General features: G+C 46.3%; 3 protein-coding genes across 4 annotated transcripts; 2 read left to right on the top strand and 1 right to left on the bottom strand.

Moving 5' to 3' along the window:
* Window positions 1-158,437: 158,437 nt before the first annotated feature.
* Window positions 158,438-654,957, bottom strand: IFT74 (intraflagellar transport 74). Its single transcript, XM_086962124.1, has 20 exons — window positions 654,821-654,957; window positions 637,126-637,263; window positions 634,296-634,431; window positions 606,970-607,018; window positions 526,082-526,180; window positions 518,573-518,633; window positions 517,037-517,096; window positions 510,506-510,567; window positions 418,514-418,652; window positions 362,442-362,504; window positions 348,171-348,314; window positions 348,025-348,065; window positions 286,612-286,691; window positions 264,900-264,953; window positions 256,296-256,393; window positions 255,451-255,577; window positions 231,342-231,505; window positions 220,051-220,176; window positions 175,264-175,324; window positions 158,438-158,942 (listed from the first exon to the last, which is right to left on the bottom strand). Exons 2-20 carry the CDS (start codon window positions 637,240-637,242, stop codon window positions 158,827-158,829), a joined length of 1,797 nt encoding a protein of 598 aa, XP_086818250.1. The 5' UTR covers window positions 637,243-637,263; window positions 654,821-654,957; the 3' UTR covers window positions 158,438-158,826.
* On the top strand, window positions 447,462-502,486 carry LRRC19 (leucine rich repeat containing 19). Its single transcript, XM_086962125.1, has 4 exons — window positions 447,462-447,641; window positions 465,680-465,793; window positions 471,115-471,238; window positions 501,736-502,486. Exons 2-4 carry the CDS (start codon window positions 465,689-465,691, stop codon window positions 502,068-502,070), a joined length of 564 nt encoding a protein of 187 aa, XP_086818251.1. The 5' UTR covers window positions 447,462-447,641; window positions 465,680-465,688; the 3' UTR covers window positions 502,071-502,486.
* Window positions 654,958-655,025: 68 nt separating the features above from the next.
* On the top strand, window positions 655,026-839,850 carry PLAA (phospholipase A2 activating protein). Of its 2 annotated transcripts, XM_086962123.1 has the most exons (15): window positions 655,070-655,303; window positions 668,540-668,598; window positions 696,164-696,357; window positions 718,295-718,395; window positions 718,486-718,606; window positions 724,865-725,032; window positions 740,983-741,118; window positions 757,169-757,338; window positions 763,057-763,214; window positions 779,669-779,888; window positions 789,826-789,888; window positions 815,235-815,306; window positions 819,011-819,112; window positions 836,856-837,020; window positions 839,133-839,850. In XM_086962123.1, the coding sequence occupies exons 3-15, from the start codon at window positions 696,195-696,197 to the stop codon at window positions 839,696-839,698; spliced, it is 2,205 nt and encodes a 734-aa protein (XP_086818249.1). In that variant the 5' UTR covers window positions 655,070-655,303; window positions 668,540-668,598; window positions 696,164-696,194; the 3' UTR covers window positions 839,699-839,850. The 2 variants fall into 2 exon arrangements, with proteins under 2 accessions (XP_086818248.1, XP_086818249.1); XM_086962122.1 differs by lacking the exon at window positions 668,540-668,598 and having other exon boundaries at window positions 655,026-655,303.
* Window positions 839,851-972,264: the final 132,414 nt, after the last annotated feature.

Genomic DNA, 972,264 nt, shown 5'->3' with positions numbered 1-972,264 from the left:
GTTTCAAAAAGAGAAGGGAAATCAGGGAGAACATGGCTCTGTAAAGTATTTCCCTTCCCCTACTACGCTCACCTGGCATGACGTCATGCCACAAATTCTCCACTACCGAGAAGTGAGTAGTGTGAGCACGCTACATCGATGTGCCTGCTGTCCCTGCAGTCCGGAAAAAAATGGACCGCCTTTGCCAGGGCACAAAACAGAGCCCGATAGAGACCTGTTTTGAGGCCCCATTTAAACAAGAATTTACAATGCAATAGGTCTTGTATTAGGAAAGTGTGAGCTATTTATATTGTAAATGACACATTTTTTTAATATGTGTTGGCTTTGAAAATATATTAATTAATAGCATTGTTATTCACAAAGCCAATAGCTTACACTTTCCTAATGCGAGTCCTATTGGCTATGGCTGTGGTTCCCAAACTGTGCGCCGCGGCATCCCAGTGCGCCATAATGAGGTGCCAGGGGCGCTGCGCACACTAGGGTGACCAACCGTCCGTAAATTCCACGGACCTTCCCTACGCCTTTTATCTATCATTTTGGCCATCACAGGGAGCAGCGCTGCTCCCCTGTGAGAGGCCTCACCCCCGCTGCTGGAGCCGCCTCGCACTCCTCCAGGAGCACAAGAGCAGCCCCTCCCATCCATTGAAATTCTGTATGGGGCTGATTGCCACTTACTGAATGACAAGGGGGCTGTCAGGGGTGTTGGCGGCCTCCCGCCTCAGTGTACAGAAGGGCCTGTTAGATAAAAACTAAAACGGCCCATGCTGCAATGTTAGAGAACACTACATTTAAAGAAGCCTGTGAAATAAGTTTAAAAGGACAGGTTATCGTTCTTTCACTGTCTCATCATTTTTGAAGGGAAGTATTTTCAATATTATATTCAACAAAGCCATGGTTGCTGCTTTTTTATTTTAAGGACCTAGCAACCATTGACAAAGCCAATAGTCCTGGCTTGTTGTTGGTGCAATGATACTTGCTGTATTATATATCTGCATGCAATGACATAAACAACATAATACCAGTTGCGCGGAACACTATGCTAAGCGCAGATTTTTAGCCTAGGTGTTTTAAACTGCGCTCTTAATTACATCCAACACCCCCTTTGAAGAGACCCCCCAGTTTTTTTACACCGCTTAAAGCCCTGGAAACAACACCATGTTACAGTAACCTCACATCCTGGCACTGTGCATCATGTATGACTTCTACGTTTTCAGTCTGCCTATGTGCAGGGGCATAGTGAACTCTCCCCCACCGCACCCCACCCCTTGCTGTAGTTCGTTCTTGATAGGCCTCTTCTGCCTGCAACTCTGCAGACAAAGGCTCAGCTCTTAATGTGGAAAGGTGGGTGAGTAAATAAGTGAACGAATGTCTGAATGGCTGAATGGATTACTGAAAGGATGAATGCATGACTGAAAGGGGGAATGGATAGATAATGAAAGAAAGGATGGATGGATGAGTGAATGAGTGGAAGTATGGATGAGAGAAAAGGTAAATAGATGGATGTATGGGTGGAAAGGTAGATGGTGAAGGAATGTCTGAATGGCTGGATGGATTACTGAAAGGATGAATGCATGAATGAAAGGGGGAATGGATAGATAATGAAAGAAAGGATGGATGGATGAGTGAATGGGTGGAAGTATAGATGAGAGAAAAGGTAAATAGATGGATGTATGGGTGGAAAGGTAGATGGATGGGTAAAAGTGTGGATGGGTGTGTGAAAGTATGGATGGATGAGTGAAAGGGCAGCTGATGGGTAAATGTAAATGTAAATGTATAGGCATTTATATAGCGCACTACTTACCCGTAGGGTCCCAAGGCGCTTCGACCGCTGCGAAACCCTTCCTGGCTTCCCTGAGAGATGGTCCCTTAATGGGTATCTCCAGGGTGAGACCATGCATCCCCAGCGGTCTGGTGGGGCCGTTAGTGAGGATGAGGCAAGCTAATGCCCAGAGTTGCCGAGTGTGATCGCTGATCAGAGTGGGCACCGAGGCGAGAGAATTATCGAGTCCGCTGACCCTGGTCCAGAAACCTGCCGCGCCGGGATTCGAACCCTGGTCCCGGGCCGTCCTCTGCTCTCGGGTCTGCCGCCTCTAACCAGTGAGCCACACTACCTCACTCATGGGTGAGTGAATTGGTGGATGGGTGTGTGAAAGGATGGATGGATGAATGAATGAAAGGGTAGATGATGGGCAAGTGAATGGGTGGATGGATGAATTGATAAGTGAAATGGTGAATGGATGGATGAGTGAAAGGGTGGATGTAAGGATTGATGAGTTAGTGAAAGGGGGTAGATGGACAAAAGGATGGATAGATGAGTGAAGTGAAAGGGTGGATGGATGACAGAACGGATGGCTGGATGAGTGAACGGATGGTTGGATGAGTGAAAGAATGCGTCCCAATTACTTTAAGGAAGATAATAGGAAGTACATACCACCCACCCACCGGCAAAAAAAAATGGTGGGGAGCCACGGCCAACAGCCGATTAGGTCAAAGGACACACAGGTCAAAAAAGTTTGGGAACCACTGGGCTATGGCAATGCTTATTGGTAGCAAGCAAGGACAGTGCTGTTGTGGTGCTCAGTGATGATGTGGTTGGGCTGAGTGATGTGGTGGTGTATTAGAATGATGTGGCGGTGTATTAAAGTGATGTGGTGGTGTCCCAGAGTGATGTGGTGGTGTCCCAGAGTGATGTGGTGGTGTCCCCGAGTGATGTGGTGGTGTCCCTGAGTGATGTGGTGGTGTCCCGAGTGATGTGGTGGCGTCCCTGAGTGATGTGGTGGTGTCCCCGAGTGATGTGGTGGTGTCCCCGAGCGATGTGGTGGTGTTCCCGAACGATCTGGTGGTGTCCCCGAGTGATGTGGTGCTGTCCCGGAGTGATGTGGTGGTGTCCCTGAGTGATGTGGTGGTGTCCCTGAGTGATGGGGTGGTGCCCCTGAGTGATGTGGTGGTGTCCCTGAGTGATGTGGTGCTGTTCCTGAGTGATGTGGTGGTGCCTCTGAGTGATGTGGTGGTGTCCCTGAGTGATGTGGTGGTGTTCCTGAGTGATGTGGTGGTGTTTCTGAGTGATGTGGGGTGTCCCTGAGTGATGTGGTGGTGCCCTTGAGTGATGTGGTGGTGTTCCTGAGTGATGTGGTGGTGCCCCTGAGTGATGTGGTGGTGTTCCTGAGTGATGTGGTGGTGTCCCTGAGTGATGTGGTGGTGCCCCTGAGTGATGTGGTGGTGTTCCTGAGTGATGTGGTTCTGTCCCTGAGTGATGTGGTGGTGCCCCTGAGTGATGTTTCTGACTCCTGGTGTAATTCCTTGGCGGCTTTCTTCAAGGATAAAATAGCCAGTATCCAAGCTTCGCTCTCCATCTTTCCAGGGCTCCATGATACGGGGTCTTTTCCATCTATCAGCAGGGCAGAGCCTCTCTTCACCTTTTCGGACTTTGGCCTACTGGATTCGGCCAGCTCTCTTAAAATCTTGAAAGCTCTTAAGTCCGGCTCTCCCAATGATCCCTGTGCTGCTAGGCTACTGTCTGACCTGGCTGACACCGTTAATCCAGAGGTGAACTTCTTGATCAATAAGTCACTCTGTACAGCCTCCGAGCCTAGAGCCTGGAAACATGCCCTGATTCTTCCGTTGCTCAAGAAGCCGTCTTTGGACCCTTTAGTGCCTGAGAACTATTGTCCTATTTCGCTACTGCCTAGCTTGGTGAAAGTTTGTGAGAAGGCCGTCACCTTCCAACTCACCAAGTTCATCGAGGAGTCTAAGGGGCTTCATCCGGCCCAGTCGGGCTTCCGTGCTGCTCGCAGCACGGAATCGGCCTTGCTGGAGGTTGCAGAGGCAATTCGGGAGTGTCTGGATGCCGGCGGGAGGGCAGCGTTGGTTATGCTGGATCTCTCGGCGGCATTCGACGCGGTCCCCCACGCCATGCTCCTCAACCGCCTCTCTGCTATCGGCATTGTTGGCAAGGCTTGGCACTGGATTAGCTCCTTTCTTGAGGGCCGGCAGCAGCAAGTTTGGCTCCCCCGAGTGTTTCTGCGCCTCTGCCGGTGTCAACAGGGGTGCCACAGGGTTCATCACTTAGCCCCCTCCTTTTTAACATCTATGTGACTCCGCTTGTGTATCTTGCGGAATCACTGGTGGCTAAGGTGATGGCTTACGCCGATGACGCCCAGCTGCTGTTCACCTGGCCCAAGGAAGCTGACTCGGTCGGGCTGGCCCAAAACTGCCTTTCTTCTGTTTTTCACTGGCTATCCAACGCTCAGTTGAAATGTAATGAAGGGAAGTCGGAGGTGCTGTTGATTGGCTCCTTTCCTTTAGATTTCAGAGAGAGGCTCTGGCCTCCGGGTTTTCCTCGGCCCTCCGATAGAACTGGCGCAGTAAAAAATCTTGGCGTTTGGTTCTACCAAAATCTGCACTTTGTGATGCATATAAAGAAATTGGCCGGTACTTGTTTCGGCATACTCAAGAGCCTGAGGAAGATTCTTCCCCTCTTGCCGAGTACCTCCAGAGAAACTGTGGTCCGTGCTTTGATTCTTTCTCGTTTGGACTACACCAATGTAGATGGCAAGCTCACTTTCTTGAGGCGGAAAGCCGGGAAAGATAGGACAGATTGCTTTTAACTATATTTTTAACTGTGTACTGCACTTCTTGCTTATTTGCACTTAGCCCACATTGCTACCATACCGTGCTCGAACCCTGGTCCCCGCAGTCGATTAGGTGCTGCCGGGGGACGCAGTGGGCGGAGCGGCCATATTGGAAGGAATTTGAGCTGTGCACTAGTTGTTCTGTAAACCCCGCCCTCACTGGGCATAAATGACAGTACTTACCCGACCGCGCCGGCGGCGTGCCAAAGGCAAGCCCGTCTGCGCCCGTCCGCGCCGGGACCGGGCCCAGGGCCACGCTTCCTGTCCAAATTCTACAAGCACAGGTGAGGACCATTTATTCTGGACAATTGCTACGCTCACTTAGAACCCAGGCCAGCTGCCCTGTTATGGAGATGCATTTAGAAATCAAAAACTGTCCAGTATGCTCTCACACCTTCTTCTTTTCCCCCATCGCTGAACTGGCCACTCCCAACATACAAGCCATTAGGACAGAATTCAACTCCATACCGTCAACGCTGGATTAATTAACGCTAGATCATTAGTTAAACATAACATCCATACGGCGGAGCTAATTGAGAGCCAAAACCTAGATCTGCTGTTTATTACCGAAACCTGGGCTGATGAGGCCTTGGATATTGACTTAGCTATGGCTTTTCCAGAGGGGTTTTCCATCTGCAGAGTAGATAGGAAAGAGAAACGAGGAGGTGGTTTGGCAATCATTTCTAAAGATAGGTTTAAGGTTAAAAGCTCGGAGAAAGGTAGTATACAGAATTGTGAGACACTATCTTTTCAGATCAAAATCACTAATAACTATACTTTTAACGGCCTTTTAATCTACAGGCCTCCTAGAGCCAAAACACCTCTGATCGATTCACTTAGTCCTTTCCTTGAGTCAAGTGTGAAAGGCCCCGACTACACCATTTTGGGGGATTTTAATTTACATCTAGAGAAAAGTTTGGACTCTACGGTATCGCCACTTAAAGACTCGCTGGCCAATTTTGCTTTGGAACAAAGAGTCTTTCAAGACACGCAACGTGCAGGACACTCCCTTGATTGAATTTTCACTTCCTGTCAGGGTCTAAATAATGTGGCCACGCTTCAAGTTCCTTGGTCTGATCATAAGGTGATCGCGTTTTCATTGGAAGTTAAAGAAGATACAGGTAGGCCCATTGATTCACTTAGGAAGATTTCCTATTGGGACTGGTCAAAAACCGACTCACAGGGACTGGTAGACAAGTTACAATCATCCTGCCCAGTCCTCACCCCAGATAGCAACGTAGCTTACGATCAACTCAGGGAGTGGATTAATGCTGCAGTCCATGTCGCCGTCCCACTAAGACAGGCTATCTTTAAGCGGAAATCCCCTTCTCAGCCATGGTTCTCAGAGGCCCTTAGGGCGCAAAAGCAGTAATGCAGAAGAGCCGAGAAAAAGTGGAGAACCAACCATGACGCAGGGCTAAAAGAAGACTACAAAGCTGCACTGGCCATGTATAAAAATCTGATTATGGCGGAAAAAAGTAGCTTTTTCACTAAAATAATTTCCGAGACTAAAAATTCTAGCAAAGCTCTTTTTGCCACAGTGAAAAGATTAACACAATTGGAGAACAAGAGCACAGCTGCAATTACCTCAGATTTCTGTAATTTGCTCGGCGAATTCTTCGTTAACAAAGTCTCATTAGTATATGATTCTTTTAAAAGCCTCCACTCAGGCACACCTAAGCAGACATCTTCAGAACCTATTAAAGAAGTTGAGGGGCTGCTACAGAGTCCAGGTTTCAGATTTGTACCACCAACTGTAGACCAGATTATGCAAGAGGTGAAGTCCACCAGATCAGGCAGCCCAACGGACCCCTGTCCGCCTAAAGTGATGCAGCTCTTTCCGGAATTGCTAAGCTCTCAATTGGAGAAACTGTTCTCTCAAATATTAAAATCTGAGATGTTCCCAGACGCCTGGAAAACCACCTCGGTGATGCCTCTCCTGAAAAAATCTAACTTAGACTGCGAGGAGCCGGGCAATTACAGGCCCATTGCCAGGATACCCTTCGCTGCGAAAATTTTGGAAAAACTGCTGAATAAACAGCTGGCACTTTTCCTCGTGGAGGGAAGCATTCTCGATCACTCACAATTCGGTTTCCGAGAGGGACATGGGACAGAAACGGCTCTGTTAACGGCGGTGGAAGAACTCAGGAGTGTCTTGGATGGAGGAGGGAAGGCCGCGTTGGTACTACTGGACCTATCGGCGGCCTTCAATACGGTCAACCACGAGACACTCCTGACCAGTCTGGCCGAGGTCAGAGTTCATAGCTCGGCATGTGCTCTTCTGGTCTCGTATCTGTGTAACAGAACTTTTTCAGTTGAGTTGGGGGATGTAAGATCCAAAATTTTCAGTTCCCCGTGTGGAGTGCCCCAGGGGTCCTCTTTAAGCCCGACCCTTTTTAATTTGTATGTAGCCCCACTAGCTGAAATCATAAGGGAAAGCGGCTTCACCCCGGTATCTTACACCGACGACACCCAGATAGTGGTGTCTATTAGCAAGGACGTGAAAGAGACAGCGGAGAAATTCAGATCCTGTATGTCTCGAGTCAGACAATGGATGCTTACTAACTGTCTGAAGTTAAATGGGGAAAAAAGTGAAGTACTGGTGCTGGGGGGTGATCCAAACATCTGGTCCTCGGAGTGGCGGCCTGACAGCCTGGGCAATTGTCCGGACCCAGCAGAAAAGGTGAAAAATTTAGGTATGACTTTAGACAACTAACCCAAGCAAGATGAAATTCATTTAAATCAATAGAAATCATGCTATTACAAACCTGTGTATGCAACGTCTTCAATACATCGCTTATGGCCAGGTCTCGTGGCTCAATAGAGTCATGCATCCTCTCCAATAGTCATGTTTGACCTCATGCTCTTAGGTTCAAATCCAAGTGGGCGTTCATACTTACAGGGTTCATAAAACGAGTACCATCGAGTTGGGAAAATATGCATTTGTTATTCAGCTCCAAGGGGTGAATCAGGGCTCTAAGTGGGATGAAAAAACTAGGGGGGGGGGGCTCTCAAAGGAGCGTGGCCAGTATAATTAAGAGCATGGCTTAAAACATCTAAGCTAAAAATCCGTGCTTAGTATAGTGTGCTGCCCAACTTCTATGTTGCTCTTTCTATCATTGCATCCAGATATATGATACAACAAGTAACATCATCACTACTACAAGTCAGGACTATTGGTTTTGTCAATGATTGTTAGTTGCATAAGAAAAATAAGCAGCAACTATGGCTTGTATATAATACTGAAAAAGCTTCCACTCAAAGCTCTGGTGACACCACAACGATATTGCTGCTTCTGTGTTTCAAAAAGAGAAGGGAAATCAGGGAGAACATGGCTCTGTAAAGTATTTCCCTTCCCCTACTACGCTCACCTGGCATGACGTCATGCCACAAATTCTCCACTACCGAGAAGTGAGTAGTGTGAGCACGCTACATCGATGTGCCTGCTGTCCCTGCAGTCCGGAAAAAAATGGACCGCCTTTGCCAGGGCACAAAACAGAGCCCGATAGAGACCTGTTTCGAGGCCCCATTTAAACAAGAATTTACAATGCAATAGGTCTTGTATTAGGAAAGTGTGAGCTATTTATATTGTAAATGACACATTTTTTTAATATGTGTTGGCTTTGAAAATATATTAATTAATAGCATTGTTATTCACCAAGCCAATAGCTTACACTTTCCTAATGCGAGTCCTATTGGCTATGGCTGTGGTTCCCAAACTGTGCGCCGCGGCACCCCAGTGCGCCATAATGAGGTGCCAGGGGCGCTGCCCACACTAGGGTGACCAACCGTCCGTAAATTCCACGGACCTTCCCTACGCCTTTTATCTATCATTTTGGCCATCACAGGGAGCAGCGCTGCTCCCCTGTGAGAGGCCTCACCCCCGCTGCTGGAGCCGCCTCGCACTCCTCCAGGAGCACAAGAGCAGCCCCTCCCATCCATTGAAATTCTGTATGGGGCTGATTGCCACTTACTGAATGACAAGGGGGCTGTCAGGGGTGTTGGCGGCCTCCAGCCTCAGTGTACAGAAGGGCCTGTTAGATAAAAACTAAAACGGCCCATGCTGCAATGTTAGAGAACACTACATTTAAAGAAGCCTGTGAAATAAGTTTAAAAGGACAGGTTATCGTTCTTTCACTGTCTCATCATTTTTGAAGGGAAGTATTTTCAATATTATATTCAACAAAGCCATGGTTGCTGCTTTTTTATTTTAAGGAACTAGCAACCATTGACAAAGCCAATAGTCCTGGCTTGTTGTTGGTGCAATGATACTTGCTGTATTATATATCTGCATGCAATGACATAAACAACATAATACCAGTTGCGCGGAACACTATGCTAAGCGCAGATTTTTAGCCTAGGTGTTTTAAACTGCGCTCTTAATTACATCCAACACCCCCTTTGAAGAGACCCCCCAGTTTTTTTACACCGCTTAAAGCCCTGGAAACAACACCATGTTACAGTAACCTCACATCCTGGCACTGTGCATCATGTATGACTTCTACGTTTTCAGTCTGCCTATGTGCAGGGGCATAGTGAACTCTCCCCCACCGCACCCCACCCCTTGCTGTAGTTCGTTCTTGATAGGCCTCTTCTGCCTGCAACTCTGCAGACAAAGGCTCAGCTCTTAATGTGGAAAGGTGGGTGAGTAAATAAGTGAACGAATGTCTGAATGGCTGAATGGATTACTGAAAGGATGAATGCATGACTGAAAGGGGGAATGGATAGATAATGAAAGAAAGGATGGATGGATGAGTGAATGAGTGGAAGTATGGATGAGAGAAAAGGTAAATAGATGGATGTATGGGTGGAAAGGTAGATGGTGAAGGAATGTCTGAATGGCTGGATGGATTACTGAAAGGATGAATGCATGAATGAAAGGGGGAATGGATAGATAATGAAAGAAAGGATGGATGGATGAGTGAATGAGTGGAAGTATAGATGAGAGAAAAGGTAAATAGATGGATGTATGGGTGGAAAGGTAGATGGATGGGTAAAAGTGTGGATGGGTGTGTGAAAGTATGGATGGATGAGTGAAAGGGCAGCTGATGGGTAAATGTAAATGTAAATGTATAGGCATTTATATAGCGCACTACTTACCCGTAGGGTCCCAAGGCGCTTCGACCGCTGCGAAACCCTTCCTGGCTTCCCTGAGAGATGGTCCCTTAATGGGTATCTCCAGGGTGAGACCAGGCATCCCCGGCGGTCTGGTGGGGCCGTTAGTGAGGATGAGGCAAGCTAATGCCCAGAGTTGCCGAGTGTGATCGCCGATCAGAGTGGGCACCGAGGCGAGAGAATTATCGAGTCCGCTGACCCTGGTCCAGAAACCTGCCGCGCCGGGATTCGAACCCTGGTCCCGGGCCGTCCTCTGCTCTCGGGTCTGCCTCCTCTAACCAGTGAGCCACACTACCTCACTCATGGGTGAGTGAATTGGTGGATGGGTGTGTGAAAGGATGGATGGATGAATGAATGAAAGGGTAGATGATGGGCAAGTGAATGGGTGGATGGATGAATTGATAAGTGAAATGGTGAATGGATGGATGAGTGAAAGGGTGGATGTAAGGATTGATGAGTTAGTGAAAGGGGGTAGATGGACAAAAGGATGGATAGATGAGTGAAGTGAAAGGGTGGATGGATGACAGAACGGATGGCTGGATGAGTGAACGGATGGTTGGATGAGTGAAAGAATGCGTCCCAATTACTTTAAGGAAGATAATAGGAAGTACATACCACCCACCCACCGGCAAAAAAAAATGGTGGGGAGCCACGGCCAACAGCCGATTAGGTCAAAGGAGCCACAGGTCAAAAAAGTTTGGGAACCACTGGGCTATGGCAATGCTTATTGGTAGCAAGCAAGGACAGTGCTGTTGTGGTGCTCAGTGATGATGTGGTTGGGCTGAGTGATGTGGTGGTGTATTAGAATGATGTGGCGGTGTATTAAAGTGATGTGGTGGTGTCCCAGAGTGATGTGGTGGTGTCCCAGAGTGATGTGGTGGTGTCCCCGAGTGATGTGGTGGTGTCCCTGAGTGATGTGGTGGTGTCCCGAGTGATGTGGTGGCGTCCCTGAGTGATGTGGTGGTGTCCCCGAGTGATGTGGTGGTGTCCCCGAGCGATGTGGTGGTGTTCCCGAACGATCTGGTGGTGTCCCCGAGTGATGTGGTGCTGTCCGGGAGTGATGTGGTGGTGTCCCTGAGTGATGTGGTGGTGTCCCTGAGTGATGGGGTGGTGCCCCTGAGTGATGTGGTGGTGTCCCTGAGTGATGTGGTGCTGTTCCTGAGTGATGTGGTGGTGCCTCTGAGTGATGTGGTGGTGTCCCTGAGTGATGTGGTGGTGTTCCTGAGTGATGTGGTGGTGTTTCTGAGTGATGTGGGGTGTCCCTGAGTCATGTGGTGGTGCCCCTGAGTGATGTGGTGGTGTTCCTGAGTGATGTGGTGGTGCCCCTGAGTGATGTGGTGGTGTTCCTGAGTGATGTGGTGGTGTCCCTGAGTGATGTGGTGGTGCCCCTGAGTGATGTGGTGGTGTTCCTGAGTGATGTGGTTCTGTCCCTGAGTGATGTGGTGGTGCCCCTGAGTGATGTTTCTGACTCCTGGTGTAATTCCTTGGCGGCTTTCTTCAAGGATAAAATAGCCAGTATCCAAGCTTCGCTCTCCATCTTTCCAGGGCTCCATGATACGGGGTCTTTTCCATCTATCAGCAGGGCAGAGCCTCTCTTCACCTTTTCGGACTTTGGCCTACTGGATTCAGCCAGCTCTCTTAAAATCTTGAAAGCTCTTAAGTCCGGCTCTCCCAATGATCCCTGTGCTGCTAGGCTACTGTCTGACCTGGCTGACACCGTTAATCCAGAGGTGAACTTCTTGATCAATAAGTCACTCTGTACAGCCTCCGAGCCTAGAGCCTGGAAACATGCCCTGATTCTTCCGTTGCTCAAGAAGCCGTCTTTGGACCCTTTAGTGCCTGAGAACTATTGTCCTATTTCGCTACTGCCTAGCTTGGTGAAAGTTTGTGAGAAGGCCGTCACCTTCCAACTCACCAAGTTCATCGAGGAGTCTAAGGGGCTTCATCCGGCCCAGTCGGGCTTCCGTGCTGCTCACAGCACGGAATCGGCCTTGCTGGAGGTTGCAGAGGCAATTCGGGAGTATCTGGATGCCGGCTCGAGGGCAGCGTTGGTTATGCTGGATCTCTCGGCGGCATTCGACGCGGTCCCCCACGCCATGCTCCTCAACCGCCTCTCTGCTATCGGCATTGTTGGCAAGGCTTGGCACTGGATTAGCTCCTTTCTTGAGGGCCGGCAGCAGCAAGTTTGGCTCCCCCCGAGTGTTTCTGCGCCTCTGCCGGTGTCAACAGGGGTGCCACAGGGTTCATCACTTAGCCCCCTCCTTTTTAACATCTATGTGACTCCGCTTGTGTATCTTGCGGAATCACTGGGGGCTAAGGTGATGGCTTACGCCGATGACGCCCAGCTGCTGTTCACCTGGCCCAAGGAAGCTGACTCGGTCGGGCTGGCCCAAAACTGCCTTTCCTCTGTTTTTCACTGGCTATCCAACGCTCAGTTGAAATGTAATGAAGGGAAGTCGGAGGTGCTGTTGATTGGCTCCTTTCCTTTAGATTTCAGAGAGAGGCTCTGGCCTCCGGGTTTTCCTCGGCCCTCCGATAGAACTGGCGCAGTAAAAAATCTTGGCGTTTGGTTCTACCAAAATCTGCACTTTGTGATGCATATGAAGAAATTGGCCGGTACTTGTTTCGGCATACTCAAGAGCCTGAGGAAGATTCTTCCCCTCTTGCCGAGCACCTCCAGAGAAACTGTGGTCCGTGCTTTGATTCTTTCTCGTTTGGACTACACCAATGTAGATGGCAAGCTCACTTTCTTGAGGCGGAAAGCCGGGAAAGATAGGACAGATTGCTTTTAACTATATTTTTAACTGTGTACTGCACTTCTTGCTTATTTGCACTTAGCCCACATTGCTACCATACCGTGCTCGAACCCTGGTCCCCGCAGTCGATTAGGTGCTGCCGGGGGACGCAGTGGGCGGAGCGGCCATATTGGAAGGAATTTGCGCTGTGCACTAGTTGTTCTGTAAACCCCGCCCTCACTGGGCATAAATGACAGTACTTACCCGACCGCGCCGGCGGCGTGCCAAAGGCAAGCCCGTCTGCGCCCGTCCGCGCCGGGACCGGGCCCAGGGCCACGCTTCCTGTCCAAATTCTACAAGCACAGGTGAGGACCATTTATTCTGGACAATTGCTACGCTCACTTAGAACCCAGGCCAGCTGCCCTGTTATGGAGATGCATTTAGAAATCAAAAACTGTCCAGTATGCTCTCACACCTTCTTCTTTTCCCCCATCGCTGAACTGGCCACTCCCAACATACAAGCCATTAGGACAGAATTCAACTCCATACCGTCAACGCTGGATTAATTAACGCTAGATCATTAGTTAAACATAACATCCATACGGCGGAGCTAATTGAGAGCCAAAACCTAGATCTGCTGTTTATTACCGAAACCTGGGATGATGAGGCCTTGGATATTGACTTAGCTATGGCTTTTCCAGAGGGGTTTTCCATCTGCAGAGTAGATAGGAAAGAGAAACGAGGAGGTGGTTTGGCAATCATTTCTAAAGATAGGTTTAAGGTTAAAAGCTCGGAGAAAGGTAGTATTCAGAATTGTGAGACACTATCTTTTCAGATCAAAATCACTAATAACTATACTTTTAACGGCCTTTTAATCTACAGACCTCCTAGAGCCAAAACACCTCTGATCGACTCACTTAGTCCTTTCCTTGAGTCAAGTGTGAAAGGCCCCGACTACACCATTTTGGGGGATTTTAATTTACATCTAGAGAAAAGTTTGGACTCTACGGTATCGCCACTTAAAGACTCGCTGGCCAATTTTGCTTTGGAACAAAGAGTCTTTCAAGACACGCACCGTGCAGGACACTCCCTCGATTGAATTTTCACTTCCTGTCAGGGTCTAAATAATGTGGCCACGCTTCAAGTTCCTTGGTCTGATCATAAGGTGATCGCGTTTTCATTGGAAGTTAAAGAAGATACAGGTAGGCCCATTGATTCACTTAGGAAGATTTCCTATTGGGACTGGTCAAAAACCGACTCACAGGGACTGGTAGACAAGTTACAATCATCCTGCCCAGTCCTCACCCCAGATAGCAACGTAGCTTACGATCAACTCAGGGAGTGGATTAATGCTGCAGTCCATGTCGCCGTCCCACTAAGACAGGCTATCTTTAAGCGGAAATCCCCTTCTCAGCCATGGTTCTCAGAGGCCCTTCAGGCGCAAAAGCAGTAATGCAGAAGAGCCGAGAAAAAGTGGAGAACCAACCATGACGCAGGGCTAAAAGAAGACTACAAAGCTGCACTGGCCATGTATAAAAATCTGATTATGGCGGAAAAAAGTAGCTTTTTCACTAAAATAATTTCCGAGACTAAAAATTCTAGCAAAGCTCTTTTTGCCACAGTGAAAAGATTAACACAATTGGAGAACAAGAGCACAGCTGCAATTACCTCAGATTTCTGTAATTTGCTCGGCGAATTCTTCGTTAACAAAGTCTCATTAGTATATGATTCTTTTAAAAGCCTCCACTCAGGCACACCTAAGCAGACATCTTCAGAACCTATTAAAGAAGTTGAGGGGCTGCTACAGAGTCCAGGTTTCAGATTTGTACCACCAACTGTAGACCAGATTATGCAAGAGGTGAAGTCCACCAGATCAGGCAGCCCAGCGGACCCCTGTCCGCCTAAAGTGATGCAGCTCTTTCCGGAATTGCTAAGCTCTCAATTGGAGAAACTGTTCTCTCAAATATTAAAATCTGAGATGTTCCCAGACGCCTGGAAAACCACCTCGGTGATGCCTCTCCTGAAAAAATCTAACTTAGACTGCGAGGAGCCGGGCAATTACAGGCCCATTGCCAGGATAGCCTTCGCTGCGAAAATTTTGGAAAAACTGCTGAATAAACAGCTGGCACTTTTCCTCGTGGAGGGAAGCATTCTCGATCACTCACAATTCGGTTTCCGAGAGGGACATGGGACAGAAACGGCTCTGTTAACGGCGGTGGAAGAACTCAGGAGTGTCTTGGATGGAGGAGGGAAGGCCGCGTTGGTACTACTGGACCTATCGGCGGCCTTCAATACGGTCAACCACGAGACACTCCTGACCAGTCTGGCCGAGGTCAGAGTTCATAGCTCGGCATGTGCTCTTCTGGTCTCGTATCTGTGTAACAGAACTTTTTCAGTTGAGTTGGGGGATGTAAGATCCAAAATTTTCAGTTCCCCGTGTGGAGTGCCCCAGGGGTCCTCTTTAAGCCCGACCCTTTTTAATTTGTATGTAGCCCCACTAGCTGAAATCATAAGGGAAAGCGGCTTCACCCCGGTATCTTACACCGACGACACCCAGATAGTGGTGTCTATTAGCAAGGACGTGAAAGAGACGGCGGAGAAATTCAGATCCTGTATGTCTCGAGTCAGACAATGGATGCTTACTAACTGTCTGAAGTTAAATGGGGAAAAAAGTGAAGTACTGGTGCTGGGGGGTGATCCAAACATCTGGTCCTCGGAGTGGCGGCCTGACAGCCTGGGCAATTGTCCGGACCCAGCAGAAAAGGTGAAAAATGTAGGTATGACTTTAGACAACTAACCCAAGCAAGATGAAATTCATTTAAATCAATAGAAATCATGCTATCACAAACCTGTGTATGCAACGTCTTCAATACATCGCTTATGGCCAGGTCTCATGGCTCAATAGAGTCATGCATCCTCTCCAATAGTCATGTTTGACCTCATGCTCTTAGGTTCAAATCCAAGTGGGCGTTCATACTTACAGGGTTCATAAAACGAGTACCATCAAGTTGGGAAAATATGCATTTGTTATTCAGCTCCAAGGGGTGAATCAGGGCTCTAAGTGGGATGAAAAAACTAGGGGGGGGGGCCTCTCAAAGGAGCGTGGCCAGTATAATTAAGAGCATGGCTTAAAACATCTAAGCTAAAAATCCGTGCTTAGTATAGTGTGCTGCCCAACTTCTATGTTGCTCTTTCTATCATTGCATCCAGATATATGATACAACAAGTAACATCATCACTACTACAAGTCAGGACTATTGGTTTTGTCAATGATTGTTAGTTGCATAAGAAAAATAAGCAGCAACTATGGCTTGTATATAATACTGAAAAAGCTTCCACTCAAAGCTCTGGTGACACCACAACGATATTGCTGCTTCTGTGTTTCAAAAAGAGAAGGGAAATCAGGGAGAACATGGCTCTGTAAAGTATTTCCCTTCCCCTACTACGCTCACCTGGCATGACGTCATGCCACAAATTCTCCACTACCGAGAAGTGAGTAGTGTGAGCACGCTACATCGATGTGCCTGCTGTCCCTGCAGTCCGGAAAAAAATGGACCGCCTTTGCCAGGGCACAAAACAGAGCCCGATAGAGACCTGTTTCGAGGCCCCATTTAAACAAGAATTTACAATGCAATAGGTCTTGTATTAGGAAAGTGTGAGCTATTTCTATTGTAAATTACACATTTTTTTAATATGTGTTGGCTTTGAAAATATATTAATTAATAGCATTGTTATTCACAAAGCCAATAGCTTACACTTTCCTAATGCGAGTCCTATTGGCTATGGCTGTGGTTCCCAAACTGTGCGCCGCGGCACCCCAGTGCGCGATAATGAGGTGCCAGGGGCGCTGCGCACACTAGGGTGACCAACCGTCCGTAAATTCCACGGACCTTCCCTACGCCTTTTATCTATCATTTTGGCCATCACAGGGAGCAGCGCTGCTCCCCTGTGAAAGGCCTCACCCCCGCTGCTGGAGCCGCCTCGCACTCCTCCAGGAGCACAAGAGCAGCCCCTCCCATCCATTGAAATTCTGTATGGGGCTGATTGCCACTTACTGAATGACAAGGGAGCTGTCAGGGGTGTTGGCGGCCTCCCGCCTCAGTGTACAGAAGGGCCTGTTAGATAAAAACTAAAACGGCCCATGCTGCAATGTTAGAGAACACTACATTTAAAGAAGCCTGTGAAATAAGTTTAAAAGGACAGGTTATCGTTCTTTCACTGTCTCATCATTTTTGAAGGGAAGTATTTTCAATATTATATTCAACAAAGCCATGGTTGCTGCTTTTTTATTTTAAGGAACTAGCAACCATTGACAAAGCCAATAGTCCTGGCTTGTTGTTGGTGCAATGATACTTGCTGTATTATATATCTGCATGCAATGACATAAACAACATAATACCAGTTGCGCGGAACACTATGCTAAGCGCAGATTTTTAGCCTAGGTGTTTTAAACTGCGCTCTTAATTACATCCAACACCCCCTTTGAAGAGACCCCCCAGTTTTTTTACACCGCTTAAAGCCCTGGAAACAACACCATGTTACAGTAACCTCACATCCTGGCACTGTGCATCATGTATGACTTCTACGTTTTCAGTCTGCCTATGTGCAGGGGCATAGTGAACTCTCCCCCACCGCACCCCACCCCTTGCTGTAGTTCGTTCTTGATAGGCCTCTTCTGCCTGCAACTCTGCAGACAAAGGCTCAGCTCTTAATGTGGAAAGGTGGGTGAGTAAATAAGTGAACGAATGTCTGAATGGCTGAATGGATTACTGAAAGGATGAATGCATGACTGAAAGGGGGAATGGATAGATAATGAAAGAAAGGATGGATGGATGAGTGAATGAGTGGAAGTATGGATGAGAGAAAAAGTAAATAGATGGATGTATGGGTGGAAAGGTAGATGGTGAAGGAATGTCTGAATGGCTGGATGGATTACTGAAAGGATGAATGCATGAATGAAAGGGGGAATGGATAGATAATGAAAGAAAGGATGGATGGATGAGTGAATGAGTGGAAGTATAGATGAGAGAAAAGGTAAATAGATGGATGTATGGGTGGAAAGGTAGGTGGATGGGTAAAAGTGTGGATGGGTGTGTGAAAGTATGGATGGATGAGTGAAAGGGCAGCTGATGGGTAAATGTAAATGTATAGGCATTTATATAGCGCACTACTTACCCGTAGGGTCCCAAGGCGCTTCGACCGCTGCGAAACCCTTCCTGGCTTCCCTGAGAGATGGTCCCTTAATGGGTATCTCCAGGGTGAGACCAGGCATCCCCGGCGGTCTGGTGGGGCCGTTAGTGAGGATGAGGCAAGCTAATGCCCAGAGTTGCCGAGTGTGATCGCTGATCAGAGTGGGCACCGAGGCGAGAGAATTATCGAGTCCGCTGACCCTGGTCCAGAAACCTGCCGCGCCGGGATTCGAACCCTGGTCCCGGGCCGTCCTCTGCTCTCGGGTCTGCCGCCTCTAACCAGTGAGCCACACTACCTCACTCATGGGTGAGTGAATTAGTGGTTGGGTGTGTGAAAGGATGGATGGATGAATGAATGAAAGGGTAGATGATGGGCAAGTGAATGGGTGGATGGATGAATTGATAAGTGAAATGGTGAATGGATGGATGAGTGAAAGGGTGGATGTAAGGATTGATGAGTTAGTGAAAGGGGGTAGATGGACAAAAGGATGGATAGATGAGTGAAGTGAAAGGGTGGATGGATGACAGAACGGATGGCTGGATGAGTGAACGGATGGTTGGATGAGTGAAAGAATGCGTCCCAATTACTTTAAGGAAGATAATAGGAAGTACATACCACCCACCCACCGGCAAAAAAAAATGGTGGGGAGCCACGGCCAACAGCCGATTAGGTCAAAGGAGCCACAGGTCAAAAAAGTTTGGGAACCACTGGGCTATGGCAATGCTTATTGGTAGCAAGCAAGGACAGTGCTGTTGTGGTGCTGAGTGATGATGTGGTTGGGCTGAGTGATGTGGTGGTGTATTAGAATGATGTGGCGGTGTATTAAAGTGATGTGGTGGTGTCCCAGAGTGATGTGGTGGTGTCCCAGAGTGATGTGGTGGTGTCCCCGAGTGATGTGGTGGTGTCCCTGAGTGATGTGGTGGTGTCCCGAGTGATGTGGTGGCGTCCCTGAGTGATGTGGTGGTGTCCCCGAGTGATGTGGTGGTGTCCCCGAGCGATGTGGTGGTGTTCCCGAACGATCTGGTGGTGTCCCCGAGTGATGTGGTGCTGTCCCTGAGTGATGTGGTGGTGTCCCTGAGTGATGTGGTGGTGTCCCTGAGTGATGGGGTGGTGCCCCTGAGTGATGTGGTGGTGTCCCTGAGTGATGTGGTGCTGTTCCTGAGTGATGTGGTGGTGCCTCTGAGTGATGTGGTGGTGTCCCTGAGTGATGTGGTGGTGTTCCTGAGAGATGTGGTGGTGTTTCTGAGTGATGTGGGGTGTCCCTGAGTGATGTGGTGGTGCCCCTGAGTGATGTGGTGGTGTTCCTGAGTGATGTGGTGGTGCCCCTGAGTGATGTGGTGGTGTTCCTGAGTGATGTGGTGGTGTCCCTGAGTGATGTGGTGGTGCCCCTGAGTGATGTGGTGGTGTTCCTGAGTGATGTGGTTCTGTCCCTGAGTGATGTGGTGGTGCCCCTGAGTGATGTTTCTGACTCCTGGTGTAATTCCTTGGCGGCTTTCTTCAAGGATAAAATAGCCAGTATCCAAGCTTCGCTCTCCATCTTTCCAGGGCTCCATGATACGGGGTCTTTTCCATCTATCAGCAGGGCAGAGCCTCTCTTCACCTTTTTGGACTTTGGCCTACTGGATTCGGCCAGCTCTCTTAAAATCTTGAAAGCTCTTAAGTCCGGCTCTCCCAATGATCCCTGTGCTGCTAGGCTACTGTCTGACCTGGCTGACACCGTTAATCCAGAGGTGAACTTCTTGATCAATAAGTCACTCTGTACAGCCTCCGAGCCTAGAGCCTGGAAACATGCCCTGATTCTTCCGTTGCTCAAGAAGCCGTCTTTGGACCCTTTAGTGCCTGAGAACTATTGTCCTATTTCGCTACTGCCTAGCTTGGTGAAAGTTTGTGAGAAGGCCGTCACCTTCCAACTCACCAAGTTCATCGAGGAGTCTAAGGGGCTTCATCCGGCCCAGTCGGGCTTCCGTGCTGCTCACAGCATGGAATCGGCCTTGCTGGAGGTTGCAGAGGCAATTCGGGAGTGTCTGGATGCCGGCGGGAGGGCAGCGTTGGTTATGCTGGATCTCTCGGCGGCATTCGACGCGGTCCCCCACGCCATGCTCCTCAACCGCCTCTCTGCTATCGGCATTGTTGGCAAGGCTTGGCACTGGATTAGCTCCTTCCTTGAGGGCCGGCAGCAGCAAGTTTGGCTCCCCCTGAGTGTTTCTGCGCCTCTGCCGGTGTCAACAGTGGTGCCACAGGGTTCATCACTTAGCCCCCTCCTTTTTAACATCTATGTGACTCCGCTTGTGTATCTTGCGGAATCACTGGGGGCTAAGGTGATGGCTTACGCCGATGACGCCCAGCTGCTGTTCACCTGGCCCAAGGAAGCTGACTCGGTCGGGCTGGCCCAAAACTGCCTTTCCTCTGTTTTTCACTGGCTATCCAACGCTCAGTTGAAATGTAATGAAGGGAAGTCGGAGGTGCTGTTGATTGGCTCCTTTCCTTTAGATTTCAGAGAGAGGCTCTGGCCTCCGGGTTTTCCTCGGCCCTCCGATAGAACTGGCGCAGTAAAAAATCTTGGCGTTTGGTTCGACCAAAATCTGCACTTTGTGACGCATATGAAGAAATTGGCCGGTACTTGTTTCGGCATACTCAAGAGCCTGAGGAAGATTCTTCCCCTCTTGCCGAGTACCTCCAGAGAAACTGTGGTCCGTGCTTTGATTCTTTCTCATTTGGACTACACCAATGTAGATGGCAAGCTCACTTTCCTGAGGCGGAAAGCCGGGAAAGATAGGACAGATTGCTTTTAACTATATTTTTAACTGTGTACTGCATTTCTTGCTTATTTGCACTTAGCCCACATTGCTACCATACCGTGCTCGAACCCTGGTCCCCGCAGTCGATTAGGTGCTGCCGGGGGACGCAGTGGGCGGAGCGGCCATATTGGAAGGAATTTGCGCTGTGCACTAGTTGTTCTGTAAACCCCGCCCTCACTGGGCATAAATGACAGTACTTACCCGACCGCGCCGGCGGCGTGCCAAAGGCAAGCCCGTCTGCGCCCGTCCGCGCCGGGACCGGGCCCAGGGCCACGCTTCCTGTCCAAATTCTACAAGCACAGGTGAGGACCATTTATTCTGGACAATTGCTACGCTCACTTAGAACCCAGGCCAGCTGCCCTGTTATGGAGATGCATTTAGAAATCAAAAACTGTCCAGTATGCTCTCACACCTTCTTCTTTTCCCCCATCGCTGAACGGGCCACTCCCAACATACAAGCCATTAGGACAGAATTCAACTCCATACCGTCAACGCTGGATTAATTAACGCTAGATCATTAGTTAAACATAACATCCATACGGCGGAGCTAATTGAGAGCCAAAACCTAGATCTGCTGTTTATTACCGAAACCTGGGCTGATGAGGCCTTGGATATTGACTTAGCTATGGCTTTTCCAGAGGGGTTTTCCATCTGCAGAGTAGATAGGAAAGAGAAACGAGGATTTGGTTTGGCAATCATTTCTAAAGATAGGTTTAAGGTTAAAAGCTCAGAGAAAGGTAGTATTCAGAATTGTGAGACACTATCTTTTCAGATCAAAATCACTAATAACTATACTTTTAACGGCCTTTTAATCTACAGGCCTCCTAGAGCCAAAACACCTCTGATCGATTCACTTAGTCCTTTCCTTGAGTCAAGGGTGAAAGGCCCCGACTACACCATTTTGGGGGATTTTAATTTACATCTAGAGAAAAGTTTGGACTCTACGGTATCGACACTTAAAGACTCACTGGCCAATTTTGCTTTGGAACAAAGAGTCTTTCAAGACACGCACCATGCAGGACACTCCCTCGATTGAATTTTCACTTCCTGTCAGGGTCTAAATAATGTGGCCACGCTTCAAGTTCCTTGGTCTGATCATAAGGTGATCGCGTTTTCATTGGAAGTTAAAGAAGATACAGGTAGGCCCATTGATTCACTTAGGAAGATTTCCTATTGGGACTGGTCAAAAACCGACTCACAGGGACTGGTAGACAAGTTACAATCATCCTGCCCAGTCCTCACCCCAGATAGCAACGTAGCTTACGATCAACTCAGGGAGTGGATTAATGCTGCAGTCCATGTCGCCGTCCCACTAAGACAGGCTATCTTTAAGCGGAAATCCCCTTCTCAGCCATGGTTCTCAGAGGCCCTTAGGGCGCAAAAGCAGAAATGCAGAAGAGCCGAGAAAAAGTGGAGAACCAACCATGACGCAGGGCTAAAAGAAGACTACAAAGCTGCACTGGCCATGTATAAAAATCTGATTATGGCGGAAAAAAGTAGCTTTTTCACTAAAAAAATTTACGAGACTAAAAATTCTAGCAAAGCTCTTTTTGACCCACTTGTGGGACACCCCCGCGCCGCACGGCCACCAGCTGCTGCGTGTGCCCCTTGCCTGCCCCTGCCTCGCTGCTGCCTCGTTTGCCGGCTGCCGCCGCTGCAAGTGTTTTTGCCATTTGTTTTGACGGTTTTTTGTGCTTGTTAAGGTTTAACTGTCTTTTTTCCCCTGTTTTTTCGTTTCTTTGTGCCTGTTCCACTGTTTTTGCATTTTCCCCGTGTTTGGCTCTCCTTCCTTGTTGTCCGCCTACCTCGCCGCCCCCCGCCCTCCCTTCCCGCCACCGCCGCTTGTCCCCGCCCCTTTTTTGCCTTCTGTAACCCTCCCCGCTCCCGCCTCCCAGCTGCTCCGCCCACCCGCGCACTTCGCCTTAAATGGCGACCGTGCGAACGCGCAGCGGTTACGCGCAGCGGGCGCGCCGATTGTGCGCCGAAGGCGCGCCAAAGGTAAGCCCGTCTGCGCCCGTCCGCGACCGGACCGCGCCCAGCGCCAGGACCCCTGGACCTCGAGTACCTCGACCCACCCGCCTGACGTACTCAGCCGCCACCCTCATCGCTCTCAACACCGGCCGACCCCCAGAATGCCACCAAGCCACTCCAAGACGCACCCACGGACCTTTCAGCTGCCACGCCTGCAAATTCTCCTGCATCCGGACCAGCCCCGCACCAGCACCCGCCAAGTCGAACACCAACAGCTCCCACCTCAAGTGCATCCTGCTCAACACCCGCTCCGTCCACAGACACGCCATCGAACTCTGGAACCTCCTAGACGCCACAGCCCCTGACGTTGCCTTCCTCACGGAGACCTGGATGAACGCCTCTTCAGCTCCCGACATCGCCATCGCTATCCCAGAGGGCTACAAGATCGTCCGGAGGGACCGAAACGCCAACCAGATGGGAGGAGGCATCGCCATCATCCACAGGAACACCATCCGTCTCACGACCAGCACCGACAACACCCTGACCAGCGCCGAACACCTGCATTTCCAGATCCACACCAACCCGAACACCACCCTCAGAGGCACCCTGATCTACCGACCCCCTGGACCACGCACGCAATTCAGCGAGGACATCGCCGACTTCGTCAGCCCGCACGCCCTCCCCTCCGCTGACTACATCCTCCTGGGGGACCTCAACTTCCATCTGGAGAACAACAACGACCGCAACACCAGCACCCTGCTCGACAACCTCGCCAACCTGGGACTCAAGCAGCTGGTGTCCACCCCCACCCACCTCGCCGGACACACACTCGACGCCGTCTTCTCATCCAGCACAGACATCGACTTCAGCCACGCCACAGAGCTTCAATGGACGGACCACAGCTGCGTCCACTTCACCTTCAAGAGAACGACGACCCACCAACACCAGCAACAGACCGCCCGCAGAAGCTGGAACAAGATCACAGCAGACCAGCTCGCCACCTCCCTGAGCCAACACCCTCCTGCCAGCTCAGCGAACCCCAGCCAGGCCGCCGACAACCTCACGAAGTGGATCAGCAACTGCGCGGACGAACTCGCCCCGCTGAGGACCCCGCCCAGCAGACCCGGCAGCAAGAAGGCCCCATGGTTCACCGACGAACTCAAAAGCTCCAAGAAGAACTGCCGAGCCCTCGAGAAAGTCTGGAAAAGGGAACCGACACCGGACAACAGAACCTCCTACAAACTTGCCACCCGGAAACACCACCAGCTGATCCGCGCCGCCAAGAAAACTGCATTCAAGGACCGGTTGGACAACAACGCACACAACTGCAAGGAACTCTTCAACATCGTGAAAGAGCTTTCCAACCCCAGCGCAGGAAACAACGACATCACCCCATCGCAAGACCTCTGCAACTCCCTCGCCTCATACTTCCATAACAAGATCACGGACATACACAGCAGTTTCAACAACCAACCAACGCACACCACGACCGACCAGCCAACCCCCCCACCACCACCCTCCACGCCTGGACCCCGATCAGCACCGAAGACACCATCCGCACGATGAACTCCATCCACTCCGGATCACCGACCGACCCCTGCCCTCACCACGTCTTCAACAAGGCCGACGCTGTCATCGCACCCCACCTGCGAGACATCATCAACACCTCCTTCGACACCGCCATCTTCCCTGAAAGCTGGAAACACGCCGAACTCAGCGCTCTACTCAAGAAACCAACAGCGGACCCCACCGACCTCAAGAATTACCGCCCCATCTCGCTTCTCCCGTTTCCAGCCAAAGTCATCGAGAAGACCGTCAACAAGCAGATGGCCGCCTTCCTCGAGACGAACGGATCCCTCGACCCCTCACAGTCCGGCTTCCGAGCCAAACACAGCACCGAGACCGCCCTCATCGCCGCCACCGATGACATCCGAGCCCTGATGGACAATGGAGAAACAGCGGCCCTCATCCTCCTAGACCTCTCCGCGGCATTCGACACGGTCTGCCACCGCACCCTAGTACGGCGCCTCAGCAACATCGGAATCCAGGACAAGGCGCTGGAATGGATCATCTCCTTCCTGGACGGAAGAACACAGAGAGTCCGCCTACCACCGTACAAGTCAGAGGCCTCCAAAGTCATCTGCGGCGTCCCCCAAGGATCATCCCTGAGCCCCACCCTCTTCAACGTCTACATGAGCCCCCTCGCGGCCATCGTACGCAAACACCACCTCAGCATAATCTCCTACGCCGACGACACCCAGCTGATCCTCTCCCTGACCAACAACCCCGCCGCCGCCAGAGCCAACCTGCACGAAGGGATGAAAGAGGTAGCCGAGTGGATGACGACCAGCCGCCTGAAACTGAACTCGGACAAGACGGAGGTCCTCATCCTGGGCTCCTCACCCTCCGCCTGGGACGACTCCTGGTGGCCTCCCGCCCTGGGCACCGCACCCAAACCGACAGACCATGCACGAAACCTGGGCTTCACTCTGGACTCCTCCCTCTCCATGACCAGGCAAGTCAACAGCGTCTCCTCGGCGTGCTTCAACATCCTACGCATGCTACGGAAGATCTTCTGGTGGATCCCCACAGAGACCAGGAAGACCGTCACCCAGGCCCTCGTCACCAGCCGACTGGACTACGGCAACGCCCTCTACGCCGGGACCACCGTCAAGCTCCAGAAGAGACTCCAGCGGATCCAAAACGCCTCAGCCAGACTCATCCTCGACATCCCACGTTCCAGCCACATCTCCGGACATCTGAGAGACCTTCACTGGCTCCCCGTCAACAAAAGAATCACCTTCCGCCTCCTCACCCACGCACACAAAGCCCTACACGACCAAGGCCCGAGCTACCTCAACAGCCGAGTCAACTTCTACGCTCCCAAACGCCACCTCCGATCAGCCAACCACGCCCTCGCCGCCGTCCCCCGCATCCGAAGAGCGACTACAGGAGGAAGGTCCTTCTCCTACCTGGCCGCCAAGACCTGGAACTCCCTCCCGTCCGACCTGCGCCTGACCCAAGACCACCTCTCCTTCAGGAAGAAGCTGAAGACCTGGCTGTTCGAGCAGTAGCGACACCCCCCCCCCCCAGCGCCTTGAGACCCTACGGGTATGTAGCGCGCTTTATAAGTGTATCTGATTGATATCTGATTGATTTGCCACAGTGAAAAGATTAACACAATTGGAGAACAAGAGCACAGCTGCAATTACCTCAGATTTCTGTAATTTGCTCGGCGAATTCTTCGTTAACAAAGTCTCATTAGTATATGATTCTTTTAAAAGCCTCCACTCAGGCACACCTAAGCAGACATCTTCAGAACCTATTAAAGAAGTTGAGGGGCTGCTACAGAGTCCAGGTTTCAGATTTGTACCACCAACTGTAGACCAGATTATGCAAGAGGTGAAGTCCACCAGATCAGGCAGCCCAACGGACCCCTGTCCGCCTAAAGTGATGCAGCTCTTTCCGGAATTGCTAAGCTCTCAATTGGAGAAACTGTTCTCTCAAATATTAAAATCTGAGATGTTCCCAGACGCCTGGAAAACCACCTCGGTGATGCCTCTCCTGAAAAAATCTAACTTAGACTGCGAGGAGCCGGGCAATTACAGGCCCATTGCCAGGATACCCTTCGCTGCGAAAATTTTGGAAAAACTGCTGAATAAACAGCTGGCACTTATCCTCGTGGAGGGAAGCATTCTCGATCACTCACAATTCGGTTTCCGAGAGGGACATGGGACAGAAACGGCTCTGTTAACGGCGGTGGAAGAACTCAGGAGTGTCTTGGATGGAGGAGGGAAGGCCGCGTTGGTACTACTGGACCTATCGGCGGCCTTCAATACGGTCAACCACGAGACACTCCTGACCAGTCTGGCCGAGGTCAGAGTTCATAGCTCGGCATGTGCTCTTCTGGTCTCGTATCTGTGTAACAGAACTTTTTCAGTTGAGTTGGGGGATGTAAGATCCAAAATTTTCAGTTCCCCGTGTGGAGTGCCCCAGGGGTCCTCTTTAAGCCCGACCCTTTTTAATTTGTATGTAGCCCCACTAGCTGAAATCATAAGGGAAAGCGGCTTCACCCCGGTATCTTACACCGACGACACCCAGATAGTGGTGTCTATTAGCAAGGACGTGAAAGAGACGGCGGAGAAATTCAGATCCTGTATGTCTCGAGTCAGACAATGGATGCTTACTAACTGTCTGAAGTTAAATGGGGAAAAAAGTGAAGTACTGGTGCTGGGGGGTGATCCAAACATCTGGTCCCCGGAGTGGCGGCCTGACAGCCTGGGCAATTGTCCAGACCCAGCAGAAAAGGTGAAAAATTTAGGTATGACTTTAGACAACAACCTCTCATTCGACGCCCAGGTCAGTAAATTGGCTTCATCAGTTTGGTTCATATTGAAAATGATCAAAAAACTATTGCCCTTCATTCCAATGGATGCTAGGAAAACAGTTGTAACCGCCCTTGCCTTGTCTAGATTAGACTACGGGAATGCCCTGTATGCCGGAGCTAAGGTGCAAATTCTATCAAAACTACAGCGCTTGCAGAACGCGTCAGCAAGGCTGGTGCTTGACATTCCTAAATATGAGCCAATCACCCACAAACTAAAAACCTTGCATTGGCTCCCTATCGCCAAAAGAATTCAGTGTAAATCATTGTGTCTGGCCTACAAGGCACTTCATGGGTCAGGTGCTCAGATCTTAAAAACTCGTCTGAAACAGTACGAACCCACTAGGCTTCTTAGATCTAGTCAAGCCAAACTGATCCTGGTGCCGAAATTCAAAAGAGCCAGATGGGGAGGCAGAAGTTTCCTACTACATACAGCAAAAGTATGGAACCTGCTCCCAACCTCTATAAAAAACAGTTCATCCTTACTTTCATTTAGAAAAGCAGTGAAAACCTGGCTCTTTACTGCCGCCTGCTAGACGTTTTGGTCAGTCCTGAACACCATCTACTGTCATAGCGACAAGACGCCCATGGGCATTCGCGCGCTCTATAAAATAATAAATCAAATCAAATCAAATCAATGCTCTCCTGGTGAGCTGCTCTGGGTCCCTGGTCAAAAAATTGCAGGTTGTGCAGAACTCGGCGGTCAGACTCCTTATGGGGCTTTCTCCCAGAGATAGTGTACGGACACACTTGCGTGCCCTGCACTGGCTGCCAGTTGAGTCACGCCTGAAATTCAAAATGCTGAATATTGCTCACCGGGCCCTGTTTGACACCGGCCCTTTATACCTACAAAGGAAATTTGCCTTCTATGTTCCAGGTCGAGTGCTTCGGTCTTCTGCCCAATGGCTGATGCAGATTCCGAAGTTCAAGCGCCAGCGACTTGGCGGCAACTCCTTTGTGCGCCGGGCCATTTTGGCCTGGAACCTGCTGGCCTTAGCCCTGAGGACCACCCAAGACCCAGTGCTTTTTAAAAAGAAACTCAAGACTTTGCTGTTTTAATCTGATACACAGACATTCTTTCTCTCAGGAGCTAGTGCCGGGACACTTTGAGTAGGTGCACGCTTTATAAGCTCAATATAACATAACCAGACCATCCAGGATTTCGGGATTTCGGGATTTTCAGTGAAATCGGCACTTTTGTAAAAATGACACGATTTTTACAAAAGTGCTCGCGAAATCGGCACTTTTGTAGAAATCACGGCATTTTTACAAAAACCGCTATATCCTGGGGGGTCTGCCTAACCGGAGGCCTGAAAGGAAATGGCAGAGTAGCGGAATGGCCATTTTGGCCCTAGAGGTGGTCACACGGTTGATACAGCAATAGCACCAGACAAATGCTCAGAGGAGACTGATGCGTGGACGCCATGTCTCTGACTCCAAAGATAGGTGCATTCAGGAGATTGGTATAGAGATGAAAAGTGTGTCACTTCAAGGGCTAAAACACGTAGGATTAGTTAATTAGAATCAGACGTGCATTTGGCAACAACCACAATCACTGAAGACACTAATTGGCATCTTTGTGCGGCTACACATTGACACAGTGACCGGAAAATCAGGCCATGGATTAAATGCACATTGAAACTGGCTGCCGAGGTCGGGGTGACCCCTGGTGAGTAATGCTCAATGACTAAGTGACATGCACTGCTTTGTCTGCTCTGTTCATCTGAGCCGATGCCGAAAGTACGGCTTCCCCTAATGTAAGCCGTAGGAGTGCTTGCACTCCTGCCGCCACATGCTGTGTGACTGGTACAAACATGCTTTCAAATCTGCTGCCCCTGTTTTGTGCCCCAGAAACATTTGCACCACTGCTGATGAAACTGAGACTGAGAGAGGCTTGCACTGCTGCCTTCTATACTCCTTGTGTGAGGGAAGGTTTCACTTCTGTTGCCCATGCATGCTTTTTCTCAGGGGGAACTACACACTGCTTCTGCCCTCTGTGTGCCTGGGTGAAGCTTGCACTACTACTGCTTGCTCCACGACTCAGAGTGAAGCTTGCTCTACCACTGCTTAGCAGATAAGTGTCCTGCCTTCATTTACCTTCACTATATACGTCCTTCTTTAGAAATAATGCCAGATTAACCTGTTATCTGTATTTATTTAACTATTCATCTGACGCAGTTGTACAAAAACACAGACCTCTGGTTTCAAAGGGGATTGAGAAAAATAAATGAATTTAGTCAGTGACATAATTGCACTATATGTGACCAGGAAACGTAGGTTAACATCCCAAATTCCAAGCATAACTAAATTGTGTAATCTAAGTCAAATAAATTTACTTCATGTGTCTAATTTACTTGACATTATCATTTGAGAGCACTTTCAAGTAAATCAGTACAAGATGGATCCTGTACCAAAACCTCACCTGTATTTATATGCTTTAATAGCCTGTAATGAATGATTATGAGTAAAATAAAGTGCCGAAAAATGCCGCAAAATTTCCATATTTGTGCCGCTAAATTTCCACATTTGTGCCGCTAAATTTGCTAATCCATGCCCCTATATCCTGGGGGGTCTGTAACATAACATAACATGTGGTGGTGTTCCTGAGTAATGTGGTGGTGTTCCTGAGTGATGTGGTGGTGTTCCTGAGTGATGTGGTGGTGTCCCCGAGTGATGTGGTGGTGTCCCTGAGTGATGTGGTGGTGTCCCTGAGTGATGTGGTGGAGCCCCTGAGTGATGTGGTGGTGCCCCTGATGGTGCCCCTGAGTGATGTGGTGGTGCCCCTGAGTGATGTGGTGGTGCCCCCGAGTGATGTGGTGTCCCGAGTGATGTGGTGGTGTCCCCGAGTGATGTGGTGGTGTCCCTGAGTGATGTGGTGGTGTCCCTGAGTGATGTGGTGGTGCCCCTGAGTGGTGCCTCTGAGTGATGTGGTGGTGCCCCTGCGTGATGTGGTGGTGTCCCTGAGTGATCTGGTGGTGTTCCTGAGTGATGTGGTGGTGTCTCTGAGTGATATGGTGGTGTCCCTGAGTGATGTGGTGGTGTTCCTGAGTGGTGTGGTGGTGTCCCAGAGTGATGTGGTGGTGTCCCTGAGTGATGTGGTGGTGCCCCTGAGTGATGTGGTGGTGTCCCTGAGTGATGTGGTGGTGTCCCTGAGTGATGTGGTGGTGTCCCTGAGTGATGTGGGGGTGTCCCTGAGTGATGTGGTGGTGTTCCTGAGTGATGTGGTGGTGTCCCTGAGTGATGTGGTGGTGTTCCTGAGTGATGTGGTGGTGTCCCTGAGTGATGTGGTGGTGTCCCTGAGTGATGTGGTGGTGTTCCTAAATGATGTGGAGGTGTCCCTGAGTGATGTGGTGGTGTCCCTGAGTGATGTGGTGGTGTTCCTGAGAGATGTGGTGGTGTCCCTGAGTGATGTGGTGGTATCCCTGAGTGATGTGGTGGTGCCCGTGAGTGGTTCCCCTGAGTGATGTGGTGGTGCCCCTGAGTGATGTGTTTGTGTCCCTGAGTGATGTGGTGGTGCCCCTGAGTGATGTGGTGGTGTCCCTGAGTGATGTGGTGGTGTCCCTGAGTGATGTGGTGGTGCCCGTGAGTGGTGCCCCTGAGTGATGTGGTGGTGCCCCTGAGTGATGTGTTGGTGTCCCTGAGTGATGTGGTGGTGCCCCTGAGTGATGTGGTGGTGTCCCTGAGTGATGTGGTGGTGTCCCTGAGTGATGTGGTTGCGTTCCTGAGTGATGTGGTGGTGTCCCTGAGTGATGTGGTGGTGTCCCTGAGTGATGTGGTGGTGTTCCTGAGTGATGTGGTGGTGTCCCTGAGTGATGTGGTGGTGTTCCTAAATGATGTGGAGGTGTCCCTGAGTGATGTGGTGGTGTCCCTGAGTGATGTGGTGGTGTTCCTGAGTGATGTGGTGGTGTCCCTGAGTGATGTGGTGGTGTCCCTGAGTGATGTGGTGGTGCCCGTGAGTGGTGCCCCTGAGTGATGTGGTGGTGTTCCTGAGTGATGTGGTGGTGTCCCCGAGTGATGTGGTGGTGTCCCCGAGTGATGTGGTGGTGTCCCTGAGTGATGTGGTGGTGCCCCTGAGTGATGTGGTGGTGCCCCTGATGGTGCCCCTGAGTGATGTGGTGGTGCCCCCGAGTGATGTGGTGGTGCCCCCGAGTGATGTGGTGGTGCCCCCGAGTGATGTGGTGTCCCGAGTGATGTGGTGGTGTCCCCGAGTGATGTGGTGGTGTCCCTGAGTGATGTGGTGGTGTCCCTGAGTGATGTGGTGGTGCCCCTGAGTGCTGCCTCTGAGTGATGTGGTGGTGCCCCTGAGTGATGTGGTGGTGTCCCTGAGTGATGTGGTGGTGCCCGTGAGTGGTGCCCCTGAGTGATGTGGTAGTGCCCCTGAGTGATGTGTTTGTGTCCCTGAGTGATGTGGTGGTGTCCCTGAGTGATGTGGTGGTGTCTGTGAGTGATGTGGTGGTGTTCCTGAGTAATGTGGTGGTGTCCCTGAGTGTTGTGGTGGTGTCCCTGAGTCATGTGGTGGTGCCCGTGAGTGGTGCCCCTGAGTGATGTGGTGGTGTCCCTGAGTCATTTGGTGGTGCCCCTGAGTGATGTGGTGATGTCCCTGAGTGATGTGGTGCAGCAGCACAGAGACTGAAGCTGAGAACAGGCAGGGTTGAGTGCTACAAAGCGCGTTCAGTTTATCAAAGCACAGAATGATGGAGCCGGGAAAAAGCAAGGGGAAACAGGAAAACACAGGGAGAGTGTCTAATGATAGAGGCAGCGAGGGCTGGGGCTTGGACAGCAATCAAGTACGGGGTCGAGAAGGCACTGAATGGGAAAACACGGAAAACACCCAGGGCCATGGAAGGAAGATGCAAGCACACGGGAGAGCAGGCGGATGGGGCTTGGACAGCAATCAAGTACGGGGTCGAGAAGGCAATGAATGGGAGAACACGGAAAACACCCAGGGCCAAGGAAGGAAGATGCAAGCACACGGGCTAGCAGGCGGATGGGGCTTGGACAGCAATCAAGCACAGGGTCGAGGAGGCACTGAATGGGAGAACACGGAAAACACCCAGGGCCAAGGAAGGAAGATGCAAGCACACGGGAGAGCAGGCAGAGACAAGCTCTCGGCATTGCTGTGAGGGGGGGGGGGAGCTGGAGCGGGAGCGCATTCATTTGAAGTCTGATGCGGGGGCGGGGGAGCGGCAGCCTTTGAAGTCTGATTGGGGGGAGCGGTAGCCTTTGAAGTCTGATGCTAGGCACAGACAAATGGTGGTGTGTGAAGTGGCTGGCGTTGTGCACGCGCATAGATCACATGAACTGTGTCTAATCCGCCATTTTGGTAGACTGTTCTTTTCCCCTTACTATAATCTCGCCGGAGCAATGCGCAAGCGCATTGGCTCAGGCGAGACCTAAAAATTGCCGATGCTCAGCACAGATGAGACCCGGCCCACTTAAAGCCCTGGGGTGAATGTTTGCTTTAAAATACACATGTTGTGTTAAACAATACTGTTTGTGTGGTATCGCCCCCACCATATTAGTATTACTCAGTAAAATGATATTTAATGTATTGACCCTGAAATCTAGGTGCCAGATTTACAAGAAAGTGACACATCTGTAGAGATGTGTCACCTTCCCTGCCCCATCCTGAGAACACCTTGTGCCACCATAGATGTGCCGTATTTACATTACTCAATGGTTAAGTCCTGATTGGTAAATAACCTTTGAAAAATCGAAAACATCGATTCACTAATTTACAACATACTTAATATATAATTGTTAGACCCGGGATCCCTGGTTGGCTGAGGTAGGTCCCTTAGGCCAAGTAGGGACCCGCGTTCCAACATCAGGGAAAGGAAGGTCACCTTCTTAGATAGCCCCCTCTCACTCCCTCGGTAGCTTGGCACGAGCAGCCAGACTTATCTTCAAGGCAAATGTGTAAAGTATTCGCAACCACGCTCACAATAATCCAATGATGACACCACAAATAGACTCCACATGAGTTTTATAAAACGGGTATAATCTTTTTGTAAAAAGATATACGATAAGACCACATGATATAAAATCAGCATATGAGGTTGTGTAATATTTCTACTGGACGGTTGTTAGGCCAGCCAGCCCTTCTAAGTTCTGGCGATGTCAATGAGCACTTCTAAACATTCTCCTGTACTCCTAATATCATGTGATACAGTTTGTAATGCTAGAATCAGGCACTTTTGCAATGTAAAAATACTGTAATGCGTAACGTAGCAATCAGACACTATGCAATAAAAAGAATGCAATGCGTAACGCAACAATCAGGCACTTTGCAAGGTAAAATAATGTAATGCGTAATACACCCACCAGATATGTTGTTCTGCAAAAATAAGGCAATGCGTGTACACTAATCAGGTAATTCTTTGTGCAGGAATAATGCAATGCGCAATATGGTAATCAGGTAGTTGGTTATGCAGAAACAAGGCAATGCGTCATACAGCAATAAGGTAGTTCGTTATACAAAATTATGCAATGTGTAATACGTCAGTCAGGTACTCGGTTTTGCATAAATGGAATACTACGTAGTACACTCTGGCACCGATCACCGGGCCTTAGGCGGTCTCTCCGCCTCTTCTTCTGACTTGCAGTCAGCCTCTCACAGTTGCCCCCAACCCAGTACGACGTAATCCCAAACTGCAGCTTCACACTCCGGCCCCTGTACCGCCACTCCTTTGGCAATACGGGCCGTGGTACGAGCCAAAGCAGAGGCTCGCGCTGCCAACACGAAAGAGAGGCAGAGAGCGTCTCCTTCCGAGCCGGCGTCCTACCCCAGAAGTCAACACACGTTATCTGGGGGGCGCAAACTCACTCTCCTCTCTTTGTCCAGTGGCTGGGCCTCCAATGTAGCTTTGTGAAATGGCAACGGTGACTCGGGCCGGCAACTCAGCTCCTCCGGGACTGCCGGTCCGGAACGCTTCACTTACGAAGATCTCAGGCTGCCACAAATCACACGCACACAGCGTCGCTGAGTCTTTCTTCACTCCGGGTGCACGATCACTGGGCACTCCACACACAGTTCTCAGACTGCACAAAGATCACGAGCACAGCGTCGCTGAGACTCACTTTACTCCGGTGCACACGATAACACTGCAAATCCTCACAAAAGTCTCCCTGTGCACAACGCACCTGCACACAGCGGCGATGAGACTCAATTGGATTTCAGTGCACACGACAACAAGGCAAATACTCACGAAGGTCTCACAGTGCACAACGCACACGCTTGCAGCGTCCATGAGACTCACTTGGATTCTGGTGCACATGAACAATGGACAATCCTCACAAAGGGGTTTAGGCTGCACAAAGCACACACACACAGCGACCCTGATCCTTGCTTGGATTCCAGGGGCCCACGACCACAGGCCGATCCTCAGGAAGGTCTCAGGCTGCACAAAGCACACGCACACAGCGTCGCTGAGACCCACTTGGACTCCAGTCGCCCACGATCACAGGACAATTCTTACGAGGGTCTCAGACTGCAACAGGCACACTCACACAGCGCCGCTGAGACTCTCCTGGAAAAATTTGTGTTTCTGTGTTTCCGAACAGGGAGCCAGCTCACCTCAGGCCCTTGGGAATAAGTTACTTCAGGACACAGCACACAGCAAAGTCCTTCATGCAGGGGGACACAGTACACCGCAATGTCCCTTTAGCCTTTCCTTGGTTGAAACAGCAAACTGCAGGCCAGCCCCAGATCACACAGCAAGGGTCAAACCTATCCTTCAGTCTATTCAGTTGTTTCTTCCTTAGCAAAGGTCCTCTTTACCACGAAGTAGCTCCAGTCTTGTTCACACTTGATCAAGCCATTCTCCAAAGTTCAGGAGCTTCAGCTCTCATAGTTATACCCCTCAATGGCTCTGAAGTGTTTGTGTTTTAGGGGGCACTGACCCCTGTTAAAACCAGTTCTGGGTGCCTCCCTGTCAGTGACACCTCTCTTCCTTTGATTAGTGGGGGTCGGGATTCTCAATCACTCAGCAGGAGACGAGCCAATTGTTTTATAGCAGCAACCAGGCCTCTTCAACCCCTAGGGGCTTCTCCTCCCCCTACACTCCAGATGCAGGTCAGCCTCCCCGCCTGGGTCAAGACATTCCCCAGATCCTATCACTTTCAAATCCTGACAGTCAACCCACAGCCAGGCAGAGACACACAGAAATGTCAGAGCACAAAAACGCAGCCACTTCTAAAAGAGTGGCCTCTGAACACACAATGCAAAAACCACCTACATAAAAAGATGTATTACATTGTGAGTTCAGGCATTCTAAACTTTACCTTTCCATCTTAAGCCGTTGAGAATATAGGCTGGAAAATATAATACACAGCCTACCCATTCTGTCCTATGGGCAAGATGGCCTTTCAACAGTGAAAAACTAAATGGAGATTATTTCACTGTCAGGACATGGCACACACTTTAGTACATGTCCTACCTTTCATATGCACTGCACCCTGTCCAGGGGGTACCCTAGACCTACCATAGCGAAGTCTGATGTGCCTAGAAAGGGAAGGGTAAGGTCTGGCAAGTAAATGCACTTGACAGAACAAGATGACAGTTTAACAAACTGGGCGCAGGCCCTGCAATGTCAGGCCTGAGTTCCATTTTTAAGGCTACTGGTGTGGGTGGCACAAATAGTGCTGCAGGCCCACAAGTAGCAATTGCATTACCAGCCCTGGCACACATAGTGTACTTTACTTAGTAAGGCAAACATACCAATCATGGACAACCAATCACCATTACTTTATACAGGGAACACTTACACGTTGACACTGTTTAGCAGTGACAAAGTGTCAAAAGCATCTAAGTTGGCAACATCAAGTCAGAAAAAGGTCTAGGGAGAAAGTAAAATGTTTAGGGACTTTAGTAAAAAAAAAGGGCCAAGTCCTACAATAACGAACAATTTTAGACATGGGTGTAGATTTCTGAATTTCTTGTTCATTTAATATGGCTAAACAAAGAGGGGGATACAAAATGTGATAACAAAAACACAATGACAGAGGCAGACAAATCCTATACAAAAAGTGTAACCTTCAAATCATTTTTGTTACCATCTATTTCAAACTTATAAAGACAGAAATAGAATCTGACAAAACAGAAAACAATTCTTGTCAGACTAAATCATTGAAGAAAATAGATGAACTTGTCGACGTTTCGGTCTTAATGGCATGTGAGTCCGTTAGACCATCTTTCCTGATGAAAGGAGAATTACAATTGACCCATAGAGCTGGTCAAGCTTATGTCAAGAAACAGACACTTCAATCGAGCGGCATGTACATGGCAATGCTCCTCTTGGACATTCACCAAGCATACTAAATAAATCATGGTTCCAGTGTCTGCGACCTGGAATTTTTAATAAATATAGTGAAGCATCTGGTTCTTGAGATATGCTTGACCGGCTCTATGGATCAATTGTAATTCTCCTTTCACCATCCTGAAGATGGTCTAACGGACTCACATGCCATCAAGACCGAAACGTCGACAAGCTCATTTATTTTCTTTAATGATTTAGTCTGGCAGGAATTGTTTTCTGTTTTGTCAGATTCTATTTCTGTCTTTATAAGTTTGAAATAGATGGTAACACAAATGGTTTGAAGGTTACAATTTTTGTATATGATTTGTCTGCCTGTCATTGTGTTTTTGTTATCACATTTTGTACCCCCTCTTTGTTTAGCCACATTAAATGAACAAGAAATTCGGAAATCTACACCCGTGTCTAAAATTGTTCATTATATATTAAATATGTTGTAAATAAGTGAATTGATGTTTTCGATTTTTCAAAGGTTAGTTACCAATCGGGACTTAACCATAGAGTAATCTACATAATTAGTTCCACTGAGACTCTAAATAAATTCCCTTGTAGGCACAGTTATCTTTTATAATTTGCAATTCCCAAGCCTCCAACGGTATATTGGGTTTCCGGCTGTTTGTCCTATTGTATTTACAATACAGCGCACCATGGCGCAAGGATTGACAGATGCGTCAGAAATTCTGACGCATCTGTTGGCGCAAAGGTCAGGCATTGCTGGAGTCGTGTCGCAAGCACGACGCAACTCCAGCAATGCATGGGGAGGCCTAATCCCACTACACTGCATCCCTCCTTACGCTTGCTTCAAGCAGGCGTAAGGCTTTGATGCAGTCTCGTTTCTAGAAGTGACGCAGTGAAATCTTGTAGATTTCACTGCGTTACTTTTACGAGGCTTTCCTGCGTGGGAACGCCCACCCTGCATGCATTATACCTGACACAGGTATAATGTGATGCAGGGCTTTACAACGTGACCCATCTCCCTAGATGCATCACATTGTAGATTGGCCGCATTTTTTACGCCGCGGCTGCGTCACAAAAGAGACGCAATGGCGGGGCATGAAGGAGCATGGTGCTTGTAAATCTGCGCCAGACTTTCTGAACACACCAACGCAGGACAAACAGAAGACTTCTGGACGATTAACACTCAAGGTTGTATATTTACTAATGCTTGCACAGGAGCGAATGAGCAGAACACTATTTTACACTGCACTCGCAGGCATTTTGAAAGAATAATAAATAGGCATTTTTGTATTGCGTTACATTGCGCCAAGCTAGCGTTGCTCAAAACTTTAATAAGTATACACCACTGAGCCCCCTTAAGTGGCCAAAACCCACCCTAGAAAATGACAGCTGGAAACGAGATCTCCAGGTGCATCTAGAGGCCCAGAATATGGTGCCCTCTGAGCTAAACGAAAAAACACGAGAAGCATAGCAGACGTTTCTAAAAAGAAATTGCTCGACTTTTACATAATTATTTGCAAGCACACTGTCAATGGCAACTTTTTTGCTTTTTCTAGACTATGAAGTGAAACCTACCTACCTTAACCATCAAGTGGTTCTATTGCAACATCTTTTGTGATGTATAACAAAACCCTGTTTAGATATTGAACATGGGCCTAATTTTTGTTCATCTTAGATTTCAAACTATAAATATTCCACCTAAGAAGGGATAGATCTTTGCAAGATATGTACTTGAGTTTTATCTCTCTATTTCCACTTTCCAAGACATTCTCCATGCGCCTATAGCTTTAAATTCTTTATCTGATTTACTGTCAACAGTCTGTTCCTTCGTGCTCATTTTATTTGATGTCATTATAGGCTGCGGCCTGTAACCTGGTCATACTGACTCCCAATGAGGTGTGGGGGTTCCAGCGGAAATGTATTTACACCGAGTATCCCTTGTCCCTTCACAGTATTTACTGCACCACCCGTCCCCTCAGGCCAGGCACCCTTTGCAGTGACCAATGGGCCTCTATAGTTCCATCCCCTGCCATAGGGAAACAAGCCACACACCTTTCATCCTACAAAGACCTGTATCCTATCTCGACAGGCTACGCACAGAGTACCTCAGGGCAGGTTGGCACAACAGCGAGGATAATAAATGCCCCTTTCCATCTGCCCTCCAGTACAAATAACTGCTGCAAAAATCATCAAGCATTGAGTAATGAGCCAAGCCAGAGCAACCTTCCACTGACCGCTGAATGGAAACGTCTGAGGCGGAGGTTGGGAGGGAGGGAACAGGGAACACAGCAACTACATGACATCCAAGCGATCAGCAGCCACCAGCCATGGGTACCTGTTAATGTGAAGCGCCATGGTTTCAATGAAGAACGCCATCATGGTGGTCCAAACAACTTGCAGATTAAATAGCGGTAGATTAGATTGAGAGATCCAGCACAGTTCATCCTTACCTGCTCAAGGGGTGTCTGCACACCGACGGGGGGGGGGGGGAGGGGGGGGGGGGCGCAGGGCCGGACTGGCCGTAGCGGGCATCGGGCATTTCCTCTCAGGAGAATAGAAGGGTGGGGCCCTGTTTTGCAGCAGTGGGGGTCAGTTTTGTTACTGTTGGCAGCAATGTTCCCTCTAATTTCCCCCCCCTGTGTGCAGAAGTTCAAGATATGTGTGCACTGTAACCAAGCTATGTGCACCAAGCAACTGATCATTCATTTGAGTGCTTTGCTCAGAAATATAAATCTGTGGCGATCACCACTCCAAATAATTGGTTAGGAGTGCGAAACAGGTGCATTACACAAATATTTAGTGCTATTTTATAAGATCTTGAGACAGTTTTGCAATGTAGATACACACCCTTGTGACATGAATTGCTTACTCCTAGAGCACCTGCAGTCCAGGTTTAGAAAGGGACAGGACACAGAAAGTGCTACCATTACAAGTATTTACTGAACAGCAGGGCTGATGCAAGCAGTCAGAAGAAAGAGGCAGTTATTATTGAGCTTTAACTGGGATCTGGGGTGGACCAAGTGAAATATGCTAAGAATGTTCCCAATGTAATTTGCCAACACTGGAACACATAGAGGAGAGACCACAGAATGTCTGCTTTTGGTTCTGAGCAGGAATCTGCAGGCAGTGAAGGGGCTTTCTTATTTACAATTTAAGTTAACCCAAAACAAAATCTTCATTTAAAGGGCCAACAGCCCTACTTTTGTTTAAGCATGATCCTGGCTGGAGGCCACCTGGAGCCTAATACTAGATGCCAACACAATGGAGGCTAAACAAAAGTACACATGTATCACTTTACAAGAAGAGTACTTAAAATAAATATTTGAGGCAGGTTTTTGACTTTGTTTACCATTGCTATATAAGCTACATACATGTACTCTAAGGAGGTAGGTATATGTTAAGAATGCATATCTGGGAGAAACAAAAAGTATGGATTTAAAATGTAATGGTGCTGGGGCTGTCCGTATTTATAAAAATGTATTACTACGCATAGGAATCCTTTTTAACAGCATTACACAACAAACTGAGAAAGAAAACAAGAAGGTTCTAAACCAATGCATTGCAGCTTGCAAGAAGCTTGTTGATACTGGTTCATGTCTCACTCTGCTACATTAGGATTACAATTTATCTACTGAAAGTAATAAAGGACATGTGTGAAAATTAGTGACCCACTGACCTATCTACAAAACAATGACAATATGTGATTGGCAGCGACGGCTCGTGGAGGGAGTTACGGTGGGACAGGAGGGTGGGGAGGGGGAGGGGCAGCGCGGAGGTTGCTAAAAACCGGCATATGGGTAATTGCAGGTAAGTAAACAATTTAATTAATAAAACGAATTTCGTAGTGCGCCTTGCATCGCAAAATGCAATGCAGTGCGAGCCACGAAATTCGTTTTATTAATTAAATTGTTTACTTACCTGCAATTATCCATATGCCGGTTTTTAGCAACCTCCGCCCTGCCCCTCCCCCTCCCCGCCCTCCTGCCCCACCGTAACTCCCTCCACGAGCCGTCGCTGGTGATTGGCATGTTACACGATGTGCTTTACAGGAGAAGTATTAACCCTCTATGCAGCATAATGAGTCTTAAACTGGAACTAGATAAAACACAGACCTCTCCAGCAACTGCATTAACCAGCAGAGTTATCTGACCATTACTATTATCCCCTAAGATTTCCAGGGTACACACTGATCTCTGCAGAGGGTGCCTTAACCCCATAACATATTTTAAAATGCAGCCATTGAAATCAATTAAGCCAGGAGAGATTTACTATCACATGTGTCCTTGTTGACAAGTTCCTTGCTGCAGTGTTTACAAAAAAGTGTAAGTTGACAGCCAGACTCTGTTTTGCATGACTCCGTGACTGCACCCATTTTTTGTTGTCACCAATTTGTGAGTTTTCACATCAATGAGGTCTCTAGTGGTTTCACTGTGCATTGGCAAAAAAGTGCATGTGATTCTAAGATCAGTACCCACTGGATAAAAGCCAAACAGAGCCATTTATTCCCCTAACTCCCCAGATTCAAAGCACCGTATGTAAAGGGCTGCACTCTTATATGTACGAGCTGACCCGTAAAAATATTTGAAATGTAAAACATTCAACAAACATCATGTTAGAATAGAAGGTTGCATTCAATATTCAAAAAAGTGTATTTCTTTACTATGTGTGTGTTTCTCTTTAATACTTCTAACTATTTGTAAAGTATTTATTAAAAACGAGTGGTTTTAAGCATGAACTGAGAAACAGTCTCTCACATAGCAGGGGCAGCTACACTTTTGTGTATGAAATGCAGGCCAGTTCAACTACAATAAATAAATATATGCTATGTACAAAATCTTCATTCCTGCATTGTGCCCCCAAACGTTGCTAGTATTTTCAGTTTTATATAGCGAGAACATGGCCCGAGGGCACTGGAGCACTTTGCATGAGCACCAGTTGCATTACACACAGCCTCATTATTAAGATTTATTTTTAAGATTTGGGGAGATTAAGTGATTTGCCCTGGAGTCAGTATGTTGAAGAGGCACAGCTTAGAAACATTTTCCCTGGGGGTTAACACTGCCGCTCCTCCCCCTGAGTCTCAATGAGAGAGCAGGGAAAATTGTGTGTGCAGATCGCAGTTTGGGTTATCTATATATATAAAAACGAAAGTATGTCTGTCTGTCTGTTTGTCCTTTATGCATTACTACACCATTCATCCGATCGCCATGAAACTTTTGGAAGTTGTTGAGTACACTCCCGCAAAGGTTTCTGTCAAAGCATTTTTTTAAAATCAGCCTCCCAGGGGCCTCATAATCTTTTGAATACTGAAATAGGCAGCGAATTTGCGAGCATCGTCGACAGTTATGACCCCCAAACGGAAATGGATTGGTCAATCTACATCAGAAGCATGAAAGAAAAAGGCATTACAAGATTCAGAAACAGACGAGCAACAGGAAGCAAGATTAGAAGCTGTTCGAATACAAACTGCTCAAGCCCGTAATTCTCAAACAAACGAGCAACGAGAATCAAGATTGGAAGCCGATCGAGTACGCACTGCTCAAGCCTGTTCTTCTCAAACGAACAAGCATCGAGAATCAAGATTGGAAATAAATCGATTACGCACTGCTCAAGCCCGCTCGAATGAAACAGGAGAGCAACGAGAATCAAGATTGGAAAACGATCAATTACGCACTGCTCAAGCCTGCTCGAATGAAACAGGAGAGCAACCAGAATCAAGATTGGAAGCCAATCGAGGACGCACTGCTCAAGCCACACTTATAAATGTTTTAAAAAATAAAATGAATAAGTTTCAATAACAATGACACAATGTAAATTTAAGGTTATCTTAACGAGTTTCCTTGAATTTCCTTTCTTCTGAGATCGCAGCAACACGCGACGGGTAAGCTAGTATATAATATAATACAATTCTTTCAATAGGATCAGAGAACCCTGGGCTTACACTTCTGATGACCCTCAAATTGGAGCATGATCACAGCCTCTCACCCAGAGCCATTATGTTAAATGCTGAATCGCAGGCTGAAAATCACTGTAAATTGTGACACCATTTCAAAAGCTTTTCTAGGGGCCGAACAAGAAAGAACTATATTTATGCTTGCTTGGATTGGAACCCGGCTCCTCCTTTCCAAAGTTGGCAGCCTTGCCATTGCACCACATCGCGTCTACAATACATTACAGGCTCCTGACATTTACAGAGCAAGCAGCAAGTTTACAAGCTTTGAGATCTGTAACCTGCAGCATACCCAGTGTACCTATTGCAGAATAGCTGCTCTTCCATCTGGCCTTTTAAAAGTGTCGCCCGCCACTGCTCATCACACTTTGCTGCGAAATTGACAGTTTTTACACTGCTCATCTGCATATGTTGAAGTATGAGGTTGAGGAATAGACTCTTGGTGTTGTGGGCGCTTTGCAAGTGTGTGTGCGCACTGTAGAAAGGCCTTGTGCGCGCGTATGCACTCGCACATTTTAGAGGGAACTATGGTTGGCAGGTTTTACATCTATTACATCTATCCTGCAAAATAGACCTCCAGTAATAAAAGCAGATGTGCTTCAAATTGCACTTCCCCTGAAAACCCCCTCCAGCCCCCACGCCCGGGGGAGCTAGTCTGACAACATTTCCAGGGCTGCTTTGAGTTCCTAGGGCAGCCCTGTGGGGGTACACCTAATACGTACAGTCAACTACCCAAAATACCAGAGACATCTCATTTAAATATTTTTACCTATACACATACTTTGGGATGACTTTGCCAGATAATTACAGTAATAGCCAAGCTGAAGACATCGGATGACTTCTGAATGACTCCAGGAAGATCTTTCTTTTTGACTTGGGAGGGTCCGCTGAATGCCTTTCCCTCCACTATCCAGAAACAGCTAGACTGAAGCCTTACAGAGAAAGAAGTAAGATTAGAACAAGGGATGCATGTGCTCATGCAATACAGCCCAAAAGGGAACTGCATCAGAAGGGTAGAGTACACCAGAATCTGAGGCTCCCAATGCAAGCTCACTTGGAAACTTATTCCACAAAGGTTATACTTTCATTCACTTTTTAACATAGTTAGCTTTCTATAAGGATCAGCATACGTGAAGATCCTAGTTGTGTTACCACCGGCTTCGCTTTAGCTGAAAATACAGAGGGCAAAGTAAGACCACTGTGCTTTGTATCGCCTGGAACAAAAGGCACTCACAGACCGGGCTGGCATGGGTAGACTCTTTCCTAAAGTTGCTGTTGTGTTTTTACCATATCTTCAATATTGTCCTTGCTCTCTGCATCTAATTGGCGCAAAACATTTATTATTGTAGGCATTGAAATAAGTGAATTGTTGCTGCCTCTAGCTCACAGGTATTCTGTACACTGACCTCGTCGAATTCAGACACACCGTGTCACAGCCTGCAATCAGGGTATCTCAAGAAAAGAAAGGATGCATCTCCGGTGCCACCAGAATTTGAGCCGGGACTGTGCACCTCATAGAAGAAAATGGGGGTGGAGACATGAGCCATCCTTACCCTACAATAGGTTACTCCAACCCCAAGACAGGAATAGATGAATAATGATGGGAATTGGAACCTACCGAGGCCAGGGATGCCCAAAATGGCAGGCTCAATAAAAAAACAGGGTGTGGCTAGATCAAGTCCACCCTTTAAAAGGTCATACAGGCAGGCATGGCCTCTGGAGGAAATGAACCTTAATTTTGTTTTTTATAGGATTTAGGAAACTTCGCAAAGAGTGCCTATTTGGAATGGATGGGAGGTGATCCTTACAGAGTTACATGGGGGCATATTACCAAGGGGGACGATAGGCAATTATCGCCGGTTTAGCGGCCGTTTTCGGCCACTAAGCAGCGATATTTCTATCGCTATATTAGCAAGCTGTCGCTAACTGATGTTAGCGAGAGCTTTTAGGTGATAGCGAGCGGTTTGGGGCCCGCTTTGCATGTCAGCGATATTTATCGCTATTAACATGCAAAGTGAGCGTACCCAACCTGTTAGCGACTGAAAGCAGTCGCTAACGTCGCTATCGCCTATTAGTAAGGCGGGTGTAGCGATGGAAATATTCCCGCTATCTCCAAAAGCTAACGCCTGCTCAGACCAGTTCTTAGCCATGTTATCCAATGGGAGGTGGATAACATGGCTAAGAGCATTTCGTCGCTAATGCGCGAATATCGCTGTATTCTCAGCGATATTCACGCTATCGCCGGAAAAATTATCGCTTTGGAGATAAACGTTGCTAATAGCACGTTATCTCAGCGATACGATAATTTCCGGCGATGCTTAGCCATAAAAAAATCCTTGCTAAGCCTAGTTAGCGATAAATATCGCTACTCGTTGGTAATATGCCCCATGGTTCCTCAGGAGCAGTACCCTCAATATGCCCACCGTCCAGCAGGTCCAACTCTGTAATTTGACCCACGAGAGCTTCACAGAGGCCAGATGAGGGGAAGGTATTTCAGGGAGGGCACTGCGGGGAGGAAGATAAGAAGCAAGAAGGTTTGTTCTGCTACTCGTTTCGTGCTAAAATATTCTTCAATAGTTAACATCAAATGATAAGGCTGATGAAATAAACAGTCAATAGTATTACCTCTATGAGCTATGAATCACTTCTCAAAGGATATGTTCTCATTAGTGAAATCCTGACAGTAGACGGTTAAATGACCGTTATTGCATAATACAGTACTTCAAGAATACTAAGCCTCATACTAGAGTTCAAAGTACTGTGATTCCGTGAGTTTATGCTCGGGTTATGCACTGTTAACCAGGGTATTCCGAGGATTATCCCGAAGTGACGGACATTAATTATGTCAAAGTGAAGGAGCTCTTTATGTGTTGTATCTTATTGTAGACAGATCATCACCACAGTGACTGTGTGATGAGTGATCAATCTCAACGTTAACTAGGTGCCGTCAACATCTCTGACTGTTTCTGGCTTTTCTTTTCCATGGGTTTTTTAAAACTTTGAACAAAAGGTAGAGTCTATAAAATCCCCTTTAGGACTAAAGTCAATCAGTACCACCACCTTTTCAATGACCGAACCTATTAATATCTGAGCATTTAACGAAGGGTGAGGAGCTATTTGCAATGTATTGGAGAAGGATTGTTCAGGAGACTCTTGATTTACACTCAGGGAATTCTCCTACTTGTTCCTCGAGCTGCTTAGTTTCCCTGTTTTCTTATCATCAGTATTGAGTGAAGTGGTCTTTCCAAATCCTTCTGTGCAAATAGGACATTCTTTAACAAAGTGTAATTTGTTACCTCAATAGAGGCTTTGCCCACTTTTTTGACATTATTTTTTTTCTTAGGTAAGTGGTTTTTCTACTCCACGTATTTCCATAGATTCACCAGTTTCACTTGTGGAGTTACTGGATCTTTCTTTTAGACGTACACGTGTTCGTAAATCCACCCTTTACCTATAGCACTTTATATCAGAAAGGTGATGATCGAATCGTAATGTAAGAGCAATAAACTTGCCACAAGTTTTAGGCTGGGGATCGATTTGTGCAAAATGGTCTGCAATATAATCTTTCAATCCGTGCAGCTCTTTTATCCTCTAGCCACACACTTACCTGGCTGTGTTATACAAACGCACACAGAGATGACAGGTAGACATCTTGCACTGCGTATTCCCATTCACACATACAAATTTACAATAGCCATGCCGTATGCCCCCAATGATAATCAATAACCCTCACTCCTGGAAGCCTTGGGTAGGGTAATGATGTCCCCGGACACTGACATCTTGATAAGCGGGGACTTCAACCTTGTACCAGACACCGTCATGGATAGGTCAGCGCAGAGAACGGGGCAAACTGGGACTTTTTCTATGGCGGGTAGACCATAGACCGTCATGCCCTGCCTATGAGGATGATTAATCAGTTCTAAATGTGTGTGATGTGGGTACCTCTGTTGTGGTCAGAGGCCTTCATCGACTCTATGATGAGCAGTTAAGAGTGAGTTGTCGGGGGGGTGGGGTGGGGAAACAAGGAGACCAACAAAACAATGGTGGTCCCACTCCTGGGAACCAACAATTCCAAATGACTGGGGACTATGTCCCAGGCGATCTGGCATCTCTGCAGCTAGACGTGGAAGAGAGGGGGGAACTCCACTGCATTCTTAGTTCACGATTATCCTACTACAGTTGCACCACTAGGACTAGCTAGTGGTCAGTGTTCAGCGCCATGTCATCAGGTGGGCGACGGCAGACACTAACTGAAGCACTGGTCAGAGGATCAGTCATTTTGTGGCTCTGATGTACTCCCATGCTGATTAAGTTATTGCAGAAGCCCTGCTTGCTTCTTATGACTTTCAGATGCGGAAGGCTTCGCCGCTGATACTTTACAGCCCTTGACTGCCGTTTCAATTTAACGGTGGAGCTGGATGAGGACCAGGCCTTAGGGTGGTGAGCCTCATCCTCCAAGGCAAGCTCAAGGCCCAGGTCAGAGTGTGCCTCTTTCAGGTTAAAAACTGTGTAAGTCTCCTTTTTCCAGACAAAAATAAGTCATAAAATAAGTCTGTATCGATCCCTTCCTCTAGCAGGAAGGCTGTGGCTGATCTCAGTGTTCTACTGCGCTAAAGGTTGAGTGGAGAAAGATCTTGGAATATCCAGACTTTTGTGCCTTCAAAGTTGATGGTGGACGTGTCCTGGACAGTTGCCTTGATTAGTTCATTCTGCTTGTAGGAGCGGAGGCAAAATAGGATGTCTTAAGGTGTGCCAGGGTCTTTACTGGTCTGCTCTCCCTGTGAATGCCATCCAGTGTGATGTCTTTGTCCACCAGTTCCGGCGCTACATGTCGAAAGAGTCGCACCACATACTCTTCTAAACTCCCCCCCATTCCCCTGTAATGGTACCTCCCTGATGCAGTTGTTGGAGCGGCGAGACCAATTTTCAAGGTTTTCCAGGCAGTATTGTAAGGTGTAGTTTCTATCCCGCTGCTCCAGCAATTCCCTTCAGTGTTTGTTTAATTCTTCCTCACTTCAGGCCCCAAATCACTCAATTTTGTCTAACCTTTTCCCCATCTCTTCTAGGTCTTTCTTAAGTCCTTTGTCATCTTCTTATACGTTACGTCTGAGGGTCACAATATCATCCTAAAGAGCCCCAAAGAGATGCTCCAGGATGGCAGAGCTTCAGTTTCAGGTGCTGCTTCTTGAGAGGAGAGTGGGTTTGGTGCCAGGGCGATGCTCAGATTTTTTGGTGAGGGGTTTGCTCATTATCTCTTTTATGGTGTTGTCTTTTTTGGAGAAGTTTACAGCCATGCTCGGAAGCGAGGCACAGGGGCTTGCTAACCATGAGGTATGTTAGTGAACGCTAGCCTCCTATCACCGAGAGGCTGAGCCATCTGACTGTAGGTTCCATAATGGGGTTGAGGTTTCTGCTTGTAGGCCCTTAAACAGGTGCAGGGGCTCCTCTTTCACTGCATGCCCCCGGTCCAGCTCCGCGACGGGGAGCTATGCGCATTCACAATATGGCAGTATCCACCCCAGAGCATGTAGTATGGATCTCAAGCCTCACTCAGCCGAGTTGCAATGGGGAGGTACTGGGTGGCTGTACCCCGCATGCTTTCTTGGTGGTCTGTTTTTTGGTCGGGCGTCTGAGTCCCCAGGCGCACGCAGCACACCACAAAGCCCTCTGGCCCAAACCGCCTGAGGGGGCACTTTCCGTTACAGGCCCAGCCATCAGTGGTTAACAACAGGCCGGCCACATCCCCTCCAGCCCCAGGCACAGCAATCCCATCCACTCCTGCTGCATCCACGTGGGGGATGTGGAGCAGTAGTTTCAGGAGGGCCTAATAGGGCACTGTCTCCTCTGTGTCGCGTGGGTACCACGGCACTGTAGCGGTGCTCACCTTTTCAGCTTTTTGATGAGATCACACTTGGTGGCCCGGTCCTTGCTGGCTGTCATCCGCTGGGTCCCGGCATTTCGTAGGAGCTTGTGCGGGGGTCCCATGCACTGTCTGGGTCGCTCTGGGTTAGGTTATAGACTGGCCGCTATTTTGAAGCATCGGCAATCGGCACCGCAGATCGGCGAGCTGCATCTTCTCCAGTTCCGCTGAGGGTCCCCTGTCAACTATCAGTGCCTCCGATGTTCTCCAGGATACTGGAGACATCTCATTTCTATTACTTCCTCGGTAATGCCACCACCAGAGTTTTTGTCCTTGTAATTGGCGGAGCTTCACAAGAGCACTGCTACTCGTCCACCATCTTGGCCATACCCCTTCATATTACCTTTAAACAAAATAAAAATGCAGCTTTGGAACCAAAATTGGTCCCTCACAAAGATTGCCAGTAGGTCCTGAAGTTCCAACCAATTATACACACAAAAGATTTTGGGAGGTATGCTTGCAATAAGTCTAACCACTAGCAATCTCTCATGGTAGCATCCCAACCCATTGTTCTTTTGCTCACCATGCCACTTCAGATTAGTCCGGACCATATACAAACCAGGGCCGGATGTAGGTAAATCTCATTTCCGACTCTAGAATACCGAATTTTACCGATTCGGTATTCTAGATTCGGTAAATGAGATGTAGGAAATAATTCGGTAATTTTTACTGAATCGGTATGATTCGGTAATTACCGAATCGGTATTTACCGATTCGGTAATTGGCATTGATTCCTATGGGCCTTGAGGCCCATAGGAATCAATGTCAATTACCGAATTGGTAAATACCAATTCGGTAAAATTACCGAATTGTCAAGGGGGACAGGGTGTCACTTTGACACCCTGTTGTACCCCTGATTCTGGATAGTGTGCCATGTGACACACATACATGCCCTTAGGGCATGTATGTGTGCCACATGGCACAGGTGTACATGCACAGATGGGCATGTTACTGGAATTCGTTATTTACGACAAAATATTATTTCGTTGTAAATAACAAATTCTTAAGGGCCTGTGGCACTGTTTTCAGTGTCACCTACATCTAGATTTACCGAATCGGTAAATTTACAGAATCGGTAAATTTACCGATTCTGTAAAATTTAAGGCCCCTACATATCAAAAACCAAATACCGGTCGGTAACGGCCGAAATCGGCCGTTACCGACCGGTATTTGGTGTCCTACATCGGGCCCACAGTCTTGGTCCTCCTACAATCAAAACATTCCAGCCCAAACTGCCAGGCCAGGTCTTTTATGAACCGGAACCCAAGTAACCTAGTATCGGCACAATTGAGCCTTTTCAGTTGGGTGTAGCTTGGTTCCAGTGGCACAGTGAGCAGGGCAGCCATGTCTGGGAATACCCAAGGCCACCTATGGCCTACATAAAATACAAAAAAGGGTATGGTAGGAATGCGTGCAATAAGTGTAACCAATAGCAATCAATCAGGGTAGATTGCAAACTATCACTCTTTTGCCCACCATGCCGCCTCAGTTTAAACCCTGCCATATGCAATTCAGTCTTGGCCCTGGTCCTGTACGAATAGACCAGGCCAAACTGCCAAGTAAGGTCCTCTCCGAACCAGAACACCAATAACTCAAGACCAGTTTCTGCCTGATTGAGCCTCTTCAGTCGGGTGTAGCTTGGTTTCTGTGGCACAGTGAGCAAGGGAGCCACATCTGGGCATACTCTTGACTACTTAGGGTGTTACATCAAACACACAATAGTTGACAGAGGAATGCTTGCAATAAGTCTAATCAAATGCAATCACTAGGGGTAGGATGCCAACCCATCATTCTTTAGCCCACCGTGGCACCTCAGATTAGACCCAGCCATATGCAAATCAGTCTCGGTCTGAATCCAATAGGAACAGTCCAGCCCAAACTGCAAAGCCAGATCCTCTCTGAACCAAAACACAAGCAACCCAAGGCCAAAAACGGCCTGCCTAGGCCTCTTCAGTCGGGTGAAGCTTGGTTCCAGTGGTACAGTGAGCAAAAGTCCCATGTTTGGGCATGCCCCCAGCCGCTTGAGGTATTACATCAAACATACAAAAGGTGATGGAAAGGATATTTTAAAAAGAATAACCACTGGCAATTGCTTGAGGTAGGGTTCTGGCCCATCACGCTTTTGCTCATCATGCCATCTCTGATTAGACCCAGCAATATTCCAATCAGTAGTGATCCTGCTCCAATAGGAACAGTCCAGCCTTACATGCCAAGCAGATCCTCTCCAAACTGTTACACAAGCAACACAAGTCCTGTTTCAATCAGGTTGGGACTCGGCAGTCAGGTGAATATTGATTTCAGTGGTGAAGTGGGCAAGGAACCCACGTCTGGGCATACCCCTGGCTGCCTAAGGGGTTACATCAAACACACAAAACATGATGAGAGGAATGCTTGTAGTCTAAGTTCCCTCTAAGCTGCATGCTTGGGCGGTCGCACACATTGTTATTTTCACCACGCTGGGGGCCTTAAGGAGCACGCAAAAATTAAGAAATCTCCTGCTGACACGAGAAGCACTCTCGATGGCTTGTTAATAAATGTTGATTAATGGGTGATATATTGGTTCCTGACTCTGGATTGTTCAAGGTGCGACTTCCCCGCCCCAATACCACCATTCTCAGAAGAAAACAAAGTAACTAACTGTATTTGAAACTGCGATAGCAACCACAAGATTTACACATTTTGCAAAAGCACCTTTAGTCTACTCTGAAAGGGCTTCTTATTTATCGCAAGTTAAGAATTTGTAGTTTATAAAACACCCGAACAAATAAAAACAAAAATAGGCACCTACTCCATAATTCTACTTAGTATTGTGCTGTGCACTGCTAATTATTGTTGCGAGGTTGTTCTTAAATTGCTGAGCTAGTTTTCTAGGTTTTCTTCTAATTACCTGCTTGCCTCACTGATGTTGTCCTCCATTACTGCCTATAATATTAAAGATTCTCTATATTTTCATTTACTTAAAAAGGTTTGTATTTTGTTTTCTAATTCCAAGTCACCTGCACCCATCTAAGTTTAACAAGGATGGGGGAAGGGGTGAGACTAAATTCTTCTTGACAGTTCTCCTCCTACTCCTACAGGTTGGGCTTTGCAGGAGCTGTTCTGTGTCTAGTCCTTATTTATTTAAAAGGTTATATATAGTGCTGGCTAGACCCAAGGGTATCAGAGGGCTTTACAGGAGTTTTGGGGAGGAGGACGGAAATAAAAACATGTGTTCAATGAAAAAGCATTCAGAACCATTAGAACTAAAAGCATGGATAATTACTACCAGGCCTAATTACTTAAAGATTGTCTTAAGCTACGGCAAGCCGTGAGTGGATTAGGCTATGTTAGGAGGGTAAGGATAGATAAGGGAAGGGGAGTAAGTATAGGTGGAGGGAGACTGAGGAAGGGGATGGATAAGGAAATACCTAGAAAGTGTAGGCAGAGACAACGAGGGGAAATTCGAGGGGAGGGAAGAGAATAGCATAAGGGAAATAATAAGAGGGGGAGAATAGAGAGACAGGAGGACAGTATGGGAGATCTTAAAAGTGGGAAGCAGAGTTGGGGTCAGGGTTAAGGGTTAAGGACCCCAGTATCTGTTTAGGAGGTGCAGTTTAAGGTCTTTTTTGAAGCTGTAGTAGGGGGGGTTACAATGCAGGTCTTTAGGGAGGGAATTCCAGATGGTTGGCGGATTTTCGGAGAAGGGGCGAGATTGAGTGGATTTCTTATTTAACAGAGGAGGGACTAGAACAAGAGCGTTGGTGCTCCTCATCGGTCTGGCGCAGCCCACTTTGTGGAGTTTATCTGAGAGGCACAGTGGGGTGTTTTGACTTTTGATTAAGGGTTTTGTGCGTAACGCACGCAGTCTTGTAGGTGGATCTGTCTCAGATGGGAAGCCATTTGAGGAATTTGAGAGTAGGGGAGATATGATCAAAACGTTTGCAGTCAGTGATAAGCCTAGTAGCAAGGTTGAGCACAGATCTGATAGGTGCTACGAGGACTTTAGGTGTTCCATAGAGAATGGCGTTACCATAGTCGATTCTTGAATGGACCAGTGATTGGACCACTGATTTAAAGTCATCAGCAGGAATGAAGAGTTTAATTTTCTTGAGGTGACGGAGCATGAAGAGAGCTCCTTTAGCCACATTTTTATGTGGTAAATAAGACTTAGGTTATGGACAAGGGTAATACGGAGCGATTTAACTGAGTTGGATATGGTGAGCGAACAGTTAAGAGCTTTAAGGTTGGAGATCCAGGTTTGAATGTGGAACGGGTTGTTTTTTGGAGAGAAGAGAATGATTTTAGTTTTTTTAGGGTTGAGTTTGAGGTGATTTCAGTGGAACCAGGATTGGATCTTAGTCAGAGTGTCGTTGAGGTGCAGAACATCAGAGTGGGATTTAATCTTATAGTAAAGTTGGATGTCGTCTGCATAGAGGTGGTAATTGATTCCAACTTGCTTAAGAATGAGGGTGAGGGGTTCCATGAAGAGTTTGAATAGAGAGGGGAGAGAATAGATCCCTGGGGGACACCAAGGGAGACAGGCCTAGGTTTAGAAAGGCAGTCATGTATTTTGATTTGTTGAGTTCTGTGTTAGAAAAAGGAGGTGAACCATTTGAGGACTGAACCATTGAGGCCAAAGCGATCCTTAAGTGTGTTAAGTAAGGCAGGATGGTTAACAGTATCAAAAGCAGCAGAGAGGTTGAGGAGAATGAGAAGGGAAGACTTAACCTTGTCGAGGGAGTAATGGGTGTCGTCAATTATATTAAGCATGGCAGTTTCAGTACTGCAGCCTTTTCTGAAGCCTGATTGCAATGAGTCCAGGAGATTGAATGTGTCAATGTGTTTATCCAGTTGGAGCAGGGCTCATTTTTAAAGGGCTTTGGAGAGAAGAGGAAGGGTAGAGATAGGACGAAGATTATATGGGTCATTAGGGTCAGCTTTAGGATTTTTGAGGATGGGAGTGATTTGTCCAAGTTGAAGGGAGACAGGGACACATCCAGCTGCCAAGAAGGAGTTGATGATTGTGGTCCAATATGGGGCAATGATATGTTTTATATCTTGGACAAGATTAGAAGGGAGAGGGTCTTTGGTGTGAGAGGATGGTTTAAGTCTAGTAGTGAAGTAAAGACTTCATGTTCGGTAACGGGGTGGAAATTATGCCAGGAGGCATTCTTTTTTTGCTGTGGGTTGCTGTGGTTTGGTTCAAGAGGGGAAGCAATGAGAGGGAGATGTGACGCGTCAGGAAGTAGAGTTGATAGGGGAGATTTGGAGAAAAAGTCATAGGGAATTAATGGGCTGGGTGGGAGGGGAGTTAAGAGGAAGGATTGATCAATTTTGGTGATTTTTCCGAGAGAAGTTTGTAATTTCTTCACATTTCTTGATTGTGGTCATCGACTTGGGGGGCAGAGGATGTCTGTTTTTTAACAATGCTGAACAATTCCCTGGGTCTATTTTTGGCCTGGTCAAGTTGTGAACAGAAGAAGGAAGCCTTTTCATTGAGAATGTGTGTTTTATAGTTGAGCCTAGCGGATCTAAGGAGGGCGAGGTGGGAGTGGAATGGGTGCTGTCCCCAAGTTCTTTCAATCAATCTAAGAGAGCGTCTCGCGTTGTCGAGATCAGCGTTGAACCAGGAAGGATGTTTTTTTTTGTTTTAAATTTGGGTAGGGCGATTTGGTCTAGGACCTCGTTGACAGATTTATTAAAATGTTCAGTGAGGTTGTTAGCATTTTGGTAGAGAGGAGTGAGTAAAAGTTGTGCTCTGAATTTGGTATCCAGTTCGCCAGGAGGAATAGGATAAGGTTTCTGGTCAATGTCCTATGTTTGATGCTTTTAGTGGGGGTGGGACCATGTTAGTGATCGTGAAGTGGATGAGATGATGGTCAGACCAGTCGGGGGACGATGTTGGAAAGGGAGACCAGATCATTGCTTGTGATGATCGCGTCTAGAGTGCCACTTTGGAGTGGGTAGGGGAATGTCAGAGATGTTTCAGGGCACTAATATCAAGTAGATCAGTGAGGAGGTTAATAGAGGGGTCCTCCGCATTGTTTCAGTGGAGGTTAAACTCTCTGAGGAAGAGATTTTTGGAGTTCGTAAAGCGAGGATTGGGTAAGAAGGGTGGAAAGTTCCTCTACAAAGGGAAGATGGTCACCAGAAGGATGGTAGATATTGTGTAGAGGAATTTGGGTGGAACCCTGAGTTCTAAGTTCCACTCCGAGGTATTCAAAGGTAGTGTTGTGTCTCAATTTAGATGCTGGTACATAGGTTTACTGAATCAGGTCCTTATATAGGCACAATTCGCATCACCCTTATTTAGGCATAGAATCCCAGTCCTTATTTAGGCATTGGCCATGCAATCCAAATACAGGCATGGTCACCTACATCCGTCCATCCCACGTCAAAACGAGTTCTTAGAAACCAGACCCGTAAGCCATCGGGACATCCCTGCTTGGATTATTGATTTCTCCAACAACTCATTTATTATGCATGAAAAACAATTCCTTAGGGGTTCATTCATGGTGTCTTCCTCTGCCCGACTTTACGTCAACGCTAGCAATCCTAAGTACCCTCCAGGTATAAATATACCTTCACTTACCATGGCAAACCACTATTGCAGTTACATGCTTTCTCGGCTCGCCACTGCAAGTTCGGAAGGAATTTGAGTCCCTGCCTGACGCACTGACCAGAGGCTGTCCTCCCTGCTCGCAGAGATTCCAGCTTCCAGTGTTCTGACTCCCTTCGCGGGGTGATGGAGTTGGAGATCCGGAAAGAGATTCTCACCTCTCTCATTCTAAGGTATGGAGCTGACTACAACCTAGAGGGACTCTTGGCATTTACTAACTAAACTTAACATCTTAAACTTAGTATTTACCATACTACAGAAAACAGAACCTATTTTTTACCTCGTACTACACTTCGGTTAGGTACACTGGTGTAGAACTATTTAGAAGCACCAGATGAGTATCCACTTTTAGCCTGTGTTATTTACGTGTATGTATATGAATATAGGTCATAGCTAAAAGACAATGCTATTACAGTATTATTTCTTCTCACTGCTCACGCTGTACATTTTATATCTTGCATACTGTCTAACGATCTTAACAGCTCATATCTCTTGCACGAGAAATAAGACTGTTCAATAAATCGTTTTATCGAAACGCGCGTCGATTCTTTCTGTGTAACTCTGCAAAAACGAAGCATGCACGATTGACTGAGTGAAACTGTTATCTATTGTTTCCACGATTATGAGACGTGTTCCTATTCTAAGGGAAACAAAGTTTTCATGTTTATGCGGTTGTCAGAAACTAATCCCTTCTTGTTTATTCAAGAAGTTTCTAGTAACCTCTGAGTTAGCTGGCACATAAATTAATTATGTTTAATGTACTCGATAGGAGCATACTGACCTCAGTCCTATGCTAAAACTATAGTGTATATTATTCCAATGCGCAGAGCCTATAAGGGAAACAGAAACTACAATACATTAGAGCGATCAGAGTTCTTAACAAGCAAAAGTTGAAGTTCATTTTTAAAGATTATAGCTCGTCCCCCCCCCCCCCCCTTTTCTGAGAGATCTGTCTTTTCTGAGGATGGAGTAACCGGGGGGAGGGGGCGAGCAAGTCAAGGATAGATGAAGAGTGGTCAATGAGCCAAGTTTCTGTTAGGAAGGCAATGTCAATGGCTTAGCTAAGGATGGTTTCCACTATTTCTGTCGCATGCCAGGCAGCCGATCAGCAGTTAACCAGCAGAGGTTTGGGGTTGTTTTTTTGGGGGGCGGGTGGGGCGAGAATGGATAGTGGGAAGTTGAGAGGGGGTCTTGGTGACACAGGGGAGGATGGGATTCTGCTAGTCCCAAGTAAAACGGGTATGGTTGAGTGGGGGACAGGAGGATCGGTAAATGGGGAGTTGGGGGGGTAAGAGTTACATAGGTCAAGGAGGTCTGAGGAAGAGAGATTGCTCGAAGCAAGGGGGGTCTATGTGTACAGTTGCAGAGGGGGGAGGTATTCCACTGATGGGAGACTTCCCAATGTCCTTCCCAATGTCTATTACTTACTTACTTACTTCCCAGTGTCTCTGACTGGATGCAATGTGAGTTGTGTGCCTCTGTTAGTCAGGGATATGGGTATGTCTGTGTTAGTGCAGGGTGAGAGTTTTTCCTTTGCACTATTGAGCAATGTGCATGTTTGAGGGCAATGTGAACAGTGTACCTGTTTGAGTGTAGGGTGAAGGATGGAACTTTGTGAATTTACAGTGAGTGCAGGGTTAGTAATGTGTATAGTGCATGCTGGAAGGGGCGAGAGTCATCAGAAGTGCATAATGAGGTGATTTACTGGATAAGTGCAGGGTGAATTATGTGAATGTAGTGTTCCTGTGTGAGATTGAGGAAGTGTTCAGTCTGTGCAGACCGAGCAAAGTGAATTTTGAGTTTAGGTTGAATAGGGTGTATTTTGAATGCAGTGTTGGGGTGTACCTTTATGACTATACAATGAGTAGTTTGTCTGAATGAGTGCAGCGTGAATAATGTGAGTGCAGGGTGAGTGCTGTGCACCGGGAGATCAAGGTGAGAAGATTGCTGACAGGGTATAGACTTAGTGATGTGCCGGTGTGAGTGTATGTTAATTTATCGTTTACAGCTTACGAGGGAGTGTTCCAGGAATAATGGTTACTTTTGACCATTTCTAAAACCAAAGGAAGTAATTACCCTAAAGTTGTGTGAACATGGTTAATTGTTTTTCTTACACAGAAATATTAAATGCATCTGTTTCATGTACCAAGGCAACTTCTTCAGGGGACATTTGCATTCATGGAGATGGACTTGAGAAGCCACGGAAGAGTAAAACCTAGTCAATGTTTCAGAAAAACTAAAATGCAAATAATTTTCTCTGAAATCCAAAACAAGTACATCTTCCTCATAAGTATTCCTTGTGGGTGTTCTGAAATGCCGCCTGGATTTTGCAATTTGTCTGGTTGTTGAATCCTGCCCTTAACCACTGGCCACTTTATCTATCTGCTCCGGAAAGGGAAGGAATTTGGCAAAATTCCAGTGTCTAGCAATGTCCCAACAAGCGTCTGCTACACACAACACATATGACTCATTACCTTTACATTTTATTAACAGGAAAATAACCCACTTATTAATCGTTCTATGTTTCACGCTCCAGCAGTGCACAGCCTACCATAAAACCACTAAGACAGGGCAGACTCAACATGAACTCAGACAAGCAAATCACCCTTCCGCGATTAGGCAGACATACATTCTATTAAATGAGTTGTTTTTAGTAATTCATTTATTTATTTGGCACTATTTATTTTGCACTAGGCATCAGCTGGATCACTTCACAGCGCTGCAACGTAAAGACGAATATATAAAGAGAAAGTAGGGCTTATTAATGAGAGGCCACGTCACGCAAGGCTCTCGTAAAGATCTATGAAGCCACGCAAAGCCATGCTGAGTGACGTTCAGTAGCCTTATAAATCATGAGTAAGGCGATGCAGCATAAATCACTGCGTCACCTTACTCTGCACCCGGGAGAAGTTCCATGGACGTTGTGGTGGGTTTTCCTACGCAACACCCATGGAATTTTACGCTGCCCCTGAATTACAAAGTGATGTAAACCTCGGGAGGCGTATGGATTTGGCGCGGAGAATTATGTTAATTTCTCCTAGTTTTTCCTCTTTCCATGTGTGTTGCATTCTGCAGGATACATAGAAAGAGGGTAACTACCTTGTAGGATTGGTTTTGTGCTGGAAGGTACCCCTTCCTGCACAAAAACAATACTGCCTGCAATGGAGGCACCCTTGCACAGTGGTGCAAGGGTGCCTACCAGTGGCAGCTCCTCCGCTAAGGCGAAGGAGCGTCGCCCCACTGCCAGGAAGCAGCAAAAGAAAGGAAAAAATAAAATGATAATAACGTAACGTTATTATCATTTTATTTTGTCCTCCTGCTGCAGCAACATGCGTGAGGGGGCCGGGCGGGGCCGGGCTTCAGAGCAGGGGACGAGTGGTACAACCCTCCTAAGTGCGCATGACTGTTTGGTCGGCCATCCCGGGCCGCCCAAAACAGTAATGCGCACTTTCCCTGTCCTCCATGCAGGCTGCATTACAGCCTGCATGGAGGACATGCTCACCTCTCCAGCCCCTGGCTGAGCGCCATATCATGGCGCTCAGACCAATCATAACGCTGCATTGTAGCGTTGTGATTGGATGCGTGGAGTGTGTTGCTCCCTGCTTTCTGTTACTCACAAGAAGCAAGGAAGAGGAAGGGTTGGGACAGAAGAGAGGTGGCGGCCGGCCAGCCAGGAGGTAAGGGATTTAAAAAAAAATACAATTTACCACCACCCCGCCTCTTTACACCCACCCGCCGCACTGCCGCTTTTTTAGGCAGCAGCCGCCACTAGAGCGAACGTTGGCGCTAGGCTGTCAAACTGCTTCAGCGCAGGCAGAAAGGATAGAAATATACCTTATTGCTTAATACAGTGCATTCCTGCCTTTTCACTTTGTCGTTGGGAAGCGCAGAAATGTGTCTTGCTGCACTGCCCTATGCCAAAATGCCACTTACAGTCCCCTTACAAGTTTTCTGTTAACTTAGGAGGGAAATATCAGGGCTGATATTATCAAATCCATCCTGTATCCCTCCCTCCCCCCAGTTTAACAAGGATCACTGGATAAACTTTCCATAATAGGGAATAACCTGGATAACCTGTAAATTACCAGGCCTCTTTGCCCAAGTTTTGTTTGATTCTTTGGAGTTAATGCATTTGCAACCTGCTCCGAGATGGTGATAAATTGATAAATTGGAGTGTGGGGGCACAGGGGCACAGCATGGTGCTGTGAGGGGGGGGTGTGGGAGGGAGGGTGTCAAGTCAAGTCAAGTCAGATAATTTATATAGCGCGCTACATACCCAGAGGGTCTCAAGGCGCTTGAAGAAGGGTGGGGAATTACATGTCAAATATCCAGGTTTTAAGTTGCTTTCTGAATGCTAGGTGGTTGTGAGTGAGGCGAAGGTGAATGGGAAGTGAGTTCCAGGTTTTAGCCGCCAGGTAGGAGAAGGATCTTCCTCCCATGGTGGTTTTGTTGATGCGAGGTACAGCAGCAAGGGCTTGGTTGGAAGAGCGTAGCTGGCGGGGGGGAGTATAGAAGGAAAGTCGTGTGTTGAGGCATTCGGGTCCAAGTTCGTAAAGTGCTTTGTGTGCGTGGGTTAGGAGGAGGAATGTTATCCTCTTATTGACGGGGAGCCAGTGGAGGTTTTTCAGGTGACCAGAAATGTGGTCTTTACGCGGGATGTCTAGTATGAGTCTGGCTGATGCGTTCTGGATGCGTTGGAGTTTTTTCTGAAGATTTGCGGTGGTACCGGCGTATAGAGTCTTTCCGTAGTCCAGGCGACTTGTAACCAGTGCGTGGGTGACCGTTTTCCTAATTTCGGTGGGGATCCAGCGAAATGTTTTTTTGAGCATGCGAAGAATGTTGAAGCAAGATGATGAAACGGCGTTGACTTGTCTGGTCTCGAGAGTGAGGAGTCCAGGATGACGCCCAGGTTCCGTGCGTGGTCCGTCGGGATGGGTGCTTTTCCAAGGGCCTCTGGCCACCAAGAGTCGTCCCAGGCGGAGGGGGAGGTACCTAAGATAAGGACTTCTGTTTTGTCTGAATTCAGTTTCAGACGGCTGTACTTCATCCACTCGGCTACTTCTTTCATTCCTTCATGTAGGTTGGTTTTGGCGGTGTTATGGTCTTTGGTGAGTGAGAGGATCAGTTGAGTGTCATCAGCGTAGGAGATGATGTTGAGGTTGTGTTGGCGTGCGATGGCCGCGAGGGGGCTCATGTATACGTTGAAGAGGGTGGGGCTGAGTGAAGATCCTTGTGGCACGCCGCAAATGACTTCAGTGGCCTCTGACTTGAATGGTGGGAGGCGGACTCTCTGAGTTCTTCCGGCAAGGAATGAGGTGATCCATTCCAGTGCTTTTCCTTGGATTCCGATGTTTCTGAGGCGTTGTAACAGGGTGCTATGACAGACTGTGTTGAAGGCTGCGGAGAGGTCGAGGAGGATGAGGGCGACTGTGTCTCCATTGTCCAGTAGAGTTCGAATGTCGTCTGTTGCTGCGATGAGTGCGGTCTCAGTGCTGTGTTTGGCTCGGAAGCCGGACTGTGAGGAGTCGAGGGATTTGTTGGTTTCGAGGAAGGCGGCGAGCTGGTTGTTGACAGCTTTCTCGATGACTTTGGCCGGGAATGGAAAGAGCGAGATGGGGCGGTAGTTTTTGAGTTCGGTGGGGTCAGCTGTGGGTTTTTTCAGAAGGGCGCTGAGTTCGGCGTGTTTCCAGCTTTCCGGGAAGGTGGCGGAGTTGAGGGAGCAGTTGATGACGTCTCGGAGGTGTGGTGCTATGATGGAGTCTGCTTTGTTGAAGATGTGGTGAGGGCATGGGTCTGTGGGGGATCCTGAGTGGATGGAGTTCATCAGGCGGATAGTGTCCTCAGTGGAGGTTGGATTCCAGTCAATAAGGGTGTTCAAGGGGGGTGAAGGTCCGGCAGAAGGTTGGGAGGGTTGGTGTCCAGGTTGGTTTTCGAAGCTGTTGTGGATGTCTGCGATTTTGTCGTGGAAGAACGAGGCTAGGGAGTCGCAGAGGGTTTGAGAGGGAGTGATGTCGTTGGAGTTGGCAGTAGGGTTGGTAAACTCTTTGATGATGTTGAATAATTCCTTGCTGTTGTGGGCGTTGTTGTCTAGTCGGTCTTTGAATGCGGCTTTCTTGGCAGTCCGGATCAGTTGGTGGTGTATGCGGGTGGCGTTTTTGAAGGCGTCCCTGTTGCTGGTGTTTGGGTCTTTTTTCCAGGCCTTCTCAAGGGAGCGACAGAGTTTCTTGGATTTCTTAAGATCATCGTTGAACACGGGGGCGTTTTTGCTGCCTAGTTTGATTTGACGTTTTTTCAGAGGTGCTAGGTTGTCGGCGCTGTTGGTTAGCCATTGAGTGAGGTTACTGGCTGCTTGGTTGGGGTTCAAAGAGTGGGCAGGGGCGTTTTGAAGAAGCGATGAGGAGATCTGGTCGATGGTGATTGTGTTCCAGTTTCTTCGCAGAGTAGGTTGAGGATGGTTGTGGTCTTTTTGTAGACAAAGTGAACGCAGCTGTGGTCCGTCCAATGGAGAACTGTGGTGTGGCTGAAGGAGATATGTTTGCTGAAGGTGAAGATAGGGTCGAGTGTGTGACCTGCGTAGTGAGTGGGGGTATTAACAAGTTGTTTGAGTCCGAGGTTGGCGAGATTGTCCAGAAGGGTGGTGGTGTTGCTGTCGTTGCTCTTTTCCAGATGAAAATTGAGGTCTCCCAGTAGAATGTAGTCCTCGGAAGGGAGAGCGTGTGGGGTGATAAAGTCAGTGATGTCTTCACTGAATTGTGCACGGGGTCCAGGTGGCCTGTAGAGGAGGGTGCCTCTAATATGTGGTATTGGGGTCGGTGTGGATCTGGAAGTGAAGGTGTTCGGCGCTAGCGAGGTTGACGTCTGAGCTGGTTGAGATGCGGATGGAATTCTTATGGACGATAGCGATGCCTCCTCCTGTTTGGATGGTGCGGTCCTTACGGATGATCTTGTAGCCTTCCGGGATGGCAATGGTGATGGGATGAGGGACAGGGGAGGATCCTGGTTTAACTGAGGGCAGAATTGCATGTTTCTCTGCTGCTCAAAGTGGGGACCAGCCTGAGCCTCTTCTCACCACGGGCCCTTAACCCACCGTGCTTTTACTGGGCGCTGATCTACACCTGGTAAATCTGGGCCTGTGTCCCTGCACCCACTTGGAACTGGCTGGAGCAGTAACACCCCCTGAGTATTTCGTTACAGCCAACACATAATGGAGCCCTTAGAGACCAATTACGGGTTTCACGTCAACTTCATGTTAAAATACCAGGGATAAGATTACCGATTCCAGTCAGTATCTCGCTATGAGTAAGCAAGGATCATGAGTCACACTCCCCGGAATAGAGAGTAACTTGCCAGATCTGTATTTACTGGGCCCTTCAGCATAGATTTTGCTTAATTCTGTCAAGTTTCTTATTAACATTACATGTGGAAATTGAGACCAGTGGTGGGCGCAGCATGCTGTTGTGCGGATCCATGGGACAGGGAGGGTGGTGTGGCCAGGCTCCTGGACTCCTGCTGGTAAAATTGGGGGTGAGGTGTGGACTAACCTGAGTCTTAATGGGAACCCCAAAACCCTGCAGGTTTTACTGGGTGCCTACCCGCATCTTGTAAAGCTGGACTTGGGTCAGGTTTTGCAAGTGTTCTCTGACAACTTCTGATGACAGTTGGCCACACTCCCTAGAGTGCGTCCCTATCCCTAAAATGAAGCTGCACCAGGCAGAGGAGTAGGGGAATGGATGAGAGGGACAGAGATAAACAACACACCCAAATCTTCTGTAATGTCAGCATAACAGGTCAGAGAATCAGAGTTGTACAGGTAAATTGACAATAAAGCGCCAGAGCCAAAAATGAAGCAAAGGAGCAAGGTCAAAGTAAACATGCCAAGGGTCAAAGAGCTGCAAAGGGGAAGAGGCCAGAGCAGCACCCTAGAGCCAAAACAGAATCCAAGACGCAATGCCAGAGTATACAGAAAAGGAGGTCAAGGAACAGAACAGAGGAACTGTAAAGAGTGATAATAGCAAAGGTTAGGGATGCTATTGGTGGACAAACTAGCCACAGCCAAGGGGCAGTGCAACTTAAAGTCTCCAGACACCTTCCCAATGCCTTCCTGCAGCTTAAATACAGCAGCTGCCTGTTCAGGCCCAGAAAGCCCACTCTTGTCCCTGACTAGCTAACTATTCATGGTGCCCAACCTGTCATAGGTCGGCACACCATAGCCTTAGAAGGATGCACCTCACTGGTGGGCGTGTAGTCCTTCCAAAACCTCAGACACTGCTGATTCCTGACAACCTGCTGTTTCTATTCCCAGTAATCCTAAGTGTGGGAGCAGAGGGCTACTGAGTATTGACAGGAAAGGCAACCCTCAGCTGCAGCCAACTCATAATGTGGCCCCTAGAGCCCAGCTGGATGCACTGGGTGGGCTAGATCTCTGGGGTTCTTTAGTAGGTCCCTCGCATGTGGATACAACTCTGTTTTCATCTTCATGGTTTCGGGTAAACTGAAGGAAAGGTCTTGATAATGAACTAACAGAGCACCAAGAGTGTTTATCATTTATTCTCTAAAGGTAGCACACAGGAGCTTTTCTAGCTGTATTTAGAAACTGGAAATATGAGAACTGGAATAGAAATTGTAGTTGTAACCATATTTTAGACCTTTCTATACACAGGGGAGGCTCCTCCGCAATGGCGGAGGAGCATTACCTCCCTGGCTCAGAGCCAGCAAAGGAAAAATAAAACGATGCTATATCATCATTTTATTTTTCATTTACCTGCTCTGAGCAAGCATGTGCAGGGAGGGGTGGGGCCGGGGAATGGGAGAGGGTAGGAGTGCTATGTGCACTTCTAAGTGTGCATGTTTGTTTGGCAGGCCATCTCAGCCTGGCCAAACACACATGCACAGTTAGGTTTCTCCAACCCAGCTGTATTGTACAGTCGGGCTGCAGAAACTGCACAGACTACCTGTCCTGAGCGGAGCATCTTTTCACCCCGCTCAGGCCAATCCCCACGCTGCTCTCAAAGCATGTGAACAGCACGAGATTGCACAGGTAATCTGTCCCAGTGTTTGCTGGGAGCCCGGGACCAGGAAGAGCACACAGAGGTTCAACGGGATGCAGGAGGCAGCCAGCAGCTTAAGATAAGTTCAATTATTATTAACCCCCGCGCTCCCCCTCCCCTGCTCCCTCCACCTGCCCACCACCCTTTGTTTGTGGCGGCAGCTACTGGTTACACAAAGTTTTAGCTGTCTGTTGGCCAGACTAAGCTGTCTGTTGGCCAGACCTATTGTTTCCTATATACATGGAATAGGCTTTGAGTCAGCCCCTTGCACATAATTGGATGGCTTTGTTGTCTATTTTGCACCACTGTTCCGATTTGAAGGCTTTCCTCCCTGTTCATGAGTTTATCCTTCCCAGAAGCAGTTTGGATTCACAGTATTCTGATGACTTGTATCCTTCCACATCTACCCTTACATTGAAGGTACTACTTTTTTATTTTGGTTTAGGCACTGCATGGGTGTGCATGTGTTTTTTGCTCTCTTTCCCCATATGCTGCTATTCCTATACATTCCTCACCTCCGCAGCTTGTCCTTTGCTTCCCCTGCCTGCCCCATCTGACACATTTTATTTTTTATTATTTCTTACAGCTTCCTCTATCACTTCCCTTTCCCTCCCCACTTAGCACCCCCTTCTATATATATATACTAGCAGCCCGTCCCGACGTTGTCAGGGTATAAATTGCTGCCGGCCAGTAGTATATTGTTTTGTAGGATTTCGTTTTGATAGCATTTCTTATCTATGACAGGCCTGTAAAACGCTCCTATTCACAGTTCACTGCTGATGCACTTAAGAGTGCGCGTTCAGTAGTGTGTGAACTCGAGTTTCCCTACTTTATCTTTCCTTGCAATATTATATAGCGCGAACTCAACAACATGGCATGAGCACAATTTACAATACAGAAGAACACATTCATTTGTGGTAGGCACGGAGAGACAACGCGATTTGCTCCTAAAGTTAGGAGTCCTAACTTTACTACTCCTAAACTGAGAAACATCCTAACTTTAAGACTTTCGGTATACACAGAAGTCATTTAGGAGTCCTAAAGTTAGGACTACTAACTTCTGTGAATACCCAAATGAGTAAGTGCCTTCTGTGAATACCAAAATGAGTAAGTGCCTTCTGTGAATACCAAAATGGTAGTAAGTTTAGGATTTTGTCTTAAGTTAGTTCTATGAATCGGGCCCCTAGTTTTTAAGCATGCTTTCCTGCTTTTTTATATTGTTAAAGTTGACTTCGTAACTTTTGTTTCTGGGCAAATCACTTAATCCTGGAGCGTTTGTTTAATTTGCCAAGCACCACGTAGCCGCTCCTACAGCAGTGTGCTACGTGCTGTTCAAGTGAATGCGATGTAGTTTTTCTTGTGTAAATAGTGCATCACGTGCCCCATGCATTGCAAAAGTAATGTTTTCGGCAATAGTGTATTTTAGCACGGTTTCCAGCTCTTATACCTCAAATATTTTGCCTTAGTAGGCGATGTTTCTGGGCAAATCACTTAATCCTGCAGCCTTTCATTTTTAAGTAGTGCGCCACGTGCTGCGTCCTTCCCCATACACTGCACATGAAATCGATTGGTCAAAGTTGTATTTTAGCACAATCTCCATATTTTTTAATACCGTTAAACTTGGTTTGCTATCCTTTGTTCTGTGCAAATCACTTAATCCTGCTGCGTTTGTTTAATTTACCAAGCGCCACGTGGCCGCTCCCGCAGCAGTGTGCCACGTGCTGTTCAAGTTAATGCGATGTAGTTTTTCTCGTGTAAGCAGTGGGTCACGTGCCCCATGCATTGCAAAAGTAATGTTTCCGGCAAAAGTGTATTTTAGCACGGTTTCCAGCTCTTATAACTCAAATATCTTGCCTTGGTAGGCGATGTTTCTGGGAAAATCACTTAATCCTGCCGCATATAATTTTTTAAATAGTGCAACACATGCTGCTTCCTCCCCATGCACTGCACATGTAATCGATTGGTCAATGTTGTATTTTAGCACGCTCTCCATGTTTTTTAATAACCTTAAACTTCATTTGCCCCCTGTTCTATCTCATTATACAGATATCTCAACCATGAGACGTACTGGTCGCCACAAGCTGTCCTGCCCGTACACTATACCACGTGGTGGTGAACAACTCGACACACCAGATCCACTGACTGCCCTCCATATGTTATCAGTCGAAAATTGCAATGGACCTAATGGAGTTATCAGGTTTGACTTCAATATTTCATGATAGAAAACCATTCTGAGATAAGCATATGTGTATTTCATGTGTTTGCAGACAGATAACTTTGTTATTGTCATGTTTTACTAGAATTAGTAGGCATTCTGAAATCAACCAAACGTAAAACAAGCATGTCCTCCCGATTTTATTGCCCAAATATGTGATTTAAAATTGAACAATGTAAGTGTTATAATTTTTCTTGCTTCTATAAATATTTTATAAAATATAAATCTGCATTGTGATAGTCTTATAGGCGTTTCTTTCTGAAACCCATTTCTCATTTAAATGCTCGTTACACGTTTTCAGCCTGTACTTCAGATACAAAGTAAAAATGTTTAAAATTATTTTTTTTGAAAACTTGTCTTTTAATTTTCCTTGATATTTATTTCTCAATTTCTAGATCATAGAAGTCCAAAAAGGGTTCTATCAGATCAAGCCCAGGAGTTTGTGAATGAAGTGAGTGACCAATCTTGGCCTAACATTTGTATAATGCAATACTATTTCTTATTTTGCTGTCCAAATATAACCTCTGATGATTACTTTTCATCCCCAATCCTATTGAGAACAATTGTTCTCCAGTATTAGGGGTGTCTTTCATAGATTGACATGCTTGAATATTCCCCGTCGTCGAAGTGGGAGTCCCACGGTACATAAAATAGCAATAATGCTAAATATATATATATGTGAAAACATAATACATAATAAAAGAAGAGGTAAATACAACTGAAAACCTCCAGAACAATTCCTACATAGGAGTGCATGGTAAAGAGAAAAAAACACTTGTAACACATTAGTCTCATTATGTTAGTCCAAACTACAGCCAATCAGGCGCAAGCACCCTCTAGAACCTTCTCCTCAGAAGCTCCAGTCCTCAGATTTTCTACCGCACGTCGTGTGAAGGGAGTCTCCCTGAGCCCTGCTCAGTTCTTTGCCTCAAATCTTCTAATTCCAGTCTTCTCAACATGTCAAGTAAGAAGTCTTTATTCAGACCTTGCTCTTCTTGTGGGAAGCTGCGTCTTTTTGATAAGGACCCCCACCAGAAGTGTATTTATTGTCTATACCCTGAGCATGAAGTTGGCAGCTGCAAGTTCTATAGAACTTTTTCTACAAAGACTCTGAAGGACAGAGAAGGCCGACTTCTCCTTTGGCTCCAACGTCTAAAAGACAAGGATTCTGCTCTGTCAGACGCAGAAAGTTTTCAATCTGGTCCTTCTACAGCAGCCTCTAAGCGTGGTAGTGTACAGGATATTCCTTTTCCTTTCCTCAAAAGGTAGAAACTGGCCCTGCCTCTGGCCTCTGTGGTGTTTCCTATCACTCCTACTACCACTACGCCCACGAGACCTGGCTCTCAGGCGTCTTCTGCTGCCTCTAGGAGTGTTTCCACGCCTCTTAGGGTTCCGTCGTCGACGGAACCCTCTACGAGCGTTCCGACGACGAGATCCGCAGTGTCTTCATCGTCGACGACGACGCTTACGACGACATCAGCTTCTGCTTCGTCGACGACGGTCTCGTCGTCAGCCTTCACATCGACGAGTTTCTTTGCCTTCCCAGCCTGCCTCGCCGACGATTCCCATCACCACGTCGGTGAAGAAGCCCCGTCGACGAGGGCTCCGTCTATGGAGGTTCTGCCTACGTCGACGACTCCGTAGACGACTGCACCGTCGACGACTGCACCGTCGACGACTGTACCGTCGATGACTACGTCTACGATGGATCGCCCGTCGACGGTAACTCTGACGGCGACTCCGTCGACGGCCACACCGTCAACGATGGATTCTTCCAAATTGTCTGCCAAATCAACACCGTTGACAATAGCGTCGACGGCATCGTCGACGGCGGCACCTGCTTCCTTTGCCTCTTTGCCTTTAGTGCCTTTGAAGACTTCAGGATCCTCTGGCACTGCTGTTCTTTCCCAACGTCGCAGTAAGGCGCCGTGCCACCAGTTATCTGCTCCAGAGCTGCAACCACCTTCTCCAATGTTTGCCTCTACCTCTGAGCATGACACTGATTCTGAGAATGAAGGTGACACGCTTGGGGCAGCCCATAGTCCCTCTGATTTGATCATCAAATGTCAGGAGTCTGATTCGGACGAAGATGGCAGAGACCAGGAGTCTCAACCTGAGGAACAGTTTGTCCAAGTCCCTATGGCTACGTTACTATTGTCCTTGATCTCCAATCTCCAGCATATGCTGGATGACTACAACCGTCATTTCCCAGCAACGCCGCAAGGTACTCCTGTGCAATCTCCTGCTGCCGTTGCATTGCCTCCACCGTCTCTTCCACCGACTTTGCCGCCCACAACTTCGACCCAGGTTCAGACGTCCATCAGAATTCAAACGACTGTGTATCCGCAGGATGCGGATGATGAGGCGGTTCCAGAACGAGAGGACGGAGAGGTCCCTGAGGATTCGGACGAGGATGCATGTGAACCCGGTACGGCGGAGTGGGACGAATACTGAACGCAGACGCCCTCTCCTAAGCCAGGAGACTCTGGTGATTCACCTCCAGTAGATATCGCCAGTTTTCATCTACTAATGGATAAAGCGGCTCAGCGTTTCAAATTACCTAGAACGCATCGTGAGGAGGACTGTTTCCTCTACGATTTTAAAAATAAGCCTTACAAACAGGTCAACACAATTCCAATAATCAATTTTATCTGGAAGGAAGGACTTAAACTCATGCAGGCTCCAAACACGTTACCTGCTCAAGTACCGTGCCTTGAGAAGAAATACAAGGCCCCAACCGGTTCCCCGGCATGCTTGATCTCTCACCCTAAGCCGGACTCAGTAGTAACTCAAGCTGCACAGCGTAGAGCCCGGAATCCAGCGTCTCCAATCACCGTGCCCCCGATAGAGAGGGTCGGCGCCTAGACGCTATTGGCCGCAAGTTTTCTACCATGGCTTCCACTTCTGTTCGAGCAGCCAATGCCTTAGCCATTTTGGGACGCTATGACCGGCAGATGTGGTCGGACATATCTGCATTAGTGGATCTAATACCGGAGGCCTCCAAGGCGGACGCTCAGCAGATTCTTCAGGATGGGAAGAGAGCATCGGAAGAAATGATCAACTGTGCAGTCGATATTGCTGGTACAGGTTTCCGTCTGCTTGCAAGTGCAGCTGCTCTCCGACGCCAGGGTTGGCTAAAATCCACCTCCTTCCGGCAGGAAGTCCAATCCAGGATCCTTGATATGCCGTATGATGGTGAGTCGCTATTCGGGTCTCACATAGATGACGCTCTGGAGTCCATTAAGAAGGACACCGATACTGCTAAGTCATTGGGCACGTTGCAATTCCGGAAGCAGCCCTTTCGAGGTGCGCACGGACGCGGCACTTCTTCCACTTTTCGAGGAGGACAACAGTACCGCTCCTACAATCAGGGCAACCAGCGTTACGCATCCAATCAGCAGCAGTCCAATCGTCAGCAGTCCTCCAAACCCTATAGGGGAAAGTCCTCCTATCGCGGCTCCACTCCTAAGCGCCAATGACTTTTATCATCCCCAAAGTGTTGGAGGCCGAATCTCTCTGTTTTATTCTCAGTGGTCCTCCATCACCTCGGACCGCTGGGTTTTAGACATTGTACGAAGGGGTCATACCTTAGAGTTCGTCAAGATTCCTCCTCGTACTCCACCATCTGGCCCGCCTCCTCCACACCTCAAGGAGCTTTACCATCAAGTCCGTCTTCTTGTTCAAAAAGGTGCAGTCGAAGTGGTCCCAGTGCATCAAAGAGGAGAGGGGTTTTACTCTTGATTCTTCCTCATACTCAAGAAGACCGGAGATTGGCGATCCATTCTGGATTTGAGGGCTCTCAACCAATTCCTCAAGAGCCAACCTTTCCGCATGCTGACACTACTAGAGATCCTGCGTCTTCTATCCAGCGGGGATTTCATGACCACCATAGACCTTCAAGACTCGTACTTTCATGTCCCGATTCTCCAACAGCATCGCCAGTACCCGCGTTTCAAGGTGGGGCAAACGTATTATCAGTTCAAAGTCTTGCCCTTCGGACTTCGATCAGCTCCTCGTGTGTTCACGAAGGTACTGGCTCCTGTGGTGGCTCACCTGCATCTCCTAGGTGTTCAAATCTTTCCATACTTGGACGATTGCCTCCTCAAATCTCAATCCCACCATCAACTATGTCAGGACACTCGTCTTTGTCAGCAGGTATTTCAGTCCCTGGGGTTGGCCATCAACATCGAAAAGTCACAGTTGCGCCACTGCAAACCAGAAATTTCTTGGGAGCTAACCAAGACACGAGACTATCAAAAGCGTTTGTCTCGCACGAGCGGCAACCGTTTCTGTTCGGACGTTAAAATCATTTTTGTGGATGGCATCATCTTGTATCGCACTGATCCCAAATTGCAGGTTGTGAACTCGTCCCATTCAAGAGGAAGTGGACGTACAGTGGCGTCAGGTCTCCGGGTCCTTCAACGACCTAGTTGCTGTCACAGCCCGCATGAGAAAAAGTTTACATTGGTGGGTGCAGCCAACCAACCTGGAGATGGGGACGTCGTTCCTCGTTCACTCACCAGATCTCACGCTCACGACGGGCGCCTCTCTGGAGGTCTGGGGTGCTCATCTCCAAGGCCTATCCATTAAAGGCAAGTGGACTCCGCCCCAACGCACGTGGCATATCAACAGGCTAGAGTTGATGGCAATCTTCCTAGCGCTCAAGTCATTCCTACCTGTAGTTCACGGGGAGTCAGTGCTTATCCAAACGGACAATACCACCAGCATGCACTACGTGAACAAGCAGGGAGGAACCAAGTCTTCACACCTGTCTCGCTCGGGCCAGTCAATCTGGGATTGGGCTCTCCGTCATCAGATCACCTTGACGGCTGTCCATCTGCCGGGCGTGTTCAACATCCTAGCGGACTCTCTAAGCAGGTCCACATCATCGACACACGATTGGGAACTGCACCAGCCGACTCTGTTCCACCGATGGGGTCGCCCAGCTCTAGACCTCTTTGCAACGCCAGAGAATCGAAAATGCCCATCCTACGCAAGTTGGCATCCCCACCCCGGTTCGTGCGGGAATGCCCTTTTGATCGATTGATGCGATCTATTCGCTTACGGTTTTACGCCAATTCCGTTAGTACTGCGGGTGCTGTGGAAGATGCGGAGGCAGCCCTGTCACATCCTATTGATCGCACCTCGTTGGCCCAGACAGGCATGGTTTTCGGAATTGCTTCTGCTGTCCCAGTGCGAGCCCATTCCTCTGCGTCCTCGTCCAGCCCTCCTAACGATGGACAGGGGCCAAGTGTGTCACCCGGATCCCTCCACGCTACAATTGTCAGCATGGAACCTGAGCACCTTGAATTCGCAGACTTAAACATATCTCAGGAATGCAGGGACATCCTTGCTCATGCTAGGGCTCCGTCTACCATCAAAACCTATAAACTCAAGTGGAAGAGATTCTGTCATTGGTGCGTGGCAGCTAATGTCCATCCAATCCATTCTACTCCGGAGCAACTTCTTCCGTTCTTCTTAAGTCTCGCTCAGTCCGGACTTTCACATGCTACCTTGAGAGTTATCCTAGCTGCAATCTCTCGCTTCCGACACGATGGCTCTTCCTCCCTCTGCTCATCCAGAATCATACGCCAGTTCTTCAAAGGGCTCTTCCAAAAGTTCCCACCTGTTCGGCGCCCTCCTCCACCATGGCACCTCAATGATGTACTATCTCAACTTATGAAGTCACCATTTGAACCTATCCATAGGGCTGATATCAAGTTCCTCACCTGGAAGGTTGCGCTGCTTTTGGCTTTGATTTCATCTCGTCGCGTAAGCGACCTTCACGCTTTCACTATCAAGCCACCTTATTTACAGTTCAAACCTGACGGCGTGGTGCTTCGCACCAACCCTTCTTTCCTACCTAAAGTGCCTACGGATTTTCATCTGAATGAGCCTGTGTTCCTAAAAACTTTCTTTCCGGACCCAAGGTCTCCGGTGGAGCAGCGCTTGCATTCTTTGGACATCAAACGATGCCTTAAATTTTACATTGCCAGAACTGCCTCCTTCCGCAACTCCGACCAACTGTTCATTGCTTATGGGCGACTGCGTAAGGGGCATCCAGTTACCAAACCAACAATTGCCCGTTGGCTTTCTTCAGCCATTACCTTCTGCCATCAACAAGCAGGCAAACCATTGCAGTCTTCAGTGAAGGCTCATTCTACGAGGGCGATGTCTTCATCCACCGCCTTGTTTGCCGGTGTGCCACTTCCTCAGATTTGCCGTGCAGCGACATGGTCCAGCAGGCACACCTTCACCAAGCATTACTGCTTGGATGCCATCAATGAGGCGGATACCGCAGTGGGACAGGCAGTGCTTCGTCATCTTTTCAAATAAGGAGAGCCTCTGTTCCATCCTCCTTTGTGTTTTCCTGTGATTGCTATGAATGTTTACATGACTGTATTATTACTGTCTTTGGCTTTTTCCATATGTGCCTAGCAATCTCAGCTCTACGGAGGTTACTGTTCTCTATTCTATTCAAGCATGTGAATCTATGAAAGACACCCCTAATACTGGAGAAGAACAATTGTTACTTACCTGTAAACAGGTGGTTCTCCAGTATAGGTGTCTTTCATAGATTCACATGCGACCCACCCTTTCCTCCCCTCAGAGGCTCTCTTCTCCTCATGCACTCTAGGTCTCTTTGGTGCTACGAAAATCTGAGGACTGGAGCTTCTGAGGAGAAGGTTCTAGAGGGTGCTTGCGCCTGATTGGCTGTAGTTTGGACTAACATAATGACACTAATGTGTTACAAGTGTTTTTTTCTCTTTACCATGCATTCCTATGTAGGAATTGTTCTGGAGGTTTTCAATTGTATTTACCTCTTCTTTTATTATGTATTATGTTTTCACATATATATATATTTACCATTATTGCTATTTTATGTACCGTGGGACTCCCACTTCGACGACGGGGAATATTCAAGCATGTGAATCTATGAAAGACACCAATACTGGAGAACCACCTACAGGTAAGTAACAATTGTTCTTTTTATGAACATTAAAATGAAGCTTGGGGGGCGTGGCCAAGATGGCGTCGGAGTAAGACGCACTTTCGAGTCTCTCCGGCGCCCGACCAGCTTAGCATTGTATAGCATCGCCCACGGGGTGCTAACTGGCCTTCAGATACCCGCAGAGGCCACTGACATCGAGTGGAGCGGTCCGGAGCTGCCGGCGGGGCAGCAGGAGACCGGAGAACGCCATTGGGGGAGAGTCGACATCCGGCCTCGTAAGCACCGGGCTTGCGTAAAGAGGTGGCCGACCCGTGAGTGCGGAGGCGCCGACGCCGGCTGGGCGTGGCATCGCGGAGCCGCGGGTCTCTCCTGCCCTCCTTATCGCACGCCAGTACTGTGGCACACCATCGAGGCACTGAGGCGGTATAGGACGCTCTGTTGCAGCTGACCAGGGGGACTTGGTGGCCGACCAGCCACGTGGAGAGTGCAACTCGGGCTATCGGCGGAGCTGTGAGAGGCCGGGAGCGGCCATTAGTGGAATGCACCGAGGAAGCTAATTGCAGCCGCTGGTGGAGAGGGACGTCCCTACCGCAACTGCGAGCGACTTAGCACTCTGATGTACTGACCGTAGCGTGAAGCGGCTAAGGGCCGAAGGAACTATCCCTGCACTGTGGACCCCGATCCGCGAGAGGGTGGATCTAGACCTTGAGGACGCCGCAAGGCTCCACGATAAGACGACTGCCACGACCACGGGGCCTTCTGGTCGGATTACAAGCCATCTGGGGCCGAGGTACGGCCTGTGGTTCCCTGGGGGAGCCGGGAGACAGGAGATGGTGGGTCCGGAGACCAGGGACACGACGACATTAGCGGTGGTGGTGCGGCCTATTTCGCCTTGCGAACTGACAGGCTAGCCTGCTCTGTTCCTTTGATGGCTACTGAGACATAGCCTTGAGAGGAGTGCGGGGAGCGTTGCTGGAGCCGGGGGTCCGGACTAGTGGCCCCGATCTACAGTGGCGGAGAACCCGGGATCGGGTTACCGGACGAAAATGTCCTTGCATTGACTTTGGAGGGCGCCTTCTGGCGGGAAGCTTTTGTGACGCCATCTTGGCCGGGCGGACATTGACTGTGGCGCAGATACACGGAGGCCGAGACTGAATACCTGGTGAGGTCTTACGCTGCGCCTGAGCACTCCTTGTCCCTGGAGAGGGTACGATAGCCCTGGTCCCGCGCCATAGCCGGACCTCCATGATGTCCACCACGCTTCGCAAGGGAAGGCCGGGTAAGGACGGTGCCTCCAAGTCCTCGCAGCAGCCATCTTCCCCCGGGGCCAGTGGTTCGTCCAGGCAATCGGACGATGAAGCACCCGCCACCAAGGCCTTCATGACGGAGCTGTTCACCTCTATTAAGGAGGACATTTCTGAGCTTCGCGCCCAGTTGGCGTCAGATCTCCGGGAGGTGCGGAGAGATGTAGATGGAATTGGTGAACGGGTGGCGACCCTGGAAGATCACGACTTGAGTGTGGCAAATGATGTGCACCAACTACAACAGGACATTATTCGTCTTACGGAACAGAATTTGGATCTGCAGGCCCACACGGAGGACTTGGAGAATCGTTCCCGAACAACATTCGCATTAGGGCGGTCCCATGGGACGGAGAAGCTGGAGACCTGCGAGGGTATGTCCAGGCCCTGTTCTTACAGATCTTAGACGAAGAGGACGTGCAGGAAATTAAAATGGACAGGGTGCACAGAGTCGGTCTGCCTAGAAGAGGGGGGGGGGGCCCCCTCCGGACATCCTTGTTTGTGTGCATGACTTTCAGGTGAAGGAGCGTATCCTGCGGAAGGCTAGAGCCTTCTCCTCCTTGAAATTCAGGGACCACCATCCGCAGCTCTACCAGGACTTGGCGGCATCGACACTCCAGAAGAGGAGAGAATTCCGCCCGGTAACTGCCTTCTTGCGGGAACGCAACATCTCGTACTCCTGGGGGTACCCCTTCCGTATCATATTTTGATGGAAAATAGGCTGGCGCAAATCCGCTCCCTGCAGGTTGCGAAGGATCTTCTGGGCCTAGAGGACGTTACTCCCTCCCAAGCCGCACATTCCTCCCCATCGAGGAGACGACACCGATCTTCCTCATGGCATAGAATTGGTTCTTCCCCGAACCGGAGGCGTCCGGACCGCACTGCTAGCTTGCAAGAAAGGGGTGCTGCGGTGGCGTCGGTGGCCTCGGCCACAGTAGCAGATTCTCAACAGAGCTCTGGAGCAGCGTGATCCCCGATTCCGTGATGGTTGGGCGCCGGAGGGTCTCTGGCTCTAATGTCCCGGGGTACTATGGTACTTTTGGAGAAGACACCCCGGACCGTGGCCCTGGGGGTCCCTGAATTGGTGCCCCCACCCCGATCCCAGTCTGGTGAGGACCTTGTGAACCGTGGCCCATTGGAACTGCTGAGTACTTTGTTCAGGTTTAGTGCCTTGAGTTATGTCTTCTTGACTCTTTGTTTGCAGGGGGGATTGGGAGGTGGGGAGTTCTGGGGGTTGGGGATGCAGGGGGAGTGTTGGGGTTGGGGTCGGGGGGAGGGGGGAGAGTGGTGGTGACCGAAGACGGTATGTGTGGGGTATTGTTGGCGATAGTGGTGTTCTCCATTGCAATCGTTATCTGGTGCTGTGCTGAGGATTATACAATTTCTGCTGTTTGCATGGGGGAGACCTGTTTGGAACGCTGGGGAGGGGTGTGTGCGGTTCCCCATGGACGGAGGGTGCTTGGGACATTGCACTTGGTGTTTCTATCCAGTTGTTCTCAGTATAAAGTGCTCAGCGTGTTATCTTGTCTAAGGGGCTTTGGGAGGTCCGGTGAAGTGGAGTTGCTGGAGGGGGGGGGGGTGGACTAGAGTTTGGAGGAGGTTGTTGGGAGATGGGCCTGATCCAGGGGTGTGTAGACTGGTGGTTGGCGGGGGCCGGGGTATGGGCTCTGAGTATCTTAGCAAACACACAGAATGGAGTCTCACGCCATCATTATGCCTGTTAGTATAGGTACCTGGCATGTGAAGGGTCTCAATTCCCCACAGAAACGCCAGAAGCTCTGGAAGTATCTATCAGATCACCATCTGGATGTGGTTGCCCTCCAGGAGACCCACTTGGCTAGGAGAGATGAACTGAGACTCCGGCATAGACATTTCCCCCTTATCTATAGGGCGTCAGCATCCACCAAGCATAGAGGGGTGGCCCTCCTGTTCTGGGCCTCTCTCCACTTTCTGCCCCTGGGGGTGAGTGGTGATAAGGAGGGTCATTGGCTAATGGTGAAGGGGTCATTATTTGGCCGCCAATGTACGTTTGTGGTGGTTTATGCTCAGAATGCTGGCCAGAATGGTTTTTTACAATGCTTGATGGACAAGATGGGGGACTTTGTGGAAGGGTACTTGATACTGTTGGGGGACTTCAACATGGTGTGGGACAGGGATTTGGATAGCTCGGGGCGCGCAGAGCAGATACTGGGGTCTTTTCGGAAGAAACGCAGCGACAAATAGGCGAATTGGGGTTGGTGGATAGCTGGCGCTTCTTGCACCCTCAGACCAAGGATTATACATTCTTTTCTCATGTCCATCGCTCGTACTCTCATATAGATCACATTTTTATTAGCCAGGCCCTCAGGGGAGATGTCCGAATGGCTAGTATTTTTCCACTCTCAGTATCTGATCATAGCCTATTGGTGCTTGGGTTGCATTGGTCCGTGGGATGGGACGGCTGGCGGAAGTGGTACTTCCCAGCAGCGTTGGTACGGGATGAGGTGTCTTGTAAGGAGCTGCGAAGGGCTATAGGAGCGTTTTTCGCTCTTAACCCACCTTCTGATACATCAGTATATCCCACGTGGGATGCGTGCAAGGCCTCAATACGAGGTACATGCCTCGCCCTCAATGCGAATCTTAACAAGCTTCGATGGAAGGAAAGGGAGGCTCTGGAGACGAAGCTTGCTACACTGGAGCAAGCGCACAAGTCGAACCCCTCTAGGGTGACCCTCCGTCTGCTTACAGCGGTAAGAGGGAAATTGAGAGCCCACTACAACAACCGGGCTGAGTTTACCCTCCTGCGTCTCAGACGCGTCTCCCACTCCCAGGGGAAGAAGGTGGGGCGTCACCTGGTCCGGCAGCTTCGAGATAAACATGAGAGGGATTACATTGGGGGCATACAGGACCATACGGGTTCTGTCCGGCATAAGGATGCAGACAAGGCGGCTCTTTTTGGCCGCTTTTACGCAGATCTTTATTCGAGCGACGCCCTGGATCCAGAGGCCCAGTCTGCGTTCTTGGGTGGTCTTCCTATCCCACAGGTCTCCAGGGAATGGAACGATTTGCTGTCTTCCCCCATCTCTAGGGAGGAGGTATTGGACGCCATTAAGGCTCTGAAGCTCCACAAGGCCCCGGGTCCTGACGGTTACACGGCCCTGTTTTATAAGACGTTCGCGTCGGACATCTGCGATTACCTGGTTTCCCTTTTTAACACAGTGGCGTCTGAGGGAAGAACCTCTGACACTATGGCTGAGGCTCTGATTACCATCCTCCCCAAACCAGGGAAGGATCTTACAATAATAATAATAATAGCGCTCCTCAACCTGGACGCTAAGTTGTACTCATCTATACTTGCTGGCAGGTTACAGGATTTGATGCCGGCTCTGGTCCACCCGGACCAGTCCAGGTTTATAAAAGGTCGACAGACTCACGACAACCTGCGGCGCGTAATCCATCTGATTGAGAAGGCTGAGCGATTTCGCATACCGGCGGTATTAGTAGGGCTCGATGCGGAAAAAGCCTTTGATCGCGTTGATTGGGGCTTTTTACATCGCACACTGGAAGCCTTCGGGTTTTCACCCCAATTCATAAGAATGCTTGAGGCTAATTACAACAACCCCACCTCCCGGGTACTGATTAACGGACATAGGTCCGGGAGTTTCCACCATTCCCGCGGAACGCGTCAGGGTTGCCCGCTCTCGCCACTTCTCTTTGCGTTAAGCATAGAACCGTTGGCCCTAGCGATTCGGGAGAACGAGCAGATCTTGGGCCTCCCCTTTTCGGGTGAACAACATAAGATTTCGCTCTTCGCGGACGACGTGTTACTTTCGGTTTGGGATCCGGCGCTATCGTTACCCCATGTCCATACAGTGCTCCCTGATTTTGAAACGGTGGCAGGATTCAGAGTCAACTTCGATAAATCGTATATTCTGAACCTGACTCTACCGCCCGAAGAGGTGCACCGGATTCGATCGCTTACTCCACTCTCATGGTCGACCTCATTCCTGTTATATCTGGGTGTGAGGCTGACCTCTACCCTGGGCGCACTGTTTCCGGCCAACTTCCCTCCGATGCTGGCGGCGATACGTGCGGAGCTGGAGAGATGGAAACCGAAATATATCTTGTGGTTGGGTAGGATTCATGCGCTTAAAATGGTCCTCCTACCCAAACTCCTATATCTCTTCCAGGCACTGCCCATTCCGATAGAGGTGGACTATTTCCGTCGGCTTAAGACCTTGATGTTGAAATTTGTATGGCAAGGCGGTCGGGCGCGACTTTCTTATGCGGTTCTTCGACGTCCGCAGGTGGAAGGGGGGGTGGGGTACCCGGACATGCACTTGTATTATAAGGCTGCCCAATTAAGAGTACTGGTGGAATGGTTCCAACAGCTTTCAGAGAAGCACTGGCTCCATATGGATCGGAGTGTGGCCGGAAGATCCACCTGGGACCTAGCCTGGAAACCTAAGGTGGACCGGCCCAGAAACGTGTATATTAGCACCCCAACCAGCACGGTGTTGAAAATCTGGGACACGGTCAGTGGCGACGATCGATGGACCACCTTCCCGTCCCCATTTACTCCTATCCATTTCAACCCGGCCTTTCCTCCGGCACTGACGGATGGACCCTTTGGTGTCTGGAGAGAGGGTGGTTGTAGGGCCCTCACCCACCTGTTTCACGGTACAACGCCTCTTACCTTCCATAATTGTATGCAGGACTATGGTGTTATGCCTACTGAGCGCTTTCGTCACCTTCAGCTCCTCCACTGGGCGAGGTCACCTGGGGTGGTGGATGCCGCTACTAGACCATTGACGAAGTTTGAAACCTTTATTCTTCGCACGTCCACCATGAAGGGGACGATCTCCATCCTTTATGCGTTGCTACTAGACACCGCGGTGTCCCCCCGACCTCGATATATGGACCACTGGGAGACTACATTAGGGAGGGACATTTCTGACAACGAATGGAGGAGCCTCTGGCGAGATGTGGGGGCACATAATCATTCCACAGATCTTAGAGAGGCTCATATGAAGCTTATATTTGATTGGTATCTGTATCCATCCAAGTTACATTGGATATTTCCAACGACCTCGGATAAGTGCTGGCGAGGCTGCAGGATGTTGGGTGACTTCAGCCACATCTGGTGGGATTGCCCCACCATCCGGCCATTCTGGTCCGAGATCCTCTCCCACATCAAGGATGTGATGGGTTACCCAATCCCGGATTAAATGGAATTTGTCCTGTTGGGATTTAGAGATCCGCAGCTTGAACATCAAACGAGAGCTGATAAACGCATTATATGGCTATGCCTGGGGGCGGCCAAATTGACTTTGGCGGCCGCTTGGAAAAGCCCGACAGCTCCGGCCATTTCTTTATGGCATGCACGGCTGTGGCGACTACTGAGTATGGAGAGACTTTCAGATATCTTTATGGGGAAATTTAAAAACTTCATGTTCAACTGGGGACCCTTGGTTAGGTTTTTATCTCGAGGTTTGCCTTCTGCAGTTTGCCCCTCAGCTCTTCGTGCGCTACACCTCTTCCAAATTTAATCGCCTGCCTGTATGATGATGTTCTGAATGCATGATGGTCGCCACCACTAGGGACAGGGCGGGGGGTGGGGGTGGGAGTGGGGTGGGTGGGGTGTTGAGTTGGGATTGTTGATCTTCTTTTGGTTGCGACACAAATCACATATGAAGACGGACTGCACGGCCTTCCTCTATGATTGTGATCATGATTGGGACACCCTTTACTTCTGAGAACCTTGAACTAGCTGCTGAGACGTGGGTGCATCTCCCGATCGATGGAGATTGGCGAACAAGAACACTTGCATTGCTTTTGACAACGCTAGTTGCCGTCCCTTCTGCTGTAATTTTGGTCTTTTTCTTTGCAGTAATGTTCTCCAGCACCCCCTGTGTGGGGATTTATGGTGGAATGTCGCCTGTTCCTTTATTCTCATTCTCCTTCTTTTTCTTGCCTTTTTTTCCTCCCTTTCTTCTACTTAAAACCTTGCAAAATAAAAATTTTATAAAATGAAGCTTGGACATATGTACAACATATACATTTTTAACTCTTTTTTCAGTTACCACAATGTTACATAAGTGAGCAGCAAGTTTCCAACATTGAAGAAAGTATATCCTCCTGTTCCAGTTCATTTCACCGATGTCTCAAATATGGCATGAACAAGTTGTGTGAAGCCAGAGAGATTCACAAATTTTTAACGGACAACTTTAAGGTAAATACTCACAATACGACTACTCAACGAAGTTAAAAAGTAACGGATATAAGTACTTGAGGGGTTTTCGGTGGCAGATAATCTCCAATTCACACTTGTATGGATGGGTCTGATACAGGGTAGATCTCTGTATAACTAATGGCTGATTTGGTATTAGGATGGCATACAGAGCTCCCAACCTTCTTACTTTTTCTCCTAAAGGGTTCCAAATTGGGGAAAAATATTAGGCTGTGCAGTAGAGGTTGACGGTGTTGCTCCACTGGTACTTGGGCCTCCTCATGAAGCAGGAGGAGGCCTCTCAATCTCCGTAACTCTTCCCTTGCAAAGTTGACCGGATTCTTAGTCTGCAAGTGCTTCCGCATACTTGCAGTTCCACACCAGTCCTCTTTATTGGGGTCTCCTCTTGAAAGTAGTCTTGCATATGAGGCAAGTAACTTTTCTTGCATTCACCTTTTTTAAGACTTGTGAAAATTAATTTCAAAACATTCAATAAATACGGTGTCACTATGTATTGTGTCAAATGCTTTATTAAAAATATGCAGAAATGTTCCCTTTAATTGGTGATAAAGTCTTTACAAAAGAATTTGAAAGGAGAAAGTAGGAGATGAATAACAGAGGTAGGACGTTATATCTCAAACTGCAAAAATTGATAAAAAAGGGTGGACCATAGTCTGCATGTACAATGCCAGTGGAAGCGTTTCAGGCACACTGCAAACATTTAAAAAAATATAAATATCGTCAAGTGTTACTTTGACTTGTAATGTTTGACCTCATTTAGTCACATCAATCTAATTTTAAGCACTAATTTTCTTTTTTGTTTTGCAGATTAACTACAGTACTTCTTTTGGAGCCCATATTATATGTTGTTTATTATATTGTTTTGTTAGTTATGGTTCTAGTTATTTATTTTATTGTTATCTTTTAGTTATAGTTCCAGTTATTGTTTTAATAAAAGTTAATTAAAAAAGTACATACGTCTGTTTTTTTTTGTGGGGGTAGCAGTCATCAATAGAAATCTATACTACTATTATAAAGAGAGAACACACACGTTTGAGCCAGGTAAACTCGGGAACCACAGTGCCAATCCACACACCCGATGCATTGTAGAAATTGTCAGGGTGTGCAGATGGACATAGGCGATAAAAAAAAAAACGTAAATTTTAAAAAAATAACTTTAAAAAAAAGTAGTGCCCTGAAAGTAGCACCGGCCGCGACGTAGCGCTGGCCGTGACGTGCGTGATGACGAGCGGTGGACATGGAGCTGCGGTGAAGTGAGCAGTGCTGGAAGGAAGCGGCAGCTCAGGTAAGGTAAATGCACATTGGAGTCAGGGCGGGAGGGAGTCAGGGAGGGAGGGAGTCGGGTCGGGAGGGGGCGGGAGGGAGTCGGGCGGGAGAGGTTCGGAGCGGGTGTGCACAGAGGGACGGGCGGGAGGAGTCGGGGTGGGAGGGAGTCGAGGAGGGAGGGGGTCGGGAGCAGGTGTGCACAGAGGGGCGGGCACGCAAGCATCAAATGCTGCCCCCAGTCCCTTTCTGCCCCAGGCAACGCTGGGGCGGGCTGCTAGTTATATTTATAATTTGAAGTATAATTCTGAGTATTGCAGTGCAGCCGCACAGGGCGGCTGCACTGCAATACTCACAAGGGTTGATGGGGGGGGGGGGGGTAGAGCTGGGTCAGGAGCTGACAGATCTGGTTTTGTGAATGTTTATAAAGCTTTGGTGGGCAGAGAGGCGGAGAATGCACTATTAAATACGGTAGATTATACCTACTTCAAGCACACTAGGTTCAAGACCCTAAGAGCAATATTTAAAATCTGGAAGGACGTTACAAAAAAATTGGGAATAGGCAGATACAATAGATATATAAGATTGTACACAAATCACTCACTTACAGGAGAGATTTTTAGGGATGCAATCATGAAAGAATGGGATAGGAAGGGAATCAGGAAACTAGGGGACTCAATGGATTTGGATGGAGTATTTCTACAATTCCAGGAGGTTCTAAGTAAATTTGAGATACCAAGAAGTAACTTTTTTAAGTATTTGCAAGTAAGGAGCTATTTTTATAACAAACAGGGTGGCCAACTAGGGTTTAGCCACATTAGGCTATTGGATTATGTAGAACGAGGTAATCATTGTAAAACCAGATAGATATATGCAGAACTCTGTGCACTAAAAGGGGATGACAGGGGTAAATATGCCAATAAATGGGTAGAAAAAGTGGGCTTGTGTCCAGATGGCCTACAGGCTTCTTTAAACTTAGGCCGGTCAGTGCTGTGCTCGGCGACACTACAAGCGCAGCACTATAAAAAAGTATACTTATTATACCACACCCCCGCTAGAATCGCACAGTGGGGAGGGACTACCGGAACAACCTGCCCGCGCTGCAACTCGGAAAATGCTGATGTTGTACATATGTTTGCGCAATGCCCGCAATTGCATACATTAAAATTGGCAATAGAGGAATTCTTTGAGGGTTCCCTTGGGATTAAGACCAAAATGACGGACAAACTAATAATGTTAGGGGTAATTACCACAGCAGAAGGCCTCCCCACAGAATCTTTGTTCATGGTAATGGCAGTATATAGGATTGGCATCGCAAGAACTTGGCTTGATAGAACAACTCCTACATTTCAGACATGGATGGCAAGGCTACTATCGACGTATAATATGGAGAAAGCTATATATAACAGGAAGGGTAGAAGGGCAAGAGCATTAGGTGAAAGGATTTGGATGCCCATTGAACAATGGAAGAACAGGGTGGGCCAGGGGTGAGCAATCCTTCACTGAAAAGGGGAGGGTAGTATATATATATAGGCCAAGTAAAGGGTAATATGTATATATATTAACTACAGGGAAGTCGTATGGGAAGCTGTTTGCTTTTTGCCATTGCTTGCTTCTACAAATGTGTATTTTGAAATATGTGTAATGTAACATGTATTGGAATTTTTTTTTTTAGGGGAAAAAAGGTGTGAAAAACGTTGAAGTATAATTCTGAGGCTAACTCATTAGCAACATAGTGTGGTGAAGTTCTAACTTCTGTGCTCACGTAAGTGCTCCATGAACTATTACCATGGTAACAGGCAGAAAGCCGTTTGGGGGTAGGGTTAAAAGTTACTGGCTGTACAAAAACCATTATATATTTCCTGAGGATCTTCTACATCACAATAAGGAAAGCAAAGTAAAACAAAACAAAACACTGTGTACCAGATTTACAACCCCCTTGCACCACTTTCGCATCCAATCCCCCCTACAACATTACAAGTATGTGGGCTTCAACGACCCCCCTCAAGCCCCGGGAACTACCACCCCCTGAAATTTGTGTATTACGGGAGGCAAACTGAGTGGCCTATGTTTACATTTATTCACATGCCACCTTGCGTGATGAACCAGTAGGATGCAGGAGGCCTTCAGCCCCAGAAGCCGCAGCGTCAACCTGACCGAGACCCGGGATAAAAACTGAAAGATCAGAATCAGAGCCTGAATATCCCGAACCCGCTGTTCGGAGGGAAAAACCCGAAACTGTGCCGAGTCCAGAACCGCTCCGATGAAGAGGAGCTTCTGAGAGGGGCACAGGTGCGACTTCGGCATGTTGATGGACAACCGCAGCATGTGCAGGAGGTCGGCCGTAGTCTGGAGGTGGGAGACGACTGTCTGGGGCGAGCCCGCCTTCAACAACCAGTCGTCGATATAGGGGAAGACTGGAACACCTGATCTGCGCAGATAAGTGAATAAACATGTGAATAAATCTTTCTACTTTCTACGAGACTATAGAATAGTGCCCATATACCACAACAATCTATGTTTCAATATGCATGGCATCTACTGAAACACCTGATCTGTGCAGATAAGTGAATAAACATGTGAATAAATCTTTCTACTTTTCCACAAGACTATAGAATATTGTCCATATACCACAACAATCTGCGTTTCAATATGCATGGCATCTATTAAAGAGATAGTGTACATTTTACAGATGAAGGAAACTGAGTCTTCCTCATGAACTTTAGACTCTGCATCAGTACTTACTTGTAAGTACTAAAATCTCTCAATAAACACAAGGGCTCTTTGTAGAGCCAGTAACACAAGAAGGGTACAAAGTTCCCCGATGGGACTGTGAAATTAGGAGTGTGCGTGTAGCGTAGAGGACAGTAAAAAGGGAGGGGGAATTCCGTTTTTGGAACTAAAACCCTCACACACCCAGCAAGCTAGGTGTCATGCTTCATCATATGGGTTCAGCTCCTCGTCAGACTGGCGCTGCAATGTCTGAAGGGCACCCGTGAAGGGGCTCTTTATCGGAGATCTTTTGTTCCAGCCATATGGTGCATGTGTGTGAGAGGGCAAGTGAAAGTGTAGTCGTGAATCACCCCCAAACTTTCAGGGAAGGAGCAGAACTGAGTTGGCCAAAAGTTTGGAAAATTTCAAGAAGATTCATCAATCGACGCCAAAGTTATTGGCAATAGAATGTTGCGGTTTTCCTATGCATAATAGGTCCTAACTATAACTACCTACATATATACACACACATATATATATATATATATATATATATATATATATATATATATATATATATATATATATAGTTCTTTGTAAGAACGAAACATGCCAGGATGCTGAAGGAATTAAAAGAATGAATGCAAGCTCAGTTGCGGTGTGCGGCTAATTCCTTTTCTGCAAGGAGGAGGTTTGGAGAAATACTTAACGGTTTGGTTCTACCGTAAGCTACGCACCTCCAGCAAGTGCGCCAGTGTTCACCCACCAGGAACCGTCTTTTTGTGCCGTGAAAGCGATTAAGGGTGGACAGGTGATGCCAGAGACCTGCTCTGGCATGGATCACAGCAAGCCTGAAAAGTGGGCTTCGCAAGTAGAACAACTGACTTTGCATCATTAACAACGCAAACAGAACATACCCACTGGAGGGTTAAAAAAGAAAACTTGAAAAATTACCAACACCACAATGCTTGGCGGCTCATCGGGGGCGATGAAATAAAAAACATGCACACCTGTGTGAGGTTAAAATCAGAAGCAGCATTGGTGATCTCCGTAAAGCACAATCCTTTGAAAAAGTTCTTTGTAAGAACGAAACATGTCAGGATGCTGAAGGAATTAAAAGAATGAATGCAAGCTCAGTTGCGGTGTGCGGCTAATTCCTTTTTTGTAAGGAGGAGGTTTGGAGAAATATATATATATATATATATATATATATATATATATATATATATATATATATATATATATATATATATATATATATATATATATATATAAAGGATTTGCTGTGTTTCACTCCTCAGTCCATACCATCATACAGTCCCAGAAGATCACAGACAAGGTAGCACTCTTCCTCAGCAAAGTTTCAGGCAAGTTTAAGTTGTTGTGGCATTCACCATTTTTATTTTTTTCAGGTATTTTTTCTTCATTTGGTTTCAAAAGTGCAAAGTGCAAGATATCCAGTGCATCAGAAAACAAACAAAATGACCTTTGCGTTTCGGCCAGAGGCCTTCGTCTGGGTTATGTGATCAAAGGTGCAGGGTGTTTAAAAAGAGGTTGGTTGACCCGCCCTCCCTTGCAAAAAAATGTCCCATCTAACTTTCAGCTTTTTAAAGGAACAGTAGTTTAAGGCACGTAACAGATTGCATACTTACAGAGATGTTTCACTGTGCTCACTAGTCCATAGTGTACTACATGGTCAATGGTCTTATAACAAATTCATGGTAGATGTAATTAAAATGCTGGTTAAGTACCCGCAAAATTTTATGATTCACTAAACATAGGTGTCTGTTTTACCGTTTTCGTGATAAAGTATCAGGAAGAGTTAATCAACCAGGCAGTGTTGTAATACATAATCATGTTTTTACATCCCACCAGCTAATTCATATCCCACCATGTAGTATAATTCGGATATCACAACTCCAAACAGTGTTTTTATAAAGGAGATATATATATATATATATATATATATATATATATATATATATATATATATATATATATATATATATATATGAGAATAATCATCTTATTATTTAAATTTATATAATTTAAATGTAAGTTTTTGGTGCCTACCGTGCTATTAATCTACATCAATCTTAGAATAGTTTTGTGGTGATTTCATGATAGTCTCCCGCAAGTGAACATACACACCGGCACAGCGGAAAATATTAAAGTTTTTGCATTTTTGTAAGAAACTAATTCAAAGATGATTGCTTAGGAGGGAGCGGTTCCAAGATGGCAGCCATATGGGCACAGTTTAGCAAGCTCTGTCACCAACCTGCTAAACATCCTGCCCACCCAGCTCAGCTTGATGCCTAGGGGGGCAGGCGAGAGATGATGACAACAACATCCTGGACCCTTCCCAATCCGGCTTTCGCAGCAACCACAGCACGAGACCGCCCTCATCGCCGCCACTGACGATGGACAAAGGAGAAACAGCCGCCCTCATCCTCCTGGACCTATCAGCAGCCTTTGACACAGTCTGCTACCGCACCCTATCAGCACGCCTCCATGACGCCGGAATTCAAGAGAAGACCCTGGCCCGAACCACATCCTTCCTCTCCGGCAGAACCCTTAGTGTCCGCCTCCCACCCTTCCGCTCAAAAACCCCCAAGATCATCTGCGGCGTCCCACAGGGATCCTCCCTCAGCCCGACGCTGTTCAATATCTACATGGCACCGCTCGCCCACGTCGCACGACAACATAACCTCAACATCATTTCCTACGCTGACGACGCTGACGACACCCAGCTGATCATATCCCTCACCGAAGACCCCCCCACCGCCAAAGCCAACCTCCACAGAGGAATGAAGGCCGTAGCCGACTGGATGAAGGACAGCAGACTGAAGCTGAATTCAGACAAGACAGAGGTCCTCATTCTCTGACCCACCCCATCAGCCTGGGACGATTCTTGGTGGCCCACATCGCTATGCACAGCCCCGGAACCCACAGACCACGCACGCAACCTGGGGATCATCCTCGACTCCACCCTCTCCATGACCAGGCAAGTCAACGCCGTCTCCGCGTCCTGCTTCAACACCCTGCGTATGCTCCGCAGGATCTTCAAATGGATCCCTCCCGACACGAGAAAGACCGTCACCCAGGCCCTCATCACCAGCAGACTCAACTACGAGAACACCCTCTACTCAGGCACAACAACCAAGCTCCTGAGACGACTACAACAAATCCAGAACGCCTCGGCACGACTGATCCACAACGTCCCCTGACGCAACCACATCACACCCCACCTGAGAGGCCTGCACTGGCTCCCAGTCAACAAGAGAATCACCTTCAAACTCCTCATACACGCACACAAAGCACTATACAACACCGGACCTACATACCTCAACAACCGACTCAGCTTCCACACCACCACCCGAAGCCTTAGCTCAGCCCACCTCGCCCTCGCCACAGTTCCTCGTATCCGAAAAGCCACCGCCGGCGGCAGATCCTTCTCCTACCTCGCCACCAAGACCTGGAACGCTCTCCCTACCAGCCTACGACAGACTCAGGACCTGCTGGCCTTCAAAAGACTCCTCAAGACCTGGCTCTTCGATCAGTAGCGCCCCCACCCCCCCCAGTGCCTTGAGACCCTCACGGGTATGTACCGCGCTTTAGAAATGCAGTGATTGATTGATTGATTGATTAATGTTTACCCTGGAGCTTTGGGGAATCATTGCAGCCCCTGACTCCCTGGAACAATGGCAGACTGGCGGCTAGCAGGCCTTTGATGGCACGGGCGGCCTTGGGCTGATGCCAAATACTGGAGGTGCTGGGGCAGACTCTGAGCCGGGAAGCCCTGCACCAACTTGCAAACCTGACACTGGACTCCTGTTGGGGAGCCCCAAGAAGACCCCTTAATTCTGCAACAGCAGGCACCCTTACCCCGCTTGGCTTTGGGAAGAGCCCAGCCCCACGGGGAGCCGCTAAGCAGCTCAGTCGTTCCCTGCTTGCTGCCCTGGACACGGGATTGTGAAAGAGGCATGGCATACCTCTGGTCTCACTGTCACAGCCTTTGCTGGTGCAGGACTACGAGGGTATCGCTGTGAACACTGTTCCGGTAAGCCCCGTGGCGGTAGACACACTCGACCCTGGTTGCCCTCATTGAGGAGGCAGGAAATCACAAAGACTTTTGCTCCCTGTGCCCACAGGCCCCTTCTCTTTGTTTGGCCCTGAGAGTGGTGTGGCACTGCTAAGCTGCACAGCCGCTTCCTTCCTGCCACCCCATATGCAGGAGTACCGACGCACCAGAGCAGACAGGGGCATCAAGGGCCCTGCACACATGGACCCCTCCCTCAACATTGGCCCAGAACGCGTCCTACTGGACCCCAGGACTCCAGGACTTACCCACAGGCCCTGCCTCACACCGACCTGCAGGAACTGGCATCCCCCCTCTCCAAAGAGACCTGAGGTGAGAGCCCCTTTGCTTGTGCGCATAACTGTGGCCTGCATTGAGGACACCTACCCTGTTTGTGTCAAGAACTGCCTAAACCCCCTGTGCTGCCAACAGACCCCTGCATTGCCAGCCAGCTACCAATGAGCATACCCCTTTGCCCTCTGGGAGATTGCTCCATCTACTTCAACTACAGGGTCTGCCACAATCTCCTGGGACCCTGGAACGTGACCTCACAAATTGGTGACATGCCGCCGGACCTCATACAATAGAGGTGTCCCTGCCGAGCATTACCTAGTCACAGAGCAGACTCATGGGGATGGGGCACACTACAACACTGGTCCCAAGACAGACGGTAACGGGAATAACATAAATAGCAAATGCACCCTTACCACATAGTCGGTCACATCTGGCAGGGCAACATCCTACGTTGGGGACTTGTGACACTGATTCCTCTTGTAGTGATGGCAAGGGACAGCAGCGATAACGCCCGTGCCCACTGACAATCGAGCCACCCTACCTGCATAGACCGTTGAATTGACTGTAGCCCGTAACCTGACAGTCTTTCCCTATACTGCAGGCCTACAGTAACAACCACCTGGGGCGCTTGTTCTTACGCATCACATTGCTGGTCTGCTGATACTACATTTCAACTACCTGCAAGCCATGTTGAGCCTACCGGACATCTACAACCTACTTATTTCAACACCCGCACTCACATCTTCATCTCCTGCGACACAGTAAAGAGCAACTGGCCACTCCAGGAACCCATGGTAGTTATTTGTATACTGGATCACTAGCTTCATCCCTTTAGGCACACATCTTCCTCGTCTTTTTGCTAGAAAAAGGCTTCCACACAGTTTTCAATTAGTTCATAGTGTTTGTTTTATTCGTTTGTATTAGGTTTCCTTTTGTTTGTTTTCAAACACAGTTTTAGGTTTTAAGCATATCTTTAACTTCAGACAATGTCTTATGACCAAATCCAATGCATTTCGGGCATTTAATGGGTGCCCTTCGTCAGGGAACAGACACTACAAGAATGTATATAAACATAATATTAGGATACTGTTTCATTGTTGTACTTTAAACAGCATGCATTTAACGTAAATGGAAACGATGTTCAAACCAATTGTTGCATGAATCTCAAAACATCCTATGTATTAGTTGCTATTTCATCGCTTACACTAATATCTAAATCCGTGAGGTCCCTAAATAAACTTGTGATTATGTAAAAAAGCGTTGTTTCACTTACAAGTCTTTCATCTTGGTGTAGGAACGAATCTATAAAAAAGAAAAACGAGCAGGAAGGTTCGATGTGAGTGTGTTGCATGTTCGGTATCGTTAGGGTACAAGTTGAGAGGGAAGAATGGTTAACTGACCTTAGGGCGAAAATCGTAGCGTTTTCGTGGTGTTCTGGCTTCCTTACTGACGCCAGCATAGAGCGAATCTAGCCGCGTATTTGAGATTCAAAAAAGTTACGATCACGTGGTCATCGATATGGGCAACAGACTCAGTGTCGTGGAGGGTTGCATAGGAGTACGCTGATGCGTTTCTCTGTGGTTCACTTGCACGTTTAGGAATACCATTAAGGTGCATTCTGCTGAAAGTGGAATGCGTGAGATCATTAAAAAATAGTCATGTGTTTAAAGAATAGTGGTGTGTTAAAAAAATTGTGAAAATAGAAGCACGCGCTGTGGGGACAAGAACCCGTGGGTCATAATTAATGCTGTGTCTATACTTAGCTGGAGTACTATGGGTCTGATTAAAAAATGAGGGGAATTATTGTGTGTATAATAGGATGAGGTTGTTATGGATGCATATCAACATAGGCTGATAATAAGTCAACAGTTTCACATTATGATGTATCTATGTGAGCAGTCACAGTAATTACAATTTGGTCCTTGGAGCAATCCTACAGGTAACATGACAGTTAGATCCTATCATTTAAGCCAAAAGACTTTTGGGTGGAAAGTTTTTGGATCCAGAAGTTTTCTCTTCTTAGTAGGTGTTTTGTGTTGTCTCTTCCTTCTGTCTTCTGTGCCGTTTCTAGAATGGTGAATTTTAGTTGGGAAATGTTATGTAGTTCGTCCACAAAGTGGGCCGATAATGATGATTTAGTGTTTTTTAGGCGAATGTTCGATTTATGTTCAGTCAATCGTACTTTCATGCGTCGTTCCGTTTTTCCCACGTACAGTTTTCCACATTGGCATTTTATCGCGTATATCAAGTTGCTCGAATCACATGTGGCGTTGACTTTGAGCTTGATTTCATTTCCCTTCATAGGGTGATTTATCTTGTTTCCTTTGATTACACTGTTGCAATTGCCACAGTTTAAACATGGTTTAGTTCCTGAATATTCTGTTGTTGGTGCAGGTTTGTTATGGAGAATTTCTCCCAGATTGCGTGCTCTTGTAAATGCGAATATTGGTGGGAGGTTGAAAATTTGTTTGAAGTCCGGTTCCATGTTTAATAGTGTCCAATGTTTTATGATTATTATTTTGTATTTCTTGCTGGAGGTTGAAAATTTCGAAACCACCGCAGTACGTGTTTGTTCTGTCCAATCTCAAAAGGAACTTACCATTTTCACAGATGGCAAGAGTTAAACGAATCACCTCAAACCCGAATATGTTGGATCAAAGAATCAATGAAACAGCAGAAAAATTTATCAATAGAGGGTACCCTCAAAGCATAATAGAAAAATCCAAAGAAAGGGTTGAAAACCTAACAAGAACCAAACTCTTATCAACCAAAGCTAAGACAGAACAAACACGTACTGTGGTGGTTTCGAAATTTTCAATCTCCAGCAAGAAATACAAAAAAAAATCATGAAACATTGGACACTATTAAACATGGAACCGGACTTCAAACAAATTTTCAACCTCCCACCAATATTCGCATTTACAAGAGCACGCAATCTGGAAGAAATTCTCCATAACAAACCTGTACCAACAACAGAATATTCAGGAACTAAACCATGTTTAAACTGTGGCAATTGCAACAGTGTAATCAAAGGAAACAAGATAAATCACCCTATGAAGGGAAATGAAATCAAGCTCAAAGTCAACGCCACATGTGATTCAAGCAACTTGATATACGCGATAAAATGCCCATGTGGAAAACTGTACGTGGGAAAAACGGAACAACGCATGAAAGTACGATTGACTGAACATAAATCGAACATTCGCCTAAAAAACACTAAATCATCATTATCGGCCCACTTTGTGGAAGAACTACATAACATTTCCCAACTTAAATTCACCATTCTAGAAACGGCACAGAAGATAGAAGGAAGAGACAACACAAAACACCTACTAAGAAGAGAAAACTTCTGGATCCAAAAACTTTCCACCCAAAAGCCTTTTGGCTTAAATGATAGGATCGAACTGTCATGTTACCTGTAGGATTGCTCCAAGGACCAAATTGTAATTACTGTGACTGCTCACATAGATACATCATAATGTGAAACTGTTGACTTATTATCAGCCTATGTTGATATGCATCCATAACAACCTCATCCTATTATACACACAATAATTCCCCTCATTTTTTAATCAGACCAATAGTACTCCAGCTAAGTATAGACACAGCATTAATTATGACCCACTGGTTCTTGTCCCCACAGCGCGCGCTTCTATTTTCACAATTTTTTTAACACACCACTATTCTTTAAGCACATGACTATTTTTTAATGATCTCACGCATTCCACTTTCAGCAGAATGCACCTTAATGGTATTCCTAAACGTGCAAGTGAACCACAGAGAAACGAATCAGCGTACTCCTATGCAACCCTCCACGACACTGAGTCTGTTGCCCATATCGATGACCACTTGATCGTAACTTTTTTGAATCTCAAATACGCGGCTAGATTCACTCTATGCTGGCGTCAGTAAGGAAGCCAGAACAACACGAAAACGCTACGATTTTCGCCCTAAGGTCAGTTAACCATTCTTCCCTCTCAACCTCAACTTGTACCCTAACGATACCGAACATGCAACACACTCACATCGAACCTTCCTGCTCGTTTTAAAAAAAAAAATGTATAGATTCGTTCCTACACCAAGACGAAAGACTTGTAAGTGAAACGACGCTTTTTTACATAATCACAAGTTTATTTAGGGACCTCACGGATTTAGATATTAGTGTAAGCGATGAAATAGCAACTAATACATAGGATGTTTTGAGATACATGCAACAATTGGTTTGAACATTGTTTCCATTTACGTTAAATGCATGCTGTTTAAAGTACAACAATGAAACAGTATCCTAATATTATGTTTATATACATTCTTGTAGTGTCTGTTCCCTGACGAAGGGCACCCATTAAATGCCCGAAATGCATTGGATTTGGTCATAAGACATTGTCTGAAGTTAAAGATATGCTTAAAACCTAAAACTGTGTTTGAAAACAAACAAAAGGAAACCTAATACAAACGAATAAAACAAACACTATGAACTAATTGAAAACTGTGTGGAAGCCTTTTTCTAGCAAAAAGACGAGGAAGATGTGTGCCTAAAGGGATGAAGCTAGTGATCCACTAGCCTCACTTCTAAATCCATGTAATTCTGACGTCGTGGGACTCTCGACGCCACCTTTGGAGCACCAATAAACACAACTTATCTGTTCAACTAACAAGGACAACAACAGCTGTGCATTTGCCCTACCAATCAATACTTGTTATTTGTTTACTACCCCAGGAGCACCGAAGGCCTACCTTTTTGCTCCTGTGAACCCGCACACTCCAAACTCATGGGGAAACCAAAGGCTAAGACCGCTGGCACCCAGCCTGGCTCGGAGGGGCCCACTCAGCCCCTGGCTGCAGACATTGAGGGGGCGGACCCAGTGTTGAGATCCGTCTATCTCCACCTTGCCAAAATAGTGGCTGCCATAGTGGACACTAAAAATACTCTCCAACAGGATATCATCACAGAGTCAGTGGGACTGGGGCTCCTGGGAGCCACACACCACAAGTTGGATGATCGAGTCAAAGAAGTAAAAACTACCATGGGGGAACTGCAACCCGGACCTAAATCGTAATCCAACACCTTGACGGAACTGGCTGACAGGGTACGAATCCTGGAACATCGAGCTGAGGGCGCAAAAGGGTGCAACCGCCTAACAACATTTGGGTGGTTGGTCTTCTGGTGGATGCTGAAGGAAACAATATAGTGACTTCCTTGAACAATGGCTCCAGACGGAGGTCTCCCTGAACCCCTTACTTCAGTCTTCATCCTAGAACGATCCCACACATTTCCAGATCATCTGTCTGTATCAGGCCGCCCACCTGCCCAGTGATGGCACAATTACTTCACTTCAGAGACAGGGACATTTTATTACAGAGGGAACGAACCGGGCCCTTTTTACAGTGGACAATAGCAAAGTATAAGGAGTACCTGACTTCTTGGCTGCAGTGCAGATTAAGCTGGCCTCTTTCCTTGCAGTAAAGAAGGCACTCAGGGCGAAGAGTTTGCACTATTCCTTGATGTTCCCCTCAAAACTCAGAATTGTGCAAGATGGAACCACACACTTCTGTGATGATCCCGACAAGGGCTGGGAATGGTTAGAAGCCTACAAAGCTGGGACCTCCTTGCTGAAGACCCAACCCACCTTGGCTGCCCCTGGATGTTGACACCGAAGGCGCACATAAAGGAAACCAAGAACCAATTGTGGAAGAAACTTTCCCCCACCCAGACTGAACAAGAGCATAATGCTGCGCTCCAGGCGGTGGCGGAACTCGGAACGTTGTGAAAATCAGGCTCAGACACTGGCTCACCATCCGCTAGGAGATCAGTGGTTTTGAAGTCCGTAACATTAATGGTGGACGACGTTACACTACCTGTAGTGATATTCCTCAATAAGTGTACGTTTTGAGCTAAACCACTGAGTTGTTGCTGAGGGGACTGCCTGGTTCTGGAAGGCCATGATGTACTGTTTCTACTTTGCCAGATTGGTGCATACAGTATACCTAGGGATGCAATTGTGTTTCCTGAGGAGATCTTACAGCTCTTTCGGAGGCTTGGGTGAGAGGTCCTGCAACCTGATAATGGATCAGGATGCATACCTGTGAGAGGCATGGGGGACGGGCTGCCTTGGAGCTGGCCTCTGCTTTCCTGCCTGGCATACCCCTCCTAGATTCTCTCCTCCCAGGCCACTGAAGGCGGTTTTTGACTAACCATGTTCTTATTTTCTAGGTTTGGGTGGCCGACTGCTGCTGGGCTACTCTTGGGTTGAGAAGTTTAAAGTTGGGGTTTTTATGACTTATCTTGGGGTTTGCTATACACATTTTTAGTGAGGGACAGTTAGACACTGGAGGGGGCCAGAGAATCCGGCGGGAGACTTTTTTGTAACCAGCCTAGTTGCAAGAAAAACACCATGCATTAACCATCCTGACCATCAGCGGACGTCCTCGATGCTGGAGAACTGGGTTTGAATCACGGCAGGGACGATTCAACATCCTGTGATTCTGAGCAAATCACTTAATCTCCCTATGCCTAACAAAAATTAATGTGTCGGTCTGCAACACAACTGGTGCTCATGTAAAACACTCTGATACCTTCGGGTCGTGTTTGCGCTATATAAAACTCCCCAAAAAAAGACATCCACCCATGTATAGGCAGGCAGAGGTGCAGATAGCCATGCTTCAAGAAGTCCATTTTCTAGGGAATGTGGTAGAGAGTCTGAGGCAGAGGTGGCAATGGCCAACTACATGCTACCTCCTATTTCACCTATGCTCATGGGACATTGCTTTGGATTAGAGCAGGGGCACCATTCAAGCTCATACACTCCACTGTCGACGAGAAGGTCATTACGCCCTATTAAAGGGCTGGCTGTTGGGCCGAGCCTTAACACTGTGGAGTAATTAAGCCCCAAATCAGGACCAGGTGGCTTTTCTACAATCACTCTCCACCCCTCTGGCGTCTCTGGCGATGAATCACTTATTGTTAGGTGGGGAATTTAATTGTGTGACTGATGTGCACATGGATCGCTCCACCCCCATTCCCTTGGGCATTGACACACAGGGCTTTAGTGACTGGCTCGACTAATGGGTATTGACAGACCCCTGGAGACTGCAACATAGCCAGATGCAAAAGTATTCCTACTACTCTCATATTTATCAACTCCACACTAGGCTGGATATATGCGCTTGCTCCAACCAACTCAACCAATACGTGACACACACAGAGTATTTGGGCCATAGCTCCCTTTTGCTAGGATTCTGGCCAGTACTGAAATGCCCACCAGCCCCCACATAGTGACCTAATGCTTTGTCACTAGAGGATGCTTTCTTCCAGTACTCACTGGGGGAACTCATTACTAATTACTTTGAGTCTAACTATGGCACTGCTTCTTCAAGTCTAGTTGAGTGAGAAGCCTTTAAGGATGTAGTTCAGGTTCACGGCCAATTGGTCGGGGTTAAGAGGGCGTTGGATAGGGAGCTGCGTATGCAAGATGCAAAGCTACATGAAATGGACAATGCTCTGGGTCATGATGCCGTGCAGCGACTCAGGGAAACCCAAGAAGAGTATAATGCAGTGTTAGAATGTCTATGCTGCCATACTTATAAGAGCTACATTGCCAGAGCACACAATAAGGAGGGACGGCCGAGCAGATTGCTGGCCTGGCTTATTCGCCCACAACACCACAGAGACCCAATTGCACAACTCTTAATAGAAGATGAAACACTGCTATATTCTCCCAGGACCATTAATTCAGTGTTTCTGGAATATTATGAGCAGCTATATAGGAGCCCAGAAGCTCAACCACTAGAGACGCAGGCATCCTTCCTGCGCAGACTGCTGCTGAGAGAGTTAACCCCAGAATCACAGGAGTCCTTGGGGGTCCCGGTGACAGTGCAGGCAATTGGATTCACCTTCAGGTAATTGGCTACAGGGAAGACCGTGGGCCTTGATGGCCTACCTATGGATTTAATTCCTCCTTGTCAGTGGCCTCGAAGCTGGAGCTGCTCTACGACAACTCCTTAAAGTTTGGAGCACTGCCGGCATCCACCTGTGATGCAGTAATAGTCCTGCTCCCCAAAACTAAGACCCAGGATGCCTAACCCACAGAACTTCACCCTGTATTCATACTCAACATGGACTTTAACATTTTTGCAAGGTGCTAGCCCTCTGGTTGCTCCATCACCTGCCTGCACTGATCCATGAGGACCAAAATGGCTTCATTCCCTACAGCAGCATGATCCTAACCCTCAGTAGACTGTACCATATCCTGTATCACCGAGAGCTGTAGTCTCAGCCTCTCAATGCTGATGACCTCTGCTCTTTATCTAGCTGACGGCTAGAAATGCTTTGAGTCTCTTGGGGGAATTTGCAACAAAGTTAAGACCTGTTTATTCCCCATGCCGCTGAATATCCAGGGGCCGCTGGCAGCTCTGTCAGAGTTGACTTGGGCCCTGTCCACCTTTAAATACCTGGGTATTCAAATATTCTACTCCCTGGAGGATTTATGGGAGGGCAACTTGGGGAGAGTACTCTGATCACTTAACACCTGCGTTCCCTTCTGGAGGTCCCTTAAATTACCCATAATTTCCAGGATCTTGCTGTCTAAGTTGCTCATGCTCCGACAACTGTTGTATTTCTTTCTTAACCTTGCAGTTAGTCTACCCCTCTCGCGATTCGGATAGGTAGACTCACTGCTCCGAGAATTGGTTTGGTATGGGGCTCGCCATAGAGTCTCCTTGGAGGTCTTGAGATGCCCAACCAATGAAGGAGGCCTGGGCATGCCTGACGTTGAGATGTACTACTTAGCTTGCCAGCTCCAGTGTATCACCCCTAGACTCGGTGGGACTAGCTTACAACCAGACTCTACAACTGGCTCGGTTGCTCTGCCCAGCAACAGCATTCCCCAAACCTGGGGTTTTGCTGGTGACTGCCCTGCTGGAACCGTTGCATATGGAGGACTACGGGGGTGCCACTTTACATGCCTGCCCTGCCACTTGTCGGTCTACCCCATAGCAACCCACTTACCTTTTCACAACTGTGCAACTATCCACATGGACAGATGCCGGATTGATAGCGGCTGGAGACTGCCTCCAATTGGGAGCACTACTTCCAACGGAGGGACTGGTGAACTAATATGAACTCCCACTGGGACATTTCCTGGCATATGAGGCACTGACACAGACCCTCGAGGACTTGTGGGCCTGTGGTCAGGACGAACCATCGACACACGAAGTACTGCACAACGCTGGTGTCAATGGGTTTGGCACGCCACTTAGTGAAGTAGTTCTATAAATCAGTGACTGCCATGGTTCGGAAGCCCTTGTTGACACCTAGACGTAAGTGGGAGGAGGTACTGGGTCAGGGCCCTACTGATACAGAGTGTACTTAAAGTCCGGTATACCTGAAGAAGGTCTCCACAAACATGAGATTGAAGTACACTCAGTTTAACTATATTTACGACTTACCTAACAACCCTATAGATTACAAGTCATTTATGGAGGCGAACCACGCAGCTGCCCCAGGTGTACACCTTCAGATGCAGATGTCTGCATTATGATTTGTGAAACTTTACAAGGACCCCCTGATAAGGATCAATTTCCTGGGTCAGGGAAAACAATTTATGTGAATACAACACCCAGGCAAATTTCCAAATACCACTAACACATGAATACTGGCATTTGCCAGACAAGAATAATGATGATCAACAACTGTTTTTACACAAAGATTTACAGTTTAATTCCTTTTACATAACATACTAATCGATAAAAATTGATACATGATATAAACAAATGATAAAATATTTTAGCATTGTAGCATATGCATAATTTCATACATTCATCAATTAAAATATAAAAAAGCTAATAGATGGTTTCCTGTCTACGCGTTTCGACACAGGTGTGTCTTCCTCAGGACTATACCATCGTACTTCTGTAAGAAATGTTTTAAAAAATATTTTTACAAAATTGTATTTACAGTGGGAAAACAGTTTGGATTTTGACTACAATATCATGTGTTAGATACTAGTGGTTAACCTATATTGATGATACCGCTCACAGACATATACTGATATTCAAATTGACAAAAAACATCATTATCATATCTATACATTCATTTCCATCATATCTATCAAACGTGTATTTACATATTAACAGCATCATTCAAAGTCTAATTTGTTCATTTTGTACAGTTTCCTACATTTTACTATTTCCCTCAGAAAGTTTTATTCTATTTACACAGCCTAACGCTAAAGATAAGAAATGAGGGGTATAAGAGGGCAAGAGGAAACAAAGAAGAAAATAAGAAATTTCCAGTATTTCTATCAGATGATATTGGGTATAGAAAGAAAAAACGCTTTAAACTATTTATCATGAGTTACAGTAATGGCTTTATAGTGATATACATTATTGACATCTGTTTACCCACCCTCTTTTAAGTTTCATCAATTTGATGTTCTAAGATTATCTTGCTAATTTAGTTTCCTGTCAGAGTACATTGTTTGATAACCTCTTAGGAGCAAGGGGGTACTTCTTTATTCATGGCGGTCTTATACAGAGATAGATGTTATACACATTCCGTCAATTTAATGTCAGTTTGGGCTTACCTATATGATGGTCAAATTATGTGGCTGATATCAGATGCTTGGATAAAATAAGGTATGTGGATATAGCGGTGGAAGCAGAAAGATTGTTCCTCTGTAAATAGATAATAATCCATCAGCAATAAAATCACCTTCCATTTGAATCGAGCATATTTTATTATCAGCTTTATGTTGTATATACTGTTTGCTCATACGCTCTATCAGAATTGGTCTACGATATAAGGATGGTCTATTTCTGCTAGTATTCGGTGAGCTACGTTATCCTTTTATCTTAGTTAAAGGTGAATAGACATACCTGATATACCATAAGTGACAGATGCTATTAGTACACGGTTTAATTTATACTGTGAGACATCACGCTTACCCTGTTTCTTTAACATTTAAATCAAAAAGCGACGTGCGATGTTGATTGGAATATATTACGTCGAGTTAACCGTTTGTGTTTCCATCTGTAAGAAGCGGTACAGCTCGCATTATGTAATTATCTAGTTTGTGCATGTCTTCTTTCTAACTTTCTGAAAAGTAATAGATGTCTTACCAAATATAACAATTTATATAGTAATAGTTTCTGTAGGGTAACGTGTGACACTGGTTCAATCAGGCGTCTCCGATTTGTTAATCTTTTATCTAAATGGAAAAGAAGGCAGCGCACATTACGTAACTTTGATTAGACAGTTAGTTCTTCCAACTCTATTAAAAGGGGCAACTCGCATTTCATGGTTGTCTAGTTGGTGCAAGCCCTTTTGTTAATTTACTAAAAAATGATGGACTTCTTACCGAAATATCACGTACTGTGATTTTTGTGGGGCGCCGTATAACATTGATTCAGTCGAACGTCCCAGGTTTTGTGATTTTTTTTATAAATAACAAAGGAACGAAAACGCGCATTTCGTTACGATATGGGCACCTAATTTGGAAAGTGATAAACGTATGCAGCGTTTTACAACGGACCATTTTATTACCTGTGTTTATGTAGATTTAGACGAACCGGCTGCCAAAGGTTCCCGGCGTCTTTTATCTAATAGGAGACAGGAACGCGACTTGCGTTATATTTTGGATAACATATGTTAAATTTAAATTTAAATATACACGCGCCTACAGCGTTCTTGTGTGGGATAGAGCTTACCTTAAGTTTGAGCAGATTCAGCGGACCGGATACAAAAAGATCCCGGCGGTTACTGTATTTTCAGCCAAGAGTTTGACAAATGGATTTTCAGTGGTTTATATAACGCCCCAGTTTATTGGCTTATCGCGTATCACGTGCACCTTAAAGGGAAATGGTCCCTTATTAGTGGTTGCGATATATCCAGGGCTTTCACGATAAATTCCATGGAATTGGTTCATGGAAAGTATATTTGTTACTCATTTTTTCCTTAAAACGTTTGCTTACTGAGGTTTATTAGGTACTGAAGGGGACCTGAGTTTTTTATATGTAGACATTAGTATTGACACAGTGTATTAAGTATTGAGGGAGTCCTAAGTTTTTTACATAAACATTGGCAGTGACTCGTTTATATGTTATATTATTTATAGTATCGTATTGATCCATGGTAAATCATTATTTAATCCATTGGTAAACGTGTTCAAAGAAAAGATCCAATAGACCTCTCTATTTTTCCTTATTTTGTCTCCACCATTATTGTTAGATATGTGGATCTTTTCTAAAATCCGCCATCAAATCTGTGATGGAGAGTGATGAAATTCAGAAAAATGGGACGCCAAGGGTGCTGTCAGCTTACATGTTTTAATAGCTGACCTGTGTTCTGTAAGTCGGAGTTTCATTTTCATTCTTCTTGAGGTTTCTCCGATATAACCTAAATTACAGGGGCATAATAGAAGGTAAACGATATTGCTTGTATTGCAAGTCCATAACTCCTTGGCTTCTATTTTTACCTGGTTAAATGTGAATGTCTCACCTGTTATAATGCCATCACATGATTGGCATGTTCCACATCTAGAGGTACCTCTGATGGCATTTCCGCCATTAAATGATTTCCGCATAAAGGGGATTTTGTTATTAGATCCCTCGAAGAGTGATCTCACCACTAGAACTTTTAGGTTTTTATTGCGGCGATGCGCAAACATTGGTTTTGGTAATTTGGATTGTGTGGGTTCCACATTCCATAGGTGCCAGTTTGAATTGATGATTTGTCTAACTGTGGCATTTAGGGGGGAATGCTTTGTAATACAAACTAATTTTTGTTCTTTTTGTTGTTTATTGGAGTTGAGTAGAGTGTCTCGATCAAAGTATCGGGCTCGTTTATATGCTTCGCGTACTAGTCTGTGTGGGTACCCACGTGCAAGAAATCTTTGCTTCATTTGCTCGGACTGAATATCATAGTCTTTGATATTTGTACAGTTTCTGCGCACCCTGAGAAACTGAGAGAAGGGTATGCCATCCTTTTGTTTTCTAGGGTGGTAGCTTCTAAAATGAAGCAAAGTGTTTCTTGCCGTGGACTTAGTGTGCAAGTCAACCTCCAATCTGTTGGATTCGTTTTTTATATATATATCAAGAAATTCCACTTTGTTTATATCCTTGTGTGCAGTGAAGCGAAGGTTGCTATCTGCTAGATTTATCCATTCCAAGAATTCCTGTAGAGTCTGTTCCCCATTGGTCCAGATGAAAAATATATCATCTATAAACCGGTACCAATGGGAAACAGACTCATAGAATGGTGCCATCTCATTGTATATATTTTGAGATTCAAATTTTGCCATGTAAATATTGGCTATCGATGGGGCCATAGCTGCCCCCATACTAACGCCTCTAGTTTGTTGGTACATGTGTTCACCGAAATGTCTGCATTATGACCTGGAGCTGCCCCTGTTTACAACCATACTGGGAAGCAGGGATCAGTGCCCTGAACACCACCCTGAACAGAAAGCTCACTTGCACACTGGAAGTCTGCCTATTGGGACTGTTTCCTAGGCCACGAAAATGTAGGGTTGGTTCCTTCCTGATTCTTGAATTTGGCTCTAGTATTCGGTAGGAGATGGACAGCGATGGCTTGGAAATCGACATTGGGACCAGTGGTGGGCAGTTAGACAAAAGATGTCACTGTGTCGGCTAGGGCTAAGGAGAAGGCCCTGATTCGTGAGGATGGTAGGGGGATACGGCAGATTCGATAGCAGCATTGTGGGCTGAAATACTAGAGACCTGAGAACACTCGAAGATGAAACAGCAAGGGAGACTCGGGATAGATAGATGGACTACCTGGGGAAGCCGAGAGAGACCCCTCTAGAGACTCGGAGGATGAAAGAACTAACCCCGGGGAGATGACATTGCAGAACCTCTGTTGTTCTCCACCCCCCTCCCCCTTATGACTATATAATTCACCATGCTGACTGACCCTCCTCCCCTCTCCCTTTACAGAGACTCACACTACTTGCTCCTGAAGTTCAGGAACCTCGCATGGAGTGTCCTTCCTCTTCTCCTCATTCTGGAGGAGGATCCCATACCCCACCCCCCATCTGTTCTGTCCTCCTTTTTCCCCATTGGACTGTACAAGCCCAAAAACACTTTTTTCTTCTCTTTATCTTTTTTGGTTATGAGTCTTATGTATGAGAGCATTTAAAATTCTCCTTTCCATTTAGAATCCAAGACTTAATCTGCGTATTGCTGGATTTTTATCAAAAACAGAAGATTTGTTTTAGTTCATGTTTATAAGCTCTTTGGATACTAAGACATACCTATTGTGACAGGTAGATGAGTAATCTTTTATACACTGTCTTTAATTGCTGTTATTGTTAAATTATTAGACTATAACCCCTCTGGGTCACTTGGGGAGAGTGTATGTACCTATATCTATGTTTCCCATTGTGCAAAACATGTTTGCTTTTTTGAATGTTATCTCCTACATTGAACTGCTTCTATATCAATGCAAAGAATGCTTTAAATGAGAATAAACATATGTTTAAAACAAAATGGTTGCCTAGAATGTGTGCGCGTTCATGGCAGCTTTCTTTCAATTGGTTTCTTAAGATCACACATTCAAGGGTGGCTGCCATTCACATGCACGCATACTTAATGGTCACCTTTGAACATGGGATGTTAAAACATTACAGATGCCTTCAAAAAAGCGGCAATCTCCTAACGCATATGTCATTTTTCAATAAACCCTGTACAAAGAAGGCCACAAAGGATGTGTGCATTTTTGCAGTAGCTATGATACAACTTTCTTGGGGGCATTGGTAGCGGTGTTTGTGGAGTTTGAACACTGTTTTAGTGGAGGGGCTACTGACTACGATTCATATGTACTGGAAGACATATTTGAAGAGTGATAACACAGTAATATTGGAAAGTACCCAAAGATAGGATTGGCAAGAGTTATCAGAAGTTTTCATGGGCAATGGTACTTCCAAATATTCAAGGATGCCAAATCTCTAAAACGTTTCACCCACTTTTCCCGGCCATTTTTGTGGCAGATAGAAGGAACTATTCACCAAACAAGCAAACAGTGCTTTGGTTAATTTAGAGGAAGTACCTCTGTTTGGTAAAGATTCACCTTTTTGGCTGGAGACATGTCTTCTTTTTTTTTAGATGAAGTTGAATATGACGTCATGAATTGCTGGTAACAGAAGTTTAAGGAAGCCACATGACAGGAAATGCAGGCACAATCAATTACTGGAAACATCCACACTGGAAACATCTAACTGTAGTCTTTCATGTAGCTCTAGAGGAGATTCTGCACTTAATATTCATCCAACGAGGAAGCACTTCCTAATCAAGCAACAGAAAGGTGTGAAATTGTCTACGTTTATTTATGAAGTATATATGTAGATTTTTATTTTGGGCGAGAAGCTCAATTCACAAAAATGAAACCTCAACGGGAAGCAGTTATAAATACGAATATATCAGGTGCCCCAGATAACGCTGCACTTCAGTAAATTCTCAAATTATCTGAAATCCTAAATTAGAGTAAAGGGGTTGTTGCATTGGCATAAGGTATCTCAATAGCTCCTGTTCTGGTTGTCAGGGCAAAGACAAGTGTGTCCTTTCTACTCTTCTCCTGCTCTGAGTGCAGAGCTGAGGATTCCAACTTTTAATCACTTCTGAATATGTAAGGGTGACCAAATCACATACTAGCTCCACCCTCTTTCCTCAACATTTATGTGGCTTACAGAAGTAGAAAACGCATTGGCTTTATCAGTCTGTTTCAGGGCCAAGATCTATTGGTTTTGTCAAAGCTTGTGTGAATTTACTTTGATAACCAATAGATCTCAAAATGACATTAGAAAGATTGGCCGCCAGTGCCTCCAGCTCAATAGCATTTTTTTTATGTTTGAAAATGTTCAAAGCCCTAAATTCATATCCTGGTATTTTAACACTTGCCCTGGTACACCTGTAGTAATCTAAACATGCTTCTATCTTTATAGAAAGGGATCGATTTTATTTTGTTTTCCAGGGAGGAGAGGTTATTCTGATGCAGTCTCTGGTCTCTGTTCCGTAGATAACTTGCTCACAAAATTGAACGCCAGACACAGAGCCAGTATCACCAATGACGACATGAAGACAATTGTAGTAGCTGTTTTAGAACAGCAAGGCCTCTATATCTTTTCTCAAAGACAGTAGGTTTTTGGTTACTCTGTGTTGTAAAGGACGGGAACTTACAGAGCCTGGCCGCTTCCGCTCAGAAAGCTCTGTCACAAAAATGTACTCCAGGAGGGCTTCCACTCATGCTCTCCGTGTTAGCTCTGTCGTCCCTTTTGTCATTAGTTGCGTTAATACATCTGTGCCATTGACGTCATAACGTTTTTATTGACCACATGGTTCTAGGCGCCATTGGTGCAGCAGGTGCTGTAGCACCGGAACACTGGGACGTGATGGGCCCACTGCACCCCAATTACAGTTGTTGCCAATCAACAATGGTTCGAGGGCGGTTCATTTTCCAGCTTGCTTTAGGGGTCCCTGTGGCGTCCCCATGATAATGTTATTTGCACTTTCTGCTTCAGATAAACTGTGCATTTTGTCAAAGGAATGGCATGCGAGGGAGTATTTTACCAGGTGCATGTGGAATCGACGCACACCAGCTGCAAAACAGTAATCTTCCACACTAATTACCCACACTGAGCGGAGCGAGGAGGAAGGAAGAGATGCTGGCGAACACCTCCCTGCGGGAATCGTGGGGTTCAGTGGAATCCGGCCTGAAACCCGATAAGAAATACAACTGCGCCGACGATTCACATCCGACTTAATTCAACCTGAAAGGAATTTAAGCTGTTGAAACATATTCCACTTCAGACTCGAGGGGCTAAAGAAAATGCAGCTTCACAGTTTTGTGGTGAATGGGATTGTGTGCTCATTGAACACTTGTAGCACTCGACGTGACCTCAGTAGGGTGACCAACTGGCATGGTTGCAAATTCAGGACAGTAAGTATAAAAATTCAGGACAAAGGGTCAAAATTCAGGTCAAAAATTCAGGGCAGAAGGTCAAAATTCAGGACAAAACTTCGGGACAAAAGGTACTTATTACAGACATGTCAGAGGAAGTTGCGCGATAGTATTAAAGTAAGTAAATAGACAACCACTTAAGTACAAGTCAAAATAGGTTCATATTAGGTTGAGACAATCGTGCCCTTCACGGTTTTTTGGTATGCGCGCAGCTTTGAACAACTGTACAGGCCTTTTTGTGGTATTTCATATGATAAACTATTTATATGGTTACTGCACTGGGTTGTCCAGTCTGATATTTTGTTTACATCTCATGGTCCTGAGCAGGTATGTTTGGTGAGAGCAGTGGTCAGGAAGATCTACTCTGATAGACTTTGTCACTAGCATCTCATACCTGAGTGCCATTGTGAGATGTAAAGCAGCACGCAGAGGTGAACTAAAGGGAGGATTGCTGTGATGAACCCACTATGGAGGAATGCATTATGGGTGTTTCAGCAAGTGGAACTTAAAATATGCAATCTGACTTTGCTTATGGGGGCTTCACAGAGAGTTGCACTGGCTGACGGAAGTCACAAAGGTGCTTTTCCCTGCAGCTTTCTTAAAGAAGGCACAGTCGATACACTATTACATAGTTTATTTTTGACGCCTTACCTATTGCTACAAACAATAAAAACATCTAAAGCACAGCTCATGGCACTATGAGGCTCTCCCTAAAACCTTACACCTAAAACAAAACATGCAAACATTTACAATTACTAGTGTATCATTCAAGTAGCAGTTGGATGTCCCTCAAAATGTCATATGCATGATGTATAGATTCCACACATAAGCACACAGCAAATGCAGAATAGTAACACATAGGCAAGGGAGTAGCCAGAAAATGTAACTACCTCCCACTTTGAACTAAAGCTCGTATGACCCCAAGAAAGCAAAGTAAGACATCACAACCCTGCCCAGAAGAGCTCTCTTGTCCAAGTATCTAGCCATTCATCCTTCCATCAAACCCCTGATATCCACCATTTCAAATTTACATTCTGTCATCTATTAATTCTTTCATCTATCATTCAGTCTTTCACCATTCATTCTGTCCTTCCATCTGTGTGCCCATCCATATTCAAACCTTTTCAACCATTTGCAAACCTATCCATCATCCATACTTCCATCCTTCATTTTATTCATCCATCCCTTCATCCACCCTCTCCTCCATCCATCCACCCATCCATCCATCACTGTTCCACCCATCCATCCATTCACTCACTCATCCATCCAACCATTTACCCTTTCACCCATCCAGCATCCTTTCACTTACTCATTCATCCACCCAGTCACTCATCTGTCCACCCATTCAACTTTTCACTCATCCATCCATCCATCCTTTCTTCCAGCTCTCCACCCTCCCTTTCAATCATGTATGCATTATTTCTCTCATCCATCTTTACATTCTTCTTTTCACTCATCCAGGCACCCATTCACCCATCCATTCTGCCAATCATTCATCCATGCTTTCACTCATCCATCCAGCCATTCATCCTCTCTTTCTCTCTCCATTCCCCTTTTACTTAGCCACCTATGCTTCCATCCACCCTTAAACCATCCATTTACTCATCCACTCATGAATCTGTCCATTGACCCTGTCACTCATCCATCCATCCTTTCTCTCATCCATCTACCCTTTCCCTCACCCATCCATTCTTTCACTCATCTATCCATCCTTTTGTCAATCTAACCTCCCTTCACTCACTCATCCAACCACTCTTCCACCCATCCATCCATTCGCTCATCCATCCAACCATTTACCTTTTCACACATCCAACCATTCTTTCACTTACTCATCCATCTGCCCAATAACTCATCCGTCCACCGATTCAACTTTTCACTCATCCATCCATCCTTTCTTCCAGATCTTCACCCTCCCTTTCACTCATGTATGCATTTTATCACTCATCCATCTTTACATTCTTCTTTTCACTTATTCATGCACCCACTTGCCCATCCATTCTGCCAATCATTAATCCATGCTTTCACTCTGTCTCACCCTTTCACTTGACCACCCATCCTTTTATCCACCCTTCACCCATCCACCCACTAATCAATTTAGTCATCCACTCATAAATCCATTCATTGACCCCATCACTCATCCATCCACTCTTTCACTCATCTGTCCATCCTTTTCTCCATCCACCCTCCCATTCACTCATTTGTCCATCCTTACATCCACCCTTTCACTCATCAATCCACCCACTCATTCACCCTTTCACGTATGAATTCATCCATCATTTCTCTCATCCATCCACCCATTCACTCGCCTATCATCCACCCTTTTGATGTAAATAAATAATTTACCCTTAATTTCTATGCAGGTAAGTACTTAATCAATAATAACTCAATCGGAAATGAAAGAAAACAGAGTCCGTGGTGCTAGAGTTCTTAGGGGTATTATTCCTTAAAAAGGAATGGTCAAGACCAGGATATCATGTTCTGAACACCACACAGGGTGTCAGAAGGGATAGAGCGCTACATTTTATTAACAGTACATAGCTTATATACTTATTTTACACCATTGGAAACAGTATAGAAGGCGTAACAGCTGAGAGAAGACAAGATAACAGTATACACGTGGTACATGTGCGTAATCAAGAGGCGTGAACTAGGCGTGAACTAGAGGTGTGTGCTTGAAACGTCACAAGTAAGTGTCACAGAAAGGGTGGCACTAACAGAAAATGTTGCAATGTCAGCAGAAATCGGAAGCTTGGATGCGCGCGCAGCTGCATGACGTGTGCATGACATGGAGTCGGAGGGTGCTGGGGACTTGACATTTGAACTGACGGAAAGAGACAGAAGTCTGGCATGTCAGATCAACTTGTGCTTCTATCATATCTGATATCTGATGTTTAGGAACTAAGCTATCTGGGCGGAAAGGTCTCTGGGGCAGAAGCTATTCTATACTGACTGTAAGTGCGTGTATAAGCGCCTGAGTGTCTGCATGAGAAGCGTGGGGGCACGGGGCCTTCCAGGGAAGCATGGCAACAGAAGCTATGAATTACTTGCATGGAGACAGGTCGGCCCTTTGGCTCTGCAGCTGAAGAAGGATGTTTACTGAAGCTAGCAGGCAGGAATGTATTTTCAGGGAACGGATCAGATAATTCGAAGGTTGAAGTCAGTCTTGGCAGAAAGCAGGCTGAGCCGAGCGCGAAGGGCCGCGCTGAAAGTAAGTCAGAGTTCACGGGTACGGGGGCAGCCTGGGCTGAGGCCCTTCGAGTCAGAAGCCAGAAAAGAGGCTCGGTGGCAGAAATTCAGAGGCCTACTCAGCTAGAGCTGGAAAACGTAGAAGTACACTACAAAAAGACGTTGGCATAGCATACTTAGGAACGGACCACTCAACCCATTCATGGTGGGTCTGAAAGAGGACATGTTAACGTTGGACGCAAATGTATTTGCGTCTTCATAGCTGGTACAGGAGGGAAGTTACATGCACTTTAACTCGTACATGGAGACGGTGGGGTACTCGCTAGGGAACACAACTTGACCATAAAATTTATATTTCCTCATTCCCTCCTTGTTCCCTACGGACCCTTCATGATATATCGATCATCATAAATCTATCAGTTTGTTCTTGTAACATAATTTGTTCATCTTTCTTTCTTTGACGATTTGAGAGGCAACTGGAATGCTCAATGCAGGAAGTGGCACACAGTCCACATATCGCCGGTCCACATTGTAGACACAGGCAGCAGCTGAATACTATGACTAGGCCAATGCCTAGGAAGGATAGGATCTTCCATCCCCAAGCTGTTAACGTTGTCCAGAACCAACCGGACCAAGTCCAGGTGCCTGGATTCTGATGTATCTGATTTGCAATTTTATGCAGACGGGTAATAGCTTGATAGACAGATGGTGCATTTTGTGGAATGAAAACACAGCAACTCGACCCGATGACCTTACAGGCTCCACCTCTATCTGCCAAGATGACGTCAATAACAAGACGATTCTGAAGGACAACAACCCGCATAGCAGATTGCTCCTCTGTTAAGTTACCTAAGGCGGAGGCAGTTTCATGTACTACTGCTTCAAGTGTTCTAGTTAATCTACGAATGAGTTTACTATTCTGGACAGGACCTAGGAAGAAGAAGAATCCTTTATTAAAGTCTGTATATTGCTCCCATGCTGTTTCGGTCTGATCAACAATCGGGAGTTCTCTCTTGGGTCTGGTCTGTATGAGTCGGGAATTTCTATGGTAATCAGGGGGAGCTAGAAATACTGGTGGCAGTAGGAATGCAATATAGCAGGTACCATCCCAGTCTGGAGGCAAACGTATGTATGCGGTATGACCACAAACAAAATAAGAGTGACTGATAGCTTTGAAGGACGATTTACCCTGATCACTGAATTCGACCACAGTAGTGCATTTACTATGACCTAAGTGTACTGAACCTTTCTTTCGGACACATAATTCACCAGCGACTGGTAACACTGACATATGGGGCAGGACTGGTGCGGCTTCGGATTCTACAGTAAGGATCATAAGGCTAATGGTGTAGTTACCTAATCCATATACTTCATTTTCTAGATCAGTTCCTGTTCGAGTGGGGAGTCCCTCCTTGTCAGGGTAACAGACATCTAGCAGGATTAGGTTCAGATTTCCCCAAACCCAGCCTCCATCGAAAACAGCAATATCAGGATCTAAGGAATTAATTATTTTAAACCATGCACCACAGGAGCCATTGTGAGTGAACGGGTACGGAAAGAGAGGAAGGGCTCCCTTGTAATTCTGGTAGGGAGGGAGTCGGCCACATATCCAGCAGTCTGTAGCATTATTAGTCTGATGAGAATGGTGTAACATACTAATGAATGTGTTGTTGCGCAGCGCAAGTCTGTAAGAGAGTTCGTGTGCAGGTAGTTCACTAAAAGTGTGTTCAGCAGAAACATTGTAAACAGATTGTTCACGTTTGAAGATAGGCCAGTAGATAGGTAGCAGGAAGCTGGCAACAATAACAAAAATACTTAGAATAAACATTATTAATAGGGTCACTATACAGTGACTACGAAGTGATTTACAGTATGTACGTTTCTTGACTTCTCTCTCTCTATCTCGATCTAGGGGATACATGTCAGAAACTATTTAACCGATTCACCTAGGGGAGGACTTAAACAATTAAACTGTCTGACTTGCTAGATCGGAGTTTCATGCGATAACTTTCTTGAGGAGTTTTTTCTCGTTCAGATTCTGTAAAGTCTTTTTGTTCGACACAGTCTTTGGTGGGGGTGGACGAGTCTCGGTCAGGTTTCAGTCCAGAGAATTTTTTCACATGACTCGTGTGAACCCACCCCTTTCTCCCTTCGATTTTCACTGCCGTCCTTGTGGTGAGAAGAACGGTCTTCGGGGACTTCCAGCGGGGCTCCAGCGGACTCTTTCTGTCGAAGTTGCGCACGAGAACCAGATCGCCAGGACGGACGTCGTGCGGCTTTACATCAGTGTTGTCCGGGAAGGCTGCGGCAACCTGTGAACGACATGATTGGAGTGCAGACATCAAGGAGGCAAGGTAATCTGTCAACATATTACAATCAACATCAGTGATTTTCTTCGGAATGGGCGTCCCCCACATATTCGGTGGTCTGCCAAAGACCACTTCGTACGGGGATAGCCCTGATCTCGAATGGGCGACCATCCTCATGTAGAATAGTGCCACTGGTAGGGCGACTATCCAGTCGACCCCTTTCTCCTGACATATTTTGGCAAGGCGGATCTTTAGTGTCTGGTTATGCCTTTCTACAAGGCCTGCTGCTTCGGGATGTCGGACACAATGGAACTTCCACTGGTATCCTAGCAGTAAAGAAACTTCTTTCATTAATGCAGATGAGAATGGCTGACCGTTATCTGAGTACACGACACGAGGCAAGCCGTATCGTGGGAAGAATTCACGAACCAGCTGCTTGGCAGTGGTCGGAGCAGTGTAGTCTGGAACTGGGTATGCTTCGGTCCAGCGGGACAGAGCACAGACAACTACAAGGACATATTTAAATCCTCGACAACGGTCCATCTGGATATAATCCATCTGGAGGACTTCAAAAGGGTGATCGGGAGGATGAAATCCACCTTGCTCTACAGGGACGCTTTTACCTGGATTGAACTGACAACAGATCATGCAAGTACGCACTTTCTGTTTTGCTGCTGCTCGTAAGTGTTTGTTGCTCCAGAGATTCTGTAAACTGTCTAACATCGCTTTCTCTCCCAGATGTGCCGGGCTATGTGCTGTATTTATCATGACTTGAACCATAGAGTCAGGGAGAAACCATATAGATTTTCCCTTCGTCATCCAACCTTGATCTGTCTGGATCCCTCCTAGTTCAATCCATTTCTTTATTTCCTCTGGAGTAGCATGTGTCTGAATATCAATTACGTCTAGGGCGGGATCTTTGACTGTCATACACTGTGTCGGTACTGTTGGCTTTGTCATATCAGTTGTCTGGATGTGAGTCAATGCTGTATGTTTTGCTGTCTGATCTGCCAGGTCGTTACCCTGGGAAACAGAATCTGTAACCTTAGTATGTGCTTTACACTTCATGACTGATATGCCCGAGGGCAAATGTATTGCTTCTAACAGTGCTTGAATGAGGGGACCGTGCTGTATCTTGGCACCATGAGAGGTCAAGAAACCTCGTTCTTGCCAGAGGACTCCGAAGTCGTGTACAACTCCGAATGCATAACGGGAATCTGTGTATATGTTAACATTTCTGTTCTTGGCTAGTATACAAGCTCGGGTCAGAGCGATGAGCTCTGCTGCTTGAGCAGACAGTGTGTCAATATGGTGTGTTTCTTTAACTTCAGTTTCAGTGGTCACTGCATACGCAGCCACTAATTCTCCTGTACTTGTTCTCATGCATGAACCGTCCACATAAAGTGTCAGGTCTGGATTTGTCAATGGAACATCTGTTAAATCTCGTCTAGGCTTTGTTACTGCATTAATGATTTCTATACAATCATGTGGGGCTGGATCTGTCATAACTGTGGGTAACAGTGTTGCGGGGTTCAGGATACTGCAGCGCCTGATTTCTATGTGTGGCTGGAATAGCGTTAATTCATAACCTGTTAGTCGTGCTATAGTCAAGTGTTGAGTCTGGGTTCTGTTTAACAGAACCTCTACAGAGTGTGGAACTTGTACGGTTAACTGATGGCCTAAAACTATTGAATCGCTCTGTCTGATGGCTAACGCTGTTGCTGCTACTGACTTCAAGCACGCAGGGAGTGCCTGAAATACGGAATCCAACGTACTAGAAAAATAAGCGCAAGGCTTATGTGAACCTGCTTGATCTTGAGTGAGGACAGACAACGCTGTACCATCACGTTCTGTCACAAAAAGTGTAAACGGTTTGCTGTAACATGGTGTTGCTAAAACTGGTGCTTGACATAAGGCTTTCTTTAATTCTTCAAAAGCTTGTGTGTGTTCCTGAGTCCAAGGGAGGGCAGTCGAAGTCGCTGCCTCCTGTGTTGTTAACTGGATGAGTGGTTTAGCTAGAAATGCATATTGAGGAATCCATTGTCTGCAGTACGAGGTGAGGCCTATGAAGGCCCGCACTTCCTTTTGTGTCTGGGGTTGCGGCATATTTACAATTAACTGGATGCGATCGGGAGTGAGCTGTCTCCCCACTTTGGACAGCAAGTGACCCAAGTACACAACTTGCTGAACACAGAATTGTAGCTTTGAAGGAGACACCTTGTGTCCCTTGTCGGCCAGAAAATGTAAAACTGTCAGTGATGCTTGCTCACATTCGGGCTCACTTCGTGCGGTGATCAGTAGATCATCGACGTATTGCAGTAAAGCGGTGTTAACTGGCATTTGAATACAATCTAGTTGTCTTTTCAGTGCTTGACTATAGATGCTGGGGCTTTCTGTGAATCCTTGAGGTGCGCGTGAAAATTTGAAGCTGCGTCCATTTAAACTGAATCCGAAGAGATATTGGCTCTCTGGATCAATAGGTACGCTGAAGAAGGCGTTCTTGAGGTCAATTACAGTAAAGAACGTTGCTTCTGAATCAATAGCAGTCAATAGGGAAGAGATATCAGGAACCACAGGGTACTGTGGTACAATGCATTTATTCAGTTCTCGAAGATCAATCACCAGCCGATATACTGGCGGTGCATTGGGGTCTGTACGTTTAAGAATCGGAATGATAGGTGAATTACATACATTGGAGTCGGTCTCTACGACCACTCCTTGGGCAATAAGCTCTTCAATGATTTTCAGTAAAGCCACTACAGCATCGGGTGGTAACTTGTATTGTCTGATTCTGGGTAAAACAACTCCTGTCTTGAGTGTAACACGGTATGGAGTGATGTGCATACAACCTACATCAGTTGGGCCCTTTGCCCACAAGTAATCTGGTACATTTTTCAATCTGACATCGAATTCTCGCAAAACATAATGACCCTTGAAATCCCGTAGAAAGAGTCTAACCCCCTCCGGGGAACAGCATATTATAGCTCCTAGAGCCTTCAATGTTTTAATTCCTAACAGATTTTCTGGACATGATTTCGTGAGTAACAGGTCTGTAACACGTGATAATGGACCTACAGCCAGGGGAACTGGTTGCGATACTTCATTTACAATAGGCTGTCCTGAAAAACCAAGGGAAACATTCTGTGAGCCTGAGAGGGGTGCCCCTGGAACTTCATCATGGCTGATTGTTGTGCGACTTGCCCCTGTGTCAATTAAAAACTTTCTGTCTTTTCCCAATACTTGACTGTGTACATAAGGACCTTCTTGATCTACAGGAATCTCAATAAGAGGCAAGTCACCTTCCCTCCCTAGGCTGTTTCATGTGTATTGTGAATATTCGGGGTAAGCGGACTGGGCATACTGGTACATCTGTTGTGAAACTTGCTGAGTTGCGGCAATGGGCTGTGGCTGTGATACCGCTACTCAGCAAGTTTCACAACAGATGTACCAGTATGCCCAGTCCGCTTACCCCGAATATTCACGATACACATGAAACAGCCTAGGGAGGGAAGGTGACTTTACCCTTAATTTCTATGCAGGTAAGTACTTAATCAATAATAACTCAATCGGAAATGAAAGAAAACAGAGTCCGTGGTGCTAGAGTTCTTAGGGGTTTTATTCCTTAAAAAGGAATGGTCAAGACCAGGATATCATGTTCTGAACACCACACAGGGTGTCAGAAGGGATAGAGCGCTACATTTTATTAACAGTACATAGCTTATATACTTATTTTACACCATTGGAAACAGTATAGAAGGCGTAACAGCTGAGAGAAGACAAGATAACAGTATACACGTGGTACATGTGCGTAATCAAGAGGCGTGAACTAGGCGTGAACTAGAGGTGTGTGCTTGAAACGTCACAAGTAAGTGTCACAGAAAGGGTGGCACTAACAGAAAATGTTGCAATGTCAGCAGAAATCGGAAGCTTGGATGCGCGCGCAGCTGCATGTCGTGTGCATGACATGGAGTCGGAGGGTGCTGGGGACTTGACATTTGAACTGACGGAAAGAGACAGAAGTCTGGCATGTCAGATCAACTTGTGCTTCTATCATATCTGATATCTGATGTTTAGGAACTAAGCTATCTGGGCGGAAGGGTCTCTGGGGCAGAAGCTATTCTATACTGACTGTAAGTGCGTGTATAAGCGCCTGAGTGTCTGCATGAGAAGCGTGGGGGCACGGGGCCTTCCAGGGAAGCATGGCAACAGAAGCTATGAATTACTTGCATGGAGACAGGTCGGCCCTTTGGCTCTGCAGCTGAAGAAGGATGTTTACTGAAGCTAGCAGGCAGGAATGTATTTTCAGGGAACGGATCAGATAATTCGAAGGTTGAAGTCAGTCTTGGCAGAAAGCAGGCTGAGCCGAGCGCGAAGGGCCGCGCTGAAAGTAAGTCAGAGTTCACGGGTACGGGGGCAGCCTGGGCTGAGGCCCTTCGAGTCAGAAGCCAGAAAAGAGGCTCGGTGGCAGAAATTCAGAGGCCTACTCAGCTAGAGCTGGAAAACGTAGAAGTACACTACAAAAAGACGTTGGCATAGCATACTTAGGAACGGACCACTCAACCCATTCATGGTGGGTCTGAAAGAGGACATGTTAACGTTGGACGCAAATGTATTTGCGTCTTCATAGCTGGTACAGGAGGGAAGTTACATGCACTTTAACTCGTACATGGAGACGGTGGGGTACTCGCTAGGGAACACAACTTGACCATAACATTTATATTTCCTCACTTTTACCCATCCATCTACCCTTCCACCCATACATCCACCTATTTACCCTCATCCATCCTTCCAATCACACATCCATCCATCCTTCCCCTTTCACTTATCCATTCACCCTTTCTCTTATCAATCCAGCCATTTACTTTCACTTATTCACTCACCCACCTTTTCACAATAATTATGAGCTGAGCCTTTGACTACTGAGTTGCAGACAGAAAAGGCCCATAAAAAACTTCACCCTCACTGTAGCAAGGGGTGTGGCGTGGGGAAGGGGTTCTCTATGCCCCAGCACATAGGCAATCTGAAAACTTGAAAGTCATGAGTCATGCATGATGCACAGTGCCAGGACATGAGGCGACTGTGACATGGTGTTGTTTCCAGGGCTTTAAGTGGGACGAAAAAACTGGTGGTTTGTCCAAGGGGCGTGTCTGATGTTATTAAAGACGCGGCTTAAAACACCTAAGCTAAAAATATGTGCCGAGCATAATGTGCCACCTAACTGGTATCTTGCGGTTTCTATCATTGCATCCAGTAAAATTAAACCTACAACAAATCTTGAATATTGGCTTTGTCAATGGATGTTGGTTGCATGAATTAAATAAAAAAGCAGCAACTATGGCTTTGTAGTATATCATATTAAAAATGCTTCAGCGATGAAATGATGAGACTGTGCAAGAACTATAACCTCTTCTTTTAACTTCTTTCACCAGCTCCTTTTTATGAACTGGCACATAGCAGAATTGGCGTTTTTGTACATTTGTTTTGTACATTTTTTCCACCTAAGCCTAACAGAATGCCCTGCCCTAAACCGAGGCAGGAGGAGGCCACCACATTCTGTAACAGCTTAAACTGGCCCATTATCATTCTGTATGTGACAATCAGCCACCATACATAATGACAATGGGCGGGGTGGGGCTGCTCTTGTGTTCCGAGGATGAGTGCGAGGCGGCCCCATCAGGGAGCCGAGGCCTCTCGCAGGGGAACAGCTCTGCTCCCTGCAAGGCCCAACATTACGGACTAAAGGCGTCCATAAGAGGGATCTTCACAGACAACGGACATGAGGTCCAAATTACTGACGATCCGTGAAATTTACGGATTGTTGGTCACCCTAGACCTCAGAGATTTGCAAAGACATTCACAGGATGGCCAAAGCCATAGTAGTTGCATCGGTACACCTCGCCCCACAACCCTCGCCACCCAAAAGATACACAGACAAGTAAGTTTGGGAATAAGAAGTTGCAGGTTTATTTGTGATACAAATAACAGAGCGGGTAAACTGACAGGCGACCCCCCTAAGCCCCGCAACCCCTTGATGCAGGGCGCCTGAAGTTGAGCCAATGACGCGGACACCATGGCCCTGGCCAGGTGTCGGTTCTGGGAGGCACCAGCCTCCCACCGGTGGACCTATCGTCCACCTGCCCCACCCTCCAGACAAGGGAGAGTCAACTCACACCTTGCCCATCCAGGTGGGGCGTTTATTAGCAAACCCCCGGTTGTTCAGGCTTACAACCGCCCTAAGGACTAACGGGGTGCCGTTGAACCAAATCCCCGAGAAGGGCCCCTCGGCTTACATATGACTCAGCTGTGCCTTTGCACTGGGGCTTCAGGTCCTGTTCCTGCGCCTGTTCTGCATGGGGGGGGTCGCCTTGTAACACCTCCTGCAACCTAGAAAACATAAATACAACATTAATATTCCCCCTCACCACTTCCCCCCTTTCAGCGGGTGAGCGGTAGGGAGGGGAGCTGAAAATTGCGGGCCTCGCATCCGGAGTCGTGGGGGTGAGGGAGAGGGCCTAGGGGGGCTAACGGGCCTAAGGCTGGCGAGGGGCAGCCTAGCGACCGCAGTGGTAGGGGGGCAGCAGCAAAGAGGACGCCGGGAGGGAGGAGCTCCCTTATAACCTCCCAGAAAAAAGGGGGGGTGTGGCCTGACCTAGCGTGACCCGCCTCCCCCGCCCCCTCTCTCCCACGGGCTGGCCTCTGTTCCCTGCGCCCTACTACAGGGTTTGCCCTCCCATTGGGGTCCCTTGCAGGGACCTCGGGCATCCTTCATAGTAGTTGCATTGGTACACCTCGCCCCACAACCCTCGCCACCCAAAAGATACACAGACAAGTAAGTTTGGGAATAAGAAGTTGCAGGTTTATTTGTGATACAAATAACAGAGCGGTTTAACTGACAGGCGACCCCCCTAAGCCCCGCAACCCCTTATTGCAGGGCGCCTGAAGTTGAGCCAATGACGCGGACACCATGGCCCTGGCCAGGTGTCGGTTCTGGGAGGCACCAGCCTCCCACCGGTGGACCTATCGTCCACCTGCCCCACCCTCCAGACAAGGGAGAGTCAACTCACACCTTGCCCATCCAGGTGGGGCGTTTATTAGCAAACCCCCGGTTGTTCAGGCTTACAACCGCCCTAAGGACTAACGGGGTGCCGTTGAACCAAGTCCCCGAGAAGGGCCCCTCGGCTTACATATGACTCAGCTGTGCCTTTACACTGGGGCTTCAGGTCCTGTTCCTGCGCCTGTTCTGCATGGGGGGGGTCGCCTTGCACTTTATCCACAGCCTTGGGCGTGGCACCCGCTGCACCCAGGGCCCCCACTACCTAGCCGTAGTCCTCCTTTATCTACACCCTGCTGATTCTAGCGCCTCACCCAGGTCTAATAGGAAGATCGCCATACCCACTTTGGACAGATGCACCCCATCAGATTCCCAGCACCCAATGGACTTGGCGTGCAGCAAGCCATGCCTAATGAAACCTACCCCTCTTTGTTCGCTGAATTTCCGCATTGCTGCGTTGACTCGCCTGCGCGTGACTTCGAAAGCCCCTTGTGATAATGCCCCATGCCAGATAGGCCTGGGCGATATTTCTGACCAGTATAAGCTGCACTGTCCTATTTTGCCGCTCAAGGTGCTCAGGTCCTTCCTCATTGTGTCCAATAAACGCCTCTTGCCTAAGGCCACCAGATCGTTCCCCCCAAGGTGCACCACCAAGATGTTTGGCTTCTGCCTGTGTTCCTTCAAGATTCCACGCAGCGTCCCTAACAGTGCTGCCCAGCGCATCCCAGGGAAACCGAACCATGATATGTTTGTGTTGTTAAAACCATGTTTCCAGGTGTTGGCCCTCACCCATCTCGCCAGTCTGGTGACATAAGAGTGCCCCATCACCCACACCTCTGCCCCTGCAATAAAACACAGTATGTTGAAATTGTTGTTTATTACAAACTTAAAGCACAGCAATCAAACACACACTATTTAACAGCTAATTATGGACCATAATATCACCTCTTGTCCCGGTTCGCGGGTTACATACAATATTTACAAGTCATTGACCACAGGTCTGCTCACAGGGCGGATCACGCTCAATGGTCTAACATACCTCCTGTAACAGTTGGAATCCCAAAGTCCTACTTTTTTTATTGCTTCGGCCGGGAGGCCCACCCTAAAGGCTGTGGTGGCTGCTCCTATCCTGAAGGAATGTGAGCTAAACTTGGCACCATTTGTGGTGTACCCTGCCCTGAACAAGCACCCTTGCATCACATGGTCCACCTGGTACTTTGTTACTGGTGAACAGTCAGCGTGGATGAGCAGTAGCCCATCTGCATGCGGGCGGCTGGGCAGGAACGAGGCCAGCAGGGCCACCGGGCAGTAATTGTCGTTACCCAAGCGCTGTAATGTAATTGTCCTACCTTTGCCTGACTGGTCTGTTTTGGATGTTTGTAAAAAGATCTCTGCTGACTCAGCTGTTGATCGTACGTCCCTTATCGAGATGGCCCTGGGGCAGGACTCTTTTTTGGACCGTGCCACTAGCTCGCTGATCCTGAATGCTCCAAAGAAAGCAAGGCTAAATGTAACTGCAAAGAGGGCTTTTTCATAAGCGGAATGGGTGACTGTGGGCAAGGCGTCTACCATGTTCTTCAAAGTGTCATAATCTATGGGAGTCCTCTGATCTACCACTTTCGGCATCACTCTGGCCCACCCTTTGAGTGCCGCCCTAGTTGGAAAAGACGAGGTCGGGTCCCTCTGACCTAACAGGCGAGCATGATGTCCTATGGCCGCCAAGTACCCCGCCATCCAAGAGTGACTCTTACCCTCATCCTTTGCCCAAACCATGAATGCCTGCACTTGGTCCCCTAGTCTTGAAGCGTCCTGCTCCCACGGGCCCATAATTCCACAGAATGTTCTAACACAGGTCTGGTATCTTCTCATCGTTCTAGGTGCCAATGACAACTCTCCTAATTCTCTGATGCGCTGCGCCACCGCAGCAGGTGCCAAAGTCGCACCGGGAAAGGCGTCATCTCCTCCCTCGCTCGCGGCCACGCCTCTCGGAACCGCTGCCAATGGAAACGTGAGAGAGCGTCAGCAGCCGTGTTTTGAACCCCTGGGATGTGTTTAGCTTTGCATTCCACGTTATTATAAAGACAGACCTTGACCAGCTCCCTGAGCAGACATAACACAAGTGCGCAGGAAGCTGACTGGGTGTTGATGGCTTGGACCACGGCCATATTATCTGACCATAGCACCACTCTTTTCGCAGACAGTAAGGCAGGCCAGAGGTGAAAAGCAACAACTACTGGGAATAGTTCCAACACTGTTATGTTGGAGGTGATCTTTTTCTTCCTCCAAGCATTGGGCCACCCCGCTGCGCACCACTCATTGTCAAGAATTGCCCCAAACCCATCCCTACCTGACGCGTCAGTAAACAACGTCAGCTCCTGGCTGCTGGTCCATGGTTCCCTCCATATCACTGATCCGTTAAAGTGCTCAAGGAAGTCCCCCCACACCTTAAGATCCTCCTTGACCCCAAAACTCAACCTCACCTGGTGATGCTTGCGCTTAATCTTTGCTGCTGTCCTGGCCAACCTGCGCGCAAATGCCCTACCTGCAGGAATAACTTTCGTGGCGAAACTTAATCTCCCATGCAAGCTCTGAATGTCCTCTAATGTCACCTTGTCCTGCCCTAGCACCTGTTTTATCTGTGCTGCTAGCTCAAGGACCTTGTCTGCCGGGAGCCTGGCCTCACCTGCTGATGTGTCAATTTCGATGCCCAAGAAAACTAACGCCTGCGCAGGTTCCACTGTCTTCCCAGGGGCCAGTGGCACTCCAAGATGCTTAGTCATTCTTTGAAATTTCGCCAGTGCCTCCGCACATTCAGCTGTCTCTGGCCTGCCCACAAACAGGAAGTCATCCAGGTAATGTGTTACGCCCTGTACCCCTTCAATGTCCTGAAGAACCCATTGCAAGAAGGTGCTGAATGCTTCGAAAAATGCGCAGGAGATGGAGCAGCCCATGGGCATGCATCTATCGTAGTAGTATTCATTGCCCAGCCTGAAGCCCAATAAGTTCTGGCAGAGCGGGTGAACTGGCAGAAGGCGGAAGGCAGACTCGATATCCGCTTTTGCCAGCCATGCCCCTTTCCCAGCTCTTCGCACGAGGTCCATGGCCACGTCAAATGAACAATACGAGACAGAGCAAACCCCTTCCTCTAGATTGTCATTTACTGATTCTCCTTCAGGATAGGACAGGTGGTGAATCAACCTAAAGGCCCCTGGCTCCTTCTTTGGTACTATCCCCAGTGGTGATACCACAAAGTTGTCTAGCGGTGGGTGAGGGAAAGGACCAGCCACCCTCCCCAGCTCGAGTTCCTTGCCTACCTTGGCTCTCACTACCTCTGGATTATCCCTTGCGGATTTCAAATTATCTGCATCCCTGGCGACCGGCACACCTACGAATGGTATGACAAATCCCTCCGCAAAACCCCCCAGGAGCAATGTCCCGTCAATTCTGTTTGGGTATTTGTTTAGTAGTGGCACCATTCGCTCAAGGACTATAGGCGAGGGGCCTTTCTTTGCGCCTTGCTCATGTGAAACTGCAGGCAACTCAAGGGTATTACCGGGGGGGCATGTCATGTTCCGGCTCAGGGTGCTGGATGGCGGGGGCAGGAGCAGGGGTGGGGGGGGGGGGTACTTGAGAGGGGCGTTGGTGGGTTACTTGTTCTGCCAGGACCCACCTCTCCCTCCCTGGTAACTACCTGGCTTTCGACCCTTGTTAGATCTACACGACCCCGCTTGGTGTTGCCCTCCACAATTGCTACATGTGTGAGTGAATTTGCAGGAGCTTCCCCAATGGCAATGGCCCCCGTTGAATAACCTGCATGACCCTGGTGAAGACTTCCCGCCTCCTTTCTTCTGACCCCTCCCTCTCTGGCCCCCTCGAAAGGGCGGCGTCCTCTGTTCATACTGGGCCCCAGGGGTGTTTTTGTCCGTGGACCCTGCCTGTGATTCTTGCGCCTTGCTGTTTGTCGCAACCCCTTGAAGTGCCCTGGACCCCATATGGTCCATCCAAAGCTGCACCTCCTTATGATCCCACTGCATATTGGGACATCTGGACATTTTTTTTCTGAATTCCCTGTCGTATTCCAACCAACCTACGCCTCCCCACTCCTTTGCTTCCTTGTGGATGAGCCTCCCATACTGCACTAACCCTGGTCCCTGGTCACTAAACTTTTCCACGATCACGGAGTGCAAGATGGCAAAGGCTTCCAACCAGTAATCAATGCTTTTCTCCGGGCAGGCCTGAAATCTCACTTTCTTTTCCTCTTCCTTGAGCCCTGCCTTGCGCACGTCCGCCCCATGTTGACCCAGCATGAGTAGCGAGAAGATGTCAATAAATTCTCTCTTCCAAATTAATTCTTTCCCTGCTTGTGGGACCTCCCAGGATAGGCAGGAGCGACCTGATAGTAAAGGGGCGTCAAATTGTACCTCCTCCTCGCTTGGCAGTACTGGAGAAGGGGCTGGCAGCGTAGGAGCAGGCACTGCTGAGTTGTGGGGGGGGGGTTGGAACAGCCGGGGACGGGGACACCGGGCTCATGGGCTGCGGTGCCGGGGGGGTGGGCACTATCGGCGAGGCAAATGGTACAGAGTGCGGTCCCGGGGGGGCTGCCTGTCGTGTTGGTCCAGGTGCCAGAGGCGCATCGGCAATGTTGGATAGGTCAGTCCCCTCCTGCCTCCCCCCAGCCGCTCCCGATGTGCCAGGAGCCGCAGCACCGTTTCCCCACACATTGGAAGGTCGAACCTCAGCATTGGGTCCAGGCATCACACTTTCCCTCATCTCTTTCATGAATATTTCTAATGTGGACATCATCTTACCCAGTTCGCTTCTGGTAGCGTACTCCATTGCTGGCTGCCCGGTAGCAGGCCAGTTTGATGGGCCAGGCAGTTCCTGGACCCTTGGCGGCAAGCCCGAAGTGTTTGATGGGCCAGGCAGTTCCTGGACCCTTGGCGGCAAGCTCGAAGTGTTCGGCACCTCATGAACCACCATTACTGTGGGGGTAACATTCCCCTTCCTCTTAGCGGGCGGCGGAAAGTCTTTGTTTGTGGGTACCTTGACCCTTTTGGACGCTCTAACGTTGCCCACACTAGTTGTGTCCTCCTCATTGACTGTCAAAATGTCATTATTCACGCAAGGGTTCGCCGGGTTGCCCTTAAGCAGATTAGTAGCCCAAGCTACTCCGTTCGTCTCGACAAGCTGTAGGAAGAGCGCTGCATGTGCTGCTTGCGCTTCTGTGACCACGAACCCTGTTCCTGCACCACCTTGTCCCATTCCTGACATCTTGTTCGGTCTCACCTCCTGCAAGGAAAAACGTCGTGACTACTGATCTGATCTCCTCATGCATCCATCACCATAATCCACCATTGCATCCCTTAGCCCTAACCCTACTTACTTTGCACTGGCCTGGTAGATGCGGATTGGGGGGGCGCTTAGTAAGCAGAGACCACACTTCCCCGCGAATGTGTAGCGGCGACGCCTGCAGAGTTCGCTCTCCTGTATGGATTGATATAAAATTTCTGGGTTAGCCCCAGCCCCATTTTTTGCCAAGCCAGGGACCTGGGAGGGCCCTCCCCCATCCTGGGTCCCCGGCCCCACCCACTGTCACCGACATTCCCCCTAGGGGGACCAGACCATGAACACTGGCCCCCCCAGGCTGCATAACCCATGCCCCTACCATGGCCCAACCCCCCCTTTTAGTTCTTACCTTCCTCTTGCAGGGGGTGGTACTGTAATATCGTCACGCTATATTGTAATCCTTAAATGCCTAGAATTAGGGAAAACGTAATTAAGAAAAGCAGCGGGGGGTGAACCTTTACTCATACACATACATCCCTGTTGTAGAAACCAGAATTCCTGCCTTGTTCCACCGCATAACCACTAAAAGAGTTACAACATTTAAAATTGATATCTCAACCTGCCCTGCTTGCTCTCTATGGCTGTTCGTCGCCCTTGGTTGCAGGGCACAGGAGGTTCTGGCTGGTCACACATCCGTCTCATAAACTGCGTAATTAACTGCAACCCCGTAAATGTGCTAACTGCTCCACGAGGCCCCAAAACCACCTCCGCCTCTCAATCCCGGCCCTCCTTACTGAGCCTATGTTGAAAGACCCAGTCATTAAACGGGTGCACCTCCGATCATGGTGGGAGTTGCATGGGGGGGGGGGGGGTCGGTAGTAAAGCGGCGCCTCAAGGTCCTACCGTGGTGTACTGAGCACCGTCTGGTAAACTGCCTCGCAGCAACGTCGAATTGCCTGTATTGTTGTAAACCCGCATTGCCGGGCACCCGCCGATTGGCACGCATTGGGCGTCTCCCACTTACTCCAGTGGTGATAGCGGTCCCCCGTGTCCCGCTCGGTCGGATTTACTCATGGCGCCGGAAGCAGCTTCACTAAGCGGGAGAGGGGGGGGGGGGTAACCGGGTGAATGGGCCCCAAGTCCCGCTCGGTCCTATTTACTAATTGCGCCCGATGTAGCTTCACTAAGCGGTAGGGGGCGGCGGGTGGCCGGGTGAATGGGCCCCGTGTCCTGCTCGGTCAGGTCTACTAATTGCGCCCAAGGTATCTTCACTAAGCGGTAGGGGGCGGCGGGTGGCCGGGTGAATGGGCCCGTGTCCCGCTCGGTCATGTCTACCAATTGCGCCCGCGGTAGCTTCACTAAGCGGTAGGGGGCGGCGGGTGGCCGGGTGAATGGGCCCTGTTTCCCGCTCGGTCAGGTTTAATACTTGCGCCCGAGGTTGCTTCACTAGGCGGTAGGGGGCGGCGGGTTGCCGGGTGAATGGGCCCTGTTTCCTGCTCAGTCAGGTTTACTACTTGCGCAGTTTTACTATGCGGGACGGGGGGGAGAGGGTGGCCGGGTGAGTGGGCACTCTGCTGCCGTGTAGGCTTAGCGGCGTTGTTAAATGCTCCCGCTGCCTGTGAAAAGGGGCATTTAATTCAAAAGGATTCGCCTTTACCCACCGCGTTGATCTGGGCCAGTCTCTCGATCCCTGCCCTTCGGCGCCATTCCAAAAGGCGGCCCTTCCCCCCGTACCCCGCTACCATCCAAACGTCCCTCCCTGAGGAGGCGCCTTCTCCCTCCTCTGTGAGCTGGGCCAGACCTACCCTTACCGGTCCCCGGCCTCCGGCCGTCGCATACCTCCCGTCGCCCGCATGCTGAGACCCACGGCGCCAAATACAAGGTCGCTCACCATGCCCCTCCAAAAAGGGGGGGGCCAGATCCGACCACCGCGAAAAACGCCCCTAGCTCACTGCACTCGTGGCGGCGGACCCACAGTATCCCCCCTCCTCCACAGAACCCCGCGCACCCCAAGACAGGATGACTGAGCACCCCCCGTGGTAGCACCACGGAGCCCTGTCGACTCAGTATTCCCGAGGACGGGGCCCGGGGGGAGGCCTGCCGATCCCTTACCTTGACCGGAGCTGAAAATTGCGGGCCTCGCGTCCGGAGTCGTGGGGGTGAGGGAGAGGGCCTAGGGGGGCTAACGGACCTAAGGCTGGCGAGGGGCAGCCTAGCGACCGCAGTGGTAGGGGGGCAGCAGCAAAGAGGACGCCGGGAGGGAGGAGCTCCCTTATAACCTCCCAGAAAAAAGGGGGGGTGGCCTGACCTAGCGTGACCCGCCTCCCCCGCCCCCTCCCTCCCACGGGCTGGCCTCGGTTCCCTGCGCCCTACTACGGGGTTTGCCCTCCCATGGGGGTCCCTTGCAGGGACCTCGGGCATCCTTCAAGACACATGCCCATTTTTAATGCATTGTACAGCAGCATTTGTATAACACTCATGTCCCTGACTAGTGCTTCTGTTCCCATTGGTACCTTGGAACCATTTCAGAGTGCATGGTTAGAAGGGCATTGGATGAAATATGACCTCTGGGAGAGATTTTGGTTGAAGTGCGTGAGTTTCAGAGACATGCTCCAACGATGGTGCGACATGCAGTGCAGAACATGAGCGTGGAGTGTTGCATAAAGTGCAACAATAGATGTAGCCGTTGTTCCAACTAATCAATTTGCATATTTCATCTTCTGGCCCTAATTCAGAGTTTGTTGGCATGGACAATGATGTTTCACTATACTCACGATGAGAGATGCACCACAAAAACACAGGACTATTGCTGGGAAGCTGGCAACTTTGCTGAAGTGGACTTGGAACAGTAATGAGATGTAGTGGACACACTCTGCTCCCCCCAGTTCCCAAATCCATTACCCCACCCCACCCCATTACCCATGTAGTCCACCTCTATTCTTTTTGAACTAACTAGTTGCTTGTAATGTAGCAGTTTAAGCATGTTTGCTGTCATTACCATTAAAAGTAGTGAACACTGTGAATGCATACTGATTATTTACAAGGAGGGCACCTCTGCGCCCTATTCTGTACTGCACACTCTGGCCCACGATGGCCCTACGGGGAGGCAAGGACCGTACTAACTGTAAAGTGTGTTCCCACATGTGTCCTGACCTGACGAGTAGTCAGAGTTACCCCCCTTGTATCTTTACTATATCTGCAGTTCTGTAATTGTACCATGGAAAAACTTAATAAACAGATCAAACAAAAAATAAAGCAAATGTCATATGTTGCACATGTACAATCAAAACTAAATGCAACACACGTTTATAAATGTAACATGTGCTCTCAGATACATCAATATATGCAAAAATAAAATGCAATGCAGTACATACACAGAAACACATATAGATTACTTTACCCATTCCCTTTTCCTTGATCCCCAGCCTTCCTTGGTATCATACTAGAGCACAGGAGCTGAAAGCATGGCACGCTCAGGTCTCTCTCTGAGACCTAAGTGAGAAAGATAATTGTCATTTTCATGAAGTAATTCACCATTAACGGGATTTTATGTCCACTGAGATCAACATTTATTCTAGGAATGAAAGGTTTATCAGGGGACAACAGCTTCTGGACCATGGTCTGCCTACTGAGGGACATAGCACACCCTACAGAATATCATCATGTTAGGATGCTGGAAAAGAGTCTATTACAATCAACAATGCGCCCACCACTGATCCTAAAGGCATGGATCACACATTATCAGATGAAGCAATGCATAGATATACTCTGAATAATAGGAAAACAAGATCATCATGGCATCTCACACAATCCCACTCAATGAATTTACACCTGTGAATGAAAAAATGTGTCTTTTTTAGAGGTGTATGGTATAGTATTTATAACATCTAGACTTTGATTTACTATGTTTGCTGCTATCGCTAATGAAAAATCTTGCACCAGGACATTTAGAGGATTACCTTATGCCTGGTACTAATGCTAAGCTTTTCCACAGGTCACACAACCACCAAAAGGGGTATGAGAGCACACGATCATGAAGACATTTATTAATTAGATCTGTTGGAGATGGGCCATTTCCCTGCTTGCTGGCATCCCTTAAGGCTCTGATGGAAGACCTATCTGCACTCTGTTACCAGAGTCACCATAGATTTAATAAATACAACCGAAATATAACTGAACTTCATTGGCTCTCACTGCACGACACAACATTCTCAATTACTTTCACTGTTATCTACAAGAAGGTAACAACCAACATGTATCCATGCCTGACAGTAAAAAACTCATCAGAAGATTAGGCCAATGGCCAACAGAGCACACAAATGCCGTGCCATTGTCATATTGGAAACTGAATAGTGAAAAAAAGGAAAATGCAGGAAGACAAACCTTATTGTTTTATACATCCTGGGTCTAGAATAACATTCTGCCACAGATAATACTGGCTTCTTCTCTGTTAAATTTTAGAAACCAGGTTAAAAAACATCTAGTTGAGGAACATTTCATCCTTTTCCGATAAGGAATCTCTCTGCACCTCTGGGCTGAACTTTCAAGAAACCCTGAAAATCTTCTTCACCATGCACCTAGAGATTGAAATAGTTTGACTGCCATTAGGCTATGTAAAGAGACAATTGCTTTTCAGGTAGATTTGTGCTATATAAACAAGTAAACCTTGACTTCCAAATCAGGAACATCCTGCCAGGTGCAAAACAAATGTACAATAGAAGTTTGGCCTTCTGATTATGGAGTCATCAACAATCCTGTTCTATGGACCAGCCCGTCCTAACTTACCTAATCACAAAGAATGTTCTGGCTTCATATCATTGCCCGCCCCCTCCGCTGTCACCCTCCATAAAAGGTTCTACCTAACATCATTCTTGAGACATGAGCCAGCTGGCCATTGCTGCTCAAACTGCAGTCTGAATCTTCAAAGGCTCAACACCTCCTCTTCACTTTCTAGCTTCAAGTAATATTCTTTTGACGAGGCTGGTCATCCGAAAGTCTGGAGTTGTTTGACAAACCCTGCACAATTTATGCTACCAGATAAATATTGTAAGTGAGTGAATGGATCCTATTCTTAGAATCCCAACTTTCCGGTTGCAAACGAAACCCAGTGTCTGCTATGCATGCTGGGTGGAAGAGAAATGAAGCCACCAAGCGATGACTTAAGGCTGCTCCCATTCATTGCAAAGTCACCACGTGGCTGAATCCACATCCGCCAGGCCTGGAGTTTCTGCGCTTCTGAGAGCAGTCCTGCTAGGTACGCCTGTGATCATGATACACTTGGGAGGCTCCCGCAGCACTCCCCGGCCTTGCTCCATGGAGTCTGGGAAACACAGCATTGGTGACTTACTAATATTTTCTAGTGGAGAGTGTCCTCTAGATTTCTTTGCCATAGAACTTTCAGGGGTATTTTCCTTTCACAACAGCTAACAGCTAGGCTTTGAATGTATATTTTGGAGTCTTGTTTCTCTGGGCATTTTAGTTGAAAAGTCTGAAAGAGCCTAATTTGATTTACAACCTAGAATGCCCTCTTCAGTTTCTACTTACAATTACACATTTATACCATTCAAAAATGACTTACTTTGGGATATCCTTTACTCTTTCCACCTTCTGAAAGATCAACAGCAACGGCCAGCTTTTTTGTGGCAAGGACACAAGCAGGACTGGCTCCACTGCTCGTGCTCCTCCTTAGTCTGTCAATCCTACCCACAAACACAGTAACAATTAGGGTGACAAGACTATTTTGCAAGTCAATAGCATCTGTAACCATGACCATCATCACTACTGGAGGGCCGATCACAGGTGGCACACTAAGTGCAAGGAATAAGTTTGCATACTGAATTACTGCAGTGGGGACCTTGCTGCCTCTATTTACGCGTGTCTTTCCCAATTATGGAGTCATATTCCTGCTGGGAATTCCACCTGTTCTTGTCCTTCATTCACCACACGCAGTATTTTCGGTTACAATGAAACCAAGGTACACGGAATCTACCAGTGTGGTATCTCCCTTTGAGGTACCACACTGTCTGCCTTATGCCCGTAGTCTGGCGAGCTCCAATGTCTGCTGTGCACATCTTGCTTTGTCACACTATGGGAAACCTTACACAAAAGCTTCCACTTCCAATTACATGTGGTCTGTTCATGTCACCACTGCAGGACCTGTGTTGCAAGCCCCTCAGCTACCTGCCACCACCTCCACTGCTGTTGCCTTTCCTACAGTATAATGCTGATTATTCACTCAGAATTAATGGCTGACAGAGCTTTGAAAGTGTTCTTCCACAACATATCACTGTAGATATTATTAGAGTTTAGTAACAGAAATTGTAGCCCAACGCCATGCTCCCAAATGACTGGTCTGAATCTTGGAATCATAGATAGTTCGCTAATTGATGGAGTGGCAGTGGTATGAGTTGCAGTGATGGCGAGCCTTTGGCTTGGGTGGCTGAAATGCTGGAGGGATGATGCTGATTGCTCCTAGTATAAGGGAAAATAGACTTTAGTATAGAAGTTGCGTGCTGCACCCTACTTCTGATGCACGTTATGCAAGTATTGTTATCGGCCTTCCTGTGAGATGTAAGCCATCACCCTTCTTCCTTCTCATCCTCTGAAATTAACCAGTAGCCACAAAGAGGATTATAGTCAAGAACTTGATGTGGGCAAGGATGGCATGGGAGTGTGCAGCTGGTGAATCGAGTTCCTACTCTCAATCTGCAGTCATGTCCAAAACCACGTCTGGCGGGAAGTAATCCGCCAAAACCACATGATTTCCCCAAGCCTTGACTCACTAATCCGCCAAAATCACGTGACTTCCCCAAGCTTTGACTCACTAAACTCCTCCCAATTTCAACATTGGAGAACCGTCCCCCCTGCAACTGTTCCCGTAGGTCCCCCGTGCCCCTGAACCACCTCTCCACCTCTGACTTCCCTGACCTCTGTAACTCTTTCCTCCCTTACTATCCAATTGACACCCCCCCACCCTACCATTCCTGTAATCCTGGGGACGAACAGAATCCCTTCCTCCCCCATCTACCCTAGACCCCCATCAAAACGTACTGCTATCCAATCATGCCCTCCCCACTCCACCATCCCTCTGATCCTGGGGACGAGCAGAATCCCTTCCCCCCGTCTCCCCTAGACCCCCATCACAACTCTTTGCCATCTAATCATGCCCACCCCCCATAAACAACCAGAAACCGTTTGAATGCATGCTAGTCAACTGCCGCTCAGCTGTCCGACATGTGACAGAACTAGCCCATTCTCAGTGATGATATTGACATTGCCTTCCTTATGGAAACTTGGCTCAACGGCCACTCTACATCTATCCTTGACCTACTCCCCCCCCCCCGGTTACTCCATACTCAGAAAAGATAGACTAGATAGAATTGGAGGTAGCCTGGCTATCATCTTTAAAAACCAACTTCAATTCACTTGTTAAGAACACTGACCCACCACAAAATCTGTCACTTTCCAACTCACTCCAAAGGGGCCACTCTTGATGCCATCATCACCAATGATGATTTGGCCTCCCTTTCCAGCAAAATCCCCATCGACTGGTCTGACCATCACCTCATCCTCTTCAAGAGCAATACTACTGCCCACCCCCATCCACACCAAAAGCATCAAACATAATAAACTGACCAGAAACCTTCATCTTATCCCACCTGGCGAACTAGAAAAGAAAATCAAAGCCCAACTCCTGCAAGCTCGCTTCTCCCAAAATGCCAACACCCTCACCGAACACTATAATAAATCAGTTACCAAGGCCCTAGACCAAGTAGTCCCCCCAAACTTAAAACCCAAAGAAACATACCTTCCAAATCCTGTTCAACCTTGATCTCAACCACGAAAGATGCTCCCTTAGATAATCTGAAAGAAGTTGGAGGCAACACCCATCCCCCTCCCTCCTACCCCTCCTCTGAATTACTAGGTCCAACTACAAAAAACACATCCTCAATGAAAAGTCCACTTTCTTCCGCACTCAGCTTGATAGGGCCAAAATAGACCTAGAACTATTTAACATCGTCAAAAATCAAACATCCTCTGCCCCCCCCAAAATTTGACGGCCTCTATTGAGAAATGCGAAGAAATTGCAAAGTTCTTCTCTGATAAAATCACCAAAATAAACCAATCCTTCATCTTAAATTTGCTTTCTCCTGACACACTACTTTCGTATGACATTTCTCCCGAATCTCCTTCCCCTTCAATTCCTCCACCTGTCCCTGCCCACCCACCTAAACCCAACCCTTCTCTCCCTCAGCAACAAAAAAACAATGCCTCCTAGCATAATTTCCACCCCGTCACCGAACACAAAGTCTACAACATCATCGCTAAGCTAAAACCATCCTCCTACACCAAAGACCCTCTGCCCCCTAACCTTGTCCAAGACCTAAAACATATCATTGCCCCTTTCTTGACCACCATTATTAACTCTTCCCTGGCCACAGGGTGTGCTCCTGCCTTCCTCCAACTGGGTCAAATCACACCCATTCCCAAAAATCCGAACAGATCCCACCGACCCAAATAACCTCCGACCCATCTATAACCTCCCTCTTCTCTCCAAAGTCCTTGGAAATGCCCTGTTCCAACTTGATATTCACATCAACACTTTTGACCTCTTTGAGTCACTACAATCTGGCTTTAGAAAAGGTTGCAGCACAGAATCTGCCATGCTCAATGTAGTTGACAACATACATCATTCACTCGACAAAAGTGAATCATGCCTTCTCATTCTCCTCGACCTATCCGCTGCCTTTGCTACTGTTAACCACTTCGCCTTACTAAACACTCCTAAAGTCCACTTTTGCCTCAATGGCCATGTCCTCAACTGGTTCACCTCCTTTCTCCAACACAGAACCCAACAAATCAAAATTGAGAACTGCCTCTCCAACCCCACTTGGTTATCTCTGTGTGTCCCTCAGGTATCCATTCTCTCTCCTGCTCTCTTCAATCTTTTCAAGCTTTTCAAGCTTATCCTCAAACAAGCAGAAATAAATTACCACCTTTATGCCGACAACACACAACTTTACTATGAGATTAAATCCCACTCCGATATCCTTCACCTAAATGACACCCTGACCTAGATCCATTCTTGGTTCAACCATAATCATCTCAAACTCAACCCTAAAAAAACTGAAATCATTCTCTTCGCGCCTAAAAACAACCCACTTCCCATACAAGACTGGGTCTCTGTGTGCATGCAAGTAGTTTGAAATGCGCCTTTTCTGCTGCATTTGTGTTTTACTGTATGTCCATTTTTCAGTGTTATGCATACGGGTATGATTTTTCTATTGTGTGTCTTCACATGGCCAGATATGTGAGTATATTTATGGTTTTATATATATATATATATATATATATATATATATATATATATATATATATATATATATATATATATATGATACATTTTAAGCAACAGTGTTATACAATAATATTTAATTCCTTTTTTTTAGCAAATGTATTTACCTTGCATCTTATTACTGCGTTGACTGTGGATGTGTGTAGATTGTTGAACCCTTTTTCCATGGCCCTTTAGCTCACTGATGGGGAAAAATATGGGGCGGTCACTAAAAATGCATTCCGGTGAGCCCCAACGGCAACCACCGGCTGAAATTAAGTCTTGTTTATTCCCTGCTGCCTCCATTGGTCTGTGTGCGATTCTTTGCAGTTCTAGTGAGTGGCCTGTGTATGACTTACAACTTACTTCAAGGCTGTTCGAGTGTAGCACTGAGCCTGCGTGTCCTGTTAAACTACTGGAGTAGTATTGCGTCAACTGTTGTGAAGTGGTCAAACTTCCACTTTTGAAGGAGTATTGGTGGATGTGCATGACCCTCTTTCTATGTCCCTATGTGGTTTTCCCCATGCCACACCAATTTTGTATGTTTTGTAAGAGGCTTTGTAAATCGCCGTTTGACTATGCTCAGCATGCTATTCCACATTTACCCAAATGTTGTTTTGAAACTGGCCCATAGTCTTTTAAAAAGCATGAACCTTTATTTATTGGTTTTTAATTGTATTATAATTCATCACATAACAGCCTTCCTGCTACCTTCCATGAGCCAGTCTTGGCCAGCGCACACAGAGCAGGAAGTTCCAGGAAGTTTCAGAATCCTGCCTGACCACTGAACGCCAAAGAAACAGTTTAGGGCAAGAATGGAGAACATTCGGGGGCATATTTACAATAAAGTGGCGAAGCGTGTCCTTAAGCCAAGAAGGCTAACAACACGCTTCTTCACTTTAGAAATGCAGGGCTGCACCATATTTAATAGAATATAAAGGGGGGCCTTCCTGCACATAAACAATAAATGGCGTTTTACTTGTTCTATGTGTGCTGCACAAGGCAGCACACATGGAAACAGCAAAAACGAGGAGAAATAAAGCATTTCTCTTCGTTTCACCGGTTTAAGACCAGGTTTTTCCTAGTCTTCATTTTGGCGCTGGCTCCGATTTACCCTGCCCTTGTAAACAGGGGGCAGCGTCAAATTTAATGGGTGTTTGGTGGAACCCCCTTTGCACTCCCCTTTAATGCTAAATATAGCTTGAAAGGGGACCTTATTTACAAGGCAGTGTAAAGCCACGTTAAGTTAAGTGGCCTAACGCTGCCTTGTGAATAAGGCAAACCTCCTATCACCATCCCAACGTCACTTAAAGTGTTGTTGTGGTGGCGATAGGGGTTTGTAAATATGCCCGTCAGTGTCACCAATGAAACTGCTGGGTGCTCACCACAAACTACGGGGTCTGGCTGATATTAAAATACAACAAACATTGAACGCACATTTCAATCCACATGAAACGCACTGCACTACTCCAAACAACTGTCAATGCGAAACAGGAAACGAACATCAGGTGTCCGCTGGCGCCAGATCTGGCACTGACTATATCAGTTGTCAGGAATGCAAGGGAGTCTCACTGATAGCTCTGGACATCTGGCTGCACATGCTGTGCGTATTCCACTACCTTCCTTGTCAGTCACCAAGACATTTTCAAGATGCTAGAATTTGTAGAGAGCATTAGAGAAAAACAAATTATGTATGCGGAATGTACAGTGCAAAAAAACTGTTTTTTCTCAAAACTGTCTTATGTCTTCGAAAGGTGACTGTATTTGATATAGTAAAAATTAAATTTTACCAAGGGTTAAACAAATTATTTTATTAATCCTAATTTACGTGTACATATAACAAATTAATGATGCAGTGAATATATTTAGAATTTAAATTTGTTGGAAATAAGGTTCCCACTGATGTTACTTCTGCTCACATCTCATTGGGACTTTATCACAGCCGTTTAATTCGTTGAGCCTGTCTAAGTTGGAAATGGTTTAAAAAATGCTCTTTTTTAATTTATGTTTTCCGAAAAAACATTTTACATCTTGTGACGTGAAACCAAGCCATTCACTATGTAATTAAAGAGGTGTATGTGTTTGTGTTGCCCAGGTAATCTACAGTGATGCAGATCCAACCTCACCAAACAAACAACACACACAAAGGGTACTTTATCACAATGCACTAAGCAGAAGAACAACCAACATTGAAAACCCTTGCATGAAAAAGGAAGGGCCCCCTTACTTCTTCCGTATCACTTGAGAAGAGAGTTAGAAGCAGGTGCTGCTACACAAGTGCACTTGATTACTTGATCATCAGGAAGCGCTTCCATCTTTATATAAAAACAACAAGCTTAAGGGTGGTGGACCAGAATGAACTCCAGGTAATGCGAGACACTGTTGAACTCATACAGGACTCTGCTCAAAAAGTGAGGCTAGAGAATCTCTAGTCTCATCCCTTGCCGGCACACATATTGTCGTCTTTTCTAGGTAACAAAAGACTTCCACTCGATGTATTTTAGTTTACGTTTCTTTATATTTCATTGCAATTTATACTCCAGTTTTTCAAAATCAAGTCTTATATCATCGAGATCTTTATGAAAAGCATTTCTTTCAGGCAATGTCTTTATGGTGTGTCCAATGCATTTCGGGCATTTACATCATGCCCTTCATCAGGGAATCGACACTAAAAACAATAAAGTAAACGGCCATTGGTATGGCTCTTGGCTATATAAACAGATATGCAAATCGAATAAACATTTAAATAAGTGTGGTCTTCTAAGTTATTGTGAAAAAACTGTGATCATGCAGTAAAAATAAATGGTGTAATGTTGCGTGGTACAAAATTATGTCCGAGATGTGTGGGGGCTGGTCGGGGTGTTTGAACACTGGTGGTGAATATAAGTGAAAACGACGTGTCACTTACATGCCTGTCTGCAAGGGTTGTATCGAATCTGTGGAGAGATTCAAAAAATGGGTCAGCGCGTGTTCGCTGAGAGCTTCGGTGAGAAATCAATGATCGCAAAATCCGGAAGTTTAAAAGGGACACCTTGGATTATAGACTAGGTGAAGTCTACACATGGGCTGACATCTATGCCCAGAAACGTAGCAATCGTCCATACAATTCCAACACTGATACTTCATCCACAGACAGCGAACCTAGCAACAAACCACGCAAACCTCAACCCACCCGGACACCACAAGAGCAAACACCAGCTTAAGAACCCACTACCAGCAAAACACCAGACATCAATTCTTTTTTAGAACAGGGCCAAGCCCAAAAAGGAGACCCAGGAGAGGGAAGGGAAAAGGACAAAGAAAGAGACCCTCCGACCACCAGGAGTACGACAGCAATAACCAAGGACAAAGAAAAGGAGAAAAGAACCAAAAAGAACCTACCACAGAACAACTAGTCATTAACATCAGGGACCAAGACTTCAGTACTTATGAAATGGGATTACTCCAAAAAGGAACCTCTTTTGTACCCACCACTTTTACGGACCACTTAGAACTCGAAGTTAGCTTTTTCAAGCTCATGCGAAAACTTCGACTCAGACACTTCTTTGACAATGTAATAGTGGAGCGCCCACAACAAGAGAAAGACCAACTGCTGGGACTACATCCCCAGAGCTCCTTCCAAGCACCAACAAGTCATAAGACACTGGATTTATTTGAAAATATAGTCAAACAAGATCTCAGCAAAATCAGACATACCAAACCCAAATCAAGGAACATGACACAAAAAGACCTTGACACACTGACCAAATTAGCAGCCAATGACCGAACGACATTCACCAAGGCGGACAAGGGTGGAGCACTTGTGATCATGAACACCACTATGTACGATACTAAAGTGATGGAACACATCAATGATACCAACACGTATTGCAAACTAGATCACAACCCCACACTAGAGTATCAGAAAATACTACGGACCATTATTGACCGAGCTCATAACCAGGGTACCATCACTGAGAGAACAAAAAACTTCCTCATAACCTCTAACCCAAGAAGCCCGTCATTGAGAATGGTACCGAAAATTCACAAAAACATCAGGGACCCACCAATGAGGCCAATCGTTTCTACACGAGGAAGCCTACATGAACCGATTGGACAGCTGATTGACAGATACCTACAACCGACAGTACAATCTATGCAAACCTACATCAAAGACACCTCACAATTTTTACTGAGACTGCAGCAAATACCATGGAATCCAGATGAGAAATTGATCCTATGTACTGCAGATGTATGCAGCTCATACACGAGCATACCCCACGACATGGGGAGTGAAGCCTTGGAAGCAGCGCTTTTGAACACGGACCTGGACCAAGATCTTCAGATGTTCCTAATGGAATTAATGTACTTCACCTTGTACCACAGCTATTTCAAAGTCAAAGAAGGTTGGTACCAACAACTCACCGGGATGGCCATGGGCAATTCAGCCGCACCCGTGTACGCAAACTTTTTTTTGCAATGGTATGAAAATCAACACATCCTATCGAAGACCACATGGACCAACAACCTAAGAATGATAATTCGATATATAGATGATTTTTTCATCATCTGGACTAACACTGAGGAAGCATTGAGAACGGAACTCACAAAATATAACGCAATAGATCAACGAATCCAACTAACTTGGGATATATCAGATACCTCAGTTAACTTCTTGGACGTGAAAATATCTGTAACCCCACAAGGCTTCATAACGGATCTATACGTCAAACCCACAGACAGAAACAATATGCTTTTACACTCGAGCTTTCATGAACCGAATTTGATAAGGAACTTACCATTCTCACAAATGGCCAGAGTTAAAAGGATTACCTCTGATGAAACCACACTCAACATAAGACTCTAAAGTGAGGATTCATAACATGGACAGAACCAAACTCCTAACTCCCAAAGTAAGATCTGACCAAACACGGACCGTGGTGGTTTCTAAATATTCAACAGCAAGCAAAAAATACAAACAAATCAGTCTAAAACATTGGTCAATATTGAACATTGAACCTGACTTCAATCAATCCTTTAGCCAACCCCCCTTATTTGCTTTCACTAGGGCAAAGAACCTGGGAGAAATGTTACAGAACAAACCCACCGTGACCACAACATACTCTGGAACCAAACCCTGCCTGAATTGTGGAAACTGCAACAGCATAATTAGAGGAAACATCATCCACCATCCTAGGCAAGGCAATCCTATCAAACTAAGAGTTAATGCAACCTGCGACACCAGCAATCTGATCTATGGGATAAAATGCCCTTGTGGTAAAATGTACGTCGGCAAGACCGAACGACGCATCAAGGTGCGTCTAACAGAACATAAATCAAACATTCGCCTCAAAAACCAGAAGTCAGCATTATCCTCACACTTCGTTGAAGAACAACACAACGTTTCACAAATCAAATTTATCGTTCTTGAAACCATTCATAAAATGGAGGGGAGAGATAACAACAAACACCTCCTAAAAAGAGAGAACTACTGGATACAGAAATTGTCGACCCAAAAACCGATGGGTTTGAACGACAGAATCGAATTTTCCTGTTACCTGTAAAGAATTGCTCTAACAGACTGTACTTGTTATCACTGTGTTTGTTCATGTCGTATCAACTGACACTGACACCACCATCCACTTGTTTTCATCCATTCTCCGCCAACACGACAGTGGCTACACTGACAGCACCAGTACACTCCCATCCCAAACACCACGAGTTCGATCCCAGACCTATCTTTTTCACGTAATTTTTTTCACCCGTTTTTGATTGCACACCGGTTCTTTTCAACCCACATTACATTGTCACTTTCTAGTTTTTATACTGTCTTCATCATTTACGTGCCGGCCCCGCCAGCCTTTCAATTAATGGCATGCTTTTTACTATTCTTCTACACGATCAGACCTAGACCCCTTTAATCTTTTTACCATTTTCCCAACACGTGACGCGTCACGTGATCGGCTAATTTCAAAACATTTAAACGCGGCAAGTATCCTATGCCGGCGTTTCAGAAGACGAACACCTGATCGGAACTCCTTTCCATCATACTCCAGGTTAGTTACATACTACCGATAGCCTTAAACCCTGTGCGCTTCACCGAAGCTCTCAGCGAACACACGCTGACCCATTTTTTGAATCTCTCCACAGATTCGATACAACCCTTGCAGACAGGCATGTAAGTGACACGTCGTTTTCACTTATATTCACCACCAGTGTTCAAACACCCCGACCAGCCCCCACACATCTCGGACATAATTTTGTACCACGCAACATTACACCATTTATTTTTACTGCATGATCGCAGTTTTTTCACAATAACTTAGAAGACCACACTTATTTAAATGTTTATTCGATTTGCATATCTGTTTATATAGCCAAGAGCCATACTAATGGCCGTTTACTTTATTGTTTTTAGTGTTGATTCCCTGATGAAGGGCATGATGTAAATGCCCGAAATGCATTGGACACACCATAAAGACATTGCCTGAAAGAAATGCTTTTCATAAAGATCTCGATGATATAAGACTTAATTTTGAAAAACTGGAGTATAAATTGCAATGAAATATAAAGAAACGTAAACTAAAATACATCGAGTGGAAGTCTTATGTTACCTAGAAAAGACGACAATATGTGTGCCGGCAAGGGATGAGACTAGAGATTCTCTAGCCTCACTTTTTGAGCATTGTGTTTGACGCCGCTGGGCCCTCGACGTCACCTTGCGGAGCACCTCGAAATCAAAATCAACATTACCCAAAACTGTGGATTTACCTTTCAAAAATTAAAGCAGTGCATCCATCCGACCTCAGAACTCATACAGGAAACATTTACTTCCACTTATGGCTATCACAGAGTGTACTAAAGCCAGATTGGCCTTTTATTCCACCAGGCACTTCACCGGTACGCTGCAGCCATTGGAGGCCAGTTTCGAAAGACCAGGGCTGCCCCTAATGCCTCTGCCACTTTCCCCAGCTCCCCAAAATTCATTGTAGCAGGCACAGGGTGGAGAAAAGAGAGAAAGAAGAAGAGAGTGGCTGGGTAGGTAGAGAGAAAGCAGTTAGAGAGGGGGAAGAGAGAAGAGGCGAGAGAATTGATGGATGGATGAAGAGAGAGAAAGTGTAAGAAGACGAAGGGTCTGGCGGGTTTGAGCATTTTTCCCATGGCTGCTTTTGGTTCCTCATTCTGGCCCTGAGTGGGTTTACTTTTTCACAAAACGTCATTGACTGTTGTCTGATTTTCCTGGTCAAAAAATATGGACAAAGCAAAATGTGCAAATGGCATTGGTCACCACCGCTCTCAGGACTTGGTGAGGACCAGAAGGAGGTCAGATATGTATCAACATGCAAAATCTTAGACTTCTAAGACATTGTGATCTGTTTATCTCAACCCTGTACACATGATTGTTTTGACAGAAAATTCCTTTCTAGAAAAACCAAAGAACATGTTGTCTTACATAGGAGTAAGAAAGTCAAGAACTCTGCAGTTTAAGTTACTTAACTGCAATGTGATTTACTTTGTATGCAATAGTTTCCCTGGTGCACCAAGTCATTGTGGAGGAGACCGCCCAGGACGATAAGTAGTCAATGTTAAACTTTACGTTTTCTGATTCTGTACATCTTTGTGAAACCCTAGGTATATCCATCCTCCCTTCAGCCAGATTGATCCTTATGCCTACCTACTGGAAATTGAACTGTTAGCTCAGGCCTTACCAATGACATCCAAATCAATCCACATAACGATTCTGCCCCATTCAAGTTGGAAAATGTCAATAAAGTAGGGGAATCCAGGAGTCCACATTTCTGCATGGAACAATAAAACGTCGATCACTGATTAGGTATTGAGGGTTCCATAACATACAAGTCAACATAGCCAGTATGTCAGTAAAGCACATGTTCATCCAGAGGTTGTCGTTTGGCACTACTGACATATCAAACACAAGGAGCTGATGGACGGAACACTGAAACTTTTCAGACACTCACTCCCAGTCACAGATCAGGGTTGAATCCATCATCATCCTTTAGCTCACTTTGCTACCCCAGTTCAGACCCAGCTATGTGCAAATCTGTCTTGACCCTGTGCCTCATGGGAACAGTTGAGCACGAACTGCCAAGCCAGGTCCTCCTTGGACCGGAAACAAGCAACCTGGGACCGGTTTCGGGGTAACATCCCTCATCAGCCAGGCCAGCTTGAATCCAGTGGCAAAGTGAGCAAGGGACCCACGTCTGGACCTACCCTGCCAACTTAGGGCAAACAAAGTAAACACAAGGAGATAATGGATGGAGCGCTGAAACTTTTCAGACACTCACCCCAGTCACAGATCTGGGTTGAATCCATCATTCTTTAGCTCACTTTGCCATCCCAGCTCAGACCTAGCTATGTGCAAATCAGTCTTGACCATGTGCCTCATGGGAACACTCCAGCCCGAACTGCCAAGCCAGGTCCTCTGGACCGGAAACAAGCATCCTGGGTCAGGTTTCAGGGTAACAGAAACACCCCTCATCAGCCAGGCTAGCTTGAACCCAGTGGCAAAGTGAGCAAGGGACCCACGTCTGGGCAGACCCTGCCAACTTAGCGTGAAAAAAGCAAACACAAGGAGATGATGGACAGAGCGCTGAAACTTTTCAGACACTCACCCCCAGTCACAGAACTCGACTGAATCCACCATCATTCTTTAGCTCACTTCACCACCCCAGTTCAGACCCAGCTTTATGTGAATCAGTCTTGACCCTGTTCCTCATGGGAACAATCCAGCCCGAACTGACTAGCCAGGTCCTCCCAGGACCGGAAACTAGCCTCCTGGCACCGGTTTTGGGTTAACACCCCCTCATCAGCTAAGCTAGCTTGAATCCATTGGCAAAGTGAGCAAGGGGCCCACGTCTGGGCATAACCTGCCAAATTAGGGCGAACAAAGCAAACACAAGGAGATGATGGACAGAGCGCTGAAACTTTTCAGACACTCACCCCCAGTCACAGATCTGGGTTGAATCCATCATCATTCTTTAACTCACTTCGCCACCTCAGTTCAGTGAGGGGGAGTAATGGCCAAAAAGACATGCAGCGTTCATCGACTACAGTCCTAAGCTGGAGGAAGAAACCATCTTCTTCCCAAGGTGGTCCAGCTTCTTTGATTCCCTATCAGGTGGTGCATTAGGGAATGCGCCCTTGGAAGTCGATGCTTGAACCACCAAGCTCTCAGGGGTGGAGTGTTGGGAGAGGAAAAGGGGGTCAACCGGGGTCGGCCGTTGGCACAGGGCAATCATCTCATCCACAGGAACCCCTGTGTTGGGCTTGGACGAGGTGCCCAAAAGGATGTCCGTGAGGGCCTCATTAAAACGCAGCAGAGGCTCCGAAGAGGCCGCTGCTGGCTGAAGCACCTCGGTCAGGAGGTTAGTCCTGACTGCCACTACAGGAAGCTCGAGGTTTAGGGCCTCGGCCACCAAGGTCTGGGGACGTATCCAGACCACTGGCCTCACCCAACTCCTCTCTCCAGTCCAGTTCTTCTAACTGGTCTGCTAGATGGTCCACAGACACCTTCCTCTCCTCCTCACCCTCCTCTGGTAGCCACTCAGGGCGATGGGGAACACCAGGGGAGAACAAAGGCACAAAAGTACTGGTCAGTACCGGTCAGCGTCGGTTCCAACGTCGTCGACATCGGTCCGGCTCTGCGTCTACATCGAGGGGGATGCCTGGGCCGATGCCGGCTGGGGACACAACCAGCGTTGGAGGCAGTGGAGGTGTCGTCACTGGATTCTGCGCCAAGGTGTCATGAGCCAAAGCCGCTGGCATCGAAGGCCTAGAGCCCCCTACCGAGTCCGTGGGGCCCGAGGGCATGCTGGCGGAGTCAGGCTGGTGGAACATGGAATGCAAGGCTTTGTAAACGTTGCAAAGCTGGGCAGGGGTTGCTCCGGCTTCGGGAAAAGGAGGGAAGGCCGGAGTCGACCCAACAGGCTCCGTGGGTGGAGCTGGACGACTACCTTCCGCTTCCCACGTCACGTCGGCCGACGGACGGGGAGAACGTGAAGAGCGACAGTGCTTCTTCACCTTCTTTTTGTGCTTCGACTTACCCGAAGACGAAGACTTGGATGAAAAATGATGGTGAAGACTCCGCGACCGGTACGCAACATCCCTCTTGACCGGGACCTCGAACAGCATGGAGCTCACTGCCGAGCCTCGAGAAGCTTTCGGGGCAGCTCCCGGGAAGACTTCGGGTTCATGGCCCGACAGTCGGAGCACGACTTCGGGTCGTGGTCGCACCCCAAGCACCGAAGGTACACAAGGTGCGGAACTGTAACTGACATCAGTTTGTGACAGGAGTCACAAGCCTTGAAGCCGGTTCGAGGACAGGACATCCCTGCGTGCACCAGGAGTCGGAGGACTCGAAAAGACGTTGACAAAAGTAAAAAAAAAAGGGGGTCAAAAAGTGACTTGAGGTACCGCTGTCTACGGATCTGCGCTGGCTGGCACGGAAAAAGAAAGAACTGACATTTGCATGTGAGGGAGCGTCCAAGTAGATACTGCAACGTCATCCTGGCGACCACGACACCAACGACGAACGAGGAGTCGACCTACGCCACCTATCGACGCGCAGGGGAACTTCTGTGAAAAAAATACTCTGGATCCAGTCTGACGCTTGGGGGTAATTCTAAGGTGAGGAATCCATAATTAATTATCTCATTCAGATTGGTATCAGTTAGGTATTATTTAAAAACGTCTTGCCATGTTAACCTATGTGGCTGAGGGATTTGCAATGGGAAATATTACTTGGGCAATTTTTCCAACACCAGGGCTACTAAAACATATTTTATAAGGACCCTGACTAAATCTACAGGACAATAAATGAAGGAACACTGTTAACTTAAGAACACTGTGCCCACTTGGCATTCCTTGGAGACGTGTCCTCACGATAGGTATGCAATTTGGATCCACGTGTAGAAATGAAGACAGTGAAAAACATTTTTCCAATTCAACTGTTCATCTTTTAATACATCAATTTCATCGTTGTTTCACAATGCTTGCAATTTATTCATGTGTTTCTTTCTTTGCTCAAATTACATTTCATTCCTGTGTGTTGTTCATATTCCGAACTTTACATCCCTATGCATTTTGGGACTAAGCCCTTCTTCAGGGGTAATGCAATCAATCTAAAAATAAAGAGAGGAATGCTATATTGTAACTAGGTATGTCTAGTCTCCCACAAACTGGTATATAACTAAGGAATATCAGACCTTCATTTAGGTGGTGACTTGTGAAAAATCGTGGACATGCACCGCTGTGCGAAAAGAAAAAGTGATGGTGAACTCAGTGCTACTGGAAAAATCGCTGATTTTGTGCTCATGTGGTATATATCAAAAAAGTATCTGAACTGTCGTATAATAAAGTTGTTCAATAGGTTGAAGCGATGTAGATGTGAACGCGGTAACAAAAAAAAGTGAGGTAAACAATACTCATTTAAAAGTGAATACTCATGGGTACGCAAGTGAACAGGCGAATCGTCATGCAAAGGCAAAAGTGGTCAGCGTTCTTTAGAAAATATTGATAAAAATACATACTCATGTCTACACGAGAAAACAATCACGTCATCGTGAGCCGCTAAAAAGTGGCAGCGTACATCGTAAAACTGTGTCAAACGCTAAACATGCATAGACAGCATGGGTTCTGGGACTCAAGCTATCGTGCTCTTACCGCTTGTGAATTTTTCTCAGAAACTGCCCTTGCTGCAGTGTTCAGAGTCATCGATGTGTGTTTCAGAATAACGGCGCGTTAAGTGCTGGTTTCCTGAATACTGGAAACCGAAGATGGACAAGAAAACCGTCGGCCATCTTTGAGTGGTGGTTTTTGCAGTTTTCCCGAATGAACTACACTATGGAGTCAGGTGTACGAGAAAGTGTATATAATAACCAATACTGTGGATCTGTGAGTGTTCAACGGAATGGTATACTTATGTTTACTGGATATTCTACATTTGTGATGGTAAAACTGGTAGACAAATAAAGGAAGGGAATAAAGCTTGTAAACAAACGCAGGAAGGAAATAACACTTGTAAACAAGAACATAAACAAACAGTGATAGTGTTATATGTGGTGTGTGTGTAAATTATAATACTCTCTCTGAGGGTCTGAGTTAGGTGGAGTAATAACATGGGTTTCCTGACATTCGAAATGAATCTACAGAAAACAACTATATTCCATCCGATCATTGAGTCCCTTTGGATGGCAAGCATCCAGTTTCTTTATCCAAAACATTTCACGTTGCAATAGTCTTTTCCTGTTGTCTGTACCCTGTTTGAGAGGGACAACCTCCAAAATCAAAAATCTTAACTGGCTGATGTTGTGTTTATAGGTTATGAAATGTGCAGCCACAGGGGACTTTGTCATTTTATTTCCAACATGGTTCCCGGCCGTGCCTGACTCCAACATGGTGCCCATGCTGCTTTTGCTTTGGACAGGACTTTTCGGCTCTCTCAAACTGGTGACCTCCTCCCTGGATCATCATGGAGTCTCCTGGTCGACCGTAATCTCTATCCAGGGGACTGGCCTGTCCTTAACAACAAGGGACTTGAACAACACTCCGTGCCTGACTCTAAAATGGCTGCCACTGATCCCACCTAGTCAAGGACAAGTCTCGTGGTTGAAACCCCCCAGCCTCAGAGTCACAGAGATCAACATCCTCGACCTACCTGGCTTAAAGAGGGCAGCCAAGCTACATATCCTCTCCTACCCCCCCACCCTCGCCATCTCCACTCACCCGCACATGGACTCTAGTCTTTTGTTCGCCTCCTGATCCTCACTCTAAGCCGGCGGAGTCCGATCCACATGGCTGATCCCCGGTGGAGCTGATCCGACAGCTATAGGGGAGACTGGCTCTGGCACACCGCTTTGGCTGTCACCTACCCAGCCGGTCTTCGGACATTTGTCTCATCTTCCCCACTGTTGTCTCCTTCCTTTGGACTCCCAACTCTCCCTGATCTGTTTGAATCCTGACTCTCGTTTTTGCTTATAACTCCTGTATTAAATATGTATTCATTCTGTTATTAATGTGAAATCTCTGTAATTTGTAACACACTGTTTACTTATGTAAACCGCTCTGATACCTCTGGGTCTAGCCAGGCTATATAAAACTCAAATACATAAATAAAATAAATAAATAAAATGTAAACATTCTACATCCAATCAGCACCCATTGGTAGACGCACTTTGAAGAAAATAGCTTTTTGACGCTAACTTCCCCGGAATAAACATGTAGGCGCATATTTATCAAGGTTTTGCACCATGCAACCTGGTGCATGCGTGACGTAAACCCTAAAATGTGATTTATCAATCCATGCAAGGCCTCTTTGCATGGCCCTGAGTGAACTGATAAATCAGAAATTCATCTAACGCAGCGCAAAGCGCTGCATTTTGCTACTTTACCCCAGGGAGGCGTTCCATGGGATTTACGTGGGTGTTCCCCCGCGATTCCCATGGATTTTGACACATTCCCAGATTTACCATTACTGGTAGACCTGGGAATCCCCCAAAATGCTACTCCTTCCCAGGGGTGGCATAACAATGAGAAATATCTTTATTTCTCCTCATTACTTCTTCTTCGTGTGCTGCTGCCTCAAGGGATTGTTTTTGTGCATGAACGGGTCCATTCCTGCACTAAAAACATAGTGCAAGGGTGCCAGCGCTGGCACTAGGCAGCACATTGTGCACCAGCACTGGGGAAAAGGCAGGAATGTGCTGTATTGTGTGAAATACGCCACATTCCTACCCTTTCCCTGTAACACAGTGCAGCAAGGTGATTTGTTGTGCTGTATTACTTTTTAATATATAAATTACATAACGGAAAACATGTTATATGGTCCAATAGTGCATCTTGGGATTCAGCAGTAGCGGCTGATGTAAGGGAAATGTGGTGATCGGGGCCTCTGTGGGCAGTGGGGCGGAGCTATCCCTGGGACTTCGGTGCCATGTACAAACCAGTTGGCCTTCAGCCTCTTAATTAATTATGTCACCAGTACCCCACCATGCAATATTTGACCATATTACGATGTTACTATGTATGAACACAAATACTCTCCCCTCCAACGACTGCGCTTTGTTTCAAAATTGTTTAATTTAAAATTTTTCACAAATATGTTCTTAAATGCAAGCTTGATCAGATTTGTTAAATTATCCAGCCTTCCTCCAAAAGTAATGAGTTGGAGCCTTACATTGATGACATCATCAAGGGACGCACTAAAAAATAAAGGGAGATTTCGTGCGATACTCTGGTTTGCGAAATGGTGCAAAAGCAAATCAGTGATGTTTAGAATGGAATTTGGATTCAAAGTAACCCTCTAGTAAAAATTCCAACACAGGGACCTCCACCCCAAAATAAGCTTTGTAAAATATGAGATTTCATGTAACCACACACTATGTGCTATACCATCTTACTAATTTGTTTGTGCCTGGTTTCTCTTGGCGCACAAGTTACTTGTGTAACGATGTATCTGTAAGAGACATTAGTTAGTGATAGATTCCTTAACATAGAATATCCCCAGGTGTCAGACTGGATCCGGAAAGTTTTTTCGTCAGCAGTACCCCTGCATGTCGGTAGGCGTGGTCGTAAGGCTCCACGTATGACGCTGGCATCGTAGTCGCCGAGATGACGTCGCTGGAGCTACTTAGACGCGCCCATGCAGCTGACGTCAGTTCCAAACACGACTTTCTGCGCCAGGAACGCAGAGCCATGCAAGATACTGACCACTGGTGCATTGAAACTAGGGCCCTGAAAGGGGTGACCTTAACCCTAGAAATCAGTTCACAGAACGGGTAGGGCGGTAAGGAATCTATCACTAACTAATGTCTCTTACAGATATATCGTTACACAAGTAAATAACTTGTGCATCTGAAAGGATCGCCCGAAGCTCCAGAAGGCTGATATGGAGCCGGGACTCCGCCGGAGACCAGAGGCCTCTGATCTCTGCCACTCCCATGTGGCCACCCCATTCCAGGGGGGACGCATCTGTCACCACTTTGTGCTCCGGTTGGGGAAGGGAGAGGGATCTGCCGCTGACCAAATGAAGGTTCGTGAGCCACCACTGCAATTGTTGTGCCTTGCCCTCCGAGATCTGGACGTAGTCGGACAGGTTCCCCTGATGCTGCGCCCACTGTAACTTCAGGTCCCACTGCAGAGCCCGCATATGCCATCTGGCAAGGTTGGTGAGCAGAATGCAGGAGGCCATGAGGCCCAGCAGCCTCAAGGTCGTCCTAATGGAAACCCGGGGTAACGGCTAAAAGCGCAGAATCATAGCCTGAATGTCCCCGACTCACTGTTCGGGAGGATAGACTCGAAACTGCACTGTGTCCAGATGTGTTTCAATGAAGAGGAGCTTCTGCACATTGATGGAGAACCCCAGCAAATGCAGGAGGTCGGCCGTAGTCTGGAGGTGGGAGATGACTGTTTGGGGCAAGCCCGCCTTCAACAACCAGTCGTCGAGATGGGGGAAGACTGAAACCCCTGATCTGCGCAGATGAGCTGCGACCACCGCCATCACTTTCGTGAACACTAGAGGGGCGCTTGTAAGGCCAAAGGGGAGCACAGTGAACTGAAAATGCTCCTGCCCTACCATGAATCGCAGGTAGCGTTGGTGGGCCGGTGTGATGGGGATATGAAAATAGGCGTCCTGCAGGTCAAACGCTACCAACCAGTCTTGCGGGTCGAGGGCAGACAAGACCTGAGCAAGTGTGAGCATCTTGAACTTCTCCTTCCAGGGGAAGCTATTGATATTCCGAAGGTCCAAGACAGGACGCAGGCCTTTGTCCTTCTTTGGAACCAAGAAGTAGTGGGAGTAACAACCAGGGCCGGACTGGGAACCACAACCGGCTCCGGCAAAGTGCTCGGCCGCCCCCCCCTCCTCACTTGTGGGGGTTGGAGGGGCCGCCAAGCACTTTGCCGGGGCCGGTTTTCGGCCGATTTTGGTACAGGGCCGATTTTGCAGCTATGCTGCAAAAGCGGCCCTGTTGCAAAAACGGCCCCCAGGGGCCCAAAACCAGCCCCCACCTGTGCGGCGCACCGGGGGATTGCCCGGTGCCGCTATGGCCAGTCCGGCCCTGGTAACAACCACAGCCAACTTCTAGCATCGGAACGCGCTCGATGGCCCCTTTGGCCAAGAGGGTCGTAACTTCCTGCTGGAGAAGTGTTGAGTGATCCCCTGACATGCGGTGGCACTGTGGTGGCTTGGCTGGAGGGGTAGACTTAAAGGGGAGGGAGTAGGCCCTTCAGACCTGTTGCAGAACTCACCTGTCTGATGTGATGGTGCGCCAGTGATGGCGGTGATGGCGAATCCTGCCTTCCACTGGCGTCTGGTGGACCTGAAACACCGGACTAGGAAGGTTTGGAGGCAGCGGCTGCAGGGGGGGTGGTGGACTAACCCACACGATGGCCCTGTGACCCGCCTCTGCGGGTCCCGCGTCCGCGGCTGTGCTGAGACTGTTGTTGCGCAGGCCTGTGGCTTTGCAACGAACGTGCTTGGGCGACCCTTACTTGGCCATGAAAGGAGCGAAAAGCAGAAGCTGAAGGAGTGTGTGTGACCGAAAGGCCCAAGGACTTGACCGCACTGTCTGCTTTAGCGCCGACCAGGCGAGTGCATTCAAAGGGCATGTCCATCAACGTGTTCAGGACATCCCCAGAAAAGCCTGTCGTTCTTAGCAAGGCGTGACGGCGTAGAGCCACTGTTGTTGAAATCGCCCTGCCCAGCGAGTCAGCAGTGTCAAGACCACAACGGATGGTGAACTTGGCTGCGTCTCTCCTCTCAACAATTGCTTGTGAAAGAATTGTCCGAGCCTCCACCGGACACTGAGGCAGCACTTGTGCAACCGTATCCCACACAGAATGGGAGTAACAGCCCAAGAGACATACAGTGTTCACAGACCGCAGATCTGAACTGGTGGAAGAGAACATCTTCTTCCCAAATTGCTCCAGTTTCTTGGATTCCCTGTCCGGAGGTGCTGAAGGGAATGCACTTGGGGACGCAGAGGCTTGGACAACCAAGCTCTCGGGGTGGGGTGTTGGGAGAGGAAAACGGGGTCGCCCGGGGCCTGGCGATGGCGTTGGGCCATGTTTTTGTCCACAGGAGCCCATGTGTTGGGCCTGGACCAGGTGCCCAAAAGAACGTCTGAGAGTGACTTGTTAAAGGGCAGCAGTGGCTCCGTAGTAGCAGAAGCTGGCCGAAGCACCTCTGTCAGGAGATTAGTCTTGACGGCCACAGTAGGGAGTTCCAGGTGGAGAGCGTCGGCTGCCCTACGCAACACCATAGAGTATGATCCACCCTCCTACGCAGCCACAGTAGAAGAAGATAGTGCGCCAGGTTCCGGAGCATTATCCTGGTCACCTGCATCCCCCGGATCCTCATCCCAGTCCTGGTCTAACTCACATTGGGCTGCTAAAGGGTCCTCAGACCTCTCCCAGTCCTCCCTGTCCTCCATAGCCTGTGGAACAGGTGGAACATACGGAGGTGGGTGGACAAAGGGAAAGAAATTCCCAAACGGCGTCGGAATCAGAGTCGGTCGACACCCTTCCGGCAACTGTCCCACGCCAGGGAGGGAGCTGGGGACGGCGTCGGCCGGGTTTGCCGCCAGCGTCGGCGATGCCGGTGGAGGTCGCACGGGGCTAACCGGCATGGACAGGGATCCAGGTCTGGATCCACGGGGGTCCCTCAGCGTCAACGCCGGAGTCATCGAAGACGTCGGGCCGGTGCCAGCAACGTCAAAGAACGAGGACCCCCAGCCGGGCCAGCCGGGCCCGAAGTCACACCGGCGGGGCCGGACGGTCCAAAGACATGTGCCATGGCTGACAGGAACTCCTGCAGCTGGACCGGAGTCGCTGATGGACCCGGAAAGGGCAGGTATGCCATTGGCAACTGCGTAGGCTCCGCCTGTGCCGCAGGGGCGGTGCCACCTGCCCCTTTAGCCGCTTTGCGTGACCGGCTAGGGGATGGCGAAGAGCAACAACGCATCTTTGACTTTTTATGCTTCGCCTTACCTGACTTCGAGTCCGAAGACTTCGAGTGATGGTGATGGCTCCGCGCCCGGTCCCTCGACCTCCCTGTGGACCGGGACCATTAACGACGCGTAACCGACTCCTGGGCCTCCAGCCACTTTCGAGACCGCTCCCACAAAGTTTTCTGAGCCGTGGCCCGGTGTGGGGGCACAACTCGGAGTCGTGGTCGTGCCCCAAGCAGTAGAGACACTCACGGTGCTGGTCCATCACCAACATTGTGTGGGGACAGGCCACGTAAGACTTAAAACCGGGAATCCCTATACACCTGTAGATTGATATAGTACTTGAAAACAGAGACAAAAGTCCCAAAAAAACTCAGTCAAAAAATGACTGGGGGTATCGCTCTCTCCGGATCTGCGCTTGCTGGAGCGGAAAAAGAAAGAACTGAAGTCAGCGCGTGTGGGCAAGTCTAAGTAGCTCCAGCGAAGTCATCTCGGCGACTACGATGCCAGCGACGTACGCGGAGCAGTACGACAAAGCCTACAGATGCGCAAGGGTACTGTTGACGAAAAACCTTTCCTGATCCAGTCTGATGCCTGGGGATATACTAAGGTAAGGAATCTATCACTAACGTGTCTCTTTCAGATATAAGAATTTGACACAAAGCCAGATCAAACTATTTTGGTTAATATGCCTTTAGTTAACCCCTTGAACGCGTCTGGAATTCCCCCGCGGTGCGGGCGAATTCCAAGTGTGCGCAGTACTGCCGTCCTCACACGCCCACCGCGATGCATGAAAAGGGTTAAATCCAAAGGGTGTTTGCCCTAGTTCACCCCAGACAGACCCTATTTGCATAAATTGATGGGAGGTTACCACTTTAGATGACGGACCAATTTTGACGCTGCCTGAGGGTCAATCTTTTTCTGAGGGTCAATCTTTGGCGATAACAACCATTAGTACGAAAAAGCTGATGATACTGCTTGATGTCACATGATCAACATGCAAACCTGGACCCAAGTTTTTTATGTCAGTGTGGCGGAGGAGCATTGCTCCACTGCTTTCAAGCAGAGTGAGAAGCAATAATATGTGAAAACACATCTTGACAATGTGAATGAATGTAGATCAGGCACGCTATGGCTAACATGTTTTCTGCTCTGGTATTTTTTGGGAAAAACAGCAGTGGTTTAATGAACCATACATACGAAAAAAAGCAACACCACAGAAAATGAATATCTAATACATTTATCAGTAAGTGATTACAGAGCTGGGAATGAGACATGGATGCAGTAGTTTACTGCAGTGACTAACACAACACTTTCCATGGCAATGGATAGCAGAGAAATTCTAAAAATATCTAAATGACCAATATGTTTGTTAGAAAGGAAGCAGTCAGTCTAATTATTTATTTATTGCCAGTTATCAACAAAGAGAACTGTAGGAGAATTAATTCAGTGAGACGCAGCGAAAGGAGGAGTAAAGTAGAAGTGGCTGCTAGAACAGGTAAGGCTGTGGGGCGGTGAGGCGGGGCAGTGAGGGGAGGCGAGGGCAGGGCAGGTGGGTTGTGGAGTTCGAAATACGACTGGATAAGTGAGAGTACATAAATAAATAAATAAAACCACTTATTTTGCGTTCGCCGCATCGCCGAGTCACTACTACATTTGCATCAGTGAGGCAGCTAAGTATTGTAAATTAAAAATGCATGTTAGTGTAACTGTAACCACCTCCGCCATGGTGTTCTTGCTCAAGCTAACTGTGTCTAAGTGGATGTGATGGTTTTTGATGATTTAAAGCCCCTCTTTCGGGTCTTTTTTTTAATTTTTATTTTTAAACTTTGTTTATTAATTGAAATCACAGTAGTACATTACATTGTTAAACAGCATATTGCATACTTTCATCAAAATATTCCAGTAAAAACATTAATCAAGAATTACTCATTACATATCTCCTACCAGTCTCTTTTGCCTGCGCATTTCCATTTCAATCGTGGGTGACACACATAGATCTCCCGTTTTTGTTCCACTGTGACCACTTCCTATCCCATTTCTTAGGGCATCCCCGAGCCTTATAGACCTCAGTCTCGGCCAGCAAATCTATCTATTTCTTTGACCCATAGGGTGACACGAGGTGGGTTTATGTCCCCCCAACCCTTAGCCGATTCTCTCTTTACCAGCGTGTAACCCAGTGTTGTGAATTGCTGTCCGACTTCCGTTAGGTCAGTGGCTTCCCAGATATTCAATAATCCGAGTTGTGGGGTTAGTGTTATAGCTTTTCCCAGGGCTGTGAACATGTGATTCGTGGCTCTCTCCCAAAGGGGGCGTACCCTTGGGCAGGACCACAATGTATGGTAGAATGTGGCCTGCTGACCACATCCCCTTACACATCTGTCATCAGGTTAGGGCCCTATCTTGGCCAAAACTATCCCTATAATATATGATCGATGGAGTATTCTAAGCTGAATCAGGTGAAATCTCTGAGTGATAGCTGCAGCACGTGGGGACATCAGTGCCGACTGTCAGTCTTCGTCCTCTTTAGGGCCTATTTCTTCTTGCCATCGCTCCCTGAGCTTCGAGAAGGTATCTGGGAGGTTGTTACTCAGCTTCTTGTAAATTAAGGATATTGCTTTTGACTTGAGAGGCCCGCCAAGCAGGCGATCTTCCAGAGGTGATGACTCCGGTACTCTCTTCCAGATCTTGGCTCTCAAGATGAGCTTTGAAGATCTCATGATCTCAGACTACTGCATCTGCATTGTTTTACAAGCTCATGCAAGCCTCATTGAAATCCTGTATTTAAAAAGTCTATAGATTTGTGTCTTGTCTTTGCTTAGGAAGCTTGCTTATTTCTTATGATTCAGGAGGACCCTCCGGCAAACTGAATCTGTGAGTCACGGATATTTATTCTTCTTTTTGTTAATAAACTTTCTCAGACTTTCATTGGTGTCTGTGCAGATCTTCTTCAACGATTCTGGGGCGTTGCTCCTGGGAAGTGCCTGTGCATGACTGGAGGTCGGGAGCAGATATGGTTTGGGTTCCACAACACCAGCAGCTAAAGTTAAGACACAACATGCCAGATGTACATAGGTCTTTTGTATTTCTTAATTGGCCGAATCGCAATATCAGCATGTTAAGAAATGCAAAACAGCTTTTACCTATGTACAAAGCCCTTTAGGGAATTGCAAAATGCATAGAAATCGCATTTTGCAATTCCCTATACAGAAAATCGCTCCTAGGGATTTCCTATTTGCGAATTCTTAGCACAAGAACAAAGCACTTACTAAATGAAAAATGAGCATTTAGGAAATGCAATTACCATCGAGTCAAAGTCGATGCTAACCATGTGCAATTTAAAAAGCATCCCAAGATGCTTTTTTTTTAAGTGCAAGGGAGCCCACACATGCTCCTAGGGCATGAGTGTGCTCTACATGTGCACCACTAGTTTTGGGATGCATTCAGGGGTGGCCTTAAGCCCATAGCCATCCTTGGTTTAGCATTTCCTAATTAGCAATTTCCTTATTGGAAATTGCTATTTAGGAAATGCAAAACCAGCCCATTGGTACGAACGGCATGTGATTTCCTAATTGCAATTTCCTAATAACTATTCTTACTGTGTAGGAATTACTATTAGAAAATCAGTCATTTCATACATATCATTTTGCATTTACTAAATAGAGATTCCTATGGAGTCGCTTTTTAGGAAATGCAAAATTGCATTTTCGTACATCTGGCCCAACATTCTCCTGGGGCAATTGGGTAGAGAAGCACTCAGTCTTTGACTCAACCAACTGGTGGACAACTCTAGTGCTTATGAAATATGCAGTCTGTTTGGGATTATTAACTGTATACATTTGAAGAATTAGGTCGGTGATGATGGGATAAACTGGTTTTTGGTAGGTACAGGTGGAGTCCTGGGCTAACACGAGTTAGCAATGTACTTGCAATCCACAGTATAGAAAAGGAATGCTTGGAACCCCTAGGACAGAACCTAATGGATTAATGTGTGAGTAAAAAAGGTGCACTGATATTGCTCCGCCGTAACCTCTGCAAGCTCTAGAAGACTTTGACTGGGCAAGTCTGAATATAAGTGGGTCAGTGTACAGACGTAAAATAATTTCCCTACCTATGAGAGGATAGGTAAGAAGTGTTGGACCCACCCTTACTTCTTTTACTCTTCTATCCATCTTTTTTCATGGCATAGGTATTTTCCAGCAGACCCATAACTGTGTAGCTGGTTGTGATTGAGAGTGCAGTAAGGAAAAGCAGACAGAAATATCTAACCCGGCAACGCCCCAGTGTGAGACTCTTGCCCATGTGATATACCACCAGTATTCGAGAAGCATCTGCAAATATTTTACTGACTAGGTCAGATGCACTAAGGGTGAGGATAAAATCACTTTCCAAAAGAAAGTATCTTTGTCCGGGAGCGCTTAAATAACCTAAAGAAATGATTGAAGGGTTCTAAGTATAAATCGAATCCAGAACAATTTGAAGCCCTCCAAAATTGGTATATAGAAACTATGAACCGCAGACAAGATTCATAGGTGCAGGTATTGAAAGACAAGAAACTGAGACATCAAATGTGTCACTTAAGGAATAGGGTCAGGACTTTTTACTGAACTATATGACACCAAAACAACACAAATCTAATCAGTAGAACCGGAGTTATGAATTTTTAAAGTTGAAAGTGAAAACTACTGCTTAAAATTACAAAGCGCCAAACGCAGACATCTAGTCATTCAAGACTGAGGCAAAGTCGAAAGCTATGGCTGACCCTGATTAAATGCTGTACGGATACCCAAGGTGGATTGGTCCGTGGCTCCCCTATTTTTTAGACTTAAAAGAAATTTCAAGGAAAAATGTCTGAGAAGGTAAAGTTCAGCGGGAAAGGTAGCTGGTGGTGTCAGAGGAGGAGTCATTGTTGACGAAGAGCCGCTCTGGGAAGTCGCGGTGAAGCTTCCTTCATTCGGACTGAGTCTCTTTTTTAGAAGTCAAAGATCTCCAGCAGGATGAAGCTGCAGGCTGTAGCCAACTAGAGCTTCATGAAGCTGGATACGCTTTCTGTGAGGAGTTGCTGAACAGGATCTGCAACTGCGGAGAAAAATGTAAGGGGAGCTGCCACAAAGTAAGGCCAACCGGCAATGCACCTTGGGCGGATCAACGAGCAGGAAGGCACTGGTCTCTTCTTGGTTCTCAGTGTATTTTGTTGCCAAAACAAGTCTCAAGTTTTGGATTTTGGCTATCTGGGTACCTTGTGCACCACTTCCAAGGGTCCAGGATTGAAGAGGCACCACTTGGAGGGTCAGGACTTACTTAGGCAGAGTTCAGGTGTGGGGTCAAGATGATTGGAGCCTTTTCGGTCACTGAGGCTCTGATCAGGAAGCCAGCCAATTAGCCCTCAGAGTCATTTCTGGAAGTCCAGGGTTCAAGGAGAAAAGCAGGACTGAAGCAGGAGGGCCGACCTCTGGGGCTTAGAGCAGGCCCCAGGCAGCAGAGCAATCCTTCTTGGTGCAGCAAAGCAGTCCCTCTGAAGTACACAGAAGGCCACTGCAGAAGGCAGTTCTCTGAGAGTCCTTCTGCAGGTCCAGGAATTAACTGACGAGTTAGGTCTAAGAGCCCCATTTTTATCCCTGGTGCCTTCTTCAAAGTGGGAGAAACTTCAGAAGGAAATCCCCACAGACGTGTCTGGAATTTTCTGCCTCCAGCCTGGCTAGGGTTAGGCTAAGGTGAAGTTATTTGTGTGACAGCAGGGCTCAGCCTATTGATGTGTAAGTGGAGCTGTGCCCAGCTCCGTCCCCATCCTGCCTGAGATGGCCCATCCAGGCTCACCTAATCATTCTATTGTGCGCCTGTCTGGGAGGAATATTCAATGGCCTACTACTACTCACACCTAGTCATGTGACCCAAGAACAGGCTTAATGCATCAAATGGTTGGGACAAGAAAATGGCAACTTTCTAAAAGTGGCATTTTCAGAATTGCAACTTAAAATTCACCTTTACCTTTGAAGAGGATTATAAATGACAATGCCTCAGTTACCAAACATGACTTTCCTACCTGCTCCCAATCAAAAGTCAGCACGTCTTAAATGTAATAATGTAACCCAATGCTACCGTATGGGAGAGGTAGAACTTACATTAATGGAAACATAATGTGTGAGTTTTTCACTACCAGGACAATTAAAACTGAAACGTACATGTCCAAATTGTTTATTACAATGCACGCTGCCATGTGAGCTGTTTAGGGCCTACCTCAGGGTGACTTAAACGTAATAAAAAGGGAGTTTTAGACTTGGCAAAGGGGGTAATATTGCTAAGTTAAATTAGCAGTTTAAAACAGCTGGCAGGCTGCAATGGCAGGACTTAGACATTTTTCTAAAGGGCATCTTAAGTGAATGGTACAATAATGCTGCAGGTCCACTAGTAGCATTTAATTTACAGTCCCTAGGTGTATGGTAAACCACATTACGAGGGACTTAAAAGTAAATTACATACATCAAACAGGTGTAAGCCAAATTTACCATGTTTTATGGAGTGAGCACACGCGCTTGAGCACTGGTAAGCAGTGTTAAAGTGCCCAAAGTCCTAAGGCAAACAAAATCAAATTAAGAAAACTAGGAGGGTGAGTGAAAAACTTTGGGAGAAGACCACCCTAAGGCTGACAGGCCTAACAGTTATGCTACTCGAAATTGCAAGGTTAATATCCACCCCATATAGCAATAACAAGTGTACACGAATGGAGAAAGTGAATATTAGTTGCCCATTGGAGTAGTTTAGGACTCATAGTGGCCTTCCTTGATATGACTAACATCCATTTAACATATGGCGGTGGCATCTGTGTAAGAAGAGGCACACAATAGCTGAGAGACACAAAGCATGTGAATGTTCAAGAGTAAAGGTGGGGAGAATGATGTTATGGAGTGCCATTGGCGAGTGGGACCACCTTGTGAAGGTCACAGTTGACATGGCCTCTTACAGTAAAGGGTCTGACTGCGGACAAACCTTGATTTGTCATACAGTGAGAGATTTTGCATCAGTAGAGTTTCATAGGAATACAAATACTGGGCATTACTCTAGTGTCCCCAATACACTACTAATTGATTGGCCTCGGTCTTCTCCCTCAGTTGTACAAATTGTCTACAGCACCGTTCTAAGGTCCAACACTTTTGTTCTTCTAGGACCATTGAGGTGCAACTGTCCAGCAAAGTTTCAAACCGACATCCAAGGATCCCAGCATTGTGCAGCTCACCTCATCTTCAACATGCACACTATTAGGCATTCAATGGCGCTAGATCAAAGAAAAATCTTAATTCAAACCTGGGACCACACATGCTATCTTCCTATGGTTTTAGATCCCTCCTACGTGATTAGACGACAAAGCCAGCATTTTAGTTTATTTCAAAGTTCAACTCTGGAACTCTTTTTCACACAAACTCATACTAACGCTTAGATACATACTGTTCCACTCGGTGGATGGGCTAGACGTACTCTTGGAAATACCACAGTTGCTTCTCTCTCCTTCAGCAAACATTTCCTACAGTGCCTTTGCAGTGATACAAGAGCTGCACAAAAACTAAATAAGGGACTAGATACAACTTCATAGATATTCGCTAGCATACGGCAATGTGCAATTCTTTTGATCTATTAAGGAACTGATCACAAAACCTTACATTAGGTAATGCTATACTTACCCCAAAACAAAAAGGTGTAGAGAAAGCATATTTTACATCATTTAATATATACGTCATAGAATCAAGTTAACAAGCCATGAAATACAAACATAAATGTGTACATGTATTGGTCAAATCCAATATCATTGTACATCATACAAAACAGAAGTATCAAAACTAACATTAAAAACTTTGGTAAAGGTGCTTGTAAGCAAAATACTTTATTACTAAGAAAGGAACATAGAAAAAAAATAACACAACAGGTGTACAGCTGCTGACATTTTAGAAAGCTGGTTATGGTCCTTTGGTAACTGTTCATATTTCGGTTAACGTAAACGGCACACGTTTTGCACAGTACATTTTCTGGCTGAATTATTATTACTTTTTTTTATTCGATCCTTTTGAGTTGTTTAGATACAGGGAAATGGTTCCTATATTAGTTCCTAGAATTCTGCAGAGCCTCAATAAGGGCTTTGTTGTAGTCTTCAATCTGGTTTGTCACGTTTTTCATCACTGGCCGGTAGTCGCTCTCTTGGCTCTTTGACGCAATGACTGATGGGTAGAGTTAAGGAAAGCCATCTGCCTATCAATACTGCTCATGTATGTCGATACAACAATGTAGAAAATGTGCATGTGCCTAATAGTATTCAGGTAAACCTTGGCTTGGAGCCCTTCTAGAGATCTGCTGCTCAATCTTTACTGCGCCTCTGCACCGGTCTAGTTTTCTCCAAATAAATTTAAATGGATACAAACTAAAGCAACTTCTGTTAGTTGTCTGACTTTCTTAAACTGCTGTACCCACAGTCTGTGTTCTTCTAGAAGAGCATAACAGATCACGTACCAGACACTGCACACGAGTCAGTAGCTTAATCACTTGAAATAAATATATCTTATGCACTGTCAACTGGCATGCACCCCTGAAAATAATCTATCCAGATGTTACATTGGACGTTTCTTTGTATGTTACAATACCTGGTAATCTGACACATTCCACTGAGTGTCTACTAAAGCAGTGACATCTCATTTGGACCCTTGACAACCAATTCCAATATGTTGTGAAGTTACCAAACCCAGGGAGTAATGGGACGCAGAAATGAAATGTTACCCTCAAGGAGTGTCTAGTAGTCACTGAACCAATTCTGCAGCCATAAACAAAATTAGAAAAGTGATGAGAGATATTCTGTTTCCCCAAATATGAGGGACCTTACCCTATTGCCTGCCTGTGTGTGCCAGTTCTCTCTCAGATATCTATGCATCAATAACTGTCACAACCTAATTCTATGGTATTTTTCAGACATGTAAGAGTTCGAGCATTGCCTATGACGAAAGTGGAAGATTAGGGTGGGTGTTGTAAGGGAGGAAGAGGTAATACTATGGCCCTCTTTTACAAGGTAGCTGAAAATCCAAAAGTGCGAATATACAGGAGTTTGCGCCTGCGTGGGGATTACGATTTTAGCATAATAAAAAAGAATTGCCAATATTTTCCCAGACAGGTTTAATTTCTATTATTATTGGTTCTTATTAAGGGCAGACATTTCACCCTATTAGAGATTCATGGCACTGCTGCGAGGGTTAAAGCAGATATTGGAAACGGAGTTGGGAGTTTTGGCAGAAAAAACTTGGAAAATTGTATTCAGAGTAAAGAGCTTGTAAGGAGGGAACATGTGCATGAATCAGGGCTCAAACGGCGGTTTATTTGGTTAGCATTCATTCCAAAATGTATAAATCTGAATTGGGTAAGAATCCCACACCCGGTTGGGTTATTTCATAGTTAATTAACAGCCAACAGTGGAGAAGTGTGGCTCACTGGTTAGAGCAGGCAGACCCTTAAGCAGAGGTCAGACCCGGGACCAGGGTTCGATTCCCGACGCGGCAGGGTGTTAAGCTCAAATGTCCACGGACTCGATAATTCTCGCTTCGGTGCCTGACCTAATCATGGGTTCACACTCTGCAACTCTGGGCATTAAGCTTGCTTAATCTCCACAACGGTCCCCCCGCAGCGGGATGCCTGGCTTTCACCTTGGGGATGCCCTGTTGGGGCTATCTCACAGGGAAAAACCAGGACGGGTTCCCAAGGCAAGCGCGGAGATACTCCTTCGGGGGTCGATTCTGGCGCTATATAAGAAATGTAATAATAATAATAATAATAATAACTCATGATGAGGCTTTGGCGTACAAGAAATAACATGATGCAAACGTTTGTTACACTCAGTCACTTTGTTCTAGTCCTATTTTGAGAATTGGCTGCAACAATAGTACACAGACAATATCATTTGAAGGAGACATCATACGCCATCCCAGCTTCAATCATAGAGGTTGCTGGCAAAATCTAGTCTAAAAGAAGCATCCTTACAGGAGGAAATATTAAGAGAAACTGTTCAAAAAACATGAGTAGTGTGGCCTAAGAGTGAGACTGGAAAACATTTAATGAGAGCACACGTTTGGAGAGACAGTACTACTGCCTTCAGAGTAGAATGAGTAGGAAGTTATGAATCAAAATAGATTAAGCAATCCTCTTAAATACAAAATAACAGACGAGCCAGAAGTCGCTCTAGCAACTTTCTTACAAATGTTGAACCCCACTAGTAATAAAAAGCTGATTTGAAGGCCTGAATGTTTTGATGCCTCTTCATAACAGACAATGGAAAAGTCAAAAGACCACTTTAAAAAGGAAAAAAGAAAGAAAAAAGCATCGCTAAAGTCAAATAGTCTGGCTTAAAACTCAAAATGCAAGCCACACTGGTCAGCTTTAATGTTGCTGGTTACAGCAGATCCCTCTAACAAGACACAATTTACTGCTGCAGCAGGCTGTAGTACCTCACTAGCGGTACCTGGAGTCAGACACAAATCCTTCCTTTAGCGGCGTCATTAGAGTGCGACAAAAGTCCCTTTCTGCAGCACGCAACAGTTGTTACACTAGAGGTCCTCAGGGTAAGTAACAAATGTTTTTTGAAAGAGGCTACTCGTATTAACACAAACTCTTTGATGAAGCAGGGGTTAGTACTTTAGGCCGTTACTCAATAACATTCTTAGCTAGTAGCAGGCACGTGTATGTAGAAACAGGCAAGAGGAGTAGCAGAGCACCTCGAGTCGGGAAGTGCAGTGGAACAACTAAACCAGCTGCCATCTACTAAAAGTATATTGGTAACAAACATGCAAAAAGAAACATATTTCTATGATGTCAGAAGTGGAAGAATAAAACTCATCCAATCAAAACAATACCCCTGGAGCTAGACACAAATCCCTTTGCCTAGCAGGATGCAGTATCTTAGGTCACTACTAGTGGTCTCTGGAGTCAGAAACAAATCTGTTTATAGACACATCTTTTCGTAGCACTTTGCAATGCCTTGGGCTGTTCTTAGAGGTCCCTAGAATCAAGACACTAAAGCTTTTCTGTACCAAGCTGTGGTACAGTAGGCCATTACCAGAGATTTGTACAGACAGACACAAATCTCCTTTCTGTAGCTAGGTGCAGGACCTATTGGTGCTTTGTAGGTCCCTGGAGACAGAAACAAATCTTATCTAAGCAGGGTGCAGTACACTAGATCATAGCTTCCTTGGAGTAATCAGACGTATGTCCTTCTAGTAATAAGGCTGCAGTATTTTATGCCATTACTTGAGGTCCCACAGGTGTCCACCACAACCCTTTCAATAGCCCATAAATTTGCATATTCACTTTTGTAAGTCTAGAATTTTTTGCTTGGTTTCTCAGTCCTAAATATATATGAAAATTCTGGGTGGTGATTATAATTATTGTCATGGCTCTAAATGCATTCCTATAGGTTCGGGAAGAAGTTATCCTAATATTTAAAATTAATAGCAGGCACTTGTACATAGAGCAAACAGATGAGGAAAATAAAGACAGCAAGAGAATAAAGCATATGGATTAAGGGAGTGAGAATGAACAATTAAGTACATTGACATCTGATGTAAGTGAACGATACAGCAATGTGCAATTAGGAAAATAACTCTGATGTTAGCAGAAGAAAGCAACTCACCAATCTAAACAGTGTCACTGGAGCCAGCCACAAATCCTCACCCATAGCAGTACCTTAAGCCATTACTAAAAGTCCCTAGAGTCAGACATATGACCCTGTTGTAATCAGACTGTAGTGCCTTTGTTACTAGAGGTTCCTGGAATTACACATATGTCCTTTCTGTAATGAGGCTGCAGTAACTTATGCATTTACTCAAAGTTCCAAAGGTGCCCACTGCTGCTCCTTCAATCTTAAAATTAAATAGAATTATTAACACAGCAGATCCAATTGAATGTCTTTTGTTGGAAGTGAAAGAAACAATGATATCAAACAAAAGGGAGGGAAGAGGATAGAGAGTCCATTCGTTTCCCCTTAACTAGTGACTGATAATCAAAAAGAACGGACACTAGTATCTGCAAAAACCATTAGTTTTTATCGGAAACCCTCATAGACATCCTGGAGTTATTATAGCGGTATATCTTTTCATCCGCCCCATCAGGAGTCTTGGCATCGTCATAGGGTCAACGATTGACGTGCAGTATGCCTGCCTCACCCGAGGCTACTTCTGGTGTATGCAGAAGTGTCCAGAAATGAAAAAAGAGTATCTAAAATATAATGACTTAGTCAGAAGAACTTGGTTTTTAATCTAAAAAATTGACTAGTCACTAATATTTAAAAGAAATTGGGATATTGAGGTAGTTGAGTTACTAAACTACCATATCGTTCTGTCACAGCCGGGGGCAGAGTCAGCACAAGGCTCACAGATTGATGCCGCATGGAGAAAATCCAGATGCGACTCTGATTCCCTGTTGGATACCTAACTTCAGAAAACACCAGCTTGGAAATTCCATTGTGTTATTTTCACCATACACACAAAGGGTGTATGAGTCATACATATATTTTTGTTTGTGTGTTTTTTTGTTCATGTCCTGACGAAAGCTCTCCTGACCCTCTGTGGGCCCCATGAGCTGAAACATGTCGACTTTTTTCAAGAACGATATGGTAGTTTAGTAACTCAACTACCTCAATATCCCAATTTCTTTTAAATATTAGTGACTAGTCAATTTTTTAGATTAAAAACCAAGTTCTTCTGACTAAGTCATTATATTTTAGATACTCTTTTTTCATTTCTGGACACTTCTGCATACACCAGAAGTAGCCTCGGGTGAGGCAGGCATACTGCACGTCAATCGTTGACCCTATGACGATGCCAAGACTCCTGATGGGGCGGATGAAAAGATATACCGCTATAATAACTCCAGGATGTCTATGAGGGTTTTCGATAAAAACTAATGGTTTTTGCAGATACTAGTGTCCGTTCTTTTTGATTATCAGTGAAAGAAACAATGACAAAAAGTTGACTGAGTGTTTGTTTTTAGCAAGCCAGATCACAGAGCGTGCGGCTTCGACATAAATTTACATATTTCCTTTTGCAAGTCTATCAAGTTTTGCTTATTTTCTATGTCCTAAATTAATATGTTTAAATGATCCCTTATCTGCACGATGGAATTTTCAGATGGTTAAATATACTTCTAAGTAAAATCCTTCATTCTGGCGCAATAGCAGGAAAATACAGATGTGTTAAAAGGTTGCGATTTTGAGGGTTTGTTTCAAGTCCAGTGTTAAGTTCTCAATTGGGATATTTCCAAATCGAAGTAAAATAATTTCTTGTTTGATGTGTGGTAAAAAATATGTTTTTAAATTTTGCAGTTGGATTGGTTCGTTATACAAGTTGATTATCATCCAGGCGTTGTGCTTTTTTGGTAATTGAGATTTATCTGGCATGTGTGAGAGTCGTTTTGCCTCTTTATTAGTTTGTTTTTTAAATATGGCTAGTGAAGACACGGTCTCCCATAGATCTTTAATATTGAGGGTGAACAACGATTGCTCAAAATACTATCCCCAAGGGTTGTGCTTTGTCAGGGTGACTATTTCTTTCCAAAACAAATAGCCCAGAGAGTTTTAATGCAAATTTCACCGTTTTTTGCAGGTTTTGACAAGAGCTGCTTGTCCTACAAAATCCTGCTTGAAAACCCCTAAATCTAATCGGATCTGTGCCTGGGATGTGGACATCTGGACGTTAAAGAGAATCCTGTATGTTTTTCTTGATGGATATCCATATGCTTGGTGTTTTTTCCTCTCAGTATTTCAAAACTGTAGCACATGCTTGGTACTAATTTGCACGGCTAATGTTAAGAATGGATTCTAAAGAAGGGGGGGCTTCAGTTACTTATTCAGCACTTTGAAAGCAAACGTTAAGACGTATCCTCGGCTTTTATAGAGTTAAGATGGGGGATAAAACTGTATATTGTTTCAAAATAACCCCCCAAGTATGTATAATAATTAGCTGTAGACAAATCCTGGTCCAATGACCACTTTAGTGTTTTTTACTTTGAATCTGGGTTATCCCCGAAGGCCACAACCTTTGTTTTTTTATCATTTATTTCCAGGTCGTGTTTTTAAGTAGAGCATGCCAAAGTTATTAATAATCTTTGTAATCCGATTGAGGTTTTACTTAATAGCACAATATAGACTGCATACTGGAGAGAAGAAACTGGATTGAAAGGCAGATATAAAGGATGAGAGTTGATTTTGTTCAGGGATCCACTCAGGTCTGCCATATGAAGGTTAAACAATTACGGAGCTAGGATCCAACCTTGTATTAGATCATCCAGGGTCAAGATTTTTTTCAGATGGTTGCATCATTGCTAGTTTTATACAGACAGAGGTGTTTGAGCACAATAAAGTATTGCACTCAGGAGGGTAGAAGTAATTTCCTCCAAGCTTTTGTTTTGCCATAATAATGATCTAAAACCCTAATGAAAGTGGATTTTAAATCAACAAAACAAGTATTTAGTTCTATATGTGCTCTCAGTTAATATTGTTAAAGCAAAAGATTTGTTATTGCTCAGCTCCAGGCGTGAAACCCGGTTTAATTAAATAGTATCAAACCTAGTTGGTTGGCCCAAGTTTCAAGGTTCTTTGATAGTAAGTTTGCAGAGAATTTTGCCGCCACGTCAGTTAAAGCAATGGGCCATTTGGGCCTGTGTTCCGTTGGTCTTTGCGTCAAAGTTGTGATTTTGTCTTCCTCGTTGGGCTTCTCTTGAGATTATTTGGAGTTGAATGGGGTACCATAAAGCTATTTTATGAGAGCAATTTAATTGGTGTCTGGGATGTTATCATTTTCTCCTAACTTATTCGTAGGTCAATGCGTTATTAATGGCTCAAAAACATTTCCTGGGCATTTGTTTTGCAATTATAGTACAGGGTTGCCCATATCCGATGTTCACTGTCGGTTTTAGCCCTCTAGGCCATTCTTTGTATTAATTTCTAAGCTTAGTGACTGTAAACATTTGAGCTTACCACAAAAACAGCCCATATGCTGACCTGTTAGAGCCGTCCATCAGACACTGCCTGATTGCCCTGTAAGGCAGTCTGATCCCACGTGTTGGAACCACTACTTGCAAAGGCACCACTGGATAGAGCTCATGTGCAGCGTGCATGTTTGATCAAAAGGATGCAAGAAGCCAGCATACCTAACAAGCATTAGACTCTCAGAATTGGAATTTGAGCTCCATCTCAAAACAACATAATCACGGAGACAGTCTTGACTCCTCTAAGCTGGTGGAAAATCTCAGAGAGATGTTGTACACAGTACTGCCCCTATGAACCTGAGACGGCTCTAAGTGAGATTCGGGCCTGTTTGTAGAAAAACCCAGGTCAAACAGCAGGGATACTGGGGGCGTGGCTTGGCGGGCGAAGATGGCGGTCGCAGCCTTGTAGAGCTCCCGCCGGCCCGGACACAATTTGCTCATTTATCCTGGCCCCCGAGCCCGCTAACGATACCACGTGAGTGGCGTCTGTTCCTGGAGGTGCCTTGACCTCTCCGGTGTGCTGACCCCGCGTTTCCAACTCTCCCGGGGCCCGGATACGCCGGCGACGGAGTGCGGCCTGGCGGTTGGCGGTGGAGCCGGGACTTCGATTTTCAGGAGGCCGGGAGGTGATCGGTGGCAGGCTGCCGGAGATCGGATCAGCCGGACGGGTCCCCATCCGGTGATTGCAGTTCCGAGAGCTGACGAGTTGCAGAGGTACCCTGGGGTCTGGTGCCGTGCATTGGAGAACCTCCCCGGGCGGCACGGCGTGGTGGAGGCCTGTTCCGCCCTTGTGAGACCGGGGCCTCGAGTTTTGCGACCTTGAGACCGGCCTGGACCTGGGCGCAGTGGTTGACGCTTATCATCCCAGAGAGACTTTCGGCCGTGCCCTGGCCCAGGGCTCGGAGCCTCCTGAGCCCAACGCTGTGGGTCCGCTCCTGAGGATTCACCGGGGCCCACTGCGGAAGGAGTTTGCCCTGTTCTCGGGGTGTGCTGCCCGGCTTGGTTGAGGACTCCGGGTACCCGAGGCGGCCGCCCAAGGTGTGGTGAAGTTGGGACTGCAAGCGGCCAAGACCAGAGGTGGTGGCGGAGGCCCGCCTAAGCAGGGTCCTATCGACAAATTTACAGGGCCCAGTGGTGGATCTGGGTCGCCCGGCGGCGGCGGGGCTGGGCCGGACAACGCGGCGCTCCTAGCGGCTATCACCCAGTCCAGAGACATGCTCGATGCTAAGATTGGGGCTGTGGGTGCGGACGCGACACTGCTGCGCCAAGACCTTCGCAATGCGGTGGAGCGGATTACGGAGACGGAATCCAGAATCTCGGTGGCGGAGACGGACATTGGCACGCTGAAGCAGAAAATGGCGGAGATGGAGCGTGTCCAAAAGACTCTCGCATCTCGAGTGGAGGATGCCGAAGGGCGCGCACGCAGGAACAACCTTCGCTTTATAGGTTTTCCGGAGAGGTGTGAGAAGGACGACATAGAGCAGTTTTTGTCCCAGTGGCTGGAGGGCTGGCTCCCGCCGGGGGCCCTGTCTTCTTGTTTTGTCATCGAGCGTGCACACAGGGCCCTGACACAGCGGCCGCCGGAGGGTGAGCGTCCTCGGCCTGTCATTGCTAGACTTTTGAATTACCATGACCGCGATGTCATACTGCGGGAAGCAAGGATCAAAGGCCCACTTTCTTATGAAAATCACACCATCATGATCTTTCCTGATTATACTAGGCTTGTGCAACAGCAAAGACAATCGTTTGTAGCCGCCAAAGCCAAGTTGCGGGGCCTGAAACTCCAGTACTCTCTGCTGTACCTGGCTCGCCTACGGGTGGTGTACCAGTCCCGGACCCATTTCTTTGATTCCCCAGAGGAGGTCTTTCGGTGGACGGACGAAGAGGTGAGGATCAGGCTGCATGCCCAGCCGGGGCTGGATCCGGGCGGGTCGAGGGGATCATCGCAGGAACGGATAAACCGCCAAGCCCGTAAAGGACGACATCGGAGGTCCAGATCACGCAAGAGATCCGCCTCCGCCAGTGCGACGCAGACTAGTGGAACAATGGACTCTGAACACTCAGATGCTGGCAGTTGAACCCTGTTGGGGCCTGGACCCTGGTCTTTCCCGGTAATGTGTTGCCCTACTTTAAAACGGATCATTTAGCGGGGCTGTTTATGTGGGGGAACCGTCGATGCCAGACTGCCAGCTTTGAGACTCTTTGTGGCTATATGTGGTGACGCTGTTGGGGCTCGGGAGGCGACTCCCAAGGGGCCTCTGACCCTCACGAGTTGTGGGAGTTGTCTGGGGGGGTGGGGGGGGGGTGTTGTGGTCGGGATGTTGGGATACTTTGGTATGGCTGGCCCTGGGTCCTCGGTTTTGGATCCGGGTCTATCCATGCCGCAACAGATACTTCAGTGTTCTATGAGGTACAGGGGTGGGGGGAGTTGGGATGGGGATGTGGGGAGAGTTGGTTTGTTGTTGGGGGGGGGTTCAGGACTGGGCGTGGGTGGGGGGGTTTTGGGGTGGGTGGGGGGAATCGCATGTGTGTATTACTGCTGGATTGGGTGAGTGGTGGGGTGTGCTGGGGTGGCGCGGGGGGCCTGGTGGGGGAAATCACCTGGACAATGGTTGATCAGACTGCTATGCTTCCCAATAAGTCCTTACGCGTTGCAACATGGAATGTGAGGGGGATGCTCGATAAAATCAAGCGTGGAGCAGTGTTGCGCTGGGGGAAAAGGGAAGCGGTAGACGTGCTTTTGCTCCAAGAAACTCATATGCTGGGCTCCAAGGTCCTTAGCCTTCAGAGGTTTGGCTTCCAGCAGGTCTACCATGCCGGCTTTACAAGGGGATCCAGAGGGGCGGCCATCTTGGTTCATCGCAGGGTGGCTTACGTTCATGAAAAGCAGTGGGTGGACCCTCAGGGCCGCTTTGTCGTTATAAAGGGAATGATGGGTGCTGAACCTGTGGTTTTCGGTAGTGTTTATGCCCCCCCCCCCCTCATGCAGTGGGCCCTGTCGGAGAGACTATTTGCGATATGGGATGAGATCCCGGATGTGTTGACGGTGGTTGGGGTCGATTGGAATGAGGTGATGGATGTGTGTTCGGACCGCCAGAGGCGATTGCCAGTGGCTGTGGATCCTTCTCCCTCTGCCCCGCATACTAGGCTGCGTGCGACAGTGGACAGTTTGGGCTGGGTGGATGTGTGGCGCCATTTGCATCCAGCTGCGCGCGAGTTCACGTATGTGTCGGCTGTACATGGCTCCTTTTCGAGACTTGATTATATCTTTATGCCTGGTGCCTGTCTGAGTCGTGTGCGAGACGCTGCTATCTTGCCCAGGGGTCTGTCCGACCACTCCCCAGTTGTGGCCACAATAGACCTTCCCACAAAACGGCAGCCGTTCCGTTGGCGGGTGTCTTCATGGCATCTACAACAACCTGACTATGTTCATCACTTGCGGGAGGCGATTGATAATTATTGGCGCGATAACCTTGTGGGGGACATTGACGCGGTGGTGGTATGGGAGGCGCTGAAGCCCACGATACGGGGGGTGGACATCGCTTGGTGCGCAGCCGCCCGCCGGAAGCATCGGGAGGCCATTACCGCTGCGGCCGCTCGGGTGGAGACCTTGGAACAGCGTGGGCGGGAGGGGGGGATGAGGCTGTGGTACGGCTGCTCCTGCAGGCGCAGCAATCCTATGCTTCAGTCCTGCATGATTGAGGCCAGGCAGGCGTGGCTCGCCACACGCAGCAGGATTTATCAGTGGGGCGACAAGTCCTGCACGATGCTCCACAGGCTGTGTCAGGCTACTTTCCAGCCGCTCACGGTGCCGGGCCTCTCGGCAGAGGACGGTTCGGTGGTAACGGACCCGGCCCGCCTAGCGGCTAGCTTTGCCCATTACTTCGAGGAACAGTATGCCCCTCGGGATTCCCTGGAGGCAGATGAGATATCCGCATTCCTGGATGATCTGTCGCCACAGGCCGTCTCCGATGACGCCAGAACTGCACTGGATGCTCCGCTCTCGGCTGAGGAACTCGGGGAGGCGCTGGGGCAACTCAACACCGGGAAGGCGCCGGGACCGAGCGGCTACCCGTGTGAGTTTTACAAGAAGTTTCACCTCCAGCTGGGGTCTCAGTACAGACGCGCGCTTGAGGCGGCACGGGTTCGGGGGGAGCTACCACCGGATTGGTGCCACGCCGAAATCGTGGTGTTTCTGAAGCCAGGCAGGGCCCCTGACAGGCATGACTCGTACCGGCCCATATCGCTATTGAACATAGAGGCCAAAATCTTGGCGAAGGCCCTGGCGAACCGCCTTCTTCCCTATATTACGGACCTGGTCCACCCCGACCAGGCCGGGTTCATGCCCCGCAGAGCCACTCGCCATAACATCCGGCGGGCACAGGCGGCGGTAGATGCCATGGGGGCCCGGGACGAGCAGGCGGCACTCCTGCTAGCGGATATGGACAGGGCCTTTGACTCTGTGAGTTGGGCATACCTGTTTGCACTTTTGCCCCGTCTTAATCTAGGCCCGGTGTTTCTGTCATACTTGAAGTTGCTATACACCAATGTCACGGCCTCGGTCCGGGTGGCCGGTGCCGCGTCCAGGCGCTTTCGGATTGGTCGGGGGACCCGACAAGGTTGCCCACTGTCCCCATACCTGTACGCCCTGGCTATGGAGCCCCTGGCATCTCGGGTGCGTACTGATGCACAGATACGCGGGTTTGTGTGGAGTGGAGAACTGGTGGATAGAATTGCATTATATGCAGACGACATCCTCTTTTTCCTCACGGACCTGCAGCACTCAGGGCCCCGAGTTCTAGAGGTCATGCGCGTCTTTGGCGAGGTCTCCGGCCTTCGGCTCAATCTACACAAGTCGACCCTATGGGTGCTGGGTGGCGGGGTTGTGGCAGACCCCTGGGCAGCAGGACTGTGCGTGGCAACGGATGGGCTGAAGTACCTCGGTGTATTTCTCTCGGAGTCGCGCACCGTCGCCTGGGACCGCAGTATCCTGCCGGTGTGGGAACGGGTCCAGGTCGATATCAAAACGTGGTCCAGGATGCCCCTCACTATTTTTGGGAGATCAGCTATCTTCAAAATGGTGGCGCTCCCACGCCTGTTGTATCAGTTACAAAACTACCCCTACCCTATTGGCCCGCAGTGGTTTCGCCAGGTTAATTCGGCAATAGGCCGTTTTCTGTGGGCTGGTGGTGCGGCCAGAGTGGCGCTGAGGACATGTTTCCTGTCTACCTATTGTGGGGGCCTGGCCACCTCTGATCTGTTATCTTACTACCAGGCTTCTCAGCTGCTTATCCTTAACGAGTGGTGGTACAGTGACAGGGGGGACCCGGCCTATGCATTGGAGCGATCGCTTATGGGTGATAACACGCTACACACCATTCTATACTCGGCCCACTTGCGACGTGCACTCCGGTGGTCACAAGAGTGGTTTTTGCGGTGTGGAGACAGGCCTTACGCCGCATGGGTTGGTGGGGCAAATTGACGGCGGAGACGCCGTTATGGCATAATGGCCTGCTCCCGGAGCTTTCGGCCCTAGACGGGTTTGAGGGATGGGAGGCAATTGGTATTTCGCTACTGGGCCAGGTAATGTCCGGCACTACCCTTAAATCGTTTCAGGAGCTCCGCATGGAGTTCCAAATGCCTCAGTCCCAGTTCTTCCGCTACTTACAATTGCGCCACGCCCTCACCCGGAGCATTGCCCATCTGGACTCTCTCCCTGAGTTTAGCCCGGTTGAGGCGAAGGTCTTTATGGGGGACCTGGGGGATAGAAAGGTCTCCCGTATTTACCAAACACTGGTCACTCACTGCTCCTCTACCCTACTCCCTCTTCGGGTGGCATGGGAAGTGGATGTGGGCCCCCTGGATGAGGACGATTGGAGGGAGGCCCTGGAATCCCCGCATGGGACCGCTATCGCTGTACGGCTCCGGCTTATCCAATTCAAATACCTACATAGAGCCTATTATACCCGCGAACGGTTGTGGAAAGCTGGATTGATTGAATCCCCAGAGTGCCTGCGCTGTGGAGCCGTGCCTGGATCCCTGTTGCATACCGTGTGGTCGTGTGCTCGATTGTCTGGCTTTTGGAGAGGTGTGTGGAGTTGCTTGTCCTGGGTTGGGATCTTACCCGCACTCACCGACTGGGGTTGCTGCATGTTATGGAGGGCATTGGTGGGAACATTTATAAACGTCACCTGCTGCTCTTGGGGCTTGTTGTTGCCAAACGGGATCTGGCCCGGGCGTGGAAGGGAGTGAGGGCCCCCCCCTTGTCTGCGTGGAAAGCAGGGTTGGACTACTATATGGGACTTGAAAAGCCGATCTTTGAGGCAAGGGGTTGCCCACGCAAACACTACAAAATCTGGAAGCGGTGGGCCGACTACAGAGGACTATCGCTGGATCCCCCAGTGGAACGGGAAGAGGACATATGATTGTACTAAAGTTGTTGGCCCGATTCTGCGACACACCTGTCACACTACACCTAAAACCTTTATTTGCTACTACTTATACACGTGCGTGGGGGGTTCTGGGAATTAGGGAGTTCTGGGAGTTGACGGGGTAGGGTGGGTTGTGGGTTTATTCATATTAGAGGCTATTTTCGGTACCTGATTGAACAATGCTACATGTCCTATACACTGTGTCTTAACTGTTGGTGGTGATCTCCGATCTGTGGGGTGCCACGATTTTATTGCCTGCTTTCCTCAATAAAATTGGTTATGAAAAAAACAGCAGGGATACTGTGGACTGCAATTGCAGAGACACCATCTCTGACAACTGAGCTTTTAGAAGGCAACTGTCTAGAATCGTCTGGGTTGAGACACTGCCCTCACCCTTGTAAAGACTCAAATAACTATAGTTAGGCTAAAGGGAAGTCCCACACATTGATAATGAGTGGACGTAGGTACTTCCTGCTCAAATGCAGGATCGTATGTAGGAAAATCCGTCCTGCAAATCCAATGACACTATTCAATCTTGTTCTTCTAAATCCAAAAGTTACTGGTCCGGGGATAACATCCTGAACTTTCCTTTATGTGAAAAAGACTCAAGATCCTGAGGTCTAGGATACAACGGAGACAGCTGTACTTTTTAGGGGTAAACAAGTACTGTGAGTAGTAACTATGCCCAATTTCCTGATATGGGACCAACACTACTGCTTTTTTATTCAATAGTAGAGCAACTTCCCACTCTACAATATATAGAGGTTGTTCTATCTGATAAATCTGGGATTGGAAATATTGGGAGAGGACTGAAGAAAAAGCAGAGTATACCTTTTTCTACTGTTTTGTAGGACCCGCCTTCCAGGTCTGGAGAAAATTGGATAATCTGCCTCCCACCAGTCGTTTGTAAACCAAACAAGACTCGGCTTGAGCTGTTTTCCTGGCCTGGTTGGTAGAAAGAGGATGAAAACAAGCTATTATGTTGTTTGGCCTCCAGATTTTCCACAACCCCTGTACTGACTTTAGAGCAGACTTTGTACTTGTTGATGTAATTAAGGAGGTTGTCTCTGCCGAAATCCAAATCCTCGAGTATATCAAAATTGACTAAAATGCGTTAATGAAGTTTGAAACCTAATGAGGGAGCTGTTGCTCTGCTGGTCTTAAATCTTTTAAGTGCAGAGATTGCCTTATCCCCAGGGAGTCTCGCACTATCAAATGGGAGGTCAATTAACATACTTTAGATGTTGGTAGAAATCCAGAGGTCCTGGGCCAAACATGACATCTCAGAGACATTGAAGATCCCATGACTCTTGCCATGAAATCAACTGTGTCAAGCCCCAACTGGATGACATATTTAGAAGCTGTTTTGACATTACAGACTAATTCTGAAAAATTATCTTGTAGGTGTTCTGGGAGATTCAGAACAATTAGATTTAGCATACCCCACATTGCACAAGTGTAGTGCCCTAACAAGTAAGTGGTATTGAGTCATTTTCATGCCAAACTTCCTACTGAGAACATCAGTTTTTCATAGCCTCTATCAGGAGGGGATGCTGGGAAGGCTCCAGGAGGGAATGTAGAAGAGTATGATGACTGGACGACAAGACTCTCCTCAGGAGAAGCGTGACTGGATAAGAAGCTGGGGTCTCCTGAGACAGGTCTACACACTCTGGCAATGTTTTTGTTTGCCACAAGGGCGATAGAGAGATTTTACCATGTAGATAGAACTAGGTCCACTTAAGCCTCGGTGAAACACAAAAGAAGTTCAGCTATATGGGAGGCAGACTGGAAAACCTGAGTTAAGATGTTTGATTTTGCCTCAATAGAAAGAACACATAATTATCCACTGCCTTTTTCACAACAGTATAATAGGACGCTACTTCAGGAGTTCAGGCACCAAATGGATTTAACATGTCTAATTCAGGTTAAGTATCAAAGTTACTTGCCTTTCAGGATCTGGAGAAGTAAAGTGTGGAAGTCCTGGCTCCCCCTCTGAAAAAGGATCCTTTATGGGAGCTTAATCTGTACCAAACAACTCATGGAGGGTTTCTGCTCACCTGTATTGACTCATCTCAAAAAAACATTTTAGAGCTTCTGTTCTAGATCTGGAGGAATAGAAAGAGGTTGAGAGCCTGCCGCCTCTTATTTCTGTGCGTCCCGGATGATTTTGAAGAGATCTTTGTCTATCCTCTTTGGCCCGGGCCTGGTCATAAACACCGCTCTTTACGGTACATTCTCTTACAGGAGTCACACGGATGTGTGATGTAGGCCAAGACTAATCCCAAAAGGTAGATCTCATGAGGGTCAGTGATAGACATCTGACCCGTATAGACTCTGCAGGGCTTAAAGCACTATTTCTTAGGGGGAGACACTTTGATATTTTTTTTATTTCCTGTTTGAACTAAAGATGACCAACCTTGGGATCCACATTGGTGGCGCTGAAAAAAAGGGGACTGCCTCTGGAATACTGACTTGGCACATTATATCTCCTGGGATGTCACCAGGAGTAGGATTCAGGAAACATGCTGGTGTGTTATGGTTACCAGTAAAATTACCTATTCTGTTGTGAACTCTAATGCAAGCGAGGGAGGCTTCAAGAAGTTGTATCACAGCTTACTTGAGTCCAAGCAAAAAGCCGAAATATTTGCAAAAATTGACTTATCAGGCTGTACTGCCACCATAACTTCTCAAACTGAAGAAAGCTTCGAGAACTATAGAAAATTATTTGACATTTTGGATTATCTACTCAGAAGCTCTAGCACTATGGTTGCCTGCCTATGTAAGTTAAAGATAGGTGATGTTATTTTTTAAATAATCGACAGGAACATAAAATCCACAGTTACATTTATATGTAGTAATCTACAGAATACAACTTGTGAAACATCGTCGTTGGACATTAGTAGTACACTTTGGCAGGTCCTCCCACATGACTAAAGCGGAGTTGAATGCTCAAACTGTGATTTCGCAAAAGAAGTCATAAAACAGTTCATTGTACACAACAGCAATGTCTGGCAAGGGTTGCAGCAACAACTACAATGGCCCAGTCCTGTATTTGTTATTCTGTACCAAGAGCTCTGTTCAAAAAGGATACATTCTTTCATCACGAAGTTATTTTGTTCGTGGTGCTGCCACTTCCTCTCTAAATTCGTAAGCTAAAAAAGAGAAAGCAAATTTTTCAGAGTCAAGTCAAAACAATCGCACACTCTTTAACAAGGCGGGAGAGGGAACCAGACTGAATGTTAAAACTTATCACGCCCTTAGACTGAATCAAGCTGATAAGGCACTGTTTTCACAACAATAAATAGCAATGCGAGTAATTTACACGACTGTAAGTTTGACAAATGTATGCTACCACAGGTTTTTGCTGAATTATAGAAGGATCACCAATACATATTGGCTGTTGTTATCGTGTTCTGTGAAACTTAAGTCTATCTTGTTTGAATATCAATACTATTGTAGTGCACAAGAGTGAAGATGAGTCCTATGAAACCAAGTACTGTAGCTGAATTCACAAAGGTTTCTATCATTGCACATTTGGGGCCATATGTACAATATGTTTTGGTGGTCACAAACAGACCGATTCGCAGATTCGACCCGTTTGAAAATGCAAAAAAACATTTTGGTATGTTGCGACGGAGTAGCCTTACAGCCAAGAATTAAATCGGGCCTTAAAGGCTTAACTAATGCAGTTAAATAGCCTAAGAAACACAGACTGTATCCAGACATATAAGTTTACTATAATTTTAAAAGAGCAAAAGGATCAACGTTTACAAATAACTCATCTAGTGGCCGTTTGTAAGTAACTCCGTATAAGAACTGTGACCCCCATAGGCATGAAAAAAAGCAGGACGTTCCTTTCCTTAATAAAAAATGTAAGTCTCCTCTAAGGAAGGCCTATCGAGCCCAATGGCAGGGAACAGTATGTTATTAAGCAAGCAGCAAAATCCTTAAAGGTTCCATTTTGCTAAGGAAAGTTAGTAACCCCATTGGCTAACACAGGGTTACCGGCTGGCATCCCAGCCTGGCTAACTTCTGAATGTGACCAACTAACTGGGTACTGAAAGGTATCAAATTAATTATGGCATTAAATTTGATGCCCAAGTCAAGCCTAATGTCACTATTAAAGTTGAGAAACTTTTAGAAAGTTAGACAGCTTTCTGCTTGGGGAGACGTGTGGAACAAGGCTAAGGAACAAAGGCAGTTGCCGCAGAGTGAGGTATGACCTCCTCTCCCAGGAAGGCCACTCGGGTGTTAGCCGTTTGTGACAACACACCCAAGCAGGATGCCTTTTGTTCCTTCGGACAGATGGAGACAGGGACAGAGAGGGCAAACCCATCCCCTAACCAGTTTTCCAAAGTGTAGCCCTTAGGTATCCACACCTCTGGGTTGGGCTACCAAGCTTCTCAAAGTCGAGGGAAAGTTTAGACATATTGAGAGTGGCAAGAATATGGCACCCTGGATTGCCAAATGCCACACATCGCTGGATCTTTGTCACCAAAAAGGAGGGGACCTATTAGCACAATGGCTAGTGACCGCATTGTCCTCTGGGAGCACTTTCCTGGAATACAATGGGCACATACACGTTGGATTTGCAGAAAGGCCCTGCTGCCTTTGAAGCTGCACGAAGATAGGCAGCACCTTCAGAAGGACTGCACCTGCTGCACTCTGGGCTAGTGAGTTTGGACTGTGCTCCTGGTTCGGGGGAAAGTTTACACCAGGCCCAGATCGAAGCAGTGACTCCAAGGGCCAGTCGGCTGGCCCCCTGGAACAGCACCAGGGACGTCAAATGTGAGGAAGCCCAAACCTGCAAAGCATTAGCCACTACTGAGGACTCACTGCTGGCTGCCGCTGGGCACACCAAGAGACAAATCCAAGACAGCCAAAAGTTTCACCCAAGTCTGCTGGACCCGGGAGTGCTAACAGAGACCAGATTTGTCACACAAGAGGGACACTAGACCCCACCAAGGATATTCGCTGTGAAAGCTGTGTCGCAAGATCGGTAGCCCAGTTGCAGCTGGTCTTCTAATGTTGCAAAGAGGGCGTTGTGGGACCCAAAGTGCCATAGTCAAAGTCACCTCACCCCACCCGGGGAATGAGGGATCAACTGCACTTTCCCCCTCTCAACCACACAGTGTCAGGAGCATCACTGAGCATCTTTTCTGCCTGCATCCCCAGCATCAGGACCACTCTATTGTCATCATGGTGGTTGTTTTCTAAAAGCTGGAACTGGACTGGAAAAGGTACCTGTCCAAATTAACCCTACTGAACTCCTAGACCTCTGCCATGTTGCATCTGGTCGCTCAAGCCGGACTGGAGTCGCATAACTGACTGTTTCAAACTATTCAAAAGTTTGACAAGTTTTTGTTGATGGTTGCTTGCTTGCGGTTGCATTTAAAAGTATTTATTTCTTCAAAAATCTGTATCTCTGGAAACCCTCCAGTGGATTTTGATGATCAAGGACTCTAAAAATCCATAAAAATATGCGCTATTGTTATAAATTGTTGTTGTGTCTCTTACAGTAAGTTCCTTTGTTTAGCCTTGCTACTTGAAGCCACTGCTACCCAGGGTTGAGCTTAAGGTTTATAAACGAGTCTGACCGGAGCCAAGACAAGTTTTGCGGGTGTATTCCACGATAAGGCCACACACCCATAACATATAATACACTAAAATCCTTACACTACTCATAACTGGGTATTAAATGTGAACTCAGAGAATATGGTGCAGAAAAAGCAAGGCTCATGTGCGGGACAGTACTGACAATATTAGTTCATGCTCGATTTTGAGAAGTGTGTACATATCTAAGAGATATGTTGAAAATGTCATATTGCTGATGCTGGGACATGTTACCGACAACTTCAGTACTCTGGGTTTGTGTTGCATCTGCAACATATATCTATTACTATGCAGCAATCACAACAAACATTCAAGCAGGGGTTCATCAGGCAGTCGCCAAAGGGGAGGAGTTATCTGGGCTTAGCCAGTACAAATATTTGCAGACCCTATTAGAGGTTTCTAAAATCAAGTTACAAGGCCAACTTTAGTTACATTAAGCATTACGTGCAGTGCAGGGAGGGTCATAAGACACAGCCCTGCATGCCCCGAGGTGCATGCTCCCCTCCAGGCTCCTAGTTGTGAGGTTTAGCAAGGAGGTGCAGGGCTGAGGCATGGTTGTGGTACCTCAGTCTGTGAATTATTTTCTTAGAATTGTTAAATACGTTTTTCATTAGTGTAAGCATTACCAGCTTCAGCTTTGTTTTTGCTCATGGTGACAAATGCCTAAAACAAGTGTCCACCTCTGACATTTAGAACCTCTAGTTTACATCTTGGCTCTCAAGACAGGAAAGTGTTGATTAGCTTCCTCAGCCGAAATATCTACAAACTTGCTGTAAATTGAAGGTCTTCTTCTTTCTTTCTCGTTTCCTCAGTCTCGTTTTCCAGATTTGTTTGAATCTATCACATGTTTCCCACTTCACACCCTTTCATGTAAAACTATAAATGTGGGCCTTGTCTCTGTTTACCAAGCATGCTCTAACTTCAGTTTACTTCGGGTTACTCTGACTGGTTGATCCTGTGAAGTGATTAATTTTCTTTTTGGTAGTAAATCCTTTTAGATTTTGATTGGCATGTGAGCAGATTGTCTTTCACAGAACATTCAGCTTCTTGATCTATTTGTGTAAGTCAAACGATTAGGTAGAGCATATTCACTTCTTTGGTATCATCATCATCATACATCATACATTTTACAAATAACCAATACCAACCCCTGGGAGGAGGCTGTACTTCAATATAAAATAATTTGGCTGTGGCCTGGTCAATTCTCCTGCACAATTCGAATATCATTTGATCACCCCCATGGCAACCAAGAGCTGTTCAGGTTGAAACACTTGAAACAAAGCTGTAGACCTGCACTCATATCTAAACTCTTAATATCTGCATTGCCCAGTCAAGTATGACTCGGGCTCTACATGAACAAATACATTCTTATCCTCTCACCACAGGTATAGTAGTAGCTCAAGATGGAATACCAGAGGTTGAGGTAATACACAGCATAAAGGACTCAACTTTCTATGCACTTAAAGTCACATAAGGAATGCTTTCCTAAGAGCTTGGCTGTAGTTTTTCTAATTATGGTTTTCGATCAGATGAGGAGTCGACTCATGCAAAAGAGTTTGGGACTGGCACCAATGGCGGACTTTGTCTGAGTCAGATTTGTAGTGTGAAGAGCAAGATTGGTTCCTGTGCTTTAAACAAGATTGCAAAGATTCCATCCGATGTGATGACAGACTGTTGGGCGTACATTTTTGAGTGAGTGAATGAGATTTGGAATTCCTTTCCTTGCCGTGGAAAGCAAAAAGTAGCTTAGTGTCTCATTTTCTCATGATTTTAGGATGATTCATGGTAATTTGTGTGACAATCTAGGCCTAACACTACATTCAGGTAGGATTTGTGCTCTTCCCACTCATCAGCTTCCTACAGGTCCCTCCTTTCTTATTCCCAAAGCTCTAATGAAGACAGCATTACGGCTGAGAGACTATATGCTGCAAAGTTTTAAGAAACGGTGAACAGCGCATAGTACATTTTTTTGAGTGCTCAGATGCATTGAAAAATAAGATGACACCTTCAATTCTGGTGCTGCCTCTAATGGAGTTATTGTGTCACTTTTAGCAGTGACAATGATGGACCCAGAACAGCCACTGAAAGGATAAAATGCTGAAAATTCTTTGGAGTCCAGTCTGCCACTTGGGGATACTTCTGAGTTCTTCGTTCATTTTTACCCTCCTATGCAGGATTTTCCTTGCAGCCCACTGAACATGTAGTCCTTTTTTTCATCTATGTACCATAATCAATTCACATTTTACTCGCCTTTCATTATTTTGGTGATCTTGTCATCTTTCACTGAATTAAATTCCGTTTTTGGCATTCGGTTTTCAAATCCATTCATTTTTTGATTAATTCTACCCTCCTCCCAATCCACTTAACTCATCCTTCAAAATGACCTTGATTTGCACTTATCTTTTTTGGTTTGTCACAAATTTAGATTTTTAGTCCATTTACAGAAGGAACTCCCTTCCTTGTGTAGTTGTTCCACATTAAGCATTCCAATTTTTAGATTTAATCTTATTAAGCATTCTTTTCCCATGACCCCCAACCTCATCTGCTGTATTTCCTCTATAACATTCAGGTGGGGAGTCACTATATTAAATCCAGTTTATCGCATTGCAATACCATTGTTGTTACGACATCCACATAAAGCTACATTGTAAAGTAAGTATATAATCACGATTTTGTAATTCCTCTTATACCTACCTCAGAAAGTAAATTTAAGTTGTGTTAAGAATATGAATTATATACTTGCCGTACAGTGAAAAAGTTGTCTGATGTAGTGGATACAAAAGTATTTTAATCAACAATGTTAACCTCTAAATAGGGACATACAACTGACATCCATTATTGTACTATTCATTCACTTTCGTACAGCACTTTAGTGACAACAGTACATACAAAATAACAAATTCAAGAGCATGGCAAAGTAGCTGTGGGCTCATATCCTTCGGCTGTCCTTGCCCATTAGACATTCCACAATGATAATTTTGATATCATCTTATAGTCAGATTCTACAGGAAGCTTGTGGCGGATTGACAGCAGATGCCTGGCAGGCAGGAGGCATAACAGTTACTGCAACTATAGGGATTACAGTAGAGGAGGAATCACACCATCGGTGTAAAGAGGCTATGCTTCCGCTGTAGAGCAGATATGCAGCGTTTGGACAACATTCGATTCCTCTGAATTGCCACAACGTGGGTTTTATTTACCTGTTTTTTTTTTTTTTTACGAAATGGGAAAGTAAATTCTCCAAATATAATGTATACACTTCTGCAATCATTTCTTTTTCTGTGTTTTGTATTGTAATTTTAAGGAAATTCTCATTTCTATGAATGATAATCCTATAATATCCCTTTGTTGACCTCAACTGAGGCCGAAATCAATATATTCTGTGATCCTGAGTTGTGTGGATTTCTATAATCTGCTGGTTCCGTTCATTTTAGGGTCCAGAGTCCTATTGTTGTCACCGGGTTTAAGATTTAGAAGTTGTGCCTTCAACTCACCGGGGGCTCATCAGATGTCCACCTATACGTTCTTGCATCCTAGAAGATATTTCCTGACAATGTCCCGGCCCTTAATCATTACAGATTCAGCTTCCTTACTTTCACAGCCGAGTTTCCTGCGGAATGCCGCAAGCTGTGATAAGAGCAGGACTGCAGTGGGAAGATTACAAAACGCGCAGGTTCAACACTGGCCCCAATACAATGCATTCAGCATCAACAGGAAGTCCGTGGGGATATCACGCTGATGGTAGCTTCCGTGCAAGACGCTTTTATTGTAAAAGCGTAACTGCTTGGTTTGTTTTATTCACCTCTAAAGATTTCCACATCCTTGCAAGTTAACTGTGTGATGAGCCAAGCATCAAGGCTGGGCGTAGTTACACGAAGCGTGCATTTTGGAACTGTTCCGGGGGAAGGCCTGCATTTTCAGTGAGGTACAGCTGCTGCAAGACACAAAACTCCGTTTCCATGACAACCTTCCTTGAAGTGAAATGACACTTGTGGGACATGCTCGGTTTGGAAAAGATATCGGATACTCGCGGGGAATGGGGGCAGATTTAAATCGGCGTGGCAATTTCGTTTATCAGTGCTGGAATCAGAGTTCGAAGAAATAGTTTGCCACAAATACTTGCACACTGCTGGCCCACACTTGACACGAACTCTGACGGAATGCCGACTGAATTAATCATTAACCCTCCTCTGACGCGAGACATTAGTGATGTGTTCATTTTGGAGTGCTACACATTACAGTGGGATGTACCACGGGGTCGGCGGTAGGGGGTGAATTTATTTTAGTTATTAGTTTCGTTTCGTTTATTGCCACCCGAATTGACTTCTTCTAGTAATGATTAGAAGCTGTGACGTGGCTTCCAGAGCTGTCCATTACACGCCACGCTTCTAGCAAAATAATAACAAAAGGGGAGAAAAAAATCACCCTAAGGTACATTATCTCCAGAATCACTCCAGAAAGAACTTGGGGAGTCTGAAAGGCCATTCTAAACAGAATGCTTGCGGCAGAGAATCTCTTTGTGCAAATTCCAGGGAAAAATAATGTGCAAGCAGCTCTTAGTCGGCACTGAATGAATGCTGCAAAATATACTAATTCTGCACAACTGCTAAACATTTTATGTACTAGACTCGGAAAGAAGCCTAGGTTCTGGAAGAGACACAATCTGTACCTGAGGTTGCTCACTTTGTCTTGTTCAACAAGCATGAATTTCACCACTTGTGGTTTCTTCAAAAAGAGTGTGGCCTTGTTCTTTAACCTGTTTCTTCAGCGGATGAAAAACCGAACTAGGTAAGGGAGAGGTGGATGCTTTCTGACGAACATTATGGAGTACCTTACTTCCTAGGGCCCAATTACAAACGAGGAAGAGTTAAGTTCAGAGAATCTGGATGGCTGAAATTTCCGTTATTGAACAAACTCGCCACACAAAATTCCACCTATTATGAGTTGAACGCTCCAGAATGGGAATTAACTGTGTGGATCTGGATCAACTAGACAGAATTTGGCATGGGATTTACAATTCAGTGGAGTTTAATGTTACAAATTTCCATATGTTCTAAGTGGGTGGTAAATGTCTGTGAGGAAGCTGGTATGGGGTAGGTGGAGGTAAAGAAGGCCGAGGTAGGGGAGAAGGGAAGGTGAGGATGCAGCCTTGCACAGGGGACCATTACATGCCCCCTGCAGGCCTTGTTAGAGGGTCGTGGAGGCCAGGGGCCAGGGCCGGTTGCGTGACAGCCTTTTCCCAAGGCAATTTTACTGGTCAGAACTTCTGGCTAATAAAATCAGGTCAGAGTTCTTGAAACCAGGCAATCACCTGCCCAATTACAATTGAGCAGAGTGGTACTGTCCACTGGAATTCTGCCCTGCTCAACTAGTAATTGGGAGGTAATCTGAAAGACCAAACTTCTATTTCATAAGGAATTTCCAACGGAAAGTGAAAGAGATGCACTGGTGGTGAATGAATATGAGCTCTGTTGTTTCCAGGCCAAAAGTAGTGCTCTAGTTGCATAAGTTGGCAGGGTTTGTTGTAATGGGAGTGCCCATGGTCCCAAAAATGTCTGTAGTGGTGATGAAACTGCCTAGCAGGCGATTCCAGCTCCAGTGAGTGGGCAGTACGCCTGCTTTTCTTAAACCTCTCCCGTGAACTGTCCTTCAAGTTGTTTCTAGTCTTGAGTTCACAAGCCCACACTTCCCATCCCTTTATCTCATTCTTGCAGATTTTTTTTTAATCCCTGCTTTCTCCCTTTGTCAATGTATGTTTTTTAATCTTTCTCTTCCTTCCTCTTTCTCCCTTTTCTGCCTTTCTAGCTCTGGAAAAATGATGCTGAAAAATAAGTCTATACAAACATTTGTCGTGCTGTTCCTAAGGGAGGAAAGAAAATGACACAGTCTATGATGCAGATAATTGGGTAACCAGGAGGTAACCCTGGGAATCCATTTTGTTGGATTTAATGCCCTCACACACCCTTTCAGGTGTCATGCTTCATCATTTGGGCCTGCTCCTCGTTGGGTCGGCGGTGCAATACCCAACGGGCAACACCTCATAGAGGGGCTCTTTGGCGGAGATCTTTTTCCAACAGCCGTATGGATGAAGTGCGGGTATGGGGCCAGAACTAAAGGGTAGACGTGATGTAGTGAGTTAAAATAAAGCTAGTGGTACTGGGAATACTTTATTCAGGAGGGCCACTGCTTTAGTTAAAAAACGATTTTTCTAGAGGAGAGTGATGGAAAATAATATTTCCAGCTATCATCTAGAATTTTTTTAGTCCGGTCAACATGTTTCTCGCTACTGTGAAGTTTGACTAGCGATTCTTCAGGACCCAGATGACTAATTAGCAAGTGTCAAATGGTGCAAGCTACTGTCTACACTGATACCCTAGAGCAGGGGTCTTCAAACTGTGGGGCGCGACCCCCAGGGGGGCCGTGGAGCGCTGCAAAGGGGGTCGCGCCTTCACAGTGTCACTTCTGCCCTGGCCTCCAGGGCTTCAGCCCCCCTCCTCCCTCATCCTGTGTCTCAGCCCTGGCTGCTGCAGTGCAGCTCGCGCTCCTGGGGCCTCGGCTGGGCAGTGTCTGGAGTCTTATCTCCGGCCAGAGTTTTTCACAGGTCTTTAAAGACCATTAGCATATTTACATGCCTTTGTTAAGTGATTACCAAAGCTTAGTTTTTTTTATGGTTCCAGTACCCCCTGGGCCCCCACTCTGCCTATTCCTTACATTTGTATTTTTACACTTACTGCTGTAGTGTGAGAATGCATTTAATGAAAAGAAATATAAAGTTGGGTAGCCAAAAGAAACATGCCTGCCATGTGTTGATTAAAGAGCCTGCAAAGACCTCTTCTGACACTAAATTGAGTTATAAATAAAAAAGTATGTATTGATTAGTTATGTGACTTTTCTGTCTTTATTCTCTTTAATTATTATTCATGGATCATTGAGGCATCCCTAGAACACAATTAAAAGTGCTTTCTATGTATATTTGCTGTTCTAAGTATTCACAGATAAGTGCAAAAAATACAGCTGTAGGTGCCTGCTTATTTCTGGGCCTTCAATATAATGAGCTGGAAACCCTAATCATTAGTCTGGACGTTTGTTGCAGGATCAGCACATTATTTATTTCCTCCACCCTCGAAACCTGATTAATGCCATTATAGCAATAGTTTAACTTATATCTGAAACCCTACGCTTCAAGTTTCTGAGAATGCACCCTGCTTTCAGAATACTCACTTCTCATTCTCGCCTTCACTTTCACGTTCACCCTGCACTCCTAGCGATCACAATGCACTCATAGCGATCACCATGCACTCATAGCGATCACCATGCACTCAGAGCAATCACCATGCACTCACAGCAATCACCATGCACTCACACTGATCACCATGCACTCACACCATTCACCCGCTCACCCTGCACTCACAGTGATCACAATGCACTCACACTGAACAGTGCACTCACACTGATCACCATGCACTTACACTGATCACCATCCACTCACACTGATCACCATGCACTCACACTGATCACCATGCACTCACACCATTCACCCGCTCACCCTGCACTCAGTGATCACAATGCACTCACACTGATCACCGTGCACTAACACTGATCACCGTGCACTCACAACATTCACCCACTCACCCTGCACCTACAGTGATCACAATGCACTCACACTGATCACCATGCACTCACACCATTCACCCGCTCACCCTGCACTCACAGTGATCACAATGCACTCACACTGATCACAATGCACTCACACTGATCACCATGCACTCACACCATTCACCCGCTCACCTTGCACTCACAGTGATCATAATGCACTCACACTGATCACAATGCACTCACACTGATCACAATGCACTCACACTGATCACCATGCACTCACATTCACCCACTCACCCTGCACTCACAGTGATCATAATGTACTCACAGTGATCACAATGCACTCACACTGATCACCATGCACTCACAACATTCACCCGCTCACCCTGCTCTCACAGTGATCACTCTGCACTAAAAATTTGCTTGCATTGTTCACTCTGAACCTCACCCTGCAGTCACACAAGCACACTTCTCACCCTGCACACATGTGGCATTTCACTCACCTGCCCCCCCCCTCTTACTGCTCAATCTGTAGCTCACTCAAACAAGGCCATCACTAACCATGCACTAATTCGTCCCACTCTGCACTTACAGACGAACCCAAATTCATATGGTCACCTCACTCACCCAGCAGTCACTCCTTTTACCCTACTCTCACACTGTTGCATTGCTCACCGTGCAGTCACATGGGCACTCTTGTCACCCACACAGTGCAGAAGGTTAAAGTGCCTGGTAGAAAGAAGATGTACCATGCACATCACAGAACTGAGTGAGAGTAAACTATGAGTAGCGCTATAAAAAAATGAAATGTTTTTCAGACAGATGCTATAGAGAGATGAGGTGTATTGTTGGTGAGTGGTAGTGAGGGAATACATGGAGAAGGTGGAAAGACTGTTGCACCGTGTGCGACCAGTGCTTGGACAAGCCCTGGCTGGGAGTGTTAACCCCCCCACCCCCGAAGTTCGGGTCTAGTGGATCCCCTGCTTCTGCCTATTATTTACATTTGTAGTGCGCTATTGTTACCAAAAGGAGTCCGGGGCTAATAACCATCTGCCTGCAATGTGAGAGAGGGATCCGGGTTGGGAGAGGAGAGAAGAGAAGAGAGAGATAAGGAAGGGGGTGAGAGGAAAGGGGCATGGGTAAACTGCTTAACTCTGCACAAGACCGCCACGGTTTGAATGCACACTTGCTGCTCCCGGCCATGGCCAGGTGAGCTTCTAATGTGGCAGCGTGTATTCCTGCGGATTAGGAGGCCCTTAACAGAGGTTGACTAGACATCTTTCTGATGTTAATTGCTGTATTTTGGTTATAAACTGGTACTGATGGGGTGAAATCTTTCCTCAGTATTACTGTGTTTAAAAACATTCTAAATAATAAAGCAATGCTACCCCAAAATACGCAGCATCACAGAACATTATTTACATTTTCTACTCACACAATTTAGTCAAGCCTGTCGCATAATTTGGTCGTCACCTTCCTCATAACCTAGAGGTTTATACATTTTTGTCAGGAGGGGGTCCTTAAGCTTGAAAATGTTGACAGGGGGGTCTCGGCATCCAAAAGTTTGAAGACCTCTGCCCTAGAGTGTGGTGTATGTATGCTCATATGGCTACCACACTAATGGGTGAAGGGAAAAGCAATACTATATTACCCTTCTTCTAGTTGTGATTGTCAGTACCTGTTGAAGGAAGAGGGAAAGCATATCACAAGCAGATTGACAACAGGTGCATCAGTGACTGTAATATTTGTGCGTTTCACATGCCAGTGAGAGTCAGGCGTGTCACAACACCATTGCACAAGTGTATCAGGCACTCTCAGATGTGGAAATTCAGTGAGAGTGGCATGTGAGAATATATAAAAACATTGGAATAAAATTAGAATACCAATTTGATATTCATAACTCGCAGTTATTCAAAACTCACCTAAAGTTAAAAACAATCAGACAATACTTGTTGTCAAAATAGAGTCTTGTAGTCTTTAGTAAACGGTAGGAATGACTAACACCCACTCTGGGGCCCCGATATGAGGGCATGCTTGTTGTCAATAATAGGGTCTTGTATGGCCTAGTCTGCTCGAATTTACTGGAGGGCCATGCTAATATGTGTATCAATAACACATTCATGGACCGAAAATGCCGGAAAAAGGATTTGTACCATCTTTAATGTGTTATACTCGGCAAGTGGAAGGTGATTAGGTAGAGGGTAGCCGTTAATAGTCCCGGTGGGGAGTATAGACTCCTTCTCTCTTTTTTTTTTTTTTTTTTTTAAAAACCTTTATTTATTACAGGCACAGTACACAGCGTCTGCCTACAACCCCTAGGGGCCGGCCGCTATGACATATAAGAGAAGGGCATATAATAACCAATAGGACAGAACGCCGTTGAAGCCATCACTGAACACAGTATTTTGTATGAAGCGTAAAACCATAACATAAGGATTGAACAAGGTTTAATTTTATAATTTTGTGGAATACAAGTTATCAGTCTACAAAAAGGGTAGAAGCTAATAGAAGACCAGGATAGACATTATCATTCAAGGAGCCCCCGGAAGGAGGCGTAATAGAGGAAGGCATGTATCAGAGAGCTATGTCACCGTCCTCAGAGAACAAGTGCCAACCGCTATGTCACATAATGTTACGATGCAATAAGCCCCTTGGTAAGACTGAACCCCGACCCCAAAGGAAACAAAGAGGTGTAACAGAAAGAGAACAGAAGAAAGAAGAAAAGAAAAGAGGGCCATAGAGACAAAGAGAAAACACAAAACACATCCCATCCCCCCACCCTGCATACCAGCGGAAGGCCACGGCCCACCCCCCCCCAATAGGCATGCCTGTCGCCCCAAGAGAACCCCCAAGTGGGAAGGAGAATAAGGAGAGCGGGAAAAACCATCCCACTCTCAAACTCTCAGAAGAGGGGGGAGGAGCCAAATGCAGCAGTCTCCCGGACTCCACCGACCCATTAAACAGCCCCAACCACAATTGTCAACAACACAGCAGTAGCGGCAATCAGAAACTGCAGGTGGGGAAGGACATTTCAAAATATACGAGTAAATCAGAAAAAGGGCAGTCCCATCCTAGTCCCAGCCCGTTAATGTGTCCATATCACCAAAGTAATCACCCAGCCCTGGCCCGATCTCGGGCGACCCCATGGATCCACCCACCGCAAGAAGTCACAACCATAGGAGAAGGGGGAAAGCAATAGAGCAAAGAAACCGCCTCATACTGGCCCAATCTCGAATATTTCCCAGGACTCACCCCTCGACGAATGCCAACCCCCTACACAGCAAAGAGACAAAGTGGAAGCGTAAAGGAAGGGGGAGACTCGTAGTCACAAAATGGACGGTGTCAAATTCCCTTCATGTGTGCCAGCGAAATACAGTGCATTGCGAACGTCATATAAAACAAGGAGAGTCACACTAGAACAAAAATGAAGGAGCGCCAAATTAAATCCACGCTAGCCAGGAATGCACAGTCCTCGAGGAGAAATCAGCTAACCCTGTCCAGTCCGCACTCGACCCTTCGGCCAAAGTCCACACAGAGCGATCCCCTCTGGCAAAACAAAGGGACAAGATGGCCGCTCCCAGCAGATAGGTGGTGTCTCAACACAAAATGGACGGGTCCGTCCTCGATCAGTGCCATTGACCCCACGAAGCAATGCCAGCCGGTTCTCCCAAAGTGGGAAAAGAAGGAAAGTCACAAGCTGAGTCAAAAGAACATGGGCAAGGAGATTAGGTGGTTGAGGGGCACTTGGCGGCAGTCCCCGAGGCGGCAAAGTCTCGGCAAATACCATGGGCTCCGGCGAAGGCGGAAACAGTGTAGCGCTGGCGAAGTTAATGGGCGCTTGCGGCAACATTGTAGCCCGGTCTGGAGTCAGGATAGACATAGCAGCATAACGAGGGAGACAGACCGGTGGTGCGTAATCCGCCGAGGGCGTAGCAGCCTCAAGTGTATCCCACAGCAAAAGAAAGCCCACACGCGCTTCTGCTCGCAGGTCACGAATAGCGTCAAGGACAGAGCCACAGGTCAGAGCGGCCGGGGGTTCCATCTTCGCACCGGTCACCAACGCGGCACTCATGGCAGGATAGCACCCGGGGCGCTGCAGCAGAATACAGTCATAATTCGAGGCAGGATTGGCATTGACTCCTTCTCTCTTAATGGGAGGAGTAAGCATTGCCATGTGGGTAAAAGCGGAATTATCCGAAACAATTAGGGTGCCAGATTTATAATGATTTGCTTTGAGTCATGTCAATCGAGGAACGGGATCCCCTCGCCAGTTGTAATTGCTGTAACTATGCCATGTATGCACTCAGTGATTTTTAAAGTATTAGCTGTAAATCATTCTAATTGTTAGCGGTAAAGTAATTTCCCTGGAAGCTTTTTGGATCAGTGCTGCGGTATAAACTACGTAGCGCGATCCAGGTTTTTCTCATCGGTTTCCGCAACAATATGTTGTCAATGATAGTAAGCACCTACCCTTCGCCGCTGGAACCGGGTGGAGGAAGTGGGAGGGGTAAGTTCCGGTTCCGGTTTTAAAGAGTAAAGAGTAAGTACCATGAACCTGATTGGTTCACCGCGTTGGGGGCCATTTTGTAGTGTCTAATGTGGTGAATAGTGTAAGGAAGAATAATCCAAGTGTCATGTATCCTCATCTGTCATATTCATGAACGCATAATGGAAGCGTGGCTCAAAACGAAATAAATTATATAGAATGGAATCTGGAGTAAATTCACCGTATTTATACCCAAATTATCTTGAAGGCCAATAATAATAATTATGGTTGTCGATGTTAGGCGCCAGCGTTTCCCTATTTGAGAAGTGGAAAACTTTGCTTGGTGATGGACCATTCGAGTAAATATTGTCACACAGAAATTACATTATGAACAGTGTTGTGCGTCGAGGACGTCATTGTTTCGGCCATCTTGACATGGTGGGTTCATTAGGTTATTGTTACTACGGCACAATGTAAGTCAAGTAGTAGGTTACTCTTGGGGGCCTCTTGAGAAGTGTTATCTCATATTATTCTTCGGGGCTTGTTAGTATACAGATTTAAGTCGGTAAAGATTCATTGAATTTGTTAAAGGCTGGTCCAAGGTATATCTTCGTTTAGACCATTGCTGTCAGAAGATAATCTATGGATCCAACGCTGTTCTTTGTAGAATAGCCCTTCCTTGGATACCTGTTGGCTTGCTTCTAGGATAAGCCATTGAAGGGAGTCTGGGGTGTGATTCATTTCCAGGAAGTGCTTACACATCTTGGTGTTGCTTTTCTTACACCTGAAATTGCTGCGGTGTTCAGATATTCTAGTTTTTATATTGCGTGTCGTCATGCCTATATAATACAGGTTGCAAGGGCATATGATCAGGTAGATACAGTTCGTGCTGTTGCAGTTTGTGTGGCCTCTCATTTCCCACTTAAATGATTCAGAAAGGGCAATACTTTTATATTTCTTAGTGAATGGGCATGCCGCACAACCACCGCATGGGTAATGTCCAGTAACGGGTGGCAAATTCCATAGTGTTACTTGGCGATTTGATTCGTTTGTGTTCTTGGGTCTGGTATGGATCAAGATATCTTTTATATTTTTTGACCTTTTAAACGCGAACCTTGGTTGGTCTATATTAAAGGAACCAGTATTGAGTATAGACCAATGATGTTTCACGATTTTTCTTATCTGGTTGGACACTGGTGTGAAGGTTGTCACACATGTCATGGGTTGGACAGCCAGGGGATTCTTTTTTTTTACAAAACTGAGTCTGTTATCTTATCTAGGAATCTAAGACAAAGAGGGTACCCAACCAGAGATTTCAAAAGAAGTATGAAGAGAGCACAGAACAATAACAGGGAGGGTCTGATAGAACCAGAAGAAAAGAATCCCCTGGATGTCCAACCCATGACATGTGTGACAACCTTCACACCAGTGTGAGCGTTTAAAAGGTCAAACTTCCTCCACCCGGTTCCAGCGGCGAAGGGTAGGTGCTTACAGCGAAGCTCAGGCATTACCAAGTAAGTGGAATATAGTTAGATAATGACACCGGTTTATCCTCTTAAACAGGGTTAGACTCAGCACGCTCTTTTGCTATAGTCTTAGCGGCATTGCACCACCTTTAATATACTTCTAAGCCCGAACACAATGGCTAATCCGAAAAAAATTCTACGCGTTGGTAACTATTAGTTTGGCTAGGCTATCCCTTCATCATACTCCATAGCCACAATACAATGTTTAACCGGGATGAAACGCCACGTTTTAACAGCGTTTGAAACTACTAAATGACTCGGCTAAACGCCGGTAATATCACTGACAACATATTGTTGCTGAAACCGATGAGAAAAAACCTGGGTCGCGCTACGTAGTTTATTCAGCAGCACTGATCCAAAGAGCTTCCAGGGAAATTACTTTACCGCTAACAATTAGAATGATTTACAGCTAATACTTTAAAAATCACCGAGTGCATACATGGCATAGTTGCAGCAATTACAACTGGCGAGGGGCTCCCGTTCCTCGATTGACACGACCCACAGCAAATCATTATAAATCTAGCACCCTAATTGTTTCGGATAATTCCGCTTTTACCCACATGGCAATGCTTACTCCTCCCATTAAGAGAGAAGGAGTCTATACTCCCCACCGGGACTATTAACTGCTACCCTCTACCTGATCACCTTCCACTTGCCGAGTATAACACATTAAAGATGGTACAAATCCTTTTTCCGGCATTTTCGGTCCATGAATGTGTTATTGGTACACATATTAGCATGGCCCTCTGGTAAATTCGAGCAGACTAGGCCATACAAGACCCTATTATTGACAACAAGCATGCCCTCATATCGGGGCCCCAGAGTGGGTGTTAGTCATTCCTACAGTTTACTAAAGACTACAAGACTCTATTTTGACTACAAGTATGCCCTCATTTCGGGACCCCAGAACGGGTATTAGTCATCCAGTAACCCTATAGTTTATTAAAACTATACCAACTGTCATTCTAGTCCTATACCTCACTTCCATAACCTCACACTTTTGGACAAGTTTAGAATAACGGGAACTTAATGTGAGGTTTAGACCTACAATCTAGTCTTAACGTTCTCTAACACTGTATTATGTGGCCTCACTATATTTTAGTAATATCAAGAAGTTTAACACTGTTGCTAGACACACCTTTGACAGTAGATTGTACTCACCACCAAGTCAATGCATATGTATACAGGTCACAAGGCACTAATGTTAATGTTAATGTTAATATGAATTTATTAAGCGCTCGTACGCCCAGGGGCTTCATGGCGCTGTAGGAAGGAACGTAGCGCAACTGTCACAGTAGAAATGAGGCAGCTCAGTAATGCGCCTGAGAGAAGAGCCAGGTTTTCAGGGAGTGTCTAAAGCTGAGGATGTTATCATTCAGTTTAAGATGAAGAGGGAGAGAGTTCCAGAAGGCAGCTGCAAGATGGTCAAAGCAGCTGCCTCCGAGACGCTTCCTCTTGTAAGAAGGGACGATCAGAAGGGATTTGTGGATGGACCGGAGGTTGCGGGAAGGGCTGTATCTTTTGAATAAATCTCTAATGAATAGAGGGCCAGAGTCATGTAAAGACTTAAATAAGATGCACCCGGCTTTAAAAGCTATGCGCTGCTCAACAGGCAGCCAGTGTAGCTGTTTCAAGCCAAGTCTAACAGACTGCCTCTTAGAGAGATTCAAAAGAAGTCTAGCTGCCTGGTTCTGAACCAGCTGGAGGCGTTTAAGCTTTCCAGTTTGAAGCCCAAAATAAAGGCTGTTGGAGAAATCTAATCTGGACAGGACCAGGGAGATAACGATCTGTGTAAGGGGAGCCGGAGAGAAGAAGCAGGCAATTTTCTTAATTTTCTTCAGCTGGAAAAAGCTAGATGACATTACTGCTCCTACCTGTTTTTTTAGGGAGAGATCCTCGCTGATGAAGATTCCCAGGCTCTTAACCGAGGATGACTTAGGTGGAGGGGCACCCATGCTAGAAGGCCAGAAACTGGGGTTCCAACTAAGTGCACTCTGTCCAGGCAAGCCCAGTTCGCTCTTGCCTGGATTAAGTTTCAAATGATTGCAGTTCATCCAACTCAGAATGTGGGACATGGTGTTTTGGAATTCTACCACTGAGTCCTTGGTGTTCAAAGGGAAGATGAGCTGCAAATCATCTGCATAGTTGAAGATGGTGACTTTCGCTTTCCTGAGGGAGTATAAAAGGGGGCGTAGGTACAAATTAAAAAGCAGAGGTGATAAAGAAGAGCCCTGAGGTACTCCGCAGATGGTGGATATAGTAGGGGCAGTGAAGGAACCCAGTCTGACCGATTGAGTACGGCCAGTGATGAATGAGCGGATCCAGCTCAACGCGGGGCCCTTGAGACCTGCCTGCTCGACACGGTCGACCAAGATGGTATAGTCGACCGTGTCGAACGCAGCAGAGAGGTCCAGTAGCACCAGAGCCTGGTGGATCCCTTCATCCGCGTTCCGCCTCAAAGTGTTCTGCACCGAAAGAATGACTGCTTCAGTAGAGTGACAAGGGCGGAAGCCAGCCTGGTTAGGTGCAAGATACTCTGATTCTTCCAAAAATTTGGAAATGCTGTCACAAACATGAGCCTCCAAAAGTTTGGCTCAGTAAGGCAGTAGGGATATGGGCCTATAATTAAGCGGGTCTAGCGGATTGGCTCCTGCCTTTTTTATAAGGGGAATAAGGAGAGCCTTTTTAAAATTATTTGGGACTTTACCCTGTGTGAGCGATCCATTCAGCATAGAAAGTATACCCACGGGGATGCTGGTTCCCACTTCTTTCAGAATGTAAGGGGGGCAGATGTCATCAGGGGAACCTGATTTAACCTTAGCGAGGAGTTTAGATAGATTGGCACTTTCAATGGGGGGAAAGAATCCAGGGTCACAGAATTGTGAGAGGTGTCCACCAGAAGGAGGGGGAACTGAGTGGTGGGAATACTTTGTTTTATAGTGTGGATTTTATCGAAAAAAAAGGAGTTTAACGAGTTGCAGAGCTCCTGAGTGGGGACCACCGGGAGAGATGTTCTGTCACTGGCGCTAAGATTTTCCACAATGTTGAACAGTTCTCTTGATTTGTTGTGAGCATTAAGAATTCTTTTCGAAAAATAGTCTGTTTTATGTTTCTGAATGAGTTTTTGATACTCCTTTCGAGCCTTGCAGTAGTTGGCTCTGTCTTGTTCTGAGTAGGCTATTCGCCACTATCGCTCCATTTGACGAACTTCAAGTTTAAGAGTTTTCAAAAGGGGTGTAAACCACCTGTGAGCGTCATTGGGGCGAGAGCGGGGAAAATTGGTGCAGGGGGCATAGGCGTCAGCTGCCTGGAGTAGTCACCCAGAAAAGGCTTCTTCCATTTCTTCAATGTCCTGGTCTAATGGGGGGAGGGAAGAGGTTAAGGAACCAATAAAAGCGGGGATGTCGACGTTCTTCCATGTTCTAGTTTTTCCTCCTATCTGGGACAGGGGCTTCCTACTTCTTTCGGTAGTCATGGTGAAGTTGATCAAAAAATGATCCGACCAAATGCAGGGCGTGCTGGAATTGATAACCAGGGAGATGTTCTGAGACCAAATTTGATCAAGGCTATGCCCTTTTTCATGGGTTGGGAGATGTATCTGTTGGGTAAGATTCATGTCTAAGAGGGTCTCTTTCAGCGCAGCTGCCTGAGTGTCTAACTCAGCAGAATCCAGCCAAAGGGTGAGATCGCCCAGCAGCACGATTTTTTTGTGAGAAATTATTAAAGGGGCAAGCTGTTCTGCTAAAGATGCCGCAAAAGTGGGCATATTTTGAGGGGGACGGTATATGAGGATCAGAAGTAATGATCCAGTATTGGTGTCCATTTTGAAAATCAAGTTATCTGATCCTATGAGGTCAAAGGACGGTAAGAGAGAGACTTTATGGGAGTTGCGAATAATCGCGGCGACCCCTCCGCCCCTTTTACCAGCCGGTCTGTCGACGTGTAGAATGTAATAGTTAGAGGGAACAGCTGCTAAAATGTCGGGCAAGGAATCTGCATTAAGCCAGGTCTCTGTGAGGAGTAAAATATCTGGTTGCTCGGCTGGAAGCAGGAGAAAAATGTCCATATGGTGTTTAACCATGGACCTAGTGTTTAAGTAAAAGCATTTAAGAGTGGTCTCTAAATAAGGAGAGGGTGAGCGAGGCGAGAAGGAACTTGGCCTGAAAGCTTTGCCAGTGATGGACTCTGGGTTCAAAATACCATAGGTGGCAGCACGCTTTAAGGCGTGAGCAGGTGGGGGGGGTCTTGCGCTGTCAGAGGGTCTAAGTGAGAACAATGCTAAGGAGGAGTATTTGTAAAAATGACCAGGGATTCCAGCCCCAGGCCCCGGTCTGCCGCGGACGGGCGCAGACAGGCTTGACTTATGCGCGACTTCGGCGCGCATTCGTCGCGCCCGCTGCGCTCGTCCGCTGCGCTCCTGAATACACATTGGTTTTATAGCCTGCCTCCTGGGAGAACTAGACCGCTAGATCCGGTCCAGCTCCAACCAAGATGGCGGCTCGCCTCACCCTCCACGCAAACGGCACCAGCCGCGATGGAACAGGGCGGGCTACACAGCTTTAATCAGTACAATCGGTAGGTGAGATTAAGGAAATTATTTTGACAATTTAAAAATGAGCATAAAACTTTCAAAAGCGCTGGCGCCTTGATCGCACCAGAGCAGCGACAATGTCTACCAATGACTGCGCTATAAGCAAAAGTAATTCGCAGGGTTCCAAGAGGGCCAGACTGCTGCCACCAGCAAAGCGTTCTCGGAAAACTCTGTACCAGGAAATGTTTTATGGCCTGCCTCCCGGGAGAACTAGACCGCTAGATCCGGTCCAGCTCCACCCAAGATGGCGGCTCGCCTCACCCTCCACGCAAACGGCACCAGCCGCGATGGAACAGGGCGGGCTACACAGCTTTAATCAGTACAATCGGTAGGTGAGATTAAGGAAATGATTTTGACAATTTAAAAATGAGCATAAAACTTTCAAAAGCGCTGGCGCCTTGATCGCGCCAGAGCAGTGACAATGTCTACCAATGACTGCGCTATAAGCAAAAGTAATTCGCAGGGTTCCAAGAGGGCCAGACTGCTGCCACCAGCCAAGCGTTCTACTAAGATTTTTCCATGAACATAGCCTTGTGGTGGAAGATCTCCCTGAAGCTTTACCCGCTGGACACTGTCGTTGTCTGATTGTTTTTAACTTTAGGTGAGTTTTGAATAACTGCGAGTTATGAATACCAAATTGGTATTCTAATTTTATTCCAATGTTTTTATATATTCTCACATGCCACTCTCACTGAATTTCCACATCTGAGAGTGCCTGATACAATTGTGCAATGGTGTTGTGACACGCCTGACTCTCACTGGCATGTGAAACGCACAAATATTACAGTCACTGATGCACCTGTTGTCAATCTGCTTGTGATATGCTCTCCCTCTTCCTTCAACAGGTACTGACAATCACAACTAGAAGAAGGGTAATATAGTATTGCTTTTCCCTTCACCCATTAGTGTGGTAGCCATATGAGCATACATACACCACACTCTAGGGTATCAGTGTAGACAGTTGCTTGCACCATTAGACACTTGCTAATTAGTCATCTGGGTCCTGAAGAATTGCTAGTCAAACTTCACAGTAGCGAGAAACATGTTGACCGGACTAAAAAAATTCTAGGATGATAGCTGGAAACATTATTTTCCATCACTCTCCGCTAGAAAAATCGTTTTTTAACTAAAGCAGTGGCCCTCCTGAATAAAGTATTCCCGGTACCACTAGCTTTATTTTAACTCAGTACATCACGTCTACCCTTTAGTTCTGGCCCCATACCCGCACTTCATCCATACGGCTGTTGGAAAAAGATCTCCGCCAAAGAGCCCCTCTATGAGGTGTTGCCCGTTGGGTATTGCACCGCCGACCCAACGAGGAGCAGGCCCAAATGATGAAGCATGACACCTGAAAGGGTGTGTGAGGGCATTAAATCCAACAAAATGGATTCCCAGGGTTACCTCCTGGTTACCCAATCATCTGCATCATAGACTGTATCATTTTCTTTCCTCCCTTAGGAACAGCACGACAAATGTTTGTATAGACATATTATTTGGGCACGTCGTGACTGGACCTTCTACTCTGTTAGAGCAGTAATAGCCCATCACTCCTCCCCTTTGATACCAAAAAGCTTAAAAAATAAGTGCCAGTCCACAAAACGAATGCCAATGCACAAAACCTAAATCCATTGACGTAAATTAAGCTCTGTGTAAGGTCAAGGCAGTATTTACACCAGTGCAAGGCGTTTTGGTTTCATGCACCTAAGCCAAATGGGAAATAGCACCACGCACATGTTCCGGGACGTTTGTGGTTCTCAATCCCTACCAGTTCTCATGGATGTTATGTTATGTTATGTTAAAAGGGGTTTTATAAAGTGCTCAGCTACTCAAATAGAGTGTCCCGGCGCTATCAGACGTAATAGGCACAGAGCAAGAGAGTTAGATGGAGTTATTGGATGTGGGAGTAACATGTCATAAAGTAGGAAGGACTAGTAGATCTGTGTGACAGGTTTTCAAAACGTCTTATGCCTACTCTCATTGTTAGAATTCTTTTCTGAGGGAACTGAAGGAAAGGATTAGGATTCCACTTGGCGGAAGAAGATTAGACGATTAACATCTCTGGTGTGACTTAAACTGAAAGAAATTAAGGTCTCAGATGACCGGACTGTCTTATGGTCTGCTAGCATATTGATTGCTTCAGCTGAGTGGGGATTTCAAAGGCCACATGAATTCTCTACTACATACATAACACAAGGAAGGATTCAATAAAAACATGATTAAAAACACATTTTAGATCACAAACCTTTCCACTGACACTCAGAACTTCTCAGATTTGGGACATGGGGTATCCAAATAGAGTTGAATGTTGCATACTGAAACTATGTTCACCTAGAATCCTTCACCGTAACAGCACCCAATTTTATGTCAACATATAATCGTCATAAAAACAATAAAGGGTGCTCGATTTATATGCTCTTACTACCCGAAGCACTATTTGGGATAGAAACCAGACCAGCTTCAAAAATAGCACTACGAACTGGAGGATTCTGAAACATAACTTTAGCAAAACGGAGTGCAAGCAAGATCATTCAAATCTAGTTAAAAAGGTAAGTTTCTTAATCACACCTAATTTGCTGACCATGTTAGGTTGCTGACTCTAACAAAGATGTCCAACTGCAGTTTCATTTGGGCAATTCGAATAGAAGAAAACCAGGCTATTATAAACGTATTGCAACACCCCAGAATATCCTGGACCTCAACCTGGAAAACTATTACCCAGAAAAACAGCAGTCTCAGAGATAGGACTGTTTAATAATCATAAAACGCAGGTATGTCCTAAGAGGGATATGAGGTAATGTTTCCCAGACCTGTAAACTTCCTTCAAAAAGTCTTCTGTAAAGTTTGTGAAAATTTCAATTTCGCAAAGTGGGGTGCCATATAAAGCGCTTGAATCTTTCTACCTTGGACTTGGTAAGTTGTCAAAGACAACCACCTCCCATAACATTCTATACAGAGCTCTGTTACGGGATGATATGCGGCTTAATAAAAACGATTGATTCTAAAATTCTATACAGTCAAAATATGGGAGGTGTTATCCAGGGTCAGTCTGCCTTTTTTTTTTTTGGGAGCTCTAATTACCCCAAACACCGACAGCACTAGAAGGATTCTTTGTGAAGAGACTAGATTTGGTTTCCACTTCAGAACAGGAGTTTTTTTCAGGCTTCAATACAGGAATGAAAGATACAAGCTCATCAGAAGAGGACAGGGTGCAGCAGGAAAACCTCCATCTCATTGTCATTGTGTAGATGTCATCTTATTAAATAGAGGAGACAAAAGATGACGTGCCTTGCTATTATGATTGCAACAAAAAAGTCAGCGGCTAGTTCCTACGAGTTCCTACGATAAAAATCTAAAGTCACTGTATTCATATAATACTAGAAAGGGAAGAGTGAAAAGTACTCTTACTCAAAAAGGAATTTCAAAGAAGAAAACACAATCAATGCTGTCAAGTTAGTTGATTCGTAATACAACAAGAAGGTCATGTTGGTATTCATATTATGTACAGACCACAGAAGATCAAGGTGCTCTTGAATATTTGTGCATAGTACAAGCACAGTGCTTGTGACAACTGAAATACAAAGGCTACAAATAACTCAGATGCACTTGAGAAATATGATGGCTGCCTAAATAATTTGTATTGTGTGTAGGTACATTGATGCTGCTAAATGCCACGTGTTTTAAATCCAAAACATGGCAGTCCAATCACAAAAAATGTCGAGGATTCAACCTCTATTTTTTGGAAACTTGTGATGGCAAGATGAAATTCATGCAGATATTTACTGGGGGTATTGTGGCTAATGCCTGAACACAGCCAGTGTCTTCTGCCTGGTTCTTGTCCTCTCGATTGGTTGCCAGTCCTGCACCTTGGCTTTAGCTTTGGGGATTCTGATGCTAGTGTTGTTCTACGCTGCTGTGGGGGATATGATTGTCTGGATGGTTGCTAGTGCACCTGCTATGGTTGCTAACGGTACTGCTAGTTACCTCTTATGTATAATGTCTGACTGCTTCCTCTTTTATCCTTGAAAGAACTGTTACCTTCTTTGTTACTGAACTCCCATTGACCCGGCCACCTGGGAAACTATTTTTATGCTGTCAAAAACAAAAAGGGGAGAGAGAGAAATTAAATCGAGATGGATTCGTTCTCCCTAGACTAATGTAAATAAACAAAAAGAATCCACTCCTCGTGTTGTAGGTGTGGTCTCCGCAGTGGGGAGCTCCCTACTGTTTTTAGGTCCCCTCACACACCAACAGGCCCCTTGGTGTCATGCTTCATCATCGGGGTCATCGTACCCCTCTCCGGGGTACGGCGTGCTACGACCTACGGGTACGTGGGAGCACTAATGGACTATGTGTGGTGTACGTGAGGGGTTGATTATGTAAGTGTGTGGTGGGGTTATTTAAAATTGAGTGAAAATTAAAAAGAACCTGGCTCGTGGGGTGACTAAAAATTATTTAATAAGCCCCCGGGCTGGTGCAATTAAAAATAAAAAGTGGGAGTTTGTGCCGCAGTCAATGTGCGTTACCTCCTTTCTGTGTGTGTCGACATGTTTCGGTGTAAAACACCTTCTTCAGGACGGGGTACACAAATCCCCACCTTACTCACGTTTCTCTAACTCGTATTTAGGATTTTTCAAATAAAAGTGAGAAAATATAGTGCAGGGGATTTGTGTACCCCTCACTTAGTCAATATAGGCTCACCTGGACAAGGATAGCCTTATCTCCTTTCATTTGTGTGTGGGGGGGGGGGTATGTAGAAGGTGGAATCTGACTACATGGTTACCCCACTTTTTTCCTGGTGTTTTGCTGGTTTTCGACTTAGTTGGACTGGGACACTGCTATTCAGGGCCCCAGTCTATCTGCTTTCCCTATAAAATGGACTCCATGTATTTTAGGTACATACCAGATTGGTTACTGAGGTCACCCATGTGAGCCCCTGTATAGTGAGGTACCCAGGTCATAGGTGCACCCTAGGCCTACCAGGAGCTGCCGCATGTATTGTGCCACCCCTGGTTTGCCTTCCAAACTTACACCACAGGGATGTTCCTACAGCCTGGGTAAGGTGGTGAATCACCCCTTACTTAGATATAGTATACCTGTATCTATATATACATATACACCTATAAGTCACTCCTATGGCAGGCCTTAACAATCCTGGAGTCAGAGTGCTTGGTTTTATGTGAGAGGGTGCCCTAGCATGAGCTGAGCCCCTCTGCAGCTTTCTGGACCATCTCTTTATAGCTGTTCTATGATATAGCCATACCATATACTCTTAAGTGCATTATAATCCTCACAATTAATGCGAACTGTGGCTTGGCTTTATCAAAACATGTTGTGTAAGGTGTCAAACACTTTGGAATACTACCCCCCCCCCTTCCCCCTAGTCCTGGCGGCGGGGGTAGCATTCCACCCTTCTAGAGGGAGAAGACATGTAGTTACTGGTTTACCCGGTTAAAGATAAACAGAGCCTCAGCACCACAAAATGGGTGCTGCTGCCACAGACACGGGTCTGACCGCCTGTTGCTGGACGAAACTCCGGCAGGGGAGGCCTGGACAATAGGTTTCCTGTCCAAGGAGGTGCTGGCACCTCCCTAGACAGGCTTTTGTGTATTGGGGTAGGGAGGGCTGCATTCAGTGAATGCTTTCCAGACACTGCATGGGGCACATAAGGTGCACAATGCATTTCCCAATTCAAACCGGTTGCTGGGGCAATCTCCCCCAGCTCTGGTGCGAAACTGGACAAAGGGAAAGAGATGTAACCATCCCCTTCCCAGGTCCACCCATAGGAGGGACCTTAAGGGTAGTCCAGCCCCTAAACTTAGTATAAGAACAAGAACCCAGTCACTAGGACTTTAGATTACTCTGGACGAAACTTTGAAACATAAATCCCGGACCACCGACATTCCATTTCGACTGGAAGATGGAAGACATCTCCCTTGTGGTCAAGGAGCGACCACCCTGTTCAAACAGACAGCAACTTTGCCGGTATGCATTTTCGAGGCTCCCGCCGGATCCCGAAGAATCTGCGACACAGGACATGGACTTTCAGACATCTCTGACCCGGACCTTCACTCACAGCAAAGCTGAGACCTGTGGCGGACAGGAGAGACGTGGGACCGGAACTCCTGGACATCCTGCATTTTGTAAGCTGCACTCACTTCACGAGGTAATTCGAAGTCGTGCATTGGGATGCTTGAAGCCCCAGAACCAAGCAACATTTGCACCGAAGCTCAGAGGCCCCCACTCCACGAGTGACCCGTGGGCCCCGCTTTTGCCTTTCAGCTCGGCGCATCTTTGCGGTTCCTAGTCCGTTGGCTAGTTAGCTCCCCGAAGACTTTCTTTTGAATCTAACTTGTATTCCTGGTTGCTCCAGGCTTGCTCCAGCTTCCCTGCAAAGGAGAAGTTTCTCAGACCTTGCAGGTCTGCACCGAAGCCAATCTCGACTTCCTGCATGGGTTGCGTTTGCCAAGGCTTGTTGGGTTCAGTCCAGATAATGACACCGCAGTCAACTATATCTTTCGTGGGACAGCTTGAATCCAGCTCCTGGTCGTCGTCGACGCCTCCTTGTCCGAGTGGCTGAAGAGCCAAACTTTTTTTATCTTTTCATATTGTGTTTATTGGCATTTATACAAGGTACATACAATTAACACAATGGTGGCACGTATACGGACACAGCCATACAGCAACTTATTGACGAAAACACATTACATGTAGACGGCAGCAGCTCCCCTGCTCCAGTCCGAGCAATCATCACCTGCAGAATATTCAACCACCCCTTTGAACACTTTGATGTCATCAATGGTCACTCCTTCCGACATGTCGCCAGTATGCTCGTCACGTTACAGTCCTCTAATGAAATGTCTCTGGCTCGTCAAGTTGTGATGCACCGTCTTGTGTGCTGTCTGACTCTATGGCCGGGGTCTCGGCTCCTATATCGGCATTGTCTCGTGCAGACCTCCTCTCCAAGTACAGCGGCCAGTAATTTTTCGGTCGGTTTCGAGGGGGGAGTAGGTCGCTGTATAGACCCGTTTGCGTACAACAATATAGCATGTCATTCTCCCATCTAGCCATCGTCGGTGCCGGCCCACGCATCCAAGTAAGTGCAACTCAGCGTTTAGCGATTAAAAAGGCCATATCTGTTAGTCTCCATGACGCTGGCGCAATGTCTTTAGAATAGCCCAAAAGGGCAAGAAGCCGTGAAGGGGTTAACGACAGACCAGTGAGTTCATTCACTTCTTTGTACACTGCCAGCCAGAAGTCCGCCACCCTCGGGCAAGTCCAGGCCAGGTGCAGGAAGTCCGCAGACTGAGCATTACACCTCTCCCAGCCAGGGCTCTCTCGTAACCCGTAACGGAACAACCGCTCAGGGGTATAGTAAACCCTGTTAAGAAAATTAAAATGTAAAAGGCGGTGTCGGCCGTTGAGCGACACCTTCCGGACACTTGCGCAGCAATACCTCCATTTTTCTTCAGGGAGGTCTTTGCTTAAATCCGCCTGCCACGCCAGTAGGGGCTTCGCATAATGCGTCGTCCGCTCCGCTAGCGTAATACGGTATAGTCGCGATATTAATTGGGTAGGTGATTTAGCAGAAGCTATAAATTCGTACGCCAGTGTAGGAGAGAAGGGTCTGCAATCCTATGATCACCCAGATTTTTTGCTTTTGTTTCACTGGTTTACGACTTTCTCTGGCTGTGGGCCTGCCAATCAGACCCACAGCCTGGCTGTTCTCTCTCTAAATTACAACATGTACCCTAGGTGCATTTACCAATTGGTACTGGGCCACCTTATCAGACCCTGTAACTCAGGGCCTAGGTGTACCCAGGGCCTACCAGGGGCTGAAGCATGTATTATGCCACCCCTGGCTGGCCTCCTAAATTTGACACAACTGGCTGCATGACAACTGGGGCAAAGTCGTGTAATCACCCTTTGCTGTAGATATAGTATACCTATATCTAACCCTAAAAATGGACACACAGATTCCTATCAGTCACTCCTATGGCAGGCCTTGACAATCCTGAAGGCAGAGTGCTTGGAATCGCGTGAGATGGTGCTCTGGCATGAGCTGAGCCCGTCTGCAGCTTGCGGAACCAAGTCCTAAAAGCTGTTCCATGATATCGCATACCATATACTCTTAAGTGCATTATAATCCTCGCGGTTAAATGCTATATTTGGTATTGCTTTATCAAAACATGTTGAGTAAGGTGTCATACAATTTGGAATACTAACCCCTCGCCAATTCTGGCGACGGGGTTAGCATTCCACCCTTCTAGAGGGACACGACATGTATGTAACTGTGAACCCCGGTTAAAGTTAAACGAAGCCTCAGCTCCACAAAATGGATGCTGCCACCACAGACATGAGTCTGACCTCCTGCTGCTGGGAGTCCTTCCAGCGAGGAGAGCTTGGACAAAGGGTTTCCTGTCCGGGGCGGTGCTAGCACCATCCCAGACAGGGTTTTGTGTATCCTGGGTAGGCAGGGCTTTACAGGAAGGTGACTGCTGAGTGGCACCCCGGTGCTCACTACGCATAGGCCGGTCAGAACCAGTTCCAGGGGCACACCAGCCCCTGGCCTGGGGGAAGTCCGGCATGGGAGAGGGGTGTAACCACCCCCCTCCTAGTCCCACCCATAGGCAGGACCTAGTCACCGGGTCAGCCCCTTTTCTTAGTATAAAGATAGGAGCGGGCCCCCTGTTCAAATTAGATCATCTTTGGAATCAAGACACGACTTTCTGCAAAAGTACTTCAAGATTTCTTCTTCAAGATTCTCCCTTGTGACTAAGGAGTAGTCACCCTGCATCCGCAGGCACCATCTTAAGAACACTGCGGTCTGCTGCAAGTCCTTCCTCAGGAATCCGACGACACAGCTCGACGAGACCCGGCTTCCCTGGCCCCTCTGACCTCTACTCACCTCTACAGCCAAGCTGAGAACCGTGAGTGCGACGAGACCTCGAGGGACCGACCATCGCCAAGACTGCACGACTTCTTTACAGCACGCCCGCCGAGCAACCCTCTGGTGAGTGCTTTGGGGTCCGAGAAGCCCCGACCCTGAGCAGCTCCAGCACCGAAGTCCAGCCTCCCAGCATCTCCACGATCTGCGTGGGGCCCTTCTGCTCACTGCGTTGTTTGGCTACTAGCCCGCTGGCTTGTGGCCTTCCTAACGACGCCCGACGACATCACTGCTGCTGGTCTGGTTGCTCCAGACTGGCTCTTGCTCCCTTCCAAGAGAGGAGCACCCCGGACCCTCCTGGTCCACTCCAGACGCCATTTTAGGTCCACCGCGTGGGCTTGAATTAGCCAAGGCTTTGTTGCCCAATCCTGGGTCCAGCGACGCCGACAGCTTCATCCATCGTGGGACAGCTCGCTCCTCCATCCTGGTCGCCGACAACGCCTCCTGGTCCGTGAGATCTGCAGAGCACAGCGTCGCCCACTCACCTAGTCGAGGGGACTACCATCTGGTGCCCTCCTGGTGCCACCTGACTACTGGCTAGTAGTCACGAACTTGGTCCCCTCTGCTTTCAGGTGTCATCTGTCTTCAAGATCCAGGCTTGGATCACTTCGAACTCTCTTCACTGGTCGCCTGCCAGCATCTTTCTTCCAGGCTCCTGGTCCGTCTACGAGGATTCCCGACGTCTTTTGAGACATATGCAGCTGCAGCCCCTGGGCTAGGTAACTTCGGCATTTCGGTGCCCCAGCATAGCCTCACTATCCAAGGGTCAGAATCCACTTTCGTTTTCCTCCTACCAGGTCGGGTTCGCCCGAGAACACTAACTTTGTCTTTACTAGCTACCATAGACTTTGTCCCGCATCACGCGTGAGAGTGCACACACTGCACCCGAGTCCCCTGGGTCTCCTAGAAGTAATCTAACGATTCTATAGTCAAGTCCTAGCGATTCCAAAGCCTATTAGTACTGTACTTACCTGCTAGTAATTTCGCATTCCACTTTCAGAGTATATGGTTTTCCGTGCCCCTCGGGCATTTGTATATACTGTGCTAACTTAAGTATTTTCGTAAGAGTTTTGTTTTGTGCTTAGTACCCTGTCCTCATAAAGAGTACAGGGCTGTTGTGATTTTAATAAATACACTGTTTATTTTCATAACACTTGTGTGGTGTCCTTTCACTTGGTATTCAAGGGGTATATGTGTGGTATAACAGCTGGCTTAACACGCCCTCTCGAGTCTTTAGCCTTAGACTGCTCGTATCCATGCTACTAGGATAGCTGGTCTATAAGGTTGACTTATAACCAATCATCAATAAGGGTTGCTGGACTGATACATAGTGTTCACTAGAATAGTGAGCACTGCATATCAGGCAACCTTCTCACAGCCAGCACCACCTGCTGCTCCTCCATATCATCCCCCAAAAGCGCTCGCAACGCTTGTTGCACCCTGTGAAACTGGAAGCGTGGGAGAAGCTGGGCACCCGAAACTCCGTCCGTGTCAATGTCCTTCCAGGTACGGGCTGAGCCGCCAGCAAAGAGGTCACCCATGGTATTGATATTCAATTTAGCAAGAGAAGATAAAACAACCTTGACCCTACAAGGGCCTAGCCATGTGCACCAAGCCAGTGGTGCGACCGGGGCGTACAACAATGAGCAAGCCTGCGCATTCATAAGGTGGAACCAGGCGAGCGTCACAGCATTTAACGAATCTAGGAGGCCCGTTTGTTGATCTCTAGGGCGGGTGAGCAAAGCCGGGAGCGGCACCGGGTCTGCCACTATTCCCTCGATCATCAAATGCAGAGCTTCCGCCTCCACATAGGGGCGAATATGTATGTTCCACACCACCCTGGGCTGCCCACCAGCCCAAACCAGACGCAGCACTAGTGCGTGCAGCTGTTGAAAAAAAGCACACAACAGGAACATCGGGATGTAAATAGCAGGCGAGGGAGGACTACTATGCGCCCCAGCAGCGACAGGGGGAGATCTATCCATTTAGCAATCGTGTCCTCCAGGTTGGAGATCGCCACTAGGTAATTCCCCCGAAGCACCACCTCCGGTCCGTATGTAACCGGATACCCAAATATCGCACCGAGTCCATAGTCCACTGTATAGGATAATCAGATTCAACCCTCTTGGTGGCAGGGGTGAGTGGGAACATGACAGTTTTGTTCCAATTCACATGGATCCCAGACAGTGAGCTGAACAAGACCACTTCCCTCAGTACTCTCGAGAGGTTTTCCTCTGGGTCCCCCACATAAAGCAGGGTGTCATCCGCATAGGTAGAAACTATCAGGTTGTATCCCGGAAAGCGGACTCCCCGGTGACCATGATATTCACGGAGTGCTAACGCCAGGGGTTCCGCGACCAAGGCATACAAGAGAGGAGAGAGGGGGTAACCTTGCCGGGTGCCCCGGCCTATTGCAAAGGGCTCTGTTATGATTGATCCTATTCGTACCTTTGCCGTTGGGGAGGTATAAAGAATTTCCAGCAATTGTATAAAGAGGTTCCCTACTCCCATTCGTCGGGGCACAAGGCAGACAAAAAGGCCTCTCGACAGAGTCGAAGGCCTTTTCCATATCCAGAAAGATGGCGACCGCCGGAACCTCCGGGCGCGTGTGCTGGAACGCCGCAAAAACTGTGCGAATGTTATATGTCAGATTTCGGTTAGGGACAAAGCCCGCTTGCTCGGGGGCCACTAATATAGGGATCAGCGGACTGAGTCAATTTGCAACTATCTTCGCAAAGATCTTTGCGTCCACGTTGATCAGAGATAGTGGTCGGTAAGAAGCGCCGTCTTCTGGGGGCTTGCCCGGCTTAAGGATAGCCACTATAATGGCCTCCCGCATCGTAGGTGGCATCTCCTCCCCTTCTGCCATCTGCTCAATCAACGTAAGCAGCCTGGGTATTATTAAATCCGAATACGTTTTATAGAACGAGGCCGGGAAGCCATCACTGCCCGGAGCGCTCCCCGCCTTCATGGAGGACAATGCCCAGATCACCTCCTCTCTCTCAAAGGGACGCACCAAAAATTCACGATGGGTGTTTGTGAGCCAGGGTAACTGAATATACGTTAAGTAATCAAGAATACGTCCCTCTGAGACCGAGCCCCTAGTGGCATAAAGGGCCGCATAATATTCCCGGAAGCGGTTTGCCACTTGATCGTTTCGTGTCAATTCCTCATCAGTGTGCGGCGATCGTAGTATCAGCGCCGTAGTACCTTGCCTACGCTGTTTGGCAAGTCTACTCAAAACCGCCCCCGGGCGTTCCCCTTCCCCGTACGATCTAGCTATGGAGTATTTCCCCAGATATTTCACCTCCGCGTCCGCCTCATCATGATACTCCCGAAGCGTTTTCGCAAGTTCCTGGGTCAGCTCCGCGCTATTATCCCTATGGCGACGCGCTTCTATATCCTTAAGTGTATTTTCTCGAAGCGCCAAACGCCCCCGGATGGACTTTAGGACGCCCGCGTGTTTCGAGATGGCCACGCCTCTCATGTATGCCTTAAAGGCCTCCCAAACGGTCAAAAAGGAATCTACCGAACCTATATTCCTGTAAAAAAATTCCTAAATAGCCGCCGCCATCTCCTCCCGAAAGGCGTCATCCAAAAGTGCGTACGGTGAGAGACGCCACGAAAAGGGAGGAGGACGATGTGCCGGGGCACGAAGAGTAACCAACACCGGGGAATGATCCGAATAGGTACGGGGTAACGTCACACAGGCCTGCACCGCAGAGAGGAGGGACGCAGACAACAGCCAATAGTCAATGCAGGTATGGATATTGTGTTGCGCTGAATAGTGTTTACATCCCCCTTGCGCCGGGTGCCTGGCCCTCCAAACATCCTGCAGTCCCAGCCTTGTCATTTCAGTTTCTAACACTCGGGCAGAGGCAGAGGGGCGTTTGTCAGGGCCGTCCGTACAATCTAGCATTGGTTGTCGCGTCATGTTGAAGTCCCCACCCCACAGTACATATCCTTCCCCTAGGTCCCTGACCCTACTAGCCAGCGTTATGTAAAAAGAGGGGCAATCGAAATTGGGGCCATACGTGTTGATAACATGAAAGGTCATGCCCATGCCAACGCATTTCGTGATGGTGTATCTACCTTCCGAGTCCGTGGCAATAGGTGTCAGAGTCAGAGAGGCCCTCGGGTTTACCCAGGTCAATACGCCCCTAGCATTAGAAGTAAAGCCTGCAGCATGTGAGTTATTGTCTAAACCCCTGTAAGTCAGTGTAGGGCTGTCTGGTCTCAGGTGGGTCTCTTGGAGCAAGGCTACATCTATCGCATGTCTCGAGAGGTATTGTAGTATCCGTCTGACCTTTCTGTGGTCATTGAGACCCCGGACATTCCACGTCAGAAAGGTGAGAGTGTCATTGTCATGAGTGCGTTGTGTCATGTCGGTGGGCGTGGCAAACACATGCAATTAATTGTGATCGAGCGCGTCACTGTCCAAAGTATCGCCGTACATGTAAGCGTGCCAACACAATTCAAAATCAAACATAAAACCATAAGCCAAACTCCCTCCCTCGAAAGCATCAAGCAGGGAAAAACATTGTACTGCACCCCAACCCCCTCCCACGCTTGCCCTACCCCAACTAGGCCGCGCCCCTCTCCATCCCCACCCTCACCTCCCTCCACTCCCCACCAATGGTCCCCAAACACTCCCCTTTTCCCCCTGCCCCCACCCACCACTCCCAAAACCAAATGGATGAAACAAAGCAATACATAACAAGAACAAGTCCCCCAGAAGAAAGAGTAGGGCAGAGAAATGTGGTTCACACACCGGGGCATAGGTAGCATGCATATAGCAAATATATAACTGTATCTAACAGTACTATCGCCATATGGCCCCGCCCCCGCCTCCACATGGAAGAAGGTAGCATAGCGTCAATCCCTCTGAAAGTACTAGGTCGTGTTCCATAGCAATGCGTGGAACAGGCTCCCAACATCAGATAGTCCCAACGTTTCGCCCCAACCCTCCAGTACACCCCCCACCTGGAATGCTCTCGCTTAGGCTATGGCAATGTAGAAGTCTAGAATCAACTCGTGAGGCAGGAAGAGAAACAACATTACTGAACACATCTCGTCAGAGAAACATCCTGCAAATACTTAGATCAAAGAAAATCAAGGATCCACCAAGCACCAAATCATACAAGGCGCAGATAGTAGCGCACCAATTCATGGAGTCCCCACGTAGAATACACGTGCACCCCATCAGGTCTGGAAACAGCATTAGCGTGCAAGTTCAGCAGTCAGCAGGGGCCCTCTATGTCCAACACCCACCAATGGCCAAACGAACAAGTTACTTACCTTCGGTAACGCTTTTTCTGGTAGATACTGTATCTGCCTGTGGATTCCTCACCTTGTGAATATCCCCCTTGCGCCAGCAACGTTCGGAAAATTCTTCTTTGTAGCACGCCGGCGTGGTCGACGTCATAGGAGCACGGCATTGCGCGCGACTCCGTCTGACGTCACCGACTCCTCATAAGGCCCACATCGGCGTGATGACGTCAGTTCCGCCCTTTTTTTCCGTGCCTTCGAGGCACCCGGACGGACCAACAAACATATACAAATATACAATGTACACAGTACACGCAATCCAAATATCCACTAAAAGAGCATAGCAAAAGCATAAAATACCAGAAAAATAAGTACATAAATACATACGTACATAAAACCAGGTATAGCAGAGTGGACAACGGGGAGGTGGGTGGGTCAGTGAGGAATCCACAGGCAGATACAGTATCTACCAGAAAAAGCGTTACCGAAGGTAAGTAACTTGTTCTTCTGATAGATACATCTGCCTTGTACACCTTGTGAATAGAGTCCCACAGCAGTCCCCACTCCCGGAGGAGGGTGTCCACTCTGCTACACCAGGAAATCTTGGAGGACAGAGCGCGCAAAGTGGCCGTCCCTCCTCACCTCAGCATCCAAGCAGTAGTGCTTCGCAAAAGTGTGGAGGGAGGCCCATGTCGCGGCCCTGCAAATGTCCTCAACAGGAACACCTCTAGACAATGCAGATGATGCAGACTTCGCTCTAGTTGAATGAACTCTAATACCCTCAGGAGGGTCCTTACCTGCCAGAGAGTAGCAAATCTTGATGCACAGGATAATCCACCTAGAAAGTGTGCGCTTGTGCACCGCTCTGCCCTTCTTGCAGCCAGCAAAACCCACGAAGAGCTGATCGTCAACACGATAGTCTTTAGTCCTATCAAGATAGAAACTAACTGCTCTTTTTGGGTCCAAACGATGAAGCCTCTCCTCCTCCTTGGAAGGGTGTGAGGGAGGATAAAAGGTAGGAAGGGTAATGGATTGACCTAGATGGAAGGGAGTTACCACCTTTGGCAGAAAAGCAGCCCTGGTCCTGAGAACCATTCTTTCAGCCTGAATGGACAAGAACGGGGGCTTGGAACTAAGAGCCTGAAGCTCACTTACCCTCCTTGCCGAGGTAATTGCAACCAAGAAGACCGTTTTAAAAGAAAGAAGCCTCATGGGACACTTGTGCAAGGGTTCAAACGGAGAACCCATCAGATAAGTTAACACAAGATTCAAGTCCCAATGAGGAACAATAAACGGAGAAAGAGGGAACTTATTAGTGAGTCCCTTCAAAAATCTTAGCACTACAGGAGACTTAAAAAGAGAGGGCTGATCCGGCAAACAAAGAAATGCCGACAAGGCCGAAATATATCCTTTGACCGTAGCAACAGCAAACCCTTGCCGTGCCAGAGAAAGAGCAAACAGCAAAATGTCAGACAAATGTGCCTTCAAAGGGTCAACATCCCTCTCCCTGCACCAAGAGACAAACTTAGACCACCTATACGAATAGATGGACTTGGTGGAGTCACGCCTGGCAGAAAGAATGACATCCACCACATCGTGAGGGAGAGAAAAGGAATTCAAGTTGCCCCGTTCAATCTCCAGGCATGAAGGTGTAATGTCTGGAGGTGGGGGTGTAGAACTTGCCCCTCCATCTGAGAGAGGAGGTCTGCCCTGAGAGGGAGATGGAGCGGCGGGTGAGAGGAGAGGTGGAGAAGGTCCGAGTACCACACCCTTCTTGGCCATTCCGGGGCGACCAATATGACCTGGGCCCGGTCCTGGCGAATCTTCCTCAGAACACGAGGAATCAAGGGTATGGGGGGGAAACGCGTAAAGGAGCTGACCTCCCCAGCTCAACTGAAATGCGTCCCCCAATGCTCCTTGCATCGGATACTGGAGACTGCAGAATGACGGGCAGTGAGCATTCTCGCAAGTGGCAAACAGGTCAACCCGAGTAGATCCCCACATCTGAAAGATGTCGTGAACAACCTCCGGGTGAAGCCTCCACTTGTGGTCGGCAGAGAACTGCCGACTGAGAACGTCTGCACGAACGTTCAGAACTCCGGCCAGATGATTTGCAAACAGACAAATCTGATGGTGCTGAACCCAGGACCAGAGACGCAGAGCCTCTTTGCAGAGACACTGCAACCCTACTCCTCCCTGCTTGTTAATGTACCACATCGCGGTCGTATTGTCCGTCAGGACTTGGATCGACCGACCGCGAAGGGAAGGGAGGAAGGCCTTGAGTGCCAGACGTATAGCCCGCAACTCTAGAAGGTTGATGTGAAGCAACCTTTCCTCTGGAGACCAAAGACCCTTGACCTCCAGATCCCCCAGATGAGCACCCCACCCTAGAGTGGCTGCATCCGTTATCACCGTGGCCACCGATGGTGGTAGCTGAAAAGGCTTTCCTTGTGACAGATTGCCTTCCACGCTCCACAAAGACAGATCCGCTGCAGTTTCTCTGGAGATCTTCACTGACTCCCTGAGATCTCTGTTGTGCTGATACCACTGCCTGCGGAGGAACCACTGGAGTGCCCTCATGTGCCAGCGTGCATGGTTGACCAACAGAATGCAAGAAGCCATCAGACCGAGCAGGCGAAGGACCTTCAGGACTGGAACAACCGCTCCATTGTAGAATAAAGGAACCATTTCCTGAATGTCGCGAATCCTTTGAGGCGGAGGGAATGCACGACATACAGTAGTGTCCAGTACCTCACCTATGAACAGGTTGCGCTGGGAGGGCACCAGGTGAGATTTGGGCACGTTTATCGAAAAACCCAATCTGTACAACAGCTGCGATGTCTCTTGCAGGTGATGAAGCACCTTCTCGGGCGACTCTACCTTGATCAGCCAGTCGGCCAGATAGGGGAACACAGGAATCCCCTGAGATGAGCAGCCACCACCGCCATCACCTTGGTGAAAACTCGAGGCGCAGTAGTAAGTCCAAAGGGAAGGACCGCAAACTGGTAGTGTTGCGATCCCACCATAAAACGGAGATACTTCCTGTGCGACTTCAGGATTGGGATGTGAAAATACGCATCCTGCAAGTCGATTGACACCATCCAGTCTTCTTCCAACAGCGCTTGAAGAACCTGCGCAAGCGTGAGCATTTTGAACTTCTCCTGTTTGAGGTAGAGATTCAAAATCCTGAGGTCCAAGATTGGTCGTAACCTGCCATCCTTCTTGGGGATCAGGAAATACCGGGAGTAGCACCCCTGACCCCTCTCCTGCTCCGGGACCACCTCTATCGCACCTTTTCTGAACAGAGCCAGGACTTCTTCCTGCAGGAGAAGCAGGTGGTCCTCCGAACAATAACCCTGGCAAGGAGGGTAATTGGGAGGGAACTCCTGGAAAGGAAGTGCATACCCATTTTCTACGAGATTGAGAACCTAAAGATCTGATGTAACCGATTCCCAATCCCGTAGAAAATGAGTAAGCCGACCCCCTACCGGACCCGCATTAACCAGAATGGCGGATCTAGGGCTGCTTTGCTGTTGAGGGAGGGGGTTGATCATTAGAGGAAGAGGAGGAGGAGGAGGCCTGGCGTCCATGAGCACGGCCCCTTTGTTTTCCTCCGTATGTCTTATACAGAGGGTTCTGTCGCTGCTGCTGCTGCTGCTGCTGACCTTGGTTATAGGAACGAAAAGTGGATCTGCCAAATCCCCTAAACTTTCTAGTTGCAGAACCCCTTGCCTGAAGGCCCAAAGACCTCGCCGTTGCCCGGCTGTCCTTGAATCTCTCCAAGGCCACATCCGCTTTCTTACCAAAGAGGCCTGTCCCGTCAAATGGCAAGTCCATTAAGGTAGATTGTACATCAGTTGAAAAATCAGAAGATTTTAGCCATGCGGCCCTTCTGGATGCAACAGTAGAGCCCATAATCCTGGCAACAGAGTCCGCTGTGTCCATGCCACTCTGTATTACCATATGGGCTGCAGCCTGAGTATCGGAGACCACTTCATTAAAGTTCTTTCTATCATCCTCTGGAAGCTTAGATGAGAGTTGTTTCACAGAGTCCATCAATGCATGAACATATCTCCCTAACAGGCAAGTAGCATTAGTAGATTTTAAAGCCATGCTACTCGAGGAGAAAATCTTTTTCGCAGACCGGTCCAATTTTTTAGAGTCCTTGTCTGCAGGCACCTGAGGGAATGAACCTGTAGACCTGTTGGAACAAGCGGCCTGCACCACCAGACTCTCCGGAGAAGGATGAGAAGAAAGAAATTCAGGGTCACCAGGTGCCACCCTGTAATGCCTTGCCACCGACCTGGAAACCGCAGGAGCAGACAAAGGCCTCTTCCAAACCTCCTTTATAGGCTCAGTCAAAGCGTCAGTGAATGGAAGAGTAGGCTCTATTATAGAAGAAGGCGAATGTTAAACCTCCGTGAGGATGTTGGGCTTGTACTCAACAGTGGGCAAAGTCAGACCGAGCAAATCCACAGCCTTCCTAATCACGACGTGATAGGGTGCAACGTCATTGGATGGTGTATCCGAAACGGATGGCAAACCCCACTCAGGAGAAAGTTCCAGGCCACTAGCGCTTTGGAGGTCCTCAAAATAATCCCCCTGTTCTTGAAGCTCTCCTTCCTCAACCTCAGAATCCATGTACTACTTTTCCTCCAAGAGGCGCTGAGCTCTGCGCCTCGACCATTCCATGCGAACCGAAGTCGACGGATCCGGCAAAGACTCCGACGGAGCCGGAGCCGGCGTCGAACGAGGAGCTGGAGGACAGGAAGCACCACGATCCGAATCACGAGGTCGATCCGGAGCCGGCAAAGCCGCATGCAAAGTCGACGACCTCGGCGGCGCCGTACCGAGCCAAGGAGCACAAGGCGTCGGCATAAACGGCATAAAGGGGGCCGGGCGTAAGCCTGAGGTACGCCTAAATTAAAAGACAATGGACCCATGGGACCAACCGGTGCGCCAGTGGGGTACATTGCCCTCGCATAAACACCAAACATGGCATTTAGAAATTGCAAGGGGTCCTGTCCCGGACCAGGAAAGGGAGGGTACGAACCCAACGGCCGCTCCGAAGGAGGCTGCTCCGGCAAAGGTTCACCCTGGCCCTCTTGACTTTCAGGCTCCACCTCCGGAGTCGGAGCCCGAGGAACCGCTTCTTCTTTATGCACCGAAGAATGGTGCGACTCCAGATCCGGTTCCTGCTCCTGATCCGGAGAACCTCCACGAGGCTGCACGGGAGAAGGAGACACGAAGTCCTTATGATGTTTACGAGACTTCTTCTTCGAATCCGAAGACTCCTTGCCAGAGTGATGTTTAGAGCGATGCTTACTCCTCTTGTGCTTCTTTCTCAAGGAGCTCGAAGCATTACCTGAAGCCGACTTGGATCCAGACCTCGACCTCTCTCTGGATCTCCACCTCGCTCTGGACCTCGATCTCGAAGCCAACCTCGACCGAGACATCTGCCTCGACTTCGAGCGCCTGGAAACCGACCTCGAAGACCTTCCAGCTTCTCTTTCTTTCACCTTCGCAAGAAGAAGCTTCGCCTCCCGTTCTCGTAAGGCCTTGGGGTTCATCTTGAAGCAGGAACGACAGTTCTTAACATCATGGTCCGACCCAAGACACCACAGACAATCGCCATGCGGATCAGTGATCGACAACATTCGGGCACACGAACCACACTGCTTGAACCCCGTCTTCCTCGACGACATCCTCGACGAAGAAGAAAATATCAAAAGAGAAACAGTTACACAAAACAGTAACAAGATACTCAAAGTATTGCAGAAGATCCCAGAAACCGTTAGCGTTGACGAAGCGGAAAAAAGGGAACGGACGTCATCACGCCGACGTGGGCCTTATGAGGAGTCGGTGACGTCAGTCGGAGTCGCGCGCAATGCCGTGCTCCTATGACGCCATATCTAGGCGCTCAGCGTGTTTATCCAACCACTCCACCATCCGGTCCACGCGGTATGTGAGAGCGTCCATTTTGGCACCTAGGGAAGTGAGACCGCCCTGCAAGTTCTTTTCCATTGCCAAGAGGATGCTGCGAATATCAGGTTCCGACGAGTCGCCATCCCCCGAACCTCCAGCTCCATTGCTCGTGTCACAAGATGGCGGGTCTGGGGCCTTAGTCTTTCTGCTATGATCAAAGTTAATTTAGGCTGCGAGCGGTCCGGGCGACCCATGTCGTCTCAGCAGGGCCTCGTCACAAAGAGTAGAGCACCCCGGCACACCCAATAGCCCCTCTGCACAAAGCAGGAACAACCAGTGACCGAACTGACCTCCTCAAACGGTGCGCCGGGAAAATGATGTCCGACGGGATGCTGTGTGGACTCCGCAGCGTGTCACTTCCAACCCCGGGGGACGGCGCTCGAGTCAGCCAGGCAAAAGGCAAGGGAACCGGGTCAGGGGTCCCTCACGCCCTCCAACACCGCCACAGGCCCAGAGAAGATGAAACACTTGCAGGTCCGACGCAAGCGGCTCACCACCGTGGGTTCAAAAGATATCCTCTCAGTTCGGCACGGGAAGCCAATGGGGCCCCGGCTCACTCAAAATGGGACCAAATGAACAGGCCAGGCTGCAGGCCGATCACCGCAGGATGCATGGAAGTTAGCCAGTCCAATATCCGATCAGCCTGTCGATGGGGACTTCACAGTGGGTAGGCCTCAAGGCCTATGAGGCTGTAGGAGGGCTAGAGGGGCATCGCCGCTGCACCGCCTTCACCCCCAATCTGCCTCACCGCCTGTCTCATGGCCGCCCGCACCTCTCATGGTCCCGGCCGCCCACGGCCGCCTTCAGCTCGCCTTCATCACAGCACATACACAGCTCTTCCCCCCCAACACAGTGGCAGGGGTCCTTCAGCGGTGGGGATCAGTAGGCGGTAAAGCGGGTACAGCCGAAGATCCGCGGCCGGGTCCGCGATGAACGGCACACAGGCCCAGCCAGAGCCTGGGGCTCGCGTAGATCTCTTCTCCCGCCAAAGGCCTCTAGCACATTGCGCACTCTCCACACGCAGCGCTCGCTCACCAGACTCCGCCGCGTCTATGATGCAGCAGTTAGTCACACCGTCACAGCAGATGGGGCACTCTCAGTGGCCACCCCGCACGCACTCAAAGTGGAGGTTCGCCCAGCCCGGGCCGCGCGCCAGCTCCAGCCCCGTATAGGCCGCACCGCTTCGTGGGTCAGCTCTCCGTAGGCCGGGTGAGGAAACGGAACTTTCCAGTATCCACAGCGCCCAAAACACGCGCCAGTTGCGCCCCCACTGCTCCGGTACTTATGGCCGGCACTCAGGCACACAAAGAGTACAGCTACCCTCAGGATATAGTGCAGGATCGTTGTCGTGGCGGAGGAGCCGACGGCTTAGGCAGCCATCTCCGTCGCAGGCTAGCTCCGCCCCCCAAGAGAAAAACTTCACATCTTCACCTGAAATCACCCGACATCTGGTGGCATCTTTCTATCGCCGCCCTGTTCCCTGGCAAGTGACCCAGACTCTGTCCCTTCTGCTTTCAGGTTCTACAGATCTTCGATCCACCCTTGGATCAACCCGGACACTTTTCCCCTGGTCGCCTGCAGCACTTCTTTGCAGCTCTCCATTGAAAACGATGACGAAACCCGACACGAAAAGACACCTATGCACCCGGCTTCCCTGGGTGAGGTAACACAAGTACTCCGGTGCTCCCGTGGGTCTTGACTCTCGAAGTGTCCTAGTTTAAAAGGGTTCCATCGTAGTCCATCCGGAAGTGTCCTTAAATTGTAAATTTGTAACTTCTTTGTTTCCCATAAAAAGTCAATGGTAACCGGCGTCTGTGGTTAGACACTGCACACGTCTCCCGTGGGCCTCCTACTTCCTAACCTTTGGTTGTTTAGAGTAGCCCCAGCGATTCCACAGACCAGCTTTCTAATTCTCTCATGGTTCTTATACCACTATTTTAGTATATGGTTTGTGAGGCCCCCAAGGCATAACGTATACTGTGCAACTTATCGTATTGTAATTGAGTAACTTGTATTGTACTTTTACCTCTGACCTCATAAAGAGTGCAGAGGGGTTGTGTTTAGAATAAATACATATATATTTGATATATACCTTGTGTGGTGTCCTTTCATTTGGTACTCAAGGGATTATAATTGGTAAAACAACTTGCCTAATACGCTTTCTGAAGTCTTAGCCTGGTGACTGCTGGTCCATGCTACCACTAGGATAGCTTTCTATAAGGTTCACTTTACAATCACCATCAATAAGGGTCGATTAGACTGGTGCAAGGTGCCCACTAGGGCTAGTGGACATCATATGCCAGGCTAACTTCTCACAATGGTTACAACCTCTTTGGCTGTCTTTAACATTGAACTACTATCATAATGCTACCATGAGACTCCCAGCTCAATGATGGGTATAATCCAATGATTGAATCTGTAAATGTCCTAGTGCTGGAGAACTATATTTAAAATATTTTGTTTGAGTGTGCCTACCTCATGATTACTTCTGGGACCAATAATTTAAAACTTACACACAAGATTGCTGTTTTCCTAGGTTGACTATGAACAGTATTGACCACCTAGAATGTAATATTATGACATATTTAATTACCTAAAAAATGTAGTGTGAGCTTTTGAGTCTGTGATATCCAAAATTCAAAGCAAACACCCTGTCCCCTGCGGCTGCTCATTCCTGCTGCGCACAGCCTTTCTTTGCCAATCAAGTAATAGTGGATATAACCTTTGAGCTCATGCTGGACACATAGCACATCTATTGTCAATAGAAGAGATGGCTTTTCTCACAGAGTGTTTGCAACAGGCTTTGGCTTTAAGTCACAATTGATTGAAGAGGTGTGGCGCAGCTGCCAGAGCGGCTGACTCCGGAGTGCGAGGATCGCGGTTTGATCCCTGGCACCGGAGGCAGCTCAGCATCATGTGACTCTGGGCAATAGCTCACCTAATTTCCCCAACGGCCCCCAGCGCCTGGATACCCTTAGGGGTGATAAGTAGCACTTTACAAATCTGGAATTATTATTATTATTTTGATACATACTTCTAAAAACTACATCCGGTCCATTCAGCGTTTACCTGGTTTAACATGGAGTACTACTCGCACCTCAAACCTTTCTGATTTGTAAATGCTGCACCATGTAACTTTCTTACATGCCCAACCACACTTGCCACTAAGGCTTAAGCAATTTTCAATCTATGTTGCCATACTTGTACACCCAGTATCTCTATACAGGATAGGACTCTGCTGCTATTAGTGATGTCATTTGAGTTGACATCAGTGGTGTCATCAATGATGTCATTTAACATATCATGAGTGCCGTATTAGGTGAGGTAATAAGCAGTGAATGACTGGGTCACAAGTTATAGTTAGCTCAGTAAACGAGTACTTGTGAATTTCAGCATTTATTTGATTTTTAAACATTCGTTTTCACCCTATTTCAAGACCTAACTATAATGTGAATATATATGCATATATAGAGCAAAACAGTTTGGGTCTCAGTATGAGTAGCCCTTCATACGGTTCTGGGATACTGGGGAAGATCTCCAATTTGAGTCAGGGAGAGGGCAATGCTCAAAGGAACATTGTCTAAGCACCCCTTTCCCGCTACAGGAGGGGACAGGCGGGACACGGCTGAACCGATGAAACTGGGTCCAATGTGTCTGGACCAAGGAGTGCCAAGGTCAGAAAAAACGATTTATGGTTGCCCAGCGTAGTGTCCCTCAGGGGATACCACTCTGGCAAAATAATTATGAGTATAAGCATAAAGAGTACAATTCAGTAATTATTGCAATACATCATTCCTAAATCAGGTTTTGAAATGGAATTATGTAGGAGACAGTGTGAGAATGGATGTTTACATAAATCTTTGTGTTACCTGAGAATGGGTCTCATTTTCCTGAAGTTGTGTTTTCATAGCCTCATATTGTGCATTCAGCTGTTCCAGTGAGATTTTGAAAGTGTCTCTACATTTTGACAACATGATTTTATCTTCTTGGAGTTTCTGAAGGAAAGAACATGCATCAATATTTTCAGGATTTATATCATGAATTAGGATCAGGTAAGGAAAAAAAGGAGGCTAGATTTCAACACTTTTTCTGTAAGCATGAACAGCACTGTTGCAACAGCAAAATATCTAGATCCCAGCAACCAAAATATTTTTTCCAGATTTTGAGAAGTCCAACACCAGTACTACAAGTCCACTAGCTTCATGCAATACCTAGGTTAACCTTCACACCGCATATAATAAAATACTTTAAAAAACTTTCAAACTTTCACTAAGGAATAAATCCGAAATGAACGAACACATTAATTACACAATATGACCTAATATCTGTACATACAGGAGTTAAAAGTGAAGGATAAACTGTCATGTCTCTCAAAAAGGTTACAAAAATGTTGAGTAATGTTAGCGTGGGATTCCCAGTTTAGAAATTAACCATTAGGCCCTATAAGTACTGGAGTCTATAGCTCTCTCAACTGTAATAATTCACTCACCAACTGGCTAACCATATAGGTATGTGTATGTATGCATGTGGCATTTCTATAGCACAAACCTAGCCAAAAGGCAGCAAATTGCTGTACAGGTTATCTACTGCCTCAGCTTGCAGCCCCTCCATGCTTGAACAAAATGCTGTCCACTATTTTTGAAAAAACAATGTCTCAACCAGTAATCATTTTTATGGCAAATGCAAAAAAATAATTAATCAGTCAGAAAGGAGAACGAAGGGGAGACCACAAGAAGTTTAGAAAAAGAACGTAGATTCTTATTTGTAAGTAGTTATGTCAGCACTACAATACAATTTAGGCATAAGTAACCCAAAAGAGGGTGTGCACATTCAATCAATCAATCAATCAATCAGGAAATTATAAGCACACTACTCACTCGTGAGGGTCTCATGGTGCTGAGGGTAGATGGGGGGTGTCCGCTGATCTGTTTAGCCAAAGAGCCAGGTCTTGAGGGTCTTCCTGAAGTTGTTCAGGGAGGGGGCACGTCTGATGTCTGCCGGTAGCTAATTCCAGGTCTTGGCTGCAATGTGAGAGAAGGATCTTCCGCCTGCTCTGGCTCTGTGGAGGAGCGGGGTTTCAGCCAGTGTGAAGTTGGAAGATCGGAGGTTTCTTTTAGGTATGTGGAAGTTGATTCTGTCGTTAAGGTATTTGGGTCCGTTGTTGTATAGGCATTTGTAGGCGTGAGTGAGAATTTTGAAAGTGCCTCTTTTCTCCACAGGGAGCCGATGGAGACTTCATAGGTGTTGACTGATGTGTTCTTGTCCGAGATGCAGAGGACGAGTCTGGAGGCAGTGTTCACTATTGTCTAGTTTGCAGAGTAGGGACTTGTTGATGCTGGCGTAGAGTGCGTTTCCATAGTCCAGTCTGCTGGTGATGAGTGCATGGTTGACTGCATTCCTCAACTATGGGGGGATCCACTTGAAGGTCTTGCGGAGGATGTTGAAGCAGCTGGAGGTGATAGTGTTAACCTGTCGGTTCATGGTGAGTAATGAGTTGAGTACGATGCTGAGGTTCTTGGCGTGGTCTGAGGGGGTAGGTGGGCTTCCGAGGGCGGTCGGCCACCAGGTGCTGTGCCATGCAGAAGGGGTGGTACGAGGATGAGGACTTCTGTCTTCTCGGTGCTGAGATTCCGGCAGCTGTTGGTCATACAGACTGCAACGTTTTGCATTCCTTTCTAGAACATGAGTTTGGCAGTGGTGGGGTCTTAGGTGAGGGAGAGGATGAGCTGGGTGTCGTCAGCGTAGGATACAATGTTGAGGCCGTGTTGTCTGACGATGGCTGCGAGGGGGGCCATGTAGATGTTGAAGAGGGTGGGGCTCAGGGATGAACCCTGTGGGACTCCACAGATGATTTTCGTGGGTTCGGAGAGGAAGGGTGGGAGTCTGACTCTTTGGCTTCTTCCTGTGAGGAATGATGGTATCCAGTACAGGGCTGTTCCTTGTATGCTTGCGTTGTGTAGTCTGGCGACTAGTGTGCAGTGGGAGACGGTGTCGAAAGCTGCTGATAGGTTGAGTAGGATGAGGGCTGTGGAGTGGCCTTGGTCCAGGAGGGTGCACATCATGTGCTCATGATACTGAATGGGGCAGTGACACAATAAAGTGAAACACAGCGTGGACGGCACAAAAAATAGAAGACTTGGTGGTCAACAATACAATAAAAAGAAATATGTACAATGCAGGTATTTTTCTTAAATTGTTTAGGTTGACCACAGTAATGCTAGAGGTTACACTGAGTGGTAGATGACTTTTTGACCTGTATAATTCCAGGTCAACATCAGGACCGGGTTACTTTAGGTCATATGGTGCTGTGATGGTAGTTGAGGGTCCAGCTGGACGAAACTCAGGATGTAAATGGTCCTAGATGGCTCTGCGGAGGGGAGAAGGCGCATAAGGGCAAAGTGGGTCCATTTGTGGTCATTATCGACTGGGTTGTGATGGAAGTCTGAAGCAGGCTCCAGAGGATTGGTTTCAATGAACTGCAACTGTAATTAGGGTTCCGAAGGCCTAAAGGAAGGGAGCGGTCCTCGGGTGTCCAAGAAAGTGAATTTGGTGTGGGAAAGGTGACAGAAACGGGAAAGTGAAGCGCCGCGTCTCAGAGCCTATGGTGTGCTGCCATAACATTTTCATTCCCTGCCTGCGCTCTCCTGGGCAGAGAACATCAGTGTCCCGCGGATGGGGTCACCGGGACATTGCTTTGATCTGACTCCCTGGGGCCAATGCATGGCTTTGTGGGCGGTCGGGGCAGATGCCCCCTCCCCATAAAAACAATGGCCCCATGGGATGGGGTTCCTGGGGCATCTCTGAGACTTGGGGAGGGGCAGGATGTCTCCTCTCCATAATTACTAAATTGGCTCCAGCAGATGGGGTCCCAGGGGCCTTAGACATGCTCGAGGATGCGGGCCATGCCCCCTTCCCAAAATATAATATTTCCTCAGGGGTAGGATATCCAGGGCCTTCTAAAGGCTTGGGGAGGGGGACACATGGCCCCTCTCCATAAATTAAGATATTGTCCCTGGGGAATGGAGTCCCTGGGGCTTCCAGAGACTCAGAGAGGGAGGCCTTATGCCCCACTCCCAATTTTTAAAAAAGACTGTGCCAGGCCAGGCCCACCACAAGAAGCTTACATTTTGAAAGCATGAGAGCCCCTTAGGGGGTTTAATCTCTTAAAAAGGTGGTAGCCTGTACTTTTTCTTTACGTTTCTTTTTTCAACAGGACAGTTTGTAGCCCTCTATATGCTTTTTAATTCTTTTTATAGGATAATTGCACCACTCCGTGGTCTCTGGGACGCGGCGCTTCACTCGTCCATTTACGTCACCTTTCCCACGCCGAATACACTTTCTTGGACTCCCGAGGACCACTCCCTGCCTTGAGGCTTCCGGATCCCGATTACAGTTGTGGTTCAATGAAACCCGAGCTCCGGACCCTGCGTCAGACTTTCAACACAACCCAGTCGATAAGGACCATAAGAAGCCCACGTTGCCCTTATCGCCTTCTCCCTCCCTGCAGAGCCAGCCTGGACCGTTTACATCCCGCATTTCGTCCAGCTGGACCCTCAACTACCAGCACAGCACTATATGTGCCCTGTCCTGATGATGACCTGGAATTATACAGGTCAAAACGTCGTCAACCACTCAGCGTAACCTCTGGCATTCCTGTGGTCAACCTAAACAATTTAAGAAACATACCTCTATTGTACGTATTTCTTTTCGTTGTATTGTTGACCACCAAGTCTTCTATTTTTTGCGTCGTCCACGCTGTTTTTCACTTTATTGTGTCACTGCGTTGTTCACTATCATGAACACATAATGTGCACACCCTCTTTTGGGTTACATATGCATAAATTGTATTGTAGTGCTGACATAACTACTTACAAATAAGAATCAATCAATCAATCAATCAATCAAAGCATTTATATAGCGCACTACTCACCCGGAGGGTCTCAAGGCGCTAGGGGAGGGGGTCCGCAACTGCTCGAACAGCCAGGTCTTGAGCTGCTTCCTGAAGGTGAGGTGGTCCTGGGTTAGGCGGAGGTGAGTCGGAAGGGAGTTCCAAGTCTTGGCGGCCAGGTAGGAGAAGGACCTTCCCCCTGTGGTGGCTCTTCGGATGCGGGGGACGGCGGCGAGGGCGTGGACGGTCGATCGAAGCTGGCATTTGGGAGCATAGAAGTTGAGGCGGCTGTTGAGGTATCCTGGGCCTTGGTTGTGTAGGGCTTTGTGTGCGTGGGTGAGGAGCCGGAAGGTGATTCTCTTGTTGACCGGGAGCCAGTGCAGGTCTCTCAGGTGTCCGGAGATGTGGCTGCGACGGGGGATGTCCAGGATGAGTCGTGCTGAGGCGTTCTGGATCCGCTGGAGTCTCTTCTGGAGTTTGGCGGTGGTTCCGGAGTAGAGGGAGTGGCCGTAGTCCAGACGGCTGGTGACGAGGGCCTGGGTGACCGTCTTCCTGGTCTCGGTGGGGATCCATCGGAAGATCTTACGTAGCATGCGCAGAATGTTGAAGCACGACGAGGAGACGGCGTTGACTTGTCTGGTCATGGAGAGGGAGGAGTCCAGGATGAAGCCCAGGTTGCGTGCATGGTCTGTTGGTTTGGGTGCGCTGCCCAGGGCGGGGGGCCACCAGGTGTCGTCCCAGGCGGAGGGTGAGGATCCCAGGATGAGGACTTCCATCTTGTCCAAGTTCAGTTTCAGGCGGCTGTTCATCATCCACTTGGCTACGTCTGTCATCCCTTCGTGCAGGTTGGCTCTGGCGGTGGCGGGGTCGTTGGTGAATCTACTTTCTTTTTCTGAACTTCTTGTGGCCTCTCCTTCTTTCTCCTCTTTGATTGATTAATTCTTTTTTTGTATTTGCCATAAAATGATTACTGGTTGTGACGTTGTTTGGTTACATACTTTGTCTGGGTCTCGACTGGGTTAACGGGTTTACTCCTGTTTTTTGATCCCCACATATTTTTGAGGCACTGCTGGAGGTGGCTAGTTTCTGGCACTATTCCTCCTTATCAGTACACATTGCCAAATCTCCTTAACAGGCACAGAAATCTGGGGGTGTGGCCTACATTCACACAGTGGCAATACATCCTTTCACCAGCTTGAGTTTGTTAAACTGTCTATTCTATTCTATTCTGGGTTTGGTAAAGCGCAACAGCTACCCCAGCAATGGGGCATCCCGGCGCTGAAAGACAACACACACCCTACCAGGAGGGGGAAAGGGGGGGGGGGGGTCTGGGGGCTACTCTAAAGGGCAGGAAATAGGAGGGTCTTGATTGCCTTACGGAAAGCCGAAAGGCAATCTATGGAACGTATGTGAAGAGGAAGAGCGTTCCACAGCTTGGGTCCCAGGACCTTGAAGGAGCGACCTCCAGTGCGACAGAGTTTTATTCGGGGTACTTTCAGAAGAAGTTGGTTGGAGGAGCGCAGCTCACGGCTAGGAACATAGGGGCAGGTCAGGTTTTGTAACAGAGGAGGGTTTCCCTGTTTGACAATTTTAAAGATCGTAATGAGAGCTTTAAATTTTACTCTGTTTTCCACGGGCAGCCAATGGAGTTTGCGGATGGTGGCTCTGGCTGAGCATCTGCGGGGAAGACCGACCAGCGTTCTAGCCGCCGCGTTTTGGACTCGTTGAAACCTAGCAGTTTCTGCTTTGTTTGCACCTAGGAGGAGGACGTTCGCGTAGTCCAGGCGTGATAAGATGGTTGCCTGGACAATCAGCTGGCGAGCCTTCGAATCGAAAAAGCCGAGTAAGGGCCTGAGATTTCTCAGAAGACCTATACAGGTGGCTGCCACCTTTTTGGTGTGTGTCTGGAAGCTGAGATTGGCATCCATCCAAACTCCCAGGTTTTTGACGCTGGATTTAGGGAGTGGGGTGGTACTAAGGGATGACGGCCACCAGTGCTCGTTCCATTGGCTGGTGTTTCTGCCAAGAAGGAGCACCTCGGTTTTCCCGGCGTTCAGTTGGAGATAATTGTCCGTCATCCATTGTGCCACTGCTGCCAGGCCATTTCTGAACCTGGACGCCGCGCTGGAGGGGCTTTCAGTGAGGGTGACGACCAACTGGGTGTCGTCGGCGTACGATACTAGCGTGAGCCCCCACTCTTTGGCCACTTCCGCAAGAGGCTGAACATATAGGTTGAAGAGGGAGGGGCTCAGCGCTGAGCCCTGGGGAACTCCCTGTGCTATCGGATAAGGTTTTGAGAGGAAAGGGGGGCTGACACCCGGAAGGATCTGTCCTTAAGAAAGGAGCGGAACCAGGTTAGAGCAAGGCCAGACACACCGGCCATCTCCAGACGCTTCAAAAGAATGTCGTGTGATACCGTATCAAAGACTGCGCTGAGATCGAGAAGAATCAACGCAGCACTTTGACCGGAGTCTAGAATCGTCCGGAGATATTTGGTGGTGGCTAATAGGGCAGATTCGGTGCTGTGGCCCGGTCTGAAGCCATTTTGGGATGGGTCCAGAATTCCATTTAGGTCCACATGTTTGGAGAGAATGCCGTTGACGTGGGCTTCTGCTATTTTGGATATCCAGGGGAAAAGGGATATGGGTCGGAAGTTTTCTGGCTTCGAAGGGTCCAGGGTGGGTTTTTTGATTATGGGTGATACCCAAGCTTGCTTCCAGGCTATAGGTACAGTGGCAGATGTGAAAGAAAGATTGAGAATATCGATCATGGGGGGTAGGAAGAAATCAAGCGAGTCCAGAAAATGGGAAGGGCTCTGTCAGGTAATACCACATACATACATAACACTGTCTAAAAAATACTACATCAAGATGAAGTACCAGTCCACCTTCATTCTTAGAACTGCAATCTCTCATCGACTATCGTAGCCTTTGACCCTTTCTGTACTCACCTGCCTTTTGGTAAGCGATTTCCCCTTTACAAATGCCACATACATACATTTACTTGTAGGGGAGATTTTAAGTCATGAGGTCAACACTACAGCACCTATGATGAATAACCTACCTAAAATTTCTCATAGCTCGCCTACTATCCATCCACAGAAGTGAAGGGTGTTGGGACAGACCCAGATTAGAAGAAAGAATGTTGTCTGCAGATCATCTTTGCTATATCTTAAAGCTACATTTGGGCCTATATCATGTAGCAAGAATAGCACTGTACAACTTCTCCTTTGCACTGTAAGTGGATTAATCTACTGTGTCCATTAAAGAACCTTCCCTCGACAAAGAGTAGGTTGTGATATTTCACCACAAGTTTCTCCTTCATTGATAATTCACTGTACAAACCCCTGGCACCTAACCTCCTCAAGTAACTATTGTAATGCAGTCACCTGACACCGGCAATCACTCTCCTATGGTAAATAGTAAAAAATGGTTGTTACCTGGGGACTCTTGGGAAAAACAGATAATCTATAAACAAAAACTGCCTTCTTGTACGTACCGAGGCACAGCCATTGTCAAATGCCACATGATGTTCACAATACCATACCTGGATGGAATCACTTCCTCCCGGAAAAGGTCACCCTACAGCTGAATCTACCATCAACCCCACCCCACAAATTTCATTTGAGTTACCACCACAGGCGAAAGGGAAGAAGAATCTCCCATTACATTCAGGGTTTTCAACCAAACTCCAGATTTACACATTTACTGAGGCTGTTTTTGCACCTTTCCACGTGTACAGGAACGTCCTTTCAAATTCGACCGGTCACGGCTTGGAGTCTTTCGCTGTTTAGCGACATACAGCTTTGTCCCATGGTCCCATATTGCCTGCGGCTTCATTTGGGCACTGTCATCACAGGCCTTAAAATCATGCTCGATCCCAGGCACCACAGACATACTGCGTGAGAGTGAGTCACAGACATTTGTTTGTGAAAATCCACACACAGCTTGAGCTTCGTTGTCTTATAAGGTGACATTTTCACTTGCACACTGGTATCATTTTCAAAAAAAGATCTTGAAAAGACATCGGATGAAGAGAGGTGTGGCTCGCTGATGGAGGGCTGTGGATCCCCCTTCCGAGGAGGAATAGAGAAAATGGCTTGACATTTGCAAGAGTACTTAAAGGCCAATTTATGAGGCTGGGGCTTCCCTAAAAAATATGTGAAAAAGTGGGAGGGTTGGGCAGAAAATCGAGGCAGTAATATCTATAAAGTAACTTTCCCAAATGTGAGGTTAGATGATGAAGTGCAAGGGTATGGGGAATTGCTGTCCAGCTCCTGGAGGCAATCCAGTTGTCATAACGGTATGGAAACATCTGGGGTATTTCGGTTCATTTTGGGGTGGGTGAGTGGGATGGCAGTGGGTGAGGAGCAGTACAATGTATTTTTTGTTTAATTTCCTTTTCCTTGTTTATAATCAGTTTATTTGTAATGATGTGGAAATATTTTTAAAACCATTACATTCTTTCATTTAAAAAATAGACCAAAGAGTAGCTCCAGATCTGCATCTGAAGGCTTGGAAAGAAAGGAACTGAAGTCAGTGTGCTTGGGTGGTGCTTATATGTAGCTTCGCTCGTCACTTCCACAGTGAATAATTTTAGCGCAGAGCTGCACAACATCACCTACCGATGCGCAGGAGTACTGAATTAAAGTCTCTGGATGTAGCTGAACGCCTGGGTAATAATCACAAGGTGAGGAATCTGTTTTTAACCCCTTCGCTGCAGCGGCAATTCCGCCGCAGCGCTAGGGGGTAGGAGGGGCCGCGCGGCGCTCTCCTGCTGGTGACGGAACCGCTCCGTCATCAGCCTCGGTAGCGCTGTGCTTATGACGGAGCGGTTCCGTCATGGCCTGCCCGCTCAAAAGAACGCCCAGCGCAGGCGCGGAATCCGCGCCACGCAGGCACGGCGAGCGGGCCATGACGGAACCGTTCCGTCATCAGCACAGCGCTACCGAGGCAGATGACGGAGCGGTTCCGTCATCAGCGCAGAACGGGTTAAAAGTACCCATTAGTGGGAAAAGAAAAAGCTTCAGTGTCTGTAAGAAGCTGTATAGATGGAGGGAAATGTATGGATGCATTTCCTCCAACAATATGGTGGAGTACATTAAGCCAGTGGATTGTACTATGTAAATCAGAGCTTCCTTCAGATATTGGAGAAATTTTAGTCACCACTAAACTCTAAATCAGGCCTTAGTCACCATAGAGCATTTCATAATTGTTTTCCATTTGTATGCATCCCTTCAATATTCGCAGATTTAGATGCTGGTAATCCTTTTGTACCAATAAGTACTACCATTCATAAATTATTCTACTTCTCCCTAGTTGACCTGGAATTCTTTAGCAAGAAGTCATTTGCTCGACTGGTCTCTGTAAGGAAACTATCTGTTGTTTGTGAGATGTATTTGTGAGGAGGTCAGCACATTTATCCTGGCTCATCCTGCAGAGTGCTATTGTTAACTGATTAAGAAAGGCACATTGGCTACAATACAGAAGTCAAGCACCTACACATTCCCCAGGAAGCACGAGTACGGAATGGCGTCAGCCTATAGGGAGGAACTACAACAGTCCAGAACATATTAATACCACAAGTCAACACAGGATGACACATCACTGGACACACTGATGAGCAGAACACCACAGAGAAAGCTAGAGCCCGAACTTGATGGACTGAAGAGATGGACATCGTGCAGGACAGGGGGACTGGGAACCATCTAGAAAAGCCAAACGAGCAAGGCACTGCCCCTTCTAAAGAAGAAAAAGACAACTTCGAAGAGAGAAAAATAGAATGTGATGCCATGGAGAGCCAACCTTTGTGTCTGTTTTTACAGCATTGTCTTTAATTAGCACAGCTTATGCCTTGGCCCATGCCTAAAAGGAAATGGTAAAAAGTATTCAAATCAGTGGCTGGAGTGGGAGAAACCTGCAGGACTGTGGATGCACCAGGTGGAAGGTAACATGGAAAACAAAGCACTAAGATATGTAACCAGGTATCACTAGAATAACCAGGTCAAGTTGTACCTTTTCCTGTCGGAGTAGTCCACAGTCAAGCATTTCCTTTCCCAACCACCCAAAACCCATGTTAAAACTACACAAACTGTGTTGATGGCAAGGTTGACCGTTCCATAGACAGCCTAATGTTCTATAAATTGCTTTCTTTTTTTGAGGGGCCCTGAAGCTGTTTTCAGGTGGCGTGAAGAGGGTAGGAGGTTACATGTGGAAGACGGGAATAGATGACTGGAGAGGGATTCCCAGCTTTAAGCTTTAATGTATCACTGAAATAAATACAATTAAAAGCCATATTTCACCCTACCTTGGTTTCTGTATTCCTACACTATGGGGGTCTATTACGATGGCGGGCGGACACCGTAACGGAATGCGGGACCGTCCGCCAGGGTTTGTCGGTCCCGCACCTGCAATCAGGATACCACCGCCACTGTGGCATCCCCCATTCCCAGCATTGTGGTGGGTGGTGCTCACAGCACCGTCCATCACAATGCTGGGAATGCACGTTGTGCACCTTGTCCATGCCAATGGTGCCCCCCAAGTGCACACCCACCCCCCACCATCCTGGGGGCTGGCTACGCATTCCTAACCGTGAACACCTCATGCCTTTCCATGGCGGCAACGCAGCTCTCCACCAGCTTGTTAATATGGATGGCGGTGTTTTCAAGACACCACCACCATATTAAGGCCGTTTCCCGCCCGGTCGACTCGTCGACAGGCGGACAAGCGAAGGACAGTCTTTCCGTCTGCCGCGGACCCCCCAGCCATCCTAATATGGCCGGGGGTCGTTCATGCGTGGATGGGGGCAGATTGCCCCCGCCTGGCCGGCAGTGGCTACCGCTGGCCCGGTGGGGGCGATCCGCCCGCCATCCAAATAGACTCCTATGTCAGTATTCCAGCCTGTTTTGAGTTTTGATTTGAGGATACCTCAGCAGACTCACAGTACTGAAGTGCTTGGAAGGGGAAGGCTAAGACACCAGCACATGTAATACATAGTAACAAATAGTGTTTCAGATCATCTAAATACCTGTGTACGATACTTTACCCATCGATAAAAAATAAAATCGATCCATTAAGGATCCAAAAATAGAAAACGTGTCAGCTAACGATTTTGGGTAAACAATGAAGTATTTATTTTAAAATAAATTAGCAACAACAGCCTCAAGATAACAAATACCGTCATTTTATTGGATAATAATATACCTCCACTACGATGGATGAAACAGTGTTTCAAACTAAGGTGCATGACGCTGCAAGTGGATGAAGCAATTACCTTTTTCTTTTCTTCTCCTGAGGCTTTCAGAGCATCCAAGTTGTTGTACTTGCCCAATTCTTCAGTCATTTGCTCTATTTTATCCTTTAGGGAACCCAGCTCAGAATTAATCTTAGTCTCCAATTGCTCCACCTTCTGTAGGTCCTGCTGCAGACGCTGACTTTCTAATAAACAAAAACATTTTTTTATGATAAGTAGAATGATTTCTTCCATTCGAGCTATATATATACATTATCCATGTTTTATCAATTAACATTTTTGCACTGGCTAGTGGAATATTGTCTATACTTTTACAACTGGGATGTGAATCCAAGCAATGCAGTCTTCTTTGTGAGAAACACATTTATATATTAATGCACGTTTTGTCCACACATCAATGGGGATTACAACATGTGCAATGTTTCTAAAAGTAAAAATTCAAATAGCCCATAGTGGGGGACTAACATGTTATGCGACTGGCTCTATCTCCCACCACCACCGATATGGTATGTGACTAGATCTTTGGTTATAAAGAGAGAGGAGGCCCCACTAACCCAAGGGACCAGGGCACTACTAATAGTGGTAAAAAAGTATCAGTCCCTTAGGAAAACCAAGTTCACACTAACTCATACGCACCACACCTTGATTGTGTATATAGCACTCCAAATCAAAAAAGGCATACACTTCAAACACAACACCTCAACTGTAACACCACCTAGCCAAAAGATGTAGTGACAAAATTCTTTAATTTAAAAAGATCTAGTACAGATAAAAACACAGTGCCTGATCAAGGTATCGCTTAGTTATTATAAATTCTTTACGCTACTTTGACACATTTCTCACCACATTGGTTTCTGATACATATTAAAAAACATTACATTATATCACATGTGCATTTAATAATAAAACATCACTAAAACAAAATGAGGCATTGCCAAAAAGGAAAAAAATATCTAATAGCGAGGCCCTATTGTACACTAAAAAAATACTGTTACAGTATCTGATCCAACCAATTACGTAGAAATCATAGGTTTTTTTGTGTCCATCATCATTTTTACAGCTTTCTTTCTCGTAAGGTGTGGTGCGTATGAGTTAGTGTGAACTTGGTTTTCCTAAGGGATTGATACTTTTTTACCACTGTGACTAGGTATATGCCATCTCTGCCAGCCTGGCAAGTGACGACTCGAACCTAGGCCTCCTAATAAACGTATTCTGACCCAGCCCCATATTGGAATTCTGTTGGCTATTCTCCAACCCCACCGAACTGATGTGTGACATGGCTCTGCTGTAACCCTGCTAACCTGTGAATTTACTGAATCTTCAACAAGCTCACTGGCCAGGCTGCTGACTCTTCCACAGCCAGACATTCCAGGCAAAAGAGAAAAGAGGAGAGAGAGAGAGACAAGCTGGAATGGGAAGGAAATGAGAGATCGAGAGCGAGAGAGAGAGATTAGATTTTGTTGTTGCTCCACCTAAGGTACGAATTTAATATCAGCCTCCCTGAGGCATGGCACAGATGACAGCACAAAGAACTGCAATAATGGAGGAAAATGGTAGCTCTTGGGTATGGACTTGCAGCTGGTAAAGTTGGAAAATGTGAATTCGGTTACATGTGAAGAAATAAAACAGCTCTATGTTTCTAGGCTTGACAAACTGGGAAAGTTTAATGCTGAAAAAGATACAGTGAGTGAAAATTGCCCCTTATATGTGTTTTTCTGAATAAATTAAAAAATCAGTTTACAGGTTGTCTCTCGTGTACACTGGGACACTTTTTAGTTTAGTGTAGAGCATATTTGAATTATTTTACCTGAAATAATTACTGCCATGGAAATTAATGTTTACAGTTAAAGTTCATTTTATTACGGAGCAAGACTGGGTATGTGCTATTTGATTCTTCAGCGTTGGTATTTTTCAGATTCACATGCTTGAATCTTGTAAAGGACACAGTCTACCACGCCATGGTCTAGGTGAAGGCATTAAATACACAGCACATGACGATCGTTCAAAAACATATTTCAATTTCGCGTCCCACAATGCTAGAAGAGTCTATTCATATATTTGTTATGTCTTTTGGCAGCTGGAATTTCTGGCAGGAGGTGACCTAACATCTCAGTAACAGATCTGAGCCCGTGAAATGCAGCAAGTGACCCGAAGGAGCTCAGCAAAAACAACATACCACACCGCATCAAAGCTGCTGGGCAAGACAACCACACTAAAACAAGCATCAGTGAAGCCAATAGGTTTGGAAAAGCTATCGCATGGTAGATAGTTTGAACAAAGGGTTAGTAGTTTTTGCAACTTTAAGTGAACTTATGTGCAAGTACGTCTTTACTTTATGTACAAAAAATGTGAATGAATGAACGCACAAGGGCAATTGGTAAATAGCACTATGTATTTACCGAAGGAAAAGTCATCCTAATAACAGGCAATTCCAAAACAAAAATGTAATAAAACCAGTTGTTCAAATGTCTTTGAGTCAGCAGAGTACATATATTAGGTGACACAATGGCTTTAGTCCAACAAAAAGATAACTTAATGCTCCAACGCCAAAACCTAAGGGGAGCACAAATGGGGCGACGCAATCATCCATCAAATGCCATTGCTGTAATTGTTATTCAACTTTTTTCTTAAGAACTGATTACATGAGGCGTAATATTTTAAAGCTATCTGTAGCTATGGTATGGAAGGTATGACCGGTATGTATGTAGTTTGATATTGGAATTACATTTTCTCTTTATTGATTGGGGGTGTGGCAGTTAATATATGTAAATTTATATGCTTAAATCATTTTTTGATATTTGTATACAAGTTCTAAATAAATAAAAGAAATTGATATTTTCCATTTTAATAAGCCTTCGTGGTATTGTATTTCATTTACGAGTCTATTTGAGAGCGTTTATTTGGATGCGGGTTGTTGTTCCCTTTTTAATTAACCCCCAATGACCACACAGCATCCAAAGCATCCTTCAGCATTCTGTATCTTCAGCTTCAGGGCCACTCCATTAAAATCTATCGGCTTTGATATAAATGGTGGTACTGGACTTGAAACTGCTTTGGTGACCATGTAACTGTCCAAATATTACTTATTGGACTCCCTGACCTTCACCCTGGTGGAATTGGTCACCCAGTCCAGAGCGGAGTAGCCGAATACAACTCTCTCAAACTTTTCCAAACTTTACGGTTACCAATGCTTATTTGCATTTTGGAATAAAAAGCGGAGATTTATGTTTTCTTTAGAAATCTATATCTCCAGAACGTTCTGGTGGATCTTACTCGTCTTGGAGCCTAAAATTTGCAAAAATATACTTAATTTTTATAAATTGGTGTTGGGTTTATTTTGTGTTGTGTGACTTTTTTTTGTTGATGCTATTAAATGCTTTACACTAGTTCCTTTTTAAGCCTTGCTGCTCGAAGGCAAAGCTACCCAAGTTTAAGCCTGACTGGACTCAAGACGGTCTTGTGAGTGTATTACACGGTGAGGTCACACAACCATGTCATATTATATATCTGAATCCTCACAGTGGACAAGCCAGAAAGACGAATTCAGGAAGGTGTGTGAAAGATGAAACACACTGGACTGGTCTTCCTCACCCTGGCGTTCTGAAAGGAAACAATGCTTTTTATTAACAAAGGGACAAGCAGAATACGACTGATCAGTCGCTATTTTCTGAAAGGAAAGAGGACTACTTGCCAGACATTTAATTTTCCTTATCAGGCAGAATGTTCTATTTAAATAAAGTACTTTCTCCAGAGAAGTGCTCGGAAGAGGATGCAGCCCACTTCCTCTGATATCCTCCAAATTGTGCGGCAGTGTGTCTACCGCAGTTCAGTCGCACACCAAAAAGAAGTGACCCCAGGGAAAAGTCTCTGAGAATCCGTGGAATCAGCACGTTTGTTTACTCTGGGATTTCCTTTCTCCTGAAACTCCCTTGATGTGTTGTTTTATCTAGGCGAATCGGATACATTTAAAAAACCCATAAACCCCTACAGTACATCCCACTCGTTGTGAAGGGTGCATTGTCTGGGTTTTTGCAGGAAACGCATGGGGGAAAGTAAAACGTTTCCATTGTTCTCTGAAAGGTGGGCGTTACTTTGGAAAAGTAACTACATCCCTTTATAAATATGTTGGGGAACTAATGAGATAAGAAAATGAAATAAAATACGCAACTGGGTAATAAATAGCTGAAAACTGACATTAGCCATAGCTGGTGGATTGCTGCACCCCCACGCATTTCTATTATTGTCATCATTATATTGCAAAGAGCGGGAACACGTTTATACCCTCCTACCGAGGTGCAGCTCACTGCAGCAGCATTGCATTTGCTTTTTAGTATGTTCAAAGTGATTTTGGATATGACTGAGGTTGGGAATTGTCAGGTGGGTAGGCAATTGGCGTTATTCTTTTGGGAGATATCCAAATTTGAGTCAGTTTGTGGCTGCTATTTTTATCCAAACGCACTAAATTAAATTGAATAAATGCAGCGAAAAAATGTGCTAAGTAATATATTTTAACTATAAGGGAAATGTACAAAGCCGCAGATTTCACATGAACGATCCAATGTATAGGTATGTGATTTCTATTCTGATGCAGTGACGAACTGCACAGAGGACCATAGCACAGCACTGTGTCAAAGTGAACATTATGCATTATGCATTTTATCCGTGTAATGCTGAGCACGTGCTTGGAAACGTTGAACACTGCAAACAACAGGTGTCAAAAGTAATGCGTTAACATATACCCTAACCCACTCAACCTTACTGATGAGGGATCTGCACAAAGCGTATTTGTATTTTATTTATTGAGTAGTTTAATATAGTGTGATATAGACGCTAATAGGTGACATAGCCCGGTATATAGGAGAGTTTCCTACTAAAGAAACACCAGGGTTTCCGCCCCCCCCCCCCCAAAAGATCAGTTTCATAACCACGTTCACAGTTTCATGTTACAAATTACCATATATATTACAATTCTGTGGTACCTTCTAGAAGCAATCGGACAAATATAGCAACACGCAATAAATCAATATTGTAGAAGACATCGAGGACAAATCTGAACACACAGGTACCTACAGCGAGGAATCCCGAAATATACAGAGATGGCTGACCATTAGTCGATGAATGCCTGATGGTGCTGTCACTCCTTCATTCATTAGCAATGGTTATGAGGCCACACCACTGGCAATGGCAACCCAAGAGACTTTATGTCATAGGTGAGAGGATCATCTAGTATATTGTATATCTGGTTCTACTCCTACGGCATCGCCTCTTGACACCTACAAATTCAGAGCTGCAGTTCAGGCTTCTAACTTCAACACAGACACCTGGCAGCCAGATGTAGGAAAAAACAATAATGTTATGACGGGTTAGGGTTTGAGGAGCATGCACCTATGGTGGTAGAAAAATAATCAAGTTCATATCACAAATAAAAGGACTGTGTCAAAACTTATGCATTGTGGGATAGGATTAAGTACTCTCTTCTGAAACATCAGTGGTGAAGGGGGGCACACCTAATATAACTTGTAAAATATCAAGATGACAAGTGAGATTTCTCTGCACAAAAGCCAGTAATATCTCGTTCTTATGATCATTTGAGTGAAAATGATGGCTGGCACCAGTGTGATCTTCATGATGATTTAAGGCTCTTTCTATTTGAGAGGATATCCTTGTGTCTGTTACCAATTCCCATTCAAACACAAAAGGAGGGAACTCCTACCATGCTTAGCCCATGACTCTGTACCCGCCCAAGAGGATCACCCTTTGGTGTTAAAAGGACTCTTACCCACTGGGATTCCAAGTGGCATGCTTCATCATAGACTCCTTATCCAGATACCTATGTTATCTGGATGGGCTCAACCATGGTAGCTAAGGAAGCTCTTTGGTTATTGTGAGTGATCCTAGATTTAAAATAGTCTTGAGTGTTCTGGGGTTTAATTTTGTTTTCAAAGGGCACCCTGACAGAGTTAAAAACAGGCGGGGATGCACTAAGGTAATTAGTATCCTCTGTATCTTTGTACAACATGTTTCAGCCAACACATCAATGCCTCACTAGGCTAGTTGGCTTTCATCAGGACCTCACAAGGATCCCGTTAGTATCCTATTTGTGTGCATTCAATTGTGAAACTTCTATTCAGAATACGCATACATGCCATGCATACTTAACCACATTGGTCCCTATTTTTGCATTTCTTTGGTAACATACTATTTTGAGCTCCATGAGGGTAAGAAGGCAGATGGACCTTGTAGTCAAACTTTCATTAAAGGTCTCTTCCGGGCTGTGAACATATTTGGTTCCTCCTTACGCTACATCTTGATGAAGATTGAAAATGCGGGGGAAGGAGGAACCAAATAGGAAATCTAGGATCGCACCAAATAACCAAAAGGGTTTCCTTGGCTACCAAAGTTGAGTCCATCAGATACCTAGATACACTAGGATGAGGCCTCTATGATGAAGAATGCATCTTGGAAACCCAGTGGGTGAAAGTCCTTTTAACACAATAGGGTGATCCCCTTTGGCGATTGCGCAGAGATAGGCTAAGCACGCCAGGGGTTCCCGTCTGTTGTTGTTGAGCGATTAGATGTTTGGGAAGGCGAGTGAATCCGGTATCACTTCTCACGCCCTCCTTCTTGGAATACAGTTCCACTGATTCCCGTGAGGGGTGAAGGGGGTGATGCTCTAGAGCCAGTTTGATGGGTGAGGGCATTCAAATATTTAGTCTAACAGACTGCTATGCTAGTGTGTCCGTTGGATGGAGATAACGACCATTGGTGTTGTACGGTTCCTGCTAATTCTGTAAGACTGCATTTGGATAACATACACATTAAAATTATGGAGACTGAGCCCACTGATACCATCAGAATATGTTTGTTTGTTTCCTGGCTAGCTCACAGTGTTCCATCTGGAGACCTAACCCTCACAGGTTATCGGATGGAGTGTGCAACCTTAATACATGAATACCCAAGAAAATCGTGGAAGATCTACCCTTTCATTGTTACCTTAGGTATGCCCAAGGGGTGACACAAGAAATACACCAACTGGCATTTCAAACATTTATTGATGCAATTGGAGTCTAGTGTAAAATACGTGCACTGCAATTATTAGCAGAAGGAAACAAAGCATTGTAACCAGCATTACAAGAATGATGATAAAGATGAATAGTTTGAGCATTATAATTATTGCAGTGATTCTATGAATACATATAATCGTACTCCCACCTTGCACTACCTAACCTAGACAGAATAGTGAAAATGTGTTTGTGCCAGGTACCTTGGAGTGGCCTAACTCCCATTTACCTGTGTGTGCGTTTTATCCGGTAGCCTGCTTTGTGCAGAATAGTCCTCTGTCCATCGCATGATAGGGATGAGAGTAAGCAGGGCTGGAAGTCAGACACGGGCAAACGACCTGGAAAATCCATGGAAATGCTCCTCTCCCGAACAATGGCTTGGGGGTAGTTTATATAATAAAAACTGGACCCATTTGCACTATGCCTGAGTTGAGATACCTATGTCATTGTTTATTCTACCTACTCAGAGCTGTCTCGTAACGGACAACAAATGCAAGAGCAGTGTGCTCAGTGTACTTGATCCTTGGACTAGATGTACGGAGTTGTAATACTATGCCTATGAAGAAATGGGTTTGTGAGCAAAACACTTTCGGAGTACATTATCAACCGCAAGCTAAAGTGCTAAAAGTCACAGTCTAACAAGCATTAGCATAGCCAATAGGTCTTGCTTTTGGGACCTTATAAGTATTTAGATATGCAGCACAATATCCTTAGTGCAACAACACCAACTGTTGCATGGCTAAACACGTAAAAGGATTCGAAGGCGAGACCTATTGGCTATGCCAATGCTTGTTTATTTTATACCGAGTTTATATAGCACAAACTTGGCCCGAATCCGGTAACAGAGCGCTTTACATAGCACCAGTTGCATTTCATGAGGACACATTCATTTTAGTTAGGTACTGGGAGATTAAGTGATTTGCCCAGAATCACAGGATGTTATGGGTCATTGCCGAGTCTCGAACCCATTTCCCCAAATTCGAGGTCGACTGCTCTAGCCGTTAGGCCAACTCCTCTCCCCACTAGTGATTTATGTTGCAGTGTGTGCCTTTACATGTAAATATACCAGCAGATTCCCAGCACAGCTACCGGGCCTCTTGTATGTAAAAAAAAAAATGTTGATGAACGAAATAAGCTTTGGCGAATGGTTGAGAGCCTGTTGGCTTTGCCAATGCTGGTTTTCAGAAGCCACTCAAAAAAATGAAAAACAGAAAGCACTCTTGTTTTGATGTCGCTAATGCGATGAATTCCTTCCTCTCGAAGGACATCCAAAAATGCTGGGTAAAAACCAAGTGACACTTTCTCTAAAAGAGATAAAATATTTTCTGGATAAAAAAGATAGACCCTGAGTTAGAATGTTTTCTTTTAATAAAAAAAAGTGGCCCAGTATTTCACAAGCTGCAACCACACACTGTATATTCTCCGCAGACATGGTTGCGAACTGCCTTGCACACTGAATGAGTTTAAATGACGTGCATTGTTTGGATGAATCTGCGGGTTTGGGCCATCTCTCACAGGAAAACCGCTTTATCTGTAGTCCTTGGAAACCCCAGCCTTTGCTTGGCTTTCTAAATGTGGAACTTCTCTGCCTGATGAACAAGTTACTTACCTTCGGTAACGCTTTTTCTGGTAGATACAATATCTGCCTGTGGATTCCTCACCTTGTGAATATCCCCCTTGCGTCAGCAACGTTCGGAAAATTCTTCGTAGCACGCCGGCGTGGACGACGTCATAGGAGCACGGCTTCGCGCGTGACTCTGTCTGACGTCACCGACTCCACATAAGGCCCACGTCGGCGTGATGACGTCAGTTCCGCCCTTTTTTCCGTGCCTTCGAGGCACCCGGACGGACCAACAAGTACATATATATATATATATATATATATATACACAATGTACACAGTACATGCAAAACAAATGCAATCAAAGTGCAAAACTATACAAAGTCAGATAAAACCATAATTACATTTGCACATAACATCAGGTATAGCAGAGTGGACAACGGGGAGGCGGGTGGGTCAGTGAGGAATCCACAGGCAGATATTGTATCTACCAGAAAAAGCGTTACCGAAGGTAAGTAACTTGTTCTTCTGATAGATACATCTGCCGTGTGGATTCCTCACCTTGTGAATAGAGTCCCACAGCAGTCCCCACTCCCGGAGGAGGGTGTCCACTCTGCTACACCAGGAAATCTTGGAGAACAGAGCGCGCAAAGTGGCCATCCCTCCTCACCTCAGCATCCAAGCAGTAGTGCTTTGCAAAAGTGTGGAGGGAGGCCCAAGTCGCGGCCCTGCAAATGTCCTCAACAGGAACACCTCTAGACAATGCAGAAGTAGCAGACTTTGCTCTAGTTGAATGAGCTCTAATACCCTCAGGAGGGTCCTTACCCGCCAGAGAGTAGCAAATCTTGATGCACAGGATAATCCATCTGGAAAGTGTGCGCTTGTGCACCGCTCTGCCCTTCTTGCAGCCAGCAAAACCCACGAAGAGCTGATCGTCTATTCGATAGTCTTTAGTCCTATCAAGATAGAAGCTAACCGCTCTCTTCGGGTCCAGGCGATGAAGCCTCTCCTCCTCATTGGAAGGGTGTGGGGGAGGATAAAAGGTATGAAGGGTAATGGATTGACCTAGGTGGAAGGGAGTAACCACCTTAGGCAAAAAAGCAGCCCTGGTCCTAAGAACCATTCTTTCAGCATGGATGGACAAAAACGGGGGCTTGGAACTAAGAGCTTGAAGCTCACTTACCCTCCTTGCCGAGTAATTGCAACTAAGAAGACCATCTTAAAAGAAAGAAGCCTCATCGGACACTTGTGTAAGGGTTCAAACGGCGAACCCATCAGATAGGTTAACACAAGATTCAAGTCCCAATGTGGAACAATAAAGGGAGAAGGAGGGAACTTATTAGTGAGCCCCTTCAAAAATCTTAAAACCACAGGTGATTTAAAAAGAGAGGGCTGATCCGGCAAGCAGAGGAATGCCGATAAGGCCGAAAGGTAACCTTTGACAGTGGCAACAGTAAACCCCTGCTGTGCCAGAGAAAGAGCAAATAACAAAATATCAGATAAATGAGCCTTTAACGGGTCAACATCCCTCTCCCTACACCAAGACACAAACTTAGTCCACCTATACGAATAAATGGACTTGGTGGAGTCACGCCTGGCAGAAAGAATGACATCCACCACATCGTTAGGGAGAGAGAAAGAGTTCAGATTGCCCCGTTCAATCTCCAGGTATGAAGGTGTAATGTCTGGAGGTGGGGGTGTAGAACCTGCCCCTCCATCTGAGAGAGGAGGTCTGCCCTGAGAGGGAGACGGAGCGGTGGGTGAGAGGAGAGGTGGAGAAGATCTGTGTACCACACCCTTCTTGGCCAATCCGGGGCGACCAATATGACTTGGGCCCGGTCTTGGCGAATCTTCCTCAGAACCCGAGGAATCAAGGGTATGGGAGGAAACGCGTAAAGGAGCTGACCTCTCCAGCTCAACTGAAACGCGTCCCCCAATGCTCCTTGCATCGGATACTGGAGACTGCAGAATGACGGGCAGTGAGCATTCTCGCAAGTGGCAAACAGGTCCACCCGAGGAGTCCCCCACATCTGAAAGATGTAACGAAAAACCTCCGGGTGAAGCCTCCACTCGTGGTCGGCAGAGAACTGACGACTGAGAATGTCTGCACGCACGTTCAGAACCCCGGCCAGATGATTTGCCATCAGACAAATCTGGTGGTCCTGAACCCAGGACCAGAGGCGCAGAGCCTCCCTGCAGAGACACTGCGACCCCACTCCTCCCTGCTTGTTGACATACCACATCGCGGTCGTGTTGTCCGTCAGGACTTGAACCGACTGACCGCGAAGGGAAGGGAGGAAGGCCTTGAGCGCCAGACGTATCGCCCGTAACTCTAGAAGGTTGATGTGAAGCAACCTTTCCTCTGGAGACCAAAGACCCTTGACCTCCAGATCCCCCAGATGAGCACCCCACCCTAGAGTGGATGCATCCGTTATCACCGTGGCCACCGATGGTGGAAGCTGAAAAGGCTTTCCTTGAGACAGATTGCCTTCCACGCCCCACCAAGACAGATCCGCTGCAGTCTCTCTGGAGATCTTCACTGACTCCCCGAGATCTCCGTTGTGTTGATACCACTGCCTGCGGAGGCACCACTGGAGTGCCCTCATGTGCCAGCGTGCATGGTTGACCAGGAGAATGCAAGAAGCCATCAGACCGAGCAGGCGAAGGACCTTCAGGACCGGAACAACCGCTCCATTGTGAAATAAAGGAATCATTTCCTGTATGTCGCGAATCCTTTGCGGAGGAGGGAATGCACGACATACAGTAGTGTCCAGTACCGCACCTATGAACAGGTTGCGCTGGGAGGGCACCAGGTGAGATTTGGGCACATTTATTGAAAAACCCAACCTGAACAACAGCTGCGATGTTTCTTGCAGGTGATGAAGCACCTTCTCGGGCGACTCCGCTTTGATCAGCCAGTCGTCCAGATACGGGAATACAGGAATCCCCACTGCCATCACCTTGGTGAAAACTCGAGGCGCAGTAGTAAGACCAAACGGAAGGACCACAAACTGGTAGTGTTGCGATCCCACCGTAAAACGGAGATACTTCCTGTGCGACTTCAGGATCGGGATGTGAAAATACGCATCCTGCAAGTCGATCGACACCATCCAGTCTTCTTCCAACAGCGCTTGAAGAACCTGCGCAAGAGTGAGCATTTTGAATTTCTCCTGCTTGAGATAGAGATTCAAAATCCTGAGGTCCAGGATTGGACGTAACCTGCCATCCTTCTTGGGGATCAGGAAATACCGGGAGTAGCATCCCTGACCCTTTCCTGCTCTGGAACTACCTCTATCGCACCTTTCTTGAACAAAGCCAGGACTTCTTCCTGCAAGCCAACAAGGTGCTCCTCCGAACAAAAACCCTGGCAAGGAGGGTAATTTGGAGGGAACTCCTGGAAAGGAAGAGCATACCCATTTTCTACGAGATTGAGAACCCAAAGATCTGATGTAACCGATTCCCAATCCCGTAGAAAATGAGTAAGCCGACCCCCCACCGGAGCCACATGATCCAGAATGGCGGATCTAGGGCTGCTTTGCTGCAGGGGGAGGGGGTTGGTTATTAGAGGAAGAGGAGGAGAAGGAGGAGACCTGGCGCCCACGACCACGGCCCCTTTGCTTTCCTCTGTAGGATTTATACAGAGGATTCTGGCGCTGCTGCTGCTGTCCTTGATTGTAGGGACGAAAATTGGGTCTGCCAAAACCCTTATAATTTCTAGTCGCAGAGCCCCTCGTCTGAAGGCCCAAAGACTTCGCCGTAGCCCGGCTGTCTTTGAATCTCTCCAGAGCTACGTCAGCCTTCTTGCCAAAGAGACCTGTCCCATCAAACGGTAAGTCCAACAGAGTAGACTGAACGTCAGAAGAAAAATCGGAGGACTTAAGCCATGCGGCCCTTCTTGTAGCAACAGTAGAGCCCATAATTCTGGCAACAGAGTCCACCGTGTCCATACCACTCTGTATAACCATACGAGCTGCAGCCTGAGTGTCAGCGACCACCTCGTTAAAGTTCTTCTTATCCTCCTCTGGAAGCTTAGAAGAAAGCTGTTTAACAGAGTCCATCAACGCGTGAACGTATCTCCCCAAGAGGCAAGTAGCATTGGTGGACTTCAAGGCCATGCTACCCGAGGAGAAAATCTTTTTAGCAGACTGGTCCAACTTTTTCGAGTCCTTGTCTGCTGGCACCTGAGGGAAAGAATCCGCAGCCCTGCTGGAACAGGCGGCCTGCACTACCAGACTCTCCGGTGCAGGATGCGAGGAAAGAAATCCAGGGTCATCAGGAGCCACCCTGTAACGCCTTGCCACTGACCTGGAAACCGCAGGAGCAGATAAAGGCCTCTTCCAGACCTCCTTTATTGGTTCAGTTAATGCATCCGTAAAAGGAAGCGTAGGCTCCACAATTGAAGAAGGCGAATGCAATACTTCCGTAAGGATGTTGGGCTTGTATTCAACTGTGGGCAAAGTCAAGCCTAGCAACTCTGCAGCCTTCTTTATGACGACATGATAGGGTGCCGAGTCCTTAGATGGAGCGTCAGAAACGGTTGGCAAACCCCATTCAGGAGAAAGTTCCAAGCCACTTGCATCCTGAAGGTCTTCAAAACAATCCCCCTCTTGCAACTCTCCTTCCTCAACCTCGGAGTCCATAAACTCCTTCTCCTCCAAGAGGCGTTGTGCCCTGCGCCTCGACCACTCCATACGGACCGAAGTCGATGGATCCGGTAACGACTCCGACGGCGCCGGAGCCGACGTCGAGCGAGGAGCCGGAGGACGGGAAGTACCACGATCCGAATCCACTCGAGGCCGATCCGGAGTCGGCGAAGCCGCATGCGAAGTCGACGACCTCGGCGGCGCCGTACCGAGCCAAGGAGTGCAAGGCGTCGGCATAAACGGCATAAAGGGGGCCGGGGCATAAGCCTGGGGCACACCCAAATTGAAAGACAAAGGACCCATGGGACCCATAGGCGCACCAGCGGGGTACATCGCCCTCGAGTAAACACCAAACATGGCGTTTAAAAACTGCGAGGGATCCTGACCTGGACCTGGAAAGGGTGGGTACGAACCCAACGGCCGCTCCGAAGGAGGCTGATCCGGCAAAGGCGCACCCTGGCCCTCTTGTTCTTCAGGCTCCACAACCGGAGTCGGTGCTCGAGGAACCTCTTCTTCATGCACCGATGAATGGTGCGACTCCAGATCCTGTTCCGGCTCATGAACTGGAGAACCAACGTGAGATTGAGCTGGAGAAGGAGACACGAAGTCCTTGTGATGTTTTCTTGACTTCTTCCTCGAATCCGAAGACTCCTTGCCAGAGTGGTGTCTGGAGTGATGTTTACTCCTCTTATGCTTCTTTCTCGAGGAGCCCGAAGCATGGCCCGAGGCCGACTTGGAACCGGACCTCGACCTCCCTCTGGACCTTGATCTCTCTCTCGACCTCGACTTGGCCCTCGAAGCCGACCTCGACTTGGCCCTCGAAGCCGACCTTGACTTCGACCGCGACCGTTGTCTCGACTTCGAGCGCCTGGACACTGACCTCGAAGACCTTCCGGCTTCCCTTTCCTTCACCTTAGCAAGCAGAAGCTTCGCCTCCCGCTCTCGCAAGGCTTTGGGGTTCATCTTGTCACAGGAACGACAGTTTTTGACATCGTGTCCCGAACCAAGACACCACAGACAGTCGGGATGCGGATCGGTAATCGACATCATCCGGGAGCAGGAACCACATTGTTTGAAACCTGTCTTCCTCGACGACATCTTCGGCGATGAAGCGAAATCCAACAGAGAAACAATAACAGCCAAACAGCGAAAAGATACAAAAGTATCGCAGAAGATCCCAGAAACCGTTAGCGTCGACGACGCGGAAAAAAGGGAACTGACGTCATCACGCCGACGTGGGCCTTATGTGGAGTCGGTGACGTCAGACGGAGTCGCGCGCGAAGCCGTGCTCCTATGACGTCGTCCACGCCGGCGTGCTACGAAGAATTTTCCGAACGTTGCTGACGCAAGGGGATATTCACAAGGTGAGGAATCCACACGGCAGATGTATCTATCAGAAACTGCCCGCCCTACATATTGTGCATTATGCCGGGCTGTCTGAGAAGGGTTCTGTGTCAGCTATCTTTGGAGCCTGCCCCTGCGAGTAATATATCTGCCTGCTGCTATATGTGAATTCCCCACACGTATCCTTTGGGGGAGGGTTAGTACTGCGGCTGGGAGTTCTGAAAGTCTAAAGGAACCGTGGGGCAGCCTGGGTTGTTATGTGGAGAGAGCTCCTGAATATCACCTATATGCCAGACCCCTGGAATTATGTGACAGGGGGAGGACCCAGTTGCGTGACAGTGTTGAGTAACTTATGCCTCAAGAAAAGACAGAGTAGTGCAGCATTTTTTGTGATAGTATTACTTCGTTATTTTTTCATATTTACATATGATAGCACTGACTGAGCAAACGTTTCGCCTCATTATTACCAGCTCAGCATGCAAAATACACTAATAAGCAACAGAAAGTTGACCAGTCAATCTATGCTAAGGTGTCCTTCCCCTTTCCTGCAGCACGTGCAGCCACTTCTTTAGACACACTCGATCTGTTTGAGTTTGATTTTTTTTGTAAAAATCTGCAAATAATGCAACAGCTTATACGGCAAATGTGGCAAATCCATATTTATGCGGAAAATGAACGGCCACAGAATTTCGTAATTGGAGTCGCTCTGCCTGACTGTACGTTATTTATTAAGCACTAGTAGTGAACTGTACATTTGGCTCACTGTAAGGTGGAACGTTGGGCACATATGTTAGTATCTGTAGGTTTAGGAACAGACCCAGAATCTGCCATGGAATGCAGATAGAGTCACGAGGATGAAGTACAGATACAATAAGTAGGACCGATGTTGTGCAGCATAGCTAAAGAAAACAAAATAAACAAGCACTTGCAATGCAATAGGTCTCGCATTATTAAAGTTTGAGCTATTGGTGTTGCATTCTTTAGCAATGCCAATAGCTCAAACATTAAGAATGCGAGACCTATTGCATTGCAAATGCTTGTTTATGTGAGGTTCATCTGACAGTAAAGAGGTGCTTGTGACTAAGGCATGCGGGTCCCTGGTCCTCCTGAGTTGACCCCTCCTGGGGAGATGACCCCTCCTGGACATGTCTGTCACCCCCCCCCGGCAGTGAGGAGAAGTGTGCACGCGCGCGCACACACACAAACAAACATAAGGTCAGTCCGACGCGCTCTGCAGCAGCGACCCCTCTTCCCGCCACTATTACGTGAACAGGTCAAGAGTGCCTGTCACACACTCTGAGGTGCCTGGGCGCTCTATGAAGCCACAGGGGAGGTGGGCCGGTTACAAAGACACACACACATAGGCGTCCCGCTAATGTCCTCGACGCGGAATGCCTGACCCTACTCCATATCATGCATTGTCTGGATAGGAGCCCATGGGATGCCACACATGAGCGCTCCCACAATCACAAATCAAAGATGTCAGGTTGGCGACCGCCCTCTCCCTCCTGCAAGCCCCAATCCGGCCAGCAACACAGTGTAGTGTCACCTGACTCTACAGCACACTGCACGGTGTCTTATGCCCTCAGTTCAGTGCCAAGAATGGTGAACACAGGCGCACATTAAAGGTGTCATGTCTACCGCCCACCACAGCACCCGTGCCAGGCCTCCGACCACAGTGCACATCACACACAGCGTCTGCTAATGCAGCGGATAATAAACACACGGGCTGTCAGTGTCCTGCCTAGAACCCTATGCACACACGTCTCCGTGCTACGCTGCACAGTGTCTGCAGCCGGCATCAGTGCCAATAAAGGTCCTCGGCCGGATCCCCACCGAGTACGCATGACAGTCAGCAGCCATCAAAGAAGCACAGGGGCAGCTGCACACAGATGCAAAGGCACACAACCTAAAACAGACACACGCCTCATGGATGGCATGTGAGACCCTCTTCTCCATCAATGCGAACTAACACCTGCTGTTGCAGTGCAGCCATGTTCTTGGGCACAGATAGATGCACACAAGGGCAGCGCGCGCCGAAGATGCAGTGTCAGCCCCCCTCCCTGGCCTCCAGTGCAGCAGGTGGGGGGGTCTGTTGATGCACGCTGCTCCTCAAGGCCCCCTCCACCACGAACAGGACTCTGCGCTGCACTGAGAAGGTAACTTTTCAGCTGGACAAACCTGATCCCTGTATACAACCCATACTCCATCTCAGTCGGCCTGAACTTGTGACTTTCTCCCAATCTTGTGACTTTCTCCCAGATGGCGCTTTGTGCTTTTTGGTGCTATTTCACTTAAATCTTTAAAATTGCATATCTTCGGTTCTACTGGTTGGATTTTTGTTCTGTCTTGATTTATTTAATACATTTTGCTCTAAGTTTCTAAATTCATGTAGGATTTTTCTTGTGTTGTGTTTTCAATTTATTACTGTTTGAAGTTCTGCAAAAATACTTTAAACATTGCCTCTGAATACAGCCTGACTGCTCTGTGCCAAGCTACCAGAGGGTTGAGTGCTGGATAACCCTACGCAGCAATAAGTATTACTTCAGTATTACTTCAGCTAGATAGGCCTTCCACAGTGAACTAACTGAGCACACTCTATTTTACCAGACCCCGGTTGCGAAATACATACTGTGGAGGGTTTACCAACAACATACAGAGGCTTATGGCCAGCAAATTGCTTAATAGTGGTAGGCTTTACAGTTGCTTTTACTAGGTTGCTTTCTATTATATGGCTTTCCTTGTTTAAGCCTGTCCATCTTATGTTTGTCCCTCTAATGGAACATAGGCTTTTTACCATCTAATTGATTGGTTGCCTTCTATGCTTCCTCAGTGTGCATTTAGTAACTCACTCCTCGAACCTGCTTATCAGTTTTCATGTTTAGGCGGGTGTATTTTTTTGTCATTCTTAACTTTGCTCCATAGTGTAGGAAGCTGAATCTGTATATAGTATACCCAAAAAAGGTATAAAATAGGTATTCTGTGCAAAACGTCCAGGTATTCCCTGATGAGTGGACAGGGGCTTGCTCTAGCAATCCCAAGGAGCTCTTCTAGGGGTTAAGAGTAATGTTGGATAGGCTGGCTGTATACAGCTGGGGAATCCGAGATGTGCACTGAACACTAGCAGGGGCAGCAGTCATCCTGCAATCTGCAAAAAGCTGCCCCGAGCCCACCCTCACGCTGGCATTTCAGCAGCTTGAGCCAGCGGCACACAGAATAATAAAATGGTAGTGACCATTTTATTATTCTGTGTTTAGAGCTGCACTTGCAGCAGGAGCAGCGATGTTCCTCCGCCCGTAAGGAGGAGCTGTGCTGCTTTAGGTAAGTAGAGGGCAAGGTCCAAAGCAGCACAAGTAGGTCACCTCGGGCGGTAATGAGGCGGCTGGGTGCTTTTCAGCATTGGATGCCCAGTTTTAGGGGGAAAAACATGTACTGCATTAGGGAACTTAACTTGACTTACAGGACCAATCTTCTGGACTTAAGGTAAATATGGGACAAGGTCCATTGCAGCACCAACAGGCCACTTCAAGCACTACAGGGGCAGGCAGGTGTATAGGTGCTTTTCCAACAATGGGTGCCCAATGTTATCCTAAGGGGAAACACATGTGCTGCAATCAGGCATTTCACAGTGACTTACGAGAACAGACTCCTGGACTTAGGGTGAGTATGGGGCAAGGTACAAGGCAACACCAACAGGTCACCTCAGGAGGCTCTGGGGCGTCCGGGTACAGAGGTGTGTTACGGTGTTGGGTGTCCCATTCACTTTAATGGGGAACTGTCCCGTTGCAAAGAGGCTGCAGGCTTGGACTAGGAAACCAGTCAGGATGAAACAACATGTGGGCTCAAGGGTCACTATGCAGGGGGATGTGGCAACACCTTTGGTCCTCTTCTCCACAGGTGACAGGTGCAGAGGTGTCTTGAGGCGTTGGGGTTTCGACACAGGGTGGCATTTAGAGGTCCCCTCCTGGTAAAACCCAAGGGCATCTTTTCTGGAGGGCTGGGAGACCACACTGGCACCATTTGTCCACTTCAACTTGGGTTTGGAGCAATGGGTGCAGTGGTGCCTAGCGATGTCGTGTTTACGAGGTCTAAGGTTCTCTAAGATATTTCCTAGATACCTGCAAGGTGCAGCTCTGCTAATCCATGGGAGTTTCAGAGTCTTTGCAGAAGTGCTTGCAGTCCTCCTAGGCTTTTAGAGGCACAGCAGCTTTGCAGGGTGACTCGACTTTGGCGCAATAGTAGGGAATAGCAGACAGGCCGGCAGGGTTGGCACCATATCACTTGCTTCTTGCTTTTAATGCCTCTTAGGTTGTTCTTCTTCCTTTGGTTGGCAGGATCTGATTTCCTGGCACCAGGGGCTTCCCTATATACTAGATTTTGGGGTGTTAGTGGAGTGTTAGGTAGTTGCTAATGGGCTATTGTTCCCTGGGGTCACTACTTCCCCTATATGACCACTTGGCAGACTCTGAAAAGTTGTATCCACTTCAGGAGGACCTTAGGAGTGGTACTAACCTGAGGGTGGGCGTGCATATCTGACAACTATTATTTTTTTACTGCCTATCCAGGTGCCAAAGGGACTCTGGACAAAGGGGGTTAGCATGCTCTCCTGTGAATGAAGCCAGATTTGCATACCGAAGGGGGTGGGAACGTTGAAGCTCTTTGCCTTGCAATGCTAATTCGCATGTCATCCTGTGGGAGCGGGTGTAAACACCCTCTGCGTGTTTACACCCGAGCAGGTTTTGTTTCTGACCTCCAGAGAGCAAAGGCCCTCACTCCTGTGTGTCAAAAACTCATCTGTGGTGGTAGGCTAGCTAAGACCAGTCAGTCAGCACAGTAGTAGTTGGTAGGTTTTCAAGGGGCACCTCTAAGGTGCCCTCGGGGAGCATGTATTAAAAAAAATCCATCACTGGAATCAGTGTGGGTTTTTTAATATGAGATTTTGATACCAAACATCCCTGGTTTCAGTGATGCCATCATGTAGCTGGGGAACTCGTTTTTACAAGTGCCCAGGACATGTTTTAAAATGGCTTCCCTGTTCACTTATACTGGCATTAATGGAACTGACCAGCCCAGGGGCATAGATATGTCCTCACATGTAATATAATGCTTAGAGCTGTAAAGCCTGCTGTAGGGGAGACTTGCAAATATTACATGCATTGTTAGGGGGCATGGCACACAGGTGTGAACTAGGTAGTGTTTTTACTTTTTAGGCCACCTTGTCACGCAGCCTGCAGTGGCAATCTGAAAGAGTATGGTGCTGGGTCCCATAGAGTGGCACAAGATATGCTTCAGCTCTTTGGGACCCTCTTTAGTACCTATGCCCTAGGTACCACTTACTAAGGTCTTACAGAGGTGAAAAAATACCTGGTCACTTGGGGATCGAGTGAACAGTTGTCTTGTTTGGGGAATGTACACTGGCACTGGGGACATGGTTAGCAGGAACCCAGTGCAATTCAAATTCAAATTCAAATTTCAAAGCTTTATTCGACATTTGTCATAAAAGCAATTCCTCCCTAACACTATACAAATAAATACTATGCCTAAAAACTCACAATAAAATACATATTAAACAATTGACAGTCGAATACAATACACAATTAAAAACATTTACTTGATTCATAAATTGGTAAAAAGAATTTTATCCTAAAAACCGTATTTTTAATCAGATACAATATCTAGTAAAGTGCGAGTGCGGATCACCCAAACCGAACCAAGAAATTTGGCTACGGCAATTGCAAAGAGCGGCAAACAATCTGTTTCTAATATTCTCAGTGCAGTCGCCTGGCTACGAGTGCCCAGATTTAAACAAACTGGTCTTAGCCATTTGCGCCTTGGGCTAGCATATAGTGGACAGCAAAACAACAAGTGGGAGATATGCTCTATTTGGTCTTTGCAATAATAACATTTCTCATCCCGTGATGGAGACCAATGTTTTTTAAAAGCATTCACTGGGAGTGTTCCGACTCAGAATTGGAAGTATAACTTCCTGTCACGCGGACTTTCAATTATGTCCCAATAAGCTTCGCAGGATGGAACCATTTTAATATCCAAAAAGCGGCCAGTTAGATTAGCTCTTGACCCAGCACAATAGATTGAGGAATACACCATCTCCCAATATATTTCTTTCAGTTTTGCTTTAGTTGGAAACTTTGTCACATCCATATTACCCCAAAGATGGTCCAGCTTTAACTTTGTCAGTAGACCCCTCAGATCTTTCAGCCAAACAATGCAGTGAAATTGATCAAACTTGACAACATCTAACAGTGCCGATGCATAGTGGGCTAGTTCCGGCGTCACCATCAGGCGCCTCCAGTACAACAATAGGCGCAATCGTGCTATGTCCTCAATGCTTCTCAGACCAAGGTCCAGTTTCAATGGGATTGTGGGTGTACTTTGCGGGACCGTTACCAGCCGACGCAAGAACCTGTTTTCCGCTGAACCCAAGTCTGCTAAATTTGAGAAACCCCAAAGTTCGGAGCCATACATACAAGCACTCTGGACTTTCATTTTGTAAATTTCGAGTGCTCAATTTATTGGCTTTGTCAGCCAGGCTCTATGTTTGAGGGCAACTGCTCCTGCAAGCTGGCTAAACTTTAATACTGCCATGTTGATGTGAGACTTCCATTTCATATTATCCTGTAATGTAATTCCTAAATAGGAAAAAGCCTCAACTCTCTCTAGAGGAGTGCCCTTATAGGTAATTACACCTTTAAATGTGGACTGGCGGTTCAAGCACATAAACTTTGTCTTAGTAGTGTTCAGCTCAAGGCCCCGGCTATCACAAAAATTGCCAAATGCATTTACAGCCTTTTGGAGACCGCTTGGGGTGCGTGACAGTATAAGTGTATCATCCGCAAACATGAGGACGGGGACATATGAGCCTGCAATTTTGGGGGCATCACTTGGAGATTTGTTCAGGTAATCCACAATACCGTTAATATAAATGGAGAATAATGTTGGGGCCAGGACACACCCTTGCCGCACTCCCCGCTCTACTAGGAATGGCTCCGTCACTTCTCCCTGCGCGCCCCCCACCTGATTTTAGCGTAATTATTTTCATGCAGACGCACAAGGAGAGTGAGAAGTTCTGGGCTTATTCCTGCTTCGGCCAAAGTTCTCCACAGGTTTTGTCTAGGCACTAGATCAAATGTGGCTCTTAGGTCCACAAAAACGGCATATAAGGTACCCCAGTGCAATTCATTCGACGTTGCATCAAATACCAGGCAAAAGGTGTGGGGTGGGGGGGGCTACTGCAACAAAAACCCAGTTTCCTACACACAGCAGCCATGATGCAGTACAGCATGCAAAAACATTGGCAAAGTCAATAAGTCTTAATGGTGGAACCTATTGCCGTTGCCAATGCTCTTTTTAATTTGAATCTGCTAATGCCATTTGTGTCCTGACTGGAGAATGACTAATTGGTAAACATTGTAAAATTCAAGGTCCCATCAAACACCACTCTAAAATACTAACATGATGTTACTTTCGGCAGTTTTGAATCAAGGATTTACCGTGCAAATGAAACCTTATGCTTACCTAGCTGCATCACCTTAGTTTTTGTTGTATTAACTATAAGCTGTTTCGTTTTACGGTATTTTTCAAAGCCTTCAACTGTCTCTGTAGCCTAATGAGTGTACGATTCAGGATTGCCAAGTCATCAGCCTGAAGTGGATCATTTACTGGTGCACCATTTAGTTTAGGGGAATTACAGTAAGCTTTCAGTAAAGTGGAAAGAATGTCGTGTATAAACAAAGAAAACAACAATGTATTCATTTTATTTATTTAGCATTGTGGCCACCCAAAGGTCGCTGCAAATCACTCAGAGGGAAGGACACGGGCCAAGGACAGGGAGGCAATAGGCGGTTATAGTTGTGACCAAGGCTAAGAGAAACCTCTGCCTTCCCCCTCATTAAACATGTCCTAAATATGTCCCCCTTGGAAATACAGTACTGCCTTCGACAGCAACAAATGTGCATGCTTTCTCAGGGAGGGGACAAACCTGTCACCGGTATGTTAACATATACATGGTGCCTCTGCCAGAAATGCCCACATTCCTACAACTTTTCCCGCACTTAAGAATGCAAAAAATTCATCATACTGGTAGATTTGCATTGTTGATAAATGCACTTTGCAAACGTAGCGTAACATTAGTTATAATTCTTTAAATCAAGATTGGCATTTTTGCACACGGACATTGAACGTAGGTGTGAATGGAAACCGCATTCAGAAGGCCTGAAACAGGCATCGGAAAATTTAGTCAAGAAAAGGTAAGAAAGAATGGTAAGATGATGCCTCCTAAAACATGGAAAAGGTGCAGATGTATATTCCTGAAGATGCCATTACAAACTAGAAAGTGTGAGTATTATAAACTAGAAAGTGTGAGTATGTGACATCTAAAGGGAGGAGCTATGTTCTGCTATAAATTTAGAATTCAAGTTGGCAATCTGCCATGGAAAGTGGAACTCAACTGAATGAAAAGTGAGAATACAGGTGTACTCGCATATCATGATATGGATGGTAAAATGATATGGGTGGTGCAGGTCTATCGCTGGTGGAGCAGTAAACCTGGTAATGTAAGGAAGAACGAGCATTTGAAAAAGCAACTCAATCTCGCTTTGCCAATGTTCAGTAAGCCACATAATTGGCTTTTCCAATCATAGACTGGCCATGTTAAAAAATATTTAATTTAAAACCATAATAAATTGCTCTATCTATACTTTCACGACGGCCATGCCGCTGTCTGACATAATATGAATTGTGTTGTTACAACCGTCATGTGCATCGGTGAGATGTGAAGATGTAGCGCACACTGTCATGCAACGCGGGAGCCATCTGGGAGATATATAAAACATTTTTTCATTGTTTTCCATACTTTTAACATGGAATATGGCTACTTTTGGCTTTGCCAATGTCAGTGGCGTTGAAAAGCCTCCGGCACTGCAAAGCCAATAGCGGCGACCAGGTTGTACGATGTTATAACGCATTCCGTTGGAACGCAAGCGATATACCGTGAATGCCTTTACCACCCATAACCTTTACCGCAAACATACCTTTACCACGCATGCCTTTACAACGATTTTCGCTGTAAGAGCATGAATGTTATAGCCTATAGGCATATTCGTAGTAAAGGTTTTGCCTGCCCTGTGTCCTAAAAACGGACCCAGCCCTTCTAAAAACAACCTCTCCCCCTGTCCTAAGCCCACCATAGACAGAGGTAGAATAGTATAAAACAGCAAGACAATATCCAGGGCATCACAGGCCGCAACATGGCACCTGTCATGCCGCAGAGGGGCATGGGGAGGGAAGGTGACAGAGGAGAAAGTGGGTGAATTTGGAGGGAAAAACAGCAAGGAAAACTGCCAAAAAATTGAGATTGACAAGAAAACCATCTAATCATGAGCAAGGGCTCACTCTGTGGAGTAATGTACACAATACATGCGGATGGAGCAGTCTATAGCACAGCCGCAAAAAAAAGAAAGAAAACAAGAAATGCAGAGGCTTTTAAAGTCATGAATCCTTACCTGTAGACAAGTTCTTTGCAGTACTCTGAGATTTGTGCATTTCTGTCTCTTTAAAATTGAGATCTTCTTGCATGATTTTCAATTCATGAGCAGTGATGTTTGAAATTTGTTTCATGCGAGTCATATTCTGCAGAGAACCGGAAAGAAAAATGTATTTGTTGAAACATCAGCAAATAGACTAATTTGTTTTAGTATTAATGCATTTATTTTGGGATTTGGCAGGATATAGCCAATAAGAACATAGAAAGCATCATTTGAGGAATACGTTTATTCTTTACCATTCTAATGTCATATAGGTAATAGCAAATAGCAAGAAGTTATAGCACATTGTCCCTAGGAAAGTAAATCAGTACAAACTATAAAAAAATGAAGTAAAATAAAATACTATTTAGAATGCACACTACTAAATTCAGTTTCAAACCGTTTTAAATTACTTATATTGAAGTAGAAGATATCAAGGAATATAAAGAATAAAGTAATTAAGCAATGGTTTTAGAGACGACTAGAAACCTTGCCCTCATTACGATGGGGGTCGGAGCACCACCAGTTATGATATATACTTGCAACCACCGCAGGAAAAAGAACAATCATTAGTGGTATTGGAATACAGTCCCAAAATTATAGTTGCAATAGTGCAAGATTCAGCAACATTAAGAGATTTCAAGAAAACTAGGGACAGTCTGCAAATGTGTGAATCCTGCCTATTTCCAAGTCACCACAACGAGGGCAACTGTTTACTGTCCGTGCTTTCTCATACCACTATTTGTCGAAATTGTTTTTGAAATGATGAAAAATTATTAAGTGCACATTTGGAAGAATGAAATACAAAAATAAATAACACTTACCCTACTTGAGTGTTCTAAAAGAGCAACAATATTCGCCTCTATTTGCGACTTACGCTCAACCTCCTGATTTTTATTCTCTTCAAAGGTCGCAAGAAAGGCTACAGAAGAGGTAAAAATAAATATGTCATGGAACATTATTTTATATATTGTAACACGTGCAACAATAAATCTGACAGACATAAAAACTTACGCCAAAAATGTACACCATAGTCAGGGGCACTGGAATTATTGTAATTGTATTTATATATTGCTTACTAACCCTGATGAGGTGTGGAAGCGCTTTTCGGCGAGTAGCACATTTCTCTGGAACCCAAAAAGGACTAGTGGTGGATTAGTATAGGGAAACATGTGTTAAAATGTGAGCAGTGGATAAGCAAATCTGTTCGCTGGATGGAAAAGGATAATGTAGGGTAGATCAGGGAAAAGTCTAGAAAGTGTTCTTTGGGAGATTATAGTAGCAAGATGAGGCTTGGGATGAGTAAAAGGAGAGATGGAGGAGGGAAGAGTCTCAAGGGAGGGATTAGGGAAGTCATAGTTGTATAAATGAGGTTTGGAATGAGTCAAAGGAAGGATACATGAGGGAAGAATTTAGAAAGGGTTACTTGGGAGATCATAACAGTAAAATGATGAAAAGAAATGATGCTGTAATCATAATGATATCACTGTTAAGTTAAAGTAGCATGACCAAGAAAAACATGTATTCTTTTTTTTCCTTCACACTATGCCTTATACTCAATTGGTTATGATCATTTCACTCCTATGATCACTCCACTCCTACTGACAAGGGCTTTGCTATTATGTGGAGCAGTTTGTATGATAAAATCAAATTTGATCCTCTAGCTGTGATTTTTTTTCTGGTTTACTACTGGGTTATTTGTGTTTATTCTAAACAAATTCCTGATTAATTTCTCTCAACTTTGGGATCACCGCCATATCAGAAATGCCCATCATGCTGACCTGATATGAGCCTACATAGTACTCTACAATACTACAGCATGTCCTACTTCTGCACTTCACTCTCCAACAAATTACAACCAGAACATAGTTACAATGACCTTTAAAAAAAAAATGTAAATACAGCCATTTCCTTAAATGCTGGTGTCCTAGCACTGCCAACATAATGGTTATTTTAACATATGGGCAATAAAAATTCTCATGCACTTGTTCCATCCAGATTGCTTGCTTGTATGCTATGTAGTTTAGTAGAATCATCTCTGTAGATGCTGGAGGCCCGAACGAATAACAACCAATGACCCCGCCATGTTTACATGCTTAACACCTTCAATGCTACAGCAATTCTCCCTGGATGCTGACCCCTCTTGAATCCCCTTGTTCATGACGAGCTCAGCTCGTCATAAGCACACGAGCAGTGTACTGCATGACGAGCTGAGTTCGTCATGAGTATGGAAGGGGTTACAGAGATGCGTAATTCTGCAAACAACCCAAAAACAAGGGTATCCCAGAACAAGTCTCATGTCGTAGAATTACATTGTTTTGCCAAATTATATCTAACCATGCTGCAAATAAAAGTATAACTTAGCCCTGCAATATTACAATATGAAAAACAAACCTTCTAGGCCTAGGGGATTTAGTTTAAGAGGTTTAGTGTAGCAACAGCACGTTATTTACCACTGGTTCCCAATCTGCATTCTTCTTCATATTTGTAGCACACTTTTTCACATAATTGTTGATTTAGATTCATTTGCTTCTTAATTCATCACCTGCTTGAGACTTTGCAGATTTTAACCAAAAGAAGTTTCTAGCTCAAACAGATCAAAAGTTACTAAAAATACAGCAACGCATGTTGCCGTGTGCAGTGGAAGGCACTTCGAAAAAGATTGATTGTTTATATTTCAGTTGCATATGGCTGTATTTGGATGTTAAATTGTACTAATCTATTGAAATACTTGTCAAAGCAGTGCTAAAATCTGTAAAATTGATAAACTAGTGAACTGATACTCTCAAAAAATGCCGAACAGTATCCTAAATAATTAGCATTTTCTTGCGGTATAATTTAGTAAACCCTTTCACCTAATTTGGTCCTCCCTTGCTGCATACTTCCACAGGCCCTGACCATGGTATTAAGGGATCACAATGGCTCTGAACAGACATTTGCTGAACATGAGCCACTTCAAGACATAAAAACTAATGCTTTTTCTTCTTGCATCCACTTGACATCTGGGTCTTCTCAAAAAAGGTTAACGGGCCACAAACATCAACCTTTCATAAGCCAAGTGCACATATATAGGCCGTTGTTGCCTGAGCTTGAAAGCAACATATTGCTCTCCTGCTGAGTAAGAAGGAACGGGGACATTGGTGGTCCCAATAAGGAAGAGGAGATCCATATATCACATAATTCTGGGACAGTTCAGAGCCATTAGAATCATTGTTATATGGAATTTCCATTGATTGAGGATTATGTTTATGATTAGTAAAAGTGGAAAGTCATACAACAGATTAAAAGATCAAGGAAAAGACATTGCATTTCCCAGAGCCCGTCTAAGGTAATCCTGCAAGAAAAACGTTGGTTGCTTAATATTCTGATGCGGGGGAAAAGCTCCTGCTGTAAATACCCACATCTTAAAAAGATCTGGAAGATCATCCAGGTGAAGGCCAGCTCCTAATGCTGCATGAAGCCTACAGTATCCACCTACCTCAACACTGAGCTTCCAAATGAGAAGCGGAATGTGCATGCCCCTCCGATTTACTTTATAGCACAACATCATTACATCTTCAATATGCCACACGCCTGCTGTTAGAAATTGGGTTACTGGTTGATTGGGGTCAAGCCCTGGTCACGCAAGAACCACAATCCTAGTCAGCATAGGAGGCCCGCAAACCTTAAATTAACCTTTGCTCACCCTCTGGCAGCTTGTCACAGAACAGTCAGGCTTAACTTTAGAGGCAAGTGTAAAGAATTTGTGCACCACTTCGGTCTGAGTTTTAGGTGGTAGCCAGGTCATGATAGTTTTAATTTTGGCCTGGAGGGGCTGCACCTTGCCCCCACCTACTAGGTGATCCAGCTACACCATAGAACCCTGCCAGATCTGGCACTTAGTTGATCATTAGGCCTGCCTGCTGCAGTGCCTGAAGAACCTTGTGGAGGTGATGAGGGTGTTCTTGCCAGCTGGAACTGTAGACAGCGATGTCACCTAAGTAGATGGCACAAAAGGCCTCCTAACCAGACAGGATCCTGTTAACCAATCTCTGGAAGATGGAAGGGGAATTTTTCAAGACAAAGGGCATTACCCAAAATTGGAAGTGGCCCTCTGGGGTTGAACATTCTGACCTCTCTTTGGCCACCTCAGTCAGAGTGATCTGTCAATACCCTGATGTCAAATCAAAGGTGCTGAGGAACCTAGCAGCGCACAGCCTGTCAATCAGGTAATCAGCACAGGGGATGGGTGTGCGTCAGTCCTGGTGACAGAATGGAGTCCTGAGTAGTCCACGCAGAACCAGAGTTCTGGTGTGGTGTCTAGTAGGGCAGCCTTTGGTACCACACCACTGGGCTGGGACAGGGACTATTGGAGTGCTCAATCTCACCTAACACCAGCATCGTGGAGACTTCCCCCTTGATGCTGCCCCTTACCATGTAAAAACATTTCCTCACAGGTTAGCTGCCTCAAGTGTCAATATTGGGGATGCACAGATGTGCTGGAGAAAAAGGCTGGAGTGGATCCCTCCGTTCTATCAAATTTTAGATCCATATCCCTGCTCCCCGCCTTCTCTAAGGTCCTGGAAAAGCATATTAACACCCAATTGACACATTATGTTGAAAAAGTTAGTTTTCTTCATCATTCCCAATCTGGGTTCAGAGCCAACTTTTCAACAGAGACTGCTTTGCTTGGGGTCACTGAGAAGTTGCGTCAACATCTGGACCAAGGGGAAACTGCGGCACTCATTTTACTAGATCTGAGTGCCGCATTCGACACTGTGTCACATAACATCTTGCTTAACTCCCTTAGGTCCCTTGGGGTGGAAGGCTCCGTCCTATCCTGGCTTGCTTCATTCCTCTGTGGTCGTACCTTTCAGGTCTTTTCCGCCAAGGCTTCATCCAAGATCTGTGTATCAGCACACGGAGTCCCACAGGGGTCTATCCTAAGCCCTTTGCTCCTCGACATTTATGTTAGACCCCTGGCAAACATCGTGGAGGACGCGGGTCTATCCCTCTATTCGTATGCGGACGATACGCAATTATTTTATCACTATCCACCACTAAGGATGTCACAACATCTGCCCTTCAGTGTGGTTTACGGCAAGTGACAGAGTGGATGCGCCTCAACTTTCTGAAGTTGAATGGGGACAAGACCGAGGGTGTCATCCTGGGCAAGCACAAGGACCTATGGGGCCCTCACCACTGGCCTCTGGAAATGGGCCCCCTTCCCCGACCGAACACTCATGTCCGTAATTTGGGCTTTATAATCGATGAAAACCTCTCCATGAGGCAACAGGTGGTGAATGTTGCTGCCATCTGTTTTACGATCTTGAGATGGCTCCACAAGATCACCTGGATGCTCCCTGTCTCAACACAACGAACGGTAGTCCAGGCACTCATCACCTCCCGCCTCGACTACGGCAATGTTCTCTACCTTGGCGGGTGTCAGACGGTCTTGAGAAAGCTACAGGTAGTCCAGAACTCTGCAGCACGTCTTCTTTGCCAAGTCCCCAGACAGGCTTCCATCTCGCCTTTCCTCCGCGATCTTCACTGGCTCCGCGTTGACCAAAGATTCAAATTCAAAACTCTTTGTTATATTTTTAAAATCAAACAAGGTGTCGCACCATCGTATCTTCAAGAGCTCATCCATCCTTATATTCCATCTCGTCTCCTGCGTTCCACAGCTCATGGGGACTTTGTGATCCCTAGATTCAAACTTGTAAGAATGGGTGGCCGATCCTTTTCCTTCCTTGGTCCTAAGATCTGGAACTCCCGTCCTGTTTCTCTGAAGAACGACTCTTTGTATCTTAGCTTCTGAAGAAACCTCTTTTTGCAGTAAATGCTTCCCTGTTCACTCTCCCTCTAGCGATTTGCTAGACGCGGGGTAATCCTTTTTGGGTAGCTGCGTGCATTACAAATTTAATTTAATAATAATAATAATGAGGATTTACCATGTCCGGCAAATGGAAGATACCCCTCTCCCCCTCTGAAGGAACCATTTGTCTTTGAGTTGTGTCAGAAGTTACGCCTACAGTAAACCATCCTGGCATTGTGACAGATTTCTGAAGATTGATCATTGTTTATATGCCAAACATCCACATATGGGTTGATAAATATTTAGTATGGCAATGGTGGGCAGAAACTTGTGCCAAGGAGAGGATTTCAGGCCAAAGGAAAGTACAGCACACTGGCATCATGAGTGACCCAGAATGAATCATTAATATCATCTGTGCATTTTTGTTACTGGAATATGCAAGTAGGCATTTTATAAATCTACACATCCAGTATCATTAACTGAGAAGAGGAAATATTTAATGTGAGCACTAACATAAAAAATATTTCCTGTTTGATCCCCTTGTTGGGCCTTTCTTCTTAATTAGGACATGTTGTGAGTGAATGTGTTTCCCCTTGTCATGCCTTCTTACTGGTTCTATTTTAATGTTATTAAAGTTACTTAATCATCTCTTTGCACAGGTCGGCTAGATGTAACTTCAAAGTTGGCTTTTGTGAACCAGAGAGCAGAGGTGCCTCTAAAGACTAAGTTCCAGCAAACCCCACAACCCTATTGTTAGAGAGCATAACTGAGGGGTAAGGAGGTTGATGAGAGGGGAAGGAAGAATGGGGTCAAATTAATCATTGTTTGTTACTTGAAGGTCATTCGGATAAGCTGGTAGTCTGGCGTTGAGATAATTATTTCTTGAACCTCACCCTTGAGGATGAGAGTATCTGTGGCCCTATTGCTGTTGTTGATGCTGTGGGTGCTGCTAGAGCCAGCGAGGAGATGGAGATTAGCACCTGCAGTACCTCTGTCAGAACTGAGATTTATATCACCTCCTCTTCTCATTCAGGCCAACAACGTAAGGATCTCAGCCTCATTCTTCATACTCCACATTTCTGCTAAAGTGCGGTGCCAAAAAGAGTGAGCTGCTCGAGGGGGAAGTTGTTGAAGATGCAGGCACATATGAAGATGACTTGTCAGAATGGGAGTATATTGATGAAGACCATCAGTGCCTATATTTAATTGAAGGGTGATTTAAATCCAGATCCATGGATGGAAGAGGCTCTCTATTGGCATTATTAAAAGAGAGTGCCAAGGGTGACTGGTCTCTTCCTTAGAGGAGACAGGCATATGTCTTGAAACTTGCATAGGGTTTGGTGCAGGATGGGGCAAGGCAAAAGGTTCTAAATTTCTTACAAACAATCTTCAGCAGGTATAATGACATGAGGAAGTCTTAAAGATTATGGAGAATGAACTCGTAATTGTGAAAGCCTTAGTCTCTTCCAGAGAGTCTCTTCAGGAGATTGGTTCACCATTGAGAATCTAGACATCGAATTATGCCTTTACCGCGAATACTATTGAGATTTGCAGTGATGTTGAGTTAACACAAGGACAGTGTGACACGGACGTTAGTGTCAATGATTCAACGTCATGGACTTGCCTAATGGAGAATGGTGCTGGCTTTGTGACATTGTTAACAATGCTGTCCTCGACGGCAAGCCAGTCGCTGCCCTTCTATTTGCCAATGTTGAGACTTCTGATGTCAAACAGGAATATTAATGATAATTTCTTTTGCCTTCTTTTCTTGATTATCTCTCCTTGGATCGCTCTTTATCAAAGTCCTTAGTGGAGGAAGGCATAGTAACAGTGAAAGCTGGGACTTTCTTGGAAGCCTTGTTGCTTTCCTTCTTATACTTAATTCTGTGTTATTCTAACTTATAATTTCACTCACAGCCATATTTAAGCACAAGTCACACTCTTTGAAAGAAATTGAGGTTGAAAAGCAGGCTACACAGGCTTATTGTGAAATAATAGGGAAAACACATATTAATGTTTTCCTACCACTGGAAATCGCTGAGTGAACGAAGTTAAGACAAAAATGCTAATTTTGAGAGAAATTTTACACAAAACAGGTGAAGAAATACCAAGAGTGTTCATAGAACCCACTCCCAGAGCTTTGGAAAAAAGAAGTGACTCTGTTTGAGTGTACTAGTGGTGAACAGCCATGACAACGCGGGGATTACCGCACACTGCCATTACAACGCAGGAATTACAAAGAAAGTCGTTACAACGACTTTCGTTGGAGGGCGCTCTTGGATAGGGAATAGATACATTTTCTATCCAAATCCTTCCCTGCTGTCAACGTGGGCTGGAGTTGGAATAGAAAATTAAACTATTCCACTATCCAGCGCCCTCTAGCGAAAGTCGTAATTCCTGCGTTGTAATGGCACGCGTGGTAATGCCACGCGTTGTCATGACATACAACCGTACTAGTACAGTGTAGAATGGGATTGATGGCTCCTGGACTCTTAAAGAGACCAGGAGTATTTTGTTTTCACTTTCCTAATGCAAAGCCTATCGAGCTGAATGTTTCCTCGTTGTTAAACTATTAAGGAAGCACATTGTCTTATTCCAATGCCCTTTTAAGAAGGATTGTGTGTTGTCTAGGCAGTTTCAAATTAAAAAAACGTTGCCTTTGATAGACTTTGAGGGTGACAAATTGCATTTGGAAATGCTGGACTTTTAACCCTCTCTCTAAATATTTATTGCGTTCGGGGTTCCCTTTATTCAGTGGGAATTTATTATAACATTTTAGACTATCAATGAAGATTCTACAATGCAGAACAGGAGCTACCGCACAATTTGGGATACTACACGGCATTTGTAATCTACTCCTTAGTCATGTCACAAAGAAACACTTCCCTTCCACACAAAATTCAGAATAAAATCAGCAACCTCCCGGTGATGACAAAGTAATGAACTGACATTTGACAGTTCGCATTTCATAGCTCAATGCCTATTCTTATCGATGGAAATTAGAATATTTCAAAATTATTTTATTAAAGAGAGTATTGGTATTCCATTCAAGTTCAAAGATACAGTTCAGTAAGGAGGCAGGAAACTGGCTAATCAGTGATATTGTCCATCAACCCCCAAACTTGCATGCCTTGCACTGAACGAATGTTAGCTGACAGTGGCAATGTGATCACCTAGCACTTAATTTAATTAATTTACAGCTGTGCCTCGTTAGCCAAGCAAAATTCACAAAAGAATCAATAATCAGCACTTCAACTGTGCCATTAAGACAATCAACCTTCCCTGGTTCTATGACACACACACACACACACACACTAGAGACCCATGCTCATACTCCCTAAAAATACGTATCACACGAAAAGCACTACAATGTGTTACCCCCATAAAATTTCCAACAGGAACTTTGGACAATGCTGCCACCAAAAAGATTCGACGGAACTACACCAAATTTGGCAGAAAGCTAGATCTTAACGTAGCGCCAGATATATAAAGGATGGAGACAAGGCTGTCAGCAAACACCTAAAACAGAAAGTGTGCAAGTGTCTGACTCCCCTGAACGTTAAAGAGATGTTCCTGAAAAACCATGTCCTGTGGGTATTTGTAGATATCTTTGAACTGAAAGTTATTAACTTACTGTCCATTCCCTCCTCTCTTTTCTTCAGCTCCTTGTACTTCTGATTCTTCTCCCCTGCAAAAAAGAAACAAAACTAATTAAGGCCAAGAAATAGCAAATGCTCCATACTGAAAGCTTTCAATCAATTGGAAATGTAGAAGTAACTTTGCAAGACCAAATGTTAGCAGTAAACATTTTGCAGGTACACAAGATAATTATGTACTATCCAAAACATGTAATATATTAACCTGAGATTGATTTATTTGCCCTGTGGTCCTGCGCTCAGTAAGATCGCTACATAATCTATTCCACACATTTAGTATATTAATGGCACTCTCAGCAGTAGGACTGAATATCAGTTTGCAAGTATCGAAGAATTAAGGTATATTCATGCTGACCAAACTTGCTACTAGTATCTCAGCAGTAGTACTGGATATTACTTTGCAAATAAACAAAGAACAAAGTTATCTTCATGCTGACCACCCTTGCACCTTCATGTGTCATATTTAGTAGACTACTAACGTTTCCCTTGGTAGTTCTCTTCTTGAAACAGGAGTCAAGCAGTTGGTGTTGGCTGATGGCTCAAGATTAGCAGGAGAGTTTTGATAATGGAAAAGAGTATTTGGCCTAAGAGTAGTCAAGGCCAATGGGTCCATTTTCAGGGATGATTTTAGGGAGAAAGCTGGAGACCTTTGGTAGTCTGCTTTAAAATGATTTGATATGAACTAGAGAACAACTGCCAGCACCACAATCATTTCTTTTCAGTTAAGGCTTGAAGTTTAGCAACACTGAGAGAGGGATACAGTGTTAAGGCCATGACAGCTGTAGGGTTTCAGGAAATAAATATATATGCTGAGAAAACAATCATCACAATTCAGCCCTAAAACCATGGAGCTGCAGCACAGACAGAGATACTAAAACTATAGGATCCTGTAATTCGTCACTAGTATCATTAACTAAAAAATAAACTAGAGCTAATCCTATTGACGTTGGCAGCGTCTTCTGGATTCAGGACCTTTGCAATCACAGAGGAACCCATTTGGCTGTCATGCTACTGAAAATTGTCACAGTTCTAACTTCTGCAGTATTTTCCTATATTCCAGCCATTTTACTGGGGATGTGTAGTGCACGGTTTGGTGCACTGAGAGAGACAGAATACAACTGCAGGAGGGTAGTATTGCGAGGTTCCTGATCCCCTGATAGCATTGTCTGTTAGGAGTGACACCTCAGCAGGAGTTAATGAGGTCGCAATAAATGTGTCCATATAGTTGGGCCAGAAAAGACCGATTTCTGAGATATGTAAGCCACAAACTAACTCTAACAATTGTCCTGATTTGGAGCAAGCTGAGCTCATCTCGTGAGGTGGATTAGCACACTATAAACACTAATTAGATCGTAATTTAACTATGGCAGATAGATGTATCTATCAGAAGCCTGGATGCCACACTTTCCCATTTTTAGCTCTAACACCCCATCATACGCCTCTTTCTGGGAATATGACCAGATATTCTTACCTCTAAATTGAACTAAAGTAGAAGAGGAATTAGAAAAAATGGTTATGTTGAAACAACATACAAGTGTAGCTTTGTGGACAACAGCAGACCACGAAAGTGGACCAAATTTGATTACAAGAGGGCAAATGAATCTGCTTATGATTAAGAATAGAGTTTTACAAATCAGACAACTACATTCCACAGTAATGAGAGACATAAAGAAATTAAAATATAATAAATTACTAACAATTACCATAAAGTAGAAATGAATATAACTAGTAAGTCAACTAAGTATCTAATCATACCTTTACTGTAGTGCTTGCTAAATCCAATGAGAGCATTTTTTTTATCATGTTATGGAATAAGCAGGCTTTTTTGTTTGCTGTTACATTTCCCATTTAAAATGGAAAATTGCAGTGCAGATTTGTAGCAAAAAAGCAGGAATCTTGAATTAATCAATAATAGTGTACACATAATGCTAAAGTTAATAGCTGATGCTAAGATAAACTACTGAGCAATACTACAGGTTTTTCTTACCTTCTACATGATTCCAATGCAAAATATAAAAAAACAACGGGAAAACAATTAAAATGCAAAACCTATCGTCAGTTTTCCTCACAAAGCACTAAAGAAAGGGGTGAAGAGTGACAAATATATGCATTTGTCCTGCATTAAATTTTTTGCAGGAAAGTTGTGCACAAATAAAGCCAAATACTTAGAGCCTAGAGGGATAGGGGAGCTAGAAACTGGAGTTAGGATACTAGGATGGATGTAAAATGCAAAAATGGTAATAATGTAAACAAAATAGAGAGCAACAAATAAATATAATAGCAAAGAATGACACACATTTGGCGCATAACAAATCATAGATAAACGTGGTGACAATCAGTGGCTCATTTTGCAATATATACGTATATATTACGTACTGGCATTCACCAGTAGGTAGTTATAGTTAGGACCATGGTTCCGAAGAAAAAGTTTTTTTTGAACATATGCGGGCAATAAACAACAAAGACCCCCATTACCCCATGAACTCTGTCATGGTTCCAATAGCAATTTGTTAAGTTTCTTTGCTTTGGAAGAAGTCCATCTGGGTCCAAGGGGTGGGAATAGAGCTCTTGCCCTTCGTAAACGTGATTCGAAGTGGATCATCAATCTCGAAACCAGACATCCAAAAGGGCACAATCTGGATGAAGAACTGGCCTATCATCTAAAAGAATAATGTTTGGTTCTGGTCATTGAAATTTTATTTTTGAACTATATATTGCCATTGTAACTGCACTTTTTCTGAAACATGGTTGTGTTTTTTCTGAACTTTATGGTAAATACAATTTATATTTTTTCACTTTTAGGAAGAAGGGACATGGTACTTGAACAGTGGATTGTTGTAATTATTCTTGACCACCTATCCCTTTCTTTCCGAGGGTCCTGTCCAATCAGATAAGAATCTGCACCTGTATCAGTATATTTTTATGTTTTTTTCTTTCTCACTTTATCTTCTCTTTATTGACACAGGTTGTGTCCTTTAGGTATTGTTCATGCAATATGACAGCCTTATATATATAATTTGTATATATATTGTGTGGTAATTTACCGATTTAGATTACAAGGACATTTCAGAGGATTTACAGCACTATGCAGAATACAGACATCTCTAGTTATAACTACCATGACAATTAGATCAAAAGTCGTGAGTTGTTTAATTCTCTGTGTATATATGTACAGTATGTATTTATGTATATATATGTAATGATAAATTAGGTATTAGGATTTAAATAATAATCGGCACTATGTCGAAAGAATACATGATCCTTACATGTAAATACCTGTATATATGTACATATGTAAAGTGGTTGCTGTACACAAAGACCTTGTATATATGTACATTGGTATTGCCCCTTACAAATACATATACCTTTCAAAGATGGCCGCCACAGTAGGACTTGGTTACCAGTTAACAAACTTTTAGTCCTTTGTTTATGTCGTATACCTATGTATGGACCTCCTGTTCCAATATGTTTATTTATTTATTTAATTTATTTTTAAAATTTCTAAAGCGCGCAAATACCTTACGGTGTCTCGGCGCTAGAAGTGTGTGAACAAGACAGCTTTGCTGTCGAAACGCGTTACTTTGCTGTAATAAAACTGCGGTGAACTTTATCCTGAGTGCGAGCTTTCCTGTGAAGGATTATTGTGTGGTATTAATTACCGAGTGATCCACTCGGTGTTGCGCTCGCCATCTGTCAATGGGCCCCGGACTTCAGTAGACGGGTCGTTTTTCTTGGTATATATATATTTATATATATATATATATATATATATATATATATATATATATATATATATATATATATATATATATATATATATATATATATATTCACTGAAAAAAACATAAGTTTCAGGCACGTTAGAGTTAGGAATTAGCATTTAAAAAACCTTACAAATTCACTGAAAAAATCATAGTTTTCAGGGGCATAATAGTTAGTTGGACATTTCACTCGTACAAAACTATTGAAATTCCCCCGTTATAGTTAGTTCAGCTAATTATAACTCGCACGCCCGCAATGCACTGCTGATGACGTCACATATTACCTCACTCATGACATTGTCAGTGATATCACTCATGACATAACAGATGACATCTCAAATGACATCACTGATTGTATAACTGACTCATTAAGTGTATCTTAGTGAATACATGGGTTAGTGAGTAATGTTTAAATATATATATATCTGTATCAGTCTCTCACTTTGTGTATAAGTGGCTGCATGGGTTGGTGAGTAGCTACATGAATGTCTATATAGATTATTAGTTGGTTTTTGAGTATCAATATGAGTGTCTGAGTGTCTGTATGGTTCAGTGGGGGTATTACGTAGTGCATAGACACATGAATGAGTGACTCACTGTTTGTATGTGTTGAAGACAGCATGTGTACAGGACTGTATGGGTGTGTTAGTGAATGAATGACTGTCTCAATAGTGTCTTTATGAGTAACTACATACGTTTCTAACTAGTATATGTGAGTATTGGTGTATGTAAGTGAGTATATGTCAGAGAGAGAGATTGGAAGAGTTCCTGTATAAATGAGTATGTGTTTCTATAAGTGATTGCTTAAGAGTAAGTATGTGTAAGGTTCTGTAGCATCAGAAGGGGGCGGAGCGGATCCCCACGAATGGGGAAGTGGCAGGACATACTAATATGGGTGTTTCCAATGTCTCCTGATTATTCTAAGGCATCTGAAGAAGGTAGATGGAACTGCTGAAATGCATTATGCCATATTCTTGTATTAAATGAGTCTTCAAGCTGTTCCCCTTGTGTGGCTTCCGCTCTTTTCCTTGGGGAGGAGTTTTGGTGGATATTTTTCACGACGCGATGAGTGACCCCTGACCTGCCTTAAGGCCAGGCAAGACTCCTCGCGCGGGCGGACCCTCCATTCTGCCCTCGTGCCCCTGACCCGGTCATTGCTGCCTCGCTGCCGCTGCTGTTGTGGTAGGAGCACCTTGCATACTCTGCTCTTGCTCTATGTTTCGTTTTTAACATATCGAAATTCGTTTAGAATTGTGATTGTATTTATTTTGTGCCATTTTTGTGCCCCATTTTAGTTTTAGCCGCTGTTCCTGCTGCCTGTTTTCCCCCCAGGATCTTGCCGGTTCCCGTCCCTGCCGCTGCGTCCCCTGCGGACCCGCCCCCCTCGCGCTCCCATTGGTCCACCCCCTCCCTCCTCCCAGCTGCTCCTACCTCCCACCTCCCCTTCTTAATGGCAGCCTCTGCGCGGGGTAAGCCCGTCCGCGCCTGGACCGCACCCAGCGCCAGTCCCCCTGGCTCTCACCGCCCGACCCCCATAGGCAACACTACTCCTCCTCTACAATCCACACCCTCAACCCAGGTCAACACCTTGCCTGCACCCAAGCCAACCCCAAGTACACACAGGGACATGCACATGTCTTGCATGGCATTTCTACTGCACCCCCACAAACACCAACCACACCAACACGCTCCAAACCAACTCTAACACACCACACACCTACCATAACACGCACCGCAGCAACTACACTAACACACTCCACAACAACACCACTGCACCCCACAACAACACCAACACGCGCCACGACAACAACAGCCCCCGCAACCACCTTAACTGCATACTGCTAAACACCCGCTCCGTACACAAGCACGCCATCGAGCTCTGGGACCTGATCACAACACGCTCCCCCGACATAACTTTCCTTACGGAAACCTGGATGAACCCATCATCCGAACCCGACATAGCCATAGCCATTCCAGAAGGCTACAAAATCTCTCGTAGGGATCGACTAAACAAACCAGGAGGAGGTATCGCCATCATACATAAAAGCACCATCTAGGTCACCACCAACACCCACGACACCCTGGATAGAGCAGAACACCTACACTTCCGAATGCCGCAAGACCGAGAAAGCTTGGCGACAAGAACCCTCCACATCAAACTTCTCCACACTCAAAACCACCATACGCAAACACCACCAACTAATCAGAACCACCAAAAGAGCGTACTACAAAGAACGCATAGATAGTAACTCACATAACAGCAAGGAACTCTTTACTATCATCAATGAGCTCACCAAACCCAAGTCCTGCAACACCGACCCCACCCACACACAAAACCTATGCAACTCCCTCTCCAACCACTTCCACCACAAAATCCTAGACATACACAACAGCTTCACACCACCGGCACCCACTCTCAACCCCACCGACACGATCTACGACACAACACCCCCCCACTCCAACCAACTGCACACTGCAAACGAAAGCAGACCCGGATGACATCACAAACTACCGCCCCATTTCTCTACTCCCTTTGACCGCCAAGGTCGCTGAGAAGCTAGTGAACGCCCGCCTGTCTCACTTCCTCGAGGAAAACAATGCACTCAACACCTCCCAGTCTGGATTTCGCAAGAACCACAGCACTGTGACCGCCCTCATCTCCTGCACTGACGACATCAGAACCAGAGTTGACAAGGGCGTCACCATCGTACTCATCCTCATGGACCTCTCCGCAGCCTTCGACACTGTCTGCCACCAAATCCTCCGAACATGCCTCTTCAACGCAGGTATCCGACACAAGACCCTGGACTGGCTCACCTCCTTCCTCGCCGAAAGAACCCAGAAAGTTCACCTCCCCCTGTTCCAGTCCCCAGCAACCAAGCTCATCTGCGGGGTCCCCCAAGGATCCCCTCTCAGCCCCACCCTCTTCAATATTTACATAGCCCCACTCGCCAACATCCTCCGCCCACACAGAATCACCATCATATCCTACGCAGACGACACCCAGCTCGTCATCTCCCTCACGAGGAACCCCACCACCGCCAAGACAAACCTCCACGCCGGACTCCTCGCCACCGCCAACTGGATGACAGCAAGCCACCTCAAACTCAACTCCAACAACACCAAAATCATCATCTTCGGACCCAACAGGACAGTATGGGACGACTCCTGGTGACCCACCGCCCTAGGAACACCCCCATCACCATCCACCGATGCACGCAACCTCAGCATCATCCCAGACTCCTCCCTCTCCATGTCCCAGCAAATCAACTCTATAACTTCCTCATGTTTAAACACCCTCTGCATGCTGCGTAGGACCTTCAAATGGATCCCCATAGAAACCAGGAAAACTGTCACCCACACACTCATCAGCAGCAGACTAGACTACAGAAACGCCCTGGCACAACAATCAAGCTCCAACAGAATCTCCAGCGGATCAAGAACGCAGCCGCCCGGCTCATCCTCAACCTCCCACGCCATGAACACATCTCTGCCCACCTCAGACTCCTTCACTGGCTACCCATCAGCAAAAGGATCTCCTTCAAAATCCGCATCCACGCCCACAAATCCCTCCACAACACTGGACCAGTCTACCTCAACGAAAGAGTGAACTTCCACACACCCACTCACCTCCTCCGTTCGGCTGACCTCGCCCTCCCCACAGTCCCCGGCATCCGTCGCACCACCTCCGGAGGGAGATCCTTCTCCTACCTTGCCTCCAAGACATTGAACTCCCTCCCCACCAAACTACGCAAGACCAAGGACCGCCTGACCTTCAGAAAACTTCTCAAGACATGGCTTTTTGAACAGTAACTCATCACATCCCCCGCACAAACCCCCCCCAACCCCCACCCTCAGCGCCTTGAAACCCTTCTGGGTGAGTAGCGCGCTTAATAAATTTGATGATTGTGTGTCTCTCACCCTCCCCTCCTCTTTCCCACCTTCATTATCTGTCTACTTCCCCTGCTCCAACCCCCCTCCCCTGAATCTCTCACCTTGCTTGCTTTTCCCCTTACGTATTTGTGCTTATTGTTTATCTCGACCTTACAAGTAACTATGTTAACATGCTCTTAGAACTGTGTAACCTTTGTAATGATGTAACCTGCAACTATGGTCTGATGCTCATGTAAAGCGCTCTGATACCTCCGGGTCTAGCCAGCGCTATATAAAACTTTTAAAATAAATAAATAAATACATACATTTATCCATTGTTTTAAAAATGTTAGTTTCTGTTTTTGAGTGTGTGTATCAAAGGTTATATTAGGGTGAGAGGAGGACTGCCACTCTATCACAAGGATGATGGCATCAGTGATGTCATTTGAGATGTCATCAGTGATGTCATGAGTGAAGTCACTGACCATGTCATAAGTGATCTAATATGTGATGTCATCAGCCGTGCATTGTGGTCGCGCAAGTTATAGTTAGCTGAACTAACTATAACGGGGAACTTCAATGGTTTTGTACGAGTGAAATGTCCAACTAACTATAACGTCCCTGAAACCTATGGTTTTTTCAGTGAATTTTAAATGTTTTTTAAATGCTAATTTCTAACTATAACGTGCCTGAAACCTATGTTTTTTTCAGTGAATTTCAAAGGTTTTTTAAATGCTAGTTTCTAACTATGCTGACAGAGGTAGGACATGTGAAGAAAAAACACACAGAAAGAAGAAATGCAGAAAAAAGCAACAGAAGCCCTCAAAGACGAAGAAAAGTGCAGGAAGAAGAAAGACGTGCAGAAAGAACAAACAGAGGAGCAGAAAGAGGCCTTGTTGCAAAATCACCCTGTACCCTCAACTTTTTGCGATGGGTACTGGTGGTAACTGACTCTGACTAACAAGTCCTAGAGCCAGTGCTATGATAAAAGACACTTAGAATACAGTTAAAACACCCACATACAGTAGGGAACACTATGCATTGGGGTACCCGTGTGATTACCATGGCCTAATATGTACACCACTGTGTAAACACGCTCTGTGGCGGTTTTAAGTTGGGAGATTAAGTCCCCTTCAATCCTGAGGGTCCCTAGGGTCCAACTAGCCCACTAGGTACCTCCAGTAACTGTTACAGAGCTGCGTTGCAGAGAGATGTAAAAAGGGGCGTGACCGCTGAACACATCTCTGCAGCGCAGCTCCCTGGCGCACACTGGAGGTACCTGATGGGCTAGTTGGCCCCCAAGGACCCTCAGTATTGAAGGGAAATGAATTCCCCAACTTACAACTCGCCAGGGGGTGCGTTTGCGAAGTGGTGAATGAAGGCGGCGGGGCCTGAGGTGACATGTGTGCAAACACGCCCTACGGCGCGTTTTAAGTTGGGGAATTAAATCCTCTTCAATCCTGAGGGTCAACTAGCCCACTAGGTACCTCAAGTATGCGCCAGGGAGCTGTGTTGCAGAGAGGTGTTCAGAGGCCACGCCCCTTTTTACAATACTTTGTGGCGCTTATTGGAGGTACCTGGTGAGCCAGTTGGCCCCCAGGGGACCTCAGTATTGAAGAGGAATTAATTCCCCAACTAACGCGCCACAGGGCGTGTTTTAAGTTGGGGGATTAGGTCCCTTTAAATCCCTAGGGTCCCTGGGGTGCAACTAGCCAACTAGGTACCTCCATTAAGCGCCACAGAGCTGCGTTGCAGACAGGTGTTAAAAGGGGGGTGGCCTCTGAACACCCCTCTGCAACACAGCTCTCTGGCGCATACTGGAGGTTCCTGGTGGGCTAGTTGGCCCCCAGGGACCCCCAGTATTCAAGGGGAATTAGTTCTCCATCTGCAAACGCGCCAGGTGGCGTGTTTGCAGAGTGCTGCAGGGAGAGGGCGGAGCCTCCGGCGCAATGCCGGTCTTTTTGTTTGTTTTTTTAAGAAAGGGGACTGTGTGGCCCCCTTCTTTTCCTTTTTTATAGACCCTGGGGACCCCATCCCCCAGGGCATGACCCCTTTTTTTTTATTACAAAATTGGGAAGAGGGCCGTGTGGCCTCCCTCCCTAGGTCATAATCGGCCCCGGGAACCCTATCCCCTGGGGCATGGCCACTTTTTTTGTCGTTATTAATTTTTGGAGGAGGGTCTGCGTGGCCTCCCTCCTCAGGCCTTTCATGACCTCGGGGGCCCCATCCCCGGGACAGGCCTTGCCGTTAAAAAAAAAATTATAATTTGGGAGGAGAGCCGCGTACGGCCCCCCTTTTGGGCCACTTATGGCCCAGGGACCCCATCCCCCAGGGAAGGCCCTATCCGTTGGGGACCGTGGGGGGGTCTCCAATTCCAACAAGTTCCCGCCGGCTCCCTGCATCCTGCGGGAGCCGGCATTGTTTTTCCACAAGGGGAGCTGCTAAGATGCAGCTCCCCGTGTGGAAAAGCAATTTCCTTTGGTATTTGGAAGAGAGAGCAGATTTCATGTTCTCTCTTCCAAATACCAAAACAGAGTTTGCTATGGCAGGGCAGGAGCCATGAGGCTCCCACCCTGCCATAGCAAACTGCAGTGTTCCGGGGTGAGCACCCTGGGACACTGCAGGAGTCCGCCCAGGGGGATGGCCGTCCCCAGGGCCATGACAGGGCTCCAGGAGGGAGGCAGCGCGCCTCCCCCGCCCAACATTATCAAAGTCCTGGGGAGGTGGTGGTCCCCGGGGCTGTGGCGTCTGTCACGGACCACCCAATTTTAATATTTAGAGCCCCGGGGGTGGCGGTCCCCAGGGCTGCTAGGGGCCATGAGACCCCCGCAAATATTTTCTTAAAGCCCTGGGGGGTGGCGGTCCCCGGCGCTGGTGAGGGCTGTGAGCCCCCCGCAAATATTGTTATAAAACTCCAGGGGGTGGCTGTCCCCGGGACTTGGGGGGGCCTTTGAATTGACCAATTTACTGTAGAAGCCCCGGTGCTGGGGGCATGGGGGGCTGTGAGCCTCCCGCATATATTTTTGAAAATCCCCCTGGGGGTGGCGCTCCCTGGGGCTGGGGGGCCCCTCTGGGGCCCCCATAACAATAAAAGTATTGCCTCTGGACTTGGCCGACCCAGGGGCTAAATAGTATCTGGGCGCTACGTTTTTTTTTGTGGCCGTATCCGCGCATCCGTTGCGCATTTTGCAGATTTTTTTTTTTTTACAAATTTCGAACATTTGGCCCTGGGGGTCCTTGTGGGACTACCTAAGCAGGCCTAGGGGGTCAGGGTGTTTCTACCCTTCCCCCTTTCCTCTTTTTTTGCGTTTGTTTGACTGATTTCTTGTGCCTCGGTTCTCAAGATGGCTGCCAACACTTCCAGCTTCGGAGTGTAGACAGCAAATTAGCATGCAGCATCGGATTGGGAGGGTGCACGGATCCTGCGCGGCCTTAGATATCGAAACTTTTTTAATTTGGATTTTCTCAGCAACTACTGAACGGATTTACACCATTTAACAAAAAGGGATCTTTCTGAACCAAAGGCTACCTTTTTGCAAAATTTGGTGTAATTCCGTTCAGCATTTCGGGCTGTAGCCGTGTCTAAAGTTTCCTATGGGAAATTGCATGGGGAAAACACGTTTTGGGACCCCCTTTTTTTCTCGGCCCATACTTGACGAATCACCCCGAAACTTTCAAGATAGGAGCCGACCGGAGCGGGCCACGAGTTTTGAAATACGTCAATCTGCACAAAAGTTATTGGGACTAGAATGTTGCGAGACATCACCCCTTAATACAGCACCAGAAAACCCACACACTTTCCACAGTGTGAGAAGCACGCCTTCCAATTGAGAGTGGGTAAAAGTAGATTTTTATTGCAACAGGTAGCCCAACAGCATAGCATGACTCTTTTCAACCCAGCCGGGTCTTAATCATATGCACAATGCAAAGAGCAGTTGCTTCTGGTTTTTAAATGTCCTGCAACTTCAAACAGTGAGGAAGGACTCATGTGCAAAGATTTTTAAAGGTGTACTGTCAATCAGTATTCTCAAGGACTTCAATGTCCATTAGGCTTTGCAATTGTAGAAAAGGCATCATTGCGTCCTTACTTGTAGTACACAATCCATCAATGCCTAGTTTCCAAATATGATAATAATAATGCCCTCTTGTTGCCTCATATGATGTAAATTCCGTGTATGGCTGAGCGGCAACATTTGTAACAAATTACACCCAAAGCACTCATCCTTGTGCACACGTGGCAAAGCTGCACATGTCAGTACCTGCTTAGGTCAGCATTCGATGTTCTCCCACTCTCGAAGTGCAAAGGTGAATACCTCTGCATATCCTCGGCTGTTTTCCCAAATGCTTCCAAAACATTCAACGGCAGGGCTCCCGCTCTAACAGTGGCATAAACCCAGGCAAATCCTCCTTAGCAGATGAAAGGCAGCCAGCGGCCATCCAATATTATATTTTCCAAAAGAGCCTTGACGTAGAAGGACGCCCAGCCAGGCGGGTCAGGGCTGTCACCGCTTAATACAGCACCAGAAAACTCACACACTTTCCACCATGTGAGAAACAAGCCCTCCAATTGAGAGTGGGTAAAAGTAGATTTTTATTGTGGCATTTAGCCCAGCAGCATAGCATGACACGTTTCGACCCAGCCTGGTCTTAATTATATGCACAATGCGAATAGCAGTTTCTTCTGGTTTTTAAATGTCCTGCAACTTCAAACAGTGAGAAAGGACTCATATTGCCAATCAGCACTTTCAAGGACTTCAATGTCCATAATGCTTTGCAATTGTAGAAAAGATTTCATTGCAGCCTTCCTTGTAGTACACAATCCATAAATGCCTTGTTTGCAAATATGATAAAACAATGCCCTCTTTTTGCCTCATATAGAGTACATTCCGTGTAGGGCTGAGAGGCATTGATGGATAGTGTACTACAAGGAAGGAAGCAATGATACCTTTTCTACGATTGCAAAGCATCCCACCATGATGGAGGTTGTTGTATGAATTATTTGGAAGGGTGTGGCATGACCCGCTTGCCTCTGGATGGATCAACACATTTTCCTGACATTTTCAATATCGGAGGTGAGAAAGGGAGACAAGCGGGTATGTACCTTGTCTTGGTCAGATCCGGATTCCCTGCATTCACAATCTAATTTTCACGGCAGCAACAATGGTATGCATTTGCTTCACGAGTCCTATTGAATTGAACATGTTATGCTTGTGCAAGTAAAATTTTGAATTGGCACTGTAGTAAAGTACTTGTGGCTTGTGAAGCTGACTTACCTGTAATCAAGGCAGCTATGTCGAATCACAACAGTGTTGAATATTGCTTGCGAGTAGCCACTATAATTTGTGAATAAAATGCTGCAGTTTACCCGGAACTAGGCTTTGGCGTCTTTCTCTTTTGTTGGATATATATGTGAATATATTTTTGCACAACAGCCTTGCACACCAAATACAAGGCTTATGACATCAATTTTAATAAAAACATATGCAATTATAAATCTTGTAAATTATCCTACAGATTACCCTTACCAGCAAATACTCCTTATTAGTGCCCACTAAAAGGCCTTCCCGAGCCAAAGACAAAATAAAGGATCCATCTTATGGACTCCACAGCAGGGTACAAATGTGTCCCAATGCCTAGCTTAAATGGACGTTGTGGGAATATACCTGGTGGCAAGGATGACGTCCCCCACTTTGGGTAGCAGATTAAATGCAGTTAATTGCTGCCAATCAGCCTCCACGCATGGAGGTGTAGATTGCACAGGGCCAGGTGAAGGACCCAGCTCTATTGCTGCTAGAGAAAAACCTTCCTAAGTGGCAGCCTGATTGGAGGGCAGATGCTCATAGCTCAGAAGTTCCAGAACCAACACTCTCCAGACCGTATCCGGAGTCCCTAGACTTGGGCCAGGGGGGTCATGAACATTTTCAGAACTCAATGAAGGAGAGTCAGGGTGGAAAGGCATATAAAGATTCTCTTGTTACACTCCAGCTGGAATGCATCTACTAGTGACTCTCTTCGTGGAAGATCCAAAATGCGAAAACTTTGGCACTGCACGTTCTAAATGCTAGTGAAAATAAATAGCCAGGGTTTTTTCCCCACTGTTGAAAAGATGCCCTGCGCCACATCGGGATGTAGATGTCATTCGTAATAAGGCAGATGCCATTGGATGAGCTGATCCCCACTCACAGTCAAGGAGCCCATTAGGTGGTTCACAAGCAGGGAAATGCCCTGACACTCCAGCCAACTTCAGAGGTGCAGAGACTCCTGGAATAGGACTGTGCTCAACCATGCTTGTTGCATATGGCGGTGTTGTTTTCTGTAAGAACTTGCACCAGCCTCTCCCTGATGGATGGCAGGAAGGCCTTCAATACCACAAGAGTGGGCGGCTACACCAATAGATTGAAATGAAGCCAGATTTCTTCCAAAGACCAGAGTAGTCTGAATCCCCATCTGTCCAGATGACCCGCCCAATGTAGCAGTGAAGCATGTGTCACCACCGTCAGTTCTGGGTGGGGAATGGAGAGGTGCTTGCCTCTGGCCCAATTGAGTTCGTGCAGCCACCACTGCTGATCATGTGCAGTCTCCTCCAAAATAAGAATGGCATCCAATAAGTTTCCATGGTACTGGGCCCACAAGAACCTCAGATTTCACTGCAGAGCCCACATATGCCACTAGGCGAGTTCACAAAGGAGAATTTAGATCAAGCATATTTTGTATGTATATCAGGTAGACGCAGCAAATTCTCAGTCAAAAATTAATTATATGACTACTGCTTACATACAAATATTATCATACCTTAACAGGCAAACCAAGTGGTGCATTATTGCACAATATTAACCCAAAACCATAAAGTGTTTTAGAAGGACCATTTATTGGAAAATTATGTTATCACCGAACAAACAAACCTATGAATTGTGTTTGCAATGTCACACACTTCCAGTAAATAACGATGAAGCAAATCCCATAGCCACATGATGTCATTCTTCATGTTAATGGTGAGGTGATATGTGGCATCTTCAATAATCTCATTGATGATGTCATCATGAAATTATGTGTGTGGTCATGAGCAGTGCATTGAGGGTGAGTTATGACTGTGTTACTCAAAATAATTTGCACTTATGTGCCCGTTTTCGCTTTTTATGTCAAAGCCAAATTATCCTTCCAGGTGAAGCTTTTTGATGGATTTTTAAATACTTTTTAAACAATGTTTTTATCTTCTATTTTATTCTATGTAGCACTTATATAGTGCATAGCTACCCTTAGGCCTCCCAGCGCTGATAGTGTGGCACAGGCAGATAGAGGAACCTAGAGTGAGCTAATCTGGAAGAGCCAGGACGTTAATGATTTGCAAAGGGGAATTCCTTATTTCACATTCAATGAGTAGGGAAGACTATTCCAAAGTTTAACCGCATTATAAACAAAGGAGCGACCACCCTAATTTGCCCTTCGAACTAAGGGCCAGTGACCAGATGTGCATTGGAAGAGTGCAGAGTTCTGCCAGGGAAGTAGGGCGATACCAAGGGATGAATGATTGAAGACCATTTACGCGGAGTGCCCTATGGATGCTACAAAGTGATTTACATTTGATTTTCTCAGCCACTGGAAGCCAACGAAGGGTGCTCAAGGCTGGTTGGGCAGACTGATGTTTTGGAAGGTTGTACAAAATCCAGGCAGCCTAATTCTGTAAAACATTTTTAAAGTTTTGAAAATGTATTTATAAAACATAGATTAATTTCTAAATCTATTTTATATCTATGGATTTGGCAAAGAACCTTGGGGACATCTGAAATGGGGGCAAGAATCCCCTCTAAGGTGGATAGCTTGGATAGCATGATACAGAGGTTTCAGCCATTGGATATGCCTTCTCTTAGAGCAATCCTTGTGGCTAATAAGTCTGGATCCCCTTTGGATCCTTGTCCCCTGACATTACTTGGAGGCTCTTCCATTCCGGCTTGAAGCAGCTTTCAAAATTAATGAATTCATCATTGTCGGAGGGTATTGTTCCTAAAGCTTGGAAAAAGGCGCTGGTCACCCCTTTGTTGAAAAAACCCTGTATGGATCCTCTTATTTGGTACAATTACAGACATATATCTTTGCTACCTGTTTTGCCAAATTGTTGGAGAAACATGTGAGCCAACACCTCACAGCTTACTCGGAACTCAATGGCCTGCTCCACTCTCGCAACCTGGGTTTCGGTCAGGCCATAGCAAAGAATCGGCTCTTCTCAGTGTAAATGAGTTCCTGAGGTTTCTTCTGGATAAGCTAGAGAGCTTGGGAGTACACGATTTGGCTTTGTCCTAGCAACAATCTCTTTTCCCGGACCACACCTTCCAGGTGTATACTAACCAACATAGGTCAAAATTCCACCCTCTAGTTTCAGGCGTGCCGCAGAGATCCACTTTGAGGCCTTAACTCTTCAACCCATATATACGTCCATTAGCTAAGATAGTGGAAAATTGTGGGCTCACACTCTTCTCTTATGCAGATGATACACAAATTCTTTGTCAGCCAAGGACAACCGGAATGTGAAGGCCCTCAACTCTTGCCACTCCCAAATTTCACAATGGATGGTAGCCAACTCACTGAAACTGAATGTAGAGAAGAGGAAGGTCTTAGTGAAGGGCAACCCCCCCAATCTTTCGGGATCCCATATGTGGCCTACAAATATGGGCAATCCCCCCAGTTCAGTGCCAGTCGTAAAGAATCTGGGAGTCTGGTTGGATGACAAACTCACCATGAGCCTTCAAATTAATAGGGTAGCTGCTGCCTGGTTTGGCATCCTGAAATGGCTCAGGAAGGTCCTTTACTGCTTCCCCACCTCTGCCCAAAGAACCGTAATTCAGGCCCGAGTCATTTCTAGGCTGGACTATGGGAACATATTGTACTCGCGTGTGGCCAAAACACTGCTTAAATGCCTCTAGATTGTACAAAACACGACTTCTGAGCCACCCTCCCAAACTTGCCTCCACTGCCAATATGCTACGGAATCTGCACTGCCTTCTCATCAAATGGCGAGTGCAATTCAAGGCGCTGTGCTACATGCACAAGTGCCTATCAAACACTGGACCTCTCAATCTCAGATCCTAGGTGTCTTGGTATACACCAGGACGCTTGTTACTTCCCAGCCATCCTAGCCCGGCCGCAATCCCAAAATTAGGAAACCCTGCCAAGGAGGCTGAGCGTTCTCTATCTTGGGACCTAAACCTTGGAACAATGTGCCTTTGCTTTTGACATTTAGAGAATGCCAGGCACTGTCTATGTTTCGCAAATCACTAAAAATGTGGCTGTTTCAACCTCCATTTTTTTCATAAATTTTACACCTCTCTCCAAGACTGGTCTGACCCTATTTTCACACTGAGCTAGCGCTGGGCAACCTTTTTTAGGTAGCCACTGGCTTTACAAAATATGTCGAATAATAATAATAAAAATAATTTGTAGCAACTCACATCTATAGCAATGAGTGAAATAAAGGATACCAAATAAACAGTTCTTTAGAGACTGGGACAACATTCTGCAGTTCTCCCATGCTTGGTTTTAATTGTAGTGCAGACTCCATAACATGAACCTCATCCTCGGGTACATCAGGGGATAATGAAGATGCACAAAGAAATGAACTCCAAGAAAATAAGAAAATGTGGAGCTTTCAGTACCACTCTGTGTTGAAAAAGGCAGCCGTAATACTGCATGGGTCACACCCACTCTCCCTACATCGTTTCGAGAACGAAGGACTCCAAGTAAGACTCTGGCATAGCATTCAAGAATCCTGGTCTGTGCACTAGGGCACTGTCCTACTAAAATTAGTCTGAAACAGGTGTGTTTGCTGGGCAGTGTTAAACGACCACAAGGGGATAAGATGCATTTGAAGTTGCTATAGTTGGACATAGTGTTGGCCAAAAGGCGGGTGGCCATAGGGTGGCTGAGCACAAGGGCCCCTTCAACCTTGCTGAGGTGTAAAGACGTCACTGAAAGGGCACTAGCGGGGGAGGCGCACATGAAACTCAATAAAAGGGATGATAAATTGCTGGATGTCTTAGAAATTTGGGCCACATAGTTAGAAGTCTTGCAGACAGAGAAAAAGGGAGGTAGTGAGCGGCGGCTGCATTTACAGGGTACTGAAAGTTCTGACACACAGAGGCAGCAGTCAGAGGATGATGGGGGAGGAAATGGCCCAACCTTGAGGGTTCTATGGGGTGAAGCTAGGTTATGAGAGGTGGGGCACAAGGGCCTACGTCACATGCACTGGGGGTTCGGATGTTTAAATGGTTGAGGATTAATGACACAAATTGTAAAGCACTAGCTGGGGGAGGGGAAGGGGTTGAGACGGGGTGGTGAGGGCCAAATCCTTGCAGCCTGCTAGAACCAGAGATGAAGTGCACACTTCGCTACTGTAACATGTGATGTATTGTTTTAGTTGGTTCTTGATGGTTGTATTGTAATTGAACTTTGTTGGTATGTATGCCATAGCTAAAACAATTAACTAATAAAAATATTTTTTTTAAATGAAAGATAGTCTGAAACCAGGAAGGGAGCGGCTGCCTGCATGAGCTATTCATCCGGGGGGAGGTTTTTATCACAGAAACCTGTCCAGAGAAGAAGTGCAGCCACCATTACTGTGAGCTTAATTGAAGTGGTTCAGAAAGAAGTCCAAAAGGAAATGTAGTAAGCTAGAAATGTCAGCCTGTCAAAGCACACCTGAAGTAAATCTGAAGGAAGAGCCAAATTAAAATGTGGAAACTGGCAGGATTCTGGAGGTCGAAGCATATTGACCAGTTCTGAAGTTTTCAAGCCTGAAGGACTCGAGCAAGAATCAGCATCTTCAATTCTTTGCATAAGAACGTATTGACATGATGCATTACAAAAATGAGATGGAGGCTCTTCTCACGCATCTCTTTTTGAAACAGAAATAGCTGGTGCAACATGAGACACCACAGTCTTGAGGTGGGACTATCTTTATCGGCCCATTCGAAAACAAGGTTTAGGCTTCCTCCAAGAACTCTTGCACAATATTCTGGAGTTCAGCCCTTTAGAAGCCAAACTCCTGATGGGCCAATTGGGGAAGCGCAGAGCCCCCCAGATTTTCAAACACTAATCTTCAGCGCTCCTGATAAATTGACACCATTTAAGCACAAATGGGAGGAGTAGGTGGGCACATTGGAAGACACAGAGTGGAGAGACGAAAGAATTGCCCCCAGCACCCTTGCCCTCTCGTTATGGCTGAGGCTGATATAAATAAATTCTCTATACACTACATGCTAAACACCCTTCCAGCTTTAGCATGCATGCAAAAATGGAATATACACCCTGAAAACCAGTTCCAGCATGCTTGTTTCCGGTCCAGGGAGGACATGGACAGGCAGTTCGGGTTGGTCTGTTCCCATGAGGAGCAGAGTCAAGACTGATTTGCATATGGCTGGGTCCAAACTGGGGTGGCATAGTGAGCAAAAGATCGATGGATTTAACCCAGATCTCTTGACTGAGGGTGAGTGGTTGAAAAGTGTCAGCACTCTGTCCATCATCTTGTTGTGTTTGCTAGATGCAATATAGCAACATACTGGCAGTCCATCGAACGGGAGCTGTCTGGGGTCCTCGAAACCCCCTCAGGTTGATGACCAGGATTGCTATTCTGGGGATCCTAGAGGATATGGTTGGCAAATCGGGCGAACACACACTAGTGCGTCTGGCCGCATGTTGGGCAAAAAGAGACATTGCACGTTGCTGGAAAAACAAACTTCCGCCTAAGCTGTCAGACTGGCGGCTGGCAACTGACTGGTGCGCCAAGAAGGAAGAACCGATATACAAGGCAAGGGGCTGCCCCCACAAACATGCAAAGATATGGGGAAGCTGGTGGGAGTACTTTGGACTGATTAGGGGAAGCAGGGACTTGTGATGTGCTCGCCGTTGTCAGTCACCCTTGTTGTCTTGCTTAAAGCTTAACATTTATACGGTGCTGGGAAACCATGTGCGTGTGGTCTTGTACTGGCATGGTTTAGATGGCACACAAAACTGAATAAAGCTTGTTATAAAAAATAGAAAAGAGATAAGGGGATGGCCAACGGATATGACACTGAGTGCCTGCTTGTTGGGCATTGGGCATGCTCCTGATAAAAAGGAAAACAAAGAAGAACAAAAGTTTATTACACTGGAGCTAATACTACTAAAGAAGTTTGTATTTACAGGCTAAGAATCAAGTATACCCAGGAAATATGCATTGTGGATGTAACATCTGTTACAATAGGCTACCGATCTACTGATGAGAAGGATCTCTGCAGAATAGAAGGGGTCACTGGCATTATGGAAAAGATTTGCCAATCAAGAAGAATACCCATCTGACTATATGTTTACATGAGTAATCAGGATTCTGTAGGGTAAGAATATGTGTAAATATCAGAGCAAGTGGTAAATGAAAAAGCAAAGCGAATCTCTAAACAATGGAATTCTGATTGATCCAGTGATAATTTTCTGGTCACAAACATCACACTATTTGGGCTATCAGTTCAGTTTTGCAAGAATCTCCAGGGTGATAAGTGCACCGTAAGAATAAGCATAATATAACATGACATAAGACCATGGAAACAAAACAGTCAAGGATAGCCTGTCTGTGAGTGGGGTGGTACAAAATCCATGCAAGGGTGGTTGGTTGTATTTAGCCAACTCTTGCATTGTAAGAACGTAGCATGGATAGATTATTCGGTTGCATGGTAACAGGCTTGTGTAATCTTGCGGGAGTGCAAGGTTGTTTTGCTTTATTTTTAATACCGAAAGTTGCAGCTGGAAATCACAAATCTAGTAATCAAGAAATTCAATCTGCTTTCAAAAAGCAACTTCTTTTATATATCTTAGCAGAAAATCAGCCTCAAGTGCTATAAGGAAAAGATGTCGAGGTGTTACCTACCTATCAAAGAAACAGGTGTGGGCTGTAAAGTTCTATGTTGGCTGTACCATTGTTTTCTGTTTGGAATGCATTGCTCGAACAGAGGAATTGGATAAAAGTGGGCTGTTATCTATTATTACTGAACTTGAGACAGATTTTCTACCATTTTGAGTGCTCTGATTTCCTTGCTTACATATTCAGTCCTTCCGTTATGGGAGACATAGTAGGGTTGTTTTGATAACCAACCCTCTTTTCCTTAGAGCACCACTTATATATAGTTGTGATTTCTAAATTCCCCATATATATTGCTGAGTGACTTCTGTTGTTCCTCGTGACCTGGCCACCATAGAATTTACAAATCTCTTATGTACGGTTATTGTCAGTACAATGCCCAAATTAAATCACAGTTTTGTATCACTACCAACCCAAACCCAAGAGCTATCTCTTAACATAATAGAGGTTATAGCGTAAAAGCCAATTCTGAACATTTGAAAGTCATAACACTTAAATAAGAATTGCTATTCCTTCCAGAAAATGATGATATGGAAACTATTGTTCAAGCCCTTGTACTCATGCACCTCAATGGTAGCAATACCATTCTCCAGGCCTCCCACACTCCATACTTGGTCCGCCTAAGGGCATCTCACTTGATGCAAAATTTCTCATTCAGGGTTAGAAGAAATATAAATAGTCATTCCTATCCTGATGGAACTCCACTGGCTCGCATGATCTTCAAAATGATCTGCATCATTTACAAAGCTAACACAACCAGTTCCACAGCATAACTTGATGACAAAGTCCCCATCTTGAGAGGCTTTTGGCACACTGCCTCACCATATTAGAGGCAAAGATGTGCAGAACTATACAACAAGCCCTTCTCATCTATGCACCCAGGAACTGGAACAGTAGTTCTATATCTATCAGGACTTCCCCAAACCCAGTTCCAATTTAGGAAATACCTAAAGACAGTCCTCTTTAAAGAACACTACATCAATTCATGATATAGTAACAGTCTACTAGCTACCTCTCCATTCACTCCTATCTTTGACTTTGACAATATACAGTGCTTTGCAGCCTTTTGGCTGGGTTTTTGCTACACAAATACAACATACATACACATACACAGTAACATTTCTATCTTAAGACATTAAAATACCTCAATCAGGTCAGCTTTTAATAAGATAATACCTTGGTGCTCCTCAAGGTCCATGTCTAGACGTCTTATTTCTTCATTAACCTGGTTAATTTTCTCTTTGATATCCGTTAACCTACAAACAAACGTAACACACGTTACACTCAGAAGATTTAGATTCAAATCCATACCTCCAATATGCCAAACAGGCTAAACTTGGAGGCAGAGGCCGACAGATTTAGGGAAACTGCTGTATATAAAGTAAGCTCTGACCAGGGAAACTTGATGGGACGACAATAAAGGTGAAAAAGGGTGCACTTAACAGTGGGTGTAAACTATCCAAATCCCCACTACGCACTTTCACATCAAATGAAAATCTTTATTACAGTAATAAAGCATTGGAATAACCCCCCCATAGCAACAGTAGGCCTCTACAAACTAGTCAAAATAATGCTTCTCCTACACTTTACGTACCTTTTAGAACATCTCATTTGCCTGCATTAAATTAAGGTAATAGGAAACTGGATTTGTGCATATGTTCATTTGTGTGTGGATAACCAGGAAGTTTGCTAAGATATATAAAGTTTCCCTTCTAAAAGGTGGCTGGCATTACTGGTCTGCTTGGAGTAGACTGCTGCTGTTATTAATTTTTCCACAAGATATAGAGAATATCTTCCTTTTAAGTCTGCTAATCCCAAAAAGGTTTGCTGTGAGCTGCTTCAAACACTATTTAGCCCCTCACGACTTATGTAACACTTGGGCACAAAGCTGGTTTGATTAGGTTTCAGCAACTATCTCAAAGCATATAATCAGGATTTAGTTATTGGGTTTCCGCAGAACTGAGCTTTTCAAAAACTTACATGCCCATGACTTTGTAGATCAGGTGATGCTGGAAGGTAAAGGAGATCTTATACCCAATTATCTTGTTCTAGAAAAAGTGAAGGGTCTGAAGGCCCCTATAAGTTTCATCGTTCTCTGGGCCCTCTCCTGCTGGCGAACAGTCCATGCTCAGAAGTGGGAGAAACAGGTTGAATGTCTTTACAAAGCATGCTATTGCCAAGAATGCCTTTTCCACATATATAATACAATGTGTTGCATTGTGGCCCTTTACCACGCATTTTTGTGGTATTATATTATTACCAGGATACTCTTGAGTAATAGAGCGCGTAATAAAAGGTTTTATAACATAACATAACATATAACATAACATATATGTGTTTGAGTGTGTGTGTGTATGTATATATATATACTTATAATATATATATACATGTGTGGGTAAACACATATATATATATATATATATACATACACACACATAATATATATATATATATATATATATATATATATATATATATATATATATATATATATGTGAAGAAATCCCCGCCTGTCAATGGATGACAGGCAGCAGCAGGGTGCAGACCTCGCAGCGCCACAGCAGACAGGCAAATGAAGCTCTCCAATAATCCAACTCGAGTGAGTAGCAGGTTTCAAAACATTTATTGAGGGGTAACGCGTTTCACTCCACTAGGGAGCTTGATCACACAAAGGCACTCATAAAAGTGGGGATATATATACAACAAGTGGGAGGGGCTTGATTGGGGAGAAAAAACGCCCAAAAATAAAAAAAACAGGAAAGTAAATAAAGCAACAGTGTCTACATTAATCCAACATGTAAAGCACACATGGGAAACAGCATGTACCACATGGAAAATTACATATTAAAAATAACACAATGCAATGCGATAAGAAAGCAAATCTGGGAAATATTCAAGCAGATCAAGAGTAAAGCAGCGCTGCATGGTTCATGAAGGTTGCGAATGAGTAGCATGTAAAATAACATGGGAAGTCACGACAAAGTGCCATAATCACTATTTACATGGAAACAAAATTTAGCAACCAAAGGGTCAAAGAGCGCGCTGAAAGCAATTACGGCATAGTGCCTGAGTCAAAAATCTGCACATTAGAGTAATTAAAACAAAGGCAATATATCAAAGAGCATATTAGTGAAAAATAAGCGTGGCATAACATAGCAAGCTGGAAGAGACATGTGAGCTCAAATAAGGGTAAGGGAGGAGAATACAAAGTGCTAGAAAATAATTATGAGAAAAGAGTGAAAAATATATTAGAGAGCCCAACCACAGATGTGAGAAGTTAAAAGTGAGAGGAGAGGGAAAGTAACAGAACAATAAAAGAGTAAGACAGCGGCAGCACGAGAAAATAGTAGAAAACATGGCAACAAATCCTATTCAAGTTACAGAAATAACAAGAGTCATGATTCTAAGGTTACGCCATGCATAGCATGTGGCAAATGAGCCAGCAGTCAAACAAAGAGCCTAAACTGAGCGAGAGAGAGGAAAAGACTGGAGCAAGGAATAGAATAATTATGACCAGACCCCCTAACTAAGGACAGAAGGAAGCATTATAAGAAGCTTTTCAAATCTTCAGTCAAGTTAAGACCATTAGGGGCTTTGGTGTCGAGGGACAAAATCAACTGGGTTTCACGCTGCCTGAGTATTTTTTCACGGTCACCTCCACGGCTGGGTGGAGGTACTGAACAGAGAACCGTGTATTGGAGGTCTTTAAGCATCTTGTTGTGGACCAACCCAAAGTGTCGAGCAACCGGATAGTTGCTATCGCTATTTACAATGGCCCTTATGTGCTGCAAAATTCTCTGATGCACTGGTAGTTTGGTGCTGCCAATGTATTCTAGGTTGCATGTGCACTTAAGTTTGTAAACCACAAACTCTGATCTGCAAGTGAGGTATTCCTTGATGGGAATAGGAGTGTCACAAAAAGCAGTCACATAATGGGTAGCGTTAGTAGCAAAATTGCAAGCACGGCAGGAGGTGCATTTATAAAAGCCCATTTTGGTGGTTTTGTTAGGTTTAGGAGGATTTTCAGGTGCAATTCTATCGAGTGCATCGCGCATGGACGGTGCACGTCGGAAGGTAATGGTAGGGGTATCATTTAATAGTGGACCGAGTACTGGGTCAGTCAAAATGATAGGCCATTCAGTGCCTATGATGCGTCTGATCTTACGCTCATGTGTGCTAAAAGTAGTTATGAGCCTGACAGTGCATTGTGAATCATCCTGGTTATCATTACTAGTGGTAGTACAATGCTCTCTGGGCTTTAGTAAGGTGGCCCTATCCAGTGATGAGGCTTTAGCCAAAGCTTGATCAAGTATGGCCCTTGAGTAGCCCCTTTGCAGGAAAAGTTGCTTAGATTCCTTAAGGCAAGTAGCAGTCGAATCAGGGTCACTGCAAACTCTGCGAATGCGAATGAATTCGCCAAAAGGGATACTGCGGATAGTATGGGCAGGATGAGAGCTTTGTGCGTGCAGGATGGAATTTCCCGCCGTACTTTTTCGATGCAGTCTGGACATGAGGGTATTGTCCCTGATGAACAGTTGTACATCCAAAAATTCAGCTTCAGTGCTGCTGAGGTTAGCAGTAAATTTCAGGTTCAGGCTATTGTTGTTGCAATCTGATACAAATGAGAGGGCTTGGTCTTGAGTGCCCTTCCAGATGATACAGATGTCGTCTATGTAGCGCCAGTAATGGGCGATACAAGGCGACCAGTGAGCATGTGTGACCCTGAGCTCGTGCTCCTCCCACCAACCAACATGCAAACATGAGTAGCTGGGAGAGAAACACGAGCCCATAGCCACACCGCGTAATTGCTGGTAAATGTTATTCCTGAAGCGGAAATAGTTGGAGGTCAGGCACAATTTGATCATAGCAATAAGCATGGAATTGTGTTCTCTGAAACAAATGGCACGTGAGTTTAAAAAATATTGACATGCATTCACACCATGCTGATGGTTTATAGAAGTGTAAAGGGATTCAATATCAAGAATCAAAAACAAATAGTCATTGCACCACACAATATCCTCAATCTTGGTCAAAAAGTCAGTGGTATCTTTGAGGAAAGAAGGAAGATTCGCCACATGGGGCTGGAGAAAGAAATCAACGTATTTGGAGATATTTTCCGTCATACTTCCAATAGCTGATATTATAGGTCGACCTGGTGTAGGGGTAAAAAGTTTGTGTACTTTGGGAAGAAAGTACAAGTGCGGAGTCACAGGATGATCCTTGGAGAGGAAGTTGCACTCATCCTTAGTTAGAAGACTCAGTCTTTTCCATGAAGTTAATTGTTTGCGTATCAGGTTATGATTCTGGACCATCGCAAACTGAGATGAGAGGGTGTAGCAAGTAATGTCAGACAGATGTCTTTCAGCTTCCAGGATGTAGTCCGAGGTTTTCCATAGAACAGTGTTGCCCCCCTTGTCAGCATTTTTTATGACGATATTGTTGTCGGACTGTAATTTGCTTATGAGTAGATTATACTGCCGGTCATTGTACTTGAGTTTTTTCCGTTGTGTCATGATGGACCTGTTGAGAGCCTTTAGTTCGATAATGACACGGTCGCTGAAAATATCCACTGCATCACGGGGCATTAAAGGAAAGAAGGTTGACTTGGGTCTGAAGGATGTAGTTGCTGACTTGTTGACATTAAACACTTGACTGACAGTGGGCGTAGTTTGTGAACTGCCTTCAAATGCGAGGTCGTACAGGTCTTGTAAACCAGCATTGTCGTTGACTTGGAGGTTGGTTTCCATGTTAGAAGGATTAGCTACAGCCCCACTTTGTTTACGTTTGGACTCTAATTTGAAATACTTGATGAGTTTGATTTTTCTGACAAATTTATACAGATCGATCCTAGTTTGATTGTAGGAGAAATTGTTGGGAGGGCAATAGGAGAGACCAAGGGACAGAAGTTGTTCCTCTGCTTTAGTGAGGATGGTGTCAGATAGGTTAATGACAGTATTATCAACAGTACCAATTATCTGCGCCAGTTCTTGTTTGTTTTTACCTGCGAGGTATTTCTTTTTGTGGTGCTTACGCCTTGAGCGCCTGCGCTGGCTGGCTGATTGCCGGCTTGGGTTGGAGGATTCCGGGAGCGCAGGGAGTAGCGCCGGTCCTCGTTTACAAAACCCAATTCCTCCACTACGGTGTAATTGATGTCTGGGTCTAGGGCTGCAGATGTAGAAGTACCTTCGTCTTCGCTGTTTGATGTTAAGGAGTTGATTGATATGGTGTCACTGTTATCTATTGGAACGCCAGAGCTTTGATTGGTTGTGGCCGTTTTGTTGCTTGGTATTTTGCCACTTTTGGATAGTGCTTTGCGCTTCAAATTGTCATATTTCCTTGAGAAGGTAAAAATCCTTCCAGTGGCGTAGTCGTTCTTATCTCTCGCAAATTTAGTTACCTTGCGCTCTATAATGCTGTCTTCCAATTTTTTAGTACGGATGTCGATCTCCGCTTTGCTTTTCGCGATGAAATCCGTTTCACCAGTGGCCTCCAACAGTGCAAGTGTTTTATCAATTTCGACTAACAGTTTGTCGCGATCTGATTCAGCATATTTTATCAGAATATTCACCATATTCATGGAGCTTTGCAAGCTGTTGTCTGCCCATTCCTGTAACATCTGAGGGTCAGGATTTTCATAAGTTGGTACTGTGAGGATTCTTAAGCCCCTGGGAACCCTATTAGCATCCCGATATTTTTCTAAGGATTTTTTCTCCCACCATTTGGCGAGTTCACTTCTCAGTAGCTTTTCCAGACTCTTCAGCAGAGTCTTAGCATCATTGTTGGCTGTAGTTGGTGTTGCCGCATTGGTTTTGGTAATATTAGTTGAGAGGCTTTCAAATCGTGCCTCAGCAGTTGCTTCCCTCGTTTTGAGTGCGTCACTCGATAGCATAGTAATTTGGTAAAATACACAGTCACGTTTTGTTGGAGGGGCTGAAATTACAGCCCGATCCTGCTTAAGGAAAATAGAGCGCACTGTCTGTTACGTTTGTGACAAATCCCACGCCCCGCATGTAATGGACAAGAGGTAATTGACAGACAAGCAGCAACACGCCAGTGACGGTCTGCAGGAATCGGCGCCTCGTGGTCCAGCCGAGAAAATCAATCAGCTGAACACACAAGCACCACGCCTGATCAGACACACTCACCTCGTAGAAGCCGACGATGTTAGCTGTCAGAGCCGTGTAGTCCAGCGGGGGGGCACAGCAGAGCTGATTCTTTGAATCCAAGGAGAAATACGTTCCAGGCGAACGCAGGCAGCCGCGCCAGAGCTGTGCCTCAGTCAGCGGGAGGGTCCACAAGCCAGAAGCAGCTAATTCCGGCAAACAGATGTGAAGAAATCCCCGCCTGTCAATGGATGACAGGCAGCAGCAGGGTGCAGACCTCGCAGCGCCACAGCAGACAGGCAAATGAAGCTCTCCAATAATCCAACTCGAGTGAGTAGCAGGTTTCAAAACATTTATTGAGGGGTAACGCGTTTCACTCCACTAGGGAGCTTGATCACACAAAGGCACTCATAAAAGTGGGGATATATATACAACAAGTGGGAGGGGCTTGATTGGGGAGAAAAAACGCCCAAAAATAAAAAAAACAGGAAAGTAAATAAAGCAACAGTGTCTACATTAATCCAACATGTAAAGCACACATGGGAAACAGCATGTACCACATGGAAAATTACATATTAAAAATAACACAATGCAATGCGATAAGAAAGCAAATCTGGGAAATATTCAAGCAGATCAAGAGTAAAGCAGCGCTGCATGGTTCATGAAGGTTGCGAATGAGTAGCATGTAAAATAACATGGGAAGTCACGACAAAGTGCCATAATCACTATTTACATGGAAACAAAATTTAGCAACCAAAGGGTCAAAGAGCGCGCTGAATATATATATATATATATATATATATATATATATATATATATATATATATATATATATATATATATATACATATATATATATATATATATATATATATATATTACCTACTGGCGTTCGCCAGTAGGTATATATAGTTAGAATTTTTTCCCTATGGGACTTTTGAAAATTCTATGTCTAATAACTTTGGCGTTTGTGGATGGAATCGGCTGAAATTTTCAGGAAAATGGCACATTTTGTTTCTGAGCAGCCCCTGAAAATTTGGTGGGGTTTCGTCAAGGGGGGGCTGAGAAAAAAGGGGGGTCCCAAAACGCGTTTTTTGCATTGAGTTTTCCATAGGGCGGTTGGACTCACTTTTAGCTCGAACGGCTGAATGGATTTGCACGAAACTTGGCAAAATTGTAGGGACTGTTAGCCCGATGTGCCTTTGCTAGGTCTCAATATATGTGCTCCAGTAGTTTTTGAGAAATTAACGTTCAAACCAAGATATATATCTGTAACAGCGCTCTGGGCAGCGATCCGTTCCGCTTACTTTTCGCTTATCGGAACTTTGCGCGCAGAAAGCTGATTGGCTCTCCGGTGTCTGTCAACATTCTAAACAGTCCGGAGCGGACGCCATCTTGTCTCTCGGTAGGATCGAGAGAGAAGAAGAGGTGGAAAACGAAGGGGGAATTTAATGAAAGGGGGCAAGGTATCCCCCTCTTGACCTCCTAGGAATGTTGTTGGGGTTATTAAAGGGTCCCGTGGGGAAAATAAAAAAAAAATGATTTTTCACGGTAGAAGCGCGGCCGCGAACTGGTAGCGAAACGGGAATTCGCCATTTTGTGCTTCGTAAATTAAATTACTAGTTATAAGTGGGTACGGGAGACGTATCCTAATCCCCTATGTTTCCTGAGGGTGGGTGAGGAGGCTGATATATGTTGATACATCTCTTCCAGCGGCTGTGCGTGAGCTTTTTTTTTTTTTTTGCTGCGTGACAGTCCGGAGCGGCCGCCATCTTGTCTCTCGGTAGGATCGAGAGAGAAGAAAAGGTGAAAAACTAAGGGGGAATTTAATGAAAGGGGGCAAGGTATCCCCCTCTTGACCCCCTAGGAATGTTGTTGGGGTTATTAAAGGGTCCCGTGGGGAAAATAAAAAAAAAAATGATTTTTCACGGTAGAAGCGCTTCACGGGCCGCGAACTGGGCCGCAAACTGGTAGCGAAACGGGAATTCGCCATTTTGTGCTTCGTTAATTAAAGTACTAGGTATAAGGGGGTGCGGGAGACATATCCTAATCCCCTATGTTTCCTGAGGGTGGCTGAGGAGGCTGATATATGTTGATATATCTCTTCCAGCGGCTGCGCCATCTTGCCTTTTTTCGAATGCCACAATTTTGTCGTGCACGGCAGCCATTTTAGATGCCAGGCTGGTCCCAGGCTATCACCTACCCCTGCGGATGTAGTTTATGGCCCCAGCTGTAGAGAATTCAGACATGCCAATTCTCCTGATTCAGGCGTGTGAGTACTGATTTCAGTGCTAGTCTCCCGCCTCCCGATTTCTGCAAGCAAAAACCCGGGGGCATATTACTAACAACTAGCGATAATTTTTGTCTATAACTTGTTTAGAGACAAAAATTATCGCCGCAGATCGGCGATTTTTATCGCAGATAAACCTTGCTATTATCGCAGAAAAGTCAGCGATATTCATGTATTATCGACCTAATGCTCTTAGCCATGTTATCCACCTCCCATTGGATAACATGGCTAAGAACTGCTCAGGGCAGGTGTTAGATTTTGGAGATATTCGCGCTTAGCGCGAATATCTCCAAAAGTTGGTAATAGAAGGTAGCGATGTTAGGGACTGTTTCCAGTCGCTAACATCTTGGCACGCCACTTTGCATGTCATTAGTGATAAGTATCACTGACATGCAAAGCCGGGCCCAAGATGGTCGCTATCTCCTTTTAGGTGTCACTAACTGGTGTTAGCGACAGCTTGATAATAGGGAAATAATTTTATCTCCGCTTTCATGGTTTTTAAAGCCAAAAAAGCGGAGATAAACCCCCTTGATAATATGCCCCACGATTCCTTGGGGGTTTCAGCTGATAGGGCTTGGTATTGTGTTACATGGTAATTTTTCCATGAAACGTCAGAGGGTCGATGTAGGGGTTCTAGAAGAGGTGATAAACCATTTAAGCCTCATGAACAAGCGCATGGTCTTTTAAAGATTTGTGAAGTACTCGGGGCGGCGGTGTGTGTGTGCCCTCTTTCAGGAGCGGGCGGGGGGGCACTGCCAGCAACTTGCCAGGTCAGGTAGTGTTCAACACGTGCATCACCCTTTCTCTGCCTGCTATTGCGCTCCATGCTTCGGAAAGGTAAGAAAAAGAACGTGCATTTGAGTTTGAAATGTCCGATCCTGCAGCAGCACACTTCCAAAGCCCACACATGACAATAACCCGATTCAAGGCCCCATTCACCCGTTTTTCAAAAAATAGATAACACTCCAACAAAGTAAGGTTATAAAACTTTATTAACTTTTAACGATAATGAACAGAACAAAAACTAAAAACATTTAAACATTTATTAACACAAAAAGCAACAATGGTTAGAAGCTGTCTTTTGTGCGAATAGTCCCAAGGCAGCACAACGTGCAGAGTTCTGGACGGCACCCAGGTGATGTCGCCTGGGTGCCGCACTGGTTTAGGGATCCTACAATGCTGCTCCGAAAATTGGCGTGGGGCGTCCCGGGTGGGGCGGGGGGAGGCCTCGTCAGTAGCGGTCTGTTGTGCGAATAGTCCCAAGGCAGCACAACGTGCAGAGTTCTGGACGGCACCCAGGTGATGTCGCCTGGGTGCCGCACTGGTTTAGGGATCCTACAATGCAGCACAGAAAAACAGCGTGGGGCGTCCCGGGTGGTGCGGGGGGAGGCCTCGTCAGTAGCGGTCTGTGTCCAGTGTCACATGGCTGACACAACATGTACGACAGGCACCCAGGTGATGTCCAGTAAACTGCCGCACTGGTTTTGGTATCCTACAATGCTGCTCCGAAAATTGGCGTGCGGCGGCCCGGGGGGGGGGGGGGAGGCGGCGTGAACGGGCCTCCCCAGGTGGCGGCCATTCAGCTGTTTACCGCCCGCTCTTGCGACTACAGCGTCTCGCTCACCATGTTGTTGAGTTGCTCCCACTCTTGCAGTGCAGCGATAGGCGGCTGCCACATGACTCTTAAAATGGCGGACGGCTCTTCGGTTTTGGGCCTGGTCCACTGAAATGGCCCTGGGACACCTTGGAAGTCGGACGCTTGCCTGCTAGGGCTTGGGCTCCATTCTCGAAAAGCGTCCCCTCAGCCGTGAAGATTGTATAAAAGTCTTGGGGGCCCCCGACTCCCGCAGGCTTTCGGTGGGGAGCGGCTGCCATGATTGCTCGCGGAATGACCACGACGGAGCCACGAGATGGTGGTGCTCTCATGCTGACGCCAGCTTCAGTCTGAATGATCCAGAAACAAGGTGGGGCTTTCATCGTTTGGGAAAAAAAAATGTTCTAAACCAATGAAAAGTGTTATTTTTAGGTCATATGACCAAGCCTTCCATCTTTAGGAAACCAAAAGTAAAATGAACCAATGAAAAGTTTTATAAACAAGTCACATGACCTGTTATGCGACATAGGGCTACAAAAAGCGTAGAAAATCCGTTGGCACGTGAGGCGGCGTCAGTAGCGGACCGATGTGCGAATAGGCCGAAGGCAGCACAACGCGCCGAGATCCGGATGGCACCGAGGTGGTGTCCAGCAAATTGCCGCACTGGTGTGGCCATCCTACAATGCTGCGCCGAAAGACGGCGTGTCCAGCTGAATTGTGGTCACTGTTGCGGTACAGTGACTCGAACGCGCCGAGATCCGGATGGCACCGAGGTGGTGTCCAGCAAATTGCCGCACTGGTGTGGCCATCCTACAATGCTGCGCCGAAAGACGGCGTGTCCAGCTGAATTGCGGTCACTGTTGCGGTACAGTGACTCGAACGCGCCGAGATCCGGATGGCACCGAGGTGGTGTCCAGCAAATTGCCGCACTGGTGTGGCCATCCTACAATGCTGCGCCGAAAGACGGCGTGTCCAGCTGAATTGCGGTCACTGTTGCGGTACAGTGACTCGAACGCGCCGAGATCCGGATGGCACCGAGGTGGTGTCCAGCAAATTGCCGCACTGGTGTGGCCATCCTACAATGCTGCGCCGAAAGACGGCGTGTCCAGCTGAATTGCGGTCACTGTTGCGGTACAGTGACTCGAACGCGCCGAGATCCGGATGGCACCGAGGTGGTGTCCAGCAAATTGCCGCACTGGTGTGGCCATCCTACAATGCTGCGCCGAAAGACGGCGTGTCCAGCTGAGTTGCGGTCACTGTTGCGGTACAGTGACTCGAACGCGCCGAGATCCGGATGGCACCGAGGTGGTGTCCAGCAAATTGCCGCACTGGTGTGGCCATCCTACAATGCTGCGCCGAAAGACGGCGTGTCCAGCTGAATTGCGGTCACTGTTGCGGTACAGTGACTCGAACGCGCCGAGATCCGGATGGCACCGAGGTGGTGTCTAGCAAATTGCCGCACTGGTGTGGCCATCCTACAATGCTGCGCCGAAAGACGGCGTGTCCAGCTGAGTTGCGGTCACTGTTGCGGTACAGTGAGTCGAACGCGCCGAGATCTGGATGGCCAAGTTTCAAGTTTCATCTGGCAGTTTTTCTCCATCCCTCCTGGATCAAAGAAGGTGAATGCTATGCTGTCCTATGGCAACATGAGCATCAACCTGATGAATACGGCATTCGAAAATCATAAATGCCCTAATGCACCCAAGAAGTAATTTTTTTTTTGCTCCAGTTGAGCCGTTTTCAATGCCTGTTTTTTGTTGTTTCCCCTCCATCAAGAACAAAACAAAAATACAAGGCGCTAAGATCCGAATGGCAAGTCCTGGATGTTGAGTGCCTCAGTTGAGAGTTCTGAGCAGTGCTTGTAAGACTATCTGAAGTTTATTATAAGAATCAGAGTAAGTTGAAGATTGTCTGAAGCTTATTTGCACCTGCTGCAGCTTCACTAGGTCCGGCGGAACTTTTTTCCTTTTCCTTTCTGCTTCTTTTCCTACAATGCGTTTCATCTGAAGACACGACCAGGTCCCTGAATGTGTGCAGGGGGACGCTATTGATTGAATGAAAATGGCGGCTTGACACAAAGCTGACTCAAGCGTTACTGTTGGTGCTATACAGACAAAAATTGGTTTTCAGTTTGTACATTCTTCAGGTTTTTTTTTCCATCCAAGTCTGATTGAGAGTTTGTAGAAAAATGGCTTCAGATTTTCCACATACTACTCTTCAACATTCTTCCTAAATGTAACAATGTGAAACTCACTAGGAGAACGGCTGTTTCTGTTTCCTTTCAAAATGCTGCCACCAATATTTTCTGAATGGAAGACATCATCTTGTAACATAAAGGGCCGAAAGGGGTTCTGGTCTGGCCGATGGTTGGTGGAGACATTTTGACTATATCTTGGACCTGCCCGGCCTCGCCCAAAATGGCGCCGGTATAAATGGGACTCGTAACTCTTTGCCCGCAAATGTATATCTAGAAAATGTTATTGTAAGTGGCCCTGTCGTATTTTAATTACAAAATGTACGTCCACCGATACCGCAACTGTTAGACACCTTTGTTCTTGTCACCTAATGGCCCGCTCGTTACGTTCTTCTACAGTGTAAATGTCTCCTCATCATATACGATTTGAGTTTGCTCCGTGGCCGGCCCACGTGGTTATAGGCCCGTATTTGTATACTGACATTTTCACAATAAAGGTTTTTAAAACAAAACACGGTAGTAGTATTTTCATTTGTAAAGTTTTTACTTTTAGTGACTGTTTTCGAATCAGTAAAAGGCAAGTGAAATAAAGCAGTCCAATTACATGACGGATAAAAGGTATAATATGTAGGAACGCAGTAAAGATAAATGGTCAAGGGCAGTTGTGTTTTTCATGTCTGCAACATAAAGTGGTCGATAAGAATCTGATAATCAGGCGTATCGGCGACTAAGACAGCAGGCCGAATCTCTTTTACTCAACGGCTCCGTCATGGAAGGAAGAAACGCCCTTTTTCTCGAAAAAGGAATATATTTTACTTGCAAGACAGTTGTAAATTTTCCGGGAAAGTACATTAGCCTGGAATATTATAACATATGTTTGAAAAAAAAATATTGTTCGAAAATAATAAAAAGCGTAATTTTTAGGTCATATGACCAAGCTTTTCATCATTAAATTAACAAAAGTAAAATGAACCAATGAAAAGTTTTATTAACAAGTCACATGACCTGTTATGCTTACGTTACGCGCTGCGCGCCGCGCCTCGGATCACTTCCGGGTGCGCTAACGCGGCGTGTCATAAAACGCATTACGCGACAACGTAGGTCAAGAATATAGTCTAAATGTCTCCACCAACCAGCGTTCAGAACACAACCCCTTTCAGCAGTCCAAAAAGTTCTGTTAAATGACAACAGAGGGGACAGGCAACAAGAACCATCAGTCAAAGAGGGGAGGGCAAGTTCTTCTCTTCCGGGTCATGTTGGGGCGCTACCGGAACTGATCGAATTGGTAGTCTACAGTGTTTCTGGATGTTTCAGACTAAAGCTGGCGTCAGCATGAGACCACTACCATCTCGTAGCTCCGTCGTGGCCATTCCACGAGCAATCATGGCAGCCGCTCCCCACCAGAAGCCTGCGGGAGTCGGAGGCCCCCAAGACTTTTGTAGAATCTTCACGGCTGAGGGGACGCTTTTCGAGAATGGGATCCAAGCCCTAGCAGACAAGCGTCCGAGTTCCAAGGTGTCCCAGGGCCATTTTAGTGGACCAGGCCCAAAACCGAAGAGCCGGCTGCCATTTTGAGAGTCCTGTGGCAGCCGCCTATCGCTGCACCGCAAGAGCGGGCGCATCTCAACTACATGGTGAGCGAGACGCTGTAGTCGCAAGAGCGGGCGGAAAACAGCTGAATGGCGGAAGAGGCACAGTGTAGCAAAAGCGGGCGGAATGGCAACTAAAACGATAAAGGGGCGCCTCACTACAGCTTGTCTTCAGGTCAAACGGATTGTGGGACAAGGTCCAGAATTGAAGAGTCATCAAAAGGCAAAAAGTACCGCCGGACCCCGGGAGCCGGCCGCCTATGTCGGGGGCGATCTCAGGCTACACCAGTGCTATAAGACTTGGGGAGGGTGTCGGAGCCAAGCGTCTTCTCCGAGTCCATGGCCATCACAGCGCCCCTCAGGGGCCTCCGTCAAGCTGTTTAGGAAGGTAACATATCATATTGTTTTCTAATGCAGTCAGGTCCACAAACGACACTCACTTACTTTGAGAATAGTGAAGCTGCAGTAGGTGGAAATAAGCTTCAGACAGTGTTACAAGCGCTGCTCAGAACTCTTAACTATGGCACCCAACATCCAGAACTTATGCTATTTGAGAATGGTAGTGACATCGAAGCATCTCAGGGACCAAAACCATTAACGTACTTTCACGTATGAAAATCTTACTTGGGGAGGGGGCAGGAGCGAAGCGCCCCCTCCCAGTCAGCGCCACCACACCGTATGTTGAAAATCTGAAGCCATCGTTCTACAAAGTCAACCAAACTTGGATTGAAAAATCTAGAAAAATGTACAAACTGAAAACCAGTTTTGGTCTGCATAGCATCAGTAACAACGCTTGAGTCAGCTTTGTGTCAAGCCGCCATTTTGATTCAACAAAGCACAGGCATTGAAAAAGGCTGAAATTCAGAACTCTAAACTATGGCACCCAACATCCAGGAGCTTGCTATCCGGATCTTGGAGCCTTGTGCTGTTTTCGATCTATTCACTCATCGGTCCACTACTGACATCATCTTATAAACCAACGTTATGTAAATAGTTTTTTAATAAAATGTTTTACCCTATTTCTTTGCTGGTGTGTTGTCTATATTTTTAATATTTGCATAGGGTTTGTCATTATTTTGTGCGGGATGGGTGATGGAGCTGAGCTGTCTTGCAGCCCTCATGGTGTGGAGCTCAGTTCATCTCACTATTTTCGTATTTCTCAAGAAGGGTTGTTCCTAATATTTCTATTTTAGCGAGGTCAAAAAGAGATCCAATTAGTGGCCTACTGATTTTGCTCGATTACTTTTATTTTTTTACACGATTTTTCACTATCTGCAAAGACTAAACAGAGTATTGCGACTTTGTGCTTGTTTGTAAATAGAGAATGATCCAAAGAGAACCAATTCTAAAACAGTAAATGCTTGGACAACAATCAATCAAATGGAGAGACAAGGAGGTACGACGGATTACAACGGGGGTAAAGGCCTGCGTTAACTACCCTTCTGTATCTGCAAAGAGAGAGTACTACTAAGGCAAAAGAGGGGAGGGGGGGGGGCAGCGTTCAAAGCACATCAGCGTGCATAAATACGAAAATGTTTTTATCTATCACGTACTTGACATTTTAAAGCTTTTCATATTTGCTATTAAAAAACCAATGAAATTCACAGAAAAAACCATAGGTTATAGTGGATATATAGTTAGGAATTTGCATTTACAAAACCTTGAAAATTCAATGAAAAAACCATAGGTTATAGGCCATATATAGTTAGGAATTAGCATTTACAAAACCTTATTTTACTCGCATAAAACCATTGAAATTCCATATATAGTTAGCTAACTATAAGCGCTAACTATATATCGCGCACCCGCAATCCACTGCTGATGATGTCACATATTACATCATTCATGACATGGTCAGTGACATCACTGATGACATCACTGATGACATCTCAAATGACATCACTGATGACAACTCAAATGATATCAATGATGACATCTCAAATGACATCACTGATGACATCACTGATGACAACTCAAATGACATCACTGATGACATCTCATTTGTCATCACTGATCACATCACTCATGTGATAATACAATGAACCTCTTCAGACTCTAATATAATCTTACATACACTCAGTATAAACAGACACTCACAGACTGTCACTCATCCATGGACTTACTCACACACCTAGTCAGTCATGCAAAGAATCAATCACACCTCCATTTCCTCAACTATACAGTTATACACATCTTACTTATTCAAACATATAATAACACATATTTACTCTCTTATATAATCCCTGATACAAGCTCACAGTGATCGATACAGCCAGTCACACATTCACTGGCTCTTATGTTCAGTTATTTATATATCTCAACTCTCACATGTATTGTGTTTTACATACGTACTTACTTGCACATGTAGCAATGAGAAATCCATTCACTCACCAACACACCCATGCACAGTCAACCGCCCATATAGCTGTTTCCACATGCACTCTTGAACTCATACTCCTAGTGAATCAACTGCTTACACATCTATGCACAGAGTCACGCACCTCCCAGCCACCCACACACACACTCAGCCTCCCATTCAAATATTTGGGCAACCAATCAATAACCCATATGGCTACTCTTATAGCTACTGATCAACACATGCAGCAGCTTACACAACAACAAACATACTGATGCACGAATTAAGACAGTTTAGTCACTAACCCATGTACTCAGTGAGACACATTTAATCACTCACTCATACAGTCAGTCATGCACCTACTAAATTCTTCATCCAGACACTTATACATCCACTCATTCTTCAATATGTGAAACATATTTAAACTTTACAGACACATACAATCACTGGATGTTGTGATCAGTGATGTCATCAGTGATGTCATTTGAGATGTCATCAGTGATGTCATCAGTGATGTCACTGACCATGTCATGAATGATGTAATATGTGACATCATCAGCAGTGGATTGCGGGTGCGCGATATATAGTTAGCGCTTATAGTTAGCTAACTATATATGGAATTTCAATGGTTTTATGCGAGTAAAATAAGGTTTTGTAAATGCTAATTCCTAACTATATATGGCCTATAACCTATGGTTTTTTCATTGAATTTTCAAGGTTTTGTAAATGCAAATTCCTAACTATATATCCACTATAACCTATGGTTTTTTCTGTGAATATATATATATATATATATTTTTAACCTTTCACTGAAAAAAACAAAGGTTACAGGAGGGACGTTGTAGTTAGACTCAGATTTCACTTGTACAAAACCTGTGCAATTCAGAAGTTATAGTTACCTGAGCTAAATATAACTTACTCCCCCGCAATGCACTGCTTATGACCTCATATATGATGACATCAGTGATGTCATTGACCATGTCATGAGTGATGCAATATGTGAGGTCATAAGGAGTGCATTGTGGGGGCATAAGTTATTGTTAACTCAGGTAACTACAACTGCTGAAATTTCACTGGTTTTGTTTGAGTAAAATCTGAGCCTAACTATAACGTCCCAGTAACCTTTTGTATTTTTCAATGAATATATTACACATATACATATACACACACACATATATATATATATATATATATATATATATATATATATATATATATATCCAACAACTTTCCAAACAGACTTCCCCACGATTCGAGGATAAGGAAAAGCAGCACAGCCAGGCATCAACAAGCTTGTAAGTCTTTCTTTTCTATATATATATCATATACCAGCTGTTTAGAAAAGAGACCAACGCGTTTCGGCCGAAGCCTTCAACAGGGTCATATATATACACAACATTTTGCATAAAACACATGGAACCAAAAGAGACTCCCCTTTATTGAAATTAGTGGTGTAGTAAAACCTATCCAACCGCTGCATCCCTGCGCTACGCCGATTTCAGGCAATAATGCTGCGTGAATATATGTACACTCGTCCAAGTCGCAACACAACAGATTTTCTCCAGAGGCACTTCCGGAAACAAAGTAGTTGAGGTGGAAACAGCCCTAGTTAAGCGCTTTGCCGCGGAGGACATCCCGCCGGGGCGTTGCCGAATCTGACGCATGTGCAGAACGGACGGCCCCCGGCCGTCCTCCGCACACGCCCGTCCAACGCATGGAAAAGTCTCTGTGCACTTTCTTTTCATTGTGAGGGGCTTACCAGCCTTTGAGTGACAGAACTGAATTGCAGCTGAAATCCATTGAGAGATGGTTGCCTTTGAGACTGGAGCACCCTTACGTGTGTGTTTATCTGAGTCCAACAGTTGGTCAGTTCTCCTGAGTTGTTTAGTGCGATGTAAGTAGAATTTTAGATAGCTCTGGGTACCTAGCGTACAAATGGACCTTTCAGCTTGAGATGTTGGATTCAGGAAGAAAGTTCGAAATATTATAGGCTCATTGAGGTGAAAATCCGAAGGAACCTTAGGAATGAATTTTGGATTGGTTCTGAGAATTGTCAAATTTTCTGTGAGGCACCAGAAACGATCTTGAGTTGAGAAAGCCTATATCTCCTTCACCCCCCTGGTCGGAGTAGGTTTTAGTAACAAGGTGACTTTCCATGTGAGAAATATGAGGTCCGCTCTGTGTATTAAGTTCAAATGAACTCTTTATGAGTTGTGATAGAATTACGTTCAGGTGCCAGTCTGGAGAAGGAGCGCTTACTGGAGGAAAAAACTCTGCATAATCCTTTCATGAACTGATTGATTCAGTTGGAGCAGAAAGAGAAAAAATGTGATAAGCATCCATATCTTGACATTGCTGCAAGTCGTACCTTAACAGGCGAATGTACCAACATAACTGAGCTAGACAGAAGGTTTAGGGTAGTTATCTGCCAGATTATGCTTGTAGAGGACGTAGGTTTGATTTCTTGTACCAAAGGCAGAAAAGTCTCCCTGGCTGTTTACATGCCTTTATCGTGGCTTCCCTACAGTCCTGAGGAATACTTTGATCCTTGAATTCACGGAATTTAGGAGCAATGCGCATAAGAGGAGAGAGGTCGGCTCAGGGTGAAGGACCTGGCCTTGGTTCATCGTCAAAGGTTTTCAGGATGTAGATAGGCGAATGTGGTTTAATTCCGATAGCAGGAGAAGCTCTGCAAACCAATGCTGCCTGGGCCACCTGAGGGCTATCAGGATGAGGCAGATTCTAACAGGAGGGGGGAGAGAGAGAGTCAGTGGATTCAGTCTCCCAGGTTATATGAATAAACAAAGTGGAATCCACTCAAAGTGATAGTGATCCCTAGAGTGATGGGGAACACACAGTGTTGTTTAAATGCCCCTCACACACCAACAGGCCCCTTGGTGTCATGCTTCATCATCGGGGCCTTCGCACCCCTCTACGGGATGCGGCGTGCTGCGACTCGCGAATACGCAGGAGCACTTAGAGGTGAACTATGTGTGGGGGTGTGTGTTGTTACAAAAGTGTGAGTGAGGTGAGGTGAAAAAAGGTGAATAGTTAAAAAATACCTGGCACGTGGGAGGAAAAAATACTTTATTTAAATCCCCGGCTGGTATTATTAAAACAAAAGTGCAGGGCGTGGTTTAGATAGATACGTGTTAGGGTATCCAGACCACTGTATTAAGGTGTCAACATGTTTCGGAGGTCACAGCCCCCTTCTTCAGGACAAGGGTTTATGCACTTACCCTCCCCTTACTCACATGTAAAATGTAAAAGTGTTATTAAAAATGATTACCACAATGTGTAATATTCCTAACAATGTTTTTATGTTAGTGAATGTCGTTGCGCCCAATTGGCGTTAGAACCTGTGGAAAGAAAATCATAGATAAACATACAGATCTATAATGCACAGGCCAATGGAGAAGAAAAAAAGCTTATCTGAATACATCAAAGTTAAACCAGAAATAATGGGACCCTGGAGAAAAAATACACAAGGACACTACACAGTACTCACAAACATACATACACAACACCAAAATTACTCTCTGCTCTGATGGAAGGAGAGCAAACATAAAGAAAGATAAGTCTTACTTAAAGTTCCCAACTACAAGACCTCATGAGCCTATGCGTATATTGGGGGATCCTTCCTTTCTGATCAGAAATGACCTATAAAACATTAATGTCAGGGGTTCAGTTGGCAAACAGGGTACTGAATGCACCAAATGCAAAGAAACGACTGCTCCTCTCTGTGATCAAAAACTCACGGTTACTGCAATGGCTAATCGCCTGCCTTCCCTCAACGCGGCTCCGATGAAGTGAGCTTAGATTGATTCAAGGCCCTTATATATACTATCCCTGTAGGTAATTAGTGGTAGTAAATTGGTTAATGCGGTCCGGGGGATGCCCAAATACGGAGATAATAATCTCCGAGCGTCCGGTGTTGCGCTAGCGGCTCACACTGCTTAACGCGCATGCGCATACTAGCTTCTCCAGTACGCATTGTTAGGAATATTACACATTGTGGTAATAATTTTTAATAACACTTTTACATTTTACATGTGAGTAAGGGGAGGGTAAGTGCATAAACCCTTGTCCTGAAGAAGGGGGCTGTGACCTCCGAAACATGTTGACACCTTAATACAGTGGTCTGGATACCCTAACACGTATCTATCTAAACCACGCCCTGCACTTTTGTTTTAATAATACCAGCCGGGGATTTAAATAAAGTATTTTTTCCTCCCATGTGCCAGGTATTTTTTAACTATTCACCTTTTTTCACCTCACCTCACTCACACTTTTGTAACAACACACACCCCCACACATAGTTCACCTCTAAGTGCTCCTGCGTATTCGCGAGTCGCAGCACGCCGCATCCCGTAGAGGGGTGCGAAGGCCCCGATGATGAAGCATGACACCAAGGGGCCTGTTGGTGTGTGAGGGGCATTTAAACAACACTGTGTGTTCCCCATCACTCTAGGGATCACTATCACTTTGGGTGGATTCCACTTTGTTTATTCATATATCAGGATGAGGCAACACCGCTCTGCTTTCATCTTGCTAAGAACCTTCGGTATAAGAGGTATTGGGGGCGTGTGGGGGGGAACACACACGTACGGTATCACGCATAAACCTGATACCGAATACCCAAACTGGATTTCGGGCCGGAATGGGCACCCTTACCAATATCTCTGCTGTAACATTACTAGCTAATCAAGCCTACGCAAAATCTCGAACCTTGTACGCATGCTTTATCGACCTTAAAGCAGCGTTCAACAAGGTTCCGAGAAAGAAGCTGTGGGCCAAAATGCAAACCTGGGGGGCACCACCCAAACTTTTGGAGGCAATAATCAATCTTTACTCAAATACGTGGGTGCAGATAAGGAAAGGAGATGGCCGCACCATAACAAACAAGATCACAACATCAAACGATCTAAAACAGGGGTGTGTGTTGGCCCCCTGTTTATTCAACATCTACACAGCTGATCTTGAGAAGTGCCTCCAACAAGTGCAAATCGACCCACCAAAATTAGGCAAAACACCGATCAGGAGCCTTCAATACGCAGATGATATTGTGCTCCTAGCACAAACACCAATAGGCCTGCAGCGCTCATTGTCACAACTAGGATCTTATATCACCTCTGCTCAACTAATAATAAACCTTAAGAAAACAAAGGTATTATGCTTCAGCAATCACCACAAAAAAGGGTCAAAAGGAAAATTAATCTGGAAACTGGAGGAAAAACCAATATCCCAGGTGGACTCATACAAATACCTAGGGTTCCAACTTGACCACTCACTTAAATACAAGCTACATTTGGACCAAGGGAATACCAAAGCAAAAGAACTCCTGTATGCCTTCAAAATTTTACAGAAGAAGCTAAAAGGTAGCCCAACAGGCCAGTTGCTTAAGATAATCGCAGCCACATTTTTACCCTCAATATCATATGGGTCGGAAAATATGAACACCAAAGATGCAGCCGCCTTAAATCTAGCCCAATCGAGTTTTTTCAAGCACCTCTTTTTAATTCCTCAACACATTTCTCAGGCACAAGTCCGATTGGAATATGGGCTGAAAAATCAGAACCCAGCAAGACAAGGGGCGATGGTAAAATATTATTGGCGGATGAGGCAAGCGGAAGACGACACTTTAGCCCACTGCTGTTGGGAAGAAATCGAAAATCAGGCAAGGCAAAAAAATTCCATTGCATCAGTCCTAAAAGAATCACTCGCTGATTAACATCTTGAAGAGGCATGGCACACAACAACGTCATATTCCGGGTTAAAAAATATGGTGAACAGCGCAATAAAACGAACTTCCCTACTAACGGACAAAATTGCCTTCGCTAAGAAAAAACACGCATGGGCAGTGATTCAATCATACCAGTTTCTGAAACCCCAACCGTACTAGTCCGAACACTTTTCGCATCACAAAAAGCACTATTTGACGCTGTTGCGGTTGGGTTCGTTCCCTATAAAGGATTTAACCCCGAAATGGAAGTTTACATGGCCAACGAGAGAATGTCGCCTGTGTGATCAAGGAGAAGAGTCGTTGTTGCGTGTTTATCTAGGTTCCTGATCGATACTGTGACCTTATGCCCCTATTCGGCTATAAACCCATTTATTCCCTATATTGGCATAACCGTTCAAGTGCGATTTTCTGAAAAGTCATCTCTGGCCTCACACGAACAGAGCCACATTCCAGCATAGTTCCCTCTGCCACTTCCTTTGCGACCAATTAGTGCAATGACAGAGCAGCAGTCACTATCTGATATTCCTAGAAAACACTCCGAGTTCTTCAACAAGATAAAAACTTAGCAAACCTGGAAATCCCCGCTTGCTATGTTTTGATTAGTAATGGAACTCTAATGAGCAACTGATAACTATCACTTCCTAGTGACATCTTTAATTGACGTCTTATGTCCAGCAAACTTGCGTCAAACCCGGCACCTGTCAGGTATAAATATTACCAACGTTGCCTTAAGCAATGCCTGTTGTACGAGCTGTAAGCTGTGAGCTGCCTGCACGACCCCGTGTTGGTAAATCTAGCACTCTGTCGCTGCAGCCTGCTATCCTGTGGTGGTGAAGCTGCTGATACCATTATCGCCGCTAAAGCGCGACCTATGGTGCAGTACGCTTAAGGAGCTGAACAGCCGTCCCTCTGCGAAGACATCCAGCAGATTCCAGCTGCCCGCGGACGCTGTCCCCCCTCCTTCCTCGACGCGCTGAAGAGAAGCCGCTGCCTTTCTCGTGCAGAGAAATCCAGTCCCGGCGCTTCCGGTTTACCCTCGCGGGTGACTGGGATATCGAGAGAGACCCCTGAAGGAGATACCAATCCTCCATCATTCTATTCAGAGGTATGGTGTTGACTAAACCCTTAGACGAGAATTCTTGAAACAAACCTTGGCAAAACCAACTTAACTTAAGCTACTTACTTACTCCCCTTTTCACGTGTTAGGCTTAGGTCAGGCACACTGGGGTAGGCTTAGTTAGAAGCACCAGTTGAGTATGTTAGCCTAATGTATATATGACTGTATATATGTTTTATTACTTTTAACCATTGTATGGCTAAGAAACCATATCAATGCTTTTACAGTTCTATTTCGCAATACTTATCTTACTGTACGTACTTTTTATAATAACAATTATTACAATTGTGGCAATACATTTCTCTTGTACGAGAAGAAAGACTGTTCAATAAATGTTAACCCTTTATTGACAAACGCCCGTCTCTCTATTCTCTACATCTCGTGAAAGTAAACTGCACTAGACTGACTGAGTGAAATACAGGTCTATTGTTTCACACGACCCTAGAGATTGACTCTTGATCTGAGGAGCAAAGTTGTCATGTTGCACGGTTGTTGGAAAACTGAATCCCTTCTTGTCTGTGCCAAGGAAGCTGATCACTTCCTATGCAGAGAAGAAAGTTTCCAGTGACCTCTGAGCTAGTTGGTAACACAACCCAATTAAGTTTAGCATAGTCAGTGGAGGCCTGGAATATCCGCAGTTCCACGTCGATACTACTGTTTATGTTATTCCAATGCGCAGGGCCTAGTGGGAAACTAGGAACTACACTACATCGTTATTACACCTTTTATGCATCTGCCCTGCGCTACTGGAACATCGTAAAACAATTCTTCGGGAGATTTTTAGGAAGCACCAATTGAGATCGTGCAGAGCTGCAGTGATACAATGCCTTGGTGGACTGTCAATCCAGCAGTCATGTCGAGCCATCACCTTTTGGAAAATAGCAGCTAAAGAACTGGACAAAAAAGACAATAGTCCACATGGCAAAGGCATATGACTGACCGGTCACTGCCTTTCTGTACAGGTATCAAGTACTGCTCTTTTCACATCGAACTGCAATGAACTTCTTATATGGTTATCGTTTAAATTGTCGCAGTGACCGAAGCTTACGAAAGGACATTGGTTTTACTCGTCTATATTTCATAGATTTTTAACCTTAGCTAATTATTATGTAATATGTGTTTTTCTCATGCTTTTACGATTTTTAATGAAATCAAATAAAAGTAATATTTACTACAGTACGTACGCATAGCTCCCGGACCATCTGATCGAAAGGCATTTCCCACGATCCTTGATGTGGATGCCAGCTTGCATAGAACTGAGATTTGTGTTTTTTGTTTGTTGCAGAAAGATCTAGAGGCAGTTTGCCCCACAATAGGAAGATCGTATTTATCACTCACTGATCAAGTTCCCATTCTTAGAGGCTATTTCCGGTTCTGCTTCACATGCCTGCTAAGAGAGGGCCAGTCCCTGGAACATGTTAGGCCCGAAGAGGTATTATGTGAGTTGTTAACTAGCTCCAGATTTCCTGAGATTCCTTGGACAACACCAGTGATCATGTGCCGCTTTGTTTATTCACGAATTGCATGCTGGCGGTACTGACCGTGCGAGCTAACATCGAAGACCCTGCTGTCTTTGGCAGGAAAGCCTGAAGACTGAGAAAAAAGGATATGAGCTCCAGGCAATTGATACATATGCTCTTTTGGAGCGGAGACCACTTTCCATGCATATGCAGGTTCTCTAGATGACAGCCCCAGCTCTCCAGGAAGGCATCCATGGTCATTACAAAGTGAAGTATTTGAGGTAAGAACGTGAGGCCCTCTGACAGGTGGGTGGTCTGGGATTACCAGGCCACAGCTTCCATCATAGCTGGTGAGATGTTCACCAGGTCCTTGAACAATCCTTCTGCAGGAATCCATTGTTTTTGTAACTGCTCCTGTAAGGCTCTCCTTTTAAGGTGTGCAAGAGGGATCAGATTGATAGCTGAGGAAATCATGCATAGAAGCAAATCAAACAGATGTACTGAAATGTTACAAAAAATTGTTTTGAGAGGCGGTCCTGGAATAGACATTCTTTGTGTTGGAAAGTATCTAGAGTTGAGGCCCAGGAACAATATCTTCTTAGATGGAGTAGTTGATGATCTTTGATAATTCACAAGGAAACCTAATTTGTGAAACAACTTTAAGCGAACCTCTTTGGCCCTGGACACTTGAAATGCTGTTGGTGCTTTTATCAACCAGTTGTTGAGGAAGGGGAATTCCTGATGAACGTCCTTCCTGAGAAAAACCGCCACAGGGCCTAGGCATTAGGTACAATGCGGAAAGCTGATTTGAAGCCAAATGGGATAACTTTAATGCGATGGTTAGGATGGATGTGGAAGTATGAGTCTCGTAAATCTAGAGCTATAATGTGGTGTCTGTGTAGGAGGTGACCACACAAAAGGATTGTTTCCAGAAATATCTGTTTAATTTCCAGAGGCAATAATGGATCGCCACTTTCCTGTTTTTGTATCTATGAGGAAAAACTGAGAATAGAAGCCTGTCGCTTTCTGGGAATAGAAGTCTTTCTCTATAGCACCTTTAGTTAGCATATCTAGCACTTCCTTCCGAAGTAGAGGGAGATGAGGTAGGCGCCCTCGTTTTGGTGGCGTAGTGGGCGGAATCTGGATGAACGCTAACGTCTGACCATATGTGATGAGATCCAGGACTTAGTTGCCCGATGCTACTTTTCGCCACAGATGACAACATTTTGGAATTTTGCTCACAGAATGGTGTGTTGTAGGGGATGTAAGTATCACTAGAACAATGTCACTTTTAGTAAGCTGGCCTAAGGGCTGCTGAGAGGGCTGATACCTCTGGTATTCTCCTTGATACTCAGAAGTGTCTCTTCAACTGGCCCCTCTAAAGGATGTTTCTTTCAAAATTGTAATGTGGCCTAAGATTCTGCAGGGTCTGAGTCCGCCTTGACTGCTTGCAAGGCGTCACAGACATGCTTGCCAAACAGAGCATCGCCATGGTAAAGTATATCTAATATTTTTATTTGCACCTCCAGGAGACCTATTTAATTTCAACTCTGTGAATTGGTTCAAAGGGATGCTTCATAAGTTGCACCAAATCTAGATAGGTCTCCATTCTGGAGGAGAAGCTCTTATAGGAGGATATGCTCTGAAAAGTCCTTTAATGAACTGCTTGACCAGTCGGTTAGAACAAAGAGATGGACCTCCAGAGGAACGCCTGTAAGTAGAAATGGTGGCCAATTGGAGCTTAACGTGCGTGAACCTAAAGCTAGATTTAGACAGTGAGAGCAGATAAGGTAAAATTTTGTCCAGAGAACACCCAAGAGGATGTACATCACTATTAAGACACCACAAATAAAAACAATCCATTTGAGAATGTAAGTCTTAATTGTGGATGGTGACCGTGCTTTAGTAAGTATGTCTACAGTCCTGAGGCAGATTTAACTCCTTGAATTCAGAGAGTTCAGAAGCCTGGCGTGCAGCTGCAACGGGGCTGGATGTGGATGGAGAATCTGGCCCCTGCTCAATGTCAACAGTGTTGGCAATACAGGAAAGCGATAGGGTCTGCATTCTGAGAGTAGCAGAAGCTCTGTGAACCAGTGCTGATACAACCAGCATGGGGCAGTGAGAATTATTCGGCATGGCTCCATTTTCAACTTCATCAGAAGTCTTGGGAACAACAGAAAGGGGAGAAATAAGTAGGTGAAGATCCCTGTCCACCTCATCAGAAAAGTGTTTCCCCAAGAGCCTTTTGTTTGGTTCCCAGCTGGCATGAATTGGCATTTCCGATTTATCTCGTAAGCGAAGAGATCCAAGTAGGGCTTGCCCCACATCTGGAACATGTATTCAAGAACTTTCTGATCCAGTTCCCATTTGTGGCAAGAATTGGAAGTTCTGCTCAAAGTATCTTCTAGACTGTTCTTTATTCCCGGCAGCTGTTCCACCTTTATAGATATGTGGTGAGAGAGAAGCCATTTCCATATCTCTTCCTGAGATAGGATGTGAGAGCGCATTCCCCAATGCTTGTTTAGGTAATGTATGCATGTGGTATTGTCTGTCCTTATGAGGACTGAGGATCCCTGAAGCCTTGGGAGGAAAGCCTGTAAGGCTAGAAAAATGGCCTGAGGGTCCAGAAAGTTGGTGTGCATTTTTGCAAGTGCTTTGGACCATTTCCCCCTTATGCGGAGAACTTGAAGGAGAGCCCCCCCCATTCTTCTAGAGAAGAATCTGTAGTGAGGACGAACTCTGGTGTTCGAGGATGGAAAGTTAACCCTGTTGAGAGATTGCTGGAGCGCTGCCTCTAAAGCAGAGCTGTTTGCATGACTCGAGTTATCCTTAATAGGTCGTCGAACGATCCGGTCACCTGAAGCCATTGATTGTTTAGTTTTTCTTGTATAGGTCTCATTCTGAGATAAGAGTAAGGTACCAATAGGATTACAGAGGACAACATTCCCAGAAGAGATTTTATTAGCCTCACAGAAGCGAACTTTCTTCCTCTTAACTTTGTTGCTAGAGAGAAATTAGGTGTGATTGTCTTTCTGTCGACAAAAATGCCTTGTCCTGGATAGTGTCCAAAACTGCCCCTAAAAATTGCGCCCTTTGAGATGGATGTAGACCTGACTTTTGAAAAATGAGAGATAGACCCAGGGATTGGAACATTTGAAGGCAAATTGACGTTGCTTTTGAGGCGTGTCGAAAAGACGGTGCTTTTATTAACCAGTCATCCAGGTAAGGGAACAGCTGCAGGCCCTGCAGCCTGAGATGAGCAGCAACTGGAGCTAGACATTTTGTAAAAACTCTTGGAGCTGACTGCAGACCAAAAGGGAGAACTCTGAATGGAAAATGAGCACCTGCCACAGTGAAACAGAGAAACTTTAGATGAATAGGGAAGTGAAAATATGCATCTTCCAGATCTAGTGAAGTCATGAAATCTGCATGATCAAGGAGCTGCAGAATCTCCTGAAGAGTGACCATACTGAAGGACTTCTTCTGCAGATATGTTTAATCTCCTTAGGTCTAGAATTGGCTTCCACTTTCCCGACATTTTCTTGCAGAAAGAAACGGGAATAAAAACCTTTTCCCACTTGGGAGTGGGGCACTCTTTCTATAGCTTCTTTCTGGAGCATAATTCTGGCTTCTTCTTTGAGAGACTGAGATGAGGTGGAGGTTTCTTTAGAAGTGGATGGGGCGGAGGAATCTTCATAAATTCTAGGGTTTGACCAAATTTGACTATGTCCAGTACCCCATCGTCTGAAGTAATTTTCTTCCATTGGTCGGAATGAAGAAAAATATTTGTAAACCTGGGATTGATGCGTGGCCGAATTGTTGCAGGTGCTGGGGAGGTGTCACTGCTTTCTAGTATTATCTCTGACCTGCTGGGGCTGTTTTCTCCTGTTTTGCTGTCTGGAGTAAGCGGCAGCAGAGGGGCTCTATATGATTGTTGCTGTTGATAGCCATATCTATATTGATACGTCTGAGGATGGTACTTTTGGTAGCTCTCACGAAAGGAGTAAGACCCTCTGCCACGGGCGCCTCAAAAGGGTGTTTTCCTGTACTGAAGCGTACCTAAGGCTTTAGCTGTGTCCGTGTCCTTTTAATTTCCTGTAAGGCATTGTCGATGTGTTTGCCAAACAGTGCATCCCCATTGAATAGCATATGTAGTATCTTGCTCTGCATCTCAGGATGAAAGGTGGTAGACTTAAGCCATCCTTGGCGATGGAGAACTGCTGCCCCAGCCAGTTGCCGAAAACCTAGAGAAGCCAAATCCATGGATATGCCAATTATCTCAGATGCTGCCCATTCCACTTCAAGGAGAATTTTTCTTGCCTCTTGTTTTTTGTCATCCGCCAAAAATTCAAGGTATGGAGCAACATCCGACCACATTTGGCGGTCGTATCTTCCCAAAATTGCCAAGGAGTTCGAAGCACCTGCCATGGTGATAAAACTTTTTCCGATATTATCCAATCTGCTTCCATCTTTATCAGGTGGTGCAGTTATTGGCACTGAAGGGTTTCTAGATCTCTGTTGCACAGCTTGGGAAATCACCGAATCGAGCCTAGGCGGTCCGCCCTCTTCACAAATATGGTCAATGATGGGAATAGTGTAGACAGATTTCCTGTTCTGCTTTTTGAAATCATATAAAAAAGAGTCAGACTGCTTAACAGGCATGGAAAGGTCTTTCCATAATGGCATGAAAACCCACAATATCCTCCTGAGGAGAATGAATTGCCTGAGGAGCCAGTGGAGACAGTGTTGGAATTAAATAATTCCCTCACTCATCGATGGTAGTAGGTGTCTTATGAAGTTCACCTTCCTCAGCAACTGTATCATCATTATCATCATCCTGCACTCTCTGATCTTGCAGCGCAGGCAAAAGATCTTCAGCTTCTATCATAGGAATTAAAGGACCTGCTGAATCCAGAGCAAATGGAGGAGAGGGTTGTCTTTGAACAGAACCTGCTGCAGTAGGAAAACGGGTATGGTAGTCCTGCAGCATAGCTGTCAAGTCCTGCACTAATGCCATAGGCTCTTGACGAGGTAGTAATACTTGAGGCCATTCCATAGGTTGATCATGCCATAAAACTAATCCTCATCTTCCTCCTCTTGTAATTTTGGGTGAAGCTGAGAGGGGCTGCGAGCTGGACTGAACAGCCCATCATCCTCAGATTCTTCCAAAAAATGACTAGGAGGCAAAGGAGGTATATATGAAGGGTCCTGGTAAAAACCTCATCTACGGGATCATGGACGAGAATCTGGATGATAATATTGGTGTTACTTGCAAAGAAGAAGGCCATCTCTGTAGCGGCGTCGACAAGATAATAGTTAACGGTGACACAGATACCCTTCGTATTGACATGACCGTTGTCAACGTTGACATTGACATAGTCGCTGTTGAGGCCGTTGACGGAAGGAACATCGTCGATGATGTTGTCATTGTCGATGCAGTAGCCTTCGTCAACGGTGGAGACGTTGATGAGGGAGGCACTGTCAGCGACGAGAGTGTCGCCGACGGGAGAGACGTCGACGGAGGAGAGACTGTCATAGTCCGTGGCACAGTTGACGGTGAAGTAGCCGCCGGCGCAGAGATTTTTGTTGACGAGGGCACCATTTTCGTCAATGATTCCGTCAACGAAGTAAGCGCCGACAAGGTCGGAGGCTGTTTTGTCATCAGCAATACTTTTTTCGACAACGAGGATGTCCTGACAGGCTTTGATTGAGACTTTGGCTGTTTGAAGGCAGCTTTTTGGGGTGTGTTTGAGGTCATTTTTTTTCACAGATTTTTCCTCAGAAGAGAATGGCAGCTTCCCTTCTTTAGAGGTAGAGTGCATAGCCTCATAATGGGACTTTTTTGATGATTTTTTAAGTCTCTCAGGAGATTCTTCAGACCTATCCCTTTTCTTAGTCAGCTGGACTGACACCCGAGAACTACCACTGTCTTCATCATCCGACACCACAGAGGTTTATGATTAAGTCTCTCCAGCCAAATAAGTTATCTGCCTTTCCTGGCCTTTAAGGTTTTGGAGGAAAAGGTCCTGCAAATCCTACCGTCCTTGACCTTATGAGCAGGGTAAAGGCAGTAAACACACTCCTTGTGGGGATCTTAAAAATGCAGCCTCTTCTTCCCACATGACCCACAAGGCTTGAATAATCATTTTCTAGAAGTATTAGACATTCTGTACTCACGAAATCCAACAGATATAGAATAAACTGTGCAGAGCTCAGGTACACTCCCTATCACACGACGTGTGGTAGAAAATCTGAGGGACTTGCCTCTCTGTGGAGTGTTCTAGAGGGTGCTGGAGTCTGACAGGCTGTTTCAACCTTGGTTCTTATTACAAAAGGAGAAGGATGGGCTACTGCACTGACTGTGCAGTCCATTATAGCCTATTATAATTTGTTATACTATACGGCAGAACTGACCATTATATTTTCTTCAAAAAAATGCCCTAAGCATTAGGGAGCCACTCGACAGTTCCGTGCCCTCCAGGCTTCTCTGTTCAACATTGCTGTTTCGCTCCACTTTTCTTAAGATTGCTGACGCGTTTCAGGGTAAGGACCCCTTCTTCCAGGGCTGCAGAGAAATGACATCTGATGCGCATGAGTTTGAAAACGGCTCCTTTCATTACAAGCCCCCTGGTGGGCGTAAGCTAAGTGCAGCGCACACTTGATTTGCTGGGACTTGAAGTCTTCTCATGCGTGAAATTCATAATCTCTCAGTGAGTTCAGGAGTTCATTTATAATTTGTGCCTCCTGTCTTTATATGCCTTAAGTAGGCCGTGTGCGATTAGGAATGCGCAATTAAAAAGGGAGACTGTGCTGACATCGCTCCATCCGTTTGGTGCTCTGGCCTCCCTAATGCTTAGGGCATTTTGTTGAAAAAATATAATGGTCAGTTCTGCCGCCCACTTATTGAAGCAGAGCGGCTCCGCCCCCAATGATGAATACACACCACCTGTTGCCGCTCACCAGATTGTGATGGACTGCAGCACCCAAAATGCAATGTTTGGATTCCAGGTGAGATGGCGTTTGTGTTTAAATGTTACACAGAATTATTTAGGTGGAATTGGAACTTGTGATGTTGAAAGCCCAATGTTAGTTCTTGTAAAGCAAACAAAGTTCTCCCTTGGGTCCCCACACCGCTTCAGCCCGCGGGTTCAGGTGCAAATTACAGTGGGGGTCGACACGACATTGCACGTCACCCACTGTAAGGTAAATACCTCACAACTGCTCCATTCTTCCCAAATGTCGTGGCGGATTCCGGAACAATCCAATACCTTGGAGCATACACGAACTGCCGAGACAGAGCCAGCGTAGTCCGGACCACATTGGGAAGCGGGGACCTCTGTATTGCGCCTCTGGCCAGCGCAAACAATATAACTCCAACCTCCTTCACATGAAAAGAGCAGAGGCAACCCCGTGGGAATTCCTTGGAAGCAACTTTATTCTCTTTCAGTTGGCAAATGCATTTCGGCGACTATAGCCTTCCTCAGCGCCCAAGATGTTAACACTGCTTCCATAGTCACATAATGGTCAGTTCTGCCGCCCACTTATTGAAGCAGAGCGGCTCCGCCCCCAATGTATGAATACACACCACCTGTTGCCGCTCACCAGATTGTGATGGACTGCAGCACCCAAAATGCAATGTTCGGATTCCAGGTGAGATGGCGTTTGTGTTTAAATGTTACACAGAATTATTTAGGCGGAATTGGAACTTATGATGTTGAAAGCCCAATGTTAGTTCTTGTAAAGCAAACAAAGTTCCCTTGGGTCCCCACACCGCTTCAGCCCGCGGGTTCGGGTGCAAATTACAGCGGGGGTCGACACGACAATGCACGTCACCCACTGTAAGGTAAATACCTCACAACCGCTCCATTCTTCCCCAAACGTTGTGGCAGATTCCGGAACAATCCAATACCTTGGAGCATACACGAACTGCCGAGACAGAGCCAGCGTGGTCCGGACCACATTAGGAAGCGGGGACCTCTGTATTGCGCCTCTGGCCAGCGCAAACAATATGACTCCAACCTCCTTCACACGAAAAGAGCAGAGGCCACACCGGGGGAATTCCTCGGAAGCAATATATATATATATATATATATATCTCCAACCTCGACGGGGAAGGGGGGATGATTCAAGCAAGTGAATCTATGAAAGTTCCAATACTGGATAACAAATATTTTTATTTGCACCTTAGGTTTAACATGTGTTGGTCTTCAACCAACCTTGCCGTATAAGGACTGCTGACCCTGCCATTTGTGGGAATCCTATTGAAGCTATAGCTATAGCACAATCTCTGATTTCTGTTGGGAACATTTCGCTCCCCTGCAGAACCTTTTCTTTTCTGCCCTTTTGGTCTCACGGCAGAAATTATATGTTATGTTTGTGGTGATGTCTAACCACACCTGGAGGTTATACATGCCACATAAGGCCAGTAATTAGCAGTCCGCACAGTTGAACAGGACATAAGTGAGAACCTTACCATAATGTTATTGAGGTGTCCACTGCCCCATATTGTCAGCTTTGCTGCTCAGGTGGGGTTATAAGTGATGGGGTTTTCCATAATTGTAATTTCTCCGGGATATATCAACAATTAGAATAGGTCTCACAGCCTTCCTATTTAAAACCATAAAGAAAAGAAACTGATTGCTTGTTCGCTATTGGAAGTTCGAAGTGTTTGGCTGCTCGTTCCCTAAGAGTATGGAAACCATCAAAATCATCTCGGGGGAATCCACCAGTTGTGGTGCAGGTGTCGGTAGAAACGATGTTAACATATGAAAGTATTGATACAGCGGTAGTGGGCTAGTGAGTACAGCCAATCCCACTATGCAATGTTTAGCAGTACAGGTATCAAGTGACCTAATACCAGTTAGGGTTTGTATCAGGGCCACAATTGCTTTCTATACAGATCAATAGAGTTTTCCACCAAGTGGAGACCTTACCGGTCTAGTGTTCCGTACCATGTGACCAGAGCGTGCCGCGTCACTCAGCCCACGCCCGGATCAAGTGATCAGGAACCAGCATCTCTCTCCCGGGCTGCATCAGTGCGGCAACATTGGGGTCTGAGGCTGCGCACAGACAGGTCTGTAGCGGGAGAGTGCCACGCTAGAAGTAAGTGTACAGGGATGTTTTGTTTTGTTTTGTTTGGCCGGTGACCAGGTACTCTTGGGTACGTGCTACCGCTCATCCCACTTGTTTCTGTTTTGATTTTAGATCCTACCGGCATCTCTAACCTCCCTCCCGGACTCATGACGTTCAGTGATTTACTACTTCACGTAAGCGCCAAGTTTTCCATGCTTTGATTTCATATTTTAAAACATGTATACTCCTAAGCGCATACACCAATAATACGCGTTTTGGAACGGGTCCGTCACTGAGCACCTAAAACGCCATGGCATACCAAAAAATCCAGAATTACGCAATAACCTTCTAATTAAGGCGCCTAAAACATTACTGGTAGTCACCCGTAACTGTGACCCCTCCGATAGCAATTAACATGGAGTGGCAGAATGTTTTGACACGAGTGCCGGAGTCAGGGGCACATGTGGTTTCACCAGTATTGGAAACCGGTTAATTCACAGCATGAGGTCGACTAGTACAATAGACCTCTAGGATGTCTGTTAGAAAGATACCACTGAATCCACTTAATATTTGTGTGTGTTTTTATGTGTGTTCTTTTTCTGTCAGAGTCCTGTGGCTTTTGGAAATCCCAGAAGGCTGTGTAGGTAAAACCGTGAGTTTTACCTTTCATATGTCTCCACAGGTTAGGATACCCCTTAGAGAGCGTATACCGCCGTGGAGCTCTGGTCCTGAAGAATGATTAGCATAATTTGCACTTTAAAGCAGAAACATGGCGACCACCTCCCACGTTTTATACTAAATCGGACAGGCCTGGTCAACCTAACCAGGCAGATTACATCCGTCTTACCTGATTTTAACGATTTCTGTTTTTCCACCATTAAAAACACTTTTGGATAAAACCAGCCATCTTTTAAACTTGCACCACTTTTGCACTGACACTACCTCACGAAAAAAACGTGCTCCACTGAAATTCAGGCGTTGTAGCACACCAGGGGGGCACTCGGCCTCTCTGGGGGAACCCAATGATGAAGCATGTCACCAACTAGGTTGGTGAGTGAGGGTTCTTTTAAATAAAGAGGTTTTTCCTTGTGCTGTTTCTGTTTCTTTTCCTTAGAATTCTTTATTCACCCTTCTGTTGTTACTGAGTCGGTATTAAATATTCATCTCATTTATAGAGAACAGATTGAGAATTATGAATGTTACCTTCTCTCTATCGTCACCCGAGTTGAACAGGTCATTCCCAGGAAGCATGGCAATATTTGACACAGGGCGCATTTTTGGAGTGGCAGGAGCATCAGAGAATGCTGACATGTTGGAAATGGGGTGACCTTGCAGGATTACTACAAAATGTTTGTAGTAATCCTGTAGCATGCTCTGTAGGTCTAGTACTAGAGCTACATAGACCTGACCTATGTTCTGAAGTTGGAGGCGGAGCAAAGTGGTGAGATTACTCCACAAATTGCATGTCCACATATTTCTGCCTGTTACAGACCTGGTAATATTAGTTCCATTTATTCTTGACATTTAATTATGCTGGACTATGTGTCTTTGGTTCTTGTTGATGGCTACAGTGCATTTGTCACTCGGTTGATGGAACAAGAGGAGTTGAAGAGCTCCGTGCGGCTCTGTACGATTGATGAGACAATCGTGGGGAAAAACAACAAGCATTTACAATGCAACGGTTTCGCCTTTGGAAAATTTAGAGCTATTGGCAATGTAAATGACAATGCCATTTATTTATCTGTTTTCAAAACCAACACAAATTTTGTCATTTACAATGCCAATAGCTCAAACTTTTCCAAAGGCGAAACCGTTGCATTGTAAATGCTTGTTTTTGTTGTTGCAGATTTATGTAGTGCCATCTCGACCCGAGGGTATTGGCGCGCTTTACATGAGCACCAGTTACGTTACACAACATTACACAAGGACACATTCATTGTTTTTTAATAGGGGGGGGGGGGTTAAGTGATTTGCCCAGAATCACAGGAAGTGGAATCAACCCAGAGGCTCGAACCTTGGTTTCCCAGCTCCAAAGTCAGCAGTCTAGCCATGAGACCACATCCTCTCCCACTCTCTTTGTAATAACTTTATTGATCAGTGTTGAATATTCCAGTACAAGATCTGTTGCTGGGAACTTAACCCACACATCACAGAGTTCAGGGGCGGCCTTAGGCATGTGCAAGCTGTGCACCTGCACAGGGCCACCAAACCCCAGGGGCCACCACGCCAATATATATCCTTAATATAATAATCCTCTGAGGATGGATACATATTTGCATGGTGGCCCCTGGCAGGGATTTAGTGGCCTCCGGCTCTGTTACACTTCCAAACACCCTGACCCCCCCCCCTCTTCACTGGCCTCCACGCTCCACCCCGCCCGGACCCCCTCTTCCTGTGCCCCCTGCCTACGCTCCCTGCCCAGGGCCACCATGAGCCTAGAGCCGCCCCTGCCGAGTTTCAGTCTAAGAGGATCATTTTCCAAAGTAAGATTGGCCATTTCCAAGTATTGACGACCATTCAAGCATGGGGTCGTTTGCATAAAGTGATTTTATCATCTTGTGGGGTTTTTTTTAAAAATGTATTTACACTTAACCAGTTACTCTCCTTAACATTTCCCGCTGCTCATTCAAATTCAATGTTTCCAGAGCAGGAAAAAAAGCGTTGCTGCTTTGGGTTTCTTTTGACATTTCTTGTGCTTTCATTTTTAGCCCATATGTGACGTTTACGGACAGGAATGGGACTTTCTTCAATGTATAGCCTAACCTGAGGATTGCCCCTTGCAGCGAGCTGGTGTTTACCTGACCAAACTCCAACCTCATCTGAGCGGGTGACCTACAAATGGGAAAGCTATTAAGCCTTCTGAAAAGACTAGACTGTCACCACCCACCCTGCGAGTTTTTTTCATTCATACTTCATCTCTTTTTTCAGGCTATTTCATCCTCTTCTGCCTTTGCAACTTGCTCGAAGAGCTTTACAAATAAGACTGCCTGTTTTCCATTTTTACAGATAAATACAGACAGCAAATGTGTTTTCCGTCAGCATTTAATTTTAAAAGTGGATTAATATAGAAAATTGTTCTTTTAAGTGACTGTGCGGTCTCTCATGAATTTTAGGCCAGCAGCCGGGCAGATGGACAGCATGGGAAATTAAAAAACAGGAAAACATTTCTTTAAATAAAGGCATATGTCAACATACATTCATGGTATAATGCGTGTATTTACCAGTGGATGTATTGGTATGTAATATTTGACAGCTTAGATAGCTAAAACATGACAGACATCAAAGTATGAGTGTGCGTCTATCAGTTAAACAGATATGGTAATGTACAGTTTTACAACTTCATTTATACGCAAAAACAAAAAACTAATACAGCTAAAATGGGCAGAAAATAAATATGGATAAATACAGATATGGCATCATACAGCGGATGGCTCAGCTGGATCACCTACCTAAGGGGAGCCAACTCCCTAGCGATAAGATACTCACCCTGGAAGACCACCTCCAGAAGCCTATGGGAATCACTGGACCACTTTCGACCCACCGTAAAAGATTAATGAATGAGCTAGTATCTAGCAAAAATGTACTCCACTGCCACAACGCTAGCTGATGGTCTCTACTCTATCCTGTAATCTCTACTTATTCACACCTTTCTCTTTCTCTTCTCCTACAATACTCCCAGCCTACCACAACTGTATAATCAGCAAAAGGGGGCCATCCGAAATACTTACCTTATACCACTTACAATGTACCGCACAGAATGGTTACCCATACAAAGTAAACCCTGTATGTGTAAATACCATAAATAAATATTCAAAAAAGAAATGGCCAACATTTTTTTACTATAAAACCAGGAGCCCTATATATAAAAGACACCCTGGCTCCCCAAAAGTAGAGTGTGTGGTGCTCACCACATACAAATAGTGACAAAAATTAAGCACAGAGTTGGAGTTAAACACTTTTGATAGATACCCAGGTTAGTCTGTCAGAATCAATTCAAGAGCACGAAAAGGGGAATGTTTATGGGGAAAAGTAAGCATGCAACTTAGTAACCACCGGACCTACGGTGGTTAACTGCAAATAGTTATTCGGCCTTTGGGAATAGTTACTCAGAGCGAAACACATGTCAGATGCTGTGCTTTCCATTTAACGAGATTTCCCATCTCCCTTCTATATTAAAAAAATTGACGATTTACCGCTGCATCCAACATGTATTTTTTTAAATAAAAATAAACGGTTATGTATATGTATCAGTGAGTCAAACACGTTCACAATCTGAGCTGGGCCTCGCGTTCTGGGTGTTACTTGGGTCCTCGGGTGGGGTGAATGACGGTCTGCTTAGTATAGTAAGCATAACGGTTGAAATAAGTAACAGTACCCGTGTTCAGAAGTAGTCGTTTTAATTAAGCGAGAGGGGAGGACACGCCACGCTAATGGAAAGGCCTGGATTTTTAAAGCTTGGCGAGATTTACGCCCTCGTGTTGGAAAACAAACGACCCCAGGGCCGAAGAAGCGTTAGTGCGGCCTCCGGTTATCAGGTGACGTTTAATCGATGTTGCCCAGTGAACTGGGCGCTATGGGCCCCTCAAACCGAGGGGCGCACAGCCCCCACCAGCCATAACAGGAATATTCAATGGGTGGCGGTTTAGTTTTCAAAGCACAGAAAGAGGCATTGGCGCGAAAACCTACATTAACCTAGGAGCGCACAGCGAGGGCTCGGAGGCCGAGGGACCTCCAATTACAATATAAACATTTATTCCCGAGGACCTTGTCGGGCCTGCTGCGGTTCACGCCGGTCCTTTACAAGTTACGTCCCTGCAGCCGCAGCGCCGACATTTCATATGTTAATAGCAAGTTCAGGTTTGTATTCGCGTTACTGAACTATTTCGTGCAAGTCACAGAGCACAAGGTGGCCGCGGGGTGCGAGCTCTGGTGGGCCTTGCACCGAGGGGGATGATGGAATAGCTCCGTACCCTTCCCTACATCAAACAGTGCTACTGACCGGATTAACAATCGTGGGCAGAAGAGAATAAATCTATGAAGCAGGGATGAAATAAAGGAATGCTTTGCCCTCAAGCGACTGTAGGCTCGGCCCGAGGCAAAGAGGAATCCGGCGCCAGAGATGTGCAGGGTCACAAGGGGTGAGGGTAGGAGAGACAAGCCGCCCTCAGAGGTGAGAAAGAGGGCGGTTGCTGCGTGGACTCTCGCAGAGTTAGGGTACAAGCAGTTTTTCCACAGCTGGGGGCTGGCAGCCAGCGCCTCGTCTCCGGTAGTAAGCACTATACAAACATAAATGGAATACAACATTATTAAGGGCCCTCTTTCTTGGCGGCGGGGAGACGGGTCTCCTCCACTGACGTGCGCTCACCAGCTCAGCTGAAGCCATTCTGCCAGAGCTAAGGTGATTCCCGCCCTCCCCGGCCTGTATTTATAACCCAGCACCCTTAAAGGGGCCCTGACCCTAATGGGCCTGACAGGATGTATCCTTCCACCAAGAAGGCCTTTGTTAAGGAACCTTCGCCTATCAGTCACGGAATGTTACGTTTCTGAAAGGACGTTGCTACTTTTGGCATCACCTTAAAGAGATAGTGATATATGTACAAGGTCTTAACATAAGCAATGCACCTGACACAGACGTTTTTTTCACCCAACATCTCCACCTGTCGTTTGGAGACACTGACCTGTTATGACCCCCACCCCGGCCATATCCATACACACCAGCCCCGCAACCCTACAAGAGTACAAAATATGTCCGAATGGGTAAGGTTGCCTGTGACTCTCATTACGACTGGTGATTCGCCAGTCCAGTGAGTCTGGTAAACTAGTCAGTGCATTCTGGGAGTTGTAGTCCTTGGACAGTTGACGGGCGCTTTTAAAGTTCCTTATAATAATAAACTGTAATGGAAACCTGGCACTGGCAAAGACGTGCAAGTGGCACAGAATGGTCGGTGCTCACAGGGCACCTTTTCAGTACACCCCCTGCCTCCTCTATAAAGAAGACAGCGCCTCGTGTCAGGAATGGTCTAGACATTAACTTAACATCGGGTAAAACCCCTCATCATCTGGTTCCTGCAATCACAATGTTGCTTGGTCGCTCGATCAGATGGACGCAATTAGTGGCAAAATTCCGACACAAGATGGAGGTAGCTACTTCTAATGTTTCTGATCTCTCTGCTGGTCAGCGTTCTAGACTTGCTAGATGACGTGCTGGAGCAGGGAAGTTGATGCGCGAGCGAGGTAACCGCTGCGCACTTCAACTGTAATCCCCTGAGAGACGGAAGCCTCGCCGTGCTCTTAGATCTCTCTTTGAACCGTGTTAGCGGTATTTTCCAGTCAGCCATTTCTGAATCCTGAGGCGTTCAGTCTCCCCGTTTAGTTTCTTCAGGAGGCAGCATTTTTTCCGTGTAGACAGCGTCAATCCTTGTCAGCTGTTAAGCGGACCTGATTATTTCTTAGCGAGCGCATACCAGTGATGACAGCGCTCGTACTCCTGTGTTGACGGCGCTGTTCTTTCTCAAGCTGACTCTGAACTTCACCGGACAACAATCTCCAGAGAGCGCATTCCAGTGTTGACAGCGCTTGCATTCCTGAGTTGACGGCGCAGTTCTTTCTCAAGCCGACTCGGAACTTCAACGGACATTATCTTCAGTGAGCGCATTCCAGTGCAGACAGCGCATTTCCTGTCACACCATGCAGAACTGCAGCAGATTAACCCGGTAAGACTGTTCCTTGAATTACCGGCTGAATCTTCGTTTGTTTCACCAATGAAGAACTCTTACATTATATGACTATGACAACATAATCATTTTGAGAGGAGTCTCCGAGCTCTTAGTCAAAGGCTAACTGTGTTTGTTTCAATATCAAAATATTCAAAAGACTTTATTTCTGAGTCAGTAATTCCAGACATTGTGTGTAGAGCAATCTTCTGAGGAAGACTTCAGTATTCATCCTCTCAAGGCACTGGGCAGCAGTTTGATCGTTCTACTAGCAGGTTCCTGAATGTAGATAGAAATATATATATATATTTTTGCTTACCAACTCAACTCTTCAATTATACATTCTTGCCTACGGAGAACAGTTAATTCTTTAAACATCATTTTCTTGCCAAGCAAACTCTGCTCCTTAGACCATAACTCCGTCCCTTCCACAGCCTAAAAGACTCAATGATTAATCTCCAGAGAATCAGCTTGTATCAATCCAGCTTTGAGTCTTTACAGAGAGAGGCTTAGGTACACACTCAGTCAGGTAACCCTAATGTTTTAGAGTAAAGTACAGTCTAGCTAAATTCTGATGTTGTGAGAATGTAGTAATGGTTTGTTAACTCTTGCAGGTGAACTACCATATTCTGAAGAAGAAGGAAGTCACCAGTGTGTCTGTCTCTCTTGTTAGTCATCCACTTCCCCTTTCCCCTTCGCTTCTGGAGTCAGAGAAATCTGGTTCAGTGGTGAGAGGGAGTTGGGAAATTAGCGTCACTCTTCAGCCAGGCGTCTCTACGGAAATCTGGAATTTCGGGTACTTGCCCCTTGACAGATTGAAGTGCCCGCAGTTGCCTTCCGTCTGGGCGTCATGGCTGAAGGTTTAGATTTGAAAGCTCTGGGCTCAATTTTGGAAGGTTTACAAAAAACAGTTGAGTGAGACAAGGGAGGAGGTTAAAAAATCTAATCAGGAGACTAGTTATCTGCGTCAGCGACTTAATGAACTTACAATTAGTCCTAGTCCAAATTTTGGTGGTCAGAGGTCCCAAACATTCAGTCCTTCTCCTTCAGCCTCTGAACTTACTACTCAGGTAGTGCATGCTATGTCCCCGACAATTCCTTTAGCTCCGCCTGAAAGATTTCTGGGAGACCCAAACAAGGCACAGGTATTTGTTACTCAATGCTCTTTGCATTATCTGTGCAAACCAATAATTTTTAAAGAAGATCAATCAAAAGTGGCTTTCATGCTGTCTTACCTGAGTGGTGATGCAGCGGCGTGGTCAATGCCGTTAGTGTCCACCAATGACCCAGTGTTATATAATTTTGAAAATTTCAAAACTGAATTTTTGCGCATTTTTGATCGACGATCAATTTCTCAGTCTACCGACAACGAGCTTCTGGATTTGAAGCAAGGAAACAGAGAGTTGGTGGCATACCTTGCTCAGTATAATAAGTTAATTGTGGAAACGAAATGGCCAGAGTCCAAAAGAGCAGCCATATTCTATCGAGGTTTGAGGGACGAATTAAAGGATGGGCTGGCTCAGATTCCTAAAAGACCTACTGATGTTTCGGAATTGATAGATTTGGTTCTTCAAATTGATCAGAGGCAATCGGAAAGACGTACCGAACGAAGAAAAGATATCCGACCGATACCTCCAAGGTTTGATCGAATGCGTGCTGAAGTTGGAAAGACAAAAGAAGAAGCAGCTCCAGAAGAACCGATGCAAATTGGTACCGTCCGAGGACCGTTGAGTAAAGAGGAAAGAGAGAAAAGACGAGTAGGGAAACTGTGTATGTATTGCGGTGGTTCTGGTCATTTTTTAAGGGAGTGCCCTAGACGACCCAAGGCTGCGTCATGGGTAAAAGACAAGCTCCACCAGTAGAAGGAGTTGCTCTGGTGGAAGCAGATTCTAAGACAACTCCCAACCTGCAAAGTTTGGCAAATACCTTGCAATTTTCTGCTCCTCATCTTATTCTCTCATGTCAAATCTCTTTTGGTAAATCCGGACTGGCCACAGTGGCTATTATGATTGACTCCGGAGCCACTGGAAATTTTTGTGATCTAGTTTTTGCCAAAAGTTTGGGCATTCAATTTTTGAAAAAAGCAAAACCTGAACCAGTACGCGCTGTGGATGGAACTCCTCTCTCCTCAGGTCCAATATCCTTTGACACAGAAGTGATTACGATTTTGGGACCAGGAGAACATAGTAGCGATATCAGTTTCAATCTGATCGATGCCCCGCAATTTCAGTTGATTTTGGGGTTACCTTGGCTAACAGAACACAATCCCAAAATTGACTGGGCCAGGAGAACAGTTGAACTAAATTCTGATTACTGTCTACAACATTGTTTTCACCCAGCTTCCAAGGAGAGAGAGCCAACAACCTCTTATTGTCTAGCTAATCAACCTCAGATCATTTGCACAGTGGAAATTCCAGAAATCCCAAGAGAATATCAAGATTTAAAGTCAGTATTCGATGAAAAAGAAGCTCTTAAACTCCCTCCTCATCGGGAATATGATTGTAAGATTGAGTTAGAGCCTGGAGCGTCATTGCCATGTAGTCGGATCTATGCTCTTTCAGAATCCGAGAATTTGCATTTAAAAGAGTACCTTGATCAGAATCTGGCCAATGGCTTTATTAGGCCTTCACAGTCCCCAGTCTCCTCTCCTCTTTTCTTCATTCCAAAGAAGGACAAAAGTTTGAGGACTTGCATCGACTATAGGGCTTTGAACCTGGTTACAAAAAAAAATCGTTACCCGCTACCACTCATTTCTGAGCTTCTGGATCAGGTGAAAGACGCCCATATTTACACCAAATTAGATCTAAGAGGGGCTTACCACTTGGTGCGGATGGCAGAAGGAGATGAGTGGAAAACGGCATTTCGAACTAGATTTGGTTTATTTGAATACCAGGTTATGCCCTTTGGGTTGTGCAATGCACCCGCAGCCTTCCAACATTTTGTGAATGATATCCTTCGGGAGTTTTTGGATAGGTTTGCGGTCGTCTACATAGACGATATCCTTATTTTTTCAAAGGATCTGGATGAACATGTTCATCATGTTCGTACCATCTTAAAATGTTTATTGGAGAATCAACTTTTTGTCAAATTGGAGAAATGTGTTTTTCATTCATCACGAGTCGAATTTTTGGGCTTTATTCTTTCTCCTCAAGGAGTTTACATGGATGATTCAAAGTTAAAGGCAATTCAAGATTGGCCCGTTCCAAGATCTGTAAAAGAAATCCAAAGTTTTTTGGGGTTTGCGAATTTCTACCGACGTTTCATTCAAAACTTCTCTGAAAAGGTGAGTCCCATCACACGATTGCTCAGGAAGAATGAAAGGTTTGTGTGGGATTCTGTTACTGAGGAAGCGTTCCAGTTCTTAAAAAAATCTTTTATCTCAGCACCCATCCTGCAGCATCCAGATCCATCTGAACCATTTTTTGTAGAAGCCGATGCCTCAAACTGGGCCATTGGAGGAGTCTTATCACAACGACACCGGAAGACTGGACAGCTCCATCCAGTAGCTTACCATTCTCGAAAGTTATCACCTGCGGAGATTAATTATTCCATTGCAGACCGTGAATTATTGGCAGTTAAAGAAGCATTTCAAGAATGGCGTCATTATTTATGGGGCGCGAGACATGTGATTACCGTGTTTACTGACCATCGAAATTTGCAGTTCTTGAAATCAGCTCGATCTTTGACCCCTCGACAACTCAGGTGGTCTCTTTTCTTCGCAGATTTTGATTTTGTTCTAACTTACAAACCTGGGTCAGAAAATGGAAAAGCTGATGCCCTTTCTCGATTGAATTCCGAAAATGATTCAGTTGATGAACCAAAGACTAAGTCGGAAGAATTCATCATTCCTAAGGAAAGAATTGTGGCAGTATCTGTGGCACTTGACTTAGAGGAACAAATCAAAGAAGAATTTCGAAAAGAAGAATATGAGAATTGGGCTTCTGAGGGTCCAAATCGATCAGTAATAGATGGAAAACCAGTAGTGCTGGGAAAGACATTCGTTCCAGGAACTGAGTTACAAGAAAAGGCAATTGGTTTGTTTCATGATCAACAACTGGCTGGACACAAAGGAGTAACTAAAACTTTGGAACTTTTGAAGCGGAATTTCGATTGGCCTGGCATGGAAGCTCAGGTGAGACAGTATGTTGCCACTTGTGAACAATGTTTAAAAGGGAAAAGTCTTAGACAGTCTCCACAAGGTCTTCTCATGCCCTTGCCCATTCCCCCTCATCCTTGGCACACCGTGTCGATGGATTTCATTGTCGAGTTGCCTTCTAGCCAGGGAAATTCAGTCATTTGGGTAGTGGTTGACCAATTTTCCAAGATGAGTCATTTTGTCCCTCTGAAAGGCCTTCCAAATGCCACTCAATTAGCTTCACTATTTGTTCAACACGTTGTAAAACTGCATGGAATTCCCCGGGTGGTCATTTCAGATCGAGGGCCACAGTTTGTGTCTCGGTTCTGGAGATCCTTTTTGAAGGGGTTAGGAATAGACTCTCGTTTGTCCTCCAGTTACCACCCGGAAACGGATGGACAGACTGAGAGAGTTAATCAAGACCTTGAACAATATCTCCGAATTTATTTGATGGAACAAGCTGGGGAGTGGCCGTCTTTACTTGTAACTGCAGAGTTTGCGTACAATAACTCAGTACACTCTGCTACCGGGTTCTCCCCTTTCTTCTTAAACTATGGCAGGCATCCCAACATGCTGGTGGGTCAAGTGGAAGTTGAGGTTCCAGCAGCTGGTGATTTAGTTCTGAAATTGCAACAGGCCTATCAGTTAGCTTCTGCGAATTTGATTAAGTCAAAGGGAGATTACAAGATGCAGGCTGATAAGAGACGTAAGGAGGGACCAGTCTTTGCACCAGGGGATCAAGTTTGGATCTCTACTCGCCATATGCGGTTGAGAGGTAATCGAAAATTTCAGCCAAAATTTGTGGGTCCTTATCCAGTGGTACGAATGATAAATCCAGTGTGTGTCAAGGTTGGTTTGCCTAAAACCTTTAAAATCCACCCAACTTTTCATGTTTCTTTAATACGCAGACATCCACCTAACTTGCGCAAGGTCCTTCCTCCTGCCCCAATCCAAGTTCAATCTGCGGAAGAATTTGAAGTAAAAAGGATTCTAGACTCTAAAATAAAAAGAGGTCAGGTCTTTTATTTGGTAGATTGGAAAGGCTATGGTCCAGAGGAAAGATCTTGGGAACCCAGTTCTAACATTCATGCCCCCAGATTGGTGAGAGAGTTTCATAAAACTTACCCACAGAAGCCTAGAGAAGGGGTTTTGGTGGGGGGTACTGTCAGGAATGGTCTAGACATTAACTTAACATCGGGTAAAACCCCTCATCATCTGGTTCCTGCAATCACAATGTTGCTTGGTCGCTCGATCAGATGGACGCAATTAGTGGCAAAATTCCGACACAAGATGGAGGTAGCTACTTCTAATGTTTCTGATCTCTCTGCTGGTCAGCGTTCTAGACTTGCTAGATGACGTGCTGGAGCAGGGAAGTTGATGCGCGAGCGAGGTAACCGCTGCGCACTTCAACTGTAATCCCCTGAGAGACGGAAGCCTCGCCGTGCTCTTAGATCTCTCTTTGAACCGTGTTAGCGGTATTTTCCAGTCAGCCATTTCTGAATCCTGAGGCGTTCAGTCTCCCCGTTTAGTTTCTTCAGGAGGCAGCATTTTTTCCGTGTAGACAGCGTCAATCCTTGTCAGCTGTTAAGCGGACCTGATTATTTCTTAGCGAGCGCATACCAGTGATGACAGCGCTCGTACTCCTGTGTTGACGGCGCTGTTCTTTCTCAAGCTGACTCTGAACTTCACCGGACAACAATCTCCAGAGAGCGCATTCCAGTGTTGACAGCGCTTGCATTCCTGAGTTGACGGCGCAGTTCTTTCTCAAGCCGACTCGGAACTTCAACGGACATTATCTTCAGTGAGCGCATTCCAGTGCAGACAGCGCATTTCCTGTCACACCATGCAGAACTGCAGCAGATTAACCCGGTAAGACTGTTCCTTGAATTACCGGCTGAATCTTCGTTTGTTTCACCAATGAAGAACTCTTACATTATATGACTATGACAACATAATCATTTTGAGAGGAGTCTCCGAGCTCTTAGTCAAAGGCTAACTGTGTTTGTTTCAATATCAAAATATTCAAAAGACTTTATTTCTGAGTCAGTAATTCCAGACATTGTGTGTAGAGCAATCTTCTGAGGAAGACTTCAGTATTCATCCTCTCAAGGCACTGGGCAGCAGTTTGATCGTTCTACTAGCAGGTTCCTGAATGTAGATAGAAATATATATATATATTTTTGCTTACCAACTCAACTCTTCAATTATACATTCTTGCCTACGGAGAACAGTTAATTCTTTAAACATCATTTTCTTGCCAAGCAAACTCTGCTCCTTAGACCATAACTCCGTCCCTTCCACAGCCTAAAAGACTCAATGATTAATCTCCAGAGAATCAGCTTGTATCAATCCAGCTTTGAGTCTTTACAGAGAGAGGCTTAGGTACACACTCAGTCAGGTAACCCTAATGTTTTAGAGTAAAGTACAGTCTAGCTAAATTCTGATGTTGTGAGAATGTAGTAATGGTTTGTTAACTCTTGCAGGTGAACTACCATATTCTGAAGAAGAAGGAAGTCACCAGTGTGTCTGTCTCTCTTGTTAGTCATCCACTTCCCCTTTCCCCTTCGCTTCTGGAGTCAGAGAAATCTGGTTCAGTGGTGAGAGGGAGTTGGGAAATTAGCGTCACTCTTCAGCCAGGCGTCTCTACGGAAATCTGGAATTTCGGGTACTTGCCCCTTGACACCTCGCTCCCCATACAGCGCCCCTCCTTTCACTAAAAGAACAACTTCCTGAATGTTCATGGTGCCGGCCGTCACATCCTAATTTTAATCTGAAGCCAGGCCCTCAAGCGGGGGTCGCCCGAGTGCTGTGAGAGAGTGAAGTGTGTGTCGATCCCGCCTTCCCCCCTGATAAAGCCCTGATTCCGAGTGCGGAGCTAAATTCCAGACATATAGGTTGTGCAGCAAACACCGCACTCTCTCCCTGTATTTTCTTCAGGTGCGTTTAAGCACAAACATGACAACATTTATAGAATAAACAAGTCAGGTCCCGGGCCAGCAGCCAATCACAGCGCGGCCCGGGAATGACGTCACGGGGGTGTCCCGGGCCGGCAGCCAATCACAGCGCGGCCCAGGACAAAGGGGCGGGGCTTAAAAAAAGTCCGAGAAACGCCCCCGAATCTCGCTTTCAGGGGAAAGCGTGATTGACAGCCTCTGTCTCCCAATGGCTAGCCTCCATTTATGGAGCTAGCCAATGGGAAACAGAGGCGGTCCGAACATCCATACTGTTGACAAAAGTTTTCGATCTGGGAGGGGCACTGCGTGCCCTCACCAGGTCGAAACCTAAAAACAAAATAAGAAGACTCACATGAGGAGTTTGTGATAGTAAAGATTCCCCTCTACAGTTGGTATGAAAAAAGTGTGCTGGCAGAGGTCATAGAGAACACAGTGTCCAATATTGGTGCGGTGACAAGGTGTCTAGCCCTGACGAATTTGCCGAAATTTTCAGAGGCAGCGAAACATGTTGACAATAGGTAATGGTATGCAAAGTTAGCTACCAGCCTTTTTAATTCAACAGATCACGCCGAATAATAAAAAATAAAGGTGTGAGGGAGGTGTGACTGTTTGATTTTAATCACTGTTTGTCACGAGTGGAGCGAAAGCTCATTGCTCCATTGCACTTTATATACTTTCTGTTTTGTTTTTCACACTTTCATTTTTGAACAAAATGACTACCTATGATGAGAAAAGGGGCCTAAGCTGGTGAGTACCTGCCAGTTACCCAGAGGGTGATGCGCCCGTGAGGGGATGATTTTGTTCTTCACACATTTTTTCACATATATTTTGATGTACGGTGCAAATCACTGGTTCACATATCGTTTGTGTTCTGTTTGACTGTCATTGGAGGTTTACAAAGTAACCTTTTTTATAAAAACATAACCGAAATTTGGATGAGGTACTGTAATACACCCTAAGAGAAATCCTAGTAAAACGGGGGTTGCAGTAGTAGAAATTGATGGTTGGCTTCCCTACTGCTATAAAGAATACTGACACACTTTTTTTCATCTAAAGAACAGGGTTTTTTGGTATTGATGGTCTGTGAGTGGAGGGCAACCCAGGTTCTTTTTCCCTCTTGGCTCCTTTTTAGGTCGAGGACCGTCGCACTGCGAAGCAGTGGGAGGAGTCCGAATAGTTTATGTTTTTAGGTTAGGGGGGCTTGAACCCACCCCTCTTCTCCATTGGCTGGCTTCCTAAACGGAGGCCAGCCATTGGAGGAGCGGGGCGTCACTTCTTTCAAGCCCCGTCTCTTTCGGATTCGGGGGCGTGTTTTTTGCGTTCTTTCGCCCTGTGACGTCATCTGTCACTCAGAACATAAAAAAGACACCCCCGATTCTGAAATTTTCGGAGCTTTGCGGCCGCCATTTTGCTGCTTGGTAAAACCAGGAGAGCAGTGTCTACCGAGGACATGAGGTAACTATCCCTTGTCTTGCCTCTGCCACCCTGTTTGTGCCGTTTTTCTTGCCTCTGTGCCCACGGCCCTCCTCCGTCCCGCTCTCGCCTCCCCTTCTCTCCGCCGCAGCTCTCCTTCGTCCCGCTCTCGCCCCCCTTTCCCTCCGCCCGCAGCTCTCCTTCGTCCCGCTCTGGCCCCCCCTTCCCTCCGCCCGCAGCTCTCCTTCGTCCCGCTCTCGCCCCCGCCTTCCCTACGCCCGCAGCTCTCCGTCTCGACTCGCCCCCCCTTCCCTCCGCCCGCAGCTCTCTTTCGTCCCGCTCTCGCCCCTCTGCCCGCAGCTCTCCTTCGTTCCAGTAATTCTTGCCTTTGAACCCCAACATCGTCACAATACTCACTTATAATTAGTTAAATTGCCGAGTGGCCGGTTTCTGAGATGAAAGTAGCAGAGGTGTGCTTTCCAGGCCTTGTGCAGCACAAGTTTCCTGTGAGCATGTGTGGGTGACTTGCCATCCACTCACCCCCTGGACGCTTACTGCTGATTCAACAAGACCCAAACGGTTGAAGGAGGGATCCTGGTTTGTGGTATTCTGCAGCTGCTCTTGACCGCTTACCTCATGCCTGCTTTGCCCATCTGGAAAACTGACAAAACCGCACGACTGCCATGAGAAAAATGCATATGTTTACTAAAATTGTTAAAAGCTCCACAGGTAGTTTGTGGCACTTTCCAGCTTTTCGTACGACAGTGTAAAAGCTGCAACCATATTACTGTGTAACAGGCCACGATTCATGACTTTCGATGGTTTTCCTGCCAGTGTGATATGCTAATGTTGGTTCAGTACTACAGGTTAATTTTGTAGAATGGTGTCTTTTCCCTTGCCTCGATCACCACACGATCCACAGGCTATTCACCTTTTACTCAGAATAAAAGCCATAGAAATGAGCCATTTCAGCTGCCCGTTTGTTCGCCCAGCGCTGTACAGCATTGAAAGTATTTAGTACATAAAGAGTGTAAAGAATGAACTGCCGGAATACCTGCTCTGACCTGGCGAGGTTATTTCCATAATTGCTTGATGGCAGCCCGGTAGCATTGTGTTGCGCTGGCCTGTAACCAGTAAATAATGTAGAATGCAGCAAATTATATGATTAGCGTCCCGAATTAGACAGTATCTTTGGTAGCCAGTTGCTGGGCAGGGCCTGCAACCTAGAAGTGGGGATAGCCTTGGAGCAGCTTCTCCTCTTTCATTTCTTCGCAGGTTTTAATCATTTGCAGAACTCCTTGGTGTGTGTTTGCTGTCTCTTTGTGTGCAGTACCCTGGAGGGGTTAATGATGGCCTGCTATACAAGCCTTCAGTTTCACTCTTTGAAATTCCATGAAATCGAAGTTGCTTGTTAAGTCATTTAATGTGTTCATTTGGCTAGCATGTTGTACTGTTATACACAGGGTCACTATAATGGGCTTTTTTCCATGTAATTTTGGATCTACTGCAATTGAAACATAATCTGCCTTCTGGTTAGTGTTATACACAGAGTCACTGTAATTGGGTTTTTCCACATAATTTTGGATCTACTGCAATTGAAACATAATCTGCCTTCTGGTGCGTAATTTGCAGATCATAACCAAAAACTTTGTTTCTTACTCACAGATTTAAAGTTACTATAAAAAAGAAAAGTGCCACACATGATGCTGCCAGTGGAATGCCACATAATTTTATTCATCCTGCCACACAAGGTGGTCGGTCCTCCGTTGCCATACATTTCTTGTGGCCTAAATTTCTGCTATGATTCATCCATTTTTTTCTCGAACTATTTTCCTCACATTCCTCTCACCCTCATTATTCAAACAGCAATCATATGAAAAAACAGCCACACACATACACGCCAAAACTCAGAGAGAGAGAGAGCTGAAGAGACTCTCTCTCTCTCATAACTCCACAAATCTTGATCTGTTTGATACTGTGCACCTTCCCTGACAAGCCAATAACAAGTTTGGCTAGCAGAAGTGTCAATCAGGAATACAATTATAACACTGTTATTCTTCTGTTTGAGTAATATTGTCTACTACGGGACATGTGCTGCTGTCCTAATACCTTGGCAACTCCAGTTTACATTAATTACGGGCAGTGTTGTGCACACAAGCTTTTGTGATTTTCCAAGTATGCTGTTTCAAGGCTTGTGGTTTTGGCATGAAGATGGGGATGGTTTATTGTTGAACAAAGTGACCAGGTTGTTGGCAGCTGGCGCTTGTGTGTCAGAGTGATCATTCTGAGATAGATAGTGTGTGATTTGTGGTTTATCCCCTTGTGTGCTCGGATTGATGATCTAAAGCAAGAACATGTTGGACCGCTTTTATGAATCTTGAGGTTCTGGGCGGATGAGTTAGCCTTAGTTGTAATACTTAGCATTGGTGCAGTTGGATGTCTGGGTAGGTTCGCTGTCGGGAAGGCAGACTTGTTGAGTTCCATGAGATCAAGAAGTAGATCTTCGGCCAGATATTAGGCCTTTCACAGAGCCAGAGCGGGAGATCTCTGGCCAAGCGAACCTCTGCTGGCAGCTGCCCCCTGGCTGTGCTTGCTCCACTGCCCCCTGGCTGTGCTTGCTCCCCTGCCCCCTGGCAGTGCTTGCTCCCCTGCCCCCTAGCTGTGCTTGCTTCCCTGCCCCCTGGCTGTGCTTGCTTCCCTGCCCCCTGGCTGTGCTTGCTCCCCTGCCCCCTGGTTCCCCTGCCCCCTCGCTGTGCTTGCTTCCCTGCCCCCTGGCTGTGCTTGCTTCCCTGCCCCCTGGCTGTGCTTGCTTCCCTGCCCCCTCGCAGTGCTTGCTTCCCTGCCCCCCTCGCTGTGCTTGCTACCCTACCCCCTCGCTGTGCTTGCTTCCCTGCCCCCTCGCTGTGCTTGCTCTACTGTGTGTGTATGTGGCTCTGGGTGTATGTGGCTCTGGGTGTATGTGGCTCTGGGTGTATGTGGCTCTGGGTGTGAGTGGCTCTGGGTGTGTGTGGCTCTGGGTGTGTGTGTGGCTCTGAGTGTGTGTGTGTGGCTCTGGGTGTGTGTGTGTGGCTCTGTGTGTGTGTGTGTGTGTGGCTCTGGGTGTGTTTGTGTGTGTGTGGCTCTGGGGGTGTGTGTATCTCTGGATGTGTGTGTGTAGCTCTGTGTGTGTGTGGCTCTGTGTGTGTGTATGTGGCTCTGTGTGTGTGGCTCTGTGTGTGTGTGTCCGGCTATGTGTGTGTGTGTGGCTCTGTGTGTGTGTCTGTGGCTCTGTGTGGGTGGCTCTGTATGTGTGGCTCTGTGTGGGTGTAAATGCAATAGGTCATGCATTTGCGAGCTATTAAGCTATTGGCATTGTAAATGACAATGCCATGTATTTAACGATTAAGCTATTGGCAATGTAAATGACAATGCCATTTATTTATGATTTAAAAAAAAAAGTCATGAGCAATGCCAATAGCTCTACCTTTAATAATGCCGAGATCATTGCATTGTAAATGCTTGTTGGAATAGTAACTAGGTTTGTCGTTGACGAGGCCTTTGTCGTAGACAAGGCCATCATTGATAAGGCTGCTGTAGATGAAGCCTCCATAGACGCGGCAACCGTAGACGAGGTTATCGTAGCCAAGATTATCATAGAAAAGGCCGTCGTAGATGACCATCATAGATGAAGCCATCATAGACGACCACTGTAGACAAGGCCATTGTAGACGACCATCGTAGACGAGGCTGCCGTAGATGACAGTCATAGACGAGGCCATCATAGGCGACCATCACAGACAACCATCAACCATCACAGATGAGGCTGTCGTAGACGACCATCATAGACGATTTTTTTTTTTTTACATTTGTTTATTGAAGTTTTGCAATACCGTACAGCGTAATGACATATCAAAACAATATAAACTAAATCAATAGTATATCAAATAAATCATGTAAAGGTACATTTAGTGATCAGAAAATACAAAAAGGGCCTGATTCTGATCCGGTTAGGAAAGCATTGCCACCTAGGGTCTTATTCTGATGCGGTTAGGAAGGCCTCCTAATGGCATTTGCTCCTTCCAAATCGGATCAGGAACGTGTCTTCCCGACCCAGGGCCCAATTATGATGCGGTTAGGAACATATGCTCCCATTGAAGTCAATGGAAGTCCAACCAAATCGTATCTGGAAGCATACAGATGCATTCTACTGCGTCGGTCGGACTCTCCCAATCTGAGTGGGTCGGAAACCCTTTTCAAACCGATTCAGTCGGGAAGCTTTCCAACCCGCATCAGAATCAGGCCCTGTGTGCATTATAACGGTCCCGCCCTGACTGCGTATTTCAAGCATTCCGGGTAATGAGGTAGCACAACATTACAGATTACCATTCAAAGTCACACAGTATCAATATGGGACTGGAGCAGCAAATACTCTCTTAGTGGAGCCCATACATCCGTAGGTCTGGATGTTACCGGCAATTCCTCAGCATAGAGTTCCAGCTGCTCACGGCAGTACACCAGGCCCTTAATCCATTCATCAATTTTCTGAGCAAATTTACTTTCCCAAGTGAACATAACCCGCCTCTTGGCGAGCAGGAGGGTCACTCTAACAAACCTACCCATGGTGGCTTTCAAGTGCAGAACATAACCCAGGAGGCATTCCAGAGGTGTGCACTGCAGAACCTGACCCGTCATAGTGTGTATACGTGTAACAACAGTCTCTCAATATTTAAGCACAGGGTCACACTGCCATGCAAGATGAATGAAATCAACAGAGACCAGTTAGTGGAGGCCGTGGATAGATGATGCCATTGTGGATGAGGCCATCGTAGATGAGGCTGTCATAGACAAGGCCGTTGTAGACGATGCCGTCGTAGACAATGCCATCGTAGATGAGACCATCACAGGTGAGAAAGTAATAGTCAACATGGCTGTAGTCATCGACATTGTCATCGTAATTGTTGTTAACAATTATTTTGACGGCAGTCTTGCTGTAGATGCCTAATTGTCAGATTATAAGGATTTTTCTGTTTTAGTGTCAGGGCTGAAGAGGGAGGTAAGTCTTTTTTATGGCTTTTCTGCATGCTTTCTGGAGACCCTTGGCGCGGCCTCTCCCTTTGGCCTCTCCTGTGAGGCGAAGGAATCCTCACTGTTCTCATCAGAAGTGACAGATTAAAATTTTTGTAGCCACAGTAATAGCCTCATCTCTCTATATGTGAGAGCTTTTGAGGAAAAGGTGACACAATTTGTAGTCCTTTAACATGTTTCTACTACTCTGACGTATTAGTGCCAGGGTCAGACAGAAGAAACATGAAATATAATCTTCGATGATCCAAAAAGAAGTCTTAGCTGAAAAAACTGAGCAGAGCTCAGGGAGACTTCCTTCACAGGATGTGCAGAACAAAACCTGAGGGGTTCAGCCTCTCTTGTGAGTATTCTACAGGGTGCAATCACCTGATTGGCAAAAGTTTGAAATGTGGTCCTTTTTTAAAAAGGACATAGATAGGGTACTAAAGTGATTATTTATTGCCCTTATTGCGTATGATAATGATACATACTGCTTTATTATGGCACCGTGGCACTCCCACTATGACGACGAGGAATGATTTACACATGTGAACCTATGAAAGATCGAGTACTGGAGAATGTGAAATGTCCTAGCTGTGGACAAACCTTTTTGCACATTTCTACAGTTCTGGGTGGGCAGTTTTCATAAAAATACATGGCTATCAGCGACAAAACCGTTTTAAAATATGTAATGTAAATGTAAATTGAATTTCTAAAGTGCGCAATTACCCGCAGGTGTCTTGGCGCTAAAAATCAGAAACATCAACTAAGACAAATAGCCGGCGGCAAGACTAAAAAGATAGTGACAGAGGAAACAACCAAGATTTGAGCTGTTTCCATAAGATAAGAAGATTTGTTTAATTAGGTTCAGTGTCACGATCAGCCAGATTCAACATAGGCCCATGAACAATAAAAAACAAATCAGTCAGAAGCGTTACTGCAAACGATTCAAAATAATGGTGACTAAACTCTTTCTGAAACAATGTTTGTCGATTTTGCAACAGTCTAACATGGCTGACACCCCCTCCACCCCCCATCAGAGTGGGAGGTCAACGTTCTAGTGTTCAAGTGTTCGCGGCAAGCCAGGTGCCAAGAGCGCGAGCTAACTACTGAATTGCGCACTTCAACCATTGAATTAACGAAGCAAGCTGCATTCGTTAATGCTCTGTCAAGAAATGTTAGAATCTTAGTAGTAGAGTTTATTTCCTGTATTCCAGAGTCGCTATGCGAACTAGTTCAAGTAATTAGAGTTGAGAGTCGTCAATGCATGTGCAACGTGGGACAAGCGGGGAACTTACTCTGCAAGGAACTTCTTCAAAGAAGACGTTGTGTCAAGATCCTAGCGCATTACTTTTGTAGTTCCAGAAGTGGCGGTGGTAAGAGGTGTCAGCAGACACCGTCTCCAGTCGTCACATTTGTTTTCAGTTCTTTTATATGGACATTATCTGAAGAAAGACAATTCCGTACTGCATTGTTACAGTTTGACAAATATTTAAGAAAAGAAAAGACTAGCAAGATTTAGGTTCAATGATTCACCCGTTGTTTTAGGGTAATTAAATACATTAAATAGCAAATTTACGAAAGGCTAGAATGATAAAACTGTGTTAGTAACTCCATGTCTCAATTTCAGGTGCATCAAATTTTCAGTAATTTCTACATACAGAGAGAAGCAATAGCCTATAGCTCTTGGGTAATTGAGCTTATTAATAGATAATACGTCAAGTAATTTACATTGGATTTTGAGGGTTGTTGTTCATAATATTTTCCTTCACTGCAGGCACCGAATTAAGAAGTGTACCAACTTGGCTGTTCTGTTCCTACTGCACAGGCGAGAACAGGAACCAGGCAGTCTCTCTCTTTTTTCCACTCCCCCCCCGCCCCTACTAGTGTACTGCCTTGAAGTTTTATCTTCGGGTGGTGCACTGGTGGTGGGGTGTAGGGACCATCGTCGGCTCCTGTGGTTCCAGTTTGGCTTCTGACGTGCAGAGGCATTTTGTTCCACAACTGACAGGTGGAATACACAAAGCTGTGGCTACCCCAAGAGGCTTTGTATATTCTAGGGACCAGAACTGAGTATGATGCAGTAGATCTAAGCTTTCTATTCGGTCAGTATCACCTAATTATGCTTGCGAGACCATTAGGTCTGGTGCCGTACAGTGTTTTGTGATTTAGACAGAGTGCTTTAAAAGCCACTCTTTTCTTCACAGGGAGCGAGTGAAGTTCCTTGAGGGTACTTGACCCTGACATGTATTTGGTAAGCTTCATTAAGACACAAGCTGCTGCATTCAGCAGTGTTTGTAGTTTTCCGAAAGCGGTTTGTCGCATGCCTATATACAGAGCACTGTATTAATCAATCCTGGTAATGACAAGGAAGACAACCACAGTTTTTTGGCGTTTGAAAGAAACAAAGGGCAGCACCTTCCTCAGAGACCTAATTAGAAAAATAACAGGAGGAGGTCACCACTTTGTTTATATGCACTCTAAAGGGGAGATCAGCATACAAAATGTCACCAAGGTTTCTCACTTTGGTCACAGGCTCCTGACCAGAACCTAATCTTTGAGGCAACCATGAATGACCACAAAATGTGGAGTCCTTTCCTAAGAACCTCCATTTTATCGGTTTATTTCAGACCGTTAGTGGTCATCCAATTGACAATAGCATTCATGCACTTATTAAATATGGCTGCCACCTCCTCCGCATTGCCAGGGACCGATACCACAATCTGGGTATCGTCTGCATATGCTACTGTCGCAAAACCATAGGAGTGGAACAGCTTAGCCAGTGGTGCTATGTAGATGTTAAAAAGAGTGGGAGTGAGCGATGACCCTTGGGGAACTCCACAAGGGAGAGAAAAAGCTTCTGAATGAAATTCCCCAAGGGCCACCATCTTCTCTCTATCACTCAAAAAAGAAGCAAAAAGATCAAACGTTCCAGCAGAACCGTATGACACACAGAATCGAAAGCAGCGGAAAGATCCAGAAGGACCACCGCCGCTCTCACACCGCTGTCCTTAATAGCTCTGATCTCTTCTGAGACAGTAATTAAAGTTGTCTCAGTACTAAAAACAATCCAGAAACCGTATTGTGCATTATCCAGTATATCAGTCACTTCTAGATAACCAGATAAGCTTGCATAAATATGCTTTTCCACGAGCTTGGCAGAAGAAGGAAGCCGCAAAATCGGTTGGTAATTTCTCTCCAAAGAGAAGGTACTGTGGGTTGTTTTTAACGAAGGTAGGATGGAAACTTTTTTCCATTCAGATGGAAATGTTCATGATGTAATTACAACATTCAACAAGGTAGTCAAAACTGGTGCAGAATTGACTACAAGGTCTTGTACTAGCTAGGGTGGACAAGGATCTGAAGGTGCTCCAGACTTTATCTGACCAATAAGTTTAGTTGTTTGATCAGTAGTCAGCAATGGAAAATTATGATTCCAAGATCATGGGGCTCACAAGGAGCAGATGCTGAGGAACAGGCAGAATCAAATTCCCTGTACACCATCTCAACCTTGTGTTTAAAGAAATCTGCCAACCTATCACAGAGATCCTAGCTAGGAGGATGACTGAGAGAAAGCGAGGGGCTTGAAAGAGATTGAACTACCCTAAAAAGTCAATTCGAGGAGTTTGATGCTAACTCAATTTTATCTGTGTAACATTTGGTCTTTTCCTCGACAATTATTTATTTATTTATTTATAGTCTTGTATCGCGCTTGAATCAGCCCCGGAGGGGTATCTCCGCGCGTGGCTTCTGAGTGAGTTAGGCAAAACTATAAGTCGGAAAAGGCAGAGGGGAGGCTAAGTTAGTCCTGTGTAAATAAGAAAGTTTTCAATTTCTTCCTAAAGTTAAGAAGGTGAGGAATTTGTCTTAGCTGGGGGGGGAGGGAGTTCCACAGCATTGGACCTTTAAGGGAGGGGGCACGGCCACCCTGTCTTGCTCTGTTTACTTTAGGTACATATAGCAACATAGTGTTGCTGGAGCGTAGGGTGCGTCCAGGAGAGTAAGGAAGAAAGATATCCTTCAGATATTTGGGCCCAGAGCCGTAGATACATTTATGCATGATGCAGCAAAGTTTAAAATGAATCCGCTGTTGCACCGGGAGCCAGTGAAGATGGGAAAGGAGGGGGCGGGAGGGGGTGCGGGGGGGAGCATTCAGGATAAGTCTTGCCGCGGTGTTCTGTACTACCTGCAGTCTGCGAAGTTGTTCCTGGTTGGCGGATATGAGTAGACTATTACAATAGTCCACCCGTCCAAGGACTAGTGCCTGAACCAGCGTCTTCCTATGGGTGTTTGGTAGGAAAGGGAAGATACGCCGTAGAAGACCAATTGTGCGGAAACACGTTCCCGCAACCTGACTGACGTGATCTTTCATGATCAGGGTTTGGTCCAGGCGTACCCCCAGGTTCTTAATGGTTTGTTTGGGCGCTGGGACAGGTCCGAGCTCAGATGGCCACCATTCCGGGGACCAGAGCAGGGAGGCCCCTCCAAACAACATGACCTCAGTTTTGGTCACGTTGCATTGGAGGAAGTTCTGGGCCATCCAACCTGCCACCGCTCTCATACCGTCTTGGAAAGATTGCATGACCGCGGGTGTAATGGTTTGAAAGGGGAAAAGCAGCTGAGTATCGTCAGCATAAGAGATTGGTGAAAACCCGTGAGATCTAATGATCTCTGCCAGGGGGGCCACATATACGTTGAATAACGTGGGGCTTAGACATGAGCCCTGTGGCACCCCCTTGGTGAGCTTCCTGCAGACAGATTTGTAGGAGCCTAATTTGACACCTTGTTGTCTGTCTTCGAGGAAGCTTTCCAGCCACGCAAGGGCGGTCCCTTCTACTCCAGCTCCCTTCAGACGGCCGAGAAGAACTTCATCCGACACCGTGTCGAAGGCAGCGGACAAATCCAATAGCACCAGAATCACTGAGCTCCCTCTGTCAAGTAACATTCTGATGTTATCTGTCACTGACAGAAGGGCTGATTCGGTGCTATGGTTGGGCCTAAAACCAGATTGTGAGTGGTCTAGGCCGCCCGCTGCCTCGATGTAGTTGGACAGGTGTGCGTTGACATGTTTCTCGGCCATCTTGCTGTAATAAGGTAGGAGGGAGATAGGACGGAGGTTGGAAAGCTCCGTCCAAGGAAGGGCCGCATTCTTGCGGATTGGGTTCACCACTGCTCTCTTCCATTCAGTTGGTACTTTTCCCTCTTTAAGAGACTGGTTGATGATATCCTGAATGTAGGGGGCTAACAGGGTACGAAGGGGGGTTAAGATTTTAGCAGGGATAAGGTCATCCGGAGATCCAGATTTGACTTGAGTCATTATTGTGTCAAGCTCTTCAATGTTTATAGGAGGGAATGTAGTTAAGGTAAGGTTTTTATTCTCATTGAGGGAGGAGGCCTTTTGGGAATCGCTATTAGGTTGGGATCCTAGGATTTTGCCATAAATGGATTCTATTTTATTTTCAAAGTAGGATGACACTTCTTCACATAGACTTTGTGAGAAGTCGTCTGGGCATATACATGCCGTAGGTTTTACAAAAGTATCAAGAATCCTATACAGTTCTCTGGGAGAGTAATCGGCTTCCATGAGCTGTTGAGCGATGTTGTTTTTGATGTTGATTAGTTGTTTCAAATCGCCAATGACTTTCCTATAAATGTTTTTATCTGACTCACTATAGTCACGTCGCCAAACTTTATCTAGTCTCCGACATTTTTGTCTCCTAGCTATAAGAGCTGGAGAAAACCAAGGGGCGGATGGCCGTTTCTTCTGGAAATTAACTATTTTTACCTGGACATGTTTTGAAAATTCTGATTTTAACCACTCATGATATTTTGCATTTGGTTCGCTGGCAAATGCAGGTATTCTCAACTCAAGGCTCTCCGCCAGGGTCGATTTATCTATCTTATTCCATAGTTGAACAGTTTTACATTGCACTACTGCTTTAAAGTCAAAAGATGGTATCTGAATATTGAAACTAAACTGGACTGCCGTATGATCAGATCAGAGGCAGTACATCATCAAAATAAAGGTTGAGATTGTTTGGAAATATTCCATCTAAAATATGACCAGCTTTATGAGTGGCACCTACTTTCCGTTCAAGCTCAAAACAATGTACAATTTCAACTAGAAAAGCAGCATCATGGTCATTCGGGTCTTGTAAGAGAAGGTTAAATTCCTCTAAAATGGTATATTTTGAATACTGGACCGTGATGTCACTATAATTGCACATATCATCTAAAAAAGTGGCTTTCGGTCCAGAGGGTCTATAGATCAAAAGCCCATGAGTGGTGTAGCTGTCTGTGATCTTACACCTAAAGGAAAAAGCTTCACAATTTGGAATAGTAAAATCACATATTAATTTCAGTTAGTCATGGTCTCCTACTGCGAAGCCACCACCACTGCTTTTACCTTGTTTATCGTGTCTGCTAATGGCATAACCTCCAGGCAGCAGTAAAGCTAAATCCGGGTTAGAGGTATCTTGTAGCCATGTTTCGGTTACAAATGCTAGATGTGGAGTATAGGACTCCAAAAACTCATAAGATTCTAGCTTGTGTTTAGCAAGAGACTGAGCATTGATTAGAAAACAATTCAAAGCATGGCTTTTAAGCCCGGCCTGCTTGTATATCCTGGTCTGCCTAGTCACATTTTCGGAATTAAACAAACAAGGAGAGAAATGACAAACCTTGCAACAGAAATAATCTGCCAAGTCTTTAAAATCTAGTAGACTGCAGTCAGGCTGCCTATCTGAAAGGTTCATCCCCATCAGTTATACCTTAGAGTAACTATGTGACACATAACGACCAGGGGTCCCGGAGCATGGTGCATTCCGAGCACTGACCGGTGCAAATGGGCTTGCCTTTGGCACGCCCGCTGGAGCTTTCATGTGTCCTAAAATAGTTTTGGGGGGAAAACAGCTAGAAAGATAGACTGCCAACTAAGCAAAAATATGGCGCCCTCTCGCTCTGATAGAAGAGTAGAAATGAAACGTGAAAAAAAGAGCTTTGTGCAATTCAATTAAAATAGAAAAGATAAAATGCCCCCACCAACTTAAGCCGCAGCATGCAAAGATTCAGCGCACTCGAGCTATCATGTGTCCTAAAATAGTAATTTTTGAAATACTACTAGAAGGGTAGACTGCCAACTAAGCAAAAAAGGCGTCATCTCGCCCTGACAGACAAGTAGGAATGCGACGAGAAAATAAAAGTGCCTTGTAAAGGCTTTATGAATATAACCCATTTTCTTGTTTGGGATGTAGTTCATTTTGGCAGAACTTTTAACTGCTCTGTACTGAAGAGTAGAGTAACGCAGAATGACGGGGCCCCACTGCAGAATCCTTAGAGGGGCCCTTTAGTCTCCTATATCACACAGATATTCAATGTTCTTAGGCTAAATTCCCCCTGCGAAGGATTTAAGGGGGCCCTGAAGGGTTAGGGTCCCCTAGACCACAGGAGGAATTACACTAGTGGATCAGTCCTGATACGTCCCCAGACCCCTTGTTGACACATATCTATTATGCGCAGAAGCAACACATAGAAAGTATATTCATTATAAACCTATGTCTATTTTGGCACCTTTCAAAATAAAAATGTCTCTACTGCATCAGGCTTTAACCAATCATGAAAAAAATAAATAGGGGTTACTGGTAAACTGGGCCAAACATTTAATAACACTATCATCCTGTACTTTCATTCCCATAATGAACAATCTAGGTGTGCAAGCCATAGTTACAACTCCAAGCTGGTAATGGATTTCTAATAAAAATCAATACATATAAAGATGGTAATGTAACACATTTTTTGTTTCATTGAATCTTACTGTCTTTCCATGCTTGCCATTTCCTGATTGTCTTCTTTAACCTATTAACACATAGAAATACAAGAACCTTTGCTGTTACAGTGAAGAGCTTAACATTTATAAACTACACACAAAAGCAATCTAAGCTTGTATGTTTTCATCCATACCTGTTTCAGCAATTTCTCTCTCTCCTCTTGTGGAGAACCCATGCTTTTGTCCTCAGCAATCATTTGATCCCGGCGGCACATAAGGTCATGGAGCTTCTCGTACAGTGCTACAGCTTCCTGTTTCACATGGGAGTGAGCAATTTCCTGTAAAAATAAAGTAAAATGATGAACATTAATAATTATAATTGGAAAATGAAATTTGCACACTTCGCATAGCAACTCTAATATTCATAGGCTTGAAGCGCTTGAGTTCGATATTTAAAGGACCAAAAGCTATGTATACAGATATAAAATCTTTTGAGGACACTTGTGGGCACACCGTCACGTCCCCCTTTCCTACAATCTTGTGAGGCCAAAGGCTAGGCAGACGTGTCCCTCATTTCTACAATCTTCTGAGGTTAGTGAACCATTATTGACCCTTCTACAGTTACAATTTCATACGTAGTGACTGTGTTGTCAGGCCACCTGTTGTAACAATAGAACCAGCCAGAAATACAGATTGCTCTGTACATAAATCTGGGATGACACATAAATCTGGTAAGATGATAAATAGGATATTAATTGCAATTGTCTACCGTAATTACATTAAGGCCACTTTTAAGCCGTTCTCTCTTCTAAGCTGTGAAGCCCTTATGTTCAAATGTAAGGTCAGCAATACTTATATCTTTAACGACGTTCTGGTCTACCGCCTGCCAAGCGCAAGGGAATATTTTACTCAAGCTCTACTGAGCCTCACTGAATCATATTTAGTCCTCCCAAACTTCGTGATTTGGGGGACTTTAACTTTCATTTAGAGCTTTTAGAAGATAATGACACGAAATACATAATTCGAAACTTTGACCTGATACAATTGGTAGAATGACCTGCCCATCAGGCAAACCATACGCTTGATGGGATTTTTACCAATAAACCAAACTTACAGGTCGAGAAGGTTGAACCCTTGCCCTGGACTGATCATAGGGCTACAAATTTCAAGCTACAAATCCCAGTGAAAAATCCTCCGATATCTAATGCACCTACAACTCTAAAATACCGGAAGTGGTATAAAAAATGACAATGTGAAATTGGAGTACCCACTGAGAGAATCCTCTCCTAGACCAGCAAGTTACGTCGACCTAGAAGCAGTTCATTTTGTTGGCAGGAGTGGAAGCGGCTGTCACACAACTTGTCCATTCAAGTACAAGGACAAATCACAGATCCCTGCCATCTGCTCCATGGTACTCCCAGGAACTTAGAATGTATAAACAGAAATGCAGAGTAAACATTCTCACCTCTCAGAGTAAACATTAGAAACGGTTTTGACACGATTCCCCTTGAAACAGTTGGCTAGAGAGCATTGTAAGGCGTTTGGAGCTCCTGTCACTGCCCAAGAAATCCACACTGTTCTTAAGGGGATGGCGACAGGTAAAACGCCATGCCCAGATGGCCTGCCAACTGAATTTTACGTGGCATATATCGGGACCCTGGCTCCATGTCTCGAACAACTATGTGCAGAATCCTGGTGAATATTTATTTTAGAAGTTTATAAAGCGCACAGCTACCCCTAACATGGGTGTCGTGGCGCTATGTCAGATGGCAGAGGTAGGTACCAGGAGCGGACTAGAGGGAAGTAAACAGCCAGGTCTTTAGAGCACGTCGGAAGATAGCTTCAGACTCAACAGAGCGAAGAGAGATTGGCAAGCCTTTCCACGCTTTGATGGTGATCCCTGCAAAGGCTCTGTCACCCATTCTAAACCAGCGAAGACAGGGAGACAGGACCACCGTAGACAGGACCACGTCCTTGGAAGGCCCTAAAAGCCAGGATGAGGGCTGTGAACTGAATAGTTTGATCACCGAAAGCCAATGGAGTTTCCTTAGATGGGAGGTGATCGAATGACGATATGGAATTTTACATATCAATCTGGCCACCGCGTTTTGAACGATCTGCAGCGCCTGATCAGATAGGTTGGTGCCCCGAGATAGAGACTATTTGCATAGTCAAGATGAGAGGTAACTAAGGCATGGATGATGGTCTAGCGTGACTTCAGGGGGAGGAAGTGAAAAAATGTATGGAGCATATGAAGCTTACAAAAGAAGGAGGATGATACCTTACTAATTTGGGATTTGCAGGACAGGTCATTGTCAAACCGGAAACCAAGGTTTCTAGCCGAGTCCACAGGCTTAGGAGGAGGATTCAACTCAGTTGGCCACCAGAGCGTCGAGGAAGGGGGGCTTTTTTGATTAAAGAAAAGAACCATGGTTTTGTCTGAGTTGAGCTTGAGAGTATTCAGTGACATCCAAGAAGAGATGTTGGACAGGCAGTGTCTGAAATTGGCGCATTCCGCTTCAGAGTCATCTTCGAAGGCGAACACCAATTGGGTGTCATCGGCGTAGATCACTCTCACCCCGCAAGATTCAACCAAAGCCGCAAGGGGGGAGAGGTAGGCGTTAAAGAAGAGAGGGCTCAGAGCAGAGCCCTGGGGGACCCCACATGTGCCTGACACTGCCCCAGCCCAAGGCAAAAATGTTATTGTCAGCATCTAATAAGTGGTTCTCTACTAGCATCGATTTATCAGTTACAAGCCTATCAATGAACCCCAGTATCTCACATATTTCAGGTAAGGACACGTAAAGATTTAGTCATGATATATCACAACATAATGCTGGTAACTCCGCCACTCATTTAAGAACGACAGCCCGACCAAAGACATAGCAAATAATATAGCCAACAACAGATGTTGATAGATGCTCCCAGAAATCCCTGAATCCTCTCCAGTCCCCCTTCCTACTAGCATCCTGTTTCCCAATATCCAGATGCTTTGTCCTAAACAAAATTATTGCAGGGATACCCTCAATTATTCAACAGGACTATCCGGAAACCAAAATAGTTAAAGATACAGTAACCAGACTAAGGGTCAACTATGACATCCCGTAGTGGTTCACCAGCCCACTCAAGAGCGAGCAGAGAACCGAACAAGGTACGTCCTTCCACATCAATTTTAATTGCACAGAAGAAATCACTAGAATCATTTGCAGAGCAACAATCCCACAAAGACACTAATACTAATAAAAAAGAGATGTATTTTCCCAGGTTTCAATGGTCAAGGGCATTTGCAGTGGTGAGTCAAAAAAAGCTGCAGTTACTCGGTCTGCAGTAAAAGAACACATTACTTAGAGTCAGAAGTTATTGCTAACAGCTCTGATAGATTTCTAACAAGAACTCAGCCCAGGCATCATACTCGGCCCTGAAAAAAGCATTTTGCCAATGACATCCAAGAGGGAGTCATGTGGATTCCTCAATTGATGTCTGCAGAGCAGATAAAGACACTGGCCAAGCCAGGAAAGCCAAAAAGGAGTACAGAAATTGGCCCTAACGACAGAGGTGGGCAATTACCAATACCATCAGTTTCATAAAAGCCCTTGGTGCCAATGACAAACAGAGGAGAGGACCTTGTCCTTAAAGTGTATATCTCCCGCACAAAATCTCAGATATTTCTGTGAAGTGCTGAGACAGGAAAATGGAAAAAAGCATTTTGAAGGTTTAAAAATACTAGCAAAATATGTATATGAAGAGTTTGGAGAGCCTGCAGCTATAGGGATATTTTGAACCTGTTCGTCCTGAGGTATGTGTTCAAACGACAAAGGTCCAAAATGTGTTGAAAACCTCCATCCTTGATTGGGATAAGGTAGTAATTGTATTGTATTGTATTGTATTGTATAACACACTTATAAAGCGCATTCTGTCACCCGACGGGCATCCTGGCGCTGAGATCAAACAGGTCCTGAAACACGATCAAAGAAGGATCATAGAGCAATTATCCTGACCTAGGAAACAAATGAGTTTTTAATAGTTTTTTAAAAGAAGGGAGGTCTCCTGAGCATCTGAGCGACAGTGGCAGATCGTTCCACAGCTTAGATGCTGTGAAACCAAACGAGCGGCCACCCATTCGCTTTCTCCGGAACTCTAGGAACAACCGCCAAATAGGCAGAGGCAGAGCGGAGAGCTCTTGCGGGGGTGTACCAAGTGAACATCTCCTGTCAGTGCAACGGTCCCGAGCCATGCAGAGCCCGGAAGACCAGACATAGCGCCTTGAATTCGATCCGTTGAGGGATAGGGAGCCAATGCAAGTCTCTAAGAGCTGCGGAAGATGAGTCAGAACGACGGCCGGAGAGTGCTAGCTTAGCCGCGAAATTCTGCACTCTTTGTAGCTTACCTATCGCCATAGCAGGTGCCCCCAGAAGTAGTGCATTGCAGTAATCCAGTCTGCTTAGAATGATACTGCGCACTACTTCTGGTCTAGCATTGACAGGGAGCAGAGGAAGAATCTTCCTGAGAGAACGCAACAGGCTCATACAGGTGGATACTGTTTTGTCAATGAAACCATCCAGTTGAAGACTCGGTTCCATTGTCACTCCCAAATTCCGAACCGAGGTAGCTGCTGCCGCCGTGCCCTGAAAGGAGGGGGGCCAGAAGTCCTGTGGTAGAGATCGAGGGACCCGGTCCACTGAGCAGTGTAACACCTCTGTCTTTGAGCTGTTAAATTGCAGCGAGTTGTTACTCAGCCATGTTGCCGTGGTGACCATGCAATGGTGGAAGGTCTCCAGGGACACCGCATTCTCCCCTTCGAAGGAGAAAATAAGCTGGGTGTCGTCAGAGTAGTTGGTGACTGAAATGCCAAATGATTTGATTAGCTTGACCAGGGGGTGGAGGTACAGAATAAAAAGGATAGGGCTGATGGCCGAGCCCTGGGATACTCCCTGACCAACCCTTTTAACGGTGGACTTAAAGGGGGGCAGGGCAACCACCTGATGTCTATTGGCCAAGTATGAAACAAGCCAATCCCGGGCCAGGCCCATCACCCCAACCTCCTCCAGTCTCCTGGTCAGGATGGCATGACTGACCGTATCAAACGCTGCTGACATGTCGAGCAGCACTAAAAAGGCTGCTCGTCCATAGTCGGCACGCGAACGAAGGTCACTCAAGACAGTCACCAAGGCTGATTCGGTTCCATGCGCTGGTCTGAAACCAAACTGCGCCGCATCCAGACATTCATTAACTTCCAAAGAGCTGGACGGGTGTCTTGTGACCAGTTTTTCCAGGATCTTAATCGGAAAGGGAAGTAATGATATGGGTCTGTAATTAGCGGGGCATAAGGGATCCAGTGATTCTTTCTTCAGTAATGGAGAAACAACTGCTAATTTCCAGCTGTCCGGGACCTGGGCGGAGCCAAGAGATTGGCAACAAATTGCGTGGAGAGGAGGGTATAACTCTTCCCTAAAGACTTTCTGAGTTTGTGCGGAAGTACATCAAGGGGGGACCCAGAGGATACACTATCCGCTAGGACACCAAACTCTGCAAAAGACGGGAGAGGGAAACTTTCCAGCCTGGCTTTCCCAGCCTTCAACTCCAATATAGGAGGATGAGCAGCCCCAGATGTCGTGGGATTTAGGTTGCTCAGGATGGTCGCGATCTTGTCTTCAAAGGCCTTGGCCAATGAATCGCATAGTAGCTGTGAGGCTGGGATAGCGGTGGTAGCACAGGCAGGTCGTGACAGCTCGTTGACAAAAAAAAGCTTGTGCTTTGTTTGAGGCTGACAGTAAAGTCTCCTCCAGAAACCTCGCTTTTGCACACTTAATCTGTGCTTTGTAAGCTGCCAGTTCCTGTTTGAAGAGAATCTTATCCGATGCCAGATAATGTCTCCTCCATCTCCGCTCCGCCTGTTTGCACTGCTGTTTAAGTTGAAGAAGTTCCCTCGAAAACCATGGCATGGCAGTTTTTGTTCTGTCTCGCGTTTTTCTTAGCGGAGCCAGCCTATCCAAGGTGGTCTTAATTTGCTGGGTGAGCACGTTATAGCTTTCATCCGCGTTGTCTGCCAGCTGAAAAGCTTCAGCAAGCAGATTTGGAAGGATTGCGCCTCTCAGAAGCCTGGACCATTGTCTCCCCGTCCTGGCCATTCCTGTGTTACTAGTTTCAGAGCAGCCCGTCTGGAGAGCTACCGAAAAGAGGACTAGGGCGTGGTCCGTCCAGCACTGCGGAAGGATATTGCTAACCTTTACCTGGCCAGCGTCAGCAAAGACCAAATCGAAAACATGTCCCATCTGATGAGTCTTAGAAAGAACCAACTGCTCTAGTTTGATATTGCGACAAGCCTGTGTGAGATATGTAAAGGCTGAGTCTGTAGGTCCATCTGGCCCATATTAAAATCCCCCAGTACCATCAGCCTGGCATGGGAGTTGGAAAGGTCGTATATTAGATCGGTAAGGTCGGACACAGCCGATGTACCGCCAGCCGGAGGTCTATAACACAGGAGACCAGTTAATAGTACCCCACCCAGTCCCTTCAGAGAGAACCCCATCAGTTCATAATCCTTGATTTGCTTGATTTCAAACTGGGAGAAGTCCAGTGAGTCCCTATAAATCAGTTCTACACCTCCTCCTCTAGCCCCAACACGAGGGTTATGTCTAATCTTGTATCCTGGGGGGCAGGCTTGTCCCAGTTCTATACCGCTATCAGTCCTCGTCCATGTTTCAGTCATGAATAAGAAGTCTAACTCATGTTGTTCTATGAGTAGCGCTATCTCTGTATGATGCCTGCATAAAGATCGCACATTTAGCAGGCCGCAGACCAGAGAATTGAGGTTTTGCGGCAGTAGTAGAAGGAAGAGTTTTTCCCGTGACAACAGGGGTCGGGACTAGTAGATCTTCTTTGGTATGAGTTAGGGGCATGAGGGAGACCGAGGCAGCATTTCCAGCCGCCAGCGCGTCCTGTGCGCGAACGGGCGCAAACGGGCTTACCTCTGGCGCGCCTACCACGCGCCCGCTGCGCGCCAACGCTGCGCGCTGGGTCCTCCATAGTTATTTATCACCGTGAAGCGCGGGAGACCGCCTATGCGATCGTCTAGCCCGCCAACCAAGATGGCGCCTAGTCACCGGCCCACTTTCCCAACCCACTCACCCAAGATGGCGGCTAGCGCCGCGATGTATGCCTCCCGAGCCTCAAAGTAGCCCCACTGACTAAATCCCACAAATGTGGGTGGGTTTTCCACAAATTATCGTGCAGGTAAGCCTCTCTAATTTTCCCCTCCAAACACAGGCGCGTCTGCGCAAATTACAGCACTAGTGCGAAGCGTGAACAAAAGCCAGGTTATTGCTATTTAAAATTAAAATAAAGATAAGGTTAAAAAGCTGACAGAAGCGGTAGCGTGCGTGCAGGTTCTATAAGATCTACCTGCTGAAGTAAGGGCTCATCTTAAATACCAAGATGCGGAAGCAGAGCGCGGGAGACTGCCTATGCGATCGTCTAGCCCGCCAACCAAGATGGCGCCTAGTCACCGGCCCACTTTCCCAACCCACTCACCCAAGATGGCGGCTAGCGCCGCGATGTATGCCTCCCGAGCCTCAAAGTAGCCACACTGACTAAATCCCACAAATGTGGGTGGGTTTTCCACAAATTATCGTGCAGGTAAGCCTCTCTAATTTTCCCCTCCAAACACAGGCGCGTCTGCGCAAATTACAGCACTAGCGCGAAGCGTGAACAAAAGCCAGGTTATGGCGATTTAAAATTAAAATAAAGATAAGGTTAAAAAGCTGACAGAAGCGGTAGCGTGCGTGCAGGTTCTATAAGATCTACCTGCTGAAGTGAGGGTTCACCTTAAATACCAAGATGCGGAAGCAGAGCGCGGGAGACCGCCTATGCGATCGTCTAGCCCGCCAACCAAGATGGCGCCTAGTCACCGGCCCACTTTCCCAACCCACTCACCCAAGATGACGGCTAGCGCCGCGATGTATGCCTCCCGAGCCTCAAAGTAGCCCCACTGACTAAATCCCACAAATTTGGGTGGGTTTTTCACAAATTATCGTGCAGGTAAGCCTCTCTAATTTTCCCCTCCAAACACAGGCGCGTCTGCGCAAATTACAGCACTAGCGCGAAGCCTGAACAAAAGCCAGGTTATGGCGATTTAAAATTAAAATAAAGATAAGGTTAAAAAGCTGACAGAAGCGGTAGCGTGCGTGCAGGTTCTATAACCTATATAGTAATAGGAGTAACATCTCTGACCTTTCTCCAATTGCCACTTTCCTTAAATGGGAGGAAATCTCTTCCCTCAAGATGGAAGGACAGGAGCACTGGAGAAGGTTCTCTTGAAAGGGCTGAGAACAATCATGATTCAAAATATGGAGGCACCACTGTTCAGAAGTTATCTCAAACAACCTTTGAAAGTAAGATGCCACCCAATATTAGACTTTATAGTCGTGGGCCAGATTCACTAAGGAGTCAGAGATGCTGCTTTTATGGCTGCTTAATCCACCTCCCCTGTTCGAAAAGTGGCAAAAGGGTTGCTGATCCTGAGACAGCAAAGGAGGTTGGGCTCTGATGTGCAAGCTGAGAACTATAGCCCTGAAATGTCTGCACTGCAGTTGAAACATTTTGCCTTTTGGAGTGAAATATAGGGCACAGGAGTTCTTCAACTTTGCTTAAATTGCTTTAGAGACGAATTAGCCTTATCTCCAAAACATTTTACTACTCAACAGGCATGTCAAACAATTGATCTTGCAGATCACCAAGAATAACAGTGGTACATATCAAAGGATGCCTTCTCAGTACAACACTTAACACCATGGACTTTTCAGAAGAATAAATCATATTAAGGCTGGTTTCTATTGCCTGCATGGAACCTCCAACACCACCTTGGATTAAAAATTGTAATGTCCATTTATAGGCCTCTGGTAATTTGGGCTTGCCAAAGCATCTAACTCCAATAATGTGTACTGTAGCCAGAAGACAGGTAGCATTTGAAGCTTTTAGAGCTAAGCTGCTCAAAGCTAAAATATGACTTTCAGGAGTTCGTTGTGCAGATAAATAGAGATGTTTGGTAGCTGAAGATCTCTGCTTCATAGAAGACACGAAAAGGAGCTGTCTGAGTCTTAACCAGTCCCCAACCAAGATATCCCTCTGAGCATCACTGAATGACAGATTAGGATCTGTTGTGTGTTTTTTGTTCAAAATCGGTTGGAGGTCGTTGGCCATTCAGTATGCAATGGAATATTTAGTCTCTCTGAGGCCTTTTCAATTCTGGCCTTTGAGAAAGGAGCATTGGAAGCATGAAATGCTGTCTTTGGAGACTTATTAAAATTGCTTACTTTTTTGCAAGCCAAGTATGAAGAATCCATACCCTCTTTAAAAAGCATGTTCTTTCCCTCAATGTCACCATTATCATCATCATTATTATCCCATTACATTTGCCTTGTAATCGTGATAGCATCCCAACTGAAACCAAAAAGGTATTCTATCTTTTGAAAGAACTCCTATATAGAAACCTGAATCTGAGGGTATTCATTTTCTTTCAAGAAGGATTTGGCTTTTCATCAGCAGTCACAACAGTGTTTTTTGTTTGCTCAGAGAAAGAGTTTGTTGGAAGTGAAACCGACACGAGAAATGATGCCACCAGCATCGAGTTATAAGCAACAAGGGGGTGAAGGAATAGAAACTGCAGCTGAAGCTGAAAGTGATTTCGAACGCAGCACCATAGCCCGTTATCTAGGGACCACTACTGTAGAATAAACTGAGTCAACAACTTTGCAAGTCTGTTGGCCAAAGCTCAAAGGTAAACAAAATACCTTAGAGGGAGGCTTCCAAGTGTGCACCAGAAGGAGAGTGGAGGGCTAAAGATTGCTACGATCGCCTTTTGAAATATTTCAATTTATTGCGCAGAGCCATAGAACAGAAACCCTTTGAAGAATTTTCCGAATTGAGAGGACTGGTTCTGAAGAGGAGAAAGATGAAGTCTGCAACGACCTTATGTGCTTCTTGTGTGAGGACATGGACAAGGAAGAGTGCTGCACAAGGGGGAACAGCTCCTACAGCACTCTCGTCCCAGAGACCTGGAAGGTTAATTTGACTTTGATTTTAATTTTTTCCATGAGAAATTTGGAGCATTGCCTCTCTTTAGCTTATGGCTTTCTGGTGCTATTAAACTCCAGCTATAACTGAATAACGTGGACCAAATAGGCCTAAACTGGTCTGGGGTTGTCTAGCTTGGCAGGATTGGGTGACCTGCTCCTATTGGAGAAGCACTATTGGGATGGAAATGTCCTCCTGTGTGGCTCAATAGAGTGGGCATCCATCCCCTGAGTTCCACTTACATTCCTGCTTTAACTCATAAATAATTTTGCCATAATAGAGGCCATATTCTAACTCTCCACGGCTTTACCAATACACTTTGGACAACTCGGACTATTACAGACTCCCAATCGCCCACCCTAGAATACATTCAAACCATATACACAATGGACAAGGATAGGCATTTAATTACATGGCTTTATTGAGCCCTGCTGAATACTAAAGACCAACTTAAGAGAAAAATGTCTGATGTAAAAATAAAATAATAATAATATCCTATATAATAGAGGATACCTTGCTCTCAATACAGTACACAAGATATACTCCAACTCTACAATGAGCTGCCCTAGATGTTGTAAAGCTAGGGATTGCTTCTGGCATATGTTTTGGGAATTACAGACATAGCCGAATCCGGGTTAGCCATAACCTGAACACTGCCACAAATCACTGGATGCATGAATATACATAAACTTGAGATATGCCTACCGGGACAGTTCCTCCGACCAGTGGCTAGAAGAGCCACCTCCAGTTTCTTAGACCTTGCTCTATTAAGTATGATCATCTTGTAGTGAAAAGCCACAATAGCTCCCCCTATTAAAAAAATGGAAACCGGAACTTCAAACATGGACAGAAGCCAAAACCAAGAAGAAATGTAAGGTCATAGGATAATCCCAGTGTCAGATTAGTGGAAAGAACTATTGATCAAAGTGGGTGAGCTTAACAAGGTGAAACCCTGCCCCTTCAGTTCACGTTATGGCATGATAAGTAGTGTTTAACTCATAACTGCAATAAGGATCTACTTACATGCATTTACCTACAGGTTCATCAGATATGTCAATTTACGATTAAGGTAACTTGGAGGTTTTGTTTTAGTTTACTTTATAATTTTTAACGTTACTCTTCTTTTTCTACTTCACCAGTGTGAGTGAATATGTAGTTATCTTCAATGTGGGCACTGAGCATATAATCCACTGTTTGAACTAAAAGTTGCATGTAAAAATAACATTACATCAATACTAAAACTACATGTTACAATATATGCACCATGTAATCCATCCCAATAACTACTTTAAAAATCTAATAGGATCTTGATTAGAAATAACAAGAAATGCATGGCTATGAAGCACTTTTCCAGACTACAGAATTACTGTTTGCCACTGTTACTGCAATACAAAATGTGAATAAATAGTATGTTAAAATAAAAAGTGCACCCTGTCTGTCATTACAACAAGAACTGGAAGTGGTGGCAGCAACAGATAATAGGATGCGGAATAGCCCTTTTTACCTATTGCCTTCAGCAGGAAAGTTACCTACTACCTTTCCTGATTTAAAAATGCTGCTTGTTCCTTTCAGTGGAGTCTTCACTTCATCCATCACTTCATCCATCCATAGGGGATATGGTTGGCACAGGCATATTTGCTCTGTCCGGAAGTGACGGAATGTGCATGGAGTATGTATGAGGTGCTTACTGTGTGCAAGCAGGAATCTGCCCTTGAAAGAGCAAATTCAATGAAAGGGTTCAAAGAAAGGAGTTGGGAGCAGGATAGAAGGAAGATAGAACTGACAATAAGAATGAACAAGGGAAACAAGGAAACAAAAGCAAAAATCTTTAATAATCACTGGAAATTCACCAGCCCTGTGATTTTTTACAGAGCGAAATAGAGTAAAGAATAATTACCATTGATTTTAAAAGTTTTTGAAAACATTGGAAAACAATGAAATAAAAACACTATAATTTGCAACAACAAAAAACTTAAAATATGAAAGCCCTAATCATCTAGCACCACTTGGCGCAGGTGATTTGTTTTGGTAGAAAATATGTTGTCTGAAGTTTGGGAAAGGTTCATAGAAGAATCTTCAGGTGCATCTATCCATTTGTAAAAGGGATTTTTTTACAAGGCCTTCTTAGTCAGAAGCATTCCAAATATCATCAAAAGAAGAATATTGTTATGCAGAATCATCCTGCAAGGAAGAATAGCAGGGGAAGATAAGGCTGACAGATTCACCATGTCAGCGGTTATTGAGGGAGAAGGCCCTAGTTCGTTTTAGAATATGCCTGCATTTTTAGGCTTCTAACACTTATGCATCTCAGTGGAAAAAAGGCTTCCATGGTGTTCCATTGCCAGTGCAGGTCTTCTATCCCACAATGTTATCAAATATAGGGATGGAGAAATGGAAGATGGCCTGTCAATTGTACAGTATATGACTACATCAGTGATCCATGTGACTAACCTTTGGGAAGCAGGAATGAAGTGCAGGTGGAGGGCAGCCCTCCAAAACCCTCAAGAAATTGGGGTCTATGTACATGCCAAAAAAAGCAAAAAATCCATGCACCATTAGTACAGCAACTATTGCTCAAGGCTTTGCAGACCACATAGCTTCATGTAGTAAGTTGCCTCCTGCTTTGCAATCCCAAACATCAAACAAATGAACTGACACCCCGGTCTACATCACAAAGTACATTGTGCGTTAACAGACAGGACTAATGCAAAATGCTCTGCATACCGTCACTTCGTGTTTCAGATCATCGGCAAGGAGAGTCAAGCAGGCAGCATTAAATCAAAATTTCACCAAACAGTAAACAATAGTGTGAAAACAGAAAAGTTCACTTATGCCTCATTCCACTTCACATTCCTGATGAAGTGACCGACTGCTCCCAATCGAGGCAATCGCCAAATAAGTTCCTACAAATACTTAGGCCTTTTTGGCGTCAGGGAACAAATGGGACTTATGTTGAAAAATGATCTTGATTTAGTGAATGGCATAATTTAAATGTCTCTGTCTTAGCGCAATGTTGACCCAGTCAAATTTCTTTCTGGCTCTTTAAAAAGGCATCTAATAACTGCCCAGCATAAATTCAGTGACATTTGTTGCACCGCGCTCAATACTGTCTATGGATTGATATTTGAGCCCCTTGGTAAATATTGGTATAGTAGTTTCAGCCCCAAAGACTGATATGCTCTTCCTGTGAGGTTTAATGTGGCCCCATTCAGAACTCTGCAAGACTCCCAGGAATCAAATATTGCTTCTCCTCTTCCTTCTGTGTTGTTCTTCGAGTCTGTAAATCGGATGAGAGAGAAGGGAAGATCAGCCAATTGCTTTCTAAGGAATTGATTGGGTCTTCAGCTGAAAATATCTTCATTCCACCTTCAGTCAATCTGCCAATCAACATCTTCAGCTGAAACTGCATCAAATCCAGTTTAACTGAAAGCATGACTCCAACAGTCTTCACTTCAGTTAGAATATTTAGCTGACACCGAGATGTCTTAAGCGGACACCGAGACGTCTTCAGTTCCGTAAGTCTGCTGTACCTGAGGCTGGGAAGAAGCAATCTCTGTGACTTCATTCTAAGGAGGAATGACCGCTCTGGATGTCCCGAACTCTAATTTATTTGATTTTCTCTTTCTCTTGTCCATTTTGCCTTTATATTAAGTGTACACAGACAACCCATTGGTAGGGAACTACATCAACCAGGCTCAGGATACCTCGATTCCTTCATCTCGAACACCCTATATGCTATAATTGAGCACACCATCACTTCTTTTGAGATAACTGAGGCAGTGGGGAACACATCCTTGCTATACTCTGTTCTACAATCTGTAGCATAGTGGAAGCAGCAACTACTTGAATCTTAGAAAAAGTCCCCTGTGGCCTCTTCAGGTAGATGATATTTTCAGTAACCTTAGCTGGATCTCCAATGTTTAAACACCTTTTTCTGCCTGTGTTGAGATGCTCCTAGTTAATACAGTCATTGGTATTCCAAAGCGTTGCATGATCTCTAGTTTGCTCACTGGTGGAACCAGGCAACTCCTTGATTATTCAGCACATATATTTGGATTACTTCAAAATTAAATTGGTTGTGGTAGTAATAATACAGTGCATTTTCAAAACAGCCACAGGAAAATAGAATTTTTGCCATTGACATTATATACTTCCCCAAGGTTTAACATCTTCCGCAGTCTAATGTTTTTCACCTGTCATTTAATGGATTTTGTAATCCTTAGAGCAATGTCTTTTGGAAGGGTATTAGGTTGTAGAGTACCTTGATTACCTCTGTGATGGGAATCATAGGGTGCATACTCCTTTTAATAAAGTCATAAGGACAACTAATTCGCTAACTAAAAATACAAAATAACAAATATGTTATTTACATTTACTGCATGAGTCATACTTACAGCTTCCAATGATTCTTTTCTTGTATTTAACAAATCCAGCTCCTGTTGGTGAACATCTAGATCCTAAGAACAAATGAAAAACACATTTACAACAATGATAGAAAGTCATGTAAACATAGGTTGAATAGTTCATGTGACAGGATGGCCTAATGATTTGCAACATGAACATCCAGAATTCCCTCAGTATGTTTGTGGCCTAATGTGGCTTAGGTCTCTAATGTTAAAGTCACTGTCATCAGAGAACAAGAAACGGTTTCACTTGTGTCATAGGTGTACTTGTCACAATTACACACAAAGTATTCGAATCTGGAAAACCCATGAATTACTTACCCCTAGTAGAGTGGCGATAATATGGGAGCATATGGAAATTCAAAAAATGGAACAGTTATATTGACATGAGTCTGTGTGACGTGAGCTACGAAATCATCCGAGACTGTAAAGATGTTATAGAAAACATGCTGGGGGATATAAGTTAATGTTTCATAAATGAAGTGCAGCCCATCTGTAGGAGGCTAGCTTAGTATACGGTGCACACTTATTTAAGTGATGGACATTGCATTAATCCAGGCAACCCTTATGGTGACTTTAGTGGTCTTCGATAACCATAGAAAACTCTCAAAGCTGTTGCTGTGGAGAGCAGTCTTCAGGCTTATCTTGGAGGAGTGTTAAGCAACCTCGTTTTTTACCAGTTTCATCAAGTAGTGCAGGTTAAGCTAAAAAGAACCACATATTGTTCATACAAAAATACTTCTACTTATTACACAACACTCACTAGCACATTGGTATATCTCCTACCCAGAGAGATCAACACAAATATACAACAATACTTCAATTGCAATATGGTAAGAAGCACAAAATACAGTGGTATCCAGGGGGAGACCAAGCCATATATTAATAAAGTGGAATGTAAACTGCAAAGGAGGAAGGGACTTAGACCACGAGTCCCAGAGGAGCCGGGGACACAAGAAATCTCCCAAAGTAAGTACCCAATAACCCCACGGAGGCTGCAGGCAGAGTGGGAAACACAGCGCATGCCCAATGGAAATCAATGGAGAAGTCATAGGTTGCAGTTTTGCAGAAGACGGACCCTTCCCAGAGGACCCCAAAGAATTCCCTTGGAGGACACAAGGTTGGACAGCCACCCCATCCATGGATGCCCCAGAGACCAAGCTACCTACATCAGGGAAGCCAGGTGCTTAGGGCTGAATTGACATCAGAAACCTCCGTAGACGACAATGGAAGACTTGGAGAAAAGTGCCTCTAGAGAAGAAGTCCGGTGGAATCCAAGGGTAGATTCTGGAAGTGAAGAACCTACAAGCAGAGGGAACAGAGTCTATGCCAATCAGGAGTGACCCGGAGGCAAGGAAGAGCAATACCCACCAATGTTGGAGGGTTCAAACGAGTTGACGGTGACCTTGTCACTGCAGCTGTGAGGACCAGGCGACACTAAGGAAGACTAGGAGATCTGCACGAGCTGCCCCATGTCAGATGCCGGTGACAAGGGGGTTGGTGTCCAGTGGGAGTACCAACAGGCCTAGGTAGCCGCAACTTGCGTGGAGAAAGAAGAAGGAGCAACATTGGGACCAGCAAGGTCCAAGGGACTCACCAACAGCAGGACAGTCAGAGCAGACCCCGAGCAAGCAGGGGAGCCCACTGAAGCATGAGAAGACCCTCAGGAGGACCCACAGGCCAAAGGCACAGAAGTCGTAAGAGGACCTTAAGCAGCTCATCAAGAAGGAGGGTCCATGGTGCAGAAGATGCGGTGAGGACGCTGTACTTGGCATGAAGAAATGCTGGAGCTTCTTTTAGCCTGAAGATCTCTAGGGTGCAGAGCCAACAAACCTTGTCAATAGCAAGTCAACGTGGTGTACAGGGGATCGGTTCCAGCGGTTCCGACTAGGGATACTCGCCTCAAAATTGCAGAGAGGACAGGCCTCGAGGGAAGTGCAGAACCATGACCTGTGTTACACAGTCTTTCGAAGTCCATGGGACATCAGGAGTTGCACACCAGTCAGCTTTGTTGCGGTGCTTGCAGATGCAGGGGCCAGACTCCTTGGGCCCGATTCACAGAACTAACTTAAGACAAAATCCTAAACTTACTACTTTTGGTATTCACAGAAGGCATTTAGTAGTAGTAAAGTTAGGATTTTGTCTTAAGTTTGACTTAAGACAAACTTAAGACAAACTTAAGACAGACCTAAGACAGACCTAAGACAGACCTAAGACAGACCTAAGACAGACCTAAGACAGACCTAAGACAGACCTAAGACAGACCTAAGACAGACCTAAGACAGACCTAAGACAGACCTAAGACAGACTTAAGACAGACTTAAGACAGACTTAAGTTAGGATTTTGTCTTAAGTCTGTCTTAAGACAAAATCCTAACGTTACTACTACTAAATGCCTTCTGTGAATACCAAAAGTAGTAAGTTTAGGATTTTGTCTTAAGTTAGTTCTGTGAATCGGCCCCATTCACTCCAAGAGAAATTACTTTGGTTGTCCTTGATGCCCACAGGTCTGGGTAAGATCCTGGAAGAAGTACAGACACAGACGACAAAGAAGGTTTGCAGGATTGCGAGACCAGAGAAGCAGGAGTCTTCCTTGGTGTAGCCTCGGTTCCAGGTGAAGTCCAGCGAAGTCCAAGTGCCCAGACGGTTGAATAGTGACGTGGTTTCAGGCTTGAGTCTTGTCCCACGACGAATCTAAGGAACCAACCACAGGTAAACATGTAAGTATCCTCGGGAAAGGGTTGAACCAACTCTGGGGTCCCAAAGGAGTGGCTGGACAGACGGTAGGATGTCCTTTGTCCAGTTTCATGCCAGAGCGGGAGCCAAGGGTTCTCTGAACTAGCTCAAACTGGAGTAGGAAAGGAGGGCACCAAATGTGCCCTTCAAAGTAGTCTGGTGGTGCTGGCAAGTGTCACCACCCCAGCCAAATACAATACGTCCTGGGTAGGAGGAGGTCAAACCTCCCTGCTACAGAAAACCTATTGATCTACCTTCCAATGCTCGAGCTTGGCTCAGAAGTAGGAGGGCAGAATTGTGTATCTAGTCGGAAGCAGCACTACTTTGCTGTCATAACTTGAAAGGCTGTTACCAGTAGTACGGGGGGTACCTCACTGGAGCTCCCCAGTACATAGGATCATACTTCCAATACCGGAACCGGTGTTGAGGTATGATTCCAACATGTTTGGTACCAAACATGACCAGGATCGGTGCAGCCACTATACAGTTAGACATCTTGTAATGACTGATGTCGAATATATGTATTAAAATGGCTGACCTCACTTATAAAGCCTGGAGAATCGTCTCCAGGGTATATAGGGGTGTCTTGCTCATGTAGGGGCAGCCTCACACTTATAACTAAGCACCCTGCCCTCAGGACTGAAGAGCCTGCTATTAGGGGTGACTTATAGGTTTTAAGTGTAGTGACCCCAGATACAAGGAAACATATCTGTATTGAGAGATGCTAGCGCCAACTCATACAGGCTGCAATGGCAGGCCTGTAATCACAGTTTAAGTGGACTCCCATCGGAGGCACAATATATGCTGCAGCCCATGGGAGCCTGCTGGTATATCTATGCCCTGGTACCTTAGTACCATATACTAGGGACTTACAAGGGCACACCAGTAGCCAATTGTGGAGGTACAACAGTACTTCCTATGGTCAATTTAGGAAGAAAGCACAGTGACTGGCGTCCTGATTAGCAGGATCCAAGTCAGACTTGGACAAAAACACAATGATACCAGGCAAAACCATGCTAGAAGGATCCTACGTTCCTACACCATCTTTGCATCCCAAAAGTCTCCAGTACCCGGGGGAATCACGGTTTACAGCTGTGCCTAGTTTGCAGCTTGAAGGGGTAGAGCCTGATGGAGCTCTGCAAGATAACACCCTTCTTTGACCCATTTGACACAACTCGGAATGACTGGTAAAAGTTATAAAAGAAATTCTTAACCATTTGCCAGTGAACCACAATTTTAAAAAAATGGCAATTATATCTACAACATTGTTTTCAAAGTTTGCGATGGGCTGAAAAACATTGCTTACATTTTTCACACTAACAAGCACTTCCTTTATTCTACAAAAAGTGAAACTCAGTTATTGAAACACTTTTATTAACAAATGTCAACTTATTTTCAAGTAAAAAAAGTTTTAAACACCCAATTAACAAATATAGTTTTCTATGTATATTATGAACAGTCCACTGCAAACCAACAGCTACTGTATATTCTTTAAAAAAAAAAACCTTTCCAAAATGTGACCAAGGGCCAGATGTAGGTAATTTTTATTTTCCGACCTCTTAAATACCGAGTCATACCGACTCGGTATTTCAGAGGTCGGAAAATAAAAATACCGAGATGTAGGTAATTGCAGATGTGCAATTACCGAATCGGAAACAGTCGGTAATTTCCGATGCGGTAAATACCGACCAGTTGATGCCCATGCATTCCTATGGGCTTTGTTGCCCATAGGAATGAACGGGCATTTACCGGTCGGTATTTACCACATCGGTAAATACCGATAGCCACAAGGGTGCAGGGGGTGTCACTTTGACACCCTCTGGCACCCCCAAAAGAGGCTCGGGTGCCATGTGGCAGGCATACCTGCCCTAAGGGCAGGTCTGCCTGTCATACGGCATAGGTGTGCATGCACACATGTGCATGCACACCTGAAACGGTATTTTACCATCAAGTATTATTTGATGGTAAAATACCGATTTTGTACTGCTTGTGGGACTCAGAAGAGTCCCACCTACATACCAATTTACCGGTATCCATGATGTTACCGACTCGGTATTTTACATACTCGGTAAATTTACCTATCGGTAAATTTACCGAGTCTGTAAATTACAGGGACCTACATGTCAAATTGCTTTTACCGGGTGGTAACGGCCGAATTCGGCCGTTACCACCCGGTAAAAGCCTACCTACATCTGGCCCCAAATGTTTTGCAGCGCAAGGATTTCAAATTATAGAGGGATGTCAGCTTAGCAAGTTGTGAAGTTCTATAAACAGTGGCAAACTCATAGTTATGATTTTCTCTTGCGTTAAAGTCATAAACTACAGCTAATGTTTACAATTTCTCACAAATTGTACCCATCTTCTTGGAAATGTCTGGTGTTGTCTGGTAAAACTCTATCTGTGCTACTTAAGAATATTTTAGGTCTTATCATTTTACCTCAGTGCTACCAATAGACAAAAATACTTTTAAATAAAATGTTTCTCCTGAAAAAGGTACACAAATCCTAAAATATGTTTTAGTTTCTCTTATTTTTCTGATACTAAAACTATAGTGATTATATTTTAAAATTAGAAAAAGCTTAGAATGTCACCCCTGTTTTTTACCCGGAAAAAAAGAAGATAGTTTAAATGATTTTCAGCGGATTATGCTTAAAAATAAAACAATCTAAACTTAATTTGAAAGATGAAGAAGAAAGCACCATTTATTTTTTGTAAATCATTTAAAGGGTTGGTATGTTTTCCTCCTAAAAAATCCTTCCTCCCCCGGACAACAAAAATTTAACTTTTAAATTCATTAACTAAAATGTTTTACTTATTTTGCTGAGAAAGTAAACATTCAAAATATTATCTGTATTTTAAAGTTGTATATCTTGTTTATAAGTCCTAATATCTGATTGGGACCCACTTAATCCCCAAGTCTGTATTCACTGCCGCTCTTTGCCACTCTTAGATATATCTGGGATATATGGTATCTTACATGTATAATATGTGCTTCTATATATGTTGATAGAATCAGTAATATACAACTCAGATTATAAGGTAGCAGATATGCTTACTTTATTCTTGTTTTTTGTGGCTTGAGAACATCAAATCATTCCATAATAAAATAACATTAACATGGTTCAGCCAACACGTTTTGCACTACCGGCCAATTAACCCAAGGCCTTCTCAAGGCTGAAAAATTAATTGTAAAAAAAGTAAAAATATATTTACATTGTATACAAAGTAGATTTTAGAATTATTTATTCTGTAATAAACCATAAAAGATCATAAAACAGCAAAAAATAAATAACACGTAAAATAACCACATACTACAATGCTTGACATAGTACATTTAAAAATGTAACCTTCTAAAAATTGTGGAGTGCCTTAAAGACAAAATGACAGTGGAACATATCTCTATTGTTTGTACCTTTGCAACAATAGCAGGGCAATAGCTAAAGCAATTTTCCTTGAGTACTAGCCTGAGAGAGAATGCTCTAACCTCTTTATAAACTTTACAATAAAACATAATGTAAATAGCTTTGGTGCAGTACTATCATACGGACATAAAGGAAGATCTCTAGACCAGACACCTATCTTAGGGAAGGCACCCTGCAAGGGCAATGTGTTCAAATGAAACGAGTTAACATAGAACTATGTTGGGCAATAATAATGACTGATTAATAAAAATGCAAACTTTCGTGTTAGGTAATGCAGAATTAGTGACATTTATTAGTTTACAGTCTTCCCTCTGTGTACGCTTTTCTTCACAATGAATCAAAAATAGATTTTTAGGATACATTTTTGTGATGGAATGCAAATAATCAGAGTTATGAAAAAAATATTCACAATTTGCTCTATAAACTAGAGCCAACCCAACAAAAGGTTTTTTTCCTAAATTACTCTCAAATCTAATTAGGGACCGCCCTTGTTACATGTTCTGTTACTCTTCATGTTAATTTATGGGACTTGGAGAGCACTCTTCTTTTTGTTGTCCTGCCTCTGCTCGTGCATGTTATCTTTACTTTGGGCAAGCTGAAAGGTTCCTGGCCAAATCATGAACCAATGCTTCCTTTTCACGGCTGATGCACATTCTGAACATTCTTTGCGCATGTTATTTATTATTTATTTAATTTAATTTTGTTTTGCTTTTGGTGCTGTTGTCACTCGTTGCCACTCTCCCTCTATGTTCACAGAGGTCCCTGTGGAGTTGCGGTAACGCGGACTGGGCGCTACACGATGAGGCCAATGGCAGGTAGGGGCGAGAAACAGAGACACCCAGCACTCAGTATTATTGTACGGGCCAAGACCTCGAACAGTCATGCGCCCCTTTATTTAACCCTTCGGGCGGGCCCGCCCTCCGGGGTGAATGCATGCTGATACATTGCAGAGTGTGGGTCGGGTGGCTCTGACACACCATCTCTCCTTTTCTTTAGCTATGAACAGCTCCTGCGCTCAGTGATTCCTCTCACGGCATACAGCACACAAAGTCTCTGAGCCTTTGGCTTGGTGCCGGGTTCGGCTGGAGACCATACATCTGGCTCCGGGAGTTGGAACTTGGCCCTGCGCTGGCGGGGCTATCACAAGAAGATGAAGGTCTCTGTCTTACGCAAATTGGGTCGTCCTACGCGATCAGTCTTCCTGCCCTTTCTGTTTGGAGTGAATCGTCGGCCATCCTCGGGGCATGGGGTGGTGACCTAGCTTTTTCTTCCACTGCGTTCTGGTCGTACTCTCCTTCCCCCATTCGTGGGGGCCCATTAAGAGCGAGAGTGAACCTCTCCTTGCGGACATCATGGTCCCTCGCACCTCTGTGACTTCTCATATGTCAGGTTTGTAGGGTGTACGGAATTTCCAGCCGGGGTGCTGATCCTTGACGATTACATGATCGCCCAAACAGATGCTGATCACTTGCGCTCTTCGCGCTCTGTTTGCTTTCACATTTGTTGTTACTCTCCTGGCCTCTGAGGCTTCACAGTCAAGCTCACCTGGACGCCATGTGGGGTCTGTGGGTATGCTGTCTCGATGACCTCGCCGGAACAGCAAGTGGGATGGTGTGTACCGAGTCGTGCAGTGAGGGGTCTGGCGATATGCATTCAGGAACCGCTGTAGGCACTCTTCTGCATCTTCATCTCTTTCCTCGCCTATCCTCAGCGCTCTGTTCAGGGTACTCATAAAGCGCTCTACCGCCCGTTGGCCTGTGGCTACTGTGGAGTGATCTTGCGATGCCTGACAGCATGGGACATCAGATAATCTTGAAAGTCCTTTCCTTGGAAGGGCGGCCCATTGTCTGACCTTAATTCCTCCGGGAACCCATCATCGCAAAGGTCCGATCTAGAGTGGCCTTTACTTGTGGGAACACTGTAGATGATACAAATTCCACCATGGGGAATTTCGAGTAAGAGTCTATTAGGACAGTGGTGATGTGCCCATCGGGGAATGACCCAAAGTCAATGCTGGCTTTTGACCATGGGTCCAGGCATGGCTCTTCCGAGAGTATAGGGTGAGGCGTTGGATCACTGCTGGTAATGAATGGCACATGAGTTGCATGCGCGGATGGTGTAGTCAACCATGGAGTCCATTACAGGGAACCATACCTTGCTGCAGAGGCGGGCCTTAGTTTTGGCTTTTCCTTGGTGGCCTACATGTCCGAGATCAACTATTCTCCGCTGTAGATCCTTTAGGACCACCATGGTGGTGCCTCTTAACAATATCCCATGGGGTCCTTCGCTCAGCTCACTGCGAGCCCTCCAAAGTTGCTGTCGTGACATGCGTTCCTCCTCACTCAATGCTCGGGCCCCTTCCAAGAAATGCTGCCACTCCCGTTGGCCAGCGTCTCCTTCACCTTGCTCAGACTCTCATTCAGGCTGGTTGCGACTCCTATCTCCTCCAATGTCAATGCTTTGGGGCATGCTTCTTGCGATATCATTCGCACAAGTTCTTCCGTGTTCTCCTCATTTGTGGATGGTGCCAACGATTCCGTTGCGACTGGGTGACGTGACAAGAAATCCGCGGGATTGTTAACTCCTGGTTGGAACACCACTTCAAAGCTATATGTCTGCAATTGCACTGCCCACTTTTCAATCCTCGGTGGGGCCAACAGTGCCGTTCCTATGAATAGAGGGATCAACGGTTTGTGATCCGTCACCACTCTAAAGTCATGTCTGTAGAGGTATAGGGGGAAGTGGCGACATGCCCACTTAATGGCGAGGGGCTCTCCCTATCTGGGCATACCATGCCTCAGTCTCCATCAGTGCTCTGCTGGCATAAGCAACTGGAATCCACTCCTTGTTGGTTCCCTCTTGAAGAAGGACGGCTCCCAATCCAAAGGGGATGGCATCCACAACTACTTTCATGTAACCATTGGTATGAAAATACGCCATTACGGTCTTGTCCATGAGGGCCCCTTGATGACTTTAAACAACGCCTCACATTTGACTGTCCAGTCCCACTGCACACCACTCTTTTTTGATAACTCGTAGGGATTCCAAAAGGGATGCCAAATTCGGTATAAATCGGGCACAGTACATGGCCATCCCCAGGAAGCTACGTACCTTCGTTGGCGATGTGGGCATTGGTGCTGCCTTTTTTGGGTCGACCTGTAGCCCTTCGCGGGAGAAGATGTACCCGAAGAACTCCACTGATTCTTGATAAAATTAACATTTTGCCCACTGAGGAGTCAAACCACTGTCTGCAAGGTGTGGTAGCTTGTTCCTTAGATGCATGTGTTGGTCCTCTGGGGTCTTGGAGAATACGAGAATGTCGTTGCTCAGGTTGATGACTCCTTGTAGTCCTGAGAGTGTTTTGCCGATGAGGTTTTGAAACACTTCGCGGATGACGACACCCCAAAGCTCAGCCTACTGTATCTCCGCAGCCCCACATGCGTGGAGAAGGTTGTTATGTATCTACTCTCCGGATCAAGTTCCAGCTGATGGTAACCAGCGTTCAAGTCGAGTTTGGAAAACCATTTAGGTCTGCCACAATATGGTCCATCGTGGGCGTTAGGTGCCGCTCTCTTTTCACAGCCTGGTTGGAGAGGCGCATGTCGATGCATAGTCGGATTGCCCATGGTTGTTTTGGCTTGGGGGGGGGGGGGGGGGGGTGCAAATGGAGACACCCATTGGGCAGGGCCGTAGAACTTTTCGATGACCACTAATTGTTCCGGCTTCTGGAGTTCTTCCTCGACGTGGAGGCACAAATAGAAAGGCACTCTTTGATGTCTCAATGCAGTCAGCTTGACAGACGAATCAATGTGCAGTTTGAACTGTTTTCCTTTGAGCGGTCCAAGACCTTCAAACAGCATGAGGAACTCCCACAGGATGGTGTCGGCGTGTAGGTCGAGGACTTGGTTTGCAAAGAAGGCCAGTTCTAGGTCCTCAGCCATGTGGCCGCTGAGGAGGGTGCCTCTCTTACCTTCGGTGACATCAAACCTTGTGGGGATGCAGTGCCCTTCGCTGGCCACATCTATCTCAATTACCCCTCTCAGGGGAAGCCGTTTGTTTCCTCTGTATGTGTAGATTTTCACTTTGGAGGGTGACAGTGGCAGCGGTGGTGAGAGACGTGCATACTGGGCACTGTCCATGACATTAACGGAAGCTCCCGTGTGTATGAGAGCTTGGACAGTGTACCCAGCCATGAGTATGGAGCACATGGGGGGAGTCTATGGTGCGGGCTGTCATGGTTCACAAACGACACTACAAACATGTCGTCGTCATCCATTCCTAAGCCGTAGCCCGGGCCCGGTGGGGTGGTGTCTGCCTGTTCCAGAGGGTCATCTAAGGATAGCTGTCTGACAGCTGTGGACACTCCTCATTGTCCCGGGTGTTTGTTCGTGCTCTTCCACTCCTGCATACCTTGGAGAAGTGAATTAGTTTACCGCACTGTGGGCAGGTTTTACCTTTTGCGAAACATGGACCAGTGTATGGGTGTTCCATGCCACTGTTACCACAGGCCCCTCTTGTGGATGTTTTCGCCGTTGCCCATGTGGCCATCTGGCGTCTTTGAATAGCGTCTACCCTCTCTTCTTTAATCGCTGGCTGTCTTGTCGGCCCTCGGGAGATCGGTGTCGATTGAGAGCTGCCTCCATTTCATCCGCCCTTGCATTTGACAGTTTGTGGGACCTTGCCAGCACTAGTATTTTATCAAGCGACATCCCCGGTTGTCTAAGTATCAGGCGGCGTAGTAAACCTGCATCCTTGTATGATCTGTGCTCTTATTTCCTCTAGTTGGTCAGGGAATGTGCACGAGCTAGCTAGTTTCCATAGTAGGGCATAAAGTATGTTGATGGACTCTGACTCTTCTTGCTTTGCCTGGCAGAGCTTGAAGCGCTCAAAATCAGGACTGATATTTGAGGGTCGAAGTGTCAGTTTAGTGCTGCTACTGCTGCATTGTAATTGTAATTGGCCCCAGTGTTCTGGAGTGTTCCGAACAGGTCATATAGCTCTCCTCCGCCACAGCACATGAGCAGTGACTATTTTACTGTGACATCTGTTTTCCTCATCACAGTAAACTTGTGATCGAGCCGGCCAATCCATGATTTCCAGCGGCGTGACGCAGCTGTGGCAGGGTCCGCCAGCTCGCTGAACGGTGGAAGGGGGGATACCGCTGCATGGCCACATGGTTGTGGAGGTTGTTGCGGGGGTTGCGGTAAAGCCGCTTGTGGGCCTGGGCCTCCTGCCTGGGCTGGGGTGCTCATATTCTTTGGTCAGTGCATGCGGCGTGGTTGCCTCCAGTGACCAGTGCTTCCTGTTGTCTTGAGCCTTCACCTGTGTTTTGTTTGCTTGTTAATGGACCGAGATTGCAGGACTGCGCTTTGTGGCAACAGGAGAATGCTTGTATGCCCAACTTGTATGTTCTAGCTGTGGTTCCCTTCTTTTTTCTTTTTGTTACCAGTGCTTGTTTTGCAGCACTCTGGAGGGGTTCACTCTGTTCTGTGTGGCAGTGTTCTAATTTGCTTTTGCAGAGCACCGTGGCAGGTTGTTGGAGTTCTTTTCCTTGATTCCCCTGCATGCGTGAGGAGACAGGCGAGGACGCGGGTTGGAGCGAGCCGAGTGATGATGAGTCACGTGGCAGCAACCCTGGCCTCCACGCTCGTGTAGACGCTGCACTAACCTCGGGGCACAGCGGGACAGGTTCCTCCGCAGGGTCCGTGTTCTTCAGATTGCAGCATTCTGTAGTTGGCTGGCCAGTCCTCCTGCAGTTCCCACGTGGCTGCCACACAGGTTGTTTCGCCGAGACGCCGCCGGGCCTGCTCCGCCAGTCGAGCGCAGTCCTGCCTTGACAGCGGCCGCTCCTCTGGGCTGTGGATGTGCCGGGGCAAAGCGGCTGGGATGAGCTGCGATCCCTTCAGGACACTTTGGAGGCAAGGGTCGGACCCGTCTCGTCGCCAATGTGGAGTTGCGGTGTCGCGGACTGGGCCCTACGCGGTGCGGCCTACAGCACGTAGGGGCTAGAAACAGAAGATACACAACACTCAGTATTATCGTACGGGCCAGGACCTCGAGCAGTCATGCGCCCCTTTATTTAACCATTCGCGCTGATACATTGTAGTGTGCGGGCCGGGTGGCTCCGACACAACAGTCCCAACTGCGCAGCTGCCACCTGCTCAGGCTGGATTTTTATTTTTTGATCGACATTCCTGCCATTGTTTTAGTGACGATCGACCTCATATATTTACATTCCGGTTTTTATTTTTAAAGGCACAGTTGTACCTAGCCGAGCAGGGCCGGCGCTAGGCATGGGCAGTGTGGGCAGCCGCCCAGGGCCTCGCGCTCGGCAAAGCACAGGGGGCCTCGCGCCCCCGTGAAAGGTCACACGTTCACAGCTCACTGCAGGGCCCCCTGCCTCACCTGATCGCGCCCCCGTGTAAGGCACACATTCACAGCTCCCTACAGGGCCCCCTACCTCACCTGATCGCGCCCCCGTGAAAGGCACACATTCACAGCTCACTACAGGGCCCCCTGCCTCACCTGATCGCGCCCCCGTGAAAGGTCACACGTTCACAGCTCACTACAGGGCCCCCTGCCTCTCCTGATCACATTACAGGTGGGGGAAGGTGCAAACAGAATGGGGGGGCGGCACAACAGCTGGGCCAGCAATTATGTTGGCTCTCAAAGTCAGGGGGGGGCAGCGCCTCGGTTAAGTACCGGCCATTCTAGGCTCTGTTTCAGCATTTTGTTTCCAGGCAACGGAGGCCCCTTTGTTTCTTTGGAGCACCAGCCGGACACAGGTAAGAGGAGGTGGGTGAGGGGAGGAGGGAGCAGCCAGATCAACTGTCTTTTGTATACTTCGAATCTTGGTAGGGCAGTGTCTCTTATCTCAATTGAGCAGAATGTTTGAGACCAGAGGGTGGGGTATCTTGTCGTGTTAAGCAAAGGTGAACTGTTTACCCAGTAGCTCCACCATCAAAACGTTTATGTTGTAGATATCAACGTTTGCATTCTGAAACGTGTGTTTTGTTTTTGTGTGTGTGCCAACAAATTCTGGCAAGCAAAAAGCTTTAATTTATAGAGAAATGTCTGGTTTAAGGAGTCCATACGGGTCGGGCAAAGCGCTTACGTTTCATAGGGCGAGACTTAAACCTCTTTCTACCCCATGAATTTGAAAAAAATGTTCCTTTATTTGTGAGGGCTTCACTTCAGAATGTGGAGATGGTCTCTGAATAGTTGCCCCTCCCCCCTCCCAAAGTTCATACACACTTTACTGCTCGCATCTGCTCGCTGTCCCACGGTTTTCCGCAAAGCCCTCAAGTTTCCCTACTCCGTGCGTTAAGTATCCCATCCACTCCAGATTCGTGCTCGGTATTACCGATTTAATGGCAAAGCCAACAGGTCTTGCATTTTGTGACTTATTTGTTATTGCCAATGGCTTTTAGCCCGGCTCTACAGTGCAGCATAGCTAAAGAATATTAATAATAAAATTCCTATGACGGCTCCGTCATTTTGAATGTAGGTGCACCATGCATTTGCACACCTACAAAATGACTCAGGAACATTTTTTTTAATACTTTTATTTTGCAATCCAAGTTGGAACAGGGAGGGCATGGGTAAGGGAAGGAGGAAAGCAAACATGCGAGAGAGGAACAGCGAGATGGGGAGAGAAGCACACGGCTGAAAAGCAACAAGGGAGGAGAAGAGCACAATTGTGAGTGCATCACAAAAGGATGAGGGAGAGAAGCAGTTGGGATTGAAAGAGCAACATCGAGCATGACAGGGGAAGAGAAGCACACTAGGGAGACTGCTTGAAAACACATGCATTCTTTTGGAGGGCTTGAGAAAAAAAAAGAAAGCAATTCCCTAAAAGTAGAAGTGGAAGGGTAAAAGTAAATTGCATATGTTCCAGGGGAGTGATAGACATAAGATGGGCAAGGCAAGCCATTCAAACGGAAGCAAGTAAACAAGAGTGATAGTAAAGCTGACCAATGGAAATTAATGGGTGGGCTGCAAGTCCTTCTATGCTCCTTGTAATCCCACAATAAGTCTTTCACAACCAGAGAGGAATCGCCCTAAAAATGTGGATCAGGAATAGCTGCTTATTGCAAATCAGGCAGTTCTTACAATACACCACATGATTGAGCAAAAAAAAGCCCCAACAGTGACAAGTGCCATAACTATTGATGTTGACCTCTTAAAGGCAAAGCTAGCTTGGCTATGCTATATAACTAAAAAAAGGAGTGGTAAGGACTGGTTTTGTGGAAGTAGGAGACCGTAAGATACTTTGTGTAGATTGGAGAAGGTACAAAGCATGCCTCTGGAACACATTCACCTCTGCCAAGTGTTTGTCATAGCAAGCTCTGTTTTTTTTACCCTCACCCTGCCTTTCCTGGTCCATTGTTCATTGGAAGGGCTGAAACTCACAGGATAACTAGGGAGTGCTAGGGAGTACAGAGTGACTAGGGAGTGCTAGGGAGTGCAGAGTGACTGCAGAGTGCTTGGGGGAGCTAGGGAGTGCTAGGTAGTGCAGAGTGACTAGGGAGTACTGGGGAGTGCAGAGTGACTAGGGAGTGCAGAGTGACTAGGGAGTGCTAGGGAGGGCAGAGTGACTGCAGAGTGACTAGGGAGTGCAGAGTGGCTAGGGAGTGCTAGGGAGTGCAGAGTGCAAGGGAGTGCAGAGTGCAAGGGAGTGCTAGGGAGTGCAGAGTGGCTAGGTAGTGCTAGGGAGTGCAGAGTGACTAGGGAGTGCAAAGTGACTAGGGAGTGTCAGGGAGTGCTAAGGTGTGCTAGGGAGTGCAGAGTGACTAGGGAGTGCAGAGTGACTAGGGAGTGCTAGGGAGTGCTAAGGTGTGCTAGGGAGTGCAGAGTGACTAGGGGGTGGAGAGTGACTAGGGAGTGCAGAGTGACTAGGGAGTACTGGGGAGTGCAGAGTGACTAGGGAGTGCAGAGTGACTAGGGAGTGCTAGGGAGGGCAGAGTGACTGCAGAGTGACTAGGGAGTGCAGAGTGGCTAGGGAGTGCTAGGGAGTGCAGAGTGCAAGGGAGTGCAGAGTGCAAGGGAGTGCTAGGGAGTGCAGAGTGGCTAGGTAGTGCTAGGGAGTGCAGAGTGACTAGGGAGCGCAAAGTGACTAGGGAGTGTCAGGGAGTGCTAAGGTGTGCTAGGGAGTGCAGAGTGACTAGGGAGTGCAGAGTGACTAGGGAGTGCTAGGGAGTGCTAAGGTGTGCTAGGGAGTGCAGAGTGACTAGGGGGTGGAGAGTGACTAGGGAGTGCAGAGTGACTAGGGAGTGCAGAGTGCAAGGCAGTGCTGCAGAGTGCAAGGCAGTGCTGCAGAGTGCAAGGGAGTGCAGAGTGCAAGGGAATGCGAGGGAGTGCAGAGTGACGAGGGAGTGCAGAGCGATGAGGGAGTGCAGAGTGACTAGGGAGTGCTAGGGAGTGCAGAGTGACTATGGAGTGCTAGGGAGTGCAGAGTGCTAGGTACGAAATGGTGTTACAAATTTGCTTTTGTTTATAAGATAATAAAAGCTCAACCAAGCAATTTATATCAGCTAATGCTGTTACTCAGTCCAAATGAACTATTCTTGGTTATTTTCAGAGGTTAAAATGGCTGATGTGGTCCTGCTGGCATTCAGATGAGTAGTGTGTAGTTACAAACAGATCACTGTAACAAGTGTTTTATGGCGGTGGGCTTTCTAACTTGTATCGGAACATGTGACCGAAAGTTTACACACAGATCTCTGCAGCAGGAACACGAACCAGGCTAGTTACCCTACAGGGGTTGTACCTGTAACCTGTATTATGTGTGGTAGAGCAAAACACACAAGATGATGGACGGAATGATGCACAATGGCAAAACATTCACCCCCAGTCACAGATCTGGGTTTAGTTCATCGTTATTTTGCTCACCAAGCCACCCCAGTTCAGACATGGCTATATGCAAATCAGTCTTGACCCTGTGCCTCATGAGAACAGTCCAGCCCGAACTGCCAAGCCATGTCTTCTCTGGACCGGAATCAAGCATCCTAGGACCGGTTTCTGGCTATCAGAGCACACCTCTGCGAGCCGTATATCAACTCCTAAGCTTTAACTGGGCATGCATGTTTGCGTTATGCATGATACACAGATGTTTGCGTTAGCACTCTCCGCACTGAACATTTTTATTGTGTGTAGGTGTTTGCACACATGCGTACCTACATGCAGCCAGTACATGAGCGCCAGGAGCACTATTATGGGTATAGTATGTTGTGACCAGTAGGTGAGACTTTAACCCCAAAGTAAACTTGCCAGGATCAAAATCGGTGAACGTCACTTAACCTCAGTTGCTCTGTAGCAGGTGCATTATCCAACCAAGACATTTTATTGGCATGAGTACGCATTGTGTGTTTATACACACACATGCATACGCATCCCTGAAGCAGGTCCAGGGTATAATCGAGGAAGCCAACGCCGTGCGCTGCGTCTACATCCTGGACCCCTAGTTTGCTGGCTCTTCCTGTTATAGCATTAAATGGTTTCTCTAGTTCTATCCATTCGCTCCAGTGGTTTGTTTAGGAAGCTTTATTGAAATAGAAAGAGAAAACGTGGTACAGAAATATAAAAAGGAGCATGAAGTACAAATCCATAGAATAACGAGGAATAAAAAGTAAGAATCAAATGGTGAAAAATCTAATACATCAGCATAATATGCGATGTCGCTTTCTGTGATGTCACTTCTCGTGACGCAATATGCAATTAGGGGGGCCTCGCATCTTCCCTTTCGCCCGGGGCCTCAGAAGGCCTAGGACCGGCCCTGTAGCCGAGACTCAACCCCAGTTACCCAGGTCTGAAATCAGCAGCTGTGGCGGTTACGCCACAGTCACTCTCTTGCTGGTTAACTTTTAATTTTGCTTGGCAAGCTCTCAATTTGTAATATCAGTTGTGTGCAGCAGGTGGCGCCGTTGTATTACTTATTTTCCTTATTATGGCAAAGCAGCCCTGAGTTGCAAAGGGCTGTCCCAGTTTTCAGGCTGGACCCTCTTTAAGACACCAATAACAGTTTCTGCGTTATCAGCGGCACAGTTATGTTAGCTGTTTACAGAAAATTACCTCCGCCTTGTGCTCAAATATATCGCACACTAATGTCAGGGACCACAGGGTGGGGAACTATTGCCAGGTTCAAATTTCATAAGTGATAACACACGTACAGACACAATCTATACAATATTATACATGCAGATGTCCACATACAAACACATGCACAAACGAAGCACCTTCACGCCACACAAAAACTCTGTCTAACCAACCCCCATCCCTCCCCCTTTCACAGCTCCCTCTCCATCTCACGGCCAAGATTTTAACACATATCGCAGGCTGGTAGGTTAAGAGCATGGGGCTTCCCGTCGCCACGCTCGGTGCATTGGGGAACATCCATGACATTGCGGTCAAAACACTGCGCTGCCATTACCACGCGTCTTTTAAAACTCAAGTCGTTACCACGACTTGCTCTGGAGGGCGCTCTAGACTAAGGAATAGTAGATTTACTATTCCAACACCTTCCCTACTGTACGTAGGCTGGTGTTGGAATAGTAAATCTAACCATTCCTAAGTCCAGCACCCTACAGCGCAAGTCGTGGTAGGGTGCATTGTAAAACCTGCATTGTGATGTACCGCGATCTAAAAGATCGCATTGTAACATCATACAACCCGGTGCATTACATCTTTTTGCTTTGGAGGTAACATCAAACACACGGCTGGAAAAGGCAGCCCGCGCTCTGAAGTTCAGCATTCACGTTAATAGCTTGACTAAGGGTTAAGCTTTATTGCTTGCGCTGGAGTAAATTGCAGCAATTTCAAACAGCATATTTCCAAAATGTACACTTGTGTTCACCGCGCACCCCAAAAAACAAACCGAAACCAGTAGTGATCTTCCCCAATTCATCAGAGTACCGTGGGTCCTATGCTCTCCATGCCACTGGAGTCAAGCTATCTTGGCTGATGAGGGCTGAATAACCGAAACCGGTCCTTGGATGCTTGTTTTCAGTCCAGGAAGGACCTGGCCTGGCAGTTCGGGCTGGACTGTTCCCATTGGGTGCAGGGTCAAGACTGATTTGCATATGGCTGGGTACAAACTGGAATGGCATGCTGAGCAAAAAAACGATGGATTTAGGCCCAGAACTCTGTACTGGGGTGAATATATGACATTGTTCTGCATTCTGTCCATCAATTGTTCTTTTTGAATTCATCAGTGTACAGCGTTGATGCAGATGGTAAATAAACGGGTGCTGTAATTGACAGTTGTAGCTGTCACATGTCAATCGACATTGATTGGGATCAAGGAAGAATTGCAGTTGATTTTTCAGTAATTTGGATTCTCTTCATGTCCTGTATGTGTTAGCCTTACGTGCTGTGAAATTTGCCGCTCTAGTACTCCCGTTGGAATAGTCGCAGCATTTCTTTGCCCTTAAACTTTTCTTTCATTTGAATGCATCCGCTGTTTTCTCCTCTGCTGATGTATTTTTCTTTTCGGCCAGGAGGCATGGCTCTCAGTGCACAAAAACGCGGGGGGGGGGGAGGGGGGGCAGGTTTGATGTGTGTGGTGTGTCTAGTGACAGGGCCACGGCTAAAAAGCAGAATGTGAGATGGGCATGAAAAGTGCTCTGTTGGTGTAAGGTATTCTCATGTGCTGGTCGAGGCAAGTTTTTATTTTCCTTTTTGATGGCTATACATGTGGGCAGACAGTTTGCATCATCTTTTCTCTTGGAGATACACAGTCAGGCACTGCTGGCATGTTTCAAAGTGTCCGCTCCTTTTTTATGTGGTGAGATTTATATAGCGCAAACTCGACCTGAAAGTATCAGAGTGCTTTACATTAACCCCCGCACTCTGCCCCACTCCCACATGTACACCGCATTTGCCCCCACTGTATTCCTGATCAGGGCAAATAAAACAGCCAACATACACGTTTGTCTTGTAGTGGTCATTTGTTGGCCGCAGTTTTATTAGGAATACAAGGAAACATGTATATACTTGCATCTCTTGCATGTTGTGTCCTGACAAACATCCTTGTTATTGTCTCTTGGCCCCTCTGGGCCGGTTTCTTTGGTGGGTTGGTTTTGCGCTCACTTTGCGCGGGGAGGGAGTAGCTTCTGTCCCGGAGTTAGGCCCCCTCGCTACCTTGTCTGACTCTTGTTGTGCCCCGCCTACCGGCGGGGACTGGGCTGCGAGCGCCGTCTCCGTTTGCTACCCTCGTCTTTGGTAGGGCGACTTCCCAGCCGTGAGGCTTCTCAGAGTGAGTGGTCCTACGCACCTGTCCTTAGGCATCTGAAGGTGAGTGGACCTATTCTGGCACACCGCCCTCCGGTGTGCCTCCGTACCAACCGATGTCAGCGTAGTTCTTCTTCACGCTTTGCCTGTTCCTCAGCCCTGCGACATTGCTGTTCCTTTGGTGTGGGTGGGTGGGACAAAAATGTGGGTTCCGACGCTGGTGCTGCTCCCCCGCTCCGATAAGATAGGAGCTTGCCTGGGGGAGCAGTGCTTATATGCTCCCCTATTAGTCTTCCAGGCCCGGTGGGCCCCATACCCATTGGGGGGTTCGTATCCCTCCTCGGCCTCCATTGGCCAGGGCGGCCAGCGCCCCTTCGTTGGCCGCTGCAGGGGAGGGCACGGCGTTTCCTTGGTTTCTGGTTGCGTTGCGCGCCAAAACCCAGCCCCCACCAGTTTGTGTCGGGGGGCATGGCGCTAGTTATGGCGCCGGCTCTCAAGTCCCCTTTGGGAGCAGCCTCTGCAAGAGCACCAGTTCAGTTACAGACGGACACATTATTTATTTTTTTGTTAGGCAGGGGGAGACTAAGTGATTTGTCCAGAATCACAGGACGTTGAGTATCCCTGCCGAGGCTCGAACCTTATTTCCAGTACATTAAGTTATCTCATTGGTTTAGGGTTTAGTTTGTTTGTTTATGCCGGTGGACACTTAAGTGGCTTCTCAAAAAAGTAAATTGGTCACTATGTTTACAATAGCAGAAACCTGTAGGATTTCAGTCCTGGAAGAGACTCTTAAAAAAGGGTTACAATTCCTACATTAAATTGATATAATGTTCAGACACAAAGATTCATTTGGGTGAAAATGAAAAACACAAAATCACATGGTGAATTTTGGTATTGCCCAAACGAGCTGTTAAATGCTAAGCATTTGTAAAGTTCGTCTGCCCCTCCCCCTCCCCCTCAAATTTACTTTCAGCAGTTTGGACCCTTTGAAATATGAAAATGCTACCTAGTAGGTACTCCTACTTATTTATGGAACACAGAATGTGGAGTTAATTGCATATTTGCATGTAAATAGGAAAAGGTCTCACAAACATGCAGAAAAGTATTCACTTTAAGCCTGGTTTTAATCGTCCCTACCTCTCTTAATGGTCCCACATTCTTGAGTTGATGTGCCCACCTGGCACTGTTGCCCTCTCATGTTGCAGTGCTTTAAAATGATTGGATCAAGGTTTGATAGTATTTACAGTATACTGCAGGCATCTAGGATTGCTCAATTCTGAACACAAACGTATCGAACACAATTTCACAACTAACAAATCCAAATCAAACCACACAATTCCACTACAAACACATCCACTCCACTACAAACAAATAAACATAAATAATAAATAAAATCATTCACTGTGCCAAAAACTCACACTTTCACAAATGTGAGACCGATTGCATTGCAAATGCTTATTATAAATATGGATGATTATTGAGTCTGCTCACGAACCTGCAGCGGCCAAACCGGCCCATAGTCTTGAGGACATTTATAAGTAAGGGACCACATAACTTTATGATATTTCTGATCATGTCCAGTTGCCCCCCGTCTGGGCCTGGAGCCTTTACACACTTACTCAATCTCAAGGCTACTAAGACTGTCATGTGTTAAAACCAGCAAAAGAGTTGATGTTATTCTTAGAGGATGGTCATTTTTTGTAAACTCCAGATCTATGCTAATCGGAGAATAGATACCTTCAAAGTAATCCACCCAATGAGTGGCAGAATATTGTTCTCTAAAGTGGAGCTAAGGACTCTTTAAAATAAAGTATGCTAATTACCTTTCAAACATGTCACGTCTTTATTGTTACTGGCTGTAATTAATGAGCCCTAAACTTCTTTTCTAATCATAGCTTTCTAGGTCTCAAAAGTATTTTTACTTTTGCCTACATCTTCAGGTCCCATCAAAACGTATATGACTTGGCCACAGTCACCTACAGATTTCTATTTTCATGGGAGCAGACCGAAACAAGCACGTAGAAGGCCAGACAGAAGAATTACCAAAGATCAAAGTTTCTGTTTTGCATTTAGCAGGCGGGAATTATCATTCATACAGCTGGCAACCTTAATCATACAACCCTTATATTGCTCCTGGGAGCAATTCTCATCTGACCGTTTCACAAGACACTAAAAAAAGCACTGGGGTCTGCCCTAATACCCCCCCTCCCCGAACCATCTGGGAAAATAAATATCAAACTATACAAAACAGTGATGTGGAGGGATAGATACATTCATATAAATAATAGGATATATCAAAATAACCCTATTCAATGGTACATAGTCCTTATTATATGTTAATAGACCACATACCAACATTTATTCCTGAATGGAACAATTAGTATCGTCTTTAATTGTTCTCAAATTATTACAAATCCAAAACAATACATAAAAGTTACACAAACACTTACATATAATCTCTTAATCAAATATTGTTTCCTACCCCCCAATTTTCAGTCTTGTGTTTGTTCTCTAACAGCAATCCACTGCGAGGTAATCCTATACACACATGAGGTCCAAGCTACACCTCTAACACCATTTTACAGTGTGTATATCAAATTTTAACAATGCCGGTGGCAATGTCAATACATCTACCAAAGCAGGAAAATACCACTATAATATTTCTTACTTAGCAAAATACACTTTGGAGCAGGGTAAATGTGAAACACACAGGAAAACAAATTAAACGGTGAAACTCAGTGAGCGGTGCTGCTAATAATATAAAACTAAAAAAGCTAAGAGTACCCTTCTTGATTGTATTTAAGGCAAAGACACATATTTTACATTATCAAAGTCTTCGGTTTTTGATAAGCTTTACTCACGTATTGTTTGCAACATAGGCGCAAGGTTTCCAAAAAGATACAGTTTTAATTGGTACAAATGTTGTTCCACCCTTATTGCATGTGTAAATGTTGTAAAGCGCTTTGATACCCATGGGTCTTGCCAGCACTATATAAAACTCTCTAAATTAAAAAAAATCACCTGGGCAGAGCTAAAGCTATTTTGAAAAATAACATAGACACCATTTATAGGCCAAAGAAACAAGTACGGATAAGATCTGAAGTGATCAACCAAATTGCACCTTCATTAATCATGAAGTCTTTCAACTATATTTTAACAGTCTCAAGTAGAACCAACCCAGGGATGAGGACATGGGCAACTTAGATGACTGTACCATTGTACAGTTTAAGAGGAAGGATGTTTCTTACTAATGACACATTTCTCTCCAGGTCCTCAGAGTAGATTCCTGTGAGCAATGCTGAGCACACCTCGTTAAAAGAAGGAGAGAAGGAAGCCCAAATCAGAATGCCCCCGCCCTTAATTGGAGGGCAAGGCCACCAACCTCCAAGACGGATTTGAAATATCCCCGCCACTGTAGGTTTTTCCATTGACCCCAAAAAGGGCAGTTGTGCCAAGACTACCTACAAGACATGATTGGTCCACTGACTTAAGCTCCCTGAGCTAGCAGAGGATGGGAAGGAGTCAAAGACTCCGACTGATGCATTGCTTCTTTCAGGTTGATGCTCTGAAGGGGAATGCAATGTTTTGTACAGCAGTCATTCCCCCTTTATTTAGATGACTCCAAGTTAGGGATTAGTGATACTGGAGCAAGGGGAGTGGCCAAGGAATATCTCTTTGGATAGCCTTTCATTAAAGAGATAGGATATTCATCACACATTGGCTGTATTAGAACATGCCCAGGTATTAATAAGGGAACTCTTTAGTCCTTACATTATTAGTGGGGCCAGTTCTGGTAAGGATGTATGTCGTTACAACGCATACTTTTACAACGCATACCTTTACAACGCATTTTATACACCGTAACATCCATTACAACGCATTCCATTACAACGCATGCCATTACAACGAATTCTTTGAAACTACCTTTACAACGCATTCCACTACAACGCATACTACAGTTACAACGCACACCATTACAACGCATACCATTACATTGCATGTATGGTAAGTATTGGATAGTGTAGGGGTTAAAATTACTATTCTAACTCCAGGGGGTGCAGCAGTAGGGTAAGTGTTGGGTAATGTAGGGGTAAAAATGACTATTCTAACTCCAGGGGGTGCAACAGTAGGGTAAGTATTGGATAGTGTAGGGGTAAAAATTACTATTCTAACTCCAGGGGGTGCAACAGTAGGGTAAGTGTTGGATAGTGTAGGTATGCGTTGTAATGGTATGCGTTGTAATGACTGCGTTGTAATGACATGCGTTGTAGTGGTATGCGTTGTAGTGACATGCGTTGTAATGGTTGCGTTGTAATGGTATCCGTTGTAATGGATGTTGCGTTGTAAAAGTTTTGTTGTAAAGGTAGTGCGTTGTAAAAGTTGCGTTGTAAGTGTTGTTTCCCTCTGGTAAGGAAGGCTTGGACAGCTGCTTCTCAACTCAAGGTTGTCAGAGAGGTAAGATGTCAAAAGAGGACAACAATTGCCAGGTCAAAGGTGCTGTGCGCCCTTTTTCCTCTCAAAGGTAGAGGTAACTGAAGCAATGGCTCCAGAACTGCATAACGAGGATTCACTGGTAGTAAGGCAGAACGATTGCAAGGTCAGCATAAGCTATTTTATCAGTGTACGACTAGGAGGCAGACTGGTGCACTTATTTCACCAATGGTGCACCCTTATGGAAGATCACGAGATGCTACGGGCAGCTATGGTTTTCCCAATAGCATTTTATTAGATATCAGTGTAGCATGCCTTTTCTTTAGTTTTTTCAGACAAGAAAAAAGGCCTTAATATGCAAGACAATAGAGGAGATGGTGAGAATATCAGCAGCAGTTCCCTCCTTACCACACTCCTGAAGGTTCAGAAGCAACTTTATCCTCAGAGATAAAAGGACACAGGCTTATATTCTGTTATAAATCTTCGGGAATTCAATGGGTGCTGTTCTAAGGACACTTCATGATAGAGGAGATCTACCTCCTAATGGAATACTCTGAAGGTAGCAACTGGATGGCTCAGTTGGATATGAAAGATGGTTAGCTCATACCGCCCATTTACACTCCCCAAACAGTTTAATCACTTTTTGTGGGAATACCAGCCTTTCAAATTTGCAGCGCTATCATTTAGACTTTTCACGGCACCATGGTTCTTCACCAAGTTGATTAAGCTCGTAGACGAGTGCCTATCATTCAGAGGTGTGAGTATGATCATCTATCTGGATAATATCTTTCTAATGACCCATAATGTGATTTCAATCTCCGCCCACTTGAGCATGACAACAAACGTTTTGAATAGGCTAGATTTGTAGTCAACTTGGACAAATCAGACCTGAAGTGCCCCCATGTATGTCTTCTTGGCTTGGTCTTAATAAACTTGAAGGCAGCAACCTTAAGTGTACACAAATCAAGGACTGCAAGAAGAGCCCAGGATTGTGCTGTGCAAGGACACATTTATTTTTCAATAACTGACAAGGATACCAGACGTTTAGCCTCTTACATACAAGGGATTGCCGAGAGCCCATGACACAACGTGGTGCTACAGAGGCTGGAAGTGTCCCAGTTGAGAATAGAGCAATTATATATGGAGAGGATTTCTCTTTCACAAGAAGCCAGAGAGGAAAGCCAGTGGTTCCACAGAAGTTGGAACAGCAGAGCAATTTTTAGGGCAGCGGACCAAGTGAACAAATCTAATTTCAGTGCTCTGGCAGGGGCACAAATTAAGGTGATTTTGCTACAGGTGAAAGGAGCTTCTTCACATAAACTGCCTGCAGCGTTTAATGGACTCGTTTGTGATGTGAAGTCTTCCCCAGGACAGGGTAGAGTGCAGCACAATTTTGAAGATGAGCAATCTGTCAGTGGTGCATTAAATGATACACTTGAGTGGCACGAGGTTGAAGATTGTAGGGGAGATGGCCACAAGATTTTGTCATCTGTTTGTTAAGAAGGAGAGATGTGTATTCTAGGTAACTTTAGAATTCTAGCACATGGAGAGGGTCTTCCAGTGAGTAAAGAGAAGATGATCTATGAAGTGCATTTGTTGTAATGAGACTGCAAACCTATTTTCCAGTATTTCAGCTACACACCAGATCCGGAAGTAGAGTTGGTGGCTGCTTTTCTGTTTAATTAATGTTAATTTAATTGGGGGAAAGAAGTGAATTATGTTTTTCCTCCGGTTAGTATGAGAATAAAAGGGATGGCTCAAATGCAGAGAGAAGGAGCAAATCTGAATTTGATCACTCCTTTTTAGAACTGCCCTGAGGGTCTCCAATACTACTGCAGGACACCCCCCACGCCGCACGGCTCGCCAGCTGTACACGCGTCTCTGCCCCGGCGCCACAGGTTCGTCCCTGACCTCGGTGCCCCCTCGCTGCTGCTCGTTCTTTCCACACTGTTGCCCTCATTTGTGTGATTTTCGTGACTGCATTTTATTCTTTCTTTCTGTTAAGATTTTCGTGACTGCATTTTATTCTTTCTTTCTGTTAAGTGGATTTGTGCTTCGTTATTATTGTACCCCTGGTGTGCCCCGCTCCCCGCTGCCTGCAGCTGCTCCCTCGCCCAAGCCGAGCACCAGCAACAACAACCTCAAGTGCATCCTGCTCAAAACCCGCTCCACCCACAGGCACGCCGTCGAACTCTGGAACCTCCTCGACACAACATCACCAGACGTCGCCTTCCTCACAGAAACCTGGATGAACGCCTCCTCAGCCCCTGACATCGCCATAGCCATCTCAGATGGCTACAAGATCACCCAGAGGGACCGCGTCAACCAAACCGAAGGAGGCATCGCCATCGTCCACAGAAAAACCATCTGCATCACGACCAACTCCGACGACACCCTCACCGCCGCCGAGCACCTTCACTTCCAGATACACACCGACCCCAAGACCACCCTCAGAGGCACCCTCATCTACAGACCCCCGGGACCACGCACACAATTCAGCGAAGCCATCGCAGTCCGCCCGCCCTAACCTCCCCAGACTACATCTTCCTAGGGGACCTCAACTTCCACCTGGAGAACAACAAGGACTGGAACACCGCCGCCCTGCTGGACAACCTCGCCAACCTCGGACTCAAGCAACTGGTGAACACCCCCACCCACTTCGCCGGCCACACGCTTGACCCCGTCTTCTCCTCCAGCAAGCACATCTCCTTCAGGCACTCCACCGAACTACACTGGGCGGATCACAGCTACGTCCACTTCAACTTCAGGAGAACCACGACCCACCACCACCCACAACAAGTTCCCCACAGAAGCTGGAGCAAGATCACCGCTGACAAGCTCGCCACCACCCTCAGCCAGAACCCGCCCACCAACACAACGGACCCCGACGAAGCAGCCCACAACCTCACACAGTGGCTCACCAACTGCGCCGACGAACTCACACCACTGAAGAATCCTCCCAGCAGACCCGGCAGCAGGACAGCCTCCTGGTTTACCAACGACCTCAAAAACTCCAAGAAAATCTGCCGCACCCTCGAGAAATACTGAAAAAAGGGGTCCCAGCAATTGCGTAACAATTATAAAAATTCAAACAATTCTTTTCAATGACTTTGCAAACATTGTTATTTAATCACAATGTTGTCATGTATAAATAAGCAAGCACATTTTTTGAGATGATTCGAAGTATGTACAGTGCCCCGAAGAGGAGGAAGGAAGTGATAAAGTGAAGGGTAGTGGGGGTAGAGGATGGTGACATGTAAAAATGTTCAAGCGGCCTCAGTATACTGTGTATTAGAAGTCAAACATAGACCTATATATCATTAAATGTAAGAAATTGCAAAACATATCATGCTCCACATAAACATAAATATTCAAATCATCAAGTAAAGCTGAAGGGTATACAGAGCTGTTGACGTTTCGACCCCTAAATTGCGACAGGTATCAATTATTTCCTTGTAGTGGGGTCTTCATCAGGACGAAATGGGCGGGGCAACGACCGATTGGTTGCTTGTCGCCGTGGAGGATGGTGAGGGCGATATTTAGGCCAGAGTGTAGAACTTCAATTCATGTACTGGAGATATTCAGATCCTTTGACTTGATGTGTATTCTTGACATTCAGAAATCCGCCGGTAGGTCGGTCTGATCGGTGGAAGAAAGGCGCTGTTATTGGCGATATTTGAAATCTGTCCACCCTCAGAGGGATGCAGGACTAAATCCTAGTGTGGCGCAGCTCGCGGTCAGCAATGGAGGTTTTCTGAATGTCATGAATATACATCAAGTCAAAGGATCTGAATATCTCCAGTACATGAATTGAAGTTCTACACTCTGGCCTAAATATCACCCTCACCATCCTCCACGGCGACAAGCAACCAATCGGTCGTTGCCCCGCCCATTTCGTCCTGATGAAGACTCCACTACAAGGAAATAATTGATACCTGTCGCTATTTATGGGTCGAAACGTCGACAGCTCTGTATACCCTTCAGCTCTACTTGATGATTTGAATATTTATGTTTATGTGGAGCATGATATGTTTTGAAATTTCTTACATTTAATGATAAGTAGGTCTATGTTTGACTTATAATACACAGTATACTGAGGCCGCTTGGCCATTTTTACATGTCACCATCCTCTACCCCCACTACCCTTCACTTTATCACTTCCTTCCTCATCTTCGGGGCACTGTACATACTTCGAATCATCTCAAAAAATGTGGTTGCTTATTTATACATGACAACATTGTGATTAAATAACAATGTTTGCAAAGTCATTGAAATTTTTTTTTTGAATTTTTATAATTGTTACGCAATTGCTGGGACCCCTTTTTTCAGTACTCCTTATACCCAGGTCCCAGTGACTTTAATTGGGTGAACCCTTCTTACATGCACCCTCGAGAAAGCCTGGCGCCACGACCAGACAGCAGAACACATGACAGCCCTCAAGAACGCCACCCGCAAAGACCACCAGCTGATCCGCACCACCAAGAAGACAGCATTCAAAGAACGACTGGACAACAACACCCACAACAGCAAGGAACTCTTCAGCATCGTTAAAGAGCTCTCCAACCCCAGCGCCTGCAACAACGACATCACACACTCGCAAGACCTCTGCGACTCTCTCGCTGCTTTCTTCCACCGCAAGATCACCGACATACACAACAGCTTCGGCGCACTAACCACGCACCCAACCACCGAACCAGCGCCCACCACCACCACCCTCTGCACCTGGACCTCGGTCAGCACCAAAGTCACCACTCGCATGATGAACACCATCCACTCCGACTCCCCAACCGACCCCTGTCCACACCACATCTTCAACAAAGCCGACTCCATCATCGCACCCCAACTCCAGGACATCATCAACAGCTCCTTTGCTTCCGCCACCTTCCCGGAGAGCTGGAAACATGCCGAGCTGAGCGCCCTCCTGACGAAACCCACAGTGGACCCCACGGACCTCAAGAACTTCCGCCCGATCTCACTCCTCCCTTTTCCTGCCAAAGTCATCGAGAAGACAGTCAACAGACAACTCTCCTCCTTCCTCGGGACCAACGGATACCTCGACCCCTCACAGTCCGGTTTCTGAGCAAACCACAGCACCGAGACCGCCCTCATCACAGCCACCGACGACATCAGGTCCCTGCTCGACAACGGGGAAACTGCTGCCCTCATCCTCCTAGACCTCTCAGCAGCCTTCGACACCGTATGCCACCGCACCCTGATACAGCGCCTCAGCAACACCGGAATCCAAGGAGCGGCACTGGAGTGGATCATCTCGTTCCTCGACGGAAGAACCCAGAGAGTCCGCCTCCCCCGTTCCGTTCCGCGGCCACCTAAGTCATCTGCGACGTTCCGCAAGGATCCTCACTCAGCCCCACCCTCTTCAACGTCTACATGAGCCCCCTCGCAGCCATCGCACGCCAACACACCCTCAACATCATCTCCTATGCCAACGACACCCAGCTGATCCTCTCCCTCACCAACGACCCCACCACCGCCAAAGCCAACCTCCAGGAAGGAATGAAAGACGTCGCAGAATGGAGGAAGATCAGCCGTCTGAAACTGAACTCAGACAAGACGGAAGTCCTCATTCTCGGAATATCTCCCTCCGCCTGGGACGACTCCTGGTGGCCCCCTGCCCTGGGCACCGCCCCCAAACCAACGGACCACGCACGCAACCTGGGCTTCATCCTGGACTCCTCCCTCACGATGACCAAGCAAGTGAACGCCGTCTCGTCATCCTGCTTCAACACCCTGCGCATGCTCCGAAAGATCTTCCGGTGGATCCCCACCGAAAGCAGGAAGACGGTCACCCAGGCCCTCGTCACCAGCCGTTTGGACTACGGAAACACCCTCTACGCTGGAACCACAGCCAAACTCCGGAAGAGTATCCAGCGCATTCAGAACGCCTCAGCACGACTCATCCTGGACATTCCTCGCCGCAGCCACATCTCGGCCCACCTGAAGGACCTGCACTGGCTCCCCGTCGACAAGATGATCACGTTCAGACTCCTCACCCACGCACACAAGGCGCTCCACAACAAGGGCCCGAAGTACCTCAACAGCCGCCTCGCATTCTACACACTCACCCGCCAGCTCCCATCCGCCAGCCTCGCCCTCGCCTCCGTCCCACGAGTCCGGAAATCCACCATCGGAGGAAGATCCTTCTCCTACCTGGCAGCCAAGACATGGAACTCCCTCCCCACTCACCTACGGCTGACCCTGGACCATCTCTCCTTCAGGAAACAACTCAAGACCTGGCTGATCGAGCAGCAGCGACCCCCCCCCCCCCCCCCCCCTCAGCGCCTTGAGAACCTTACGGATGAGTAGCGCGCTATACAAATTTTGCTGATTGATTGATTGATTGACTGCAGCAGTTTAGAGAGTTCCCAACAGACATCTCTGGAACCTCATCCTTAGGTCTTGGATGGCTTCCAGTATCTGGAGAAGATAGCAGGTCTTGGGCCTTTTCAGGACAGGCTGCCTCCCTAGTCATGTAGGCCTAGGCATCAGGAACAGTTGGGAGATACAGATCAGCACACGGTTGCTGTTTTAGTTGGTAGTTAAAATGGGTATTGATTCTATGGGCTCAGTCACAGAGCATGATTTTTTGGTAGGAGTGGGCTTGGCAGGGCTTGAAATAAAGGACAATTAATTCCTTTAGGCGTGGTATCTCCAAATGATGCCTGCCGGCAGCCAAGTACCAAAGGGAGAACCTTAGTTAGTCTGCAGATTAATGAGAGGGGTCCGACTGTAAAAGCCCTTGAATCTAAGGTATGACCCCGTTCAAGACATGAAATTTGTGTCGTGTTTACTGGAAAGGTGGCCTGACAATGAAGATCTTTTGAGGAATGATTTATCAGCAAAGCTTACAATGCTGTAGTGCCTCATTTCATGCAAGAGATTTTCTGATGTGCAGGTATTAGATTTGTCAGGATGTTAACCCCAGATTAGGAAAAGGGGGATGAAATCCAATTAGCCAATATCAATTCTGTTTCCTATTGGTCTTTGCCTTCTCCTTGTATTGTCTAATAGAAATTGAACAGGGGATAAGAGGTACTTTTTATAGACATCACGGTCCAAAGGCTTTAGACTTAAATGTTTAATTTAATAGAAATGCACATGATTTATAGCAATTAAAGGACTCAATAGTATACACTTCCATGGTACATTAACAATAGAGAACCATATTTAAATTATAATAGTTTTCCTACGTCTTGACTACTGGCACAGGCTGCATAGAGGCAACACATTTGCTTTTCTATGCACCATGGTGCTTTAGGACATGGTACTAAAAAAAATATAAGAAAACAAGTAGCACTTGACATACGGCCACAGTATAACTACAGCGTGACAAGCTATAATGGTCAATTTGTCTACTGAAAATTAGAGGAATTAAAGACCTTTGTATTCAAGCCTCCATACAACCATGAACTACCAATAGTCTGACGGGGGTTGTGGGGACTAACCAAAAACATGCAATAAAGAAATATAAAGCACAAAGGTAAGTTGTTGGAATAGTGTTACTGTATTTTCTTGTTGATGCATACAATAATCAAGACAATATATCACACATCAGATAATGAGTGTACATTAATAGCAATAGCTATCTCAATTATTATTCACAGATCCTACATATTTGAAGATTTATTTTTTGGGAGGACCAAACTCCAAACAATTCTATCATTCTAGTAGCATAATGATAAATTAACATAGCACTAAACTTGCCAACACATGTTTCGCAGAATCGCCGCTTCCTCATGGCAAGTTCAACACATAAAACAACATCCGAAAGCTCTCATGTTGTACTGAACAGAAATCAATGTCCAAACGGACATGGAATATCTTGCGTCCTGGATTCCATTTAGATTACATCCCTTTCATACAGGCAATCGACTAGCCCTATGACACAGTTCCAAGGTTGAGTAACCAATTAAGGTATCAAGACAGGTTTCGAAGAACAACCACTTCACAGGTATGGTGAATAGCAACCTGCATAAACCTCTTTATTCAACAGACTGGGTCTCTTGAATAAGGGGGATAGTTGTTCAGCCTTAGAACCTTTCTATATTGTATGTTTTTGTTTACTTCCCACAACGCCCATCACATTTACTGTAACTTTTGTCAGCCGGATAAACTGACAATTGTGGGTGAGAGCACAGGGCCATTTCTCAGTTTATCCACCTTTTATCTTTTTACTATAACAGTACCAAAAGATTTCTTCCCTAGAGCCAGAGATAATTTTCTCAGAACTGCGAAGCATACAGGACAAAAAGAACAAGTTACTTACCTTTGGTAACGAATTATCTGGTAGAGACAATATCTAGCTGCAGATTCCTTACCTTTGAATTTCCCCGGCGTCAGAATGGATCTGGAAACTTTTGCATGAGCAGTACTCCTGAGCTACATCAGGTGGCTTCGTTCGGTTCCACGCGTCGGCATGGTTGGCACCGGAAGTGATGTGCGGCCACCTATATAGGCACCATCCAGGCATGTGGACATCAGTTATTTTTCACGACATTCCAGGTCAAGAGCCATGAAGTGAAATGACTAGTGCAGCAGATTCCTTACCTTTGAATAGATACCCAGGCCATATCATCCAGGCAGTGGGCTGCAGACAAATTGAATATACTAAGAAGTCCTGTAGGACAGAACGGGCGAAATGCCCATCACTGTGGACTTGGCTGTCCAGGCAGTAGTGTTTGGCAAACGTGTGCAGGGACGCCCACGTTGCTACCTGACAGATGTGAAGGATTGGAACCCACTAGCTAATGCCTTGGTCGCAGTTTTTCCTCTGGTGAAATAGGCCCCTAAGCCCTCAGGAGGCTGCTTTTCAGCCAGGGCGTAGCAGACCTTGATACAGAGAGCGCCCCAGTGCAAAATGGTCCATTTCTAAACTGCTCGACCTTTTTTAGCTCCTACATAGCCCACAAAGAGTTGGTTGTCCACCCGGAACTCTTTTGTGCGGTCAAAGCAAACAACAACACTCTTTTTGGGTCCAGGCGGTGGAGTCACTCCTCCTCTTTAGAGGGATGTGGAGGGGCATAAAAGGTGGGCAGGGTGACAGATTGTCCCAAATGGATTGGAGTCACCATTTTAGGTAGGAAAGAGGCCTAGGTGCGAAGCACAACCTTGTCCAGAAATACCATAAGATAGGCAGGCTTGGGTAAAAAAGACTGCAGCTCACTCACCCTTCAGGCAGATGTTATTGCCACAAAAAAAGCTGTCTTGATGGTAAGCAGCCGGAAAATTGTGTAGCGGCTCATAGGGAGCACACATGAGGTAAGTGCGAACCAGGTTCAGATCCCACTGAAGCATAACGACGGGCAAAAGGGGAAACATGTGTACAAACCCTCTCAGAAACCTATGTACAATAAGGAACTTGAATAAAGAGGGTTGGTCAGTCAGCTGCAGGAACGCGGACAGAGCAGAGAGATGAATAAAGAGGGTTGGTCAGTTAGCAGCAGGAACGCAGACAGAGCAGAGAGATAACCCTTGAAAGAGTTCCCAGAGCAGAACCCTGCTGGGCTAGGGTAAGAATGAAGAAAAGAATATCAGAAAGAGTGGCAGAAAAAGGGTCAATAGACTTTTCTGTACAATATTTTTAAAACAATTCAAACAGCAGGCATATACCGTTTTGGTGGAGGGCAGCCTGGCCACCAAGATAATTTTACAGACTTCGGGAGGAAGGTCAAAAGCTATCAACTGTCGCCCCTGAATCTCCATGCAAGTAAGCGGAGAGTTGATAGGTTAGGGTGGAGGACCCTCCCCTGCTGCTGCAAGAAAAGATCCTCCCGAAGGTGGAGCCTGATTAGAGGATCAATGCTAATTTTCAGAAGTTCAGGATACCAAGCTCTCTGTGCCCAGTCCAGAGCCACAAGAATGACTTGGGCCTGGTCATTCTTGATCTTCTTGAGAACTCTGGGCTTAAGCGGTATGGGTGCAAAAATGCACAGGAGGCACCTCTGAGTGATAGCTGCCTTGATTACTGCTGACATTGCGCATTCTCTTCGATGGCAAACAGACCTAACCAAGGCTCTCCCCACTGCTGAAAGAGTCCTTGTGCCCCCTTTGAATGGAGACACCACTAGGCATCAACGGTTGAGTTTGTCTGCCCTGGCGTTCAACGAACCTGCCAGGTGTTGAACAACCAGGGTTATTACCTGCTGTTCCAGCCACGTCCAGAGACACAGGGCCTCTTGACAAAGGGTCCACAATGTCACCCAGCCCTGCTTGTTGTAGTACCACATGGCGATAGAGCTGTCCTTGAACACTTGCACTTATTTCCCCAGACAGAGGGAAGAAATGCTTTCATTGCTATTCGGATCGCCGGAGCTCCAGCAGATGGATAAGGAGTCCGGATTCTGCCAGAGACCCGAGTGCTCTGATCTCTACCTCTCCCAGATGGCTGCCCCATCTCAGGAGTGGTGCATCTGTCACTATCAGATCGGGTCGGGGATGGGAGAGGAGTCTGCATTTAACCCAATCGCAGTTCATAAGACAGCACTGCAGGTCTTTTGCAGTTCCCTCTGAGATCTGGATGAAGTCGTAGAGATTCACCATATGCTGTACCCACTGGAACTTCAGGTCCCAATGCTTAGCCGCCATATGCCATCTGGCATGATTTACTAGCAGGTTGCAGGAGGCTACGAGGCCTAGCAGATTTAGTGTCATTCTCACTGAAATCCAGGATAGAGGCTGAAACATCGGTATCATAACATGAATTTCCTGGAGTCACTGCCTGGGAGGATAAGCCCAAAACTGCACTATGTCCAGAACAACTCTGATGAAAGGGAGCGCCTGAAAAGGAGTCAAGTGTGACTTCGGCACGCTTACAGTGAACCCCAGCGAATGCAGGAGGTCCACCGTAGTCTGGGGGTGGGAGGATGTGAGGAAGCCCCCGCGAACATCTTCCCTGCTAACGTGGCGACCGTATTAAAAGACCCCTGGGTGCCTTACCGTCTACATCAGGATGAGGACTATGTAAACTTAGACCTGTCTTCCCCTGTAACCAAGGGCTTTTCCTCCAACATACAGCCAGCGAGGATAACTGGGAAGCGGTCCACCCCTGGAGGGGTGGAACGGAAATTCAGGACACCCAATCAGGAAGGACAGACGGTCCACAGGAGTGGCTGAAAAGGGAGGACGGAAGCACGTCAAGGTTGTCAGCTGCTGGGAGTCAGAGAACGCGGGAGAGCACAGGAATTGCTGGAAAACCGGAGGAAGACGCATAGGAGAAGTGTGGTCCGAAGACTGGTGGATCCCGGAGGAGGCTGAAGAGCGGCTGCAACCCAGGAGGGCTGCGGCAGAGAGCGGCACGTCATTTGGGCGGAGGGAGGGGTGGAAAGGGGTAGATTAAGGGACTGTTTCCCCACTTCCTAGACCATGTTAAGAAAAAACCCACCGGGCCGACAGCCGGAGGGAATGGTCGCTTGCTAACGCGATTCCCTACCCTTGCCCGACGATCCGCCACATTGCTCCGTTTCCAGGTCGAGGATCCTGTCTCCACCTGGGGACCCCTGACAAGAACCGACTCAGAACATCTCGGCGAAGTGCTGCCCTCGCCCGGGCCCTCTGGAGGCTGTGGTGTCCGGATTTGGTTGACCCCCGGGAGCCCCGAGCAAAATGGCGGCCGCGCCGAAATCCCGACCGGCTCTCTGACCGTTCCCGGCCTGAGCGGCTTGCCCTGAGCAGTGGCAGAGCCAACACAGCCTTCCCGCGGAGCTCCGGTCCTGTCTCCTGGCCCGCGACGACGTTGAGAGCGCCTCTCCACGGCCCCTGAGGATGTCCCTGGCTGGTAGGAGGTGACGCAGGGGAGGTCCCCTTCCGTGCCGGGGTGCCGACTACGCGACGCCCCAGCTTCAAGGCCTGCAAACCGCTTTCAAGGCCTGCAAACAGATTCCAGCAAGGGTGCAGAGGGTGTCACTTTGGCACCCTCTAGCATCCCAAATACTGGCATGTGTGCCACGTGGCACACAGACATGCCCTAAGGGCATGTCTGTCTGTCACATGGCATAGGTGTGCATGCACACATGTGCATGCACACCTGGATTCGGTATTTTACCACCCAATTGGATTGGGTGGTAAAATACCGATTCTGTAAGGCCATTGGGACTCAGAAGAGTCCCACCTACATCAGGAACTTACCGAATTGGTAAAAATACCGATTCGGTATTTTACCGATTCGGAAATTTTACCGAATCGGTAAAATAGGGCCCCTACATGCCAATTACTAAATACTGGTCGGTAACAGCCGAAATCGGCCGTTACCGACCGGTATGTCGGCTCCTACATCTGGCCCCTAGATCCCTTACCGTTCTCACGTGGAATGTCAATGGTCTAGGCCAAAAGATAAAACGAAGTGTGGTCCTCCAGTTCCTCAGACGCCACTCCCCCGACATAGTCATGTTACAGGAGACCCATTTGGTCGGTAACACCTGTCAGGCTCTACAGAAAAGGGGGGTATAAGCTCCTAGTCCATGCTGGTTTTACTTCAGGGTCCCGGGGAACGGGAATCTTGGTTAGGAAATCTCTCACGCTTACTTATTCACGCTGCCTGGCGGACCCCCTAGGCCGTTTTGCAATAGTGGAGGCCACCTAGGAGGGGCACCCCTTGAATATCATCTCCGCATACCTTCCTCCAACTTTAGTACGGGAATCCCTCAAGGAACTGGGCTCCCAAATTCTGGGTCTCCCCCCGGGTACACTCATATTAGGGGGAGACTTCAATACCACAATGTGCGATGACCTGGACCGTAATCCCTGGAGAGGGTCGCACCGTCAGACCTCGGACCTGGCTGACTTCGCTCACGCTCTGGGGCTAACTGAAATCTGGCGCCTCCATTTCCCGGACACACCATACTTCACGCATTACTCAAACGCTCACAATAGTATGTCCAGAATTGATTATTTCTTTTGCCCCATCGCAGACCTTGGGTGCTTTGTCCGTCCGAGGGGCCTTCCCCGAGGTATATCTGACCACTCGCCACTCATGGTAGACTTGACCTACAATCGCCAGATAATGCGCGGACCTATTGTCATCAATCCCTGGCTAATGCAGGTCCCCGATATCAGAGAGGCACTGCAGGAGCGAACGGAACTCTATTTTGAGGAAAACGCTGGTTCAGTAGACTCAGCAATTACGCTCTGGGAGGCCTATATAGCTGTTCTGAAGGGTGAAGCTTTAGCACTTAAGACGTCTCACTTGCGGAAGCACACCGAGCAAATTGCCGATGCGGAATCGGCTCTTATTAGCCTGGAAGTGTCCCATAACACTGCACCTTCAGTCTCTACTGCCGCTCGCCTTCGTGCCCAGCAACTAACATACAAGGTGCTGGTCCAGGAGAAAGCTCAGGCGCGGCTGCTCCATACCCGTCACCGGGTCTATGAGTTTGGAGACGCTGCAGGCAAGATGTTCGCGTGGTTGGAGCGCCACGACCAAGGCTCTCGTTGGGTTTCGTCCATAACTAGGCCAGATGGATCAGTGGTGACAGATCCACAGGACATAGCTGAGGCATTCGTAGACCACCTTGAACGGGTCCACACGGCCAGTAATGTTTACTCATCCGCCGAGTCCAGTCAATTGTTGGAGGTGATGCGTCTCCCGACCATCTCGGACGACAACTGAACTGCCCTTGATGCGGACCTCTCCGCAGACGAGCTCACTACGGCGCTCTTTGCGGTGAATTCCGGTAAGGCCATGGGCCCCGACGGAGTCCCCGTTGAGTTCCTGAAAGGGATGGTCCACGACATCGTCCCACATCTCCTGAATATGTTTACGGAGAGCCTGGAGCGCGGATTGCTCCCCCTCGATCAAAGACTGGCCTCTATCGCGGTCATTCTGAAACCAGCCAAGCCTCCCACTGCATGCAGATCCTATCGTCCGATTTCCTTGATCAGCGCTGGGGCCAAGGTCCTGGCTAAACTATTAGCTACGCGTCTCCTCCTGGTGCTCCCTTCCTTGATACACGCCGACCAGTCTGGTTTTCTACCGGGCCGGAACACGGCATTAAATCTCCGTAGGGTGCAAAACGTGCTGAGTCGTCGACCTACACTGTCTCAGGATGCGGCCATATTATCCCTAGATGCAGCAAAGGCATTCGACTCGATCGAATGATCCTACCTGTTTGAGGTCCTCCGCCGATTTGGCTTTGGGCCCGTCTTCATTGGGTGGGTGAGACTCTTATACACGGACCTCTGGGGTCAAGTCAAGGTCAATAACTACACGTCCCGGAAATTTCCACTACACCTTGGCACCAGGCAAGGCTGCCCTCTTTCCCCCCTGTTGTTTGCCCTCACTCTGGAGCCCTTGGCTTACTGGGTCCGCACTGACGCCTCTATCAGAGGCCTGCGGTGGAGCGGCGAGACAGTGGACAAGATCTCCTTATACGCCGACGACATCCTGGTATATGTGTCATCCCCACGGTCCTCCATCAATAGTCTGTTCCACATCCTCACGAACTTCGGGAAATACTCAGGGTATGCCATAAACTGGTCCAAATCGGTGCTGTACATGCTGCACGGCCCGCCACCTCGCATGCCTAGAGGATTCACAATTACAGTAGCCACAGAAGGCTTTACATACTTGGGTATCTTCATTACTCCGATCACAAACTGTTTTATGACCGCAATTTACAAGGTCCACTCCGTAGGCTCCGTAGCGACGTGGCCCACTGGCGATCACTCCCGCTCTCTCTCCCGGGCCGGGCGGCGCTGTTAGATAGCGAGCTCAGAACGCTACTCTGGGATGGCGGCGCTGCCCGAATTGCTCTCTCTAAACTGTTCCAGGGCTGGTATGATGGGGGAATCGCCCTCCCCAACCTCCGCCTTTACTATTGGGCTTCCCAGCTAGTAGTGATCAACCAGTGGATACACGGATCACCTCTCAACCCGGCATTCCTGTTGGATAGAGATCAAACGGGACGCGAGGGCTACCTTGGGGCCCTATATTGCAAACCCACTAAATCTAGATACGTGGGTCCCATGTTTCACACGGTGGACATATGGCACAGAGCCAATAGAAGGCTGGGATGGGCGGACAAACTCACCAAGGCGTCACCACTATGGTCCGCGCAACGCCTCGGCTCCCTCTGCTCCTCCCAGGGATTCGATAAGTGGGACACGATCGGGATTTCCGAGGTCGGAGACCTTGTTCATAAAGGTAAATTAATATCCTTTACTGACTTACGAACTAAATATGCCCTTGCACCCACTTAGTTTTTTAGGTACCTGCAAATCATAAATGCTCTTTGAACCGCCTTCCCGGACATTGCCTCCATACCTGCCACCTCCCCGCTGGAGGACCGGCTGCTATCAGAACCCATCCCCGAAAAGGCCATCTCCCTGACCTACCGTAAGCTCTGCAATAACCTCCCTGACCCCTTCCTGACGTTGCGGACCAAGTGGAAGTCAGATGTGGGTCCCTTAGATGAAGAGGATTGGCGGTCAGCACTAATGTCTCCGAGGGAATCGGCCATATGCCATAGGTTTCGATTGATTCAACTCAAAGTGCTGCACAGAGCATACATGTCTGCTCTTACACTGGCCAGGATTGGCCGATGGCCTGATGCTCTGTGCCTTTGAGGTTGTGGCCTCCCCGGGAACCTTCTATCATATATTATGGGATTGCCCAGTGATACAACGGTTCTGGAAGACAGCGATACACAAAATGAGTAGTTCCCTGGGAAAACCACTCCCCACATCACCTAGGGACTGTATCCTCAATATATGGGGTCCAAACGACCTAAATGCCCCAGAGTTACAGTGGGCAACGTTGGGGTTTCTATTGATCAAAAGAGCTGTGGCGATGGGCTGGGGCTCCCCAGATAAACCTTTGGTGGTAGGATGGGTGGCTGCAATGGACCAATGCATGATAGTGGATAAGACAGTGTATAAAATAAGGGGATGCCCTAAGATCTGGGACAGGAAGTGGGGCCACTGGAACTCATACCGTGGCGAACTGTGTGACTCCCCGACGACAGAGCTGGCTCTAACCCGTAGTACTTCGGGGTTGGGGGTAGGAACGGGGCGGGTTTAGACTCACATTTGTTATGATCTGCATGGGCTTTTGTGAAATGGGTGTTGATCCTAGGAGATGTTTCAACGCCGATGGGGGCCTTGGACGACACGGCCTGGTGGCCGGAACGGGACACTTGGGCTGAATTGAACGCTAATTCAAGTTACTCTGCTGGACTTCACAATTTGATTAACTGTTATAGTTTATAATAAAAAACATGTGGTATAGTGATCCTATCTGTGTCGCATGCAGGTGGTGATTTGCTTCTCTTATGGTGTTGTATTATCAAGCCGCCGTCCGACCTCTGGGTTGTGGACTAAATGGCTGTGTACTACTGATTAATCCGCCTAATGCCTAATGCCTCACCTTCTACCTGCATGTAAACAGTTGTGCTGTAACATCTATATTTGACATATCACAATAAAAAAAAGAAAAAAAAAAAAGAAAAAACCCACCGCACGTCCAACAACCTGATTACTCTCACTTATGCACGTTGCCTTAGTTCTTTGGCATCGCCCCGTTACCCGAGCTGAGATTCAGATCAGCAACCATTGTTCTGTTCTTTTCCCATGCTTCTCCTCTTTTCTCAGGGTGTTCCCTCACTACCTGCTTTAGTCCCTCACTCGTTGTGGTGGAGGCAGGAGAATCACTGTGAGCACATACACTGACCGCCATCTTTTATTTATTTTCTTGAGTGAATGTCGAGACTTCAGGACCCGACCAGCCCCACCAGAGTAAAGCAGACTCCGTGGCTTGAAAAGGACTACAACTCCTACTGGAACCTGTCACGACCAATGTTCCCTCTATTTTTTTTCTCTGTGTGCTGCAGTATGAGGTCTCTGTGCGCACCAGCCACGGCAATGTGCACCAAGAGCCCAACTGCGTGTGTGGGTGCAGCGACAGGGGTTCTGAAACTGGAGTTCCTGCATGATTGTGCAGATAAATGACCCAGGGATTTGAACGGAGGAGGCCTGTTTGATGGGGCAGGCAGGGTCGGACTGGGAATCCAAAGTAGTGCTGGCAATTTTGCTGCACTGGCTTCCACCCACCCGAGGTGGGGTGGAGGGGGCCAAGTGTCAAGCGCTACTGCTTAAACCCGGTTCCCATATTGCAGCATCGCTGCAAAACTGCCCCCAGTAAGACAACTGGCCCCCACTGCTCCAAAACTGACCCCAGCCTTCCAGGCAAACGCCTGATGCCTGCTAAGGCCAGTCCAGCCAGGGGGGTGGTCTTCGTATTGGTGACTGGCGTACAATGGTTGTGTCATGTTTGAAATGAAAAAGTGCAGTGCAGAGCATCTGCAACGACGACAAAGCTACACTAATATATATATTAGGAAAACGGGGCAACCAACCTCATTCCACAGTACCAGTGAACCTCTTCTTTCCTAACTAACTACACAGCAACGGCTCAGGGACATCTTAAGGACTTTGAGCGCCCTTGGCCAAACGTATTTTGGGGGCCTCTGTGCGGATCAGCTTTGAATTTATGATCCAGTTTCAGCTTTCGCGTGTCCTTTTGGCCAAATCGCAAACAGTGCACAGACACACTGGTTCAAATTCCAAATGTGTTTATAGTTAATATTCAGGGATAGTGTTGTATTTTTCCAATATTGTAACAGCGTAGAAACCCACTAATACTACTGCAAATAATCACTTTGACATCCTACCATTTCTCATAACTGAGATCGTGTTTGGATCTAAAATAAACATTTTGTATGGATGTTGCATGAAACAAAAACACATTTGTCAGAAAATGTCTATAATACAATCTCACACATTACCCAGATTAAAAATAAATGAAAGGAGATTGCTATTTGCAATAATCTGTTTAAGAATTATTCAAGGTCATCAGGGCAAGACTCTGCAGAACAGAGCTGGCTCTACCAAGGCAGGGGTTACTCCACTCTTTAAAACTGATAATCATGAGTTCACTTATCCGCTCTGAAGATGGTTTCTTGGATACGCAGGGGGGGGGGGGGGGGGAGAATGTACATAGAAGTCCACCATGTGTGCATTCAGAGTCACTAATATTTGTTAGTCATTCCGAAAGCACGCATGGTGCTTTTAGGCTTGCTCAGGACTTAAAGTGGCATGAAAAAAACGGGAGGGGGTCTCTCAAAGAGGCATGCCTGATGTAATTAAGGGTGTGGTGTAAAACACGTAAGCTAGAAATCTGTGCTTAGCATAGTGTGCCGCTCGACCGTTATTGTGCTGCCTCTGTCATTGCATCCAGATATATAAGACAATAAGTAACATTATACCTACAACAACCCAGGACTATTGACTTTGTCAATGATTGTTAGTTGCGTAGGATAAATAAGCAACAGCTACAGCTTCATTGAATATATTGAAAATTCCTCAGTTCTGAAATGATCAGACTGTGAAAAAACTATAGAAAGTCCTCTGAAGTTACACCAAAGGCTTTCAGCAGTTGAGATTTTTTTTACACTAAGGATGAGGGCAACATTTAATAGCCTGATTGGGACCTGTCTCAGCACCGGCTTAAAAACTCAGCATCAGCAGGACCCAGCCCACTTAAAGCCTTGGGCTTGCTCAGGGCCGGCCTTAGGCATGTGCAAGCTGTGCACCTGCACAAGGCCACCAAACCCCAGGGGCCACCACGCCCAAAAATATCCTTAATATAATAATCCTCTGAGGATGGATACACATTTGCTTGGTGGCCCATGGCAGGGATTTGGCGACCTCTGGCTCTGTTCCACTTCCAAACACCCTGACCCCCCACGTTTCAATGGCCTCCGCTCTCCCCCCAGCCCGGACCCCCTCTTCCGGGGCCCCCTACCTACTCTCACTGCCCAGGGCCGCCATGAGCCTAGAGCCGCCCCTGGCTTGCTGCATGCTTTTTGTTAATAGAGCGTGGCTGCGGGCAGATTGTGTGGATTTTTGAAAGTATACATGTTAATTGCAGCAATTGCCATGAATACTTTAAAAAATGTACACAATCTTCCCGCAGCCACGCTCTATTAACAAAAAGAATGCAGCAAGTCCAGAGCAGGACGTGTGCTTTCAGAATCACTAACATATATTAGTGATTGTAAAAACACACGTTATGTTTTTAGGCTTGCTGCATGCCTTTTGTCAATAGAGGGCGGCAGATTACGTGCCTTTTGGAAAGTGTTCATGTTAATTGCAGAGCCCGATATACTAATGCACGGGGCTGCATTTAACATGACAACTTTTACAAAAGGCTCACAATCTGCTGCGCTCTATAAACAAAAGGTGTGCAGCAGGTCTAAAAGCACCATGTGTGTGCTTTACATGTCGTTCTTTTGTGCTAGTTGCATTAATTTTCTTAATAGAGCACGGCTGAGAGCTGACTGAGGGCCATTGTGAAAATATTCCTGTTAATTGCAGCACCGTCATGCACGGCAATTAACATAAATATTTTCACAATGGCCCACAATCAGCCCGCAGCCGCGCTCCATTAAGAGAAGATATGCATCAAGCCCAAAAGAACGACGTGTGAAGCACATGTCATGCTTTGACATTTCTTATCTAAAAGGAGCGCTGCTGCGGGCTGATTGTGGGCCATTGTGAAAATATTTATGTTAATTGCAGCGCATGACGGTGCTGCAATTGACAGGAATATTTTCACAATGGTCCACAAACAGCCCCCAGTTGCGCTCCTTTAACCCCTTGGACGCTGATGACGGAACCGCTCCGTCATCAGCTGCAGGTGCGCTGTGCTGATGACGGAGCGGTTCCGTCATGGCCCACTCGGCGCGCCTGCGCGGCGCGAATTCCGCGCCTGCGCTGGACGTTCTATTGAGCGGGGCGGGCCACGACGGAACCGCTCCGTCATGAGCACAGCTCAACCGAGGCTGGTGACGGAGCGGTTCCGTCACCAGCATGCGGCCTCCGCGCGGCCGCCCCGCCCCCTTAGCACTGCGGCAGAATAGCCGCCGCAGTGAAGGGGTTAAGAAGGCAAAACAGCAGCAAGTGCAGGAGACACCGCAAGCTGGAAATTAACATTTTTCGCGCCGCTGCTGTTCTAAAAGCGGCGGAGAAAATTCTCTTCTGAGATGTGCTGTGGATGCGCGCTCCACACACGCAGCAATGCGCGCTTGGGGGATCAGACGTGCGCGCACGCGGGCGTGCACGTTCCTGGGAATACTGGTCACAATGACCGCTCCTTTCATTATTTCTGTGCCGATTCAACAGACTTTCCTTTTCTGTTTTTACATCCATCCTGTCGTTACTTTGCGTCACAACCTTAATAAACCTTACAGTTTGGATCCCATATGGCCTCCTCGATTCTGTTTCCGACCCTCCCTCTGACAGCTGGTGTCAGAAGTGGGATTGGAGGAAATGGAGGCCGTAGTGAGGAAAATGGCAGAAGGGCAGGAAAAGATGGAAAAAATCATGGCCCGGTTCCTGGAAACAGCGGAGACCGAGTGGGAGGCGCTGCACAGAACCCTTACAAGGCAGGGACAGACCCAAGAAACCTCCATTGGGGAAATTGGCTGAGGTGTTAGGGCAACCCCGCTGACTCACCGCTCCTCCCTCTGTGGTAATCCAAAAGTATGTACAAGGTGAAGGTCCTGACTTCTTCCTCTCAAACTTCGAGAGAATGGCCAGAGCCGCCCTATGGCCAGAAGACAGGTGGGGACAGTATCTGGGAACCCTTCTCACAGGGGACCTACAGTCAGCCTACAACGCCCCAAATCCTCTGGTTAAAACCCCATATCCAGACATCAAGCAATGCATCCTGGAGCGAATGGGCATTGACGACGAAACATACCGGATGAAGTTGCGGCAAATCAAGGAGGGACCACAAGAAAATCCTAGAGCCCTCTGCTACCGTATAATACGTAGCCGACTAATGGCTCAAGTCCCTCATCTCCTCCAAAGAAGATGTCCTAGAAAAAATGTTGAACAGTTCCTTACGTTCCTACATCCACCAATACAGAGGTGGGTTCATCAATACAAAGACTTATTATTAGAGAAAGCTATCGAGATCGCAGCAGCTTACTTCAGGGCACATGAATGGCAGAAAGGAAAGGACGATGGACAATGGAGACAGACCAGGAATCAAGGCCCGAGAAACCCGAAACCCCCTCATTACCCCCCAAAACCCGAGACAGTGACCATAGTGCCAAACCATATCCCCCACTACTAAGACCCTCAGCTCCTTTAGGGCCTCAATGTTTCCATTGTGGTGCGTTTGGCCACATAGCGCGAGTATGGCCCCAGAAAGACGGGCCAATGCAGGTGGGTTACAACGGAGCCTTTTACTGTCCCTCGGGGGGCGCGCAACCTTTCCACAGGCAAATATCTGTAAATGCAGAAACACGAAACGCTTTGGTGGATACGGGGAGCCACCAAACCGTTATGCGGCCACAAGTTGTCCCTCGGGGCCCACCAATCACCACAGGGACCGTCAATATTCAATGTATTCACGGGGACAACAAGGCCTATCCCTTAACCAATAGGGCAATCCAGCACCAACCTACCCAGACCCCTTTAACAATGGAAGTAGGTCTCCTCCCTCACTTACCCGATTCCAAAATCCTAGGAACAGACTACCCTCACATATACTTTTTAGTCAACGAGACATGGAAGGAGGGAACCCAGTGGAGAGAAGAGGCCCCCTTTTCCCAAATCGCTGATCCTGGGTGGCATAGAGGGAAGGAAAGAAAGAGTAGACAGCAAAAGAGAAGAGAAAAAAAAACTGGAACCCTGTTCTTTTAACTGACACTACTCCCCCTCTTTGGGAACAAGATAGGGGTTTCCGTGTGGCCCAACAAGAAGATAACACCCTACAGAAGGCCTGGAGACAACCACCAAACAGGAAGACCCATTACAAGTAGGTCTCCAATTTTTCACCAAAAAAGGGTTGCTATATAAAAAGGGGGGAGAGATCTACCCGTCCAATTGTTAGTACCTCTTCCTTTCCGACAGAAGGACTTGTACCTAGCACACAGCCATCTATTGAGTGGGCTTTTTGGTGGTGAAAAAACTGACAACACTATATTAAAACGATTTTACTGTCCGGGTATCTACCAACAAGTAAGGAAATATTATCGCGAATGTGCGATATCCCAGAAAACCAGTCTCTACACTCCTCCCCGGGCACCCCTAAAACCCCTACCAGTAATCGACGTTCCCTTCTCTAGAGTGGGAATGGATATCCTTGGCCCTTTCTAGCCCTCCCGTAGCGGTTGTCGCTACGTGTTAGTTGTAGTCGATTATGCTACACGTTTTCCCAAAGTCGTTGCGCTGAGACAGCCCAACACCACACAAGTGGCCAAAGCCATGATTACCATCTTTTCACGCGTAGGATTTCCGAAAGAAACTCTTACAGATCAGGGTACACCCCACCTCAAAACTCATGAAACCAGTGTGTCAACAATTAAATATCAAGCAGATTCGCACCGCCGCCCACCACCCCCAGACGGATGGTCTGGTGGAACGATACAATTCCACTTTGAAGACCACCTTAAAGAAACTATTAAACCTGGAAAACCGGAAATGGGAAGATATGCTTTCCTTGGCTTTGTTTGCGATTAGATGTAATCAACAAAAAAGCCTAGGCTATTCCCCTTTCGAGCTTCTCTATGGGCTGCCTTCACGTACCCCTATGGACATGGCAAGAGAAGAATGGGAAGAGGAGACAGACACAACAAAGCCTTTGTTGGAATACGTAGCCAGCCTTAAATCACACCGTAACCAGGTACGGGCCATTGTACGGACCAACCTAGAGCAAGCTCAGACCGGTCAGAAGAGGCAATATGACAAGAAAGCTAAAGATAGGTCCCTGCAGGTGTGTGACCGGGTATTACTGCTTCGACCCACCTCAGAACATGCACTATTGAGCCAGTGGCAAGGCCCCTTTGTAGTGCTAGAAAGGGCAACCCTTGTCACATATAAGCTTGAAATGGACCCTACCACTAATCATACCCAAGTCTATCACATAAACTTGTTAAAAAAAATGGGAAGGCCCCGCCCCCATCTTAACGACCGTAAAGACAGAAACCCTGGCATAACAAAGCATAGACCCTAGCTTGCCTGGTCCTCTAAGACAAGAACTGATAGAGATCCTATTTCCGGTCCATTACATATTCTCTCTGGTGCCGGGTAAAACATCCTTGGTGGAACACGAGATACATACCATTCCTGGAAGGACAGTACGCCTACGACCTTACTGTATCCCTGAGGCTTAGCAAGAAGCAATTGATAACGAGGTCCTCCAGATGCTTCAGTTATGGGTCATAGAACCCTCTAAAAGCGAGTGTTGCTCCCCTGTAGTAATCGTACCTAAACTCGATGGATCTACCCACTTTTGCATCGACTTAAGGGCAGTAAACAAAATATCCCAGTTTGATGCTTATCCGCTCCCTAGAGTCGATGAAATGATAGAAAGACTGGGTAAAGCCTGATACATCAGTACATTAGATCTTTGCAAGGGCTACTGGCAGGTGCCCTTGACAACAGAGGACAGAGAGAAGACAGCCTTTTGTACACCTAAAGGCTGGTTCCACTTCAAGGTATTACCCTTCGGGCTCCACGGGGCACCCGCTACTTTTCAGTGCCTCATGAACTTGATGTTACAACCCCACAGAGAATACTCAGCAGCATATCTAGATGACATAATCATCTACAGTAACACATGGAAGGAGCACTTCCTGCACTTAAGACAGGTTATTCACACCCTAGACAAGGGAGGACTGACCATCAACCCTGCAAGAGTCACTTGCACGCCAATACAGGGAAGTATTCAGGGTACCTGTTGGGAGATGGGGGTATCCGACCCAAGACGAGAAAGTGGAAGCGATTGCCCAAATCCCCTTTCCTAGATCCAAGAACGACTTTCGGACCTTTTTAGGACTGCTTGGATATTACAGGAGATTTATTCCTTGTTTTTCCCAAATCGTTTCACCCCTAACCGATTTGTTACAAAAAACTGTACACACAGAACAACAACTCAAGAATCCCACCCCGAGTGCCCTACAGTCCTTTCAACAACTGAAACATCATATCACCTCCAAACCTTTTTTATTAAGCCCTTCCTGCTCCAATCCGACACCTCTGACAGAGGCCTTGGAGGTGTATTATCATAGCAAGACGACAACCAACAGGAACAACCCATCCTTTTTATAGGCCACAAACTGTTTCCTAGAGAAACCAGATATGCGGTTATTGAAAAGGAAGCCCTGGCGATCAAGTGGGCTGTTGAGGCCAGTCGTTATTATCTGGATGGTCATGAAATCCATCTTTTTACTGACCATGCCCCCCTTGAATGGTTGTCCCAAAACAAAGGACACAACCAGAGAGGCTTGCGTTGGTTCTTGCCACTTCAACCCATCCGGTATACGGTACATCAACGAAAAGGGAAAATTCAGGCCAATGTGGACTATTTGTCCAGATACCTTAGAGACCCCTTTCTTGTAAACAAGAATGCTAGGGAAGGGGGATGTGAGGAAGCCCCCGCGAACACCTTCCCTGTTAACGAGGCAACCGTATTAACTCTTTCCTTGCTGCCGTCGGCCATTGGCCGATGGCAGCACTACCTCCCCAGTGCTGCCGTCGGCCAATGGCCGACGCGGCCCCGCCCGCGCACGAAAACGCCCGCACCGCGGCGGATTTACCGCCGCGGTTAACGGGTTAAAAGACCGGGTGCCTTACCGTTTACATCAGGATGAGGACTATGTAAACTTAGACTGGACTTCCCCAGTAACCAAGGGCTTTTCCTCCACCACACAGATCTGAAAGGATAACCCGGAACAGGTCCACCCCTGGAGGGGTGGAACGGAAATTCAGGACACCCAATCAGGAAGGACAGACGGTCCACAGGAGTGGCTGAAAAGGGAGGACGGAAGTGCGTCAAGGTTTTCAGCTGCTGGGAGTCGGAGAACGCAGGAGAGCAGAGGAAGCACTGGCGAATCAGAGGAAGACGCGGAGGAGAATCCCGAGATCCGAGTGAAGTGCGGAGGTGGCGACGGAGGAGACAGAGAACCGGAAAACCCAGCAGTGTGGTCCGAAGACTGGTGGATGCCGGAGGAGGCTGAAGAACGGCCGCAACAGAGCGGTACGTGATTTGGGCGGAGGGAGGGGTGGGAAAGGGGTAGATTAAGGGACTGTTTCCCCACTGCCTAGACCCCGTTAAGAAAAACCCCATTGCACGTCCAACAACCTGATTACTCTCACTTATGCATGTTGCCTTAGATCTTCGGCATCACCCCGTTACCCGAGCTGAGATTCAGATCAGCAACCGTTGTTCTGTTCTTTTCCCAGGATTCTCCTCTTTTCTCTGGGTGTTCCCTCCCTACTTCCTTTAATCCCTCACTCGGTGTGGTAGAGGCAGGAGAATCATCATGAGCACATACACTGACCGCCATCTTTTGTTTTCTTTCTTTAGTGAACGCCAAGACTTCGGGACCCGACCAGCCCCACCAGAGTAAAGAAGACTCTGTGGCTTGAAAAGGACTACAACTCCTACTGGAACCTGTCACGACGACCACTCATTTCATTTCAGTGCCGATTCAACAAACTTTTCTTTTCTGTTTTTACATCCATCCTGACGTTACTTTGCTCCACAACCTTAATAAACCTCACAGTATATATCCCATACGGCCTCCTCGCTTCTGACCCTCCCTCCGATAGGGGTGACATCTGAGGCGAGGCCCCCTTCCACGGCCAATCGTTGAGATAGGGGAATATTAAAGCCCCTAACCTGCGCAGATGAGCTGTGGCCACCATCATCACCTTGGTAAACACCTGAGGGACGCTGGTAAGTGCTCGAGACCTACCTTGAACAGCAAGTAACGCTTGTGGGCAGGCAGGATGGGGTTGTAAAAATACACATCTTGCAAGTCCAGCACTACCAGCCAGTCTCCTTGGTCTAGGGCAGACAAGACCTGGACCAAATTAATCATCTTGAATTTCTCCTTTTTGAGATTGACTGTTCAGAGGTCTAGAATAGGACGAAGACAATTGGTTTTTTTTTGGGTATCAGAAAGTAGCGGGAATAACAACCATTGCCTTCCTCTGATATCGGAACCCTTTCTATAGCCACCTTGGCCAGGAGAGCTGTAACTTCCTCTTGGAGCAAGAACAGGCGATCCTCCGCAAGCTGTGCTTGAGATGGCAGTAAAGGGGGGGGGGCTGTAGAAAGGGAGGAAGTAACCCCTCCAAATGAGCTGCAAGCCCCATTTGTCCGATGTTATGGACTGTCAGTGGAGGAGATGATGTTGGATCCTACCTCCAACTGGGCACCCATGTTCTATCAGAAACAAACTAGAATAACTTAGAAGCAGCAGCTTCCGGGGTTTGTAGTGGATGTCTTCTGGCTACCATTCCCAATGCACCGCGGCTACGTCCTCGCACAACTTGGGAAGCCTGTGCAGGAGGAGTGGCCAGGATATGGTTGGCATGGTGGCACGCCCAATCCCAGGATGCTTGTTTCCGGTCCAGGGAAGACATGGCTTGGCAGTTCGGGTTGGATTGTTCCCATGTGGCACAGGGTCAGACTGATTTGCATATGGCCATGTCTGAACTGGGGAGGCGGAGTGAGCTAAAGAATGATGATGGATTAAACCCAGATCAGTTGACTGGGGGTGAGTGCTTGCAATGTTCAACACTCCGTCCATCATCCCCTTTGGTTTTGCTTTGTACGCCCATTCCAAAGCCACGAAAGAAGCGAAAGGCAGACTGGTGGTGAGGTGTCATTGAGATGCCCAAGGACTTGACTGTAGCCCACGAGTCCTTAAAGCGCTCCAAAGACGAATCTGCTGTCTCTCCAAAGAGATGTTCTCAGCTAGGCGTGGCACCGTAAGGTTACCGTTGATGAAACTGCTCTGCGGGTCAGTCGTATGTAGACCACACCGAATGATGACATTTGCGGCATCCCTCCTGCCCTTCACAGCTTTGGAGAGGATAGCCCGGGCCTCTTTTGGGACCAGCAGCAGCACTTGTGCAACCGTCTCCCATAGAGTGTGGGACTAACGGCCAAAAAGGCATGGAATGGAATGAGGATTTGTAGAGCACGTTGGCTACCCAGGGGCGTCCCAGCGCTGTGGGGAACTTGAGCTAATCCGGAGGGGTAGGAAGAGGGAGGCTAGGTTTTGGTTTTAAACAGAGGTTTTGCTGAATAATCAGGTTTTGAGAGTTTTTCGGAAGGTGAGGAGGTTGGGTTCGGATCTGAGATTGAGAGGGAGGGAGTTCCAGATCTTGGCCAGGTTGTAGGAGAGCGAACGACCACCACATCTGGCCTTCCTGATGCGTGGTACTGAGGCGAAGTAGGAGGTCGCAGATCTGAGAGAACGAGTGGGCTGGTAGGTTTTCACAAGGGGAGAGTTAATGGGGGGGCCTGTTCCCCAGTAAGAGCGGTGTGCAATGCACATGCTCTTAAACTCGATTCTAGATCTCACCGGGAGCCAGTGAAGATCTCTCAGTCTGGCTCTTACTGACGTTCGGCGGGGGATATCCCATGTGGTGTTCACCGATTACAATGCCAGGCTGGCAGAATAAAACATCTTCCTACCAAGTGTGTCCAGCCTCTTAGATTCCCTGTCTGGGGGTGCAGCAGGGAATGCACCATGGGAAGTTGAGGCTTGGACAATAAAGCTCTCAGGGGTGGGGTGTTAGATGAAGAAACAAGGATCACCCGGGGCATGGGGATGGTGGCAGGCAATTGTCCTGTTCACAGGAGGCCCTGTGCTAGGCTTGGAACAAGTTCCTAGAAGAACAACAGTCAGTGCTTCATTAAAGGGCAATAGGGGTTTGGATGAGGAAGCCCCTCACACGAGGTTAACAAAAGGAAAATACTCAAAATTTCGACGTGACACAGTTGACTACAAGCTTGGTGAAGTCTACAGCTGGGCCGAGGTCTATGCACACAGAAGACAAAATAAACCATACTCACAACACACAGATACATCATCATCAGACAGTGACACATCTAACAGACCAAGACCGCAAAAACCTGAGCGACCACACGGATCCGTACAAACACAACCAACGGATGTAAGACCATATGTGACACCTAGAGCGTCTCAGAACGTACCAACAGTTGAAACAAGAACAACCTCAGGAGAGCCTTTTTTAGAATTAGGCCAAACAGAAAAGAACGACCCAGGAGGGGAAAAAGAAAAAGAAACACCGGCCACCAGGAGCATCACTGCCACTCTGAAAAACAAATGCAAGAAGACAACACTGAATTAAAATTAGTAATAAACATTTCAGACCAAAGGCTGGATCAAAACAAGCTGAAATCACTTCAAAAAGGCACCTCATATGTCCCTACAAAACATACCAATTTGTTGGAACTTGAAATAAGTTTTTTTAAGTTCATGAGAAAATTAAGATCAAGAATTTGTTTTGAGAAGGTGCTCCAAGAGCAGCGTACAATGGAACAAGACCAACTACTGGGGGTACAACCACATAATACGTATAGGGCTCCAGTCAGCCATAAATCGTTAGACACATTTGAAAATCTAGTAAAACTAGATCTCACGAAACTTAATTACTCTAAAAAAAAAAAAGAGACGAAATAACCTCACTCATAAAGAATTTGGCATACTCAACAAATTATCAAGCAATCCCAACATAATTTGCCAAAAGGCTGACAAAGGAGGAGCAATTGTAGTTTTAAATACTAAACATTATATCCGAAAGCCATCCTAGATCAAGCAATCCATCGTAGTCAATCGAAAACACAGGATGAACTATTTTTGAAACCCAAACCAAAAGAAAGCACATGCAATGTTTTGGTGTCCAAATTTTCAACGGTAAGTAGCGCATACAAAAAAATCATCAAAAAGCATTGGCCTATCCACACACACGAACCGGATTTCAACAACCTGTTCCATGATTTCCCGATTTTGCTTACACCAGGAGCAAAAACTCAGGCGAACTATTAAAACAACCAAGAAAATTCATGAAAGTACATACAAAGGAACCATAACATGCCATAACTGCAATAACTGCCATAACATCATCCACGGACTAACCATCACGCACCCTTGAAAAGGGTATCAAATCAAATTACAAGTGACAGCCACATGCAATACCACGAACGTGATACACCTATTAAAATGCCCTTGTGGACAAGTCTATATCGGAAAAACTGAATGCAAGATAAAAATCAGAATTAACAAACACAAATCGAACATATGCACTAAGCATACTAAGTCTGTAGTGGCCACCCACTTTCAAGAATATCACCACAACATCAGTCAACTTAAGTTCTTAATATTGGAGACAGTCCATAAGAATGAAGAATATCTTCTACAAAGAGAGAGTTATTGGATCAAAAGAATGGACTCACTTAAGCCTCACGGAATGAATGATCGTATTGAGTATCAATGTTAGCTATAACATCACTGACAAATAATGACATTGTTGATTATTGATTTAAATTTTTTCATCTAAAGCACATACCATTTTTATTAATCTTAATTTTCATTAATCTGTTAGACTTTCTTGAAGATTTTTCATTCATATAGCACGCATATCTTAGCTTTTACGTATGTATTCTTTTTAATTCACCAATGTAAGATGGCCGCCACACACTATCATCTTGGTCCGGCATTCATGTTTATACCCTAACACCTTAGCAGCTATGGAACGTCCAGCTCCAGTGCTGAACGTTCCATTGCGCAGGTGAGGTTCGAACGTCCAACGGCCGACGGCAGCACTCCTGAGGTAGTGGTGCCGTCGACCGTTGGACTAGGCGCAGCACTTATGAGGTTACACAATCACCACAGCCAACACTAACCAACACGCTAAATACACAGCGCTTTTAATCGCTCGACTAAACCAGACACGGACTAACGAAAACACTGCAGAACATGATGAACTAAATCACGTAAGTGTCATTATCCGCACCACTATTTGCTGGTAGACTTCGCTTGCGGTATACAATACTCCGATACCGCAATGAGCATTCAGTATAACAGCAGCTGGTTTATTTTGACTTTTAGTTGGGATGTATGGTTTTTTATAGTTACCGGTAAAGCAAAAAAGCGTCTCGTAAGTGCTATTCCACATTGCCACACACTTTGGCTACAAAACGCACTCAGCTATGTAACTCCACTCCATCACACTTGTACTGCTGATACTTTGAACCAATACCGCCTCTGCTGACACCATCGCGAACACACCTTTTGTGCTCACCGTCAATTGCTATAATTATTGTGAAGTTCGTATTTCACAAACCACTATGATTTGAACTGATTACGGTTGTCACAATGCCACTTTTGATGACACCCCTGTTAACACACTTTCTTGGATCGCTAAGGATTTTTTCCCGTGAAGTTCCCACTCCACAGTCCACAAACCCGTATGATTAAAAATTGACTACAGTTTTTAAACCACCGCATGATACTCACCTATTAACCCAAAAGAAATGCTTAATTCGTTCTCTCATAATATTATTGCTATTTCAGATTTTCCCTGATGAAGGGTTTTATAACCCGAAATGCATTGGAATGAAAAAATTAGACAATATTGCAACGCAAAGCAATGAATGGAAAAGTGAATACAACTTTTGCAAAGAAACAAACTACACATCAATGAACTTTATTTTTCAAAACTTTATTTTCTGAAATTTGGTTGACAAAATTGAAACCTCGGTCCAGAGGACATAGATAGTGCGCAGGGGGACACATCTACATCGTGATGTGCACCCATTGAAGCCCCAGGATTAAGCACTTTGGTCAAGAGCTTAGTCTTGATCGCCATAGAGAGAAGTTTGAGGTCAAGGACCTCCGCTGCCCTTTTCACCACCATTGCATAAGACGCTCCCTCTTCCGTAGCCACGGTAGGTGGAGAGAACATACCAGTATCCGGACAGGTTCCTGTCCTCTGGCCTCTCTGACAGTTCTTCATACCAGCCCAAAGTCTCACCAGGAATTACTAACTGGTGTCCTAAAGGGTCCAGTGACCCATCCCACTCTTTCCCAATTCCTGAATGCTCCACAAAATAATGAGGCAATGGCCAAGAGCCATTGGACTCTGTCGGTGCTGTATTCGGCATCGACTGAGCTGTTCTGACTCTGAGTCATTTGGGATAAGAATGGGTCTGGTGCCGCCGGCGGGTGCAGGGAGCATCGTCGTCGAGACCGGCAATGTAGAAGGTCCCGTTGGCATGACTGGCGCCGATCTACATCTGGGATCAGATAAAAGAGACCCCCACCGGAGCTAAGGCACGGAACCTGATGGGGCTTCCTCAGTAGGGGATGCACGCTCAAAGATTTAGCGCATGGTCTTGTAAAACTCCTTTATTTGAGCGGGTTCGCTCCAGCTTACAGAAAAGGGGGAGGCGCGGCGTCAGACCTGGCAGCAGCTCCGCAGAACCGTGCCTGGAACTTCGATGTTCTCCACTCATCTCACCAGACAGACAGACAAGGTGAAGTCGAAGACTATTTCGCCTTCTTCTTGTGCCTCTTCCCCCAGTGTCCAGAGAATCGCGAATGCGATGAAGAGGACTGGGGGCTCCTGGAGTGGTTCAGCGACCTTCTTCTCGATCAGGACCAAGACCGGCTAGGAGTCATGCTAGATGGCATTGACAGCCGGGCCGCAAGCAGCTTTAGGAACTGCTCCCTCAAAGCTTTCAACACCAGGCCCGGCATTCTGGGCACGACTTTGAGTCGTGGTCGCACTCAAGAAACCATAAGCACACAAAGTACGGGTTGATAATCGACATGGCGCTCTGATAAGTGCTTTATGGCTTGAACCCTACCTTCCTTAGAGGATGTTCTCGACACACAAGAAAAATTATTCGACAAAATGCCCCAAAAAATCTATCAAATAGAGACAGAAGAGTAGCTCTTCTCTGGATCAGCACTAACTGGCACGAAAAGAATAGACATCTGCATGCCTGGGTGGCGCCGACATAGGTGACTATGACGTGACTTCTGGTGCCAAACCCGACGCACAGAAACAAATGAAGCCACCTAATGACGTGCAGGGGTATTGCTCATGCAAAAGTTTCCGGATCCAGTCTGACAACTGGGAAAATCATAGGTAAGGATTCTGCAGCTAGACATCTCTATCAGATGTAGGAAGTAGAGATGCTGAGAGAAAAAGCTGTGCAAAAGGTGAAAGTGAGAGAACGAGTTGAATGCATTACATTATTTGGGAATTCCAGAAACATATGCTAGATCTGGAAGCACTGCAGCAAAATAACTTCAACACTGAGACAGCATGAGAATAAAAGATGAGTACAATTATTACTAGAGTAATACAAAATAAGACACTCAAGGCTAGAGATCTTACCATCAGCAGTTTCTCATTTGAAACTTTCATTTGGAAATAGGTGGCTTGCTTTTCCTGTGACATATTTCTGATGATGCCATCCGCTGCCTGTTTCTCACGCTCAATATCTTCTTCCACAGCTCTTATAAGGTCTTCTTTTCTGCATCAGAATTTAAAGATATGGGTACACTTGAGCTTTTCATAAAACAAGAAGCTTACCCTTCAATGTAAACACCAGAAACAAAGAAAACACTGATGAAATAAACAGGAAAATAACAACATCATTAGGAGTGAGGGAGGTAAACAGAAGAAGTATGGAGTCAATCAAGAGCCAGAAGAACATACAAAGCAACCTATATTCTGATACAGGTACCATTAATTCACAGCTCTGTTCCCATGATCTGCGAACATCACATTGAAAATTGGTACCACCTTGTGAGAGTGGAGGAAACCTCCCAGGCCTTAAAACCAAAGCTGCTTAAAACTAGTACCATACATGTATACCAATCCATAATTGCAATCAGAGCACCTCTTAAATGCAACCTGCATATTCATCTCAGCTTCTTTCATAAGGCAGTTAGTTGGAAGGGCATGCTTGACGAGGAGGGAATTGAAAAGAGAGATTTGTTAATAAAATAAAGGAACTAGTGGTTTGAGAGTTAACATATCAGCATACCTCTTTAGGGTCTAATTGTACCTCACTCTTATCCTCAACAAGTGACAAAAGATTACAAAGAAGGGAGTAAGGGGTAACAAAAACAGCACTGGACAGCAAAACAGGTTTCCAACAACATCCAAGCCATATTGCACACAACTTCAGAAAGATGCATCTCAAGAGTAATTCCTGAAGAACGTGTGTGAAGAAACCCATTGTTCTGTCATACTAGTGCTTTTAAACTACTAAGAGCACAGAATGCCACATATTCTACCTTGTTTCTTGAAGTGTGTCTACAAAAATTACTATTGGGAAGTGGGGAATCATAAAGCTTATAAGAATCAATCCATCCTGCTATAGTAGATTTGTATGTAAATCTGTGGGCCTACGTTCTGTGTTTAATAAGAAAGGAGCAGTAAAACACTGGCATGTGGCCACCAAGGAAGAACATAAAAGACTGATATCTAATTCATAAAGAATCTTTTGAACCAAGAAAGATTATGATCTAGTGAAAAATAATACAAGGTAACTTTACTTGTAAATGTCTAAATACCATAAGATATTAAAAATAAAGGAAAAGGGGAGGAGCCAAGATGGCGACCTGATCGGACGTGTAGTCCCTCGGCTCCGGAGACCGTCTCCTTCTTTGTGACTATCCTGCCGGTGATCCTGTTTTTAAAAGGCACGCTGTGGAAGCCGATGTGCTCAGGCGGCCCGCAGTGAAATCCTGAGGCTTGCGATTCCTTGCAAGCGGGAGCAATGTCAGACTGCAGTTTGCGGCCCGCAGCGGACCCGAGACCGGGGCCTCGAGTGGACGCTGGGGCCGGCTGCCGGGTGATCAACACCGGGCATCAGAAGCTGCTTTGACCCGGTCGGATCATTTACATTAGACGCGGCCGAATTTGGAACGTGCGCCCCTTTGGACTGCAGGTACTGTGTTGGTTGTGCCTGGTGATTTATCCGCAGAGACTACATGAGTGCAGATACCCACACTGCGACTGCAGACGAGTGCTTGAACACAGCCCCGCTAGCGGCGGGAGACTCCCGATCTTTCTACCCCCCCAATATCGGGCGGTGCTGCTTGCTTCAGGGACAATGCTCACAGCCTCTTTTCGGACCCGCTTAACGCCTTTCCCTGAGCTGTAAACCTGTGGCCCAATATCAGCAGCCCTGCCCCACTCGAGGTGTTTCCAGTGGTGATCACGAAGTGCACAATGGAGGGCAGCTTTGGAGAGCCTGTGTTATGGAGTGATGGTGGATGTGTGGTGCAAGAAGACTTGGCCGGAAGGGAGCGTGGAACTGCTCGGGGGTATGGAGATCTATTGGCGGCTATTGACTCCCTTCATTCCGAAGTGCTACACTCTGCAAGAACCCTGATCAACAAGGTGGACGTTCTAATAAGTGCTCGTGGATGCTCCAAAATGGCCGCCTCGTCAGATTGTAGTGGTGTTCTTTGTTCCACGTCTGACCGCGACAAGATGGCGGCGTTGCGTAGCGGTGCTTGCCCAGCGACCCCAGACCCCGGGGTGCCTCTTGCTACTGCTGATTATTGCCCTGACCGAAGTGGAAAGCACGGACTGCAATCACGACGGGTGTTCTCTCCCAGCACCGTATCTCCCTCTACCCGGAGATCGCTCCAGAAGGGGCCTGACATTGAGACTTTCCTCCTTGGACCGGTTTCGCTTGGTGCCACAGGTGTGGTGTACTTTTGGCCCAGCTTGTTATCATTGGCCCTGTATATACGGGACATGGTTGAGTGCTCAAGTCGACGTTCCCCGTTTGGACTATCGTGCACATCTCCCTGGACTCTCTGGGTTTCCGTGGTTAGCAGTGGTGGCGGAGAGAGGACGGGCCAGGGGTGAACATTTATTCTTATGGTCTGGGTGGTCTCCTGTTGCTGACCTGGGCGTGTGGGTGGTGTGTCGCTGCCTTTGACTGCGCTGTGTGTCGATTCTGCATCTCTAACTTATCCTGATTGTACTGCTTAATGTCACCGGGCTTTTTACTCTGTGCTCTTGCTGTACTTGCGGGACGGGGTGGGCGGGGGACTGGCGGTGGGCTCCTCCCCACCTTTCTTTATTTACTGAGAGTTTTAGATTAGGATTCTTTTCTTACTCTCTATATTTCGGGACTTCTTTTACTGGGCGACAGGCACACTGCTAGGGGGGGTTGGGCCGTAGCCAGCTGCAGGGGTGCAGGGTGGGGGGTGGACAGGGGGGGGTTTTCTGTTTTTTCCTTTTGGTTCTATGGGCCCTCTATTCTTTTTCTTTTTCTTCTTTTCTGGGTTTAGACGTTCTACATGTGTGGTAGGCTGCGAATCTGGCATTTTATTACGGTTCGTATTTGTCTATCCTGTTTCTACGAAGCCAGAACCAACTTGTTGTTCTTCGATATCCTGCTCTTGTCTATCCTACAGAAAAAATCTTTAAAAATTAGACCTCATTATTACTGTTACATATCCTTTGCGCCTTTTCTGTTGCAATATACTGTACTTGCTAGCCCTCGGGCTCATTGCTGGATTGTATGTGCGATTTTTGTCAATAAAGGTCTTCCAAAAATTAAAAATAAATAAATAAATAAAGGAAAAGTAAGTTACTTGTAGTTTCAGCTCTTCATTGAAATTATACTCACTGAATTTATGAAAGAGCAAAGAGAAACTATACGCACTTGCAGGATCATGGAACACATTCTTTAAATAGCTTTGATTAAATGTTAAAAAAATAAAAGTAAAAGTAAAACACATCACCAATTAGGAAATATGTTATGTCTTTTTCTTTGATCAGCTAATTTTAAACAAAATACTACATTTGGCCGAAAACAACGAAACTCAATTCTCTAAAAAGAAACCTCTCATTGTTTGTTCTTTTCTGAACAGCCAATGAAGAGACAGAATTACTTTGTGAGAATCATAAATTCTGGCTCTACTAATCCTCTAGGCTCTCCTGCAGAGCTCTCACAACTAAACTGACATGCCATACAGGGGAAATGCATGACATCATGGAACAATTTAAAATGAGGGTAATGTGCTGATGGAGCGAGATATTGAGTAAGATTTTGTTCAAACTCGCAAAGTTAAACTTCCATAATAAGTATAACAGTACTAATGGCATGGGTTGAAATAAATAATCAACTTAGTTTTAAAATTGCAGACACTACACGCGGGACTAATGTGCTTTTATGTTGCATTTGCAAGTACGAGGAAAAATAATAAACAAACCTTGTCTTTTGTTTTTGTCAGTATTAAATGCAGCTGTTTAATTATTGGCATGTGCTATATTATTTATGTGCAATATGTTTTGTCATGTCTTTTCTGTGGCAAAAGCTCGTGGAAAATCCTTATGGCCTGAAAGAAGAAGGTTATTAAGAAGCTGTTTTTTGTGCTTTGGCTAGATAACATAATTAACTCGGTTAATATTTAGAAGAGGGGGTGGGTAACAGAATGGTTCTCAATTCTCTAATTAATTATTGTCTTGTGTTTCTTTAAATATTAGTTTTCGAGTGGGCCTAAGAAGTGGCTGGCAGTGCTGAAAATGCGAAACTTGACCAGAGTGAAGTCATCACTCATGTGCAGAAAAAAGAGCTTTTTGCTGAACAATTGAATATTAATTCGAAAGCAGTTTTGGTCGAGTTGTACGTGTTCTTGGAGAAGAGTCCAAGGACAGGAAGCCTGTAATGCCTGCCAAGATTAGGAAGTAAAGTTTTGTGCTCGGACAAATGTTTCATTTGCAAGAAAGCTAAAAGGATGGAAAATCTAAGAACAATAAGGGCTTATGATGTGCCCCGGACTTGGTCAGGAATGAATGACATAAGGATGGTCTGACACCGCTCAGCCAATGATGTGTTCGAATTTATGGAGAAGTATGCAGGATTTAGATACTTTAGCTAGTTAGAAAGGTATAAAAACTGGCCCTACAGGCAGGAGGGGGCTCTTGCTTCCCGATTCCTGAATGACGTGCTGATGGACTTCTGGTGCACATAAGGACAGCAGTCTTTATTAGTTATTCCTTTAGGCGAAGAGAGTTTTAGACAGGGAAACAGAATTTAGGGAATGGAAACTTTATTTTGCTTTATTTCATGCGGATTGATTTACCTTTTTAAAATGTCAGACTAATGTGCCTTTCCTTGAATGATGCTTTTAAATTGCTAATAAAATAGTGATTTCTGAATAAAAATGCTCTTTCCTTGAATAAAATAAAGTTAATAAAAATTAGATTTTTGAAATGACAAGCTGGTCTTGTTTATTCATGGTCTAGTTATCATTATTAGATCCATTCGCCTTAGTGACTTAATTAAATGACGTATGATTAAAACCATGGTAAGAAGTTATAAACTGCAGTTGTGTATATCTTTGTGAATAGAATATGAATAGAGAGTTTAATTTGGTCACATGATTCAGTCGCTCAAAAATTGTCTCTTCAGTTTATGGGCCTTGGTAGTGATTCATGATTAATGGTGAGTATTGTGATGATGAGTAGTGTTTTTGAGACAGTTTTTCATTAGGAGCGCTGTATCAGTGCTAATACATAAACACTGTGGTATATCCACGCATGCATGTTGCAAACTTAACAAAATGGTCAAAAGTGTACATCTACGACAATTCCAATGTTTGAGTACAATCCTTTGTAAATCTGTATGGGCTCATCCCCAAAAGTACCCGTCCAGACCGAGCTGCTGGGCAATATGACCTCTGAATGATGATACAAGCAAAGTTGTTTACCCTATTAAACACATTACCTAGAGGTCCACCTCGAGTACTTGAGTCAGATTCAGTTTGGGACCGGGGAAAAAAATTATGAAAACTAACAGCACCAAGGAAGGACACAGATAATCCTAGTATCATTTAAAATAACAAAACAGGCTACTCAAAATAAAAATTGTACAAGAAGATCTCAATGAAGACCACAAGGTGTTTTTCTTTATGTACTAAATATTTGAATATATAATGATCATTGCAATTCTTTTATCAAATCTGTATATAGCTTTTCAAGTTAAGAACTGCACATTCTTTATTTAATTAATTATTTTTATAAAAGGGCTAAGAGATTTTTCTCTACGCAGATAACATGGTAGTCTTTCTTACAAGACCATTGCTATCTCTGCCTCCCCTACTGGAGGAAATGGAGGCGTTCAGCAAAGTCTCAGGCTTTAAAGTTAATATTAAGAAGATCCTTGCCCTCAGCATCACTTTATCTGCAGCTGATCAACAGCAACTGACCTCTCGGTTCCCATTCGCCTGAACCCATAAGGGGGTATCAAACCTAGGGCTGCAGCTTTTTCCCCACAATTGAGAAAATGTCTCAAGTAAACTATTCGTCTCTCTTGGAGGAGACATGCCAGGAGATCCTTAACTGGAAGAAGCACAGAATGTCATGGTTGAGCAGATTGGCTGCCATCAAAATGACCTTGAGGCCCCGCATTCTATATGTGCTGCAAAACTATCATTGATTCCCCCACCCCGCGTGCTAGGTCAGATGCAACGACTAATGGAAAGTTTTATGTGGGAGGGGAAGAAGGCATGCATGGCAAAACGCCTGACATACTTAAGCCAAGCAGATGGTGGTCTCGGGCTCCGCACTTGGAGAAATAGTTTCAGGGAGCGCACTGCGCTACATGACAGAATGGTACAAACTTGAATCTGAGAAGGACTGGTGCTTTATAGACCGAGGTATTGCAGGCATGCACATATGGAAAGTGCCCTTGCTCCCTAAGAGAAGCCGTCCAGTTGGGGCATATATCTCACCGGTGTTGCGTATGACCATGGGAGCTTGGGACAGGGTACCAGAGGCATGTAGCCTCTCTACACAGGTGTTGCCCTTGACGCCCTTTATAGGCAACCTGGATTTCCCCCCAGCTTTGGAAGTGAATAGCTACCTTAAGTGGCGAGAAGCCAATTGTAGAAGAATAGGGGACCTCTTTGACGAAAACGGGATTATGGACTTCTCCCAACTGGTTTTAGGCTTCTGTATCCCTAAGGAGGCATATTGGCAATACCTAGCACTACAGCACTGGGTTACCCAACCACATATGCGACCCAACGCAAGTAGCCCCCTCGCTAAATTTGAATTGTGGTTCACAACTCACAACTCGGACAAACATTTGCTTTCGGACATATATGCATACCTAAATAAACCCAAGGGGCGCGACAAGGCACCAGCGCAGCACACATGGGAATCAGAGATTGAATACGAGTTTTCCCCCAAAGAATGGCAGGACATATTCCACAAAGCGAGGGCCTCTTCTTGCTGCATGACTGGAAAGGAGATGTTTTTAAAAATTGAGCACTACTGGTACTATACTCCAGCCAGAACTGCCCGCTGGAAGCCCAGGGGGAATGACCAGTGCTGGCGCAATTGTGGGCAACGGGGTACACTTACACACATCCTTTGGCAATGCCCGAAAATACAGGCCTATTGGGACACAATCCTACACGATATTGACAACATAAATCAAACAGAAATTCCGAGGCTCCCTAGCTTCATCCTATTAGACCTCCCTAACCCTCTTACCTACCCACTTAAATCTGACCGGGGGTGGGGGTGCAATCACCTTAGCATTAGGTGCCGCCAAGCAGACACTACTAGCACGCTGGGGTGCAGCAGAAATCCCAACTAAGACAGACTGGCTACCCAAGATTTGGGAACTGGTAGGCATGGAGAAGATCACAGCAGGCCTCTCCCGCACTCTACCCAGATTCGAGAAAATGTGGGGCTCCACCGTCGCCTTTCTCTCCTCAGAGTTCATGGAACTCACCTGCCCACAATACCTCCGAGTCCTTTGACTTTCTAATAAGAACACACCACCCACTGCTCTGCCCTAGGTAACACAAATTTCTAGCACAGGAGTCCTCCCGACCCATCGAAACAAAGAACGCTCCCAGACATCTTAACTACCCCTCTTCCTCTTCTTCTATTTCCTACCTTTGTTCTCTATCAATTCTTCTTGGATATGCTTCCCCACCGGCCGGTGGATGTAGATGGTGGTTAATGTAATTGAGTATATCCATATAAAATCAATAAAAACAATTTAAACCATAAAAGGACTAAGAGATCGTAAGATTGCGTAATGGACTGCACAGACTGCTAATTGTTTATTACCATACCAACATAAGCACGCTTAAAAGCAAAATAACAAATTTAATTTGTCAATCATAAAAAACAATCTGGAAGTCAGTCCTACCTGCAATTATTTCTCTGACAAAGCCCATGTATCTCTATCATCCCTTCTCAGCACTTCAAAATGGAAAATGAAGGGTTAGTACTTTCTTGATATCTCTAACACACTTGAGGCTTTAACCTCTATGATGAGGAATTTTTAAAAGGGTCTTGTTCTCTTTGTTCTATTCAGCCTTTTATTTACAAGGTATGCATATTCCATGTAAACTAAGAGTCAGAATAGAAGCAAGAAAACGAGACCCCATTAACAACTTTCTTCAAGGTGTTCTGGGAGGGACCCTAAAATTAAGGTGTGGAAACACGTATATGACATCCATGAACTGATAATCTAACTGATATTATTATATGTTCAATTAGACATATAAGGAAGGATTGAAAAATGAACACATGTGTAAGCACACTGAGGTTATATTGTCAATATTTTAAACAATTATTTTCAATGATATGTTTTTTAATGTACATTTTCTAAACTACAACAGCTGTCATTTCAATTCTAACAGCCCTAATAAAGCAATGCCTTTTATGTGAAAATGTATAGCCTGGGTTATTGAATTAAAAGTCTGAATAAATAATAGTAAACTTCAATCACAATACAATCAAAGTGGATTGCATATGCTGCCTCAATCCAATAAACAGATGCAAGAGGTTCCAGTGTAGTCATGCTGCAAATTGTTGGTTGAAGGCCTTCAAAATCCCAATTGTAAGAAATGATTAATACAATAGGTTTTCTTCAGTACCATTAGAGAGAACTTGCATGAACTAGTGTCTTGGGGGCTGCTGGACAACTTTGATTCCAACAGAGCATGTGTCCTAAACTTGCAAGTGGATTAGCGGAGGGGTAGCATGGGCTCTGAAAGAAAGAGAAAAGGTAGCCTCTCGCCAAAAAGATGTAGAAGATACTGGTAACACTCTCTTCTTTGGATGCCAAACACAGGTAAATTTGGGGAATCATAAATGCACATGTACCAATTGTGTGCTTTTAATGAGAAGGTTGAAACCCAGAAATGGCTTCAGAATCTATTGATATTCGTTCAGTACCCAACATGTGTGCCTCACACTTGCCCTTCTGCTATCATGTGCTCTAAACAAACAGAAGAAGTTCTTCTGATTAATTTGGTGAGACCCTTAACAACCTTTGTTCATGATCTACCATCACTCACAGAGTACATACAGGTGTCAAACAAGGGGATTTGGCTGGATCATAATCAGTTTGCTTAGGTAGTTTGGATGCAGGCTGTGGAACCCCAAAGTGGCTGCAGCCTTTAAGGGAATGCCCCCTCTGACCAGAATAAATGGCATGGGGCAGGTACAGGCTTTTTAGTACATGGATACATATGTGCATGTAATCTCATGCTTTGGAATCAATAGAAGCTACACAAAAAGAAGTGTAAGCCAATGGTTTCCCTCTATTTGGCAGACACCAATAACAGGTTGATCTTATAGATCTTGATTGTATGGTGTTCCAAGGTAAATTACAACCTCTGCTGAGATATAGAGAGGGCTGAAATTCAAAGGAAGGTGTTCTTTTGTGCCACATGGGTGCCTATTCTCAAGTGTATATGGGGGGTTATAAACCAAATCATATTGCCAGAGTGAAAAAAAGGAAACATGCCCGATGCAGATGAAAAACTAAAAGCTCAAGTCAGCGTGAGTGCAGAACAGGTTTGAGTAAGCGTAGTCTACTGCCATATTCTCTGTGAGCTGTGCAAGGTTTTGTTTCGACTAGCTGAAAAAGAAGTTTCACCACAAAATGGCAACACCTTCATCCGAAATGTGAAGGGGGGAGAGGCCGATGGCTGTCAGTGTAACAAAGTGTTGCCAACAACTGGAGATCTAAGATGAAGATCACATACAATAATCAATGAACTATAAAGCTGGAGATATCATCCTGAAAGAACATATACACATGTCACTGATCTAAATCCAGAATGTCAACATATGCATCTTCCTAAGCTCTATACAAGTAGGTGTAGAACAGGAAATTGTCTGAAGAAGTGAAAAGGATACTTTGTGGATGGATAACCTACATGCTAAGAAAAAGAACATGAATAATTCTGATGCCAGGATACTGAGGGGAAGGTGCTGGAAACAGAGGAGCAAGATCAGGCTGAACAGCAGAGTTGTAAAAATGGATCTCATGGCAAAGGTGGTGGATGTTCCATTGGAGCAAGTAGCCTCAAGAAGAATGGAGTGGGAAGGCAGTAATGGTTGATGTAATAAGCACACATCCTGTGAAAACGTATGGTACCATGTTTTCGCTTTACATAAATAAACAAAGTGTAAGTTAAACATAAACAATGTTCCATGTCATTTCTGTTACGCCAAGAGCCCTCTGGCAGATGTGTGAGATCAACATGGGTTTAGTGGCTCTCTGGTCACACACACCACACACAAACCCACTCTGTTACGTCATTTGTACACAGTGTTACAAGTTGCAAAGTTTGCACCCAAGGTACTTTCTGATTTTTATTTTTCTGGGCTTCCCTGAACCTACTGCTGGTGATGGCCCGAGGTTGAGTTTCTGCCACATTAGATATTAATTTTAAGTAGACTATTGGTGCACTTAAACTGTCTTAGGATGCTGTATCTGTCATTGCCCACATTATTTGTACAGGCGAGCAATTAGAAAAGAACACCCTACCAGGGAAGATAATTTGTGGTCCTATATAGGATCCAATTCTGGTTAGGGGGGGGGGGCAATATTCAATGAATATCTAAAACCAAGACAACAAATGGACCGCAGTCAATTCATCTTTTTATAGAAAATATATATTTTTTTATTTATTGTTTGTTTTAGTGCAATTTGTCATATTTACAAAACAATCAAAGAATAACAGGTTCTAGAATTAATAAAACCATCAATATTGTTCTTCATTTCATGGGGGGAAGAATGTTCTTAGAGAAACTGCTCGGATATTCATGATTTCCTTACCCAGTCTGACATCCTAAAAGAGAAGTTACTGTATCGATGATATCCCCCCAAACTGGTCAAGGATTCTTTCAAAAGAGCAAGATACACCAACAGGGAGGACATGTTTCAACCCAAACCATCTGAAAGTACTGACCAACTAGTCTGCATCACCCGACATTCCAACTTGAACCACAAAGTGCGCCAAGCCATCAATTCCAGCTGGCATCTATTGAATTTGGAAAAGAGCAGAACCACAATACCAAGACCGATCTTCGCGTTCAAAAGGAATAAAAACCTTAGGAACCACCTCGTTCGATAGCTGAGACCCCCACCGGCACCCAAAGTGCCATAACCAGTCTGAAACCAGTCTTTGGAAACCATAGATATGGCTCGTGCCATGCATGTCCCCAGGCCATAATTGGCGACTATATAACCACCACGGAGCGAACCATCTCAGTGGCCGTAATGAGACACTTACCAATTGCAGAACCAGTAATGTGGTTTATGCTATTCTGTGCCCGTGCAACCTCCCATATGTGGGGGAAACTGGACGTGAATGCCGAGTGAGAATTGGAGAGCACAAGTCGAACATCAGGAACTTGAAGACCTCCGCCCCCATTGTCTCCCACTGGATGTAAAAAGGACACACGGAAAACGATCTCCGCTGGTTCATATTGGAGAAAATAAAAGCAAGACACTGTTAACCTGTTAACCTCCGCAAAAAAAGGGAGGTTTTCTGGATTTTCCTGACCAACTCCGTTACCAATGGTCTGAACGAAGAATGTCCATGGCAGAACACTTTCCTATAATGTCCACCTCTGGTTCACTTATTGGATCTGTGAGTCTTGTCCGATCCCTGGTTTGGGACCCACTTTTAACGCACAGCAATTTTAGCCATTTTTGAATCCTCCTGAGTATAAACTCCTTTTCTCCCCCTTCCCCTTCCCCCAGTGTCCATTCCCACTCCTAGATGGCGCCCTCCCTGGGCTATCCGAGAATGCCACATCCCTTTATGCGTTTACCATTCGATCCTGTGTTTACTTTGTTCCTTTACCCCAACCTTTGATCCCCCCACACTCAGTGAAACGCCCAACATCGCTGGAGATAACCCTCTCCTTACGATAATATCACCACTTCAAGATGACGACCCATACCCCAGCAGCTCCACTCCAAGATGGCACCCAAACTCGAAGGTCTGCGATCTTAGTCCGTCGTTCACTCGCATCACGCCGACTCTACCCAGCTGGCCGTAATCTGACCATCAGGACCAGTATTTAATCCGTCAAACTTCCTAACGCTTTTCGGTCCCGGGTTCTCCATCCTCCTGAACGGAATCCCAGACGATGTATCCCTGCGGTCTGGATACGAGTCCATTTGACGCCCTTTGAGGTTAGCCGTGAATGTACTCTAACCACTCTCGACCCCTTGGCTCTTTTCGTTGTCTCCAGATCTTTAAAACCATTCCCCCCCGCGTCTTCTCGTCATTCCCTTTGCACCATCCTACCCTCTTACATACATGCTGTGCTTTGCTCCCAGATCTCCCTGAGGGTATCGAACCTGCCTAAAGATACCTGAAGACGGCCAAAGTCTCCAGTCTCCAATTTTCCTATTATCCAGACGCAGCACTCAGCGCACCATAATCTTCAGGTGAGCTCGCCACTGTACCCTGAACGGGACCACTCCTGCCAGCCCTACTATAATTCTCCCTTACCCAGTCTTGATCACGTCGCCTATGTCTTTGTTAACATCTTATGGACGTACCATTCTGATGCTCCCTTTATTCACACGCAGCCCCACCTCAAAATAGGAAGCACTCTGATCGCAACTCCATCCCTGACCGACCGTGAGTGTTTGATGTGGACCACTTGCCTGCCATATCATTAGGTGAGTGTGCCCCCATCCTCCCTTGCCCTTGGAACTAAACAAAAAAAAAACCAACCATTCGCTCCAGCCGTCCCGGCTCCCCTTGAGCCCCTGTAAACAGTCCTTTATCCATTCGTTATTTGGACACTTCCTCTTACCAAAAAACATCCCCGCCACTCTCATTCTTGGTGACCTGAGCACTATGCCCAGGAATTTTCGGCTCAGCAGTTAGTCTGTCTATATCTCGCGCCCCTGTTTATTATTTTTTCAGCGTGATCTCTCTATTCCCTGAACCACGGATTTACGCTGACAAAATTCCTGACCTTCCAGAAGGACTTTACTATCCAGACCCTACGGCCCCTGCTAACGACAGGTAGGATTCTGCACGTTTCCCATACAGATGTCTTCCCATACTGATTAAGCATTGCTTTCTAGACATCTTCCCAAGCGATATTCTTCTGTTTCCTAAATAATGGCATAAATCTGAGTTACTGTTCTACCCAGTTATAAGAACCAGTTCACTCTATTAGACCCCCATATATGTTAGAGACGGGTTAGAATTTACTCTTCCCCCACATAGATTCTCCCCTATATCTTTTGGGGAATACACTAAAAGCCTCCCTCCTGGTGATATTAGATCCCCTTTTTTTAAAAAAAAACCGATCTAAACCTAAATACTGTACAGCCATATGTTAAAAATGTGTCCTCCCGAACAGAATTGACCACCTTTCCCATTCACTAATAGGTGTCCTTGGACTGTGACTATTGCATAGATGGATCTTGAGAATCCGAAGTATATGAGCGTGTGAACCGAAGTATGAATGAAAGAGTGTAGTCCTCAAAAAGATAAGTTCTGTGTCTTCACTTTGGCCACTTCTTCGAATTGGCCTATCCCCCAATTTGGGGGATAGTATCCTGGGAGTAATCTGAGAATATCTAAACCAAGACTATTTAGTGATGTGCCTATACTTTTGATGACAATGAAATTTTCAGAAATGGTGCATGAACTATAAATTTATATGTATGAAATCTTATGAGAATTCCGAACATACATAAGTCTCCATGATTTTAAATTGATATGTATGTAATTCTTTGAATTATCTGATATGCTAAAACACTTTGTTTTAACTTTTCAGCCAGTGTGTTCCCCTCCCCTTCATCTCTGCCAGCCCTGACGAAGGTGCCTCACACCGAAACGCGCGTTGGCGCTACTACCAAGAACGGCAACAGTATTCCACCTACTTGCCCTCCCTAAGTTGCACCCCCGTCCATGCAACTATAATTTCATCTTTTTTGTTGCAGGCAAAACGAGTTTTACCCGTGTGAAGTGATTGAACATGTTAGAGTATGAATGACCCCTGTTAGATATGAGTGTCTGTTGAGCCCGCTGAAAATCCCCCGGAGTGAGTGGAACACCTAATTTCTATAAGAACATTCTTCCCCCCATGAAATGAAGATCAATATTGATGGTTTTATTAATTCTAGAACCTGTTATTCTTTGATTGTTTTGTAAATATGACAAATTGCACTAAAACAAACAATAAATAAAAAAATATATATTTTCTATAAAAAGATGAATTGACTGCGGTCCATTTGTTGTCTTGGTTTTAGATATTCATTGGATATTGCTCCCCCCTAAACAGAATTGGATCCTATATAGGACCACGAATTATCTTCCCTGGTAGGGTGTTCTTTTCTAATTGCTCGCCTCTTTTCCCCTCCCTTCCTGCCTACATCATCTATCTGCCCTGGGGAACCCCCTTCTATTACACATTATTTGTACAGCCTTTTTCAAGAGATGCTTGTATGCATTGCACTCTCAGGATATGATCTGTTCTTGGTGTAAAATACTGCTAGTAAGATCTCTGGATGGTGAAGATTCTGCCAAGGTGGTTCACGGTTTTAAAAAGCTAGACCCTGTGAGATGGTGGGGAGATCTGGTGAGGCCTGCAAAATGGTGACTGGGTTCCAGCTCCTAGTTTAGAACTATGGACCTTTGAGAGTTAGTCAAACCATTATGATTGTAGGCCTATATATATCTTTAAGGAACTATTCTACACCACCATGCCTCCAAAGTAACATCACTCTTTAAGGGTTTACATTTCTTAGAGGTATTTAAGCCAATGTACACTTTTGGCTCACTGCATCACAACACTGTGTTTGCTTCTTTTAGCCAAAATATTCTACATTCCTGATTGCAATCACTTTTTTTCTTAGTGGTCCTGCCATGGCTCCAGATAGCTTATTGAGTAGAGTACAACTACCATTGTAGTAGATTACTGGACGTGCATTGTTAGGTTACACTGCTAGATGCCTTTATAATGCTGAGCTATTCATTATAATGCTATCATAAAAATTGGATACATGAATCTAGAATTGTACTGATGCAATGTAGTATTGACTGTCTGAAACCCTAATAAACGTTTGTTTAAAATAGAAATTACTCCAGATAGCTTGCTGACATTTGCCTTATCTAGTCTGTGAAGTACTAAAGGAATAAAGGGTGAAGCCATAGCTAATTTCTATTACCTAGCCACTTTAAACCTGAAGATCTATATACAACCTAGCTAATCCAGACCAATGTAGATGTACACAGACATGCATTAAAGAACTCTGGCCCTAAGGAGAGAATTAGCAACCAAACAGTGTTTTATGGCTTTGTGGCTAGATGCCTTTTGTTTCTGGAACACATTAACAATGCTTTCTAGACAGCATATGTAGCCCATGCCATTGTCAGAACCAAATATGCATCTCCTTGAAGAGGTTGACCTTTTTTCCAACAGATAACAGACCAGGTTGTGCATTTGACAGACAGAGTGGTTGGGCTATGTGGGGTTCTCCCTACTATCCCTGTCAGCAAGGCCACAGGGATCAGAGCAATACATGACATTTCAGTTGAGTGACAACTGCCATGAAAGGTGATGCTAAGTTAGTATTTGCAACAAAATTAAATTACGATATGGGTTTGATGGTACATAGTGAGATTGAAAGGTTGAACGTGGTACGTGAAAAATAGTGGAGGACATAGAAAAAGTTTCTGCTAGCGGGACTAAGTGAATGCAAAGGATGAAAAAGGGATTTAGTGGGTTAGACACTAGAGGCTATGTATGAACGAACCACTATAACCTAGAATATTGGGCCAAATGAAGTAGCTCAGGAGTAGTTAGTTTGAGTATGGAAGAGTCGAAAAGTAGTTGGAGAGAGAAAATATTTGCATCTTATTTCATAAGTTATCTGAAAGGACTGATACGACTATATCAGATACACACAGCCGACTTCAGTGGCTGCATATTCTGATTCAGCGACCAGTGGTGCTTTCTTTCTGCCTTAAATACTTTAATCGCATCATATTGATGAGCGTTTCTGACATAGAGAAATTCCTTTTGCACACTACTGACAAGACCCACCCAACACCCACTTATGGTACACTTAGGCATTTGAACCCAAACCTGCTAAAAAACATAAATCTGCAAAAAAGAGTTCTGAACATTTTTGCTTAAGGATAAAAAAATAATAAAAATGTCACCTCAGTTGTTCTTATGTTCTGTCCTAATGTTTTAGTTACTTACTTTTGGTAATGCCTATTCCGGTAGAGACTCTAACAAGCTTGCAGCACCCACCTGTAATCGCTGCCAGAGCGAAGAGGACCACTTCTACCATGTGACGTGGGAATGCCCCCTCATTAGGAGGTACTGGAGAAGGGTGTTTACTACACTCTCACAGGTTATTGGGGAATTTGGAAAGGTCTCCCCAAGAATAGCCTTGCTTGGCATTGTTGAAGACTTTGCAGGGTCACAGGGATATCGTAATCTCCTGGGTATTGTGACAATACTCTCCAAACAAGACATTGCTAAACACTGGCGTCCCTCCACCCCCACCACCACCCTTGGTGAGCTGGAGGGTGGTGATTGATTGGAGTGCTAAACTTGAGGAGCCAATTTACATGTCCAGCGGGTGCCTCAAAAAACATGAAGGGAATGGCTGGTGTATTATGGTCTACTGTATTGTGATTCCTGATGTTCTATGTGAATGTGATGCTTATTTTCCTTACTTGCGGTCTGTCAACTTTTTGCTACTATATAAATTGGCAACAAAAATAAAATTAGTTTATAAAAAAAAAAATTGGACTGAATGACAAATTGAGAGAAGGGCCCCTTTCATCGACTTGGTTACTATCCAGGAAGCATTGCTTCATGAACGCGTGGTGGGGCACCACGCAGCAGTGGCGAACTAGCACTGTGGTAGCAGCCTTTGCACTGGTGTGGTGAGCACACAAACCTTCTGGGAGCTGCTTTTAAACTGGCCTAGAGAAAATCTTAATTCATAAGACAATCCAGCTAGAGATGAATCTTCTTGTACCACCAGAAAAAACAGCTGGTAATCCTGTTCAAAATCTCTTGGGGAATAGGTTGTCAAGACTTGTGTGCAGGGCCCTCCCATACTGCAGCAACAGGAGGCCCTCTTGAAGGGGCAGCCAAATTGGAGGACATATGCTTATGGCCAGAAGTTCGGGTACCACACTCTCCTCGCCCAGTCGGGGACCAATAGGATGACTAGGGCCTGTTCTTTCTTGATCTATTTCAACACTATGGACAGGAGTGGCAGGAGCAAAAAACAGGTGTACAGGGGTGCCGGACCCTAATTCAGAAGGAAGGTGTCTCAAAGGGTGGACTGCCTTTGGAATTACAACCCGCAATAATTTTGAAACTGCTGTCTGTGAAAACCTGCGCTCGTTCCCCCTTGATGGTCAGGAGGAATGCCTTCAGTGCAAAGTGGATCACTAGCAACTCCAGCGTATCGATTTGGAGGCAAGCCTCCACTGAGGCCCATGATCCTCTCATCTCCACCGCTCCCATATGACTTCCCAACCCAGTAATGACGCATTCGTAATGACAGTAATTTCTGGATGGGGTAGGGAGAGAGGTCTGCTGTTGGTCCAATTGCAGTCAAGCAGCTACCACTGCAGATCTTTTGCAGTCTCATTCGACATCTGGATGGAATCTGACGGATTTCCTTTGTGCAGAGGCCCCTAGAACTTCAGATTCCATTGAAGAACCTACGTGCACCAACTGGCATGGTCCAAAAGTAGGATGCAAGAGGTGAAAAGGCTCAGAAGCCTCGCTGAAACCAGGGTTACAGGTTGAAACATTAGGATCATAGCCCAAATGTTCTGGACTTGTTGAGGCAGCGGTAAGGCTGTGAAGAGCACCATGTCCCAGACAGCTCTAATGAAGGGGAACCATTGTTAAGGAGTCAGGTGTGACTCCAGCACTTTGAAGGAAAACCCCAACAATGTCAACATTTTGGCCATCGTCTGGAGGTGGTTCACAGCTGTTTGAAGCAAGTCCACCTTCTGTAGCCAGTTATCGAAATATGGAGGGACTGGTATTCCCAAATCTCCGCAGATGGGTTGCAAACACCACTATCACCTTTGTGAATACCTGATGTGCACTGGTTAAGCCAAAGGAAGCACAGGGAATTGAAAAAGCTCTTGGCCCACCTGAAACCGCAGGTATCGCCAGTTAGATTGCATGGAAGGGAATGTGGAAATATGGGTTCCACAAGTTTAGCACTACAATCCAGTCTCCTGGATTGGGGCTGATAGAAAGTGGGCCAGAGTGAGCATCTTGAACTTGTCATTCCTTAGGATGAAGTTCAGAAGACTTTAGGATGCGATGAAGGCCTCTGTCCTTCTTCAGTATCAGAAAGTAAAGGAAGAAACAAACAGTCCATATTTCTGAAACTGACAAGAGAGCTATAACTTCAATGAGGAGTATAAACAAGTGGTCCTCTGAGAAATGTTGTGGTGTTGGTGGCATGTCTGCAGGATAGGTAAGGAAGGATAAGTAGTAACCTTGTTCCGCAATCTAGAGCACCCATTGGTCTGAAGTAATGTTCCTTCATCAGAGGAGGTAAAGGTGATACTGCCTCCAATCAGGCGATCGTGGGTAACAAAGGTCAAATTAAAGGGGTTTTGCGGCAGCTGCGGATACGGGGTCTGGGTAGAACGTCAGCCTGCTTCCTGACCTCGTCCTCAAAGGGTTGGGAAGTTTATTGTAGTTGAGGCAAATATTGTGTGTGCCTCTGCATGTAGCCCCTTCCAAAACCTCAGAAAGGGTGGTGCTGCTGGAGGAGAGGCCTAGACTGCGAAGCCAAGCCAAGAGAGCAGGCAATGGCCTTACTCTCCTTGAATCTTTCAAGGATCAAGCCAGCTTTTGCTTACACCAGCCTAGAGCGGTCAACGAGCATGTCCATAAGTGTTGGACCTTGGTGGAGAAGCCTGTGGAGCAAATCAGGCATAGTGCCTAAGCAGTATGCTGGAGCCGACTGCTCTTCCTAGATAGCTGGTAGTGCCCAAGGCCCGAGTTGATTCCGAATTCTGCAGCATTCGGACGATCAGAGAACAAACAATGCAAGATCTGATGTACTTCACCAGGGTCCACAGGCAGCACATATGACAGTTTGCGCCATAACGCATGAGAATATCCCTCCAGGACGCATGACTTTGTAAACGCTCAGAGGGTCAGACTGCTCGAAGAGAAAATCCTCTTTGGAAATATCCCCATCCTTTTAACTCCCTGCCAGGTGGGGTCGATGGCAAGGCATTTGGGTTTGTATGATTGAAAGAAGTTTGCGCAAAAAGCTCTCTAAAATTGGATGTTCGGATAAAAAAAATTTAAAATCTGGATCTCTGAGAGCAGACTTATGTCATCTTGCCACCGGTCTGTTAACCGGAGGATAAGATTGTAGCTTTGACCAGATGCCCACCAGCACATCAGCTAGGGCCTCATTAAATGGCAGGGCGGGCTCCTGAGAGGACTATGCCAGGTTCACAACCTCTGAAAGTAGAGTTGTCTTAACTTACTGAGTAGGCAGGATAAGATAAAGAATCTCTGCTATCCCCTCTTAATGACTGTAACAAAAGATGCAGCCTTCTCAGTGGCAATGGCTAGATTAGGAGAAGCTAAACAAATGTTTGAAGAGGTATGCAGGTTTTTCGCATCCCGGAGTTGATCAAAACATCACCTAGTTTCAAGGGACAATATACTCCCCCTCAAAAATTAACTCCTTTCTAGAATAGTCTAGTTCAGAATGAAGGATCACTGACAGAATATCAGAAGCAAAAATACTGTGTGGACAGAATATTGTGTCAAAAACATTGAGGACCAAAATATTGAGAAGGCAAGTGCAAATAGACATATGTAGATTTCATATTTTTAACTCCACATCTACTTCCCTAGAAGATGTATATATCATCAAGGTAAATAAATGTGAAGTTATATATAGTAAAACGTTGCTTTCCCATAGAAATTTACCTTCATGATTTTTTTGTCCTTGATGTTCTTGACATTATATTTTGTCCATACTATATTTTATCTGATATTGTGTCTACAAACCCAGAATAAGGATATATCCTAGGTCAATGCGGAGATCATGGGTTGCGGTATCTGATAAAACAATCAGCTCTTCAACTGGTGTAGACCAAGCTGTAATCAATGTCGATATCAGAGCCAGTGGTACAGGTCTTTGCAACCTTGGCTTTGAATGCGACACAGAGGATGGAGCCAGAGTTGTCAGATCCGATTAAACGGAACAGGAGCTGGAGACGGGATCGACCCTGGGACAAGATCAAGAGGCATAGCCTTTGTCGGACAATAAACCAGCCAGAGAGCTCCTTGGATCTATGCAGTAGTCCAAAGGTGTACTAGTGGCAATGGCTTAGCATAGCATGGGGAAGTCAAAGGGCAGTTTCCCCGGAGCGCAAATTTCTAAGGGGGTGCAACATTTTAAAAGAAAAAAAATTGTACTACTAATTTGTTTGTACAACTGGTATCCTGATCTCACAAATTTGAAATTGTTTTCGGACAGGAAAATCAAGAAAAAGGAATTTTGGTGAAATACAGTATTTGCCTAGGATCACAAAATTTAAGTGGGTAAGCAGTGACGTATTCAGGTTTTCTGATTTTTATTTGTACAAATCAGCCACTAAATCGTTATCTGTCTCTTCTATGTTGTAACCACTTTGTGCATTTTTCTGCAGTTTTAATACAGTGCGAACTTCACTGGAAGGTATTGGAGCACAGGAAGATTACGTGATCTGCCCAGAATCACAGGATGTTGTGCTGGTGCTGAGACACAAACCTGATTCCCCATTTCTAAAGTTTGCAGCTCTGGCCATAATGCCACATCTTGTGTAAAGTTAACAAGCCGGAGCCACTTGAATGTGCGTTGTGTACTTAAGGTTCCAACAGGAATTCGAGCTGAGACAGAACCAGGCTTCAGGATCGAGCTTGGCTCGAGCTTTCAGTTGCTTGTCCACCTCTACCTTCTTCTTTCACTTGTCGGAAGCATCGCAAATGCACTGCAAGTAACACAGATGAACAGCCCGCTGTACATGTTGTACTTCCACCCCCTGACGAGGGTATAAGAAAACACGTTCTTCACCATGAACATCCTGTGGACATTCCATTTATGGTCAGCCCAAAAAATGTAAAGTTTGCCGCAATATGACCTGAGGCTTACTTCCGTTTTAGTCTAAACATACTAAACAGAAGGCAGGGACAAAAGGTAAGGGCATGGGCAGCTATCTTGTGTCAGTGAACTCATTCAGGGTGGGTTGGAGAGGGGCATAGCTATCAATGGTGCATGCAGCAGGTGCAGTAACACTAGGGCGTAGCCGACAGAAGGCCCTGTTGAACCCCCAATTGTCGATTTATTTTACTACCCAACTAGTGGTCGCAGAACACTTGCTTTACTTGCATTAGGGCCCATGGTGGCTAAATATGCCACTGGGGTCCAGTTGCTATAGCTCCATACTAGGTTAGTTCCCTTTAGAATACTGTGTACATTAACTCTATGAATAGCGATCTGTTACAGTGTGTGTGATTTAACCAGATCTTAGCAAATCCTATCATATATCTTTAACTGAAATGCACAGGAGCCTCTTTTATTAGTGAGAACTACAAACCCAAGTGGCAATCTCAGCAGGTGTTTTGCTATATCGATTGATCACCATATGTGCAACTGGATCATTTCAATGTACTCTTAGATACCTATATGCATGTGGGTTTGAACAACGCAAACCTAGCATCAAATCAATGAAACACTGTACAATATATGGCAGGGAGAGAGAGCAACAACAGAAGATAGAGTAGGGTCTAGGCAAGAGGCGAGATATAGATGGAGAGGGGAAGGGGGGCTTTTAATGTGGGGCACTTCTAAAAGGACGAGAGACAAGTACAATCCCCAAAGAATGTTATCCAACAAACATGTTGGGTACACTTCCAGGGTCTAAAGGTCAATGCAGCTGGGTAAGTTGCACCGACAAAACAGTCAGCGCTTTCTCTAGGTTCAAGGGATCCAGCCAGTCATATGGGGGTTGACGTTTCCCTGCTAAAAGAGGAGATCTGGGAAAGTTGTCTGCTCAGAAAGCAATGCATGGATTGGTACCAATATGCATAAGACCAGACATCCATAAAGCAGTGGTTAATTTGAGCTGGTGGTTTCCATTCTCAACACGAGCACTTAATTCCCAACACTGCCCCTTATGACAGTATGTTGAATGGTGGCACTATTTGTCTAATTTGGAGACCAGCACAACATATTTTGTAATTCAAAATACATTAAAAATTACTAAAACCTACTGCCAAAGCCATTCTTATAGGTTTGGGGGCTGGAATAGTCAGAATAGTCACACTTGTATGAGTGAGATGGTTAGTAGTTTGGTTTTTACTGTAGTAGGCAGAATTTACAGCGGCAATGGTTGGTGCAAGCAGAAGTGGCCTCCTGAGGAGGGCCCTGGCACTTATTATTTTTACAAATTAACCACTGCCTAAAGACAAAGAATGGTAGGAGAAGAAGTGATGGGAGGCATGATACTCATCTGTGGGCAGCATCCACCCTCCATCTAACACCCAAGGTTTTTTAAAAAATATAAATGGTTGCAATGATCCAAGGCTAACCGTAGCAAGAGATGCTAAACTGAAACCATCAAACGATTCTGGTTAAGTGCCTCTTGCTGCTTCCAAGCTCCTGATAATTATAAAATTACAAAATTCACATAAAGAGTGTTGCAGTCCATGGTCGTCGAAAGCATAGCCCAGAAACGCGTTGCTCCTACTCAAAACACTCACACATTGATAGGCGAGATACTTCCGGCTTTGGTACTTTATTCAGGTCGACGCCGTTCTCGTGCTCTGCCCTCTAGTGCACACACTACAACCGGCTGGTCTCCCACAAAGAACGGTCAAGTGTTGTCGCGAGCCACCCTGTGCCCATCAGCTCCCAGGTTTGAAACTGGATTCTCTCCTCCCATCCTAGAGAGGCGAGTGGTGCCCATGGCAGCGGTCCGAGGGAGCAGCAATGTCGATTCTGTTTACATTCAGCCACATACAGTGACTGAGCGATGGACAGAGTCCTGCCCAGGGAGGTGGGAGCTAGCAGCGTGCAGTGAATGACAAGAGTGGTGGGTGGAAATGGCAGCAGAGAACAGACACTTAACTGCATATCCTGTTGGCAACGAAACAGCAGTGTGAATTGTGCGTGACTAACAAACACACTAAAATGGTAATGAAGCGCCATGGGCACAGAATGCACTCACGCAGGCACATGCCTGAGGCAGAAACAGTGCCATTACTGCACGTGACTGGGGCTCTTAAGAGTGTGTGTGGTAGCAAAAATGTCTAAGTATATCACGTCATATACGAACACCAGTGCTGGAAATTAAATCAAGAAGAAACACAAAAGGGGTGTTCACACATCTTCAGTCATGTTTTAAGTGCACACGATTTTAGATGTTCGAAAGACGTGAACCTGGGGCAAACACTGATCCCATGGTCTGTCACTAATTATGTCACATTTTAGCGACAAGCGTGTACCTCTGTGAAATGTCCAACTAGCTATGAACAAACAGATGGCCGTAAAAAGTATCTACACGAAATTTGACTTTTCAGCCGTTTAACTCTGTTCAGTTGTGACAGCAATTTAGGAGATATGCTATTAGAGGCTGAAACCGGACGCTGTGGCACCTAGGGAGGTGGGTGTGGAGGTGTTGTACACTTAAGTCCCAAACACACAACACTTGGCTGCTGCAAACAATAACCATGATTGTGCACGGCGAACGGGAGGGGTAAGGGGCAGGGGGGCTGTCACAAGATAATCCCACATCATCAAGAACGACATTTGAAGTCCGTATTTACTTTAACAAAATACATTCTGGGAGTGGGGGTTCTTGGTTCACTACTATTGAATGTACACAGAGGAGTTGAAAGGAAGATGGTGCCCCGGCTGCAAACTGAGTCACCTTGTAACTTTACACTGACCCAGGCCCGCTTTTGTAGTCTCCAGGAACACACTGCCATTTTCCCCCAGTCACACTTGTATTCCCGAACCCCCTAGGGTCACCCACCAGGGAACCCTGGGAATATGGTGGCTGTGAACTGACCTGGAGCTCTCCGGTGCAAAACCACCGACGGACGATGCAAGAGAACAGGCGCCTGATAAACTCAGGGTTAAACTCAGGAGACGGTGTTTGCAGGTCAGAGAGTCTTTAATGAGTGTGCGCCGCCACACAAGATGGTCAAATCAGGAGGCAAGTTACGGGGCGGAATCTCGAGACTCTGTGGAAACACAACGCTGCGCTCATTAAAAGACACCCATTTGCAAACGTGCGGCTGCGGCTCGTTGGGTAGCATTTAGCGCTAAATGAACAAGCATTGGCCGCGCGTTTGGTGATAATCGCTTGTGGTGGCACAGCAGGGCTGTCAAAAAGTCAATAACAATATATTAAATAAAGAGAAGTTTCAAACGTGGCATTCTTTGGGGTGGGACACTTCTTTTGGCTTGCGGTTTTGGTTGAAGTGTGGTTGGTGTTTTTAAAGCGACATGCAGAAGACAGAAAAACAGGCTCACTAAAAGGTATTTAAAGCCCAGAGACGCACAATTCACTTGTCATGACTCAAGATGCTGAAGAATACAGAAAGGACATAGACGACTTGCCAGGCGTGAGAACAAGACGGGACAGTAAGCAAGAAAAACAAGCAATGCCGCAGCAAAGCATCCGCAAAAGTGAAAGTGATCGCGATCAAGCACAGCGAGCAATGCGCTTAATGAGCATGACGAGGAAAGCCATATGGCGCCTCTGCTCGTAAGGGCGTGTCCGCGCACATGCACTCAAGCTCTAGGCCGGCTATGGCAGCATTTTTTGAAGCCCTCACTAAAAGTCTTGCCAGACCAGCGCATGCGCTGGATCAGACGAGACCTAAAAATGATAGCATGACAAGCTAAAAAGGAAAACTCTGAAAATACAGTTCACTGAATTAGGGATGAAAGGAATGGCACTTTGGTAGAACACAAAAATAATGTTAGCAACATTTTTCAGCTATTTTCTGAACCACTGTATATGGAAAAATTAAACCGTGTTCTTGTGTATGGAAATATTAAACCATGCCCAAGAGCATAGATGTAGATTTACATAGAATCAGTACGGCTAAAGTATACAAGATACTGGAACCAATCAGCATGGAGGAGTTAGAGGATTTAATCAAAGCCCTCCCGAATGGAAGGTCCTTATGCCCAGATCAATTCACTAGCGAGATATAGCAATACTGATTAAACATTTAGTAGAGGCATTCCATCAGATATGGCAGGCAGGAAAATGTCCAACTTCATTTAAAGGATTAATTTGCACTTTATCGACTTCCCCATTCTAGTACCCGCATTCAGAGAAGTAATCCTAGGCCGAGGAGGAGAGTTGCACCCACTCGTAAAACAGGGCCTGTTAGTTCTGATGGCCTGGACGATTTCAGGATACAGTGGCAAGTCCCAGGGCTTTCGGCAGACGCTTTCCGACTCATATCTAAGTCGTGGGCATCTGGGAGAAGGAAAGCATATCGACTGGTTCAGGAGAAATGGGTTTGTTGGAATGTTAGACAGGGTTACGATCCAGTTTCAACTGATCTAGTGCATGTGATTAACTATCTGTCAGAATTGTTCCCCTCAGATTTGTCTTACAAGACAGTTAATGTTTACAGATCAGCTACAGCAGCTGGTCACTGCTTAGTGGATGGCGTTTCTGTTGGCCAATATTTACTGACAAAGAAAATCATGAGGAGTATGAGAGTCGTGAACCTGGCTACTGCAAGATACACCTCTTTCTGGGACATTAGGGATTTCCTACAAGTCTTAACTGGTTGCGGCGAGAACCCTAACCTGTCATTAAAGTGTATATCTTACAAACTTACAGTTTTACTCTGCCTGGTTTCATTTAAGCGGACTTTGGACGTGAGAACCCCAGATATCACTAGCAAGGCCTATCAGCCTGGGGCAGTCTGTTTTTATATTAAGAGAAGAATAAAGACTCTGTCAACCTCTATTTGACTTTATGGTGAATGTATGGCTTTGCACAGTGAAATGCTTGAAAGAGTAGGAGAGAAGAACTGAGAGTTTGAGACAGAATGTGGCACAGTTGTTGATTTCACATAGGTGGCCTCATAGAGCTGTTTCCTCCTTCACCTTAGTGCAATGGATGAAGGAGGTTATGAGTGAGGCTGGAGTGGATAGCTCTCATTTTGGGGCCCACTCCCTTAGAGGGTGTGTGAGCTTCATTAGGCAGTCAATGGCTCCAGATTTTTTAACCTAAACCCTGATAAAACACCAATCACTAAGAATTTTGTAGAAAATCAACAATCTTTCTTGAGGTCTGATATTATGGTCGCTGTCCCCTTATCGGTTGACTCTGTGAAAAATCTGGGTATTTATCCATATTCAAACTAATCCTCACGCCACCAGTACATGTTATTTCAGGCATTAGCTTTTGGTATCTCAACCTTCTGAAAGAAATTCTCCATTTTATTCTGCAGATCTTTATAAGTTAGCCATTACCACTCTGATTCAGTCCAGGCTTGACTATGCTAATTCTTGCTTTGCCCAAAAATCTAGTCTGAATACTACAGTGGATTCAAAATGGAGCTACTCATATTGCGACCAAGACTCCCTCTAGGGAGCATATTACACTCATTCTGAAACAGCTTCATTGACTGTCCAATGCTAAAAGAACAATATTTAAATCTCCAGTCTTTGTCCGAAAGGTAATTTACAATATTTTTGGGATAAGAAATTTTCCATCTCCTCCCGGATATGCTATTTGTGTTGAGGAGATAAATACCACTGAGTTGTCAGCGCAGCTTTTTGCCAGACAATTATGTGAGAATCCTCAAACAAGGGGCTTCGGCTCTCTGCATGATGGGAGCAGGAGTGCATGTATTGATTGGGCAGAAGTTGTGTGCTTCTACAAAAAAAGTGCTTGCCCTCCACACCGCTGTGATCTATTTTTTACCCAGCTGCCTAACCTTGAACTTTTAGGGGCACATGCATGATATAGTAAAGCTAATAAAGTGTTTTAGACAATTTGATAGTGTATTGTGTTTTTTTCTGGCAGCAGCACAGCTGGAAGGAGTGCAGTCATTAAAGTACACAGATTTTCAGTTAGGCTTGACAATGTAACCGTCACCTAACCTTTTAAACCTCACTAATATTATTCAACAGTCAGTAACCTTCAAACTACTCACCCACGCCTACAAATCCCCCCACAACACTGGACCCAAATACCTCAACAAAAGAATTGCCTTCCATGTACCCAAAAGGAACCTCCGCTCTGCCGACCTCGGCCTAGCCCTAGCAGACACCCCTCGAATCTTCAGAACCAGAGCAGGTGGTAGAGCCTTCTCCTACGTCACAGCCAAAGCCTCAAACGAGCTCCCAGGCCATACATGCCAACATTTTATGACAGGGAAGTGGGAGATTTAAAATAAAAAATCGGGAGAATGGAAATTCCCCATCGACTTCTATTGTAGAAAATGTAATTTCAGGCGGAAGACAGCTAAAATAAAGCCATTTTTGGCTTGAAAAATCTGTAGTCTCCCGCCTGAATTGGGTCTATTGGCATGTATGTCCCAGGCAACAGCAGACGCTCCCCCACTCTGCACATCTTCAGGAAGAGCCTCAAGACCTGGCTCTTCAGCTGAATCAGAGCTGCAAACCCCAACCCCAACCCCCTGCCCCCCCCTCCCCCCCCCTCCCACCCAGCGCCTTGAGACCCTGATGGGTGAGTGGCAGTGGCGCTCTTTAAACTCCCTGATTGATTGATTGACAGTACTTTGCTTCCCCACAAACACATATCCATTCCTATGGTATAAACTTGTAATGCTTCACATTACCATACAACATTCCTTTAATGACAGACCTGTTGGCATTGCCAATGCTTGCGAACTACGTGCTTGGAAGAGAAAACACGGGTCATATTATTCTCATGGGTTAGCACATTAAAGATAGGCCTATTGGTTTTCTTATGCGTGTTTCTAAAGATCGGCAATCCAAATTACCTAATATCTAATTTGCATCCAATTTAATGGATTTTGACAATCGTGTATCTTTCCTAAGAACTTTTTTTTTTAATACAGTGTTTGCCACGGATTCTGAGTGCCTTAAATAAAAATCTCATGATACATAATGTAATGGAACGCATGATATCGAGTTCTGTAGGATGAATTGGGGGAGAAGGCCCTATGGTGTTTTGAACTTGTGAACTCCAGGTCGCAGACAGGTCAGCAGAGATGGCTTAACTCAGTGACCCCCTTTATCGGATCGTAGGGCCGTCATCCAATTACACACACCAGCCAATGCAGAAGTTCTGCTACAGGGAGGGTAAAGCAGTTTACGACTGCAGTCCTTTCCATGGCAACATGCGGCGACATTGGGAGGTAAAGATCAGCTGTGTTTTTTATGACTGAATCGAGCAAGCAAAAGGAGAGTCCGCTTTCGTGGGAGGAAAAAACATACACCTCTTTAAATTTCAAAATGTAAAATCAGTAGGGCGAGAACATTTCGACGTTATGGACGGCTTATCAAGCAAGCCAAAGTATTTATAATGTGTGTGAGCTCAGGCGGGCCTGGTGGGTGACCCTAGGGGGGGTGAAAAATATTTCGGGGGGGGGGGGGGGTGCTAATTCTTCCAACCATAGACAGAATGTCTGTAAAATGGGGTGAAAACACAACAAAAGCCTCATTTACAAGTAGATGGTCTTTTAAAGACCTGTTAAGTACTCGAGTGCGGCTGCAATTAAATTGTCGCCAGCCCCCCCGAAGCTGTCTCTGCCCGGGCTGACTCACACGACGGGGGGCGCTGAAGCCCCGTGAGCCCATTGGGTGTTGCGCGCCTGTGTGAGCTTGTCTATCGGTGCTCTCGAACTACTTACCTTGGCACTGTTCTATCTTGAATTACCATCAGAAACAGAAAGGTGTACACTATTACTAGACTTCCTTATTGGGAGCCTGCTGGGATAAGTCCAAAGTGAACTTAAGGAGTTGCTCAACTAAATCAGTCGTTTGCAAAAGGAGCACGGATCCTTTTAACCGCCTTCCCTGAGGGTACAAAGGTTGAACTAGAGGGAAGTGCAGTCCAGTACACACCATTGCTTGTTTTCATTATAAAGGACAACGCATTTAAAACTGAAGATATTACCGACGAACAAGGAAAAAATCTTTTCCACAGTAAGTACAAAATGAGTTATCAATCGCAAGGATAATGTTTTTTGTTTTAATTGTGCGTCACCAACAAAAAAAATACAACGAAGTTTAAGAGCGACGTAGTAGACTTCCGCAATCGGCAAATGAGAGCAAGAACCCAGTGTGTTGATAGTTAGCAGAGATTACTGATTGTACTGAAACGCACATTTTAAAAACACAACTCGTTTATCCAGGTGCTTAAATTTGCGTACGATTTATATGCGTATCTACCTGACCAATCACATCTACCCAAAATCGACAACCCAATGTCAAACGGAGGGGCAGGAAATGTATTTCTTAAACATGAAAAATATGGGCGTGTTTGTAGTTTTGTTCATCTTGGTTTCTTGACTAGAATAGCAGGTCCCAAATGGTCATTTGCCAAGATTTTAGTTTATTCTGATAGAAACAAGAGGTCATTTTCAATTTCTAAAACTCTTTTTTGGCTTCCTGAGAATAGGAATCTTTACTTATATTCGCTAAGAACAAAGAAAGGAATGACACATTTTTTAACGTCATACCACGGGTTTCGAGTCAGGTCCCATGGAAACACGCGTGGTATAATTGCACACTTTGTAAGGCTCTTGGAAGCCAGGTTAACAACATTATTGGCGGGGCGTGGGTCGGATAACGCAATTTTGATAACAAATTAGAAAGAATGTCACGTAGGACAGAGCGTGACGGACTTATCTACTTGACATTTGTAGGCAATTGTAAGAATACACAACTATGTTAATTTCATTGCTTTATCTCTGCTCGTGTCCTCTCGGCACCACACCAACTTATCTATCTGTTCATGCACTGCCATCTCTGTTTACTGCCACCAGATATATGCAGTTTAAAAGTTTTCAGTGAAAATAGCACCAAAAAGCCAACTAGGGTTATCTGGTCGCGCTGGACTGGAACGAAGTTACAAGTTCAAGCCGTCCATGACGGAGTGCGGGCAAGGTATAGGACTGAGTTTGGTCCACTGGACTAAAGGGTGAGGTCCCTGTGCCACGCTGCATCAGTTTATATGAGGAGCTGCGAAGGGAGGTTCTGCGTTGAGATCCGATGCTCCGTGTCAGTTCCGAACAAAACACTGATCAGGAGCGGTGAGGTGCTGTGATGCAAGGTCCTGTGTTGAGATGAGTCATGCTGCATTGGTTCCGATAAGACCACGGATCAGGAGCTGCAAGGTGCTGCCATGCGAGGTCCTGCGTTGCGCTGTTGGTTCTAAGGCAACCCATAGTTGGGCCAGGAGCACTACATTCTAATGCCAGCCAAGGGTCTTGGACCTGGGGGACACCTTTTGGGGATCAGGACTCACTCCAGCAGAGGCCAGCAGCAGTGCACAGGGAGGTTCAGTTGAGTCACTCTGTTGGTTCTGGGTTCAAGAAGCAGGTCCAGTCTTCCTTACTCAGATGGTTGCCAGTCCGAATGGCAGCAGGGCAGTCCTTTCAGCAGCAGGGCAATCCTTCTTCTAAATCTTCCACAGGTCCAGAAGTGATTTGAATTGGTAGAAACTTCTAGACTTCCCCCTACACACGGTTCTGGAATTTCCTGTTCTCCCTTGCCCTGACCCAGTATGTCTGGTGTCACAAAAGGATAGTGTGAAGTTCTTTGTGTGTGTGCAAAGGCACCTTCTTTGAAGTGCAAGTATGGTAGTTGACATTGCCGCCCCTTCCATTAGGTCAGCATGTCCTAACCTGCCAACATCTAGTCATGGGCTAGGCGGTAAACGCCACTCCTCCGGCATAGTTTATGGAGTTTTGCTCACTCAGCTTGGAGCCCAAAGTTCATCAAAAACTCTGCCAACCGCTGGGTAGCGGAGTTTTTATTGTGTGCAGTTTTCCAACGTTAAGTAGCTGAGCGAGAAAAAACAAGTGCTAGACAGCCTCCCTGCGAGATTTCTCAACACAAGTGGTCGTGGCAGGTCGGTACCGCTTGCACTGAGAAAGCTGCAGCTGGTGTTGCGAAAGTTGTCACTTGAGTAGAAAATCTACCCGAGAGGTAGAAAGAAGCAGCGTCCTCTGGCGCGCCCCATGGTGCTGTTCACACTGATGTTACAGTGGGGGACAAGCTCCCAGCGCTAAAAATAAGCGCAAGGAGCTCAATGGACCGGGATTTTTAGGCAACTCTGTGGAATTTCATGCAGTAAAATTCCACGAGATCCACCCACCCCTAACCTAGTCTCCCTTTTGTGATACTGTCTGGGAGAAATACACAAATGCCAACTACACCTAGTCATGTGATCCAGGATACAGGATGTAAGCACCAAATGGTTACAATAAGAAAATGCCAACTTTCTAATTTGTGATTTAACATTTTACTTTATCATTAAATAGGGTCTAGAATTACAACTTTGTAAAGACAAAACAGGACATTTCTGTCTTTTCCCAAGCAAATAATATCACTTATTAAACATAATAGGGTAACCTGAAATTATCCTATGGAATAGTTATGCTTGCAATAGTGAAACACAAGTAGGGTATGTAAAACTTAATAGTACATGTCCAACTTTTTAAATACAATGCATCCAGCACTAGAGGCTGTTTTGGGCCTACCCTAGGAGTGACATATGTATTAAAATAAAAGTTTAGGCCAGGCAAAAGGTTTATTTTGCCAGGTCAAAATGTCAGTTCAAAACTGAACACAGGCTACAATGGCAGCCCTGAGATACGTTTTAAAAGGTACTGTAGTGGGTGGTGCAATGAGTTCCACAAGTCCACTTGTAGTAATTAAATGTACAACTCTGTCTACATGCAGTACCAAGTACTAGGGATGTCTAAGTAAATTGCATGTACCAATCAGGTGTAATCCAATTGTACTATGTTTTAGTGGGAGCACAAGCACTTTAGCACTCGTTAGCAATGCTAAAGTGCACAGAGTCCTAAAGCCAACAAAGACAAATTCAGCAAAACATGAGGGGTGAAGGCAAACAGTTTGGGGGACCACCACCCAAGGGTGTCTGATCTGTTTGGTATGGGTTGAATGACCCAGAACGTTCCATGACCCTTCTTTCCTTAAAGCATTCCTTGGCAGAATCAGTTTTTTTGCCAAACAGACATGAGCATTTGAAAGGTATATTCATAAGGGAAGTCTGCAAATTTACAAAGAAACCTGTGGCGTGGATCCACACATGGCGACAGAGCACCACACTGGTGCCAACTGCTTGCCACTGACAATCAGCAGTAGCAAGGGCAGAATGAATCATGTATCTGGCTGCATCCTGACCATCTTGAATAGTCTAAGCCAAGAAGTCTTTAAGTTCTTCAGGGACTGCCAACGTGATCTCATTGGCCTTGTCCCAGAGAGCACGCCTATACTCACTCAATAAGCAAACAGCATTGACTGTCCTCAATTCTAAGCTAGCCGAAGAGAACATGTGTTTTTTGAATGCCTCAATCATTTCCCACTCCCTCTCCAGAAGTCTTTGGGAATGAATTGCAGATCACCTTGCTGGTGGAAGCCTAGATCACAAGATTCACTGCAGTAGGAGCTGGTCTATGGCGGTTCTCTACATGCCTACTAACCAACGGGCAATAATAGGGGTTGATTCAAGTGCCCATTAAGGTGTTACTAAGGGCTTCATTGAATGGGAGCGAGGGTTCAGATGAGGCTGGCCCAGGTCACCCAAGTTGCAAAACCTCTGTAAGGATATTTATCTTGACATTAAATGAAGACATCTTCAGGTCCAGAATCCCAGCCACTCATTGAATTACCACAGCAAAGGAAGAACTCTCTTCTGTTGGGGGTCCCACAGGCAAATTCAACTGTGTGGCTGACAGACCTTCTGTAAATACTGACATCAGCTTAATGGAGGGGTTAAATCATCCCCATCCCCATCACTGTCACCTCGGAGTGGTACAATAATCTGGGTGTCATCTGCGTATGATACCAATTCAAACCCATGGGATTTGATCATATGTGCCAGGGGAGCAACACATACATTGAAAAGGGTGGGGCTCAATGAAAAGCATCCCACAAGGAAGTCTGAAACATTTAGATTTGTAGCCTCCTATTTCGACAAATTGTTCTCGGTCAAGCAGAAAAGATCTGAGCAATGCTAGCGCTAAGTTTTCTACTCCAGCTTCCTGGAGCTGGTGTATTAGAATGCCGTGGTCCACCGTATCGAAGGTGGCTGATAAGTCCAATAGTATCAGGGCTGCCGATCCTCCTTTAGCAACCGCCCAATTGACTTCCTCCGTTGCAGTGATCAAGGCTTGTTCAGTGCTGTGTCGGGCTCTAAAGCCGTATTGAGTAGGATCCAAAATGTGCTTATTCTCAATGAAAACCGTCAGTTCCTGATTCATATGTTTCTCTAGTACTTTCGCCGGTAAGGGTAACCAGGAAATAGGGCAATAGCTTACTGCTTCTGTTTTATCCAGGTTTGATTTCTTTAACAAAGGTAAAATTGATGTTTTCTTCCACATTGTGGGAAAGGTCACTGTTTCAATGGCCAAATTGAGGGCCTCCGTAAGTGGCAAAGCAACTGACTCCACTAACAGGTGGGTCACTACCGGAGGACAGGGTTCGAGGGGGGAGCCGTATTTTGTTGCTAACAGAAGTTTTGATGTTAATTCTTGGGAGAGTGGTGTGAAATTAGAAAAGCTGAATTGGGTACATTTGATCACCGAAATAGGCTGGGCTGAGGTCGAACATGTGGTAACACATTGGACACCTTGGGGATTTACTGGTCTTAAGACAAAGGTGTCATAGATAGTGGACACTTTACTGTGGAACGAGGAGGCCAGTGTGTCACAGAACGCTTGGTCTACTGTGCTGTTATTGGTCTCTTGTACTTGACTGAGTTTCAGTACAGTTGCAAAAAGCTCCAAGTTATTTTTTGCTCCTTCAATTTTTAGGGAAAAATAGCTGATTTTAGTTTTTTTATCAGCTCTTTGTGCTGTGCCAGTCTTGACTTGTATAATTCTTTTTCTTTGGGATCATAGTGTTTGTGCCAATGTCTTTTTTGACTGCGACACAGTCTTCTTGGGATCTTTAGTTCTACAGAGAATCAAAGTTCAGTTGGTGCTGTCCTGCTGGTTTTCCCTGTTCTTTGAGGGACAGTAGTGCTAGCTGCTTCTGATATCCAGTGATGGTATTGTAATGAGGCCACCTCTGGGTCTTTTGTAACACTCGGCTTGTTCTCATTCAGCTGGGTGGAAAAATAGTTACTATCTAGCCAATGCCACTGATAGCTTGCTTTGCTGCTTACTGGGATATGCTTGGAAACCGTAGGGGATGGAGGAGTAAGATTAAACATCACAGTATGATGATCAGTCCAGTGAAGTTGTAAGGTATTATTACTTTTCAGCAATGGGCAGTCTGTGAATATGGCATCTAAAAGGTGACCCGCTGTGTGGGTTCGGACCGGTCACAATTTGCTTGAGTCCTGTTCTTGTCATAAAGTCAAAGAGGACCTTATCTAGGGAGTTGTCTACATGAAAATTAAAATCGCCCAAAATGGTAAAATTCTGAGATGTTACTTTATGTTCCAGAGTTGGCCTATAGTGTGTAAAAAGTTTGTTCTGGAACCTGGCGGCCGGTAAGGAGTAGCTTCTGTCCTGTAACTCCCGTTCTGTAGTAGGGGTATCTCTGTTATAGTCATAATCTAGTGAATAGACCCGCCCATGTGCGTGGACCCCGGAGCAATCAAAAATAATCTCTTAAATTGTCAAAAAATGCAGAACTGCAAAGACACTTAAGAGAGAATTTAAAGACAGATAATGCAGCCCATATCCACAGGCTACACTGTCCAGTACTTCAACTAGAAATTCCACCAAAACAACCACACAAACAGCACAGCTTGCCCAGTTTCCTCACAGAGAAAACTTGCCTCTACCAGCAAAAGCCTCTGGAATGATAGAGAGGAAGGTATGGACAGGCAAGCCCCATAGGCTGCCATTATGTGGCTCAAATAGGATACTGTGCCTTTAAGAAAACTTTCCAGAACTCTCTCAGTATCCCAGAATGCACAGCAGGTCCCTTGTACTTTCAGTTCTTTTTGAAGGCGTAACACGCCAGACCTGTAGCATTCCTTACATGAATATCTTACTCCACGGGGAGGAGGGCGGGCGCTTATGACTATAACAGAGATACCCCTACTACAGAACTAGAGTTACAGGACAGAAACTACTCCTTCTGTATTAGGGGATCTCTGTGTATAGTCATAATCTAGTGAATGGAATGAAAGCCCATCCCTACACCAAAGCGGCGGTGGAGAAAAAAACATAACACCCTTACTGTGCGATCAGATTTCGCAGCGAAGCCTGCCCAACCTGAGCGTCTGTCCTGGCATCAGTGTCCAGACAGTAATGCTTAGCAAAGGTATGGACCGACTTCCAAGTGGCCGCCTTGCAGATTTCTGCAATTGGAACATTACGTAGCAAAGCAGTCGTGGCAGCTTTGCCCCTGGTGGAATGAGCCTTAGGTTTACCCCCTAAGGTCTTATTAGCCTTTTGGTAACACAATTGTATACAGGACACAATCCACCTAGAGATGGACTGTTTGGCGGTAGCAAGACCGGTCCTGACTGATCCATAATTGATAAACAATTGTTCTGACCTACGAATATCTTTGGTTTTATCCAGATAACATTTCAACACCCTCCTAACATCCAGGGAATGTAAAGACCTTTCCGCTGGAGATGAAGGATTCTGAAAAAACGTAGGCAAAGTTATAGTCTGGTTGACATGAAATTCAGAAATAACCTTGGGAAGAAATTTAGGGTGAGTACGCATAACAACCTTAGCAGCATGAAATACAGTATAAGGTTCTTGGCAACACAATGCCTGAATTTCACTCACCCTGCGGGCCGATGTAATGACCACGAGGAACGCCGCCTTCCAGGACAGGTGCTGCAACGAAGCCTTATGAATAGGTTCAAAAGGCTCCTTCATCAATCTGGACAGCACCACATTCAATTCCCATGAAGGCGAAGGAAGCCGGACAGGAGGGAATACTTAATTCAAGCCTTCCAAAAAATCTTTGATCACAGGGATCTGGAAGAAGGAAGTCTGTGAAGGGCATTTCCTGTAGGCAGTCAAAGCAGCGAGATGAACCTTAATGGAATGAAAATTAAGGCCAGACTGCGCCAAATGTAGAAGATAAGGAAGGATGACATCCTCCTTACACGTCGTAGGGTCATAGTTCTTGGACTTGACCCAGATGCAGAATCTCTTCCACTTGTAAGCATAAGAAGTCCTAGTGGAAGGTCGCTTAGCCTCCTTCAGTATGTCCATACAATCTTCGGGTAGATTCAAATTGCCATATTGCACTATCTCAGGAGCCATGCTGCCAAACTCAAAGACGAGAGGTTCGGGTGCACCATCTGCCCCCGAACTTCGTGAGAAGGTCCGGTCTGCACAGCAACCGTATGTGAGGAAGGAGAGACCGGTGAAGCAGGTCCGTGAACCACCACTGTCTGGGCCATTCCGGGGCGATCAATATCATCCGCGCCCTGGACAGGGACAGCTTGATGAGCACCGCCGGAATCAGGGGAATGGGTGGAAAAGCGTACAGAAAGCTGTTCGACCAGTCGATCCATAGGGCATTCCCCAACGTCCCCTGTTGGTAATACCTGGAGGAAAAGTCTCGGCATTTGATGTTTTCGGCAGTGGATAACAGATCTACGTCTGGAGTCTCCCACCTTGCGAAGACTTCTCCTAGCACTTCGTCGTTTATGACCCATTCGTGGTTTTCCTAAATCAGTCTGCTCAGTGCGTCCGCCTGAACATTCTGCACACCTGGCAGATGGGTAGCCGTTATCGTCAGTCCTCTGGCCAGAAGCCAGTGCCAGATCGCCTGTGCCTCCTGCGACAGAGTGCGTGATCTCGAGCCCCCCTGCTTGTTGAGGTAATACATCGTGGTCGTATTGTCCGTCTGTACAAGCAGAGAGGTGGTCTGAAAAGACGGATGAAAGGCCTTCAGTGCCAAGTGAACAGCTCTGAGTTCCAGGAAATTGATGTGGTACGTGGACTCCGACAGAGACCACGTCTCTTGAATCTGTAAGTCTCCGGAGTGCGCTCCCCATCCGTGAAGAGACGCATCCGTCACGATTGTCTGTGTGGGAATGTCCTGGTGGAAAGGAATCCCTCTGAGGAGATTCTCCGCTGAACACCACCACTTCAGAGACTGAAGAGCATGCAGAGACAGTCGTATCGTGTCGTCCCAAGAACCAGTCCTCTGATCCCACTGATCCCCCAAGCACTCCTGCAGTGGTCTCATGTGCAACCGTGCGTGAGGAAGATACAAGAGGCCATCAACCCCAGTAGAGAAGACACCGTCCTCACTGTTGTAGATGGAGCGGTCATAAGAGCCTGAGCCTGAGCCTTCCGAAGGAGTGATAACCGTCGCTCCTCCGAAGGAGACACGCTTGCTGACAGTGTATTGATGGAGGCTCCCAAGTACTGTATGCATTGGACCAGTCGGGACCGACTTAGACATGTTGATGTGCAACCCCAGCTTGTTCAATAGAACGCACGTCTTCTGGAAGTGTGCTTGAGCTTCCGAGAAGGAGGAGGCCTTGATCAACCAGTCGTCCAGGTACGGATAGACAAACACCTTGTTCTTCCGCAGGTGTGCAGCTACCACTGCCATGCACTTCGAGAATGTCCTGGGCGCAGACTTCAGCCCGAATGGCAGTACTGTGTATTGATAATGATTGGCTCCAACTTGGAATCGCAGGAACTTCCTGTGTTTCTGTGCAATGGGCACATGGAAGTACGCATCCTGTAGGTCTATAGCACAAAGCCAGTCTCCCTGCTGCAGCTGAGGGTAAATCTGCTGCAACGACAGCATTCAAAATCTCTCTCTGCGAATCCACTTGTTTGCTTGCCGCAAGTCCAGAATGGGCCTGAACTCGCTCTTGTCCTTCTTGCGGACCAGAAAGCATCGTGAGTACAGACCTCTTCTCCTTTGAGGCAGAGGTACGTCTTCTATCGCCCTTTTCCTTAATAGGACGTCAGCCTCTGCTTGGAGCCCGCGCAGCTGAAACTGCGAGCTCACCGGCGGAATAGCTGGAGGTGGGTTGGTGAACCGAAGACTGTATCCATTGCAAACAATATTCAGCACCCACTTGTCCTGAGTAATTTTTCTCCACTCTGCCAGAAAAAATTGAACGCTTCCCCCCACCAGAGTGGGTAACGGATGTAGGGGAAGTAAACGCTCAGGGCCTAGACCCGGCCGGGCCTTTGGTCGCTGTTGCAGACTGTTGGCCTCCTCTACCCCTCTGGCGTTTCTGGAAGGGCTTCCGGAACTGCTGCTGTTGTTGTTGCTGCTGTCCGGAAGTCTGCCCTCGCCCTCTGTCTGAAGTTCCGAACCGTCTCTGGAACGGGCGGTAGTTGTTCTTCTTCTCAGGCTTCTCTAACCCGACAGCCGTCAGGGTTTCGGCTTCTGCTTTCATACGGGCCATTTCATCGTCCGCATGCTTGCAGAATAGGGTTTCCCCCGAGAAAGGCAGGCTGGCCACCCGCTGTTGCGCCTCCGGTTTGAGTGAGGTGAGTCGAAGCCAAGCGTGACGCCGCTGATTGATGCCGTGGTAGTGTCTGTGCGCCGCCAGAAGAGATACATCAGCAGCCGCGCTGATGATCTGGTTAGACACCATCATCCCCTCATTTAATATTTCCAGAAAATCCTCTTTCTTGTCACGAGGGAGGAGCTCAGCGTACTGCTGGAGGGACTCCCATAGGGCACGATCATATCGCCCCAGCAGAGCCCCGGCACTGGCAGCCTTCATGGTGGTAGATGCCGTCCCACAGACCTTTCTGCCCGCCGAATCCAGCCAACGGCTGTCCTTATCAGGCGGCACTGTCGAAGAAGGAGTGGTGGCATGCTGCTTCTTAGCCGCTGTCACAATAACGGAGTCTGGTGTTGGGTCCATTCGAAGGAAAGCCGGGTCAGATTCCGGAGCCCGGTATTTCTTGAGGAGCCTGGAGGGAGCTGCCTTTGTCACCGCCGGAGTGAGAAACAACTCCTTGGCGGGCTCCTCCAATCCGGGTACCAACGGCAGCAGCAGTCGAGACAAATGCTTCTTGTGAAGCGTCTCGAAGATCACGGACGTCGTAGGTGTTGGCACCGTCACCGTGATCCCTAGCTTAGCCACACCCCTCAACAGCACTTCCTGAAAGGAGACGACATCGTCAACGGGCGACACCCTCATCCCTGGAGACTCCGACAGCGTCAGTGAATAATCCCTGGTGGAAGAGCCTGTGCGGGATCTGGATCTGCGCCTCCTGTGGCGTCCTCTAGATCGAGATGACGACCGGCCACGGCTCCGCGATCTCCCTCTCCGGCCGGAGCGGGAGCGCAATCTTCTCGGCCGATCCGCAGGCCTCACAGGAGCAGGCGATGTCGGCCTGGCTGGGACCCTCGGCTGAGGGGTCCCCTTAGGAGGTGTTGGATAACGTGGCAACGAGGCCGTCCTGGGTGGAGGCACAGGTGGAGGAACGGAGGGAAGAGGCGGTGGTGGGAGCTGAGGCGGCGGTGACTGACAAGGAGCTGGCCCACAAGGCGGTGGTGGAGGTGGAGGCGGGGTGGGGTTCCGCGGAGGCGGACCCTTCGGCAGAGGAGGAGGGGTAAGCGTCCTAGGTTTAGTAGGCGTATACACCACTGAGTACACCGAGCCCTTGGCGACAATGGCAAACCAATCGGCGACCTCCTAGCGTCAGGACTCCTCCTGCACTTCCTTGGCGTCAAAGAACGCCTCCTCGGCGTCGAGGAACGTCTTCTCGACCGGTAGCGCCTCCTCGACGTCGACCGGTGGCGCCTCCTCGACGGCGAACACCTCCTCGGCGGCGAACGCCTCCTCGACGGCGAACACCTCCTCGACGGCGAGGATCCCCTCGACGCCGATCTTCTCCTCTTCGCCGACGGCAAACGAGCGCGACGCCGGGCCTTTTCTTGACGTCGATGACTCGACGATGACGTCGACGACGATGCGGTCGACGGTGGTCTGTTCAACTCCCTCGACGCCGAACGTCGACGCCGCTTCTCTCCAGAGCCCCGAGGAGACGGGGAACAGACCGTTGTCACCCCCCTCGACGCCGCAGTCGACGCAATCGACGCTGGCGGAGTATGGGGACGCTTGCTGGACTTCCTGCCCCTGGGGAGCCCCCCAGAGGCCTCAGCATGGGCAGATGAAGCATGCCCTGACCCACCTTGTGCCTTCTGACGTCTGTCCTCGAGGCCTTGGAGCCTGATCTTCATCCTCTCTCTCAGGGTCCTGGCAGAGAAGGTTTTGCAGATTTCACATTCCTCTGGGGCATGAGAAGAGGGGAGGCAGACGATGCACACTCCATGTGGGTCGGATTTGGCATTTTTTCTATCACACTCTGGGCAATTGTCAAATAAGCCAGGCATTTTGACAATACAGTGAAGAAAAAGGGCTTAGTACTTAACAACAAGCACAACACACAAGAAAAAGTAAAAAATCACCAAATAAACCCTTGAAAGGGAGAGCTCAATGCTCCAGGGTCCTGCTTGCAGGAGCCGGAAAAAAGAACTGAAAGTAAAAGGGACCTGCTGTGCATTCTGGGATACTGAGAGAGTTCTGGAAAGTTTTCTTAAAGGCACAGTATCCTATTTGAGCCACATAATGGCAGCCTATGGGGCTTGTCTGTCCATACCTTCCTCTCTATCATTTCAGAGGCTTTTGCTGGGAGAGGCAAGTTTTCTCTGTGAGGAAACTGGGCAAGCTGTGCTGTTTGTGTGGTTGTTTTGGTGGAATTTCTAGTTGAAGTACTGGACAGTGCAGCCTGTGGATATAGGCTGCATTATCTGTCTTTAAATTCTCTCTTAAGTGTCTTTGCAGTTCTGCATTTTTTGACAACTTTAGAGATTATTTTTGATTGCTCCGGGGTCCACGCACATGGGCGGGACTATTCACTAGATTAGGACTATACACAGAGGTCCCCTACTACAGAAACTAGCATCCCATTGAATGAGTATCCATGATTAGCCGATACCTTAAACAAAAGCACCTCAGCTTCCTTGTCTATTGTCATTTCTTTATGGATGAATTGTCTGATGGCATCATCTCCAAAACATATTCCACGCTCCTATGTACCATGCTGAAACACCTTGAATGTTTTAGAGAAAGCTGGTGGAGAAATCCAAGTTAGCAATAGGATGGGAACTCTCCCACAGCAGGGAGAGAGCCATTGATTCTAGTTTGAGGGTGATTCACCATATACATATAACAGAAGATGCGCTGTCACATTTTAAGCAACAGAGAGAAAGAGAGAAGATAATTTTCTTTGTCCAATACCAGCTGTGATGCAACCTGAACATTTTGAGGCAAAGCAAATTGATAGATGCTGTGGGAAATCCAGCTTTTATGCGTGGTGACCCTTGATTTTTTGATTTTGTGGAACCCTATATTTTTTATGGCTTTACAGATCTGTGTACTTTACCACTGCTAAGCAATAGGAAAGTGCCTGCGCTCCACCTTTAAACATTGTCGACTTGGCATATTTAACTTACCTATAAGTCCCTAGTACATGGTACAAAAAGTACCCATAGCCTGTAAGTTAAATGTCACTGCAGTAGGCTGCAGCATCTATTGTGCGATCCACGACAGTGACCGTGTAAAACATGGCTTTAGGCCTACATTTGAAGCATGACTAATAAGAGTAAAAACTGCAATTTAAAAAGGCAAAAAAAAACAATTTAACAGGCCAAAACCTGCCTTTTAAATATTAATAAGTCACTCCTGTAGGTCTTGTAGTCCACAATGCAGGGTGCAAAATATTTAAAAGTAAGACACGCAGAAATGTAATGTTAGCATCTCCTTATAGTGATGAGCACCCATCACTTTTTTTTTTACTGTGACAGGTACAGCTGTCCTATGTAGAAAGCCAGAGTATAAATTATAATTCAAACACCGTTTTGGGGAATGGAACTAGCTAGAAAAATAATTAAACAATTATTTTTGATAGTTAATAAAAATCGACTTCAATGGTGAAGTTAAATTGTTAATACATATTAAAGAAAAGCAACTTCAAGAAAGTTACCTTTTCCCTGCCTGAGGTTCCTGGAGGCTAAATTTGCATTTGTTCTCCCACTTATGCAAGCCAATAATTAGCATTTGAATAGATGTAAACAAGTTGGGAAGTGCTTCCTAGGAGTAAGCAATAGGCTGTTCCAATGAGCAGAGAGTACTCCACTGACCCTGAGCGTATATACAGGGTGGGGCTGTGAGCAAACCTTTTGGCATTAGTCAAATCCTGCTTGAATTTCACACCCTAGTGACATGCCTACTGGATTTTGTGTATATCACTTCGGGGAACACTTAAAATGAAGGGAAACAGGATGACAAAACAATTCTTGTGAATCCACTGTCTGCTGGCTGAAAATCCTACTTTTGTTCTACCAGCCATCTGTTTCTGGGCTTTACATACAACACTGGGGGTGCACTTGAAAGTAAGGGAAACAGTATGCCATAACAATTCTGGTGTAGCCACTGTCTGGTTGCTGGAAACCACTGCTTTTGTTCTACCAGACTTCTGTCTTTGGGTTTATTGTGGGCACAGTGACTGCCCCAAATGAGATTTTAGTGTTAGATATGGGAGGACGCTGGGATTACCAAAGTACACTTCCCATATTCACTCCCATTCCCCAGAGTCCAGGTTTAGTGTGACTGTAGTCTTTAGTCATCTTGAAAATGCCCAAAATGGGTAGGTTTGTCCTAAGGAACATTTACTGCATTGGTGCTCTCTTTTGTGCCAGGACAAAGAAGTTGAATCCAAGAGTCATAAGGCTGACCTCCTGTTAAAGCTACAGGGAGCTACTAGAGGCCTTTCCCTGAAACTGGACATGGACTGGACCCTGCTCCTGTACTCCACCTGAAACCCTAAGAGTCTCCAAGTGCCTTCCCCGGGACACTTTAGGAATGTCCTCTTGTGGATTGTGGCTTAAGGGACTAAAGTCAGAATGTAAAATCTTTAACCAAGATGACCCTGTTTGCTGTATAGGACCTGTGCTCCATCATGATTAGTGTCAAATTGTGCCTTGGTTCTGGTCTAACATATTGCCCTTATTGGATTTTTATCATTTTGGTGTAATTTTGTTTATGAAAGTTTACTCTATGTTTCTAACTCTGTTTTGGACTTTTATTGTTTTGCATTTGATCTTTATTACTGATTTGGTACTGCAGAAATACTTACACATTGCACTAAGCTAAGCATGTCTGCTCTGTGCCATTTGTAGCTGACCTATGGTTTATTTACTGACTTTATTGGTTCTCCCGGACACCTTGAGGTGAGCAATCACCAACCCAGTTAATAATCCAATTTCTTACAGTTGTTACATGACTACATTTCCTAGTGACCATCGACTTGGCACTTGCGGAATGTATAGCTATAAAAAGAATGTTTACAATCTGCACTGATGTTGGTCAGTAGAAATATTGCCAGTTAATGAGACAGTATTAGGACGATGGATTGAAAAATTTGGAGGAAGGAGATTGATTGGTGTAGGAGTACAGAGAAGTCTGCATTTTACAGTTGCAGAAGCCCTATCAAGCGGGAATACATTTGAGCCTCTTTGATGGAAGCTTAATAGTATGATGGATGAGTTTGTGTTGAAGGGGGTGTTGATAATGATGTAGGAGGGTTTGCAGGACACTAGAGGAGCACGAGTATATGTTGAGGAAATGCACTGTTCAGCCTGAAATATTAGGTCTTAGGGGCCAGCTTTCTGCTCCTATCTGCTGTCTTAGTTTGTATTTCTGTTTTTAATTAGGCTGTCATCCTTGCTAACCAGTCTGCATCTCACTGGTGGTTCTTGCGTTATACTGTTATGCTCTCCGAAATAAAATTAAAATAAAATAAGAAACCTGCCATCTGCATATGCTCCCAGGACAACTTATTGTTAACATGAACGAAGTGCTGGTGTATGTCACTTCCACTAAACTGCTTAACTGTTGAGGAATTTGATAAACATTCCAGCTTACATCGAACTGAACTAAGCATGAGTTATTTCTTCTCTTTAGCTGTGTTGTCCAAGCAAACTGTGTCTGATTTACCGTCTGTTTGGGCCTCTGCATGCTTCAGGTACCAAGGTATTCAGATCAGAAGGACATGGGATAAAATATGCAGACAAGGTTCCCCATTAGGTGACTGGGTAGGAAGACAAAATGTGGAAAGGATACCTATCTGACTAATATGAGAGAGAGGCTTAAATAAAATGATCATCAAATTTCCAATCCTGTACTGGTTTCAGAATATTTCCATGGTCTTTCCTAGAGAATGTTTTAGAATATTTCCATGGCAATCCCGAAAGACAGGTTTATGTCATTACCAGGATAGTCCTGCACTTGACCAGGCTGGTGAGGCCTCTGAGAAACAAACTCAACACTCGGATCTTCCCAACTCCGATAGAGATCCTGCCATGCTTTCCTTCGAGAGGAACTACTGGGCTGCCAATTATTTTCATCCTGGTTAAACAAAGGCAACAACCCTGCAAGCTCTAACTGCACATGCTACACTGGGTATTCACTCCCTCAGTGTCTTGCGGTATGTTTTTCTAGAAATATCTCGGTTATACCTATACGTTGAAATCCTTACACTTTTGCAAACATAAATTTGTCACTTTAGTATCACCAACTTACATTCCATGACATGCTGATATAAAAAAATCTATTGTTCTACCTTTTGTAAAAATGGTGAATGTTTTTAAATGTAGTTCTACTTCAAAATTCAGAAATTCAGGCTCTCAACTACAGCTCCAGTCTCTGTAGCAACCTCTTTCTCAACCAAACTGGGACATTTCTCCTTCATAAATTCTAAACTAGGAACACCTTGTTATGACGCAGCACTGGCGATTTTTTCTCCAACAGCATGCAAGTTGTAGCCCTTATGGATGATGGCTTGAAAAGAGCTACGGTACAAAAGGGGGTGGTGATGGACGGAGCATCTGAATCAATCAAACACTCACACCCAGTCAAAAGATCTGGGTTTAATCCATCACCGTTCTTTAGCCCACTCTGCCACCCCAGTTCAGACATGGCTATATGCAAATCAGTCTGACCCTGTGCCTCATGGGAACAGTCCAGCCCGAACTGCCAAGCCAGGTCTTCCCTGGACCGGAAACAAGCTTCCGGGGACCGGTTTCTGGCATTCCAGCCGTCTTCAGCCCGGCTTGCTTGAATCCAGTGGCAAAGTGAGCAAGGGACTCACGTCTGAGCATACCCTGCCACACTTATGGCGGCCAAAAGCGGTACAAAAGGGGGTGGTGATGGACGGAGCATCTGAATCAATCAAACACGCACACCCAGTCAAAAGATCTGGGTTTAATCCATCACCGTTCTTTAGCCCACTCTGCCACCCCAGTTCAGACATGGCTATATGCAAATCAGTCTGACCCTGTGCCTCATGGGAACAGTCCAGCCCGGACTGCCAAGCCATGTCTTCCCTGGACCGGAAACAAGCTTCCAGGGACTGGTTTCTGGCATTCCAGCCGTCTTCAGCCCGGCTTGCTTGAATCCAGTGGCAAAGTGAGCAAGGGACTCACGTCTGAGCATACCCTGCCACACTTATGGTGGCCAAAAGCGGTACAAAAAGGGGTGGTGATGGACGGAGCATCTGAATCAATCAAACACTCACACCCAGTCAAAATATCTGGGTTTAATCCATCACTGTTCTTTAGCCCACTCTGCCACCCCAGTTCAGACATGGCTATATGCAAATCAGTCTGACCCTGTGCCTCATGGGAACAGTCCAGCCCGAACTGCCAAACCATGTCTTCCCTGGACCGGAAACAAGCTTCCGGAGACCGGTTTCTGGCATTCCAGCCGTCTTCAGCCCGGCTTGCTTGAATCCAGTGGCAAAGTGAGGAAGGGACTCACGTCTGAGCATACCCTGCCACATTTATGGCAGCCAAAAGCGGTACAAAAGGGGGTGGTGATGGACGGAGCATCTGAATCAATCAAACACTCACACCCAGTCAAAAGATCTGGGTTTAATCCATCACCGTTCTTTAGCCCACTCTGCCACCCCAGTTCAGACATGGCTATATGCAAATCAGTCTGACCCTGTGCCTCATGGGAACAGTCCAGCCCGAAATGCCAAGCCAAGTCTTCCGTGGACCGGAAACAAGCTTCCGGGGACCGGTTTCTGGCATTCCAGCCGTCTTCAGCCCGGCTTGCTTGAATCCATCGGCAAAGTGAGCAAGGGACTCACGTGTGAGCATACCCTGCCACACTTATGGCGGCCAAAAGCGGTACAAAAGGGGGTGGTGATGGACTGCGGGAATTAATAGATGTAGTGGAAGTAGGAACTCACATTCGCAATTCAGTCTATTTTATTTGTGAATGGCACACCACACAATCCTAAAATAAATTAGCATTTGGGAATGTTTGTGTCTGCTTAATTGTTTGAGTGCACTGCGTCTGTATATTACCTCTCTTTGCCTATAATGTTGGCACATGTTCTTATAGGTATGTACCTTATGCATGATTGAAGCATTTCTCTGTGCACACTGTAAAAAAGGCAAATTGGCTTTGATAATGTTCCTAAACCTTTTATTTTCCGGTCTGATCACTAATGCATCTCTTTGTCCTAGTCCATTTTTCTTTTGGCAATTCAGATATTTCTCTTGTCAGAGTAACCGTGATTTATTTTTTCATTTCTGCAGCTTTCTAAATATTTGCCTAGGTATGAGCATTTTCTGTACGTGAGTTAGCTCAGTAATCATTACACCCCTGCTATGCGTCTCCCGCAGCCACTGTTTCATACCGGGACATGTTGTCATGGTTTCCCATTGCTAAGCACTGCATTGATGCCCTACACAGTGGCACTGTGGCAAGTTATAAGACTACTGTGCCCTCTATGCCATGCATTCCAATATTTCAGCAGTTAACCTTTATTATTATTTGAACTTCCTCAGTTTATTGATTGACTTTGGAAAGGCGGTCTATATACAACGTTATGTGGACAGCAACCTCATGCCCGTCTAAAACTAAATCTGGGTTCAGCAGTGTTAGAAAATACTAAACATCTTTGTGTGGTTGGTGAATAATAAGAACTATTCTCTCTTGTCAGGTTCGACCAATGGACTTCATGAGCCTGATGATCTGGATGATGATATTCTTACCATGCACCATTTGTGGGTCAACAAATACAACAAATAAAACAGACACTTCTACGTCATTGCCAGTAAGTGTAACATTATAGTACAACAGTTTTAAAACGTTTTGCTAATTGTCGATTATAAAATTAATTATATGAAGAGGTGTCATTCCAAGTATGTTGATACTGAGCAACGTTTTAACATTCAATCGTGAAACTATCTACTATAAAATAATAATATGTCAAGCTGGTAGAAGTGTTAGCCCAGATTATTAATGTGGACATTGTCAGTGGGGTATATACTTTACCAGCTCATACAACTTGTAACAATAAAAAAGGATCAATGCACTAACATAAAAAAGAATTCGAACAATTTATCAGAAAAAATAGGATACTGTGACACAATAAACATATGAGGGATCAGGTACAAAACGTTAAAAAGTCATACAAATGAGAATATTTAGCTGAAATGGGTTAAAATGAATTGGGGACACGTTGTGCGCTGTTTTACATTGGGTTCCGTAGAGCAACACTTGTCTGGTGCTCCTGATGTAAACTATGCTATCCACTGAAATAAACATGGACTACTCAACCTACAATTTTGCTGGACACATCCATGTGGAGCTGAGCATCAACTGCCACAAAGACTACTTTGTTTCCTATCTAGGCACCCATTTTGACATTACCTGTCGAAGCAGGATGTTCATTCAGGTGATACGGGAAGAAAAGTTACAGGAGGATACACATTTCTAATAGTATCACATAAGACACTGGTTTATGCACGTTAATTTTTCCAAATTCAGCCGCCTATTTTTTGGGGGGGCGTGGGGGAATCAGCTGTGGATTTGAGGTCCCACACTGAGGAAAATAGCACCAAACCTCCCAAAAAGGGTCAAAACATGTGTAACACATTGTAGATTGCTTCTGTACAAGCATATAACACAAAAGCAACAATAACAAAGAAGACTTTGCGCATCTGATGAACATAGCTCCAGCCACATATGATTACATGGGTTGCCAGGTCTCACAGATCTCTCACTATCAGAAATTAATTCCCAAAGAAAAAGTATGGGTGCCTCCTGGCTAACAAACAGAAGCTGCACAAGAGAGGTCTTTTTTTAATCAACACTAGAACTAAGACAAATTTAGGCATATTGTCCAGACAGCTACAGGCATCCCTACTGGTACATTTTGTAAATTTGGGCACCATTCATGGAATTCTAGTATATTAGTAGATCATCTCTATGTCTGTGCAAAACGAAGTGCAAGCACCGCTCGAGTCCCCCAATCACCAGGCAGCACGATTCAAATTGGGACCTGGTTCCTATTGCAAATCCTTGTAACCTATATCCAAAACCCAGCGATACTCTGTGAATCTCACCGCATATTAAGATAGATTTAAGCTGATTAGCAGTATAAACACTGAGATTCACGACACCCTGGTTTTCTAAATTTGATCAGACTTGTAAACCCTGGTTCAACATCACAGTCAAAAAGACTGCTGACTTTTTTCTCTGCTTCACCCATATGTTGGTTTGTATTGACGCTGTGCAATTTATGTCTCTGATAGTTTCCTAAAAATGGAGTAATCTCTTTTAAACGTTTGCAAGATGAAGTAATTTACTGTTCTCTTCATTCATTAATGTATGAATATTTGGTACATCAAATTTCACTTCTTGCTGCCTTGTTTTATAGTGTACCAAGTCTTTAAGTGTGTGTATACTAGGTACACATGCGAAAAAAGCCAAAAAATCTAAGCCTTTAAAATATAGTGGTTACATTCAAAGCCTGAGGGCACATTTCTATGCATATAAACGCATCTCACAAACTATATGTTGTAAAAAGGAAGACAGCATCACTGTAGATCTTCTGAATAGACTCTGTATTTACTTTATTTAAGATGTAGATGACAATAGGTACCCATCTGAACAACAGAAATGAGCCCTTATCTTAAAGAAAGAGGGGAATTATCTTCATTTTGTGTGCTGAGGATTTTTAAAAGGGCATATGGTTACAAGCTGTTTTGAAGGCAGCTCTCTGCGAATTTAGCTTTAGGTGGGCATAAGTGCTATAAGATATTTCCCTGGTTATTCTTTGGAAAATAAATTGAAAAAGATACTTGTTTGCCAAACAGTCACCAAGTTTAGCCCACTGTCCTGCCTTCTCAAATTGACATATTGTTTACAATGAAAAGATGATCTTTAATAAGGCCAACCCTCTGGATACATAAGAATGAGATCAGAAATGTAATATTGATGAAAGAATTCTCTGGGACTTATTCTCCATTTACACTCTTCTTTCTGCAGGTGTGCAGTCTCCCAAGCCCAATTCCTACTAGCCTATTTAAAACTGTTTTGTCTCTTACTGATCAGTTTAAACCCTGAACATTCATGATTATGATCAACATTAATTAGCAATAGTTTGTCATAGCTGCATTTACTGCTGCCATGCCTCGTGATTGCCCATCTGAATGGCAAAGTGCTAATTCCCATTACATCTTTCTCCTTCAACCTAACATAAACTGTGTAACCAACTACAACTGCATCCCACATTGACAAAGTGATTACATATAAAGTAAGTATCAAAATCCCCAACAGATATCTCAACAACTTCAAGTTACCCCACATTCTGAAATACCACCAGGTTAGCCTCATCTCCTTAGCTCTTCATCCTTCACAAAGTTGAAAACTTAAACTTAAGTCATAATGTGGGTAACCAACCTCCTCCCAAATTACATTTCTAAATAATCCGCCACTGTCCCACTTCATCAGGTGCATGACAAAGTCATAAGAGTTAAGCACATAAGACGATAATATGCAAAATCTTGTATGTTGCTGCTTCCTGACCATTACACAACAATGTGGAAACCCAGCAGACTATAGTACCTGGGCAAGATATGTTGCAGAACAAAATTGGTCCCAATGGATATTATTAAAATTTGAAAGTCATTTGTTCCCAAGTAAAAACAACGTATATTCAAATGGAATGAATACGCAATTTGTATTAAAATGCCATACAAATAAATTTTACAATATACTGTATAACACAGTTGCTCCAGGGTGAGAGAAAAGGCGAGTGCTTGATAGAGTGCTCGTGAGCAGATGAAGAGAGGGTAAGAATATAAAGTGTGAATATATACAATTGATGCTTGAGGATGCATTGCTCAGCTGAGGAAAAGAGTTGGGTCAGAACGACGATGCTCTTCTCAGCAGAGAAGAGAAAATAAGTTGGTACGGCTCTCAAGCACCTTAGGCCCACTTCCAAAAGTCCAGGACCGGGGTGGCACCACATGGCAGGGTAGACTCAAAGCTGCCATAGTCCAGGTGCAAGGTTGTTGGAAGCTTGGCATGTCCCTGAGGCTTCAGATCAGGAGGCTAGCCAACTGGCCCTTGGGGTTACTCTGGGTTCTGGGTTCAAGTGATACAGGTCCAGTCCTTCTCACCCAAGCAAGAAAGGCAGCAGGTCAGCACAGCAGGGTAGTAGTTCTTCCAGAGCAGTAGTCCAGCAGAGTGGCAGTCCTTCAGCAAAACATCAGTCCTTTTTCCTGGCAGAGTTTTCACAAGTCCAGAATTGTACTGACGTGGTGTTGTCTGAGGTCCACTACTTATACCCAGTAGTGCCTTAGAAGTGGGAGACCCGGGGAAACCAAACAGATAGTCATTCAGGGCCTGATCCAGTCTCGACTGGACTTTAGTAATGCCCTGTACCTAGGTGCACCTGATTATACACTGCGGAAATTGCAGATTATTCAGAACTACGCTGCACGTACGCTGCTTCAGTTGCCCTGCAGGATGTCAGTAAAACCTGGGCTCAGGAGCCTACATTGGCTCCGGGTTAGGGAAATAATCAATTTCAAAGCAATGTGTATCTCTCACCAAGCCTATTGGCAGACGGGCCCAGTGATCAGCCATGCGCTGATCACTCCGTATCACCCTAGTAAACAGCTTCGTTCAAGTCAAGTCTTTCTGGCTACAGTCCCCCGAGTCAGGTGAACTAGAGTAGGTGGCAGGTCGTTTTCGTACAGCGCGGCCAAGCTATGGAATTCGCTTCCGCCCCAACTTAGGGCTAACCCTAATTTGCTTTCTTTTCGTAGGCAACTCAAAACTTTTCTTTTTAATATACACAACTAATTGTCTGTGATGACTGTGTCGGGCAGGTAACACCATTTCTTTATAGCGCTTGGACGTCCCAGGGCAGCAATTGCGCTTTACAAATCTCCTTTTCATTTCATTTCATTTCAGAGACTTCAACGACAAGCCTTTGAAGTGTGCTAATGTCCTGCCCTGTCAGCCTATGCTCCAGACTAACCACAGGGGGCAGGCCACCCTTTGTGTAGGGACATGTCATAGCCTTTTCGGGTGTAAGTGAGGTCCAGCTCCTCCCTCCCACCCTGTCAGGATAGCCCACTCAGTCACACCTAAGCTCCCATTGTGTGTGGCTGTCTAGGTGGAATACACCAAGTGCAACTGCCAACTACACCCATTCATGTGACCAGGCTGCTGGAACCAAATGGCTATGGCTATGGCAAGAATATTCCAACTTCCTAAATGTGGCGTTTTCAGAATTGCAATTTAAAATCCACATGTATCATAAGTCAGGATTTTGAATTATCATTCCAGAGAAGCCAAACTTGAACTGGTCATATCTTATCATTTGAAAATGACACTTACAAAATATAATAAGGCAACTCCAATGTTATCCTATGGGAAAGATAGGCCATGCATTAGTGAAAAAACGAATTTTAAAGTTTTTCATTACTAGGACAAGTAAAACTTGAAAGTACATGTCGTTTTTTTAATACATTGCCCTCTACCCTGTGGGCTGTCCACGGCCTACGCTGGGTGGGTGGGGGTGGGGGTGGGGGGGCGGGGGGGGGGGGTAACTTTTATGTATTAAAAAGGAATGTTTGGGCCTGGCAAAAGCTTTATTTTTCCAGGATGAAATGGCAGTGTAACTGCACACAGAGAGTCTGTATTAGCATGCCTGAGAATTTTTCAAAGGGCTGCTTAAGTGGGTGGCACTAGTAGCATTTAATTTACAGGCCCTGGGTACATATAGTACCACTTTAGTAGGGACTTAAAAAGTAGATTAAATGTGCCAGTTGGGTATCAACCAATATTACTATATTTAGAGGAAAGAGCACATGCACTTAAGCACTGGTTTGCAGTGGTAATGTGCTCAGAGTCCTAAGGCCAGCAGAAAAAAACATCAGAAAAAATGGAGGAGGAAGGCAATAAATTGATAGGTCTAATAAACGAAAACATATGTTATGTTCAAAGTCAAAAGTTGATCTGGCTCTAATCCATATCCAGATATATAGAATATACTCCCACTGAAGTTGTTACGTGAAGATTCATATACTCCAGGTGGTGACATACCACTAAATCTAATATTCTTTTTTTAAAAAGGCACATTCGAGCACCATTCCTCCACAAACCTCTTCTGGGAAGACGTCTGCGCTTGTTATCACCAGTTTGATGTCATCACCCACAACTCCTGCAAACAGCACTGGAAACACCACAGCGGGAAATGGTACAGTTCTCATATTTGAATTACGTCTTCTATAAAACAAAGTATCTCAATTTGAGAAAAAAGTCCATGGGTTACGAATCCTGATGAGAAATGCCAATCCTTTTATCTACCTATATTTCAGCACATGTACAAGTATCAGAAACAGACAAGTAACATGTTGATATCCTTTATTTTAAATCCAAAAGCATCCTTCCTATTCACAAAAGTAATCAATGAGACCAATCCAAGGAACCGGAGTTGTGGAACCACACATAAAGTGTATCCTTTACTTTGGAAAATTCTCATTGACCCTGAAAACACTGAAAATGCACCTCCTTTTCTGGATGCATCCATACTAATAAATACAATTAAATGGTGTTTCACACATCACATTGTTCTGCCTCATGTGTGACTTACCCATGACTTACTGCCTGATTTAGATCTAGGCGGATGGATTACTCCATCGCAACAGTGACAGATTTCCCATCTGCTGAAATAAATCCCATTATTCCTATGGGATTTATATTTTGGCAGACGGGATATCCGTAATCACTGTACCGTGGTAACCCATCTGCCAAGATCTACATCAGACCATTAGTCTCTTCTTTAAAGGAAAAGATGCAAATTGTCTTTTGGGAATACTACTTGCCACTCAAGGAATAAGCCAAAGTTATTTTACTGCATGAGATCAACATTTAGGCACATGTATCCAGTCAGCATATAATACCATTTAATGAAAAAACTGTTTTATTTTTACGACAATGATGAAAAACAAAAAAAATCTCCTGGTGAATGTGGTATTTCTAATCCTAGCTACCTCTCATTCTCAATTGGGAATCAAAAGGCTAGGGCAAGATAAAAGGCAAAGAAAGGCTTAGGTTCTTATGGAAAGTGCCTTCTGGATACTAAGTACTTTTCTTTGTGACTTAAAGATCTTGCTGAGTAAACATGCAAGTCCGAACAATTTTGTGGATGGTCTTCTATTCCCAGGAAGCATGAAGGCCTCTGCTTTGAGCACCTGGTTGTCCAATATGCCTGTTAAATCTGGCATCTTTTGCGTGTTTTCCCCCTGTCTTTGTTTCCGTCACTGTGTGCTGTGTGCTGTGTTTCAGTTTTGCTGGTTCTAGATTGCTGGGGACTTTACCACTGAAGCTTAGTGCTAAAGTGCAAGTGTTCCTTTTGTAAACTACAATTATGATTGGTTATCCATGATTGGCATATTTGATTTACTGGTAAGAACCTAGTAAAGTGCACTCTGTGTGCAAAGGGCCTATAATTCAAATGCTACAAGTGGGCTGCAGCACTAATTGTGCAGGTTTCAAAACTGCCATGCCGACCTGGCAACTGCAACCACTTGTCAGACCTAGACCTTCCCTTTCACGACATGTAAGGCAGCCCTAAGGTAGGCCAAAGGCAGCCCATGGGCAAGGTGCACTGTATTTAAAAGGTAGGACATGTGCTGTTGTGTTTTACAAGTCCTGATAGTGAAATACTGCTAATTTTGTCTTACACTATTGCAAGGACTATCTCTCCCATAGGTTATCATTGGAGCTGCTTCATAACCACTTGCAAGTGTAACTTCCAATTGGGAAAAGATAGAGATTTGGAGTTTGGATCCCGGAACTCACAATTTAAAAATACATGTTTTAGTGAAGTTGTTTTTTAAATTGTGTGTTAGAAAGGGGGCATTTTCTTGCCTTACTATTCTCTGCATCTGCCTGCCTGTGGAATCCATATCTGAGGGAAGGTGACAGTTGGACTGTTTGTTTATTCACTCCAGACAGTCATACAAAGGAAGCTGAGGTGTGACCTGCATATCCTGATGGCTCATCACCAGGCTGATGGGTCTTCATGAGCTAGAGTGGTGGGAGGAGTTGTCACCGACACCTGAATAAGGCTGTGCCTGTCCTCACACAATGCTGTATCCATCCTCTGTAGTGTGTCTGGAGCCAGGTCAAGGAAAGGCAGGGTCTTGTGCACTACAACGTTTTTCCTTTGAAGTTTGCCTACTTCAAAGGCAGAAACTGGCATAAGTACTCGAGCTGTGACACCATAACTTCAGAACACATCTGGACTAAGAGGACAATCTGCCAAGAAGAAGAGTTGGAGAAACTGTCAGGAGGGACTACCTAGCTGTGTGCTTTTCGGTGTTGGCCTGCTGCTTCTGTCTTGGGCATTGAAAAGACTGACTTTGTTTTCTACATCAGGCTTGCCCAGGTTCTCCAAGGGCTTGTGTGTGCTTGCCTCCTGTTGAAAAATCTCAGGGATATCATAAACTTTATCTGCAGCCCCTGAACTCCTCTTCTGGGAGTTCTGACCTGACAAGAGGGGGCAATTCCAGTTGGGGGCCCTTGGAGGTGGTTTTGCTTATAAGGACTGAGAAAATCCACGCATCGACCTTCAGCGCCTGTTGTTCCTGACACAGCACCACAGTGCAGCTGAAAAAGCAATGCATCTTTGCGGTGCGGCTAAAGAATCAACGCAGCGCCTGCAGTGTGGCTAAAGGATCGCCGCAGCCCGAGCCATGAGCACTGTGTCTCCATCATCCGAGGCACCGGCTCTGACTCTGACGCAGACCCTGCTGTGCAGGTGAAGAAATCGACGCATCACCTGCCACATGGCTGGAAAATCGACGCAGGGCCTGTTTCGCTATCGCATCGACCTAGGGTGTCTAGATTTTTGATGCATTGCTCCTTGCAGCCAAGTTCTTTACCGATGTAGCCCACCAATAAGGAACCACGGTCGAGTGTCCAGAAATCGGCACATCACCTTCCCTCATAGTAAGGAATTGACGCATCACCTCCCCTGGTAGTAAGGAACCAACGCATCAACTCCCCTAGCAGTAAGGAATCGACACATCACCTCTCCTGGGAGGAAGGAATTAACACATAGCTTTGCTTTTCTGGCGCCTCATCTCCCCCACACCTGTTATCGAATTTGATTTTAATGCATCCCAGGTACTTTGTGACAAAAGTGATGCATCCATAGTTTCCTATGGACTGAATTATTTTAAACCTTTTGAAAGTGATTTCTTTGCTTGTGTATGTTGGATTTTTGTAATTGTGGTCTTATTTTATTTAGATAAAGATTAGTTATTTTTCTAAACTGGTGTGGTGTCCATTTGTAGTATTTTCACTGTGTTACTGTGTGAGTTGTGTACAAATGCTTTACACATTGTCTCTGAGATAAGCCTGACTGCTAGTGCCAAGCTACCTAGGGGGCGAGCAGGGTTTTTCTTAGCTGTGTAATTCCCTTGCCCTGACTAGAATAAGGGTCCCTACTTGCACAAGGTGCAAGCCACTGCCAACTAGATACCCACATTTCTTACAATGCCTGAATGAAGACAAGAAACATGCAGCCAGCATGTTCTGGATTTAGATACTAGCATGCAATGTTTTGAATGTCCTACCTTACAGGCCGGTGTTTATTAGATGCTGCTGTTGCTCAGCCTTATGTTTTGAGGCTGATTTGGCAAGGGTTGGGAGGGTGGGACTGGAGGACTCAAGGAGATTTAACTTTTCGAAATTGTCTTCTTTTAACAATGTATATATAATGTGTCATGACAAAAGGGGCATTCATTTGTCTTGGCAGTAAGGCTGTGGTCTCAGGGGCATAGCTTCAGGGGGGTGTTTGGGATGTTACACCCCCTAATAAATTAATTTTGTGATACTTTGTTGGGTACAGGTGCTTTCAGTCTGGTATGGTGAGATGTCTATCAGATTTCACCAGAAAGGTTTACACACATAGGCTAAAAACGCACACACACTGTCCCTCTCTTTGTTTGTAAAAAGATATTGGCTATTTAACAAAATAATGTGTTTTCTCACTTATTGTCCCTAGCAATCTGCATTACTCTACCTTTAAGCCCCTCGCGTGCCTCCTGCTTCTCGTCTTCTTGTCTTTTAAAATTATGGGGTACTTTTACTGTGATTTCGTGCAGTGTTTGCATCTCAAAAGTGACTCAAATCAACGCAAAATCAAATTTTCCCAATTTACTTTTCAGCACAAATTAGTTTTGTGCTGTAAATTCACTTGAAAGTAATGCAAAGCAGCACAAAGAGCTGCTTTGCATTACTTAGCACAAATCAGGCGTTCCATGGGTGGTGCCTGGGCATTTCCATGCAACCACCTATGGTTTTTGACACAAAGCACAATTTACTAAAATAAAGTATTCCGAGTTTTGTGTAAAAAAAATTATGCCCATTTTAAATGTAGAAATGCTTTTACTTCTCCTTTCTTTTCCGACTTTGCATGTGTGCTGCACTGTACAGCAGGCATACAAAGTGAAAAAAGTTTTAAAGTTAGATGTCGCATTGTATTTTGTACTGGAAGTGCATACTTCCAGTACAAAACCTATGCTAGACTCACACAGAACACCCTTACACTATGGTGCAAAGGTGAGTGCATGGCGCACGGCTACCTGATTGTGCACCAGTGCTAAGGAGAGGGAAGGAGAGTGCTGATACTCGCCTCCCCCCAAATCTTACAGACCAAGCTACGCGCAGATATCTGCTCCAAGACTGCATTAATTTAGATGACACTAAATGAAATAATTTAGGGGATGCAGAGACTGTCACAGTCTTAGAATTCATGTGCGCTCTGGATATCTTGCATTTTGGAGTAGATGGCACCACTTATGAATTCAACATTTTGACGTTTATTTGGAGACGTCTAAGGCTGCTGACGAATAGACGGCTCTCATAGAAGCGGACTTGTGTTTTTATCTCTCTGCTGCCCTGTAGGAAGGCTTCTAACAGCATGGGCTTAATTAATGAAATTGTTGTAGGTTTGGAAAACCTGTCTTTGGAGAGATAGTGCACATCTTATTCCTTGTCTGCAGACATTGGAGAAGAAGCAGAATCTTTGGCAACAGGAAGAGGTAGTAAACATAGGGATTTTAAAAACAGATCAGTGATTAAAATATTATAATGTACATTTGAAACAGCTAGCTAGGGTACCCATTATATGAATATTTGGTAAGAACACAAGTGGATTCTGTTGTGATGGCCACAGAGAAGGTACGTCCCAGATTCAAATATGAAAATAGAGAACATAAGGGTTACTTTGTTATTCTAGGTGATGCAAAATAGTCCTATCAAGGAACTGTAAAAAAAAGTGTGATGCACTGAATGTAGGACTTTTCCTAGGGTATAATATTTTTATGGAATTAGCCATAGAACGTACTGCAGTAAGATCCAAGCTCTGGTACTGTAGAAGATGCCCCTAAAACATCTGGCTCCGTAATTGACTGAGATGAAGAATCTACCAGTGCCAAACAGTGCTTACACTTTCCACTGCCATCAATCATTTTCTTATATTTACCTATTCTTTTGTTTAGGAATAGGGTAAATATAGGATTGAGCCAGGCTAAAGTAAAAGTCTAGGAACAAACTGCTTGGACAATCCGAGTAACAATCTTACACATGATCTCATTTTAGTAGCTGAGGTGAATTTGGGCTTTTTGGGGTCCAATTATGTAGCCACATCTAATCCAGAATACACAGGTATCATTTTTTGATATGCAGAGCCTACTCTAAATGTTATGAATGTTTTACTTTCATCCCTATTTTGGTATTTCTGCAAATTGCCTACACCTCATTGCAAAGACCACAACCTGTCCTTTAAAAGTCATACCCTCCCACCTTAACCATACATAATCACCCATAGATCATCTATTAACACCGCCAACCATTTTCATATATTCACACCCCCACCTCCCACTAAAGGTCACACCTAACTTCTATTAACTTTACCTACCACACTAAAATTGGAATAGATGCATGGAATTGCTTCCTTAACAGCATAAGATTAATCCCAAATCCACTGGAAAAAACGCTTACTATAGATTCCTGAGCAGAGTTCCGCCCCACATAAAGCGCTTCACTGCCTTGTCAAGGGTAGTAAGGTCTATTTAAAGGCATTTGCAATACAATAAATATATAAACCTCCTTGCCCGCACGAAAACCCTTACATTCAGTGGTTGGGGAGTCGATTGTAGTTCATGAAGGATAATAATTCCCTTATACTGCTTGACACCATCATACTTACATAAGACAGACCAGCTATGGTTTTGTCCATCACACAGTACTGTACCAGCCTATAACTCTTCCATCGCCAACTCAACAGGCATGCACTAACTGTAGAGATCTGCACATAAGACTTGACGATTGGAGGAGACATAAGACTTGTTGATCAGTGGAGTCTAATATAGTCCACAACTGTAGGTTCCAACAAACTACATACTATGACGGTTTCTTGACATCTCACAATCACAATCAGATATGTAATGATATTAATAAAGTCGATCACAGCAGATCCCTCAACTAGGTCTCCCTCCAACTTATGTCTGCTCAGGACCTTAAAATCTAAATATCTCTCATGATGGATAGCCCAGTGCAGTAACCAGTTAAGTAGATTATGATCTTAAGAAATACCATAAAGGGACCTGCAGAGCTGTTCAAAGCAGCTCACTTACTGAAAACCAAAAAATGGATCTAGCTATTACACCTCTTCATTCACCACACTGTTAAGCACTGCGTCCATGACCTGATAACCACCCCTTGGTGGGCATCACTCATAACTTGGAAATACTTCCTACATAGGATCAAATAAAAAAATAAACAGTTCCGACCAAACACCCTATACAGTGTAGCATGCTACCCATGTAGGCAAGTGCTTCAGCACCCCAAATAGGGGTAGTAAGCGCTATAAACATGTTGCAATACAGTATATTTAAATGGTAACAAGAACATTCTATATATAACAAGCATTTGCAATGCAATAGGTCTCGCATTAGGAAAGTTTGAGCTATTGGTATTGTAAATGGCAAATTTTTTATTTATATGTTGGTTTTGAAAATAGCAAAATTAATAGCTTTGTCATTTACAATGCCAATAGTTATAACTTTCGCAAATGTGACACATATAGCATTTGTAATGCAATATGTGTTGTATTTACGGGACTTAGATGTATTGATATTACAAATAACAATGGCTTTTACTTTTTAAAATAATTAATACTTCAATAAAAGTTATTTTAATTTATAATGGCAATAGCTTAAAGTTTTGTAAATAACGTTTGTGAAGATTATGTTCAGTGTATTTTATTGTGACGAAAATCCAAGAACAGAAGTGAAATATTAACATCTTTTTGGGACATTTGTATTAAAGCTTGAAACATTGAGAGAACATATTTGAACCAGTTGTTGAATGGTTGCACAGATTGATGCTGTGGTGGCGCTGAGTGATTTTGTGGTTGCAATGAGTGATGCTATGGCGTTCAGTGATGCTGGGGTAGCGCATAGTGATGTTGTGGTGCACCTGAGTGATGCTGTGGTGGTGCTGAGTGATGCTTTGGTGATGCGATAGATAGAGGGAGTGCGATAGGAAGATAGAGTGAGTGCGATCGATAGATAGAGTGAGTGTAATAGATAGATAGAGTGAGGGCGATAGATAGAGTGAGGGGGCGATAGACAGAGTGAGGGGGCGATAGACAGAGTGAGGGGGCGATAGACAGAGTGAGGGGGCGATAGACAGAGTGAGGGCGATAGATAGATAGATAGATAGATAGATAGAGTGAGGGCTATAGATGGATAGAGTGAGGGCGATAGATAGAGTGAGGGCGATAGATAGAGTGAGGGCGATAGATAGATAGATAGAGTGAGGGCGATAGATAGATAGATAGAGTGAGGGCGATAGATAGAGTGAGGGCGATAGATAGATAGATAGAGTGAGGGTGAATGATAGATAGAGTGAGGGCGATGGATAGAGTGGGGGCGATAGATAGACAGAGTGAGGGCGAGTGATAGATAGAGTCAGGGCGATCAATAGATAGACAGATAGAGTGAGGGCGATAGATAGATAGACAGATAGAGTGAGGGTGATAGAGTGAGGGCGATAGATAGATAGCTAGATAGATAGATAGATAGATAGATAGATAGATAGATAGATAGATAGATAGATAGATAGATAGATAGATAGATAGATAGATAGAGTGAGGGCGAATGATAGAGTGAGGGCGATAGATAGACAGAGTTAGGGCGATAGAAAGATAGACATATAGAGTGAGGGCGATAGATAGAGTGAGGGCGATAGATAGATAGAGTGAGGCCGATTGATAGATAGATAGATAGATAGATAGATAGATAGATAGAGTGAGGGTGATAGACAGAGTGAGGGCGATTGATAGAGTGAGGGTGATAGAAAGATAGACAGATAGAGTGAGGGCGATAGATAGAGTGAGGGCGATAGATAGAGTGAGGGAGATAGATAGATAGATAGATAGATAGAGTGCGGGCGAATGATAGATAGAGTGAGGGCGATAGATAGATAGTGAGGGCGAATGATAGATAGAGTGAGGGCGATAGATAGATAGACAGATAGAGTGAGTGAGTGAGGGCGATAGATAGATAGACAGATAGAGTGAGTGAGTGAGGGCGAATGATAGACAGAGTGAGGGTGAATGATAGATAGAGTGAGTGTAATAGATAGATAGAGTGAGGGCGATAGAGTGAAGGGGCAATAGACAGAGTGAGGGGGCGATAGACAGAGTGAGGGCGATAGATAGATAGATAGATAGATAGATAGATAGATAGATAGATAGATAGATAGATAGATAGATAGATCGATAGATAGATAGAGTGAGGGCCATAGATGGATAGAGTGAGGGTGATAGATAGAGTGAGGGCCATAGATAGAGTGAGGGCGATAGATAGATAATGTGAGGGCGATAGATAGATAGATAGATAGATAGATAGATAGAGTGAGGGCGATAGATAGACAGAGTGAGGGCGAATGATAGATAGAGTGAGGGCGATAGATAGATAGATAGATAGACAGATAGCGTGAGGGCGATAGATAAATAGACAGATAGAGGGAGTGAGTGAGGGAGAATGATAGATAGAGTGAGGGCGATAGATAGACAGAGTGAGGGCGATAGAAAGATAGACAGATAGAGTGAGGGCGATAGATAGATGGACAGATAGAGTGAGGGGGATAGATAGAGTGAGGGAGATAGATAGATAGATAGATAGATAGATAGATAGATAGATAGAGTGAGGGCGAATGATAGATAGAGTGAGGGCGATAGATAGATAGATAGATAGATAGATAGATAGATAGATAGATAGATAGATAGATAGATAGATAGATAGATAGATAGATAGAGTGAGGGCGATAGATAGACAGAGTAAGGGCGAATGATAGATAGAGTGAGGGCAATAGATAGATAGATAGATAGATAGATAGATAGATAGATAGATAGAGTGAGGGCGAATAATAGATAGAGTGAGGGCGATGGATAGAGTGGGGGCGATAGATAGACAGAGTGAGGGCGAATGATAGATAGAGTCAGGGCGATGGATAGATAGACAGATAGAGTGAGGGCGATAGATAGATAGACAGAGTGAGGGCGATAGAGTGAGGGAGATCGATAGATAGATAGATAGATAGACAGATAGAGTGAGGGCGATAGATAGATAGACAGAGTGAGGGCGATAGATAGACAGAGTGAGGGCGAATGATAGATAGATAGATAGACAGATAGAGTGAGGGCGATAGATAGATAGATAGATAGATAGACAGATAGAGTGAGGGTGATAGAGTGAAGGCGATAGATAGATAGACAGATAGAGTGAGTGAGTTAGGGAGAATGATAGATAGAGTGAGGGCGATAGATAGACAGAGTGAGGGCGATAGATAGACAGAGTGAGGGCGATAGAAAGATAGACAGATAGAGTGAGGGCGATAGATAGAGTGAGGGAGATAGATAGATAGATAGATAGATAGATAGATAGATAGATAGATAGAGTGAGGGCGAATGATAGATAGAGTGAGGGCGATAGATAGATAGATAGATAGATAGATAGATAGATAGATAGATAGATAGACAGATAGAGTGAGGGAGGGCGATAGATAGACAGAGTTAGGGCGAATGATAGATAGAGTGAGGGCGATAGATAGATAGATAGATAGATAGATAGAGTGAGCGCGATAAATAGATAGAGTAAGGGCGATAGATAGAGTGAGGGCAATAGATAGATAGAGTGAGGGCAATAGATAGATAGAGTGAGGGCAGATAGATAGATAGATAGATAGATAGATAGAGTGAGTGAGGGCGAATGATAGATAGAGTGAGGGCGATAGATAGACAGAGTGAGGGTGAATGATAGATAGAGTGAGGGCGATAGAAAGATAGACAGATAGAGTGAGGGCGATAGATAGAGTGAGGGCGATAGATAGACAGAGTGAGGGCGATAGATAGAGTGAGGGAGATAGATAGATAGATAGATCTAGATAGATAGATAGATAGATAGATAGAGTGAGGGTGAATGATAGATAGAGTGAGGGCGATAGATTGACAGAGTGAGGGCGAATGATAGATAGAGTGAGGGCGATAGATAGATAGATATATAGATAGATAGATAGAGGGAGATAGATAGAGTGAGGGCGATAGATAGAGTGAGGGAGATAGATAGATAGATAGATAGATAGATAGATAGATAGATAGATAGATAGATAGATAGATAGATAGAGTGAGGGCGAATGATAGAGTGAGGGAGATAGATAGATAGATAGATAGATAGATAGATAGATAGATAGATAGATAGATAGATAGATAGATAGATAGATAGATAGATAGATAGAGTGAGTGAGGGCGAATGATAGATAGAGTGAGGGCGATAGATAGACAGAGTGAGGGTGAATGATAGATAGAGTGAGGGCGATAGAAAGATAGACAGATAGAGTGAGGGCGATAGATAGAGTGAGGGCGATAGATAGACAGAGTGAGGGCGATAGATAGAGTGAGGGAGATAGATAGATAGATAGATCTAGATAGATAGATAGATAGATAGATAGAGTGAGGGTGAATGATAGATAGAGTGAGGGCGATAGATTGACAGAGTGAGGGCGAATGATAGATAGAGTGAGGGCGATAGATAGATAGATAGATATATAGATAGATAGATAGAGGGAGATAGATAGAGTGAGGGCGATAGATAGAGTGAGGGAGATAGATAGATAGATAGATAGATAGATAGATAGATAGATAGATAGATAGATAGATAGATAGATAGATAGATAGAGTGAGGGCGAATGATAGAGTGAGGGAGATAGATAGATAGATAGATAGATAGATAGAGATAGATAGATAGAGTGAGAGTGATAGACAGATAGAGTGATGGCGATAGATAGGGAGGGCGTTGCAGTGGCGGCTGGTGACATTTGAAAGTGGGGGGGCGCAACATTTGTGGGGGTGTGCACCATGGCGAGTGAGCATAGTGAGCGAGGCCGAACAATGTAAGGAGGGTTGGGGCACATTTACTTCCTTTTCTGTATCCAGGGCGGACATTTGGTAGCATGTACCTGCCTGCATCAGACAGGATCCTGGTGCAGGCATGTATATTCTACCAATGTCCGCGCTGGATAGATAAGTAAGTAAAGGTGACAGGTCATGAAACTCAAAGGCGCCTTCAGGTCTGACCAACAAGCCTCTGTTTTGGTGCGATCTCATCTCCCAGCAGGGAGCAGCACTGGAGGCCAGCAATGCTTGAGGCGGTCACGGACTAGCGATACTTTGATGTGTGTAGTGTAGTTCACACTTTGGCACAGGGTCATGCTGTGCAGACAGTCAAGCCCGCCAAATCCATCCTGCCACAGAGGGATTATCGCGATTAAAGTGGTGGTAATTGGTTGTGTGTGCAAACATTATTTTAGCCCAAATCCAAGGCAAGATTTTTCTTACATTACATAACACTGAAAGCAAGAAAAATCTTGCGGTGGATTTCGTCTAAAATAATGTTTGCACACACATGAGTGTTTTGGTATGCAGTATTTAATTTAGCTCCCGAGATAGACACTACTGCAAAAGAGGCTCGAAATGACTTATTTTAGAACAAGTTACAAAGGAAAGAATATACGCGGTAAATACTAAAAAGTAGTAAAGGACGGTAACAAAGCAAAGTTGCATTTGTTTTTCTTTTACTAACTAATTGGACGTACATGCACACATTGGTACAGTACAGCTTTGGCGTTCACAGTTAAACTTCCCTAAAAATAAAATATAGGTCATCTCATTCATTCGTTTCCTTATTCAAAGTCCCGACCCTTAGAACACACTCCCAACCGGGGGGAACACCAACAATTTCGGTTCCCAAAACACACAATACCACGTGGACAAGGTCAGAAAAACTAGGCCCAAAACACCCCTTCCTCTTCTTCAATTTCATGAGAGTACTGCCTTGCAAACAAAACTGCAGCTACCCAGCTAATCGAAGCCCAAAAATAAATGTGCAGACTAGTCTAGTGCAAAAAAACGATAAACCGCTTTGCCGCTCCATGAATCCCACTTCTCCTCCGGCCCCCCACTAACCTTTAACAGCCTTCATCCCTCATAAATCTAAGTGTTTATTATCGTAAATGAAATGTTCAGCTACAGAAATAAAATGAAACTATATCAAAAGGCGAAGCTCCTTGAAAGAAAATACCAGAGAGAGAAAATGTGCTAAAACGCTGGAGCACAGCAATCAGAGGGGGGAGATAATAAGTCTGTTATACTGCCCGCCCCTAGGCTAGTCAGTGCACAAAACACAACGGGGGATAATGATTGAACAAATACATTATACAAGTTTACACACCTCGTTGTGCTAACAGTCACTCTTCTACACGTCGTTAGTCGTCGTTACGTGTGTGGTCGACAGAGTGAAAGTAGTAGTAGAGTAGAGACAAGTACGCATACAGTCTTCTCGAACATTCTCTGTCCAATTGTCTGCACGTGCTCTTGTCTGTGCAGAGAGGAGGTGACTGGCCAGGCCGATTTGCCTAGCAGGCAGCAATGTCCAATCATGTAATGGCTTAACACTAAGCCATTACAGTGATTGGCCATTGCCCCACGTTGGATGCTCCCACCCCCGCGGTGCAAGTCAAGACAACTAGACTGCCAACCGCACTACATGCTGCAGAGCCAATCATGACGATGCTCTCTTCAGAGGAGAGCTGCTCTCTGAAGAGACCAGCGTCAGGATTGGATTGAGAACGAAAAAAACTCCGCTCATTTCAAAACCATTGGGATCCGTGGAGGTGCGCAAATCCCGTACCCGCCCATGCTTGCTTTTCAAATCACATAGGGTTGCTAGTTGCAGAAAGGGCAGCCAGACAAACCCCACATGCGCAATGCGCACTGTGCCAGGCCAGGCCCAGCCGTAGTACAGTAACAGAGAGTGAGTGCAGGCCTGGCTGGTCACGTGATGTTATGATGACGTGACGCTGCAGCGCGACGGAGCGCTTTAATTGATTGAAGTTGATTTGAAGGTGCGTGTGATCGTTGTAAATTGCCCAAAAATAATTAGTGGGGCAACGCCCCACCGCCCAAACGGTAAAACCGCCACTGGGGCGTTGTGTGTGTGTGGTTGTTGTGTGGTTGTGGGTGGGATTGTGTGTGGGGTTGTGTGTGTGGGGTTGTGTGTGTGCGTGGGGTTGTGTGTGTGTGGGGTTGTGTCTATGTGTGGCTGTACGTGTGTGGGGTTGTGTGTGCGGGAGGTTGTGTGAGTGTGGGCATTGTGTGTGTGTGGGGGTGTGTGTGTGGGGTTGTGTGTGTGGGGGGTTTGTGTGTGTGGGGGGTTGTGTGTGTGTGCACATTTCGTGTGTCTTGACATCTCAGATGCCTCCAGCAGCTGGTGGTCCATGTATGTTTTACAGGGGTCTGAACTCAGGGCAGATGAAATAGTAAAGCTCCTTCTTCTGCATGCTTTCCTTGTATGTGCATGGCGGGTGAGGAGCTCACAAAATTTTAGATAGCTTTGTCAGAGTGATGAAAGCTCAGAAACTGCACCTAAAAAAGATCGAAGAGGAATTAGCGGGGATAAAGATCCAAATGCCAAAGATGTTAAGCCCAATAGTTACTGCATCACCCATTAATGAAAGTGTAGAGAATGAACCGGAAGAGGCAGCTGTGGGAAACCCAGCAGGGTCTCCACAACCCATAGATCAAAGTATAACAAATGAATCTGCTGAGGTACTAGATAACGTATATATCTCCCGACGCCCAATGCTGATAAAAAGGCGTGGGGTGTATACAGTGGCCCCCTCCAAGAATAGGGTTGGAAGGAAGCAAGCCCTAAATCCAACAGCAAAGAGAAAAGGGAAGAAACTAGAGAGGGAAGCACAGTCCGGCCTAAACGCATCAGCCCCGATCTATGTACCAAATAGACCAATGCAATCGGAGCTTAATATAACTAAGACCCCGATAGACCAAAGAAAAAACTGGAGAACCAAGGTCGTAAAAGAGAAACCAATAACATCTCGTACTGTTAAGCATAAAGTAAGGATAGCTACAGGTCAACCAAATAGAGGTCATAGAGTTGAAAGCCCACAGGCCCAGGTAATATCCGGAACAGGAAGTAAAGGGTCGCAGATAGAGAGATCAAAGGTCAGACAGCAAAAATATGAAACCCCAAAGAAAGTACAAGAGAGGGAGAACAATAAATGGGTATACTTGGATCACATGCTGGTGGGGAAAAGGGGAAATACGATTAGAAAAATGAACCCCCTAAATAGGGCACAGATTCTGACCACCTTCGCCAAATGTAGTAGCCTGTGTGGGATCAGCACAAATGACCTTCGGCAAATTGGTTTTGTAAAGAATAGAAATGGTAAAGAAATAACAAAAGTGTCTCTTCACTCAGACCTGGTAAAAATGGCAATCATGAAAGCCACTAGTGAGATAAATCACCTGGGAATAAGGATAATCCCGGAGAGGGAAGTAAAAGCCCCCATAGATAATACCTTCCTAAAATACCACGCAGGTCTCGGGAGGAGACAAGTGAACCTATATAGAGATGAGGAAGGAAACCAGAGCTGCCTGAACATAGTTATAGATAACACAGGAAACAAAGCCTCATGGGATAACTGGTCTCAATGTAATAGCCTGAGGGGGGATCCAAATGAGAGTTATACGGAGGCAGAGGTAGAAGAGGATGGCATGAGTGAGGTAGAATAGGATGAGGGGGTGCCGCAAAGTCTAGGTCTCATAACATGGATTGTGAATGGGCTAGGCAACGAGCAAAAGCGAGAAAGTATAAAGGACATAGTAAATAAAGTGGACATTGCCTGCCTATAAGAGACCTGGACATGCGACGAAACCCCAATCATCGAGGGATATCTTCAATTAAGTCGCCCGGCTACGAAGAAAAGCTTCGGCCGCCCGTCGGGAGGCCTAATGACACTGGTTTCAACAAAAGTGCTTAGAGATGTAACATCGTTAAGAATGAATTGTAAATGGGTCCAGTCCAGCAGATTAGAACTATTGACAGTGGAAAAGAAATATAAAATGTTGACTGTGATGAATGTATACATGCAGTGGGATAATGGTGTAGAGTATGAGAATGAGATGAGATTTTTTAAAGAGGATATCGACATTATACTAGAAAAATATGCATCGTATATTGTGATAATAATGGGGGATTTTAATCATAAATTAAACCCAAAAAAGGCTGACCTCAGGAATAGAGAACTGTTAGAGGTGTATGGAATAAACCCCGCTAGCTTCCCGGCAGGGGAGATATCGAAACAGGAATCAGAACTCATACACTTCTTAGGAGGTAGGGGCTTCCAATGCTTGAAAGGTAGAATGAAGACAGATTGCCCAGCAGGGAAGACCTTTAAAATAGGCTCACAGAATTTCCCAATCGGCTACATGTTTATACAAGCCTGGAATTTCCCCCTAGTACGGGATTTTAAGTTAGAACAAAAAGAGATCAGTGACCATAACCTACTGCACCTAACAATACTCGGGGGAAGAAATAGGCCCAGAGATAAAGTGATCCCCCAGGAGGTCGAGTAGTACCCCAAACGTGTGACGACACGACTCACGGAGGAATATCAGGCAAAACTGACAGCTATGCAAATTAAAATTGAGCCGGAAAATCTAGAGAACAAAAACCTGAAATGGTTCATAGAAAAGCTAGAGGAAGTAGTCCGGTTTTTGAGAATAGAACTAAAAAGGGATAAAAATACTAGTGGGAAACCACCTAGCCGAGTAAAATGGTTCTCTGTCGAGTGCCAATCTAAAAAAAGGGAGATACGGGCAGCACAAAGAAGACAAAAAAAGAACTTCACCCATGAGAGACAGGATCACATAAGTAAGCTAAAAAAAAAGACTATAAAAAATGGTAAATGGTCATTTAAAGAGAAATGTTGGTCAAATCTGTTGGAAGCAATTGAAGAGAAAAACCTTAGACAATTCTGGAAATTGGTAAAGGCAGCAATTGGCCCAACAGATGGCGAACTAAAATGTGTAGTTAGTGAGGCAGAATGGGAGAAGTATATAAGGGAACTGTATGGGTTAAGAGTCCATGTAGAGACCCAAAAATGGCAAGAAATATCAGAAGATCTTAAATCTAAATTTAATGCACAGCAAGTAGAACAAACAATAAGAGAACTGACGCTAACCCGTGCGACAGGACCCGACAACCTTCCTGCAATAATATTGAAGTCAGAAGTAAAGTGGTGGGCAAGATTTTTTGCGCAGATGTTCCATATAATATTAACAGAAGGCTTAATGCCACCTAATTGGAAGGGCGCAATAATCAGGCCAATCCATAAGAAAGGAAGCATGGAGGCACCACAAAATTACCGTCTGATTAACCTCCTAGACATAGGAGAGAAAGTATTTTCAAAAATTGTATTGAATCATCTCAACGCATGGGTAAAGGAGTTCCAAATTGTCCCCATAGAACAGGGAGGATTTAGGGAGGGACACTCCACGATAGACCATGTATTTGCATTGTGGGCTATGGCAAAGAAGTCAACGGAACAAAATGGTAAGTTATGCTGTTGTTTCGTTGACTTCTGAGCAGCCTTCGATTCAGTCGATCGTGTATGCCTATGGGAAACACTATTGAAGGTAAATATCCCCAGAGATCTTCGGACTATAATAATGGAACTACACAGTGGGAATTGGGCGCAAGTTATCAAGGATACAGTGAGATCATTGACACAAAAAATACCCATAGGCAATGGTTTAAGACAGGGCTGTGTTCTAGCCCCACAGCTATTCTCAATATTCCTATCAGACCTCCCGGCCTTTTTAGAGGTTGAGGGTAGTGCAAGCCCCAGAATGGATGGAAACAAGGTGCCCTGCCTACTATATGCTGACGATCTGGTAATAGTAGACCAGACCGAGAGAGGCCTCCAAAGAAAGCTTAACGCCTTCAACGCATACTGTGCCAGCAAATTTCTAACTGTCAACCTAGACAAAACAAAAATCCTATGTTTTGGGAAAAAAATAAGCAGATTTAACTGGTACCTAGGTGAGCTTAAACTGGAGACGGTTAATGAATATCGCTACCTAGGTATATGGTTTGACAAGAGACTAAACTGGTACACGCATCTGGAAACACAAAAAGCAAAAGCACACACTTCAACATGTGGCCTAAAAATGTTTAATAGGGACTATGGAGAGATGTCACACCGTCCAATGCTAAGAGCCTTTGAGGCAATGATCCTCCCCCCAAGTCCTGTATGGAGCAGAAATCCTTTACTTGAGCGGTAAGGGAGCCTGGGACTTGGTGGAGGGGAAATGCCTTAAAGGTCTCCTTTCGCTCCCTCAATCATCTATGGTACAAGCTATAAGAAGAGAAATAGGCACAAAGTCCTGGGAGATACAAACACAAATGGCAATAATCAGACTTTGGAAACGTTTTGAAGATCCAGATGGGCAAAAAGTAGCACAATGGTGCAGGAATGAAATCCAAAAGAGTGACCTAAAATGGGCAAAAGCATGTAGGGAAAGATTGACCGAAATTTGTAAAAGACTAAAGGTAGAGGTGATCCAGGAAACCCAATAATTACTTTGTACTAGGAGTGAGCTGAAACTAAAGGGGAAGGAAACATCTGGAATGATTGGTATGGGTTACTTAGCAAAAAAGAAATCAGTAACACACATGATGAGCTCTTGGGCAAACGAAAATTGGTTTCCCTACCTAGACATCCTGCCCAACCGTGGCTTTAGGCAGGAGATTTTAAGGCTGCGGATTGGAATCAACCCATGGTTAACAAATAAAGACCTGAAAGCGAAAATGTTAGATCAGAAAGGGTGCTGCAGGTGTAACCTGGGATGCAAAGGAGACCTGTTACATATCCTACTCGACTGCTTGACACTACTGGAACAGCGGAAACGGTGGCTGCGCCCTGTGTTCCTAAAATATGATATAAGAACTAGGACGCAGGCAGCTGACCTATTAACTGAAATTCCCACTATTGATATTGCAATTGCCCTTGGGAAATACATAAAAGTGGCACTGAGTGACTTAAGAAACCAGGAATAATCTGTAGATTGTATGAATCTTAATTTAATGAAATTATTCTTAAATCAGGGAAACGATTGGGTTTTAATTGTAAATGCCAAGTTTTATTTTAAATGCAATTTTATTGGTGTTGGTACCAGCATAAGGGTATGTAAGAGTCTAAACTAATATCGGATCAATTTTATAATGTTTTATTGTTTTTATGTGAATATTTTAAACTTGTGATACTGTCCCTTGTACCTGTTTAAAGACTATGGTCATAATAAACTTACCTTTGATTACATGATTACATGTCAGATTTGATTGAGTTATTTTTCAAGCTGGATGCATAAGAGAATGTAGCAATTGAAACCAAACTAAAGCTGAATTGTAATTAGCACGTTAGTACTGTTTGCCTTTGTCCTGCTGTGTGGCACTTGGAGATTGACCAAAGCTGGGAGCAAAGGACACACTCTGATGTCTAGATTTATGCTAAATAATTAAATCATATTTATTTGTTTGTTTAAAGCATTAAGGTTTGCTGTGCAAGTCATTAGGCTAAAGTTGCTTTTGGTAATCAGAGAGTATTATGCAGGGCTCCTAAATGGGTATGAATAGGGTCTGTTGTTCGTAGAGTGGGTGAATGTATGCAGACATAGCGAACACAAATTAGGCACTTAAAATGATGGTCGTCTAAAAAAAACGTTCACTATAAGATACTTTGCCACTTTTTATGTTTATGTACTTTTGCTGTTTAATATAGTGCATACAATGTCCGAATGTGCAGCAGAGCGTTTTACATGGATATGGATAGAAATGGTAAAATTAAGGTTATGAATGTGTAATGCAGAAGTACAAGCCTGTATACATATACCAACAAGCATTATCTTGCAGCGAACACAAATGCATGTTGCAAGTCTAGGAATGAGAGCGAGCAATAGCCTCAATATACGAAGGTTCATAATGGAAAAATTAGTTTGAAGGTGCAGCCTACTTGAAGTGACGGATTGTCGTACTACTGTGTCAGCCACCGTGAATTAAAAAACCCCTGTTGGTGAAATAAACGCAGTCCTAATTGTTAAGAAAAGTGACCCGTATAGTTGGACTTCGTCTGTATGAGCAATGCATAGGGCTTTGAATTTAATCCTCTGCTCAGTAGTTGAGCACAGTTATGAAAAATAAAAATGAGAGCGAGCAATGGCCTGAGAAACAATGGTTCATATTCGAAGTGTGAGTCTGAAGGTGCAGCCTACTGGAGGAGGCAAAGTGCCCTGCTTCTATATCAGCCACCGTAAATTAAACAAGCACTGGCGTTGCCAATAGGTCTCGCAGTAGGAAAGTTGGAGCTATTGGTTTTGTAAATGAAAAAGCCCCTTATGTTTTTAAAATGAAAAAGAAATAAAAGGCATTGTTATTTGCAATTGTAATGGCTCCAACTTTCCTACTGCGAGACCTATTGGCAACGTGAGTGGTGTTGCGTGTGTGAGTGGCGTTGCGTGTGTGAGTGGCGTTGCGTGTGTGAGTGGCGTTGCGTGTGTGAGTGGCGTTGCGTGTGTGAGTGGCGTTGCGTGTGTGAGTGGCGTTGCGTGTGTGAGTGGCGTAGCGTGTGTGAGTGGCGTAGCGTGTGTGAGTGGCGTTGCGTGGGTGAGTGGCGTTGCGTGGGTGAGTGGGGTTGCGTGGATGAGTGGGGTTGCGTGGATGAGTGGGATTGCGTGGATGAGTGGGATTGCGTGGATGAGTGGGGTTGCGTGGATGAGTGGGGTTGCTTGGGTCAGTGGCGTTGCGTGGGTGAGTGTGGTGTTGCGTGGGTGATAGTGGGCTTGCATGGGTGATTTCCCTTTTAATGAATATTTATTTTTTTAATCATGGTGAGCTGGCCACAGACATGTAGCCCCTAAGCACCGACCATACACTTGTATATAACCCCCAGCAATTAAGGTTGTTGCAGGGTTAGAAACAACTCATGCAGCATAAACACAGGCAGGGCAAAACAGTGGTTTCACAGCAGAATCGGCAGTCTGAAAACCGTAGCAAGGCACAGGGTTTGGGGGACGGGCAAGCAATGAAGAGACAGGAAACAAATGAAATGGGGGAGGGGGGGCAGGAACGATTGGAAAGCTCTCAGAGGAGGAGAGATAAAAGCTGCAAATGCAGTAATAGAGTGATAGATAGCAAATACAACTTTGCTCAGGGTACTTTATCAATATGCGAGGAACATCTTTATTGTTGTAAAAATAAACCAGTATCTTAAGTCAATGTTGGGTATGTGAGACAATGGAAACAAATTCAGCTGGCACACCGAATGGTAAATTGATTATTTTTTTTATGTGGAAAATGCACAAAATAATTTAGGCAGTAGTTTGGGACGGAAAGATGTACGACAACTCCTCAGGTAACAAACCGGTAGTGAAGTGAATATTACAGGACATTTGCTTGTGATTAAATTGTCGTATGAAAATGGATTAAAAAAGGGAGATAAACGGAGACAACACTTTACATGCAACTAGCCTTTGGAGTGAAAGAAGGTCGTTTCAGCGGTACAACACAGAGAAGAAGGGCAATAAAAATGGCAATTTTAGTTTTTAATTCAAAAAAATCACTTCATATCATAAGCAACTAAAGTTCGAACATTTTTAATTAAAAGAATAGAAAAAAAGCCATAGGGAATTCAAAATATCAGCAAGGTGATTTTAACTTTTCCAACAACTGTAGTCCGTGAACATGTGAATGTAGGTAACAAAAAAAGACAAGAGGAAAATAAAACGAAGCAAATTAACATTAACAAAGCCAATATATGTGGCTTTTGTGTAGTGCACACATATAGGGGCACATATGCTGATACAAACGTACAGAGAGCATGCACACAGGCCAACTAAACACAAGTAAGCCCTTGCATGTATGCCAGCATATTATTACCACACATGCGTCAAGCACGAGGAGTGAAAGAAAAAGATAACCAAGAGCAGCACGAGGCACACAAGGCTATGGAGCGGCAGACAACAAGATGGCGTGCACCAAGGGATGCGTGGTGAAGAGCATAATAAAATGTCCATGGGGAGTACGGGGCGATGCGTGTCAGGAGTGCACTGGATTCTGCACTACTACATGTGTGGCGGATACGGGGTGTAATTTATCACTTGAGCAAGCGAGTGAAACACATATCTGTCGTAAGCTGCAGACGAAAGGTCAGATAAAGAATGGCAGGATATTTTGCCCCTTTCAGTCCTCCACTGACCCGGACCCCACTGCGCATTAAGCATTGAAGATTATAGTTCCCGATCCAATACCTTTATTTTCACACTTCGACCGCTGCCGTTTCAGGGAAAGAAAAGATCTTCTATCGATGCTCTTTTCAGTGTGCTGCTGCGTGTGTGAACGTTTTTATTTCGCGCAATGGGGCCAGGATTTCATACCAACTGTTAAGGCAACCATAGTCAAACCGATGTCAAGCAGGATTACTCTGATGAGCTAAACGTGATCGCAAATCTGCACGAAACAGAGATGCTTCTTGTTCAATCCCAAATTCAACTCACTGATTTCCCGAGCAATTTAAAAAAAAAAACGCGGTCTTCCTGGTGCCACAACCTCTGGCAGAACAAGCAAAAGCCGGATGGGGGCGGGAGAGCCTGGTGGGGAGATGCGCGGAGGGAAGACGGATGGGGGTGGGAGAGCCTGGTGGGGGGGCGGGACATCTCATTACAGCTTTGTTAATTAATGTTCTGTTGTTACTGTGAGAGCTAGACGTTCTAGTCCGATCAGTTGGCCGTGATCTGGCGAGGAGAGAGGTCACGCTCGACTATGAAGCACAATAAAGTTATCTACTTCAAAATCCATGAGTTTCAGGATAGCAATCAGGACAAAAAAGTAAAGACGAAGAGTGGCGAGAGACGGCTGACAACCACGTAAGATTTAGGAGAGTCTGTCTGCGCCTTCGTGGTATATCAAACAAAGTGCAGAGCAGTGGATAATTTAAGCTCAAAGTAATGCGAGTAATACAGCATGAGGAAGGTGAAAGGCAGCGACGCGAAAAGCAAAAGCCGGAATTGGGGCGGGAATGCTAGCGAGGGGAGGCAGGCAGATTAGGAGGGAAGCCGGATGGGGGCGGGAGAGCCTGGGAATGCGAGAGGCTGGGCTTGCGAGAGGCTGGGCTGCAATCAGGACAAAAAAGTAAAGACGAAGAGTGGCGAGAGACGGCTGACAACCACGTAAGATTTAGGAGGGAGGCAACGACGAGAAAGGAGGCATGGTTTTGACAGGGCGGAACTGAAGTGCTGGCGGGCAGAAAGGACGGCCATGCGAGGTGGGAGGAGATTGAGGCGTCCGCAGCCCTAGTGTGGCAGGCAGATGGCGGAGGGAAGCTGGATGGGGGCGGGAGAGCCTGGGGCGGGAATGCGAGCGAGGGGAGGCGGATTAGGAGGGAAGCCGGATGGGGGCGGGAGACTGGTGGGGGGGCGTGCCTGTGGGAGGGTGATTGAGAAATGTTGCGGCGGATTAGGAGGGAAGCCTGATGGGGGCGGGAGAGCCTGGTGGGGGGGCGTGCCTGTGGGAGGGTGATTGAGAAATGTTGCGGCGGATTAGGAGGGAAGCCTGGTGGGGGGGCGTGCCTGTGGGAGGGTGATTGAGAAATGTTGCCGATGCGCGTGCATGTTTAATCACGTGGTTCACGTGAACTGCATGAAAACCGCGGGGCTGAAAGCCCTTTGGTTTCATGATGTTTTCGCCACTTGAATTCTCGCTCCGCTCGATGCGCTTGCGCACATCGATAGGTCGCGAGACCTAAAAAACCCTTGTAGGTAGAAATGCAAATCTACACTGTCTTTTATTGTTTAAGAAAAACGACCCGAGTAATCGGACCTCGTTTGTATATGCATGAAGAAAGGCGCAGTGGAGTAGGGCGCATTGTGATAGGAGTTGGGCAAAAATAAAAAGGCAAGCGCTGAACATAACAACATGGCCGGTAAGCATAAATTAAGTATAGGCGTAATGAGTCATATACAGGGAAAATAAAAACAACAAAAGAGAAATACACACATGGCTAAGTCCCTGCGAGGGCAGTCAGTATCAACGAATAAAGCTTGCATGCGGGCGCTCAGCGTATGAAAGGGAGGGCCGGTAAGCAAATCATGAGTAAAAGTATTGTGAATCACATATACGGAAGACAAAATAGATTTGAAAAGCAGGCGTTTTTTGTGCGTCAATATTACTGAATAAGAGTTATATGCGGGCGCTTAGCTTGCCGAAGGGTGGCCCGGTGAGCATAACGTGAATAAAAATCTGGTGAATCACATATACGGAAGACAGAATAAGATGGCAGGGATTAAAAAGCGGGTGTTTTAAGTGTGTGGACATGGGGGTCGTTGGAGAATTCGTAATTTAAGGCAATAATGTCCTCGAAATCTATGCGCGTGGTGGTAGTGGCGTTTAGGCAAGCAGTCCTCCGGCCAGTAATATGCCGCATGAGGAGATGAAGTTAGCAGCTCTGTATGAGACAGGGTATAAGCGGGACGTACCTGGTGAGTAAGTGAAGGCAGCCATCAGCTCTATCGAGTCGTGTGGAGTGACGAGCGGACGTGAGTGGTGACGCGATGCTGATTAAGACAAGCCTGGGAGCACCGGTTATGTTACAAAAGGACACGTTCATTTTTTTGGGATGACTGTCATGATTGCAATATGAAAGTATAGAGGCACACAGTTTTTAAGTTGCAGCTTTCCCCTCCTCGTTGTGCTCTTTGAAACTTCCATTTGCATTCCATATGGCTGCATGTTATTACTCTTTTCAGACATTATCTTTACATATCGCATTCAACTTCTGTTTTCGTTTCCATTAGGGACACACCGTTTGTCTGTACTATATTTGTCATACAAGCCATCTTTTTCTCCCTCTTGCAATATATCACGTTGACTAGTCTGCCTGAGTGTAGGTGCGTATTTACTCCCTATTAAGTATTCACTGTTTTAGTGTGCCATCACTTTATTGTCTTGTACTTCCTTGTTCTTCTTTACCAGGGCACTTTTTACTGCTTCACTTGGTCGTGTCCTGTCTAAAAAGAAAACAAATAAATATTGTTGACTGACTAACTCTGAGCTCTTGTTCGCTCTCAGGTTAACACAGTGGTTACGGGCTTTAACCTACAACACTCCGCACTGGTTGACCCTATGGCAGCGCAATCGAGTAAACTGCAACACCAGCTACACAAGTCTCCTAAAAGGATTCAAAATTTACAAAATTAAGGGGCAAGGATGTGCTAGAGCCGGAGGAAGTGTGTTCACATATAAATAGCACTAAAACATTCCACCACCTTCTGCTGAAAGCAAAGTACCAAGTTCAATGTTCCCTGATCCTTGTCAAAACCTGCTGAGTTGAGAGCCACAATATCGGTAGAAACTGACATCCCACCATGTGTCAACCAGAAACCAGCAATCCACACAATCACACGTCATCAATTAAGAGAGCCTCCAACTTCCAGGAACAGGAGGAACATAATTTGGCATGCAGTACTCGAGGTCATATAATGTCTTGACCCTAAACCTGAAGGCAGACACTAGCCATGTGTGCCTTTAGAACCACCCAGAAACTGAAATGTCATAACTAACATAGGATTTACATAATTTGGCATGCAGTACTTGAGGTCATATAATGTCTTGACCCTAAACCTGAAGGCAGACACTAGCCATGTGTGCCTTTAGAACCACCCAGAAACTGAAATGTCATAACTAACATAGGATTTGGCTTACAAACAAAAAATATCAATGAGAATGTTGGCAACAAAACCAGACCTGACAAAAGTCTACTTTCCTCACAGAAAATGAAAACCACAGCACGTTGAAGCAAACTAAATGTTATAGTCACCACTCTAGGGAAACATTAAATAATAAAAATATGTATTGCCGCTGTCACAAGAACCCGAGACATTGGCTGAAAACAAATCAAATGCTGACTACCTAAATAGCGGGTGCTTGTAATGGGTGACCTGCAAACTTGACCTTAAGACCACCAAAAGAAAAGAGGTGAAACGTCATCCAGTTATTAGCCTAACGCACACGTCTTTGCAGTTCTTCTGTAATTTATTGATCTTTGCAACAGAACAGACCCTTCGAACATTTTCAACTGTATTTCAACACTTAGTTAGATTTCAGCTCATCCACGCTACATCCTTCTATTTCTTACTCTGAAAATTGACTCAAACAATATATTAAACTATCTCTTTAGTATGCGACTAAACGGCTAAAGCAAGAACCCGCAGAGTGAAAAAGCTCAGACTGAGACCAATAAGTTTGACAAAGCTTAAACACTCAGCTATCAATTTAACACCTGCTGCACAAGGCAGCAACGTATAGAGGAAGCAGATAAGGGTTGTATGCGGGCGCTTAGCTTGTCGAAGGGTGGGCCGGTGAGCATAACGTGAATAAAAACGTGGTGAATCACATATACGGAAGACAGAATAAAATGGCAGGGATTAAAAAGCGGGCGTTTTAAGTGTGTGAACATGGGGGCCGTTGGAGAATCCATAATTTAATGCAATGATGTCCTCGAAATCTATGCACGTGGTGGTGGTGGCGTTTAGGCGTGCAATCCTCCGTCCGGTAATATTCCGCATGAGGAGATGCAGTTCGCAGCTCTGTATGAGACAGGGTATAAGCGGGATGTACCTGGTAAGTGAAGGCAGCCGTCAGCTCTATCGAGTCGTGTGGAGTGACGTGCGGACGCGAGTGGTGACTCGATGCTGATTAAGACAAGCTTGGGAGTTGTGCGCACGCGTGCGTTAAAAAAAGTGCTGTGCACGTTGCGCGCGTGCTTGTGCGTGTGCAGGTAAGCTGATCGCTACTTTGAAAGCACTTCTAAAAGCGGCTTAACTAAATGTCTCGCGGACAGCGCATGCGCGCTGGTTCAGCGAGACCTAAAAATGGGAACTGCAGCCAACCGGAGTCTAAATTTTCTGAATTTCATGCACCTCCTTCCACAAAAATAAATATCCTGTTATAGTAAGTGATAAATAGCACAAACCTGTGACATAGCCATTACCTTGCAGCCCTAAACATCACAGAAACCCAATAACAGAAATGAAGGGACATTGCAGTCAGACAGGTAGAAGTCAAAGAAAAATGAAAATAGGAATATACTCATTTAAATATTTAGCAGCTTCCATGTCTCACCATGCCTATGTTGGAAGTGCTGCAGAGCTTCTAACGGAAATGTATTTGTACGAGTCCTACTGGGAAATGTGTTATCCTAATATTCAAGCTAGGGAGGAGGGTGGGTTGGTTATGATTACTAAGAAGATTCCTCTAATGAAGAACACAGATTACAAGAAAGTAGCTGTTAGACCTGTCAGCCAAAGAATGCTCTTCCCCCAAACTTTTTGCCTCACTCCTCCATATTTTACTGATCTAGTTTTTGTTGACTCTGTGCACTTTACCGCCGGTAACCTGTGCTGAAGTGTTTGTGCTACCTCCTTAAAACATGGTGACATTGGCTTGTCCCCAGTTGGCTTATTTAATTTATTTATAAGTCCCTCACAAAGTGCACCACTTATGCCCAGGGCTTGTAAATTAAATGCTACTAGTGCCCTTGCAGCACTTGTTGTGCCATCTATTTAATTAGCCTACAAAACCTGTCTCAGGCCTGCTATTGCAGCCTGTGTTTAGTTTTAAAAGGCCATTTCAACCAGACAACATAAACCTTTTGCCAAGCTCAACCCAGCCTTTTTAATACATATAAGTAACCACAGGGTAGGCTCTAAAGAGCCCTCAGTGTAGAATGCAATGTATGAAAAAAGTAGGACATGTAATTTTAAGTTTTATATGTCGTGGTAGTGAAAAACTCTTAAATTCGATTCTTCACTACTGCAAGTCCAGCTTATTCCATAGGATAACATTGGAACAACCTTCTTGCATTTAATAAACTACAACTATTAAATGGGAACAATTTCATGCATCTTTGGAAATGTATTGAAAAATCCTCTTTAATGGTGAAGTCATATTTATGATGACAATTTTAAAAATGCAGAACAAATCAGAACATTCACCCCCCAATAAAGAGATCTGGGTTAAAGCCATCATTCTTTTGCTCAGCATGCCACCCCAGTTTAGACCTGGCCGTATGCAAATCAGTCTTGACCCTGTGCCTAATGGGAACAGTCAAGCCCGAAGGACAAGCTAGGTCCTCCCTGGACTGGAAACAAGCATCCTAGGACCGGTTTCGGGGTTTAACCCCACATCAGCCAAGATAGCTTGAATCCAGTGGCACAGTGAGCCCAGAAACCATGTCTGGGCATACCCAGCGCACTTAGGGCGAGAAAGCAAAAGACACACAATTGATGGACGGAATGCAGAACAAATCCAAACATTCACCCCCAGTCAAGACATCTTTAAATCCATAATTATTTTGCTCACCATGCCACGCCAGTTTAGACCTGGCCATATGCAAATCAGTCTTGACCCTGTGCCTCGTCGGAACAGTCCGGCCCGAGCTGCCTAGAAAGTGGGAATTTTTACGCCTTAGCCATATAGTGCCTGCAGTTTGTCTCTGGGTTACATGAATAAGTGTAGTTGACAGTTGGTTGTTGTAAATTCCTCCTAGATAGCCACACACGTAAGAGAGTTTCGGTTTGCCTAGATGGACCATCACTGGCAGGATGGGAGTGTCCAGCTAGGCACAGCCCCACTTACACCTGATTAGGCTGTGTCTTGCCTTTACACAAACGATTTAAACCCCCATTCAGACTAACTGAAGCCAGGGCAGGGAAGCCAGGAATCTGAGCACTTCAAAAGGAATCCTCTAGAAGTTTCTTCCAATTCAAATAAGGCACCAGGTATAAATATTGGACCTCAGAATTGCAGAGAATTGCAGGGGGGGGGGAGTGCAAAGGGTAAAAGGTTTTCACCTGTAAATTTCAGTATAGAAGGCAGTATCGTCAAAAATAAAACATCATTATGTCCAGGGATGTGGATTTCCAATAGCCCGACGCCCAGGACATATTGTTTGGGGTCAAGGGCAACAAGTTTTAAAATGTATTCTGTCCTTGGGACTATTAGTTCCAACCCCCTACAGCACAAACCCTATGGCTGCCAGTTTACAGTAACACTTTATGGATCAGGGAAGGGCATTGTCTGCGGGTAAGGTAATATTTGTGTCAATGTGTTAATGCTATTCAAACTTTTTATTTATGGTTCATTAATGCAAAGCCTTTATTATTAGGGTGCCCGTTCCAAGTAAATGTTGTAAGCTCAGACTGCACTACTAACAGTGGTTCCAGTATAGAAATGTGTAAACAGGTTGTCATTTAGCTAAATGAACCTATGTACAATGCTCCCAAAATGCTCTCTGGTTAGATGCATAAATGTGTAGGAGCTTGAAAGCAAGATTGGTGAGTCTTTGCTTACAAAAAAAAATGTTCACAAAAAAATGCAAGTAGGACATTTCTTTTTTTTGCTAAACTACTGTCAAATTTTAGATGACATTTCTTTGCAGCATCATTTGGTAAAATGTGTTGAAGTATGCTAGTATGTTCCTAAGATATTCATGTGCGACTTGTTTTGGCATGATTTTTGTAAAACCCTACTGGTGCCGGGCCCTCACCATTATAATAAACATTGGCAAAAGCAAAAATTGTTTTTTGTCTCAAAAAGCACACACTGCTTGCCACAGTAGTTCCAGGCACTGAACAAAACTACTTGTGTGCCGATAATGCTCCTTGTGAAAGAGCAGAATGATGTCACACAGTGAAGCCAGCCAATAGACAGAGAGGGAGACAGAATTTTAATAAACACAAAAGGTCAGGGTTAACACCAGACCTAATTAGGGGCCCAATCATTAAAGAAAGTCTCAAAAGTGCACCCATGTTATATGTCCTTGCATTAAGTGCAGACATACAACTTTCGTGAATGCACAAGAATTTATGGAAGTGGGCCAAGAAATAGTACTCCTAGAAAATATTTGTGAACTACATTTTAGCATGAGCAAATATGCATGTGTTTATTTGGTCATGTGAAAATCGGAGTGTTTGCAAGTTCACTTTCCCTCCAACCACTTTTTCCCCAACCCTGGAAGAAGTTTCACATCTGCCACTGTCAGGAGTAAAGTTCCAACCTTTCTCATTATGGGAAAGGATTAGAGAAGAGCTGGTGAAAAACCTTAAAATATGCAAGTTAGTAGGTTTGCAAAGACTCAAGAGGGCATTCCAACCCTGGAACTATTGCTTACCACTACCTTCAGCCCCAGTATGTAGATCAGCGGAAACGTGGCAACATAATGGAATGGCTAGTATTCAAACCAAACTATGGTTTAGCCTTGGTATATTAGGAGGCTATTATCAGAGCTCTTCTATAATGAGACTGCTGCCATAATTGTTTGCTGCATTACATGGCACAAAAGGGACAAGTGGATTTTGTTACAGGACAAGTAGATTTATGAAGCAACCTGCCCCATGGACAAGTAGATATTTTATTAAATTCCACAGCCCTGATGTCTGACAGACTCTTCTTGTTGCAGTCTGCTGTTGTAGTTTGATCAATAGCCCATAGAGCCAGCAATCAAGCCATGCTTTACAATATTTTTTTACAGTTTCACTGTGTGCGAAACCTGCCCATTTGCAGGTTGTGCATACAAATGGATATCCAAGGGATACTGGAGGGAATAACTATGTTAAAAATCTGGCAAACGTCGTGCTCAGCATGTTATACTGACCAGCGAGTCTAGGCAAGGGAGGTGTCCTGAGCTTGATATCTATCATAAAAGGAACAGTAAAGTATAAACAGTAATTATGCGAACATTTTGTGATCTGCACTAATATTACATATTTCATTGTGAAAACTACATTACCTAGGAAAGCCCACACATACTTGGTACTGCCAGTCTCTAGGCATTCAGGGACACATTTATTTTGCTTGCCTACCAGAATTTAAGTTAAATCATTTCAGAAATGCAAGAAAAACGTGAGCAATTTTATTTTTTAAAGGCCATCTCCATATTTTTCATTATATCGTCAAACTGCAGTGAGATATTGATGCAGTGTTTGCACCAATACATAGCCATTAATGTGTCAAAAAATGGTTTGTATTGGCGCACATAAACATCATAGAATTACATGTGTTTAACCATCCTAATGCTAATTATTCACAAAAAAGTTTCAGTACAAAGGTGCATAAATACTCCAGCAGTCAACATGAATGAGCGTATAAATAACTGGTTTACGGTGATTATAAATAATACAAATGTTTTTTTTTCTCTCACATTAAGCCTCAACTACGTCTGGTAAAAGCTGGAACTTCCTTGCGGGTGTAGTGGGAGTCGTCCTGGCAACTTCTTTTTTTATTTTAGTGGCCATAAAGTTTCCAAAATGGTACAACTACCTGGCCAGCTATAATCACCATCGCCTGCAGGAATACCAGCCGGACATGTTTGACCAGGAGTTTACCAGTGATATGAGCACAGTTCCACAAACAACACCATCAATGCTAGATGAAGATGACTGCATGGTTGTGTTTGAGCAAAAGAGTGTCTTTGTGACAGATGATGATGGATTTATTGAAGACAAATATATTGATGTGCAGGAGATAACTGAAGAGAGTTAACGCGGTAACTCAGCAGATTTGGATAACCACTTCAGCAGTTGCTCCACGTGCCATATACACTTTTAGTAGTAACAGTCTTATGTTCACAGTGGTTCTTAGGAGATGTCCCATAGGATATAATATTGTAATGTTTTCAATCATACGTCTATTAACGTCTTTGCAAGCAACAGTAAAACAATTACTAGTAGTCAGGACATCTTCTGAAGCATCAACTGCCATTGTTAATTGATGTAAATTTCTGGTAAGTTAACACGAAGCACAGGGCCTGAATAGTCTTTTTTTGTTCCAATCTCCATTCACAATGTGAAGGTTTGCTTCTACAGGCGAGGTAGGAAAATAATATCCACACATGCAACAAGGCTTCCTTTTGTTGTGAGAACTGGACAGATTGGTGAAACTATAATAAAACCAAAAGATATTTTGCTTGGCCTTTAGAGTATGTAAGGATGCCAGAGGGAGCACTAAGACATCGCTCTCCATAGACTATTGAATGCGTACAATATGTAGGTGCAGCACATGTGAAAATCCTCAGACTAAGGACAGCACAGGCAATGGGAGCAACCATACAATACTCTGTCAAAGTACGTCAATCCTTGATCTAAAGACACCAGAAAAGGCAGACGTCTTTTGAGATCTAACATTTAGCAAATATTGAGCCCCTGCATTAGGACAGTGGGAAAAATATGCTAGATTCCGATAAGGATTTGTGCTTATCAAGAGGATTATTCAGTTTTCAAATTAGCATAATGATGATGTCATGACGAAATGTAGGCTTTTGCTTGTCCTCTTTTTTCAATATAGATATAGAAAAAAAACAGGAAAAACAGTCCCTGTACCTGAACATCTGTGGTCTTCTCAGCTCTCCAAAGGTAAAGGGTTTCTTGCAAAAAGACATCTAGGACTGAAGCCTGCCTAACACCTGCCTAATCTAACTTCACAGCGGACGCTATTGGCCTTCCAAAAGCACTCTATGCCAAGAAATCTGTGCACTACCCTGTAGGCCAGCCTACCATAGGGCCTGCTACATGTTTAACCCATCGGCTCTTGCTTCTCAGGACTGACATCCTAAATTTCACAGAATTTCCCCTTAAATCTGTGGCACACATGGGATTAAGGGCACACATGAGAAGGCCAAAAGCCTGTTGCAGACCCCATTGGGGCACAAGTTTCTTTCATATTCCCACTTGGCTCTCTCCAATCCTCTGGTCCTCATCTCACTGTGCAGCTCCCCTTTTTACATGGTAGGCAAGTGGCGCAATGTCGCACACCACCTTGAACCTGTTTTGCGATTTAGTCTTTCACGTTTTCATATTGCAGAGACCATGTTTACCATGTAAAGACAAAACTCCAAGTTTCAGAATGCAGCACACCTATGGCCAGAAGCCATGAGTGGAAGAACGTAGAACGCTCTGTATTTTAACATCTTACATTTATGGGCTCCGGTGGCATTTGTTTCTCACTATTATAGGTTATGCTCTTTTTTTCTCCCTTCTGCATTTAGCCCCAAGATCAGTTTGTATTCCCTCTTATCTACCTCCTGCATGCAGCTTTTCCATTCCACCTCTTTCCATCTGTGAAGGTGTGAGAGGCCCACACACCCGGTCACTGGGCTCTGGAGCCAACCTCACCATTGTGGTCTCACAAATGCTGGGCACAATGTTGCTCGCAATGCTGCCACTCCAAGTCAGCTTATTAAGCTGCATTAAAATCTTGTTATTTTACCTCTGCCTGTGGACAGGACCCTGTTCAGCCTTTGAAAAGCTGTATGGGATGGGACTCTTAAATACATACTCAGTAGGATTAGTGCACAAGCTGCAGCTTTAACGTCCAAATTGGCAAAATTGTCTTGTGTTCCAAGGGAGTGGAGTGGGTGACATCTTCCCAACAGAACCTGAATGCAACAAATGTAATTTCATATACTACACAAAACAGCTACTTCAATGGCTTCGGTTACACCTTATCTGCCCGCCTTTGACTTCAAACAAGCTGTTCAAGCCTTAGTTATTCCTCCCTTGGAATACGGAGCAGTAACCTTAAGCGGACTCCCGAGGTTTTCGACAGCCCGGCTAAGAGCCACGATCAACTCAGCAGCGAGACTCATTACAGGCTCTAAGAGAAACGCCCACATTTCCCCAGACCTGAGAGCCCTCAACTGGCTACTGTTTGAAGCAAGAATTCATTTAAAAATTGCTTGTATGACTCATAAGGCTCTCTACCACAACATCCCACAATACCTAGCTCAGAAACTGGTGCTCTCAGCGGGTAGCAGAGCTTCCAGGAGTACCAAGACTCTTCTCCTACAACCTCAGCGATTTGCCAAGAAAAAAAACGTACAACCGGTCCTTCTCCGGTATGGCTCCAAGGATTTGTAACGCTCTACCCAGTGAAACTAGAATGAACCCTTCCCCGGCCTCCTTCAAAAGAGAAGTGAAAGCTATCCTCATGGCTCTATCCACGTGAACTCTGTTCTATTCGCTGTACTTTATTACTTGCATTTCCTCGCTTATATTCTTTCTTCGATTATATCTTTGCCATTTTGCACTAGCATCGCACCGCATTGTCTTGTTCTAGATGTATCTTGTACTTAATTATTGCGTGACTCATTAAATCGTTATATATTCTGTATATATTTCTACCTGTCATGTAAAGCGCTCTGATACTCGCAAGAGTCTTGTTCGCGCTATATAAAACCTTCAAATAAATAAATAAATAAATAAACCTTGGTAGTAATTCCATTTCATATGCAAATTCTCAAGTTGTGCAGTCTTTGCTCAGGGGCTAATTGCTCATGTGCTATTTTTCCGTGGAAAAATTGCCAGCAGGTAAAACCTGGCGAGAACCTTTGCAAAAAGTGAGACATTTTGATTTCCACATTGGCACGCCAGGCTGCACAAATCGGAACACCAGTGCACGTTTCTAGGAGCACAAATTATAATGTTGCCTTATTTGCCAACGAGATTCTTTTACCTACTGACGACATGTGGGCAGATAGTATAGATGAACAATGTTCACATCTGAAATAGCACATTTGCAATTGGCTCATGGGCAAACCACCTGCCAATAGAATTTGCCCCTGAAACAGAACTGGCATTAGGGTTATAACAAAAGCCTCTACGGGATCTTAAAACCATAGCTTGAGAGGTGGAAGGTTTATAAACAAAAGACACAACTTACAAAGACATTTGAGTGTACAAGATCAACTTGAATGTGCAAACTAGCCTAATATACATGAGGGGAATTCTCAAAAGGTGAATTTGCACTAATCCATTTACCTCAGGGAAATTTTATTTTGCAATGGTGTGATACTGAGCATAAGCATATATTACCCCAGTGGCATGGGTTGGGTTTTCCAGGGCAGGACTGGCCTAGAACAGTGGTTCTTAATCGTTTGTGGACCCCCAACAGATCATTATTGGAATTCAGGGACCTCCACTGAATCATTATTGGAATCCAAGGACCCCACTGAGTTATTACTCCAAGTTGAGGATCCCGGTTTAATCAATTTGGATGATATGACCCTCAGAACAATACACACAAATTAAGAAACCAGTATTTGTCAAACAAATACACAAATATGCAGATAACTAAATATTTTTTAATTTAATTAAATTATATTTTAATTAGAAAATATTAAAATTAAAATTTTCATTGTAATGGGAAGGTGGGGATTTTCTAAATCCAACTGAGGCATTCCATTGTCCATATTATATTTTCTTTATTTCATCTGCACTGTTCCCACATACCTATCTGAGGACACCAACTGCCCTTGAAAGTTGCGGAACACCCACTAACTCTCACTACTGTTTTTATGACCCATTCCTGCACTGGAAATAATTAGAGTTTATTCCTGTCGAGGATTAGAGCAAATCAGTATCCATGGTGAAATTAGGAAAGGAACATTTTTAAAACTGGTATGGGGATAGTTTCTGCATAGTAAAAAATATTGTAGCTATGGAGAAAAATAAGAAAAATGTATAATTGCACTATGCATTTTCCTAAGTAAATGTGTACACTATGTAAAATTGTGCATTCAGACAGCGTATGCATGGGTATAATTCGTAATTCACATAGGTTTTCACGTCTGGAAACCTGCGACTGCCACGGGTTTCCCGGCATACTCTCGGGAACCTTTGTGAAGTAACTTAATTTCGCAAATCTGCACCCATGCAATGGTGCAACCCTGCTGATACAGATTTGTAGGTGACATTCATGAACCATCTTGAGGCTTCCAGTCTCCCAAATGAGCAAACTGACAAAGGGTCCACCATTGGATCACATATTCATCTCGTGTCGCTCAGTTGCTGTTTTTATGTATTACAAATTTCATGAGAAAACCAAATGTGTTCATGAAACGTTACACTGCAAGAACAAAGTAGATAGCTTGCATAATTATCATTTTAGCCAGGAGGTTGGTGGAAGAGGCAAAGCTCATTCTTATATGGTGTAGATCTGACGGGCCTTTTATGGGTGGTAGCAGTATGCTCTTTAAACTTGCCACACTCACTTTACTAATTCATATTAAATCACTACTGCAGTTAACGGAAAATGCTTTTTATTTCACCTTTTGAATTGAGGCCCATGGTGCATATTCTACGATAAAGTCTGACATTGTATGCCTTTGTCTTTCAATTGAAATGCGACTGCTTTGAAAATTCTAAATATTCTTTGTTAAATGGCCTCTCCTTACTCCAAATATTTCCAATACATATTAGTTCAGTGTTGTCTGTATTTGTTACTTGTATAAACACCTACATGTTTAGTTGCCTTGTGTCGTGGTTTAAATTAACTATTAAAATGGCTGTTAATATTTCACTTTGTAGGAACACCCTTTATCCCTTCTCCCTTCACAGTTTCAACCTCTGGATGCTTTCTCTCATTTGTGTAAATTATTTATAGGTTTACAAAACCAGGACAACCCAGGCTTTTTTTTAAGGATACTGAAGTTAAGAGTTTTATAATTAACAGCAGCGACTAAGACTACCTTCTTTGTTTTGAGCAGCACCTTAAAAAGCGCATTAACCACATATGAGACCATTTTAACATTAATTTTTAAACAAAAGTACAATAGGTTGTCACATTTAAAATATTTAATGTTATCGTTCTTTAAAATACAGCAGCATCAAAAGGCCAAGAAAAGAAATAGTTTTTTAAAACACGTAGTACAACTTTATCTGTACAGTTAGACGTCACCCTTGGTAGAGGGACAAAGAAATAGACAGGAAACATAGGGAAAGAAAGACTACGTTAAAAAAAATCCCTGGCCTAATGTTCGAATCCCTTTAACAGCCGATCTGCTAAATCAATCGGGTTTGCGAAAAGTACTATTGTATTTAATGAACACATTTATCGATTCAAAAAAGGTATTTCCGAATCAGTTAATGGGTTCAGAAATGGATTACAAGTTGCTATTGGGAAAGGGCTTCATGTGGGTTTCCCTTCCTAATTATGATGCGTACTCTGATGTAGCTTTGATTTGCAAGTGTCATTCTGATTCCTACACTCGATCAGTTACTTACTCCCAAATTGGAGTTGTAGCTGATTTGAGAAAGGGAAGGCGTCCCCTTTGGAACCCCTACCCCCCTTTGCCTTTGTGAATGCAGAATAAGGATTCGGGGAGAATAGACATTACTTCACACAGGCCCACCGCTAGCTCTCAGTGAAATGCTTTAGAATACATTTTGTTTTTTAACGCAACTGTATTTCCTTTATTTAAGCCTCATCGCAGACATCAAGATCTGATAACCGATGTAGGCTACCATTGCTGTGACTTGTGGCACTTGCAGGGGGGTGGCAGATTGCAACCTGCTTAGATAAATATTCATTAAACATGTCGTGTTGACCCCCCGAGAATTGGTATTTTGTGATTCAACGTATTTGTACATAGGTCGGTTGGAAAAATCCTTTTGCATTTGCAAGAAGTTGGTTCCCAATCTGCTACCACTTTTTGCGACTAGAATACCGGTATATCAGGCCCCACACATCACTTCTTTGTATTTTACCTCCTCAGGTGTCATCAGCGAACTACTCAACAACGTAAAGAAAGGGTCAGGAAATATTAGGGCCAACAGTCTTCATCTTCTTCTAGTGATGCGCACAACAGCACTGGAGGGAAAATGACACCATTCATAGAAAGGAGAAATTACACCATCCATAGAAAGTTCAAATAAAGGAAAGTAGGCCTCTTTAAAACTTACAACGACACACTGCAATAGGAAAAGGCAGTAATCAGACAATACTGGATTGCCTTGTTCTCAAAATACAATTTCTCCTTCTACCTTCGCACATAACAGCACTGTCTTTTCTGGAGTAGAAATTAAAACAATAGAATAAAGTTCAAGTAAAAGTTGTTGTGTTCTCAAAATTTCCAAAAGTTACATTGGCCTACTAAAATACACTGCAGTCTTTCTTCGATGTTGTGCTTGTGGTTAAAAATATTTGGCTACTACAGCATTAGGTCTACTTGCTTTTCTGCACGTAAAAACATCTGTCTTACGAGGAGGGCACTTCTGTAGTAGTGAGCAATTCAAATAGAGACAATGATCCGAGATTGGGAAGAAGCATCCTGGTTTGGGAGAGGTTTGGGCTCTGCTCTGAGTGTGTATGTGATGGGCTTTTCCTGAGTCTAGAGGCAATTTTTCATCCTTTGCACTGAATAAAACATATCCAAAGACAATATGTGTGATCGTCTGTTATAAATCTGGTTAATAATGTGAATATGAAAAAGCATGTTATCAAGGGCATTTGCATTCCATACATGCAATTACAGGCACATTTAGACTCACAGTACAGCAATGTGACACTCTTGTGTGTGTGATTCCTATTCACAGAGGACACTTTTACTTTGTCATATTCATGCAAACATTCAACTATCAGCTAAACCTACCAATAATGGTGGCAAATTAACACCTATTGGCAAACATCGTTTTTTGCACCATCCATTCTGTTTGTTGGCTAGACTTTGATTTACTCAAACTACTAAGAAAAGGCGCCGAGATACATAGCCAGAGCACATTAAAATAGTTTGGGTTTAATTTACAGTTGGGTTGTAATAAAAAAGCCTACAATTCCTGAAAAATTGTTCAACCAACTGTATGGCTGATAGTCATCTAGATTTGAGTATTTTCTATTACGACCCAACTCAACATAAGGTCCTTCAGCTTGGATAGAACAGATGTACCTGCCTCATTTTAAGAACAGGTGGACAAGAGCGAATTTCCAAAGCTGTTTCTGGGATGTGCGCCTCTCTAACTGCAAAGACGCATTGCATAAACATTTTGAGCATGTTCAATAAGTACCAAAACCGGCCTTTCCATCAACAGTCTCTCTTCATTGGCCCTTCTATAGTTGGTGAAATAAGAACCCCCACAAAAACCTTTATGTGATCAAACCCCTGAATTCCCTCCAGCACCAAAAAGATTAATACATGGTAATCCAGGGTGGCCTTGCCAAAGCTACATTGCTATGACTATATAGCGCCAATAACTAAACAATTATCCATGTGGCAGGAGGACGATGTGATCCAGAGGGAGCCCTAACAAGCTTTTGTAAAGGAATCACACTGGAGTCCAGTGTCAACTTCTAAACAAATACAAATTACAGAGAGTCACAGAACAATATGAGCAATCCAGAAAAGCTTGTCCTGCTCCTTTGATTTAGGGCACAAGTACAAATCCCTAATAACCTCGAACAACTGATTAGTCAGAATCAAAACCTTTTGTCGTTCCCCATAAGAATTCACCAAACCTTTGTCTTGAAGAGTACCCCCAAAGAAAGTGTGGGTTCGAAACGCTTAGACTGGGATCAATAGGGGATCCTAGTTCAACCAGTATCAATATGGACATATAAATTCATTTGTCTAAAGAAACTATTGTAAGCCCATCTTAGATACCTCTGGACCCTTTATACGTTCCAGTACTAAGAGCACTTAATGTGAATGCAATGCTCTGGTCTTGTAAAATCTTGGATTGGTGAAGATGCAATTTTAGTCTAGTTCATGAATAAATTTTGCGTTATCGCAATGTATTTTTGATTTATCTTTTCATATTTCACACATTTTTCAAATATTTTTTACTGTATATCCATGGAGTTGAATGTGGATTGTCCTTTCTATTATCGCACCAAATGTGAAAGTTTAAAAAAACATTGTGTTCAATCATTACAAAAACAAATTTGAGGTCATGATTAATTAGTAAAATGTAGCTCATGCATAAGTAAAGATGTTTTTAAATCTCACAACCACCTGATTTTGTTTTGTGTATACAATAACCAAACAAAGGCATTTATAAACAGTTATCACTCATGCTTGAACTGCCACTGCTGGCACATAGTTGAAACCTCTGGTATTGCTGTAAGGAACACATCTGGCATACATTTTAATTATGGCACTTTTCTGGTGCAGTAAAAATTTACAATTAGTGTATATTCTATGGACTTACGCTTGCCGCTCTGTAAAAATTACATCCATACTTTGTGCTTCTCTGTCGTTATGAGCCTTTAGCTGTATTGACATTAAGGAAAGGGTAAGTTCATATAGTTATGCTGCACAACCTTCAAATAAAATAGCATTGGAAACATACAATCTGGATACCGTTAAGAAAATCTGCATCAATCCTCTCTATAAGGGTATTACATATTGCCTAACAATATTTACATACACTTGCATTCCCCTCAATTGTTCCTTGCTCTCACTTCTACATTTTAGCATCTCCAGTATGCCCAAACAAATCCTTACATTTCTTAGGGCTTGATTAGGAGTTGGACCGCCGAACCCACGGAGGAGGTGAGGTGGTGGTTAGGGACCACCACACCAGCGGTCCGACCGTCGTACTACGAGTGCTGCGGTTGGATCATTTTGGGTCCGCTGCAACCGCCAGAGATTCGCGATCCCTGGCGGTGGCACGGCAGTCTAGGGAAGCAAATTATGCATGGCAGTGCCTCTGAGGCACCACCATGCACATTACGAGTTTCCCCACTGCAAGCCTTTTCATGGAGGTGAGCCAGCCATGAAAAGGCCGTCAGTGGAGAAACAAAGGGGGTACTACAGGCCCCCTGTTGCCCATGTGCATTGGAGTGCACATGTTGTGCCCCCCTTTGTAAATGCACCGCATGGACTGCTCAGTCCATGCCGTGCAGGAACGTCCATTGGCAGTTCCACGGGGTGCAGTTATAAGGCTCACTATCAGCCTTTACTGCACTGCCATGGGACTGCCATGTCGCCTGCTGGCCGGATAACAGAATTACCCGTAATTTTGCAGGACGGCAGTAGTCGAGCATGGCGGGCTGCTCTAGGACCTAATCAGGCCTAAGTAATCTCTCAGACTTTAAAGGCAAGAATATATATATATATATATATATATATATATATATATATATATATATATATATATGTATATACACACATTCTTATATATACATATATATACATATATGCGCTACATTAAAGTATCAGAGATAGTGACTGTCATTATGGTTAAGCTGAACTGTCGAATTCACAAGGCTATTTGTATTGGTAATAACTTTGTTGCTGATTGACAAATCTACACAAAATTTTGCACAACCTTAGCAAAGTAGGCAAACGTTAGGCATGTCAATTTTCATGCAGATCGATGCAGGGGGCAAAAGTTTCGGTGGTAGGTGGGGATGAGGGGGGCAAAAAACAACCATTTCCCATTAAAGTTTCTATAGGTACGTTTGCTTTTATCTACATAAATGACTGTTGAATGAATTTACACCAAACTTGGCATGAAAGTATATCTTTAGTCAGAAAGTGTATTTGAGTTGGTGTAAATTAGTGCAGTAGTTTTATAGAGATTAGAGTTTGAAAAATGTATTTTGGGACTGGCAGCGAAGAATTAAAATGTTGAAACATGTCATCTATTTTAAAATTGTGAGTCTGAAATCGATAAGTTCAATCACATTTGAATTGGAAAAAGGAGTGAGACTTGCTGATGACGGGCTTTAATTACTTCAATTACTTTTTGAAGCCACCTTGAAACGTGTCAACTCACACAAATTTTGTGCTGTGGGGTGGAGAAAAAAAAACACCCGGAAAAGAAGAGACCCAATAACTAGTTCTATGACAAAAAGGATAGCAGCATGGAAAAACTATGAAAAAACAGCTTTATCCAAAGTCAGGGTTCTATATATTTAACTACCCTCTGCTTATCCATAGTGGCGTAGTGGGTGCCCCAATTCTCCTGATTTGTCAGAAGGTGGGGGAGACTTAAAAACATATTTTGAGACAGTTATTAGCTTCCCGCATTGTTCTTTTATTTGTTCAACTCTCTCCCTATTTTCACAAATATTTGGAGAGAATTGAGAACAAGCATTGGCAAAGCTAATAGGTCTTGCCTGTTAAAGGCTGGGCTTTTGACTTTGTCAGTGCTTGTCTGCCTTGAGGCGCTACTGCATCAAACACGTAGATGGCCATCTTAGAAAGGTTTTTCCATTAAAGAAAGACCATTCTATCTTGGCAGCCGTTGCCACCTATGCATGCCTAGTGACCCAAGTGTGCGCATGAAGCAATTCCACGATGGCCACCTATGTGTAAACATGTGTCGTGGTGCACAGTGACCAAGGAGTGCAAAAAAGCAAAGAAAAATGTCATCCCTCATTTCAGCAGCAGAAAGATACAACTCAGCCAATCAGAATACTGTGAGACCGAAATGCTCCTAGTGGGACAATTACACTTTTGCAAGGTATGTCATATCTTAGGTAAGTTTTGTAAAAACAACAGGCGTATAACCCATACACCAGGTTGAGATCTGGGTTGGTACACAAAAAAGAGGCAACAATATCTCAACTGGTACCATTAAGGCAGTCAATTAAAGAAGTATGCGCAATACATTACAAGGAAGGAAAAAGGGTGACTCATGATACGTTTTTGAAATGTGCACATGGCATCATATAATTAAAGGCAAAATTAACAATGGTACAATTGTAGCAGCACTGTAGGCATAGAATGCATAGGCAGCCCGAATTGGACTTGGTGCACAATTGTGCTCGTGACACATACAAGTGGGGATGCAAGTGACAATGTGAAATCAGCAAAAGGCGCAATGTGACAAAATTGTGAAACGTGTACAGAGGACTTTGTGGTTCAACAAGAATGATTTACAATGATTGCGTAGGTAAAGACTGTGCAATTTAATTGAACAACAAGAAATTTGGCGCCGTCAGGTGCGCTGAGGAGTCGACGACGTTTCAATCCTAGAGATTCAGGATCATCTTCAGGACCTGGCTGCCGAACAGGCAGTACTTGGGATCAGGTTGGGTAGAAAGAGCTTGGTAGGGGGGAGGTCCAGAGGTGGCGCAGCGAACAACGTCTGCGATGGGGTAGGCCGCAGGCTGGAAGGGACACGGTCCCGTGTCCACACTATGGCGAGAAGATCAATCCTGTAGAAGGGCAGGGTGTTGCGAGGAGGTTCCGGGGGAAGCAGAAAGCCATTGGGAAAAAGCACGAGTGCCACAGGGTCTGGGCTTCTGACCTCTGGGCTGGAACGCTGTGAAGGAGGATCGGCGTGCAGGCGACTGTGGCGGCTTGACACTGATCGGAGCGCCCTCCTCACCACCGGATTCACTCCCTGCTTAACGATCTCCCCTTACCGCACCAATTTCCTTGGTGACACAGAGGCTCCGGAGTCACACGCCTCCTGTGCCTTGCACGCCGATCCTCCTTCACGGTGTTCAAGCAGCGCTTGGCTAGAACTAGACCTAGTAGCGAGAACCTGTGCCGCATGTGGGTACCCTTTTGTGGTGTTGGGAGGACCCCCAGTATGCATGTTTGATGTCAGCATTTATTCGTACTGCTTTTATAGTACGGATTGTCTGTATCACTTGTTGCCAACATGTTTGCAGCTGCACACAGCTCCATATCACATCAGGAAATGTGGCAGGCACTGTACAGCATCTTGGGCATACTGAGGAGTGTCCCGGAGCAAAGCGGGCCATCCTCTGAGGAGTCAGGTATTTCCGGTGTTAAGTAGTGAAACTGAGTGAGTTTGAACCTAGCATTACTAGCCACTTCGTGCTCCTGCGCCAATGCTTTCTTCCATTCCCCCTCAGTGAGTGAGAAGGGAAAGTCTGATTCCCATCTGTCTCTTACGGGGGATAGGTCAACCACACAGTCTTCTTTCCAAACTTTTATATGCGTGATATGAGCCCCCTGGTGGGCCTTGGATGAAGCAGTAGTGCCAGGGTGTGGGACTCCCTCGGCTCCTCCGGGAACTAAGTCCATATCTCGCGGGCTATACTTTTGTGTAATGTCAAAAGTGACCGTCCGCACATAAAACCATTCCTTTGCCTTGTTCAACGTTAAGAAGGTCCTGTTTGGATACAGATCTCCTGCCTGCGTGCATCCCCCATCATGCCATTTTGTAACATCCATGACGGATTGGATTCGTGAAAACCCTGTAGCCACTGGAGCGGGAGTGCATTAGCGTAAGGGGCCCTGCGAAGCACCAACGTGACTGCCTGTTCCCACGCCTCTGCCACCTGCCATAGTATGTGTGGGCAGTCCCTGGGGATCTGCGATCTCATCATAAGGTATTAAGGCAATCGCATCTCACTGCTCCGGTCCCCCAATAATTATTTTTCGACCGTGCGGTCCTCCATGCACCATTGTGCTGCATATTGTACCAATCCTGCAAGAAGTCCGGGACACCCAGTCCCTTCTGGTCTGTGTCCAGCTTGAGGATCATAGGTTTAACTCTCTAGCGTCCCCCATACCTGAGAAAGTAGGAGGCTATTGAGGGTGTCAAATGTGGACTTCAGGATACTGCCGAAGGATTCTGCAGTGTATATATAAACAGCGGTGAAGCATTACCATCCTCGCTGCGCCCACCCTACCAATTATTGAGAGGGGGAGTTTATTCCAGAATCTAATCCATTCCTTCAGGTGGGTCATGACCCTCCCCATGTTTAATGTGTATTGGGCTTCCGGTCGGTGCGCCACTTGTATACCTAGATAGCGGAAGTGGCCCCTTTCCCAGCTAAACTCCACCTCAGGGAGGTCCAGTGTGTCCTCTCGCGCAAGTGCCACCAGTGGGAAAATAACAGATTTTCAGTGATTAACATGTAAGCCTGACACTGAACCGAAGGAGGCCAGCACCTCTAACAATACTGGGATTGCCCCTAATGGCTGGCGAATGTACAGAAGCGCATCATCCGCGTATAGGAAAAGTACATGAGTGTGACCATCCAGGACAATACCCCATTGAGCCATGTCTCTTCTCAGGCAGATTGCCAATGGTTCCATCGCCAAAGCGAACAGGAGCGGGGACAGAGGGCACCCCTACAGTGTACCCTGCTCAATTTTCAGTGCTTCTGATACTAGGCCGTCATTTCACACACACCCTTGTGTCTGGTGGTAGAGTAGTCTTGACCAAGTTATATATTCAAGTTATATATTCTGCGCTGAGCCCTATTCTTCTCAGGACTTCCCATTGATATTCGCAGTGCAGTGTGTTGAATGCTTTCTCAATATCTATGGCAATGACTGGTGCATGGATTTCACTGTCAGCGACGGAGTGTAAGACATTTGGTAGGCGCCATATGTTCATGTGTTCCCCTTCCGTGCATGAACCCACATTGGTCCTCATGCACCAGGTGAGTCATACCCTGCCCAGTCGGACCGCCTAGACTTTAGCAATTAGTTTGGCGTTGAAGCCCAGCATTGGCAGAGGTCTGTATGAGCCAGGGTTACGGGTGTCTCTGCCAGGCTTGGCAGAGACACCCGTGCGCCTCTCACATGAACTGCGGCAAGGCTCCCACCCGCCTCGCCTCCTGCAGGGTCTCTAGCAGTCGGGGGAGTAGTATGTCCGCGTATGTCTGATAGAATTCCACCGGAATGCAGTCCGGGTCCGGTGACTTGCAGCAAGCCATGCTTTGTGGGGCTCCTTGTAGTTGGATCTCCACATCGAGGTTTGTCCTCTATACCCAGGTATAGGCGGGAATGTTCATTTCGAAGTATCCTACAATGGCTTTTCCTGAATTCACCCCGAAATACCTCATCATGCAGTGTCTCCAGTCGCATTCGCCACGGCGGGCCCTTTGGTCTGACGCACTCCGGTCTCCATTCCAGCATCACCGGAGCGTGATCTGTAAGGAAGCAGCCTAACAATTTGATCTGCGCCGCATTCCTGCAGGCCTCGTGGGAGAGCAGGAAGCAGTCGGGTCTACTAGAGACCCCTCTTGACAGTGTGTAGCAGTGGTATCCTCTCATACCTGCATGCGTTGCACACCAGATGTCAACACAATGTGGGTGACTTATTATCTCTTGAAGGGCTGCTGTCATGTGGGGCTTAGTTTTTTGTTTCAGGGGTGCCAGTCTAGGTTTCCATCCAGTATACAGTTAACATCCCCTGCTCATATCAATGGAATCCCAATATATGGGAGAAGCAATTTCTCTAGATTGTAGTAGAACTCAGTCATCCACATTTCGGGCGTAGACATTCACCAGGCTTACCTCCACACCATCCAGCACGCCATGAACTATCACATATCTCCCTTCTATATCTGCCACATATCCACGTACCTGAAATGGAACCTGTGGGCCACACAAATCGGCACTCCCCTAGCATAGGTGGAGAAGGTGGATGCAAACAGCTGACCTCTATTTCTTATGGAGTTTCTGTATTTCGGGGTCTAAGAGGTGTGTCTCTTGCAGCATTACCACCTGGTCATCCTGCCATCGTAAGTATGTTTGCACCCTGTAGCTCTTTACAAATGAGTTAAGCCCCCTCACATTTCACGTTATAAAATTGAATCGCCCCATTACTCATCTCCTATGGCCTCCCTCCAGTTGTAAGTCCGGTGTTCCAACGCCATCGTAGCAAACATAAAACAGTAAACAAATCAATAACACATCCCTTCCCCCGGGTAAACACTGCAAATATGAATTGTGCCTCCCCATGCAAACATTGACATAGTTAATGCACACATGTTAAGATAGAGAAATAAGTGCTTACCATGTTGTAATCATTCATGACTTCCTCCATGTCTGTATTAGTGTTCAGCTTATCCACCAACTAGAATGATAAAGTATTAGAGGGACTGTTAATGTGCTGCAGAAAAGTTGGCAAATATCAAAATTTCAACTCTCAATCAAAATTATGCAGCAGGGGCACACCAACTTATGCACCAGAAGCATACCGAGTTATGTGGTATACTGCAGAACATTTGTTCATAGTATTACTTCATTAGTTTATCATTTTTACACATGGTAATACTGTCTGGGGACTGATTTCACCTCATTAGTATCAGTTTAACAAACAAATACAGATATAAGCACCTGGAAGATGGCCATTTAATCTTTGTGAAGGGCTGTCCACTGCGCTCGAAAATATGCCATAACATTTTTTATGAACTTTTAAACCATTTGAGCTAAAAAAAACATATTTTTTGTTAAAGTCGGCATGTTATGCGGAAGACGATGGAATTTGTGGCAAATGCAGCAAGTTTATAATTATGTAGAAAAAGCAGCGGCCATAGAATCGCATTATTCCAGTGGCCATGCATATAGGATAAGCCCCCAGTACAGCATACGTGGGTGTGCAATGGCCCAGCCCTCTTCACGCTGTGACTTTATGCTATTGTCCTTCACATCTTCAGTATCCTACAAGACCCCCTTTTGGTTCGTGGGCAATCAGACAGTGAACCAGATGACATATAGCCCATTTACCTTTGTGTCCACATACTAGCATCAAGAGGAAAAATAATTCACCTTTGTTTTATCATTTTTTTTTGTTTTTTTCCAGGCTATTTAAGGAGGCTGTTGATAGCTGGGATCAGCAGGCTCGATTCATGCCAGCTTCTGTCTTGCTCTGCCAACCAAGAGCCCTCAATCGTTTTACAGCAATGCCATTTAGCCCTTTTACAGCTCAGTATCAACAGGTGAAAGAGCAGGCATTTTTTTCTTTTAAGTTGCTGAATGGCAGCACAAATGATAAGAAGGCTTCTGCTAGGGAGAACTAAGCACTCAACCCGCAGTGCTTGAAAGAGAGGATGCTGTTAAAGGAGGTGATATGCATATGCACATATTTTAGTGTAATTTGAAAATTGGTGAAATAGACACCTATCTCTTTCCTCATGACTCTCAGTGGCTTCGTGTACAAATAGAGCAATGAAGGGGGCCAGTATTTTGCCCTGATAGACTCGGCATTGGACAGTACGGGCATCAGAACAAGAATTCCCCAGTGTTTTCACTTGTTGAGGAACCTATGCCGGGGGTAGTAAACTTAAAACGGCATCTTTACTGTTCATCATCCGAGCAATGCTTGGGGGACACACTTGGCACGTCCTTTCTCAATATACTATACAAGGACTGCAATAAGAGTCTGGAACCTTGAATGTAGAGCAACATGCAAAAACAAAAATCAAAACATATTCCAGTAATGTGGACTTCTTTAGCAAATTCAAATCAAAACCGCACAGGCACCATTAGAATTAATTTATTCCATATCTCTAAAAGAAATCCAGAAATATTAAAGTTTTGGAAAACATACCATATTGTAATCAGCCAGTTGGCCTTGATGTTCTTTTATTTCAATAGCAAGCGATTCAGCCCTAGACAGAGAAGGCAAATAGTGAGATAACATGAAATATCAAAGATGCATCATTCTAAATAGAATAAAGGTTATTTGGTAGATATCTGAGAACAATTCAAAATACCAGATATTAAAGAGCTTTTTCTGCAAACACTTGCAATTAAGCAGTGTGCACTATACTAATCATTTTATAAGTGGCTTGCTTAGTCATACCCAAGAACAACTTAGTTCTTCTTTAAAAAGTGTACCTGTTACTGGACATTACGAGTGACTGTTGTATTTTGCGTTAACACTTCAAAGGCTATTTTTAAAGACTTGTGTTTTAAATTCCTAATCCCTTTTTACAAAAGCACCTTAAGAACACTTTTCCAGTTTAAGTGTCAGAAACATTCTAGGTCAGACAGACTTCCCCTGTACCATATTTATACTGCTGATGTTCTTAGACAGTCAAGCACTCTTCACAGGTTTCCAGCTGTTAAGAACCACTACTGAAGTAGTACTCATGCTGGGATGGTGAGGCTGAAGCGAAAATGTAACTCATTAGTAAGTCATTTATGAGGATAAATGTGCCTGAGAGATGACATTTGCACAGTAGTGTATTGTAAAGGCAAGGATTAACATTCATTGGGTGATTCTGCAAACTGTATTTAAATAAATATGTTTGATGGATGAGGCAGCAGCATCTTAATCCATCTAGGAAATATAGAATGTTAACTACTTTTCATTAACTTTACTACCAAAGCTTGTAAGCTCAGGTCACAGGCCTAAAAACATTTTGATATAAGAGTGTGAGAGGAGGTTGCTTTGTGACCTCTGTGGCCAGTATCCATATGGTTGTATGTGTATGTTTATTGGGGAGGCATTATAACCAGTGAGTGAAAATGTTTAAGGCTTCTGTGCACACATGAGAAGACACAACTCTGGTAAATAATCATGAAGTAGTAGAAGAATATGGGCAATCTCAAACTTCCTCATCATGTAAAAAAGTATTTACTGACAGAGGTGTACAGTACTCTTCAAGGAAACCTTACATTACCATTAGGTAGATAGGCCAAGTACACTGCTTAACGGTGCAAAAGTTGATGCGTGAGAAAAGAAACACCATGCACGACTTGCAATGCACTGTCAAGAAAAAAGTGTCAAACAATGATAATTTAGTATTTAGAATAATAATAAAATATTAATAATAATTCCATTTGTAGAGCGCCTGGTCACACCCAACGGTGTAACTCCACTCTTGGATCCAGACCCCCTGAAGGAGAACAGGAAAAGCACCTAAAGGAGAGAGACGAATATAAAAGGCATATAGAGTCTCAAATTAGGGATAGAATATGATCAGTCACAAAGTAATAATCCCCTCCCCCAAATGGTTTAACATAGAAGGTTTCCAACCGTCATCAGGGTCCTTTAACGCTTATTTATTCTATATAAAGCACATTTTACCCTAAACCTTTTTAAAGGACTGTCTATATGCCGACACTCCAATTATCAGCTGAACAAAGTCTTGATAGCTGGTACTTGTGGGGAGACGATGTTCAGCAAGGTGCTGATGTAATTCGTGGATAATCGCAATAAAGATGCTAAGATTGACAAAAAAGCCTCTGGTGGGAGCAGACTCGGACTAGGGCTGAAGCAGAATGCTAACATTTTGAATCAATGGGGCAGGTTTTCCTTGTCATTTTTTGGTGGGTGCAGAAAAGTTTTGAATTAGTCACAGATGTAAGAAATATCAGCAAGCACGCCAAGTTCCACAATGTGCTCTTAGTCAAACACATTGGTTTTGCTCATGATACGTTCTTTCTTTACATTTTTCCTATATTCTTTTAGTTCATAACCCTGAAGAACTAGGACAACGCTCACTGCACACACATTTCTGACTGAGGGACCACTAATGGGCCATCATTGGTCCCTTCCCTCCGAGCAGGACCTTCAGCTTAAAGAAAGTGGCCACATCCTTAATCTTCTCACTTTGGGCCAGATGTAGGTAATCCAAATTTACAGATTCTAAAATACCAAATTTTACAGATTCGGTATTTTAGAATCGGTAAATGCTATGTAGGTAAAAATTCGGTATGTATTACCGAATCGGTATGATTCATTATTTACCGAATCTGTTTTTACCGATTCGGTAATTCCCATTCATTCCTATGGGCCTGGAGGCCCATAGAATGAATGGCATTTACCAAATCGATTCGGTAATAGGGGGAACACATTCAAGGGTGGCAGGGTGTCACACTGACACCCTGTTGCACGACTGAATCGTGCACATGTGGCACACATACATGCCCTAAGGGCATGTATGTCTGCCACATGGCACTTTTGGAAATGCACGAAAATGCTTTTCCAAAGGTTTTCGATATTTACCACCAACTTTTAGTTGGTGGTAAATACCGAAACCTTAACTATGAAATTCACTGATTTGAGTGTTCCCTACATTTCAGATTCGGTAATTTACTGATTCGGTATTTTAAGGAATCGGTAATTTACCGATTCCTTAAAATACTGATTCGGTAAACTACCGAATCTGTAAAGTGGCAACCTACATCTCAAAATCCAAATACTGGTCTGTAACGGGGCGAAATTCGGTAATTTCGGCCGTTACCGACTGGTATTGGACTACCTACATCTGGCCCTTAGTTTCTTTACTTGAGTACACATTAATATGGTTCTAACTATGTTTATTTACAAGGCTTCTGAATACATCTGATACAAAAGTACCAAACCAGTGACAAGGAAATGTGTTTTTGAGCTGGCTGTAACAACAGCATTAAAGTTAAGCATCACAGGCTATCTTAGATGAGGAGTCATATATTGATTTCAAGAAGTAAGAGACGGCTGATATTTAACACAAGGTTTTCTGCCATTATTTCCTAAATCTTTTCAACAAATAAAAATATAACTCTTCAAAATGTAGATGTTCTTAGGGCTCTCTGTTTTTATCTCAAAATATAAAAAAATATTGTTATCAATATTTTGTTACATATAAATGTTTTGTATTAGGCAAAACTGGGCCGTGCCTCAATGGAATGTTTCTTGCAATTCAAGTTAAATAGTTACATGGATCATGGACGTTTGCTTTTATGCTCAGCCATTAAATGCCAAATCTACCTGTGCAGCACTTCAGAGGCAAGAACCTATTAATGCACAAGGTTGTCCCCGGGGCTTCTCCAAGTATTTTCTGTAAGCTCTATGCATTAAAAGGCACCCCTCTAGCTAGCTATCAAACCAGTTTCAGGTCTACTAAATTTGACACTGGACACCCTGGTTTCACCTTTTCACAATACCTCTTGCTTTGTAATCACCACAATAACTACTGCACTCTTACACACTGGAGTAAGACAATGATGCGTTCTTGCTTTATTCAACATTTATATATATTGGATATGTAAATCCCTCATCAATTTTAATCTCGATGTGCCAAAGATAGAGAACAATTGAATACCAATGCTACTTTTCGCAAATGATCCGGTAATCCTAGCACACACAGAAAACTCAATGCATCGTTTATTCTCAGTCTTCAAGCAGTTTTGTTGTAATAAGAAACTTAATCATCAATATGGAAAAAAACAAGAATATGATTTTTGACCATACATTAAAGCTCACCTCCACTTTTAAAAAATATGAGAAACCTCTTGAAAGAGGATGTTTTATGAGTACTTGGTAGTCGTCTTGGTGACCACCTTAACTGGGTGGAACAACTAGCAAAAGGCAAAGTGACCCTGGGCGAACAAGGTGGTGCAGTCCTAGGATTTCCAAATAAAACTTGCAATCCTTTAGTTAAGCTGGCATTAACCACCTATATTTCAAAAGCATTGGCAGCAAGCATGTATGGTGCAGAAATATGGGGCAACAAGAAGATGTCGGCCTTAAAAACTAGTGAGAATTCAGATTTGTGACGAATGCTTCGCATAGGCCCAGGAAAGCCATTGGCAACAATGAGATCAGAACTGGGCATGGATAAATTAGCAGATCACATAACCTTTATCCCAGTTCGTTATTGGATTTGTGTGTGGACCAACCCTACTCTCACAGTGTTTTGGAAAGGCTTGCAGGACTTACAAAGAAGCAGGAAATATGCCTCCCTACCATGGTTTGAGCAAATTAAGAACACTTTTACCACAATTGGGGGTAAACATCAATGGCTGAAACACGAGCAGATGAATAAGGATGTCTTCTCCTATGTTTTACTAATGGTAAAAAACAATTTTGAGGTTATGTAAAGGTAGAGGATACAGTTGGGAAAAAAATTCTTTACACTACTTATTTAAATCATAAACTAGAGCCTGGTTTTCAGACTTACATCGATATTTCGTTCCTGCACAAAAAAACTATCTCTTTACATAAAATTCAGACTTTGGTCTTTGCAGGTATTGTGCTTCATAAAAAAATGGGCGAAGTCTGCGGACAACATTCCAGACACTGTAATTGTGCCCTGGGAGGTTCAGGGACAATGGCTCATTTCATGCTCTTATGTACCAATACCTTACAACACAGAAGGTACTTTTTACGTCCCTTGTTTTTCAAATATAACACACAGCGCTGCAAGTAAGCCCTCGAACTTTGCTACAGGATAGATTGGAGGGAAATATACCTTGCAGTAGCAGTATACATTAGTCAGCATGGACAGTAACAAATTCGCAGCTGAGATGAGCAGGATTACTGGGCTCCTGCAGGGTGCAAACTGTATCTTCCTACAATGGCTTTGAATGCAATATTGAATGGAGTTAATACATTTGCATCGTGACAACTGTTACCAATATTTGCACTTTATATATAGGAATACATGTTTTATTGTATGGCCTTTTGGCTGAAACAATAAAGGTGCTGCACTTAAGCATATCTGTATAAATGCTACACAATAATACAATACCTTACATTTCACCACTTCGTCTAATCATAAATCCGTACACCAGGGCAGATAAAAAGCACTCGAGTAAAAGAGGCGGGCTGGGTGAGGGAGGGGTGCAGTCTGGGAAAGCCAGAGCCGCATACTTCTGAATTTCTAAACCTTGCCTTCCAAGTTTTTGAACTGTTTAGTTACCTGCTTTAGTCCCATTACATGGAAGGATGTTCCTTTTATATTGTGAAATTCACAAACACGTATAGGTGTGGATACAGTAACTGGTTGTAACCTGCTGTAACAAGTAGTTTTGTTATTGATGCACGACTATATATTAGTATTGTTTGGATAACGTCATCCTAATCACCATTTCATAGTACTTCTATAAATCAGAATCATGGTGAGCTAAGTGGCTGCGTGCGCACGTTCTGTCTATATCTCTTTCACAGTATACACCTGCACTTTTTCCCCTCATTTAGAAACATATGCTTGGAAGTGGTATAGACAGTCGGCCAGATTCATCAAGCCGAAAACAGCTCGCAAAGGGCCAGATTCTGAGAATCTGGCCCTTTGCGAGCCCTATTTTTGCATTTGGGATTCATCAACCCAAATGCAAAAATCGCATTTTTAGAAATCGCATATTTGCGAATAATTGCATTTAAGGAATCTCAATTAGAGATTCCTTAAATGCAATTCAAGAAGCATTTAAAAATTGCGAAATCGCTATTTTTGGCCGCTATTTACCGCGAAGTCTGGCTTCGTGGTAAATAGCGAAAACTGAGAAAAATGCACTTTTGTGCATTTTTCTCAGTTGTATGTTACACACACACACATGTCCTTTGGACATGTGTGTGCGCAACATCAGTCTACATTTTTATTTCAGGGGTGCTACAGGGTGTCCTTTGGACACCCCTGGCACCCTTGAAATCGCATCCTTATTTGCGATTAGCAATTTGCTAATCGCAAATAAGGAATGTGTAGGAATCGCAATTTATTTAGCGATTCCTACATGAATCCCGTTTTGCAAGTCCTTATTAGCGATTCCTTAATAATCGCTATTAAGGACTCGCAAAACGGGACAATGATGAATCTAGCTTATTTTTTTTTTCACTAATGATTTTGCAAGCATACAGAGACTCCCAGTTTCACCTGCTTGATTTTCCAGGCAGAAAAACATGCTGGTGATAGGATGGGCTGATCACATCACTCGAAAAGAGGGGGAAAATCAGCATCATTGAGAGGTAGGCGTAGACTCTATTTTCCCGGGGGGTGGTGGAGAGGCGGGGGGGGGGGGGGAGTGGCGGTATTTCAGATACACAACATTGCCAAACGAACATATTTTCCTTAAAACATAAAAAAAGAGAAAAGGCAGATCGGGACACCCTACTCCATCCAAACCCTGGTATAGCTTCCGTGTGTGACAAAAACAAACAGAAATACCAGTAAATACATGTTGCTTAAGAAACAGATTTAAATAACACACACATTACCCACCTGCAAATGTCACAGAGAATACATTGTCAGTCTAGTGTGACAGAATATACCATATTCAATTAAATGCTTACTAGGGGTGGGCTAACTGGCGTAATTCTCTCTAGCATAATTACTTATAATTTCCGTGACTGGTGTGGCCGCACTAGGCGCTGACCGGGGGAGGGGGTGCTGACCTGAGGGAAGGGGCCATTTGTTTAGCAAAAAATTGCGATTTAAAAACACCTGCAGCCGGTTCCTCGGGCGTTCAGTTTTCATGCAGTATTAAAAATGTCAAGATAACTATCGTGATTAGGGTTCCTACTAGAGAGAAAGAGATCAGAGTTTTGTCTAGTGTCAGGTTTGACTCACCATAAAGTAGCGCAGAGGGTTAATATTCCTGCTGCAAAGAGCACGTCCCGTGCAGATCACAGATCTATACTTTATGTGGATAGCTGAGCGGATTACTGCTTTTGACAGTGATCCTTTTGTTACTGCAGTGCATAAGATACAACCCTAATATTGAACAGTGACGGTTACGAACTGTCATCTAAGAGCTGTATGCAAGCTGCATCAAATAGGTTAGGATGTTCTGTTTCCCCCCCCCCAAGTCTTTCATTATCTATTTCTAATTCTGCTGAAAAGGGTATGTTTGGTTAAATACACCTTCTTATTATTAAAGCCAACCTTTACCATTGCTTTAAAACAAATGCAATGTATGTGAGAAAAGGCCTATGGAGAGATGAGGGGCACTTTTGCCCGTTGGTCATGAAGGAATCTGAGGAGGTGGTTATGGGGGGGAGGGGCATCAACAGCACTACAGCCGGCCCTGAGAGTAATCCAGTACTTAGCACTATTTATTTAGGGCAAAATGCACCCTCATGTCCAAAATGGGAGAGAGGATGTATTTGGCGCCAAGAAAATAGCACTAAATGCTACAGGACACGAAACGCAGTAGCCAGCAGTCGCTCACCCTCTCCTAGTTTGTGGTTATTATGCTCCTATAGTAGGAGTTTTGCCCTAAATTACTCTTAATTACTCAAGCTAGAGTAATCGCGCAATTTCAGTAATTTTGCATCACAAGATTAATACGTAATTATGGAAATTACTCCAATTACTCCGGCGTAATTACAATTTCACCCAGGCCTATTGCTTACCTCTTCTCATAGGACAGATAAACAGAATTTTCTTGATTGTACAAATCAATTTCCTTCTTCAGTTTATTCATTTCTGTTGTAAGTTCACTCACTTTGCTCCTGCAGTTTTGACATAGAACACAAATAAGAAAAAGATGAACACGGAAAACGTAAATGAAAGTCTAAAAAACAGAGTGATAGATTCAGCCTTGCTAATAAACATTAAAAACTGCCAAAAACATTTTTTTTAAAGAATATGGCAAGATATTACAAAATGAACCAGCATTCTGAACTGTTATGGTTATAGGGTATTGACACTTTGTGTCCACCAAACACGGGAACCCGTCTTTCAAAAAGGTTATGGGCGTGATGTAATTACTTAGCAACTTTTAATGCAGATTCTTCCAAGATGGAAACTAACAAAGTGTAGGCATTTGCCTTGAGGTATATTCAGCGAGGCTGATTTTGACATGCCTAATAGAGCAGCAACTTCTGCAAATCACTGATTCCTGGTTAACACATGCAAGAGTATCTTGAGCCAAGTGACCAATCAGACAAAAGAGAATGCTTATGTCACGAACTGCAAATGGCACACGTCAGTCTCTGCAACACTTGTAAATGACTGTCACTTCTCAACCATCTCGACTTAGAATATGCTATTGTCTTCGTGCGATGGCTAGGGAAAGAAAAAGCATCCACCAGCTAGACTTAGCAACGAGGTGGATAATCAAACGCATTAGGTTCTATTGTGTACTTTACAGGTCACGTGCCATCACCTTCTATGCAACTCTAAACTTTAATGTAACATTTCTAGCACGTGATGGACCTAACCAGGGACACTAATCATTGTTGACAACTGCTGCATGCAAATTTCACCATTTGTGACTCATCTCCTCATTAACTAACATTTAGTAGTCATCCTGTCTGCCTTCTGTTTTCTTGTCAATTAAAGGGAATTTATCAGTATAGCTGGTGACAATCTGTGTTACTTAATACAATATAACTCTGACTTATTGCATTAAGATGTGTTCAAACATCAAGGAGTTGTACTTAAAAGTATCGCTATGACATTAGCTAAATAAAAATCATGAACCGTAAAACATGATGGCTCTTTCTCTGTTAGCACACCCTCACCTTTGCCTTGAGATGCATAACTAAGATAACGAATCAATCATTTTCCAGAAATGGATGCCAAAGGAGTTTGTTATGAACAAGGAACTGTCACTGGATGTATCATCCCCCAGCAAAGAAACAACTCAGAACATTTTGATTACCAGTCTAAACAGCTAGGAACAGCTCTCTTTTGATCAGCTGTACCAAAAGCAGTGAATACAACAATGGTGTATGCTGTGCTTCAGAAACTGAAAATAATGAAACATAACATAGAAGAAAACAAGTTACTTACCTGTAACTTTGGTTCCCCAGTATTGGTAACTTTCATAGATTCCCATGCTTTGTATCATTCCCCGTCGTCGGACTGGGAGTCTCGGTAATAAAAAATATCATAGTAGTAAGTACAAAAGAGAAAGGAAAGGCCTAGGCCTCATTCCCTTTTGTAACATATCAGCCTCTTTTTGTAAAAGAGACCAAACTCTAGGCGTCAGCCAATCAGAAGAGCCTCACCCTTAGAACCTTCCTGAAGGAACCTCAGAGCCTCAGATTTTCGTAGCCGTAGAATGCTAGACCCCATACCTGCTGAAGGCTGAGCTTTCCCCGGGGAGGCGGGTGGGCGCATGGGAATCTATGAAAGTTACCAATACTGGGGAACCAAAGTTACAGGTAAGTAACTTGTTTTCTTGCCCCAGTATTGGAACTTTCATAGATTCCCATGCTTTGTATCAGAATAGCAAGCAGTAAAACATCATAAACACATTTTGTAAAGCAGTACATTATCACATTAGCAAGAAATTACAAAATGTGTCACCCATGGAAGGTGGGATAGAAAGGAAAGCTCACCCATCACTTGAAGAGGTTTCTCAGGACAGCTTGGCCCACAGCCGCATCATCCTGCTGCAAGGATTCTAAGCAATAATGCTTAGTGAACGTGTGTACGCTGCTCCAGGTAGCAGCCCGGCAGATGTCCTTGACATGTACCCCTGCAAAGAGGGCCGAAGAAGAAGCCACCGACCTTGTCGAGTGAGCGCGGATCTTGCCCACCAGAGGTTTTCCTGCTAACTGGTGGCAATGCAGAATGGCACTTGAAATCCATCTCGAGATCCCCTGTTTGGACAGAGGGAGACCCTTGTTTGGACCGCCGAAGGCAATGAATAATTGCGAAGATTTCCTAAAGTCCTTGGTGCGGTCTATGTAGAACTTTAGACATCGTTGCAAATCCAGAGTGTGCAATGTCTTTTCTGCCGGAGTGACTGGGTTCGGAAAAAACGTTTTAAGTATGACTGGTTCATTTAGATGAAAGTCAGTGGGGACTTTTGGAATGAACTTTGGGTTCGTTCTTAAGATGGTAGTGTTCTTTTTGAATTGCAAAAATGGTTCTTGGATAGTCAGGGCCTGCATTTCCCCTACTCGCCTCGCTGACGTGAGGGCCAAGAGTAGAGCTAACTTCCACGATAAGAACTTTAGGTCTGAGCGGTGAATCGGCTCAAAAGGTCCTTTCATTAGCTGAGCCAGGACTAGGTTCAGATGCCACGTTGGAGGAGGAGATCGCACTGGTGGATAAACCCTGAACAGGCCTTTGAGGAATTGCTTGACAATCCTCGCAGACCACAAAGAAGGACCCGAGTCCGCCCTTCTGAATCTCGAAATCGCCGCTAAATGAACCTTGATGGTAGAATGGGACAGATTAGACTTAGCTAGCGAGAGTAGGTAAGGCAGGAGCTGATGAGGTTGTGACATGAAAGGATCAATTTTTTCTTTATTGCACCAAATACAAAATCTCTTCCACTTTAATCTGTATGTTTTGTTCGTGGACGGAGCCCTCGCCTGAGAAAGGATGTCTTTGACCTCCGTGGAAAGTGGGACATTCATGTATTCTCGCTGGTCAGGAGCCATGCGGTCAGGTGCAATGACCTTGGGTCTGGATGCCAAACTTGCCCTCCGGACATTGCCAAGAGATCCGGAACGTCCTCTAGCGTTATCGGAGGTTCCAGCGATAGCAGATGTAGTTCGGTGTACCAGAATTGTCTTGGCCATGCCGGGGCTATTAGGATGAGTCTGCATGGTTCTGTTTTCATCTTCCTGATGAGTCGAGGAAGCAGGGGGATCGGTGGAAATGCATAGAGGAACCTCCCCGTCCAGGCTATCGACAGGGCATTGCCCAACGAGTCTTGGTGATGGAACCTGCTGGCGTAGGCTGGACACTTTCTGTTGGTTGGAGTTGCAAAAAGGTCCACCTCTGGTGTGCCCCATTGTTGAAAAATTAGATCCAGAACTTGTTGCTTCAGCTCCCACTCGTGAGTGACTGAGGTGAGTCTGCTCAGTCTGTCGGCGCCTTCGTTGAGCACTCCTGGTAAGTGCTCCGCCCTCAGAGAGATTTTGTGAAGAATCGTCCATTCCAGAATCTGCTGAGCCTCTTGTGACAAGGGAAGTGATCTGGTCCCTCCCTCCTTGTTCACATAATGCATAGCCGTGGTGTTGTCTGTCCTGACTAGCACCTGTGAACCCCGGAGACGCGGAAGAAAGGCCTGAAGGGCCAGCCTTATTGCTCTCAGCTCCAACAGATTGATGTGTAACTTTTGGTCGCTTGGGGACCAATGGCCGCTGACCTGCAGGTCCTGCATCACGGCTCCCCATCCCTCTAATGACGCATCCGTCGTCAGCACGTGAGGTGATTGAACGCTTGCGAAGGATAGACCTCGGCATAAGTTCTGTTGATTTGACCACCAACGCACTGCGTCTTTCATGTTTCGAGTGACCAGCACTTTGTCGTCGAACGATCCGTGCACTTGTTGCCACTGGAGGTCCAGTTGCTCCTGCAGGGGGCGCATCCGGAGCCTGCAGTGTGGGATCAGGGGGATACAGGATGACATTACCCCCAGCAGCGACTTGTAGCTGCGTACAGAAAGACACTTTTTTCTTTGAAGGTTTCCTGCTAGTGTCTGCAGTTTCTGAATTCTCTCTTGAGTCGGAAAGGCTTTTGAAAGCTGTGAATCCAGCATTGCTCCGAGGAACCGAGCTCTCTGTGACGGCAACAGCGTGGACTTGTCTCTGTTCAAGGTGAGACCCAGATTGTGGAACAGAGTGGTGCAAGCCTGCACTGCGTCCTGCGCTAATGTTTTGGTTGGGGCCTTCAGTAACCAATCGTCCAGGTAAGGGAAGACCTGGAAGTGGTGTCTTCGCAGGAATGCTGCGACAGGTGCCAGCACCTTCGTAAAAATCCTTGGAGCAGAGCGAAGGCCGAACGGCAAGACTCTGAATTGAAAATGGCTCTTGGCTACTGTGAAGCGCAGGAACCTTCTGTGCGCTGGGTGAATTGGGACATGGAAGTACGCGTCCTCCAGATCGAGTGTGGCCATATAATCCCCCGGGTTGATCATCTTCAAAACATCCTGCAGGGACACCATCCTGAAGGATAGGGAGATGAGATAGGCATTTAGCTCCCTGAGGTCGAGGATGGGACGCCATGTCTCTCGCGTTTTCCTCACCAGGAAGAACCTGGAGTAGAAGCCCTGGCCCCGTTGGTTGGAAGGGACCGGTTCCACCGCTCCCTTGCGGAGCATCTGTTGAACCTCTAGTCGTAGGAGATGAAGATGACGCAATGGTATGGCTGATGGGGGCCTGGGTGGAGGGACTTCCGTAAACTCTAAAGTATGTCCTCGTTTGATTATGTTGAGCACCCAACGGTCCGATGTAATTTGGGACCAATTCAGAAGGAATTTTGACACCCTGCCTCCAACTGATGATCTCTTGGAGGAGGGAACAGTAGGAGGAGCCAGGAGGCCGCTATTGGCGTTTAGATGAATCCCGTCCACGGGCAGCCTGCTTGCCCTTATTGTATGGCCGTGTATAACCAGAGGACTGGCCCTGTCTCTGCTGGTAGGATTGGCGATTCGGTTGGTATCCAGAGCTGGTCGAAGAGTAGCGCTGTTGTTGGTATGCGCCCCTGTAAGTGCCACCTCTGCCTCTTGTGCCCCTAAAAGGAGTTTTGCGGTACTGGAGCGTTCCCAACGATCTAGCCGTCTCTGTGCCTTTTTTTATGTCCTGAAGTGTGTCGTCGATTAGTTTGCCGAAGCGTGCCTCGCCATCAAACGGAAGATCCAGGACCTTATTTTGGATTTCTGGTCTAAACCACGTTGCTTTAAGCCACCCTTGGCGCCTTAACACTGCAGCTCCTGCCAAAGCTCTAAAGGACGTAGTGGCAATGTCCATGGCACAATCTATGATCTCCATGGAGACCGCCTCACCTTCTTGCAAGGTCTTTTTGGCTTCCAGCCCCGATTCTGGAGGAAGTTGATCCAAATAGGGAGCTATATCGCACCACAACTGGCGATCATATCGTCCCAGTATCGCCAAAGCATTGGCTGCGCGAACCAGAAGGCTAGCGATGGATGAAAATCTCTTGCCTGTGCTATCCAACCGACGTCCCTCCTTATCAGGAGGGGCCGTTAAGGGTGCAGAAGGGTTCCGTGACTTCCTTTGCGCTGCCTGTGAGATTACAGAATCCGGTCTGGGATGGCCTGTCAGGGCAGCCGGTCCATCCTCCGGCGCTTTATACTTCTTGTCCAGGCGCGGTAGAACAGGGACCACCGTGGCCGGGTTTTTCATGGTCTTCAACCCCTCCTCCCATATATGGTCCACAAGCGGAATGGACCTCGTAGACTTACGGTGAGTGTCTTTAAAGTCATACAAGAAACAATCCGTTGTTTGCGCAGGTAAGACCAACTTAAATCGGCCGGCTGCACGTTCCATCAGTTGGTGAAAACTACCAATGTCAGCAGGAGGAGAATCGCCTAGGTCCTGGTGTGGCGAGGCCTGATCCGGGTGGACGTAATCATTGTATTCATCTCCATCCTGATCCGAGTCCGGACGATTATCGGAAGACACATCCGTGTCATTATTCTGATCCCTATCCGGATCATCTGCTGGATCAGACGGAGTCTGGGGCAGTGGCCGCTGTGGTTGAAGAGGAGACTGCACCGGGTGCATAGGTGGGACAATTAAAGAGTGGTCTCTAATTGGAGTTGATGGAATAGATCTTCTCGGAGCTGGGCGCTCAGCCTTGGATTTATAGTCCTGCAACATCTTGTGCAGGTCATGTAGGAAGGACGTCGGGACTGAAACCATGCCCTGTGATTCATAGTCCCTTGGCTCATCAGTTTGTGGGTAGTAACCGCCACCCTGTTCATATGCTTCCTCCGAGTCAGTTTCTTGACTTTTAATGAGTAGTTGCGAAGGGCTATTCGCATAATCAAAGCCATCCTGACCGTCTCCCTCAGAGTCCTCCTGGTCTAACAACCGTCTGGGAGGCAATGACGGCACTCTTCTTGGGGACGTCATTTCTGGGGTGATCCTCGTAAGAGAAATCGTTACCCTCCTCTCTGCAGCCAATATTGTAGGCTGCTCCGTCGGTGCCGGTGAAATCCTCGTCGACGAGATAGGAATGGAGGAAGTCGTCGTCGACGCCACCGACGACGAGCCCGCCGTCGATGTTGAAATCGTTGTCGTCGTTGAAGCACTCGTCGACGACATGACCGTCGTCGACACCGTCGTCGACACCACCGTCGTCGATGTGCCCGTCGTCGACGACGTCGTCGTCGGTATCGCCGTCGTCGCCACTGCCGTCGACGGCGTCTTCGTCGACGATGTCTTCACCTTCGTCGACGACGTCGTCGGCATACTGTCCGTCGACGCTGCAGTCGTCGATGTCTTCTTCGACGACGACGGCGCCTTAGCCGTCGACGCTCCCGTCGACGAGCCCGTCGAGGGAACCAACTGGATCTTGGGCTTCATTTTCGTCGTCGACGGAGCCACCGTCGACGATGTCTTCGTCGTAGAGGACTTGGAATTCCTCTCAGAAGAATGTGAAGAGGGTTTTTTGAAGGCTGGGTCTGTCTTCTCACCCTTAGGAGGCGAAACCAATTCCGTCTTGCCCGACCCACTGCGGTGGGGGGAACCTCCTGAACCCCGGCCATCAGACTCACTGGGGGTCTTCCTTGAAGCCTTAGAGGGGCGCCCAGTAGAGGAAGAGGGGGAACCTCTACCCCTTTTCACTGACCTTTTAGAAGAAGCGCAGGACACTGAATCCTCCTCATCACTGGAAACACCATGTGTCCTCTCCTTCTGCCTCTGCAACCATGTCAGAAGCCGTCCAGCACGATCTCTCAAGGTCTTGGTGGAGAGAGTGCGGCAAATGCGACAGTCCTCTGCCTTGTGATCAGGATACAGGCAGTAAATGCAATCCTTGTGTTTGTCTTCCACAAACAGCCTCTTCTTACCACAGGTGGAACAGGGTTTAAAAAGGGCTTTTTTCTTCTCAACTTCAGCCATCTTGATGAAGAAAGGTGTTTCCTGAAGAATCTGAAGAAAAATCCGAAGAAATATCTATATAAATGAGTTCAAAAGAGTAGAAATAGAGCAGAGCTCAATGGAGACTCCCTAGCACAACGTGCGGTAGAAAATCTGAGGCTCTGAGGTTCCTTCAGGAAGGTTCTTAGGGTGAGGCTCTTCTGATTGGCTGACGCCTAGAGTTTGGTCTCTTTTACAAAAAGAGGCTGATATGTTACAAAAGGGAATGAGGCCTAGGCCTTTCCTTTCTCTTTTGTACTTACTACTATGATATTTTTTATTACCGAGACTCCCAGTCCGACGACGGGGAATGATACAAAGCATGGGAATCTATGAAAGTTCCAATACTGGGGCAACGGGTTTATCACAAACAAAACGAGACAGAGCGAAAACAAAATTAATAAAAGTTTCTTTTGGCAAACTATTGGTAAGAATTTGCTAGATAGGTTGATTTCAAACAATTTACAATCAACATGTGATTACTAGTGTACAATCATTTCACTCAATTTTAGATGCTCTCAGGCCACTCACTTTTCCAGATGGCCACGATTATGGCACAAAGTCTGGGGCGGACAGAAAACCACCTTCCCCTTCCTTTTCCTCAAGCCGCTGTCCTTATTCCCTTACTCTGTTGCTGAAATATTGTATACTGTCTAGGGGTGAGCGGAATTTGCGTAATCGCGTTACGCAAATCTCCACGAAACGGTAAAAAATCTCTGCGAACATGCAGAAATTCCGCAAACATGTGGAATTGCTTGTTCGCAGTGCTTTTTTCCTGTTCGCAATTGCTTTCTGCGTGCTCAGGGGGCAATATCTCACGAACACGCACTTTGAGAACGCGAACAAGCAAAACATTTCGCAAAGTCGCGGAACGCAGAATTCTGGGCACTTCTGCGTTCTCCGCGGAACGCAAAATTACCCAAATTCCGCTAGCGGAACGGAATTTGCCGCCCAGGCCTAATACTGTCCTACAAACAGAATGTCACAGTAGGCTCTCAATATGTACATTTCATCAAGAACCAAGTTTAGAAAGCAGGACATTTAGAGTGCATAAGGTAAACAAACCAGGTATAAAGCTAGGGAAAACTAGGGAGTGAGACCTGGAATCAAAGGTGTACGTCACAGTAATATTAGTGTTAGATAATAAATGGATTTTAGACTTTGTACAAGATTGTGCATATTACAACACGAAGGGCTCTCTCATAACACATTTTACAAAAGTATAAATAGTATCTTAATGTTCAACCTTCCGGAATCTGGGGGCTCCACATGTCTTCACTCTTGAGGTGTGAATACATCTAGTTGCCTGGTGTCTCGGAGCAATTTTATCAGTACAACTGATCGTCTGTATTAAACAGACATGGTGGGTGAAACAAAAGGGGTTTAACGAAAATCTATTTCACCTCTGGCAGCCAATGGAGCTGGCCCAGTAGCAGTAAAATATGATTACCTGACTTCAAGCAGTAAATAGATCTCTCTGGTCTAATTTGCTTCTGCACTAACCTTGAGATCAAGTAGAGAACAAGTAGACCGGCAAGCCCAAATACAGTGAGGTGGAGTAGTCCTCATTCACCAAAACAGATGCCCTATACAGTGGCAAACAATAACAAGAACATTACATTAAATGGATTTGGCAGTTTCTGAATTTGATTGCTAAATACAAATCCTGGCAAGCTACGTAGAGATACTAATGAAACCATCCTTTTAGCTTTCTGATTGCTGGGGAATTTCACACGGTTGTGTGTCATAATTTGTACTAAAAAAGCAGACACACATGATCTACTGCTCTGGCTAAGATTTTAGGTTGAAATCTTTATTATTGATTTGAATGACAGAGAGGAAAATAAAACAATGCATCAGGCAGTGATACCCAGTACACGGGCATAGACAGTTGAAACGCTACAGTATGCAATCAAAACAGGAACTACCCAACCACCCCCACCCCTTAGCCACGCCCTTCCACCCCTCACCCCTCACCCCCCTCTATCCCCCATCCCCGACAATACCATTGAGGTGTCTGGAGCCAATTAAAATCAAACTAGTGGCATTGTGATTGAGTGGATTCTTCTGTTAGTGTGGCAAGTCGCAAGAGGTGCATGTACCTAGGGCACATGAGATTGCAAAATTCTGAGTATAGAAGGCCGATAAATGGGCGCCACAGATCTGGGAAAGAGGGCCCATCGCCCTGGAGAGAAAAGGAAATGTGCTCCATGCCTAATCAATCAATCATAACATTTGTAAAGCGCACTACTTACCTGTGAAGGTCTCAAGGAGCAGTGGTGGTGGTGGTGGGGGGGGGGGGGGGGGGGGAGGGGGGGGGAATGCTGCTACTGCTTGAAAAGCCAGGTCTTGAGGAGTTTTCTGAAGGTAAGCAGGTCCTGGGTCTGCCATAGGAGGATGGAGAGGGTGTTCCAGGTCTTGGCGGCGAGGTGGGAGATCGATCTGCCACCAGAGGTCGCTCTTCGGATGCGGTGGACTGTGGCAGGTCAGCAGAGCAGAGTAGGCCGTTGGGGGTGTAGAAGCGGAGTCGGCTGTTGAGGTATGTTGGTCCGGTGTTGTGGAGTGCCGTGTGTGCGTGGGTGAGGAGCTTGAAGGTGATCCTCTTGTTGACGGGGAGCCAGTTCAGGTCTCTCAAGTGGGGTGTGATGTGGCTGCGGCGAGGGATGTCGAGGATCAAGCGTGCAGAGGCGTTTTGAATGCGTTGGGAGTCTTTTCAGGACTTTGGTCGAGGCTCCTGCATAGAGGGCGTTACCGTAGTCTAATCTGCTGCTGGCGAGGGCCTGGATGACCTTTCTTCTTGTTTCTTTGGGGATCCACCTGTAGATCTTGCGGAGGGTGTTGAAGCAGGAGGACAAGACGTCGTTGATCTGTTTTGTCATAGAGAGAGTGGAGTCTAGGATGACCCCTAGGTTGCGTGCGAGGTCGGTGGGTGTTGGAGCTGTTCCTAGTGCGGTCGGCCACCAGGATTCATCCCAGGCCAAGGGGGTGGAGCAGAGGATGAGGACTTCTGTCTTGTCTGAGTTCGGCTTTAGTCGGCTGTTCTTCATCCTCTCGGCGACGGCTTCCATTCCTTCGTTATGTTATGTTATATTTCATTTATACAGTGCGCAGCTACTCAAGAGTGTCCCGGTGCCAAATACCAGAAAGGGCCAATGAGCACAAATCAACGACTAAAAAAGCAACGTTTTCAGTTTTTTCTTAAAGAACAATGGGTCCTGGATGTACCGAAGAGCCAAGGGCAGCGTGTTCCAAGCCAGACTGGCTTTGCACACAAACGAGTTCCCACCAAGTCTTTGGCGGTTGAACCTAGGGGTCTGTAACAGCCGCTGGGCAGACAAGCACAGCTGTCTTCCTGGTGTGTAAAAAACTAACCTCTTCTGCAGGTAAATGGGACCAAGCCCATAAAGGGCCCCATGTGCGATAGTCGGCATCTTGAATTTCATATGAGATTCGACTGGAAGCCAATGCAAGGAACGCAAATAAAGTTGCACATTGTGCCTTGATGCCAATCCAAAGAGCAGTCTGGCCGCCGAGTTTTGAACAACCTGCAATTTCTTAATAAGCCTGCCTGGGCTGCCTACCAATAGGGCATTGGCATAGTCCAATCGGGACAAGATAAGAGCCCAGACCACAGTTTCTCTGGCACTACCTGGTAGAAAGGGAAGAAACTTCCTCAGGATTTTCAAGGTGCCAAAGCAAGTGCCCGCCAGCTTCTTTATTTGTGTGGAGAAATTCAAATTGTCATTGAACAAGACACCCAGATTTTTTGCGGCACCTTTGTCTGCCATTGGATGAGGAAAACCGGGAGGCCAAAGCCTTTCTTTAAAATCCAAAGTAAACGAGCCATAGAGAAGCACTTCTGATTTTCCTTCGTTAAATTTCAGCTGAACGTTGGCCGGCCACTGAAAAACAGAGGACAGACAATGTTGGCCCTCCACTACAGAGTCAACCTCCTTGCTCCATGAGAACAAAAGCTGGGTGCCGTCAGCGTATGCCATCACTTTAGCCCCTTGTGACTCCGCAAGATAAACCAGCGGAGTCACATACATGTTAAAAAGCAGGGGGCTCAGTGATGACCCCTGCGGCACCCCAGTGGTTACCTGCATCGTCTCAGAGGCACACGGAGGAAGCCAGACCCGCTGTAACCGGCCTTCCAAAAAGGACCTGATCCACAGCAGGGCTGAGCCAGAGATGCCTATCTCTGACAAGCGATCAAGGAGCAAAGAGTAAGGGCACCGTGTCAAATGCCGCCGAGAGATCTAGCATAACCAATGCTGCTCTCAAGCCGGTATCCAAACACTCCCGGATCGCCTCTGTCACCTAGAGCAGAGCTGACTCCGTGCTATAAAAAGCACGGAAGCCAGACTGTGCCGGATGGAGCAAGCCAGATGCCTCAACATAGTTAGCAAGTTGGGAGGTCACGACTTTTTCGCAAACCTTAGCCAAACTCGGTAAGAGCGAAATAGGGCGATAGTTCTCAGGAAGCAAAGGATTGAGAGATGACTTTTTAAGGAGAGGCAGAATAAGCGCCTGCTTCCATAGCATTGGAACATACGCCTCACGAAGCGACTGGTTAACCATTAAGTTCACTTCTGCATTAACGGTATCTGCCACATCCGACAGAAGCCTAGCAGCACACGGGTCATTATGTGAACCCGACTTAAGTGCCTTGAGGATCCTGAAGGAGCTAGGCATATCAACCACACTAAACGTGGGAAACATAGGAGCAGAAGCTGCCTTCGGTCTGGCAGACAGCCCACCTAAAGGCTTCCTAGACGGAGTTGAAAACGTCTCTTGGATACTAGTTATTTTATCCTTAAAGAATTTTGTCAAAGTATTACACCAAGTCTCTGAAATTGGAGCCCCGGCCACTTGGGCGCTAGGTGCTAGGAAGTTCTGTACAATAGAAAAGATTTTTTTTGCACTGTTATTAGCCAGGTCAATGCGAGCCGAATAATAATGGCCTTTCGCCACTCCAATGGCCATATAATAGAGTTTTTGTTTGGCTCGCCGGGCGTCTTTATTCGTAGAACCGTAGCCCCCAGAACGTCAGGCTCTCTCCAACGCTTTGCACGCATGTTTCAAAGTCTTAAGCTCAGGCGGGAACCAAGGCTTGGAGGGAGACTCTCTCCTCAGTCTAGGCTGACACAGCACCGACAGGGTGGAGACTGAGCTAGTGATCCAGACAGCAAACTGTGTCAGATTTTCCTCCAGGTCCCCCAGAAAGGAGGGCCAAAGAGCTACTGAGCTGCACAGGGTCCAGTTTCCTCATAAAAAGGTGGCGATGGCAGTTAACTGGACGTGCACAATGCTTAATATCCCATGAGAAGAATATTGGAAAGTGATCCGACCAAGTGACCAGTCTCGGCCTCTTCACCGTTAGAGGGAAATTGGAGCAAATAGTATCCAAGATGTGTCCTCCTTGGTGAGTAGGATACTTGACCCATTGGGAAAGATTGGCTAAGTGTAGAGAATCCAGAAAGGCAGCAGAACCGGATAGAATCAGTATGGTCAAGGTGGAGATTAACATCCCAGAGGAGCACATAATTTGAGAAACGCAGTGCACGCTCTGCCAACACATCCCCACAAGTGTCCAAAGAACTGCAGGCTGAGCCAGGTGGCCGATAGATCAGGGATCTGAAAGTTGAAGGCTAAAACCTAGAGCCTCATATTCACTCCAACGGGTGGGTAATTCGCTATGAAGAGTCCAACAATCCTTATACAAAGGAGCCAAGCCGCCACTCTACCCACTGGGCGATCAACCCTATGAACTTTAAAGCCATCAGGTGTGGCCAAAGCCACAATGGTATTAGAGAAGGCATCAAGCCAGGTCTCGGTAATAAACAATAAGTCTAAGCAGTTGTCAGTAATCAGATCGGAAACATTTACTTGGTGCTTCTTCAATGATCTAGCATTGATGAGGCAGGCCTTAATATTCCCAGGTCTAAGAGTATTGTCATCCATAACAATCGGAGGTAACTCCGGTACAAATCTGAACCCACAGTCTACACAAACATAGTCTCTTGTGGGCTCTGTCGACTTACCACTATGTGATGAGCACTGGTGAGGTCTAAAAGATTTTAAAAGCTCGCTCGAAAGACGAATAGCCCCGCTTCTCCCTGGAATTAAATGACCAGAATGTCTCGCTGACGGGCGCAGATGGGCTTGCCTTAGGCGTGGTTTTGGCGATGAGGGGGTCCTTGGTGAGGGAGAGGATCAGCTGGGTGTCATCGGCCTAGGAGATGATACTGAGGTCGTGCAGATGGGCGACGTGGGCGAGCGGTGCCATGTAGATGGTTGAAAAATGTCGGGCTGAGGGATGAGTGTGAGAAAGTGGTTCTATATATACTGGACCAGAATAAGGTACTGTGTGTATAGAGTCCACAAACCCCAGAGGTATAACAGAGGTTAAAGCCAGGTGTGACCTTACTCTCTGAAGTGGTAGCTTGGCCGAGCAGTAAGGCAGAACCAGAGGACAGTGTAATGCATTTGTTGTACACACTCAGTCAGCAAAGGGTTTCACACAATCAAAGACTGAACTCCAGGTCAATTGTTTTTATATCCAAGATATAGTCGTTTTATTTTTTAGAACCAACAGGTATCAAAATATACTGTTCTCAATATGAGAGGTCTCCGATGAGTACTTTGCAGAAAGGCAATACACTTTGTAAACATAATAGCTACAGGTGTTGCAGTAGGCAACACATTTCTACACACAATTTAGCATTGAGCTCAATTGGTTTTTCTATATAAACACAGTTGATTACTTTGTAGATTACTTTGGTAGTTCAAGGACTGGATGCTAGATTCAGTCCTGGGGTCTAAGCTGAAAACAATTTAGTAAAACTGTTTTAGTTATTGCAGTGATTTTTCAGGAATATAAAGCTATTTTAAAAGTTCACACTTAGAAACTTTTCAACAGAAATCTGGCAATGTAATCCAATGGGAGAAAATTCAGTTTGCAGGTAAAGTACAATCTTGTTACTTTTGTAATCCAGTACTGGGCTCCTGGGTCCAGCACTGGGGTCTCAACTTAAAACAGGTAAGTAATTACATTTCAGTATTTCGTATGATTTTTAAAGAATATTTCAAGTTTTCAAAAGTAGACACTGCGAAAAAATTTCATAGATAAACAGACAATGGATTCCCATGGAGAAAATACAGGTTACTAGTAAACCCGGTGAGGGTTACTTTTGCGGTTCAGTACTGGGCTACAAGGTACAGTACTGGCTTCTCTCCTGATCACATGTGAGTACACCGGAATTCGGAATTCGGTTGATTTTATATGAATATTTTAAGTTTCCTAAACTTCACACTTGGAAGATTTTTCGAGTCAAACCAGTCAATGTTATCCAATGGCAGGTAAGTGAGTTACCGGTTTCCAGGTGAGTACTCGACTGGTGAAGTTAAGGTTCCGGGCATAGACTCAGGGGTACCCCAGGGTCAGGTAGGTACAGTTGGTTCACCCTCAGCGGCACAGGGGCGGCCGGGTGCAGAGGTAGTTAGGCCCAATGTTATCCAACGAGGGGCAGGGGGTCTCCGGTTGGTGGCTGCTGGCTAGCAGGCCACGTGGCTGTGGGAGCTGGGCTCCTGGTCACTTACTCAGGGAAAATGGGGAAGTAGGATAGGGAAAAGGTGGCACTGCTAGCGGCACTCGAGCGGCTGGGTGCAGGGTGCTTTTGAGCCGTCGGGCGCTCAATGTTATTCAATGGGAAAACTAACAAATGAACAAAGGCTGCAGGCTTGGGGACGGAGACTCTTCAGGGGTGACCACCACTTTGAGAGATAAGTTGGGATCTTGGAGCACAGGTAGGTACCTCAAAGGAAGGCACAGGGGCTGTAGGGCGCCGGGTGCAGGGGTGTCTTTGGGTGTCGGGAAAGCTTACCCTCAGCTGGTCGTGGTTGGAGAGGCCTCTGGTTCTGAGTCTGCCGGCGTCGTCTGGTTCGTCGAGGAGGTTCTTTGGGCACTGGACTTTGGGTCCCATTCGCCGGGGGGACGTCCTTGTGGTCTTGGATCACTCGGGCACGGGCCGGGCTCGGCGGTTGGAGAGTGGGCTGGTCCGGGGCTTCCTGGCTGGCACCAGGGGTGTTGTTGCAGCAGAGCCTCTGCTGACGGGAGTCCCAGTCTTTCAGAGGGTCAAGGCAGGCAGGTCCTCTGGGTGTTCCAAGGTTGCTGTCCGCAGGAGTTGCCGGGATTAGGCAGGAGCAGGTTCCAGGATCGATAGGCCGGTAGGGCTGGTGACAAGTCAGTTGTTGTTGTCCTGTTGTTAGCAGCTGCAAGGCGAGTCTTCTTCTTCTTGATCTTCTTTCTTCTTTTCGTATTGGGATCTGAGGAAGGAAGGTTTAGGGTGCCCCTAAATACTAAATTTAGGGGTGTTACAGGTTGGGCAAGGGCAGGGACCAATAGGTCCCTGTCCTGGGGTGGGTACACCCCTTAGCCTGCTCCTCTCCTGTGGGAGGGGGCCAGGAGCCTAGCTGTGATTGGGCAGGGCTCCCCATCTTCAAGATGTCCGGAGCCCGGGGTTGTGCTTCACCTCGCCTCTCCTACCTGAGGGGTGGGGTTGGCACAGGCTGGCCTCCCCCTCCTGACGTAGGGTTTCCCGCTAGTCTTCCCGCCAGAGTGAGGGTTAGAACCGGTGGGGGCCAGTTGCCGAGTACAGCAAATGGTCTGGATAAGCTCACAGAGGCGGCATTACTTTGAAGCTTCACCCTGTCCATCCTGGGGGAAGAGACCTAGCACCTCGCCCAGGATGTGCATTGTTGCAGGCCCAGGAGAGCGGGGGACTCTCCACCCAGGGGCCCAGCAACATGTCTGCTGTGTGGCAGCTTCTGCAGCCACTCAGCCCAGACATGGATTGTAGGTTAGGTTTTCAGGGGGCATCTCTAAGATGCCCTCTGGTGCATTTAACGTTAAATTCCACACTGGCATGAGTGCAGGTTTAATGTGCCGAGAAGTTTGGTGCCAAACTTGTCAGTCTTCAGTGTAGCCATTATGGTGCTGTGGAGTTCGAAATGACAACCTTCCAGCACCATATACTCTTAATGGCATCACTGCACTTACAGTGCCCAGGAAGGGCCTGGGTACTGTAGGAGCACAGGGCTCATGCACCTGTGCCCACACCTCTGGCATAGGGCACCCAGCTAGAGGGGTGACTGAAGTATGCCAGGGCAGTGGGTTCTGTGGGCATGGAACACAGGGATGTGTGCCATGTCAACTCTTTGTTTAGTTCTGTACTTAGACACTCAGCCTGCAAAGACAGTGTGTGGGTGTCAGGGTACAGGGCCCCTGAAGGTGGCACAATGAGTGCTGCAGCCCTCAGGGGTCTTCACTGGTCACCATGCCCTGGGTACCTGGGGTACCATTTACTAGGGGCTGACAGGTGGCCAGAGATGCCAAATGGGTTTTAGTTTCAACACAGTTTTAGGGAAGGAACACAGGCCCTGGGTACCTGGTTGGCAGGAGCTCAGGGCACACTCAGTCAAAGCACATCAGCAGTTCAGAAAAAAGTGGGGGCATACCAATGGCACTTTCTCACAATGAGCCATGGGGTACACCGCAGATGATCTTGGTGGCTTTGGAGCGGAAGGGGGGGGGGGGGGCGGACACTCTGGGTTATGCCGGAGAGGAAGGAGGTGGTCCAGTCCAGAGCCTTGTCTTGGATCCCAGCGTCGTGAAGGCGTGTGCCTAAGGTGCGGTGGCAGACAGTGTTGAAGGCGGCTACAGGTCCAGGAGGATGATGGTGGCGCTTTCTCTGTTGTCCAGCAGTGCCCTGATGTCATCGGTGGCGGCGATGAGGGCAGTTTCGGTGCTGTGGTTGCTGCGGAACCCGGACTGGGACGGGTCCAGGATGCTGTTCTCCTCGAGATAGCGGGTCAGTTATCTGTTGACGGTCTTCTTGCTGAACTTCTCCGGGAACGGGAGCAGGGAGATGGGCTGGAAGGTCTTGAGGTTCTTGGGGTCAGCCTTGGGTTTTTGAGTAAGGTGTTGATCTTGGCGTGCTTCCAGCTCCTTGGGAAGGTCGCTGTCTCGAAGGAGATGTTGATGGCTTTCCAGAGGTGGGGTGCGATGGTGGTGCTGGCTTTGTTGAAGATGTGGTGAGGGCATGGGTCTGATGGAGATCCGGAGTGGAGGGTGTTCATGATTACGATGGTGTCGTTGTCGTTTATGTTGGTCCAGGAGAGCAGGGGGTCAGTGCGGATGGTGGCCGTGGGGACGGAGATCTCAATGGTTGTCGGGACGGCCATGGCATTGAAGCTGTTGTGGATGTCTGCGATCTTGCGATGGAAGAAGGTGGCCAGGGAGTCGCACAGGTCTTGCGAAGGTGGGATGTCGTTGGTGTTGGTGCTGGGGTTGGAGAGTTCTTTCACGATGATGAAGAGCTCTTTGCTGTTGTGTGCGTTGTTGTCTAAGTGGTCTTTGAAGGAGGCCCTTTTGGCGGATCTAATGAGGTGATGGTGTCTGCTGGTGGCGTATTTGTGGGCTGCGTAGCTGTCCGGTGTCTGCTCACGGTGCCATTTCTTTTGTAACTTTCAGCCGTTTTGCTTGAAGGCCTGGAGGTCTTCAGTGAACCAGCTGGTGTGTCTTCTGGAGAGTTTCTTAATCGGGGCGAGGGTGTTGGCGCAGTCGTCGATCCATTGTCTGAGGTTGCGGGTGGCGGAGTCGGGGTCGGTGGGGTCGATGGGTGGGCTCTGGGTGAGGGTGGTGGTTAGCTGGTCTTCGGTGACTTTGCTCCAGCAGCGGTGGGGGATCTGTTGGGTGCTGTGGTGCATGGTGGGTTTCCGGAAGGTGAAGAGGATGCAGCGATGGTCGGTCCAGTAGAGTTCAGTGGTGTGGTTGAGCGAAACGTGGGAGCTTGCGGAGAAGATGGGGTAGAGCGTGTGGCCTGCGGTGTGGGTGGGCGTTGTGACGAGTTGTCTGAGTTCGATGTTGTCGATCACGGTGGTGGAGATGCGGTCGTTGTTGTTCTTGAGATGGTAGTTCAGGTCCCCGAGAAGGATGTAGTCTGTGGAGGTGAGGGCATGTGTACTGGCGAAGTCTGAGATGGAGTCGCTGAACTGTGGTCGGGGTCCGGGGGTTCTGTAGATGAGAGTTCCTCTGAGGGTGGTGTTGGGATCGGTGTGGATCTGGAAGTACAGGTGTTCGGCAGTGCTGAGGGTGTCGTCGGTGTTGGTCGTGGCTCAGAGTGTTCCTGTGGATGATGGCGATTCCTCCCCCTACTCCGTTGGTGCGGTCTCTGCGGGTGATCTTGTAGCCGTCTGGGATGACTATGGCGATGTCAGGTGCCGAGGAGGGGTTTAGCCAGGTCTCCGTCAGGAAGGCGACGTCTGGAGAGGTTGAGTCGAGGAGGTCCCAGAGTTCAACGGGGTGTTTGTGGGCGGAGCAGGTGTTGAGAAGGATTCAACTGAGGTAGTTGGGGTCTTTCCTGGTGGGTGGCTTGGCGGGTCGGATGCTGGAGAACCTGCAGTTCCGGCAGGAGAAGGGTCCTTGGGTGCGCTTCGGGGCGGGCAGGAAGCAGGTGTGAGATCGTCCGATGTTGAGTGCGTGGAGGGTGCTGGCATCGTAGCGGTGTCGGGTGTCTCAGAGGTTGAGGGGGTCAGGGGTTCTGGCGCTTGGCGCTTGGCGCGGTCCAGGAGCGGATGGGCGCAGACGGGCTTGCCATAGGTGCGCTTTCAGCACGCCAGGGGCGCGCCCGCTGCACCCGGCTGCCATAAGAAGGGGAGGTGGGAGAGAGGAGCAGCTGGGAGCTGGGAGTTGGGAGCGGGTGAATGGGAGAGCGAGGGGGCGAGCCGCAGGGGACGCAGTGGCGGGAAACAGGAGTGAAGAACGGCGAGGGATATAGAAGGAAAAACAAAGGGCAAAATGAAAAGGGCACAGTGATGGCACAGGTGGGAAGGAGGGGAACAAAGGCAATAACAAATACAGTGAAATACAATAGAAATACAGAGAGCACAAGCAGGAACAAAGGGGGGTCTTGAACCCCTGTCAGCAGCAGCAGCAGCTGGGCTAAGGGCACGGGCACACAGGCAGTGCTGTGCGGCGTGGGGAGCGACCTGCCAAAGGGTCAAGGGTCGTCTAACATGTACCAAAGCCTGTGTAGCCATCCCTGTATCAATGGTGCCCTATCGGAACCCCATGCTGAGAGTATGTTCTATAAAGCTACCCCTAGAGCGATGCCCATCTGCTTCCCTTTACATGATTTAAGGGGAAAGATAAGTCTATCTGAGACGCCTAGGATGATGTATTCTGGAAATCGTAAGATTGTAGCGTCGAAGTGAAGAAATATCTCCTCCAAGACTTGGGACCAATAGGGCTTGAGAATGGGTATTTCCCACAGTATATGCAGCAGAGTGCCATCAGCTCCGTACCCCCTCCAACAGCTCAGGGCTCGGTCAGGGTGTCTCCTGAGCAGCCTATGGGGGGTAAGGTACCAATATGATGCTATCTCAGTGGCAGACTCTACATTAGAGATATTTCGTGCAGAGTTTCTGGCCCTGTAGTGTATGTCGCTCCACTCCTGCGGAGTTAATGCCCGCCCCAGTTCCACTTACCACCTTTTCTGACCTGAGGATTTGATCTCTGGTTCCGGGGGGCATAGAATGTGATAAAGTTCTGTGATGAGACGTTTGGGAGACTTTTTGGATAGTAACCATCGTTTATAGGGGGTAAGCCTTCTCTCAGCTCCTTGACGTACCTGGATCTGCATCACCCAGTGCAGTATTTGCTGATAGTGATATCCTTCTGATTCAGGCATGTCAAAATCTGCTCTAAAACCTGCAAAAGACATGGGTCCCTTCTCATTAAAAAAGTGTCCTATGGATCTGCAGCTGTCCTTCACCCAATGGGCAAAGGCTGCCTGGTCGAGGCCCGGGGTGAAGTCGGTGTTGCTCGTAATAGGAGTAAGGGGTGACGGGAAAGTGGTCAGGTCATTGCGGTGTTGTGAATGTATCTAGGACCCTAATTAAATATTCCTGATTCATGCCTTCATGCGGTTATGATAAACCATGTCCTAATGAAGACATACGAATCTTGCCCATATTCAGTAATAGCCCAGCAAGCCCAAATACGGCAAGGCTACTTCCTTAGATTCCTAGAGAGCACAACGAGTTCTTTTGACATACCAAACCTTCAGCAACCTGGGAATTCCCCATGTCTTTGTTTTAATTTGTCATTGAACTCCTGCGAGCACTAAAGGAACAGTCAGTTCTTAGTGACATCTTTTATTGACGTCTTATGTCCAACCTTACGTCAAACACGGCACCTTCCAGGTATAAATATACCAACACTTGCCTTAAGCAAACACACGGTGGTGTGGAGCAGAGCGGCTATCTACTTATCCGAAGCCCAGCTGATGCGAGAGCCGAAGGAAGCCGCCCCTCCCCTTTGACACACTGGAGAAGCAGCCCTTTCTCATGCCGAGAAATCCAGCTCCGGTGTTTTCCAGTCACCTTTGCGGGTTACTGGGAGATCGAGTCCTGAGAAACGAGATACAAAACCTCCTTCATTCTATAACCAAGGTACGGAGCTGATTCAAACCTTAGAGAGAATTCTTGATTCAGATTCTTGGCAAAAAAACTTAACTTAAAGCTGCAACTTACTTACTCCTTCCCACATATTAGGCTTAGGTCAGGTACACTGGGGTAGGCATATCTTAGAAGCACCAGATGAGTTCATTAGTCAATGTTTTTATGTATGTAAATATTTTATCCGTTTTAAAGTATCATATGGCTAAGAACCCATATCAATGCTTTTACAGTATTATTTTATAATACTCCTTTTACTGCACGCACTTTACTTCATAATAAGTATTGCAATTGTGGCAATTCATTTCTCTTGCATGAGAAAGAAGACTGCTCAATAAAATAACACCTTTTATTGAAAACGCCTGTCTCTCTATTTCTCTGCACCCTGGTGAAATTAAGCATGCACGATTGACTGAGTGAAATAGCGGTCTATTGTTTTCACACGACTCTGGAGATACACTCCTTATTCTGGGGGAGCAAAGTTGTCATGTTATATGGTTGTCAGAAGCTAATCCCTTCTTATCTAAATCAGGGAAGTTAACCCCTCCCTATTCATTCGAGAAAGTTTCTAGTGACCTCTGAGCTAGCTGGCAAAAACTAATTAAGTCTAACATAGTCAGTAGAGACCTAGATGACCTCAGTCCTACGTCTACACTGCTGTTTATGTTATTCCAATGCGCATAGCCTATTGGTAATATAGGAACTACACTACATGGCGCCCAACGTTTGGTAAGGCGATAATCTAACGCAAGATACTAGAGTAACTCAGTCGTGCTTTTCACACAGACCCCTTTCTCTCGTAAAAACTCCAATAGACGTCTGGAGTGGGTGAAAGGTTAATATCCGCTGAAACTTAGTAGGATGAGAATCCTATGTATTAGTTTACGGTATAGTCAACGTTGAAGGATACAGTGTTCCAAAATATTGTGCACCTAATCTTTGTTTCCTTGAAACTTGATCTGCAACAAAAAACCTTTTTGTCAGTAAAAATGTCAGAACTTGGCGACAACAACGAAACCGAGGAAACCGCAGTAAATGCGAATCAACCGGGTGTAGACCTTACAGGATTTAATGAAGATAACGACCCGGATGCAATAGTCATCCCAGTCAATATAAGAAAAACCATAACTAGAAAACTTATAGAAAATGGGGTATCACCAAGAGGTGGTACAGTTGTATTCGTGGTAGGGGCACATGAGTATCGGCAGACAGAGGTATTCTATTCCTGGATAACTTTTCCAGCAGCACATACTGTGACACGTTAGTTCCACTACTGTAAAGTAGCGAAATCTCCAGCGGAATACTCTCCTTTCGAGGAAATTGAAATTCCACTAACATACCAAGGGCACCTGCTCTTTTTTAATGGTGCCCTAAAACATCAAAATCACATTGCCAGGCTCGGTCCACTAGGTAGACCAGGAGCCACATGGCCGGTTCTAGCCAGCTACACACCACACCCAGACATTGATACAATGTCAAGTGAAGAACTCGTAGTTAAAATAAAAGAATTAACAAAAGCATATAGAGATTTGGTTCAAATTACACTTGACAGTACAAACTACCGATTAGAACAACTAATTGAAAATCCTGAAAAAACGTTTATTAAAAACAATCTCAATTCTCAAAAGAAGAAATGGGAGGGTAATAAACAAACTACTCTCAGAGAAAAACAATGTCAGTCCAGAGGAAGGTCTCCCCACCGGAGAAATAAATCTCCAGGAGGAGGGGACAAGTCTCCCCAAAGGGAGCCCTCTGAAAAAAGATATAACCTTAGAGCTAGGGATAAATTAAGAAAACCAGACAGATATCAAGATATTGATACACGTCCCTCTCGATCTTTTCAGACTTCCTCACAGAAATCGGAAAGAAGAGGACGGTCAGAACACAAGAGCACGTCAAGTCGAAAGACAAAGAACCTGCGCATCAAAGTAAAAAAATCACAATTTCCCAGAAAGAAGGTAGCAAGTATTAAAATTAAACATGCCGAGAATCCTGAGGACACAACTGAAAAACGGAGAGTGGGCCCAGACAATGCTAGACAGCGCAGCAGAAGTGACCATAGCTCGCAAGATCCTGATGAATCTTCTGGAGAGAGTGGACACAAATGAATACATTCAGGTGGAAACTGCAGACACGCGAGTCAGCGTGCCCCATAAACTATATGAAATAACACTATGTATAGAGGGAGATAAAACTAGGAAAATAAAAGGTCTCTTTTGGGAGAATCTTTCTAAAGGCTATGATATCCTGTTAGCTGAAAAAGACTGGCCACCAGAGTTTGTCAGGGAGTGCCCTCATGGCGAAGAAATGATTATGCCTGCCTTCTCAAATCATATCCCGATTCATAAAAAATACACATTTGCAAGAAAATGGGTAGTGGGCCAAGCTCCTGCTTTATATAAAAATCATGTAGGATGGGATAAAGATTCTCCTCACCACAAAATCCTGTTGAAAAATCAACCTACTGCACAAAGACAGTACCCAGTTAAACAAGAAGCTAAAAAACAAGTCAGGGAGATCTTAGATCAACTTGAATATCAAGGGGTGATTGAAACATGCACCTCACAAATGAACAATCCTTTGTTACCTGTCTCCAAGCCAGACGATTCATATTGTTTAGTTTTGGACTACAGACATTTAAACTCCTGCTGTAAAACGTTTGCAGTACAAAACTCTCACAGTGCAGCACTAATGAATAACATTGTGCGCAAAAAATATACAACAACAATAGATATCTCTAATGGATTCTTCTGACAAAACATTGCACCTGAAAGCAGGTATTTGACCGCTTTCTCAATAATGCTGACTCCCACAGGGACTCAAGAATAACCCAGGATTATTCTCAGCAAGGGTAACAGAATTTCTACAAATGTATGATGATGAGGCATTATCCTATGTCGATGACATCTATCTTACAGACGATGGCCTGGAGACTCACTTGAAAAGAGTGAACACCATAATACTTGGGTTAGCATCCGAAGGTTACAAATTTAACTTTAAAAAGTCTAGAATAGCCCATCTAACTGTCCTATTTTTAGGATATGAATTATCAAGTGAAGTCAAAAGCCTTGCAGACAATTTCTTAGAGAAATGTGCAGTACTCCAAGCACCTAAAACGCTGAAGAATTTACAATAAATACTAGGTTTCCTGAATTTCGGAAGAACATACATTCTAAATTATGCAGAGAGGGTTAAACCTCTCTAAGAATTAATAAAACCCGATTTCAAACCAAATAATTGGACTCAAAAACACACAGCAATTTTGAGATCATTACAGACAGACATGTTAGCTAAAACAAAACTGTAAACACGTGCAAACGAACGCAATCTGGTAATCCTAGTCATCCCAGGAAGATGCGGATTCACATACCTGACCTCTAATGAGGGAGAAACGGTACCTATAGCTTACAAATCACATTTGTACACACAAGCTGAAATGAAATTCAGTTCTACAGAAATAATTCTGACAGCGGTTCAAACTGCTGTAGCAAGAGAAAGAGCCCTCGCCCAAGGCAAGAGAATAACTGTTTATACATCAGAATCAGCTATTGAGGCATTGAGAAGCCCACGCAATCTACAGGCAGTGGCATTAGATCCGAAATGGATACAATGGGAAAATTCTCTTGCTGCAGAAGACGTGAAACACTATTTTGATCCGAATATGAAGAAGCTAGACAATCTGGAATATGAATATCCTCTGCCGACCGAAATCCAGCCTCTAGAACAGTACACCTGTGTAATCTACACAGATAGATTTGCACAACATTTTGTTGTGGAAAAACAAATTTTCAACAACGCGTGCGCGATTGTTAAAGGTCGTTGGCGCTTAGGTAAATTCAGACCAATGGTCACTAAAACAGAATCATTCAGAAACTGTACAGCTCAGCGAGCTGAAATAAGATCCCTAAAGATGGCGCTTGAAAATGCGGATTCCACACTAATAGTGTGCGATTCTTATTACTGCGTCCAATCTTACAATAAAAACCTGCAGACTTGGGTTCAAAATGGTTACAAAGATGACACAGGTGCCACAATAAAGCATAAAACACTTTGGGAACAAGTAGTTATTTTACAGAAAGAACTACAAAAGACTCATGTGATACATACACTGAGTCATTGACGTGATGGCGTTCACGTTGCAGGGAATTCATTGGCTGATAGAGCCACAGCGGCGGCTGGTCAACCGGCTTCCGTAGCCACTAAAAAGCGTTCAGAAAAACAAATAGATGGAGAAACCATGCTGGCGGTAAAAGCCTCATTAAAAGGCGACTATGCAGCATTACCTCTCAACTATCCACTCAATATTACATACATAATTGATGCAAACTCCGTTCCGTTTGCTCGAATCCCTGGAGTGGGGGATAGAGTGATTCCAAACACGAACTGGAGAATCTCTTGATACAAGAAGCTCACATGGGATTGGGTCTGAGGCACCAAGAGATCCTGAAATCTCTGATAGAATTACAATTAGAATACTGATGGCCTGGAATGAGCGTAGAAATTTACAATTTTGCAATAAATTGTGAGGACTGCAACAGAGATCGCAGTTGTGAACCGGACCAGACACCACTATTAGACAGCATCAGGCTATCTAAGCGCAGACGTCCGACCGGACAAATGCGGTCCCATAATTATTAAGACTAAGATTCACTAAAGATGTGGCCCCAGCGCTCGGCTGACGTCAGAACTGTTATAAAAGATTTGCGAGTCTTTATCGGCACGTACGCAATTGGCATGCTACATTCTGATCAGGGTCCTGCGTTTAGCTCTCGAGCTTACAAAGAGGCCATGAACAGCATGGGCATTGCATTGCGGTACTCTTCTCCCTTCCATCCTGAGGGAAATGCGGTTGTGGAAAGAAAAAAACGTGACATAAAGCAATCTATAACGGCGAGGGTATTAGGTTCGGGTGATGGGTGGCTCAAACATCTAACAAGTGTCCAACGTAGTCTTAACAATCTGCCAAAAAATTCTCTAAAAGGTTTCACTCCATATGAACTATTGTTTGGCACTAGAATGAGAATTCAGGACTTAGATAGTCATACTTCAGTGGTAGAAGAAAAAACCTTTGATATCAAAGATCGTTTGGCTGTTTTACAGGACTTGAATGAAACAAGAAAAAGTCTAAGTAACATAAAGTCTAAGCCAACAACCACTGAAGAACCACCTGTCCCAGCAACACCTGTCTGGATTCCAAAGATTGGGGATCTGGTCAGAGAAAAGATCGCGGTGAAGAAGGAATTTGGGCCTTCTTCCAGAAAAGCAGTACCTGTCTTAGCTGTCAGCGGAACAAGATTAGTAGTACTACCGCCACTTGCTGGTAAAAAGGAAAACAGAGTTGTTTCCATCGAACTGGTGAAACCACAATCATGTGGCCAATAATAAGAAATAGCAGAAGACCAAATCTTGCTACAATTCAAGAGGTTCAAACTGAAAGACTAATCACTTTCGATAAACCATCAGTGACTAAAAAAAGAACTATGCAACAAAGCAATGGAACTTGTGCATCTTGAAACCCAAATTGCTACAGTTCAAGAAACACCAGTCTACAACGGTGTAGCCTCAGACTATACAAATGTAACAAAAGAAAATGCAAAGATCAATGGAAATCCGGAAGCAATCCCACCAATTGACAGAACTGCATCTGGCTACTTTATCAACTTTGATGACTTTTCCGATGCTCCGAGTGAGCAAGGAGACAAGCCAGCAACAAAAACTTTCAAAATGAAAATTACAGAACTTTTTCATCAACTCAAAGAAAGATATCTGATTTCACCTTGGATTGAACTATGGATTGTGTTAGGTGTACTTATCCTTCTCCTTTGGCTAATTTTAGTTTTATTTTGGGTAGATTTATTACTGTACAATGGACACAGCAAGTCAGAACATCAACTTGGTCCTGAAACCACACAAATCCTCTCACATAGAAAAAAGAGAACTATCATCAGTGAACATCACAGCAAAGCCTATACCTGGTGGTATAGCATGGGACAGAACTGAGTATGAAATCTATGGCCCGGTAGAGCTCTTGAAGTATCCACATCAATTCAAGATTTCATTAGGTGACTTTGTGACACCAAGTTCTTTTTCTGGTGATTGGGACTTTGAAAATATTAATAATATGATGTCAGATTTAGAAATGTCAGCAAAATTTACAGAACATGATTATTTACAGGGCTCATCGAATTATGAAGTGATGTACTGTTATAACCACTATGGTCATCATTATTTATTTATTTATTTAACACATTTGTAGAGCGCTCTGTTACCCGGAGGTGTCCTGGCGATGGTTTGATTGAGCTAGAGTGAGTGAGTAGGATTAATGAGTGAAGAGCCAGGTCTTCAGTTCTCTTCTAAAAGCCATCAGGTCCTGAGATTGTCTGAGCACAAGTGGAAGTTTGTTTCAGGCCTCTGCCGCCCCAAGGGAGAAGCTCCTGCCTCCCCAGCGAGCTCTTTTAATTCTGGGGACAGTAACCAGAGCCAATTCCCCCGACCTCAGGGTTCGTGCTGGTTTATGCCAGCGAAAAAGCAGTTTCATGTATCTAGGGCCCATATCATGTAGGGCTTTAAAGACCATGCATAGTGCTTTAAAAGCCATTCTCTTACGAATTGGCAGCCAGTGTAGAGTCACCAAATCCTGCGCTACCGATGCAAATTTGGGAGTGTCGGTGATCAGGCGGGCGGCTGCATTCTGCAATAGTTGGAGTTTATTGAGAACACTCTGCTGGGCGTTTAACATCAAGCTGTTACAATAGTCCAGGCGTGAAAGCACTAGACCTGTAACAATGGTTTTCCTGTGTTCCTTCTCCAAATACGGGAGCATTTTCCTGATGGTTTTAAGGGTGTAGTGCAGGGAGGAAGAGAGTGCATTAATCTGGGGTTTGAAGGACAAGGAGTTGTCCACCAGTATGCCCAGGTTTTTTACTTTGTCCACCGGCGAGGGGAGTGGTCCCATTTCATCTGGCCACCATCTCGGGGACAAGAAGTTATCCCTAGCTGCAAAGAGCAGAACCTCTGTCTTCGAGGAATTAAGTTTAAGGCAACTTTGTGCCATCCAGCAGCCCACCTCGTGCATACAGTTTTTGAATCTATCAGCTGTGTTATCAGCATTGCCGGGTAAAAGTGACACCACTATCTGTGTGTCGTCCGCATATGCCGTGAGGTGAAAACCGAACGATCGAATCACCGGGGCGAGGGTCGACACAAACATTAAAAAGGGTGGGGCTAAGCGAAGACCTCTGGGGAACTCCACAGGGCAACGCAAATGAATGCGATTCATGGTCTCCAAGGGCCACTGATTGGGTTCTGTCGGACAGGAAGGCCTGTAAGATTTTTAGTGCCTTTCCCTGAATTCCACAGGCCCTCAACCGGTCCACCAACAAGTTGTGGTGGACCGTGTCGAAGGCCGCGGAAAGATCCAGCAGAATAAGGGCCGCTCTGCCTCCTGCATCCATCACCTGCCTGATGTCTTCCATTGATTTGATCAGGGCGGATTCCGTGCTGTGTTCCGCACGAAAGCCGTGTTGGGAAGGGCCAAGATGATCCCCTGTTTTTAAAAAGGCGCTTAGTTGTGCATTCAGGCTACCTTCATCAGTCTGCGAATCCTAGAAATGTATTTACTTATAATCAGTGGGAACATTGTCCGACTCTGACAATAGGCAGATCAAAAAAGTTTTATGAAAAATTCCCATACTTTTCAGGGTTTAATCACACTGATCCAGAAATGTTTTATTTCAAGATAATAAATAAGACAGGAATGAAAAACATGCTGACTAATACTAAATTGATTTATTCTGAAAACTTTTATGACAAAATGTCAACATTTGGTTTTGAGTTTTGGAAAAACAACATTGAAACAAAAACCATCGGGGGAACAAAAGAGTGGCAGGTACAAGGTCTAGAAGCCTTATTCAGAGCCTGCATGATCCCAGAACAAATTATGTTCCTGAATGACACAATTCAGCAAACCACCTGTCTTGGCTTAGCTTAGATAAAAGATTTAAATAACCTGTCTATACTAAAACCTATGCCTGATAGAAATACCACTACAGATGAGGGGTTAGACGTGTCCTATATTTTTAAACAAAACAGAACAAATCCTGATTGGAAACAAGCATTGGAAATGCAATAGGTCTCGGATTTATTTGAGTTAGAGCTAATGGCATTGTAAATGGCAATGTCTTTTAGCCATGTGTTATGGAGTGTATGCATATGGTGTGTAATGGAATTATGTGGTATGGATTGGAATTGTTCACCCTGCACACTCACTGCTCTGCACTCACTGCTCTGCACTCACTGCTCTGCACTCACTACTGTGCACTCACTACTGTGCAATCACTACTCACTACTCTGCACTCACTACTCACTACTCTGCACTCAATACTCACTACTGTGCACTCACTACTGTGCACTCACTACTCACTACTCTGCACTCACTACTCACTACTCTGCACTCAATACTCACTACTGTGCACTCAATACTGTGCACTCACTCACTACTGTGCACTCACTACTGTGCACTCACTACTGTGCACTCACTACTGTGCACTCACTCACTACTGTGCACTCACTACTCACTACTCTGCACTCACTACTCTGCACTCACTACTCACTACTCTGCACTCACTACTCACTACTGTGCACTCACTACTCACTACTCTGCACTCACTACTCACTACTCTGCACTCACTACTCTGCACTCACTACTCACTACTCTGCACTCACTACTCTGCACTCACTACTCTGCACTCACTACTCACTACTCTGCACTCACTACTCTGCACTCACTACTCACTACTCTGCACTCACTACTCACTACTCTGCACTCACTACTCACTACTCTGCACTCACTACTCTGCACTCACTACTCTGCACTCACTACTCTGCACTCACTACTCACTACTCTGCACTCACTACTCACTACTCTGCACTCACTACTCACTACTCTGCACTCACTACTCTGCACTCACTACTCTGCACTCACTACTCACTACTCTGCACTCACTACTCTGCACTCACTACTCTGCACTCACTACTCACTACTCTGCACTCACTACTCACTACTCTGCACTCACTACTCTGCACTCACTACTCACTACTCTGCACTCACTACTCTGCACTCACTACTCACTACTCTGCACTCACTACTCCGCACTCACTACTCTGCACTCACTACTCTGCACTCATTACTCTGCACTCACTACTCACTATTCTGCACTCACTACTCTGCACTCACTACTCACTATTCTGCACTCACTACTCACTACTCTGCACTCACTACTCACTACTCTGCACTCACTACTCACTACTCTGCACTCACTACTCACTACTCTGCACTCACTACTCTGCACTCACTACTCACTATTCTGCACTCACTACTCACTACTCTGCACTCACTACTCACTACTCTGCACCCACTGCTCTGCACTCACTGCTCTGCACTCACTACTCACTACTGTGCACTCACTACTCACTACTGTGCACTCACTACTCTGCACTCACTACTCACTACTCTGCACTCACTACTCACTACTGTGCACTCACTACTCACCACTGTGCACTCAATACTCACTACTGTGCACTCAATACTGTGCACTCACTCACTACTGTGCACTCACTACTGTGCACTCCCTACTCACTACTCTGCACTCACTACTCTGCACTCACTACTCTGCACTCACTACTCTGCACTCACTACTCACTACTCTGCACTCACTACTCACTACTGTGCACTCACTACTCACTACTGTGCACTCACTACTCACTACTCTGCACTCACTACTCACTACTCTGCACTCACTACTCTGCACTCACTACTCACTGCACTCACTACTCACTGCACTCACTACTCACTACTCTGCACTCACTACTCTGCACTCACTACTCACTACTCTGCACTCACTACTCACTACTCTGCACTCACTACTCACTACTCTGCACTCACTACTCTGCACTCACTACTCACTACTCTGCACTCACTACTCTGCACTCACTACTCACTACTCTGCACTCACTACTCTGCACTCACTACTCTGCACTCACTACTCTCTACTCTGCACTCACTACTCTGCACTCACTACTCTGCACTCACTACTCACTACTCTGCACTCACTACTCACTACTCACTACTCTGCACTCACTATTCTGCACTCACTACTCTGCACTCACTACTCTGCACTCACTACTCACTACTCTGCACTCACTACTCTGCACTCACTACTCACTACTCTGCACTCACTACTCACTACTCTGCACTCACTACTCTGCACTCACTACTCTACACTCACTACTCTGCACTCACTACTCTGCACTCACAAGTTCACAACACAAATTTTAATTGCTTTGTATTTCATTATAACACTACAAATTGAGATTGAAACGCAAATATTTTTTTTTTCATTTTGTTGCTTGTGTTCACTGTTTAGAGGAAGGTGAATTGAATCAATTAGTAATAGCAAAACTTGTTGTTGACAGCTCCTTAAGCGCAGTATGAAGCTCTATATAAAACTACATTATTATTGCTTTAATGTTGAGACACTTCTGTTCAGCTTATGGGCACCTCCGATAAATGCACAGTCTGTGTAAAAATGGTGACACTTTCCCACAATAAGGGCATAAAAGAGAATGCAGTGATACAGTGAACAGCCTGTGCGCGCTAAAATTGTCTAAAAATCCACGTGTGCCCTTGTTGAACAGCTGGTAGTCGACACAGAAACGGAAGGTACAGGATTGGGACGGGGCCGGGGCTCCGAGTCTTTTTCACCCCCCTTACTACTTGCTCGGTCGGAAGTGAAAGGAGCCGCCGTAGTTGTTAACAAAACGGACATACATAACACTTCCAGGGGCAAGTACTGGGAGGAGAGTGTGCTATTAATCGGATAGTACCAGAACCGCTCAGCAGCACTGCCATATTTAAATGGAGACATAGGCAGAAATGTATAGCAGGCCCGTTGTTTTTTTAATGGCCCAATAACTTTGTATATGACGGCGGCTGTACCTTCAGCAGTGCAGTACTGACACTTGTTGGCAGTCTCTGCAAGGATACCAATATTTGAATGGGCATGGAAACTACAATTGCCTCAAACATTTGAGTAGGTGAGGTACTGACCTGAGGGCTGGGCCTGGACTGCAGCTTCCGAGGTAGGCCATAGGCGGGAGCGGGCCGGGCATGGCGGGCAGGCAGTAGAAGGCAGGGGCTAGTAATAGTTTAAATTATGGCCGCCGGCCGGCGGTGACGGAGGTCCTTCTCTCTGTCGTTGGAGCGTGGCTGGGTCTTAGGATGCCACACCTCACGTCTCACTCGCACTTTAAATTGCGCGCGCTGAATGCTCATGCCAAATGACGCGCACTATGTAATTAATAAAAAGACGGCTCGGAGGCCCGGCTGGGGCCCGCGCGCGTACGCAGCAGTTGCGCACATTTGATTAATGAAGAGCGAGCCTGTGAGGCCCGCCCGACCCGCACCTAATTAATGATGAGCCTCTGATGCCCGGCTGGGGCCCAGGGGCGTGCATGCCGTGAGCACTGCGCACCATTTAATTCACGACAGGGATAATTCATGATGAAGTGAAGGGGGCCCCTGGAGCGCGGGGCCCCCGTGGAGCAGTGCCGGTGCTAAGCACCAGAAAGCACCGGCACAATTGGCAAAGCAACCCGCTTCTCCCTACGTACCGGCAACCTTAGCTGCGGGGGGCGCGCGCAGCCGTGAACGGCGGCTGCGCGCGAGCACTGGCACGCAATCTGAGAGGCAGGGACGGCACGCGACTGGGGCAAGCCGGTGACGTCACCATGGAGTGCATAGACACGCCGAGACGAGGTAGGAAGGGGAAGGGGGGGTCTCTGTGTGAAATGTTCTGTATGTGTGCGTGTTGAGTGTGTGTATGTGCGGCGAGGGGGGGGGGGGGGGGTCTGTATGTGTGTGCGTGCGTGTGAGTCTGCTTCCAAGGAGCCATGGGAGACAGGAAGCGCGTGCGACCTGATCCCAGTTCCAAGGTTGCGCGTGCACCTCACTTGTCTCCTGTCTCCCTTGACTCCTTGAAAGCAAGAATGATTGCAAAAGAGTCTCGGAACGACAGATTGCTTCGCAATCTGTTCGCAGTTCCGAAACCTAAAAATTGTTGCTCTGGCCCATAGACACAAATAACTGTCAAAATAGATTCCTGAACAAAATACAGGGGTTCAAACAGAACAGACCAGACCCTAGATATTCCCAGAGACAACATCCAGGGATAGTAACAACATATAGTGTAGGAAAACTATGCCTTGAGTGGCTACAGAAATCCACACTTCCCGAAATAAAGCAACACTTAACTTTACTTAAAGAAGGTGCTGACTTGTGAGATTTCATAATGGTACCTCGCAAACAGCGTCAAAAACGTTTCATATACGCCGATATATACGCAGCTTACAATGAAGCTTGGAAATTGAAACAGATTAAAACTGCAGAAAAAATACGGGAAATTGACCGTATCAATTTAGAAAAATCATTTTCTGTAGTAGACAATGGGTTAACGACTCTGTCCTCCAGAATCTATTCACTGGACAGCATCGTATCATCTGCTATTGATATAATAGAGCAGGACATGCTAATGTTACAACATGGCCAGTCCCAATTACGTTCTATTGTACAGCTAGGCTGGACGTTGCAAAACCTGCGTTCAGGCTATGTGCCATGGCGTTTAATCAACACAATGTCATTGTTTTCTATCTTTAACCTTACTGATAAACAAATCAGTTTGGCACAAAAAGGAGCAGACTATACGATACTGAGCATTAAAAAACTTGAGAGATTACCATTGACAATGTCAGAAAGACCTGTCATTGAATGGATAATACATGGCACCATTACAATCCCGATTACGACTTTTCAGTTTCAATACTGCCAACAATATATACCAGCAGGCCTGTATGAAAGGTTGGGTAAAGGATACATCAAATCGACCTGGAATTTACCTTACACACACAAATGTTACAGTGAAGGGAAAAAATAGGCATTTCTTAGTGGTAATGATTGTAAAAAATCACTAAGCAGTACACTCCTGTGCCAAGGTATTAACTTGCATGGGGCCTGTGAAGGTTCTTCGAACAACCTTTCATGTCATCTTCAGGGCACCCCTACTACACAGATAGAGCCATTTTTTGGACAGCTTTCCAACGGTAGCTACGTTTTAATAAGCGATCACAGCTGCTGTGGCATGTTGCCAGGAAAACCCTATCTCGTAACTGTGACTTCCAGGGTCATTTGCTGTATGCAAGTATTGTATCCAAACAGTAATCCAGACATGGAGGCGGCAATATGGCCTTATGTGAATATCTCTTCTATTCGAATTGATACTTTAAGCAGAATGAAGTCTATTCTTTTACAAACAACTGTGCCTTTAACCTCGTCCAAAGAGACATATGACCTGCAAGATGCAAGGACAGCGGCAGAGATGCATACCCTATTATCGACAAATTGGCCGGTGCATTTCGTAGAAATGTTAAGTCAAATCTTAAACATGTCAGATACCAGTGGCATCGCACATGTATTTAAGACCATTTTTTTCGGGACTGCTAACACTCTTCAAAGCAGTTCTTGGCATCTTCCCGAATTTTGTGCATTCGCTCTTCGGTGGCCTGCCTCTTATTTTGGGATTCGTAGTAGGAATTTTATTTTTGTTCCTCCTGATCCGATATGGCAAACCAAGTCACAGACAAACCTCTGGCAACGATGGAAGAAACGATCCTAGCAATACGATATCGAGACCGTATCACTAAGGTCCTCGGATAAGCCCGGCTAAGAGATCTGAATACTACCTGGTTTCTTTCATTCAGACCAATTTGGCAAAATTGCATCTTACCTGTGCTTCGTTGTCTGCGATGCGGAGAAGAATGCGTGTTGGACGTTTGTCTTACACTACCATCAGCAGTTCCAAATGATATCAACGCTTTGCTTGTAACGACTCATGCAACGTGTTGTCCCCAGCGGCTACCTATTCTGATGACGGCATTCATTGAGACTTCACCATTACGATTAAGTGGGGGTGAGGTACGAGATGAACGCGGCACCACACAGGTACAAACTTCTGTGAACATTGCTGATCCTGACATCGATGATGGCAATGCATCGCACATTTGCACTATTTCCACCTTTTCAGAGTTGGCCCAACTTTCACCTACTGTTGTAGACAAATTTTTTACCGACCTATCAGAAGTAATGTTCTCCCCTAACAACGAGAATAATATTTGAAAAAACGAGCTCACAGCGTTCCCTGAACTCTGAATTCAGCCTTCAGTTTTTGATAAACAGAACTCCAAAAAGACAGGGATACTAATTTTTTCTCCCTTCCTGAGAACAAAATTATTTTTCCCTAATTTCCATAATATTTAAAAAATTTTGGCACATGGTCATCTGCTTAAAGTAGAAATATTCTTAGAGAACAGAGCTTCTATTTTTAGAGAGTCTAGAGACAATATTTTGAATCAGCCTCTAGCATATATACAATGTTATATAACTTTGTGATGGAATGGTCTCGCCCTTTTTTCTGTATTCAGAGCCATTTCATAAAAATGTAATTTTTGCAATTCATTCAGCCTATATTCATATTTGAATTTCCTGAATGATAACTCTGCTTGAAAGCATACAGTATAATACTCATTTCGTGTATCTATACCATTTCAAATGCTTTTCATTGGATTTTGGGGTGGGTTGGAAAACACATGCATACCTATATGTTTATATATTGCTTAGTATTTAGTAATTATGGACATTATACGGGGAGTGGGTGTTGTGAATGTATCTAGGATCCTAATTAAATATTCCTGGTTTATGCCTTCATGCGGTTATGATAAACCATGTCCTAATGAAGACATACGAATCTTGCCCATATTGGGTAATAGCCCACGCAGCCCAAATACGGCAAGGCTACTTCCTTAGATTCCTAGAGAGCACAACAAGTTCTTTCGACATACCAAACCTTCAGCAACCTGGGAATTCCCCATGTCTTTGTTTTGATTTGTCATTGAACTACTGCGAGCACTAAAGGAACAGTCAGTTCTTAGTGACATCTTTTATTGACGTCTTATGTCCAACCTTACGTCAAACACGGCACCTTCCAGGTATAAATATACCAACACTTGCCTTAAGCAAACACATGGTGGTGTGGAGCAGAGCGGCTATCTACTTATCCGAAGCCCAGCTGATGCAAGAGCCGAAGGAAGCCGCCCCTACCCTTTGACACACTGGAGAAGCTGCCCTTTCTCACGCGGAGAAATCCAGCTGCGGTGTTTTCCAGTCACCCTTGCGGGTTACTGGGAAATCGAGTCCTGAGAAACGAGATACAAGACCTCCTTCATTCTATAACCAAGGTACGGAGCTGATTCAAACCTTAGAGAGAATTCTTGATTCAGATTCTTGGCAAAAAAACGTAACTTAACTTAAAGCTGCAACTTACTTACTCCTACCCACGTATTAGGCTTAGGTCAGGTACACTGGGGTAGGCGTATCTTAGAAGCACCAGTTGAGTTCATTAGTCAATGTTTTTATGTATGTAAATATTTTATCCGTTTTAAAGTATCATATGGCTAAGAAACCATATCAATGCTTTTACAGTATTATTTTATAATACTCCTTTTACTGTACGCACTTTACTTCATAATACGTATTGCAATTGTGGCAATTAATTTCTCTTGCATGAGAAAGAAGACTGCTTGTTGGACCCGGCCCTTTGGGCAGGTTCACCCCCAGACTTTTTGCTTTTTCCTAGCCTGTTTCTGGAACCTGGTGGTGGTGATTTTAGGCCTCTGCGCACTTTTTCACTGTGGTACAGTGTAAAGTGCTTGAGCTCTCTGTGAAAGAGTGGTGAGTGACCTGCTCTCCCATAGGAATGAATGGAGAATATGTATGCCCATGGTAGTTCCTGATGTGTGGGGAGTGCAGGGGCGAGTTTGGTATGTACGAACTTGTGAGAATGAATGCTGCAAATTGATATATGCGGCATGACTGTGTCTAGTCTAGAAGTACTACTTTTGGAAGTTGGCATATTTGTGTAAGTTGTTGCTGGCGTGGGATTGGCTGGTGAGCCTGGCCCAGAGTGCCAGGGCCTGCTTGTGGATTGACTGTCTGGTTTGAGGATGACAGGGGCTGGAGAGCCCAGGAGGTTGTCTGAAGTCAGCCCATGGATGAAAGGCAGCATCTGCTGCCAGAGAAGTGGGAGGAGATGGCACCTGATAGTGAAGGGCTGTGCCTGCCTAACTACAAAGCTGGCTCCACCTCCCGCTGGGCGACTGTCACCTCTGTCCCTGATACTGAAGGGACTTCCCTGTAACCAGTTCTGGCTGGTTCTCACACTGCCTGCTTCAAAGGACTTCAAAGACTTTTCTGTGTATAAGAAGGGGCTGTGTCCCCTTCCAAAATGTTCTTGTTTCTAACTTGAATCTGCCAGGGGCATGCTGCTGCTGGGGCTCAGGGGAATCCCTGGGCCCTGCCCAACCCCTGGACCTCTGATGGACTTTCCTGGACTCCTGGGGGACCCCTCTGCCTTGCTGGGCTGAGGGGGGGGGACGGGACTTTGCTTTGCCCCCTGGGACTCTCTGGGACCTTTTTGCAGCATGGCGGAGCTGCATTTCTTGAATGACCTTGTTGCTGGAGACTTTGCCCTTTGGCTAAGGCTTATTATAGCCTAAAGCGCATGGAAGCGCTGTGCTTTGTGCTTTAGCGCTTGAAAGCGATGTTTGGCGGTTTGCGGGCAGTTCGTTGCACGCATTTTGCGTGAGGTTTGGCAGTTGCCGTTCTGCGAGTGCCCACCTCGCTTATTTTTGATTTGTTTGCCCTCTGGCAGGTGCCTACCATGCCAGGGACCTTGCCGCAATATTTTACTTTCCACGAGGGAGCCCACTCCTCGGGAAACTTTGCCTGCCCGCCTAAGGAGAAGGGCCGCTGCGCTGCCCGCAGCGACCCGGAAGTGCTTGGCCGGCCGGCCAATCACTGTGCGGCCGGCCGGAAGTCCCGCCCCGCAGCGGAGAGAAGGAAGTGTTGGTGGCGAGGCGCGCGGCGGCCATGGTGGACGTCCCGGTCCCGAGATGGGGGACCGGGTGAAGCGTGAGGAGAGAGCGGAGGGGGCGCGGAGCACATTGTCGGTGCCCGCCCCCACCGCCAGTGAAGCTGCCCGAGAGGAGGAGTGTGGCCGGCTTCTGGGGCTCCCGTGTGCAGAGGGAGCCCCGAGTGAGGAGAGGAGCGGCAGGCGGAGACTTGCGGAGGAGGCGTGAGGCACATTGTCGGTGCCTGCCCCCACTGCGAGCGAAGAAGAGCCGCCGCCCGGAGGAGCCCGCCCCTGAGTCCCGGTGAGTCTGGGCTGGGGCCGGGCAGAGTGAGGCAGAGGAGAAGGGAGGGGCGCCGGGACACATTGTCGGTGTCTGCCCCTCCCCAGTGGCGCGAGCTCGCGCTTAGTGCCAGTGCGAAGCCGTGAGGGCTTCAAGGGCGGCCCCAATTGGCAGTGGGTCGCCCCAACATGTATGAGCCCAGAAAGGCTCAGAGGGGCCCTAATTTGTTTAAGAGCCTGTTTGGCTCCAGAGAGGGCCACATTAGATAGAGGGGGCGACGGGGCACATTGCCGGTGGCCGCCCCCTCCTGCCTCCGAGTCTGAGGGTTAGAGTCCGGTGAGGCTCATGGGGGCACCATTGTTTTTAGAGCCTGAGAGCTCCAACGTCTGGGGCATGTGCGATATGCCCAGAGCCTGTGTGGCTCCAGCAGTGGCGCAGTTGGCGCCTAAGGGCCAGTGAGGGCCCTGGCGCAGTTTTGTTGGTCCCCAGCTGCCCAGCACTTTGTGGGCAGCTGCCACGTTTAGGCTTTTTGTACTTTGAGACTGGCGCTGCATGGCAGCGCACCCTGACTTTGGACTCAGGGCATCTTTGCCCCACAAGGCCAGTTGGCCTAGGGACTGCCACAGGTGGTGGCTTATGTAAGTTATGCGCAATGTGATTCCTATGTTTTTAATAGTGATTGCCTACTGTGTGTTTTTGCGCTATTGACTTATGTTCTGGCACCTCTGAATGTGTAGGTTTATGCATCATGTGTCTTTCTTTCCATGCGCTGCACCTCTAAATGTTTTAGGCATCATGTGTCTTCTTGCGCTGCACCCCTGAATGTATTTTATTGCATCATGTGCTTTATTCTTAACACCTCCGAATGTTTTAGGCATCATGTGTTTCTCTTTATTACTCCTCTGAATGTGTTACATGCATCATGTGTTCTCGGATACCCCTAAATGTATTTTATTTTTAGGTGGTTGTTCTTTTTAGTACAGGTGGTCCTAGGGAGGTCCTGGTCCCCTGTGTGACATGCTCCTAAGGTGTTTAGGGTTGCGTAGGTGGTACTTACCTGTTACCAGTAGATACTGGCTGTGATTTCTAACTGTTACTTTGTGCAACAGTGATTTTATATTCTTTTATTCTAATTTCTGACAGTATTTCATTTCTACTAAGTGCTGATTATGACAGTGGCCCATGTGGCCCTGTCTTGTGGATAATCCCATGTGAATATTGCCCGTGCCAGTTGGCACAATGTATAGGTGTGATTTTATCTGATGTGTTTTTACAATACAAAAGTTATTTTTATAATAACCTTGTGTGGAGTCTCTTTTGTGGTGTGCCTAGTATGTTGTTGCTGTTGTGCCCTGGCGCAAATGCTTTACACATTGCCTCCGAGTTTAGCCTTACTGCTTGTGCCAAGCTACCAAGGGGGTGAGCAGGGGTTATCTTGGCGTGTGACTTCCTTGCCCTGACTAGAATGGTGGTTTCTGCCTGGCTTTGGCGTCAGCCTTAGCCTACCAGAAATAGCCAGTTCTAACATTGTTGGTCTGCGGTGCAGATTTTGACTTGTGTTTGCGCAGTGCCACAGCGACAACTGGCTACATTACAAAAACTCTGCAATTTTTTCAGATAGTCACATGTTTGGGATTATTGTTTTGGATTTTTGTTTTTCCTCAAAGTGTCATTTTCAAATGTGTTTCTGCGCTTTATGTTTAGTGGCAGATGAGAGAAAGTGACAGGGCGGGACGCCAGTAGAGGGGGAGGTTCCCATAGATTAGGAATCCCTTGCTGGGTCCAGTGTCCAATCCCTATTTCTGTCCCTGTGTGGGTAGATGGTAGAGAGGGAGTGTGAGGAGAAATGGCTAGCTCAGGAGGGTGGTTGTTCCCCGAGTGTAGTGTGTGTGTCTGGATTCCCCAGTGTGGTAGGATCCAGTGGTGGCAGCTTAATAGTGTCCAGTACATTTGTTCCCCGCTCCGCTCCCAGATTTTGGTACCTGTGTCACGTGTGGTCAGGTTGAGGAATCAGGGGTGGTAGAAACTGCCTTACCAGTCCGAGGGGGGGGGGGTTGTGTGTGAATGAGTGGTGTGTTGAACTGGAGGAGTTGGTGTGAGTTTTTTTTAAGGAGCTTGCACGTGAGGTGTACCTCTGGTGGTGTGCAGGAGGTCCTGCAGAGGCACTGGACAGGAAGGTGGATGTCTGGCGGTGTGCTAGATGTCTTGCAGAGGCATTAGGAGGTGATTCTAAAAGGAGTGGCTTGTGTATCTGATGATCCTGTGAAGGGGTAGAGGTTCATGTGTAACCCAGCTAGGTCCCAGTAGTATGGTAGGGGTGTAGGGGCTCACGCCCTGTCTCAGTGGAGGCGGAGTGAGTGTGGGACGGTGTGTCTCACGTTGGCCTGAAACCCTATCTCAGGGCCTGGAGGGTTCCCTAAGGGAGCGCCAGGTCAGGGGCCTAAGCTGTACATAGGTCACTTGAGGAGGATCTTCCTGTGTCTAGAGGACGGTGAGTGTCTGTAACCAGAACTCCGGCGGTCCTAATGTTGGGCAGTACCACTCCTATGTGGAGGGTGCAGAAGTCCTGGCTCCCTGAGCATTTGACCGTCTAGAGTGCTTGACCATTTGTGGGGCCTCTGGAGGTCGTTCCCCGAGGAGGGGGGAAAGCCAGGTTGGGGTTGTGGCCTGACCTGGAAGGAGTACTGAAGGAAAGTGTGTCACTGATACGCCGCTGGCGTGTGCTCTGTCTAGCCTGGGACATACTGAGAATTACCCCGTGATAGGGAGTACTGGAGGAGAGTGTGTCGCTGATACGCCGCTGGCGTGTGCTCTCTCTAGCCTGAGACATACTGGGCCTGTAGTCATGATACTGGAAGGGGGTGCAGAGGGACGGTGTCCTTACTTCTGACCCCGGTGCAACCTGAGGGTTTAGATCTTAGGTTGGGAGATTAGGAAACTTCTAGGTCAAGAGGAATCTCCGCCAAAGTGGATCAGCTGAAGAGACCGAGGGGGCTGCCCTTGCTGTGTGTTCTGGGGCTCACCTGCAGTTTGTTGTTTCCACTAAGGTAGAGGAAAGGGGACTTTGCTGTGTGCTGTGTCCCCTCACCTGCTTGAAGAGGAACTGTGCTGTGTGCTTTGTACCTCAGAAGTGGAATAGTTTCCAGGTGGTAGACCAGTGATGGAGTGAGGTCCTGAGCTGGTAGGAGAATTGTGTTCTGGTGAGTGCTTTTCTGTGAGGGTGCGGAAACCCAGAAGTAGAGGTAGGGTGGGGCATTCTTGCCCTTGACCTCTGGTCAGCCTGAGGGTGTGGTCCCTAGGTTGAAGGATCAGTGGTAGTTGTAGCTACACTGAGGAAGAGTGGAGAATGGCTATTGTGTGCCAGGGGTTACTGCCCTCCGCTCTGTGGATCGGTTAGGACCTGTGATATTTGGATGGCCTATGGCCTGGTCTTGGCTGTGGATGACTAGGGAGTACCAGTGTGGTATCCTAGTTGTGTCAGAGAGTTATTGTTTGGAGGTAACCAGGTGGGTTCAGAGTGGCGTAAAACCGGAGGGTGTCCCTGCCGTGCAGGTCCGTGTCTGTGTTTTGTCGCCCAAAGCAAGGAAGCCCATCAGTGGAGTGATTGGTCTACCCTGCGTTTTGGCTGGAAGGGGGTTGTGTTGGACCCGGCCCTTTGGGCAGGTTCACCCCCAGACTTTTTGCTTTTTCCTAGCCTGTTTCTGGAACCTGGTGGTGGTGATTTTAGGCCTCTGCGCACTTTTCACTGTGGTACAGTGTAAAGTGCTTGAGCTCTCTGTGAAAGAGTGGTGAGTGACCTGCCCTCCCATAGGAATGAATGTGGAATATGTATGCCCATGGTAGTTCCTGATGTGTGGGGAGTGCAGGGGCGAGTTTGGTATGTATGAACTCGTGAGAATGAATGCTGCAAAATGATATATGCGGCATGACTGTGTCTAGTCTAGAAGTACTACTTTTGGAAGTTGGCATATTTGTGTAAGTTGTTGCTGGCGTGTGATTGGCTGGTGAGCCTGGCCCAGAGTGCCTGGGCCTGCTTGTGGATTGACTGTCTGGTTTGAGGATGACAGGGGCTGGAGAGCCCAGGAGGTTGTCTGAAGTCAGCCCATGGATGAAAGGCAGCATCTGATGCCAGGGAAGTGGGAGGAGATGGCACCTGATAGTGAAGGGCTGTGCCTGCCTAACTACAAAGCTGGCTCCACCTCCCGCTGGGCGACTGTCACCTCTGTCCCTGATACTGAAGGGACTTCCCTGTAACCAGTTCTGGCTGGTTCTCACACTGCCTGCTTCAAAGGACTTCAAAGACTTTTCTGTGTATAAGAAGGGGCTGTGTCCCCTTCCAAAATGTTCTTGTTTCTAACTTGAATCTGCCAGGGGCATGCTGCTGCTGGGGCTCAGGGGAATCCCTGGGCCCTGCCCATCCCCTGGACCTCTGATGGACTTTCCTGGACTCCTGGGGGACCCCTCTGACTTGCTGGGCTGAGGGGGGGGGACTTTGCTTTGCCCCCTGGGACTCTCTGGGACCTTTTTGCAGCATGGCGGAGCTGCATTTCTTGAAGGACCTTGCTGCTGGAGACTTTGCCCTTTGGCTAAGGCTTATTATAGCCTAAAGCTCCTGGAAGCGCTGGACTTTGTGCTTTAGCGCTTGAAAGCGATGTTTGCCGGTTTGCGGGCAGTTCGTTGCACGCATTTTGCGTGAGGTTTGGCTGTTGCCGTTCTGCGAGTGTCCACCTCGCTTATTTTTGATTAGTTTGCCCTCTGGCAGGTGCCTACCCTGCCAGGGACCTTGCCGCGATATTTTACTTTCCACGAGGGAGCCCACTACTCGGGAAACTTTGCCTGCCCGCCTGCCTGCCTAAGGAGAAGGGTTGCTGCCCTGCCCGCAGCGACCCGGAAGTGCTTGGCCGGCCGGCCAATCACTGCGCGGCCGGCCGGAAGTCCCGCCCCGCAGCGGAGAGAAGGAAGTGTCGGTGGCGAGGCGCGCGGCGGCCATGGTGGACGTCCCGGTCCCGAGATGGGAGACCGGGTGAAGCGTGAGGAGAGAGCGGAAGGGGCGCGGGGCACATTGTCGGTGCCCGCCCCCCCGCCAGTGAAGCTGCCCGAGAGGAGGAGTGTGGCCGGCTTCTGGGGCTCCCGTGTGCAGAGGGAGCCCCGAGTGAGGAGAGAAGCGGCAGGCGGAGACTTGCGGAGGGGGCGCGAGGCACATTGTCGGTGCCTGCCCCCACCGCGAGCGAAGAAGAGCCGCCGCCCGGAGGAGCCCGCCCCTGAGTCCCGGTGAGTCTGGGCTGGGGCCGGGCAGAGTGAGGCAGAGTGGGGCGCCGGGACACATTGTCGGTGTCCGCCCCTCCCCAGTGGCGCGAGCTCGCGCCTAGTGCCAGTGCAAAGCCGTGAGGGCTTCAAGGGCGGCCCCAATTGGCAGTGGGTCGCCCCAACATGTATGAGCCCAGAAAGGCTCAGAGGGGCCCTAATTTGTTTAAGAGCCTGTTTGGCTCCAGAGAGGGCCACATTAGATAGAGGGGCGTCGGGGCACATTGCCGGTGCCCGCCCCCTCCTGCCTCCAAGTGTGAGGGTTAGAGTCCGGTGAGGCTCATGGGGGCACCATTGTTTTTAGAGCCTGAGAGCTCCCACGTCTGGGGCATGTGCGATATGCCCAGAGCCTGTGTGGCTCCAGCAGTGGCGCAGTTGGTGCCTAAGGGCCAGTGAGGGCCCTGGCGCAGTTTTGTTGGTCCCCAGCTGCCCAGCACTTTGTGGGCAGCTGCCACGTTTAGGATTTTTGTACTTTGAGACTGGCGCTGCATGGCAGCGCACCCTGACTTTGGACTCAGGGCATCTTTGCCCCACAAGGCCAGTTGGCCTAGGGACTGCCACAGGTGGTGGCTTATGTAAGTTATGCGCAATGTGATTCCTATGTTTTTAATAGTGATTGCCTACTGTGTGTTTTTGCGCTATTGACTTATGTTCTGGCACCTCTGAATGTGTAGGTTTATGCATCATGTGTCTTTCTTTCCATGCGCTGCACCTCTGAATGTTTTAGGCATCATGTGTCTTCTTGCGCTGCACCCCTGAATGTATTTTATTGCATCATGTGCTTTATTCTTAACACCTCTGAATGTTTTAGGCATCATGTGTTTCTCTTTATTACTCCTCTGAATGTGTTACATGCATCATGGGTAATGTGTTCTGGGATACCCCTAAATGTATTTTATTTTTAGGTGGTTGTTCTTTTTAGTACAGGTGGTCCTAGGGAGGTCCTGGTCCCCTGCGTGACATGCTCCTAAGGTGTTTAGGGTTGTGTAGGTGGTACTTACCTGTTACCAGTAGATACTGGCTGTGATTTCTAACTGTTACTTTGTGCTACAGTGATTTTATATTCTTTTATTCTAATTTCTGACAGTATTTCATTTCTACTAAGTGCTGATTATGACAGTGGCCCATGTGGCCCTGTCTTGTGAATAATCCCATGTGAATATTGCCCGTGCCAGTTGGCACAATGTATAGGTGTGATTTTATCTGATGTGTTTTTACAATACAAAAGTTATTTTTATAATAACCTTGTGTGGAGTCTCTTTTGTGGTGTGCCTAGTATGTGGTTGTTGTTGTGCGCTGGCGCAAATGCTTTACACATTGCCTCGGAGTTTAGCCTTACTGCTTGTGCCAAGCTACCAAGGGGGTGAGCAGGGGTTATCTTGGCGTGTGACTTCCTTGCCCTGACTAGAATGGTGGTTTCTGCCTGGCTTTGGAGTCATCCTTAGCCTACCAGAAATAGCCAGTTCTAACACTGCTCAATAAAATAACACCTTTTATTGAAAACGTTGGTCTCTCTATTTCTCTGCACCCTGGTGAAATTAAGCATGCACGATTGACTGAGTGAAATAGCGGTCTATTGTTTTCACACGACTCTGGAGATACACTCCTTATTCTGGGGGAGCAAAGTTGTCATTTTATATGGTTTTCAGAAGCTAATCCCTTCTTGTCTAAATCTGGGAAGTTAACCCCTCCCTATTCATTCAAGAAAGTTTCTAGCGACCTCTGAGCTAGCTGGCGAAAACTAATTAAGTCTAACAAGTCAGTAGCGACCTAGATGACCTCAGTCCTACGTCTACACTGCTGTTTATGTTATTCCAATGCGCAGAGCCTATTGGGAATATAAGAACTACACTACAGCGGGTAACTGTGGTGTCCAAAGCGGTAACCCGGCCAGCGCACGCTCCATAAAGAGACAATGTTTCTTGGATTCCGGCTGAGCCCACTCCAGCAAAACGTGGATCTGAGATGCGGAATCGATGTCCTATTCCAAACCGCCCCATCGTGGTCTCCAGGAAGGGCCAGTGCACCCTGTCAAATTCCTTTTCGGCATCAACAGAAAGCACCACTCTCTCGACTGTTTATTGAAGCCCCCAACTATGGACGCCCTCGCCCAGGCGTGTCCCATTCTGTGGGATCAAAAAAACATTCCCTACCTGGGTTTAACACTGGAAGCCTCCACTGCCCAGACAGTCTCGTGAAACTATATGCGCATACGGACACAGGCAAGGCTTGACTTACAGCGCTGGCGCCAGTTTGGCCTCTCATGGTTGGTTCGGGTAGTAGTCCTTAAAATGAATATACTCCCCAAAGTTCTCTACCTCTTTCAAACGCTGCCTTTGGAGCTGCCCCCGGGCATGGTGAAGCAGCTTCGAGCAGAGGTCTCTTCCTTTGTCTGGGCTGACAAGAAACCACAGAGGAGGAGGGACATGTGCTTCAGATCTCCTGGGAAGGGTGGTTTGGGAATGCCCAATCTGGACTAATACTACAAGGCATCTTAGATCTGTGTTTTGCTGGAGTGGGCTCAGCCGCAATCCAAGAAACATTGGCTCTTATGGAGCGTGCGCTGGCCGGGCAGCCTCGGTGGAAGATCCCTTTTCTTCGTAGGGGCTCCAGGTCTTCAGGTTATTTTGTGACATCTGTTCCTCCAACTCATATTCTCTTAAGAATATGAGCATCGTGGGGGCATCCATGAAGCGTCACCTATGGCGTTGAATAATCGTGTCAAAATTGGGGCCAGGACTGAGTAAAAGGTTTTATAAAAAGTGGCTGAAAACCGGTCCGGGCCAGGAGATTTGAGGAGCTTGAGCCTTGCGATGGCTGGGATTACCTCCTCTATTTGGATCGGTCCATCTAATGCGGTGGGCTGGTCGGGAGATAAGCGGGAGTGTGTTATGTCTCTGAAATATGCCGAGGGATTTTGCTCCGGGATTTGTTGCGCTGAGTAAAGATTTGAATTAAAGTCCCCAAAGGCGCAGGAAATGTCTGCCTCCTGAGTGAGTTCAGAGCCCCCCTTGTCTATGATCATGGAAACTGCTGCCGCCAGATGCTGTGCGCGAAGTTTGTTCACTAATAAGCAGCCGCATCTGTCTCCCCCAGTGTAAAACATGTGTTTGAGTCGAAGGGCTGAGTATTCCGGTCGGTCAAGATCTAAGATAGCTAATTGGGCTTGTGCAGCTTTTTGTTGCCTCCATACCCTCGGGCGCCCGTTCTCTTGTGAATACCCTCTAATTCGGAGACCTGCTCGGAAAGCTCCTCCCTTCTCTCCCTGCGAGTTTTGTTATCTGCAGAAGATGTAGCTATTAGGTCTCGCCTGGCCACCAATTTAAGTGTTTCCCATAGGAAATACTATAGACGTATCGGGAGTATCATTCACGGTCAGGTGGTCCTGTAACGTTTTAATGAGGCAGGTAATAACTTCAGTACTGTGGAGTAGAGGTCCCTGAGCCTCCACGAGAAGGATGGGCGAGAAGCAGGTGGAAACAGCAGGGCCAGTAAGGGGAGGAGAGATTGGAACCCCAGAAAATAAACCAAATAAGTTCCGGGGGGGGGAGGAGCTACGCGGGCATCCAAGATGGTCGCGTGAGCAGAGAGCTCCCGAGACCCGCGCCGTCCTCCTTTATCTATCCTTCACCTATCCTGGTCATTTTGACGGGCTTTTGCAGCGCTATCTTCGCTGATGCTGCTGATCCTTTTCCGGTCGAAATCGGACCTTGGGGACCACTTTTCTGCAACTTGCAACTTTCTGGCCTGCCCACGGGCGCGACCGGGGACTCGGCTGCCCACTGTGGCCGACCTGCAATTGAACAACAACGGCTGCCTGGCATCTGGCCCGCCGGAGGTGTGTTGCTTTCACTTTCGGTTTCCTTCCCTTTGTTCCTGTCTCCTCCTACTCTGCCTTGCCTGCTGCCCTCTCAGTCGGCACGCTCCTCCATTGGACTGGTAAAGAGGCCGCTACATCTCTGTCTCAGTGGCGCATCGGAGTTTCGAGACTTTTCTACCTGCCTGCCACCTCCTTTGCTAACCGGCAGTCTCTGATTGCGAGATGGCGACGAAAGCGGAGGCCGAAAGACGTCGGAAGGCTGCGTCCCGGGGGGGAACGATCCAGACTAACATGATTGAACGCTACACCCAGCCGAGAGGCTCCCCCGGGGCCGTATGCTTGGGTGCTGAGGGCCTCCAAACGGACACATCGTCTACGTCGGAAGTGTCGCTCCAAGACCTTATGGCTGCCATTACTGGACTCAAGGCTGACATGGGCCAACAGTTTGAAGCCGTAGTGACCAAAATAGATACGGTGGCTGTGGATGTGACTCTGATTCGGGCCGACCTGGCCAAAACTAATGAGCGGGTGAAGGCACTGGATCTTAAAACGTCGAGCCTGGTGAACGACATGGCTGAGGCGCAGTCCGAAATTGGCAATCTGCGTGCGTCGCACGACATACTGCTCAGGCGGATGGAGGACTATGACAACAGGGCCAGGCGAAACAACATACGCCTTGTCGGAGTGCCGGAAGGGGATGGTGCGGTAGCGACTGACCTTTTGGTCGAGGAACTGATAGTCGCCCAACTAGCTCCGGCAGGACTTAGTAAGTTCTTTGCCGTAGAGCGTGCCTATCGTTTTCCCGGAGGTCAAGTGAAGCCGGGGAACTCGCCGAGGCCTATCATTGCCAGGCTCTTTCACTACCGGGACAGAGATGCTATCCTCCAGGCCGCCCGTAAACATGGACCCCTAAAGTATGACAATGCCTCTGTCTCAATATACCCTGACTTCACTCCTCAAGTGCAGCGGCAAAGATCAGGTTTCCTCGGAGTGAAGCGTCGCCTAAGGGACCGGGGTCTGAAATATGCCATGCTGTTCCCAGCCCGGCTCCGGATCGAATATCGGGAACGTGCCTATTTCTCTGATCAACCTGAACGTGCAGCCGACTGGTTGGACTCGTTGCCGGCAGAGGACTTTGGGAGCGGAGGCCCTGGTGGTGCGGAAGGTGGTGCAGCGGCCCAGGAGTAACAGATGCCCTGGAGGTTTCGATTGAGACTATGCAACGTATTGTACATATTGACTTATTCTCTAATGACTCTGCCCGTGGCGGTGCGGTAACGGGTGATTTCTCCCTTCCTCCTCAGGGGGTTCTTTGTGTAGACGTATGGGGCGACAGGCACACTGCAGTTGGGGGTGGCTTTTTAGTCAGCAGGGGTGCAGGGAGGGGGGTGTTGTAACGGGTTTGGGTTCTGGGGTCGGTGTTTGGGGACTGGGTTGTGTTTCGTTTATTTTGTTCTGTTCTCTGTTTCATGGTATTCCATATCTTGCAATTACTGTTCATGGTGGGTGCTGCTGGGGGGTGGGTGTGGAATGTTTTTGTCGTAATGGGGGGGGGTGAAATGCGGATTCTTTCTTGGAACGTAAATGGTCTGGGCGACAGGATTAAGCGGGGCATTGTACTGCAATTCTTGAGGCGCCACGCCCCGGATGTTGTTTTCCTTCAGGAGACCCACTTGATTGGCAATGCCTGCAAGGCCTTAGACCGCCGGGGTTATCGACTGGTTGCGCATGCGGGTTTCACCTCCGGGTCCCGGGGTGTGGGTATTATGGTGAAGTCTTCCCTTGCTCTTGCTATTGATGATGTTGTCCTGGACGGGCGTGGGCGGTATGCTGCTGTCTCTGGGAGGTGGGAGGGTAAACAGGTAGTGTTTGTTGTTGTCTATATCCCCCCGGGACTGCAGGCTACCACCTATGCTGATTTAGGCAGGACTCTCCTTGGGCTGCCAGATGGCTTGTTGGTCCTCGGCGGGGACTTTAATTCTGTCATGTCCGGTGACTGCGACCGACTACCCCCCAGAGTATTGCCACAGTCCCAGATGTGGCTCAGTGAAATGGCTGACACTTTTGGTTTAGTGGATGTCTGGCGCTCACTGCATCCCGCTCTCCAACAATACACCTTTCACTCTGGAGCGCACGGCAGCCTCTCCCGTATCGATTATTTTCTTATGTTAGCCTCCACTTTGTCCACTGTTCGTGAGATTCGGCATCTTCCCCGGGGTATCTCGGACCACTCCCCCCTACTGATTACGATCTCTGTGGGTAGTCTGCCTGGCAATAGAGTTCCCCCGATCCCGCCCTGGCATTTTAAAAACCCCCGGCTCCGCTCCGATGTGATTAAGGCAATAGATTGCTATTTTTCAGATAATCTGGGCTCAGTCACCTCCCCCACTGTGCTCTGGGAGGCCTTCAAGATGGTTATTCGGGGCTCCGCCTTGTCACTCATTGCCACTGAGCGTAGGGTCAAGAGGGAGGCTGTTGTGGCTCTTGAAACCGAAATCACTGCGCTCGAAAGTGAGCTGGGTGGGAATGACACGCCTGCACTGTTGCATGAATTGGAATTGAAACAAGCGGACTATAAGGCCTGTGTCACTGACGCTGCTAAATTGATGCGGTCCAATCAACTTGGTCGACTGTATGATGTGGGTGACAAGGCTAGTAAGCTTCTTGCGTGGCTAGATAAGACTGAGCGTGCGAGTCGTGTTGTTCCCTCCATTGTCCGTGAGTCTGGTGTGAATGTCTCTGATCCGGGTGAGGTTGTTGAGTGTTTTGTTGACCACTTCCGTATGGTTTATACGCCTGTTAGTGATCGAGATGAGGCCGACTCCAGGCTGCTCCTGCGTGACATAGCCTTGCCTACTGTGTCTGAAGCGGATTGCCTCGCTCTGGAGGCCCCCTTTACTGTCGACGAGATTGCCCTCACAATCCGTTCCCTTCGCTCGGGTAAGGCAATGGGCCCCAACGGACTCCCCATTGAACTTTACAAACTTTTTCCCGACAAGATGGCCGCCCACCTGCGTCACATGTTTCTCGAGGCGGTTGAGGCTGGATGCCTCCCCCTTGAGCAGCGCCTCGCTACCATAGTGGTCATTCATAAGGATGGCAAACCACGTGACCAATGTGCCTCGTACCGCCCCATCTCCCTCCTTAATGCGGAACCCAAAATCCTCGCTAAGGTGCTGGCCAATCGGATGCTTGCCGTGATTTGTGACCTGATCCACCCGGATCAATCCGGTTTCATCCCTCACAGGAACACTGCTCTTAACTTGCGTAGGCTCCACGGTGTTCTCGCGAGAGCTTCTATTCTCGCCGAGCCAGCAGTGATCGCCTCCCTTGACGCTACGATGGCATTTGACACCATTGAATGGCCCTACCTATGGGCGGCCCTCGCCAAATTTGGCTTTGGCCCTAACTTCATCGCATGGGTCAAGCTTCTTTATGAACAGCCGCTAGCTCAGGTCGCGGTGAATGGAAGGTGCTCGGACCCCTTCCCCTTGGGCCGTGGCACGCGTCAAGGATGTCCCCTTTCTCCGCTTTTGTTCGCTTTGGCGCTCGAACCTCTTGCCGCGTGGCTCCGGTGGGAACCCTCGATCAAAGGGATCCGATGGTCCCCTGACCTCGAGGACCGTGTCTCCTTGTATGCGGATGACATCCTCCTTTATCTTACTTCCCCTCAGAAATCACTCAATGTTCTATTCGACGTCCTCACGTCCTTCGGTAAAAATTCGGGATTGGTCATTAATTGGACCAAGTCCTGTGTCTATGCCATAGCTGGTACTCTACCGCCTCTCCCGCGCAGATTTCCCATCCTGGTAGCGACAGACGGTTTTAAATATCTGGGGGTCCATGTATCCATGATCTCTTCGGTCCGCTATGAGCGGAACTTGTATGCCCCGCTCCGCCGACTGAAGCAGGATGTTCGGCGATGGCGCGATCTGCCCTTATCTCCATTGGGCCGGGCGGCGCTCTTCAAAATGATGTCGCTTCCCCGCTTCCTCTATGCCCTGCAGAATTTCTTCGACCCCGTTCCAGCCCGCTATTTCCATGAAGTTGAGAGTCTGCAGCGGCAACTTATCTGGGACGGCCGTGCCCGCATTGCCTTATCTAAGCTCACGCTCTCCTGGTACGACGGAGGTATTGCGCTGCCGGATATTAGACGATACTACTGGGCCTCGCACCTGAGCGCCATCAACCATGCGACATACTCGCCGGAGCCCGCCCCTGCCTTTGCTTTAGATAAACTGCTGTTGCCCGGTGGTAACTTTAATAGGGCGCTATATTCTAAGGCCCCCTTTCGACTCCTTACGGGCCCGACGAAATGTGCAGTGCGGGCGTGGCGAGACGCTACGGTGGCCACAGGCTGGGGTGGTAGATTGACACGGATGACGCCTCTGTATGACTCGGAACGACTGGGCAACCTGTGGAAGACGAAAGGATTTGAGAAATGGGACATGATTGGGATAAGTACTGTGGGGGACCTTTGGACGCGTGGCGCGGTTAAGTCCTTTGAATCATTAAAGCTGGAATACCGGCTCGATGATAGGGAGCACTTCCGATATATGCAGGTGAGACATGCCTTGTCTTCTGTCTTCCCCTCCGGTACGGACGTTCCGCAGTCCTCCCCCTTGGAGGATCGAGTTCTAGATGGTCACGTCCCAGATAGTACCATCTCCCTGATTTATAAGAAGCTTATTAACAACAGAGCTGACCAGCTTGATAAGCTACGGGCTGCCTGGACTGCTGACGGACTCGAATTGGACGACGAGGACTGGCAGTCCGCTTTGTCCTCCCCTAAGGAGGTGGCTATTCCAGCACGACTCCGCTTTGTCCAACTGAAAATTCTCCATCGCGTGTATCTCACTGGAATGCGTCTGGTGCGAATGGGTCTGGTTACTGACGGACGCTGCAAGCGTGGGTGTGGGATGGATGGTACCTTTCTTCATGTTCTGTGGGAATGTCCAATGATTGTAGCGTACTGGTCTAGGGTGCATGACGTTATGAGTCGTGTCATGGGGGTTCCATTGCTTCCTGAGGCGCGTCGTTGTCTGCTGAATGTGTGGGAACCGACTGACTGCACTGCTGCTCAGACACTTTGGGTCACACTAGGCAATATGATTGCGAAGAGGGATATTGCGCAGCTCTGGGGCTCCCCTAGACCGCCGGTGTTAAGTGCCTGGAAAGAGAACATGGACTGGTCCATGTTCCGAGAGAAGACGGTATATGAGGCCCGGGGGCGTCCGGGGAAGTGGTCCAGAGTTTGGGCCCCCTGGAATACTTACCGTGGAGACATCTGTTCCCCTCCACTTGACTACGAAGTCCCTCTCCCCTCCTCTCCGTGATTTACGTTCCTTTCCTCTGCTCACCACATTCTTTGCTCTCTTGTGCGCGCCACCCCCCCATGCCCTCGTTGTTTCTCCAGCGTCCATTCCCCCCCTCCCACCTCCAGCAACCCTTGCCACTATGATACCATGTGTTTGTTGTTTGTGTTTTCTTCGACAAAAACATAAAATTAAACCTTTCTTATCCTGATTGTATGATATTGCGCTCTTGCCGATAATGTCGATGCGATAGATTGCTCCAGCAACGTGCTGCCTCGTATTGCACTTTTCGCTCAGCCTGTTTTTGTCATAGCGGCCGCCGGCCCTGTGGGGTTGTAGGCAGACGCTGTGTATTGTGCATTTGTAAATAAAGGTTTAAAAAAAAAAAAAAAAAAATAAGTTCCGGGGGAGAGGGAGTAAAAGGTGTAATCGTTTGTGTGGGGGTGAAAGTGACGCCATACATCGAACAACCCCAGGTCTTCAAACCACTGCCTCGTGCTTTCTGATAGGGCGCCAGTCTGTCCCTGCCTCTGTGCTGAATGATCTCGTTGGTCATCGAAGACAATATTCAATCTCCCCATATAATTATTTGTCTGTCAGAGGAAGAAGTCAGGTCGGCCACTGCTTCGTGTAGAAATGCCTATTGGCCTTCATTACTGGCGTAAATGGTAGCTAGCGTGACGTGTGTGACCCCACGGTAAGTGAAAACGCCAAGAATCTTCCCCGAATTTCCAACACCTTCACCCCTACCACCCAAGGGATAGAGCACGAAATGAGGAGGGCAACCTCACCCCTTTCGTTTGGGAGAGAGGAGAAATACTTCTGGGGAAAGGCCCTAGAGCAAAGCTTATGTGTATCGATGCGTAGCAGGTGGGTCTCTTGTAGCAAGCTAACGTGGGCTTTGGAGTTTTCCAAATAAGACAGGAAAGCTTTGCGTTTGGTAGGGTTGTTGAGGCCTTTCACATTAAGGGTCAAGATTTTAATACTCATCCGAGCAAGTAAAGGGGGCGCCTTGAGATATGGTTGCTATGATGCACACCCATCCGGGCCTGCATAGGGCAACATCCATGAGGGTTCTAACCAGAGAAGGATTGCAAACATACAGGCAGGCCAAGCAATGTGCGTGGGTAATGGAGGGGAATCCATTTCAGACAAGTAAAACATCCCAACAAAATGAGAACCTTAAAGACAAAAAATTGCGAACACTCAATATCTAGAGCGTACTCCTCCCAGGAGATAGCGATTAGGGTAAACGTTGTCGGCAGCTCCCCGGCCCCCCCAAGCAGCTCGCATCATAAAGTAGACTATGGCCAGGGATCGACAGAGGTAGTAACTGCACAATACAGAGCAACTGTCCTGGTGTGTCGAATTAGTCTGAGTGCGCCCCTGAGATGGACGCCAGGACTGTGTCGTAAATATTTAATTTACTATCTTAATTTCTATGCGGGTAAGTACTTAATCAATAATAACTCAATCGGAAAGAAAGAAAACAGAGTCCGTGGTGTTAGAGTTCTTAGGGGTTTTATTCCTTAAAAAGGAATGGTCATGACCTGGATATCTGGTTCTTACCACCACAGGGGTGTAAGAAGGGATAGAGCAATGTTTTATTGACAGTACATAGCTTATATACTTAATTTACATCATAGAAAGCAATGTAATAGGCGTAACAGCTGAGAGTAGACAAGATAACAGCATCCACGTGTTACTAGTACGTAATCAGAAGGCGTGGACTAGGCGTAACTGGAGGTGTACTCTAGAAACGTCACAAGTAGGTGTCACATGTGGGTGGCACTTAAACAAAAGTGTTGCAATGTCAGCAGAAATCGGAGGCTTAGATGCGCGCGCAGCTGCATGACGTGTGATTGGCGTGAAACTGGAGGGTGCAGGGGGCTTGACATTTTCACTGACGGAAAGAGACAGAAGTCTGGCATGTCAGATCAACTTGTGCTTCTATCATATCTGGTATCTGATGTTTTAGGAACTGAGCTATCTGGGCGGAAAGGTCTCTGGGGCAGAAGCTATTCTATACTGACTGTGAGTGCGTGTATAAGCGTCTGAGTGTCTGCATGAGAAGCGTGGGGGCATGGGCCTTCCATGGGAGCATGGTAACAGGGGCTATGAATTACTTGCACGGAGACAGGTCGGCCCTTTGGCTCTGCAGCTGGGGAATGTTTACTGAAACTAGTAGGCAGGAATGTATCTTCGAGGAGCGGAACAGATAACTCGAAGGTTGTAGTCAGTCTTGGCAGGCAGCAGGCTGAGCTGAGCGTGGTGGGCCGCGCTGAAAGTAAGGCAGAGTTCACAGGTACGGGGGCAGCCTGGGCAGCCTGGGCTGAGGCTTTCAGAATCAGAAAAAGGCTCGATGGCAGGAATTCTGGGCCTACTTTGCCAGAGCTGAAAAACATGTAGAGTACATTACAAAAAGACGTTGGCATAGCATACTTAGGAACGGACTATTCAACCCATTCAGGGTGGGTCTGAAAGAGGACATGTTAACGTTGGACGCAAATGTATTTGCGTCTTCATAGCTGGCACAGGAGGGAAGTTACATGCACTTTAACTCGTACATGGAGACGGTGGGGTACACGATAGGGAACATAACTTGACCAAAAATTTATATTTCCTCATTCCCTCCTTGTTCCCTACGGACCCTTCATGATATATCGATCCTCATGAATTGATCAGTTTGTTCTTGTAACATCATTTGCTCGTCTCTCTTCCGTTGTCTGTTTGAGAGAAAACTGGAATGTTCAATGCACGATGTGGCACACAGTCCACATATCGCCGGCCCACACTGTAGGCACAGGCAGCAACTGAATACTATGACAAGGCCAACGCCTAGGAAGGATAGGATCTTCCATCCCCAAGCGGACAATGTTGTCCAGAACCAACCGGACCAAGTCCAGGTGCCTGGATTCTGATGTATTAAACTTGCAATTTTGTGAAGACGTGTAATAGCTCTGTATACAGATGGCGCGTTTTCTGGAATGAAAACACAGCAACTTGACCTGATGACCTTACAGGCTCCACCTCTATCTGCCAAGATGACGTCAATAACAAGTCGATTCTGAAGGACAACAAACCGCATGGCAGATTGCTCCTCTGTTAGGTTACCTAAGGCGGAGGCAGTTTCATGTACTACCGCTTCAAGGGTTCTAGTTAATCTACGTATTAATTTACTGTTTTGGACCGGGCCTAAAAAGAAAAAGAATCCTTTATTAAAATCGGTGTATTGTTCCCATGCCGTTTCTGTATAGTCGACAAGCGAGAGATCTCTTCGGAGTCTATTCTTCACTAGATTTGTGTTTCTGTGGTAATCAGGAGGGGCCAGAAAAACAGGTGGCAGAAGGAATGCAATATAACAGGTACCATCCCAATCTGGAGGCAGACGTATGTATGCGGTATGACCACAAACAAAATAAGAATGACGGGTAGCTTTAAAGGACGATTTACCATGATCACTGAATTCGACCACAGTAGTACATTCACTATGACCTAGGTGTACTGAACCTTTCTTTCTTTCACATAATTCACCAGTGACTGGTAATACTGACATAGCGGGCAGAACTGGTGCAGCTTCGGATTCGACAGTAAGAATCATGAGGTTAATTGTGTAATTACTTAATCCATATACTTCATTTTCTAGATCAGTTCCTATTCTAATGGGGAGTCCCTCCTTATCAGGGTAACAGACGTTGAGCAGGACTAAGTTCAGGTTTCCCCAAACCCAGCTCCCGTCGAGAACAGCAATATCAGGATCTAAGGAATTTATTATTTTGAACCATGCACCACAGGAGCCGTTATGAGTGAACGGGTACGGAAAGAGGGGCAGAGCTCCCTTGTAATTCTGGTAGGGAGGGAGTCGGCCACATATCCAGCAGTTTGTAGCGTTATTAGTCTGATGGGAGTGATGTAACATACTAATGAATGTGTTGTTGCGCAGCGCAAGTCTGTAAGAAAGTTCATGTGGAGGTAACTCGCTAAAAGAATGTTCAGCAGAAACATTGTAAGCAGATTGTTCACGCTTGAAAATAGGGCAATATATTGGAAGAAGTACACTTGCAACAATGATCAGAATACTTAGAAAAAACATAATTAATAATGTCACTATACAGTGACTACGCAGTGATTTGCAGTATGTACGTTTCTTGAATTGTCTCTCTCTCTCTCTATCTCGATCTAGGGGATACATGTCAGGAACTATTTAACCGATTCACCTAGGGGAGGACTTAAACAATTAAACTGTCTGACTTGCTAGATCGAAGCTTGAGTCGGTACTCCTCTTGGGGAGTTTTCTCTCGTTCAGGTAATTTAAAGTCACTAGGTTTAATACAGTCTTTGGTGGGGGTGGGCGAGTCAAGGTCTGGTTTCAGTTCATTGCATAACTTAATATGACTCGTGTGGACCCACCCCTTTCTGCCCTCCAACTTCACAGCGGTCCTCGTAGTAAGAAGGACGGTCTTCGGCGCTTTCCAGCGGGGCTCCAGCGGGCTTTTCCTGTCAAAATTCCTCACTAGGACTGTGTCGCCAGGACGGACATCATGTGGCTTCACATCAGTGTTGTCAGGAAAGGCTGCGGCAACCTGTGAACGACATGATTGGAGTGCAGACATCAAGGAGGCAAGGTAATCTGTCAACATGTTACAATCAACATCGGTAATTTTCTTAGGAATGGGCGTCCCCCACATATTCGGTGGTCTGCCGAAGACCACTTCGTACGGGGATAGTCCCGATCTCGAATGTGCAACCATTCTCATATAGAACAGCGCAACTGGCAGGGCGACTATCCAGTCGACCCCTTTCTCCTGGCATATTTTAGCAAGACGTATCTTAAGTGTCTGGTTATGCCTCTCTACAAGGCCTGCGGCTTCGGGATGTCGGACACAGTGGAATTTCCACTGATATCCTAGCAAAAGGGAGACATGCTTCATAAGTTCGGATGAGAACGGCTGTCCGTTATCTGAGTACACGACACGAGGCAGGCCGTATCGTGGGAAGAATTCTCGAACCAGCTGCTTGGCCGTGGTCGGGGCAGTGTAATCTGAGACTGGGTAGGCTTCGGTCCAACGAGAGAGTGCACAAACAACTACGAGGACATATTTGAATCCTCGACAACGGTCCATCTGGATATAATCCATCTGGAGGACTTCAAAAGGGTGATCGGGAGGATGAAATCCACCTTGCTCTACGGGGACGCTTTTACCTGGATTGAACTGACAACAGATCATGCAAGTACGCACTTTCTGTTTTGCTGCTGCTCGTAAGTGTTTGTTGTACCAGAGATTCTGTAAACTGTCTAACATAGCTTTTTCTCCTAGATGTGCAGGACTATGTGCTGTATTTATCATGATTTGAACCATGGAGTCGGGGAGGAACCATGTAGGTTTTCCCTTTGTGACCCATCCTTGATCTGTCTGGATCCCTCCTAGTTCGGTCCATTTCTTTATTTCATCTGAAGTGGCATGTGTCTGGATATCGATTACGTCTAGGGTGGGATCCCTGACTGACATACACTGAGTTGGTACTATTGTCTTTGTCACATCAGTAGTCTGGGTGTGAGTCAATGCTGTATGTTTCGCTGTTTGATCTGCCAGGTCGTTACCCTGGGAGACAAAATCTGCAACCTTAGTATGTGCTTTACACTTCATGACTGATATGCCTGAGGGCAAATGTATTGCCTCTAATAATGCTTGAATGAGGGGACCGTGTTGAATCTTGGCACCATGAGAGGTCAAAAACCCTCTTTCTTGCCATAACATGCCGAAGTCGTGTACGACTCCGAACGCATAGCGGGAATCAGTGTATATGTTAACATTTCTGTTCTTGGCTAGAATACAAGCTCGGGTCAGAGCGATGAGCTCCGCCGCTTGAGCAGACAGTGTGTCAATACGGTGTGTTTCTTTAACTGCAGTTTCAGTGGTCACTGCATATGCGGCCACTAATTCTCCTGTACTTGTTCTCATGCATGAACCGTCCACATAAAGTGTCAGGTCTGGATTTGTCAGTGGAACATCTGTTAGGTCTCGTCGAGGTTTTGTTACTGTATTAATGATCTCTATGCAATCATGCGGTGTTGAATCGGTCATAAGTGCAGGTAACAATGTTGCGGGGTTCAAGATGCTACAGCGTCTGATTTCTATGTGTGGCTGGAATAGTGTTAATTCATAACCTGTCAATCGTGCTATGGTCAAGTGTTGAGTCTGGGTTCTGTTTAAAAGAACCTCTACAGAATGTGGAACTTGAACTGTTAATGGATGTCCTAAAACAATTGAATCACTCTGTCTGATTGCTAATGCTGTTGCTGCTACCGACTTTAAGCACGCAGGGAGTGCCTGGGCTACTGAATCCAATGTACTCGAAAAATAAGCGCAAGGCTTGTATGAACCTGCTTGGTCTTGAGTGAGGACAGACAGTGCTGTACCTTCACGTTCTGTAACAAAAAGTGTAAAAGGTTTGCTGTAACATGGTGTCGCTAGAACAGGTGCTTGACATAATGCTTTCTTTAATTCCTCAAAGGCTTGTGTATGTTCCTGAGTCCAGGGAAGGACAGTCGAAGTCGCTGCCTCTTGTGTTGTTAACTGAATGAGTGGTTTGGCTAGAAATGCATACTGAGGAATCCATTGTCTACAGTACGAGGTGAGGCCTATGAAGGCCCGCACTTCCTTTTGTGTCTGAGGTTGTGGCATATTTGCAATTAACTGAATGCGATCGGGAGTGAGCTGTCTCCCCACTTTGGACAGCAAGTGACCCAAGTACACAACTTGCTGAACACAGAATTGTAGCTTCGAAGGGGACACCTTGTGCCCCTTGTCGGCCAGAAAATGTAAAACTGTCAGTGATGCTTGTTCACATTCGGGCTCACTTCGTGCGGTGATCAGCAGATCATCGACGTATTGCAGTAAAGCGGTGTTAACTGGCATTGTGATACAATCAAGTTGTCTTTTCAGTGCTTGGCTATAGATGCTGGGGCTTTCTGTGAATCCTTGAGGTGCGCGTGAAAATTTGAAACTGCGTCCATTTAAACTGAATCCGAAGAGATATTGGCTCTCTGGATCAATAGGTACGCTGAAGAAGGCGTTCTTGAGGTCAATTACAGTAAAGAACGCCGCTTCTGAATCAATAGCAGTCAATAAGGATGAGATGTCGGGAACCACAGGGTACTGTGGGATAATGCATTTATTCAGTTCTCTTAGATCGATCACCAGCCGATATACTGGCGGTGCACTGGGATCAGTACGTTTAAGAATCGGAATGATGGGTGAATTACAGATATTGGAGTCGGTCTCTACGACCACTCCCTGGGTAATGAGCTCTTCAATGATTTCCAGTAAAGCCACTACAGCATCGGGCGGTAACTTGTATTGTCTGATTCTAGGTAAAACTACACCTTGTTTGAGTGTAACACGGTATGGGGTAATGTGCATACAACCTACATCAGTTGGGCCTTTTGCCCACAGGTGGTCTGGTACATTTTTCGATCTGACATCAAACTCACGCAACATATAATGACCCTTGAAATCCCGCAAAAAGAGTCTGACTCCCTCCGGGGAACAGCAGATCACGGCTCCTAGAGCCTTCAATGTTTTAATTCCTAACAGATTTTCTGGACATGATTTCGTAAGTAACAAGTCAGTAACACGTGATAATGGACCCACAGCCAGGGGAACTGGTTCTGATACCTCATTTACAATGGGCTGTCCTGAAAAACCAAGGGAAACATTCTGTGAGCCTGAGAGGGGTGCCCCTGGAACTTCATCATGACTGATAGTGGTGCGACTTGCCCCTGTGTCAATTAAAAACTTTCTGTCTTTTCCCAATACTTGACTATGTACATAAGGACCCTCTTGATCTACAGGAATCTCAATAAGAGGCAAGCCACTCTCCCTCTCTAGGCTGTTTCATGTATATCGTGGATAGTCGGGGTAAGCGGACTGGGCATACTGGTACATCTGTTGTGAAACTTGCTGGGTCGCGGAAATGGGCTGTGGCTGTGATACCGCTACTGTCTGTGCTGTAGATGATGAGGTATGCGTAGGCTGTGTATTCTGCATGGGCTGCATATTCTGTGAAGACTGATGCTGATTATGGTCTAGTCTAGGCGGATGCGGTCTTTCTTTAGTTTTACCTGTCGCTATGTTATGTTTCAGAACTGGGCATTCATGTACGTAGTGACCTGGCTGCTTGCAATAGTTGCATGTCCCTTTAACGGGAGCTGCGGTGTGACCTGTCTGGGTCGTACCCTTTCTGTGGCCATCGGTTGGGACCGATTGGGCTACTAGCATTTTCATTTTCGTGTCTTTCATGCGTTTTTGTTCCTGATCCTGCTCTTCTCTAATTCTGTTCTGATGATATTGTAACATTTGTAACATCTGGGATGGCGTATTGGCTTGCCATGTACTCTCGACCTTGTATACATGGTTTTTAACTGCTAACAGGGAATTTTCGACTAACTTTGATACAAAAAGATGCGGGTACGACTCGCTACTTGGTTTAAGTCCACTATTAATAATGAAACATTTCTCGAATCTTGAATAGAAGTCACTAGTATCTTCGTCGGGTTTCTGTTTACAGGCTGATATTGCATCCCAGTCTTCCTTTCTAGTTGTCAATAATCTTGGCAGAACCTGTACTATCAGACCTGGCAATGCTTTAGTTTTCTCCCCAAGGCCTACCCCTGGGACACGTTTGTTCTCTTCGTCTTCTATTTCTGTCCATACGATCTTTTTCTCTCCCACCTCCCATTCTTTTTCTTTCAGTTTCTCGTAGATGCCCGTGGGTAGCAGTACCTTTAACATTTTCGTGATATCTTCGTACGTATAATCCCCCATCAGTAACATGTCTTTAAGCTCTCTATGAAAACCTGCAGGGTCTTTATCATGGCACGGGACTAGTTTCTTCATTTCTAACAGTTCTAACTTAGTCAGAGGCGTGTGTACATATACTCGTTTCAAGTTATGATCGTCACCCATAACTGGATGCACTTCTCGTAAGGGGTTCTGACTTTCAATGCCATGCCGACGTTCCATATGATACGTTTTCCTTTCTGGGGGCGGGGCGGGAACATATTCGGAGCTTATGAAAGTGTCATATCTATGGCGTTGTTCTAGAATTATTTGAATTAATTTGGTACTTAAACCTCTCCATCTGTCCATGAGTAGTTCTTCTAATGTTTCGTGTAAGGGACCTGGATCAGAATGTTTATTTCTGTATTTCGTGAGGAGGTGCTGAATCATGTACACACCTGCTAATTTCTGCTCGTCTGGGGAAAGGTTCAGGAATGTCTGTGCTACGGTGTCATCATTGTATATATCCGCGTTTTCAGTCCATAATATGGCTGACCGGGCTAGTTCTTGTTCATCCATAGAATTGAGTACATGGTACCCTACTCGATCTCGAAGCCTTTTATCAGTTTCCTGAAACTGATGTTCAGCCGAATTCGGGTTTGTTAACGCAGAGAAAAGAACTCTCTTGCTTTCTGGACGGATGCCTTTCCTAAGATAAGTTCCCTTACCTACATATGCTATAGTGTCTGTAGTCTTTTCTTGTTCTTCAGGTTCTTCTTCCCCCTCGGAGGAAGCCTTTTCTTTCTCTTCTTTATGTACGTCTAATACTGCTTTTCTTATTTTCCTATACATACTGGCTATACAAGTCCCCTTGTCGTGTTTTCCTTCAGATATATTTTGACCCCACTTGCTGAGGGCATCTAACTCACCCTGATTTGTCTCAGGCCTGTCTCGTTCTCTTATTAGGCAATTTATAAAAAAGCGTAGTATCTGTCCTTGAACGTCAACTTTCTGATGCTCCATGGCATCCTTAATACTGTCGGGGTCTTTCCCAGTCTGAATAAACTGATATATTCTATCTAGGTGCTCTTTCATTCCTGGAAACATCATCAGGAAATCAGTAGCAGATCGTAACCGTAGTGATGCCATTATCATTCTATCGTCTTTGCCGGGTACTGGATCATATCTGCAAACTGTAAGTTGTCCTTTGAATATATCGAGACGGGGTAATTTGTACGTGTAGGGACTCTGCAAGTCCCCGAGCTGTAACCTGCGTGTTAATGGTGGAGTCTGGAGACCCCCCATCGCACCTCCTGAGGCGGAAGCTTGGGCATTATCTCTCTGTGTAGTCTGTATCTGTACTTGAATTTGTCCTTTAGTAGGGTCAGGTAGACGTGGCTTTGGTAGATTAACTTTAGGTATGGGAAGTGGCGGAGGGGGTGGTACTGGCGGAATGTGATCTTGGGGCGTGTTACCACCCCCGTCCCTGTCGTTCGGCAGGGCGCGGACAGGCAGATTGGTGTAAGCGGGTGCTACATCCTCTAGATAGGAATTCAGGAATATGTCTTTAGTAGTCTTGTGAGTTACTTTAGTTGGAACCAATGGTGACGGCAGATTTTTCGGTATTTCTGACATGGCCTCAGGCGAACCCTCGGCCGCGAGATACATACCGTTTACGAGGTTATTTCGTGCACGGTCTGTCTGTTCTGATTTTACTCGGATCCCCTCAGTAATTAATTCGTTTTCTTGGGCTTTCTCTGATTCTTTAAGTCTGTCCTCTCTACGTAGTTCCTTTTCAGCACGCTTACGTGATTCCTTACGCCAAAACTCTATGGCGTCTTTCTGAGATTGTCTGGCTTTCTTTTTCCATAATGCTTCCTCTACCTTCATGATGCACTCGGCATCCCATGTTCCAGTAACTGGCCATCTGTGTCTCTCGTCTAGATGTTTAGTATAGTCGGCCCATAAATCTAGATACACTATGGCATCTATGCCATGCTTGTGGTACATAAAGTTTCCAGGAGTATCCTTAGGGGGGATAGGAATTTCTTCCTCTAGTATCCCTTTCCTAGTTCCTATCTGCTTTAACTTGTTGAAAAACGGCATCTTGTTTACTCAGTACTGAACGCTCAATCCTTGCTACTTAATACTAGGTACAGCTAGTTATACAAGAACACAATAATGCACATAACAACAGTCACACTTATACCACGACATTAATCACACAAAAAAAAACATTTGCGACATATACGACTACCCCCTATATCGGATGTACTGCTAAACAGCACAGATACACTGCTGAAAACAGTGCAAGAACTTGAATCATCGGATGTACTGCTAAACAGTACAGATACACTGCCTAAAACAGTGCAGACCGGACTTGTGTACCCAAACCCGTCTAGATACGTCCCAGCAATGGTACTCACCGGGAAGCACGGAAAACAGAAGGCCTCGGAAAACTCGACTGGACTGGACTGGACCGGACTCGACACGTGGATACTTCGGAAAACTGGTGGGCCTCTTGACACCTCGGACCTTGCTTCTTTCGGCTAGGCTCTGGTCGGGATCCTCCGCACTCCTCACCGCCTCGTCTGGGTACTGATCGCAATCTTCGTCACCTCCGTGGGCCAGAGGGAGATACAGGAAATCCTGCCGGTACGCGTAGTTTCCTTCTAACTGATGGCAGGGGACAGAGCTTGCAATGCACCAACCGGCGCGTGAGGTGGGGGAGGGGTCCCTATTCGGGCGCCAAAATGTCGTAAATATTTAATTTACTATCTTAATTTCTATGCGGGTAAGTACTTAATCAATAATAACTCAATCGGAAAGAAAGAAAACAGAGTCCGTGGTGTTAGAGTTCTTAGGGGTTTTATTCCTTAAAAAGGAATGGTCATGACCTGGATATCTGGTTCTTACCACCACAGGGGTGTAAGAAGGGATAGAGCAATGTTTTATTGACAGTACATAGCTTATATACTTAATTTACATCATAGAAAGCAATGTAATAGGCGTAACAGCTGAGAGTAGACAAGATAACAGCAGGCGTGGACTAGGCGTAACTGGAGGTGTACTCTAGAAACGTCACAAGTAGGTGTCACATGTGGGTGGCACTTAAACAAAAGTGTTGCAATGTCAGCAGAAATCGGAGGCTTAGATGCGCGCGCAGCTGCATGACGTGTGATTGGCGTGAAACTGGAGGGTGCAGGGGGCTTGACATTTTCACTGACGGAAAGAGACAGAAGTCTGGCATGTCAGATCAACTTGTGCTTCTATCATATCTGGTATCTGATGTTTTAGGAACTGAGCTATCTGGGCGGAAAGGTCTCTGGGGCAGAAGCTATTCTATACTGACTGTGAGTGCGTGTATAAGCGTCTGAGTGTCTGCATGAGAAGCGTGGGGGCATGGGCCTTCCATGGGAGCATGGTAACAGGGGCTATGAATTACTTGCACGGAGACAGGTCGGCCCTTTGGCTCTGCAGCTGGGGAATGTTTACTGAAACTAGTAGGCAGGAATGTATCTTCGAGGAGCGGAACAGATAACTCGAAGGTTGTAGTCAGTCTTGGCAGGCAGCAGGCTGAGCTGAGCGTGGTGGGCCGCGCTGAAAGTAAGGCAGAGTTCACAGGTACGGGGGCAGCCTGGGCAGCCTGGGCTGAGGCTTTCAGAATCAGAAAAAGGCTCGATGGCAGGAATTCTGGGCCTACTTTGCCAGAGCTGAAAAACATGTAGAGTACATTACAAAAAGACGTTGGCATAGCATACTTAGGAACGGACTATTCAACCCATTCAGGGTGGGTCTGAAAGAGGACATGTTAACGTTGGACGCAAATGTATTTGCGTCTTCATAGCTGGCACAGGAGGGAAGTTACATGCACTTTAACTCGTACATGGAGACGGTGGGGTACACGATAGGGAACATAACTTGACCAAAAATTTATATTTCCTCAACTGCCTGGAGCTCTCTGGCCATAGTGTCTGGATCAGGGTGTGCTGATGGGCTAGGAGGCTTGATAGTAGTCCACCCATGTCCGCTGCTGCGGCTGCGTGGCAGGTTGCTCCGCGATGATGTCTCCACTGTAGGATCCTTGATGCCCAATTAGTCACACGCCACTGACTAGGATCAGATTTCTCTCAGTTCTCCCTTAAATTGAAAGATCAATCTGAAGGGGTGGCCCCAAGAATATTTCATACCAGCGTCTCTAAGAAAGGATGTGACCAGGCAGGAGGCTTTGCGTTTGAGTAGGGTGGAGGCTGCCAAGTCCTGGTACAGTGTAGGCTTTGAACCCTCATAGGTGAAGTCCGAGCAACGCCTGGCCTCCCTGAGGATCTGCTCCTTTAGTTGAAAATTGTGGACGCACGTCAGAATATCCGCCGGCAGGGCCGGTGCCTTCCTCCTGGGATCCACTCTATGAGTGCGATCCAACTTGATGGGGAACTCAGGGGTCTCCCTCAAAATGGAGCGGAAAGGCCAGCCACCAGTGCCTCAATGTCACCGTCCCCCTCGCTGTGAGCCATACCACGAATGTGGATGTTATTCCAGTGGAAACGGGTTTCTAAATCCTCCATGTGGGCTTGAAGGTCCATATTCTGCTCTTGTAGTTTGAGGACTTCTTGCTGGAGGGGCTCGAGTTCTTAATCCCGACCCGCTTCGTGTACCTCCACCATATTTATTTGTTCCCCCAAAGAGTCCACATCACGCTGGACCTCTCGCAAGTCTGCTAAAAGCTTGCACTTCATGGTGGACAAGTCCTCACGGAGCGAGGAAAATAGCGGCTCCATGAAGGTAAGGCTGATCGGATCCTCTGATGCCCAGCCGCCTTCAGCCTCATCTGAGTGCTTTGCCGGTAGTGTGCCCTCCGTCTGTTGAGCCGCCGACTTAACACCTTCGATGTAGACCCTTGATGGCCAGGGGGAGCATCTGTTTGCGGCAGGGCCCCTATCTGCCAGATGCTATTGGCCACCCCCCTCAGGCTAGGCCCACCACACAGAAGGTCCGCACAGGCCGACGAGGTCACCAGTCCCAGGTAAAGCGCGCTGCCCGGGCTCACCTCCTCTGCCTTTGGTGTGTGCACTGATCAGCGCCACCTGGCATGTTTCTGGAGGATGGCCTGGTTATGTTGATGGCGCCCCCCTTTTGTCACTCTGGGGTCTGCCAGAAGATCGGACGTGGGGTCGAGTGAGGCCCGCTTGGGGTAGCAGACAACGTGGACTCTCTATCCTGCAGGGCATAGGTGGCCGATGCCCCAGCGTCCACGTCCCACGAAGGCACGACCAGGCCAGCAGAGCGGGGGCCTCGCGCAGTCCGCTCCTCTTAAATCCTCGCCAGACTCTTCTGGTGTGAGTCCCTGATTGCCACCTGGGGCTCTGCATGGCAGCAGCAGCCTTATGACATCTGCGGCCCTCCAACACTGCTCCAAGGGGCTGTCTCCAGCCCGCACCGAGTGTCAAAAGTGCTGGCCCGCCACAGCAGTCTTTCTCGGAGCTACGGCGCGCCCCGGCTGCTCTGCTGCGGGGCTCTCAGTGACCTCGCTACCGAAGGAACGGGACTCCACTCAGTCCCCAGAGGTGCGGCGGCTCTCCCAGGACCACCAGGACATGCTTTGGCACACTTGTGACCACTGGAAGTGTGTTAAAGGGCCCAGCAGAAGCGGAGAGCTGAGAAGCAGTGCCCTAGCGAGACGCCATCTTGACCACGCCCCTTTGGCTAAGATTTAGCCACATTTAAGTGCACATACTCTGTTTCATTCAGGTGTTTTACAATTTAAAATGGATAACCATCAAGAATAAAAATTGAGGTATCCACAGATAACTTTAATTTCTATCCAAATCTACTATTAACTGACCTGCTTTTAAAACAAGGGCAAATATCTGTGGTTGGACCAACCATAAGTGCTGAGAAAAAGATCTCCAGCAAAGTGACCATTGGGTATTTGCACCGCCCACCTAATGAGTAGCACGACCCGAAGACCAAGCTTGCCACTTTGGTGGGCAGGGGTCTGTGCTTCCCCAAAAATATCCCATTTGTGACCTGAATGGCACTATTAACAGGGACCCAGTCTGCTTGGGTGTTTTAGCCCTTTGTGCACACCACCTCCTCCATGCAGGCCTCAGGGCAGCATTGTAGCTGCGACGCCTGTCATCTTGGAGAGCATTCTGTCACCCACTCCACTTTCGGTTTCTAATCAGGTACCAAGCACCAAAATACTGCTAGGACCTGAACACCCTCCCCTAAAAATGTCTGCCTTATACAGCGGGCGCCAGGGTGTCCAAGAGGGACGGATCGAAGGGGATGGCTGGACAGGGGCAGTGCAATTCATGCCATGGAATGCTAGGCCACGTCCCTCAAATTTACTGCAGCAGACATTCATGATCTATATTTATAACTTAACGTTAGCACATAAGTTGAAAAGCAGCCATGTCACACTATGTGCAAGGCCTCAGAGTTAAAATGGCAAGTTAACCATCAGCACAGCGTGAGTTTCAAAATCTGGGACGATGATATTTGTTTGTAGAGTTAAAATTGGCTTAATGTCATGTTACCAGTTGAAACTGCAACAGCTCCACACAGTGGTTCAGCATGCCGTGTTAAAAACGCTACTATATTCTGCCTTGAACACACCCAACCTTATTCTGGGTAGCCTTGGAAAGCCACATCAATATACTTGCACCCAGAATTGCAAATACTGCTTGAAATAGTATTGCAAACTGAAGGATTAACATGCAATTACAAACTGTCCACTGAGAGATTATAAATTAGTGTGAGAACCAATAATGATAAATAAAAACAATTATAAGTATTAATTACCATTGTTTATAATTAGTGGTAATAACTAATATTTGTCCCAATAAACACATGTATATTTCAACAGGTCTTAGCTGGTGAAATGCTTGGGCAAGAAGGGGAATCACCAGCTACACAATTTTCCTGCGAAGGTTGTAATCTAGTTTCAGATGGTAGCTAATTTTACCGGTCCACTCACGATTATCCCTTACATAGGAACGAAGGTCATGTTTCCAGGCTGGACTTCATAAAAGGGCCCCAGTTATTACATTGCTACATTCCTTCACACTTTCTTCCAGGCAAGAAAAGGTTGAAGAAGTTAGGATTGACCCATAGATCTGAGACTCTCCCAAGATAAAATTCTTCCTAAGCTCAGCCCACCCTTCAGTACTGCCAATTATTTGTCAAAATCAGAAAGCCAACTAGAAGCTGAAGGCAAAGCTATGGACGCAAAACTGGACGATTACTGAGGCCGCTCACGGCATAATAATGTCAGAATTATTGGTGTGCCGGAGGGGGCACGGGGGCTAGCAATGGACCTATTTGTGGAGGACATCCTCAAGAAACACCTAGAACCACAAGGCCTATCCCACTGCCTCTCATTGGAAGGGCCCACTGCGACCCGGGCGGCAGACTTGGAATGGGCCCCCCCCCCAGGCCCATACTGGCCCGCATCTTTAACTTTCGAGACCGTGACCTCATTCTCCAGACTGCCCGTATGGCTCCACCGGTGCGCTTCAAGCATAGCACAATAACATTCTTTTCGTACTACACTGTGTAGGTAACAAAACAAAGGAGCACTTTCTTCGAAGTAAAAAAAGAACTGAGGAACCACACACTTAAATACTCTATGTTATTCCCTGCAAAATTGAGAGTGGAGGGGAGGGAAAGGTATGTTTTTTCACAACACCAGAGGAGGCCCAAGAATGGCTCGAAGGATGGCGCCGGGTCACAGATCCCGGAAAGGCCGGATAAAAACATTGCAGACAACTACTAGAAGCGGCATAGTGAGAAACAGAGGAGACAGTATCGACAATAGGGGAACCAGGCCTGGGAAGCTGAGAATGAAGGCTCCCCCATACAAGAGACAGAGGAATGCAGTGCTAACTCACCGACACAATGATACTCCCCACAAGTGAAGACAACATAAAACTGTGATAATGGAGACATACTTCAGAAGTAAAGAACACTATCCAGATGAGTATGGAAACCTGACATTGCTCCAGAAACAGCAAGAGACAATCATCAGACTAATGTAGTATTAATGAAACTGCTGTTTCTGCACACCTAGTTAATTGTACAATCCACTGTAATTTCACCAGCCTAATACGCTAGAGACAAGGTAATGGACTGGAGGGGATACTGGAAATGCTTCCCCCAGAGAGGTACCAGGGAATGGGTAACAGGCACTCTGCGCTGTTGGGGAGGCGGGTAGTTGTAAATCCGTCATGCAGGTAGGCAGGGAGGGGGGAGGGATGGGTGGTAGGGTTATATAGTTATTGTTTATTTCGTTTTGACTGTTCAATATTGTTTATGGTACGACTTAAACGCTTCCACATAATGCCTCAACAACAATATCCTATCCAACATATTTGTACAGACAATCTATATGGCACAGGCATCCGTAATGGCTAGCTACACCACGTCCGTACCCAGAGTGCGCCACCCAGATGGCCAACACCTACAAATTATCTCTTGGAATGAGAATGGCCTCAGAGACAAATAAAGAGGGGACTTATCCTACAGTATCTCAAACGCCAGGCACCGGCAGTGGCCTTGATTCAGGACAATCACCTGGTGGGATCAACGTGTAAGGCCTTTGATAGATGGGACTTTCGGTTAGTGGTGCATTCCGGGTTTACATCAGGTTCACGGGGTGGGGATCATGGTTGGAAAACAATTTCCACTCATTATTAAACAAACATGGACAGACGATCAGGGACGGTTCGCAGCTTTCTTGAGCGAATGGGAAGGACAAACAATTAACATATTGATAGTATACATCCCCCCAGCACTCCACTCATTGGCATTCTCTGCACTCAGTGCATTCCTCAGACTCCCAGAAGGGGAACTTATAGTGGGGGGCGATTTCAATACTACACTAAATGACACACTGGACCGGCTGTTCCCTTAGGCAACAACACTGTACACTACCGTTTTACGGACTTCCTGGAGGCACTAGGCCTGGTGGACGCTCCTGATTCTCGCAGGTACAGCAATATACATTCCACTCAGGTGCACACAATAGAGTGGGGAGGTTTGGTGAGGCGAGCCATCTGGCCAGAGGCATCTCAGATCACTCCCATGTCCTTATCAAGTACACTTTACATGCCCCAGTTCAATGCCGAGTTTTCCCGATATACCCGGGATACCTGAAGAACCCCAAGATTTGGAAGGGGCTGATTACGGCCATCCAACATTATTTTAGAGAAACTGAACTCTCTGTATCCTCTCCCCCTCCTTTAAGGGGGGCATATAAGCCAGTCTTCCAGGAGCAGGCAATCTCTCTAATCTCTGGTTACAAAAAAAGAGAAAATAAAAGAGGCGGAAGCCCTAGAGCAAGAAGTAAGCCAGTTAAAGACAATACACTCCTAAGAGCCCTCCGAATTCAATATGAATCGACTAAATACAAAGAATCAGGAATATAAAGAACATATGTGGGAGGATGCGAAAGCCAGGCAAGCAGCCACCCGCCATAAGATATATAAAGTTGGGAATAAAGCCAGCAGGCTCCTGGCCTGGCTCGATAGACGAGAGCGGGCTGATCGGTGGGTGGTGGAACTCAGGCTTGACACCGGAGAGACTACAACGGACCTGCAAAAGATAGTGGATGCACTTGCACTTCACTACGAAAAAATGTATGCCCCGACAGCCACGGCAACACCAGAGGAAGTGACTGAATTTCTTAAAGATATTCAGGTCTCCACACTTACAATGGATGAAACCCAATCACTAGAGACTGATCTCATGTCAGAAGAAATAGCGGCGGCAATAGAAACATACAATCAGGGAAAGCCCTGGGACCAAATGGTATCCCCATCGAACTATATAAAAAAGCAGCAACAAAACTAATCCTGCACTTACTATGTACAAGACCAGCTTGAAGGAAGAACTCTCAAAAGACCAGGGCATAGTGGCCATCCGCAAACCAGGGAAACCGCCCCAAGACTGCGCATCCTACCGCTCCTTATCATTGCTCAACGCAGAGGCCAAAATTCTGGCCAAAGCATTGGCCACCAGACTGACCCCCCACCTCACGAAATTAGTGTATTCAGATCAATAAGGATTTATGCCGGGCAGAAATACGGCGCTCAATTTGAGACGGCTACATAGTGTGATAGGTCGTAAACACACCATCATCCTATCCCTTGACGCATGCATGGCCTTTGACACAGTCGAGTGGCCATTCCTTTTCGCCGTCCTTGAGCATATGGGGTTTGGGCCCAAATTTTGCTCTTGGATACAGCTATTATACACAAAACCGCTTGCACAAGTAGTAATAAATGGAAGATTTGCTGGTAAATTCCCCTTGGGGTGTGGAACAAGGCAGGGCTGACCCCTTTCACTGCTCCTCTTCGCCCTTGTGCTGAAACCATTGGCAGCATGGATAAGAAGAGACCGGGTTATCCGTGGGCTCCAGTGGACAGAGGGATGGGAGGACTGCATATCCCAGTATGCAGATGATGTCCTGTTATACATGGCATCCCCAAGACGTTCGCTATCTAAACTTTTAAATATCTGCGAGACATACGGCGGGTACTCTGGGTATACCATTAATTGGAATAGGTCTGTCCTCTACGAATTGAGTGGACCCCCGCCGGTCCTACCTAGGAGGTGTGAGGTAAGAGTGGTAGAGGACAGCTTCAAATACCTGGGGATTTACATTACAGCTAATCCAGACTATTTTATTAATAAAAACCTCCTAGAACTTCTGAAAATATTACGTTGAGATACCAAGCACTGGTAATCCTTGCCATTGACTCTATAAGGAAGAGCTGCGCTTTTTAAGATGATGGCACTCCCCAGGTTTCTTTATGCCTTGCAGAATACCTCATTTCCGGTTTCTCCATCGTATTTCAGAGCAATAGAAGCGGAACTAAACAGCCTCCTCGGGGACGGAAACCCGCCCGAATAGCCATGAACAAACTAGTTAAAGGTTGGTACGACGGCGGCACTGCACTCCCAAACATACAGACATACTATTGGGCCTCCCGACTTATCATACTCAACCAGTGGCTTCACTCCCCTCAAACTGAACCTGTGTTCTGAACGGATAGGCATGTCCTGGGAGATGGAGGAATCAGGAGGGCATTCTACAATAAAACTCGAATTACATATCTCTTGGGACTAACTGCACATACAGTCCAAATATGGTACACAGTACTTAGAAAATTGGGCTTCGACAATTCAATGACACAATCCACCCCACTTTGGTAGACCGGAAAATTAGGTAGACTGAGCAGCTGCAAAGGATTTAAGCAATGGGATTCAAGAAAGAAAAACATGAAGCATTGGGATTCAATAGGAATCTCAAGGGTAGGTGACCTCTGGATCAAGGGAGAAGGTATTACATTTGCTCAGCTCCAAGACCAGTATGATATGACACCCACAGAACTGTTTCACTATTTACAAATCAGACATGCACTCAAGGTCACCATCCTGCCAGACACTATCCTCCCAGAGGCCTCCCCATTGGAGTATAGACTCCTACCGGAACATATAGATAGAAAAGCCAAATCCCTAACCTACCGAAAAATCATTAATAATCAACCAGACTCTACACAGAATCTCCGTGAAAAATGGAAGGCCAATATTGGGGAACTGGATGAGCCGGACTGGCTGGAGGCACTAGAATCTCCACGAGAGGTGGCGATCCCCTCAAAATGATGCTTAACACAACTTAAAGTGCTCCACAGAACCTATTTATCTAGGGTAACCTTGTCCAAGATAGGGCCAACTGATATCCAGCTCTGCTTGCGGAGATGTGGTGCCGTGGGCACGTTCTATCACACGATATGGGAATGCCCAGAGATTACGACATACTGGGAAGCAATCATGAACATAATAACAAGCGTTAGCGGGGCTCCTGTACCACCAGAACCTAAGCAATGTCTCCTGAATATATGGGAAGCAACAGACCTCAATCGCAAGGCTCAAGACTGGGCGACACTACGCAGGACAATAGCCAAACGCCACATAGCCAAATATTGGGGAGTGCAGAATGCAGAAAGGCAGTATATATACATGGGTGTCCCAAGAAGTGGGAGCGGATATGGGGAGGATGGAACAAATTCAGAGGAAATATCTGTACTCTGCCACCTGAAGAATCCTCACTAGAAGACAGCTAACAGAACGATGTGCCAAATTTTGAATAACTCAACAAGACAATTACATAACAAACAGGGCTCCTTCCACTCTACCGCTAGCATAGTCGAGCTAAATTTAACAAGGTCGACCTGTTTTTAGGCCCTACTCGCCTTTTCTGGCGAGTAGGAAAACAAACCAACTTTTGTCCTGGGTCTGTGAAAACGGAGCAAATGTGACAAGATAACAAGATTTAACGGCATTTTTATTGCTCACAAAGTTAATGAGCAATAAAGATGCCTTTAAATCTTTTTAGCTTGTCACATTTGCACCGCTTTCAGAGAGGGAGGTCAAGTAGGTTACAGTTAGGTCGAGGACCTTTTTTAAGGTACTAGTCCTGCAGGACTAGTACCCTTTTTTTGCATTTTTCGAGCCCTGACAAATATGTATTGATACTAGCGGAATCAGTTCTAGTGTAAAGCACAAACTTTGTATGCATATATTTAATTTCTGTATGTGATAATGTTACAAGTTGTGCACCTAATAAAAAGAGTTTTTTTAATGTAAAAAAGCAGAAAGCCACAGCTTGCTCTGCCTTCTGTTTTGGGAATCGGCGTCAGTGGAAGTATGACAAATCCCAGATCCTAACCCTGATAAGAAGCTGCCTTTTAAAGCATACAGGGATGCTAGACAAAAAAAAGGCTCCAGTGGATCTTTTTGAAGGAATAGGCTCAGACAAAAAAGCAGAAAATGTACTTAATGGGAAAGACGAGAGCTAAGCACTCAGAAGGGGTGCGATTTATTTTGATCATGAAAGTATAGGAAGGCAATGGCTCTGAGTGAAGCTGGAAGAGGAAAATAAGGGTCTCAGTCACCACTTTAAAAAGAAGAAAGTTATGCCCTTGAAGGATAGGTTGCCTCAATGTGTAACAGGAAATGGATCATAGTACTAAGAAGGAGGCTGGTAATTGTAAAGAAATTCAGCTATGATTTTTTTTCATGCATAGGACAATCTTATAAATCACTGTCCTCATTACTCTCACAATAGAGAGCAGTCCATACTTCCATTATTAAAAAAGGCAACGCTCAATCCCATTGACCCTGATTTCCTTCCTTTTCATACCATCATAAATTATAGAAAAAATCATGAACCACCAGTTGATGGAACATATACAACTTAATAATCACCTAGACAACACCCAGTTTGGCTTCGACAGCGGACATAGAAAGGCAACAGCTCTCATCAAGGCCACATAGGGGATCAGTCAGGCTCTGGACCAAGGCAGAGGGGCAACCCTCATCCTGCTTGAACTCTCTGCAGCTTTTGACACATAGACCACGAACTGCTGCTGAAACACCTGTGAGAAATCAATGTCACAGTTCCAGCCGCAGCCCGTGCAGGTAAGAGCGGTGCGGCAGCGGCCAGGTGAGGGGGAATTTCAACTGACAATGACGAGAGAAATGTAATTATTTAATTCTCCCTCATGCCTGGGATGTATTAAATCATTTTTGTCAAACACAGCATAATCGATCAGGCTGGATGAATTTACCTCTCATCTTTTCTCTTTCCCATGCAGGGTCCCCAAGGGGTCCTCGCTCAGCCCAACTTTATTTAATATATACATCACACCCTTAGCTGGGGTAATCAAAGGTTTCGGTATCTCTTTGACCTCCTATGCAGAAGACACCCCAAGTAGAGGCAATGGTGCACCTGGCCCAAACGAGGGAATGGTGCACCTGGCCCAAACGTCTCCCCCAGGCCCATATATAAAGAAGATCGAGACTTTTGGAGTTGCCACTTTTTTTTCCTTATTTAACCGCTGCCTACTGACAGAGGCAATTCCTGAAACGTGGAGTGGCTCAAATTTTCAGCCAATATATAAGAAAGGTCCTTCTTCTTACCCAGATAGCTATCGCATGCTTGCCCACATGGATACAGATTCCAAAATATTTGTGGGCCTAATATTGTCGGATCTGGAAAAATGGGTTGAAAGCAAAAATGTAATCCCATTTAACCAGACAGGTTTCAGATCAAAATCCAGTACAATAAATAACTTGGTAGCACTCACAATGATCATGGATAAATGTGTATCAAAAAAACAACTTTTATACACAGAACTCTGTACTGTCTTTAAGGCCATTAACGGGGTAGGACCTGATTTCTTGAGGCGCATATTTCAGAAGTAAGTCCCTGGTAAGTCCCTGGAAGAATGCTACGCTAAGCAGGAGCTAAACAAGTTCTAGTCCCCTCATTTTGAAAAAGTCAACTGGGGAGGCAGGAGCTTTATCACCTGCGCTTCTAGGGCTTCGAACGATCTCCCCTTTTTATCTCAGGAATGTCCCGGATCTCCTCTCCTTTAGGAAAGGGCTGAAAACATGGCTCTTTTCCCCAGTTAGCACACTCCTTCACGTTCCCTAGCAAGCAGTTCTTAGCACCAGGACAACCCAGGGTAACCGTGCGCTCTACAAGTGTGATTAACATAACATAACATAACATAACATAACATGCTTTGTGGATTTTTCCAAAGCCTTTGATTATGTCAACTGAAATCTGTTATGGAAGAAGCTGATTAACTGGGACATCCCCACAAACGTATTGGGTGCAATCCAGCTCGTATACACTAATAACTAGGCCCAGGTTAAACTTGGACAAAACAAAGGGCTAACAGATGAAATTTTAATAAAAAGAAGCCAGAAGCACGGCTGCGTTCTGGCGCCAATTCTTTTTAATGTATTTTTGGCAGATCTATGCACTTTTTAGAGTCAGCCTACTCACATCCTCCAACTCTAGCTAACACAAAAGTGACCTGATCACAATATGCAGATGAATAAGTTCTGCTGAACCTAACTAGGATTGGCCTGCAAAGAATATTAAACCAACTAGACATTTATTGCATCGAAAATGAAATGACTATCAGCCTCACGAAAACACAAGTTGTGATTTTTGGCAGGAAAATCATTAAGCAGGAAGACACTTCTCCAAGGCTTGTCGTGTAAATAACTTGGTGTTTGGTTACAAGATCGGTTAACTTATTAGTTCCATTAATACTTTGAAACCAAAAGTTGCCTCCTTAATTTCAGCTTTCCAACAACTATACCGAAAATTACCAAGTCCAACTTTACAGCCACTACTAGCAGCAATAGAGGCCACATTTATTCCAACTCTTTATTATGGTACAGTTGTTTTCCCTGGAAAGTTTGGTACCTTTTTTACCTCCTGACAAAGTAAGGTTTTTCGACTCTTGTTTCTCCTCCTCCAGAGTGTGTCACTGGCACAGATTCTATTAGAATTTGGTCTGACCAACCAGAAAATGGTTCAAACAGGCTGCCTTATTAAATACATGTCTTTACTAAGGGCTTCTGATGAAACCACACTCTGCGCCCTGCTGTGGGAAGAAATCCAAAATAAAATTCATATGAATTTAAATACCTGGGCACTGGCTTTCGAGAAAGCATTTAAGGACCTCAAAGCAAAGGAGCTATGGAATTAATAAACAAATAAGGAGGATGTCATGGAATAAACATAAATAGAAAAGAGAAGACATGCCTGGGCAACTATTGACTCATACAAACAGCCTCACCCACAGTTGTATTTAATAACATTATTAAAATCATATTATAAAATCAAATTACTTCACCTACGATTTGGTGTATGTCAAACACTGGAATATATCCCCAAATGGCAACCAAAACCACAGGATACGAAGAACAGATTATATCAAAGATATGATGAAAGCCTAACACATATTATATCAATCTGTCCCATATTACTAACTGAACGTAAGATTTTATTAAAAATACATTTTTAATTTACAACATCAGAAATAGTTGGCATGTCTTGCTTTTTTGCATGAAAGGGGAGACTCCGCAAATAATAGCTGCTTTTATTAAAAAAAAATCTTAAAGCAGATCAAATATTGACAGCAAACGCATTGATGAAGACTATGTAATCTATAAATACTTAAATGTGATGAAACAGGAAAATTATTGAGTAGTATACAAAGTGACAAAGTTCTCACATTGGAGCAGAATGTAATGAAAACTCTAATATGCAAGTACACAATTTTTATATGTTTGGTATTTTAACGGGAATTTTCTAAACTCAATTTAAAGCCAAAAAGAAGCTGCTTATACTTAATGAATTTAAAACTTTTATTGTATGTATCGAGCTGTGCCAATATTATGGTTTTAACTAACTGAAATAAATAATTTTAACTTTGATACCAAATTGTTATCTCATTGAGCAAGGACGAAACAGGTATATCCTCCAGATTCTGCAACTGCATGCAGGCTGTCCGCACATGGATGAGTGGACATTGCCTCAAACTGAACGCAGGGAATAAGGAAGTGATGCTGTTTGGAGAACAAACTTCCTTCTGTACCCTATCGTCCTGGGCAGCAGAGATGAGAACTCTCCAAACTCCTGTCAACAAGACCCGGAACTTGGGAATCTTGATTGACATCAAATTATGCTATTCCAACCATGTCAGTGCCCTATCTTCCTCCACTTTTTCCACTCTGAAAATGTTAAAAAAGATTCTTCTATTCATTCAAGTCCATCTTTAAAAAAAAATCCTATAGCCACTCTTATAATGAACAAATTGGATTATTGTAATGGTCTATACCTACCGACATGAATACATCCTTAACAGACTGCAAAGTTTACAAAACACTGCAGCAAGACTTCTCAAAACTCGAAGACACCATTCTGTGGCCTCTAGCATTAGGAACCTTCATTGGCTCCCACTCAGGCAGTGCATCACTTTGAAGGCACTCTGCATTGCTTACAAGGCACTGCATGGCTCAGGGCGGACTTTTTCTAACAAAACTTCAAATGGTACACCCGGAGTCAAACTCTACGCTCCACTACGGCAAAAAACATGTTGTTCCCAAATGTAAACACTCCACTTGGGGAGGCAGGACCTTCTTTTTGGAACAACAGCAACCTGGAACACCCCACTTAAAGATCATGTGTGGTGCAGGTGAGGGGCTCTGCGGGCCACCTAGTTCAAAATGAAAAAAGAATACCCAGAAATGTATCCGGGATTGTCCAGTGCACTACAACAAAGTCACATTATAGTGTACAAAACATAATCATAAAGTAATCACAAAATTGTGCAATGTAATCCAATATACAACAGTAATCCAATTTTTTTTTCACAGGATCCAAAAATTTCGAATGCGATTTTCAAACCATGGGGTTGGTTAAAATCTGCTTTTATTCTTAATCCTCGTAGATAAAGTTCAAAGATGAACAAATAGTGGTGCTTGTTTTCAGCATACAGTAACAAAGCTTCCCAATATATATGAGTTCAGTTGAGGTTATGCATGGTGATTTTATGCACTTTGATTTGGGTTTCACGGGTGCACTTGATTTTTTAGGAGCTTTGTGGCACAATGATGTATTTACACACGCAGGCAGTGTTCTTTGCCATTTTGTCTTTTTCTTTCACTATCTGGGGTCAGAATGTCAGTCGATCGATGTAATTGGGTAGTCATTGTATATATCTGATTCATATTTTGTGCATTTACACAATGCAGATACCCCTGATGAAGGGCTTATGTTAAAAGCCCAAAATGCATTGGGACTTCGTTGTAGTGCACTGGACAATCCCAGATACATTTCTGGGTATTATTTTTTTTACTTTGAGAAAGTTGGCATTTTCTCACTTTAACCAGCGGTGCCTTGTGCATTCCCTCTAGGCAGCCACACACATTGGGAGCTTAGGTATGATTTGATGGGCCTTCATGGGTCATTAATTGGCTTGATGGGGGGGTGCTAAGCACAGCCCCACTTGCACCTAAACAGGATGTGTTAAGTCTCCACAGAATAGGTCTAATGACCCTGTATTGTCACTCTTGCCAGTTTGGAGCCTGGGCAGGGGAGGACGTGAATTACCTGCATCATTCAAATCCAAGGTTTCGAAGCTTCTCCCACCTTCCAGAACCAGGATACCAAAGTATAAATACCAGACATCAGGGACGACCACTTGAGTACACTTGTGAACCTGTGGATACTCTGCCAGGAAGAAGGACTGCTGTGCTGAAACAAGGACTGCAACTCTGCTGGACTCCTGCTTTGCTGTGCTGTGCTGACCTGCTGCCTGTTGGCCACTTGCCAGTGATTGAGAAGGACTGGACCTGCATCTCTCCAACCTAAAACCAAAGTGACTCAAACGGCTGCTTGCCTCCTGTTCTGAAGTCTCAGGGACATCAAAGACTTCCAACCACCCTGCTACAGCACCTGGACTCTGCAATCTATGAGTCTTGCCCTGCCAAGTGGTACCGATCCAGTCCTCGGCCCTCGGAAGTGAGTATAAAGTGCTGCTCCCGTAGAACACTGATGCATCGCTTGGCTGCACCCCAAATCTTTGTCGACTCAACCAGGATTAAGGTCCTTTTGTTCAGAGGGCCACACTGGGTCCCTTTGTCTATCCTGCACTCCATTGCGGTCAGCCTGAACTCTTGGCTTTGTTCCGTCCTTCACGGCCAGATAACTCACATAAACACTTATTGCTTCAAAGCTCTATTTTGCAGTTTATTCTTTAAAAAATTATACCTCAGGTTCTACGTATTGGATTATTGTTGTTTTGCTCTGTTTTGATCATTAAACTAAGCTCTATTTTTCTAAACAGGTGTGATATATTTTTGTTTTATGTTTTCACTGTTTTGCTGTTTGAAGTGTTGCACAAATACTTTACACTTTGCCTCTTAAGTTGAGCCTGACTGCTCTGTGCCAAGCTAGCACAGAGTGAGCACAGGCTAATTTAAGGAGTGTATTTGACTTACCCTGACCAAGTCTGCGGTTCCTGCTTGGAAAGGGTGCATACCTCTGCCAACCAGAAACCAAATTTCTAACAGCAATCTTCCTCAGGTGTCCAGCAGGACAGAATAGGTTCCACTACAATATGGAAGGCAATAGTGTTTCTGTATCAACCACAAGAGTTTAGTGGAAAGATATTGCAGGATAGTACTCTCCATCTGTTCTGCAAAGGATTGGGGAAGGGTTGGAGCAAAATGGTTATTATCTACTGTCTCAACTAGTGTAGACTAGCAAGCGTTTTGCCCCAAGGATCATCTTTCTAAACTCTCTAAAGGCTTATCGTACAGCTTTCATTTTCACAAGTTCTTATGTCCTCCTCTTTCTTTCTGCATTTTGACAGTCTCATGTAATACTAAAAATGTCTGACTACAAAAATGTGCTTCCTTCTGGACATTTGGAGCAACAGTCTATAGCACACTTATATTCTGGCCTTTTTGGGTACATTTTTAAATTGTTATAATAACCACTATATTTATAATGAAATTTACCGCTCAACTCACCTGAGAAGTCCAAGATAATATGATCTGTCCATTATCTGCCTTTGAGGACCTAATCAAAGGAGAAAAGGGTTTAATATGTTTTCCCCGCAGAAGTACACTGTATCCATTACTGAAATTTCCAGTTTCTTACCATAAAACATCTTCTTATAAACAGACACCATAGTTAAAGATAAGAATCTGAACAATAATGTTTAGCTAGCTACAGTGATCAAGCCCGATTAACATTGCAAAGCAAACTCACTACTGACGGTCTGTACAAAAGCATGTGTATTTCAAATAGAAAGAGAGGAGGGAGATAGAAACATTACCAGTGAAAGGGTGAGTTAACACAAAAGTTTCCATAAGGAGGCCTGACCCACTAATATGCCTGTTGTTCAGTACAAATTCAAACAATAATCCCTGGGAAATGCAAGTATGGCTTTCCCATTTGTTGTGTTGAAAATGGCTGAGATCGCAACCTTTCTTGGTAAAACTGTAATGACAGGTCCCAAGTAGAGACGTTGCAGCTTTTTAATAACAGACAGAGAAAATCATTCATGTACAAATTGACTACTTTGACATAATTAAGTACATGCAAACGTTTCCCTAATTGATAAAATGCAAGCCTTCTCGAACACCTACCATGTGAGAAGGTCTCTCCATTCGAAAGGTTGAATCTTGGCAAAATGTGGCAAGGATGCTGAAGAATGCTTATGAACATACAAGACTGCTTTGGATAAGAAAACCCTACTGAGGCATACATATGATAATGCAAGACTACTTTGGATAAGAAGACCCAATAAGTCCTCATGACCACTCTATTCTTATGGAACACCTTGTATTGCTCTTGAGATCTAAAAGCTTAGTTTTTTCTTTCTATAAGAGAAAAAGTGATTGCCTCTCTGGAAGGCTTACCCACACCACAGATGTTGTAAAGAAGCTTTAGTTATAGACTTGAAAAGGGGTCCTAAAATGTTTGAGCTTCTCTAGAAAAGAGGGCCTTCTGACAAAAGGGAATTCTTTTTAACACCCTCCAAGAATTCCTTAATCATTGGTGAAAAAAGTCTCGGAAAGACTCTTTTAGGCTGTAAAATGAGTGAAATGTCATAGAATGGTTTGGTGGGAGGAGTCTTTTAGAATGTTCAGGACCTCTTATGAGAGATTCAAGTGTCTACATTGGTGGAGTACAGAACCTAGGATGACAAGCTCAAGAATGGTAGGTTGGGGTGGAGAATTGGAGCCTTGAGCCTAGAGAGGAAACCCTTCTGTAAGGCAGCTTCTTGTCTACTATCCCTGACCTGTCAAAGAGTTCCAAAGACCACCTTTATCAATGCCAGTCTGGTACTATCAGTATCTATTTGGAGTTTGATATATGATTTATAGGAACAGAAAATCCCATGCATGGCTATAGAGAGAGTGTGGTCCCCTGCCCTATGTCCTATGCATTCTTTAAAATGCATTCTCTCCAGTTTTATTATTTTGCCCCAATTAAACTAACAGCTAGGCAAGCTCTTTGAGGACCTCTCTGATATAATGTACTAAGACGTCCTAAGTGGTGCTCTGACGGGGGCACCCAAGGTGCACCTATCTTTAAGACAGTGACTAATGCCTACTCTAATAGGGATTTGCGTGACTAGTGGTGGTGATAGCTCGACTTAGAGGACATGTGTTCGGGAGATGTGTGGAAGATGTGTGTACACTTTGTGTGTCAGATGCATGAAAATGTTTTGTATATTTTTAATAAAACGCACTACAATATGAAATAAATTTCACTTTACTTACTCTTTAATATAATTCAGAATTGGGGGCGGGTCTAGCGGTGTCAAGATGGAGGTCGCACTCTAAGAGTGCTCCGAGACCCCCTCCGTCATCCACCTGCCATTCATCTTGCCCAGCATACCTGGTCTCCAGCTCTTGCCTCCCGGAAAGTCCTGAGGCTGCCTGCTGCTCCTTTGCTGCTCCTGGAGGCCGCCTTCGCCCTGCTTTGCGGCGCCTCTGCTCCCGGCCAAGCTCGGCCAATTCCCCTCAAGATGGCGGCCCCCGTCTGGCGCTCCTGATTCAGCGCGCCTGCCCCACCGGAGGCCGCGCTGCTCTACTTGGGCGGCGGAGCGCCGGATCTGGGGCTCCGGAGGCTCGCTGTCCCTCCGCTGCCTGCCGTGGAGCCCAGAGACGTGGAGTGAGGCTGGCCGCGGGCACTGACTGTGCCCCTCGCGGCCCGGGCCTGGGCGGCGGCGGGCGACGAGGCCTGACGGCAGTGGCGGCGATGAGCGCTGGAGAGTGCTGCCCCCCTGAGGACGGACACTGTGATCCGGTGCGGCGCGGGCACCCCCGCTGAGGTGAGGGCCCCGGGGATTGGAGCGCTGGAATCCTCACTTGCTGCCTGGGCCCTGTGTGCATTTGGGGGCCCCCCGCGCCTTGCCTAGCTGGGCCTTAGAGATCCCCGGGGAGGACTGAAACTGGCCGGAGGTCCGCGGGAGGCGACCCTGGGCCCCTTTGCTTCGCCTGCGTGGGCCTCCTGACGCTGGGGCAGCGGTGTCGGGCCCCCTGCGTTCCTGGGAGGCAGCGGTAGCTGTGGACACTCCTGAGACGTCTCCTTCCTGCGAAGCATACCGACGCCCTGGAGGACCCGGGATTTCGCGCTCCCCGAGGCCTACATTGACGTGCCCCCTGCCCCGGGATTTGGCCAGATCCTGTGACTGGGCCCTCGGGGACGAGGGATCGCATTGGGGCTGTGCCCCAGGGACTTGAGCGCCATTTTTCCCCGACACTACGCTCGCGCCTGGCCTGTGGCCTGGGGGTCTGGACGAGGCACGGGCCAGGGGGAGAGATTGGAGGGGCCTTGTCTAACAGGAAGCTCTGGACAGCCGCTTCTGCCCGAGACGCCTTGGGCCTGGGCCGTCCTGATTCCGGGCCTGTCCTTGGCTATATTCACACCGGCGGGGGAGTGCTGGGACGCTACCTGGCCCGAGTGGACTGTCTGACGCCTCGGGCCCCCCTCCTTCTTCCCGAGACGGACCGACTGAGAGCCTTTGCCCTGCAGCGACCGGGATCCGGAGTGGCACCTGCCCATTAGGTCGAGTGGATAGGACATTGCCTTGCCTCCCGCCTGCCCTCCCAGACGCCGAGTGGCGGGCGGCTGACAATTATGGGCAAGCCCCACGGTCCTCCGGCCTCCGGCTCTGCGACCCAAACAAACATGGACCAGTTTGCGGCGCCGGAGCGGAAATCTGGCGGAGAAGAGACGGGCGGCTCGGCCCCGGCTGGTGGACACGTCTCGACCATCCTGCAGGCAATCAACACGTCTCAGGTGTCCGTGGAGAGCAAGATAAGTGAGGTCCGAATTGATATGGCTCTCATTCGACAGGACCTTCGCAAGGCCACGGAACGCATCAAGGAAATCCCGCCTCTCCACAGTTGAAGATGATGTCAGCTCCCTTAAATCACAAATGGCCCGTCTTTAATCGCGGACCTCGGAACTCCAGGGCTGAGGATGCCGAAAACAGGGCGTGCCGCAACAACCTGCGCCTCCTGGGATTCCCCGAGGGAGTGGAGAAGACCAACGCCGCCACCTTTGTCGAAACCTGGATCTGCTCCTGGATGCCGGGGGGCAGGCTCTCCCCTTGGTTTGCGGTGGAGCAGGCCCATCGCTGCCTTGCCCCTAAAACGCCAACTGGGGCCCCCCCCGCCCCATCATCCTCCGCGTCTTTAACTTTCGTGATCGAGACGCTGTGCTGGGGGCGGCCAGGGAGCTGGGATCACTCTATCAACAGGCCTCTAAGATCATGGTCTTTCCGGACTATTCGAGAGAAGTCCAATCACAGCGCAAATCGTATGATGAGGTCAAACAGAAGTTGAGGGCACTCGGACTACGATATGGTCTCCTCTTCCCGGTTCGTCTGAAGGTACTCTTCCAAAACAAAACCTTCTTCTTTGATTCCCCCCAGGCTGCCTGGACATGGCTCACGGAGGAGCGACCCCTCCTGCCGGGGGCCTCTTCCCTGCCGTCCCAGCGGGCCCCGGAGCGACCGGACCAGGCCGCTTCGCGACCCAGGAGACGCAGGACTGGATCTTGGAGAAGGGCAGGTCACCCGGGTGGAGGCTCCCGAACGCCGATCCCGAAGCCCCGGAGCTCCCCATCCCAGCCCCTGGAGCAGGGACCCGCTCCCCAGCCTTCGGCCTCCTTCCTGATTGACTTAAGCAGTGTCCCCGGACCCGATGGGACTCTGAGGCGAGCCGTGTCGGATTCTGATCTCTCCGGGAGCCCTGTGGGCCGCGGCCCGGAGGGGGATACTGACCACTGACTGAGGCTGACGCTGGGGCCTGCGGCTCCACTCTGGATTTCTCCATGGGCCCTTATACTCTGACCGGCACCTGCGGACCCTCGCTGCCTGCCGGCCTGGTTGAGGGAAATGTTTGTGCCAACGTACTTCTGTTTTTCACCACCTTGGTTCACACCTGTTTGTACTCTTACCTTCTCTAAATTGCTGGTATTACTTTACCCGTATTCATGGAGGGGGCCAACTTAGCCACGTCCTGACCCCGTAGTCGCTAACCGTTTTAGCTTAGCTGTCCGCCTCTTTGTGAGGCACTAGTGTTTTTTCAAGGGCGACAGATGCTTCCTGTTTTGAAGGGGTGGGGGGAGTTGGGGGGAAAGGGTGAGGGGAGAGGCCGTTGTCTCTCGTGGTTTGGTTGTTTCTGGCCGGCTCCGGGCTGCCTTGTTCTGTTTCTGTGTGTAGTCACATGTTCCATTGTCCCCAACATTGGTCACATATGCCCCTCTCTTCCTTGCCCGGGCCCCAGAGCCCCAGACACTGCTGGATTCCTTCCCCGGATGGGAGGGGGCCCCTGAGTCACACTCGCTTCATGCCAAATCCCGCCCCTACACATGGCCTACATCTGACACGCCACTCCGCATCCACTCCTGGAATGTGAATGGCCTCTTTGACCGCATCAAATGAACGCGGTGCTGCGTGCCGCTCATCGCCACATGCCTGACCTCCTCCTCCTCCAGGAGACCCACCTTTCTGGGGTCCCAGTGCCACTTCCTAGCACTTTATGGGTTTGACCGGGTTTGACCCTCCGGCTTTGCCTGGGGCTCCCCGGGGGGTGGCCATTCTTCTGCGACGAGGGCTCCCTTTCACCCTGACCCGCGCCATCACTGGTACGCAAGGCACATACGTGGCCGTCTCGGGGCTGGTTGAGGGTAACCCCCTGAACCTCCTTTGTGTCTATGTGCCTCCGGCACTTCTGTCCTCCACTCTCCGACACCTTACAGGTGTAGTCTCCTCCCTTCCCCAAGGACTCACAATTGTCGGGGGCGATTTCAACGCCGTCCTCCAGCCCTCTAGAGAGGTGTCGGGTCCTCCCTCGGCGCAGCGACATGCCTCTGCAAAGTGTCTCGTGAGCTGGGCTTCGGCGCTGGGGCTCTGTGACATGTGGAGGGTCTGGAACCCCCGCATGATACACTATACCCACACATCCGTGGCTCATCACAGCCACTCGCGGATAGACTTGGTTCTGATGCCTGCCACAGACTGTCAGCTGGTGTTCGGGCCGAAATTCTAGCCCGAGGAATCTCCGATCACTCCCCCGTCGTTGTTCGCATTGGTTCTCCATCCACTGGTCCCTGGCCTACTTGGTGCCTCAACGCGTGGTACCTACAGGACCCCAACCTTGTGGACTTCCTCTGCCATGAACTCCGACATTACTTCTGCGCTAATGTCGGATCGGTATCTTCGCAGGGAACGCTCTGGGAGGCGAGCAAAGCAGTGCTCCGGGGGGTTGCCAGGGGGGCTTGTCCATGCTAAACGCGCGGCTCAGTCCGCCCAGCTGGCTCAATTGGAGTCCAGAGCCGTCCGCCTAGAGCGGGCCCAGCTGGAGGCCGATGCGGCTGATTCCTCCAGACAACTGTCTCTGATCCGGGACGAGATCCGGCAGATTTCCCTGGAATCGGCCCAGATGCTCTGGCGATCTTCAGTAACCCGTATCTACGGATGGGGCAACAAAAACGGGAAACTGCTTCATAATCTGAGCTCCTACCCTAGGGCCCATCGCATTATCCCCGAGACCGGCACGGCCCATGGGACCTGCCAGACGACCTCCCAGGCCATTGTGCAAACCTTTGCTAAATATTACGAGGCCCTTTATGGCGCACGTCCCCCCTGCCTCCCTCTCGGACTTGATAGCAGACTCGGGAGTCTGCCTGCCCTGCCTTCCTATAGAAACGGCGGATGCCCTCGATGGTCCGCTCACTCCGGAAGAAATCCATGGGTCCATCGCCCTGCTGCACTCCGGCAAAACGCCTGGGCCGGATGGATTCCCTCAGGAATACTATTCGATGTTCCGTGAGGAACTGGTGCCCCACTTAGCGGAGCTCTTCCGACAGGTGGTAGAGGACAGATCCTTTCCCCCCCCCCGAATCAGACGTGGCGACTATCGTCGTCATCCCAAAGCCACATCCGCCCTCCTTAGATTGTTCTGACTATCGGCCCACTTCCCTGATTATTACTGATGTTAAGATTTTTGCCACCGCCATTGTCCAGAGAATTCGTCCCCTCCTGAATGACCTGGTCCACCCAGGTCAGTGCGGCTTCATGCCGGCAAGGGGTACTCGACACTGCATCCGCCGCCTTCACCTAGCCCTGGCCCACCGACATCGACTCCCCCCCTATCTGGCCCTTCTCCTTCTAGACTTTGAGAAGGCCTTCGACACGGTGGACTGGGGATACCTGGGGGACGTCCTGGAGAAGATGGGTTTTGGCGGCGCTTGTACGCCAAGACCCCTTGATCCGCGGGTGGCAATGGGATCGGAGCCACGTGGACAAAATTGCCTTATACGCAAACGACGTGCTCCTCTACTTTGAATCCCCAGAACAGTCCGGCCCCAGGTCCTTGAGAGCCCTTTCGGCCTTTGAGCGGGTCTCGGGTCTCCGCCTCAACCCGGCAAAGTCCACGTTGGTCCCCCTCCACTCCTCACGCGCCTGCTTTGATTGGCAGGCGGTGATCCCCCTCCGGCGTCTGTCCTTTAAGTATTTGGGGGTGTGGGTGGCCCTCCTACCTGAACTGGAGTGGACACTCAACATTTTGCCCCTGATTACCCGGATGAAGACGGATCTCCGAAACTGGCAGTCCCTTCCCCTGAACCCTCTAGGACGAAGCGCGCTTTTTAAGATGATTATCCTCCCCCGCTACCTCCATATTTTACAAAACACTTCTATCCCCCTCACAAGCAGCTGGTTCCGGGAATTGGACAGCGTGCTTATCCGGTTTTTATGGGGGAGGGGACACTCCTGAATGTCCCTGGCCCACTCTCGAATTACCCCCCTTTGAAGGTGGTATGGGAGTCACCAACCTGTACGCCTCTTACCTAGCCACCAAACTTATTGTGATTCACGACTGGTTCGCGGGTGGCTGGTCTGACCCCACCTACCAAGTCGAACTCACTGTCCTCGAGTTCCCACGACTGCAGGGATTCCTCTATGGTTCTCCGGTGCCACTCGACATGCCCTCGATCACCAGGTCGGTCCTTCTGGCCTGACGTGCCTCACTCCGTCTGGTGCGCTGGGACCGGAAACTGACTCGACAAACGCCCCTCTAGTGTGGCACCTGGCTGGGGAGGCCTCCGCCCTGGAGGGGTTCCGCCGTTGGAACCTGGTGGGAATATCCCTCTTAGGAGATGTGTGGGTGGGTGACCATGTCCGCTCCTTCTCTGACCTGCAACAGCGACACTCACTTCAACACTCCCAATTTTACAAATACCTACAGCTCCACCACGCCCTCCACGCCCACCTCCCCGTGCCTACCTCCCTTCCAGAGTTTAGTCCCCTGGAGGCCAAAGTCATGATGGGTGATCTGGGAAGGGGGGGCGGGGGTTAATTCCCCCACATCCCTCGATCGCCTCAGGGAACGGTGGGAGGGTTGGGTGGACCCCTTAGACGAAGCTGACTGGCGCGATGCCCTTATGGCACCCAAGACCCTAACCACATCTTCGAAATTACGCCTGGTCCAGCTTTACTTCCTTCACGCAGCCTACTTGACGCCGGCCCGTCTCTTCCGCGTAGATGCTAGATCCTCCCCGGCCTGTGCCCGGTGCTCCGGCACCCCGGACGATTTCTACCATATGGTGTGGCTGTGCCCGGCCTTAGAGTCGTTCTGGAGAGGGAAGGAGGAAGAACTTACGGGTATACTGGGCTGGGTGGTTCCTCATGACCCGAGACATCTGCTTTTAGAGGTGTTAGTTGGACTGGATGGCTCCCGAGCCGATAAGCGTTTTTTGGGCACGGCTCTGGCAGTGGCGAAACGGGACATCACATGCCAAATGGTCCCAGGGTGAGGCGCCAACATTGGGGAAATGGAGGAGGGGGGTGGACTGGTGTGAGACACAGTAGGAAAGTGTATTTGAGGCCCGAGGCTGCCCGGAGCTCTTCCAGAAAGTGTGGGGCAAATGGTTTGGCTTGTTACCATAGTGATGAACTTGTTATGCCACGGGGATCGATGGACTCCAGCGACTTCATCTGCCACTGTTGATATGCTCTGTGATGAAGGGGAGGGGGGTAGAGGGGTTTTTAATAGAATATGTGACTCGCTACGAATGAACTTGTTTTGTATTGAAACTTCAATATAAGTTGATTATCATAAAAAAGATATAATTCAGAATTCCATGTGTGTGACAATCTGAATGGGTGGAGGCTTTTGTGTGAGGTTGCAAAGGTCACTGATGACCTGGGAGCTCACTCGTTGCACACTTCTTCTACCCTAGATTACACTGTAGAGGGAGCACGTGTCCTTTGGGTGGGATTGGCAGGGTCTCTTCCCTTTGAATGTGCTGGATTTCATCTGCAGGAGCACTCCTAGCTCCTCCCCCGCTTCCTGCAACTAGGCCCAAAAAAGATCTGTACCTGGGTGCCAGCTGAAACAAGCCAAGGAGAGGCATGTGGTGTCTCCGAGTGTGCTGGGTGGAACAGTACTGGAATGAGGATAGACTTGCCTGCAATGAAGTGGACCCAGGACTGCACCCTGGAGAAAAAAGCCTGTCTGGAAAACGAGTTTGTCAGCACAGCTCACTGTGAGGATTTGTGGGAGCTGCTGCTAGGAACGCAATACTCCTTCGAGGTGAGAAAAACCTGAGATTAAACAAATTCTTTGGTGGAATGGCAAGAGTAGGAGATTTGAACTTCAGTTGAGTAACCATTTCACATTTAACAGCATGCAGCTGTCTTTTGTGTCTTTATTGGATATAAAAGAGAGAGACCCCCTGCGCCAGGGGAATAGGGTACTTATCAACAGTAAAGTAAAAAAGTTTCCCATGGCAAGATTACTGGCTAATCAGGCCCAAATGTTAATTTTGGACAATATATATATATATATATATATATATATATATATATATATATATATATATATATATATATATATATATATATATATATAACAATCTGGTGGGATGGTTCCGCTTCATTGACGACTTGTTCGTCATATGGAGAGGAAGTCAGGTACAGGCCCTTAAATTTATTGAGGACATTAACGATAACCCCCTAAACCTTAGATTTACTGCGACACTCAGTCAGGAAACAGTTACCTTCCTAGATGCTGAACTCTACACCAGGGAGTGTCGTTTGGAATCTAGGGTTTACAGAAAAAAGACAGCAGGCAACAGCATTTAACATGCTGCTAGCGCCCACCCGGTCCATCTCATTTCCAGCATCCCGTATGGGGAAATGCTGCGTTTAAGACGCATATGCAGCAACCCCGTGGAACTGGAACAGGCACAAAAGGAGAGCAGGGAGAGATTCCTGGAAAGAGGATACTCCGACAAAGTGATTGACAAAGCTGTGCAAAAATCCATGTTAATGAGTAGAGAGGAGCTTCTAATCAGGAAAGCGGACAGGGAACCGCCCAGACAAGACACATCTAAACCAGATAAAGTTGAACCTGATTGTTTCAGATTAATAACAGGATTCACTAGACAACACCATCAAATAAGAAAAATAGTGAATAAACATTGGCCCATTGTGCTGAGGGACAATATAATAGGCAAAGGTTTACCAAAGTCTATTTCTTTAACCTACAGCAAAGCCCCCTCCTTAAGGGACCATATAGTCAAAACCAATCCGGATCCCTTTGTAAGATCAGAGTGGTGGCAAAGAAATAAAGGGTTCTATAACTGTAAAATCTGTAAAGCGTGTACTCACGGTGAAAACACCAGAACATACAGGGATGGATTCACAGGAAAGGAACATCAAATAACCCAAGTTCTTACATGCAAGACAGAATACGCTATATATGTTTTGCGTTGTCCTTGCGGCTTGCAGTATGTGGGCAGCACCAGAAATGCTGTCCATAAACGCATTTTGCAACATCTGCGAGCAATAACTAATATGGACAGCACATATCCTGTTGCGCGCCATTTCAAGGACTACCACCGAAGCAATAATAGTGGTCTTAGATACTGGGTTATTGATTCTGTCATTAACACTAAGAGAGGCGGAGACAGGGAAACCAGACTCAGAAAGCTGGAAACAAAATATATCCTCCTGCTCAATACTAAGGTGCCTCATGGGTTGAATGTGACTGAAGATCTCCACACTTGCTTACTCTAGATGACTTAATATATCAGTAGTGTATGTTCTCCCCCACGTGGATAATGTCCACGGCACTCACCCGGCTGGGCGATGGCTGGGACAGATCCCGAGGGGGCTGCGAGCATCCACAAATTACAACAACCGATTCTGAAAGAAATTATGCTGCTATAAGAACAGGCAATGTTTGTTTTATTATTGTTTTTCACTGTGCACTGTTTTTAACAACCAGGTTAATAACCAACAAAATGAAATGAACTGAAATGGTTTTTTAACATAAGGTTGTTTTTTTATTATTATTTTGGACAATTTGGTTTTGGGTTTCAGGCCCCATGTGGACCTGACTTATTATTTTTCACTCGTTCCATCACAAGGATTTTATTAGAGACATAGGAACTATGGCACCCACATAGCAAGTTTGAATACAAAGCTGTGTGACTCTTGATAATGAAGATATATCCGTCTAGGGTTTAAAGTCCAAACACAACATTGAGGAAGGACAATAGAAAAAGACAAAGTAACTCCCCTTCTTAATAGAAACTGATAGATTTGTAAATATATACTGTTTATGAAAGAAACAGATTGGGACCGAGATACATTGTAATATGCGTATTTGCACAAAGTTTGCCAAATTTTGCACATTTTGATGCACTTTAAGCACAGTTTGCACTTTAAAAAGTTAGCACTAAGCACTTTAAATAGATTTAGCCATCATACCAAGGTTCCAAAATGGAGAAGATAAAACTCCAATTATGTTTACTAGTATTGAAAGACAATGAGTAGGGGTTGTATATATTTGTAAATAAGGCTTTTAAACAGACGGATATGTATAATAGATTTGTGTATTTTACTATGATATTCTTTTACAGGGAATTAGACTTTCAATTGGAGTCACACCTGATATTGAATCTGCATGAACTGTTATAAATACGATCTGGTTGTAAATGTATTTTACATCTATTCAGAAACTTGAAATGCAAAACGGAGTTGGGTGCATTACATAGTATTTTTTCTATGTCTATTAATGAATATGCACAGGTGATTTGAGTTGACCACTTGCTCTCACTTTAAAAGGTGTACCTTGCACAGAAAACGCGGTCATGTGATCAAGGCTCCGTTGAGCCGAAACGTCGGTGACTCTTTCTGCTTAATAAAGAACTTTATGCACCTCGAGGTCCGTGTCCGGAGTCTGCTTGCTGGCGGTGCGAGCGCGCGAGCTAGGAGACAAACGGAGCACAGGAGATATAGCCAGTGGGATTCGTCCTGGCTTTACACGGGACCCTCCTTGAAAATTGGTCGACGCTTCGAAATCGGATTCTTTCTCTGAACGGCGTTCAGGGAATTCACAGGCCCCGGAAGGAGCACGGCGTCTGACCCCCGGCTTCCGGTAATTGACCGGAAAACAGAGCGAAGGATTTTGAGCGCCCTGAGCTGTACGTGACTCGGGCTCGAGTCCGAAGGAGAAATACAGCTGGAGAAGAAAGGACGCCAAATCAAGTAAGCTCACCAGTAATTGTTATAGCTGGGGAAGGAGAGAGGACAAGTCTGGGAAACCTGCTTAGCCCGCCGGCAATTCTGAAAACGGCCGGCTAGAAGGCACCAGCGCAACATTTTGAAATATTGCAGAAAGATGTCAGGTGACAGCGTTAGGGAACGGGAAACGTTAGCTGCAACAATGTTTTCCGACGACACCCCTATCCCAGACAACATACAAGGGAAAAAGAACACAGAAGCTAGTGGCAGCAGCAACACAACTAAAATTAAGGAATTATTCAAACTATTGGAAACAAAGTCATTTCAGGAGCAGGCTAAGTGGTGGGAGTCGAAGTCACTACAGCGTTATATTGAGGTGAACCGCATCCCACGGGGGTTAAGAATATTAACAGCCCCCACTTATGAAAATCCAAACGCCGACTTGATGAAGGAGTGGGCAGAAATTAATTTAGAGGCATCGCGACGCCAGGTGCAGGTGCTCATCAAATATGCAGATATTGATAGAGCTAAGCTTCTCACAGAGATAGCGGACTTACAAGAAGAAATTGATGGCCTGGGGGAGGAGGAAGAAAAGAATAGACTTTCAAAAATTATGCAAGAACGTCTAAAGAAAGAGGAAGCAAAAATCATGGCAAGAAAATCGTATAAGTTCCAAAGGGATAGGAATGATTACGAATTGGGCCAGATTTTTACTTTTGCGCGAAAATTTGACACTCTACGCAGGGGCGGTGCCAAACAACAACCTAATAGAAAGAACCCCCCTAGCCATCTTAACCCCGCAATGAAGGAAACAAGTGGAGCAAGCGGTTCCTCCGATGCCACAATTAGTTCGGATCCCGACTCAGATTTGGAAGCAGATCGCCGCAGACAGGCGAAAGCGGCGAAACTACCAAAACTCACGCCAGGCCAGGAGATTGTTTTTTTAGGCCAGGACAGGCGGAATACCCTGAGATCCTACACGAAAGGCAGTCAAGAAAACACAGGGCAAACTACAGGCGCCGCCAGAGGTCGTGGATGGCAAAAAAGAGGAGCTTCAAAGAAGAGAGGAGGGGGAACCGGGCGGACCAATACCCCGCAACAAGAATAAAACCAACCTCCAATCGCACCATTGTCAACCTTACAGAACTGACACTTACAGAAAATGAGGAGGATATACTTAAACTTGGCCTGTCCTATGCACCCCCTTGTGACTTTGATTATGCCAGTACCAGATGTAATATTTATAAGGCAGTTAGAAAACTGAAATTACGCAAATTTTATGCCTTAAAAAACAAAGATGGAACAATATCAGACACGGAATCAGTGATGGAAATCCAGCAACCTGAGGCATCACAAGGGACACGCATCATAAGCGAGCTTTGGGAAACAGAAGGAGTAGGATATGATGCAACCCACAATACCAATGGAACCGATAAAGGGGTCGATGAGAGTGGGAATAGAACAACTACAACCACAGATTTCAGAACACCATCTACCTTCTATCCCATCCTACTGCGTGACAATATAGATATTTTCCAAGAAAATGTGGTAACGGACCTGAAAAAGTTGCAAACACAAATTGGGGGTACAAAACGCAGATACACAGCCCAGCAACAACAATATAAGGCATTGACTGAGAAACTCAATAAGGAAAAAAATGTGATAATCAGAAGCAGTGACAAAGGGGGAAATGTGGTCCTCATGACCAAAACAAATTATGATAAAGAGGCCTATAGTCAACTTAATGACAGTGCATGTTATGAAAAAATCAACAACCGAGAACTCTTGACCATCAAAGAAGAATATCATCGAAAACTATGTAAGTGGCGTTCAGCCAAACTCATTACTGACACTGAATTTGATTATCTGAAGGTTGAACACCCTGTAACACCGATTTTGTATTTCATACCTAAAATACATAAAGACCCCGTCCACCCACCTGGAAGGCCGATAATATCAGCAAGGGGGAGCCTTCTTGAGCATACCTCAATCTATATAGATCATTTTATACAAGGTTATGTTCAGCAGTTGGGGTCGTATATTCGTGACACAGGGGACTTCCTAGTAAAAATCAAGGATGTACAGATTCAGGAGGGGGATTGGCTGATAGCCCTGGATGTAACAGCTTTATATACCAGTATATCTCATAGTGATGGTCTAGATGCAATACGGTATTATTTATCAAGAAGAGAAGCCGGCAATGAAAAGCACACTAAAATGTTGTTGGACATGTTGAATTTTTGTCTCACAAACAATGTGTTTTTGTTTAATCAACAGCTGTACCGCCAAAAACAGGGGGTAGCAATGGGGGGCAGTTTCTCTCCAAGCTACGCATGTTTGCACATGGGAGCTTGGGAGGAACTGGTCCTGGGGCTTGGTTTTCAGCACATCATTAAAAACAATCTGGTGGCATGGTTCCGCTTCATTGACGACTTGTTCGTCATATGGAGAGGAAGTCAGGACAGGCCCTTAAATTTATTGAGGACATAACGATAACCCCCTAAACCTTAGATTTACTGCGACACTCAGTCAGGAAACAGTTACCTTCCTAGATGCTGAACTCTACACCAGGGAGTGTCGTTTGGAATCTAGGGTTTACAGAAAAAAGACAGCAGGCAACAGCATTTTACATGCTGCTAGCGCCCACCCGGTCCATCTCATTTCCAGCATCCCGTATGGGGAAATGCTGCGTTTAAGACGCATATGCAGCAACCCCGTGGAACTGGAACAGGCACAAAAGGAGAGCAGGGAGAGATTCCTGGAAAGAGGATACTCCGACAAAGTGATTGACAAAGCTGTGCAAAAATCCATGTTAATGAGTAGAGAGGAGCTTCTAATCAGGAAAGCGGACAGGGAACCGCCCAGACAAGACACATCTAAACCAGATAAAGTTGAACCTGATTGTTTCAGATTAATAACAGGATTCACTAGACAACACCATCAAATAAGAAAAATAGTGAATAAACATTGGCCCATTGTGCTGAGGGACAATATAATAGGCAAAAGTTTACCAAAGTCTATTTCTTTAACCTACAGCAAAGCCCCCTCCTTAAGGGACCATATAGTCAAAACCAATCCGGATCCCTTTGTAAGATCAGAGTGGTGGCAAAGAAATAAAGGGTTCTATAACTGTAAAATCTGTAAAGCGTGTACTCACGGTGAAAACACCAGAACATACAGGGATGGATTCACAGGAAAGGAACATCAAATAACCCAAGTTCTTACATGCAAGACAGAATACGCTATATATGTTTTGCGTTGTCCTTGCGGCTTGCAGTATGTGGGCAGCACCAGAAATGCTGTCCATAAACGCATTTTGCAACATCTGCGAGCAATAACTAATATGGACAGCACATATCCTGTTGCGCGACATTTCAAGGACTACCACCAAAGCAATAATAGTGGTCTTAGATACTGGGTTATTGATTCTGTCATTAACACTAAGAGAGGCGGAGACAGGGAAACCAGACTCAGAAAGCTGGAAACAAAATATATCCTCCTGCTCAATACTAAGGTGCCTCATGGGTTGAATGTGACTGAAGATCTCCACACTTGCTTACTCTAGATGACTTAATATATCAGTAGTGTATGTTCTCCCCCACGTGGATAATGTCCACGGCACTCACCCGGCTGGGAGATGGCTGGGACAGATCCCGAGGGGGCTGCGAGCATCCACAAATTACAACAACCGATTCTGAAAGAAATTATGCTGCTATAAGAACAGGCAATGTTTGTTTTATTATTGTTTTTCACTGTGCACTGTTTTTAACAACCAGGTTAATAACCAACAAAATGAAATGAACTGAAATGGTTTTTTAACATAAGGTTGTTTTTTTATTATTATTTTGGACAATTTGGTTTTGGGTTTCAGGCCCCATGTGGACCTGACTTATTATTTTTCACTCGTTCCATCACAAGGATTTTATTAGAGACATAGGAACTATGGCACCCACATAGCAAGTTTGAATACAAAGCTGTGTGACTCTTGATAATGAAGATATATCCGTCTAGGGTTTAAAGTCCAAACACAACATTGAGGAAGGACAATAGAAAAAGACAAAGTAACTCCCCTTCTTAATAGAAACTGATAGATTTGTAAATATATACTGTTTATGAAAGAAACAGATTGGGACCGAGATACATTGTAATATGCGTATTTGCACAAAGTTTGCCAAATTTTGCACATTTTGATGCACTTTAAGTACAGTTTGCACTTTAAAAAGTTAGCACTAAGCACTTTAAATAGATTTAGCCATCATACCAAGGTTCCAAAATGGAGAAGATAAAACTCCAATTATGTTTACTAGTATTGAAAGACAATGAGTAGGGGTTGTATATATTTGTAAATAAGGCTTTTAAACAGACGGATATGTATAATAGATTTGTGTATTTTACTATGATATTCTTTTACAGGGAATTAGACTTTCAATTGGAGTCACACCTGATATTGAATCTGCATGAACTGTTATAAATACGATCTGGTTGTAAATGTATTTTACATCTATTCAGAAACTTGAAATGCAAAACGGAGTTGGGTGCATTACATAGTACTTTTTCTATGTCTATTAATGAATATGCACAGGTGATTTGAGTTGACCACTTGCTCTCACTTTAAAAGGTGTACCTTGCACAGAAAACGCTGTCATGTGATCAAGGCTCCGTTGAGCCGAAACGTCGGTGACTCTTTCTGCTTAATAAAGAACTTTATGCACCTCGAGGTCCGTGTCCGGAGTCTGCTTGCTGGCGGTGCGAGCGCGCGAGCTAGGAGACAAACGGAGCACAGGATATATATATATATATATATATATAAAAATTCTTGAAAAAGATGGCACAAAATTGAATCAAAAGCCATCGAAACGCGTTGACGCCATAAAAACTGCACAATTGAGCAATCAAGCTTTTCCTATATATGGCAAGAATTAAATGTGCCCAGGATTGGTTATTTAAACTTTGGATACTCGATGTGCGAAGTCTCAATGACAAATTAGATTGTCTTTTGTTTGTCTCTCCCCCTCATTGTGTTTTTATAATTGACTAACTGTATGATATTGTTTTCGTCCTTTTCTTTTAAGATTGGTACCTTATGTTCATAAAGTTTGTGTAACTCAGAACTGTGACAATTTTAGCAGCACACACCTATGGAATGTGAATTTGTTTTTATTATGTATTTTCTATGTTTTTAACATAAAAGAATAAATTTGGTATAATTTTTACACACACGTTTCGTTATACTTGTCCAACGTGATTGTCCAATATTAACATTTGGGCCTGATTAGCCAGTAATCTTGCCAAGGGAAACTTTTTTACTTTACTTTTGTGTCTTTATGCCACTCTGCAATGCTATTTAAGAGCCTTCCCTATACTGGAATCACTGACAGGAAAGGGGGAATATGAAGATCAGCTGTCAAGGGATTTCCTGCTCCTGGTGAGGAACATTGATGTCCATCTCTACCTCGTGAAGTTCTTTGTTGGTGGAAAGACTATCTTTACTGCTGGGTTGTATCCTTTGTTGCTGGTACTTCTTTTTACGAGATTCATAATTGTGTCTGGAAAACTAATTCTCCACAAGAGAAGCAAAGGTTGAGGAGCTTGTCTGAGCATCTGATTTAACGCCAGTCAGTGCCCACATGCTGCAGGTTCAGAGGATTCTGTTACTGTACTAACGACCAGGAGGACATAATTCAGGATTTGAAACTCTTGCAGTTTTGGCACTTGCAGCCCAGTTGGCTCTGGCTGAAGAGTCGGACACTGCCTTTTCCACAGATTCTAATCTCTTACTCTTGTTGTCCGCCTGAACTGATTTTAATGTAGCAGAAGAGTCTGGTTGTGGATCTGATCTAACAAACAGTTAATGGAGTGGAAGGGTCTGCTTTGGAACTGACCTCAAAATAGAGAATCTTGTTTTGGTAGATTAAATATTTTTAAGAGAAGTGGGACTACACTTTCAGTGAAACCTGGTGTGAGAACAATCTTCTTCCATACTCAGTAAGATACAGACCTAATGACAATAAACCGTGGCAGCTGCTGGTGTTGAAGAATTTTGAACATCAAAGAAGTCTTGGAATGTGCATGTGCCATAAAAGTATTAGGCTACTTGCCAAAATGTTGCAAAATGTGTTAATTTCATCCGTGGGTTCCCTGCTTGAATGAGCTGTTGCTGGAGTTGTAGGAGAATATGCCCACCAGTCCAATTATGTTCTTCGGTCTGGCACAGTATCAGGAGCCAACCAGTTCTTCTGGCACAATGTATGAGATCTCTTGATGTTCAATCTTTGCTTGGAGCCCCACATACATTCGACAAGATATGGGGTAGCTGGATTAAATGTTATGAGTTGGATACCAATGATGAAGAGAATCAAGTGTTGTCAGCTCAAACATCTGACCCATGCAGTTTGATCTACTGTGCTTGTCAAGTCGCTATTGAGTCTTTAATTTTCTTCAAATTGTTATTATTGAACTATGTGGATAAACCTGATGTGCTGATGACCTTCCACACGGTTTTCATTTGTATTGGGCACTTGTTTGTGCTCCTTTTGTCATGACTTTCAAAAACCAAATAAAAATATTTAAAATATACATGTATATTGCCTCAGAGCATGCTCTTTTCTAGGTGCAAGCACACATCTGGGAGTGAGGTGCCACCTTGGAGTCTGATCATACCTTTGGCCCATAATCTCAATGTGTATTTTTTTGGGCTCACAAATCCTAAATCCTGGCCCTGCTCTTCCCAGCCTTTGGCCAAATTCCATTGAGTTAGAAGCTTTTGCAGAAGAAATATCAAAAACTTCCACTGAAGGGGACCATGGTCTAGCCTGAGAAGATCTGCAGGAAGATGAGGAATGACAATGACTGAAGTTATCTTAAGTAGACAGTAGTCCTCCAAACATTAAAACTCTTAGGCAGTAGCAAAGTATTTTGTGGTCAATGACCATGTCCATGGCAAATGAGTCAGTGGTGAAGGATGGTTCAAATTCAAAACTGTTATTAAATTTAAATGGTAAATTTTCTTTGATGTCATGCATGGTTTCAATTAAATCATGCAGAACTCAACCTACAAAAGTGGGAATACAAAGGCAGCTATCAAGATGAGAAACATCAAGGAGCTGTGTAGCAGTAGAGAAAGAACTGTCAAAAAAGCACAAAATTCAGTTGTTTGAATTCCAGAAGAAGGAAATTAACAAGTTGTTTGAGGAAGTTAAGCATCTGCATTAGAGAGTATTGTGAAGCAGTTTCCAAGAATGGGACTGACAGTCAACATGTTGATGGGTGTCCGGGTCACAATGCTGGCATCCCATCAACAGTTGCAGCAGAAATGCTTCAACCTGAGAAGGAATAGGTATTGGTGAATATGATGCATTTACAGGATAGGTCTGGACAACAATGTTTACAAAGGATCTGTAGGATTCCCTCACATGGCATAAGTAAGGACTCCAATATGGTGGTACAGTGATGGTTGTATTAAAATATGCAGATATAAGAAGGACATTGCTGGATTTAAAAAAACTAAATTGAGTGCAAATTGAATTGTTGCTAGATTAGTTTTATGGTAAAACGTCAGGAATCTCATCAGAGAAGTAAATATGCCTCTTCATTGGCCTTCCTGCATGGTATGAGCACAGAGGACCAGTGAACCTTGTCCACATATCATCTGCAAGTTGGTATGGTTCTATTAGGCAAGGCTTGAACCAAATGGATGAGGAACGCATCTGCTCCAATAGGGATCGTAGACGTTACTCTTGGATAGGAGATTTACAAATCTGAAAATAAATTGATATTCTGCTTAGTGTTAACGGTTGCTATGTAAGAGTACTGGAACAAAGGCTGTAAATTAGACTATGCTTTGGGATTACATTTAATAAGCTGATATGATTAAAAAAAGGAGTGTAAGCATATTTGGAGAGTTCCTCCCTAAAGGGAAGGTAGTGTTCTAAAATTAGATCAAGTGCCACCAACCTAGAAGTTAAATCATCCTTTTGTTAAATGCAAGTCCCTGAAACAGTTTGAAGCTGAACCTTTTCACCATTGCAAATAAAATAGCATGGAATAATAAAAAGGGCCTCACAGCGTCCACATGATGCAACAGGTCAATGTCCAGTAATATTCTTGGCACACGGGGAGACTAATAAAAGAATAAGTTGCAGCCAGTGATGGAATGATTCGGTTAGTGGTGAATCACCGTTGTAGTCTCAACAATAACCAGAAATACACCACTGCAGAGCAGTGCTTCAATGAGGAGCATACATGTGGATTATAGAAATTGAGAGACTCTTTATACTCAAGTCAAATCACTTAGTGGTATTAAAGTTTATTAGGGGTGGGAAACTCATGTGATCTTTGAAATTTAGCCACACATTTAGAATTTCTCTCGAGCTCATGAAGAAATGACAAAGAGAAACTATATCGTACATCAGAGTTCACTGCAGAAGTCTACGTTCTGCTATTCAGCGCCTGGCAGTTGTTCCCCGCATTCGTAGGGTTTGCACTTCTCTCTCTGTTAAAGCAGCGGAGGCCTGGAATTCCCTCCCTCTGGAGCTGCGTAACATTCAGGGCACTAAGTTATTTAAGAAACAGTTGAAGGGGGGAGTGGTCAAGATGACCGCCTGAGCAGACGCTTGCTGGCGAGGCTCCCCATCCCGGGCCACTGTTGAGACCCATTACGCAGCACTCGAGCCCCGGAATCGGCAGCATTTTACCGGGGATGGTGTGAGGAGCCAGAGCCAGTCCTCCGGCAGATAGGGTGGCCTCCCAGAGTTGAGCTTCACCCGAGGACACAGCGCCGAGGGTCATGGCGGCCGGGGGAGCTCGGTAGTCCACGGCGCCTCTCTCCCATTTGTGGACTACCAGACCGGCTGCCGAGGGCCGGTGATCGGGCGGCGGACAGGCCGCAGGAGCAACGAAGTTGCGGCACCCAGGGACTGGTGCGAGTAACGGCAGAGAAGAGAGGCGTAGGTGAGGGCACCGGTGCCGGCCGGCGCAAAACTCGATCCCCGGGGTCTGCGGCCTGCGCCTGGAGTTACGGGGCGGCCCCCACGAGTCCACAACCAAAGAAGGAGGAGGTCCCGGCTACCGGACCCCAGCAGAGAACTCACGGGGGCTCGGAAGGCTCAGACCGCGACCGGGCGTTAGTGGAGGCAGCGTAGCGACTGGGCGTTGGTGGAGGCAGCGTAGCAGCAGCACAGAGAACGCGAGGTGAGAGGCTGCGGGGGCGCCGCGGGAGACGCGAAACTCGAGCCCCGAGGCCTGAGGCCTACAGCGGAGGAGCCGGTGCCCCACGGGAACTGAGCAGAGGAGCATCCCCCGGCCCGCTGGATGCAGCGGAGCACAGAGTGGCCCCGGTAGGACCGGAGGTGGTTGGTGGGGGGATTCGGGGGCAGCCCGGTGCCCCAGCGTGACAACACAGTACCCCCTTCGTTGAGGCCGATGGGAGAGACAGGTGCCGGGGCCTAGGGGAGCAAGCGAGCAGCGGTTGAAGCACCCCCAGAGGCGCAAAAATTGAGTCCTGAGGCCTGGGGCCTAGCGCAAGGCGACTGACGCGCTGAGTGAGCCAGGGAAGCAGCACACCCCCGCATCAGAGGTGCATCTAAAGGTGGCAAGTGACCCCCCGGGGACAGAGGAGAACACCGACGGGTCCTGAAGGCGAATCGGAGCCATAACAAGGTTTTGCCCCACCCAGAACACCGCCAGCATAGAATCGGTGTGGATCCCTCTGGCCATAGCGGCACCCACCCCACCAAGGTAGCAAGACACCCCGGGTGTCCCGAGATCCCAGGGTGCGGGAGAGCCTTTGAGAGACCTGACCAAGGAGGTGGTCAGTGGAGGGCCCCCGAGATCTGGGGCAGAGGAAGGGGCGAAGGGACGGGGATCTACACACTACCCCCTGCTAGACGGTGCGAACGAGTAGTATTGAGGAGAGGAAGACGGTGAATCATGGCCAACACCGTCCGGAGGGGGGAACGCACTATCCCCGAAATGTTGGCCAAGGGCAACCCTAAAGGGGAGAAGAGCCCCCACAAACTCCACAAGGGGGGCAGAAGGAGACCTCGGGGCCAGGAGAAGGGGAGACGCCCATCACAAAATATTCCTAGAGACCTTATTCAATTCATTACGCAAGGATTTCCAAACGTTAAAACAGGAAATGGCCGGGGAACACAGAGAGATGCGCCGGGATGTCGATGGTCTTGGTGAATGAGTTGCGGCAGTGAAGGAATCGACGCAGGCCCGGAGCGAGGAGATTGATCTGCTACAGCAGGAAGTTATCCGCCTGAAGGACGAACAAGTAGATCTCCAATCCCACATGGAGGACCTCGAATACCGCTCTCGGAGGAACAACATCAGGGTCCGAGGAGTTCCGCCCAAAAAAGAAGGGGACAATGTCACACGCTTCTTACAGGAGATGTTCAGGGACATTCTGGGGGAAGACCACTGATTTTCCCATCCGCATAGACAGAGCACACAGGGTTGGCATTGCACACCGGGCTCCTGCCCCACCGCCTGACATCTTGGAGGATTCTCCAGGCAGCACGACGGAAACAGCCCCTAAGCTACCAGGGGCACCAGGTGGCATTGTATCAAGATCTCTCCTCCATCACCCTACATAAGAGGAAGGCTTTCCGAGTTGCCACATCGTTTCTCAGAGATAAGGGAGTTCCCTACTCATGGGGCCACCCCTTCTGACTAGTCTTCAAGTGGCAGGGGTCCCTACATCAACGTAGGTCATTACGCAACACGTGTGCCCTGCTGGGTATTGACTCCCCCGAGGAGCCCCACCCGCCAGAGGACACTTTGCGATCCTCCTAGGAGAAATCCCAACGCCTCTCGCAGGATGGGTGACAGCGTGTGGGCCGCTATCGTTCATCCAAAGTCACCTTGAAACCGGACCCTGCCGCGGTGGCGCTGGGGCAAGCATCGGCTATTCAGGAAGTGTCCAAGGACACAGCTACATGCCACTGATCAAGGAGAGACAGGGTCTCTCCTTGCATTTTGTTTCAGCTGGTCTGACAGGGGTACGGGCGGGGGGGCGATCGGGTCGCCACAACCTCGTACTCCTTCATGTGTTGTTACCACAGACCAGAACTGGGAGTTAACCGGCCTGGGACTATGGACCGATTGCAGGAGTTCTTTGTTGGAGTTAGGGAGGGACAGGGAGAGGGGTTCAGGGGAGGGGGAGGAGGGGGAGGGGAGTTCTGGGGGGAGTTGGGGTAGGGGGGGTAGGGTGTCCAGTGCTCGATGTTCAGACTCTATTCCCGGTTGCTATACCCGCGCAGGGCAAGGGGTTCCCCGCGCACCAACCTATCACATGCAACTGCCCCTGTCCATGCCAGGCCCCACACATTAGCGCTACTGGATCTTCCATAGGTTATGCCTCCCACCACTTGTAAGGTACTGACCGTAAATGTGCTGGGTCTCAACAACCCCGTCAAACGACGAGCGATTTTGTCCAGCCTAGAAAATGCACACGCAGACATATGCCTAGTGCAAGAGACTCATTTATTAGCAAGAGACTGACACCGGCTGCGCTCCCGCAAATTCCCCACACAGTTTTTCTCCTCTGGTCCAACCAAAACTGCGGGGGTGGCGATCCTGGTGGCGCGGCACTTCAAGGGGGAGGTAATAAATAGGAGCCCGGAGATTAAAGGGCGGCTGCTCGCATATTGCTTTACCTTGGGGTGTCTCACATTCACGGTGGGATCAGTGTATGCTCCTAACGAGTGCCAAGAACAATTCCTTCACACAGCCATCACCGACATCACAGCCACACCAGACAGACACAATATACTAGGGGGTGACTTAAACTTAGTATTTGACAACGTACTGGACAGGTCGAGCCAACGCACTCACCAAGTAGGAGCGCTCTCACCTGGAGGCGCTGAACGGTTGAAGGAACTGGACCTCCACACACCACCCCCGAGATATAGAATACTCTTACTATTCTAACGCTCACAAAACTTATGCCAGATTAGACTACCTTATCACCTCTGGGCCAACATGCGCACTAACGACCTCGACAGAGATAGGAGTGCTTTCACTCTCAGACCATGCGCCAGTCGCCAGTCACTCTGCCACCTACATCCTACCCCCGAGAAGTGTGGCGCCTCCGGGATACATTATTACACAGGAAAGATACGATAAAGCACATTCAAGACACAATCAGGGATTACCTTCCCACAATGCCAATACCAATACGTCTTTAGCGACGCAGTGAGTAGCGTTGAAGGCCGTCCTCCGTGGGGAATTTATAGCCCTATCCTCAGCCGACAACAGGGACAGACAACGTAAGCGCGAAGAGTTCACGCAGTGCGTGCATAAATTAGAACAAATGCACCAGAGGACAGGGGCTCCGAAAATTTGGAAACAACTGAAGACCATGAGACAACAGCTGTCGGCCCTGGACATGGACAATGCAGAATTTGCGGCGCTGAGGCTGCGGCATGCATATTATACAGGAGGGGACAGGTGTGGCCGCCTGTTAGCTAATCGGTTGCGGGTTACACGTCAACACCAAAAGGTTAAAGAGATTATCTGACCCGATGGGGTTAGTGTCTCGGAGGAAGCGGACATTGAAGATGCCTTCTACATGTTTTATGCTTCCCTCTATACAGGAGATCTGCCCAGCGGTCCGGAGGCTAAGAACTACCTAGACTCGGTCCCACTCCCCTCACTGACGACACCTCAAGCAGAACACCTCGTGAGGGACATTCGGGTGGAGGAGGTGATCGCCGCTATCTCCAGGCTCAAACTCGGGAAGGCACCAGGGCCGGATGGCTTTCCAGCACTTTTATATAAGAAATTTTGCACCACGCTAGCACCGCTCTTCGCTCGCCTGTTCAACACGTTTGCCGAACCCGGGGCGATACGGCCTGACCTCCTACGGGCGTCCATAATGGTCATCCCCAAACCAGGGAACAACCCGACCAGATGCGGGCCCTACCGACCGATATCACTGCTAAATGTAGACCTCAAACTCTACACTGGGATTCTGGCAGCCCGCCTAGCGCTCCATCTACCGGATCTAATAGATCCAGACCAGGCCGGCTTTATTCCGAAGCGTCAGACGATGGATAACACGAAGCGCATCACGCACCTGATAGAAAAAGCAACCCGCATTCCGGGAGAGAGACTGATGCTGGCGGTGGACGCCGAACAGGCGTTTGACCGAGTCCATTGGCCCTATCTAGACATGGTTTTAGCAAAGGTAGGTATTAGGGGGAAATTCCGCAACCTCATTTTTAATTGTTACAGAGCCCCCACTGCAGTGGTCCGGGTAAACGGATATAGCTCGGCCAGTTTTTGCATTGAGAGGGGCACGAGGCAGGGGTGCCCGCTCTCGCCCCTCTTATTCGCCCTATACATGGCCTCACAACTTTCCCGTCCCCGCTCACACCGCTGGTAGATAACCCAGACTTTACACCAGGCATGGAGAAATCGGCCTTTGCGCATTGGAGACTAGCAGGTTGCTGCTTTTTATACCACATCTACAGCCCGGAGGGAGTGCTTCCATTTACCCACTTTAAACAAGAGTATACCTTGCCAGAGACAGACCGGATGCGGTTCCCATTTAGGTCAGGCATTGGGCACTTCAGCCACAGGTACGGGCAGATGCAGACAGGCGGTTTTCACCGTATGAACGATGGCTGTTAACCCGCACCCCAAATGCTAAACTCATATCTGATCTATACAAAATGCTGCAGACACCACAGACGCACATTTACAACCCCGGCAGGGAGCGATGGGAGAGGGAACTGGGCAGGGCTTTTAGCCATAAAGAGTGGGAGAAGATTTCCTACAGGGCACGACACTCCGCATACCACATAGGCCTTACGGAGACACTTACAAAACTAACGACATATTGGTATTACACTCGGGAAAGCTTGCACGAGATGGACCGTAACAAAGAGAACCTCTGCTGGCGAGGCTGTGGCCAGGATGGCAACCTGGTCCACCTGGTCCACCTGTTGTAAGAATGCAGTTATCTTCAAGCGTACTGGACACAGGTACTAGACGAGGTAGACAAACACTTCCAAACAGAGCTCCCGAGCTTCCCAGCATATGTACTGTTAGGGCTGCCTTACCCCCTCACATATCCCTTACGATCCCGTAGAGGTCGCCAAATGGCCATTGCACTAGGCTCAGCGGTGCAAAACATCCTTGCACATTGGCGCACCGACACAGTCCCTTCCATCACCGGCTGGCTGCAGAGGTTGTGGCACATGCTGGGCATGGAAAAACTATCACTCACCATTGCAGGGGAGGGAGATCAATATGAGGAGCTTTGGCAACCATTTCGTTCACTCTTGGTCACGGAATTCAGGGAACTCACCTGCCCCAGGTACCTCCGGCTGTTGAGGCTCACGGAGCCGCGGGAGACAGATCCCTGATAGCAGAAAGGGAGGGAAAAGACCAGCGGAGCAGAGAGAATGGACACATGAGAACTGTTGCGAGCACTGGACAGGGAGGGAAGAGGGTGGAAAGGAGAGTGGGTGGGGAGGGAGGGGAGTTCTTCTTTTGTTTCTATCACCAAGCTAGACATCTCAGCGGCTGGGGGTTACTTAGACTACACGTTGGAGACTGCTACGTCGCTGTACTAAACCCCATTCGCTTTTATGTCATTTTGCCTGCATATGATACGAAGGAGATAGTTGTACTTATTTATTTTCCTTTTGATGACATTAGAGTTAAACCATAAGAAACAGTTGAAGACCTTTCTTTTTAATCAAGCCACCTAATCTTTGATGCTTTGCTGTTGTGTTCACCAACCGCGCCGGGACACTCTTGAGTATCAATGCGTGATATAAATGTTTTGTAACATAACATAACATAACTTGAACAAAGCAAACAAAGTAGTGACAAAGAATCCCATACCTCACAAAACTATCCAGGCTTTAATGTGAAAGTTGGTCAGAATGACCCTGCCATTCTCTGATAAAGAGTTTTCACAGAACAGGGGTAATTACTTGCAATGGATGAAAATAACATTAGGAGTGTTAAATAACAATGCCAACACTAAAGGCTTATGGTGGGGAAAGCAAGGGCTTGCCCAGAACCCAAAACATCTTTAGACTGTTGTTGTGTACCTACGATTTTTGGGGTTCGGCACACAAGCAGCATTCAGATTCTATGGTGAACACCTCATGAGACAGAGAGTAAGTATGATTTGGAAACGCCATCTAATTACTATATCTTTCTGAGTATTGCAAAGTACTGCTGTACATAATCATCATAGCTATTTTGAAATTACTTTTGGCACACAGACATTTGTAGCTTAGATTTTCATTGTAGCTACCACTATTTATATCTTACCTTTCATGCCAGTTTTCATTCCACTCAACCCCTGTTGTGTAACTGGTCGATCAGTTACTTTTATTTGAGCTGACAATACACCTCCAGGGCCAATGGGACCACCACGGGTACCAGGCCTTGCTGTTCCAGGAGGCATCTAGATATGAAAAAAAATTAAAAACACAAATTTCAAAGTATGTATTGGAAAAGAGTCTATAAATGTAGAGATTCTATACATGCAGCATTCTGGATCACACTCTCAGTTGCCAAAACTTAAGGGGAGATCATGGTGCTCGCACCAATCATCCTCTTTGAACTAATTTTCCTGTATCAATAGAACACTTAACATCCGGTCCTAGGCCTTTCCTCCTCAAGTGAGAAATGTTAAATCAAAGCAACATACAATGCATAGCCTAAATTCTGGCAGGCCTCCCAGCTTCAGTTTTCAAGAAGATAGAGTAGCACCTCCTCTCAACTCAAAGACAGCAGCCACAGACTCTTATTTGACCATAACAGAATGTCTCCACTTTAATGGAGGAAGCCTCAGAGAGGATTTAGAACTAATTATTAGTATTAAGAAATTGTACGTCCTCTGGTAAATATCATTAGAAACATTACTTAAGTAGTGAAGTCATAAAAGCTCAATTCTCCACAACCATGTATCTCCAACCAGGGCCAAGTGTCTGGAAAATTCCTTTAACACTCTGTTAGTAAGTGAGAAAGGGGAGTCAGTGTCACTTGAAAGGACAAGTTCTAACCGCCAAAAAGTAATTCAAATCTGTTCACAGAACCCTGCTAACTTTCAATCACTTGTTAATCTTTACCTCTGATCCTCTTTGGTGCACCACTTCTCTTCCCCTGGCGTACGCTATATAAATAGCACACACATAATTCCCTCTCAAGCCCCCTATAATGTCCATCTCTGATACTCAACTCTTTTCCCAAAAGCACTGCAGACATATACACTGTACACCATATTTTGTCTGTCTGACTTAAGGGAGATGAACTAAGAAAGCTACTGTCCTTCCGGAGCTATTAACAAAAGCAAGAAAATGTGTGAAGATGAAGCCACCAGCACGCTGTTTCCCTCGATCTCACAAGGTAACTGTATTCAATTTAAGTGTCTTTGGCACTGTTCTCACTCCTATACTTAAGCAGAAAAAGTACATTTACCTGCAGAATAAAAACTTCTGTGAGAGACCTACACTTGTATATTTCACACTCATAGCTCAGTATACAGTGCTGGTTCCTGGTAAATACTGCAGGACTCTCCACAAGGGTACTTAAATAGAATCTATGACTTCCATGAGACAGAACTACATTCAAAATTATGATGCTCTGCTTACAAATGCAGGCCCTCACGCCTCTTACAAACTCCTGAACAAATATACAACAGATCCAATGCTATATAGCTTATATTAGAGCTGCAGATCAGGCATCAGGCCCAAGCAGCTCTACTCCACTGTAAAAGTTAGAGCAACAAAGGTGACTTAGTAGACAGGATTCCCCACATCAGTACCAGAAAGGGCAGTCCACCGATGCCTGAAGACATGTCGCTACATCTAGTTTCAGCAACCTATGCACTGTACACCAAAAGGTTACCACTGAGATTTCAACCCGGCCGTGGGAGAGCACATAGCGGATGCCTACCTCAATAACATTTGCACTACTTAAGGTCATGGCTCTTTCACTCTTCGCATCCCCATTGGTCTATCCGCTATAAACAACATAAAGTTCACTTTGCCCTCCATCAAAGACGGTAAGCATCTCAAGGTAAGCCTCACAGGATGAAAGATTCCTTCTTCACTTCTTCTCCTCTGGCACCACCTAGTACATACTGCTTTAACTGAAAACAGTGAATCTTGTACACCTACTGTGCATCATACTCCTCTACTCTCACCTCCATGTTTCATAACGGCAACACGTTATACTCCATGCCCAGCTATGATGGATTTCTATAAAGAATCCTAGTGCCTAACTCAATAGTCAGAATATGAACTCACCAATAGCCATCAAAACAGTGATTCTTCTCACTGTACAAACTGCCTTATAACAAGCAATGGCAAAGCTAAACGTTAGCTGTATTTTTTAATAGTGAAAAATGCTTGACAACAGACAGCTAGTTTGTCAGTATGTGTTTCTGCTGGGCTGTATGGATGGGAGAGTCTGTGAATGCAGGGAGTGCATTTGAGTCATTGGGTGAATCTAAAGTTGTCAGTGAATGCGAGTCGGAATGATTAAATGCGGGATGAAGAATGTGGGTTATTATTCACTGCCACATACATATTTTGGCAATTAAATGCTCTAAGAGAATGCTTTTTAAAGTAATATCACCCAGGGTATCCTCCTGCAAAGACATTGGGCCCGATTCACAGAACTAACTTAAGACAAAATCCTAAACTTACTACCATTTTGGTATTCACAGATAACACTTACTCATTTTGGTATTCACAGAAGGCACTTACTCATTTTGGTATTCACAGAAATTAGGACTCCTAACTTTAGGACTCCTAAATGCCTTCTGTGAATACAGAAAGTTTTAAAGTTAGGATTTTTCTCAGTTTAGGAGTAGTAAAGTTAGGACTCCTAAACTACGAAAAATCCTAACTTTAAGACTTTCGGTATTTACAGAAGGCATTCTCTGAGGGAAGATTTTCATGTTGTTTTTATATTACATACAAGTAAACCTGAAAACTGTGATATATCAGTATAAGACAATTATCAGAGAAGAACACTTAGAAAACGATATAAAAGTAGAATCTTACATTTTACCAAGCAGTGTGACCCCCGTCCAACACCCCACCACCCCTTCCCCCCCTCCCACGGACAAAATCATATTTTGTTTACTTACACTTGTTCCAACTCTGGCACCTGTAGGTGGGGGCCGGAGTGCAGAGGGCGGCCTGCCTGTAGGACCCGCTCCTCTGGTACCAGGACGAGCTGATGTGGGTCTGGAATTGCTGGCCATGTCTAGTTTCTAATCCGCTTCCTAAAAAAAATCCAAATGAGAAAATCTCACGTCAGTTGTTACACTTTGTCTGCTGTGAAGGACTCCTTGATTTGACAAGATATTATTTTATACACATCTGTTGGATCCATCTTGTTAAAGTTATTAATTTGCAGTCATAACTGAACACACTCAGATATATATTACAATAGCACAGTGCTAGAGAAGGAAGGTTGTTTTTAAGGCTGCCCACCCATAGGTCAAGTATCCTGCTTCTGTGCTTAATCACAAGCCATCTTCTACAACTCAAGCAAGCAATGCGATGGGAGCTCATCAGCTACATACTAATTGGTTGTCTTGGGTGCTGAAAAGATTTAGTACTGAGTGGTTGCTGAGATAATATCATTATATGTCATTAATGCTAAGCACACCACTGTAGCCAGCGATTAAGGGCAAGATATACAAAAATTAGGAATTACGATTTCCAAATTGCAAATCTTACGGAATCACAGTAAAGAAATCGCAATTCCTAAAGTTCTAAAGACTTATTCTTAAAATAGGGATTCCTAGTGGGGTAGCAAATCAATGTACCTCATGAATATGAATGAGGTAGGTCATAGTTTATGACTCACCAGGAATCGCTGCCATCACAGTGATTGTTGGCCTACTAGTGTCAGCAAACCACCATGTTTGTGATTGCTTTTAAACAATAGTGTGTTCTTAAATGCAGCCCATTTACCTTAAAGGAAAACATGAAGCATTTATAAATAAAAAAGAAAATTAAACTTCTAAGCTTCATTTTTTAAGAGTAGGCAGTGGCCCATGGTACAATGGCCTGCTCTTAAAAAATATTCTTTTTTACATTCTCAAAGGGGAGGAGGTCCCTTAAGGACCCCGTCCAATTAACAAATGGGTAACCACCTCCTTTGAGGAGGTTGCAAAATATGAATGTTTTGTAAACGGAATTTGGTTGCAAAACATAAATGCATACCACTGCAAATCAGTATCTGGAAGGAAAGCCCTAAACACGTCACGTACAGCAGTGGCAGAGATGCAAGCTTCCCTCCTTCAGGGAACAAGTACATCATGGTAACAGCAGTGGAAGCCTCCCTCCATTGAGGGACCATGTCTTGACCTGTAATAAGTATTTTGCCACTCTTTGTGTGAGAGTTGCTTCCCTATTTCTCATTCCCATCATCTCTGGGCCCTAGATTTCTCCATTGGGGGCTCTTCTAAGAGCATGTCATAAAGGTCTGTGATCAAGTGTTTGCTGGAGGATCTAGACAGAAGCTAGTGCTCATACTTCGTCAGCGGCGTTGCAGCCCTGCTCAAATTTGGGGGTGCATAAGCCAGTGCAGAATTTGAGCATATCGAAACCTCTCAACTTCGGGGAACGAGTATTCCTGTTTCAAGATATCGAAGGGTAGGGAGCCCTCAGTTTCAAAGAAATGGCCCACCGAGTGGCATCTCCTGCCAACCCCTAAATGCCATCTCCGCAAGCCCAGTGTAAATTCTGCGTTCCCTATTCTTGGAGTCAGCGGGGACGGGAAGGTGGTTAGGCCTGCCCTATTATCCACGGCTCTCATGACCGCTCGGTGATTGGCGTTATGTAGAGTTCTGGAGGCATAAGCTCTCCGCGGAGGGACAGTATTTCCCAAAGCGAGGCCCCAGTGTTGGAATTAGGTAGCCTGGCCTAGGGCAAGACTAGCATATCAGAGGCACAGTGTAAAGGTTGCAGACCACCCAAAAGTAATTCCACGCAATAGCACTCAAAAAGTAAACACTACACCAAAATTATATGAAAATACGTACTGCTTTATATAAAAATAATATTCTCTGTGTTGTCAAACATTAGTAGCTCACATATAAATAGCTCAAAACATTTCAAGTCACTTTTAGGTTCAGCAGTTACACTTTTTAAGTTACTAGCGGATCAGCACGTTGTCTTTTAAAGCAGTTACTAAATTCTGGAACTCTTATCACACTTTTGTATTAGGATAAACTGTACCTTAGAATCAATCAGGCTAATTATTACCCCACTAGAATCTTGTTCAATAAGACAGTACACTTGTCAATGAATTAATCATAACACAGTAGACTCCCAGATCAAGACCCACATCAATTATGCATTTCATAAGACCCCCGAAGTAATTACAACTGGTTACTGTATTGTGCCCAATACTGGTCTCTCCCAACACCAACCCCCCTCACTTCCTATTACACAGTTGCTGATGATCCCTTCAAGTTACTCCCTCCTGTGTGTCACTCAGCTGTGGCAATTAATAGGATGAGAGTTATTTCCAGATGACCTTTAGTGCCACTCTCCCCCTTTTCAGTACACCTCCTTACTTGTTTTCAGCTGTTGTTGAAGTTGTCCTGCGCCAAGGGGGAAAGGTGACACAGAAAAGGAGGGGCTAGGAACCGAGGCTGCAGAGGCTCTCTCGCCTCAGGGGTCTCCTCGGTGTTACTGGGTTTGGGCCAACTCCTCGGTGGGTCTCTCACTTAGGGGGCGTCAGGGACTGATATCACGATGCCCCCAGGCCCCTTCTGGGCCTCTTAGCTCCCCCTCCCTGCTCGGGCCAGCTCTTCAGTGTGGCGCTCGAGCAGGAGGAGAAGGCAGGATCACTTGGCGCTCCTGTGGAACTTCCCGGCGCCTCTCCTCACAAAGGCGCTCACTCGGCGGACCTGCGCGGAAGGCGCTCGCTCTCGTCCCGCCTCTCAGCCTGCCAAGACGCTTACTCTGCGGACATGCGCGGAAGGCGCTCGCTCTCGTCCCGCCTCTCAGCCCGCCTCCGCTCCTGCCTTTTCCGGCGCAGGCTCCGCGGTCAAGACGCCGCTTCCTCAGAGCCTGCGCAAACTTAGGCCCCTCGGCAGCGCTCCCTAACTTCAGACCTCGGGGTTTTCACGATGACGCGGCCAGTGCCCCCGGGGTCCCGACCGCGGCAGCAGCAATCAGGGCTTCTCGGATGGGATGAGACTTCCCTCCACACTTCACCACCTTAGCGCTTGGGGGGGATTCAGCTCCCTAGCAGTCCTGCCACAGGTAAGAGGGGGTACAGCGCCACCCAGGCCACCAGCTTCCGTCCTTTCCTCAGAAGGGAGGAGGGAATCAAAGAAGGAGGGGGGGGGGCGCTTCCTCAATAGAAAGTCACTGTGCACTTTTGAGGCACTGCAACCCCAGCCCACCTTACTGGACAGATGACAGGCTCAGGAGTCTTCTTTAGTTCAGATCCTCACACTGGGCAGAGGACTGCGCTCCACTACTCCGCAGTCTCCTTCTCCTGTTCTCACCCCTCTATTCTAGACTAGGGGTCACACAGGCGCCCAGGGTCTCCAGTAACTTCCCACAGCGGGGCCAAGACAAATAACTAAAAGGGGAGTTGTGGGTTGGACCAAATAGGCAGCTTCCCAGTCCAGGAGGTCAACCCTAAGTCTAACCTTTTCCCACCCTTAGCTACCACCTGTCCTCCAGCTGACTTCCACAGGTAGACAAAATGGCTGCCCCGCATTCCGCCTTATATAGGCTGCCCTTCAGTGGTCCAGAATGGACCAGAAGGTTCTGGAATGCCCTATGTTAGGCTATGGCCAAGTTCTGTTGGTGACAGTTGGGGCAGTTGGTGGCCACCATTTTAGGTGGTGCCAACTTTCCTGTCAGAACAGGCCTCTGGGCCTGAGGTAAAAGATTATGAGGGGGAGAGAGAACACCTATCCCCCTGGCCAACACCTACAAAAAGTCAGTAAACACAAAAATTAATAAGGGTATGAGGGGCAAAAAGGGGACAAAATAAATAAAAATTAGGAGGGACTTCGCCAAAAAGCCAGACAGGTCTAACACGCGTCCCCCCCAGCTGAAAGTGGGGAGAACTACCCAACCCCTTGGGAGTCCTCATCACTAAGGCGGAAATACCTGGAGAGACCGTCTGCATTGGCGTGGTCCACTCCAGGCCGATGTTCCACCCGGAAGTCCATTCCCTGTAGGGAGATGGACCACCTCAACAACTTGGGATTTTCCCCCTTCATTTGCATCAGCCAACGAAGGGGTCGGTGGTCAGTCTGAACCAGGAAGTGCGAGCCAAAGAGGTATGGCCGCAGCTTCTTCAGAGCCCACACCACCGCAAAAGCTTCCCTCTCAATGGCACTCCACTTCTGTTCCCGGGGAAGCAGTCTCCTGGATAAGAAGACTACGGGTTGATCCAGGCCCTCTTCATTCAGTTGCGATAACACTGCCCCAATGCCATGTTCTGATGCATCTGTTTGGACAATGAACTCCTTGGAGAAGTCTGGGGCCCTCAGGACCGGTGCCACACACATTGCCTGTTTCAACTTTTCAAAGGCTTGCTGACAAGCCTTTGTCCAAACTACCCGTCGAGGTTGTTTCTTGAAGGTGAGCTCTGTGAGGGGCGCTACAATAGTGCCATACCCCTTCACAAAGCGACGGTAGTATCCTGTGAGGCCCAGGAAAGCTCGGACCTCAGTCTGTGTCTTGGGGGGTTCCCAGGCCATGATTGCCTCAATCTTCGCCTGCAGGGGCTGCACAGTCCCCCTACCCACCAAGTGTCCAAGGTACACAACCGACCCCTGCCCAATCTGGCATTTGCTGGCTTTGATGGTCAATCCAGCTTGTCTCAGGGCCTGGAGAACGGCCTGCAAATGCTGCAGATGGTCCTCCCAACTGCTACTGAAGACAGCAATGTCATCCAAGTAAGCAGCAGAGAAACTCTCCATTCCAGAGAGGACCTGGTTCACCAGCCGCTGAAATGTGGCAGGGGCGTTCTTGAGCCCAAAGGGCATCACACAGAACTGGTAGTGTCCCTCAGGCGTGGAGAAGGCTGACCTTTCCCTTGCTCCATCTGTCAAGGAGATCTGCCAGTACCCTGAAGTGAGGTCAAAGGTACTCAGACATTGGGCAGCTCCTAGCCGGTCAATCAATTCATCCGCCCTAGGGATCGGATGAGCATCAGTCCTTGTCACTGAATTCAGTCCTCGGTAATCCACACAGAACCTCAGTTCAGGTGTGGTGCCTGGGGGTGCGGCTTTTGGCACGAGCACCACCGGACTGGACCAAGGGCTGTTGGAAGGTTCAATTACTCCCAGCTCTAGCATCTTGGCAACTTCTCCATGGATGCTAGCCTTCACCTTGTCAGACAGCCGGTAGGTCTTGGACTTCACTGGTGGGCTGTCTCCTGTGTCCACATCATGGGTACACAGGTGGGTCCTTCCCGGGACAAGGGAGAACAACGAAGAGTACTGCTCCAGGATCTGGCGGCAGTCTTCCCGTTGCTCGGGAGTTAGAGTAGGAGAGAGAATCACTCCCTCCACTGACCCATCCTTCTCTTGGGACGAAAAGAGATCTGGGAGAGGTTCGCTTTCCGCTTCCTCTTCCCCGTCAGTCACCATCATCAGCATGACTTCGGGCCTCTCATGGTGGGGCTTGAGTCGGTTGGCATGCAGCACCCGTAGGGGCTGTCGAGGGGTCTTAAGGTCCACCAGGTATGTGGCCTTACCCTTCTTTTCCAACACCTCAAAGGGGCCTGTCCAGCGATCCTGGAGGGCGCTAAGCTCTCCAGGCTCCATCACCCACACTTTCTGTCCAGGCTCCAGTTCCACCTGGTGAGCATTGTGGTCGTACCACTCCTTCATGACTGCCTGGCTGGCCTCCAAGTTGTCAGAAGCTTGCTTCCACAACTTCGCCATTTGGCTCCTGAAGGCCAGCATGTAGCTCACCACATCCTGGGGGGGTTTCCTGGGAGATTTCTCCCAACCATCCTTCACCAGGCTGAGAGGTCCGCGTACAGGGTGCCCATACAGAAGCTCAAAGGGGCTGAAGCCCACTCCCTTCTGGGGCACTTCCCTGTAGGAAAAGAGTAAACAGGGTAGGAGGACATCCCATTTCCTCCGCAGGCTCTCGGGCAGACTTCTGATCATGCCCTTCAAGGTCTTATTAAACCTCTCAACCAGTCCATTCGACTGGGGGTGATAAGGAGTGGTGAACCGGTAGGTCACTCCACACTCCTTCCACATGGCCCGCATGTAAGCTGACAGGAAGTTGGTCCCCCTGTCGGACACAACTTCCTTGGGAAATCCCACTCGGGTAAAGATTCCCATTAGGGCTCTTGCCACTACAGGTGCAGTGACTGTCCTCAGAGGTATTGCCTCTGGGTACCGTGTGGCATGATCCACCAGTACCAGGATAAACCTGTGACCAGCTGCTGTTGGTGGATCCAAAGGCCCTACAATGTCGATGCCCACCCTCTCAAAGGGGGTGCTAACGACTGGAAGTGGTTCCAGAGGAGCTTTTAGCTTCACCCCTGTTTTCCCACTGGCCTGGCAGGTTACACATGTCCTACAGTATGTGTTGGACGCCACTTTCATCTGAGGCCAGTAAAAGTGGAGGACAAGCCGTGCAAAGGTCTTGTCCTGGCCTAAGTGTCCTGCCAGGGGTATGGCATGAGCCAATTCCAAAAGAAAGGCTCGGTACTGTTGCGGGACTACCAAGGCCCTCGATGAACCAGGCGAGGGTACCTTGGGTTCACTGTAGAGGAGTCCATCCTCCCAGTAAATATGGTAATGTCCCGTAACATCACCTGCTGCTTGGGCTTCAGCCTGTCGCCTCAGTCCCTCAAGGGTGGGGCACTCCCTCTGCCCCTTACAGAATTCCTCTCTGGTAGGACCTCCCTCCACATGCCACTCCGCAGGGATGGGTAAATCCTCCAGAGAGTCTACTTCCCCCTCCACGGACTCCTGGTCCACCACCGCAGGTGGCCGATCTGTCTCATGGGGTGTGGAAGCCGGAGCAGGCTTTCTCTGTCTCCGGGTCTGTCCCTTCTTAGCAGCGGGTTGGGCCATTGTTCCAGGCTCCAACCCAGGCGAACTCCCTCTCCGGGCAGTCGCAGACCGTGTGCTGACACAGGCCCAGTCAGGTGTACCCAGCATCGCAGAATGCGTCCAGTATTCCACCTCCCTCCAAGTGTTGTGTTCCATGTCATTCCCCAACAGACAATCGACTGGCACGGCAGGGCTTACGGCAACTCGAAGTGAACCTGCAACCCCCTCCCACTCAAAGGGAACCTCAGCCACTGGATAGTGGCCCATTCTGCCGTCAGCCATCGCGGCGGGGTGGAGTACATTAGGAACAACCTGCTCTGGGGACACCAGCTGACTTCTCACCATAGTCATGCTGGCTCCTGTATCCCTCAGAGCCTCCCCTCTCTGGCCATTGATGGTAACCCATTGCCCATACTTTGTAGTATTTGGGGGCACCTGGATCTTTGGCACCATCTCCCGCTCTCCCAGGGACACTAAGGTGACACCCGCCCACTCACCCCCCTTATCTAAGGGCAACTCCTCCCCGAGCGCTACACTAGCTACTCCCGGTGACTTTCCTCCGGTGGGAGGGGGTGGTCTCTTTGGGCATCTGACATCTCCCTTATAATGTCCAACGCCACCGCATTCAAAACAGTGGAGAACCCTGGGCTGCTGGCTCTGGCCAGGATGAGGGTTCCGGGGCGGGTTTGCCCTAGGGGTGAAACCTGCTCCCTTCCCTTGGAAGTTATTTTGGGGACCTTTAGAGAACTCTTTCTTTTTCTCCCCCCCTCCTTCTTCTGGGGGGCGCCCTGTCCGGCTTTTTGAGATTCCCCTCCAGTCCCCTTGGAGGACACCCGGGTACTTGTCCAGATGTCCGCCTCCTCTGCAAGCTTCCGGGGATTGGTCAGCTTGCTGTCTACCAGGTGTTGGCGCAGCTCGGGAAAACATTTCTCGAGGAGGTGTTCTCTCAAAAACAGATCATACAGCCCCTCATAATCCTTTACCTCACTGCCCTTGACCCAACCCTCTAAGGCCTTTCTGGCGTAATCAAGGAAGTCCACCCAGTTCTGAGTGCCCATCTTGTGGCTCCCCCTGAACTTCTGTCGGTACCTTTCTGGGGTGAGCCCGAACTTCCTCAACAACGCCAGCTTCATGGTGGGGTAGTTTGTCTGTTCCTCTGGATCCAGGGCCAGCAAGGTGTCCCGACCAGCAGGAGGCATGTACTTGTACAAACTACCCCCCCAGTGCTTCTCCTGCACTCCATGAACCTTCAGGGAAACCTCATAAGCGGCCAGCCACTTAGCTACATCGTCCCCCTGACTGAAGCTCGCTATCAGGTCCTTTGGGATATAGGGTTTGGTCTCCCTGGCTGTCTCCTTTGGTTCGCTGCCACCATTTCTAACAGGAGAGGACCCCCGTCGCAGACTTTGGAGCTCCAGTTCCTTCAGTCTAAACTCGTGGACCATTCTCCTCTCCTCTTTCTCCTGCTCCATCTTAGCCAACTCCCACTTTAGTTGTCTTTTCTCCCTCCTATCGGTGAGCTCGGCTTCCGTTAGGCTTCTCCCAGAGATGCTACTGCCCTTTCTGGAATAGGACACTGGTCCGGTGAGTAAGTTTTCCCCCTCATGGCGGAATAACTCTTCTACCTCCCCCACCGTGTCCTGTTCAACCTCTTCATCCTCCTTCTTTGTCTCTTGGTGTGCCTCCACCCAGGCCCTAAGGCTAGTCTGGAGCTCCCCCTTCCTGGCACCATGTTTGAAAAAGACCCCCCATTTGTTGGCAGAACATTTTCAATTGGGGCACGGAATAAACTTCCAGGTTTTCCACCGCGAACTCCATTGTGAGTCAGGCAAACCTGGATACACACCAGAAATTTCAGAGTGGCAAGGGCAACCTAAAGCCAACTCCACCCACCACCAGGAATAAATTTAGAAAAAACAAAAAGACTAATTGGGAGGGCCGCAAGGAGAAAACTCCTGGTGTAGGTTGGGTGTATTACGTAAAATTACTAGTAAGTAGCTGCAACCAAGTCCGCAATCCCACCGCTAGGCACCAATATGTTGGAATTAGGTAGCCTGGCCTAGGGCAAGACTAGCATATCAGAGGCACAGTGTAAAGGTTGCAGACCACCCAAAAGTAATTCCACGCAATAGCACTCAAAAAGAAAACACTACACCAAAATTATATGAAAATACGTACTGCTTTATATAAAAATAATATTCTCTGTGTTGTCAAACATTAGTAGCTCACATATAAATAGCTCAAAACATTTCAAGTCACTTTTAGGTTCAGCAGTTACACTTTTTAAGTTACTAGCGGATCAGCACGTTGTCTTTTAAAGCAGTTACTAAATTCTGGAACTCTTATCACACTTTTGTATTAGGATAAACTGTACCTTAGAATCAATCAGGCTAATTATTACCCCACTAGAATCTTGTTCAATAAGACAGTACACTTGTCAATGAATTAATCATAACACAGTAGACTCCCAGATCAAGACCCACATCAATTATGCATTTCATAAGACCCCCGAAGTAATTACAACTGGTTACTGTATTGTGCCCAATACTGGTCTCTCCCAACACCAACCCCCCTCACTTCCTATTACACAGTTGCTGATGATCCCTTCAAGTTACTCCCTCCTGTGTGTCACTCAGCTGTGGCAATTAATAGGATGAGAGTTATTTCCAGATGACCTTTAGTGCCACTCTCCCCCTTTTCAGTACACCTCCTTACTTGTTTTCAGCTGTTGTTGAAGTTGTCCTGCGCCAAGGGGGAAAGGTGACACAGAAAAGGAGGGGCTAGGAACCGAGGCTGCAGAGGCTCTCTCGCCTCAGGGGTCTCCTCGGTGTTACTGGGTTTGGGCCAACTCCTCGGTGGGTCTCTCACTTAGGGGGCGTCAGGGACTGATATCACGATGCCCCCAGGCCCCTTCTGGGCCTCTTAGCTCCCCCTCCCTGCTCGGGCCAGCTCTTCAGTGTGGCGCTCGAGCAGGAGGAGAAGGCAGGATCACTTGGCGCTCCTGTGGAACTTCCCGGCGCCTCTCCTCACAAAGGCGCTCACTCGGCGGACCTGCGCGGAAGGCGCTCGCTCTCGTCCCGCCTCTCAGCCTGCCAAGACGCTTACTCTGCGGACATGCGCGGAAGGCGCTCGCTCTCGTCCCGCCTCTCAGCCCGCCTCCACTCCTGCCTTTTCCGGCGCAGGCTCCGCGGTCAAGACGCCGCTTCCTCAGAGCCTGCGCAAACTTAGGCCCCTCCTGGTCAATGAAGTGGAAACACTTGAGGCATGCGCGGCAGCGCTCCCTAACTTCAGACCTCGGGGTTTTCACGATGACGCGGCCAGTGCCCCCGGGGTCCCGACCGCGGCAGCAGCAATCAGGGCTTCTCGGATGGGATGAGACTTCCCTCCACACTTCACCACCTTAGCGCTTGGGGGGGATTCGGCTCCCTAGCAGTCCTGCCACAGGTAAGAGGGGGTACAGCGCCACCCAGGTCACCAGCTTCCGTCCTTTCCTCAGAAGGGAGGAGGGAATCAAAGAAGGAGGGGGGGGGGCGCTTCCTCAATAGAAAGTCACTGTGCACTTTTGAGGCACTGCAACCCCAGCCCACCTTACTGGACAGATGACAGGCTCAGGAGTCTTCTTTAGTTCAGATCCTCACACTGGGCAGAGGACTGCGCTCCACTATTCCGCAGTCTCCTTCTCCTGTTCTCACCCCTCTATTCTAGACTAGGGGTCACACAGGCGCCCAGGGTCTCCAGTAACTTCCCACAGCGGGGCCAAGACAAATAACTAAAAGGGGAGTTGTGGGTTGGACCAAATAGGCAGCTTCCCAGTCCAGGAGGTCAACCCTAAGTCTAACCTTTTCCCACCCTTAGCTACCACCTGTCCTCCAGCTGACTTCCACAGGTAGACAAAATGGCTGCCCCGCATTCCGCCTTATATAGGCTGCCCTTCAGTGGTCCAGAATGGACCAGAAGGTTCTGGAATGCCCTATGTTAGGCTATGGCCAAGTTCTGTTGGTGACAGTTGGGGCAGTTGGTGGCCACCATTTTAGGTGGTGCCAACTTTCCTGTCAGAACAGGCCTCTGGGCCTGAGGTAAAAGATTATGAGGGGGAGAGAGAACACCTATCCCCCTGGCCAACACCTACAAAAAGTCAGTAGACACAAAAATTAATAAGGGTATGAGGGGCAAAAAGGGGACAAAATAAATAAAAATTAGGAGGGACTTCGCCAAAAAGCCAGACAGGTCTAACACCCAGCAACTGCTCTATCCATAAAGACCCAGGCTTCATTCTGGGTGTGACCATTCTAAGAGACACCGTAGTTGAACTGTGTTGTAATAATACTGCAAGTGTGGAACCCCTAGGACCCCCTGACTCGGAGGATGCCAGTTTAGCTCTTTGGATGTGCGTAATTGTCCAAAGCCTAGATGAAGCGTTGCATAACCTTCTGCAGCATAGTAAGAGCCCTTACGGGAGGCTACAGAGGGAGGGTTAGAAAAAGGAACAGGATACTCGGTAGGACCATCATTAAGAGAGCCGCAATACGGCCCAGGAGACACAAGGAGCAGCTTGATCACCGGGCGAGGTCCGCTTTATCCCTGTCTAGGATTAGTTGATAATTAAGGACCCTAAGCTCCAGTATACTAGATGTCAACTGGATCCCCAAATAAGGGACAGCTTCAGAGGTCCATTGCATCAGGAACTTTTGTTTTACAAAATCAATCTTTCCAGGTGGGACTGTAAGATTCAGCTCCTGGGATTTCTGAATATTCACGTGGAAGCCTGAGGCTTCCCTGAATTCCTTCATTTCCCTCTGAAGGCTGGAAGGGCCTTGCTCTGGTTCTCCAGCGACATTATGTCATGTGCGTAGAGACACAGGGTATGCTCATAGCCCCCAAAGCAGACTCCTGTGATGTGTGGGTGGTCTCTTACTGTATGAACGAAGGGCTCCATGTATAATGCCAATAGTAAAGCCAACAGAGGACACCCCTGCCGCATTCCTCGCCCTATAGAAAAGGGAGCCAAACTCACCCTGTTCACTCTTATCGCCCACGGAGAGTCATACTTACTCAGAATCGAAGAACATAATCGGTCTCGGAATCCAAAATGTGACACTGTTTGTAGTAGATACGGCCAGTGGACTTGATTAAACACCTTCTCGGCGTTGATGGTAAGAAGCAGCACCTCTTTCTTTGAGTGATGCGTTTTCTCAATTATAGGCATGATTGTTTGGTATTGTCTGCGCATTGATGCTGGGGGATAAAGCCAGATTGGTAGGGAGATATTAGTCCCTGCATCAGGGACTCCATCTGTTTGCCATTATGCCTGTGAGCAGTTTGACATCCACTTTGATCAGTGAAATTGTGCGACAGGACCCGCAAAGGCGTTTATCCTTGCCTGGCTACGGTATAACTAACACAGAGACCTCTTTCATTAATGGGAGAAGCGAAGCAGGATTCTCTATGGCATTAAATAGTTTAATGAGTATGAGAGCTAGCTGGTCGCAGAAGGTCTTATAAAACAGCACCGGGAAACCCTCCGGCCCTGGTGACTTGAGAGGTTTTAACCTTGAGATCACTAAAATAACCTCCTCTATACGAATCGGGCTATCTATTGAGCAGCCTTTCCCTGAGTCAGACGTGATACATTGACTTGTGCTAGATAGTGTTTGGGGGTACAGCTTTTCATAGAATTTGCGAATACGCGCTGCTATGGCGGCGTCGCCCTTCACTTCAGCACTGGTCTCCGCGAGGAGTGTTGTAACTGATGTAGCCTGGCATTGCACGCAGAATTTATTTGCTAGTACTCGCTGAAACTGGAACAAGAACAATATCCAACCAAATGTTCTGGGCGTTATGCCCTAAGGAGAAGAATAAGAGTGGAGGTAGACAATGGAATATTCACCCACGCCTAGAGTATCCATATGGGCCCCCGCCCAGCATTCAGTGGCAGGAAGAGGAAAGGAAGAGAGTTAGAGAGAAAAACCAAAGCAGAAGTGGGCATTATACACCACATTTCAGCTCTGAGTCCACTGAGTTTTCCTTAAGTGACTGCAGGACCGCTAGCCTCTCTCTGGCCGCTGTCTTGAGATCTGGCAAAGACCCGGCTGTAAGCGTTTGGAAGATATCCGGCAACAACTCTCGCAATCTGGTCGGTGCCTCCTATCTACCAGAGTCTCCTCAGAGGATTCGGGCTGAAGGTCTGGTAGCCAGCACACCTCTTGCTGTGAGTGGATCAGCTGGACCATACCCTTCCATCGAAAGATCAGTTGGAATGGACTGCCCCATGAATAAGACACTTCCTTAGAATGCAGGTGAGAGGTATCCTGACGGAATGTGATACGCTTCTGCTAAGTCGATGTGGCCAGGTCCTGGTAGAGAGCCGGAGTATGGCTCTGAAAGTGTTTTGTGCACTTCTCTCGGGTAGTCCTGAGAATACGCTCCTTTAGCTGGAAATTATGAACAGATGTGAGGATGTCCTGTGGGGGTGCTGTTGGCAGTGTTTTGGGTCCCACTCTGTGTGTGTGATCCAGAGTTATCTCAAAGCCCGTCTGAGCATCCAAGATAGCCCGAAACGAGTCCTGCGCGAAGGATGCGATGTTTGTGCCCTCCACTCCAGTTGGGACTCCCCTTCCGAGGATGTTATTGCGTCTTAAATGATTCTCAAGATCTTAAGTCTGAGCCTGCAAGTCCTGGTCATTGTCCCGGAGATGCAAGATTTCCTGCTGCAGTTGTTCGATCTCCTCATCCCGGCACCCCTCATGTTGCTCCAGCATGTTGACTCTGTTGCCCAGAGCTTGCAAATACTGTCTCACCTCCTTCAGATCTTAGAGAGATCCTTTTTCATTGTTCGCAGATCTTCATGTAAGGAGGCAAAGAGTGCTTCAATAAAGGGGCGAGTTAGAGGGGAGCTTGCTTCTGTCGGGGCCTCCGAAGTCGACATCTCCAAGGCTGGTGGGGATTCATGTGTAAGGGAGCCTGGGGTCTTCAGGAGCCTCTCCTTCACGGACCAGAGCGTATTCCCCTTATTCACGGCCATGGTCCAGGAGGGTTTAGCTTATCTTCCTCATCAAGAGATCGCAGCGTCTCAACACCGGGGGATTTACAGAGTCTATTAGACAGGAAGAGTCTTGACTGGTGATCTGTAATGTTAACCAGAGTTCTCTCCCTTCCCAGACAGGCGAGCGCAGGGATCCGCCCAACCACCTCTGCCACAGCCCACCAAGCCATCAGCTCTCACTGGTGTTGTGGGATGTGGTAGCTTCTATCTGTCTGCCGCCGGCTGGGCCGATTCAGCAGCTGGATGCAAACCCCAGGCCAGCTCCCAACTGGACCTGCACCATCTCAAGCATGAGGTCCCAGCAGGCGATGAGGAGTCCCTGTTGCTGAAGCCTGGTCTTGTGGTCAGCCATGTACTCCTGCGGTTGTGCCCAGGTCAGCAATGACCTCTGTCACCAATCCGAGACCTCATCAGCCAATCTCCTCTACTCTGGGTCCCTGCAGGCATCAGTTGAACCAGGAGGGAGAGAAAGTGGACAGAGAGCAATGCCTGCCTCCGGGCCACGTGCCCCAGGGGCCGAGCCGGGTGCCCACTTTGTCTCACTGGCGATTCCTATGCAAGCAACCGGTCCTAGTCCACAGCTTCCCAGGACCCGGCGGTCACCCCTGGATGGGCCCTCAGTCCCACGATCTGGCCATGTGGTCTTCAAGTAGGGCCCGGGGTTATAGGTGCTGTGTCACATCTCAGGCCTCCAATACCAAAGTCCTGGATGGCCCTCAACTTGGACACCCCAGCCCCACCAATGGACCGCAAGTCTCAGGCAGTGGGAAGCTCTCTGCCACCCCCGCCAGGAGACCCCTCCAGCCCCTCGTCACCACCTCTCTCGGTGGGGTGTCCGACTACTTGTGGGAGCAACCGATCCTGCTTCCGTTGCAGCCTTCACTCGCTCTGGGGGCCCACAGGTGCAACAGCTCCCGCAGGACAGCCTCACCTCTTCTCCACCGCGGCCCCTGTCTACTCAGCTGTGTGGTCACCGCCATGTGCTCGCCCTCCCGAGCCACTGTGGTACTCGAGGCTGGGCGTAACTGAAGCGCTGCAGGCCTCACCACACGACTGCTGGTCTGGATCGCTCGCTGCGGCATCCCACTCCTCTCTGGGTCAGGCAGCCTCCGACTCTCCCGGGCTGGCCCCTCGCCAATATACCCAGGCTGTGGCATTGAACCCTGGCCATCTTACCCGGCTAAGAAGGCTCGGGCGTAGTGGGCCGGTGGTTATGTCCGGAGAGGGCCGGTGATTATGTCCGGAGAGACAGAGAGAGGCATCTCACTCAGCCCCGCCCCCGATACCCATCTATTAGATGAATTGCACATCAGGAAACGAGAAAATGTGGGATCAATCCTGGCTTCCCTGCTTTAACAAAGTTATGTGATCCTAGACAAAAAGTTTGTTTAGGGACAGAGATGTTTGAGGACATGGGCAAAGTGGCCAATTGCCTGGACAAATCACCTTCCAAAGCCACCCTAGTAAAAAGTGAGTGGGACAGCTGAAATTCCTGCAGTAACAGTGTTCCTCATAAAAGCAGCTTCATTTTTTTAATGTGACAGCTGAGCATGCTCAATAGAAACTTAGGAGCAAATGTATTATTTTTTTCATGCAACACAAGTGCAGCAATCAAAGTTGTGTTGCTTCAAAAGAAGAAAGTAGGGAGTGCCAGATCTACTAATAGATGATGCGGCTTCTCTCTTTCCAAGTGCTGACACATGTTTAGGCTGCCTAGCACCACACACACAGCTTTGCACCATAGGACAAGGTGTCTACAGGAGTCTAGAATTGGTTTTGAAGTAGACAGGTACCCTTCCAGTATAAAATACTATGGTTAGACTAGTCCTATCTACAGATGGTAGTAAATAGGGCTTTGCATCAAAGAGCATTGGTGGCTACATGGGAATGCCCATGTACGACCCATGTGATACCCCTTGACATAAAGTAACATATATCATCAACAAGTGCTACTTTTCATTCTTTTCGGGCTGGACTGTTCCCATGAGGCACAGGGTCAAGATTGATTTGCATATAGCCAGGTCTAAACTGGGGTGGCATGGTGAGCAAAAGAATGATGGATTTAACCCAGACCTCTTGAATGGGGGTGAATGTTTTGATTTGTTCTGCATTCCGTCCATCAATTGTGTGTCTTTTAATTATTTTTAGGCAACTCACCAGTACAAAATGTTTGTGCTGGAAAATAAATCAAGTGCACAGATCCAGCTCTCTACCTACCTTTGTTGCCCCTCTCCCCGGCCAGCTCATGGAATCGTGTCCAATGATTATTTATTTCTCCTGGTACTGTTTGACTGGCGGACATCAAGCTGCTTGTGCTTTCAGTTGTTTGTTTTAGTGCCTCTGCTACTGAAGGTTTATCATATAATTTAATATTGTTTGGAATCACACAAGCTTGAAAGAGTCGAAAAGCGCAATATATTCAAAGGTGTTCCAGACTAGGGACCCCACAAACCATTTTTTTTTTTACCAGCTGCTCCGCACCCTGACCAGGTGCCGCGAGCATGAGGGGTAGGTGTCCCGCCGATCCAGCGCCTCACTGAAGGTCCATCTTACCTAATAGCGCTGGCCTCAGGGGAGTATGCTGCGAGGCCCTATTCAATCCCTTTAGGGTCGCCTAAATAGAGCAGGACCCCGTGGCCCTCTTTTCCTCCGACCCAGAGAGGTTGTATTTGCCTTCTTCATAGTGAATGAGCATTGAGTCCATACTTGTTTTTGTGTAGTACTTTATTGAGGTCCTGACGAATCGCCGTTTGGCGAGAAACATGTTGACCACACCAGGGGGTTGAGTTAGTGTTCTGTACACCTATACGGTCTCTAACTCCCCTCTCACCCTTTTTAACTAAGGAACCAGCCACGTTAATAAAATTGAGTGTGGACTGTTTACCTTTTTTAAAACCTTCACTCACGTTTGCACTGACTACACTTTTCTTCATCCTCACTTACACCCACCATCGGCAAGGAACAAAAGAACCCCGTCAAAAGAGTACCTTTGGTTACTCCGTCAGACATTGCAGCGCCGGTCTGACGAGGGGCAGTGAGTCGATGATGACACTGGACACCCTCCAGTAAGGGTGTGTTTCACACCTAATACTCTGGGTGTGTGAGGCTCTCTAAGTTCCGACTAGGGAACCCTTCCAGCCACGGTACTGACAATACCAACTCCTTTCTCCACGCTGTCACACTCTCCCTGGGGAACTTTGTATTCTGCTGCAAACCCCACAAACCATTAACATGTCACAGATTTTGGTGGGTGTTCAACCCCATATAATCCCGACCGAAACTACATCCTTGACAACAAGTATAAGTTGCTCTTTAAAGTAAGATACGGATCTGAAAAGCACCGTGCCCTTTTCACCCGCTTCCCTCGCCTATGTCATCCCTCGTCACTGAGCCTCAAAATTCACGGCTGTTTCCTACCCTCAATACCGGTGAAAGAAGTGTATGGCAAATGATACCTTGCCTGCTCGGAATACAAGCATTACTATTTTACGAACTGATGGGAAGTATTTCACGGTTGACTGTACAACTAACTATGGGTAATTGTTTGTGCTGTGTTACTATTAAGGTTACAATGCAACGTGCATGCCTTATTGTTTTTTTCCGCAATAAAAAGATTTATGAAGATATATATATATATATATATTATAGGAACTGAACAAATTCCCTACTCAGCCTAGTTGTTTTAAGTGATCTGGGGTCAGTAGGGATAGGGAAGTCCACCGGAGTCCTTACCTATGTTCTCTGCTGAACTCGAACAGGCCCGCGACGTCTCATAGCAACAGCGCGACGCCCGAGACAACGTCCTGACGAAACGAAACTAAGCCAGGCTGCATACGCACTCCCTGTCACGTTGGTGACAGCTCATGGGGGCGACCCGCCCCTTAGTTTCATAGGACACGGAGGGCTTACGGTTAACATGGCCGAGCCCACCCTCGTCACTTCCGTCGCTGGCGATGACGCGAAACCTGCGCGAGGGCTCTTGCTGTGTCAGGGTTGCCGGGTACTACCTTCGTGCTGCTCCGCATCTTATCACTTCCCGATGAGTTGAGTGGCACGGGAAGCGACCATGGCCCCTGCGGGCCGCTACCGGCTGAGCTGCTCGCTCCCGGGCCACGAGCTGGACGTTAGGGGGCTGGCCAAAGCTTTGCACCCCCCGGGTGGATTCATTTCCGTGTCCCGGGACCGCACTGCTCGTCTGTGGGCACCCATCGATGGGTAAGTAACTGAGCATGCGGGGGAGCCGGAACCAATCAGTGGCGCATGTGGCTGGTAGTCACCTGGTTTTCGGGAGTCCGTATATTCCAAGAAGTTCTTTCGATTCCAGGGTGGTCTGAACAGACCTGTCATCCTGCGAGTCACACTCGCAATTTAGAATAGCTCCGGTTTTGTTTAATACGGAAGTATTAAACAACACAGTAGCAGTCCTTATACCAGTCACATATTATGCGGCTCAGTCTTTATACCATGTTTGACACATACAGACATTCTCGCAGATTAATACAGAGATGACTTGTGGGGTTTTTAGTGTCACCTTTGACAGTTTACGTTGGCCTAACATATAGTACAAAATGCAAAATGCTGTTGGCTGAAGGGTCCGAGCTGACACAAGATGTCAAATATATGGCTACTTGGAAAGTAATAGTTTGTGAGTTCCTCAGTCTTATTGATCCCACTCTATCATACGAATGTTAACAATTGATTTACAACCCTCAATTCAAACATAAGGGAACTCTTGAGATCTCTGCTCAGTTGGCTTTTCTAGGGCTGAATGTTTGAAACAAAGTGTAACCGAACTCCACAATGAGGAATTGTATAATACGAGCATAGCAAAAAGGCATCAGAGCGCAATGCAAAGTCAAATACACTGTCAACGATTGAGAGCAGGGGTAGCTGGGTTCACAGAGCGGAATTGGAGCTGTACAGCGTCGCAATGTAGTGTTCTTTAAAGAGGGGCGTCGTCAGTTCTTCCCCATATTGGAGCGGTTGGGGCCGTCTTACGGGATATAATTGTAGATTTTAGGTGCAGAGATGTTGAAACCCTGTTGCCTTGTTATTTCCTTTTCTACTACTTTGCCTTCAATCCTCCTAGGTACTGTCTGCAGTTGTTATGAGAGTCGCTGGAGATGGTGAACTTGTCTGTCAGATGTGTGGGGTTGCCGTTTTTTATGGCTGTCTAGATTAACTGGTTTTATAGATAGCGCTGGCCTGTAGGGGCAACACGTGGAGTTCCATTAAGTTTGGGGTTGCTGTTTCTCGATTCAGGTAGGATCTGGCCTGGCAGTTCGGGCTGGCCTGTTCCTATTGGAGTAGGGTCAAGATTGATTGGTTGGTTGATTGATTGGCATGGTTCAAACGGAGTTGGCATGGTGGGAAAAAATGATCAGTTGGAATGCTGCAAGTAATTTAGATTTATTGTAAGCATTCCTCCCATCACCTTTTTGTGTGTTTCATGTACCGCCTAGGTGGCAAGGGTATATACCCTGACATTGGTCACTTGCTCACTTTGCCACTGTGTTAGACCTAGATTTCTCTAGACTACATAGGGTAGCCTGGCACAGAGCGGGTAGAGCTCAACCCCCCAAGGCTTGTGTGTAATGCTTACAAACTCACCCGCAGTAACCCAGCGACAAACCCCCAAAAATAAGGACACCACACGAAAATAGAAAAATACTGTTAACTTTTATAAAATTCTTTAGCTTAGGGTTCTTTTTTTTCTACAGTACATTCAGCTCCGTACATCTCATCACCTTCAATGATTTGTACACTTTACATTCCAAATGACAGTTATTATACTTCTGTCCCCCAGTTGCAGAGATCACATTGAAAAACCCCTACAACTTACATGTGCGGAACCCCACACTTTCTCACAGTTGCTTTGGTGCACAATCAGGTTTCTTTACTGAAAATTAAGTGGTTACATTACTTTTGTTTTGATGCAGCTTCCTCTCACAGTTTCAACACCTTCCCACGGTCTCTTGTGCGTCTAGATGAGCATTGGAGGAGACAAGTAAATAATCACTAACTTGCCAATCAATTCTAGTACATGCCACAACCCTAGTAAACTGAGGGACCAGATTAGAGTGTTCCCTTGCCCTGTTTTATCTTACTTTTCCAGCTATTTTTCACCAGGGTCTATTCGTGATGCCACCGATTCTCCCCAACCTCCCGCAACTCAGGCTTCAACTGTGACCTTAGCCCTCAACTTGCTCCCCCACCTCTGGGTGTTCGAAATGCCACGTTAGTGCTACAGAACCTTTTCCTCCCAGAGCGGTTTGGCACCCGATGTCACAGATTACCCCCCAGTGCGAACTGTCTCACGAGGGTTCTTTCCCTCAGAAAATATCAGTCAGGATGAGTTCGGAACTTGAGCAGTCCCTGTGCCGTTTGATCCGACGAGGGTCGGGGCAGGTCTTCACTCTCTCCTCCCCTCCCAAGTACTCTCCTGGCTTACTTGGGTTTAGGAGACCTCCGAAAGTTCACTCGGCTGTTCTCCCGAATGGCCTGGCTCCGCGGGCTCCCTCGGAAGCGTCAGCCTTCACAGGTTCGGCGAGGGTGTTCGTCTCGGCGGCGGCGGGCTCCTCCCACGTCCGGCTTTCAACCTCAGTCACCCCGCCTCTTCCGACGTCAGCTCCCACGCTACCTGGCCTGAAGTCACCAATCAGCTGGGCCCTGCTTCCTCCGCTCCGCAGTCCGGACTCGCACACGGTGTCGAGCGCTCCTCTCTTGACAGGATGACAGGTGGTTCTGCCGCTTCCACATACGGTGAGAAAATAACTCGCTCACTCTCCGCCGACACAGGAGCATGTTCCTAAGTCCCCTGCTCTTCCTTCAGCAGCGGAACAACGTGTCAGGAACCAGCCTCAATACTGATGCTTTTACATATTATTTTTATTGGTTCACTTGGTGATCTCGCACTAGTGCCTCCAGCCACTGCGGGCCTCACTACAGAGTCTTTTGGCACTTGTCTGGAAATCGGTGCCAGTGGGGTTTGGTCAGCTCAGGTGGGGTCACTTCCATGCAGGGATATAGCCGGCCCAAGGGTCGATCGTGCCCCCTCACTAGTGTGAAATCCTCCTCCTCAAGTTTCCTCCCTCCTCACTGGTCACTCCTTGACTGCACACAAAGGCTGCCTGGTCATTGGCCTTTTATAGCCTGGCCTTAGACCACTAGAACCTGCTATAGGGCCCAGAACCTTCCTCATGCTGTCCTATGGGTCTCCCTCACTCGGGTGACCGTTATGGCAGTTGCTGGCCACCATTTTAGGTTCCTTGAATCTCTCTCAAGTTTCAGGTAGAAGACTAGGCCTCAATAAGGAGGTGAAATGGTGTTGTCAGGGAACACCTAACCCCATGACCGCTCCAAAAAAAGAAAATTCCTGATGGACACAAAAGAGAATAAAATATATGGAGGCCAAAAGGGACAAAAATAAATAATGATGGGAGAGGAACACCAAAGGGGCAGACAGGTCTAACACGCGTCCCCCCAGCTGAAAGTGGGGAGAGCTACCCAACCCCTTGGGACATCCACCTGGATGTCCATTCCCTGTAGGGAGATGGACCATCTCAACAACTTGGGATTTTCCCCCTTCATTTGCATCAGCCAACGAAGGGGCCGATGGTCGGTCTGTACCAGGAAGTGCGAGCCAAACAGGTATGGCCGCAGCTTCTTCAGAGCCCATACCACCGCAAAGGCTTCCCTCTCAATTGCACTCCACCTCTGTTCCCGGGGAAGCAGTCTCCTGGACAGGAAGACCACGGGTTGATCCAAGCCCTCTTCGTTGAGTTGCGATAACACTGCCCCAATGCCATGCTCTGATGCGTCCGTTTGGACAATGAATTCTCTTGAGAAATCCGGGGCCCTGAGAATTGGAGCAGTACACATTGCTTGCTTTAAGGTGTCAAAGGCCCGCTGACAAGCCTCTGTCCAGACTACCCGTCGGGGTTGTTTTTTGGATGTAAGTTCAGTGAGGGGAGCCACAATAGTGCCATACCCCTTCACAAAGCAACGGTAGTATCCTGTGAGGCCCAGGAAGGCTCGGACCTCAGTTTGGGTCTTGGGGGGCTCCCAGGCCATGATAGCCTTAATCTTCGCCTGGAGGGGCTGCACCGTTCCCCTGCCCACCAAGTGGCCTAAGTACACCATCGACCCCTGCCCAATCTGACATTTGCTGGCCTTGATTGTTAAGCCAGCCTGTTTCAGGGCCTGGAGAACAGCTTGTAAGTGACACAAATAATCCTCCCAACTGCTACTGAAGACAGCAATGTCATCCAGATAAGCAGCAGAGAAAGCCTCCATTCCAGAGAGGACCTCGTTCACCAGCCGCTGAAATGTAGCAGGGGCGTTCTTTAGCCCAAAGGGCATCACACAAAACTGGTAGTGACCCTCAGGTGTGGAGAAGGCCGACCTTTCCTTTGCTCCATCTGTAAGGGAGATGTGCCAGTACCCTGAAGTAAGGTCAAAGGTACTCAAGTATTGGGCAGCTCCCAGCCGTTCAATGAGTTCATCCGCCCTTGGGATCGGATGAGCATCCGTCTTTGTTACTGAATTTAGTCCCCGCTAATCCACACAGAACCTCAGTTCTGGAGTGGTGCCCGGCGGGGCAGCTTTTGGTACCAGAACCACCGGACTAGACCAGGGGCTACTAGAAGGTTCAATCGCTCCTAGCTCCAGCATCTTAGCGACTTCACTGTGGATGCTGGCCTTCACCTTGTCTGACACCCGGTAGATTTTAGACTTCACAGGTGGGCTGTCTCCTGTGTCCACATCATGGGTACACAGGTGGGTTCTTCCCGGGACAAGGGAGAACAGCGAGGAAAATTGCTCCAGGACCTGGCGGCAATCCCTCTGCTGTTCAGGAGTTAGGGATGGTGAGAGAATCACTCCCTCTACCGACCCATCCTTTTCCTGAGACTAAAAAAGATCAGGGAGAGGCACGCTTTCCTCTTCCTCTGCTCCATCGGTCACCATCATCAAGATGACCTCGGGCCTCTCGTGGTGGGGTTTGAGGCGATTGGCATGTAGCACCCGTAGGGGCTGCCGGGGGGGTCTTAAGATTCACTAAGTAAGTGGCCTTACCCTTTTTCTCCTTCACCTCAAAGGGGCCTGTCCAGCGGTCCTGGAGGGCACTTAGCTCTCCAGGCTCCATCACCAACACTTTCTGGCCAGGCTCCAACTCCACCGGGTGAGCTTTGTGGTCATACCACTCCTTCATCACTGCTTGGCTGGCTTCCAAGTTGTCAGAAGCTTGCTTCCACAACTTAGCCATTTGGCTCCGGAAGGCCAGCATATAGCTCACCACATCCTGGGGAAGCTTCCTGGGAGTCTTTCCCCATCCATCTTTCACCAGGCTGAGAGGTCCACGCACAGGGTGCCCATACAAAAGCTCGAAGGGGCTAAAGCCCACTCCCTTTTGTTGCACTTCCCTGTAAGAAAAAAGCAGACAGGGTAGGAGGACGTCCCACTTCCTCCGCAGGCTCTCAGGCAGACTTATGATCATGCCTTTTAAGGTCTTGTTGAACCTTTCCACAAGACCATTGGTCTGTGGGTGATAAGGAGTGGTGAACCGGTAGGTAACTCCACACTCCTTCCACATAGCCCGCATGTATGCTGACATGAAGTTGGTTCCCCTGTCGGACACAACTTCCTTGGGGAAACCCACTCGGGTAAATATCCCCAACAGGGCCCTTGCCACTGCAGGTGCAGTAATGGTCCTCCGAGGAATTGCCTCTGGGTACCGTGTGGCATGATCCACCAGAACCAGGATAAACCTGTGACCAGCTGAAGTTGGTGGATCCAATGGCCCCACAATGTCGATGCCCACCCTTTCAAAGGGGGTGCTAACGACAGAGAGTGGTTCCAGGGGAGCTTTCAGCTTCACCCCTGTTTTCCCACTGGCCTGGCAAGACACACATGTCCGACAGTAGGTGTCGGATGCCACCTTCATTTGAGGCCAATAAAAGTGGGGGAAAAGCCGGGCAAAGGTCTTGTCCTGTCCCAAGTGTCCAGCCAAGGGTATCTCATGAGCCAGTTCTAAAAGAAAGGCTCGATAACGTTGAGGGACCACCAAGGTCTGTGATGAACCGTGCACGGGTGCCTTGGGTTCACTGTAGAGGAGTCCATCCTCCCAGTAAATATGGTAGCTCCCTGTAACGTTCCCTGCTGCCTGGGCTTTGGCCTGACGCCTCAGTCCCTCACGGGTAGGACACTCCTTCTGGCCGTTGCAGAATTCCTCCCTAGTAGGACCTCCCTCCACATGCCATTCAGCAGGGATGGGTAGAGTCGCCAATGGAGCAACATCCTCCTCTGTGGACTCCAGGTCCACCTCCGTAGGTGGCCTGTCCATCTCACGAGGTGGGGATGTTGAAGCAGGCTCTCCTGCCTACAGTCCTTCCCTTTTCTGGCAGCTGGCTGGGCCATTGTTCCAGGCTCCAGCGTAGGCGAACTCCCCCTCCGGGTAGTCGCGGACCTTGTGCTGACACAGGCCCAGTCGGGTGTACCCAGCATCTCGGAATGAGTCCGGTATTCCACCTCCCTCCAAGCATTGTGCTCCATGTCATTCCCCAACAGACAATCAACTGGCACGGCAGGGCTTACGGCAACTCGAAGTAGACCTGCAACCCCTTCCCACTCAAATGGAACCTCGGCCACTGGATAGTGACCCATTCTGCCGTCAGCCATCGCGGCGGGGTGGAGTACATGTGGAAGTATCTGCTCTGGAGACACCAGATGACTCCTTACCATAGTCATACTGGCTCTTGTGTCTCTCAGAGCCTCCCCTCTTTGGCCATTGATGGTGACCCATTGCTCATACTTAGTAGTATTTGAAGGCAACTGAATCTTAGGAACCATCTTCCGATCTCCCAGGGACACTAAGGTGGCACCCGCCCACTCCCCTCCATTATCTAAGGGCAACTCCTCCCCGAGCACTACACCAGCTACTCCTGGGGCCTTTCCTCCAGTGGGAGGGGTGGTCTCTTTCGGCACTTCACGTCTCCTTTATAATGTCCAACACCACCACACTCAAAGCAATGGACAACCCTTGGCTGCTGGCTTTGGCCAGGATTAGGGTTTCGGGGTGGGTTAGCCTTAGGGGTGAATCCTCTTCCCTTTCCCTGAAAATTATTTTGGGGACCTTTAGAGAACTCCTTCTTGTTATCTCCCCCCTCCTTCTTCTGGGGGGCGCCCTGTCCGGACCTCTGGGAATCCCCTCCAGTCCCCTTTGAGGACACCCGGGTACTAGCCCAGATGTCCGCCTCCTCAGCAAGCTTCCTGGGGCTGGTCAGCTTGCTGTCCACCAGGTGCTGCCGCAGCTCGGGAAAACATTTCTCGAGTAGGTGTTCCTGGAGTATGAGGTCATACAATCCCTCATAGTACCCTACCTCGCTGCCCTTCACCCAACTCTCCAAGGCCTTCTTGCGTAATCGAGGAAATCCACCCAGTTCTGTGTGCCTAGTTTGTGACTACTCCTGAATTTCTGCCTGTATTTCTCTAGAGTCAGCCCAAACTTCCTTATTAGCGCCACTTTCATGGTGGGGTAGTGGGTTTGTTTATCCTGCTCTAGGGCCAACAATGTATCCCTACCAGCAGGTGGCATGTATTTGTACAATCCACCCCCCAGTGAGTTTCCAGTATCCCATGGGCTCTCAAGGAGACCTCATAGGAAGCTAGCAACTTAGCGATATCATCACCCGCGCTGTAGCTAGCGACAACATCCTTGGGTAAATAGGGTCTGGGTTCCCTGGTTAACTCTTTTTCTTTCGCTGCCACCATTTAAAGGATTGGGAGTCCCTATTTGTAAGGCCTTGAGGCCCAGCTCCTTCAGAGTTCAGGGCTCGACAAATCTGAAAAATTGTACTAGTCCTGCAGGTCTAGTAACTTGGAAAATCCCCTCGACCCAACTGCAACCTACTTGACCTCTGTCTTTGAAAACAGAGCAAAAGTGACAAGTTAACAAGATTTAAAGGCATCTTTATTGCTTAGTTCCTTTGTGAGCAATAAAAATGCCTTTAAATCTTGTTATCTTGTCACTTTTGCTCCGTTTTCAAAGGCAGAGGACAAAAGTTAGTTTGTTTCCTACTCGCCAGAAAGGGCGAGTAGGAGCTAAAAATAGCTCGTCCTCATCCATTCTCCCTCGCAAATGCGAGCGGGCGAGTGGATTTGTCGAGCCCTGGAGTTAATTCATGGGCTAACCTCCGTTACTCCCTCTCCAACTCCAACCTAGCTAACTCCCACTTCAGCTTCCTTTCTTCCCTTCTGTCCGCTAGTTCAGCTTCGGCAAGACTCCTCACAGATACACTGCTGCCCTCCCTTGAGAGTGTCCTGGGACCTGTCAAAAGGTTCCCCCCCTCAGTTTGGTACAACATCTCTGCCCCAATGACAGTGTCTCTATCCACCTCTTCCTTTTCCAGTTCCTCCTCTAAGTGAGCTTCCATCCAGGCCCTCACACTTGTCTGAAGCTCACTTTTCTTCGCACCCCTTTTGTAAAATACCCCCTTCTTTTGACAAAAATCTCTTAACTGGGCCGCTGTGTAGGCCTCCAGTTCCCCAAGATCAATTTCCATTTTGTCACGGAGTAACCAGCAGGTGTCCAGAAGAAAACAAGGAAGGGTGTAATACAAGGATAACCTCCACCCACCGCCAGAAGTAAATTTGGAAAAGCCAAAAATTTAATTAGGAAGTCCGCTTGGAGAAAACTCCAGGTGTAGGCCTGGGGTACGCACCGTGTTACTTCTAGGTGGTTGTAAGCATAAATTCGTATCCCACCGCTGAAACACCAATTATGTTAGACCTAGATTTCTCTAGACTACATAAGGTAACCTGGCACAGAGCGGGTAGAGCTCAACGCCCCAAGGCTTGTGTGTAATTCTTACAAACTCACCCGCAGTAACCCAGCGACGAACCCCCAAAAATAAGGACACCACACCAAAATAGAAAAATACTGTTTCCTTTTATAAAATTCTTTAGCTTGGGTTTCTTTTCTTTCAACAGTACAGTACATTCATCTCAGTACATTTCATCACCTTCAATGATTAGTACACTTTAAATTCCAAATGACAGTTCTTATACTTCTGTCCCCCAGTTGCAGAGATCACATTGAAAAACCCCTACAACTTACATGTGCGGAACCCCACACTTTCTCACAGTTGCTTTGGTGCACAATCAGGTTTCTTTACTGAAAATTAAGTGGTTACATTACTTTTGTTTTGATGCAGCTTCCTCTCACAGTTTCAACACCTTTTCACGGTCTCTGGTGCGTCTAGATGTGCATTGGAGGAGACCAGTAAATAATCACTAACTTGTCAATCCATTCTAGTACATGCCACAACCCTAGTAAACTGAGGGACCAGGTTAGTGTGTTCCCTTGCCCTGTTTTATCTTACTTTTCCAGCTATTTTTCACCAGGGTCTATTCGTGATACCACCGATTCTCCCCAACCTCCCGCAACTCAGGCTTCAACTGAGACCTTAGCCCTCAACTCGCTCCCCCACCTCTGGGTGTTCAAAATGCCACGTTAGTGCTACAGAGCCTTTTCCTCCCAGAGCGGTTTGGCACCCGATGTCACAGATTACCCTCCAGTGCGAACTGTCTCACGAGGGTTCTTTCCCTCAGAAAATATCAGTCAGTATGAGTTCGGAACTTGAACAGTCCCTGTGCCGTTTGATCCGACGAGGGTCGGGGCAGGTCTTCACTCTCTCCTCCCCTCCCGAGTACTCTCCCGGCTTACTTGGGTTTAGGAGACCTCCGAAAGTTCACTCGGCTGTTCTCCCGAATGGCCTGGCTCCGCGGGCTCCCGCGGAAGCGTCGGCCTTCACAGGTTCGGCGAGGGTGTTCGTCTCGGCGGCGGCGGGCTCCTCCCACGTCCGGCCTTCAACCTAAGTCACCCCACCTCTTCCGACGACAGCTCCCACGCTACCCGGCCTGAAGTCACCGATCAGCTGGGCCCTACTTCCTCCGCTCCGCAGTCCGGACTCGCACACGGCGTCGAGCGTTCCTCTCTTGACAGGATGACAGGTGGTTCTGCCGCTTCCACATACGGTGAGTAAATAACTCGCTCACTCTCCGCCGACACAGGAGCTTGTTCCTAAGTCCCCTGCTCTTCCTTCAGCAGCGGAACAACGTGTCAGGAACCAGCCTCAATACCGATGCTTTTACCTATTATTTTTATCGGTTCACTTGATGATCTCGCACTAGTGCCTCCAGCCACTGCGGGCCTCACTACAGAGTCTTTTGGCACTTGTCTGGAAATCGGTGCCAGTGGGGTTTGGCCAGCTCAGGTGGGGTCACTTCCATGCAGGGATATAGCCGGCCCAAGGGTCGATCGTGCCCCCTCACTAGTGTGAAATCCTCCTCCTCGAGTTTCCTCCCTCCTCACTGGTCACTCCTTGACTGTACACAATGGCTGCCTGGTCACTGGCCTTTTATAGCCTGGCCTCAGACCACTAGAACCTGCTAGAGGGTTCCAGAACCTTCCTCATGCTGTCCTATGGGTCTGCCTCACTGGGGTGACCGTTATGGCAGTTGCTGGCCACCATTTTAGGTTCCTTGATTCTCTCTCAAGTTTCAGGTAGAAGACTAGGCCTCAATAAGGAGGTGAAATGGTGTTGTCAGGGAACACCTAACCCCATGACAGCTCCAAAAAAAGAAAATTCCTGATGGACACAAAAGAGAATAAAACATATGGAGGCCAAAAGGGACACAAATAAATAATGATGGGAGAGGAACACCAAAGGGGCAGACAGGTCTAACACACTGGAACTAAGCTACTTCCAACTGAGGAGCCCCAATGAGGGCGTAACGAGCCTTGGGTTGCTTGTGTTTCAGTTTGGGGACGGCCTGGCCTTGCAATTCGGTCTGCACTATTCTAATCCAGCAGGACCAGGACTGATTTGCATATGGCTGGGTTCAAAGTGGAGTGGCATGGTGAGGGTCATTCCTTTTGAATATTTACTAGTCATGCAGGGGGGATTTTATGACTTTTTATGTACTGAGTTAGGTTACAACATATAAACATATTCGTGAACCAGATACATTATGAAGGATACCTCTTGCTTGCATTCCTTGCATCCATCCATCTGTTTGCAGCTCAGTTATAGCAGTAAGTGTCAGTATGCTTTTCATGTGGATACCAAGACGTATCAAACTTCTACCAAGCACAATAGGTCTATTGTTTTTAGGTCTGACCTGTCAGCACTTCTGTCTCGCGAGCTTATGTGATCAAATATAAAAGCTTTACTTGGAGAGGGGCTTTTATTCCACCCAAATGTTGTGTCCTTTGAGTACAGCTTTTGTTTAGGCAGAAGTTGTGTGCTGTCTCTGAAACAGAGTGCCATGCATTCATCATAGCAGGGCGGAGTTGTCTGTGGTGTCAACAATTTGGTTGTTGGTTACCTCCTTAGACATTGTTTGAGGGTACACGATTTGCACTGTAGTAATAGCTGTTTAACCCTTTTACGAGGGGATTGTATATTTTTTGCCCACTGTCATTTGTTTGTGGATATTTACAGTTATATGACTTTTTATACCTGATGCCTTCCTTATGGAGAAGCTTGTGCTCAATATAGTAGCCTTGATTAGAGTGACTTAGTTATTACTTATGCCTACTAACTCTCCTGAGATGTAGGCCATCAACAATTACTCTCCAGACACCTCAGTCCTGGGCATTTCTTTCAATTTGACTCCCATGTGTAACCAATCTCATTACAGTCAGCCTCAAGGCCTGGTTGTCATGTGTTTCTTGGATGACTTCTTTACTTTTCCATTGAAGGTTTCTGGTCAGGGCTTGCCTGTTGGTGTTTTGATGCGGGCTTGCAGAGGATGTGACCGTTTCACGATTTGTTCATGAGCAGGGAGTTTCAAAGTCTGCTGCCATTGGTCAGTTTTGCTGATGGTGTTTGGCTAGCTTATTTGTAGAATTTTCCTCATAGGTGTTGATGATGAAGGTCTGTCCTTTGTTGGTGGTAGTCATTATTGTTCTCCAAATTTCTGCTCTATACAGAAAGACTGATTTTACGTTGGTGTTGAAAAGCCTGATCCTTGTATGCAGCATTAGGTTGTTGGAGATCTAGAACTTCTTTAGCTGAATGAAGACAGCCCTTGCTTTGCCGATTCTTTCCTTGACGTCTGTGCCGCCCTGCTTATCATTGACACCGCCCAGGTAGGTGAAGTCCTCAACCAACATATCGCCTGCAAATGTGATTGCAGTTGTACTGGTTGTGTTAGCGTTCAGGATTTAGTTTATTTGCCTGTGGATGTTGAGGCCAAGTTGTGCTGATGAGGCTGCCACATTGTCGTTCTTCTCTTGCATCTGCAGAGGGGTTTGGGAGAGTAGGGCCAGGTTGCCTGGAAAGTACAGATCAGCGAGCTGCGTCCAAGATGTCTACTGGATCTCATTTCTTCTCCTTGCTGTGGATGTGTTTGTGATCAAGTCTATGGCCAGCAGGAAGAGAAAAGGCAAGAGAAAACAACCCTGGTCGACTCAGTTTCTCACTTGGAAGGCTTCTGTGGGATGACCGCACATCTGGCAGGTCATTCCATCGTAGGGTCTTCTGATGATTCTTGCAACTTTATCTGCACACCATAGTGGCAGAGGAGTTTTCAAAGGGTCTCTGTCCGTGCTGTTGAATGCCTTTTTATGGTCGTTAAAGCTGACATACGGAGGGGGTTCCATTCCATCGACTGCTCAATGATGATGCGCAGTGTTGCAATTTGGTCTGAGCAGGATCTACCTTTTGAGAAGCCAGTTTGCTGGTCTCGCAACTGATTAACTTGGTCCTTCATTCTGTTCAGGGTTACTCTTAATACTTTGCTTGGGGTTGATAGAAGAGTTGCCCCTCTGTAGTTTGCACAGTTAGTTACCTTTCTTGGGATCTTGATGAGCGATCCTCCTTCCAGTCTGGCAGCACCTTTTTCTCTTCACGGATCCTTCAAAACAAGGGATAGAGCATGTCTACTAATGTTTCAATGTCTGTTTTTATTGCCTCTGCTGGAATGGTGTTCGGTCCCCCTGCCTTAACATTTCTCAGATGTTTTTATGGCTTGCTGTATTTCTTCCTTGGTTGGTCTGCTACAGTGGATTGGCAAGTCCATGTCAGCTTGCTGTATGTTTGACGGCGACTGAAGAACTGCTGAACCAGCCCGTGCCGCAAAGTGCTTCACCCATTTTCATTGTTTGCCATTGTTACCCGCGATTGTCGTCCCAGCGTTGTTTATAACAGGTCTTTCTAGCTTGCTGTATTGCCAGAGAGTTTCCTTGTTATGTCGTAGCGTACTTTTAAGTTTCCATGTCTTGTTGCTTCCTGGGCTCCTCTGGCAAGACTATCAATGAATCTTCTCTTGTCTGCCATTAAGCTTCTCTTAGCTTGCTTGTTGGTTTTAGTATACTCGTCTTGAGCGTTTACTTTTTCTGCTCTTGTTAGCCTGGTGTTGACTGCAGCTTTCTTTCCCATTTTTCAGAGATTCTCAGTGGAGATCCATTCTTTATGCTGGTGTTTCTTGGGACCCAGTGCTTCCTGGTAGGTTGATGTCACGGTTTCTTTGATCTTTTCCTACTGTTTTTTTTACTGGGTCGCTGTGATCCTCTAGTTCTTACAGGACTTGAGCTTTGGTACTGAGGGTGACTGAGCATTCACTCCGTTTCTGAGCATCTTTGAGGAGGCTGGTGTTATATCTTTGTCCTTGGCTTGTCGGTTCCATCCATGCTTTCTTCAGCTTTAGCCTGGTCACGATAAGTTGATGGTCTGACACCACATCCACTCCTAGTCACCCTCACATCCTGCAGAGACTTCCAGAAGGTCTTGGCAATGCATACTTAGACAATCTGATTCTCTGTTGAATAGTCTGGTGATGCCCACGTTGCCTTGTGTACTTTGTGTGGGGTATACACTATCGCCTATCACCAGACTGTTCAGGGCACCTAGATCTGCAATGCTTTCACCATTCTTGTTCATGTTGCCAATCCATGGTTGCCCATGACTTCTTTGTACCCAGTGCTATCGCTTCCAATCTTGGCATTGATGTTCCCCATCAGTATGGTAATGTCTCGCTCAAGGCATTTCGCATGTAAATATCACAATTTAGGAAAGTTGGAATTACTCGTGGACCTAAATATTCTACGTCAAGAACATATAATGCAACCTCTATTTAATGGTATAAAAAATATTGTTTATTATTTTTACAGATAAATTATACTACATGCAAGTTATATTCCCTGATATGGGAAATAGAGTTAGGGGTACCCTTGTCTTTGCATGCATTTGCTCAAGCCATTTCTGTAGGATAGACTGGAGTCTGTTGTAAAACAGTTTTTTCCTCTTCTTTGCTGTAATTTGTTGGTGCATAGCACTGGATAACATTCATGTTGATCCTGTTTGTGCAGAAGGTCGCTGTGATGATTCTGGGACCGTGGGCTTCCCATCCAATCAGAGCTATGTTGCCTTCAGATGTAAGCAACTGTGCTACTACCAGAGTGTGGGGCATTCACTTTCTCTTGTCCAGAATATAGCAGCATTACTCTTGGAGCTAGTCTTTTGTGTCCGGATTGTGTCCATCTGGTCTCACTGATGCCAAGCAGACGAAGGTTGCCTTTTTTCTTCTCCGCTGCCACTTAGACTGACTTACCTGTCTCGCATATGGTCCTATGTCCCAAGGGTGATGGTCTTGGTCGAAAGCAGGTGTATTGGCTTTATGGCTTCCAGGGATCTCTGGCTTCCAACACAAGGCATCAGAGATTACTCTCTTCCCAAGGCCACTATGTTGGTTGATGTTTCTTTAGCTAGAATTAATTTTTTTACATGGTGGGGTAGCTAACTCCACACATAACGTTCTTCCGTTTGCAGCTGGGTTTGGGACCGGCCTGGCGCAGTTGATTTGACTGACTAGGCAATAATAAAGGCTGTAGATCTGTCTTGGTTTGTTTCAAAGTGTTATGTTGGATGCCATAGGTCTGATCTGTGTATTAAAAAAAAACTTGGCTATTTTCCTCTTCCTAGATAGATACTTCCTTATCCTTACTGACAGTTTTTAGCGCCGGGACACCTCCGACGGAGGTAGCCGTGCGCTCTACAAGATCCATAAATAAATAAATAAATAAATTATCAACATATATGATAAAAGCAATAGACCTGACATTGCGAAACGCACATTTTAAAGACATTAGACGTTTAAAGGTGAATTGTTATCACATTGTGTTTAAATCTGTAGAACAGTAGAGCAGTACATGAATACTGATATTACTATAATGGGCAATGACCCTGGTGTTGGTTATCTGTATAACAAAGTCCTAGGGGTAGAAGATTTTCACAGTCAGAATTGCTGTTAATCCCTTTTTTTTTTTTAGAGGGGTAGCATATGTTTTGCCAATTTCAATTTGATACATATTTCTAAGTTTAGGACTTGGATGATTCCCTTTTAGGAAAGTTTGTGCTGAGCATAGTAGTCCTAAATTGGATTTGATAATGTGCCATTGATGAAGGGTCCTGCCTAATTGGTTCAATAGTAATAGTTATGTCAGTTGCAATATTTCAAATGCGTTCATTATGAAACATTTCAACAAAGGCAGTAGGTCTGATTTAATATCTTTAAAGATGGTTTGATATTGCACTGGGTCAGTGTCTGTAGATAGACATTTTATTATATGGAGTCTCACAGATTAGTGTAGTAAGCAAGGACTCTAGTGTTAGTTACTTCCTTTGACAAACCATGAGTGTATACAATTAGCACTGTGACAATTTCTGCTATTGGCTCTGTTGCCCTTTGAGTAACAACATTTTGCCTAATCATGTGTGCACATTAGAAGTGGTTGACTAACCTAATCCAGACGTTGGCCTGGCCAAGATGCCCAGTTAGGGGTATGTCATGGACCAATGTTAGGAGAAATTCTCTATACTGCGGAGGCATTACTACTCTCCTAGAGGCACCAGGTTTGGGGTCTCTGGCCTCAGTATAAGAAGTTCCTCCTCCAATATGTCCTGTGGGAGCCACTGAGCCCTTTTGCTAATCAGCAGCTTTCTGTCTCAGGCTCTCTAGAGTGGAACCGGTCCTCTGCCCCTGGCACAGATCTTCCCTAGAGGCCCTCCTGGGCCCAAGAGCTCTGTAGCATAAGACCCAAGATCCTGGGACTGAGTTTTCTCTGGGGCTGACATGTCTTCTCCCTGAGGAGAGGGGACCTGAGCTGGTGTCTGTTCAGGGCATGGTTTCCCAGTCTTTTTGCCTTTTCATTTGGAAGGGTGGGCCATTATTCCAGGCTCCTTCTCTTCTTTTTCATCTTGTCCTTTGCATTGTGCTCTTGTTTTCACACACACCCATTCAGTTATTTGTATTTTATTGTTTTATAGAGCGCGAACTTGACCCTAGGGTATCAGAGCGCTTTACAAGGGAAACAGCAGTGTACAATAAGCAAGGAATCACAATAGTTAAGCGGACACGTATGAAACAGTTTACATATAATTAACTCCAGATAAGGCCCCCGATTTCTTGAAGAGGTAGGACAGTATTCCGAAGGGAGGCGCTAGTCCGTATTAGGTCAAGGACTGTGTATTGGTCAAGGACTGAGAATCAGCAGGAGGCAGCATTTAGGAGAGGAATTTACCCATAAGGAAGGTATTGGCCTCCTTTTTGAAGCGTGCCAGAAAAGGAATTCTTCTGATGGCGGGCGGGAGAGAGTTCCATATTCTTGGAGCGGATCCAGAGAAAGCCTGGTTATTAGTTTTTTTTTTTTCTTGAACCGTGCAGGTTGGAGTAAAAGGTCTCTGGTGGAACGGGAGTGTCTGCTTCGGCCAGATAACACGAGTTTCTGTGCAAGGTAGGCAGCGGAGTTGGAGTATAAAGCTTTGTGTGTGATGCAAGCCAGTTTGAGTTGGATTCTGGCCTCGAGTGGGGGCCAGTTCAAAGCTTTCAAGTGTGGAGAGATATGGTCAAATTATTTTGAACTTGTAAGAAGTCTGGTGGCGGCATTAAGGCAGGCTTTTAGGTCTGCCAGGGAGATCTTGGGTAAGCCTGAGAGTGTGGAACAACCGTATTCCAGTCTAGAGATTACTAGCGCTTGGACTGTCAAAGAAGGGTTTCAGTTTCCAGAGGTAGCTCAGGTGGAATCTGGCTGATTTGGCCATCGAGTTGATGTGATATCGCATGTTCAAATTACAGTCCAGTGTTATTCCCAAAGATTTTGCTTAGTCCACAATGGTCGGTGGGCAATCTAAGGCTGTGATGGCCTTGACCCATAATTACATCTCGGGATTAGTTTTTGGAGGGGAGATTAGGAGGAATTCTGTTTTCTTGGCGATAAGTTTGTTGATTGGAGGTGAGCCAGTGGATGGTTGATTTCAGGGCCTCGTTCAGGGAGAGAATGTCCTCAAGAGAGGAGGCTTTGATGTAGAGCTGAGTGTCATCAGCATACATATGGCAGGAGATATTCGCTGTGCGTAGAACTTCGGTGAGTGGTTCAAGATAAAGGTTGAAGAGGGTAGTGGACAGGGTTGAGTCTTGAGGGACTCCGACCTTGACCGGCGAGGAAGCAGATAGTTTGCCATTAATTAGGAATCGCTGCGATCGGTTTTGGAGGAAGGATTTAAACCATTCTAGGACAGAACCGTCCAAACCCATCCTCAGTTTGAGGCATTCGATTAATTTTTCGTGGTTGTCCGTGTCGAAGGCCGAGGATAGATCTAGGAGGATTAACGGGCTTGTTTCCCCCTTGGTCCAGGGCTTGGAGGGCATCATCAACGATGTGGAGGATGGTCGTTTCAGTACTGTGCCCAGGTCGGAAACTGGATTTGAAATCATCGAGAAGGTGGAAGTTGTTGATGTGCTGACTTAGTTGGTGTTGTACACACTTCTGGCTAGGAGGGATATGTTGGAGATAGGTCGGAAGTTTTCGGGGATGGCTGGATCCAGCGATGGGTTTTTTCAAAATGGGGAGGACTTGACCGGCTTTCAGGGAGTCAGGAATGGAACCCTACTGGAGCGAATCGTTAATGATTGCGGTCCAGCTAGGGGTAATGGATTGGGCGACAGCCGCTAGGCAGTTGGAGGGGAGCGGGTCGTTGAAATGGGTATTCAGGTTTAGGGACGATCAGATTTTAGAAACGGAGTCTTCGTCGTAGAGATTGAAGTCAGTCCAGAGTGCTTGATTTTTAGGTAAAGATTGTGGGGGCATCGTAGGAGGAGGAGGAGGCAGGCCAGGAAGAGATAAGGAGTATGTGGCGGCACTACGAAGAAGGAGGAGAATTCCTCAGATGATATTAAAGCCTTGGGGGCTTCTTTCGAGGTTTTGACCAGTTTGTTGGATTGGTGTTTGACCAGATCAAAGACCTTACGAGGTCGGTTCTTGGCGTTCTCAAGTTCGGATCTGAAAAATTCTTTCTTTGATTTCAGGACGTTCTTGTTGTAGGTATTTCTGACCTGGCGGAGAAGTTTTAGATGAGCGGCGGAGGGGTCCTGTCTCCAGATTCTTTCGTATTGCCGAAGGCATCTCCTCTCATTGTTGCGTGGTCCAGTGGACATGGGGTTCCTATCTTTACTTTGGGTTCTTTTAAGCTTTAGTGGGGGCTAGGTCATCCTGTCGCAGGGATCCTGCTCTTACACAGAAATGTGCATAGAGACTTGGAACCTCAGTGAATTAGGGTGTGCCAAAACTCACCTTAGTATCCAAAATCCCCTACCAGACTAGCAATCAGTGTCTCATTGGTTCTTACACCACCCCAATGATTTAGACAACCCAGAACATGGACTTAGAACACCTCCGGTAACGTGGAACACATGAACACTCTTTCGTTATACTAACATATCAGTCCAGAACGAAGAGTAAATGATGACACGTGCAAGTTTGAAATGTTTATTTCTAATGCAGTGTTCTCAAGCGCAGTATCTTAGCTAATACAAGCAAATATATTATAAGAAACCAGGTTAGCAGCATAGTTACTATTCCATAAAATACAAAGGGTGAAAGCATGTTAAAATGCTAAAGGGAAAAGGTCTAAATAGAACCTCAGTTTACCCTCCCTTGCTAGTATATTATATTATATCTACAGAAGGTCTCTTTGGGTTTAGAAGGGCGGGCCCATACCTCTGGTCTTAGCAGAAATGGATCACATCATCTCCTGGACCAATTCTCTGCATGCGAATATTCATCAAGTGTGTCGTTCATGCTCTGTGCAGTGCATTATTAATCGCGCCTAAAACCCAAAGTTGGCCACAGCTGTATATGTATTATGTCTAGACATTGCGCTGATCAAACCGAACAACAATCGCTGTGTTGAAATAACCTTGAAGGCCTCGGCACTCACTGTACAGACATAGCTTACCAAGCAAGGTTGATATCATAAGCAAACATATTATTCTCGTGTGAAGCAAAATATTCTACTAGACAATAAGCTTTAATAACAAAATGTGTCGTGTGCAGAGGCTGCAGAAAAGGAAAAATGGCGTATAAACTTCTAATAAGCTCATGCTAACATAACACAGTGCGAAGGCAAAACCAATCCACATGACACCCTCCCTTTGATCCGAGCACAGATAGGAAAAATAAAAAGGGGCAAATTTAGGAACGCAGAGTTCAAGATCGATAGTCCGAACACAAGTCTCCAATTTGGTACCTTTAAGAGTAGAGATAAAAAACATAATTGTGAAAAGAAAAATCCTTTGCGGAAAAAAAATCCAATTATCCAATGAAAAGTGTCGGTCAAGGGAGCGAGACTTCAAATACATGTCATCCTAATAATGAATATGCAAAATATGCAGCAACAGCCTCCAACAGGAAGTCACTGTTATCATCCGAAAATTATTCGGCCATCCAATTTAAAAAAGGGAAAGAACATATATGTTCTTCAATTACCGGAGCCTCTAGCACTATCAGAGGACAACTCTGCGGGTTTTCGAGGAAGCTGCGAGGCAAGAAATCTTGCGCCGCTGCGAACACATTCCAACGACCCAGTATTCCATGCATCGCTGCAAAGGCCATAATCCCTCCATCAGAACAAAGCAATTAATGAGCAACTAAGGGGCTCATAAGTTGACTATAATCCGCATCGTGTTGCAGAGACCCAAATCCAGGGCCCATTTGAAGTCGCAACTCAGGCAATGTAAGACAGGCTGGACGCATGTAAAGTAGGAAAATCGAAACTCTAATCCCTAAGCTGCACCCAATGTAGCAAGAGGCAGCACTCCATAGTTGTCAAGCATCCGGGCGCGAAGCAGCCCTAGCCGAGAAAGCTCGTCTTGTAACTCAGGATGTGCATCCATTTTGAAACAAACATAACCGCAATAGCACACCAGCAGCAAGAGCCAGTAGTAAGGGAAATCCACCGAACAGGCTGGAAAAAATAGAATGGAAGAAAGCTGGAAAGACTCCGAAAATCGTTTGGAAAGAAGTCTCCAAGCCACTGCTTATAACTTTAAAAAAGTGAGCCAGCCCCGATGTGGAGGACGCATTGACGATTGTGCGAACTAATTCACCGAAGTGCAAGGGCAAACAGTATTCAATAAGGCGTGCACCACTGTGCGGGTGTTAGCCACCTGAAGGACAAATGTTTCACGAGCAGATGTGAGGGCAACTTCTTTATGGGACAATAGAGCTCTTATGCGAGTCATCTTATTGAACTCTGCTTTCAAGGTCGGAATCTTAGGCCAGATGGAAACATCAAGTTTCCCATGCGGGGGTGGATACATTACATTCTTGCAGCAAACTACACGCTCACTGACGGTAACGACATAAGCAATCCCTTTTATTAACCCACAGCAATCTTCATTGTTTAAAAGTAAATAACTCCCATTTGCCAATAATGTGAATGTGGGAACGATTGCAGGCACGGGGGTACCTTTCAAAATACAGGCTAAATTTGGCTCGTTTTGATTACAGGAGCCGTGTAATTCGATATGTCTACACATTAATGAATGATCTGGTGTTACAGTGCATTCTTTACCATTCAAATAAACTTCCTTTCCCTCCCTAAGGCATCTATATGTAAAAGGAAGCGACCAAGCTTCATGGAGATATGAACTCCCAAGAGGCTTGTATCTACCAATGGCAAAGTACTTCATACAGCTCTTAAACTCGAACAGTGGGAACGGGAGAGTTATTAAACCGTGAATAAGCCTTGTTGCAGTATTGGCTTCTGCCACCAAAAATGGTAAAGGCTCCAACCTCTCAATGTGTAACCGAGAAAAAGAAGCATCTTTCATCGACCGTAAGCGCTGCTTGTCAGTCAAATTAAACGGGGCAAACAATGATGATTCATGTAATGCCATTGCACTTTTCCGGCCTTAAGGGTCTGCAGTGTCCATGCAAACTGCATAATAGAACGCAATTGATTCTGACCGTGGTACAAAACAGGCACTTCATCTTGCACAATATCTACAACAGATGACACTATATTATCTAATGTGTAAATGCGGGAAGAGAGCGTGCTTATGATATTATCTACAACTACCAGAACTTTTTTCAAATTAGCTTGATCTATAGCGCTAAGGCGGTGTAGCCGCCTCAATCTGGGATGTTTTCCAGAATTTGTTATAAACAGCATATATCCATCTTTTAGATCTTCCCTTATCCGGGCCTTTTATAACATCATTCAGATCAACATCGTCAGTCAGTTTAGATAAATGCAGTTTAACTGACGCCAAGGTGGAATGTCTGAGCCAATTCTGACATAATTTGCCTACAGAATAGGTAGTCACAGAATGGCCACTCTCAAAACGGGGATCCACCCTGACCTGTGTAAAGCCATGAGCTAACCCCAGAAAACGATGCTGGCATGAGTCAGCACTTCTGTGCCAGAGCAACCAGCCCTGGGGATCCAAACTGGATATATGTTAAAAGAGTAATTCAGTAACAGAGTTTGTAACTCTCTCATGGAAAATTTAGTAGTATTACTCCAACCGGAATATTCCTCTAAGTCAGGAAAAGAAGGAGCATTTAATCTTTTGGGAGTAGCCAATCCAAAGCATGTTGTTTGTGAAATTGTAGAATTCAAAAACAACATATGGTTCGGGATGAGGCATGCACGATGCAAAGCCTCAGTGCCTTGTACTTGCCAGCTTTTAGAACCCCAAACTGATTTAAGGTCAGTGGTATCCTTCCACAACTTGTAACCCCCAACAGCTAGCTGGTCTAGAAAGGACTTTGAATACAATAATTTAGTATCTGTAAGTCTAACTTTGGATGTGGACTTTTCAGTCATTATATAATAAAAAGCATTGGGATTAGACAGATAAAAATCTGTAAAGTAAGTGAACCTTTTCAAAAAGGAAGCAGAACAGCCTTGTATAGGAGCTGGACAGTGTTCCCACTGGGTGTAATTTACAGTGAGCCTCCTGGTATTAGTTTTATGCAGGTAGCGATTGCCAAAATGTTGATAACAATACAAATCACCGTAAGTAGTAGACTCCAAGTACAAATCTTCAGCAGCAAAGGCAGCATAATATTTCAAATCAGAAAACAATGATTTTACGGCCTGAATATCCCAATCATCAGAACGTATATTTTGTTTGACTACATCCCCCATAGACACTCTAAGAACATTAGGGACATTTATAACCTCAGTGGGCCCATGGATTTGAAATCGAACAGCATCCCATACAATCCCATCTAAGATAGGCCAAGCAGTGATATTAACAAAAGCCAAGTCTCTCTTCAATCTGTGTGATGAGGAATGGGGAGCCAATGTTCCATTGATATGTCGAATGCATGTTCTCTCCTCGACATATTGTGCATTGACGAGATGGAAAAAATAAAACACAATCAATTGACATAAAAAGGTAAATCGAAAAAAGCACCATCCAAATATAGGTCCAAGGGGGAATCAAAAAAATTTCTTTAAACATTCTTGCCAGAACAGAAGTCTTTGAAGGCTTTTTTGATGTTTGGGAATCAGTGTCATATCCAAATCTGGATTCTGTAGCTAAGCGGGTTTGCAAATCAGGCATTGATAAGTCAGTTGGGTAAGTGTAGTCAGTTTCATCATTTTGAGTACCAGGCAGTGTACTCCATAAAGGACTGGAAATAGCAGGCATCTCGAGAGCAACATCAGGCACAGGTTTGGAAACCGGGGCCAAAACAGAATTTCTCAAAATCGAAGTACATGAGACTGCCGGTGTCATACTAAGAAGAATCGGCCACTCTGTGTATCTTGACATTGTCAATGGAGATATAACTGTTCTCCTTACGACCTGGAAGTGGTGGTAAAATACCTGTTCTTGTGCCCTTCACACCAAGCACTGGAACCGGAGCTCAATAAGAGGGACCAAGTTATTTCTTGTTTTCGATCTTCTCACGAACTAGTTCTCCAACTTGGGGTAGCCAGCCAACTACCTGGATCTGTCTCTTGTCTTTTGTAGATCCTGTAAAACATAGCAATGTTAATCTACGTCAAAGGAGGCAACAAGAGCCACCGAGTCTAACCGTCAAGGTCCGGGACATACATCTTGATACCAAAGAGCATCTCGTATGGGGTCCGCCCACCCAGAGACCTTCTAGTGAGATTATTAAGGGCACGCTGCACGCTATTGAGGTGGGCCAGCCAGTTCCTGCCAGTGCCTATAACTCGGGCTGTCAAAGACTGCTTTAAATCTCAGTTCATTCGTTCCACAACACTATTACCCTCAGGTCTGTATGGAGACAAAAACTTGAGTTGTACCCCCAACAAAGTCATGGCATCCTTATAAGCCTTAGAGGCGAAAGCCGGACCCTGATCCGAATGGAAGGTACCACAGGCAAAAATCTCTACAAAGACATGCAAGTCTCTTATGACAGTCCGTGAATCAGCACTGCGGTGTGGCCACACCCACACAAAGCGTGTGCATGAATCAACTGCTACTAAGATGTACTAATACACAGTATCAGAAGAAAAAGGACCGCAGTGATCTAAATAAACACACCCCAGCGGTTTATTAGATATGTACAACTGTGTATGGGGCGGACGCGCAGCAGTCGAAGGCTTAATCTGCTGGCAAATGTCACATTGAAAGACATAATCACGCGTCTGTTTGTACAGTCCCCACCACCAGAAACGTTGTTGTAACTGAGCCACAGTAGCCGAAATGCCCGCATGCGCAGACACAACACCTTCATCGGCTACGGTAATCAGTGTGGGCCTGCGGGCCGCGTTGGGAATTAACCTCTCGACAACGTCAGGTATTTTCACATAAGGAACTTTATCAGGACTTAAGTGGTATGAATACTTCGAAGGGAATCCTTTAGGATATTTACTTCCCTTCTCAGTTGCAGCAACAGCTGCCAAGATATCATAAATCTTACTTTTGGAACGTGTAACTGCTGCAACCAAATATGTCGATACTGCTCATTTTGCTGCCTCATCGGCAAGCGAATTGCCAACAGCGTGGACTCCTATGCGCTGATTACCGAGAGTGTGAATCACAAACACGAGTGGCAACTGCTCTTTAAGCTCAGCCACTCGGACCCAGATCATTTTATGTTTTATTGTGCTACCCTTGGAATCACGAAAATCATTCTGAATCCAAAAGAACAGGTTTTCATTGTAAGACTGGACACAGTAGTAAGAATCATTCCCAATAAGAGTTGTCACACTAGGATCAGCGTACTCCAATGCAAACATCAGAGCACGAAGCTCTGACAATTGTGCGGTGCAGTCCCCAAGAGTCTGCGTGTGCACGACTCTGGACTTGAATTCGTCATTCACCATGGCATCTACCACAATAGCGCAAGCGGAAACGTACGCGTGCTTAGACCCATGCGCAACCTGGGCTGAACCATCAGTGTATATGATACAATGGAAATCCTCTAAAGGCTGCATAGCCAAAGGCGCAGGATGAACAAATTCATACTGCAAGAATTCCTGCGACTGTAAGGAGGCATCAAAAATAAACGTGACATCTGGAGACGTCAATGATGCTGCCCATTGTATCCACCGTGGGTGCAAAGCTTTAGAATTAGGTACACTGGCTTTTGTCACTGCCTCTAATGCCGGAAACGGGGTAACAACCAACATGCGTTTTCCCTGCGACAGTGCACGTTCCTTAAGAATCGCCATTTGCACTGCTGTCAACTTTTTCCACAGAGGAAAACCGCATTTCAGCCGAAGTGTACAAGTGTGACTTGTAAGCAATAGGTACTGTGTCTCCTTCGTTAAAAGTAAGGTACGTGAAACCCACCGCCCCAGGGATGATTCTTATCACCAGGTTGGTGTGGTTGTCACGAGTCAGTAAGAATTTAGATTCTAGAAGATCAGCCTGCAAAGATTGCAAAATAACTGAATCTTCTGGCAGCCAGCAAGATTTGGTAAAAGGTGGTTGTATCAACGCATACCAAAGGCTTGATACGCTGGGCATATTCGGGAATATATGTATGCCCGAAATTCAAAAATCCCAGCAAGGACTGTAATTTTTTCAGAGTTGTAGGAGCGCGCAGTTGTGCGCCTTTCTCCAAGAAGTGAGGAGCCAATCCTCGACCTTCATTGTTGAGCTCATAGCCCAGGAACAACACTGTGTACTCTGCAATGTGAGACTTTGCAAAGTTGAATTTGTAACCAAAGTCCGCAAAGATACAAATTATGCGGTCTAAGCGACACAGATGCGCCCAAAGCTCGTCGTCTGTGAGATAAATGTCATCCACATACAAACACGCATCCGTGTCTATCATCTCTAAGAGAGAGACAATACGGGCAGCAAACACGCCTGGACTATTCTTGTAGCCCATCGCTATGTGTTTAAATTGGCGTTGTTTGGCGCCACAGGTAAAACTGGTCCATTGGGAACTCAGTCCGTCCAAATTGTGGGCAAAAAAAAATTGGATATGTCAAGTGTGGTTTTAAATAGTTTCCGCATAAGACCATCCACAAGAGCAGAGCCATGAATATTCTGTACTGCACAGGTACGACAATGCGAGTTTAAATGCCGGTAATCCAATGCCAAACGGTACGAGCCGTCAGGCTTGGTCACAGTAAAAAGAGGGTTATTCATCGGTGACACAAGTTTCAATCACATCTTGATATTCCAATTGTTCAAGGATTTCCGCGACGGAAGCCATAGCTTCACGTCTGATGGGATATTGAGCTTGAGGCTGTGGCATAGACCGCAAAGGAATCTCGTGGTGTGCGGGAAATTTCCCCCACCCACATTGTGTACGGTACAAAGCCGGTGCAAGAGCCTTAGCCCACTCTTCTGCAAAATTCAGGGCATGCTCTTTCGAGACCGTGTGCGCAAAACTAGGGAGGATTACCTCCTCCCCTCTCGGAGCTGCGAGTAGTCGTAAGATTTTCCTAAAATACCCCTTTGATGGTACGTTGTATGTCACCTTCAATTAGACTATGTTATAAAGTCTATCAGGGGGGGCTACTCTAGTATCAGCTGTCTCCACAACAACATATTGGTCAGTCGCTGTCACCTTCAGTAGCGGACGCAGGGCCTCTCGCACTATGGTAATCTCCGCTGCGCTGTCCAGCAAGGTCAGAGCCCATGTCTGATTCCGAAGCTGTGTTCTCACTATCTGTGGCATATCTCGCTGTTAAAGCAGCAACTTTCTTTTTCTGAAACTTGGGTCTTTTCGGTGTCGAATCGTCCTGCTTGCCTTTACTGTGTTTCGGGTGGGGCTGGTCGCGTCCATGCTGGCCACCCCGACCTCTGCCGCCTCCTCCACCACCAGTCGATGAGTCCTGAAAAGAACGAGGAGAGCGTTGTTCAGAAACCTGAAAACGATCAGGTGATTTTTATCGTCCCGCGATCGCATAAGTTATAAACACGTTCTGTAGACGCAGGCACTGGAGATGCAGGACGAGACTCCTGTTTCTGCTGTTGTTGTTTACCCTGTTGTTGTTTACCCTGTTTTTGTTTTTTCTGCCAATTTTGCTTTTTAGCCTTGGGCTGTTCGTCAGTCTCTGACTTCGGCCCTTGGGGTTGCTTTTTCTCTTCAGTGGAAAATGGCTTGACTCCCAAACTATTGCGGCCCACGGTCTTATAAGCAGCCACAATAATTCTCGGTAACTGTCTGGGTTTGTCGGCATCGCCAACCGCCAGCAAAGCATTAGACACCTGAAAGCTCACTGCATCTCCCTTGACATTTGCAAGTACGGGATCGGAAACTACTTCAAAACTGCCGCATAGGCGCATACCCAATTCTACTGCTGCCTCAGGTCCGTGCTCATCTTGAACACGTTTAACGACCGGTGGAAGGACAGTCATTGACGGTGTGCCGAAGCACCTCGTATACACTGCCGCAAAGATCTTACCCCAAGATTCACAGTCACCAGCTTCTGGGATCAAGCCTTTAGGAATACTAATTGTTAGAATCCTGTGTTTTTCTACAGGAGTCGTGTTAGGAGATTCTGCTTCTAGTTGGTCAAACTTTTCGGCAAGCCAGAAAGGAAAATCCTCCTTATTCTGGGGGCGCTTGCCCATCACTGCGTTGACCATCACAGGACTAAGCTTCATTCTGCCCTGTCCGGCAGGAAGCGCCGCAACACCGGGAGCCCCACCCAGGAGATTGCGGGTAACGTACTGTACTAATGATCCGAATTACACTAATAGCGACTGTATGTAGCAGCCGTAACTCTGCAACGGGAATCGCTCCATGACGAGGATGTGGTGTAAATCCAGCCAAAACAAGGCAAGTAGCTCCTGGAATGGACAAAGGACCTAACCTTGGAGCTAACCAAAAGTGGGGTAGGGCGCCATTAAACCAAACTCGGTGCTGCCAAGCATTAATTGGAACTTCCTGTGTCCTATATGGAACATATTCCTGAGGCATGGCAGTAGCAGTGTAAGTGTCAAATACACCAGTATTCACATTAACAGCAGGGAAGATCACCCACGAATAGAAAATTTCGAAAGGGTAAGCTACTTGAACACTCACTACCATAATAACTGCCATTCCATCAAGTGGGATGTTATAAGTCTGCAAATGATTGCGCACCGCAATACGACTATGTTGCGGTATGTCAAAGTCAGCCATAGTGACACAGTAAGAAAGAGGTACAACAAAAACTACGTAGCACAACTGGGTAGCATTTCAAGGAAACTGTTTCGAAAGATTCAAGCTTGAAAAGACCTATGTAAGTATAGGTAGGTTTGTCCGACACCACTGTCTTCCGGAAACAATAGTGAAGGGAGTTAAGAACTGATACAAGTACTACTCAAGTGTCATGTAATAATACCATGTGAGAAGTTGGCCTGATGTATGATGTCCACAATTCTGTGGGCACCTTGTATCAGTCCAAACAATCCCTTATGGTGGTGGTTGTAAAGTCAACCTTATAGGCAAGCTATCCTAGGGGTAGCATGGACTAAGCAGTCTTAGGCTAAACTCAAGAGGGCATGTGAAGCCAGCTGTTTTACCATATGCAATCCTGTAATATCAAATGGAAGGACACCACACAAGTTATATATTATAAAAATATATGTATGTATTACTTGAATAATCCTCTGTACTCTTTAAGTGCAGAGGCACAAGCGTTTAAACAAAAGCACAGTTAAACATTCAAATGTTGCACAATTTTGGATAGGCCCGGTGGCCACTCAAACCATATACCAAAATAGTGGTATAAGTACCACCTCTCGAACAATGGTAAGGCTTTTAGGGCGTTGTGAACCGCTGGGACTACTCAGGACTAGCAGTGATAAAGTCGGGAGAGGCCCGCGGGACACGGGTGCAGTGCCTAAACACAAGCATATGCCAATGCAAAGTCAATGGCGCGTAAAAGTTAAAGAGTTACTGTTTTGGAAGTCTTCCGACTGGACTAGAATTACCACACTTAAAACTAGGACACTAGAGGTGTAAACCACTACAGGAGCACCGTTGTTAGTTCGTTTCCTCACCCACAGGAAGCGGGTGCATAGGTGCCAAAGTGTGTCGGGTTTCATCGTGTAGATCTATGGAGCCTGGAGATGAAGATGCTGCAGGCGGCCAGGAGAGCAGGTGGATCGAAGATGTAGAGTACCTGAAAGCAGAGGGGACAGAGTCTGTGTCACTAGCCAGTGACCAGGATGGAACCAGGAAGGAACCAGGCAATGTCGGGCGCAATCAGGTGGTTGTCGGGAAGCTTGTCTCCGCTGCCCGGTGGACTCTGGGGCATCGAGGACGACCAGGAGTGGAGCATGAGCTGTCCCACGAAGGCTCTCGCTGTCGGCGGTGTCTGCTTCCGGATCGGAGGTAACAAGCCTTGGCAAGTGCAACCCACGCAGGATTGGAAGATCGCTTCTTACTCGGACCAGCAAGGTCAGAGCGGTGGCTCCTTTTCAGGGGAGCGAGGGCAAGTCTGGAGCAACCTGACTAGCAGTTTAAATTTCAAGGTTCGTCGGTTCTGGGGCCACTAGCCAACGGGCAAGCGACCGGACCAACGCGTCGAGCAGGCAAATGCAAAAGGGCCCCACGCAGCACTCGATGAGTGTGGAGGGGAAATCTCCGGTGCACAAGCTGCTCGGGGCTGGGGCTTCTCAAACCCCAATGCACAGCTTCGAGGGTGCCTCAGAAGCTGCACGGTCAGCACTTCGTAGTCTTTCCAAGATGGCCGGCTCCACGCTTCACGTCGCCTCCACGGGTCTCAGATTCGCTGGGACTGTGGATCGGGCTGTTAGAAGTCAGGGAAGCTGTGTCTTGTCGATCTCTGTCGCTCGAGTTCCGGCGTGAACTGCAACAAAGCAAACCGTTGGGCGCTGGATGGTGCCTGTTTGCACAGGGTGGTCACTCCTTGACCACAAGGGAGATTCTTTAGTCTTCCACGTCGAGTGGGATGTCGAAGGGTCCAGAGTTCTGTATCAAAGTTTTGTTCAGGATAATCTAATGCTCCTGGGCACAGCTACTACCTTTATTCCAAATCAAGGGGCTGGATTACCTGCTAGGTCCCTCCTATGGGTGGAACCCAGGAAGGGGGTGGTTACACCCCTTTCCCTTTGTCCAGTTTCGCGCCAGAGCTGGGACTGGAGTGCCCCAGCACCGGTTTGAACTGGACTATGCATGGGAAGCCTTGTGCTCCCCAGGCAGTGTCTAGTTTCATTCAACCCTCCCTGCTACAATCCACTATCTCCTGTCTGGGGTGTTGTAACACCTCCCTGTGACAGGATATCTATTGTCCAGGCCTCCCCTGCCGAAGTTTCGGTCAGCAGCAGGAGGCCAGACTCGTGTCTGTGGCAGCAGCGTCCATTTTGTGATGCTGGGGCCTTGGTTAGATTTAACCGCATTTAGTTAAAGTAACATGTCTTCTCCCTCTAGAAGGGTGGAATGCTACCCCCGTCGCCAGGACTGGCGAGGGGTTAGTATTCCAAAGCGTATGACACCTTACACGACATGTTTTGATAAAGCCAAACCAGAGTTGGCAAATAACTGCGAGGATTATAATGCACTTAAGAGTATATGGTATGGCAATATCCTGGAGCAGCTAAGGGAATTGGTCCCGACAGCTGCAGACAGGCTCAGCTCATGCTAGAGCGCCATCTCACATAAAACCAAGCACTCTGCCTCCAGGATTGTTAAGGCCTGCCATAGGAGTGACTTATAGGTATATATGTGTCCAGATATAGGTTTAGATATACGTATACTATATCTAAGCAAGGGGTGATTACACAACCTTGCCCCAGCTGAGTGATCAGCCAGTTGTGTCAGTTTGGATAGCCAGCCAGGGGTGGCAAAAGATATGCTGCAGCCCCTGGTAGGCCTTGGATACACCTATGCCCTGGGCACCTATAGTACACTGTATAGGGGCTGATAAGGTGAACCAATGTCTAATTGGGTATGTAACTAAAGTACATGGAATCCATTTTACAGAGAGAGCAGATAGTCTGGGGCCCTGATTAGCAGGGCCCCAGGCCAACTAAGTCCAAAACCAGCTAAACACTAGGCAAAAAATCTTGGGTAACCATAGTCGGGTATCCACCTTCCAACAGACCACCAACGGTTGGGCGCCATGTCGCAGGGATCCTGCTCTTACACAGAACTGTGCATAGAGACTTGGACACCTCAGTGAATTAGGGTGTGCCAAAACTCACCTTAGTATCCAAAATCCCATACCAGACTAGCAATCCGTGTCTCATTGGTTCTTACACACCCCCAATGATTTAGACAACCCAGAACATGGACTTAAAACACCTCAGGTAACGTGGAACACATGAACACTCTTTTGTTATACTAGCATATCAGTCCAGAACGAGTAGTAAATGATGACACGTGCAAGTTTGAAATGTTTATTTCTAATGCAGTGTTCTCAAGCGCAATATCTTTGCTAATACAAGCAAACATATTATAAGAAACAAGGCTAGCAGCATAGTTACTATTCCATAAAATACAAAGGGTTGAAAGCATGTTAAAATGCTAAAGGAAAAAGGTCTAAATAGAACCTCAGTTTACCCTCCCTTGCTATTATATTATATTACATCTACAGAAGGTCTCTTTGGGTTTAGAAGTGCGGGCCCATACCACTGGTCTTAGCAGAAATGGATCACATCATCTCCTGCACCAACTCTCTGCATGCAAATATTCATCAAGTGTGTCGTTCATGCTCTGTGCAGTGCATTAATAATCGCGCCTAAAACCCAAAGTTGGCCACAGCTGCATATGTATTCTGTCTAGACCGTGCGCTGATCAAACCGAACAACAAGCGCTGTGTTGAAATAACCTTGAAGGCCTCGGCACCCACTGTACAGACATAGCTTACCAAGCATGATGATATTATAAGCAAACATATTATTCTCGTGTGAAGCAAAATATTCTACTAGGCGAAAAGCTTTAATAACAAAATGTGCCATGTGCAGAGGCTGCAGAAAAGGAAAAATGGTGTTTAAACTTCTAATAAGCTCATGCTAACATAATACAGTGCAAAGGCAAAACCAATCCACATGATAATCCATAATGTTCGAGATAGTTGCGGAGTAGTGGTTATTAAGGTCATTGACCGTTGAGCAATGTGGGGGGGGGAGGTCAAATTTGCAGCGAGGTTCTAGTTCACTGTGGTCCAGGTTTCTAGTATCTCTAATCCAGCGTTTGGGAATCACTGGTTGAGGGGCCCTGATCTTGTGGGTGCCCTGTAACCGGAATGCGATGTTGTGGTGGTCAGACCAGTCGAATGGGTCTATGGAGATAAGCTTGACTGTTGATTCCTTGGAAATGATCCAGTCAAGGGTGGCCCCTTTTGAATGTGTTGGGAGAGAGCAGGCTTGGGTCAGGGCTTGATCGGACAGGAGGTCCTTTATGGCGTTGACATTAGGGTCCTTGGGGTCATTCCAATGCAGGTTGAAATCGCCCAGGAGGATATCCTTGGTATTGGAGGAGAACTTAGCAGTGTGGATCTCTGCTTAGCTGTGTGGATCCTTCTTTCAACCACAACCCATGCTTAGGACTCCAAATCATTGCCTAGCAGACATTGTACAGGAATTGCTGAGGATAGCACCACCTTCATTTGGCCAGTAACCCCTCCCCTTACCAAGGACACCATTGCCATGGTATGTTCCCGTAGCCTGATTATCAGTATTGAGGACTGTTTGTCTCACCAGTCAGTTATTGTTCTGGGGATATCATTTTTTCAGTCACCATAGTGACACTTGCACCAGTAACCCTCAGTGATTCACTCCTCGCCCTATTGATATGTGGCTGTTGTCTGTACTTCTCCAGGTTACTGGGCCAGACAGCCACTGCAGCTACATCCACTCCACCCTACACTCTTAGACTAGAATTGCATTAGTGAGCTCTCTTGACCTGGTCAGAGCTGTGATCCCATCTGGAGACCTCTGCATTTACTGCAGGTGCACAAGAACCTTTTTGGGTTCACAGTTCTTACCCTGGTACTCTCCCTTAGACTGTGTATTGTTTCGGGCGCACCCCCTGAACAGGTTTTTGGGGGGCTTAAGCAGACTTTGTTTTTGTCTTTTGCTTGAGCATCGTGTTCCCTTGGTGGGGCTTAGCAACACCATTCTTTTGGTCACCCCCACCAGTGGTAGTTTTAGTCACCCTTGTTTTGACCCTGTGGTCTGCCTTCTTTCCCAATTCTTGAGGAAAAAATTAACGTAGGTCTCGCAGGTACTGATGTAACTTCTCAGGTGCATAATTACTTAACAGATGCTCTTTCATAATTAACCCCTCCCACGCTCATGACGAGCTCAGCTCGTCATGAGCACACGAGAACCGTGGCTCATGACGAGCTGAGCTCGTCATGACCGTTAGAACGCTCGCACGCTGGTCAAATTCCCCTGCTGTGCGAGCGTTCTAATGAAACGGGTGTGGTCATGACGAGCTCAGCTCGTCATGAGCACACGACCACCGTGGCTCATGACGAGCTGAGCTAGCCATGAGCACCGGGGCGCTGTGTGTGCCACCACCACCCCCCCCAAACACGGCAGGGGAATGACCCCAGCAGCCAAGGGGTTAAATTATAAAGCCCATCATGCACATTGTTACATTTCAACCAGCCACCTAGTGTCTTCACTGAAAAGTCTACAAAATCTACCCAGGTCTGACTCTCTCTGAACCTGATCTTATATTCTCAGTGATGAGTCCAAAGACCTAAATCTAGGTATCCTTCATGAGGCCATAGTACTCTGCATCGGCCTCATTCAGTGTTGGGAGCCTATCCCTACGCTTCCTTAGAACAGCTCCTATAGCAGAGCGCGCCAATATTTCTTATTGAGTGGTCTCATTTTACAGGCCCTCTCAAAGGCTGTAAACCATTTGGTGATATCATCACCTTCTGAATATTTTGGGACAATCCCTTTGGGGGTTTAAGGATCGAAAGCTTTATCCTTCTCCCTATTTATGATTTTGCTGTCACCAGAGATGGGTCCTAGACCCATCTCAGCTCTTTCCTTTTCTATAGCCAGTAGTTTAGTTTCTAATGATGATCTCTTGGCCAGTTTATGAAGATCTGCATCTTCAGTATCTATTTTCTTATGAGACATTGCTAGAAGTGCTCTGTGGTATTGCTTTCAGTTTGATTGCTGCTGGAATTATCCTCTACTTCATCCACGTATTTAATAATTTAAAAAGTTTTATATAGCGCGAACGTGACTCTTGGGCATCAGAGCGATTCACAGTTACATGAGGTAGGTTAGAGATACATCTTGTTTAGCAGAACGCTTCACAATGACATGAGGTAGGTTAGAGATACAGCTTGTATAGCAGTATTAGCATAAATATATACAGTGACATGAGGGATCTAAACATCTGCCTCCCCTTCTCCAGTGGGGGCTTCTTCCTCAGCCATGTATGTACCATTTTCTGCAAGCAACTTTTGAAGCTGTGCTTTTGTTGGCCTAGGCCCTATTGTAAGGTTCCAAGCTTTAGAAAGGCGTGTATGTCTGTCCAACATAAAGTTCTTGTAGGTTGAGCACCTGGGATAAACTTGGGATGGTTTTAATTTAGTGGAGACCTTTTTTGAATAGTGACCAAAAATGCTAATTGCTTTCAAAAAGGCTTAACTCACTTTTAAAATTCTAAATGGTTTTACTGATTGAATTTACTAATCCCCAAACAGCTAATTAAATTTTTTTAGAAAAAACTAATATTTTTAGCTAATTACAATTTTTGGATTCCTTAATGGAATCACTTATTAACCAAGTGGTACAGCCAATGTCAAGTCTTGTATCCCACAGCTGCACCACCAATGTAGGAAGCGTACTCTTTGTATGATATATCAAAATGAGATTATAAGGGAACCCCTGGACTCTGTACACGATATGAGTGGACTGGGGCTTGCTATTGCAATCTCCAAGTGCTCTGTTACGGAGTAGTGTGGTCGACCAGCCTTAGGCTTAACACAGAGGAGTGCAAGACCTCTGAAAATACACATAATGGTCCATAAAGGAGAGACTCAACTCAAAAAGGAGATCCACTCCAATTTATAAAAATAGCTGGTATCTTGATGTATATGTTTAGGTACCAGAAGAAAATCGTTTAGGGAAGTATGTTTTTAAATATGAATTCATTTACGTTAAAACAAGTCGACCGTGCAATTTCTGGAAGTTGCAATGTTATTCTGCGAGAGGAAAAGTCAGTGAAGCATTCAGGTATAGTACAGCAACTTATGGGACCCTTCTCCTGGAGTTATGGTGAGTGCTGGGCAAGGTGTAAGGCAGCACCAACTGAACACAACCATGGGCACTAGGGCGACTGGGTGCAGAGGTGAAAAATAGCATTGGGTGTCCAGTGTTATCCTATGGAGAAGGGCTGCAGTAGAAAGAGTATGCAGGCTTTGACTGGGTGGCCAGTCAGGCTGAACCAACAGGGGGACCTAGGCCTCGGGAAGCTCAGGAACGTAGGGACACCTTTGGTCCTCTTCTCCACCGCCCAGGGGCGACGAGCACAAAGGTGTCTTTAGGCCCCAGGTTTACTTATCGGAAGCAGTCGTAGTAGAGGAGGCATGCGTGCAGAGGCTACAGGTGACGTCGGAGGGTCCACAAGGGGTAACACCATGATGGACTCGGGCTCTGGAGGGCTGGAAGACCTCGATGGCACCGTTGCCCTAATTAAACTCTGGCTTGGAATGACAGGCACAGTGGTGGCTTCAGGCGGCTGGTTTTGGCAATTCTAGAATCCCCAGAGTCCTTTCGTTGGAGTGTTCTGCAAGATGAAGGGAAAAGGCCTGCTATTCCACAGGAGGTCTTGGTTCTTAATTTAGGGCAGGCAGTATTCCTATGTTTTGGAGGCACAGCAGCTGCAAGACGAGATGCTTTTGTGCAGTTTCGACAAGGAACAGCAGACAGGTCGGCGGGGCTGGGGCCAAGGCAGTTGATCTCTTAAGCCCTGTGCTTTCGCGGCTCTCCAGTGTCCTTCCTCAGAGGTTTTTAAGATATGCGTCTCTGGTGCCATGGCTCCCCATAATATTGAATTTAGGGGACTGTAGGGTAGTAGCCAATGGGCTGCTGGCCCTTGGGGTCACTATGCTGTCTATACGACCACTTCCTGTGGGAAGTGGGCATAATCCTGTCCCAGAATTTCTAAGTATGGTATCACCAAGATGGCTACTTCTGAAAAATCCTGTCCACCTCAGTGTATCCCTCCTTAGGGGTGGTACTAGGCTGGGGGTTCTACACTTACTTCGCTAGCTAATTTTCTCGCCTGTCCGGGTGCCATGGGGAGTCTGGACAAAGGGGTCGGCTTCCTCTCCTGTGAGGGGAGTCACATTAGCATTACAAGGGTGTCATCTCTTTGAAGCTTGCCAACCTTGGGAGGCTAATCAGCAGGTCATCCTCTGGGAGGGGTTGCGACACCCCCATCCTGGACAGGCCTTTGTTCTGAGTCTCCTGAGAGCAGAGGCTCTCACCTTAGGAGGTCAGAACAGTGTCTCCGGTGGTAAACTGGCAGAAACCAGTAATGGAGCACACCAGAGAGTGGTACGTTTTCAGGGTGCACCTCTAAGGTGCCCTCTGTGTGCATATATTGGTAAATCCATCACTGGAATCAATGTGGATTTATCAGTTCAAGATGTTTGATACCAAACATTCCCATCTTCAGTGAAGCCCTGATATATATCTAGGCACTGATTTTCAACAGTGTTCAGCACACGTTTTAAAATGGCTTCCCTGGTCACTTGTACTGGCAGTAATGGGACTGACCAACACAGGGGCATGTCTGCTCATGCAGGTATGCCCTCACAGGTAATATACATCACTCTGCCTTAGGACTGTCACGCCTGCTGTAGGCATGACTTACAAATATTATGTGCAGTGTTAGGGGACATGGCTCACAGGGATGTGTTACATGTCGAGATTTCCCTTTTTGTCTGCACCAAGACATGCAGCCCGCAATGGCAGCTTTGCATGTGCTTGGTGAAGGGTCTTTTAAAGTGGCACAATTTGTGCTGCTGCCCTTGGGGACCCTCTTTAGTACCTCAGGCCTAGGTACCAGGGGTACCATTTACTAGGGACTTAAAGAGGGTGCTAAAGGTTTTCCTATTGGTGGAAACAATTGCATAGTTTTGGGAAAGAGCTCTGGCACTGGGGACCCGGTTAGCATGAACCCGGTGCACTTCCAGTTGAAATGGCATCTGTTGGCAGGCAAAAAGTGGGGGTGACCATGTCAAGAAGGGCTACTTTTCTACTCTAGGTAAATATTTGTTTTCACTGAGTCCCCTTTTTCTTCATTTTTACATAGAGGTGTATCTTCAAATATGGAAGTTCAGCGTGTCTGCTGTACAAAAATCGCTTTTGTTTCATTTAATAAACTAAACTTTTGTTCCATTTATATTAAGAATCTAGCCCACTCATATAATACGCAGGAACCCTGACTTGCCTCTTAGTTCAGTATTTGCATTGTCATCGGTCGGGGGCAGGAATGATTCTCAGTTCATGTTTAAAAACTCTCACTTGAAATAAATACATTACCAAAGCATGATGTGGTAACACACTGGCATTTACACACAGTTTTTTTCTATTGAAAAGGCCAGAAACCTTCCCATAACGCAGTTTAACTTATAAAACTATACAGCGCACAAATAAAAATGTCTGAAAATCAGGGTTTCGACAAATATTTATCATTTCAACATCACCAAGTAAAACATTTTTAAGATCTGATTCCATCACACTACAGAATAACAAGAAAAATGTGCTTTCATAACTTATTAAACCATTTTTGAAATAATTGTAAAGTTCATTTGCTAGCAATTTATATGTTGTCTGTCAGAAAAAAACTGACCTCTTACAGCCTTTCTATTTACACTCCTTGTACCCCGCACAATGATCAGACAGTTCATTATACAAAATCCTTTAATTTGGCAGTCGGAGAAAGAAAAGTAAACACCAATCTCCAGGATAAAATAAACCGTTTGTAAGAGACATTTGACCTCTGTTTATGAACACTTCAATTGTGACAAGGTAAAAACTAGATTTAAATGCATATTTATTGCTCATACACTTTCTGAGTGAATAGAATACCTGTTCTTTGCCAGCTTGGACTCTCTTGCCAGAACGGGCTAATGGGCCCTAAAAATAGCTCACCCTGATAAAATTTGGGTCGCTATTGACAGCTGGCAAATGGATTTCTTAAGGGCTGGTTCATCGTTATTTTGCACACCATGCCACCACAGTTTGGACCCAGCCATATGCAAACGTCTTGACCCATCTCCAACGGAACAGTCCGGCCGAAACCAAAACAATCAAATACTGCCCATCCCACAACCAGCAGGTTTTGGGATTAGTTGTTGCATTGCCCAACCCAAAATCGCTGTCAATTCCTCAAACAAAAGCTGGCCAACATGAAAAATTCAAGTACTTTGTAACTTAAAATCAAATACTTAAACCATGGCAGCCAGTTACAGCCCAAACCATGACCACTCTACAGAACAAGCACTAACCAACCAGTGCACAATCAGTAAAGTTATTGTCCAGCTTACCATTCCTACTCAAGTTGTCAGTACACTCCTGACTGTTCCCTATTCCATGCCCTGTTCCAAGTAAGTACTACTGATGTTGCTACAAAGTACTGATCAACCAAGGAAACAACATAGGCTGGTTGGTCACCGCAAAGCTTTTTTTAAATTGTATTCAGTAACCTGACTATTCCTTGGGAGATAATAAAAGAAAGGTGCTTCTGGCTTACACAGTCAGTTGGCAACTTAAGTAGATAGTATACATTGTGTTTTTATTTTCTGGATGCATTCCTTGATTTGATGTCGCCATGTTTTCCTGAGCAAGAGGTTTTATGGGCAATCTTGGAAAAATGAGACGGGGATGCTGTGTTTTTGGATACTTTAGTGTATCTTTATTTGTTGGTGCTTTTCTGAAGTTAAGGTCTTTAATAGCATGCCTCTTCCATTGAATTGCTACAGCTCGTGGCAAACGGGGCCCTTGAAAAGGAATGTAATTAACTGCATGACTAGTTTTGCAGCATGATTGTGTTTTTGGATCAAGCCTCAGACGTTGTGGCTCTTGGTATTGTGAAGCCCTTTTGAAGAAAGTGAATTTGACTGGACTATGTATTGCATTTTGAAATTGTTCAGTTGCATTTTCTGTGACTATGATCCGTCCAGCGGTGTCAGTCCTAAAGGTGCCATTTCTTTAAAGGCGAGTATCAATTGAAACGGAATCCAGAAATGAATGGAGAAGAGCATGTTATTGTCCAGACAAAGAAGGTGTTTGCAGCATCCTAAGTTACCGTGTTGTAATCATCATTTTTGTAATTCATGAATATTCTGTTAGGCTGCATGTATTTATTCTGAAACGGAGGTGGCATTGTTGGCCAAAAACGATGTATTGTGATGCGGCCCGAGCGGTTGGCAGTGGCTGAGATTAATTTAAGCATTCCATTCATCACCTTTTTAGGTCTCGCCTACAAAGCACGCATGCGCTGCATAGGAGGAGACCTCTTCAGATCAATTAGCTTTTCAGGCCAAAAACGTGAACGCATTGAAATGCTTTCAATGGCAACGCGTGCACGTTTGGCAATTCCCTTGTGAGCGAGCTTTGGCGACATCTGTTTGTAATTAACTTTCAAACAGATGGTGCCCCTGCTCGCTCCTGCAAGGGAAACGCTGCTTGTGCTCTTGGCCGCAATCCCCCACCCCTCCCACTTGTTTACCCGCTAATGTGGTCATACCTCTAGTGTGCTAACTCAAGCCCTCAGTGTGATATTAGTATACTTCCATTGTGCTTGCGTGAGGGAGCTGTAATAATGTTGGCGATCTATCACACAAGAACACACCATTAAAACCACTCATATACAGCACTCTGACACAGGTTGCAGTAGTAAAATACCTCTAATGTGCTAACTCAATCGCTCGCTGGAATATTTATACACTTCGATTGTGCTCGCATGAGTGCTCTGTAATAATTGAGACCTAGCACTCAAGAACCCTCCAGTAATGGCCCTCCTCTAGCACGCTGACACAGGCTGCAGTAGTAATGATCCCTCTAGTGTGCTAGCACAAGAGCCCGCTTTACTACTGCCACACACTACTGGTGTATTAGTGCTCTCTCTATTGATGTCAAGCTCGAAGTTTTGAAGTGTGAAAGCCCCCTGTAAAGCATTCCTCTGATCAGGGGTGCTCATCTGCGAGCCCACGGTAGTGATTCCATGCCAATGCCAGCTTCCACAGTCACTTCCTGGAGTGTTGTTGGCCAGCTTGTGCCCCGCTGCTCCACTGTGCCTCGTCCAAGAACGAGCCCGCAGCTCCCCACACCCTCCAGGAGGAGTGCATTTGGACGCGGTTCCCTCGCTTGGTCTTGGTGTGTAATTTATTCCGTGAGTAATGTGGGAGCGGGAGGCCTGTCCCAGGGCGTGTGCAGCTCGGGCCTGCGCACTGCTCTTTCATGGCCCTGTGATAGAGAAGGAGACTAGGCGCCATGTGGGCGCTTCATCACGTGGGGGAGGCCGGAGGAACAAAGGCAAGCGTCATGGCGATGCGAGGGGCGTGGACAGGCCGATGTATGTTCTGAAGCTTGCCAGTCGCTTTTACCCATCGCATGGAGGGCTGCATGCCTTCAACACACCTCCTCTCAAAAAAGGAAATTGGCTGCACCTGATACATATATTCCCTTTGTAATACAGAACCCCTCCTACGCCACAATAGGACTGCTGTGCGCAACCCCGCTGTCCAGGGGCGTAATGCAAGCCACTGCGGCGATTGAGGGGGGGGGGGGGCGGGGAGTAGCGATGAGGGCTGTACTCTCCCCAATCCCCCCCCTCCTTTTAGCCAATGGATTTTTTTGAGATAAAGGTTTCACATATGGCTGGTTCCGAACTGAGGTGGCATGGTGTGCAAAAAACAGGGGCTTAGTTTAATTCAAGGATTTCATCCATCACTTTCGTGTTTTTGTATTCATTCTACAGCAGAATGATACTTCTACGAACAAGTAAACCCAAAAAGCTTACCAAATAAGTATCATTTGACACAGATCAGGCTTTGTTAGGTCCTCTCTTCCAACATCTTCTTTTTTTGGGAAATAGAGTCTCTTATGGGGTGAGGCATAATTCATAGCATTAAACTTGCATTTCAATTCAACAGAGGCCTGTTCATGGTTTCTTTCATTGCTTCGGTTGCTTCAGTTGATCAAAACTGAGCAGTTGTACAATAATGCGCATCAATTTCAATATGTCTTGGGTTCATTAAAATGTAGAGCAATTGTTAGTCAGAAAAAATACTTGTTTGCTGTGTGCCTTCCTTACCATACCAACCCTCTATCTGTCTGTGTTTTTAGTGCCGATAGGGGGTTTGTTGAAACCCACTGCATGAGCGGCCACTCCAACTTCATATCGTCTGTGTGCACGATCCCTCCAAGTGACATGTACCCCCGAGGACTGATTGCCACAGGAGGAAATGATAATAGCATCTGTGTCTTTACGCTGGACAGCCCTGTACCTCTGTATACCCTGAAAGGCCACAAAAACACAGGTAGGTACACTGCTCTGTTTTTTTTTTTGTAACTTTTTTGTTCCTTAACAATTTTAATTGCACTCTTGATGGGCTGTCTTGAGACGGAAGTCATTAAAACTGTTGGTTCCCTATATAACCATGCTCGTTAATGCCATCGCTAAAGGGGCAAGGATCCCGGACTCTTGGAAAGGGGCGGAAATTTTACCAATTTTTAAAAAAGGGGACCGATCGGCCCCGGGACATTACCGCCCGATAAGTTTAATTGATTCAATCCAAAAAATAGCTGCTAGGATGGTCCTCGCAAGAATCCAGGGGTGGATGGAGCAGGATAACATTCTCTCCCCAATGCAAGCCGGATTTAGATCAGGCACCAGTACAATAGACCAGGTTTTTAGAATAACCATGTTGTACTGGAAGGTTGTTCTGTTGGGAGGAGGAGCAATCTATGCCGTCTTTGTGGACCTCAAGTCGGCTTTCGACCTTGTGCCAAGGGAGAAAATGTGAGATGTTCTTAGATCCATGGGCCTGCCGCCAGAACTCCTGGACATGGTGGTTAGGCTACACGAGGATAACTTTGCCAGGGTGAGATGGGGAAAACAAGGGCAGGTGACGGATAGCTTTCCAGTAACACGCGGCGTCCGTCAGGGGTGTGTGCTGGCCCTCACCCTCTTCCTTTTGTTTATCAATCAGGTAGTTACGTTTTTTGCTAACACCCCGACTGATGCCCCATCTCTGGGTGGTACAAAGTACCCGATGTTAATTTTCGCGGACGATACTTTGCTTCTCTCAAAAACTCGAGGGGGGCTGCAAACAGCACTCAACAGGTTTGATGAGTTTTGCAGGGTAAACGATCTGCAAATTAATGTTGGTAAGACTAAATTTATGGTCTTTAGTAAAACCCGCCCCATTAAAAGCTCGGTTAGTTTAAGTGGTGCCTGTATCGAACAAGTGGAGGTAATGACTTATTTGGGCGTGACTTTAGACTATCGCCTTTGCTGGAAACCCCAGGTTGAGGCATTATATCTTAAATTTGCACGCCTCACGGGTTGTTTAATCCAGGAGCATAAGAAGTCCTTGACCAAACGTATTGCTCCAGTACTTGAGATCTATGAAGCAAAAATAAATGCAGCCACTCTGTATGGTGCGACCTTTTGGGTTTCAAAGATCTAACCTCCCTGGCTAAAGCCCAAAACAAATTCTTGCGGAGTTTGGTAGGTCTTCCTCAATCTACACCTATCAAACCTCTGTTGTTAGATTTGGGCTGTAAACCCATTAATGAGCTGGCTCGATATCGTTTGGTGGCATTGTGGCGACGGCTCTGGACTTCTCCAGAACTCAGCCTCTTTGCCAACGAACTAGCCGAGGTAAAATCATTATGGGGCGCTTCAAAAATTACATGGTTAAGGGAAGTGAAACTGGTGCTGGAAGAGATGGGTCTAAACCAGCTTTGGGCCTCCCCGGGGAGTTCTACGTTCCCCTCTAAACAGTATTTCAAAGATCTGTATTGGGCTTCAGTTAAGCATTCAGCTGTTGTACAGTCTGATGCCACTAGCCTAACAGGTCTTTTCCTGGCTCATAAAGTGACCCCCTCCGTAGAGATCTACTGGGATGTGATTACTAAAACTCTCGACCGGAAATTATATCACCAGTTCCGAGTTGGGTCACTACCTATTAATTCTTTTACCAAAAAGTGGTCTGCCAATTTAAACGATACCTGCCCTTTCTGTTTAGATCATCCGGAGAGTGTGGGCCATTTTCTTTTTGCCTGCCCTGCATATCATGCCCCAAGAATGAAACTGATCAGGCCTATTTGCTGTAGGCTAGAAATTAAAGGGAGCACCGAAGCCATGAGGATATTTCGTACCAACACTTCTGAGCTGGTAGCGGTTGGTGTTGCAAAATACCTTGGGTGGGCATGGGTTATTCGAACTAGGAACCCAAACGTATTTTAATATGGAAAATGTTTTATGGGGTATTATATTTATAAAGTCTTTATTATACTGTTTAATACTTTTTAAATGATGATTGTTATGATGGTTTTTACCAATTTTCTTATCCTGTCTTGATACTTTCTGTCTTTTATGATTTGATAATCGAAATAAAGACTTATGAAACTAAAAAAAACATTAAAACTATGGTGATGAACAGCCACAATAACCTGGAAATGCCATCTCATGATTCATGCAGTGATTTTTAGGCATGTCAATCTTTTGCTCTTTATGAATAGTAGTGTGACTTCTAATTGTGTGCCGGAACCTTCATTCAGGCCGTGCTAGAATAATCAACCAATCTAAAATAATGATAATTTATTGACAGAGGAAAATATCAGTGTGCAAGACACGAATGTCTAGAACAACATGGATCCTCTCATCAAATCTTGCCAAGCATAGCAGTCTTAAAGGGCATGGAGTCCCACAAGGCTCAGTCGTAGTCTCTCCTTCACCTCCAGCAGCATCTAGCCCAGCACATTTCTACAACTGATGTTTTGATGTCTTGTTGGCATGCTGGAAAACAGTTACATGCCTATTAACTCCCAACACTACATATTTGGCTTGATGTGACATTTAGCCTCACAGTTTTGGGGCAATGTTTATGGAAGAGCTTTTTTCATGGAGGCAGCACCATTTCCAGTAATTCAGCACTGTCATTCCAGCCTGTTTCTAATGAGGTGAATTCAAAACATGTATCGTTTCTGACAACAAAAATAAGAGGTCCATTTACAGGCCAAGGCGTTCGAACTATGATATTTATGAAGTAGAATTTACACCTAAGTTGCTTAGATTTTAACACTTTGATGTAGGGTGAAGTATGTATTTTTAAACATTCTCCTTTGTCTTATTTTTAAGTTGGGTAACTACTAATAATGGTTAACATTCTTATGAGACGATTTTTCTGTGTTTCATTGATGTCTATAAACTTTTTCATGTTTTGTCTATAGATGGATTTTTCACTTCAGCTACAATTCTGATTTTGCTAATTATTTTTAGTAAAAACTTGTGCGGGTTTGGAGTGTTGCTTCCTTTTTTAGGTCTCGCCTGTCGATGCGCATGCGCATCGAGCTTGCGAGGCTATGGGGGCTTAACCACTCTTTACCTAACTTGCAAGGAATCGTGGCGATTCCTTGCAGTGCTTGAGACTTTTAAGCTCAATGCGCATGCGCATTGAGCCTAAAAGCGCGTGCACATGCCCCCAGCCGTATTTTCCCTCAAGGCGCACTCCTCCCACACCCCCGCTCCGCCCCCTCCCCTGCCCGCCGTGTTGCATTTCTCCTCCCCCTCCCCTTCTCTGCCTTCCCTCCGTCTTGTCTCTTCACTTCGCCGTGCCTCCCCTACTCTCCTCCCCCCTCCTCCTCCTACTCTCCTCCCCCCTCCTCCTCCTACTCTCCTCCCCACTCTCTCTCTCCCAGCACAACCTTTAAAATTCATTATTTTGGTTCGTCACGCTGATACCAAGGAACTTGCTATTTGCGAGGGTCCTCCTTTTTTTTTTTTTTTTTTTTTTTTTTTTTTTTTTTTTGTGGAGGTTCAGGAAGATAACTTTTAAGTGGCCCCTCGCGTGCTTAGTGCTTACCACTCCTGGGCCGAATTATATGGGTAGGCGACTGAAGAATATTACTTCCTTTTTATATACGCATTTTGTGCTTATTGGAAATTGTGGGAAATTAACTTTTGGCATGTTCCTTGGTGTTGACTGCTCTAGAAGTAGGACCTGGGACTGATATGCTTGTAATAGCTTTGCACAGTAAATTTGTTTAAATCCATTAATTAAAGGCACACCGTACCAGAAAATGTATTGATTCAAACCATGAATGAGTTTTGTTTTGGATTATGCAATTCATCTATTTGGAAGCATTCGTTTTGTATTCATTTAGGTTTGTGCGTTGCATGGGTACCTTTTGTATGGGTCTCGATCACTAGTGTACGAAAGCCAGTACTTCCCTCTCTGTAGCACTCCTCTCCCCGCTCCGCCCCCTCCCCTGCCCGCCGTGTCGCATTTCTCCTCCCCCTTCCCCTTCTCTGCCTTCCCCCTCCGTCTTCCCCCTCCGTCTTGTTTACCATGGGCGCCCGCTTCACGGCCGCCATGCACATCAGCACAACCTTTAAAATTCATTATTTTGGTTCGTCACGCTGATACCAAGGAACTTGCTATTTTTTGTGGAGGTTCATGAAGATAACTTTTAAGTGGCCCCTCGCGTGCTTACCACTCCTGGGCCGAATTATATGGGTAGGCGACTGAAGAATATTACTTCCTTTTTATATACGCATTTTGTGCTTATTGGAAATTGTGGGAAATTAACTTTTGGCATGTTCCTTGGTGTTGACTGCTCTAGAAGTAGGACCTGGGACTGATATGCTTGTAATAGCTTTGCACAGTAAATTTGTTTAAATCCATTAATTAAAGGCACACCGTACAAGAAAATGTATTGATTCAAACCATGAATGAGTTTTCTTTTGGATTATGCAATTCATCTATTTGGAAGCATTCGTTTTGTATTCATTTAGGTTTGTGCGTTGCATGGGTAACTTTTGTATGGGTCTCGATCACTAGTGTACGAAAGCCAGTACTTCCCTCTCTGTAGCACTCCTCTCCCCGCTCCGCCCCTGCCCGCCGTGTCGCATTTCTCCTCCCCCTTCCCCTTCTCTGCCTTCCCCCTCCGTCTTCCCCCTCCGTCTTGTTTACCATGGGCGCACGCTTCACGGCCGCCATGCACATAAGTGAAACATACAGGGGCACCATTTTAGTGCGCCCCCTGCGTTTATCCTTTAAAAAGAATTTACAGCCATGGCACCCATTGCCGCCTGGTAGGCCACGCAGTGTGACATGCATCAGGGGCCCAGTGTAGCCCAAATAGCTGATACTCGCCGTTCATCTGCTCCGTTCTACGATGGTGCTTTGGCCCTGAATGTAGCAACGGAAGCATGAGGCTCGGGCAGAGCTGCTCTCCTCGGCCACTACCATCAACGGGTACAACAGTCACCCGAAAGCAGCAGCATAAGCAGAAGGCTTGACCCTGCTTTGGTCAACATACATTTGTTTGATATAACCACAACACCCGTTTTACTCAGGCCCGGTGCTGCAGCGCGACATATATCAGGGGCCCAGCATAGCCCATAGCTTCTGCACGCTGTTAATGTGCTCCTTTCGGTGATGATGCTTTGGACCTGAAAGCAGCAATAGAAGTGGGAGGCTCGGGCGGAGCTGCTCTCCTCTGCCCTCGCCATCAAAGGGCACAGCAGTCGCCCGAAAGCAGAAGCAGAAGGCTTGGACGGAGCTGTTATCTGTAGCAACTGCCATTGATGATCAGAGCAGTCACCCAAAGCGCCGTGTCCGGAGCAGGTAAGGGACCCATGGCTTCGGGGAGCCATCCTGAGTGTTTGTCTGTACCTAACCCTTGCACCATCTCACCCTCACTCGCCCTCACACCCTCTCACACCCTCACCCCATCACCCTCACACCTCCTCACCCTCACACCTCCTCACCCTCATCCCCCTCAATCCCACACACCCTCACCCACACTCACACACCCTCACTCATCCTCACCCCCTCATCCTCACACACCCTCACTCACCTTCACACCCCCTCACAACCCTCTCACCCCCACTCAGCCTCACACCCCCTCACCCTCACACACCCTCACACACCCTCACCCACCCTCACCCTCGCACCCTCTCACCATCACCCCCTCTCCCTCACACACCCTTACCCTCATCCCCTTACCCTCACACACACTCAGTCACCCTCTCACCCTCACCCTCACACCCCCTAACCCTCACCCTCACCACCTCACACACCCTCACACACCCTCACCCTCACTCACCCTCACACACCCTCACCCGCCCTCACCCTCGCACCCTCTCACCATCACCCCCTCTCCCTCACACACCCTTACCCTAATCCCCTTACCCTCACACACACTCAGTCACCCTCTCACCCTCACACCCCCTAACCCTCACCCTCACCACCTCACACACCCTCACTCACCCTCACACACCCTCACCCTCACACACCCTCACCCTCACTCACCCTCACACACTCCCACACCCTCACACCCACTCACCCTCACACCACTCAGTGCTACAACACATATTGTGTTGCAATAGGTGTCACATTTGCGAAAGATAAAACTATTGGCATTGTAAATAACAAAGCTATTAATTTCGCAATTTTCAAAACAAGCACATAAATGAAAAATGTGTCCTTTACAATACCAATAGCTCAAACTTTCCTAATGCGAGACCTACTGCATTGCTGTGCTTCTCTCCCCTGCTGCACTCTCCTGCTCTCTAGAGATGTGCCCTAACGACCACAGCTGCCATCTATGTCACGTAAATACAAAACATGTTGCATTCCAAATGCTATAGGTGTCACATTCGCGAAAGTTATAACTATTGGCGTTGTAAATGACAAAGCTATCAATTTAGCTATTTCAAAAAACAACAAATAAATAAAATATTTGTCATTTACAAGACCAATAGCTCCAACTTTTCTAATGCGAGACCTATTGCATTTCCAATGCTTGTTTGTTCATGTTCTTCATAAAGCCCTGACCTAGCCCAGCCTGCCTAGACCCCAGAGAGCCACAAAGTATTGTATTGGGTAAAGAACATAGGAACTTTAGTAGGGAAGTTGGGAGTAAAAGCTTTTTTTGTTTTTTTTAGAACAAATCTTATTGTAATGTTGACGAATTACACATAGGACACTGTCCCTCAGGACATCGAAGGACCAGTGAGCAGATAATGAGTCAGCACATGCATTTAGTTCCATCAACATTTGGTATTGCAATTGCCCTCCCAACATTCCCACCCCTTACCCTCCTACCCGGATCCCACCCCCGTCCCCCCACAGTGTCTACATAGTCCAACAGCAAAAGTACTCGAATAGCTAATAGTGTGCACTCCTTTTCACCCATGGTCAACTAGCAATTGTTCTGCACCAACGTCCTGTGGAGCAGGTGGTTCCAGCCATAGCCCTCTATAGTCCGCCCAACGCTTCCAGATCTTATAATGTTTCCGGGGGCAGCCCCTGGCCTTAAACACTGGACGCTCCAATCCCATGCAAAAGTCCAACCCCCTCCTCCACACCTCCAGCAAGGGGGCCCTGGGGTCCTTCCAGGCCCGGGCTATATCACGCTTGGCCACTGTAAGGCCCAGGACTAGTAGATGACGTTTATATATATTCCCTCCAACCTGTTCCATGATATGCAGAAGGCCCAGCTGCGGGGAAGGTCCCAGTCCAACACCTCAGACAGGCAATCCCAGACACCCATCCAGAACCTCGACAGCTTCTCGCACGACCATACCGTGTGAATAAATGTACCCACCTCCCGCTCCCACCTCAAGCATTCAGGGGAGGCAATCAAACCAGCTCTCCACTGTCGGTCCCTGGTAAAATAGGCCCTATGCAGGTATTTGAATTGAATGAAGCGTAGCCGTATTGCTACCGCAGCTCCTCTCGGGGCTTCCAGGGCCTCCCTCCAGTCCTCCTCCTCGAGAGCTCCAACATCTCCCTCCCAGACCGAACGCAATTTGTCTAGTCGGGAGGAGCAGTGCGTCACCAAGGTCTGATAGATGGTAGAAATCTTTTTTTCCTCCAGTTCCCCCATAAACACCTTAGCTTCAAGGGGACTAAATTTGGGCAGCGAATCTAGGCCTGTCAGGTAGGGGGACAGGGCGTGTCGCAGCTGTAGGTATTAAAAAAATTGGGTCTTAGGCATTGCTTATTCCTCACGCAGTGCTTGAAACGACTTGAGGGTTGTGCCTTTCATGACGTGCCCCAGCGCCGAAATGCCAATGGCATCCCAGCCCCGAAACCCCTGTAAGGATGCCAGAGCCGGCAATCGTCCGTTCTGCCACAACGGAGTCTCTCGTGTTAATTTATTCCACCACCCCATGCGGCGCAGAGCTCCACGCCACACCCGGAAGATCACCTGGGTAACCACGGGAAGCCTCTTCCTGGTGGCCGCCAAGTACAGGATGGTATGTAGCGTATCTGGTTCCATCATGTACCACTCAAGGGCGTAGGCCGGGTCACCTCTGTCCCCATACCACCATTCATTCAGCACCAGCAAATGAGACGCTTGGTAGTAGGATAAAATGTCAGAGGTAGCTAAGCCCCCACAGTACGTGGATAGAAAGCAAGTACGAAGAGCCACTCTCGCCACTCCTCCGGCCCAGAGAAACTGACTTCACGCCGAGTTCACGTGGCGAAACCACTGCGGCGCAATGGGATATGGGTGGTTCTGCAGCTGGTACAGGAGGCACAGGAGGGCCACCATCTTAAAGATCGCCGAGCGACCATAGATGTTTAGAGGCATTCTGGACCATGTCTTCATGTCAGTTCGCACTCGATCCCAGACAGGCACCACGTTGCGTGCCCAAGCTACTCCCGGTACATCAGTCAGAAAAACCCCCAGGTATTTAATACCACCGATTGCCTCCTGTAGCACCGATGCCCAGGGTCCCATCCGCTCACCTCCCCCCAGCACCCACAGCGTGGACTTCTGTACGTTCAAGTGTAGGCCTGACACCTCCCCGAACACACGCATTATCTCAAGGACTCTAGGTCCGGACCTGTTGATATCTGTAAGAAAGAAGAGGAAATCGTCTGCATAAAGTGCAATACGGTCAGATGGACCCATCTCCCACTCGAGTCCCCGCATCTGAGCAACCACGCCGCTAGCGGCTCCACAGCCAATGCAAAGAGATAGGGCGAGAGGGGGCATCCCTGCCTGGTGCCCTGGGCAATAGAGAAAGGGTCCGACACCACTCCCGCCACTCTCACGGACGCCGTCAGGTCCGTGTACAACAACTGTAGGTAGGAGAGGAAGCGAGGCCCAAGGTTCAGGTGTGACAGAAGTGCACGGAGATAGACCCAGCTTAGGGAGTCAAATGCTCTATCTATGTCCGCCAAAAGAAGTGCCGCCGGGATCCCGGCAGCCCGGGCCGCCTCCACCACCACCTGTGCGCGATGAATATTGTGTTGCGTCGCCCTATGGGGCATAAACCCAGCTTGATCAGGGTGAACTAATTTTGTGATATAGGGGAGGAGACGATTGGCCAGGGCATTCGCCAAAAGTTTTGCCTCAAAGTTCAGAAGCGATATCGGCCTGTATGAAGAGTGGTGTTCGGGGGGCCTCCCGGGCTTACAGAAGACCACAATTTCTGCATGCCGCCGTCCGCCGGAAGGTGACCCCGCTCCCTGGCTGCCTCCAGCGCCCTTCCATATCGCACCCCCAATTGGAGATGAAAGGTCTTCATGAATTCGCAGGGGAACCCGTTAGGACCAGGGGCCTTACCCGTGTTCAGCTCCCCAAGCGCTGTATCCAGCTCCTCTGACGATAAAGGGAGCTCCAGCCGGTCACGTCCCTCATCCGAAAGCGCGCGCGGCGTAAGGTCCGCTAAGAATTTGTCTACATCCTCCGCAGGGAGAACTTCTTGGGGGGCACATACAGGGCCGCATAATACTGCGCGAAGCTGGCTGCGAGATCCTCCGGGGCCGTCACAGGGCTCCCCAGTCCGTCACGAAGTCCCGGCAGGGACTGTGCCCCGAAAGTATTCTGGCAGAGTCTGTGGAGCATGGTACTGGATTTATCCCCCCATTGATAGATCCTACTCTGCGTGGCCAACCACAACTGGTGTGCTTCGTTCAGTAACAGTGAGGTATAAGATTGCTGCGCCAACAACAGTTGTCCGACAGCCTCAGCCGTGTCACCAGCGCTAATCTCCCCCTCTAAATCCCGGACTCGCCCCGCCGCCTCCTCTATGTCCTTCCTACGAGTCCTGCGAGCTCCAGCACACCAGGCAATGTCGACTCCCCGGATCACTGCTTTAGGGCCTCCCACAGGGTAACCGCATCCGCATCTGTATCGGGTCTATCATTGTCTTCCCAGTAGTGAGATATGGCCTCCCGAATATGAGACCGATAATTATCTTGTTGTAGGTGCCACGCGGACAGGCGCCACCTAAAGGGCTGTCGCCTCCTATCTAAGTACAGGTCCAGCGTCACCGGAGAGTGATCGGATATACCACGTGGGAGTATAGACGTAGAGGCCACTCTTCCCACCCAGGGGGATGGAATGAATAAATAGTCTAGTCTGGAGAAGGACCGGTGCACAGCAGAAACATATGAGTATTGGCGGCCAAGAGTATGTTGGTATCGCCATGAATCGATCCATCCCATTCCCTGCACCAAGCCGCTCAGTTTCGTAGGGGCGTCTACTGAGGGCTCCCCCCGGGCCTATAGCGGTCCAGTCGTCCATCCATCACATCATTCCAGTCACCACCCACGATCGCCATGACATTCGGGATATCAGTCCACACCTCGTACAGCCTTTCGATGAGCGCTGCCTGTAATGAGGGTGGGGCATACACACTACCAAAGACCATCGGCTCATCCCCAACCGTACCTTTAATAAACACAAAACGGCCATGGTCATTTACCCACTGCGCCTCATGAACATAGGAGAGCCTGCGATGCACTAGGACTGCCACTCCCCGGGATCCTCTCACAAAACCGTCATGAAACACCTGCTGATAGCCATACCATTGTAAACTAAGAGTTTTAGTGCCCTGGTCTCCTGCAAGAGGAGGACATCCGCCCGTTCACGTTTCCCCAGTTTCAGCACTGCCCCTCGTTTTATTTTATCCAGTAACCCCCGGACATTCCAGCTCACCACTCTCAGTAAAGCCTGTGGTAGGCCCGTTTCCTGATCGTCAGCCATTATCCATGGGAGGGAAAAACCAGGTCATGGGTTTTTGGATCCGCACACACACACATTTTTGCAGCCGGACTCGCACAGCCACTGTGTCTAAACAAACTACCCCCCCAACAGCACCCCTATCCCACCCCCTCCCCACATCCCACCCGGCTGCACCCACCACCCCCCCTTCTCCTCTCCCTCTCCCAACAGCCCCCCCCCACCCCATACCTCAGCAACATTGAAGTATCTGTCGCGGTATAGATCGTCCCCGGCCCCCAACGAGAGGTCCGAGACCCACTATCCCAATGGATCCCCCAAAACTACCCAAGCACTCTCAACTAACCCCCCGCTGACAACCCTTCCGAACTGAGGGGCTAAGTCCGCCCTCTTTAAGTCTTCTCCCAACCTGCTCCCCCAATCCACAAAGTTACTTGTTCAGCTGGAGTCTCGAGCAGCAGGCCGCCAAAGTTGTCCACATTCAGGAGGAGTATATTCCCCTCGCCAGATCACCATCCGAAGTCTGCCACACCCCATGTAAGCTACGATTCTGGATGTTGGAAGTCTGTAGCCTCAACGGCCTCTGCAGCGTCTTGCTCTGGGGGAGGATTCTTCTTAGTGCGGGACCTCCAGTTGCTTCTGCTACGTGACCGCTGGGGGATCCGAGGGGGCCCTGCCGTGGAGGAAGCATCCGAATCTCGACCTGGGGGAGTATGCACCCTGATCCGGACTCTCATCTGTCCAGGCAAAAACTTCTTCCGGTGTATTGAAGAATTGGGTTTTGGACTGGAAAATCACCCGCAGGCGGGCTGGGTAGAGCAAAGCATACTGGATATTTAAGCCCCGCAATCGCGCCTTGGCCTCGGTGAAGGATTGACGTTGTTGCTGTACCAGCGTGGTGTAGTCCGGAAATATCAGAATTTTGTGGATTTCAAACAGCAGTGGCTCCTTCATGCATGCCTGCCGCAGGATCGTGTCGCAGTCTTGGTAGTTAAGCAGCCTGGCTATCACTGGTCTGGGACGGGCCCCCGGCGGCGGCTTTTGGATCAGCGCCCGGTGTGCGCGTTCTATGATAAAACAGCGCGACAGAGAGTCCGGAGGGAGATACCCCTCTAGCCAGTTGGTCAGGAAGGCCTCCATGTCGCCCTTTTCGCAGCCTTCTGGGAATCCCACAAAGCGTAGATTGTTTCTTCGAACGCGCCCTTCAGCATCCTCAACCCGTAGGGCCAGGCCCTTCTGGATCCCCTCCATATTGGCCACCTTCTTCTTCAGGGTCCCCACATCGTCCTCCACCCCCGTGATCCTCGTCTCTGCTTCGGTAATGCGGGCCACCGCATTACGCAAGTCCTGCCGCAGCAATGTAACGTCGGCTCCAACTGCCCCGATTTTCGCGTCTAGCATATCTCTGGATTGATTTATCGCCGCCATGAGGGCTGCATTATCATAGCCTGACGCCGGGGGGCCCCCCGCTGCACCTGCGCTGTGAACTTGTCCATCGTGCCTGGCTTCGAGTTGTGCGCACTGTTGCCGCCCCTCGTCTTGGTAATCGGCGGATGCAGGCCCCAAGTCTTGGGCGTCGCGGGGGTATGGACAATGGTGTGGACGTCCACCTCCAGGCCAGTATATGTAGCCGACTGCACCGTTTCACCTCCTCGAGCCAGTGATGCCGCGTAGGGTCTGTCCTCCCAGTAAATCCCCTGTCGGCTGATGCACTGCGGTGGGCGCCGGGGCTGTGTTGATATCACTGTCCCTCAGGCTTCACAATAGGGGCCCCATCGCCCGTCTGCCACGGATCGCCATCTCGGGGCCAGGGCCCGGAATGTAGTCAAGCCCAGGGGCGGCTCACCTCCACTGTCCAGCACCGCAACGGCGCCGCTCGTCATCCGCCACAGCAGGACTAGCCAGCAAGTCTCCTGCCCCGGACCTCGAGGGGGTCCCAGCAGTGATCCCGCAGTGCCGTACACCGTGCCTGTATCGTCACACAGAGCGCGGCGGTCAGCCCCAGCCGGGATTTCCCGCTTCCCCCTGCAGAAGCTCCCAATATATCTACAAAGGTCCAGTAGGGGTGGGAGGGGAAGGGTAGACCGCCGCCTCCACAGGCCAGCTGCGTCCCCTCGGTCCGATCCGACCGCCGAGTGGGGCTCGTGTGGTCTCTGCCGCTACCTCACCTTGTCAGCCTAGGAGGGTAGGGTATCGTAGCTGTGCCGCCCGGCACCGTGCCTCACCCCCGTCGCTTCGTGGAGCACTTTGCAGTTGCACGGGCAGCGGAAGTGTTGGGCCGCCCACTGCTCTTCTGCTGCGCCGGCTTCAGCACACTTCCGCCCGGCGGCTCGCAAATCGAGGCCCCGGCTTCACGCACGGCAGCAGGCCGCACCACCTCGAGGCCCGGGCAGCAGTCCAGCAGCCGACTCCAGCCACCAAAGTGTAGTCGGAGCACCGCAGCAGGCTCCGACTGCCAAGTATTCAGATTAGGGCGTCCTGGGGTTGGGGGACACAGGATAATTGCCGGATTACTGATCGGCGGGACGGAGCTCGCCTAGGCTACGTCCGCCATGCTCGCCGCCGTAGCCACGCCCCCGGAGTTAAAGCTTTTTGACAAAAATGAAACTTCTTACTGGCTTGAAAAGCAATGATGTTTAGGACCCATCTGACCTTAAATATACTTGAAGTTTTAATCGAATTTTTGCTGGGAGTATATGAAGTTAGTTTTCATATGAAATCTGTAAAGTGTGAATCTAAATAATAAACTGTGACTCATGTTTTCTTTTTAGCATTATTATTAACCAGTTTTGCTAAAATACATTTTTATGTTACGTGTATTTTTAAAACATACTATCACCTGCGAGGGTATTGTGGCCCTCAGCAGGTATGTGTTCGGAGTCCTGCACAGGGTAGGTTGGTTAATTGAAAATCCCGGTCTTCATCTTCTTGTGGTATTCAATATGAGAGGAGGAAGTTCTGATGTGTAGTGGAAGGTCGTTCCATGCTTTAGGAGCACTCCCCCGCACCATCACCTCTCCGACATCTCCACTGCCTACTTTAGAGTGTTACATTCACACTCCCTTCCACAAGATCAATACTCCCATTGCTCCCTGTCTACCATCTATCACTAAGGCTATGATCAGGAACCCTTCCAAAGTTGATTCCCTCGACCGCCGTGATTTGGCCTGCTCTCTACACTACAGTGCTTCCCCACCAGGAGCCCCCTAGGAGTCGCTCAGTGACTCTACTCTTGACACTATCCATTCTGAATTGCATCTGATCAGGGCTGACATCCTCAAACTAGTCCACATCACCTTCAACTTGAAACACCTATTGTCTTCACATAGTTCTCACCTCCTGACTAACTACACTCAAACTCCCAATCTTCAATCAGTCTCTATCCCCTGCTTACCTAAGGACCATTCATCCTTACTGGAAATCCACACCAAGCCATAACTGTTCTTCCCAACCCTTTAGACTGGTTCATCATCTAACAACGATATTCTCTCTCTTAGACTCCTATAACCATCGTCAGACTGACCACACTATATCCTTTACAAAAATCTAGACTATTAGCACTCCTTCACTCAGGACATACTATGCAACATCAAGCTGTTAAGGTAGCTGCCACATGTTTTACCATCCTGAAGTGGCTAAAAAAAAGATCATTTGGATGTTGTCAGAGCCCGCCCAGAGAACAGTAGTCCAGGCGCTTGTCACCTCAAGACTGGACTACGGTAACATTATTTACCTGGGACAATCAGGAGTTGACTTGTAGGCTGCAGATGGTTCAGAACTCTGCTGCCAGACTACTTTGCCGGGCTCCCAGAACTATCTCTGTTTCCGGGCACCTGCAGGACCTGCACTGGCTCAGGGTTGAGAACCGTATTAAGTTCAAAGCCCTGAGCTACTTGTTAAAAATCAAAACCGGTGTAGCCCCTCAGTATCTGCAGTCTCTGGTTAGTCCCTATGTGCCTCCTCGCTGCCTTCGCTCATCCACCCAAGGGAAATTCATTGTGCCTAGAGTCAAACTTTCCTAGATGGGTGGAGGATCGTTTGCATACCTCGGTCCCTCCCTTTGGAACTCCCTCCCAAACCCAATTCGGAATTAAACTTTGTATGTCCAATTCCGCAAATCCTTAAAAACCTGGCTTTTAAAAAAAATACAAATCCTTTTTATTTAAAAAAAAGCAAAGATACAAAAACAAAGAAGATTCAGAAAAGGGGGGTGGTGATGAACAGAGTGTCTGAATTAAGCAGACCACTCTTACCCAGTCCAAAGATGAGGGCTTGATCCATCACCGTTTTTTAGCTCACTGCACCATCCCAGCTCAGAACTTGGCTATATGCAAATTAGTCTGACCCTGGCCCAGTGCATCATGGGAACAGGGCAGACCAAACTACCAAGCAAATTCTTATACTGGGAAGGAAACAAGCTTCCGGGGACCGGTTTCTGGCATTTCAGCCGTCTTCGGCCCGGCTTGCTTGAATCCTGATGGTGCAATGAGCAAGGGACTTACATCTGAGTATACCCCTCCACGCTTATGGTGGACAAAAATGATTCAGAAAAGGGGGTGGTGATGAACAGAGTGTCTGTATTAAGCAGACCACTCTTACCCAGTCCAAAGATCAGGGCTTGATCCATCACCGTTTTTTAGCTCACTGCACCATCCCAGCTCAGAACTTGGCTATATGCAAATTAGTCTGACCCTTGGCTTGGTAGTTTAGTCTGCCCTGTTCCCATGATGCACTGGGCCAGGGACAGACTGATTTGCATATAGCCAGGTTCTGAGCTGGGATGGTGCAGTGAGATAAATAACGGTGATGGATCAAGCCCTGATCTTTGGACTGGGTAAGAGTGGTCTGCTTAATTCAGACACTGTTCATCACCACCCCCTTTTCTGAATCGTTTTTGGCCACTATAGGTGTGGCAGGGTATACTCAGACATGAGTCCCTTTCTCACTGCACCATCAGGATTCAAGCAAGCCGGGCCGAAGACGGCTGAAATGCCAGAAAACGGTCCCCGGTAGCTTGTCTCCTTTCTGGTGAAGAATTGGCTTGGTAGTTTAGTCTGCCCTGTTCCCATGATGCACTGGGCCAGGGACAGACTGATTTGCATATAGCCAGGTTCTGAGTTGGGATGGTGCAGTGAGATAAATAACGGTGATGGATCAAGCCCTGATCTTTGGACTGGGTAAGAGTGGTCTGCTTAATTCTGACACTCTGTTCATCACCACCCCCTTTTCTGAACAAAAACGAAGAAGGCAAAGGATACTCTGAGATACATTCAAGAAGATAGTGCAACCTAAAATACATACATGGAAAAAGCAAAAACATATTGAAGACCTATAACAGAGGGTTCTCAATTAATAAACAATGTACATCGTATACATAAACATGGAATCTAAGCATCAGGTATGGTAGCAAAACTGAGAACATGTGAAGAGCAGAGTAAGGGGAAAGAAAGAGAGAGAGGAGCGGAGACAGAGGAGACAAGCGGAGGGGAGAAGGAAAGGAAAGGCAGAAAAAGGAGCATCAAATCTGCAGCAACGTGAGCTTATGGTGGGTAATCTGAATTAGGACAATGGGATCACCGTGTTCGAATCTGTGACCTTTTGGATGACAAAAGGAAGAGATATGCATCAAGAGGCATAACTACTAATCAGACCTAAGGCAGGTCGTAGCAATCTGCCCGTGAGTCCAGTGAACTCCAGAGTTTGGAATGTGATTTACGCCATGGCGAGGAGTGGAGTACATCATTGTCTGTGCCCCTCAAGGAAGCAAGCCTCTCCTGCCAGATTTTAAAAGATACATCAGAGGCAGATTTCCATTTACTCAAGATAACTTTACACGCAAGTGTGAGCATAAGGTCCAGTATATGTCGGTCGTGATCATTCGTTTTCTTCGGGCCTGTTGCCCCCAGTAAAACATATGTGGAGTCCCTAGCAGGGCGAAAGTTGTAGATTCGTTGAATGTAATTATAAATTTTGTCCCAAAAGGTTTAGATCAGCGGGCAGTGAAAGAGCATATGAGCCAGGTCGCCTACTTGGGATTTGCAATGCCAGCAAAGGGGGCTATCAAGAAGTTTAAGTTTAAAAAGTTTGTCTGGAGACCAATAAACTCTATTAATCAGCATGAATTTGGTCTGGGAGAGTATCGGAGATATTTTATTGGAAAAAGGGGTAAGGTGTATCTTATCCCAATCGAGTAGCATGTTAGAGGAGTTATGTTCATTTTCCCAAGCGATTTCGTACTTCCTATGTGACTTTTGAGGATTGGGGGAGAGAAGTTTGAAAATTTTTGAGACGGTATGACCCAGTGACATGAGCTGAAGTAGTCTACTGCTGAGTGCAGGTTCTAGTGGTGAGATGGCTCTGGCAGTGACAAGTGCCTTGAGGCGTAAGAACCTATAGAAGTCAAGAGGTTGGAGATCGAATCGGGATTGTAAAGTTGAAAAAGGCAGAGGCGAGGACCCCTCATGAAGATCTTTCAGTAAGTTCAATCCTTTTTTTAGACCAATCATCCCAAAATAGATACTTGCCCTTGTCCTTGAAGGCCGGGTTAAACCATAACGAGGTCAAGTTGGACTTGTTTACTTTGACTTTAACTTTACAGTGTCTTTCCAGATTAAGGAGGGCTCTTTTAGTGTTGAGAAATATGTACCTGGAGTGAGGAAAGACTGTGACGTCCATCGTGATTATAGTGGGTAGCGGTAAGTTTTTGATGATAGCTTTTTCAATATGGACCCAAACAGGGGTGTACTCTGAGTGAGTTTGGAACCAGTTAGCGCCTTGCCTTCTACTCTGCCCCACCATGATAAAAACATTTGGGGATCAACCGTCCAAAAGGGAGGATATCTTTTTATGGAGGGAATGTTCATTGATTTTGAGAGTGCTAATTAAGTCTTTTTCAAACTCTATTCCTAAATATTTAAAGCTCTTTGGTTGCCAGAACAATCCAGAACCGCCCAAACTGCTCTTGTCGCCTATGTTATTGAGTAATTTCACCTCTGTTTTATCTTTACTAAGCTTGTAGCCCGACACTTCCGCAAAGTCTGCAATAGAGGATAGCAGAGCCGGTATTGCTAACTCCGCATTTTCAGAAATTACTAGAACATCTTCCGCTTAGGCCGAGATTTTGACTGTGGTACCTTCAAAGGAAATTCCTTTAATTTTGTCATTATTCCGGAGAGAATAAAGGAAGGGCTCGATAGCCAGTAGAAAGAGGGAGGGAGAGAGGGGGCAACCTGGTCTTGTACCTTGTTCCAGATGAAATGACGAAAGACAACCGCCTGCTCGTACTCTCGCTGAGGGGTTAGAGTATAAGGCCATTACCATCCCAATTAAGTCCATCCCTAGCTTAAATTTGCAGAGAGTGGCCTCCAAATAGGACCAATCGACCTTATCAAAGGCCTTTTCGGCGTCCAGAATCACTGCCACAGTTGGGGAGGTAGTGAACTTTGCTCTTTCCAAAATGTGTGCCAGGGTACGCGTGTTGTCGCTAGACAGTCTATTTTTAAGAAACCCCACCTGGGACGGGTGAACGAGTTTAGGCAAGAACGTCTGAATCCGTTTGGCCAATACCATGGCATAAATCTTACAGTCAAGATTGATCAATGATATAGGTCTATAGTTCTTCGGGGATGTCGGATATTTCCCGGCTTTTGGGAGAACCGCAATAATACTCTCAGCAGGAGTACCATTTGTATGTCCACTATCGGTGAAGTGATCATAGAGGTCCTTGAGAGGTTTTATTAGGGCTGAGGAGAAGTTCTTATAGAACATAGTGCTGAACCCATCGGGCCCCAGAGCTTTCCCTGTTTTTAGGGTTTTGATGGCGTGTTCGATGTCTGCAGAGGAGATGGGAAGGTTGAGGTCGATCTGGTCTTGCGGCGATAGAGAGGGAAGATTGCAGTCATTTAAGTACTTCCCTAATTTTGAGCCATGACCTCTTTGTTTTTACTATATAGGTCTTCATAGAAGTCTTTAAAGAGGTCAGCAATTTTGCTGGGGTCTGAGTGTGGCGTCCCTGATTTATCTACTATGCTCCTAATAGCGGTTTGCTGTATTTTTAATTTTAAGTATGATGTAAGGCTTTTACCTGCTTTATTTGCGTGACATAGCCTAAAGTTCTTGTGGTTCGTGAGCCAGATTCCAGCCCTCTCGCTGATTCTTATTATACTCGTATTTTTTGTTCATCATGTCATTTAGGACCAGAGGATCTTTGGTAGCTATGTGTCGCTTTTCTAGTATTGAAATCGCCTCTTCTAGCGTGTTAGAGCTTTATTGGCATCTCTATTCATAGCTGCACAAATTTTAATCAATGCCCCCCTAACAGTGGTTAGTCTTAAGAGCCTCCCACCTTGTAAGGTCCAAAGTATCCCCTTTTTTATTGTGAGCAAGGTAATCTTTTATGGCCATCTCAATAGCCAATCTATTTGCGTCTTTCTTCAAGACCGCATTATTAAATCTCCACAAGGTCGATTTTTTAACCCCATTGTGCACTGCCAGAGTCATTGTTATATATGAGTGATCCGAGATAATCATTAAGCTGTTATTCATTCCTCGATCTTACCGGCGCCGGGAAATCCTATTTTGGGTAGCTGTTGCGCCTTACTAATTAAAATTAATAATAATACCCCAATACTAAGTATATACATAAAATGAACCTCAAACACACGCCCACCATTACTCTCAAAGCTTCCCTGAAATGCACATCTAGATCAGCTGTGAAAAACGTGGCGGACATAGTCGATCTCATACTTGCCCATGACCTGGACATCCTTATGCTCACATGAATCATTAACCATGGGCTTACTATTTCCTCCCAGCCATGACCTCATCAGACGTGACAATGTAGGACGTTGTTGTGGTGGCCTAGCCTATCTACACAGATCCTTTCAATCTCTGAAACAATCACTCGCTCTTCCTGTGCCCTCATGTGAATACCTAAGGATCAACAAAACCACCAACGCTAAATCAGGATGCTCTCTTCACATGTTCTACCTTCCACCTAGAGATAATCATGCGTTCATTGAACAGAGCATGGAGATTATCTCCTCTAAAATAGATTAACACAATACCCAGATCTTTTTTTGTGACTTCAACATTTATTGGAACCATGCGAGCGACCCTCTTGTGAACAGTTTTAAATCCTTCCTCCAGGACATGAACCTTATCCAAGCCTGCAAACAGCTCTACCCACAACAAAGGGACCACCCATAACCATATCATTGCTAAAGATAACGCTATACAAATAAAAGCCATCTACCCTGCGACTGGACTACCATCACTGCAATACCTTCCTTATCTCAGAAAGGGCTACATTGCGAGCCAAACACTGGGTCCTAGACACCTGTAACATTAACCCACTCACCTTGTCGGCTCCTACTAAAGACATATTGCTCCTCCCTCCCTTCATGACCTCACTGAACATTACATGAATTCTTTGTTAAAAATCATGGGCACCCTGGCACCCAAATAATTAGAGCATGTCAACCAAACCTTGGTTCAATCGTAACCTCAAAAAAGGAACTCCTCAGACTCTCAGAAAGAGCATGGCAACATACTCCCTCCCTGTCCAACCTCTGACTGCTACGACAAAGACGGAGTGCCTACAACAGGCACATTAGGAACTCTAAAGCATCTTTTTTCCAAAATCAACGAGACACAGCAACAAATCGAACAAAAAAATCTGTTTGAAATGATCAAACACCAGTCAAAGCACAAAAGCGATACCCCTCCCTCTCACAAAACAGTATCTAACACAAGACCTTCGCCTCTTTCTTTGCTGAGAAAACTAGGTTTATTACCATTGATATCCAAAAGTCTATGAAACCCCATCCAAACCCTCCCTACAGGAGGCAACCCAGAAGGGAGCCTTGGGTGAGTGAGGAATTGAATATTGCGATCCATTAAGCGAGTAAGAGCAGGATGGATTTGCGGAACAATTTGGAGGGAAGGGGGTTCTGGAAGTGGTCGGAGTATTTCAGAGAAGTCAATAGCTTCAGGATGTCATTTTCGCCACTGGTGTTAAAACTAGACCAGGTGGCCTTATTTTCGGTTGAGCGTAGTAGGTGACTCGGGTGTCCTTCCCGTTTTGGGGGTAATATAGATCACCTATTTTAATTCCCCCACATTTTGGGTGAAGATAGCGAGCAGTTTATCCTACTAATATGTGTGTAAGATAATAAAATTGTTACTGCAGTTTCCTCTAGGATACTTAATTTGGTAACTGAGTCTAGAGAATTCAGTTGCAGAATTTAGTCATGATGTCAGATGAGCTCTGAGTATTGTATGACGAAGCTATAATATCTTGAACTGAAAATTATTTTGCGTAATGCCAGAGTCTTGTATCTTTCTTTCAGTTTTTATTTTTTTTGTTTTCACCCCCACGCCCTCCAAATTCTCTTTTGGTCCTTCTAAAAGTTGTATTGGTTTATTACCTCGTTCCCCCTTCTGAATGTTTTTCGATTCATAATATTCTGTCTCACTGGATAAATAAATTAAATCGATAAGGAGGACTAGGCATTTGGTTATGTGAATAATCTTTGTAGTAAAGACCAGGCAAATTAGCATCGCTGATAATTGGGAAACCATGTAAACTACTGCAGCCAACAAAAAAACAGCTTCACATTTGTTCTCCCACAAAGACCTTTCTCAACCACAAAAATGTCTTTCCAATGTCTTTAACTTCATTATTTGAATGTTCAGGTTTGGGCTGACTATGGGCTGGATGTTGAGGGTAATCGTTCAATGTATTCCTAGTAGCAGGTTTTTCCATTCATGTATTTCCACCTTTCAGATAGCTTTAAAACACATATAAACAGGAGTTCCCTCAATTTGAAATGTATACTATTTTCGTTCTAGATTTGACTCATTACAGCGGTAGGATTTGAATACTAGCAATTCATGTATTTTGCCGCCATTCTGCAGATCTACATACTGGGGCTGAAGGTACCAGTAAGCGATAGTTTCAGGGTTGTAATGACATTTTGTCCTTGCATTGCTATTTTTTAGATTTTCAAAAGCCATGTGGGTTATTTGTAAATCGATTGAAGTTGTGTTTATGGATGTGTGATTTCCAGTAATTTAAAAAAAAAAAAAATCCGTCTCCTATTTGTTGGGTATTGCGATCAGGGTGTATTATAGATTGACAGACTAAAATGAACTTATTATTAAATTGACGGATTCTTTTTGTGATTTCTGTTAGTTTAAGGGCTGATCTGATGATGTGTTTTGAAAATATAATCTTTAATGGTAATGTCTGCTTTCCAGTTTGCAGTTTGTCATCTGGGAAATTTGGCACACTGCTGAGCGGATCCTGGGACACTACTGCAAAGGTGTGGCTGAATGATAAATGCATGATGACTTTACAGGTAAGAGGACACGTATAACATTTTATTGCATTCTTTTTAGTAGTTTTCCGGGTAGTAAGATGCCTCTCCGACTGCTTTCTTTCCATGTAGGGACACAGTGCTGCTGTATGGGCAGTGAAGATTTTACCAGAGCAGGGTCTGATGTTGACTGGATCAGCCGATCGAACAATCAAACTTTGGAAGGCTGGGAGATGTGAAAGAACTTACAGTGGTGAGTATTTCTCTGCTTCAAAATACGGATCTACATGTCTGTTGTGGTAACATAGTTTCGATCATCTTGGTGACCGAAACTAAATGTTCTTTCAAGTAGTCGTGGGAAATCGGTGCTGTCTGGAAACATTGAGTTTTCTGATAGCTGGAGTGTTATGCAGAGTAATATTTTACCCTTTGTTCATACTCAGAACATGAGTTGCAAACATTTAGGAAATATTATATCAACGGAGTAGAGCTCTTTTTTATGTTAATCCTGTTGCTGTGTTTGTGACAGATGCTTTGGTGGGCCCTTCATAGTTTGAAAAGTAAGCCTACGTTGTCTTCAGGAAGTGTACTGGGACACCAAAGGAGAAATATACCTACTTGGAAACGTAGTTCCTCATCCGTATCCTTGTGTTCATATATATGAGAACATCCTCACCTATGTGTAAGATGCTGAGATATATTGTGGGCAAAAATTCCAATACTAGATTATAAAAAAACACATCCATTGAAAGCTGCATTTCTTTTAACAGTGGCACTTAATTTTTAGCACTCGTACATAAATTAAATGCTTCTAGTTTTAATGCCTGTTATATGTATAAAGCCATTTGTTTGAATACACCCCTCTTTGAAATAGAATAAAACAAAAAGCCTGAAAATGAACATCATCCTTGAATGTGGATATTTTGACCTGTTCGATTTTCCTAAAATGAACAACACTTCACTAAATAGCCTGATTTAGGTGAGATTTAAATATAAATTTTGGAACAAAGTAATTTTTCATGGATACCTTGTTTTAATAGATTTATTTGTGGCACATTGCAACGGTATATAGAAACTCACCTTTTAGCTGATGTTATAGCTTCTTGGGGAAAAATACCTTGCATGGGTCCTAAAGATGGAGGCCTTTCAGTTTGAACTGGTCTATACTCCACTTTATTTTTTTGAGGAGGTGCATTGGCTTTCCTGATACGAAAGAATTTCATTTGATCATCGAAACGTTCAGCTACTGAGAAGAACAAATGCGATGAGTAGTGGTAGTATCCAAATTAACGTTTTTATAGAACAAAATTGAAGGCCATCTTAGCAAACTATAGAAAATTAATCCCCTTCTGTTCGTAACATGTCCTTGGTTCATTGTGGTTCTGCAGATCTCAAATACAGACTCTGTTACTTTGAAATATATATGTGATCTCAAGGAGGAAGCTTTGACTCTTGTAGGGTGTCAGTAGAATCAGTAGACAGTTTCATATGACCATCCTGAAGAATTTCTGTAATGAAAGACTGGGGTATAGGGTCTTAATTACATCCTGCACAGATACTTTCTGTGTGGATCTTGTAACGGGAATATTGAAGGTCTTGGTGTGATTAATGACATTGCCAGTTCAGGGCTGTAAGGCTTGTCTTTGTTCTGTGCTGTTTCCACTTGATTAGTACTTTAGCAGGTTAGGAATTGACAGAAAGTCATGCAAGTATGTTCTAGTCCAATCTGTCCAAAGAAGCTTCGGAGTTTGCCTGTATGAGCTTGAATGTGAAATCTTGGCATTTTGTGCTTTTTGCGGTACGAAAAAGATGAAATTTGATATACTCCAAAATGTATTAGATGTTCTCAAACACTTCCTCATTGAGATGCTTCCTTTTCACTTCCAAGAGATTTCTATTTACTTGACACCCTTGGTGTTCTGAAAGCCCAGCAGTTCAAATGCTGTGACCTGGTGAATGCTTACCAATTGCCCTTTTTGGAGCCCCCATAACAATTTTTTAGGTCGAGCTGATGTGGCATTCATGCGAAGCATGAATGCATCAGCTTGACAACTTATGCTGCCGGTATTTAGGAGAGTGGACAGCAATCAGACGCGCGCTTTCCCATTGTCAGATTTCACCTCGGGAGCGCGCGTCTGGTAGCTGCGCATGCGCGGTGCAAAGCCCTGGCTCTCACACAGACACAGGCAGCCCCCACCCCTCTGCATGCACGCACGCACGCACACACACACATACACACAGGCGCGCGCATGCACACGCAGGCACACGGCACACATACAGGCACACTATCCCCTGCCTCGCATTCTCACAGTCACGCATGCGCACACACATTCCCTCGCGCACACACGCACACACGCGCACACACTCCCTCTCCCCCCTCCCCTCCCCCACAGGCATACACACAGGCACGCACAGACTTCGCATCAGCCCTGGGCCCCACTCACCGACTGCGCTCTTCCGGCGGGGCTCCTCACGGCGCGTCTCCTCTTCTCAATCGGGGCTCCCTCAGGTCAGAGGAGCCCCGCAACAGGCGCCACACTCCTCCTTCTCCCTGGCCCCCTCCTGGGGACCCGGGCTACACCGGACGGCAAGGCGCTCCATGCGCCGGCAGCTCGCGGACCTCGGGAGGCGGGACTTCCGGTCGGCCGCGAGCAGATTGGCCGGCCGGCCAAGAGCTTCCGGGTCGCCGCGGGCAGCGCGGCGGCACTCTCGCAATCAACACAAAACAGGAGCTGTGCATGCGACTGGTTCTTTTTTTCTGAGCGTCACATCGGTTTCATCAACCTAGAAAAAGCTATCGAGCATTCTGCGCGCACACTTAAAGGATCCGCATTGATGGCTGTTGCAGATAAATGAAACAGGATTTTGAGATTGTATCTTTCTGTGGCATGCTGTTTTTGCCAGAATGCAGACTTTTAATGGTAGTCACGTAGCCCATTTTGTGGCTTGTTAGGCAATGCACATTTGCAGTCCACACTAGTAGTATAACGTCAATGTAACAGTAACATTAAAGGTCAGGTTTGGCAGGTAACCAACAGGGGTCAAGCTACCTTACATGGCTCACCCCATGATTTTGTCAAGGAGGCTAATATCTAGTTATTTTCAGATGAAAGCAGCTGGTTATTCCTGAATGACTGCATTTTCGCTCTTTGGACATGGAACTCCTGTGCCAGGACACATTGCTGAAATAAGGTCGGAAATGGTCTTGAAGCAGAATCCTGACCTCTGAGGGTGTGCCGGAGTTCGAAAAGAGTAAAACGCAGAGTATCTGTTGAACCATATTTGTAACATTTTGCCAGATACAGTGTAGGTGTGTAGCCTATAGTAAGATGCATCTGCCCTGTGTTATGCATGTAGTATGTTGTTGCAAAGGGTATTGTAATGACATTTTTGTAATTGTAAGGGCATTGTAAATGACAAAGCTATTAATTTCGCTATTTTCAAAATCAACACATAAATAAAAAAAATTGTCATTTACAATACCAATAGCTCAAACTTTCCTAATGCGAGACCTATTGCATTGCAAATGCTTGTCTGAATGTTGTCCCTCCCTTTTTTTCAGATACTACTTTAAGGAATTGTATGTTTATTGAGAAGATATACTATCCAGCACAAAAGCATGCTGTAATCTTTTCGGCTTCTGTTGTGTACTTTTGGTCCTCGGAAGCTTGATTCCGGTCCAGGAAAGACATGGCTTGGCAGTTCTGGCTGGACTGTTCCCATGAGGCACAGGGTCAGACTGATTTGCAAATGGCCATGTCTGTACTGGGGTGGTGTGGAGTGCAAAAAAACGATGGATTTAGGCCCAGATCTCTGTACTGGGGTGAATGTATGACATTGTTCTGCATTCTGTCCATCAACTGTGGTTTTTGCATTTGTCACCCCGAGTGGGATGGGTATGCTCAGACGTGAGTCCCATGCACTCCACACCACTGGATTCAAGCAAGCTGGGCTGAAGACTGCTGGAATGCCAGAAACCGGTCCTCGGAAGCTTGATTCCGGTCCAGGAAAGACATGGCTTGGTAGTTCTGGCTGGACTGTTCCCATGAGGCACAGGGTCAGACTGATTTGCATATGGCCATGTCTGAACTGGGGTGGTGTAGAGTGCAAAAAAACGATGGATTTAGGCCCATATCTCTGTACTGGGGTGAATGTATGGCATTGTTCTGCATTCTGTCCATCAACTGTGGTTTTTACTTTCGGACCCTAACCTACCATGATGTCAATGTCAATGATCTCGGTCTCTCTCTAGCATCATGGGTGACACATAGAGGGTTGCAGCAGAAAAAATATAATTTGCGTCCGGGAATGCATTCTTCATTTATAAGCCTTGGGGAGCCGCACCTATACCCCCCCCCCTTTGCCGAAATGGGGTCATATTTCATAAGGGGATGGGACGGGCAACCCTACACCCCAAGCTATTTAGGCCCACCTCTGGGGCAAAATGTGTACAGAAGGCGAGAGGGGGCCGAGTCTTCAAAGGCCTGAGGGAGCCACCCCAGGGGCCAAAACTTACAAGGGAGGGGGCCACACAGCCCTTCCTCCTTCAGCCATTGATGGTCTTGGAAGACCCCATCCCCCAGGCCGGCTCACCTACTGTGTCCTGAGGAGCCCATTCCCTGGACACAGTAGTTTCCCTGCCTGCACTGGCATGGGCAGGGAAACTTGTGTTTGCTCCAGCCTGGCTTGAGCATTTTCAAACCTCCCTGCAAACACAGTCTGCTTGCAGCAGGAGGGAGCTTTAACAATGCTCCTGCCAGCTGGGAGCAGACGTTTGATCTTTTTCCCAGCCATCGCTGATGCAGGCAGGGAAACAGATCAAGATATTGCTCCCACCCGGAGGGAGCAGCATAAATAGCTGCTTCCTGCAGGCTAGAGCAGTGCTGGCTCCAGCAGCATGTGGAGAGTTGGGTGGTGCCGCAAGGGCCCTGGGGCTCCTCCTGTGGCCCCCAGTTAGTGTATGGTGGGGGCTTTGGGTCACCACCAGGCTATATTAAACGTAGGCCCCGTGAGAAGGGATCCTCTGGGCCTGAATAGACTCTGGGAGGGGGGCTGCTTGACCCCCGTCCCAATTGAAAGTAAAAAAGCTGTAAGCTCTGCCCCTTCTAAATTAGCAGTATGCAACAGTGTTCCTGCCATTTCCTAGGATAGTGTGTTTTCTCTAAAGCTGCTTGTTGAAAAGTAATCTGAGATCCTTAAATGGAGGTGAATGCATGTCTGACTTATTGTCTGATTTATTGGAGCACAGTCTCTTCTGTAGTGACTGTCCAAGTGAGTTTTTTTTCTTGTCATCTCCTGGTCTGAGAGCAGAGCCCACGGTTCTCCCTTTTAATTGCTGCAGAGTATGCAAAACTGCAAAATCACCTACAAGTGCCTCTCGTTTTGTCCCGCTCCTTCCAGGTTGGTAGTAAGCAATGGTGCTGGCTCCGGGTAGGCCTCAGGGCCCTGCAGACAAACTAATCCCCCAATCCCCCCGATGCGCACGGCCAAAGGCAGTACAAAGCGGGGAGGTTGGGGTTTACATATGGTAATAAAATATTACTTTTAGGTGTAAAAAAACTGTTTTTAAAAAAATATAATTTTTTTTTAAAACACTTGTAAATTCACTGAAAAACCGAATGCTATAGTTGGGGAATATGTATGTGACAAGTTTAACATGTTCAACCTAAAAAAGACAGACATTCAAATTCACCAGTTATAGTTAGCAGAGCTAACTAGAACTTGTGCCCCCGCCACACATTTCCTAGCACTTCACATATTACATGACACACTAAATACTGACATGAGTATTGGTTACTATGGTTACCCAACTTTATTCACCCCTTTTCACTGTTTATATGTTACTTTAAACTTCTGTAGGTTTAGAGCTTGGTGGTATCTTGATGTGAATCATTATGATGAATGTATTCACAGAAGCACGTATTTTTTTCTAGTTTCATTTTCTTGTGTAGAAATTTGCCATAAAATATAATCATAGTAGTTTGTTTTGGTTATGTGGTGTGACCATTGTTTTATATACTTAGATATACTGCTGACTACTTAATTCTCTTCTACTATGATAAACCTTCTGAAGCGATTTAATGTTACCTTTATTGTTTCTTTTGTAAAGTGCCCTCGCAAAGCAGTGCTTTTTGCTGACTTTGTGTTAAGATGTGTGTGTTAAGGGTCCCTGGTGACTCATTGCATCTTCTACACTTTTGAAACTGCTAAATATTTGGTATTGTTTGACGGTGGCGCAAGGTTTCCAAAGGTACCAATGGAAAGAGACTACGTGTGTTTAAGAATCTCAAATTACAGTTGAAAGTAGGAATGTTTATCTTCACATCTGATCTTGTGTCTCTGAACCTCATTTTTAATTTTTTTTAATTTTGATTTGTGTAAAAAAAAAAATTCTATTAGGAGAATGCTTGAGTTTTGAGCTTGTGCCTTACGTTAGTAATGTTAAAATGCGTCAAATTATGCTAAAACATTTTTTTTTATTTTCTTCTTCTTTATTTGTTCATAAATAAAGGACATGAGGATTGTGTGAGAGGACTTGCAACTATTAGTGAAACTGAATTCCTTTCCTGCTCCAACGATGCCAGTGTGCGAAGGTGGTTGATCTCTGGCGAGTGTCTCCAAGTCTCATATGGACATACCAATTATATTTACAGCATTGCAATTTTCCCATCATCTCAAGGTGCGGCAGTTAAGTGTGTCATATCATTTTCAAGTAATTTTTATCCTAATATTGTCAGGACTGTACTTCATGCATATACTGACAAAATTAAAATATTAGGAGTTTTGCACTTTAAAAATTTTCAAATCTTAGGACATGAGCTATGAATTACTGTTGAGGAACTCCTTTTAAATAAATCGATCAGGGTTTATAATGTGAGACTACTCACCCGTGAGGGGGTGGGGGGTTCGGAGTGTTGGCTGCTGGTGTTTTATTAAGAAAGGCAGTCCTGGAACTCATAAATAGTTAATGCAGGGAATGCTTTAAAGCTTAAATAAAAACTGGTTGGAGGACAGGAAAAATGTGGGATTGTGCAGTACATCACCCCTATTTCGTTTTGGCAACAAGAAAGCCGAATCCATATTTTGTTGATAAGCTATGTGCTTCAGATAAGTACTTTTAAACAGAGGACAGCTGGGTAACACTTCTAATTGAACAGGTTCTCGGCCTGTTAATGCATATACCACTTCCTTCTATGTAAATTGCGCTGCAAGGGAAGCAACATGTGTTTATCTACTTTTTAGTGAGCTTGGGTGGTCTAAGAATGCAGTTTTGTTTACACGTACCAGTACCCATAATATGCATCTTTGAGCAATTTTCATGTTAGGTCAAAAGCGCATTCACTTCAAACTGATCATTACAAGGTGAAATCCTCCACATGCACCTCAGCCTTCATTCATAACAATTGTAGCTGGGTTTACTTTTTCCATTATTATTTATTAAATATGATAATAAATGACTAAACAACAAGCTGCTGTTGGGTTTCTGTGAAGGAAGCAAGAGAACTACTTCAAATTCTGTTCAGTACTTACAGGAATTAGTAACATTCCAGGTTTTATGTCATGGCAACGTTTATTACTGATTTAAGTTAAATACATTTTTCTTCAGTACATCCTATGTGCTACAGATGGTAAGTACTTTACCATTTTCAATCTTTTTCTTGGCATCTTAATAATATCTTAATGCACAAATATCTCACTGTGTAAACATGTGGAGTCACAGTAAGAAATCTGTTTGCGTCTACATGATACCCATTTGACTCCCCTCGTAAAATGCTTTCCTGGCATAATGAATGTATTTTTGACAACATGTGAGCAAGCATGCATATTGTTCTATGTAGAACCTTGTGTGGTTGGCCCCGTCTAGGTTCGCCTTTTTTTCTCTAGGTTTTCCTTGCCCTACCTGGTCTTTTGTTCTGTGGGTTCTGGCTCCGAGAGGTAGCCTTCCCCTTGGAGCAGATCAAAAACTAAATATTTCTCAAGAAATAGATGCCTGAATTCACATTGGCTCCCTCCTCTGCCTAACTTGTCTCCCAGTCCAACTGAAAACCAGTCTTAGCCCATGTCTACTTTCTTATGCACCGACCTGTCTCACACCCTCTTGTCCCTCCCCGCTATCATTCCAATCCCTCATCTTCTAACACATGCTTCTGTGATTTTTGTACATCCAGAAGTCCATACCCAAGCCTGACCCCTAGCTCACACACATGCCTAGTCTGCCACTGTTGCATTTGTATTAAGTCCATTTCATTTTCCATATCATCGGCCCATACTGTGCTCATGGGTGTGGATTTTATTAAAATGTGCATTTGTCCACGGGACAGGTTGCTTCCTAAATCTGCTTGTAGAAAATCTACTGGTCCCTTTCGTGCCACGTAGTGTGTTATCTCATTCCGAAAGAACTGATAATAGGCTTTCTGATTATTTCAGGGCTCATACTACGGTAGGATTTGAATACTAGCAATTCATGTATTTTGCCACCATTCTGCAGATCTACATACTGGGGCTGAAGGTACCAGTAAGCGATAGTTTCAGGGGTTGGAATGACATTTTGAGTGTATGCAAACCTACTAATGTGCATGTTTTAGGGGTTTCCATCAGCTCTTTTCTGATCTTTTCCCATAGTGAGAAATTTTTGAGAATTACTCCTGACAAGGACAGAAGTAAAACTTTTTCCAGGTTTGGGAAAAAAGGGGTTGGAGGTTTAGTGAACTAGTAAATGCTCAACAGATTTTTGCATGGGCAAATTCTACACATACATAGTTTCATGTGCTAAAATGCAGTTCACAAGTGAGGTACCATTTTAATTAGGAGACCTGGGAGAAATTTGTGTTGGCCTCGTGACCCAACAACTTTCCCACACAGAAATATTAGGAAAATGTGATATATTTAGCTAAAGTTGAGGTTTGCATGGTATTCTGGGTAAAAAAACATTGTTGGATCCATGCAAGTCACACCTCCCTGAACTACCCCTAATGTCTGGGTTTGGTAGGTTTCATAGATGGTCACTGATCCCGACACCAAAATGCAGGTGCCACCCTTGCAAAAACCGGTTGTTTAGTCATAAAGAAAGGTGGCACCGTGTTTTTTGGGCTGTAGATCCCCCAATGTTTTCCTACTCCGAATCCCCTGAAAACCTAAAATTTAGCTAAAGGGGGCGTGGCCAACTGCCGAGCATGGCGGCAGCTTGAAGCGGGAGCTCCTACAGGCAAAACGGCCCGCGTTATCTATCCGGACATTAATCCGACTTCTTGCCCGCTCGAAGGAGCGACATCGGCTCGGGGACCCGAGCGGCGCTACTTGCTCCAACCCCGGTGGATCTCTGACACCGGGAACTGCTCCGTCCTGTGACAGCGATCCGAGGCCTGCACCTGCCTAACAGCACCGGCCTGTAGTAGCCGTGGAGCCCGGGCGGAAGTCGACCATCCCCGGCCCGGGCGCTGAGACGCTGACCGGTCGGTGCAGCCTTCTTACCGCGAGAGGTACGGGACGACGCCGCGTCTCCGACACACCCCCCTGTGTGGTCCGAGGGAGCAGTCCAGGCCGGGGCTACCACAAGCGCTGTCTGGAGGCACAAAGCACATCGGCGAGGACCGTAAAACATCCCTGGACTCCGGCGGGCGCCATATTGGAGGCAACGAGCGACCAGACCCGCCGCTCCTGCACCAGGGTAAGGAGATACGAGCCGGGGCTCCTGCCACCTCCCAGCACTGCTGACAGTACGAGACTCACCCCACTTAGGCGGAGAGGCACGTCCCGGCCCCAACATCCTGACGCAGAGGCGACTTTATGTGAGAGAAGCCACGGTGACCCGCGTGGGGCCCTGTTGGTCTACACGATCCTGCGTTGGCGCTACTACCATAGTGCACAGAAGAGATCAGGCGCACTGCACAGGGGACCCCCCGAAAAGAACCCACTAAAGCGACGCTACAAAGCCGCGGTTGGCAGCGCTATAATACACGCTGGATACCGGAACAGTCCCGCCACAGACCACATTTGCGGTCCTCAGAGACCGACGTCCTGGGCGTCGCGACCACTAGATGCGCTGCATCTCGGCCCTGAGAGGACCACAGTGAACCCCTTGAACCGGGTGAAGCACACACAGGACGACCCGACACCAAGGGGAATCCCGCGGCTCATAGACCAAGAACTACCCAGCAACCAAGTGCGCATCGCTCCTCCATCACCGCGACAACATGGCTGGAAAAGGTACTCGGAGCACGACGACACAGGCGAAGCTTGACAAATTCGCATACGGCCAACATACCCAATCACAGAATGGTGGCCGCCATTCAGCTGGCGCGACCCCGGAACCGAGTGGCACTCCGAAGGTGACCTTAGAAGACGTTATGAAAACTCTCAACGAGGTTACCCTGCTACGGGCAGACTTCCAGAAAATGACGGAGAGAGTGTCGCAAGTGGAGGTAGTCACCAAATCACTCGTAGAGGATACCTCGGACCTACAAGTGGCAATGGAGCGCATGGAAAGAATCACTAAGCAGTTGCAAGAGAAGCTCGACGATCAGGAAGGGCGTTCCAGGAGAAACAACGTCCGCATCCTTGGCCTGCCAGAGACGGAGGGTAAAGCTGCGATGGACTTATACGTCGAGGACCTAATCAAAAACCAGCTAAAACCTAAAGGCCTCTCGCACTTCTTTTCTGTTGAAAGAGCGCACCGAGTTCCTGGAGGAGCGGCCAAGCCGGGTGCCACTCCACGACCTGTGCTGGCCAGGCTCTTCAATTTTAGAGACAGAGACGCGATCCTTCAGGCGGCAAGAGTCTCCCCACCTGTGCGGATACAGAACTCAACCTTAGCATTCTTTCCTGACTACACGGCAGAAGTGGCTAGGCGCAGAAAATCGTTCACGGAAGTGAAAAAGGCCCTGCGAGACAAAGGCCTGCCATACTCCATGCTCTTCCCCGCCAAGTTGCGCATAGTGGCCGAAGGAAAAACTTGGTTCTTTGACACGCCAGAGGTGGCTAGAGAATGGCTGGATGGCTGGAGGCAGGTGGGCCAACCCCAGCGACCGCACAGAGACCGACAGCGCCAGCGCAGCGGAAAATCGACGGGTCACCCATCAATAGACCCCCCGAATGAAGAAGGTGTGACAACGCTGGATTCTGATCTTGAGAGGGACCCACTTGACTCTGGACAACCTGTTAGGGGCTGATCAAACTGGGCTGTACGAGAAACTGCAGGTTTACAGCCCTTGGGGACTTGACGCTGATGGAGCTGAGTAGGGCGGGCATTGGCCGGTGCCTGTAGGGGTCTCACCAACCCCACGAGCAAGTAAGATGGACGGGGAGGGACTTAAGCACTCTGCCAAGTTGAGGATGTGGGCGGGTTTTCGTCCGTGGTGCAGGGGAGCAGGGAGGGGGTTGGGAAGGGAAGTTGTACTGTTATGGTTATGGTTATTGTTCTCAGTCATCACCACTTCAATGGGGATCGCGGTCACACTACAGGCCGTACACTCCTGGTACCCTAGCACGAGTCATCGCATAGGTATTGCGCTCCACTTCCACATATCAGCAACGCTACTCATGAACCCGATTGGCCCTTCAGGCTCGAAACACGCCCGCTGAAGGCGGCACACCAATGGTACTGATTTCCCCCTTAAAACTGCTCTCATGGAATGTTAGAGGCCTAGGGGATAAAATTAAAAGGGGGTTGGTCCTACAAACAGTCAAACGTCACGGGCCTGACTTGGTGATGTTGCAAGAAACACACCTGGCTGGGTCTACCTGCAAAGCACTTGATAGACGTGGGTATGCCATGGCGGTACATGCGGAGTTCACAACAGGGTCTAGGGGAACTGGGATACTCCTTAAGAAAAACTCCTCTTTTATGGTTGATAGCCGTAGAACGGACGATCAGGGTCGGTTTGCGGCGCTGTGTGGCCAGTGGGAAGGGAGACCCCTCAACGTGGTATCCGTATACATCCCCCCCAGCACTACATTCAACGGCGCTACCGGCGCTGGGTCAATTTCTTGTTGACCTTCCGGAGGGCGACATGATCATTGGGGGGGACTTCAATGCCATAACAGACCCACTGTTAGACACCTTTCCCGTGCGGGAGCGTCAGAGAGGGACCTCCACGCTTCCTAGTTTTCTAACCGCACTGGGCCTAACAGATGTTTGGCGTCAACTGAATCCCACAGCAACTCAGTACACGCACTACTCCTCTACATACAACAGTCTCTCCCGTATTGACTACCTCTTCTTTTTGGGAGTGGGACTGGGATCAGTAGACAAATTAGAGATCCTGCCCAGAGGTATATCTGATCACTCCCCAGTGTCCCTCCACCTCACAAATAAAGAGAAGAAACGCGCAAGGCTCTATCCGATATACCCCAACTATTTGCAAGTCCCTGGTATCAGGAAGAAACTCAAACAGGCAACGATTCACTATTTTACAGAAAATGTAGGATCGGTATCCTCTCCTTCGATACTCTGGGAGGCATATAAAACAGTCCTGCGCGGCGCAGCTATAGCGGCTATCACGGGACACAAGAGAGACTCCAGAAGTGAACTCACCCAACTAGAACTGGCGTTACACACCGCAAACACTGCCCACATGTCGGACCCCACCCCTGACACCGCACATGAGCTACACCTCAAACAGCAGCAACACCTGGCCCATCTCACGACGGTCACCAAAGGACACTTGGCGAACACCGCACACAGGGTATATGATGTAGGGGATAAGGCCGGGAAAATGTTGGCCTGGTTGGACAGAAGGGGGGGTTGCAATAGAGGTATTCAGAGATTGTGTACACAGGACGGCCAGCTACTGACGCACCCTGAGCAAATAGTAGACACCTTGGCACGCCACTATCAGGGAATTTACACACCAGACCGGACGGTCACAGACCGGGAGGCGTTAGCGTCGCTCGACCACATTACTGTCCCCGCGCTTTCGCAAGAAGCGCAACAGGAACTGGACACTGACTTAACAGACACCGAAGTCCAATTAGCAATACAGTCGTTGCAATCTGGCAAGGCGCTGGGTCCTAACGGAATACCCGTGGAATGGTATAAAACATCGGCCTCCTTGCTGAGCAAACCCCTGCTAGATATGTATAAGGAAAGTTTAGACAAAGCTGAACTCCCTCTGGACCAACGCATGGCCACGATAGTGGCCATTCCTAAGCCAGACAAACCGCCGACACTATGTACCTCATACCGACCCATCTCCCTGCTTAACGTAGAAGCAAAGATCCTGGCTAAACTCCTGGCTAGTCGTCTGACCAACCACCTACACACCCTAATACACCCCGACCAATCAGGCTTCATGCCGCACAGAAGTACTGCTCTGAATCTGCGGAGGGTGCACGGGGTCATGGCACGAACACATCTCCTTTCAGAACAAGCTGTCATCTTATCCCTGGATGCCAAAATGGCTTTTGATCTGGTCGAATGGGAATATCTATTTGCGGTCCTCGCACGTATGGGCTTCGGCCCGAAATATATAGCATGGGTACGGTTGCTGTATGAGTCACCGATGGCGCAGGAAGTGGCCAACGGCCACATCTCACGGCCTTTTCCCCTGGGACGCGGCACCAGACAAGGATGCCCGCTCTCGCCCCTACTCTTCGCGTTGGTATTGGAGCCATTGGCTATCCTGCTCAGAGCAACACCGCTGTTTCGGGGCATCACATGGGAAGGCGGGTGGGAAGATAAGGTTTCCCTGTATGCAGACGATATGCTGATCTACATGACCAATCCGAATGAGGGTATTCCTGCCCTATTGACACTATGCGATGAGCACGGAAAAGCATCAGGGTACACCCTGAATTGGTCAAAATCTATAATATTCGTACTCAAGGGCCCGGAGCGCTCCTACAAGCTGACTGCCCCCTGCAATTGGCTTCTGACTCATTTAAATACCTGGGCATTCACATCACCACTACTGCAGCGGACTTTTACACCGCGAACTTGGTGCCACCTTTGGCACGGCTACGCGCGGACGTTAAATACTGGGCCACCCTACCACTGACCCTACTGGGACGGGCCGCATTATATAAAATGATGGCTCTCCCTCGATTTCTCTATGTGTTAGAAAACACCCCTCATGTGGTGGCCCCGCGCTACTTCCAACAAGTCACTGCATTGGTAGCTGCTCTGTTATGGGGCAATGGCCCAGCCCGTATAGCACAGGACAAACTAGTGAAAAGCTGGTATGAGGGAGGGATTGCGTTACCCAATCTCCAATTGTATTATTGGGCCTCCCAACTGAAGGTCATCAATCATTGGATCCACATCTCACGGGATGACCCCGCATATAAGGCAGACTGGTCGCAGTTAGGGACAGACGGCATGCTCTCCGTATTATATAATCACTCACAGGTTCGGAAGTTGTTTGGACCGACGTTCCATACTACGACTTTATGGCATGCAGCACAATCTCGACTGGGGTGGAAAGAGAAAATCACCAGAATGATGCCGTTATGGGACGCTAAATCATTGGGAAACTTAAGATCCAGCAAGGGCTTTACACACTGGGATCAGATAGGGATTTCGGTAGTAGGCGACCTTTGGGATAAGGGCTCGGTGGTTCCCTTCTCACAGCTACAGCAACAGTATGGTATGGGACCCAATGAAACATTCAGATATGTGCAAATCCGGCATGCCCTTCTGCGCGCAATTCCACCTGACACCACGCTCCCGGAATCATCCCCACTAGAGGACAGGTTACTAACAGACTTTATGGAGCAGAAGGCAACATCTCTCACATACAAAAAACTGGTTAATAACCTGGCAGACCCCACGCAGAGGCTTAGGGAGAGGTGGGTCGGGGAACTAGGAGACATGGATGACACAGAATGGAATGAGGCGCTTGCGTCACCAAAAGAAGTGGGCATCTCGGCTAGGTTCAGGCTGGTCCAACTCAAGATCCTCCACCGCACCTACTACACCAGAACACTTCTACACAAGATACACCGGGCACCACACCCCTTCTGTCTAAGAGGTTGCGGGGAGGAGGGAACTTTACTGCACACCATATGTGATTGTCCTTTGATCCAGGAATTCTGGCGACAAATTATGCGCACAGTCTCCCAAACAGTTGAGGTGTCGCTCCTGCCTGAGCCCCGCAAGTGCCTGCTGAACATTTGGGATCCCACTGACCTGGGTAGATATGGACAACTGTGGGTCACGTTGGCTGTGACGGTGGCCAAAAGAGACATTGCACAAAAGTAGGGTGCTCAAGATTTACCTACAGTAGCTGGCTGGATTAGAAATATGGACCTTCTAATGGTGAAAGAAAGGGCGGTATACGTAATGCGGGCCTGTCCCCGTAAATGGAATAAGGTCTGGATGCCGTGGAATAAATATAGGGGCGAACCATGTGCGGCCCTACCTGAGGATGAGGACCTAGACTCGGAGGAGGATGAGGATTAGGAAGTGAGGGCGGGAATATGTTACTCTGGTTTGTAAAGGGATGGAGCGTGGACACAACATTACCTCTGAACATTGTACGGGATGTATACAATGGATGACAACTGTTTATGAAAGGGTACGACAATTTATTGAAGTGATGGCATTAGTTAGGTTATTTTTCTTATTTTGTAGAATTAGTTTTCTCTTTGTTAGTCGCAATTACTGGCAACCAACTGCTGTACTATACGAGGGCATACTGCGAAATGGGGGAGGGTATGGAATATTGCTCAGTGAGATTATATGCGAAATAGTCGCGATTACTTTTTCCTTGTCCTTATTGTGAGAATGAACTCAGACAACGGACTGTACTGTGCTTTACACATCTCTGGGGAAAACTTTGTGATAAATGTGCAGCAGATGAGAGACAATGATGAATTGAATAACTTCTTTGCCTACTTGACAATAAAGTTTAAAAAAAAAAAAAAAAAATTAGCTAAAGTCTCATTTCCCTTGCATATCTATGTGGTAATGTTGTGAGATCACTGCACCAGCACACATTTCCCACCACTCCGCGTTCCCCTCAGTCTTGCGATAAACATTATATCTCGCTTGAGTGAGTGCCCAGAGCAGTGTCAGCCTAAAACGTATGAAAAAAAGCCTGCCCTTCTAGACCCACTTTGGTTCCCCCCTCAGTTTTTCACATTATAAGATTTTAGGTTCTCTGCTTGGGGCACCGACACAAGTGAGATCATTTTTTATCAGGAGACCGAGGGAAATGCTAGGTATTGGGAAACTTGAGCCATCTCAGTGATCAACATATTTTCCACACTGAAATGTGAGGAAAGTGTGACTTGTTCGCTAAATTTGAGGTTTGCAATGGATTCTGGGTAATAAAATGCTGGAGTATCCACACAAGCCATACCACCAGCAAACCGCCATCCATGCACACCACTAGCCAAGCACAACAGCAACTAAGCACCATCCACGCACACCGCCAGTCACACACCATCCAAACACATCGCCGGAAAAGCAACAGTCTACGCACTCCGCCAGCCAAGTGATAGTCCACGAACACTGCCAGACATGTGCCATCCAGGTAGACCGCTAGCCAAGCTACAGTCCACACACTGCCAGCAAAATGCAGGTTCACTAACAGCCAGCCAAACGCCAGTTCACTAACAGCCAGCCAAACGCCAGTAAGCCACTCCCTGACATGCCCATAAACATATGTTTGAGGCGTATGAGCTTCAGATCTTACACTGCATTAGATCGCCACCTGGTGTTGGGCTCGGATAATTGCATGTTGTTGTCATCTTGGAAGAAGTCTTTTTACTCACGAGATAGGTGACTCCCCCTTGGACGATAGTGCGCATGGGCATCGGCTCCATCCTTAGATTGTTTTTTTCCGCCTCTGGGTTTGGATGAAAATTTTCCGCTCCGGTTCGAAGTCTACTTTTTAAGTACTTTGACGCGTAAAAACGTATTCAAACTTCACCAAACTACTTTCGATATCGACAAACGTCGCCTTGACTCAATCAGCTCCATTCCGGTCGCCGACGCGGGCCGTTGGGCCTATCCACGCCACCTGTGCTTATTGCCAGAACACGACGAATCCAGCTGTACAGCCTGTGCGTCCTTTCGATCCAAGAAGACCATTCGAGATCGGAGGGCCCGTCGACACGACATGCAGAGATCAGCTCCGGAACCGGAGGATATCTTCGACGAAGAAGTTCCGCTCGTTCCCAAAAGAAGATTCAGATGATCTCCAAATCGTATCCGAGGCAGACGACTCTGATGACTCCATACCATCGGGTTACCGCGTGAGTACTACTGCCCCTGCCCCATATCCACCACCCACATCGAAGGCAAAGATCAAAATTCCGCCTCCGGGGCCCAGTCGCGACCGAGAAAACACTTCGAAAGCCCCGCCATCGAGCCCGACTCCGAAGAAAATGCTCAAGCCTTCCGGTAGCTCCTTACCGAGCAAGCCGCACGTGCCGATTCCACCAGCTCCCTCGGCACCATAACCGAAAGAAGTCCCGGCTCCGAAACCGTCGACTTCTAAAGACAAAACTATGAAGCCAGTGTCTGACACCTCGAGGCCGACGAGACCAGCTTCCACTCCGAAGCCAATATCTTCAGTACCGAAACCTACAAGGCCTGATTCCGATGCGCTCAAGCCCTCGAAACAGCCTACGACTCCAAAAACAATACCTTCTGTGCTGAAATCTACGCCAGAGGACACAGTAACAACTCCTAAGGCTAAAGACAAGCAGCAACCATGCCCAGAACCGGAAAAATCAGCGCCGGAAAAGGTTCTGCAAGCAGAAGACCTTTTCCAACCTGATCCTCCACAAAAGAAGATCTACATTGACCCAAATACAGATCATGTATCCACTACACCACTCAGGAAGAGGAAATCAGACACCACGTACACCTGCAGTGCCTGTCAAGAAGGACTCTGCCATATCTCCTTTGCACCCTTCTTCTCCTATCCTTCCTTCTCCTTCATCTCCTGTTCCTCTTAACATTTCACCTCAAAATTCTTCTGAAAACTCTACTCCTCATTCTTCACCATATACACCTCCAAATGATGATGAGTAATGCATAGGGGGAGGGGTAGACCCAGATGAGCCTTTTCCCTACCCTGTTGATGATCTAGATTGGGAGTACCCAAACCCACAAGATGTGCCAAATATTCCTGACCCACATTCATATCCATCTCCCCCAGAAGACAATATTGGTTTTGGGTACTTACTGAATAGGGCTGCCATTTATCAGGGGGTCACCATGTATTCAGATGAGGCAGAGGAAGACTTTTTATTGGATATGTTTGGACAATCACAAAGGTCTGTTCAAATTCTTCCTATGATTAAAGGGGTCATCAAACATGCTCCAGAAGTATTTAAAGATCCTCTACGTGCTAGGATTCTAAACCCTAGAAAAAGTACAGGCCTGCTCATGGGGATCCTGCCTACATTGAAGGACAGCCACCCTTAGATTCCCTAGTCGTGTCAAATGCTAGAAAAAGAGCAAACTCACAGACATTCGGTGAAGCACAACCCCCTGATAAAGAATATAAGGTGATAGATGCTTCAGGCAAAAGGATAGCTGCATAGGCTACCAATACATGGCGTATTGCTAACACACAAGCCCTCCTTGCAAGATATGACAGGGCTCACTATGATCAGTTAGAGACATTACTACAACATCTACCTGACCAATATAAGGAGCAGGCAAACTACCTTATACAAGAAGGCAAGTTAATTTCAAATGCCTGTCAGTGCGCACTTGATGTAGCACACACTGCATCTAGAGCTGTAAACACTAGTGTCCTACTTAGTCGTCATGCGTGGCTACGCATTTCAGGATTTAAGCAGGAAGTGCAAATTACCATCTTAAATACGCCATTCAACCAACATCAATTGTTTGGACCAGAGGTAGATGCAGCACTTGAGAAAATGAAGAGGTCTATGGGAGCTTTGCAATCCACACAAGCTAGAGGCTCTTTTAGTCGCTCCTTCTATAGAGGAGGCTCCAAACAGACTGGAGCAGACAATACATCTTCCTTCAAATCCAAAACAGACATCCTTCAGTAAAAGGTGCTACCTTCTACATTAACAAAGATGTAACTTGGCATATTCATCGATACGCCTACATCTGGCAGCAATTGCAGCATATTTACAAAATAGACAACATCTGTCTTTATTTAGAGTGCTTGCTATTAAAGCATTTATGGAAGGATTAAAAAGAATCATTCCTCCCAATTTACCACCTTCTCCAATGTGGAACCTAAACATTGTTCTTACAAGGCTCATGGGACCACCTTTTGAACCTCTACACAAATGTGAACTGCAATTCCTCACATGGAAAACAGCTTTTCTAGTAGCTATTACCTCTCTTATGAGAGTTAGTGAGATTCAAGCTTTCACTATACAAGAACCATTTTTACAATTACACCGTAATAAAGTGGTTCTCAGAACAAATCCTAAATTCCTTCCAAAAGTCATTACTCTGTTTTCATTTAAACCCATCTGTAGAGTTTATTTTTTTTTTTATTTTATGTAGTTTATAGAGCGCACAGCTACCCCCGAAGGGGTGTCCCGGCGCTAGATCCTGAGTCTCTAAGGGGGAATAAGGAGCAAAGAGCAAGGGGAGCAGCAGGGAGAAATCAGAGTCCAGAGAAGAGCCAAGTTTTGAGTTTGGCTCGGAAGATGGATTCGGAAGGACAAAATCTCAGATCAATTGGCAGAGCGTTCCACCATTTTGCCGCAATGACACTGAACCCTCTGCCACCCATTCTAGAAAGTCTAAAACGGGGAGAGATCAGGAGGCGGAGGTCATTGGATCTCAAGGATCTGATGGAACGAGATATAGAGACGCGTTACCGGTGTTTTTCCAAAACCCAGACTCTGTAGCAGAAAGAGCTCTACGCACACTAGACGTTAAAAGAGCTCTCCTCTATTATATAGGCAAGACCAAATCCTTTCGCAAAGCAAAGCAATTGTTTGTAGCTTTCTCTCCACCACATAAGGGCAATCCCATCTCTAAAGCTGGAATTGCAAGGTGGTTTGTAAAATGTATACAAATATGCTATCAAAAAGCAAAACGTACATTAACAGTGCCTCCTAGAGCGCACTCCACACGCAAACTAAGAGCCTCTATGGCTTTCTTTGGGAACATTCCCCTAGAAGACATCTGCAAGGCATCAACATGGTCTACAACCTACACCTTCACTAAACACTATTGTGTTGATGTGCAAGCTAAGCAGCAAGCTGCAGTAGGCCAAGCTGTCCTCAAAACCCTCAACTGCAACAGATACAGGTGACCACCGCTAGGGCAGACACTGCTGTACAATCGATGCACAGTGGAAGATCTGCAGCTCATATGCCTCGAACGGAAAATGCTATTTACCAGTATGCATCTGTTCTTGGCATGTAGAGCTGCAGATTCTTACACGCCCTCCCTCCTCCCCGGTGCCTGTATCTGTTCCAGTTCTATCTTAATTAGATATACATGCATGGATATCCTTTCTTCTTTCTACAAACTCCATCATTTCTCATCATGGCGAAAAACAATCTAAGGATGGAGCCGATGCCCATGCGCACTATCGTCCAAGGGAGGAGTCACCTATCTCGTGACTACAAAAGACTTCTTCCGAGATGATGACAACATGCAATCATCGAGCCCAACACCAGATGGCGATCTAATGCACATTGTAAGAATCTGCAGCTCTACATGCCACGAACAGATGCATACTGGTAAGTAGCATTTTCCTTCTGGTGCATCGTGGGCTGTGGTTATTCTTTTTTGGAGGGGGTGGGGCATTGATATCATGCCTCTTTTATTTAAAAAAAGAATCCTGGTGTCTAGTGGGCTTTCCGCCCCTCCATCCCCACCTCCGGGGGCAATCGGGGGTAATAACCCTCTTCTACCCTCCAGGACGGGCAGAAAGACGGTCCCTTTTTTGGGGGGAGCGGGGGCATTGGCATGCCCATTTTGGGCAGCCCCCCACCCTCACATATTCAAAACAAAAAAAATCCATGGTGCCTAGTGGGCTTTCTGCGGACCCCGGGGGAGGAAGATCGAGGGTTAGTACTCCCATCTGCCCCCAATTTATAATTGTGGGTGTGGACATGGTCTTGTCCATTGTGGGCAGCCCCCATCCCGCATCAATAATAAAAAAAAAAACCCTGGTGTTTAGTGGCCTTTCTGCCTCGCGGGGGGGGCGGGGTTGATCAGGGGTAATAACCGCCATCTGCCGCCCAGAGATTATCCCCTTTCCAACGATAATGCTCCAGTGTGTTTAGGTGCTTGGGGGAGGTGGGGGCGTGAGATAGCACTGAAGCAGTGAAACTAAAACAAGCCGATTGGCTCATTTCCGTTTCACTTTCAACGTAATGACGTCCGCGCGTCATGCTTGCGATCACCATTACATTGAAGAAATCTAAATGCCTCTGGAGGTTGGAGAAGCTCCCTCTTCCCCCCCACCCCCCAACCACCACCCCCACCTCCCAACCAACCTTCCAAGGCAAAAATAAAAAATCCTTCGGCAGAGGGATTTGACGGTGGTGTGCCGAGGACGTATCCATTACTACTTCAGCACCGAATGGGTTAATTTGATCAAAACAAATCAGTGCGCTAGGTGATTACATTTGCACACATTATCGTTTTTGTGCTGTATGCTTTCATCAGTAAAACGGTATGTCTGTGCACATGTAATGGTCATGTCAATTGAAAACATGTAGTCTCCACTCTACGCCACTCCACTCTACGCTTCGCCACTGCACTCTACACCAATGTACTCTATGCCTCTGCACTCTATGCCTCTGCACTCTACACCAATGTACTCTGCACCTCTGCACTCTACACCAATGTACTCTGCACCACTGCACTCTACACCACTGCACTCTATGCCTCTATAGTCTATTCTCCAACACTACTTTACACTACTGCACTTTGTGTCACTGTATTCTACGCCACTCCACACAATGCCAGTGCACTGTGCCACTCTACTCCGATGCACTCTGCAACACTACTCTGCCCTCTACTCTGCACAACACTACCACACATCACTCTACTCAACACCACTCCACTGTAGGCCGATCTAGTCTGCTCTGCACTGCTCTAATCTGTCCCATTACATTCTACGACGCGGCAACACTCCACTCGGACACTCCACTCTACGACACTTTGTGTGCCACTCTGTTACTTCACGGTACTCCATACTCCATACTACTCTCCTCTATGCCACAAACTTTTAGCCATGCTTAGCAGCTACGTAACATGGCTGAAACACATTGACAAAGCCAATAGCTCTTGCATAGTTGAGACCTAATGGCTTTGCCAATGCTTGTCTAGAATCCATTTCTATGGCTTCCTAGCTGTGTGGTTCATGCTAGATGAATGAGAATCTAGGGGCTCTGGGAATATTGGTAGACTAGAGTCCACCAGTTGTATATGGGTGGGATCTTATTTGGGTTGAGACGTAAATGTGTGTAGCATTTAAATTTAAAAGGTTCCTCCTTATCAGAGTAGTATGTTTTGCTGTCTCAGTAACTTTATTATGATTCACATGGTCTAACATGTCTGTACGATGTCCAGCGCATATAAAGGGTAATTTTATCAAATCAGCAGTTGAGGTGGTTATCTGGTTTGGCTGCGTCCACTCCCAATGTTTGAAAGTTGCATTTGTATTAAAAGCTTTCTGCTTGTAGCTTGAGACTAAACACCTTTTTCTGATTTAATTCTAGATTTTGTAACCACTGGAGAGGATCGCTCCATGAGAATCTGGAAGCAAGGGGAGTGTGTGCAGACAATCAGGCTTCCGGCTCAATCTGTTTGGTGCTGTTGTGTCCTGGACAATGGCGACATTGCAGTTGGCTCAAGGTACCAAGTGAAGCCACTAAAGTAGAAATTTAGTTTTTATACTTTTAATTTATGTTAGTATTGTAAACAATTGATAAAAGTATTAGCTTTTCTTAAAAGGTTGCATATGCAATATCATGGAAAGAAAAAGTATTCACAGTTAAAACCATCTAATAGTTATCAACCCACGCCATAACTTATGGCATCCATCATGTCCTAAACACCAATTCCTTATTTGGCTAATATCAGTGCTTTTATCCATTTGAGCCAGAACCATAACTCCGTTTTTAACTTTTTTTTTTTCTTCCAGTGAATTTTTAATGAGGAACCTAATAACCTTGCATACACAAGGAGATGATGGACGGAGCGCTGAAACTTTTCAGACACTCACCCCCAGTCACAGATCTGGGTTGAATCCATCATCAGTAGCTCACTTTGCCACCTCAGTTCTGACCCAGCCATATGCAAATCAGCCTTGACCCTGTGCCTCATGGGAACAGTCCAGCCTGAACTGCCAAGCCAGGTCTTCCCTGGACCAGAAACAAGCATCCTGGGACCGGTTTCTGGGTAACACCCTTTATCAGACAGGTTAGCTTGAATCCAGTGGCAAGGTGAGCAAGGGACCCACGTCTGGGTATACCCTGCCAACTTAGGGCATCAAAGGCAAACACAAATTAGCTCCTCTTGAGCCGGGCGTGAAGAAGGCTGGGTACAGGGCCTGGCCTGTGGTTGTTGCCCGAGGATTTGCCCATGGTGCTTGGCCATTGTTGTGGTTTTATTTATCTAGCTATTTATTAATTTCCAGATTTGCAAATCCTAAAGAGCATTTATGTATCTGACAAAAGCTTTGCTCCCTAAAGCTTGTCTGTAGATAGTGAGTCTAATTTGTGACTTTAAAATCCCTGACACCTAACATGGCAGTTTGAAACCTTTGATGCCCATCCCCTCCTCCACTGTGGTCTGTGGGTCAGGATGTTCTTAGCATGCCAAATCGTAGGTCTTTTTTAAAGTGCAGTGCAAGATTGGCTGTACCTAAAGTCCTGTAATGGCTGCCACAGGAAAACTTTTATAGACCTATCTGATCTCTGGCACCAGCTATGGTACCCAAAGACCAGAAAGGAGTGAATTGGTAAAAAGTTGCCTCATCAAATCAGATTCTTTTATATTTTTTTCTTACCTGGATTTGTGAATTATTTGGGAGCCCCAAACTAGAGAGAGAAATAAAATGTTTTACTCTTAAACATATATCTTAAGTACCTGTAATTATTACATACATACTACATTTGGCTAACCTCGTTACAGAAATGCCATAGTATCTGTTTATAAAAAACGAATAAAATACTTTGAAATAAAAAATCAAATAAAACCTGCTCACCATATTTTTTTTTAATGCTAATATTTCGAGAACTACAAATTTACACCAAACCAATGAAAACATGTTTTCTCAGTGAAGTTCTACTTTCATACTAATTTTATTGTAAAACCAATCAGCGGTTCAGGCTGTAGGCGGGTGCAAAATGTCCTATGGGAGATTAAAATGGAAAACACATTTTTACCCCTTATCTTTTTTCCCCGAGGCGGATCTTCATTAAACATGGCATGCTGCAACTTAGCTAGTAAATTTTCACATTAAGGGGCAGATTAGGATTGCGGTTTTTCCGCATCCTCGGGGCCGGCGGAAGCCACCGCCGGCCCAGAGGATGCGGAAAAACCGCAGCGGACTGACCAAAGACCCACCGCCACATTAGGATGGCTGGTGGCTCCTGGTTTCCGTCCGCAGCTTTTCCGCCGCAGTTGGCTTACAACCGCGGTGGAAAAGCTCTAATATGGTGACGGTGTCTCTCAGACACCGTCAGCCATATTAGGATGGGCTGCCAAATATGCTTTTCCGCGGCGGGTTTTCCGCCGTGGAAAAGCATACGGATCTTCACTGCGGGGGCCCGTTCCGGGCCCCCTAGGTGAAGGGGGGTGCACATGGGGGGTACCTATGGTACCCCCCTTCATTTGTATGCAGAAAGCGGCAGGCACCGCGCGGTGCCTGCCTCTTTCTGCATGCAAATGTAATGACTGCATTTTTAACATTGCCGCGGGTGCAGCTTGAAGCCGCACCCGCCGCAATGTTAAAAATAGAGGATGTGACCGCCAGGGTGGCGGTCACATCCTAATCGCACAGGAGGGGACTCCGCAGCCCATGTGGACGTCCCCTCCTCCTCAGTGATCCCGTCCGCGATCATAATCGGCCCCTTAGTGCGAATCGGTGTGTGTATGTATATGTGTATGTGTATATATATATATATATATATATATATATATATATATATATATATATATATATATTTATATTTCGCATAGACCGTCCATTCATGCACGCACTAATGGTGTACAAGAAATAAAGCACTTTTGAAAAAATACTTGCGGACTCTCTCTGTGCTGTGGAGACTGTCGTAATGGTAAGGACCGCGAGGAGTTGTGTCTGAATATATATAATAAAACGCTGTCATGTGATCAAGGCTCCGTTGAGCCGAAACGTCGGTGACTCTTTCTGCGAAATAAAGATCTTTCATGCACCTCGAGGTCCGTGTCCGGAGTCTACTTGCTGGCTGTGCGAGCGCGCGAGCTAGGAGACAGACGGTGTACAGGATATATATATATATATATATATAACATATATATATAATCTATCCTACTGGCGGTCGCCAGTAGGTAGTTATAGTTAGGATTTTTTTCAATGTTAAATCTCAAAATTCTATTTGGAATAACTTTGGCGCCGGTTGACGAATCTGCCTGAAAATTTCCTGAAAATGGCCTCGCGGCGCCCCGGTCCTTCCCTGAAAGTTTGGGGGGGATTCGTCAAGCGGGGGCCGAGATAAAAGGGGGGTCCCAAAACGCGTTTTCCCCATGTTAATTTCCATAGGGCGGTCGATTTCACTTTTAGCCCGAACGGCTGAATGGATTTACACCAAACTTGGCAAAATTGTAGGGACTGGTAGCCCGATGTGCCTTTGCTATGTCTCAAGATATGTGCTCCAATGGATTTTGAGTAATTTAGGTTCAGAAAAATATATATATCTATAGGCGCGCACCGGGGAGCGCACCAGGCGCGACACGCGACTTGCGCGCGGAAAGCAGATTGGCTCACGGGTGTCCGTAAACATTCTAAACAGTCTGGAGCGGCCGCCATCTTGTGTGTCGGTAAAATCGAGACACAAGAGGTGGCAAAAACAAAGGGGCAAATGACCATAAGGGGGCAGAGTAGACCCCCTCTGACCCCCTAGGTTTGATGTGGGGGCTAAAATAGGGTCCTACGGAGCATTTAAAAAAATAAAAAAATTCGATTTGCGCGGGGGGAGCGCCCGGTACGCGCACCGGGGAGTGAAGCACGGGGAAAATCCAGGACCATATTTATGAAGGCCTTGTGCTGCCAGTTTTGCGCCGCCTGTGCGTCACTTTTTGTGACGCACCAGCGGTGTAAAAAAATGCGCCTCGTTGCGTTACTTTTTAAATATAGCGTATCTACCTAGATGCGTCACTTTTTAAATATAGCGCAACGAGGCGCATTTTTTTACACCGCTGGTGCGATGCGTCACTTTTCTGTGCGCACTCCTTATGACATTCCAGATGTGTCATATTTAATGTATGACGAATCATGTCGCAAGGAGTTACAGATACGTCAGTATTTCTGACATATCTGTAAACATAAAAGTGACGCGAGGCAGGCGCAAGATTTTGACGCAACAGCATCCTAAAAGTGATGCAGTGAAATCTCATAGATTTCACTGCGTCGTTATTACCAAGCTTTTTGCGGGGGAATGCCCCCTCTGCATACATTATACCTGACGCAGATATAATGTGGCGCAGTGTTTTAAAAAGTGACCCATGTACCTAGATGCGTCACTTTTTAAAAATAGTGCAACAAGGCGCATTTTTTTATACCGCTAGTGCGATGCGTCACTTTTCTGTGCGCACTCCTTACGACATTCCAGATGTGACATATTTAATGTATGACGAATCATGTCGCAAGGAGTAACAGATACGTCAGTATTTCTGACATAAAAGTAAACATAAAAGTGACGCATTGCTGGAGTGCGTCACAAAAGTGACGCAACTCCAGTAATGCGTCCTTTCACAAGGGGAAAGCACCATCCCACCAGCAGTGTAAAAAAATGCGCCTCGTTGCGCTATATTTAAATAGTGACGCATCTAGGTAGATGGGTCACTTTTTAAAACCCTGCGCCACATTATATCTGCGTCAGGTATAATGTATGCAGAGGGGGCGTTCCCCCGCAAAAAGCTTGGTAATAGCGACGCAGTGAAATATGAGATTTCACTGCGTCACTTTTAGGATGCTGTTGCGTCAAAATCTTGCGCCTGCCTCACAGCAGGTGTAAGACTGATGCATGACCTTTCACATGGTGCTTTCCCCATGTGAAAGGACGCATTACTGGAGTTGCGTCACTTTTGTGACGCACTCTAGCAATGCGTTACTTTTGTGTTTACAGATACGTCAGAAATACTGACGTATTTGTAACTCCTTGCGAATTGATTAGTCATAAATTAAATATGACATATCTGGAATGTCATAAGGAGTGCGCCCAGAAAATTGATGCATTGCTGTTTTCACGTAGCAATGCGTCACTTTTCAGAAATGAGGCCTCCAGTTTATTCACTGTGTCACCTCTACAACCCTTTCTTGCGTCAATACGTCCCTTTTGCATACATTACACCTGACGTAGGAATAATGTGGCACAGGGGTTTACAAAGTGATGTATTTACCAAGAAACGCCACTTTGTAAATATGAATAAATAAGGTGCATTTTTTATTGGAATGTTGTGTCACAAAAAGTGAGGCTTTGGTGGTGTTAAAGTGACGCATGGCTTCATAAATGAGGCCTTCTACCTTCAACTCCAGCAATGCATCTTTTCTTATCCTTCAACACTCCTGTTCTTTTTCAACATTTTCATTGAATAACAACATTCCCCATATTCACTCTTCTTCTTATAACTTTCTTTCCTAACACTCACCTTCTTTCAGTCCTCCTACTTCACTTCTTTTTTCCTCTCATACCTTTCTGTTCTTTCTTACTCATTCTCCTTTCAATTATCAATGCACTCTATTTCACTTACTCTTTTTCATTTTTTTAAGAATATAGCTCTTTGATGAGAATTGGAGGTAGTTCTGAAAAGAACTTTTGGTTTTCTTCTTTTTTCAAAACAGGAACAAAAACAGGAAATGGAAACTGCTCAACAGGAGCAAAATAAAACAAAAAAAATTAGGGGTGGGAAGGGCAGCGATGGTTCTCCAATGCTCGAACCATGAGCTGGACACTTTGCTCCCCAAAGGTGAGGAGTTGATTGCAGTATCTGCATCTGACGACCCCATGGTTAAATGCAGGTTGAATGTTTGGCACCTGATCCTGTGATTGCCCCCTCCCAGAAGAAGTTGCTCCTCCGGTTGATGTAGAGGCCCCATCACTGGGAACCCCTTGTGCCAGAGCCCTGACACTTTCCCGGGCAAAATTCTGGGGGTGCTTCCTCTCCACATGCCGGATCATTGTGAAGTTCCCAAAAGAGTACTTTTTCACAGGGTTTCCTCGTGACAGCTCTTCTTTGCAGATCTTGCACTGCACTTTTGGAGCATTTACCTTTTTTAGTCCAGGTGGGATTATAAAAAATTTCCAAATGAAATGTTCCTTAACTTTTCGTTGAGGAGGCTCTTCATTGATGAATTCATTGGAGTCATCCTCACTGCTGGATTGTCTGGCAGCCATTGAAAAACCAAGAAATATCCTGGAGCAAAAAGGCAGGTCTTTCAGTCACAAAAGTGAAAGAAGAAGTGAAGGAAATGGGTGGGGATTTCATTCTTTGTAAAAAAAAAACTGTTAGCAACCAATGAAAAGTGTTATTTTAAGGTCACATGACCCGACGCGCTTACGCTGCGCGCTTCGGAGCGCTTCCGGGTGCGTTTACGCGGCGCGAAGGTAGGCGCTTCCGGGGCGCAAACGTGGCACGAACGTAGGCGCTTCCGGATGCGTTTACGCGGCGCGAACGTAGGCGCTTCCGAGGGCACTTACGTTGCGCGCCGAAGTGACGTCATCAAACTTTTACGGAAATGCATAATCATTTTCCTTATTAAAAAAAAACTGATTTTATTTGTATGGTACGTAATGTTTTGCATTATTATTAACTTTTCATTCATATTTTTTTTCACGAACGAAAGTAGCGCTCTGGGTGCGCTTTCAGGTGAGCTCACCGGTTAGCTTACCGGAAAGCTTACCGGAGAGCTTACCGGAGCGCGCACCCAGTGCGCAAAAGAAAAAAATTATATATAAAAAAAAAATTAATACTTACACAAAACAGCAAATTGTAAAAAAAAAAAAAAGGTTAGAAACTCGATATAGAAAGGAATTAGCATTTAAAAAACCTATGAAATTCACTGAAAAAACCATAGGTTTCACACCTGTTATAGTTAGGAATTAGCATTTAAAAAACCTATTAAATTCACAAAAAAAAACATAGGTTTCACATCAGTTATAGTTAGCTGGAAATTTTACTGACATAAAACCAATGAAATTCCACGTTATAGTTAGTTGGACTCACTATAACTTGCGCGTGTAATGCACTGCTGATGACATCACATATTACATCACTCATGACATGGTCAGTTACATCACTCATGACATCACTGATGACACCATCCAGTGAATGTGTGTCTTTCTGAAAAATAAATATGTTTTATATATGTATATGTAAAAGTTGATTGAAGAATAAATGTTTAAATAAGGGTCTAAATGGATTTTTTTTTTTTAATTGATTGGTTAACTGGCTTATTAAGTGTATCTCAGTGAATACATATATTAGCGAATAATGTTTAAAAATTTAAATATATGTATCAGTGTTTCGTTTTGTGTATAAGTGGCTGCATGGGTTGCTGAGTAGCTACATGTGTGTGTATATGGGTTATTAGATGTTTTTTTTAGTATCAGTATGAGTGTCTGTATGGTTTGGTGGGGGTGTTACTTAGCACATAGATGTATCAATGACTGATTCACTGTTTGTATGTTTTTTTAAAACCGCATATGTGCAGGACTGTATGAGTGGATGAGTGTGTATATGTGTGTGTTAGTGATTGAATGCCTATCTCACTAGTGTGTTTATCAGTAACAAGATATATTTTAATCTAGTATATGTGAGTATTGATGTATATAAGTCAGTATATGTGAAAGTGAGAGATTGTAAGAGTTCCTGTTTAAATAAGTATGTGTTTTTATAAGTGATTGTTTAAAAGAGTACATATGTGTAAGTTTCCTTAGAAGTAAGGTGGTAGTGTGTGTATATCTGTATATGCAAATAAATGGATGTTTATTAGTTTATTTGCATATGTGAGTATGTGTGAGTAACTTTTTGATGACTGTCGGTGTGTAACAGGATAAATAGGTGTATCACTACATATGATGAGTGAGTATATGTATGAGTGACTATATAAAACTGTTGGTGAATGTGTGAATGTGTACATAGATGGTGAAATTACTGAATTGGTTGTTGTAACTGGTATGGGTATATCCACTTTTTTGAAAATGTTAGTTTCTATTTTTGAATATGTGTTTCAAGGGTTACTTTACAGTGAAAGGAGATCAGTCACTGTGTCACAAGGATGGTGTCATCAGTGATGTCATGAGTGATGTAACTGACCATGTCATGAGTGATGTAATATGTGATGTCATCAGCAGTGCATTACACGCGCAAGTTATAGTGAGTCCAACTAACTAGAACGTGGAATTTCATTGGTTTTATGTCAGTAAAATTTCCAGCTAACTATAACTGATGTGAAACCTATGGTTTTTTTGTGAATTTAATAGGTTTTTTAAATGCTAATTCCTAACTATAACTGGTGTGAAACCTATGGTTTTTTCAGTGAATATATAAATATATATATATATATTATTTATATATATAATATATATTCTACATGCATCAGCCTGTTAACCCGTATGGCTCCTGTTTATGCGCCCTATTTCCATCCTATTGGTTCTTTTGCCGGTTAATGCATAAACGGATGTGCAACTTCGCGAAGTATTGCTAAAAGGTGTTAAAAGTAGTGCTGAATAGTGTATAAAGTGCTGGTGCTGAATTTTAAAATGACTCCAATTCATTCAGTCATATACATGATTGTTTCACAATTTTTTTTTACAGTTTTTCCTCAATTCTGATTGCTATCTCTACTGTCTACCTAGAATGTTCATAAATATTTGTTATATTACAAAGCGTGTTAGACATACTCTGTCCTTCGCTTGATGGCGGTGGTCTTTGTTTTGTCAGTGTGTCGTGTGTGCCCATATCCCTTACAACTGTGAGAACTGTTTTGGTATGAATACCATATTGTGGGCCTCCTGGTGATGCAACAGTTCCTGTCAGTCCATAGTGGTATAGTGTGCCCCGGGGGAGGTACATGTATGCTCAATATCATTTGATATCTTAAGCTCACCAGCTACAGTATGTGTGTCGGTGCTGCCCGTAGTCACATAAATCAGAGGTTCGAGGCATGTGGGCCGCTAAATTCATATCTTGTGCATAGATCGCCGCCTAGTGTTGGGTCCGGATGATTGCACCTTGTTGTCCTGGAAGAGTCTTTGAAGTATCACGAGATAGGTGGCTCCTCTCCTGGACTACAGTGCGTATGGGCATCCTCTCCATCCTTAGATTGTTTTTTTCCGCCATTGGGTTCGGATGTGTTCCGTGACTCTCGTTCAGAACCTATAGGAAAAACCTGTTTTCTTCAGGCCAAAAGGCCTCTTTAAGCGTCGGTATTGTACTTCGTTTGGTTCTGAGTTAACTTATCCGGTTTCCTGGATACTTGAGCACGTGTGCTCCCCGCTTTTAGGCCCGATCGAAGATTGACATCGACAATGGAATTCCAGGCCCCGTTTAAACGTTGCCCAGTCTGTAACGCGAAGTACCCTCTCTCAGACGTGCACCCTGTGTGCAACAGTTGTCTGTCTCCAGACCACGACGAGGAGAGTTGCTTGGCCTGTTCGAAATTAAGGTCGGAAGAGGCGCTCGCTCTTCGACGTGAGGCGAGACTACCGGCGCGGAGAGCGTCGGATGTGGAGGTTATCTTCGAGGCTGGGGACGACGAGGGCGTCCAAGAGGAGGAACCGGAGCACTTCTCCGACCCGGCCTCCTGTCAAGAATCTTACTACGGAGAAGAGGTAGACGATGAGAACGTCGAAGACGATGATGCCGTCGAGGTAAGAGACGACGGTATGGCCATTGGAGCCGCAGAGGGCGGCTCCAGCGATGAGCAAGACCCGACCGAACCTTCGGGGGTCAAAAGTGACACTGTCTTGTCGAAGGCTCAGGTCGAAGCATCGCCGGAAGGCCTTAGCCAAGATCTTTATACTCATTCTAGAGCCCCGCAACCTGGCCCAGCTAAGAATAATTCAGAGCCTTCGGTGGGTACGCCTTCGAAAACTAAACCGAAACGGACTAAAGACAAATCGAAACTGAAACTGGTCAAACCAGTATTCGTTTCGCAAAGCCTCGTTCCATCGGATCCGAAGTAGGCTCGAAGTGTCATTGCCCCTTCGGGGTCACTAAAGGGTGCCAACCCGAAGATCGGTACATCCAAGAAGGTGCCAAAGGCCCAAAGAGACGGAGCGACGTCATCTAAGGCTGCCCTCGGGGGCGTGGACACTGAAGACGGACTTGAGTCGCAGCCGCCCCTCAGTCCGGAAGCATACAAGCTGATGCTGGTGAAGGTTCTTGAAAACAAGCACAAAATGGCCGCTTTGGAACGTGACGCATCAAGCTGCGGCCATTTTGGGAATCCCAGCTCGACACCTGGCTCGAAGTTGGTGATGGCCGTGAAAAAAGTCAAACAGCCATCGGGGCCTCCACCTACAGTTTTTGGACTGCCTCCGACTGCAAGACCTAAAACGTCTAAGCCGGCACAGGGCTCTGACCCTGGTACAATGATGTTGAAACTTAAGGGAACGACCGCCACTCCTGAAGGCGTCGGTTCCGCTCCACCTTCTTCTGAAAGCTCAAAGAAGTTGTACATTGACTCTGCAACCGGAAGACTCACCCTTTTCAAACGGAAGATCTTGCCGGAAAAGCCAATGGAATCCTATCAAATTCCACTCAAAAGGAAAAGAGACTCTGCTTCCTCGCCAGTTGTTTTTGAGTCCGTAAGGCCTTATGGACAAGCCTTTACTCATTCCCCCACACACACCGAGGATGGTGGGGGTGATGACCAGAATGACGAGCAATTCAACTATCCTGATGAATCTAATCGGGATGACTCGCAGGATGTGCTCGACGAACAAGGCACGGCGGACACCCAGTCTTACCAAGTAAAGACAGCCCCCGCAGAGGATACTGCGGCGTTCAACGCTCTACTTGAAAGGGCAGCGTTGAACCATGATGTGGTCATGCATGCAGACCCAGTTGGGGAGGACTTTCTGTTTGATACCTTCTCTACGTCGGTCAGATCAGTAAAGACGCTGCCGATGCTGAAGGGTGTCCTTAAGCACGCCAATGACCTTTTCAAGGACACAACCAGAGCAAGGGTGGTGAACCCGCGTATTGAAAAGAAATACAGGCCTGCTCCTGTGGACCCTACGTATATCAGGGGTCAATTGCCATTGGACTCTTTGGTGGTCTCCAATGCCCGGAAGAGGGCGAACTCACAAACTAGTGGTGATGCTCCTCCCCCAGACAAAGAATCCAAAGTATTAGAAGCCTCTGGGAAGCGGGTTGCTGCGCAGGCGGCGAATATTTGGAGGATAGCCAATACACAAGCTCTACTGGCTAGATACGATAGGGCTCACTATGATACCCTAGAGCAATTGTTGTAACACTTGCCTGATGCATATAGAGAGGGGGCGGAAATGTTGATTCAGGCAGGGAAACTGATATCAAACGCTTCTATCAAGTGTGCCCTAGATTCAGCAGACACTGCAGCCAGGGCCATTAACACTAGTGTAATGCTACGGTGGCAGGCATGGTTACGAATTTCAGGGTTTAAGCCAGAAATACAAACAAGTTTGCTCAATCACCCCGTTAACCCAGATTTCATGTTTGGGCCTGACGTTGACACAATTCTTGAAAAGATCAAGAAGGACACCGAGACGGATAAGTCTATGGGGGCCTTGCAGTCTTAATAGTTCAGAGGGGGTTCTTTTTGTCGCTCATGTAGTAGAGGGCCGTCAAGGGGGCAAACATCTCAGCAAACACAATACAATAAAGGTGGTGCACAGACCACCTTTAACAAAAACAATAGAGGTGGATACCGTGGTAACAGCGCCAAAGGCAGAGGACGTGGAAATAATAACACCAGGTCCTCAGCAAATACCAAACAGTGACGTCTTGTCACTGCCCCCGGACCATGTAACACCGGTCGGGGGACGACTCCAGCAGTTCCTGCCAGTCTGGGAAGGCATTACCACAGACAGGTGGGTGAGGCAACTTATCCAGTACGGGTATTGTTTAGAACTGACATCCACTCCACCCAACATACCACCAAGACACCCTCCTATGTCCGCAGAGCACTTAACCTTATTACAGCACGAAGTGGCCAGCATGCTGCAAAAAGGGGCCATGGAACTGGTGCCTCTAGAGGAGCACGGAACAGGGGTGTACTCTCTTTACTTCTTAGTCCCAAAGAAGAACGGGTCTCTCAGACCCATTCTGGATCTGAGACCCTTAAACCTATACATCCTTTCAGAACATTTCCACATGCTGACTCTGCAGCAGGTCCTGCCGTTGCTCAGTCAGGGGGATTTCCTGGCAACTCTGGATCTGAAGGATGCATATTTCCATATACCCATACATCAGGCACACAGGAAATACCTCAGGTTCACTATACAGAACACGCATTACCAGTTCAAGGTACTACCCTTTGGAGTGACCACTGCTCCCAGAGTGTTCACCAAGTGCTTGGCGACAGTGGCGGCACACCTTCGGAGACAACACATTCATTTCTACCATTACCTGGACGACTGGCTTGTGCAAGCGAAGTCGGCCCAGCTGTGCGCCAGCCACGTGTCCCGCACAATTCATCTTCTGCACAGTTTGGGATTTTCTCTAAACTATCCCAAGTCGCATCTTCAACCCGCTCAAGTACAGCAATACCTGGGAGCGACGTTGGACACTGTGACAGCTACAGCCCAGCCAAACTCAGTGCGAATCGACAGCATGCAACTGCTGATTCGCAAATTCAGACCACAACCCTCCCTACAGGCGCGAGTGTTTCTGCAGTTGATAGGCATGATGGCCTCCTGCATCTTCATAGTCCCGCACGCGAGACTGCACATGTGTCCGCTCCAAGAGTGTTTAGCACAACAGTAGAATCAGGCTCAAGGACAATTGAAAGACCTAGTGTTGGTGACCGGTCGTGCGTACAACTCTCTGCATTGGTGGAATCCACGCAACCTTTGCAAGGGACGACCGTTCCAAGAGCCTGTACCACAAATAGTGCTCACGACGGACGCATCCCTCGTGGGGTGGGGGGCGCATCTCCTTCATTATACTGTGCAGGGACTATGGTCGGATCAACAGAAGAAGATGCACATCAATCTGCTGGAATTGATGGCAATCTTCATGGCAATGAAGGCTTTCAAGATACATCTGTGCAACAAGGTCGTGTTGATCCGGACGGACAACATGACGGCCATGTATTACATTCAGAAGCAGGGAGGTACTCACTCTCCACAGTTGTCACACTTGGCTCAGAGCATGTGGAAGTGGGCCATTCAGAGGAACATTTTCCTCATGGCGGAGCACCTCCCGGGCCAGGACAACCAGACGACGGATCTGCTCAGCAGGCACAGCCATCAGGTGCACGAGTGGGAGATTCATCCCTCGGTGCTGCAACCGTACTTCCAGCAGTGGGGACATCCAGACATCGACCTGTTCGCCACAAGCGAGAACGCAAAATGCCCAAACTTCGCCGCCAAGTTCCCACACCAGCGGTCTCAGGGCAATACGATATGGATGAACTGGTCAGGCAGATTTCCGTACGCTTTTCCGCCGGCCCCGCGTATACCTCTGGTGGCACGGAAACTCAGACAGCACTCGATGACTCTAAACCTGGTTGCTCCAACGTGGGCGAGACAAGCATGGTACACCACGTTCCTAGAACTTTCCGTGGTGCCTCATCAAAGACTGCGTCTTACACCCAGTCTTCTCACCCAGAGCCATGGCGAAGTTCAGCACCCAGATCCGCAACAGTTAAACCTTGTGATATGGCTCCTGAAGTCATAGAATTTGGGTATCTGAATCTGCCTCCTGATTGTATGGACATCATCAAGGAGGCAAGACGGCCTACCACTAGGGCCTGCTATGCTGCCAAATGGAAACGTTTTGTCATTTACTGTTCCAGCCATGACATAAACCCGCTGGATGCATCAACACAGTACATTATTTGTTACCTGTTACATTTATACAGATGCAATCTGGCATACAGTTCTATACGTATTCATTTGGCGGCAATAGCGGCTTACTTACAGAACAGGCAACACCTTTCGCTGTTCCGAGTGCCAGCCATAAAGGCTTTTATGGAGGGACTCAAGCAAGTCATTCCACCCAGAAGACCTCCTTCACCGGTCTGGAATCTTAATATAGTTTTGACCAGACTGATGGGACCTCCTTTCGAACCTCTCCACTCCTGTGAGATACAGTTCCTAACTTGGAAGGTTGCCTTCTTAGTAGCGATCACGTCGCTGAAACGGGTTAGCGAGCTGCAAGCCCTAACCATTCAAGAACCTTTTATACAGGTTCACGCAAATAGGGTGGTGCTACGCACTAACCCTAAATTCATTCCCAAGGTAGTTTCTCAGTTCCACATTAATCAGACTATTGAACTGCCAGTTTTCTTCCCTAATCCAGACTCAGTAGCAGAAAGATCACTGCACACGTTAGACATCAAACGAGCTCTCCTGTACTATATAGACAGGACGAAGGATTTCAGGAAGACTAAACAACTCTTTGTTGCTTTCTCACCACAGCACAAAGGCAAACCCATTTCCAAATCGGGTATAGCCAGATGGATTGTTAAGTGTATTCAGATTTGTTATCAGAAGGCTAAACGCACACTAACAGTCCCCCCAAGAGCGCATTCCACATGCAAGCTAGGGGCATCCATGGCTTTCCTGGGTAACATTCCATTAGAGGACATATGTAGAGCAGCCACATGGATTAACATGCATACATTCACCAAACACTACTGTGTTGATGTACATTCCAAGCAGCAAGCTGCTGTAGGACAGGCTGTTCTAAAGTCCCTCTTTCAGGTTGCTGCAGCTGGCTCAGGCAACCACCGCTAAGGGAGAAACTGCTATTCAATCTATGCACAAGATATGAATTTAGCGGCCCACATGCCTCGAACGGAATATGCTACTTACCAGTATGCACCTGTTTTTGGCATGTAGGGCCGCTAACATTCATATCGCCCGCCCATCCTCCCCGGTGCCTGTCGCAGCTATAGTAGTCAGAATTATCTGTAAGCATGGTCATCAAGTATTGTATTGGACTCCATCCCTGCCACAATGGCGAAAAACAATCTAAGGATGGAGAGGATGCCCATGCGCACTGTAGTCCAGGGGAGGAGCCACCTATCTCGTGATACTTCAAAGACTCTTCCAGGACAACAAGGTGCAATTATCCGGACCCAACACTAGGCGGCGATCTATGCACAAGATCTGAATGTTAGCGGCCCTACATGCCAAGAACAGATGCATACTGGTAAGTAGCATATTCCTTACATCCTGTTGTTGCTCAACCAATAATTGATCTTGGTTTGACCGAAAATGTATAGAATTCAAACATCCATGTTAAATTGGTACCAGACCTCTGCCACATTTGTGACGCTGTACAGTTGAATCAAACTCCCATGTTTCTTATAATGCTTAAATCGACCAAAGAAGAGATTGACATCATCCATACAAAAGTTTGTTGTTTTTATGGATATTTGTTATTTAATGAGGGTCAAATATGACCTCAAAGAACTTTGCATTTCCTATGCTGATGTTCAGTATGTGTACTACAGAACGTATGACCATGATAACTGTAGCACAAAATGTGTTGGAGCAAACCCCAATTTTATTTTTTTTAAATACGGCTGGTAATTTCCAGAAAGTTTACGACATCCTTCTCCTATTTCTGCTCCAAGACCCAGTTTGCCACGAAGTCTGGTTGCGAGGCAGCCATCATAATAGACTCCGTCTTCTGATTTGTTTATCTTTTAAGATTACTTGTGGGGGTTGTTCTACTGTCCTATAAATATGCAGTATGTTGGGAGGTTAGTGTACTGGCTATAAATTCACTGTGTGCTGCTGCTCCTTGAGCTAGTTTGGAGTCGGGCTTTCCGTTTGTTTAAGCATCAAAAACTCAAGTCATAGTTGATGATGAAGTTTAACTCCGAGATGTGCTATGGAAGTGATGTGTGGGATTTAAGAACACGAAGAATATTCAGAACGTGACAGGTCTCCCACAGAAACATTGTGCTTCTTATTCTGCAAATAACCCCTCAATCTGAATGGATACTACTCAGAGAAGAACTGCTGAGACTTCCCTCGCTCCTCAGTGTCCAATAAGTGCACATTTTTCAATCCGAGTACCTTTTTGGACTTGACCCCTTGTGTCAGTTTTGACACCACTGAAGCTGATCGTATACTGCAGTACATACCTTCCTTCACTGTACTCTGGAGAAAGCCGTCTGCATCGCTTTCCACCAGCACAGGCAAAGAAAGTTACCTTGCAAATGAAACCATAGAGATTTGTGCCGTCATGGCTGCCACCTAGCTCCACTCCCAAGATTGCTTTAATATATCCTTGATCTTGGTTCAAAGTTTGTGTGTGTGTGTGTGTGTTTTTTTGGGATGGTGCCTGTTTGAACTTTAGTATAAAAATGTTTTTGTATATAATTTTGTCGGAATCCTCTGTATTATTTTCACGAATCGACTCTACTGGTTACTCCACGATGTCTCTTCTTAATATTGCAAATCTATGTATTTCTAAAAAGGCATTAATAAAAATATTTCAAATATATATATGTATCCTATTTGTATTCTTCAGTGATGGAGTTATCAGAGTGTTTACAGAATCTGCGCAACGGATGGCTACTGCACAGGAGATTAAAGATTTTGAAGAGGAGCTTTCTAAATCAATCATCGACCCTAAATCTGAGGACATAGGGGACATTAAAATGGAAGAACTCCCCGGAAGAGAACACCTGAATGAACCTGGTGTGTAAGCAGATTTACATTCCTTTCATTGAGTGATTAAAATTTGAGTTAACACTAATGGCTGGTAGTTTTGAGGCAGTAGTATAAATATGTGTCTGTGTTTAGCGTTTGTGAAACATTACAGATTGGAACTACTGAAGACCAAATGAAGAAAGGAGTCTAATGGAGACAACTGCTTATGCACTCCCCAATAACATGTGCCAGAAACTTAGCCATTGCAGGAAATGCAGCACTCGGGCAGCAGAGCATAGAGAAGTTATGAAGTCTTACAAGATGCTTACATTGAGAATGGTTGGTGTGCAGGAGAAGTCTGAAGAGTGCATTGCGAACATCTAATTGGAGCACCATGTGTGAATGCTGTGTAGCAGTCTGACAGTCTCCCAGAATTCTGTTATTATTGGAATTCATAGAGAGGAGACAGGAGGGTGGTGGGGGATACAGGCATATAAATATGTATGGAAGGACCCTACCTTTTTATAGTCTGATTTTTCTCTCTTGCTTGCTCCTGCTATTGTCCCTGCCTCACCAGTGACCTGTAGTGTTGCCACCTTAAGCTCAATCACTATCTGTGTTCACCTTGTACTAAATCGAGGGGCAACTAAGCGTCCTTAATCTAGCTATGCTGAGCTCTAAAAGAACTGTTCAATCAGTCATTTGTTAAGCGCACTACATACCCGCGAGAGTCTCAAGGCGCTGGGGGAGGAGGTAGGGGCCGCTACTGATCAAACAGCCAGGTCTTTAGTGTCCTCCTGAAGGTCAGCAGGTCTTGGGTCTGTCATAGGCTCAGTGGAAGGGTGTTCCATGTCTTGGCGGCGAGGTGGGAGAAGGATCTCCCGCTGGTGGTTGTTCTTCGGATGCGCTGGACAGTGGCGAGTGAGAGGTCGGCGGAGCATAGCTGTCGGTTGGGGGTGTAGAAGGAGAGCAGTCTATTGAGGTAGGCTGGGCCGGTCTTGTGGAGTGCCTTGTGTATGTGGATGAGGAGCTTGAAGGATATCCTCTTGTTGACGTGGAGCCAGTGCAGTTTTCTCAGGTGGGAGGTGATGGGGCCGTTTCGTGGTACATCGAGAATCAGTCATGCAGAGGAGATTTGGATGCGTTGTAGTCGATTGATAAGCTTGGTCGGGGCTCTCACGTAGAGGGCGTTTCCGTAGTAGAGTCTGCTGCTGACAAAGGCCTGGGTGACTATCTTTCTTGTATCTGTCGGGATCCATCTGTAGATCCTGCGGAGGGTGTTGAAGCAGGAGGAGGAGATGGCGTTGACTTGCTTGGTCATTGAGAGCGTTGAGTCGAGGATGATTCCCAGGTTTCGTGCATGGTCGGTGGGGGTCGGGGCTGCCCCCAGTGCTGTTGGCCACCAGGAGTCGTCCCAGGCCGACGGGTTGGAGCCGAGGATGAGGACCTCCATCTTGTCAGAGTTCAGTTTCAGACGGCTGATCTTAATCCAGTCGACGACCGCCTTCATTCCTTCATGGAGGTTGGCTTTGGCGGTGATGGGGTCCTTGGTGAGGGAGAGGATCAGTTGAGTGTCGTTGGCGTAGAAGATTATGTTGAGGTTGTGCTGTCTGGCGACGTGTGCAAGCGGGCCATTTAAATGTTGAACAGTGTCAGGCTGAGGGAGGATCCTTGGGGTACGCCGCAGATTATCTCGGAGGCTTCGGAACGGATCGGGGGGAGGCGAATGCTCTGGGTTCTGCCGGAGAGGAAGGAGGTGGTCCATTCCAGAGCCTTGTCTCGGATCCCTGCGGCATGGAGGCGTCCACGTAGTGTGTGGTGGCAGACGGTGTCGAAGGCAGCGCAAAGGTCTAGGTGGATGAGTAGCAGGCTCCCGATGTCGTCGGTGGCGGCGATGAGGGCGGTCTCGGTGCTGTGGTTGCTCCGGAACCCTGACTGGGAAGGGTCCAGGATTCTGTTCTCTTTGAGGGATCGGGTTAGCTGTCTATTAACGATTTTCTCGATGACCTTGGCCGGAAAGGAGAGCAGAGAGATGGGTAGGAAGTTCTTGAGGTTTCTTGGGTCTGCCTTGGGTTTTTTGAGTAGGGCGTTGATCTCGGCGTGTTTCCAGCTCTCTGGGAAGGTCGCGGTCTCAAGGGAGAGATTGATGACGTTGCGTAGGTGGGGTGCGATGGAGCTGCTTGCTTTGTTGAAGACGTGGTGCGGGAATTAGTCTGACGGAGAGCCGGAGTGGATTGTGCTCATGGTCTTGATGGTGTCATCGACGCTCACGCTGGTCCAGGCTAGCAAGGAGACGTGGTCGATGGTGTGCGGAGGGTCTGTTGTGTTGCTGTCTGTTGGGGCTGTCTGGGTGTTGAAGCTGTCGTGGATGTCTGCTATCTTGCGGTGGAAGAAGGTGGCGAGGGAGTCGCACAGAGCTTGCGACGGCGGGATGTCGTTGGTGTTGGAGCTGGGGTTGGAGAGTTCCTTCACGATGTTGAAGAGCTCCTTGCTGTTGTGTGCGTTGTTGTCGAGGCTGTCTTTGAAGGAGGTCTTCGAAGCCGCCCTGATGAGGTGGTGGTGGTTGCGGACGGCGTCCTTGTGTGCTGCGTGGCTGTCCGGAGTTTGTTCACTGTGCCATTTCTGACAGGCAGGCTTGCTTTGAATCTAGGAGTTCTGCGGTGAACCAGTTGGCCCTCTTGCTGGTGACTCTGTGGGGGGGTTTCTTCAGCGGGGCGAGGGTGATGGCGCAGTCCTCGATCCAGCGTCTGAGGTTGTGGGCAGCGACGTCTGTGTTGGAGGGTTCGGTGGGTGGGCTGAGAGCGAGGTTTGCATGTAGTTGGTCTTCGGTGATTTTGTTCCAGTGGCGGCGGGGGATCTGTTGGGTGCAGTGCTGTGTGGTGGGTTTCTGGAAGGGGAAGTGGATGCAGCGGTGGTCGGTCCAGAGGAGTTTGGTGTTGTGGCTGACGGAGACGTGCGGGCTTGAGGAGAAGACTGGATCAAGTGTGTGGCCGACGGAGTGGGTGAGCGTTGTGACAGGTTGTCTCAGTCCGAGGTTGATGAGGTTATCGATCAGAGTGGTGGAGTTGTTGTTGTTGATGTTCTCAAGGTGAAAGTTCTCCGAGGAGGATTCGGTCAGTGCTGGCGTGCTGATGAAGTCGGCGATGGAGTCGCTGAACTGGGGGTGGGGTCTGGGGGGTCGGTAGACGAAGGTGCCTCTGAGGGTGGAGTTGGGGTCTGTGTGGATCTGGAAATAAATGTGTGCGGCGATGCTGAGTGTGTCGTCGGTGCTAGTCGAGATCGATGTTGGACAATAACAAGCCTTACTTAATTCAGAGTGTCAACACATATGTTAATAAATAGCTTAAGGAATTTCCTCAAGACCTATCGGCATGTTTTACTGATTAAATATTGTTTCAGGAAATTCAGTAGGACCTAAAACCGCTTAAACATCCTGAAAAACTTGAGTTTATTTGATATATTATATTTTGAAACCAAAACCAGTGAAAAAGCTCACTGTTCGCGAAATTAACCAAAATCTGAAGTGACATCTCCAGTGAAAGCGATGAGCAGAAATTCAGTGAATCCCTAGATGGAATTAATTTCTGCCCATCGCTTCCACCATATAGAATGTCTGTGCTCCACACGCTCTGTTCTCATGGCTTTGAATTCCATCAATGATGAGAAACCAGGGAGACTGTTAAATTATTATGCAGTTCCTCCACATGGTGCTCCTGTGAGGTGTTACTTTTTAAACTTCTCGTGCACACAAACCTTTCTTAATTTAGGCAGGTTCTGAGACTTGGGAACTTAAAAGATTCTCCATGTGCTATTTCCCCTTACCTTTGATATGTTTAGGAATTCAGGGGTCTCTAAAACTGAAATAGTACTGTACTTTCGTCTACTCAACACCACACCACAAGCATTTGTACTTTGCTCACCTGTGCCTTTATCCTTTTTAAAGGCAACCTAGTCTCCATACCCACTTACTCCTTACCGTCTGTGATGAAACTGTCTACTAGGGCAATACTGGGATGTAATGCTTTTCATGCAAGCCTATTGGAACTGTTGTGCAAAAACCCTCTTGCATGGAAAACCTGGCATAGTCACAACAAAAATCTCAAGACTGCATTTTTCTTTCTTGCTGAAAATTAAATTTTTATGGTTGAGACTTGAGAACAGCCAACTTTGTGGAAAATGGGTGTGAAATAGTTGGAAAACAATGGATGAATCTTGAAAGGCCTCTAATTTCCAGACATGTTTGTGGTTCATGCTGTTGCCTGGGTGCTGACATGGAGAATGCATGAAAATGATGAACCCAGTTCTGTCAGAGTCCCCCTCTTTTAGTGACCGCAATTAACTCAAAGTGTTGCTGGTGTGTGATATGGCTGTTGTGGAAGAACAAAATGCCTTGGTTGTCCAGGGGCTCCCTGACAGGCAGGCCTGGAGAAAATAATTACTGGAAAATTATCTTGAAATGTCAGGGACAGCAGATGAGCACCACAGAGGGCTGAAAGGAGTTGACAGAAGTAGCATTTATATACAGAACATGGCTCTAATGGAGGTTTGCATTTGTTGGTGGTTTGCTCCAGGTAAGTTGTTTCCTTCCACTATGAAAGGTTTCCATAGCCAAGAACCAAGTTGGGTGGGTCTCTGACTGACCAAGAAGGAGAGCGCTCATTTCCATATGACAGTCCCTCTGAGGGTTGGGGGAGCTGCATACCATGGCTCTGTGTTTCTCTCATTTAAAAAAAATCCCAGAACAGAGTTTTGTGGGACGTTCTTCACACAAAATGAGAGGAAGTGCTGTCAAAGAGGGCTGTTTTGACTAATGGAACTTCCAGATGATCGATTTAAGACCTATCACCAAATACTAGCTATTGCCACTAGAACAAACCCAACCCAGAACCCAATTGTACTTCGTTAAATTCAGAGGAGGATAAATCTGCCTGCAACTGCGGGGTGAGAGGACTCTTTGGTTTTCCCCTTGTACCCCAAAATTGGCAGCGTTTTTCAAGAGTCCGACCATGAAACTCCCAGGGACATAAAGAACAATGGCAAACCAGTGAGAACTGGGATCTTTTTGTAGAGTCCTGACTGAACAGAGTGGTTGATCCTGCATCCCACTGCTATCTTTGTGCTAATATCTGGGAAGCGACCCCTTGCAGTTTGGGAACTTTCGGGTGGCAAGGACAATGACATTTCACAAACTGAAAACCTGGAAAGCAGTGTACCAACCTAGAAGGTAAGAATAGTTTGCTGGTAGCTGATTTTTGTTACTGCTGCAAGTGGGATTTCTGATGATCACATTTGGCAATGCTCATAGACTAACATGAGTTGTAACAACCCTATTGGTCCTTCCAGATATTTTCTTATGGAGGCAACTTGTTTTTGTTGTCTGTGGACCACTGAACATTTGGCCCACATTTTCCTTAATGCTGTTTGTGTAGCTGTATTTTCTTATTTGTACTTTTTTTCAGTCAGTGCCCCATTACCTTAAGCAAGATATTTTAATCTAGCTTGTGGTCACAATCGAGGTTCCCAGATCTGTGCTTGCTTCCACTCTATGTGGAATTTGCTGTTTCTGCTCCCTTGTGTCTCTTGATTTAATGCTCACCACACCAGTCTTATAGGTGCAGATAACACTTCAAAATATTTAGACACTGATGATTCTGTAGCAACACTTTAACTTTACGTTCATCAGTAGCTGTTTAAGTTCAGCCCTATTAAATGTTGTCTTAATCATTTCCTTCTGCTACAACCTCAATGTTGTGTTTTTGTTTCCAGGTACCAGAGAAGGACAGACTCGTCTGATAAAAGTTGACGGAAAAGTAGAAGCTTATCAGTGGAGCACTACGGAAGATAGATGGATGAAGATTGGAGATGTAGTCGGCTCATCTGGTGCCACACAACAGACATCTGGAAAAGTCTTGTTTGAGGGAAAGGTAGCTAAAAATTCCCCCGAAAAACATGTGGTCCTGTGTTTTCCTTTATGCTTTTACATAGAATCCCACTACAATGTTGAATGTTCCTCTGACATTGGGTGGATCAGCAGTTGGTTGATCCATATTCCTTCCTTTTAGTAGAAGTTCTGCTGGGTTCTTCACACCCATTTTGATCATACCTGTTTGAAATCAACAGGTGTATAAAAAGTCCAACGCCCATGTTGGATGGTTGACATTTTCTTCTGCCTTTGTGTGAGGACCTCTGATTTTATTTTTTACTTGTAATCAGACTTTTAGATGCAAGAAGCCCTTTTAATCATAAAGTCTTATTTAAAAAAAATATTTTTCACGTTTTCCTCTGACATTCACAGGAGTACATCAGTTGTAGATGCAACTGACAAATGCTCATGTGCCGACTGTGTTCACCTTGTCAACTCTTAAATTTAGCGACATTTGCAAATTGTTGATGCTTAAAAATTGTGGGGTTGCTTAAATAAGCAAAATCAGATAAACAATTACATCCTCTAATTGCTAAACTGAAGGAGAAACACATTTGGTGTTGCTTAATTTGAATGTAAAATTCATATTTTTCAAGTATTAGTGCTTTTCAGTTGTCATGCAGGGGATCCTCAGTGGTTAACTTTGATAACTCTTCAATATTGCATTGTTTGGATCTATATTTCTTACTGGATATTCCAAACCCTGGCCATTGAGTGGGAGATGCCTTGAGTTCTGCTACACCCCAGAAGCTCCCACAGTTGTAAATGTAAATGTGGGTGTACTTGTAAAGCGCACTGCGACTCCATGGAGTAACCTGGCGCTGAAGACCGCTGGAGAACCCATCCTGGTTTTCCCTGTGATTTTCTACATCATATCATTTGAAGGGTGCTTATCTAGACATCTCAGAAGAGTTTCTAAACTAGAGAAGACACATTTTATGTACTGTGTCCCTAGGATTTCAATATGAAGCATTGCTATACACCATACCCATTTTCAGGAAATTGAGGAGCCTACTCCTTCCCTTCTTCTGGAAGTCTGTGCCCACCAAGATTTCAGCTTACTGTAAAGGCAGACATTTCAGTTGCATGACCTGATAGAGCATCCTCTCCTGCCCAGTGTCCTTTAATTTGTACTGTCTGTGAGTTTGTGTTTTCCCTTTACCCCTGCCCTGTGACTCCAACAATGAGGCTAGCTCACTGTAGTATCTCACTGTAAGGTGGAATGAGACCCTAGAGCAGCGGTGTTTAACCTGCTGTCAATGAACCCCTGGGGTACTCCGCTCCTACCATGTGACCCTCCCCGATTATTTAGTTCCAATAATCTTAAGCATTTTGAGCTGAATAACTATATAAAGGTGGCTCCTTCTATGAGGTTAATATATAATCATTTCCTCCAAAAACAATAATATTTACTTGAAGTCCACTATATAGCTTCCACAGTGAAGTCCAAATATTTATTAATAAAATCATTAAAGAATGGTTTAAAAAATAATAATAAACGTTTTAAAAATTTGTTTGGTCAGGAGCTGATGGCTGATTAGTTAAGGATAGAGCATGTGTGAGTGCATATTCATGGGTTGCATTCAAATGCACTCTGACCTGAACTGGCATTTAGTGGATGACTAAAACAGTTTTGAATTGATGAATGGTATTCTAGAAAGTTGTACGCATCTGCACACTAAGAGCCAGTGTTCTAAACCCTCAGTCATGTATGCACATATATACAGCTCAAAAGGGCCTTTCAGGATGCATCTTCTCCCATCCACTGCTTTATATGGACAGGCACTTAGAGACTACACCCACCTACAGTTCTTGTATAGGAAAGAGGGCTTGCCTGCACTTTTCAGTACATCTGAAATACTTTCTCAGAGTACCACTTCCCAGTAGGCGGCATGTACACTATAATAATGAGCATCTGGCCTAACTTTTATGCAGTTACGGTCTGTCACCTTTTGACACAAATACCCTGCATGGTTTCCATCTGTGGCCATAAAAAGAACAATTGCTGCCCTTTCTCTTGAGGCCAGTGTCATTCCAGTTACTACTTCTATCCCACCACTTCTGCTGAGATCTCCAATTTCATACGATTACCTAGTGATTTATGAATACCACCTAGGTGTTATAGCGATGTATCATTGTTCTAAGTAAACATGAAGGGGAAAGTAGATGTGCGGAGTTCCTACATTGTATACTTGTTTGTGTATTTATTATGTATTCTTGCTGAGTTACAGATTGTAGAAATGGCTTGTGGTCCCTGGCTTCCAGCAATGATTAAGTGGGGTCCACAGAAGTCAAAAGGTTAGGAACCAGTGCCATAAAGCAGTACTAAGAAGTTGAGGTGGACCCACAAAATGTCCCATCTTTCGTGCAGCTTGTGAGATTGGACGTGGTAGCAACATTATTCCTCCTGAGAAGACAGGTATTTTTATTTTCCTTCAGAGGGAGATGCCTACTGGCCTCCACTGTATACATCGTTCTGCCAGTCTCCCTTAATTGTGTCTTTAACCTACATATGATTGTGATATGCATGCAAGAGGTGTAGGCACTCTATTTATCAGACATAATCTGTGTTTGGAGTGTGCAAGTCTGATAGACTGCAAGGCAGAACCTATTTTGGATTCTACATGAGTACGGCAACCTGAAATGGTGAAGGGAATTGTTCAAGGCTGTCCTTGTTATTAGTGACCTGGAGGCTTACTGTTTTTGCATTCCTACATACCTCCCACCCCCCAGGTTGAGGCATTAGAAGGGTACAGTAACCTATGGTTGCAAGTTAAGAGGTGTTGTTTACCTTGAAACTTGCTAACATTCCTCTGATAGAGATCTCCTAATCCCATTCCCCACTTCCTGCATGGTCTGTACTTAGAAGAACTATGACCTACTATCTGGTTTCAGTAAACCTCTTCACATGGAGTTGGACCAACACAGGAGAGGTTCCTGCTGGCTTTGGCTCTGGTAGGAGCTGATAATGCATTGGACCCGCAGTAACTGAGTGGAAGAGCCCACCAGACCATGCAAGCGAGCAGATTGATTAGCTCTAAATATAAATACTAGTCAGCGGGTTGTCCTTTGTTCCAAGTATTCTCATTGTCTAAGGAAGAAGCCACACCATAGTAAACTTTATTTCGGCAGTTGCCATAAAAGCAAACCCAGAAACTGTAAAATCACATATATAACACAAACAACTTAGCATATATAAAAAGAAATGTTTCACAAAAAAAATTCTATTAACCCTCAGTTAACGCTAGCAGCATATAAAAGGAGCATAATGTAAAATATAAAATTATTAAAAATGTTAATAATACCCACAATTGACTAGCAGCATAGAGGAAGAACATCTCCGTAATTTCGAGATGTGAGAGTGGATGTCATCTGAGAGCTCCTATAATGGTTGCCTACTGTTACGCGGTCTAAAAGGAAGTAATGAATGACAGTAAAGTACAACTCTTAAACACAACATTTTAAGGTGCTAAATACTGGGCGAAAATTTGGCAATCTTTTTCTGTCTGAGCCTCCAAATATACGCAAGAAACCTAGAGACAGCAATATCAATTATTTGTGCTGTGTCAGCCCTAAGGACCCTAGTTGCAGTTTTAGTGTCCTTGATGCCCAAGTTGCAGCATAACAGAAGAATCCATTTCCTCCTATGTGCATGGTCCTCCGTGCAAAATGGGCAGCTTAGGTCGAGATCAGCATTAACAGGGGTGCGCCACCACTGCCCAGTAAATGATCGAAGAGGCAAGGTCCCTCGGAATTAGATGTAAAGGGTCTTGGCGCCCGAAGGCTCAATTGTGTCCATGCACCTTTCCAAGAGATAAGTATCATTACATTCCCAAAAGGTAGAAGTTAAGATACCCAAGATATATCTAATGTTATTCTTGGGGTCCAATAGCAACATGAGAAACAGAAATGACACAAACAGGATATTAATACTCCTGCATCAATGGGTCTACATGTTGCGTCCAACTTTCCATGCTCACCTGGGTCATACATCCTTCATTAGAGCCAGGGATCCCTAATAGTTTTTCAGTCAGTTGAACCTTGTCGTAGTTCTATAGGTGAAATCATTTCGATTGTACACGCATACACTCACTCATGCATAAATGCGCTCCTAATGAAGACTGCCAGGTTGATATGTGTTGATGCAGGGAAAATACATATTTCATATCATTAGAAAATATTATGCATTACCCAAAATAATTTTACCCGTGCTTCATGCAGGTGATCACACTGTGTATATCAGCAACAAACCATAGTAGGTATTGTGGGACAAAACCACACACAAAAAGACCAAATGTATTGGAGTATGTAAATATTCTGTTGGTGATGTCTTGGCTTGAAAAGAGAATCCCGGTCTGGAGTCTCCTCATGTTGTCTCTGGCAGGCTGACTCGCCATTGCTGAAATGGTGGTCCTTCCACATTTCTATATCTTTCTCAATATTCCCATGCCATTGTCCTTGCAATTCCTACGAAGACTGCGCTCCAATATGATATTTCTGAGGGCTCGAAGGCGCAAGCGCACAAGCGAGAACTATTCATGTACGGGGACCTATACTTGGGTGGTCGCTTTCTCCCAGAACCCCCCCACCCCTTTCCCCGCGGGGAGAACCACACTTCCTACTTTGTTAGATACACTCCTTTACTATCAGATTTGGGCTACCTGCCATGCTTAACACTCTACATTTCCCGAACCCCACGTACACTGCATGCATATAACTACTCCTTCCCCCGCAAACTGGTCACACGTCTATATGCCACTATGCAAGACAAGACAAGACAAGGCACCCGCCCGCGGGCCTGCAACTCCTCTCTGACGTGCTGTGGCAGACTTCGATACCCCACCTACGGAGGAGCTGTAGACATACTGCTGTGAAAAAATCAGGATTTAATCGCCAAACTCCAGACTCAAACTAATACATATCAGGTTGCTACATAGATCATACTGCACACCACTACAGCTATATCGTATGGGTCTTAGGGCAGACACCTGCTGCAAGCAGTGTTCAGCACCCCAGGCCTCCTTCTCTATTTGGCCTGGGAATGCCCCTCAATAGCCAACTTCTTTGGTGAAGTAAATAAAACAACCGCAAAGGTGCACCACAAAACATGAAACAATAAGTGCAAATGGTGTTTAAGCACAATGAAGAAATATTTCTCAGAGATGTTGAAGGTCTTCTTTTAATCTTTATTTTCAATAAGCAGTAAAACACATACAGCCGACGCGTTTCGTCCCAAGCTGGGACTTCTTCAGGGCTTTCAATTTATGAAACGTCGCTTATGGGGGAAATGTAAGAGGAGCCGGGGTCCAAAGGTCACCTTCCCGGATACTGTAATCCTGTTATGTATTGGTTCATTCAAATGTTGAATTTGCAAGCATGGACTATAAGCATGCTAATGGGCAACGAAGGTAATGTTTATCAGAGTTCCTCGGTGGTGTATAAGGTCTTGCCACCTTAATAATATGTCTGCGGGTGTTTCGTCGGGACGAGGGCTGTGGATGGGCGCCGGCCGTTTTACCTGGAACGACCTACTGGAACACAGTGCCTACACCCTCCTCCCTTGGACTAATAGGACCTTCAGTCCACCACTAGTTCTACATTTTACTCAGTAGACGACCTAAGACAGACTTATTATTAAGGTGGCAAGACCTTATACACCACCGAGGAACTCTGATAAACATTACCTTCGTTGCCCATTAGCATGCTTATAGTCCATGCTTGCAAATTCAACATTTGAATGAACCAATACATAACAGGATTACAGTATCCGGGAAGGTGACCTTTGGACCCCGGCTCCTCTTACATTTTCCCCATAAGCGACGTTTCATAAATTGAAAGCCCTGAAGAAGTCCCAGCTTGGGACGAAACGCGTCGGCTGTATGTGTTTTACTGCTTATTGAAAATAAAGATTAAAAGAAGACCTTCAACATCTCTGAGAAATATTTCTTCTTTGTGCTTAAACACCATTTGCACTTATTGTTTCATGTTTTGTGGTGCACCTTTGCGGTTGTTTTATTTGCATTAAAATTCCCTAGGGAATAGGCACGGTGATGATGGGTGCCATTCAGTGTGCACACAATCCCCTTGATTAATTTAAGGGTCAAGGAACTTCACGGGGGGAAAGCTAGTCAGGTGCTGACTCTAGGAAGGGTCCATCATTATATTCTGTCTTTTACTTCTTTGGTGAAGTACTCCGCATTATACACCTGATTACAGGTCATTCATTTGCATTGACACCATTAACATGTCTGAGGCTATGTCGGGGATATTCCGCCTGAGTGTCGGTGTCTCGCAGCAATGCTTCTGCTTCTAGCAAAGTGCCAAATAGCCGTACATTGGGGTGGGAGACTCACTCCGAAACGCGAGGCTTGGTTGTGGGATGCCACTTGCTGCCAGAAGCAACAGCTAATTATTGGGACCTAATGTCACCCACTTCCTGCCCAGTGGACATTTGGAAGCCCTTTCTAACTTACTTGCTCGAAACCCCTCGTCCTGATTCGCTTAGGGTGGTGGCCATACCGAGCACTGCTGCATCCCCGCCCATAGCCTCTAGTGCTTCGGTTATCCCACATGCCTCTCCCGGTAACTGCATTGTCGCCTCACCCATTTGGTGTCTGCTTGGTGGAACAGTTGTAATATCACAGCTATCATGCCAAATATCGTAATGCTGATGTTGTGTGTACTGTATAATTATATATGTCTGCCTGTTTGTTGTTCTGTAATCTATATCAGCAGAGTCACCGGATAAGACTACTTTTTAATATTCTCGGCAAGCGTTAATTTTCAGATTCACATTGAGGCAGTGACCAGAACATAAAGGGCCATATTTAAAAAACATTTGTCTAAATTTATTGTGGTATTGAATGTTTTCATTCTCTTATAGTTCTTTCTTCAAGATATTCGTACATTTGAAATCGATGTGCATGGATTAAGAAAACAGCTGAATGTTTTAGTAACTACTGCAATCTTATTTCTAATAGCATTAAGCCGACCTCAAAACTGAAAGCTCCAATTCACCTAAAACTCTACTCGTCAGTGATTGGATCTGAACTATATATGAAACACTTGTACCGTGACATCTAGGAGGAATGCACATGTGCTCCTTAGTTTCACTTTATTAGTATTGTTAAGCATTTAGGATAAAGACTTTACTTTGGAAGGTTCACATTATGAGTTAAATCCTTGCAAGTAAAACTGAGCGTTTTTGTGCTAAAAAATCAGAATCGTCCAGCTAGGTAATCTCAGCGTCTGTGTAGGAAGCTGCCTTTTTACATAGTGTAACAAAATGAGGTACACTATACATTAACGGTTTACAAGGGTTAAATTAATAATCCCAAATGCTTTCTTTTGTGGTAGTGTGGGTGAGCAGTTTAGGCTTATCTGAGGGTAGTGTTAAGCATTTGTTGAACACAGAGTCAATAAATGGGACACACTCAAGAAGAAACTCTAGACCAATTTATAAAAATAACAGGTATTTCTTCTATATGTTTTGACATGAAGAACGTTGTAATTGGATAAGAACTTTTCAAGATATCAGTTGTTACAGGTAAGTAAAAATGTCACACTAATGTGTTTTTACACAGTAATGCTTTCCTGTGATGAAAGAAACATACTACAAACAGGTACTTGCAATCGTATTCCGGGTTTCCCCTTTCGGACTTAAGGTGGGCCAAGGTCCAAACAACTAAACAGTTGGGGTTTACCTGCCCTGGGGTGTCCGGGTGCAGAGGTGCTGGTTGGATTTGTATCCTTGCATGCGACACCATAGGCAATGGGTGCGGGGAAGCACCAAGAAGCAGGCTGCAGAGGGGAACTGGTGGACAAATCCTGGAGCTGACATTGAGGGGTCGGGGGCTCAGTTCATGAGGGTCTTGGTGGCAGAGTGTTTTGGTCTGCTGTTCCTGTGCATAGTAGACACTCCCAGTTCTCTGTCAGACCTGCAGAGAGGGACAGAACAGGACAGCTGGGCCACTCTATGTAAGGGCCTCTGCAATGCGGATGTCCCTCGTCGGCTGATCGGTCTTTGCTGGGATGGAGTCCTGATTGGACTTGAAACAAGCTTTGGTTGCTGAAAGGGGTCCTGTACCCTGGGTATTGGTGCAGGGGGGCTCGGAGTGGTCTTGGTATCTTCACACTGGTTGGGGAAACGGATCTGACCTCCTTGAGCACAGCGACGTCTCCTGGGAGACTGCTGTGTTGATGGACCCCGTGGTCAGTAGAACATTGAACCGCACGTTGCGGTCTGTGCTTGCAGGGAAGTGGCTCCTCCACTTCAAGGGAGATGCTGATGGCTTGGCAAAGTGCTGGTGGCCCTCCGAGGCTTTTGGAGGATGCACAACTGCAGGATGAGTTTGGTTGTCTGGATTGGAGCAGGCAGGGTTTGGTACCAAAGTCCACCGGTGGTCCACAGTTCTCGCTTCTTCTTCTACTCTTCTTGGTCCTTCTTTTTTTGTCAGGTGAATCTGAGTTATTGGTGTCTGGGAGGTGCGGGCACCTAAATACTGAGTTTAGAGGCATTAAGAGGAGTGAAGGATTTTAGCCAATGGGCTGCTTACCCTTCGGGTCGGAGTCACTAAACTCCCTATAGTACCACGTTCTGTAAGGAGTGGGCATAACCATATCCTAGTGTTCCTAATTCCACCAAATTCATCTGCACCTTATCAGCGCTTGGGACTTGCGCTCACCTGCTGCCTTTGCCGTTTCCTTGTCTGTGGAGCTCGCTGCACCCGCTCTGCGGGTGCCGCTTCGTGCGTGGACTCGAGCTGCCTCTGCCTGCTGCGGTGGGGATTCCTGGTGTGGCGAAAGGAACTTGCTAAAGCTTCAGGGCTGCGAGCGTGCAGGGACTACCTGACCCAGGTGTCCCTGCGAGACCGCGTCCATCTTCCGGTCCGCTCTCCCTGAAGCTCCGCCCCCCACCCATCGGAGGAGTTTAAAACCAACAGGATTAGCCCTTGACCTTTGGGACATCTGCACCTTATCAGCGCTTGGGACTTGCGCTCACCTGCTGCCTTTGCCGTTTCCTTGTCTGTGGAGCTCGCTGCACCCGCTCTGCGGGTGCCGCTTCGTGCGTGGACTCGAGCTGCCTCTGCCTGCTGCGGTGGGGATTCCTGGTGTGGCGAAAGGAACTTGCTAAAGCTTCAGGGCTGCGAGCGTGCAGGGACTACCTGACCCAGGTGTCCCTGCGAGACCGCGTCCATCTTCCGGTCCGCTCTCCCTGAAGCTCTGCCTCCCACCCTTTCCACCAACTACAAACATTGTGTGAACTCCCGCAGCGCGAGACGCAGCCCGGGGCAAGACCGGGCTAAGAGCGGGCCGTTTGAGGCCGTTCGAGGTCCTAGAGGTCTGGGCTGGGCCACGTCCCTTGGCTGCATCTTTGTCGTCATCTTCTCCTTCTCTAGTGAGTGTGTATATTGCTATTTTGTGGCTAATTTTCCCCTTGTCCACTATGTGCACACGCGCTACACGCAGTAAAACCGCTAGGGGGGTTAGTAAATCTAATGGGACTTTGGATGATTTTTTAACAAAGACCAATTTGGCCATAGATGCTGAGATTACAAAAATGCAACATAGGGTCTCCCTAGAGCTGGATGCCGCTCGGAAATTGTCCCTAACTATTGCTTCCTCGAAGAAATCTTCACTAGGCACCTTTGCCTCCGCCCTCACCCCAGAGCGTATAGAAGGCCCTCGCCCCCTGCTCACTCTGGCAGATATACATCACTGCCCAACTTTGTCATCATGCGACCTAGTGGAGGATCTTCCACCAAATCCCCCTGAGGAGGACGTGCAACCCAATTGCGTAGCCGGTGTTAGACCACAAGAATTTAGTAAGTCGCCTAGGGCGGCTACAAAGGCTAATAAAAATGCTAAAAAAATGGCACTGCAGCAAAAGAAAAACTTGGCTAGGTCCGCATTTGCCCGTAAAAAGGCTAAAATTGCGAGAGCCCAGTTTTTTAATTGCCGACGCCAAATAGGTGCCCCTATTCCTGAGGCAGAAATTGACAAACCTCATACAGATAACCCCCATATAGATTTGCATGCAAGTGTCATTAACCATGTTTTGGTGGGTGATGAGAGGGTGGAACAGGTTGAATGCCTATCTGGCTTAAGCAAAGATGGTTCAAGGGAGGGAAGATTGAGTGAGGACAGGAGGGACAAGAGGGGTGATGAGGAATTCGTACAAACTGTTTGGGATACTCTCAAGAAGCTACTTACCCCCCTGGAACTCAAACTTTCCAGAATGGAAAATCATCTGCTTGAGATGGATAGGACTATTGTTACACTGGCCAGCCTTAGTCTCAAGCAGATGGATGCAGGACTTTCACAGGGAGAGGCACCCCCACAACTGTTAGAAGTAGAAGCATCTTATGCCCCTTCCCTAGGGCCCAAACCTGTACCTATACCAAAACCCCGTACTATAATCGGGGATAATATCATCCCCATCCCAAAAGCTAGATCTAGCCCTGCTAAAGAAGTCTTAGCGCCAGTCAAACCTAAGCACACTGTCTCACGTGCTGGGGCTGATCAACCTTCCCGGCAGACAACTGCACGACCTAAACCGGTGCCCTTAGCTGACCCGCAATCAAGCCGGCCACCCCTTAATACCCAACCACTACTTGCTCTTGATCCAAACAGACCCAACTTCCGCGGTGGCTATATCGACTTACCACCGGAAGCCACTCCATATGTTATAGTCTTGGCCGGTGTACCTACTCTTGACCCAACAGTGAAAGAGGACCATTGGTCCCTCAAGAATAAGGTAATACACTGGCTCAATACAAAAAGACAGCTCCCTAACCACCAGAGAAGCCACGTACTCATGGTGCGTAGAGTACCATGGGTTGGACCGAGCCATAAATCCATCATGGGTGACTGCATTGTGGTGACTTTTGCCAATCCCCACACTGCACAGCATCTCTGTACATGGGCCCCTAGCGAACATGATCAAACTGTTGTAGTCAGACCCCTCACTTTCTTTTATCCACCTAGGAATCAGCACTGGATGGGGGGGGCATGGACAACAATACAAAAGTCCGGGAATAGGGGTTTTAGAACTGGGGTGCCCAGTCAGAGTGCCTGGTGGCAGGGTGCTCCGACATCCAACATGTTCGGTTGCCTTGAGGAAGTCGACTGACTCGGGGGGGCGAATCCAGCAAGGAAGCTAGTAGACTATAACACTAACCCCATAAAAGGATTTAGTGCAGCCTGTTTTACGGTTCCAGTAGAGCAACAGATAACACCTGCTAATGCCACTATCCCCCTCCTGACTGAGGTCGCGATCTCAGTTCCACCCGTTACCTATAACACCAATAACCCTGTAACCTGTAACATCAATAATCCTGCAAATGAAATCAAAATAGTTTCCTGGAATATAGCGGGGCTCCGGGGCCGTCTTGAGGACGATGAGTGGGGAGATTATATTTCATCCCACGACATCATCCTTTTCCAGGAAACCTGGTCAGTTGCCCCATTGTTTAGACTTGGTTACCTAAACTTCTATAAACCAGCTGTACAGGGAATGAAGGGTAGGGCTTCGGGTGGCCTTACTATTTGGCTACGGCAAAACTTGGGTTTCACTGTTAGAGAAATAGAGGGGACGAATCCGGATCTTCTCTGTATATTATTAAGCAAAAAGAACTGCACGGATCGAACTATCATTAACATCTATGCTAGAGGTTGTCAGGGCGGTCGGAAACAACCAATCATTAATGATTTGGAAGACCTTTTAAATGTGCACAAAAGCGACCAGCTCACAATAGTGGCTGGCGACTTGAACTGCTCATTTGAACTAATCCTGAACCTTGCTGAGGATGTCTGTTTAGAAGAAGATCTCTCTTGGAATATCCCCCCGTTAACAATCACTAAGGGTGTCAAGGGAACAGAGGCTGCCCTTAACTGGCTTGGGTTCTGCCTAGAATGGGGACTCCGAGCAGTCAACGGTCGTAGCCTTTCAGATAAGGAGGCTAAGCCAACCTTCGATAACGGATCCTGCTCTAGTCGTATTGATTATATTTTAATCAATATTGAAGCTTGGGCTTCAGTAACAGACATGATTATTGACACAAGGCCGGAGAGTGATCATAATCCTCTCTCATTATCACTTATGGTCCTAGGACTAGGACCCCCTCAGGTGGAATCAGATTGTCTCACATCTGACCTAACCTTATGTGACAACAGAAGACGGGTCAAATGGTCCAGAGTGTCAGCTGACCCTGAGCTTATCCACCAGATTGAAGAACTGGTTTTACATGCTAAGGAGAAAATGATAGCACCCTCCCCCATTGACATGCCCAATTCTCACAATGTTGACCTTCATGAGGCATGTTTTGCGGCCATCAAGGAACTGCTCACTAGGCCGTGCCGTAAAAAGAAGGCAATTCATCCGAAGGGCTGGTACAACAAAAAGTGTAGAGAAGCCCATGGCACCCTTATTGCAGCCGTTAAATCTAGAGATACACCTGATATAAGGGCAGCAAGGCAGGCTTACAAACGTACCATTTGGGAAGCGAAAAGAGATTGGGATGACTCATATTGGCTCGACCTTCTCCATGCATGTGAGAATTCTAATCAAACCAAGTTCTGGGAGATAGTCAGGCGGGGCAGGGGTACGGACACACTATCCCCTGAAAACCATGTCTCTGCAGCAGATTGGGTTAAATTCTTTTCTGCTCAATTCAGAAACCTAAATGTCCCCCAGTTGGCAGGAAGTCCCTTACTAGGATCCAAACCAGTTTCATATGGGGATAAACTTATTTTTAGCAGATCAGACACGGAATACGCACTAGGCTCGATTCAGTCTGGGAAAGCACCTGGCATTGACGCTGTCCCAGCTGACCTTTTTAAACTGAACCTAGACCTGTGGGTCCCTTACATAACAATGCTAGCAAACTCTATTGTAGCTGGGGAAAGGATACCACAGTCATGGAAAGGGGCCGAGATCATTCCGGTCTTCAAGAAAGGAGATCGATCTTCACCTAAAAACTATCGTCCCATTAGCTTGATCGATACCATACAGAAAGTGGTCTCACGAATGGCCCTTGCTAGAATCCAGGGGTGGATGGAGTTAAACAACATACTCTCCCCCATGCAGGCAGGGTTTAGATCAGGCACCAGTACCCTTGATCAGGTGTTTCGCCTAACCATGATCTACTGGAAGGTGGTCTTTCTGGGCGGTGGTGTCATCTACGCTGCTTTTGTCGACCTTCGGTCGGCATTTGACCTGGTTCCCAGAGCTAAACTCTGGGATGCCCTGAGAGATATGGATCTTCCTCCCGAGTTACTAGATCTGGTTAAGCGCCTTCATGAGGACAACTTTGCACGCGTAAGATGGGGCAATCAGGGTCAGGTGACCGCTAGCTTCCCTGTCGAACGAGGTGTCCGGCAGGGTTGTGTGCTGGCTCCTACCTTGTTTCTCCTGTTTATCAACCGGGTAGTTGCATTCTTTAAAGATACTAATACCGATGCACCTATCCTGGGGGGGTCAAAGTATCCCATGCTAATATTTGCGGATGACACCCTGCTCCTTTCAAGGACTCGAAGCGGCCTACAGACTGCTTTAAATAGATTTTCTGACTTTTGTGCCATCAATGACCTCCAGATCAATGCTGATAAGACTAAATTTATGATTTTTAACAGAAATAAACCCATCTCCAGTTCATTTACATTAGAGGGTGTTCCTATTGAACAGGTTAAAGTCATGTCCTATCTGGGCGTGTCCTTGGATCATCAACTAACCTGGAAACCCCAGCTAGAGGTACTAACTCTTAAATTTACCCGCCTCACAGGATGTTTGTTAAAGGAGCAGAAAAAAACCTTGACGAAACGCATCGCTCCGGTGTTAAAAATTTATGAGGCCAAGGTGAATGCTGCTACCCTTTATGGTGCGGATATTTGGGGACACAAAGGATTGCCGGCTCTTATCAGTGCTCAGAATAAGTTTCTTAGGAACCTAGTGGGGCTCCCCCAATCTTCTCCTACAATACCATTGTTTCTAGATTTGGGTTGCAGACCGCTGGATGAGATGGCTCGATACCGCCTTATAGCTCTTTGGCGCCGCCTCTGGACGAGCCAAGAGCTCAGCCTGTTTGCCAAAGAATTAGGCGAGGTTAGGGCTTTATGGGGCGCACAGAAGATTCCTTGGCTACGGGAGGTCAAAGGAATATTATATTCTATGGGCCTCCCAGAGCTGTGGTTGCACCCAGAAAGCTCTATCTTCCCTTCGAAAGTGGAACTTAGAGACCTGTACTGGGCTGACATAAAATCTGCTTTGATCACACGCTCCTCTGTTAATAACCTAACAGGTCAGTTTCTTTCGCATAAGACATCCCCATTTCTTGAAACCTATTGGGACTTGATAGGCAAAACACTCGATCGCAAACTGTACCACCAGTTCCGAGTGGGAACTTTGCCTATCAAATCATTCACTGCAAAGTGGGCAAAAAACCAGAGTAACAAATGCCCCTTTTGTCCCGATCAGGTAGAAAGTCTAGGTCATATATTCTTTGCATGTCCTATGTACAGATCACCTAGACTCAAATGGTTGAAACCAGTTTGCCAAACACTTAACTGTAGAAGTAGTTACGCAGCCCTGCTCAAATTAGGAGATATACGCACTACAAAATCAGTGATATGTATTGCAAAGTTTTTGGGCTGGCTGTGGCTTATTCTTGCTAAGAAACTATAAACTGTTTTTTTATCTGTTTTAATGTTACCAAACTGTTATATTTAATCATTTCTCTTTTATCAGTTTATATATTGGAGGATGCTATGTATAATTTTATCAATGTCGGGAAATGTTTTTTATATACATGTATTTGGATGTCTTTTATGAATTTTATTCGAAATAAAGACTTATTGAACTGAACTGAACCCTTCTTTCGTGGAGCACCTCAGGCAACCTGCTTTAGGTGTGACTGGCCTGGTAGTGCAACACGCCTCTTTGCATACCTAATTTCCTGCCTTTCCAGGTGCCAAATGGGCCTCGGGGCGGGGGGGAGGGTGGGGGGTTGGCATCTCCCAAGTTGTGGGAAGCCAGGATCGAATATCAAAGGTGGCAGGGGCTTTGAAGCCCTTGGCCTTGATATGCTTTATCACTAGCCATCCTGCTGGAGGACGTGTGTACAGCTTCCTCCGGAGCAGGAATTGTTTCTGACCTAGAAGACCGTGGGCTCTTCTGCAAGGGATCATAAATATGGCTGTGGTGGCAGGCTGGACAGTACTAGTCGGCCAGCACACTAAGAGGCTGGTAGGTTATCAGGGAGAACCTCCAAGATGCCCTCTGGGTGCATGTTTTAATAAATCCACTACAGGCATCAGTATGGATTTATTAAAACAAGCTGTTTGATACCAAACGCCATAGGTTTCAGTGAAGCGATCTTGTTGCTGGGGAACTTGTAATGACCAGTGCCCTGATCATGTACTTAAGCTGGCTTCTCTGTTCACTTGTACTATCTACCAATTGAACTAGACAGCACACGGGGCATGTCTAGTCATAAAGATATTCTCACGCAGGTAAATAATGCACTGTGCCTTAGGGCTACAAGGTCGGCTGTAGGGGTGACTTACATATATTACATGCAGTTATTTTGGCGTGGCACACAGTGAGTTTGACATGTTGTGTTTTAGCTCATGGTTTGCACTATGACACACAGTCTGCAGTGGCAGCCTGTATGCCCCAGGACACTAGTTTGAGTAGCTGTGCGCTATACTAAATTCGCACATTCGTTCATGCAATTTTTGTGTGGGTCCCTTATGGTGGCAGAAGACATGCTGCAACCCTTAGTGATCCTCTATAGTACACATGCCCTAGGTACCACAGGTACTATTTACTAGGGACTTACAGAGGTGCTAAAGTCCATGCCAGTTCGATTACAATTAGACTTCACTTGTTTTATGGGAAAAGAGCACTGACACTAAGCTCTGGTTAGCAGGCCTCCGTGCACTGTCAGGGTTGAAAAGCAGCATCTGCTAATCAAAAAAATGGGGCAAAAAGTGGGGGGACAACTAACAAAATTCCAGCTTCCTACAACCGTTTTTCAGGCATTAATGATCAGTCACTTTGTTGGTAAGATATATAAATAACCACCATTTTTAATATATCTTTGTAAATAAGTGTTTCTCCCAATATCATGCTCCTGCCTTCACTCTGTATCAGTTTTGACTTCTACTGATTAGTCTATCAACATTTCTTAATTTGTAACTAAAGGTTTACAAATGATTAACATTTGTGTAATCCTTCGGAGGGGACACATAGTAATTGGCAATCACCCATTTAAAAAAAGGTAGATTGTAGTTTGTATTTCGTCACTGGCTTTTAAGGGAAACAAGACAGGAGACAGCCGACCAAGGGTAAAGATTTTAATACAGTCTTGTAGCCTTCTCTGTACCAGTTCCAGGTCTTGCAGTAATTTTTACAGTGATACCAATAATTTAATGATTGTGTTTCTTTGCTTTTTTCAGGAGTATGACTACGTCTTTTCCATTGATGTCAACGAGAGTGGGCCTTCATTTAAGCTGCCATATAATAAAAGTGATGACCCCTGGCTAGTCGCGTACAATTTCCTCCAGAAGAATGACCTCAACCCAATGTTTTTGGATCAGGTGGCCAAGTTCATCATAGACAACACAGTTGGACAAACTGATACACAAACAGACACAACATTTGCCGACCCCTTCACAGGTAAGGGACTTCATTATGATCCCATGTTTTTATTTTGAAAGAAAATGTCTGGTCCTTTCCAAATGAAAAAGCTGGCTTGTTTGGCTTAGAAACATGTTAAATGGCAATGTTGCATTCATTCAGTTTATCACGTTGGCTAACTAATTTTGCTCTCATTTGGGGTGATAGGGAAAATTACCTAGCAATACAAATCCAACAGTTTTTATTTCAATTTCTCCCCAGTGTCCTGGCTCTCCCTAATGGTTTATGATGTGTGTTGTTTATTCAACCACATTGTCATGTTGGTACATAGCACTCGCCCAATCCCCAATGACTTCTACACTTGTTACTGGTTGGTTTTGGTGTCCGTGTCATTCTCTAACATATCGGATCCTTCTGCATTTAAACTGCTTATTTAGTACAGTTTACTGTGTCTAGTTCATCCTCTTTTCGTCTGTATTACTACCTGTGAGTCAAAGTTCCTCTCTCTAAGTCTGAATAACACAGGATCCTGTGCTGTTGAATTCACCTGTTCAGGAGAGCTTTCTTATCTGTCTTACTCTTAACTGAGCTCGTTGGCGCTTTCCGCTATTGGAACTCTTGAGCTGGGCATAAAATGAAGCTTTGAAAATGTGTACTTGTAGACCTTCATGTACACTTAGCTTATCCAGCTCTGCCTCCACTCTGTGTCCCAAGTAACAGCTGTTACCTCCAATCACAGTCTGTATGGCGTACTCAACAATCTTTGCTTGTCTTAAAGGAGTTCCCAGTCTTTCATTGAGAGGTAGCCACCAATGAAAATGTATGGTGAACTTCATAGACCAGCATTTGGAACTTGAGCTACCAATATCTTAACTTTCCCACCGCTAAGAATGGATGAAATTGGGTACCTTTTACATAAACTAACGCTACCAAGATGTATCTTGTCTGGTGGCTCAGAGTAGTCTATCCACTGCAGGAATCTTTTTACTCTCACGGGTTCAAATTGATGTGGGTCTACTCAGCCTTTCATCCTTGTGTGGTTGATAAGATTGGTAACAGTAAGCATCTGTTATTCGGCATTAGGATGCCCCTCACAGTGAAACTGCCTTTCTCTAGCACACATCTGTGGATCACTTTGTGTAAAACTGCAGTCACCATACTAAAGTAAGTACATCTGGGTATTCAAAAGAGGCCAATGCTAGAAAACATTTAGTCCAAAGAACCTCTCCTCAATTGATTTTACAATATAATTTCCATGAAGACTTTTGCCATTCCACACTCCGCTGGAATTCGTCTCAAACATTGCGAACTGTTTCTTAGGAACGTTGCAAAGATTAAAGTGAACATTAAGAAGTAAAAGTTGACTGTAATGTCTTTTCATCTCAGTCAAAAATTGGAAGGAAATCATTCCTCACGGTCATGTCATTGATTAAACCTACCACCTTTGTGAATGGTGTTATTTGCCCTGCTATGTTTAAGGTGGTTGCAAAATTGCCGATTAAAATAATAGCCACCTTACTTTCCAAATTAATTTCTCTTCCCTTAGTTCAGTTGTGCACTTCCTTGCAAGAAAATGGATTTTGAGACTTTGGACTTGCATACCGTTAGGAAGTCTGTATTATCTCCCACACCTATTAACATCCTCATAGAAACACAGTCTCCTGTTATACAGCATTGGGGCATTGACCTAATCCTGTATGTAAATGACGCAAGTGAATCTGATGGCCTTGTTTTATACATATTTGGGAGCTGAGAGCAGACCATCTGGCTCTAAAATCATTCAAGCACTTAATAAAGAAGGAAACCATTATTATTTAAACAGACAATACCACAATGTTGTATTATCGAATTAAGGAGTACCTTTAGTTCATTCGGAAAAACAAGCTTATAATGAGCCTCTTGGAAGAATAAGAGTAGGTGCTTAACAATGAAGTGCTTAGAACTATCTTCAAAAATTCACCTTTTTGTCTCAGATACAAGCACTGCATACTGAGACTTCGTGTCCACATAGGCAGCACCTAATTGTAGAAGGCAGGCACTTTTTATCAGGAATGTCACAATACACATTACACTTTTCCACCAGGTCATACCTTACTAAGCAATGTTTGCACAGTTAGATTATCAATTTTCCTTGATTCTTCTTGATTTTTGTACCTCAGCAGTCCTGGGATGTGCTTGCTAGTCAATTCTAATGTTTAAAGACTTTTCATTGAGTTTTCATCATAGGATGTTCATTGACCGTTATAAATGTTTGAATAATTCCCCATGGTGTGCATGGACTCCCACACACGTTTTTACATGTTTTCTTCACCTTAACTTATACCACAAAGTCTCAGGACAAGAGATAGTGCCCCCAGCAAATGCCAGATTGTGTACAGCAGTATAAGAACTGGAGTAACTTTTGTCAAGTAAAATGTCTAGAGCTTGAGACTTTCATTCAGTTCACACAAGCGGTTTGCATGTTTTTTCAAAGTGAATGGACTCCGGAACACCTTTCTGTTTAGTTACTCTTCCATGCAAATAATATCAAACACAGTATTTTTCCATGAGTTCATGTGTAATTGTAGGAAATGGAAGTCTATCAGAGTTGTCATTTTTCTCCTGAGTGTCCATAATGATGCCTTATTATGAACTGAGTTGCACCATCTGACAAACAAAACCCCTTCAAAACGTTGTGTAAATGAGGGTAAACAAGCAGATCGATATGCTTACATTAGGATTAGAGGAAAAAAGGGCCTGTCCTTTTAAGAAAGATTCAGGGAGAAAAGGGGTGATGGGTCCCAATCCCTTACTGGCCGTATAGTATTGAGCAAATATAGCTAAGGTACTTGTCCTTGACAGGGAGAAACCCCTAACCCCCTAGTCACAAGAGAGTTTGCAAATAGTTGTCAGGACAAGTCAAAGTAGTCGTACTATTCGGAAAAAAATCCTGTATACTGGAATTTATTCTGAATAACAGGACTACTTTGACTTGTCCTGACAACTATTTTGGAACCCTTTTAAGAAAGAACCTTGGAGGGGGCGCAGCTTGCCAGTGACGAAGCTGGCCGCTTAGAGGCAGAGCTCCGAACTGACAACGTGCAATCCTGAACTTATCCGGCATTAGCACGACATGCCGGCTTGATGGGCCACATTCCAGTACTGCAGAACGGATCCGCTATATGCGAAGCCCTCCGTCTTCCGCCTACGAGGTGTGCGGGCTTATACCTGCCCCTGTGCCAAGTTAGTGCTGGTTCGCTCTGTGTCAGCTCTATGGGAACTAGTGAGAGCAACTGAGTTCAGCCACCATGGGTAGAACTGAAAAACCCCAGAAGAAATTGTCTTTCAGACAGCGCAAGACTGGGGACCGTGCGCATTCAGCGGATGAGAGACCCTGGCCGCGACCGGGAACAGGGATCACAGGATGGTGACATCAAGGCCATGCTAGCCTCATTGGAGAAAGGCCTACAAAGCTTGCTAACTATATTGAGCACAAAGATTGATTCCCTCTCCTACCGCATGGATAGGATGTCTGAACGTATAGACAAGCATGCAAAATGCATCAACATGGCGGAACATCCAATCACAGAGATGGAGGAAGTGCAGACAGACATGGATGCGTGCCGCAAAAGTATGGAAAAATGCTACAGTTGCTGCAGGACAAGGCTGAAGATTTAGAGGCGAGGTCTCGTAGAAGTAACCTGCGGATCACAGGCCTGCCGGAGTCCACACCTACAGCCAATATGGAACAGTTTGTAGAGCAATTGCTGACCACGCTGTTGGGCACTGAAACCTTTTATTCCATGTTCGTGGTCGACAGGGCACATTGATCCTTGGGCCCCCGGCCGGCTCCAGGAGCACCTCCACGGCCAATAATAGCTAAATGACTTAACTACTGCGACCGTGACGCAGTGTTGAGGGTCGCACTATGAGGGGTCTACGATTGCTCTGTTTGCCAATTTCAGGGCAAGGGTTCAAGAAGCACGTTGTCAGTTTGCCCCACTAAAGAAACCGTTAAGACAAGAACATTGACTATGTAATGCTGTATCCGGCTCGCCTCCGAGTCAATCGACAAGGAAAGTCGTTAATTTTCACGGACCCCAAAATTCAGCCAAAGGCATTAAAAGACTGGTCCAGAGGGCAGCGTCACACCCCGGAATAGACTTCTCGGCTCGGAGGATCACTGCAGGAACAGGACTGAACGCCGGAACGACCACCCTTCAGATAAGACATGAGTGCATGTGGGGGCTGATGTTTGGAAACTTGACTCTGAACTACCCTGGACATTGGAGGGTTATGGGAGGCTACCCAGTGTCCTCATGGGGTTTGAGGCATTGTACAGCTCTACGGGTGGACTTATTTTTTTCTATGAGTAGGTTATTCTTAAGCATGTTCTAAGGGTGGGTACGGCTGCCCGTAGGTAATACAGCCACGTTGGCTGCAGGTTGATTATTGTTCGCTCTGATGCTTACAATTGTTATGTTGGAGTGGGGACGGGGGGCATACATTTCTACCGGTTAGATTGGTAACATACTGCTGGCAACCTCCGCCTGCGCGTGTATCACACACTGGGGAAATTGTCACTGACACAAGTTATTAAGAGGGTTTGCTGGAGGTGGGCTTACCCCGACTTCTAGTAGTATGAATTTTCGGAATGGAGGGTCATGTTGGGTAATTTTTCGCCGAGTCCTGGTTGCGAGGGCCTCGACGTGGGTGGGGGGAGTTGGGACACAGATACAGCTATGCGCAAACTATGGGCACTTATGCACCTCGTGTGGTTTTATCGTACACTGCTACACTGATTGACCCTGCGACTCGACCAACAGCAGAAGGGCAGGTCTCTGGTATTGACACGCTAAGCATTCGCACATGGAATGTCTGCGGACTAAACGATTATAGGAAAATCCGCAAAGTTCTATTGTATCTGAAGAGGCATTCCATAGATGTCGTTCCTGCAAGAAACACACCTACCACTTGACTCCCCTAAGTTACGCTATAGAGGCCTGCTTGGGTACACTCACACGGCTGGCTTTACCACGCAAGCATGGGGGGTCCTTACATGGGTCAATCCCAAATCGGATCTTACCACTACTCCGATAGCTACTGACACAGAAGGCAGATATGTTCTTACTAAGTGTAGTGGAAAGGGCATGGACCTACTTCTGGTTAATATATACGGCCCGAATTTTGATAACCTAGAATTTTTTACTGCATTAGCACATATGGTGAATTGTCACTGGGGGTACCCGCTGCTATGGGGGCGTGACCTTAACCTAATTTGTCACCCCAGTTAGGATAGGTCTGGAGGCCCGGTGAGACACTCCACAGCCGCTGCTAGGGAGCTTGAAAGTCTGTTGGTTCGGTTCGATTTGTATGACACGTGGCGATGGACGCACCGACATAAGGGGGGCCATACCCATTACTCTGCATATTCTAATATACATACCCGCATTGATTATTTGCTCGCAACTAGCTCGCTCTGTGATAAGGCGCGTTCATGTCAGTTGTTGCCACGTACACTCTCCGATCACTCACCGGTGTTATTGTTGCTAGACACGCCTCGCAGGCATATTACCCCCATTCACCTGGCGGTTCCCTCCCTATTCGCTGTTAGACACTGACTTCAAAGAAGAGCTTGCTGAGGCCATTGAGATATTTTTTGACAAAAAAGTGGGTTCTGTAGTAGGGGATCTCTGTGTATAGTCATAATCTAGTGAATAGTCCCGCCCATGTGCGTGGACCCCGGTCCGGGGTCCAGCACATGGGCGGGACTATTCACTAGATTATGACTATAACAGAGATACCCCTACTACAGAACTGGAGTTACAGGACGGAAACTACTCCTTACCAGTATGCATCTGTTCTTGGCATGTAGGGCTGCTGACATTCATATCGCCCGCCCTTCTCCCCGGCGCCTGTAGCGGCTGCAGCATTCACACATACTTCTAGCATGGTCATCATTCACTTAGTTTCACTCCATCTTGGCCACAATGGCTAAAAACTATCTGAGGATGAAGTCGATGCCCATGCGCATTGTAGTCCAGGGGAGGAGCCACCTATCTCGTGATACTTCGAAGACTCTTCACGGACAACAATGTGCGATCATCCGGACCCAACACTAGGCGGCGATCTATGCACAGATATAAATTGTCAGCAGCCCTACATGCCAAGAACAGATGCATACTGGTAAGCAGCATATTCGTTATTGGATACATGCTTCCCCAGATACACCGCACCTTAGAATTGAATCGGAAGTGGCTGCACTGCTCCCACTGCCAGCTATGTTATTTCAGGCTGCAGATTGGAGAACATGTATTCTTGACTCCACCAATTCCACCACGCATGCATGGCATTATCTATTGCAGCAACAGGTGGGGCGGCACTGTATTCGCCTAAAGCCCAGCTAGAATGATGCATGGGGCTAACACCATGCAGGGAAAGCAGAGTTACGCATGCAGTCAACACTCTGGGGGTACACGTGGTTGGTGACCTGTTTGATGGCGGGGTTTCCAAAAAATGGGACGACTTTAACACTGCTGAGGTGATACCTTCCACCCTGACTAGGTTCCTATTTAGTAGAACACGTACAGCATTGAGAGAATTACTTGGGAATGATAATCTTGAACCCCCCGAGCTACTAGCACTAACGCACATTATAAGAGCAACTTCGCCAAAGCGTATAACAGCTAAACGTTACAACATATCCATGTCATATAGAGCAAATCATTATACAGCGGCCCGCTTGGCATGGCAGAGCGATCTGCACATAGAAATAGATGATGCTATGTGGACCTACTGCTGATCCGACCGCAGACTGCCGAAATTTCGCTGTGCTACAAAACTCAACAGAATAAAGTCCTTCAATTGAGAAGTCTCTGGGGACTGGAAATTCAATTACACCATCCAAAAAGCACTAGAGTTCACTTACCTGTGTCTTTTGACAACTATTCACTTTAAACAAAGTAGAGTTACAGAACGACGATCGATTTGACATATACGTATCAATTGTATTCTATAATTCTTTTTACAAAAAATTATTTTTATTAACATTGCTCATCGCAGTCAAGATTACAGTACAATGTTCAAATAGCAGGAGATAGCTTGACAGTGTATAACACAAAGCAGGGACAGCATAACCCACCGTCCAAACACTCAAGAGGAAAAAACCCCACCCGGATCACCCCCCATCTCTCTGTACTTTCTCCAAAGCCCCCAGATCCTTCTCAATTTCTTTATTACTGCCCCTACTTTTGTAGATAGTTTCCTCCGCCCTCTGACACCAATCAAGATCTCGTACCCACTGATCCCATTGCGGAGGAGCCTGCGCCCCCCAGGCCCTGGCGATATTTCTTTTTGCGACACCAGCAGCCAGCGCTAGCCAGAGTTCCCCCATATCTGGTCCAGTCAGTGGCCCCCTTGATCATTAACAATACCCACCTGGGTTCCCTCAGTACCGGAGAGCCCACCACCTCAGCTATTGTATCCGTGACCTTGGTCCAAAAATGTACTATCTCGGGGAACTCCCACAGGAAACGATAGAAGGAACCTTCCCCTTGGCATCCCCTCGCGCAATGGGCCAACTGACATCCACCCTAGGTATATAAATGGGTGCGAGGGTAGTACACATGAAGCAAAATGTTTAGCTGCACTAAACGGAACCGGACGCGGATCGCAATTTCTTGAGGGCTTTGCAGAGCATCCTGCCAATCATCATCCTCTAATGCGACAAGGTCTTGTTCCCACATCACTCGCAGCAACACTAAAGGATCAGGCATATTGTTTATGATCTTACGATAAATCGTAGAAGTAGGCTTCTCAGGGATGGGATAGAGGAGCAGGCAATCCTCCATGGGGGAATACTCAGGGATGGAACCACCTCCTCTAATGTGTGAGCGCAGGGCATATGTGAGGAATTTGTTTGCCTCCCTCCAGCATTGGACCACCACCCCAGTATGCGAGGGCCAGTCCATACGTGACCTGCGGGCATATAAACAGTTGTTTGCAGTTCTCACTCTGCATTACCATCCAGTCCACCCTGTATGCCGGCTCCGATCTGTCAGAATACACCCAGTCGTTGACCACGTGCAGCTGGAAGGCCCAATAGTACAGTTGCACATCTGGGAGGGCCAGCCTCCCATCGTACACCCCCCTTGTGAGTTTGCGCAATGCTATGACTCTTTTGATCTTGCCCACCTGACTCAATGGATTAAATCCCCATCACACAAGGGGCATATTCAAAGAGTTGAGCCACATCACTAAGCTATTCCTAGAGCCTGCCCCTGCCCTGGCATTATTGGGCTATTCTAAGCCCATACCCATGGGCGTTCGGTGATTGCTAGACATGGGGCCGCTGCTGGCTAAGCGCAGGGTAGTGATTAATTGGTCTAGAGGTCCCTTGCCAATGATTAAGCAGTGGAAGAGGGACATGAGTTATTGCAGCACGCAGATGGACTTGTATAGCGACCTTCTACCCCCACGCAATAGGCCCAAAAACTTCGGGGAACTATATAATACTTACTGACATATTTCTTCTGCCAACGGCAATGACCCACCTGACTGATATGCAGATGATGGTAACATTGGGTTGATGTCTCCGATACTTTTATATTGTACTATGTGTTCCAATGGGCGTGCGAAGTGGTCCTAGAGGGTAAGACATGCTGTTGGTCAAAAAAGTTTGTAAGACGACTGGAGGTAATGATGGTGTTAAAAATGTTCGTCTCGGACACCTCTACCATTTGATATAGCAGCTAGGTGGCACCTGCTCATAAAGTGTACTAACTGTATGTAACTTTGCATTGCTGTGTCTCAAACTTAACTGTATTCAGAAAATGTATAAAATAAATAAATAAAAGAAAGAACCTGGGAGACTCTCCTTTCCTTAATGCATTGTACTAGCTGTTACCTCCCAAAGCCATTTTTTGTTGTTTACGACTTGCAGTATATCTGCTGCCCAATTATAACCAGCTGGGTAAACGGCAGGTCGTTTAGGAGTTAATTGAAGATTACTATGTTGTTCAGAGATCACTTATGGAATTCCTTATGATGTTGACTGAGGAAATCCGGGACTTGACTGTACCCCTGGGATATTTATCGCCAGTAGAGATGGTGTTCTGGCCAGTGCCGAATGACACATGGTTTGTACTTGCAGAGATAACTGTCTTAATCTTGTTCCTCCTTATTTGTTCGTGGTGGTATTGTCTCTTTGAATCATTGTCCTTTGAGGACAGAGAAGAAAGAAATGCTTTGAGTGCAAAGTGTGCTGCATTCAATTCAAGGAGATTGAGTTTTCTTTTTTATTGAATGAAATTCCTACTAACAAATGTTGTTTTTTAAAGCACTGTGCCAGTAATTTTAGTGCAATTTTTGTGAGATGAAGGATGTCTTCCAAAATGTCTTTTTTTTTTTTTACATCATTGGTTTTCAAGGCACTGCTATAAAGGATATCTGAAAGAAACCGTTAGTTATAGATTCCTTACCTTAGAATATCCCCCAGGTGTCAAGTTGGATTGTTGCTAATACTCTCCCTTCCGAAAGATACACAGCTTTGCCCCAGGTGTTAGACACCATACTGGCTTCTGTATTGATTTGTCCATGTTGATTTGGAGTCCCAACTTGGAAAATAGCCTGGCCGTGGATTTGAAATACTTGCTTCTTTTGACTGACGGTCTACTATTAGTAGCCAGTCATCGAGGTGGAGATAACAAAAATATTGCCTTTCTCTTTAGATGGGCTGCGACTACTGCCATGCTACTGCAATGCCATGAGTTTTGGAATTCTTCACATAGCGAGAGATATGCAAACATTTATAAATTTGGATAAGATAGCTATGAAGGAGAACTAGAATTCTAAGTAAGCATCTTTTCATTAACCATGAAATATATCCGCTGTACATACATGTTACCTTGACGTTATTGTTTGATTGGCAGACACATTCTGTGGAGCAAAGACAATATTCTAGACAATGTTTTTCTTTCTTTCTTCTTCATCTCTACAGGTGGTGGTCGATATGTTCCTGGCTCATCTGCTCCACCTACATCTGGAATTGACCCATTCACAGGTACAATTGTGGACACTTTAAATGAAATTAAAAAAGCCCAGTTTTGTACACTGTGTAGTGTGTGTGTTATTGCAGTTAAACACTAGTGTGGGCACTGCTTCTACTGGCTGTGGAATGTGTGGCTGGCATTCTTGATCTGAAAGAAACATGTAATGATAGATTCCTTACCATAGAATTACCCCCAGGCGCCAGACTGGATCCGGAAAATTTTCGGCAGCAGAACCCCTGCGCGTCGGAAGGTGGCGTTGTGTGGCTCCGCATCCGTCGTCTGCGTCGTGATCGCCGGGATGACGTCGCAGCATCTACTTAGACGCTGCCCTCACGTCAGTTGTTTCTTTTTCTGCGCCAGCAAGTGCAGATCTGGGAAGAGCAAGTACCCCCAGTCACTTTTTGATGGAGTTTTTTCAAGGCCTTTTGTCTCAATTCTTTTAAATCGATCGACTCCTGGTGTCGTAGGGATGCCCGGCTTCAAGAACTGTGGGGACTGTCACCTCATGATGTCGGTGACTGACCCACACCGCTTGTGTCCTAACTTCCACGGGCGCGACCACTACTCCGAGTCGTGCCGGGGCAATGGCGCTGAAGACTTTGTGGGAGTGATCCCGAAAGTTGCTGGAAGTCTGGCAGTCTGCTCCGCCTAAGGTCCCGGTCCCAGGGAGGTCGAGGGACTGGTCGCAGACCCGTCACTATCATTTCTCTTGATCTAAGTCTAAGCATTCCAAGAAAAAGTCGAATAAACGTTGTTGCTCCACGACTCCCCCTCGCCCGTGACGTGGCTGAGGGTGCGGGTGGTGCCACCCACACGGCTCTGGCCGGCCTGCCCACCCTTTCCGGGTCCATCGGCGACGCCTGCTCAGGTGCAAGATTTTCTTGCTACCATGGCCCGACTCTTTGGCCCGTCTGGCCCCGCCGGTGCGCCTGCGGGCCACACAGTGACCCGACTGGGGGTCCTACCCTTCCATCGACTGAGGCCTCCCTGGATCCGGGCTAGGATCCCGGGGGATGCCGGTTGACCTCATAACACCTCCACCAGTGTCAACCCCTCCTCCAGCACCACCTCGGACGTCGTCCAGTGCTACCTCCGACGTCAGCCCCAGGTTTAGTCCTACCTTGGCTAAAAAGGAACCTCCAGTGGGGCTACGAGCCCATTCTACAAGGGCGACGGCAGCCACTACTGCTTTGAGACGGTGAGTTCCCTTGCATGACATCTGTCGGGTAGCTACGTGGGCCTCGCTCGTTCACCAACTATTACTGCCTGGACAGCCAAGTCCGGTGAGACTGCTTCTTTGGCCGTTCTGCTCTCCAGGACTTTCTGGTGTGATCTTGGTTTGTAGACCCACCACCGGGGTTGGTATTGCTGGGGTATGTATTCTATTCTAAGGTAAGGAATATATCACTACGTGTTTCTTTCAGATTCACAAGTTACTTACCTGCGGTAAAGATATATCAGTAAGAAACATTAGTACTGATAGATTCCTTACCGCCGCACCCATCCTCCACGTTCTGCGTACTGATTTCTAGGGTTATGGTCATCCCTTTCAGGGTCCCAGTCTAAAGGTACCAGTGGTCAGTATCTTGCATGACTGCGTTCCTGGCTCAGAAAGTCGTGTACAGAACTGACGTCAGCGGGCGAGGGCAGCATCTAAGTAGCTGCTGCGACGTCATCATGATGCCTATGACGGACGCGTAGCCACACAACGCCACCTTCCGACGTACAGGTGTACTGCTGGCGAAAACTTGCCGGATCCAGTCTGATGCCAAGGGGTAATACTCAGGTTTAGGAATCTATCACTACTAATGTTTCCTACAGACATATCATTACCGAAGATAAGTAACTTGTGCAACAATGCTATAGAGATGCCCTTCAAGCCCTGTTGTATTGGATTTTTTGATTGATACCATTTAAATCCGCCAACTCCGATTAGCCACATTTATAAACATCCCCTTTAAGTAGGAAATGTGAATTTTTGATTGCCTTCCTAAATGTGACCTTTCTACTCTGTTTCGTGGGTGTGCCAATGATTTCTGTGCTGGGTACTCTCATTTACCACTAGTGTCACAGCCCCTCTTGTGCACTCCAGCTGGATGACCAAGTCAATCCCTGTGTAAGCGTGACTCTCAAGGTAATTGGGTCAAAGAGTTTACTCTGTAAGGGGGGAAAAACACAGTTTGGCACAATACTACCCCATAGAGAACTATTAATTTACAGGTAAATAAAGTATGGCACGTAGAATAATAAAAAATAACAAAAGAAAACAGAAGATCAGACTGGATTCAGAGGTTGAGATGCAACACTAAACTGTTTTATAGTGCCTGTGCAGTAAGGTGCTATAATCAGAATTACACACATGAGACTATATGAGACAAATATTTGCCTACAGATCGGATATTGTGAGCCCCCTGCAATCTCTGAAAAACTTTGTGGCTTAGTTGTTAACCTTCGGAATGGTTTCTCAGTACCAAACAGAATGTCAAAAATATATTGTGTGTTGTGATATATCTGCTATTTGACCTGGTTTCTCAATTGCACTCACCAAGAGAGAGCAGCTTGTGGGCCTGAACCCAAACAACCGTGAATTTGCCAAGTATCTTCACAATTTCACAACCTAAATTCAAATGGAATTTCTGGTCCACAAAAAACTTTGTTGGGCAAAAAAAGAAGGCCCAGAGTAGAACCTTCTCCTGAAAGCTATCTGGTTGGTCAGCCTCATAAGGAAAATAGGTCTAAGGAGAAACTCCCTTCTCCTACTCGGCTCAGTCCATCACAGATATCCGAGTCTACATTTGTCAGATTGTACCGAAGTAAGATTCCTTCAGGTTTCCTCGATTTATACTTGTGGTTTTATTTTTGAAATCTTTTTTTTAAAACATGTTATTGCTTTTTTAACTATAATGTGACACAATAGTATTTCAGTTTATAAGGTGCACACTATCTGCAATGAGCAGACTTTCCAGTGAGACACACTATAAAAGAGACAATATCCACAACTAGATAAATCTCGGTTGGTAACCTGGGAGGGTTATTAACTATTTCTCCTGACCCAGAATATGCTTAAATGAAGAGGTACAAGCAGATAAATGCCTCAAGGTGATGTATCTATGAAGAAAGGTCAAGGGTACCTTCTGCAAGTCCCCATATCTTTTCATACTTTTTTGGACAGCCTCTTCACTCAGCGTTTTTTCCCATCCATTCATCAATTCATACTTGCCAACTGTCTAATCGACAGTGTCCCTATGCGCTACCATAAGACCCATGTTACAAAGACATTTAGTATACACTGGTGGCAACTCTCAGCCCATATACGTAGGAGCATTAGTTTCTCCCCCTCATCTATTGGAATGTAAGCCACCTTATTCGGGCAATGTCTGACTCCTTTTCAGAGACCTAACCTGATGGTAAGATAAAATTCACACCCCAGGCCATAACCGCTGAACTTGAATAGTTGGTTTCAGGTGTTGTAGACTCTGTTTGGTATCTTTAGCTCTACCAACCTCAACTCTGCCTTAATCTCCTCCTCTCTAAGATACTGCAAGGCTTCTTTCCATTCAGAATCCACTATCGTTTCAAAATCTACTTCCCATTTCACTTTAAGATTTCGGGAGCGTGACAGTAGTTTTATTAACTATTATCTTGTAAATCAGGGCTATGGCTTTATTGGCCTGAACCTCCTACCCTATTTTCTAGAGGTGAGCTGTCTGGTCCAGCTGCAGTCCATGAAATATTAAACACTATTGTATTCTCGAGAGGAGTTAAGAATGTTTTTTTGATGATAGTGCTTTCATCTGTAAGTCTTGGAGATTTAGTAGAATTGCTGAGTTTCAGCTGCATACTCCTTCGCCTGTCTTCTCCCTAAATAAGCTTTTCAATGTTACCATCTCCCATGCTCACAAACTCGCATGAATGCCATTTACTGTACTCTGGTTAAAGTGTCCTTGATATCTTCACTTTAACATTTACCACAAAGTCTCAACACAAGAGATAATACACCAGGCCTGGTGGCAGCTTGTGTACATCAGTATAAGAACTTGAGTAACTTTTGGCCAGGAAAGTGTCTAATGCTTGAGACTTTTCTTCAGTTCACACACGCTGTTTACATGTTTTTTCAAAGTGAATGTGTTTCAGCATGTTCTTTCGATGCTTTCAGTGTGACTGTCTGAATTGCAGTTAGGATTAGTGACTTAACTTGGCAGTTGATAGGCGATTAACTGCAACATTAGTTATAGGATGTGGGTCAGGCATATTGGGAACTTAATCTATTCAAGGAAAGATTTGCTGTCAAATTTCCTCAAACCCCCGACTGTTTCACTGCTACAATTTCATAAGTTGTCAGCATTTCCTCGAGAAGAATGTCAGAAATGACTTTCCATTTGCAATAAATCTTCTACACCAACATTCAAAGGATCTATTCTTGTTCTTCATTATAAAACAAAAAAATAGATAGCTATGACCTGTTCTGGCTGTGTAACTTTTTTGCGGTTTAGACACCTTTGACAAGGTAACGCTTGTTCAGATTTTAGAGATTTTGCAACTGTGTGAATAGTCAAAATATGAACATGTACATATAGGCTGCATACTTTCAAATCCTAATGAAGAAAATTAAACAATACCTCAGGTCCACATTATCAAGAAACTAGTCTTTAATTGGGTTTTAATCCTGCACCAAAACCTTTCGCCATTAAGGAACAAACACGTATATCTTGGTTTGGCAAGCTAAATAGGGAGAGATCCCTAAAGACTAAACAGTGTCTAGTCTTTAGTTGATCTGCAACTCATTCTGCCCTCTTCCTTAATCCAAATAGATTGCTGCTGAATGTAATGTCAGTTTATAGGAGACCTTAATATATTTGTCACAGGATGGTTATCTGCTTTAAGCATTGTAGAGATATTGTAATGCTATTTGCAATTACATATTATTCTACATATATGACAGCCATCAGAGTTTACATTACTCATTTAGTAGTAATACAGGCTTGTTTTGGAATTGAATAAATCTGAATGTGCCTCTATGGGATTTGGGTGATCTCTGTATGTCCTCTGAATCTGAAAGAGACACGTTAGTGATAGATTCCTTACCTTAGAATATCCCCAGGCGTCAGACTGGATCCGGAAAGTTTTGCGTAGCAGTACCCTTGCGCGTCGGTAGGCGTCGTCTGCGGCTCTGCGTCCGTCGTCGGCGTCGTGGGCGCCATGATGACATCGTCGGAGTACTTAGACGCCGCCTCCGCGTGCTGACGTCAGTTCTTCTTTTTTCCGCGCCAGCCAGCGCAGATCTGGAAAGAGCAGTTTCCTAGTCACTTTTTGACTAAACTTTTGTGATCTTTTGATCCATTCGAAGTCTTTACGACTCATACGGTGCCGTTAGGGATGCCCGGATTCAAGCATTGCGACGAGTGCGACCGTACCATGTCGGTTACGGATCCCCACCGCTTGTGCCTGATGTGTTTGGGCGTCGACCATGACGACGAGGCCTGCTCCGACTGTCTGGCCCTTTCGAGGAAGGCTAGGCGGGAGCGGTCCCGCAGGTGACTCGAAATCCGCCAGTCGGCCCCGCGCCGTGTGAGGTCCCGGTCCCACGGGAGGTCGAGGGACAGGTCGCGGGGACGGAGCCGTCACAGCTCCGGGAGTCGGCGCCACTCCTCCGGGTCCAAGTCGTCAGGTAAGAAGCATAAGAAGTCGAAGAGACATCATCGCTCTTCTGACTCCCCCCGACGCTCGCGCGATGCGGCCGGGGGTTCAGGTGACACCGCCCACGTAGCTCCTCGGGAGTCGCGGGCGCCGCGTTCGGCCCCATACCCCCGGTCCCTGGGCTGAATGCGACGCCGGAGGAGATCGAGCGTTTCCTTATGGCCATGAGGTCCCTTTCTCCTCCGACGGGTTCCGCGGCGCCTTCGGGCCCAGTGAACCCGTCTGGGGGCCCTAGTGGGTCGGGGGCTACGACCCCGACGCCGTCGGGTGCTTCGGCCTCGACGCCGCCGGCGCCTTCGGGCCCAGCGCTGCAGGGCTCCACGATCCCGACACCGCCGGTGCCCTCGGGCCCGGCGCCGCAGGGTACAGCGGCCCCGGCGTCGTCGGCGCCTTCGGGCCCGGCGCCGTGGACCCTCCTCGGGCGATGTATCGTCACCGGTGGACCTTACGACCCCCCCGGCGTCGGTCCGTGTGGTGTCCCCTCCGGCGTCGTCCTCGGGTGGCGCCGTCCCCGATGCCTCCTCCCAATCGGTTCCGACGACGCCAGTCGGCGCCGATCTCGACGCCGTTTGGAGATTTTAGTTTCTATGAACCGACCCCATTCACTTACGACCCTGATTCTCAGGAGATGGGGGAAGAGGAGAATTGGGAGGGGTCTGAGGACCCTCTGACCAGGGAGTGTCAGTCTAACATGGACTGGACAGGAGACCTTGGGGAGGCCTGTGGCCTGGACACCTCTCCAGACACTGGATTTGTCTCTCCTCCTACCGTGGCTTCGGAGGAGGGTGCTACTTATGGTGTGGTGTTGATGAGGGCTGCTAAGGCCTTGGGCCTTGAGCTCCCCGTCGCCGCCGTGAGGACTAACCTCCTCACTGAGGTCCTTAAGCCGCAGTCATGCTCCATGGAGCCTCTGCTGCTGTTTAATGAGGCCTTGACGGACGTTCTTTTGGGCACTTGGTCTAGGCCCGCTACAGGTTCGCCTGTAGATAGGAACGTGGCCAGACGCCACCGCCCGGCCCCGGGCGACCCATGTTTCCTGTCCACCCACCCCACCCCCGAGAGTCTGGTTATCCAGGCCTCTAACTCCCAGACCGCCTTCCCGACGGCCCCGCCGGACAGGGAGTCCAAGAGGTACGAGGCCTATGGCAAGAAGGTGTTCTCGTCCCTTAGCTTGGGACTGCGGTCTTCCAACACCGCATGCCTCTTGGGCCGTTACACCCACTCTCTGTGGGAAACGGTGGCGGAAGTGCTGCCAGAGTGTCCGTTGGAGGTACGGGCCAAACTCGGCCAAGCCCTAGTGGAGGGCCGGGACGCAGCAAAGTATTCAATCAGGTGCGGACTGGATACTACTGACTCGTTGGGCAGAGCGATGGCTAAGACGGTGGCGATACGACGCCACGCCTGGCTGAGATCCGCCAACTTCTCGGCAGACGTCCAAAATACACTCATGGACATGCCGTTCGATGGCCGTCGCCTCTTTGGCGACAAGGCAGACCACGCGCTTGAGCGCTTTAAGGACTCCAGGGCTACGGCCAAGTCCTTGGGCCTCTCGGCCCCGCGCCAGCAAATGGGTGCCTCTCGCTCCTTTCGTGGCCAAGGAAGGGGCGCCCCCACACGTGCCTCCAGCCACTCGCCGCAAACTGTCGTCCAGCGCGGCAGCGGCCGTGGAAACCGCCGTGGAGGCGGTCGGGGAAACAAGCGAAGCCAGTCCACACCTGCCCCCGCAGCATCCGCCTCTAAACCCTCCTAGTCCGTGCTTTTCGGCCCATGTGACGCCAGTGGGAGGCAGGGTTCGCCATCACCACTCTCACTGGCGCACAGTCACTTCGGACAGGTGGGTGCTGCAGATCGTCCGAAGGGGCTACTCCCTACCCTTCGAGATGACCCCTCAAGCCATGCCACCGCAACACCACCGCGTTTCGGGGGATCACTTGCGGCTCCTGCAGGAGGAAGTTTCGGCCCTCTTGGCCAAGGGGGCCATCGAGCACGTTCCTGGGCCAGAAGTAGGACGTGGTTGCTACTCCCACTACTTCCTGGTACCCAAGAAGGGCAAAGAGGGCCTACGCCCTATCTTGGATCTGAGGAACGTCAACGGCTTCCTCCGGAAGGAGAAGTTCAAAATGCTGACACTGGCTCAGGTTTTGGTTGCCCTAGACCCAGGAGACTGGATGGTAGCGTTGGACTTGCAGGACGCATATTTCCATATCCCCGTCCTGCCGGCCCACCGGCGTTACCTGCGGTTCACGGTAGGCCTCGAGCACTTTCAGTTTACCGTGCTCCCCTTCGGCCTTACCAGCGCCCCACGGGAGTTCACGAAGGTGATGGCGGTGGTCGCAGCTCATCTGCGCAGGTTAGGGGTTTCAGTCTTCCCCTACCTAGACGACTGGTTGTTGAAGGCGGGCTCGCCCCAGGCAGTCGTCAGCCACCTCCAGACTACGGCGGATCTCCTGCACCGGCTGGGATTTTCCATCAATGTGCCGAAGTCACGCCTGTGCCCCTCTCAGAAGCTCCTTTTCATCGGAGCGGTTCTCGACTCGGCGCAGTTTCGGGTTTACCCGCCCGAACAGCGGGTTCGGGATATACAGGCTCTGATTCCGATCTTCGGGCCGTTATCCCGGGTTTCGGTCAGGTTGACGCTGCGGCTTCTGGGGCTGATGGCCTCCTGCATCCTTCTGGTGCATCACGCACGGTGGCGGATGCGGGCTCTGCAGTGGGACCTGAAGTTTCAGTGGGCCCAGCACCGGGGCAACCTGTCCGACCATGTCCTGATCTCGGAGGGCACTGCGAGACAGCTGCAGTGGTGGCTCACGGACCGCGATTGGGTCAACGGCAGATCCCTCTCCCTTCCCCAACCGGAGCACGTAGTTGTGACGGATGCGTCCCTCCAGGGCTGGGGAGGCCACTTGGGAGAGGCGGAGATCAGAGGCCTCTGGTCTCCGGCGGAGTCCCGGCTCCATATCAATCTGTTGGAGCTGCGGGCGATTCGTCTGGCACTGAAAGCATTCCTCCCGTCTGTCCGAGGGAGTGCAGTGCAGGTGTTCACGGACAACACCACCGCCATGTGGTACTGCAACAAACAGGGCGGAGTGGGGTCGTGGACCCTTTGCCAGGAGGCTCTGCGTCTCTGGCAATGGCTGGAACATCAGGGCGTGACTCTGGTGGTTCAACACCTGGCAGGTTCTCTGAACGCCAGGGCGGACGAACTCAGCCGTCGGTGCTCGATGGATCACGAATGGCGTCTGAACTCGGACGTGGCGCAAGGCCTCTTTCTGCGATGGGGAGAGCCTTGGTTAGATCTATTCGCCACCGAAGAGAACGCGCAATGTCAGTTCTGCGCGTTGGAATTTCCAAGGCGGCACTCGCTCGGAGACGCTTTTCGTCGCGAGTGGAGTTGCGGTCTGTTGTACGCCTTTCCGCCTATACCTCTTCTGCCCAGAGTGCTGAAGAAGATCAAGCGCGACTGGGCACAAGTCATCCTTGTGGCTCCGTACTGGGCACGAAGGTACTGGTATCCCGAGCTACTCAGTATGTCAGTCGATCCCCCGGTTCGTCTGCCTCTTCAGGAGGACCTTCTGTCGCAGCAGCAGGGGACGGTCCTCCACCCGAACCTGTCCAGTCTCCACCTCCATGCTTGGCGATTGAGCGACGACAGTTGAGGCCATTTGACTTGCCTCCTGAAGTTTGCAACATCATTCTGGCAGCCAGGCGTCCCTCCACAAAGACGGTATACGCCTGCAGGTGGAACAGATTTGTGGCATGGTGCACAGCAAAGGCTGTGGATCCCCTCAATGCCCCTCTCTCTGAGGTTCTTGTCTTCCTTCTTTGTCTTGCCCAGCAGGCAGGGCTTAATTTGTGCCGGTGCTTGCCGGTGCTTAGCACCGGCACTTCCTTTGTAGGGCCGGGTCTACACACGTTGCATCACGTGATGTCGCACATGATATTGATGATCGATATTTAAATTTTGTATATGTACGTACGTCCTTGGCGCAGTGTTATTCTCCTCTCCCGAGTCCCTGGTGAAGAGTGGTGCGGCTGTGGGTGAGAGAGTCAGTGGTTTAATGTTACAATCTGCCAGGCAGGCTATAGTGCTGCCTCCGTGCCTGCATAATTGAAACAATTTCAAATACATTCCCGCCCGCTGTCACAGTGAGTCACTGATTCACGTCACCTGCCCAATTACCGAGCGCCATGTGGGGGCATCATGACATCACGTCTTTTACAGGAAGGAAGTGAGGTCAGTCAGAAGCGGCAGCCGGGCCTCGACGACTGGAGTTGTGAGACTGTGGTCAGGCCGGAAACAATTCCTTGCTTTTGTTGTTCTCTTTCCCGCACTTTGCTCCTGTTCCAAGCGCCTTCCGGAGGCACTGCGCTTTACTCATGTGAGGTCCAGTGCCTGGAAACAGAGAGCTGAATTTGAATGGCTCCCTGTGGTGACCTCGGCGTGGAATTATGGCAAACAATGTCCGAGTCCCGCTCCTGGAACCGACCATAAGAAAGGTAGTAAAGCATGCAACCTCGAAAATATTAATTTTGATCTTTCTAAATACAAAAAAAAAACCTGCAGCAGTGGTACAAATGTCCTGCGTGAGGCAGAGAGGGGTCTGTCGAAGTTGGGGAGCACAGCCTGGTTCGTTCCCGAGAACTTCACAGTGTATTCTTATCCTAGCAGAGTCGGCATGCCAGAGCCAGGTGGGCCTTGTGCTATCGTGCACACTGCAAGGATTCTCACAAGAAAGACGTGGTGAAGACTTTTTACTTTGTTCTCAGCTCTGCTAACACTCAGGAATGGTTTACAGCTGGGAGGTGCTAGCCGAAGCCGGTAGTAGAAGGGCGGTGATTGAAACAGGGACATTTTCCCTCTGGTAGGGAGACCAGAGGTCCCGCATTTGCAAGGACAGTCCTGGTTTTTGGACATATATCCGCGTGTCACCTGTTTGTGTCAAGTGGTCGGTGAGAGCTTGCTGTAGATATCTTTAAAAGGCACAGGGCACGGGCGGGCCTGCTCTGAACTCCAGTGTGCAAAGACACGAGCTCTCAGGATAACTTCGACAGTACTGCAGACAGAGATGAGAATCCGCCACTGAATGCTCCTATCTTCATCAGCAATTGACCTGAGCAGCTCTCGGCTGTGAGCATGTGCTATTCCACAGACCGCTGCAGCCATAGCACCAGCCCGATGCAGACATTATTTTTCCAACCACTGCCTTTGCTGAGCGAGTTGGTAAGTGAAAGGAAATTCATGATTCATGTTCTCGCTTTTGTCTCGTAGCAGTTGCCATAAAGTAGCTCAGAGGATTAATGTAGGTGCTGCAAATAACGTGTACTATGCATGTAATGTGGATAGCTCAATGGGTTACTGCTTTTGTCACAGAAATCGTTTTATAGCTTGGTGTTTAGCCCCACCTGACACTGAGCTGGGGTGAGGTGCTGTGCTTACATTACAATATATGCGTTTAAAAGCACCTGCTGCAGAGTTACTTATGTGTCTATCACTTTTCTAGGCAACAATAAAAATGTCAAAGAGAACTGATCATAAATGTGCCTGTTGGAAAGAAATTAGAGTTCTGGCCACTGGCAGTTTGACTCCTCATAAAGCAGCACAGAGGGTTAATATGCCTGCTGCAAAGAAAGTGTACCACCAGCAAATATGGATAATTTCGTGGGTTACTGCTTTTATCATAAGGGGCTAAGTTAGTGCAACAGCTTTAAGATCTATTTAGAGTTTCTTGTTGCTCAAATGGGTGTCATTTCTGATATTTCCATTGCTTGATTTTGCTCGTGCGAAAGTGTCACTTTAAATGTCACACATTTGGTCTTGAAAGTCACTCATAAGTACACTAAACCATGAAAATGTCACTCATAAGCAATCTGAAACTTTGGCAGCTATGTTACTGTTTTTGCTGCCCTTTGGTCAGTGTTGCTGCTGGGCAGGACACTGATTAGGCAATTTGGGCTGGATTTGGTCCGGCAGGTGTAGGGTCTGCGTGGCAGCCAGGCTTCATGCGCAGATTTTGTTCCAAATTGCCACGCCCCCCATGAGTCATCAGCAGGATTCAAGTGAGCTCGACTGCGTTGAGAGCAGTAGCAACACCACACCAGGCCCATTTCAGTGAATTAAGGCAGCGCCCCAGCTCACCATGCTCACCCAGCTTCTCAATTTAACCAAAACCGACTGTTACTGAGCTTATATGCGTTAACCCTATGAGCGCTGACACATTCTGGGTATATATGAGTATAAGTACTGGTGAGTGTTGGGTCTAAACCTAGTTGGGAAGTTGGTGCCTATGACCGCGATGGAAAGGTAGATTACATATGCTTTACCAGTGCTTAATTTGAACAGGCTGTTGCAGGGGGGGGCCACCAGCACTTATTTTTCGGGGACCGCTACCTATTTTTCTTAATCAGACTTTCACCCAAAGCAGAGAGACAAAAACAAAAAAAGGGGAAAGAAAGAGGAAGAGAAATATGGAAAAACAGTGACACAGGAAGAAAGCAGTAACGAAAATGAATGTGCACAAATTAAGGGAAAGGGTTGACTGAAGCTGCTCAATGGAGATCTACATGACGTGCTGACATTCTGGGAAACAAAGGGATTGCCCTTTCAAGTGGGGATAGCATGTAATCCTGACCTAAAAAATGTAAAATGCATCTCCTTTTCACAACGTCTCTCTTATATTCCTTTGTGATAGGTCCTGTAGAGCACCCAGTACTTGTAACTGTCATGCTGCTTCACTTCAGCCACCATCTTGCATGGAAGCTTCCATATTGCATCTGTCCAGGGTCCAAATGTACCTTTGCCACCATGTGCTAATTTTCTGGTACATGAGTCAGAAGTGCCCTTTGAGGATGTGGGTGGGGCATCTAGAGTAAGTGGGTGGAGCTGAGTGAAGTGGGCGTGGCCTCCTAAAAAAATTGAGCACCTGCACTTCATATTTTACAAATTAAGCACTGCCAGCAGGGCTCTGCTCTGGGCACTATCAAGGGCTATCTTTCGGCTCTTTCAGCCTTTCTGAGGCTGCCTGACAAACCTTCTTTGTTCAAGTCCCCTATCGTAAATCGATTCCTGAAGGGCGTCACTCATACCTTTCCTCCTGTTCCCTTCGTGATGCCTCAGTGGGACTTGAACCTGGTTCTAACATTTCTGATGTGCGCTCCCTTTGAGCCACTTCACAACTGTCCTCTTCGCCTTCTTTCTTTGAAGACTGCCTTCCTGGTAGCCATCACCTCTGCCAGGAGAGTGAGTGAGCTCCAGGCTCTCTCTTGTAAGCCTCCCTTCCTTTCAGTCCATCCGGACAAGGTTGTTTTGAGGACTAGGCCCTCCTTCTTGCCTAAGGTGGTCACGGCCTTCCACATTGGGCAGTCCATCACATTGCCCACCTTCTTTCCGCCTCCGCACCCCTCGAGAGAGGAGGAGAGGCTCCACCGTCTGGACCCAAAACTTGCGCTCTCGTTCTACCTGGATCGCACACGCCAGTTCCGGGTGGAGGATCAACTCTTTGTTGGGTACGTGGGCGCTAAGAAAGGGAAGGCGGTGCACAAACGGACCATCTCTCGATGGATTATCATGTGCATCCAGGCGTGTTACTCCTTGGCTAAGAAGGAACCCCTGTTGGGCTGAGGGCTCATTCCACTCGAGCCACGGCCACTACAACTGCCTTGGGCCGAGGTGTGCCCTTGCAGGACATTTGCCAGGCAGCTACGTGGGCCTCGTTGCACACGTTTGCACGGCACTACTGCCTGGACAGTCAAGTCCGGAGGGACGGCTACTTCGGCCGTTCCGTTCTCCAGGACTTTCTGGTGTAAATATTGGTTCGCAGACCCACCACCATGGGGATGGTATTGCTGGGGTATCTATTCTAAGGTAAGGAATCTTTATCCAGTATTATGGGTATCTTTCATAGATTCACATGCCTGAATCATTCCCCGTCGTCTGGGTAGGAGTCCCCGGTAAATAACAATAGTAATGTCACATAGACATATACTTAGTACTAGGCCAGAGGCCTCACATTAGTAGCCTATCTAGGTCCTTATGTAAAAAGGACCAAACTTTGGCCAGGAGCCAATCAGCTACCATCACCCTTCTCACCTTCCTGGAAGGAGCCCTAGTCCCTCAGATTTTCTACCGCACGTCGTGCAAAGGAGTCTACACTGAGCTCTGCTCAGGTTTTTTCCTATATCTTTGGATTTTTGCCTACTAATTCTTCAGGTTCAGTTGGAAAAGGAGTATTGATATTTAATATGTCTACTACTCCTAAAAAAGGACTTTTTAGACCATGTGCCTCATGTAGTAAAATGAGGCTACACATAGAGGACAAGCATGAAGAATGTTTGTACTGCCTCTATCCTCAGCATTCTGCCAAGGAATGTAAGATTTGTCGCACTCTCCCGGTCAAGACATTGAAAGACAGGGAAGGGCGACTGCTTCTGTGGCTCCAGAGACTGAAGGACAAAGACCAAGTCTCCTCAGGTGAGAGCGAGTGTTCCTTCAGAAGTTTCCACTCCTCTCCTAAAAGGCCTCGACAGACATCCCCAGGTCAGTCTGCTGTGCCTCCTCACAAGAAGCCAAAGTCCATGGAGGGTCATCCTAAGGTCAAGCCTTCTCTTCAGATGACAGCCTTCAAAAAGCCTGCTGTGGTATCTTCTGGCCTGCCTGTAACGATGTCGACAGTATCCATTTCGACATCCACGGCGTCTACTTTCTCCATGGCTTCAACTGCTACAACATCGTCGACGATGGGTAGGTCAATACCTTCTGTTATTCCTCTCACAAAACCGTCGACGACGCTCCCGTCGACGTCTGCTTCATCGTCGACTAAGGCAAAGCTTCCAGCGTCGACGAAAATCCCATCGTCGACGTCGAGTTCATCGTCGACGAAGACTTCATCGTCGTCGAGGACACCGTCGACGTCGACACCTTCGTCTACAAACCCGTCGACGTTGAGACCGTCGACGAAGACTTCCTCGTCGACGAAGACTACACCGTCGACGAGGACACCGTCGACGTCGACACCATCGTCGACGAGCCCGTCGACACCGTCGTCGAAGCCATCGTCGTCGACTTCTACAGTGTCGACGCCGCCGTCGACGAGGACATTGTCGTCGTCGTCGACGAGGACATCATCGACGTCGATGCAGTCGACGATGAAAATGCATGATAAAATGTCAAAAATCGTAGACGCTCCACAGTCGGACACCATGTCAATGAATCTACAATCGAAGGGCTCTCCATCAGTGAAGTATTCCTATACCCATTTTAAAATGTCATCATGCATGGTGACACCAGAGATGACTTCACCTAGCAAGGTCCAGCAACTGCTGCCAACGCAGTTTCTAGAAGCAGAAGATCCTGACGTAGAGAACATGTTTCCCATAGCATCCAGTCCCTCTCATCTTAACATCAAGGTTCATGAGAGTTCAGACTGTGAAGATCTTGAAGAGATTACAATTCAAGAAGAAGTTCGACAGCATACCACTGTTCAGCCTATGGTATGCCTTCCAGCGTCAATTGTCTCTGACCTACAGTTTCTAATTTCAGACTATAAGCAAAGATTTCCATCTTCTGCTCCTGCTTCAGGAGTGCCAGCACAGCAGGAAGCTCCAACTCCTCAACATCGCCAGCGACCACCTCCGCTGGTTGTGCATCAGGAACAAGAGTCAAGTCAAGTCAAGTCAAAGAATTTATAAAGCGCACTACATACCCAGAGGGTCTCAAGGCGCTAGGGGAGGGGAGGAGGATTACTTGTCGAATATCCACGTTTTAAGTTGCTTTCTGAATGCTAGGTGGTTCTGGGTAAGGCGAAGGTGAGTGGGGAGTGATTTCCTTGTTTTAGCAGCCAGGTGCCTCCTCAAATTTCTTCGGATGAGGATGAATGAGAAAGAAATGAGACGTGATGAGGTCCAAGATGAGGAAGGTGAAATACATGATGAGGATTCTGATGATAACGCCAACCTGGATCCGGCATCCCCAGAACAAGTACAGGATGATTCACCCCCTGAAGATTTAGGGGGATTCCATAATATAGTAGGGAGAGCGGCTGCAAGATTCAACATCCAAATAGCTTCGGAAACGCAGGACTGTTTCCTCCATGATTTTAAGGAATCCTTCAAAAGATCTGTTCGATCCATCCCAGTAATCGATTATATATGGGAGCAAGGACTTATGAAAAATCCTTCCTCTCTCATTCCAGTGCCGGCTAGACTTGAAAGGAAGTACAAAGCCCCAGACACTGCGCCCGCATGTTTAACTGGCCAGACTAAACCGGACTCAGTTATATCACAGGCCGCTCAGCAGAAGTCTAGCAACCCGTCAGCGGCAATAACAGCGCCTCCTGATAAAGAGGGGAGAAAACTTGATGCCATTGGCAAAAGATTTTCATCCATGTCCGCCCTATCAGTCAGGGCTGCAAATTCTCTGGCATTACTAGGTCGCTACAATCGACAGATATGGGCAGATATAGCCCCATATCTAGGGGCAATCCCAGAAGACCAGAAAGAAGAGGTTAAGAAAATTTTGCTGGAGGGCGAACGCTCTGCCTCAGAAATGATCGATGTGGCCTTGGATATCGCTTCCACAGGATTTCGTCAACTGGCAGGAGCAGCGGTTTTGAGACGCCAGGGCTGGCTTAAAGCCACAGCATTCCGGCCTGATGTGCAAGCTAAAGTTCTAGACATGCCATTTGATGGAGAACTGCTCTTCGGTGAACATATCGATGATATGCTGCAAGGTATTAAGAAGGATACCGACACGGCGAAAGCCCTAGGCACCCTACAATACAAAACTAATTCCTTTCGAGGATCCAGAGGTAGAGGGCAACAGAATCGAGGCAGCTATCAAGGTTACAAGCCCGCTTATAACTCTTCTCAGCAGTACAAGCCTCAATATCAGCAGAGGCAGCAACAAGGACGAGCTTCCTACAACAAGTCGTCCTTTCGAGGGAAAGGAGGAAAGAAAGATAATTACAGACGCCAATGACTGCTTTCTCCAGCATGCCTCCACCTCTTCTCCACAATTCGTAGTTGGAGGAAAAATTACCAACTTCCTTCACAATTGGAAGCAAATTACAACAGATCGTTGGGTGTTGCAGTTAGTTCGCTTCGGACACCCTTTGGAGTTTGTGGAGCATCCTCCTCCGAACCCACCATGTCCTATGCAGCACAAGAATCTAAACCTACTTCAACAGGAGCTCTCTCTAATGCTCCAGAAAAGAGCAGTGGAGAGAGTTCCTCGAGGTCAGAAGGGGAGAGGATTCTATTCCCGATTTCTTCCTGGTCAGAAAAAAGGAGAAGAAGCAGTGGAGACCAATACTGGATCTGATAAACCTAAATATATACCTCAAGAAGCAGTCCTTCCGTATGGTTACCCTCCAGGAGGTATTACACCTACTCAATCCAAAAGACTATATGGTATCCTTAGACCTCCAGGATGCCTATTTTCATATCCTCATTCACAAGACACATCGACAATTTCTGAGGTTTGCAGTGGCAGGCAGACACTACCAGTTCAGAGTTTTACCATTCGGCCTGAAGTCAGCTCCACGCATCTTCACGAAGTGTCTGTCTCCGGTAGCGGCATACCTTCGCCAGCATCATCACCAAGTCTTTCCTTACCTAGACGACTGGCTCATCAAAGCTCCGACTCGGACAGGCGTAGCCAAGTCCTCTTCGGCCTGCCTTCATCTATTCGAAAATCTGGGCCTAACACTCAACCAGGAAAAGTCAACTCTCCAACCGTCACAACGTCTCAATTTCCTGGGAGCAACGTTGGATACACAACAAGAGAAAGCCTTCCCTTCCAGAGAACGTCAGGTCAAGCTGAAGACCCTGGCCGTCCACATTCAGACCAAAAAGAGAGTCAAAGTTCGACTATTCAAGTCGTTGCTAGGAATGATGTCTTCCAACATTTTTCTCATTCCTCACTGTCGCCTACACATGCGGCCTCTACAGGAAGCCTTAACAAATCAGTGGATCCAAAGTACAGGGTCTTTCGACGACTGGATCAGGATCACTCAGGTCATGAAGAAAGCTCAGAGATGGTGGCTTCTGGGCGACAACTTAAACAAGGGTCTCCCTTTTCTTCTCCCAGTCTCTCCTCATGTGATAACCACAGACGCTTCACTGGAAGGATGGGGGGCGTTCCTGCAGGAACTGCAAGTACACGGTCAATGGTCAGTGGCAGAAAAACAACTCCACATCAATCTGCTAGAGTTGAGAGCAGTGCGCTTGGCACTTCGAGCATTTCTGCCCCGAATCCGGAACTCCCCAGTGCTTGTGAGGACGGACAACACCACCACAATGCACTACCTGAACAAGCAGGGGGGTACTCGATCCAGGACGTTGTCTCGAGAATCTCAGCAAATTTGGATCTGGCTGGTACAACACGACATTTCTCTGCGGGCAGAGTATGTCCCAGGAGTAGACAACACCCTGGCAGACTCGCTAAGCAGGCAGCGTTCACTTTGTCACGAGTGGGAGCTCGACCAGCAGACGCTCGACTCGGTGTTCTCCCGTTGGGGCAAACCTCGCCTGGATCTCTTTGCGACGGAAGTGAACGCGAAATGCCAACATTACGCAAGCTGGCTTCCCCAGAAAAGGTCCCTAGGGAATGCCTTTTCGATGACATGGTGCAACGTCTTTGCTTACGCTTTTCCACCGTTTCCCCTGATCCCCAGGGTTCTCCGGAAACTGAAAGCAGAGAGTTGTACCATGATCCTGATAGCCCCAGCGTGGCCGCGCCAACACTGGTATACAGAACTACACCTTCTATCGCTGGAACCTCCAATTCTATTCAGGACATGCCCACATCTCCTCACAATGAACCAGGGACAAGTCCAGCATCCGGATCCAACATCTCTAAAATTATCAGCTTGGCTCCTGAGTTCAGAGAGTTCCAGGATTTAGATATTCCACAGGAATGCAGGGTCGTCTTAGCCTGGGCTCGGGCTGAAAGTACTAATAAGACGTATTCCCTCAAGTGGAAAAGGTTCTGTTTGTGGTGTAGAGCTCAGAATTTGCATCCGTTCACTTCTACTCCAGCCCAAATTCTGCCCTACTTGCTCCACTTAGCCAATTCAGGACTGGCACACGCTTCAATAAAGGTCCACCTGGCGGCCATATCCAGGTTCAGACGATCTTCGTGTGGAGCTTCACTATGGACCAACAGACTAATCAAACAGTTTCTGAAGGGATTATTCAGATCTTTCCCTCCAGTTAGAGCACCTCCACCTACATGGCAACTAAATGTGGTACTAGCTCAACTAATGAAACACCCGTTTGAGCCAATCCACAGAGCAGATCTAAAATATTTGTCATGGAAAACAGCTCTATTGCTGGCGCTCACGTCAGCAAGGAGAGAGAGTGAACTGCAGGCTTTTTCTGTGCAAGACCCCTTCATCCAGTTCAAGAACGACAGGGTCATTCTACGGACTAACCCTAAGTTTATACCGAAGGTTCCGTCCTCTTTCCATCTCAACGAACCTATTGTCCTACGATCTTTCTTCCCGAATCCATCATCTGCGGCTGAAAGATCTCTTCACTCATTGGACCTCAAACGATGTCTCAAATTCTACCTTCACAGGACGGAGCAATTTAGAAAGTCCAACCAATTGGTTGTTGCATTTAGCAGACCCAGAAAAGGCTTAGCTTTAACAAAACAGAGCATTTCCAGATGGATTTCAGCGGCCATCGCCTTCTGTCACCAACAGGCGGGCCATCCTCTGCCTTCAAAAGTTCGAGCACACTCCACTAGAGCGGTATCCACCTCCATGGCGCTCTTTGCTGGGGTATCCATTGTCGACATTTGCAGAGCGGCAACATGGAAGACACCACATACGTTCACCAAGCACTACTGCTTGGACTCTGAACTTATGAAGGATGCAGCAGTGGGGCAGGCTGTCCTACGTCATCTATTTCATTAGTGGTGAGCCTTCTTCCTATCATCCCACCTTCCAGGTAATTTATCGCACATTTCTTATCAGGTTGTGAGTATCATGTAAACTGTGTAACAACTTATGATAAGATTATTATGTCTTTACGAATGTATTATGCGAAATGTGCTCATTATTGCTTGCTATTCTGATTCAGGCATGTGAATCTATGAAAGATACCCATAATACTGGATAAGAAATGCGTTACTTACCTGTAACAGCAGTTATCCAGTATTGGTATCTTTCATAGATTAACATGCAACCCACCCGCCTCCCCTGGAAGGGCTCACTTTTCCCTCTCAGTAGGTACTACTTAGCACTGTGCTTACGAAAATCTGAGGGACTAGGGCTCCTTCCAGGAAGGTGAGAAGGGTGATGGTAGCTGATTGGCTCCTGGCCAAAGTTTGGTCCTTTTTACATAAGGACCTAGATAGGCTACTAATGTGAGGCCTCTGGCCTAGTACTAAGTATATGTCTATGTGACATTACTATTGTTATTTACCGGGGACTCCTACCCCGACGACGGGGAATGATTCAGGCATGTGAATCTATGAAAGATACCAATACTGGATAACTGCTGTTACAGGTAAGTAATGCATTTCATCACTAACGTGTCTCTTTCAGATGCACAAGTTACTACTTGTGTAACAATATATCTGTAAGACACATTAGTTAGTGATAGATTCCTTACCGACCCACCCATCCTCCCCGTTCTGCGAACCGATATCTAGGGTTAAGGTCATCCCCTTTCAGGGCCCTAGTTTCTTGGCACCAGTGTCGGTTTTTGTCATGGCTCTGCGCTTCTGGCGCGGAAAAGCTGTGGCTAAGAACTGACGTCAGCACGCGGAGGCGGCGTCTAAGTACTCCGACGACGTCATCACGGTGCCCACGACGCCGACGACGGACGCGGAGCCGCAGACGACTCCTACCGACGCGCAAGGGTACTGCTACGCAAAACTTTCCGGATCCAGTCTGACGCCTGGGGATATTCTAAGGTAAGGAATCTATCACTAACTAATGTCTCTTACAGATATATCGTTACACAATTAGTAACTTGTGCGTTTCATAATATTTATCAGAATGTAACTGTTACATTTACTGGAGAGCCTTCTATCTGAAAAGGAGGATTCAGTGCTGATATTCTTGCACATCATAGTCTCAATATAATTGCCAGAGAGGTGGATTCAAAACGACGTATTCCTGACACTAAATTTGATCATATTTATTGCAGTAATCCAGGGCATATACCATTGCAAATCAAAATGTATTGGTTCCATTTACGGAGAGCTTTATGTTTTGGTAGTAGATCTTGTCCGCTTGATAGTCCAGCATAATTGGCAGATATTCAAAGTGGCATATTCTGGGTCTTAAATTTGAACATCATCATTGCAAAAATCACCGGCATATAATGCAGAAGAGCATAATTTGCAGCACTTTAATGTGTGCTTTGCAAGAGACTCGACAAGACCCCCCTCCACTTGGTATGACTCATGCTTTTTCCTTACTGCCATAACTTTGTCTTGGCATGACAAAAGAGAGCTCCTATACCTCCGTCTATTGTGCTTGGTCACCCTATTTTGCCTTTAAGCCAACATCGAAATATAAATGGACATACTCACACTTCAAACAGAGGTATTTCAAAACGCCATTTCGAAAGCCTTATTAGTATTAGCAGTTCTATAACAGTGAGGAAGGTGTGTTCAGGTAGTACAGAAGATATTGTAACCTGGGTTTATTGAACATTTAGAGATGATCGGAGCTCTTTGTAAGGAAAACCTCACCACGAAACCAAGTTGGTATTATAAAAAAAAACAATAGTTCAGTCCTTCTGTCCAGTTGCAGGGGAGAGTTGTTCATAAGCTGTATTGAGCTCTTGGCAAAGCGGAGTCAGCAGATTGGCCTCCTTTGTTTTAGTCCTGAGGACGAGTGCATTAAGGCTGAAGGAAAAAAAAGTTCTATTAAAAAAAGACTCACAGGGAAGCCATGCTGGTAGTCATGAAGTTTGACAATAGATTTGGGGCATTAAGTTGCTATCAGAACTGATTTAGTGCCCACTGTTACGAATGACCATCTGCTTGAAGAGCAGTCTTGATTTCGATACCGATGATATCTATGCACCCCAGGAAGTATCCAGGTAGCACTTTTACTGGTGAATAAATAATTAGTTATCCAAATTTCTAATTTCAGAGTATATGTGTTCCACGTTCTTAAAAAAGTAAAAGATCTAAAGGACTGAAGCAAAGAGTGCAGATGACCTGTGTTGAAATATTGGAAACAAATGTCATTTGTTAGGTAATGGTACTTAAATTCTGTTTCTCTCCATACTCACTACTGGCAATATATGTGTACTCTGAGCGGGCTCATGCCTAGTTGCGATCTTTAAAAAGAGGAAGACCTGAAAATCGAGGCAATTTATTGGATCCTGAGACTTTTATATTTTCCAGCCAGGATATTTTTCAGAGCCATTCTTAACTAAATTAATGGTCTTAAGACAATTAAAAATACCTTAAAGATGATGTTTTGAAAAATGTCAATTTTAACAGTGTGGTGGCATTTGAACTTCTTTCTTCCTTGCACTTCTTTCTAGTAAATATGTGGGTAGAAGTGTTGTGCTGCTCCGCTGTGTATTTGTAAACTTCTTGAAAGCCTTGACACTAGCGACAGATTCCTATTGTAGAATAAACTGATAAACCTGCAGTGCCCTGCCCGTCTGATCTGTATTGTGAATGACCTTCACATAAACAACCGGGTCACAATGTTAGGCAATTTATCACTTGGCTATATCCCTCAACGCACGTGATTGAGGCAGGGATGTCTATTGGTACCCTCCCGCTAATATCTTAAGTGACCTAATCCTATACTTAGTCTGTGCACAGTTTCACTTTTTACTTTGCCCACCAGAACTAGTTACATTGTCGCATGCGGATGACCTTAATATACTTGATAAGAATCCGTTAAACGTTGATTGATTCAAACCATGGACTGGTCACTCTTTTAAAAGATGAAGTTCTAAAAATACCTTTGGGATTGAGTTTGATTCAAAACAGATGTGGTAGCCAAAATATACTTGTTTGAATGTGATACTTAGTGCCCTGGCAACCTTTAGCAACATGTTTGGAGGACTGCTGATGTTTACATTGGTAAAAGTATGCAAGACCAAAGGAATTCCTTTCTAATCTATGGATCCGTGATATGGTTGGGGTTAAAGGCAGAGCTCTGAAGTGGCTTGCATCCTTTCTCTCCCGACGCTCCTACCAAGTATGGGAAGGCGAAAGCCGCTCCCCCTCCATCCCCCTCCAGTGTGGTGTGCCTCAGGGCTCCTCCCTGAGCCCTACGTTGTTTAACGTTTACATGGCCCCACTGGAGGAACTCGTTTCACCCTTTGGAGTCACTATCGTCAGCTACGCTGACGATACACAACTGGTGGTGACACTCTCCCACCCCAAGCTTGAGCCCTCCAATCTCCACGACTGCCTTACCAACGTATATCAGTGGATGAGTGACTCTGCTTTGAAGCTAAATGGCTCCAAAACAGAGATCCTGCTCCTTGGACAAAAAACCGCGAGCCTCCCCTCTAGCATCTGGCCCGCCTGCATGGGCGAACCCCCCACTCCCAAGAAGGAGGTCAAAAGTCTCGGAGTGTGGCTGGAGACCGACCTTACCTTCAGGACCCAGGCTAGAAAGACGGCCGGCACCTGCTATGGTTTACTTAAATCTTGCAGGAAGGTTATTCCACTTCTACCATTTCAGTCGCGTCTCATGCTGATCCAGGGCTTAATTCTATCTAGGCTGGACTACAGCAATGCCATCTACCTGGGTGCCCCAGAATCCACTCTTCAAACTCTGCAGAAGGCTCAAAATGCCGCCGCCCGACTCCTTACAAATACCCCGGCCAGATCATCTGCCAAGCCCGCTCTCAGGAAGCTGCACTGGCTCCCGATTAGGGAAAGGGTCATTTTTAAGGCCCTCTGCCTCGCCCACAAGACTCTTCATAACACCGGCCCTCCTATACTAAACAACTGGATTACCCCCTACAGACCCACTAGAGCGCTTCGCTCGGAGCACGGAAACCTAATTACGATCCCTAAAGTGAAAAAGGCCCGCATAGGTGGCCGCCGCTTCTCGGTAAATACTGGAAACAAGTGGAATGCACTCCCTCTGAGCCTCAGAACAGAACCTAACCTCCTCCGGTTCAGAAAAGCCCTCAAAACTCTTCTCTTCCCCTAAAAACTGTCACTTTTCCGGACTACACCCCCTCGTGAGTAAAATGGTTTCAGCGCTGGGATACCCACTGGGTGACTACGCGCTCTACAAAACTTTAAATAAATAAATAAATATGACTTCCATGGTTTGCTCATCTGCTACATTGAGTGAAAGCCTGTGCCCAGCAGTGGCTATTGTCAATGAGATTGAATACTGCAAAAGAAATTGTACATTACATTTTGCGCTTACTTTTAGATCTGGTTGAGTTTCTTTATCAGTAACCCTACTATGCCTCCTACGCTGGTTTTTAAAGCTGAGGCAAACTGTCTTTCTAGACCAGGTCAAGCTACAGAAGACCCAAAGTGATAATTTTTGAAATGATGTGAAAAATTGTATACGTGGCTGGGGCATGTTAACCTTAGTTAATTAATTAACCAAATTTAACAATGTAACAGTTTCATTATTAATAGTCCCTATTAGATTGAAACTGATTGCATATATGATGTTAAGATTAACAGTTAGCGCGATGATCATAGAAAAAGATCGTTCACCTCCTATGCTTTGTATTATAGCAGCAAGCCATTGATTTTGATATTTGAAAAATAAAGTTGCCCTTTGCCGATAGAGATAGGTTTGTGTAGAACTTTGCTGTGTGGGCACTTTTTTGAGGACTGTTGCTTCATTTGTCTCGAGTCTTTCAAAATCAGTACATTTTAATTCGATTCAGTTGCATGCTGTATTCTCTTTACAGTAGTATTGAATCTGTCCCGACAGTTTGAGATCTAGGAAGCGAAGGACAAAATAATGAACATTTTTTGTAACAGTGAGTTCGGTTTTACTGTCAGTGTTTCCCTCTTGACAACAGAGGTTTGGCTATTTTCACCAGCATATTTTTAGTCACAACTTCTAGCTTGGCGTAATCTTCTTTGTGAACAAAAATATATAAGAGCAAGAGGTACACAGACCCTTCATTATAAATGCTTCTAATGCAAAATTTTAAGAGGAGTAGTCTGTCTATACGTATTAGAATAGTGACTAGCTATCCTGATACATTTTCCTAGCTGGCAAATGACTTGGTTACATAGTCATTTATTTATAGAAGACAAGCTACAGTTCTACTCTTTGTGACATAAAAAAAAGTCACCTCCATGGTGATTTAGATACTCGTAGTCCATGCTCTCCTTCCTGTACAAATTGTTATTGTTGGGAGTTCAACATCCCAAGCAGAAATGGTCCCGAAGTGAGTTGTGTGTTAAAACAAAATGCAAAGTGTAGATTTTAATTTTTAATGATCTTATCTTGCATAGTCCCTGCAAGCACATGCTCCTGATAATTCTCTACCTAATTGTTCCAACAGCAAGATTTTCACAATGTTTTTTCTCAATTATGTCGGTTCACATTTTTAAAAGGTCAGTGGATTGTTTTATTCCTATACAAGTTAGCAGGTCTTACTGACATTCAAGTTAATTTTTTATATGAAAGAATGTGTTTTCTGTAGATGTGTGTTTGCTAATATTACATTTTTATTCTTTTAGGTAGTGGTCGCTATGTCCCTGGCGCGGGATCAAATACTGTTCCTCCTTCAAGTGGTGCTGATCCTTTTACAGGTAATGACATTACTCTTCTTCATTTTTCTAAGTAAGCTTTGCAAGTCTGCAATATTGCTTTGTTTAATATATTACTAGTTGCAGTAACATTTCATGTATTAGTCGGTATGTTACTATTTACTTTTCAACTTCTGGGATGGGAAGGTTTAACACTGTATAACAACTGGTATCTAATTGTATCTCATGGTCCGGTTACGGACTCTCACGCTGTCTGCATTGGTGAACTGATAGAAAACTGTTAAAAAATGCTGCATTGGCCCTTTCAATATCCATAAAGCTATTTGTGAATGGAGTATATTATGATCTTATTCCAATTTTCAGAGTAGTCCAGCAATGCAGGGTATCGGCATCCCAGCCCTGGTATATGTAGAGGACCCAATTTGTATAAGCTATAATGTAGCTAAATGAGTAACATAATGGTGTATTGTAAATTAAACAAACTGCTGCTTCACAAAATCAAATAAGAGATAGTGGTATTTAAATGTAGAAAAGGCAGGCCCAAGAATGTCTCCTCCTGAAAAAATCTAAGTGTGAATGTTAATTCATACTTGAGCATTTCAGTATCGGAGTTTTGGCTAGAAAGAAATCTCTTGACAAATGTCAGCAGAAAACAAAAATGCATGTGTATTATTAGCACTATGTTGTATTGCTGCATTATCACGTACCACTTGTATAAGCACAAAACATAAAAAATACTGTAAACTCACTTATCACATTAGGCTGAGAGTCACCAAAATAGAAAATTAGTCCAGTCAAGTATACCGGAACATATTGGCCAAATAGCATGATCCTTGAGTTAGGGAAAAACATTCTGCCAAAAGTATTTCTACATTTTGGGACATACTCAGTTGTGCCACACACTATGGCAGTGCTTGCTCCCTTAGGGACAAAGCCTATTCAGCACAAATAAACCGCAAATGGGGAATGAAGCATAATTGAAGTCTCAACAACGTTTTAATTCATGTTTCATGTGAAAAGCCATTTTTGAAGAACGTTTATAGACTATCCTTGAGCTTTCTGTTCACTCAACTGACTTGACAATTACAAGAATACAGCAGAGAGCGAATATAACACTACCAAATAATTGAAAGAAATTGTTCCTGAAAGAAAAGCCTGACCTATAAATGCTGTAAAGACCTACAAAAGTCGTACAAAATAAACTGAGTAATCTTAATCCTGAAACATCGGTGAACTATGGATAAAAGATTATAGGGAATTGATTGACATTCACAGTTCACATTTGAAAAAGATATATATATATATATATATATATATATATATATATATATATATATATATATATATATATATATATATATATATATATATATATATATATACACACAATCCAAACAAGCAGCCTTTTTGTTAACTTGCAGAATTTTGCTATTACGTTTGGCAGACAAGTAAGAGAAAGTGGCAACCATGGAAGTAAGTTGACAGTATTTAGACGAGAAAAGTGGAGAAACAAGTGCAATTTTACTCCTGAGTTATGCCTCCTTGTGCCATGGCTTTTAGCACTAAGTCCAAGAGGAAATGAAAGAAAACAAAGTACACCAAATAGGCCTATTTGTAAGTTATTTTGTTACTAAAAGTGCAAAATCTTGATTACAAGGCTAGTGTGGGGTGTTGCAGACTATGAACAAAGAGGAAGGAAGCTATGGACAAGGAGGAAGTGGGGTGGTGGGGCTAGCCATCCCAGATCTTCACTCACATTTTGTCAAATCCCATTTGCAGCAGGTGGCTCCTTTGACTAGATGGCACCAATAATATCCCTCATGAAATCTTGAAAAAGAAGAGCTAAGAAAGGTTGAGCCGATTACAAAGTTGCTCATGCCCGACCACAGTTATACATGTCGTCATCAGACAGTACCCTTATGGCATAGTAGGTGGAAATGCAAACATGGGGAATGCAGCGGTTTAAATTCCTAACCCTCCAAAGTGTCTTAATGACACAGCATTATGCATGAGACTGAAGGAATTAGGTAGCCTAGCTTTACAGGATGAGGCTGTGAGGGAATTTAAAAAAAAGTGATTATTTTTCTTGACTCAAAATGATTGATTCAGTTGAGGTATCCAGGTAAGATTGATTATGGTTACCTTCAGATATGGGCAAAGTGATGGCCAAGTGGTGGCAGGAGTCCCTAAATAATCTATTGGGCAATGATCAGGAGTGATTTGGAACTACTGAAGCAATAACCAAAACTCTATTAAAGAACTGTCAAGTTTATATATTTAGAATAAAAATGAAAAATTGTGAAATTTTTCAGTAGAGAATTTGATAAGCATATTGGGTAGTGTGTAAACGATCTATTAACTAATATGAAGGAGGTGGGCTCTCTACCCTCCCCCTCTTTTCTGAACAATATATTGCTGATTTCCATTGACAAACTTACTGTAATACTAATGAAACCTGAAATCCACCTCCATGTCTGAATAGCCCTCTTTTACTTTCATGGCCCGTCTGAAGCATGCAATTGAGGAGAGGGACCAGTCTTGCTAATCGGTAGAAGGCCATACTGTACCAAAGAGAAAGTAAGAGGTGTATCTTTCCAAGTAGTGAACAGCAATATAATATGTGCAGCCTGTGAAAAGTCTTCCTCCCCGCCCCCCAAGTTGCATACGAACAAATAGCATGTTAGGGTTCTCCTCTCACAAAGTGAAGACACATTCACAAAAAAAAAAAAAAGTTGGAAGTTTACTGCGTATATATCGCAAACAGAAAATATGATATAGTGATCTCACTACAGCGAAATAACCTAAAGCTCCAAGGTGGACCACGTAGATGGATGCTTGGTAGGACATTGAGCTTCCTGGAGTGGGAAGCCAGAAGACTTAAGCAGGCATCGCTTGGCAGATCCTGTGCTGAAGTCCTTGAAAGGGATGGAGGACTGAGTATGAAATCTTAATTGGGCTGGGCAGCAGTTTCTAAAATAAAGGTCAATTCATACAACTCTGACCAGAATGAAGGGGAATATTGTAGAAAACATAACCTGCTATGGTGTATGAGAGACAGCTACAAAGATTGACCTGGGAAGACTGCCTGTGCTCACTTCGAACTATGAAAGGAAAAAGCATTTTTTTTCTTTCTAAGGAGAGTAACGCAGCGAGGCTTCTGGTTTCTAGCTCTCCGTCTGCTTTGCTTACTTCATTGTTGGATCACTCAAGTCAAAATAAATATTCAAAAACAATTCTCTAGCTAAGCCCTTTTGCTTAGAAGTTCGGTCCTCTTAACTGTGGTTTCAACAACTTCAATTAGTTGGAACGGTAGAAGGAATTCACCATGGATGCTGTATAGTTACCATTGATGGAGCCAAGACCCCCAAGAAGAGGGCTCACAAAAATCACACACAACTAAATAAAGGAATGCAATAATCGTGACAGTAGTACATAGAGTACTTCAGGATAGCACAAATGAGGCCTAAAGCAGTGATGTCACTGCATTCTATTCTAGAAAACACATGGAATTTTAATACATCAATATCATAGGTTTAATTAACTCATGCTCGATGCAGGGGCGTGTTGAAGAATTCCTGGTTATTTATAGCTGTGATTTTAAGTACTTCATTACTACATCTTCCCAATGTAAGTGTGACTTGTCTTTATACTTTTCTCCTCAGTCAGTCATTTTCTGCATTAGGTAGCCTTTTCTTGTGTACCACGTTTTGCTCACTGATTCATTGTTTTTCCTTAATGCCACATAGGTAGGAATGCATACAGACTGGATGCCTCTCAAGTTGTTAACATTTATTTTCCCAAGAAGGAAGCTGTTACTTTTGACCAGGCCAGCCCTGTGCAAATAATGGGTGAGTAGACCCCCAAAGAAATTAAAACATTTTTAACCTTACTTTAAAGTGCGGAAATGTCTATTAGCATATTCATTTAAATGTTGAGAACTGAATAACCAAACAGGTTATTTGAGTACAATCTGTAACTGTTGATATAATCCATTAGCAAGTGCAATGTCAGCAGTGGAGATGGTTGTGGTGGTGATACTTTTAAGCAGCTGCAGTTAATATTTCAGGGCCAATAACTAGTTTTGTTGGCTGACTTTGTATTTGTTGTGCTATATATAATAAAATTAGCTTCATGTTAAACCTTTACTTAATTTTGGATTTCCTTTTGAAACTCTAATCTAGTTTTGAGGCATGGACAGTGGTACAAGCATGTAATTTTTGTTTTCCTTTTGATACCTGCGATTTGAAAAACTCAATTTAGCATTCTCATTGTATAGCCTGGCTTACTGGTCGGAAACGTTTTGAAAGGTATGAACATGTAATGTGTGCATGAAGTGAGGTATTATAAAGCTAGTGGTGATTTAAACCATGATTTTCAGGATTATTTAGAAGGTGGGTTTTGAGGAATATTCTGAATCTCAGGTTAAGGAGGAGGAGATTTCAGCAGTCTGATAGTGGTAGGGAAAGGATGTTAATCTGAGCAAAAGGTTAGTTGCATGGTAAAGTAGGGTTGGTTTGCAAATGGAGTTTCTATGACCGTAAGGGGTTAGCCATGCAAATTTGGATGAAAGCCTAAGGTTACGATGGCTGGATAAATTTTAGCTCTGAATTGTCCCGAAGCACCTCCTTCCAGACCTGTCATCCAGGTTTAGGGGTAGATGCAGGTCTTTCAGAGACAGAAAGTGGTCCTGGAATTGAGTGAGTTACATGGAATCACCCTTACCACTCCCTACCTGATTAACGTTTGCTCTGAAGCCTGCGGATGCCTGTGGACGGTGGGTTCCTGCTGTTGAGTCCCGCTAGACAGCTTCATATGGTATACTGTCAGCATGCATTCTCGGGGGAATTGTGCTATTGAATTAGGAGATACTTTTTACTTCCCTGCTGATAAAACGGAAGGGCACAAGGTGACAAATTATTTTTGACCGGGACCATAGAGTTTAAGAGGGACAGGAGCAGTAGGGCAGTCTCCAATTTTAAACAAATAATCAGCAAGTGACGGAATGTTGTATTGAAGCTCCTGCACAAGTAGTAAGTGTTGCTGTATTGCCAAACCTAGCTTTGTTTCTGGGTCACTGTCCACCTTCATGTCTGACCAACCCACTTTTACTTTCAGGGCCAATCTGTAACATCGAACTGGTCAAAGGGAGGGGTCAGGCAAATGGGTAAATAGCTTGTTTGTACCTAAACAAAAAAAAAAGTGAGAATTGTCTCTTTCCAAAGAGCATAACGCCTTATAATGTGTGTAGCCTGAGGTGTGTGAAGTCTTCTCCACACCCCAGTTTTCATACAGCCATATAGTGTCTAAGGGTTCTTGCTGCACAAGGTGAAGACCTCATTCAAACTATTTAAAGCAAAAAAAAAAAAAGAATGACTTGGAAGTTACCTATGCGAACATCACCCACAGAAAACATGAAATAGTGGTGTTGCCACTTTGAAATTACTTACTACAAGGTGGACCACCTTAGGTGGATGCTTGGTAGGACATTGAGTTTCCTGGAGCAGGGACGCAGAAGACTATGGGATGCATTGCTTTGGAGTTTCTGTGCGGAGGAAAAAATCCATGTTGGAGTCATTGAAAGGGAAGGAGAACTGAGGTAATTGGGCAGTGCAGAAATGTATGAATGAACGGAGTCATATTACATACTCCTCTGACTTAAGTGATAGAAAAATACTGTAGAAAGCCTAGACCGCTATGGGATTTGAAAGACTGCTGCAAAGAGATTAGCCTGGGGAGTCTTGAAGCCTGGTTTATAGTTTGTCTCGTCTCTTGGGTTACTCCATCACATATATGACGGATATTCCATCCGGCTAGTTACATAGGATATAATTAACTGGTAAAAAGGCAGATGGTATATCGGTCACATTTGATAATAATACCAAGAGCATTCTTGCTGACGCATTTTGCACAACCTGCCTTGTCACTGCCTTGGGAGCACCTAGGTAAAACAAATTTCCATAATCCAGTATAGAAAGGATCAAAGCCTGCACTACCAGCCTCCTTCCTGGGGGGACTGGGCGAGAAAAGGTAGAATCTTAATCCTGCGCAACATGATTCCAAAACAGCCAGCTGACCGTATAGTTACCTGGTATTCCATGGTCAGGGATTTTTCCAGTCATACCGCTGGGCTTTTTATGGCTGATTCAGGTCTATTCAATTTGAGGGTCATCCTAGGCATGAACATTATTCTGGGACTCCGTGGGAGCCTGTAACTTGTTGAAAGAACTGCAGAAGTGGATGATGGAAAACTAAAAATAGAACAGGAGGCAGTAGTGGGTTGGTCAGCCGAACCGTGCATGCCAAAATGAAGATTGGTCAACTGAAGCCAATTGTGATGAAGCCTCAGTACTCTGGATTTCCTTCCAGTTCTTAAATTGATGTAACTACACAAATGATTGCCTTTTTGTAGTTTGGATATAGATGTGCTTAACAGTATAATGTATGGGTTGATGCTACAAACCTGGAGATGCAAGATCCTTTGAGGGTTACCCATGTTTGGGAACCATCCCATTGTGCAATGAGGGTTGGTATAGAAAATGGGATTGGTCATAGTTAAGAACATTAACATTAATTGGCTGTTTTCAGATGTGGGCTAGAATGGTCATTATGTTTTTATATGTTCAACATCTTTAATAGGGGAGCAGGTAATTTAACTTGTACCTGTCCTCCTTGCTGAACGCAAACTAATCCCTTATAGGAATGTATTTTCATGTTGGAAAATACTGCAGTGCCCTTTGGGGGACTACGTACCGGCAGCCTGAAGGTACAGTGGTGAAGTAGAAAATAGTATGAGTGGCAAATTAAAGAATTTCATGAGGTTTAATGAGGTTTAGTGAAGAAAGAGTAGCATAAGGATATTGTAATAGTCCACTTTGCTCTGTTGTACCACCCAAGATCTGGAGTGTAGGGTAGTCTTTTGGTTCAAATAATATAGCCCTTTTCTGCTTTATTTGAGAAGGTCAATGAAGTGGACCTTAGAGTTGGCAATTTGAGGAAATGCAATTGTTAAACTGTGTCCCATGTTTCTGGCTGAGGTGAATGATGAGATGAAAGGGAAGCTGTTGATTCTGGGAAGCAGATACATTCTATGTTTGAGGCATGTGTGCTGTAGATACACATACGTTTCCTGCTCCTGCCATTTAGTGTTGGTTCTGAATGTTTACAAGTTTTTTTCCCGACAAAGTCTTTCGATTCACGAGGTAAGGTGACTCTTCCTCTTGGTAATAGTGCGCATGGGTATAGACTCCACTGTTAGATCGTTTTCTTTCTGCCATGGTGTTCAAACGTGTATTGCAGCGCTCCGGTTCAAGACTGTTTTTCTGGATCGTTTCAGTGTGCAATCTACTCTACCCTCGTCTGTATTGTTTCTAACGCTTTTTCCATCCCTCTCGTATCGAAATTCAGAAAACTTCACTCATCGGGTCGGAACACCCCAACTGCGGCCTTTAGGCTGAACCCGTCTGAGTTACCTTCTACTCAATACCAGCTCCATCAACATTAAACGCTGATGGAAAGGTCTTTCTCCCCTCTGTGCCACTCCAAGTACCCGCGCACTAACCTTTACAAAGTCAGCAATTTGTGCTCATCTCCACAGCACAAAGAAGAAAACGGTGATGCCTGTCTGTCGTTTTCATCTAAAAAAGCTTTGCAGGACCAGCTGGCTTAATGCGGAGACATGCAGAGTTAGAACACAGAAGACACCCCCAATATCTTTGGTCAAGAAGACATTGAACAACAGGAAGACATAGAAGAGTTGGCGGCCAAAAAAGAGGCCTTATCCATTCAAGACTCCGAACTTGAAATCAATCTCCAGTTCAATTAGCTTCCAGCTGATCAAGGTGCAGTAAGTACCCAAATCCAATTTCCCTGACAAAAACCAACTTCTATCAAATAAAAGGCTTCTGGGCCACCACTGCTGTCCACCCATGGTAGACACCGAGACTCTGCTTCAAATGCCCCGCCCTCCAGCTCGGCACCAAAAGCACAAATAATGCCTTCAGGCTCCATACCAAGACAGTAGCTCTTCAGCTCCCAAGGCACCGGCACTGAAAGGGAAGACCACTTTGGTCCTGAAAATTTCAGCACCGAAATATAAATATGTTCTTCCAACACTTCCAAAGCCGATTCTACAAACCATGCAAGAAAAGCCTGATCCAAAACAAAAGAAACAACATATTCACATAGACACTGGACGCATTATAGCAAAACCTGCGCCAGTACCATCTTCCAAAAGTAAAAATGTGTTCCTACAAGACACTGGATATAAAATACCTTTGAATAAGGAGGACGACATAGCCACCAGTCCACTGCACTCTATTCCTTCACCACCACCACGTTCACCTGTACCCTTGGTACTTTCTTCACTTACAAACCCTCTAAATTATACACCTCTGGGATCTCCTCACACAGACCCAGACGCAGATGTTGAGGATGACAATTATGAAGCACCACAGACCCCTGACAGGATTATCATATAGACCCTCCAGGAGAAAGAGACCCTGATCTTTATCCTGCCAAACCCTCACCTCCCGATGATAACACCTCATGGTGAAACCTTAGGTACTGCACACAAAACATCTCAATCTGTTCCAATGTTAAAAAGCATCATGCGCCATGCAGAGGATATTTTTAAGGACTCTACATGTGCATCAAATATTACACCTAGGGTGGGCAAAAGGTACAAACTACCACAATATGACACAATATTTGTTTGAGGTCAGCTTCCAGCAGACTCATTGGTTGTGTCCAAATCTCACAAAAGAGCAAACTCACAAACAGCTGATGCACCACCTCCTGACAAAGAGTCAAAGTTGATAAATGCCTCAGGCACGAGTTGCTGCACAATCAGTCAATCACCGGGTCTTGCCAGATACGACCGAGCTCATCGGGATGAGATGGAGGACTTACTCCAATATCTCCTAGAGAAGCATAAGAAAAAGGGACCGGATTTAGTGCAGGAGGGAAAATTAATGTTTGAGGCATATGGCCTGTAGATCATATACTTGTGCATAGATCGCCATCTGGTTTTGGGCTTGAATGTTTGCACTTTGTTTTTGTCTTGGAAGAAATCTTTGTAGTCATGAGATAGGTGACTCCTACTTGGGGTGACAGTGCTCATGGGCCCCGACTCCATCTTCAGGTTGTTTTTTTTTTTCTATCATCGAGTTCGGATGTAATTTGCTGCGCTCCAGGTCAGTGTCGTTTTCTAACCCCCTTAGACGCGCAATCCCTCTCCACTCGACCGTATTGCCTCGATCTCGTTCTCCCTTTGACGCGCATCTTCAAAAAATAAACCTCTCGACCTAGATCTTCGACGCGGGCCGTTAGGCCTATCCGCGCCGACCACGCCAGCAGTCAATGGAAAGGATTCCTTTCAAAAAATGGCCCGGGTGTGGTCCGAAGTTCCCACACACGGACTTTCACGAGGATTGTAATCTCTGCCTCTCCCTGGAGTACGAAGACAAGAACTGCGAGGCCTTTGCATCTTTCAGGTCAAAGAAAACCATCTGTGTCCATCGGACTCGACTTCACGAAATGTCTTGTGGAAGCGGCTCGATTTCGGACATCTTCAGAGCAGATCCCAATCTCCCAGAGCAACAAGCTGATGAAGTGGACATCTCCATCTCCGAAGCCGATGACTTCGACGTCGAAGAAGAGACAGTCACTCCGGCTCAGCGGTCCGTGAGTACCGAGACTCCTCTACCAACCAAAACCAAACCTAAGGCTCCTGTAACACCTTCGCCCTCTGGCTCAGGTCGACACCGGCAACACATTTCAGACGCCCTGTCCTCAGGCCCGGCCATGAAACCAAAAGAAAAGCCTTCCGGCTCGAGATCGAGCCAACCCCATTCTGGTGCCGAAAAATCACCTTGGACACCGAAGCCCAAAACCAAAGAGGTGCCATTCCCTTTTTCGTCTGCACCGGAAACAGCCTTGATGCCAAAACCCTCGGTGTCGAAACAAACAAAGGACAAGCATTCGGAGCCGAAAAAAATCTACGGAGCGAACAAACCTTTGGAGCTGAAAAAGGTCTCGGAGCCACAAACTCCTATACCCAAAGCTAAAGAGTCCAAGACCCCACACAAAGCTTCAAAGACACGGTCTAAACAACATTCTGACCCTAAGTCTTCGACACCGAAAAAGGACATTGTACCCACACAACAGCCTGTACCAGATTTTTCTGATCAAAAGCAACAAGCTCTCTACATTGACCCAGAAACTGGCAAAGTTTTCGCCAAGCCTCCTAAAAAGAGGAAATTGGACACTTCAGAAGACTCTGAAATACCCATAAAGCGAAAGGAGGTAGGCACTAATATTTCTCCACCTCTCAGTCCTTCTCCAGCTGATCCAAATCTGCTAACTTCTACAGCACACTCCCCACAACCTACATTTTCACCTCAACCACCGGATGATGAAGATGATTATACTGATGAGGGTGGGGATGGAGATCCAGATAGGGATGACGACGCACATACCATTCCCACACCTTGAGATGATTACAACACAGATCCCGACAACACAGATCCCGACCTACACAACGACCCGGACCTCAATACCTCTAGGCCATAACCACCAGATGACAATATTGGGTTTGCGCAACCAATTAATAGAGCTGCTCAATACCATGGGATACTATTATACTCTGATTCCTTAGAGGAAGACTTTTTATTGGAAACATTGGCAACCACACAGAAGTCCACGCACACCCTACCAATGTTTAAGGGTATACTAAAACATGCACCGGAAGTTTTTAAGGACCCGGTCAGGGCCAGGATTCTGAACACCAGGGTGGACAAAAAATATAAGGCAGCTCCCAATGACCCAGTGTACATTAAAGGTCAGGTCCCTTTAAATTCTCTTGTGGTGTCTAATGCATGCAAGAGGCCAAATTCACAAAGCACAGGCAACACCCCTCCTCCTTATAAGGAATCCAAACTCATAGATGCATCTGGAAAACGTATCTCGTCACAGGCTGCAAATCATTGACGAATTACCAATGCCCAAGCTTTGTTGGCCAGATATGACAGAGCTCACTATGATGAGCTTGAAAAGCTTATGGAACATCTTCCTGACCAATGTAAAGACAAAGCTAATGACTTCATACAGGAGGGAAAATTAATAAGAAATAAATCTATCAAATGTGCGCTTGATGCGGCTGATAAGGCATCTCGTGCTATTAATACCAGTTTTTTAGTACGCTGGCACGCTTCGCTCCGAATCTCCAGATTCAAGCAGGAGGTGCAGTCCGCTATTCTTAATCAGACCCCCAGGATATAGCGGCATGGATTCACAAATTTAGCGGCACAAATATGGAAATTTAGCGCCACAAATATGGAAATTTAGCAGCATTTTTGCGGCACTTTATTTTACTCCTAATCATTCATTTTCAGCCTTCAATCAATGGAAACTGTTTTAGCAGAGTATTCCACTTTGAATAGGCAACCTGGAATATGGAATAGAGGAAGCAGCCCACAGGTGAAGGCTGTTATCCCTTGGAATTGCAATTCTCCATTTGCTTTAGTATAGGTTGGTAGCACTTATCACACCTTTCGACACATTGCGGTACCGGTGTTTGGCACATCCTTAACCCTTTTCTCGCCTGAGAGTCTGAGGGTAGCTGGACACCGCTTTCGTGGACAGGCCATGGCCCGTTGAACAGGTCCGAGAAGGCCCACTGTGAGAAAAATAACTGACTTTGTTAGTATGCAAACCTTTTGAAATCCTGCCTCTGCCCATTTATTTTAATGCTCAAAATGATTCAGGTTTCTTCTTCTAACATCCTAAAGCTAACTTCCTGATTTGCAGAAGGGAAGAATATTTGTAAAAAATCCTCTCACGTTTGCCTCAATTTGTAACAAGCTAAAATACAGAATTTAGCACACAATCCCTGGTAACCCCTAGTTTTACTGTAGAATAATTAAAGACACGGTCATTGAAATGGGTCTCTTTCGACCCCTGTATTTATTGTCCTTAACTTGTTATGCAAAAACACTGATCGCTTTCAGAACAATGAGTGTAAAAAACGTTAAGGCAATCGATGTAGTTCCTGCTTGTGTTTCGCATGCTTTGCTTAATCTTGCATTCCATAGGAGTGTTTTTTTTTTTACAGAATGTTGTTAACGGTTTTTTTACCCAGTGCATCATATTAATCTTACCCAGTACTTAATTTGTATTGTGTGGCATCAAGGTGTTATAATGAGGGCACAATTGAGTTGTGGCTAAAGGCAGTGCGAGTTTCTCTAAAGGCCTGTCGGGGACAAAAAGGTGTTCAAAATACTGGTCACCAACACCATGGCCTCTCTGAAAAGCGCACAGAGAAGTGATCACACATGCCAGTTGCAGTTGTGATTTCTAAGCAAATCTGAGGGTAGAGTGGCACCTTACTCACATTTTTGTGCATATGTTTAAACTGCAACTGTAATCATATAGACCCGCCCCTTTCACGGATCCCCCACGTTTAGGAACCTTACCACTTTTTTCCTCCCACTTAAAATCCTGGATAATGTGTTATATCTTATTGTGTTTCAAAGGAAACTTTCAACACTGCGTGATTACTGCAAAACATACAAACAGATGGTTAATAGGGCTAAAACGAACATTTTTGTGTTGGTTCGTTTTGATCCATAATTTGTTGTTCTTTCAATGAGTCCACCCCGGCATGAGTACAGCATGACAAAATTATCTGCATTGGATAGTATGGTGTGGAGCTTTTTGCACTGCATTGTTATAAAGTAAAAGTTTAAAGTGGATGCTGACCCTTCCTTTGATTGCTATACGGGAAGCTGTAAGAGTGTAATTTAGGCTAGTGTCCTGACTTGCGCTTTCCCAGCTCGCTCTTCAAAATGTTTGTACTCATTAAAAATAGTGAGTGTGAGTAACATTTTCTATCTTGCATTAATGTGCTGCATTGAGGTCCCTTCAACCCAGAACCTGTTGAGACATTTACTAGGTCTCACTGGATACTACATAATATCTTTAGCCTACTGTAGGACCGTGGTGAGGGGAGAAGAGTTTAATGGGGAGTTGTTAATTTCGCGGGCACTTTTGTAAAAATCGCGGCATTTTTACAAAAGTGCCGATTTCGCGGTAAATTGCAAAATCCTGGAGGGTCTGCTTAATCAGCCTTTTGACCGAGAGCATCTTTTTGGGCCCACAGTCGATACATCTTTAGTGAAGATGAAAAAAGATAGACACTGCCAAGTCCATGGGGGCCTTGCAATTACGTTCCCCTACAGCAGAGGTCTTCAAACTTTTTTGCTCTAAGCCCCCCCAAATAAAACATTTTGATGCCAGGGCCCCATCTCTAGACCTTTATGACCAGGATTAGGGGAGAGGCAGAGCTGAGCACAGGGGGCGGGGCTTATGAGATCATTTCTGGGAGATGTTTTTTATGCCATATATTCCACAATAAATGTAAGGCTTACAAAATAGCAAATTCATTAAGCAAAAACGTGAATTAACTAAGAAAAGCTCTGCTCCCCATAATTTGGTTTCTGTGAGCCTATCACACTCCTCAGATCAATGCAACTGCACCTGCTATAGTAATGATAACCATGGCCCTGAGCATCAAGAAATATACTCCAATTAAATTACCCAAGGTGAGATGTTTTAAGACTTAGAAAAATTAAGTGATTCACCAAGAATCACAGGATGTTGAGCACAAGCTGGGACTTGAACCTAGTTCCCCTGTTCCAAATTCAGCATCTCTCATAATAAGGCCACATTTCCTCCCCCAGAAAAACATGAGCTCCCATGTGTTGCCCCCCTTTTTGCAGCAAAGGTGCCTGTGGTCCTAATGCTAGCAAGGAAAATTAGCCCACATACCCTTTTTTAATTTTTAAAAAGACATAGCTGTAATACAGTGGGCCCCTTAGAACAGTGGACCGTGGTGCTACTGCACCTACTTCACCAGTGATCAGTACTGCCTCGCCAAGTGGGATGTCTCCTTTGTCCTTCGTTAAAACATGGGCTCTCATTTTGTCCCATCCTAGTCACGGTCTTCTCTCTGATGCCCCCAGAAAGGTGTCTCCCCTGCTACAATTTTCCCACCCTTGGTTCATTACTCAGAGGCCCAAAGCAACTCTGCCAAGGCAAGAAGCCACTGTACCCTACTGTAACTATAATCTAATAGTAAGAATAGTACAACAGACATGGAGTTTAGCTGGCCCTTTATACCAATGGGACCTGGTGCCACAGCACCTGCTGTACTAATCGTAACTACAAATCTGCATTATATAAAAAATGTCATTGTGTGTGTGTGTGTGTGTGTATTTATACACACACACACACACACATACAATATCATAGTCCAAAACTACATTTATTAGAAATACTGTGCACACCATTAAATTACTGACACGATACTCGTTATCCTGACAGTAATGGTATCAAAAAAAGACCTGCATCATACATCAGGGCATGGAAAATTAATTAGCTTGATTAAAATGAGAACACCAAAATCCCCATATCACTATTAGATAACATGATATCAACATAACCACAGAGTAAGCAGCGTACTGGTGCTACCATTAGTTATATACCATGGAGTATCCCCACGCAGGGCACAGAGGCAACAACGCTTCAAATATTGGTAATATGGGGATTTAGTTGTTCACCACGAGAATTGCTTTGGCCATGGAATTTGGGGATGTTTCATCATGGGCTCAAAGAGACTGTGAACTCGTTTATTTCTCTCGCTCTGCGAGGAGCATATTGCAAAAGCACCCGGACCGCTTGGGTCCAATCCCAATCCAGGTGATCAGAGCACAAAACGTGCAATCGGCTGCATAAGGCACTGCACAATACAGAGAAGACCGCTTGTGTTGCATCTCATAGAATGAAGCACTTCAGCTGTAATGAGTGTACCACAATCACCCTCTGGGCCCATACCACTCTCAGTACTTTGGAGATGAGATTGGCAATGTTTCTCAGGGCCCTGGGGCTCGGCTGAGGTATTGTAATGCAGCCTTTCAAGGTTGCAGGGCAGCAGTGGAGATCGCGCTGCCCCTCCTTCACAGTACCTCCAATGTGGACCTAGTTGGTCTCCTTCAGAAGCGAAACTCCGTCCATATTTCAGGGAGGAGCTAAGAAAAAATGTCAGGGGTGGGGGCACTACAAAGCCTCATTAACGAACAAATAGCCTTTTAAAGACCTGTGAAGTACTCTGTGCGGCTGTGTGTGTGCCCGGGAAGCTGTCTCGTCCCTGGCTGACACACACGACAGGGAGGAGGGGGGCTGTACCAGTATTGTGCGTGCAGGAGTGCGAGCTCTTCCATCGCTCGTCACGATCGGCTCATACACTTCGACATAGAGCAAGTTCTTAGCAAGGCAGCTTCGTTTAGGAGCTGCCTTGCAAGGGGGGTTCTTTAGCGGCTGGCGGCATTGTCGCACATAGAGGGATGGTGCCGCTGAGTGGCAATCAACTCTAGGACTGTTGCACGTTGTGCCTCCCCTGCCTGGGGGGCGATCTGAAGGACACACCCACTGCTGCTCTGTTTATACAGGGGGTAACACTCTGTTGTGCTTACTTGAAACCAGGTTATCCTCATCAAAGTCCTACACCCATTGTGTGACAAATAGCTAGTGGAAGACTCATTTGCGCCCCCCTTTGAATGCAGCCACGGACCACCACAGTTTGAATACCACTGACCTAGAGGTTCATCTCGTCGCTCCTTTTACAGGGCTGGCTCCAAAACTATTGCCTCAGAGCATCCCTTTTCGTCCTTAAAAAGCCCCAATCAAACTAATTCCTCCAGAGTATACTTTCGTGGAGGGTACAGAGGCAACAACTGTAAGGTAAGAGGTCATAGTAAAAATACCCGCAACTCCCCCACCACCAAGCAGTGAATTCGAGGGAAGCCTCTCGCAGTTTCTACCTGTCTTGAATTCTATCACAACAGACAAGTAGGTACGAAAATTATCCAGTATGCCTATTGCCTGGAACTCACCTCTACTCCCCCAAATATCCCTCCCAGACAACCTCCAATGACCTTGGAACATCTCACTCTTCTCAAACAAGAGGTTCTCTCTCTATTACAAAAACATGCAATAGAACCAGTCCCCTTACCTCATCAAGGCACAGGGGTTTTCTCCCTCTACTTTCTAATCCCAAAAAATGACCGCTCTCTCAAGCCAATACTGGACCTCAGACAGTTAAACCTCTACATTCAGTCAGACCACTTCCACATGGTCACTCTCCAACAGGTGCTCCCACTGCTTCAACAAGGTGACTTTCTCTCCACTCTAGATTTAAAGGACGCCTACTTTCATATTCCCATTCACCCCGTTCACAGGTTCGTGGTGGACGGTCAACACTACCAATTCAAAGTCCTCCCGTTCTGGGTGACTTCAGCACCCAGAGTCTTTACCAAGTACCTCGCAGTAGTGGCGGCTCACTTACGAAGACAACACATTCATGTGTTCCCTTATTTAGATGACTGGCTAATAAAAGCCAAGTCGCACAGCAGCTGTGTGCAACACACATGCAAAACAATTCAGCTGCTTCACGACTTGGGATTCACTGTGAACCTCGCCAAATCCCACCTCCAATGGTCCAGCACACAGAAATATCTAGGAGCTACTATTAACACTTCAAAACCTTTAGCATACCCCAACCCTCTCCGGATAAGCACTATGCAAGCTCTAATAGCAACATTTCAGCCTTAATGCTCATTACTAGCTCAAGTGTTCATGCAGCCAATCAGAATGATGGCCTCTTGCATTTTCATCGTCCCTTATGCAAGTCTCCAAATGCGTCCCTTACAGGAGTGTTTGGCACTTCAGTAGAACCAGGCTCAGGGTCAGCTAACAGATCTGGTGTTGGTGGACGGCTGCACACATCGCTCTCTGCAGTGGTGGAACACACAATACCCTTCCAAAGGGCAGCCGTTCATCGACGCGATTCCACAGATAGTGCCAACTATCAAAGCATTTATGGAGGGACTTAAGGGAATAATTCCACCCAGAGTTCCACCTTCTCCTGTGTGGAATCTAAATGTTGTCCTTACCAGACTCATGGGTCCCCCATTTGAACCCCTACACAAATGTTAATTACAGTTCCTTACTTAGAAAGTAGCCTTCCTAGTCGCTATCACATCTCCTAGAAGACTGAGTGAACTCCAGGCATTAACCATACAAGAACTGTTTTTGCAAATGCATCATAAAAAAGTGGTTCTGAGAACTAACCCAAAATTTCTACCTAAAGTAAATTCTGCCTTCCACCTTAACCAGTCTGTTGAACTCCCAGTTTTTTCCCCTCTACCAGACTCAGTGGCAGAACAGGCTCTTCACACGCTAGACGTTAACAGAGCATTACTCTACTACATTGAAAAAACAAGATCTTTTAGAAAGACTAAACAATTCTTTGTGGCTTTCTCCCCACCTCATAAGGGAAATCCCATTTCAAAAGCAGGTATTGCAAGGTGCATTGTTACATGCATCCAAATATGCTATCTCAAAGCCAAACGCACATTAACCATTCTCCCTAGAGCTCATTCCACACGCAAACTAGGGGCTTCTATGGCATTCTTAGGGAACATTCCCTTAGATGACATCTGCAAAGCAGCAACTTGGTCTACACCGCACACTTTCACAAAACACTTGTGTAGATGTGCAAGCAAAACAACAAGCTAGTTGGGCCAGGCTGTATTAAGAACACTTTTTCAAACCACTGCACCAGATACAGGTAGCCAACACTAAGGAGATAACTGCTGTATAGTGTATGCACAAATATATGATCTACAACTCGTATGCCTCAAACGGAAAATACTACTTACCAGAATGCATCTGTTCTTGGCATGAAGAGCTGTAGATTCATATACGCCCAACGCCTCCCCGGATACCTCTATCTGTTGCAGTACTACCTCACTTAGATAAATCACACATGAACATCTCTTTTCTATTCCTTACTAACCCCATCATCACCCTTTATGGCGAAAAACAATCTGAAGATGGAGTCGATACCCATGCGCACGGCCACCCTAAGGAGGAGTCATCTATCTCGTACCTACAAAGACTTCTTCCAGGACAAAAACTCTAAAGGTCGGGGGCAAAGCCACTCCAAACCCAACTTGTACCTCCCCATCTGCCAGCAAACAGTGACTCCATAATCATTCCCCCCAATCATCCTACCCCTATTGGAAGTAGACTACAGCAGTTTGTTCCCGCTTGGCAGTCAATAACATCAGACAACTGGGTGTTAGACATTATCCAACATGGTTATTCCCTGGAGCTCAACAGCAATCCTCCCAATATTCCACCTCCCACTCGCAGGTTTTCTTTGGAACATCAACAACTGCTCAAACAGGAAATGCAAGCTCTATTAATAAAAAGAGCTATAGAGTCCGTTCCAATACAATTTCAGGTGCTCCGGGGTTTACTCCCTGTACTTTATAATACCCAAAAAGGATGGCTCTCGAAGGCCTATTTTAGATCTGAGGCATTTAAACATCTACATACTATCAGAACACTTTCACATGGCAAAATTTCAACAAGTGCTTCCACTTCTCCAGCAAGGAGACTACATTTCAGCACTGATTTAAAGGATGCATACTTTCACATCCCTATTCACCCAGCACATCGCAAATACCACAGGTTTGTCTTAGCAGGGAATCCTTATCAATTCAAAGTCCTTCAATTCAGAGCCACTACTGCACCCAGAGTGTTCACCAAATGCTTAGCAGTGGTAGCAGCTCATCTAAGAAGGCAACACGTTCATGTTTTCCCATATCTAGACAATTAACTTATCAAAGCCAATACACACTGTATGTGTCAAGAACACACTCAGACTACCATAATTCTTCTCCATCAGCTGAGATTCACAATCATTGCTCAAAAATTCCATCTTCAACCTTCACAACTGCATATATGGGAGGTGTGATCAACACTTAAATAGGTCCAAACCTATCCAAATGCAACCGGGATTCACAATTTTCAAGCACTGCTACCACAATTTCAAAGCAATCATCATCTAACAGTCAAAACGTTCTTGCAACTTCTAGGAGTGATGACATCATGCATTGCTATAGTGCCCCATGCAAGACTAAACATGCACCCTCTACAGGAATGTTTAGCACCTCATTGTAGTCAATCACTGAGTCAACTACACAATCCAGTGTTGTTAAGACAGCTGCATCCATTGCAACACACAACTTATCAAAGGGATGGCCCTTTGCTGACCCTGTCCCACAGATAGGGCTAACAGCGGGTGCATCCCTCACAGGATGGGGCGCTCACCTACAACATCTAACAGTTCAGGGTCTCTCTGACACCAAACACAAGAATCTTCACATCCACTACCTAGAGCTTCAAGCTGTTCACCTTGCGCTGGAAGCATTTCTACCTCACCTTGTAGGCAAGGTAATCCTAGGACGGACGGACAATATGAAAACCATTAACTATATACAAAAACAGCGCGACACACACACACTCTGGGGTAGCTTAGAGTGTAATAGTAGTAGCTTAGAGTGTAGGAGTAGTTGTCAAGAGTGGTGTACTCTGGAGTAGCGTGGGGTACAGTGTAATAGCATATAGTGGAGTGGCGTCCAATCGAATAGAACAGAATTAAGTGGCATAGAGTGGAGTGCCATACACTGGAGTGAAGTAGAGTGGAGTAGCGTAAAGTGGAGTGACATACAGTGGAACCGCATAGAGTGGAGTGTTGTGGAGTAACCTACAGTGGAATAGAGTAAAGTGGATTGGTGAACATTAGAATGTCATAGAGTGGAATAGCGTCCAGTGGAGTGGTGGACAGTTGAGTGACGTAGACTGCAGTGGTGTAGAGTAGAGGCGTAAGGGTGTACTGGCATACATAGCGTAGAGTGGAGTCTCATGCAGTGTAGAGGTATCGAGTGAGTGGCATAGGGATGTATGTGAAACTTAGCAGCAATGTAGATTATGGTGTGCAGAGTAACGCAGAACAGCGAATTGCGCTACCTTTCGTTTATCCAGATTTACCAATCACAATTACAATATGCATCTATCTCAAAGGAGATTATAGTTCTCAAATATTGATCATATAGTGTGGTAAACATGTAACAGAAGTATGTATGCAATAAAAACAAAATTCCTACATTCAAAGATAAAATATGGAAAACATGGCAAAAGAGCCTAGTTGTTTATCAAGTCAGTGGCGTTCCAGCCTCATGAGTGAGGTCTTCAACATAAGACAGTCCGAGCACTTATAGGGTCTGAAAGAAGGAGGAAGAAAATCATTTAAACATTGGAACTGCATGAGGAATTAAGTATGATTAAAAATATATATTTTTAATGGACTTACATGAGTAGGACATTTGTCTTCTGGCAGTATACACATTTGAGTAAGACAGATCATGGCACCAACTTGAAATACAGAGTCCTAACTAAGGGAATACGCCCTCCACAGGATAAGAGGAAGGTTAAACTACATTAATCACTCATGATAACGTTAGTACTCAATCAGTAATTCTTGTGCTTGCGGATGTTGGTAAGAAAAGTAAATTCTGTGTGAAGCTGCATAGATCATTTGAGTGGAGACAATAATACAAAAATAGAACGCAATTGAACCTGATCCAAAATAAAAGTTTGTGGGGGGTCAATAAACCATGGGGCAATATTCAGTCAAGGGAGTCAGACACTTTTTGTGGAAATAAAAACAATAGTGGTATTATAATTATATCTAGGAAGAAGAAAGAGGTAGTTTAACGATTAATTATACTCTATTACCAACTGCTTTTATAGGGGGGATTGCATGTATAAATAAAATGCATCGGCATGACGAACACCGGAATGCCAAGTTCGCCTCAAAGGCAGCATTACTGTGCTTGTATCACGTAGGGTGGAGCGCATGCTGATAAGCCTTCCTGAGTATATAGTGAAGAAAACAAATGGAGAACCTAAGTGCGATTCCATGGGTATAAAGAGTAGGGTCCTTCATTTAAGAATTAATCGTACAATAGAAGTCCCTCCAATTCACAGGGAGGAAAGGAGAATTTTAGACAAAAAAAGTAAAAAATGGGGGTTGGTGGGCCAAAGCCAATAGGATGCTTGAAAGAAGACAAACATTCAGGCTGCAGAATAATCCTTACAGGCTTGCACAAAATGAAGTTTATAAAATGCGGGACCTGCTAATGACATGCATAAATTTTGACTTAATTTTAAATCCTGACACAGAGAAAAATATATTGAGTATAACAGTAAGCAGGCCATTTAGCTCATACATGGGATGTACATAAATGTACCAATAGGAGAACGGGACGTTCAATTAAACAAGGCTAGTCAAATTATTCAACTCTGTTCATCTAAATGTGTTTAGTACTTTTGTGATAGAATCACATTTGAAGATACATTTACACTCCAATGGACCAGGATGCCAGATGACGAGGACAATGAAAAGAATAGTGGAAGGGGATGTGTTGTGTAGAACTGATTTCAGACTATTGCTTAAAATCGGAATGATGAGCAAAGGGCAGTGGAGGGTGGGTATAGTACAGGGTTCTAGTTATATTGTGTTGTAACCTGTGTTCACATGCTTGTTTAGGTCCATAACAAATACAAAATGATTAAAACATGTATCAGAATGTTGTTAAGCACTAATGTTTGTTTCATTCCGTGTAGGAAAGTTAAGAGAGTTGAATGGAAGTGCACCCGCAGACCAAAAATTGTCAGAGGATGAGCTGATCCTGCTTGAAAAATTGTTAGTTGTAGTAGGTAATTCATCTACCGAAACTCCAACTGCACAACAACTGGAAACCTTGTGGAAAGCAATCAAATGGCCTGAAGGTATGGATTAATAAATGAGTTCACTGGGATAAACAGGAACCACTTTACTGAAGACCCATAGTGAAGAACATGGATGCTTTTAAAGCAGTTGTTGCTAAATTTACTTTGATATCTCTCCTTTAAGTGATTGTGCATGTGTTTCAAGGTCGGTAACCGGCACTAAAATTCCAGCTGTGTGGCGACCTAAATATCTGTTTGTGTTCTATGGCAAATCAGAGGCAATATTGCAGAAGTGCCCACGGGTTGTAATGGATATTTGAGCCTCACCGGTACTTTAGTATCCCAGAAATGGCTGCAAACTACAGCACAGCTCCTTTTGTATCACTAATGACATGGGTGTACATTTTCTACCGCTGCTATGCTATTGAGGTGTTTCCTCATTTGTATGGAGACATGGTCCCATACAAATGAGTAAACTCTTTTATCCTTGTTCCTGCGCCATGTTACATATGCAGGTTCAAACTTGCTGTCAAGAGGCTCTTTTTCTGTTGGTGTTTCTTTTGGACCATTCAAGGAACCATTGGTAAATTCCAAAAAGTGGAGCAGTGTGAAAGATGGTGTAGTTTTGAACTGGTTCAAGAACATCTGTGCTTAGAACGCTTTGTGAACACCAAAGTTATTTTTATTTTCTATAGGCACTAGTTTTACATTTTATTTATTTCTGATAGAAATATACTATATATGCTGCTTTTGTTTATTGCTTTTCAGCATATGTAGGTTTTTTACTATGGGAAAGCACTGCAAATATAGGCAGCGAGTCATTTATTTTTTCAGCCCATTCAGCTTGGAAGAGTAGAGGATTTGAGGGTGGGGGTTTGGAGCCCCCTCCTTGCTCATCTATCAGTGTTTCAGATCATTGGTGATGCTCACATTTCAGCTATGGATTATTTAAAGCTTATTTTGTTTCGATCTCTAATTTCTCATATCCTTTTTATGGTCTGGCGAGAACATCACTAGAGAGGGATTTTGGCTTCGTCCACATGTTGGGAGCCAGGACTAAATGCTTTTTTAGGCAGAAGTTGTGTCCTTCCACAAAAAAAAGTTGCTTACTCTCCACACAGCTGTGATCATTTTATTTATTTATTCAGCTGCCTAAACTTTAACTTTCATAGGCTCACGCATGACATTGAAATGCTAATAAAATTGGGTAACAAGATAATTTGTTGTTTTTCTCCCTGGCAGCAGCACAAAGGGGAGGGCGACAGTCATTAACCTACCTACATTGATTTTTGAGTCTGGCTTGACAATGCAACTATTACCTGGCTCTTTAATCCCACCAGTATTATTCTACAGTTCTTTGTTTCCTCGCAAATGCATATTTATTCCCATGCTATTTGCTTGTATATTCACATTACCATGCAACGTTTCTTTAAAGCCAATTTTTTTGGCATTGCCAATGCTTGTTCTGCTTTAGGCAGTTTAAAAAAGCAATGTCATGTCAGTCTTAGCCGTGCTCCTTAGCTTCTGAATTTAAACTACTCGAAACCAAGAGAAAATCTTTCCTCCCTATTAATTTTTTTTCTTCAAAAAAACTTCAGTGCTTCTCGAGGTTGACCATTGAGAAGTGTGCCAGCACCACCTAGGCTTGCCTGTCTGTGTCTTACTCGATGGTACGTGTGCCCCGCTAGACGATCCAGTTGTTAAAAAGACTGGGTTGGGTTCTTCGGTTTGGTGCTATACAGATCACACGTTCATCCATCAACATTTCCATCCCTGCACTGCCTGATGCACAGTCGGATTAGTGGTTTACCTTTGTTTTATTTTTTGTGCGTTGGAGAAATCGCTATATAGCAATTCTTTTAAATCACTTGCGAAGTTGCTAATTAGTGACACGCCTCTGTATATATTTGGCTAAACTACAGCTTTAACAAATCTAAAAAAAAATGCAAATTTTCAAGATTGGCTAAACTTTATGTGCATTATGTCCTATGTGTTTTGTAAAATACGAGGTTGCTTAGTTGGTTGTGTTTTCCAGATGGCTGCCTACTAAGAAAATTGCTGGAGAGCATCTAGAAACAAATGTTTTATTTCAAGTTGTGGTCTAACTTGTTGGAATCAGGCAAATAAGGTTAACAAACATTAATATTAAGTGCATTCTTTCCTCTGTTTCAGACATAGTCTTTCCAGCACTTGACATTCTCCGGCTATCCATCAGGCATCCAAGTGTGAATGAGAACTACTGTAGTGAAAAATCTTGTAACCAGTTAAGCAACCACCTCGTCAAATTAATGAATCCTAATGGTAAACAAGCAAACCAATTGCTTGCACTTCGAACCTTGAGCAATTGCTTCACCAGTGAGCCAGGCCAGAGGCTGATGATGTCGCAGAAGGACCTGGTGTTGTCAGAAGCCATAGAACTGAGAGCAGGCAACAATAAAAACATTCACATTGCCCTCGCTACACTGACGCTCAACTATGCAGTCTGTTTAAATAAAGCCCGTGACATCGAAGGCAAAGCACAGTGCTTAACAGTGATCAGCACAGTGGTAGAAGCTGTTCACGACCTTGAAGCAGCTTTCAGACTGCTAGTCTCTCTTGGAACATTGATCTGCGACGATGTGAACGCTGTTCAGTTAGCCAAGTCACTAGGAATTGCCTCACAAATAAAAAAGTATGCTTCTGTTTCAGAACCAGCGAAAGTAAGTGAATGCTGCAAACTCATTCTGAATCTGCTGTGATCTTTTTTGACATTTGAGGAACAAGCGTGATATTGAGAAATTGTGTTTTTGCTATTTTGCAGCACTATAAATATGAGTAAGCGAGTTGAAATTTAATAAAGATTTGACGTGTAATTACGCTTAATCATCTTAAATAAAATCTTTTGCACTTACATGTGGAGTTTTATTTGGTTATTTTGGTAGTTTTTATTTTTTGTTATCAAGACTATTGGTATTTTTTAGTTCTAAGTGGAAGTCAAAATAAAGGAGCATTGTAAGAGCAGCCTTGATGTCCCATTAGTGGCATAGTGGGGCATGGTATAGGCTAGTATACAATTTTCCATGGGAGCCCTATGAACATCTCAGTATTGGAGTATGTACATTTTCCAACGAATCTTAGGTTCATAGGACATTCTCTACCTCTTGCTTCCAGTACAGAGACCTTCCTTACTTTGCTAAAGAAGTGACCAGTGGCGAAGATCTTTGCCCCAAGGGGGTGTTCAAGATGAGACGTTTCACTTGTCAAACACTAAAAAAGTGACTTTACATACCTATTATTTTCTCTCTCTCCTTTTGGTCTCCAACCCATCTCTTATTTGTTCACTTAGGTGCCTCCTCATGTCTTTTCTCATTTCTCCTTTTACAATCATTATTCTACCCCTTCTCTTCCTGTGATTCACTCTTCCCACACACACTTGCCTCTCTCACTCCTTTCTCCCACTTTAGTCTGACACCTACTCTCACCTCTCATGTTTTCCTCAATCTTTTGTTTCACATGCCTATTCATTCACCCCCTCCAATGTCCTGCTTCTAGCTTCTGCTCTACTTTTTATTACCAGTGCAAGAATTTGTATTGGCCTTGCTGAAAGCACTTTTTTTCTGATCCCTACTCCTCTTGCAGTGGCGCTATATTTACTGCTTTGATGGGCAATAGGTATTCCCTGCTGGTGGCCGCAAGGACCAATCTTGCTTTCTCCTCTACCAAACACCATCCTTTTTTCACAACTTCTCTTGAACTCTTCATCATTGATCCTCCAAACTCTTGCCTAAAATGCTCACACTCTTCCTTTTAACACCACTTAATTTGCCTCACATGCGTTCTTCTCACTGTATCTCAAAAACCTATTTTGCATTTTCTAGCTTCTCCATTCACGTTCCTCTACCTCACTTCTCACAACTTACTCTCTTCTTCATCATTCTCATAACTTCCTTTCACACAGCTAGTCATAAATTTTTCACACACACTTCTCTCCATGCCTTCTTTCACCTAACCCCTAATGCGATCACACCCTCCTCTCAATAAAACTCACTTTACTTTCCCTGCACTTGTCTTTCTCTAAAACCCTCTTGTTTCCTTACACACCGGTTTGTCCCTCCCAGTCTGAGTTCTTTCTTTCATACCCTTCTTTCTGACCTGTTTTCAATGCATTTTCAGCAGCTTGCTCGCTGTCACAGACCTGTTTGTTTACAAACAAGCATGTATCCATTGATAATGTTTGTTTCTTTTGGAGCCTATCAGCAGCAAGAATGATCACATTTCAAATTTTCTCTGTGTAAAACAAAGCTATTTTTCACTGTTATATACTATTGTCTTTTAGTATTTATTTAGCATTTCATATCCCTTACAGGACACTGAAGGACATTATTGAGATGGCCACTCACTGCACCATAGGTTGCACTTGGGATTGAAGATAATATTGATCTAATGTGGTTTGTGTGGAAAGAGCTTTGGTATCATGTGTGAGGACTGGATTTGTACTCTTATGTCCTCTGTCGCTATGCTTAAGTGCTTAGTGGAGTAATGGATAGAATGCTTGAGTGTGGTATCCAAACACTTTACCTCCTATTATTTTTGCCCCATCTCCACCGACACAAAACGAACATGCTTAGCATCTCCTGCCATCTAGGTTTGGGCTCGAAGAGTTGCAAGTTATTTTTCTTCAAAGAAGTCTGAGTCACCGAGGTATTGCGACTCATGCATTGTGTTTTGCGCATGTTCTTCTGTTTCTTTGTTGGATTGTTTTTTCCCGCCATCTGGTTTGGACGTCGATGTCACAGCTCCAGGACCGAAGCTCAATTCCAGCACGAGGCCTTTCTCAGCGCCCAGTTTCCTTCGATAACGGCATAGACCATCTCATACTCCGGCTGATGTTGTCAAAGTCTTACATTTGCAGAGCCAGGCCCGGCCTTTCACATATCTTTTTTTCCAGTCCTCATACTCCATACACTGTACAACAGCGAGGGATGCAATAGACGCCCTTCAGCTTTTGCCCCAAGTGTCACATCAAATACTCCAGGCAAGCCCAGCACAGTGTGTGCAATCTGTTTGTCTCCAGAACACAACAAGAGTTCGTGTGAGACTTGCCAAGCATTTTAATTCTAAAAAGACACGTTTGGCAGCGAAGAGAATGTCATTGGGCCTACTCCACTATGCTACGACACACAGAAGATATGCCTGACATTTTCTAGGGACAATCACCAGACCCTGAAGACGAACCGGAAGATATTGAGGCACAGACTTCTCCAACAGACATCCCCATACTGCCGTCTAGCAGTAGCGACCGCTCTGACTCCGTCCCGGATCTATATCTACAAGGGCACGTGAGTACATCGATGAAAGCTTCCCACAACCCCACAAAGACTGGTAAAGCGGCGTTTGGAACCCCACTGCCCTTGGGCCATGGTGGTCTCAAACTAACTCTGCCTGCAAAAGAATCAATAAGCGTCAAAGTTTAAAGCCCTAAAATGGTCCTGGGTATCGGCACCAAAAAGACTTGACACCTCTGAAACCACACAAAGTACCGGAGCCAAAACATTGGACTCGAAGAAACCTTCGGTGCCGAACGATCCTCTGGGGAAACTGGTGCTGAAGCACACAGATAGGCCGCTGGCGCAAAAATACCATACACCAAAACAGACAGCAGGGTCTAAAGTCACTTCGACGTCCAAAGCACCTTCAACGTCGAAACTCGCGAAGACAGACGCAGAACCTAAGTAAAGGCCTGTTCAGCCCATTCTGGAAAAATTACTAGACAAACTGTACAAGGGACAAAAGATAATATTTGTTCAACCAGACACATTGAATTTAGGGATAAAATCACAGCTAGCTACATCCCATGCACTAACTAAATAGAAAAGAACGTTTGAAGAGGGGATTATAGGACCAGAACCACCCAAAGCTCCCAAGAAGAAAAAGGATAGCGGTACAAGTCCTATATTTTCCCCTCCTCTTTATCCTCCTCCACCAAAATATTTACCTCCACCTCCTCCTTTGCCTACACTAGCATTACCACAACCTCTGCCAGCCCATCCACACTCCCCTGAACACCTGCCTTCAAAGCAGCCACATCTCTCTCCTGCGCACTCACCCACACATTACATAGATCCTGGAAAGGAGGTACCATACAACACGCTATAATATACAGACCCACAAGGGGATCCAGATAAAACACAGGACCCATGGGACCTATCTGTCCTAAATCCAGTAGATTGCACGACCTGGACCTATATCCCTCTAAGCCATCACCACCTGATATGACATCTTACCATGTCATCATCAGTAGGGTGGTACATTACCACAAAGTGGATTTACATACACTTGAGAATGAGCAGGGTTTTCTGGTGGAAACACTAAAGAGATGACAAAAAAACAGCACAGTCTCTTCCCATGTTAAGGAGCATACTAATATCCACTCTGTACATTTTCAAACAACCAGTTAAATCCAGGGTTATCGCCCCGAGATTAGAGACAAAAGATAAACTGTACCCATCAGACTCTGAATACACCAGAAATCAGGTCACCCCAAACTCCCTAGTAGTACATACTGCTGGGAAAAAAAAAAATCTAAGGCACTGGGTATGCCCCCCACCCATGGACAAGGAGAGTAAATAATGCTATGCCGCAGGTTAATGCGTTGCCACACAAGTAGCCAACCACCTGCGCATCGCAAACTCCATTGGTTTACTCTCCTGCTACAATCGTCCCCAATGGGACGAAATTCAGGAGCTATTACAACACCTCCCAGACCAAAACCTGTTGCAGGGATTCTGCCCAAGAACAGAACTATGTGCAGGATTATAGGACCTTGGTGTATAAGGACTGAGTCATCCTACCACCTTAGTACCCATGATCCCAGGACGGACTAGCTATAGTGTCTCACTTGCTCTCCTACTCACTCAGAGAAACAAGTGATCAGACACCCCAGAACACAACCCTCTCAGGAATCGAGGTAACAAGAGATACCCTTTCGCTCGCACTCTTGTATTTGTCCACAATAAGATCTGGTAGAGGCACAGAACAGTTTAAAATAGTTATTTTAACTAACGTGCCCTAACATGCAGGATACATGCCACAACAAGCAGGAAAATGCATAGTAGAAATACTGTCCGCATAGCAGCTAGTCCTTATATCATGAAGGGAGATGTCTTCATGGGAAAACAATAGAGAAAAGACTAGAGAGCCTAACCTCCCTCCCCTTGCTAAGAAGCAGAATTATTATATATTAGAAGATCTCTGGGCTTTGCCAGCAGACCCCATACCTTAGTCTATAGATGGTAGATATACATCATAGGTGATGTCTTACTCTTCTCCCTGGAAAGGTCCCTCTCCAAGTGAGTATTACCTATTTGTGTATCCCCAGAGGACCAAAGTACATTATCCCAAACAGCAGCTGCATCAGTACGTTTTGTCTAGGTGCTAAGGCCTCACCAGAACAGAATAACAAGGGGCATTGTTTATCAACCTTGCTCATAGTGTTCAGGTCAAATACCGGGAACTGGCAGAGAATGCACACAGCAGACTGTTCTCATGTGAAAGTGCGAACAAAGTCATTGCAAAAATAAAGCTATGTAGTAAGGTGCGCAAAGGTGCATATTGTCTGCAGTGTTCATGCTAATTTAGTGGAGACAACAATGCCCCAGGGGGCACGTGACAAACCAACAAAAAAAGGTACTAATTTGATAGAAAAGGGCTGGACAATATCAAAAGCCCACATATAATGCGCATTAGATTCTGCAGATACCAGTGCCCCAGAGGTAAATACCAGTGTTCTCATTAGAAGCCATGCAGAGCTCAGGGTTTCTGACCTTAAGCCAGGTCTACAACAGCACCTCTTAAACCTCCCATTTGATGGGCAGAACTTATTTGGACCACAAGTAGATGAAATGTTAGTGAAACTGAAGAAGGATACCAACACTCCTAAAGCTATGGGAGCCCTCCAAACTTTACAACACAGAGGTTCCTTTCGCAGGGGTCAGTGCATAGGGGCAGCAAGAGCGGACACAATCAACCAACACGTCGATGGCCATAACACGGTTTCTATTGAGCACAATTTTCAAGAGGTACATACAATGGGTTGCACTGGGAAAACAATAGAGGATGAGGGTGTGGGTCCGCCTCTAAAACTCCCACACTTTCAAAATAGTGACCACCTAAGCCTCTCCTGCAACATATTACTCCAGTTGGGGAACGTCTTCAACAATACCATTATCAGTGTCTAAAATCACCAGAGATCAGTGGGTCCTCTCTATAATCAAGGACGGGCATTGTTTAGCACTCCAGGACACACCACCTACAGTACCACCAATGGTGTGAAATATGTCACTAGAACATATTCCACTACTGCAGGGCAACGTCCAAGCTCTCCTTCAAAAGGGAGCTATAGAAATAGTCCCAAAACCACATCAGGGACATGGGGTGTGCTCACTATAGTTCTCATTCCCAAAAAGGACAAGACCTTAAGTCCAATTCTGGACCTAAGACCACTCAACAGTTAAATCTACTTACAACACTTCCACATGGTCATACTGCAAGAAATTATACCATTGCTACAAGGAGAATTCATGACCACATAAGACCTCGGAGACTCCTATTCTCATACGTCCAGTGCACCGCCGATAACTCTGAACTGATATTGCTCCCGCTGACATGGAAACAATGTCCTACTCTTTGGGGTAACTACAGCCCCAAGGGTCTTTACCAAATGACTCGCGTTGGTAGCAGCTCAGCTCATCTCAGAAGGGGAGGCATACGTATTTTCCCCTATTTGCAACTGGCTCATCAAAAGTCCAACCAAACAGCAATGTTTTCAGGACACCCAACGGGTAATGAACCTTCTACACAAACTAGGATTTTCTCTCCATATGCCAAAGTCTCGCCTGCAGCCTCTTAAGGTACAACCCTTCGTATGCGCAACACTAAACTCCATCACAGCCAAAGCGTATCCCGGTCTAGAAAGAGTACCAAAATTCAAACTAGCATTCTCTGTTTCAACCACAAACTCTGCTCCCAGTAAAAACCGTCATGAGCTTTCTAGGAATGATGACATCCTGTATAGCCATAGTGCCAAATGCTTGCCTGCATATACCTCCCCTTCAACATACTTTTCAGTCACAATGGGCCAGCGATCCATCACTTTCTGCAGTGGTGGAACAGCAACAATCTTCAAAGCCCCCATTCTGCAGATTACCATTGTGAAAGATGCATTACTTATGGGGTGGGTAGCCCATTGGCAATCCCTCACAGTACATGGTCTATGGTCAATACATCACAAACACTTTCACATTAATCATCTGGAGCTGCTAGCAATTCAACTAGCAATCATCTACACAAGCCAGTACTAATATGTGCAGACATCATGATTGTGATGCACTATATTAAAAAACGGTGGGAGGGCACTCATCACAGCTATCCCTCCTAGCCGAGCACATCTAGGACTGAGTGATATTTCACAAAATCCACCGCCAGCAGAATACGTACATGGGGTGGACAACATCTTCACAGATCTGTTCAGCAGAACTCACCGACAAGTGCACAGGTGGGAAATCAATCTACTCCTCCTACTTCAAATGGTGGGGCACCCTAGAGATAGAACTATTTGCCACTCACCACTGCGCCAAATGCCAAAGCTTTGCCTCCAGGTTTCCTCACCAATACTCCAAAGGTAATGCCCTATGGATGAACTGGTCAGGGATATTTGCATATGCTTTTACCCCTATACCACGAATTCCTTATGTGGTGCAAAAGCGAACACAAACATCCCTTACACTGATCCTAATAGCCCCAACATGGGCACTGCATGCATAGTTCCAACCCGAAAGCAACTGTCGGTAGTGCCACACAAAAAACTACCTCTTTGGCCACATTTCCTAACACAGGATCAAGGGATAGTGATGCATCCAAATCCCAAACAGCTCAATCTACCCATCTGGCTCAGAAGATCCTAGAATGTGGGCACCTTAACTTACCACAAGAATGTATGGATATACTTAAACAAGCACATAGACCAACTACAAGAGCTTACTATGCAGCAAAATGTAAAAGATTTGTTCATTACTGTTTAAATAAACATGTCCAACTTTTATTGCTAATAGTACAAGACCTCATTGGTTATCTCTCCCATCACAGCAAGCAGGACTCGCTTAAACAGCTATCAGATTACACGTAGCAGCCTTAGCTGCTTACATGCAAAACAGGCAACATATGTCACTCTTTAAAATACCAGCGATTAAAGCCTTTATGGAAGGACTATAAAGGTCCATACCACCTTCCAGTCCTCTAGCCCCAGTGTGGCAGCTTAACATTGTCCTCACTAGACTTATGGGTTCACCATTTAATTCCTGTGAACTTCAGTTCCTCACATGGAAAGTTGCTTTCCTAGTGGATATCACTCCCCTAAGGAAAATATGTGAGCCAGAAGCACTTAGCTTAGAAGAACCATTCTTTCAAATATTTCCAACAGAGTTGGTACTCTGTAACAACCCAGAGTTTCTACCAACGATGGTGTCAGCCTTTCACCCAAACCGAACTATAGAGATACCAGTTTTCTTCCCTAAACCTGACCGTAGCAGAAAGAGCCCTTCACACCCTAGATACTAAGAGTGCTCTAATGTTCTACGTAGAACCGAGCCCTTAAGATCAACACAACAACTCTTTGTGCCATTTACACATGCCATGACAGGCCTCCCCATATCCAAAGCAGGAATGGCCAGATAGATAGCTACATGCATTCAAACTTGTTTCCGTAAAGCAAAAAGGATACTTACAGTACCTCCAAGAGCTCATTCCACACGTGAAGAAGGAGCCACAATGGCTTTTTTAGGAAACATCCCACTAGAGGATATTTGCAAAGCAGCTAAATGGAATAACCCACATACATTTAGCTAACACTACTGTGTTGATGTCTTAGGCAATTGACAAGCTAGAGTGAGTCAAGCTGTACTAAACTCTTTCAAACGGCTACATCAACCAATCGCCTGCCACTGCTTAGGGGAGTACTGCTTTACATTTGATGCTAATCATTTGTATCTACAGCCAACAAATGGAATAGGTTACTTACCCAGTAAGCATCTATTCGTAGTGTGTAGTTACGTAGATTCATATGCACCCACCTCCCTTCCTGGAGGCTATTAGGTTAAGTATGTTCTGATCTATCGAACAAATTATTTACTGTACTTAATTTACTTGCATGTTTATCTTTTCTATCACTATATTGCTCCTTTCCTAAAGCTCACCCGATGAGCCAAAAACAATCTAACAAAGGAGCAGAGGTACATGCGCAATACACCATGGAGGAGGAGTCGCAATACCCTGTGACGCAAAGACATCTTTGAAGAAAAACATCTGTGCAACTGTCTGAGCCCAACACTAGATAGCAGGATATGCTAAGCATATGAATCTACAACACTACACACTATGAATAGATGCGTACAGGGTAACATATTCTCTTTCTTACCATCTGGCTTGGACATTCAAGAACTCAGTTCTGTGACTGACAAGGGTTTTCCAACACTGTTCCGCCAAGAGTTTCTCCCTGTGATACCCAGGACATGTGACCCAACGGCCACCAACTGTTAACCTTTAACACACTGCGCCTTCGGGCTCCAACCATCAAACATGAAGTCTCCTCAACTTTTTGGGGAGAATGCTCCTAAGCTGAAAATATGAAACATAATTCCAGAAGCCCATGGAGAGACCGGCACAGTGTTTGTAACCTGTGCTTCTTGCCAGCCCATGAGTAGACCTCCTGTGACACCTGCTGTGCTTTCTGCTACGAAAGACCCTCTATAGGATTAACCACAATGTGCAACAGCAAGCTTCTTCCGAAATGACTGACATCTGTTGGACCGAATACCTGCTCGACACTGTGAAGAGGCCAGGCACTCCAGCAGCCCAGTGAGGTGAGAGTCCTGAGGCCATCTTCTCAGAGGCGTCTGAGGCAGAAGAGGAGGAGATGCAACAACTCATCATGAAATAGGCACCAGCCCACACACAGGGCTGAAGACCAGGTCGACTCCCTATGCCTCTTCAGCACCATAGGCACAACAATGTCAATCTTGACCCCCGAAATGCCCTTCGACAGAGGCAGCACACCACTTCCACAGGAGTCTCTGGTCAAGCCCCATTTCGGGCCAAGCTGCATTTCGAGCCAAGCCCAAAATGTCAGAAACCTTCAGGTTTGTCTCCTTCGAGTGGCACACCCTGACTTCTTGAGACTTGGTCGATGGTTGAGATACTGATTTTTGGAAACAAAAGCATCCCATGGGACACATCATGGTGGCCTATAGAACTTGGACCTACTCCCACTCCCATGACCATGCTGGAAACCTTGGCATCATTCTGGACAACAAGATAACCATGACGACGCAGGTCATCTTAGTCTCCTCCTCTTGCTTCTTCATCCTCCGCATGCTTCATAAGATATTCAAATGTCTAATTCAAAGCTCCAGACGATCCATCACCCAGGCCCTCCTCTCCAGCCGACAAGACTATGGCAACACTCTCTAAGCAGGGATCGCAGCTCACCTCATCCAATGACTATAGACCATACAGAACACCACAGCCTGCCTCGTCTTGGATCTCTCTAGATGAACCCACATCACCCCCTACCTCCGGGAACTCCACTGGCTCCCTGTACAGAAAAAGAATGCCAGTTTAATCTCCTGACTGAAGTATACAATGCCCTACACAACTGCGGTCCTGCATACTTGAACCACCATCTGAACATCCATTAGCCCATCAGACACCTCCTCTCTGTGCGCCTTTCTCTAAGCCTTCGCTCCGCATCTGATGTAGCAGATGCAAAGGTCACTCCATCTCCCACCTAGTAGCGAAGACATGGAACAAGCTAACCTTTCATCTACAGACCTCCCCATCCCTTCACAGTTCCAAAAGTCCCTGAAGACTTGGCTAATCAACTGGACCCTGCCAGCGCCTGGATACTCTCATGGATGACCAGAAGCGCTCTAAAGATCTACTGATTGATGGATGCTTACCAAAGCACCATCAAAAGGAGCCAAGCTGCATCATTCTTCAATGCTGCATGACCCCAGAGCTTCGAAAAGGCCTACTCAGCTGAGATCGAACGCCAAGTCACCACTGCATTCGATATGACCATCAAAGCCACCCTCAATGTCACAATCTGATACTACAGAGCGATAGAACACCGAAAAACTCGTCAAGGTCCATAGCGCCTAGCAGAAAACAGTTCATCTATCTGGACCCTGACAAAATCGAGGATTTATCTGAACCTTGAAAAAAAATGCAGGCTTTCCTTTGAGGATGAACCAAGACTCGAACCTCAAGGCAACCAGCCAAGGGTTAGGGGGTCAGGCGCCAACCCCCCCCCCCCCCCTTCCACCTTTTAGCTGCAACATCACAAAACATCTCTGCCTTCACTCTCCTCCTGACCCACAGGGGAGGGGAATGGACACACATTATCTGGGAGCCCTTATTCCCTACAATACCATTCTAATAGATCCATTAGACCCCAGTAGGGAGGGAATCCATGGTAGGACTATGTAGGTGACCCTGCCAGGATGGTCCTGACCTCAAGCCCTACCCCCACCAAAGCCTCACCAGCCGATGATACCACAGTCTACCATGCAGTAGTTCAACAGCCTGCCCTGTACCAACAGGTTAAAATGCAGAATGTGCAAGCAGAGTATGGCTTCCTCGTCAAGACCCTCTTCAGAACAGAGAGAACAGTCCACTGCCTTCCTGTGGTAAAGGAAATGCTGGCTATATCTGTGGCCAGGTCATCGCCGACTCATTATTCGTCCACACCACATGAAAGGGGATGTCTGCTCGGGCAACAGGAGATTCCCATCCAATTGATAAGGAGTCCTAGTGCAGAGACGCAACAAAAAAACACTTACTACTCTGAGCTGCCACGCATTAGCATATTGCTTGTTCTGTGGGTCTCCTCGCCTGCTACGACCGTTACCACTGGGAGGAAATCGAGGATCTAGAGATGCGCCACCCAGAGCCCCTACAGGAAGTTGTTTCAAGAGCTCATTGCTGACGGTAAGATCATCAGCAATGCAAATATTAGCTGTGCCCTTGGCGCTGCATAAGCTGCTGCTACAGGGATTAACACCAGCATCCACCTTCGCAGGCATGCCTTAGAAAAAATTAATAAGCGCGCTGACATAGCCAAGTCCTCTAGTCCCAGATCTGCCTTTCACAGACAACAGACAGGGGGCGACATCTAAACAGTATCTAGGTAGAGACCACCCTATCAACAACAGCAACAGCCCTTTCAGGATCGCCAGCAGATGAAGACCATCCACCAGTGAGGCTACAGGGGTAATGGCTGTTGCAGAGGTAGCTCCGCTACAGGCACCTCTGCTGGGAATCCGTGAATTCCCATCTGTCCGTCCTGATCACACATCACCTGACAGAGGAGAGACCAAGGTACTTCTTTCCTCACTGGAAAATAATCACCTCAATTCAGTAGGTACTTTCCATTGTGCAAGAAGGGTACTACCTAAAATTGTATACCATCCCACCATGCTACGATGTAGTCTTCTCAGGCCACCGTCAACTGTTAGAGGAAGAGGTTCACATACTCCTCCAGAAGGCCGCCATTAAACCGGAGCCCCTACACCAACAAGTAAAAAGGATTTACTTCTACTTCCTCATCTCCAAAAAGGATGGCTCTCTCCAGCCAGTCCTAGGCCATTAAACGGGACCATCCACAGTGAACAGCTTTACCCGGTCACCATGGGGTTCCTCATCCCACTTCTCTGCCAAGACTTCATGTCAGCGGTGAATCTGAAAGATGCATACTTACATATTCCTAACAACGCAGCGCATTAATAGTACCTTTTATTCGTTATTAGTGGACGGCGCTACATGTAGACTATATTACTGTTAGTGGTTGCATCAGCGCACCTGCGCAGAAATGCCATACACCTTTTCCCATGCCTGGATGACTGCCTGATCAAGAGCAGCAGCAAATGGTCATGTCTAGTGCATGCTTAAAAAGCAATGTCCCTACACCATGAATTAGGATCCACCATCCGTGCCACATAACCACACCTTCAGCCTTGGTAGATCCAACCCTTTTTGGGACAGCTTCTAAATACAATAACAGAGAAAGCGTACCCAAGCGAACAGAGAGTGAAGGCATTGTATTGGCTTTTGTCTCATTTTCAGATTCCACGGCCCCTCACAGAAGGAACTATGAGAAAACTATTGGAGTTGAAGGCCTCGTGTATGGCGATTGTGCCATACACCAGATTACACCTTTGACCACTCCAGGAGTGCCTCTCGAGTCAATAGGTACAAGCAGAATGGCACTGGGAAGATCTAGTGTAGGTCACATCAAAGCCTCGGCACCCTCTGCTACAGGAGTTGTTTGAGAGGACCTTTCTAGACCCACTTCCACAATTGACCATCACCTCTGACATTTCTCGTGTAGGTTGGGGTGCTCACCTCCACAACACAACGGTCACACCTGGATGCCGCAGTCCCAGATATACCACATCAACTACCAGGAACTGCTAACCATCCGTCTTACACTCTGAGCCTTCCTCACACTCATTTGGGGCAAGACAACCCCCCCTAAAGATGGACTGCATGACAGCCATTTATTGCATCCAGAAACAGAGGGAACCCAATGCCTGCATCCGTTTGCACTGGCTTAAGAGATCCAGCATTGGGCGGCCCAGAGCAACATTCATCTATTGGCGGAGCATTTGCCTGCAATTTGCAGACCTACTCAGCAAGATGCGTTAACAAGTCCATGAGTGGGAACCTCACCCACAGATTCTTCCTTCAGTGGGGGACCCAAACCATTAATCTTTTCGCTACTCCCGAAAACTCAAATTGCCAAAACTGCATCAAGGTAACTGCACGCACAGCCCATGGGCAATGCTCTATGGATGAACTGCTCATGAAAATTAGCCTAAGTTTTTCCTCCTCTCACCCTCATCCCATACACAGTCAGGAGGATATCGTAGGTGTCCATGACCCTCATTCTAGTGCCACCAACCAGGGCACATCAGCCCTGGTATTGAAGGCTCCTGGAGATGGCGGTAAAATACCAGAGGTTCCTGCAGAGGTTGACCATCTCACTCGGCATCAAACAACTGAACCGCAGTCTGACACCTAAGCTCCTAAGTTTGGCTACTTCAACCGTTTAGAGGAATGCATGCTTATGTTGCAAGAGATGCACAAATCCACTACTGACTCCTGTTACACAGGTTAATGTTAGAGACTCATGCACTGCTGTATCGCCAAACAGACCACTCAAAGGTCTCTGAAAGAGACTACATGTTATATCCTACACCTATACAAGGCGGGCATTGTCTACACTTCTATATCCATACACCTAGCTGCAGTTGTAATGTATAAGCATGGGCGAATTTTGCGAATCTCGCGTTCGCGAATTTTGCGGATTTGCGAACTCGCAATCCGCAAAATCCGCGAATTCTCGCGAATTTGCGTATTTTTTTTTTGTGTTTGCGCGGGTTTCTGCCAGTTCGCGAGGGTTTTGTACAATGTCGCAAATTGCGAACTTACCTGTCGGGTCGCAAGTTTCGTGAACTTGTTGTTTCTACATGTCCAGCCTGTTTGGGACACTCTTCTTCATCACTGCCACTCTCTGTCACCACTGCCACTCTCTGACTACTCATGCCACCCTCTGGCCCACCCATGCCACCCTCTGTTTCATCACAGCACCCTCTGGTTGTCCAGTCAGTGTACATTATTGTGGCAACGCAAGCACACCTTCCCTGCCTCAAGTGACCTGAATTAATTTGGGGCTGATTAATGTGTCACAGAATATTTTTTTAGCTGGCACCTGCTTCCTTAGTGCTTCCTGATTAGTGATCTTTTGCACTTGCTAAGTGCTTTCATTGTTGCAAAATTAGTTACAACACCTGCCCTGCCCCAACTGACAATAATGAATTAGGGGCTGATTAATGGATTTGAACTTCCAGCCTGGCTCCTGCTTGTCTCCCTTAGCTGTAATTCAGGACCTTTGTGGCATATGTGTAACTATTCTGAGGTTCAGAGCAGGGTCACATAATAGTTGCAAGTGCCAACTGAACTCTGGAGGGGCCCCTCAGGAAGCACTACAGGAAATGGCTACTAATGATGAGCCTGAACTTTTGAACCTGGTAAGTAGTTTCAGTTTTGCTAAGATCGTATTTCTGCAATTTTGCACTTATTCGCGGGGCGCGAAGTTGTACTGGGAAGCCGCGAACTCACGCGAACAGTGAGAGCAAAATCCGCTGCTCGCGGATTTGCGGATTTTGCGGGAGCTTCGCAAATCTCGCGGATTGCGAATTTACCGAAAATCCGCAAAATCCGCGAGCGAAACGGATTTTCCGCCCATGCTTAGTAATGTATTAACAGAACACACAACCCTACTCACTTTTCAAGGTCCCTATCATTAAGACCTTAAGCCCCCTGCCCTTTTACGGAACTTGAATGTGGTCATTACATGATTCATAATTCTGCCTTTTGAGCCACTACACTCATGCAACCTACAGTTTTTGTCTTGAACAGTGATGTCTTGATTACAATCACCTCCCTCAGATGCATTAGTGAGTACCTGGCTCTTACAATGCAGGAGCCATTCATTTAGGTTCACAAGGATAGGATAGTCCTGACCAACTCCAATTTTCTGCCACAGTTTCTCTTGCTTTTTCACATGTCAGGCCATTGAGCTGCCCATCTTTTTCCTGCAAACAGGCTCTGTAGTGGAAAGAGCCCTTCCTTCACACCCTGGGCGTTAAGTCGGCGCTCATGTACTCCAGTGATTGAACTTAGCCTTTTTGTTACGACCAATAAACTTTTTGTAGCCTTTGCCACACACCACAGAGGCCACCCCATCTCTAAATCGGGCATTAACCCCTTGGATGCTCATGACGAGCTCAGCTCGTCATGGTGTACACCTCCATACACTCATGACGAGCTGAGCTCGTCATGAACAATGGGAAATTCAATAAACCAGCACAGGAGGAAAATAACACTAGCACCCTGAGGGTTAAAGATGAATTGTCATGTACATTCAGCCTTGCAATTCTAAGCTCAAGTGGACACTCCCCGTGCCCTCTTGAACACACTTCACACAGAAAAAGCATTGGCATAGCCAATAGGTCTAGCTTTTGAGACCTTATAAGCAGTGTTCCCTCTAACCAGCGCGGCTGCGCTCCCGCGCACCTTTAAGGCACCGAGCGCGCATGGTACAATGTTAAGCGCGCACACGTTCTCGCCGCCGCCATCCGCTTTTTAAAATGCGAGCGGCGAAAAGCAGCAATTTCCCTGGTTGTCTGAGTCCTTTGGGAAAGTATTCCTGTTAATCACAGCGCCCGTCAGGCGCTGCAATTAACGGGAATATTTTCACACTGGACTACAATCAGCACCCAGCGGCGCTGTATTTAGAAAATAAATGAAGCAAGTTTGAAATCAGGACGTGTAAAGTACACGTCGTGCTTTCAGACTTGCTTAATTTCCTTTCTAAATACAGCGCAACTGGGTGCTGATTGCGGGCCTTTGTGAAAGGATTCCTGTTAATCGCAGCGCCCGTCATGCGCTGCAATTAACAGGAATATTTTAACAATGGCTGGGAAGGGCACTGGGAGACTCGGATGATTCGTAACGTGTCACTGGTGGAACTCCGGGGGTTGCCCACTTGGGACGTCTGCGGCTTCGTCATCTACAAAGAGTAACAAGTGCCTGAGCCCTCCTGGTACCACAACTGCGTGGAGCGCTTCAGCAGCACACGCTCGCCGAAGGTTGCCAAGTCGACTTTTTTTTTATTGTTTTCCACCCACTTGGATGTCGATAATATCATATTGAGAGCTACCTCAGGAGAATCCTATGCTATATAAGAGGCAGCCGGGAGCGGTGATGGTGTAGCCTGCTCAATTGATAAATAAATCGGCCAGGTCTAGCCACGCAGATAAAAAACAGGGTGAAGCTGTTCTTGTGACTCGCACACACGCAGCCTGCATGCCATCCCGTTTGTACACTTTCAGAATAAAGTTGCAGAGGCATTTTTAGGGAAAGAAAACACGCAGATATTGTGTATAAACAAGTGACATTAATCTGAATAGGGTGAAGTATAGTAGGATATCAGGCCGTGACAAATAAAATGGAAATATTTTGCCCCAAGTTGTGACTGTCCATGAAACAAGCATTGGCAAACTGAGCATGTTTGGCTTGCTCTTGGAGTCCTAAACCAGTGCTTTAAATGGGCAGTACTGTCCGGTGCCAAGTACTTGAGCTTTTTTAATTTGAATACCGGCACTTTTCAGAAGTGATGCAATACATTTAATTGGGGAGTACTGGCACACCTCAGGAGCAAGCAGGTACTCTAAATAGTAAGTCCCTGCACTTCTATAGTTCCCTTCAAAGCACTGTCTGCAAACTTTTATGATAAAAGGTAGGGGCTGCTGTCTCTTCTGGTGCTTCATCTTTCACGAAAGAGGCATCGTATCCAGGAAAGGAAGGCACACCTGGAAGTCTTGTCAAAAGCAGGTAAATCATCAGAGGGGGCGTGGGGGTGGGGTGCTATCTATTTGATGTCACACTTCTGCTTACTTATAAGACTATGTGCAGGTTCCTGCTACAGTATTTGACATACTTTACACTGTTTGTGGTAGTGGCACGCATGCAACAATCACTTTTAGATTATTTGGCTAGGCAGGCAGACCCTCGATCAGACGGACATACACACAGACAACCAGAGCAGCGGAAAGTTTCCCAAGTACGAAGGTAGATAAGACAGACATTCCTACGAGACAGGCGGCCACGATGCAAGCAGGCAGAAACAGAAAATGAGAGAAAGGGACGGACACATAGCATTAATACACAGGCACAGAGAAGCCAGCAGGGACAAAAGCCCGGAAGACAAATATAGACAACACACTTAACGATGTACTGACTGACAAACAGTTGTACACCGTGGTAACTGGATAGACAGAGATAAAAAACATACATTGGCAAATACAGAAAAAGTTGAAAGAAAAATATCAATGCATACAGCTTGTGTATAGTTTATGTACAGGTTGAATGACAATAGACATGCTGCCAAAAAGACAACGGGGAGGGAAGAATAGAGAAAATATACAGAAGGTACCCACATTGGCAGACGTAGATGTACTGAACACACATATTTGTCTGCATTCTCTCTGCAGCTAGACTGACTGACAGACGGACAGACAGACAGACAGAAACAGATAGATAGATAGATAGACAGACAGATAGATAGACAGATAGACAGATAGATAGATTTATTTAAATTCGAGATGTGCTGATGGATGGACTCTAGATGGACGGGTTATGGGTTTGGGAGCTGGCTGGGTTTGAGTGCGTGAATGAGCTGTATGTAAGGATGTATGAGCTTAAGGGGTAGCTGGATGGGTTTGAGTGTGTGGATAGCGTGTATGTAAGATATGTGGATGATGAATGGATGGATGGATTTAGTTTACTTGGATGCTAGATGATTGACACTATGGGTTGGATGGATGGATGGCTAGGGGATGGATTGGCGGATGGGACGGGGGTTTGTATACAGACATAGTCAATGGAAGAATGTATTGATGAAAAGGGAAGTGTTCAAATGCTCAGTAAATGTGTTTAGAACAATATTTAAGCAGAGCCTGTATGCCCTGCAGAGTGCATCCAGCACAGCAGGCAGGCTTCCCTAAGCTGAATTCTATGTGCGTACAGCCGTTCTTCATACATGAGAAGTGCAGGGAAAGGGAAAGTGCGTGGGTGATGTTTGCATATTTTTTGACAAGGGACTTGCAGTTTTCCTCCCGTGAACATGTGTTTGCGTCTCGCAGCGGGAGCCGGAGCTGTCAGAGGCTGTCCCCAACTGCCTGACTGCCATGAGCCATCCGAGGAGCCCCTTTCTGGAGGCTGCAAAGAGAGAACTGAGCCGGTCGAGCTCTGAGACAGCGCCGTCCTCAACCTCATTATGGACATCATACAGGACTTGAGAAACTACCATTTGGCCAAGGAAAACGGGGTGCAGTTTTACTCCAAATTCTCTGACTACAAACTGGACGACAAGGAAGCCCCTGAGTACGGGCACTATCAGGACGAGCAGAGAGTCGGGGAGTCTCACATTTTCACTCCTCTCGTTAGTTAGCATCCGCACTATTCTGTTAGTAAGAAGGTAAAACCGGGCAGAGCCCGAGCACACTATTATGGCAGGGCTTGTTGTGTTGAGAGGTAGGTAGGGCTTGGGTCATTTGGGTGGTCTCTGTGGACTGGGATGAAGTAAGATTGGGGCAAATCTGTAGCACTATATGCTAAAATAGAATTGTATCGAATTTACATATCCTCTAAGGAGATCTGTTGTTACCACCTAAAAATTAATATATTGTGCGGTACAGTAAGTGCAGTAAATTATATCAGAAACAAAGTGTTTGGCTACAGATATTGCACAATAACTTCTAAACTATCTATTTGTGCCCATTAGTGCCACCGAGGGGGCTCTGGTCAAAGTATTTATAAGCCACAAGGCAAAACGAGCACCACGCGGCCATAAAAGTAATAGCTGCAAGTATTGTCATCCCACTCAAAGCCCTGGTCTACACGTGCGGTCAGGTTCTTGGCGCACATAGCCTTGGCTACAGCGCACAGAGACCTTACTCTGCCGCACACAGAGGAAAATAATTAGAGGGAACATTGCTTATAAGTATTTAGTTATGCAGCACAATATCCTTGGTGCAACAACATTAACTGTTGCATGGTTAAACACAGGTGAGACCTATTGGCTATGCCAATGCTTGTTTTAATGTCTGAAAGTTATATACTCCTACAGACTGTCCACCGTTCTTTCTATCTTCTGTGTTTCCACATGAACAATAGTTTTCAAGGTGCAGAAACCTGTTCCTAGGAACCCACATGAAATATGTAGGCAATGTGTACTGTACCAAGTCTCACTTTGGCAACACTCCAATCTTCTCCTTTCAATCCCAAAAATTCACTATACTTGCAGATTTTCTACAGCCATAGGTGGAGTCAATGGCCAGAAAAATATGCAAATACTTATTAGGTGAAAATGGGTTAGGGTTTTTTTAGTACAAATTACAATTGTGTGCAGCTGAGTGGGATTAAAGGAATAAAGGATGCAAAGGAGTTCTTGGCTGTCAAATATTAAGAGCCTTAATATTTAGACTTTGGTGGTGTGGGACATCCATCCAAAAATCTTCTGTAAGGAAGTTTCTCCTCCTAATGAGCCATTGTTAAGTCCGAGGAGACTCATTGCCTCTTAGTGACAGTGAGCCATATTCACATTTGGATTTACAGAAGGCTCAACATTGGACATTGAGGACCACCTATGCACTTGCATAGGTGGTACTTGCTAGTACACATGTGTTTTTAACAAAGCGGTTTGCACAGATTAGCACACAAATAAATTAAAATACTATTACAGCTTTGCATACACTAGTAACAAACCCACCAGGATGGTGGTCAGTTGTGGCACAAGAAGACAAATGTGTCTTCGTACAGCGTTTAAAGTAAAAGGATTTGGCACACCTGTGTTAGTATGATATATTTTCCACAAAAATAGTTTTAGCAGGCGAGGAATCTCGCTAAAACATTTTGAATGAAAGTTCTCCCTTTAAGACAGAAATAAAGTTGTAATAAATTATACTGGAACTTCTTAGTGGAAACAGTCACCATTACTGTACCAGTAACCAAAAATATGTGTCCCAATGACTATGCCACTAAATAAGATGCACAGGAAAATGTCATGAAAACATCAATGGGTGAAAACACACCCACCTGAACACCAAGTTTGCCTAATGTATTGCTTATGAAGAGGTGTTTTCCCACCTCCAATACAGTAACACTAAAGCAGTCAGTCAGCAGGAACAGGGGGAAATAGAGACTCCAAGAGGGTTTCACTGGACTGGCTTTTGTCATTGGCTGGTTGTGGGAGTCTTCTTCCTCATTTCTCATGGTCTGTCTGTGACCTCTTCAGCATTAGTATCTATCCTCTACAACCATAGTTTGGGAAACGGAGGGTATCTTAAAAACTCTCTCCTGTTCAGCAAGTATTGGCATCCATCAGAGTGAGGCATGGAGAGAAAAATACTTGACCCCACAGGATGCAAAGTCTGTGTTAGATTTGGGGGTCTCTAGTTGGCACAGGTAGGTACGTGTGACAAATAGGGACCCTCTCCTCTAGTCAGGATAAGGGGATTACACTCCTAAAATAACCCCTGCTCACCCCCTTGGTAGCTTGACACGAGCAGAAGGGCTTTACTTCAGAGGTGTTGTAAGTTAAGCAGTTGTGACCACATACAGTAACCCAGTGACAACACTACAAATGGACACCACACAGGTTTTATATAAAAAAATAAGTAGACTTTATGTTGAGTTCTCACAAGACCATAAACAACAAAAATACACACTAGGATTACTTTAAGATGGTAGATTTAAGCTTAGTTCAGTTCTTAGATGCGACACTCTGCATCAATGTACCTTAGGTTGCATTGCGCTTCCACAACAAGCAATGTCGCAGTGATGGGAAATGCAGCAAAGTTCAGATACAAAGAAATGAAGACGTGAAGATCTTCCATATGCAGCACGCTTCTCGGGGATGCGAGAAGCACTCGGTTCGATGCGTGGACTGCAGCGGCGACACCTTACGATGCGACGACAACAGCTCCAGTGGCGACGCTCTTCTCCCACGATGCGTGAAGCTTCTGCTTGATGCAACAACTACAGCGGCGTCATCCAAGATGCGATGGCAGCAGCTTCGACTGCGGCACGCTTCTCAGGGAAGCGAAGTGCTCTTGGTCGATGCGGTGCAATGAGACAGTTCCAGAGGCGACACCCTCCTTCGGTGTTGCGATGGCAGGCACAGCAACGGCGACACGCTCCAACCTTGTTGCAAGATTCTTCTCCTGACGCGGTGCAGTGCGACAACTACAGCGGCAACACCCTCCTTCGGAGTTGGACGGCCGCAGCAGCGACGGCGATGTGCTTCCTCTTTGTTGCGGCACGCTTCTCTCCGATGCGGTGCAGTGCGACAGTTCCAGCAGCGACACCCTCCTTCAGAGTTGCGACGGCAGGCACAGCGACGGCGACACACTTCTTCTAGTTGAGTCACGCTTCCAGCTCCTTGCGACACGCAGTTACTCAGAAGGCCCAAAACAGCAGCAGGCACTTCCAAAAGAACACTGGGGGGTGAAGTCTGTTGTCCCTGAGACTTCAGCAGGAGGCAAGCTCTTTTCCAAGCCCTTGGGGATCCTTCACAAGTTGAAAATCCTTTGTTCTCTGAAGGGAGAGGGGCCTTTGCCCAGTCCAAACAAGTTCTGAAGCACTCTGTTTACCAGACTTCTCCTTTCCTTTGACAGTGCAGGGCATGCACATCAGATGCCCCACAGGAGGTGGAGCCAGCATTGGGGAAGGCAAGTACAGTCCTGGAGCACTTTGTTTACAGGACTCCTTCTCCTCTTTCAGTGTGCAGGGCAGAGACATCAGCCACTCCCCAGGGGGTGGAGCCAGCATTGTGGAAGGCAGGCACAGCCCTATTCAAGGTTCAGGTGCAACTCCTCCCTCCCATCCAGATGCAGATCTCTCTATTCACCACCGGGTGACTCAGCCTGTCTCTTGCAATTCCCCAGCCCTGTCACTCACAAAACCAGACATAGGAATACACAACCTAGCAGAGGCAGGTTTGAATGGTTAGACAGGCAAATACCTATTTTTTAAAAGAGGTATTTGCAAACACAGAATATTAAAACCAACTTCACTAAAAGATGTATGTTATTATTCTGAGTTAAGGCATACTAAACTCTAATTTCTACCATGTTCTCTGAGACAGTTATGATTATAAAATGTAATAACTCTAACAGCCCATTCTGGCCTATGTAGAACAGGTAGCCTTGCAATAGTGAAAAACGAAAATGGCTGTAATTCACTATTAGGACATGCCACACACATCAGGGCTTGTCCTACCTTATACTTACAATGCGCCCTGCCCTTGTGCCTACCGTAGGGTTGACTGATATGAAGAAAAGGGAAGGTTTAGGGACTGGCAAGTGGGTGCACTTGCCCAGTCAGCATGACAGTACCAGGCTGCACACAGGTTCTGCAATGGCAGACCTTAGACACATTTTACAAGGCTACTTCTGTGGGTGGCACAACCAGTGCTGCAGGCCCACCAGCAGCATTTGGATTTACACTCCCTGGGCACACTCAGTGCACTAGACTAGGGTCTGACAAGTAAACCAAATAGCCAAATATGGAACCACTGATTAATAGATCAATTTACAATAGGGAGCACTTGCACTGTGGCACTGAATAGCAGTGGCACAGTGGCCAAAGCATACAATACCAACAAAAATACATGAGGCAACAGCAAAAATGGAAGTGAGACCAATGGTGACAGGTCTAACAGTCTGCAAGGAGGCAAGGGCTCTCAACGTGCCTGCTTGTGGAGTCTTTGAATCAGAGCAATGTAATGAACCAGATAGGTTGTGCTTGGTTCATGGGCTCACTGAGCCGCTGAAACCAAGTTAAATCTGGATAAAGAGCCCTAACTAGTGACAAACTGGTTCTAGGTTGATTTTGTTCATGTAGGACCTGACCTGGGAGTCCAGGCTGGATTGTTCCCATGATGAACAGGATCAAGGCTGATTTGCATTTGGCTGGGTTCTAACTGATTGGCCTTTTTGGGCAAAATATTATGGATTGGGATACAGCCCTGAGCGAATGGCAGTGATTGAGATTAACTTACGCATTCCATCCTTCACTTTGTTGTTTTTGAATCCTACGCCCTAAGTGTGCTGGGCATGCCTGGTACCAGACTCACTTGACACTGGAATAAAACTATACTTGGCTGAAGAGCCCTAACTAGAGCGGAACCAGTCCTAGGTTGCTTGTGTTCTAGGTCCAGGAGGACCTGGCCTGGCATTTTGGGCTAGAAGGTCTCCTTGAGGAACATGGTCAAGGCTGATTTGCATATGGCTGGGTCCAAACTGAGGTGGCATTTTACGCCCTAAGTACTCTGGGTATGCCCATACATGGGTCCCAGGTTCACTCTGCCATTATACCCAAGTTATACTTGGTTGAAGAGCCCTAACTAGGGTGTATTCGGTCCTAGCCTGCTGGTGTTCCGGTTCAAAGAGGACCGTGCCTGGAAGTTCATGGTGCACAGTTCCCAAGAGAAAGAGGGTCACCGCTGATTTGCATATGGCTGGATCCAAACTGAGGTGGAATGGTGGGCAAAAAACGATGGATTGGGATGCGGTCACAAGCGATTTCCACTGACAGATTAATTCAAGCATTCCATCCATCACCATGTTGTTTTTTTCTGTTTTGCTACCCCTTGTATTTTGGTAAATCAGCATCCATGTAAAAGGAGGTTGTTTTCTTCATTCAACTTTAATATACTGGATTTAGGTAGTTCAAACAAAGGAAAAGAAAGGGAGGCAGTGTTCTGTATAACTACATGCAAAAAAAGAAAGTTCAATACACCGGCCATTCTATTTTCGTAACTGGTGCAAAAACAAGCAAAGTAGAATGAAGTCCCTTAATACAATGGGTAAATCCGAATTCACAATTTCATATGTATGAAGTATTTTGTGGGATCATTTTCAGGAAGTACTACTCTTCATTTGGGAGAATTGGTCAACTAGCAAAAAAGATGATACATTCTACTGCATGAATGTGTGCCTGACGAAGATGCTAAGTAAAGGAGTGGGATATGTTCCTTTATAGAGCCAAAATTGAACTGAATGTTACTTATGGAAAATTATAAAGCACAAGAACAAAAACTACAATTGGACAACTCTCATCAATATCTCACTTATTACCTACCATTAACATTTTTCACTTTGTTTCCATCTTTTTATCTCTTCTGAAATTTTTTCTAAATTAATATTGTTTTTCTTGATAGTATGCGGAATAGTAGAGACCATTCGACTCATATGGTGCCACCGTGTGTGAGCCAGTATGACAGAGTGGATCACAAAGTGAGTCAGAAACCCTGGCAGAGAGCAGGGTTTCACCTGAATGTGCTGAGGTTCAGCAAGATATGGAGGCTCTGTGCTGTGAGGAGACTCGTTGTGCGGCGGCTGTTTGCAACCAATGATCATTCCAAGGGGAATAAATGGTGGCAGCCTCAGAAGCATTGCGTTTTCTGGTGCAGGAGGGTGGAGGCCATGAGTTAAATTGCCAAGAACCAACCCACTCCTCAGACATTTCTAGAAATTGTCGTATGGCAATGGCTTCTCTTTTATCCATGTCCCCCCTAAAAAAAAGCCACCACTTTCTCAAGTTGCAGTAGGCGAACATTATGTTGGATTCTAAGATTTATGGTGCACCCACATTCCAGCTCTTGCACCCATCACCTTTTACAGACACAAGACCACGTGGGCCATACAAATGGTGCAGCATTACAAAATGGTGGCCTATTTCACTAAAAATCTGTCTTCTTATGTGTCTGTATTGGAGGCACTCAGAAACAGGCTAAAGCAGAGTATTAAGAACTGTAATAAAAGCAAGAATTAGCAACACATTAATTTGTCAAATAAACCAGTTTTAAATCTAGAACTTGTGAGTGGGAAGAGGACTCCGAGAAGAATAGGGCACGAGCGACCAATAAGTAATGAACAATTAAGCCGCAGGTAAGTGAAAACGGATACAGACAGGAGCTGACGAGCTGATGAAAGGAAACCCCAAAAAATCAGGCACATTAATGAGGTGCGCAGAAGGCAAACTAAGCAGCAGACAAGTAAACAAGTGATATAAACATATCCAAGTGCAAGGCGAGGGCGACACGCAAAGTGGCAACACGCAGGGAAGGTAGAGAGCAACCAAATGACTCAGTGAATGAGAAAAGGAGAACAAGTATTGGCGGCGCGGCCGTGAAAGTGACTGCGATCAAAGACAGATGGCGGCTGCTCGCGTGCTCGCTCGCATGAACGCAAGCGCTACGCCACCAAAAGCCTGTAGCACCACACACTAAATTTCTTGCAGTGCAACGCATGCTCTGGCTCAGTGAGACCTAAAAAGGGTGCTATTTTAGCTTTCCTAAGTATCATCCCTTTGGCGAATATCTGCAAAGTCGCCAATTAGACAATCCCACACATCATCATCATGCTTTGTGAGGATATTCTATCTATCTCATTAGCCACTGCTTGGGGAGGAACTGTTTTATAGTATAGACAGAGAATGATCTATATACACATACACACAAATGCTTTTAATTAAAAATGCACTTTAATACAGTAAACTTATCTTTGCAACCTAGTAATAGGCTAAAACTGGGATTTAATTTATTTTCATTTTTAAAATAGCAGTTAATTGTATCTAAACAGTCACTAATTTAATAAAAAGTGACTACGAACATTAACAAACCATTTTTAAAGATAACAGAATGGAAAAGCTGGAGAATGCTAGATTGACATCCACAGATAACAGCTAAACAAACTGTCACTGTGCCCTTAAGGAATTGCCCTCTAGTGTCCCATATTGCCTCAAAGGTGATAGGTCCGTTCATTTTCTGGCTACTGGAAACGCAACTCAGCACTCTTACATCTTACAAATGCTTCATTTGACATCTATTGACATTTGTAGTGTTATGGGTAACTTCTGGGAGGAGTTTTCTTCTCTTCAACACATGCAATCCTTATGAATAAGAAAGGTGCTTCCCCCAATTAGGTCTCCACTTTGGGAGCTTAGTCCCAGTTTTCAACCTAAAATGGTTTTCGACTTTCAATCAGACCATTTCTTTACCAGTTTTCTTTCCAAATCCATCATCCCCCTCAGAAAGAACCATTCACATCTTAGACGTAAAGAGTGTTGACATTCTGTTTGGACAAAATGAATTAAGTTAAATGGTCTCAGCATTTGTTTGTAAATGATGATCCTGTCAGAATGAGTCTAGCCACTAAAAGAAAATTCATCTCTATGTGGATAGTGTCTTAGATATTCCCATGTCACTCATTGTCAAATAGATCTATTCCTACCAAACCTAAATCCAACACTACTATGGGAAAAGCTGCTAGAGTGGCTCTTTTGAGGAACATACCTACCTCAGAAATAGATTAAGCTGCCACTTGGAGGTTTGTTCATAGACTTAAATAACACTATTGCCTGGAGTCAGACTGTAGGGCTGATGCCCATGTCTTACTGACTTCCTTAAGGAATATCTTTGAGTAATGACTTTTTTCGATCATTCCTCCATCTTGTTTATGTTCGATTGGCTTCTATTCTAATCAGTGGTTATGATTACTCGTGGGGGTGGGGATCCCCTCAAGAAGAAAGAAAAGGTAATGACCTGTAATGCTAGTTTTTCTTCAGGGGAATCCTAATTAAAGTCATAAGCAACCCTCCCAGCAGGAATGAGTGCAAAGCGTGTACAGAGAGTCTTGAATCGATGGGTCACTGGAGAGGTGCCTTTAAGGGCTCATTGACCGTTTTTCAGCTTGTATCTGTGGTAGTCTGTTAAAAATATCCTGCTTTTTCTTTATTTCTCATAAAAAACAGTTTGTGAAATATGTTCCATACCCTTGTTCATTAAATTAGTGACTGTTTATATATAATGTACTTCTTTTTTTAAAAGAAAAGTAAAACTAACTGTAATTTTGCCAATTGTAAACTGTTATAAGGCTGCAAAATATTTTATCGTGTTAAAATGTGCTTTTCACTGAAAAGCATTTGTAAATATATGTATGTGTGTACAAAGAAGGGAGAGAGATTAATTTTGTTAAGGGTTGGTTCAACTTCCAAGTTCCAATAGAATATCAAAAGAGAATAAACCCCTTCATTTCATGTAAAAGAACTCTAACCCACTAATGTTTCTAGTGGTATGCTTTATCCTTGAGTTCACCCTGAGACGTGTATTGTGGCATGCTTCTTACCTCGGCCTTCGTGGGAGCACTGTTATGGTGGGTGGGGATCAAAAGGTAAACATTGCCTATATGGTGGCCCAAGTCTGTGATTTTAATGAGAGTCAGGTTGGCAAAGTTAAAAACAGTAGGCAATGTTCACGAGTTAATTTCCAGACACCATTTGTGATTTAGAGTCTGAGTCTTTGAAGTTTATGGTGGGTGTCTGCTTCCTTTTTAAGTGCCTACTTTCTCTGCTCTCTCCCTCTTGAAAGCAGTCTCTCACAGCAGGAGCGACTTGAAATCAGATAGCTGCCCAACACAAGCCACGGAACTGAATAGAGTTCACAACTGGATGGCAGCCACAGTGATATGTGTATCCAAAAGGTTAGTCCAGGGCTTCAGCACTACTCTTTATGATTCTCTCATGAGCCCCATCTCCTTCCTGAGATGTGCTCGGAACACCTTCCGTGTGACCTCTTACTGAATCAAAGACCACCCTTTGAAATATATAGGGGAAGTCTGGCTCTCGCCTCTCCAGTGTGTCCCACCTAACTTTCACGAATGCAGCAATATAGAAGTGTGTCTGGCAGGGTTCCTCTACCTTCTCTCTTCCTGTTTCACCATGCAGGCCTGGGTCTCCAAAATGGAAACCATAGTCTGCCATGTAATGTACTATTCACAGGCACACATACACCCAGCACTTGCATTTAACATGCATGCACTGCACAGAACTGTATCCTTCATGTACCGTGCCACTCAAGAAACACACACTCAGTACATGCATTTAACATGCACACACTGCACATCGTTATAGCCTTCATGTACTGTATCATTTACAGGCTCATTTACACCCATTACATAGATTATTACATGCATGCATTGCACAGCACTAGGCCCTTTATGTGCTGTACCACTCAAAGACACACATACACCCTGTACATGCATCTATCACACATACACATGGCACAGTACTGCATTATCAGATACATTCAGCGCAGATAGACCACCTCTGCACTGCACAGCATTTCACGAAAACCTGATGCAGGTGAAGGGGTGAGCTAAGCATAAAGCAGCTGGACTTTGAATGAGTGAGCCTGTTGGCTACACTCCATTGGCACAGGTAACCGGTAAAAGAGGACCTGCTCACACCTACTGAGCACTACACGGCATGCTGCCACCACTGCACTTGTGCTGCTTAACTCCTGGTGAAAGCAGTAGCCTTCCACCACTGTGAGGGTAGCCCTTTGGAAAACCTGGTCCAACACTACCTCAATCCGTGAGACAGGCATATGTCATGGCACACACGCATGTGTTTGCCTATGACAAGAAAATCAGTGCTAGAGATCCTGTGCAGTTAGGGCACTCAGGGCAGGGATGCACATCAATTACCATGCAGAGGACTTTTCCATCCCAGCAGCTATCCTTTAGGATGCCCTCACAGGAGACAGTGTGCTTTAGAAATACACATAAAATAACATCCTATACAATGTTATCTTGCTGCAGGAGCAAAGATAGCACTGGTGACTACAGGAAAGTGGGCAGGATAGATGGGTACAGTCATATCCCCACATATCCATTCACATATATCCACACCCCACTCCCACCTGCTCTGATTATAATATGTATTTGTATTGTCAAGGAAAAGACAGCAGTGGAGATTTATTAGAGGCTAAGAGTTTACATCTATGTAATCTGTGTGACTGACTGTATGCATAGCATCATGATAGAAGCTCAAAAACAGATTTGTAAATGAAAGCCATGGTTTCAAGTTATATAGAATTTTTAGGGTAATTTGCGCATAGTGTAATTACCTCTACCCTGGGCTTGTGGTATCTTCTCCTGAGTTCCCCCTCTTCAGAATAAAACTTACCACGTATAGTCAATGTCTACCACACTATTTGCTGCATATTTTTCATTCATGTCTCAGCATGTTATCCTGATAGATCTTCTCATGTTTTTTCTAGTGAAATCTGTCTGAAGAAAATGGCAAGGGTGGTAATTGGCGCAACATGGAAAAATTCTGATCTGTATGAAAACATTAATTTGCACATGGATCAGAATTTAAACTCAACTTCGAATTAAAGTCTAAGAAAAATCTGTATGTTTTTAGAAGTCAGGGATAAGTTATGTTATTAGAGATTTGCTTAGCTATGTATTGTCATTATTATGGCCTTGCAAAGCTGTTGGATTTAAGTATGTTGTATTGTAAAAAAGTCATACTGGGCTTCATGCTCCTAACGAGCTACCAAGGCCATTTGCGGAGGAGTAGCATACTACTCTGAGGGCCAATGATTGACCAGTGAGTGGGTGTGTGTAGTGCGACCTATAGGGGGAGTTTTTTGATGTCATACATCAGAATCGGAGTAATGCTAGTAGTATGTTTTGTCACTATCACTCTGTGTGACTTTGAACAGAAAATGTTTCTTAAGCATTAGATTCGAATTGAAGGACAGAATTGTATAAGTGCAGTCTTGCCTGTTTTTGACATTTTTGGGTGTGTGGATATAGCTGAAACTACTCAAACTGTGTCTTAAACAAGTGTGCAGTGTTCTCATGAGTGTAAGATAGTCTTGTGAGGATAGGCATGGCTGCGCAAGCCAACTCTTGCCACCTATGTACTGGTTTGTGTATATACAGTTTAAACCTTATATAGAATACTGGGCTAAAACTGTACACAGGGATGAAGGGAGCTCCCCTTGGGAAGTGCATACTCAGGGATTCAACCTGCCGGATGTCGCACACTGTGTCCACGCTGGGTTTTCTACCCCCTCCCCCTCCTCTTCCCTCCTTCATTCTTCTAAGTGTGCCCGTGACCAAAGTACTCCTTTCCCCTTGTTGGGGAGGGATCCAGCATTTACGCCCTGGAGGCTCAGCGAAACCGCGGAAAGAGTCCACCACGACAAGGGAATCCCACAAAATGCCGGGAGCCGTCTCCCACCCAGCCAGACATCGGACACAGTTACCTCCTTGTCTCCTCGCCATGCCTCCTACCCCCTCCCCCACCTCTTCCCTCCTTTCATTCTTGGCTTGCATCCCCTTTTTCCTTTCCTCTCTCCCCCTGCCTAATTTGTTCTTCCTTGTGCCTATACTCTGCTTAATCTCCCTCCCCATCGCCCTTTGACTTTACCCTCCTACCCCCCTACCCTTCTACACGCCATGAACCAACAGATGTAACCTGGAATTGATGTACCTTTCGGATGTAACTTGTAATTGATGTACCTTCTGTAACAATGTGTAACGTGGAACCTATGTAACTCTCCTCTTGTAAAGCGCTCTGATACCTCTGGGTCTAGCCAGCGCTATATAAAACCCAATAAATAAAAATAAAATAAAATAGGATGACTTCAGTGGTAGAAGTAGGTTGGATCTATTGGGAACAAGTTACACATCTTTTACAGTTCCCATACTTTTTGTTAAAAAAACTGCTGCTCCAGAGCATAATGCCAACCTTCAGGTGCCTCTGGCTGGAGGGGTCTCACAGTGAAAGAAGAAACAAGCCTTCTCCCTTGGGTGCCTGGTGCCTGAAAGAAATATAAATATGTGCAATCAATTAAATAGCAAAACTAAAGGCTGCTTGAGAGCCATTGTATGGCTTTAATTGATGGGGTCATTTGCGGTTAAATGGAGACAAACATTTATCATTTTTAAGAGATCATGGAAGGATGTTACCAGCTGAGTTCTGGAGTGTGCCCTAATGGAAATGTATAAAAACATTTTCTCTAGGTACAGACTAAATGCTTAGTAAATAAATTATTTATATTAGCGCACTTGTTTAATCTGAAACACTAAGGGCAGACAGGATATCACAAATGTAACACATGCCTCTTCGCTATATTACAGGTGCATTAAAGTTATGGGACTTATAGTACGGTGGACGGGATATCTGTCACCCTAAAAAAAGACCTTATTCTCTTTGCACATTTTGAAGCTGCCTATCTTATACTGTGTGTAATACAATTTTAAAATAATGGCTTACATACTCTCAGTGCCTTCCATCACAGGAAGGGACCTCATAACACTATAAAAACATTCCCAGTGCACCAACCAGGATTCAGTTCTGGTCTTGTTACACAAACAGAAAAAGGTGGTGATTGCATTAACAAATTGAGCTTCCGTAACAAAAAGAATGCATTTGCTCACCTTTTAGAAATTGGGTTCCTGGTTGACTGGGGTGTAAGCCCTGTTCGAGCAGCATCCTAGTCAGGGTAAGGCACCTTGCCGACTCTCTGGTAGCTTGGCATAGAGTAGTCAGGCTTAACTTGAAGGCAATGTGTAAAATATTAGTGCAACACTTCAAACAGTATAAACAATGAAACCACCAAACAAAAACATCCCACACCAGTTTAGAGGAATAAAGTATATTTTATTAAATAAGACAAGACCAACACAACAAAAATCCAATCAGGGAAACCAGAAATATTGAATTTTAAAGATGTAAGTTAAAATATTGCCAAAAAGCACAAAGCGCCAACAAGGCATAACTGGTAGTGCCAGATCGGAACAAAGTCACAAGTTCAGATCGACCAAGATGGAGCGCAGGCTGTCTACAGAGACCAGGTTAGGTCCATTGGACAATGTACCTTAAATCCTAGTTGCAAAGCGCTGCATGGGTCCAAGGCAAGGACTGTTGCGCAGTTGAAGCAATGCTACTGTTCCGAGATGCCACAACACCGCGGTGTGAGGTCCTCTGTACTGTTGTCGAGGATCCCATTGATAGGGGCTTGCGATGGGAAGTTCAGGTGTGGTGTATGCGGTGCACAGCTAGGGCGATGCATTAGTTCTGATGAGCTGTGTTGAGGAGGTTGGCGTTGAGCTGCCATCGACAAGGGATGCAAGGACTTGGGTTGGGGATGCGCTGTCAGAGATGTGTCGGTTCCAAACATGCCATGAGCGCTGCGGACCTTCTACGCTGGGCCCAATCCATGCAACAACAGTGATGAGTCCGTTCTGCCTGAGGATACTCCGCTTAGCTGAGGAGATTTGTCAGTTTGGCTAGAAGTTGCACCACTCAGCAAAGAAGATGAGTTGGTTCTGCAGATAAGCACCTTAGGCCCAAGTCCAAGGGTCCAGGACTAGGGTGGCACCACGTTGCAGGGTAGACTCACGGATGAAGTGTGCCCTAATGGAAATGTATAAAAACATTTGCTCTAGGTACAGGCTAAATGCTTAGTAAAGAAATTATTTATATTAACGCACTTGTTTAATCTGAAACACTAAGGGCAGACAGGATATCACAAATGTAACACATGCCTCTTCGCTATATTACAGGTGCATTAAAATTATGGGACTTATAGTACGGTGGACAGGATATCCGTCACCCTAAAAAAAGCCCTTATTCTATTTGCACATTTTGTAGCCGCCTATCTTATACTGTGTGTAATACAATTTTAAAATAATGGCTTACATACTCGCAGTGCTTTCCGTCACAGGAAGGGACCTCGTAACACTATAAAAACATTCCCAGTGCACCAACCAGGATTCAGTTCTGGTCTTGTTACACAAACAGAAAAAGGTGGTGATTGCATTAACAAATTGAGCTTCCGTAACAAAAAGAAAGCATTTGCTCACCTTTTAGAAATTAGGTTCCCAGTTGACTGGGGTGTAAGCCCTGTTCAAGCAGTATCCTAGTCAGGGTAAGGCACCTTGCCGACTCTCTGGTAGCTTGGCATAGAGTAGTCAGGCTTAACTTGAAGGCAATGTGTAAAATATTAGTGCAACACTTCAAACAGTATAAACAGTGAAACCACCACACAAAAACATCCCACACCAGTTTAGAGAAATAAAGTATATTTTAATAAATAAGACAAGACCAACACAACAAAAATCCAATCAGGGAAACCAGAAATATTGAATTTTAAAGATGTAAGTTAAAATATTGCCAAAAAGCACAACACGCCAACAAGGGATAACTGGTTGTGCCAGATCCGAACAAAGTCACAAGTTCAGATCGACCAAGATGGAGCACAGGCTGGCTACAGAGACCAGGTTAGGTCCATTGAACAATGTACCTTAAATCCTAGTTGCAAAGCGTTGCATGGGTCCAAGGCAAGAACTGTTGCGCAGTCGAAGCAATGCTACTGTTCCGAGATGCCACAACACCGCGGTGTGAGGTCCTGTGTACTGTTGTCGAGGATCCCATTGATAGGGGCTTGCGATGTGAAGTTCAGGTGGGGTGTATGCGGTGCACAGCTAGGGCGATGCATTAGTTTTGATGAGCTGTGTTGAGGAGGTTGGCGTTGAGCTGCCATCGACAAGGGATGCGAGGACCTGGGTTGGGGATGCGCTGTCTGAGATGTGTCGGTTCCAAAGATGCGATGAGCACTGCGGACCTTCTACGCTGGGCCCAATCCATGCAACAACAGTGATGAGTCCGTTCTGCCTGAGGATACTCCGCTTAGCTGAGGAGATTTGTCAGTTTGGCTAGAAGTTGCACCACTCAGCATAGAAGATGAGTTGGTTCTGCAGGTAAGCACCTTAGTCCCAAGTCCAAGGGTTCAGGACTAGGGTGGCACCACATTGCAGGGTAGACTCACGGATGGCAGAGTCCAAGTGCAGATGCAAGGTTGTTGGAAGACTATTATGTCCCTGAGGCTTCAGATCAGGGGGCCAGCCAACTACCCCCTGGAGTCACTCTGGTTTCTGGGGTCAGAGATGCATGTCCATTCCTTCCCACCCAGGCAAAAGGGAAGTCGTCAGCAAAGCTGAGTGGCAGTCCATTCAGTAGCACAGCAGTCCTTCTCCCTGGCAGTGTATCCATAGGTCCTGAAGTGGGGGTGTCTGAGGTCGAGTACTTCTATCCAGTTGTGCCTTTGAAGTGGGGGAAGACCTCAAATACATGCCTTTAAAGTGCACAGAGGTTCTTACTTCCTGTTCTTTCTCCAGACTCTCTACAAGAGGGTATGCAGCTCTGTGAGTGGGGACAGGACATAGCCTATTCAGGTGTACGCGAGGCTAAGTCCTGTTCTTCCCTCCCATCTGCCAGTGATGTCCCATCAAGTCACATCTAAGATCCCATTGTGTGTGGCTGTCTAGGAGGAATGCACAAAGCTCCACTGTCACCCACCCCAGACTTGAGATCAGAGACGGCCAGCAGGCACCAGATAGCTAAAGCAAGAAAAGGCCAACTTTCTAAAAGTGGTATTTTCAGAATTGCAATTTAAAATTCAACTTCTCCATAAGTTTGTATTGAAAATTGTGATTCCTGAAACACCAAACTAGAAAAGTCTATCTCTTTACCATTGAGAATTACACTTCTAAAATATAATAAGGGAATCCCAATGATATCCTGTGGGAGAGATGAGCCTTGCAGTAGTGAAAAATGGTTTTGAGAGTTTTTCACTACCAGGACATGTAAAACGGAAAAGTACATGTCCTGCCTTTTAAATACAGGACCTGCCCTCTGGGTTGTCCAGGGTCTATCTTATGGCTGACTTGTATGTATAAAAAGGGAAGGTTTGGGCCTGGCAAGAGGTTTATCTTGCCAGGCCGAAATAGCAGTGTAAACTTAACACACAGGCCCTGGGCACAGGTAGTGCACTTTACTAGGGACTAATAAGTAAATTAAATATGACAATTGGGTCTGAGCCAATGATACCATGTTTTAGGGAGACAGCACAAGCACTTTAGCACTTGTTAGCACTAATAAAGTGCTTCGAGTCCTAAGGCCAACACAAACAAATTCAGCAAAAAGTAGGAGGAAGGCAACAACTTTGGGGGTGACCCTCCAAAAGGGCCATTTCCAACACCACCCATTACTTTAACTTTAATTTATTTTTCATTTTAGGTGTGTGTTATATTTTATATGAATTTACCTGAAGGTGAAAAGACAACAAAATAGCTGTAGAATATATTTTTCTTTTTTAGTCAGCCCCATTACACTAAGGATCATAGATCCTATACGTTTCTAATGCACTTTAGCCCCTGGGTGACAATTATTATAGAATCACCATCCCCAGGACACACCAGCTATAGAACTGTGTGTTTCCTGGAAACTGCAGCAGTCTGGCCGCATACACGTGATGGGTCATGGGCTGAAGATCTTTTATGCCAATGGGCTTTGGATGCCTTGCTGAGAGCTTGTAACATATGCACTGGTTGACTGCCTCCTCCTGTGAAGTACTTTGAGTTACCAGATGATAACATGTCAGGCACAGCCCTGTCAACTTTCCCAGATTTAATGCGTGATGCCCTTGCCCCCGGGCCCTAAACCAATCTTGAATATGTGTGATTTACTGAAGTGCATATTTGTGTGCTCATTTGTCTGTGTGTGTATGCATGCATGAAGTAAACACAAGGAGATGATGGACGGAGTGCTGAAACTTTTCAGACACTCACCCCCAGTCACAAATATGGGTTGAATCCATCATCATTCTTTAGCTCACTTCAGACCCAGCTATATGAAAATCAGTCTAGATCCTGTGCCTCATGGGAACAGTCCATCCTGAACTGCCAAGCCAGGTCTTCCCTGAACCAGAAACCAGCATCCTGGGACCAGTTTCTGGGTAACAAACTTCATCAGCATGGCTAGCTTGAATCCAGTGGTAAAGTGAGCAAGGTACCCACTTCTGGGCATACCCTGCAAACTTAGGGCAAACAAAGCAAGCACAAGAAGCTGATGGGTGGAGCGCTGAAACTTTTCAGACACTCACCCCCAGTCATAGATCTGGGTTGAATCCATCATCATTCTTTAGCTCACTTCGCTACCTCAGTTCAGACCCAGCTATATGTCAATCAGTCTTGACCCTGTGCCTCATTGGAACAGTCCAGCCCGAACTGCCAAGCCAGGTCTTCCATGAACTGGAAACAAGCATCCTGGGACCGGTTTCTCGGTAACGCCCTTTATCAGCCAGGCTAGCTTGAATCCAGTGGCAAAGTGAGCAAGGGACCCACGGCTGGGCATACCCTGCCAACTTAGGGCGAACAAAGCAAATACAAGGAGATGATGGACGGAGCGCTGAAACTTTTCAGACACTCACCCCCAGTCACAGATCTGGGTTCAATCCATCATCATTCTTTAGCTCACTTCGCCACCTCAGTTCAGACCCAGCTATATGCATATCAGTCTTGACACTGTGCCTCATGGGAACAGTCCAGCCCGAACTGCCAAGCCAGTTCTAGGTTGTTTGTTTCCAGTTCAGGGAAGACCTGGCCTGGCAGTTCGGGCTGGACTGTTCCCATAGGGCACAAGGGAAAATTAAATAAATAATACATTTTCCCTCTTGGTCGTCTCTCGAAATCCCCCACATCCAGCCCCACTGCTCTTACCTGCAGCGGCTGACTATAGGGATGCAAAAAGAGCAGAAGTTGGGCGTCGAGAACAGAGGTGGATTGGTCCAACCATGGTTTCTAGAATCTCCTGGCAATCTGCTGAAAAAGAACTGGTTTCATTGACATGGATACTTAGGAGGGAAATGTGCGACTCAAAAGATCTGGAAGATCCCTCCCTGGAAGATACATCACTGTCAGAGAAAGGACGGATTGCTCTCTGCCCAAACACCTATTTGCTCTGCCACCTGAGTCAACAGGGGAACTCTGGTGCTTCCTAGGTAGTAGATGTAAGCTCGAGTTAACTGGTTGTCAGTTCGGATCAGAACAGGCTTTTCTCTGATTATAGGAACAAACACCATCAGAGCTCTGAGGACTGCTTCCAGCTCCTTCCATTTCAAAGAATTGGGGACTCTCTAACTGGACCAGAGACCCTGATTTGACTTGGACTCCAGTGTGACACCCCAACCAAGACTGCTTGCATCCATCGTTATGAGATGAGGGAGAGAAGAAGACAGCAATACTCCATTGCTTAGATTGGCTGGGTCTAACCACCACTGAAACTTCTGAGAAATATCTGGACTGACTGGTACCAGTGTCTCCTAATCCCGACAAGCCAGATCCCAAATATTCAAGAGATGGTATACCAAGTAATAGAGGTTGAGGTGAGCCCAGGAAACCCAGAACAAGGCGCCAACATGTCCCCCTGTACTCTGAGCCAAGCCTTGCTGGAGCAGAATGGGAGTCAGAAGATCCTTCAGATGAGTTATCAATTTCTGCTGACAAGAAGGTGGGAGAAACACCTTCCTTATAACTGTCATGAATAAGAACCCTAATTACAGAAGGTCATTGAGATAAAACAGAGGTCCTTGTAATCTCTTGTAAAGGTAACATTTTTTGGCCACAAGAGCTCGGCACTGCCCCTACGCCAGTGCCTGTCGTTAAAAGCCTGGGCATTAAGATCGACGCCAACCTCTCCCTCACCAATCAAGTGGCCTCTGTGGTTGGTACTTACCGGGGCATAATGCGACAGCTGCGAAAACTTGCCTCCCTGCTCTCGCCTACTACTCTACAGATGATCGCGTCAGCCACAATCGTGTCCAGGCTGGACTAAGGCAATGCCCTTTATATTGGCCTTCCTGAGAGACTAATCAGCAAGCTGCAGGTGATCATGAACGACGCAGCTAAGCTGATTTTTAGCCTTCCTAGAAGGGCTCACACCACCCCTCTGCTGCTTAAGTTGCATTGGCTCCCGGTCAAACAGAGAGCCAAGTTCAAGGGCCTGTGCATTACCCACAAAGCCATCTATGGGCAGGCTCCTGGCTACATTAAGGAGCGCCTGATGAAATATGCCCCGGGACGCATTCTTCGATCGTCCACGGCGGGCCTCTTGGCTCCCCCCCCAGCGAAAATGGCATCTAAAGATGGCAGAGATTTCTCTGTCTTAATTCCAAAACTCTGGTATGAATTGCCGGAGAACCTCCGTAAGGAACCTGTCCTCCTCCCTTTAAGGAAGCATCTCAAGACTTATCTGTTTAGGGAAGCCCTGACTATAGTCTAATACATTTGTTTGGTGCTCATCGGGGAGGCTAGAAGGTACCTGAGTTTTCTCTTCAAGTGCTAGGAGACCTGTAGGTGATTAAGTGCTATATAAGCTGTAGTTAACATAATATAACATAACACTTTTGGTACCAATGGAAGTTTAAAGGGTAACACACAAAATGGATAATGTTGACCCAGGGCAAAACATCTCAAGTACTTCTGGGAGAAGGGACTCATAAGGATGTGTAGATAGCTATTCAATAAGGCAATTGATGCCAGAAACATGTCAGGTGATACGAAGGGTAGGGTATCTTGGAGACTCGCCATCTTTCCTGATGAGGAATATAGTAGTTGATGTTCTTCCATCTAACACGGGACTAAAATTCCCTAAGGCCTATTGTACCAAGAAGATGAGAGAGTAACATACCTGACTCTCTCCTGAACTGGTACTGGAATCACTGTCCCCTTGATTAAGAGCTGCTGAATGTCCTTTTGTAGTCCCTGGAGCTTGAGGGGATTCCAGGGAATCGGGATGGAACAAAGAGTCCTTTTATTTCTTCACCACACAAAGACACTTAAGTAATACAATTCCATTTTTTTTTTTTAAATCAGTGACACAGTTTCTGCGCTTTAGCAATATGGCAAGACCTTCCTACCTATACATGTTCGCACAATCCCAGGCTTTGTTCCTGTACTTGGGGGAGGCGGTGATATGTTGGGTAGAATGGAAGCAGTACTTCCTTTATTACAGTTCCACTATGGAGTATGCTACTATCTTGCCTGAAAAGAAAAAGAAAATACTTTTAAGCTCATTGGTTCCTGAAGGGATGCAGGTGTATGAATAAATGGAAAAGAAAGGAAGGGTGCATTTAAAGGGTATGTTTACTTGAATGCCACCGTTGACTCTGATGCACACTATTCATCGTCGTCATAAACCTTATTTCGGTGTCAGACCATAAAAGGGCAAATGCGTACAATACATAAAGAGATGTAGATACATACAAAAATACATTGGTAATCAGTTAAAATATGTGACTCCGTTAGGTATTCTCAGAATTGTTAAAAGGATAAAATTAACATAAAAGCTCCTATAGTCTAAGTCAACAAAAGCCTATGCAAATCAAGGGAGTTTCAATGGGCGCGAGCTTCGCCCCCAACTTCGCCATCCTGTTTGTCCATGACATGGAAAAATCACTCATTCTCAACACCATCAACCCGTACCGACCGCAGATTGATCTGTGGCGACGGTATATAGACGATATTCTCCTTACCTGGAACGGTTCCCCAGATACTCTTCTACCCTTTGTCGATTGGCTCAACAACGCACAGGATCACCTCAATTTCACGAGTGAATACAAGACCAACGATCTACCTTTCCTTGATGTCATAATCCATGCAGAAGATGGGACCCTTGGCACATCGCTCTACCGCAAGCCCACGGAGCGTAACACATTGCTACACTATTCCAGCTACCATCCCAGGGGCCTCCGCGACGGACTACCTTATGGCCAATTCTGATTCGCCGTAACTGCAAATGGCATAAAGACTACTTCAGGGAGGCCGACATATTAGTTAACAAACTCATAAACAGGGGTTACCCACGTCGCCTAGCGACAATAGCTAAGAAACGCGCCTGGTACAACCACCGTGAACACCTGCTGACCCCGAACAACAAAAAGACGCTGGCTAGAATCCCATTTGTCTCTACATTCAGCCCTGACAGCAACAAGATCAGTAAAATAATCAAAAAAAATTGGCCCCTTCTACGATCTCAAGAACAGTTTCATGAACCCCCTTGTTTTCCTATCAACAGGGAAATAACATCGCCAATCATCTTGTACATGCAATCACCTGGCCCAACCAACCCACGGACAGACATACCATTACAGCCGCCTGGGGCATGGAGCCTGTAATTGGCCACTACAAATGTCAATCCTGTAGTGTGTGTGACTTCACCGCCAACACAAAGGAGTTCATCTACAATGGCCTTACCCACAAACTTAATCACCACTCCAACTGCAAGACCCAAAATGTGATCTATGCGATCCGCTGCCCATGTGACCTTATTTACATCGGCCAGACCACCCAAATGGTGAAGCAGCGGATCTTCAAACATAAGAGCAGAATCAACTGCAAAATGTTGACCGCCCCTCTGGTCACACACTTCCTGGAAAAACAACACTGTGACACAGACTTGAGATGGATTGTTATTGAAAAACCTACACTGCCAATCAGGGGTGGTAGTATGTCCAATCTATTGAACAGAGCAGAATGCAAATGGATTTCACGTGTCGACTCTGTCAACCATGGCCTCAACACACTGGATGAGTGGCACAGTACTATCACCGTGTAATACCATGAACCACATGCACCTACATGTACCTGGTTTCATATACAGGTTTGTTAGCCCCCTTGCAGGCCCCCGTTGTTTCCATTTACTCAGTCCAGCCCATCTGTCTTGCATACCACCAGCTGGTCCTGCACCTGAGTACCGATCCAATTTGTTCCTTCCCATGTCAACTTTGTACTGTTTTGTGGACACCACGCCTACTCGTTCAGATTTATTTTGATACACATGTTAACCAATTGTTTCGTCCCAACTGGGCTAAACGCCTAGCCGTCTTAACTATTGTACACATTATGTTCCAATCATGTACTGTGATGTCATAACAACGCTAATTCACTCTGTTCTAGTCCAAAATATGTAAACTAACTGCCTGGTTTTAAACCGTTTCAACTTTTGTACATACCATTGCTTACTACGCGCTAGACGGCTTGGCAATTGTGGTTACAGTATTCTGTGTGTTTTCCTTGCGGATATCAGCCTGTTATCACCCGCACGGCTCTAACCATGCATGCCTCGATCCGACATGCCCCTTTTCAATCAAGTTTTTCCTGAGAACCCCCCATTGCCCTAGCAACACTCTGACCCGTCCACCACCCCGCCCCTTCCCTCCCCAGCCACGCCCCCTTGTATCAACACCCAATCCTCTCTTATAAACAACATGACACTCCTTCCAGGTTCACGGAGCTGCTCCTTGCCTCAGCGAGCCTCCCAAGCATTCTGAGCCTTCACTGCCCCGGCCGCCTAGATTCATTCAGGTACGTTACTTAACTTCACCCGCGGAACCCGGCAACAACCATCTGTAACTGGCGGCCGCCTAACGTACCTTTCAACCTCTCACCTATCTCGCCGATCGCGGGGACAGCTAACCTTATCTGGCGGCTCTCTGTCTTCCTCCCACAGGCGCTGCCCCTCTCAACCGGCCCTCGGATGCGCTAAGCCAATTGCAGGTAATTATTCCACCATACGAGCCTGCAACACGATCATGCCAACACCCGGCCATGACGTTCTTTGTCCTTTACTCTCCAGACTGTTTATCCGCTGCCTCCCCCCTGGGACCCAGGAACCACGCGATCGGCAGTGTGTACACAAGTAGGTCTGAGCGCCTCACCGTGTACCAGCCCACCCACGTTAGTTTCCTTTCACCGGGTTACGGCACCCACTAGGCACCGTTTATACCTACTGCCATGCTAAAGGATCCACTCACACCACCTAGCTTTCGCTGTCCAGCTTTCCCTCCCACCCTTCCCACGCTCACTCCGCACATGTATTCACTTAGATTCATCACCCTGGAACCAATCACCTATTATTCGCTACCTCCAAGCGCTATAGCCCGTAGACGTGCACCTATTTAATCGCACGCCGGTTGTCCCCCTACTAACCTTAGTTCACTACCTTATGGGCTCTTCTAGCCCCCTGCTATGTTTTTCTCCCCCATCCCCCACACACCCCCTCCCCCGGTACCGCTTCCAGACCAGCTCTCTTTCCTACTTGTTAACCTTCAGTCGGACCATCCCTCCCTCCCCTTCCCCACTTTCCCACCCTCCCCCCAGCTCCTCTCCGTTGCCACCTCCTTTACCCTGTCTGATTCGACCTTTCTCCCCACAGCACTGCTTGAACCTGACAACCCTGTCCTGAAGACGATCCCGACTCACGGGGATCGAAACGGCGTCGACATCACAGCGCAACTTTATGGCGCATTTAACGTTTTTGGCTCTTGTAAAATTGTATGATACCATGATTTAAGTGACTAAGACTTAATCCTGCGGAGCCATCACTGTATATTTCCTTTGTCACCTTGCGCCGTTCACGCTGTTCACGTTCAGCACTTGCAACTTCACCTCTCACCAATTGTATATATCACCACTCACCAAGTGCCTTCGGGTTGTCACATGATTCCCTCTGTACAGTGCTGTCTAACTGTACTCCCATGTGAAACACCCTCCTCTGAATTGGTGAATAACAAGCTCTTAAACCATATGAGTCTCCTTGTTTCTTCTTTTCATGTAATGCTGATTGCATACATCATTTAACTGCCTTTAATTGATACCTGTTGGGAATTGTTGTTTTATATATACAACGTTACATAGGGCCATATGTATCAAAAAGTCATTTTGCGATTCTCAAATTGCGATTTTTGCGAATCGCTATTTGAGAATTGCAAAATGCTATGTATGTAGGATTAGCAAATAATTTTGCGAATCCTACATAATCCTTAATTGCGAATCGCAAATTGCGAATAATTAAGGAATACCTCCCCATTCATTCCTATGAGCCTAGAGGATCATAGGAATGAATGTGGAGATATTCGCAACTTGCGATTCTCAATTAGAGAATGGCAAATTGCAAATGCAAATTCAAGGGTGCCATGGTCCCAAAAGGACACCCTGTTGCACCCCTGAAATGTACGTGTGCGCATGTGGCACACATACATGCCCTAAGGGCATGTATGTGTGCCACATGGCACTTTGAAAAATGCAAAAATTGAATTTTTCAAAGAAATCGCAAATTACGATTGTGATTCCTTATGGCCAAATTGCAAATTTTCGGTGCCTCTTACATTGCATTTAAGGAATTGCAATTTGCGGTTCCTTAAATGCAATCGCAAAATAGGGAATTGCTATTTTGCAATTCCTCCTTTTGCGGGGCTGTTACATCCCACTTACCTGAATTGCGATCGCAAACGCCGAAATTCTGTGAATTTCGGCGTTTGCGAACAAAATTTTGTTTCATACATATGGCCCATAATTCTAAACATGTTTAAACATATCTAAAACATATCTACACATGAAATGTGAAAATCCCTCCAAAATACATAAAAATGCAATAGAACTGGTTGTATACATAAAAGATGCATTGGTGCTGTACGCATTAAAGCAATGTTTCATTCTAAGCATATATTTACATTTCAATGCTAAATGAATGAAGCACGAAAATATACATTTCTGAAATGGCTCGTAAATACAGAAGGAAAAAGTCCAAAACCATTTCATGTTAGATTGCATAAAACTGTTTGTATGTGGACAAGGTCAAATATTGTATCTGGAAGTATTCAAAGAATTCTTGTTCTTTATGAATAGTTCTACTTGAAGCAGATTACTTTGTGCCAAAAAATAAAAAATACAAATTTGAAGAAAAAAAATGAATCATAGGAAAAAGTTCTTTGTTTTCAAAATTGAAGGTCAAATTCAAAGTCTCTCAGAACACTGTGTGCCAAATTCAAAAGTCAGTGTTAGCGCTTGGAGAAAACGTGAAATCTTCTAAGTCTGTAAAAAAGTCATCTATCACTGTAGGTAACAGTTGGATTACCTTGTTTAGAAGATTAACTGCACATAGATGTGAAGCATCGCCTTCAGCATTGGTCGCATTAGCAATCTTCCAGTCGGATGTTACCTATGTGCCTGTAGTTTCCTCTCGTACCTCAGCATCAGCATTTTGCGTCTAGGAGATCTCAATGAATGCCGTCATCAGAATTGGTAGCCGCTGGGGACAACACTGTGCATGGGCCGTTACCGGGTCCAGCAAAGTATCAACATCCATTGGCATGACTGATGGGAGTGTTAGGCAGACATCTAGCAGGCATTCTTCTCCGAATAGCAGGCTGCGTAGAACAGGTAAGATGCAATCTTGCCAGATTGGTCTGAATGACAGAAGCCATGTGGTATTTAATTCTCGTAAACAAGTTAATCCCAAAATTTGGACGATGCGCTCACAACACTTCATCTCCAATAGAGCTCTCTCTATGGTGCTTGGAGTGGCGCTGGTGATTTGGCTTGCCATATCGTAGCAGAAGGAGCAAAAATAGTATCCCTGCAACAAGTCCCAAAAGGAGACGCAGTCCGCCAAACACAGAGTGCACGAAGTTTGGAAATATTCCTAGGACTGCTTGAAAAGGTGCTAATAGTCCGGAACATACATTCTTAAATAGATGTACAATACCGCTCGTATCAGACATGTTTAAGATACGACTTAACTTTTCCAAGAAATGTATAGGGCAGTTTGCAGTTAAGAGGGCATGTATCTTGGCAGAAGTCCTTGCGACTTGCAGATCATGGGTCTCTTTGGCCGAGGTCAGTGGCACCGTTTTTTGCAAAAGAATGGCTTTCATTCTGCTTAAAGTATCAATTCATATAGAAGAGATGTTCAGTGTAGGCCATAAAGGCGACTCCCTGTCTGTTTTGGTTTTTGGACACAATACTTGCATACAGCAAGTGACCCTGGCTGACACAGTCACTATATATGGTATACCTGGCAACAAGCCACAGCAGCTGTGATCGTTCAACATAAAGGAACTCCCATTTGAAAGTTGTCCAAATATTGGTTCAATCACTCCAGCCGGTTAACCTTGCAGGTGGCAGGATAAGTTGTTAGAGGAACCATCGCAGGCCCATTGTACGTTTATACCCTGACAAAGGAGAGAACCACTTAGTGCGTTTTCACAGTTTCTACCGCTAAGAAAGACTTCACGTCCCCCACTCCAACATCTGTGTGTGTAAGGTAATTCCCAGGATGTCTTGATGTATTCTTTACTCAACCTTTCATATGTGCCTGCTGGTATGTGCTTTAGGCAATATTAAAAATTGAAAATTGTAACAGGCAGAGTGATTGTTCCATGTATTACCCATTCAGTAGCTGTTTTTTCTGCTACTATAAATGGCAATCTTTCCAGGTTTTCAATGCTCAGCACCGTTTAGTCTGTTCCCTTCTGTGCCAGTTTGATCTGTTTATTAGTGAGATTGAATTCTGAAAACAGTGACGTGGTATTGATTAAACGCCAAGGCACATAGCCTGAATGAAGATTTTGCAACGTCCAGCCTAATAGCATGATAGAACGTAATTGCGACTAACCATGTCGCAACATGACCAAGTCATGTCCCATGATGTCTATGGCAGAAGACACTGTGTGTAGTTCCTATATTCCCAATAGGCTCTGCGCATTGGAATAATATATCCTATAGATTTGACGTAGTACTTAGGTCGACTTGGTCTTTATCGAATATATTAGACTTAATTGTGAGTGCCAGCTAGTTCAGAGGTCACTAGAAACTTTCTTGAACAAACAAGAAGGGATTAGTTTCTGACAACCGCATAAACATGACATCATTGTTTCCCCAAGAATAAAACTGATCTTCAGAGTCGTGGAAACAATAGATAGATATTTCACTCAGTCAATCATGCATACTTGATTTCATCAGAAGTGCAGAGAAATAGAGAGATGGGTATTTTCAATAAAAGGATTTATTGAACAGTCTTCTTTCTCATGCAAGTAAAGTGAACTGCTACAATCATAATACTGGTTGCAAAGTATAATGCGTACAGTAAGAAGAGTATCATAAAAAAATACTGTAAAAGCATTGTATGGTTCCTAGACCATAGATAAATACATACATAAATAACAAAGGTTAAAAGTACTCAACTGGTGCTTCTAAAATACGCCTTCCCCAATGTACCTAACCTAAGTCTAGTATGAGGGAAGAAGTAAGTAAAGTGTAGCATAGGTTTAGTTTTCTTTGCCAAGGGTCTAATCAGCTTCGTACCTTGGTTTTAGAATGAAGGAGGTCTGGTATCTCTGTCTCGGGACTCGATTTCCCAACCCCCTGCAAGGGGAGCTTGGAAACACTGGAGCTGGATTCTCAGCGAGAGAAAGGACAGCTTCTCTGTCAGTTCGTCAGTTGGAGGGTCGGCTTCCTTCGGCACTTGCTGTAGCGAACTGTGTCGGGCAAGTAGATAGTCGAGCTGCTCCGAACCACCATGTGTTTGCTAGGGCAAGTTTAGGCATATTTATACCTTGAAGGTGCCTTGTTTGACGTAAAATCGGACATAATAACATCACCAAAGAACCCCAAGGGAGTGGTAGTTCTTTGAAAATGCCATGATTTCTAGGACAAATCAAAATTCAAGTAAGGGGATGTCCCTGACTGCTGAAGCAGAGTTTTCCAAGAAATCGTTGTGACTTTTTGGAACTAGTGGAAGTAACCATGCCTGTATTTGGACTGGATGGGTTATGTCTAAATATGGGTATGATTTGTATGTCTATATAAGGGCAATGTGATTTATACCTATATAAGGACATGAATCGCTAAATTACGCTTGATTCTAAAATGCTTCACAACAACACTATGCTGTCCAATGAATATATCCTGGACGACAGAGTCATTAACTCATTGTCAACCACAGAGAGAGTTTTCGCTAAATTAATACGATCCATTTCTCGTATTCTTTCTGCAGTCTCTGCTTGCGTAATCTTCCATGCTTCATTATATGCAACATAGATACTGGCATATGTAAAACGTTTATGACACGGTGTTCTTGGTCCTAGCAAGAATTCCCTAAGATAAGCGCCATCTTTAAGTAAAGATAAGTGTTGTTTTACATCCTTAAGTGTAGATCTTAGTAGCCAATCAAGGCAGAGCTTCCCTACACTGTGTGTTGTTACGATTCCAGGATGCTGTCTTTGAACACATCTTGGGTCTGGCCTAGTGAATGTGAAACCCTGTGTTTTGTTCAGGAATCTATCTTGACAGTTGTTTGTGTCTGTGGGCCAGATCAACCATTTTTTCCAATCTGGATCTGTTCTGTTGTGAAGCAAAACAGTATGTCCGTCGACCTTCCCCTCTGAAGCTGATCCCAGCTGATCCCCCCTCCCACAGAAAGGTTAGGCTCTTCCCTCGCTAGCAAACGCTGTGACCGTCCTGAGTGCTTCAGAAGCGGTCGCTCCCCACGCTGCTCCCTGCTCCTACCTGCGGTATTGTAGCGCTAGACTGGCTGACCTTGTTGCTTGATATTTCATTTATTCTACATTGTGTGCTGCTCGCTTGCCTAATTGCGCTGTTGCTGCCTGATTTGCTCCTACCTGCGGTATCGTAGCGCTAGACTGACTGACCTTGTAGCTTGATATTTCATATATTCTACATTGTGTGCTGCTCGCTTGCCTAATTGCGCTGTAGCGGCCTGATTGTGCCAGTACTGCTTGGCCATTTGTTGTCGTTTGTTGAGGCTGTGCCCCAAAGTCGTCCTGCTTTGCTTTTTGGCTCACATCCATTTTGTTGTTGTTTAGTGCACCTCCTAGCCCGGCTCTCCACTCTGCTCCCGCCTCCCAGCTGATCCCCCCTCGCTCCGCCCCCTCCACCATCCTCTTATGTCAGATGCATTTGCGCGCAGCGGTCGCGCCCTACGCGCACCGAAGGTGCGCCAAAGGTAAGCCCGTCTACGCCCGTCCGCGCCTGGACCACGCCCAGCGCCAGACCCCCTGGTCCTCGCAAAACCCACCACACCCGCATAACGTATGACACCGCTACCCTCTTTGCCCTTAACCCCGGACGCACTCCACAATGCTGCGTAGCTACCCAAGGACACACCCACGGACCATTCGCCTGCCACTCCTGCAAGTTCGCCTGCTTCAGGACCCACACCAAATCCTCCTCCTCCAAACACAGCTCCGACTCTAACCACCTGAAGTGCATCCTGCTGAACACCCGCTCGGTCCACAAACACGCCACTGAACTCTGGGACCTACTCGACACTACATCGCCAGAAGTCGCCTTCCTTACAGAAACTTGGATGAACGCCTCATCAGAGCCCGACATCGCCATAGCCACCCCGGACGCTTACAAGATCATCCGAAAAGACCGCACCAACCAAACAGGAGGAGGCATCGCCATCGCCCATAAGAACACCATCCGAATCACGACCAGCTCCGACGATAACCTCGCGACCGCCGAACACCTTCACTTTCAGATCCACACCAACCCCAGGACCACACATAGAGGCACCCTCATCTACAGACCACCAGGAACCCTCACACAATTCAACGAAGACATCACTGACTTCATCAGCCCACACGCCCTCACCTCCGAGAACTACATTCTACTGGGAGACCTCAACTTCCACCTGGAAAAGAATAACGACAGCAACACCACCACCCTTCTGGACAACCTGGCCAATCTCGGACTCAAACAACTTGTTGACACCCCCACCCACCTTGCCGGACACACGCTCAACCCTATCTTCACCTCCAGCAAACACATCTCCTTCGATCACACCACAGCTCTCCATTGGACGGACCACAGCTGCGTTCACTTCAGCTACAAAAGACCACGACCCACATCCCACCACAACCTATTCCTCGAAGAAACTGGAACAAAATCACCACCGACCAACTCTTCACATCGCTTAACCAAAACCCTCCTGCCATATCATCGGACCCAAACCAAGCTGCCACCAAACTCACACAATGGATCACCCACAGCGCTGACGAATTAACACCCTTGAAAAACCACCAGATCAAACAAGGTAGCAAAAAGGCCCCCTGGTTCAACGATGGCCTTAAGAAATCCAAGAGGTTATGTCGTTCCCTCGAAAAAACCTGGAGAAAAAACCCAACCACTAACACCCTAACCACCTTCAAGAACGCCACCCGCAAACACCACCAATTGATCCGATCCACCAAGAAATCAGCATTCAAGGATCGACTCGACAACAAGGCCCACAACAGCAAGGAACTATTCAACATCGTCAAAGAATTTACCAACCCCACCGCCGGCACCAACGACTCCCTCCCAAGACCTCTGCGACTCTCTATCCTCTTTCTTCCACAACAAAATCGCCGACATTCATAACAGCTTTTAAAATCTGTCCTAAGAACAATCCACTCCACCCACCTCCGAACCAAAACAGCACTCTCACAACCTTTGCGCCTGGAACCCAATCACTACTGAAGACACCATCCGTCGGATGAACTCCATCCACTCAGGTTCACCAACTGACCCATGCCCCCACCACATCTTCAACAAAGCAGACTCCATCATCGCACCCCATCTCTGCGATGTCATCAACTGCTCCTTCAACTCCGCTACCTTCCCAGAAAGCTGGAAACATGCCGAACTCAGCGCCCTTCTGAAGAAACCCACAGCAGACCCCTCTGAACTTAAGAACTACCGCCCCATCTCACTCCTCCCCTTCCCAGCCAAAGTCATCGAGAAAGCCGTCAATAGTCAGCTCGCCGCCTTCCTTGAATCCAACAATTCACTCGACCCCTCACAGTCTGGCTTTCGAGCCAAACACAGCACCAAAACTGCCCTCATCGCTGCTACAGACGACATCCGAACGCTACTGGACAACGGACAAACAGTTGCCCTCATCCTATTTGACCTCTCTGCCGCCTTCTACACAGTCTGTCATAACACCCTCATACAACGCCTCAGCAACGTCGGAATACAAGGAAAAGCTTTAGACTGGATCATCTCGTTCCTCGCTGGAAGAACCCAGAGAGTCCGCCTCCCCCATTCAAATCAGAGGCCACCGAAGTCATCTGCGGCGTACCACAAGGATCATCACTCACTCCCACCCTCTTCAACGTGTACATGAGGTCCCTCACATCCATCGCGCGTCAACACAACCTCAACATCATCTCCTACGCAGACGACACCCAGCTGATCCTCTCCCTCACCAAAGACCCTAACACCGCCAAAACCAATCTACATGAAGGAATGAAAGAAGTAGCCGAATGGATGAAGAACAGCCGTTTAAAACTAAACTCGGACAAAACGGAAGTCCTCATCTTAGGATCATCCCCCTCTGCATGGGACGACTCATGGTGGCCACCGGCTCTGGGTACAGCACCCATACCTACAGATCATGCACGTAACCTGGGCTTCATCCTAGACTCCTCCCTCTCGATGACCAGACAAGTCAACGCCGTCTCATCATCATGCTTCAACATCCTACGCATGCTCAAAAAAATCTTCCGCTGGATCCCCACCGAAACAAGAAAGACAGTCACCCACGCACTAGTCACTAGCCGACTAGATTATGGAAACACCCTTTACGCCGGAACCACAGCCAAACTACAGAAAAAACTCCAACGCATCCAAAACGCCTCAGCCAGACTCATACTGGACATCCCCCGTCAAGCTCACATATCCGGTCACCTGAAAGATCTCCACTGGCTTCCCATCAACAAGAGAATAACGTTCCGTCTCCTCACCCACGTACACAAGGCCCTCTACGACCTAGGACCCGAATGCCTCAACAAACGACTGTCCTTCTACACACCCACCCGCCAACTACGTTCATCCAATCAAGCCCTCGCCGCAATTCCGCGCATCAATAGATCCACCATGGGAGGAAGATCTTTCTCCTACTTAGCGGCCAAAACCTGGAATTCTCTCCCCACTCACCTCCGCCTTACACAGAACCACCTCTCCTTCAGAAAGCAGCTAAAAACCTGGCTATTCGATAAGTAATGCACCCACCCCCCCCCCCTCAAGCGCCTTGAGACCCTCTGGGTGAGTAGTGTACTATACAAATTACTGTACTTGAACTTGAACTTGAAGTGTTATTACTTTCAGGTGAAGGTGTAGGTATGGACGGATTGTTCATGTCTTTGATCTCGGCGAAACCAAGGCAAGACATCTGTTGGACAGTGTCATTCAAAAACATAATTTGCTATGGGATGATGCAGGCTCTTAATAAAGCTTCTACCCCCTGAACCTGCCAATCTTTTGTACCCCAGACGGTTTTTGTCTCAATGTTGTCTTTCCAAAAGTCGAAACCTAGTTTAGACAGTTGGGCATAAAAGGCTGCAGAATAAATCTGTTTTGTATTGGTCAACATACTTTTCATTCCTGTTTTGCTTGTATTTTTAAAGTAAAATTATTCTGTATTTGATACATTGAACACTGAAAAGTATGGAAACTTACTGGCAAAAGTTTTTGAGCTACCCTTTGGTGGTGTAGGACAATGTTCCCATTGATTATACATTAATACATTTCTATGATTTGCAGATTTGTTTAAGAAATGATGACCATAGTGATTATAACAATACATTTGTTCACAGCCTGAAGAACCTTCTAAGCATTCATGATTAGTGAACACTGCAGATATTTTAAGGTCTGACATCATATTATTAACAGTCTCTAAGTCCCAATCATCAGAAAAGGTACTAGGTAAAACAAAGTCACTTAATGAAATCTTGAACTGGTGTGGAATCTTCAACAGCTCCGACGGGCTAAAAATGTCATATTCTGTTCTGTCCCAAGCCATACCATCAGGTACAGGAACAGCTGTGATGTTCACTGATGACAAGTCTCTTTGTTCACAATGGGATGATTTGTGTGGCTTGAGGAGTAAGTTGATATTCTTACTTGCTGTGTCCATTTTGACATATCTTCCATTTATCAGGATACCCAGAGTTATTACCAGAGCTAACCAAAGTAGAGGAAAAAGTACACCGAACACAATCCAAAGTTCAATCCATTGTGAAACCAGATAAGTCTTTTCCAAGTGAGGAAAAAAGTCATTTGCTTGTTCTTTGAAAGTTTTTTTTGCTGGCCTCATTTCAGGTTCGATGCGGAACCTCAGAAAACGTATCAAAGTTAATGAAATAGCCAGAGGTATTTCTGTCAATTGTTGGGATTGCATCAGTATTCGTTGAATTCGCTGGAACCACTTGATCACTTCTTACTTCCTTGTAGACAGGTGTTTCTTGACGAACTGTTATTTGGGTTTCAAAAGGTACAAGTTCCTTAGCTTTGTTGCATAGTCCTTCTTTTTGCACTGCAGATTCCTCAAAGGTGATGAGTCTCTCAGTTTGAACCTCTTGGATTGTAGCTATATTAGTACGTCTCCTACTTGGTCGGAGTCCACTTGGCCTACTGCTTAGTATCGGCCACATAGTGTGGTTTTATCAGGTCGATGGACACAAACCTGTTCTCCTTTTCACCAGCAAGGGGCGGCAGTAATACTGTTCTTGATCTGTGGATTGCAAGGACAGGTACTGGTTGTCTGTAAGAAGGCCCAAATTCCTTCTTGTCCGCAATCTTTTCCCTGACTAGATCCCCAAGCTTCGGGATCCAGAAAGGCCTTTCTGGGACGGTTAATTTTTCTTCAGTGGCGGTTGGCTTCAGGATCACGTTGCTTTGTTTCTTTCTTAGTTCATTTAGACCTGTAAAACAGCCAAATGATCTTTGATATCAAAATCTTTTTCGTCCACCACTGATGTCTGGCAATCAAGGTCCGCAACCAGCATTCTTGCCCCAAAAAGGACTTCATATGGAGTGATACCCCCTAGAGAACTTCTTGGCAAGTTGGTAAGAGTACGTTGGACAATTAGATGTTTTAGCCATCCGTCACCCGAACCTAATACCCTAGCTGTTATAGGTTGCTTTATGTCCCATTTCTTTCTCTCCACAACCGAATTTCCCTCAGGATGGAATGGACTAAAATACTGCAATGCAACGCCCAAATTGCCCATGGCCTCCTTGTAAGCTCGAGAGCTAAACACAGGACCCTGGTCAGAATGTAGCGTGCCGACTGCGATGTGCCGATAAAGACTCGCAAATCTTTTATAACAGTTTGAGCGTCAGCCGCACGCTGAGGCCACATTCAAATGAACTTTGAACACAAATCCACTGCGATCATGATATATTTATAGTTACCATCCCTTTGTAAGGGACCGCAGTGGTCCAGGTAAACACACACTAATGGTTTATCTTAAATTAACAGGGGCGTCTGCGTAGGACGTTTCACAGTAGAGACTTTCATCTTCTGACATATTTCACATTCCAAAATATAGTTTCTGGTTTGTTTCCTCATGCGTGGCCACCAGTATCTCTGTTTTAATAATGATTCTGTGGTGGAAACACCTGCATGAGCAGAGGCAAGTCCTTCATGTGCCGCTAGGATCAGTCCTAATCTATGTTCCATGTTTGGAAATTACCCTATCCCCCACTCCAGGGATTCGAGCAAAGGAACATTGTTCACATAAGTTATATACGAGTATTTGAGTGGAAAACCTTTTGGTAATGTTTTACCATTGTCGATGCTTGAAGCATTGATAACTATCATTATTTCGCTGTCTATTTTCATTTTTGAACGAGTGATTGCAGCTACGGAAATCGCTTGCACAGCTGCCTTCGCGGCTTCATCAGCCAATGAATTCCCTTCAACATATTTGTATTTGTATTGGGTATTTGTAAAGCGCATCTATCGCTCTGGAAGGTGCATCCTGGTGCTGAGAAAGTATACAATACAATTACGGAAACTATATAGCCGCCATTAAAAAGGCATCTGGTAAATTAAATATCCAGGTCTTTAATTGCTTCCTGAAGAGATTCTCATGGGACAGGAGTCTAAGGTCTATGGGCATGGCATTCCAGGCCTTAGAGGCCAAAACAGTCAAGGTCCCCCCCCCCCTGGTTTTATAGTGGAATCTGGAGATGTTAATCAGATTACCACCAGATGATCTCAACTTTCTGGAAGGATTATAGCGGGTATACCGCTTAGATAGATACCTCGGTCCGATGTTGTTAAGAGCTCGAAAAGTGGTCAGCAGGATCCTAAACAAAATCCTCTTATGCAGGGGTAGCCAGTGCAGCTGTTTGAGGGCCACCGAAGCGGATGATTTCCTTGGTAATTTCAATACCAATCTGGCGGCTGTGTATTGCACGCTCTGCAATTTTCTTAAAGTGGCCTTTTTTGCTCCGGCCAGCAGGCCGTTACAATAGTCTAAACGGGAAAGTATAAGGGCCACTGTGAACGCCATCATGTTGATGACTCTGCATATGTATCATATGTATCACATGAGTGTTTTGTAGTCCTTCTCGTAACTGAACTACTTGTTCCCAAAGCATTTTATGCTTAATTGTGCCACCTTTTCATCTTTGAAACCGTTTTGAAGCCAGTTTTGCAAGTATTCATTGTAAGATTGAACACAATAAAAAGAATCGCACACTATGAGTGTGGGGAATTTGTGATCTGTGTTTTCAAGTGCCGTCTTGAAGGCTTGTAGTTTAGCTCGCTGAGCTGTACAACCTCCTAAGGATTAACTTTTTCTGACCATTGGCCTAAATTTACCATCGCGCCAACGACCTCCATTATTGCGCATGCCGCACTATAGGCTTGTTTACCCTCCGTAACCAGTTGAGCTGATCCGTTAGTATAAATTATACATTCATACTGGCCAAGAGGCAGAATTTCAGTAGGCAGAGGACATTCTTGTTCGTATTGTAGAAATGCTTGTGTTTTCAAATATGGATAAAAAACATATTCAACATCTGTTGCAGTAACAGAATTAACCCATTTTATCCTTCTCGGATGTTAAGCTTTAGCAATTGGAATGCTCGCTTTTGTCACTGCCTCTAAGGCAGGTACAGGAGTTCCAACCAAAATGCGTTTCCCCTGTGCGAGGACAATTTCACTTGCTAGCGGTTTTAACAGCTGTCAGAATTTTTCAGTTGAAGTGAATTTCATTTCTATTTGTGTGTACAAGTGTGATTTGTATGTGATTGGTACTTTTTCACCTTCGTTAAAAGTTAAGTAGGTGAATCCGCATTGACCTGGAATGATCCGGATCACTAAGTTGCGTATGTTTACGCGTGTTTGTAAATGTTTAGTTGCTAACATGTCTGTTTGCAATGAATGCAAAATTTCTGTGTGTTTTTGTGTCCAATTTACTGTTTTAAAATCAGATTTTATTAATTCGTAGAGAGGTTTAACCCTTTCTGCGTAGTTTAGAATGTAAGTTCTTCCAAAAATCTGGAAACCAAGAATTGTTTGTAAGTTCTTCAGCATTTTTGGTGGTTGGAGCAGCGCACACTTTTCTGAAAAGTTGGCTGCCAGACGTTTGCCTTCACTTGGTAATTCATATCCTAGGGAATGGACGCTGAGATGGGCAATTCTAGATTTTTTTTTTATTGAATTTATAACTCTCAGAGGTGAATCCAAGTAAAATGGTGTTCACCCTATTCAACTGCCTATCCAACTCATCATCTGTCAGATAGATGTCATCCACATATGATAATGCTTTATCATCATAAATTTCCAGTAACTCTGTTACTCTTGCTGAGAATAACCCAGGACTATTCTTGAATCCTTGAGGTGTTGTATGACGATTTAGGATCCGAGCAAAATTTCCTGATTCATGCCCTTATATAGGTGCAATTCACATTGGCCTAATATATGCATAGAAATCATACCCATATTTAGACATAGCCCATGCAGTCAAAATACATGCATGGCTACTTCCACCCAAACCAAAACGTCACAAGAATTTCTTGGGAAATCGGCTTAAGCAGTCAGGGACGTCCCCTTGCTTGAATAATGATTTGTCCAAGAACTCATGGACTTTACAAAGAACTACTATTCCCTTGGGGTTCTTTCCTGACGTTATCCTGACCGACTTTACGTCAAACTAGGCACCTTCAAGGTATAAATATGCCTTCACTTGCTCTAGCAAGACACAGTGGTTCGGAGCAATTCGACTATCTACTTGCCTGACGCAGCTCGCTACAGCAAGTGCCGAAGGAAGCCAACCCTCCAGCTGACGCACTGATCGAGAGGCTGCATTTCTCTCGGCAAGAATCCAGCTCCAGTGTTTCCAAGCTTCCCTCGAGGGGTGTAAGGAAATCGAGTCCCGAGACAGAGATACTAGACCTGCTTCATTCTAAACTAAGGTATGGAGCTGATTAGACCCTAAGAGAAATCTTGGACAGATTCTCGGCAAAGAAAAACGAAGCTATGCTACACAAATACTTACTCCCTCCCGCGTTCTAGACTTAGGTTAGGTACATTGGGGTAGGCGTATATTAGATAGCACTAGTTGAGTATTTAAGTCTGTGTATTTATGTATGTACTTTTATATGGCTTAGAAACCATACGGTGCTGTAACAGTATTATTTTATAATTCTGTTCTCGCTGTACGCTTTATACTTTACAGCCTGCATTACGATTGTAGCAGTTCACTTTACTTGCATGAGAAAGAAGACTGTTCAATAAATCCTTTTATTGAAAACGCCTGTCTCTCTATTTCTCTGCACCTCTGTTGAAACAAAGCATGCACGATTGACTGAGTAAAATATTTATCTATTTTTTCCACGACCCTGAAAATATGTTTATTCTTGGGGAAACAAAGTTGTCATGTTTATGCGGTTGTCAGAAACTAATCCTTTCTTGTGTATTCGCGAAAGTTTCTAGTGACCTCTGAGCTATCTGGCACTCACTATTAAGTTTAGTATATTCAATCAAGACCTAGTCGACCTCAGTCCTACGTCTAAACTATAGAATATACTATTCCAATGTGCAGAGCCTATTGGGAATATAGGAACTATAGTACATGGCGCCCAACGTTTGGTAAGGTACTAATTTAACGCTAGATACTAGAGTAACTCAGTCGTGCTTTTCACAGAGACCCCTTTTTTCACGTAAAATACTCCAATAGACATCTGGAGTGGGTAAAAGGATAAAATATCCACCATAACTGAGTAGGACGAAAATCCTAAATTTTAGTTTTTGGTTTGGTCAACGTTGAAGGATACAGTGTTCCAAAATATTGTGCACCTTATCTTTGTTTCCTTGAAGCTTGCTCTGCAACTTTCATTAAACAATGTCGAATAACGGCAACAACACCGAGAACGGTGGAGCTGCAGCAACTGCAGCTCAACCGGGCTTAGACATTACAGGTTTCCAACAAGACGACCCGGATGCTATAATCATCCCGGAAAACTTAAGGAAAACTATCACTATAAAGCTTATAACAAATGGCCTATCACCAAGAGGTGGTAGGGTAATTTTTGTCATAGAGGCACATGAATATCGGCAGACAGAGGAATTCTATTCATGGATTGTCTTCCCTGAAGCAAATCCAGCATCACATGTGTTTCACTTCTACAAAGTAGAGGATAATCCAACGTAATACACTCCTTTCGAGGAAGGTGAAATTCCACTAACATACAAAGCGCATGCGCTCTGGTTTAAAGGCGCCCTACAACATCAAAATCACATTAGCAGGCTCGGTCCACTAGGTAGACCAGGAGCAACATGGCCGGTACTAGCCAGCTATACACCACATCCTGACATTGAAGAAATGACAGGTGCGGATCTATTAGTTCAACTAAAACAACTAATCAAAATCCATAGAAAATTGGTTCAATATGTCATGCGGACTCTAACAGTCCAACTTCCTATAAGGATTCCACAACAAACCCCTTACCAGGGGAACACAAATAAAATCACACCACAGACTATACAATCAGTCATTGGTAAACTGCCCGCAAAAAGGGAATAAATTCCAACCTGGATAGCTAAAAAAATTACTCAAATAGAGGCAGAATTTCCCGATACTACCCCTCATGAGAAACACAGGGTTCTAACAATCTGTTTACCAATGGGGATTGCACCACACCTGGAGGACTGTGACACTTGGGGTACAGTCTTTGCTGCAATATATACAAAAACACATGGTGTGCCATCTATGGCGGTAATACCAGATGTCCTGAAACAGATTCAAAATGAATACGGGCAGAGCCTGCTTTAAATCTGCGTATGAAACTACTGAAAGATTTCAAACAGGTCTCAACAATAAAATTAGACAATATTAAAATTGAGGCAGAATCAGTGGCGATCCACCAAACGTTAAGAGAATTTGATGTAACCGAGCAACCATATGAGCTGGCCAGAATAATTGAAAAAGCCTATGAAGAACTAGGTGGAGATAGTTTGGGTGGGAAACCAGTTAAACCCCAACTAACTGAAAGTCCTGAAATGGTCTTTATTAAAAACACTCTCACTGTTCCCAAAAAGAAGTGGGAGAACACTAAACAAACTTCTAAAGAGAAGCGTTCTCAATCCAGAGGTAGGTCTCCTCAAAAGGAGCCCTCTGAAAAGGGATGATTTGAAAAAACCTGATAGATATCAAGATACTGATAAACGTTCCTCTCGTACCTTTCAGACTTCCTCAAAGAAATTGGAAAGAAGAGGACGGTCAGAACACAAGGAAGAACGTGTGGAGTCCAAAGATGATCAACACGTTCCAAAAAATAAGAAAACCGAATTCACCAAAAAGAAGGTAGCAGGTTTAAAAATCCGACATGCCGAGGATCTTGAGGACACAACTCAAGAACGGGGAGTGGGCCCAGACAATGCTGGACAGCGCAGCAGAAGTAACCGTAGCTCGCAAGATCTTGAAGGATCATCTGGAGACAGTGGACTTGAATGAGTACATCCAAGTTGAAACAGTTGATACCAGGGTTAGTGTACCCAATAAGTTATATGAAGTAACGCTCCAGATGGAGGGGGGCATAACTAGGAAAATAAGAGCACTCTTTTGGGAGAAGCTCTCTAAGGGTTATGACATTCTTCTAGCTGAAAAAGACTGGCCACTTAAGTTTGTCAGGGAGTGCCCACATGGCGAGGACATCATTATTCCAACCTTCTCCAATCATATTCCAATTAATTTAAAATACACCTATGCCAGAAAATGGGCTGTAGCCCAGGCTCCAGCATTATATAAAAATTATGTGGGATGGGACGAGGACTCCCTTCACCATAAAATCCAGTTAAAAACTCAACCTACTGCACAAAGGCAGCATCCAGTAAGCAAGAAGCTAAGAAACAGGTAAGAGATATATTAGATCAACTTGAATACCAAGGGGTGATTGAAACATGCACCTCGTCAATGAACAATCCTTTGTTTCCTGTCTCCAAACTAGACAATACATATCGTCTAGTTTTGGATTACAGGCATCTAAACTCTTGCTGCAAAACCTTTGCAGTTCAAAATGCACACAGTGCAGCACTAATGAATAACATTGTGCTTAAAAAATATAAAACAACATTAGATATTTCTACCCGTTTCTTCTGTCAAAACGTTGCACCTGAAAGCAGGTACTTGACCGTTTCTCAATTATGGGGCACAGCGTCACTTCTGTCGTCTCCTCCAGGGATTCAAGAATAGTCCGGGGTTATTCTCAGCTAAAGTAACAGAGTTACTACAAAGTATGATGATGAGGCATTATCTTATGTTGATGACATCTATCTAATAGACGATGACTTGGACAGGCACTTGAACAGAGTGAATACCATTATACTTGGATTCGCCTCTGAAGGGTATAAATTCAATTTTAAAAATCAAGAATTGCCCACCTCAACGTCCTTTTTTTAGGATACGAGTTATCAAGTGAAGGAAAAAGCCTGGCAACCAACTTTTTAGAAAAGCGTGCGCTGTTCCAACCTCCAAAACCTCTAGGCTTCCTAAATTTCAGAAGAACATACATTATAAACTACGCAGAAAGGGTTAAACCTCTCTACAAATTAAATCAAACCTGATTTCAAAACAACTAATTGGATTCAAAAACATACAGAAATGTAGCGTTCAGTGCAAACAGACATATTAGCAACAACACATTTACAGACACGCGTAAACATACGCAACCTTGTTATCCTAATCATCCCAGGAAGATGCGGATTCACATACTCAACCTTTAATGAAGGAGAAAAAGTACCAAATGCTTATAAATCACAATTGTACACACAAGCTGAAATGAAATTCACTTCTACAGAAAAAATTCTGACAGCGGTTCAAACTGCTGTAGCAAAAGAGAGAGCCCTCGCACAGGGAAAACGCATAATGGTTGTTACTCCTGTACCTGCCTTAGAGGCAGTGACAAAAGCAAGCATTCCGAATGCAAAGGCTTTACATCCAAGATGGATACAATGGGTTAATTCTCTTGCTGCAACAGACGTTGAATACGTTTTTGACCCTTATTTGAAAACACAAGAATTTCTACAATATGAACAAGAATGTCCTATTCCCACTGAGATTCTGCCTCTAGAACAGTACGAATGTATAATTTAGACAGACGGATCAGCACAGCGCGCAATTGGGGGTAAACAAGCTTATAGTCCTGTGTGCGCGATAGTTAAAGGTTGCTGGCGCCATGGTGAATTCCGAACTATGGTCACAAAAACACAATCTCTCGGAGATTGTACAGCTCAGCGAGCTGAACTACAAGCATTCAAGATGGCGCTTGAAAATACCGATCGCGAATTCCCCACACTCATAGTGTGCGATTCGTATTACTGCATTCAATCTTACAATGAATACTTGCAGAACTGGATTCAAAACAGTTTCAAAGATGCAAAAGGTGGCACAATCAAGCATAAGTTGCTTTGGGAACAAGTAGTTCAATTACAGAAAGAATTACAAAAGACTCATGTGATCCACACACTGAGTCATCAACGTGATGGCGTTCACGTTGCAGGGAATTAATTGGCTGATGAAGCCGCAATGGCAGCTGTGCAAACCGCTTCCGAGCTGCAATCACGCGTTCAAAAATGAAAATAGACAGCGAAATAATGCAAGCTGTCACCGCTTCCAACAAAGACAGCGGTAAAACATTACCAAAAGACTTTCCACTCAAATACTCGTATAAAACTGATGCAAATAATGTTCAGTTTGTTCGAATCCCTGGAGTGGGGGATAAAGTAATTCCAAACATAGATTAGGACTAATTTTAGCAGCACATGAAGGGCTTGCCTCTGTTTCCGCCACAGTATTGTTATTAAAATTAAGATACTGGTGGCTGCGCATGAGGAAACAGACCAAAAACTATGTTTTGGAATGTGAAATCTGCAAAAAGATGAAAGTCTCTACAGTGAAACGCCCGGCGGAGACACCACTGTTAATTTCAGATAATCCATTAGCTTGCGTTTACCTGGATCACTGCGGTCCCTTACAGAGGGATGGTAACTATAAATATATCATGATCGCAGTGGATTCATGCTCAAGTTTTATTTGGATGTGGCCTCAGCGCTCAGCTGACGCCCGAACTGTTATAAAAGATTTCAGAGTCTTTATCGGCACATACGCAGTCGGCACGCTGCATTCTGACCAGGGTCCTGCATTTAGCTCAAAATCTTACAACTGCACCTTAGCTGTATAAATATGCCCACACTTGCCCAAGCAAACACACGGTGGTTTGAAGCAGTTTGACTATCTACTTGCCCAACGCGCCCTGCTACAGCAAGTGCCGAAGGAAGCCGACCCTCCAGTAGATGCACTGAGAGAGACGCTGTCTTTTCTCCTACCGAGAAATCCAGCTCCAGTGTTTCCAAGCTTCCCTTGTGGGTTGTTGTAAAATCGAGTCCCGAGACCGACCTCTCCATTTTAAACTAAGGTACGGATCTGATTAGACCCTTAGAGAAATCTTGGACAGATTCTTGGCAAAAGAATACTACATATATGCTACACCTCACTTACTTCCTCCCTCGTACTAAACTTAGGTTAGGTACACCGGGGTAGGCGTATTTTAGAAGCACCAGTTGAGTACTTTTAGCCTCTGTTATTTATGTATGTATTTATATATGGTTTAGGAACCATACAATGCTCTTACAGTATTATTTTATCCTACTCTTTATACTGTATGCATTATATTTTATCGACAGTTCTACGATTGTAGCAGTTCATTTCTCATGCTTGAGAAAGAAGACTGTTCAATAAATCCTTTTATTGAAAACGCCTGTCTTTCTACTTTCTCTGCACCTGTAGTGAATCGAAGCTTTCTCGAGTGACTGAGTGAAATATCTATCTATTGTTTCCACGACTCTGAAGATAAGTTTTATCTTAGGGAAACAAAGTTGTCGTGTTTATTCGGTTGTCAGAGACTAATCCCTTCTTGTGAATTTGAGAAAGTTTCTAGTGACCTCTGAGCTAGCTGGCACACACAATTAAGTCTAGTATATTCGATAGAGACCTAGTCGACCTCAGTCCTACGTCTAATCTATAGGATATACTATTCCAATGCCCAGAGCCTATTGGGAATATAGAACCTACACTATGGGACGTATGCGTGAGTGAGAGCTGAATTGTAAAGGAGGGGAACTGTTGCGAAGCGGAGACGAGTAACGTCAGAAGGTGCCGCGCTGTTATAAGGCGGTTGGTGTGAAGTTTCGCTGGGATTGGCGGATTGTAAGCAGGAAGTGGAGGGGAGCTGCGAAAAGTGAAAAGATCGGTTTTATCATGAAGTGTTTTAAAGTGTTGCGAGAAATGTTCTAAAGAGAAAAGAGATTAGAACCCAGGGGGGGAGAAGAGGCTGCACCAGAGGATACTCCAGCTCATTATATTGCTACTAATGTAGGGTTGCATACTATATAGTGGCTGGAAAATTGGGCTAAGATGACTGATGGAAATGAAGAATTGACTTTCCCAGGATATTGAACTTTTAGATTAGAAGTGTTATATCAGTTGAACTCGATTATGGCTTCTTTGCGTCCGTTGCCTAGACCAACACAGCTTGAGGCACTGAATGCGTGGATTAGGGCGGCACACGAGAGAAACAGGGACAGGAGGCAGGAAAGAGTAAAAGGGTCAATCAGAGCATTCCAGGATGTGAAGTGGGATGCATTGGCGAGATAGAGAGTACAGACTATTGAGGGGGACAAGTTGTATCCGCTGTTGGTAAAGACAGGGGACGGCCAGAAAAGGAATGCTGCAGAAGACGACAGTGACACAGATGATAGCTTGATAGAAAGGATGCTATCAGAGAGGCCACCTCCATACCATCCAGAGTCAGAAGGGAGAAGTCAGCTTCAATAGAAGGAGTTGGAGAACAACAAGCTCCACCTGGAGTGGAAGTAGTGGGAAAGCTCTCAGCAGGGGAGATGCAGAATATAGTGGGCATTAGTCCTCAGAGGCTGCTGAATGCCCTTAAAGGTACCGGTTACCATTGGTCCCATAGAGTCAGAGTAAAATCCAGAGCCGGTGAGAAATGGAATTCCATCGCAGATGGGAATGGAAAGGAGCGTCAACGATGTAAGGGCCAGTGTAGTGGGTGGGTTGAGCCAAAGGCCTAGGCCTGTAGAATCGAGTACTCCATTGCTGGCTACTGCAGATTCGTCCAGAGGTCGGATGGATCTGAGGGGGCCAAGACCTAAATCTCTTGGCGAATTGAGGCCAGATTTACGAACATGGGAGACTGTCGAAGGGTCTCCAAGCAACGGGCCAGGAGAGGATTGGGACCGTGGGAGTATGGAGAACAGGACGGGTTTTAGAGAAACACCCGAAGTGAATAGGTGCCGAGAACAGGACAGTGCTTGTAGGGAATCGAGTGGTGTATCTAGTAGAGGTACCCTGTCAGCAGCATTGAAAGCAAAAAGGATGGATCGTTGAGGGAAATTTACCCTTAGAGCAGTGGTCTTCAAACTTTTTTATTCCGCGCCCCCCCCCCCCCAGTGTAAAAAAACAATACGCCAGGCCCCCCTCAAAATATTTCACAATTATTTTATTTAACTGGCAATGGTTAAATATGTCGAGACTTATTTAAACATTGCAGCTAAGTTCTGTCACTGTTTTAGAAATGCAAACAAATACATGATTTCCAAACATACTATTCCTGTGAGGCAGGCCTTACTAATGTGCAATGGATCCAGTGCGGTTATTCAAAATGGCAGTGTGGTTCTTGGAGAACATTTGAAGTCCCTTCCCTTTTGACACATTCTCCCAGCCAAGATTTAAATGACAATGGATGTGAATGATGGCCCATTACAGACGTGCTTACTGCTGTTCATTTTTTTAGGCTGAAAACAAAGCATAATGTTTCTTTTGGCCAGAGCCTGGCGCCCCCCCTGAGATCACTCGAGGCCCCCCTAGGGCCCCCCCCCCAGTTTGAAGACCTCTGCCTTAGAGAGAGTGGAACTCTATGAGCCAGATGAATTGCTGTTTGTAGCGAAGGATGTGACCCGCAAGGCGAGGTCGACGCACGAGAAATTTACTGAATTGGCAAATAAATATGATGTGGACTTGTCCAGGACAAAAATGCTGCAGGGAAATCATAGATTGCAATACACTGATCAAGATCTAGAAGAGAAGAGGGTAATTGGCTTAAAGACCCACATTAGAGATCTGATTATAGGAATACGAGCCTGGAGCAGACTCGACAAAAGGGAAGAACGGTGCTCGAAGAAAAAGAGTGTCAGAAGGAGTGTGGTAGAGATACCCAATCTAGGAGGGTAAATAGCAGGAGTTGGGGCTTACCCTTTATGGGAAGTGGCCAATGGTGGATAGGTGCATGTGCCTTGGAGTCGAGGAGATGTGGCAGCATTCACAAACGATTTTCCAAAGTTGAGGGAAAACCCAGTTGAGTGGTACAAGCAGGTTGAGAGGTTTGTTAAGATCTCTAAGGTGTTGTGGATCGATTTGAACACCTTGTTCGACATTGTGGTTCCAGGAGATTTGTGTGTTGCATGTAAGGCTGCGATTGAGTTTCCCACTGCTGAACCAGACCGAGACGTTGTCACAAACGCGCCATCGCCTTTGGTCATGAAAAAATATGAACAGGCGATCACCTGGCTAAAATCTAAGGTATCCCACAGGATGTTGACTGGGTGAGGATAGATCGGACGGTTCAGGAACCAAAAGAGACAGTACATGAATATTACGAAAGACTGTTGCAAGTCTTTAAGCAGTACATTAGGTTGGATGTAATGGACCCTAAGGACATGAGACAGTTTATTTCGAAGTTTGTTTTGGGATTGAGGCCTGATATTTGTCTTATGATCCAGCAGCATTTGATTTGTTGGCAGAACAAGCCGCTGGATGAAATCTTGAGCGGTACAAAAGGGGGTGGTAATGGATGGAGCATCTGAACCAATCAAACACTCACACCCAGTCAAAAGATCTGGGTTTAATCCATCACCGTTCTTTAGCCCACTCTGCCACCCCAGTTCAGACATGGCTATATGCAAATCAGTCTGACCCTGTGCCTCATGGGAAAAGTCCAGCCCGAACTGCCTAGCCATGCCTTCCCTGGACCGGAAACAAGCTTCAGAGGACCGGTTTCTGGCATTCCAGCCGTCTTCAGCCCGGCTTGCTTGAATCCAGTGGCAAAGTGAGCAAGGGACTCACGTCTGAGCATACCCTGCCACACTTATGGCGGCCAAAAGCGGTACAAAAGGGGGTGGTAATGGACGGAGCATATGAACCAATCAAACACTCACACCCAGTCAAAAGATCTGGGTTTAATCCATCACCGTTCTTAAGGCCACTCTGCCACCCCAGTTCAGACATGGCTATATGCAAATCAGTCTGACCCTGTGCCTCATGGGAACAGTCGAGCCCGAACTGCCAAGCCATGCCTTCCCTGGACCGGAAACAAGCTTCCGAGGACCGGTTTCTGGTATTCCAGCCGTCTTCAGCCCGGCTTGCTTGAATCCAGTGGCAAAGTGAGCAAGGGACTCACGTCTGAGCATACCCTGCCACACTTATGGTGGCCAAAAGCGATTGAGGCCTGATATCTGTCTTATATATGTCTTGAGGTACGCTAGGTACTGTAGTGATGAAATAGAATCGAAAAATAAAAAGCTGAGGGACAAGTTGATGTTGGTCCAAATGCAGGTGCCGGACAAAGGTCAGGTGCAGTCTGGAGGAGATATGCTGGGAAGGAAGCAGAATGGTCAGAACAAGACGAAGGGAAATGTAGAGGATTCCAAGCTGAGAGTAGACTTAGCCACGTTGAAAAAGACTACTGCCTGCCACCAGTGTCATCAGATCGGACACTGGAGACGCAAGTGTCCCTTGAATTCCGCAAATCAGGTTGAGCAGGAGGAAGAGGTAGAACAGGTACAGGTGCCTCAAGTGACAACAGCTGTGTCAAAGTCTAAAACCGCCAAAGGGGGGACTTCGGCTCCGCAAGTACAGGTTCCCCAGCAACCGAGGATCCCGTCAGGGACTCAGACATACCAGCAGATGCCTCTGCTTGATGAGAGTGATGATTGTTACTTAGACCCGTTGGCCTGATGGTGCCTGAGAGGGGAGGAGGACTGCACTCTTGGGGCAGTCTTGGAGGTAGACCAGAGGGGACCATTTGTGGAAGCGGATGTTGATTGTCACCCCGCCACCTTTCTGGTTGATACTGGTACTACCCGTTCTACTGTGAGATCTGCAGTAGTCCCCAACCTACCCCTCTTGGGACATACAATCCAAGTTGTAGGTGTTGCAAACAGGAAGATGACAAATCCCTTGACAGAACCCCTTCCTGTGAAGATAGGGTTGTTTCATGACAGACATCAGTTTGTGGTGTGCGACTCGAGTCCTGTGTGTTTACTAGGGAGGGATCTCCTGTGTAAGCTTAATTGTACCATCTATTGTACCCCCAAAGGAGTGGAACTGCAAATGAATGATGATGATGCTACCTTTAAGGTTGCCAATCAGCATGTTTGTATAGAGATGTATCCTGTTTTGACAGTGGAAGAGCCTCCACTTGACTTGAGAGATTCAGTCTCGCAGGAATTTTGGGACTTTACTGGAGAGGACATAGGGTTAATCAAAGGAGTTGAACCAGTTAAGATTCAGGTTAAGCAGAATGCTGAACTCCCAAGAACGCCTCAATATAATTTGACTCCAGAAACAATTGCAGAGATAAAGCCTGTGATTGAGTACATGATTAAGCATGGAATCTTGAAAGAAGTAATGGGCAGACCATATAATTCGCCTATTATGGGATTGCAGAAACCGAGTGGGAAGTTCAGGATTGTACAGGACCTGCGCCGGATTAACCACAAAGTTGTTCCTGTTGTCCAGTGGTACTGAATCCATCTGTGATACTATTTCATATTCCGTGTCAAGCTAAGTGGTTTACGGTGATTGATCTGTGTCAGGCTTTCTTCTCGATTCCTCTGCATGAGGAGAGCCAATTTCTTTTTGCTTTTAAGCTGGAAAACCGTGTCTTAACATGATGTTGTATCCCTCAGGGGTACACCGAGAGTCCATCGATCTTTAATCAGATCTTGAAGAAGAACCTTGAGAGTCTTGTACTGCAGCAGAACTCTGTTCTTGTACAGTACATTGACAACCTCCTTGTCGCCTCAGAGACTGAGGATGCATGCAGGATTGATACCATTGCCTTACTGAATCATTTGGCAGAGAATGGACACAAGGTGTCGCCAAACAAGTTACAGTACTGTTTGAATGAGGTGCAGTACTTGGGTCACCGAATAGAAAAAGGCAAGAGGAAGGTGTGACCTGACATGATAGAGTCGATCATGGGTATGATGGTGCCTTCTACTCAGAGAGAGGTTAGGATGTTCCTAGGAATGGTTGGCTACTGTTGCCAGTGGATTACCAACTTCTCCTTGAAGGCAAAGCCTTTGCAGAGACTGATGCACAAGGATGTGAGTGATCCGGTACCATGGGATTACAAATGTATGAAGGCTTTCCTTGAGTTGCGATAGGGTCTTTGTCGTGCTCCGGCACTGGGAAAGCATGATTACAATAAGCCTTTTTCACTATTCTGTTGTGAATGAGAAAGTTGCGCTTTAGCAGTACTAGTACAAGATCATGGAGGTGTCCATTGACCAGTTGCCTATTTCTCAGCTACTTTAGATCCAGTAGCTTCAGTGTTGCTCGGATGTCTCAAGTCCGTTGCTGCAACAGGTGTCAGCATTGAAAGGTGTGAAAGCATTGTGATGGGTCACCCTTTGACTGTACATATTCCACAATCTTTGGAATTGTTGATGACCAGGACCAAGACACAGCACCTGATGAACAATAGGCTCTCACGCTACGAGCAGGTCATACTTGCTGCAGAGAATGTGACCCTTAAGAGGTGTTCTGTTTTGAATCCTGCTACCTTGATGCCGTTGCCAAATATGCTTGATGAAGATTGTGCGGACCACGATTGTCTTGATGCGACTGAACTTTGCACCAAACCGAGACCTGACATTGTTGATGAACCATTGCTTGACCCTGATGAGATTTTCTTTGTTGATGGTTCATGCTTAAGAGACAATGTTGGTCGACTGAGAGCAACCTTTGCTGTATGTACAATTACAGGAGTAGTTGAAGCTGCATGCCTGGAAGGAGTATACTCCGCTCAGGTAGCTGAGATTATTGCTTTGACTCGTGCTTGCATAGCAGCAGACCAAATTCGAATTACCATTTACACCGATAGCCAGTACGGGTTTGGTGTGGTTCATGACTTCGGACAGCTATGGTCTCAGAGAGGTTGCATGACATCGTCAGGATCACCCATCCACAATGGGGAGTTTGTGAGGTTGCTTCTAGACGCCTTACAACGTCCCAAGGAAATCACTGTTGTAAAGTGCACAGCTCATGGAAAAGGGACAGATTTAATGTCACTTGGAAACCACTATGCGGATGAAGTTGCACGATTCTGTGCTGAACAAGGTTATATCTTCACTGAAAACCATGTTGTAGAAGGCAAAGAGAGAACCGATTTTAACATGATGCTGGTCATAGCAGATACTTGGGAAGAGCTCAAGTGTTTGCAAGAACAGGCGTCAGACCACAAGAAGAATGTGTGGATCAATTCAGGCTGCATGAAAGGGGATGTGGACATTTGGGTCTCTGGAAATGGAAGAGCAGTGTTGCCGGATGAGTTGTTGAATCCGATGGCAAGACAGATTCATGGTGCAGTGCATTTAGGAAGAGATGCGATGGTGCGAGTGTTCCGACAGACATGGTACAATCCATGGTTTCGTGTAGTGGCAGAAGCTGTGTGTCAGAGATGTGTTACATGTCAATAAATGAATGTCGGTAAGAGGACTGCAGTTACCATGAGTCACATTGGGAGGTCAGGGGGGCCCTTCAACAGAATGCAATTGAACTTCATTGAGATGCCTAGGTGCAACCGCTTGAGGTACATCTTGGTAGTGGTGTGTGTGTTTTCAAGGTGGGTGGAGGCATACCCGACCCGCAGGTGCGACACCCTTACAGTAGCTAAGCTGTTGTTGAGGGATCTTGTCCCCAGATTCGGGATTCTGACCTCTTTGGAATCGGACAGAGGAACGCATTTTCATTAGCGAAATCATGAAGATGCTTTGCACAGCACTGAATATTGATCAGACTCCATTGTAGTTATTGTCCAGAGGCTTCTGGAATAGTGAAGCAGATCAATGAGACTCTGAAAGCTCAAATGGCAAAAGTGTGTTCATCCACGTCTCTGAAGTGGCCAGATGCTTTGCCCTTGGTGTTGATGAGTATGTGCAGTACCCCGGCAAGAGAACAGGTCTTTCCCCTCATGAAGTGCTGATGGGAAGGGTTATGAGGTTGCCAGCGGTGCCAGCAATGTTCCAGATTAATATCACAGATGATCTGATCCTCAATTATTGCAAGGGACTCGCTGATGTCGTCCGTTCTGTGTCTCATCAGGTGCAGGCCGCTGTGGTCCCGGCATCCAGTGATCTCTGTCACGACCTGAGTCCGGGGGACTGGGTGTTGGTTCAGAAGCACGTGCGAAAGAGCTGCTTGGATGTTCGGTGGAGAGGCCCTTACCAAGTCATCCTAGTTAGGAACACTGCTGTGAAGTGTGGGGGGCTGCCGAACTGGATACATGCTTCCCATACCCGTCGAGTTTCAGCACCCTTGGAAGAAACAGCTCCTCTCCCGAATGAAAATCCATCTGATGTGGCAGGGCCACAGGAGGGGACAAGCCAAGCTGTGAGGGTATCTGATACAGCTGGTTGCTCACTAGACCAAGCTGAGGAGGGTCACAACGGCAACGACTCTGAAACTGACTCCGAAAGGGGAAGTTGCTGTGAAAGTGGTCCAGAGTCAAACTCAGCCGAAGAAAGTCTAGAGCAGGGTGAGCAAGCAGAAGGTGTGAGAGCCAGCAGAGCAGAGGAACAGTGGCCAGAGAGACAAAGGCGACTGAACTTTAGACTAGTTTCTAAAAGAGACCTTGCTCCTGTGTCTGAGGAATCTGAATCGGATGAAGGCGAAGAAGGGCAAGCTCGTGGAGGTCTAAGGAGATCGAGACGAACGAGGGTGCCTTGCCCGAGGTACGCAGCTCCTGAGTGGACTTATCTTGTGACTGATGCCAGGAGTTCTGAGATCGGGGAGGGTGAGGGCAGTGATGGTGATCAGTACCAGTCCTAACGTTAAGTTGGATGTACTGTTGTTGGTGCCAGGACTTGAAATTGAGGGTATACTGACCATTACAGTCCCGAATCTGCCGATACTGAGTAGAATTCGCCTTCTGATCTTGAGTAGACTGCTCTTTCCTACGTTTGGTCCTGAAATACCATCTCATGAATCTATCGTTATTCGTCTTGAACTTTTGGAATATGTACTAGAGGCAGTTGGAACAAATCTTATTGTGGACGAATGAGACTTTTTTTGTAAATAGAGTCGACAACCTAGGTCCGAGTGGAAGAAGAAGAAACTTAGGGACTTCCCATAGAGGACGAAGAAGGGTTAGGGTTGTCTTTGAAAACTGTAAATAAGGAACTGAAATTCGAAAGGGACTTCCAGTCTTCTGAGGTGTGGTTCGAGTTGATTTAAGCAACTGAAGTGGAGAAAGGAGACTGTGAAATATGTAGCCGAACAAGAAAAGCTGTAAAGTTGTCCTGAGACCATGGAGGCTGGAAACCCGAATCGTAGAGCTAGGTGCATTGTAGGCACACTTGTAGAAGGAGTGGTACTCTTCATTATTCTAGTAGTTGTAGTTGTAGTTTCGTATTTAGTGCCACATGAGCAGGCAGTGGACACCTACTACTCCTAGCAAAAAAGAGGTCAAAATAGGAGACGAAAGAGCATTGCTGCTAGAGGAGAGTCGTAGGTTACATGCAGATCTGTCTAGAGGTAATTTCAAGCTTAATGCGTATGCGAAGTTGTTGTATGAGTATATTGAGGCCATGGATGCGAAAGATTGTTATGTGTGTATGCAATTGCCTGCTTCTGTAGAGGAGGGCATTAGATACCATCACCTTCCATTGACTTATGGAATTTCATGTAGTTTGCTGTTTAGCATTTTCTATGGACGTAATCATTTTGAGTATTTCTTTTCGAATTATGATGCTGTACTTCCTGAAGTACCTGCTTACAAGCATTTGAACAAGTATGATTATTACAAATCAGAAGACCTATTTCATTCTGACTCAAGAGTTGGATACGTCTTATGCCCATCGCCATAATCTGACATGTTTGTTGTCAGATACAGAGAAGACATTCATAGAACAAGTAGAAGATAGGTACCGGAAACAAAAGCAGTTGCGAGATTCAGGACAGGGTAAAATAGATTGGACAGATGAAGAAAAGCTGCACAAGTCAAAGTTATGGTCCGATAGCTCTAGATGAAGTGCAGAAAGGGAAGTTGTCCATTCATAGACCACAGACATACTATGAGAATGTGTATGTAGGTCATACCTCGTGTGAGCATATTTTCACTTTGGAGTATCATTCAAAGGACTTTTTGCTAGGTGTGGTGCAGATTATTCCGACTGTGTATTTTGTTTGTGGGAGGAATGCATTTGTGCGACTGACTGAGAAGTGGTATGGAACGTGTTACTTAGCAATCATTTTTCCCAAGATCTATCATATGGAAGATTTTGAACTTTTAGAGGGAGGACAACATGTGAGAGTGAAGCGAGGTGAAAGTGCAGGAGCCATAGTTGGAGACATTTTTGGAGCAATGATACCAACTTTGGGAATGATCCTGAATGATGTGAAAATCAGAAGATTGGCGACTGTTGTGGATGAATTGGCAATGAATACAGCTAAGTCGTTGGTGTTGGTTGAAGGTGAGATGTTATCGATAAGGACTATGGTTTTGCAAAATCATCTTGCTTTAGACATCCTTCTAGCAAAAGAGGGAGGAGTCTGTAAACTTTTGAAGGTCCAAGAATGTTGTACTTATATATACGAGACAACAGCAAAGATCTGGAGAAATATATAAGCAACATTACTGCGATTCATAGTGAGATTGACGATCTGACCGAGGAAACTGTGTGGGAAAAGGTTGGCAAAGGATTTGGCAAAGTAGGGAGTTGGTTTGCAAACCTTGGAAAGGGTTATCTTGGTTTTTTGTTGAAACCTCTTATTATAGTTGCGGCATGTGTGATTGGATTGTGGGGTTTGATTAGAGCTATAAATGGTACAGGTCAAGCAGACTGCAGAGATCATTGAGAATGCAAGAAAGATGATGGGAAAGACTGCAGGACAGTCAATATCAGAATCTTAAGAACATGGAGTTGCTCAAGAGAGGGTACAAGCTCTGTTTCACTCGGTTCTTTCCTTGACGGTGGTGTTTTGTTAGATGACACAGGTCATCAAAGGGGGAAACTGAGAGAGCGCCATGTTATTTAGAAAATTGTAGGGGTGCATCGTAATCACCCGTAGTCAGCACCCGCATATTTAGAGGAAATACTAACATTGGTTTTAGAATTGTAACAGTAGGCCAGGGATCAGTGCAAAATGTAAAAGAGTATTCATAGCGTTTGCAGTCTAATGTAGAGCTTTAACAGGAGTGTGATCCTTTATATAATGTAGAAATGTTATTAAACGTATGTATTGCTACATTTCTAAAATGTGCCACATTAAGAGTTGCACGTGTAGGAGAAAGAATGGGACGCTTTAACATGGAAAAGAGCTTACGTTTAAGGGTTGAAGAGTAATGTTGTTTTTGTAATAGAATAGAGTGCGTTGCTTATAATGTAGAATCATTAACAAAATGCGTTTAAACGTGTAAAGGCCTGGGACATGAAGGAAAGCCAGTAGAGGCCTAATTGTAATTTTAGTTAGCATTGGTTATTTTCGTGAAATGTATTGTTAGAACCGGCTGTCTCTAGTTGGCAGAGGTATGCACTTCTGACAAATAGGGACACACCTTTTCTAGTCAGGGCAAGGGGATCACACCCTTTGATAACCCCTGCTCACCCCCTTGGTAGCTTGGCAGAGCAGACAGGCTTATCTCAGAGGCTGTGTGTTAAGCATTTATGACCACATGCAGTAATAAAGTGAATACACTACAAATGGACACGACACAGTAGTATTATAAAAATAAGGATTTTTATATAAGGCTTAGCACAAGACCAAATAACGACAAAAATATACCACAATCTTAATAAATACTCTTGGAAGGAAAAATAATAGTTCAAGTGTAGTTTCTTCTCAGCACAAAGTCTTTAGTATCAAAAGCAACTCTTCTTCTTGAAAACACAGTTCTTGGCAACAATGTAACCCACACGAGAGTCACACGACGTCGAGGCAAAGTTAATCCAAAGGGTTCGGCGTCGACCGCGAGGAGCGCTACGTCGAGCCCGGAGTCACACGGACCCCCAACAACACAGTACCTTAGGAAAATGAAGCACACGATGATCAGCGGCGTCGAGCAATCCGGCGTCGCATCTTCGGTGTCGATCAGGCCTCAGTAGTCGTCGATGTCGATGATGCTGTTGCAAGAGTGAGCAGCGCTCACGGCGTCGAGAGGGCACGAAGTCGATGCGATCAGCAGCGGTGCAGACACGAGGTCCCTTGGAGCTGGAGCCGAACTCACTACTCACTGGCGTTGCTGCTGGCGTCGATCGGGCCCGGCGGCCGGCGTCGAGGAAGCGGGACACTGGAGCCGTTACTCACGATGTCGAGCTGGATTCGGCGACGTCCGTCGGCGTCGAGATTGCTGGTTTCTTTCAGAGGTGCTGAATTCTCAAGTTCCAGCAAATAGCACTTTTAGCAGATGAAGTCCTTTAGCCCTGTGACTTCAACAGGAGGCTGGCACTCTTCCAACCCTTGGAGATTTTCTTAGCAAAGCTTGAGAGTACACACTCAGTTCCTCTCTCCTGGTTCCTTGGCAAAAATAAAGAAGCACTGCAGGATTCCCCCCAGCAAACAGCACACTGGCAGAAGGGGTAGGCAAGTCCTTGGATCAGCAGGCTTCTTGTCCTTGGTTCAGGTTTCCTTGTCAGAAGTGATCTAAAGTCTTGGTTCAGGGGTCCTTCTCTTATACCCCTTTTTGGCTTTGATCCCTTTGTCCATGCAGGGGAATTTCCCAACATCCTGGGTCTGTTGTGGGTGGAGCCAGGCAGAGGCACCTGGCCTATTCACTGAGCAGGGCTGGGTCCTCAGACGCCCAGCAGGAGGTGGAGCCAGCATTGTCACTGGCAGGAGCAGAGCTATCGGCCTCCTGGTAGGAGGTGGGGCCAGGATCGTCCATGGCAGGCACAGAGCCATCAGTCGCCTGGCAGGAGGTGGAGCCAGCATTGTATCAGGCAGGGCAGGCTATCAGCAACTACTCTCCCCCTACTCTCAACGCAAATGTCCCACTCAGCCCACACTGACTCATTCAGACCTCTGGAGCCACCCAGCTCCTGTCACACACACACCAAACCAGCAGAAACCAGAAATAGTAAGACAAGAAAATAGCCACTTTCTAAAAGTGCTATTTTCAAACCCAGAGTCCAAAAACCATCCACACAAACGGATGCGTTAATAAACCCCGAGTTCAGGGATACCAAACTCGACATTGCACCATGCTCCCCGAGCCAGCTAGGATCATAGCATTAATAATCCTGGCGGCCCATTCTAACTAATGGAGAGCAGGTTACCTCGCAATAGTGAACAACGAATATGGCTGTAATTCACTATTAGGACATGCCAACTTGGTCAGGCTTGTCCTACCTTATACTTACAATGCACCCTGCCCGTGGGCCTACCATAGGGGTGACTAACATGAAGTTACGGGAAGGTTTAGGGACTGACAAGTAGGTGTACTTGCGCCGTCAGCGTGACAGTACCAGACTGCATGTAGGTCTAGCAATGGCAGACCTTCAGACATACTTTTACTAGGCCGCTCTTGTGGGTGGCACAACAGGTGCTGCAAGCCCACGAGCAGCATTTGTATTTACAAGCCCTGGCACTCCTGGTGCACTAGACTAGGGACTGACAGTAAACCAAATAGCCAAACATGGAATTCAATCGATACAGCAATTTTACATAGGGAGCACTTGCACTGTGGCACTGATCAGCAGTGGCACAGTGCCCAAAGCATTATACCAGCAAAAACATCGTAAAACAGTGGAGGCAAACAGAAAAAAATGGAGGAGAGACTCAAGCCAATGATGCCAGGTCTAACACGTGTCCCCTCCAGCTGAAATGTGGGGAGAACTACCCTTGACCTAGGGAGTCCTCATCACTAAGGCGGAAAAATCTGGACAGACCATCAGCATTGGCGTGATCTGTACCAGGGCGGTGTTCCACCGTGAAGTCCATTCCCTGTAGGGAGATGGACCACCTCAACAGTTTTGGATTCTCGCCCCTCATCTGCATCAACCATCTGAGGGGCCTGTGGTCTGTCTGAACCCGGAAGTGAGTCCCAAACAGGTAGGGTCTTAGCTTCTTCAGCGCCCAGACCACAGCAAATGCTTCTCGCTCTATCGCACTCCACCTCGTTTCCCTGGGAAGTAACCCCCGGCTGATGAAGGCTACAGGCAAGTCTCGGCCCTCTTCATTCACCTGAGCTAGAACAGCCCCCACGCCATGCTCTGAAGCGTCCGTCTGGACAATAAATTCTTTAGAAAAGTCGGGTGCCTGGAGGATAGGTGCTGTGCACATTGCAGTTTTCAGGGTGTCAAAGGCCGTTTGACAGGCATCAGTCCAGATCACATTTCGTGGCTGCTTCCTGGAAGTCAGCGAAGTCAAGGGGTGCACAATGTTACCGTAATCCTTGACAAACCTCCTGTAGTAACCCGTGAGACCTAAGAAGGCTCTCACCTGAGTTTGGGTTTGTGGCGGCGCCCAAGCCAGGATGGTATCGATCTTGGGTTGCAGGGGGGGCCACCTTGCCGCTCCCTACTTGGTGCCCCAAGTACACCACAGAACCCTGCCCAATCTGGCACTTACTGGCTTTGATTGTGAGGCCTGCTCTGCGCAGGGCCAACAACACTTCCTGGAGGTGGCGCAAGTGTTCCTCCCAGCTGGCGCTGAACACTGCAATGTCGTCCAGGTAGGCGGCACTGAAATCCCCCAGTCCAGCCAAGACCTGGTTGACCAACCTCTGGAAGGTGGCAGGGGCATTCTTCATCCCAAAGGGCATCACCCGGAACTGGTAGAGCCCATCTGGTGTGGAGAATGCGGACCTCTCTTTTGCCCCATCGGTTAAGGCGATCTGCCAGTACCCAGACGTCAGATCAAACGTGCTAAGGTACCGTGCAGCCCCCAAGCGATCTATGAGCTCATCAGCTCTGGGGATGGGGTGCGCGTCAGTCTTGGTTACTGAATTGAGTCCTCGGTAATCCACGCAGAACCGAAGTTCTGGTGAAGCACCAGGCGCTGCAGCCTTCGGGACCAAGACCACTGGGCTGGCCCAAGGACTGCTAGAGGACTCAACCACCCCTAAGGCAAACATTTTGGAGACCTCCTCCTTAATGTATGCTCTGACCTTTTCAGTCACCCTGTAAGCCTTGTGCTTCACAGGAGGGATGTCTCCGGTGTCAACATCATGGACACACCAATGAGTGACACCCGGAACCAAGGAAAACAGATCAGGGAATTGTCCCAACAGTTGGCGACAATCCTGCTTCTGCTCAAGGGTCAGTGTGTCAGAGAGGACAACACCATCCACTGACCCATCTTGCTCTTTAGCACACAGGAGGTCAGGAAGAGGCTCACTCCCCTCCTCCATTCCAGCATCTGTAGCTAGGAGCATGCCCACTTCGGACCTTTCTAAGTGGGGCTTCAAACGGTTGACATGCAGGACCCTCAAGGGGTTCCTGGGAGATTTCAAGTCCACCAAGTAGGTGACATCGCTCTTCTTCTCCACAACCTTAAATGGTCCAGTCCACCTGTCCTTGAGCGCACAAGGTTCCACAGGGGACATGACCCAAACTTCCTGACCAGGCTGAAGCTCTACCAGAGTGGCATTCCGGTCGTACCAACGCTTCATCTCCTCCTGGCTGGCCTCCAGATTTGCCTGAGCAAGATCTCTGAAGCGCCGAGTCTGGTTCCTAAAGGCCAGCATGTAACTGTATACATCCTGGGGAGGTTTCCTGGGAGATTGCTCCCAGCCTTCTTTGACCAGACTCAAAGGTCCTCTTACCGGGTGACCATACAAAAGTTCAAAGGGGCTGAACCCTAGAGACTTCTGTGGCACCTCACGGTAAGCAAACAATAGGCATGGCAAGAGGACGTCCCATTTCCGCCTCATTGTTTCTTCAAGACCCATAATCATGCCTTTAAGGGTCCGGTTGAATCTCTCAACCAGCCCATTACCTTGAGGGTGGTAAGGAGTTGTGAACTTGTAGGTTACCCCACACTCCTTCCACAGAAACTTCATGTAATTGGAAATGAAGTTGGTGCCCCGGTCTGACACCACCTGTCTGGGGAACCCCATCCGGGAGAAAACACCCATCAGTGCCCGTCCCACCACGGGGGCCGTCACTGTTCGGAGAGGGATGACTTCCGGGTACCGTGTGGCATGGTCCACCAAGACCAGGATAAACCTGTTGCCCAGGGCTGTCTTGGGGTCCAGGGGCCCAAAAATGTCAATCCCCACCCGGTCAAAGGGGGTACTGACCACTGGAAAAGGTTGGAGGGGAGCCTTCTGCTTCCTTCCGCTTTTCCCACTTGCCTGGCAAGTGTGACAAGTCTTGCAATGGATGTCTACATCCCTTCGCATCTGAGGCCAATAAAAATGGGTGACAAGCCTGTCATAGGTCTTGTCCTGCCCCAGATGTCCAGCTAACGGAACGTCATGAGCCAAACCCAGTAGGAAGGCTCTGAAGCGCTGGGGTACCACCAGCACACGGGCTGACCCAGGCTCAGCAGCCTTAGGCTCGCTATACAGGAGGTCGTTTTCCCAGTACACAAAATGCGACCCTGACTGATCACCTGAGGTTTGGGCTGAGGCCTGCTGCCTCATACCCACAAGAGAAGGGCACACTTTTTGTTCGGCACAAAATTCTTCTCTGGAGGGACCACCATCCTGCTGCCAATGGGTCAGCTCGGGCAGGTCTCCCAGTTCAGCGATTTGTTCCCCTGTGGGCTCCAGGGCACCCCCCTCAGGGTCTACCTCCTCCTGGACCACGGGAACTACGGGGCCGGTTTCCCGCGCCTCCTGCCTCTTCTCTTCACAGCTGGGTCCTGGGCCATACTTTCAGGCTCCGGGACCCCATCAACACCCTTACTCGCTGTCATGGATCGAGTGGTTGCACACACCCACTCTGGCACACCCAACATTTTCAAATGTGTCTCCCTCTCCACCTTAGCCCAAGGGGAGTCTTCTAAATCATTGCCCAGGAGACAATCAACAGGCATGGCGGGCCTCACAGCAACCTGAAGAGTACCTGAAACTCCCCCCATTCAAAGGAAACTTGAGCTACCTCACACTCTTTCTGGGAGTTGTCAGCAGCTATCACGGGGTAAAATGCGTGGGGAACCACCTGCTCTCTGGACACCAAGTGACACTTGACAGCTGTCACACTCGCTCCGGTGTCTCTGAGAGCTTCCACTCTATGGCCATTAATGGTCACCCACTGCCTATATTTATTAATGTTACTAGGCAGAGGGGGTGGAGGGACCATTTCCATGTCTCCTAGCGAGACCAGGGACATTTCTGCGGGACCCCTCCCACCAGGGACAACCATCTCCTCCCCTCCCAGGGCTACACTCACCAACTGAAAGGGGGTGCACGCGGCGGTGCATTCGAATTCTTCATGGGACACTGGGGGTCATAATACCGGTGTCCCACCTGCCCACAAACGTAGCAGGTCATCGGGCCCCTATGAACAGGTTTACCTGTCGGGGCCCCGGGCTTCTTCTCAGGGGGAGGCTGGGAACCCTTCCCTTGGTTCCCTTGGGGATTACTTTGGGGCCCTTTCTGGCACTCCTTCTGTTTGCCCTTGTCCCCCCCACTCTTCTGCTGGGGACCCTGCCCACCTTTGGCTGAGTCTCCCACTGGACCCTTGTGGACCCTGGTACTGACCCAGCGGTCTGCCTCCTCAGCAAGTTTTCTAGGGTTAGAGATCTTGCTATCAATAAGGTGCTGGTGCAGCTCTGGAAAACCGTTATTAGACAAATGCTCCCAAGCAAACAAATCATAAAGAGCTTCATAACTTTCCACTTTGCTGCCCTTTACCCAACCATCCATGGCTCTGCAAAAAAAAGACACATATTCAACCCACGTTGTACCAGGCAGCTTCTTGCATTCTCTAAAAGCTTGTCGGTACTTTTCTGGGGTTAGGCCATACCTCAACATTAAAGCATCTTTCATATGAGCATAAGACATCCTATCCTCAACAGGCATGTCTAACAGGGTATCTCTTCCCTCATTCACAAAGCGACCCCACAACCCCGCTCCCCAATCCTTCTCAGGGACTCGGTGGGCCAACAGTGCTAACTCATACGCTTTAAACCATTGACCAATATCTTCATTCCTATGATGATCTTTTATCACATCTTTGGGAAAATAAAACCTACTTTCTGCAGGCACAGATGGGATGCTGCCACCAGAGGGATTCAATTCTAACTTCTTAGCTTGGTTCTCCAACTCCCTCAACTTGGTATCACGCTCCAAAGCTAACTTTTCTCTTTCAAAATCTAACCTTTTGGTCTCCAAATCAGCTTCTCTCCTACCTCTTGCATTTTCTAACTCCAACTGCCCATTTATCTTAAGCCTTGCCATTTCCATGTTGTATGCACGCTCCTTCGCCCTTTCTTCAGGGGAAAGACCTTTAGAGGAAACACTGCTACCGGGAGAGGACACAGTTCCATTCACTGGCACCTCCTCAGCCCCTTCCACTGGCGGTACCACCACCGGACCAGTGGGATCTCTGGACTCTAAATACAAAGAATGTCGCGTTGTTCCTAATGGAAGAGCAAAATGTCAGTACAGTCTGTAGTGCAAGTGGATTAGAACAGGGTAGCCAAGTGGTCACCCTGGGAATCCATTTTGTTGGATTTAATGCCCTCACACACCCTTTCAGGTGTCATGCTTCATCATTTGGGCCTGCTCCTCGTTGGGTCGGCGGTGCAATACCCAACGGGCAACACCTCATAGAGGGGCTCTTTGGCGGAGATCTTTTTCCAACTGCCGTGTAGATGAAGTGCGGGTATGGGGCCAGGATTCAGGGTAGACGTAGCTAAGTGAGATAAAATAAAGCTAGTGGTACCGGAGACACTTTATTCAGGAGGGCCACTGCTTTAGTTAAAAACGATATCCTAGAGGAGAGTAGTGGAAAGTAATGTTTCCCACTCTCTTCTGGAATGTGTTAGAGTCCGGTCAACATGTTTCTCGCTGCTCTAAAATTTATCGAGCGATTCTTCAGGACCAGGGGGACTATTTTAGCAAGTATCTATGAATATATGTAACTGTCTACACTATTGCCACATGGTATGGTGTATGTAAGCTCAAATGGCTACCATCCTATTGGGTGAAAAGGGGAGATTGAATATTACTATATTACCCTTCTTCACGTTGCGATTGTTAGTACCTGTTGGAGGCAAAGGGGAGGGGTAAAGAAACATATCGCAAACAAGTTATAACACATTGCATTGCAGACTGTGATACTTGTGTGACACGCATGCTGTGATACATGCGTGGCGTAGCATTGTTACACAAGTGTGTCAAGTGCTCTCAACAGTGGGGATTCAGTGAGAGTGAATTGTGAAGATAAAATCATGTGTTTAAAAAAGAAAATACCAAATTGGTATTTGTTGCACGCAGTTATTCATGACTCACCTAAAGTTAAAAACAATCAGACAACAACAGTGTCCAGCGGGTAAAGCTTCAGGAGATCTTCAACCACAATGCTGAATATGGGGGGAAGAATTCTCAGTAATATTTACAATGATAATAGTGACCTAGTGATGTTCACAATTTCCGTTCAGAAGATACATAAATACAGACTTATCTTGCAATAGTATTTGAAGATTGTGTATTGCTGGGGTTGGGTATGTACAACACTAGAAATTAATTTCTATACTAAGAGTGTAATGAGGGCTGGATTCGTAAATCTAGTATCTAACAACCTATGTTTCATGTATCTGTGATACTGTTTCAATGTTTTGTTTTAAGTATCTAGGTTGCAGGAGGGTGGTGATTAACTCCTAAAAGTTAATTGTTAGTGCATGGTTTAGAAACAGGCAGAGTATTTGTTGTATCAGTTAAGGTAAGGCTCTGTTTTTTAAGGTTTCCAACCCAGGGACAGTATCTCTGTTTGTGTCTAATAACGACACCCCAAATGTAACATTTATCCTGTGTTCCCTGGTTGACATTAAACCATACTATACTCTCAAAAAAAGGGGGGGGGGCGGGCCGGGGGTTGTTGTTTTTACCGTGTCCTTGCTCGTGTCAGGCACTGTATTCATTAGCGGGTGCAGTAATGTATTAATTGCAACTCCGGCATCAGTTATATAATTGGTTAAATTCCGGTTGTTATTTTAACCGTGTCCTGCTCGTGTGGGGCACTGTGTTCATTAGCGGGTGCAGTAATGTATTAATTGCAACTCCGGCATCTGGTGTATATTAGGTTAAATTCCGGTGCATTGTCCCACTCCAGCTCCTCTCTAAACAGGCTAACAAACACCCGCCCGTGTGGATTCAACGTGCAGAGTTGAAAGGAATTTAGTTGTATGCTTTGTTATTGTCGGGTGCACTGACCCGTTCGTGGTCCTCTGTGAATAAATACTCGCCCGTGTAAACTATTCAAGCAGGCGCTATTACTGCCTTCTATCTTTACCGTTCTTCACCATACGTTTCAAAAACATTCTTTCACTCAGGTGCAACCGCGTATGTATACACATCGCTCGCCTCTCTGTCACGGTTGTGCTCACGTATAACCGCGTTTGTATACACCGCGCTGGCTCTCTGGCAAGGTTTTTTTTCCCTTTTTGCTGCCGTATAAGTGAAAGAGCTCGGCGGGCACGGTCTCAAAACGCGCATGTGTTTAGACAACACGGCGTGTACTCTATAATCACGGAGTGTAACCTGCTGTGAAGTTATATTACTTAGTTATTAGTTTTATTACATTTCGCGTTCTATATCACTTACTTGGTGAATGCCTGAGCTTCGTATCAAGCACCTACCCATCGCCGCTGGAACCGGGTGGAGGCAGTGGGAGGGGTTGGGATTGTTTTTAAAGGAAGTCTGGACTCTAACCAGGCCTCCAAAGCTTTGCGAAAATCTTCTTTAATTTCGAGGCCTGTGGTAGGAACTTTAAACTACTCGCAAAAGTGTTGCAGCTGCTTCTTCCTGTATTTCTTTATCTTTGCTCTATCAAATCCCTCCACAGCAACAACAGGGGCAGTGACTCCGGTGTCACTCAATGTCAAAACTGGCAGTGTTCAAAAAAGCAAGCTTCAGAAAAGCGGAGAACAAAAATGGAATCCTACCAAGTAGATTGTGGCTGCGCTATGGTCTGCTTTCACTATGTAGCGCACATTAATCACTGCACATGGGTCATAAATGCAAGGTTCAAATCCTCTCCGCTGCGTCCAATGTTAGAACCGGCTGTCTCTAGTTGGCAGAGGTATGCACTTCTGACAAATAGGGACACACCTTTTCTAGTCAGGGCAAGGGGATCACACCCATTGATAACCCCTGCTCACCCCCTTGGTAGCTTGGCAGAGCAGACAGGCTTATCTCAGAGGCTGTGTGTTAAGCATTTATGACCACATGCAGTAATAAAGTGAATACACTACAAATGGACACGACACAGTAGTATTATAAAAATAAGGATTTTTATATAAGGCTTAGCACAAGACCAAATAACGACAAAAATATACCACAATCTTAATAAATACTCTTGGAAGGAAAAATAATAGTTCAAGTGTAGTTTCTTCTTAGCACAACGTCTTTAGTATCAAAAGCAACTCTTCTTCTTGAAAACACAGTTCTTGGCAACAATGTAACCCACATGAGAGTCACACGACGTCGAGGCAAAGTTAATCCAAAGGGTTCGGCGTCGACTGCGAGGAGCGCTACGTCGAGCCCGGAGTCACACGGACCCCCAACAACACAGTACCTTAGGAAAATGAAGCACACGATGATCAGCGGCGTTGAGCAATCCGGCGTCGCGTCTTCGGTGTCGATCAGGCATGAATAGTCGTCGATGTCGATGATGCTGTTGCAAGAGTGAGCAGCGCTCACGGCGTCGAGAGGGCACAAAGTCGATGCGATCAGCAGCGGTGCAGACACGAGGTCCCTTGGAGCTTGAGCCGAACTCACTACTCACTGGCGTTGCTGCTGGCGTCGATCGGGCCCGGCGGCCGGCGGCGAGGAAGCGGGACACTGGAGCCGTTACTCACGATGTCGAGCTGGATTCGGCGACGTCCGTCGGCGTCGAGATTGCTGGTTTCTTTCAGAGGTGCTGGATTCTCAAGTTCCAGCAAATAGCACCTTCAGCAGATGAAGTCCTTTAGCCCTGTGACTTCAACAGGAGGCTGGCACTCTTCCAACCCTTGGAGATTTTCTTAGCAAAGCTTGAGAGTACACACTCAGTTCCTCTCTCCTGGTTCCTTGGCAAAAATAAAGAAGCACTGCAGAATTCCCCCCAACAAACAGCACACTGGCAGAAGGGGTAGGCAAGTCCTTGGATCAGCAGGCTTCTTGTCCTTGGTTCAGGTTTCCTTGTCAGAAGTGATCTAAAGTCTTGGTTCAGGGGTCCTTCTCTTATACCCCTTTTTGGCTTTGATCCCTTTGTCCATGCCGGGGAATTTCCCAACATCCTGGGTCTGTTGTGGGTGGAGCCAGGCAGAGGCACCTGGCCTATTCACTGAGCAGGGCTGGGTCCTCAGACGCCCAGCAGGAGGTGGAGCCAGCATTGTCACTGGCAGGAGCAGAGCTATCGGCCTCCTGGTAGGAGGTGGGGCCAGGATCGTCCATGGCAGGCACAGAGCCATCAGTCGCCTGGCAGGAGGTGGAGCCAGCATTGTATCAGGCAGGGCAGGCTATCAGCAACTACTCTCCCCCTACTCTCAACGCAAATGTCCCACTCATCCCACACTGACTCATTCAGACCTCTGGAGCCACCCAGCTCCTGTCACACACACACCAAACCAGCGGAAACCAGAAATAGTTAGACAAGAAAATAGCCACTTGTTAAAAGTGCTATTTTCAAACCCAGAGCCCAAAAACTATCCACACAAACGGATGCGTTATTAAACCCCGAGTTCAGGGATACCAAACTCGACATTGCACCATGCTCCCCGAGCAAGCTAGGATCATAGCTATAATAATTCTGCCGGCCCATTCTAACTAATGGAGAGCAGGTTACCTCGCAATAGTGAAAAACGAATATGGCTGTAATTCACTATTAGGACATGCCAACTTGGTCAGGCTTGTCCTACCTTATACTTACAATGCACCCTGCCCGTGGGCCTACCATAGGGGTGACTAACATGAAGTTAAGGGAAGGTTTAGGGACTGACGGTTTTTGTGCCTCTGTGCCCCCTGCCCCCTCGTTGCTTGTGCTTGCTCCCCTGCCCCTGCTTCCTCGTTGCTTGTTGTGCCTCTGTGCCCTGCTTGTGATCCAGTTTTTGTGCCTCTGTGCCCCCCTGCACCCTCATTGCTTGTGCTTGCTCTCCTGCCCCTGCCCCCTCATTGCTTGGTGTGCCTCTGTGCCCTGCTTGTGATCCGGTTTTTGTGCCTCTGTGCCGCCCTGCTTGTGATCAAGTTTTTGTGCCTCTGTGCCCCCCTGCCCCCTTGTTGCGTGTGCTTGCTGCCCCCTTGTTGCTTGTGCTTGCTCTCCTGCCCCTGCCCCCTCGTTGCTCGTTGTGCCTCTGTCCCCTGCCCTGCTTGTGATCCGGTTTTTGTGCCTCTGTGCCCCCCTGCCCCTCGTTGCCTGTGCTTGCTGCCTCCTCGTTGCTTGTGCTTGCTCTCCTGCCCCTGCCCCCTCAATGCTTGTTGTGCCTCTGTGCCCTACTTGTGATCCGGTTTTTGTGCCGCTGTGCCCTGCTTGTGATCCGGTTTTTGTGCCTTTGTGCCCCCCTGCCCCCTTGTTGCTTGTGCTTGCTGCCCCCTTGTTGCTTGTGCTTGCTCTCCTGCCCCCTCGTTGCTTGTTGTGCCTCTGTGCCCTGCCCTGCTTGTGATCTGGTTTTTGTGCCTCTGTGCCCCCCTGCCCCCTCGTTGCTTGTGCTTGCTGCCCCCTCATTGCTTGTGCTTGCTCTCCTGCCCCAGCCCCCTCGTTGCTTGTTGTGCCTCTGTGCCCTGCTTGTGATCCGTTTTTTTTTGCCTCTGTGCCCTGCTTGTGATCCGGTGTTTGTGCCTCTGTTCCCCCTGCCCCCTCGTTGCTTGTTGTAAATGCAGTCCAGACTTCAAGTAGGGGCAGTAATTGGATGCCTGATGTTTCTCAAATTGGCTTTTCATTCTAAGTCGTTTGAGACTCCTTCGTAGGATTATGTTTGTATTAGTGCCAGTTTATCTTCTGAACCTCTTGATGAGGTGTTTGTATGTCCAATTATTTTTGGCTTTGTAATAAATCCTTTAACTTCAGTTCGTGGTCAGTGGTTCTTTAATTTGGATTTGATTGCTGATTTACAAAGCTGTTTTAATTATGAATTTTGAAACCTCCCCTCTACCCTTCCCTCTACACCTCTTAGCAGACAAAAAGGTCCAGTCGACCTGTTTTGGACTTCTGGATAATTGATAAGGTAGAAATCTAGATACGAATCCCAGCTCCTTCATCTCTCTCTGTAGTTGACAATGGGTTAACGAATCTGTCATCCAGAATGTATTCTTTGGACAGCATAGTATCCTCTGCCATAGACATAATGGAACAGGACTTGCTCATGCCACAGCATGGACAATCACAATTATGTTCTATAATGCTTTTAGGCTGGACGTTACAAAATCTTCGTTCTGGATATGTGCCATGGTGCCTACTCAACACCACGTTATTGTTTTCTGTATTCAATCAATCAATCAATCAAGCGTGCTACTTACCCGTGAGGGTCTCAAGGTGCTGAGGGGCTGCCACTACTGCTTGAAGAGCCAGGTCTTGAGGAGTCTTCTGAAGGTGAGCAGTTCTTGGGTCTGCCCTAGGTGGGTAGGGAGAGTGTTCCAGGTTTTGGCGGCAAGGAAGGAGGAGGATCTGCTGTCGGAGGTCATTCGTTGGATGCGGGGGACAGCGGCTAGGGCGAGGGTGGCAGAGTGGAGTTGGCGGGTGGGGGTGTAGAAGCTAAGTCTGCTGTTGAGGTAGGCTGGTCCGGTGTTGTGGAGTGCTTTGTGTGCCTGGGTGAGTAGCTTGAAGGTGATCCTCTTGTTGACGGGGAGCCAGTGTAGGTCTCTCAGGTGGGGAGTGATGTGGCTGCGGCGAGGGACGTTGAGGGTCAGTCGGGCGGAGGCATTTTGAATACGTTGCAGTCGTTGCAGGTGTTTGGCCGGGATTCCTGCGTAGAATGCGTTGCCATAGTCCAACCTGCTGCTGACGAGGGCCTGTGTCACCGTTCTTCTTGTTTCGGTGGGGATCCACTTGTAGATCCTGCGGAGCATGTCGAGGGTGTTGTAGCAGGAGGAGGAGACGGCATTGATCTGCTTCGACATGGAGAGGGAGGATTCGAGGATGATTCCTAGGTTGCGTGCGTGGTCGGTGGGTGTCGGTGCTGTTCCCAGCATGGTCAGCCATCATGAGTCGTCCCAGGCAGATGGGGTGGATCCGAGTATGAGGACCTCTGTTTGTCCAAGTTCAGCTTCAGTCGGCTGCCTGTAATCCATTTGGCGACAGCCTTCATTCACTCGTGGAAGTTGGTTTTGGCGGTGAGGGGGTCCTTGGTGAGGATGAGCTGGGTGTCGTCGGCATAGGAGATGATGTTCAAGTCGTGATGGTGGGTGACGTGAGTGAGAGGGGCCCTGTAGACGTTGAACAGCGTTGGGCTGAGGGATGATCCCTGGGGTACGCCGCAGATGATGTTGGTGGCTTCGGAGCGGAAGGGGGGAGGCGGACGCTCTGGGTTCTGCTGGAGAGAAAGGATGTGGTCCAGTCCAGGGCCTTCTCTTTGATTCCGGCTTCCTGGAAACATGTCTTTAGTGTGCGGTGGTAGACCGTGTCGAAGGCGGGTGACTGGTCCAGGAGGATGAGAGCTGATGTTTCGCTGTTGTCGAGTTGGATCCTGATGTTGTCTGTGGCAGCGATGAGGGCTGTCTCAGTGCTGTGGTTTCTTCAGGATCCGGACTGGGAGGGGTCTAGGATGTTGTTGTCCTTGAGGTAGCGGGTCAGTTGCGTGTTGACGATTTTCTCAATAACCTTCGCCGGGAACGGGAGCAGGGAGATGGGCTGGAAATTCTTGAGGTCCTTGGTATCCGTCTTGGGCTTCTTGAGAAGGGCGCTGATTTCGGCGTGCTTCCAGCTTTCCGGGAATGTAGCTGTCTTACTCCACAAAGAGGAGCGGTGCTGAGCATTGAGAAACTGGAAAGATTACCATTAACTGTTTCAGAAAACCCTGCAACAGAATGGCTACTACACGGGACAATCACCCTGCCTGTCACAATTTCCAATTTTCTGTTTTGTGTGAAACATATACCAGCTGGCGTATGTGAAAGGTTGGGTAAAGACTACATTAAGTCAACCTGGAAATTACCATATACACACAGATGTTGGAGTGGGGGAAAATAAGTATTTCTTAGTGGTACAAATTGCAAAAGCGCACTAAGTGGTACACTTTTATGTCAGGGTATTAACTTACACGGGCCTGCAATGGTTCTTCGACCAACTTATCCTGCTACCTGTGAGGTTCCGGGTTTTTAGGAACCCGGTGGTGCCAGGGCATCACACCCGAAGACCTCTGAGTTCTCCCTGTTCCGGACCACAGAAACCAAGAGTCTTCTAGGTGAAGTCAGACACCAAGTTTTATTGGCTGCAACCAAGTAACATGTGTCCTAGAAGTACGACAGCACGGGCCGTAAGTTCTCAGGAGACTGTTCGTTTTTACAGAACCAGCCTTCTCCTTTTATACACAGTTTTACACTTCAGGCAAGAATTCCTGAGTTTATGATATGGTCATAGACATATTTACACAATAGAGCAAAACGCGAAGTCATGACGGCCAACCCATATTTTAGATGTCCAGTTTGTGATAGATGACCCAGCCCAGCCCGGAATTACAATCAGATATCGATGAAACCCCAATAGAACAGGGCACCTCCTTGTAATAAAACTGGCCATAAACAAGGAACATGGACAGGTGTATGTGTGCAGAAAACATGGTCTGTCGGTGGTGAATGGTTTATGGCATGTTATGTATTGATGCTATCTCATTCGGCCACTGGGCGAGGGGCTGCCCAAACAGGTTTGGCTGGAGGCGGTAGAGTCAGTTCGGCCAGGTCATGGGGAAGTCAGCTTTCAGATCAAGCTCAACCTTAATCAATTGACTTATATGAGGGCAAGGCACAAGATGGATGCCGTTCACAAAATGGAGTCCGAGGGTTCGGAACGGAAACCACGATTTAAGGGTGTTAGCATTGCCCAATCATGACGCAAATACACAGGGATAATGTCCTAATCATTACCGGTCTGCCGATACCAAATTCGTCATGGTACGATGGCATTTTGTGACACGAGTGTTGGACCTCGGTACCATATTACAGCAGGATCCGAAATTCCAGAACCACAGCCCTCCTTTTGCCCTCATATTTAGGCAATAACTCATGCTAATCTGAGTCCAAATCTGTATTGATGAATTCATGGAGATGTTGCTGTAGCATCATTCTGTTGCTCAATTCGTCCCTCGACACAGGCTTCCTTACACATGAAGTAGCACAAAGGCCACATATTGCAGGAGCGCACTGCACAAACAGGCAGAACATAAACAGAACGGCTAAGATCATCCCAATGAAGATCAGAGTTTTCCATCCCCAGGCAGATATCAGTTCCCAGAACCACCCGAGCAAGGACCAATCCCCTTTTTCCAATTGAAGGGAGTCAGAGATCTTGTGTAATTTGGAAATGGCCTGATATACTGTCGGAGCATTATCGGGGATGAAAATGCAGCAACTGGATTGGATCACTCTACATACACCACCACGGTCTGCTAGTATGACATCTAGGGCAATCCGATTTTGAAGGGTCATAAGTCTGTCCGATTGAAGCTCGGCAGTCAGGTTACTAAGGGCACCGGTCGTCTCAGTCACGGCGGATTCAACTACCCTTGTTAACTTGCGAATGTTCCTGCTGTTCACCATAGGCCCCCAAAACGGCAGAAAACCTTTTGCGAAGTCCCCAAACTCTTGACCCGCAGTGTCGTCTTGACTCACAACACCCCTAACTGTCCTTGTCCGATGGTAATCTGCCCCGGCCGTGTAGGTGGGTGGCAGCAGAAACGAGATGAAACATGTGCCCGAGAAGTCAGGGGGCAACCATGTGTATGCTTTGTCATGGCAGACGAAGTATGTACCCTTAGCCGCCGAGAATGGAGGGGAAGTTCGGGAGGCGAACACATACGTTTCCGTGCACACGCTCTTCCCCAACTGTGCTTTGGGATCCCTACCAATACCTTGCAGACATAGGTGACCTCGGTGGGGTACTACCCAAACTAGGGAGGATTTCTTCGATTTCTGGCTCTTATTCAAAGAAATCCCATACCGAGTGCTGTTCCATCTACTGTACGGGGTAAACTCATCTTTGGGAATTGTCCGAGACGTGTCAATATCCCTGCTCATATTTCGTATTCCTGCCACTAGTGCCTTGTTGCTGACATTGCCCCCTATGGGACGCGGGGGATATTGTTCTATGGCAAACAGGAACATAGTCTGGAAAGCCCACAGAGAACCATAGTAACTGAATGGCAGGGCGAAGTACGGGATGCCCCTGTCGGTTGTGTGCAGCATAAGTCCACATATCCAACAGTTCGATGTGTTCATTACGGACTGGTGCTGGTGTAGGAGCTGGATGAATGAGTTATTTACAAATTCTAGTCTTCTGGCGGACTCGTGTTCAGGCAGAGGGTGAAAGGAGTGTGTGGGAACAGTAGGAGGAGGTGCGGGCTGAGTGTTATTTACAAGGGTAACTTGGAACGTGGATAGAGTAAAGCTAATCAAGAACATCGTTACGCTGCACAACAGTAGAATACATACTATCAAGAATCTCTTTTTGGCCATCACAGTGCATATTTGCTTTTTAAAGTTCATGGGTCTGGCAGGTCTCTCTACCCTCGAGAACTCCATCCTCTGGTTGCTGCCCGCGGTGGGAGTTTGATTCTGCCAAGAAGTGCGCTCTGTCCAGTCCGGGGTAATTCCCTCAGACCGACCAGAACCGTTGACCTAGGCGTCCTCAGCTGCACTCCTCAGACTTCAACCGCGGCCCTAGCAGCAGAACCGGATGGCGGTTCGAAAATCAAAAATGAGCAAGTTCCCTGGGCGAGAGAGCTGTAAAATCAAAAATAGTTCTTAGGGGAAAGAGAGTTACATGAGTGTACTTTTTATTAGTCCCTTTTTCTCGACCTCAGATTATATCGTTGCTTCCCAGGTATGGTGTGGTCTTTGAACAATGTTTCAGGTGCTGTAGTGTCCAACTGCATTGACGGTGGCACAAATCCTTGCAAAATACGATCACTCTCCTTTTCTGTACCAGTTCCTTTCAGTCGTGCATCGCTGAAGAGTGTAAAGTGAGGGACAGTTTCAGTTTCAGAGTCAGCGATTCCGTTCTGGGCCCACCGGTCATATGGAAGGGGCAGTGGGACCCGTCTACAATGTGCGCCGTGCACCCAATGTTTTTTCCGTGGACACGTACTGCAGAACGGGTAGATAACAGGACCTGGAAAGGTCCGGTCCAACGAGGCTCCTCGTTCTTGGTTCGCCTGAAGTTCCGGACTAGGACCCAGGAGCCAGGTTCGATGGCGTGGCCTGGATCATCAGACGCCGGTGGAGAGGAGCTGTGGACCTGTTGATGTAAAATATGCAGTTTAGTTGTCAATTTGTGTAAATAATCAAGCAGTACAGGGTGCTCTATCTCACTGAGCTTTCTGGGCCTCAGTACCCCCCCATATATTTGCTGGGCGCCCGAACACGATCTCGTGTGGGCTAAGTCCCAGTCTAGAATGGACAATCATTCTGGTAGATAGGAGTGCTAAAGGCAAGGCGTCAGGCCATTTAAGACCTGTGCTAGCTTGGATCTTGGCTAGTTTGAGTTTTAGGGTGCCGTTATAGCCCTCTACTAGACCTGCTGATTGGGGGTGGTTTGCAGCGTGGAATTTCTGGTGGATGCCTAGACATTCGCACACTCTCTTCATTACCCGTCCCACGAATTCACTTCCATTATCACTCCAGACCATTCTAGGCATCCCAAACCTAGGGAAGAATTCTTTGGCAAGGGCTTTGGCAGTTGACAAGGCAGTGTTGTCCTTGAGGGGGTACGCTTCCACCCACCTGGAGAAGGCGCAAACGACAACAAGCACGTATTTCAGGTTGTTGCACCTCTCCATGTGGATGAAATCGAGCTGCAAAACCTCGAACGGGTACGTTGGAGGCGCAAAATGACCTGCTGGAGTTGGTGTTCCCCTACCGGGATTGTACTTCAAGCACACCATACAGTTCCTGACCAAATTCTCTGCGCATTTCGGGATACCACTATTCTGCCATACTGGGGCCAACAGTTTACAGATTCCTTTTACATTGATGTGCGCCATTCCATGGGCCATTGTCACCACTGCGAGCACATATGCGTCGGGTAACAGCCATCGTTGGTGCTCTGACAATTCGACCCAACAACCATTCGCATCCAATCTTCCCTTGCTTTCTCTCCATTCATTCACCTCTTTTTCAGTGGCATCAGCTTGTATGGACTTCACACTTTCAATAGTGTCCTCACACATACCCACATCAGCGATCCATCTAGTAGGACCTACAACATACATCCGACTCATTGTGTTCCTTGCAGTCTCGTTCGCGACCTCGTCGGCAAATGCATTCCCACGACCAACATCATCTTGAATCTTTCTATGTGCACTGCACTTTACAATCGCAACTTGTAGCGGCAGGGTCAGTGACTCGAGGAGCTTGTTAACTAGCTGACCGTGTTGAATTTTTGCACCATGTGACGTCAAGAACCCACGTTCACGCCACAATCGTCCGAAACTATGGGCTACGCCAAAGGCGTATTGGCTATCAGTATACACATTCACTCGCTTTCCTTTTGCCAACACACATGCTCTTGTAAGCGCTATTAGCTCGGCTGCTTGCGCGGAATTCTGGGGGATGCGTGCGGTCTCTACAATAGTGTGCAATGTTGTTACAGCATATGCTGCAGTCGTATCACCATTTGGCAACTTGAAGCATGAACCATCAACCCATAGAGTATCATTACATTCAGGAAGGGGGGTGTCCTGCAAGTCTACTCTCCCTTTTGTCTCTTCTTCTGTCCTAAAGCAGCAATCGTGTTTTTCAACCTCATCTGTCTCTGCCGGAATAGGTAATAACGTGGCGGGGTTAAGTGCATCGCACCTCTTTATGTGTATGTGGCCCGCTAATAGTGTCAGCTCATAGCTGGACAGTCGGGCGCTAGTTAAATGCTGCGTCTTCGTTCTGTTCAGTAAAATGTCTACTGCATGTGGGACCATGACGATCAGGGTATTATTCATGACTAACCCAGCGGACTGTCGAATACAGACAGCTGCTGCTGCAGTGGCCCTCAAGCAACTTGGTAATGCCTTAGCTACAGGATCTAGAGTTGCGGAGAAATACGCGCATGGGCGCTGTTTGTCCCCAAAAGATTGTGTCAGAACTGATAATGCGCAACCTTCCTTCTCATGGACATATAATGTAAAAGGCTTACTGTAGTCGGGGTTGCCCAACACAGGAGCCGAACACAATGCTTCGCGCAACTCATGGAAACTTGTCTGACAATCGTCAGACCAAGGCATAGGATTGGGTGTGTCTTTGCAGAGTAGTGTCAGCAAAGGTTTGGCCAATAGGGAGAAATTCGGTATCCATTGTCTACAGTATGATGTAATGCCCAAGAAAGCCCGAACTTCTCTCTGTGTCCTTGGGGCACTCAATCTTGCGATTACCTGTATTCTTTCTGGGATCAGTCTCCTTCCCTCCTTCGATAAGATGTGACCTAGGTAGGTCACTTCTTGTCGGCAAAATTGTAATTTTGGAAGGGAGACTTTATGCTTCATGTCACATAAATGACGCAACAACGACAGTGTTGCTTGCTTGCAAATTTCTTCAGTGTCTGCAGCGATCAGTAGATCGTCTACATACTGAATCAGAGTCGCACCATCAGATAGAACAATCGTATCGAGTTGTGTTTTCAGAGCCTGACTGAATATGGATGGACTCTCACAGTAGCCCTGAGGAGCGCGTTTGAAGCGGAAGCTTCGTCCTCCTAAATTGAAGCCAAAAACGTCTCTGCTCTCCTCGGCAATCGGGATGCTGAAGAAGGCGTTCTTCAGGTCAATCACCGAAAACCAAGTGGCTGAAGCTGGAACCATTGTCAATAAGGCGGTAATGTCGGGGACGACTGGAAACTGCGGTACAACGATCTTATTTACCTCTCTAAGATCAATCACGAATCTGTATACAGGAGGCTGTGAAGGATCAGTATGCTTTAAGACAGGCAAGATAGGGCTGTTACAAACGTTGCCTGTTGTTTCTTCGATTACATCTTTCTCAATCAGATTGTAAATGATCGCTAGCAACGCTTTTTCATATTCGCTAGAGATCTTGTATTGAGGGATACGTGGCAACCTAACATTGGCTTTCAACGTTATGACATACGGTGCTATCTCCAAACAACCCACATCATTAGAACCAGTAGCCGAAAGTATATCCGGGAGGGATGCCAATTCAGTCGGAATATCTTCCTTTGACAAATACATTGGGGAAATCACTTTCTTGCCAAGGGTTAGTTGTACTCCCGAAGGAGAACAGTACAAAGTCGCATATAATCTCTTTAACAAATCCAAACCTAACAAGTTTTCGCCGCAACCTGTTGTAAGGATGAGGGGTGCTTCCAATTCGCATGGGCCAACAGAAATGGCCATAGGACTAGAGATCGGGTTTCTAACAGGGGCGCCAGAGAAACCTATTGAAACATTCATTTCGCCAGACAAAGGTGCGCCAGGAAGTTTTGAGTGCATAATCGAACTTTTCGTACCACCAGTATCCAGCAGAAATGGCTCTGACACTCCTGATGTAATCACCTCGACATAAGGTCCATTCTGATCTACTGGAACTGAAACAACTCCCTCTCTTTGTCCATGGCTGTCCTAGCAATTATTACCCTCGTTCTCGTTTTTGGCGTAATAGTCATCAGTATAGTACTGAGCTGACCTGAAAGACGCATTATTCTGTTGATCAAAGCTATTCATGGAATTCTGAGGCGGAAAAGAAGTGTTATTCTGGGGGAAATTTCCACGACCCCTACCCCTAGGAGCCTGTTGAACACCTCTACCTCGAGCACCAGAAGCTCCAGAGGCACCATTCAGACGTTGGGCCAGAGCTGGACAATTATTCTTGAAATGACCCTCTTCTTTGCAATAGGCACACTGATTCGGGCCGTATGGTAAACGCTGATGGGAAAACTTGTTTCCTTGCGCGTTTCTCGAATACTGCTGTGATCGTTGATAATTGGGCTGACTAGGTGTGCGAGGCGGATAGGCTTGCTGGAGAAGAGCTTTGGTCTTTAAATCTTTAGTCTTTTTGTCTGCCTTATCTAGCTGGTCCTTGCGCCTATTTTCATAGTACTGGGCTGTGGCTAAAATCTGTGCTGACGTGGAAACAGCCCAAGCACTCTCTGAATCTTTCAATTTATTACACAGTTCGGGAAGCAGATTATGTACGAACTTGTCTACGAACAATCTTTGGCCACCCTCGGTAGCCATATCCTGACCACTATGATCGACGAAAGTCTCTTCAAATCTCGTGAAAAAGTCAGACACATTCTCATCTTTCTTCTGCTTGCACGCAGATAACTTATCCCAATTGACACGTAATTCAGGCATTAACGTCTTCATGTACATGATAATTCTACCAGGAAGTTCAGCTACTAAAGGCTCTGGTTTAGAACCACCAACTTGTCTAGCATCTGTAGCAGCAATATTAGCCCAGGAGTCACCTAGTTCTTGATCATGATCTGTATGGCGGATCTTACTCCATAAAGGCTGTGGAACGACGTTCCCGAACAGCATGTCTACATCTGCTAAATTCATTATACATGAGCTGGCAGTCTGTGATAACTCCTTATAATACCCTGCAGGATTTTTACGTGGATCAGGTAATGTCTGCTTGAGTGCTAGTACTTCAGATCTTTTCCAGGGGACATGTACCCATACACGCTGGAAATGCGGTGGAACAGGTGGATGTGCATTCGCATCACCTTCCCTCCAAACTGGAGGAACCTCTCTCATAGGGTACTGTTGTGCCTTTTCCTACCTGACAAATCATCCTCATACAGTGATCTAGACACATTTCCCTTACTCCTATAGGATAATAACAGATCTATTGCTTTTTCAACATCGGCACCTACAATCATGCCTTCATAGAATTTGAAACGCATACGAAATAATTCCTGCATTTTGCGTTTGGGATCATTTGTTTCCAAATCTTCGCAAAGATATACACACATCTCTTCGAATACGTATCTCTGAGTGGGTGCATCCCATTGTCGGAAGACTTCCATAACAGACTGAACATCGTATCTAACAGTGTCAGTAACCCATTTGCGTGCTAACTCATTCAGAACTTCTCTTTCCTCATAATCAGGCAGTTGACTACGCAACTGTCTACGTCCTGTTTTAGGGGTCGTTTTAGGCGATCCAAAGAAAGGTGAGAACAGACCAGTGACAGTACTTGCCACTCTCTGTCGAACGGAAGGGGAAGCTTGCGGAGATGCAGATGCGCCAGAAAAGACAGGCTGATGTACAGAGGAAGTTGAAGCAACAGCGGAAGAAGTGGAGGCAGTGGCAGAAGTAGTATCAGGATAAATAGTTGGAGCGGTAGGCAAGGTTGTAGAAGAAGTAGACGGAGTATGTAGCAAAGGCGGCGGCCCTTGAGAAGGCTGCGCCGGAGAAGTAGGAACCAGCTGAAGAGGAGCTGGTGCTTGTGCAAGAGCTGCTTTTCGTGCGCCAGGGCGCGGTATAATGAAACGCTTCGGGGGTCCAACAATACTCGATGTATATGGGGGTGGTGAGTTCAATAAATGGGACATTAATGGATCTTTCTCGGATGTTCCCTTTGAATCTTGTTCCTCATGGGGCAACATCGGGTAACATTTATCTACTGCTAGTTTCTTGCTTCTGAGCATTTGTTCATTCTCCTGCTCTTCCTCATTATCCCTGTATGCGATGGCGGCTTGCACCATCGACATACCTCTTTTATTCTTCTTAGCTAATTTTATTTCTTTCTGTTTGGCTTCTTTGCGCCATAAGCGAAAAGAGTCAAACATCGCCGGCCGGGCTTTCTTCTTAAACAATTTGACCTCGAGGTTATCTAAAACTTCTGAGTCAAAACTACCATATTGGGGCCATTTTAAAACACCATCCTTGCGGGTGTATTTTATCCATACTTCATTATATGTGATAGGGCCTACTCCGTGCTTTATATATAACTCATATGTTGGAGTTCCAATCGGAGGAACCGGACACGAATCCTCTAATCGGGAGTCCTTACTACAACCAAGACAAAACAAGTTTCCAAGTCTGCTAAGACCAGGCATCTTTGCTCACTAGTCTAGCTTCAAACTTCAAGGGATTATCTAACTATGATATTTTCGTGAATACACAAATCCCTCGGTTTTGGCGCTTGCAAGCTCCAATACAAAACCGTATCTCGAGGATACCAAAAACTAAGAACCAAACTAAGGACTAGGAGACGCTCCACTTATACTTAACTGAAGTATTGAAGATCAATGACGTCACTAGAAGACTCGTCTATCGTTTCGCTCTACCAAGGATCACGGGGTCCAAAACAGGGCGATAGTCAGGGCAGCAGTCCTTCATAGCCGTCGGGACGCGGGGAACCTCGCAGCAAAGACTTTCGGAACCACGTCGACATACAGGGGTCGCTGAAGTGGCTGGCCGTCCTCTGGAATTTTCACACGAAGCTCCTCACGAACATCTGGCTTGGACCGTCACCGCTTGATACCGCCCCGAGTTGGGCGCCAACTGAGGTTCTGGGTTTTTAGGAACCCGGTGGTGCCAGGGGATCACACCCGAAGACCTCTGAGTTCTCCCTGTTCCGGACCACAGAAACCAAGAGTCTTCTAGGTGAAGTCAGAGACCAGGTTTTATTGGCTGCAACCAAGTAACATGTGTCCTAGAAGTACGACAGCACGGGCCGTAAGTTCTCAGGAGACTGTTCGTTTTTACAGAACCAGCCTTCTCCTTTTATACACAGTTTTACACTTCAGGCAAGAATTCCTGAGTTTATGATATGGTCATAGACATATTTACACAATAGAGCAAAACGCGAAGTCATGACGGCCAACCCATATTTTAGCTGTCCAGTTTGTGATAGATGACCCAGCCCAGCCCGGAATTACAATCAGATATCGATGAAACCCCAATAGAACAGGGCACCTCCTTGTCATAAAACTGGCCATAAACAAGGAACATGGACAGGTGTATGTGTGCAGAAAACATGGTCTGTAGGTGGTGAATGGTTTATGGCATGTTATGTATTGATGCTATCTCATTCGGCCACTGGGCGAGGGGCTGCCCAAACAGGTTTGGCTAGAGGCGGTAGAGTCAGTTCAGCCAGGTCATGGGGAAGTCAGCTAAGGTGGACGTGTCCTTTCAGATCAAGCTCGACCTTAATCAATTGACTTATATGAGGGCAAGGCACAAGATGGATGCCGTTCACAAAATGGAGTCCGAGGGTTCGGAACGGAAACCACGATTTAAGGGTGTTAGCATTGCCCAATCATGACGCAAATACACAGGGATAATGTCCTAATCATTACCGGTCTGCCGATACCAAATTCGTCATGGTACGATGGCATTTTGTGACACGAGTGTTGGACCTCGGTACCATATTACAGCAGGATCCGAAATTCCAGAACCACACCTGCAAGGTTCTCTAACAGTAGTGATAGATCCAATTTTTAGGCAGCTTTCTAATGGAAGCTATATTATGTTGAATGATCACAGCTGCTGTGGAATGTTGCCAGGAATAGCCTATCTCGTAACTATGTCAACCAGGGTCACTTGTTGTATGCAAGTATTGTTTCCTAAAACTAAGACAGACTGGGAGTCGCCGTTATGGCCTTCACTGAACATCTATTCTATATGAGTTGATACTTTAAGCAGAATGAAAGCCATTCTTTTATAAAATAACTGTGCCACTGACCTCGTCCAAAGAAACGTATGAACTAAAAGTTGCAAGGTCTTCTGCAGAGATACATGCCCTTTTATCAACAAACTGCCCTATACATTTCGTATCTTAAACATGTCTGATACCAGTGGTAATGTACATGTATTTAAGACAGTTTTTTCAGGACTGTTAGCACCGTTTGAAGCCGTCCTCTGCATATTTCCAAACTTCCTGCACTCTGTGTTTGGCGGCCTGCCTTTCATTTTGGGACTCATAGCAGGAATATTGTTTTTGTTCCATCTGCTCCGATATGGCAAGTCAAGTCACCAGCGACACCCAGATTACCTTAGAGAACACTCTCCTGGCAATGAAGTGTCGTGAGCGCATGATACAGATTCTGGGCTTGGTTTTACCTTTTCTACAATGCCTGCTATGTGGAGAAGAATGCGTGTTAGACATCTGTCTGACACTCCTATCAGTCCTGCCAACGGATGCTGATACTTTGCTTGGATCGGTAACGGCTCATGCATTGCGTTGTCCCCAGCGACTACCAATCCTGATGACTGCATTCATTGAGGTCTCACAGACGCAAACTGCTGACGGTGAGATACGTGGAGCGACAGGCACGTAGGTACCATCTCCATCGAAAATTGCTAATGCGGCTGACGCTGACCGCGATGCTTCTCATTTTTGTGCAATCGATCTACTTAACGAGGTAGTCCAACTTTCATCTACTGTAGTAGACAAATTCTTTTCAAGCTTAGAAAATTTGATGTTTTCTCCAAACAATGAACCTGACTTTTGAAGTTAGCACACAGTGTTCTATGGGACTCTGTATTCGACCTTCACTTTTCAAAACAAGCTTCTAACTTTGAAACTATATTTTTCTACAATGTGACTTTTTTTTCCAAAATTGAAATTTGAATTATTTTTTTTGGGCACAAAGTACTCTGCTTAAAGTAGAACTATTCCTAGAGAACAAGAATTCTTTGAATACTTCCAAGAGATAATATTTGACTTTGTCCTAATACAAACAGTTTACATAATCTGCCATGGAATGGTCTCGATTTTTTTTCTGTATTTAAGAGCCATTTCATAAATGTATTTTTCTTGATTCATACAGATAACATTTCCAATATCATACTTTATGCTTTGATTGAAAACATTGCTTTTAAAATGCGTACAGCACAAATGCTCTTTTTATGTACAACCCATTTCGAATGCATTTCTCTGTATTTAAGTAGGGTTTTTTTAACACATCATGCTTTAGATATGTTTTATGTGCTTAGAACTTAGTAATGTCGAACATAATAAAGTGGAGTGGGTGTTGTATGGCATTTTAGGATCCAAGCGAAATTTCCCAATTCATGCCCTTATATAGGTACAATTCACATTGCCCTAATATAGGCATATAAATCATACCCATATTTAGACATAGCCCATGCAGTCCAAATACAGGCATGGCTACTTCCACCCATACCAAAACGTCACAACGATTTCTTGGAAAATCGGCTTAAGCAGTCAGGGACCTCCCCTTGCTTGAATATTGATTTGTCCAAGAACTCATGGACTTTACAAAGAACTACTTTTCCCTTGGGGTCCCTTCCTGAAGTTATCATGCTGTAACGGGGTGACACCGCATGACAAACAGGACTTGGGTGACAGGGCCCTAACGGGGGACTCATATCACACCCTCCTCTTCTTCTCGTCATTTCAGACCGAATTACCCTCTGCGGAATCACCTATCGGAGCATCGGAGGAGGAAGGGATGCCCTGGCCCTTTAACTGGGAGACGCATGAGGAGTGGGCAGGCCGTCCATGGAGGCTGCAGCGTCAAATACGGAAGTAAGCGGAGAGACGGGGTGCTTGTTCACCGGGAGAGTTGGAAGTTGGAGAGGCAAGTCGGAAGAGGAGCGAAGCGAGAACCAGAGAGGAAGAACTGAGGAAGAGAGGAGAAGAAGGGAAGCAGTACCACAGACGGAGATAATGCCAGGAGGCCACCGTCCCCACGAGTCGCCCAGCCACACACTCGGGGGAGGTGTGTGGCTTGCGCAGGTACGGAGCAGGATTGCGGGCTGGGTTAGGAAAAAGGGTGGGTCGACCGAGTGAGCTGGTTTCCCCCGTCCCGGTATACCCTTTTCCTGAGCACTTATACCCTGCACTGACGGGACGCCCGAGTGTTGCACACCGGTGACTTCCTCACTCCCTTTCCCCTTTACTACGCTCTGATCCGGACACCTCCTGACCCTTTCCTTCTATTTTTCTTTTCCTTGTTACCCGAGAGGCACCACGGACGTTGATGACCCCCTGCCCCGGAGGAGCCCCGAGGGATTCCGAAGGACCGAGGCTGCCAAACCGAAGACCAGCCGGACTAGCCGCAGCAGATCCCCGCGCCGGGTGGCGCACTCCAGGAAAACTTGCACTGATTATCTGTACGCTGCAATAAAGCCTTCTCTAAAGCGAACACGTCTCCTGCCCATTCCGTCCGTCCCCATCACACATACCCAACTTTACGGCAAACTAGGCACTTTCAAGGTATAAATATGCCTTCACTTGCTCTAGCAAGACACAAGGTTCGGAGCAACTCGACTATCTACTTGCCCGATGCAGTTTGCTACAGCAAGTGCCAAAGGAAGCCGACCCTCCAGCTGACACACTGATCGAGAGGCTGAATTTTTCTTGGCCAGAATCCAGCTCCAGTGTTTCCAAGCTCCCCTCGAGGGGTGTTAGGAAATCGAGTCCCGAGACAAAGATACTAGACCTCCTTCATTCTAAACTAAGGTATGGAGCTGATTAGACCCTAAAAGAAATCTTGGATAGATTCTTGGCAAAGAAAACTAAAGCTATGCTACACAAATACTTACTCCCTCCCGCGTACTAGACTTAGGTTAGGTACATTGGGGTAGGCGTATTTTAAATAGCACTAGTTGAGTATTTTAGTCTGTGTATTTATGTATGTACTTTTATATTGCTTAGAAACCATAGAATGCTTTTACAGTATTATTTTATAATTCTGTTCTCACTGTACGCATTATACTTTACAGCCTGCATTAGGATTGTAGCAGTTCACTTTACTTGCATGAGAAAGAAGACTGTTCAATAAATCCTTTTATTGAAAACGCACGTCTCTCTATTTCTCTGCACCTCTGTTGAAATGAAGCATGCACGATTGACTGAGTAAAATATTTATATATTGTTTCCACGACTCTGAAGATACGTTTATTCTTGGGGAAACAAAATTGCCATGTTTATGCGGTTGTCAGAAACGAATCCCTTCTTGTGTATTCGAGAAAGTTCCTAGTGACCTCTGAGCTAGCTGGCACTCACTATTAAGTTTGTATATTCAATAGAGACCTAGTCGACCTCAGTCCTACGTCTAAACTATAGGATATACTATTCCAATGCGCAGAGCCTATTGGGAATATAGGACGTACACTACAGAGGGAGACGACAGAAGTGACGCTGAGTCCCCATAATTGAGAAAGCGGTCATATACCTACTCTCCGGTGCAATGTTTTTCATTAATGTTGTACTGTGTGGATTTTGCACTGCAAATGTTTTGCAACAAGAGTTTAGATGTCTGTAATCCAATACTAGATGATATGTAATGTCTGGTTTGGAGACCGGAAACAAAGGATTGTTCATTGACGAGGTGCATGTTTAAATCACCCCTTGGTATTCGAGTTGATCTAATATCTCCCTTACCTGTTTGTTTAGCTTCTTGCTTAACTGGGTACTGCCTTTGTGCAGTTGGTTGATTTTTTAACTGGATTTTATGGTGAGGAGAATCCTCATCCCATCCTAAATGATTTTTATATAATGCAGGAGCTTGGGCGACTGCCCATTTCCTGGCATAAGTATATTTTAAATGAATTGGAATATGGTTAGAGAAGGCTGGCATAATGATGTCTTCGCCATGTGGCCACTCCCTGACAAATGTAGGCAGCCAGTCTTTTTCAGTTAGAAGAATGTCATAGCCCTTAGAAAGCCTCTCCCAAAAGAGTGCTTTCACTTTTCTTGGTATGTCTCCCTCCATCCGGAGTGTTATTTCATATAACCTATGCGGAGAGCTAACCGTGGTATCTGCAGTTTCAACTTCAATGTCTTCATTCAAGTCCACTGCTCCAGAAGACCCTTCAGGTTCTGGCGAGCTATTGTGACTTCTGCTGCGCTGTCTAACATTGTCTAAGCCCATTCTCCGTTCTTGAGTTGTGTCCTCAAGATCCTCGTCATTTCTGATTTTTAGACCTGCTACCTTCTTTTTGGTGAATTGAGGTTTCATGTTTTTCGTGTTGATCAGCTTTGGACTTCATGCATTCTTCCTTGTTTTCTGACCGACCTGTTCTTTCGGATTTCTGTGACGAAGTCTGAAAGGTACGAGAGGAACGTGTATCAGTATCTTGCTATCTATCAGGTTTTTTCAAATTTCCCTATTCCTGAGGTTATACCTGCTTTCAGAGGGCTTCTTTTGAGGAGACCTACCTCTGGATTGAAAACGCTTCTCTTTAGAAGTTTGTTTGCTATTTACGCACTTTTTAGAAGGAGTAGGAGTGTTTTTAGTAAAGACCTTTTCAGGACTTTCAGACAGTTGGGGTCTAACTGTATAATTCCATTAAATTTGGCATATTACTAAGTAATTGCTCTATTGCTTCAATGTCAGGGTCAGGTATGTAGCCGGCTAAGGCTGACCATGTTGCTCCTGGTCTATCTAGTGGACAGAGCCTGGTAATGTGATTTAAATGTTTTAGGGTGCCTTTAAACCAGAGCTCATGCTCCTGGTACGTGTGTGGAATTTCTATATCCTCGAAAGGAATATACTCATCCGGTGGTTCATCTTCTTTGTAGAAGTGAAACGTGTGTGTTTAGATTTGCTTCTGGGAAGACTATCCATGAATAGAATACCTCTGTCTGGTGATATTCATGTGCCTCTATCACAAAAACTGCCCTACCATCTCTTGATGTTAGGCCATGTTTTATAAGTTTTATAGTGATGGCTTTCCTTAAATTTAGAGGAATGGCTATAGCATCCTCGTTGGTTTCTTGGAAACCTGTATAGTTTAAAGCTGCGTCGGCAGAACCAGCCGCAGCTCCACCGGTTTCGGTGTTGTTGCCATTATTCAACATTGTTTAAGGTAACTGCAGAGCAAGTTTCAAGGGAACAAAGATAAGTTGCACAATATTTTGGAACACAGTATCCTTCAAGGTTGAACAAACCAAAAAGCTAATACATAGGATTTTTCATCCTACTCAGCTATGGCGGATATTATCCCTTACCCACTCCAGACGTCTATTGGAGTATTATGAGTATGGGGTCTCTGAGAAAAGCATGACTGAGTTACTTCAGTATCTAGCTTTAAATTAGTGCCTTACCAAATGTTGTAGAGTATAAACATATGGTATCCCAACTGGTATTATTTATAGACAATTACGTAGGATATGTTAAGCAACATTATCAATCAAGAAAAAGGAGACTCATTCTTAGTTTTAAATGTGCTTATGGCATCATGTTTATCCAAAACAGAAAGAGGACTGGTTACAGTTGTATCAGCACTGTAAACAATTCAATTAAAACAACCCTATTTGCACTTGGTGCTCAAGTGGTGCAAGTGATGTACACAGTGGCGACGCAAGTGACAAAGTGATCAGCAAAAGAAGGCGCAGGGTGACTGGTGCATGAATATATACTGTGAAATAAAGGCGACAATATGGTTACAGCTGAATTGTGGAATTTAAAGTTATACTTTGGGCTGGCTGTAATTTTAGATTAACCACATTGTATGTCGCGCCTTTGATTGCGCTGAGTGGTCGACGGCGTTTCGATCCTCTTGAATTGGGATCTTCTTCAGGATAGGGTTGTGTGATGACCAGTGCTGGTAGGAAGGAGAACGAGGGATGCAGGTCACTTCTGTTGAGCACTGGAAATTGAAGCCGAGTGGAAGTGGTCCAAGGATTCAATCATGGGCGATAGTTAGATTGGGGTACCTGAAGTAACGAGTAGCATGGTAAATGGATGGTCGGGCAGTTAATCCCTGAATCGGCGCGTCCCTTCAGAGAGGATGGAGGGGGAGAGTCTGAAGGGCATGAGTGTATGGAAACGATCTTGGATATCGTAGGGAGGTGGCGAGTGACCTCGGCAAGTGAGGGGAGTCTTTTTCAGTCCTGTTTGGCGGGAACGATCGGTCAGTCCGGGTGATACCGGCACTCGGAGAATGAATCTCTGGGATAGAGAAGAACTTCTGTCGTTAGGAATCAATCCAGGTTGCCAACGACCGATCTTCCCCGCCAAACGGGACGGAAAAAGACTCCCCTCACTTGCCGAGGTCAATCAGCTCCATAGCTTAGAATGAGAGAGGTTGGTATCTCTTTCATGGGACTCGATTTCCCAACACCCCGCAAGGGGCATCAGAAACACTGGAGCTGGATTCTCGGCAGGAGGATGACAGCTTCTGGTCAGTGCGTCAGCTGGAGAGTTGGCTTCCTTCGGCACTTGCTGTAGCGAGCTGCGTCGTGCAAGTAGGTAGTCAAACTGCACCGAACCACACCGTGCTTTGCTATAGCAAGTGAAGGTATATTTATACCTTGAAGGTGTTTAGGAATGCCAGTACTAACATAAAAGTCGGGCATATGAACGTCATGGATGAACCCCTAAGGAATAATTGTTCATGCATAATAATAAGTTTCTTGGAGAAATCAATATCCAGGCTAGGGGAAGTTCCTCTGCTTAAGTCTGGTTTTCCAAGAAATTGTTGTGACGTAGATGAACGGATGGAAGTAGCCATTCCTGTATTTGGGTAGCATGGGCTATGCCTAAAGAAGGACTGGATTTCTATGCCTATATAAGGTCAATGTAAATTGTACCTATATAAGGGCATGAATCGGGAAATTCATTTGGAATCTAAATCGACAAACAACAGTCCCAGACTACGTGTATTACATCTCTTCCAGACCTAGGTCACCTTGCTTTGCAGACATTGAGAGAGTTGAGAGCGAGAGAGAGCCTCTCTTCGTATTTCTTGCATTTCGCCCCGCTGAATGCGAGCGGCGGCGTCTTTTTTAGCGCACTGTTTTTAATATTGCATATTTCACCCTACCTTTTGTTGTGCAGGTCATTAACTTCAGTTTCTGCTTCCAGAGGTGAGCGGCTGGCTGGGGGCTGTTTGTAATCGCGGGTTCCCAGCGGCAGCGGGCGCCATCTTTGATTGGGCTTCAATCTGCATGAAGCTTCCCTGACACTCCACCCTCGTCCCGCCCCTATTTAAACGGCCAATATGTGTCAGCGCAGCGGACGAGCGCAGCGGGCGCGACGGAGGCGCGCCGGAGTTGCGCCTGAGTTAAGCCCGTCTGCACCCGTCCGCGGCAGGCCGGGGCACGGGGCATGTCACTCTGCTCCCCGACTCATTTATCCCCGTTCATCCATTATTTTACTTCACGACCCCGTACTCCCTTCCCCCGAGCCCTCTGTCAGCCACGCCGTATGCGGCCTGCCCGCACCCAGGAAATCTTTCCCCGAGATCATTTAGTCATCTCCCATACACAGGCCCCCTGACCTGGCAGGCAAAACTCGCACTTCTACCTCGGTACTAGCCCCGAACTCCCCCTTATCTGTGATGTACCTTAACACTCGGTCTCTGGTCAGCCATCAATCTGACATTTTCTATCTTTTAGGATCGGAACAGCCTCACATCTTGTTCCTGTCCGAGACCTGGCTCACAGATGACTCCTCCCCTGACATCCTGGCGACCATCCCTTCGGGATATTACATACTGCAAGCCAACCGCCCCTCTGGCAAAGCGGGTGGCGGGGTTGCAGCCATCATTAGGCACCCTATTCGGTTCTCCCCTGTCCCCACCCCCAGTATCCCCATGACCGATTGTCTCGTACTTAGACTGGAGCAACCTGGGTCCTCTCTTATATGTGTCTTAACCTACCGCCCTCCTCAACCTATGCCCAATTTCTCAGTCCAGTTTGGTGAGCTTATCTCCCAGCTGACCATTAACAACACCAATGTACTGGTCCTAGGTGACTTCAATTATTGGCCGTCGGACCCCCATGAAACCTCTGATTCACTTGCCTTCTCTGACCTTATGCTGGGCCTCAATTGCACCCAACATATACACACACCCACGCACGTTAAAGGTCATATCTTGGACCAAGTTTGGACTTCCTCCCTAGACATCTCTACTCCCCTTATTCTTCCCTGCCTCTGGTCAGACCACTTACTCATCACCTTCTCCCTTGCCAAGCCCTCCCGGTCACTACCATTCGAGAATCTAACTTCCTGGCACGTAACTGGAACAAGGCCGACCTCAATAAATTTACCTCCCTCCTGAGCTCATCTGCCCCTCCCATTACGGGACCTACCATTTCCATTGACTCTCAGTCCGAAAACCTCACCCAATGGCTTGTTTCCGCCGCTGACTCGGTGGCACCTCTTAAACCTGTTAAGACGCGGCGCAGTCACGACGCCCATAGGTGGTTCACCGAGGAACTCAAGGCACTGAAACTTAGCCTCCGTCAGGCCGAAAGGCGCTGGCGTCGAGGATATGCCCCCGAGACAAAAGCGATCTTCTCTTCTCAGCTGAGGGAGTACAAGTCTGCTATAGCCCGGGCTAAATCCAGCTACTTCTCCAACAAGATCTTGAACTCCACTAACAAGTCCAAAGATATTTTCTCTATTGTTGAGGAACTATCTAACCTGGCGAGAGTCACCATTTCTCCCCTCCTCTCTCAGCCTCTGTGTGATTCCCTGAATCAATTCTTTGTGGACAAAATTGTCAAAATCAAAACCAGCATCTCTGCTCACGCCTCATCTGCCCCTCCCCTCCAAAGCACCCCCCATCACCCCAACACTCACACCCTAACCCAGTTCCCCCTCATTTCGAAAGATAATTTTCTCCCCCTCTTGCTCAAAGTTTCCTCTGGCTCTCCTAGCGACTGTTGCCCCCCTCGGCCCTGCGGGAAGCCTTCACTTCCTGCCCGGACCCCCCCCTAGCCCTTTTAAACAACTCTCTGACTGAGGGGGTGGTCCCGGGATCCTTCAAACTGGCAGAGGTGGTCGCCATTCTGAAAAAACCCTCGGCTGACCCGTCCATCATGAGCAACTATCGCCCCATCTCCCTCCTTCCCTTCCTCAGCAAAGTCCTGGAGTCCCATGTCACTCAAACCCTTACCTCTTTTGTAGAAGACTCGTGTTTTGGACCCCCAGCAGGCTGGGTTTAGACCTGCGCATTCCACAGAAGCAGTCATCCTCTCTGTGATGGACGAACTGCGCAGGAGTGCCGACTCTAACACCTGTCAGGCCCTGGTCCTTCTGGACCTGTCAGCCGCCTTTGACACGGTCGACCATGATATCTTGGTCGACCGTGTCAGAGAGGCTGGCATCCAGGGTACTGCCCTGGACTGGGTTTGCTCTTTCCTGACCCATCGCCATCAAGCTGTCAGGCTGTCCCAGTTCTCTGCTTCTCAAGTTGAGTTGACCTGTGGCGTCCCACAAGGCTCTTCCTTATCCCCTCTCCTTTTTAATTTATACCTGGTCCCGCTAATCCGCTCACTCCGTAGATTTAATGTCTCCGCGTTCAACTACGCGGATGACATTCAACTGGTCTTCACTATTGACTCCGGGGATGAATCCATCACCACTTTCCAAAACACCCTCTGTTTTATCAGCGATTGGATGGGCACAAACCATCTGAAACTCAACCCCGACAAGACCGAGTTGGTTCTTGTCGGGGGACCCTCCAATCCCTGGCACTCTTCCTTTTGGCCTGCCAGTCTTGGCAGCCCCCCCTGTCCCGTCAACTCAGCAAAAAGTCTGGGAGTTGTCATAAGCAACGACCTTTCTATGACACCCCAGATTAGCGCTGTAGTTTCCTCAAGCCACTTCCAGCTCAGGAAAATACGTAAAATCTCTCGCCTACTTACCACCGATGCCCTTACTTTGGCCCTGCTTGCGTTAGTCATGTCCAGGCTTGACTACGCAAATGCACTATACGTAGGCATTCCTGCATACCAACTCAGGAGACTCCAGTTGATCCAAAATCAGGCTGCTCGCCTGATATACCATCAGCCCAGAGATCAACACGTCCGACCTCTTCTAAAAAGTCTCCACTGGCTTCCGGTTTCTGCCCGCTGTAAATTTAAGCTTGGTTGCATCATTTCTAAATCCCTCACTGGCCACAGCCCCCTCTTCATCTCTTCCTTGCTTCATCAGTATGTTCCCTCCCGCACCCTTCGGTCATCCCAAATGGCTCTGCTTTCCGTCCCTAGATTCAAGCGGAAGAAACACGGCGGCCTTAGGTTTTCATTTTTAGCCCCGTCTTTCTGGAACTCCTTACCCCTTTCTCTTAGGCTGTCCTCCCCCTACTCCAGATTCAGATCTTCCCTTAAAACGCACCTTTTCATTGAAGCATATAATTAGTTGTTATCCTCTGTTATGCTACTTTCTGTCTCTCCTCCCTGCTCCCTCTGTATAGCGCCAAGGAACCTAATGGTGTTAGCGCGCTCAATAAATTAATAAAACAAACAAAAGTGCCCCAGGTTGTTAGCTCTGGGACATCTGGAATGCCCAGCCCTTCAATTTCTGGCGTTTCCGCCTGCCTGGGCCTAGGTCGGCGGGATGCTTGCCCGTTGCCCCCATCCCCTGGCCCGATCTCCTCTGCATGCCCATTGAACCCCTCTGATTCTTAGTAAACATGAGCTGTAAGCCAATGGTTTGTATTGTTTGGTTTGGTTACTTAGTTTTTCTGTTAATTTGTGAACTCGAGTAAATGTGTTGCAGATGCATCCAGTGTTACATTGATGATTCGCTGAACTAACTATCTAAGAAGACATTTGTATCTGTGTATTCTGTGAAAATATTAGACCTTGCCGAGGAATTGTGAGAAAGCTGTGTTTTACCTCTAGCTACTTATCGCTCTTGGCTTATTGTACTGCTGAATTGAGTCTCACAAGCTGTAAACGTTTGAAACTCCATTAAAAAGTTTTATTTAAAAAAAGGGCTCTTTACAAAGCACCTTCCCTACAAGGATTGGATCCTGCAGAAAAAACATCATCACCAGCAGTGATTAACTTGAGCTGGTGGTTTCCACTCTGACCAACCGCCACTGATTTATGGGGACAGGCACTTATTGTCCTTTAACTCAGAGCAAAAGAGAGGAAAATACAAGGAGAAAGTAAAAGATGTAAAACCAAGGACAAGAGAAGAGAGCAGGGATGATATGATCGGCAATTATGTGATAAAGGGGTAGGGAGTGTCTGGTGGTGGAGGAAATAGGCATGAGGAGGAATCCAAACCACGTAGCCTTAGTACTTGGCATGCAGGCATTCAATAGCACCTGTTGCAGGCTTCTGAGCAAAACTTTGGACCCCAGCATTTGGTCTTTCACAAAGTAAGCACTCATCACCAGTCATGTGAGCTGCAAAGGTTTCAGCACAGTTTTGACTCAAGTGAGGCAGGGTAGAGAAGTTGTTATTGTGTATGCCTTGAGCCCTTTATCACCGGCAGAAAAGAAGTATTCAGTTATAAATAGGAAAACTCTTACATACATGTGGGCTATGGTACATTTTTTCAAGTTTGCTTGGGGTAGTGATTTTATTTTAGTAATTACAAACCTTTAACTAAACTATCAAGAAAGAATGGATTGTTGAGAGGACAGCTACAATAACGACAATGTCCTTGAATCTGCAAGATTTGTATTATAACGTTGAGTATCTAGCAGCAGCAAAACACAGTTGCTGAGTAGATCTGTAATTATTAGGATGAGTTTAGTGTTACCAGTTTGCTAGATGAGGATGGTGGAGTGTATGCTTGCTGCACACTTACCAAAGAAAAATGGAAGACTGTGTGTTAAATGGATGGGATTCTTGATAGAGTTATAAATTGTTTGAGGCGCGGATGGTACAAGAAGGAACAATTAAAGGTGAGCCAAAGCTATTTTGGGAAACATGAAACAAAATAAATGAAGAGTAGGGATCAGTAGTTACTGGATACAAAGTAGTCAGTATCCCCAGTTAAATTAACGAAAAAACATATTCAAATATGTCACCATGGAGATATAGGAGTTGCCATGTCCAAGACGAGTCACAGATCTCTATTGGTGGTTGGGAGAGGATCTAAAGATAGAGAGAACTGTGAGAGAATGTAAGGACTGTGAGATGACTGACAATTCACATAAGATTTTAAATCCACCCCTTTGTCTGTTGTAGTGTCCTGATATTATGGATTATGTGAACTAGTGTGATACTTTGACCAGATTTATCAATTTTTGTTACATTTATTCTCGAAGTGGCCTGAAAGAAGGATTGTTAATAATGCATATACCAAAATTGTTATAAATTTCATGGATGAGGTTTTTAAGAGACTATTTTCCATATGGATAACAGCACAAAGTAGACATTAGAAACAACGGAGGAGTGTCTGAAAAGAACTGCTATTAACCAACTATATTGTTACACTACCCAGGAGGCAACAATGCTGTTACATGAATTCTCATAGTTAAAAGTAATATACAATTGACTAGGAAAGGAAGAAAAATGCAGAATTGTAGTTGAAGAGGCTGAGTGGTGATGCAGGATAAGTCCTCAGGGCTACCGGCAAGCTCCTTTTTGCATTGTGAAAGGACATGTGCATTGTTCTAAACTTAACCCTAGGTTGATGGTGGGGCGAAAAAAGCAGACTAGGAATTGAAAAAAAGCCAAGGAGAATATGACAAGATAATTATAAGATATACTACGACTTAAAGCATGGTATTAGAAATTGAGATGATAAGGCTAGTCAATGGGGACAAGTGAAGAGTAAGACAAAAGTAGTGAACAAGCACTGGCGTTGCCAATAGGTCTCGCAGTAGGAAAGTTGGAGCTATTACAATTGCAAATAACAATGCCTTTTATTTTTATTTTGCATGTTAAAAACATAAAGGGCTTTGTCATTTACAAAACCAATATCTCCAACTTTCCTACTGCGAGACCTATTGTGCACTGCACAGTGTGTGTGAAAGTGGCACTGCGTGGGTGTGAGTGGCTTTGAGTGAGTGTCGTTGCGTGTGTGAGTGTCGTTGCATGTGTGAGTGTTGTTGCATGGGTGAGTGGCGTTGCGTGTGTGAGTGGCGTTGCGTGTGTGAGTGGCGTTGCGTGTGTGATTGGCATTGCATGGGTGAGTGTGGCGTTGCGTGTGTGAGTGGGCTTGCGTGGGTGTGAGTGGCGTTGTGTGTCTGAAAGTGGCGCTGTGTGGGTAAAAGTGGCACTGCGTGGGTGTGAGTGGCGTTGCGTGTGTGAGTGGCGTTGCGTGTGTGAGTGGTGTTGCGTGTGTGAGTGGTGTTGCGTGTGTGAGTGGCGTTGCGTGCGTGATTGGCGTTGTGTGTGTGAGTGGCGTTGCGTGTGTGAGTGGCGTTGCATGTGTGAGTGGCGTTGCATGTGTGAGTGGCGTTGCATGTGTGAGTGGCATTGCATGTGTGAGTGGCGTTGCGTGGTTGAGTGGCGTTGCGTGGTTGAGTGGCGTTGCGTGGTTGAGTGGCGTTGTGTGGTTGAGTGGCGTTGCATGTGTGAGTGGCGTTGCATGTGTGAGTGGCATTGCGTGGTTGAGTGGCGTTGCATGTGTGAGTGGCGTTGCATGTGTGAGTGGCGTTGCATGTGTGACTGGCGTTGCATGTGTGAGTGGCGTTGCGTGTTTGAGTGGCGTTGCGTTGTTGAGTGGCGTTGCATGTGTGAGTGGCGTTGCATGTGTGAGTGGCATTGCGTGTGTGATTTGCGTTGCATTGTGAGTGGCGTTGCATGTGTGAGTGGCGTTGCGTGGTTGAGTGGAGTTGCATGTGTGAGTTGCGTTGCGTGGTTGAGTGGCGTTGCGTGGTTGAGTGGCGTTGGGTTGTTGAGTGGCGTTGGGTTGTTGAGTGGCATTGCATTGTTGAGTGGCGTTGCATGGTTGAGTGGCGTTGCATGGTTGAGTGGCGTTGCATGGTTGAGTGGCGTTGCATGGTTGAGTGGTGTTGCATTGTTGAGTGGCGTTGCGTGTGTGAGTGGTGTTGCGTGTGTGAGTGGTGTTGCGTGTGAGTGGCGTTGCATGCGTGATTGGCGTTGCGTGCGTGAGTGGCATTGCGTGCGTGAGTGGCGTTGCGTGCGTGAGTGGCGTTGCATGCGTGAGTGGCATTGCGTGCGTGAGTGGCATTGCGTGCGTGAGTGGCGTTGCGTGCGTGAGTGGCGTTGCATGTGTGAGTGGCGTTGCATGTGTGAGTGGCGTTGCATGTGTGAGTGGCGTTGCATGTGTGAGTGGCGTTGCATGTGTGAGTGGCGTTGCATGTGTGATTGGCGTTGCATGGTTGAGTGGCGTTGCATGTGTGAGTGGCGTTGCATGTGTGAGTGGCGTTGCATGTGTGAGTGGCGTTGCATGTGTGAATGGCGTTGCGTGGTTGAGTGGCGTTGCATGTGTGAGTGGCGTTGCATGTGTGAGTGGCGTTGCATGTGTGAGTGGCGTTGCATGTGTGAGTGGTGTTGTGTTGTTGAGTGGCGTTGCGTGTTAGAGTGGCGTTGCGTGTTAGAGTGGCGTTGGGTGTGTGAGTGGCATTGCGTGTGTGAGTGGCATTGCGTGTGTGATTTGCGTTGCATGTGTGAGTGGCGTTGCATGTGTGAGTGGCGTTGCATGTGTGAGTGGCGTTGCGTGGGTGAGTGGAGTTGCATGTGTGAGTTGCGTTGCGTGGTTGAGTGGCGTTGCATGTGTGAGTGGCGTTGCATGTGTGAGTGGCGTTGCGCGGTTGAGTGGCGTTGCGTGGTTGAGTGGCATTGCATGTGTGAGTGGCGTTGCATGTGTGAGTGGCGTTGCATGTGTGACTGGCGTTGCGTGGTTGAGTGGCGTTGCGTGGTTGAGTGGCGTTGCGTGTGTGAGTGGCGTTGCGTGTGTGAGTGGCGTTGCGTGTGTGAGTGGTGTTGCGTGTGTGAGTGGCGTTGCGTGTGTAAGTGGCGTTGCGTGTGTGAGTGGCGTTGCATGTGTGAGTGGCGTTGCATGTGTGAGTGGCGTTGCATGTGTGAGTGGCGTTGCGTGTGTGAGTGGCGTTGCGTGTGTGAGTGGCGTTGCATGTGTGAGTGGCGTTGCATGTGTGAGTGGCGTTGCATGTGTGAGTGGCGTTGCATGTGTGAGTGGCGTTGCATGTGTGAGTTGAGTTGCATGTGTGAGTTGCGTTGCGTGGTTGAGTGGCGTTGCGTGGTTGAGTGGCGTTGCGTGGTTGAGTGGCGTTGGGTGTGTGAGTGGCATTGCGTGTGTGAGTGGCATTGCGTGTGTGATTTGCGTTGCATGTGTGAGTGGCGTTGCATGTGTGAGTGGCGTTGCGTGGGTGAGTGGAGTTGCATGTGTGAGTTGCGTTGCGTGGTTGAGTGGCGTTGCATGTGTGAGTGGCGTTGCATGTGTGAGTGGCGTTGCGCGGTTGAGTGGCGTTGCGTGGTTGAGTGGCGTTGCATGTGTGAGTGGCGTTGCATGTGTGAGTGGCGTTGCATGTGTGACTGGCGTTGCGTGGTTGAGTGGCGTTGCATGGTTGAGTGGCGTTGCGTGTGTGAGTGGCGTTGCGTGTGTGAGTGGCGTTGCGTGTGTGAGTGGCGTTGCGTGTGTGAGTGGCGTTGCGTGTGTAAGTGGCGTTGCGTGTGTGAGTGGCGTTGCATGTGTGAGTGGCGTTGCATGTGTGAGTGGCGTTGCGTGTGTGAGTGGCGTTGCGTGTGTGAGTGGCGTTGCGTGTGTGAGTGGCGTTGCATGTGTGAGTGGCGTTGCATGTGTGAGTGGCGTTGCATGTGTGAGTTGAGTTGCATGTGTGAGTTGCGTTGCGTGGTTGAGTGGCGTTGCGTGGTTGAGTGGCGTTGCGTGGTTGAGTGGCGTTGCGTGGTTGAGTGGCGTTGCATTGTTGAGTGGCGTTGCATGGTTGAGTGGCGTTGCATGGTTGAGTGGCGTTGCATGTGTGATTGGCGTTGCATGTGTGAGTGGCGTTGCATGTGTGAGTGGCGTTGCATGTGTGAGTGGCGTTTCGTAATTGAGTGGCGTTGCATGTGTGAGTGGCGTTGCATGTGTGAGTGGCGTTGCATGTGTGAGTGGCATTGCATGGTTGAGTGGCGTTGCATGGTTGAGTGGCGTTGCATGGTTGAGTGGCGTTGCATGGTTGAGTGGCGTTGCATGGTTGAGTGGCGTTGCATGGTTGCGTGGCGTTGCGTGGTTGAGTGGCGTTGCATGTGTCAGAGGCTAAATGTAGCACAGGGAGACCTCCAGCGGTAAGACAATCAAAAACAACTTAGAAAACATTTCACAGTATGAAAAGATCAAACTCATGAACGAGCGTGATACACCTCAGCTAAAAATCATGACAAATAACAACACACATTAGAAGTGAAACTGCAAGTACAGAAGGACCAGCTTTGCTTGTTTAAAACTCAGAGGCAAAAGAAGAGGACATATGTACTTATGACATATGCTCTCCCACTTCAGGCAGATGAGTGTAATGTGTAAAGCGTCTTGTGGAGCAACCATGTCACATGAGCAGATCGTGGAGTCTGAGGACTTATGCCATAACGCTAAGAGTTGTGGCAACAAGTGAAATAAATAAATAAAACGCATACACCATGAAGCAGACACAGGGACGTGGACACCGCGCTAAGCCAAGAAGATAAAGAATGGCAGCCGAAGCAAATACAAACAAGCAGCAATTGACCACGGCCTGCCTGCGAGGCTCAAAGTGTTAGAAGGCAGGTCTTGGGCAGAGGCAGAGTACTGACTTAGGAATGACTGTGAGGCGCATTGGTGTGAAGCACATCAAAGGGCTTCTCCTCCCCTAATTAGGGGAGGAGAAGCCATTTCGGGAAACTGAAAGTACAGCCGGCCTGCGGCCGGCCATGAATAATTAGGGGAGGAGAAGCCCTTTGATGTGCTGGGCTGGCCCTGAATGCGCGTGCATGTTTAATCACGTGGTTCACATGAACTGCATGAAAACCGCGGGGCTGAAAGCCCTTTGGTTTGACGATGTTTTCGCCACTTGAATTCTCGCTCCGCTCGATGCGCTTGCGCACATCGATAGGTCGCGAGACCTAACAAGCACTGGTGTTGCCAATAGGTCTCGCAGTAGGAAAGTTGGAGCTATTACAATTGCAAATAACAATGCCTTTTATTTTTATTTTGCATGTTAAAAACATAAAGGGCTTTGTCATTTACAAAACCAATATCTCCAACTTTCCTACTGCGAGGCCTATTGTGCACTGCACAGTGTGTGTGAAAGTGGCACTGCGTGGGTGTGAGTGGCTTTGAGTGAGTGCCATTGCGTGGGTGAGTGGCGTTGCATGTGTGAGTGGCATTGCGTGTGTGAGTGGTGTTGCGTGTGTGATTTGCGTTGCGTGTGTGATTGGCATTGCATGGGTGAGTGGCGTTGCGTGTGTGAGTGGGCTTGCGTGGGTGTGAGTGGCGTTGTGTGTCTGAAAGTGGTGCTGTGTGGGTAAAAGTGGCACTGCGTGGGTGTGAGTGGCGTTGCGTGTGTGAGTGGTGTTGCGTGTGTGAGTGGCGTTGCGTGCGTGAGTGGCGTTGCGTGCGTGAGTGGCGTTGAGTGCGTGAGTGGCGTTGCGTGCGTGAGTGGCGTTGCGTGCGTGAGTGGCGTTGCGTGCGTGAGTGGCGTTGCATGTGTGAGTGGCGTTGCATATGTGAGTGGCGTTGCATGTGTGAGTGGCGTTGCATGTGTGATTGGCGTTGCATGTGTGAGTGGCGTTGTATGTGTGAGTGGCGTTGCATGTGTGAGTGGCGTTGCATGTGTGAGTGGCGTTGCATGTGTGAATGGCGTTGCGTGGTTGAGTGGCGTTGCATGTGTGAGTGGCGTTGCATGTGTGAGTGGCGTTGCATGTGTGACTGGCGTTGCATGTGTGACTGGCGTTGCATGTGTGAGTGGTGTTGCGTGGTTGAGTGGCGTTGTGTTGTTGAGTGGCATTGCGTGTTAGAGTGGCGTTGGGTGTGTGAGTGGCATTGCGTGTGTGATTTGCGTTGCATGTGTGAGTGGCGTTGCATGTGTGAGTGGCGTTGCGTGGGTGAGTGGAGTTGCATGTGTGAGTTGCGTTGCGTGGTTGAGTGGCGTTGCATGTGTGAGTGGCGTTGCATGTGTGAGTGGCGTTGCGCGGTTGAGTGGCGTTGCGTGGTTGAGTGGCGTTGCATGTGTGAGTGGCGTTGCATGTGTGACTGGCGTTGCGTGGTTGAGTGGCGTTGCGTGGTTGAGTGGCGTTGTGTGTGTGAGTGGCGTTGCGTGTGTGAGTGGCGTTGCGTGTGTGAGTGGCGTTGCGTGTGTAAGTGGCGTTGCGTGTGTGAGTGGCGTTGCATGTGTGAGTGGCGTTGCGTGTGTGAGTGGCGTTGCGTGTGTGAGTGGCGTTGCGTGTGTGAGTGGCGTTGCATGTGTGAGTGGCGTTGCATGTGTGAGTGGCGTTGCATGTGTGAGTGGCGTTGCATGTGTGAGTGGCGTTGCATGTGTGAGTGGCGTTGCATGTGTGAGTTGAGTTGCATGTGTGAGTTGCGTTGCGTGGTTGAGTGGCGTTGCGTGGTTGAGTGGCGTTGCGTGGTTGAGTGGCATTGCGTGGTTGAGTGGCGTTGCATTGTTGAGTGGCGTTGCATGGTTGAGTGGCGTTGCATGGTTGAGTGGCGTTGCATGTGTGATTGGCGTTGCATGTGTGAGTGGCGTTGCATGTGTGAGTGGCGTTGCATGTGTGAGTGGCGTTGCATGTGTGAGTGGCGTTTCGTAATTGAGTGGCGTTGCATGTGTGAGTGGCGTTGCATGTGTGAGTGGCGTTGCATGTGTGAGTGGCGTTGCATGGTTGAGTGGCGTTGCATGGTTGAGTGGCGTTGCATGGTTGAGTGGCGTTGCATGGTTGAGTGGCGTTGCATGGTTGAGTGGCGTTGCATGGTTGCGTGGCGTTGCATGGTTGCGTGGCGTTGCGTGGTTGAGTGGCGTTGCATGTGTCAGAGGCTAAATGTAGCACAGGGAGACCTCCAGCGGTAAGACAATCAAAAACAACTTAGAAAACATTTCACAGTATGAAAAGATCAAACTCATGAACGAGCGTGATACACCTCAGCTAATAATCATGATAAATAACAACACACATTAGAAGTGAAACTGCAAGTACAGAAGGACCAGCTTTGCTTGTTTAAAACTCAGAGGCAAAAGAAGAGGACATATGTACTTATGACATATGCTCTCCCACTTCAGGCAGATGAGTGTAATGTGTAAAGCGTCTTGTGGAGCAACCCTGTCACATGAGCAGATCGTGGAGTCTGAGGACTTATGCCATCCCGCTAAGAGTTGTGGCAACAAATGAAATAAATAAATAAAAAGCATACACCATAAAGCAGACACAGGGACGTGGACACCGCGCTAAGCCAAGAAGATAAAGAATGGCAGCCGAAGCAAATACAAACAAGCAGCAATTGGCCACGGCCTGCCTGCGAGGCTCAAAGTGTTAGAAGGCAGGTCTTGGGCAGAGGCAGAGTACTGACTTAGGAATGACTGTGAGGCGCATTGGTGTGAAGCACATCAAAGGGCTTCTCCTCCCCTAATTAGGAGAGGAGAAGCCGTTTCGGGAAACTGAAAGTACGGCCGGCCTGCGGCCGGCCATGAATAATTAGGGGAGGAGAAGCCCTTTGATGTGCTGGGCTGGCCCTGAATGCGCGTGCATGTTTAATCACGTGGCTCACGTGAACTGCATGAAAACCGCGGGGCTGAAAGCCCTTTGGTTTGACGATGTTTTCGCCACTTGAATTCTCGCTCCGCTCGATGCGCTTGCGCACATCGATAGGTCGCGAGACCTAAAAAGCTGTAGCGTGTTTTCCAAATCAATTACAATTGTCCAAGTGATAAGGAATTCAGTTAGGCTGCACCATGGCTAATGTTTGCACATAAACCACTGTTCCTCTTCTAGGAATTGCGACAAGATGAAAGAGAATCAAGAGCTATGGATGGAGAATTGAGTGACTATTGGTGTTTATAAAACGAAAGAGGACATAATCATAAGTTGGAAAAGTCCGCAGCAATTTCAGAAGCACCAGTTAGACTAGTTGAAGAGGGGTGTTAATGCGACTGATAAGGTGGAAGTGTGTGAAGATGAAGGTTATGTAAGTCTGATTAGACCAGCGAGAATGAAACATCATTTTATTGTCTTGAAACCTCCACACCAGACTATGGTGCTACCTAAGTTGGGTTAAATGGATGGTGGTAAAAGAAGGCATTGCTATAACAGAAATTGGTGTACATTCTACAGACGGGACAATGGCTCTGAAGCCGTTCCATGTGGGTACTCGTTTGGAAGATAATATGAGAGTTATGAGAACTGCAGACTCATCTAGGGATTCCCTTTTTAAGGAATTTTGCTTTAAACCTTTAGAAGGGGTTGCGGTGGAAGTACCGAATAAGCTTTGTAGTAGAATACAAATTTTCTGACCAACGTTAAAGGGTGTATAGATTCTATCTAAAGCGATGGCTGAGTCATACTAAAACTATGTATTACCCACTACAAATAGGCTTCCGGGTATCCGAGTAGGGCAATCAACATTAGCAACCTCACCCTTCCTGTGATCAAGTCAGCAGGAGCGAAGTGCCTTAAGAAATACAATCGCGGCTGAGGCTAGTCTTTGCCATAATTTTGCGAATTGCAGCAGAAAAACCGCTGCATCAGGCGCTCTTGCCTTAAAAGCCATTCAGTTAGTAGACCTGTATTTTATCTCTCTCTATGTAGCAGTTGGGACAGTTGCGATTGCAGCTTCAGCAGATCAAGTGCTGACCAGTTTCATTGTTACACCGACCACTGCACTGGTTTGATGCTCTCTTTATCAGACTTAAGTGAAAGCATCTTTTCGGGGTGCAAGCTTAGAAAACTTTTAAGTTTTCATTACAACTCTGGCCTTTGCTTTGCTGGACAGCAGAGCTGGAGAGCAGCCTTAATAGCTGCTGCAGTTGAAAAGTGAACACAAACCATGGTCGTTCTCAAACTGTTAATACATCAAACATAATCCTCAAACACAGCCACCATGGACCTGAGATCATTATACACAGAGGCATAAGTGCAGAGTGTTTTTAAATAAATATTTACTTGACTATTAGAGTTCTCATGTAGTAAACTGGAGAAAATGAGCATTCCGTTTACAATAGTTCTGTTTTGCAACATTAGGTAGTATCCTACATTTCCAAAAGTTTGCAACTGTCTCAATCTGCAGAACCAGTTTGATTTGCTTCTTTTCACTTATCCTTCCAAGGCTCCCTCCCGTTGTGTAGAGTAAAATAAGCACCATGAAAAATGTGAGATCTTTATATTTGGCTGTCATCATTAACCTTTCTGAAGCAGCAAGTAGGGACAGACAAAGAACGGGCCTGGTTTAGAAACATCCTCACATTGAACAACAAAAACGAAACTCCAACCTTCCACCCCTATCATCTACCAAATAGTCGAGCTAAGGTAGAACTAAGCAGTTCCCCTCGCTAACAAAGTTAATGGAATTGCTAAAAGAAGTTCTGTCTTCATCCTCCACATTTTATTGTCTGGGGCTCTAGCCACGCACATGCAGGTAATATATTTCCACTGTTTTGAAACCTATATGCACACCAAGCTTGTGCCATGCTAGAACTAGGAAAAAAAGAAGTGTTTGTGTTCAAATTCTCCCCGGTTTCATCCAATATCAAAAATATCATTGACAAACGTTGGAAACTATTCAAAGAGGAACCGGAGTTCAATGGTTTATTCAGTCAGAAATCACTGTTCGCTTTCACAAGAGCACGCAACTTGAAAGAGATTCTATCCAACAAAAAGAGAAGTATGAGTTTGGCCAAACCAGGCATGACCAGATGCGGAAATTGCATGCATTGTAACACTACTATCTTGTGCGACGTTTTAGTGCATCCCAGAATAGGAGAAAAGATACAAATCAAACAAGCTTTTGGTTGCAATTCCACACACATAGTCTATTCCATGAAATGCCCATGTGGCTTACTGTACATCAACAAAACAGACAGGAAAATGAAGATTCGACTATCTGAACACAAAAATAGGATTAGGAACAAAAGTGCTACCTCAAGCATTGCTTTCCTTTTGGAGGAAGCTAGGCACACCATTGCACAGGTGAAGTTCCAAATCATTGAGCATATAACTGCCCGGCATGGAATAGACAACTCCAAATTTTTCTTGCAAAGGGAAATCCACTGGATGAAAAAATTAAATACCCTGATGCCCACCGGACTGAATGACAAGTTAGACATGTCATGTTTCTTATGAATGACACACCATACTTTTTTACATTTACATGCATACCAGTACAACACCACTCAATAGGCTGATACTACTTGGTTTGAACATTTCACCATCATTCCCATCTATGTGCAACCTGAGATCATTGCAACTGTTTAACACGTTTTGGATTGTGCAGGGACACAGATCCTGATGGAATTTTTTATTGTGTTTGATGTAATAATGTATTTCAATCAACATAAGAGTGTCAGACAAAATCAAACAGCCAATAAAGGATGAAACACAATACCAGTTTGTAAAGGTAAATAAGGTAGAAAATTATACCAGTTTAGAGTTCTGAAATTTAGAGAGCAGATAGAGTGCACGTGCTTAGTGTGGAAAAAGGACCCTCAGGCACCAACTATAATAGTCGGTAGCCAGTTGTCTTCATTGGGTCCCCATGAGTGAGAAAAGAAACTCAAGTGGTGTTGGAAAAAGTGATTTAAAAAGAGTGTGGGCTACTCATCAAACAATAATTTTATTGAGAAGGTAGCTCTAACTCTGATAAAAACTGTGAAAAAACGATGGACTAATAATTGGTTGAGTGAGCTTGAACCAATAAGTCCTTACAAAAGTGACAGATAAACAAAGATGGTCAACATGTTTCTGCTAAGGAGCCCAAAGTCAGCTCAGCATTCGTCAGGACCAAAGCACTCATTCATACTCCTTGGTGGGCACTCACTAAGGTGTCCAAACCTAAGGTGTAGAAAAGGAGAAACAAATACAACCTGATGACTGTAAAGGTTCCTAAGATGGATGAATCTCCATAAGGTCTTGCCTCATTAAGGGAGACTAATATTCTGAAAAATAAAAGAAACAAACAAATCTGTTTTGCAATTAACTGTGCTAGAATTAATTAAATACTGTTTAGCTAAGCAGAAGTGCACAAAATTCCTAGTTAATAAAATTACCACAGACAATTGTGCTGCATAAAATACAGGGTACAGAGCCCAGAAGATGGCCACCTCATGTTATGAGTTCCCAAGCAAGTATTCACTCGTTATTTAGCCAATCATAGAGAAAACACGTAAATACTATTATATCTACATGTTTTAAGGGTAGATACTTTATTACTGAAAGTGCTCGTCAAAACGACCAAAGGTCGAGATAATGAACTTGCAAAAACGCCCTTTGAATAAAGCGCAATCAGATGTGAAATCGCCACAGATGTAATAATGTGACTGATATGTCCTGCAGTGCACATGCCATAAGTCCGGTGATAAAGTGTTCGAGCCTGGCCACTCTTGATGCTAGAAATAGGGACATTCAAATTGATGCCACTTTGAGTTCATATGTCATACTGTGAGCCAAACTTTAAGGCTGAACATCAGAAGATATCCGCTCCAGCTTTTTACCTAATCTAATTTTTGATGTTTGCATTATTTACCCTGTAAACTCTCTGACGCTGCAAGGATAATGGTTACCACTGCCTTGGAGTGCAGTCTAACCCTCTTGATAAGTCCTTATATATGTGTCCAGCCATTAGTTTATGCTTCCATCCCTTCAACTGTTCTTGATAAAGCAGTGGTTTTAGCAATAGCCTTTTCGGAGACCAGACAGTTTGCCTGATTCTAGTACTTATCAAAAGTACCTACAGTAGCACTATCTCACATGCAAATGATGTTGCTCTTTCTACAGTTGTGCATCCTGAGATTGCCTGCAATGTCAAAAAAGCCTACTCTGTATTCCCATGAAAACTGATCTGGATTTTAAACTTCCGATTGTTGCCTCTCCTTTCTTCTTTCAAATGAATCTCCCCCTACTTTCCCTCTTCTACACATCTTGTCTCTCTGAATACAGCCTACTCTAAGTCACATGCCTTCATCCCTATTATTGTATTTCTCCAGATTTACCTTGCCTCATCTCAAAAATCACAACCTCTCCTTTAAAAGTCATACCACAGCAACAACAAACCTAATCGCCTGAAGCTAATCTAATAATACCACCAACCATTTGCATTATTTCACATACCATTGCATATTAAAGATCACCTATTAATGCCCCGGTTACTTACCGGTAATCTTCATTACTCCGAGTATAGTCTTCCTCGCCACATGAGTTACAAAGTGAGCTTTAGCTCCACAACAGAACCCTCCAAAGCAAAAAGAAACCACCTCCCACCCCCTCCCAACATGGCCGACCAGTCCCACCTGACCTCTATAAGAGGCAGACCGGCCCAACCAACAGCCTGATCTACCAAGCAAACAATGAAGCCGATAGCCAGACAGGGAGGGGGGGAGGGAACTCATGTGGCGAGGAAGACTATACTCGGAGTAATGAAGATTACCGGTAAGTAACCGGGGCATTACCTCCTCGTAAGTCTTCCTCGCCCCCTGAGTTACAAAGTGAGCAAATACCCAAGCCAACAAGGCTTCATTGACCACCAGAGGAACCACACCACACGGTGATGCAGGTAAACCAACATAAGGCTTTAATCAGCATAAGTAAAGTAAACAGGAATTGCCGCAAACCTGAAACAAGACATAACAGAAACACACCTCAAGGAGCCACCGCTCCCGCACTGAGAACGGCCCCCGCGAAGTCCCCATGGTCAGAACCCCCCAAGACAACGCGATAGTGTTCCATGAACATGTGGGGGGACGACCACGTCGCCGCCCGACAAATCTCCTCCGTGGAGACACCCTTGAAGGAGGCCCAGGACACAGCGACACTCCTCGTGGACCGCCCCTGGACCCCCACAGGAACCCCCGAACCCAGCGAAGCATAGGAAAGGATGATAGCCTGTTTAAGCCAGCGGCTCAAGGTGGAGAGAGAGGGCTTGTGGCCTGATCGGACTGGACCGAAAGTAACGAACAGGCTATCACACCGGGCCAGGGGAGATGTGCGTTCAAGGTACACCATCACCGCCCGCCGGACATCCAGCAAGGCTAAGGCAGGATCCATGCCGGGGGGGAAAGAAGGCAATGACACTTCCCGAGCCCGGTTCACCATGGAAGGAACCTTGGGTAGAAACCGTGGGTCATGCCGGAGCAGCAACCGGTCAGGCAACACCCGCAAGAAGGGCGGGGATCGGAGGAACGACCCCAGCTCGCCCATCCGCCCAGCAGACACCACGGCAACCAGGAAAATCACCTTGAAGGTGAGAAACCGCAAAGCCACCGAGGCCAGGGGTTCAAAAGGAGGACCCTGAAGCGCCCGCAGCACGAGAGGCAGATCCCACGGAGGGGACAGGCAGAGTGACCTCGGGCGACGGAGAAAGCAACTCCGGAGCAAGCGGGCCACCAGGGCATCCAGCCCGTCGAAATCCGGACTGCGGAAGGCCCGCAAGGCCGCCCACTGGGCCCTCAGGGAAGAAGGGGCCAAGCCCAAGGAAAACCCCTCCGCCAGGAAATCCAAGACCCGCAGGGGAACAACGGTGGCGGGGTCAGAACCCCGCAGATCGCACCAGCGTGTGAAAGAAGCCCAGTGCCGGGCATAGGACGACAAGGTGGAAGACCTGCGGGAGCCCTGCAGCAAATCCACCACCCCAGGAGAACACCCCCGAGCCAGCAGCGTCACCCGCTCAAGAGCCAGGCCTGCAGATGGAGCCGGCGCAAAACCGACTCCGGGAGCGGGGGGCCCCTCAAGGGGAACGGCCGATCCGGGATGGGCCAGAAGGCCTGAACCGCCAGATCGCAAAGGAGAGGAGGATACCAGGGGCGGCGGACCCAGCCGGGCACCACCAGGAGCACCCTGGCCTTGTCCAAGCGGATCTTGCAGAGGACCCGGGGGATCAGGGGGAACGGGGGGAATGCGTACAGCAGTCCGGAAGGCCAAGCGAACGACAGGGCATCCACTCGCCATACCCCCGGACCCGGGAGGAGAGAGCAGAACTTGGGCAGAAGGGCCGAGTCCCCGTCCGCAAACAGATCTACCAGAGGAAGACCGAAACGAGACACCAGGCGTTGAAACACCCTCGGTGACAAGGAGAGACACGGCAGCGCGGGAAAGATCCGACTTAGTCGATCCGCCTCCACATTGTCGGCCCCCGGGAGATAGACCGCCCGAAGGGACAGGACCGAAGTCTCCGCCCATGTGCACAACTCCTGAGTCAGCAACCAGAGGGAGCGTACCCTGCACCCTCCCTGATGGTTGACATAGCATCTCACCACCTGGTTGTCCGTCCGCACCAAGACATGGTGACCCAGCAGTGACGGAGCAAAATGATGGCAGGCCAGGAGGACCGCCTTCAACTCCCGATAGTTCGAGGAGCAGCGAGACTGAAGGGGATTCCAACGACCCTGAATCGAATCCCCGCCCAAGGTTGCCCCCCAGCCGAGGAGACTGGCATCGGTCGTGAGCACCCTGGATGGGGATACCAAGAAGGGAAGCCCCTCCGCGAGGTGAGCCTCCACCAACCACCACCCCAACTCCGTCCGGAGTCGAGGGGTGACCGGGACCAGCAGCTCGTAATCCTCCGAGCGGGGGTCCCAGAAGGACAGCAGGTGGTTGACCAAGGGATAGAGGTGGAGGCGAGCCCAGGGGAGCACATTGATGGTCGCTGACATTAGGCCCTGAACACGCAACCAAAGGCGGACCGGAGCAGACTCCTGGTCCAGCAGGGACCCCAGATCCCGCCACAAAGTGTCCCGTCGCCCTAGAGGTAAGAAAACCTTCCCCAGCACCATGTCCAGACGACCCCCAATAAATGCCAAGTCCTGAGCGGGCAACAGATGAGACTTCCGCTCGTTGATCAGGAAGCCGTGGGTGGACAGGACCTCGCAGACCCTCCTGACGTGCAGCATCCCCTTGGAAAGAGAAGAGGCAGAAATTAGCCAATCGTCCAGGTAAGGAAACACCCTGATCCCCTCCCGGTGCAGAATACCCACCAGGGGGGCCAGGACCATAGTAAAAACCCGCGGGGCAGAAGACAAGCCAAACGGAAGTACCTGGAACTGATAGTGGGAGCCTGCCACGCAGAATCTGAGGAAGGACTGGGAATTCGGATGAACCGGGACATGTAGGTAGGCGTCGAGGAGATCCAGCGAAGCCACCACCTCGCCCCGCACCAGAAGAGGCAGAATCTCCTGTAGAGAGATCATTTTGAACTTAGTATGAGGAATATAAACGTTCAACCCCTTCAAATCCAACACAGGGCGGAACTCCCCCGACACCTTCCTCACCAGAAACAGGATGGAGTAGACGCCCCGGCCCCGCTGTGACGGAGGGACCGGGCGGATGGCCTGTTTTTCCAGCAAGTCCTGAACACCGGCCAGCAAAGCCCGTCTCTTGACCAGGGAGGAAGGAAGGGGCGTAGCGCGGAAAAAATCCGGAGGAGGGGAGGAGAAGGCGATGGACAATCCTTCCCTCACAATCCGCAGGGCCCAAAGATCCGTGACCGAAGACTCCCACGCCAGGATGAAGTGGCGTAGATGGCCCCCCACAGGGAGCCCCCCGGAGGGAGATGGCCGAAAGTCAGGACTTATGGGTGGCAGAGGGAGCGGTAGCCGCCGGCTGAGACCGGGATTTTCCGAAGTAAGGTGCGCCCCGGCCGCGACCCCTTCCACGAAAGGGCGCGCCGCCCCTACCCCTGGAAGTTGAGGGGAAAATCCGGCCGCGACCCGGGAAGCGGGGCCCTGATGACCTGATGGGTGCCAGCAATTTGCGGTCCTCAGCCGACTTTTTAATCATCGCCTCCAGAGGAGGACCAAACAACTTAGCCCCTGTGAATGGAATTTTCATGAGCAGAGTCTTCTGGGCCGCCTCCGACTTCCAATGCCGCAGCCAGATCTGTCGTCGGGCCTGGATCGCTGCACCCCCGCGGCAGCCGCCGCACCCAGGGTGTCAAAGGAAATGTCCGAAAGTAGGCGAGTCTGCTGTTCCATCAGGGCTAGCGTGGGCACCACATCAGCCCCTTGATCCATGAGTTCCCCCAAGGACTGGAAGTCTTTTAACAGAGACTGGACCGTGCACGACAGATAGGCCGAGGCCCGGATGGAGAAATTAGCAGCCGCATAAGAGCGCTTCGCGGCAGCCTCCACGCGTTTGTCCACAGGGTCAGAGGGAGAGGCGTCCTCCGAGATGATGGAACACTGGGACGACAGACCCACTACCAGGGAGTCCACCTTCACAATCGGAGGGAAGTCCTTGGTGAAGTCCTCCACAGCGTAACGTTTCGCCAGATACCGTGGAAACGCCTGTTTATCAATGTCCAGCCACTCCCCCTCAATGACCTTCTTGATGGAGGCATGCAGCGGCAGGGAGTCCGGCGCCTTGCGCTGATATTGGACAAAGAAGTCCTCGGACGCCTCCTCCGCTGCAGGTGGCGGGAAGGCCAAGGTATCTTTAATGTGCGCCAGGACCTCACGCAGGTCCTGGCCCTGTATGTATCGACCATGGTGATCCTCCTCCTCCCCCTCCTCCTCAGAGACAGGAGAGGGGTCCCTGCGTGGCCGTTTCGGCGAGGAAGGACCCTGCGCATCTCGCATCGCCAGGGCATCGGCGACCGCCGACTGGATCATCAGCTGAATGGACTGAGCCGAAATGGGCAAAGCAGAACAGGGGTCAGGTCCCTGACCCGCCGTGACATCCTCCTGCTCCATAGTCAGAGAAAAACACCATCAACACGAGCAAGCGGTGAAACTCAATGACCTCTGGGTCAGTGGTGCCTTATCAATCCGCCCGAGGACACAGCTGCAAGTCCTCATTCACGAGCTGCACCTGGCGAGAAGCCCCGCCCCCAAAAGGCGGGACGCGACCTCGGCCAATCAGGGCACGTCTGTACGCGTGCCGCAGCTGAAGACCCTCCCGTCCGGCGGCAGCGTCCAGCGCTGTAATCCGTCCAGGGAGTCGGGACGGAAGACCCGGAACCGCCGAGGCATGAGGAGAGTCAGCCCCCGGCCCGGCGTGCGGAGATGCCGGTAAGAACATCCCCAGCCCCGAGCGGGGAGCGCGGAATCCCGCGAGTGAGATCCCAGGCCAGACGCGGCAGCCCCAGCCACCGCCGACCGGCCCAACAGGGGAGACATCAGAAAATACCGCACCTGGTACACCCAGGCGGCCACACGGCAGCCGCATCAACCCGCGACCGGCGCCGCGTCTCCCCACCCACTAGAGGCAGAGATGGAACCCAGAGCCCTAGCAACGGGCGAGGGACACCCCCAAACGGCAGGCACAGGGAAAAGGGCGAGACCTTAACCCCCCCACCGCCCCCCCCCCCCCATCCCCCCAAGAGCCCAGGCACGCTAGAGCAGCACCTCACCCGCCAAACAAAGACGGGGGACGGGGGCGGGGGAGGGGGCAAGGTCCCAGGTCCTAGGGTCCGCTAGGGCAGGACCTCCAACCCAAGAGCCACGGACCTGCTAGAGCAGGTCCCATCCTTACCTTACGGCGCTCTGGAGCAGAATGCGCAGAACAAAAAAAACAGGCTGTTGGTTGGGCCGGTCCGCCTCTTATAGAGGTCAGGTGGGACTGGTCGGCCATGTTGGGAGGGGGTGGGAGGTGGTTTCTTTTTGCTTTGGAGGGTTCTGTTGTGGAGCTAAAGCTCACTTTGTAACTCAGGGGGCGAGGAAGACTTACGAGGAGGTAATTTAATATACCACATAGAAACTAAAGTAAATGAATGGAATGGTTTTCATAAGAGCACAGGACTAATCCCAATAAACAATAATAACCCCTGACACCTCCCCACTGAATTTGGGTCATAAGCAGCATGCTGCCCAGTGCTTCAACATCTCAAATGGGGTTTTAAACACTATATCAATGCTAATAATATACAATATATAACTCTCCTGGCCCACATGAGTACTAATACCTTAACACTCAATGGATGGTAAGTTGATTGTAATTCATATAGACTGCATAATAATTTCCTTATGCTGCTTGATACTCTCATAGTCACATAAGACAAAACTGCTACAGGTCATGGCCATCACCCAGTACTGTACCAGTCCACAGCAATAAAACACCTATCACCAGCTGAACAAGCATGGAATACCTGACGAGATCTGCCACATCCCGCTAGCCGATGTAGGACCTTAATTTTGTTCACGACTGCAATTCCCAACAAGCTACATTCTATTGTAAGAGTTTTAATTAACTAGAAAATAAATAATAATTTAGTTGCATATTATTATGCATGACCAAGCTGCAGTTTACTAACTGAAAATCATTCACACAACTGATTGCTGTTTAATTTTTGCACATGGGCATTCCATGAGCATGTATTTTAATTTTAAAAATCATGGAAATTACGGCCTCAGCTGCGGTCTTCATTATAATACAAATGTAAAGTATGCTGAGGATGTTACTTTTGTTACAATACTCAGGACTTCTTAGCTGAACTCTGCGTTGTAGTTCAAACAAACTATTGTATTCCTATATTTCATAATGAGTGAGCTCACATCCTTAATTAATTATGAACTGCCCTAACATGTAGGCTAGAAAGTAGGTGTTGCAGAGATGTCATAGAAACTAATGTTTTGATTTGCTGTTACGGTAGAATCATTGCTTCTACATGCTTTCATGTCATGGAGTGTGTGTGCCTTTTGTTTCTGAAAACTATAAAAGAATGTGCTATTTGGATATGAGGCAGACTTTTTGCTCTAGGATCGTTGCTCACGGACTGTTACACTTTTTGCTGCAGGCATTGGCTTTACGGCTTTGCTAGCAGAGATATTTGCTTTGTCTGAGACATTTGAACCGAGATTTATTGCTTTGCTCTGGGAGCTTTTTGTTGAAGACAGACCTTATGTCCGTTCCCTTGCTAACTTGATTTATTAACTACTTTGCTTTCCTTAATGAAGCTAAATATTTTTTTAAATAAACATGAGGTGATAACTATTTTAAGAATCTTGTTGTGAGTGTAGGAAAATATGATCTTTCTGACATGGTTGCCACCAATTTCTATATAACCAAACCAGTGAGTCACTGTTCCTATATGGACACTCCTGTTGTCCACAGAGAGACATAGAGAAAAGGACTAGCTAGGTCTGAGTCTCACAAGATAGAGACAATCACAGATATTGTCTCTTGTTGCCCTCACGCATCCCAGGGGATGTCATGCTTCATCATTGGGTGCTGCTCCTCGTTGGGCCGGCACTGCAATACCCTACGGGTCTCCCGAAGGGTCGCTTTTCAAAATGTGCAGCTCGCCCAAGAGGTACCTTTTAATTTATAAAGCATGTATTTTTGGGTATCTCAGCACGTTTTAAGAATAGCGGCCATCCGCCTTTCTTTTCATCAGAGTAGCAACCAATGGCGGTCGTGCTTTTGCCTTTAATTACAAAATGCGCGCCTTGCCCTACTTCATCGTTTCATATTTTTAATAGCAATGGTGGCCGCATGTGATATTTACAAAGTGTGCAGCTCGGCCAACTTGCACCTTTTCATCGATAAAGCTTTATTTTTTGCAGCATGGCACGCATTAACAATAGCGGACAAGCGTTTTTTTTTGTCAGAGTAGCAGCCACTGGTGGTCGTTCACCTTTATTTACTGGTCCTCAGGTTCCCCTGACTGCTGACCTGGAAGGGGGCTTACACGGCTCTCGCCGCATCCTGTGTTCTGCAGCTCTCCTTCCTGCCGCCGCAGCCAGACATCCCGCGGCCGCTGTGCGGAGGGAGACTACACTCCCCAGCCTGCACTGCTTCCAGCCGGAAGCAGACGCCGTTGTTCCCGCGCCCGGAGGCGCTTGAATTTACCGCCAGCCCCGGTGCAGCGGGTGTCCTCAGGTTCCCCTGGCTGCTGACCTGGAAGGGGGCTTACACGGCTCTCGCCGCATCCTGTGTCCTACAGCTCTCCCTCTCGTCGCCGCAGCCAGACATCCCGCGGCCGCTGTGCGGAGGAAGACTACACTCCCCAGCCTGCACTGCTTCCAGCCGGAAGCCGACGGCGTTGTTCCCGCGCCCGGAGGCGCTTGAAATTACCGCCAGCCCCGGTGGAGCGGGTGTCCTCAGGTTCCCCTGACTGCTGACCTGGAAGGGGGCTTACACGGCTCTCGCCGCATCCTGTGTTCTGCAGCTCTCCCTCCCGCCGCCGCAGCCAGACATCCCGCGGCCGCTGTGCGGAGGGAGACTACACTCACCAGCCTGCACTGCTTCCAGCCGGAAGCCGATGCCGTTGTTCCCGCGCCCGGAGGCGCTTGAAATTACCGCAAGCCCCAGTGGAGCGGGTGTCCTCAGGTTCCCCTGACTGCTGACCTGGAAGGGGGCTTACACGGCTCTCGCCGCATCCTGTGTTCTGCAGCTCTCCCTCCCGCCACCGCAGCCAGACATCCCGCAGCCGCTGTGCGGAGGGAGACTACACTCCCCAGCCTACACTGCTTCCAGCCGGGAGCCAACACTGTTGTTCCCGCGCCCGGAGGTGCTTGAAATTACCGCCAGCCCCCGCATCGCGGGACGCCGGGCGAAGCCCGGGCAAAGGGCGGGCCCTCTTAGGCCCTCAGAGGCCAAAAGAGGCTGGGCTGGGCCACCTCTCTAAGTTACTGTCACAGGTGAGGTTGACCTATTAACACCCACAATGGTGAAACGAAACATCAACAACGTGGCACAAGCATCTGAAAAACCTTTAGTTCCCCTACCCTCTCTGGAAAGCATGTTGGAAAACGCTTTCAAAATATTAACAAACGAAATTGCGAACTCCGAGAGGAGAATGTCAATGGGTCTCGCAAGTACACTCTCTGAGTCACCATTGGCAAACCCCATTAATGCCCTCCCGCTTTCACCTGTGGTTACAGTCATGAAACCATCGCTACCAGCTAGCTCTCTGGAACCACTGTCAGGTGGGGGCAGCTCTACCATCAACGTGGAATCTTTACCAGACCCAGTCATCCCCCTGACCCCGAGTAACAAGCCTGGAGGTGAGAAAAGAAAAAGAGGTGCCTCCAAACCAACGGGTAATAAGAGGAAGCAAACTCCACGCAACAAGAACCAGCCAACTCCCCAGAGTATGTGGTCCAAAGGGAACAAAGAACTACTGTTTCTTACAGATATATCGTTACCGAAGGTAAGTAACTTGTGCATCTGAAAGGTTAGTATTATATTCCTCAACTTAGAATAGATACCACAGCAATACCAATCCCGGTGGTGGGTCTGGGTCTGCGAACCAATGATCACACCAGAAAGTCCTGGAGAACGGAACGGCCAAAGAAGCCATCTCTCCAGACTTGGCTGGCCAGGCAGTAGTGTTTTGCAAACGTGTGCAGCGAGGCCCACTTAGCTGCCTGACAGATGTCCTGCAAGGGGACTCCCCGACCCAGGGCAGTAGTAGCCGCCGTGGCCCGAGTGGAATGGGCCCTCAGCCCAACAGGAGACTCCTTTTTAGCCAAAGAATAGCACGCCTTGATGCACAAGACGACCCAACGAGAGATGATTCGTTTGTGCACCGCCCGACCTTTCTTAGCGCCCACGTATCCAACAGAAAGTTGGTCATCCACCCGGAACTGGTGTGTGCGATCCAGATAGTATGAGAGCACACGTTTTGGGTCCAGACGGTGGAGCCTCTCTTCCTCTTTCGAGGGATGCGGAAAAAAGGTGGGTAAGGTGATGGACTGCCCGATGTGGAAGGCTGTGACTACCTTGGGCAGGAAAGAGGGTTGCGTCCCCAACACAACTTTGTCCGGATGGACAGAAAGGAAAGGAGGTTTAGAGGAAAGAGCCTGGAGCTCACTCACTCTCCGGGCAGAGGTGATGGCAACCAGGAATGCAGTCTTGAGAGTAAGGAGACGAAGAGGACAGTTATGAAGTGGCTCGAAGGGAGCGCACATCAGATAAGTCAGAACAAGGTTCAAGTCCCACTGAGGCATCATGAAAGGAACAGGAGGAAACATATGAGTGATGCCCTTCAAAAACCTATTTACAACTGGGGACTTGAACAAAGAGGGCTGATCAGGGAGCCTTAAGAAGGCGGATATGGCAGAGAGGTAGCCCTTTAGAGTGCTCAGAGCAGAGTCCTGCTGGGCAAGAGAAAGAAGAAAGAGGAGAACCTTTGCTGTGCACCATGCAACAAATTTGTTCCACCTGCAGGCGTATACCGATTTTGTGAAGGGACGCCTGGCTGCCAGAATCACATTACAGACTTCAGGAGGCAAGCCAAATGGCCTAAACTGACGCCACTCAATCTCCACGCATGTAAGTGGAGACTGGACAGGTTCGGGTGGAGGGCCGTCCCCTGCTGCTGCGACAGAAGGTCCTCCTGAAGAGGCAGACGAATCGGGGGATCAACAGACATGCTGAGTAGCTCGGGATACCAGTATCTTCATGCCCAGCCTGGAGCCACAAGGATGACTTGGGCCCAGTCGCGCCTGATCTTCTTCAGCACTCTGGGCAGAAGTGGTATAGGCGGAAAGGCGTACAACAGACCGAAGCTCCACTTGCGACAAAAAGCGTCTCCGAGCGAGTGC

This window comes from Lissotriton vulgaris, chromosome 3_1, assembly GCF_964263255.1.
Source record: "Lissotriton vulgaris chromosome 3_1, aLisVul1.2, whole genome shotgun sequence".
Classification (NCBI taxonomy): Eukaryota; Metazoa; Chordata; class Amphibia; order Caudata; family Salamandridae; genus Lissotriton; species Lissotriton vulgaris.
The sequence above is the reverse complement of the archived record's forward strand: the minus strand, read 5'-3'. Positions and strand labels throughout refer to the sequence as shown.

Bases quoted from the DNA above. Each gene is read 5' to 3' on its own strand.
- IFT74 (XM_086962124.1), bottom strand. From the start codon at position 637,242: ATGGCCAGCAATTCCAGACCCACATCAGCTCGTCCTGGTACCAGAGGA. The intron at 517,097-518,572 runs GTATGTTTTCCA...TTATCATTCTAG, and splicing joins AACTGGCTGATTACAATATG to TTGGTGGATAAGCTGAACAC. The intron at 418,653-510,505 runs GTAAGTCCATAG...ATTCTGATGCAG, and splicing joins ATTTTTACAGAGCGGCAAGC to AAAAGAAGACCTTATAAGAG.
- LRRC19 (XM_086962125.1), top strand. From the start codon at position 465,689: ATGGACTTCATGAGCCTGATGATCTGGATGATGATATTCTTACCATGC. The intron at 465,794-471,114 runs GTAAGTGTAACA...TTTTTTAAAAAG, and splicing joins ACACTTCTACGTCATTGCCA to GCACATTCGAGCACCATTCC. The intron at 471,239-501,735 runs GTACAGTTCTCA...TCTCACATTAAG, and splicing joins AAACACCACAGCGGGAAATG to CCTCAACTACGTCTGGTAAA.
- PLAA (XM_086962122.1), top strand. From the start codon at position 655,155: ATGGCCCCTGCGGGCCGCTACCGGCTGAGCTGCTCGCTCCCGGGCCAC. The intron at 725,033-740,982 runs GTGCGGCAGTTA...ATTTAATTCTAG, and splicing joins AATTTTCCCATCATCTCAAG to ATTTTGTAACCACTGGAGAG. The intron at 819,113-836,855 runs GTGAGTAGACCC...CATTCCGTGTAG, and splicing joins CAGCCCTGTGCAAATAATGG to GAAAGTTAAGAGAGTTGAAT.